We start from the raw sequence: 1129333 nt of genomic DNA, 5'->3' as shown, positions 1-1129333 counted from the left end.
TGGTGGTTTCTGAGATAGGATTATGAGGGACTTTTGCTTTCTAAGTCAAACATTTCTGAAATGTTTAAAGTTTTATACTGAGCATGTATTATTCTTATATAAAGAAAAGAAGTTTTAAAATCTATAACATGAAATAGCAAAAATTGGATACAGTCTAACCATTCACCAATTTAAAAAGGTTAATTAGAGTACTAAATTAATGCTACAGGATACTATACTATCATGAAAAGAATGATTAAATCCATATGTCCCACTGTGGAGGAACTATCATAATATTGTTGAGGTATAAAACAAAAACTGCAGCAAAATGTAGTTTATATAATTCCATTTTTGTGGGTTAAAAATGTCCAATAAAAACTCATGGAGCTGCTTACACTGGAGATTTTCACAATTTATTCTAATGAATATCTTTTTTTTTCCCCTTAAATATTTATTTGACTGCACCAGGTCTAAGCTGTAGGGTCTTTAGTTGTGACATGCAGAGTCTTTCTTGGTTTCAGCATGTGGGATCTAGTTCCCTGGCCAGGGATCAAACCTGGATCCCCTGCACTGGAAGCCTGGAGTCTTAGCCACTGAACCACCAGGCACGTGCCTGACGAATATCTGAATAGAAGTTTTTTTTCATCTTTATGAAATTCTGGTTACATCTGTATATGTGTTAGAATGTGCATGGGAAAATATCTGAACAGATGAAGACCAAATTTTTAACTTAATTATTCCTGGGGAATTACTTGAAGAAAGTGAGGGAAGGCACTTGCACTTTTTGCTTTACATACTGCTCTATATTATTTACATTTTAAAATAATGAACATGGAAATTCCCTGGCAGTCCAGTGGTTAGGACTTGGAGCTTTCACTGCATAGCCCACAGGTTCCATCCCTGGTCTGGGGAACTTAGGTCCCCCAAGACTCAGGGATGGGCAAGATAACAAGATGATTTTCTTTTGTTTTTAAAACCAAATAGAAAAATAAAATTCCTTGTCTTCTATGGGGTCCCCTAAATCACTCCATTGATTTCAAGGACATTTTTGCTGCCTTCCCTCCCTCTCAGTGGATAAAGAAAATGAAGTAAGAACAGTCCAAAGCCTTCAGGCAAACTGTGTCCAGTCCACATGACAGTATTACTGATTTCCCCTTTAATTTGCATTGAAGAAACTGAACTTTTGGTTGAAGTCACTTTTGTTTCAAGGAGAAAGCAGACAAACTTTAATGCTAGGCACCGTCTCATGACCTTTTAACATTAACACGTCTCTCAGGAAAAAACTGGGATTTGGCGGCAAAGCTCCGCGTGAACATTATCACTTTTTAAATGTCTTATTTTTGACGATGCCCTAGAAGCATTCTTTTGGAGAGGTTCTTGGTCCCATAAAATTTAGCCAATGGGAAACAGGAACTAGAGACCTGAGAGGCGAGACTGGTTTCAACAATCTTCAGCCGTGAGTGAGAAAGCTGCATCTACAGCCAGTCGCCTCCTCACAGCTTGCAGCTCTGTCCTGGTCCCAGTGTCTCTGCTGCGGGTAGCTGCAGCCCTCCCGCCAAGTGGGGCGGGGGATGAACCCGAATGGTTAGTCTTTCCTCTGCATCCAGCCCTACCTACAATCCAGGATCCACACAGATTTAGAGGGATGATTGGGCTCAAAGAAAGCAGAATGATCAAAGAGATGGACACAGAACAGGGCGAGGAAAGGGAACGTTCTAATAGGCTGGGGGCTCACCTGCCAAGCTTTAGCTTTCAGAATAATATTTTGACATTAGTAGGGTAACCCAGATCCATCGTGAGGCATGGAAGAGGGTCTGCCTCAGTAGCTTTACTGCTTTACCTTTTAATATTTTGTCTGATTTTTAAAGTTTTATTTATTGTCAAACAATACAGAAACTTATAGAGCTGAAAGTTAAAGCCACCTTCCCTAATTCTACCTTCCTAGAAATAACTACCATAACAAATACTGTGTGTCTGTCCAAATCTTTTAATGCAAATATTGTATATATAAATATACATATGCTATGATGTAGTGGTTAACGACTAAAAAGTTAGCCTGTTAGATACAGACTAACTTTGACAATTCAGCCTTATCCCAGACATCAGTTTTCTCAAATGTAAACTGAAGATAATAATAAATAATAGCTCCTTTTTAAAATTTCAAAAAAAAATTTTGTAGACATAGATTCATACTACCTTTGTGGTTCTATAAATGTAATTTCAAATGAATTTTTAAAATTCTTACAGATTCACAGGGAGTAGCAAAATAGTATAGAAAGTTCCAGTGCCCTTCATTCAGTTTCCCCCAATAGTTACATCTCACATAATGATAGTACAATATCAAAACCAGGAAACTCATGTTGGCACAGTGTGTATATACAGTTTAATGTCATTTTATCACATTTCTGTGATGTCACATATGCATATCACATATGCAGATTTCTGTGACTACCACTGGAATCAAGATGCAGAACTATTCCAAAACTACAAAACTCCTTCACAGTACCTGTTACAGCCATGTCCACCGACCATCAACCTCAACATCTCTAACCCTTGACAGTTACTAATTTACTTTCCGTTTCTGTAATTTTGTCATTTCGAGAACGATATATAAATGAACTCATACTGTATGTATGTATGAGTTCTGAGATACCTTTTGAGACTGGCTTTTTTCACTCAGCAAAATATCCTTGAGATCCATTTACGTGTCTCAACATTCATTGTTTTTTATTGCTGTGTAGTATTCCATTCTGTAATGTACTTAAAACTTTTTTTAAAATTGTAGTAAAATACGTGCACATGACAAAAATTGCCATTGTAATCATTCTAAGTGTACAGTTCAGTGGCACTAAGTATACTTACATTATACTTAATGTACTTACATACAGCCACTACTACCACCCATCCATAGAAATCTTCTCCATCTTGCAAAACTAAAACTCTGTACCCATTAAAAAATAACTCCCATTTCTCCTTCTCCCATCCCCTGGCAACCACCATTCTACTTTCTATCTCTATGAATTTGACTACTCTAGATAGCACAAATAAGTAGAACATACAGTAGTTATCCTTTTGTGACTGGCTTATTTCCCTTCACATAATGTCCTCAACAGTCGACCATGATATAGCATGTCAGAATTTCCTTCCTTTTTAAGGCTGAATAAAATCCCATTGTATGTAAATCCATTCATCTGTCGATGGACATTTGGGTTGATTCTACCTTTGGCTATTGTGAAAAATGCTGCTATGAATATGGATGTTCTATAATGTACTTTTATTTGTTAAAACTGGATCATGCCACCTATTAACAAAATAGTACATGAAGGGAAATTTTTCTTTATAAAAGTAGTCTAGCTAATATTTTAAGGAGTAATGAGCAAGTATCAGCATTTTGTGACCTCTAATGAATTAACTGAACTAGGCATGGAGCGTAAATGGCTGCTAATTTTTTAGTAAGAGACAATCAGACACTATTTGCCTTCTGGTAGAAGTACACCATACCAACTATGAAGCAGTGTTGCCATCAAATCTCTACATCCAACTATGTAGTAACAGGAAATACAAAGGACAGAAAAGCCGGTCAAAACTGCCTCAGAAATGCAACCACAAAATTCAGATTGTGAGAACAGTAACAACACAGTTTCTTTAGCAAGAAGTTGCAAGTAAGGACACACACACACAGAGAGAAAACTTATGAATTGAAAGATATTTAAGAATCCCCACCAAAAACTTGTGCAAATGTTCATAGCAACATTATTCATAATAGTAAAAAAATGGAAAAACCTAAATATTTATCAGCTGATGAACAGATGAAGTGGTATGCCCATGCAGTAGAATATTATTCAGCAATAAAAACATGCTACAACATGGATGAAACTTGAAAATATGCTCAACAAAATACACCAGTCATGAAAGACCACAGATTGTATGATTCTGCTTGTGTGAAATGTCCAGAATAGGCAGATTCATAGAGACAGAAAGCATATATGGGGTGATGGGGAATTTGGGAGGTAATGGCTAAGGAGCGAAATGTGTTAAATTTTACTCTTTAAATAAATGAATTATATGGTATGTGATTATATATCAATAAAACTATTAAAAAGTATTTAAGAAGCATATGAATCAATCACAACATGTGGATCCTATTTATATTCTGATTCAAATTATTAAAAATAAAATTTATGACACAATTGGAAAATTGAACACTAACTAGATACTTGAGGATATTAAAAAATTTATTCAGTTCAGTTCAGTTCAGTTGCTCAGTCATGTCCGACTCTTTGCGACCCAGTGAATCGCAGCATGCCAGGCCTCCCTGTCCATCACCAACCCCCGGAATTCACTCAAACTCAAGTCCATCGAGTCGGTGATGCCATCCAGCCATCTCATCCTCTGTCGTCCCCTTCTCCTCCTGCCCCCAATCCCTCCTAGCATCAGAGTCTTTCCAATGAGTCAACTCTTTGCATGAGGTGGCCAAAGTACTGGAGTTTCAGCTTTAGCATCATTCCTCCCAAAGAACACCCAGAGCTGATCTCCTTTAGAATGGACTGGTTGGATCTCCTTGCAGTCCAAGGGACTCTCAAGAGTCTTCTCCAACACCACAGTTCAAAAGCATCAATTCCTCGGCGCTCAGCTCTCTTCACAGTCCAACTCTTGCATCCATACATGACCACTGGAAAAACCATAGCCTTGACTAAATGGACCTTTGTTGACAAAGTAATGTCTCTGCTTTTCAATTTATTACTATTTTTAAAAGTGGGATGACAGTATGGTTATCACACAATGGGATGATAGTTATGGTTTTTAATAGGGCCTTTTACTTTCAGAGATACATACTGAAATATTTTTATAGATGAAATAATGTCTGGGATTTGTTTTATTTTTTTGTTTTGTTTCCGATTGTTATTATTTTCTTTTTTTTTAATTTTATTTTATTTTTAAACTTTACATAATTGTATTAGTTTTGCCAAATATCAAAACAAATCCGCCATAGGTATACATGTGTTCCTCATCCTGAACCCTCCTCCCTCCTCCCTCCCCATACCATCCCTCTTAGTCGTTCCAGTGCACTAGCCCCAAGCATCCAGTATCGTGCATCAAACCTGGACTGGCATCTCGAGTCAGGAAATAAACAAGTGAAGGTACAAATGAAACATGATTTCCCATGACATAATAATTATTGAAGTTGGGTAATGGAGCTATGCCAGGCTGGATGAAACACAAGCTGGAATCAAGATTGCCGGGAGAAATATCAATAACCTCAGATATGCAGATGACACCACCTTTATGGCAGAAAGTGAAGAGGAACTGAAGAGCCTCTTGATGAAAGAGAGGAGAGTGAAAAAGCTGGTTGAATACTCAACATTCAAAAAACAAAGATCATGGCATCCAGTCCCATCACTTCATGGCAAATAGATGGGGAAACAATGGAAACAGTGACAGACTCATTTTCTTGGGCTCCAAAATCACTGCAGATGGTGACTGCAGCCATGAAAGTAAAAGACACTTGCTCCTTGGAAGGAAAGCTATGACCAACCTAGACAGCATATTAAAAAGCAGAGACATTACTTTGCGATAAAGGTCCATCTAGTCAAAGCTATGGATTTTCCAATAATCATGTATGGATGTGAGAAAGTGAAAGCGAAAGTTGTTCAGTCGTGTCCAACTCTTTGCAATCCCATGGACTATACAGTCCATGGAATTCTCCAGGCCAGAATACTGGAGTGGGAAGTCTTTCACTTCTCCAGGGGATCTTCCCAACCCAGGGATTGAACCCAGATGTCCCACATTGCAGGTAGATTCTTTACCAGCTGAGCCACAAGGGAAATCCAAGAATACTGGAATAGGTAGCCTATCCCTTCTCCAGCAGATCTTCCCGACCCAGGAATCGAACCGGGGTCTCCTGCATTGCAGGTGGATTCTTTACCAACTGAGCTGATATGAGAATTAGACCATAAAGAAAGCTGAGCACTGAAGAATTGATGCTTTTGAACTGTGGTTCGGAGAAGACTCTTGAGAGTCCCTAGGATGGCAAGGAGATCAAACCAGTCAATCCTAAAGGACATAACTGAGCGGCTGAACTGAACTGAATGGAGATATGAGAACTTATTGTAATCTAGTCTGTCCACCTTTGTGTATGTTGAAAATTTTCCATAAAAATATGTATTAATGAACATATTTCCATGTCAATATATGGAGATGTACTTCATGCTTTCTTTTTTTTTTAATAGTGAAAACTTTTATATTTGGAATTAGCCAGATGGACTCAGTTTACATGATCCCGATTTTGTTGGCAAGATTCAAAGCATCATAGTCAGGAGCCAGTTGAACATATGCCTTCTTTTCTCCATCAGGCCTGATCAGGAGTTGACCTTAGCCACATGGATGTCATAGAACTTCTTCACAGCCTGTGTAATTTGGTGCTTGTCAGCCTTGACATCCACAATGAATACCAGTGTGTTGTAGTCTTCTATTTTCCTCATGGCTGACTCGGTGGTGAGGGGGAATCTGATGGTGGCCTAGTGGTCAAGTAGTCGGACACAACTGAAGCGACTTAGCAGCAGCAGCAGCAGCGGGGGCACTCTTCCGAAGATATTTGGGCTGCCTCCTGAGCCACAGTGTTTGGCTGATGCCAGGAAGGTGGGTGACATCTGGATCTTCTCTTTTGGTGGATGTGGATGCCTTTGAATACTGCTTTCTCGGCCTTCAAAGCCTTTTGTTTGGCTTCGGCTTTAGAAGCAGCAGGGGCTTCCTTCTTCGCCTTCGCCACCATCTTCATGAAAAAAGGTTTCTGTATTTCATGCTTTTTAAGAGCTATATAAACTTCCATACTTATATAAACAATTCCCTATTAGAGGATATCTGGATTGCTTTCAAAATATTTAATATTCTAAACAATGCTGTAGGAAATATCTTTGTCTCTGCTCATCCTAAAGGAAATCAGTCCTGAATATTCATTGGAAGGACTGATGCTGAAGCTGAAACTCCAATACTTTGGCTACCTGATGCGAAGAACTGACTCATTTGAAAAGACCCTGATGCTTGGAAAGATTGAAGGCTGGAGGAGAAGGGGACAACAGAGGATGAGATGGTTGGATGGCATCACCGACTCAGTGGACATGAGTTTGAGTAAACTGCAGGAGTTGGTGATGGACAGAGAGGCCTGGCTTGCTGCAGTCCATGGGATCGCAAAGAGTCGGACATGACTGAGTGACTAAACTGAACCGAACTGCCCAACTAGCTATTTCCTTAGAATAAATTTCTAGAAGTAAAAGTGTTAGGTCAAATGATGTGAATGTTTTAGATTTTTATATACATGGAGAGATTGTTTTCCAGGAAAATTCTTGCACTTACTTATTTTCCCACACTTACAATAAAATATTGGTCACTAGCAATCCTTTCCTTTCTTATAAAAAAAGCTTTATTGCCATATAACTTTTATACCATCAAATTCACTCATTTCAAGAGTACAAGTCAATGATCTTTAGTACATTAGTTATAGTTATACAACCATAACTCTATAAGTTATGCAACCATCACTCTATAGGTTATAGTTGGGCAACCATCTCCACAAATTAATTTTAGAATATTTTTATCACCCCATAAAGAAACTTAGTGTCCATTTACTGTCAACCCTTAGTTCTACTCCCAGCCCTATATGAACAGTAATCTACTTATCTCTATAGATTTGCCTTTTTTGGACATTTCATGAAAGTGAAATTATATACAATGTATGTTCCACTTAGCATGCCTTTAAAGTTCATCCATGCTGTACTGTGTGTCAATATTTTGTTCCTTGTTATTGCTGAATAGTATCCTATTATGTGGATATGCCATATTTTGTTTATGCATTCATCAGTTAATTGACAACCATAATGCTGTTTCCACTTTTTGGCTATTGTAAGTAAGGCTGCTATGAATATTCACATGCAAGTCTTTGTGTGGGCCTGTGTTGTCATTTCTCTGGGTAGATACCTAGGAGTAGAATTGATGTGTCATATGAAAATTCTGTTGAACGTTTTGGATAACTGACAAACTGTTTTCCAAAAGATCTGCATCATTTTACATTCTCACCAGAAGTGTAAGAGGATTCTGACTTCTCCACATTCTGACCAATGTTTGTCTTTTTTTTTTAAATAGCCATCCTAGTAGGTATGAAATGGAAGCTCATTTTGGTTTTTATTTGGGACCATATTAATAATCCCAAGACAAAAATATAGGTGGTTTTAATCCTGTGGGATAAACCCTATGAAAGTAAAAGTCACTCAGTCGTGTCCAACTCTGCAACCCCATGGACTATACAGTCCATAGAATTCTCCAGGCCAGAACACTGGAGTGGATAGCCTTTCCCTTCTCCAGGGGATCTTCCCAACCCAGGGATCGAACCAAAGTCTCCCGGACTACAGTCAGATTCTTTACCAGCTGAGCCACAGGGGAAGCCCAAGAATACTGGAGTGGGTAGCCTATCTCTTCTCCAGCAGATCTTCCCGACCCAGGAATAGAACCAGGGTCTCCTGCATTGCAGGCAGATTCTTTACCAACTGAGCTATCAGGGAAGCCCTGGGGTAAATCCGATAGCAACAGTAACAACAACAACAGTCATCATTTTTACTGAACCCTGACTCTGAACTTTATTCTCATTTAATCTTCCAAACCACCCTATGAGGCAGATACTACTTTTAAGATGAGTAAACAATTTCCAGACCAGGAAGCCAAGGCTTTGGTAAAGATAAGCACAGACAGTTGTGTAGCACAAAGGAGGGGTCTTCATTTAGACTGTGGGGTTCAGGGAAGGAGTTTTGGAGGGGACAACCTCTCATTTGAAAACTGAGTTACACGTAGGTGGTACCAGGCCTTGTTGAAGAAGTGCTGCCTTTCTAGGCATAGGAAAAGCAGGCACAGGGGCTTGTGAATTGGGGGAGCTATTGTGGCCATTCTCTCCCCTGAACCAGCATCCAGTTCCAGAATTCCCAGGACAAGCATCTGTCCCCTGCCAGCTCTGCCTGTTTCTCCCCAAGGCCCCTTTGTCATCTTGTAGACCAGACCCTGCAACCAAACTACCCTTTGAGAATAAGGGGTTACTCCAAATACTGCCCAGCCCCTGGGAATGGATGACCTGTCACACTCATGTGAGTGTGGCCTGAGTAAGATCAGCATGTCCAGCTGCCAACACCAAAGCCAGACTGGAAGTCATGCATGTATGTATGTGTGTGGGGTCTTCTTGGTAAGCCACACCCTCCCCCAGCCCCAGAATCTCCACCTTGAGGTTTACACCAGGGAATCAAAATTTCCCTTCTAAAATATAAACAACCCTTGCAAAGGGACACTTCAGCCCTTAACTCCTTAGGACAAATTGTATGAGTTATTTTATAGAGAATAATGAGAAAGATACCTTCTCTATTTCTGAGAAAGATACCTTCTCTATTTCAACAAGTGTTCATGGAGCAGCTATTTTGTGCTAGCTCCTATGCTATCAATACTGGGCACCAAGATGTAAAGGAGATAAAGCTCCAGCCCTCATAGAGCTCACATCCTAATGAAGGAGTGTTTAAAGTTACTGTAACCAGGTAACAACTGCTGCTGCTACTGCTAAGTCAGTTCAGTCGTGTCCGACTCTGTGCGATCCCATTGACGGCAGCCCACCAGGCTCCCCTGTCCCTGGGATTCACCAGGCAAGAACACTGGAGTGGGTTGCCATTCCTTCTCCAGTGCAGGACAGTGAAAAGTGAAAGGGAAGTCGCTCAGTCGTGTCCAACTCTTAGCGACCCCATGGACTGCAGCCCACCAGGCTCCTCTGTCCATGGGATTTTCCAGGCAAGAGTACTGGAGTGGGGTGCCATTGCCTTCTCCGACCATGTAACAAATTACCCCAAAATTCAGTGAAGTAATAATTTAATATGCTCATGGATTTCCCAGGTCAGAAATTCAGACAGGGTACAGAGTAGATGGCTTATCTCTGCTCTGCCATATCTAGGGCTTCTGCTGGAAGCTCTCTATGTGTGGTGGTTGGCCCTGGCAGACTGAGTCCCTAAATGGGCCCAGAGGCTGAATATTTGAATGTAAAGGGAAGAAGAGTGCCCTGAGGATGAGACTCTGAAAAGGACTGTGGCGCTATAATAACAGCTCATGTTTCTTTTTAATAATTTTATTTATTTAAGTATTTATTTTTGGCTGTATTGTGTCTTTGTTGCTGTGCAGGCTACTCTCTAGTTGAGGTAAGCAGGCATCTCATTTCAGGGGCTTCTCTTGTTGCAGAGCATGGGCTCTAGGGCACACATTTCAGTAATTGAGGCACATAGGGTCAGTAGTTGTGGTTCCCAGGCTCTAGAGCACAGGCTCCTTAGTTGTGGTGCAGGTACACAGGATTAGTTGCTCTGTGGCATGTGGGATCCTCTCAGACCGGAGATGGAACCCATGTCTCCTGCATTGACAGGCAGATTCTTTACCACTGAGCCACCAGGGAAATCCCTCAGCTCATGTTTATTAAGTGCTTCAGTTCAGTCAGTCAGTTCAGTTCAGTCGCTCAGTTGTGTCCAACTCTTTGCGACTCCATGAATCACAGCACGCCAGGTCTCCCTGTCCATCACCAACTCCTGGATTTCACTCAGACTCATGTCCATCGAGTCAGTGATGCTTGGAGAAGACTCTTGAGAGTCCCTTGGACTTCAAGGAGATCCAACCAGTCCATTCTGAAGGAGATCAGCCCTGGGATTTCTTTGGAAGGAATGATGCTAAAGCTGAAACTCCAGTACTTTGGCCACCTCATGCGAAGAGTTGACTCTTTGGAAAAGACTGATGCTGGGAGGGATTGGGGGCAGGAGGAGAAGGGGACGACAGAGGATGAGATGGCTAAGTATGTGCCAAAATAGGGAAGACATCCCATGTAACCCAGGAAACTGGGTGAAAATGGAGCTCCAATAAAAAATTTTTTTAATCAAATAATTTTTTAAAATTATGTGTTTTCTTTTCATAAAGAGAAGCATACTGTTTTTTGCTTCAACTTGCTGTTTTACATGTCAATATATCAGGGACATCTTTACATGTTAATTCAGAACTATACTTTTCTTTTTAAAGACTGTAGAATCTTTCATAGTAAGGATTCTATCATAGGTAACTTAATTAATCCCCTATTGAAGGAGAAAATTAAGGTTAATTTTTCTTGACACGTTTGTAGGATAAATCCTAGATGTATTATTACTGGATGAAAGGATATGCAAATTTAAATTTTCAGTGGGTATTGCCTGGTTATTTACTAAGGAGGCCATAAGATTTACACTCTCTACCAACAGTATTAATAAATAAGACCACATGTTTCCCTATACCCAACAATATCCCTCATCACAAATGGGTTAGGTATACCTTTTCATATGCTTTTTGGCCACTTATATTTTATGCTCAGACACGTGCATGTCTATATCTCTCAAGCTGGTGTCTTCATTTGTAAAAATGGGATTGTAGACAGATGGGAATCCCAAGTGTGAAAATTACAAAATCAAGAATCAATGACCCCTCCTACACTGTTGATGGGAATTACGTTGGTACAGCCACTATGGAAAACAGCATGGAGATTCCTTGAAAAACTACAAAAAAAAAAAAGAGAAAGAGTTATCATATGAGTCAGCAATCCTACTCCCAGGCATATATCCAGAAAAGTCAGAAGCTCTAATTTGAAAAGATACACACACCCCAGTGTTCATAGCAGTACTATTTGCAATAGCCAAGACATGGAAGCAACCTGAATGTCCTTCAGGTTGAATGAATGTATAAAGGAGATGTGATGTATACACAATGGAATATTACTCAGCCATAAAAATAATGAAATAATGCCATTTGCAGTGACATGGCTGGACCAGAGATTATCATACTAAGTAAAGTAAGTCAGACAGAGAAAAGCAAATATCATAGAAATCACCTACATGTGGAATAAAAAAATGATTAAAGTGAACTTATTTATAAAACAGAAATAGACTCATAGACATAGAAAACAAACTTACGGCTACCAAACAGGACATGCGGAGAGGGATAAATTAGGAATTTGGCATTAACAGGTACACACTACTATGTGTAAAATAGATAAACCACAAGGACCTACTTTATAGCACAGGGAACCACATCTTGTACCTATAATGGTGAAGAATCTGAAAAAGAGTAACTGAATCACTTTGCTATATACCTGAAACATTGTAAATTACCTATACTTCAATTGAAAAAAAGAAAAGAACGGGGCTTTCCTGATGGTCCAGTGGTTAAGAATCTGCCTTGCAATGCAATGGACACCGGTTCGTTCCCTGGTTCAGGAAGATCCCACGTGCTGAGGAGAAACTAAGCCTGTGAGCCACAATTACTCAGACTGCCTGATGCAACTACTGAAACCTGGGTGCCTAGAGCCTGTGCTACCCAACAAGAGAAGCCACTGCAATGAGAAGCCTGAACACCACAACGAAGAGTAACTGCACTCACTGAAACTAGAGAAAGCCTGCATGCAGCAATGAAGACCCAGCATGCATCCAAAAAATAAAATTAAATAAATAAATCTTTAAAAAAAAAAAAATGAAGGGCACTGCCTCCTACCCTGCAGATGAGAACTGCGCACAAGATGGCTCCCTTTTTGAATAAAGCCCCTGGCCCTGAAGGGAGGACACGAGGGACTTCTGCCGAGTGGCTTTTGAGCCTTATTTGTAACTCACTGGAAGCCCCCACTGATGGTAGCCAGTGACAAACAGCATCCACGTTCATCTGTAAGAAGTTGACACAGCTTTATGTCAACTTAAAAAACACAACTTATGTGTTTAATATTACAAATTAAACACAAGAATCCTTGAGAGGCCTTGAGGAAGGCTCTAAAAGTGGGCCCACCCAGTCCCTCCTTGAAAGTGTGTGTCCAAGAGGCAGAGTTACCCACCAGATGGAGGTTTTGCCCCCACTGCCATTTACTTTGCTGCATAATATTGCACCAGTGGCTTCCCCAACTCTGAACACAGCTTCTTTACCTGGGGATAATAATAGCACTGACCCAATGGGATTGCTGCAGAATCTGGTGAATTCATGTGCCAGGCACCAGGCACGTAACTAGGTAGTTATTATTATTCTTACAGGTCTCTGACAGAAGGTTTCTAACCTCTCTGTAAGTAGCTTCAGCTTCCCTGGTAGCTCAGATGGTAAAGAATATGCCTGCAATGCAGGAGACCTGGGTTTGATCCTTAAGTCAGGAAGATCCTCTGGAGAAGGGAATGACTCCCCACTCCAGTATTCTTGCCTGGAGAACCCCATGGACAGAGGAGCCTGGGGGACTACAGTCCATGGGGTCGCAAAGAGTCAGACAGGACCGAGTGACTCGCACACACATACACACATACACACACGTAGCTCTCTTACATCGCTGTCAGTGGGTAAATAAAATCCCTCTGTAGTCTAATCTCATCCCTCCTGCTGATTCAGCTCCTTCACTTGAGTTCTGTAGCTAGGGAAGATTATTTTTAAGACCCTCTGTAACTTACTCTTTTCCCTCTGGTTCCAGGCACAGTCTGTCAAACACCCTTGGGGAGAGACGGAGGCATGAGAGGCGGTGGTGCTCACAGTAGCACCTCCCATTCTTTCTTTGCCCACACCTGTGTCTGGAGATTACATGCTATCTGCTGGCATGGGGAGAGGAGAACATTCTCACCTGGCCCAGCTTCTGCATGTGGCTTTCACCTAGTTCCACCTGGATCTTGATTTATTTTTGCCATGCTGTGTGGCATGTGGGGTCTTAGTTCCCCAACCAGGGATCCTAAAATCAGAGGCTTAACCACCAGACCACCAGGGAAGTGCCCCACTTGGTCTTTAAACTTTGCATGGCAAAGCCCTAGGGGGACTGTTGACCCCTTCCAGAGAAAGAGGGGGTGGATGATGGGGCTAGGTTTAGGATTGGGCCTCTGCCTATTGCTTAATAATCATCATAAAGGCCTTTCTGGCCTTGGAGCTTCCTGAGGGGCTTTCACATTCAAGATGCTCAGGCCTCCTTTGATCCCTCTCCCTCCAGTGGTGGACCAGTAATACATAACAGTGGCCTCTTGTTACTGAGCACAGAGCACAGAAGGGACCGTACCTTTAGCACTTGGTAATAATAATAGCTAGCATTGATTGAGTACTTAATAGGTACCAAATCCCTCACAACTATTCTGGGAAGAAGATACTGTCACAGACAAGGAAAAGAAGGCAGAAGGTCCTTAACAGTTCAAAATTATGGCAACCAAAGGGCCCGATTGGCATTTGAAGTCCTGCTGGGATTCTGAAACCAGTATGCGCCACCTCCCTGCAGCCTGCACTTCCAAACCTGTCAGTCCTCTTCCTTCTGCAGTGCTTCAGCTTTTCCTGACCTCCTCTTACCAGGAACTTTTTTCCAGGCCCCTCTCTCACCTCCAAGACACCCACTGGTATTTTCAGTACCCTCCATCGTCTATCGTTGTCCCTCCAATTATTTAAGACACTTCTGGGGTCACAAAGCGATCCCTCCCAGTCCAGCCACCCCTCCATCCGTTCTGGGGCACGCGTATGCAGGCACATGCTTGCACACCCCCTGTTCCCCATCTCCAACAAAACAGGTTACAGCCATTACAAACTGTGCAGCAGCAGATTGTAGTGACAGAAACAAATGTTTAGAATGTCTTTTATTTAACTTTTCATAGTTTTGAAGAAAATGATAAAACATTAAATATTTCTTGCTGTTGCTTATATGTGGTTTCTGATTTATTTGCAAATGAGCATGTATTAATCCTGTAGTAAAGGGAGAAAAGCCCGTATTTGGAAAAACTTGGGTAGAGATAGGAGTTAATGGCCTTTGACTGGCTTTATATTTACCCTCCGATGGATTCTTGCCTCCCATGGCCCAATAAACTCCAGAGTAAGAAGCCCCAGCAGATTTAAACTTTTGGGTCAAAAGAAAAGCAGTAGCAAGAAAGAACACCCAAGAACCTTGGTAGTCTCTTTTTTGATACTCTTTGGTGTTAGCAGTTGTATCTCTGATGACCTGGAGAGTCAGGGACATGATCCTGGCAGTGCCAATAGGGGGCTGGGGAGAGGGAGTCCCCTCTCTTTCTCTGATATGGATAATTGATGCCTTTTAATTCTTATGCAGGTAGACCTCCAAAACAAGTTTCCCAGAAGCCCCCTTCCACAAAATGGGCCTCTTGTTATTCCCTGGTACACCAAGGGCTGAGCTACCTCCTCCAGAGGTTCCAGCCTCTCCCATGTTATCCTCCTGCCATTTCTCCAGCTCTCCTCCTTCACTGTCCTTAGTTCAGAAGATGAACTCAGATGGTAAAGCATCTGAACTGCAATGCATTTCGATCCTTGGGTGGACAATCCCCTGGAGAAGGGAATGGCTACCCACTCCACTATTCTTGCCTGGAGAATTCCATGGACAGAGAAACCTGGTGAGCTACAGTCCATGAAGTCACAAAGAGCTGGACAAGATTGAGGGACTAACATTTGCAGTTTCAGGCATGTTAAAGCTCTGGGGTCATTGTAGGGTATGTGACAGGCAGGCTTTTGAGATGAGTCTCAGATGGCATCTGGGGTTTTCCTGGTGGCTCAGTCAGTAAAGAATCCGCCTGCAATGCAAGAGTCCTAAGTTTAATCCTTGGGTTGGGAAGATCCTCTGGAGAAGGGAATGGCAACCCACTCCAATATTCTTGCCTGGGAAATCCCATGGACAGTCGAGTCTGGCGGGCTGCAGTCCATGGGGTCGCACGAGTCGGACACGACTTAGTGACTAAACCACCACCATCAGATGGCAAAGAGAGTCTTAGTAGGTAGGAAAAATGGGAAAGAGTCTATAGGCCAAGGCACAGAGGAATCTATAATAAAGTCAAAGGATGGGAAGTGACAAGAAATGAGACTGAAAGGCCCTTACAGGCCAAGCTAAAGGTTTGCATGGGATCCTGAGGGCAGTTGGAAGTCACTGAAGAGTTTGGGCTAGTGAGTATATACCAGAAACACAAAGAGAAGTGTTAAATAGCTGACATTTATTGACCACCTGCTTTGTAATGAAAAGAGTTTATTTCATTTAGTCTTACCAACAATTTTATGAACTAGTATTATTTCTATATGATTTTAAGGGAAACTAGAGTATGGGACGGAGAAGGCAATGGCACCCCACTCCAATACTCTTGTCTGGAAAATCCCATGGATGGAGGAGCCTGGTAGGCTGCAATCCATGGGGTCACTAGGAGTCAGACACGACTGAACGACTTAGCAGCAGCAGCAGCAGCAGCAGAGTATGGGAAGATTGTTTCCTCAAGCCATAGCAAGGTGCTGATCCCAGAATCTATTCCTTTAATTGTCATGCTATCAGACCTGAGAAAGGGCAGGGATCAGTGAAGAGTCCTGGAGATGACTGGGAGACAGAATGAACCACTGGACTCCATGACTGCCTGGACGTGGAAGTGAGGATGAAAACCTCTCAAGGATGATGCCCAGTTTTGCACACCTAGGAAACGCATGCAAAAGCACACATTCTCTGGGCCAAAGTACAGAGATGAGAGCCAGAGCCAGCCAGTCAGCGGACCCATTCTGATGGGTTGGCCGTGTCCACAGGGGAGGCCCAAATCAGCCACACAAGGGGCGCTATAACAGGAGCAAGTGGCCTGCCTTCCTGGTCCTTTCCCAGTGCTAGCCAAGCAGCAGGAGGGGCTGAGGGATGCTTGGAGCAGGGCCATCTAGCAGAGCCCGGGCCCTTGGCAGCTAAGCCCCATGAGGGGACTGCACAGAAGCATGCCAGGAATGGCAGCTGCTGGGGCGGGTCACCAGAGGGATGGAGGAAGGGTATGGATCCAGCTGTGGGCCAGGCCTCTCTGGTGGTCTCTGTCTTACTATGGATGAGGGATGCACCAGGCTGTGTGGTTTCCCCGACTCTGGGGTTCCTGAGGGGTTGTACCTTCCCTACCCTTAGGCATCAGGCATTGACAATATGATCTGACCTCTCTGACCCTTCAGATTCCACATTGAATCCCTTTGTTACCCAGCTCAGGTCTTTTTGCTTGAAATGCAGCAAAGCCACTCTACTGATACTTAATTTCAGTGAAGGACATTACAGTGTTTCCTGCAGGGCACCAAACAAGGAGAACCAGGTGGCTAGTACTCAAAAGGCCCAAACTCCCCAGTAGCTTTCAGGCAAGGGTTTTAAAAGGTAACAAGAAGGGGTGAAGGTTACAGGGAGTATAATCAGCTCCCGGACATTTTTCTGAATGGCTGGTGGTGAGGTAACAGGTGATGCTTCAGGAATCTCAATCATTAGCCTTCTGGTTCCAATCAGTCTGGAGTCTACATGCTTGTGGGCAGCATGTCATCATCATACTCCACTGGGTGGGGGTCTGAGTTTCTGCAGAACAACTCACATTTTTGTCTATATCCCTTCAGACTCATTACTCTACTCATAACTGCTTGAGTCTGCTCTTTGGAACTCAGGGAAGGCCAAACAAGAAATGGGGGCTTGTACCTGGGAAGGCCCCGCAGGGTCCTGCTCAGTTTCAGTCTTCCCTTTTCTTTGATAGTCCTCAATGCTGAGGGGGACAGGGATGGGACAAGAAAGGGAATAAAGCTTTGGACAGAGAGGTTAATCATAAATTCAGCATGGGAACTGGGTTTTAGGGATTCCTCACACTCCTTGGACTTCCTGTACTGGGTTTTGGCCCCTCACCATTTCCTTGCCCTCTGGCCACCTCATTTCCCTTATCTCACAGCTAGCCCATTACCAGGTCCTGTGGTTGTTCCTGCCCGCCTCCCTCTTCTCCCAAATTCAGCCACTTCTCTGGCCCCACTGCCTTTTTCTCAATTCAGGCCAACACCTACTCAAGGCTGGAAGGTCACATCAGCCAGCGGTCCTGTCCTCTTTCTACACTGCAGCTGGAGGAGGGATCATTGCAGAGATTCTTGTTGTTCCCTGGATGAAAGCTCTTCAGTGGCCTTCTGATTCCTTTGGTATAAAGACTAACCTCATCGGACTGACCCACCAGCCTTTCACAGCATGGTCCCTGCGATCTCCAGCCCGTCTTCCACAATGTCTCCCTCACATGCTGAGCCATAGCCCCACCCACTTCAGAATCACTAGTGGAGCTTGTTAAATGTGAAGATTCTGGATCCCCACCCCCAAGTCCACCAAATCAGAATCCCTGAGACTGGCACCCCTGTCTAATAAGCCTCCCATGATTGAAACCTACTTCTTGCAACTCCTCCAAAAGCTAGGGCTCTTGTAACAAATTCAACAAAACCTTTTAAAATGGTCCACATCAAAAATAAAAATCTTAAAAAAAAAAAAAAAGAAGAAGAAGCTAAGGCTCTCTTTCCTCCTGGGCTGTACACAGGTTCCTCTTGCCCGGTGACTATACCTCCTCCACGTCCTTCATACTGAGTTTAAAGGTCACCTCCTTCCGGCCCTAGGCTTACTCCTAAAACAGTACTTATTAAGTGGAATTTTGCCTGTCTGCTTCTTTGTCCCCACCCCTATCCCCAACCAGAATGTAACCTCCTATGGTAAAGTGCCTGGCACAGAAAAGGGACTCAATAAATACTTCCTGAATCCCAAATGAATGAATATCTGGGCATATTCCAAGCTCAAGGATCTGGCATGGTGCAGGAAGAGAGAAGAGCAACCAAGAATAAACTGGCCCTGAAGATGGAGAAGTGGAAGTATCCAGGGGTTAGGAAGTAGGGGTCCTTCCAGTTCCCCTCAAGCTGCTACTCAGAGGGGGTCTGATTAAGGGCACAAGCCCCTCCCAAGGATGCCAAGGAGAACCTATGTTGGTGGATCAGCTTTCTTCTCTGTGGCCTTAAGAACTCACCCCTGCTCTTCTGCTGGGGGTTTTGAGTCCCCCCTACCCCTGTACCCAGAGAAGGCAATGGCACCCCACTCCAGTACTTTTGCCTGGAAAATCCCATGGACAGAGGAGCCTGGTGGGCTGCAGTCCATGGGGTCGTTAGAGTTGGACATGACTGAGCGACTTCACTTTCACTTTCCACTTTCATGCATTGGAGAAGGAAATGGCAACCCACTCCAGTGTTCTTGCCTGGAGAATCCCAGGGACAGGGAAGCCTGGTAGGCTGCCGTCTCTGGGGTCGCACAGAGTCGGACACGACTGAAGTGACTTAGCAGCAGCAGCAGCAACCCCTGTGCCACCCAGGGAAGCTGGGGATGGCATCTTGGTACTCCAGCAGCACTTTGTCTCTCTTGGCTTTTTGATCCATCAGAAAAATCTCAAACCCAGTCCAGACAAGTGACTCATTACAGCTTTAAGGAATGAAAGCTGCAAAGCCAGCCTCCGATAGCAGCACGTAGAGAAGACGCTAAGAGAAACCAGTCAGCAGATGCCCTCTAGAGCCAAAAAGAGGTCTTCCTCTGTGTCCCGGGGTTTCTCTGGACACAGAATCAAGGTATTCTGCCCTCTGTGCTCAAAGATGTCTCCATCTAGTTGTGGGAAGGACTTGCTGCTAATTCGCTTCAGTTGTGCCAGACTCTGTGCGACCCCAGAGACGGCAGCCCACCAGGCTCCCCTGTCCGTGGGATTCTCCAGGCAAGAACACTGGAGTGGGTTGCCATTTCCTTCTCCAATGTGTGAAAGTGGAAAGTGAAAGTGAAGTCGCTCAGTCGTGTCCGACTCTAACGACCCCATGGACTGCAGCCCACCAGGCTCCTCCGTCCATGGGATTCTCCAGGCAAGAGTACTGGAGTGGGGTGCCATTGCCTTCTCCACTGGGTCTTAATTACAACAGCAATAACAGCTGTCATTCTTACTGAACGCTTGAGTGTGTGCATGCTAAGTTGCTTCAGTCGTGTTTGACTGTGCGACCCTATGGACTGCAGCCTGCCAGTCTCCTCTGTCCATGGGATTCTCCAGGCAAGAATACTGAAGTGGGTTGCCATGCTGTCCTCCAGGGGACAAACCCAACCAGGTTTGTCCCTAACCCAGGGATCAAACCCACATGTGTTAAGTCTAACCTGCATTGGCAGGAGAGTTCTTTACTACTAACGCCACCTGGGAAGCCCACTGAATGCTTACCCTGTGCCAAACATTGTTCTAAGCATTTGGCTAGCAGCCTCTCTCACACCTCAAACAATCCCTTTGCAGATTAGGAAACTGAGGCTCAGGGAGGTTAAGCCCATCCGTACAGTGGAAGGGATGGATATAAAGCAGAGTGGTTGAGAGGAGGGCTCTGGGTGGGTTGGGAGGTGATGCACACTCATTTCTTCAGTTGAAAGGAAAGGCATGTTCTTGGGGTGGGGGAGTGTCATAAGGTAACGGGAAAGCCCTGCTTGCCAGGCTAAGGTGCTTGTTGTAATCGGTCCTCTAGGCTCCATATCAACTGTTCCTTTCCTCTGTTTCTATGTTAGGTGGTCAAATGCTATGATTTGACCTAAGGAAATGGACCTGGGAGTCCTGGCCCTGCTACATTCTGGCTGTGGGACCTTAAGCAGGTTCCTGCCCTCTCTGTGCCTCATTGTCCTTGCCCTGAAAGGAGCTTTATTCGGGAACTTCCAAATCAGCCCATGGGTCTCTATTCATAGCTTCATAGGACAATTAAGCTTAGATGCAGGAGCAACTTTTATTAATAATTAACTTTAGCCTTTTCCTGAAATAGACCCTTCCCCTACCTCATATGTTCCCCTAGGACACAGGACAGGTACAGAGGAGGGAGGCAAAAGAGAGAGCAGAGACTGTTTTGTCTGTACTTCCCTGAGCGGATGAAATGTCTGGCCCCCTCCTGTATCCAGGTTGGTCCACCTGCTTAGATCTCCAGATCAGAGAGAGACAGCATCTCTTCTTCCTCTTTACTGTCTGTGTTCATCCATTCGTCCATTCATTCCTCAAAAGCCAGGCCTCCTCCAGTCCAAGCACTGTATAGGACAGCTATGAAGCAGATGGACAGGACAGGTAGATGATGCGCTTGCTTTTGTCCTAGTCCAGCTGGCCACCAGGTGTCACCAGTGCCAGCCACACAGCCTCCCTCAGGCCTGAGAAGAAAAGTGGGGCTGGGATGGGGAAGTGTGAACCCGTGAAAACACCCAGCTCTGCTCAGCCAGCCTGGATCAGAGGCAAGTTCCTCAAGTGCAAAAATAATCCACTTCCTTGCCCCTCCCTCACGAGAAAGACACCCTCATGATTTCCCCAGCAGCCCAGCTTGCTTGGGATATTGGCAACTCATAACTTCTGCTCAGTCTGGAATTCTCTCTACAGCCCATCCCTCACAGCAAGCCCACCAGACTTCTTGTAAACCCTTTTGGTGACCACCGGTTACCACTTTGCAGGTGAGACAGGCTGGAATCTGGGACCCTTTACTGCAGTTCCTACACCTGGACAAACTTCTCCTTGAGCAACAGAATATCAAGAAACTGTAAGGGACTGAAAATAACTGTGTGCACCTGCAGCTGGGGCAAATTGTGAACAAGATACAGAAAGACCAAAATCCAACTGCCACTTCTGGGGTTCAGGGAGCAAAAGCAGGGTACTGTGAATGATCCCTGCACATGGAGCCACCCAGCGGGTGGGCAGACCACCTAAGCCAGTGGGCCCCAACCTTTTTGGCACCAGGGGCCAGTTTCGTGGAAGACAACATTTCCAGGACTGGAGATGGGGCATGGCTTTGGAATGATTCAGGCACATTACATTTATTGTGCACTTTATTTCTATTATTATTATATCAGCTCCACCTCAGATCATCAGGCATTAGATCCTGGAGGTTGGGGACCCCCAACCTAAGCCATCCCTCTGGCCTGACCCACAAATTTGCCCATACCATCACTTTATTTAAGGGACCAGCTGTTTCCCCTCCTCCCCACTACCCCACCTTCCCCTTCCTCATTCCCTCTTACCCCCCATTCCCATCTACTACCACCCCCCCACACCCTCCCCCGCCCCAACTGAGGGGAGAAACAAGACAATCCATTACTTGTTTTCACTCCGTCCTGCTGTAGCATCGGTCCCAGTAAAGCTTTGTCTGTGATTTTCCTCTGGCCTCTTATCAATTTCTATTGATTAAAGATTCCAAGAACCGGGGTCAGTAACACAGGTAGCCTTTATTATTAGAAGATCCTTCCTGACTCAGAACCAAAACTTGACAATCACTTTGTCCTTGTTTTGCCTTCTGTAGGTCAGAAGAAGAGAGCTCTTTGGCTGCATACAGCACTTCAGGCATTTGAAGAGATTTCTCAGGTCTCCTGAGTTTATTTGTTCATTATTAATGTCTGTATTTTGTAAGGCCTCCCCAGACATCAGCCCTGGGTGTTCTTTGGAAGGAATGATGCTAAAGCTGAAACTCCAGTACTTTGGCCACCTCATGCAGACAGTTGACTCATTGGAAAAGACTCTGATGCTGGGAGAGATTGGGGGCAGGAGGAGAAGGGGACGACAGAGGATGAGATGGCTGGATGGCATCACTGACTCGATGGACATGAGTCTCAGTGAACTCCGGGAGTTGGTGATGGACAGGGAGGCCTGGCGTGCTGCGATTCATGGGGTCGCAAAGAGTCGGACACGACTGAGCGACTGATCTGATCTGATCTGATCTCTGAATGTCTGTATACAGAGAATTTGCTGTGTGACAGACCTCAGGGCCACAGCAGAGAACAAGCCAAATTGAGACCTGTTCTCCCACAGCTTGTTGTCTGTCCAAGAAACCAACAACCAAACCAACAGAAATGATAAATCTTGCACAAGGCCAGATAGAGGATGTTTGGTCTGACATGAAGTAGGAGGCAAGGCTCTCACCCAGTCTGGTGTGGTCAGGCAAAGGGTGAGCAACTTCACTGCCATTCAGTATCAAATTTTTTCTTTGGGCTGTGCTGGGTCTTCATTGTGGCACACAGTTGCTGTACATGAGGTTTCTCTAGGTGCAGCGAGCAGGGGCTGCTCTCTAGCTGTTGCTCAGTAGCTGCGGCATGTGGGCTCTAGAGCACAGGCTTTTGACACAGCTGCTGACTGTCCCCAGAGCAAGTGATCCAAGAAAGAGAACAAGGAAGAAGTAAACAATGCCTTTTATGATATAGTTAATCCTATACTTAGGAGGGGAATTACACTCCACCTTTTGAAGGCAAGAATATGAAAGAATTTGTGGATTTTTTTTTTAAACCTCCAGATACCCCAAATTTCCTTCCCAAATAACTGCTACAAACATTTTGTTGTATTTACGACCAGAATGTTTCTCATGCAAATACATACATCAGCCTTAAAAAACAAAAATGGTTGTCATAATGTTCATTCTGGGGTTAATTCCTATCTTACGTAATGTTTGAACAGGTAATAACTCACACTCTAAAAATTTAAAGGTATAAAAGCGTATGCAGTTAAAAGTGAGTCTCCCTCTCTTACTTGCTCTCAGCCACTTAGCTCCCCTCCCTGAAGTTTGGCTTCACCTGATTCTGGCATATCACAGACACACATGTGTGCTGTGCTTTGTGCTTATTGCTCAGTCGTGTCTGACTCTTTGGGACCCCGTGGACTGTAGCTCACCAGACTACTCCATCCATGGAGATTCTCCAGGCAAGAATACCAGAGTGGGTTGCCATGCCCTTCTCCAGTGGATCTTCCCAACCCAGGGGTTGAAACCAAGTCTCCTGCATTGCAGGCAGATTCTTCACTGTCTGAGCCACCAGGGAAGATCAGATACATACATATCTATCCTTCTGTTTCCACACTCACTGCTCTGCAACTTACTCTTTGATCTCATTCTACAGCACTCAGATATTTCCATATTAGTACATAGGGAACTGCCTCATTTTTAAGATTTGCAGAGTATTACATTGAATGGAAGCAACCAAATTTATTTGATATGGACTATTTTGTAACTAGTTCTGTGACTTTAAAATGACTATAAATGTCTTTCAGTGTCAGTAATTCTACGCAACATTATAATTTGTTGTGGCTGTTGACCATGTACTGTCATTATTTTAACTGATCCCCTGGTGTTGAAAATTTGAGTTGTTTCCTATTTTCTTGTGGTGGCTTCCAAAACAAACAGCATAAATCTAGTGAGCCTTATGGTAATATCCATCAGAAGCCTGAAAAATAGGCATAGTCTTTGATCCATCAATCCCACTTCTAAGAATCTCTCCTAATAATCAGAAAAGTACATGAAGATACACCTTCCTATGCTTGCTGCAAAGTTGCTTATTGCAAAGAAATATTTAAAAGAACAATTATACCAAAAAGAATTTCTCGCACTGTTGTGAAAGTTCTAGGGCACACAACATATTACCCAACCTGGAGATCCAGCAAAGAGACTGAGAACCCCCAGGGAATTTGACTTTGAAGGCCAGTGGGATTTGATTACAGAACTTCCAAAGGACTGGGTAAACAGACTCTTGGAGGGAACAAACAAAACCTTGTGCCCACCAGGACCCAGGAGAAAGGAGCAGTGACCTCACAAAAGACTGAGCCAGACTTGTCTATGACTGTTTAAGAGTCTCAGTGGAGGTGTGGGTTGACAGTGGCTTGCCATGGGATCAGGGGTACTGAATACAACAGTCCTGGCATAAGTCCTTTTAAAGAAGGTCACCATTACTGCCATTACCCTACTATAGTTTGGCCTGAGGCCAAACTACAGGAAGGGAACACAGCCCCACCCGTCAACAGAAAATTGGATTAAAGATTTATTGAGCATGGCCCCACCCATCAGAGCAAGACCCAGATTCCCCCACAGCCAGTCCCTCCCATCAGGAAGCTTCCACAAGCTTATCCTTATCCATCACAGGGCAGACAGAATGGAAAGCACAATTACAGAAAACTAACCAAACTGATCACTTGGATCACAGCCTTTTCTAACTCAACAAAACTGAGCTATACTATGTAGGGCCACCCAAGACAGACGGGTCATGGAGGAGAGTTCTGACAAAACATGGTCCACTGAAAAAGGGAATGACAAACCACTTCAGTATTCTAGCCCTGATGGTTGGATGGCATGACTGACTAAATGGACATGAGTTTGAGCAAGCTCCAGGAGTGGGTAATAGACAGGGAAGCCTGGCATGCTGCAGTCCATGGGGTCACAAATAGTCAGACATGACTGAGTGACTGAACTGACTGATTCTTGCCTTGAGAACCCTATGAAAAGAACCAGTATGAAAAGGCAAAAAGATATGATGCTGAAAGATGAACTCTCCAGGTTGGTAGGTGCCCTATAATATACTACTGGAGAAGAATGGAAAATAGCTCCAGAAAGAATGAAGAGGCTGAGCCAAAGCAAAAACAACATTCAGTTGTGGATGTGACTAGTGATGGAAGTAAAGTCCAAAACTGTAAAGAACAATATTGCATAGGAACCTGGAATGTTAGGGTCATGAATCAAGGCAAATTGGAAATGGTCAAACAGGAGAAGGCAAGAGTGAACATTGACATTTTGGGATTCAGTGAACTAAAATGGAATGAAATGGGTGAATTTAATTCATATGACCATTATATCTACTACTATGGGCAAAAGAATCCCTTAGAAAAAATGGAGTAGCCATCATAGTCAACAAAAGAGTCTGAAATGCAGTACTTGGGAGCAATCTCAAAAATGACAGAATCATCTCTCTTCGTTTCCAAGGCAAACCATTCAATACCACAGTAATCCAAGTCTTTGCCCCAATGACAATTGCCAAAGAAGCTGACAGTTCTATGAAGACCTACAAGACCTTCTAGAACTAGCACCAAAAAAGATGTCCTTTTCATCATAGAGGAGTAGAATGCAAAAGTAGGAAGTCAAGAGATACCTGGAGTAACAGGCAAGTTTGGCCTTGGAGTACAAAATGAAGCAGGTCAAAGACTAACACAGTTTTGCCAAGAGAACACACTGGTCATAGCAAACACTCTTTTCCAACTGCACAGGAGAAGACTGTACACATGGACATCACCAGATGGTCAATACCAAAATCAGACTGATTATTTTCTTTGCAGCCGAAGATGGAGAAGCTCTATATGGTCAGCAAACAAGACTGGAAGCTGACTGGCTCAGATCATGAACTCCTTATTGCAAAATTCAGACTTAAATTGAAGAAAGTAGGGAAAACCACTAGATCATTCAGGTATGACCTCAATCAAATCCCTTACAATTATACAGTGGAAATGACAAATATATTCGAGGGATTAGATCTGATAGACAGAATGCCTAAAGAACTATTGACGGAGGTTTGTAACATTGTACAGGAGGTGGTGATCAAAACCATCCCCAAGAAGAAGAAATACAAAAAGGCAAAATGGTTGTCTGAGGAGGCCCTACAAATAGCTGAGAAAAGAGGAGAAGCAAAAGGCAAAGGAGAAAAGGAAAGATATATCCATCTGGATGCAGAGTTCCAAAGAATATCAAGGAGAGATAAGAAAGCCTTCCTCAGTGATCAATGCAAAGAAATAGAGGAAAATAATAGAATGGGAAAGACTAGAGATCTCTTCAAGAAAATTAGAGATATCAAGGGAACATTTCATGCAAAGATGGGCACAATAAAGGACAGAAATGGTATGGACCTAACAGAAGCAAAAGATATTAAGAAGAGGTGGCAAGAATACACAGAAGAACTATACAAAAAAGATCTTCACGACCCAGATAATCACGATGGTGTGATCACTCACCTAGAGCCAGACATCCTGGAATGTGAAGTCAAGTGGGCCTTAGGCAGCATCACTATGAGCAAAGCTAGTGGAGGTGATGGAATTCCAGTTGAGTTATTTCAAATCCCAAAAGATGATGCTGTGAAAGTGCTGCCCTCAATATGCCAGCAAATTTGGAAAACTCAGCAGTGGCCACAGGACTGGAAAAGTCAGTTTTCATTCCAATCCCAAAGAAAGGCAATGCCAAAGAATGCTCAAACTACCGCACAATTGCACTCATGTCACATGCTAATAAAGTAATGCTCAAAATTCTCCAAGCAAGGAGAATTTCCAGATGTTCAAGCTGGTTTTAGAAAAGACATGGAGAAGGAAATGGCAACCCACTCCGGTATTCTTCCCTGGAAAATCTCATGGACAGATGAGCCTGGTGGGCTAGTCTATGGCATTGCAGAGTTGTACACAACTTAGCAACTGAATAACAACAACACACAATCAGGCAGATTGTGATTTGTGGAAATAATTCTTGATGGAAATGTGACATAAAATGAAGAGTGAAGTGACCTAGCAATATGGAATACAGAGTTTTGTAAGAAATTAGCATTTGTGTATAGAATAATTATTGCAAATATTCAACAATAAAGTCCATGGCTAAAGAAAAAAAAAAATAGAAAAGGCAGAGGAACCAGAGATCAAATTGCCAACATCCGCTGGATCATAGAAAAAGCAAGAGAGTTCCAGAAAAACATCTGCTTCATTGACTACGCTAAAGCCTTTGACTGTGTGGATCACAATAAACTGTGGAAAATTCTTAAAGAGATAGGAATACCAGACCATCTGACTTGCCTCCTGAGAAATCTGTATGCAGGTCAAGAGACAACAGTTAGAACTGGACATGGAACAACAGACTGGTTCAAAATTGGGAAAGGAGTACACCAAGGCTGTATATTATCACCCTGTTTATTTAAATTATAAGCAGAGTACATCATGTGAAATGAGGGACTGGAACAAACTGAGTCAAGATTGCAGAGAGAAATATCAATAACCTCAATATGCAGATGACACCACTCTTATGGCAGAAAGAGAAGAAGAAGCAAAGAGCCTCTTGACGAAAGTGAAAGAGGAGAGTGAAAAAGTTGGCTTAAAACTCAACATTCAAAAAATGAAAATCATGGCATCCAGTCCCAAAGCTTCATGGCAGATAGATGGGGACACAATGGAAACAGTGAGAGACTTAATTTTATTGGGCTCCAAAATCACTGCAAATGGTGACTGCAGCAATGAAATTAAAAGATGCTTGCTCCTTGGAAGAAAAACTATGACCAACCTAGATAGCATATTAAAAAGCAGAGACATTACTTTACTGACAAAGGTCTGTCTAGACAAAGCTATGGTTTTTCCAGTAGTCATGTATGGATGTGAAAGTTGGACCATAAAGAAAGCTGAGCACCGAAGATTTGATGTTTTTGAACTGTGGTGTTGGAGAAGACTCTTGAGAGTCCTTTGGACAGCAAGGAGATCCAACCAGTCCATCCTAAAGGAAATGAGTTCTGAATATTCATTGGAAGAACTGATGCTGAAACTGAAACTTGAGTACTTTGGCCACCTAATGCAAAGAACTGACTCATTTGAAAAGACCCTGATGCTGGGAAAGACTGAAGGCAGGAGGAGAAGGGGAAGACAGAGGATGACATGGTTAGATGTCATCACTCACTGGATGGACATGAGTTTGAGCAAGCTCTGGGAGTTGGTGAGGGACAGGGAGGCCTGGCATGCTGCAGTCCATGGGGTCGCAAAGAGTCAGACACAACGGAGTGACTGAACTGAACTGATATGTCTCCAAATAGGTCACTGACTAAATCATGATTCGTAATTCTATACCATGGAGTACTAGGTATACACCAAAAATTATGATGAAATTTTACCTTTATTGATCCACAAATATGTCTATGAAATGATCCCTCATCTTAAAAAAAGCAAGTTACAACACTGTATGTCTAATAAAATTGTGAAAACAATTTTATTTACAATAACATGAAAAAGAATAAAATAGAAAATAATTTGAGGGTTCTTCAAAACATTAACCATAGAATTACTGTATGACCTAACAATTCCACTTTCCATACCCCAAAGAATTGAAAACAGGACCTCAAACAGATACTTGTGTGTAAATATTCACAGCAGCATTATTCACTATAGTCAAAAGGTGGAAACAACCCATGTGTTCATCAGTAAATAAATATGATACATACATAGAGTGAAATATTATTCACTCATGAAAAGGAATGCAGTTGAAAGTGAGTCTCCTTCTCTTACTTGCTCTCAGTCACTTAGCTCCCCTCCCTGAAGTTTGCCTTCATATAAAGGAATAACGTCTGCTACATGATACCACTTGTGGATGAACCTTAAAAACATTATGTTAAGTGGAATATGCCAGACAAATAGCGTATGATTTAACTTATATAAAATATAGAGGGTAGGCAAATTCATGGAGAAGGAAGCGGCAACCCACTCCAGCAATCTTGCCCAGGAAATTCTATGGACAGAGGAGCCTGGAGGGCTACAGTCCATGGGGTTGTAAGAGTCAGACACAACTTATCGACTAAACCACCACCGGCAGGCAAATTCATAGAGACAAAAAAGTAGATTACCAGAGACTAAAGGGAGGAAAAAGTCGAGAGTTACTGCTTAATAAGTATAGAGCTTCTGTCTGGGATGGTAACAAATTTTGGAAATAGATAGTGGTGACTATTGAACAACACTATGAATGAATTACTGCACCTGAATCGTACACCTGAAGCGGTCAAAGTGTAGACTTCCCCAGTGGTCCAGTGGTTAAGAATCCATCTGCCAATGCGAGCGACACGGATTCACCCTCTGGTTCAGGAAGATCCCACATGCCTCAAGGCAACTAAGCCTATAGGCCATAAATATTAAAGTCCACAAGCCCTAGAGCCTGTGCTTCCCAGCACGAGGAGCCACTGCAATGAGAAGTCCAAGCACCGAAACTAGAGAGCAACCCCTTCTCTCTGCAACTAGGGAAAGCATAAGAGCAGCAACGAAGATCCAGCCTAGCCTAGAGTAAATAAACAAGTGAATTTTAGGACTTCCTTGGTGGTGAGAGGGTAACAGGCAGGAAGGCCAGGGGTCTCCAAATGGAGGAAATAGGCTGCAAGTATCAGACATTTTTTCTCTCTCTCTTAAGTGGCAGGAGGAAACAAGCAAGTGTTAGATTTTTCCCTTTCTCTATACAAATTTAAAAAGAGGTTTGTCTTAAAATTCTGTGTTGCCATGACAACTGGCTCCACCTGAACTTAACTTTTCTCAAACCTTATGTTTGTCATAAGCTATGTTAATGACTATGTATTTACCCTAGACTCTGTCTTTCTTCAAGTCGGTTCCACTTAAGACCCAGAACTGATAAGTGCTCAACAAACCTGTATGCTTTACTCATACATTGCTCTCCTAATCTATGTTAATGAAACTATATATTTACTTAGAAACCTGCCTTTCTTCAAGATTCATGTCAATTGTTTTATGGTCCAGGATGACTCACCTGGTTCTCAAAATGCATGTTGTGGGTGAGGGGCCTGGTGCCACTCTGAGTTTTGAGACATCTCCTTTCTCTAATTAACAGCTTGCTGATAGGTATACAACATACTGGTAAAGGCTAGCAGGGGGCACTCTTTCTGCCCCCTTCTGATGTCTATGTCAGAAGCTTTCTCTATCTCTTTTATATTTTAATAAAACTTTATTACACAAAAGCTCTGAGCAATCAAGCCTCATTACTGGTCCCAGATTGAATTCCTCTCCTCTGGAGGCCAAGAATCCTGGCATCTTTCATGGCTCAACAACAATCTTTCAGTGGTACAGTGGATAAAAATCCTCTTACCAATGCAGGAGACACAGGTTCAACCCTTGGTCCAGGAAGATTCCACATGCTGCAGAGCAACTAAGACCATATGCCACAACTACTGAGGCTGAGTGCGCTAGAGCCTGTGCTCTGCAGCAAGAGAAGCCACCATAAAGAGAAGCCCGTGCACTGCAACAAGAGTAACCCTCGCGTGTACAACCAAAGAAAGCCTGGGCACAGCAACAAAGACCCAGTGCAGCCAAATAAATAAACAAAATTATGAGATGGTTGGATGGCCTCACCGACTCGATGGACAGGAGTTTGAGCAAGCTCTGGGAGTTGGTGATGGACAGGGAAGCCTGGCATGCTGCAGTCCATGGGGTTGAAAAGAGTTGGACACGACTGAGCAACTGAACTGAACTGACTGATAAAAAGTAATAAAAATAAATTAAAAAAACAAAATGATTAAAGAGGCAAATTTTGTGTTATACACATTTACCACAATTTAAAAATTCCAAAGAAGAGTAAAATACTAAATAAGTGCAACACTTCTACAGTATACAATATAAAACATTGCTAAAAGGAATTTTAAAAGACCTGAATAAATGAGAAGACATCTCATGTTCAAGGGCTTGATAATGTTAACATGATGATATTACCCAAACTGACCTATAGAATCAATCTGATACCTGTCAAAATCCCAGATGACTTCCTTGCAGAAATTGACAAGCTGACCCCAAAATGTGTATGGGAAATTAAACAACCCAAACAGCCAAAACAATCTTGAAAAGAAAGAGCAAAGTTGGAGTCCTCAAAGTTGGAGGACTCAAACTTTTCTAATTTCGAAGCTTACTACAAGCTATAGTAACCAAGATGGTGTGGACTAGGATAACAATAGATACATAGATCAATGGAAAAAATTGAGAATTCATAAACAGAATTCACGTTTTGAGTCAGCTGATTTTTGACAACTGACAAAACAATTTGTGCCAATGGAGAAAGGCTAGTTTTTGACAAATGGTGCTGGGACAACTGGGTATCTATATGAAGAAGAACATGAATCCCTAACTCACATCACATATAAAAAAATTCAAAATGGACCAAAGATATAAATGTAAAAGCCAAAATCATTAAACTCTTAGGAGAAAACATATATACAAATCACTGTGACCCTGATTAGGCAATAGCTTCTTAGATACAGCACCAAAAGGACAAGCAACAAACTAAAAGCTAAATTAGGTTTTATAAAAATTAATAACATTTGTGTTTAAAGGACACCATGAAGAAAGTGAGAAAACAACCTAAAGAATAGGAGAAAAATTTTGCAAAGCATTTATCTGATAATGGACTTGTATCTAGAATATAAAAAAAAAATCCTATGATTATCACAATAACAAATTATTAAATAATAGTAAAAAGACAAATACCCAACTTAAAATGGACAAAAAATATGAGTAGGCTTTTCTCAAAAAAGATGTGCAATAGCAATAAACACATAAAAAGATATTCAACACCATTTACCATTAGGAAAATGCAAATCAAAACCACAATAAGATACCACTTCATATCAATGAAATGAGAATGGCTATAATCAAAAAGACAGATAAGTGGGTCATAGAGTATCTTGCTTTGATTTGTGTCATCAAGTGGTCAGCCTATGTTTTCCTCTAAGAGTTTTATAGTTTCTGGTCTTACATTTAGGCTTTTAATCCATTTTGAGTTTATCTTTGTGTGTGGTGTTAGTACATGTTCTAATTTCATTTTTTTACATGTAGCTGTCCAGTTTTCCCAGCACCACTTATTGAAGAGATTGTCTTTGCCCCATTGTATATTCTTGCCTCCTTTGTCAAAAATAAGGTGTCTGTAGGTGCATGGTTTATTTCTGACATTTCTATCTTGTTCCATTGGCCTATAGTTCTGTTTTTGTGCAAGTACCATTCTGTCTTGATGACTGTAGCTTTGTAGTATAATCAGAAATCAGGAAGTTGATTCGTCCAGCTCCGTTCTTCTTTCTCAAGATTGCTTTGGCTATTCAAGGTCTTTGGTGTTTCCACATGAATTGTGAAAAGTTTTGTTCTAGTTCTGTGAAAAATGCCATTGGTAATTTGATAGGGATCACGTTGAATCTGTAGACTGCATTTGGTAGTGTAGTCATTTTCACAATATTGATTCTTCCTACCCAGGAACATGGAATATCTCTCCACCTGTTTATGTCATCTTTGATTTCTTTCATCAGTGTCTTTTATTTCTGTATACAGTTCTTTTGTCTCCTTAGGTAGGTTTATTTCTAGATACTTTATTCTTTTTGTTGCAATGGTGAATGGGATTGATTCCTTAATTTCTCCTTCTGATTTTTCATTGTTAGTATATAGGAATGCAAGTGATTTCTGTGTATTGACTTTGTATCCTGCGACTTTGGTAAATTCACTGATTAGCTCTAGTAATTTTCTGACAGTATCTTTAGGATTTTCTCTGTATAGTATCACGTCATCTGCAAACAGTGAGAGCTCTACCACCTCACTCAGCCCTGCACATCAGAGGAAAAAAAAAACAAAACTCAGCACAAATATCACCCTATACAAAGCTTACACAAATCACTGGACCAAACTTTGGAGGACAGAAACCAAAAGGAAGAAAGAATTCAACCTTGAAGCCTACAAGATTTCTTTTCAGGTGATGAAAATGTTCTAAATTTGATTGTGGTGATGTGACTATATTAAAAACTATTGAACTGTGCATTAAATAGGTAAGTTGTATGGTATGTGAATATCTCAATTAGGCTGTTACCTAAAACTAACAAGAAACAACTGTAGATTTCACCACCCTCATGAATACCACCTTCCAGGAAGATGTAGGGCCATTATTTACCCTCTGAAGATACAGTAGCTCAATCAGCTGTGCTTCCCCAACCCCAGTCATGCATCATCCAGCCCCTTTTTCTATCACATTTACTAGGATATTGTCTTGTCTAAGAAAGACCATGACACACTAGACAGCTGCATGATGGGGCAATAAAGTTACATAAAGAAGTGGCTGGGGTCAGACTCAGAGCCACCCACAGGTGAGACATCAAGTCTCTGTGTCTGCTTGAGCCCAGGACAGAGGCCAAGATGAGCGGGGCTGACAACTCGAAGAATGTGATTCTCAATGGTTATGATGATGATGGTGATGGTGATGGTGATTACAGTTAGCTGTCACTGAGAACTTACAAGTCAGGCCTACAGACACATTATTTCTTTTCATTCTCATGATAATTTTATGAGAAAAAAAAAAAAAGCATTACTACCCCCACTTAGGTATGAGGAAGCTAAACTTCAAAGACGTTAAATAACTGGGCCAAAGGGAGGGAAGTTAGATTCAAGTTGCAGACTGCCAAGGTCTCAGGCTGCTGCCCTCTGGTCAGTGTTTCTGAGTGCCAACACTCTGTTCCTCAGCCTGCTTGCTCCTGGGGCCTCTCCTTCACTTACTGGTAGTTGCTTCTTGCCTCTAGACACTCCGGAAGTGCTGGTCTGAAATGGCTTTCATTTCTATTTCCAACCCCATTACAGCTTCCATATGTCTTCTACCACTTGGACCTAACTTCCCTTTGTGGTCCTCAGCTTCCTCTTTGGATGCCAGATGGCCATCTGGAAGAGCTTTGAGGTCTCTGCCCATCAGCATAGCTGATGAGGAAAATCCCCTTCATGCAGTTGTTGACACTCCCCATGCCCTGAGGCCCTGGCCACAATCCACAAGGCTCCAAACAATTCTCTAGCAATCTTTCTTTCTGCACTGACCTTGTTATGGATTGAACTGTGTCCCCCAAAAGAGATACTGAAGTCCTAACTCCCTCTACCTGTGAATGTGACTTTATTTGGAGACAATGTCTTTGTAGCTGCAATTGAGTTAAGAGGAGGTGATTAGGGTGGGCCCTAATCCAGTGGACAACACTGGTGTCCTTATAAGAAGAGGAAGTGCCATGTGAAGACAGGGACACACACCGTCATCCTGTGATGATGGAGGCAGAGGCTCAAGTGCTACAGCTGCAAACCAAGGAACACCTGGGGCTGCCAGAAAGTGGAAGAGGCAAGGAAAGGTCCTTCTCTAACACCAGCATACTCCAAACAACTAATACATGTTCAATGTCAGGAAAAGAAACCCTGAAAACATGATGAGCTAAAAGGAAAAAACATACCAAAAAATCACCCATAGTCCTGCTACACAGAGTAATCATTGTTAGCATTTTTCCTGTTATGTAGCCTTCCAGACCTTTTCTCTTGCAATGCGTATTTCTAAAAATGCAATTATATTATTTTGTACTCTGCTTTTTTCCAGTAAGAAGCAATATGCTAAAAATATTTAAGAGTCAACATACAAAATTACTTCTTCATTTTTAGTGGCTGCCTAACATTCTAAGATAAACCACAATTTAATCAGTCCCCTATTGTTGGACATTTAGATTTTAGTTTTTCTCTGGAATAAACAACACTTGCACAAACATCTGAAAATGGGCATCTTTGTGCCTTTGTCTGATTATTTATTTATTTTTTTAATTATTTATTTTTGGCTGTGTTGGGTCTTCATTGCCACTCAGGCTTTTCTCTAGATGTGGCTGCTGCTGTTGCTGCTAAATCACTTCAGTCATGTCCGACTTTTTGTGCGACCCCATAGACAGCAGCCCACCAGGCTCCCCCAGTCCCTGGGATTCTCCAGGCAAGAACACTGGAGTGGGTTGCCATTTCCTTCTCCAATGCATGAAAGTGAAAGATGAAAGTGAAGCCGCTCAGTCATGTCTGACTTTTAGCGACCCCATGGACTGCAGCCTACCAGGCTCCTCCATCCATGGGATTTTCCAGGCAAGAGTAATGGAGTGGGGTGCCATTGCCTTCTCCACTAGATGTGGCACACGGGCCCAATCTCCATGGCATGTGAGATCTTCTTGACCCGGGGATCGAACCCATGTCTCCTGCATTAGCAGGCAGATTCTTTACCACTGAGCCACCAGGGAAGCCCTGATTATTTCTTGATGAAGGATTCCCAGAAGTGAATTGCTAGGTCTATGATTCTATGTGTCTTTTAAGGCTTCTGATTCATGGTACCATTCTGGCCCACAAACAGAGAATCTTCCTCTAGGAGAAGGGGGCAGAGATGAAGAACAGGTTCAGCGGAAATGATGACCATTGTGGAGCAGTGGAGCTGGCAGAAATGGTACCACCCAGCGGAGGTGGTGCTGGCTGCTGGGCAGGATCAGTATCAGTATTAGTTCAGTTGTTCAGTCGTGTCTGACTTGTTGCAACCCCATGAACCGCAGCACGCCAGGCCTCCCTGTCTATCACCAACTCCTGGAGTTTATCCAAATTCATGTCCATTGAGTCGGTGATGCCATCTAACCATCTTATCCTCTGTCGTCCCCTTCTCCTCCTGCCTTCAATCTTTCCCAACATCTGGAAGGCAGGGCAGGATAGTAAAAGCCAAAGGTTGCTTGGCACAGGGGGAGTTTGGGACAGCTGTGGAGTTGCCTACTCTGGGAGGACTCTGCTCAGAAGTTTTCTTTGACAACCTTGATTTTCTTTGGTTTTGAAGCACCAGAGCCCTTGTCCACCGCAGGGGGCCCCCTTTGTGAGCCTTTGTAGGGGAGAGAAAGTGCAGAGAATTTTCTCCATTCTTGGAAAATTATTTTTAAAAATGAGAGTTTTCTGGGAGCCTCCTTGCTCTCAAGAGGCCAGTGGCATCTATGAACATGGTGTGTCTTCTTGTGTCTGGTTGGGATGTGGGGAAGGGTCTAGGCAAGTACCCTCTGGCCTGGAAATATATGGACCGCTTCTGCTCTGTGGCTTCTGTCCCAATCCCACTCCTGTGCCTGCCCTCTTCTCGAATCTGATCAGCTTACTGGTGTGCCAGAAAATGGCCAGAAGCACTCTCCACCCTCCGGAAAAATGCAAGCATGAAATCTGACCCTGGTCCTTCCACCCCTTTCTGGGGAATCAAAGCACAGAGCCAGCTGGATTTTGAAGTCATCCACCTGATTCATGTCCCCACTCCCTCCTTTACTAGCGGGGGGGACAGGGGCAAGTTAATTCACCTCACTGAAGCTCAGATTGTCCATGAGATAGTATTTTTTTTTATTTTATTTTTAAACTTTACATAATTGTATTAGTTTTGCCAAGTATCAAAATGAATCCGCCACAGGTATACATGTGTTCCCCATCCTGAACCCTCCTCCCTCCTCCCTCTCCATACCATCCCTCTGGGTCGTCCCAGTGCACTAGCCCCAAGCATCCAGTATCGTGCATCGAACCTGGATTGGCAACTCGTTTCTTACATGATATTTTACATGTTTCAATGTCATTCTCCCAAATCTTCCCACCCTCTCCCTCTCCCACAGAGTCCATAAGACTGTTCTATACATCAGTGTCTCTTTTGCTGTCTCGTACACCGGGTTATTGTTACCATCTTTCTAAATTCCATATATATGCGTTAGTATACTGTATTTATGTTTTTCCTTCTGGCTTACTTCACTCTGTATAATAGGCTCCAGTTTCATCCACCTCATTAGAACATGAGATAGTATTATACCTTCTTGATAGGGTGGCTGAGTGGACTAAGTGAAACAATATATGTAACACTTGGCATAATGTCTGGAGCACAGTAAGCACTTAATTATTAGGCGATGGCACCCCACTCCAGAACTCTTGCCTGGAAAATCCCATGGACGGAAGAGCCTGGTAGGCTGCAGTCCATGGGGTCGCGAAGAGTTGGACATGACTGAGCGACTTCCCTTTCACTTTTCACTTTCATGCATTGGAGAAGGAAATGGCAACCCACTCCAGTGTTCTTGCCTGGAGAATCCCAGGGACGGGGAGCCTGGTGGGCTGCCGTCTACGGGGTCACACAGAGTTGGACACGACTGAAGCGACTTAGCAGCATTATCATTATTATTATCGTTATTACTATCGTTATTACTATCATTATCCACTCAACTGCCTTTTTAGCTGGAAGCACCAGGTTCTCTCTGGGAAGTCACAAGTGTTGCTATAATACTTCCTATAGAGAGCCAAAACCCCACACTTCAGCAGCCCTTTGGCTCCCACTAAGTGTTTTTACTAGAAGGCTATTGTTACAGGAAATAACTCTTCATTTTCCCCGCCTCTAGTCTGATGTCACAGTCTTCAAAAAAAGAGGATCTGCATTTGCAAATCAGAATAAAACCACCAGGCAGGGCAGCATGGTGCAGTGTGTATGCTTGGCTGGGTGTGTGAGTCTCACGAGGGTGTTGGTAGAGTGTGTTTGACTGGGGGGCTTGAGGGGCAGCTGGTGTTCAGGGCTGTGGCTGTGAAGAGTGTGAGAGGGTTTCTGAACACCCTCGATTTGAGGGGTGGACAATGGAACAGGGGCCTTCTCATGCTTTCTCCCTCACCCCAAGGCAGGCGTGGCTGACCAGAATGCCCTGGGAGGCAGGAAATAACCTCCTCAGCAAGCACAGTAAGGCTGTGGTCTGGTGAGATGCCAGCGCTGGAGTGCTGTGGAGAAAGCAGCAGTTGTTTTTAACCTTTCATTTTTCAGGCTCTACCCTGAGAGGCCACCCTTGGTTGCTGGGAGCCCCTGTGCTGGGCCTTCTCTTCCTGTGATCTTCCAGAAACAACCTGCAGTCTGAGAGGTAGAAGGTAAGATCAGGAGCCGGCCAGCCAGAGCTCTAAGGCTGAGGACCCTACAGAGGTGGCAGAGGTGGGTGCCTCCACCCTCTGGACTATGGTTTACAGCTTTGCTGCCTAAGGTCCTCCCTGGGGTGGACTGTGGGGAGAGGGAAGCCCTGGTCCCCTGCTGAGTGGTACCTCACAGGACACTTTCAGGTCTGGGTCTGGGGTAGTCGCTGTCTTCTTTCTTCACCACACTTGTGGTCTCACTGGGGTTGGGTGAGGTGTGTATGTGTTGTTCAGTTGCTAAGTCATGTCCGATTTTTTGCATCCCCATGGACTATGGCACGCCAGGCTTCCTTGTCCTTCACTGTTTCCCCGAGTTTGCTCCAACTCATGTGTGCATGCATTTCTTTCTCCACCTACTCTGTTTGCAACAAATCTTTTTGGGTTGGAGCTCTGGGATGCTGTATGCCCAACCTGTCCCCTAGAGGTGTCTCCAGGAGCATTTTCTGGGTATGGCTGGGCACCAGGGAACTGGAGAGCTGGGGGATATGCGCACTCAGGGCCTCAGTCCTGGAACTGTAGGAGAGTGAGGGGAGAACAACCATGGATTTCTTGGTACCCACAGATGCCTCACTCCAGCCTGCATCCATCCATCCCACAGCCCAGGGGTCTTAGGGCCCAAAAGGCAGCCTTGGTCCTGCTAAGTGCCTGTCTGGTGGCCCTTTGGGGCCTGGGGGAGCCACCAGACTACACTCTCAAGTGGTTGGTGCTCCACCTGGCCTCCCAGCAGATGGGACTGCTAATCAAGGGAATCTGCAGTCTGGCCGAGGAGCTGTGCCACGTCCACTCCAGGTGACTCCCTGAAGTACCTCCTGCCCCTCTCTGGTTGAGCTGGGCTGGAGTCTGGAACTTGCATGTCACCTGCAGGTACCACGGCAGCTACTGGAGGGCTGTGCGGGCCTGCCTGTGCTCCTCCATGCGCTGCGGGGCCCTGCTGCTGCTGTCCTGCTATTTCTACTGCTCCCTCCCAAACATGGCTGACCTGCCCTTCACTTGGATGCTTGCTCTCCTGGGCCTCTCACAGGCACTTAACATCCTCCTGGGACTCCAGGTATCACATACAGGGAGGTGGAGGATCTGGTTGGGTGGAGGTGCGGCTATTGTGACCTGCTCTGAGCTCAGTACTGGGAATGGGATCAGTTTAGAAGCTGACCCTTGGACTAGAGCCTAGAATTGTCTGGGTTCAGCAATGGCAGAGAAGGGAGCCAATTGGCAGGAGGTTGGGAAATCTTGGGGGAGGAGCGCTCTCGTTATCCTTCATGGAGGTCCTCAGGCCCCACCCTGCTGTTCACAGGGCCTGGCCCCAGCAGAGGTCTCTGCAATCTGTGAAAAAAGGAACTTCAACGTGGCTCATGGGCTGGCCTGGTCATATTATATTGGATACCTGAGGCTGATCCTGCCAGGTGGGCCGTCCTCTATGCCCCCATTTCTAGATCTACAAGACAGACAGTAAGATACGCAACCTTGTTTCCAGAAGTCACTATATTTTTCAAAGCATTTTCTTTTTCTTTCCCCAAGAGTTCTCAGTTGCTATTTATTTTTCCAAAACTTTATTTATTTATTGCTGTTGGGAGTATAGTTGCTTTACAATGTTGTTAGTGTCTGCTGTACAATGAATTAAATCAGCTATGTGTATACATATATCCCCTCCCTCTTGGGCCTCCCTCCCACGCCACCCCCATTCTACCCGTCGAGGTCATCACGGAACACAGATTTGAGCTTCCTTCAAAGCATTTTCAGTCTAACAAACCATATGATTCCAAAAGCGATCTTATAGGCTTGAAGGCTATTACTATTATGCCTGGTTTGCAGGAAGAAATTCGGGGCTTAGATCCATTAAGGGACTTGTCCCAAGTCACCCATGAATTCTTTCAATAAATATTTTCTGCAAGCTGTATGCCCTTCATTTACAGTTTCTCTTTTAATTCACATCCCCTGGAGAAGGGAAAGGCTACCCACTCCAGTATTCTGGCCTACAGAATTCCATGGACTCTATAGTCCATGGGGTGGCAAAGAATAGGACACGACTGAGCGACTTTCACTTTCACTTCTGTGAGGACAGGATAATCATCACCCTTGTTTTAGAGTTAAGAACATCAGAGATGTTCTGAGAGATAAAGTGACTTGTCCAAAGTCACACACCTTAGCTATAGGAGGAAGCAGAATTCGAACACAGGCCTGTCCAGACCCTGGACCCTTGACTACCCCACTGGAAACTTACAAATCGCATCTCATTCTTCTAACTTGCTGGCCAGGGCTGTGGTTCTCCCCCATCTCATGGCTGCCTTTGCTAGACAGCAGGGCTTCAGCTAGAGGTCTAGTTCAGTGCACCTGGGGTTGCTGGGCATGGCAACTCCCAGGGATCTGCCTGCCTTTCAGAGCTCTGAAAGCTGTAGTGGGAAAGAATGGGGCTAACAGAAATCTGGACAAAGGTCAAGTGAGGGGGAGAAAGGGGTGGTGGGAGTAGGTGAAACATTATTGCCTAATGCTCTGCCTCTCCTGGCCCCCCAGGCAATGCCTGTGGGCTGGCCCCCCAGGGCTCTTGCACCCACACAGTGAGGGCAGCAAGGGCCTGCATCTCTGTCCTGAGTTTGTTGGGAGACAGAGTTGGTGGAAATGACTTCTTGGACCTCTCCACCCTAGGGCTCCCGGCCCGGATCCAAATTTACAATCAGTTCCACAACAACACGCTACAGGGTGCAGGGAGCCACCGGCTGCACATCCTCTTCCCATTGGACTGTGGGGTGCCTGACGACCTGAACGTGGCTGACCCCAACATTCGCTTCCTACATGAGCTGCCCCAGCAGAGTGCCGACCGTGCTGGCATCAAGGGCCGGGTTTACACCAACAGCATCTATGAGCTTCTGGAAAATGGGCAGCGGGTGCGTGTGCAGGGAAGCAGGTGGCACTGGGAAGGGGTCAGGCCTAGAGACTCAGAACTCCGAGCCCTGGCCAAGCCGTGATGAAAATTCACTGCCCTTCTCTGTGCCTCAGTTTCTCTGATCGGTCCCAGGGCTGGGCAAAATTAGGTTCTGAGTGATGATGATTAAGTAACATTTATTTATTTATTTATTTATGACCGTATCGTGAGGCTTGCGAGATATTAGTTTTCTGAACAAGGATTGAACCCTAGCATGGAGTCCTTACCACTGGACCACCATGGAATTCCTAGTAACATTTATTGAGCACTTATTACAAGCCAGATGCTCTTCCAGGTGCTTCATCTGACCACCTCATGGAATCCTCACCACCACTCTGTGGTGTAGGGACTGTTATGACCCCTGCTTTGTAGAAGAGGACACTGAGACTCAGAGAACCAGGGCGGAAGTGGACGACTTCACCCTGAGTATACCATGCTCTGGAACATAAAGCTGCCCAGATGAAGATCGAGAGAATGTCTGAAGGATTTCATGTAGGCTGTGGGGAACCCAAGCAGAGTTGAACCCAGAGTCCAGTCCCCGGACTTGACATCCAGCTGAAGTAGTTGACAGCCTAGACGAAGGATCTGGGAAGGGTAAATTTAATGCAGTCCCTGGCTGTGATTTTAGGAGTGGGGTTCACAGGCAAAGGTCATCGACCCCATCCGGTGGCCACCTCCCAGACTCCACCCCTACAGATTGAGCAGTGGAGTCCAGAGTCTGTCCGCCTGACCTCTGGCTGAGTCTTATCTTCCTTTTACCTCCTCCAGGCAGGCGTCTGTGTCCTGGAATACGCCACCCCCTTGCAGACCCTGTTTGCCATGTCACAGGATGGCCGAGCTGGCTTTAGCCGGGAAGATCGGCTGGAACAAGCCAAACTCTTCTGCCGGACACTTGAAGACATCCTGGCAAATGCCCCTGAGTCTCAGAACAACTGCCGCCTCATTGTCTACCAGGGTAAGGGGGTGACAAGCTGAAGGACAGGAAGGGTTGGGGGCCTCAAGGGCCTCCCAGGGGGTCAGCAGGAGATAGGACAGTCCTCAGCCTTCCTGAGTGGTCAGGGCATTCAAGCCCTGCCCCTGTCTCCCTTGAAGAAGGTCCTCTCTCCCCACCATGGGACACCCAATGGCTTTCTGAGGTCTTTGGCTATGGGTCCTGGGTGGAGCATGAAGAGGTGGCTCCAGGGGTCTCTTCCTTCATCTAGAGTGCCAGAGGAAGCAGATAGCCCCCAGCCACCCACCAAGACACCAGGACTGCAGCCTCAGCAGTGTCACTCCCTTGCTCTGTGACCTTAGGCAGGTCTCTGTCCCTTTCATCTCTAATGTATCATCTCTAAAAGTAGGAGGGTAGAATTCTCTTGTCTCTAAAACCACTGCTGGCTCTAGGATTTCATGAAACTCCAGTCCCAATGGCTAGGGGTGGGGAGGAGGTGGCAGAAGGAGGGTTGGAGGAGACCCCCAGCAAGTCCTCTGGGTGTGCTGGAGTGGGTGTGTGTGAGGCCTTCACCCCCCTACACATTCCCCTCCTCATTCCAGAACCTGCAGAGGGAAGCAGCTTCTCCTTGTCACAGGAAATTCTCCAGCACCTTCGGCAGGAGGAAAGGGAGGTTACCATGGGTAGCACAGAGACCTCAGTGATGCCCGGTTCCTCTGTACTGTCCCAAGAGCCTGAGCTCCTCATCAGTGGCCTGGAAAAGCCTCTCCCGCTCCGCTCGGATGTCTTCTGAGGCCCCAGTCACCTTTCCTGAGCCCCTGGCCAACCCTGAGACTCTGAAAGGATTTCTTTCTTCAGCAGCTGGAGGCCTGCTGCTGCTGCTGCTAAGTCGCTTCAGTCGTGTCTAACTCTGCGCGACCCCATAGACGGCAGCCCACCAGGCTCCCTTGTCCCTGGGATTCTCCAGACAAGAATACTGGAGTGGGTTGCCATTTCCTTCTCCAATGCATGAAAGTGAAAAGTGAAAGTCAAGTCACTCAGTCGTGTCTGACTCTAGTGACCCCATGGACTGCAGCCTACCAGGCTCCTCTGTCCATGGGATTTTCCAGGCAAAAGTACTGGAGTGGGGTGCCATTGCCTTCTCTGTTCAGTACTTTAGATATTTCAAATATATAGATATGTATGTTAGTGTCTAAAGAGAGTACATACAGCTGAGATGTGGGAGATGATATTTATACTTGACCGAAGAAGGCTGCTTAATGAATTTGGAGGGTTTTCTGTTTGTTTGTTTTTTAAGTAAAAAGTTTGATACCACTAATGCCCTCATTTTTATGAGCCTCCAGGTCCAGTTTAATTATCATTTCTTCCTTCCATAGTCCAGTGACTTTTCTTTTTGTAGTGATTAATATTTGAAGCAAGCCAACAAATCATTCTGAATTAAACTTTAAGTTAATAAAGTTTCAATTCATGAATTTTCCAAACCAACATAAAAATTCATATTTTCCAGAGCTTAGTAATATAAAACTTTAGAAGTCACATGTAAAAAACTTACTGCAAAGACCTAATGGAGATATGGAGAAAGGTAGCAAATGAAACCAGAGATGTGAATCACGTTAAAAACTGCATATGCGTTGGGACTGAGTCTTGAAGGGATAAATGTATATAAAGCATTAAAAACTAGTTTCAACATTAATTTTCCATTTGTGGAATGTAGAACTTGTAGTTTAACCATAAATTTAAATTAGCTATTCTGAAATAGACATATTAGTTTTTAGTGAAAGATTTCTAACAGCCAGAAACACCACCATCAAAAGGTGCTATAGATGATGGATCCTTATATTTTTATCTCACTTTACAGGACACAGGAAAAAGGGCATTTAGGGAAGAAAAAGGATATTTTGGCTGCAGAAAGGGAAAGCTGCAGTAATATAATCAATTTGTAATTAAGGAACAATCCTTACTTAGCCTAGTAGAAAATAATATTTTAGAGTTTAATAAGCATTGATTGTCCTTGGTTTATTATTGTTTTTTTTTTTTCTTTATTTTACAAAAATACTTACCACAGAACACCATACAAAATGGTAAAACTGGATAGATAAACCTGAATTCTTTGTGGCTCAACATGCTATAATAAAAAGATTTCTGCCCTCTCAGAGAAGGTCCTTGGACTTGACATTTCAAGATGAATCCTGTGACCTTGGGCAAGTTGTTTTACCTCTCTGAGCCTCAGTGTCCTCATCTATGAAATGGGATTATAATCATTGCCCTATATACCTCACAGGGTAGTTATGGGTAGTATGGCTGTATAGGTTTTCTGCAAACTCTAAATGCCAGGTCAGGGGCTTCCCTGGTAGCCCAGTGGTTAAGAATCCATCTGCCAATGTCGGGGATGTGAGTTTGATCCCTGGTGTGGGAAGATTCCACATGCTTCAGAGCAGCTAAGCCTGTACTCCACAACTACTAAGCCTGTACTCCACAACTACTGAGCCTGTGCTCCACAACTACTGAGCCTGTGCTCCAGAGCCCGTGAGCCACAACTATTGAGCATGTGTGCCACAACTACTGAAGGCCATGCCTAGAGCCTGTGCTCTGCAACAAGAGAAGCCACCGCAATGAGAAGCCCATGCACTGCAACTAAGAATAGCCCCTGCTCTCTGCAACCAGACAAAGCGTGTATGCAGCAACAAGGACCCAGCACAGCCAAAATAATAATAAATAAATGAAAAAATCCTTAAAAAAATAAAAAATGTAAACTTATTATAAGGTCATATTTACTTATTATAAATAAGGTAAATTTAAGGGATCTTCCAGGTGTCCTCCATTGGATGCTCAGACCTACCCTCCACCTCTCCTCTGTCCTAGGATGGCATCAACAGGCACCCTCGCCCTCTGACTTCTGGTCACATTCAGACAATGGGAAGCCGCAGTGAGAGAAGGGAGTGGAGGGGGGTGAGGCTGGGATATTTATTCTCCCATGTCCCTCCCAGGAGTTTCAAGGTCACTGTGGGCTCTCTTCATCTCTAGACCTAAAGGATCCTTTCAGTAACCCTGTCTATCTCCAGGTTTCATTAACTTGCTCCTCCCCATCCCTCTTCAGGCCTGACGATGGTACTGCCATCTCACTGATGCTCACCTGGAATGCTCCCTCTCACTTGTAGTTTCCTTATACCTGCCCTTTCTAAATAATCCCCTTTAATTTTTATTAAAATTTTTTTAAATTACAAATAAAAAAAAATGTTTTGGCGCATCACACGGCATGTGGGATTTTAGTTCGCTGACCCAGGATTGAACCTGAGCCCCATACAGTGGAAGAACAGAGTGTTAAGCACTGGCCTAACAGGGAAGTTCTTAAGTAGTCCCCTTTTTAAACACTCTTCAGGTTATTTATTTGAGTATGCCATCTTTTTCTGGCCAGTCTCTGATACAGCGGTTGCCCTTTATTACAGTGTCTGAATCTGCTTGCACACAGTTCCTTACATGCCTCCTCGTACTAGCTCAGGGCCGTAGGATAGTGGCCATCATTTCAATGTAGACAGAGCCCACCAGTCAGGTTGAGAGCATGGAGCTGGGAAGCATCCCACTTCACCTGGCCGTTCAATGTCCTGTCTTCAGTGGGTGACTTGGGGGAGAGGGAGGGACCTGAGCCAGCACAGAGATGCCATAAGGAGTAAACACAGCTGTGTCCTGGGCAAAGGGACTACTCAAAGAAGCAGTGGCTACTGAATAAATGTCCCCGGATGAGACTCCCCTGAATAAGGCGGAGGAGAGTTTGTGTGAGGTGATGGGATATACTCTGGAGATCTTGGACAACACAGCTGGCTACTCACCTGCCACACTTTGTGCCATCATTGTTAGAACTGATCCACTGCGGCAACCACTGTGGGGGCAAAGTTGCCCCCATCTGGGAGGCCAGACAGCCTATTTCTGCCACTTCCATCCATTCCACCCAAGACTTATTCCCTCTCTCCCATCTTTGTTTTTATCACAAATGCTCAATATGAATTTCTGAGTACAGCATTACTATGGAAAAAAACTCCACAGAGACACACATTTGTCAGAAGCAACCCACTGCCCCCAAGGATGACAGAGCCAAGGGAGTGAAGGGGAAACAGTCCCCACCCCTCCCCCACTGTGCCAGCCATTCTGCCCCTGAGGATCCCCCAACATCACATCAGTCACTCCAATACCTAAAAATCAGCCCAATAAGATCTTTACCTACCCACCCAGCCCCCAACATGGTGCCCAGACTGTGAAGTCTGCCAGTCCCAGGTTCAAGGCCTGACTCTACCACTTAGTACCTGGGTCCTGCTGCGGTCTTGATATCCCCAAATGTAAATGGGGATAACAGTGGCTCCTCCTCCTCCTAAGGCTGTATGAGGAGTAAACATTACAATATCTGTAGGTCCACAGATGAGCCTGGAGCCCAGCACATAATGGGCCCACAAGAAGGAGCAACTATTAACATTATAGCTGCCTCTTACCAATCCCAGTGGAGGCCAGTCCTCTGCACACATTAGTCTCTGTTCCTCTTCATCTGTTATTTTCCAGAGTCCTTGATTGTGCTGGGGTATTTCCGAGGGCACTCCCCAAGGTTGACTTGTTGCACTCAGGCGTTCCCCAGAGTAAAGTCCAGAAGTCCCTCCACAAATGTCTGTCTGCATGTTCTTGACTGCACAAGTCAAGTGAAGTTCAAGGGTGTCCAAGGAAGGGAAGCCTTTCCAGAGAGCCATTGAGAGGCTCAGCTCTGCCTTCCCTGCCTCCTGCATCTTCCCAACCTCCATGTCCCTCCTTCTGCAGGAACCTCCACTCCTTCATTTCCCCAGACAACCTCCACAGACCTCCTTTTCCTTTCCTGTTTTCCTACCAGCTGGAAGGTTCTGGATCTGGGAAATGTCCTGTGGTAACTTCTAGACTGGTTCCAACAGGCCAACTCACACAGAAAGTGGGAGGTAATGAAAGCCCCCCAATTTCCCCTACCCAATCCTGGGAAAGTGAGATAGAGTCTTGCCCCAAGATGGTGGAGGTAATTCAAAAACAACTTGGGAATCTACAAGTGGGCTCCCTAGATGGCATCAGTAGTAAAGAACCCTCCTGCCAACGCAGGAGACGTAACAGACGTAACAGATATCGATCCCTAGGTCGGGAAGATATCCTGAAGGAGGGCTTGGCAGCCCACTCCAGTATTCTTGCCTGGGAAATCCCATGGACAGAGGAGCCTGGAGGGCTAGAGTCCATCAGGTTGCAAAGAGTTGAACATGACTGAACCGACTTAGCGTGCACACATGCAAGTGGTGCTTAGGGCTTTTAGGGCCCTTGGAAGTTGGCAAGGCTGGGGACCTGACAGCCAAAGCTCAGTTAGTGAAGGGCAGTGGATCTGCCTTCCTTTCCTGAGTCCCAGAGAAGGCAGACCCCTAGGTTCTTTGACTTGGCTCTCTCTGGTTGCCCTCACAGGACCTGGGGGCTATGGGGACAGGGCCTCCACCAGGAACCTCTGACATCCTTACACAAGGGTGGGGTGGATGGTGGAATCTCCCCAGCTGAACTCACTTTGACACCAAAAGGGGAGATAAGGAGTGGAGGAGGGAGTAGGAATTCAGAGGAGGAGGTTCAGGGGTCTGATGCTTCCTGAAGAGAAGGGGGTAGGTTTGTTAGGGTGGCTTTGGGCACTGGGAACGCTCACAGCAGCGTGTTTCTGGGCAGGGCTCTCAAGTTTCTTCTATTATTTTGGTCCTCACAGGGCTTCTTCTACAAATACTCTGCTGAGAGGGCAGCTCCAGTGAGTCCAGCTGTGCCCTTCTGAAGCTCTGAGGCCCAAGCCCCGGTTTGCTTTTGCCCTACTTCTCTGTCCGGGCTTCCCAGGTGGCTCAGTGTGTAAAGAACCCACCTGTAACTCAGGAGACATAGGCAGTCTCGAGTTCATTCCCCAGGTTGGGAAGATCCCCTGGTGGAGGGCATGGCAACCCACTCCAGTATTCTTGCCTGGAGGATCCCGTGGAAAAAGGAGCCTAGTGGGTGATAGTCCATAGGGTCGCAGAGTCGACATGACTAAAGCAACTTAGCATGCACTATTCTGTCCAGTTTCTTGTTCTGACACAGCTGAGGCCAACTTTCCAAAGTCTCCCTCCTACAGAAACGTGACTTCATTGATGCTGAACCTGGGCCCATCTGGCACGGGGTGGGAGTCAGGGCCTGGAGGTTTCTGCTGGGGGTCTTCGTGACTGTCCTGATGGCCCAGCATGCGCCAGCGGATGAGGTAGATGCCGCCCTCTGGCTTTGGGGATGGTGGCTCTGTGGTGAGAGTGGCATGGCCTTTGTGCAGCCTTGGCCCAAAGTGGACCGCCACCACGATACAGACTGCCAGCAAGACAAAGACAGCGACGATGATGGTAAGCAGGGGCAGCCCGACCACTGGACGAGGGTCCCAGGCCCCACCCAGCACCTCCGGAAGCTGCTTCTGGGGCTCCTGCCCTGCTGAGCCATTGACAGTTGGAGAAAGCCATGGATGGTGGCCAGCCTGCGAGGGAAGCGGTAGAGGGAGAGGGTGACATGGGCATGTACACACAGAGAAAGACCAAGCTAGAGAGAGATAGACACCCAAAGGGAACTGAGAGAGGGACAAACAGACAGAGACAGAGAGACAGTAAAGACATGGTGAAATAGAAAGAGATGGCAGAGACAGAAAAACATAGAGATAAATACATAGCAATAGATAGAATGAAAGAAAGAGACAAGGGGATACAGAGAAAACGAGGAAGATACAAGGAGAGAGAGAGATAAAGAGATAGAAATGAAGATAAATACAGAGAACAGAGGGGACAAAACAGAGATCAGGAGACAAAGTCATTCAGAAAGGGACAAAGAGAGGGGCTTTATTACAGCCTAGCATATAAAGTTTATCCTTCCTTCCCCCACCAAGTCCTCTCCCACTGATCTCTCTTCCCAGGTCTCTAGCAAAATTCCTAAATACATCTAATGTCTTGGGTCAGGAGTCCTAGCACATTTTGGACTGCTCTCCCTTGTCTTGGCCAGGGGTCAGTGAGCAACTATTCCTTTCAGTCCCGGGAAAAGGGAGTCATTGTGTCCAGCTTCTTAGGTTCCCACTACTCCCCACCCACATGGTAGGAAGAAGGCTGGACTCCAGGGGAGGGAGAGAGGAAGAGGAGGCATGAACCCCAGAGGCTTGGGGGAGGTAAGATCTATACCTCACCCCATAATATCCACTTCCGGATCAGGTTGTGGTGGGCGCTGTAGGTTATGGAACACTCACAGGGGATTCCTGGTTCCGTCCAAGATGGACTAAGGAGACCCCCTGCCAGCCTCTATCTCTTTCAGGGTCCCAGCATTCTTCTGCCTAAAGCTGGGGGTCATGATCCCTACCTCTGTCTGTCTCTACCCTGCTAAGTATTGGGTGGTGATGGGGTTTACTATCAAGGTAGCAAATCTCCAAACCATAGGCCCCAGAGCTGGCAAGGTTATCACAGGCTCAAGAAGCTCTCCCCCTGGTCTTCCCTTCCCCAGCTGGACCATAAGGAGCAGCCCTTGGGATGGAGACCCTCCCCTAACTCTAAGCCTCAGCCTGGCCATCCCCATGGGTAGGCAACTGGGTTCCAGGGGGGGTTGGCCAGTAAAAACCCACTCCCTTTAGTTCCTGAGTCACATTGTCCACCCCACCCATCCCCAGCACCTGTCCTTTGGCATCTTTAAAGCTTAATACCTACCTCACCTCCCCTGCTTGAAAGTCTTGCGCTCTCTAGGGCCCTGGCCACAGAGCTCCCAGGGTAGGGGGTGGGGAAGCAGTTCCGGATGTACAGGGGGAAAAGGGAAGCAGAGGCTGGTGCAAGACTTGGAGCCCTTGATTGCGGGAGTCTCACCAGCCTGGCAGAAGGGGGTGAGCTGAGAATCTACCTGATGCATTGTCCGGCTGTGCAAGGCTCTCTTGGGACTGGCGGCCAGCCGGGCAAAGGAGAGCTGGTTGCCTCAGCTGGGTCCCTACCCGGAGCTGCCACGTCTATGGGGCTTACAGGGCACACACCCTCTGCGCACACACCCTCACCGCTCTCTCCCGCGCTTTCACTTCCTTGAACATCTGGACTACCCTGGGCCCGGCCCTCAACTCTGACAGTGCTTTGATCTTACTCCTAGGCCCCTCCTTTCACGTCCCCTGCCACCTTCAGGAGCTTGAGTCTGCCTGCTCATCTCTCCTTCACCGGATCCCAAGCACTTGCTCTAACCCCGCCCCCGCCCCCAAGCCTGCCGGCTGTACATCCCAACTGATTCCCTGAAGTCATTATCCTTTGATTTTTTTTTTAAAGCAATTTCTCAAGCACACTGAAAAGTACAGACTATAATATACTAAGTCTCTCTGGTCCAGTCACCAGTTCTGTTCATCTCAATAGTCTGTCACATTTATTTCAAAGAATTTTAAGAACGAAAACATTACAAATGGAAGCTTCACTCCTTACCCCTTCCCTCCTTCTCACCCTAGGGATAATCATCTTGTTGAATTTGATATTTATCATTCCCATGCAAGGCATTCTTCTCTCTTTGTGCTTTTTCTTCTTTGGTTTTTACAAGTATGAATTCTGTTATGTCTGTTTGCATTTGTCTATAACTTCATTTGTGAATGTGTGTGCTTTAATGCTTCTGAGTTACAAGAAGTGCCCACTAATTTTGCCTCTCTCTGGAAACAGTTTTTTTTTTAATGTATTTATTTGGCTGGGCCAGGTCTTAGTTGCACCATGTGGGATCTAGTTCCCCGACCAGGGATTGAACCCAGGCCCCCTGCACTGGGAACATAGGGTCGTAGCCACTGGACCACCAGGGAAGTGCCCCTGAAAACAGTTTATAAAGGATAACTTTTGGTTCCCAACTAACTCCATAGGACCAGCCATCCCTCAATCTGTTCCTCACTGTGCAGCCACCACCCTTTATTCTAGTTTGGAGACCAGGAGACCCCCTAGGAACTCCTCTCACCCTGTGATCTGATCCCAGAAGGTAAGCCTCCTGATTTCTTGTCTCTCAGCCCAGCTGCTACACATGCTGATTTTTAGGGACTCCACTCAACCTCCAAGCTCACTTAAGCTCTGGTCACTGGGTTTCTGACTTGACCTGCAGAGTGAGTACAACTGGCTGGCTGGACGCTAAGGACAGGGTGCTGCTGGAGCACAGGGAACACTGGACCCCAACACGAGGGGAGGGCTGAGGGAGGGATGCTTAGAACGTGGTCCTTTAGTTTTTCTATGCAGAGTAACAAGAATGTTGTAATACCTCCCTGAAAGATGCAAGGAGTCCCAGCTGGATCTGGAGGCCTGAGGAGGGAGAGGTGCGTAGAGGATTCAGAGTCTACAGAGGGTGGGCGGCTGAGCTTTAGGGCTCAGTGAGACAGAGTGATACTCCAAGAAAACCTCTGGGTGGTGTGTGGAGGGATAGATGGACCCCTGCAGAGGGGAAGAGAGGGGGTGCGGGGCCAGGTCGCCATCACAGGCTTTTGTGCCCAGGTCCTGGCGGAGACCACGTAGCCCTAGCCAAGGCCACAAGGAGCCTGGGCGCAGGCGCTGCGCTGTTTGGGCCTTACATCCTCAGCTGGGCTGCCTGACTGAGCAGGGCCCCTGGAGCCAGTCCCAATCTGTTTCCTTCTATTCTTTGACAGGAAGCTCCTGGAGAGCCAGCCCCCACCCCCCACCCCGCCCCAGCAGTCCCTCTCTCTTCTCCACTATGGACAGAGCTTCCACTCAGAGGCTGCCTGCCGGTTGCAGACCAAGCTGACATGGGGAGTGTCAGAGAAACGCAGCTGCGCTGGGCCATCCTGGGCTTCCTCCTGCTCCAAGGTAAGAGGCACCCACCACCATCCTTCAGCAGTTCTTCTCCAGTGGCCAGCAGTTCTGGGCGCCTGTCCCTCCTTTGGGACACGCACAGCACGCAGGCTCTCCATCCAGGGCTTCACTCTCCTGGAGGGAAATTCCAGAGCCTTGTCATGAAGCGGATTACTTGGATGGGGAGCTGGTCATTCCCAGGCAGCAGTAAAATAGAGATATTCTTAAATGCTTTGGTGGGAAACTTTCCAGGGAGAACTGGGCCCCCCAGAGAGGCTGGCCCCCTGAAATGTGGGAAGTGACTGTCTTGGTGTGAGGTTCAAGCTGGAAAGCTCCCCCCAGGCTGTCCTAGCACAAAATGGTCTGTACCTTGGGCTTCACAGGTGATCTTTTTTCTTCTTTCATATGAGGAATAACAACCTAGGATCTCCAATTATTGACTTTACAGTCAAATCACAGCAATGAAGACTCAGGTTAGATAGAAAGAACTATTTGCCTAAGAAACTGTACACATTTCATCTAGGGGGCCAGATGAAATCATCCCCAAAAGAAATGACTTGGGAACAACACATCTCAGGGCTCTGGTAGCTTATGACTTACGAGGTAGCTCATAAGGGGTCTTCTAATTAGGGAGCAATTGCTGGGAATCATGAGAAATCCAGGAGATTCTGACTCACAGGGCAGAAACTTCCCTTTGGTCATCCCCTCCCCACCCCCACTCCACCCTCCACAAGCCCTCCGCCGAGGATTTAGGAGCATGTGCTCAAAGCAGCAGAAGGAAGTTCTAGAGTATTTGGATGGGGAGGGGAGGGAGGATGGTTTTTTTTTGGTGGTGGGTGAGAGGGCCTGAGTACTCCAACAGTCTGTCTCCTGGAGAGGTCAGACATGTCTCTGAAAGCCCAAAGACTGAGTGTAAAACTCTGATCATCCCAATCCTATGCCTGCCGACCCCCTCCCAGGAGGACAGAGTCACTCACTTGACCTGAGGCTCGGGGACTAGGTGGTTGTAGAAACTGCAGAAATGGCAGAGGAGGAAATGAAAAAGTGAGACTCATGAGGGGACATTTTCACAAAGCTAGGCTTCTCCCAGCTTCCCCACCTGCCTTCCTGCCCCAAGCAAGCACCAGGGCTGGGAATGTCCTTAGTTTTTCTGCCTGAACCATGAGCACCTTTGAGTATCCTAACCGCTCCTCCCAGGATCTCAGAGCGCTCACTCTTGTCTTCTTTGTTGGATTGGAGAATCTTTCGAGGATATTCAGGCTCACAGAGAGACTTGACTGTGGAGACACAGATTCAGGGCAGACTTGAAACTTAGAGGATTAAAGAGAAGGGGCAAAAATTAAAATGTCCAGAATTTCTTGAGCATGAGCTGTCAGGAACTATGTTAAGTGCTTTGTGTGCATTTTCTTATCCTCACAACCACTTGTGGGCTACTAAAATCACTTGCATTTTAAAGAAAACTGAGGCCCAGGTCAGACAGTAAGTGACAGAATCAGGGCTTGAACCCAAGACCATCAGTCTACAAAATCCATGATTTTAACTACTTAAGTCTGCTGCTGAGGAACATAGTGTGGTGGTGGTCAAGACAGAGAGGAGAGAGGCTAGAAGGGAATGAAGCAGGTAGGAATAAGGGAGAGGACACAAGAAAATAAGAAATCCCTGTGGTCAGTGTTCTTCCAGTTCTGCATGCCCAGTGGCCTGAGGCACCTCCGCCTGTAGGAACACAAGCTCCCCAAGTCCCTCCTCTCCTCAGTGAGGAATCCACTGTTGACACAGTGTTCTGGTTGGAGGAGGGGAGACGGTAGACAAAGAGAGAGCAGGTCACTGCTAGTTGGAGCTTGTGACTTTGAAACTCCTTCTAACTAGTTTTGCTTCTAGAAAAGTGCAAGAAGGCAGTGAACTGTGCCTTCCCACTAAAAACCAAAGTTATAACTTTCTAGAACTAAGATGGTACCTTAGATATGCTTGATCAATAACTGATAGATTGATCTATCTGATATATGTCTATCAATTACTGATAGACATGCCTCAGATTGAAAGGGTTCGCCCAGGGTCAGCTGGGAAGAGTTCTCTCTAGGCTGGGGCACCTAGAAGCTTTAGCTCCCCGCTTGACACCCCCACCCAAGGAGGGAATGGGGCTATGAGAGATGGTGACCTGGAAAAACGTGGCCCAGTCTTTGGGCAAGCTTGGGCTTGGAAGCAATTAATTCCTCTCCATCTGAGTGATAGCCTCACGGAAAAAGGCAGTGGTTAAAGAAAATAAACAGACCAGCAGGCTGTCCCAGGCTGGGCGGGCCCCTGGCCCTTAGCCGCCTCTGTTCACCCGGGCCCCAGGGCTTCCAGGCCTGGTGCTTCCCTATTGACGAGGGGCCGAGGGAGCAGGAGGCCAGGCCAGTGGCTGCAGTCCCTGCCCAGCCAGTGGAGGACGGGAACCCAGCTGGGCGGCTCCACTTCCCCACGATGTTTTCCTTTCACATTGTTCACAGGTTTCAGGAATGATTTCATTGTGGAAAATGAGCAAAGAGGTTCCACACACACAGGGGACACATGTATGGGCACACCAGCACACACGGCCTCTACGTGGAGGCCCACAAGCACACACGTGTACATACAGAAAAGGGAACGAGGGCTTGTGACCGGGGCCTCCTGATAATTGCTCCTCCCTGGGTTTGGCCAACAGTGACCATTTCCAAAGTAGCCTATACCTGTTAGAGTACACTGGTTGCTCATTCTAGAATTTCCTTGCTTCCCGTGTGTACCTCAGAACTTGCTTCCTTTGTAGGCCCCCCCTCCAGCAGGAGGGACAGAGAGACAGCCCAGACACCAAGCCCAGCCCCTAACTCCATCTTATTCACCACATCTTTTCATCCCCTTCCCTTGGGGCAAGGCCAGGATGACAGCATTCACAGAAAAGGAATGGCTCTGCAGCACTGTAGGGAGACCTAAATGAGAGGCCTGAGTTCTGGGTCTTTGTCTAGACGTGTCCTATCACTGGCCCTCTGTCCTCGGACATATTGCTAATTTGAAACAACCTTCCCCTGGATTCATGTCAGGTTTGTATGTAACCCATGTGGGGTTGAAGAGACCGGAAAGGACTTTGGGACACTGAACCATGAAGTGGTGGTGACAGTGCGACTGAGTCACAGAGGAAGCCGGCACCACGAGCTGGAGTCACATCCTCTAGCCCTCTGCCAGGCTGTCTGCCTTCTAGCACAGGGGGCTGGAAGCCAAAAGGCCTGGGTTCCTCTCCAGGGTGCGCACTGGGCAGAAAGCTCGCCAAGCTAGTCTGTATGTTCGCCTTTCTCTTGCCGGCCGCAGCTTCCAGCTGTGTCATTCAGGGCTGGGTGCTTAGGAAAGAAGAGCTCCAGGCCCGTTTTGCAGTAATCTCTCACATGCCTTGAGAGTGGAGAGAGATGGATGATTGGGTGGTGGATGGGGTAGGGAGAAAAGTCTAGAAAACACCAGCTTAGCGAAGAAGAGAGGGAGACAGAGCAGTCAGAGGCAGTGGACCCTCAGTCTCAGATGATCTGTTTCAGGAGCCTTCAGCAGTCAAAGTTCAACCACACAGCCAGCTTCCCCTGAAACAAGTGAGTGTGGCTGCCGAGTGGCCAAGCCTGCCCCTTGCCCTCTCCCCAGCCCTTAGACCTGCTTGGAGTCCAAGGGTTCTTGGGTGGGCTAGGGAGCGTGGTGGCATCACCAAACCTGCCCAGCCTCCAACTGCCCTCCGCCTATATTTGCAGGTCCTTCCACAGAGGCCAACAGCTTAAGCCCTCTGTCCGGCACCTGGACCACAGGTACCCCGCTGCTCAGGTTATAGATGTCATCCAGACAGGGTCCAACAAGGAGGCAGACATGGAGTCTGCTCTAAAGGACAATACAGAGTAGTAGGGGACCAGACAAGTAAATAGGACCCCACATTGACAGTTAGGAGGCGGGGAAGGGTCACGATGGGCATAAGCCAAAGGTGCTATGGGAACCCAGGCAACATCAACCCCTTCAGATGTAGGGCCAGACATCCCAGACTGAGTGGTCTCTGAAGCTGAGGCCCAAAAAGAAGTCAGTCAGATGGAGGCTGTGGGTTGGAGGGCGGTAGGGCATACTGCAGACAGAGGGCACTGCAAAGGTAAAGGCCCAGAGGAACTGAAGGCAGGTTTGGGACTAAAGGGCCTCGCTGGTCACATGCTGGCTGAGGCCCTAAGCAGGCCACATGCGCTTCCTAATCTGCAGCAGCATCAGAGACGCCCTCACAGTTCTCCACGGAAGCCGTGACTCTGAGTTCAAGCACCGTGGCTGATCACTTGCCGTCCTCTCCGGGACCGACTTGGTCCCAGTCACAGAAACACACGTCAGGACTCAGTGAGTACCCAGGGCCGGGGGTGGAAAAACACCGGGTCATGTCTGACTGAATTCCTTCTTCCTTGTTCAGGAGGCCCAGGGTCCTGCCCCACAATGAGGGTTCACACCAGGGTCCACACCAGTGGTACCCTGCTTTGGGAGACAACTAGAGCTTCCTGGGGCTGAGGGTGGGGAGAATGGAGCTAGGAATGGGTCACAGTGAAGGTAAAAGGAGCCTGGACTCAGAATTAATAAAGACATAGATGGGATAAGTGGCGGGGAGCGGGGGTAAGAAAATGCAAAATGATGGAAAGGAAGGCATAAAGGGTTGGGAAAGGGCTACACGCTTCTCAGGGCAGGTTGGCCTTCACCTGGCAATATGGGAGAAAACCAGGAGTGGGTGGGTGCCTTCCATCTGGGCCCTGTTTTATGGTGCAGGCGCTGATGTTCCGAGCAGTGGCAGGAGCAGTGACAGCATGAGTGGAGGTATGTCCTGTCTGTGCTCACAGAGCAGAGAGCCCTGACCCTTTCTCTTGTCCCAGCCCTCTGCTCTTCGAGTTTTTTAATACTTCCCACCTTATTTGGTGGGGCGGGGGGTAAGGATAAGGAAGTGGAATTGTGGAATTGCAATCAGGCCTACAGTAAATGTGTTGAAGCTGGGCAGAGATGGGCAACAGTACTGCATTATGAGAGCATCAGAAACGTGTGTCCATTAACTGGCAGCCTGACTTCTTAGGTCAGTGCCTGGGGACAAACTTCCAGTGCCCTTCCTTCCTCCCAGTTCAACATTTGGCAAAACACAGATGGCTCCCTGTGTTTTGTTTTAGGAGCCCAGTCTGACTCCCTATCTCTGCAGCCCTCCTCTGGGCCCCACGGGTGTGGTGGGAAAAGCATAATGAGGGGAAGCATCCTGAACTTTCTGAAGTCCTCTGGAACTAGGAACATGAGCAACCACAGTGCTCTTCCCGTGATCCCATGTCTCCCAGTTCTGGAGGGTGGGAGGGTGTCTCTTGTGGGAGTTCTCTCCTCAGTCCTCTACCTGGGGGAAGTGGGAAGGGACTGGCTTTCTCATGTAGGCTGAGTCAGTCCCTCCACTGATACCTCCATCCCTCCCTGCTCCTTTCTAGACACCTCTCACAATGTTACTTCCACATCACCCAACATGAGTTTTAGGACGACAGCAGACTCCACTGTCCCACCCAGCCCCACGTCAGAGACGGTGCTCACTGTGGCTGCATTTGGTGAGAGGGAGAAGGTGGGGAGTGGCGGATGGGAGGCTCATGCCTGAACTGACTTGAACTCTGGGTCTGGGAACAAAAGTTCAAATCTTGCCCATTTGTTTCAGGAGGGTTGACTGATGAAGAAGATGCTGGTGGGGAAGGAGCCTCCATTGGCCCTCCACTCAGCTCTTTTGGACTCTGCTGGACTCCATGTTCTTAAGAGAGGATGGGGTGGGCTGTGGAAGTCACTTTGACCAGGGATACAGGCTGAGAGCGCATTCATTTGGGAGTGAAGGGGAATTCACTTTGCTCCCAGAACCTGTATAAACAGCACTCAGCTGGGAAGGGAATCTGGACTCCTGTTGCCCTCTTTTGTCCCTGCCTCTGCCTTTCCCTCACCCCACTCTTCTCCCTGTTCAGGTGTTATCAGCTTCATTGCCATCCTAGTGGTTGTGGTGATTGTCCTGGTCAGTGTGGTCAGTCTAAGGTTTAAGTGTCGGAAGAACAAGGAGTCTGAAGGTACATGCCCTGACTCTCAGGGCCCGCTTTGCCTCTCTTTGATGAGGGACCCACAGCCAGACTCTAGGCCTGGCACCCAGCCCAGAATTGAGGGAAGGAACAGCACGCAGGAGAAATGAGAAATGGGGCGGGGGTGGTCCACTTAGGTGGGCTTTGAAGGGCCAATTGGCCTTCTGAGTTACAGCCTGTGGCCTCTAACCTGTGCCTTTGGGTTTTTACAGATCCCCAGAAACCTGGGAGTTCAGGGCTCTCTGAAAGGTAAGACTATTAGAAGTGCAAGGAAAGAATCATTTACTGACCTCTTACTCCTCCACTCCAAGAGGGAACCAATGCTTCCTGCTTTTTATACACACATACACACACCCACACCCCACACCCCCCCCCCCAACACACACACACACGAGTCCTGACAGCCTCACTGAGGCCAGGGCTGGGGGTGGACAGGATAGGGGTGGAACTGAAAGGAAACTGTCAGGCGAGAGGAGATGGACTTTACCCCCAAGGAATCCTTTATCCCCAAGGCTAAGCCTTTATTAGCCTCTTCATGAAAAGCGAAGGAATTCAGATTCTAATATACTCCTTAAACAGAGGGTACGTATTTAAGGAACCACTTTCTAAACACCTTGTATGTGTCAAGCACTATCTTAGGTATTTTGTAATACCGGGAGTTGGTGATGGACAGGGAGGCCTGGCGTGCTGCAATTCATGAGGTTGCAAAGAGTTGGACACAACTGAGCGACTGAACTGAACTGAATATTCTGTCAAGTCCTTAGAGTTCTTCAAGGCAGATATTTCTGCATTTTACACATTCTGCATTCTACATTTTAATGCAGAAATATCTACATTAAAAAAATAAGACTTAAGAGAAGTTGTGGTGCTAGAGGTGAAGAACCTGCCTACCAATGCAGGAGACATGAGACATGTGTTTGATCCCTGAGTCGGGAAAATCCCCTAGAGGAGGAAATGGCAACCCACTCCAGCATTTTTGCCTGGAGAATCCCATGGACAGAGGAGCCTAGTGGGCTACACTCCACAGGGTCACAAAGAATCAGATACGACTGAAGCAACTTAGTATGCAGGGGAGGTTTTAACTTGGTCCAGGTCACACAAGTAGTAAGATTTAAAACTAAGATTTAAACACAAGTCTTTTGGGCTTCAAAGCACATACTCATTTGATGACAGTCTACCACCAAAATAAAGGCTTCTCAAAACAAAGGTCTAAGTTTCAATACTCCCCCCAACAATTCCTTGACCCTCAATGCCCTGTGGCTTCTTCTCTCTAAAACCCATGTTCCCTTCCTTCCCCAGCGGTTCCACAGCCAATGGAGAGAAAGAGAGCATCACTCTTATCTCGATGAAGAACATCAACATGAATAACAGCAAAGGATGCCCCTCAGCAGAGAAGGTGCATTTTTCCCCTGGTTCCTTCCTTCTCCTTCCTCCTCCTTTCAGGCTCTATCTCCTTAATCAGAAAGGAGATACTCTCGAAGGCCCAGACTCTTCTTTCCCTACCCAACATAGCTAATAACGTCACCCATCCTCATTATGTATTTATTTTGCAGGTTCTTTAAAAGCAACCTTGGGTCCCAATGGATCTGATGATGATGCAACTGCCCTGTGACTGTAAGGAAGAAGGTGATGGAATCAGTAGAGGCAATGAACCAGATATAAATTATTGTTTCCCATTTACTCCCAGACTGAAAGGACACTAGCATCCCTCCAGATCTGAGAGGGAGCTGCCAGTATGAGAGACGCTTTCCCATGTGAACAGTCAGCCTAGAAACACAGCCTGCTCCTCCCTGCCATTTCAAAGTCACAGGAAGGAGTCTATGGAGCCAGAGCAAGGAGAATGACAAAATGAACTGATCCTTTTTCCTTGGCATTAAAGTTATTTTCTGACCTGCAGTCTAATTTCTTTTAAGGTCTATGCTCCCATGAGTATTTCTTAGTGTTTTAGCAGTTCTGGGGCCTCCTTTTGGAGGTAAGGCATGTGTACAATTTCTACCCCTGTAGGGAGCTCTCTGAGAAACTTGGGAAGTGGAGAAAATGTTTTATTAGGTCTGCCTTGTTCTAATTGATTTATTAAGTAGTGATGAGGACTAACCACTCCAATAGAAGGGACAGAAAAGGAGCTATAAACAGTGACCAACTGTCACCAGTTGGTCTGCAGAGTGAGAACACGAGAGGTACAACGCATTTTGATTCAGACACTTCGGTGACAAGAGCTGAATAATATAAAGGCAAATGTCCTCTGCCTGCCCCAAGTAGACGTGATTCACTTTCATCCTACCGGTGGGAATAGCACTGGGAAGGATAGATCTATGACTTCATAAACCTAAATCTACCCCCTCTGCCCCACACAGCTATGATTTCTGTGTCTGAGAAACAGAATGAAGGTTCACAAACACGGTAAAGTCATTTAAAGAGAATGAGAAAAAGAAAGTAATCTGTATTCTTAGTAATCTCTACCGTGACACTGGTTTGGAAGTGAATCTTGGTTGGGGAGAGTCAATGGAAGAGTCATCTGGGTATGTCTGCATGGAGCACCGTAAGCATCTGATTGATGGCAGTTTAGAACACAGGAAAATACAAATCAGCCATTCTGAAGCAACCATAGGCTATTTTCTTCTGGATTTAGACTCTATGAAGTAACAGGATAGAGAAAGCTTAGAACAGAAAGTTTCACTCTACTTGTCTCAATGAAACTATTAAAGTGGTCTGAAGAAACCGACTGGATTGTAAAATCCTCTAGGGCAGGGCCTGTAACCTGCTCATGTCTGTAGCTTCTATGTGGTACACCGTGCCCAGTACATCAGAGGTCACGAAAACTGGCTTGTGAGTGCAGAGAATCTAGTTAAAAGGCTGGGCTCTGCCACAGACTTGCAGCTTGATTTGGGTGAAACCATCCCCATCTCTGAAACTATTTTCTTACTTTTAAAGTGAGGTGGGTAGACTACTTGGTCTTCCCTATCTTTTTTAGTTCTTATATTCTACACTTGATAAACTCAAGATGTAAGAGAAAATGAACACAATATTTTGAGCAGAGATCGTTCTGGGTGGGAGCCAGAGACAAGTATTGGGTGACTCTGGGACTTAGATTTTCCTACGTGTTAGTTGTGCATCAATGTGGAAGAATGATCCTGGCCTAGCCCTGTCTATCTCACAGGCTACTTGGTAAGTAAAATGGAATAGTAAATGTGAAGACACTTGGAAAGTAAAAGGGCTAGCTGGCAACTGCAGCAGATAATGTGGAGTACCACTACCCAGGTCCCACTTCAGGATCAAGACTCTTGACCTTAAACTGCTGGGAGTGTTGGCTGCTGAGGGCTCATAGCTGACTTATGACCAGTCAATGGGGGTGGAGGTAGGGGTGAAGACCTGGACTCCTTATATCAATTTCTCCCTCTGCTTAATCTTGCTTCCCTTATAACTCGAAACTTAATGTTAGGAACACTCAACAATAAACCTTCAGCATACAAATCTCAGAGACTCTATTTCCTGGAGTACCCAACATGTGACAGCAATTCTATAGCTTTTAAAAATAATTGATATATTTTATTTAAGCCACAATGCAAAAAACACATGACTTCCTAGCCAGTTCCAGTACAAAAATCCATTCACTGGGACAGAACTCTCCAGGTGACCTAACAATGTCTAGAAGTACTGGATTCTTTTTGAATTGTTATTGTTACTCTGACTGAGAGGGGGACTTGGTTCAGTTCCTTATCATGCTGGACTAATTAGGTTAAGGACATGCTTTCATTCTAGGTAACTCAGTTGACATCTTCATTATAAGGCCACAAACTTCCCCCTGATTCTGGACAATGTTATGCAAATATGAGCTGTTAGTCCTAAGGAATTTATATGTGGGAGAGATGGGGTGAACTGCTATCAACAAGAGACTAAAAGCCTTTACCCTGAAATTGACATTGAAATACCACATTAGCCAAGTTGACTTTCCTGTTGTCAAATAAATACCCTTTTGGAAGAGGTTAAGGATGAATTCACTTCATGCTGAACTCTGCTCTCTAGCAAGCTATATTAGAGGGGTTTCTGCTGGAGAATCCTACTATTTATGTAAATACAGAACCCCACCTCTGACAGGAAATCCAAGTATAGCCTTTCCCTGCAGCTTCCCTGAGCCCATATTTCTTCCTTGATGTCTAGACAACAGGATGGTGGTCATTTACTGGACGGCTTCCTCCCTGTGCTAACATAGGACTCCAGGACTCCAAGGCAGGAACAGGTGGCAGGGGTGGGCTACTTGCTATGTGTTCTTCCCTTGCTTCTCCCTGCATCCAATGGGAGGTCAACTGAAAAGTCATCTCAGGAGCACAGGCTCCATCAAACAGAAGGATGATTTATTCAGTATCTTTCTTCCAGGGCTGGATGGAGCAGCATCTCAATCATATAGGGGACACAGCAAACCTCAGTATCACCAGCAAAAATTCACTACAGTTCAACAAATTTTTCTAAAAGTAGAGAAACTGATAGAAAATCTGAGGCTGATTCTAGGTGAAGTGGTTTAGCAGATGAATAGTTACTGCAGACCTCCCAGCCCAGGTCTTGAACACAATTTCCCAAAGCCAGGCTGCTGCTGCTGCTGCTGCTAAGTTGCTTCAGTCATGTCCTACTCTGTGCAACCCCATAGACGGCAGCCCACCAGGCTCCCCCGCCCCTGGGATTCTCCAGGCAAGAACACTGGAGTGGGTTACCATTTCCTTCTCCAATGCAGGAAAGTGAAAAGTGAAAGTGAAGTCATTCAGTCGTGCCTGACCCTCAGCAACCCCATGGACTACAGCCTACCAGGCTCCTCCGCCCATGGGATTTTCCAGGCAAGGCAGGCTGGTACTACTCAATTCTATTGAATTTGCTAGGAAACATTGTGTGGCTATGCTCAGCATTTTCCCCCTTGATTTGTGGATGTCCTTTCTCATCTCTTTGAACTTCTTTCTGCACCTACCTCCCTTTCTTTGAGGTTCAAGTCTGAGGCCAAGTTCTTGTCCCTTATTTCCTTCCCAGGTGCTCTCACTCTTCCTGCTGATTGCTTTCCCCAGCACCTCCATCCTGAGCCCTTTAAGCCCACAGTTTCCTCTTTTACCAAACAGAGATTGAATTTGACAGTGCGAATTATTTTTGTTGTGTAGTTGGCGTGCTTAAGCAAAAACTGGCACAGACGTGTTCTAAATGTTGAGGATTTGGAGTTCTAAGTTAGTCCTGGTGATATAGTCACAGAAAAATTCACCCAGAAGTGTTAATTGAAGTGTAAATGAGCTGATGGATATATTTGCATGGTAATATCTGAGAAAGTTGTATGCTAAACCATTTTTTACTGATCTAGAAGTCACCAAGCCATCTAGAAGTGGAGGAAGTGAGGTTTCAGAGGATAACGGGAAAGGTCATTGAGGTACCAGACATTTCCAAGAGGCCTCAGCTTCCCAAATCTTGTCCAGAATTCTTGAACCTGGACCCTACTCCTAGTTCAGTTCAGTTCAGCTCAGTCGCTCAGTCATGTCCAACTCTTTGTGACCCCATGGACTGCAGCACACCAGGTCTCCCTATCCATCACCAACTCCTGGAGCTTACTGAAACTCATGTCCATCGAATCGGTGATGCCATCCAACCATCTCATCCTCTGTCTTCCCCTTCTCCTTATGCCTTCAGTCTTTCCCAACATCTGGGTCTTTTCCAATGAGTCAGTTCTTCACATTAGGTGGCCCAAGTATTGGAGCTTCAGCTTCAACATCAGCCTTTCCAATGAATATTCAGGACTGATTTCCTTTAGGATTGACTGGTTTGATCTCCTTGTAGTCCAAGGGACTCTCAAGAGTTCTTCTCCAACACCACAGTTCAAAAGCATAAATTCAGCACTCAGATTTCTTTATAATCCAACTGTCACATCCATACATGACTTATGGAAAAACCATAGCTTTGACTAGATGAACCTTTGTTGGCAAAGTGATGTCTCTGCTTTTTACTATGTTGTCTAGGTTAGTCACAGCTTTTCTTCCAAGGAGCAAACATCTTTTAATTTCATGGCTGCAGTCACCATCTGCAGTGATTTTGGAGCTCCCCAAAATAAAGTCTCTCACTGTTTCCATTGTTCCCCCATCTATTTGCCATGAAGTGATGGGACCAGATGCCATGATCTTCGTTTTCTGAATGTTGAGTTTTAAGCCAACTTTTTCGCTCTCCTCTTTCACTTTCATCAAAAGGCTCTTTGCTTCTTCTTTATTTTCTGCCATAAGGGTGGTGTCATCTGTGTATCTGAGGTTAATGATATTCCCCCCAGCTATCTTGATTCTAGCTTGTGTTTCATCCAGCCTGGCATTTCACATGATGTACTCTGCATGTAAGTGAAATAAGCAAGGTGACAATATACAGCCTTGACGTACTCCTTTTCCTATTTGGAACCAGTCTGTTGTTTCATGTCCAGTTCTAACTGTTGCTTCCTGACCTGTATACAGATTTCTCAACAGGCAGGTCAGGTGGTCTGGCACTCCCATCTCCTGAAGAATTTTCCACAGTTTGTTGTGATCCACACGGTCAAAGGGTTTGGCATAGTCAATAAAGCAGAAATAGATGTTTTTCTGGAACTCTCTTGCTTTTTCAATGATCCAATGGATGTTGGCAATTTGATCTCTGGCTCCTCTGCCTTTTCTAAAACCAGCTTGAACATCTGGAATTTTATGGTTCACGTACTGTTGAAGCCTGGCTTGGAGAATTTTGAGCATTACTTTACTAGCATGAGCTGCTGCTGCTGCTGCTGCTGCTGCTGCTAAGTCACTTCAGTTGTGTCCGACTCTGTGCGACCCCATAGACGGCAGCCCACCAGGCTCCCCGGTCCCTGGGATTCTCCAGGCAAGACACTGGAGTGGGTTGCCATTCCCTTCTCCAATGCATGAAAGTGAAAAGTGAAAGTGAAGTCATTCAGTCGTGTCCAACTCTTAGTGACCCCATGGACTGCAGCCCACCAGGCTCCTCCGTCCATGGGATTTTCCAGGCAAGAGTACTGGAGTGGGGTGCCATTGCCTTCTCCGTACTGGCATGTGAGATGAGTGCAATTGCGTGCTAGTTTGAGCATTCTTTGGCATTGCCTTTCTTTGGGATTGGAATGAAAACTGACCTTTTCCAGTCCTGTGGCCACTGCTGAGTTTTCCAAATTTGCTGGCAAATTGAGTGTAGCACTTTCACAGCATCATCTTTTGGGCTTTGAAATAGCTGAGCTGGAATTCCATCACCTCCACTAGCTTTGTTCATAGTGATGCTTCCTAAGGCCCACTTGACTTCACATTCCAGGATGTCTGGCTCTAAATGAGGGATCATACCATTGTGGTTATCTGGGTCATGAAGATCTTTTTTGTATAGTTTTTCTGTGTATTCTTGCCACCTCTTCTTAATATCTTTTGCTTCTGTTAGGTCTATACCATTTCTGTCCTTTATTGTGCCCATCTTTGCATGAAATGTTCCCTTGATATCTCTAATTTTCTTGAAGAGATCTCTAGTCTTTCCCATTCTATTATTTTCCTCTATTTCTTTGCATTGATCACTGAGGAAGGCTTTCATATCTCTCCTTGATATTCTTTGGAACTCTGAATTAAAATGAGTATATCTTTCCTTTTCCCCTTTGCCTTTAGTTTCTCTTCTTTCCTCAGCTATTTGTAAGACCTCCTCAGACAACCATTTTGCTTTCTGCATTTCTTCTTGGGGATGGTCTTGATCACTGCCTCTTGTACAATGTCACAAACCTCCATCTATAGTTCTTCAGGCACTCTATCACATCTAATCCCTTGAATCTATTTGTATAATATACTTCCACTGTATAATCATAAGGGATTTAACTTATGTCATACCTGAATGGTATAGTGGTTTTCCCTTCTTTCTTCAATTTAAGTCTGAATTTGGCAATAAGGAGTTCATGATCTGAGCCACAGTCAGCTCCCAGTCTTGTTTTTGCTGACTGCATAGAGCTTCTCCATCTTTGGCTGCAAAGAATATAATCAATCTGATTTCAGTATTGACCATCTGGTGATGTCCATGTTTAGAGTCTTCTTTTGTGTTGTTAGAAAAGGGTGTTTGCTATGACCAGTGAGTTCTCTTGGCAAAACTCCATTAGTCTTTGACATGCTTCATTCTGTACTCCAAGGCCAAATTTTCCTGTTACTCCAGGTATCTCTTGACTTCCTACTTTTGCATTCCCGTCCCCTATAATGAAAAGGACATCTTTTTTGGGTGTTAGTTCTAGAAGGTGTTGTAGGTCTTCATATAACCATTCAACTTCAGCTTCTTCAGCATTACTGGTCGAGGCATAGACTTGGATGTGATATTGAATGGTTTGCCTTGGAAACAAACAGAGATAATTGTGTCATTTTTGAGATTGCATTCAAGTACTGCATTTTGGACTCTTTTGTTGACTATGATGGCTACTTCATTTCTTCTAAGGGATTCTTGCCCACAATAGTAGATATAATGGTCATCTGAGTTAAATTCACCAAATCCATTCCATTTTAGTTCATTGATTCCTAAAATGTTGATGTTCACTCTTGCCATCTCCTGTTTGACCACTTCCAATTTGCCTTGATTCATGGACCTAACATTCCAGGTTCCTATGCAATATTGCTCTTTGGAGCATCGGACTTTACTTCCATCACCAGTCATATCCACAACTAGGTGTTGTTTTTGCTTTGGCTCTGTCTCTTCATTCTTTCTGGAGTTATTTCTCCACTGATCTCCAGTAGCATATTGGGCACCTACCAACATGGGGAGTTCATCTTTCAGTGTCCTGTCTTTTTGCCTTTTCATGCTATTTATGGTGTTCTCAGGAGAAGGCAATGGCACCCCACTCCAGTACTCTTGCCTGGAAAATCCCATGGATGGAGGAGCCTGGTAGGCTGCAGTCCATGGGGTCGCTGAGGGTCAGACACAACTGAGCGACTTCACTTTCACTTTTCACTTTCATGCATTGGAGAAGGAAATGGCAACCCACTCCAGTGTTCTTGCCTGGAGAATCCCAGGGGCGGGGGAGCCTGGTGGGCTGCCGTCTATGGGGTCACACAGAGTCGGACATGACTGAAGCGACTTAGCAGCAGCAGCAGCATGGTGTTCTCAAGGCAAGAATACTGAAGTGGCTTGCCATTCCCTTGTCCAGTGGACCACGTTTTGTCAGAACTCTCCACCATGACCCGTCCATCTTGGGAGGCCCTACACGGCATGGCTCAAAGTTTCACTGAGTTAGACAAGGCTGCGGTCAATGTGATCAGTTTGGTTAGTAGTCTGTGACCCTACTCCTAAGTAGCCCCATAATTCATAGCACTCTTCTCAATCCAATTTCTCCCATATAATGCTCTAGCATGCCCACTCTCAACCAGATACCTCTGACTTCATGGTATTCTGACATCTTTGACTCTAGTTTAGTGTCCCTGGACTTCAAGACATATTCCACCTTTCCCTGTTCATCTTCTAGAGTAGTCTGTCTAGCCTCCCTAAACCAAATAAGCTTCCTTTAACCACCTAAAGGATGTCCCTGATCAGACCCCTTGTCTGAAGAGCACAAGTGGCTTCTTCAGGGCCCAGCCTTCTGTGTACACACTGATGTTCATGTATCCCAGGGCCATGACTGCAGGGAAGGGATGGAACTGCTTACAACTGAAGACATTTACCCTTTCAGTTTGTGTCTAGGGCTGTATATCTCCCCACTCCACCCCAACTACCTAAGTAGCTGTTATTTGATATCATAGTTGACATAACTTATTTGGTCTTTGTGACTAAGATCTCAGTGAATTCCAGGTGATTTTTTTGTTTGAGGATGTACATGATCATGTTTCACTTCTGCAGACCTGATTTTTGGCCATCCCAACTCACTGCAGGGATGAATCAGTAAGGACACTTAAGAATCGCTTTTATTCTTCACTAGGCTCCATGCAAACTTGAGTGGGAAAATGCAGGGATAATTCTTCATTTCCTTTTCACTCATCTCCTAGGGCCTGGTACTTCAGAAAAGGGGATGGGTCCAGTAAACGAATGGGGTGGAGGAGAGAAGTCTCAGAGGGGCCCTGGAGACTTCAGGGATGGATGTCTGATGGAGACTTCAGACATCCTGGGATGGATGAAGACTAAGGAAAAGCAAATATAGGAATCTAATGCCAGCTCCAAAACCTGACTTTTTCTTCTTTCTCTACGCCTTACTCTTACTGGACATTCTAATGAAACTATGCCAGAGACGCTGCCTTCTAACCACATAAAATTCTCACCTTTTAATTTCCTTGATTCTTCCCAGAGCTGGGTTCAACATCACCAAAACTTGTCCTGGACCAAACACACACTTTTACACAGAATTAGGGGGTCAGCGTATATTTTAAAAGGACATCCCTGAGGCTAAAAATAGTCACAATGTCACCCTCTAGCCCATAGTTTGCAATGTCTTTCCCAGTGAATCTCATCGCGTCTCCTTGAACTTCCCAGCTGTTATGCGGCGTGGAAGCCACTATCCCCACGCTACAAATGAGGAAAAGCTCTGCCCGCAGTTGTCACAGTAGCAGCTATGAGCCGCTAACAGTCAACTGGCAGCAACACTCCTCCACAGGCCTTTCAAGGGTCGCGCCCCTTTACACCACTGCAGCTGCGACCCCTGGCGCAATGCAGGCCGGGGATTGTAGTCCAGTGAGCCGCAGTTCCTATGGATTGGACTACAATGACCAGCATGCCTCGCGCTTTTTTGCCCCCCTTCCCTTTTAGCCTCGGGCGCGGGGGAGGCTCGGCCGACCTGCTGACTGGGAACCGATATGGCAGCGACTTTGGGCAGCGGGGAGCGCTGGACGGAAGGTACCAGGTCCTGGCTGGAGGGTGGGACAGGGCAGGGTCTCGGAGAAATCAGGGATGGGACTCCTGAAGGCACTTGAAAGGGCTGAGATCCTGGGCCTGAGATGAAGGACAGAGGCCTATGAGAAGATGCTGGGCTTGAGTGGGGTTCCTGGTGAGGTAGGAGACTCTCCAGGACAGGGGACCGGGATATGGAATCCAGAAGCGTTGGCTCAAGCTGAGGACCCGGCTCGATACCCACAGTCACCTGTGACGACTTGTTGCCTCCGGCCCCCAGCCCCGCCCAGGGCCTGCAGCTATCAAGCCCGGCACGCGCCAGGGTGGGCGGGGTAACGCGGTCTCCCGCAGCTTGCCTACCCGGCCCTTATCCTCGCCTCCAAACTGGGCTGCCTGACCCTAGACCTGGGTTTCGTCTTGCCCCTGCATCCAGCACTGGGACGGATAGGCCAGCCCATTCCATCCTACAGTCAGGCAAAGAGGACTGAACCAATGCCTATTATGTATTCTGCATTATGGATTTGACAGACATGGTCCCCTGAGCCCACAGAACTCTCAGTCTACTGAGGGAGTTTGACAGGTAAACAGTCAGTTACAAAAGAAGCCCAAAATGTCCTGGGCTACACAGCAAGGTCGTAGATTTGGTGGGGGTATACTGTTAAGGCACTCAACACGACCTGGGTTTCAGAGAAGGCCTCATGAAGAAAGCGTTACATATGATGACATGAAGGATGTGCTGGAGCTAGCCAGACCTACTTAGAGAAAGTTTTGCAGGCAGAAGGAACAGCATGTGCTAAGGCCCAGAGAAAACAAGGTATTGCTGATCTGAAGGGAGATTGTTGTGGTAGAAGGTAGAGTACAGAGGACCTTGTGGTGAGATTTGAAGCTAAAGAGACAGGCTAGGCCCATAAGAAGAGATCTGGACATGGAGCAACGGGTAGTCACTAAGATATTAAGCAGGAGAAAAGGGTTTTTTGTCTTACCCAGATCCTCTAGACAGGACATGAGCATTCTGCCTTCTTTGACTATATTCCTATGGCCCTCTTCACACTCTGCAGGCATTATGATTAATTAAATTCTCTCCCTTTAAACAGTAACCTCTTTGTGGTCAGGAGTAGGTCTTACTGATACACCTCCTTGATCTATCTAGCCAAATGTCTTGTATGTATTAGTTCTGTAACCATTTAAACATTGAACTCATCTCTACTTTAAATCTTAGTGGTGGAAAATATTGCAACAAAAAAAAATATGTTATGAACAATTCTCTCCTGACCATGAACCACAGAGAAATAGACTTCCGTGGTGCTGCCCTAAATCCAAGGTATTGGGCAGATGCCTCTGGAGTGCCTTTACTGGCCCTGAATCAAGATTATTTGCTGGCTGATGCCTATAGGGATGATGGACATTTTAATGCTTCATGTTTCTGACATTAAAAGTTTTTCATGATTGCTTCTATATTTTCTGTATTGTTTTCTCAAGGAAGATGTTTCTTCTGCTTTGTATGGATTTGGATCTGTAAAAGTCAGTATGATACCACTAACCTGGCCCTCAAACATTCACTGGCCTATAGGCAGCCTCCCAGATAGCTAAGGCCAGTAGCAAAGTTGATTTGCAGGTCAGAGTGAACCCTTATGGAGGTACTGTTGTTTTGCAGCTTACATTGATGCAGTCAGAAGAAACAAATACCCAGAAGACAGACCTCCTGAAAGTCATGACCCCTGTGGTTGCTGTAACTGCATGAAGGGACAGAAGGAAAAGAAGTCTGAGAATGAATGGAGTCAGACCAGACAGGGTGAGGGGAACTCCACTTATACAGAGGAGCAACTGCTTGGAGTACAAAGGTGAGCCTGTGGTGGGATTAGATGAATGATTTTATGTAGAGTGCCTAGAGCAGATGACTGCTATTATTATTATCATTGAAGCACAATAACATCTTGGCCTCAGAGGCAAAGTTAGGTGGAAGTGGAGTGTTAGGCTATAATCTGAAGTAACTGCCCTGCTTCTACTCTAAGAGAATCAGGGAAAACCAGGTTGACATAACAGACATCTGTACAACATCCTACTCAACAACAGCAGAATGTACAATCTTCTCAAGTATACATGGAATATTATCCAGAGTAGACCATATGTTAGGCTATAAAACAAGCCTTAATAAATTTAAAAGGATTAAAATAAAACAGTGTATGTTCTTTGAAATTGACAACAGAAGGAAATTTGGGTAATTCACAAATGTGTAAAAATTAAACAACATATTCCTAAATAACAAATAGGTCACAGAAGAAGTCACAAGGAAAATTAGAAGATACTTTGAGATGATTGAAAATGAAAACACAACACACCAAAACATATAGGATACAGCTAAACCAATACTTAAAGGAAATTTATAGCTATAAATGTTTATTTTTCTAAAATCTCAAATCAATAACCTAATCTAGAAAAAGAAGAACAAACTAAATTCAAACAAACAGAAGGAAATAATATAGAGTGAAAATAAATGAAATAGAGGATAGCAAAACAATAGAGATCAACAAAAGCAAAAGTTATTGGTTATCAACAAAACTGACAAACTTTTAGCTAGACTGACCAAGCCAAAAAAGGGAGAAGACTCAGATAACTAAAATCAGAAGTGAAATAGGGGATATCACTACCAATCTTAAAAAAATAATGATTATGTAAGAGAATACTGTGAACAATTATATGCCAACAAACAAATTAGAGAACTTAAATGGATAAATTCAATTTCCCACAAATAAAAGCCCAGGCACCGATGACTGAACTGGTAAATTCTACCAGATGTCTGAAGAAGAATTAACTAATCTTTCATTAATTATTATAGAAAATACCAAAGAAGGGAACACTTTCCAAGTCATTCTATGAGACCAGTATTACCCTATAACCAAAAGCAGATGAAAGCATCACAAGATGGATACAGATTTCTGCAACATTAAAACATGTAAAAAGGATTATATATCTTGACCAAGTGAGATTTATCCTAGGAGTACAAGGTTGTTTAACACATGAAAATAAAATAATGTAATATACCATATTAATAGAATAAAAGACAAAAGTCATATGATCATTTCAATAGGTGTAGAAAAAGCATTTGACAAAATCCAACACTCATGATAACAATATTCAGTACACTAGGAATAGAAAGGAACTTCCTCAACCAGATAAAGGTCATCTACAAAAAATCCACAGCTAACATCATACTTAATGATGAATAATTTGATGCTCTCCAAGATCAGAAACAGAACAGGAACAAGACAACTACATTCACTCTAGCTATTACTATTCAACATTGTGCTGGAGGTTCAAGCTAGGGCAATTAGGCAAGAAAAATAAGCCAACCAGATTGGAAAAAAGGAGTAAAACTGTATTCACATATGTTATGATCTAGTATAGAAAATTTTAAGGAATATTCACACACAAACTATTAGAACTAATAAATGACTTCAGCAAAGATCAATATACGAAAATCGTTATTTTTCTTTTTTTCACTTAATAAACATATATTTATAGATATACAATTTCAGAATTCTAGTCAAGAAATATAGCAGATCCATGTTCTTATTGCACATGGCTCAGCCCATCTAGGGACATCTACTGAAACCAGAGGGTCGGGATGATGGGGACAGAGCACTGGGGTCAGCACAGGCAGGTCGCTCTCATCCATATCCAATTCTGAGCATCTCTCTGGGCTAGGGTGGCCACTTCATCACAGGGCAGGACTTTATTTATAAAGCCATATTTGACATTTCTTAACCAAGCTTCCTTTTCCAGCAAGAATCCTATTTGTTGGGGAACTTTTAAAAGAGATCCAAGAGAAGCTCCGGGAGGGTAGTGACCCCCTCCTGGCGGGCAGCTTGGGGTACTAAGGCTTCAGGGGATGGCTGGCTCAATGACACATCCACCGCCAGAGAAAAATTTGGGAAAAACAGTAATTCCAAAAGGTTCAGTATAAACTGTGGAAATGAATAAAACCTCCCTCCCTTCCCCTGGCTGCTGCTGCTATTTTGAGAAAAATCCTCATTTGAAAGTGATGATAAGAAACTCTTGTGGTTCATCCTTTGTCCAACATGCAAGAGAAGGCCAGGTGGCGTCACGAACATGGAGGGTAGAGACAGAGGTGCCCACAGTCATGGACTTTTTTAGGAGCCAGCTGCTGCCCCAGGGTCCTGGGCACCACCTGGTTGACTCTTCAAGGAAAAGCCTTCTGGAGTCTTTGGTATATAACTTAGGAAAAACCAGTAGCAACAATGGGTCTATGCCCTGGGGCACCTGTAAGGGAAAACTTGCATAGGGAAATCATTATTTTTCTATACATTAGCAATGAACACGGAGAAAGCAATGGCACCCCACTCCAGTACTCTTGCCTGGCAAATCCCATGGACGGAGGAGCCTGGAAGGCTGCAGTCCATGGGGTCGCTAGGAGTCGGACACGACTGAGTGGCTTCACTTTCACTTTTCACTTTCATGCATTGGAGAAGGGAATGGCAACCCACTCCAGTGTTCTTGCCTGGAAAATCCCAGGGACGGGGGAACCTGGTGGGCTGCCGTCTATGGGGTCGCAGAGTTGGACAAGACTTAGCAGCAGCAGCAGCAGCAACAATGAACAATCCGAAAATGAAAACAGTTTCATTTATAACAGCATCAAAAAGAATAAAATGCTTAGGAATAAATTTAACAAATATAAGATTGTACATTGAAAACTACAAACTTCATTAAAAGAAATAAAGAAACTCTAACTAAATGGGAAGTTTGCCTGTGTTTATGAATCGAAAGGCTTAATATTGGTTCAGTTCAGTCGCTCAGTCATGTTCAACTCTACGACCCCATGGACTGAAGCATGCCAGGCTTCCCTATCCATCACCAGCTCCTGGAGCTTGCTCAAACTCATGTCCATAGAGTCAGTGATGCCATTCAACCATCTCATCCTCTGTCTTCCCCTTTTCCTCCTGCCTTTGATCTTTCCCAGCATCAGGGTCTTCACATCAGGTGGCCAAAGTATTGGAGTTTCAGTTTCAGCATTAGTCCTTCCAGTGAATATTCAGGACTGGTTTCCTTTGGGATTGACTGGTTTGATCTCCTTGCAGTCCAAGTGACTCTCGAGAGTCTTCTCCAACACCACAGTTCAAAAGCATCAATTCTTTGGCGGTTGGCTTTCTTTATGGTCCAACTCTCACATCCATACATGACTTATGGAAAAAACATAGCTTTGACTATATGGACCTTTGTTGGTAAAGTAATGTCTCTGCTTTTTAATATGCTGTCTAGGTTGGTCATAGCTTTTCTTCTAAGGAGCAAGCATCTTATAATTTCATGGCTGCAGTCACCATCTGCAGTGATTTTGGAGCCCAAAAAGATAAATCTCTCTCTGTTTCCATTGTTTCCCCACCTATTTGCCATGAAGTGATGGGACTGGATGCCATGATCTTAGTTTTCTGAATGTTGAGTTTTAAGCCACTTTTTCACTCTCCTCTTTCACTTTCGTCAAGAGGCTCTTTAGTTTTTCACTTTCTGCCATAAGGATGGTGTCATCTGCGTATCTGAGGTTATTGATATTTTTCCCAGCAATCTTCATTTTGATAATATTCCTCAAATTGACCCACAGATTCAACACAATCCCTATTAAATTCCCAGTTACCTTTTTTTTGCAGAAATTGACAATCTGATCCTGAAATTCATGGATTTCAGGATGCATCCTGAAAATGCAAAGGACCTAGAGTAACCAAGTGTTAGTCACTCAGTCATGTCCAACTCTTTGTGACCCCCATGGACTGTAGCCCGCCAAGCTTCTCTGCCCATGGGATTATCCAGGCAAGAATACTGGAGTGGGTAGCCATTCCCTTCTCCAGGGGATCTTCCCAACTCAGGGATTGAACCTGTGTCTCCTGCATTGCAAGCAGATTCTTTACCATCTGAGCCACCAGGGAAGCCAAAACAGTCTTGGGAAAAAAGTGCAAAGTTGGAAGACTCATACTTCCCAATTTCAAAACCTACTGCAAAGATTCAGAATGAAGATAGTGTGCACTAGCATAGGATAGGCATTTAGATCAATGAAGTAGAATTGACACTCCTGAGATAAACCCTTATATTTATGATTAATTGGTTTTTGACAAGAGTGCCAAGACAATTTAATGGGGGAAAGACTAGTCTTCTTGTTGGGACAACTGGATATCCACATTGCAAAAAATGAACTTGGACTCCTTCCTCACACAAATAAAAAAATTTATTCTAAGACCTAGGACCTAAATATAAGAGCTAAAACTATAAAACTCTTAGAGGAAAACATAAATGTAAAGCTTTGTGACATTGGATTAGGGAGTCATTTTGTGTTGACAACCAAAGTATACATTATAAAAGAAAATATAGGCAAATTGGACTTCATCAAAATTAAAAATTTTGTACTTCAAAAGATACCACCAAGAAGGTGAAAAATCAACCCACAAAATGGGAGAAAATATTTTCAAATTATATATCTGATAAGGGAGAGATGGAAAGAGAAAGAGAGAGGCAGGGGAGTATTTGCCATGGAATCAGGAATTGGAAACTAGGGTGTGGAATCCATAGGATCCCCACAAGCAGCTATTGGGGAAGGACCCCAACTGACATTCCAGACCCTGCATGAACAGTCCCGACTGTGTTACTAACTTATGAACTCTTCAGCAACACTGTGAGCCTCTGCCTGCTCAACTGAGTTGTGTGATAGAAAAAACTGGAGGTACTTTAAATGCCTCATCAGTAGGGAATGTACATGCATGCATGCTCAGTCACTCAGTTGTGTCTGACTCTTTGCAACCCTGTAGATTGTTGCCTGCCAGGCTTCTCAGTCCGTGGGGTTTTTCCAGGCAAGAACACTGGAGTAGGGTGCCATTTCCTCCTCAAGGGGATCTTCCTGACCCAGGGATCAAACGCAAGTCTCCTGCATTGCCAGGTGGATTCTTCACCACTGAACCACCTGGGAAGCCCATACATCCATAACAGTGCAAGAATATGCACCCTTTAGAAGAATGTGGTAGATTTTAAAAGTATAGTTGATTTACAAATTGTGTTAGTTTCTAGTGTGGAGCAAAATATTATGTTACGTAAAACTGAATATATATATATATATATATATATATGTTCTTTTTCAGATTCTTTTCTATTATAGATTATTATAGGATATTGAGTACAGTTCCTTGTGCTATATATATATATAGTATGACCTTATTGATTATTTTATATAAAGTAGTATGTATCTGTTAATCCCCAAGTCCTAACCTGTCCCCTTCCTTCCCACTCCCTCACCCCTGCTTTCCCCTCATTTCAGTTCAGTTCAGTTCAGTCGCTCAGTCGTGTCTGACTCTTTGCGACCTCATGGACTGCAGCACACCAGGCCTACCTGTCCATCACCAATTCCTGGAGTTTACCTAAACTCATGTCCATTAAGTCAGTGATGCCATCCAACCATCTCATCCTCTGTCATCCCCTTCTCCCTCCTTCAGTCTTTCCCAGCATCAGGATCTTTTCCAATGAGTCAGTTCTTCACATCAGGCGGCCAAATTATTGGAGTTTCAGCTTCAATATCAGTCCTTCCAATGAACACTCAGGTCTGATCTCCTTTAGGATGGACTGGTTGGATCTCCTTGCAGTCCAAGAGACTCTCAAAAGTCTCCTCCAACACCACAGTTCAAAAGCATCAGTTCGTCAGCACTCGGCTTTCTTTACAGTCCAACTCTCACATCCATACATGACTACTGGAAAAACCATAGCCTTGACTAGACAGACCTTGATGATGCTGTGAAAGTGCTACACTCAATATGCCAGCAAATTTGGAAAACTCAGCAGTGGCCACAGGACTGGAAAAGGTCAGTTTTCATTCCTATCCCAAGAAAGGCAATGCCAGAGAGTGCTCAAACTACCGCACAATTACACTCATCTCACACGCTAGTAAAGTAATGCTCAAAATTCTCCAAGCCAGGCTTCAGCAATACATGAACCATGAACTTCCAGATGTTCAAGCTGGTTTTAGAAAAGTCAGAGGAACCAGAGATCAAATTGCCAACATCTGCTGGATCATGGAAAAAGCAAGAGAGTTTCAGAAAAACATCTATTTCTGCTTTATTGACTATGCCAAAGCCTTTGACTGTGTGGATCACAACAAACTGGAAAATTCTGAAAGAGATGGGAATAGCAACCACCTGACCTGCCTCTTGAGAAATCTGTATGCAGGTCAGGAAGCAACAGTTAGAACTGGACATGGAACAACAGGCTGGTTCCAAATAGGAAAAGGAGTACGTCACGGTTGTATATTGTCACCCTGCTTATTTCATTTACATGCAGAGTACATCATGAGAAACACTGGGCTGGATGAAGCACAAGCTGGAATCAAGATTGCCGGGAGAAATATCAATAACCTCAGATATGCAGATGACACCACCCTTATGGCAGAAAGTGAAGAGGAACTAAAGAGCCTCTTGATGCAAGTGAAAGAGGAGAGCGAAAAAGTTGGCTTAAAGCTCAACATTCAGAAAACGAAGATCATGGCATCTGGTCCCATCACTTCATGGCAAATAGATGGGGAAACAGTGACAACAGTGGCGGACTTTATTTTAGGGGACCCCAAAATCACTGCAGATGGTGACTGCAGCCATGAAACTAAAAGATGCTTACTTCTTGGAAGGAAAGTTATGGCCAACCTAGACAGCTTTCCCCTCTGGTAACCATAAATTTGTTTTCTGTGTCAGTGAGTGTATCTGTTTTGTAAATCAGCTGATTTGTGTCATCTTTTTATAGTCCACATACAAGTGATATTATATGATATTTGGCTTTGTCTGACTTACCTCACCTAGTATGATAATCTCTAGATCCGTCCTTGTTGCTACAAATGGCATTTCTTTGTTTTTTATGGCTGAGTAATATTCCACTATATATATATATATATACACCACATCTTTTCTATCCATTCATCTGGCTATTGTAAAGAGTGCTGCTGTGAACACTGGAGTGCATGTATGTTTTCAAATTAGAGTTTTCATCTTTTCCAGATGTATGTCCAGGACCATATGTTCTATTTTTAGCTTTTTTAAGGAACCACCATACTGTTCTCCATATAGCTGCACCAATTTATATTCCTCCCAAGAATGTAGGAGGGTTTCCTTTTTTCCATACCCACTCAAGCATTTGTTTGTAGACTTTTTGATCATCGCCATTCTGACCAATGTGAGGTGATATATACCTCATTGTAGTTTTGATTCACATTTCTCCAGTAATTAGCAATGTTGAGATCTTTTTGTGTGCCTGTTGGCCATCTGTAGAATGTGGTAGATTTTTAACAATAGCCAATATTTACATCATGTCAGATGCTATCAAGCATTTTAATGAACACTTAATTTAATTATAACAGCTCTGTGAAATACAGGTATAATTATTAGCCCATTTCAAAAGATAAAACAGAGTTAAGTCCACAGCAAAGTCAGATGCCAACCAAGGCATTTTGACTCCAGAGTTCATGCTGTAGTCATTCTCAAAGGTGTGGTTTGAGAATCCCAAGACCATTTTGGAAAGAGGTCTACAAGTTTTAAACTATCTTTGTGAACTTCCCTAGTGGTCCAGTGGTTAAGATTCTTTGCTTCCACTGCAGAGGGTGCAGGTTTGACCACTGATCAGCAAAGTTCCACATGCTGCTTGGTGCAGCTGTCCCCCACCCCCCAAAAAAACACACAATATCTTCATAATAATACAAACACATATTTGCCTTTTTCACGTGAGAGGCTATATAATATCCAATTATATCTTTTTCAGATCAGATCAGATCAGATCAGTCGCTCAGTCGTGTCCGACTCTTTGCGACCCCATGAATCGCAGCATGCTAGTCCTCCCTGTCCATCACCAACTCCCGGAGTTCACTCAGACTCACGTCCATCGAGTCAGAGATGCCATCCAGCCATCTCATCTTCTGTCGTCCGCTTCTCCTCTTGCCCCCAATCGCTCCCAGCATCAGAGTCTTTTCCAATGAGTCAACTCTTCACATGAGGTAGCCAAAGTACTGGAGTTTCAGCTTTAGCATCATTCCTTCCAAAGAAATCCCAGGGCTGATTTCCTTTAGAATGGACTGGTTGGATCTCCTTGCAGTCCAAAGGACTCTCAAGAGTCTTCTCCAACACCACAGTTCAAAAGCATCAATTCTTCAGCGCTCAGCCTTTTTCATAGTCCAACTCTCACATCCATACATGACCACAGGAAAACCATAGCCTTGACTAGATGAACCTTTGTTGGCAAAGTAACGTCTCTGCTTTTGAATATGCTATCTAGGTTGGTCATAACTTTCCTTCCAAGGAGTAAGCGTCTTTTAATTTCATGGCTGCAGTCACCCTCTGCAGTGATTTTGGAGCCCAGAAAAATAAAGTCTGACACTGTTTCCACTCTTTCTCCATCTATTTCCCATGAAGTGATGGGACCGGATGCCATGATCTTTGTTTTCTGAATGTTGAGCTTTAAGCCAACTTTTTCACTCTCCACTTTCACTTTCATCAATAGGCTTTTTAGTTCCTCTTCATTTCTGCCATAAGAGTGGTGTCATCTGCATATCTGAGGTTATTGATATTTCTCCCAGCAATCTTGATTCCAGCTTGTGTTTGTTCCAGTCCAGCGTTTCTCATGATGTATTCTGCATATAAGTTAAATAAACAGGGTGACAATATACAGCCTTCACATACTCCTTTTCCTATTTGGAACCAGTCTGTTGTTCCATGTCCAGTTCTAACTGTTGCTTCCTGACCTGCATACAGATTTCTCAAGAGGCAGATCAGGTGGTCTGGTATTCCCATCTCTTTCAGAGTTTTCCACAGTTTATTGTGATCCACACAGTCAAAGGCTTTGGCATAGTCAATAAAGCAGAAATAGATGTTTTTCTGGAACTCTCTTGCTTTTTCCATGATCTAGCGGATGTTGGCAATTTGATCTCTGGTTCCTCTGCCTTTTCTAAACCAGCTTGAACATCAGGAAGTTCACGGTTCACATATTGCTGAAGCCTGGCTTGGAGAATTTTGAGCATTACTTTACTAGCGTGTGAGATGAGTGCAATTGTGTGGTAGTTTGAGCATTCTTTGGCATTGCCTTTCTTTGGGATTGAAATGAAAACTGACCTTTTCCAGTCCTGTGGCCACTGCTAAGTTTTCCAAATTTGCTGGCATGTTGAGTGCAGCATTTTCACAGCATCATCTTTCAGGATTTGGAATAGCTCAACTGGAATTCTATCACCTCCACTAGCTTTGTTTGTAGTGATGCTTTCTAAGGCCCACTGGACTTCACATTCCAGGATGTCTGGCTCTAGGTCAGTGATCATACCATCGTGATTATCTGGGTCGTGAAGATCTTTTTTATACAGTTCTGTGTATTCTTGCCATCTCTTCTTAATATCTTCTGCTTCTGTTAGGGCCATACCATTTCTGTCCTTTATCGAGCCCATCTTTGCATGAAATGTTCCTTTGGTATCTCTAATTTTCTTGAAGAGATCTCTAGTCTTTCCCATTCTGTTGTTTTCCTCTATTTCTTTGCATTGATCGCTGAAGAAGGCTTTCTTATCTCTTCTTGCTATTCTTTAGAACTCTGCATTCAGATGTTTATATCTTTCCTTTTCTCCTTTGCTTTTCACTTCTCTTCTTTTCACAGCTATTTGTAAGGCCTCCCCAGACAGCCATTTTGCTTTTTTGTATTTCTTTTCCATGGGGATGGTCTTGATCCCTGTCTCCTGTACAATGTCACGAACCTCATTCCATAGCTCATCAGGCACTCTATCTATCAGATCTAGGCCCTTAAATCTATTTCTCACTTCCACTGTATAATCATAAGGGATTTGATTTAGGTCATACCTAAATGGTCTAGTGGTTTTCCCTACTTTTTTCAATTTAAGTCTGAATTTGGCAATAAGGAGTTTATGGTCTGAGCCACAGTCAGCTCCTGGTCTTGTTTTTGCTGACTGTATAGAGCTTCTCCATCTTTGGCTGCAAAGAATATAATCAATCTGATTTCGGTGTTGACCATCTGGTGATGTCCATGTATAGAGTCTTCTCTTGTGTTGTTGGAAGAGGGTGTTTGCTATGACCAGTGCATTTTCTTGGCAAAACTCTATTAGTCTTTGCCCTGCTTCATTCCGTATTCCAAGGCCAAATTTGCCTGTTACTCCAGGTGTTTCTTGACTTCCTACTTTTGCATTCCAGTCCCCTATAATGAAAAGGACATCTTTTTTGGGTGTTAGTTCTAAAAGGTCTTGTAGGTCTTCATAGAACCATTCAACTTCAGCTTCTTCAGCGTTACTGGTTGGGGCATAGACTTAGATTACTGTGATATTGAACGGTTTGCCTTGGAAACGAACAGAGCTCATTCTGTCGTTTTTGAGATTGCATCCAAGTACTGCATTTCGGACTCTTTTGTTGACCATGACGGCTACTTCTTCTGAGGGATTCCTGCCCACAGTAGTAGATATAATGGTCATCTGAGTTAAATTCACCCATTCCAGTCCATTTCAGTTCGCTGATTCCTAGAATGTCGACATTCACTCTTGCCATCTCTTGTTTGACCACTTCAAATTTGCCTTGATTCATGGACCTGACATTCCAGGTTCCTATGCAATATTGCTCTTTACAGCATCGGACCTTGCTTCTATCACCAGTCACATCCACAGCTGGGTATTCTTTTTGCTTTGGCTCCATCCCTTCATTCTTTCTGGAGTTATTTCTCCACTGATCTCCAGTAGCATATCGGGCATCTACTGACCTGGGGAGTGTCCTCTTTCAGTATCCTATCATTTTGCCTTTTCATACTGTTCATGGGGTTCTCAAGGCAAGAATACTGAAGTGGTTTGCCATTCCCTTCTCTAGTGGACCACATTCTGTCAGATCTCTCCACCATGACCTGCCTGTCTTGGGTGGCCCCACAGGGCATGGCTTAGTTTCATTGAGTTAGACAAGGCTGTGGTCCTAGTGTGATTAGATTGACTAGTTTTCTGTGAGTATGGTTTCAGTGTGTCTGCCCTCTGATGCCCTCTTGCAACACCTACCGTCTTACTTGGGTTTCTCTTACCTTGGGCGTGGGGCATCTCTTCACGGCTGCTCCAGCAAAGTGCAGCCAATGCTCCTTACCTTGGACGAGGGGTATCTCCTCACTGCTGCTCAAGAGTATAAAAGACTTTTTATATCAAAAAGGTCAGAACTGCTGCTCTGGTGGTATAAACTATTAACCCTGTACTTCTCATCTCTGTAAGTTACTGGTCAATCCCCAAGATAAATTGTTGTTTGAAAAAAGGATGTAGAAGGGTGATTGTAATATGCTTACATTTAGGTATTAATAAGAAAAAAAGTTAAAAAATGGGGCTGTTTTTATACATGTGCTGTCTCTGTACATGGGAATGAGAAAACTTTTTTTTTTTTTTGGCTGTGCATCTTGTAGGATCTCAGTTCCCTGGCCAGGGATTGAACCTGGGTTATGGCAGTGAAAGCTCAGAATCCTAACTACTAGGCCACCAAGGAAATCCCCACAGAAAACTTCTAACTGTGGTTATTCTTAGCATAGGAGATTGGGGAACAGAAAATGGGGAAGCAGGAAGTTGTTTCACTGTATATAGTTTAGTATTTTGGATATTTTTCTTCTACCATCAGTTCAGTTCAGTTGCTCAGTCATGTCCAACTCTTTGCAACCCCATGGACTGCAGCATGCCAGGCTTCCCTGTCTATCACCAACTCCCAGAGCTTGCTCAAACTCATGTCCATTGAGTCAGTGATGCCATCCAACCATCTCATCCTCTGTCTTCCCCTTCTCCTTATGCCTTCAATCTTTCCCAGCATCTGGGTCTTTTCCAATGAGTCTGTTCTTCACATCAGGTGGCCAAATTATTGGAGTTTCAGCTTCAGCATCAGTCCTTCCAATGAATATTCAGGACTGATTTCCTTTAGGATTGACTGGTTTGATCTCCTTGCAGTCCAAGGGACTCTCAAGAGTCTTCTCCAACACCAGTTCAAAAGCATCAATTCTTCGGCACTCAGCTTTCTTTATAGTCCAACTCTCACATCCATATATGACTCTTTGAAAAACCATAGCTTTGACTAGACAGACCTTTGTTGGCAAAGTAATGTCTCTGCTTTTTAAAAAAATTTTTTATTGAAGGATAGTTGCTTTACAGAATTTTGTTGTTTCTGCTTTTTAATATGCTGTCTAGGTTGGTCATAGCTTTTCTTCCAAGGAGCAAACATCTTTTAATTTCATGGCTGCAGTCACCATCTGCAGTGAATTTGGAGCCCAAAAAAATAAAGTCTCACTGTTTCCATTGTTTCCCCATCTATTTGCCATGAAGTGATGGGACCGGATCCCATGATCTTAGTTTTCTGAATGTTGAGTTTTAAGCCAACTTTTTCCCTCTCCTCTTTCACTTTCATCAATAGGCTCTTTAGTTCTTCTTCGCTTTCTGCCCTAAGGGTTATTGATATTTCTCCGGGCAAACTTGATTCCAGCTTGTGCTTCATCCAGCCTGGCATTTTGTATGATGCACTCTGCATATAAGTTAAATAAACAGGGTGACAATATACAACCTTGACGTACTCTTTTCCCAATTTGGAACCAGTCTGTTGTTCCATATCTGGTTCTAACTGTTCCTTCTTGACCTGCATACAGATTTCTCAGGAGGTAGGTAAGGTGCCTTTATAACTTTTTAAAACAAAGTTTAAAAAGATAGCCATAAAAAAGAGGTACATTTTAAAAAATGGTTAGGGTATTTCTTCTGCCTTTGCTGTCCTGTGGTTCAACTTTGAGGACCTTAGATTGGGCCTTAATATAAGGATTAGTATACTTGTTCTACCCACTTACAGGGATATAGAAAGAATAACATATTAGATGTAAAAATACTTTGAAAGGAATTAAGCTGTCACTGGGAGGAGGACATTGTTAGTGAATTGAATGATTCATTAATGTGTTCACCAGTTTTCTCTCTTTCTGCTTTGGGTCTCACAGATTGGATATTGATTTACTATTTAGCAGTTAATTGTACAAAAGGGACCTTTGTAGACATACTAAAAAAATGTTTCTGATTTGTGTTTTTAGGATCAAGAAATGCAGAAATTACTATGAAATTCTGGGAGTTTCACGAGATGCTAGTGATGAAGAGCTTAAGAAAGCTTACCGAAAACTTGCCCTGAAATTTCATCCTGACAAGAACTGTGCTCCTGGAGCAACAGATGCTTTCAAAGGTCTGATCCTAAACTAATGCTTAATTATGCCCTCCTTGTGGTGTTTGGTCACAGCAAGTTGTTTCCAGCCTCTCTCGTAATTGTTTTCTAAGGCTACAAGCAGGGTCTTGTTTTTTCCTGCCACACCTCTTAGGTAGTGATTATTAGCATAGCTCTCTCCTTAATTTCTTACTTTAATTTCTTTTGGGAAAAAAAATTGGTTTCTCTGTAATATCTTACAGAACCTTTTATTCTTTGATTCAGCAAATATTTATTGAAGATCTATGTGTCCGGTGCCAGGGTAAGTAAAACTGATATGATTCCTCTTGTGGAACTTAAAGGTTGGTAGCCACTTGCAGGCAGGACCTAGATAGCGTTTCAAAGCTTCTTTGACCATGAAACTCTTTGTTCATGAAACCTGCATTATAAACATGTGGTTAGTATAAAAAGGCTTTATAAGACTTTGTAGAGAGCAAAAACATAGTTATAGATCAAAGCTTTTTCCATTGATTTCTGTGATACTTTCAGAAACATATTCTCAAAAAATATTTTGCATCCAATACATAAATAAAAATTTCACTTAAGAGCTTCACCCTGAGGAATGTCATTGATTCAGGAAAGGATTATCAGTAGATGCTAAAACCATTGGGTAATAGGTTGTTGTTGAATAGAATATTCACATAATGTCAAAGTATTATCCCACAGAATACTTACTGATTTTGTTGTTATTTAGTTGCTCAATCATGCCTGACTCTTTTGTGACCCCATGGACTGTTGCCCACCAGGCTCCTCTGTCTGTGGGATTTCCCAGGCAAGAATACTGGAGTGTGTTGCCATTTCCTTCTCTAAGGGATCTTCCCAACCCAAGGATTGAACCCCAGTCTGCTACATTGGCAGGTAGATTCTTTACCACTGAGCCACTTGGGAAGCCCAGATTGCACAGGGAAAATTTTCTAAGTAATGGAGATAGCTAGCTGTTACTACTTTAAGCAAGTGATCTAATTTATCATCACCATTACTAGAACAATTTAACATTACATGTTGTAATACTATGTGGTATTCTTGCCAGAATGTTTGACCTGAATCTAATAAAGAGGAAACAATCAAAATATGGAACATTCTACAAAGAACACTGAACTACTCTTCAAAAAATTCAATAAAAGAAAAGCAAAAAAGGTGGGGAGACTGTTCCAGATGAAAAGAAACTAAAGAGATGTGAAACCAAGGACAGTACATTAACCCTGAATGGATTTACTGGGTGATAATGAGTTGGTGTTAATTTTCTTAACTGTGATATTATATTTTGATCATGTAGGAGAGTATCTTTCTTCTTCAGAGATGTATGCTAAAATATTTAGGAGTGAAGTGTCAGAATATCTTCAGCCTACTTCCAAGTGATTTAGCAAGAAAAAATGAATACATATTATATATATATGCATGTATGTGTAGAGCATTGAGAAAAGCAAAGTGGTAAAATGCTAACATTGATGAATAAGGTTAAAGGTGTTTATTGTACTATTTTTTTCAACTTTTCTGGAGATTGGAATTTTTCAAAAGGAAAAGTAGGGGCTTCTCTGGTGGTCTAGTGGCTAAGACTCGGTGCTTGCAATGCAGGGAATCCAGGTTCGATCCCTGGTCAGGGAACTGGATCCCACGTGCTGCAACTGAAAGATTATAGATCCCTAATGCCCCAACTAAGATGCGGCACAGCCAAATAAATAAATGTTTGTAAAAAAGAAAAAAGTAAAAAAAACGATAGATCTGAGACATTTTTTTAAAGTCAGCATTTACCTTAGAGGACAAGCTACCTTTGTTGATGTGCCTTTGTGAATCTCATTCTCCCCACAGTTTCTATAAGGAAACAGATAAACCACATTCTCCTCATACCTTCATGTAGGGTACGTCACAGACTGATGCCATTTCTCTAAGAAATCTGCCAGATTTCAAGGGATGTGAATGTTTAAACAACTCTGTTTAGGTTTTTCTGTTTTTTTTTTTTTCTGCTTAACTGTTCTATTGCTATAAATACTTAATACAGTTCCCTGACTAGAAGACTCACAAGGAAATGCTCTTTCTGACTATGTTTCTGATAGTGTTGACTGAATTAAAGGTAGGCAGGTGGGAATGACTTAAAAGATTTTTTTTTTTAAGATTTCTTTGGTGATTCTTTGATTGGTGGTACTGACTGTATGTTTAAATGAAATTGGACAAAGTTTGCACATTTGTGCACAGGGAGAAGTGATGGTATGCTTATGTAGTCTATTCAGACTTTGATCCCTCACTGAGGCACTGGACATTTTTTTTGTTTTTTTAAGCCACAATGACTGGCTTGTGGGATCTTAGTTCCCCAACCAGGGAATAAACCTGGACCCTCGGTAGTGGAAGCACAGGTTCTAACCACTGGACGACCAGGGAATTCCCTGGAGATACATTTCCTAATTTCTAAAGACTATGTTTAAAAGTAAGCTGAAATAAGACTGATGACTGAGGACTTTGCTTTTAACCAAGTAGGAGGATTTTTATTTATTATTTTATTCAGGAGACTGTATGTGACTTCATGTTAGAATACCATTGCTTATGTATAAACTGTTTCTGACCATAAACTATTGCTCTCAAGTGAAATAACACATTTTTGATGAAGGAGCACAGTACTTCTAAGTTTATCTTGACTCCAGTGTTTAAGGCTTATCAAACTAGATCTTGGGAAGATTTCAAGGGCAAGCACTTCGGTGAACTTTCCAGGCCCAAGCACCTCTCCTTGGGTCACTGTGAAGTTGTCCAGCACCAACTCTTCACTGCTACTACTGTGATTACCCTCAGCCGTAACAGACTGTGTACTCTGGTGCTTTTTGTTTTTGTTGCAGCAATAGGAAATGCCTTTGCAGTCCTGAGCAATCCTGACAAGAGACTCCGCTATGATGAATATGGAGATGAACAGGTGACTTTCACTGCCCCTCGAGCCAGACCTTATAATTATTACAGGGACTTTGAAACCGACATCACTCCAGAAGAGCTGTTCAATGTCTTCTTTGGAGGACATTTTCCTACAGGTTAGTATCCCAACTTTTTTCATTTAAGAAGTCTTAGGAACTTCCCTGATGGTCCAGTGGTTAAGACTCTGCACGTCTACTGCAGGGGGCTCAGGTTTGATCCCGGTTCGGAGAGCTAAGATCCCATATGCCATGTGGTGTGGCCAAAAACAGTCATATATATTTTCAGGATCTGAATAGAGGGGCCGTGGTATGGTGGAAACAAGACTGTGGAATCAGATAAGCTGAGGTTGAAGTCGTCTCCAGCCTCCAACTATGCATGATTTTTACTTAGTCCGTCTGATCTTGTTTCCTCACCAAAAAATGAGGCTGATAATACCAACCGATATTTTTTAAGTGTTTTATAAATTAGAAGCAAAATTCCTATATTATAATTATTGTAAACTAGCACTTATATAAAGGTAAAGGTTAGAAAAATACCCCCAGAGAATTGGAAGTTGGGTTAATTAAATGCCTTGGAAGTAGATTGAATTTTGTGGAGTTGCAATTACAGATACTAGTGACATAATCTGATATTGGGCAAGAAGGCAGATAAGAGCATGTCAGACAGGATTCATGGCCCAAGTGCTGTTTCTTTCTCTGCCTCTCGGGTTGCTCTCACTCGCTAGTTACAAAGGACTGTTTAAATAAGGGTGAGAGAGCTAAGCATGTCCCATTTTCAGCTGGTTCACTTGATATACCTACTGTTTTATTTTTCTATTGGGTAATATGGGACAATACCCTACCCTCAAAGAACCTAGTTGGAAGCACGGACCTTGGAAAAGGCAAGGAAGAGGTGTGTGCCATATTTGCGTGCTAAGTATTTTTCTTTCTTTTCCAGGAAATATTCATATGTTTTCAAATGTGACAGATGACACCCACTATTACCGCCGGCGGCACCGACATGAGAGAATGCAGACACGGAAGGAAGAGGAAGAAGATAAGCCTCAGGTACCTGGGGAGGATAGGACAATAGCGGCCCATAAACGCTCATACTGAAACTAACCCTTATGGAGTAAGATCAGGTTTTTGAAGTTCAGCTTGAGATATGTGCTAAAGCGTGCTTTAGGAAAGCAGAAGCATGGTAAGAAGAGCTGGATAACTGGCCCAAATAGGCCAGAATGGTACCCCCTCCCCCACCCATTCTTTGGGGACTATCCCGGGAAATCTGTTCCCCTATGGGGCTGTCTTGAAAAAGATTTTCTTGACTGCAGAGAATAGGGACCCCCTTTATAATATTCAGTACTAAAGGGGGTTTAAATTAAGAGATCGAGGGAGTCTCATGAAGCTCAAGGGCAGGAGGCACGCTGGGCCTTGTGACAGATGGGAGCCAGGAACTGGGGTGCTGTCAGGCATCACGCAGCTGTGCTCTCTGTGACTCTTGGGGCTAGACTGTCTCCAGTTTTCCTGACTCTCTACATCTGCTTTGTTCTGTCTAAGCAGCCTGGCTTTTCTACTTCCCCTTGCAAGTGTCCAGTCTACAGTGCCTCTGAGTGTGTGTCCTTACAAGTGACTGCCTAGCAGTGAATGGTGATGAATCTCAATCCCAGATTCTTAGGAAGAATGTGATCATCCCTGCTATGGTTAGATGTCTGCTAGATGTCCCCCAGTCTGCTCAGCTGAGGCCAAGGCAACAGAACTGCATGATAACATGACCTTGTGAGGGTACAGGCTGGGCAGACTAGCACACAGGTGTCTGCTTCATTGGTCTTAGAAAAGGAGGCTGCAGGATTACTGAGTGTCAGTCCAGGTTGTGGGTGGGCCCCCTTCAGCCTTTTCAGCAGACAGAATGGAGCTGTTTGGTACTTCTCAGCAGAAAATACAACCTTCTCAGAAAAACTATGGGCAATGTGCAATGCATTAGTAATGCATATTTTCTTTGGGAAAACTGTCCTATTTTCAGTAAGCTTTATATTGATGAAGAGTACTTACACCAAATATTTTTTCTTTTTCAGACTACATATTCTGCATTTATTCAGTTACTTCCAGTTCTGGTGATTGTGATCATATCTGTGATTACTCAGCTGCTAGCTGCTAATCCCCCATATAGTCTGTTCTATAAATCGTAAGTCAAATACTTAAAATCTTTCTTAACAACAAGCTGGTACATTTCTAACATTTCACGTCACCTTTTGTTGTGGAAAACACTGGTTTTGTGTTTAAAGGAGCAGCTGGATAGTAATAATGCAGAGACTCAAAATTACTTCAGGCAGTTTTCCATGTATTCAGGACCTGGATTGTTTTGTTCTATAGCGACATCATCTGGTCAACTGCGGAACAGCAACAGATGGTTTCTGAGGGATTAACAGACTAACTCCAGGTTCAGATTAAATCTTTAACATTCCATGTTAGAGTTAGAAAGGACCGTAATGAGCTTGTGAAAGTATCGCTGCACCCCTGTGAATCTGAGAACATAGTAACTAAGATCTAGTGATTATGCCCAATTTAAGAAACTGCAAGATTAGGACTTTTATTCATAAGGCTGTGCAGTCAAACCATAGTATCTCATTTCTTTGCTTTTGCTAAAAATATAGAAATCATTATAAAGTTTGTATTGCATGAAAAATATGAGCTCTGGTAGGAATTTTTAAATTTCTTCAATTAAGTATTTCAGTTAAATCAGTTCTCAAAGTTTGATCCCTAGACCAAGCATTAAGTGGCAACATGTTAGAAGTGCAAACTCTTAGGCCTTACTCTGTATCTATTGAATCAGAAACTCTAGAGGTGAGAACCAGCAATATGAGTTTTAACAAGCCTTCCAGATAATTCTGGTCCATGCAAAATTTGAGAATCACTGGTTTTTTTTTAATTAATAATGGGAAATGAGCCATTATTCACAATTAGAGTTTAGCAGACAAAAAACTTTCAAATGTGGACTCTGTCGTGGAACAGTACCTAAGAGGAAGAGCTCTTGGTGATCACTATAGCCTTAAGGCTATCATTCTAGATCAATATCTTCATTTTACAGAGAGGAAAGCTGAGACTCAGAGAGAGGTTATTGCTATCAGGTCATGCTGGCGTGAGTCCCTCTGATTTCCTGACTTCCCATATTTCTCCATATGCTACTGCCACCTCCTTTCTTGTCAGGCCAGTGAGGTAGGCAGGAACCTGCCCTCAGCTTTCCAGAAACAGGCAAGAGCAATCGGGGCCTGAGCTCTTAGACATCCAGCAAGATCCATGAGTTAAGAGATCAAAGGAAAAGCTAGGAAAAGGTCAAATATAACTCCTTTAAGATAGACTTTGTTCAATCTGAACAAAGTCAGCTTGGATTTGCACAGTACCATCACATTGTTTTAACTGGAATTTGAGCTCCCTTCTATACTTTCTTATGGTTAGACTTTAGTTAACCCACGACCTGTTAAAGTTTCTGAACATCAGAGACTTTTGGATATCACTAAGAGTTCGCCTGGAGGTATAATTGAAATCTATTGTCTCAGTTTTTTGCAGTTCTCATCTAACAGCTATGTGTGAAGTACTTTTTATCATGTCCTAAAAATTGCTACTAAGTTGGTATAAGCTGTCTCGTTATTTGTGAATAGTTTACTGTAGCAATCATTTCATTCAACCAACATTTACCAGTAGCCACTCTGTGCCAGCTGCCATGCCAGGTCCTACAGAATATATAAATTGCTTTTTAAATTTTCAGCATTCTACTTTTAACAGAGAAAACAGTCTAAGAGAGGTGAATCCAGGTAGCTGCACCTTCATGTTCATAGCAACAATGTTTATGGTAGCCACGACGTGGAGAAAGCCTACACACACACACGCACACGTATATACACACACAGGAATATTATTCAGCCCTAAAAAATGAAAATTCTAGCATTTCTGACTACACTGAGGGACTCTGAAGGCATTATGCTAAATGAAGTAAGTCAGAGAAAGACAAATACTGTATAATCTCACTTATATGTGGAATCTAAAAAAAAACAACTCAGAAAAGGAGATCAAATTTCTGGTTACCAAAGGTGGAAGAGAGAGGGAGGGGAATTGAAGGAAGATGGTCAAAGGTGCAAACTAATAGTTGTAAGATAAATGTTAGTAAATACGGTGTATGTCACATACAATACAGTGTTATAGTAGTTAACACTGCTGTATGATAGGAAATGATAGAAAAGTTAAAGAGACTAAGTAGTAAGAGTTCTCATCACAAGGAAAATTTTTTCCTTTATTCTTGTCTGGTTTTTTTTTTTTTTTTGGTCTTCTTTATTTTGTTTTTATTGTATCTATATGAGAAGACAGATGTTAGCGGATTACCTATTAGACATGTTAGACATTGTGGTAATCATTTCACAATATATGTAAACCCATCATGATGTATGTCTTAAATTTAAAGAGAGAAAGAGGGAGAAAGAAGAGAGGGAGATGACTCATTTAAGAGAATAAAGTAAATATGCTGAGACTGAATCCACTTGAACATGCTCATAGAGTAGCGACAATGACAACATTGCACTTACTGCTTTGCTTGGGAAATAATAAATGTTGATGTGTTAGAAATGGTATTTGCATCTATGAAGAGGTGAGTGTGATGATGATATCAGCGAGGCCAGTGCTAAGAATGATATTTCCAAATATAACAAGCACACCTGAGCCTCTCCTTGTTTTAGGACCTTGGGCCACACCATTTCTAGAGAAACCCAGAACCTACAGGTGCCTTACTTCGTGGATAAAAACTTTGACAAGGCCTACAGAGGTGCATCTCTGCGTGACCTGGAGAAGACGATAGAGAAGGATTACATTGATTACATCCAGACCAGTTGTTGGAAGGAGAAACAACAAAGTAAGATGCTTAAAAGGGGCTTTAGCTGGTGCCACCCTGAGGTATCCCCAGCGTAGCGATCTCTCCTCTCTTTCTGAGCTACTCATGTTTATGTGAACACGGACAGGACAGAGCCCCATTCAGGATATTAGAAATATTGTGATAAAAAGGGAGGCTTATGACAGGATACGTGTGGCCAGGGCTTGAAATCTTCAGGGACTTAGGCAGGACTAGTTGCCTGTCTGTCTGTCTCTGAGTTGCTACATCTGTCTGCCTATCTGCCTTCTGTCCTTTCTTTGCCAACTGTTTTCGTACGTTTTTTCAAGCTCTCCTTGACAGCCTTGATTTGCCCTAGTTTATTTTGGTTGCCACCCTCTTATTCGTTCCCCCAACTTCCCCAACCCCACCAGTCATTGGCCCCTTTCTACGTCACAAGGTTCCTCTTTAAGTAGCTCGCTGCTTTGGTCCATGGTTTCTTAATTCCACATTTCCCAGAGGGAAATCTGCTCCAGCCTAACCAAAGTTTGATAGGTTGTTGTTATTGAGTCTGGTGCCCCTTCTCTTCCCCTCCAATCAGCTGTGGCCACACAGAACAAAAGTGACTCTCTTACTGGAACAGGACTTCCACACCGTTTCCCTGTCTGGAGACAGCGAGGGTGACAGTATTGGCTTACGATTTGGCTTACGACTGCAGTGAGCATTCATGGGGAGTGCTGTAACAAGGCAGCCCTGCCTCAGCCAACAGGCTCCCTTTCTTCCCACTTGAATTCCCCCCTGCCCGCACACACACACACACACACACACACACACACACACACACACACACACAGAGGCATTAGTAATTGTATCTTATAAAACTTGGCTTTGGTTAATTTTTAAAAAGCAAACTAACTCATTTTAAAAAACTTATCACCGGGTATTATTAAACATCTAACAGTGTCTGATAAATTTAGATCCTCAGTCACAGTGCTACTAAGCGCTTGCTGAGCCATCTGCATCCCAACCCCACCCCAAGTTAATCTCTCCTTCCTCTGTGTGTTTAAAGCCCTTCACTCATCCTACTGAAGTACCACCCTCACAGTGTTCCTGTCCTCTAGGTATATGACAGTCTCCCTGCTGGACTCTGGGCTCTCTGAGGTCAAGAACCATGTCTTACTAATTTTGTGTCCCAAGCCCTTGGCAGTCTTTGCTTCAGAACAGATGCTCAACAAATGTCTTTTGAAGAGTGGATTCTCGGGACTGGAAAAAGTGAAACTGCTGAGGGATCACTGAGCAGGGCTAGTGTCCTAACCCTGGCCCTGAGGGACCTTGTGTCCACTGTCTACTCCTGTAGGGTGGAGCCCACTTGACCTCTCAGTGCCTTAGGAGCATGGTGGGCATTGACTTGGATGTAAGGGGGAATTCAGCAGGAAGAGGCGATTGCTTTTTTTATTGAAAAAACAAAAAACAAGGGGTCTGGAAGTAACCCTACCCCACTGTCAAACTAGGTTTTTCTAGTTTCAAAAACCAGGAAATAATTTTAGAGCAAGATAGAGGCCTTAGACTTAAAGGCATTATAATTGATCACCTGATCCAAATCAGGTGAGGGTCAGTGTATGTCCTAAGAATCTCCATTGTTTTAGGCCATGAGAGGGTCTTGAATTTGTTGCTTTATGCAATAAATTGGTGAAAATATATATTTCTTAAACCCTACCCCGCCACACACACACACACCAGCTAGAACTATGCAAAGAGCTCATGGTTAGGATTTCCTGGTGGCTCAGATGGTAAAGACTCTACCTGCAATTCAGGAGACCCAGTTTCGATCCCTGGGTCAGGAAGAATTCCCTGGAGAAGGAAATGGCAACCCACTCCAGTATTCTTGCCAGGAGAATCCCATGGACAGAGGAGCCCGGCAGGCTACGTTCCATGGGGTCACAAAGAATCGGACACAACTCAGCGACTAACACCTTCATGGAAAGGATTACACCTAAGGTGGCTTCTAGCCTTGTGTCCCCATCCTCGTGAGGCCTGCTTCCAGGGCTTTGGCACCTTCCAGGTATAATCAAGTGGGTGAGCATGACATGTGTACCCACAAGTTCCAAACCGGGGGTTATCAGCACACACCCCTTAAAAATCTATTTCTGGCATTTAAGGATGGTGGCTGTCCGGAGCCGCCACACAACCCAAGTGCCATTTGAGAACAGGCAGCATCTGCCCTCCGGATCCAGCAGCAAGTGCAGCCAACATGGTTAAATTTAGCACATGGATGGAGGTTGTAAAAATAAACCTGCTTGAGAACAAAGTTCAGTCTTAGCAAAATACCGAATGGAAACTGCTTTTAGCAAAGGTTAGCCATTGTCTTTTAACATCTTTTGTTAATTTCTGTGCTCTGCTCTTCCTTAGAATGTTCATCAGAGTGAATTTCTATGAGTACTCCTTTACTGTAAACACTGGTGCCCTGTCTACCCCTTCACAGCTGCATCTAGATAATAAAGCCAACGCTAGGGGAGGTGGCCATGGCCCTGGGCTGGGACAGACTAAAATAAAAGGCAGGACTGCCTCCTGACCTGGCTGAGTGGGACTGAGACCCCAGCCCTGCCTGGCAGAGGAGAACTGTCCAAGCTCTGGAGCAGGATAGCAGAGAGGGCAGAAGCTTAGGCTTTGAAATGGGTATAAAATGAACTTCCTCCCAAGGAGGTTGTATGGATTATAGAAGATGACATGAGTATAACACTTAGCATAGAGTCTAGCATATAGTAAGTGCCCTGATCCTAACAGAATCCAGACCTCGCTTGGCCTTGCTCAACTAGATGTAGCTCTGTCTCACAGGGCTGGATCATGAGGGTGGTTGGGATCTGTCAGGACTCCCATCTGGGCTTTTGGGCAGAGCATTTTGGGAGAGGAGGCTCTGGGACTTGCTTCTCTTGGCAATTTGCCCAAGTCAGTTTACTCTAAAGGCTCAGTGCTCTGCTCATCTATTACACTGGCATTTGGAGCAGGGGAAACATTATGCAGAGAAGAAAACAGTGTTCCTTGGATTCTGCCCCTGCCAAAGATTTTGTTTTTCCTTAGAAGGTACTGAATATTAACAGAATTTGTCAAAAGTAACATATTCATTGAGTTGAGCTTTTGTTCATTGAAGTACAAAAGGATTCAGTGGCTATCTGGAGAGAAGTTTCTCCAACCATGATCATGGGGGTGTGGGGCATTGTTCCTTGAAACACTGTTCTTCTGCAGGGTCATTGCTCTGGAGCAGGGTTCTAAACCTTTGGAGCATGTTTTGAGAAAGCATTCATATATGTGCACGTATGTTTTCTTTCATCAGCTTATTACAGTGGTTGTCAGTGTAGAAAATAGAAAGAATCACTAGCCGTTAATGTTTTCTGGAATGAGATTTCAGGCAGTGAGACATCTGGATAAGGTCAGTAACAAAAAACCCTAAGGAAATCATTTCAAGGAAAAGCTGAGCCACAGAATCTGCTCTACATACTGGTGCAGCTGTGACTCCAGAGGATCACAGAGCCCTCTTGAACAGGTTTCCCACATGCCGAAGCAGCCAGACAAATGGAGTCAGTGCCCAGCTCTGGGTGGAACAAGGCAGCAAGGACTCTCATTTGGGTGCGGCCCATGATCCTCCACAAAGCTGCATCACCCACGAGAATGCCCATGCCAAGGCAAGCTCTGGCTGGCACGCAATGCAGGCCCCACACCATGAGGTGAAAGCACATTGTTCTGGAGCCTAGGAGACTTGCTGCTTGCCAAGCAACTGCTGGGCCAGGGCCTGGGCTCTGAGCCCCTATTGAAGAGGGTGGGTTTTCATGCATCCCCACCCCTCGCCCTAAAGTCCTGCACTTAATCTGCACTTTGGGCCTTACTTGGTGTAAACAGAATCATTGTGAGCAGAAATGCCAGTATTTTGTGTCGATAGAGACTTATTCAGAAACCAATGCCCATTGTTTCCCATGGCTAAGTATTAAGTCCTGTTTCCAGTCAGTTTGCTGATTAATCAGACAGGTGCCTCGTGTTCACCAAGAAAAACAAAATCTGTCAGCAAGATGATTAAGAATGAATAGGCATATTTAAGAATGATTAAAATAGCATTTTCACAAGTATGGGCCTTTAAACACTGAGTAGCTACCTGCTGTTGAAGCTACACAGGCCCTCCAAGCATGCCTTCCTGTTAATACACAACATGTCTCTGGAGGTTCTCTTCAGGCATTCCTTCCTCAGAGTGTCTCTGAAACTACACAAAAGAATGAAAAAGAGAGGTAGCCAAACCGCTGCTGAGTCTGGGAGGACAGCAGAGATTATATTCTGGTTAAAAATAGAATGACCTTCTCCACTATGAGGAGAAAATGAAATACATTTTGTCAAGGAGATAGAGGTCACCAGATCCAGATGATTTCACTTTTAAAAGAATCCAGCTGCCTTTGCCCTTTGAGTTAGGGGCCCCCCATGTGGTGAGGGCATGAAGGATGCAGCCAGCAGCCTGGGCACCTAGAGCAGGCAGGCCCCCAGAGGAGGGCTCTGTGTCCATCAGCGCGTGTGAGTTATGCTCCAGCAACTCGGGAATGGTGAAGCAGCTGCTTTTGTTTCAGATGACAGGAACAGGCGATCGGACTCCATTCTATCCCAACTGCCACGTGAATACCATTCGTAGGAAAGCCTTGACACAGAGTCTCCTCTTACTGCACACGTGCAGGTTCCCTAAGTCTTGTGCCAAATGTTCTATTGATAAGAACTAAGTCTGGTGCTTTTGTAATGGAGCACAGATACTGTCGGACTCCAGGATCACAGGTGTCCCTTAATCCTCAGCACCTGGTGTGGTATAGCTTCCTGATACATGTTTCTCGAGTAAATGAATTTTTTTCTTAAACTTAATTGAAAGAAAAAGCATTAAAGTAAAAGGAGCTTTGCTTCCAGAAGTATTGAAGTGAAACAAAGGAGCTCAACTCTCTTGATGAATTGGTTACCTCTTTTATCTTTCAGAGTCGGAGTTGACCAATTTGGCAGGATTATACAGAGATGAACGACTGAAACAGAAAGCAGAATCTCTGAAACTTGAAAACTGTGAAAAACTTTCCAAACTTATTGGCCTACGCAGAGGTGGCTGAGAGGCTGATAGTCCTACGCAGGCTCGGGGTTTTGCTACATGTTACTGTTTATGTTCCTAATTCCATTTTATAATACAAAATTAGGAAATGATGAACATTTCACAATTTGCTAACTTTGTTTGGTGGGCAGAGTTGGAGGCGCTTCAGCATGGAGCCAGACTTGTCATCACAGAATCCTTCCTGGGGGTTGGCTTCAGGAACAAGGGGCAGGTCATCTAAATTCACGGCCAAGCATTAGATCCAGCCCCCTGAGCCGTACCTACCTGCCTCTAGGAATGTAGTTCAGGGCATCCCAGAGCAGATTCATATTTTCTTCCTTCTTCAGTGAAATCTCAATATCCAGTCATTCCTAGGCTTAGCCAAAGCAGCTTAATATTGGTTGTTTACAATGTGCCATGAGAAATTATACCTCTCCTGTTGTTAGAGTCATCTCCCCACCAGATGCAGTTGTTGTAACAACTCAGCTTTCCATTTTCAAAGGGGAATACAGAGAAACGCAAACTGTTGTCCACAGTTTTCCATTTGCCTAATCTCTGTTTAGTTACTGGCATTAGCAAACTACCTGATTTCAGTTTCTTTTACTTTCTTAACCCTCTCTCTTACAAAGGGCCCAGAAATTAAGAGTTACTGAGTAAACAGTTCAGTGGACACACAGAAACAGGGGCCAGGGGTGAAGGTAAAAAGCAAGTCTGAGTCTCAGCTGTTCAGTGCAGTTTCCCTAGTCCATTATAGAACACAGAGAATGTTCTTTGTCATTTTTCCTTGCAGCATCACACTTGAGCTGAGTCCCTATACCCCATAGAGGTACAGTGGTCAGATCTAAGAGGAGGCATTCCCACCTAGCCAGGCTGCTCAGACCTAGAGATAGATAGGAAAGACCCTTAGTCTGTGGCTCTGGGGCCTGGTGGGATCTGGTGTTGGCCCAGCAGTCACTTTGTTTAACCCAGTGACCTGTGGTTGTGATAGGAGATGCTTTTTTCATGTAGTCAATGTCTGTTAAGTGCCTGGTATGGATAAGACCATCAGCCCAAAGAGGCTACGTGGTTGACCTGGGTCACACAACTGGTTGTGGCAGAGCTAGATGGTAGGCTGATTATCAAGTACAGAGTGAGTGAACATCCCCCTTGCTCAGGTGATTCTAGCCATATTAGTAAAAGCAGAAGCTTTCCCAAGGATGCCCCTCCTGCACCACCTCCCAGCCTGGAACCTGGTATCCTATCTATGGCAGTCCTGCATCCACTCAGCACACCTCACTACACCACTTACCATACCAAACAAAAAGAGGCAACTCTTCCCACTGGTGACAAGGAAGAGGGAAGCCATCGCATGGACTGTGTGGTTCTGGGACTTTCTGTGGAGGTGAGCTACAGGATTGAGCTGCCCAGATTCTATCATGAATCTGAACCTAGAAGGATCAGTAGGTGACTGTAGTCAACACTCCATGTGTTTTCAGGATGGAAGAAAAGTTCCTGTTGCAAGGAGAGTCTACATTAAAACTCATTTCCAAAGTAGAGTTTCTCCTTTCAGTGGCAGAGCCATGATTTAAGCAGACGTATTTAGTATGGTTCACCTGGGAGCATCCCACAGGGTCAGGAGATGAGTGCAGAGGTAAAGAGTGGGGCTTTCGTGGCTGGTAGGGGACACCTGCTCAGTTCCAGGGAGGGAGAGCAGCTCCAGAGATGGCCAAATTTTTGTCACCCAACTAGGTCTATCTTCTGGGTTTGGGGGGACTTCCTTGTTCCCCTTGGAGTGAATGAAGGGATTTACATGGTAAAATGTGCCTGTGAGCCAGATGGGCTGTAGAAGGTTGTTTTCCTATACATACAAAAATCAAAGCTCTACTCTCCCCAACCCCAAACTCTGCTAGAAAATGGACCATAATTAAACTGACTTGACAGGTTAAAAGTCCCTGCTCTAGGTGCCCATGAATAGTGTAGTCACACATTTTATGGATTTCATGGCAGAGATGAGTTATCTGTGATGATACTAAATAGAGGCAATACTAACTCACTTCATTAGATGTCAGGTCTATTGTCTGTTTTTATAGCACTGATGGTACCGTTTTATTTATTACCTAATAGACGACAACACTCACATCACATTCCTCAAGGGGATAGTATGTGCTTTGGATTGGAGGATAGTTTAATCTATTTGGTACTGTCCAGAATATTGTTAAACTATAATTTCCTGGGTTGCATTTTTAGATGGGTTGTTTGCATGGTGGTAAAATAAGTGTTTTCCTCTTGCCTACATCATTTGGAAGGTTTTATCATATATAAACTTTCTAGTTATGGCTTATTCTTGCTGTCAGAACTTGGCATGCAGCTCTCGACTATTTTTGTGAGCATGAATGCAGACTGGCGACGGGGCTAAGAAGTAGGGCTTGAGGCTCAAGCAGAAACCGAAGCTCTCAAAAGAATGGAAGTGCCTTCTGCAGCACATGATCAGCAGTGAGGAGGGTGGGATAAAAACCCTTCTCATTACAAAGGGCAGCACAATTTGAAGGCATCTGTGTCCCCAGGTTAGTAACCCTGGGGTTCATCTGCTCAAACTAGAACGCTTCTGAACTTCCTTGATCAGCGCCAGGCCTCACAGTTTGGGAAAAGTGACCAGTAAGAAAACACCATTGCTGTTCTTTCTGTTGGAAACTGTTAGAAATTATGCTGAACTCCAAACCCCACGTGGAATCCAGCAGCCTGGCCAAGCTATGTGTTATTCTCATTTATGTCCTCACACTCAGGACTGGCTTTATGAGGAGACACTGTTGGGATTCCAGAGCTTTCTTTTATGAATTGGCCACACATGTGAGTTCACTGTCTGCATGCACTGTTCCTCACAGGAGCTAGCGCTTAATTAGTATTTATTTTTTATTCCTTTAAGGTGTAAGCTTAGTGTCCTAATATATTTTTGGAAAGGACCAACTTACTATACATCTTATTTTTTGAGCCTGCATTGTTGATACCTTGTACAGTGACCACCGAGAAACTATATACCTATGTGTTAGATATGATTACATGATTTGCATCACATTGAGTATTTGTAATTAAAGATGTGAATGTTCTGTGACCAGAACCAGGTTTGACACAGATGGAATCAGCTTATGATGGAGTGAGAATCCTGAAAAATCTGGTCACCTGATCCACAGCATCTGGACTGAGTATATTTTAACAGAGAAAGAAATTAAATGATTTTATATTAAAAGAATGGCTTTATAGTTTTCCTTTGTTCTTTTACCTTTGCCCATGGCACTCTTAGGTCCTACATATTGCCTGACTCCTTGGAGCCACTTAGGACTAGACTAGACCAGAGCTCTTGACCTCTGCTCCAGTGTTCCCTCATACATCAATGGAATTATTGGTGTTTAGAACAATAGATAGCATCGGTGACACCACCAATTCAATATTTGTTTTCCATCGGATATCAGCAGCTGCAGCTTATTACAACCAACAGATACATCAAATCCACTTAGCATCTGAACATCAGGTGTTATCCCAGTTCCTTGCTGGTTTTGTTCCTCATGGTCCTGTTAGGTTAGTCATGGCTTAGAAATACAGGACATTGTTAATATAATCGTAATACCTTTCATGTGAAGAAAGATTAAGATTACTCAATTCAGCAAAGATGGAGAACTTACTATGTGCCAGGTGAGCTGAGCTTTTGGGATGGAGATCAGGAAACAGTGAAAGCCAGCACCACTGCTCCTGGAGCTCTCATCTAACAGGGAGGCCAATTAGACAATAGTTCCCAGTGGGATGAATGTCAAAGGGGGGACCAAAGGAATCTATAACAATGGGACTTAATCCAGGATGAAGGATCAATGAAAACAATTCTGAGGGAAAAGAGACTTGAAATGTAATCATCCTTCTTACAGAGTGCAGTGATTAAAAATGGGGATGGAAGCAACACCATTGAAATGCTCCCATTTCCATGAATAGCACCACCATCCATCCAAGAAAAAAGTCAGAAACCCAGAAGACTCTGTGTGGTAGACTTTTAAATTTGGTATCCTCCAATGGATCACGCCTAATATTCATGACCTTGTGTAGTCCCCTTTCTGACCTGGGCTGGCCTTGATCTTTAACCAATAGAATGTGGCAAAACCAGCAGCTTCCATTTAGGTCCTACCACCCTGAGACCACTAAGCTAACTGCGTGGAGAAGCCATCCAGAGGAGAACCAAACAACTGAGCTGGCAGCAAGAACTGAACCCAGACACGTATCATCTGAGCCAAACTGGTTATGCCACCCCTGCTGATGATCACAGCAGAAATGAGCTGCATACCAAGCCCAGTTCAAACTGCAGAATCTTGAGCAAGTAATACACTAGGTACTGTTTTAAGCCATTACATTTTGTGGTAGTCTGCAGCAGTAGAACAGAGAAGGCGATGGCACCCCACTCCAGTACTCTTGCCTGGAAAATCCTATGGACGGAGGAGCCTGGTGGGCTGCAGTCCATGGGATCACTAAGAGTCGGACACGACTGAGCAACTTCACTTTCACTTTTCACTTTCCTGCATTGGAGAAGGAAATGGTAACCCACTCCAGTGTTCTTGCCTGGAGAATCCCAGGGATGGGGGAGCCTGGTGGGCTGCCATCTATGGGGTCGCACAGAGTCGGACACGACTGAAGCAACTTAGCAGCAGCAGCAGCAGTAAAAAACCAAACACCTCGGCTCCCTTTCCCCATATCCCTTCCATTGTTAAGTCCTATCAGTTTTACCTCCAGGACACCCCAAATCCATCTACTCTGTCTCCTCTGATACCATCTGACTCCCAAACTACCATCCACCTTGACAGAAACCACTGCAGTAGTTGCCTAAGTATAAGTAGTCTCTGTGCATCCACTCAGGGTCCCCTCCAATCTGTACACCTTGCTGCAACCAGAGACATAGTTTCAAAGCATAAATTACAGCATAACACCCTCTTGCTTAAAATATTTCAGTAGCTTTCTTTTGCTCTCATAATAAGAATCAGTAAAGTCTTCTGCATGGCCTAATGCTTAACAAGCCTCTACCAAGTTTCTGGCCTCTATCCTAGCATGATGTCCTGTATATTGTTTTCTTTTCTGCCATACTAACCTTTTAGTTACTACACTCTGCCAACCTTCTTCCCCAAGGGACATTGTATTCACATTTCCCTCTTTCTGGTACCCTTTCCCACTTCCCTGCCCCTGCCCACCTTTGTTAAGTGCTTCCTGGTTACCTTAATAGGTTTCATTCAGCTCAAACATCTTTTCCTTACAGCCTTTCCTGACACCCAGGCTGGGCTAAATCTCCTTTTAAATTACTCTTATTCCTCTTTTTCTTGCTTGAATAATGACTTAAATTGGGATTTATTTGGGTGTTTATTTGATTATTATCTGTCTCCCCCATTAGACTAAGTTCCAGTCTGGTTTTATCTGAACTGAACCTTGGAAGGAAATGACATGACACCTGTCAGGACTTCCTCTGGAAGTGCAGCTCAAATTCTCTGAAACTACTCCCATCAAAAGGTAGGAGGTGTCCCTTCTGCTTGAATCTGTACTCTGTGGTTTCTTGAACCAATAGAGTTGGGCAGAAGTGACACTAACCCAGTTTTTAGGCCCAGAGCTTAAGAAAAACGCATCTCTCATTTTGTCATTTTGAGGGTTTATTGGCCGCAGACTCAGCTTGCAGGATCTTAGTTCCCTGACTAGGGATCGAACCCAGGTCACCAGCAGTGGACGCGCAGGGTCCTAACTAACTACTGGACCACCAGAATGTTTTGTCACTTTGGATGCAGTCACATGCTATAAGAGAGCCCAAACAGCCCGTGGAGAGGCACCAAGAACCCTGGTCCTCATAGAGCAGAAATAAGATTTCACCATTGAACTTTGCCCAAGCTGAAGATTTCTGAGCAAAATGACTTTTTTTGAAGCTATTAATTTTGGGTGGTTCGTTAATAGAGCAATAGATAACCAGAACATCAACCACGATGACAGCCCTGTGAAGAAAGGCAGTCCTTCCTGGAGCAGGATCACAAAGCTATCTGTGATGTCATGTTATCCTGAGCCTTGCTGAGCCCCAGCTGGCGAGGAACCTGTAGTGTCTGTTGTCACAGAGTGGGAGTCTTGGCAGTCCCTGGACAGAGGGACCATCCCAGATCAAGTCCGTGCTAGTATGCCGTGGGCCTGGATCCAGGGTTCTCTCTTGCTCACAACTTCCCACCCCCTAGAAACTGGCTGCGGGAGCCTATTTCACTCCAGAGTTTTGCCCTGAACATGGAGAGCAGCTGGTGAAAGTGATCTTTGAGTGGCAAGGGACATAAAGCATCACCTCATGAAAGACCCTAGAGAGGAGAAACTTAGGGATCGCTGCCCCAGAGCAATGTACAGCTTTGTCCAGGGTGATTCAGAGGAACATTCGCATTTGAAACACAAAGTTCCAAGAGGGCTCTGTCCTGAGGTACATAAATCACAGAACATCCTACAGGCCCATGATAATCCAATACCATAGCCACTAGCCACATATGGCTATTTAAATGTCAATGTTAACTAATTAGAATTTTTATTAAATATTTAAAAAGCACTCCTCAGTCACATGAGCCATATTTCAAGTGCTGCCAAGCCACGTGAGGCTAGTGGCTGCTGGCACTGGACAGTGCAGAACGTTTCCATCACAGAAAGGTCCATCTATGACCTTAGAGATTGATCCACAGAGGTGGCCTTACCCTCAAGGACATCAGAAGAAACACAATAAAAAAGGAAAGAAAAAAAGGGAAAAATAAAACAAGGATTACCACTGGGAGATCCACAGGAATGATCATGTTTTGTCAGGTCACAACATCCAGCCAAAAAGAGATACCCAGGCAGCTGAGGAGAGCACCCTAAGTGACTTACCTGCCATTTCAACTTCCCTTTGTGGTCATTGACAACATATTTTCCCAAATTCCTTAATATAGTCATTTCCTACTTGGGAGTTTCAAATTCCATAACTTCAGAATCCATTATGTTCACAAAATACTACATAGCATCATGATTAAGAACATGGACTCTGAAATCAAACTGCCCCCGTCAAAACACTGTTTCAAAGCTCAATGGCTTGGGTGACTTTGACTTACTGGGTTATTCATTCTCATAGAAACTACATTTTCTCATCTGTAAAATGGGGATATTAAAATCGAGTTCACAAGGTTATTATGAAGGTCACATGAAATAATACTAATAAGGCATAACAGTATCATGAAATAGTGAATACTTGATAAATATTAGTTCTGGTTTACCCCAAGCATAATCTTATTTGGGTTTCAAAACAAACCCTCATCGGGGATTGGTGGGGATATGTAATCACTTTATTTTTCCTTTCCTCCATTTTACAAGTCTCCTTCAAAGCCTGACTTCAGTTCTAATATCTTCAGACTCTTCAGGTTGCCCAAAGCCTGGTCCCAGAATATAAGGACTCTTATCTTAGATTAAGTCACTTTTCTTGAATATTTTTTAGCTTCCCTTCATTGGGAAGCTCAGGCCCCCTAAGTACTAAGTGTGTTCCTAAGAGCTTCGAAGAGGGATCACATTAGTCTCATACTATGCGGGAAATTCAGAGTTTAGAGTGGGATAAAGACACACGCAGGGGTTGTCCATGACTCTTGCTTCAAGGTCTTGCATGTAGTTTAATGGGTCCTGGGGGAAGGCTGTGGGCCGGTGTGAATGTTGCCTGCTCCTCAGCCCTTAGAGTAAGTTTAAACCGGGCCCTGCCCGCTCCTCAGGACTGCGTAATAAAGACACCACATAACAAACGTGCAAATTCCCTATAAACCTAAATTACTAACGGTGCTGCAGGTTCTCTGCCCGAGGCGGCTCCTGTAAGAGAGCGACTCTTTTAAGAGGCGGGCCCCATCCCTGCAAACAAAGGAAGTCCCCGCCCCTGGTTGCCAGGGTGCTTTGTGGCGCCGCATTCTCATTGGTGGGCGTCAGCGGTGAAGCAGCCCGCGGCAGCCATTTCCAACGAGCTGGCGGGGGCGAAAGATGGCGACGCCCGTCGGGTGGTCGCAGGGGGGGTCAGGGTCGGTGTGTCTCGCCTTTGATCAACTGCGGGACGTGATTGAGTCTCAAGAGGAACTGATCCACCAGCTGAGGAACGTGGTACGCAGCCAGAGAGCTGGGGGAGGCCTGACTGGACGCCTACGTGGTGGGGGCGGGGCCAGGCCCTGTCCCTATGCCAGGGGCTTGCCGAGACCACATTGCCAATGGCGTCATCCGGAGGAGGCGGGGCCCCGATGTGTTGTGGCTGGTAGCGAGGTAGAGCCCAAAAGGGACTATGTCTCAGGAACATTTACCCAGAAATTTTAGAGAAAACCAAGTTGTTCCCTGCTCTCTTTGCCTGGTTGTCCAGGGCCTGGTAGATATGGCAGCCTATTCACTGAGCTTCAGTTTCCCCATTTGTAATTGGAGATGACTTCACTGTGTACAGAGTAACTATAACATCATCCCTATTGTGGAATCCACTCTCCATGCTGAGTGCTGTAAGCTCGTCACATGTTGACTTAAGGGCTTCCAACCCCTTTATGTCCTTTGCTTTTGCCTTGTCAATCAAATGCAAAGCTGGGACAAAGCACTGGAGCCACAAATTTCCTGAACATGTATGGTAAAATCATGGCCAAGTGGGATATATGATTTTTCTGTTTTTTTATCTTGATAAGAAGGTGAGGACATAGATAAAACTGACTTCACATCTATTTCTCACTCCAATGTTTGAATGCCGCTCTGAACACTGAATTACCTAAAGGTACCCAGGCCTTTCTGTTGACACGTGGTCTTTACATGTGTGTTCTCATTATCTGGAACACTTCTCTTTTCCATCCTTTTTTCTGGCCCACCCACATTTAGCAGTCAGATATCAGGGTGACATCCCTTCCCTTGAAGAAGTTCTGACCCTTCCCCAGGCTGAGGCAAAGGCCTCACAGCGCACATCATGGTGGCCATGGTGTCTTCTCCATGAGACTTATTCCTTGTGTGCAGGACCTAGAGTTGAGCATCAGTGAATCTTGTGGAATGAACTCTCCCTTCCTTGGGCCCCAGTGTTGTCGTACATGCCCTGGGCATCATCCATTATCTATCCCAGGCCCTGGTGCCTAGAGAAACCCCTCCCACCACAACCCCAGGCCCTCCCTGAACCAGGCTCTGTTGCAGATGATTCTCCAGGATGAAAATTTTGTCAGTAAAGAAGAGTTCCAGGCAGTGGAGAAAAAGCTGGTGGTAAGTAATGGCCTCTGTCAGCTTCTCATCTTCCCCCATTTCCCAGGATCCTAGTGGTTGGGCAGTCCTTGAGCACTGGTCTCTGAGCACCTCCAGCCCCCATAGTGAGGACAGAATCTTCCTGTACCATGCCTTCTACATGCCTGTCTGAGAAAGGGGGCTGATTAAGGGGGCCTAGGAGACTCAGCGTGGCTTGTGGTGATAAGGTCACTGCTGCTGCCCCTGCAGGAAGAGAAAGCAGCCCATGCCAAGACCAAGGTTCTCCTGGCCAAGGAAGAGGAGAAGTTGCAGTTTGCCCTCGGAGAGGTAGAGGTGCTGTCTAAACAGCTGGAGAAAGAGAAGCTGGCCTTTGAAAAGGCGTGAGTGGACCTTGGTAGTGGGGGAAGAGTTGGGGGTCCCATCTGCCCATCAGCCTTCCCACCTTCCTTATCTTCTCCACTCAGGCTCTCCAGTGTCAAGAGCAGAGCCCTGCAGGAGTCCAGCAAGAAGGACCAGCTCATCACCAAGTGCAATGGTAGGCGGGAGGCCCGCACTCCCTCCCACGCTTGCTTACATGGGCACTTCCCTAACAGCCCAGTGCCTGTGTCCAGGGCAGGGTTTCACCCCAACTTCTGTCCCCGGCTGAGGATACAGGCCAGCCCAAGCGGGCCACACCTTCGCAAAGGCCTTCAGGGACCAGGCAGGCCACGGAAATGAGGGAAGTGGTTGGTGTACAATATTCTTCATGGCCATAAAGGAACGGGCTCGCTCCCATTTTTCTTGAAACATACGACCTTCTTAGTCCACCTTTTTGTTTTCCCACTTTTGGTGACTAATAGAAATAGTGTACTTTACTCATAACTCTGTTTTCAGGGAAAGAATAGTCCTGTATGGAAGCTGATCCTTAGTCTGAGTGCTGGGGACCCAACAGGGAGAAATGGGGACTGTGGTAATGTGGAGAGCCATACTCCTTCCCAAGGGCCTAGCACCTCTGCTGTGGGAACAGGGGCCCAGTACAGTCAGATCTTTAAAAAAGACTCTGGAAAGCACATTCTAATGGAAGCTTTTCTGACTTTTTCATGTTGGCACTAAATTTAAAAATTCAGAAATGTTTAAAGTATTGTATGGCCCAAGGACAATATGTCTGTGGGCCATTAGTTTTCACCTCTGCTCTGTGCAGATGTCTGTGGCCACTTGCTGGCTCAGCTGGTGCTCTGAGTTCGAGGCACTTTCAGTCAGCTATTCAGTGTCCTGAGACCTTAGAACTCCTTTTCATTTTCCCAGAATGCCAAACTCCCCTTACCTACTTTAAGAAGTAGATATGAATTCCATATGCAACATTTCCTTCATTCACTGCAGTGTTCATTTTGAGTAGATCAGAGTTCAAGCCCAAAAGAGGTTTAGGGTCTCTCCTGATGGGCCCTCACCTGGAGTCTTGGGCACCCCCTACCTACCAATGCAGTCTTCTCTTTCCCCTGGTGAGTACTCTCACTGGAAAGATGCCAGCAGGCTGCCATCTTGATCTGGCCAGGTGGACTAACAAGCCTCATGGTTGTCTAAGGCAACCTCATGGCCTCATGGCCTCTCCTGTGGCCCAACAGGCAGGCAATGCCTCCATACCCAAAGATGCTGCTCCCCTAGTCCTTCCCTTTTCCCTGGGTTTCCCCCCACTTCCCTAAAAGGAACCTAGGCTTCTCTCCTAGTGGTGAGGCCCTTCCTCTAGGACATTTCCTAGAGATCAGCCATGGCCTCACGGCTCTGCGTCTGCTTGTGGAAAGTGTGTGTGAGTCATAGGAGAGGAGCTGGCTGCCTCCCTGCAGAATGTTCTGAATTCCTCCAGAAGGGCACAAGCCCTCACCTGAGCAGATCTGGGGACCTGAGCCACCCCCTGGCCTGACTTCTAACGCCCCACACCTCCCTTTATGTGGTTCCAGGTTGGTTGTATACTTACATAGTTCCTTACTCTTCTGAGAGTCTTTTCTAACCACTCTCTCATTGGGTGCCATTTAGTCTAAATAGCTCTCATTTATTTTAAGATTCAAACAAATTTCTGATGCTTTTTTCCCATAAGAACTTCATAAGCAATCAGATTGGATTCACTGACTGACCTGGGGAAGGAGGTTAAATAGCACTGGTCCTGTGACCCAGTGAGCCGGGTTTTTCTTCTTTTCCTTCACCCATGTCCCTGTTCAAAATATGCTGTAATTTTTTACCAGATTTTCTCTTCTGAAACCTTAACTGCTTCAGCATTTTCGCATTTTCAGAGCTTACATTCTACTTAATCTTTGTCTAGCCTTTAAATGCTTTAGGATTTTCTTCTTGGAGGATCAGAATTTTTCAGGGCTCCCTGAGAGACATTATGTAAATAAAGCAACCCCAGATCCCTACAGCCTCATTGGATTTTAAGCCAAGACACAAAACTCATCCTTGCACTTAATCTGGGGGTAAGCTTTGCCACCACTATCTCCCTGGGGTCCTGTCTTCTCACCTGAAGCTCTAAGATAGGGCTGGGCATCCTGCTAGCCCTCAGTGGGTGGGTGGTTTGCAATGACTGAACTAGGCGTTGGTTTGCAATGACTGAACTAGGCGATGTTTCTAAGACTTAAACTCCCAGGGGACATCTTGTTTATTCATTCCACAAATAAATGTATTGTGCATCTATTTAATACTATGTGCCAGGTACTGTTTTAGGCCTTAGGGTTAAAGCTGTGAATAAAACAAAAATCTTTGTCCTTGTGGACCTTATAACCTAGTAGAGGAGAAGACATGAGCAAAACATGAGGTCTGTGAGATTTAAGTGCTAAAAGGGAAATAAAGCAGGAAAATGGGATAGGAAATATTGGGAAGTGAAGGGTTGTAGTTTTAGACTAGGAAGGGTCTCACCAAGGAGGTGATATCTGTAAAGAGCTGCAGGAGTTGAGGGCAGGGCTGACCATCTCTCTCCAAGGGCCTTTGCATGCACACAGGCGAGCCACCTGGTCCAGAATAGAGTTGTGAAGTCACTGACACACACCCCCACCCCATCAGGACTCTATAATAAACTCATCCTTACACAGGCATTAGCAACTACTCTTGGACAACCCCTGGGTCGGGGGGAGCCAAGTTCTGAAAAGACCCATGAGGGAATGCCTTATCTCAGGAAAGAGCCCATGGGATGGGAACCCCTCCTCCTCCCTGCCTCTCTCCCCCACAGAAATTGAGTCTCACATTATAAAGCAAGAAGATATACTTAATGGCAAAGAGAATGAGATTAAGGAGTTGCAGCAAGTTATCAGCCAGCAGAAAGAGATCTTCAGGTGAGGGGTCTGGGCCAGGCTGGGGGTTGTTGATGGAAGTGGGGAGCCAGACCTCTGCTCCCTACCCTGGGCTGTCCCCAGCCCACGCCCAGCCGGCTCCGTTGCAGGAATCACATGTCTGACTTCCGGATCCAGAAGCAGCAAGAGAACTACATGGCCCAAGTGCTGGACCAGAAGCATAAGAAAGCCTCGGGGACGCGTCAGGCCCGGAGCCGTCAGCGTCCCAGGGAAAAATAAAATGGTTGTCGCCTTCCTGTTATCTGCTGTAAAGCCCAACCTCTGCCTTCTCTGCTCTGGAGGTCCCCATCCTGACCCTGTCCCTGTGGGTACTTCCCTCAGGCCTCACAGTGGCCTGGACCCCAGGGAAGAGGCAGGGTAAAAGGCAAGACACCCCTTTCTTCCTCCCTGCCTGCCTTTTGGACCACCACCTGCCAGGCCATTCCTGTGCTCAGAAGTCTGAGGATGCGCCTCGAGTCTCCAGCCCCTGTTACTCCCCTGGCTTCCTCCCTTGGATGATAGTGGGGACCATGGGGGTATGGGGTTGTAGCCTAGGGAAGGACTACTTGGTTGTCTAGTAGGCACTATCCCTCTTACTCTTGGTATTAAATTCCTTCCTATATAAACAGCCCTGGTTACCCCAGCGCCCTTTGTGAATTTAACTCCAAACTTGAAGGGCTATGTGTGTATGTGCTGTGTTATGTGTCTGAGACACCCCAACTGGAGAGTTCAAAGATGGTGGGTTCTAGGACCACAGTGAATTTGGGAAATCGGTTTCCATCACATAACAAGAATGTTATACCTGTGAATCACTTTTGCATCTTCTTAGACTTCTCTGAAACAGAAGCTTATATGCACAAATGGAGGAAGAGGAAAAGACTGCTATGACGGTGGTGTGGTTTTTTGTTTTCCCCCTGCTATGTCTGTTTTTAAGGTGGGATAAAAGTCTGTGGAAGGGTTATGACTTTATGACTTACTCAAGTTGCATATACAGAGCTGAATGTGATGGCCAGGCTTGGTCCTCTCAGAAGCCATCACTAATGTGCCCTAGGTGATCAAGGGGACACACCCAGGCAGGGGACCCACTCAGGGGAGGCTGAGTCAGATTGTCAAGTCTAGCCTTTCCTGGGTCAGTGTGAGGCTGAGTGCGTAGGAGGAGCCAGTGCTCTTGCTTTAGGGCCAGCTGGGGCCTGAGTCATAGCAGGACCTTGAAGCCAGAAGTTTAAGGGCAAGTGGTGCCCATTGTCATCGTCCCAGGATAGTAACAGGTGGTAGCTGCTTCCCCATCAGCAGTTGTCCCCAGGACAGGTCCTGAAGTGATGGGGCCTGGAATGAGGGCATTGTGAGTGCCTGGGGGAACACAGAGCTATTCTTACCACAGGCCTTTAGAGAAGGGACCGCAGCTACCCTGCTAAGTCACTTCAGTCGTGTCCGACTCTGTGCGACCCCATAGACGGCCGCCCACCAGGCTCTCCCATCCCTGGGATTCTCCAGGCAAGAACACGAGTGGGTTGCCATTTCCTTCTCCAATGCATGAAAGTGAAAAGTGAAAGTGAAGTCGCACAGTTGTGCCCAACTCTTAGCAACCCCATGGACTGCAGCCCACCAGGCTCCTCCGTCCATGGGATTTTCCAGGCAAGAGTACTGGAGTGGGGTGCCATTGCCTTCTAAAAGATGCCATAGTAGCATCTGGGCCTTGTTCTACCAGCCTGAAAAGCTAGCACTGTCCCCTCCAGCCTAGGTTTCCACAAAAGCAGTGGGTCTAGCCAGGGACATGTTTTCTGAGGCCCCAGTACAACTTTTGGAGTTGGGGGAGCCCTCCATGCAATGCTCCTCTATCAAAGATATGGGGCAGGTGGTGGTGATGGTCACGGAAGGTGATGCATGCTCCCTTATGAGCTCTGGCTGGGACTGGCTTTGTGAGGGCCAGAGAGGAGGGGTGCGCTGCAGTGATGGGAAGATGTGGGGAGTTGACAGATGAAATTGCCAGACCTGGGTTGTCTGGTCTCCTGGCTCACACACTGATCCACACAGGATACTTGACCTCAAGCAGGTACCCGCTCAGCCTCAGTTCCCTCACCTGGGATGGACGAGTGGAGTTGGGCCTAGCTCCTGGGTCCAAGTTGGATGTTTGCCCTCCGCTCACCTTCCAAACCAAAGCCTGGAATGTCAGCCTAAGCTCTCAGGTTCACGCCCGAGAAGGGATCTAGGAGGGTAGGGCCCAAGGCCCTCTGGCTGGCTATGCCGCTGTCTTAGGAGCGGACGCGGCCGCTTTAAGGCGCGGTGACCCCCCACGGCACCCGCGGGCGGGGCGGGGACAATGCGGGCGTCCGCGGCACCAGCGGAGGCGAATGCGAGGGAGGTAGTGCGCCGCGTCCGGCCCCAGCATGCTGACCGCGTTTGCCCAGCCAGCCCTGCCTGGGTTCCCAGGGCGGCTGCCTGCGGCCCCCGCTCGGCGCCAGGACTCGTCCGGTTCGTCAGGCTCCTACCACACTGCTCCGGGTTCTCCAGAGCCCCCGGACGTTGGGCCGGACGCAGAGGGCCGGGCGAATTGGCCCAGGGTGGCCCCTGCGCTGGGGGCGGGCGTGCAGCCTCGCCTGTCCGTCAGCGCCCAGAATAGCCGCCAGCAGCTACTGCCCGGCTCGGGTTTCCCGCGAGGCCCGGCCTCCGGCCTGCGACCACCCCAGCCCCAGCTGCGCATGCTGCCGTCGGGGGAGATGGAAGTCATCTTCGGCGCTGGGCCCCTATTCAGCCGCTCCGACGCAGAGGATAGAGAAGTGCAACAGCTCACGACGCGGGCCTTCCGCAGCCTCTCTCCTCCTGGGTCCACGTCTCCCATCCCTGACGAACCGCAGCCACAGGGCCCCGACGGTGGCTCCCGCTGGGCCACTTACCTGGAGTTGCGGCCCCGCGCGGCGAGTCCTGCCACCCCATCGCAGTTCGAGTGTGTGGAGGTGGCACTGGAGGAGCATACCGCGCCTGCCAGGCCCCGGACGGTGCCCAAACGTCAGATCGAGCTGCGCCCTCGGCCCCGGAGTCCCCCGCGGGAGGCCAATGCGCCGCGCCCTCGACTGCTCCTGCGCACCGGCTCCCTGGACGAGTCTCTGAGCCGCCTGCAGGCTGCCGCAGACCTCGTGCAGACGGCGCTAGCCAGAAAACTGAGCCCGGCGCCCCCTGCCCCAAGCAACGCCACCTTTGGACCCACGGTGCCGCCGGAGCCTGCGACCCCGGAAACGCTCCGCAGTACTCGGGTGGCCCTGGAGGAAGCCAAGTCTCTGCCGCCTCGGGTGAACTATAGTTCAGCCCCAGCCAGGGCCCCAAGACCGTGGCCAAGCCTCCGGGAGCGCGCAATTCGGCGCGACAAGCCCGCGCCCGGGACCGAGCCTCTGGGTCCAGTTAGTTCCAGCATCTTCCTGAAGTCAGGGGAGAAGCCCGAGGAGGTGCACCAAAAAGAACCGAAGGCTCGTTTCCCGCGAGATACTCCGGCTCAAACCGTCCTGAGGGCACAGGGTCCGCCTTTCCAGTCTAGGCCCCCCTGGGAAGTTTCGAGTAAGGCTGTGAGACGGAGAAGCCCATCCCCGCCGTGGGAAGCCCCAAATGGGACCGTGCGGGGTCCTCACTGCACCTCCCCCCAGAACCTGTCCCCCTGGAATCGAACAATTCGGAAGGTGAGTAGCCCATCGATCCCGGAGGCATCCTCTACATGGGACAGTCAGGATGCTGCTGTCACGGAAACTGTCAGCAGAAAGAGCCCTTCCCCTCCGACCCTTTCCCAGTGGAATCGGGGTGTTGCCAGGGCAAAAAGCCCATCCCCCGAAGCTCCCTCCTCGTGGGAGGTGCCGCACCCGGCAGTTGGGGATGCAGTTGAGGGAAGCAGGAGCCCGTCCCCGCCGACCTTGCCCTCGTGGGAGACTCCAGATCGTCCTGTTGGAACGTGGAGCCCATCGCCCCAGGAGACGTGGAACTCCACAGTGCAGAGTTCATCGGTAGTGTCTACGCGGGTAGCTATTAATGGCGCGGCCCAAGAGGAACTGGTGCCGCCCACGCCGTCTGCACCAGGGACTCCAAAGCTAACAGAGGTTCAAAGTCCGTCCACGCGGGAGATACCGGATCTTGCCTCCCGAGGCAACCAGCTGTCGCCAGAGGTGGCTGCACCCCAGCTGCCTCTCAGTCGCACCGTGGATGTCGATGTGCTCCCTGAAGCGGTGGGCTCTGGAAAAGCGGCCTCTGGGCGCCCGCGCGTGGCCATTCCGCGGCCCCGCGACGTACGCAAGATGGTGAAGACCACGTACGCGCCGAGCTTTGCGGCAAGCACCCCAGACTCAGGGCTCCCCGCCCCTCCTGCAGAACCCCGCGGGGAGGAAGGCAGCGCATCCAAGACACAAGAACTTCAGGCGCTGGGGCCCCCCGCCCCGTCTCACTACACTTCCATTTTTCTCAAGGACTTTCTGCCGGTCGTGTCCCACCCCTACGAACCCCCAGAGCCAACCCCAGACACAGTGCCCCGGGACGTTACCCAGTCCAACGGGGTCCTGCGGCGGAGGGCGGAGAACAGCACGGCGAAACCCTTCGCGCGCACTGAGATCCGCCTGCCTGGTGCCCTGGCCTTAGGCCGCCGGCCTGAGAGAACCCGGGGAGTCGCGGTGCACGGTCCTGGCGGAAAGAACCGGGATGCAGAGGCTCAGCGCTTGGTCCCAGACAACAAGGGTCGGACCAGCCCTCTAGGCGGCGCTCGCACCTCACCCCAGCAGTCGCCCATAGGGCCGGCAGAGACCCAACCTCCCGGACCGCCACGCCCCAGCTCCCCGCAGGCGCACCCTAGCTCGAGCTCTGGAATGGAATCCGAACTGGAGACGCCCCCTAAGGCCCTTGAGCCCGCGGTGGCGGTCCAGCCGCCCCTCCTGCGGGAGCCCCAGGCGTCGACTCGTAGAACGGCCCGGGCCCAGCCCCGCGCTGCCTCGGCGCCTCCGCTGGACCGGTCAGCGGACGGTTCCTCCCAGGGGACGCGTAGGCCGCCGGGGGCTGCAAACCCGGGGAAGGTCCTGGTGGACCCCGAGAGCGGCCGCTACTACTTTGTGGAGGCGCCGCGGCAGCCTCGGCTGCGGCTGCTCTTCGACCCTGAGAGCGGGCAGTACGTGGAGGTGCTGCTGCCACCCTCGCCCTCGGTGCCACCCCGCCGCGTCTACACTCCGCTGGCCCTGGGCCCCGGCCTCTACCCGCCAGCCTATGGGCCCCTTCCCGGCCTCTCACTGCCACCATCCCCCGGCCCGCCGGCCTTCAGCGGCCCGCAGCTACCCTGGGCCTCCGAGGCGGGGCCCCTGGACGGGATGTACTACCTGCCAGTGAGTGGGACACCCAGCCCCGCACCTCCTTTTCTTCTCTGTGCTCCACCCTCCAGCTTGGGTCCCTCGCAGCCCAACAAGGGCTCCTTGTTCCCTGTGTGAGGCCCCAGGGCCTGATCCGCATGATGTTGGGGCCTATTGATGGTCTTAAAGGTTTTGGCATCCAGTCCTTTACCCTCTTTTCCTTCAATCATCTCTTCTTTTACCCATCTCATGCCTTTTTGTTTTTTTCAGACCGAAAGTTACCTTCAGATTATCTGAGACACGTTGGAGTGGGGGTGGGGGGGCTAATGGAGCTGGAGCTCAGTAAATGGCTGTCTGTTTCCCCCACCTCAGCAAAATCCTATACCCTCTCCCCAAGTCCCAGAGTGTGGTGTGTTGGGGTGTGTGGGTGTGTGTGTGTGTTGTGGGCTGAAAAAAATGCACAACATGAGATTTGTGAATTAAGTGTTCAGTTCAGTAAAGTGTTACTTGGGGCAAAATGAAAAACTATAAGCCTGGGAGACAACCTCTCACATAGGTTGTCTATGTGGGGGTAGGTCAGTATATGTGTGATTTTGGTGAAGGAGGATAGTGCAATCAAGCACACATTTTGGAAGAAGATTGCTGCTAGTCACAATGAGCAGATGTCTATTTTATTGCTTTTCTAGATATGAGAAGATTGCAAGAAATGGGCTCATAAAAACTTCTCCTGAAAATAAATATCTAAAGGCCTATTTTGCCAGTTTCTCCCAGAGCACAGAGGGCCTCATTCCTGATCTCTGCCCTGAACTTTCAGGGTGGGTTGAAGGTCAGAGATTGCAATGGCTAGTGATTTCATCTTTGTAGAGGCAGGTGACAAGTGACAATTTTTAGTTGGCTGTGTGAAAAATCCCAGGACATGGCCCCAGGAACCGACCTGAGGGGGTGATGGGGTTTCTCAGGGACAGCAGGAAATGGGAGCTGCAAGGAAGGGGCTGCCCCTAGAGGTAGGGAGATGTCTGTCTCTCCCCAAAGGTGGGCCCAGCTGAGGTGGAGCAGGCTAGTGAGCAATGATGGGATGAAGGGAGAAGGACACTGGTATCAAGTCCATTATTCTTTGGAAGGGGATCTGAGTCTTGGCCTGGGAGGCTGTGGGGGAAAGTGGCTGGAGAAGGCCCTAGGCGAGGATCATCTGAGAAAGGGAGCTGCAGGAACAGGAGGTGGAGGTAAATCAGGGAAGTAGTATGGGAGGGGCCATGGAGGGTCAGCCTGGGACTTACTGGGGTGGGGACTGGGGAGAAGGTGGGAGGTGACTGTAGTCTGCAACTGGGAGTACTGCCCCTCATTCTCTCCTCAACTCCAGCCTCTGACTTGGCTTGTCTAAGCCCTCAGAACTGAACTGGCTCATTCTGGGGTTATAAGTGGGGGTTCTGGCTGTTCCCACCGAGGGGGGAGGAGCAGATTAGTGGGTCATTGGGAAAGACTTAAAAGCAGAGAGGATGGTTGGGCTGTTGTCAGGAGACTCTTGACCTATCTGGATGGGGTGGAGGGTGGGTTAGGGCTGGCGAAAGAAGGGATGCCCCTGTGTGGCGCTCTCAGCTGGTTCCACTCACCTGGTAACAGATGTGGCAACCATGCCTAGAGAGGGGCTGGCTCTGCAGGCTGTCACAGCGTAGGAAGGGACAGGCCCCACAGTGTGTGTTCCAATTGCCTCGAGACTCCAGGAGAGCAGAGGGGGACGCGCAGAGTGGGAGGTGCTCTTCGTGGGGGGTCTGTGTAGAGTACTGAGTGAAGTGACTGGGCCTTGCTGGACTGATACGTGGTGTGAAGAGTTTGCATAAGAACAGTTACCATTAGAAGCAGTGTTAGGGATGGAGATCAATGCCTTTCTTAAATTCCAGGCCTCTGGTGGACCTGCATCTCTTGGAGTCACTGCCCCCCTCGATTTGGATTGGAAACAGAGAACTATGAGTCAGAATAACCTGGACATCTTTCTGTGGCCAGAGATGCTGATGCCAAGGAGGGCCCTGGGCCACTCCTGGGCCCCTCACTTCATCGTGATGTGCAATAAACCCAATGGCCCCAATGGCTGGAAAAATTGGCGTGAAGTGTCTGATTTCCTGCTGCGGCCTCTTAACACCCCCTACAATGCCGTCCATGCCTGGGTGTGGCTTGGGGGAGAGTATCACATGTGTCTTTCATAAACTGGGGCATCCATCCTTCAGCAAACCTGCCTCTCAGGGAGCGAGCCCTAGGCTGGCAGTCACGCCTGTGACCTCATTTCTTCTGGCGGCTGAGTGGTCAGTGGGCCTTGGGGATCAACCAGGCTTGGGTTCCAGTCTCAGCATAGCCCTTCTAGCTGTGTGGCCTTGAATTTGTCACTTTTCTCTGAACCTTTGTGTTCTTGGGGGTAGATTTAAGACAACAGTAACCAGTCATCTCCTCCACCAAGGAGCTTAGCACAGTGCCTGCCATGTGGCCTGTCCCAGGTCATGAGAGGTATCAGCTCCCATGTGTCTTTGCCCAGGCCCAGCCCCTCTCCTTGCCTCATTGGCTGGAGCCAGGGTCCCACGAGAGAAGGTGCACACGTGGAGTCTCCAGGGCCCTGGGGGAAGGGAGAGAATGGGAGGGGTGAAGTGTCAGTTCCCCATTGGTCTGGGCCAGGTGTTCTGAAGCAGCCCCCACTACATACACACACACAGATGCACCCACACACCTGCACCCCAACCACAGCCCTTGCTCACTGAGTCAGCTCCACCGGCCATGAGGCTGTCACTGCTGCTACTGCTGCCGCTCCTTGGGGCCTGGGCCATCCCAGGGGGCTTCGGAGACGAGGCCTCACTCACTGCCACTGCCCCTGAGCTGGACGATGAAGAGAAGTTCTCAACTCACATACCTACTCACCTGCGATGTGATGCCTGCAGGGCGGTGGCCTACCAGGTGAGTCCCCCCTCCCCCAGCAGCTCTCCTGCCCCTACACAGGCCCCTTCTCAAGCCAGACCCTTCTATCTGCCTCAGGTTCCACCACTGGCCTTTGATCCCCAAGCCCACCCCCAGGCATCAAGCTAGACTCAGCCTTCCATGATATTGCCATCTTCACCTCACCAGAACCTCTGTGCCTCAGTTTACCTGTCTGCCCAGCAAAGAGCAGACAGACCATCTCTGGGACATGAGGGAGTCCCTAGCTAGTCCTCTCAGACTTCTCCCGTTCCAGGCCGATCCTGAAGTCCAGACTCCTTCCCAAAGCACACCTGGGGAGCACAGGGGTTTGTGTGCACGTGTGCATGTTTGTCGAGTCCGTGAGCCCATGAGCATGTGTGGGTGTCTTGAGTTCACATACAAACCTGTCAAGCGTGTCTGAGTACTTGTGTGTGTGTGTGTGTGTGTGTGTGTGTAAGTGCTATAAGTACATGTGTCACTGATGACTGAGTGGTTTTATTTTCTTTGCTTGTTCTTGTGGTTTTACATCACGTGTGGTGATGGTGGGCAGGTGTGCCCTGCAGGAAGGCCCCCAGTGCCCAGGCCAGCTCAGCTTTGCCCATCCACCCACCTCATCCCAAGGCTGTGGATCCTGCCTCAGCTGGCACGTTCCCAGCTCTCTGGACCTGGGGGAGGGCCACGAAGTCAGCCTCACAGGTGCTTCCTGCTCAAAAGGCTCCGTTGCCTCGTTCTTCCTCCGAGACTCAGGTTTCTGCTCTCCCCCGCCTCTCCTTCTGCATTGAGTAGTTCTGAAGCCCTGGTTCTGAACCCCTCCTTATTCCAGATGTGGCAACATCTGACAAAAGCTGAGGCCAAGCTTCTCCCACTGGACTCTGGGGGCCGTCGTGAGCTGAGCGAGTCAGTATACACAGACGTCCTGGACCAGAGCTGCTCTCAGACCTGGCAGGGGTGAGTTGAAAAATCTGGCCCCTGCCTCACTTCTCCAGGGGCAGGCTGATGAATGGGGGTCCCCATCCTCCCACTCACACCATACACACTCCACAAGGTCTCCAGCCCAAGGGTAGGGGCTGGTTGGGACAGAGGCTGAACTCTGGAACCAGGAGCAAGCAGAAGATTGGGTGGCCAGGGGATAAGGGTGTTGTGTGACTTTGGGCCAGGGGCTTCTCCTTTCTGGTCCTCAGTTTTTCAGCAGAGAGGATCAGAATCTGGGCACTAAACTTGGTAGATGTCCCATGTGCCCCGCTTCGGGTAGATACAGGCTCCACTAATGCTGTCTCCCTCTCCTCCCTCCACCTCCAGCTATGGAATTGGAGAAGTGGACCAGGTGAAACGTCTCATGGGCCCAGGACTTAGCACAGGAGCGCAGCCGAGCATCATGGTGATGATCATGGAGGGGCTGTGGCCCACCAGGTGATGACTGGAGGGTTGGAGTGGGATGGAGCCCTTGCAGCCTTGAATCTGCCCATTGAAGGCAGGGCAGAGTCTGAGGCTCCTGCTGGGCTCCCCTAGGCTCTCCAAGACCTGCTTTCACTACCTGGGGGAATTTGGAGAAGACCAGATCTATGAAGCCCACCAACAAGGTCGAGGGACCCTGGAGGCGCTGCTGTGTGGAGGCCCCCGGGGGGCCTGTTCAGAGAAGGCTCCAGACACAAGGACAGAGCTCTAGTCCAACTCCTCCTTCCTGGTCAGCCCCTGAAGACAGCTGGCCTCCCTCTTGATCTGCCTCCCTCCTTTCTGCAGGCAGCCTGGAGGAGGGGTGCAGGGAGGCTTTGCTCATCTGTTTTTCCTCTCTCCCTCCCTCCTCCCGCCTCAGGGGCCTGGGACGTGGCCAGGGCCTTTCCCTCTGGACTCAAATAAAACCAGTGACCTCGACTCCTTCTCTCTGCAAAAGGTTCTTGGGGGGCTGGGAGGATAAACATTGGTGTTTCTGCTGGAGAAGACCAGGGACAAGCCCCACAGTTTCCCAGAGGTAAGTGAGATCTGTCATGGTTGAAAATGTGAGTGAGCTGACAAAGGCACATGAAATCAGTTATCAGCACGTTTGGAACCCCAGATCCCTCAGGAGAGAAAACGAAAGCCAAGGAAAACTCCATAAGCACGTCACCTGCGGACACACCCACTGCAGCCGCTGCACTCGCTGTGCCCCTTTCAGAACACGAGTCTCCCTGGGTCTACGCCCAGAGGCTGCTCACTTTCTAGACTCTGCTTGTGACCCAGCTGGCGTGACTGGGCCCTGGGGCGGGGCAGGGCAGGGCAGGGCGGGGTTCCTAGAACAGGCTGTATTCCTGATCTTGGCTCTACGTCCTCCCCAGAAATTCTTCTCACCTGCGGCCCTTTCTTTAGCAGCAGAGGAAAGAGCTCCACCTGGGTTGCACCTGAGTCTGGGTATCTGGGGTCAGTGATGCTCAAGCTTGTAGTTTCCTTTGTATCTCTGGGAGGTGGACAGAACAGACACTGTAATACTCTGTTGACACCTTGGCTCAGACAACAAAAAGACTCAGGCAGAGTCCTAGGTGAAATGGCAGGGCTGGGAGGGAATTCACATTTAGGGGTGGGGGGAAGGATAGTGCTGGAGGAATGGAGGTGTCCTAGGCAGGCCCTGACCACTGTGGCTTCCCTGAGCTGCCCTGCAGCCCAGCGCTCTGTGTTCCATCGCCTGTTCTCCACCTGCCTGAGGCCCCTCCCCTGGCCCTCAGGAGAGAACCCTGAAGCCCAGGGAGAGCCAGGGTCCAAGGCATTGGCTGAGGCATCAGAAGTAGCAGGTGTGGAGCTGGGAGCTGTGATGTGGACCTGCGTGGTCCTGTGTTTGTGAAGTGACTTAGACTTTGCATCAGACTATGGGTGTGTTTGTGCAACTGTGTATCTGAGATCATGTGCATCTTGCCAGCCTTGTCTCCTTGTGTGTGGTATGTGGTTTGGGTAGACTTGAATGACCAAAGGACAGTGTGTGGAAAGGGTGGGGCTGTCTCTCCAGCCCCCTAGGGAGTACTGAGGAAAAGAGGGTGGGGAGGAAAGTGCTGAGGAGTACAGGCTTTGAACTGGTCAGACAACTTTGGGAACCTGGGAGCAGTAGCCAAGAAGGGAGAGGAGAGGACAGGCAGGCAGAACAACGGGCTGGAGGCCGGAGCAACGGGCTGGAGGCTGGACAGGCCTTTGGATTCAGGACTGTGACATGAAGCTGCTACCCAGCTGGACAGCGGTGCTGCCTGGGAGCCCTCGGGGCAGGGCCTGGCCGTGGGCACAGCCACCCAGAAGTAGGTGGACCCTAAGGGGGCCGGGAAGGCACGGAAGGGAGCTGAACCTGGGACCTCGGGCTCGGCCCTCGCCAGCCTAGAGCCTCAACCCCTGGGCTTTCCCCAACCCCTAGGAGGGGAAGATGGTCTGGCCCAGGGCTACTTCAGGGGTTGTGTGGCCGTCACACAGGGCCTGACGCTTAGAAAGGCCCCCCAATTTGGTTTAATGCTCTGCTGTTGCTGTTTTAAAAATTATAACACTTGGAACAGGGGTCCCAGGTTTTCATTTTGCACTGGGTCCCACAGAGCACACAGCTGGTCCTGGCTGGGAGGGAAGGAAAGGAATCCTTGTCCTGACACAGAGGACAGGCAAGACCGGGCTAGCCCTGGCAGCTCCTTGGGCCCATCTGATTTTGCCTCAGGGACCCTGAGTGGTAGTGGTGAGGAGGGCAGTCCTTTATGACATTTAATGTAGAAATAAATACGGTGGGTTTAGGTGTTCAGGTAAACCTAATTTTTGGAATGGTTTTCTAAAACCTTGCGACCTGTGTGGCCTTGGTCAGATCACATCTCCTAAATCTGTTTCATCAGCTGTAAAATAGGTTAATAGCACCCAGAGCCTGGGGTTAGACTTGATGATACAAGGATGTTGCTTGGCACACAGTCATTCCCCAATAACAAGATGGGTTATGATGATGATAATGATTAACTTTTTATTAATAAGTAGGGAAAAACCTGATTCAGAGCGTGACATCATATGTGCCCAGGTTCACTCCCTTTCTCCTCACCTCACCCAGGGCCTGGTACCCTTCCAAGGTCATCCTCTCCTCACCCTCACCCTGGCCCTCTCTTGGAAAACTTGTGGCCCGTGCCCAGGCTCAGGTGTGGGCAAGCAAGGGAATGCTCAAGAGGTACATGTGGCAGAGGCTTGGGCGGCCTTTTCCACTACAGCCAGAGTTAATACGTTACCTCAGCCTGGGCCCTCCTTTCGCAATCAGTGATAGAGATCTGGTTACAGATTTACTTCAAACAATGCCTGATATGTGGAGTAAAGTCCTCCTTGGCCTTCGTAAAGCCAACCCTCCTTCTCCTCAGGAACGGCTCACACCTGTGCCCCAAAGATGAGGGCCCGGGAGGACGCTGAGGGCCAGACACAGGTGCTGGGGGATGAGTAGGGGTGGGGGTGGGGTTGGGTGGGTCAGGGGTGGGGTGGGGCACTCTGCAAGCCTGCTCCCTGGGAGGGCAGAGAGAAAAGTTCTGATGAACTGGATCAAGAGTGACTGTCCCAGGTGGAATGTGGCAACTGGGGGAGGGGGTGGGGGTGGCAGTAGGGGTGAAGGAGATTTCTGCTTTGGGACTGGCTGACTCCAGCCTGGAACCAGCAGGGGGCCAGCCTACCACCCTGCTAGGAGACACTCCAAGGACTGGGGCACTGGTGGGACCAGATTGGATCCAAGAGGGTCTGTCACAGTCTTCAGCCCTCTTGGACTCTTCCTGGGGTACCTCCAGGCTTCTGACTCACGGGCCCATTCCCTTGGCTAGAAGGCCCAGGTTCCAGGGGCTCCAGGAGCCAGCACAGTGGACTCATTCCTGCACAAGGCAACGTGAGGTGGGAGCCAGGTGTAGCCAGGCCAAGGGAGAGCTGGGTAGGTGAAGCTTGAGGGAGGGCAAAGGCCCCCGTCTGTGGAGCCAACAGGCCACTCGGAGCCCCTGATTGATTCTGAAGCAGAATGGACTTTTCTGGGTGTCAACGCTCCCTGCTGAGTTATTCTATATGCTGCCCCCAGCATGAGTCCCTGGGTTCAGCAGGGACCTCCACAAGGGACCCCCCAGTGTCCCTGTCCACAGAACCCAAGTTTGACATGTTGTACAAGATCGAAGATGTGCCGCCCTGGTACCTGTGCATCCTGCTGGGCTTCCAGGTGGGCATCTTCCCAGGGCCTGCCCCCTGCGCATCCCCCACCCCGACCACCCTCCACCCACCCCAGGATCCCAGCCCCCTCCCTGGCCAACGAGGTCATCCTGGGTAACAGGAAGAGAAACCTAAGGTCAGCTGCAGTGACTGTTGCCAAGTCGGTGGGGAAGAGGTTTGATAGGGCCTGAAAGGGCCAGCGCATCACCCGCCAGGGGGAGCGCCAGTGACAGGGAGGAGGGCCCCCGCCACAGCAGCTTGGGCAGATTAGCGACTCCCAGAGAGGTGAGCAGTCGCTCTGTGGGAATCCCTTATGGGAGTATCAGTCCCGAGTGGGCTACCTGGCAGGGGTGGCCTGGGCTCAGGCCCACTGAAGCAGGTGTGAGGGCTCTGAGGCCCCCCCTGCTTCCCGGTGGGCTCCCTGGGCCCTGCGTCACACACTGTCCCCCACACTCTCCCCAACCCCTAGCACTACCTGACCTGCTTCAGCGGCACCATCGCTGTGCCCTTCCTGCTGGCTGAGGCGCTATGCGTGGGCCGTGACCAGTACATGGTCAGCCAGCTCATTGGCACCATCTTCACCTGTGTGGGCATCACCACTCTCATCCAGACCACACTGGGCATCCGGTGAGCTTCCCCATGTGCCACCTGCACCTCTGACCCCATTCCCGTAGACACACACGCAGTGACCCACACAGCAGGGGCAGTCTCAGAGGACTCTCGTGGGACACAGAGAGCTGCTATTTGTGCCCACCTGCTGCTTTGGCTGCCAGGCCAGACTTAGAGGCAGGTGGCTGGGGTCCCACCCTGGACCCCTGGGGGTTCCTCAAGGAAAAGGAACGTGCCTAGCTGGGTTCTCCTCAGTTAAGCCTTACTCTGGGTAATCGGGACCACTCGCTCTCCTGCTTCCAGGGCCTTTGCGGGCCCCTTCAATGGCCTGTCCTCCTGGGGGCTCCCTGCTCCTTGTGCACAGTCCTAGGCCTGGGTGGCCTAAGGATGGTTGTTTGTGGGAAGGAAGGTTGTGACCAGAGCTTGCACACAGGAGCCAAGCTATCCACTCCTGTGCCCATGGCCCGTCACAGTGCAGGAGCTGGTGCTGAGAGAGAAAGGGAGCAGGTTATGGGTTAGGGGCTCCATTTGTTTTCTTTCTTAGGTGCCCAAAATGTCGCCGAGTCCGGCCTGAGGCCTCAGTGATTTCCCTCTGTTCTGCCCCGGTCCCTGTTCCTCTGTGTCTCTGTCCCTGTGATTCTCCCGGTGCCTCTCTCTGTGCCTGTCCCCCGCCCTCTGTCTCCCCTGTCTCTTGCTCCTGCCTCCCCACCTCCCATCCTGTCCCTGTGGCTCTGTGCCTCTGCTTCCAGGCTGCCGCTGTTCCAGGCCAGTGCCTTTGCATTTCTGGTCCCAGCGAAAGCCATCCTGGCCCTAGAGAAATGGAAATGCCCTCCAGAAGGTGGGTGCATTTCTGGGGTCTGCACTGGGAAGGGGAATCCCTGGAGCCTGGAGGTCGGGTCTGTCCCATGTCCATTCAGAGCAGCATCTTTACTTTCTCTCTATCCATGTGTGTGTTCCTATCTCTGCCCACAGAAGAGATCTATGGTAACTGGAGTCTGCCCCTGAATACCTCACATATTTGGCACCCACGGATACGAGAGGTGGGTTTGCATGTGGAGCAGAAGAGACCTGCACTTGAGAGTGTGGTTAGATGGAGGGGAAGGCCACTGCTGAATTGGGGTATGTGAGAATGTGGTCCAGGAACTTTTTCTTTATAATTTTATTTGTTTAATTAATTTATTTCTGGCTGTGTTGGGTCTTGGGTGCTATGTGGGCTTTTCTTTAGTTGCGGCAAGCAGGAGTTATTCTTCGTTGCAGTGCATGGGCTTCTCGTTGGGGTGGCTTCTCTTGCTGCAGAGAACAGGCTCTAGGGTATGCAGGCTTCAGTAGTTGCATCATGTGGGCTCAGTAGTTGTGGTACCCGGGCTCTGGAGCACAGGCTCAATAGTTGTGGCGCACAGGCTTAGTTGCTCCGAGGCATGTGGGATCTTCTTGGACCAGGATTGAACCTATGTCTTCTGCATTGGGAGGCAGATTCTTTACCACTGAGCCACCAGGGAAGCCCCTTGGAACTTTTTTTAAAAAAACAACATAGATATCATGGCCTCTACATAGTGACTTACAGCTGATCTTGCTTTTCCAGGTCCAGGGTGCAATCATGGTGTCCAGTATGGTGGAGGTGGTGATTGGGCTGATGGGGCTGCCTGGGGCCCTGCTCAGTTACATCGGGCCTCTTACAGTCACCCCCACTGTCTCCCTCATTGGTCTCTCTGTCTTCCAAGCTGCTGGTGACCGAGCGGGCTCCCACTGGGGTATCTCAGCTTGGTGAGTGGGCACCAGGCCTGGTCCTTGCCCAGCCCCAGTCCCTCACTTCCCTCATGTCCTGCCCCCTTAGCCTTGGCTCTTGCCCCAGCACAGCCCACCAGCCATCTTCTCTTTGTGCTTCTGCCCCCAGCTCCATTCTCCTGATCGTCCTCTTCTCCCAGTACTTGCGAAACCTCACCTTCCTGCTGCCTGTCTACCGCTGGGGAAAAGGCCTCACTCTCTTCCGCATCCAGATCTTCAAGATGTTTCCTGTGAGGAGCTGACAGGCAGCTTGGGCTGGGACCAAGGCAGGGGCTAGACCTATGTCCAGGGCTAAGGCTGGGAGAAAGGGCCAAGGCAGTAGGGGAGCTAGAGGCAAAGATGAGGTCCCAGCCAGGAATGGGGGCCAGGGTCTGAGCTAGGGCTGGGGCACCATGGGGCTGGGGCTCGGGTTAGCTGGTTAGCCTGGACTGAGCTCCCTGGGCCCTCAGTGGACCCCTCACCCACCCTCGCTTCAGATCGTGCTAGCCATCATGACCGTGTGGCTGCTCTGCTATGTGCTGACCCTGACGGACATGCTGCCCTCAGACCCCACAGCCTATGGCTTCCAGGCACGAACAGATGCCCGAGGGGACATCATGGCTATTGCTCCCTGGATCCGCATCCCTTATCCCTGTGAGCAACCCATCTGGGCCCCTGTGCCTCCAACTGAGACCATCAATGTGGCCCCTGGTGACCCCAGTCCATCTGATGACATAATAAGTATCAACTGCACATTTAAAGTGTTCCAGGCAGAGTGCCAGTGTATTCCGACATAGCCTCACTCCAGCTTTATGACTGAGTGATCCCAAATAAGCTCCCATCCCAGGCTGAGATCCTTTTACCCCTCTCGCTGCTCTACCCAAGTACTGCCTGTTCTACTCCCTGACTCAGCTAGGAACACTCACTGCATCCATCTGCCTGTCTCCCTGTTGCTTCAGGTCAGTGGGGGCTTCCCACTGTGACTGCAGCAGCCGTCCTGGGAATGTTTAGTGCCACGTTAGCAGGCATCATTGAGTCCATTGGGGATTACTATGCTTGTGCCCGCCTGGCTGGTGCACCACCCCCTCCAGTACACGCTATCAACAGGTATGCCCACCTGTCCTCCCTAATGTCTGATCCCCTCAAAAGTCACTCGGGAAGCAAACATTGGGACAGAGTTGAACCCCAGAGGAGGGGGACAAGGAGTTGGGCAAGTCACTAACTCACCAGGATTGGTCCTCCTTACTTATGAAGTGAGGATGCTCCCATCACTTGCTGTTGCAAATAGCTGAGGAATAACAAAGTCTTAAAGAAACCACAGTCACTGACAGCCTTCCGTGTGTCTAGCCCTTGGTGTGCGTTCTCTCCTGCAATCCATTAATGGCTCTGTAAGACAGGTACTCCTATTGTCCGCATCTTACAGATGAGGAGATTGATGCCCAGAATCACCCAAAGATTAAGTGCCAGGATAGTGGGACTAGCATTCAGACCTGGGATCCTGGCTTCCAGACCCCCTTTGGCCTAGAGTGGGGGACGACTATGGACAGTTGGTTGTAGCTCGCACAGTCCTAGGGATGCAAGAGATCTGGCCAGGGCAATGGGAGGACGCAGGCCAGGATAGAGCACTGACCAAGGCCCCCACTTGCCCTTTCCTTACAGGGGTATCTTCACCGAAGGCATCTGCTGCATTATCGCAGGGCTGTTGGGCACGGGAAATGGGTCCACCTCATCCAGTCCCAACATTGGCGTCCTGGGGATTACCAAGGTGCCCGGATTAGCCAGAGCAGCCCAAAGCCCCAACTCCATTCCACGTACCGCAGGCCCTGCCACAAACCAGTCCTACTTTGGCCTAGGCCCCGCCCTACATCCTGCCCTGACCCATTCGTGCCCGGCTCTTGTAACAGGCCCTGCCCACCCACCACACCCCTCCCCTCCCGCAACTAACGCTCCCCCCAGCTTCGTCCCCTGGGTCTAGCACCAACCCCTGGCTCACTGGCAGGTGGGCAGCCGGCGCGTGGTGCAGTATGGTGCGGGCATCATGCTAATTCTGGGCACCATTGGCAAGTTCACGGCTCTCTTCGCCTCACTCCCTGACCCCATTCTAGGGGGGATGTTCTGCACCCTTTTTGGTGAGTGTTGCGCGTGCTTTTGAAGACGCAGCGTGGTCGCAATGAGTGGAGCCCACTCAGTGGGCTAGGAGCCTCTAGCGGTTCTCTTGTGCCCTCAGGCATGATTACAGCTGTGGGGCTGTCTAACCTGCAGTTCGTGGACATGAACTCCTCCCGCAACCTCTTTGTGCTTGGATTTTCCATGTTCTTCGGTCTCACGCTGCCCAATTACCTGGACTCCAACCCGGACGTCATTAACACAGGTATTCCCAAGAGTCTACCCATCTCAAGGTGGGGGAGGTATGGTGGGCTTGACTCTGAGCATAGCCTCTTCCCTCAAAGGCTCCACACAGCCAGAGCCACAAATCCTCCCCAACTCTGGATGTTAGTCAGCAGCCAAGTGGCTAACCAATAACTGTCCTTTACTAAGACATTTTCTGTGTCTTAACTTTACATGTGCTCTTTTAGTTTTCACAACAGCTCCATGAGACAGATACTATCTTCATTACAGATGAGAGGGGTTAAATGATTTGTTGCAGGACAAGCAGCAACCAGCAAACTGGGATTTGAATCCAAGGATGGGAAAGGCAGAGGGTATAATCCTGAATGTCCGGATTTTGTACTGTCCCATCTCCACACCTGCTCGAGGAAGTCAGCAGGCTGCGCAAGTGGGGAGCGTCTCTGAGATCTGTTCTCTGGATGAGGCCGTCACGTTCACTGGCCTTTGGCCTGTTCCACAGGCGTTCCTGAGGTGGACCAGATTTTGACTGTGCTGCTGACCACGGAGATGTTCGTGGGTGGGTGCCTCGCTTTCATACTGGACAACACAGTGCCAGGTATGGGTCAGCCCTGGGAGGGGAACAGAGAACCATGGTGGACTCATAGGCAGTCCACCAGATGTCTCCGGAGCCGTGGCCAGGTCAGATGCAATGCAGGCTCTGCAGGGAGAAGCAGGAACAGATGGGCTGGAGGGAGAGACCACTGGCCTCATAGAGGCCAAGTTTCCTCTTGGTCTTGAAGAGGATGTGGCTAGGAGAGTCATTCCTGGGCCCCATGAATTGTTTCCTTGCCATTTCTTGGTTGCCACTGGATTGAGGGGTGCCTTTGTTTTCTTAGGATAGGACAGGTGGGAATGTAGCATTAGTATGTTGGCAAAACCCACTCCAGATATGCCAGTGATCTGTCATGCTGGCTACCAGGAGAGCTCTTAACATTTCTCTTTGGTATCAGGGCTTTTTACAGGGGTCATGGAGGATACTTTGTGGGGTCCCTGAGAATCCTCCTAGCCCATGTTTATGTGCCCCCAAAATATAAAAACTAAATGTCACCAGGTATTCTGACTAGTAATGAGACTTGTTAGCATTTACCAAATATTTACGGGTCAGGAAGGGAGCTAAATGTCTCATTTTATCCTCAAAAACTATCCTGTGAGACAGACTATCAATGCCATTTTATGTGAGGAAAAAGAATCAGGGGTTAGGTGACTCACTGAAGGTTTTAAACACTGCAAATTTGGGATTTAAATAAAGTCTATCCAATGCAGTTAGTTCACAGTCTGTGTCCCAGCCACTCTACCACTTTGCTGGAGAGTTCCAGGGGAAGTGTAAGATCAAGGAAAGCTCAGTGGGGACAGAGGCCAGATTGCATTAGTCTACGGAGATAAGAGATTGGAAAAACAAGATGATAGCTCTCCGTCTGCTGTCACTTAACAGCCTAAATATAGCTGGCTCCACTTGCTTTCCCCTCTCTGAAGACACAAGTGTCTACTCAGAGCACAGGAATCAGGGGCTGGCTGTGCACAGCTGGTGGGTTAGAGTTTACATAGGGAAGGGGAAGGGCTCCCTGGTACTTTCAGGGATTTTAGATAGCATCAGATGAGGGAGCTCCTGGTAGAAGCTATCCAGTGAATAGATGGATTTTGGTACCTGATTATGGTACCCCGCCCTCCCTAAACATATCACCTAAAGGAAGCTGAGGTGAGACCTGAAGCTCATCCTGTGGATATGAAGACAGGGAAGTGGCAACCTTGATGCCTAGGGAATCCAGAGAGATGGAGGGCATCTGGGTAGGCAGCTGTACAGAAGGGTTTGTGATTTGGGCAGCTGGATTAAGCTACCCAGATGTTAACAGCCTCAGAGTGCCAGAGTTCCTCACATCCCTCTCCTTCAACCCAAATGCCCATCATTAATCCATCCCTGCTGATCATTATATGTATTATGCTGCATAGTAGGTAACAGTCCTTCAATATGTATTGATGAGGAATCTGAAGCTCACAGTGGTTAAATCATTTGCCTAAGGTCACACAACCTGGACTCAAACCCAGGTCTGGCTGGCCCAGAATGCAGTCAATAACGGAGTCATACAGCTTTATTCCGTGGGACGGGTACACTGTGGGCACAGGCCACTTTATATTTGCTCTTTCCCCTTTACCCACAAACCAACCTTAGAGGGGCAAAAAGTTTAGTTCAGCAAGTGCTCCTGAAGCCTGCCAGTATGGCCCTGAGTCAGACACATAAGGGCAAAAAGTCATCCAACAAAATAGAAAGTGAAAACCGAGTTGAAAGCAATTTACAGCAGTAAGTTTTCATACAAAGATGGGGTCGATAAAGGACAGAAATGGTATGGACCTAACAGAAGCAGAAGATATTAAGAAGAGGTGGCAAGAATACACAGAAGAACTGTATAAAAAAGATCTTCACGACCCAGATAATCACGATGGTGTGATCACTGACCTAGAGCCAGACATCCTGGAATGTGAAGTCAAGTGGGCCTTAGAAAGAATCACTACCAACAAAGCTAGTGGAGGTGATGGAATTCCAGTAGAGCTATTTCAAATCCTGAAAGATGATGCTGGGAAAGTGCTGCACTCAATATGCCAGCACATTTGGAAAACTCAGCAGTGGCCACAGGACTGGAAAAGATCAGTTTTCATTCCAATCCCAAAGAAAGGCAATGCCAAAGAATGCTCAAACTACCGCACAATTGCATCTCACACGCTAGTAAAGTAATGCTCAAAATTCCCCAAGCCAGGCTTCAACAATATGTGAACCGTGAACTTCCTGATGTTCAAGCTGGTTTTAGAAAAGGCAGAGGAACCAGAGATCAAATTGCCAACATCCGCTGGATCATGGAAAAAGCAAGAGTTCCAGAAAAACATCTATTTCTGCTTTATTGACTATGCCAAAGCCTTTGACTGTGTGGATCACAATAAACTGTGGAAAATTCTGAAAGACATGGGAATACCAGACCACCTGACCTGCCTCTTGAGAAATCTGTATGCAGGTCAGGAAGCAACAGTTAGAACTGGACATGGAACAACAGACTGGTTCCAAATAGGAAAAGCAGTACGTCAAGGCTATATATTGTCACCCTGTTTATTTAACTTATATGCAGAGTACATCATGAGAAACACTGGACTGGAAGAAACACAAGCTGGAATCAAGATTGCTGGAAGAAGTATCAATAACCTCAGATATGCAGATGACACCACCCTTATGGCAGAAAGTGAAGAGGAACTAAAAAGCCTCTTGATGAAAGTGAAAGTGGAGAGTGAAAAAGTTGGCTTAAAGCTCAACATTCAGAAAACAAAGATCATGGCATCCGGTCCCATCACTTCATGGGAAATAGATGGAGAAAGAGTGGAAACAGTGTCAGACTATTTTTTTGGGCTCCAAAATCACTGCAGAGGGTGACTGCAGCCATGAAATTAAAAGACACTTTCTCCTTGGAAGGAAAGTTATGACCAACCTAGATAGCATATTGAAAAGCAGAGGCATTACTTTGCCAACAAAGGTCTGTCTAGTCAAGGCTATGGTTTTTCCTGTGGTCATGTATGGATGTGAGAGTTTGGACTGTGAAGAAGGCTGAGCGCTGAAGAATTGATGCTTTTGAACTGTGGTGTTGGAGAAGACTCTTGAGAGTCCCTTGGACTGCAAGGAGATCCAACCAGTCCATTCTAAAGGAGATCAGTCCTGGGATTTCTTTGGAAGGAATGATGCTAAAGCTGAAATTCCCGTACTTTGGCTACGTCATGCGAAGAGTTGACTCATTGGAAAAGACTCTGATGCTGGGAGGGATTGGGGGCAGGAGGAGAAGGGGACGACAGAGGATGAGATGGCTGGATGACATCACTGACTCGATGGACCTAAGTCTGAGTGAACTCCGGGAGTTGGTGATGGACAGAGAGGCCTGGTGTGCTGCGCTTCATGGGGTCGCAAAGTCGGAGACGACTGAGCGACTGAACTGAACTGAAGGTGAATGAACCTGGGCTTGAGTCATCCAGAGCGCTTCCTGGATGATTCTGGAAGGACCAAGGAAACTGGAATGTGGACAAGAGTTGAAGGCACTGCAAGGGAGGGGTTTGGAAGGCAGGTGGGGAGCATGCACTGGTGGTTGTGTCCCAGCAGCGGTGAGGAGTGGGGTTGAGACACCCCAGTCTGGTGCCACAGCTCCAGCTCCTCTGCTGTCTGCTCTCTGTGCAGCCAGGCCCAGCTCAGACAGTGCCTGCTCCAGTGGCCTCTCCCACGCATCCCAGCCCTCCCTCAGTGCGTCCTCCTCTGAGATTTTGGGATACATCTGGTTTCTCTACCCATGGGGTTTTTCAACCTGGGCTGCCAGTGTGTGGAAATCTCTGTACTAAATTTCCACTTACTTGTCTTCAACCTCATCTCTTGTGAAAACCTCAGAGAATTCACAAATCCCTCCCATAACTACTTCCCCCTATTTGTGAAAAATCTCTTGTGTATCCCTACCACCAACAAAGATTTTACCTAGCTTGACTTCCTGAAGTTTGTATTAGAGTTTATTTTCCAAATATGGACTCGTAATACTAATACTGATTATAGTATTTCAAAATATACCTTCCTACCTCCACAGCAGTCTGGGTACTACTTGGTCCCCATTGGTCCAGCAAATACCAGCCCCATACTGATGGTGAAGGCTGACAATTACTTAACCTTCTTCATCATAAAATTTTGTATAATAGTGCATATATGCTATGGTATGCTAAGTCACTTCAGTCGTGTCCGACTGTGTGACCCCATGGATGGCAGCCCACCAGGCTCCCCCATCCCTGGGATTCTCCAGGCAAGAACACTGGCGTGGGTTGCCATTTCCTTCTCCAATGCAGGAAAGTGAAAAGTGAAAGTGAAGTCGCTCAGTCGTGTCTGTCAACGACCCCATGGACTGCAGCCCACCAGGCTCCTCTGTCCATGGGATTTTCCAGGCAAGAGTACTGGAGTGGGGTGCCATTGCCTTCTCCGAATAGTGCATATATATCTCCCACCAATGTTTCAAAGAAATCAGACAATGAATTTAAAGCACTTAAGCACGGAGCATTATGGCACACTGTTACACGTTAGTCGCTCAGTTGTGTCCGACTCTGTGTGACCCCACAGACTGTAGCCCGCTGGGCTCCTCTGTCCATGGGATTCTCCAGGCAAGAGTACTGGAGTGGGGTGCCGTCCCCTGGCACACTGTAGATATGCAATAAATGTTGATTATGTATAACCAGTATCTTTCAGGGATCTCTAGAGCTCTAGGCAAGTTAGGAGCTGAGATCATAGATTCAACTTTGCAGGACCAGAAAACTGAGAATCAAGTTAACTCTGGAATTCTTCCCTCATGACTAGGTTATGGGGAAGGAAGGTAGTAGAGGATTGTTGGCTCTGGTGACCCCTTTGTCCACTTGCAGGAAGCCCAGAAGAACGAGGTCTGATACAGTGGAAAGCTGGGGCCCATGCTGACAGTGAGATGTCTTCCAGCCTGAAAAGCTATGACTTTCCCATTGGGATGAGCATGGTAAAAAGAATTGCCTTTCTGAAATACATTCCTATCTGCCCGGTCTTCAAAGGATTTCCATCAAGGTCAAAAAACCAGCTTCCAGTTCCAGAAGATATCCCAGAAAACACAGAAACCATGTACACCAAGGTCTGAAAAATTATTCCCAGCAAAGGTAGGACTGTATGTTAGTCTATGGCTTTTGTGGGAGGGATGGAAAATCACAACATTCTTATGCTTTAACCAGAGAGACAACTACTCAAGTTACCATTTTTGTAACATAATTGAATATTTTCAATGGAAAGGGAGACTGGGTAAAAAGTCACTGTATGTATGTGGAACTCCTTAGCCATTTCATGACAGTGGACAGTGGACAGTGACAGTGGAACTTCCCAACAAGTGTGGGCCATTAGCCGTGTAGGAGGTTCAAAGTATGCTGAAATATTGATCCTTTCGGCCTTTGGGTATCTGAACTGATACTGGGTCACCTGGAGCCTGTGAGCTATAACCTGTAGCTATAGGCAACCTCATGTAGTATGATAAATTATATTTCATGACATGGAAAAGGTTGAGAAATGACTGACACAAGTATAAGAATATTAAAAATTCTCTCACGTAAGGCGGTCTGTCTCAATAGTTGTAATAAAACCTCTACAAAACAGAATGATTTCAGTTACCCTAAAACTATGCCATACAGGCCCTGATGGGGTGATGTCTCAAGGTCTTAAAAAAAAAAAAGGTAGTTTTAATGTGCACATTGCCACAGACAGACAAGTTCCAACAAGGTGAGAGCTTAGCTTAGATGACTCCATGATAGAAAGTTTTAGTAAGTGATTTATTAATTTGTACCAGGGAATGGTCTCAAGTGCTTGATGTGTATTAACTAAATATACTCCTGAGATAGATACTATTATTACTACCATTTTAACAAGGTGGAAACTAAGGCACAGAAAGGTTAAGGGACTTACCCATAATCACTAGACTCAAATTCAGGAAGTCTGGTTAGTCTTTGCTCTTAATTATTAGGTTATTCAAGTTTGTAACCTCTTATTATATTACATGATGATCATCTGGCAGTATGTGGAAATGAACTCATCTGCCCACCCATCTAGGCTTAGGGAAATGGTCTCCAACGCTTACATACTTGGCAGCTTGCTGTGCCACTTGTGGTGCTGAGCTAGTAGAGAACAGAAGGGGCTGGTGGTATTGTGGAACCACCACAATATTGTTCTATAAAGAACAATAGCCGAACAAGATCATCTACTTCAGAGTCTTAAAAAACCTACCTGTTTATTAGCTTAGTAAGGGAGTCATTAAAAAAACAGCAGGCACAGGTACTGACATCAAAGGACCATAGGGAAAATGTGAACCAGAACTGACCAGATGGCATTCTTAATCTTGAGCCCTCCAAATTTAAGAATAGGGCCATGAAGCATAATTGTATGTGGAACCAGGAAATGGCTAGCTGACCAACAGCCTATCCCAAATAAAGATTATAAATTAGTTTGTGAGAGTGAAAAAGGGGATCCAGGTGAATCCCAACAGCAAACCAGGCCAATCAGAGCAGCAATGGTTTGTGAAGGGCAGAAGCCAGTGGAGCTTATACTAGAGTAAGGTTACCAACATACTGGCCAGCCAGAAAGTTTCTTAACATGGATATATATGATTGCCTTGACACTGCAGCCTGAGGTGACCAAGGCGGGCTATGGAGGGGGCTATGGGATTTATTTTACTGCTGTATTTTGGACAGATACTTATATATAACAACACATTTGACACTATGGAATCTAATAAAGCTTGCTCTCTCAGCAAATTTCGCCAACAGGTTTGTCCTGAGGGACTGGGCCCACACTAAAATGAGTATCACCACTTGAGAGTCCGTATTTCAACACCAATAAACACAAACATCAGCAGCTCAGTTCTACTATTATTTATTTTTTTAAATATTTTTGAAAAAATATAATTTTTTTACAATATTTTCAACTTAAACACTATTCACACTGAACACGTATGGCAGCTTAACCTACCCAAATAAGAAGTTTAAGAAGCCAAAACTGTTCTAGCTTTGTTAAAAGAAAAGTTGTGCTGCAGACTATTGTAGTGATGGTTAACAAAGCAAGGAAAAGCACCACTCAAATCATATGTAACAATTTATTTGTTCAATTGAATTATGGGTTGGTCAAATGTTAGATTTTACACAGGTAATAGCTATGATGCAATGACTCCTTAGAAAAGGATGGAATTCTCAAATCACATACTTGCTTAGATGTAACACTAGGATAATTCAGTATTTTCTTACATGATAACACCCCATAAAAGCCAGGAGACTTAGGTTCACTACCTTGTAACCTCAGTAACTAAAGACATATTTAAATGTCTATACTGAACTATTTCAATTAACCAGCAAGCCTTCTTCAGAAAAAGGAGATTCTTTTTGATGGGAACAAAGGCAAATTTAAGTCTGAACTGAGGAACTCACTTAACAATTAGAATTTAATTTAGATTTAGAGATCATTTAATTTGGTGCTTTGACACAACCTGACTGGTGCTTCTTTCCTTGCTGTCACTTCAAGCCATGGGGCCAATTCTGTTCTCAGTAAATGTTTGACAGCTTTTTACTTAACAGTCTCAGCACTTTTATTAAGCATGCAAGACTAACAAAACTTTGGCAATGCATAAGTGTAACACAGTGACGAGAGAGAGCTTTTACAATTAAGTCTTCTAATACTGCCTTCACAGTGTGGAAATTGTGCTACATCCACCAAAAGAGGGCCCCGTCTACTCAAATATTTTAGTACTTCACCCCAGGAACAAACTCCTTTGCATTTGGATTCAGATTGCTCTTGACCTGGAAAATAAGTAAAAAAGCAAATTCATTAGCAGGTATCTCCAGATACTCAGAAGCATTCAACCCAGATCCACATGCAAAACCATCTTCCAAAAAAAGACAAAGGCAAGAATTCAGATGGTAAGGTCAAACTGAATTAAAACACATCTATAGCAGTGAAAGAAGGAACCAGATGTAAGCTATGTATATTATATCAAATTTTATCAATTTCCTAAACAGAAGGTAGGACTTGAAATTAAATTTGCTTAAGTGTAACCGGAAACTCACTAACTGCACATCCACCAAAGGAATGTCTCAGAACACAGAATTCTATTTATTTAACTATGATAGTTGACTTTCTTTAAACAGTTTCAAACTATGCAAACATTAAACAAGTATTGAAATGATGATTAAAGTGATTGGGGAATTGTTTATGGATTAATTTTACTTTATGATGCTCACTGAAAATATGGAGTTGTCTTTCTAATTGCTGTATTCTAATTCCCACAGGAAGCATGGTATATAACAGGAAAAGAAAACTACATGGGGAGTCAGAAGATCTAAGTTGGAACCCCAGCTCTGCTAACTAACTTCTTATGTAGGCCTGGATAAGTCACTCTCTGGGACTGTTTTTGTATCAGTTAGGGGAGGAATGGGCCAAAGCCTCTCAGAGCCTTAGAGGCTTGTACCACCATCATTGTGTATTTCTAAATCTTTACTTTCCTAAGTAGATATGTTAGCATACAGGGAACAGCTGGAAATTTTCCTCTACCACATTTTTGAATGCAAATTGATCAAGACAAAAAGAAACCAGGACAGATTCCAGGGCCTGAAATGTAGGGATGCTGGCAGGATTTTAGATTGAATCTGAGCCTTCAACATTACTTACTTCAAGACCAGAGCATATTAAACAACATTTTGGAGCAATAATTTAAGTTTCATAATTTAAACATAATCATTCTCATCTCTCAAGGGAAATTAATCTAAACTTTGGGCAGATACAAAATAACTAGGAGGAGTTAATCTCAAATAGACTGAGTCAAACAAACCAGTTTCTAGACAGTGGGATGATACTGGGTCCAGGTAAAGTTATACATTAGAGCAAAGAGCTTTTCTCCTCAGAGGAATCAGGATTATTTGTGGAGTGACTAATCCAGCCATAAGCAAGTATACCCCAACAGACTGTTCAGATCACATATCTGCCTAATTGGGTTACTGTCCTTTACTGCAACAAAAGCTATACCACAATGTACATTTCAGTGTTCTCTATACAGCCTTTTAGGAAAACAGTTTCCAAATGTCTGAAAGGGCAGGCTGGCAGTATCCTCTGGGAATGCTTATAAAAATTAGCATGTCTAGATGACTGATTCTATGGATGGCATGTTCCTGAGAAAATTTCTGTTTTTAATGCTTCATAGGTCATTATGATGTACAACCAGGTTAGGAAATCACTGCACAGTGAATAAAAGACAATTACAAAATGACTTCAGAGTCTAGGGGAATATTCCAGAGAACCGTCTTGCAGAAGCAACTAGAGATTGTCCATATGGAAAGAAAGTTTAACATTCTGGCTAAATTATCTTAATTTTAGCAAAAGGATCATCAGGTTTTACTTTAGTACTGATGCTTAGTTATCACAGTTCCTGAAAAAACTTTTTACTACAAATAAACCATCAGCAATGAGACACTGGGAATAACTAAAAATATAAATAGGTTTGTGTTCCTTTTCTGCCAAGAGTTTGTAAGTCTTTGTTAAATCATAATTCCAAACAGAGTTAGAGTAACTCAATGAAAATCCTGGGTTAGGAAAAAAATCTCCAGAATTTTACCCTTCAGAAAAAATTTGTAATTTCACCAAATATTTAAGACAGAGCAAAACCTCTCCGTCTAGCTACTTTTGCACAGGCAAATCACATGAACATACTTGTCCCTTTTGAATGACTGCTTTTAGACATTTACGTATCCTAGGGTATCGTAGTTGTCATAACTAAAAGTAGTGTCAAGGAATCTATTAGTCAGAAATCTATTAATCAGACTAGCTCCAGAGTGCTGCCAAAAGTCACTCCATATCATAAGTGAGACCAGGAGGCCTCTGCTTCCATAGTAAGAAGCAGTAGAATTTCTGAAGGGAAAGAGACGTAGAACTCTTCTTAAACAGATGGATGCTGACTTTTCCACTTATGAGAAAGACCAACTAGGTTTTAAAAAGGTGAAAAAATAACTCTTTACCACAAGATCTTCCAGGGAAGAGCCATCACTGATAACAAGGTCATTAAACTGGTCTTGAATTTGGTCCATAGTTTGTGGGAGATCTCGAGCTGGAATAAACCACTCATGTTCCTCCTCTTCTTCCAGCATTTCTTGGAAACAGCGTTCAATAAATTCTTCTTCCCATAACTCCTCTTCTATCTGGATTTATAATAAAGGGTAATTTATAGCATACTTGGTAAGATGACATCACTAGGAAAGGCTTAAAGTATCTTGAACTAAACCATTAAAAATCACAATGTCATACCTTCCTTGTCTGCTTCTATGCTAAGGTAAAAAAAAAAATCTTTTCCATAAGACCTGGAAAGATATATTTAGATTTTTGCTATGTCTTACTTGTCAGAGCAGAATATTCTTTCTTTCCACTAAAGGTGGCAGGGAAGAAGTAACAAAAGTGTTCTTATGCAGGACTGGGTATTAGAATTACCTATGATACTCCCAAAACTATACAAACCCTAAACCCACCCAAAAATGACTGGAAAAATTATCTTTAGAGGGTCAGCAACTTAACTGTCATTGAAATAGAAGACCATACTGCTTAACCCTTTTTAATACTCTTGAATATATATAACTGCTGCTGCTGCTAAGTCGCTTCAGTCGTGTCCGACTCTGTGCGACCCCATAGATGGCAGCCCACCAGGCTCCCCCGTCCCTGAGATTCTCCAGGCAAGAACACTGGAGTGGGTTGCCATTTCCTTCTCCAATGCATGAAAGGGAAAAGTGAAAGTGAAGTCGCTCAGTCGTGTCCGATTCTTCGCTACCCCATGGTCTGCAGCCTACCAGGCTCCTCCGTCCATGGGATTTTCCAGGCAAGAGTACTGGAGTGGGGTGCCATTGCCTTCTCCTATATATATATATATATATATATATATATATATATAAAAAAAACTAGATATGGTCAAATCACACTGGCTACTGATGGCCAAAGTCAGGATCAGGGAAAAACAAGACAAAAGATGAAAACAGGTACAAGAAATATGGGAATAAAGACATTTATCAATGTATGAGACTTCTCTACAACGTATGAGAGTTTTCTAAAGTAGAACAGTGGTGTCAGATTTGGGGGCTGGTCAGAACAAGAACCTTAGGTGAAAACCAGTACTTTGGTACTGGTGCCTGTCTACTCTGGATTCTCTTGACTTTCACCACAATAGGACAATCTGACTGGTCTAAGGTAGTGGTTTCCAAACCTTACTGCTCCCAGGAACCACCTGAGACGGTCAAAAAAAAAATAAGTTTATCAGGTCCCACCCTAAACTCTTCTGAATCAGAATTTTTGGGGTCAGACACTGAAAAAAGTTCCCAAGGTTATTTCAATTGAGCAGTTAAACCTGGTAGTAATCAACATCCAAATAAAACAGAAGTGGTGGCACATAAATCCATGTATTTCATATATAAGGGACCAGGTGAAAAACACATTTCAGGGACAAGTACAATTATATTATTTGACGGTTATCACGGGCTACAATAAAAAAGAATGTTTATACACAAAACTAACTTGTCTGTTGAATTCCTCTTCATTTTCCATCCACATGTACTCTGCAAATGGATTGTCATCTTCATGAGAATGACCGTTAATTATCACATCTTCATTGATGATGCTTGGGCTAGTACTGCTGCGACTTGGATCTTTCATGGTTGGCGTCAGATGTAGTTTTTAACCTTAAAACAACAATACAGTTAATTTAGCCAGTTATTCTTTCAGTTCTTAGTGAGCATCTATTATTACCAGCCATCATGGTTAGGTATGAGATGCATATTAATACATTAATCCACATGATAAACCAAGCATTTGGAAAGCTTCATTTTTCTCCTAAACGATTTTAATGTCTAAGGAATAACTGAGAATAGCCTAGATTCTAGTAACAGTAAACAAAGGCAAACAATTATTTAAATTGAATCCCCAAACCATCTAATTTGTTAAAAATAGAATATTCTATGTTTCATAAAACAACCATGGTTTGGAAAATTGATATTAAAAAACCTAGGGACTGGAAGTGAAAACTAACAAACTTTTAATATATTGCAAGCTAAAAGTTTGAAGCATTAAAGTTCCAGAGTCTACAGTATTCTGTCTGTGTGTGTACACCCAGTCGAAAAGTTGTGTCCGATTCTTTGTGACCCCATGGACTGTAGCCCACCAGGCTCCTCTGTCTATGGAATTTCCCAGGAAAGTATAGTGGAAAGGGTTGCTATTTCCTACTCCAAGGGATCTTCCCAGCCCAGAGACTGACCCCATGTCTCTTGCGTCTCCGACAGTGCAGGCAGATTCTCTGTCTGCACAACCTGGGACGCCCCTACAGTAAGTCTACCAGTTCATTAACTCCGAAATTGCTAAAAAATGTGTTTACGTAAAGCAAGAGAGACTTGTATGTAAATCCAAACATTAGTGTGATTTATGCCAAAGGAAGGCAACAGCATACCTAATATGAAGATGAGAGTTTTAAAAATGTCTTCTTACTCCAAAGTTGTCATAATCAAACTAAACAGAAAACCCCAAATATACTAGAAATAGTTTTCCTTCTTTGGGTAAGGTTCAGGGACAGACTTGCTCGATGTATGTTGCCTGGCCCTTTAAACTCATTTTATGAACTTAATTTTAACTTAATTTTATGAACTTAACAGGACATAAGTACTAAAAAACAGCTTTTCATATAATATGAATGGTAAGTCTCTAAGCAGTGGGGGTGGGTGGGCCCAATCCTGATGCACATATGCATTTCCCCCAATACTGAATACTAACGACAATAGTGTCATGGCACTAACATTTTTCATTGTTAGGAAGTCCTGAATTAAGAATTACTGAGAAGGCTTCCCTGGTGGCTCAGTGGTTAAGAATCTGCCTGCCAATGCAGGAGACACAGGTTTGATCCCTGATCTGGGAAGATCCTGCATGTAGCAGAGCAATTAAGCCTATGCGCCACAACTACTGAGCACGTGCTCTGTAACAAGAGAAACCACAGCAATGAGAAGCTGGCACACTGCAACTAGAGAGCAGCCCCCGCCTGGCGCAACTAGAGAAGAGCCTGCCAGCAATGAAGACCCAGCACAGTCAAATATAAATCAATAAGTAAAATTAAAAAAAGAATTACTGAGAATTCTGCCTTCCTTAGTGTTGTATGTGTATGAAAGAAAAGGCAGAGACAGACTGAGATTTATGTGGTAGGGTGTGGGGTAGAGGGCTTCCCAGGTGGCTCAGCGGTAACCACTCCACCGGGCAATGCGGGAGCTGCGGGTTTGAATTCTGAGTTGAGAAGATCCCCTGGAAGAGGAAATGGCAACCCACTCCAGTATTCTTGCCAGAGTTATTCCAGGAACAGAGGAGCCTGGCAGTCTACAGTCCATGAGGTCACAGGGTCGGAACACTACTGAACAGACACACAGTGTGGGGTAGAAAGAAAACATGACTGGGATTAGGAAACTGAAGCACTGTGAAAAGACACAACAGAAAACAGATGATAGATATCCTTGATATTTTTATTTATCATTAATCTTGGGTTAAATAAACCCTCTTATTTTGATAACAAGTTCTGACTAAACAGCAATCAGTTCCTCTAAAGTAAATTACTTATATATCAGGCTACCAAATATTTATACGCTCATTTTTAAACAAACTACACTTTAGAGTAGACTCAAATATTATGAAAAGAAGGAGGTCAATTCTGCTTTGCAACTTCATGGAACTTTGTTTACACTGCACACAAACCGATCATTAAACGATGTTCAAACACATCTCAATTTACAACAGCTTTTCATTATATTCCCAACATGTATCCTATCCCAGCTCATACCCATTACATCCTACCTTTCAGAAGACCACAGTATTAATAAATGACATATTTTTAGTTAAAAATAGTACATAAAAGTCATGTTTAGCAGATTACAGGACATTCAATATTCAAGTAGAACTGAACAGTTAAGTAGCAATTATATGTGAGACCTGTACTAGAAATACCACTAACTTGTTTTTGAATATGATTCAAGTGACTATAATAGTGTGTGTGTGTGTATATATATATATATATAAATAAAAATTTGTTTAAAGAAAAAAGTGTTTTCCATACATTTCATGAGCATAAGTTTATGTAAACAATGAAAATCTGCATCAGCAAATTCTATAGTCTGGGAATCTCAAGGAACCCCTCCCCCCTTGTTTGATGCCAACCAGTAACAAAATATAAATAGTGCTTAGCAAAAAGGGCCCAAGCCCTGCATCTGACATGTCTCTAGGTCAGCTTTTTGCCCATTATCACCTCATCGAACAACCTGTGGCTTTGGTACAGATCCCACTGAAAGTATATTAAGGACAGTAAATAAAATTTCATTGTCAAGCAATATTTGGGAAACAAATCCTAACTGGAACCAGTAAAATCAACTGGAGCCCAGGCACTAATCTTGCATCTTAAGATAGCTGAGGAAGAAACAACTGCTGACCAGATTTCTGCTATAGCCAGTCAAGTGAAAAGCCAGAGGGGTGAGGATCATTTACTTTCAGAACATTGACAGACCTACAATTACTGAGTGTAAGGTGTTTTAATACAAGGTATTGTTACCAGATTTTAAATTTTCTTCTATCACCTGTTGATTTTTCTTAGACCAAACACTTTATATTATGTCCTATGTATGTTTTGGGGCTTCCCTGGTGGCTCAGATGGTAAAGAATCCACCTGCAATGCAGGAGTCCTGGGTCTGATCCCTGGTCGGGAAGATCTCCTGGAGAAGGGAATGCCTACCCATTCCAATACTCTTGCCTGGAGAATTCCAAGGACAGAGGAGCTTGGTGGCCTACAGTCCATGGGGTTGCAAAGAGTTGGACATGACTGAATGATTAACACACACGTGTTTTGCTGTCTTAAAAAAATTGAGTATATAGTTCAAATACCGTAAAATTTATTATTTTAAATTGGCATTTGTCAAAAACAGTTAAAGGCAAATATAGTAGCCAGTGCCAGCAAAGAATAACAGTTGGGGCAAAAAGGAAAGGAAGAAAGGCTGGTGAAGGAGATGCTTTGGGAATAAAGGCTTTGAAAAGCTCCTACATATTCTGGGAAACCTAAGAGGCCACAGGCATGCCCAGTGCTGGCAGCACACTCAGAAAAGACCTGACAAGATTATTCAAGCTTCAGGCTCTGCACATAAAAAGGTTAAGAAAGAGCTGTAAAGTGCTCAAGTGTTAAAGGTGTGCCTCAGCATACAGCAGCAGGTTTGACTGGGGAAAGAATCAGTAAACTTGGTAAATCAATGAAGATTATTTAGTCTGAAAAACATAAAAAATAATGGAAGATTTAAAAATGAACAGACCTCAGAGATCAGTAGGATACCATTACATGTACCAATATATGCATAATGGGAGACCCAGAAGAAGAGAAAGAGTGAAGACTAATTGGCCCCTAACTCCTCCAACTTGATGAAACCTATCAAGCAGCTCAAGGAATTCCCAAGTAGAATAAACCCAAAGCAATCCACATGGACACATTGTAATCAAGTTATTGAAAGTCAAAGACCAAAAAAGCATCTTCAAAACAACAAGATTAATAGATGATTTCACATCAGAAACTAGAAGCCAGAAAACAGGACAATACATATGAAAGGATAAAAGGGGCGGGGAGGGAAACTAAGACATTCCCAGATAAGTAAAAAAGTGAGAGTTCATTACCAATATACCTGTCTTATAAGGAGAGCTAACTGACTCCTTCACATTGAAATAAAAAGAATACCAGCATTAACTTGAATTCACTGGAAGAAATAAACAATGATAATTATACAGTAAATACAAAAGTCACTAATAGATTTCTTGCTTTATAACTCCTCTTTTTCTCTACAGCAAACTAAAGAAGCATTAGTCCACATGAGTTACAAACTAAGGTGTTATTTGTCATGTCCAGGGTAACCACTAGGAAAAACCACCAAAAAAAATATATAGTGTAAGGTGTACCGCTGAGATGTATCATCATCTTATTCAGAGGCAGTCCAAAAGCAGCAGCTTCAAGTCAGTGAGCTCAAATCTATATATATTAGTCTCTTGTGGCTTAGAACAAAACCAATAAAAACTTAAACAGGAACTCCTGAAAACAAAACAGAAGCACCTAATTTGCTTCAGTGATGTTTGAGGACACAATGTATGTAATGACTTGACAAATACAGTTTAAAAAAAAAAAATCTGAGAAGTAAACCATAACAATCTGTTGCTGTCTTGTCTTCGTTCATGATTTAATGGAAACCACTTAAAAATGGGCAGAAACGAACAGAGAAAACCCATAATCCCCTTGCCCCAATTTTTAATGTTCATACTTGCTTCAAAGAACATCTATGGCTTCAAAAAACATGTTTTTATTATTTAAAATCCTAAAATTATCACAAAATGTAATTCAAAATTTTTAATCTTTAGCCTTAATCTCATAAAAGGATTTCTAAAACAACACAGTAATACTAATTCAGAACAAGCAATATTAAATTACTAATACTAAAAATCTAGTAGTTGTAAGAATACATCTAATAAGATTTTCCTAAACAAAAATCACAAAATGGTAAAACAACAATGTATCAAAGTAATCATTTGAAAAATTCTGGATAATTTGTCTTTGCATATAGTTAGGAAATTTTGTTGGAAAAGGAAGCATTAAAGTAAAAAAAACTGTTTATGTACAAAGTAGGCCCTACTTAAACAGGTCTTAAGGAAGTTTTTTCCTTTCCATCTTCAATCTTACCCAGAGGTAGTCAATTTTAACAGCTTAGTATATGTCCTTTCATATTTTTTTGCTTATAGAGACACACATAAAGAATTTATGTATTTTAATAGAATCATGCTAAACTAAATATATCACATGAAAGATCCTTACTAGTCAATGTACACAAGTATACTTAATTTTTTAAATGGATACAGCAGCAATTATTCAACCATTTCTTCTCTGATGCAATTTACATTTCCAGTTTTTTCAATACAAATAATCCTGCTTTGATCACCCTTGTACACACATCCTTTTCTAGTTGTGTTTTCTGTAGGATACATTCTGATAAGTGAGAATAACTGGGTCAAAGGCCATGTGCATTTGTAGCTTTAAAAGACAGATTATATGCCAAAAATATTATGGTAATGTACATTCCTATAATAAGCTGGGTGCTCCCATTTCTCTGCATCCTCAACAGCTCTCTATATAATCAACATAGCATTTTACTTTTGCAAACAGGTGGGCATAAAAGAATCTCACTGTTTTCCTCTACAGCTGCCAGGATATGTTCATCTTGTTTAGGAAGTCTTTCCCTATCTTGAGGTTTTATTTCCTTTATTTTCTCTCAGTATTTTTATAGTTTCTTTTTTATAGTGAAACCTTAAAAAAAAAAAAAAAAAAAAAAAACACACCAAAACCCAACTATTCCTATTATTTTTTTAAATATATTTTTGCATATTTATTTAGCTTACAGGGCATTCCTTAGTCGTGGCACATGGGATCTTTAGTTGCAGCATGTGGAACCTATTTCCCTGACCAGGGATTGAACCCAGGCTCCATGTACTGGGAGCATGGAGTCTTAGACACTGGACCACCAGGGAAGTCCTCTAAATCTTTAACTCATGTGAGCACTACTTTGAGTATGATGTAAAAGATCTATATTCATCATTATTGAAATGAAAGCTTGTTCCTCAGGTTTATCATGATCAAACTCCTACTATACTGTTTCCTTGCTCTGTGATGGTATATTGTATACTGTTTTATCCCCAACTTTTATTGTTTAAGAATTTTAAACTTACAAAAAAGTCATAATAAAATAATAGTATCATGAACACTTGTACCTTTCATCTAGATTCATCAACTATTAGCTTTTTGCCACAGTTGTTTTCTCTATACAATTTTTTTTGGCTTAACCATCTGCTATGTTGCAGGCCTTTCATCATGACCTTTCATCTTCAAATATTTCAGCACAGTATCATACTGTTTTGAATAGAGCAGCCTTTCAGTAAGTTTGAATATCTAGTATCACAAATCCCTTAGCAACTTTCTTGGGGAAGAGGGGAATCTTGCACTTTCATCTTTGTATCAATTTTAAAGTTGTCAATAACAGTCTGATGGGAATTTTACTAAAAATTTGCAGTTTAATCAGGATCATGTTTTTATGTTAAGCCCTCTGGCCAGGAAGATGGCATATCCATTTACTTGAAACTATTTTAATTCCTTAAAGCATAAATGAATCAGAACTTTTTACCAATAGTGGTAGACTATTTATAGTCTTCTCACTAAAAGTGTTAGATAACATATTCCTAAAGAAACACTCAAAAGTGCTGAAAAGTAAGTAAAGTGGGAATTCAAAGAACAAAGTGGAACTTTAAACACTGAGGCTGCCTCTGCACTGAGGGCTTCTTTCTGTCCATTAGGCTTCTTTGAATCGACCTTGGATGCTTCAAGGGGCAAAAGGCATATAGGAAAGATGGAACAGGAGATCCTCCCGCTCTAAGCTGGGACCCCAAAGGGCTATATACTCAGGTTAAGGTTGAACCAAAAACGACTCCCACTCCCCACCAAGCTAATCAAAAGGGAACGGTGGAAGGGAACTCAGATACCGTGACTATGGCTGGACCTCTTATGGATAGGAGGAATAAATTCTCATCACCTGGGAAGTCCAGAACATCCCAAGTCATGAACTGAGTATAAAGTGGCCCTTGACTGGTGCCAGAGCCTGGCAAAAGCAAATGTAAAATTCCTTGAGAGGAAGGCATCTTCATTCGAGGCCTTCGGTGAAGTCACTCAGTCGTGTCCGACTCTTTGCGACCCAATGGACTGTAGCCTACCAGGCTCCTCTGTCCATGGGATTTTCCAGGCAATAGTACTGGAGTGGATTGCCATTTCCTTCTCCAGGGGATCTTCCCAACCCAGGACTTGAACCCAGGTCTTCCACGTTGTAGACAGATGTTTTACCATCTGAGCCACCAGGGAAGTCCAAGAACCTCAAAAAATTAATCTTTAAGGCCAATGAAGAGTTCAAAATGAAAGATAACCAAATTCAAAAGGCAAAAAAAAAAAAAAAAAAAAAGATACAACAAGCAAGAAGCAGTGCAATTTACAGAAAGCATAATCAAAACTCATGTAGCATGTTGCCACTCATGTGGCAAAATGATCATTACCTATCAAGCTTGAAAATATATTCAGAAAACAAAAACAAACAAAAAAAAGAAAACAGCTAAATATAAAAAGTGCACACAATAGATTTGGAAAACAGCCAAATGATGATATATAAAAACCACAACATAAACAAAAATATAATGGGTTTGGCAGCAGACTAGATCTATACAATAGAACTGAAGATAAAAGAAAGTATCCAGAAAACAGCAAAAAGATAAAAAATACAAGAGGGTTCAAACAATATAGATGGCAGAGTGACAAGTATCAAGTTCCAAAAGAAAATAACTGCAAACCCAGACTGTGAGAATGCTACATAAAATATAGTTTTCAAAAAAATGAACTAGGAATTTTTCCATCCTTATATTCAGGAATCATTTCAATAACAAGAATTATGGGATCCCCAAAGACAAATGAATCTAAAATTATAAGGGCTTGGTATTATTAACAACCTTTAATTTTCTCGTTTTGATAGGTCTATTCAGGTTTTCTGCATGTATGGACGTGAGAGTTGGACATAAAGAAGGCTAACGCTGAAGAACTGATGATTTCAATCTGTGGTGTTGCAGGAAACTCTTGCAAGTCCCTTGGTTCAAGCCATTCAATCCTAAACGGAATAAACCCTGAATATTCATTGGAAGGACCGAAGCTGAAGTTTCAATACTTTGGCCATCTGATGCGAAGAGCTGACTCATTGGAAAAGACCCTCATGCTGGGAAAGACTGAAGGCAAAAGGAGAAGAGGGTAACAGAGGATGAGGTGGTGAGATAGCATCAATAACTCAATGGACATGGATTTCAGCAAACTCCAGAAGAGAATGAAGGACATGGAAGCCTAGAGTGCTGCAGTCCATGGGGTCGCAAAAAGCTAGACATGACTTAGCAACTGAATAACAAACCTCTCTGGTTAACCACAGTAATTTTTATTTCACTAAAATCTCATTTCTCCAGAATTTGAATTTTGTTACAACAGAAACGAATTTCTCCTATTTCATAGCTCATTTGACTATATCCCTCTTTTCCTTGATAAGGCTGACATGGGATTTATCATAAGGAAAAAAAACTCCAGCTTTACAATTTGCAGAACACAGTGAGTGTGAGGGGGGTGTGTGTGTGTTCACAATTTGCAAATGCATAGAATCTCTGGAAAGGTAGAAAAGAAACAGAGGCAAATAATATCTGATAAGGGAATTTTATTTGGAATAAAGACCTATTACAACTCAACAATAAAAGACCAACCAACCAATTTAAAAATGGGCAAAACATCTGCAAAGTTCTCCAAAGGCCAAAAAACACATGAAAAGATGCTCAACATCCTTAACTATGTGGAAAATGCAAATCAAAACCATGAGATAATACTTTATATTAGTGAAAATATGGGAAAATTGGAACCCTCATTCGCTGCCAATGGGAAATTTAAAATGGAAAACAGTCTGGTAGCTCCCCAAAAGATTAAACACGGAATTACCATATAACCCAGCAATTCCACTCCTGGGTATATTCCCAAGAGAAATGAAAATATGTATCTACATAAAAACTTACACAGGCAAAATGTTCATAGCAGTAGAGATACAACCCAAAGGTCCACCAGCTGATAGATGGATGAATACTGAAAACATCATGCTAAATCAAAGAAGTCAGTCACAAAGGAACACATATTGTATGACAGATCATGGGCATAAGATTTCTTTTTGAGGTAATGAAAATGTCCTCATTTGATGGAAGTACAACTCTGGTAAAATACTAAAGACTACTATATACTTTAAATGGGTGAACTGCATGGTATGCGAACTATAGCTCAGTAAGAGCTGCTAAAAAAGAAAGAAATTTCACCAGATTTTGGTTAGGTTAAGAGCAGTTTTTTTCCTGATATCTGGCACTTTAAATCTACAAACTCTTTTCCTCAGCTATTTTTTGCCATTTATTGGTTTCCAGCAGTGTCCATACATTTATAGTCGCTACAAAATTTTAAAATATGAAAATAAATCTTTTAAGTTTTAGAAAGTTTCCCCCTTTTTCATCTCTTAAGAATTGTCATTAACCACTTCATGATGTATGTAAATAAAATCATTATACTATATACCTTAAACTTATACAGTGCTATATTTCAATTATATCTCAATAAAACTGGAATAAAAAGTAAAAACATTAACTCTTAAAAAAATTCTCATTAAAATTCAAACAGAATTCTCTCTCTGCTTCTTTCATTAAACTGACTCCACAAGGAATTTCCTGGTGGTCCAATGGTTACAACTCTGGGCTTCCACTGCCAGGAATCAGGGATCAATCCCTGGTGGCAGAACTAAGATCCCACAAGCCGAGTGGTGCCACCAGAACCCCCACAAAAAATCAAAAGAAACTGACTCCACAGACTTACCACCTTTTCTTATTCCACTGGACTCTACTTTGAACTACTGTAGGCCCTTTAAAGTTATTTGTTGTTTAAACACACATATATTGTATACATATGTATTTTAGTTAGTGAGAGAAAATATAGAAATTTCTGCAACAGCTTCTATATTTAATTCAGAAGTCTGAGCAGGACGGAATTTTTTGTTTAATGTTTGGCAGTATAAAATAATGATTAAAAGCATGGGCTCTGGAACCAGGCTGCCTTTCTAGATATGTGACAGTGGGCAGGTTATTTAATCTGTTTCAGGTTCCCTATCTGTAAAATTGATAATAATAAGAGTACCTAGGCAAACAACCTAGCAGGTAACAGTATTACTAAACATGTAGAACAATTAAGATTGCTAGGGCAAGCTATAAGATAAAAACAACAGGTCCAACCACTTGTAGGAGTGAAACAATGTCACAGAAAAATCCCAAAGACTATAACCCTGATCTCAATTATAGTGTAACTACGTTATGAGGTAAGAAAAAGGATGGTACAACACAGCTGAAAAAAGCTCGAAGTGCATCAGAAATACCATCCTTATTTATAAAAACTGATACATAAAAGAAGCAGAGTCAGTTCAAATAAATTCACACTATCCAACTTGGTAGCCACCAGATACTTGTTGCTATTTAAATTTAAATTATTTTAAGGCAAAAGAGGGTGGCAGAGGATGAGATGGTTGGATGGCATCACAGATTCAATGGACATGAACCTGGGCAAACTCCAGAAGATGGTAAAGGACAGGGAGGTCAGGGGTGCTGCAGTCAGTCCATGGGATCAAAGAGTCAGACACAACTTAGTGACTGAACAATTTTAATTCCATACAATCAAAATTTTAGTTCTTCGGTTGCACTTGCTACATTGCAAGTGCTCAACAGACATGTGCTCAGTAGCTATCTTACTGGACAGCACCACTATGAACAATGAGGAAATTAAGAAAAAAGACTGAGTTACTGATAGTGAATCTCAGGCTGTATCATACGTGAAATCTTAATGTATCTGTGCAACAGGGTGATCCAGATCACCAAGACAACTTGGATAACTTTCATTTTGGATTGGGTTCAAATCCCAGATATGCCATTAACCACCAGAGGACTCTGAATATGTTACTAAATCACAGGCAGCATGCTACAGAGGTTAAGAGCACATAATCTCCGCTTGGATTTGAATTCCAGCTCTTATTAGTTGTGTAACATTGGGCAAGTTACTCCACATCTCTCTTTCATTTATAATCTTCATTTTACAGTAGTACTTGCTGCCTAAAGACACTGAAGAGTAAATACTTGTAAAAGTACTTTGAACAATGCCCTCCATTACTAAGGGCTATAGAAGTGTGTGCCTAATAAAAGAATCTCTCAAGTTTCTACTGCTTTCAAAACGGGCAGGACAAGCTTCTCTTCCTGCTTATTTCACAAGTTAAAATAAATATGAAAATCACCTTCCAACCCATAAAGAAACAGACAAGCAGGCTACACTTTTGGGAGAGTTACCTTTTTTTTTTTGGTCAAAGACACCTACTTGTTAGAAAAAATGAAGTTCTGAACAAGTTCACAATTAACAAGTGGTATAAACAGCGTAATTTGCTCAAAATATCCTCTCACAGACCGGAACAGAAACACAAAACAGCAAACACTAGGAATCTCATTAAAACCCTTAGAGAATTTATTTGCATACATAACCTGCAGCCCATGAAATTTCAAAGGCTATTTAAAGAAAACTCAAACTAACACCTGACCAACTGCTAAAACGCACTGTGAAAAATCATACCACCAGGTTAATTAGACAAGATTAGCCAGCACATGCAAAATGGGAATTTGTCTTCTGCTGAAATGTCAAAAGCTCTCAGCTGTTAGACCTTCTCCCACGGCACACTGGATGCCAAATTCTTTCTAGAGTTTGTGGTTTCTGTGAGATGATGGCGTTGCAAAATCAGGGAAAATAAGACAACAAAAGAAGCAGTAAAGGTCCCTTTTTGCAGTTACAGAAAATATCAATGCTGGCTGCTTCAACAAATGTTTTGAAACAAGTAACTTGAACACAAGCTATATATTTTTGATGGTGCGAGAGAATAAGCATAGCACAGAGAAACTAAAAAGTGCAAGAACCAAAATTGAAAAACGTGAATTGGCTAAGCCCTTAAAAGTTCAACTAGTTCAAAACAGTCCTGGAGTAGGAGTTGCCAGTACTCCAAAGGACCTCCTAACCCGAGCACGGAATACAATGTAACTAAAATTAAGGGGTAGGGGATGTCGAAGAAACCGGAGAAAACAGATCAGAAAGGTACAGGCTCGCGGACGGTTACAAAACGCTCTACTAGTACGCAAGGCAACCCGCCAGTCCCTCCGCCCCTCTCTCTTCCCCCACCCTAGCCTCAGGAGGAGCGCGCAAGCGCAGCAAGTAGCGGCAGCGCGTGGCGACGCGCAGGCGTAAAGTGGGGAGAAACAATGAGCTTTGTTGCCGAGGCGGCAGCGGGGAGCAGGGGAAAAGGGTACCGGAGGCGGGGGTGAAGGGACTGGGGTGGGGGTGGGGGCTCGCGAGAAAGTGCTATCCCGGCAACCATCGCGCGCCACCGAGGACCCGGATAGAGAGCTGCGGGATCCAAATCATAAATAATAATGACAATGAGAAAAAAAAGCGACGGCCATTTCTCAAAGAAAGAGACTAAGTCGGTCCAAGATCATCTCTCAGACTCAACTGGAAGAGGCAAGGAACAACGGGGGCCATACGGGCTTGGGGGCCAACGACCCAGGGGACCCTCTAGGCCCCTCAGCCGTCGCCGAGGTGCTGTCCCTCGACCGCCGGGGCCGCCGCACCCTTCTCGCCGCTCCGCCCGAGGGAACCCCTCACCCAGTGCACGGCAGCGGGGACGGCAGCCAACGAATCCGGTCGGCCTCCGCGGATCTCCACAAGCAGCGCCGCTCCCCCGCTCGACGCGCGCTTCGCCCGCAGCCTCCCTTCTCCAGTCCAAACAAACACCCCAGCCCGGAAGTGACTTCACTTCCGCCGCTGCCGCCGGCCCCGCCTCTCGTTCTGTCTGCGCTGCCCTCCGAGGCCACCAGAGAGCGCACGAGAGGGAAAGGGAGGACCCCCCCCCCCCCCTCGCCTCTCCACCACAAAGTTCTTGTCGCCCAAGCTGCACACGTGTGCATGCGCAAAGGCCTTTCCTCCGTACCCTTGTGACCGCGGGGAACGCTGGGAGTGCTGTCACGTTTTCTTAGGAAAACTGGAGTGGAGCTGGGCCAGTGTCCCCACACGCGCCCATTCTTCAAGAATGATGGGATGCAGTGAGTGGGGGAGGTAGGAAGGAGTCACAGACAAGATACACAGACGTGGACTATTACACACCGCAACAGTTACCTCAAACACAATGACATCAAATAGGAACATCTAGATAACGAGAGTGCAGTCACACAGCCAGACACACACATCAAACGTGATATACAGCGTCACACTATGAGTGACACGTACCAAATCATATCCACAGATCCTGACATAGAAAACATAACACAGAAATAATAAACTAAGACAAATTCACTGAGGCTTATTACACAAGCACCTGCACTCATACACGTCCAGGTACACCCTTTTCGAACCCAGATCTTACCACCACTATCCAGACATAGCATGAAAACGTGAACGTACCCTTGGCCAATCAGGCTTTTTCAACCACAATGGTGAACTCAATGTGAGCTGGGAATTGAGATCTATAGCCCCCTTTCGAAGTTACAAAGGAAATAGTCTGTTCAGAGGGAAGACTGAAGAGTGAGTTAAGGGTCCAATAATTTCCTCCTCCATGATCTCGGATGCGCTGCCCGCCATACATTTATCTATGCTTCCTTGCTTCCCCATTGGCAAGTCTTACGTATGTTTTTAGTGATACTAATCAAGGTACAGTGTATAGTATGTGTAAAAAAATCTCCGAATATATATTTGAAAGGGGACACAAGAAAACTTTCTTCCCCCTAGGGAAGTAAAATGAGGGACTGAGATTTATCTTTTTATTCTCTTGTAAACCTTGAATCTTAAAAAATCAAGCTTTTCTGCTAAAACTGAAGACAAAAATAAAAATCTCCCTCCATGGAGTCCTGAATCTGACAGGGCTTCTCTCTAGGGCCATTTCATTCATTAAAAATCTTTGAGTCAGCCCAAAGCTCCAAAGAAATAAAATGTGGTTACTCCTCAGTCAACTACATTGGCCACATTTGCAAATATGTATCCTAAACTGACTAAAGTCTCTGTGTGGATCACAACAAACTGTGGAAAATTCTTAGAGAGGGGAGTACCAGACCACCTTACCTGTCTCCTGAGAAACCTGTGTGCTAGTCAAGAAGCAACATTAATAGAGCCAGACAGGGAAAGACTGGTTTGAAAGCAAAGGAGAACAAGGTTGTATATTGTCAACCTGCTTATTTAACTTATGTGCAGAGAACATCATGCAAAATGCTGGGCTGGATGAATCACAAGCTGGAATCAACACTGCTGCGAGAAATAATAAAAAAGAAAAAACAAAACCAAAATCTTGGAGGTTACTGAGGAGAAATATCAGTAACCTCAGATATGCATGTAATACCACTCTAATGGCAGAAAGTGCAGAGGAACTAAAGAGCCTCTTGATGAAGGAGAAAGAGTGAAAAAGCTGGCTTGAAACTCAACATTAAAAAAAACTAAGATCAGGGACTTCCTTGTAGTCCAGTGGCTAGGACTTCATGCTCCCAATGGAGAGGGCCCAAGTTTGTTCCCTAGTCAGGCAACTAGATTCCAAATGCCCCCACTAAGACACCTTGCAGTCACAATAAATTAAAAACAAAAACCAAACTAACATTATGGCATCCAGGTCCCATCACTTCATGGCAGATAGAAGGGGAAAATGTGGAAGCAGTGACAGATATTTTCTTGGGCTCAAAAATCACTGTAGGTGACTGTAGCCATGAAATTAAAAAAGATGCTTGCTCTTTGGAAGCTATTACAAACCTAGACATCATATTAAAAAGCAGAGACATCACTTTGCTGACAAAGGTCCATATAGTCAAACTATGATTTTTCCAGTAGTCTCATATGGACATGAGATTTGGACCATAAAAGCTAAGTGCTGAAGAATTGGTACTTTAAAACTGTGGTGCTGGAGAAGACTCTTGAGAGTCCCTTGGACTGCAAGATCAAGGCAGTCAATCCTAAGGAAAATCTACCCTGAATTTTAATTGGAAGGACTGATGCTGAGGCTGAAGCTCCAATACTTTGGCCACCTAATGGGAGGAGCTGACTCAGGAATATAACCCAACGCTGGAAATGAAAGAAGGCAAAACGGGGTTGCAGCAGATGAGATGGGTAGACAGCATCATTGTTCATGAATTTGAGCAAACTTCGGGAGGTAGCGGAGGGCAGGGGAGCCTCCTGTGCTGCAGCCCATGGAGCAGCAGAGTTGAACGTGACTTAGTGACTCAACAATCCTAAAGCAGGGAAAAAGAGCTTGGCTTTCTTGGCTGCTGAACAAACAGCTCTGGGGAGGAAGACGGTGTTTAACTGTCTACGGAGTTTATTAAGTTTATAAAACTTAGGGAGTTATAAGTTTATTAAGTTTATAAAACTTATGGTTTATGGAGTATGATTAATTCAAGGAACCTGGAAGGTAATTTATCAACTCAAGGCTAGAAGAGGCATGAACAGATAGAGTATAAAACCATAACAGTTTATAATCTGTAGATGCTGTCTGGATGGTGGTGATGGTCTGATAGGAAAAGTGTCACAAGGCAGGCAGGCTATTAAAGTTTGCCAGTGATAAGACACTGCAATGGAATCATCAGAGGTCCAGAATTTTAAAACGCTACAGCAATTCATGTATTGTTCAGGCAACAATTCTAACTTGAGATGGAAGGTGAAGTAGGATGCAGGAATCAGGAGGATGGTTATGAAGGCACAGGATGGTTATGAACAGGCTCTCACTGTTTTCATCAAATGTAAAAATGTGTGAATCTTCTGTCTCAAACACTCCATGTACAGATGAAATTGGAAAGATGTAAAGATATGGATATTTATAGTTAAGTCAAAATGGAAAAGTCAAAATTTCCTATCAATAGGGAATTGGTTAAATGAATTATGGTTAACAGAGTAAGATGTTATTTAAAAATGGCTAGGATAGTATATTCTATGTATGAAAACAAAAGTTGGCCTGACTTATAAGGGTCAAATTTGTAGAAAGTTTTAAGTATAAATAGGCAAAGGTTTTTTTTTTTTTTTTTTTTTAAGGATGATATGCACCTACAGATGTGCAGAATATAAGGGCAGAGGAAATTCCTCTTTTGCAGCGTCAAGCCCTACCTTGCTGGTTTTGCACAGCTTAGCTACTTACGATGAAATGGATCAGACACACAACTTGTGCTTGTAAGCAGAATTAGCCAGAATTAGGAAAATGAGTTAGGTTTTCACTAGTTTTTATCGTCTACTAATGGTCAAGCCTATGACTTTTCCAGTGGTCATATATGGATGTGAGAATTGGACTGTGAAGAAAGCTGAACGCTGAAGAATTGATGCTTTTGAACTGTGGTGTTGGAGAAGACTCTTGAGAGTCCCTTGGACTGCAAGGAGATCCAACCAGTCCATTCTAAAGATCAGTCCTGGGTGTTCATTGGAAGGACTGATGTTGAAGCTGAAACTCTAGTACTTTAGCCACCTTATGCAAAGAGTTGACTCATTGAAAAAGACTCTGATGCTGGGAGGGATTGGGGGCAGGAGAAGGGGACGACAGAGGATGAAATGGCTGGATGGCATCACCGACTCGATGGACGTTGAGTCTGAGTGAACTCTGGGAGTTGGTGATGGACAGGGAGGCCTGGCGTGCTTCGATTCACGGGGTCACAAGGAGTCAGACATGACTGAGTGACTGAACTGAGTGACCACTTAAACTCCAATTCCTTTCCACAGGTTTTTATCCCAGAGCAGATTAAGTGCACACAAAGAGCATAAACTGGTGTCTTCCAGATACAAGTGGAGGGGGAGGCATACATAAAAAGAACAGACTTGGCAGTTGCCAAGTAGTAGCTGATCAGAGTGATTTAACAAACCTGGCAAAACTGAGCAAATAGGAATTGGTCCAACTTTTGACAGGTGCAATGACCGAAATTGGAGTAGTATTCTGTCCTTGTCAAAGGTAGGACATTCCTGCTGCTCTTGGTATATTCCATTTGGATCAGGTAATTAAACCTGTATACAAATGGTGCATTATATATATATATATATATATTATATATCACAAGATTATATATAAGCAAAGATCATTAAACCTGTATTTAATGGCTACAATTTCCACTCTAAGTTTGTTATTGGTGTGAACACTATTTGTTTTTTCTCTGCAGCTGCTAAGTCGCTTCAGTCATGTCTGACTCTGTGCGACCCCATAGACGGAAGCCCACCAGATTACCCCGTCCCTGGGATTCTCCAGGCAAGAACACTGGAGTGGGTTGCCATTTCCTTCTCCAACGCATGAAAGTGAAAAGTGAAAGGGAAGTCGGTCAGTCGTGTCTGACTCTTCGCGACCCCATGGACTGCAGCCTACCAGGCTCCTGCATCCATGGGATTTTCCAGGCAAGAGTACTGGAGTGGGGTGTCATTGCCTTCTCCAGTTTTTTCTCTACTACACATAAAAGACTGCCCCCCCTTCCTCTTAATTTTCACGTTCCCTATTGTACATTCGACTTTACAGAATTCTTTAAATGTATGGAAATTATAAATCTAAGGCCAGGGCTAAAGATAAAGGCTTTAATAAATGTCAATACAGCCTTTTAAAAATTAATCATATATTATCCAACAGTTCTCACGTGGAATTTTCAAGCTATTATCTCCTGGTATCTTCACATTTTTTCCTAACAAGTACCTTAATTGAGCTCTAGCTTCTATCAACTGTAGTCAACAATTCAGCAAATTATATCTGGAGTGAACAGTATCAACTTCCATTTTTCCATTCACTTAAAACTTCAATAAATTAGCTGCTCATTTTATTAATGTCCCAAGCAAAAGATAAAGGGTTCACCAGGGAAAGCAGTATTGAGGGCTCCTGGGTGTCTCCCACTTATAACCTTAAAAAATGCTTCATGAAGGATCCCAAATATTCTTTTCCAACATTTCCCTTACCTTTAGTAACAGTAGCAAAACCTTTAAGCCACAGTATCTAAATCAGGCATCTGACCACAAGTGCCTAAGTAGTATACTTCAGCTATAAGTAAATCAATCATTCTCTAAAACGTGACCTCTATTCTTGACATCACCATCACCTGGGTAATTTATGGAAAAATGCAAATTATTAAAATCAACCATACACCCAGTAAATCAGAAATTCTAGGAACAGGGCCCAGTAATGTTTAAAATGAAGCTTCCAGGTAATTCTGATACATGCTAACATTTGAGAACCACTAGTGGAGAAGGTCAGAGAAGGCGATGGCACCCCACTCCAGTACTCTTGCCTGGAAAATCCCATGGATGGAGGAGCCTGGTAGGCTGCAGTCCATGGGGTCGCTAAGAGTTGGACACGACTGAGCGACTTCACTTTCATGCATTGGAGAAGGAAATGGCAACCCACTCCAGTGTTCTTGCCTGGAGAATCCCAGGGACGGGGAACTTGGTGGGCTGCCGTCTATGGGGTCGCACAGAGTCGGACAACTGAAGCAACTTAGCAGCAGCAGTGGAGAAGGCAATGGCAACCCACTCCAGTGTTCTTGCCTGGAGAATCCTAGGAACGGGGGAGCCTGGTGGGCTGCTGTCTATGGGGTCGCACAGAGTTGGACACGACTGAAGTGACTTAGCAGTAGCAGCAGTCTTAAAGAATTCACAGAAGCACTTTGTTTGTATACCATGTCTCAAACCTGACATGCAACGGACATGCATCAGATTGGAGAGGCACTTTTAACTCCAGCTTAACCAACAGCTCAGCTGAGGGTCCTGGTTGGAGAATACCTCAAATGCATTACCACCCAACAGTTGATCTTGGGTGGATATAAACAATATCCAAGGCCATATTCTATGGAAGCCACCAATACAGAGGAGTACAGAGCTGCTCACCCCTAGCCTTAGCTTGTATTATCCTAACCAAACTGTGTATACCAATTTTGTCTGATTTAAAAATATGCAGCATTCCTACAGATTTCCACTACATACAAGCCTCTTTCGTCACAATTTTTACTCATGTCATTTTCCAGTTCAAAGCCACTAAACCTATACTGTGAACAAAATCAGGCCAAAAAAATGTGTATTCTTCCACTTTTATAACCTAACGCTGCCATACTATTTAATAGTGTGTATGTCCTTTTCACCCTAAAGTGAGAGTCACTCAGTCATGTCCAACTCAGTCCATGTTGTGACCCCACGGACTATACATCCATGGAATTCTCCAGGCCAGAATACTGCAGTGGGTAGAGCTGTTCCCTTCTCCAGGGGATCTTCCCAACCAAGGGATTGAACTCAGGTCTTCCACATTGCAGGCCGATTCTTTACCAGCTGAGCCACCAGGGAAGCCCAAGAATACTGGAGTGGGTAGCCTATCTCTTCTCCAGTGGATCTTCCTGACTCAGGAATCGAATTGCACTGCAGGTGTATTCTTTACCAGCTGAGCTACCACGGAAGCCCTTTTACCCTAAGAAAAAGGGGTAAAAGAATTCAGAGGCTTGATATAAGCTTTAAAAGTTCCTTATAATCTATACCATATAAAAATCTCTAGAAGTACTTATTCAGTACTCAATAGCCAGAAATCCACATTCCTCATTTACAACTCTAAATAAAATTATTGGGTTGCTAAGATCTTATGGAAAAACCTGAATGAACTTTTTGGTCAACCAAGTGTTTTTAAGATACACACTACTACAGCTAGCCAACTTAAGCCTTATCAGAGTAATTCTCATAGGCCATATTTATTAGCAATGATAAAATAAAACTGTAAAACAAACATCAAGTTTCCTTCACTCAGGGTTAACGTCTATATTAAACTAATAACTAAAATGGGAGTGGGAAAATTTTCTACTTTACAGTTGGTTAAGTGAAAAACATTCCTATTAAATAAAGGTTTGTCATAATCTGGGAAATAGCTGTTACAGGTTTATTCATCATTAGCAACTTATGAGAATTTATACTTTCCAAACCCTAGCAAATGAAGATATTAAACATTCTTTTCTACACCTTGGTGTATCTAACAAAGTAGGACCTATGAAAAAAAGTTGACAGAAAACAAGGGATGCCATTGTACACAAAATGCTTTGTATATAGCTACTGTTAGTTAACAGTTGGAATTAAAAGCTGGTAATTAGTAAAGGCCAAAATTAAACTGAGATAAACTGGCAAGGATTTTTTTGTGCATGTTACATTAAGGTGTCATTTTCCCCTCAGTGGTAGATCATAAAATTTCTTCCATTTGATACATCCTTTAATAGATCTAAGTGGTTCAAAGAGAATCCCTTAAATTCTTTTTTACATTAAAAATTTGCTTGACAATAATCTCTTAAACCAATTATCCCAACATATTTTGAAAGGCTGATACAACTAATTCTTGTTATTCCATGTTATTTCCAAGATTATTGTTAACGCTTAGACATATCTAAACATGAGCTTTTGTTGTCACCCTTAGCATTTTGAACTCCGAAGGTCTGAAAAAACTATGAATAGTCCAATTTTTAGTTATGTAACAGGAACAAGAAATCCACCAGCACCAAAAGCTTTAAAACTCAGATTTTTAGTAGCAGTTTTTAGAACACTCTAGATTAAAAATGGAATAATTTGTTAAAGCATGCAAGAAAGTTTAACAGTAAATGAAAACCACAACTGTGACAAATATATTGGTTAACACCTCAAACATGTATAACCAATGAACATGGCCTAGGTTTTTGTTTTTTATTGGTACTCACTTAAGAAACTTGAATCCACAGATATAAGCAGTATATAATATAACCAGAAAGTTACAAGTAAACACAGATTATACATGCAAATTTCTGTTCACAAAGGTCACATATGCAAGTATATGAATTAGAAGCGTGCATCTAAGATTATGGCCAAACTTTTTTTAAAATGCAGAAATGTAAAATTACATCTTGAAAATACAAAGAGATGGTCTACACACTTCAAAAATCAAATGTTGCTTATACCAGATGATGTATGACAGCTACAGGATTCAAGTGACAAGCAATAAGATCTCAAGAAATTAATACTGGTCAAAGAGAAGGGGAATATTTTTACATTTCACTGAAAATACATTGACTTCTAGAATACGAAATCTAGCAGGAACTTAGGGGAAAAAATTACAGAATCTAAAGCCAATTACTTAATATTTCTTATTACCTAAACAACAACATGACATTGAAAGAAAACTGCACCTGCATTTTAATTACCAATCTCACATTAGTGAAGTTCTCCATAAACGAAACAAAACCAAAAATGCTTCAAACTCCAAATGAAAAGTCTGCAAGGCTCAGATTAAAATGTGGAATGTTTCAGATGAAAGTAATAAAAATACAATTGGTTTTGTTCTTTATTGAATGGAATCAAAAGTTTTGACATATCTCTGAAGCTTGGAACTACTAAATTTCATTTCTTTGAATGCTTCTACATATCTTTCTTAGTGGTGCAAGTGTCTTTAGCATACGAAGTCAGTCTCTACAAAGTATTTCTGTCTGTTACTATTTTGATAAAACAAAAACAATTCTTCATTAACTTAACCGTATATGTATTTTTGCTATAACACTTAACACATGAACAGACATCTATTATCTATTATTTTCCACTAAAACAAAAGAGTACAATAGTTTTCTTCTAACTATCAGTACTGTATTTAAAAAAGGTTAACATTTAAAAACAAAGAACCATTATTTTCTTTGAAATCATTAAGCTTCTAGCACATCTCAAACTTCCTTCTTCTGCCTGCGTTCCTCTGCCAATTTATTCAGAAATTTCTGAAAAGAAAAGAAAAAGTTACAAGGATTAAGTCACCTTAGTGAAACATAACAAATGGATTAACTACAAAATAAAATATTCTATTGAAGTTTAGGGACCTGAGTCTAATTTAACTATAACCTTGTCAATATTTGTAAGATCCAGTTATTCTTATCAAGCAGGTATAAAACTAAACTGGACACCACAGTAAGGCATGGGAAAAGAAACAGTAAAATATGAAAAAGTTACTTCAATGTGCAATTAAGACTAACTTACAGAGATGAGAAAACAAAGACCAAAATACGCACATAGAATAACTGCTGCTACCCCAAGAACTTAAGATTAGTTAAATGACATGTATTTATTCAATGCCCCTTCTTCTAAGACAAAGGACATTATTAAATTTCTGCTACCACTGAAAATAACCAATGTCCTTAATACTCTAGCAGCTTTATATTATAAATCAGTATTATCTTTTTTAACTCCTACTTTCAAGTTTTCCCTCATCTATTTCAATACTTGGTGTCCTTAAGCCACTAACTAAAACACCAAACTTTCAAAATATCCAAAGAGAAATTTGTTATTCTTTATTATGTTGTGCTTTATTAATTTTTCCTTTTACCTGTATATCCTTTTCATCATAAAACTTCACTGAAGTGTCATTATTAATAAAATAATAATTTAAAGTCAATGTAAAAATCATTAAGTATAAAGGGATATAGCACTTTATAAAGTTGAAAAAGGCTTTATAGTATTTCACTTGACTTTCAAGCCTCCGGTATCTTCCAAATTAGAGAAATTACAGTCTAATAATCATTTGAGAATACTCAAATAACTCTTAATTATACAACAGAATTTGTAACGTTTAAATCTATAAATTTAGAAATTACTAAATTATCATTTAGTTAATAGTGTATTCTAGAAAGAGGTTTAGCAGATGCTTCCAGAGTTCATCAAACTGCTCAAGGCCCATCAATAAAGAATGTTATCAGGATAAAGCGTGCTGGGTCCACAGATGGTACTGGTCCATAAACTTACGTGACTTGTTAGTTTTCACAAAAGAACTCTCCTCTTTTAGATTCAGCCTTACCTTTAATTTCTGATAATGAGGAAGGCTGCTGCAATGAGTATTCTTTGCAACTTCTTCATTTGTATAAAAGAGTGAACACAGCTTACAGTAAAACCCTGTTTTAGGTATCACATAGTCTATACCTAGAACACAAACATACATTCTTACAAATTCAGTAAACTGAAGATTTTAATAGTGTTCTCAAATCTTTTTTTTTCCTGTCAATATAATTTGAATGAGTTAACAGTTGTGACATGTCCAATATAGCCTACGCTAAAACAAAGCAAAAACCATAACATCGTTAATAGCTTGTATTTTAATTGATGTTTAAGGGCCCACACCTAATTGTTCTCTTAAAAATGTTGAAATAGAACGGTGAACAAAACAAAAAGCAATGTGAAATTCTCAGAAAATTTTATGAGGAGAAAAAAGAACATATTATGGAATGGTAACAAAAAGAGGAAAAAAGAATGCTTCAAGTAAGATTTACAAATTGTTCTGCGTAGAACTTCATGCTATTAGAGTTTATTATGTAAGACCAATTTAAAAAAATCTTATAGTAAGAGTTTGGGGAGGGTGAGGGATAACAACAAAGCCTTAAATCTCACCAACAGGAACATTGGGTTGATATGGTCCAATTCTATACTCATCTGGGATTGTATAGTCCTCCTTGTTTTCATCACTTTGGCCATCTGCATTTTCACTTGTATCTTTGTTGGGATCATCAGCATTCTCAGCAGATTCAGCACCTGGCTCTGTATTTTCCTCATTTTTAATTCCATTTTCCAACGCTGCTTCATTTTCTTGGTCAAGTTCCTCGATCTTGTCCACCTTAATTTCAACCAAACCATCATCATTTTTGTCACCAGATTTAAATGCCATGCCCGATTTACGAAGTTTCTGAAGTTCCGAATCTTCCTCATCACCAACCTCATCTAGAGTGACAAAACCTTCCATATTCCCTGGGAAACGACGCTGTTAAGAAAGACAAATTTACTCTGCAACAATTATCCTGCAGTATCCCTTCCATTTGCTTTACTTGAAGGGAAAGGGATAGCGTCTTTGCCTTCATTTCCTCACAAAAAAAAAAGGGACTTTTCTTTCTCTCCCCCCAAATTTACTAATTTAAAAAAAAAAAAAAAAACCTTAGCTTGTTTTAAAACTAAGTAATCCAAGCCTTCCCTTATATGAAGAGCAGAAAATAAACATGAGGACATTCATACTCTATACTTTGAGACTTATGCTGCAAGATAATCAGAGCTGATTTCATGAAGTATCAATAAGTTGAATGATGTCCTTCAAAGAAGGTATCTTATGGTGCCACTCTTTTTGTTTACAGAGCAGTGTTTAAAATACCACTGTGGTTTAAAAATCAAGCTCTGGAACATAACTGCTTAGGTTTAATTTTTGGCTCTGCCATTTATAAAAGCAGTATGACCACAATCTACTGAATTTTAACATGACTCAATTTCCTCATTCATGAAATATGGATAACAAGCATCTGTGGCATAAGGTTATTTTAAGAATCAGTTAATTAGCACACACAAAGAGATTAGAAAAATTGATGGCACATAATGCTCAATAATTATCAGCTCTTAAGAGCACAAACGTAGTACTACATAACTATATTTCAGCCAGAAAAAGAATTTCAAGGCTAACTTATTTGACCAAGCCATCAAAATCTGGAGGTCTATAAATAGTAAGTTTTCTGGTAGTGGAGTATATCTTAGAAGGAATGAATGAAAGAGGATTATAATAATCTCATTTCAAGACTCATTTATCTTATGGAGTTCTAAAGGCATTGTAATGCTCTAATCTTTAATGGAGATAGTCAAGTACACCATGGGTCTTCTGATTTAGTATTTTTCTACCATGTATATATTTTTATATTGCGATTTGCCTTAATTTAATATGTGATATGTGTTCTAAGAAAAAATGTTTTAAAACCTATTGAAATATCTAATCAAGGTTACATTTCTATAATAGGAAAATTCTTCAAGTTCTACCATTTTTGACACAATGTTTTAAGTGTCCTGGGTCAGTTACCCCTGGGTCAGGTCAGTTAACTTACTGTAAAATCCATACCCCATATTTAAAAAAACAAGCTGGACTATACATAAAGGCTGCCTACTACTCTTTACACACTACCACTACCAAATAGAATCATATACAGCTTTAAGTCTTTCTCCTTTGTTACTAAAAGGTTCTCTTTGTGAATTGACATTTTTCTATTGCAGTTTAGTCCTATTCAATCTATGTATTGCAGAGTTTAGATGTCAAGTTTTTTAGTGATTCCTATTTCTTCCTAATGTAAGTCACTAATTCTATTAAATATGACCCTAAGATAAATAATTTGAAACACTGATCTAGTTTTCTACTGCAACAAGTCAACATAAAACCTTCTTTTACCTTTTTAAGCTTTTTCTTTGCAGCTCCAGAAGCACTGGCATTTGCATCTTTTTTCACAGCTTTGTCTGAAGGTTCTTTTTTCCCATCAGATGCCACATCCCCTAAATTAGCAAGATCTGTTTCATCTCCCACTGAACTGCCACTTTCTAGCAGTGCTGCTGCTTCTTCTTCATCTACAAGTAGCTCATCTTCAGATTCAAGAAGCATGTTAGGCTCTTGTTCTGCCTGGTCATCCTTTGTATCTTTTTCACCATCTTCACCTGACTTCTCTTCTTGTTCTTTACCTTCAGCAGTACTTTCAGTCTTCTGAGAACCATCAGTTTTGGATTTCTTATCACTTGGAGATTCTTTGCCATCTGGAGAGTAAGATCTTTTCCTGAAACCAAAACAAACACCTGAATTAATTCTACCGAGTTGGAAAACGAAGGTTTAACATACTAGTGTATACAGACATAAACACACAAGATGAAATTACCGGGATTTATCTTTTTTGAGTAAGTCAATGCCTCTGTTGGGAATCTAAAAGACAAAATTTCACCAGTTACATAAATGTATTAGATTTCATAGAGTATTTAATTATCCAATTAACTAATAAACGATGACCATCCTTTATATATCAACTAACCTTATTTAAACCATACCTAAGAATGTAAGCTGCCCTAACATTATTAATTACCACCAACATTTGAAGAGCAGTGAATAATAATTTTGTTAAAGCTTTTCAAATAGAACCTTAAGTAAAACAGATAAAAACAAAGATGCTTTATACAGACATCAGTTTAAAAACTTCTGTATTAATGAAAACAAGAAAAAGAGAAAAGATCACTCTCTTTCAATAACTAAATCCTATGTATGTATTAATTATTTACTTATTTCTGGTCATGATGCTGCATTCTGGCTTTCTCCAGTTGCAGTGAGTGGGGCTATTCTTCGTTGAAGTGCTTGGACCTCTCACTGTTACAGAGCATGGCTAGAGTGCAGCTCAGTAGTTGTGCACAGAAGGGATCTTCCCAGATCGAGGATTGAACCTGTGTCCCCCACACCACCAGGGAAGTTCCTAAATCCTACATTCTTAGCATGTAAAAATTTATAAAAATGTCATGGCTTGAAAAGCATGAAAATAAGCTTTATAAAGAACCTGAATCAAACACTACATACCCTGAGTACCAATTTTTTGTATTTTTCAGACAGGTCAACTTTTACACATCTCCCTTGAAACCAAAGGGCCTTTTTCAAACAGTGGTCAACCATTGCCATTGCATCTTCTCTGGTCTCCATCTCAATAAAGGCCTGGGGCAAGAAAAACAAACAAAAAAAAAGAACAAAAAATTAATTAGAAAGTAAAACTTTAGAAGGATACAAACTCATGAAACTATAAAAAGGTTAACAAAGAAAAGATGCTCTACTTACAATTTTAAAAATCAAATATAAGTATGAAATAACTCAATCCATTAATTAAACTCACATAATTTGAAAAGTCTAATATCCAGTGTTTATAAAGCTCTTAGAATGCTGCTGCTGCTGCTAAGTCGCTTCAGTCGTGTCTGACTCTATGCAACCCCATAGACAGCAGCCAACCAGGCTCCCCCATCCCTGGGATTCTCCAGGCAAGAACACTGGAGTGGGTTGCCATTTCCTTCTCCAATGCGTGAAAGTGAAGTCGCTCAGTCGTATCCAACTCCAGCGACCCCATGGACTGCAGCCCACCAGGCTCCTCTGTCCATGGGATTTTCCAGGCAAAAGAACTGGAGTGGGGCGCCACTGCCTTCTCTGCTTAGAATGCTAGTATGATCGTATATGAGTATTATTTTTTGAAGAGCATTTGGCACCGTCAAAGAAAAGAAAGCAAGTATCAGGATCCACAACTTCAATTCTGAAATTGTATCCTTCAATTACATGCATAAATTCACATGCCACAAAATCCACAGCAGCATTAATGGCACAGCAAAAGAACTAGCATCTCTGCTGCTGCTGCTGCTAAGTCACTTCAGTCGTGTCCACTCTTAGCGACCCCATGGACTGCAGCCTACCAGGCTCCTCCATCCACAGGATTTTCTAGGCAAGAGCACTGGAGTGGGGTGCCATTGCCTTCTCTGAGAATCTCTAATATCCATTAATTAAAGAAATTAAATTCAGCACAGTTTACTCAATGGAATCATGTGTAAAGTGGAAAGTAACTCTTTAATATAATCTCATTTGAAGTAAAGGGGGAAAGTATACTTATATACACAAAGGAAGATCTTTGGAGGCAAACTCTGGAAATAATATTAGCCAAACTAGAGAAAAAGATCTTTACTTTCCACTTTATTTACTCAATATTCAATAATTTGGCCGCCAAATTACGCCCCCACCCCTTCACTAAAAATGAGGATGTTAAAATAACTTAAAAAAAAAAAACTTTGAGAAATAATCTTTTTCAAAACTTCTACATGTATATTACCTGACTTTTCATCCTCATCAGTATATAATTCTTTATTTTCCCATAAGGCTCAGCAAGCTTGAGGACAGCACTGTCAGAATAGCCAGAATGAGGTAAGTTGCTGAGATGTATCACTCGTCCAAGCTCTTGTTTTTGATCAAACTTCTGGTCTGGCTTCCCCTCAGGTTTCTTTAATACACAGGAGGGAAACAAACAAAAAAACAGAGGAAATCAAATTAGTAAGTATGCCATAATTATTAGTCAAGATTATTCTAGATATTAGCAACAATTTTAAACAGCTATAAGTTAGTAAATATTAAAATGATACACTAAATAAGTGGTGATACAAATCTGGAAAAATAGAGATTATTTACCTTTATTCTCTTATACTTCTGGGATAAATGAACTCTCACTGGCTTGCCAAATACTAATGCTGGGGTGGTTGTGTAATAATCCACTGCAGCCTGAGCATCTTCTGTGGTTGCCATTTCAATAAATGCCTAAAATTGAAAAAATATATATTTACATTTCCAAAAAACCACCCAATTCCATACTGTCCAAAGTCTTTCCAAAAATATTTAATCATTATATAGAAAGCATTTTCAAGAACCTGAGAGAAAAAAAAAAACTCTAATTTCCTATTTTATTAAAGATCATCTCAGACTTTATTACTTTCATGACACTAACACTATCATTTATTATGTACTGAATTTGAAACAATAATTTGGCACCATTTGGTTAAAAGTTTGAAATGTTTTTCCAAATAATTATGTTTATATAGTCCTTACTATGCTGCTAAGTCACTTCAGTTGTGTCCGACTCTGTGCGACCCCATAGACGGCAGCCCACCAGGCTCCCCTGTCCCTGGGATTCTCCAGGCAAGAATACTGGAGTGGGTTGCCATTTCCTTCTCCAATGCATGAAAGTGAAAAGTGAAAGGGAAGTCGCTCAGTCGTGTCCAACTCTTCGCAACCCCAAGGACTGCAGGCCACCAGGCCCCTCCATCCATGGGATTTTCCAGGCAAGAGTACTGGAGTGGGGTGCCATTGCCTTCTCCCAGTCCTTTGTATAGCAGTAGTATAATAAAGATAATGTAACTGCTTAAGAATCACAATTTATAAAGTTACTAACAATCTATTGGTACTAGAATTCATTACTGATTGGTTCAACTATTGGCCCTTTCCGTCATTACATTCCACATTGATGATTTAAGCTAACATTCTTTTTTCTAATACAAAATAATATATTCTCTTTAGGATATACTTTAGTGATGAATAAATACTACACACTTAACTCATACCTCATTAATTTTATTTAGAATAAGATGATTTGAAATAACTCCAAATGGTTCCACCAGTTGTAATAGTTGATATCTCAAGTTTTTCCCTCGCTGGAAATCCATGATGTGAACAACTCGGCTAGTTTCCTATTCGTTAGGAAAAAACCAAGTTAGTAAATAAATTTCTTTAGAAGCAATACGAAACAGTAAAATATTAAATCTTTTATAATCTGTAGTCAGTCAGAACAAATTAAGTATTTAAATATGTCCCTGGAACAAGCCTCACAGCTTCAGAAAACAGTGTCTGCACTGATATTTAAATCAACGACTGTTATATAATTAGATGGCAAACTTAACTTTGAATCAAGGTGAAATCTCTAGACTGTGGACATATGAAAACAAAGTTTTAACTCTTATCAGAGTCACGTATAAAAGCCTGTTGGTTTTCAAACTAAAACAATCTTTCTGTAATAAGGACTACAACACAGATTCAATTAGCAATGATTCAAGTCAAATCACACTTCCCCAAAGAGCATACAGCCAATACAGTAAAAGCAAGAGCTTTATTACTGACCACTCTGCCTTTCTGCATGTGTCTTGGTCCTTGCAGGTTTCCATTTCCAGCACCTTTATGGGGAAAAAGTATATTTTCAGTCTTAGGTATACTTGTCCTACCAGGCTATTTAAATTGAAAAACAGACATCTCTCCAACAGCAAAAGAACATCACAAATGAGTATCATGTATTCTCATGAAATGTCATCTTTGAGTTACATTTCAATGACACTTCTTTTGCCTAAAATCACTGCATTTAATCTTTATGATAAAAACTCTTAGGGAAAGGTAACATGAATTTTATAATCACCCAGATTTCCTCTTGGTCCAACTGCTGGTCCCCCAAGATGAAATGATGGGGGTGGAGGTCCCAGAATTCCTGGTGCTGGGTTTGTAGACTGCTGCAACATGAATGGATCACCCCTGGGAATATGAAAACATAAAATACAAAGTATGATAAAGAAGTCCATCAAAAATAACTGAAATTTACTGCTAAAACACTCCTTGTATGACAGTGATTCCAATATTTGGGGGCATTTAATGCATGATGTAACTAGGGGGAAATCTATAATAAAAAAATAAAAATTACTACATAAAATAGTTTCTAAAAATTCTTTCACCCATGATGACTTTTAACAAACTCATATTAAATAAAGAAATTAAGAAAATATTGTTTATGAAATGTGAAAAATTTAACCTGAATTCCTTACATTGATCTCCTTTACAAACAACAGCTTAAAAAATTTAACTTACATTGTATGTCCTGTATCAGTGTCAGGATTCCATTCTGGGTAGCTTTAAAAAGACCAGAAAATTAACTTTAAAATAAAACTGTTCTTTTCACAAAGTAGCCTTGTTTGGCCTTTAAAATAGATTTATTAGTAAAATTATACGGTAGTATAAGTGTTAGAAATATTACTGTTTAAAACATGTCATATAGATACTTTCAAAGGAAAATGTCAAATTAATCAAAATAAAGGAGAATTAACTTGCTCCGTATTGCTTAAAATGTTAAGTAATGTATATTGCAATTAAAATAGTCCTTTATCTGTTTTTTTCTTGGTGGGGGGGGGTGGTGGTGGTCAGGAAGGGTCACACAACTTGTGGGATCTTAGTTCCCTGATCAGAGATTGAACCCTGCCTGGCCCATGGCACTGAAAAAGTGCATGGAGTCCTAACCACTGAGCATCCAGGAATTCCCTATATTTGTTAATTCACAAAGAAGTGCTATATGAGGGACTGGAAATGTGGGTTATATAGGGAAACAAAGATTGTATGTGAAAATGGCCACCCCAGTGAACAATGGGCTTCATGTTCTTTAGGTAGGGAGAGTCTTTACAAATTCTATCCTAGCAGCTTAAACTTCATCACAAGTATCTCAAAAGCAAAAAATATATCCTGAACGGTTTTGCTTTAAAACTAGTTACTTCTAGTATAACTTCCCCCTTTTCTTCAAGGAAAATATTTTCTTTATTCTCAGAGCACATATTATTGTTATTGAAAATGCTCTTATAAATCTATTTTATGCATCAATGGCTATCTTTAGGTCTGTTAAAAATTCTTTCCATTTTAAATAACAAAGTACCGCTATCACTCCACCTTAATATTCCACATACAATTCCAGACCTAAACATTGTTTATAACTGGTGATTGCCTGGACAGTGTCAACTATTCAGTAATAACAATGTGGATATTACAAGTAAATGATGAATTCCCCGAAACCAATCAATGGCTGTTTCTGACAGTTAACTGATGCTTTAAAGGTATTTCAGACTCCTACATTTCAAGAAGAAGCTGGCATCGACGACTGTGACTTGCTCCATTGATATGTTGACTCCACTCCTGTAGCAAAGTAAATTAGCAGAATTAACAAAACTAAAACTAAGATTTCTTTTCAACCATTCAAACTCTAGGATGTTAATCTATATGTCTATATACAATTATCATAAACTGAACACCTGACCATTCACTAATTTAAAACCATTTCTCTGAATCCTTGTAGCTTCATCCTGCCCTCAAATACTCCATGCACATTCTTGGAAAAACTGGTAACTTGGTTAACAAACTAAGAGACCTGACAGGGAAAAGATAGAGTTAATAAAGATGAAGAGTAGTAACTGACTTTGAGATCAGTAGGCATATTAATTTCTGCTGCAGACAAAACTGAAGTTTTATTCACATATTATTAGAATTGCTTTCACAGAACTCTGATAAAATAAATATCCATGCTTATATCACTTTTTAAGAAAACATATACTGTAAGTATGAATAATTAGTTAAAAATAGTATCTTTAATTTCATCCAGCCTTTGAGGTATGTTGTAAGTGTACTATAGCCACAGAAAGCTAAGTTAATTCAACAGGAGTGACTTTTCAAGGAAACACTCCCCAATTTATCAAAAACCTAAGCTTCCATTATATTTCCCAAAATTAGAGAAGTAAATTTCAGGAATGTCCATTTCTAAGTTTTAGGAAGGAAAACATTTTATTTCTTCAATATTTGCTTTATGATTATTTTAAATTTTGAAGGGATTACTTTTTCCTTTACTTTATTCAAATAAACTATCCTTTCTTTAAAAATCCACATGTAAATGATTAGCATTTTAGGCAATATAAAAAGAAGAGTTAGGAAAAGTAGGCTTTGCTGCCAGACTGCTTAGGTTCAATTCCCAAGGTACCACTTACTAGATGTGAATCCTTGGTATAAGTTATTTAAAAAACACTGTGGTTCAATATCTTTCTAGGGTTTTTTGGAAAGTAAATGAACAATAAAGGTAACCTGTTTATTGGAACACTGCCAAGCACATATGAAGTGCTAATAAACTTTTTAATTAAAAAGGAAGAAAAGCAACTATTATTACACTGCTTATAAAGCTATCTTGTTTTACAATCCCCACTTTACAGGTTATTATTGTTTCACAAATCCTCACAGAATAAGGCAACTTTTCCAAGACTCATACTACCTGAAACATTAGAAAGTCCTTAAAAGGGAGTCTGACTTAGAGCTGAACCAAATTACAAGAGATACCATTCTGAAGTTTTAAAAAGTTAATTTATAAATGGAATCTAGTTTATAAAAACTTACAGCCTGAGTGTTTACACACATTTCTTTGCCCTACTAAAATTAACTAAAATTCTGTGACTGAAGTAAAATGGAACATTTCAACAGAATGGTACTTCTAAGAACTTGGGGAGCTATCTTTCAAAGTTAGATTGTCTTTATGGCTAACAGTTAAAGAACTGGAAGAGATCTGTCCAGCTGGCTCTATAACCAAATGTTTGGGGTATAAAAACTTTCTATTTGCAAACCAACAGACCATTGACTTGTTGGAAGCCACTTTAAAAATGGCTGTAATCAAGAGGCACCATAGGCAAAGTTGACAAAATTCAGAAGCGGGATTAAACAAATATGTTAACCAAGAATTTTCTTAATGAAAACTATTCAGATTTAAAATATCCTTGAGAAACAGTGTGTTCAGAGAGGAGTAAAAGTTATCCTATTAGGCATGCTTCTAATTAATAGGAGATGGTAAAGCTATCTAGTAAACCAGAAATTATTTATATCCAATCGCCCATGATCTTCAAGGGTTCAAACTTTTGAAAGTGTGGCTGGTCTTACAAAGTACTAGAAGGAAAATCAAGATCAAAGAATCAGTTATATCTCCCAAACCACCCATTACTAATCTGCTCTACCATAATGGGCTTTAAAAAAAATCTGTATGTTTGGATTCTACATTGAGGCAACACTCAGATTAATAAAGAATAAGGATTCACTTTTTGAATTCAGAAGTTCTGCAGGAAAAACTACATTCACCTTAATGTCATTGAGATACCTAAATTATATAAAGAAAGGATAATTTGGAGAAGCACATGTGGAATGGCAAAGTTAAGAATAACTTAAGGGCTTCTAGAAAACTAAAAAGAAAAACATGAACTCAAGTGACAAGACAGCGGAAGGGCTGTAGTGGCCAGTTTTCTTTAAGTGAAAGGAATTTTGAGGCAAGTTTGAGGCTGTGCAGAAAAGCAACTTGATGTTCTAAAATGACCTAGAAAGAAATAAAAGCAACATCATCACTGAAAGTTACTTAAAATATCAAAATGACAGATGTTTTTCCCCTAAAAGACTATTCATACTAAGAAGAAGTTTTGATCATGTAAGTTATTTAATGTTACCGCTAAGTGAAAAGAACAGATTTTCCAAGTTATGCAGCAATACCAGAGAGCAGGATTAAATGTTTAAAAATTTTTCATTACCTACTTTCGTAAGAATTTTCTCTAAACTCAGTGATTCTATATCAGCTATAAATTAAAAAGATCCCTACCAAAAGTGAGCATTTATTTTTCCAATAATGAAGATACCTAGAAAACATTAGCTATGTTAAGGAAACTATATTGAGAGAATCCAGGTGTTAAAACTTCTTAAAATCGGTACAATTTACAAATACCACAAATTTTGAAAATCAAAGGGCCTCTAAAGTAACTTTCTAAATTTGCTAGAGTACACGCAGTTTTGCAGATTAAAAGTATCTCTTTACTAGGTAAGGTGCCTTACTCTTGAGTCTAAAGTTTCAAATATTCAAAAATGTTCTTTGGCCAATTTAGATCCATTTACTATCATTATTTATTAACTGTTCAGGAACTAGAAGGTAGTAACATCTGGACAGTAAAGAATGATATAGAAAAATAGGAACTTTTTCTGATTCAAGTCCTTCTTGATTTCCTTTTGTGTTCCTTTACTGAATTCTTTTCCTATATGTTAAGTGGCAACATTAAGTTACTGCTCAAAGTCAGGATGAAGAGACTTCCAACAGCAGCTTTTAATTTATGATGACTCCAGTAGCAAAGATTAAGTCCCTTACAATCATTTTCATTTGAGACAATGTAACTAGCTATCTTCCTTGGAATTTAGAGACCCCATCTGAGAATATTTCTCATACTGTCATTTCTGCAAGCAGACAGAAAATATTTGGAGTCACCAGAGTTTAATGGATCTTTTCATTAAATCAATTCATAGCAGATCTAAACCTTGAAGTTGAATACTGAACAAAAACTAAATTCCATGATATACTAAGTGTATCCAACAAATTTGAAAAATAGAAAATACCAAAATACCTACTAAATACAATTCCCTAACTTTTACGAGTTTGTGATTCCATGTCTTACATTAAAATTAATCTATGAATGTAAATTTACCATTTGAAGTTATTTTGACATGGATTGAAGAATAAAATATTCCTTGTGTACTTAAACTACTACTTCAGAAAACTTTTGTATTATAGATTTATATACATGTATTTTTAGCTAGAAATCACTCTTAAAAAGATATTTTTCAAAATACTCTAAATTCAAACAATGTAAGAAGTCTCTTAATTATCTGAGACAAAAACACTGAGATCTCAACACAGAAAAGGGATTGATTGGTAAGACTTTTAAAAAGATTAAAAACAAAATCTCTAATGACTTACATGATTTAGTTTACTCAAAAATCAACTCACTTAAAAATGCTTTTAAAGGGATAGATATGAAGAGAAAATGGCCCTTCCAGATGTTACTGTGAAGAAAAAACCCTGTAACAGCAACCATCAAACCAGTTTCATGGCAATAACATGTTCCAATTAAGTACAGCACATCAGGAAAAATGGATGGTCAGATTACAGATCAAGCTAGTGGACTGCTATAATGCTGACTTTAAGTCAACTGCACTGTATTTTGTTTTGGGAAAAAAACAGTGCGAATGATTAGCATTGAAAACGTTGAAAGAGAAAGGACAATATATTTAAAAGGGCATTTTGAAAAAGTTCCCATTTTGCCAGATGTGATAATTAAAGCAAAGGAGAATCAGATTTTTTTTCCTTCAAATGAATATACCAGAAGTCTAAGTCAGAAAAAGAATATGCTTATGAGGAACACAGAGCAGGATACTGCAGTAGGTGATTTTCCCAAGTCTCTAAAGGGATAGATGCAATATGGGATAATAAAAAGTGAGTTTTGAATATGTTTAAGAAAGTTGTGGAAAAGGAGAAAAAAAAAAGATGAAAAATTTCAGTTACAGCATGAGAGTTTGTGTTAAAGGGAAATTAAAAAAGAACAATAAACTAATCTAAAATATGAAATATACTGAAACAAACACCAGGGCTCTACATTAACTCTTTCCCTGTAGCCACAGATAAGGAAAAAAAGAGAATTGTTCAAGAATGTATCGTTACTACATACGAATCAGTAATTAAGACAGATGGAGAGCTGATTATCTAGCATCCTGAATGGCAGAGCACATTGACTGCAAAAAAACAGAAAAAATACTTAAAACAATTCAACAAAGCAGACAAAAAAAACCTGCTTAAATATACGATTAAGAAGAACATACTGATGCCAAAAACCAACAAGATAATTCCAGTGGATGATAGCTTTGTGGCCAGAAGTAATCTACGTAGATTATATTAATGTAAAGCCCTGGTTTAAAATGCTCAAAAACAATTACCTTCCAAATAAAGTAAGTGTTCTCAAAAGTATAAAAATTCTTGATCAACTCAATGTCATCAGACTACAGAGTACAAGATATAGGTAAATACAGAATAGGCACTACAACGTAAAAGAAATTAGAAGTATCTGTTGCATTAACTCACCTTATTAGAATGAACTGGCAAATCACATATAGAGCACAGATGGGGATAACCCTTCGGTAAGAGTCCATGGAAGTCTTCAATATTGCTACTTGGAGGAGCGCCCCTCTTTTTCTCAAAGAGAGATCTCTCTTGTAAGGGGCCAGGACCACGTCCCATTCTCTCATACTCACTGTCAAATTTATGATAGTTATGCGATGTCTCACCAAAAAAAGAATCATCCCTACACCTTTCTCCATCTCTTAATCTGTCATCTTCATAATCCATTCTGTCATAATAACCAGATTCTTGAGAACGACTTCCATGGTCATAATCAAGCACTGGGTTGAGACTAGGACCACGATCATCAAAACTATCTCTTCTAAAGTGCCTTTTTTCTTCCCAATCGTCCCTAGGTACTCTGTATGGTGGCTCCCGTGTAGCAGATCTGCCATCTCTACCATAACTCAATGTAGGGCCTTCTTCAGTTCTCCTCCTTTTAAGCTGCAGAAGGATCTGGGGCAAATTCTCAGGAGTAATCTTGTCCTCTGGATAACGACTCAGTTCATCTAAGTCTCTAGCAGACAGACCAAAGCTGGCCAAAATGTTACTGGCCTGGTCTGCATCTCCACGGTGTTGAGAAGACAAAGGGAGCGGACCTCTACTTCCAATGTTAAATATAGACTGCAAATTATGGGAAGAAGTACTAGCAGAAGACAGTGCACTATGAGCTCCTTGTTGATTCAATGAAGAACTCATTCCAAGATTCATTAAACTAGCAAGGCGTGCAGTACCCTGGTTCATCCTTCCAAGAGATGCTGGCATACTTAAAGACTGGGTAGCAGCAGCAAGAAGGCCTATTCCTGCTGCAGACAGGTCACGCCCATGACCCTGTGAGTCCCTACCGAGAGATGACTGCTGGAATGACTTGGACATTGTAGAACTATCTCTTGTCTAGTTTATAGATTAAAAAAAAATTTTTTTTTTTAAAGATGGCCAAAAAGAAAGCTCAACTAGAAAACTAGGTTAACTTTGCTTCAAAAAATGGTAACGCCAAGAAAAAGGATCAATAAGGACTGTAGAATCTTCTTCAAGCTGAGAACCAGCAGACAACTCTGTAGAAAAATAAGCAATTTTAGTCATAAATCCCTTTAAGTAGATGCCGTTTTTTTTTTAGAAAAAAAAAAAACTTACGCATCATGTTGATTAAAAAAAAACATTTAAGATCTCAAACTTACAAGGAATTACATAACTTAAACAGATTTCAGATGTATGCAGAGCTTGCATATACTTAAAAAGTAGTCTTTCATGCTAAAGTTTAACTATTAAAGGGAATTTCATACGGAATTTAAAAACATTTCAATTGAAGGGTCAGATGTCTGAATATATCAAAATTTCAATAAAAATATAGATGTGTCTCTTCTTTTAGAAGAAAAATACACCCTATAATATGATGCTTAAGTTCCAGAAGACTAAAAACAAAACAAAACAAAAAATCAAGGTCAACAAGTCAAAGATGAATCAGTTGTATTGTTTTAGAAAATGAGACCTATTAACACTATCAGAAAGAACCAAGTAAAATCACAAGTAACGAAGCTTAAGTGTCAAGTACCTAGCATAAGATCTAAGACCAAACGCTACAGTTGAGATCTTTATGCAGCAAAATCAAATTGAGGTAAAGACTGATGTGAAGAAAAATAAGCGACTCCCTACAGTTTATAGATTTCTGCACAAATTTAAGCCAAATAATTAACTGCCTCATTCTCCATCCTCTATCAGGCAGTTAGTATCATTTCTAATCTTAAAAGGTAAGGAGAATCAAATATGGTCAGTACAGAAATAGGAGACTCCCCAAGAACAACCACAAGTACAGGAAGTATAGGTGATTTAAAGAAGTGAAACTCCACAAGGTAGTAGCCGTGAACATTCATTTAATGCTCAGGGCTGTAACACCTCTAGAGCTCAAAACAGGTGAAAATGAAAACGAGATCTTGCTTACATAGATTTCTGTAAACAGATTCTTTCACAAGAATAGCCCCATCATCCAGAAAATTTAAATTGTGAATACAACCCCTCAAGATGTGTTTCCTCCAAGATGTGATAGTAACGAAATTACTTTCATTTTTATTTTACCTCAAAAATTTTCACATAAGAATTCACAAAGCATTTATGAATGATCTCATAACGTATTAAATGACGTACATAACTGTCCCTGGTGAAACAATTTTATAATCACAATTACACACAGAGGTTTAGGTCTTAAATTGTTTGCTACATAATTCTACTATGTAGAGACACTGTTCAGTTAACTCATAAGTTTCATCACCGATATACCTAAGCACTTAAACTTTATCAACATAAAAACCAGGCAATATTTAATAGTTACAAGTCAATTATGGGACAGATTCCACCAATGACAGATTAAGGAAACACTAGACGAAAACAGTGGTAGAAGAAGTGTAAAAAAAAAGTTGCAGGCAAGACTAAAGTTAGATTTTACAAAAAGATGTAACAAAGTTAAAAAGACATAGAAATGCTATCAGAGGTGACTGGAATTACAGATGTTTTTGCACACCAAGAAAGATGAACTTGAGAAAAGACACCAAAGAAACTCATTCCAGATGAGATCCATTATGTAAACTACTTAGACCTTAAGATTAATAAGATAAAGACAAGAGTAAGTAAACATCATTGGATGAAGGTTTCTCTGATATGACTTTTAAATACCATACAGAATGGTGGTTAAAATACTGTTGAAACATTTGTAGTACCCTCTTACGTTTTCATACGTTGTTTAAAAAAAAAAAAAAAAAAACTCAAAACCATTAAGAGGGTTTTTCTGAAATCAAAATTTCAAAGTATCTAAGTTACTATTAATTGCAGCTTTGCCTTTCACTTGGGAGTCAAAGCTTCATATACTGAAAAGCCAGCCTTTCAAAAGACCTATTCTTTCCCTTTAGGGAAATTATACTATGGCATTATGACCATGTGTAAATTTTTAACATTGATATTTTAAGGAAATGATTGTTGAATTACAGAGATCTCAATTACTTTTCTTTGCAACATATATGAATGGTGGAGCTGCAAAAAGGAAAGGTTAAGAGAAGTAAAGGTAAAAGGTGATAACCTTAAGACAAAACAGAAAATGGATGTCAGAAAAACTAAGAAAAAGAGAAAGACAACCATGTAAATCCCATGACAACTTGTAATTTAAGAATAACTTTAATATTTTTGTGACTCAGATTCAACTTCAGTCCCACACAAAGATATGAGAGTAGCAGTACTGAAAAAGTCAAATTTTTGAATTTAACAAATTTCTTAAAAATTTTCTATTAGAACAAAGAAATTAAGAAAAATTCGACAAGATAGCACTGATGTAAGAACATTTATTAAAAAGTTCCTTTAGTATCTTATCTTTGGTCAATGAACATAAGATGAACAAAGCACTTTAAAGGCTCTAAGTCAGACCTACTGCCTATGAAACCATCACAATACTGACAAGTTTACCAAGTTACTAAAGTGATTAAAAAAAAAAATTAGCTTCTTTTACTCCATGTTTTTTTTCTGCATAAAGCTGCGTTTTCATAGAGATTAATAAAGTTTGAAAATAGTTCCTTTGAGATAACTCATCTAAAATGTAATGTTAAAACCCAATTTACTCATTTAACTTTATACAATACAGAATCTTTCACTTCCAAAAAAAAAAAGTGCCTCTACCCTCTCCCATCAGAAAACATTAAGAAACAACTAAGGCTTCACAAATGCCATTTAACTACTCTGATATTCAAATTCTCAGTGAACAAAGTTCATGATATAAATTCTATTAAAGATGTTTAGCTTCACATTCAACATCTGAACAAATATGTATGGTTAACAAATAAGCTTCGGTTAATAATATTCAACCCCCACATTCCATAAACCTGATACCCTTTATCTTCTTCAATAATTAGAAGAAATGGAATACTAAAACATTTTAGAAAACAAATGAAAGCTAAACACACACAAAGTTAATGGAGAAAACAGTGTTCTGTATCCAAATTTCCTGTGTAAAATAAAGATTATCTATTAGTCTATTATATATTATTTCAGAGGATTACTTAGCAGGAAGTAAAATGAACATAAGCATACTTCAGTTCTTTAAAAGATGACATAGAAGAAACCTTCAGCGTCTGAAGTTAAAAACACTATGTTTTAAAGGTATCTAATACCACCATATGGATCTTTATACTTTTTGACTGTGTGAAATAAGTTACTTTTAAAAAACAACCGATTTTAAGATAGTATAATCATAAAGGCATGTAGAGATACGTAGGAAAGAAATATCCACACGTTGACATAATAACCTTTTAATCTCACATAAAAATTTAACATACAACAGCTAGAAAACAGCTTCTGAATTGTAACACAAATGGGTGAAAGAAATTTTGAGATTTTCCCATCTCTATCAAGGTCAAACACCTTTGTGATTTAACTTTTTCATGTGAAAATATGCCAAATATACACGGCAACCAACAATACAAATGCATAAAAAATGTCCTAATCATGTCACTAACAGATGGCAGGGATAGTTCACTAATTTAAAGAAGTACTTAACTAATCAATCTCCAACTGAGGTACAGAGTACTTCAATTGAAGTAAATATTCCTTAAATTTCCTCACTTATTAACCTTATAATGGCTTTATAAATAACTTCAACATAGCTTCCATTTTAGAGTATTAAATAAATTTTCATCTTAATGTTAGTTTATATCACTGTATCTTTTTCTACTATATTTTATAAATTGTATTTAAGGTTTTTTTTTTTTTTTAAACTGAAGTATAACTGATTTATAATACTATATGAGCTTCAGGTGTACAACATAGGATTCAGTATTTTTGCATATTACACTCCATTGTAAGATAATGGAAGATAACAGCTATTATTTCCTGTTGCTTATCCAGCTCTATTAACTTTGTATACACCAATGTGCCTCACCACACAACAAAAAAAACCTAAAAAGTGCAGTGCCCAAGAAGGCTGAAAAAAAAAAATATTCTGAAGTGCTTTAAAACTATTGGTGTCAATTCATATATATTACTGATCTGGATTAAACTTCTAACCCACTTCTTAATCCTTAGGTTAACAACAGATTCAGTTGCTAAAAAATCTTCATGGTAATCCATAGAAAAGATTCCTATTATTCAGACTTAAAATATTTTTCTTCTAAGTTTTTTCCCTAGTGACTTTAAGTAAATTCATACTACAGGAAAGAAAGTTACTCCATTTAACTGACAATTTTGACTCTTGATCTGACCTATGACACTAACTTGGCTAACTCTCTATTTAAAAGCAAGTCTGTGGTTTTCCTCAAGGCACCATTCTGCACCCTTATGATATTCCCCTCTGCTTCATGATCTGCTCTCCTGGTTTCCGCAAACATCTGTACAACTCTTTGATTTGATATAAATTGGGATTTTTTTAGAGCCCAAATGCCTGGATTTGAAAACCAGCTCTTCTACAGAATAGCTGCATGAACCTGGGCAAATTACTTAACATCTGGGTTTATTCCCTCATATGTAAAATGGGAATAAAAATAACATCCATTTCACAGGGCCTGGCATATTGTAAGCACCACAGTAATCATCTACTTTATGCACTCTGATCCTCACAACCAATGAGAAAACAAACTAGAAGTAAAAGGACTGACCCAGAGGACTGACCTTTTTCACTTGTACTGGACTATTTCATGTATCAACTATAATCTCATTCAATTCTATTCAAAGCCAGATTTAAAACCTGAAGGTTGTTACCAAGTCAGAAGTCAGCTTTAAAAGACTACAAACCTAAAACATCACTAATCATTCTACTCTATTCAAAAACATACTGCTCCCTACTATTTACCACATGAAGTCCTCAGTATGGTTTTCAATGCCCTTCATATTGGTTGCATCCTTCTTCTCTAAACCTATTTTCTGGCACATGCCAACACCTTAAGAAAAAGTTCATTTTATGAGCCATTATACAGACTGCTTACTACTTGTTCAAACATAATTATTAGCTGGAATGTGTCTCTCCTTTCTCCATTTAATACTAGGAATTCTCTTAAGGTCCAACACCCCCCTTCACATCATGTATTTTACAAATCAGTGTATATAAATGCCAAAGGTCAGAAACAACATCAATAAAACCTTAGATACTTATTTCCAATGATTCTTCCTTCCCTTATGGAGTCTCTTGTTTTTAAGTCCTACCACTTAACAGACATATCTTTTCAGTGTTAATTTTACTTTTCTTAATTTTACACAAATGGGCTTAATATATATATATATTGCTCTTGTTTAAAACTGATTTACACATGAATTAAAACTACATTTTCACTGTTATATAGATACCATTATGGCATACACACTTATCTGTTTTTCAGAAGATGAACATTTAGACTGTTTCTCATTTCCTGTCATTACCAAGAATGCTGTTATGAGTATTTCTTGGTCTCCTGATGCTTCAGTATAAAATTCCCTCCTCCACTGTGGTTCTCAAGGATATCATAACCCACACAAGGATACACAGTTAAGCATTAAAATTGTTTTATTGCTTCACACCTTTTCACAGTGAGAATGTTTTAAGTACACGTTTGTATTTCTTTGCTATTACTGTTCCTTTCCCAACTGCTGTGAGTCAGGTGTTCAAACACTTTCACATATGCTATAAAAGCTCTTCTCCTATCGGTGACTGTACCAAAGAGAGATGTTTAATATCCTAGTCATTTCCAGAGGGAAAACAATGTACAGATCACCTTTAAAGACCAGAAAATTATCTATTTCATTAACAACCAATGATACTACAAATCAGTGGATCTTCCCTGTAGCTCAGACAGTAAAGAATCTGTAGCAATGCAGGAGACCTGGGTTCGATCCCTGGGTTGGGAAGATCCCCTGGAGAAGGTAATGGCAATCCACTCCAGTATTCTTGCCAGGAGAATCCCATGGACAGAAGATTCTGTAGTCCATGGGGCTGCCAAGAGTTGGACATGACTGAGCGACTAACACTACTACAAATCAAAGATCCTACTGAGATTCTATTATCAATAGAGTCCTTTCCAACTTGCACTTACTGCTCACCATGACATCTTCTATAGACATTTTCCTCCTCTTCGCTCTTCTTATCCAGCAGCTATTCCAATGTCAACAACTGGGAAGACCTATGATCCCACCCCCGGACCATGGCAACCCTCTTTGTTCTATTAACCTGTTTCTGCCTTAATACAGGCACCAATAACCACAGGCTATTGGTACTCTATAAAAGAAAGGCAGAGATTTGTCATTTAAAAAACTTTCCAGAAAAAGAGCAAGTTTTTATATCAATTAGCTTTAAGTTCTGGAATAGTTTAAAATCAAAAATTTAAAATAATTCTTAAAATTTTAAAATCAAAAATTTACACCTAAGTTTCAATTGCTACTTCATATCAATTTCAATGTCAGAAACTCCTGAGCCTTTTTTTAGATAGATATTAGGGCTTGACCTACAACTGGGAAAATCAATCACATCGAGGTTGCAACACATCAAAGATACTGCATCCATTCAGACCTGCCACCTAATAAATTATATTCAGGTCAGGAGAGAGAACACAGCACTTCATCATATAACTTCTATTGTAGCTTATAGTCAATATGATCTGCAACAAACCAAAAGCTAAAGTACTTTTAAAAGGCTTCATAGTCACAGTTCTCTCAATCCACTGGGCTTCTATGCTCTACCTTTTACTATCCACACCAAAACAGTTTTTCTATTTAAAAACCTTTTATCAAATAGTTCAGAACCCTTAACCTAATGGTCCAATGAGAAGACCCACTACATAGTTAACGAATTTTAAATTAAAGCAATTTCATGGACAGTGTTAACCTTGGAAAAACCGTATATATAAAACTGCAAAACTACACTGCCCACAACCCTTCCACCTCACTAACCATGCATTTGGCAATGTCCACCCCAAACCTTCAGTCAATCAGGTATACTGAGACCCTACTGCCACAGTGTGGGACAATTTTAATGCAATTTTTTTTTTTACATTAAAATAATATTTTTATTTCTGTAAAAAGAGAAATTTACTCTTCATAATATTCTCTAACATCTCATTTAATGTGGGTCTAGCAAGAGTTTCAAAATAGCAAATTGTTAAACTTGATAGTAAAACTCACTCTTCTTCACATGACTCAATTAAGGAAATGCTTAGTATTACACCATACCCTGAAGGTTAATAAACTGAGGCTGGGGAGGAGATAAATTCCAGAGTGAAGCAAGGAAATAGAGAAAGAAAATGACATGACAAATATCATCAGGTTACAAAATAAAGAAGTATATAAAAACAAAACACAGACTTTTAACTAGAAGATTTGCTAAGAACACCACTTAACAAACCACTGTCCAATTAATTCTTTGATTTCGATCATTTATAAACAGCTAATGGCTGCAGTTCATAATTATTAGTCCTATCAGTATTAATTTTATGTGAGAATGCCTTCAGATTCCTATGTGCCTACACATAATAACAAGAATATCTTACACAAGCACTTCTTTTTGTCACATTTGAAAACTGCACTTCAGATTTCAAGAAGTTGGCTCATTTTCATCTCAATTTCCCTTAAACAGAGGTGAGATTCTAAAAAAACAAAATGTCTTTTCAGCAGTGCTGCTGCTGCTGCTAAGTTGCTTCAGTCGTGTCCGACTCTGTGCAACCCCAGAGACGGCAGCTCACCAGGCTCACCCGTCCCTGGGATTCTCCAGGCAAGAACACTGGAGTGGGTTGCCATTTCCTTCCCCAATGCATGAAAGTGAAAAGTCAAAGTGAAGTCACTCAGTCGTGTCTGACCCTCAGCGACCCCATGGACTGCAGCCCACCAGGCTCCTCTGTCCATGGGCCAGGCAAGAGTACTGGAGTGGGGTGCCATCGCCTTCTCAGCAGTTTTGGCATTTACAAAAAATGTTTCAGTTTTTTCATTACAAAATTAAGTGTAACGTCTTGTGGAAATTTCAAGAAAAAAGGAAATACAAATGACCCATAAAGCCGACACTCAGGGATATTTTTTACGCTTATTTACACGTTCCTTCAAAAAACAAAAGTCATCAACAGAGTTTTATTACTTTCTCCCCAATTAGAACTATATTCCACTATAATTTTCCCATCTGCTGCTGCTGAGTCACTTCAGTCGTGTCCGACTCTGTGCGACCCCATAGACGGCAGCCCACCAGGACGCCCGCCCCCCCTACCCTGTCCCTGGGATTCTCCAGGCAAGAACACTAGAGTGGGTTGCCATTTCCTTAAATACTTCTAAATAGCTGTATAGATTATCACTTGATGGCCACACTATAATTAGCAGATCTCCAAATGTTGAATCCTTTGGATTTTTAATATGCTTAGTAACCAACATTAACATTTACATACACATACTTTTGACACACTATTCCCTTATTTACAGGATAAATTCCTATAAGCGTAGTTCTTCCATTTTAAGCCTATTTATTGTAACAGGCAGAGCCTGAATCAAATATCTAATCAAAATGTAAGCGTTCTAAACACACTGGCTTCATTGCCATTGGTTACCTACATAACAAGCACTTCCTTGGACTCAAATTCTTTCTATAAAATTGGGAATTTGAGCTACTTGTTATTTCTAAAATCAAGGAAGATTTTTTTCTTTGCATTCTTCAGTTGTTAATGTCTTTATATATCTCTGACTTGTAATAATATTTGGCGTTTACACTTCCGTAAAACCATTAGTAAAATAAGTATGTTTAAAGACTTAACATACAGAATGTTTAGGTCAAGGGTAATGAAATACTTTCGAATTAGTTCAAAATGTTACATAAAAGCAACTCCACTTACACACAGCTAAGAGATCCGAATTCTTGATTTCCAAAACAATACTAATGTTAAACAATTATGTCGCTAGACTCCGAAGATCGAGTCGTTTCGTTTTTAAAAGGTAATTTTGAACACGTATGAAAATAGCCTGAAATATAATTTTTGCCCGCAGAGTACAACTGTTTAAATCTACCTGGGAGAAAAATGTTTCGTCGAGTATCTAAAAATCTTAAACTAAGCTCTGTTCATCGAGCAGAACGCAGCATCAATGCAAAATCTCATCACTACGGCCTGGGAAATCAACAACTCGCACACTTTACAGCGCTCGTGAAAGACTAGAATTTTGGAATCGCCATAACCGTTCTAGAAATATCTGGCTGGAAAACCGTAACTGATCCAATAGGACTATTACACAGAATAGCGCCACAGAGCAGGATAAATACCTAGGAAATACTACTCCACTGTATATGGGAAAAGTCTTTGTATAACACAGAACGTGGCACAGCGCCGGCGATGAAAAGAACAACGAAGCCGCGACTACACCAGGCTACTATAAACCCTTTGTCTGGAAACCGGAAGGTCCCCACACCACACCATCCTCTCTAGAGAAGCTTAGACTGATAGTATTTTAATATAGAGGAAAGGAATGTGAGGTGACTCTCTAAAGAAGAACAAATCTCCTTCGCAGCGTACCGCAGAAGGCTTTATCCACGACGCAACACGATGAACAAGCGTTAACGTTTAATTTTTCGGCCATTTTTACGCGATGGCGGGGGGAGGAGGGAATTGTTTCCGAGGCCCGGCTAAAACCGCGCGCGCCTGTGTGTGGGCGGGGGACAGGGGAGTATTAGGGGGCGCTATGAAACGATGGGCGAGGAAAGCAGCGAAGGCCGCGACACCAAGAAACGATGCTCAAACGGCTAAGCTTTTCGGAGTCTACGGAATCCTCCATTTTGGGGAACGTTTTCAGGCGCAAAACGGAGGGGGGAAAGGCAAATATATCTGGGGCTGGTTTTAGCTTAACTATCCTCCCCAAACGGCAGGCCAACCCCCTCATGGTTAGTCGGTCCCTCAGGCCTCGAGCGCTCCTCCCTTTCCCTCAGAGCAGCAGCCCGCGTGTAACGGGCTCGTCGTCCCGCCCCCGCCCACAGACAGCCCGGAACGCAGGAAGCTCGGCCGATCAGCTGCCCTCGGCGCGCCCCGACTCTGCCTCCGCACTCTGGGCCCTTGGCTGGCCGCGTGTCTCCCTACGGGACCGCTCACCTCCGCCACCCGAGAAGGCTGGTTGCGCCGCCACTGAGCTCCTAACATGGCGGCCGCCGATCAGGCGGCTCACATACGCAGCGCGGAGGGAGGCAGAGCAGGCGAACGGGAGCGAGCAAGAAAGGCGCGCCGCCGGCTCCCCGCGGCCCCTGTTGCTGTCGCTGCCTCCTCCCGGCGGACGCCGAGAGCCCCCGGCCACCCCACCCCGATTCTTACCCGCTTCACGCCTACCTTGAAGAAAGGGAGAGGGAAAACGAGAGGTACCTCTCCAAGCGAGCGGGACGCGGTGGCTCCCACAATCCCCCGCAGCAACGGCGCTGGTAAGAGGTGGCAGCAGAGGCAGCAGCCCAAGAACCAACCCACTCTCGCGAGAACTCGCCCCAACCCACCTCGGGTCCTATTTCTGCGCGCGCCAGGCCCCTCCCCCGGCCCGGCGCGCGCACGCCGCTCGCGCCCTCAGCTGCGATCGTTGTTCTCTGATCTTGTAGCTCGCCTATGGGCGGGAAATGGAGCGCCATAGCTTATAGAGTTCGAGTCCCACTCCCCACAAAGGATTTTTTTCCCCCTGACTCTTCCATACTGCTTGGTGCAAAATTTAAATAAGGTATGCGTTAGAAGTGCGTCGCAGGATTCCCTGGCTTCGACCCTCTCTGGTATTTTCTGATAAACTGCGGAGAAGTGGCAGTTCGGGGCAGGAAGTGGAGATAGATACTATTTTGAGTGGTTTTAATTTCAGAAATTTTATGCGGGTCATTGAGGAAGATAGCGAAAACCCATTCCACTGAAAAGACCGCCGCCGCCATTTGGTGAATTTGAATGTAGAACACTCTTCAAGTACCCCATGAGCAAAGAAATATAGCACATGTGAAAAATCCTGAGAAATTGTATAGATAAGGATGGAGAAAAGGGCCACTTCCCTGGGGTTTGAAGTTTAAATGCAGAGGGACAGGCAGGCATCTGACGTCTGAGGTAAGTTAGTGAATACAAGTCAGATTAATAGCCCTCAAAAATTTTAAATCTTGAGTATGCTGAACCATTCTGGGTCCACTGTGAAGATAGTGGACAGGGCAAAAATGAACAGCAGACCTGTATAAAATTTTTGAAATCATTTAGGACAAAGAGCAAGACTTGCTTGGATATGGAAGATGGAGAAGTACAATGTAAGAATGACAACTGTCAGCAGTGCTATTGAGAATGGGAGGTGGGGGCAGTAAGGCTTCAGTTTGGCATCAGCTTCAAAGGAGTTATATTTGACCTTGATCTCAGGAGAAAAGGGTGTGGGTTAGTGGCAAATTCAAGTTAATACAAATGAAGGAGAGTTAGATGAACTGGAGATTAAGAGAGAAACCTTAGGTAAACCTATGGTAAAAAGAGAAACCTTAGGACCAAGCCTTGAGAAACTAATCTGGTAGTTAAATGGCAAGAGACCATGTTGATGAGGGAAAAAAGTAGAGGGGAAGCCACAGAAATTGTACTGCCTTGACAGCCAATGTACTCAAAGGACTAAACGATCAACAGGGCCTAATGCTACCAAGAGGTCAAGCCTAGGACTAAAAACATCTACAAAAGCTTTGGCAACAGGGACTTCCAGTTCAGTGGGAGAGTACGTCAGATGGGAGGTGCTTAGTATGTGAAAAGTGTAAAACAAACTACCAAATGTGGAATAACTGGCTATGAAAAGAAATCAGGGTTGGGGAAGATTTGATTTACTACAGGAGAATTTTGGGCCATTAAAATGTTTGCAGAAGAGTTAAATTAGGAAAGGATTGGTTGGGAAAGGCAGCAACAGAAGGAAAGATTCATATTGGACATTACTCAAAGGATGAGTTCTGGAGGAGACATCTCTTTCTTGTAATAGGTATGGAGAGGATGGTGCTGAATTTTCATTAGGAATTAGTCAGGTGACTTAAGTTTTCTGTGACTAAGCCATCTATGGAAAGGGCTAGAGTTACACAAAGGAAAAATTTTAAATAGCCATTGTGAAGAGTGGAACTGTACTCCCACATCTCCATTATGCTGCATGATTTTCTACAGGCTTTGAGAAGGCATTTGGTAGAATACATCAAGAACTGGGGCATCCCTAAGGCTACTACATTGTTAACTTTGGAATGAAATTTGTTCAGTGAATATTGGGTCCTCCTTCACGTCTACTCTATGAGTCTTTGATTCCAACTGATTTTGGCTAAGACTTCACTTTATGTTCTCCCCAGATCTTAGATGAAAGCAGCTCTGCTTTTCTGGATTCAGAAGTATGAATGCATGCTTATTTCAGATATATACATACCATGCTTTTGTACAGACTATTAATGCAATTTGGTGATTGTTCAAAGGAAAGGCAAACTTTTTCAGTTGAGTAATTATTTATTGAGGATCTGCTTAGTAGGTCAACAGCAAAAAGACACACTGGAAACCAAAGGTAATACAAGATTTCAGTCGTCAAATGTCTATTTCATGATGGGTGGTTCGATCCCTGGGTTGGGAAAATTCCCTGGAGAAGGGCATGGCAGCCCATTCCAGTATCCTTGCCTGGAGAATCCCATGGACAGAGGAGCCCAGCAGGCTACAGTCCACAGGGTTGCAAAGAGTCAGACATGACTGAAGCAGCTTAGCACGCATGCACACATACAACGATGGATAAGACAGATTATCAGCTTTTGAGAATCCCAGTCTGATGAAGACTGGACAAGGAGGCTGGCCTCAAGATGGGCCTGGCTATGAGAAGAGATGGATCAAGAGTTCTATTCACATTTGGGTTTCTTAGGAGTGGGCATGGTATACCAGTGATGACAGAGGCTACAAAGCAAGAATTTCTGCTGAGACTTTGAAAGGTCTAAGTGACAAGTTTGGAATAAAACTTTAAACACCAGGATACAATCTCCATAAAGCTAATCTTTCTAAAGTTTTGAGCAGAGGAGTCATATTGGTTGAGGACATATATTTTCACACCACACAATCACTAAGCAGCTGATAAAATAATTTTAAGAGTAAAGTACCTTTACTCTTATTTTACATAAGAGATTAAGAAGCTTGCCTGTTTGAGCATTATATTGGACTGCCTTCAGCAAGGCTGTGGTCTCCTGGCAGTTCACCATCTACTTTTTAAATAGATAAAATGCCCTGGAGGGGCTTCCCTGGTGGCTCAGTGGTGAAGAATCTGATTGCAATGCAGGTGACGAGGGTTCAATCCCTGGGTTGAGAAGATCCCCTGGAGAAGGTAATGGCAACCCACTCCAGTACTCTTGCCTGGAGAATTCCATGGACAGAGGAGCCTGGTGGGCTACAGTCCCTAGGGCTGCACAGAGTTGGACATGACTGAAGCAACTAAGCAGCAGCAGGTCATTTCAAACCTTTAGGCTATTTAAAAAACAGAAAATTGTTAACCAGCAGCTCTTTTAGCAGTTGCAAGGGAAGGGAAATGGGCTTAAAATTTTGGGGAATTTCCTGGTGGTCCAGTAGTTAGAGAATTCCATGCTTCCACTGCAGGGGTCCTGGGTTTGATCCCTGGTCAGGCAGATACCGCAAGCCATGCAACACAGCCAAAAATAAATTTAAAAATTGGGGGGAGTTTTTGAATAAGGAATACATATAATAAAATTCAAAGCACACGCAGAAGTTTTCCCCAACTGCTATTCCCTTAAAGGCAACCACCATCAACCATGTGTGTTTTAAGGATTTCAAATAGTTAGGCACTGTTACATCTTCAGGACTTTCCTGTAGCTCAAATGGTAAAGAGTCTGCCTGCAGTGCAGGAGATGCGGGTTTGATCCTTGGGTCGGAAAGATCCTCTGGAGAAGGGAACAGCAATCCACTCCAGTATTCTTCCCTGGAGAATCCCATGGACAGCGAAGCCTGGTAGGCTTCAGTCTGTGGGGTTCCAAGGTCGGACACAACTGAGCGACTAACACACATACATGTTATATCTTTATAGAGTCCACTAGCAAATGATTTGGAAACTGACATATTTGTTTCCATGATTTGTTTCAAAATTTAACAAAACCAGCATTCTTGTTATCCTTACTTACCAGGGTATTAAAAAGTAGGATACACTTATGACCTTACTCTATATTGGGTACATAATGACACACTGATAATAATATTTACCAGTTGAAGCTCTTTAGTCAGCTATTGGTATAATTGAGGCTGCTTGGCTATATGTGAGTAAGATAAACATTTAAAAACTGGTGAATAATACCTTTTCAAAGGACTGTTAACATGGCACCTGGCTATCTAGCTATGTGGTTGAATACAGCACAATGACACATAAAATGGGTGCTCAGTCAGGGAAGGTGCTATCTGAGCTGAGATATAAAAGTATACAAAGTGGAAATGGAAGATGGAATCAGAAAGGGAAACAGCATATACAGAGACCTAGATACAAAAGGACTGAAAGAAACCAACGTGGTCAGAAAGAAATCTGAAGGTGGTAAACATGACCGTGTTGTGTTCATCACATATCACCAATGTCTAGCATAGCGTTCAGTTAATAAAAGCTGTAAAACCATAAAAAGGGTATGAGTTAAATAACTAGTCTTCTGACAAGATGAGCAAATAGCATAGGTTATTATCACTTCCTCAGCCCTGGATATATTATATGTACAAGTAAAAGGGAGGTTAGGGCCCCAACTAGTCTTCTGACAAGATGAGCAAATAGCATAGGTTATTATCACTTCCTCAGCCCTGGATATATTATATGTACAAGTAAAAGGGAGGTTAGGGCCCCAAGAAACTAAATATGAAGAGTTCCCTGGATGAACAGATCATGATTGGGCTCTACTATACAGGGGCAAGAAATTATAGTGCCATTGGAATAGGGGCAGCACAGAAAACTCTCCTGGAGTGGCCAGTATATCGTAACCATTAGCTCCTGGAGTTCTCATCTAGAGTTCTACCATCTGCCATTCTGATGAAGTCCAGGTTCTATCTAATTCACAGGCTGTGTACCTTGGGGATTTGTCTACTTTTCTTCAACTCATTGAAGTTGGGCCTACACTAGGGCCTGGGCTTGGCTCTTCCCTTCTCCCACCAGCTGATACAAAATTCCATCCTCTACTGTGAGCTCATAAGGTAAAAATAATCAGTCATTTGGGGACTACAGCATCTACTATAAAAGACAACAGGCTCGACCACTATTCTAAATGAAAGAGAATAAAGGCCATAACTAAGGCATTTTGAGTATTAAAAACAACCTACAGAATGGAAGAAGATATTTGCAAATGATGCTATGGACAAGAGCTTAGTTTGTAAAACATACAAATAGCTCAAACAACTCAGTATTAAAAAAAAACAATAAAAAAATGGTCAGAAGATCAAGGAAGTCTAAGAAGCTGTCACAGCCAAGAGAAGCCTAAAGAGACATGATGACTAAATATAATATCCTCAATGGGATGCTGGAACAGATAAAGGACATTAGGTGAAAAATAAGGAAATATGAATAAAGCATGAACTTTAGTGAATTAATAACAAATGTACTATACTAATATGTTACTAACAGGAGAAACTAGGTGCAGGGTACATGGGATTTCTTTGTACTATCTTTATAGCTTTTCTGTAAATCTACAACTATTCTAAAGTGAAATAAATTTCAAGGTCCATTTTATCACCTCTTCCCAGGTAGTCAAGTTACCCTTAAAAAGCAGTATAAAATGTTCTTACACCCAAAAGGGCTTGTAATGGAGAATAGGGAGAGCCAAAGTAACAGGGGCTCCTTTGAACCAGGCCTTAGGATCCTAAATTGACAAATCTATGACCTAGCAAGTGGGCTCATTAAGTGTTCCTAAATAACTGTAAAGAGCAAGGTGTTGCTAAACAGACATTGTAAATATTAGAGTTGAATTGTTAATTCAGTGAAATTGTTTTCCAAGAGAATATTGACAGGTCTATTAACTGGAGCTGTTCATAAAGCCCTAATTAAGCAAAAAGATTCAGAGGAGCCATTGTCACTCTTTTAGGTTCTTAATTAGTTGCTCTAACCAGGTTGTCTTCCTTAGTGTGAATTCCTAGGCCCTACGCCACCTTTTTGTGTCTCTTTGGGGCCTGCAGAATTTATTTCTCTGGGGTTTTGTTTTCCTGATTAAAATTTGAAATGTAATTCAAACTTTCATTGCAAAAGCTCACTGATAGTTTTTTCCAACCTTGAATGAAAGGAAATAAATCATTGACAGGTGACAGACTCAATATTTGGGGCCCTCTACTCATACTGCTTTAATTTTCCTTTCTTAATATGGTATAGGTCCTGAACTTGAGCAGCTCAAGGGGCACTTGTGTTTACTAATTGCTAGCTATGGCAGGAGGTGGCAGCTTGGATATTTACAGGCCAATATCTGCCAGTTCAATTTCAGTTTTCATTGCAGCATGGGAAAAGGGTGATGGAGAAAGAGAAGGCATGGATTTAAAGCTGAAATGTGTTACTTCATCTTAGACTCACCAGGAAAAAAAAAAAACTCAAGCCAACAGGGAGTAGTAGGTGACTAATTAACTTCACTTATCAAGTAGGAAATCCCATTAAATTATTTTAATGTGCATGATTAAGCCACTGAAACCTCTGGGGGTACTGAATACAGGCATAAACACCAAATGAATTTTCCTTTTTCAAGTAGCAACACAGGGGCCTCTCCCTGCACCTGGGTAGCTTTACCATGCCCAGGAAAGCCATCTATATTCTAATAACTTGAGATTCCAGATTTTAAAACCTGGATTTTTTTTTCCTGGCTATTCTTTTTTGGTTTTTATGATATTATTTTTTTAATTCAAAGCTAGGTTTTAACTGAAGGATAATTGCTTTACAGAACTTTGTTTTGAAAGAATGTTTTCTTTCAAACTTCAACATGAATCAGTCATAGGTATACATATATCTCCTCCCTCTTGAGCCTCCCTCCCATCTCCCTCCCCATCCCACTCCTCTAGGTTGATACAGAACCCAGTTTGAGTTTCCTGAGCCATACAGCAAATTCCCATTGGCTATCTTAAATATGGTAATGTAAGTTTCCCTGTTACTCTTTCCATACTTCTCACCCTCTCCTCCCCTCTCCCTGTGTCCATAAGTCTGTTCTCTATGTCTGTTTCTCCACTGCTGCCCTGTAAATAAGTTCTTCAGTACCATTTTTCTAGATTCCATATATATGCATTAGAATATGATATTTATCTTTCTTCTGGCTACTGTTGACATATAAAAATTTCCTCTTTCCTTAGGGACCATTTCTACTTCACTACTAGGATGGGTTTGTGATCAGGTTCTGCTGGAAACCAAACACTGCTGTTCTTTCTTAGGAACTCTTCCTTAGGTGTACATTTAAAAAAAAGAACCATTTATAAGTAACTCATTCAAAAAAGCACATACAACAAACCCCAAACATAAGAAATAAGGACTACCCTATTACTGGATAATTTACTAAAGTCACCCCAGTACTCTAAAAGCTGAAGAGTTTAATACTATATGGTAAAAGCTTGTTTAAGGCAAAGGTATTGATAACATCTAATTTTTCACGGACACATGTTGGTACTGGCCCTAAATCTGTTGCTAATGAGCTGTAAACTCCCAAGGCCTGAATTTCATTCCCCAAGACAGGGGTTGGTAATTCTGGCCTGCCATCTGTTTTTGAAAGGCCCTCAAGCTTAGAAGGGTTAAAGGAAATTATTTTCCTTCACTGAAAAGTTTATGAAATTTTTATTTCAGTGTTCCTAAATTAAGTTGTATTGGAGCACAGTAGTGCTCATTTGTTGACATATTATCTATGGCTGCTTGTATACTGCAACTGCAGAGTTGAGTAGCTGCAACAGATAAAAAGTTTATATGGTACACAAATCTAAAATATTATCAGCCTCTTTACATGAAGTTTGCCAGCCCCTGCTCTAGAACAGCAGCATATAATATAACTTTCTGTATTGGTGGAAATGTCTTCTGAGCTCTCCAATAGGCAGTCACTAAGTACTGAGATGGAGAAATGGATTTTGTCAGTTTTAAATCCACATGTACTATGCAGCAGAGCTCTAGAATATGAAGACTTAGTTTAAGTCTTGGGTTTACTTATTTTTAGCTGTTCTGCACCTTAATTCCCTGAGCAGGGATCAAAGCCAAGCCCCCAGCAGTAGAAGCACAGAGTCCTAACCACTGGACTGCCAGGGAATTCTCAAGTCTTAGACTTTAAGCATTCTCCTCTAAAATTCTAGTTCTCACCACAGTTTTTTTGAACGTTAAGTATTTCTACCTTTTAAGAAAACCTCGTGGTTCCTCCTGTTTTTCCTTCAGTCTCAAACTCTGGCCATACTCTCAGTATTTTTGACACCAGATGTGTGGGTCTTGTCAGCAGTTGGGTGTCCTGCAGTGTAACTCAATTAAGACACCATCTACACCTAGAAATAACTTCAGATCTCAGAGGCTAAGGGCACAGTCCCACAAGACTGCCCCTCCTCCACTTCAGATGCCAAACCCAAGTCCAGGTTGTTAACCTGTGCTTCTGACAGAAAGGCTGTAAGTCAGAGATTGCCACAACCTTCTCCTTGGGTTTGACTCATTTTTGCTAGATGGGCTCAAAAGAGCTCAGGAAAACAGTTTACTGTTTACTGGTTTATTGCAAAAGGATATGATAAAGGGTACAAATGAACATCCGGATAGAAGAGATGCATAAGAGAAGGTATGTAGGAAGGGGCATCACTCTCCCAGCACTTCAATGTGTTGTTAGCTAACCTGGAAGTTCTCTGAACCCTATACTAATGGAATTTTTATGGAGGCTTCATCATGATCATTTCCAACCCCTCTCCCCTCTCTGGAGAATGAATGTGTATCATATGAGTGTGTGTAAAAATTCCAGTCCCATTAGAACAAAGACTTTACTATCACCCAGGAAGTTCTAAGGGATTTAGGAGCTCACTGTCAGGAACCAGATTCAAAGACCAAGTATTAGAACAAAAGATGTTCCTGGACCTTCAGGACAAAAGGACTACATACATTACTTATTTGGATGTCACAAAGGGCCATCAGACCTCTGGGGTCCCAATGGAGGAAGGTTTCTCACTCAGGCAAAGGCATCTAGGATTCAAAGAGGAAACAAATGACAGGCTGTCCATAAGGCAGGGTCTTTTTCTAATAGAAAAAAACTGTTTGCACCCAGACTAGGACCAACTCCACAGGAGAAGTTACTCCACTCTCAGAGGTGCAAAACACTGCCCAGAGGTACTCAGCCACAACACCAAAACAGTGCTGAAGTCAGACCTCAATAAAGGCAGTGCTTGCTCTTCCAACAGTGTAACACCATCTGAGGCATCACGCTAGCCTGGATAGCTGACAACTGCTGGATGATTCCTGAAACAGTTTTCTTACTTATTTCAGAAGGTATCCCCATGAATTGAACATTGACTGCAAAACAGAGGCCTGGAAGCACTGATTGCAGACCCTGCTGTCAAAACCTTGAAACAAACAGGAAACAGGAAACCCTTTCCCATGCCGTCAGTCATTTTATCCAACACTGAGAGTTCTTGCCATGTGCTGGGCACTGTGCTTGGGATCTAGGGATTGGGATCTGTGAACAAGGTAAGATACACTATACTTTCCGTCATGAAATTTACAATCTCCCCTCAGTTTTCTCAGATGTAATGATTCAGATTATCTCAAAAACCTTCAGACCATAACCACCAAAATCCTATTCAGCCTTTTTCTGCCCAGAGGCTGAATTTGTTAGGCACAAATACAATTGTTTCTGCCTTCCAGTTGTTTTCTGATGGGCTCCAACTAATAGGCCTGGCACATGGTCAGCATCAGAATGAGTAAGGACATTTACCTGATAACGCCATACAGATAGATGGTCCACTTGCCACTAATTTCATCTCTTCAGGAGGGCCAAGGATGCCCTACTTTTGAGTCATCCTAAAAAGAAAAAGATTTCAGTGTTCAACATCCTAGCTTCTGAGGCTGCTTTTCTGTAGAGATGGAAACAATGCTGTCTGCCATTTATGATTTACCAAATTTTTATATCCTCAGCAATTATTTCCCATTACTTGCCTTTTTTTCTTGCCTGTTACCACTAAAGCTCTCTAGATTATCACTTGTATTATGGACCCATATGTAAAAGGCTATTCACAATGAACATCTGAGGTATTCACACAAAGCACCCAACGTTTAGCTAAGAGAATTCTTTTAAGGGAAAGCCAATTGATAGAACAAAACTAGCTTTGACAAATAACACCTCTGCCTCCCAACATCCTCAAGTCCTTCTGTAGAAACTAAGATGTTACTTTTCACTGAAAGCAGCAACTAAGTCTGCCCCATTGGATAATCTCCAGCATCACTCTTGCCTAGAACTGAGAAGCATCTCTTCTCAGAAAATTAGCATTCCAAAACAAAATCACTACAAAGGGGACTCAATTACTGCTCCAAAAGAAGCAATAACTCTGCTTACTCCTGAAAATCAGTAAAGTGAAAGTCACTCGGTCGTGTCCAACTCTTTGCAACCCCATGATCTATACAGTCCATGGAATTCTCCAGGCCAGAATACTGGAGTGGATACCCTTTGCCTTCTCCAGGGGATCTTTGCAACCCTGGGATTGAACCCAAGTCTCCCGCATTGCGGGCGGATTCTTTACCAGCTGAGCCACAAGGGAAGATACCAACAAAAAGTAGAAATCTGTCAACCTGAAGCAGAAATTAGTACTGCTGTAGCTAGGCCTAGTATTTGGAGCCCCTCAATTAATTGCTATTTTTATATTCTATTAATGAGATAAAGAATGCTCATCATTTTAAAGCAAATTCACATCCACATTCCTTGTAAGGTATGGCATTCTCACAAGTAACTAGAGTTATAAAATCTTTCTACAAAGGGATTATCCTGAGTAGCTCTGTGTTGGTAGAGGAGTGGGAGCTATGAACTTTGATTTCAGTGAAATCTGCAAAAATCCCATGGCCCCGTTTGAGCACTCGGTAGACTCAAAAAAAAAAAAAAACAACAAAAAAAAAACACCTCAACTTGTTCTATTTATATATCCCTCTGTTTCTTCTGTTTCCAAGGTATGATTCAAAGAACTTCATTCTAGTCAAACCTGTCAGACCAGAACCATTCTCCACGTTAGGTTTCTCCCTGCAAAGGCACATGCTTGCAGATTTAACCTCAATGGAAAAACAACTATGCTGGCATCCTGGTATAGTTAATAACAGAGTAGGCATGAACCAGGCCCAGAATGCCAACCAGCTATCAGCTGCTGTTCTCCCAGCAGTGTAACACTTGCCTAGGTACACGGAAACCTAGGCAGCTGCCTACAGCTGGGGCCAAAGGTAGGTTAATGGAGCTGCACTTACCTGGGGCTGCATCTGCTTGAAAGTTCACGGCTGGATGCTCTGCAATCAAAGCACTCCAGGTTAGAGACAGCCAACAGTTAGTGAACACTTGTGAGGCGTTCAAGACCCCTACCCTCAAAACTCCCTTAACTTAGTGAGGCCTGAACCACAGAAACAATAGTCAAGAACTAACAGCTTTCCCTTGGTTAGCTTTATTGTTGTCATTCTTACTTGCATACCACAGCAGTTCAACAGTAGCAAATTAATGGTCTCATCAACAAGTATCAGGAAGCTTGGCTGTCACTTAACAGCCAAGTGACAGTGGGCAAATAACTTAACCTCTGTACCTGTCTCATTTGTAGAATGGGGGTGTTGTACACCAGGTGTTCGGGAGGTTTAAATGGAATATAAATTAAGTGCATAAGATAATATCTGCTATAGACTGGGCACTAAACATTTGCTATTATCAGGAACTTACTCTAAGCAAAGAGATGATGAATACTGGTGAGCAGAAGGGGAACTTACCCTTGGAAGGCAATGGGCACTAAAAATTGGAAAGGCTGGTTGAAACCAGATTGAGAAGGGCCTCAATTATGTGATCTCTTGAACCATAAAAGCAGCATTTTAAAAAATAACTGGATGCAGTAAGGGATGTTAAAGAAACTAGCGACAGTTAGGTTGCTATTCTTGCCAACGACCCCAACTACTGGTTGAAAACAATAACCAAAATGTTTGCAAAAATGTTAATAAACATTCCTACCCATTCACACTTACAATTTACCTTGTTTGTATAAGGTGAGAGTATCTAAGACAATACTTTTCCCCAGCCTTCCTCTAATTTCACTCCAAAACGTTTCCAAACAATTAGAGGAAAAGGAGAATAGAGGGCTCATTGTCCAGGTCTAAAAACGAATCTAAAAATAGCTTGTCCCTTTCCGCGCTGGGGTTGAACGGACTGACGGAGCTCCACCCGACCACGTGTTCCTCACGAACCTTCCCAAGTCCCTGGCCCTGGTGCCTGGGACCAAGGCTCCCCGAGACCGACTCCCGGCAACTCTCCAGGGACAGCAGGGATGGTAGAAAACAGGGGGTGACTCTAGGGGTACGATCCCTCAGCATTTCTTCAAGATGCCCTCCAAACCTGGGGTCACTAGGGAACGAGCCCCAGTTTCGTCCCGTGCCTCGGAAGAAGCCTCCAAACCACTGTCTCTCGCCCCTAGCTGGTAAACCTCCAAGGCTTCTCCCCACTTTGCTCTTACTCACCCTGCACGTGTCCGGAGCTCGGTAGAGACACAGCAGCCGGGGCAGAGACCGCAGGGGAAAAGGGCAGTCGGGAGCCGAGGGGAGCCCCGCCCCGGGGCGGCTACTGGGCGGGCCCTCGGTGGGCGGGGCCCAGAAACCCCGCCCAGGAAAGCGTTAGGAAAATGGGAGAGCTGTGGTAGAGGTGGGCATGCTCTACACAGGAGCTAGACCCAAGAAGAGAAAGGATAGAAATCCGAACAAGCGCTATGGTTATTTGACACCCATCTCATTTGTACTTACACGTGGAAAGCGCGCTGGGTTTGAAACTGCTTAAGAGAAAACTTGATGTGTCCTAGTGGGGCGGTGCTTCCTGTCAGCCCACTCCGAGCGCCGCGGGTTCCTCGCACACGTGTGTGGCGCCTTTTGGTTGCTGCAAGCTCAGCCCACGCTTTTTCCACCTCCCACGCAGATCCTCTTCCTGGCTTTCTTCAGCATTTCTGTCACTCAGCCAACGGATCGCCCACGCACACAGGTCACCTTGGTTTTTGGGATCTCTCCAGGAGGTTTTCGCCCGGATTATTTATGCTAGTCGCTCCTACAGCCTAACCTGCGGGACCAGGTTAGGGGCCCTGCAGTGGGATTTTTAACTGAGCTGCAGCGGCTAAAGAGTACTGGCTTTCTCTGCCAAACTTGCCTTCCACCGTGGCACAGTCAGCCAAAGAGGCCACATCTTTGGTCTGGACGGGTTGCCCACCAGGTTATCAGCATTTCTTTTGAACACTAATCCTCCCCTCACTACTTGAAGTCACTATGATTCTCTCCTACTGAACATTTTGGTGAAGCTGAGGATGAGAAAGGCAAGGTCCAGTAGCAGTACTTCCTAAATCCATTCTATAATTTTCCAAATTCTAAAGCCACTTTGTTCCTGGCATCTCCCTGCCCCCAGTCCCCAGCATCTGGTTGGCTCGGCCCATCTATTGCACCTGGCACCTTTGTCAGGTGAACCCTTGGGAGTAGCCAAAGTCCTTGTCATCTGCCAGCATGTCTTATTATCTATTTCCTCAGGTATTTCATAATGGGAAAAAAATGTGCTTCCTATAAACCCAACCCTCCCAGACCTCTGCTGAGAAAGCCCAGAGTCCTACATTGATTCCAGGAAAAAATTTCAGGCTCTAAGGATAGAGAGCCCTGAAGTGGCAAACACAAACCCTCCCCAGTTTGGATGGAGTTGGACACAGTCTATGGTAGGAAAAAGGCTTACATAAATACAGTATTTAAAAACATCATATGATCAGTGCTGGGCTGGTAGGCAGGAGATGTGCTTTGCAGTTAAATAGGAATGTGGCTGAAGACTGCTGCCCTAATCAGTGCCCACATCCAGCTATCATAGTGTGTTCATAAAGGATGGTTATGAGAGCTACAGCAAACATAAAGGATGGTTATGAGAGCTACACCAAACTGGGCCGATTGGGTGGGTAATCGTCCTGCAGAGCTCTCCTAAAGGAGCTCTGTATTGCATTGGCATCTCATGTATTTTGCTTTCTTCCTTTCCATACACACAAAATGGAGAAGGCACAGCTACCCTGAGGATTCATGAAAAGGAAAGATGAAGTTTGTGTGAAAGTGTGCATGTGTGGTTTCAGAGCAGAGACAGGAAGTAATTGGGAATAGAGAGATACCAGGGCCTTTGTGGATAGAGGGACCAAATGACTTGGAGTCAACTGAATTCACAGATGAGTCCAAGGAGAAGGCAGGATTTGTCTAGAGGGAAGGTCAGTCATTAATAAGGCTGAGAGATGGGCCATGTTCTCATGTGGTATTGAAAATGGAGTCACCTTTTTAAGGTATAGGCCATTCAGTATCCTTTTGAGGAAAACCTAGATTATGATTTCTTCATTTTCCAGTTAAAAAATCCTTTATAGTCTTAATCTCCATCCTTTTAAATTATGAATTCATTTTGGTGAGTTGTATTATGTGGTCTTTTACTTATAGTAGCAACTACTTTTTTACCTTTTTGTTTATTTCTTATTCTTGTAAAGACAAAATTGTTAGGAATAATAATGAAAAAGAAAAGGGAAAATTTTAGAAAAAAAAAAAAAAAGCAGCCAGATGAAAGGCAAAGGATTAGAATAGGTCCATTAGCCCTGAGTTTGATCTCATAATTGAAAAGCTGGCCCCAAAGGACGCTAGGTTTCCAAGCTTCTTCTTTTTTTTTGTTTTGCTTCCAAGCTCCTTTCCCTTTCTCCTTCATTTATCCTCTCTGTCTTGCTTCCTTGCTGGATGTGTTTTGCCCTTGAGACTGCTCTTTTCCTCCCTTCTCTGGACAAGAATCACCAGTAGAGAGATATTTAATCACTTGTTCAATTAGTCAATCAGCCAATCAACATTTACTAAACATCTACTGAAGATCCTGAATAGGTACTGTGTATAAAGTCAGAGGAGAGGAGATTCCAGCCTACCTAAAGCTTACAATCTAGTGGGGAAGAAAGATAAGTAAAATAAGTATCCTTGGGCATATGTCAGGGGGCAGCTAACCTTGCCTGCAGAATCAAGGAGAGTACTTAAGATATCAGTATTCCCTCTGGCTGATCATAAAGGCTTAGAGTAGAAGAGGGATCCCTCCTGCATCCCTATACCCCTTGCTGCTGCTCTATAATAGCTACCCAAGTTAGAGTGGGGCCCTGTAGTAGTCCTTATTTCCCAAAAGCATATGGGGATTGGCAAGGATATAGAGAAATTGGAACCCTCATACACTGCTGATGGGAATGTGAAATGGTACAGGCGCTTTGGAAAACAGCCTGGCTGTTCCTCATAGTATTAAACATAGAGTTACTTTAAGGCTTAACCATTCCACACCTAGGTATATACCCAAGAAAGTAAAAATGCAAATCTACACAAAAATTTTTACACACATGTTCATAGTACCAATATTTGTTAGAGTTAAAAAGTTGAAACAAATGTCATTTAACTGACAAATGAATAAATAAAATGTGGTATATCTATACAGTGAAATATATTTTGGCCATAACAAGAAATGAAGTACTAATTCACATGATACAACCTAAATGAACCTACTTTGAAACCATTATGTTAAAGAAGCCAGGCTGAAATGGAGTAGGACCCTATGGTCATTGCTCCCCATGTCCTCCATCTGCCTTTAGTCTGTGGAAAAACTTTTGTTGTTGTTTACTCCCTAACTCGTGTCTGACTCTTTTGTGACCCTGTGGACTGTAGCCTGTCAGGCTCCTCTGTCCATGGAATTCTTCAGGCAAGAATACTGGAGTGGGTTGCCATTTCCTCCTCGAGGGGATCTTCCCAACCTAGGGATCAAATCTGCATCTCCTGCATTGGCAGGCAGTTCTTTATCACTGAGCCAACAGGGAAGCCCAGAAAAACTTAAGCCAAAGAACCAGTTTAATTAGAGAAATTCAAAAACAAAGGAAAGCAGTCTAACAAGATTAAATAATAGTTTAGTCCTTAGCACAGTTAAGGACTTTAGTTCCTTCTCAAGGGCATAGATAACATTCTGGGCCATATCCTGTGAGCTGTCTTGTAGATACTGAAACCCCCACCAGGTGGAAGACGTTAACTACATGATGACCAGATTATAGCCATGACATAAGCTGTCAGAACTCTGAAAACTGGCCTCAAGGAAATGTGACAACCTGACCATAGAACCAGAGAAGGCAATGGCACCCCACTCCAGCACTCTTGCCTGGAAAATCCCATGCACAGAGGGGCCTGGTAGGCTGCAGTCCATGGGGTCGTGAAGAGTTGGACATGACTGAGCGACTTCACTTTCACTTTTCACTTTCATGCATTGGAGAAGGAAATGGCAACCCACTCCAGTGTTCTTGCCTGGAGAGTCCCAGGGATGTCAGAGCCTCATGGGCTGCCGTCTCTGGGGTTGCACAGAGTTGGACATGACTGAAGCGACTTAGCAGCACAGCAGCAGACCATAGAACTGAAGATTAACTGTACTTAAAACAAGATGTTGCTGGTCAGACCACCAATGACCAATTTCAAGATAACTGTCAGAGCTGACTATACTCTTTCTGCATGTGGCCCCCTCCCTCCAACTATAAAAAGCTCTTGTCTCCTGATTGTTGGAGGTAGAGGGGAATTGGCCTCTGGACAGGTGTCCCTCTGCTCCCCATCTCCCCGGTTACTAGCATCCCAAATAAAGCAAAGTTTCCACCAACCTGGCCTCTTTATTGGCTTTTGAGCAGCAAGCAGATCTCACTTTTGGTTACAAAACCACAAATTGCTGGGCTTCCCTGGTAGCTGAAATGGTAAAGGATCTGCCTGCAATGCAGGAGACCAGGGTTCAAACCCTGGGTTGGAAAGATCCCCTGGAAGAGGGAACGGCTACCCATTCCAGTATTCTTCCCTGGAGAATGCTATGGACAGAGAAGCCTGGTGGGCTACAGTCCATGGGGTCACAAAGAGTCGGACACGACTGAGCAGCTAACACTTTCACTCACTTTCATCACATATTGCTTAATACCATACATATGAAAGTCCAGGATAGGAAAATCTATAAAGACAGAAAGAAAATCAGAGGGTTGCTTAGATCAAGGTGGAGGGCTGTAGGATAGCTAAAAGTTATGAGGTTTCTTTTTGAGGTGATGAAAATGTCCTAAAATTGTGGTGATGGTTGCACATATCTGTGAATATAATAGAAACCATTGAATTGTATATTTTAAATGAGTAAGTTGTATGGTATGTGAATTCTATCTCAATCAAGGGGTTAAAACAACAGTAGAAAGCATACCAGGGGCCTAAAAGATCTGTAATTCTGATTAAAATAGTGGACCTCATGGTCATTGCCAATTTTAAGGTCTAGAAAGGACTTTTTATTCTGGGCCCTATGGCCTTTCAGAGTTCCCTCCTCAGTATACAGAGAAAATGCATTAGAGTTGGCAGCACAAACAGATGCAGAAGGGTAGACTGTGCATTCTTATATTCCCCCTCCCTAGCTTGCTTCCCTGATAGCTCAGCTGGTAAAGAATCTGCCTGCAATGAAGGAGACTCCAGTTCAATTCCTGGGTTGGGAAGATCCCCTGGAGAAGGGAAAGACTCCCCATTCTACTATTCTGGCCTGGAGAATTCCATGAACTGTATCGTCCATGGGGTCGCAAAGAGTAGGACAAGACTGAACAACTTTCAGTCCCTAGTTTGACTCCCTCATACTGTTTTGGTTTAACATTTATAGTGTACCTACTGCATAGAAGGTATATGGACCTGAAAGAGCTAGAGTCTCTTTATTCTTTCCAGTGGCTGAAATTAAATCTTTAATAGAATATCCTGTATATAAACAGATAAAGCTCTTTAGAAAATAGGCAATGTGGTACAAAGAACAGTTGCAAGGCATTCTGGGATTCGAGGCTCCCTCTATGGCATGTAGGGAAATATCATGGTGACATCAGCTAGAGCAAGACTAATTCCAAGTCCTTCTTAATTTTGAGCAAGTTCCAAGACTTGGCTCCCTCCTCACATGCTTCCAATCACCCCCTTCATTTGGTTTCTAGACTCAATTAGTTAGTCTATTTCCATACCCCTCATTTTCTCACCAACCCCACCCCCACAGTGTCCAAATTGGCCCTCCAATACTGAAACCATGTGCCGGAAATTCATTAAGCTGAACACATGGGAAATTACAGAGGAGATTTCACTTGTCACTTAGACTCAAATATAGAAAGTAATTTTAAAAGGACAGTGGCAAGAGGCTATTTTTATCTTGCTTGTTTGTGCTGAGTTTTCTTATCTTGCTGTCTCTCATTCTCTTCCTGGCTATCTCTACTCTTCCTTGCTTCGTCTTTAAAATAAATGTTGGTTGGCCTTTTTAATCTTCATCTTAGTTTCTCTTATCTTGCATTATGGAGTCTTTTGTCTGTCTTTGTCATGCATTTATTCATTCATTCAACAAATATTGAATATCTACCATGTAGCAGGTCCTGTGCTAGCACTAGGAGAATACAGTGGTGAATAAGACAGACATGGTCCTTACCATTGTGGAGATTACAGTCTAATGAGGCAGGTGACATCAGGTAGATTGAGTTCAGTCTGGGTCACAGAAAAACCTTCAGGGAGTTATTAGCACCTTTCTGATGCTAAGTTTAACCTGCAGTAAATGGGCCTGTGAAAACAGGCCAGATCCCAGCATGTTTGTGGGGTTAAAGAATACACCAAATTTATTATAAGGAATGCAAGACAATCAAAGACCCAGGTTTCTCTGTGTTATATACAAGCCCTTGGGGTAGAGAGAACATGAATTTGACAGTCAAATGTGGATCTGATTCTGATTCCACCACTTACATATTAGCGGTTTGATTTCTGGACTTCAGTTTCCTCACTTATAAAATGCAAATTGTAATCTCTGCATTTTAGATTGTTGTAATGATTAAATAAGAGAGCATATATAAGGGACTGGGCAGGTGCCCAACATATTTGCTTCCTTTCCCATTACCTCCTTATCCCATCTTTGAATCTCACAATTACAAAAAAAAAGTCCAGTCTCTCATTTGGTGGGAAATGAGATTCTTTAGTTGGTATTAACCAGTTATATAACCCACTCCAGTGTTCTTGCCTGGAGAATCCCAGGAACGGGGGAGCCTGGTGGGCTGCCGTCTATGGGGTCGCACAGAGTCAGACACGACTGAAGCAACTTGCAGCAGCAGCAGCAACCAGTTGTATACCCAGAGAAATCGGTTACTACAAAGTGCACTATACATACAATTTATGACAGATTACTTCCTTATTCTGGGGTAAAGAAAAGGCAGTAAAAATAATGAAATTATACAAAAAGACTGAAATAAGGTATAACAAAGAACTTCTTGACTGTGAGGGCTGGAAATATAAGTGTAGCTGGACAGCTACAGAATTTTTTTCTACAAATATCTGTTTAGACTGGGCTGAGGAAGGCTGATCCAGAGGTAAACCTGCTAACCTCTTCATGTCCCATTTAGCCTAGGGAATCTTTTCAAGAGAAATTGCAGTTCTTCCTTTTCCAAGCCAGACATGCTCTGGGGAGATGAATGCTGCCAGAAGGCTTATTGCTCACAAGGAAAGGAAAAATGGCAGCTGCCGTTTCAGGCACTTAATAAGTACACCAAATTGAGAAGCTGTTGATTTGGTTTACCTGATTCCTCCTCCCTGATAAAGAAGAAATCTCTTCAATCAGAGGTTCTTTGAAACTGAAAAGGAAGCCGGAGCTCTAACTGCGGAAATTGGCAGAGGCAGCGCTCAAAGGAATAAGCCTGGCTCAGCAGGCAGCACCAGGATTCCTGGATTCGCTCCCCCGCCCCCACCCACAGGAAATTTCAGGTTGCCTTTGTTCTGCTGGGTTCTTTTCAAAGGAGATTATTTTAGTTGTCCTTTCCTCCCTTTACCACCATTTTTCTTCTTCCTTCTTTTCCTTATTCTTGCTGCTTTGCTTCCCCCCTCTCTCGTGCCTCCTCCATTTCGTTTTCTTCATTCCTCCTCCCCCAAGTCTCCATATCAGCTGTTGGATCTCATCGCCTGCCTCGCTCGGATTTCGATTCCAAAAACTTTAGAATTCCTTCTTGGTCTAAAGTAACACTGTTATGCTGCTAACAAAGGCGATATTCTCTATATTTAGAGAGCAAGGTTCCCCCCAAGTGTAGTCAGGTGCACTCGGGGAAAACCTTTCAGGCAGAAGGGTTTTCAGAGCCTTTCATGTGCTAATAAATTGTGAGTGTCCATAGGGTTGGGGAGCTGGGGGGCCTTAGAATACTGGAATTCATTTCCCCAAATCTCTTGATCTTTTTTTTTCTCCACAGAGCATATCCTGGATCAGGTGGTCTTTGGAACACATTTCAGAGACACTTATGTGTTAGATTTTTAAAAAATGCTGTAACATTCATTATCATTTGATTTTTACAACTACCCTATGATAGGACAGGGAAATTATAATGGACTTATTTTATAGATGAGTAAAACTGAGGCTCAGAGAGATTACATGCCTGGCTCATAGTCACATAGCTAACCAGCAAGCAACAAAAAGCTAGGTCTTCTTATTTATGGGCATACTGTCTCTGCACAGCATTGTGCATGCTTAGTTGCTCAGTTGTGTCTGACTCTTTTCCACCCTTTGAACTGTAGCTTACCAGGTTCCTCTGTCCATGGCATTTTTTCATGCAGGAATACTAGAGTGGGTTGCTATTTCCTTCTCCAGGGGATCTTCCTGACCCAGGGATCAAACACACTTCTTCTGTGTCTCCTACATTGCAGGTAAATTCTTCACCCACTGAGCCATTGGGGATTTACAAATATACAAAGTATAAAGTTAAATAGGTTACTGAAAGGATAAGAAGAGAATATCAGGATGTCATGCTTGTTGCTGTTTAGCGTGTCCAACTCTTTTGTGACCCCGTAGTCCACCAAGTCTCCTCTGTCCATGGGATTTCCCAGGCAAGAATACTGGAGTAGTTTGCCATTTCCTGTATTGTGTTTAAGTATAATATATATGTGACATCAACATATGGTATGTAACATATGATATAAGATCTAAAAGACATACATACTATAATTGGTTAATTATGGCTTTCATTTTCCCCATTCAACTAAATATGTATTGTGCAACTATTACAATGTGTTTATCACTATTTCAGTTGCTGAGGACAGAGCAGTGACCAAAAGAGACAAAAACACAAATTCTTGCCTTCATGGAGCTTACATTCTAGTGGGGGAGATAGAAGTTATAAATATGTAAAATATATTTTATTATCTATGTTACATAATACATATATATGTGCCTTATAATCATAAAGAAAGAAAAAGTGAAAGTGAAGTCACTCAGTTATATCCAACTCTTTGTGACCCCATGGATTGTAGGCTACCAGGCTTCTCCATCCATGGGATTTTAATCATAAAGGCTAAGAATAAAAATAAAGTGGAATAAGGGATAGACAAATGTGGGAGTTGCCAATAAGGGGTGCAGGGAGTCAAGAAAGGCTATACTGAAGACCTCACATCTGAATAAAGACCTGAAAGAGATAAAGAGGTGACCATGCAGAGATTTAGCATGGTTTAGGAAGTGTCTCCAGCAGATATGAAAGCAAGTTGAAAGAGCCTCAGGCAGGAGTGAGCCTAGGGTGAGGGTGAGTGGAGAGAATGGTAGGAGATCAGGTTAGAGAAACTGAAGGGTTGGGGTCCTGATGCCAGCTCTTACAAGGAAATGAAGTCATATAATGCAGATGATATGTCATATGATAGGTATACTATACCATATGACAGGTTTATTTTGTTGCTACATAACAAATTACCCCCAAACTTTAAGAATTTCAAACAGCAAAAGTTAATCTCACACAGTTTCTGAACTGGGAGCAGCTCAATTGAACTGACTCAGAGTCACCCATGAGCCTATAGTTAGGCTGTCCTCTAGTGCTTCTGTCATCTTAAGGCTTGCCTGAGGCTGGAGGATCTGCTTCCAAGATCAGTAACGGGGCTGTTGACAAGAAGTCCCAAGTTCCCTCACATGAACCTCTCCATAGGGCTGTTCACTATGTAGCAATTGGCTTCCACCAGAGAGAAAGTAACCTAGTGGGAAGCCACAGTATCTTTTATGATCTAATCCTTAAAGTTATATACCATTACTTCTGTTATATTTGTTGGTCGCACAGATAAACCCTGGTACTATGTGGGAGAGGACTGCGAGTATGTGAATATCAAGAGATGGGGGTCTTTGGGGTTCACCTTGGAGGCTGGCTACTATAACTAGTTTGAGGAAGAAAACGTCCTTAAAATAACCATTACTTCAACAAATATGTGGCAGATATTAGCATGTGACCCCTAAAATACTGGTGCTCACAACCCTATCTGGGTTGAGGCCTGAACAGGGCCAATACAGAGTAGGAGCTTGAGAAACCCACTGTGACTCTAAAGATCTTACTTTATCCTCCTGTAGGAGGATGTTTCTTTTCATCAAAGCCCCACTTCCTCTAGGCCTGGCCTCATTATTTCATTCACCTAATTAACAGAACATGGACTAATCTTAGTTAAACCTGCAAAGAAAAAAAAATGCTTTAAGGAAAGCAGTAGAACTTCAAAGGCAGGCTAGGACCTCTCTGGGCAATTTAACCTTGAGATGACACTGGACTTTTATGAAGACACACCTACCCTGCCACATCCTCCTGTACCTTCATGTGAAGTCTTCCTGCCTGGTCTAAAAAGACTGATGACAGGGAAGAGAGTATTTGCTCAGTCCCTGAGGCCCCGTATTGAGTCTGTTCAGAGACAAAGACAGGGCTCTCCGGAGACCCAGGCGGGTTCCCTGCTGACTCCTGCCAGGTTCAGCTTTGGCTGTGCAGTCAGAGTTCAGCCAGTTTCCTCAGTTGAGCAGCAGATGGCATCGCAGCCTCAGGAGCGAGCAGCCCAGACTGCTGGCAAGAGCAGCAGCACAATTAAGAACTCAGACTCCTGCTTGGCATCTGGGAGTTCCTGGGGTGGGGGCATCTGCCTTCCCAGCTCTCAGCTCAGGAAGTTTCTGCTCTGTGCCTGCATATTAGGATATGGTCAGGCTGGTATCTCAGTGAGCAGAGCCTGAAGCCCCCAGTTAGGAAACAGATGGTGAATGCAGGGTCTTTGCTATGATCTTTTCTGAAAAAGATGAAAATCAGAGGTTGCTGTGCTCAGAGTAACTGTGTTTTTCCATCACTGCATATCTTTTGCTTGTCAGGGTCTGCACAGAGTATATCTTGCTTTGGGGGCTAATGGGTCCTTGGCAGAAGGTTCCTGGGATGATCAGATGGGGCCAAAGACAATTGAGGGATCAGAGGTCTCGGGAAAGCATCTCGGGAATCCCAGGGGCTCAAAATTGAATCTTCTTCCCCCCAGTGACCTGAATGAGAAGCTAAGCTTTCTCCTAGCAACACAGGGAGGGCTCAGTCCTGCAGGCCTTCTGTTTATGCTTCAGTCTCCTTCCCTTTCCCTGTATTTCTGACTCCTCCTCCTCCACCTCTCTGTTCCACTTTTCCTGTCCTTCCTTTTTCCTCTGTCATCTCTGTCCATTGATGTCTTTCCCTCAGTGGATGGATCTCTTTCTTTCTCTGCTCCAGGATAGAGAGGAAAGCCAGTTACCAAACTGTTCTGGCAGAGTGCTTGTGAGCATGGGGCTGCAATGCCATTGCCTGTCCTTAGAGACTGGGACCCTCTCCACTCGGCCCAACCTCCCTCACTCCCTTCCTCCTGGCTTCTGCTGCTGATGCTTCATGGCTGATCCCAAGGAAACCTGGAAAAAGGGAGATCCAGAGGTCACCAAGAGAACATATTCCCCTCCCTCAGAGTCTATGCTCCGTGCTTTGTAACTGTGGAAAGGAAAGTCCTCAGGGGCTTCCCAGTAGGACTGGGATCCACTCAACCTCCTGTTCACTAGTTACCCATATATGCCACTAGAATATAAACTTGACAGCAGGGCCTGTCTATCTTGTTCACTGCTGTATCCGAAGTGTCTAGTGTATATATATATATATGTATATACACATATACGTATATATATACACACATATATATATATATATTTGTTTTACTTTATTTGACTGCACCAGGTCTTAGATGTGGAATGCCCAGATCTAGTTTCCTGAACAGGGATTAAATCTGGGCCCCCTGCATTGGCAGTGTGGAGTCTTAAGCACTGAATTACCAGGAAAGTCCTGATAATAAATATTAAAAAAAAAAAAACAATAATGAGAAAATGGATGGAAGGATGAATGCTGTGCTCTGAATTAAGTGTTGGAGTACTAACATGAAAGGTGCCATGCCAGTCCATAAAGAGAGAAGAACACCTGGAGAAACAGTAATCCATAAGAGTAACTCTGTGGATGATGGTGGTAGAAGCTGCAGTGGGTGTCTGAGTTTGCACTGTGAAGACAGAGAAGGCTTTGTTCACCAACCACTGCAACAATTATCCATGGAGAGCCCATTAGTACTAGACTGTGGGTTATAGCAGGTGATAAGGTAGGCTCCCAATTGAGTTTGGGGGGATATGAATAAATACATAGGTAATAACAAACAGGATAAATGCTGTCTTAGGGGAAATAATGGTACTAGGGGCAAAAAGCAGAAGCAGCTCACCTATTTCAGGGAGTTCTGGAAGGTTCAGTGTGAAGGGAGTTCAGGCTGAGACCTGCCTGAAAGGTTGGTGGAAGTCAGCTGGGGAAGGAGAAGGGAAAGATAATTCCAAGCCAAGGGAGCATCATGTAGGGTCAAGAGAGAATAGCGAGTTTCAAGGAACTGAGTAAAAGTGTCCAGAAATCTGGCTGGAGTACCAGTATGGTGGTTGACTCAGTCGGAAGACACACCTTCTAGAGAAATGGGTGGGAGTCGGGTAGAAGAGGCCCCAAACCAGGTTAAGGATTATGTCTTTACTTTGAGGACATGGAAACCTTTAAAAGTTTTAAGAAAGGAGGTGATAAGATTAAGTTTACATTCTAGAACGATTACTCTGGATACAGTGTGGGAAATAGATGGTGTGGGGCCAGAGTAGCAACCTATAGACCAGTGAAGGAATAATCTATGCAAGGAATGCTGGCCTGAACGGTGATGTTGGTAGGGATAAAGTTCAAGGTTTGAGTCAAGACTGAAGATACTTAGGAGTTTTCCAGGTGACAAACTTGGTGTGGAGGGGATGTTGGCATTCCAGAGAGAGAAAATACATGTGCAAAGATTTCAGTAACTTGGCATGTTCTGAGAAGCTCTTGTGGTTATGTGTGTTTAGCTTGTAAGAGGACACAGGTGTAGGAGATGAGATAGAGAGGAACTAGCCTTTGCTGAAGAGCCTTGGAAGCCCTGGATGAGGCCAGCCCCCTTTTGTTAGAGTTTGGGGAAGAGGGTGGAGGTATGGCTAACTTCTCCAGATACTTGAATTATCTGGAGGCTTCCAGAAGGTCCTGGTCCATCTAGGCATGTTCAGAACAAATGCATTACCCAGAATCTGAAGGACAAGGGCAAGCAGAATCCAAGGAGGTGAAGGAAGATATGAGAACTGGAGGAAGCAAGTGGGCCAAGACAGGGAGTGGGATAATGGAAAAAGACTACCTGGTAAGCATAGCCAGGCAGTACCACTGGGTGAGATAGGTTCCATCAGAGCCTGGAAATCTCTCTTCCAGAATTATTTAGTCTTTGGATTCTTTCCTGTTCTGTCTCCAGACTTCACAACCTCCTAGCTGCTAAGTCACTTCAGTCGCGTCCAACTCTGTGCGACCCCATAGACGGCAGCCCACCAGGCTCCCCTGTTCCTGGGATTCTCCAGGCAAGAACACCAGACTGGGTTGCCATTTCCTTCTCCAATGCATGAAAGTGAAAAGTGAAAGTAAAATCGCTCAGTTGTGTCCGACTCTTAGCGACCCCATGGACTGCAGCCCACCAGCCTCCTCTGTCCATGGGATTTTCCAGGCAAGAGTACTGGAGTGGGGTGCCATTGCCTTCTCCGTCACAACCTCCTAGGGACAGCTCTAATTTTTCCCCCAAAGGAGAGATTTTGGAAACGGGCAGAGAGCATGGACCAATCAATGTATGCTTAAAAAATTGGGCTCTGCTTCTTCCTTGATTTGCAATTTTGGACAAATCATTGGAACCATTTTTCTCACCTGTTCAGTTCACTTCAGTTCAGTCGCTCAGTTGTGTCCGACTCTTTGCGACCCCATAAATCACAGCACGCCAGGCCTCCCTGTCCATCACCAACTCCCAGAGTTCACTCAAACTCCATCGAATCAGTGATGCCATCCAGCCATCTCATCCTCTATTGTCCCCTTCTCCTCCTGCCCCCAATCCCTCCCAGCATCAGAGTCTTTTCCAATGAGTCAACTCTTCGCATGAGGTGACCAAAGTACTGGAGTTTCAGCTTTAGCATCATTCCCTCCAAAGAACACCCAGGGCTGATCTCCTTCAGAATGGACTGGTTGGATCTCCTTGCAGTCCAAGGGACTCTCAAGAGTCTTCTCCAACACCACAGTTCAAAAGCATCAATTCTTCAACGCTCAGCTTTCTTCACAGTCCAACTCTCACATCCATACATGACCACTGGAAAAACCATAGCCTTGACTAGATGGACCTTTGTTGGCAAAGTAATGTCTTTGCTTTTCAATATGCTATCTCGGTTGGTCATAACTTTTCTTCCAAGGAGTAAGAGTCTTTTAATTTCATGGCTGAAGTCACCATCTGCAGTGATTTTGGAGCCCCCCAAAATGAAGTCTGACACTGTTTCCACTGTTTCCCCATCTATTTCCCATGAAGTGATGGGACCACATGCCATGATCTTCGTTTTCTGAATGTTGAGCTTTAAGCCAACTTTTTCACTCTCCACTTTCACTTTCATCAAGAGGCTTTTTAATTCCTCTTTACTTTATGCCATAAGAGTGGTGTCATCTGCATATCTGAGGTTATTGATATTTCTCCTGGCAGTCTTGATTCCAGCTTGTGCTTCTTCCAGCCCAGCGTTTCTCATGATGTACTCTGCATATAAGTTAAATAAGCAGGGTGACAATATACAGCCTTGACGAACTCCTTTTCCTATTTGGAACCAGTCTGTTGTTCCATGTCCAGTTCTAACTGTTGCTTCCTGACCTGCATATAGGTTTCTCAAGAGGCAGGTCAGGTGGTCTGGTATTCCCATCTCTTTCAGAATTTTCCACAGTTTATTGTGATCCACACAGTCAAAGGCTTTGGCATAGTCAATAAAGCAGAAATAGATGTTTTTCTGGAACTCTCTTGCTTTGTCAATGATCCAGAGGATGTTGGCAATTTGATCTCTGGTTCCTCTGCCTTATCTAAAACCAGCTTGAACATCTGGAAGTTCACGGTTCACGTATTGCTGAAGCCTGTTACATGGGGACAATAATAACGTCTATCTCATGTATACTAAAAGGTTGAAATGAGGTAGTGTGAACAGAAGGCTTGCACAGTGAAAGTTCTCAATACATTTTTGGTGTTATTAAGATTGTCATATGAGCCAAATGGGATGCCAGAGGCAAGATGAGTACAGAAAAAGATAGGAAGAGATGTGAGTGAAGAGGGCTTAGAAGAAGAGAAGTGAGTTCCAACCTGTGCAGAATTCTTCAATGGCTTCCATGGCCTATGAGACAAAATTCTCCACCAGTGCTATTACTTGCCTACCTGTTCTGCTCCATCTCCACTATTTCCAACCTCACTTAACATGATTAAACATGACACACGCTACCTATGATTCCCAGGACATACCAGGTTTTTTTAAACTTTTACATGAGCTGTTCTTCTGGAGAGAAATGACTTCATACCAAATAGCAGGAAGTTTTTGGAGACCCGGAGAGGGAGGGAGGAGCAGGTAAAGATAACATGGCTCATGTAAGTGGCATTTGACCTTGTACATAGGTGAGACAGAGGCGGGCAGGCTGGTAGGCATGCTTCGCTTGGTAGTGAGCCTAAGGCTGGAGAAGAAGGAAAGGGTAAAGTTTAGGGGAGTCCCAGCACAGACCTAGTCTTCCTCCCTCTCCCTTTTCTCTTTCCTTTTCCCCTTTAGAGTTCATATTCCATGGAGGGAATTGCAAGAACTAGGAGTATTTCCTGGGACTTGATTGTTTCTGTTACAAGCTAAGGCTCCAGGACACAAAGATTCCATTACTATACTATTTGAAAAGTATAGACTTATAAAGACTTATGTGAAGGAAAATAGGAGCCTGGAGACACAGGTAGCTAACCCAGGCCCCAGGAAGGATTTGCAGAGGAGGGGAGCAGGGCACCAGGGTCTGGGGCAAAGGAGTAGGTTATCAAATGCAAAAAGGTTTTCAAGTTGTAGTCACAGCTTCTACCTGGTCCCTGTGGAAGATAAACACATTCTTCATCCCCCCTTTACTCCGGCTTCAGAATTGAACGTTTGCACTTCATTCTTCCAGCCCATTCTTAGAATCATTGGTTGTTAGAGCCAAAGAAAAAAATCTTGGTGACTTGTAAGTCATCCCAGTCTTTAGAATTTTTTTGGTGAGGAAACAGACCCAGAGGGAGGAAGAGCTTGTCTAAGGGATCTCAGTGGATGAGGAAGTTGGACTTAGAAATTAGGGTTTCACACTCATTTCTGCTCACATTTCTTGGTGCCATATAGCCCTGATCCTCCACCCTGAACCTCAGGGGAAGGTTTTTTTTTTCCAGGTAAGGACAAAGGAAAGGAATTTTTACCTAACCCTTTATTATCCAATAGTAATATCTACAACAACTATCCTTCACTGAGCATTTGCTGTGTGTCAGGCCCAATTCTAGGTACTAGGGACATAGTTTTCAATTGCATGTAACTCATATTCTGGTCGGAGAAGGCAATGGCAACCCACTCCAGTACTCTTGCCTGGAAGATCCCATGGACGGAGGAGCCTGGTGGGCTGCAGTCCATGGGGTCGCTAGGAGTCGGACACGACTGAGCGACTTCCCTTTCACTTTTCACTTTTCACTTTCATGCATTGGAGAAGGAAATGGCAACCTACTCCATTGTTCTTGCCTGGAGAATCCCAGGGACGGGGGAGTCTGGTGGGCTGCCGTCTATGGGGTCGCACAGAGTCAGACACAACCGAAGCAACTTAGCAGCAGCAGCAGCAGCATATTCTGGTGTGGAGACAAGTTAAACAAGCTGTTCTATAGTAAGTACTATGGAGAAAATTAAGGTCAGAAAAGGGTTGAGTGTGGCTATAAGGAGACCTTTAGATTAGGGCACGTATTAGTTATCTGTTGTTGCATAATGAATTGCTCTGGAACTTAGAGATTTAAAGCGACAGTGAACATTTATTATCTCTCATGGTTTCTGAGGTTCAAGAGCGGCTAAGCTGGGTAGTATGGGCTCAGGATCTCTTTTGAAGCTGCACTCAAGGGGTCAGTCAGGACTGCAGTGAATGAAGCCTTGACTAGAACTGGAGGATCTTCCAAGATGGCTTCTCACACGGCTTTGGCTGGAGGCCTCAGTTTCTCGCCACATGATCCTTACCATTTAAGTATCCCCATGGCATGGCAGTGTGTGAGTCAAGAAAGAGAGCAACGAGGAAACCACTTTTTATGCTGCAATCATTTTAGATTTAGAGACATGTTGCAAAGATAGTACAGAGAGTTCCCATATACACTTTATCCAAGCTCCTCTAACATTAATATCTTATATAACCATGGTACATTTGTCAAAACTTAGAAATTAACATTGGTACACTACTATTAGCTAAACTATAGACTTTATTCAGATATCACCAGTTTTTCCATCAATGTCCTTTTTTCTGTTCTAGGATTCAATCCAGGATGACACGTTGTATTTAGTCATCATGTTCCTTTGGTCCCCTTTGATCAGTGACAGTTTCTCAGTCTTTGTTTGTTTTTCATGACCTTGAGAATTTCAAAAGTACTAATGAAGTATTTTGTGAAATGTCCCTCAGTTTGGGTTTGTCTGTCTTTTCTGCTGATCAGACTAGGGCAATCATAATGCCTTTTATGACTTTGTTTTAGCAGTCACACACTGTTATGCCATATTCCGTTCTTTAGAAGCAGTCACTAAGTTGGACCAACATTCAGGGGGAGGAGAACTGAGTTCTACTTCTAGAAGGGAAGAGTACTGGATGATTTGTTGCTGCTGCTGCTAAGTCACTTCAGTCGTGTCCGACTCTGTGTGACCCCATAGACGTTAGCTCACTAGGCTCCCCCGTCCCTGGGATTCTCCAGGCAAGAATACTGGAATGAGTTGCCATTTCCTTCTCCAATGCATGAAAGTGAAAAGTGAAAGGGAAGTCGCTCAGTCGTGTCTGACTCCTAGCGACCCCATGGACTGCAGCCCACCAGGCTCCTCTGTCCATGGGATTTTCCAGGCAAGAGTACTGGAGTGGGGTGCCATTGCCTTCTCCAGGATGATTTGTAGGCATATTTAAAAATTACCACAGGGATGGGGTAGGGAGGACTTCTCTGGTGGTCCAGTGGTTAAGGCTTCACACTCCCAAGACAGGGGGCAGGGGTTCAATCCCTGGTTGGGGAACTAAGATCCCATATGCCACATGGCAAGCCCCCCACGCCCACAAAAAAAAAAAAATCACTGGAGTCAGGGAAGGCCTCTGTGAAAAAGTGACTTGAGTAAAGTCTTGAAATAAGCAAAGGAGCAAACCATGGAGACATCAGGATAAAGCTTTGTAGGGCTTCCCTGGTAGCTCAGTGGTAAAGAATCCATCTGCCAATATGGGAGACACGGGTTTGACTCCTGATCCTGGAAAATCCCACATGCCAGGGGTCAACTAAGCCAGCCACAACTACTGAGCCTGTGTTCTAGAGCCTGGGAGCTACGACTACTGAAGCCCTTGTACACTAGAGCCTGTACTCCGCAACAAGAGAGGCCACCATGATAAGAAGTTCGTGCACAGCAAGGAGTGGCTCCCACTTGCCACAAATGGAGAAAGGCCTTTGCAGCAACAAAGACCCAGCACAGCCAAAAATTAAAAACAAAAAGCACTTTGTAGGCACAGAGGATAGCCAGTGCAAAGGGCCTGAGGCAGGAGTGTGTGCAGAAATATTTGAGGAATGTCAGGAAGCCAGTGTGGTTTATCGGAGAGAACAAGGGGGATAATGGTAGGGCAGGAGGTCATAAACTTTATGGCCTGGAGTTAGGGAAGTAATAGAAGGCCCTGTGGAATTACAGAACTATAGAATCCTATACTAGGGATTTTGGACTTTATGCTGAGTGAAATGGGGACATTCATAAAGGGTTTTGAGCAGAGGAGTGATATGATTTTAAAAGGCTCTCTGGCTGCTATGTGAATAGACTACAGGTATCATATGAGGAAGAACTCAGTGTTCTAGAAGGAGGCTCTTTCCATAGTCCAGGTGAGAGATAATACTTATTGTCTCATTTAATCCTTAACTCAAGGGCCATTATAGGATTAAATGAGATAACATATTTAGGGTGATTGGCACACAGTAGGTGCTAAGCATAACAAAGTCTCAAGGGACAGCAGTATCTAGAGAGAGTAAATGAGTATCTTTGGGTCTGGACAATGTGCTTCTTGTATGTCCAGCATGTAGCCTGCCTCTAGGGATGCAAAGAAGAAAAAGCTGAGTTTTTGAGGCACTCAGAATCCTGTGTGTTGGACATTTCTGCAAGAGATAACCCCAGTTCGAACTGTCAAGCTGACTTAACACAAGGGGCTTTAAGAAATGCCTGATTTGAGCAAAGTACCCAAAGACTCATCTGACACAACTTCTGCCCCTGTCATCTATAGTCTACTCACTGAGAAGCCAGGCTTCAGACTCAGGGCTGTTGGAATCTTCAGGCCCACTTTCCCAACCACTCTAATATACTGAAATGGAATAGGACCCCTGTGGTCCTTCCTCTTAAGACTTTTTTTTAATATAAATTTATTTATTTTAATTGGAGGCTAATTACTTTACAATATTGTATTGGTTTTGCCATACATCAACATGAATCCACCACGGGTGTACACGTGTTCCCCATCCTGAACCTCCCTCCCACCGTCCTCCCCATACCATCCGTCTGGGTCATCCCAGTGTACCAGCCCCTAGCATCCTGTCTCATGCATCGAACCTGGACTGGTGATTCGTTTCACATATGGTATTATACATGTTTCAATGCCATTCTCCCAAATCAACCCACCCTCGCCCTCTCCCACAGAGTCCAAAAGACTGTTCTATACATCAGTGTCTCCTTTGCTGTCTCACATACAGGGTTATCATTACCATCTTTCTAAATTCCATATATATGCATTAGTGTACTGTATTGGTGTTTTTCTTTCTGGCTTACTTCACTCTGTATAATAGGCTCCAGTTTCATCCACCTCATTAGACCTGATTCAAATGTATTTTTTTAATGGCTGAGTAATATTCCATTGTGTATATGTACCACAGCTTTCTTATCCATTCGTCTACTGATGGACATCTAGGTTGCTTCCATGTCCTGGCTATTATAAACAGTGCTGCAATGAACATTGGGGTACATGTGTCTCTTTCAATTCTGGTTTCCTCAGTGTGTATGCCCAGCAGTGGGAATGCTTGGTCATATGGCAGTTCTATTTCCAGTTTTTTAAGGAATCTCCACACTGTTCTCCATAGTGGCTGTACTAGTTTGCATTCCCATCACCAGTGTAAGAGGGTTCCCTTTTCTCCATACCCTCTCTAGCATTTATTGCTTGTAGACTTTGGATAGCAGCCATCCTGACTGGCGTGAGATGGTACCTCATTGTGGTTTTGATTTGCATTCCTCTGATAATGAGTGATGTTGAGCATCTTTTCATGTGTTTGTTGGCCATCTGTATGTCTTCTTTGGAGAAATGTCTGTTTAGTTCTTTGGCCCATTTTTTGATCGGATCATTTATTTTTCTGGACTTGAGCTGCAGGAGTTGCTTGTATATTTTTGAGATTAATTCTTTGTCAGTTGCTTCATTTGTTATTATTTTCTCCCATTTTGAAGGCTGTCTTTTCACCTTGCTTATAGTTTCCTTTGTTGTGCAGAAGCTTTTAATTTTAATTAGGTCCCATTTGTTTATTTTTGCTTTTATTTCCAATATTCTGGGAGGTGGGTCATAGAGGATCCTGCTGTGATTTATGTCAGAGAGTGTTTTGCCTATGTTCTCCTCTAGGAGTTTTATAGTTTCTGGCCTTACGTTTAGATCTTTAATCCATTTTGAGTTTATTTTTGTGCCCCTTAAGACTTTTGCCGGCATATTGTCCTTGGAAAAACTTTAGCCAAGGAATAAGTTTAATCACAGAAATGAGAAAATGTGTAAGCAAAGAAAAACAGTCAAACAAGACCAAATAATAGTTTAGTCATTAAACAAGACTAAACAAGATTAAACAAGACTAAACAAGATTAAACAAGAGCCCTTTAGTTCCTCTTCAAGGGCTATAGATAATATTCCAAGCCATATTCCTCTGAGCTGTCTTGTAGATATTGAAACCCCCACAAGGTGGAAGATGTTAACTCCATCATGACCAGACTTAACCATGGCATAAGTTCCCATGATTCCAAGAATTTCCCTCAAAAAAAATGGAACAAGTGGACTCTGGAACGGAAGATTAACTGTACTTAAAATAATCAAAATGATGCTAATCAGACCACTGCATGACCAATTTCAGGATGCCTAACCCTAACAGAGTTGACTGTACTGTTTCTGCATTGCAGCCCCCTCCCTCTGCCTAAAAAGCTCTTGCCCACTGATTGTCAGTGAAGTAAGTTTGACTTTGGACAACAGGAGTCTGGCCCCACCCTTGGTTGGAAGCCTCTGAAATAAAGCAAACTTTCTTTTCCACCAGCCTTGCCTCTTCATTAGCTTTAGAGCGGTGAGCAGGCGAATTCCACTTTTGGTAACAATACTGTCAGCCATGTAGTGACATGGTTCTTCTAAACTTAACCCATGGCCTTGCTGGTTACATCCCGGGCAGAACCTGCTATGCAATAGGCTGAGGAGTTTTCAAAACCCAAAGAGGGAGGGAAAGCCAGGCTTATTATCCTTTGATTGATATTTGCTGCAAATAACACTTAACACACAGAGTGGGAGAGAAAATAGATATGTGTTGGTTATGGGACTCCTATGGTTAAGGCTTTGATGAGGCTTCTCTGGATGAGGATGTGGGAAGGTCAGTTCTGTGATCCTGAGACCCCTCTCCCACAGGTCCACCAGCACTCGTTAAAAAAACTGCCTCTCTCTCTCTCTTTTTTAAGTTTCTGCCCATTTTAAAGTTGGAGAAAAGTACCCTCTATTGGAAGAAGGGTTTGGCACAAGACTGAACTTCCACTTGGCCTTTGAAATCACCAATTTGCAATTCTTTGGATGAGCTTTCTTTCAAAGAGAAAAAAAGAAGCATGGAAGCAAAAAGAACAAGAATGAGAGTGAGACAGAAATTGAAGAGGGTACAATTAGAGGAAGTAGAATGAATCATGTTACAGGAAGGGGCAGATCATCTGAGGGAAGTTACAAAGAAGAAGACCACTGAAGACTAGAGAGAAGAACACACTCTTCCTTCCTAAAGAAAGGTTAGCTAATAACAGCCCCCTTCATGTCTGCAGTGGTAGAGCATCTTGAGCACCCACCCTCAGATCCCCCTTGTCATCATCACCCTGCATGGAGGGCAGGGAGGCACTCACTCTCCAGGAGGTCCCTATCCTTTGTTCCTTCATCCCTTCAACATGTAGTTAATGAGAACCTACTGTGCATCATCAGAAACTGCTCAAAATGTTTGGGATACAGGTGTGAATAAGGCACTCAGCACACAAGTGAGTTAATATATTCATTGTAGATAGTGGTCAATGCTGTGAAGACAATGAAACAGGATTATAGGATGGGGTGTGTTGAAGATGGGGTGTGTTGACAACTAAGGTGTTGTCATCTGTCATCCCACCCAAGATGCAACGAGGATAATAATAGGAGTGTTTTCACTGAGTTTCTGTGAGGGAATTAATACACGAGGCATGTAGCACAGTGCCTAGCACAGAATGAACTCTCATCTCTTATCCTGTTGTGGGCAGGGCCTGTTTCTCAGAAGTACTGTTACCTTCGTTGGATTGTCTTTCCCTGAAGGAAAGGACTATTATCTATCTTGTTTTCTGCTCCGTAGAAAATGTCTGGTGTACAATCAATGTTTGTTGGATAGAAAGATAATTTCCCATTTTACCAGTAGAGAAACTGAAGCTGAGATCTTAGGGGATTAAAACCGTCCACCTCAGTTAGTGGCAGAGCAGGGGCTGAAATCCAAGCCTCTGGATCAGAAGGACTCCAGGGATTCTTTGAGCCCAGTCCTCATGCCCCTAGAAGCCCACCTGTTCTCTGATATAGGGGGATGGAGAGTGGTGAAATGTGACAAGAAGAGGCTCAGAGAGGTCTTCTATGACATCTTAAGTGGACTTTAAAGGAGTTCTGTGCCCTGAGACTCTCCTTCTTCCAGCCTCTCTTGACTAGCTACAAAGATGAGAGCCACCCAAAAGACCCCTGAGTCTTTTTCACCCCACTACTGTGGACTGCTCCCCAGCAGCCAGTGACATGGCACAGAATCACTCCATCCCTTTTGCCATGAAACCCTTGACTGCTGAGATGGCTTTCCTTCTTTCCTTTCTTGCTTCCTTTTTCCAGCTTGCCCAGAACTCTCCCTTTCTCTCCATCTCTAACCCTCTCACTCATTTCTATCTTTCCAGATCTCTAGTCTTCCTCCCTCCCTTTCCATTTTCCCCTCCTTTCCCCCCTCTCTTCATAATAGCCTTGCTCTTTCCTCCCAAAACTGAAGGGCAGGAGTGTAGTAAAACAAATCGCTGTCAACAAAGTACATTTGCACTGTATTCATCCACAAGCAGAGAAGATTTATCAGGGTCTCTCACTCTGCACTGTTATGTAAATGTGGTAATCCAGTGGAAATATGATATCCAAGGAGCCTGAGGATAAAGTCACCATTAAAACTATCAATTACCCACTGGGGCTTGGGTTTAGTTAACTCACTCACTGCCTTGCCTGCCTCCTTGCCTTTCCTCCTCTTGGGGGAAAACTTGACATGTGGCAACAGCTTACAAAAAATGCTTCCTGCCTCCTCGGGTCTTTGGAGGTCATCTGGAGAATCAAATGTTTATAAAGTGCCTGAGACATTATAAAGTGATACATAATTCAAGGGTGTTATTATTTCTATTGTCATGTGCACCATCTCTGTGCCCCTTCAGTGTGACAGGTGTCTAATGTCTTCAAGCCTGGGATAACCCCATGCTTAAGTGTGTCTGTTGCCTCCTTCTGTTGGCTGCACCTATAAGCGATGCTCTTTCTTTGCTCTCTATGTAGCCCTTGGGCACTCCTGAAACATGTTGATGTTTGTTTGTCCTAGAAGTTTAATACGAAGATAAGCTCTTGAGGGAGATGAGAATCCTAGAAGTAGCTCTCCACATTCCCACTGCTCAGCAGTGGAGAGTAGGGCAAGTCCACAGAGGCAATGGGAATAGGAAGGGAGGCTAAAGTCAAAGCTCTTAGCCCCAGCCAGACCTCAGGGCAGCTGTACCGAGAACCTCAGGATTATGTATGTACCGAGAACTTCCCCTACATTACTGAGAGGCTGTGCTTAAGGAGGCCTACAGAGTCCTCTGTTCCCAAAACAGGCAGAAAAGCCTGGTGGTTAAGAGTCTGGATTTGAGTCCCAGTCTGCTACTTGCCGAGTTAGTTCCCCTCACTTCTCTCATTTGCAAAATGGCAATGATAATAGTATCTGCCTCATAGGGTTGTTTCGAGGAATAAATGAGGAAACTTATGAAGTCCTTTCTGCTGCTGCTGCTGCTAAGTCGCTTCAGTCGTGTCTGACTCTATGCGACCCCATAGATGGCAGCCCACCAGGCTCCCCCATCCCTGGGATTCTCCAGGCAAGAACACTGGAGTGGGTTGCCATTTCCTTCTCCAATGCGTGAAAGTGAAAAGTGAAAGTGAAGTCGCTCAGTCGTGTCCAACTCTTAGCGACCCCATGGACTGCAGCCCACCAGGTTCCTCTGTCCATGGGATTTTCCATGCAAGAGTACTGGAGTGGGGTGCCATTGCCTTCTCCGATGAAGTCCTTAGGAGGTAGTAAAATAATTTTGTTGTTTTAAGTGTTGCTCAGAATGCTTTCTACGTCATGGGCAAGCCCCCTCAAAGGCCTGGTTGTGGGGGTATAGCTCTTACTTGGCTACTTCCCTGATGAAAGGCCCCTAAGTCTGGGTTGTGCTTGCTTCCCTAGAGGCTGTTTCATTCCCCCCCAAACTCCAGCAACCCCTGGGGGCTGGAGTATAGGGACTAGAGGAGGAATGGAAAGGCAGCAAGAGTTTTGGGGGAGGTGGGTGTCTTACACAGAAACATCAAGAGTCAGAGCTGAAAGTAGAGGAGGTGGCGGGGGTGGGGGGAGGAGGGAAGAAGATAGGATGTCTCTAAGCTGCCAGAATCCGGATGGGACTGCAGCTCTAGGGCCCTGGCACTTCCTGCCACCCCCAGTCTTGGGGATGAGTCGCTGAAGGGAGGAGTGATGGAGGCATCACGCTCTGCCCACAGTGCATTGGGATGTTCCGAAAAAGAGGGCTGGTGGGAGGGAAAAGGAGATCCAGAGGCTTAGGGGCTGAGAGGAGCTGGGAACAGGGGAGAGAGGAGGAGCTCCTGAGGGTCAGCTACCTCTTACAAGTCCAGGAAGGCAGGCGCTACCTTCTCTCTCATGTGCCAGCTTCATTGACCATCCTGGCCACAAATAGTCTCTGTCTGTGTTAGTTTGACTCTCTCCAGTTTCCTTCTCCACAGGGCTTGGGTGGGGTGGGGAGGGTGTGCTTCACATCCTCTTGGCACCCACAGTGGTGGGGGGACACGGATGCATGCATCACTTTCCCACCTGGCCAAATCTTTACGTCTCCTCTGCTTTATTTATTTATATTTATTTAAAAAATTTTTATTTTATATTGGAGTACTGGAGCATGATTGATTAACAATACTGTATTAGTTACAGGTGTATAGCACAGAGATTATATGAGTTTGTATCAGTTATATTCATACAAGTATCCATTCTTTTTCAAATTCTGTTCTCATTTAGGTTATAACTGAATATTGATCTTAGTTCCCTGTGCTATACAGAAGGTCCTTGTTGGTTATCCACTTTTAAAAATTCGGGTTTTTTTTCATATTTTAATTGAAGGATAATTGCTCTACAGTATTTTGTGGTTTTCTGTCATACATCAACAAGAATCAGCCATAGGTACACCCATGTCCCCTCCCTCCCAAACCTCCCTGCCAGCTCCCTCCCCATCCTACCCTTCTAGATTGTCACAGAGCCCCTGTTTGAGTTCCCTGATTCATTCATTCCCATTTGCTATCTATCTTACATATGGTATTGTAAATTTCCATGTTACTCTCTCCATACATCTCATCTTCTCTCTCCTCCCCTCCCCCCATGCCCATAGTTATGGTCTCTATGTCTGTCTCTCCATTGCTTCCCTGAAAACAAATTCATCAGTACCATCTTTTTAGATTCCATATATATGCGTCAGTATACGATATTTATATTTCTCTTTCTGACTTACTTCACTCTGTATAATAGACTCTAGCCTCGTCTACCTCATTAGAACTGACTCAGATGTACTCCTTTTTATGTCTGAGTAGATCCCATTGTAGGTTATCCGTTTTAAATATAGTCATGTGTACATGTCAATCCCAAACTTCCAATCTATTCCTCTCCCCTTTTCCCTTCATAACCTTAAGTCTGTTGTCTAAGTTTGTGTTTCTGTCCTGAAGATAAGTCCATTTGTACCATTTTTTAAGGTCCCACATATAAGAGATATCATATGATATTTGTGTTTCTTTGTCTGATTTATTTCACTTAGTATGATCATCTCCAGGTCCATCCATGTTGCCGCAAATGGCATTGTTTCATTCTTTGTAATGGCTGAGTAATATTCCATTGTATATACATACTACATCTTTATCCATTCATCTGTGATGGACATTTAGGTTGCTTCCATGTCTTGCCTATTGTAAACAGCACTGCAATGAGCATTCAGGTCATGTATCCTTTTGAACCATGGTTTTCTCTGAATCTATGCCCAGGAGTTGGATTGCTGGGTTGAATGGTAGTTTTGTGCTTCCCTGGTGGATCAGATGTAAAGAACTTGCCTGCAATGCAGAGACCTGGGTTCGATCCCTGGGTTGGGAAGATCCCCTGGAGAAGGGAATGACTACCCCCTCCAGTATTCTTGCCTGGAGAATCCCATAGACAGAGGGGCCTGGCAGGTTACAGTCCATAGAGTCGTGAAGAGTCGAACACAACTGAGTGACTAATACTTTCACTTCATGGTAGTTTAATTCTTAGTTTTTTAAGGAACTTCTATACTGTTCTCCATAGTGGCTGCACCAATTTACATTCCTGTCAACAAGGTAGGAGGATTCACTTTTCTCCATACTCTCTCCAGCATTTACTGTTTGTAGGAAGTCTCCTCCACTTTTAAAAAAAGTCTCCTCCACTTTAAAAGCCTTTTCCTCTTTCCCTGAGCACCTAGTCTATAACTCTAGTGCAGCACTTGTTTCATTTTGTTGGATTTTTTTTTTTTTTAGGAATGCCTGATCTCTTAGCTTTCCAGCTCCTCAGAGTCCAGAGACTTTTCTTTGTTCCTAGAGTCCTTCCACAGGATAGGCAAAAATGTATGAAAGTGGTCTTGGCCCATAAATACTATTTTTTTCTTCTTCTCTCCTTTTCTGGTTACTGCTATTCTTTGATTTTTTATAGTTTTCATTAACTGAGCATCTCCTATGTGCCAAGTATTTTTGCATGTTAATTCATTTAATCCTCATAATTACCTCATGCTTATTTCACAGATGATATAACAGCTCAGGGAGGTTAAATAACCTATCCACGGTCAGCAGGTTCCAGAACTGAAATTGGTTGGCAAAGCCCTCAGAATTTGGTTTAAGAACTTTTTTATTATTTTTTTAAATGCAATGATCAGACCTCTTAGTGCAATTATTTTGTATAGAATTTTTAGTTAACTTTTGACTTGCTTGTTGCTTTTCTTCATACATATATGTGTATGTATGTGTATATAAAATCAAGGCATAATTTATGTACTATGCCATTCATTTAAAGTCACAATTCAATAGTTTTAGTATATTTACGGAATTCTGCAACCATCACCACAGTCAACCCTAGAACATTTTCATCATTCCAAAAAGAAACCCTGTACCCAATTTGGAGTCATTTCCCACTTCCCCCCAACAACTGCCAGCCCTAAGCAACCACTAGTGTACTTTCTGTCTCTATAGATTTGCCTAACCTGGACATTTCCCATGAATGGAATCGTATATTATGTGGTATTTTGTGACTGGCTTCTTTCACTTAGCATAATGTTCTTAAGGTTCATCCATGATGTAGTATTTATCGGTACTTTTTTTTTTCATTGCTGAATTCTGTTGATCAGTTGCTCAGTCATGTCTGACTCTTTGCCACTCCATGGACTGCAGCATGCCAGGCTTCCCTGTCCTTCACCATCTCCTGGAGCTTTCTCAAACTCAAGTCCATTGAGTCAGTGATGCCATCCAACCATCTCATCCTCTGTCATCCCCTTCTCCTGCCTTCAATCTTTCCCAGCATCAGTTTCTTTTCTAACGAGTCAGCTCTTCTCATCAGGTGGCCAAAGTATTGGAGCTTCAGTTTCAGCACCAGTCCCTCCAATGGCTGCTGCTGCTGCTAAGTCACTTCAGTCATGTCTGACTCTGCGACCCCATAGACGGCAGACCACTAGGCTCCCTCGTCCCTGGGATTCTCCAGCAAGAACACTGGACTGGGTTGTTGTTTTCTTGTCCAATGCATGAAAGTGAAAAGTGAAAGTGAAGTCGCTCAGTCGTGTCCGACCCTCAGCGACCCCATGGACTGCAGCCTTCCAGTTTCCTCTGTCCATTGTCTTTTCCAGGCAAGAGTACTGGAGTGGGGTGCCATTGCCTTCTCCGCCTCCAATGGCTACTCAGGGTTTATTTCCTTTAGGATTGACTGGTTTAATCTCCTTGCATTTTAAGAGACTCTCAAGAGCCTTCGCCAACACCACAGTTCAAAAGCAGCATCAATTCTTCAGTGCTCAGCTTTCTTTATGGTCCAAGCCTCACAATTATACATGACTACTAGAAAAACTAGCTTTGACTATACAAACCTTTGTCAGCAAAGTAATGTCTCTGTTTTTTAATATGCTGTCTGGGTTTATCATAGCTTTTCTTTGAAGGAGCAAGTGTCTTTTAATTTCATGGCTGCAGTGATCATCTGCAGTGATTTTGGAACCCAAGAAAATAAAGTCTCTCACTGTATCCATTGTTTCCCCATCTATTTGCCATTAAGTGATGGGACAGGATGCCATAATCTTCATTTTTTGAATGTTGAGTTTTAAGCCAGGTTTTTCACTCTCCTCTTTCACTTTCATCAAGAGGCTCTTTAGTTCCTCTTTGCATTCTGCCATAAGGGTGGTGTCATCTGCGTATCTGAGGTTATTGATATCTCTTCTGGCAGTCTTGATTCTAGCTGTTCTTCATACAGTCCCTCATTTCACATGATGTACTCTGCATATAAGTTAAATAAGCAGGGTGACAATATCTAGCTTTGATGTTCTCCTTTCCTAACTTTGAACCAGTCCATTGTTCCATGTCTGGTTCTAACTCTTGCTTCTTGACCTGCATACAGGCTTCACAGGAGGCAGGTCAGGTGGTCTGGTATTCCCATATCTTTAAGAATTTTCCACAGTTTGTTGTGATCCACACAAAGTCTTTAGCGTCTTCATTGCTGAATAATATTCCATTAATATTAATGGTGGAATAATAATATTCCATTGTATGTATATTGAATGGTTATACCATACAATACCATATTGTATTTATACATTTATCAGTTGTTGAAAATTTGGACTACTTCCACTTTATGGCTATTATGAATAATGTTACTATGAACATTCATATACAAATTTTTGTATGAACACCTGTATTCAACTCCCTTGGGTATACATATATCTAGGAGTGGAATTTGTGAGACATATGGTAACTCTATGTTCAGCCTTTTGAGAAACGCCAGACTGTTTTCCAAAGCAGCTGCATCACTTTATGATCTCAACAGCAGTGTGTGAGGGTTCCAATTTATCCACATCCTGTTCAATACTTGCTGTTATCTCTCTTTTTAAATTATAGCCATCCTGGTGGTTTTACTTTTCATTTCTTTGATGACTAATGATATTGATCATCTTTTTTAGGTGCTTATTGGCCATTTGCATATCTTCTTTAGTGAAAAAGATATATTCAGATCCTTTGCACATTTTTAAATTGGGTTATTTGTCTTTTTTATTATTGAGTTGTAAGTGTTCTTTATCGGAGAAGGCAATGGCACCCTACTCCAGTACTCTTGCTTGAAAAATCCCATCGGCAGAGGAGTGTGGTAGGCTGCAGTCCATGGGGTCGCTAAGAGTCGGACATGACTGAGCAACTTCACTTTCACTTTTCACTTTCATGCATTGGAGAAGGAAACGACAACCTACTCTAGTGTTCTTGCTGGAGAATCCCAGGGACAGGGGAGCCTAATGGGCTGCCGCCTATGGGGTCGCACAGAGTCAGACACGACTGAAGTGACTTAGCAGCAGTAGCAAATGTTCTTTATATATTTTAGATTCAAGTCCTTTATCAGATTTATGATTTGCAAATGTTCTCTTCCATTCTGTGAGCTGCCTTTTCAGTTTCTTGATGGATCCTTTGAAGCACAAAAAAGTTTTAATTTTGGTGAAATCCACTTAGTTTTTTGTTTTCCATTGCCTGTGCTTTTATTGTCATACCTAAGAAGGCTTTGCTTAACCCAAAGTCATGAAGATTTACTTTTACGTTTTCTTTGGGGAGTTTTATAGTTTTAGCTCTTACATTTAAGTCTATTACCTGTTTTGAGTCGACTTTTATATATAGTATGAGAAAGGGGTCAAAGTTCATTTTTTCTCATGTGGATATCCAAGCTTCATTTGTTAAGAGACTATTCTTTCATTTGAATTGTCTTGACATCCTTTTTGAAAATCAACTGATTATAATTTCGAGGGCTTATACTGGGGTCTCAAGTCTATTCCATTGATCTATATGTCTATTCTTATCCCAGTGCCACACTATCTTGATTATTATACTCCAACTTTGTTCCTTTTTTTTTTTTTGAGACTGTTGTACTCTTCTGGGTCCCTTGAATTTCCGTATGATTTTTAGGATCAGCTTGTCAGTTTCTGCAGAGAAATCAGCTGGGATTTTGGTAAGCGTTGTGTTGAATCCAAAGATCAATTTGTGGAGAAAACTCTCATTCTTAACCAGGACATCATGCCATCTATCAATCCCAATGCAAAAGGAGACAAAAAAAGCCTACAAGAGGAGGGAGAGAGGAAGAGAGAGAGAGGGAAAGAGGGAAAATGGTCATCCACATGGAGCAAGTAGAAATGAATCCAGATGCAGTGAGGTCCTAACAGGCAGAATTTGGGAATACTGAATTCTTCCTTACCAGATACATGTTCCATTTATCTGATTTCAGTGCATACATGGAAGATGTTATGGCTTCTTGCTTCCCAAGATCATTCATTCCTTTTCTCTAACCTCTCTTCGAAATACCTGGAGGTTATAAGAATGCCTTATATGTCTTGATTGGTGGGATTTAATAAAAACTTCCTGTTGAAAAGGCCCAAGTCTCAATAATGGAAATAAATTAATCTCATTCTAGGAAATAAATTAATCTCATCCTACCCCTCTTTTTGCAGAAGGAAGTGTTACAGCCCCTTCTTGGTGAGTTTTGGAAAAGTTTGCCTTCCCTGGGTCTCTCGAGTTCTAAGGAGACCAGCATATGGAGGGTGTGCCCGAATCTCCGATGGTGGTCTGGGGAGTGCAGGGGTGGGGAATGGGGCTGCAACTCTCTTACAGTTTCCTGATTTGGTGAACTTAAACATTTTGCTACAATCTGTACCTTCTATTCTCCAACCAGACCTTCTTTCTTTCTTGCTAATTGCTGGTGAGGGAATGAGAATGTGAGAGGTGGGGTTATAGGCTGGACGAGAAGTGAGTTTAATTCCCTCCTAGTGGATGGGAAAGGATGATTGAAATTGCTCATTTAGCAAGCGATTTAGCCTGCTGTAGAAAATCCTATTAAATGACAATTCTTTCTTAGTCGTGGCTCCTGGGAAGAGCAGCTTTGGGCTTTGTGAAGACCAGGGCACACAGTCTCTTCTGAATCCAGTCAAACAATCATCACCAATAAGACACTAAAAGCCAGAGGCAGGGAAACTTCACATTTCTGTGCCTCTTCCCGCCCCTTCACCCTAGTCCCTCATATTGTCACTCAATTATCTGGTTAGTTGAGCCTTTTCTCTGCCCATTGTAATATAAATAGCAAGTATTTTATAGGTCCCTATTAAGCAATGTGATCAGCATCAATTACCTAATGAGACTCTGGAAAGTCGTGATTTAAAATCCCATCCTTAGTTGTGATTCGGCTTTGTCTGGAGCCAACATGAAAATTGCAGTGACACCCAAATTAATGGCACTTCAGATGTGGGGCCTTTGCTCCCACCTTGGGTGTACCCCTGGGGGAAATTCACCGTCTGCCAAAGGGGCTGATCACTGTACTTAGTTTTGAAAAGGAGAGTTTTATGTCTTACTAGCACTCGGGGTGATGGCTAGATCTGCCTAGTTCTGCCCTATAGCCTCAGGTTCTCTAGGCTTGTAATTAAGAGGGTGCTTGCTTAGTTGCTCAGTTGTGTCTGACTCTTTGCGACCCCATGGACTGTAGCCTGCCAGGCTCCTCCGTCCATGGAGATTCTCCAGGCAAGAATAACTGGAGTGGGTAGCCATACCCTCCTCTAGGACATCTTCCTGACCCAGGGATCGAACTGGAGTCTCCTGCACTGCAGGCAGATTCTTTACCAGCTGAGCTAGCATGAAAGCCCAATAAAGAGGGTGAGACTATAGGAAAGTACAGGGAGGAGACTGTCAGCTCCTGAGGGCAAGGAGTTCGGTCTGTTTTGTTCCTTGCTGTTTCCATAGAGCCTATAGACTACCTGGCACATAATAGGGGCTCCATACTTTATGAATGAAAGACTAGAATCCTAGGGTGGTCCCTCAGCCAGCAAGCCCTTCTGTTTGCCAGTTTAGGTGTAGTTCCCTGGAAGACAAGGAGAGATTTTTGTGTTTAGTGATGATCCTTCTAGCCTGAAGATTTAGTAAATGCTCCATTTGGGGTGGTGGTCTGAAATGCAAGCACGTGATGTTGACAGTCTGGTGGGTTTAATCTTTCTAACTATCCCCCAGATATCTTGGTTAAGGACTTTTTTTTCCCAGAGTAACACCAGGTGCTCCCTTTTCTTCCTCACTTTTCTTAGTTTCTCTCTTGGATAAGAAGCAACTTAAAGCCACTTGCCAAATATACTTATCAATTTTCAGTTGTCATTTAGTCTGCGTCTCACTAACATTTGACTTAGTTCATGACACATTTCTTTTGGAACACTTTCTTCACTTGGCTTCCTGGGCACTAACATGCTCATGGTTTTCCTGGCAGATCCTTACCTCACCCTTTTTTTTTTCTGGCCCTGCTACATGGCATGTGGGATCTTAGTTCTCTGACCAGGGATCGAACCTGCGCCCCTTGCAGTGTAACACGGAGATCTAATCACTGGATCATCAGGGAATTCCCCTTAACTCATCTATTTTAAACTCAAGAGTCAGAGAAATCTTTTAAGAATATTGTCACATGTCCCTTCTGCTCAAAGGTGTCCAATGAAAAGATCAGCATTATTATTAACCAGGAAAAATGCAAATTTAAACCACACTGAGAAGCCATTACATTCACACCAGAATGCTAAAATTCTGCCACCAAGTGTAGGCAAGGATGTGGAGCAAGAGGAACTCTCATTCATCGATGGTGGGAATGTAAACTGGGAAATGCCCTTTGGTAAACTGTCACTGTCTACTATAGTTAAACATTTACCTTCCCTATTATCCAACAATTCCACTTGTAGGTATATACCCAAGTTAAAGGAGCGCGTGTGTAGACATGTACAAGAATGTTCTTAACAACCTTATTCATAATAACCCCAAATTGGAAACAACCAAAATGTGCATCAACAGGAGAATGGCTAAATAAATTGCGGTACATTCATTCATGAAATACTACACAACAATGAAGGAGAATGAACTATAGTATATGTAAACTAACGTTGAACTTTTGACAGGAAAAAGAAATTTTTGTGGTTTTAAATCACCAAGGTATAGAAATTTGTTACGGCAGTCATAAGAAACTAATTTATTTATTATATCTCCTTATGATGAGTATTGAGTTTCAGTTTTACAAGATGAAAAGAGTTCTGGAGACTGACTGCACAAAAACAATGTGAATGAATTGTGCATTTAAAGATGGTTAAGGTGTTAAATTTTGTTATGTGTGTTTTAACACGTTTTTAAAAAGTCATAAGGTAAGATGAAATACAAAAGAAATAAATAAGGCTCCACATAATCTTACCCTGCCTACCTCTCCAAGTAGCTTTGTCATTCACAATGTTCTTGGCTCACTGACCTTGAGCATATCAAATGTGCCCTAATGTCAAGATTTTTACATTTGTTGACCCCACCCCACTGCCTGATTTACTCTATTCTCTAATATCTCTGCAGGGCTCTCCCCTCACCTCATTTAGGCTCTGTTTGTTTATTTTATTTTATTTATTTATTTTTTTTCTTGGCTGTACTGCACAGCTTATAGGATCTTAATTCCCTGGGATGGAACCTGGGCCCTCGCCAATGGAAGCATGGAGTCCTACCTAACCACTGGACTGTCAGAAAATTGCCCAGATTCTGTTTTAATGTCACTTTAACAAGGACTTTCTGGACTAGCACATCTAAGATATGCACCATTCTATTACTGACTATCCTGTATCTTGTTCTATTTTTCTAAAAAGAATTTTTAAAAAATACAGTTTTAATCTTAAAACCAGTCGGTTCAGTTCAGTTCAGTCACAGAGTTGTGTCCGACTCTTTGTGACCCCATGGACTGCAGCACGCCAGGCCTCCCTGTCCATCACCAACTCTTGGAGTTTACTCAAACTCATGTCCATTGAGTCGGTGATGCCATCCAACCATATCCTCTGTCGTCCCCTTTTCCTCCCACCTTCAATCTTTCCCAGCATCAGGGTCTTTTCATATGAGTCAGTTCTTCACATCAGGTGGCCAAAGTATTGGAGTTTCAGCTTCAACATCAGTTCTTCCAATGAATATTCAGGACTGATTTACTTTAGGATGGACTGGTTGGATCTCCTCACAGTCCAAGGGACTCTCAAGAGTCTTCTCCAACACCACAGTTCAAAAGCATCAATTCAGCACTCAGATTTCTTTATAATCCAACTCTCACATCCATACATGACTTATGGAAAAACCATAGCTTTGACTAGATGAACCTTTGTTGGCAAAGTGATGTCTCTGCTTTTTACTATGTTGTCTAGGTTAGTCATAGCTTTTCTTCCAAGGAGCAAACATCTTTTAATTTCATGGCTGCAGTCACCATCTGCAGTGATTTTGGAGCTCCCCAAAATAAAGTCTCTCACTGTTTCCATTGTTCCCCCATCTATTTGCCATGAAGTGATGGGACCAGATGCCATGATCTTAGTTTTCTGAATGTTGACTTTTAAGCCAACTTTTTCACTCTCTTTCACTTTGATCAAGAGGCTCTTTCGTTTTTCTTTGCTTACTGCCATAAGGATTGTGTCATCTGCGTATCTGAGGTTATTGATATTTCTCTCGACAATCTTGATTCCATCTTGTACTTCATCCAGCCTGGCATTTCGCATGATATATTCTGCATGTAAGTTAAGTAAGCAGGGTGACAATATACAGCCTTATGTACTCCTTTCCTGATTTGGAACTAGTCTGTTGTTCCATGTCCAGTTCTAACTGTTGCTTCTTGCCTGCATACAGATTTCTCAGGAGGCAGGTCAGGTGGTCTGGTATTCCCATCTCTTTAAGAATTTATTACTTAAAATAAATAAATTCTTACTTGAGTAATAAATACTTATTTAAAATTTAAGTATTTATTAAAATTTATTTTAAGTAATAAACTAAAAATTCATTACTTAAAATAAATAAGATGGCTTATTACTGTTGGTGTTATTGTTTATCACCTGCCTGAGTTTAGGTTTGCTAGGTTTCTCTACTGTTAAGTTATTTCTCCTCCCTTTCCTTACTGTACTCTTTGGAGTGAAGTCATTATGTTCAACCCACACTTGAGGAGTAGATAGTTGTGCTCCACCTCCTTGAAGGTGGAGTAGCTACATAAATTACTTGAAATTCTGCAAGAGAGAATTGTTTCCTCTCCCTTGTTTGTTTATTCAATAAATTCTTTTAAATCAGTATTCATGAATACTTATTTTTTACGAGGCTATAATCCAGTAATACTTTATTTTGTTGCTCAGATTATTCCAATTTTGTTCACTGTGAGCCCTTTCACGTTGGTCCTTATGTCCCTTTGATATATTGCCATCATTGTGTTTTTGAGTTCTTCCTTTGTTTCTGGCACTGCAAGATGTTCCAGGCTCACATTGTATATTTCCTGCCCCATCCCTAGAATCAGCCCTTTCTCCAAGGAACTCTTGGTTTCTTTTATTACAAAGAAGTTTGACTGCCTGAAATTGTATTATTTCTTAGTGTTCTATTTGTATCTCCCACTAGAATGTTAGGTCCTTAAGCAGGACCTTTTTTGCTTTTTCACTACTCTATCTCCACACTTGATCTTAGCCAAAAGGCACTGCTCCATCTCCATTACCTAGAATATTATCTGGCACATAGAAGGATATCAATAAACATTTAGAGAATGGATGAATAAATAAGGCCAAGTAGTGTATCTTTTTATACCCTTATTCTTCATGGTGCTTTGACACTTAAAAAATTTGACTGAAGGATAGATGTATAGATGGATGGATTTATAGATGTATGAGTAAAAAATGTATGAATAAATGACTAAAAAGATGAACAGATTATTGGATGTATCCATGAATCAAGAACAAGTCAGAAGTTGATATTACTACCCTGCACTCCAGTTATTCATGATAGACACTGGGTGGTGAGGGGCTTCATTCTTGATTCCTTTCACACCTATTTCTCCCACATTTAATCAACCACTAAGTCCTGCCAATTTTACATCTCAAATACTTCTTAAATCCATTTCCTGTTTCTTATTTCAACTGCTATTGCCCTAGAGCAGGCTCTCTATCTCTTGCCTGGATGCTGCTATGTCCTTCTAAGTCATCTCTCTCCCTTCAGCCTTGTTCCAGCCCCCACCACCGTCCTCATTCCAGCCAGAGGGCTCATTCTAAACGATGACTTTGCCTGTGTCACCCCTTTAGTTAACCCTTCAAGGTAAAGGCAAAACTCCTTAGCACCTACCCTACAATGACAAGAACCTTGGCCGCCTCTCTAGCCTCTCCTCTGCCATTCTCTGCCTTGCACTGATTTGTATGCCTCTGAAATACCAAACAGCAGTTAGTTCCCACCAGGGATCATGGTGCTTCCCTGTTCCATCCTTTGCTGATACTAGTCCACCCTGCCTGGAATGGAATCTTAGCTCCCTAGCCAGGGATCAAACCCAGATGCTCTGCCTGAAAGCACAGAGTCCTAACCACTAGACCACCAGGGAATTCTGAGAACTTTGTCTTTTATTCCTGTAATCCCTAGCACAATGGCAGGTGCTCAGTAAATGTGGGAGGGAAGAAGGGTGAATTAGAGGTCCATTGCCTGGGCCTTCAAATCCAGACTCTCTCTCTTACTAGTATGAGGAATTTGAATAATTTCCTCTCTGTTCCTCAGTTTCCTTATTTGTTGAAAGGAAATATAATATCTCCATTATAGGATTGTTTCTCCATGTTAAGGGAAATTATTCATCTCATTAAAAATTTAAAAGTTATTGACCTAAAAGTTCTTTACAGAATTCAGTTATGACTTAAAATTTTCTACTGTATCTGCTGGTATGTCCCCTTCAAAAATTTTTCATATTGTTTATTTATGCCTGTCTTTTTCTGGATTGAGTTTATCAAAAGGTTTTCTTGATCCTCTATAGTGCCTTTGTTTTCTAATTCATTAAGATTTGACTTTGTCTTGTGATTTCTTCTTCCTACTCTCTTTTGGATTAGTCTGTTCTTTTTTAATTTCTTGAGTTGGATGCTTTTTTCCAGGTTTTTATAAATCCACACATTTCCCTTTAAGTATTACTTTATCTACCTCCCGCAGCTAATTTTAATTTCTAAATATCTTTATTTTGATTTATTTTTTGTACCACGAGTCTAGTAGCATTTCCAAATGCATGGGATCCTTATTATCTTTTTGTTGTTAAGTTCTATTCTTATTAAAGAAAGTAGTTTATTGATTTTTTAAAATATCTGAAGAGATGTGCTCTTCTGTCTAGTATGTGATCAGTTTTTTAGGTGTTCCGTGGGTACTTGAAAGGATAATCATTGGTTGCATCATAGGTTTATTGTGAAGATAAATATTAGATAATACCTATAAAGCACTTAAAATAATGCTTAGTACTTAAATATCAAGAAGTGGGGGTTCTCATTGTTATTTTGCTGATATTGTTGATGGGTGACAGTCAGTCATTATCGTGTGTGTGTCACTAGGTGCCCTGGGAATTATGGAAATTGAGCCCTCTCCTGCAAGTCAGTGTTCTACAGTTAAGTGTCTAAGCTGGGTACAGGGTCAATTGACCTTTGACACACTCAGAAAACACCACTCAGCTCATTATAATTGAAACAGTTCAGAGTTTGAGTCAGACTGACCTGCACTGGGATCCCAGCATGACCCCTCACTAACTATATGATGCTTCCTCTCCCCCAAACTCAAACTCCTCTTTCCTTACTTAGGTATGATCTTGGACTTGCAGGGTTGTTAGGAAGATGAGGTTAAATGCCTTCAGCATAGGGCTGAATACAAAGTAAACCTTTGATCGTGTTGGTTTCTTTTCCCTTTCCTTCCACTGATCTTGCAAGAAGAAAGAGGAAGGGCAGTTAGAGCTCTAAGGTTACAGCCGTCTCCACGTCTCCACTCCTTCCCAGGACTCCTTAGAAAGCCTCATTTTCATCCATGCAAGGCTGCACTTATCTGATGCTCTTCCCCAGGGAGCAGCTTGAAACCAGCCTGACTGAGGGAGAGGAAAGATGGGAAGAGGATGTTGACATATGCAAATCAGCACCCAGCCTTCTGCCAAATTAGTGTGACACCTGCTTGGACAGAATTTTCCTTTTATCTCCTGTCTGGAGCAGGTCAATTAATTTTTCAGGCTACCAGTTATCTCATAGATGACAGCTCCTCAGACCCTCTGAGAGCAGGGTCAACCTCCTTGGCTGCCACACAAACTCCAGATTTGCCTCTGCCCTTTCTGGGGTACCCCAGTAGATTGAACATCTCAGGGGCATCTCTGCCTTGTCCTCAGCTTTTGCTTGACTTTCCTCAACACTGACATTGACCTTTCCTACTTTCTCTCCTCTAAGCCTCAATCCCAGTGTGCAAAATGGGTTGTCTGCTTTTCCTGCTTTGGATTCCAAGGAAGAAGAGGCAGGAAATGCACGGAGGGCAGAGCTACAGGGGACAGAATAAGGGAAGCCTGGACAGGGGTGTTTCATAAGCAGTTTCATACAGGGAATTCTCTGGTGGTCCAGTAGTTAGGACTCACACTTTGATTGTCAAGGGTGTGGGTTCAATCCCTGCTTGAGGAACTAAGTTCCTATAAGCAGCAAAGTGTGGCAAAAAAACCACATTTTTTGAGCTCTAAGGTCAAAATGATGAGTCACTTTTCCTACATTCTCACCACTGCCTCTACTTCCTTTGCCTCCTGCCATTTTGCCCCTACCATTTTAATTTCCACATATAACTTAGACAACATTCATTTTTTTCTGCTCCTGCCTCCAGGCTACTAGAGAAAACCACAGAACCGTGCTCATTGGCTCCAGTGTCTGGTTTTCAGTTGTGGTCAGGCCTCCAATGTCCCTTGGTTATCTTTGTAATCATCCCCAGCCCTTGATCCCTTTCATTCTCTTGCTATGGGTATTTGGGCTTGTTTCCAGTTTCAGCTATTATGAATAAGGTCACTGTGGATATTCTCATACACATCTTTTTGTGGACATATATTTTTCTTTTTCCTAGGTAAATATGTAGGAGTGGAATTGTAGGTTATAAGATATGTATATATGTGTGTGTTTAACTTTATAAAAAAGTGCCAACAACTTTCCAAAATGGTATACCAGTTGGGGCTTTTATCAAAAAGCAAGAACCCTGAGCTCTGTGCTGAATTTACTGAATCAGAGCATTCCAGGAATAAAGGACAGAAAAACTGTATTTTTAGAAATCTCCTTCTGTAATTTTAATGCAGCCAGTTCATTAATTGGCATTTGGAAACCACTGGACAACACTAGGAATCTTTAGTTTCTTGTTTTCCATTCCTTCCTCAGTAAATGTAATTCTGGCTGCCGTATTCACAATATATCACGATTGTAAATAATGAAATAGTTGACTAACGGTGGTTTAAGCAGTAAGAACATTGATTATCTCACATAACAAGAAATCCAGAGATAAGTAGCTTTAGGTTTGGATAACTTAGCCACTCAATAATGTCATGAAGGATCCAAGCCTTGGAAAGTTCTGTGGTTGCCCAGTGGTTAGGATTCGGTGTTTTCACTGCTGTGGCACCTGGTTCGTCAGCCCCGCCACCTCCTGAAAAAAAAAGAAAAAATATCCAGACTTTTTTCATGTGCCTTCCTCAGGGTGTTTGTCCCATTCTTGGGCTTGGCCTCTCATAGTCCTAAGATGGCAGCCACAGCACTGAACAACATGAGCTCACATACAACTTTCAAAGTAGGAAAGGAAGGAATTGAAGATATCTATTGTATTGAAAAGGCTAATCTTTTCCATAAGCTTCAAGGCTCATTCTCAAGTCCAAGTGCCCAGAACTAGGTCACTTGCCTATCCTTAGGTTTAAAGGAGTGGAGGAAGATGTACTGAGAAGTTATCCAGTATTTTTTGAGCCCCTATAGTGGGAGATGGAAAAGGCAATGGCACCGCACTCCAGTACTCTTGCCTGGGAAATCCCATGGACAGAGGAGCCTGGTAGGCTACAGTCCATGGGGTCGCTAAGAGTCGGACACGCCTGAGCGACTTCACTTTCACTTTTCACTTTCATGCATTGGAGAAGGAAATGGCAACCCACTCCAGTGTTCTTGCCTGGAGAATCCCAGGGACAGAGGAGCCTGGTGGGCTGCCATCTATGGGGTCGCACAGAGTCGGACACGGCTGACGCGACTTAGCAGCAGCAGCATAGTGGGAGATAGTCCTTGTCAGTAAGGAAGAAGGATGGGAAAATAGCTTTGAGGTGAGTAATTGACAGTGTCTTCCACAAAAGTGCTCCTTTGGTCACCTTAATTGCTAGATCCAATGACTTTTCTCCGGTTTTCTTTATACTTGACCTCTCTGTTATGTTCTACATTGCTGGCTCCCTCTTTCTTTTGTTTTCTGCTATGCTTCTTCTTGGGCTCCTGTCCGTTACCTTTCTCCTGTTTTTGGTTGGCATTACACTAGATTGTTTCTTTTTTTTTTTGGCTGAGCTTTAGGGCATGTGGGATCTTAGTTCCCCGACCAAAGATCAAACCTGAGCCCCCTGCATTAGCAGCATGGAGTCTTAACCACTGGATTGCCAGGTAAGTCCCTACTCTGTGTAAAGTACAAAGATTCAACAGGTAGGCCACAAACAGCTCTCTTTAGGTCTTGGTCACATGGTTAGGGTGGATTGTTTGATTTAGAAGCTCAGATATATCTAAACAGGGTCTGATTAAAAACCCAGGGTGGTCTTCCCTTGTGGCTCAGCTGGTAAAGAAACCCCCTGCAATGCGGGAGACCTAGGTTCGATCCCTGGGTTGAGAGGATCCCCTGGAGAAGGGAAAGGCTACCCACTCCAGTATTCTGGCCTGGAGAATTCCATGGACTGTATAGGCCTTGGGGGTCACAAAGAGTCAGATATGACTGAGCAACTTTCCCTTTCACTTTCCCGGGCTTCCTTTCCTCCCTATAGTCCTGATTGGCCTTCTGCTCTCTGTCTCTTCTATCTATTACAGAGCTATTGCTCTTGATAAGGTTCTTACTAGATTTTTCTTTAAAAAATTAATTTATTTATTTTAATTTGAGCCTAATTATTTTACAATATTGTAGTGATTTTTGCCAAACATCGACATGAATCAGGCATGGGCACACATGTGTTTCCCCTCCAGAACCCCCCTCCCACCTCCCATTCCCTCTCATCCCCCAGGGTCATCCCAGTGCACCAGACCTGAGCACCCTGCCTCATACATCAAACCTGGACTGGCAATCTGTTTCACATATGATAATATACATGTTTCAATGGTACCCTCTGAAATCATCCCACCCTCGCCTTCTCCCACAGAGTCTAAAAGACTGTTCTTTACGTCTGTGTCTCTTTTGCTGTCTTGCATATAGGGTCATCGTTATCATCTTTCTCAGTTCAGTTCAGTTCAGTCGCTCAGTCGTGTCCGACTCTTTGCGACCCCATGAATTGCAGCATGCCAAGCCTCCCTGTCCATCACCAACTCCCAGAGTTCACTCAGATTCATGTCCATCGAGTCAGTGATGCCATCCAGCCATCTCATCCTCTGTCGTCCCCTTCTCCTCCTGCCCCCAATCCCTCCCAGCATCAGAGTCTTTTCCATTGAGTCAACTCTTCGCATGAGGTGGCCAAAGTACTGGAGTTTCACCTTTAGCATCATTCCTTCCAAGGAAATCCCAGGGCTGATCTCTTTCAGAATGGACTGGTTGGATATCCTTGCAGTCCAAGGGACTCTCAAGGGTATTCTCCAACACCACAGTTCAAAGGCATCAATTCTTCGGCACTCAGCCTTCTTCACAGTTCAACTCTCACATCCATACATGACCACAGGAAAAACCATAGCCTTGACTAGCCGGACCTTTGTTGGCAAAGTAACGTCTCTGCTTTTGAATATGTTATCTAGGTTGGATAGCATAAGTTTCCTTCCAGAGAGTAAGCGTCTTTTAATTTCATGGCTGCAGTCACCATCTGCAGTGATTTTGGAGCCCCCAAAAATAAAGTCTGACACTGTTTCCACTGTTTCCCATCTATTTCCCATGAAGTGATGGGGCTGGATGCCATGATCTTCGTATTCTGGATGTTGAGCTTTAAGCCAACTTTTTCACTCTTCTCTTTGACTTTTATCAGGAGGCTTTTTAGTTCCTCTTCACTTTCTGCCATAAGGGTGGTGTCATCTGCATATCTGAGGTTATTGATATTTCTCCCGGCAATCTTGATTCCAGCTTATGTTTCTTCCAGTCCAGCGTTTCTCATGATGTACTCTGCATAGAAGTTAAATAAGCAGGGTGACAATATACAGCCTTGACGTACTCCTTTTCTTATATGGAACCAGTCTGTTGTTCCATGTCCAGTTCTAACTGTTGCTTCCTGACCTGCATACAGATTTCTCAAGAGGCAGGTCAGGTGGTCTGGTATTCCCATCTCTTTCAGAATTTTCCACAGTTTATTGTGATCCACACAGTCAAAGGCTTTGGCATAGTCAATAAAGCAGAAATAGATGTTTTTCTGGAACTCTCTTGCTTTGTCAATGATCCAGAGGATGTTGGCAATTTGATCTCTGGTTCCTCTGCCTTTTCTAAAACCAGCTTGAACATCAGGAAGTTCACGGTTCACGTATTGCTAAAGCCTGGCTTGGAGAATTTTGAGCATTACTTTACTAGCGTGTGAGATGAGTGCAATTGTGCAGTAGTTTGAGCATTCTTTGGCATTGCCTTTCTTTGGATTGGAATGAAAACTGACCTTTTCCAGTCCTGTGGCCCCTGCTGAGTTTTCCAAATTTGCTGGCATATTGAGTGCAGCACTTTCACAGCATCATCTTTCAGGATTTGGAATAGCTCCACTGGAATTCAATCACCTCCACTAGCTTTGTTTGTAGTGATGCTTTCTAAGGCCCACTTGACTTCACATTCCAGGATGTCTGGCTCTAGGTGAGTGATCACACCATCGTGATTATCTGGATCGTGAAGATCTTTTTTGTACAGTTCTTCTGTGTATTCTTGCCACCTTTTCTTAATATCTTCTGCTTCTGTTAGGTCCATATCATTTCTGTCCTTTATTGAGCTCATCTTTGCATGAAATGTTCCCTTGGTATCTCTAATTTTCTTGAAGAGATCTCTAGTCTTTCCCATTCTGTTGTTTTCCTCTATTTCTTTGCATTGATCGCTGAGGAAGCCTTTCTTATCATCTTTCTAAATTCCATACATATGCATTAATATACTGTATTGGTGTTTTTCTTTCTGACTTACTTCACACTGTATAGTAGGCTCCAATTTCATCCACTCATTAGAACTGATTCAAATGCATTCTTTTTAATGGCTGAGTAACATTCCATCATGTATATGTACCACAGCTTTCTTATCCATTCATCTGCTGATGGACATCTAGGTTGCTTCCATGTCCTGGCTATTATAAACAGTGCTGCAGTGAACATTGGGGTACACATGTCTCTTTCAATTCTGGTTTCCTCGGTGTGTATGCCCAGCAGTGGGATTGCTGGGTTGTATGGCAGTTCTATTTCCATTTTTTTAAGGAATCTCCACACTGTTCTCCATAGTGGCTGTACTAGTTTGCATTCCCACCAACAGTGTAAGAGGATTCCCTTTTCTCTGCACCCTCTCCAGCACTTATTGTTTGTAGACTTTTTGATAGCAGCCATTCTGACTGGCATGAGATGGTACCTCATTGTGGTTTTGATTTGCATTTCTCTGATAATGAGTGATGTTGAGCATCTTTTCATGTGTTTGTTAGTCATCTGTATGTCTTCTTTGGAGAAATGTCTGTTTAGTTCTTTGGCCCATTTTTTGATTGGGTCATGTATTTTTCTGGAATTGAGCTGCAGGAGCTGCTTGTATATTTTTGAGATTAATTCTTTGTCAGTTGCTTCATTTGCTATTATTTTCTCCCATTTTGAAGGCTGTCTTTTCACCTTGCTTATAGTTTCCTTCGTTGTTTAGTTTTACTTTTTGTTTATTTGTTTATTTTGTTTATTTTTACTTTTATTTCCATTACTCTGGGAGGTGGGTCATAGAGGATCCTACTGTGATTTATGTCGGAGAGTGTTTTGCCTATGTTCTCCTCTAGGAGTTTTATAGTTTCTGGTCTTATGTTTAGATCTTTAATCCATTTTGAGTTTATTATTGTGTATGGTGTTAGAAAGTGTTCTAGTTTCATTCTTTTACAAGTGGTTGACCAGGTTTCCCAGCACCACTTATTAAAGAGATTTTCTTTTCTCCATTGTATATTCTTGCCTCCTTTGTCAAAGATAAAGTGTCCATAGGTGCATGGATTTATCTCTGGGCTTTTTATTTTGTTCCACTGATATATATTTCTGTCTTTGTGCCAGTACCATACTGTCTTGATGACTGTGGCTTTGTAGTATAGCCTGAAGTCTGGCAGGTTGATTCCTCCAGTTCCATTCTTCTTTCTCAAGATTGCTTTGGCTATTCGAGGTTTTTTGTATTTCCATACAAATTGTGAAATTATTTGTTCTAGGTCTGTGAAAAATACCATTGGTAACTTGATAGGGATTGCACTGAATCTAGAGATTGCTTTGGGTAATATACTCATTTTCACTATATTGATTCTTCCGATCCATGAACATGGTATATTTCTCCATCTATTTGTGTCCTCTTGGATTTCTTTCATCAGTGTTTTATAGTTTTCTGTATATAGGTCTTTTGTTTCTGTAGGTAGGTTTATTCCTAAGTATTTTATTCTTTTTGTCGTAATGTGAATGGACTTGCTTCCTTAATTTCCCTTTCTGTTTTCTCATTGTTAGTGTATAGGAATGCAAGGGATTTTTGTGTGTTAATTTTATATCCTGAAACTTTACTATATTCATTGATTAGCTCTAGTAATTTTCTGGTGGAGTCTTTAGGGTTTTCTATGTAGAGGATCATGTCACCTGCAAACAGAGTTTTACTTCTTTTCCAATCTAGATTCCTTTTATTTCTTTTTCTTCTCTGATTTCTATGGCTAAAACTTCCAAGACTATGTTGAATAGTAGTGGTGAGAGTGGGCATCCTTGTCTTGTTCCTGACTTTAGGGGAAATGCTTTCAATTTTTCACCTTTGAGGATAATGTTTGGTGTGGGTTTATCATAAATGGCTTTTATTATGTTGAGGTATGTTCCTTCTTATTCCTGCTTTCTGGAGGGTTTTTATCATAAATGAATGTTGAATTTTGTCAAAGGCTTTCTCTGCATCTATTGAGATAATGATATGGTTTTTATCTTTCAATTTGTTAATGTGGTGTATCACATTGATTGATTTGTGGATATCAAAGAATCCTTGCATCCCTGGGATAAAACCCACTTGGTTATGATGTATGATCTTTTAAATATGTTGTTGGATTCTGTTTGCTAGAATTTTGTTAAGGATTTTTTCATCTATGTTCATCAGTTATATTGGCCTGTAGTTTTCTTTTTTTATGTCATCTTTCTCTGGTTTTGGTATTAGGGTGATGGTGGCCTCATAGAATGAGTTTGGAAGTTTACCTTCCTCTGCAATTTTCTGAAAGAGTTTGAGTAGGATAGGTGTTAGCTCTTCTTTAAATTTTTGGTAGAATTCAGCTGTGAAGCCGTCTGGTCCTGAGCGTTTGTTTGCTGGAAGATTTCTGATGAAAGTTTCAATTTCCGTGCTTGTGATATTACTAGATTTTTCTTAAGGGCAGATTTTCGTTTCTAATTTATTTATTAGTTGGATACGACTGAGCGACTTCACTTTAACTTTTCAGTTTCATGCATTGGAGAAGGAAATGGCAACCAACTCCAGTGTTCTTGCGTGGAGAATCCCAGGGATGGGGGAGCCTGGTGGGCTGCCGTCTATGGGGTCACATAGAGTCGGACATGACTGAAGCAACTTAGCAGCAGCAGCAGCAGCAGCATTATCTTCCATAGCATAGGTTCTAAAACTGAAGGGCCCTTTGTTTTCAAACACTCCATTTTGAGATAGAAGTTGCATTGCTCCACAAAATTAAAGCATGATGTATCTGGAGTCCCAGAGTCTAAAAGATGGAGACAGACACTAGAGTCAGTTGAGAGCTGGGTGATGGAAGAGTTGAGAAGAATCTTCCACTTATGGTATGGCTACCTATGAGAATTTGGATATACACGTCTAGGGCTGACTTTTCAAGTGAATGATGTATGTTATGACCCCTTTTTGAGACTCCATGAATTTTTATGTAAAACTTCTGAAGCCATGATGTAAGTGGTGTGACTTGATTTCAGACAGATGCCATTGAGGGATCCAGGGTTCATGAGGCTTACAGTATGGACAGTACCACATCTGAGTCACACTCAGGCTATTGAAGTGTCTCACTGATCTTTTAGCCTCTGACCTGAAACTGCTTCTAGCCCCCTCATCCACCATGTAGTTGCCAGAATGATCTAAGACACAAACCCAGGTCATTTCCTTGTTTAAATCTATTAATGATTCTCCAATCAATGTGTCTCAAATCTGGGATTCATGGATCACTAGGGATGTATTCTCTGGGGTCTTCAGTACCCTTTAAGAAATTTATTATTTAATTTCAGAATTAATTAAAAAATGTAAGCATAGGCTGTAATACCCAGATGACCTTTCAACCAAGCACTTGGAGATTTCACTGTTTGTTTGCACTTATTGATTGGGTTCATGCCAAGTGGTCTTCTGAAATGACAGTATTTAACTTTTAATGTTGTAATTATTTTTATCTCATTGTTCATAGATATATCGCCAACACCCACTGCAGTGTCTGGTACATCATAGGTGTTCAGTAACAATTTGTTGTGAATAAATGAATGAATGAAGCATGTCAAACTGGTTTCTGATATCCTTGGGGATTCACTAAGTTTGAGATCTCCTTAGCATGGCATGTGAGGCTTTTCACAATCAAGCTAGGAATACTCAACTTGTAATTTTACCAGACAGTCTGGGCAGGATGTGGAGGCGTAGTCCTTTTTAGAAAATAAAAAAGCAAAAGTATAAAGGATTTATGTGCATTTTGACAGGGCAGACGTGATATGCAAATTACTTGCAAATATAATGCAAATGACATGCAACTCCTCATGCAAATGAGCATCCTGTCTTTGGAAACAACTGCCCAGGCATTCACTAATTTGTCTGTGGTATTGGCAGTAAATCTTTCAAGGGCTTAGGATGCAAGTTGCTTTGGTGAGGATGTGTGTGTACTTGGGAGGAGGAAGTGGTGGGAAGAGGTCTCTTAAGATGTCAGTGTGGTGCTGTAAGCCTGAAATTTAGAATGAAGCTTAATACAATTTGCAGCTTAATATGAAGTTTTTCTGCCTTGCTATTCCAAAGACTGGCCTTTTGGATTTGGCAGTGGTTGTGGGAGCAATGTGGAGAAGGCAATGGCACCCTACTCCAGTACTCTTGCCTGGAAAATCTCATGGATGGAGGAGCCTGGTGGGCTGCAGTCCATGGGGTCACTAAGAGTTGGACAAGACTGAGCGACTTCACTTTCACTTTTCACTTTCATGCGTTGGAGAAGGAAATGGCAACCTACTCCAGTGTTCTTGCCTGGAGAATCCCAGGGACGGGGGAGCCTGGTGGGCTACCGTCTATGGGGTCTCACAGAGTCGGACACGACTGAAGTGACTTAGCAGCAGTAGCAGCAGCAGCAGTGGGAGCAATGAAATGCAGCTCCTTATATTCCTTTAACTCTTTAGCTAGCTCACATCTTCTGTCCCACCCATCTCACACTGTTCCAGCTCTGGTCTACTGGAGCAGAAAGTACGGAGTCAGAGATCCCTGGCCACAGGTCCTCACCATGAGGATGGCAGAACAGCCTGTGATAAGAACTCTTATAAATCATGTCTGAAAGAGATTAAGAGCATGATGTGGAGTTCTGCATTTCCTAATCTCACGACAAGAAAAATTTAGCTGAATTTCTGCTAGACCAATTTGAAAAAGATGGTTGGTTACAAGAAGCATGGGGCCTTTCTGAGAAATATAACTGCTTAATTTCAATGCCAATGATGCAGTATCTGACTAAATTAGAAGCTTACTTGGAAATCTAAAGGAAAAAATTGTCAACTGTGATTTTTTTTCATTATAAAACCTGTTCTTCCTTGTTCTTGATGTATAAGGAAATTTTTGGTTACACAGACTCTTCTACAATGATTATATAAATGGGCAAATGAAGTAAAAGAGTCTTGAGTAGATGCATTTTAAAATAACGAAAAACCTTTTTTTTTCCTCTGACACTTTGCTTTGCAATCAGACCTGGGTTCAAATTTCCACCTCCCAGATATCCAAACTTGGGCAACTTACTTGACTTTTCTGAGACTGTTTCCTCATCTGTGAAAGAAGAATAATAGTAGAGCCCTCATGAAGCTGCTATCAGGGATAAATGAGATAATGCATGTACTTAGCACAGTGCCTGGTTCATAGTAAGTTTTACAAAAAGTAGTTATGTACAGGGGTCATCTGTAGACTTGCTGCCTAGAGCCCATTCACCTCCATCTGCTAGCTGTTCCACATTTCCTTCTGGTGAAACATCATTCTCTCTTCAGTCCATGCTGTTCTAGTGAAGCTGACTCCAACCTCAGCACCAGGATTAGAGCCCGTGACACAGGTTTAAACCAATCAGACCATTCCATTCTCTAGGCCACAGTCCAGGTCAGTTGCTCAGTCATGTCCAACTCTTTGCGACCCTGTGGACTGAAGCACACCAGGCTTCCCTGTCCATCACCAACTCCTGGAGCTTGCTCAAACTCATGTCCATTGCATCAGTGATGCTATCCAATCATCTCATCCTCTGTCGTCCCCTTCTCCTCCCACCTTCAATCTTTCCCAGTATCAGGGTCTTTTCCAATGAGTCAGTTGTTTGCATGAGGTGGCCAAAGTATTGGAGTTTCAGCTTCAACATCAGTCCTTCCAATGAATATTCAGGACTGATTTCCTTTAGGATGGACTGGTTGGATCTTCTTGCAGTCCAAGGGACTCTTAAGAGTCTTCTTCAACACCACAGTTCAGAAGCATCGATTCTTTGGCGCTCAGCTTTCTTTATGGTCCAACTCTCACATCCATGCATAACTACTGAAAAAACCATAGCTTTAACTAGATGGCCCTTTGTTGGCAAAGTAATGTCTCTGCTTTTTAATATGCTATCCTGGTTGGTCATAACTTTTCTTCCAAGGAGTAAGCGTCTTTTAATTTCATGGCTGCAGTCACCATCTGCAGTGATTTTGGAGCCCACCAAAATAAAGTCTGCTACTGTTTCCCCTGTTTCCCCATCTATTTGCCATGAAGTGATGGGACCAGATGCCATGATCTTCATTTTCTGAATGTTGAGCTTTAAGCCAACTTTTTCACTCTCCTCTTTCACTTTCATCAAGAGGCTCTTTAGTTCTTCTTTGCTTTCTGCCATAAGGATGGTGTCATCTGCATATCTGAGGTTATTGATATTTCTCCCACAATCTTAATTCCAGCTTGTGTTTCATCCAGTCCAGCGTTTCTCATGATGTACTCTGCATATAAGTTAAATAAGCAGGGTGACAATATATAGCCTTGACATACTCCTTTTCTTATATGGAACCAATCTGTTATTCCATGTCCAGTTCAAACTGTTGCTTCCTGACCTGCGTACATATTTCTCAAGAGGCAGGTCAGGTGATTGGTATTCCCATCTCTTTCAGAATTTTTCAGTTTATTGTGATCCACACAGTCAAAGGCTTTGGCATAGTCAATAAAGCAGAAATAGATGTTTTTCTGGAACTGTCTTGCTTTTTCGATGATCCAAAAGATGTTGGCAATTTGATCTCTGGTTCCTCTGCCTTTTCTAAATCCAGCTTCAACATCTGAAAGTTCATGGTTCATGTACTGTTGAAGCCTGGCTTGGAGAATTTTAAGCATTACTTTACTAGCATGTGAAATGAGTGCAATTGTGCAGTAGTTTGGGCATTCTTTGGCATTGCCTTTCTTGAGATTGGAATGAAAACTGACCTTTTCCAGTCCTGTGGCCACTGCTGAGTTTTCCAAATGTGTTGGCATATTGAGTGCAGCACTTTCACAGCATCATCTTTTAGGATGTGAAATAGCTCCACTGGAATTCCATCACCTCCACTAGCTTTGTTCATAGTGATGCTTCCTAAGGCCCACTTGACTTCACATTCCAGGATGTCTGGCTCTAGGTGAGTGATCACACCATCGTGATTATCTGGGTTGTGAAGATCTTTTTGTACAGTTCTTTTGTGTATTTTTGCCATCTCTTCTTAATATCTTCTGCTTCTATTAGGTCCATACCATTTCTGTCCTTCATTGAGCCCATCTTTGCATGAAATGTTCCCTTGGTATCTCTAATTTTCTTGAGGAGAGCTCTAGTCTTTCCCATTCTATTTTCCTCTATTTCTTTGCACTGATCGGTGAGGAAGGCTTTCTTATCTCTCTTTTCTATTCTTCGGAACTCTCCATTCAAATGGATATATATTTCCTTTTCTCCTTTGCTTTTCTCTTCTCTTCTTTTCACAGCTATTTGTAAGGCCTTCTCGGATAGGCCTATTGCTTTTTTGCATTTCTTTTTCTTGGGGAAGGTCTTGATCCCTGGCTCTTGTACAATGTCATGAACCTCCGTCTATAGTTCATCAGGCACTCTGTCTATTAGATCTAGTCCCTTAAATCTATTTCTCACTTCCACTGTATAATTGTAAGAGATTTGATTTAGGCCATACCTGAATGGTCTAGTGGTTTCCCTTACTGTCCTTACTTTCAAAGTCTGAATTTGGCAATAAGGAGTTCATGATCTGAGCCACAGTCAGCTCCCAGTATTGTTTTTGCTGACTGTATAGAGCTTCTCCATCTTTGGCTGCAAAGAATATAATCAGTCTGATTTCAGTGTTGACCATTTGGTGATGTCCATGTGTAGAGTCTTCTCTTGTGTTGTTGGAAGAGAGTATTTGCTATGACCAGGCCACAGTGATTGATTAAAAATGGGGATGTGGATAGTTACCACATGACTCAGCAATTATACTCCTAGGTATAGACCTAAGAGAATTGAAAACAGGTCTTCAAATAAAAACTTGTATGTGAATGTTCATAGCAGCATTATTCATAACAATAAAAAGATGGAAACAACCCAGATGTCCATCATCTGATGAGTGGATAAACAAAATGTTGGTATATTCCTATAAAGATAATATTATTCAGCCACAAAAAGGAATGAAGCACTAGTTCATGCTACAATGTGGATGAGACTTGAAAACACTGTGCAAAGTGAAAGAAGACAGGCCATATATTATATGATTACATTTATATGAAATATCCAGAATAGGTAAATCTATAGAGATCAAAAGTACATTCATGATTGCCAGAGATTGGAGGGAGGGAGAATGGGGAATGATCGCTAATGTGTGTGGGGTTTCTCTTTGAGGTACTGAAGATGTTTTGGAATTAGATAATGGTGATAACTGTACAACATTCAGTTCAATTCAGTAACTCAGTTGTGTCTGACTCTTTGCGACCCCATGGACTGCAGCACACCAGGCTTCCCTGTCCATCACCAACTCCCGGAGCTTGCTCAAACTCATGTCCATTGTGTTGGTGATGCCATCCAACCATCTCATTCTCTGTTGTCCCCTTCTCCTCCTGCCTTCAAACCTTCCCAGCCTCAGGGTCTTTTCCAATGAGTCAGTTCTTCGCATCAGGTGGCCAAAGTATTAGAGCTTCAGCTTTAGCATCAATCCTTCCAATGAATACTCAGGACTGATTTTCTTTAGGATTGACTGGTTTGATCTCCTTGCAGGTGGATTCTTAAACCACTAGACTATCAGAGAAGTCCTTAAGAGCTGGTTATACATTGGAGTCTGTGTGTGATTTTCCTGGTTTTAGGACTGAAAATCCTTTGTTCCACATTGGTCACCCTAGTTGGAGCTCTCAGTCTACCTCTGTTGAAACTCAGGAGTATACTTGTGGACTCTCCACTTACATGAGTCAATAAATTCCCTTTTTGTTTTCGCAAGTGTCATGGGTTGGGTTATCCAGAGAAAGGAACTGAGATAGAGTTCAGGGTTCCAGATGTTTATTAGGGAACAATATTTATGAAAGAAAGGAGGAAGAAGAAGATTGGATGGAGGAAGAAGTTGTTGGTCAATCCAAGAGAGGGCTCTGAAACTAGCACTGCCCTCAAGATAGTCCCACACTGATCCAAAATGGTGGGCCCAGTATATTCTCCTTTGTTTCTTTTCACCTGCAAACTTCTAGTCATCTTTCAAGTCTCAGTATAAATGTTGCTTTTGTGGGGAGCCATTGATGCTTTTGAACTGTGGTGCTGGAGAAGACTCTTGAGAGTCCCTTGGACTGGAAGGAGATCCAACCAATCCATCCTAAAGGAGATCAGTCCTGGGTGTTCATTGGAAGGACTGATGTTGAAGCTGAAACTCCCATACTTTGGCCACCTGATGCGAAGGGCTGACTCATTGAAAAGACTCTGATGTTGGGAAAGATTGAGGGCAGAAGGAGAAGGGGACGACAGAGGATGAGATGGTTGGATGGCATCTGACTCAATGGACATGAGTTTGGGTGAACTCCGGGAGTTGGTGATGTACAGGGAGGCCTGGCGTGCTGCGGTTCATGGGGTTGCAAAGAGTCAGACACGACTGAGTGACTGAATTCAACTGAACTGATCAGTGATGTTAGTCCCACGGCACCTGGAGCATGTGTAGCAATTTGATTAATTAGTAACTGTTTTTTTTTTTGTTTTATGTTGTTTTCCTTGAAGTCTTTTAGCTTCATGAAGAAATGGACTGTTCTAGTTAGCTATTTCTAAGTAACAAACTACTCTGAACCTTAGTGGCCTATAACAGAGGCTGCCTTAGTAGGACCCTGGTGCCAGATCTAGCCTACCACCTGTTTTTGTATAACTGAAAAACTAAGAATTTTTCTTCCACAATTTTAAGGGTTATAAAAGAAACCCCCCAAAAAGAATAATATGTGACAGAGATGGTACATGGCCCACAAAGCCTAAAGTACTTACTATCTGGCCCTTTATAGAAAAGGTTTGCCAAAACACGCATTGTGTTACATCTAATGATTTTATGCATCAGGACTTCAGGAGAGATTTGGTTGGATGATTCTTCCATGTGATATTAACTGGCACTGCTCAGTGGCACTCAGCTAGAAGCTAGTCTGGTCGAAGGGGTCCAAGAAGGCTTCATTCATACATCTGGTACCTTGATAAGATGGCTGGAAGCCTGGGTTCAGCTGGGCCCCTGTCCACACTATCTATCCCTCAGGGTGATTGGACTTTAATAAGAGTGGCTTAGATATCCAAAAAACCAAAATGGAAACTCTCAAAGAGGGCTTATAATTGGAGAGTGTCACCTTTTCTATGCCCCATTGGTCAAAGCAGTCAAAGGCCAAGCCAGATGCAAAGGGAGGGGAGATATAACCCAACTCTGAATGACAGGAATGCAAAAACGTTGAGACTTTCCTTAATTAACTTGAGGACTAAGTCAGCTAACCCTTAGCACACCACCTGGCATATGAACTCAATAAGTTTGTTAACTAATGGATATACTCTGGTAGATAAAATCTAAGTGATTTGTAATAAAAAAATATTAGATTTGCAGCTTGATCAAGGCTGAGGTCTAATTGAACTCTTAGAAGCACTCCTTTCCATATGTTCCATTTTGGGACTACCTTGGTTCTTCTCTACTGTGTCGTATTTCTCAGAGTGTTTGAACTTGAGTTTCCTTTTTGGTTAATGAGGGACAATGTATCCTATATCTCACAGGATTCCTGTGAGAATTAAATGGTATAGTGAATCTGAGAAAGTGTTATACACTGTAAAGTTCTGTTTAACTTTAGGTTGTCATTATTGTCATTGTTCCTTAGGATGAGGAGTGGACAAGGCCAGAACCCCTAGATCTCCAGGAGATGGGGAAGGACCCCTCAACCTTACCCCACTCCTCAGCTCAGTTCCTGAGGAACAGACATTAGAAGGGTGCACCATGGCCATGTAGTGAAATTCTAGCCAGGGAAGATTTATTTCTCCATAGTGGCTCTAATGGTGGGTCTCATAATTCCATAATGATCTTGGTGCCAATTCCTCCCACCCTGGGCGTCTCTGCAGAGGCCATTGGGAAATGAGAATCCACACTAGGTAAACATATAAGAATGATTAGTTGCATGTGACCAGCCCCTTGTCACCTGAGCTGGCCCGTTGTGTGCTCCAACATATGGAGTAATAAAAACACTGCTGAGAGAAACCACATTCAACTTGTCACTCTTACCCAACTCAGAAAATGCAGTATCCTTTTCCGTGGAAGAGCCCCCTTGAAACCCTCTGTCCCAGAGGCATTGTCATACCTTTCATTTTTTGTGTGTCTCATTTTTGACTGGAGGGAGGATTTGTCTGCCTGAGTAATACCTCTTCTTCCAACCTTTCCACAAAAGCTCTTATACGTTCTGAGCATGATGTATAATTCATGTGTAGTGTGTGTACATCTGGGAGTGGGATAATTACTTAGAATATGAGTAGGATATAAAGCAGGATCCCTGTGTGAGTCTGTAAGTACCCACGAGTATGTATTTGTGTCATTTAACTTTGCCCAGCCTCTAGCATAATGTCTGTGTAGCCAACAGGCATGGAAAAGAATAGTACAAATAGCTAAGAACTACTCAGCAGTTACTGTGCTAAGCACCAGACTGAATGCTTTATATATATTATCCTATTTAATCTCCATAACAATTATTGAGGTGAGTATTAATATTATATCCTTTTTACAAATAAGGAAACACACCTTTAATGTTGGTTATGTTTAAAGCAACTTGCTGAGCTAGTGAGGAGCAGTCAAGACTTAAAATGTCTGTCTGATTTCAAAGTCTGCGGTCATGTATGGATGTGAGAGTTGGACTGTGAAGAAGGCTGAGCGCCGAAGAATTGATGCTTTTGAATTGTGGTGTTGGAGAAGACTCTTGAGAGTCCCTTGGACTGCAAGGAGATCCAACCAGTCCATTCTGAAGGAGATCAGCCCTGGGTGTTCTTTGGAAGGAATGATGCTAAAGCTGAAACTCCAGTACTTCGGCCACCTCATGCGAAGAGTTGACTCTTGGAAAAGACTGATGCTGGGAGGGATTGGGGGCAGGAGGAGAAGGGGACGACAGAGGATGAGATGGCTGGATGGCATCACTGACTCGATGGACGTGAGTCTCAGTGAACTCCAGGAGTTGGTGATGGACAGGGAGGCCTGGCGTGCTGCGATTCATGGGGTCGCAAAGAGTCGGACACGACTGAACGACTGATCTGATCTGATCTGATTCTTAAATTACTCCACAACCCCAAATCTAGGCTCTCTGCTAACAGTGATCTTGGATTTAATGATCCAGTGTTCAGTGACATGCCACATGGCAGGCCTTATTCTCCACATGTGATCTCCCAAAGCTTTGGTGCTTGGAGACCTTTACTGGGGCCAATGTCAGAGGAGGGAAGTGTTCTTCCATCATTGGCTTGCTGACCCAGGTCTGTGTTGGTGTGCTCAGTCACTGTACTCACCATGCCCAGGATTCCCTTGTAGCAGACACCAGCCCTCCTGCAGCTCCCTGCGTGGCCCTTGTATAGGGGTAGGCACAGACTGGACCAGGAGCAGGTCCACATGGGCTCCCTGCCCTACAGTGGACCTGCAGTGGCCTGATTCTTAGGGCTTTTCCAGAGGTGGGCCGTGGAGATTGAAATGTACTATTACAGTCAACCGGGATTGCCCCAAATTTGGAATGTACAGTTAAACTGTCTTGGCCAGTTAGACATCTCAGTGTGATGCAGATGTCAAGAGTAAGAGAACAGGTGGTCAGTGAGAAGGAGAGATGGAAGAGTAGCCTGTTTTCGGACCATTTGGTTCCAGTTCCGGTCCTGCCTGTTTGTCTTTACATCAGTCCTTTACTATGGGCCTGGGCAAACCTGAACTGTATGGTTAAGGGGTGGGTGAGGAATTTGGAAGCTTGAGGGAAAATCTAGGAGATAGAGATGTGAACTAGATGACTGGGTACTGTGCAAGGGAAAGAAAATAGTAAAATACGATCCATGGAGGTGACATAGGTGAGGCGTGTACGTGAAGGTGGGGGAGGAATGGCTCAGGTAGGCTGTCAGGTTGTCGCTGCAGGGTGTGTGGTATTAATGTCCTCCCCCATCACCCTACAATGCCTTCACTATATCCTGCGTTTCACCCTGATGCTTTTGCAGTATGGCTTCTTGGGGGGGGAAATGGAGCAGAATGAGGGGACAGCTGACATCTAGGTTATACTCCATCTGTCACCAGTCTGGTTTCCCTAGGGTCTCCGATTGGCTTTCAAGGCTACTTTTTGTGTATATGTTTGCATGTTTCACTAGATATGTCTAATTGTGTAATTATAGAGAAATGTGTCTGTGGCAATGTGCATATCAATATGTAACAGAGTTCATATATGTAAATGAAGGATGTTTTAATTTATCTATACATGTAAACATGTATGTGTGCAGTGTGTATTATGAATCTGGATGTGTAATCTGGGTGCGTGAGTGTGGGTGTTTGTGCCAGGGTATGGGGCCTGTGGCCAACTGTATTCTCCAGAGGTGGCTGCCATGATATATCCCATCCCACATATTCTCTTTACAAGATGATGGTGACCCTCCTCCCATTGAGAGGTGGGCTCCCCTTCCTTCTCCTCAAATGTAGACAGACCTCTGTGACTCCCTCAACCAATGGAGTGTGGCAGAAATGATGCTACATGACTTCTGAGGCTAGATCATAAAAATACCAGGCACCTTAATGCTTGGTTCTCTTGGGATGCTCATTCTTGGAAACCAGCCACCAAGTTGTGAGAAGGCCAAGCAGCTACAGGGAGAGGCCACTCATCAGTGTCTTGGCTGACACCCCCAGCTGAGGTCCTACCTGCCAGCCATGTGAGTGAGCACCGTGCCTTCGTGGAGCCACCCCCAGGGGACAGTGCACAGAACAGAGTCTGTTCTTCCCTACCAAGCCCTGCCCAAATTGTTAAATAAATGTGGATGCTTTGTTATGCAGCTATAGCTGTGTCTGCCCTAGCTGTGTGTGTGTTCCTGTGATTTGATGCCTTTGTGAGTGACTGTAGGAGGTTTATTTGTGTCAGATGTCTGTGTACTTCAGTAGGTGTGTGATTGAAGGTGTTCCTTGGGGTTCTTGGGGTTTAACTTTGACCTCAGTGGAAGTTGTTTGCTGAGAACCCTTTGAAATCTTGTCTATCTTCTAAGTCTCTTCTTTTGCATGTTTTCCCTTTGAGCCAGAGAGGCCTGTTCAGTTGAAAGCAAATGCAGCTTAAATTTACTGACCTTTTTTCTGGTTAACCCCCCCTGGAGATGCCAAAGCCTTCTAGCAGGTGGGAGGTTGCTATCCAGAGGCCTCACAAGCCTTTCACAGGGGCTGAAAACACTGTTTTTAAAATTTTCCTTTCCAGAAATGCATCAGAGACAGAGCAAAGCACAGACACTGGGGTCCTTGATGTCTCCTGGGATAGAGAGATCTAAAACTTCTGACTGCCACCAAGGAAGCTGTTTATGGGCTCAAGTGTGCCAGGTCTCAGGGCAGAGGTCATCTGGTCTTTGCTCTGCCTTGCCTGTGCCATCTACTGCAGTTGAGTGCAGCCCAGGAAGTAGAGAACCCTGGCTCTGATGGCTAGTTCCTCTTGGTCTCCTTGGAAGTACCCCATCAGCTTCTTGCTTCTTCCATGTTGGCTCTTGATTTACTTTTCCAGAAATGCAGAGAGCTCGCTCTGTTTCATACTCCTGCCCTTGCATTGCCTCTCAGGCTCTCGGGACTGCTAAAGCACCATTGTCCAATAGCGCTTTTAGCAATGATGAAATGTTTCATGATCTGCACTGTCCAATATGGTAGACATTAGCCACATGTGGTTTTTGAGCACTTGAAATGTGACCAGTGTGACTAAGAAATCGAGTTTTAAATTTTATTTAATTTTAATTTATTTAAATCTAAATAGTACACATGGCTATTGGCTACTGTGTTGGACAGCACAGCTCAGAAGAGTTCAGAGAGAAGAGTTTTTCTTTTATTTGTAAAATGGGGATAAAAATCAGCCCCATCTGCCGCATAGGGCTGTCTGAAAGAAACAAGATGACGAATGTGAAAGAGTTTTATTCACATAAGGGATCTGGAAAGATAGCAGTGTGAACAGAGTGGGCTTATTCTTATAGCTCTTTGTTAATATTTCTGTTTTATGGCCCTTGCTGGACTGGGTTGATTTGATCTGTTTACATTTCTGAATCTCTCATCTGACTTTGAGCTCTTTGAGGGTAAGAACAGGGGGATAGTATCATAGCTGTATGAAAGTGAAAGAAAGTGACGTCGCTCAGCCATATCCGACTCTTTGTGACCCCATGGACTGTAGCCTATCAGGCTTCTCTGTCCATGGGATTCTCCAGGCAAGAATACTGGAGTGGGTTGCCATTTCCTGCTCCAGGAGATCTTCCCAAGCCAGGGATTGAATCCGGGTCTCCCACATTGTAGGCAGATGCTTTACCATCTAAGCCACCAGGGAAGTCATAGCTGTATCCTCACAGCCGATTGCTGGCATGTACTTATGTTCAAGTAAATAAAATGTCTAGAGTCCAGAAGTGATTGCTAGCAGCAGTATTTAAAGAGTATGGTGAGAGCTGGGGTTGGGGGGCACACAGAGAGGAGGGGAGCAGGAAAATAGGGGGTGAGACTGAGAGCTAGGGCTCCAACTCCTGACACTCAACATTCTAGGGCCACCCAGAGAGACCAGTGAGCCATTCCTGATGCCAGGAAGCTCTCACACAGCTAGGTATCAGGCTTGTGGGAGACTGAAAAAGGTTGGTCAGAGGAGAAATGGTCCACTCATGCATTTTGCTTGTTAAGGAAGGCGGTTGAACATATAAATCTCTGCCTAGTTAGGCCCCTGGGGTGGGTGCTGTGGTTTTCTTTCTTTTCCTGAGGGTTCTTCAGGCCTTTATCTTTCAGAGGTGTTGCTCTTCTGGGGAGCAGAAGAGGGAACTTGGAAACTCTCTAACAGAGCTTTAAGGGACAGAATGCATTTTTAGTTTTTGTTTACTTATTTAAAAGGAAATTTAAAATTTACTTCTGCTCAATTCCAAGAGTAATACAGGGAAACAAAGAGAAGAGCACAGTAGGATCCTACCACCCAATCTGATCCCTGGATTTCAAACTTTCTGCCTTTACAGTGGTCCTCCTTGTTTTGGGGCAATGAGAATAAAGACAGTCTGCTTAGGCCCAGCCCTGCACACTGATTTTAGCAGCTCGAGCTCAGAGCTAATTCCCCTGGGAAGGTGGCTCTCAAACAGGGCTTTTAAAGGTTTGGAGATTGGGGGACATGGAATTTCCCTTCAGTACATACTTGACCTGGTTAGATCTGTCCCAAGAAGGAAGCCAGGCTCCTGTGAGTGCTGGCTGCTCTCTGTCCAGCTGGACTCTTTTCTTGGCTCATGCATTTATGTATGAATTCTGAGATTTGAGCTTATTCTATTTTTAAGCTTCTTACTCTTGTAGTACTTTATTAATATCTTTTTTATAACTTGTGTCAGGCTCAATTGTAATTTATATGTTCACTCTGAAATGTATCCCAGATGCAATAAATATTTGTTGAACATTTATTACCTGTCTTCATGGTACTAGGCAGTGACACAAAGTAGAATTATTCCTGGGTCCAGCTACTCTCACTGGTCTCCTGAGTGTTCCATGGGAAAAGCGAGCTGTTCCCTGTCCTTTCCCACCCAGTCCCAGGGAAGTGCCTTACATAGTCTTTCTAATACACTGGCAGTACTCACTGAAGCCTAGATCCCCTGGAGAATTTCATGGACAGAGGAGCTTAGGCGGCTACAGTCCATGGGGTCTCAAAAAGTCAGGACTAAGCGACTAACACTAAGCCTTCCAGGCAAGAAGGTACTATGGAAAGAGAACAGGACTTTTGCAGGCATCCAAATCAGACTTAAAATCCCAGTTCTAGCACTTTGTGACTGTATGACTTTGAATAAGTCCTTCAACCTCTTTGAGCCATAGCTTCCCCATTTGTGAAAAGGGGTGTGTATGTGACAATTCTGATCTTAAAAAGTTATGAGAAGTAAATATAATGTATATGCGACACTTGGCATATATAAATAAGACATTCGGTGGTAGTGCAGAATTAGAGCTGCAGGTAACTTTTATTTTTAAAATAATAGGTCGTTGTCAATTCACACAATATGTAAGTATATAAAGTAGGTGACTTGCAGGTGCCCTATTCTGTATGAATTTTCTAAAATGACTGTGTGTTGTTTGAGACTGAAAAGAGTAAAGTCGCTCAGTCGTGTCCAACTCTTTGGGACCCTATGGACTGTAGCCTACCAGGCTCCTCTGTTCCTGGCGATTCTCCAGGCAAGAATACTGCAGTGGGTTCCCATTTCCTTCATCAGGGGATCTTCCCGACCCAGGGATCGAAGTCGGGTCTCCCACATTGCAGGCAGACTCTTTACCCTCTGAGCCACCAGGGAAGTCCATTTACTGCTTTATCCCAGCTGAGTCACACCAGTTTGATTTTTTTTCACTCCCTACCCCTCTGCTTTCTTTCTTTCTTTTGTCTAGGCCATGAGGCTTGCAGTCTCCTCGACCAGGCATTGAACCCATGCCCCTATAGTGGAAGCACTGAGTCTTAACCACTGGACTTCTGGTGCAGTGCCACCTCTAGTTTTTTTCTGATGATTTTTCCGCGAAGAAGAAGCTGTTGGGAAATCAGAGATGAAACTTCAAAGTTCTATTTCTCTCTGACTTAGAAGCAAACTGGACCCGCAAGTATCTCACACCGGCGGAAGGATACTGGGCTAAACAAGCGCCAGGAGGTTCGCTCAGGTAGACGCTAGGGGGCGGGACTTAACAGAAGCGAGGGGGCGGGGCTAACAACTTCGAGTGCGGGAAAGGCAGTGGGACGCCGGTCGGCTGTTCTGGAAGGCGACAATTGGGTGAGGAGGCAAGTGACATAATAGCCGCGCGCTCACGGGTTCTGACGGTGGCCGTCGCGTCTGCGTACCGGGAGCTGGTTGCCGCAGCGGCCGCCTGGAATTGTGGGGATTGTGTCTGCCCCTGGGCTGCCGGGCGGGAAGCCGAAGGTAGGGGCAGTAAGGCCACCCGGCCCTGGGCCTGGGCTGGAGGCTCAGGGCGCTGCTCCGGTCTCTACCCGCCAGCGGCCCTGGCGCCTTCCCAGCACTGTTCGGGGTCCCTACACATCCCACCAGTGTCTCTGAAGCGGGACGTGTAAGTGGGCTCTGGACTCCTCACTAGTTTCTGCAGACTTGGCCTCTCAGCCCAATGCTGCCTTCCCTATCCTTCCCACTCAAAACGTCTCCAGGATACCTGCTTGAATGCCAGGAGATGAGGCAGTGGGGGTCCGAGACAGGCTTTTGGATTCTCATTTGTTTTAGTTTCCTTCCCTATTCTCTTCTCCCGGTCTCAGTTTCTTCATTTGTCCACATGCTCCAGCGTTGACATTCTGGTGTCTCTTCACCATATGGAATTGAACGCCACTCGCGTTGTATTTCCACTTCGATCTTGTGTTTTCCTTTGCCCTAGGTAGATAAAATACTTGCCTGTAAAGTCGGAGTTAGAAACTTTGTGTTTCAAATCACCAGAAGGTTGTGCCTATCCCTGGTGTGTTTCAAATCACTCAGAGGGTTTTGTTTATCTCTGGGCATTATTTTCAGGCATTTTGGATAAAGTGAGGCATGGGTACTTGCAGTTCTCCCCAGGTGGTTCTGATTCAGGTGGTCCCAAAATCCTCGCTTTGACATTCTCTGCTACAGAAAGCAATAGAAAATCATTTAAACTATGAGCCACATGTGGGAAAAACAAGGTAATCAGGAAATACCCAGCACCTGCGAGGTAGGTGTGTGTGTGTGTGGGGGGGGGGGGTTCCTTTGCACTAGAGGAGCTAGAGGGTTGTAATATATGATTCATATGTAAGATTAGTTTTTTAAATAAATATTTTTAAATACTTGGCCTCGAATTCAAGTCCAGCTTGCTTTCCGACCTAAATAAAACAAACAACAAACTTTTTTGGGGGATTTAGGAAGTTAGATTAAACCTAGACTAGGTAAGCAGGAAAAGAATGAATCCTTCATATTTGCCAAGAGAATAAATTAATATTTAAAACAATGTTTGTTTAGACAGTGTGAAAGATGTGTTTTGTACCTGTGTGTCTTTTTAGCTCTCAACCCACCCGAGTTTCTTTTCTGATAAAATTATAGCCAGATTTGGAGATTGGATAGGATTTTGATGGGAGCTAGGACAGGATATCAGGATTGATATTTGTGTGGAATGGATCAGGATTGGTCTGTGGTTTCAGTTGAGAACTTGGTCCTTGGGCTTTTTTCTGAATGGAATTAATTTTTTTTTTACTTACTTTTGACTGGTTTTCATTGCCGCATGGGCTTTTTCTCTAGTTACGGAGAGTGGGGGCTGCTTTCTAGTTGTGGCGCGCAGACTTCTCATTGCTGTGGCTTGTTGTGGAGCAGGGACTCTAGGCGCTTGGACTTAAGTAGTTGAGGCACGTGGGTCTAGAACACAGCCTTAGTAGTTATGGTGCACTTGGGCTTAGTTGCCCTGCAGCAGGTAGGATCTTCCTGGACTGGGGATGGAACTCATATCTCCTGCATTAGCTGCTGGATTCTTTACCACTGAGCCACTAGGGAAGTCCGGCCCTTGGGTTTTTAAGGTGTTGCCATATCAGACTTATTTTTACTGTTCTTTTGGGTGTTTAGTGGACTTAATCTGCAGATTAATACATGTGCTGTTCAGATGAAATTGACAATAGACAAGACTTACTGCCCCCATTTTACAGATGGTGAGAATGGGTAGTATGTTAGTAGAGATGTGGTAGCCCAGGAATGAGCTTTGTCCTCTGATTCCTGCTCTCTTTCTCTTGCCTGATGTCTTTGAATGCCAGCTATTACTTTTCTGTAGAGGCCAATTTTGAGCCCTGGTGTGTTTCAGTGACAGGAGAAAAGAATAATTAAAAAACTGCAAAGTAACAAAATGGCTTTAAAATAAGCATGTGTGTATGAAGTCGCTCAGTCGTGTCCAACTCTTTGGGACCCCATGGACTGTAGCCCGCCAGGCTCCTCTGTCAATGGGATTCTCCAGGCAAGAATACTGGAGTGGGTTGCCATTTCCTTCTCCAGGGGATCTTTCCGGCCCAGGGATCGAACCCAGGTCTCCTGCATTGCAGGCAGACATTTTATCCTCTGAGCCACTAGGGAAGTCTTAAAATAAGCATGCCAGAACTTAATTCTCAGTGAGTATTGTTCTCTTTTAGAATGGCATGTGTAAGTGGTGGGGTTTGAGGGTGATATCCTGATAATGGCCTTTTGTTTTTTCTTTTTTGCCTCCATACTCAGCTTGTGGGATCTTAGTTTACCAACTAGGAATCAAACCTGCATCGGAAGTGTAGAGTCTTAATCACTGGACCTCCAGGGAAGTCCCATTAAAAATTTTTGTTTTTTATATGGCCTTTGTACAAAATAGTTTTGAAAATCCATCTTGAAATTGTCAGAGATGTTTTTGAACCATATGAGAGATCAGTTTCACTAATACATGACACCATACAGTTGCTGCTGTTCTTTTTTTTGTTTTTAAACTACAAATGGCATGGTTAGGCAACCTGTCATGTGACCTCAGATGAATTAACAGTTCATTTGAAGTGGACCTAGTGGAAATGTGAGGTTTTTTCCTTTTTGGATGGGGGTGAGCATGTTGCATGGCTTGTGGGATCTTAGTTCCCCACGAGGGATTAAACCTGGGCTCTTGGCCGTGAAAGCATGGAGTCCTCCCCACTGGACTGTTAGGGAATTCCCTGAACATGAGTTTTGATTCTGAGTCTATCACTTATTAGCAGTATGACCTCTAACAAGTTATTTCACTTCTGAGGCTTGGTTTTCTAGTGGATAAAAATGGGAATAATACTTTGAAGAGTGGTTAAATGAGGTAGTGCATATGAAGCTTTCAGGACACAGGAATGCAGTAACTCTTTGCATCCTCAATAAAGATTTGCTATTAATGAAAATATTAAGAAAGACAAGAGTTTGTAAAAGCAAGTTGTACCTTTTTCCAAATAGGCGGATGCCTTCTAATTGTCATTTCATTATGTTTGTAGATTCATGCTCTAACCTTCTCATCCTGCCTTCTTTTTTTTTTCATTCATTTTCTATCCTTTCCTGAGTGACACTGTGCTGTGGAGGCTGTCTGCCAGTCTCTTGGAGTAAGCCTCTTTTCACGAGAGCTAATCTGAACATTCTTACAATGCCAGCCCCTTGGTTGTGGATTCCTGGGGATTTTTTTTGTGGGGCCTCAGCTGGTGTTTGGATCACGCTCTGTAGCACAGTCATCTCTAACTCCTGGATTTGGAGTCAGTTTGGAGACCTGTTCTTGTGAGCTAATCTTTTCTCTTTCTGAGCGAGGATGAATGCTTTATCCTTCTCTGAGTAGGCTTTAAGCTGCAAGTCTTAGTCTTCTGCAATATATAGCTTCTTACTTTAATTATATATGGCGTAAGGAAGGAATATCCTTCCCTTTTCTTCATTTACTTCCACCAAGGGTTTTACTGCCAAGTAGGGACGAAGGATAGCTGGTTGTCATTCAGGTGAGGTGGTGGGTGACCCCTGATGACCACCTTCAACAATAATTGAATTTGTCTTTGGAATAAAAACCTCATAAAAGAGGGAAGCTACTCAAGACATATGTGGAGAACCTGTCAGAATTTCCCTGATTTGTGAAGAGTTTACACCTGGCATCCTCACTTGTGCAATTTTCTACCTTGGAGACAGAATCCAGAAGCAACTGAACTATATTTAGCCCAGACTGATGGACAAGGGTGTGGTTGTGTTGGCTGGTCATATCTGCCCTCATTCTCCTAATAGGGTCCTAGGAACAATTTGAGGCCTTGAGAAGTAACTTAGTCCATTATGGGCTGCTATAATAGAACACCGTAGATTGGGTGGTTTAAATAACACACACTTATTTCCTGCAGTTCTGGAGGCTGGAAGTGAAAGATTAGGGTGCCAGTATGATCAGGTTCTTTTGGAAACTGGGTTGTCCCTTTGGACATCTAATCCGATGTCTCTCAACTTTTTGTTCATTAGTACCTTTTGAGACATTTTTTCCCCTAACTGCCCCTTTGCCTCCAATCAATGGAATTTTAATACAACAAATATACTGTGTATCTGTTTATGTTCTCTGGCCCTTTGGGCCACAAACTGTTGTAATATCTAAGATTTTTTTTCTTCCTCAGGAATCAATTTTCACCCCTTGGGGGGTGATTTTGCCTCATTGAGAATGCATGGTCTTATCCTATATTGTCTCACTAATATAGTCATCAAGGCTCATTTTTTTAACTTTTTATTTTTTATTGGGATATAGCCAATTAATGGCGGAGAAGGCAGTGGCAACCCACTCCAGTACTCTTGCCTGGAGGATCCCATGGACGGAGGGGCCTGGTGGGCTGCAGTCCATGGGGTCGCTGGGAGTCGGACACGACTGAGCAACTTCACTTTCACGCATTGGAGAAGGAAATGGCAACCCACTCCAGTGTTCTTGCCTGGAGAATCCCAGGGAAGAGGGAGCCTGGTGGGCTACCGTCTATGGGGTCGCACAGAGTCGGACACGACTGAAGCGACTTAGCAGCAGCAGTAGCAGTGTATTTATTTTTTGCTTATTGCTATTCTTAATAATTCAGAGCAGAAGTTGTTTGTCCCTTACTGAAGTTATTCTGTATTGTCTGCTTCAAAGCCTAATGATGTTAAGGGAGTTGGAGAAGAAATGGAATATGAGTGGAGGTAGGAGGGATATTTTTATCTGGACTTTCCAAATAGGCCTGAATGAGTATATTCTTTACTGTTTTTATTTTCTTCCAAATCTTAAGAGTTTTCAGGTACTGCACTTGCCATTTGTTTCTCTAGTGTCTCCTTGGCCTTTATTTATCACAGCTGAGCACAGATGTTCTTGGACTGAAAATTGAGTAGTGTCTGTTCAGCCATGTCACATGTCAAATTCACAGGGAAATGGGAAGGGGTACGTTTTTGAGGTCTGCTTGCTGGCTATGTCTTGACTGAAAGCATTCTTGATTATGCCTTTAAATTACCACTTACTGTCATCACAGGTAGAAAAACATACAGCAGTCAGTGAATTGATCCATGTCTTGCCACTTTCCTTCTGCAAGTTGTCTGCCCTTTCTGTCTTGTGAGAGAGAGGAGTTCTAGAAACTGGAAGATGAGAAATGCATCCCAAAGGTCTGGTGAGGAAGACTGATGCTAGTGGACTTTTAAATGGATATGTCTTTACATTTGTGAATACTTTCATGCTTGTGCCTCTTATCTCTGTGAGGCTCCCAAGGAGGTAGCATCCATCTGACCAAACTGTGGAAAACTAGCAGGCTTCAGTTCAGAGGAAGAAACATAAAGTAGGACAATCAATACAAACATTGATTGATCATGCTCTGAACCCAGGGAGTAGTAGACATTGGAAGCATAAGAGGCCAACTCCTTAGCAAGGAGTTTAATATTGATTTTGTGCCCCTCTGCATGTCTTACTCATGGGATTTGATTTAGATTATATTCACTCATGGGATTTGATTTCGATTATAGTCAGTCTAAATTCACATCATTTCTGTGCTGGAAGAGATCATCTTAGGAGGTCTTTATATCAATTTCATTGCAAACACCAGGATTGAGTCTGGTTCAGATTAAGGGATGGCTCTTTGTGGTTTCTTGGGTGAGTAAAGATTCAGAAGGTACCCTTCTAGTTCTATCATCACCCATTGCTTCAGTTTTACTTTGATGGGTTCCTATTTTACTGATGAAATGAGCTTCAGGCATGTGAAATGGGCCATATACCTTTTTTAGGGCCACCAGCATATTAGTGGCAGAGCTGAGACTCAAGCCAGAGGGTTTGCAGAAGATGGCCATAGAAGTTGTTGGAATTATTTAGAACCTTGTAAAGATGCAAGATGTAATTGCAGTTAAAAATCCCTATGGAAGGAGAAGGCCCTGCCTCCATTGACTGCCTTGTTCATTATCTTACAGCTCTCACAGTTGAGGTTTTTGGGTGTCATGACGATTTTTCTCCTATTTGTAAGTGTTTGCTTTTGCTCTTACCTCAAGGAAATAGTGGAGAAGGCGATGGCACCCCACTCCAGTACTCTTGCCTGGAAAATCCCATGGACAGAGGAGCCTGGTAGGCTGCAGTCCTTGGGGTTGCGAAGAGTCGGATACAACTGAGCAACTTCCCTTTCACTTTTCACTTTGCTGCATTGGAGAAGGAAATGGCAACCCACTCCAGTGTTCTTGCCTGGAGTATCCCAGGGACTGGGGAGCCTGGTGGGCTGCCATCTCTGGGGTCGCACAGAGTTGGACACGACTGAAGCAACTTAGCAGCAGCAGCAGCAGCAAAGGAAATAGATTGAAGTTTCCACTTGTTTTAGAAACAATAAAGTAGTGCCCAGGCCAGACTGCTGTGTGTTCTATAAAGAATAGAGCCAGTGAAGCAGTGGACCTTATTTTGTGACCCAAGCAAACCTTTAAAACACTTCTAAAAGAAAAAGTGAAGGAATGGATGGTATGTCACAGTGGTTTAAACCACTCAGGGGTCCAGTGTTCATAGCAGCATTATTTACAATAGCCAAGACGTGGAAGCAACAAGTGTCCCAATAATAGATGAATGGATAAAGTAGAAGTGGTATATATATTCAATGGAATACTACTCAGCCATAAAAAGGAATTAAATAATGGCATTTGCAGCAACATGGATGGATCTAGAGATTATCATACTAAATAAAGGAAATCAGATAAAGACAAATACCGTATAATATCACCTGTATGTGGAATCTAAAAGAAGTGATACAAATGAACTTATTTACAAAATGAAAACACAGAAATAGAAAATAAATTTATGTTTACCAAAGGGGAAAGGAGGGGAGGGATATATTAGTTTGGAATTAACAGGAATGCACTACTGTATATAAAATAGATGAATGATAAAACCTGCTGTATAGCACAGGGATCTATATTCAATATCTTGTAATAACCTATTAATATAATGGAGGGACTTCCCTGGCTGTCCATTGGTTAAGACTGTGCTTTCACTGCGAGGGGGCTTGGGTTCTATCCCTGGTTGGGGAACTAAGATGTTGCATGCCATGCATATATATACAATATATATTCTTTGTGCTTAGTCTCTCAGTCATGCCCGACTCTTAGTGATTCCATGGACTGTAGCCCACCAGGCTCCTCTGTCCATAGGGATTCTTCAGGCAAGAATACTGGAATGTGTTTCCATGCCCTCCTCCAGGGAATCTTCCGAATCCTGGGATCGAACCCAGCTCTCCCACATTGCAGGCAGAATCTTTATCTGAGCCACCAGGGAAGCCCATATTCTTTATATATATATCTTTATAGTATATATTTATATATATTCTTTATATATACTCTAATATATATAAATTATATATAATATATATAAACTATATATAAAGTACATATATATACTATATATTCTTACTTTATACTCTATACTATAAAGAATATAATGAATATACTTTATATGTTATATATTTATATGTATAATATAAATATGTATTCTTTATATATGTATATATTCTTTATCTGAATCACTGCTATATACCTGAAACTAACACAGCATTGTAAATTAACTATTGTTGTTGTTCGTTTAGTCTCTAAGTAGTGTCTGACTCTTTGCGACTCCATGGATTTCTTCATGCCAGGCTTCCCTGTCCTTCACTATCTCCCAGAATTTGCTCAATTTCATGTTCATTGAGTCAGTGATGCTATCTATCTCATCCTCTGATGCTCTCTTCTCCTTTTGCCTTCAGTCTTTCCCAGCATCAGGGTCTTTTCCAGTGAGTCAACTCTTTGCATCAGGTGGCCAAAGTCCTTCCAATGAATATTCAGGGTTGATTTCCTTTAGGATTGACTGGTTTAATCTTGCTGTCCAAGGGACTCTCAGGAGTCTACTCCAGCACCGCAATTCACAAGCATCAGTCCTTAAGCACTCAGCCTTCTTTATGTCCAAACTGTCACATTCGTACATGACAACTGGAAAAACCATAGCTTTGACTAGACAGACTTTTGTTGGCAAAGTGATGTCCCTGCTTTTTAATATGCTGTCTGGGTTTGTTATAGCTTTTCTTCCAAGGAGCAAGTGTCTTTTAATTTTTTGGCTGCAATCATCATAAGCAGTGATTTTGGAACCCAAGAAAATAATATGTCACTGCTTCCACTTTTCCCCCTTCTATTGCCCATGAATTAATGGGACTGGATGCCATGATCTTAGTTTTTTGAATACTGAGTTTTAAGCCAGCTTTTTCACTCTCTTCTCTGAGCCTCATCAAGAGGCTCTTTAGTTCCTCTTCACTTTCTGCCATTAGAGTGGTATCATTTGCATATCTGAAGTTGTTGATATTTCTCCTGGCAATCTTGATTCCAGCTTGTGATTCATCCAGCCCAGCATTTCACATGATGTACTCTGCATATAAGTTAAATAAACAGAGTGACAGTATGCAGCCTTGTCATATTCCTTTCTCAATTTTGAACCAGTCAGTGGTTCCATGTAAGGTTCTAAATTTTGGTTCTTGACCTGCATACAGGTTTCTCAGTCTGATATTCCCACCTCCTTAAGAATTTTCCACAGTTTTTTGGGATCCACACAGTCAAAGGCTTTAGCGTAGTCAATGAAGCAGAAGTAGATATTTTCCTGCAGTTCTCTTGCTTTTTCTATGATCCAATGGATGCTTGGCATTTGATCTCTGGTTCCTCTGCCTTTTCTAAATCCAGCTTCTACATCTGGAGGTTCTTGGTTCACGTACTGTTGAAGCCTAGCTTGAAGGATTTTGACCTTGCTGCTGCTAAGTCATGTCAGTCGTGTCCAACTCTGTGTGACCCCACAGACGGTACCCAACAGGCTCCTCCCTCCCTGGGATTCTCCAGGCAAGAACACTAGAGTGGGTTGCCATTTCCTTCTCCAGTGCATGAAAGTGAAGTCACTCAGTCATGTCCGACTCCCAGCGACCCCATGGACTGCAGCCCACCATGCTCCTCCGTCCATGAGATTCTCTAGGCAAGAGTACTGGAGTGGGTTGCCATTGCCTTCTCCTAGCATGTGAAATGAGCACAATTATACAGTAATTTGAACCTTCTTTGGCATTGCCTTTCTTTGGAATTGGAATGAAAACTGACCTTTTCCAGTCCTGTGGCCACTGCTGAGTTTCCCGAATTTGCTGACATACTGAGTGCAGCACTTTAACAACATCATCTTTTAGGATTTGAAGTATCTCAGCTGGAATTCCATCACCTCCACTATCTTTGTTTGTAGTAATGCTTTCTAAGGCCCACTTGACGTTACATTCCAGAATGTCTGGCTCTAGGTGAGTGACCATACTATTGTGGTTATCCAGGTCATTAAGACCTTTTTTATGTAGTTTTTCTGTGACTTTACATTCCAGAATGTCTGGCTGACATTATGGCTGACTGACCATAGTATTGTGGTTATCCAGGTCATTAAGACCTTTTTTATGTAGTTTTTCTATATATTCTTGCCATGTCTTCTTAATCTCTTCTGCTTCTGTTAGGTCCTTACCATTTCTGTCTTTTATTATGCCCGTCCTTGCATGAAATGTTCCCTTGATATCTCCAATTTTCTTAAAGAGATCTCTAGTCTTTCCCATTCCGTTGTTTTCCTCTGCTTCTTTGCATTGTTCGTTTAAGAAGGCCTTCTTATCTCTCCTTGGCTATTCTCTGGAACTTTGCATTCATTTGGGTTTATCTTTCCCTTTCTCCCTTTCTTTTCACTTCTCTTCTTTCGTCAGCTATTTGTAAAGCCTCCTCAGTCAACCCTTCATAGATCTCAGTGTTGTCATGGTGAAGGGACTTGCATAACTCGATGAAACTATATGACATGCTGTGCAGGGCCACCCAAGATGGACGGTCATAGTGGAGAGTTCTGACAAAACGTAATCTTCTGGAGGCAGGAATGGCAAGCCAATCCAGTGTTCTTGCTGAGAGAACCCCATAAACAGTGTGAAAAAGCTAAGATATAAGACACCAGCAGATGACCTCCCCCCACCCAGGTCAGAAGGTGTCCAATATGCTACTGGGGAACTACAATTTAAAAAAAGCCCCACTCATGGATCAGCTCATTTGGTTTCTTAATCTTCTATTGTTAGATTTCAGATTGTTAATAAGATGCTTACTTTCTCTAAGCTTTGATTTCATGATCTGTAGAATGGGAATAGTAATACCTCCTTTTGTAGCTGTCTTGAGAATTGAGAATTGTAGAAAGTACATTCACGGGCACAGTGTAAGTGCTCTGTATATTATTATCAATAATGACAGCAACAGCAGTTTCCAGTTCCTGACCCGGTTAGAGGATAAATTATGCTGACTGTTCAAGTGTGATCTTAACCATCACATCATTGTCTTTGTTGGCTGGTTTATTATTCCTGTCAGTCACATTGATCATGCTCATGCTAAATAACTAAAAGTTGTGAACAGCAAAGGACTTTGCAGCTTCTTTGCCACCTCCATCCTTATTCGGCTTAGTTCTCGCCTTTTTGAGGCTCTCTCTACTGGCTACCCCAGTCAAGGGGCATCTGACATGGTGATTTTAATGAATCAGGGCTGGCTGGTCCAGAGCCTGACTACAGCCCACTGAGACAATGTGTTCTCCTTGTCTCTGGCCTTCTCCTTTTCGGCCAGACATGAAGCAATTAGCTCATTAAGGGAACTTTGACTTCTGTCACGGCTTTTTTCTGATTTGTATGCTCATTCCTGGCCTTGTGTGAGGTCAGAGAGGCATAGTCAATTACACTGACCTGGATTTTGTGCTCAAGTTGTCTCTCTTTTGCTTTGAGATTTGCAACTGGTTCAGCAGTGGGAGTGAAGTGAGGGAAAAGCCCCTGAAGCTACTAACCAGCCCCACCCCCATTGTACTGATTTCAAGCTGAGTTTTAAAAAATTCTGACATGATCATAATGATTGCCTGTGCCTTACTTCTGAATGAAACAAATAGGGTTAAACCTCATTATTTAGGGGCAAGACCAGTCTGCATAGGTAGAAAAACAGAAATCAAGGAGTGTTTTCATGAATTCAGTTCAGTTCAGTCACGTCCGACTCTTTGCAACCCCATGAATCGCAGCACGCCAGGCCTCCCTGTCCATCATCAACTCCCAGAGTTCACCCAGACTCACGTCCATCGAGTCAGTGATGCCATCCAGCCATCTCATCCTCTGCCATCCCCTTCTCCTCCTGCCCCCAATCCCTCCCAGCATCAGAGTCTTTTCCAATGAGTCAGCTCTTCACATGAGGTGGCCAAAGTACTGAAGTTTCAGCTTTAGCATCATTTCTTCCAAAGAACACCCAGGGCTGATCTCCTTCAGAATGGACTGGTTGGATCTCCTTGCAGTCCAAGGGACTCTCAAGAGTCTTCTCCAACACCACAGTTCAAAAGCATCAATTCTTCGGTGCTCAGCCTTCTTCACAGTCCAACTTTCACATCCATACATGACCACAGGAAAAACCATGGCCTTGACTAGATGGACCTTTTTTGGCAAAGTAATGTCTCTGCTTTTTAATATGCTATCCAGGTTGGTCATAACTTTCCTTCCAAGGAGTAAGCGTCTTTTAATTTCATGGCTGCAGTCATCATCTGCAGTGATTTTTGAGCCCCCAAAAATAAAGTCTGACACTGTTTCCACTGTTTCCCCATCTATTTCCCATGAAGTGATGGGACCGGATGCCATGATCTTCGTTTTCTGAATGTTAAGCTTTAAGCCAACTTTTTCACTCTCCACTTTCACTTTCAATTGCTGTATGGCAAAAACTATCACAATATTATAAAGTAATTATCCTCCAATTAAAGCAAATAAATAATCCTGACTACCACACACACACAATGTTTTCAGAGATGCCATTGTCTTAAAATTTGGGGCAGGCTTCTGCTGTGTCTTTCTCATCCTGTCTTACTGCTTCCTCTGTTTCCTGGAACTGCACCTGAGTGTTTTTTTTAATAAACTTTTTATTTTGTATTGAGGTATAGCTGATTAACAATGTTGTGATGATTTCAGGTGAAAGTGAAGTGAAAGTGGAGTCGCTCAGTCGTGTCCGACTCTTTGCGACCCATGGACTGTAGCCTATCAGGCTCCTCAGTTCATGGGATTTTCCAGGCAAGAGTACTGGAGTGGGTTGCCATTTTCTTCTCCACGGGATCTTCCCGACCCAGGGATTGAACCCAGGTCTCCTGCATTGCGGGCAGACACTTTACCTTCTGAGCCACCAGGGAGGTATTCAGCGATACATATACGTGTATCCATTTCCCCCCACGCACCTGGCTTTTTATAGGAGTCTCCGCTTCTCCTTTGGCTCCCTCCAGGACATTGTGTACCACTGGCGTTAGGATCTTCCTAAATACATTTCTGATTGGAGAACACTCCTTTAGAAGATTTCAGTGGCACCTACTGGCTTCTAAATAAATTCCCTATGTATCAGTTGTCCTGGTGTTCATGCCTGTCACAGTGTATCCCTGTCCTATCACTTTAATTAGATCCTCTGTCATTACATAGGAGTACTGCTTGCTCCTGATACACTGATCCATGTGGTCCTCGAAGCATTCTGCATGTTTGTCTCAGCCAGTTGTTTTGTCTGGAGTACTCTCTCCTTAGTTTCCTACTTTATTCTGCAGATCCACCTTCTTGGGCCTTGCTAATACCTCCTCATCTGTATCTCCATAGCAACACTTTGATTATAGAATTCAGCATACTTTATCCTGGTTTGTTGTTCTGTCTCTCACTGTATGAGCTTCCCAAGGACATGGGCATACTTTATTTTGTCTCCAGTCTAATGCTGTGTAACATGGACACTATAAATACTTATTGTATGAGTGAATACATGAATGCCTGAGAAATGATTAGCAGTTCTGTTCAAATCCCAGTTCTTCCCAGAAACATTCCTTGATCCCTAATCACAGTGAGTCTGGCACACTCAACTCCCAGAGCCCTTTGTGTCTGAAACAGTCTGATTCTTTAGAGTCCGTCTTCCCACCTTGATTAGAAATTCTTGGAGGCCACAAATTGCATCCCTCATTTTTCTTTGTGTACCCAGCCCCCAGCACAATTCCTGGCATACAGAGGGTGTTTAATACACGCTTTTGAATCCAAGAGTCCAGCCATTTGGTCGGTCGCTGTGCCTACCAGTTGATCAGCCTTCTGTTACTCACTGGCCAGGGGTCTCCAACTTAGAGATGTTCCCAGGGCCAGGTTGGAAACTGTGAGGCAACAAGAAATGCTGGGCTGTCAAGTTGGAGTGCTTAGGTACTCTGTGGGGAACAGCTACTTCTCAGTCCATTTTTGCCACAGGTGAGTATGGCTTTAGTGGCCTCCTCAGCTCATATTACAAGAGAAGCTAGAAATTCAGATTCTAATATGATATCTGCAAGGACTACCAAAGTGCATGTGTGGTCCAGATTTGACCTCTTCCTATTCTTTTGTGGCCTTTGGGTTGAGGCTGAAATTTCCCAGCCACAAATTTTCTTTGTGGAAGAAGAAAGGGAGGGGAGATCATAAACTGAGGGAGCTTTTTAGGGAGTTTTGGTGAAAACCTAGCTTTGATTGAGAGTATCCTGTAATTTTCTATGGGTAGTGACTTACTGTCTTGGGCTGAGTGCTATAGAGACCATGTATGGTTTGGGCTTCATCCTCTTGTATTCCCTAGAAAGATGGTGTCCTATGGACTTTTGTGATTTTTGCTCTTTTTGTCCAGCCTCAGTTGAGACAGGTTTGATGGTGGTTCTTGCCTCTGTCGATTTCTAAGGGCCTGGTGGTCAGGCTGGTACAGAGACCATTCCTGTTAAAGGCTTCCCTGAGGAGGGATTCTGGATGAGCAAGTACAACCAAAAGTGAAATATACTGAACAAAATCAATGCCTAAATGTCAGCCAAGGGGCAAAGCAGTATAATAGCCGGAAGGAAATCTGTACCTCTGTGGAACCTCTTGCAGGGCCATATCGTATCCCCTGGCTGTCCTGTTCTTTGCATAGTCTCTAAGGGCAGTGCTTACTGCTTGGTATTACTTCTGGGTCTGAAAGTGTTGCCACCAGTGGTCTCCCCATCTGTGGCAGAAAGTAGGTGATGGAATATCTGGAAGAATACATGGGAAACTGAAAAGAGTGATTGTCTTTGGTGAGAGCCCCTGCGTGGCTGGAGAATGGGAGAAGAAGGGAGGCTGACTTTTCACTGTGTACTTTTGTGTGCTTTCTCTGATCTGAACTGTGCACATATATTATTTTTTAGTGTACCTGAGCAAACCCAAATGTGAGCTCCTTTTCAGATTCTCTGTTGTCACTTTCTTCCTGAAGCATGTGTTTCTCTGTAAACACCTGGACCCGGTCCCTGTAGACTGTCTCTCAGAGGTGGCAGCCTCACCCCTCTGTTCTGCAGAAGTCTTTTAGGGTTTTTCACTTAGGGGTCTTTAGAATGACAGTCAGGCTTAAAGTATGTTCAACATTTTACTATTTTTAAAGGGCTTTCAGATAACATTATTTTATCTGATCCTTAAAACATTCTCGCTTTCTTGAGGTTTGGAGAATCTAAGTGACTTACTTGGGGCCATACAGCTGGTCAGGATAGAGCTGTGGCTGATCTGGGTAGCCATACTTCACATTCGTGCACCTCGCTCTAAGTTCTTATGGCAGTTAAGTTGTCTTCTCTTTTTGGAATTCCCTTAGTGGTTTCCGGAGATGTTTCAGTTAGGGCAGGGGTGGAGCTGTGGAGTTTTCTCTTCTTTCCTCTTTCTAGTCTTTCGCTCTTTAGGACTCTCAGTTACAAAGACCTGTATTTTCTGGGAAAAAAGGAGTCAAAAGTAGGTTTCTCCATTTTCTATGTAGGGTGAATTAAGGCTCCATACGGGCAGTACTTTTTAGGGAAGCTTGAATTGACAGTCTGGTTTCCTATTCTTTGCTGAATATTATTGCTGCTATTAGGCAGAGGGCTGTGTTTCCAGGTTACAAATCTTTTTAGCAAAGAAGTAAATGTGGAATAGAATTGGAAGGACCCATGTAGTCCTTGGATATAATTTAATGCTCCACATCCCAGAGAGAGTAAACATTGTAAAGTGTGCAAGATGGGTTTGGATTAATATCCTGACAACATATGGTTTGGCATGTAGGGCACTCCTGGGAGACCCTCCTCACTGTACACAGCCCGCCTTTGCTGGGTGGCCCCTTTCCACAGGTCTTCCCAGCAGCTGTTATGCACCTGGGTAAATTGTCAGCTTCCCTAAGCACTGAAAAAAATTTTTTAGCTGATGAAAGCCCTCATACAGGAGGCAAAATAAACAGACAACCTGAGAGACAGTGTGTTCTAGTACTTCTTAGTTTCCCCTCAGTTTGTCCAGGGTGTTCACTTCCTTTAGAAACACTGGCTGATCATCATCACTGGGCTCTTCAGAATACAATATTGAAAATCATCTTACCTTTTCCACTCTGTTTCCCCTGGAGTCATGGTGTGGAAAGTCTCTGGAAGCTCCAGAGAGGCAGTGAGCACCATGGAAGGAAGTCTCAACTATTCCTAAGCATTAAGCAGAAATCTTTGACATTTTACTTTTTCTATTCTTACTTAAATCAGAATTAGGTTGCCATCAAAGAGGATTCTGTGCATTAATGACACCACTCAGAGTGGGGGAGGCTCCTGGTACCTCCTTTGCAGTATCTGAAGAGAACTTGTTGGGGGCATGCAGAGATCATGCTCAGGTTATCTTTTCCTCACCTAGCCCTAACCTGTGCTGTGCCAAAGAGAGTTGTCATAGAGATATATACCAGCTAATGGCTTAGTCAAGGCCTCATTGGTTGGCAGCTTTGTAGGTCTGGAAACTCAGCTAGTTCATCCAGGTTTAAGTCCCAGTGGGGACGTAAAGCATGTGAAATTCCTAAGCATGTGAAATTCATGGGACCATCGAGCTACAGTCCCAGCTAACTAATTAACTCTAAGAAGCATGATTACCAAGTTGACTTGTGAGGACAGGTAGGAGCATTGTCTCCACCACAGGAAAGGTGAGCTGGGAGCCAAGTCAGCTCTGGAGGAAGTCAAGGTGAAGTATGGTGGAAAGCTCTTGTCTATAGATCAGTATACCCAAATTCAAACCATATACTAGCTGTGAGACATCTGAGATGAGTTATTTAACTTCTGCTCCTATTTCTTCATTTGTAACCAACCCCTAGTGGCCACCTCCCCTCCTCGCCGACTTCCTCTGGATTTTCAGATATGTATGTAGTAAGCACTCAGTAAAGACTGTCTTATTTATTTCCCTGTCTCCTTCCCTCTGCTCTTCTTTCCTTCCAGCCTTGTTCTTCTAGGGCTATGTCTATATTCTGACCAAAATACACTCGTTGGTCTTTTAGGGCACCAGGGATGCGTTGGCGAGAGATTCAATACTTTGATTTTCTAGCTTCCCTTTTATGTATCCTTTGCAGATCAGTCTTTCTTTTACCAAAGGTTACAGTAGGAACAATTAGATTCTAACTCTTCTGTCTGTTTCAACCTAATAAGTCTTCTGGTTACCATTGAATCTATAGTTCTTGCCAAGCACCCACTATGGGTTAGGTACTGCTTGGCCATGAGAATATAGTGGTGAGTGAGACAGAAACACCTTTCCAAACCCCTTCCTCAGATGGGTTACTTCTGTGGATGACTGGTCTTGTGCATATTTTTGTTGCTTCATCCTAATTTCCTTTGGAGAGGGCAGTCTTCTCCCTCGACCTAGGGGACAGTGCCCCTTTGTGTTGCCTGGGCCTTGCCTGCTGGCTTGCTTGCTCCTAAGTGATGAGCGTAGCAAGCTGAGGCTGAAGGAGAAAGCCCTGTGGGCTATTACTGCCTCGGCCACACATGTCCCAAAGGCTTGCGCTTGGCACTCCTGAATGTTCCTTTTCTCCCTACACACAGATTATAGTGTTCATGGATAATTTAAATTCAAATAACCTTCCGTCTCCTCTCCTCCTTAAAAAAAAAAGAGCCCTGTGTATTACAGGTTAGAGAACAAAGACAGGCAGCCTGGGTCTCCTGGTAGGGTTTGTTATATCATGTTTTTTGTGCAGCCTGGCTATGGGTTGCCTTTTCTTTAATAAGGCTAATGTGTAATTCAGGCATACTGATATTCTGCAGTCATAGAATCTCACATCTTTCTCTACCTTGTTTGTCATGTATAGTGTGACATATAGTCACACACACACACACACACACACACACGGTGTGTTAGGGGCTTTGACTGACAGCAAGTGGAACTTGGTTCTTCACTTTGGACTAATATGGTGCATCCTGGCCCTTAGTGGTTCCTGCATAAAGAAATAAAGAATGCCCAGTAGCCAGGTTGATGGACTTCTTAGCTTCAAAATAGGGGCCTGAAGATAGCTCTCTGTTCCCTCTTCCTCTTTCTGTTGCCAGTATGCCAGCAGTTGCCAGGAAGTGTATGCAGGGAGCAGGCAGAATGGCTCTCTGGGAACCATTTATTTGAGAGGCCCCAGTGGAGAAGTGCATTTTCCTCTCCTCCTCCTCTTGCTGTGGTATGTAGCATTGTGACTTGGTACTGCTTGTCCCTCTGCAGTACTGAGGCCTGTTTGTGACTCCTCTGGCCCTGTAGGGATTTTTAGCAATAAATTGCTTGCTGCTTGGTGTTTCCCCCAAACTCAATCACCTTTCCAGGGATTGGGGAGTGTGTCAACAATTAGGGACCTAGCAGAGCCTCTGTTTCTTACACTGTGACCACTGGAAATATAGTGGTTGAGCCTATGTGAGCCATGCTTCCCACTGCTTCTGGGGTTGGGCTTCTGCAGTTGGATTTAGTGTTAAGAGTCACGCTAGAGGCTTGCTTGGAAAGTGGGAGCACTGAATAATTATTGCTTATGTACCAGTTAAACCTATCAGCCAACAGATGTCAAGTGCAGGAAAAAGTGCAATAATGTTATTGTAATGGCATAATAGTTATCATAATAATCAGCTGGCATAGCATTTGATAAGAGGCAGATCCTGTAATGAGTGCAAGGGAAGGGTTAACCTTCAACTACAGCACAGTGAATTGGTGCTTAACCTTGTAAGAGATGCCTTGTTGATGCAAGTGATTCAGGTACTGATTTGCTCCCCCCCCTCTCAGTAGCTAGAGGAGCTATGGAAACTTCAGCTGGGGTTGTCTGCCCTGCAGGTACTGTCTTTTTCATAGTGTGATGGAGCATACACCATTCTTTTGTTTAAGTTTTATCATCCTAGCACCCAGCAGCAATGGGTTTATTCCTATAGGTTCATTTGGAATTTTCAGAAAATCCAGCCTTATTTTCTTAGCTACAGTTGGTGAACTCTACTCCCTGCAGTGAACTGTGTTCCATACCTAGGGGTGGTGGTGTACCTCTTTTATGTGTACATACTAATTGTGGTGGGCTGTGCTTGCAGAAGATGGCCTCTCCTCATCCAGAGAGCTTTCTGGAACTGCATTCCCACGTGGTTAGAAAGGTGGTGGTGAAGGGGTGAGGAGCAGAACTGGGCTCATAGATGACCCACAAAGGCAGCACTGGGGTAGGAGAAAAGAGTGTTTGGATTCAGGCAGACCTGGCTTTGCTCCTGACCTTGCCACTCACTAGCTGTTGGAGAAGTTATTTAACTTTGCTGAGTCTCTGTCCCTGTCTTTGTGCTCATCTGTGTCTCATTCATTCTTCACTAAGAGCCCTGTCTCTGAAGTAACTATCACTATGCCTGCCACTAAGTAGAGCTCAGTGAATGCTTCTGCTTCCCCCATCCCACCTGCCTATCCTAAAGAGTAGAAGTGCAGGGACAAGACCCTTCTGCTTTCAAAGGGAATTTTGGCCACAATTAGAGATTAACAGGTGAGTTTCTTCAGGCCCTGGTGTTGCTTCTCTGAACCACAACCTGTAGACCTCCTTTGGAGCTGACTCATCTGGAGGACTTTTGATATTTAATGTTTCGGCGCATCTCTGCTTTATCCAGGGAGTAAAACATGGGGTTTAAAAATCACTTTGGGGAGCGGTATCCCTACTCTTGCCTCAGTCCCCTGCCGCTGTGCTCCTTTCCCCTCTTTCGTTTGTGTGGGTCACTTGGGAGCACTGCCTGCCTTGGGAAGTGCTTGTTTCTTACAGAAGCTGCTCCTTCAGTCTCTTTACTGGGTAAAAGTTACTGTATGTCTCTTTTGGCTGCATCAGATGGCACGGGGGATCTTAGTTCCCTGAGGGAGGATTGAACCTGTGCCCCCAGCAGAGGAAGTGTGGAATTTTAATCACTGGACCACCAGAGAAGTCCCAGGGTTGCTGTATTTCTATATGCCTGGGCCTTTGCTGTGGACTTTTATTTTGGAAGCTTGGAGTACTCAGACAAGGTGATATCTTCTTAGACTATTTTTGGCTTTAGGCCAGCTTATCACTATGGCTACCACTCATTTGGAGAAAGGCAGGATACAGAAGGTAACTTTTGGAAGAAATTTGGGAAAGAGGAGGGGGAAGGGGAAGAATAGTTTGTTTTAAGGTCACAAGAGGAGAATAGCTTCTCTAAGCAGAACCATTTTGTTTTGGACAGAGCTTCATTTTCCTTCTCTCTGAATTTTTCTTTCAGTCAGTAGACACATTAATAGCCTCTGTTACATTCCAGACACTGTGGTTATCCCTTTTATATACTTATCACCAAGTCAGATACAGTTCCTGTTCAGACTGTTGATGAATATAGACATTAATCAAATTATAATCTCATACATAAATGTGAAATTATGATTATAATAGTGTGTGGAAAGAAAGGAATGTGGTACCATGAGAATATTTGACAGGAATTTGACTTGATCCTGGGTTTAAGAGGGTATCAGGGAAAGCTTTGTTAAGGGAGTGATTTTTGAGTTGTAAAGAACAAACGGATGTTTACTAAGCGAAGTGACATGAGGTTGAAGGGCATTCCCGGCTGAGGGCCTAACTTTTACAAAGCCTCCTGGGGGCACGGTGGGGAGGAAAGAAACGTGACTTCTGTGGGGAGCTGAAACAAAATGTGGCCAGAGCACAGAGAGTGAGAGGAGATAGGCACAGGGTCAGGTTGCAGAGGGTGGCAAGGACAGGCCTGTTCAGCATGGCATGGCATTTTGATTGTACTAGAAGAGCTGGGAGACCTTTGGAGGATTGTTAGTTGTGGTGAGATGATTGAATTTGCAGTATGAACAGATCACTCTGTTAGCTGGTACATTAGATGCATTTTGATGAGAGTGAGAATGAAGATTAGAGAAGGAACATTACTATAATGCGTTGCTTTTTTTCCTTCAGTCAACTGAATGGTGATGTTGATACTGACCCCATGACACGTTGCCTTATTCCTCCTGAGTCAGGTCCTCTCTTCGTGCCTACCGTCAGTGTGTTGTTAGGGCCACCTGGTCATTCAGCAGACATGGTGGCTCAGAGTGTTGGCATTTGGCATTTTGTCATCTTCCCAGAAAGAGACCTGGAGGTTTCATGCCTGTCACTTGTTAACATGTGACAGCAACAACACACTTTGTAGCCTGTTGACTTGCCATCTCTATTGGCTGTCACTAACTGGGCAAGGCCTACGCCTTTCACCTTGGACCACCTAAGCCACTGACATGGGTACATTCCTGAAACATGATGTGCCAAGTTAGCAAAGCCAGCACCTGCGGTTTGTGTATTGCTCACTTCTGGTTGATACTGATGTGTACATGTTCTCTCTTGGCAGCAGCCAGTGTCTGGAGGGCTGGAAATGGGTTTTCGTCCTTCTTCCCACTGTGTCGCCAGGAAGACTGAGATGCAGGAGGGACCCGTGGTATCAGTGTCACATGCTGTCAGACCAAGTGTTAGACGCGTGGTAGGTGGTTCCAGACCCTAGATCAGAGCCTGTCCTCAGCAGTACTGTGGCCTTGGCCGCTGCTCCTCACTCACTCACTGGAAGGCCATGCTGCATATAGTGGTTAGGAGCATGACCCTTGGAATTGAGCAGACGTTAGCTGGAATCTCTGCTTAACTACTTATAAGCTGTGTGATCTCGGACAAGTTACTTCACTTCTGACCCATAGTTTTCTTACCTCTAACTGGGAGATAATGATAGATTTCTGCCTCACGGGGGAGTTGTTGTGAAGTGTCAGTGAGAATGTATGAAAGGAATAAACAGTATGGTTTATTTGGCTGATTTTGTTAGTTTTGCATGTCTGGTATATGCTGGACTCCTTGCTGGGTGTGGCATAAAGATGTCCTGCCTTTGAGGTACTCAGTTTTGTGGTAACTTTTTCTGCTATTTGTCACCTTCTGTATGGTCATGCTTCAATAAAACATAGAGTCTCCTGGAGAGGATCCCGGTCAGATGCCCACTTGGTGATGCTTTGTCTTCCTGTGGGCCTCTTCCTCCTCCTGTGGTCCCTGGCCTCCAACATGCCTTGACTCCTGTTTGCTCCTGGCTTGGGGGTAGGAGCGATCCACTCTTGGTGGTGTAGCCCTGCTTCTTGTTGGGACTGCACCATCTGGAGCAGCCCCCTCTTTTTGTTGCCTTGTGAGTTTCCATTTCTGGTAGTGAACACATCCTTGGGCTCTTTTGTTTGTTTCTTAAAACAGTCTATTGTTGCTGCTACTCTTCCTTTGTGAAATGCTGTGTAAGGTGGTTGACATAAAAGAGACCATGAAAAGTAACCTGGGTTGTATTTTCTGTAAAGGTTTGTTCAGTACCAAATTGGGTAAAATAAAATACTCCCCAGTGGTCTTGGGGTTGGGGAGGGGAATGATCCTTGTAATGGGATTGTATTTGGTGGAGGTGTTGGGGAAAGTTAATTTGATTTATTTGATTTCCTGCAGGGGTGGAAGTGAGGGTAAGGGAAGGTCAGAGCCTTTCACATTCTCTGAATTGGAGCCTTTATTGGCTGAGGAGGCGAGGCATGTTGGTCTAGAGTGTCAGGGCTGGAGCGCAGGCCCTGACCTGTGCCCGCGCTTTCTTCCTCATTCATGGGAGTAGGGGCCACGATGAGTTTGTTTGCCCCTTCATTCACTCATCATTTAGTCAGCTGCGTGCACTGTGTTCTCCAGGAAGAAAGAGAGTTCCACTTCTGCTAATTGATAGTTCTTTGTCCCTGTCCTAGTGCTTCTGTGACACTTTCCTCATTTGAATAAGGTATACTGATACCCACCTACTGGGACAGTTAGGATGAAATGAGATAATGTGTATCATCGCCTGATGTGTGGCGGGTGCCCAGTGAGTGATGAGGGTTATAGTCCCTTCCAAGAACTCAGACCCCATCAAGTAGAGAAGCCAGAGGTTCTGAGAAAGGCTGGCCAAGGGCGCAGACCATTGAGAATGGATTTGGTTTGTTAGGGAAGGTTCATGGGGAAGATACTTGGAGTCAGGCCCCAATCTGTGTTCCTCTTTGGGGAATATGAGAAGCTGCTTCAGTTTGAAATGAAGCAGTAGTCAGAAGGTTTGTGTGGTTACCTGAAAGAACTGTTATTTTTCCCCTATCCCCCAAACAGAAAGGGGTTGGAATCATTAGAGCAAAGTGGCTGGGGGCCCTGGCTCTTTCTAGTCAGATTGACCTGGGTTCCAGCTGTGGATCTGTTTTGTACATGCTGTATGGTTTTGGGCAAGTCACTTCCCCTTTCTGAAGTTTGGTGCCCTCATCTGTAAAGTGGAAATGACGATATCTACTCATAGTGTTGGTTGAGGATTGAATAAAAATAATGCATGTAAAGCAGTTAGCAAAGTGCCCTTGACGTAGTACATATTCAGTGACTTGTATATCTCTTGGGAAATGAAACTCTTCAAAATTTCTGGGGCCAGGTAAACTTTTTGTAAAGTCAGTCTATATCCTGGAATAAGTTACCGGCTTTCCACAGTAAGTTCTTGAGAACGTAGCTCCCCTGCCTTCAGTTTCTGTTGGCTTACCATCGTACTGAGAATTACATCCAAACTCCCTACCCTACTTATTGGCCTTTACCGAGCAGATCTCCCTCTGCCTGAATTGGCAGCCACATTTCCTGCACTCTCCCCCTCATTCTCTGTGTTCTGGCCTCTCTAGCATTTCTGCTCCTCACGTAGAGGACCTTTGCTCCCTTTGTACCCTCTGGCTGGAATACTCTTCCCTCGTGTTCTCTCCATTGACTCCTTGTCATTCAGATCTCAGTTCTGCTGTTACTTAAGAGAGAGGCCCTTCCATTTGTTTGGTATTAAGTAACTTCTCACATCATGGTAACAAAGGTATCTGATATTTTTCTCGTTTTCTTCTTGTTGACTGTCTGTTTCCCTCCACCAGAATGTAAGTTTGTTGTTGTTCAGTTGCTCAGTTGTGTCCGACTCTGAGACCCCGTGGACAGCAGCATGCCAGGCTTTCCTGTCCTTCACCATCTTCCGGGGCTTGCTCAGACTCATGTCCGTTGAGGGGTGGTATCCAACCATCTGGTCCTCTGTCATCCCTTTCTCCTCCTGCCTTCAATCTTTCTCAGAATCAGGGTCTTTTCTAATGAGCCGGCTCTGCGTCAGGTGGGCAAAGTATTGGAGCTTCAGTTTCAGCGTCAGTCCTTATAATGAATGTTCGGGATTGATTTCCTTTAAGATGGATTGGTTGGATCTCCTTGCAGTCCAAAGGACTCTCAAGAGTGTTCTCCAGTACCACAGTTCAAAAGGATCAATTCTTTGGCGCTCAGCCTTCTTTATGGTCCAACTCGTATATCCATACATGACTACTGAAAAAACCATAGCTTTGACTATATGGACCTTTGTGAGCAAAGTAATGTCTCTGCTTTTTAATACACTGTCTAGGTTGGTCATAGCTTTTCTTACAAGAAGCAAGCATCTTTTAATTTCATGGCTGCAGTCACCATCTGCAGTGATTTTGGAGCCCAAAAAAACAAAGTCTGACATTGTTTACACTGTTTCCCCATCTATTTCCCATGAAGTGATGGGACCAGATGCCATGATCTTTGTTTTTTGAATGTAGAGTTTTAAGCCAGCTTTTTCACTCTCTTCTTTCACCTTCATCAAGAGGCTCTTTAGTTCCTCTTCACTTTCTGCCATAAGGGTGGTATCATCTGCATATCTGAGGTTGTTCATATTTCTCCCAGCAATCTTGATTCCAGCTTGTGCTTCATCCCTCCCAGCATTTTGCATTATGTGCTCTGGATATAAGTTAAATAGGCAGGGTAACAATATACACCCTTGACGTTCTCCTTTCCCAGTTTTGAACCTGTCTCTTGTTCCATGTCTGGTTCTAACTGTTGTTTCTTGACCTGCGTACTGGTTTCTCAGGGGGGAGGTCAGGTGGTCCGGTATTCCCATCTCTTTCAGAATTTTCCATGGTTTGTTACGATCCACACTGTCAGAAGCTTTAGCGTAGTTAGTGAAGCAGATGTTTTTCTGGAGTTCTCTTGCTTTTTCAATGATCCAGAGGATGTTGGCAATTTGATCTCTGGTTCCTCTGCCTTTTCTAAATCTAGCTTGAACATCTGGAAGTTCTCGGTTCACGTACTGTTGAAGCCTGGCTTGGAGAATTTTGAGCATTATTTTGCTAGTGTGTGAAATGGGTGCAATTGTGTGGTAGTCTGAGTATTCTTTGGCATTGCCCTTCTTTGGGATTGAAATGAAAACTGACCTTTTCCGGTTCTGTGGCCACTGCTGAGTTTTCCAAATTTGCTGGCGTATTGAGTGCAGCACTTTAACAGCATCATCTTTTAGGATTTGAATTAGGTTAGCTGGAATTCCATCACCTCCACTAGCTTTGTTTGTAGTGATGCTTCCTAAGGCCCACTTGACTTTACACTCCAGGATGTCTGGCTGTAGGTGCGTGATCACACCATTGTGGTTATCTGGGTCATTAAGATCTTTTTTGTATAGTTCTTCATGTATTCACCACCTCTTCTTAATCTCTTCTGCTTCTGTTAGGTCCATACCATTTCTGTCGTTTATTGCGTGCATCTTTGCCTGAAATGTTCCCTTGGTATCTCTAATTTTCTTGAAGAGATCTCTAGTCTTTCCCATTCTGTTGTTTTCCTCTATTTTTTGCATTGATCACTGAGGAAGGCTTTCTTATCTTTCCTTGCTGTTCTTTGGACCTTTGCATTCAGATGAGAACAGCTGCTCTCAGTCATGTGCACAGTTGTATTTCCAGTGGTAAGAACGGTTCCTGGCATATAGTAATAGATGATCAAACAGCATTTATTGAATGAATGAGCTTGTGAATGAGAATGGATTTTGTTATAACGCTGACTGGGTACACAGGTGCTCGTGTTCATACCGCTTTGTTTCCAAAGTAAATGTAATCAAGGTGATTTTCTTTCTTGTTCATTACTTATTAAGTGTCTTCCCACTTCCCCTCAACCATTAATTGGAACTTTCTAGAGGGAGGCTATTTTTCTCTGGCTTCATTTTATGTGGCTTTGTTTCTTCCTGGCATTTTGTTATTGGAAAGAGGAGTTTGTAGTTACTGGGCTTTGGGCATTGATTTTTAGGTTTTCTGTTACAAGGAAGCAGGCTTTAGTGCATTTGCTTGGAATAAAAACAAACACAGAAGCTTGCCAGGATGGCGACTTTATCTCACTCTGATTTTCTACTGAGAATTTTTGCAGTACTACCTAAGTACTTAGCCAGGGGCATTAGACAAGAATTGACAAATTGATGATGGCCAGATAGATACAAATTCACAGAATGTGAGTAAGTAGCAGGTGGAACAGTCAGGGAATATTGCTTTTTTTCTTTCTGACAGTGGCCTGTTGTTTTTTTTTTTTTTCCGTGGCAATTATTAGTGATATGAGAGAGACCTGGACCAGTTAACTGTTTCCCTAGTAGATGGCCTGTAGCCTGCGGAGCTGCGGGGGCTGTGGGCTCATTGCTGGTGTGCCCACCTGGTAAGTCCTAGGCAGTCCTGCTTTGCTTTGCTAAGAATGCTCTCCAAGCTCCTATAGTAAGAAAGGAGCAGAAATGCAGTCATCTTTGTAAATGTTTGGGTCCTAAATGTTACTAGTGCTCAAAGATTTAGAGTGCTCCTGGACTTAGAGAATGAAATTATAGGCATGAACATGAGCAGGAAAGGGTGTCTGGAGTGGAGTAAGCCAGCAGACATGGGCTTAAATCCCAGAAAGGTTCTGTGTTTATTGAGAACGGTAGCCCTACAAGTCGGAGAAGGCAATGGCACCCCACTCCAGTACTCTTGCCTGGAGGATCCATGGACAAGAGGAGCCTGGTGGGCTGCAGTCCATGGGGTCTCTAAGAGTTGGGCACGACTGAACGACTTGACTTTCACTTTTCACTTTCATGCATTGGAGAAGGAAATGGCAACCCACTCCAGTGTTCTTGCCTGGAGAATCCCAGGGGCGGGGAAGTCTGGTGGGCTGCTATCTCTGGGGTCTCACAGAGTTGGACATGACTGAAGCAACTTAGCAGCAGCCGCCGCTGCCGCCACAGCACTAGCCGCCCTACAAGTACTGGTCTCTACTCATTTCCAAGACTCCCTTTCTCCCAGCTAAAGCTGCCTTTTCTTTCTCCTTGTCTCTAAGTACATGGTTATCTTACCTTGCTTTACATGTTGTTGACTCTTCACTATTTATAAAGCTCAGAAAAGGAAGACATTGGATAGCTCTTTGTCAGTTCTCTCCTTTGCTTATTTTCCTTCTTTGAAGGACTTAGACTTGTGGTTAATTTGGGGTATTTGGTCACACTTGTTACTACTAAGTCAGTATCTTAACTTGCTATCATTACTGACCATCCTCTATCCATCTGGGGTAATCTTTATGTTTAAATTTATTTAGAAGTCCACTTTTAGTGAATTCCTCTTTACTTTTTTGTTTTGGTGGTTGTTGTTTTAATGCAAGAATTTCAGCTATATGTCAGCAAGACAAGTATTTGAAGATTCTGGTACCAAAAGGTAGTTTTTCTCTGGGCTGAGAAATTATTATTACTCCTCACTTCTTTCACCTCTCCCTTCAGTCTTTTCTGAGCTAAATGATGATCTCTGTTCCTTTAATCTTCTCTCACTTGTGCTATATCCTGGTCCTCCTCTTGTTTCCACAATTCTTGTTCAAAGGAGTATTTTCTTTCAGAATTTTAACAGCTTTCTTCTGGCCAGGATTGTAGGTAACACATAGGCTCTGTCTCCTTTTCCCCCAGGCTATGTAAGGGTTGTATGTGTGCGTGTGATTGTAGAAATGTGGTTGGGATGGGCAAAATGCACTGTTACCCTCTCCCACCCCACGTTCACTGTCATCCATAGTCCTGAATCATTTAAAGGTGCATCAGCCAGTGAGTCCCCAGGCTAGGGGTGGTGATGATGGCCTGTTTTTTTTTTTTTTTTTAGATTGAGGTTTTGTTGTTGTTGTTATTGTTTGGTTAAAAAGTAAACCAACTCATATCTGTTTTTATTTTGATTTGCATTGATTGTCTGTCCTTAAGTTCCAAGTGAGAACTTCTTTAAAACCAGTTGCCAGTCTTTGTGTTCACAAGGATTTGGAGGGTCAGGCCTCCCAATCCTTCTTCACCTGTGTATCTGATAGAATAATCAACTGCTGTGTACACAGTTCTCAAATGTCTCTCCTCTCTTACACATGCGTGCGTGCACACACGTGAACACGTTCTTTTTTTTCAGGAATGGACATTTCTCTAAGAGGAATCCATCTTGTTTCATGCAAATAACCTCCATTACAGCAAAATTCAGGAGACAGACTTTGAGAAAGGTAGAATTAGCAAGTTTTTCTTTTTTCCCCAGAAGACCTCAAAGCTCTTAAAATAAACCTTAAAAATCCTGTTACTCACAGCCTCAGCTCTGAGAAAAGACAAATTGCAAACCTGGTGCAGTGAGACTCTCCTTTTCTCCTCTGATCTTTTTCCTTTTTCTCTCTCAATTTATTTTAACATTGTCTTTCATGGTCTTACCTAGAAAGTTGATTCAGTCCTTCATTGCCAGCTCTTAGCTGGAGAAGCAGCAGGGTCTCTGGCCCTAATTTATGGTTTATATTTCTTCTCCATTCTCTTTCTTGGCCACCCCAGTTCCTCATCTCCCAACACCTTACTGATCCCTCCCCCATTAGAATGACAGTGACATGTAGCTTTGGAATTTGATGTTGTCAGTAGATTTGGGTAGAATTTGGCAGCCTGTTTTGTGCATGTGCTGCTAAATAAGGAAATGGGGCTTTTCTCTCTTGGTACCTTCATTCTTCCCCCTTGCCTCACTCATCCTGGTGAGCCTTGTAGCCAGGGGGAAGGGAGAACCCTTTACCTGATTAAATAGCATATTAGCTTCAGTTCAGTTCAGTTGCTAAGTCGTGTTCGACTCTTTGCGATCCCACGAATCGCAGCACACCAGGCCTCTCTGTCCATAAGCATCTCCCAGAGTTCACTCAAACTCACATCCATCAAGTCGGTGATGCCATCCAGCCATCTCATCCTCTTTCATCCCCTTCTCCTCCTGCCCCCAATCCCTCCCAGCATCAGTCTTTTCCAATGAGTCAACTCTTCATATGAGATGGCCAAAGTACTGGAATTTCAGCTTTAGCATCATTCCTTCCAAAGAACACCGGGGCTGATCTCCTTCAGAATGGACTAGTTGGATCTCCTTGCAGTCCAAGGGACTCTCAAGAGTCGTCTCCAACACCACATTTCAAAAGCATCAATTCTTCAGCACTCAGCTTTCTTCACAGTCCAACTCTCACATCCATACATAACCACTGGAAAAACCATAGCCTTGACTAGATGGACCTTTGTTGGCAAAGTAATGTTTCTTCTTTTCAATATGCTATCTAGGTTGGTCATAACTTTTCTTCCAAGGAGTAAGCGTCTTTTAATTTCATGGCTGCAGTCACCATCTGCAGTGATTTTGGAGCCCAAAAAAACAAAGTCTGACATTGTTTACACTGTTTCCCCATCTATTTCCCATGAAGTGATGGGACCAGATGCCATGATCTTCATTTTCTGAATGTTGAGCTTTAAGCCAACTTTTTCACTCTCCTCTTTCACTTTCATCAAGAGGCTTTTGAGTTCCTCTTCATTTCTGCCATAAGGGTGGTGTCATCTGCATATCTGAGGTTATTGATATTTCTCCCGGCAATCTTGATTCCAGCTTGTGCTTCTTCTAGCCCAGCGTTTCTCATGATGTACTCTGCATACAAGTTAAATAAGCACTATACAGGCTTAACGTACTCTTTTTCCTATTTGGAACCAGTCTGTTGTTCCATGTCCAGTTCTAACTGTTGCTTCCTGACCTGCATACAGATTTCTCAAGAGGCAGGTCAGGTGGTCTGGTATTCCCATCTCTTTCAGAATTTTCCACAGTTTATTGTGATCCACACAGTCAAAGGCTTTGGCATAGTCAATAAAGCAGAAATAGATGTTTTTCTGGAACTCTCTTGCTTTTTCAATGATCCAGAGGATGTTGGCAATTTGATCTCTGGTTCCTCTGCCTTTTATAAAACCAGCTTGAACACCTGGAAGTTCGTGGTTCACGTATTGCTGAAGCCTGGCTTGGAGAATTTTGAGCATTACTTTACTAGCATGTGAGATGAGTGCAATTGTGTGGTAGTTTGAGCATTCTTTGGCATTGCCTTTCTTTGGGATTGAAATGAAAACTGACCTTTTCCAGTTCTGTGGCCACTGCTGAGTTTTCCGAATGTGCTGGCATATTGAGTGCAGCACTTTCACAGCATCATCTTTCAGGATTTGAAATAGCTCCGCTGGAATTCCATCACCTCCACTAGCTTTGTTCGTAGTGATGCTTTCTAAGGCCCACTTGACTTCACATTCCAGGATGTCTGGCTCTAGGTGAGTGATCATACCATCATGATTATCTTGGTCGTGAAGATCTTTTTTGTACAGTTCTTCTGTGTAGTCTTGCCACCTCTTCTTAATATCTTCTGCTTCTGTTTAGGTCCATACCATTTCTGTCCTTTATCGAGCCCATCTTTGCATGAAATGTTCCCTTGGTATCTCTGATTTTCTTGGAGAGATCCCTAGTCTTTCCCATTCTGTTGTTTTCCTCTATTTCTTTGCATTGATCGCTGAGGAAGGCTTTCTTATCTTTTCTTGCTACTCTTTGGAACTCTGCATTCAGATGCTTATATCTTTCCTTTTCTCCTTTGCTTTTTGCTTCTCTTCTTTTCACGGCTATTTGTAAGGCCTCCCCAGACAGCCATTTTGCTTTTCTGCATTTCTTTTCCATGGGGATGTTCTTGATCCCTGTCTCCGGTACAGTGTCACTAACCTCAGTCTATAGTTCATCAGGCACTCTATCTATCAGATCTAGTCCCTTAAATCTATTTCTCACTTCCACTGCATAATCATAAGAGATTTGATTTAGGTCATATGAAGCTACAAAATAGCATTTCAAAGCAAGAAGTCAGGGAGTGTCCCTAAAGTTCCCTTGGAAGGAGGTGACCTTTCAGTTACTTTTTTCAACATCTTTGGGGGCCCATTTGAAGAGAGCTGAAGCAATAATTGCTGCTGCTAAGTCGCTTCAGTCGTGTCCGACTCTGTGTGACCCCATAGACGGCAGCCCACCAGTCTTCCCCGTCCCTGAGATTCTCCAGGCAAGAACACTGGAGTGGGTTGCCATTTCCTTCTCCAATGCATGAAAGTGAAAAGTGAAAGGGAAGTCGCTCAGTTGTGTCCGACTCTAGCGACCCCATGGACTGCAGCCTACCAGGCTCCTCTGTCCATGGGATTCCCCAGGCAAAAGTACTGGAGTGGAGTGCCATTGCCTTCTCCGGAAGCAATAATTAGGACTAAGCAAAGAAAATGAATTTGGATCCAGAATAGTTTAAAAAGAAGCTTAAAAAACCAGAACCTGCTGAGACATAATAAATAGGTGTTTGAGTTTTGTTCTCTTCTTACTTATTCCATTCCTTTTTGCCTTTGTTTTTGGTTTCCTTCCCAAGACTTAGAGACTCTGTTATTCCCTTGATAGTGGAATAAGGATCCTACTGGTGACAGCTTGCTGATATTCAGGCAGGTAGAAGGAGCTGAGGTGGGCTCCCTTCAGGTACTGCTAAATCCAGGAGTTTGGGGTTGTCTAGGGAAGGGTAAACTTTCCATTTTTATATTCCTTTGCATTCTCCCTAGGATTCTTTGGGACTGACTGTATTTTCCAGATAATTCTCTCTGAGAAATGGGGAAAGAGGAAATTTTCTGGACGGTTTTTGCCAGGCTTTCTGAGCAGTTGGAGCATCATGCCAAAGATACATGGTCTTATCTCCTTAAGATCATCTCTAGGCCTCCAGTTTGTTTGGGGAGGCTGGCAGTTTGGTATAGGTACGAGCTTGGACTTTGGAGTCAGATCTGCTTTCGAATTCTGACTTTGTCACTGATTAGTTCTGTGACCTTGGAGAACTGACCTTACCCCTATGAGTCTTAGCTTTCTGAAACATAATGGAGGGTAACAATGGTGCCTCTGACATAGGACTGTTGTGAGTCCAATGTCTGGTGAATAAATACTTTGTAAAACATTAGCTGTAATTTTAAGATACTGATAGATTATTAGATTGAAACTTCTTGGCAAGAGACAATAGGTAGGAAGTTGCTAAAAAAATCCCAAACCACTTTGGAGTTAGATCTGCTTTCGAATTCTGACTTTGTCACTGATTAGTTCTGTGACCTTGGAAAACTGACCTTACCCCATGAGTCTTAGCTTTCTGAAACGTAATGGAGGGTAACGATCGTGCCTCTGACGTCAATAGGACTGTTGTGAGTCCAATGTCTGGTGAATAAATACTTTGTAAAACGTTAGCTGTAATTTTAAGATACTGATAGAATATTAGATTGAAACTTCTTGGCAAGAGACAATAGGTAGGAAGTTGCTAACAAAAACCCAAAACACTCTGATGGAAGATAGGTTGAAGGAGAGGAAAAAACATTTAGCAAAAAGAAAAAGAGGAGAACGTTGGGTACTGTAATGAGTTACCTGTTGTTTTACTACATTAGTAAATCCCAAGTCTTCCCCTTTGTTAATCCAGCCAGTTGATTGTTCTCCCAGAAACACCCAGCCTTATTACTGGCTCCTCTGCAAAGATTTACTAGACACAGCAGTCACAGTGTCCTCCATTACCAGGACATTATTATTTTTAAAATGCACTACTTTGTTTTGCCACCTGCACTTTGCAGTGTTATAAATAATTAAAGCTCACCGCACTTGTCAGAATAGGTTCAAAAAGTGCATTTGGGGATGCTGTACCTTTGCCTTGACAATGTGTTTATTAGCTTGCTTGTTAATTCCAGGATTGGTTAACTTGAGGCACCTCTGTGCCAGCCTGCTCACACCAACACTCACCTTGAAGACTTCAGCAGAGGGGCTCAGTGTGGTAGTCTTTCTTCTGTGTCCCTGAGAAGTCATCAAGTGGTGAACAAGAAAGCAGAGAACAGTTCTTGCAGCTGATATGCTCTTCCCCAAATGTGTTTGTGTGGGAAAGAACAAATCGTGGGCCAAATGGAGCAGAGCAACAGAGGTTAGGAGCTTCTTGATGTTCTGGAAAACAGTCAAGTGCAAACAAATCAATTAGAAGAAAACCTTTGTGAGACACTTTGGTTTGCATTTTCATCAAAACGTTGGACTGTGGGCTGTTTCTGTCCATTCCTGGTAATTGGAACGAATGTTCGTTTTTGCCTCTGATAAGCGTTTGCTGTGACGTGGGAGTAGGAGGAAGAGAGGCTTTTCTGGGGGCGTTGCTATAGAGGAGCTGTCAGGGCCATTGCTTCAAGTCTTGGCAGGGTCTCCTGTTAGCGCACAGGTCTGGCTTGGGGAGGCTGTGTGCAGAAGAGGAGCAAGGCATAGGGCTCAAGTGCAGGCGTGGAGTCGCAAGGACCCAGGTTCACAGGCTGACTTTGTTGACTACTAGCTGGGTGTGTTAATTTCCCGTGGCTGCTGTAAAAGGTTAAAATAAGCCAGATGACTTAAAACAGCAGAGATTTAGTCTTTTCTAGTTTTGGAGGGCAGAAGTCTGAAGTCAGTATCACTAGGCTGAAATCAACATGTTGGCAGGGCCGCACTCCCTCCAAAGGCTCTGGGGCAGAATCTGTTGCTTGCTTCTTCCAGCTTCTGGTGGCTGTTGGCATTCATTGGCTTGTGGCTACATCACTCCATTCTTTACGTTCAGTATCTTCAAACCTCTGCTCTGTTTTCACATCACCTTCTCTTCCATGCCTGTGTCAAATCTCCCTTTGTCTCTTTCTTACAAGAACATTGTGATTGTAAGGAATCACACTGTGATTGTGTGTTTAGGGTCTACTCAGATAATCTGAGATAATTGTTTTAAGGTGCTTAATCACATCTGTGAAGACCTTTTTTTTTTATAAAGTGTATTTGCAGGTTCCAGAAATTAGGAGCTGATATCTTTGGAGGGCTTCTAGACTTTCACCAATATGTTTTCTTCCTTATCTTTAAAATGGTAATTGTATCTTCTGGAATAATTTCCATGGAGCTGAAATGAAATCTTGCTTGCCAGACACTCAGCAAAGTGACAAATACATAGTTGGTGCCTAGTACCTAGTAAATATTCTTTTATCGAGGGGGGGTATTTTAAAATTTTATTATTGAAATATAATTGTTTTAAGTGTTGTGCCAGTCTCTGCTGTACAGCAAAGTGACTCAGTTATCAATTTAGTTCAGTCGCTCAGTCGTGTCCGACTATTTGCGACCCCATGGACTGCAGCACACCAGGCTTCCTTGTCCATCACCAACTCCCAGAGCTTACTCAAACTCATGTCCATCGAGTTGGTGATGCCATCCAACCATCTCATCCTCTGTCGTCCCCTTCTCCTCCTGCCTTCAATCTTTCCCAGCCTCAGAGTCTTTTCCATTGAGTCAGTTCTTCTCATCAGGTGGCCAAAGTATTGGAGCTTCAGTTTCAGCATCAGTCCTTCAAATGAATATTCAGGACTGTTTTCCTTTAGGACTAACTGGTTGGATCTCCTTGCAGTCCAAGGGACTCTCAAGAGTCTACTCCAACACCATAGTTCAAAAGCATCAATTCTTTTGCACTCAGCTTTCTTTATAGTTCAACTTTCACATCCATACATGACTACTGGAAAAACCATAGCTTTGATTAGATGGACCTTTGTTGGCAAAATAATATCTCTGCTTTTTAATATGCTGTCTAGGTTGGTCATAGCTTTTCTTCCAAGGAGCAAGCATCTTTTAATTTCATGGCTGCAGTCACCATCTGTAGTGATTTTGGAGACCCCCAAAATAAAGTCTGACACTGTTTCCACTGTTTCCCCATCTATTTGCCATGAAGTGATGGGACCAGATGCCATGATCTTTGTTTTTCTGAATGTTGAGTTTAGAGCCAACTTTTTCATTCTCTTCTTTCACTTTCATCAAGAGGCTCTTTAGTTCTTCTTTACTTTCTGCCATAAGAATGGTATCATCTGTGTATCTAATGTCATCTGTATTTCTTCCTGCAGTCTTGATTCTGCTTTGTGCTTCATCCAGCCCAGCATTTCGCATGATGTACTCTGCATATAAGTTAAATAAGCAGGGTGACAAGATACACCCTTGACGTTCTCTTTTCCCAGTTTTGAACCAGTCTGTTCCATGTCTGGTTCTAACTGTTGCTTCTTGACCTGCATACTGGTTTCTCTGGAGACAGGTAAGGTGGTCTGATATTCTCATCTCTTTAAGAATTTTTCATAGTTTGTTATGAGCCACACTGTCAGAAGCATTAGCATAGTCAGTGAAGCAGAAGTAGATGTTTTTCTGGAATTCTCTTGTTTTTTCTATCATGCAGTGTATGTTGGTAATTTGATCTCTGGTTTCTCTGCCTTTTCTAAAACCAGCTTGAACATCTGGAAGTTCTTGGTTCATGTACTGTTGAAGCCTGACTTGGAGAATTTTGAGCATTATTTTGCTAGCGTGTGAAATGAGTGGAATTGTGTGGTAGTTTGAACATTCTCTGGCATTGCCCTTCTTTGGTATTGGAATGAAAACTGACCTTTTCCAATCCTGTGGCCCCTGCTGAGTTTTCCAAATTTGCTGGCATATTGCATGTAGCACTTTAACAGCATCATCTTTTAGGATTTGAAGTAGCTCAACTGGAATTCCATCACCTCCACTAGCTTTGTTTGTAGTGATGCTTCCTAAGGCCCACTTGACTTGGCATTCAAGGATGTCTGGCTCTAGGTTAGTGAGCACCCCATCGTGGTTATCTGGGTCATGAAGGTATTTTTTATATAGTTTCTGTGTATTCTTACCATCTCTTCTTAATATCTTCTGCTTCTGCTATGTCCATACCATTTCTGTCCTTTATTGGGCCCATCTTTGCAAGAAATGTTCCCTTGGTATCTCTAATTTTCTTGAAGAGATCTCTGGTCTTTCGTATTCTATTGTTTACATCTGTTTCTTTGCATTGATCACTGAGGAAGGCTTTCTTATCTCCCCTTCCTATTCTTTGGAACTCTGCATTCAAATGGGTATATCTTTCCTTTTCTCCTTTACCTTTCACTTCTCTTCTTTTCTCAGCTGTTTGTAAAGCCTCCTCAGACAACCATTTTGCCTTTTTGCATTGTTTTTTCTCGAGGATGGTCTTGATCACTGCCTCCTGTACAACCTCCGTCCATAGTTCTTCGGGCACTCTTGTCTATCAGATCTAATCCCTTGAGTCTATTTGTCACTTCCACTGTATAATCATAAGGGATTTGATTTAGATCATACCTGAATGGTCTAGTGGTTTTCCCTAATTTGTTCAATTTAAGTCTGAATTTGGCAATAAGGAGTTCATGATCTGAGCCACAATCAGCTCCCGGTCTTGTTTTTGCCAACTGTATAGTTCTTCTCCGTCTTTGGCTGCAAAGAATGTAATCATTCTGATTTTGGTATTGACCATCTGGTGATGTCCATGTGTAGAGTGTTCTCTTGTGTTGTAGGAAAAGGGCTTTTTGACCAGTGCGTTCCTCTGGCAAAACTCTGTTAGCCTTTGCCCTGCTTCATTTTGTACTCTAAGGTGAAATTTTCCTGTTACTCCAGGTATCTGTTGACTTCTACTTTTGCATTCCAGTCCCCTATAATGAAAAGGACATGTTTTTTGGGTGTTCTAGAAGGTCTTGTAGGTCTTCATAGACCCATTCAACTTCAGTTTCTTCAGCATTATTGTTTGGGGCATAGACTTGGATTCCTGTGATATCGAATGGTTTGCCTTGGAAATGAACGGAGATCATTCTGTCAATTTTGAGATTGCATCCAAGTACTGCATTTTGGACTCTTTTGTTGACTATGAGAGCTACTCCATTTCTTCTAAGGGATTCTTGCCCACAGTAGTAGATATAATGGTCTGCTATTGCTACTGCTGCTAAGTCGCTTCAGTCGTGTCCGGCTCTGTGCGACCCCATGGACTGCAGCCTACCAGGCTTCTCCGTCCATGGGATTCTCCAGGCAAGAACACTGGAGTGGGTTGCCATTTCCCTTCTTCAGTACATGAAAGTGGAAAGTGAAAGTGAAGTCGCTCAGTCGTGTCTGACTCTTAGTGATCCCATGGACTGCAGCCTACCAGGCTCCTCCATCCATGGGATTTTCCGGGCAACAGTACTGGAGTGGGGTGCCATTGCCTTCTCCCGATATAATGGTCATCTGAGTTAAATTCACCCATTCCAGACCATTTTAGTTCACTGATTCCTAAAATGTCATTGTTCATTCTTGCCATCTCTTGTTTGACCACTTACAGTTTACCTTGATTCATGGACCTAACATTCCTGGTTCCTATGCAATATTGTTCTTTACAGCATTGGACTTTACTTCCATCACTAGTCACATCCACAACTGCGTGTTGTTTTTGCTTTGGCTCTGTCTCTTCATTCTTTCTGGAGGTATTTCTCCACTGTTATCCAGTAGCTATTGGGCACCTACCGACCTGGGGAGTTCATCTTTCAGTGTCCTCTCTTTTTGCCTTTTCGTGGTTTTCATGGGGTTCTCGAGGCAAGAATACTAAAGTGGTTTGCTGTTCCCTTCTCCAGTAGACCTTGTTTTGTCAGAACTCCCCACCATGACCCGTCCGTCTTGGGTGGCAACAGAGGGGACGACAGAGGATGAGATGGTTGGATGGCATCACTGACTCAGTGGATATGAATTTGGGTAAACTCTGGGAGTTGGTGATGGACAGGGAGGCCTGGTGTGCTGCAATTCATGGGGTTGCAAAGAGTTGGACATGAATGAGCAACTGAACTGAACTGAATGTGTTACAAGGTTTTCTGAAAGTCAGATCTTCCACCATCTTGGACCTGATTGGTTCTAACCAGTTTTTATTACAACTTATAGCTTTGTCATTCTTTGAAAGGTTGTGTTCTGCCCCCTTCCCTCCTGTTGCACCAGGAGATTGGATTGGATATAGTTTGCTGTGCTATAGAGTAGGACCTTGTTTGTCCATTTTAAATGTAATAATTGGCATTTACCAACCCCACATTCCCAGTGAATATTCTTATTTATGTACGTATATCTTTTTTTTTTTTTTTTTTAGTTCTACCAGTTTATTGCTACCAACCCGGGACCCTCCACCCTCATGCACACATGCTCAGTCATGTAACCCCATGGAGTGCAGCCAGCCAGGCTCCTCAGTCCATGGACTTTTCCAGGCAAGAATACTGGAGTGGGTTGCCATTTCCTTCTCCATATGTACGTATATCTTACTGCTCTTATTATTTAGTCATCTTGTATGAAAGAGAGACGAATAGTTCCTTTAAGACTTCGACTTTGGACATTCTCCCCACCCCCCACCCACAGTCATTGTCCCCATATCCCTAGGATCTTTGGCCATCATCACCACAGTGAGCAGCTGTGTCCTCAAGGCCAGTCTGTTACCAGTCCTCCATTATCTTTTCTCAGTGCATGTGCTGATCTTTAGGAATAAGCCTCACCCTTCTGTTGATGTCCCTTCAAAATTCATATGTTGAAGCACTAACCCCTGGTATGGCAGTATTTGGAATAAAGAAGTATTGGGTTGGCCAAAAAGTTCATTTGTGTTTTTCCATAAGTTGGTATGACCCGAATGAACTTTTTGACCAATCCAATAATTTGGAAGCAGTTATTAATGTTAAATGAGGTAGTAAGGGTGGGCCCTAATTTGATAGGATTTTGGTCTTTATAAGGGAGAAGGCAATGGCACCCCACTCCAGTACTGTTGCCCGGAAAATCCCATGGATGGAGGAGCCTGGTAGGCTGCAGTCCATGGGGTCGCTAAGAGTCAGACACGACTGAGCGACTTCTTTCACTTTCCACTTTCGTGCATTGGAGAAGGAAATGGCAACCCACTCCAGTGTTCTTGCCTGGAGAATCCCATGGACGGAGAAGCCTGGTAGGCTGCTGTCCATGGGGTCGCACAGAGTCGGACATGACTGAAGCGACTTAGCAGCAGCAGCAGCATGGTCTTTATAAAAAGAAATGCCAGAGAACTGTTTTTTCCCCTCATCATTCAAGCAAACTGAGATGCCATGTGAAGCCTGGGAGGAGGTCACTGTGTAGAAACCTGGAAGAGAGCTCTCACTGGAAACAGTAGCAGCCAGAACCTTGATCTTGGACTTCTAGTCTCCAAAACTATGAGAAAATAAGTTTCTCATGTTCAAGCCACCCATTGTGTGGCATTTTGTTATGATAGTGTTAGCAGACTAATATGGGGGTGTAATCTGGTTCACCCCCGCTTCTGCTCAGATATCTGAGGGGAAGCTTGGGCTCTGAAATGATTCCCAGTTACCATTCAAGACAGTTTTGTGTGTTGCAGTTTTCCCATGGATAATTGTAACTCCATAATGAAGCATAGAAGAATATTATTTTTACAGTGATATTTAGTATCTGATAGCTATTAGCCAAAAGGTACGTGTCCCCAGCGAGGTACTGTAAATATATTTTATCTGTTCCATTACCTGCTGTTTCACAAACATATCCCTGAAGCATTTTAATCTTGTTTTTCATACTTGTCTTCAAGTGAGGAATTGTTCTGATTTGCAACTTTGGGGGATAATTACTACGTTCATTAATTTCTGTTCTTTTCTCCTCTCCATTTATTACTGCTTCTTGAGAAAATTTTTTTCTAAATCTAAACTAAGTGGAAACAAGTCACTCGATTAAAGGGTGTTTTACAACAGTGTTTTCTTCAGCTTCCTTGGCATACTAATGGGAGGGCTATGAAAGCATCTTCTTACCTGTGGTTGAAGATCTTCCTGGTCTGGGCTTAGATGAGTAAGAGGCTTTTGGGAAACCTCTGACCTTAGGCTTCATTGCAGAGTGTTCTCTTTTTTTTTTTTTTTTGCACTGGGGGTATTCCTGGGCTGACCAACCTAGATAGCATATTGAAAAGCAGAGCTATTACTTTGCCAACAAAGGTCCGTCTAGTCAAGGCCATGGTTTTTCCTGTGGTCATGTATGGATGTGAGAGTTGGACTGTGAAGAAAGCTGAGTGCTGAAGAATTGATGCTTTTGAAATGTGGTGTTGGAGAAGACCCTTGAGAGTCCCTTGGACTACAAGGAGATCCAACCAGTCCATCCTAAGGGAGATCAGTCCTGGGTGTTCATTGGAAGGACTGATGCTGAAGCTGAAACTCCAGTACTTTGGCCACCTCATGCGAAGAGTTGACTCATTGGAAAAGACTCTGATGCTGGGAGGGATTGGGGGCAGGAGGAGAAGGGGACGACAGAGGATGAGATGGCTGGATGGCATCACCAACTCGATGGACATGAGTTTGAGTGAACTCTGGGAGTTGATGATGGACAGGGAGGCCTGGCGTGCTGCGATTCATGGGGTCGCAAAGAGTCGGACACGACTGAGTGACTGAACTGAAGGGCAGGAGAGGCTGGTTTTCTTCCTTTCAGAGATTCAGTCATAGACATTAACGTAACATGTGTTATGCACTGGACACTGTATAGCGTTGTGGCAAACAAGGTTCTCCACTCATAGAGATGCTCAGTACATGTTGACTAAGTGAATGTGTGGCTAGATAGAGTGGTCTTTGCCTTCAGAAAGACTGAAGGGGCAGGCAGAGCTTCATTGGCTGGGGCCTAGTGGATTAAGGGTGCTGTAACCTCCCTGGAAGTTGGGAACAGAATTTGGAGCATCCTGTTGGAGCCATGATGCCTTAGCACTTGGATCTATAAGAGGAAGCAAAGGAGAAAGGCTGTGTTGAGGATGGTTTATTTTGCATTTAGTTTTTTCTGGTATTTTGGCTTCATGAGTCCCCTCTTTTCATTGTAGACAGGGACTGTTACGTATGTTCCTTGCAAGTGCAGATGCTTCATAAATGTCAAGTGATCACCCAAGACAGCTGAGGGAGGAGATAGAAAAGTAGTAGCTAAGACAAGTTGGCTGAGGCTAGGGCAGAGGCAGAGATGTTTGTGAATTAGATGCCCAGGAAAAGAAATGAAGAAGGGAAGAAAGCAGAAGCCAGGAAAGGATTTGAATTAGTCTGGAACTGAATGGGAGCCCAGTTTAGAGAAGTCTGATCTGGAATACTCAGGGAAAGAGCAATGGAGAGGGATTTCTATCTAAGAATGAGGAAGGACAGAGAGTTGTTAGCTTGTGATACTGAGGAAAAGGGGACACTGGGAGGAATGGCTTAATTCTTTTCTGTACCACCCACGTACCTACGTATCTCTCCTTTATGGCGCTTGTCATACTACCTGGGAATTATTTGTTCATGTGCTATTTCTTCTCTGAGAAGATAGAAGGGGCTCAGACATCTCTATATTTTAATTATCTAACACTGAGTCCATCACATAGCACATGCTGCACAGGTAACTGATGAACATTCTTGAGGTTAAGGCCTGGGTGAGCCATCCATTAAGAACTGAAATGTAGTGGGTTGAGATGGGGCAGAAGGGACATGAGCATGTAACTGACTTTGTTCGGGGTGAGAGGGATAGAAGTGAAAAGTGAGATTGACACAGAATCTAAATCTTTCAAGCATTTACCAAATACTTCTTCTGTGTCAAGCTATCTGGGCAGGTGGGCATAGTCCCTATCCTTACGATGCTTAAGGCCTAGCAGTGGAGGAGGAAAACTTGTATAAGACAAAGTGTAGTAGGTGCAATGCAAAGAAAAGTATGGGTGCTATATCAGTGCCTAATGGAGTCTAGTGAGGAGGGTCAGCGAAGGCCTCCTGGATGAAATGTCTTTGAGTGAGTAGCAAGCCTTTAAGGTGAGTAGGAATTTGCCAGATAAAGAGGAGGAGGAATAGAACTCCAAGGAGACATATGCAAAGGTCTGGAGGTAGGAGACAGGATGTCTTAGAGCACTGCGAAGTTCCATAAGGCCAGCTGTAGATAGGGTGAGAAAAGAGAGAAGCTGAAGACGGTGATTGGGGCTTGATATTGTGGAAGGCCTGGGTATGGAATTTGGCCTTTTCCCTGAGGGCTCTGGAAAAACATTGAATGGTTTTAAGCAGGGGGAGGGTAGGATCAAATTCATGCTCTGGCTGTAGTATAATCCATCTAACATTTAATCAAGGTGTATACTTGTAATTTGCTGATCTTTTATCCTCTGACACTGCAGCAAAGTCTGTCCATTTGCTCTTAATCATTGAGTGCAAGAGCCTGAAGAGAGTGTGGCCTGCCCCAGACCTGAGTTCCTGGTGTTTGAACCCGGAGCCCAGGCTGTGTGGCTGAGCATGTGGTGGTCAGGACTGTAGCTCCCACCTTTTCTGCAGCTCCTTCCACCCTCACCTCAGTGCCCCCTTCACAGCAGCTTAAAATTCCTCATTGTACCTTCCTCAGCTTTGTGGTTTCTACAAATTGAAAAATTTTATGACAGTGTCAAATCAATGGGAAAAGTTTTAAAAAGTAGGATTGAGAAATAAAGACCTCTTTCCCTTTTCTCCCTGCAAGGGAATTTGAAAAATATAGAAATTCTAAGTTACATGTTAAGTATCCTTGGGGTTTCGTTTCCTTTCCTTTTGAAAAATTTTTTACATTAACCAAAAATCCGACAGAGATGCTTGTGGGAAGATAATTCCTTTTGGCTGGAGCTTAAGCTCCACATTGTGAGCTTTTTAATTTTCTTTTTTCAGCGGTGAGTTGGGACCCAACTGTGCAGTCACTAGAGCTCATCACAGTCCTGTTGCTGGGCGAGGTATCTCTGTGAATCTGTAATCTGTATGTTTTCCCCTTGTACCTACCTAATGAAAGCCAAATTAAATCAATTTTTAATCAATGAGATGAATGACGGGTTTTCTTTAGAAAAGAAACCATAAGGCCCCAAAGTACTGGAAACGGTAAAAAGTGAAGTTTTTATTTGTGTGTGCGCTGTTAGGCATGACTTTAATATCAGACAAATGGGAAGTGCTATTAAAGTAGTATTTGGAAATATGCTGTCTCAGGGAGATGAGGGAGAGTGCTTTTCTCTCTGCCCTCTTTTCATAGTTTGTGCAGCCTGTATGTGCCTGGCAGCTTGCACAGGTGTCTAGTACATTGAGATCCCAGGGACACCTGAATGACTGGAGGGATGGTTTTGAGCAGGACCATCTTTCTGTCTTGTTGCCGCCTCCCTCCACCCTCTCAGTCTCCTTATTTGTTCATTGCTTCATTCGTTTATTCAATATACATTTATTCCTTCTGGGCTTTTGTGTGGGCCACTGGTAAGGAATGGGATGAAGGGAAGTTCCCAATGAATTGAGGCTAAGAGCCATGGCTAGATGTCCCCTTTTTCTTCTTTGCATTTTATCCGTTTTTTGGGGATATTGTTTTCTAAGCTACTCTCAGCACCAACATCGTCCTCCTGAAAGTTGCTTTCTTCTACCTGCTTTGGTGGAAGGAAATGGCTTCTTTTAGGGCAGATGGAGTAGATATGAAGACTCTTTAGCTCAGTGGCTATCCCCATTTGTAAGTCTCCATGGGCTATGCGGGGTGGGGCTTTGAGGGGGCAAGTTTGCTTTGCTTGGGATTTGATTCCCATAATCATTGGTTTGGCTTTGGTCTCTGGGGTCCCAAGGCTTTGGTACCTCTAGGCACCAAACCTTCTCTGCAGCACATATTCCAGTTTGCTGTTGTTATTGAGTGGGCTCCCTGAGTGATGCTCTCCATCTGAGGAAGACAGTGGCTTTTATTGAGTGCCTTTCAGAGGGGTTCAGAAGACTGGATTTGGGTTATTCCAGAAACTGTGGGCTGAGAAAAGTAACTGATTCATTAAAGCTGTTCACCTTCTGCTTCCTCATTGTGCTCATCAGCTTGGGTTGCCCTCACCTGAGAGGTGGTGGTTGCGGGTGGCGTTAGTAGTTGGGGCAGGTGAACTTGAAGGAAAATAGATAAAATAGTTGGTAGTTAATGATGGATGGGGGCAGACAGGAAGTGGGGTAAGGAGAGGGAGGTGTTGAGGCCTTCTGGGTTTCTGGTTCGTGCAGTTAAAGCTAGGCATTTCTAGAGGAGGATCAGTATAGTATCTCTGGGCATGTTGAGTGTGAAAAAATATAGAGGAGAATAGAGCAAGGCATATTCTTGGGGAGAGTGTGCCTAGATTCTCAGGCTGATTTCCTGTTCAAATTATCCACTTGGGTTTTGGGCCACTGTAGTGAAGGATAATACAGCCCAAATCCAAATTTTGTTTATAAACTAGCTCCTTCTATTAATAGATGTTGAAAATTTTCGAGAACTAACAAACCCTGAGCCACAAGGCAAAGGAGTGAGCTCATAAGCAGATTTCATAAACAGTGGTGACCCTCCTATCTTCTTTTTCCTCTCTCTAGTCCCCTTTTCACCATGGGGCAGTTCTGAAAAGGAGATTCCAAAGGGTTGCCTAGACAACCTAAGCTATGTGTTTGAAACCCATCTGACAAAGTGGATTCTTAACATATCACGAGGCCACTCCTCTGTAAATCCTTTCCTCCAGCATTGTTGAAATAAATACATGTTCTGAGTTTTAGGCCCCCAGGCCTTCAAAAAAGCTGTCTTGCCTCTGTTTGGGATGCTTTTCTCATTGTCTTTGGTTGGTTAATTTCTTTTCCTGTTTTAGGAAGTCCTCTCTGATATCGATTTCCTGAGGGAGATGCCTGTGCTTTCCTGCAGCCAGAGCCTTCTAGCTGGCTCCTTCAGGGCTCTTTCAACCCAGTGCTTACTATAACTGCTGATTTACTTATCTATTTCCATTGCCCATCTCGAGGCTTCTGGACAGCAGGACCCCTTTTTACTTAGTCTTTGTATTATCAGCACCTGGCACATGTCTGGGATGTAGCAGGTCTCAATAAATACGGGCTGAAGGGTGAATAATCTGCTAGTTGGATGTGTTGGAGGTGGTGGCAACTGGATATATGTTCCCTAGTAAGTGGTAAGGGTTTATCCATCTTTCACAGTGAAAAAGTTTTTGATTTTTTCGTAGCTCTTCTGTATGGGAAGGTGAACAAGGTCTTTGCAGAAATATGTTTCTGGATTAGTGTGGCTCTTGAGTGCTTACCTGGGGTTGAAATGATTTTGGCGTGGGTGTGAAGCTACAGGTAGTAAGTGAACAGTTTGTCTGGGCTGCGTGGGTGTAGCGCTCTTGTGTTTTTCTTGTTGCTTTCCATGTTTTCATGAGCTACCACCCAAACATCCAACTTCTCTGAAGCCAGGGCTTGTACCTGGTTGTTGATGGGAGTGGTTGCCTTTCAGGTAAGAGATTGTAGTATCAGCCAGTCTTTGTCTACAGTGTTTCCTGTTGGCATTACCAGAGGCTGTGGTGGCTGTTTTAGGGAGAGCTGCCACAAGAGGAATCCCTGAGCAGTGAGAGACTGAACAGAGATAGAGTAATTGGAAAGAATTGCCTCCTACTTTGTGTCAGACCAGGCCCTTTAGGCAAGATAGAAGGAGCAGGAAAGGTGCTGACTGACAGAAATAAAAATGTAATACCAACTGAGAGGTAAAAGGATAGTTTTGTAAGGAAACTAGAAAGAACTGGGGTCCCTGCTCTAAGGGTGAGGCAAGCAAGGGCCACTCGGCACACCCTTGGTACTCTGGAAATGATTCTGTCTTACTCATGACCCAGTTGGTTTGGATTCAGAGCATCTGCTGCCCAAAATGTGGGTTCCAAATGCTTACTGATCCTTAGCTGAATGTGCTCCACTTGGAGGCCAGTTGTGAGACTGATTGTTCCTAGGGTATGTTTACCTGGGCAGGTAGCTGGCATGTTATCCCCTTTCAGCAGATCTGGTGCTCTGAGAAGACTAGCTGGCAAGTCATCCTCATGGAGCCTACTGTGGCAGGAGAGACTTCCTGCGGTCCCACTGGCATCACAAGCCCACTCACTGGAACCTAGAGTCTCTTTGCAGGCTCCAGTCTGGGATACTGCTGTTGGTTGAGGTGTACTCCTGTCCGTTGCAGGCTGATGAGTCCTGATAGGCTGGGATGTGATTGGTAGCATCTTGCAGGGCCCTCTGACCCTACTTGCTGTCATGAATCCTGTTGTATCCCTCTTGTACACTTGCTTCAGCATCTCATGATATGCCACTCTTAAGATAGCAGATGGGAAAATCATCCTTCTTGGGTTTATTCCCTGGTGGCTCAGACAGTAAAGAATCTGCCTGCAGTGAGAGAGACCCAGGTTCAGTCCCTGGGTTGGGAAGATCCCCTGAAGAAGGGAATGGCAACCCACTCTAGTGTTCTTGCCTGGAGAACCCCATGGACAGAGGAGCCTGGTGCACTACAGCTGTGGGGTTGCAAAGAGTCAGACAGGCTGAGCGACTTGCACTTTTTTCACTTTAAATAATGATAATACATTAAAAAAATTGTAGCCTGGTTTGGGAATTTTCCTGGCTCAGGATGTGTTTGTTATGTTCTCATTGCCCTATGGAGACCAGCAGAGCTGTGAAGAGAAAGCACTTCATTAGGAGACTCTAGAATAAAACTGGGCTCTCCTGGCACTTCCTCAGGGATTTGGGCCCTTCCCCTTCCACAGTCTGTTGGGGCCAGGGCCTGGGAACTGCTCCCCAAGGTGTGCTCTGTGCTAGTGTCCAGGGATCTTAAGGAATATAATTAAGCAACTAATAGACGTGGTGATGTTTAAAATTAAAGTGTGATTTTGTTGACATTAAGCATAGTTATTTAAATATCAGTTAATTAGTGCTTTTTAATATTGCTTCTTGAACTCAAGTTTGGTTATTGCAGTTGACATAGATACTTGACAAACCCAAGTCACTGTCGAGGCGTGGGCCACAGATGAACATGGACTTGGAGGAGAGGAAGAGAGAACACATAATTAACAGCTGTTGAAATAATTCAGCTGTTTCCCTTGCTGATTGCTCTCCTCCTCTGTACTGCTGATGCAGTGAATTTTTAATGGGGTGGGCTCTTGCTATGCCAATCAGGGTTAGGATGAGGCCTTTTTGATTGTTGGAAGTAAGCTATAAGATTGGGAGGAACACTTTACATTTGAAACTAATGCCGTATTCCCCCTTAATCCCAGTACAGGATCTGAGCTTTGGGGTATGCTTTGGTATGAGGGCTGCAACTCGTGTGAAAGCAGGTGCTGAAACTGTGGACATTATTGACTGGGTAATGAGGTCGAGTCGGGAGATGAGAGTCTCTGGCTAAGGTTCAGCTTGTAGAGCTGCAGGTAAGCTGAGGTGCCTATAGACAGAGGTCTTAATGGAGTGGTCAGTGAGCCTTCAGAGGGTCTCCTTGCCTGAAAAATCTGCTCTGCACACCTTCTGGAGTGTCACTGTTATGGATTATGGTGTTTATCTGCTCACCTGGTCATGTCTCCACCCACTCATTCTTTATTTATTTATCAGCCATACTTTTATTGAGAGTCTACTGTGTCCTAGACCCTGCACTAGCTAAGATGGAACAGTGGATAAGGAAGGAGTCTTCCCCCTCAGGGAGTTCATATTTACAATGCAGTTTGCCATTTTAACTGTGTTTTCAAGATTCATCTATGTTGCAGCATGTATCAGAACTTCAGTCATTTTTATGACTGAATAATATTTCATTCTATGTGTATACCACATTAAAAATCCATTTTAAAAAATGTATTTATCTATTGATACTTAGGTTATTTCCATGTTTTGGCTGTTGTGAACATTCACATGCTAGTGTCTGTTTGCGTAACTCTCTTCAGTTACTTGGATATATACCTAGGGGGGCATGATGATTTTATGTTTAGCTTTTGAAGAATTGTCAGACTTTTCCATAGTGACTGCATCATTTACATTTTCCACATCTTTGCCAATACTTATTGTTTTCACTAAAAAAAATAATTGTCCTAATAGGTATCAAGTGATATCTCACTGTAACTTTGATTTGCATTTCCACAATGACCTCTGATACTGAGCATCATTTCCTGTGTTTATTGGCCATTCGTATGTTGTCTTTGGAGAAATTTCTATTCAAGTTCTTTGCCCTTTTTTAAATTGGGTTGCATGTCTTGTTGAGTTGTAGGAGTTGTTTATGTATTCTAGATGTTAAACCCTTATTAGATATGTGATTTGCCAATAATTTCTCTCATTCTGTGGGTTATCTTTGCATTCTCTTGCTAATGAGAGGCACAAAAGTTTTTAAAATTTTTTAAAAATTATTTTTTTAATTGAGGTATAGTTGATAATGTGTTAATTTCTACTGTACAGCAAAGTGATACACTTGTACATATACTATTTTATATTCTTTCCTGTTATGGTATATTTTGGAATATTGAATATCATTTCCTGTACTCTACAGTAGAACTTTGTTTATAAAAGTTTAAAAATTTTGATGAAGTTCAATTTATTTATTTTTATCACCTGTGGTTTATGTCCTATTTAAGCAACTGTTGCTTGATCCAAGGTCAAGCACTTTGGCCCATACATTTTCTTCCAAGAATGTTATAATTTTAGCTGTTACATTTAAGACTTTGATCCATTTTTAGTCAATGGCACCCTTGTTAAAAATCAATTGATGTAATGATGTAAGAGTGTGTGTTTATCCTTATATCAATATAAGATTATATGTTTATATGATTTTCATGCAGTTTTGATTATTGTAACTTTGTGGTAGGTTTTAAAATCAGAATGTTTGAATCCTCCAGCTTTATTGTTCTTCCAGATTATTTTGAGTAGAATACCTTGATTTATTTTTATTTTTGGTTGGGCTGCATGGTATGTGAAATCTTAGTCCCCATCTAGGAATTAAACCCATGTCCCCCTGCATTTGAAGCATGATGTCTTAACCACTGGACTGACAGGGAAGTCCCTGGGTAGGGTATCTTGAAATTCCATGTGAATTTTAGAATTATTTTTTTCGTTTCTGCAAAAAATGCTTGTGGGATTTTCATAGACTATGTTAAATCTGTATCTTGACAGAATATGTTGAATCTGTATAATCTTTTGAGTAGTATTGTCATCTTAATAAAATTAAGTCTTTCAGCTCATGAACCCAGAACATCTTTATTTAGGTTTTCTTTAATTTCTTTTAGGTCTTTTTATTTCTGTTGTAGTTTTCAGTGTATAAGTCTTTTGCCTTGGTTAAATCTTTCTCCTTTGATTAAATTTATTCCTAAGTATTTTATTCTTTTTGATGTTATTTTAAATGGAATTTTCTTAATTTCCTTTTTGGATTGTTAGTGGCTAGTGTATAGAAATACAACTGATTTAAGTTTTGATTTTGTACCTGTGGAATTTATTAGCTCTAATAGTTTTTGTTTGTAGCTTCTTCAAGATTTTCTTTGTATAAGATAAAGTCACCTGTAAACAGATAGTCTTGCTTCTTTCTTTCTAATATGGATACCTTTTGTTTCTTTTTCTTGCCTAATTGCTTTGGCTAGAACTTCCAGTGTTATGTTGAACCTCAGTGACAAAAGCAGACATCCTTGTGTTATTCCTATCTTAGAGGAAAAACTTTAAGTCTTTCATCACTGAGTATGATGTTAGCTGTTGATTCTTCATATATGACCTTAGTTATGTTAAGGAAGTTCTCTCCTATCCCTGATTTATTGTTTTTATCATGAAAGGATGTTGGATTTTGTCAGATGCCTTCTTTTTATCAATTGAGATGATTATGTGATTTTTTTCCCTTCACTCTACCACTGTAATTTACTAAATGGATTAATTTTCATGTGATAAACCACCCTTTATTCCTAGGATAAATCCCACTGGATCATGTTGTATAATCATTTTGAAATGCAGGTGAATTTGCCTTGCTAGTATTTTGTTGAGGATTTTTCATGTATGTTCATAAGGATATTGGTTCTTATAGTGTCCTTGTTTTGCTTTGGTGTCAGTGTAATTCTGGTCTTACAGAACGGATTAAGAAGTGTTCCCTTTTCTTCTATTTTTGGAAATTTTAGAAGAATTGTCATCTGCCACCCTTCTGAATAGGCATGTTGCTGGGTAATAGGCCATGGGCTTTGTGACATGGGGGTACCAATTTGGAGCTCTGGCATCCTTTTTTTTTTGGTGGGGGCCTCTGCACCTTCATCTTGGCCCCCTGTCTGGGGAGCCAATTATACTGGTGAGGAAGACTGGAAGTTGTCTCGTTTTTTTTTTTAAAAAAAAAAGGTGAACTTGAGAGTTGGATTTTTAAGACTGCAGTTATTTCTTTGTGCTCTTTCTTTCCTTAATTGGTGGATGGTCTTGCTGAACAAGAACAAGACCTCTGTGATCCCAGTCAACAGAGCAAATTAGTAGATAAAGGAACAGTTTCTGTGTTGAAAATAGCATATTTTCTAAGTATGTCTAACATTTTAGGAAGAAAGATTTCATTGAAAATAGCTTCCCATAATTCTGACTTCATATCTGACCACCGAGATGGCTACAGGTACTTTTTTCAGAGTTCTGGTACTTCATACACATGTGCCATTATGTTCTGCTTCACTCAACAGTTGTTCAGTTGCTCAGTCATGTCTGACTGTTTGCGACCCCATGGACAGCAGCACGCCAGGCTTCCCTGTCCTTCACCATCTCCCAGAGGTGAGATGGTGAAGGACACATTCTCTCAAACTCATATTCATTGAGTTGGTGGTGCCATCCAACCATCTTATCCTCTGTTGTCCCCTTCTCCTTCTGCCTTCAGTCTTTCCCAGCATCAGGGTCTTTTCTGATGAGTCTATTCTTCACATCATGTGGCCAAACTATTGAGGCTTCAGCATCAGTCCTTCCAATGAATATTCAGGGTTGATTTCCTTTAGGATTGACTGGTTTGATCTCCTTGCTAGTCCAAGGGACTCTCATGAGTCTTCTCCAGCTCCACAGTTCAAAAGCAACACTCAGCAGTATTTTATGCATTTTGTTTTCATGTTTCACTATAGTGCATATTTTCATTGACATTATTTTCCATTGTGTATGCCACATGACTCCTTTTTAGATTATTGATGCTGTTCAACTAACAGATATTTTTTGAGTGTCTGGCACAGTGCTAGTCAATCAGGATCCAGCAGTGGTTTAGGTGGACAATGGTCCCTACCCTTGTGCAGCTCCCAGTCAGATGGGTGGTAATTGTTATAGGCTCATGAAATGAAATTTCACTGACCATGTAACACAGCCTTGGAGAGGATGAGGAGGTTGTGTAGTCTCTAGCCCTGGCTCCTATTCCTGCCTTCTAAAAAGCAAGTGAGACCTTGTCAGGGCAGTGGCAGTTCTGCTTGTGACAAGGGATCTCGGTGAAGCCCAGAATGGGGAGCCCTGGGACCATGGCAGAGTCAGCTCTGAAATGGGACTGCCGCAGCAGGGAGAACTGCTGTTTCCTAGGCAATACTCTGCTTAATATTTTTAGTGCGTGGTCACGGCAGAACTAAATGTGGTTTCTGATCCCAAATTGGTAATAAATGTAGACATATATAGAGTCAGAAACAATGCGTTTTAAATCCTCTGCTCCTTAATTGTCTTGCCAAGTGCTGAGTTTAGGTTTCTTTGCTTCTTGGCTACCTACCCAGCCTCCCACCATCTCTCAGAGAAGGCACCCAGATTTTCTCTGGGTGTTTGGTGGGATTGTGAAAGCTGTGAGTTATGGCTCCCTGAGCTGTGTTGAGAAGCATCTGATTTTTGTGTTTCTCCCCACATATGTAAATGTATACATTTTAAAACTCATCCTCCTTTCAAGTTTTTAAGAATCTGGGATTATGAATAGTCTTGGACTCTCAGGCATGTTAAAAATAAAATATGATGTTTCAGTTGCTGACTTACCTGGAAGCTATAGTCAGGGCCAACATGGTAGTAGCAAGTTCAGTGCTTGGTGACCCGTCCTTAGTGCTGCCGCTAAGTATTTCTGTAAGTAAATGCTGTTTTCTTGGGGTTCCTCAATTAGTTTAAGGATCACCCTAATTGTTGCCTTTCTCATCATTTCAGAGTTGTAATTTGTGTCTCCAGTTGCCCGTAACAGTATCTATTTTTTCATGGCATATTCCTTAAGAGGGCTTTCTTCTTAATTGTACTGTCTGAGACTCAGATGTGGAAAACCATACAAGTCATTGATTGTGAGCAAGACAGAAAGCACCTGAGGACAGTGATGGTGTCTTTTGTATATTCTGTTATACAGTAAGGTTCCCAGTGTGCTCAGGGGACCTGAGGTAAAAGGGACTTGTTTCTAGAGTGTGAATACTGAATGCTTATAATCTAAAGTGTCAGAGTGGCTGACACAGAATAAAGGTTACTGTTCTTACTGATTCGCAGATAGTCCATTTGTAACTATGGACTAGAAGTCATACCCTCCTTCCTGTCATAGTCCCACAGTGAGGCCCTAACCTTTGCTGGAATTTGGAGACAGCAGGCAAAGGAAAGATGAACTCTGATACCTCCCTAGCCCCAGCCTGTGGTGTGTAGATGAGAGTATGAAGTCTTTGGTATTCTTGAGGAGCAGGCTATAAAGAAAGCCCATCAGGCTTACTGTTAGCAGATACTAGTTTAAAAGGAGAGGGAAGGAGGTGGCCCTTACTCCCTGGCTAGCAGCTGACCCTGGCTAGCGTGGTCTAAGCAGTCTGTCTACTGAATTTGCCCATGTTGCTCCTGCCGTCCCTCTTTTCCCTTAGAAGTAGGAGAGCAGCAGCAGGAAGACAGGCCGAGTCACCAGGAAGCTGGGCTCTGAAGTGGCTGTTCTTAGTCAACTCTTCAGTGGGCACTGATGCAGAGCCAGCCAATATTGCTTGAAGCTTTCAATGGAAATACCTCTGTAGCTGCTAGAGTGTAGTCCAGGTGTGTAGGAAGATTTGCAGCTCAGGGAAGTTGGTTCTAAGGAGAGACTTGTTGTCAGAATACATTTCTGTATGGGGGTGCAGTCTCACAGTTTTTGTTTATCCTGCCCTTTTCTCTAACAGTAGTGGTTAGTGAAAGCTACAAGCTTCTCAGGCTCTTCGTTTGTGTCAAGCATTGTGCTGTATGCTTCCTATCATCACATCATCTCATTTAATGCTAATAGCCATCATACAGAATAGTTACTGTTAAGTTCCTTTTTAGAAGCAGGAATTGAAACTTGGAGAGAGAGGTTAAGCAGCTAGTCCAAAGTCCCACAACTAATTGGGGAGACCTGAGTGGAAATCCAGAGCCCACATTCTTTTCATTACATCAGAGTGAAGATGGAGTTGAGTAGAGCTTCTGGTAACCTTGGCTGCTGTCATCAGAAACAGGTTGATCATTCCTAGGATCTCACAGCGGGTCAGGGAGCAAGTATAAGGAGTAGATCTCCTTGCCCACAGCCTGCTAGATAGAAACTTGCAGGTTAGGGCCTAGTAGAAAGTACACTCACCCTGGCCGGGGTATCTCTACTTTGCCTTGTTGCTTGCTGGTGTGCTTAGGCAAGCCCCACTCACCTTTTTGGTCTCTCTTTTCTTCATCTGCTGTATAGAAGTAATTCTGTCCTATGTATGCCATGTGTGGAAGTAGGATCAAAGACTAGTGATAAGTGAGTTTGAATATCATGTGGGCCATCTTTTACGCAGTAGAGGTCTCTCCTTACCTCTGCTGAGTTCTTCCCAGACAGTTGAGTGTGTATGAGGGGAGTGCTTAGTGCTGGACTGTAAGGGAGAGCAAGGGTGTTTTTGCTTCTTGGACAGCTGGGGAGCCCAAGTTATGGGAGGTCATGAGGTCAAGTCATACAGGGTGACAGTGAACTGGTTGCAGTCTGAGTCAAAGACTTTCTTCTTCTTGAGTGTCTGTGCCTCTCCTGTGGGCTGTACTATGCCAAGGGCATTCATTAATTAAAATGTGTGTGTGTGTGTGTGTGTGTATGATGTGCAGAAGTACAGACTTGGTAGAAGTGGTCTCTCCACAGTAGGCTCATTAAAAAAAAAATTTCTCTTCTGACACAAAATGTGTGCTTTTGTATTCATACTGTTGCAAAACAAATGAAAGGCTGATTTCATCTACCACTGGAAAAGCAGCATGGTCTGAAAAGAGCATGGGTTCTGGGGCCAAACTGGCTTTGAATCATGACTCTACTACTCTCTGGCTGTGTACACTTGGGCAAATTGCTTAACCTCTCTGAATTTTAGTCCCATCATGGGCAAAATCATATTAGAGCCCCATCATAGGGTTGTGGTGAAGAATAAATGAGCTTAGAACTTTGCTTGGAACATAGAAAGTACTTTATAAATACTGGGTATAATTAGAATTTATTTTCCTCTGGGCTGCCCAAATACTGCATTTGAATACTGGAGGATTGGGTGTCACTGGGGTATTTCTCTTTATCCTTCAATCCAAGTGCTGTAATTAGGATTATTACAGCTCTACAGAGTGTAAGGACTAAGGCTTCTGAGTGATCTGAGAGCTCAGAGAAGGTGGAGTTGTGTCTGATGGGAGTTTGTTCTTGAAGAATTTGTCTCCCTTCCTCCTTTCTCCACTGATGTGACTGTGCTCATCACTATCCTGAGGATGTGTGTGTTTTGGGGAAGCTCTACACCATCATGGGAACCTGTTGTATAGCATCAGAGAATCTCTCTATAGGACCACTGGGGCTAGTATTTTCTCTGTTATCATTGTGACTCTAGGAAAAATGTTGAAAAAACTGGATTTAGAGAAGTGGCCCCAAATCTCCAAACATCACTGGACCTACTCACTGTTTCCAAATGTACTACCCTTGTACGTCTAGTTCTTTTTTAGAAGGGCCCTCTGGCTGTCTCATTGCCAAATCCAGTGGCTTTTCTCATCCTTATTCTGACTGACCTCTTGACTTTGTTGCCCACAACTTGATTTTCTCAGGATTCTCTCCTCTTTTGATCTGTATAATTCTGCACTATTCTTAATGTTTTTCATCTTGTCCCCTGGATTGTTCTTCTTTCTTTTCCTAACCTCCAGTCATGACTGGAAAACTCTTCTTGGCCCATTATTCCTTTCTCTGTAAGTTTTCTCCCTAATAGAAGGACTCTTCTTATTGCTTTGATCGTCACTTCTGGATGATGCCACCAAAATTCTTTTCTTGCTCTAGTCCTATCTACCTCTTTGTCTTCAACAGGCATGAAGTTGCCAGAGCCTTCCTGGATGCAACGACAAGCCCATGCCTAAAGGCATTGAACTCTGGTTATTCTGTGTGTAGATATCGATTGTTAGCAGGTCAAATGAAGACTGAGTCTTAAGCTTTCTTTTTTTTTTTATATGAAACTTTTAGTATTTTATTCATTTTCATAGTTTTACAGTATTAGTAAAAATAATGGCCATTATAAATAAGTATAAAATGGAAGTTGATGAAAAATAATCCCAAGTCTTCCTTGACTCCCACCCTCCCACCAAAAAACTAGCTAGTATATGGCAAATATCCTTTTCACACATTATCTTTAGGCATATATTCACTTTGTAGTGGTGGATGGTTTAGGCGCTAAGTCGTGTCTGACTCTTGTGATCCCACGGACTGTAACCTGCCAGGCTCCTCTGTCCATGGTGTTTTCCAGGCAAGATTACTGGAGTGGGTTGCCATTTCCTTCTCCTTAAGCTTTCTTCTAGTATTAGATTCTTTGAAGGCTGGGGCTGAATAGGATAGGTCTGGAGAGGGCCGGGCTGGGCTCCATTTTATTCAGTCACTCTACTTGTCACTTGATTTCTTTTGATGGAGCCACTATCTTTTGTCTATGGGATTGCGGTGTTTTGCTAATATGCTTAGCTACCTTAGAAAATCTTTTTCAGTTGAAATACTGTTGATTTACAATGTTGCTTTAATTTCACATATACAGCAAAGTGATTCAGTTATACGTATCTATCTATCCATTTTCAGATTCCTTTTCATTACAGATTGTTTCAAGATATTGAGGCCTTCCCTAGTGGCTCAGATGGTAAAGAATCTGCCTGCAGGAGTGTAGGATACCCAGGTTTGATCCCTGTTTTGGGAAGATCCCCTGGAGAAGGGCCTGGCAACCCACTCCAGTATTCTTGCCTGGAGAATCTCCATGAACAGAGGAGCCTGGCGGGCTATAGTCCATAGGATTGCACAGAGTCAGACATGACTGAAGTGACTTAGCACACACAAGATACTGAGTATGTTTCCCTGTACTGTATGGTAGGTACTTGTTGGTTATCTATTTTATATGTAGTACCCACTCCAGTGTTCTTGCCTGGAGAATCCCAGGGACGGAGAAGCCTGGTAGGCTGCAGTCCATGGGGTCGCACAGAGTCGGACACGACTGAAGCGACTTGGCAGCAGGCAGCAGCAGCAGCAACTTAGCTACCTTCTTGAAGATCTGTTCTCTTCAGATAGGGTAGGGATGGGCTTGGTCATGTCCCCCTCGTTTTGGAGTACAGAGTATTGAGAAGGGGTTAGGAATGCCCCTTCCTATTTCATCCCATCCCATGTTGTCTTCTTTCCAGAGCTGTAGTCCCAGCTGGACCTGTGGAGCTGGGCCTGGGCCTTCTTGGCTCCATGTGCTCTCTGGCAGGGCCAACACCTATTTCTGTGTTGCTGCTGGAAAGGCTTCACTAGATCTCTCCATTGCAGGCTTTACAAGTGGATTTTGGCCTTGTAACTCTTCTCTGGTCAGGCAGAGGCTTAGGTCCATTGTGAACTTTTTACCCTCCAGTAGCTTCATCTAGTCGCTTTCCTTTTAGGGTGCCTTGGATTTTATTGAGAGCAGTCCCCATTTGCTTGGCCTTAGGCATGACTTCAGTATTTGGGGCACACACTGTTGCCATTACACAAATGGTCAGTGGCTTAAGGATGTTCCAAGTCCAGCTTGCTACCAGTTACGGTTTAGACTGGGGTTAGAAGCCGCATTTCTTTTGCAGTTCAAAAGCTCTTTTCATTTAATTGCTGTCTACCTCCTGACTTTCTGCTTTATTTATGTCTTAGGGGAAAAGCCTGTTTGCCTGACCTCTTCAAACTTACTTCTCTTGTCCTTCAAATTATCCTTGGAAAATCCATTTCTTTTCCTAAGCCTTTGCACGTTGTTCTCCCTTGTCAGGGCTCTCCTTTCAGTGTTCTCTCTGCATTGTTTTTTCAGCTTCATATTTGTTTTCCTAAATTAGGTGGTGAGCTTCTGTGGAGAGGTGATTGTGTGTGTTTGTGCATGTATGAGTTTGTGTAGCACACAAATAGTAATGAATGTGTTTGTGGGAAGAGTTCCTCCTCTTTCAGTTTGTAAAGCAGAAGACTGTTTTATAGCTGTTCCTGCAAATGCAAGTTCTACATGATGGTGGCCTGGCTCTCTGGGCAGTAATATGCTGGGAAAAGCACTCAGTGGGCTAGGTCTGCCTCAGCGCTCAGCAGAAAATTGGCTTGAGTCTCACCATTTTTAGCTGTAGGGCTCGTCCTTTGAACATCTGTTTCCTTTACCTCCTGAGAGTAGATACCCAACAAAAGGCCTTGGTCCTAAATTTTGAGATGTAGGGTCAGTTAGAGGGTATGTCGATCCAGCAGGAGGCAGGAGCTCTGGAGAGTGTTTCTAGGGTGCCTGACCTGGCTCTGGCTGCCTGTGGGTCCAGGGGCAAGTTCTCATCCCCAGTCTAATGATGGTGTGATAACTAAGTGCCAGGTGCTGTACCATGTACTTTCCATGCATTGTTTAGTTTATTCCTCCCTAATATCGTTTGAAGTAGGAGCTTTTACTATGCCCATTTTATAGGCAAAGAAACTGAGGCCTAGTGAAGTGTGTCAAGGATCACATAGTTAGAAATTGGCAGAGCCAAGACTTGGCTTTACATGTGTCTGACTCTAAATTCATGTACTTATACTTTCAACCTAATGTTTTAAATCCCTTTGCTTTAATTTTCTTCTAGTAAGATGGAAGTATAAATTCTTGCCCTTTCACTTTTTCCAGACGATTTGGGGAAACAAATACGTGGACAATACGCTATAGATTAAAAACCTGGGCATTTTATAATATGGAGTTCCTAGCGTTACCAGGCAGGCTGCTGAGGTAGTGCTCCCTGCCAAGAACACTTGTGATGTTTACCATTTCTCCCTGTGCTTTGGCCCTGCAACTGGAGAGCAGCCAGCGTCCATGGGGCCTACCAGCCACGTCAGAAGTTTTCAGAGGTCCAACAGTTTCACTCCTTCTTCTCTTGGCTTCCTGCCATCCATCATGGCATTCTTTTGTTTTCCTTCCTTGAGAGAAGGTAAAAGTTATGGGAAGATGTCATGTTTATGTAGGGCCCAGTCCCCTCCCCAGTCCTGTATGAATTGAGAAGAGAACGTGAAGCACCAGGGAGTCGTGGGCTATTGAGTCCAAGGGCCTCCTCCCACCTATGCCCTCAGCAGCTACTCCGGGCAGCAGTAAGTTGGCAATACAGATTGCTGAGAGCATCCAACCTCTATTTAAGTAGAAGTACAGACTACAAATGGTCAGTTTTGATAGAAAAATGGGCATCTTAAGTACCCTATTATCTCTTTTGTCCCAAAGCCCAAGGATACTTAAGGAAAGAGTTACTGGTGGAACACTGAAATACTTCCCTCTTTCTTGGACTGAATTGATGGTATTGTAAGTCAGAAGAAGGCCTTAAATATAAAGATGTAGTGCTGTCTTTTGAGAGCCAGGGATGATGGGAAGGTTTGTTATGCAGGGTGTACAGGAGCAGGTGATGAGGTGAACCCAGGGTTAGTGGGTGGCAAGTGATTTGGGAAGGGTACTAACCTCAGGCCCGTTATGCCACACTGTGCCTCAATGGGATTCTGTGACTTTGGCTTTAGTTATATCATGGCCTGAGGTTTTCTTTTGCTGCTGCCACTGCCTAGGTTCCTGCTTGTGATGGTGGAACCAAACTGTGGGCTACTTCTCCTTTCCTTTCTCCCAGCCTCCGTGTAAAGCCCAGGGAAAACTTGCCTACTTGCTCTCTAGTTGCCACTTCTTAAATACGGACAAAGGCCAGGTGGATGCAGTTGGAGGCCAGGCCTTAAAGAGGACAGAAGATACCATTACCCATGTCTGCATGCTGTGGAGTTTGCAGTTGTTTCTGGGTGCCCTTGCAAAGCCTGGGAAACTGTCTTACCCCTTTCTCCCAGCCTCACTGCTCCTAGGCCTTCCCAGGCATACCACCCCCCACCCCCGGCACCACCGTGTTCTCTCTCCCTCCGATTCATGGAAAAATATATGGAGGCAATGAATAGGTCAGTTGTGCAGTCCACATGGAATTATTGTGGGAGAGATGAGGGATCCATTTGGAAATCGATCTCTTATCCTTGGTATTGGCAGAAAATGCTTCTGAGATGTTAGTGTGTGTGGAGGTGGTAGTGAGCCCTGTGGGAGCTGCCATTTCTCTTGTACCCCCCCGCCCCCCAGTCCCACTCCAGGAGGTGGGGAAGCTGGTGTTTGTACATCAGCTGCCGCAACCTCTTCTTTCTCAGTCCCTTCTGGGCCTCTTCCTGCTCATTTGTCTTTTTTGCCCTTGGTTTCATTCTCATTTATCTCTTCCTCCTCATTTTTCCCTGGCGTCAGTTCCAAGTGTGTAACCCTGGCTGTAAGAAGGGAGCTTGTAATTCTCTGTGTGTATATGCATATACACATGAATCGTCTTATGTAGGGGAAGGGAAGTCTTTTGGGATAAACCTTTTCTGTCTTAATGTATGTTGTCCTGCTAGTGCTGTGAGCCCACTGCTTCCATTTTTTATTCCTCTTTTCTCCACAGCCAAGGATGTAGAAATAAAAAAGGTATGGGACATTATAGGAAGCTTCAGGACCGTGTCCCCTTGAGACCCATCTTCCCTGGACCTTTCTAGACTTCTCATTCTTGATTGCCTCTGCCCATTGTTCAACCTCACTGAGCCTTGCACCCCACTCCCCTGCACACCTAGGCATGGCCAGGCACCTGTCCAGAACCAGTGCCGTGCTGTAAACTCACTCCGTGTCTTTCAGTGTGATTGGTGCCCTAGGGAGCCAGGTTGCTGGGGAAAGCTCATGTGGCATTCAGCCATTCCATTTTGTCTACAAAAAAAGAGGGGAGAAACTGGCAGAAAGCAAACGCTTTTGCTGCTGGGTGAGTTTAGCAGCTATTTTTAGCTCCTAAGCCTTTGCTTTCCCATTTGGCTGTGCTTTTTTAGCACAGTGTCAGTCCAGCAGGGCTGTTTTCCTTCATGGCTCCAGATGTCCTTAGGGAAAGTTTCTGTCTGCCCCTGAGAAGATGTGGGATGGGCACAGGGTAATAACTTCTGATAGTGGGTTTAGGCAGAGCCTTGGGCCCCACTGTAGACTTGTCACAGGGCCAGTTTATTGAGGTGGAACATGGAGTGTGGCAGGAATAGGAAAGAGAAAAGGTAAAATACCATACTCTCTCGAGGTGTTTCCCCTATAATTAATTCAGTTAGGACTTTATTGAGTAAACTGCCTAATGAGGTGTATTGGGGCTGAATGATCAACATGCAAACCTTTTATAAGGGTCTTGGACTGATATTGACAGGTTCTGAAGTTTTCTAAGGTTTTTTTTCCCCCCAAATTTATTTATTTGGCTGCCCCAGGTTCTAGTTGCAGCATGAGAGATCGTTTACTTGCAGCATACAGGCTCTTTAGTTGTGGCTTATGAACTGTTAGCTGTGGCATGTGGGGATCGAGCTGCCTGACAAGGGATTGAACCTGGGCTCCCTGCATTGGGAGTGTGGAGTCTTAGCCACTGAATCACCAGGGAAGCCCTCTAAGGTTTTTTTTTTTTTTAAGTTTATTATTATTATTTTTTCTCTCTGCCTTTCTTTCTGGGGTAATTTGCCTGTTTGGGTTAAGTTCTTTTGACTTCCTCTCTAGTTTACTGACCAAAATTTTTTCACTACTCCAATTTGCCTATTCTTGATATTTCACTTAAGTAGAACCATACAATATCTATTCTTTTGTATCTAGTTCATTTAATTTAGCCTAATATTTTTAAGGTTTATTCATGTTGAAGCATGTATCAGAATTTCATTTTTTATGACTGAATAATGTTCCATTGTATGTACCACGTTTGAAAAAAAATCTGTTGAATACCTAAGTTATTTCTACTTATTTCGCTGTTGTCAGTAGTGATATTATCAACATTCATATGGAGGTACCTGTTTGAGTCAATGTTTTCGGAACTTTTAGGTGGAGTATGTACTTGGGGTGGAATTGCTGGATCACATATATAGTAGATCTATATTTATCTTTTTGAGGAATTGCCAAACTGTGCCACAGCAGCTGTACCATTTCACATTCCCACCGGCATTGTACTAGGGTTTTAGTTTCTCCACATCCTCATTAACATTTGTTGCTGTCTCTCTCTCTTTTTTAAATAAACTTTAGCCATAATGGTGGATATAAAATGGTACAGTGTTTCATTGTGGCTTTGATTTGTATTTCCTTAGTGATTAATGATGAGAATCCTTTCATGTCCCTATTGGCTTGTGTATATCTTCTTTGGAGAAATGTCTATTCAAGTTTTTTGCCCATTTAAATTTTTGTTGTTGAGTTATAGGTGTTATTTATATATTCTGGATACTACATCATTATAAGATAGAAGACTTACAAATATTTTTCTAATTTTTTGAGTTGTCTTTTCACTTTCCTTATAATGTCATTTGAGGCACAAAATTAAAACTTTTAATTTTGAAAGAGTTCTGTTTGTTTTTCCGTTTATCATCTGTGCTTTGGTTACTATATTTAAGAAACTATTGCCAAATCTGAGGTTACGAAGATTTTCCCTACGTTTTCCTAAGAATTTTCTCTCTTAATACATTTTGAGTTAATTTTTGTATATAAGGGAAGAGTCCACTTCATTCTTTTGCATGTGGATATCCAGTTGTTCCAGGACAGTTTGTTGGAGAGACTGTCCCTTCCCCATTGAATTGTCTAGATAATGTTGTTGAAAATCAACTTATTGCATATGTAATTATTTCTGGACTCTCAGTTCTGTTCCATTGGTCTGTATATCTGTCCTTACACCTATACAACAGTGTTTTTTTGTTTTTTCCCACAGTGTTTTAATTACTGTAGCTTTGTAGTAAGTTTTGAAATCAGGAAATGTGAGTCCTCCAACTTTGTTCTTGTTTTTCAGTATTGGAATTTTTTTTTTTGGTGGAGGTTGGGGGGAGCATACATTATGCTAATAGGATCTTAAAATCCCCAACCAAGGATTGAACAGTGAAAGTGCCAAGTCCTAACCACTGGACTGTGAGCAAACTCCTCACCATCAGGATTTTGATAGGGATTGCATTGAATCTGAATATTGCTCTGGGTAGTACTGTCATCTTAGTGATATTAAGCCGCCGATCTGTGAACATGGGATATCCTTTTATCCTTGTATCATTTAAAGTTTAACAGCCATGAGGGCCTGCACTTTGGTTTGTTTGATTGTCTGAAAAGTGAAGTAAAAGGCTTTATGACTTGGGAATATTGAATTTTGCTGTTTTAGGGGATGCTAATGGTATCTGCCTTCAGGTATAGCAGTAGATATGGTTAAGAAGTGAATGGTTAACCATTAGGGACTATAACCATTTAGGGACTATGTAACCTGTAACTATTTAGGGACTTCCCTGGTGGTCCAGTGCCTAAGACTCCGCACTTCCAATGGAGGGGTTAGGGTTTGATCCCTGGTCAGGGAACTGGATCCCACATGCCGTATTGAAGATCTAATATCCTGCATGCTGCAACTAAGACCAGGCAGTCAGATAAACACAAAATTTTTTTAAAAAGTGAATGGTTATAAAGGTTCATGTGAACTTGGGCCCGTGTCTGTTCACACACAGATCATTTGGTTAGTTTCCTTCTTTCCTCACCATAGCCAATACCACCCTGTGCAACCTAATAACAACCTGGATAATGAAGAAGGAAGGGACAGGGCTATTATATTAGGTTGGAACAAACGTAATTGAGTTTTTGCATTGTTGAAATCTGCCATTTGATATTGGAATACTTTCTTAATATGGTTATTTTATACATCATTTTAATGCACATTTCTTTATACTTTTTACTAATGACTTATTCATGCTGTTTATATTTAATTTGGACTATGGAAATGATATTAGACAAAAAGTAAATTCGAGTGTTTTTCTTATTCGAGTTGAAAATGAATCGTAAAGCAGCAGAGACAACTCAACGTTAATGCGTTTGACCCAGGAACTGCTAATGAACGTACAGTGCAGTGGTGGTTCAAGAAGTTTTGCAAAGGAGACTAGAACCTTGAAGATGAAGAGCTTAGTGGATGACCATTGAAAAGTTGACAGTGACCAACTGAGAGCAATCATCAGTGCTGATCCTCTTAAAACTGACATGAGAAGTTGCTGAAGAACTCAGCGTTGACCATTCTACGGTCATTTCACATTTGAAGCAAATTGGAGAGGTGAAAAAGCTTGATAAGTGGGTGCCTCATGAACTGACTGAAAATAAAAGAAATCATCGTTTTGAAGTGTCGTCTTCTGTTATTCTGTGCAACAATGCACCATTTCTCAATCGGATTGTGACTTGTGACAAAAAGTGGATTTTATACAACAGTCAGCTCAGTAGTTGAACTGAGAAGAAGCTCCAAAGCACTTCCCAAAGCCAAACTTGCACCACAAAAAGGACCTGGTTACTGTTTGGTGGTCTGCTGCCATCTGATCCACTACAGCTTTCTGAATCCTGGTGAAACCGTTACATCTGAGAAGTATGCTCAGCAATTCTATGAGATGCACCGAAAACTGCAATGCTTACAGATGGCATTAGTCAACAGAAAGGGTCCAGTTCTTCTCCGTGACAGTGCCTGATTGCACGTCACACAGCCAATGCTTCAAAAGTTGAATGAATTGGAGTATGAAGTTTTGCCTCATCCTCCATATTCACCTGACCTCTTGCCATCGAACTCCTGTTTTAAGCATATCGACAACTTTTTGCAGGGAAAACGCTTCCACAACCAGCAGAAGGCAGAAAATACAAGTTTGTCGAATCTCAAAGCATGGATTTTTACACTGCAGGAATAAACCAGCTTATTTCTCATTGGCAAAAATATGTTGATTGTAATGGTACCTATTTTGATTAATAAAGATATGTTTGAGCCTACTTATAATGATTTAAAATTCACGATCTGAAACTGCAGTTACTTTTGCATCAACCTGAATAGCTCGTGCAAAGGTCCTGGATGACTACAGTTTCAGCCAAGGCCTCTCTCCTCATATGGGGGAATGGAGGCTACTTTAGGTTGACAGTTTCAGCCAAGGCATATCTCCTCATATGGGGGAATGGAGGGTTACTTTAGGTTGTTCTACATCTGGGGTAGGAGACCTGTGATACCTGTATTCCAGAAATGTCTGTCATCATCTGAAATGTTTGACATCTGTGAAAAAAGTGAGATCATGGGAATCACTGTGTTGGGGCAGGCGGGGAGGGGTGTCAGGCACCAGCTTCATATTGACCTTCTATCTTCTGTGTTTACATTCCTCAGGCCTCTAACTATGCCTCACCAGGGCCTGCTCCTTTTTAGGATGGCTCCTCTGTGCGTACTGCTCAGCATGCTGATGGTCTCCTGCTTCAACTTCTGCCTCTGTCATAAGAACTCGGTAAGTATTTTCACACAAGTAGAGGGATCTTTGGGATCCAAGAAAGTCTCCATGCCACCAGGGCTGCTGTGGGAGTTTCTTTCTTTCTTTTATTTATTTTTTTATTTTACAATATTGTATTGGTTTTGCCATACATTGACATGAATCTGCCATGAGAGTTTCTTATAGGAATGTGACCAGTGCTGGGTCACGGAATGTGTGCACTTCTTCCCCTATCCCTTAGTCCTCTGGCCTCTGTTTAAAGCTTACGGCACATTTTCTCTTTGGGGAAAAGATGGTGGTGATGATAATGATGTAATAACAATGATGATGATAATAATAAGCTTATCATGTACCAAGCATAGTCAGTCATTCAGTCATGTCCAACTCTTTGCAACCCCATGGACTGCAGCACGCCAGGCTTCCCTGTCCATCACCAACTCCTGGAGCTTGCTCAAACTCATGTCCATTAGTTGGTGATGCCATCCAACCATCTCATCCTCTGTGTTCCCTTCTCCTCCTGCTTCAATCTTCCCCAGCCTCAGGGTCCTTTCCAATGAGTCAGTTCTTCGCATCAGGTGGCCAAAGTATTGGAGCTTCAGCATCAGTGCTTCCAGTGAATATTCAGGACTTGTTTCCTTTAGGATTGACTGGTTTGATCTCCTTGCAGTCCATGGGACTCTCAAGAGTCTTCTCCAACATGACAATTCAAAAGCATCATTTCTTCAGCACTCAGGCTTCTTTATGGTCCAGCTTGCACATCTGTACATGTCTACTGAAAAAATCTTTGACTATACAAACCTTTGTTGGTAAAGTAATGTCTCTCCTTTTTAATATGCTGTCTAGGTTTGTCATAGCTTTTCTTCCAAGGAGCAAGTGTCTTTTAATTTAATGGCTGCAGTGACCATCTGCAGTGATTTTGGAGCCCAAGAAAAAAAAGCTCTGTTACTGTTTCCATTGTTTCTCCATCTATTTGCCATGAAGTGTTGGGGCTGGATATCATTATTTTTGTTTTTTGAATGTTGGAATTTTAAGCCAGCTTTTTCACTCTCTTACTTTCATCAAGAGTTCTGCCATAAGGGTGGTGTCATCTTTGTATCTGAGGTTATTGATATTTTTCCCGGCAGTCTTGATTCCAGCTTCTGCTTCATGCCCGGCATTTCTCATGATGTACTCTGCATATAAGTTAAATAAGCAGGGTGACAATATACAGCCTTGACGTACTCCTTTCCTGATTTGGAACCAGTTTGTTCCATGTCCGGTTCTGTTGCTTCTTGACCTGCATACAGATTTCTCAGGAGGCAGGTAAGGTGGTCTGGTATTCCCATCTCTTTCAGAATTTTCCACAAGTTTGTTGTGATCCACACAGTCAGAGGCTTTAGCGTAGTCAGTGAAGCAGAAGTAGATGTTTTTCTGGGATTCTCTTGCTTTTTCTATGATCCAACCAAGCATTGTATTGTGTGCTTTTATATGTATTCTTACTTAATCCCATCAAATGTTAAATAGACAACTGAAGTTATTATCCTCATTTTGAGAAGGAGGAGAACTAACAGATGCTAAGTAACTTGGCCAACATTATAAAGCTAGTTTGTAGCAGAGCTGAGAGGGTCAGAATTTTCCCCAAGGACTGGGTTACTTGTGTGGTGAGCACCAAGACTACTACTTCTCTACTCTCCTCTTCCATTTCTGTGTCCTCTTTCCCTCTGCCTTTTGTTGCATGTTCTTTATAGTCTCCATTTCATTAACCCAGACCTCATTACTGAGGGTTTCTGTCATTGACAAAGGCAGGGGCAGAATGCCTGAGAAGGCCCTGAGCTTGGTCTGGCTGCAGGGTGTCCTGGCCCCATTTCCCTGGCCTGCCCCAGCAACAGCCTGCCCTTGACCAGCTCCCAGTGCCCTCTCTTTCCTCTTCCTTGAGATGCCCTGACTGTCAACTCTGACAGTTTTACCCTCCCCTGGCCACCTTCCCCAACCCCAGGGGTCCTACTTAAATGTTGGTTAAAGTGCTGGAGGCTTTGGAACTGGAGGGCCTTGAAGTGCAGATGACAATTGTGATGAATTTAATAGCAATTCAGCTCAGCTAAGGTTCACCTCTGGCTCATGGCAAACTTCCACCTTCCCTCTGAAGTCATTTGTTTTCTCTCTGCCTTTCTCCCTACTTTGTGGAGCGGGAAAGAATGTACAGTTAGGAGTCACGAATCCTTTTGAGCTTTTAATGTTCTTTGACTAAGATCTTGTTGCTGTCATTTTTCTGGTCTCCTCTTCAAGGACAGTAAGACTGGAATCCCATTGGCCCCAGAGGGTGCGACTGGCCACAGAATGAGGTTGGGGCTGGCTCTGACATAGCTGGCCCAGAAAAGCACCCAAGTTTTCTGAGGGATTAGGGCTGTGTCCCCTTTAGCCTGCAGCTCTTGAGGATCTGGGTACTCCCCGTCGTGAGCTTTAGCAGATGCACAATTAACAAAAGCGTGCTGATGAATTTACTTAAGGACTGTGTGCTAGTAAGTCCCTTTTGGATAATAGTTCAACCAAATAGATGAGCTTTCAGAGCCATAATTATTCTGGCCCATTTATATTAGCTCTATTGAGCCTAGTCTCAGAAAAATGTTAATACTGACTTTCATCAGCAGAAGCTGCTTTTATCCTTATGTCTGTTCCTAAGCTGTATCCATTTGTCATAATCTTTCATCATGTGCTAAGTACAAGTAGGAATTGAAGCATCTTTTCTCTCATACCATAAAAATTGCTGCCCTGATGGCATTTAAAAATCCAAATTATGCAGCCAGCCACCTTCACAACAGTGAAAATGGGGGGTGGGGGAGATGGGAGTGGTCATGATCCTTTGTTCAGAGCCTGGAGTCCAGACAAATGCTCCTGGTGACCTGGAATTGTTCTCCCCAAGGGCATTTGTTACAGGTTTATGGCCACCCAGCAAAGGTTGGCTGTGTGTATCAGGATATGATCTGGAGCCATCCTCCCCTCCTGTCGCCTGCTGTGGCGCCTCTCTGGGGTGTCACTTCTAAGGAGCAGTGTGAATGCTAAAGGGATGTATTGTGTGGTATACTCACCTTCAAGAGGTGGTAGATGAGTGGGATAGTGGAACCCAGTATAAAGGAGCACAGAGCCTTAGTAAGCTCTCTTTTGCCTCCCACTTTGGCAGTTTAACCATTTCTGAGCTTTGTTTCTTCATGTGTAAAACAGGGTTGTAAAACAGGTACCTCCCTCTTAAATTTTAGTGTAGATTAAATGTGATTATATATATAAAGCACCTAGAATTGAGACTGGCACTGTATGGCTAATGGATGGTCAATAAATGTCAGCTGTTATTTTTTAGTATGGGGTGGCTGCTTCCATTGTTTAATTTATGGCTCTGTCAGTCAGGCTTCTATCCCAAAATGTTACCCCCTCAGTCTGTCTCTGTCACAACAGCAATCCACCTACCCTGAGAGTTCATTTATTCTCTTGGATCTTGAAGGCTTTGGTCTTTAAGAATCTCTTATTCAGTTGCAAGTGTAAGGAAGTGTATCATGGTAAGCTGTTGTCAGTTAACACCTTAGCTGGGATTTCTTGCCATTTCAGAGGAAATTGGTATTTACAGTATTGATGGCAGAGAGAAGAGAGAATTCAGCATTGAAAGGAGCCCTGAAAAGCCAACTGAGAGGGCACCAGAGCATGAGATTTACTTCAGAGCTGACCACGGGCTGGCTGGCCTCCCACACCTCTCGGTCTTTGTCTCTTGTTTCGGACCCTGCTGGAGCAGAGGGAGGGTCATCCCTTTCTCTGCGACTGTGTTTCTCACCTTGTCCATTAAAGGGCAGGGGCTGTGCTGGTAAATGTGCTGGGGTGATCTCATTCCCCCACTGCTTGCTTCCATTAGCATCCAAGGCACAACCGATAGAACACTTGACTAAGAACAGAAACAGAGAAGTGAGTCAGGATTCAGACAGTCCTGGACTTAAATCTCTGCTCTTCTCTCAGCATTGTGGTTTTGCACAGGTCCTGTGTGTGTAAAGTGGAATTAAAAGTGTGTGTTTCATAGGTGAAACTTGGATGAGTTGTGTGGCATGGAAGGTACTTAGACCAGTGCCGGGCCTGTGGGTAGGGGCTTCATAAATGGTAGCTGCTGTTTTCCTTACAACCCCATCTCCATGATGCTGCTTTTCCTGAAAACCTTTTCTGGAATTCCACCTTTGAAGTGACTGTCTAACTTGCAGTATGTTCGTGTGACCAAGCCTCCCTCAGTGCTTGCTGAAGTCACTGAGAGCCAGATTTGGTGAACAGAGTGAGTTGATCAGACAGATGAGCACCAAATTTATGTCACTTCTACTAAAAACAGGTGAACTGTAAAATAATGGCAGATTGTGAGAGAGAGAGAGTGTGTGTGTGTAGCTTAAAATATGGTTCAAAGATGATACCAAGAGGAAACTTAAAAAAATATTTTGAGCAGTGATAGGATTGTTGGAAAAAGGGGCTTTCCCGAGGCTTCAAGTATGTGTCTCAGTGGTTCATATCTTGTTGTAATCCTTCTTCTTGAACCTACTTTGTTAGTCTCATTAAAGATCTAGGGAAAAGGGCTTTCTTAGCCTCTACTCATTGAAATGAACACTAGCCTTGCCTGGATTTTGAAGGGTCATATTTTCATCATCACCATTACACTTGCCTCTTTCTTTCTGCTTCTCTTGATGTTGAGGATTTGGTTAGTTGATTACCGTTATACCTGCTAGGAGTTAACCTGGCTAATAGATACACTAAAGCAAGAGTTGTAATGTAAAGCTTAGAGATGTTTAGTTTGACTCTCCTTGTGTTCTAAAAGTAAGAAATATCAGATAAAAATATGGATTTCTGTTTCTTATTCTGCCATGAATGCCTTCATGGCAGTGGCAACTGAGTAACAGCTATGTTTCTTGATCAGGGCAGGAGGACTCCAGTTTTCACAGTTCCACTACTCCTAGTTGTTTTTACACTGAGCACACAGCACATTTACATCCGTCCCTGCCTGGCTTCTGGAGGCATTTAATCCACATACTTCAGAGGTAAATATTATTAATGGTCTTCTAGCCCTGCGGTCTAGAGACTGACTTTTGGCAGAGACTGACCAGCATGACTGGGCCCTGGAGTATATAGGCTCCAGGTACTTAGTGGACAAGGTGGTCTTTGTTCTGGAGTATGGGGCTAGTTCCTGGCTGTCAGCAAACTCTTTGGGCTTGTCTCCAAAAGATACACCTGCCTGTAGGAGGAAGCGCTTCTTTCATTCCTTTGTTGTGTGATTACAAACTAAGCCTTGGGCTGGGCAAGGGGTATATGCAGTGGTGAAAAAGATTGACACTATGCCTGCCCTCAGGAAACTCAGCTGTTGGAAGTGTGACGTCCATGCCCTCAGAATGTAGGGAGCCTCCTGCCAGTCTGTCTGCTCATCAGTCTCACACACACCTACTCTTCTGTTGCTAGTTTTTCTTTTGAGCTCAGACTTGTACAGACTTCAAGTTGAAAGGGTAGGAGGAGTTTGAGGGACAAGGCTGCACAGGTGACCACAACCCAAGCCTGACGTGCCTGAGTGAAGCTATTTTGTGCAGTCCATGCTGGATGTCACAGCACAGACTCATCTGACTTGCCCCTACGGATGACTCCCTTTACGAGTAATAGGTGTAATGGCTACTGTGTAGCCAGGGCTAGTGGTTTACAGGGTAATACTTCTAACATATGAGTGAGATGTTATTTCCTCTTTACAAATATAGAAACTGAAGTTTAAAAGTTAAGTAACTTTTCCTGGAGTCAAAAGCAACTTGGAATTGAACTTTGGGTTACCTGAAGCAGAGCTTCAGTTTTAAACCACGATTCTATCAGTGCGTCTTGTTACTTGTAACATGATTTAAGGACATCTTCTTGTCCAAGCTGACTCATTTGAAAAGACCCTGATGCTGGAAAAGATTGAGGGCAGGAGGAGAAGGGGACAACAGAGGATGAGATCGGTTGGATAGCATCACCGACTCAATGGACATGGGTTTGGGTAAACTCCAAGAGTTGGTGATGGACAGGGAGGCCTGGCGTGCTGTGGTTCATGGGGTCACTGACTGAACTGAACTGATTTTGTCCAAGATAATTTTCCTTACTGGTCCTTCAGAAGATCTGAAATTCTTCCATCTGAATCTCATGTTTTTATTTCTTGTTAAAATGTAAAAATCCTTGGAGGGGCTTTACATTGTCATCTTCAACACCTTAATCCCTTAATCTTTCCTCTGTCAGCTAGTTAAAGATCAGGACCTAAGGGACCCAGGGAGGTTCCTATCTGGACCTGGGGCACTGCTTGAAAAAAATGGCATTGTTACCTCCCATGTAGGATTAAAGTTGTTTGGGAGACCAAAATGAGATCTACATAAAGTACCTAGCACAAGTTTGGGTTCATAGGAGGAATCCATGAAAAATACTCTTAGGGGGAGAATTGGGAGGTGGGAGTGCTGAAATAATCTTCCAGTGTGCTAATGTGGGTTCTTCTTTGCCCTCCCAGATGTAATTTCTCAGAGCTCTGGAACCCTCTGGTTCCAGTTTCCTGAGGCCTTATTGCTTTTTTATACACAAACAGGTTTAAAAATGGGACAGGAAGGATGGGAGGCTGGGAAGGAATAAAATGAATAATACTTTGTATTTATATTACATCTTTCTCTCCTGAGCTCAAAGTGCTCAACAGACACCATCTCATTAATCCTCCATACTCTCCCTGGGGTGGAAGGAAACAGGTTTTAGGAAGAGGTTTCCAACCTGGGCATCTTCCTCCTTTAGCTCAGCTGGACTTGTGCCTTCCCACTTGCACCCCTTCCTCCATGGACTGGAATGTCCCAAGAGGTCATGTATGCCCCGTAGGTACCCTGGGGAATTAAGGTACCCAGGCCCTTTCTCTGCCCTGCTGGGTGGCTTAGGAATTAATTGGGCTTTAGCTACCAGCTTTTGTACATCTGAGTTGACCATTTGAGGCCTTACTGTTCTATTCAGTTGTATGCTTTTTCTTTTATAAATATCTTTAGTTTTTAATTATAAGAGTAATAGGAATTTTAAATATCAAACAGTATAGGAGCTTATCAAGTAGAAAGTTAGTCTCCTATTGTCTCATTTTGTCGACCCCTCTCCCCAGTATGTTCCTTTAAACCCCTCACGATAGTGTGGAACCTTCTGAAATTTTTAAACAGTGCATATACAAAAGTGTCACATACACACAACACATGCTGTGTGAATTGAATCATATCACCTCAGTTGTACTGGTTCTGAGACTAATCTTGTGAAAGGTCCAAACATGGCTAGGGAGGGCAGGAAATGTAAGGAGGAGAGTGTACTCCCCCAGGCCGTTTTCTTTCTGCTTGCTTGCTACCCAGCTGTGGTGGTTCATGCATGCCCTATTTTCCTTTTTCTGAAGGAATTTGCACTGACCAACCCAGAGAAGAGCAGCACCAAAGAAACCGAGAGAAAGGAAACAGAGGAGGAGCTGGAACCCAAGATTCTGGAGGTGTTTCACCCGACCCATGAGTGGCAGGCACTTCGTCCAGGTACCAAGCCCAGCCCTGTCTCCAGGAAACACACTTGAAAATCAAAATGTGTATGTCCTTTGTCTCCATAGGGCTGTTTTGGAGGAGCACCCCACTCTGGCTTCCTTGGAGGGGAGTAGTGGTGGCTGCTGCTGCAGGACTCAGGGACCTTCACGTTCCTGCAGAACAGAGATTGCCGTGTCTGAGTGTCCTGGAAGGCAGGGAGGTGGTGGGTGGCCGAGCTTTCTGAGAAAGTGATTGAAAACTTTCTTTCCTTGCACTTCTGAAGCGCAGGAGAGGCAGTGACATGTGCCTCACTGTGCAAATGCTATTTTGGGTTCTGTTGCTCGGCTCAGTGCTGCTGAAATATTGTTCATGGGAGAGTCCTGAGCACCGGTGCAGAGTAGGAGTTTTCTATTGTTAAAGAAGCCTGTGCCAAGAAACAGGGGCTGATCCTGGCCTGGGTTTTGAACGGAGGATCCTCAGAAGGGACAACTTTTGAACCCTTTTATGGCCCTGGGCCCAGGGATTAAAGTAATAATGAAATAAGCCAGCAGTTGTGGTGTTTACCATATTCAGATACTGTGCTAGGTGCTTCATGTGCGTAAGCTTGTTCAGTCTTCACAATAATAGGAGCTATTATTGTCTTTATTTTCAGATGAAAACATTGAGGCTCAGAGAGAGTAGGTGACTTGACCTATGTCATTCAGCTAACTTGTCCAACATCATTGACCCCAGCCTGGACTCACCTTCTTCCCACTTGTCCTTGGTTGGAGCCCGACTGGGCCCATTCTCAGGAATAGGCTATTTGTGTTCTGCACTGTTGCAGTGGGATGACAAGCCCTGGCAGCTTCCAGAGCATAGTTTCATCAACTCCTTGCCTATATTCATCACCATGTTCTCACTGCTGCATTGCTGCTGTGCTGGGCAGGGGCAGCATTTGTGCTGCCAGCCAACTTTCTGATAGCAATATCTCCCCTGCTGGGCTTGAGTGCAGGTAGTTACTGCCACAGAAAAGTGATGAACCACCAGGAAAACCAAGTAGGTGCTAATGGTGTTGGGTAGAGGGAGATTTTAGGGGCAGAGGTACTGGGCTCAGCAAGTTCAACTTTTGTTCTGGCTGCTTTCCTCCACCTTCCCTGAGAACTGAGCCCCCTGGTCTCTGAGGACTAAAACTAGAGGGACTCTCGGGGTGTGGAAAGTGGAGGATGTGGGTTATGTTCATTGATTTTATGTGATTAAAAGTGCTTATACCACTTCTGACCAGGCAAGTGCCTGGAGCACATGGAAGTCAGTGTCCCTACCCCTACCCTCTTTTCCTGTGGCACTCTTTAAGGCCCCAGTCCACAATGCAGATCAAGCCTGAAAGTTCTGACCCAGGGCCCTTGCCCAGCCTCTGGGCAGTGGGGTTGCTGATAATGGTTGAGCAAAAGAACCTCTCTTTTTATCTTTGGGGAGGGAGGGCCAGTACCTGTGTGACAAGGGCAGGCTGAGTGCTCTAAGTGTCTCTTGGAGAGTTAGAGTGGAGTACTAATTTTTACATTTAACTTGTTGTCCCATTGACATCCTCTGCCTTCTAGTTTCTTAAGGCTCCTTATACATTGTTCTGCCCCAAGTTTCCTTGAAGCCACTCCAAAGGCTTGTGAATTGTGTTTGAGCACAGACACTCAGGCCCCACAGTGCTGAGGCAAAGCGAGTCTAGTTCCAGTTGTGCTTGCCCTGTATTCCCAAAATGTTTTCATTTCACCTACACTCACCCCCCAGAGCAGGACCAGTGAGGGGAGGAGGGAAGGTGAGAGATTTGTTTTGGCCTCAGGGTTTAACGTGTGATGATTGAGAGGTACTGTCGAGGCAGACAAGACTCTCTTCAAGATGTTCTGTGTGTACATTGAGAAGGTTTTTATATGTATGTTTGTTGGTAGGAGATTGACATCTCAGGGGTCTGTATGGATAGCTGGCATTTGCCTTTAATCAGTATATTTAATCCACCTGGGATTCTAAATTCTAAATGCTACCTGGGAACTTCCATCACAGCTACTGAATGGTTAAAAGGGATGTTACTAGTCCTGGAATGAGTAGATAAATGAGGAGGTAGTATAATTTATTAATAGTGGTAAAGAGCACAGACTTCAGACTGAGCCAGTCCTGGATTAAAATCCTAGGTTTACTACTTAGGGGATCTTGGGCAAGTCACTGAATCCCTCAGTTCCCCAATTGGTGATGTGGGAGAAACGTCCTGCCCGCCTCCTGCAGAGTCTATTCTGAGGATTTCTAACAAGAAAACATAACCCGGTACATAGCAGTTCTGATTTTAAATGGTAAATTCTCTGTGCCACCCCTTAAACTTGATTGTGAAATTGGATGCCAGTGGTTATGCATGAGTGTGTAACCTTCCTGTTCTCTCTGGCTTTAGATGGGGAAGGGAACTTATGGTGACAGGGAAAGACTTCCATGGTCATGGAATGTTCTTCTTTCCTTCCAGGATGATTTTTGGTAAGGGAGCAGAATGGGCTAGCACAGCATTTCCTGCCTAAGAGCTAGGACATGGCATAGGAAGATGGTGGAATATCTTTGGGGGCACTTTTAAGAGAATGGCAAAATGGCTAGTTTATGTTGACAGTTATTGACTTCAGTTCAGTACCTTCTGTCTCCTTAGGTCTCTGAAGGTAGGACCTCATCTGTGTTGTCCTCAGGTCTCCAAGGAGGAGTTACTGGGCTACACGATCTGGGCTCATTTGAAGGCAGATATCCTGCCTGCTGTAGCCTGGAATATCAGGGGACCAACCTGTAACTTCATGAGCCTTCCTACCAGGCCAGATGGGAATTGAGCCCCAGCCATCCTGCCCTGAGCAGCTGCAGGTCGCTCCCCTCAAGTCTCCCTGCCTTGTTATTACTGTCAGCATCCTTGCTGGGAGTTACTTGTTCCTGGAAGTGATTTTCCTGTCTCTCTCTCTCTCTCTCTCGGTTTATTTTGGGATCTGTCATACCTTACGGAGGCACAGCAAGCATTTGAGTGTGGATTCAGCATCAGCTGTTCACAAGCAGGCAGAGGAAAGCTGTTTGCTGGCAGGTCCTGTGGGTTCTGGGCAAGGAACTCAGAAATTTGTCCTAAGGCTGAGCACCCATGAACCCCAGGCTTTGTGCCTGTGTACTTGTTATTAGAGAAAACTGGTCACAGCCAGATATGGTGGGCCTTCTGCTCCTTGGGCATTTTCTGTGATCCTACTTTGTGCCAAGCACTATACTGGTAGCCAGAGACAGATAATAGCTCACATTTACTGAGCATTCCCTGTGCCAGGCATCTTTTGAGGGTAGGTGCTATAACTACCCTCATTTTTATAAACAAAATTGAATCTCAAGAGAGGTGACTTAGCCAAACTACCAAGTGATAGAATTCAGATCTAGCTTTGTTTGGCTCTAAGCCTAACCTCTACCACTGTACCATACTGTCTTTCTGGGTAACAAATGAGACATGACCCCTGCCTTCCAGCAGTTCATAGTCTCATAGAGAATACAGAGAGAAAAAGGCATTGCAATGTTTTGAGTGTCCTGGAAAAAGTGCGTGGTGCTCAATGAGGGCACAGAGGAGGGTGTGGGGAGGCCAGGCCAGGGCCTTCTCTCTATCCCTGAGATTTTGGTGGAGCTTTGAGTCAAATTTTATGATGCTAAACCTCCAAACCCACTTTCAGTTCTCTTTTTGAGCTCTGTGGCCTTGTCAGGTTGATGAGAATCTCTGAATCTTAGTTTCCTCATCTGAAAACAGGGATGAAAATACATACTTCACAGAGATGGTGTGAGACTGAAACAAGATTAACATATGTAGAATGTTTCACACGGGGCCTGGCACGTAGGAAATATTCAATAAATGGCTATAGTTGTCATTTTAAAAATATACCTTTGCTGCTGCTGCCTTTCTTTCCTTGGGACCTGAAGGAAAAGTGGAGGCGATGAGGCTGGCTGAGCAAAGTCCTCTCTTGTTCTGCCTGTTACCCAGTGCTGTATGTTGGTCCCATATGGACTCATGGGAGCTTAGACTTGGGGGTTCTTATTGACCTGAGGTGACTTCCAGGATCTGAAATTCTGTGTGAGAGCCTCTGAAATATTGTCATTAGTACAAAGAGCCACTTGATGGGAGCATGCAGGAAGCCTATGCAGGAACACATTCATGTGAGGGGGTATAAAAAAAAAAAATCTACATCATCAACAACTGATGAGAGCAATCCAAGAATTACAGAGCACCAGCCATCTGGTCAGATCATTTCAGATCTGCATGAGCGATAGGAGGGAATTGAATTTTAAAAACCTCATTTATGGTAGACCAACTACTCTCTTGCAAGCATTTAAGGGAGGAGTCTGATTTCCTGCAGGCTCTGGACATCTGTCTGAAGGAGCACCTGACTCTGGTCTGGGTGATGGTGGGATTGTCTCTCTCAGGTCTTCTGCCCCTTGCAGCTTAGAAGAGACCATGTGATCTTCCAGTCCTCGGATCCCAACTGCATATCCAGTAATTCAATTTAGACACTATCTAGCTGGAGTTAGTGTCAGATCCCAGTTAAAGGACTCAATCCGACTGCCTCTAATTGAGATGCTAGTCATGAGTCCCAGACTACTGGCCTTGTGACTGATCAGCTATAAATTGGAGATTCCCAGAATTCCCTCCTCAAGTTTACTAGAACAGCTCACAGAACTCAGGAAAGCATTTTACTCATGTTTACTGGTTTATTATAAAGGATACAACTCAGAGTAGCCAGGTGTATGAGATGCATAGAAGGTATGGTTGCTAAGGTTTAGAGCTTTCCTGTCCTCTATGGGCACACTGCCTTCTCAGTACTTCTCAGGTTCACCAGTCAGAAGCTGTCGAAAGCCCTCCAGGGGCTCTTATGGAGTTTTTGTTATTAGGTGTGATTGATTTAGGTGGCCAAAGTCATTGGCCATTGGAGATTGAACTCAATCTCCAGCCCTGCTTCCCTCCCTGGAGGTGGGGCTAAAAGTTCCTACTGTCTAATCAAAGCTTCATCTTTCTGGTTACCTGCCCCCATCTTGGAAATTACCTAATTCTACCCCTGCTCCCTCACCGGAGTCATTTCAGGAACCAGGGATAAAGACCAGATTTTTTTTTTTTTTAAATACCACAGGCTACGATTGAGGTAAGACTATGGGCAAGTCCACCTATCCCTATCCAGCTCTGTGATTGGGAATCGGGTAATCCTCCCTTTCTCCCCTAATCAGGAGAATCTTTATGGGTTATTTCATTCCCCAGGATGGTCCACGAGAGTATGACCTGTGTGTGCCCTGTCACTCGCACACATAAGCACACACACACCTCGAGGTCCATGAGCAGTGGCTGAGAGTAGGAGTATTGGTTAAGGGCAGTTCATACCTCAGCTCCTCTGGCTCATGAGAGTGAGGCAGTTGGGACTTCTTGGCTGTCACCAGGAGCTAATGGCCTGAGGGAGGGCTATAGCAGGGGACCTCTGCTGCATGATCTTTCACCCTGGCTCAAGAGCAGTGTTGGAAATGTAGAGCAAGGGCTGGGTAGAGGAAACTGTGTGGTTTTTGTGTGGTGTCTTGGTAATGTATCTCCTCTCTTGAACACAAATCGCTGTCTCCAACAACATTTGAGGATGGTGTGTTCAACAGAGCTTATCTTTGGTGCTACCTCCTTCTGCGCAGTGCCTTCCTCCCCTGCTTTGAAACTTTTCAAGTCTTCAGGAGATTTCCTTGAGAACGTCATTTCTCCCTTTCCTACCTATACTTCTAATCCATCCTCCCCTATTACTGCCACCTCCCTAGCCTTTGTTAAGTGTTTCCACTGTGAGCATCTCTTTTCCTGCTCAGGGCATAGCAGGATGCCAGATCTCTTGAGGCCTGTAGGAGCAGTGTCCGAGGCTCCAAAATACCCTGTACTGGGAGAGAAAATGATGGTGGGCTAGAATACATGCAGTCCCCACCAGGCTCCATAAGGACAGTTTAGAGCTCTTCGTTTCAGAGAGACACCATTTCCTATATGTGAACTTCTTCCAGCATAGCTGACCAGTGCTTCAGTAGCAGCCAAATTCCACATCCTGGTGGCAAAGCAGGTAGAGGCCAGGGCAGGAAGGCCTGTGACCTCCATGGTAGCCACTGCCAAGGCTAGAGGCCACGTTGAGACTAACTGGCTGAGCACTGTGCTGTAGAGATGCCCAGAGAATCTCTACCTGGGCTTTGCCTTTAAGTACAGAAGTATGAATGGGGCAGGCCAGGGTCCAGTTTGCATTCTATGGACTTGGGGGGTGATAATGAGCAACTGTTGGATATCCACTTTCTAACAAGCGTTTGTATGCTTAATGCTCACGCTAGGCCCTTATTCGCCTCTTCTTTTTCCTCTATCTACCTGATCTCTTTGAGGCTTAATAGAGAGTCCTTAGAGTTGCGCAGCCTCAGCTTTCAAAGATCAAGGACCTCCCCCCCTCCCCCGAAACTGGTTAAAATAAAAAACTTAGACTGGAGTAGGGATACTGGAAAACTAGTTGGCAAAACTAGTCCCAGGCCTTATACCCAGGGGTTGATTTTAATTCAGAGAATCTCTGTAGCCTCGACTTCCCTTCTTTCTCTCATATTGACCTCACTTGACTGGCTAAGACTGTCTAGGCCATCTCCAAGATTGGGATTAACCAGAGTTGGGAATAGCTCTTAAGGATCAACCTGGAGCTGAAATCAAAGACCCTCTTCCAGAACTTTTTCCATTCTTAGCTTTTTCACAGTACTGGAGGTAAGGATTGATTGATAACTTGAGATAATATTCAATTAGGTCGAGAAGAGGACAGGTAGGGAGCAGGAGTGAAGAGGGGATGACGTGAACTCTCTCTCTAAATGTGAGCCTTTATTGATCTAGTTGTAGAGGCAGGGATGTGTAGAAGAATGATGGGATGATAGTGGTGGGCTGCATCCCTTCTGTCAGGTAGCGGGTGGTGGGAGGAAAGAGAGTTGAAATACAGTAGATCTGACTATGTGAAAATAAGCGTGTAGTTTAGTCCCTTCAGGGTTAGGCTGTGAATGGGAGTTGAGGAAATTAAGAAGAGTGATACAAACTCCTGGGTTTGGGGGTTGAAAATAAGTGGGAGAAGAGAATGAAAATAGTAACTTCAGAGACAGCCATACCAAAAAATTTATTTCTCGTTACATTTGTTGAACTCTTATAATGTGCCAGGTACAGTGCTTGATGTCGGAGATACCATGGTGGGCATTAAACAGAGGCTTGCCTGCTTGGGCTTATGGTGTAGGAAGATCCCAGACAGGAATATAATGCTATGAGAATACAGAGGTGTGGCCTTAAGGAACATCTTCCCAGAGGCAGCGTCACTGAAGCTGAATGGAGAGAACTTCTGTGTATGTTGGAAGGCAAGGGGAAAGGAGGCACTGTTGACAGAGATTTGAAATCCCAGAGAGCAGATAATTGATGAGACAAAGTTGTTTAGGTGGCAGATGGAAAGTCTTGTCCTCATGAATGTGATGAACTTGGACAAAAACAAGAAAAAGTAGAGATATAGAGGGAGATTGAGGAAGCTTCCAATAGATGTCTGATTATCTGAGTCCAGACGAGGGTGAGCCTTTTACCTTGGATGCTGCATGAGAAAGGCTTGATTGGGTGCTTAAGGAATGGAGAGGTTAAGGAAGAACCATTGTGAAGCTGTTTAGACAGTCAAGAGGTCAGAACTAAGCATTGCCCAGCATCAGGGCCCAGTTGACATCTGACAGCCAGACTTTGTGGTGGTCTGGGACCAGTGGGTTTGGCTGCGTTCTAGAGCAACGTGAGCCCTGGATAGTGAATAGCTGGAGTGTGGGGAATGATGGGGAGATCATTAAGGAGATTTGTTGGATTGTCTTTGGGATTGATGAGAGAGAGACCTTTGTCTGTCTGACCTATGGGGCAAGCTGGAGAGCATTAGTGGAAGCTTTTCTGAACCTACTCCAACCTTCCCTCTTCTGAAATAGGGATTTTCAAAACTCTTGGAAGTGATCAAGGTCAGAGTTGGGGTGGTATCCCACTGATTTTCTAGGCAGGCGTGAAAATAACCTGAATGAAGCAGAGCTTGTGTACAGGCTCTGTAAGCCTTGTGTTCCTTGTATTCTGATCAGGCTGGTTTTGTTTCTGTCCATGTGTGTCTTGCTTTGTTACTTTTCATAGACTAGGAGGTTGTTGATCTTGCCTTATTTCCTATAATATGTTGATTTGAGACAAACAGAGATTGATTTGTATTTTAATTTGTTTAGTTCTCAGAATAGTATGTTTATGGTTTGTATAATGCTGTTGTTTGAGAGGACAGAATCATTCTTTTGAATTGAAAAGTTTTCAGATTTGATTACCTGTGGGCATAATTGGGCTTCCTTGGTGGCTCAGATGGTACATAATTAGTTTATCTGGGCAGAGGTGGTGAATTTTTATGAGTAGCAATAGGATCTTTTTGTTGAGTGTTTTTTTTTTTTTTTTGCCTGGGGGGAACACACTACCCCCCCATCCCCTAACGAAAGCGGCCCTATAAATATTGCATAAGCATCGTCTTGTTAATCTTCATTCTGTCATCCTGGTTTTGCCAAGTCAGGCTTTTGGACAGAGAATAAGAAAGTTATTTAGTATCTCATGGCCAAGAATGACTAAGGCAGAATAGAACCCAGGAACTCTAGTCTAGCTGATGGGGAAGGGAGGAAAACCAGCACTTTGGGGGAATGCCCCTAGTCCTTGGTGCTTTGTGTATGTTACTTAAGGGAGACTTCCAGTAAAAAAACAAAACAAAACACTTCCTGTAAAGAAGTGTTTATCTCTTCTCTTGGTCTCTTGGAGCCTGTATTTGGCCAATGAAGGGGCCTCAGGTCCCATTGTCCTTCCCAGGATTTTTTTCTTTCTTCTGAAGATAGAAACTGTAGGATCACTGCTTGAAAGTAGTGCCATTTCGAGTCTCTGTGGGAACAAAATAATGTGAATTTTGGAGGCTGTTGACATTGAGAAGGGGAATTATTCAAGAGGATGAAGAATTATTCAAGCTGCTCCATCTTTGTTTCCTAGGTTAGATCTTAGGGGTCGATCCAGATGTTCCATAAGCACAGTGGAGTAAGTAGCCCTGTGTGCAGTGTGATTGGAGGGCTATTAGCTGGCTTTAGATTCCCACTGGGTTAGATTGCAGATGGAGAGGCTGGAGGGATTGTTCCTTAAAGACCATTAGCTTTTCAACCTTCAATATTTGATCAAAATAGCTAGCTGAGGATACCTTGGAATTAGATATAAAATGGTAGACTTCAGAGGAGAGGAGCTCTTTCTTGCACAAAGCTGGCAGTAATAAGAGTAGCCAAATGCAATGTCTGATTTACAGGAACCTAAGTGATGGGGTTAGGTGCCCTTTGAGGGGGTGAAGGAAAGTGGGGAGACGTAAGAGAAAGGCAAATCAAAGGGAGGCTGAGTCTTCTCACATGTTTACTGATGTCATTTAACCCTGCTTATGCGTGTCAGTGGAAGTCTTGGCTCTATAGTGACTGAATTTGAACCAAAGTCTCTTTCTCTGTCTTTCCCTCCCTTTTCACACTCTCAGCTCTTCCTCACTCACTGCCTGCCCTCTTTGCATTCTTTTCTCCCTTGCTGTAATGGCCTCTACCTGCGGCTGAGAGTCAGGTGGCAGGGGTGGATAGATGTGCGGGTGTGTAGTTGGGGGGAGTGTTTTCTCAGTTCTCTCAGCATCAAAGAAATGATTTCCAAGCCAATCCTTTCAGCCATATATTTCGCTGATCAGTCAGGACAAGAGGAAAAACACATTGGCATTGCCAGAGAGGGGGTTTGGGAAAAATCAATCAAGTGGAACTGAATGATCTAAAGTCATAATCATTAAGAGCAAATCCTGGAGTGTAGCGAGTTCTTCCCAGCCCGACTCCCACAGCTGTGTCCCTTGATGCTCTGGCCTGTGTTGCACCAATGAGTTGCGCTTTAACCTTCCCAAAGAACCTGATGCTAAAGAGAAGGCTTATGTCAGCTTGTGTTTCCCATTGTTGGATATCTTTGGACATGACATGGAAAAGAAGCAACCCCCAAAGGTTTCTTTTTTATCCTTTGACTGCAGTGTCTCCATGTATTTGCAGAGGCCTTTGGAAGAGAATTCTCTTGATTCTAGCATACCTACGTGTTTGTATGTTTCACTCTTTCCTGGTACTGGTCAAGGGTGAGGTCTCAGGAGAACACTGGCCTCTTCTTTGTCCTTAGGTCAGGAAGATGCTTCCTGTGAAGAGAAAGAAATTTCTGGTTGTATGGGAATAACTTAGAAATTAAAGTGGATAGTTTATCTCCCTTGGAAAAAAGACAGGAGCCTAGAATGCTCTCTTTTCAAAGAGATGGGTCCTGTGGGGAGGGAGTTGCTCGAGGGCAAAGTCCAGCCTGTATTTTGGCATCTGGTTGTTGTCACAGTGCCTTGAAATTAGCAGACAGCAGAGTTGCAGAGTCTCTCTACCCAGGTTCAACTGTGCCTTGAACAGCTGGGTAACCTTGGGCCAGTTATTTAATTCCACTAAGGGTTGATGAAATATCCTGTAGTGAAATATCATTTGTAAAATAGGGATAGTAAAAATTCCTACTTCAGAGGATTGTTGTAAGTGGGTAAATAAGGGAAGTACAGAAGTGTTTATGATAGTGCCAGGTGTATGAAAAAGTGAAAGAGTTATCTGCTTAGTCATGTCTGACTCTTGGCAACCCCAAGGACTGTAACCTGCTAGGCTCCTCTGTCCATTGAATTCTCCAAGCAAGAATAGTACTAGAGTGGATAGCCATTCCCTTCTCCAGGGGATATTCCCAACCCAGGGATCAAATCTGGGTCTCCCACATTGCAGGCAGATTCTTTACCATCTGAGCCACTGGGTAAGCCCAGTGCTAAGAGTTTAGGAATAGCTTCATAAATGTTAGCTACTATTGTTTCTGCTGTAAAAATGAGTGGACACCAGACAAACTCTGATTGAGACATGATCTAAAGATTAACCAGTATTCAGGTATGTCCAGATTGAGAAAGACAAAGACGAAGAACCTGTCACAGATTGGAGGAGACTAAGGAGACATGACAGTTAAACGTGGTGTCATATCCTAGATTAGATTCTGTAACAGAAAAAAGAACAAAGGAAAAAATTGGTGAAATGCAAAAATAGTCTGTAGTTTAGTTAACTACTATTGCAGCAATGTTGATTTCTTAGTTTTGATAATTGTTATGTAAGGAGGCCTTACAAATAGCTGTGAAAAGAAGAGAAGAGAAAAGCAAAGGAGAAAAGGAAAGATATAAGCATCTGAATGCAGAGTTCCAAAGAATAGCAAGAAAAGATAAGAAAGCCTTCCTCGGCGATCAATGCAAAGAAATAGAGGAAAACAACAGAATGGGAAAGACTAGAGATCTCTTCAAGAAAATTAGAGATACCAAGGGAACATTTCATGCAAAGATGGGCTCGATAAAGGACAGAAATGGTATGGACCTAAACAGAAGCAGAAGACATTAACAAGAGGTGGCAAGAATACACAGAAGAACTGTACAAAAAAGATCTTCACGACCAAGATAATCACGATGGTGTGATCACTGACCTAGAGCCAGACATCCTGGAATGTGAAGTTAAGTGGGCCTTAGAAAGCATCACTACAAACAAAGCTAGTGGAGGTGATGGAATTCCAGTTGAGCTATTCCAAATCCTGAAAGATGATGCTGTGAAAGTGCTGCACTCAATATGCCAGCAAATTTGGAAAACTCAGCAGTGGCCACAGGACTGGAAGAGGTCAGTTTTCATTCCAATCCAAAGAAAGGCAATGCCAAAGAATGCTCAAACTACCACACAATTGCACTCATCTCACACGCTAGTAAAGTAATGCTCAAAATTCTCCAAGCCAGGCTTCAGCAATACATGAACCGTGAACTTCCTGATGTTCAAGCTGGTTTTAGAAAAGGCAGAGGAACCAGACATCAAATTGCCAACATCCGCTGGATCATGGAAAAAGCAAGAGAGTTCCAGAAAAACATCTATTTATGCTTTATTGACTATGCCAAAGCTTTTGACTGTGTGGATCACGATAAACTGTGGAAAATTCTGAAAGAGATGGGAATACCAGACCACCTGACCTGCCTCTTGAGAAACCTATATGCAGGTCAGGAAGCAACAGTTAGAACTGGACATGGAACAACAGACTGGTTCCAAATAGGAAAAGGAGTACGTCAAGGCTGTATACTGTCACCCTGGTTATTTAACTTGTATGCAGAGTACATCATGAAAAACGCTGGGCTGGAAGAAGCACAAGCTGGAATCAAGACTGCCGGGAGAAATATCAGTAACCTCAGATATGCAGATGACACTACCCTTATGGCAGAAAGTGAAGAGGAACTAAAAAGCCTCTTGATGAAAGTGAAAGAGGAGAGTGAAGAAGCTGGCTGAAAGCTCAACATTCAGAAAACAAAGATCATGGCATCTGGTCCCATCACTTCATGGCAAATAGATGGGGAAACAGTGTCAGACTTTATTTTTGGGGGCTCCAAAATCACTGCAGATGGTGACTGCAGCCATGAAATTAAAAGATGCTTACTCCTTGGAATTAAAGTTATGACCAACCTGGATAGCATATTCAAAAGCAGAGACATTACTTTGCCAACAAAGGTCTGTCTAGTCAAGGCTATGGTTTTTCCAGTGGTCATGTATGGATGTGAGAGTTGGACTGTGAAGAAAGCTTAGCGCTGAAGAATTGATGCTTTTGAATTGTGTTGGAGAAGACTCTTGAGAGTCCCTTGGACTGCAAGGAGATCCAACCAGTCCATTCTGAAGGAGATCAGCCCTGGGATTTCTTGGGAAGGAATGATGCTAAAGCTGAAACTCCAGTACTTTGGCCACCTCATGTGAAGAGTTGACTCATTGGAAAAGACTGTGATGCTGGGAGAGATTGGGGGCAGGAGGAGAGGGGGACGCCAGAGGATGAGATGGCTGGATGGCATCACTGACTCGATGTACGTGAGTTTGAGTGAACTCCGGGAGTTGGTGATGGACAGGGAGGCCTGGCGTGCTGCGATTCATGGGGTCGCAAAGAGTCGGACACGACTGAGCGAATGAACTGAACTGAACTGCAGATGCAAATATTAGGGTAAGCTGAGTGAAGGGTATATGTGAACTTTGTACTGTTTTTGCAACTTTTCTCTAGGTCAGAATAAAAAGATAAATGAAGTCCAGGTGACCTTTTAGGTAAAGGAGAAACTAACCAGGGTGGAACCATGCATAGCAGATCATACCTGACTCAGCCTTATCTCCTATGTCATGGATTGGGCTCTTGCCAAGGGGCTCTGACGCCTGGCCTTTAGTTCCTGAACACCTGCTGCATTCTGAGCAGAGGTCAGGTGGATAATTGGTCAGATAACGACCCAGACACATGCTCCAGTTCTGATTCTGCAACAGCGCCATAGCTACTAGGGTGGAGGCCACTCATTGGGCTTTAGGCTGAATGATCAGGGCATTTGCCTCTGTTCTTTGGAATATAAATGAAATACTGCCTATTTTATCTTGTTATCTAAGCACCAATCACTATGGCAATATGTTTGCAGGTCTCGATGCCTACCCCTACGCTCATGCTCACTGTTTGATCATCTAGAAGAAAGAAAAATCAGTTCAAACCAAGCTTTGCAGTAATTTATTTTCCTTCCTGTTTTAAGTGCCTTTCTTTTACACAAAGCAGGTACTTTGCTTGCTCTTTTTGGGTGCAGAAGGACATGTGCTTTTCTTATGACTGATGTGGCCATCTCTGTCATGGTAATAGCAGGGTTTGTGGAAGAAAGCCCTTATCATTGGGAGAATGTGGATCTTGGAGTTTTTATTTTTGCATTGGAGTCAGCTGTGAGGGGAGGGGTTCTGAAGTGTATAAAGTCTTCCATTCTAGCGCACAGCTCTCTCTAGTATTTACCTTCCGGAAGCCCATATTTTCTAAGTTAAAAAAAAAATCAATGCTAAAAAATGTTCTTTGTATTTTAACTCACTGGCCATGCTGTACTACTTTTTGCTATTGATTTACAAATTTTATTGTCACACCCTGGGGATGTGTGCGTATTAATCGTATGACAAATGGCTGGGCTCTGAATTATGTATTGTATTACGGGGGAGTTCATAAACCATATTTCTCTATAGGTTATTTTAGGCATAAGACTAGTGAACTGTCGTTTCCATGTGATTAAAAAAAAAAACAACAAAAAACAGGAGATGTGGTGGCAGGGAGAAGTATCTGGCTCAAGATTGAATAATAAACTACCCATGAAGGCTTGTGAATATAGAGGCTTGAAGTGGACACACCTTGGGTGTGGAATGGGAAGATTGGGAACATCTGGGCTAGAGGAGAGAGACACGGTTGCAAATCAGACCTTTGCTCAGACTGGGTCCCCAGTGGAAAGATGACCAATTTCCTTTCTCCTGGGGCTTCTCTTCAGTCAGATAACAAGTGGTCTGAGGCCAGAGAGTCTTGCATCCTCAGTGGGCCTTCCATGCTTCTGCTTCCCCTCCCCCATGCAGCCACTTGCGCTGATGGATGTGCAAACTCTTTGCAAACAGTTTGGTACTGCTCAGCTTGCAAAGATCATCTGTCTTTTTTGAATGAGCAACTTTATGTTTGTGGCTTCTTTTCCCTGCACAGAGAGATAATGCCTTGTGTCAGCTTCTGTCTTCTGATGGAAATGTTTACCGTCCCTAGGGAAAGGCACCATTCTTTGGGGGTAATGTCTGCTGGTGCTCCCCACGCCTTGTGGGAGCGTAAGCCTGTACTCAAGGGTGGAGGAGCCATTGAAGCGTGCACAGTAGCTACCGAGGTAACCATCTGCCGGTGTCTTAGCTCGGAGCTTGCCTTTGAGGTGCCATTGGGAGGGAGTGTCTACACTCCCAGGCCTACATGCATTATGCACAGCCTATTCCCTAAATGAGCTTTCTAAGTGTATATAATTCCCTTCTACTCTGTTCTAGTATAGTCTGCCTCAGGGCACCATTCAGAATTTCCCCTAATTATGCTGGAACTCAGCTCCTAGAGTCTAGCATTTAGGATTTCTGATAATAGCTGATTTTTTGGGGGGGGGATAGATTTCTAAACGGAGAAGGCAATGGCACCCCACTCCAGTACTCTTGCCTGGAAAATCCCATGGACGGAGGAGCCTGGTAGGCTGCAGTCCATGGGGTCGCTAGGAGTCGGACACGACTGAGCAACTTCAACTTTCACTTTTCACTTTCATGCACTGGAGAAGGAAATGGCAACCCGCTCCAGTGTTCTTGCCTGGAGAATCCCAGGGACCGGGGAGCCTGGTGGGCTGCCGTCTATGGGGTCGCACAGAGTCGGACACGACTGAAGCGACTTAGCAGTAGCAGTAGCAGATTTCTAAAATTGCAGTGAGGGATTGATTTACAGTTAAAGGAAGATTTGCTTCTTAAAGGGAAATTATCAACACTGCAATGATAATAGTTTCATGGCAGTGGTATTTTGACTCTATCCAGAGCCACAGTCTAGCCCTCCTGGCGTCTTCCAGAATGGACTCTGTAGTTTGAGGAGGCTTCTCAAGCAGTAGAATGAAGTCTGTGCTTCCAGTTGTAGACCACCACTTTCCCTTCCTGAGATGGAGGAGTTTTTGCACATGCTGCTTAGAAAAAAGGGATTCATCGCATGACTCATTCCTCGCCCACAGATCTAGGATTCCTGCCATCCAATAAATTTTGGCAGACACGTGGTGTAAATGGAGATTGATTCTTATCTCCCGATGCCTACACTGCTGCTCCCCGCATTGTGTATGCCTCATGGGTGGAGTCTGGGGTGTGCAGCTTTTCATCCTTCTTGCTTTTCCTCCCAAGCAGCCCCTGTGCCTCTGAGACTTCTGCTCCCCTCTTCAAGTAGCCACAGGAAAGCGCATGGTCCTGAGCTGTGTGGCTCTTGCAGCAAGGATACTGGCCACTTGGGAGAGATTTAGGGCAAGTCTGGACCAGACCAGATGTGCCTTGTTTTTAGCCTAGCCTGTGGGAAGCTCTTGTTTTAGGAACAACCTCCCTAACCCCTAAGTCTGTGTAGCCGTGTCTGGAGCTAAGCCTCTCCCTTCCAGTCTGACCTTTTGGGGCTTTCCTCCCTATTTCTGGCTTCAGCAAACTGACCTGCTGACAAGTTATGGAGCCATTGCAGCATATGGGGTTTAGCAATGACAGAGTCTGTTGCAGGGCTGCCTTTATTGGATGTCCTTTGAAATTAACTTTCCTATAGTCTGGTAAGTGCCCTCAGGGACCTCTTCAGGGGTCTCAACCTCTCTTGAACTTCATGCTCCTGCTGACTCCCACACTCATTCCTGTGTGTTTTCATTTTAAACATGGCTGGTGATGAATTGATAGAAGGGTGTGGGGATTTGCTTTCCTCTGCACCAGAAGTGCAGTGCTGCTAATTTTATTCTGTGCACTCTGTCTCTGAGATGAGTAGGCTCCTCTGTGCCCATGTTTAGTACTGCTGTGTTGCTGGACTCTCCTGGCAAAAATTAGGCTAATGTCTCGAACGACTGCATTAGCCACTGAAATGAGGTTCTAAATTGAAGGTACTATACCAAGTCTCTCTCCAAGGTATCACATTGTTCTCGCTTTTATTATTTAAATTCATTCTCTCAATGATTCTCTGCAGACTGGCACGCTGGTTCAGTGCAGCACATAGTACTGGCTGAAAGGCAGGATCACCTTTTTAAGAAGAGAGAGAAAGGAAAGGGGAAAAAAAAAAAGCAAAAGATGAATGCTATGGTGCAAACAGTCAGCAGTTTGTTCTAAGAGCCACTTGGCCAGCTTGTTCAGTACTTCGAGATAGGGGAGGAAGAAATGAGACCTGGAATGGCGTGCAGTGGGTAGTGTGAAGGTAGGATAATGTCATTGCATTAGTGGCATCTGTGCCTTACAAGTTCACCACACTTTCTCCTTCCCTTTTGTGTTTACTGAGCACGTAAATATGTGCCTTACCGGGTGCTGAAAACTGGCACAGGATACCAAAAATCAATAAAACAGGATCTTACCTTCAAGAAGCCCTTAGTCTTACAGTTTCATGTGTGTGTGTGTGTTTTGCTGTTTTGGGTGTGTAGGTGGCAGCGGGGGGCCGTGTGGCAGGGCGGGGTTGGGGGGGGGGCGATAAGGGAAGGGCTCAAGCTTTGATTCTTGCATTTTACATCAGAAGTAGGAACCTTCTAGCAATCGATGCTTAGATGGTTGAGAATTTAGCTCTTATGCGTTTGTTTTTAAAATGGCTTTATTTTTTTCCTTGCCTGCTGACAAAGTAATATGTTTTCGAAGCAGAAAACTTGGAAAACACAAAAAAGCACAAAAGAAAACAACAGCAACAAAACCATACCTACTCTACTTCCCAGATGTAAAGATAACATGGTTTATGTTCTTCCAGTTGTTTACATAAAAGTGCTTTCATTCTCTACATAATATTTGGAGGCTTATATTTTCCATTTAGAAATTGGGAACTAAATATGATAGGTTTTTAAAAGCTAGAACCTCCAGCACATAATTAGGCACACAGTGAACATTTTCCAGATGCTGCTGTTTGTAAGAATATACCAGATTATGCTTAATTATTATTGTTACATATTTAGGTGGCTTCCAGTTTTTCGTAATTATAAATAATTCTACAATAAACATTCAAAAACATTCTGCATGTTTTTATGTGCTCTTTATGTTCTTAGAAGAGATTCGCCAAGGTAGAGGTTGCTTATCTTTTCTGATTGTTTTGCCCAGCATCTAAGCTGGGGCAACCTCTTGTCTGGACTGTTAAAATAACACCATGTTTTGAGTATCTCTTATTCCCATTGTGCATCACACATCAGATGCCCTGGGATTTCTTTTCTCTGTGATCCCTAGATACTTCTCCTTTGATTAGGAAATAGCTGGCTTCAGGGAAGACAGGGCAGCAAGCACAGAATCCATGTTCTCATTGTTGTGTACCAAGACTATAGGATCCCCAGGACAGAGACATTGTCATCAGTCTCTTTGATGGTAAACAGATGTTGAATGCCTGCCCACCTGTGTCCAGCTCAGTGCCAGATGAGGGAGGTATATAAAATAGGCCCCTACTTTCAAGGAGCTCACTGAACTGGACTGGATAACAGAAATGACATGAAATAATCCACACGTGTTTATCGAGCACTTGCTCTGTGGTAGGTATTTGCTCTAGAGTACTGTTGGGAGAGGGTAGCAAAGACTGAGATGCTTTTCTTCTTGAAGCTGCAGTACATATAAATAAGAACATTTATAAGTAAAGTTAACTAGCCATACAAATCAGTAAGTGATAAATATCTAGTTGTACAGGTAGCAGGTGTTACAGAGATTCAGAGATGGGTGGCTGTGAAGCAGAATGTCATTTATTATGAACCAGAATAGATACATAAAGCTCTGAGAGAAGGAAGGACAGCTAGGGCTTCATAAAGAATTGGAATTTGATGAGGTGGGGCAGGAAGAGTTTTCCAAATGGGAGGAACAGCTTGCAAAGGGATGGTGGCAGTAATGACTATATCATGATGGAGACCAGTTGCACAGCAGCAGAGGAGCAGATTGAAAGTAAAAGTGTTAGAGGAGCAGATTGAAAGCAAAAGTGTTAGTTGTTCAGCTTTGTCTGACTCTTTGTGACCCCATGAGCTGTAGCCTACCTGGCTTCTCTGTCCATGTAATTCTCCAGACAAGAATACTGGAGTGGGTTGCCATTTCCTTCTCCAGGCAATCTTCCTGACACAGGGATTGAACCTGGGTCTCCCCATTGCAGGAAGATTCTTTACCTCCTGAGCCACCAGGGAAGCCCAAAGAGCAGATTGGGGGCAGGAAATTGCCTAAAGGTGGGAGCTCAGGTTGCATACTGAGATACCTGAGAATTATGGACTCCAGAGCAGTACTAGGTACACAATAGATGGATAAATTTTGCTAAATTTGTTTCTGATTATAGGGCAGGTAAGAAGGCCTTGATTAAAAAAAAAAAAAAAGAAGGCCTTGATTTTGTTCAGTGCCAGAGTGCCCAGGCACAGTCTTTGGACCCCTACTCTTCTCTTAACTACTCAACACTTTGGTGATCTTGTGTGGCCTAATGACTTTACATTTTACTTGTAAGCTGATGACTCCCAGATTTTTAAAAATCTCCAGTCTATACTTTTCTGAATTCCAGACCCATCTGTCCATTTGCCTCTATGTGGGTGTTTAATCCTTAACACATCTAAAACTGAGCTCCTGTAACCTTCTCCATCTTGGTTAATGGTAAGTGTATCCTTTCAATTACTCAGAGGCCAAAATGCTCAGAGCCATTCTTGACTCCTTTCTTTCTCTCACACCCACATTCTATCTCTCAGCAAGTCCTAAACAGATCTATCTTCACATATATCCAGAATCTGACCACTTCTCATTTCCCCTGTCATTACCATTATCTCTCCCCTGGGTTATTGTAGTAGGCTTCTAACTGACCTCCCTCCTTCTGCCCTTAATGCTTCCAGCCAGTTCTCAACACAGCCAACCAGAATGATCCTGTGCTCAAAAATATCCTTTGGCTTTTCTTCTCTTGCTGCTGCTAAGTCGCTTCAGTCATGTCCGACTCTGTGCGACCCTGTAGACGGCAGCCCACCAGGCTTCTCCGTCCCTGGGATTCTCCAGGCAAGAACACTGGAGTGGGTTGCCATTTCCTTCTCCAATGCATGAAAGTGAAAAGTGAAAGTGAAGTCGCTCAGTCATGCTCAACTCTTAGCGACCCCATGGACTGTGGCCTACCAGGCTCCTCCCATGGGATTTTCCAGGCAAGAGTACTGGAGTGGGGTGCCATTGCCTTCTCTTAGGAAGAGTCAAAGTCCCTTCTGTGGCGTACGTAGCCTTGTGTTGTGTATTACCACCCTTACCTCTGTCATTTCATCTTGTACTACTCTCCCCCACATTCCCTCTCCTCTAGACACCTTGGCCTTCCTCATGTTTCTTGAATGCACCAGGCCCATCATGCCTTGGGACCTAGAATGCTCCTCTCATAGATAGTTTTGTGGGTTGCTCCCTTACTTCTCTGAGATCTTTACTCAGAAGCAACCTTCTCTTCCAGTGGCCAAAGCTGGAATGGTTTAAGCAGCAAAATAATGTAGTATTCGATTATAACCCAAAGTATAAAATAAATATACATGAGTGTGAACTTACATAAATGAATGAATGGATGAATAGCTAAATAAATGGGAGACAGAAGATAAATCTATTACAGAAGAATTTTCTTCCCCCTTCCAGAAGGGAGAACTTAAAGTGTGATTTGGATTTAGTGACTCAGTTCTAAAGAGTAGATTATGGAAAGAGAAAAATAATACCTTTACAGTGAAGGACCTGGTTAGCATTACTTGTGATTCAGGGTAACATCACCAGTGCTGTCATGTGGATATGATAGGTCTCTTGATATGATGTGAAAATAAGAGTTCTTCACCTCTGTGGTGTTTTTCCTTGAAACCAGTAACTCCATTCCAATCATGAGAAAAAAATCAGACAAATTCAAGTTGAGGAACTTTCTACAAAATACCTGACCAGTATTCCTCATACTGTCATGGCTATGATAAACAAGGAAAGACCAAAAAACTATCATAGACCAGAGAAGACAGGACATCTAAATGCAGCGAGGTATTCTGAATGGTACTCTGGAACAGAAAAAAGTGGACAAACTGATGAAAGTTTTGTTCCTAGTAATGTAACAATGTTGGTTGCTTTTTTCTTTTTTTAATTGAAATATAATTGACTTACAGCACCATTAGTTCCAGGTATACAACATAGTGACTTGATATTTCTGTACATTACAAAATGATCACCATGATAAGTCTAGTTACCATCTGTCACCATAAAAAGTTGCTACAATTTTATTGACTATATTCCCCATGCTGAACATTTCACCTTTTTTACTAATTTATTTTGTAACTGGAAGTTTGTATTTCTTAATCTCCCTCACCTATTTCACTCATCCTCCTATTCTCCTCTCGCCACCTGTTTGTTCTTTAAATCTATGAACCTCTGAGTCGATATCTCTTTTTTTTTTAATTCCACAAAAGAGTAAAATCATATGGTATTTGTCTTTTTCTTTCTGACTTATTTTACCTAGCATAATATACTCTAGATCCATTCATGTAAAAAATGGCAAGATTTCATTCTTTTCTGCTGCTAATATTTCATTATATATATACAATAGAATGTATATATACAATGGAATATTATATACCATATAATATACACCACATCTTCTTTATCCATTCATCTGTTGACATTTAGGTTGCTTCCTTATCTTGGCTTTGTAAATGATGCTACAGTAGCATGGGGGTGGATATATCTTTTCAAATTAGTGTTTTTGTTTTTTTTTGGAAATAGAAGTGGAATTGCTGGATTGTGTAGTATGTAGTTCTCTTTTTAATTTTTTGAGGAACATCTGTAGTGTTTTTTACAGTGGCTGTATCAATTGACATTCCCTCCAGCATGCAAAAGGGTTCCCTTTTCTCCACATTTTTGCTAAAACTTTTTATTTTCTGTCTTTTTGATAACAGCCATTCTAATAGGTGTGGGGTAATATCTCATTGTGGTTTTAATTGCATTTCCCTGATGATTAATGATGTTGAGCATCTTTTCATGTGTCTAACCATTTGTATGTCTTTCTTGGCAAAGGTCCTCTGCCCATTTTAAAAAATCAGGTTGTTTGTTTTTGATGTTGAGTTTTATGAGCTCCTTATATTTTGCATATTAACTCCTTATCAGATACATGATTTGCACATATCTTCTCCAGTTAAGTAGGCTGCCTTTTCTTGTTTTTGATGGTTTCCTTTGCTGTGTAAAAGCTTTTTAGTTTGATGTAGTTCCGTTTGTTTATTTTTGACTTTGTTTCCCTTGCCTGAGGATAGAGAGCCAAAAATACTACTAAGGGACTTCTTTGGTGATCCAGTGGTTTAGATGCTGTGCTTCCACTGCAGGGAATGTGGGTTTAATCCTTGCTCCGGAAACTAAGATTCCATTTGCCACGCAGTGTAGCCAAAAAATAGAAAAAATAAAACTCCCCCCCAGAAAACCAGACCTCCAAATACCACTAGGACTAGTGTCAAAGAGTGTGCTGCTGCTGCTGCTGCTGCTAAGTCGCTTCAGTCGTGTCCGACCCTGTGCAACCCCATAGATGGCAGCCCACCAGGCTCCCCCGTCCCTGGGATTCTCCAGGCAAGAACACTCGAGTGGGTTGCCATTTCCTTCTCCAATGCATGAAAGTGAAAAGTGAAAGTGAAGTCGCTCAGTCGTGTCCGACTCCTAGCGACCCCATGGACTGCAGCCCACCAGGCTCCTCCATCCATGGGATTTTCCAGGCAAGAGTACTGGAGTGGGATGCCATTGCCTTATGGTCTCAGATCTTACATTTAAGTCTCTAATCCATTTTGAGTTTTTTTTTTTTTTTTTAATACAATGTGAAAAGGTAGTCCACTTTGATTCTTTTGCGCGTGACCAGCTTTCTTAACACCGTATATTGAAGAGGCTGTGTTTTTCTCATTGTATATTCTTGCCTCCTTTGTCATAGATTAATTGACCATATAAGGATGGATTTGTTTCTGGGATTTCTGTTCTGATCCATTGACCTGTGTGTTCATTTTTGTGCCAGTACCATATTATTTTGATTTTTGTAGCTTTGTAGTATAGTTGGAAATCAGAGAATGTGATACCTCCAACTTTGTTCTTCTTGCTTAAGATTATCTTGGCTATTTGCAGTTTTTTGTGTTTCCATAGAAACCTTATTTTATTTTTTTCAGTGTTTGTTTATTCCTGTTTTACTTTACATGTTTCAGTATAATTAATTGGCTTACAATGCTGTGTCACTTTCAGGTGTACAGTAAACTGAATTGGTTATCCATATAAAATATATCTCCATTCTTTTTTAGATTCTTTTCCCATTTAAGTTATTACAGAGTATTGAGTAGAGTTCCCTGTGCTATACAGTGGGTCCTTATTAGTTACCTCATTTATACATAATACTGTGTATATGTTAATCCCAATCTCCTAATTTCCATAAATGATAGAATTATTTGTTCTAGTTCTGTGAAAAATGTCATTGGTGTTTTGATAGGGATTGCATTTAATATGTAATTGCCTTGGGGGTGTATGGTCATTTTAACAGTATTAATTCTACAAGTTAATGAACACCATATATCTTTCCGTTTGTTTGTGTCATCTTCAGTGACTTCCTTCAGTATCTTACAGGCTTTTCAGTACAGTTTTTTTTTTCCCCCATCTCCTTAGATTTATTGCTAGGTATCTTAATCTTTTGATGCAATTATAAATAAGATTATTTTGCCCTTTTCTTACAATTTGTTGTTAGTGTATAGAAATGCAACAGATTTCTGTATGTTAATTTTTTATCCTGCACCTTTAATGTATCCTTTTATTAGTTCTAATAGTTTTTTGGTGATGTCTTTAGGATTTTCTATATATAGGATCCTGCCATCTGCAAACAGTGACAGTTTTACTACTCCTTTTCCAATTTGGATTTTTGTTTTTTTGTCTTATCTGATTGCTGTGGTTGGATTCCTAATACTGTGTTGAACAAAAGTGATAGTGGACATCCTTTTTTGGTTGTTCTTGAATTTAATAGTGAAAATCTGAAATCATTTCCTCTGAGTGTTATATTAACTGTGGGCTTGTCATATATGGCCCTTATTATGTTGAGCTATGTTCCCTCTTTGTGTATGTTCTTGACTTTGTGGAGAGTTTTTAATCATAAGTGGATGTTGAATTTTGGAAAAAAGTCTTTTTTCCTTCTATTGAGATGATCATATGATTTTTATTCTTCAGTTTGTTAGTGTGTTATATTACATTAATTTGTGGACATCGAACCATCCTTGCATAACTTTGATAAATCCCACTTGATCATGGTGTGTGGTCCTTTTAATGTGTTGATTAATTTGGTTTGCTAATATTTTGTTGAGTTTTTTTGCTCCTGTGTTCATCAGTGATATTGGTCTGTAATTTTCTCCTTTTTGTGTTATTTTAATCTGGTTTTGGTGTCAGGGTGATGCTAGTTTTGTAGAATGAGTTTGGAACCATTCCTTCCTCTTCAGTTTTTTTGCAGTAGTTTGAGAAGGATAGGTGTTAACTCTTCTTTACATGTTTGATTGAATTCACTGTGAAGCCATCTGTCCCTGGCCTTTTGTTTGTTGGGAATTTTTTTTGAAAATTACTGATTTAATTTCATCACTGGTAATTGGTCTGTTCATATTTTCTATTTCTTTTCGATTCAGTCTTGGAAGATTGTATGTTCCTAGGAGTTTATCCATTTCTCCTAGGCTGTCCATTTTATTTATGTTTAATTATTTATAGTAATCTCTTACTCTTCTTTGCATTTATCTGATATTGGTTGTAATTTCTCCTTTTTCATCTCTGATTTTATTGATTTGGGCCCTCTCTCTTCTTTTTATTTGGATGGTATTTATTTTTCTTTCTTTATTTGGCTGTACTGGGTCTTAGTTGCAGCATGTGGGATCTTCGATCTTTGTTGTGACATGTGGGATCTTTAGTTGTAGCATATGATCTCTTAGTTGTAGCATGTGGGATCTAGTTCCCTGACTGGAAATTGAACCCGGGTCCTCTGCATTGGGAGTGCAGAGTCTTAGCCACTGAACCCCAAGGGAAGTCCCCCTTCGAATACATTTTTTATTTCACTTATTGTGTTTTTCATCTTTGTTTGGCTTCTCTTTATATTTTATGACTCTTTGCTAAACTTCACACTGTGTTCATCCATTCTTCTCCTGGGTTTGTTGGGTGTCATTATGATTATTATCTTTTACTCTTTATCAGGTAGATTGCTTTTCTCCACTTTGCTGAATTCTTTTTCTGAGGTTTTATCGTGTTCCTTCATTTCAGATGTATTCTTCTCTTGCCTCATTTTGCATAATTCTCTGTTTCTGTGTAGTAGTAGATCATTTATGTTTATCGATCTTGGAGAAGTGGCCTTATGTAAGAGACATCCTGTGGGGCCCAGTTACTGTGGATGTGTTGTTTGTAGGTGGGACTAGCCCCCAGCCTACCTGGCTGCCAGGCCTATCTTGTCTAGAATTCCCCAAAATGACTGGCACCAATTTCTCTGTTCCTAGGGGGCATCCTTTTGCCTCCGTGGGAGATTCTCCTAGATCAGCAAGTGGGTCTGACCTAGGCTGCTTTCAAATTCTGCCTCTGCACTGGTTCTCAGAGTATATGAGATTTTTTTGTGTGCTTTTTAAGAGTAGAGTCTCTGTTTCCCACAGCCCTCCATCTCTTCTGTGCACAAGCATACTGGCCTTTAAAGCAGGTGTTCTGGAGGCTTATCTTCACAGTGCAGGACCCCCAGGCTGCAGAGTCTGGTGTGGGGCTTGGACCCCTCACTCCTTGGGCAGAACCTCTGCAATTGCGATTATCCTCTGATTTGTGGGTTGCCTACCCAAGGTTGTATGTCTTGACTCTGTGTGTGTGTCACTGCTCCTCCTACCAGTCTTGTTGTGGTTCCTTCTTTATATCTTTAGTCATGGAAAATTTTTTGCTCGTCTTCAGATCATTTGCAGTTGCTCTGTAAATAGTTAAAAATTTTTGTGGGCTAATGGGAGAAGGTTGGTTCTGTCAAAATCTTCCTGCTTGCATTGTCTTGACTGTACACCTCCAGTGTCGATTTTTAAAAATTAACAAATATATTAGTGTAATGAAGATCATAATATTAGGGGAACTGAAATTGGGTGAGAGGTGTACAAGAATTTAAAAATATTTGTACTATGATCATAAATTTTCCATAAATCTAAAACTACCCCCCACCCCCAAAAAAAGTCACCTTCTCAAACAAGGCCTTCCCTGGCCACCATCTAAAACAAGGTTCTTCCCTCCTTTGTCCTTTCATATCCTTTCCCTACATTATTTTGATCCTTAGTACTTGCTTTCTAATACTATATATTTTACTAATATTGTTCACTGTCTATTTCCAAACTATAAAACTCTGAGAGAATATGGATTTTGGCCTGTCTTGCTCATGTTTGGGTCTTCAAGGCTCAAAGTTGTACTTAGTTCATAACAGGTGGTTGAGAAATATTTGTTAATGAATGAAATAATGAATTCCTTTGTATCACCCTTTGGTCCTTAAACAACATGAGGATTTTGTGTTTGGGCTTTTGTTTCTCTTTTGAGATTTCTCCTATGGTGTCCCATTTTAGTGGATGAAATGACACCTGTTGTCTCTATTCTACTTCAATTCACATGGAAATTAGAAGCATGTCAGAAGTGGGTTGTGTGCATCCAATGTGTTTACCCATCAGCAGGAAGAACAGATAAATGATATCGTTTACTACTTTCCTGGCTGAAATTGTTCCTCTTGAAGGTGAGGATTGATTTATGAGAGACACTCTTTCCCTACACTCTTCTCCCCCATGGTTAAACCTGTGTTCCAGGACTGGCTGGTTCAGCATGACAAACATGAGATGTGTATGGATAGTGAAGACAATGAGGGAAGCGTAGGACACTTTGACCTAGAGAAGTAAAGCCAGTGCAAGAAAATTCATTTAATCATGAATACATGTTAAGCTTCTCTGTGACAATCACTGAACATTTGGAGGACAGAAATGGTGGAAATGTGGGCTGTTTCAGTAGTTCTTGGTCAGTAGAACTTGACAACACTGCTTGACCTTATGGCAGCTAAATTTAGGATGAACTAAAGCAAACATGCCTCATACAATGAATAGTAAATATGTGGTTAAAAGTATGTTTGAGAAAAATGTGTGGCTGATAGAAGTGTAACGGGCAAAGGACAGAGAGTTTTGAGGACCATCATTGAAGAGAGGGGAGAAGGACCAGTTTCTTCCACACTCAGTCCCATGGCAGGAGGTCCTATGCATTCCTCTGATGCGTTAATGGAGGTGGTGTTGGGTGGAGAATTGCCCTGTCAGCATCTTTTCAGGTGCAAGAAGTGGGGAAATGTTCGTTGTCCGGTGGACCTGACTGAGGTCTGGAGGATTTCAGGCAGTGCTTGTTCAATGTCAAGTTTTTCCTGCATTGGAAATATCTCGTATGTTTTTAAGCTTCCTTTGGGAAGGACATACTTCCCGAAGAATGGAGTCACACTTATTTCAGGTCTGAACAAAAGGCATCGGGAACAACAAAACTGTAGGGTAAAAGATATTTCCTTTGTGCCTGGCATTCTCCATTTCCTGTTGTTTTCATGTTTCCCTTGTCTTGAGCCTGAATATATAGTGATTGTGCTTTGTTTTTGGTGCTGTGCCCATCACACCTGTGGTGCTCTGAACAAAGGCCTGCTCTCTGCTGGATACACGAATTGGCCCTGGGCCTGGGTCTGGGGTAGATTCGTTTTGGATACAAATAAGCAAGGCATCTTGCATCCCCTTCCATTTTGCCTGTGTAAGGAAGAGGCCAAGGGGTCCCCTCCCTTTGCAAGTAGAGCAGAATGTACCTTCTTAAAAGTATTAAAATATCACAGTTGGGTTCAATTATCTGCAGAAATAGAGTTATATAAAGGGGAAACTTACAAAGGAGAAATTTGTACCAAATAACAGGCTACATTTTTGTTAAAAAAATTTCTTTCAAGGCTATCTGGTTTAAAGTCTGAGTGTCCAGGAGAGAGGGGAAGCAAAAAGAAAGGAAGGAAGAAAAGAAAAAGAAACCAACTACTTAAAGATTCTTGAGTGTGAATCAAAATCTTGAGTGATCATATGCTCTTTACCAGTGATGCAGCCTGCCAGGGGCTTCCTGTCCTTGACCTTCTTCCTCACCTTCCACTCCCCTGCTCTCAGAGGATGGTCAGGCAGAGAAAGTGGGCCTCAAGAGCCTTAGCTATTCCAAGTGCCTTGCTCTGCCTACCTACCATCTAGCTGAACTAGATGGCCTAAGGTCTCGCAAAGCTGACTTAGTCTCATCTCTGGGTCTTGGTTTAAACCCATCTGCAGGTTTGTATTACAGATTACAGAGGGACTGTTTACTTGTTTCTGCTTCTTTCTTCCAAAACAGTGCTATAGCCATACCAGAGTTGGGGGGTTCTACCATAAATAAGGACCCACAAGGTGTAGCAGCTTCATAGGTATGAACAGCTTTTGGTTGTGTTCTCCTGGAGCAGACACTGAGATTGATGATGGGGTGCACTGTGTGTATAAGGGGTCAACATCTGTGATAGGAGGTGAAAGGGAGTAGGATTGGACAGAGGATGAAGTCAACTTGTGATAAAACCTTGATGAAGCCATGGTCATCCCAGCAAGGCATTTTGGAGTAGGTATTGTTTTTCAGCCCTACATTATAACAAAATGGTTAGATTTTTATATCCATTCCTGGCTCAGTCACCAGTTATAGGCTGTCCCTGAATATCCTGACCTTGACCAAAGTAGCTCTCTGCGGTTGAGACAAACCGTGAAGGAGCTGACACTGTAGGTAACCTGCTGACCTGTGCATGCATGTCTTTCTTTGAAAGGGGGATCTGAGCATGTCTGCCACAGGATAGCTGGGAACCTTGCTGAAACAGCTTGGAGTTGAAGCATATAGGAAGCTGACTTTCTCAGGATGAGTCTTCCCGTCGTTCCAGGAAGTGCTCTTAGAAACTAAGTTGATGGACAGGAGCTGGGTGGGCAGGTAGAGTTGGCACCAGAAATTGCACTCAACTTCTCAGGTAGAGCTGAGAAGTTGGCTGAGAGTGGCATTTGAAGACTTGGGTACAAGTTCCCATGGGGAATGAAATCTCACTTATTAGAAAGTCTTTGTTCTCAGCCAGTCAACTAACCAGGAATGGTTTGGATTTTGAAAATGCTTCATGATGCTTTTGAATTCACTATTTTTTGTCAGAAAAATAACAAAATGGAAAGGGCACCTAGTCAGCAGTCAGCAAATGTTTGCTAAATGAGTGAATGAAAGAACCATTGTGGTTCTTCATTCTTCCAGCAGCAGCAGGAAGCCGGGGGTCAGAATTCTGTGTCATCTCTTCAGAGGAATCTGTGCTCCAGAGGTAGCAGCTTGACAGGCTTAATAATAGCTCAACATGGAAAGAGAGGGTGAGGGATAGAGTGTGAAACAGAGGCACAATGGTGGGGTAGAGAGATTCCCAAGTGATGGCAGACAGGTGCCTATTGCCTCTGCTGACTTGTAGGAAGAGAGAGTGTGTGCCTGGAAGTGGACAGGTGGCTGGATACTTGCTACATGTAGTCATTCAGGAAATGCAGGGAGTGGTCTGGTTGTCTTTTCTCTTAGGACGCTTTACCCCTCCCCATTGTTTGAGAATTGTGTAGCTTTCCTCTGCTTCTAGTAGTACCCTCCCATAGCCTCACAGCCCTACCCACTCTGTCACCTAGAATTTAAAACAATATGACTGACCCCCCTCTCTGGTCCATTGATTGCCCCACATCCCATTAAGCTGTTGTTTTACCCCAGGGAGCCAGGCCTGTGACCCATCTTGATTCTCTGAGCCTCTCAGTGTCCCTGTGTCCTCTTAAGTGATATGACATGGAACTTCATGGCACTTGTAATTTCCAAGACACTTTATTGTCAGCCTGCTTGATTCCCTCTCCTTGTTGTCATATAGGGGAAAGGTGGGGCCATTGTAGGATGTTGGATTAGGAATGAAGAATGGCTGTAGGGTGGAAGTTAGAGTCCTGGGGTCTGGGCTGGAATTGACTAATTGCTAGTCCTAGGAGTGGAGTTGGAGCTGGAAGAGGCAGGAAGGAAGATAGCCTGTAAGTATATTTTATTATTGCATTAACTCATTTATGTAGAAGTTAAATTTGGCAAATTGCTTCTATATCTGTTGCTGTAATGTGGTCCATTCTTACCTGTTTTCTTACTCCTTTTCTCCTTCCTATTTTTTAGATATAGCCATTTATCAGGGCTGTCCAGGATGAAAAGTATTGTTTCTTCTCTCTTCACTTTCTGCCTCAGGGATTTCTGGCTTCAGTCCTCTTTGCCATGCCAGGTGACTCCCAAGCCTGTGTTTGCCAGCCTCAGCCTTGCCTCCTGAACCCCCATCCTATATTTTCAGCTGCCTGATATATATCTACTTGTCCAGTTGGTGCTTCACATTCTTTAAAACCGAGTTCATTATAATTTCCTCTAAAACCCATTCTTCTTCCTGTTTAATCATGGTGTCATTATTCTTCCATTTACCTTACTTTGAAACTTTGGCATCTCCCTTCTTCCTGTCCCCTCAGCCATTCTCATCAGTCACTTTGCTTTGCCTCATCACTTGTTTCTCTTCCCACTTCTCCCTCTTGTCTTCCCACCCCTATGACTTCTTCCTGAGCCGTGGCTCCTTGCCAGTTCCCCTAACTCCGTGTGCATCTGCCTTCAGGTGTATCCTGTACATAATTGGCCACTGCGTCAGTCTGTCTCAGCCATTAGAACATGAAGAAACTGAAATGCTTCCCCATTGCCTAGAGAGTTAAGGTCCAACTTCTCAGTGTGGGTTGCGAAGCCCCATAACCTCTTTATTCCTTACCTCCTGCTATAATCTTGTACATACCTCATTTTCTAGCCATGGGACTGCTTCTGTATCCTGCATTATGTCCTGGACTTTCCTTCTTCGCTGCCTTTGTTGATGTTTCTTTTTGTCCTGAAGCGTCTTTTCCACTTTCCAATTTCTCTACTCCCTTGCTCCCTAGCCTACATAATTTCTCCCTGTTAAAATCATGTTGATTTATATACATTACAGTGGACTACTTTGACACTGTTGAAAAATGAAGTAGATGTGTATGTGCCGACATGGCATGATGTTGAAGGTATACTGCTAGATGACTAAAAAACATGTATGACAACATACAGGATCCCATTCTTGAAAAAACTATTAACAATAAATGTATATGAATATTTACAGAAAAAAATTGGAAAACTATGTCCTTTTAATGATAATTCTTAAAGAAGAGTAATGATTATAGGGATTGTAGGATGATTATATATTCATCTAATGTTTGATTTTTAAGATGACTATATATTTCTATAGTAGTCAGAAAACATAAAGCAAGGAAAAATAAGAAAAAAAGTTGTCCCCAACCTTCAAGGTTCATCCAGATTTTCTCCTCTCTAGTTTTCCCCTGTGGCAGGTGCTTACACTTTTCACTCCCCCAGCTCCCACCCTCACCCTGCAACCTCTCCCTTGAAACTCACATTGAGCCTCATATTACAGTAATTTTTGGATTTGCCTTATTCCCCACTTATTGTTCCTGAACCAGGAGATGGTAGCATCTGAATTCTTGAATACCTGTAAGGGTCTGGTTGGGTGCTCATGCTCAGTGGCTGCTCCATCTTTGTTGAGCTGGGCTGCCCTGCCCCAGACATATCTGAGCATACTGGGGCTTTAGTGCTCTTATGCGTTGGGAGGGACTAAAGGCCCTGCTTTTTCAACAGCAGGAGCTGTATGCCTGATGGGACTGATCGATTGGCCTTTAATTTATTACCAGCTTCCGGACTAGGATCCTGATGATTATGATTGATAAGGATGTGATTGGAAATCTCATCTGTGTTCTTACTGATCCCTAGAGGAATCCATTTCCACATTGCAACCTAGGCCCTAACCTAGCATTAGATAAATTCAATTCAGCAATCCATCAAGACACAAAGTAATTGAAGTGTGGATTAGTGCCTGCCAAGAATGGCAGGAGAAAATGATGGAAGAGTTTGGGGCCAAAGGGGCTGAGCTGTCCAGCCTCTAGGGAATCTATTATTCTTCCAGCTCACCAATCTTTCTCTTGAGCTTTAATGATGTCTGCTTTGTAGGTGCATCCAGGTCCTGGATCAGCATAGATTCTGGTCTCTGCATCAAAGGATTTATACCACATAGTGAGAGACTTTTCTGTTTGACCTCAGTTAGCTTTCTTGGGGGGAGAGGTAGGCAGCAGAAGTTGTTGACAGTTAGGACCTGGTTGTTCCTGAAATACTGTCTGGCTCAGTGTGGCCTCAGCCTGGCTTAGAGACAGAGTGAGGCAATCTTGGTTGTGCAAGAAGTGCTTTTGAGATTCTTCTTCAGGTAGACCTGGGCTGGAGGCCTGGTTCTATTACCAGTCTGAAGGAACCACTGTACTTTGCAGAATCAAAATGCCTGGTGATTTGATATTTGGTAAATATTTGTTGAGTTGGGGTAGTTGTATAACCAGAGGATTCTCTTCTGTAAAATGGGACTACCTCCCTCATAGAGTTGTCGTGAAAGTGAAGTAAGATATGTATAGCAGCTATTCTAATGCCTAGCATCAAGAGGTAATTGGTAACTGCTAATTTCTTTTCTGCCCCCTTCCCTCTTACACCTTAAAGGTTAGAAATCTTATGACTTACTATGTTCATACGTAATAGACTACAGTGAGAAGGGTTTGAAGATATCTCACTTTTAGCAAGTACAGCCTTTCTCTCCCTCTAGGTTGTCTTCTGTGGTCCTTGTAGCCACGCACATGGTCTGTGAAGGCTTCATTCACATCAGTGACTCATGGCACAGCATGAGTGCAGTGGAGAGAGCCAAGGACTAAGGCAAGACTGAGCTCTCATCATCTGTTTTTTTATCTACAAAAAAGTAATATTTGCTTTATCTAGAATTTATATTGCAGTTCAAATCTATTTTCTGAGAGAGCATTCCCCTACCCCCATTGTCCTGAAGGATATGCCTCCCTTTTGGCCTGACTGTACTCACTGTTCTTCTCTTGAATGTCTGTCTTAGGACAGGATTTTATCAAGTGAATGATCATTGACAACACATTGTGATAACAGTGGTTAACACTGTGCTCATAGTGTGGTAGTACAACTCTTTTATGAGTCTGCCTGCTAGTTAAAAGGACTTTAAGTAGCTTTTAGTAAAAGATGTATGACTGCTTAAATATAAATTTAAACTCTCTATGGGTGTGGGATTGGGGAAAACAAACATAATAACCACCTTGTTTACTTTGGTTACAGGATCTAAACATTAAATATAAATCTGAATGTCCTGGCAGGCAAGAGAAAAAGGGAAATACGATGAGTCACATAATTATCATGTAGTAAAATAGCCAAAAATTATAAAATAGGTTGTCTTCTGAGAAAGCTTTTTCCTGGTACTAGTAAAAACTGATCTAAAAGCATTTTTATAATAGACATTAAATCATGTACTGGACAGTGTCTTTAACAAGATTTTTTTTTTCCAGAAAATGCAGAATTTTTTTCCAGTCTGTTCCTTATATAGAACCTGAGGGCACACAAAAGAACAGATTTCAGTGAATATTTTATAGGGGACAAATCCAGTGAGCATTCTTCTGTTTTAACTAGGATACAATATAAAATCCCCTTAGCAGGATGGAGAGAGCCTGTGTTTTAGATTGCTTTCCTCAGACATCTGCTCTGTCAGGTTGTTTTTGGTAGGGACTTGAACAGTGGTCAGATTAATACTGAAGACTTTGGCCAGGCCTTGGACTTCCCTGGTCGTCCAGTGGCTATGAATCCGTCTGCCAATGCAGGGACACAGGTTTGATCCTTGATCTAGGAAGATCACGCATGCTGTGGGGCAACTAAGCCTTTGCACAACTACTGAGTCCTTGTGCCTACAGTCCTTGCTCCACAACAAGAGAAGCTATACTACAATGAGAAGCCCTTGCACTGCAACTTGAGGGTAGCCCCTGCTTGCTGCAACTAGAGAAAAGCCCGAGCAGCACAGCAATGATGACCCAGTATAGCCAAAAATAAATAAATAAAAAGGAAACCTTGGCCAGGATTTGGCACAATTTAACTGGTCAGTGTTTTCATCTTTCAAGACAGCACTTAATCTGGAATGATCCATTTTTGTTCATTCTCTGCATTATGGTGATATAAAAATTATTGGACACATGTTGACTTTTTAATAAAAATCATAGTGAATTGTTTATTTTTGTTAGGATATCCAACGGTGATAAAATGTGTCCAGCAAATTTTGTGTTTGTGTATAGTTTTATTTGGAGAAAAGTATATCACTCACAATCTATTGCCAAGTGCAGTAACAGGCATCCACCCTCTCACCCCCACTGAAGATGGTAGCCTTCAGTGCTTTTGTTTACGATCAGAAGTAAATACAGGCCTAGGAGATTTGCTGAAAGATGTTAGTTGTGGCTACATGAGAGAAAGTAGAAATCCCAGGTTTTCCTATCTGTTTCCTTTGGTTTTTCTCCTCTTGGGACTCTGAAGTTGGCATGGAGAGGAAAAAAAGTGGAAACTGTAAAATGTTGGTATAGCCAGCGAACATTTCCTAATGTATACAATTCCTTTAAACCTCAGAAATGGAGGAAAGCCACAGAGTGTATGTGAATAAAGTGATTATGGAGTTATTTTCTTACTTTGTTAAACCTTTTGGTTTCAATTAATCTTATAAGATGCTATTCAGTAGAGTTTAATTTGCCATTTAGTTCTTTTTTGCCACCACCTGAAATTAAAGAAATCCAGGGCAGTTCATTATCCTTTGCCCCTCCTCTGTAAGTTTGTAAGTTATTTCCTATTCAGTCTCCCTCCATCTCTGAAAGGGTTATTTGAATTGTTTGGGAGGGCCGGGTATTCTGTATCTATTTTCATCTGTTATTTATGTTTGCATTCAATTATACTCAGCCTTCCTTTCAATTATGGAGATGACCCTTGAACATTTTTGTTTCAGGGAATAGGTGTCTGTTATAACAGTTAGCTTGGAGAGAGGAAATTAACCATAATTCTTGTCCTCAGGGGAGATGTGGTACTAATGGATCCCTGGCCTCCTGTCTGACTCTGGAGAGCCACTACTCTTATTTACTCCTTGGCTTAGGGTCTCCTGAAGTGGAACTGGCAAGAGTTACTCAGTTTTGTAAATCAGATTTGAATCCTCTAGAGGAGCCTGTGCTGTACGGCCCAGGTTTTCAGCTTGTATTTGTGCTGCCCATCATGCCTCTTCAAGCCCTTTTCCAGGCAGTGTTTGACTGGGCTCTCACAGTGCTCCAGGGATGTGCCATTTGTGAAATGTGGATCTACTTCTGTGCTGTTTAATATGGTAGTCACTAGCCATTTGTGACTATTTTAAAATTCAGTTCCTTAGTTTCATTAGTCACATGTGAGCTACTCAATAGCCATGTATCACCAAGGGCTGCTATAATGGACAGCATGGATTTAGAACATTTCCATCTCAACAGAAAGTTCTATTGAACAATGCTAGTTTATTTTTTTATTTTATTTTATTTTTAAACTTTACAAATTGTATTGGTTTTGCCAAATATCAAAATGAATCCGCCACAGGTATACATGTGTTCCCCATCCTGAACCCTCCTCCCTCCTCCCTCCCCATACCATCCCTCTGGGTCATCCCAGTGCACTAGCCCCAAGCATCCAGTATCGTGCATCGAACCTGGACTGGCAACTTGTTTCATACATGACATTATACATGTTTCAATGCCATTCTCCCAAATCTTCCCACCCTCTCCCTCTGCAACAGAGTCCATAAGACTGTTCTATACATCAGTGTCTCTTTTGCTGTCTCATACACAGGGTTATTGTTAGCATCTTTCTAAATTCCATATATATGCGTTAGTATACTGTATTGGTGTTTCTCTTTCTGGCTTACTTCACTCTGTATAATAGGCTCCAGTTTCATCCACCTCTGGACAATGTGGAAGAAATGGACAAATTCTTAGAAAAGTACAACTTTCCAAAACTGGACCAGGAAGAAATAGAAAATCTTAACAGACCCATCACAAGCATGGAAATTGAAACTGTAATCAAAAATCTTCCAGCAAACAAAAGCCCAGGTCCAGACGGTTTCACAGCTGAATTCTACCAAAAATTTAGAGAAGAGCTAACACCTATCCTGCTCAAACTCTTCCAGAAAATTGCAGAGGAAGGTAAACTTCCAAACTCATTCTCTGAGGCCACCATCACCCTAATACCAAAACCTGACAAAGATCCCACAAAAAAAGAAAACTATAGGCCAATATCACTGATGAACATAGATGCAAAAATCCTTAACAAAATTCTAGCAATCAGAATCCAACAACACATTAAAAAGATCATACACCATGACCAAGTGGGCTTTATCCCAGGGATGCAAGGATTCTTCAGTATCCGCAAATCAAACAATGCTAGTTTAGAAAGTAAGTGGCAGATGCTTAGTTGACTGCTGATGTGGAAACATAACCTCCTTATATATTTGTTATTGTTCAGTCACTCAGTCATGTCCAACTCTTTGTGACCCCATGAACAGCAGCATGCCAGGCTTCCCTGTCCTTCATTATCTCCCAGAGTTTGCTCAAACTCCATTGAGTCGGTGATGGCATCTAAACATCTCGTCCTGTGTCACACATCCCCTTCTCCTGCCCTCAATCTTTCCCAGCATCTGGGTCTTTTCCAATGAGTCTGCTTTTCCCATCAGGTGGCCAAAGTATTGGAGCTTCAGCTCCAGCAGCAGTCAGTCCTTCCAATGAATATTCAGCGTTGTTTATTTTAGGATTGACTGGTTTGATCTCCTTGCTGTCTAAGGGACTCTGAAGAGTCTTCTCCAGCATCAGTTCTTTAGTGCTCAGCCTTCTTTGTGGTCTAACTCTCACATCCGTACATGACTACTGGAAAAACCATAGCTTTGACTAGACGGACCTTTGTCGGCAAAATGATGTCTCTGCTTTTTAATACGCTGTCTAGGTTTGTCATAGCTTTTCTTCCAAGGAGCAAGGTGTCTTTTAATTTCATGGCCGCAGGGAATGTCTGCAGTGATTTTGGAGCCTAAGAAACTAAAGTCTGTCACTGTTTCCATTTTTCCCCATGTATTTTCTATGAAATGATGGGACCAGATGCCATGCTCTTCATTTTTTGAATGTTGAGTTTTAAGCTAGCTTTTTTACTGTCCTCTTTCACCTTCATCAAGAGAGCTCTTTAGTTCCTTTTCACTTTATGACGTTAGGGTAGAGTCATTGTCATCTCCATATCTGAAGTTATTGATATTTCTCCCTGCAATCTTGATTCCAACTTGTGATTCATCCAGCCAGACATTCCGCATGATGTACTCTGCATATATGTTAAATAAGCAGGGTGACAGTATACAGCCTTGACGTACTTCTTTCCCAATTTGTAATCAGTCCGTTGTTCCATGTTCAGTTCTAACTTTTGCTTCTTGACTTGCATACAGGTTTCATAGGAGGCAGGTAAGGTGATCTGGTATTCCCATCTCTTGAAGAATTTTCCACAGTTTGTTGTGATCCATGCAGTCAAAGGCTTTAGCATAGTCAATGAAGCAGTAGTAGATGTTTTTCTAGAATTCCCTTGCTTTTTGTATGATCCATTGGATGTTGCAGTTTGATCTCTGGTTCCTCCACCTTTTCTAAACCCAGCTTGTACATCTGGAAGTTCTCAGTTCACATACTGTTGAAGCCTAGCTTGAAGGATTTTGAGCATTACCTTGCTAGCATGTGAAATGAGTACAGTTGTGCGGTAGTTTGAACATTCTGTGGCATTGCCTTTCTTTGGGATTGGAATGAAAACTGACCTTTTCCAGTCCTGTGGCCACTGCTGAGTTTTCCAAATTTGTTGGCACATTGAGTGCAGCACTTTCACAGCATCATCTTTTACAATTGGAAATAGCTTAGCTGGAATTTCATCACCTTTACTAGCTTTGTTCATAGTAATGCTTCCTAAGGCCCACTTGACTTCACACTCCAGGATATCTGGCTCTAAGTGAGTGATACACCATTGTGATTATCCGGGTCATTAAGACATTTTTTTTTTATAGTTCTTCTGTGTATTCTTGCCACCTCTTCTTAACATCATCTGCTTCTGTCTGGTCCATACCATTTGTGTCATTGATCGTGTCCATCTTTGCATGAAATATTCGCTAGGTATCTCTCATTTTCTTGAAGAGATCTCTAGTCTTTTCCATTCTACTATTTTCCTCTATTTCTTTGTATTGTTCACTTAAGAAGGTTTTCTTATCTCTCCTTACTATTCTGTGGAACTCTGCATTCAGATGGGTTTATCTTTCCTTTTCATCTTTGCCTTTCACTTCTCTTCTTTTCTTAGCTCTTTGTAAGGCCTCCTCAGACAACCATTTTGCCTTCTTGCATTTCTTTTTCTTGGGGATGGTTTTGATCACTGCCTCCTGTATGGTGTCATGAACCTCTGTCCATAGTTCTTCAGGCACTCTGTCTATCAGATCTAATCCCTTGAATCTATTTGTCACTTCCACTGTATAATCATAAGGGATTTGATTTAGGTCATACTTGAGTGGCCTAGTAGTTTTTCCCATTTCAATTTAAGTCTGAATTTTGCCACAAGGAGTTTATTATCTGGGCCATAGTCGGCTCCCAGGCTTGTTTTTGTTGACCATATAGAGCTTCTCCATCTTCAGCTGTAAAGAATATGATCAGTTTGATTTTACTGTTGGCCATCTGGCAATGTCCATGTGTAGAGCCGCCTCTTTTGTTGTTGGAAGCGGGTGTTTGCTATGACCAGTACATTCTCTTGGCAAAACTCTGTTAGCCTTTGCCCTGCTTCCTTTTGTACTCTAGGGCCACACTTGCCTGTTTTTCTATATCCTTTGCTATACTGTATCTTAAGTAGCTGCTTCATGGTCATTGTTATTTTGCTTCTTTATTAATTTAAATTTCTCAAGTAGAAAGTGCTAGATATTGCTAGCTAAAGCCGTTGGCAGCAATCCTGAGTTCTCTGGCATTGTATATGCGTGCCATGTGGTAGTGGTTCTGCATCCAGTGGGAATGGTGCAGAGTTGACAGGCAGGTTGTGAGTCGAGGCTTCTCAGCAGAGAAGCTGTACCTGACATTGAGCGTGGCCTCTGCATATTAGGACCTGCATTCTCCTGCTGCTCTGACTCCCCATCACAGAGCCACAAAGAAGACAGGTCTAGTGAAATTGGGAGGCTCAAGTGGGAAGATGCGTGGCTTTCAGGATCTACAGAGTGAAAATCAAGTCCAGAGAGTTCCATAGGAGTTAAGATGATTCCAGAAGTAAAGATTTTAACAAATTTCCCAGACACCTAAATGAGAGATCAGGAAGCTTTTTTGTCAATTACAGTTTTGTCCACAATTGTATAATTCTTTGCATTTTTTTTTTTTTCAGGCAAGGTGAGGTTAGTAACCAAATATTGTTTGTTGTGTACTTAGAAAGATGAATGTGAGATTTTAACATGGAAAAATATAGCCACATTGCGTAAGTGACCCCAGAGGTACATTTTTGCTGCACTGAGGGTCCCTGGGTTCATACAAAATCTTTCTAGATCGCAGATCTGGATATATGCCTCCCTAATCAGTGCTTTAGTTTGTCTGGGCAGCGTTAGAGGGAATGAGGACAATGGAAGGCACACTCATATATACCACTCCTGCCATGCCCTCCTCCTAATGTACATTAAATCATTTGATTTGTCCTAGCATAAGCTAAATATTTGATTTGAAAGGTAGCTCTATAACAGTGGAATTTGATTAGTGGGATTTTGGGTGGTGTTGGGATTATAGTGTCTTTCTGGTAGCCCTGAAATCCCAACTCATCAGTAACTCTTTTGGTGCCTCTGCATAGAACTTTGCCCCCTGGTTTACCCTTTCAGGTTTATTAGAGAGGGGGCTTTGGGTAAACTCACCTGTGATGTGTGGCAAGGCCTCAGTTACTAGCTTCAGGGAATATGGTGGTTAGCTATTAGGAAAAGCTAAGGTAGATTAAATGATAAATTCCCAGAGAGAATGAGGAAGATTATTAGATTGAAATTATATACTAGATAAGAGTTTGGGGAGATGGAGTATTTTGTTATAGGAAGGGACTCTGGCCTCCTCTTTATGTATTTGGGCCTGTTAGAATTTCATTATGAAAGCTGATGAGAACTCAGAGAAACATCAGTCCACTTATGGTGTCTCAGGTGGTCGTTTGTCCTCTAAGCCTCAGCATCTCTCTGTAGATCATAGCATGCCTCTCTGTTCCATTGAGCCTGCAGTCAGTGCTGTCCTTTCTAGGGATATGCTGCCATGCTGGGAACTATAAAGGAATTCAAGTTAAAAAATTACTATCTCTGTACACTGTGAGCTTGTAATTGAAAGTCACGGAGAATATGATAAGCATAACTGATGCTTATGACAAGATATGTAAAGTATAAAAGAATTGAGATAATGAGAAAGTCAGGTATTGGATAATAGAAATTTGGCAAAAATTTTGTTGATAAAATATAACACGTTTAGCACCATGAAATCTCAGAAAAATTGGGGAGAATTTTGTTTTTAGTTTATAGAGGGGAAGGGTTTGGTTAAAGAGCCAGAATTAATCCTGAGAAGGGAATAGCTTTTTATGTCTTACTGGAGTCTCTTTTATTGCTTGATTTGGGTCACAGTGGTCTTTAAGAGTGACCATTAGCCATACCAGTTGAAGGGAAATTGGTTTCTTTGTTAGTGTGCTGGTGAAATAATGGAGTGGCTATAAATCTGAACTTTTTGACATCATGCCCCCACTTTTTCAAATGTCCACCCATCTGTCACAGGCCCTAGGGATACCTAGTTACTCTTCTAAATGGAGATACTCTGAGTTATCAGAGCCCAGAGATTGATTGCAGGATGGGGCAGTGTACGAGTGACTGTATCAGTATCAAGCTTTTGCTGTTTCCAAGGTCTATATATATTCAGCCATTTTAGTGGCTTTCCATGTAATGCATTTGACTTTTAGCTTCTGTTGCTAAAGTAATGGTAACATACTCTGTTTTCCATTTGTTTATTTATGGTCTTCTTTTTTACCCTTGCAAAACTTGATATAGGTACAAAGCTTCAGAAATGTACACATACCAGAGTAATAGATAACTCTGATTCGGTTACAAGGCAATAATTTAAGTTGACAGGTTTAGCTGATAACATAAAACACAAGAGAGAAATAGGATCAGTTTATAAATGTCAGCAGAACCCCTGAGAGTGAGTTGCTGCCTTGGAGCTGACTCTGGTACTGTTGTTTTGTCTAATATATTATAAAGCGAAATAAACTGATGTCTGTGAAAATCTGGCAGACCAAGATTAAAAGAATAGGGCTGTAAATTAGCTGCTTCCTTAATGTCACTTTTAAGCAACTTTCAGAAGGGGCTAAATAACAGAATATTAAGATCCTTGGAAAGACCTGGGGTCCAGCTTCTCTGGATTGCCAAGAGGCCAAGAGAGTGGACCTGCTTGTGGCAAGTCCTACTGTGAATCAAAACTTGCCTGTTCTACGAGCTCACTATGTATGTCCTGGAGAATGGAACTTTAGAATACAGGAGGTTGTGAAGTCCAGATTTCTGGAAGCTAGACCTTGTGGAAGGTCATTATATGTTCTGTCACTATGACTGCCATAACCATATGTGAAATATTTTAGTGATTTGTAAAACTGAAATCAATTCAGCATAATAGGCATTGACACACAAGATCACTATCTCCCTCATGGAAAATAAATATTCCTGCTTTACCTTGACATTTATTCCCCATAAATGCACCAGCGTTTATGTAGCATTATCTTATGATCGTGTTTTATTCCCTGTGACATGCACACTCTGTTATTGATGTCTGCAGAGTCAGGGGAGGTGGTGGGGATTGCTTAGGGCATCTCAGAGTACTTGGTTTTTAGGGGACTAGTTCCATTTTGTAGAATTAGTGGGACTGGACATAAACTTAAGCACACATATCATTTCATACCTCTCAGTGGCTGCCACAAACTTAGAAAAGTCCTTGGAGTATAACTTTTACTCCCTAGAGCAGTTTGGACTGATGTCCTTGTTTTGAGATATCTCGTGCTGCAGAGGGAAAATAAAGTTCCAGGTGATGGAAATTTTTAAGAAGTAATGGCTTCCATCCATCTGCCTCAAGGCAGAACCCTGTCTAGGTTGGTCTGCACACCCTTCCTTCAGCAGTTTCTGTGGATAATTATGCTTTCAAACTCTGGTTTCTGATTTGTGCATTTCAATCATTATGGGCATTTAGCATGAACTTTTTTTAATTGAAGTTTAGTTAATTTACAGTGTTTCTGGTATACAGCAAAGTGATTCAGTTATGCATATATACATTCTTTTCCATTATAGTTTATTACAAGGTATTAAATATAGTTCCCTGTGCTATACAGTAGGACTGTTTTGTTTGCCTTTAGTAATTTGTATCTCTTAATCTCAAACTCCTAATTTATCCTTCCATCCTCTTTCCCTGTTGGTAACCAAAGTGTCATAGTCTGTTTGGAATTTTATAACAAAATGTAATGAATTGGGTGGCTTATAAACAACAGAAATTTATATCTCAGTTCTGAAGGCTGGGAAGTCCAAGATCAAGGCACCAATAGATCCAGTGTCTGATAAGAGCTCACTTCCAGATCATAACTGTCACTCCGGCCTCACTTAGTGGAACGAGCAAGGGAGCTCTCTGAGGCCTCTTATATGAGGGCACAGACCCCATAGAAAGTAACCTAATCACCTCCCAAAGGCTCTGCTTCCAAATAACATCATGTTAGGAATTAGGTTTCAACATATGAATTTTGTGAGAGAGGTGGACACAAACATTCGCTCCATAGCAAGCATTAAACATAACTCAGAGATGCTTAGCTCTGGAGGCAAGAGGGGTTGAAGGGACTTGAGTTCTCATTAAAAAAAGCTCTTTAATCCTCTCTACTCCCACCTGTCTGACCACTGTCACATGTGTACAAATTCTCCTGAAGTGCCCCTTCTCTTCCATTGTTTGGTTTCCTTTGCCTTGATGGGCAGATTGGTTGATTGGGTGAGGGTTCTGATCGAGGTCATATGGGAATAAAGGCACTAAGGTTGAACCCAGCATCTTATTGATTTGTGTTTGAGCAAGGCCCATGTTCTCAGCCTTTGGGACCACCTTTTTATAACATCATAACCATAGCAAAATACCTTTCAGGTACTATATTGCAATTTACATTTGATTGGTTGGACTTGTGTCTAATTAGCAGTATGTGTTAGAATGTTTCTGAGTAATACATGCTGTTCAGTCATTGTTTCTCAGTTTAAAATGTGTTTGTTGTTCGTATGTAATTTGTAGATAGTTCCCAGTTATAACAGTGTATTTCAAGGGAGCCTAAATGAACCCATTCTGTAGTAAGAGATTTCAAATGGTTGGTTTGTTTTTTTTTTCCAGCTCCCTTCCTTTTTTCTTTTTAAAATAAATGTTTAATTTTCTGGTACTAAAAGTAATACATGCTCACCATTAAAAAGTTATAAGATGTAACATAGAAGTAGAAGTCCTTTTTTTTTTTAATTTTTTTTTTTTGAAGGATAATTGCTTTACAGAATTTGGTTGTTTTCTGTCAAACCTCAATATGAATCAGCCATGCTAAGTTGCTTCAGTCGTGTTCGACTCTGTGCGACCCCACGGACTACAGCCTACCAGGCTTCTCCGTCCATGGGATTCTTCAGGCAAGAACATTGGAGTGGGTTGCCATTTCCTTCTCCAATGCATGAAAGCGGAAAGTGAAAGTGAAGTCGCTCAGTCCTGTCTGACTCTTAGCGACCCCATGGATTGCAGCCCACCAGGCTCCTCCATCCATGGGATTTTCCGGGCAACAGTACTGGAGTGGGGTGCCATTATGCATATATCCCCTCCCTTTTGAACCTTCCTCCCATCTCACTCCCCATCCCACCCTTCTAGGTTGATACAGAGCCCCTGTTTGAGTTTCCTGAGCCATACAGCAGATTCCCATTTGCTATCTATTTTATGTATGGTAATGTAAGTTTCCATGTTACTCTTTCCATACATCTTAGCCTCTCCTCCCCTCTTGATAACATATATTTAATATATTCTTTTAAAACCATTTTTATTATAAAATTAGATACAGAAAATTAAATAAAAATGTATAGCCTAATGAATTATTACAAGGCGAATACTCATGAAATCCTACCCAAGTCAAGAAATAGAACTTTACCAATCACCTCAGATAATCACGATAGTGTGACCACTCACCTAGAGTCAGACATCCTGGAATGTGAAGTTAAGTGGGCCTTAGAAAGCATCACTATGAACAAAGCTAGTGGAGGTGATGGAATTCCAGTTGAGCTATTTCACATCCTAAAAGATGATGCTATGAAAGTGCTGCACTCAATATGGCAGCAAATTTGGAAAATTCAGCAGTGGCCACAGGACTGGAAAAGGTCAGTTTTCATTCCAATCCCAAAGAAATGCAATGCCAAAGAACGCCCAAACTACTGCACAATTGCACTCATCTCACACGCTAGTAAAGTAATGCTCAAAATTCTCCAAGCCAGGCTTCAGCAATATGTGAACCGTGAACTTCCAGATGTTCAAGCTGGTTTTAGAAAAGGCAGAGGAACCAGAGATCAAATTGCCAACGTCCTCTGGATCATCGCAAAAGCAAGAGCATTCCAGAAAAACATCTGTTTCTGTTTTATTGACTATGCCAAAGCCTTTGATTGTGTGGATCACAATGAACTGTGGAAAATTCTGAAAGAGATGGGAATACCAGAGCACCTGACCTGCCTCTTGAGAAACCTATTTGCAGGTCAGGAAGCAACAGTTAGAACTGGACATGGAACAACAGACTGGTTCCAAAGAGGAAAAGGAGTACGTCAAGGCTGTATAGTGTCAGCCTGCTTATTTAACTTATATACAGAGTACATCATGAGAAATGCTGGGCTGGAAGAAGCACAAGCTGGAATCAAGGTTGCCGGGAGAAATATCAATAACCTCGGATATGCTGATGACACCACCCTTATGGCAGAAAGTGAAGAAGAACTAAAGAGTGTCTTGATGAAAGTGAAAGAGGAGAGTGAAAAAGTTGGCTTAAAGCTCAACATTCAGAAGATGAAGATCATGGCATCCAGTCCCATCACTTCATGGCAAATAGATGGGGAGACAGTAAAACAGTGTCAGACTTTATTTTTCTGGGCTCCAAAATCACTGCAGATGGTGATTGCAGCAATGAAATTTAAAGACGCTTACTCCTTGGAAGGAAAGTTATGACCAACCTAGACAGCATATTCAAAAGCAGAGACATTACTTTGTCAACAAAGGTCCGTCTAGTCAAGGCTATGGTTTTTTCAGTAGTCATTAATGGATGTGAGAGTTGGACTGTAAAGAAAGCTGAGTGCCGAAGAATTGATGCTTTTGAACTGTGGTGTTGGAGAAGACTGTTGAGAGTCCCTTGGACTGCAAGGAGATCCAACCAGTCCATCCTAAAGGAAATCAGTCCTGAATATTCATTGAAGGGACTGATGTTGAAGCTGAAACTCCAATACTTTGGCCACCTGATGCAAAGAGCTGACTCATTTGAAAGGAGCCTAAGGCTGGGAAAGATTGAGGGCAGGAGGAGAAGGTGATGACAGAGGATGAGATGGCTGGATGGCATCACTGACTCAATGGACATGGGTTTGGGTGGACTCCAGGAGTTGGTGATGGACAGGGCCTGCCACGCTGCAGTTCATGGGGTTGCAAAGAGTCAGACATGACTGAGCGACTGAACTGAACTGAAGCACCTCAGAAGCTCCTCCTGTGTCTCAGCCCGGCTACACCATCTCCTTCCCATCAAATGCAGCTGTTCTCCTGGCTTTTATAGTAATTGCTTCATTTCATCTTACAATAGCGTATTACCCAAGTGTGCACCCTATACTCTAAAATGTTTCCTATTAAAAAAATTGTTATATCCTTTAAATTTCCTTGAATCCATAGGCTATTCCCTTTTCTGTCCCTTATCTTTACAGTTTGTCTGTTGAAGAACTCAAGCCATTTCCCAGATTGAATTTTACTGCTTTCATACTCATGAAAGCAGTTCATCATGATCCTCACACCTCAGTATTTCTTATAAATTGTCAGCTGGATCCAGAGGCTCAGTCAGACTCAGGTTCTGTCCCTATCACAAGGTTATAAATAGATTTGGGTTTTTGTATTGGGGAGTACATAATTGTACTTTCTTTTTGTGGGGTTACGAGATGGTGATATTCAAACTTATTTCTTTTTTTGCTTTTAGTTGTTTAAATTTTTAGTTGTTTAATTTTAGTTATTTAAAATTTTAAATAACTTTAAAAAATTATTTATTTGGCTGCATCAGATCTTATTTGCGGCCCGAGAGATCTTCGTTGCATCATGTGGGTTCTTTCTTTGTGGTGCACGTACTCTCTGGTTTTGGCACATGGGCTCCAGAGTGTGCGGACTTGGTAGCTGTGGAGCATGGACTTAGGTGCTCCACAGCATGTGGGATCTTAGTTTCCCAATTGGGTATCCAGTCTGCATCCTCTGCATTGCAAGGTGGATTCTTGACCTCTAGACCACCAAGGCAGTCTCTGTATAATTTTTATAAAGAGACACTGCCTCTCATATACTATTCTTTTTCCTAATTTATCCTAAATTTTATCAGTTTTCAAGATAATGAATTGTTTCCCAGTCAAGTTTTAATGAGTGATTAGAATTTTTTCCTATAAGAATGTTTAGTAAGTTTCAACCCATTGCAATGACTGTTTTTACTGAAATTGAAATTATATTGTCTTTTGTCATTTGAATCAAAGCTCTTTTGGTATTGTCATAGTAGTTATTGATAGCGTTTTTGCTATTTCGTGTGACAAGATAGTCTAGGCTCATACTGTTTATTTCCCACCTAGTTCTGAAATCAACCATTGCTCCAGGAAGCCCTCGTTTCTTTTAATAGGAAACGGTGTCTTAAGACTATGTTCTGGCCATTAGGGTTGCTCACTGATACTGTACTGATCATTGTTTCCAGGTCTTTCAGTTGGCGAGAGCTAGGAAATATATCTGATATATTTTATATTATATAAATAGTATATTATCAGATATATTCATTTATTTTACATTTTATTATACATTTTTATATACATTTACAATTATTTAAAATTTTATTATACATTTAAACAGATTCTCATTCTGGAGTACAGGATTATTTTTTAGCTTTTTGGCATTACATCTGTATCTTTTATTTTACACTAAGAATTCTGGTTCTGGAATAGAATAGTATACAATTAGAATAATAATTACTCATTTGTCCTGTGTCATATTATACATATTACAGTTTCAGAATGGCAGTGCAACCACCCTGCTAGGATTACTGAAAAAAGTTTAAAAACATTCTTTTGTGTGTGTTTGATCATCATTTGTAAATAGCTGTAAATAGCTGTCCTGTTTCTATATTGTCAGAGCACATAGCCACTTCTTCATTTTAACATTCATTTAGTCTTATTTCTACAAATAATTTTATATATATATATATATATTTGATACTTCTCCTCCTCCTGTGGGAGGAGAAGGGGATGACAGAGGTTGAGATGGTTAGATGGCATCACCAACTCGATGGACATGAGTTTGAGTAAGCTCCCGGAGTTGGTGATGGACAGGGAAGCCTGGCATACTGCAGTCCATGGGATTGCAAAGAGTCAGACATGGCCAAGCAACTGAACTGATTTGATACTTAACTGCAGTCTTAATGACAGTGTCTCTTCATAGTTATTTTGATTGTCTAAAATGGGCTTTCTAGTAGATTCTTCAAGCAGGACTCCTTGAAACAATATTCTTTGAGTTCCTGGATATTGATAAGTTTGTCTGTGGTCTTTATGTTTTAAATATAAAGTGGCTACCCAGAAGCTGCTTTGGTAGACATGAACTTTTTGGCTCACATTTTTTTCTTTGAGTATCTTAAATCTGTCAATTAATTTTCTTCTGGCAGTAGGCTTTGCTGGCCAAAACACTGATTAAGAATCTAAGTTTGGGCTTAGATATCCTAAGGATTTTTTTCCTTTAAAATCCAGTAATTTTACTAGGTTATGTTTGCTGTCAGACGTTCCTCGTCAGTATTCTCTGAGGTACACTGTGTGCTCTCTTAATACATAGTTTTTTAAAACTTTTTTTATTTTAGGGGAAATTTTTTTTGAATTACAGTTTTTGGTATTCTCTTTCCTTTTTGAGTTTTCTTCTTCAATGTTGGATCTTTTTTTGTCTATCTTTATTGTCAGTTTCTGATAAGTTTTACTTTTTTTCCTTCATTCATTTTTGGTTTTTCATATTTTTCTTCATTCACCTTCTACTTATTTTATGACATTTTTTGCTTTGATTATTATTTCTAACTTTCATTGAGTTCTGGCACCTCATTTCTTATTTTTATTCTTGACTATATTGTATAATCAAAAACATGTGTTTAGCTCCTTTTAAAATAGGAAGTTGCAGTTTAGGTCTATTCATGGCCTGTTTTTCTGGCTTGTTTTTATTTTCCATGGAGATGTTATTCCTCTCCTAATTCTATTTTTCTTTCTTATAATAACTTTATAGGTTTTGAACTCAGTCTTTTTCAGGTCATTTTTTATGTGAAGTTAGATTTCTTGAATTATTAGAAAAGAAGCATGGCTTTAATTACCTTTTTAAAAAAATTCACAGTGCCCCGTTTTCTGTTTCATTATAGTATTTAAAAGCATGGCAGTTTGCTCTGTGAAGATTCCTGGCTCTATTTTCTTCCAGCATTTTTATTTGGATCTTCTCTTTTCTTTATTGCTATTATTTCAGTTCTGCTTAATTTTTGATGTCTCTTGCAGCAGTGTTTTCTCAGTGTCTCTGTCCTAACCTCTTAGTGTTCTAATAGGGAGCATTGGTTGATTAAATCTGAGAGTTTAGTAGGACTCTGTTGCTCCAGCCACTGAGTACTTACCACCAGGATTCTTGTACTTACCTATTATTAGACTGGGGAGAATCCCTCCTGGGTTCAGCTGCTGTTTTCCCCTTGGCCTGTTTTGTTGTGTGTGTATGTGTGTGAATACCTACTGATACCTGCCTACTTTGGGCTTCTCCTTTTTCAAATTTGTTGGATACCTGTTGTTTCCTGTGTCCTCCCGCACAGAGACTGATTCCATGTAGATTTGGTGATTTGTCTTCACCTGCTTCACTTCTGTCTGGGAATTTGTAGGTGTCTTTTTACTTTGTTTTGATACAAATATTGCCTGTAGGATTTGTTTTGCTATCTAGTCATTGAGTCTGTTTTAATTGTGAAGATTTGAATAGATTAAAAGCTTATACTGCTGCCATGTTAAACATATATGTTCTTTCAAAATAAAGATGAAATTTGTAGCTTATTCTTTTTGCATAGTCTTAGTCATCTTTTTGAAAGTGAAAGTGAAGTTGCTCAGTGGTATCCGACTCTTGGAGACCCCATGGGCTGTAGCCTGCTAGGCACCTCTGTCCATGGAATTTTCCAGGCAAGAATACTGAAGTATGTTGCCATTTCCTTCTCCAGGGGATCTTCCCAATCCAGGGATCAAACCTAGATCTCCCACATTGTGGGAAGACTCTTTACCGTCTGAGCCAACAGGACGTTGCAGGCAGATTCTTTTACCAGCTGAGCTACCAGGAAATCCCAGTCCTCTTTTTAGTGTCAGTATAATTCTCTCTCCTCCTTGTTGGAGATTATTGTATTCCATTGAAGGCGTAAACTGCATTGTATAATAAATCCCTTACTGATGGACATTTTGTTTTGTTTCTCATTGTCTGCAGTTATTAAAATGCTATAATGAACCTTCTGTCAATATATCATTGTGCAGTTTGGTTACTGTCTCTATTGGACACGTTCCTACAAGGGGAATCCAGTGGGTTAAAGGAAATGAACAGTTGCAGTTTTAATAGATGTTGCCAGATGCCCAAGAGCATTGCACAGATTTGTATCTTTACCTACAGTGTATTAGAATGCCTCTTACTGTGTAGCCTTCCTGGTATTGGCCTATAGCCACTCCAAGGTATGCATGTTTATATGTGTATTGGGAGAGAGATTTACAGACCTCTTTAGGAAACTGGTGAAAGCTATAAACCATCTCAGAAAAATGTAATTGTATACTAAATATTTCACATACAGTTTTATAGTCTTCACCAACTGGTCTTAGGTGACATAGTTCTTGTTGTTGCCTTCCTGTCTGTCAGATCTCTCTTGCTTCTGTTTGGTGGACTTGGGAATACTTGAAAGTTTAGGGATAAAGAGAAGTTGTAGAGCTTTGGCCAATATTCATCCACTGAAGCCTGTAATCAGAGGTTATGATACTCTGAAGTCCACAGTGAACTCTGATGAGTGTAGTTTACTAACAGTTAAGAGCTCACCTGCACTTCTTTCTCATTCTGTTTTGTTGTTGTTGGTTATTCCTTTTTTCTTGAAATTTTTTTTATTGACTTATAATTGCTTTATAGTGTTATGTTAATTTCTGCTATACAGCAAACTGATTCAGTTATACCTGTGTGTATATTCTTTTTCATATTCTTTTCCATTATTTATCTCAGGATATTGAATATAGTTCTATGTGCTATACAGTTGGACCTTGTTGTTTATTCATTCTATATATAATAGTTTGCATCTGTTAACTCTAGACTCCCACTCCACCCCCGCCCCCTCAAGCAGCTACAAGTTTGTTTGCTCTGTGGGTCCATTTCTGTTTCATAGATAAGTTCATTTGTGTCGTATTTTAGATTCCATGTATAAATGACTTGTGGTATTTGTCTTTTGCTTTCTGACTTCATTTAGTATGATAATCTCTAGTCTCATCCATGTTGCTGCAAATGACATTATTTCCTTCTTTTCTATGGCTGAGTAGTATTCCCTTGTATGTATGTATGTGGCTGTGTATGTATGTGTATCCTTTTTATCCATTATCTGTTGATGGACATACAGGTTACTCCTATGTATCGGCTATTGTGAATAGTGCTTCTATGAACATAAGGGTAATAATTCTTTTCGAATTATAGTTTTGTCCAGGTATATGCCCAGGAGTGGGATTGCTGGATCGTCAGTTCAGGTCAGTCGCTCAGTCGTGGCCGACTCTTTGCGACCCCATGAATTGCAGCACACCAGGCCTCCCTGTCCATCAGCATCTCTCAGAGTTCACTCAAACTCACGTCCATTGAGTCGGTGATACCATCCAGCCATCTCATCCTCTGTCGTCCCCTTCTCTTCCCGTCCCCAATCCCTCCCAGTATCAGAGTCTTTTCCAATGAGTCAACTCTTCACATGAGGTGGCCAAAGTACTGGAGTTTCAGCTTTAGCATCATTCCTTCCAAAGAAATCCCAGGGCTGATCTCCTTCAGAATGGACTGGTTGGATTTCCTTGAAGTCCAAGGGACTCTCAAGAGTCTTCTCCAACACCACAGTTCAAAAGCATCAATTTTTCGGTGCTCAGCTTTCTTCACAGTCTAACTCTCACATCCATACATGACCACAGGGAAAACCATAGCCTTGACTAGATGGACTTTTGGTGGCAAAGTATGTCTATGCTTTTCAATATGCTATCTAGGTTGGTCATAACTTTTCTTCCAAGGAGTAAGCGTCTTTTAATTTCATGGGTGCAGTCACCATCTGCAGTGATTTTGGAGCCCAGAAAAATAAAGTCTGACACTGTTTCCACTGTTTCCCCATGTATTTCCCATGCAGTGATGGGACCAGATGCCATGATCTTCGTTTTCTGAATGTTGAGCTTTAAGCCAACTTTTTCACTCTCCTCTTTCACTTTCATCAAGAGGCTTTTGAGTTCCTCTTCACTTTCTGTCACAAGGGTGGTGTCATCTGCATATCTGAGGTTATTGATATTTCTCTCGGCAGTCTTGATTCCAGCTTGTGCTTCTTCCAGCCCAGCGTTTCTCATGATGTACTCTGCATAGAAGTTAAATAAGCAGGGTGACAATATACAGCCTTGACGTACTCCTTTTCTTATTTGGAACCAGTCTGTTGTTCCATGTCCAGTTCTAACTGTTGCTTCCTGACCTGCATATAGGTTTCTCAAGAGGCAGGTCAGGTGGTCTGGTATTCCCATCTCTTTCAGGATTTTCCACAGTTTATTGTGATCCACACAGTCAAAGGCTTTGGCATAGTCAATAAAGCAGAAATAGATGTTTTTCTGGAACTCTCTTGCTTTTTCCATGATCCAGCAGATGTTGGCAATTCTCTGGTTCCTCTGCCTTTTATAAAACCAGCTTGAACATCTAGAAGTTCACAGTTCACATATAGCTGAAGCCTGGCTTGGAGAATTTTGAGCATTACTTTACTAGCGTGTGAGATGAGTGCAATTGTGCAGTAGTTTGGGCGTTCTTTGGCATTGCATTTCTTTGGGATTGGAATGAAAACTGACCTTTTCCAGTCCTGTGGCCACTGCTGAGTTTTCCAAATTTGCTGGCAAATTGAGTGCAGCACTTTCACAGCATCATCTTTTAGGTTTTAAAATAGCTCCACTGGAATTCCATCACCTCCACTAGTTTTTTGAGGAGCCTCTACACTGTTCTCCACAGTGCATGTACAAACTTATATTCCCACCAACAGTGTAGGTCTCTCATTCTGTTTTGAGCTCTTGATTCCTGTTCCTTTTTGTGCAGTCCTTTTATTTTGACCATGCCATGCAGCATGGTTTCCTGACCAGGGGTCAAACATACAGTCTTAACCACTGGAATTCCAGGAATGTTCCTCTGTGCAATTCTCAGTCTTTGTACCTCTATCTCATTTAACTTGTGGGTTGAAGAGTGATACTGTGGAATTAAAACACATTTAAAAATATGTGTTGTATTTACTAGATTTTACTTTCCAATGATCCCATGTTAAAGACTGTCTTTGCAGCAATATATCCCTTTTCCCCACATTTCAGAAAGAAGAAATTGTTTTTCATCTCATACAGTTATTTTTGTTTTGAAATATACACACAGTGGACATTTACTACCAGGCACTTTTGTTTAGTAATTTAGAAATATAAAGATGTTCTGACTTCAGGGGGAATTTAACCTACTGGGGAAAATTTATCAAATATCATGTTTTTATATATTTATTTCCCTCACTAGCCCAGTGATTTCCTTAAGTGTAGAAAGGCCATGTCTCATCCTTAATTTCCCTAAAACCCACCATATTGTAGGTGGTTAGTAAATATCTGTTGGATAAGTATCAAAGAATCCAAATGAGTAAGAAAAAATGAATAGAGGATGTGCCATTAGAGAGGAATAAGCAAGATACACAAGGTTGAAAGGGAGGGAAAACAGTGTATAAAATTGCATAGCATTGTTTGAGCTAGGCCTTTAAAAAATGGATTTAAATTCAACAGAGTAAAAGCAAGTAAAGGGCAGTATCAAGGACCAAAGAAAGTGTGAATGAGTTTGGCCAGAGAATGGGGGATTTGTGGATGAGGGGAGATAATGCAGAGAATATCAGGCAGGGACTTTGCTGTATTAGGGGGACCTTGAACACCAGCTGGGGTATTGGTACTTGGGAGGGTAGCAAAGAACCACTGAAGGTTTTTAAGAAGGGGAGTGCCAACAGAGTTTCCTCAAGGATGCTCCTCCTGCCTGTATTGGCTGGAGGCATGGCCCAAGGAAGGATCTTGTATCTTTCCAGTGGAGATTAGGTCTCATGATCTCTAGCTCGTGGTGCTGGTGACACTGGAGTTGTGAAGGGTTTGCCTTCTCCATAAATTTAAAATGGTAGGGGGAAGAGGGTGTGTGGGAGATGGATTTTTGTGAGGTGACTTCTATCAAAAGGGATCCATACCAGAATCCCTCAATAGGGGGTGAATTCACTGTTGAATGGTAGTAAGCACCAAGGCCAAAACTTCCAGGCACTGCCTGGGTCCTTGTAGGGGACTTGAAGAGTGTGTAGCAGGTAGAGTGCATATAATCAAGTGACAGTTGCAGAGTTTAAGTGCTCAGGATTGGGAGCTTTGTGGGGAGGCGCAGCTGGGGGCAGCATCAGCTGTTGTGACGGGTTGGAGGTAGGAAGCAGGCTGCTTGTCAGAAGTGTACACATCAGCAGGTTTGCTGAAGCACCAACCTTGTGCCCAGTGGCCTGGAACATCCCACCCATGCTTGGATGGGCACCTGCAAGCAAGATCCCCCAAGGAACATGAAGCCAGAGCAGGGCAGCTGCTTTTATAAGCCTGATGGTGCATTGTTACAGAACTGGCTTCAACCTGTGTTTGAATTAAGTTTATAGGGAAACCAGAAACCCTTCCCCTTGTTGCTGGCTGGGCACTTTTTCTCATTTAAATCCCTCCCACGTTTGCTTAAGTTATACTTACGGATATGGCTTCTGATTTCTGTTCTGACTTGGGGAATGGTATAGATAGAGACTGCTCCATCTTTTTAAAAAATGTATTTATTTATTCTTGGCTATACTGGGTCTTTGTTGCTGTGCACAGGCTTTCCCTGGTTGTGGCGAGTGGGGACTACTTCTCCTTGCTGTGCCTGGACTTCTTATTGCCATGGCTTCTCTTGTTGCAGGGCATGGACTCTAGGTGCTCGGGCTTCAGCAGTTGCAGCACACAGGCTCAGTAGTCGCGGCTCACAGGCTCTGGAGCATTGGCTCGGTAGTTCTGGCGCACGGGCTTAGTTGCTCCTTGGCATGTGGGTTCTTCCTGGCCCAAGGATTGAACTCCTTGGTGTCGCCTCCATTTGCAGGTAGATTCTTAACCACTAGACTACCAGGGAGGCCTGAAACTGCTCCATCTTAAATGGGTTTGGTTGGCCTACGGCTGGCCCCAGCCAAGGAATGCTGTAGTGTATGTTTTCAGTGTGATAGAGGCCTAGTTTAACCACCTGCCCTCTCAATTTGTATGCCCTGAAGCCTTCATTGTTACTGAACTGGCTTCAGTCCAACCTGAAAATTCTACAAAAATCATGTACTTGCTTATCCCCTACAGAATTCAGTCAGATACGTACTGAGAGCCTCTTAACACTCAGTCTAACCATCTGTAATGGTCCCTGTCCCATAGCTGGGAAAACTGAACAAGTCACAGAGAGACAGGAGTCTGTAAACACCATTATTGAGAGTTCTCTGGAGTCTGCCCTAAGCATCCCACTTGCTTTATCTCTTACTCCTCACAGTGAACTCTGTGAACTCTCTGAAGTGAGTACTTGGAGCCCCATTCTATACATGGGCCACAAAGCTTATTGTCCCAAGATCTTAAAGCTATTAAGTGGTGGAACTGGACCTGGAATCTGGGTCTTCCTCAGCCTATGCCCTCTATCTCTGGACTGGGTAACTGCCCAAGTAACCCAGGTGCTAGAGGCTGTAGCTCCTTCTGGTGAAACTAGCAATGCAGATGAAGAAAGCAAAACACAGCACACTTAGTAGGTCTCTTAATACACATGATCCAAAACTTTAAGCTGAGAGGCAACAAATTGGGATTGTTATTACATTTTGCTAGATGAAAGAAGGCTCCGGTAACTAACCTCATTTTGTTGTTCAAGTTGCCTACATTTAAGGGGGGGCCCTCTCATAATGCAGAGGCAAAGACTTGGGACCAGTTGTTTCTTTGACTGGCTTCTCTGCACTGTATCGTTGCTTCACCTGCATCATTTCACCTTCTCGTTTGCATTCTGTCCCCCTCCCTCAAAAAGGAAAGGAGTTGAGTCCCTTCCTTTACAACTGATCTAGAGAGAAACTTAGCTCTAGGAATTTTGCTCCCCTCATACCTATGGATTTCCTCTTTTTCCACTGCAGGGAGAATCGAAACTGGGGGGCTTTTGCAGCAGACACTGAGGAAATTGTAGAGGTCAGGACTAGCTGGTACTGTTTTGAAATTATTCACACAACCATGTTTGACTGTGGAGGTAACAGGTGCTGTTGAAGAGAACAAACAGAGCCAATTATGATGTCAGGATCCCTGGGGACTGATGGGGTAGGAGAAAAAGGATTAAAAATTAAAGCGCAGTATCTTGGCACTTTGCTTCTTAGCCCCCTTATTAAATTATGACTTCTGTTTGTGGAAAATAAATGAGAATAAAGTGTGTGTTTAGAATACAATCTTTGTGTTTTAAATTTGACTAATGAATGGTTTTAGCACTTTCATTTGGTCCTTAGTCAACTTGTGTTCAAAGTGTCAATTAACCAATAAATATTATGAAAAACAAGAGTCAAAAATGGTTGCCACTTTTGCTAATGAGCTGCTAATGAAATTGTGCCTGGGTGGGAAATGCAGGCATTCTGGAATCCCCAAGAGTCTTCTCCAAGAAATGAGCTATAGTGGAATTACGGTCCCTGACCTCTGGGAAAAGGGCACATTTAACTTCTTCACTCCCAATTGCTTTTTTTCCCCTCCTCATTATTAAATGAAGCTCATTGTCAGTATCTCACAGTGAACTTCAATTGCAGTGAGACTTTTAAAATATGGTTTCATTTGACTCAGCAATTTCTAAGTGGTGGGATTGGAGAGCTGGAAGGACTGTAGCTTTGCTGTTTATTTTATTTGCGGTTTATTTCCAACTGCCTGGCCTTTGGTCTCTTAACGGTTCCTTTCTTCTTCCAATTTTCTTGAGTCTTTACCCAGTCTCCTCATCCCCAACAGATACGCATACATATATGCACAATCAAGAATGTGAAATCTGCATATATTCAAGATTTTGTAGGTTTGAGAGAATAAGTGGGGAATAAGTGTGTGTGCTCAGTCCTGTCTTGTCCACCTCTTTTGCTATCCTAATGGACTATAGCCTGCCAGGCTCCTCTGTTCATGGAATTTTTCCAGGCAAGAATACTGGAGTGGGTTGCCATTTCTTACTCCAGGGGATCTTACTGACCCAGGGATCGAACCACATCTCCTGCATTGGCAGGCGGATTCTTCACTACTGAGCTCCCTGGGATGCCTCAGTGGGGAGTATCTCTCTAAAAAAAGAAATGACAGTAACTAGACTCTGTCATTGATTGTAGACTCTAGCAATCAATAGGATTATTAAAAACCAGTTCCCATGGATGTAAAAGCTCAAGTGCTCTGATTAAAGGGCTGCGCTTTATCTGTTAGTCTCACTGGGTCTTCTGAGCTATAGAGGAACATGAAACATGTTGAGGGTAGAGATGAAAGGGGAACAGAGGAAACCAGTGGGCTAGGAACAGGTGTGGGATGCCTGTCTTGGATTTCTGGGTGAAAGTATCCCTCTGTTCTCCTTTACCCCTGGATTCATTAAACTGTGGGGCTCTGACAGATCTCCTGGGCTAGTGGAAGGAGTCACTGTACATGCTTAAAGCTCTGGTGCTTTTGAAGGAAGGAGGACTGACCACTGTCAGAAGAATTCCTTGTTTTTCTGATCAAAATACTGTCATCCCTTACTGCTGTCTCATTCTTCCCGTTCCCCACCCATTCCTCTTGTTCAGGCTTGATTGTATCTGATTAGGTCAAGTATAATATCTTTCTAAACAGTCTCCTTACTTCTTATTTTTCTGTTATATGCTGAGTTTCAGAAGGAGTTACTCATTGCCTCCTGAATATGCCCACTTCTTTGCTTGCCAGAAAAGTGGGACTCTGAATGTTGTTACTCCTCTTCCTTGTTTATTTCATATTCCTCAGTTCAGTTCAGTTGCTCAGTTGTGTCCATCTCTTTGCCATCCCATGAACCGCAGCACGCCAGGCCTCCCTCTCCATCACCAGCTCCCGGAGCCTACCCAAACTCATGTCCATCTAGTCAGTGATGCCATCCAGCCATCTCATCATCAGTCGTCCCCTTCTCCTCCTGCCCTCAAGCTTTCCCAGCATTAGGGTCTTTTCAAATGAGTCAGCTCTTCGCATCAGGTGGCCAAAGTATTGGAGTTTCAGCTTCAACATCAGTCCTTCCAATGAACACCCAGGACCTGTCTCCTCCAGGATGGACTGGTTGGATCTCCTTGCATATTCCTCAATGGCAGCTGTTGGTCTTGTTGATGTGGTATCCTTCCCAGTGCCCAACACTGCAGGTGGCTTTCTTCAGTGGATGCACAGTAAGCTGTGGTAGAAGGAATGCCTAGTATAGAGCAGGCAGGCTCTTACCTAATCCTCAATATATGCTTGTTGACCAACCAATCGTGGACAGAGACTCACTGTGTCCTAAATACTTGGAGCCTTTGTCCTGATGGCTGTTTAGCTGAAACACAGGAAATCCTCTTAGTAGCATGGCTAGTCCTTATACTTGAAGAGCACTGCTGTTGTGAATTCTGTGGGCAGAGATTTGTGAACAGCTGTTGTCTCTTCTTGGAACTGGAAAGGAGACATTGGTTAGATCACAGCAGATAAAATTTTGGAGGGTAATTCTGGAATGTGGTGGGAGCTATCAGGATAGCTATTCCCAGAGGAAGACTATGGAGTCTCCTGATCTGAAGGGCTTTAGTGCAGGTGATGGATTTCCACACTTGCTTGAAAGCCCTGCCAGAGAACTCTTCTAAGGCTCTGCCCAGATTGTAGATTATGTGGCAGAGTAAAAAAAAATAACTTTGGAGAATATTTTTATTTTTTCTTGTTTTGCCATTGTTAAGTCCTTTTAGGAAATGGATGAATGTAATGACAAGACAGACTGGTTCACTCTGTGTTTTGCTGCTTACAAAAAAGATCTCCATTTGTGTTTCGTTTCAAAAAACATTAAGCGTTGGTTCAGGGTTCAGCACCCTAGAGAGGTTTGTGCGCATTTTTTTGTTGTTTGTTACTCGTTCAGTTCAAGTCCTGCCTTGGAGACAGGATAGATGCTCATTTGTGTGAAGCCAGGATCTTGCCAGAACTTGTTTGGGGTTTCTGAATAAAAAAGCAGGAGGAGAGGGCTGTGGTAGTTATGGCAACCGGGCTTATGAAGTCTCAGCTCTGACTCACCCTGGTTATGAGCTTGGAGGTGAGTGCCATTGCTTCCTGTCCTGTATTCCTTCTGTTAATTCTGGTCCTGGAAGTGGGGGCCAGGAGGCTGGCATTCAAGCTGACCTTTCTGGTGGCCTGCTGTGTGCCTAGAGTTGAGCCTGAGCTGTGGGCACAAGTAATTGGTCCTTGCCCTTCAGAAACTCGGCATAATTGGGAATTTTCACTTTTGTTAACACATATATACCTACAGGACTTGATAAATAAAATGTCTTTGCTTCATCCTGGTTGACATTTACCTTTTTGGGTCTGTGTTTCCTGAAGTACTTTTAACTTCTTCTGAGCTCTGACACAGTGTTTTCTCATTTATTTTTCACAACAATCTAACACATTAGTGAAAGCAAGCACGATAGATTCTTGTCATTTGACACATAAGGTCATGACAATTCAGAAAGAAAAAAGAATTTGGCTGATTTTACTGGCTCTCAAAGAAATAGCCGAGTGGATAGCAGAGTTCCAGTGCTCGTGGTCGATGGCCAGTTCTCATCTGAGCGGGCCATGCTGGAGCAGCCCTAGATTTTTCTGCCGTTGTATCCACGTTTAACTTGGAAGAGCCCAGGGGTCCCTGGAGGGGGATGTTTCCAGATTGAAGCCCACAGAGGACATCCCCATACCTCTTATGCCTCCCAAAGACATATTACTCCTAGGCATCTGATGCCATCGCAGAAACCAGGACACTGTGGCATCCATCTCAGCTGGCCCTGGCTCCCCTGAAGCAGAGCAGTCAGACTATACAGAGGGCTCCTTGTGGGTGCTACCCAAGGAGGACGCTGGTACTCTGAGCCCAGGAAGGCTAAGTTTCTAATTACTGGGCAATTAGGTGAGTGGGAACAAATGTTGAGTCAGGCAAGATTTGTCAATAGGTGAAGCATCTTTTCCAGTAGTCACAAATTGGTTGTAGGCTGAATTCCAAATATAGATATGTTTTGTTTGGCTTTTGTATTTAAAAGTTTGAATGCTTTTAGAGGGCATTTTTTCTTTAGCCCTCACTATTCCCTGTTGTCTTATAGATGGCCTTCCTCACTCATCTCTCTTACTTGCCAGTCTCCCGTGGGCATTTGAGTTGACTTCTACATCTCGGATCAATATTTCTTACTTGCCCTTCTGCCAGTATTCCTCTTGCCCAGGTGTTTGATGGCTTCAGGCTTTCTAGACTCATTTTCTTTTTCCTACCCTACCTGTAACTGTCCTTCTGGGTTTGTGTTTAGGCTTTGAACTTAGCTTTTTCTTGGCCTCAAGTAATACTTGCTGTCACCTTGGACTATATTTGATAGTCTAATTACTGTTCCGGGATTCAAAAGAAGTACTGCTTTATCCAAAGAAATGAAATTTTGAAACAACTTTATTGAGATAAAATTTATATATCATAAAATTCACTCATTTAAAGTGTACAGTGGGAATAATTCTCAAATGTCCTAGGGAACATTGGTAGAATAGATGAGTAGTTTCCAGACTATGGTATTTCATGAACCAGAAAACTTTAAAAGAAAATTCTGGGGACCAAAGGCCAGCTTTTTTACTTTTCTGAGTTAAGGACCTTAACATAGAAACAACCCACTGTCATCCTTCATCATCGTTATCTCATTTTATAAAAGGACGTTTTAACACTAAAAAGATAGAAATGATATAATTTCAGAAAAAAGGACCTCTCTTTATAGTGGACACTTTTAAATTCCTTGTTTCAGGACCGTTGGAATGAATTGTGACAATAAACAAACCACTTCAAAACTCAGCTTTAAAATGATAGTAATTTCTTTTTGTATTGCTCTCTTAGAACTGTAGTAATAGTTCACATTCACATACCCTTCAGATGCCCCAAAATAAAAAATTAAACCAGCCAGGATGTGGAGGAATGGGAACAACAAAATGGAATACAGGCACTAACAAATGAACCAAGTATTACAAATTGACAACATAATCATACTGACTTGGGTAGGGGAGAATGGAACTAAACTAAGTGGCCTTGTGAAATGATACCTTGACTAGATACTGCAAAACTAAAGACAAAGGAGCTGTATGTAAATGTTGTAATCTAGTTTGGTAAATGTGTTTCTGACAGTGGTATGGTTAGTAATTTTGAAATTACTTTGTATGTATACTAGGATTGAACAGTAAATAAAACATTGCAGATAAAAAGAGCCAGTTTTCTTACTGTTGGAGAAAGAAGTTGCAAACAAGGAAAGAGAGGGGAGACAAATGAACCCTGTAGTGTTGATTGAAATCTCAGGTATCAGTATAGTCTGTGGCCATATCACCCTGAATGCGTGCAGTCTTGTCAGAGATACCAGTATAAGCTTGTACTTTTTAATAGTTGTTGTTGTGCTGCCAAGTTGTGTCTGACTCTTCTGCAACCCCTTGAACTGTAGCCCACCAGGCTCTCTGTCCAGGGAATTTTCCAGGCAAGAATACTGGAGTAGGTTGCCATTTCCTTCTTCAGGGAATCTTCCCAACCCAGGAATTGAACCCAGGTCTCCTGCATTGCAGGTGGATTCTTTACCGCTGAGCCACCAGGGAAGCCCACTTTTTAATAGCTCCACAGACAAATAGATATAGAAATATAGATGTGTATCAGTTCAGTTCAGTTGTTGAGTCGTGTCCGACTCTTTGCGACCCCATGAATCGCAGCACGCCAGGCCTCCCTGTCCATCACCAACTCCCAGAGTTCACTCAGACTCACGTCCATCGAGTCAGTGATGCCATCCAGCCATCTCATCCTCTGTCGTCCCCTTCTCCTGCCCCCAATCCCTCCCAGCATCAGAGTCTTTTCCAGTGAGTCAGCTTTTCGCGTGAGGTGGCCAAAGTACTGGAGTTTCAGCTTTAGCATCATTCCTTCCAAAGAAATCCGAGGGCTGATCTCCTTCAGAATGGACTGGTTGGATCTCCTTGCAGTCCAAGGGACTCTCAAGAGTCTTCTCCAACACCACGGTTCAAAAGCATCAATTCTTCAGTGCTCAGCCTTCTTCATCCATCCATACATAACCACAGGAAAAACCATAGCCTTGACTAGACGGACCTTTGTTGACAAAGTAATGTCTTTGCTTTTGAATATGCTATCTAGGTTGGTCATAACTTTCCTTCCAAGGAGTAAGCGTCTTTTAATTTCATGGCTGCAGTCACCATCTGCAGTGATTTTTGAGCCCCCCAAAATAAAGTCTGACACTGTTTCCACTGTTTCCCCATCTATTTCCCATGCAGTGATGGGACCAGATGCCATGATCTTCGTTTTCTGAATGTTGAACTTTAAGCCAACTTTTTCACTCTCCACTTTCACTTTCATCAAGAGGCTTCTTAGTTCCTCTTCACTTTCTGCCATAAGGGTGGTGTCATCTGCATATCTGAGGTTATTGATATTTCTCCCGGCAATCTTGATTCCAGCTTGTGCTTCTTCCAGTCCAGCGTTTCTCATAATGTACTCTGCATATAAGTTAAATAAGCAGGGTGACAATATACAGCCTTGACGTACTCCTTTTCCTATTTGGAACCAGTCTGTTGTTCCATGTCCAGTTCTAACTGTTGCTTCCTGACCTGCATACAAATTTCTCAAGAGGCAGGTCAGGTGGTCTGGTATTCCCATCTCTTTCAGAATTTTCCACAGTTTATTGTCACAGTCAAAGGCTTTGGCATAGTCAATAAAGCAGAAATAGATGTTTTTCTGGAACTCTCTTGCTTTTTCCATGATCCAGCGGATGTTTGCAATTTGATCTCTGGTTCCTCTGCCTTTTCTAAAACCAGCTTGAACATCAGGAAGTTCACGGTTCACATATAGCTGAAGCCTGGCTTGGAGAATTTTGAGCATTACTTTACTAGATGTGTATACACATACATAAATTTCTTATCTCTGATTCAAAGACAGAGCCTAGAAGCAATGATAACCTAGTAATAATTAGCACATCTGTTATGCAGATCAGTTCAGTTCAGTCGCTCAGTCGTGTCCGACTCTTTGCGACCCCGTGGACTGCAGCACACCAGGCCTCTCTGTCCATCACCAACTCCCGTAGTTTACCCAAACTCATGTCCATTGAGTTGGTGATGCCATCCAGCCATCTCATCCTCTGTCATCACCTTATCCTCCTGCCCTTGATCTTTCCCAGTATCAGGGTCTTTTCAAATGAGTCAGCTCTTCGCATCAGGTGGCCAAAGTATTAGAGTTTCAGCTTCAACATCAGTCCTTCCAATGAATATTCAGGATTGATCTCCTTTAGGATGGACTGGTTGGAGTCCTCTCTGCAGTCCAAGGGACTCTCAAGAGTCTTCTCCAACACCACAGTTCAAAAGTATCAATACTTTGGCGCTCAGCTTTCTTTACAGTCCAACTCTCACATCCATACATGACTACTGGAAAAACCATAGCCTTGACTAGATGGACCTTTGTTGGCAAAGTATTATGCAGATAGTGGATTCTAAACACTGTTCTTCAATAAAAGAACTAGAACTCCTTGAAAAATGGTTGATTCAAAGGCTGGGGAAAGGAAAATTTAAGATAAACTTGGAGCTTCTTTTGGAGCCAGAAAGTAAGGAAATACTTGAAAAAAGAAAATGATGGACAAAAGGGACTTGTCAAAGGAACACAAGAGTTAACCTGAAGAAGCTCCTAGTTGCCAAAACTGAAATAATTTGAGCAACAAAATAATGATAATATTGGACTATAACTCATAGAATAAAATATCTTTGAGAACATACTGATAAGATAAATAAGTATATGGAGAAGTGGCAGTTTTTCCTTATAGTGAAATTTCAATTCATAAATGTGTAAGGAAGGGAGTAGAAAATTGCTATTAACTGGGACTCTGTAATAACCTAGAGGGGTGGGAAAGGGTGGGAGGTGGGAGGGAGATTCAAGAGGGAGGGGACATACATACAGATACGGTTAATTCATGGTTACGTATGATAGGAATCATACCAATATTGTAAAGTAATCATCAATCAAAAGTAAATAAATATAATTATGAAAAAATTAAATTACAAAAAAAATTGCGCATAGACCATCACCACAGTGATAATTGTTGCAAGTGGATTCCCTTAATTGTGTGCAAAGGTTTGAGGAAAAAGGGGATATGTATAATCTCAGTGTTTCTCCCATGATTTTCTTTAAACAATTCAGGGGTTTTTAGTATACACACAGTATCATGCAACCATCACCACATTTTCATCCTCTCCAAAAGAAATAATTCTTACGAGTGGTCATTCCCCACTCCTCCCTTCCTCTAGCCCCTGGCAACCATTAATTTACTGTGTCTGATGATTTTTCTATTCAGTACCTTTCATATGAAAGGAGTCATATAATAATATGACTTTCTGTGTCTGTCTTCTTTCACTTAGTGTAAGGTATTCAAAGTTCATCCATGTTCTACTATATATTAGTATTTCATTCCTTTTTTATTTATTGTGTTTTTTATTGATTTACTTCTTTATTCCAGTTTTATTGAGATACAGCATAATGATCTAAAGTATTTAATTCCTTTTAGTGGATGAATAGTATTCTTCTGAATGGCTAGACTGCATTTTGTTTGTTCATTCCTTAGATTTGATGGACATTTGGGTTGTTCTGCCACATTTTGGCTATTGTAAGTAATGCTGCAATGAACATTCATGTAAAAGTTTTTGTGTGAACATATTTTTTTAGTTCTTTTGTGTATACACTAAGTGCAGAGTTGCTTGGTTCATATGGTAACTCTTTGTTTAACATTTTGAGGAAATGCCAAACTATTTTCTACAGTTTGCCATGATTTTTGTTTACCACAGTGGAAAAGCTCAGTAGAGATGGCTTTTGTTAGTTGACCAAGACCAGTATCACCAGTATAAGACATGTTGACATCATGAACCCTTTGATATGATGTTTTGGGAAGAGCATGACATAATTTCTCTGGTGCTTCTGTCAAGGTGGCATGATTTGAGTTTAATCATGACAAAACCCAAACAGTCCTGAATAACTGATTAGTATTTCTTGAGGGTGTCAGGGTCATGAAAGACAAGGGAAGACTGAGGAACTGTTGCCAAGTGCAGGAAATTAGGGAGAAATAACAACCATGGGCCATATGGGATCATAGCACAAAATAGGACCTTAGTTTCCACTAAGTTTCCACTTAGTTTCCACACTGTTAAGGTTTGAAAAGGATCTTTAGTTTGATTACTAGTATTAGTTTCCCAGTAGTTGTCTATGGCTATGTAAAATATTAACATTGGGAAAAGTCATGTGAGTGATGTATGGAAACTCTCTATATTAATATTCTTATAAGTTCTGTGTAAGTTTTTCCAGTGATCATGTATGGATGTGAGAGTTGGACTGTGAAGAAAGCTGAGCGCCGAAGAATTGATGCTTTTGAACTGTGGTGTTGGAGAAGACTCTTGAGAGTCCCTTGGACTGCAAGGAGATCCAACCAGTCCATTCTAAAGGAGATCATTCCTGGGTGTTCATTGGAAGGACTGATGCTGAAGCTGAAACTCCAATACTTTGGCCACCTCATACGAAGAGTTGACTCATTGGAAAATACCCTGATGCTGGGAGGGATTGGGGGCAGGAGGAGAAGGGGATGACAGAGGGTGAGATGGCTGGATGGCATCATCGACTCGATGGACATGAGTTTGGGTAAACTCCGGGAGTTGGATGGACAGGAAGGCCTGGCGTGCTGCGATTCATGAGGTCACAAAGAGTCGGACGCGACTGAGCTACTGAACTGAACTGAAGTTTAAAAGTAATTCAAAGTAAAAGGTTTTAAAAAGATATCCAGTCATTTATTCTTGCTCACATGTCTGCAGATGGGCTAGACTTGGCTGACCATGGTTGGGCTCAGCTCCAGTCTGCAATTTGGGTCCACATCTGCTCCATGGGTCTCTCATCCCTCTTGGACCAGAATGCTTGTAGAGCATGTTCTTCTCACAGTGATACACAATTCTGAGAGAAGCCAAACACACAAACACATTTCAAACCTCTGTGGCACATTTGCTAACATCCTGCTGACTAAAGCATGTCATAGGCCAAGTCCAAAGTCAAAGGGTGAGAAAGTACTCCTAGTAGGAGGGACTGTGAGGTCACACAGTACAGGGGGTAGATGGAACAGAACTGGTGACAGTGATACAATCTACCACTCATATTTTTCCCCCTCAGGGAGCTAATGTTAGGGAAACAGACACTGCAGGCTTTGCAGGCCTTTTTGCCTTTCTGGGTTCCTGTCTTATTTTCTGATTATCCCCTTCTCCTCTACCTCCCAGTCCTTAAGTGTATCTGGTGACTTTTTGGCTCTGCTCCGTTCTTCTCCAGTATTCCGCTCCCTTCACAGAGGCTCTAGAAGGAAGCAGGTTAGATCACACTTTATCTCTAACTTGGCCTTTTTCCCAGTGGGGTGGAAACATTTGAAATACTGGGTTTTCTGTTGCTTCTGCCACTGCTGCTGCGGCTGGTTTCATGTATTTTAAATGAGCGTAACCCATATTTTAAGTTAATGTTATTGTGGTTGCTCTTGCCCCCTGTGGTGGCTTATGTGAAGGGAGTAATTTTGGAATTTTCCCTAAATAAAATAAATTGATTCACATGAGATCCTAATCTCTTCCTTGGCCAGTTTAGCACAGTCTAACTTGTTATTTTCTTGAACTTTTAAAGTCATGTACTTTTTCTCTTTTTTATTTCTACTTTTGATCAAAAGTCTGAAAATTCAAGGTATTATTATTGTTACTATTATTCTTACTGGTATTAGTATAAATTACTACTAAAAATAACTATCAACATGACTACTGATTATTATGAATCTACTTGCCCTAGTAAAAATCTTTGTTGTCATTTCCTTATGCTACTAGATAACTCTAGGATTTTCTCACTTCCATTTTTAATTTTTCACTTAACAAATAGTTACTGAGGATATGCCATATGCTTGGATATGTGATAGACCCTGAGAATAAAATGGTGAGCATTTTTATTAGCCAGATAAATAAAAAACTTAAGATATAACTATTGATTGTGATAAATGTGATTGAGTAAAAGGGTCATGGTAAAGAGTTCCCTGGTGGTCCAATAGTTAGGACTCAGTGGTTTCACTGCTGTAGCCCTGGGTTTAATTCCTGGTGGGAGAACTAAGCTCCCTCAAGCTGCCTAAGAACTAAGATCTGTCAAGTGTGGTCAAAAAAAAAAAAAGAAAAAGAAAAATGGTCATGGTGTTGTGAAAGCCTTTGGGGGGCAGCCAGATCTGGTCTGGGGAAATAGAGGATGCCTCTCAGCTTCTCAGATGGGATTGGAAGAATGAAGAGATGGAGGCTGGGGTTGGAAGGAGTGTTCTGGGTAAAGGGAACAGCAGGTGAAATGCCCTGTGGTAGGAGGAAGCATGGTTCCTTTTGTGGAATGGAAAAAGGCCATTGTGGCCTAGAGCATGGGGAATGAGGAGTGGACAGGTTTGAAGAGGCAGGCAATGGCTAGATACTAAACAGGGCCTTGTTGACCAGTGTGAGGATTTTCATCCATAAGAACTGTAGGAAGTCACTAAAAGGTTTGAGGTGGGGGAATGACATCATCAGATTTGTATTTTGAAAAAAAAAAAAAAAATCATTCATTGTAAAGAGTAGTTTGATTAGGAGGTAATTATAGTTAGTAGAGGGCAGTTGGAAAGCTTTGGGAGTATCTGGAAGAGAGATGGTGATGGTTCTAAGGGCAGTGGTGGGGAAGACAGAGAGAAGGATGTAAATTCAAGAGAGACATGGCAGGAAAAACATGAGATTTGGGAGATTGATTGGATATGGGAAATGTAAAGTAGAGAGAATATCAAAGATGATCTGCTTAGCTTCATACATTTGGAGATGGGATTTTTTTGTTTGTTTGTCGTGCATGGCTTTGGGATCTCAATTGAAGACCAGGGGTTGAACCTGGGGCCACAGCAGTGAAAGCACCAAATCCTAACTGCTAGACCACCAGGGAACTTCCTTAAAGATGGGGTTAATATTAAAGAAGTTACCTCTTAGCCCATGGTCATAGGAATAGAATAGAAGTTATCAGTTTTTTGTTGTTTTTGCCAGGATTTGGCCTCCTCTCTTCGAAGAACCAACTTCCTCAGCCATTACTTTTATTTTCCTACCCCAAACTGGGCTTTAAGTAGTGCTTCAAGCTATCAGCCTCCACAGTCCTTCCAGTTCTTCTGGCCTCTTCTGTTCCTTGCCTCTTGAATGCATCCTGTCAGTTTCTGAGTCTGAATCTTTGCATGAAGGACTCCATCTATTTGGGATTCACTTTTTCCCCAGTCTGAGTCTCACTTCTTATGTCATTTAACACCTGACTTAACCTTATTCAGGGAGCCTCTGCAGAGAAAGGTTTTCCCATTCTACTTGAACATACCTTTTTAAAAAAATCTTGAAGCCTTATGGATGGATTTGAGGTTAGAAGTGGATCATCACATACATACACTTATGTACTCAACTTGGCTTTTAATTTTTAGTCTAAGGTAAAGAAACTCCCTGCTGAAGTGTGATGGCAGGAACAGAAAACAGTTGTCTTGGCCTGGTGATTCCTTGGCTCCTTGGTTCTCTGATGGAGGCACAGTGGTTGGTGTAGCTTGTAGTTCACTATCATCTTCCCAGAATTGAGAAAACTTGAATTCTTGTTACATCATTGCTCTTTTACGCTCAGGATTTACCTGAACATTCCGAGAGAACTTGTGCTGTATGCTTCCCTTGAAAGAATTTTTCATGTTGCAGTGTCGCTCCAAGTACCATATACCTCATAAGCCTTCTCTGTCTTCATTGCTTCTAGGTCAGGCTGTTCCTGCAGGATCCCACGTGCGGCTGAATCTCCAGACTGGGGCAAGGGAAGTGAAACTCCACGATGAGGACAAGTTTCAAACTAATTTGAAAGGGTTGAAAAAAGGCAAAAGGTACAGTGTCAAGCCTGGGACTAGGAGACTGACAGCATTGACCCTATAATGCTGAAAGTAATGACAATGTATTGTTCCTTTTTTAAAATTAATTTTTAAATTGGAGTATAATTGCTTTACAGTGTTGTTAGTTTTTGCTGTACATCTGCTTGAATCAGCTGTATGTGTATATGTATCCCCTCCTTCTTGAGCCTCCCACTCACCCTCCACTCCCATCCCACCGCTGTAGGTCGCCACAGAGCACCTGGCTGAGCTCCCTGTGCCGCACAGCAGCTTCCCACTAGTTATCTGTTTTATACATGGTGATGTATATATGTCAGTGCTACTCTCTCAATTCATCCCACCCTCTCCTTCCCACCCTGTGACCATTCTTTACATCTGTATCTCTAGCCCTTCCATGCAGATAGGTTCATCAGTTCCACTTAATGTATTATTTCTTGCCCAAATACATGTGGATTTAAAATTTTTTGAAATTTAATAGCTTAGAGTTTATGATAAATATTTCAGGGTTTTATGGATGTTTATTTCTATGGTCTTTGGAAAGAAATAGTTTGCAAAGCAAACTGATACTTTAAAAAAAGGCTGTAGGGGAATGCTTAACCTGCTTTAAAAATGAAGTCTTTTTTCCCAGTACTTTAAGAGCACCCATTTGAATCCCAACAATTAATGCGCTGATTCCAGATGAGTCATCTATTCATTAAAACAGGCCTGTTAGGCCTTCTGCTTTACAGTAATACTTCCTTGGTGGATAATAAAATTGCATTTTAAAGTCTTTAATTCAGAGTAACTTTTCGTCTTAAAACAGGCTTTCTTATAGTATAAAAGTTCTCCAGTGGTAAGAATTGCCTACTTTGTAATAATCAGTTTAGTTGATTTACCTTTGGGCAATTCATAGTCTCTATTTTTATGTTTTTTTTTTTTTTTTTCTTTTTGACTTAAAAGTTTTCTTTGCTTGCTATTTCCTGTGTAAGGGAGGAGGAGGCTGAGGCATGGGGTTATAGGGGCTGTTGGAATTGTGCAGTTTGAAAGGTCAGTATAAATACCAACCATAAAGTTTCTAACACAAGGACCAGTAAATTATGGCCTGCTGCAAAATATTGGGGCTAATGCCTGTTTTTGTATGACCCACAAGTTATGTGGTTGTTAATGGTGTTTTATGGTCGAAAAAAAAATAATATTTCATGACTGAATAAAATTATGTGAAATTTGGATTTCAGCGTCCATAATTAAAGTTTTATTGGAATATAACCATGTTCCTTCATTTATGTATTGTCCATGGCTGATTTCCTGCTGCACTGGCAGAGTTGAGTAGTTGGGAAAATCGTCCCATAAGGCCCACAATATTATCTGGTTATTACAAATAGTTTCCTGTCCCTGTTCTAATATGGCCGTGTCTCGTTTTATTGTGCCTCACTTTGTTGCACTTCTCAGATACTGCATTTTTCACAAATTGAAGATTTGTGGTAACCCTATGTTGAGCAAGTCTATTGCTACCATTTTCCAACAGCATTTGCTCACTTCATGTGTTTGTGTCACATTTTGGTAATTCTTCAATTATTCAAATATTTCAAACTTTTTCATTAATATTATATTTGTTATGGTGATCTATGATTAGTTCTTTGATTAGATCTTTGATGTAACTATTGTAATTGGTTTTTTGGCTTATATTGTTTTTGTCATGTATTTTTTAATTAAGGTATATACTTGTTTTTTTAGACATAATGCTGTTGCACACTAATAGACTATAGTGTAAACATAGCTTCTATGCACCAAAAAACTGATGTGACTTACTTTATTGCAATATTTACTTTATTGTGATGGTCTGTAACCAGTCCCTTAATATTTCTGAGATATGCCTGTTCATGTAAGTATTGGGAATCAATCATGGATTGAGCAAGGTTAGTGTTACTCAGTCCTTGGATTTTTATTATTTTAGCAATATATTGAAGTTAGAGATGAGGCAGAAGGGGACCTGGCAAAAGGTCATCCATCCTGTCCATGTGGCACTCACAAGATCACAAAATAGCTTATTCAGATTTGGGCATTTTTCACTATCAGAAAATTCAATTTTGTATTATGATCTGTAAAATAAGGAGCTATTTGTCATCCTTATCGTCACCTCAAACTGGGACGGATCTTTATTTTTCCCTGCCTCTCCAGATGGGCATGTACCTGGAGTAACACAGGTTATATGATGATTACTTTCTCAGAACCATCAAAGAAAGAATCAAATCTCATTGTTGTAACCCCTGTCAATATCCCTCCATTTCTAGCATGCATATACATCTTTCAGTGTCTCAAAGTATTTAGGGAAAGTGTCTCAAAGTATTTAGAAAGTCTTTTCTCACATCTAAGCCAAGTATTATTTTTGAGTAAAAAACCTATTTTTTCCCTGGTTTAAGAATATTGAGTTAGGAACTTGGGAAGTTTGGTGCTTTTTTATTAATATTTGTTGGTTTTAATATTATGAAAAGTAATTTCTCCAGTACCTGGCCATACATAGATCATCAGTGAAAGAAAGAAAGAAAGAAAGTGACGTCGCTCAGTCGTGTCCAACTCTTTGCGACCCCATGGACTGTAGCCCACCAGGCTCCTCTGTCCATGGGATTTTCCAGGCAAGAGTATTGAAGTGGGTTGCCATTTCTTCCCCAAGGGATCTTCCCGACCCAGGGATCAAACCTAGGTCTCCTGCATTGCAGGTAGACGCTTTACCCTCTGAGCCACCAGATCATCAGTAGAAGCACTTACTGCTTCACCTGTTGCTCCTGTCTTTTTAGACTAGAAAGAGCGCCATCCATGTGGTCTATAGTAGAGACACCATGAGAGAGGAATATTCATTCCTACTTCTGCCTCTTTACTTTTCTCCTTTGAAATGTTTTTGAGGGCTCTGCCTTGGAATGTCCTCCAGGGTAAGCTGGACATGTCTTCTTCCTTCTCAGTGTTTATAGGTAGCAACAAATCTGTTTGAACAGAAACCCAAAGACATTGACAAGGTGGTTGAGGGTGTTCAGTGCTGTGAGCTCAGTGAGTCTCTGGTAGTGACTTTCTCCTCTTGCAGTGAACCTCCTTCTGTGCTCCTTTAATTCCACTTCACAGTGTCTTCCTGCTTCTTCAGTCCTGGAATGGGAACAGAGACCAAAGGGCAGGGCTAATTTTCAAATTGTTACAATATTTTGTTTACTGACTTAACTGTTTTGAGAAACAAGACCCACAGCTTTCCATCAGTCTGTCAAAGAAGTTGGTGATCCTGTGAAGTTAAGGACCACTGGCTAGAGAGATGGGATAGTCCATTCAGCCTAATCCACAGCAGCTTCTCCACTAGTCCTGCTGGGCATGTGACTGGCCACACTGCTACCTAGAGCTACAGTTTCTGTGACCTCTAAAGCCCAGAAGAGGTCTCCTTACTCTGACTTGTCCCAGAGGGGTCTCTGGGCACTTGCTGAGTTCAGTGTACAGTTGGCTCTCAACTGGTGTTCCTCTTGCTATTTGTGTATTAGACATTGCCATCTTCATTGGTTTTAGTCTGTATCCCTGTCAACTTCTCCATAGTACAGCTTTTGCCTTGGAACAATCAGCTTTTTGAGTCATCCTCTTACATTTAGAGGACCAAACTGCATCCAAGTTGTTCCATATTGGGTTGTGTATTTGTTTGTGTGTGTTTAATTGCTAAGTCCTGTCTGACTCTTTGTGAGCCCATGGACTCAAGCCCTCCAGACTCCTCTGTCCATGGATTTTTCCAGGCAAGAATGCTGGAGTGGGTTGCCATTTCCTCCTCCAGGAGATTTTCTTGACCCAGGGATTGAACCTGCGTCTCCTGTGTCTCTGTATTGACAGGTGGATTCTTAACCATTGAGCCATGTAGGAAGCCCTGTTGAGAGCATTTACCACAGTATAATATGGTATAATAGTTAAGGGAGTGGGCCATGGATAGGACCATTTACTTATTCCACCATTCATTTCACAAAAGACCTATTGAGTGCCTGTGTGCCAGGCATTGGGGATACAGTAGTAAATAAAACAGACAAGACTCTAGCTTTATTGAGGCTGGCAAGCAGGAAAAGAGAAATAAGTATGCAAGTAAGGTAATTATAGATTATAATAAATACTAGGGAAGAAATGAGGTGATAAATCCCTGATGGAGGCTATTGGATTGGCCGAAAAGTTCATTCAGGTTTTTCTGTACCATCTTGTGAATAACCCAACAACCTTTTTGGGCAACCCAATAGAAAGGACGGTTTGAGAAGACCTTGTCAAAGCCTGAGACCTGAAGGATGAGGGGCACTTAGTCATGCAAGAGGTTAATTTTATAGGGTTAGAGTTAGAGCAATTCAGTCAGAAGAAGCAAGAAGAGTTCCTGGCTTTGTTAAGGAAAGGGCTTTGTCAAGGTCAAGAAAAAGGAAAATGATCAGGGTGATTAATGGGTAGGAGAAGGAAGAAGACTAATATGAGATGAGATTGGAAAGGTATGAGGGGCCTAATCATGTGGAATTTTGAGGAGCATGTTGAATGTTCTTCATTTAAGTAGAATTGTAATGGTGAGCCATTGGAGGATTTTGGGTAGGAGAATTATTTAATGTAATTTAGCAAGATCATTATATTTGCTATGTATACCGAGGATAGGTTGAAGGTGGACAAGAGATGAACAGAGACAATTGGAATGTCATTTCAGTGGGTGAGGTGGTTTAGTCTGTGGTGTGTAACAAAGAGTGGATGAATTGGAGATTTAATTTGGAGGCAGCAGCAATAGCTTTACAATTTAGGGGTTGGAAAAAGGGGAGTAGGGGTTCAGGTAAAGCCTCATTTGGGATTTGCATAACCAGGTACTGGAAGGTACTATTTATTGAAATAGAAAAGATTGAGAGGGGGACAGATTTATGGAGAGAACTGTCAAGACCTATGGTTTAGGTGTAATAAGTCTCAGGTGGCTGTTAAAGATCCAAGATGTATCAGTAGTTGTACAGGAGTCTGGCTGGTACTCAGGGAAGGGTTTGGGTCAAAGATGTAATTTTAGGCATCACTGCCTGATAGATATTTTGAATTATCTAGGGGAGAGTGTTAGTCGCTCAGTTGTGTCTGACTCTTTGTGACCCATGGACTATAGCTCACCAGGCTCTTCTGTCCAGGGAATTCTCCAGGCAAGAATACTAGAGGGGCTTCCCTGGTGGCTCAGACAGTAAAGAATCTGCCTGCAATGCAGGAGACCCAGGTTCGATCCCTGGGTTGGGAAGATCCCTTGGAGAAGGGAATGGCAACCCACTCCAGTATTCTTGCCTGGAGAATTCCTTGGATAGAGGAGTGTGGTGGGCTACAGTCCATGGGGTCACAAAGAGTTGGACATGACTGAGACACACGCGCGCACACACACACACACACGGAGAATGTAGAGATAGAGAAAAGATTGTTCAAGATTGAACTCTGAGGTGTTCCAGCATATAGGATTCAGGTAAGAGATAAGGAACCAGCAAGAAGAGTTAGAGAAGGAGCAAGGAAGAGGAAAAATCCCAGAGAATGTGGCAACAAAAAGCCAGGAAAGGAGAGTGTTTCAAGGAGGGAGGGGTGAACTGTGTAAATGCTGCTGAGTGGTTGAGGAACAGGCACTAGTGAAGAATCCATTGGATTTGACCATTGATTATTGGTAATTTTGATGAGAAGTTTTAGTGGAGTTTTGGGAACAAAATCCAGGTTGATGCATATGGCAATCTAGCATTCAAGGAGGTGTGGATAGTGAATGAAAACAATGTGTTCATAAAGTTTTACTTAATCTGAACAGAAGCAGAGAAATGGCATGATAATTAGAGATTGTAGAGTCAAAGGGGTGTTGGTATGCTGATGGGAATACTCCAACCAAAGGAAAAGCTGATGATGCAGGCAGGTGGGAGTGTGGTATAATTTTGGGAGTTAAAGGTTTTGAAAAGGCAAGTGGGATCTCTACCCTAAGTGCAACAGGGGCAGGAACACTGTCATCCTTTTTAATAGTAGGGAAAGCAAAAAATGTAGATTTAGGTGCAGGTTGGTATATAGACAGGGATGCCTGACGTGCTGCAGTTCATGGGATCGCAAAGAGTCGGACACGACTGAGCAACTGAATTGAACTGGTATATAGAATGGATGATGGGAAGATGAATGAGTTATTGATGATAACATCTGTTTTTCTTAGTGAAGAATAAAATGAGAATACCAGCTGAGGATAGTTGTACATGTGCCTGTGCGCATGCAGGCACACATGTACATTTGTGTGTGTGTAGCTGGGGCTACAAGTACTCTTGCCTGGAAAATCCCATGGACGGAGGTGCAGTCCATGGGGTCTCGAAGAGTCGGGCACGACTGAGCGACTTCACTTTCACTTTTCACTTTCATGCATTGGAGAAGGAAATGGCAACCCACTCCAGTGTTCTTGCCTGGAGAATTGCAGGGACGGGGGAATCTTGTGGGCTTCCGTCTATCGGGTCACACAGAGTCAGACACAACTGAAGTGACTTAGCAGCAATAGCAGCAGCTAGGGCTAAGAGTGGGTGATTATGGATGGCTTGGGAGAGTGGGACTTTATACAGTAAATAGAGATGTAGTAGACACGATGGGGTTAATCCTAAGTCTTGGAGAAAGGAGGAGAGAATCTGCTCCTTACAGCCTTGTACATATACCATGAGGAAACTATAATCGAAAAAGACACATGTACCCCAATGTTTATTGCAGCACTATTCACAATAGCTCAGACACAGAAGCAACCTAGATGTCTGTAGACGAATAGATAAAGAAGTTGTGATACTTACATACTATAGAATATTACTCAGCCATAAAAGGAACACATACAGTTCTAATGAGATGGAGGAACCTAGAACCTATTATACAGAGTGAAGTAAGTCGGAGAAAAACGTCATATGTTAATACATATAATGTGGAATCTAGAAAAATGGTACTGATGAACCTGTTAGCAGGGCAGCAGTGGAGATGCAGACATTAGAGAACAGGCCTGTTGACACAGTGGGGGTTGCAGAGGTTGGGATGAATTGAGAGAGAGGCATTGAAATATATACATAACCACATGTAAAATAGATAGCCAGTGAGAATTTGCTGTATGATGCAGGGAGCTCAAACCTCGTGCTCTGTGACAACCTAGAGAGGTGAGATGGGGTGGGATGTGGGAGGGAGGTTCAGAGGGAGAGGACATAGTGTACCTATGGCTGGAAAAAACCAACACAATATTACAAAGCAATTATTCTCCAATTAAAAATAAATAAATTTAAAAAGTTATAGCCCTAAATACTTCACACCCTCTTCAGAGTAAGAATCAAGGCAGTGGCATCCTCTTGCGGCTAGCAGTGGGTGATTCTCTGACAGGAGAGGTGTTGTCTGTCCTATTTGGTAGGACTGTGGTAATGATTTGAATGAAATACTAGTTTTAAAGGATTGACACAGAGCCTGACACATGGTTAAGTGCTCTGTAAATGGGAATTATTAACTAATATTATTTAGTTTAGGAGGATTGGAGTTTAAAGAAGTCAAGTGTTTTTCTGAGGGCTCTATAAGGGGTCCCTGAGATGAATCAAAGACAGACCCTCTCATGAGAGCTGAGGCTGGCTAGGATCTTGGGCCATAAGACTGAGGTACTCATCTCACCTGGAACAGAGAGAGTGGTCCACTAGCCCCTTCTTCCCTGATCTCTGCTGTGTCTCCAGGGATACCTGGACCACCCTCTCCCCACACTGCCAGCCGGACAGTCTTGCCATGCACAGTCCACATTCCACACTTCCCTTTGTATGTATCACTGTTCCTTACCTCTGTTCACTGAACTGAAATGAGTGCTGGTGGCAAAACTTGTCTTCCACCCCGCTGCCCCACAAATGCCTTCTCTCCAGTCAAGCTGAATTGTGGCTTGGATTAGCTCCAGGACTGTTTCTGAAGATACCACTCTAGTCTCTGCCAGCTTCCTGACATTATGTCCACCTTGGTTCCTTTCGTCCCTCTCCTTGGAGGCTGGCCTTGGTTTTAGTTCTTCATATCTCAAACCCATTCCTTTGTCAGGTTGACTCGTACTCCCTGCACATAGTCTGTGCTCAGGGGTTTGTCTTAAAGGTATGAATTTATTCAGCCTGTTTTTGTAAAGATAGATTGGCTTGTCAAATCAGGTTAGGCACACACTTGGGCGGGAGAAGATTTTATATATAGGGTACATGTTATGTCCTCTGTCTGTGCCCCATTGTCCCCCAGAAGGTCTTACTCTGGCACCTGCTGAGAGAGCAGCATTGCACAGACATTGCAGACTTGCTTCTGCCTGAGTAACTGGCAGAGAGCTCTCTGTCCACAGTGGGCTTCTGTCAGCCCCATGCCATTTTCTCCTCTTTTATGAAGCGACCCCATCTTTAGCTCTTTCCTCCTCTAGCTTCAAGGTGAGATCATCAAGGTTAGACTTCTGGCTGACCCACGGCAAAGGTGGGTAGTGTCCTGTGAGTTAGCCTGGCTTAGCTGGCCTTGGAGTGCCAGCCATCCAGAAGGGTGTTCTTTCTTGGGAAAGATGATACCCACCTCATGACGCTCAACTTCTCTTTGGACAGGCTGGACATCAACACCAATACCTATACATCTCAGGACCTCAAGAACGCACTGGCAAAATTCAAGGAGGGGGCAGAGATGGAAAATTCAAAGGAAGACCAGGTTGGTAATATTGCTTATAGTGAGTTCATACCATCCTGAAAAATGACATGAAAGGGAGTCACTGTTTCCTAAAGCTTTAGCAATAAACATGGGTAATAATAACAATAATATTGCAAAATAATTTAAGGAAGCCAAATAAGTAACCTTTTGTGGACTCTTAATAAATTTCTGGGAGCATTTCTGTCATCGTTTCATTAGGATTCAGATTATACAATGGAAGTGAGAAATAGATTTAAGGGCCTAGATCTGATAGAAAAGAGTGCCTGATGAACTGTGGAATGAGGTTCGTGACATTGTACAGGAGACAGGGATCAAGACCATCCCCATGGAAAAGAAATGCAAAAAAGCAAAATGGCTGTTTGGGGAGGCCTTACAAATAGCTGTGAAGAGAAGAGAAGTGAAAAGCAAAGGAGAAAAGGAAAGATATAAACATCTGAATGCAGAGTTCCAAAGAGTAGCAAGAAGAGATAAGAAAGCCTTCTTCAGTGATCAATTCAAAAAAATAGAGGAAAACAACAGAATGGGAAAGACTAGAGATCTCTTCAAGGAAATCAGAGATACCAAAGGGACATTTCATGCAAAGATGGGCTTGATAAAGGACAGAACTGGTATGGACCTAACAGAAGCAGAAGATATTAACAAGAGGTGGCAAGAATACACAGAAGAACTGTACAAAAAAGATCTTCATGACCCAGATAATCACGATGGTGTGATCACCGACCTAGAGCCAGACATCCTGGAATGTGAAGTCAAGTGGGCCTTAGAAAGCATCACTACGAACAAAGTTAGTGGAGGTGATAGAATTCCAGTTGAGCTATTCCAAATCCTGAAAGATGATGCTGTGAAAGTGCTGCACTCAATATGCCAGCAAATTTGGAAAACTCAGCAGTGGCCACAGGACTGGAAAAGGTCAGTTTTCATTCCAATCCCAAAGAAAGGCAATGCCAAAGAATACTCAAACTACCACACAATTGCACTCATCTCACACGCTAGTAAAGTAATGCTCAAAATTCTCCAAGCCAGGCTTCAGCAATACGTGAACCGTGAACTTCCAGATGTTCAAGCTGGTTTTAGAAAAGGCAGAGGAACCAGAGATCAAATTTGCCAACATCCACTGGATCATGGAAAAAGCAAGAGAGTTCCAGAAAAACATCTATTTATGCTTTATTGACTATGCCAAAGCCTTTGACTGTGTGGATCACAATAAACTGTGGAAAATTCTGAAAGAGATGGGAATACCAGACCACCTGATCTGCCTCTTGAGAAATTTGTATGCAGTTCAGGAAGCAACAGTTAGAACTGGACATGGAACAACAGACTGGTTCCGAATCGGAAAAGGAGTACGTCAAGCCTGTATATTGTCACCCTGCTCATTTAACTTATATGCAGAGTACATCATGAGAAACGCTGGACTGGAAGAAACACAAGCTGGAATCAAGGTTGCCGGGAGAAATATCAATAACCTCAGATATGCAGATGACACCACCCTTATGGCAGAAAGTGAAGAGGAACTCAAAAGCCTCTTGATGAAAGTGAAAGTGGAGAGTGAAAAGGTTGGCTTAAAGCTCAACATTCAGAAAACAAAGATCATGGCATCCGGTCCCATCACTGCATGGGAAATAGATGGGGAGACAGTGGAAACAGTGTCAGACTTTATTTTTCTGGGCTCCAGAATCACTGCAGATGGTGACTGCACCCATGAAATTAAAAGACGCTTACTCCTTGGAAGGAAAGTTATGACCAACCTAGATAGCATATTCAAAAGCAGTGACATTACTTTGCCAACAAAGGTTAGTCTAGTCAAGGCTATGGTTTTCCCTGTGGTCATGTATGGATGTGAGAGTTGGACTGTTAAGAAAGCTAAGTGCCGAAGAATTGATGCTTTTGAACTGTGGTGTTGGAGAAGACTCTTGAGAGTCCCTTGGACTGCAAGGAGATCCAACCAGTCCATTCTGAAGGAGATCTGCCCTGGGATTTCTTTGGAAGGAATGATGCTAAAGGTGAAACTCCAGTACTTTGGCCACCTCACACGAAGAGTTGACTCATTGGAAAAGACTCTGATGCTGGGAGGGATTGGGGGCAGGAGAAGGGGATGACGGAGGATGAGATGGCTGGATGGCATCACTGACTTGATAGACGTGAGTCTGAGTGAACTCCAGGAGTTGGTGATGGACAGGGAGGGCTGGCGTGCTGTGATTCTTGGGGTCGCAAAGAGTTGGACACGACTGAGCAACTGATCTGATCTGATTACATATATGGGAAAACTGAAGCATGGAGCACAGATAGCCATACTCTGCATTACCACAAACATCAATTAGGGGAACAGAGATTAGAACTCACATCTCCTCACTTACACTTGAGTTAGACACAAGTTTAAAGGATGGGACCTAGACCAGGAAGGAAGAAGCCCAAGTCCTTGTCCTTTGAACACGTAGCAAACCTTTTCCAGACCTCAGATCCCTTAAATGTACAGTATGGGGCTGGGACAAGATGGCTGAGGTTTCTTCCAACTCTTAAATTTATGTACAAAGTATTAGGGAATGAGAAGGAGAAACAGGCAGAGTTGCAGCCCCTTGGCTATGTCCCTAATGTCTGGTTCGTGGATCCTGACCTATCAGAACAAAGACTTATTCTTATATGGATCATGAGGTCATGTGATAGCCAGAGAATGTTAAAAATCAGTCCTTAACATTTCTGCTTGAGTCCTGTCCTTGAAAGAACTTCCTCCAGTTGCTGCCTTGCAGACCTTTTTATGTTCTCCCTCCTCCTCCTCCTCTTCACAATTCCCTCTGCTTTTCTTATCTCTGCTCTCATCCCAGAATTCTTGCAGTATCTTAGAGAGGCAACACCAGATTTTTGACAGTCTGTGTGTTAGTGAAGGAAGCTTTAGATCCTTCAGAACTAAGTATTTCTGAGACAGACGGACGTGTGTGTGTGTGTGTGTGTGAGAGAGAGAGAGAGAGAGGACCTCAGGAGGAAGTGTTAATGTACAAGCCAAGCCTCCGTGTTTTTACTCATCTTACCAAAGTTGTATCTCAATATGAAGAGTGCACATGATAAGAGGTGAGTAGCAGGATGGCAGCAGTAGTGGTGAAGGAAGGTGATGCGTAAAATTATATCCTACTGCAGGTGTGTATTAACTGCAGGGGTGGAGAGATGTGAGGGAAAGCAAATCCCCTACCTGGTGAAGGTGAGGCCAGCAAAGGAGAGTAGTGCATTCCTAGGTGCCTGGAGCAGAGATCGGTATTCCTGTGTTAAGGGCTTGGGCTCATTCCCACTCATTCTCTCACCATGAGCTCCACATGGGGCAGATGGGAACATAAAAATCAGCCCTTGTTCTATGTTTTCTCTGTGGATGGAAGACCACCTGCACCCCTGTCTCTTCTCTTTACTCTCTTTAGTGGTATTCTTATCTCATAATTCAATTAGTATAGAAAAGTATGAATATTATAAAAATATTTTTTAAGTGTAAAAGCAAGAGATTATCTAAGTTTTCAGTTGCTGTTTTTTGCAATTAAAAATAATTCTCTCTCTCTGCAAGAGACCCCAATAATGGCAGCAAAATGTGACACCCCTGTTCCATCTGATTGGTGTCAGCTGCCTCTTCTGACCTGTGCCTGCCACACTCTTTCTTTACTTCTGTGGTGCTTAGGTTGTTAGTTTCTTCACCGAGGTACTGAGTCCTGGGGTCCTTTTTTCACTTTCATTTGTATCCTTCCTGGACTGACTCAGCCACCTGCCAATGTACTGGGACTGGCAAATAAATCGACTTGAAGTAGGTTAGGGAGTTTCTTACATGTCTCCAGCTCCTGGCTGCAGATACCATCATACTTTTTATCAGTCTTTAAACAAAATCTTTACATGGTGATTTGCAAGTACAGGATGTGCTTTTACTATTTATAAGGACAATTCTGTGAGATATTGTCATATCTTACCAATTGAATGAATTTTTTTTTTTGGGGGGGGGAAGGGCATCAATTCCATTATATCCATTGGTAACTTATTAGATTTAAGTGAATCAGTCCTTCCCAGAGTCTCTTGCTTTATGGAAAAGCTCGGTGTCACCCAACAGATTTGGGTCATTGTTTTTGAATCTGATCTCTCTATCCCCTTATTACCATACAGATTGCTTGATGCTTTATGTTTTATCATGTCCGCTGTTGTTCAGCTGTATCCTATAAATTGTTCCATTTAAAAATATGGCCATCTTAAACTTTTGAGTCTGGGCGAGATTAAATAGACTCATTTCTTCCTATTCTTCTTGCTGTTGTTTGTTGTTCAGTTGGTAAGTCATGTCTGACCCTTTGGACTACATTGTGTCAGACTTCCCTGTCCTTCACTATCTCCTGGAGTTTGCTCAGACTCATGCCCATTGAGTTGGTGATGCCATCAAGCCATCTCATCCTTTGTTGCCCCCTTCTCCTCCTGGCCTCAATCTTTCCCAGTATTAGGGTCTTTTCCAATGAGTCAGTCCTTCACATCAGATGGCCAAACTATTGTAGCTTCATCTTCAGCATCAGTCCTTCCAATGAATATTCATTCAGGATTGATTTCCTTTAGGATTGACTGGTTTGGTCTCCTTGCTGTCCAAGGGACTCTAAAGAGTCTCCCTCCAGCACCACAGTTCAAAAGCATCAATTCTTCGGCACTCAGCCTTCTTAATGGTCCAACTCTCACATCCATACCTGACTATTGGAAAAACCATAGCTTTGACTAGACGGACCTTTGTCGGCAAAGTGATGTTTCTACTTTTAACAGGCTGTCTAGGTTGGTCATAGCCTTTCTTCCAAGGAGCAGATTCTTTTAATTTCATGACTGCAGTCACCATCTGCAGTGATTTTGGAGCCCAAGAAAATAAAGTCTGTGACTGTTTCCATTGTTTCTCCAACTGTTTTCCATGAAGTGATGGAACCGGATGCCGTAAACCTCTTTTTTTGAATGCTGAGTTTTAAGCCAGCTTTTTCACTTTCCTCTTTTACCTTCATCAAGAGGCTCTTTAGTTCCTCTTTGCTTTCTGCCATTAAGGTGATGTCATCTGCATATCTGAGATTATTGATATTTCTCCCAGGAATCTTGATTCTAGCTTGAGCTTCATCCAGCCTGGCATTTTGCATGATATACTTTGCATGTAAGTTAAATAAGCAAGGGGACAATATACAGCCTTGATGTACTCCTTTCCCAGTTCAACGAGTTCGTTGTTCATGACCAATTCTAACTGTTGCTTCTTCACTGGCATACAGGTTTCTCAAGAGGCAGGTAAGGTGGTCTGGTATTCCCATCTCTTGAAGAATTTTCCACAGTTTGTTGTGATCCACACAGCCAAAGGCTTTCATAATATTAAAAGCAGATATAAAAATATGATAAAGGTGAGAAGAAGAAGGTGGATTAGACAGGGACCTTGGAATTTGAGGGATGACATGGGAGTGAGTTTCTTGCCTTTCTTCTTGCTCTCTAAATATCCCAAAGTGGATATTGGAGAAGCCTATATCATGGAAATGCCAACAGGTACAGATAGAAAAAAGGCCCTAAGAAAGTCTTGCTCTCTATAAGAAAGAACCAGGAATAGGGCAGCCTAATAAAAATATTTTTCACAATACCTATTCTCTTTTAGCCAAAGACCATGGAAATCTCTCCACCTCCCTTAGTGCCAGTGGAAGTTAAATGTAGAATTTGGATTTCCACCTCCAGTTTGTGTGGTAGACCAAAGCTATACTCTTACCTTCACCAGAGTGGTGTCAGCAGAAGCTGAGTGGGGAGCCTGAACTTGCTCCCCCTCTGGTGGCAGTAGATGGTGTGAGGCAGTGCTCTCCTATCTCAGCCAACATGATGTTGAGCAGAGAGCTTGAATTTCTACGTTCTCCTCAGTGAAAGATGAGTATTCTCTTCTTCTCCCACTGCTGTGGTACCAGCAGAGTCCATGTGTGGAGCCTGATTTTCACCCCTCACAGGGGTGTAGCAGTCTGCTTTTTTCTGTTGGGGTGGTGTCAGCAGAGGCCAAGAAGGGAACCTAATGTCTATCCCCTGCTGACAGCATCAAGGTAGTTTTCCACTTGCTTTAGCTGCAGCGATGCCAGAGGGTGCGGTCAGTGGAGAGTCTATACTTCTAACCTCCATCTGGAGGGAACAAGGCAGTGTAAATCAGCATTCTGCTTTCCACTCTAGGGTAGTGTTAATGGGGATAAATGAGGAACCTGAACCCTACCTCTAGATCAGCAGTGATAAGACAGTGCTTTAGTTACCCCACCAGGGTGATATCAGTAGAGGTCAAGGAATGACTTCCGCTCCCAGTGTTGAGTGTGCAGCAGGGACAAATGATGTTCTTCCTTCTCCTTACTAGAGAGTGGTAGTAGGATTTTGGAGGGAAGGAAGATGGAGAAAGGAATTTTGCAAATGAAGTTCTAGGAATGCTCCTTAGTGATCCACAAGAGAAACAGACCAGACGTAACAGCAGATTTAAGGATGGAAGTACAGTGTGGAATACTGCCCAGGATTTCAGATTAGCTTTGGGGGGCACACAGAGCAAGGAGACCAAAATAACACTGCAGATTCTCTGAAAACTAAATTGGCTTGGGTTCACAACCTCACAAGAAGACGAGAACCAAGATAGTAAACTTAAACAGTGTGACTGCCTACTGAAAAGGAAGATTCAGTAGAATTCAGAATCTTATAATACTCAAAATGCCCAGGTTACCTAAATTGTATCTCACGATACCAAGAACCAGGAAAATAAAAATTTGACTTAAGAAAGACAGTTAACTGATGCCAGCAGTGATATGACCTGTAAGTTGGTATTATCTAATAAGAATTTTAAGGCAGTTATCATAAAAATGCTTCAAGCAATTATGTGTACTCCTGAAATGATAACCTCAGCAAAGAAATAGAAGATATAAAGAACAAAATGGCATTTTAGAGCTGAAAATAGGGAAAAAATCACTGCATAGGCTTAATAGTAAAATAGAGATGAGAGAGAACAGAATCAGTGGATTTAAAGGCAGATAAAAGTTAATCTAAATAACAGAAAATAGATTGAAAAAAATAAATAGTGAGTTAAGGACCTGTAGGACTGACTGTAACAGAAAATCCAAGATTTGTGTAACAGAGTCTCAGAAGGAGAGGAGAAATAATATGGGTCTGAGAAAATAGTCAAAGAAATAGAGATGAAAAACTCTCCCAATTGGTGAAAGTCATAAACCTACAGGTTCATGAAGCTTAGTGAATTCTAAATTGGATAAATTCAAAGAAATCAACACCATGATGCATCACAGTCAACCTGAAAACAAAAGACAGAAAAATAATTTGAAAGCAGCAAGGTAGAAACCACATACTAGCAATAGGAAATAATGTTTGAATGATAACATCTTTTTCATCTGAGATCACAGAGGTCAAAAATACGTGGTGTATTTTTCAAATGGTGAAAAAGTGAACTGTTCACTCAGAATTCTATAGCCAGTGAAAATACCCTTCAGGAGTGGAAGGGAGGAAATCACGACACTCTCACACAGAAGAAAGTTAAAAGAATTTATCACCAGCAGACCTACCTAAAAGAATAACTGAAGAATGTTCTTCAAATAGAAGGGAAATAATCACAGAAGAAAACATGGACCATTGGGAAGAAAGAGCTGTGAAGTGCATAAAAGTAAAGGAAAATATAATAGATTACCCTTTTCTCAAATTTTTAAAATTATGTTTGATAGTTGCAGCAAAAATTATGACATCATCTTTAATTCCATATATGTTTAATATATAGTTGAACTGCCAAAGTTACTGCTTTCTTTTTCTTTGCTGTGCTTTCAACTTTGTGGTCAGTTTTATCTTTCATTATCCATTTTTATGAAATGTTTCATGGTTTTATCCCGAGGAAGCCATACTACCACACACTTGACATCTGTATATGAATTGAATAATGGGGGCACAGTGGCCATTCACTGACACATTTTGAAATAAATTATGTGATCAGCAACTGTTCATGATTGGAATTTATATAATTTACATAGTGATTTATGAACTGAAGAGCTAGCAGCAAATTTGGTACTTAATGCAGTTAAATATGTGATGGCAACTGAAATTTGAGTCATGTTGGGAGACTAGTATTATGTAAACTGTGGTATTCGAAAGTGATACATATGAGATCTGTACAAAGCAAGGGCTGTCTGATAAAAGACTTGCATCTATCTAGAATATGTAAAGAACACTCAAGACTCAACAGTAAAAAGCAACAACCAGTTTGAAAATGGGAAGAGGACCTGAACAAACATTTCACAAAGAGAATATGTGGATAGCAAATAATCACATGAAAAAAGTCTAATGTCATCAGCTGTTACAGATATGCAAATTAAATCCACCACAAGGTATCACTATACATCTATTAGAATGCCTAAAATAAAAATGATAATACTAAATACTATTGAAGATGTGGAGAAACTGGGTCTTTCATTGGTGGGAATATAAAATGGTACAGCTACTTTGGAAAATACCCAGTAGTTACACTCTTGGGCATTTATCCCAGAGAAAGAAGAACTTAGGTTTATTTTTAAGAAAATCTTTATACAAATGTTTATGCAGTTTTATTCATAATACTCCAAACCTGGAAACAGACATTCTTCAACAGGTAAATGGTTAAATTGTAACATCTGTACAATGGAATACTATTCAACATTAAAAATAAATAAACCATTGATATTTACAGTAAATTGGATAATGAGTTAATGCATCTCAAGTGCATTAAGTTCAGTAAAAAGACAGTCTCAAAAAGTTACAGACTTTATTTGTATAGCAGTCTCCAAATGCTAGAATTATAGAGATGGAGAGCAAATTAATGTTGCCCAGGCACAGGGATAAGAGAGAAGGGATGAGAGGATAAAGTGCAGATATAGAGGAGCACTGTAGAGTCATTTGATGGTGATGGAACAGCTCTGTAACTTGATTTTCTGGTGGCTACATGAATCTTTATAGATAACACTGTCTAGAATGACACACACACATGCATGCTAATGTGTACATGTAAAAGCTGGTGGAATCAGAATAAGACTTGTGGTCTAGTTAATAGTATTGCACCTATGTCACTTTTTTGGTTTTGACATTGTATTGTTATATAAAATGTTACCATTGGAGGAAGCTGAATGAAGGGCATATAGTACTCTCTATTATTTTTGTAATTTCCTTTGAGTAGTAATAATTGCAAAATTAAAAATTTTGTTAAAGGCCTTTCTGGGAGCCAGGCATGCAGGCATGAGGCAAAAATAACTAGTTTCTTATCCTGCTCACTTGTCTGTCAACCCTCAGCTTTCCTTGACCTCTTTACATGACCTTTGGTGGCCACCAGAGTCCTCTAGCAGGGTGGAAGGAGAGCATTTCACTGTTTTAGCCTAAAAGAGAAGAATATAGCATCCCATAGATGTGATTGCCCTGCTAGGAATGGTCTTTTTTAAGAGAGACTGATTCATTTCTTTGGTTGATGTTCAATGGAGTGCTTGTCACTGGGGAGAAAACCCATAGGTAATAGATGAGCAATTTGGAGCTGACAGCTGCTCATCATCCTGCTTTTTATAAATATTCGTGCCTTTTAATTATTCTCAGAAGATGGAGACATAAGCCACTGTGACCTTTCAGACTCTCTCTATAAGTACTATCCTCTGAAATTGGGAAGAAAACAGAAAGTGTCACATGTATAAAATATCTAATTAAAGTCTTTTATTCACCTCCAACATAACTTCATTTTAAAGATCTTTATATGTGTGTGGGGTGGAGAGGGACTGAGCAAAAATTGTTTGAGACTTGAGCATAGTACATACAGTAATTTAGCCACTTCAAACAGTTGAACAAATTGTACACCTGTAGTTAGATTGACAGTAATGACAGAGATTTAATTTTCATCAGCAAATCGCTCCCACTCTGACAGCTCTTTACCGACAGTTTCCTGTATCTGGGTTTCCCTAAAATGTTGCTGGATGGGTAGGGTAAAGCAAAAGATATTCTTTAATTATAGAAGAAAGAGAACCAAGGTATGGATTATTACACCTTAGATCTTGGCTTTTCCATGTGAGATTAGGGGTTGAAGGTGAGCTGAAATTGTTTACCCTGACCTCAGTGATTACAAGGAGACTTTTCATTCTTCCTGAGCATTGGAAGGCTGGCTGAGATAAGTGGACCTTGGAAAATCTTGAGTGAGTTCTTGTGGCAGAGGGCTATATGTGTAAATTCTGAGGGCTTTCTCTCTGGGCATCCTGGAAAGTACAGATTAAAGAAGGTTGTGCCCTGGAGCAGCAGTTCTTTGAGGATGGGCATCCATGGCAGACCACAGGCTGATTGGGCAGATGTCTATAGTTGATGATTAATCACCTCTTTGCTACTCTTCTTAGGAAAGGCAGGCCAAAGTTAAGCGGCTCTTCCGTCCCATTGAGGAGCTGAAGAAGGACTTTGAGGAGCTGAATGTTGTCATTGAGACAGACATGCAGATCATGGTACGATTGATCAACAAGTTCAATAGTTCCAGCTCCAGCCTGGAAGAGAAGATTGCTGCACTGTTTGATCTCGAATATTATGTCCATCAGGTATTGTATTTCATTGTCCACTGGTCTCACTTTTAACTAACACCTCCAAAAATAAACCCCTCTGCCCAAGGCCCTAAGAAAGTATTGTCATCGTCTTTACTTCTCTCTCAAGTCATAGAGGATTTTTAATCTAGGCCATTATCTGTTGTATAAGATACTTTCTTAGAGACTAGAGCCAAGTTCTATTTCATTCGGAGTGCTACTACTTTTAATTTTTCAACACTGAGGACATAGCAGAGGTAAAATAGACGGGATACTTGTTCCATGTAGCTTATAGTCTGGAAGAGGGTGCAATTAAATAGTGAACAATTGAATAATGAACCAATTAACAGTTTAATAATGAGATAATTTAAGATTATGATAAGGATGAGTGTATAATGGGGGAACTTAGTCTAGTCAGGGATACTGGGGAAGGCTTCTCTGAGATTGTGACATTTAGGCTAAGCATTAAATGATGATTAGAGGTTGAGTAGACAAAGAGGGGAGATTAGAGCTTGGGGTGGCAAACTCTGGCCCACTTTTGTGAACAAAGTTTTACTGGAACACAATCACATCTCTTTGTGTATGTATTGTTTTATTGTCTTGACTATTTTAACATTGCAGTGGCAGAGTTGAGTGGTTGTGACATGAACCATTATGGATCATGAAACCAAAAATATTCACTATCAGGCCCTTTAGGAAAAGTTTGCCCCATTGTATTGGAGTGTTTCAGGCAGAGGAAATAGCTTATAGAAAAATTCTGAGTCAGAGAAGAGGTTGGTGAGATCAAGGACCTGGTAGAGACTGGAGTGACTGGAGCACAGAGACCAGTGGGTGAGTGGCATAGATAAAGTGGAAAGGTTAGGGGATGAGACAGGTGGGCTTGAGAAAATCATGCTTTTTGTAATTTTATCCTTGATCCTAAGAACCATTGGAGAGTTTGGAGCAGGGAAATAACTGATCTGATTTGTGCCATAATTATAACAGTTAATGTTTATTGAGCATTATCATGTACTCGGCATGTAGTCAAGTGCCTTGTACACATTAATTCATTGACTTCCATATCTGCCTTTGGAGTAGGCACTGCTGTTAATCCCATTTTGTAACTGAGGCAAATAAAGCACAGGCCACATTTGTGATTGCCCAAAGTCACCCAGTTAGTGTAGAGCTGGGATTAGCAACAAGGTCTGTGTGATCCTAAACTCTGTGCTCTTAGTGTTTTGGATACTCTGACTCTCAACGGGGTACTGGTACCACCTGAATGAAACCTAAGAGAGAATAGATGGATCTAAGCAGAAGGAACCAAGAGAAGTCATTCACTTATTGAATGAATTAATTTATTGCATGCCTGTTAAGTTCCAGGCACTGTTCCAGGCACTTAAAATACATTTGTGAATGGAATTGGAGCTTACCTTCTAGAAGAGGCAGATAGACAATAAACATACCTAACAAGTAAATTATAAATAATATGTTTGAAGGAGATAGATACTACTGAAAAATAAAAAAATAGAGCAGGATAAGGATTGGCAGTGTTGGGAAGGAAGGTCTCAGTTAGGAGCAACAGCAGGTACCATAGCCCTAAGGTGGGAGCATGTCTAGTGTGTTTGGGGAACAACTATGTGGCAGGAGCTGAGAGAAGTAGATGAAGCGCAGAGAGATAATGAGAGGGAGATCATGGAGCACTTTGTGGGCCATAGAAAAGAATGGAATTGGACAGAGTTAGAAGAATGTTGCAGAAGCATTTGATCTGACTTTCTTTTAAAGAAAGTCTGGCTGCTGTGTTGAGAGTTAGACTGTAGACTGAGGGCATGGGTAGAGGCAGAAAGACCAGATAGGAGGCTGTTGCAGTAATCCAGACTAGGGGCGATGGTGGCCTGGGAGGGCTGTGTAATCATCATCAAAGGCTTGCTTGAGATCTTCATCAAGATACAGATCTTCAGCGTCCTCCCACACATGACAGCGTCCTTGTTCTCTATAAACTAAGCTAAAAGACATTCTTTAGGATTTTGCCAGCCTTTGTGTTGAGAGAGGATGAGTGTGTACTGTATCTGCAGGAATTATGGGATGGCCTCTTCATCTCTCTCTGCTCATAATTCTTTCTCAGGCCTCAAATAGCAGGTCTGTGATCCTTTTAGAGAAGAAAATGGACCTGGGTTCTCTTTCCTCTTTCCAGTCTTTCTCTCCAGGGTAAAAAAACAAAAAGTCCAACAGCTTTTCTGTTACAGATATTTAAAGGAATAAGGATCCTAGGAGTTATTGGCCAACTCAGTCCTGCTCTGATGTTGACAGCTTTTATTTTTTCTCTTCTTAACATACTTCGATGGGTCTTTAGGTGTCAGGTTTCTGTAGGCTCTTCTTTTAGCTGCAGCATGAAAGGCCAAAATGACCTTTTATGAGAGCTTATCTTATCCAGAGGAGGTTGAGTACAGAGAAGGGTAGCAGGGCCCTAATAAATTTTATTTCCCTTGCAGGTTCTTTGGTCATCCAGCAGTATCATCACTAGGGTGACATCCCATTGTGCTTTCATGGGTCACTAAGAGGAATTAACAATTTCTTGGACATCACCAAACTTATCCTATTTATCAGTCCAGAAACTAGTCCCCTGGTGGTGACCGAACTTGATCTGTTGGCAGAAGAGTCTTAAGTATTCTAGATCATTGGTCTTTCAAGTGGAAATACAGATAAGGCGGTGGGCTGGTATGTCAGGCTTCCATGCAGTAGAGTTAAGTTGTTATTTCACAGGGGTATTGAAGAAGACATAGCTTGGCCTCAAGTTCCAGTTGTGGTGGGCAGTTAGGGTGATGTAGTGCTAGATTTGAGGGAGATAGGACTCTTCTTACAGGAAACTTACTTAGTCCACTTTTATTCTAGACTGCTGATTGGATGTTTTGAGGAGTCATGGGCTTCAAGGACCCAAACTGGCTCTGCCCAAGGATTTTCTCACAGCCATGTTTGAACTATTAAACAAGATTTGTGAAAAGCAAAATCATGTGTGTGGAAACAGCATGTGAATTATTTATAAGGAGCAGCCACTGCCTGCCCCATTCACCCTGTGGCAGTGTATTTGCCTTCCCTCACATGACTCCTCAATTATTTACCATCATTTCTCCCTTTCTTTATTTTCTGTGTTCTCTCATTGTCTTGTCAGTTTTCTGTTTCTCTTTTCCTCCTGAGTGTTGGCACAGTTCCCTACTGCCTCCTTCATTATGCACTCCTTCCTTCTACCTTGAACTCCTTTCTTTCTGTCCCACCCAGTCCTGAGAGCAGCCTGGGAAAAGTTCTGGCCCCAGACCCTGGCCCTGGTCATGCCTTCTGCTGTGTGATACTGGGCAGGGCCCAAATTTTGGAGCTTGTGTGTACAGTAAGCAGAGTGACTCTTTCCTACTTTATCTCCCATAAAATAACAAATGAGAAAACATCTTGAAAAGGCTGAAGAGCTTATGTAAATGTCAGCCTTTATAATACCCTGGTTTATCTTTATAGTAGTGAAGATAAACTGAATCTATAATAGAACCTCTGTGACTCTGGGCTGCATTGGTTTGCTCTGCTAGGAACTCATACCAACCTTGATAAGTAGCCATCTCAGGCATGGAATTACAGGGCTTTCTGAGCCAGGGTTTTGTATTTGGAAAACCTGGAAGAAGGAAGACTAAAGGAGAAGGTAGTGAATTCTTAGATTTTAAAATCAGAGTATGTAAGGAAGGAAAACTCAGTATTTATTTGTGCTTATGTCACAAAGCACTCAGCTCTGAGTCTCCCTAGTTCGCTAGGCTATGGTCCAATAATCATTCCCCTTCACAAGGACAGATTAGGGCAGACAAATGACAACCCTGGCCTGGGGCCCTTATGACAGAGCAGACTCCATGCTTTCTTCATGGCCCTGGATTGGCCATCTTTTTAGGTCTGTGGTACAAGAAACCCATTCACTTTATTGGCACGGATAGCCCAGACTGCCTTTTTTACTCACAGTGGAGTTTATTTCAGTGACCTTTTTTTGATCAAATTTATTCATTGATTGAACTTCCCTGTGGTGGCTCAGATGGTAAAGCCTACAATGTGGGAGACCTGGGTTCAATCCCTGGGTCTGGAAGATCCCCTGGAGGAGGAAATGGCAACCCACTCCAGTATGCTTGTCTGGAAAATCCCATGATGGAGGAGCCTGGTAGTCTACAGTCCATAGTGTTGCAAAGTCAGACACGACTGAACAACTTCACTTTCTTTTCATTCATTGACTTAATAGCTGTGTATTGAATGCTTAGCTATATGCTTAGATTATTGTAATCCTTGGACCTGTACCAGTGGACAGAAAGACAGAAATCCCCTGCTCTTGTGTTTGAGAAGAATGATCTTCTAAGGGGTTAAAAACAGGCTAGGCCTACCCCAAAAGATAGGCATAGTCAAATACAGCCCTTCAAACTGGATTTCTCTGGTAGAGCCATCTTTCAGTTTGAAAGAATAGAGTCAGGTAAGAAAGGGCTTAGTGGAATATGGAGGAGAAAGGTGGGTAGTAGTCCCATTGGTGTTAGGCTTCCTGCCTCTTCCTGATGATTTGTAGAGTGGGATGAGCATGTAGACAAGAGGCAGCTTTTGTACCAACAAAGATATTTCCAAGGGAGACTGTAGCTGCTGCATAGGGAAAAAAGGATCCAGTGACTTTTCTGAAGAAGTTGAGTCTTCTTCCAGGATGCAAGTGAAGCTTGGGAAACGAGAGTCTGAATTTTGGGGCTTTGGACCTTAAGTATAGCCTAGACCAGTGTGGCCCAATAGAACTTTATGGGATTATGGAAATGTTCTACACTGTCCAGTAATAGCCACTAGTGAGTTAGCAAGGCCAAGGCTAAAGCTTTTGAGAGAGACTTTTATGCAGATTTATCACAAAGTGTCCTCAGATTCATTCAACCTTAGATTATAAAGTGGGTAAGTGGAAAGAGAAGCATACTATTGTTATTCTTCTTCTAGCATTTTTCCAGCCCTCCGCCTGCAACAGAGTTCCTTTTATAGTCCCTGATTTCTAATTAAAAAGCAGCATTTTAAAGTGTCTGCTGCCTCCACTGCCCCCACTGAGGCTGGACATCACCAAGAAGCATAGTGTCATTTAATAGTGCCGATGACACCAGATCTTGGTGTTAACAGCTTGTACATTATGAGTAAGCTTGTGACTCATTATGGTAGTAGAATTTTCTAGGACATGTTTGGCATAAGCAATTGCTAGGTGACATTTTTGCCAGTTCTCACGCAGGTACTCATAAATCATGGTAGATGAATTGGGAATTCTCAAATGTAAGATTGTTTCAAAATTTAGTTGGTTCTTACAGACCCTTTCCTAATTAGTCAAAAAGGCCACCAATACATTTTACTTAATTTTTTTAGTTTGTTCTTGAATAGTTAACAAAAGAAATTCTTACCTTGATGTCTATACTATACTAAGCAGTGCCTCTGTTCCAGATGGATAATGCACAGGACCTGCTTTCCTTTGGTGGCCTTCAGGTGGTGATCAACGGGCTCAACAGTACAGAACCCCTGGTGAAGGAGTATGCGGCATTTGTGCTGGGGGCTGCCTTTTCCAGGTGAGCAGCATGGATGGTCGTCACATTGGCCAGGATCCTTTGGACCCTTCAAGTGAAGTCTAGCTTTACTCTTGGCCTGATTGGCCTGGAGGAAGGATAGGTTTGAACTCACGCACGTCTCTATCCACAGCTTAGTGTAATCTCATTGAAACTAGAGTAAGAATTTGATTCTGCCTTTATTCTAACTAGATAAGAATTTTTACCCTTGTTGTCACCATCGGTGACTCTCTCTTCCCCCTCATCTTATATGTATGGACATTTCATAACATATTTTAGGTCACATTCTCTGTTTTAGTCAAAGCTAATTAGAAGTTACACAACCATAAGTAGCTGAGAGGACGGGGAGTGAACTCCAAGAGTTGATCCTTTTAGCAGAGAAGCTTCATCTGGTGATGAATAAATAATGAACCTGACCAAGGAGGGCCTTCTTGGGGGAGATTTGCCTTCCTGTAGTTGCCTGAAACCAGTCAACGTGCCACCAGGTTATCACACTCTCTGGGTTGAGAGTTGTTTAAATTTCAGTTAGTCTGGCTTATGCTCAAAGACTGATCAGGTAAGAGGAATGAGCATCTCCAAAGGGTAGATGCAGAAAGAGATAGGAGCACCATATCATTATACTCGCCCTAAAAAAGTCAAAATGTCTTCAAGCTGCAGTTGTTCCATTTTTGAAAGTCTGTTCCTAGGACCATTTGTTCTTCTACAACAGGAACCATTATTCAAATTCTTGCTGTCGGGACATGTGTGGTGCCTATTAAGGATTACCTTGCTTGCTTGCCAGGGTTGTGATAATGTAGAAGGGCTCTTTTGAACATTATCATTGGACTCTTTGTTTTGAAAAGATTTCCTTTGCCTTTCATCTACGATTATCTTTGGTTAATCAGAATCTCAGTCTGATACTCTCTAATTCTAAAAGACTTAGCTATCTTTTCTTAGTAAATTGAAAGGCAAAGTTAGGAAAGCCAGAATTGTTGCAGGTGAGAGGCTGGGAGCACTGCAGGCCTTTGTTTCCCTTCTTGCTTACCTGCCCCATGTTTAAGCCCTGCTTGTCTTGTGGACTCCAGAGCATTCCTCTCTCGCTGTTGTTGACCAGAGCCATGCAGGGAAATCACTGCCTGTGCATTTACTGGAAAGGTGAAGAATCTATAAATTTGTCATTGACAGCTGTGATTTCAGCCCTGCACAAGTTAAGATCTTTATCCTCATTAGACTTTAGAGGCTTGAGAACTTACTGAAGTTCACTTTTTGTTTCTCAAGCTATAAAATAATTGGTTCAAACATTATTAACCTCTTTTCCAGACCCTTTTTGGAAATCTTCTCTGTACTCTGAATGTGAACAGATGATTCTGTATGTACTTTGCCATTGCTTCTGGAAACACATTTCGTGGGAGAAAAGAAACGTCTTGATGTCACAGCTTGGTTTAGGGGAGCTAAGCGACTTGAGAAGCTTGCTTTGGGACTGCTTAGCAGGCCATAACTCATATGGAGGCTGTGCCAATGTGTGGTGTTATTAAGACTTTTCCATGATTGTATTAGTGTAAGACTGTGTTAACATTTATGTGGTATCACTAAAATTTAAATAGAGATAAATATAAAATATTGCAATTTAGTGTTTTGGTGGCAAGAAAACTGCCGTATTCAAAATGTTCTAGCTGGGATTTTGATGGCTCACTGGAGGGCAGTTACAGTGACAGCATGGTATGGCGCCAGAGCATTTGGAAGCCAACAGCAGGCTCCTGAACACCATGAAAATGTAAGTGTTTTATGCAAAGAGGAACTTGATGGAAGGTAAGAATATTTCCATGCAGAGGTAGGATTCAGTGGTCTAGTCTGATATTCATTATTTATTCCTGGTGTCCTAAGTATTGGTTCTGCAGCTTCCTACCTGCCCTCAGCCTGCAGGTGAGTACACACGTGGCACCCATGTATGCATACCTGCAGACACAAAGTGATTGGATCAGCTCTTTCTTTGTCAAGAGGGCTTTCAAGAGGTCGTGAGCATGTTGGAATCATGGAGTCTCATGGTTTGGGAATCTTATTTAGAGATCATTCCTTCCAGTTTTCTGCTGATGAGCAAAAACATAGCTCACTCAGTCCAGATGTTTGACTGTTTGCAAGAACTAGGTAGACCACTGGTACATACAGTCAGAAAATCTAGGTTCAAGTCCAGTTTCTGTCATTTCCTGGCTGTTTACTTGTAGGCAAGTGATTTCACTTTTCTAAGCCTCACCTTTTTCATTTGTTATCTAGAAACAATCATAGGTTTCCTTTAAGACTGAATGAATATGGAAGAACATAATATCCAATAAATCCTGTGAAATGCTTATAAAACACCTATCAGTGACATGGGGTATAACATTGTGTTCATTGTGTGTCCTTTTTACTTTGCGTTTTCACTGTAACTCAGAGTTAAAGTGTTTCTTTTGTTTTGCATTGAAGACAAATGCAAACCTTTGTCTTCCTCATTTTCTCTTCTATTAAATGCCTACCTTCTACCACATGTATCTCTTGGTGTCAGTCTTGCTGCTTCATGAGCGTATTTATTTGCCTGCCTGGGTTAATTACTTCATAAGACCTCCACAGACATTTCCGTAGTGGGAAGCGGTTATTCCAAGATCAAGAAGAAAGAATTTACATAAACATAATTGATGTGGCCACTCGGTGTTACACGGCCACTGAAACAGTTTGTTCCCTTATTTAAATATTATTCACACTTATTATGGGTCACACACATTCATTTTCAGCTGCCAGAGTTTTTGTTGGCCCATGTGCAGGCAGGTCAGGCTCTTGCATAAAATGATATGTAGAAATAGGAAGGTAGGAGTCTGATGTCTTTGGCATCTTTATCTTTCCTTACCTCCCTTTCCTTCCTCCTTCCCTTCCTCCTTTCTTCAAGTCACATATTTTCAGTGGTCTTTCTATGACCTGCTTTCATCTTATGATGGCACCTCTCTCAGTCACTTTTGGTGTCCACTGTCCATGAGTTCTTTTATGCATATGTATGAATTATTCAATTATATCGGCTTGTAAAAGCTCACTATATGCAGTCCTTTTTCATGAACTTATGCATAGTGTAAAAAGGGAGGTATGTGTGCTGTCAGCCATAGTGCAATTATGTTCTCTTGTGATGGATCCCTGGAATAGGATTACACTCTACCCTATCTTTGATGTCTTCATTGGACCCTCCTTAGGAAATACTGGGTTACATACATCTCTCTGTAAAATGAATGTTCACCCCACTGCTGACCTTCACCCTCTCACCCTATGCTTTGTTGGTTCTCTAATTTTTCTAGTTATACTCTTCCCATGGATATTTTACTAATTAATTTTAACCATTTGGCCAGTGTCAAATCTTTGTGTCCCATTTCCATTTGTTGGCCTCCAATTTTCAAATTTCTTTCCTGCTATCCTTGAATTTTAGTGCTTATCTGTATCGTCTCTGTCTTGCCTGACTTTTGTGGCTTTTTGGGGGATCATTTCCATTGACCTCTACCTTTACTGCTGTCAGCCACTAGGTATCTTGAAATTAATTTCCCTCCCCTCTCCAGCATTTCGTGTTGTCTGCCCACTTCCATCATCTCTTCACATTTTCATCTCTCCTCTTAAATATGGTTCTTACCCTTGTCATGACCTCCATCCTCTTCACATCCTCCTTTTCTCCCCCTCACCATTCTTCTTTTTCACTGTCTTGCCACTCTCTAGGCTCCCTCCTTTTAGCCTGCAAATGTTCGATTACTTAGCCACTGTCCCCTGCCAGCCTTCCCTTCCAAACTTCTTGAAAGATTAGACAGTTAGGGATCCAATAAGTGCACATGAGATACAATCGCTGAAATGGTTCAAGAGTATTTTGTCTTTATTGACATCTCCATTAACATTCAACAATGTCAACCACTACTTTCCTTTGGAAACTTTACTTCTCAGCTGCTATGTGATTGTAGTAGTCCCTTAGTTCTTGGATGTCTGTAATTAATTACTCCATCTATTTTCTTCTTATGGCAACATTATCTTTTCAATATCTCCTGACTACAGCCATTTACCAGAATTTTCATGGCCTTGTCACTATTGTCTCTTCATTTTCTCTCCCAATGGTCCCACCTTTTCCTGTGGTTTCAAATTCTACCTCATTGTGGATAACTCCAGTGTCTAAGCTAGCTTTTCTTCTCAGGTCCTTTCCTCCATTTCTATCAGACTGTGTCATTGCACATCAAACTGAAAGAGAAGAAAATGGAATTCATTTTTGTCTATCTCAAAAGCTAGGCTTTTCTTCCCACTTCTCTATTTATCTGTTCTTGGCCTTATGATTGTCTTTGTTACCAAAGCTTAAAACTTTGGAGTGATATTTGAGTCTTGTTTCTTTCTAGTTATTTACCTAGTCACTGAGTCCTGTGGATTTTTATTTTCACAATTATTGTCTACTAAACAATGATTTCATTTTTATAAATCTGTTTTAACGAACCTTGATATTGTGAGGGCAGCAACATGTTTAGGGAGGGGACTCCCTCTCTCAGTGCTAGGAAATGAGCCCTGAATAGTTTAAATCAGGCATGGCAATCCCATTTTCTCTGGATGTAGATTGATTTAGAGGTAAGCATTTGACCCAGTTCTGGACAATGAGACATAAAGAGATGTTTGCTGGAAAAGCTTCTGGGAAGGATTTTGTTCTCTTATAAAGATGTTCAAACATGTTTTAGAAAAGGCATTAGGAACCAGAGATCAAATTGCCAACATCTGCTGGATCATCGAAAAAGCAAGAGAGTTCCAGAAAAACATCTATTTCTGCTTTATTGACTATGCCAAAGGCTTTGACTGTGGATCATAATAAACTGGAAAATTCTGAAAGAGATGGGAATACCAGACCACCTGATCTGCCTCTTGAGAAATCTGTATGCAGGTCAGGAAGCAACAGTTAGAACTGGACATGGAACAACAGACTGGTTGCAAATAGGAAAAGGAGTATGTCAAGGCTGTATATTGTCACCCTGCTTATTTCACTTATATGCAGAGTACATCCTGATAAACCCTGGGCTAGAAGAAGCACAATCTGGAAACAACATTGTAGGGAGAAATATCAATAACCTCAGATATGCAGATGACACCACCCTTATGGCAGAAAGTGAAGAGGAACTAAAGAGCCTCTTGATGAAAGTAAAAGAGGAGAGTTAAAAAGTTGGCTTAAAGCTCAGCATTCAGAAAACTAAGATCATGGCATCTGGTCCCATCACTTCATGGCAAATAGATGGGGAAACAGTGGAAACAGTGTCAGACTTTATTTTCTTGGGCTCCAAAATCACTGCAAATGGTGACTGCAGCCGTGAAATTAAAAGACACTTGCTCCTTGGAAGGAAAGTTATGACCAACCTAGACAGCATATTAAATAGCAGAGACATTACTTTGCCAACAAAGGTCCGTCTAGTCAAGTCTATGGTTTTTCCAGTGGTCATGTATGGATGTGAGCGTTGGACTGTAAAGAAAACTGAGTGCTGAAGGATTGATGCTTTTGAACTGTGGTGTTGGAGAAGACTCTTGAGAGTCCCTTGGACTGCAAGGAGATCCAACCAGTCCATCCTAAAGGAAACCAGTCCTGGGTGTTCATTGGAAGGACTGATGCTAAAGCTGAAACTCCAATACTTTGGCCATCTGATGCGAAGAGCTGACTCATTTGAAAAGTGCCTGGTGCTGGGAAAGATTGAAGGCGGGATGAGAAGGGGATGACAGAGGATGAGATAGTTGGATGGCATCACCGATTCAATGGACGTGAGTTTGAATAAACTCTGGGAGTTGGTGATGAACAGGGAAGCCTGGCGTGCTGCAGTCCATGAGGTTGCAAAGAGTCAGACATGACTGAGTGACTGAACTGAACTGAAAGACAAAGATAGTAAGGAGACCTTGTCTACTTCTTTCTACCTTGATTACAATTGTTGGAGTAACAGTTGTTGGAGCTACAGCTGTTGTCGGAGCTGCAGCTGGCTTAGACCAGTGAGATGAGATGCACAGGAACAAAAAGGCGATATGCTGAAGAGGATAAATGAGGGGAAAGACAAGACTAGCTTCTTTATGATACAGTTTAGCTACTATACTGGCTTTAGAACCATCTATTTACATATTTCTGTCATGAGAGTTTTTTTTTTGTTTTTAAAGATTCTGTTAGTCATTATTCTGTTAATTGCTTCTAACCATATTCGAATTAATAAATTTTAAATATCTCTCTTCATAGCACTTATCTCAATTTGCAGTTAAATATTTGTTTGATTACCTGTTAAATGATGATAAACCCTGTTAGTCCAGGGGACAATAGAATTCATTTTCTGTCTTAAACTTGCTGTTTCCCTAATGTATAGCCGGACCTAGCATTGAGTGCTAGGAAGTAATAATGAAGAAACTAAAGAATAAAGTGACACCTAGGAAATGAAGTGTTTTTCAGATAACGCATGAGGGCAGAGTGGAGGATGCTGTCTCTATTAATGATGTAATAGTAGATGGTTCAGATATCTCGGTTCAGTCACTCAGTCATGTTGAACTCTTTGCAACCCCATGGACTACAGAATGCCAGGCTTCCCTGTCTATCAGCAAGTCCCAGAGCTTGCTCAAACACACGTCCATCAAGTTGGTGATGCCATCCAAGCATCTCGTCCTCTGTCATCCCCTTCTCCTCCAGCCTTCAATCTTTTCCAGGATCAGGGTTTTTTCTAATGAATCAGTTCTTTGCATCAGGTGGCCAAAGTATTGGAGTTTCAGCTTCAGCATCAGTCCTTCCAGTGACTATTCAGGGCTGATTTCCTTTAGTATTGAATGGTTTGATCTCCTTGCAGTCCAAGGGACTCTCAAGAGTCTTCTCCAGTACCACAGTTCAAAAGCATCAATTCTTTGGCACTCAGCTTTCTTTACAGTCCAACTCTCACATCCATACATGACTACTGGAAAAGCCATAGCTTTGACTAGACAGACCTTTGTTGGCAAAGTAATGTCTCTGCTTTTTAATATGCTGTCTAGGTTTGTCATAACTTTTCTGTCAAGGAGCAAGCATCTTTTAAATTCATGGCTGCAGTCACCATCTGCAGTGATTTTGGAGCCCAAGAAAATAAAGTCTCTCACTGTTTCCACTGTTTCCCCATCTATTTGCCATGAAGTGATGGGATAAATGCCATGATCTTCGTTTTTTGAATGTTGCGTTTTAAGCCAACTTTTTCACTCTCCTCTTTCATCACAAGGCTCTTCAGTTCCTCTTTGCTTTCTGCCATAATAGTGGTGTCATCTGTGTATCTGAGGTTATTGATATTTCTTCCAGCAATCTTGATTCCAGCTTGTGCTTCATCCAGCCCGACTTTTCACATGATGTTCTCTGGATATAAGTTAAATAAACAGGGTGACAGTATACAGTCTTGTCTAACTCAATGAAATTGTGAGCCATGCCGTGTAGGGCCACCCAAGATGGATGGATCACGATGGAGAGTTCTGACAAAACATGGTCCACTGGAGAAGTGAATGGCAAACCATTTCAATGTTTTTGCCTTGAGAACCTCACGAACAGTATGAAAAGGCAAAAAGATATGACTCTGAAAAATGAACTCCCCAAGTCGGTAGGTGCCCAATATGCTACTGGAGAAGAGTGGAGAAATAACTCCAGAAAGAATGAAGAGATGGAGCCAAAGCAAAAACAACATCCAGTTGTGGATATGACTGGTGATGGAAGTAAAGTCCAATGCTGTAAAGAACAATATTGCATAGGAACCTGGAATGTTAGGTCCATGAATCAAGGTAAATTGGAAGTGCTCAAACAGGAGATGGCAAGAGTGAACATCAACATTTTAGGAATCAGTGAACTAAAATGGACTGGAGTGGGCGAATTTAATTCAGTTGACCATTATATCTACTACTGTGGGCAAGAATTCCTTAGAAGAAACACAACAAAAGAGTCTGAAATGCAGTACTTGGGTGCAGTCTCAAAAATGACAGAATGATCTCTGTTTGTCTCTAAAGCAAACCATTCAGTATCACAGAAATCCAAACTATGCCTCAACCACAAATGCCAAAGAAGCTGAGGTTGAATGATTCCATGAACACCTACAAGACCTTCTAGAACTAACACCAAAAAAAGATGTCCTTTTCATCACATGGGACTGGAATGCGAAAGTAGAAAGTCAAGAGATACCTGGAGTAACAGGCAGGTTTGGCCTTGGAGTACAAAATGAAGCAGGAGAAAGGCTAACAGTTTTGCCAAGAGAATATACTGGTCATAGTGAACACCCTCTTCCAACAACAGAAGAGATGACTCTACACATGGACATCACCAGATGGTCAATACCGAAATCAGATTGATTATATTCTTTGTGCCAAAAATGGAGAAGCTCTATAGAGTCAGCAAAAACAAGACCAGGAGCTGACTGTGGCTCAGATCATGAACTCCTCATGAGCTCAGATTATGAATCAGAATTCATAGGTCTGAATTATTGCAAAATTCAGACTTATATTGAAGAAAGTAGGGAAAACCACTAGACCATTCAGGTGTGACCTAAATCGAATCTCATGATTATACAGTGGAAGTGACAAATAGATTGAAGGGATTAGGTCTGATAGAGTGCTGAAGAACTATGGACAGAGGTTCATGACATTATATAGAAGGCAGTGATCAAAACCATACCTAAGAGAAACAAAGGCAAAATGGTTGTCTGAGGAGGCCTTACAAATAGCTGAGAAAAGAAGAAAAGTGAAAGGCAAAGGAGAAAAGGAAAGATACACCCATCTGAATGCAGAGGTTCAAAGAATAGCAAGGAGAGATAAGACAGTCTTCCTCAGTCATCAATGCAAAGAAATAGAGGAAAACAATAGAATGGGAAAGACTAGCGATCTCTTCAGGAAAATTAGAGATACCAAGGAACATTTCTTGCAAAGATGGGAACAATTAAAGGACAGAAACGGTATGGACCCAACAGAAGCAGAAGCTATTAAGAAGAGGTGCCAAGAATACACAGAAGAACTATAAAAAAAGATCTTCATGACCCGGATAACCATGATGGTGTGATTACTCACCTAGAGCTAGACATACTGGAGTCTGAAGTCAAGTGGGCCTTAGGAAGCATCACTGCGAACAAAGCTAGTGGAGGTGATGGAATTCCATCTGAACTATCTCAAGTCCTAAAAGATGGTGCTGTTAAATTGCTGCATTCAATATGCCAACAAATTTGGAAAACTCAGCAGTGGCTACAGGACTGGAAAAGGTCAGTGTTCATTCTAATCCCAAAGAAAAATAATGCCAAAGAATGTTCCAACTACTACACAGTTGCACTCATCTCACATGCTAGCAAGGTAATGCTCAAAATTCTCCAAGTGAGGCTTCAAAGTGAACCAAGAACTTCCAGATGATCAAGCTGGATTTAGAAAAGGCAGAGGAACCAGAGATCAAATGACCAGCATCCGTTGGATCGTAGGAAAAGCAAGAGAGTTCCAGAAAAACATCTGCTTTATTGACTATGCCAAAGCTTTTTACTGTGTGGATCACAACAAACTATGGGGAATTCTTAAAGAAATGGGAATACCAGACCACCTTACCTGCCTCTGGAGAAATCTATATGCTGGTCAAGAAGCAACAGTTAGAACTGGTTCCACATTGGGAAAGGAGTACATCAAGATTGTATATTATTGTCAGATATATCACCTTGACCCTTTAAAAATCTAGGTCTGTATAATACATATGTAGCAACACTCCCCACTCCCAACCCCCAACTCTTCCCCACAGCTAAAGGCCCAAAAGAGAAGGTTAGAGGTGGGATGCAGTCACGTGTTGGAGATGCCAGAATTTGAATAAAAGTCCAAGTGCGATTCCTAGTACTAGTTCTGACCTCTTGACTCCATAACCTAATTTTTCACTCCTCCAGATGCAGAGAGATGCTCAAACCATTTTGTATCTCATAAATTAACTGTCATATTAACCAGGTTGGCCCAAGCAGTTGGATGGCCTTATAGCTTTTAAAGCTGCATTCAAAGTCTTATTTCTTTTTTCAAATGGCAGTTAATGACAAATGTAAAATGAGAGCTAAGCCTGACCAGGGTATTGAAGAAACAAAGGGTTCATTGTGGGGAGGGAGGCACCACTTTGCTTAATGAACTTGTCCTTTCTGCATTTCTTTTAAATCTATCTCTGTAATGTTCTCCTGCCTCCTCCACATCCTCTGTGGGGCTGCTTTCAGATTTTTTCAGTATTGACTACCTCCTCCTTAATTTCTTCACTGTATAACTCCAGCCCATGAAGTTCTTTCCTTTCAACTTTATTAACATTTGTTGTCTGGACTCCTAAACTGTCTCATACAACTAATTATCTGCAAATGCCAATTCTTTCCTCTGTTTTCCCAATAAAACCGAGCTTCTTGAGAGTGAAACTGGTATCCAAGCCGGTGGTAGCCGCAGCACTTTATAGAGGGTAAGTTTCATGTAGCTGCTTAGAGCATTTCATGGTGCAAACTAAATGGTCCAGCACAAAAGCTGAAATCACCAAAAATAAGTGGTAGTAATGAAGCCACAAGGAACAAGGAAGCTTTTTGTTTTCTATTTTGTTTCATTTTTCCACTAGTGAGTGTGTTTTACATTTGTATTTAAAATTTATACAATAAGTAGCAAAACAAAGTTGGAAGACTTCTGTATCTAGCATATGGTGATTAACATTTCTCAAAAAGAATTCTTGGTTCAGAAAACTTGAAGATGCTGGATCTGTAACATATAAACATTTCCTTAAACATTGCTCAATTCAGCGGTCAAAAAAACTTTAGGGCTACTGCTTTGAATTCCTAAAGGGGAAATAACATATTCTTTATGTGGTAGTCCTGTAAGAAATTGAGAGAAGTTCCAGAGACACAAATTCTAAGAGATATGAAACGCTGGAAGTTACATCTGTTATGAGAACACTTGTTTCCTAATGGCCAAGATCACGTGGTTTCAACAGGTGTTAAGTTGGGAGACAGGAGATAAAAACTTGAGCCCTTGAAAAGGAGAATTAGAAAAATGAAAATCTTCTAGTTAGAAAAGGCATTTTGATTTTGAGTGGAAGGTAGAAATATTTCCAAGGAAATTCTTCACCCTTGAGTACTTTTGGACTGGAAATCATGTTCTCTTTGTGCCTTAAAAATCTCTAAGCCGAGAATTTATTCTAAAACAGTCTCAATATATAATAAAGTGGAAAAAATGTTTGCAAATTAGGTTAGAGATATAACATTAGTATTCCAATATATATATAAAGAATGCCTAAAAATAGAGAGTAGGTACATTAATAACCCTATAGAAAAATGGGATAGACACACACCACAGAATAAGAGAGTGTAGGTGACTTAACCATAGGAAGAAATGCTCAGCCTCACTCATAAGAAGAGAAAGACCAACTAAAACTACACTGAGATACCGTTTTTCACCCATCAGGATAGCAGAAGTCCAAAAAAGTTGATAGTATATTCTGTTTGTGAAGCTGTGGGGAAATAGGCTCTTATACATTGGTGGTAGAATTTAAAAATAGCACAACCCTTACAGAATGAAATTTGACAGTAGCTAACAAAATTGCACACATATATTTACCCTTTGAAATATTCCTACTTTTAGAATTCTACTTCTAAAATAATACTGATAAAGATATGAAAAGACGTATGTATGTTCAAGGTTATTCACGGTAGCACTATTTGTAATAGCAAAAGAGGGAAATCAGTCCAAACGTCCATCAGCAGGGAATAGATGGAATAAATTATACTATACCATAAATTGTATCATTTATTCCATGGAGTGCTGCAGAGTTGTAAGAAAAGATTTAGGAATGTTTCTGTATAATACAGAATATGTCTGTTGTGATATTTCCCAGGATATATTGTTAAATGAAAAAAGTAGAGAAAATTATGAATAAGTGCTATTAAGCATTCATATGTGCTTATGTTTTTTTAAAAAATGAAAGATAAATGGTTGATATAGGGAGAGGGACTGCAATCATGCAGATATTTTATGTAATTTTAAAACTCAAAGTAATTACAAAAAATTATTTCTCATAAAAATTGAGAACAAAATGAAACAATTGAATCTAGTTGTCTATAGAATTGGTGGGATAATCACACAAGGAGGAACTATTTCATGTGATTTTACAATCCAGTAGTTTAACTATGCATCCCAATTTGGTTGCGTTTTAAAGACAAAGGTATCTGTAAAACTTTTTAGAAATCTTGTTAATGGAAATGTTAGTGTTGTTATTCTGAGACTGTTATGTGTGTTGTGGGATAAAGCAGATGAATATTTATGCTGGTTTCTCTGAGAGCCAGGATTTTCAGCGTGACAGGGGAGATACTGATGTAAAATTGAATATTGAGTAAAATCCCTCTTAGTCCTGATTTTGGATCGAAAGTATTAGCATGATTTCATGATGAATTTTTTTCTTAAAAAATGTATTTGTTAGCTCTGTCCACTGAAAGAATCTAGAAAAAAAGATAAAGCTAGTAGCAATGGTCAACTGGGCTTCCTAGATTGTATTTTCTATTAATAAACAACATTTTCCTCTAAAATAGCATTTTTCATTAAAAGGAACTCTGATTTCACATTGGCTCATTTCAAATCTGGAGTAAAATGTGTGCAAAATGATCTTGGATGTCTTTTTTTTTTTTTGGTTGGATGTCTTGTCATAATCAAAAGCAAGAACATTCTCAAAGACTACTTGGGTCTTGTGTAAAGGACTCAGGATTCAACTTGAAAAGGTTCCCAGTGACCATAGATGGGACTCTAGGAATTTCAAGATGGATAAGAACTGCAGTGAATTGAAGCAAATAAAATATGTTTAAATCCCCAAATTCATCATGATACTTTTGAACAAATTTTAAACCTCTTTGGTAATTTTTAGAGAGTGCTGGGTAGGGAAACAATTCAAATCGAAAGTAACAAATAGAAACAATAAAGCATTATATGTTTATCTCTTCTTTCCCATATGAACTGAATCTCTGCATACTCAACTAGTTGAGGGGAAGTTTTTATTTTTCTTGCTTTACTATATTGTGTTGTTTTCTGCCATGCAACTGGAATCAGCCATAACTATGTATATATCTGCTCCCTCTTGAGCCTCCCTCCCACCCCTCCCCCATTAGGGGAAGTTTTTAATAGAGAAATCCTAGGTAAAAAAGGAAGAGTGTTGTAGTTAGAATATTACTATCCTGTAACCTTTAACAAACTGATGGATCTTGGTAATGACCATGAATGGCTGCAAAAGAAAGGCAATCAAACATTATCTGCCGTGTTATGGATGATGTGGTACATATCCATTTATCAGTTTAAAAAAATTTTTTTTTTTATTTAGGCTTTGCTAGGTATTCTTTTGGAGAAGGCAGTGGCACCCCACTCCAGTACTCTTGCCTGGAAAATCCATGGGCAGAGGAGCCTGGTGGGCTGCAGTCCATGGGGTCGCACAGAGTCGGACACGACTGAAGCGACTTAGCAGCAGCAGATACTCTTTGCTGCTCGGGCTTTTCTCTAGTTATAGTGATGGGGGTCTGCTTTCTAGTTGCAGCGCTTGGATGTCTCATTGCTATGGCTTCTCTTGTTGTGGAACATGGGTTGTAGGACTCGCAGGCTTCAGAAGTTGCAGCTCCTGGGCTCAGTATTGCTGTTCCAAGGTTCTGGAGCACAGACTCAGTAGTTGTGATACACGTGCTTAATTGTTCGTGTGGGATCTTCCTGGATCAGGGATCAAACCCATGTCTCCTGCTTTGGCAGGCAGATTATTGTGGTTATCTGGGTCGTTGAGGTATGTTTTGGATAATTCTGCTGTGTATTCTTACCACCTCTTCTTAATATCTTCTGCTTCTGTTAGGTCCATACCTTTTCTGTCCTTTATTGTGCTGATCTTTGCATGAAATTATATCTATCCTTATACTAATCTCATATCATTTCCATTACTATAGCTTTATATGTTTGTTTCTCTATCAGGTGAAACAAATCCTTTGTTCTTATTCTTCTTTAAAATCACCTTTAATGTTTTTGGCCCTTTACTCTTCCATGTGGATTTTAGACACACTTTGTCAGGGTCAACAAAAACTATTTGTTTCCATTAAAGTAAATTTACAGATTGTGAGAATCAGCATAATTATAAAATTGTGTTCCCATCTATGAATGTGGCTTGTCTTTTCAGTTTAGTTCAGTCTAGTTGCTTAGTTGTGTCAGACTCTTTGCGACTGCGTGGACTGCAGCACACCAGGCTTCCCTGTCCATCACTATCTCCTCGAGCTTGCTCAAACTCATGTCCATTGAATCGGCGATGCCATCCAACCATCTTATCCTCTGTTGTTCCCTTCTCCTCCTGCCTTCAATCTTTCCCAGCATCAGGGTCCTTTCCAATGAGTCAGTTCTTCACATCAGGTGGTCAAAGTATTGGAGTTTCAGCTTCAGCATCAGTCCTTCCAATGAATATTCAGGACTGGTCTCCTTTAGGATGGACTGGTTTGATCTCCTTACAGTCCAAGGGACTCTCAAGAGTCTTCTCCAACACCACAGTTCAAAAGCATCAATTCTTCAGTGCTCAGCTTTCTTTATGGTCCAACTTTATCTTTCCAGGTAGATGTTTTTAAATCTTTTAATTAAGATATGTAATTTTCCACTTAAGTATTAAATATCTTTTGTTATCCTTAACTACTTTACAGGATTTGTTATTGTAAATAAGATTGTTTTCAAGTTTTCATTTTCTAATTTGTTGTTGCTATTGTTTGATTTTGTATCTAACAAATTTGCCAAAGTCTTATCTCTTCTAATAGTTTGTCTGTGTTTCTTAGTAGTTCTTCCTAGACAGTCATGTCATTTTAAAATAACAGTTTTCATTCTTTTTCATTATCCTCATTTGTTCTTATTGTAGTTTTTAGCATCTTTAATACAGTGTTTATTAAAATATTAATAAGAGGCATTCCTGTCTTATTCTTGTCTTTAGAGGGAATCACAATATTTTACCATTAAATACTACATTTATTATAGGCTTTTAATAAGCTAAAAAATTCTCTTCTTAGTTTTCTGGGTTTTTAATCATGAATTTGTATTAGATTTTATTGATAATTTCTTTTATCTGTAGAAGTGACTGTATGATTTTGTTTCTGTTCATTCACTGATGAGATGAATTGCATTAGGAGTTTTTCTACTATTCTACATGCCTATGATATATTTTAATCTTTAATATTTTGTTTGACTTAGCTTTTTACTCCTTAATTTAGAATTTTAAAATTTGTGATTATAATTCAGGTTAGTCATATGATTTTTTTTTATTATACTAGTCTTTTTTTATGAGAGAGCATTTATTTTATTCTTATAGAAGCCTTAATGCTTAATAATGATCTAAATGTGACCTTAACAATATTAAGGACTTTGTTGTTCTTGTGGATTACAAAATATAAACTTGACTATTTTTATTATTTATTTATTTATTTTTGACTGTGATGTTGCAGCATGCAAGTTCCCCAACCAGGGGTTGGACCTGTGCCCCCTGTAGCTGAAGCACAGAGTCTTAACCACTGGCTGCCAGGGAAGTCCCTAATTATTTTTACTGAGATAGATATTAGGACTCCACAGACAAAGAGCTCTAAAAAATGCTTTTTTCCCCCGCAAGTATCTCATTTTTGTGAGAGAATACCATCAAAACCAATCAGATTTATATAAACTCAGATATGTTGTTCAAGTATAAATCCAGAGAAAACTATGACATTGAAAGAGTTATCAGAGCTTACTATAAAATTTTACTTGGCATAGGTAACAGGCAAGGTAAGCTCAAATTTAGTGTTTGTCATACTGTTCTTATATGTTTTGTATAAAGCTTATAGTGATGTCATAAAAGGATATGAAATGCTTTCCTTTCCTTTCTAATGTCTGGAACGTTTTGTACCAGATGGGGTTATCAGTTCCATAAAGTCTTGATGAAACTTACCTGTAGAACCACCTTGCTTGACATATTTTTGTGTGGGTAGATTTTTTTTTTAATTTCATATTCAATTTCATTAATATTTAAGTCTCTTTAGATTTTATATCTCTTAAAAATTTTTTTTTATTATAGTGTCAGGGGTACAGCAGAGTGAATCAGTTACCATTGTTCAGTTGCTAAGTCATGTCTGACTCTTTGCGACCCCAGGGACTGCCGCACGCGAGACACCTCTGTCCTCCACTATCTCCTGAAGTTTGCTCTAATTCATGTCCATTGAGTTGGTGATGCTACCTAACCATTTCATCCTTGGCCACCCCCTTCTCCTTTTTTCTTCAATCTTGCCCAGCATCAGGGTCTTTTTCCAGTGAGTCAGCTCTTCATATCAGGTGGCCAAAGTATTGGAGCTTCAGCAACGGTCATTCTAATGAATGTTCAGGGTTGATTTCCCTTAAGATTGACTAGTTTGATCTCCTTGCAGTCTGAGGGACTCTCAAGAGCCTTATATCCACTTTTTTTTTAAGATTCTTCCCTTGTTTAGGCCATTACAGAGTATTGAGTAGAGTTCCTTGTGCTATACAGTAGGTTCTTATTAGTTTTCTATTTTATATATAGCAGTGTGTATATGTCAGTCCCAATCTCCCAATTTATCTCTCCCGACCCTGTAACTGCTGGTAACATAACCATATGTCTGTTTTCTACATGTGTAACTCTACTTCTGTTTCGTAAATAAGGTCATTTGTACCCCCTCCCCACCTTTTTAAAGATTCCACATATAAGTGATATCATGTGATATTTGTCTTTCTCAGTATGACTTACTTCACTCAGTATGACAATCTTTAGTTCCATCCATATTGCTGTAAATGGCATTATTTTGTTCTTTTTCATGACCAAGTAATATTCCATTGTATATATGTGTACACATCTTCTTTATCCATTCCTCTGTTAATGGACATTTAGGTTACGTCCATGTCATAGCTATTGTAAATAGTGCTGCAATGAACTTTGGGATACATGTGTCTTTTTAAACTGTTTTACTCTGAGTATATACCCAGGAGTAGGATTGCTGGATCATAATGATTGTTTTGTTTTTAGTGTTTCAAAGAACTTCCATACTGTTCTCTATAGTGGTTGCACCAACTTACATCCCCAGCAACAGTGTAGGAGACTTCCCTTTTCTTTGTACCCTCTCCAGCATTTATTGTTTGTAGATTTTTTGATGATGATCATTGTAACTGGTGTAAGGTGATACCTCCTTATAGTTTTGATTTGTTTTCTGCGCGGGCACAGGAGGGCCTAGAGGAGCTATCCCACACTGAAGGTCAGGAAGGGCGGGCTGTGAGGAGATACCCCTCGTCCAAGGTAAAGAGCAATGGCTGCGCTTTGCTGGAGCAGCCGTGAAGAGATACCCCACGCCCAAGGTAAGAGAAACCCAAGTAAGACGGTAGGTGTTGCAAGAGGGCATCAGAGGGCAAACACACTGAAACCATACTCACAGAAAACTAGTCAATCTAATCACACTAGGACCACAGCCTTGTCTAACTCAATGAAACTAAGCCATGCCCGTGGGGCAACCCAAGACGGGCAGGTCATGGTGGAGAGATTTGACAGAATGTGGTCCACTGGAGATGGGAATGGCAAACCACTTCAGTATTCTTGCCTTGAGAACCCCATGAACAGTATGAAAAGGCAAAATGATAGGATACTGAAAGAGAAACTCCCCAGGTCAGTAGGTGCCCAATATGCTACTGGAGATCAGTGGAGAAATAACTCCAGAAAGAATGAAGGGAAGGAGCCAAAGCAAAAAGAATACCCAGCTGTGGATGTGACTGGTGATAGAAGCAAGGTCCAATGCTGTAAAGAGCAATATTGCATAGGAACCTGGAATGTCAGGTCCATGAATCAAGGCAAATTGGAAGTGGTCAAACAAGAGATGGCAAGAGTGAATGTCGACATTCTAGGAATCAGCGAACTGAAATGGACTGGAATGGGTGAATTTAACTCAGATGACCATTATATCTACTACTGCAGGCAGGAATCCCTCAGAAGAAATGGAGTGGCTATCATGGTCAACAAAAGAGTCTGAAATGCAGTACTTAGATGCAATCTCAAAAACGACAGAATGATCTCTGTTTGTTTCCAAGGAAAACCATTCAATATCAAAGTAATCCAAGTCTATGCCCCAACCAGTAACACTGAAGAAGCTGAATCGAACGGTTCTATGAAGACCTACAAGACCTTTTAGAACTAACACCCAAAAAAGATGTCCTTTTCATTATAGGGGACTAGAATGCAAAAGTAGTAAGTCAAGAAACACCCGGAGTAACAGGCAAATTTGGCCTTGGAATACGGAATGAAGCAGGGCAAAGACTAATAGAGTTTTGCCAAGAAAATGCACTGGTCATAACAAACACCCTCTTCCAACAACACAAGAGAAGACTCTATACATGGACATCACCAGATGGTCAACACCAAAATCAGATTGATTATATTCTTTGCAGCCAAAGATGGAGAAGCTTTATACAGTCAGCAAAAACAAGACCAGGAGCTGACTGTGGCTCAGATAATGAACTCCTTATTGCCAAATTCAGACTTAAATTGAAGAAAGTAGGGAAAATCACTAGACCATTCAGGTATGACCTAAATCAAATCCCTTATGATTATACAGTGGAAGTGAGAAATAGATTTAAGGGCCTAGATCTGATAAATAGAGTGCCTGATGAACTGTGGAATGAGGTTTGTGACATTGTACAGGAGACAGGGATCAAGACCATTCCCATGGAAAAGAAATGCAAAAAAGCAAAATGGCTGTCTGGGGAGGCCTTACAAATAGCTGTGAAAAGAAGAGAAGCAAAAAGCAAAGGAGAAAAGGAAAGATATAAACATCTGAATGCAGAGTTCCAAAGAATAGCAAGAAGAGATAAGAAAGCCTTCTTCAGCGATCAATGCAAAGAAATAGAGGAAAACAACAGAATGGGAAAGACTAGGATTCTCTTCAAGAAAATCAGAGATACCAAAGGGACATTTCATGCAAAGATGAGCTCGATAAAGGACAGAAATGGTATGGGCCTAACAGAAGCAGAAGATGTTAAAAAGAGATGGCAAGAATACACAGAAGAACTGTACAAAAAAAATCTTCACGACCCAGATAATCACGATGGTGTGATCACTGACCTAGAGCCAGACATCCTGGAATGTGAAGTCAAGTGGGCCTTACAAAGCATCACTACGAACAAAGCTAGTGGAGGTGATGGAATTCCAGTTGAGCTATTCCAAATCCTGAAAGATGATGCTGTGAAAGTGCTGCACTCAATATGCCAGCAAATTTGGAAAACTCAGCAGTGGCCACAGGACTGGAAAAGGTCAGTTTTCATTCCAATCCTAAAGAAAGGCAATGCCAAAGAATGCTCAAACTATCGCACAATTGCACTCATCTCACATGCTAGTAAAGTAATGCTCAAAATTCTTCAAGCTAGGCTTCAGCAATACGTGAACCGTGAACTTCCTGATGTTCAAGCTGGTTTTAGAAAAGGCAGAGGAACCAGAGATCAAATTGCCAACACCCGCTGGATCATAGAAAAAGCAAGAAAGTTCCAGAAAACCATCTGTTTCTGCTTTATTGACTACACCAAAGCCTTTGACTGTGTGGATCACAATAAACTGTGGAAAATTCTGAAAGAGATGGGAATACCAGACCACCTGACCTGCCTCTTGAGAAATTTGTATGCAGGTCAGGAAGCAACAGTTAGAACTGGACATGGAACAACAGACTGGTTCCAAATCGGAAAAGGAGTTTGTCAAGGCTGTATATTGTCACCCTGTTTATTTAACTTCTGTGCAGAATACATCATGAGAATCGCTGGACTGGAAGAAACACAAGCTGGAATCAAGACTGCCAGGAGAAATATCAATAACCTCAGATGTGCAGATAACACTACCCTTATGGCAGAAAGTGAAGAGGAACTTCAAAGCCTTTTGATGAAAGTGAAAGTGGAGAGTGAAAAAGTTGGCTTAAAGCTCAACATTCAGAAAACGAAGATCATGCATCCGGTCCCACCACTTCATGGGAAATAGATGGGGAAACGGTGGAAACAGTGTCAGACTTTATTTTTCTGGGCTCCAAAATCACTGCAGATGGTGACTGCAGCCATGAAATTAAAAGACGCTTACTCTTTGGAAGGAAAGTTATGACCAACCTAGATAGCATATTCAAAAGCAGAGACGTTACTTTGCCAACAAAATAGTCAAGGCTATGGTTTTTCCTGTGGTCATGTATGGATGTGAGAGTTGGACTGTGAAGAAGGCTGAGCGCCGAAGAATTGATGTTTTTGAACTGTGATGTTGGAGAGTCCCTTGGACTGCAAGGAGATCCAACCAGTCCATTCTGAAGGAGATCAGCCCTGGGATTTCTTTGGAAGGAATGATGCTAAAGCTGAAACTCCAGTACTTTGGCCACCTCATGTGAAGAGTTGACTCATTGGAAAAGACTCTGATGCTGGGACGGATTGGGGGCAGGAGGAGAAGCGGACGACAGAGGATGAGATGGCTGGCTGGCATCACTGACTCGATGGACGTGAGTCTGAGTGAACTCCAGGAGTTGGTGATGGACAGGGAGGCCTGGCATGTTGCGATTCATGGGGTCGCAAAGAATGGACACGACTGAGTGACTGATCTGATCTGATCTGATCTGAAGGTTGTTAAATGTATATAGATTCAGGATTCTTATAACCTCCAGATGCACTGTGCCTTATGTCAGTATGATTATTTTTATCCCTAAAAAGTCATTTTTACCATAAAGTCCATTTCATCTGATATTTATATATATATCAGCTTTCTTTGCTCTTAGCATTTTCTCGGTATATCTTTCTCCATCCCTTATTTTTCTCCCATAGTATTTTGGATATATTTTTTCTTTTTATAGCATATAGCTAGATTTTGTTTTGTTAATTCAGTTAAATACATTTGCTTTTTAGTGGGTGAATTTAATAGAGTCCTTTTATTGTGACTTGTTGACATAGTTGGATTAATTTCAGCTATTTGTTTCAGTGATGACCTTTAAGTTTTTAACATGCTTAATTGGGCTGCTGAAGTGTACAGTTTTTTTACCTTCTCTCAAACAGTATAAGAACTGTTAAGAATGCTTTAATTCTGATTTCTCCATTCTCTGTGATTTTGTTGGCTAATATTTTATTTCCAACTTGTTTTTAACCAACTTTATTAAGTAGTCATTATTACCATAATCAGTGCTAATATTTTAGAGTTCATGCTTGTTCATATTTACCTATATGTTTATTGATTCCTTTGCCTACTTTTTCCTTCTGGAGATCAATTTCTCAAATTATTCTTTCATCAGATGTTGACCTGGTAAGCTTTTTTAGATTTTCCTGAAACTGTCATCCTTTTGCTTTCCTTGAATGATACTGTATCTAGTTATCCTTCTGGTATCTGTTGTTATTGATGGAAAATCTATTGCCAGTGTAACAGTTTTTCCTTCTGTAGGCAATCAGTTTTCCCTTGATTGTTCTAAGGTTTTTCAGTTGTATTTAATTATTAGCCATTTTTACCGTTATATATCCAGGGAATTTATTTTAATTTATCCTGTTTGGCTCTCAATATGCTACTTCAACCTTTAGATTTCAGTTGTGGAAATTTCCTGATTTATTGTCATTTCCTGGTTTGTTGGCTTTCCCCTATACTTTTCTCTTCTCCCTAATCTTTTATCAGGATTATATTGGACCATGTGTTTCTAACATCTCTTAACTGTTATTTCATATTTTTCATCTCTTCATCTCTCGTGCTTCTTTCTGAATGACTTCTTCCACTTTATTTTCAGATGAATTGATTCTCCAGTAGTGTCTGGTGTGTTTATTACATCCATAAAGTTGCAATTTAAATGGCTATATTTTTCATTTCTAGGGGTTTTCTTTTTTCTTCAGTGACATCCAAAAGTTTTGATATGTATTACTTTAGTGTTCATTCAAGATATTTAAAAATTTTAATTATGACTTGGTTCATTATTTATATTTAAGTGTATTTCCTTTGTGTGTGTGTGTGTAGCAGAGTTTTATTAAAGTAAGAAAAGGGACAGAGAAAGCTTCTGATATAGACATCAGAAGGGGGATGGAGAATGCCCCCCTCACTAGTGTTAGCAAGGGAGTTATATATTTTTTAATTAGTTATTACAATAAATCGAAAGAATGTCTGGAGGTTGTAAAGATCTAACTAGACCCACTCCCATAATTTACATTTTAAGATAACGGGATTAGCCAGAAGGTTTTCAGGAAGGAGAAACTGTCCTTAAGCAGGATACATTGTTGTTATATAATCCTTGGTGGTTTAATCACTAAGTAGAGTGTCCCACTTTTATAACCCCATGGACTGTAGCCCGCCAGGCTCCTCTGTCCATGGGATTTTCCAGACAAGAGTACTGGAGTGGATTGCCATTTCCTTCTCCAGTGCATCTTCCTGACCCAGGAATCGAACCCCGGTCTCCTGCATTTCAGGCAGATGCTTTACCTACTGAGCTGAGCAAAGCCCATATAATTCTGAGTACAGAGTTTAAACTGAGTTGTTTGTTGTGTAACCATCAGTTCCAGGCTTAAAGAAAAAAAATGTTTTATTTCACTGAGACTAAGGAATGTAGAGAAAAAAAGATGTTTGTCCTTTCCTCCTCCTTGAGAATTCCAGACCCCTATCTCCTCCTTGAGAGCCCCAGACCCCTTTCTCTTCCTCGGGGACCCTGGACTTCTTATCAACCTGCCTAGGAATTGACTCTCTCGTTCCCCCCTTTTCTTATAGGAGAATTATGTTGCCAAGGGAAAGGGGTGTTGTTTTCATTCCATAACTACTTCCTGCTGAGATGGGACACTGTCCCTAAATTGTTGAGGCAACATATTCTCCTAACCCTCATATTGAGGGTCTCTGATCCAGAGGCCCCAAGTAATAGTTGGAAGAGGTTGTGGCACTCGTAGGAGCTTGGACAACCATTTTTAACCTAAAAGCTTTCAGATGGTTAGAAACAAACCCCATTTTACAGTTACAGATGTAAGGCAAAATAGTCATTAAACCGAGTTAAAATCTAATCAAAATTAAAAGTTACATTAGGTCCATAGTTACATCAATCCATCTTAGCATTGTTAGATGTCATCACAGAGTTGAAGAAAGTCCTTTTCCTTGAAGCGGAGAAACCCACGTGGGAAGTCTTCAGTTGAAGAGGAGGGGAGTGCTCTGCAGACCCAGAAATTAGATGGATTGTGGAATGCAGCATAGGAATGAGTCCAGGACAGGAAGGCGCTGTCTTAAGGGTCAAATGGCAGACTCAGGACTTTGAGAGTCAGCAGAAGCAAGCCCACCTAGATTCTCAGGCTCATCTTGGTTCCTGGCTCAAACAGCGGCTTGTTTAACTCAAAGGCTGGGTCAGGAGTTAACCTCCCGGTAATGTCTGTTGAAAAGCTAAAAGCTGAGTCACATAGTTAAATTTTAAGGCTTCAGGATCTATGACAGTCAGTTCAGTTCAGTTGCTTAGTTGTGTCCAACTCTTCGAGACCCCGTGGACCGCAGCACACCAGGCCTCTGTGTCCATCACCAACTCCCGGAGTTCACCCAAACCCATGACCATCGAGTTGGTGATGCCATCCAACCATCTCATCCTCTGTCGTCCCCTTCTCCTCCTGCCCTCAGTCTTTCCCAGCATCAGAGTCTTTTGAAATGAGTCAGCTCTTCACATCACGTGGCCAAAGTGTTGGAGTTTCAGCTTCAACATCAGTCCTTCCATTGAACACCCAGGACTGATCTCCTTTAGGATGGACTGGTTGGATCTCCTTCCAGTCCAAGGGACTCTCAAGAGTCTTCTCCAACACCACATTTCAAAAGCATCAATTCTTCTGCACTCAGCTTTCTTTGTAGTCCAACACTCACATCCATCCATGACTACTGGAAAAATCATAGCCTTGACTAGATGGACCTTTGTTGGCAAGGTAATGTCTCTGCTTTTCAATATGCTATCTAGGTTGGTCATAACTTTCCTTCCAAGGAGCAAGCATCTTTTAATTTCATGGCTGCAATCACCATCTGCAGTGATTTTGGAGCCCCCAAAAATAAAGTCAGCCACTGTTTCCACTCTTTCCCCATCTATTTTCCATGAAGTAATGAGACCGGATGCCATGATCTTTGTTTTTTGAATGTTGAGCTTTAAGCCAACTTTTTAACTCTCCTCTTTCACTTTCATCAAGAGGCTCTTTAGTTCTTCTTCGCTTTCTGCCATAAGGGTGGTGTCATCTGCATATCTGAGGTTATTGATATTTCTCCTGGCAATCTTGATTCCAGCTTGTGCTTCTTCCAGCCCAGCGTTTCTCATGATGTACTCTGCATATAAGTTAAATAAGTAGGGTGACAATATACACCCCTGATGTACTCCTTTTCCTATTTGAAACCAGTCTGTTGTTCCATGTCCAGTTCTAACTGTTGGTTCCTGACCTGCATACAGGTTTCTCAAAAGGCAGGTCAGGTGGTCTGGTATTCCCATCTCTTTCAGGATTTTCCACAGTTTATTGTGATCCACACAGTCAGTCTTTGGCATAGTCAATAAAGCAGAAATAGATGTTTTTCTGGAACTCTCTTTTTTGATGACAGTATCATGCTTTTTCTATGACAATATCTGTGCACAAAAACAGTCTGTCATAGAGAGTCCCTTCTTTTGGGGCGGGGCGGGGAGTTGCAATTTGAGCCCTGATTAAAGCTATGGGTAGAACTGTAAACTGACTGTCTTGTGTTTCCTGAGTTAGCTTACATGGGTGTCTTTTAATAATGTCATTAGCCTTTTAAACTTTTTTCTGAAGAAAAATGTCTCCAGGAATAGTGTAAGTGATATTCTATTCCTAGAGCTTTTGATACCACTTGAGTTACAGCAGCTTTAAAGGTGGAGCATTGTTGCTCTGAACTTTAGAGTTTAAGATCCCACTTATATCATGAGAAATCAGTACAGTAAGATTTTGCCCATTCATTAACCTTGGGCTTTAGTGGATACTGCTTTTGATGTGAAAATAGGTGAGTGTCTTGAGCTTGATAATGACAAGAACAGCATTTTGTGCTTGACCCACAGCTTTTCCATCAGCCCACACTTTAGGATTTACAGTTTGTTCCATTAAAAAGAAATGGTTCCATATTCATGAAAACAGAGGCCTGGACCTTGTTTAGTATATCCCTCCCTAGAAGGGGTGAGGGAGACTCTGGTATGATTAGAAACTCGTGAGAAAACAGCACAGAGTCCCAGTTGCCACTTAAAAGATCACTGACATAATAATGTTTGGCTCATCCAGACAGTCCCATTACAGTACTGGATCAGGAGGAAAGCGGACCAGGGGCTTCAGTGAGCACAGAGAAAGTTGCCCCAGTGTCCTAAAGAAGCCAACTGATTGGCCCTCCACAGTTATTAATACCTGGAGTTCCTCAGGTGTAATTAGGATGGGAGCTTGTGTGGGGACCCCTGGGCACCTTCAGTCCAGATTATCTTGTGATTCTGACCCTTGGGGCCTACACTTCAGAGGGCAGTCTCGTCTCCAGTGTGGTCCTTTGCAGACTGGACCTGGAGCTGGGGGCGGCTTAGATGCCTGAGGGAAATCCCTCTTGCGATGCCCCTCCTTTCCACAGTAATAACAAGTCTGTCCCTTTTCACCTGGGTCCCTCTGGGCATTTTTCTCAGGCTGTTTCTAACAGCAGGTGTAACAGCCATTGTTGGGGCTTCAGTCTTTTGCCTGCTTCTTTTTTGCCTCGATTTTTCCTCCTCATATTCTCTATCATAATATACCGTCTGAGCCAGCTGCAACAGTTTTTCTAAAGACTGATTTGGTGCAAATGCTTGTTTTTGTAACTTACGGCAGATATCTGGAGGTGACTGAGTGAGAAGTCTATCTTCCTCCTCCTGCACTTTCAAGATCAACATCAGTAAACCCGTGGAGAGCCTCACTTAGTCTATCTAGGAATTTACCAGGAGTTTCCTTCTCTTCCTGTTCTATGTCAGCCAACTTAGCATAAAGTGTTAGCATGTGCTCACTTGAGTCCTACAAGAATACATTCAGCAAAGTTGCTCTGTTATTGGAACCACTTGGCTCCCAGTAGGAAGGAGGGCTATTTCATGTTCCCTCTTTCCCCTTGTCTCACCCTGAAGCCATTCATCTCCAAAATTGTAGCTTCCCCCAAAGCTAGAGCACTCGTGTCAGGAGTCAGTGTCTGTCCCAAGACATAAATTAAATCTCTCCAAGTAAGCTCATAAAGTAAAGTTAGTCCCGTAAAGGCTTCTATGTACATTTTGGATCCTCTAAATAGTCTCGACTGCAATTGGGACTGTTTGAAATTCTATCAAGACTGAGGCAACCCCTCCTAGAAGGGTGCCCTGATTCTCAACCTGTTCCATTGGGAGCCCCAGGTAAAGGGGCAAAGTAAGAGAACAGGAGGCAGCTGAAGGTTTCACACTCAAATCTGCACTCTTAGGACATAAGTCTGGCATGTCTTTCAGAGAGATAAAGAGCAACACATATGGCACTTCTATCCATTTCACTTATTTTCTACAGAACCGGTCTAGTTGTAACAGTAATAATTGAGATCCTTCAGCAGGTCAGCAGCATTTCCTGTCTTCCAAAGAATACTGTGGCCATTCAGTATCACAGAAGAAGATCAGGTGTGTCTTTTTAAATTTTGGGGATTGAACTTGTCCCAGTTTTTTTAAATACATTTTAAAGAAGTGGTTCTGAAACTGCTAGCTCCCATCTGTAAGAAAAAAGCAGCATCCACAGCCGTGGTTTTTTTCCACCAGAAGCATCCTTCCCTGCTCTAGATGGGGATGTAGACGGACTCTCCACTGAAACTTTCCTTCCCTGGTTGAACTTAGTCGGTCCCTTACCGACACAGGCGTCTTACTCATCCCTTCAGTTTCTACCACTAAGGTCGGGTGGAGATGGCACCAGGGGTAGACCTGATGGCATCCCAGATTGACTTACTTCCATGCCACCAAGACATTTGTTTGATTTGCCCTTTGCTCTGATGCCACCCAAAGTGTAACAGAGTAGCTTTCCTGGAATGTTTCCCAAGCTAGTACTATTAGGGGAAGCATCCATCTTATGTGTGCATATGTTCATTCCTGAGTACAGTCCTGACTGCAGTAGAAGTGGCGAGTCATAAAGGGACGAACAGCAACCAAGATGTCCCTCCTGAGTGTCACCACACCAGTATATGTGATAGCAAAAGAGATGGTGGAGGGTTAGCCAGTGAAGAAAAAGTGATTTTTGTTCTTGAGCTATTAGGGCCAATCCTTCCAGTTCATTTCCACAGATTCCACATAAGGAATATGCAAGGAGTTGAGACAAAAGCCATCAGAGAGCCTCCTCTGGTCCATTAAGAGCTAGTGCTACCAAAGGAAGAAGCCCATTGCATTTCCAATCTGACCAGATCCTTCAGTTCCCATTCTGTGTACTAAAAAACCTCATGGTCAACAGCAGGGCTTCTATGCACATAGATAGGAGACACAGCCATGACAAAGACTCACTTTCAGGTCGCTGGCCCCTGAGGCAGGCAGCCAAGAGAGTAACCTCTAGCCTGAGAGACGTTCCTGGAGCTAGAGCTCTGCCTCGCTCTCAAACATGCTCCTGTAACTTTCTGCTCCTAGCAAGGCTAGGTGCTTCCGTACATGGGATCTAAGTAAAAGTACATAGTAACAGCATGGATCACAGTTCCCCTGAAAGTCTATGATCTGACAAATTAGGTTAGTAGTTGCAATTCCCCACGCAATTACAAAATAGTCAGCGACCAGGAAAAGATGACTGAGAAAGGAAAGTTCGGTCCACATGCTTTGCCCATTTCTGGTCACTCCCCTTGCAGGGACCTTGAATTTCTCTTGGCATTGGCAGGTCGGTATAAACTCCCGACAAAGCTCCCCTTTTGGGGGTTGCCTTCAGTCATTACAAAGTCATTACGAAGGCACCGCACAGGACGTGTCATTCATTCACACAAATACACCATAGAGTTAGTAAAGTAAATCAGAAAACTTGTATACTGAGAAAGCAGAGAGGCTAGAACTCTGAGTGTTCTTACCTTGTTCTGAACATCCCGGACAAGCCCCCAAGATGATAGCTTACGTTGAACGCTGTTGGATTCGTGATCTCTGAAGAAGAAGATTTAGCTTTGGGACCAGGGACCAGGCTTGATCATTCAAGAGCTTTTGTGTAGCAGAGTTTTATTAAAGTAAGAAGAGGGACAGAGAAAACTTCCTACATAGACATCAGAAGGGGGATGGAGAATGTCACTTAAGTGTATTTCTCAATTTCCAAATGCAACAGAAAGTTCATAGTTATGTTTTTGTTAGTAACATCTATCTTGTGGTTAGATAAATACTTTTATAATTTCAGTCATTTGAAAATAATTGAGACTTTCTGTTAGTGTATGATCAGTTTTTATAAGTGTTCACATGTGCCTGAAAAGAACATGTATTCTACTTTCAGATTATGAGCCTGTCTGCCTTTCCCTTTCTTCCTCCTTTCTGCCCCTCTCTTTCCTCTGGATATGAAATTTTATGATGACATTTGTTTTCTCTTAGTGAATTAAATGTATTATTCCATTCTGCCTTCTGTTGTTGCTGTTAAGAATCTGGCTATCAAGTGATCACTCTTTTGAAAATAATCTGTGTCCCTCAATCTCTGCCTATTTTTTTTATATTGTATGTCTTATCCCTACAAGGCAGCCAGGGTTGGGGGTTGCCAAGCTGCAGCTGGGTCAAAGGACCTTCCTCCCTCAAGGGTGGGTCTGCCCCCTTGGGGGCTGGTTTTCAGGCAGACCATCATGGGCACCGGTGGAAGGCTGCTGGGGCACAGGCAGCAGGCTTGGGTGAGGGCGTCACACTGGTAGAGCTCTAGAGGTAACACGGCATGTTGTTCTGTACCACCAGGGACTCTTCCATGGGACCATACCATTTCAGCACACAGCTGTTCTTGTCAATGAGGAACTTGGTGAAGTTCCATTTGATGGCATTTCCCAGCGTCCTCCTCCCCTTGGGCTGAATTTTCATGCACTTCCACAGAGGGTGGGCATCATCCCCATTCACACAGATCTCGCTGAACTTAACCAAATTTGATGCTGTAGCCATGGCGAACTTTTTGATCTCAGCATTGCTCCCTGGCTCCTGCCTCCTGAACTGGTTGCAAGGGAAGGGCAGAATCTGTAAACTACACTCTGCGCATTGGCCGTTCATGAGTGTAATTTACATCCGTCTTGCCTCTTTGCAAGGTCACACTGGTGACTATGCATACTTAGCCTGGTGCTTATCCAGGTTAACCACGCTCTCGTCAATGTTCTTGACTGAGAATTCCTACATGGATTGTACCCAGTGCCAGATGTCACAGGACACATACATGGTGCTGACCAGGAGCAGGCAGGGCCCCACAGAGTAGTGCCAGCTTTAGCAGGTGGCACAGACAGCTCCCAACTGTCTACTTTTAAGATTTTCTGTTTCTATGATTTTTTTTTTACTTTCCCATGATGATGTATTTAGGTGAAGATTAAAAAAAAAAAAATTCCTGCTTGGAGTTTGTTGAATTTATTCAATCTGGATTTGTGTCTTTCATCTGTTCTAGAACATTTATAGCTATTATAGCTTGAAATATTGTCTCTGCCTGTTTCTTTTTCCTATCTTTTTGAGATTCTAAAGAAACATATGTTAGACCTTCTTATCCAGTAGTCTTTCACATTTCTTTACCTGTTTTCCATATTTCCCCTATATATGCCACTTCTGTTGAAACCTCAATAGTTTTGTGCAGCATGTCTTCTGGTTTACTTGTTTTCCCTTCTACTCTGTCTAATCTGCTATTGAATCTGTCCATTAAATACTCAGTTATGAATTTATAGTTCTAAGTTTTAGAAGTTTTGTTTGTGTCTTGTCAAAGTTTGATTTATTCCTTTCTAAAATTTCCTATTTGCTGCAGAAATTTTAAAGGATGTCTTTTATTTAAAACTAGTATACGTATTTTAAAATACATATTTTTACAATTCCAGGTCTTTTTCTGCCAATTTGCATCAGTGGTACCTTGTTTCCTTATAAGCTTGGTGGTTGTTTTACTGTACTAGTCATTATTATTAAAAATTATTTGTAGCAGATTTGAGTTCTCTTCTGCCAGGTGCCTAGAGGTAATTAACGATATGGAACCATGGCAAATCAAGTTCACAACTTGAGATTTCTTAGTCTGCCCAAGAGATGTGAGTCTAGATTGTAAACCATGTGGAAGCAGATTGTGACTTCAGTTTTTTGGGGTCAGCTTTTTCTTTTCCTTTTTCCTTTTCCTTCCCTTGCCCTGTGCTCCCCACATAGCTGTTGCACTGAGTATTGCCAGGGCAGTCTTTCTAATTCACCTTTAAGCTAGGAATTCAAAAGACTAAACTCTCAGGAAAATGTGGGGAGAGTTCCCACTTTGGGTGGCTCTAGACTTTGACTTTATTCTCCTTTCCCCACAGGGCTGCCAAAACCAAAACCCAAGTTGAATGAATCAATGAATGCTGCAGGGTTGAGTGGCTTTCATACTCTGGTTCTGTTTTGTCCCTTCCTTAGCTTTTGGTTTTGTAGTTCCTAAACATTTTGTTGCTTTTTTGATGCTTTTAGTGAATGTATTTTTATATTCAGGTTTTTTTGTTTTCAGAGTGGTTTGATCTGAATAATCTAACTCACTATTATTGGAAATGATTTGGCCATTGATTTTTTCAAAAAAATACTGCCTAGTACCTTACTAAACTATTTTATTGTTTATAAAAGATTTTCAGTTTATTCTTTAGTTTATACAGTCAAAATACATGCAAAGAAAGATACATATTTTCTTTTATAGTGGTATAGTAGGTAATTTGTTTTTGACAGGAATCCTTTTGATATTTCATGATTATACATGATGGCATTTGATGTGTATGTGTCTTTTATCTATTTTTATATGTGTTTATATTACATATGTTTATGTCAAGTAAATATGTTAGAGTAGCATTAAGTGTGCATATATAAATTTCATTTTCACCAAGGGCATCTAAAAGAAATAAATGCAAATCAAAACCACTATGAGGTACCATTTCACACCAGTCAGAATGGCTGTGATCCAAAAGTCTACAAATAATAAATGCTGGAGAGGGTGTGGAGAAAAGGGAACCCTCTTACACTGTTGGTGGGAATGCAAACTAGTACAAGCACTGTGGAGAACAGGGTGGAGATTCCTTAAAAAACTGGAAATAGAACTGCCTTATGATCCAGCAATCCCACTGCTGGGCATACACACTGAGGAAACCAGAAGGGAAAGAGACACGTGTACCCCAATGTTCATCGCAGCACTGTTTATAATAGCCAGGACATGGAAGCAACCTAGATGTCCATCAGCAGATGAATGGATAAGAAAGCTGTGGTACATATACACAATGGAGTATTACTCAGCCATTAAAAAGAAAACATTTGAATCAGTTCTAATGAGGTGGATGAAACTGTAGCCTATTATACAGAGTGAAGTAAGCCAGAAAGAAAAACACCAATACAGTATACTAACACATATATATGGAATTTAGAAAGATGGTAACAATAACCCTGTGTACGAGACAGCAAAAGAGACACTGATGTATAGAACAGTCTTGGATTCTATGGGAGAGGGAGAGGGTGAGAAGATTTGGGAGAATGGCATTGAAACATGTAAAATATCATGCATGAAACGAGAGGCCAGTCCAGGTTCGATGGACAATACTGGATGCTTGGGGCTAGTGCACTGGGACTACCCAGAAGTCTGGGAAGTTTACCCCAGAGGGATGGTATGGGGAGGGAGGAGGGAGGAGGGTTCAGGATGGGGAACACATGTATACCTGTGGCTGATTCATTTTGATAATCGGTAAAACCAATACAATTATGTAAAGTTTAAAAATAAAATAAAATTTAAAAAAAAATTTATGGTGAATTGTATGCCTTTTTGCCATCTACCTAGATGACTGTGTGATAATCCTACTGTGACCTCATTTGGCAAATTATATTTGTATATTACCCAATAGTGAATCATCTTTACATATCTGTAATGATTTTTTTAGCCAGTGTATTAGTTATCTGTTGCTGTCTGACAAGTTACCATTAACTTAGCTGCTTAAAGCAATGCACATTTTCTATTTCAGTATCTATGGTTCAGGATTCCACACATGACTCAGTGGGTCCTCTGTATCACTGCAGTGCTGCTGCTGCTGCTGCTAAGTTGCTTCAGTCATGTCCGACTCTGTGCAACCCCATAAACGGCAGCCCACCAGGCTTCTCCATCCCTGGGATTCTCCAGGCAAGAATACTGGAGTGGGTTGCCATTTCCTTCTCCAGTATCACTGCAATAGCTGACTTCTAACCTGAGGCTTGACTGGGGAAGGATATCTTTCTAATAAGCTCATGGGGGTCCAATGTTTTTTGCAGAATTCAGTCTTTTGCAGGTTGGCACATTAGGGGCTTCATTTTCTTGCTGGCTGGAGCCTGCTCTCAGTTTCTTGCCATGTGTTCATCTCCATAAATATTTCCCAACATGGCAGCTTGGTTTCTCAAAGCCAGTGAGAGAGAGAGCAAGTTCTCAGCAAAACAGACATTACGGTGTCAGGTAGTGCAGTGACATGTACGTGTTCACATGCATCCTGTTACCTTTCCTGTGTTGGTTAGAAGTAAGTCATATCTTACTTAAGGGGATGTGTCTGATTTTGGTCTAGACATTATGAATTGTCTGCAAGTAACAGGAAATGATATATAAGATAGATGTTTATTTCTCTTTCACCTAAACACGATCTTCAGATCAGCAGGGCCGGTATGGCAGCCCTGCTTCAGGTGGACACGGTGGGTCTTGAGTTCGTTCTAGTCACACTAAGATTCCTGCCCTAAGGAATAACCCTTTCTTCATCATTTTAAATGACCGGATCTGCATCCCAGGGAGCAGAGTGGAAGAAGGGACATAGAAGAGGAAGCCAGTGACGATTAAGTCTTTTAAGGAAGACCTGAAATCTGGCAAATGATGTTTCTGCTTATATCTTGTTGGCCAAAATGTAGTCTTTTTTACTTGTATTTCATTTGCCCAGCAAAAGTTTGGCTGCTGTGGAAGAATGGGAGAACAGATCATAAGGAATCACTAGCAATTTCTACCATAACTAGTTTTAAGCTAAACAAACAAACAATCAAAAAACTCTTTGCTCTGGGATGTTGTTGTTTGGTTGCTAAGTCATGTCTGACTCTTGGTGACCCCACAGACTATAGCCCGCCAGGCTCCTCTGTCCATGGGATTTCCCAGGCAAGAATACTGGAGTGGGTTGCCGTTTTCTTCTCTAGGGGATCTTCCCGATCTTTCCTTCTCCAGGGATTGAACTCACGTCTTTTGCATTAGCAGGCAGATTATTTACCACTGAGCCACCAGGGAAGCCCTGCTCCGGGATTGTTGTTGGTCAGTCATCCAGTTGTGTCTGACTCTTTGCGACCCCATGGACTGCAGCACACCAGGCCTCCCAGTCTCTCACCATCTCCCAAAGTTTGTCCAAGTTCATGTCCATTGGATTGGTGATGCCATCCAGCCATCTCATCCTCTGACACTCTCTTCTCCTTCTGCCCTCAGTCTCTCCCAGCATCTGGGGCTTTTCCAATGAGTTGGCTGTTCTCATCAGATAACCAAAATACTGGAGCTTCAGCATCAGTCCTTCCACCAAGTATTCAGGTTGATTTCCCTTAAGATTGACTGGTTTGATCTCATTGCTGTCCAAGGGACTCTCAGGAGTCTTCTCCAGCACCACAGTTTGAAGGTATCAATTCTTTGGCATTCTGCCTTCTTTACAGCTCTCACAACCACACGTGACCACTGAGAAGACCATAGCGTTGATTATACAGACCTTTGTCGGCAGAGTGATGTCTCTTGCTTTTCAACACACTGTCTAGGTTTGTCATAGCTTTCCTGCTAAGAAGCAATCATCTTCTGATTTCATGACTGCAGTCACCATCCACAGTGGTTTTAGAGCCCAAGAAGAGAAAATCTGTCACTAATTCCACCTTTTCTCCTTCTGGACCAGATGCTGTAATCTTAGTTTTTTTAATATTTAGTTTTAGACAGGCTCTTTCACTCTCTTTCACCCTCATCAAGAGACTTTAGTTCCTCTTCGCTTTCTGCCATTAGAGTGGCATCATCCCGCATATCTGAGGTCGTTGGATGTTTCTCCCACCTATCTTGATTTCAGCTTGTTACTCATCCAGCCCAGCATTTCTCATATATGCCTGGTGTAGTAGGTTAAACAAACATGGTGACCACAGACAACCCTGTCATACTGCTTTCTCAGTCTTGAACCATCAGTTGTTCCACACAGGGTTCTAACTGTTGCTTCTTGACCTGCATACAGGTTTCTCAGGAGACAGATAAAATGGTCTGGTATTCCCATCTCTTTAAGAACTTTCCACAGTTTGTTATGATCCACATAGTCAAAGGCTTTAGTGTAGTTGATGAAACAGAGGTAGATGTTTTTCTGGAATTCCCTTGTTTTCTCTGTGATCCAGCAAATGCTGGCAATTTGATCTCTGGTTCCTCTTCCTTTTTAAAACCCAGTTTGGACATCTGGAAGTTCTTAGTTCACATAATGCTGAAGCCTAGCATGCAAGGTTTTAAGCGTGACCTTACTCACATGGGAGATGAGTGCAGTTGTCCAATGGTTGTCACATTCTTTAATATTACTCATCTTGGGATTGGTATGAGAATTGACCTTTTCCAGTCCTGTGGCCACTGCTGGGTCTTCAAGATTTGCTGACATATTGAATGTAACACATTGATGGCATCATCCTTTAGGGTTTTGAATAGTTCTACTGGAATTCCATCACACCACTCGCTTTATTAAAAGCAGTGCTTCCTAAGGCCCAGTTGATTTTCGCATTCCAGAATGTCTGGCTCTGGGTGGCTGACCACATCATCATAGTAATCCAGTTCATTAAGATCTTTTTTGTACAGTTCTTCTGTGTATTCTTTCCATCTCTTCTTGATCTTTTCAGTGTTTACTAGATCTCCACCATTTCTGTCCTTTATTGTGCCCATCTTTGGGCAAAATGTTCCCTTGATAGCTCCAAGTTTCCTCAAGAGATCTCTAGTCTTTGGCCTTCTGTTGTTTTCTTCTAGTTTTACGCACTGTTCATTGAAGAAGACCTTCTTGTCTCTCCATTGCTGTTCTTTGGAACTCTGCATTTAGTTGGGTGTACCTTTCCCTTTGGGCTTCCCTGATAGCTCAGTTGGTAAAGAATCTGCCTGCAATGCAGGAGACCCTGGTTCGATAGTCATTGGCAATATGGATCAGGTTGGGAAGATTCTCTGGAGGAGGGATAGGCAACCCACTCCAGTATTCTTGGGCTTTCCTGTGGCTCAACTGGTAAAAGAATCCGCCTGCATGGTGGGAGACCTGGATTTGATCCCTGGGTTGGGAATATACCCTGGAGAAGGGAAACGCTACCTACTCCAGTATTCTGGCCTGGAGAATTCCATGGGATTCCATGGAGTTGCAAAGAGACACGACAGAGTGACTTTCATTCACCTTTCCCTTTCTCCCTTGTTCTTTACTTCTCTTCTTTCTTCAGCTATTTGTAAAGCCTCCTCAGATAGCCACTTTGCCTTCTTGCTTTTCTTTTTCTTTGGGATGTTGTTTTTCGCTGTCTCCTGTACTGTATTAAGGACCTTCGTTTCATAGTTCTTCAGGCACACTGTTAAGTAGATCTAATCCCTTGAGTCTATTTGTTACCTCCACCGCATATTCATAGGAAATTTGATTTAAGTAGTACCTGGCTGGCTTGCTGGTTTTCCCCCTTTCTTTGGTTTCCCCCTTTCTTTCTGAATTTTGCTATGAGAAGCTGATGATCAGCTCCAGGTCTTGTTTTTGCTGACTGTATACAGCTTCTCCATCTTCAGCTACAAAAAATATAATCAATTTGATTTTGGTATTGACCATTCAGTTATGTCCATGTGTAAAATCATCTCTTGTGTTGTTGAAAAAGAGTATTTGCTATGACCAGTGCATTCTCTTAACAGAATTTGGTTAGCTTTTGCCCTGCTTCATTTTGTTCTCCAAGGCCAGACTTGCCTGTTACTCAAGATATCTCTTGACTTCCTACTTTTACATGCCAATCCCCAGTGAACATCTTTTTTGGTATTAGTTCTAGGACGTCTTCTAGGTCTTCATAGAACTGATCAAGTTCAGCTTTTTCAGCATCGGTAGTTGGGGCATAGACTTGAATTACTGTGATGTTGAATGGCTTGCCTTGGAAGCAAACTGAGATTGCACCCAAGTACTGATTTCAGACTTTTTGTTGATTATGAGGGCTACTCCATTTCTTCTATGCAATTCTTGCCTACAGTAGTAGATATAATGGTCATCTGAGTTAAATTCTCCCATTGCCATCCATTTTAGTTCACTGATTCCTAAGATGTAGATGTTTATTCTTAGCATCTCTTGCTTGACCATGTCCAATTTACCTTGATTCATGGACCTAACATTTCGGGTTCCTGTGCAGTATGTTTCCACTTTGCTTCATTCTTTGAAGGCCCAGGTGCTTCATGCATTCTGGGGCTATTAGTAGTTGTCCTCCGCTCTTCCCCTGCAGCTTATTGTACACCTTCAGACTTGGGGGACTCATCTTTCGGTGTCATAGCTTTTTGTTCTTTTATACAGTTCATGAGCTTCTCATGCCAAGTATACAGGAGTGGTTTGCCATTCCCTCTTTCAGTGGATCATGTCTTGTTAGAACTCTTCACAATGACCCACCCATGGATGTCTCAGGTGGCCCTACACAGCATGGCTCATAGCTTTGTTGAATTACGAAAGCACCTTCACAGTGACAACCCAGTGATCTATGAATGGGGCCCTGGGATAGTTAAGTATTAAATTATTTTTTCTCCTTTAGAGATTTGAGAAATTATTAAAAATTCAGTTTCTTTTCTGTAGAATGGGGAGGACTTGAAGAGCACAGTATGCCAGAGAGAACTGGACTAGCTTGGACCAAGTACAGTGTGGATATGAGGAAGGGTGGTTGTGGAAAAGGAGCCAGCAAGGAGCAGGTTCTTAAAGTATATTGTCTCTATTTTATCCTGCAACAACTCTTGCTGTCGGTTCAGTTCAGTCACTCAGTTGTGTCCGACTCTTTGCAACCACGTGAACTGCAGCACGCCAGGCTTCTCTGTTCATTACCAGCTCCCAGAGCTTGCTCAAACTCATTGAGTCAGTGATGCCATCCAACCATCTCATCCTCTGTTGTTGCCTTCTCCTGCCCTCAATCTGTCCCAACATCAAGGTCTTTTCCAATGAGTCAGTTCTTCGCATCAGGTGGCCAAAGTGTTGGAGTTTCAGCTTCAGTCCTTCCAGTGAATATTCAGTACTGATTTCCTTTATGATTGACTGTTTGGATCTCCAAGCAGTCCCAGGGACTCTCGAGTCTTCTTCAACACCACAGTTTAAAAGCATCAATTCTTCAGCACTCAGGTTTCTTTATGGTCCAACTCTCACATCCATACATGACTACTGGAAAAGCCATAGCTTTGACTAGACAGACTTGGTTGGCAAAGTAATGTCTCTGCTTTTTAATATGCCGTCTGGGTTTGTCATAGTTTTTCTTCCAAAGAGCAAGCGTCTTTTAATTTCATAGCTGCAGTCACCATCTGCAGTGATTTTTGGGCCTCCCAAAATATAGTCTGTCACTGTTTCCATTGTTTCCCCATCTATTTGCCATGCATGATGGGACCAGATGCCATGATCTTCATTTTTTGAATGTTGAGTTATAAGCCAGCTTTTTCACTCTCCTCTTTCACTTTCATCAAGAGGCTCTTTAGCTCCTGTTTGCTTTCTGCCATAAGCGTGGTGTCAACTGCACATCTGAGGTTATTGATATTTCTCCCGGCAATCTTGATTCCAGCTTGTACTTCACCCAGCCCAGCATTTCGCATGATGTACTCTGCATGTGCTATGGGTAATATTATTCTGGCTTTATAGAACAGGGTAATTGCTTAAGGACTCTGAAATGGTTTATGGGAGGACTCAAATTGAAGAAAGTAGGAAAAACCACTAGACCATTCAGGTATGACCTAAATCAAATCCCTTATGATTATTCAGTGGAAGTGACAAACATGTTTAAGGGATTAAATCTGATACACAGAGTGCCTGAAGAATTATGGACAGAGGTTCGTGACATTGTACAGGAGGCAGTGATCAAGACCATCCCCAAGAAAAAGAAATGCAGAAAGGCAAAATGGTTGTCTGAAAAGGCCTTACAAATAGCTGAGAAAAGAAGCTAAAGGCAAAGGAGAAAAGGAAAGATATACCCATTTGAATGCAGAGTTCCAAAGAATAGCAAGGAGAGATAAGAAAGTCTTCCTCGGTGATCAATGCAAAGAAATAGAATAAAACGGTAGAATGGGAAAGACTAGAGATCACTTCAAGAAGCTTAGAGATATCAAGGTTACATTTCTTGCAAAGATGGGCCCAATAAAGGACAGAAATGGCATGGACCTAACAGAAGCAGAAAATATTAAGAAGAAGTGGCAAGAATACACAGAAGAACAGTGCAAAAAAAAAGATCTTCATGACCCAGATAACCATGATGGTGTGATCACTCACCTATAGCCAGACATCCTGGAATGCAAAGTCAAGTGGGCCTTAGGAAGCATCACTGTGAATAAAGCTGATGGAGGTGATGGAGTTTCAGTTGAGCTATTTCAAATCCTAAAAGATGATGCTGTGAAAGTGCTGCACTCAATATGCCAGCAAATTTGGAAAACTCAACAGTGGCCACAAGACTGGAAAAGGTCAGTTTTTATTCCAATCCCAAAGAAGGGCAATACCAAAGAATTTTCAAACTACTGCACAATTGCAGTCATCTCACACACTAGCAAAGTAATGCTCAAAATTCTCCAAGTCAGGTTTCAACAGTACATGAACTGTGAACTTCCAGATGTTCAAGCTGTATTTAGAAAAGGCAGAAGAACCAGAGATCAATGGCCAACATCCATTGCATCATAGAAAAAACAATAGAGTTCCAGAAAAAACATCTACTTCTGCTTTATTGACTATGCCAAAGCCTTTGACTGTGTGGATCACAACAAACTGTGGAAAATTCTGAAAGAGATGGAAATACCAGACCACCTTACCTGCCTCCTGAGAAATCTGTATTCAGGTCAAGAAGCAACAGTTAGAACTGGATGTGGAACAACAGACTGGTTCCAAATCAGGAAAGGAATATGTCAAGGCTGTATCTTGTCACCCTGCTTATTTCACTTATATGCAGAGTACATCATGTGAAATGCTGGGTTGGATGAAGCACAAGCTGGAATCAAGATTGCCAGGAGAAATATCAGTAACCTCAGATATGCAGATAATACCACTCTTATGGCAGACAGTGAAGAAGAACTAAAGAGCCTTTTGATGAAAGTGAAAGAGGAGAGTGAAAAAGTTGGTTTAAAACTCAACATTCAGAAAACTAAGAACATGGCATCTGGTCTTGTCACTTCATGGCAAATAGGTGGGGAAACAATGGAAACAGTGAGAGATTTTATTTTTTGGGGCTCCAAAATCACTGCAGATGGTGATTGCAGCCATGAAATTAAAAGACACTTGCTCCTTGGAAGAAAAGCTATGACCAACCTAGACAGCATATTAAAAAGCAGAGATATTACTGCTGTAGTCCATGGGATGACAGAGTCGGACACGACTGAGTAACTGAACTGAACACTTTAACCCAGAACTTGATGTTAAAGCCCGTATTCATTCTTTAGTTTGAAGAGTTAACAGATTCCCATAAAGAGAGCCATGTTTCTAAGGGTCTTGAGTGTGATACTAGTCTTTTTATTCATCAGTTATGCAAGCTCTCAACTTTGATATTTTGAAGTTGCAGGCAATGACATGAGGATGTAATCATTTAGTTGCTAAGTTGTGTGTCACTCTTTGAGACCCCATGGACTGCAGCATGCCAGGCTTTCCTGTCCACCATCTCATGGAGCTTGCTCAAATCATGTCCATTGAGTTGGCGTTGCCATCCATCTTTTTTTTTTTTTTGGAGTTTTCTTTTCTTTTTTTTTAAATATACATTTATTAGTTTTAATTGGAGGCTAATTACTTTACAATATTGTATTGGTTTTGCCATACATCAACATGAATCTACCATGGGTGTACACATGTTCCCCATCCTGAACCCCCCTCCCACCTCCCTCCCCATACCATCCCTCTGGGTCATCCCAGTGCACCAGCCCTGAGTATCCTGTATCATGCATCGAACCTGGACTGACGATTCGTTTCGTATATGATATTATACATGTTTCAATGCCATTCTCCCAAATCATCCCACCCTCACCCTCTCCCACAGAGTCCATAAGACTGTTCTATACATCTGTGGCTCTTTTGCTGTCTTGCATACAGGGTTATCGTTACCATCTTTCTAAATTCCATATATATGCATTAGTATACTGTATTGGTGTTTTTCTTTCTGGCTTCACTCTGTATAATAGGCTCCAGTTTCATCCACCTCATTAGAACTGATTCAAATATATTCTTTTTAATGGCTGAGTAATACTCCATTGCGTATATGTACCACAGCTTTCTTATCCATTCATCTGTTGATGGACATCTAGATTGCATCCATGTCCTGTAGTAAACAGTGCTGCAATGAACATTGGGGTACACGTGTCTCTTTGAATTCTTGGTGTGTATGCCCAGCAGTGGAATTGCTGGGTCGTATGGCACTTCTGTTTCCAGTTTTTTAAGGAGTCTCCACACTGTTCTCCATAGTGGCTGAACTAGTTTGCATTCCCACCAACAGTGTAAGAGGGTTCCTTTTTCTCCACACCCTCTCCAGCATTTATTGCTTGTAGACTTTTGGAATAGACTTCCAAAAGTAGACTTCGGAATAGCAGCCATTCTGACTGGCGTGAAATGGTACCTCATTGTGGTTTTCATTTGCATTTCTCTGATAATGAGTGATATTGACTATCTTTTCATGTGTTTGTTAGCCATCTGTATGTCTTCTTTGGAGAAATGTCTGTTTAGTTCTTTGGCCCATTTTTTGATTGGGTCATTTATTTTTCTGGAATTGAGCTGCAGGAGTTGCTTGTATATTTTTGAGATTAGTTGTTTGTCAGTTGCTTCATTTGTTATTATTTTCTCCCATTCTGAAGGCTGTCTTTTCACCTTGCTTATAGTTTCCTTTGTTGTGCAGAAGCTTTTAATTTTGATTAGGTCCCATTTGTTTATTTTTGCTTTTATTTCCATTACTCTGGGAGGTGGGTCATAGAGGATCCTGCTGTGATTTATGTCAGAGAGTGTTTTGCTTATGTTCTCCTCTAGGAGTTTTATAGTTTCTGGTCTTATGTTTAGATCTTTAATCCATTTTGAGTTTATTTTTGTGTAGGTTGTTAGAAAGTGTTCTAGTTTCATTCTTTTACAAGTGGTTGACCAGTTTTCCCAGCACCACTTGTTAAAGATACTGTCTTTTCTCCATTGTATATTCTTGCCTCCTTTGTCAAAGGTAAGGTGTCCATAGGTGCATGGATTTATCTCTGGGCTTTCTATTTTGTTCCATTGATCTGTATTTCTGTCTTTGTGCCAGTATCATACTATCTTGATGACTGTGGCTTTGTAGTAGAGCCTGAAGTCAGGCAGGTTGATTCCTCCAGTTCCATTCTTCTTTCTCAAGATTGCTTTGGCTATTTGAGGTTTTTTGTATTTCCATACAAATTGTGAAATTATTTATTCTAGCTCTGTGAAAAAATACCTTTGGTAGCTTTATGGGGATTGCATTGGTAGATTGCTTTGGGTAGTATACTCATTTTCACTGTATTGATTCTTCCGATCCATGAACACAGTATATTTCTCCATCTATTAGTGTCCTCTTTGATTTCTGTCACCAATGTTTTATAGTTTTCTACGTATAGGTCTTTTGTTTCTTTAGGTAGATATATTCTTAAGTATTTTATTCTTTTCATTGCAATGGTGAATGGAATTGTTTCTTTAATTTCTCTTTCTGTTTTCTCAGTATTAGTGTATAGGAATGCAAGGGATTTCTTTGTGTTGATTTTATATCCTGCAACTTTACTATATTCATTGATTAGCTCTAGTAGTTTTCTAGTGGAGTCTTTAGGGTTTTCTTTGTAGAGGATCATGCCATCTGCAAACAGTGAGAGTTTTACTTCTTTTCCAGTTTGGATTCCTTCCATCCAACCATCTTATCCTCTGTCTTCCCCTTCTCCTGACCTCAATCTTTCCCAGCATCAGGGTCTTTCCCAGCATCAGGGTCTTTCCCAGTGGACCGGCTCTTCCCATCAGGTGGCCAAAGTTTTGGAGCTTCACCTTAAGTATCAGTCCTTGCAATGAATATTCAGGGTTGATTTCCTTTAGGATTGACTGTTGATCTCCTTGCTGCCCAAGTTAAGGGTCTTCTCTAGCACCACAGTTCAAAAGTACCAGTTCTTCAGTGCTCAGCATTCTTTATGGTCCAACTCTCACATCTGTACATGACTAGTGGAAAAAAACCTTAGCTTTGTCTATAGAACCCTTTGTCAGCAAAGTGACGTCTATGTTTTTTAATACACTGTTGTCATAGCTTTTCTTCCAGGGAGCAAGTGTCTTTTAATTCCATGGCTGCTGTTACCATCCACAGTGATTTTGGAGTCCAAGAAAGTAAAGTCTCTCACTATCCATTGTTTCCGCATCTATTTTCCATGAAGTGATGGGACCGGATGTCATGATCTTAGATTTTTGAATATTGAGTTTTAAGCCAGCTTTTTCACTGTCCTCTTTTACCTTCATCAAGAGGCTCCTTAGTTCCTCTTCACTTTCTGCCATTAAAGTGGTATCATCTGCATATCTGAAGTTGTTGATATTTCTCCTGGCAATCTTGGCTGGATGAATCACAAGCTGAAATCAGTATCACTGGGGAGGTAATAGATGGGATGTATGGAAAGGTCTCTCTATTCAGGCTGGCTGTGATAGCCAGCAGTCTGAATGGTGGTCAGGATGTCTGTCTGTTCCTTCCTTGCTTTCCATGGTCTGCTTATGCTTTAGTATGGCAGTCCAGTGGACACTGGCAAGCATAAGCCTCCTTAGGAAATTCACAGCCACTCTCTTTTGCCCATTGGAGATAAACCCTGAAAACAGCTCTGACCCACCTTTCCAGGAATGGGGCTGCTCAGACTAGGAAAGCATGCTTGGAAGTTTGCTGCTCTGGTTCATTTTTCAAAACACTTGAGTCCCTTCTGTGGTTTCTCTGTGGGATTTAAGTTACAATGTCAGAGGTGGGGAACTTTCTCTTGTTATACTTCCTCTCTTTTCTACCTCCCTTCAAGCACTTCTGAGTGTTTTATTTATTTAGTTCTGGTCAGTTAGACGTTTTCTCTCCCAGCCGTTCATCTGCAGGTAACATTAGTCCATTAGTTGCAGAGGAGAACCCAGAAAGACAAGGGGGCAGGCAGTACTTGAAGAATGGCAGGAAATATCAACCCTGTCCCTGCTGATGACAGCCATGCTTCACAGCTTGCACTTCCTGAGTAAAAGACTTGGGAAAGGGGAGTCTCAGAGCTTTTTCAGGAAGTTGGCTGCATCCCATTATCTCCAAATGTGTGCAAAGTGTTTAATGAACAGCACTGGGTACGAAGCTGTCATGTGGCTGTGGAGCAGACGGATTTGCTCATGTTGGATAATTCATAATCCCTTTGTTTCAGGGAAATCTCTAAGACTGACTTCTCATACTGCTTCCCAACCCCCATTGCATACACAGCCTTGAGGTTTAAAGCTAATTTCTTTCTATCTCATTTTCTTTCAGTTTTATACTGCGTTTAATCAGTTGCTTTAGTCTCATTGCCCCTTCAGCCAGGCTTGCCAGGAAAGGATTATAGCTGGGCCCTCATGCCCCAGCTTCATCTGGAGCATCTGGTCAGCGTGCCAGAACACAGAATATCTCAGAGGCTTCCTCTGCTCTTTGACTGGTAAACACAGGGTAGTTTAAGCTGTTATCGAGCCTTCTGTTTACAAAACATCCAGAATATGTGAAGGGTAAAGGGGAAGCTGAAAGCTCTTAAAAACTAGCTGGAAAGTGCATGAAAACTAAAATGGAGTCCACCTGCTCAGTTCCCAGGAGTCCTCCCCAAGCTCCTTTTTGTGGTTAGGTCATTTAGATTCTCACTGCAAGGACTTGAGGGAAAAGACCATTCCAGTAGGATTTCTGTTTGGGTGAGAGTTCCTGAGGGGCATCCTGGGGGATTTTCCTTCATGATGGTCACTATGGTATTTCACTCTGAGCAAGTATCTTTTCACAATCCTCATTGTCTTTGTGGAAAACTCTTTTGGGTTTGTGTCCACACTGGGGTGAATATTAAGATTCGAAAAGAAGCAAAGGCTAAGCAGAAGGTGGGCCCAGGAGTAAACTTGCTGGGCAGTTTTCAAGCAGGAAGAGAGGACAGAAATCAGCAAACCCTGGTACATACCTTTGCCATCTAACATGAAATGCCTGTTGCATAGATGCTCTTGCCAAAGAACTGTGGAAAATAGCTGAGTGGAGGAGCTTCCAATCCCCCTTAGTGTCTCTGTTGAAACGATTTATTCAAGACCACAGAGCCAGCTGGCAGACAAAATGAAAAGATGAGTCAGAAACTCTATAATTTCTTTCAAGCTAAGATGTGGCCTTCAGGTAGCATTTCCTACATGGAGGACTCTGGATACAGAGCAGCGTGTTCCTGCAAGATTCAGATAAAGCCCCTCTCTCCAGCCCTGTAACTCACAGTAAACTGTGCATTAGATGAGCTGCAGTTTCTGCTTTTGCAAAAATAAGAAATTGTTGGGAGCTTATCAAGCTAGATAGTGCCTTGTAGGGTGTCTTACACAGAGTGTCTGACCTGCCCTCCCTCTCCTTCCCTCCACTTCCCTTTCCCCTCTCTCCTTTGTTGCTGCAGCCTTGTCTTCAGATAGTCATAGTGACCTCTTGGGTCCATGCATCTTTCTAACTACAGCTAATCCTGGTCCTGCATTCCTTTTTTGTTTTGTTTTTTAAGTAATTTTTATTTCTTTTTGATTGTTCTGGGTCTTCGTTGCTGGATGGGCTGTCTTTAATTTCAGTGAGTGGGGCTACTCTTCATTGTGGTGTATGGGCTTCTTACTGTTGTGGCTTCTCTTGTTGCAGAACACAGGCTTCAGTAGTTCTGGCACATGGGCTCAGTAGTTGCTATTCCCGGGCTCTAGAATGCAGGCTCAGGAGTTGTGGTACATGGCTTAATTGCTCCACGACATGTAGGATCTTTGAGGACCAGGGATTGAACCCATGTCTCCTGCATTGGCAGGGAGCCCTGGTCCTGCATTTTTTTTTTTTTTTTGGTCCTGCATTCTTAAAGTCTGCACCCAAAGGCTCACTAAAACTGCCCAGCTAAGAGACATAAAAAGCAGAGACATTACTTTGCCAACAAAGGTCCATCTAGTCAAGGCTATGGTTTTTCCAGTGGTCATGTATGGATGTAAGAGTTGGACTGTGAAGAAAGCTGAGCACAGAAGCATTGATGCTTTTGAACTGTGGTGTTGGAGAAGACTCTTGAGAGTCCCTTGGACTGTAAGCAGATCCAACCAGTCCATTCTAAAGGAGATCACTCCTGGGTATTCATGGAAGGACTGATGTTGAAACTGAAACTCCAGCACTTTGGCCGCCTGATGCGAAGAGCTGACTCATTGGAAAAGACCTTGCTGCTGGGAAAGATTGAGCGCAGGAGAAGGGGACGACAGAGGATGAGATGGCTGGATGGCATCACCGACTCAATGGACATGGGTTTGGGAAAACTCTGGGAGTTGGTGATGGACAGGGAGGCCTGGTGTGCTGCGGTTCATGGGGTCGCAGAGTCAGACACAACTGAGCGACTGAACTGAAGAGACGTATGAAAGTCTTGTTTTCTCCATGAAATGTAGTTAGACCTCTCTATTAATATTTTGGCAAATGTCCAGATTAGTATCATGAGGTGACTTAGTCAAATTTAAATTTTATGTCTTCAGCTCTGATTTGGTAATATATTCACGTGGTTCAAAATTCAAAGGGCACTAAAGGCCGTTGTGAACTTCCTCATACCCCATCCCTGTTCCATCCAGGTTCCCTTCCTCAAAGCAACCAAGGGTTGCCAGTTTCTTCTAGAGATATTTATGTATAGTCTAAGCAAATGTACCCATATAGTGTTTTTTCATATATTTATACAAAAGGTACTTCACTGTGTATACAGCTTACTTGTTTCCATTTAACAATATATCATAGACATCATTCTTTATCAGTACATAAACAGCTTCTTAGGAGGTGACTTTCATTTTAATAAATGTAGAATGACTCACGTAGAAACCTTTGGGGAAATGTGTGCGTTGACCCATGTTTAAAAATGACAGTGCTCCAATTAGACTTATTACTTAGGCACAATTTATTGTTTAAATGAAGGATGTATTTGATTGTTGTGTCTAAGAAGTGATTACTGATGGCTTTTTAGAGCCAGTATGACTCACAAAGCATCTTTGATGATAAGTTTAGAATGACTGTGTCATTAGTTCTGATTGGGAGTTTGTGCAATTCAGAATTTTAGTTTAAAACCTGTTAAGGGAAGAAATCAGCCATAAACTTGGTCTCCTTGGCTGCAGTGCTTCCCCTGTGTTGTGCTGGGACCATTTTTTAATAATCAGGGGGCTGCACTACGTCTGCCATGGCCACTTGGCACTTTGGATCTAGAGATGCCCAGATCTTTCTTTGCACTATGAAAAGTAAAAATAAAAAAGCTTAGCTATTTGCTTTTTCCCTGCTGAAACCTGCTGACAGTTGGGAATGCTTCCAGACCCAGGTGGCTGACTAGCTGGGCTCTGGCCCTCTTATGGTTATGTTCTTGGTAAAGAGATGATCCAAGAAAGATCAGGGAGTGAGTTGGGGTGAGTAGGATGGCTCCATCTTGAGTGTTTGCCAGGGCAGCCACTTTAATGCTTGTGGGAGAGCCAGGCTATTTACAGAAGACAAAAGCCACATTTTTTGCTTTGGATGAGTGTATTGGTTTAGAATCCTCAGGGCCATTATAAGACATCCAGAGGTTCTGAACACTGAAAAGAATATGGTACCCATCTCCCCCCACCCTCAAATCGCCTTCTCCCCACAAATAGGTAACTCAAAATAGAAGTAATTCCAAATTTTAAATTAAGTCTGCTAGCCCCAGGAAAGATGGCTAGTTATATTTTTTTACAAAAATATATCAAATTGACTTTGGGCTTTTTCCTCACATTTTTTGGGTACCCATGCTTTGCTGATGCCCAAGGACAAATTAAGTGTCTCTGTTGCATGATCTAACATTGAGAGTTTCTAGTTCTGCTGAGGAGCTACCCTCTTTCTAGGATTTGGATGACAAGAATTATTTTACAGTATCAATAATTTTGAAGTTTTTAAAAAGAATGTTCTTTTGTTTATTTAATATTATCTTTACCTAGACTGAACATTAGAATAGCTCTGAAATTTTCTTCCCAGAAATGCATTTTCTTCTTGAGTGCTCCATGATGAAATCAGTCTTAATTTCAGTTCAACTAGTGTGTAAAAACACACAGTGAGTGATTATTAGTCCCTGAAGGAGGCAAGACAGATGGAGCCCAGAATGGAATTGGCTTTATGATTAATTGAATCCTTGAAGAGCTGAATAGAGTTAGAGCTGATCCAGCCCAATCAGCGCCTTGAGACGGCTGGTGCTGTCCCGAGCCTGAGAGAGGAAAGGGTCACAGCAACCCAGATTTATCCTCTATTAAAATGGATTGGATGTATGTACCAGACAGTTCCCATTTTTAAGCCATTGATGCAGGATAATTGGAATGGAAACAAACAAGATTAGAACTAGATTACAGGTATTTGTGCAAGTTGCCTCCTAAATCAATCAGAGTCCATGATTTGTTCTGAGGGTGCGTTATCATTAGAGTGAATCATTGAAACTCAGCGACACATCTGGAGCCGGCCAGCCAGAAGGGAAAGAGGGAGGGGGGAGCAGAAAGCTGCTTAGGGTAGGGAACTGGACACAACTGTGGAGTGCTTTTCTGTCTTTTGGGGCAGAAGTCTTCCAGAGAGAATTTTAATTTGATTTTGCTCTTTTTTCTTTGCAGCAGAGATGCATGAGAGTATAGGTTTGAAATGACTGCCTCCTTTCCATAGTGAACAGATGGGTGTGTTCTTTTTTTAATGTTTGGACCAAACAGTCACCTAGGGCAGCTGCTGCCTATGGAGACCCTGCCATCCAGGGAGAGAGAAGGACGAAGGCCTTCTAAGGTGCTGTGGAGGACTGTGGCCACGTGAATCACCAAGTCCATTAGGATTGGGTGCCCTGGTGCCTTGCCGGGGTCCTGTTAGTACAGAACATCATGTGTGGAGCTAGAGAGCTCATGTTTGCTTTCATGGATGGGCTCCACTTTCTGGGCCAGGGGCTGAGGGATGAAGGCTAGGTTCCCTCATAGCCCTCTGCCCCACTGACTCTAGCTGTGGGCATGGGCTGGGGTGTCAGGCAGGGGATCCTCGGCCTGAAGGTGACTCTCATCTAGTCTTGTACTCACATAGGTCACAGTCTCAGATCTGGAGCCGGCTAACATCTGAGTAATTGTTTTACATATAAAAACAAGAGGAATAGGTACGTGAGGAGCTTTCTCACCAGAGACGTGTTGCCACCATCCCTTTCCTTTCTGAGCTACCTTCCAGGCACTGGTGCTCATCTCAGGTTCCTGGCAACGTGTCGGGTTTAGGCCCATAGAAGCCTCGTCTGATAGGCTAGTCTTACCCTTACCTTTGAACTGAGCTTTTTTTCCTTTTTCCCATTTTGAGCTCTTGTGAGTCAGGCTGCAGGCAACTCATTTACATGGGAGACAGTCAGAAGGCAAGCATCTTGAAGTCTACTTTCATTTTGCCATGGGAGGTGTTTTCCTGTTGAATTGCTAACCTGCCAGGTCAGAGGGAATCATAAAAGATCTCGCTCATCCCTGGATGGAACAGAGTAGAGCAGAGCACCTCCGAAGGGGGTGAAAAACCTTCCTTGATGACAGTTCTGGCATTCTCTAAGCCTATAGAGTACTGTCCTCAAGGGAACGAGGTGAGGTTTCTTGGTCCCACAGCAGAGAAGGTGAAGCCACAGTCCATAGTGCACACTTAGGCTGCTGTAGAGCTAAGAACTGGGCTCGCCTCTCTCCTCCCCTTTTTCCCTCCCCCGTGTCCTGCTGTTACATTGGCCCTGCTAGCTGCTCTGGCTGTGGTTTCCACTGCTACCATTGTGTCAGGCACAAAGGAGTTTAATTTGCTTGTTTTGTTGGAGTTCCCTTTATGAAGAATGGTGTCTAATCCCTGAGCTGAGAAGCATCTAATCCCCCTGTGTCTGATACAGCCTTGTTCCTGTCTGAGTCGTCTGCTCCCTTTCCAGCTCAGCCTCAGCTGGACCTTCTGCCTCTTACTAGCCTGGACCCCAAGAGCCAGCAGTGCTCAGCAGACTCTCCTTCTCGCTTTTGTGTAGGTGTGTGGGGATAGGAGGGGGGATGGCGATGTGCAGAGGGCTTGGCCTGGTTTCCTGGACCTGAAAGGACTCAAGTGTGTATGGGAAAAGGAGGAATTAGTGGTGCAGTGCCAGTCTTGCCTGGGACCAAGTGGTCCTTGGCATCCAGGCCTCAGTACTCATTCCTCTTTTTGTGCTTGAGCCTGGAGGTGACCTCTCATCTGCTTAGAGCAGTGCTGTTCCTGGAAGCTCAGCTGCTCTATTCAGTGACAAGAGGACAGGCTTGACATTTAACCTTGCTTGTTAAAACAGGTGGAAGAGGAACTTAGCAGTGCCATCTTTGGTTCTCCACACTTTGGTTGGAATCTGCCCTCTGGGGCAGGGGGCAGATATAGCCACCTTTGCTAACCCCCCAAGGAAGCCCCATATGACAGGAAGCTCTTACTTTAGTCTGCAGGTTGTCACACACTGCTTGTCGTGTGTGACATGTGTCACACGACCTGCTGTCGTGTCCCACCTGTCTTTCCAGTGTCCAGGACTGTGGATGGGGAGAGATGTGGTCAGAGAGATGGCTGAAAGAGGCCATTCCCTGCAGAGGAAACTCATAATCTGTGGTTAGGATCTGTCTCTGGGAGGAGGGATGCCTCCTGGACTTGTGTCTCACAGACTTTTTCTGTTTGGGCTTCAGTTTTGCTCATGTTCAGAGTTTCTGCCAGGTCTTCTTGTCGCTCTTCTCTGGGGCCAGTGTCTCTATTATGACTGGGTAAGTGGACAAACTCTGTGGGAAAGCCTGGAACATGGGAAACCCATAAGTGTGGGATAGGTGGTGGAAGGACAGACATCTGCTTGGACACATTTCTCTGTATATCTCATGCAGTATGAGGGCCCTGTCCTTGCCCTGCTCCCCTCTCCGTGTGGCACCCCAGCCTCTGGACTGCTATGCAAATGTGATTCTTGATGACAAGGTGGAAGGGGAGGACTAAGCCAGGTAGCAGTCAGGGCTAAGGGCTTCCCACCAAGGGGGACACTTATTGGAATAGTGCCAGCTGCCGCCTACCACCATGGGTGAGTTGTCAAGAGGTGACTTTGTCTGCTTAGTGTCCCTAAAGAAGCATGCTGGGGAAGTCCTACAGGAAGCACAGATACCATCTAGGAATGCTGAGGGACCCACAAGCCAGGAGGCCCCACTGACTTGGACAAGGACCTTAGCCAAAGCCCTTGGCCTCTCTGCACTCTTACCTGGAATTGGAGAATAGTCTCTTATACCTCCTGGGGCCATGGAGAGTGATGAGATTATTCCAATAAAATGGCTCTGATTGTCTTGGAAGAAGAATGCTGTATCTCTGCCAGTTGTGGTTGTTATAAATAGTGACACTTGAAAATCGATAGGGCACCACTCAGAGGAGCCGCAAGTATTGCCCATGCTTGTTTGCTTTCCAGTTTATTCTCACCTTTTCCTAACGGAGGGAGGGGCAGATGCTGCCTGCGCTGCACACCTCACGGAGGGTTGGGAGGATTAGCTGTGAGGTAATGAGCACAGCAGAACTGTGAACTAGGCAGAAGCATTTGGCGGCCTTGCTTATTGCCCATGACAAACAGGCGGAGAGAGGCCAGCTCATCTGACAAATGTTTACTGAATTTCAGCTCCTGTTACTTTCCAAAGAGATGGAAAGATGAATTTGGCATTTTTACTGCCCTCAAAATGTTTAGAGTCTACATCAAGGCGTGAAGAATGTTGAGAAATAACCAGAGTAACTGCAGTATTCCAGACACTGAGCTAAGAGGATTACGTTCATTTTGTCATTGAATTTATCCAATAGGTTACTGTTATGAATAAATATAACCATCATTTACATTTTACACATGAGGAAATGAGACCTATGTGACCTGTTTCCCTAGGGTCACATAGCTAGACTGTGTTAGAGCTAAGATGTGAACCCAGGCAGTGTGACTCAAAAGCCAAGTTTTTCACCAATGTGCCATGCCAAAGTGATGACAAATGCTGAAAGAGAGAGACATGGAAAAAGACAGGTACATTGAAGGACAGAGAAAGACAAAGACGGGGGAAGGGGAAAAAGAGGAGAAAAGATGGATGGAAAAATGAGGGGGTGAGAGAGGTTGGGAGAGGACCAACTAGATATGTGGTGGTTTTCTATTGTTTTCTCTGCCTGTGAGTGATAATCAGCCTTATTCTTTGCCTTTATTTCCATGTGCTGTAGATCAGATCCAACCCTAGGAGGAAAATCAGGATGTATATCAGGAAAGGGCAGTAGATAAGAAACTTGATTTTGGTGGCTCACCAATCCCGGGAAATGACCCTCATCAAACACTCCTGTCACAAAGGACTCTGCTGCCTTTGGAGGGTAGTTTGGGGTTTCTTCCCTCCTTTTTGATAGATTGAGTAATGGTGCCTCTGTAGTTGAATTCTGTATTGGAGTCCTTCGCTCACTTGCCCCCTCCTCACCACAGGCTCCCTTTGGAGTCTGAGAGTGTGAGTGCCCATCTCAGCTTGTGATCCTGAGCCCAGAATGCTTCTCAGAAGAAATCATCTGCTTATTGCTGGAGATAAGCACCCAGGGTGAATCCCTAATGCAAATATGAGGCTTCTGTGGCAGTGTTGGACCCACAGCTCTGGGAGGAGAGTTTGCCTGTTGTCACCAAGCACAGGAGGGAGATCCTGTCAGTGGGGAGAGGGTCAAGCACAGTATTTTAAGCAAGTAATCCTTTATTGTTCATTCAGCTGCTTTAAAAATAGATACCACCCTTTCTTTCTAATTGGCACCATTTGTCATTCTCTGTCCTTGATTTTCACACACTGAACTGTTCATGAATATTTATTTACCCTTCCAGGGCAACTCCATATGTGTGTTTGTGTGTGTGTGCACACACATGCTTGCATGCACCTCACAAGCTCATTCTGCCCCTCCTTTCTTTACTGTCATGAAAGATGACATAGTGGGAGGCAGGACTTCTTGAATCCCTTTCTTTGATGCTGAGGAGTTCCCACACATGTGTTTCACATTCCTGCTTGTGAAGCTACCTCTCTGCCTGCCCTGATTGTTCAAACCTTTCCCAGAACTCAGCCAACCTTGAACTCCCATACCATACCTCTACCCTCCTTGCCTAGCTGGTGAAATGCTCCCCCTCAGCAGTGAAGTCCAGGATCCCCAAGGTGCTTTGATGAGGTACCCTGGCTTGAACCCTAGGCTCTTCAGATTTGTTGTTGTTGTTCTTGGCAATGGCTAGACAAGGGGCTTCCCAGGTGGTGCTAGGGGGTAAAGAACCTACCTGCAAATGCAAGAGACATAGGGGACGTGGGTTTGATCCCTGGATTGTAAAGATCCCCATAAGGAGGACATGGCAACCCACTCCAGTAATCTTGCCTGGAGAATCCCATGAACAGAGGAGCCTGGTAGGCTACAGTTCATAGAATCACAAAGAGTCAGACATGACTGAAGCAACTTAGCATGCACACATGCAGACGAGGGGAGCAGGGACCAGTTTTCACCTCTTTTTTCCCTCAGTAAACCCTCTGCTTGTCAGCCACAGTGACAGACAAGCCCTAGCAGTTCTGAACAACAGAGGAGCCTGGAGCCTGCCTCTGGGATTTTGTGCTGGGCTGAGGACTCTGGAGAGAACCTCCCGCTGTGGGTGAGCCCATCAGCCTGGGATGGCCCCATTCCTGAGCCATTGTTCTGTCTTTTGGCTCTCTAGAGTGGCTGAAAGAAAGATGACTGCCTGAGCAGTTAAATGAGGGAGCTTATTATTGGTGATGTGCACGTCTCGGGTATGTTGCATTTAGCATCCCTCAGTGAGCTTTCCCTTTGCTCTGATGGAAGTCTGCATTCTCTCCGTCTTAATGTTTTCTCTAAACCAGAAATGATTTCAGATGTCGTCTTTTCACCCGTCTCCTATCAAGGAAGCTATTTTTTATAGCCCATTTCACATTTAACTGCTTCTGGTCTTAAAATTCATTTATTCATTAAAAATATTTGTATTGACTATTTACCATGTGCTAGGCTACCATAGTGGGGGAATAGTGGTGAACAAGACAGTTAGGTCTCACTTCTTAAATAGTTTACCTTTAGTCAAAAATAAGTTTTTAAAAACTAGTTAATACAACATGGATTTGAACTGCTCAGGTCTACTTACATGCAGATTTTTTTCAGTCAGTATGCACTGCAGTACTACGATTTGAGCCTGGTTGACTCCAAGGCTGGGTAAGCCTCTGGATGTAGAACCATGAATAACTAGGGCTGACTGTAAAGTTACATGTGGGTTTTTGACTGCACAGGGGTCAGCGCCCTCACCCCCTAGTTGTTCAAGGGTCAACTGTACATCATCACAATTAACAGCTTCTTGATGTTGCCTCTAAGGACAACATCAAGCAAGTGAAAAGACAGCCCACAGAATAGAGGAAAATTTTGTAAATCGTATATCTGATAAGGGACTTATATTTAGAATACATAATAAACTCTTACAATTCAATAGTAAAAAGGATAAATAACCCAATTTAAAAATAGGCAAAGGATCTGAATAGACAGCTGTCCAAAGAAGATATACAATAGCCAATAAGCATATGAAAAGCTATTCAACATCATTAGCCACGAGGGAAACACGAATCAAAACCTTAATGAGGTCATACTTTATACTCTCTAGAATGGTTATCAGAAAAATGTATGATAATAAGTGTTGGTGAGAATATGGAGAAATTGGAACCCTTATGAACTGTTCGTGGTGATGTAAAATGATCTGGCCATTTTGGAAAATGGTTGTATCAAGTTTTTCAAATGATTAAACAGAGTTATTGTATGACCTAGCAATTCCAATCCTAGATACAGACCCAAGACCCCTGAAAACATATGTCCACACAAAAGTTGGTACCTAAATGTTCACAACAGCATTATTCATAATAGCCAAAAAAAATGGAAACAACTCAAATGTTTATTGGTTGATAGTGGATTAATACAATGTGGTTTATTCATACATCGGAATATTATTTGATATTAGAAGGAAATGGTGTGCTGATACATGTAACACATGGATGAAACTTAAAATATGCTAAGTCAGAGAAGCCAGTCACAGGACTGCACATCATATGAGCCCATTTATATAAAATGGCCAGACTAGGCAAATTATAGAGCCAGAAAGTAGGTTAGAAGTTGCCTAATTCTGGGAGGGTGGGCTTTGGAGAAAAATGAGAAGTGACTGCTAATAGGTATGGGTTTAAGGGGGAGGGTGGCTGATGAAATGCTTTAAAATTGACTGTAGTGATGGTTGCACAGCTCTGTGAATATATTGAAGCTATTAGATTGTACAATTTCAATGGGTAAATTGTATGGTATATGAATTATATCTTAAGCTATTTTTAAAAGTCAGTGATAAGTGTTATGAAGAAAATAGGATTATGTAGAGATTTTAGATAGGTTAGTTAGGGAGACCTTTTTGAAGAGATGTCCTTCTGGCCCCAGCTGAAATGTTGAGGTGAAATCAGCCTGCACATGTTAGGCTGAGATTTTTTTTTTCAGGCAGAGGAATATACAGTGCAAGGACCCTGAGGCAGGAGCAAGCTTAGTCTATTGGTGAAGCAGCTGGGAGGTCACTGTTCCCTGAGTTGAGTGGAAGACTAAGAAGTGAGGTTGGAAAGTTAGCAGTGCATCTAGAGACCAAAGTAAGGTGTATTTGGGTTTTATTCTAAGAGTAATAGGAAGCTACTTTAAACAGGAGAGTAACAAGATCTCATTTGCGTTTTTTGAATGATCCTTCTGGTTGCCTTGTGGGGAGGAACTCTTCATGTCTTCAGAATTGAGAGCCTCCTATCTTAAATCTTCCACCTCTCATGGTAGGAGATTCTTCCTGGTGTCTTGTTCAAGTCATTCCTTTTCATCAGGATTCTGGGTGGTAGATCTGGTGACCATGATAATCCTTCATAACCTGGAAGATTATTGCTCTTCAGATTAGAAAGTGGAGACAGAAATTCTCTATAGTTTCTCCATGGATGTGTCTACTTTCATCATGTGGTTGTCAGTTTCCAGATTTGGGACCATGGTGTTTCCTTGGTTTTCCGTAGCTGGACTGGCTCTAGCCCTAGTTCCTTGGCTCCAAATTGAGTAGGGCAATCTTTCTGCCTCTGCCAGCTAGCAGCAGACCTGTTTTCTTCCCCTGAGGTTGAGGACAGTCAGGAGGGTAAGCAACAGAAGGTGCTGTGTTGAAGCCCCACAACCCAGTTGGGTGGGCAGGGCTGGAATGAACTTTTTTACAGCTCCAGGTAGCTCTTGAGAGGCTGGTGATGTGGTGAGTTGGAATATAAGACAGGAGCAAGATGACCTGGATTTGAATCTGGTCTCCACTACTCATGACAACCCACTCCAGTGTTCTTGCCTTGAGAATCCTACGAACAGATTAGTCCACGGGGTCACAGAGTTGGACACGACTGAGCAACTAACACACACATACACACTCCACTACTCATTAGGTGTCAAATGTTAGGCAAGTTATGTAATCCCCCAAGCAGTTTCTTTGTCTATAAAATGGGGATAACCAGCCTACCTAAGGTTGGTTATTGCAGAGAATTAAATGTGGTATACTTGTAAAGCATGTAGAAGACTGCCTAGCAGGTAGTGATCAGAGTGGTAACTGCTATTATTATCATCTTTGTTCACCCAAATGTTAACTCAGAGAGTCAGCTCAGGACACTTGTGTGGGCAAGGCAGTAGATGGCACATAATCTTTAGAGCTTTGCTTGCTCTGCAAATAGTTTTTAAAAATTTCATATGTATTGTCTCCTCTGACCCAAAGAAATGCATGCTCAGTGTAAGCTTTCCAAACCTTAAAGTAATATGTAGTATAGAAAGTTGAAATGACATCAAAAGGACATAGATCAGTTGCAGAGAACTGCCGATTGGTAGTTTATTCACTCATGCAACAAATATATATTGAGTGCCTGTTATGTACATCCTCTGAGTAGCATTGTGAAGAGTAAGGGAGGTAATGTAAAAACAGTGCCTTGCACATGCTGGGCAGCCAGTAAGCACTCAGTAATGATAGCTTTATTGTTGTTACTGTTACTCTGACTGGAGGCAGGGGTACAGGCATTGTTTTCAGCAGGCTTTTTTTTCCCCCAGCTGGAGAGCTGGGATATATGGGTCATAAAGTTGATTATCCTCTCTTGTATAGTGTTCTGGATCTTAGGGGCTTAGTCAGAGCTTTTGCTGGCCTGTGGCCCTGACACTGGACCCAGTTCTTCCATGATGTGTCACTTGCAGGAAACAGAACACTGTGAAATGTCTTTCTTGTTTCCTTGTTGATTTTTAGTTGTTTTTATTGCTGTATAACAAATTATTCCCAAACTTAGTGAGTTCAACCAACAGTATTCATTGATTATTTCTCACAATTTCTGTGAGTCATGAATTTTGAAATGTAGTCAAAATGTTGGCTGGGCTGCATGATCTGCTTCCAGCTCTCATGCCTGACAAGTTGGTACTGTCTGTTGGTTAGAGGTCTTAGTTCCTTTCCATGTGATCCTTTTCACAGGGCTGCTCATGTATCCCCCATGGCTCCTTTCAGAGTGAATAACAGAAAAAAAGCAAGGCAGAAGTGTCATTTCCTTTCATGATGGAGCCTCAAAAATCAGCCCCATCACCTCTTCTGTCTTCTTTCTGTTACACAGATAAGCCATGTTCAGTGGCGGAGGGAAATATACAAAGGAATCAATACCAGAAGGCAAGCCATTTTGGAGACTGGCTGCCATACCTACAACACCAAGAACGCTTTCCTAAAAAGACCCTGTGGAGGGAATACCAGGCATCAGTCCCTTTGTGGATACTTGTCTGTGAGGTCAGTGGTACCCACAACCCTTCCCCACGCTCCACCTCCGCAGTGCTGAGCTGCCTCGGAGGAGGACAGTGGTTTCATTTTTCAGTCTTTGATCATGATGATAGCTAAAGTGAGTGACAGAAGACTGCTTCTTGCAACTCTGTCAGTGACTTGTGCATTAGACTCTGGATTTCTTGAGGTGGACTGACCAGTTGGCCAGCCTCCTCTTACAAGCTTTCAGAGGAGGGGGACCATTTTTGGTACATTGAAATCCAGTCATTTTAAGATGAGGATAAATGGTACTGTACTAAAAAAGGGCTATTAACATTTTCATTCCTTATAGCTCATGTGTTCTGTTAGGAAGACTCTCCCTTATGAACTGGGAGAGGTAAGAGTTAGGTGGCAGAAGAGCTTCTGGGTTAAGAACCTGGGCTCTGGATAGACAGGCCTCTTGACACTCTATATCCTGGACAAGTTACTTAACCTTTTAAATTTCAGCTTCCTCAGCCGAGAAGTGGAGACAGTGCTGCTTCACTGACTCACTGGGAGGATTAAATGAAATAATGTACATGTAGTATAAACGAAGCTCCTAGCACAAAGCAAGGCACATGGTAAGCAAATACAAGAGCTGTCTGTAATAATATTGTTGGCATCAGTCTCATCATCATTATTATTACCCTCTTTGACCCTAAGTTAGAGGAGAGGGGCAGTGACTTACCCAGCAGCACAGAGGGACTCTGGGCCTATGGACTCCATCCCTCCTCCAGCATGTATACCTTCCGGCTTGAATGTCCTTCCGTGTGATGCCGGAACCACAAATAGAAGTTTGGGCAACTCCCAATTATCTAGTGTGAATAATTCGCTCTGAGATAATCTGTGTGCCTGGCCAGCTTCTCAGATCAGCTGACTGGATTATTCTCCTCTTTCAATTATTCAACAGTACAAGTAATTGAGAGCTGGCATTAGAATGTGAAGGCTGTGAGGTCATCTCCTGTTTTCAGTCGCTCAGCCCTGCCAGTGGTGATGTTTCAGAGGAGCATGAAGGCTGTAGAGAGGAGCCCAAGAGGGGGAAGACAAAAGTGGGGTCAGGTTTGAGAACAAAGGATGAGAGCCCTGGAATGACATCCTGGGGAAAGCAAAGCTGCTGACCTCAGACGGGGAGAGTCAGTGAGGAATGGTTTACAAGGTGCCTTTTCTTTCACCTGGGCCAGACGAAGGGCCCCTGTTGGAGTCAAGGGTCATGCTTCCCTGAGGAACTCTTTGAATTTAAATTTGACTCTGAAATGTTTTTTTTGTTGTTGTTTTTGACTGAGCCATGCATCTTCCAGGATCTTAGTTCCCTGATCAGGGATAGAACTCAGGTCACCTGCAGTGGAAGTGCAGAGTCCTAACCACTGGACTGCCAGGGAATTCCTGACTCTGAAATGTTAGATATTCCTGCTGCTGCTGCTAAGTTGCTTCAGTCGTGTCTGACTCTGTGCGATCCCATAGACGGCAGCCCACCAGGCTCCGCCATCCCTGGGATTCTCCAGGCAAGAACACTGGAGTGGGTTGCCATTTCCTTCTCCAATGCATGAAAGTGAAAAGTGAAAGTGAAGTCGCTAAGTCGTGTCCGACTCTTGGCGACCCCATGGACTGCAGCCTACCAGGCTCCTCCGTCCATGGGATTTTCCAGGCAAGAGTGCTGGAGTGGGGTGCCATTGCCTTCTCCGATATTCCTGGAGTCCCTTAAAATATGGTTGACCACCCTCTTCCCTTCTGTTTGGCATCAGGGGACTGCCTTAGGAAACTCAAGGAGCCAAGCCTTTCTGTAAAGTAGGGGCTCTACATTGAAATGATCCCTTCATATAAAAAGTAAACAAAGATTTATTTACAAATTTACAGTGCATATAAATACATAATATAAAAATCAGCTTTTATCTCTGAGGGTATGAGGAATGAGGTTTTGAGATAGAAGAACTTTTCTATTTTGCATCTTCTATGCTGTTATGAATCCTTTTTTTTTTTTTTTTACCATGAGCTTATATCATTTTCTAATTAAAATGTAGAATGAAATCAAAACATATAAGAAGTTGCTATTGTGTTTTCTGGTATGAGTTCTTTGAATTGTGGTATGTAGCCTGTAGCTGGCTTGAGTTTTGGGGTTGGACACAACAATTCGTTCAGATCCCTTCAGCCAGGTGGCCAGTGAGGCATTATTTGTGAACTCCATGGCCCAGGCTCCCTTAGAGTGAGGTCAGTGGGGCTTAACCAGCACTCCTCTGCCCCTCGTCATAGCGCCTTAGTCCTGAGGTTGCCATCCTCTCTCCTGCTGTTATTATCACCACCCTGTCCTTCCCTAAGGACCCAGGAACCATTTCCCCTGCATCCGCCAGACCCAGGGTTACCCTGAAGTTATCCATCTAGACTCCTTTTTGCTTCTGAGACGGAGGATTAAACTCTTGATCCAGATACTATTTTGATATGTGGTTTGTCCAAGATCAGTACTTTTGAAGGGAGGAGAAAGGTTAGTTGGTATTTGAACTGTTTCTCTTGAGTTAAAAAAACAAAAACTTTCATTTAGTTTGTGGCTTAGGAAAAGTTGTTTGAGCTCAGTTTGGTGTTCATAGTACTGAGGTTCATGCCAGGTCTTGACTGGTGGTTGGTTCCAGCGTGTGTTTAGGAAGAGCAGGGGCAGAATGGAGGCAGGAGCTTTTTTGTCTTTGGGGCTCTTAACAGCAGCAGTAAATTGTGATGTGTGTGGAGCAGGAGCAAAGCCAGCTCAAAGAGCCCTGGGCCAAAGGTCCCATCTGCGGGCAAGCTGCTTTTCAGCCTGGCTGGAGGTTCTTATATCTGAGCCCAGCAAGGCTACATTAGGCCAAACCTTCAAGCGTGGCTCCAGAGTACGAGGCATAGTCAGAGCATTTAGCTGCTCCACGTGGAAGCTGAGCTCCATTTTCCTGCATTTCCATTTCCTGAGAAGACCTTAGTGGCAGAGAGAACTTGGTAGACACGTGTTGGCCAGCATCACTGCTTAGGGCAGGCTCCAGGTCAGTGGTGAAGTTGTTGGAATGGCTCAGGAATGTGCAGAACTTGGAAGCTGAATGAAACCTAGAGATGCCTCTGCTGGATCTGGCTCCTGAAGATCCCTGTGATATCCTGTTCCTAGCTGGCCTTCGAGCAAAGAGGCTTCCTGAATTTGTCTCACCTCTCCCCAGGGACCCTGACATAGCCCGTCTGGGCTTTTGGAGGAAGGGTATGACTTGTTTAGGCTGAAGGAGATAGGAGTTCCCAGAATCCCTTGAGAAGGAGATAATTAACTTTGATAATTAGCCTGAGAGATGATTTAGGCTGCTGGCTGGGGCCAGATGAGGGAGTTAGAGGAGTGTATGTTGGTCTCTGGAGATGAGGAATGCCAGGGACTCTATTCCTTCAAGCCAGATTAGGGGGAGAGCCCCAGTGCAAGCACTTTGTGCTAGATGCTGAGCAAGTGGTGGCTTTTGTGTCAATGGGGATGTGGTGGGTTTTCCCTTTTTGTACCTAAAATACCTGCTTTCCTCTCCAAGAAGTAGAAATATCCTGGAATGGAGAGCCAAACTATGGAGTCATTGGCATGAATGGCAGTGATTCTGGAGGGAGCCACATACCTATTCTTAGCTCTTTATCAAATATGCTGAGCTGAAGTTTCCAGGTTTTGGGGGTCATATTCTCCATTGTTGGTGGGTGCTATGGGAAGGTTTGAGTTAGTGGGTAAGGGAAACCTCCAAGGAGTTGGTTGTCTGAAGACTTTAATACCGTGTGAGTTTCCTAACTATGAGCCTGCTTGGTGTCCACATGATCTTGTGCTTGGGCCATGGGGACAGATCTGTAAAGATGGGCCACTGTTAAAGGACTTTCCTGGCAGTCCAGTGGTTAAGGCTCTGCAGTTCTACTGCAGAGGGCATGGGTTTGATCCCTGGTTGGGGAACTAAGACCCTCCATGCCACGGGGTACAGCTCCCCCCTCCCTCCCCACTCTACCCCCCACAAAAAGGGGACAAACAGCAAGCCATTTGGAGCATGTAACCTATGTAACCAGAGTGTTACATACCTGGCCTGACTCCCAATCTAGCTCCAAACAGCCAATTACTATCCAGTATTATGGCTTGAATCCCATGGACAGAGGAGCCTAGCAGGCTACAGTCCATGGGGTCGCAAAAGTCGGACATGACTTAGTGACTAAACCACCAACCATTATGGCTTGAGGTGGTATGAAACAGTATGGTGAGCTGTGAAGGCTCCTGATTTATATTGTTTTTGGTCTCAAGACATTCTTCTATCTTCCTTCTTTGGAAACCACCTTCTTTCCTTTGGGAATAAGGCTGTTAGTTTTTGTGACCCACCTCTTCTGTTCCCAGTTAGGGCTTGTCATATAACCTGGATTGGACACTTGTAGTGGCTCTTCTGTCTGTGCAGTGACTGGCCCAGGGGTTGGCATATGACACAAGCAGGACCAATCAAAGTCCTGCCCTGGAATTCTGTCCCACTTAAGAGGGAGAATTCTTTATGCTGGGATTGATGCATTTGGGGGCAGCCAGTGGCCATCAGACTCACCTTTCCGTGGAGAATGCAGCTTCATCTAGAGAGAGGCAGAGCCCAGAGATGTAGCTGAGGGGGGGCCTGGCATGCTCCTGGAGCCTCTGGACCCAGCTGTCCTTTTACTTTCACCATCATTCTTCATGATGGATCCCAACAAACTAAGGTTTTCTCTTAGATGAATCTGAATTCAGTTTTGATCCCTCAAAGAGAGTCCTGACTAATAGCAAACAGCTTCCAACTGATCTAACTCTCTGCTTCCAAATAGCCAGTATCGTGTCCAGGGAAGCTGCTTCATGGCTGGGACCCCATACAGAAAACTTGCTTCATACATGTTGGGCACTCACTTCCTGTTTCTTCCCTGAGTAGCAGCACCCTCTCCATCTGCTGCCAACCTGTGGGAGAAGGGTGGAGACCTGAGCTTGGGTCTCCCAGCTTGCTTCTTGGTGTCAGTTAATCTTGTCATCCATGCATGTATTTTTCATCTCCTTCCTCTGCTTCTGCAGAGATAAATACAAACTGTCAGTCTTGCTTTGCAGGGGCCTTGCCAAACATGCCAGTGGTGGGGAGTTGATCAGTCTACCGCAGGCTCCTGTCTTCCATATGTAGAGAGGGAACCATATTCCCAGGGCGCAGTGCTGTTTGAGACTGCAAATCTGATTATGTCCCTCTGAAACTGGGCTGTCCTCTGGTGCCCAGCTTGAGCTGATGCTGAATTTATTGTCCCTAAAACATCAGGGCAGTGTTAGAGGTTCCTTGCCCACTGCTTCTTTCCCAGGCTGCTTGTGCCAGCTGCGGGGCCCTCGTGAGGCTGTTAGGTGTCTCTCTGTGGCAGATTCATTGTTCCATATTTTTATTTAATTACTTACTTTTACAGCTCTTAGAATAAATCTAATTATCCATCTGTTATGCTACATTATGCCACTGCAGTTCACGCAATTCTTTCTCATTGTATGATATTTGTTAACTTGACCTTGCCCTCTTCCAGTGTTCATGCTCCCCTGTGTGGCTCTGTGCCACCTTCTCAGTGGATCCCCAGCATGTCAGTCTGTTAGGGCCCCCGCAGAACTGACCTGTGGGTGGCTCTTAGGTGAAGCAGAGGTTGGTGGAGTTTGGAGTAGTTCAGAGGGAGGAGCATGGCCAAGAAGCCACCTACAAGGCCATGCTGACCTGACTTTGGTTTGGAAGGCTGGATTGGTATTAGGGTGCTAAGAAAGAAAGAAGAAGTTGTAGCCTAAGTCCCTGATCTTTGGCCAGAGTGCTGTTGTCAAGGTCAGCCAGGTGAGGTCGACCAGGAAGGAGGTGACAGTGCCCACCTGCGGACATGTCTGTGACTGCCCCGCCATGGCTGGCAAGTGGTGCCTGGCGTTAAGAGCGAGTCAGGACTGATCTCAGACACAGCACAAGTGGAAGTTACCTACTGGAGACTGATTTCAGGAACCAAGTGAAGGATCCTGGCCCCCAGATTGTTTTTGTTTTTTTTTTTTAATTCTTTTCCTGCTGCCTAAAAATTTTTAATACTGTTGGGAATTAAGGTCTTGATTTTTTAAATACATCCATTACCTCTCTTTGGGGACAAATATAGATACTCCCAGAAGGGGTATGCCAGGGGTCATTGAACACCTCTGCTCTGTCCTTTTTCTCAAGCAGTTGGGAAATCATGGTGGGGACACACAGGAAGTTGATTTAGGAGTCAAACTGGAGGAGGAAGGGCAGAGAAGGCAAAAACTGAGAATATTAACTAGGGTCTGCCTTGTGTGAGCCCTTGCAGTGGGTAAGCTGCTCATAATGGGAGGGAGGTCGTGTGTCCAACCCATCCACATACCTAGTTATAGGGCTGGACCACCCAGGCCTCCGTGTCCCAGCAGGGGAGTAACACCAAGCCGGCCTTATCCTTTTAGGCAGCTGCTGCTCATTGAGTACCAGCCATTGGGCTAGACCATCTAGAGTGAGGTTACAGGTGAATAGGCAGGAAGGCATAGTCCGTGTCCTTGAGGGTGGTGACGATTTAGTAGGGGAGACAGACTTTGACCAAGTCTGTTGAGTGAAGGGGTCCCAGGAATGCATAGCAGGGGCCCTGTGTGGGAGGTGGTCACTGAGGGCTTCTCTGAGGAAACGGTTGGAGAGAGACATGGAGGAATAAGGACTAGCCTGATGAAGCTGGGGGCAGGGATGGGGAGTGTTTGGGGGAGGACACTCCAGGCAGAGAGGCAGTGGTGATGGTTGCACATTTGAGTTGAGAAATTCATTGTGGGAGCAAGTCAGTTTTTGTTTTCACATGGGCTCGTTTTCAGCGGGTTCCTGAATGGAAACCCTGAGGGTGCTTCCCTAATTCCTTGGGGGCACAAGTGTGTGGCCAGATAGGCTTTCTGTGTGGAGACACTTGGGTCAGAGGCTGTGTGTTCTACTGCCTCATCCTCCAAGGTACCCACAGCCCAGGGCTGGGCCTGCTACAGTGGTTGAGGCCTCCCAACCCCCCGCCTCTGGCCCAAGCCCATATAAAAGGCCTTCTGGATGCAGGCCCGGTTTGGAGCTCATTATAGCCTCATGGCCAGGCCCTCCATTTTCCCTTCCAGGTTAAGACTTGGCAGGCATCAAAGACTGCCAGGAACACCCCACAGGCCTTCTCCCTTAATGATCTTGCTACCGCCCCCAGTCTGCATGGCCTTCTTAGCCAAGCTTTTCTCACCAGAGCCTCTGCTTTTCTTCATTCCAGCAAGCAAGATTCAGTGACTAATTGCTGGTATTTTTTTTTTTTTTTTTTCTTCAAGACTATTGATATAGACTGTCATGTTGGGGGTGGGGAAGAGCAAGCTGTAGTCTGGGGGGACTGGTGTCTCCTGCTGCTGCCGTCATTAGACTGAGGCCCATGTGGTATTGATGTCCGCATTTTGTCTTTGTTCTCATATTTTTTGTCGTTTCGACATTTGGTTCTTTGAACATCTAACATGCCTTTTATGCTTCTCATCTCCCACAGAAGATTGTTGTATTTTGTACCCCACCGAAGCTGTGTTTTCCTTTTGTCAGATTTCTCACTTTCTTCTTTATTGTATTTTGATCAGTGTGGCCATGTAGGTCTGGGTTTTATTGGGAGCTTTTCATCTTCTTGGCAGTGGCCCTTGGGGCCTGGGTCTTCTTGCAGAAGCTGGGCTCTGCCACAGGCCCCTGAAGCAAGCTTCTCCTGGCCAGGGCTGGATAGAGCCCAGCCTGTCATCTCTCCAGGGACATTCCAGTGTAGTTGTTCTGAGACGCAATCAGGCATCAGCACTAGTAAGACTTGTTAAAATACAGATTTCCAGGTCCCATCCCCAAAGTTTCTGACTCACGAAGTTTGGGTTGGGGCCTGAGAATTTTTACTTTACCCTTGTTCCCAGGTGTTGCTGGTACTGCTGGTCCAGAGACCACACTTTGAAAACCATGGTATTAGTATAATTCCTGCTTTACCTTGAGCCAGAGTGTCCAGGGTCATATGGAAGGGAGAATAGTGAGGGACCAGATTCCTTCTCCAAACTGGTCCAGCTCTCCAAAACTAAATGATAGCAGATGTTGGCAGTGGCAGCATAATGTTTTAAACACTTTTACAGTGCTTTCAATCACCCTGTATTGTTTGATCCTGAAAAACAGACCCCTTGGTTAAGTAACTCAGCTTCTTGACAAATAATAGAAGTAAAGTTCATATAAGTTCAGGACTTTTGATAGTGTGTGGTGTAACTCCAGTGGAATCCATGTCTCTTGGCTCCTGTTCTTGAGGTTTCAGGCCTCAGCCACTTATTAGCTATGTGACCTTGAGAAAAAAGCTACTTAACTTTCCCTGACTCAGCTTATTAATTTGTAAAAGGGGGTAAGAATAATGTTTGCCCCATAGAGTTGTAGTGACAATTATGTGACTTAATATTTGAAAAGCATTTAATTGTTGTTAAGTGTTGGAACCCCAGAATCTATTCTCCTAATGACTGTGAGGGGCTGCCCTTATTTTTTGCATTTCTGCTGTCACAGAGGCCTAGGAGAATGTACCACTACTCAGTATTTGCCTCAGGCAGTCAGGACAGAGCTTAGTCAGTTTAGAAAGGTCCTCCTCTCTGTGGTCTGCTCTGAGGGAACGGTGGATGGCATGTGCCTCTTGGAGTTGGGGTGGAGTGGTAGCTGCGTGTGGAGTCTGAGACCAGGAACGCAAAGTCATCAGCACTCCTCAGGAGCTGCTGCAGTTGCAGCTCAGCCCTGCAGTGGCGCTTCACAGGTTAGTTTGTTAGGAGGGAAAGCCCAGTCTACCCTTGCAGTGTTTCCTGTCTCCTGACTCCTCTCTCCACCTTCTGACGGGGGCATGTTTTAAGTAGAGGGCTGGTCCTGATGATGCTAATAGTATTCAACCTGTCGAATAGTATGTGCCAGGCACTGTTACATTGGATACCTCGTTTAATCCTCCCAATGAAACAATCCTTACTTTACAGATGAAGAAGTTTGGGCAAAGATAGTTTAATTACAATTAAGTAGAAAGGTCCAAGATTCCAGTTCAGGTCATGGGCTCCTGAGCCCATGGTCTTTATAAAGTTTTGTGAAGTTACCTCCTTGTATTCTACCATGATGTTTCCCTCTGGGGTGTCATTTTCCCTCTCCTGTAGGTACCTAGCCTTGTTCTGTTCTCAGTATTCTTTGCTCCTCAGCTTAGTGTCCAGGGCAATGGAAGGTTTTGTTTTTTTTTTTAATTCACCTTTGTATATTCATAGAATTTAACACAAAACCTTATACAGAGGGTGACCATATGTTCTGTTTATGCCTCTTTTCCCAGTGCAGTAATTAATAGTGCTTCTTTTCACTCTTAAAAATGTCCCAGTTTGGACAGTAAATTATGTGGTCACCCTACTTGCACGTGATTGGGACAGTGGCATTTTAATAGAGGACCTTTAAGACTCAAAGAAACAAACCCCAGATGGTAAGATTTTAAGCACTTCTATTGCCCAGTGAGCAGGAGAATTTAGACAAAGGTTCTGCTCAGCACCCCACAAATGTACCAAAAAGAACTATCTCTTAAGACCAGAGTTGAGGCCAGTAAGGGTCACAAAGTCAATTAGATTTATCGAGACAGAAGTCCCACTGTGGCTGACATGCCAGGCCAGGAAGAGAGGAAGTGCAGAAAACTTAGGCTTTCCCATTTCTCCCAAGCAAAAATGATCCCCAGCCTAGCACTTGGCTGTCCGTAAGCCCCTTAGCCTTCCTGCAGGAAAGAGCTAACTGGGCTTGAGCTGTTCCACCGTGCTGAATGAACTGAAGCCCAATGGGAGTCTGGGCTCTCATCCCAGTGCATTTTTTCTGGGATTCTGCTCATCTCTGACTCTACCCCTGTACCTGGACGTGGGATCACACTCACCCACACCCTTGGTGTGTAAAAGTCACACTCCAGATTGTGTCCTTGCCCCATTTGCAGGCAGCTGAAAACTGCTGTGCATATGTCAGTTCACACTTGAACTGGTTTAATGTTATTTTCCTTTAAGTTGCAATCTGAAATTCAGCCAGACAGGCTTTAATGAGCACTAAATTGTCAAGCCTTTTGTTTCCCTTGCTATTTCCCAAGCCATAGAGATTCTGTGTTTGATTCAGCAACAATTGCTGAATCTTAAACAAACCATTTACATTTTGACGTTAACTATTTTATGAGTGTAACTTTTTCGTTGTCGTTAGAATGCTTCTAACAGAAGGCCTTTTTAGTGACTTATTAGTAAAAGAGTTTAAAGGGTCTGTGGAAGATGATTCTTAACATTTTCTTTGAAGAAAACAAAAAAAGTAGATTTTTATCTGAATTCATTGGGTAATAAATACATGCAGACTTTTAGCCTTTCTCCTCTGAGCTGAGGCTTTTGCTCTTGCTGAGGTCATTCTAGGGTATCTTCCTGGTCAAGCCCTCCATTTTTCAGATTACAATACACTTAATATTGAAGCCCCCATCTTGCAAAGTTAATAGAGTCCCGCTCTGAATGTTTCTGTCAGCTGTTAATTTTGTCTAATTAGGGGCAGGAACTATTTTCATTCTTCGCTTTGGCCCCAAGATGCTTAGCTGAGGACCCTGTGCACTCTGGGCCCAGTCAAGATTTGTCGACCAGCTGACTGGACAAAGAGCCTCAGACAAATAGCATGCTCACAAACGAAACCATCCATCATTCTGTCTCTGGAAGCTCTGGGTAATTGGGGCTGTTCTCCAGTGTTTAAAGATCTCCACAGAATGGGAAGTCTTTACTTTCCTCTTAGGTTCCCATTTCAGTATCTGGTCAAACAGGCACAAAGGCTTTGGGCAAGACTAGTTTGTTCCTGCATCAGGGAAGCTCTGTGTCTTTCTTAACCTGGAGGAGACCTGCTGAGCCCTGAGCCTGGCCAGGGAGTCTGCAGGCCCACTCCATCCAGTTTTTTCCTCTGTTACAGAGGAGAAAGTGGACAGAAGTGGCTGGGGTACATGATCCCACAGTCACTCAAGCCATGAGATTGGCCATATGAAATAGAGCTGGCCAAGGAGGCCATGTTGATCCACCCCCATGGAAAACCAGGAGGAGCCTTGCCTCTCTTGAGGCTGTTCTTGCCTCTTGGAGCTGGAACTAATTGTTCACAAAGATCTTTCCAAATACCAATAATGCAAAATATTTGGGTGGTTCACTATATTGTTCATATTTAAACTGTCAGAAACCTTACATATCTAAGCAGAACCTCAGCAAACAAAGGATATTTTGGGGACTTGTTATGTATGTTGCACAGCAGAGAGATTTGTAGTCTATACGACTTCCAAATCCTGGAAATGAAGCATTTCAGTGTTGTCATTTTCTGCTATAGACCATCCCACGATCGTTGCCTTTCCTTTTACTATTGAGAGATGGCTCATTCATAAACATTTCTGCAGTTGTGTGGCAAAAACAAGATAGGCTTTGCTTAATTCCATTGGCTCTGATTGAGGAGATGAGGTGGTTGGGAGGAAAGGTGAGTGATTTCCCAGCACATATCTCAGAACTCTTGAGAGCAGAATTTAAGTAAGAAAATGCCTCCTGAGCCACTAAAGGTCTGTTGAGAAGGTGTATTGCCTGCACCTTGGAACAAGGATGGCCAGTGGTCTTCCTGGGGTGCTCATACCATGCCAGACCAACTTGTCTGCTCTTGTCAGCCTTTAGCACTTAGGGGAGCTGGTATAGACCCATCTCACACCCACTCTGGGTTCTCTAATAGACTTGATAAATCTCACTGTGAAAACTTCCCATATGATTAAGCCTAAATTTCCTTCTGTTTAACTTTGTTGATCCCACTTCCCTCAGACTGAGACAATTATGGGAGACATTTGTTGAATATTTATAGGGCCACAGATAATTTCCCTTTAGCTCTCTCTCTTCCATGTTCCCCACTCTGTGGCCTCCCTTTCAGTTTAGTTCAGTTGCTCAGTTGTGTCCGACTCTTTGCGACCCCATGAACCATAGCACACCAGGCCTCCCTGTCCATCACCAACTCCCAGAGTTTACCCAAACCCATGTCCATCAAGTCGGTGATGCCATCCAACCATCGCATCCTCTGTCATCCTCTTCTCCTCCTGCCCTCAATCTTTCCCAGCATCAGGGTCTTTTCAAATGAGTCAGCTCTTTGCATCAGGTGGCCAAAGTACTGGAGTTTCAGCTTCAACATCAGTCCTTCCAAAGAGCAGCCAGGACTGATTTCCTTCAAGATGGACTGGTTGGATCTCTGTGCAGTCTAAGGGACTCTCAAGAGTCTTCTCCAATACCACACAGTTCAAAAGCATCAATTCTTCGGCACTCAGCTTTCTTTATAGTCCAACTCTCACATCCATACGTGACTACTGGAAAAACCATAGACTTGACTAGATGGACCTTTGTTGGCAAAGTAATGTCTCTGCTTTTGAATATGCCATCTAGGTTGGTCATAACTTTCCTTCCAAGGAGTAAGAATCTTTTAATTTCATGGCTGCAATCACCATCTGCAGTGATTTTGGAGTCCAGAAAAATAAAGTCAGCCACTGTTTCCCCATCTATTTGCCATGAAGTGATGGGACTGGATACCATGATCTTCGTTTTCTGAATGTTGAGTTTTAAGCCAACTTTTTCACTCTCCTCTTTGACTTTCATCAAGAGGCTCTTTAGTTCTTCTTCACTTTCTGCCATAAGGGTGGTGTCATCTGCATATCTGAGGTCATTGATATTTCTCCTGGCAATCTTGATTCCAGCTTGTGCTTCTTCCAGTCCAGCGTTTCTCCGGATGTACTCTGCATATAAGTTAAATAAGCAGGGCCTCCCTTTAGCCGGTTCTAATTAGCTTCTTTGATCCTTCCTCCCTGTTTCTCCTCTAGTTTGTTAATTACACTTCTCCCCCATGAATTCTTCCTGTACTGGCCTTGTCTGTCTAGCCGGAGGAGCTGGGAATGAGAATCCAAGGCTCCTCAGTGGGAGGTATTACCTTCTTCTTTGTCCTGTACCACAGGTAGCCCCTCCCACTTCTGAGAAGCCTGAAAATCCAGGCACTCTGCCTTTCTTAGCAGAAAGGTAAGAACAGTAATTTTCATTAAAGTACAATATATCATGATTAAAACTGTTATTTGAATGCTTGGTATTTGCCAGGAAGTGTGCTAATCTCTTTATATATTATCATACTTCATACCCACAGCAATCTCATGAGATAAATATTACTAATTCCTATTTTATAGATGAAGAAACTGAGGTCTGAAGAGGTTTAGTAACATGTTGCAACCACACAGTTTGACAGTGCTGGAACTAGAACTTGAACTTGGGTCTCTCTGACTCCAGAGCAGCTTTTACTCAGTATTTGCTTTTTGAGTTTGAGCTTTTTGATAAGACGAAAGTCCAGATCACTGGCTCTTAGATCACCAAAAAACATGCTGGGATGTCAGCTATTTACCCTTAGAGTGGGAGAGGGTTTTTGCATTGAGATAATAAAACTTGGTGCAGAAGCAAGTTGGTGTGGTGCTATGGGTCTTTATATATCTGGACCCTTGGAAATACCTCCTCCTGCAAAAAACAAGAATCTCATCAATTTTTGAATTGCTTTAATTCTTAACTCACTTTTCTGATAGTTTTATCCCTCAGAAGGTTGAGAAAAACGGCTTCACTGAAATGGTATTCTGAGCATCATGAATGATTTGTTTGGTGAAGTGAAGGTGTTGGAAACTTTAGTACAAAGTGGCCATGTTCAGAGAAACCAAGGGAAATACAGAACTCTGAGTTTGAGGGAAAGCAGATTTTAGAAGGTCCAAGGAAATGTAGATATATTTGGGCAAGGGCTTTGAAGGGAAGGCTGACTCATAGTCTGAACAATGAAATGTGCTTAGTGCAGTCACAAGTGATTACTGCAAGGAACAGAGAGGAGACACCTATTCAGACCAATAAGGCCACTTGGGGAGTTGTTAGTGTTGCGCTTTGTCTGAGAGATGATAAAGGGGCCTGTAACCAGGAACAAACAGAACGAAAGGTGTAGATCTCCGGGAGCACTGTCAGGACTGGGTGCTGAGAGCACAGGACCTGCTGAGCCGTTGGTGTTCAGAGTGAGGAAGCAGGGAGGACACTGGGCCGCCTGCCCAGCCAGGAGACTCGGTGTCGCAGGTGGCAGAGGGCTCGTTGCCGTCCTTCTGTTTTACCTCTTCACTTCTCTTTAAGGAGGATGGCCCTCCTGTCAGAAAGAGTAAAGCAAACATGGTTAGGAAGAACCTGAGGAAGGAGGGAGAAGAGCCACTGGCTTCTTAAAATTAATTAAGGTCTGAAAAATCAAATGAAAGCTCATGGATATCATCATGAGACTGTGCACATATGGATGTTTAAGCATCACTAGAGAGGAGTAAGCAGACATGGTAACTGTTTTGCTTTTCAGAATAACAGGGCAAGTTTTGAGCCCTCATTTATGAGCATTTCTAAAGAGAGATGATCTCTTGGAGTTAGTGTGGGTTCCATGAAAATAGACTGATTTAAGGCTTCATATCCCTTCCTTCCTCCTTCTCTTCCTTCTAAAATAGTACATTCATCTTACGTGTACCACTTGATGACTTTTTAAAAGTGAATATACCCATGTAACTACCACCTGAGTCAAGAAATGGAACTCTATCAGCACCCCAGAAGATTCCCATGCTGCCTCCTAACTCTGATGTCTTTTTTAGAAAAATTTACCAGCCTAGAAGTTAAGACTCAATGTTGTAGACAAAGAGGGAACCTGCATTTCAGAAGTGTTTGTCCAAACACATAGCAAAGTGACATTTTAAATTTTGCTGTTACTAAATTTTTTATTTTATAAATAACCCACATTCATTGTTTTGTGTTTTTTTAATCTTACCATGCAGGAACAAGTATATGGTGTCAGTCCACCACTACCATTTATAACTGGCTTTTTACCTGCTCTGCTTGTATTCAGGGCCATGTTGGGGAACCCTTGCCTCATCAGAGGGTGATAGGAACAGCCTTCAGGGATTCAACCTAGGTAGGCCCAATGTGGGTCAGTTTTGTGATACTACTACCAAAAACTTGGATATGGCCTTAGATTTTAGGAACAGATGGCCTTGGGGCAGAGGATTAATTATTTTAATTAAAAATTATTAGTGAATTCCAGAACTAATGGATGAAAGTTTGATGAGGAACAGGTTGTCTTCATATCTCAAAGAATCTCCCCGCAAAATACATGTCAATTTTGAAGGGACAAGTAGTATCTTTATAGTGGAGAAATCTGGCAGGTAGCACCGTGATGAAGTAATCAAAGTGAACCCAGCCACTCTTGAGCCTGAATGACGTCACGTGCTGCCTCATATGAGGCACTGAGAAAGATAAGACGTTGCTTTTGTGTCACTCCTGCCAACATGCACTACCTCAGTCTAACCAGGAAAACATATCAGCTTCAGGCTGAGGGACATTTTACAACTGGCCTGTGTACTTCCAAACTGTCACCATCATGAAAGAAGACAAAGACAGACCAAGGAAGGCTATCTCACAGTTAAAGGAGATGTGGAGACATGCTTCTCAATTCATAATGTAAGGCCTGGGTTGGACCTTGAACTAAAATTATTTTCCTAATAAAGGATATTTTGGAGACAGTTGGGAAAATCTGAATATCTGTAGATCATGCATCATGTTAATTTCCTCATTTTGATTACTGTGGTTATGTTCTTAGGAAATACTTGTTACATTTGGGGTAAAGGGGCTTCAGATCGCAGGAAAAATGTGTAAATATATATATAGAAAATGTGGTAAAATGGTAGTAATTTGTGACTCTTGATGGAAGTCTTTTTTCATTTTGCCCCTTTTCTGTTATTTTTCTGTATAATTTTCGATGGTATTGTAAAATTTTTATTTATTTGGCTGCACTAGGTTTTAGCCGAGGCAGGTGGGCTCTTCAGATGCGGCCTGTGGAATCTAGCTTCCTGACCAGGGATTGAACCCAGGCCCTCTGCACTGGGATCATGGACTCTTAGCCACTGGACTACCAGAGAAATCCCTCTATAGTAGTTTTTTAGTGCCCAGTCTGAAATGATTTGGACTTCCCAGGTGGCACTAGTGGTAAAAAAAAAAAAAAAAAACAAAACCCAGCAGCCAGTGCAGGAGACGAGAGGTGCAGGTTTGATACCTGGGTGGGGAAGATCCCCTGGAGGAGGGAATGGCAAGCCACTCCCATATTCTTGCCTGGGGAATCCCATGGACAGAGGAGCCTAGTGGGCTACAGTCCATGGGGTCTCAGAGTCAGACACAATTGAGCAACTTAGCTCCCACATCAGTTCAGTTCAGTCACTCAGTCGTGTCCGACTTTTTGCGACCCCATGAATCGCAGCACGCCAGGCCTCCCTGTCCATCACCAACTCCCGGAGTTCACTCAGACTCACGTCCATCGAGTCAGTGATGCCATCCAGCCATCTCATCCTCTGTCGTCCGCTTCTCCTCCTGCCCCCAATCCCTCCCAGCATCAGAGTCTTTTCCAATGAGTCATCTCTTCGCATGAGGTGGCCAAAGTACTGGAGTTTCAGCTTTAGCATCATTCCTTCCCAAGAAATCCCAGGGCTGATCTCCTTCAGAATGGACTGGTTGGATCTCCTTGCAGTCCAAGGGACCCTCAAGAGTCTTCTCCAACACCACAGTTCAAAAGCATCAATTCTTCGGCGCTCAGCTTTCTTCACAGTCCAACTCTCACATCCACTGCAAAAACCGTAGCCTTGACTAGATGGACTTTTGTTGGCAAAGTAATGTCTCTGCTTTTCAATATGCTGTCTAGGTTGGTCATAACTTTTCTTCCAAGGAGTAAGCGTCTTTTAATTTCATGGCTGTAGTCACCATCTGCAGTGATTTCGGAGCCCCCAAAAATAAAGTCTGACACTGTTTCCCCATCTATTTCCTATGAAGTGATGGGACCAGATTCCATGATCTTCGTTTTCTGAATGCTGAGTTTTAAGCCAACTTTTTCACTCTCCTCTTTCACCTTCATCAAGAGGCTTTTTAGTTCCTCTTCACTTTCTGCCATAAGGGTGGTGCTGCAATGATTTAAGGGTGGGGCAGGGAATGCCCCAGGGGACTGTGAGGCAGCGCTGTGAGCTCCCGGATGTCAAGAAGATTCCTCAGCGCCCCTTCCTCTGAGCCCCCTTTGTCTCTCCCAGGGTGGGCAGGTTGTCATTCTGTGTGTGTGTCTGGAAAGGTGTTCTGGAGATGCTCTTGTGAGCTGTATCGTTGTGGTGAACTGTGGGCATCCTACACTGGCTTCTGTGACTGGCAGCTGTTTGGGGACTGTATTTGAATGGGTCCTGTGACACTCCCTTCTTTTCTTCAATGTCCAGATGGAACTTCTAAGAGGCCCAGCATGGTTCCCACCACAGTTACATGGTTTGAAGCTCATTACAGGCTTCAGTGTCTTTATTTCTCCTGGCAGCTTCATTTTCATGTGGAAGAGTTGTATGTGTTTTTTTTTTTTTTTTTCCCTAAGTTGGTAACTGTCTGTGTCTTGATTGATTAATTGATTGCTTAACCACATGAATCCCTAGATGGTAGGCTAGTATACATCTTTAATGAGCCTGTTTCGGGAGTACACATCCTGCAAGTTCTTGTGTTCACAGGTGACCCAGGGCCACTCACTGTCTGAGGCTGTCAGAGAAAGGACCTTTCTTTCTCTGAGCATACACAGCGTCATCAGGCAGGATCACAAACGATTGAGCCTGAGGTTTCCCCCTTTCCCCACTGCACAGCATCTTCTCAGAGAGCATTTCAGAACAGTGACACCTTTGTCTTCTGTTATTAAGACAGAAGGAGTAATGATTGTCCTACCTAGAAATATTGCAGGGACTCATGAGAAAGCACATACCCTCTGTGTCCCCAGCATGCTGTGAACAGGCCTGACATCTCGGTTTGGGCTGGGACTCTGGACCACACAGGCTCTACGCCAGGGGTCTCACCTTAGAATCTCCTCAGCCCCCACTGAAGCCATCAACCCAGTCCGTATTTCCTGTTCTCTCCCTTTCTGTTTTTCTCCTTTTCCACTGATTCAGACTCCCTTTTTAGCACTTACTGTTCTGATTCACCCATGAGCATGCTGGGTGAGCAGATTCTGTGCATTTCCTGTTTCTGGGCACACGCCCCCGCTGCCAGCAGTGCCTGCTCCACGGCCCCCGTGCATCGCAGAGGACCCCACAAGGTAGAGGGCCTGTGCTTGACTTACTGCTCTGCTCTCCCCATCTTGAAAGCCCTCAGTTTTGGAACAAGGGTGCCATGTTCCCTTGAACATTATGTAGCTGGGTCCTGAGTGCCCCGGAGGGAAGAGGCGCTGCCTGCCTCTAAAGTGAGCAGCGTTGTCCTGAGCCCCCGTGGCCAGGCCTGGCTGCCCACCCTGAGATCAGCTCCACCACCCCTCAACACCCCCTGACACTTGCTCAGCCTGGTTAGCTAAAACATGACCTCTGACCCTTGGCAGGTTCCCACATCAGTCACCCCAACCCAAATTATTTGGTTTCTGCAAATGCAGTCTTTTTCCGTTTCTGCAGTGCCCCCTTCCCCCAACGCCAAGATTTACCGAGGAGCAGCTGCTACTGTCCCTCTGCACTCAGACAGCTGACTCGCCTGCTGATTGTGAACATCCCAGTAATCCAAGTGCTAATGGTGTTTATTCAGCCCAGCCAGCTTAGCCCTGAACAAGGTTTATTCTCATTTATCTCATGGGAGACGAGCTACGTCCTTAATATCCTTCTGTTGACTTTGAGCACACCAGCGCCACTGATGTCGCTGAGAGACATGCCAGGCCCCTGCCCTTTTACTCACTCAAAGCCTCAGTTGTCAGGACACCCATCGTCTGGCCGGCAAGACACCCTCACCCCCATGCCTGCCCCCAGGCTCTGTGGCTGCGGCTCTGATCCTGAGTCTGTGGACTGGGAGGAGCTGAGACCAGCATACGTGTGCCTGGGCCTCTGGGCTGAGGAGAAGCTGTGTTCTCGAGGATATGGTCTGGCCGCAAAACGTGTACAGCAGACGCACTGATTGTAATCTCCCAGTCACAGTGTATTGGCTAGCATTTTGGTGCTCACTGGCTTTTCTGTCTTTAACTCAAGGTAGTTTTAGCTCTGTCTCCCAGGTGAAGACTCTGAAGCAAAGGGACTCACCCAAGGCTATCAGGCATTGTTGACAGGATTCTCGCTGAGTAATCTCCGGGCCCTGCCCCTTGCACATGCTATAGACCTCACTCTGCTCTGTGTGGGGCACTTCTTCCCCCAAAACATAGCAGAGAGCATTCAGAGCCCAAGGCTGAGGTCTCGGGGAGAGGTTCTCTGAGAGCAGGTTGGTGTCAGCCCTTCCAGGGCTGACTGCTCAAGAGAAGCCCTTTTCCACTGTCCCTGATGGATGGACTGAGTGACATCTAGAAATACGAGATTGGTCTTTTCCACCCTCCGGCTGTGTTTCCTCAGCCCCTTGACTGGACAGCACTAGAAGGCTGTTTTCAGAAGGGTTTTGTATGGAGTCTCTGGCATGTCCATGGAACCACTGAAGCCCTGAGCCCCGGGGTAGGGCCTAGAGTTATGTGGGTTCTCTCATTCAAGCTGGTCAAGGTGTAGGCCCAGGGCTGCCAAGGCCACACTCGGCCACAGGCCCACATTTGGCCAATGGTCCTACTCTACTCATGCAGGTCTTCAGGACTGTGCTGCAGGTGGGAAAGAGTAGACTGAATACCTCATGAAAGTGATTCTGTCAAGTGGCAGGAGGCCCGAGGCTTTCCCTTTTTCTCACTGGTGTACTTCTGTGTTTGAGCTCTATTCTTTCCTACTGTGGATGGGCTTTCCTCCATTTAAAGGGGTCGGGACGAACCTGGCTGCTCTTGGCTGTAGGTACCCCTGGTTTGCAGCACACTGTCTGCCTTGTGGAGAAGAAACTTCTGTGTCCTGACTCCAGAATCAAAGACTGAAGGGCTCTGATGGCCCATCCTCAGCAGCCCACTGAGGGCCTGGTGAAGGGGGAACATGATGAAGCAGTGCTGGGCCGCAGGCCCTTACCCATCAGGACCACAGGGAGTGGGAGAGTCAGTCACAGGAGGAAGGGAAGAAAGGATTTCAGAGCCTGGTGAGGAGAAAGGATGCTGGGCAGATACACACAGCGCACCACAGCTCCAGCCTGACCTGCGAGGGGTGGGCTGGCCTGCCTCAGAGTGTCCCTCCAGGTCCTCTCCCACCCCAGGTCACTGTCCTGACACGGGCCCTCCTCCTGGGCCCTCTCTCTCGTCTGTGTGCCCTGGAGGCACGTTTCCAACTCCCCAATTTGCCTTGCAAGTGTCGAGGAAAGAGAAGCAGGAACAAGTTCCACTTACTGGGCAGGTTATGGGTCCTGTGTCTCCCCTGCTCGGTCAAAGCCTGACCTGCCTTTGTGTCAGGGGTCAGCTGCACCTCTCAGCCCCATTCTCGATGGTTCTTCAGGGCAGCCTCCACTGAATGGTCTCCTAGCCTCTCTGGACGTGCTCATGTTGTTCCCCGAGCACATGCTGGTCTTCTGGTCCACAGACCGTCTTCCCCACCTGACCTCCCAGTCTCCAGCAGTCTTGCTTCTTTCGGGCAGCCTTGCTGGCTCTTCCAGACCAGACTTTCCTATTCTTTCTCTGAAGCCCCACAGACCCCAAATGATCAGAGCCACCTGGCAAGGCCTAAAGCTACGTAGCCATTCACTTATTCGCTGTGCAGCCTGTAAGTGGAATATGGTGGTGTGGCGTCTCTCCTGCGTGTGGAGCCTGGCTTGTCAGTGTGGAGCAGCAGAAAAGAGGCTGAGTGTCCGCGAGGATCTGTTCTGCACGTGGGGCATCTCTGAGCAACTAACTGCCTGGCCTGTGCCTTCCTCTAGATCTTCCCTGGCACAGTGCTGTGTGGCCCTTTCTACCCCACATCAGGCTTCTGTGGACAGAAATACTGGGAAGCCATGTCTCTTCTTAGCTTTGGGCATTCTTTGTTTACTCCCACTGGCTTATTCTTCCTCTGGAGGATCCTAGGGATTTGCCCACAGACTACGTGCCCACCCCTTGGCCGCTGGTAGTCTGTTTTTTACTGTTTGTGCTTTGGTTCCCTCTGGGGTTTGGGTCTTCTCTCCCCTTCTACCAGCTGAGACCTGGGTGGGCAGAGACCAGTCTTCTTCGTGTCTCTCCCCTCCCCCAGCACTGCCCAGGCTGGTGACAGGGAGGCGCTCCAGGGCCGCTCAGGCTGGGCTTCCCTGGGGGCCCCTCTGCTCCTGAGCTGTGTTGCCTCTCTGGGTCTTGTTCTCAGCAGATCTGTAGACGAGAACAAGGTTTCACATGCCATCTTTGAAGGAGCTTGTCTGTGCCGCTCTGGGGCCCACTGGGGACGGGGCTCCTCTGTGCTGTTCCCTGAGGCCGATGCGATGTTGGGCCTCCTAGCCCCCTCTTCCTTGGGAGACTGCATCTGACGTTTGTATGAATTTTCTCAGCGTGGTTGACTTCTTTTCCTAGACCCTGCCTGTTGCGGGTGAGCGTTCCTCAGACACATGATGGCAGAGACAGCCCTAATTAGCTCACCCTTTGATGAAGCAGCTGCCTGTCTCAAGTTGGGGGAGCAGGGGGTAGGGGAGAGGCTCAGTGCCAGACTCCCGGCATCAGCGCCCACCTGCCTGTCTGGAGAGGAGCTGTCAGCCTTCCTCCCCGGGGACCCCAGCCCTCTTCTCCAGACGGCTGTTCAGACATGAGTGAAGTTGCAGTGGGAGAGGCCGACACCCACCCTCATGTCCTTTCTGCAGAGGAGATGCAGCGGGGTGCGGGCTTCTCCCATTTTACAGCAGGAAAATTGGCCCTGTGCGCTCGGTCTGCACCAAGCTTTGAGGCTGCCGCCTGGCAGGAGTAGAGGGTGGGCTGTCAGGCACTCACTGGGCCCCGTGACCGTACTGTCCGGCCAGGGCCTCTCCTCTGAGCCCCCTGCTCTCTCTTCTTGTCCGCCTCCCCTTTCTCTGGGTTTTGGACCAGGAATCGTCTCTGTGATTTGTCTGTATCTTGAGCATCCTGCCTTATTCTCCCCATGCTGTGAGGGCCCCCTGCCGAGGTGGGGGTTTGGAGAAACAGGTGCTTTTTGGGTTTCCAGTCTACTTTTTGGTGGCCAGAGCCCGGAAGACAGTGGGGGCCGCCTGTGTGCTTGCGTCTCACCTCGGGGCCAGCCCCTACTCCATCCCCTTGCTGCTGGTCTCTGGCTTTCACTTGCCTGCCACCTTTCCTAAGACCTTATAAGCTGCTGGTGAAAGCATCTCAGTCTTCCTCGAGGGCCTGACTACACAGGCCCCTGCACTTGGCTCTCAACCATAATTCATCACCAGTTTGGTCTTAGAAAGCAAATGATTCCCAGCATGTCCCTGTCTGGCACCCTGCCCCAGGGGAGGTCTCACCCTTCAGGCGCCCATCCTTTCATCCGGGAGGGCTTTGCCTGAAATGTTTGTTTGAAGCTCATCCTCACTCTTTTCTCCAGGCCTGGAGTCCCAGGGGCAGCCCTGGGTTTGGAGTGTTGCGTTGCTGCCCGTTTGCTGCTTGATGCAGTCACGGTTGTCCACGTGTCAGCTCCCTCCCCACTGTTGCTGGGGCCTTCGCCTTGGCAGAGCCTGCACTGGGCTGCAGGGACAGGCACAGAGTGGAGAGAGCAGCAGGGGCAGCTGGGTTGGTCCTGTGTCGGGATCTCCCCAGGACCAGAGGCTCCCTGGATGCTGTTCTCTCTGCCTGCCTTCCTCCCCATGCTCTGTCTGTGTGCGCCACCCGGGAGGGGAGGGGGCGGAAGACACCTTGCAGCTCCACACCCCTTTAGTGTTTCCCCAGAGCGTGATGCTCCTGGGATCCTGGAGGCAGCGGGGGAGCAGGTATGGCTGCCTCAAGGAGCGTGGAGGAAGGCTTTCCATTGGAGGGACCCTGAAGGAGCACGTTGAGCACAGTGGGATCTTAAAATGGGACTTCCATCCCCAGATCACGCCAGCCTGTTGGCTGATGTGGAGTGGACGCTGGCCTGGGGCCCTGGGCCCTGTCGCCTGGGCTGTGGCCACTGTACCCAGATGGACCCGCGTCATTTTGTTTTGTTTGCCCAGCTAAGTCCTAGCCTGTCCAGAGTGGGAACCCCTCTTTGTTCTTCACCAGGGATGGCCGCTGTGGCAGCAGCCCCCTTACCTGGGCTGGGCATGCCCCCAAGTTGGTGAGTAGGTGCAAAATCATGCTCTCTTGTTCTTCCCCCACAGCAACCCAAAGGTCCAGGTGGAGGCCATTGAGGGGGGAGCCCTGCAGAAACTGCTGGTCATTCTGGCCACGGAGCAGCCTCTCACTACAAAGAAGAAGGTGTGTTTCTGCCCTTTTTTCTTGTTCAGACCTCAGCACACCTGTGAAACCTAGAAGGCGAGGAGGGTCCCTCTCCAGACTGTACTTGTAACCCTTGGGGGCCTGAGTGGTCATCCCTGGGTGGCATGGCGGGGAGGGCCTCTCTCTGAAGCAACCAGGCAGCCTGTGAGGCATCTTAGGCCTGGGTTCAGCTCCCAGGTTCAGAACCCCAGCTCCTGCCCTGGGCCTCTGTTTGTCCACTGGGTGATGTTGAAGGTGTCTGATGTCTGTCCTCTCTCAGCCTTGGGTCCTGGGGTGCAGCTAATCCCAAGGGTGGCGGGTGGAGCCAGAGAGAAGGGGGCTGGGCTGGGATACTTGGGGCTCCTCCAGGTGCCTGCCCCAGGGCCTGGTTTCTGTAGCGCCTCACCCATCAGGGTCTGTTTCTCCCCAGGCCCTGTTCGCCCTGTGCTCCTTGTTACGACACTTCCCCTATGCCCAGCAGCAGTTCCTGAAGCTGGGGGGGCTGCAGGTGCTGAGGAGTCTGGTCCAGGAGAAGGGCATGGAGGTGCTGGCCGTGCGTGTGGTCACCCTGCTCTATGACCTGGTCACCGAGAAGGTGAGTACTCAGGGCCCGGCCACCCCTGCCCTCTGCTTTGTGTGTGCTTCTGGTCATTGGACCTCCTCCTCCCCCAGTATCTTCCGTCCGTCCCTCCATCCTCATAGCAGAGTGACCTGAGCAAATGTGCCAGCCTGGAGCTGGGCAGCTATGCTTTGGAGCCCAGGACTTCTGAGATGTCAGGGCAGAAGTCCTGTGGGAGGTGACTGCTGAGCTCACACCTGAGAGCTGCACGGAGTGGGAGGGAGGAGGGGACGCTGGCAGTGGTCAGGGCCAGGTGTGCAGGCATAGGGGTCAGTATGACCGAAGGCCCGAACAGCCAGGATCAGCCCTCCATGGAATGAAAGGTCATGTGTGGTGAAGCGTAGGGTGGGGGCAACCAGGAGCAGGTGGGGTGGAGCAGCTTGTGTCTGGAGCCACCACAGCAGCCAGGAGACCGAGGAGCTGGGCTGGAATAACGCTGAACCTGAAGATTCTGGAAACCTGAAGCTGCCTCCTCTGGTTTGAGAGCTTTGGCTCTGGGCCGGGCTCAGACTAGCTGCCATCAAGGGCCCCAGGGGCTTGCTGCCTGCAAGAAGACTTGGTGCCCAGCCTACTTTGGTCTTTGTGAGCTTGGAAAGTGTCTTAATTAAGGAGAGGGTAAAACCAGCCAGGCCTGATTTCTTAGTTCAGCTGCTGCAGAGAGCTCTGGCAGGGTTTTCTCTGTTGCCTCTCGGGGGCCACACTCTCCCCACAGCTGACTCGGATTAGGGGAGCAGGGCTGGGCAGCCGCGGGGACCATGCTGGAGACAGAGGGCCTGCCCCTTCCTCACCGCGCCTCCCGGCTCTGTGCACCCCTCTCCCAGGCCTCAGGCTGGATCAGGGTTGTCTGTTGCTGCTTTTCTCTCCACCTCTTGGCTTTTGTTTGTGTGCACTCGCCTCTTTTCCTGTCTCATCTCTCAGGCTGTCCCTCTCCCTCTCTCTCCCCTCCCCCTCTCTCTTCCTTCACCCCTCCAGGCTGCAGAAACCTGATTTCTCAGAACAGCAGGCAGCCATGTGGTGCTCACATCCAGTTAATAAGGCCTGGGCACAGTTGACGTCCTGGGAACAGGCCAGCAAGCCTGGGGAAGGATGTGTGCATTGGTTGGCATTTCCCGGGAGAACCCTGTCACTTTCCCCTGGTGTCCTGGGTGTCTTTGCTGCCCCCAGCCCTGGCACAGGGCACTGTGACTGCCTCATCCCAGGGGAGCCGCCTCTGGCAGTCTGACCAAGGCTCTCTGAGTCAGCTGGCCCAGGAGCCAGACTGGAGGCTTTGGGGTGCCATGAGGATCAGGGAGGGCCTGGCGTTTCTCTGCAAACAGCACGAAGACAGCCGTCTGTCTGCAGGAGGAAGATGGTGGAGGGGTTTCAGCTGGAGCAATAGAACAGATGGCAGGTGTGCTCTACGTGTAAGGCCATCAGGGCGTCTTGTTCTGTGGTTTCTCAGAGAGAATACACTGGGGATAGGTACAGGGCTCCCAAAGGAAGAGGTGTGACAGGGTGGAGGGGTGCCATGCTCCCTGAGGGCATCTTTGGTGTGCAGAGGTAGTGGCTGGACTTCAGAATTCCCAGGACAGTGTGGACCCACCTCTCAGATTATCAGGCTCCTTGGTCCTTGCCCCTTCCATCGTATGCCAAACCCCAGGCATTTCTTCTTCTGTCCCTTGGCTCTGGGCAGGCCCTCTACTAAGAAACTGTGTCCTGACATCTGGGCTCCTGCAGAGCTGGGACGCCTACCTGTGGTTATGAACCCACATCTTCTTGTGCCTCCATGAAGCTGAAGGGCCCTTCCGCAAGTGTTGCCTGGGTGTCTGCCTGCCCCGTGCCGTGCCCGGCCCACAGTCCCTGCCCTCCTGGTGCTTCCAGGCAGACATTTACCAGAGACCCTCCTAGAGTGTGTGGGCCCTGGAGGCTTACCATCAGGGCCCTGACTCTTTGGGGCAGTCAGGAGAGTTGCTGAGTGAGATCTGAGGGTTGAGTCAGATTGACTGTGGAGTTGGTGCTGGGTGAGAGGGTGCCTGGAAGTGCGAGCTGCCCCTGCACAGGCCCTAGGGGAGGGTTAGTGTGACAGGTGCCGGAGTGAGGGCACCAGTGGGGAGGCGTCTGAGCGCCCGGGGGGCAGGGCCTGCAGCGCCTCCACGTCCCAGGGTGGGAGTCTATCTTTATGGTCAGAAATGCCCAGTGTGAAGGGTTTGGGGTGAGGTCTGGAGGGGGCAGGCTGGGCCCGGGAGGCAGGGGACTGAGAAGCACAGCGAGGAGCAGGGCCCCAGGGCACAGAGCTGGCAGGACTGGGGTGTTTTGCGGGTGGAGCTGGCGGGATGGGAGTAGGTTAGGAAACGACAGCCACATCCCTCTCAGCCTTTTCTGTGTCAGAAAGCTGACCGTCTCTGCTTCCCTGCTTCCTCTGCCGGCTCTGAGGAGCCCCAGAGCCATCAGGTGGTCTGCTGTGGGCCCTGAGCTTTTTCTGGGCTTTCTTCTTGCCTGCCCTGTCATGCATGCCCCATTCTCCCCTGGAGTTAGGGCAGCGAGTCCTTCTTTCTTCCTGAGAGTGCGTTTAGTGTGCCCACTGCTGCTCCTTCGTCTCCGCATACCTTCCTCTGATGGGTGAAGTGAGTTGGTAGACTCCTGGTGGCGTGCTGTGATCGTGCAGTGGTTAGTACTCTATGTAATGAAATGAGGTGGTAATCTGTCAGGTCTAAGGTGTTCCCTTCCCTGCCTCTGAATGCCTGCTAGGATTGGTTCCCACCACATTCTGTTGGAGCTGGGTTTCTGCACATCACCGACACAGGCCATGTGTGTAACTTCCTGCCCAGACTTCCCTTGGCGTAGAGGCCAGGGATGCCCAGGGCTCTGTGTTCTGTGCCCAGCCTGGCTCTCGTGCCCATCCACCGTAACAGCCTGCTGGGCTGCAAACATGAGATGGGCCCAGGCCTCCTGTCACAGCCCTCCATGTGTGCGAACCCTCCACCCTCGTCCCCTCAGACAACTCCCACAAGCCTCGCAAGACTCAGGGAAGTGCCAGCTTCCTCTCCCCACCATGCCCAACTCCTCTGAGGGAGTGGATCCGTGGTTGTGGTGGTGATGCCGCCGCTGGCACAGCTGACATTTGACGATGGTAAAGCTCACTTCGTTGGTGGGCTCCGTGTGCTGGGCACTTCGTGTTCGCTGTCCTGTTAAGTCCTCCCAACCATCCTGAAGGGGCTTAGTCGTCTCGTCCACTTGAGGGGTGGTGACAGTGAGTCCCAGGGAGGCTCAGTGCCGGCCCAAGGCCGTTTGGTCATTCAGCTGTCAGTGGTGGAGCAGGATTTGAGCCCAGACTGTCTGCCTCTGCCCCGCCCTGCTACACGAAATGCACCGTGACATGTAGGACCTGCTCCCCCAGATCCCGAGCTGCTTGAGGGCAGGGATCCTGTCTCCATCCTGGTTTCTCCAGCACCTGGCACACTGTAGTTTTTTTTTTTTTTTTTTTTGGATGAGTGGATGGATGGACAGATGGGTGGACATGTGGACGGGCTGGAGAGCATGTGTGGAGCTGTGAATCCAGCTGACCTTCCCCCTGAAGGGCCTTTGAGGCCCAAGGATCTGGACAGAGAAGGGACAGACTCGCGTCAGCCAAGCGCCTTCAAGTCTGAAGGGCGGAGCTGATGGCTCTCTGTCTGTTCTCTGTCCCGTGTCCCCCCACCCCCGCCCTGGCCATGCGGATGGCAGATGTTTGCGGAGGAGGATGCCGAGCTGACGTGGGACATGTCCCCCAAGAGGCTGCAGCAGTATCGCCAGGTGCACCTCCTGCCCAGCCTGCAGGAGCAGGGCTGGTGCGAGATCACCGCCCACCTCCTGGCGCTGCCAGAGCACGACGCCCGCGAGAAGGTGCTACAGACGCTGGGCGCCCTCCTGGCCACCTGCTGGGACCGCTTCCATCAGGACACACAGCTCCACAGGACACTGGGCACCCTGCAGGCTGAGTACCAGGCACTGGCCGCCCTGGAGCTCCAGGAGGGTGAGGACGAGGGTTACTTCCAGGAGCTCCTGGACTCCATCGACAGCTTGCTGACGGAGCTGAGATGAGGCTGCCCCTGACACCGGGACGCTACTTGTGAGACTGAGGGGCACCAGCTTGGGTGGGCTCCTCAGGGGGTACCAGGCAGGAGGGCGGGGCTTCCCTCCTGGGGCCTGGGCATCATCTGGGCAGTGCTGGCTTGGCCATTAAATGGAGGCGTGACGGCCAGTGTCTTGTTTGTGTCTGTGTGGTCTGGGCATAGCACTTTGGTGGTCACTGGGTGGCAGGCTGCTGAGGTGCCCTGGTGATGTGCTGGGTGGTCGCCTGGTAATGGGCCCTGTGGGAAGGATCCAGGCCCAGGAGTTAAGAGAATCCCAGCTGGACCCAGCTCTCTCCCACCAGTGGCTCTGTGACTTTGGGTGACACTTAGCTTCCTGGAGACTGTTTCCTCCTCTGTCAGAGGAGAAGGCCATTAAACGTGAGAAGACACACGGAAAGCACCACACCAGTGCCCAGCACTCGCGCTTGCCCCTCCTCACCCAGCTGTGCAGGGCAGTCTGCCCCTCCATCCCGTGCCTGCATGTTAGTTTCAAGGCTGGTGGCAGAAACTTGAGGGCATCTCCACACACAGGGGTGCTGTGTCAGCCCAGGCCAGGCAGCTGATGGGTGAGGCTGGGTCCTGGGTGGTGGGACTGGGGGCGCTCGGTGCACTCTGGAGGCCTTTGGGTGGAGGTATCACTCTGGGAGAGGAATAATCTCTCCACAGCTGGTAGTGGGAGCCCAGGCTGGGCCCACCTGACGGAGCAGAGGGGCCTCTCCGTGCCCTTGCCTCTCTTCTGCGTCCATGTGCTCTGCGCTGAGCAGGAGGTGGCAGCCTTGGAGGCAGGGGAGGCTGAGCCTGACAAGCCGCAGCCCCCACCCCGGAGAGGCTGAGCGCCAGGCTGGGAGCCTGCTGCAGGTTGCCACAGCAACCCTGCTCTGGGCTTTCCTGATTTGGATTCTGGTGCGTTTGTTTTTCAGCTTTTCCCAATGCACCAGAGGCTCACTCCTGCTGCTTAGGCCGCCCCTCCCAGCCTCTGTGTAGAACTCTCCCCATTCTGGCCTTGCATGTAGAAATCGTGGTTTCGCTGAGCTGAGGGCAAACTGAGGCCCAGAGAAACCCGGGGCAGGTCAATGGCTTCAGCCCTGCTCCTGCCCACGGAGAGCCTGGGAGGGCTGCTGCAGCAGAGCATTCTCCAGGGGGGCGGGAGGGAGGCCAGGGTCTGTGGAGTTGGGGTAGGATGCCTCGGGGCCCAGGCGTCACGGGGATCAGTCCACCAAGTTGGATGCCTGCTGGCTCGGGCATCATGGGGCTCAGACCAGAGTCCTCCGAGTTGGATGCCTGCTGGCTCGCAGCCTCTAAACCTGTCAGTAGCCTGTACATTTCACAGATGAGGAAGTCATGGCCAGGGAGGCTGAATGATCTGCCTGAGGTCACAGAGGCAGCGAGGGGCAGAGCTGGAGTTTGCTGGGCGGCACACGCTTTGAAAAGTTTGAATGTTTGGCTCAGAAGAAGATCATTTTAATTAATCTGACAGGCAGTGGTGGGAGGGCCAGGAGAGACGGCTGAGCAGGCCAGGTCCAGAAAGGTTCTGGGACTCGGGAGTGAGTGAGGGGAGGCAGACAGTGCCAGGCGACTGAGCCCACAGTCAGGTGATGGCACTGCATCTGCCGTCTCCTTCACATACATAACACAAGACGTTGGCAGGGGTGGAGCTTGGGCTGCAGTCTGCCTTCTCAGTGGCCTCATCCGGGTCATCCAGGGCCTCTGCCTTCTTGGTCCTTAGTCTCGGGTGGATTCTGGTTCCACCATCCAGTTCATCGGTGACTGTTGTTTGCAGGTCTAGGAAGAGCCTCCGGGACCTATAGCCAAGGAGCACAACCTGGGCTACGTAACATGATGTCTGACAGTGAATGCTGAAAACTAAAGAAAAATAAAGCCCAGAATGGGGGATGAGGAGTGTCAGGGAAGGCCTCTCTGAGGAGGTGCAGTGTGAAGAGAAGAAGTGAGGCAGTGAGCCCTGTGGGATCTGGGGAAGTGCTTTGTATATAAGGAAATAGCAGAGGCAGGAACATGGCTGGGTGTTGGAAGAAAAGCAAGAGTTGGTGGAAGGGAGGATAATAAGCACCGTGAGGAGGGCGGACTCTGGCAGCTCTGGTGAGGACTGGAGCCGCTGCTTTGTGACGGGGCCATTGGAGACTTGTGAGCGGAGGGCAGACCTGACGTGACTGACATTTTAACAGGACCACGCACGCTGCTGTGGTGAGAACAGATGACACGGGAGCAAGGACGGAAGCAGGTGGCCGGCGCAGGGTCTGATGTAAAATCCAGGTGAGAGCTGATGTGGTGTGAACCAGGGTGATGATGGAGACAGTGATGTGGTCAGACTCCACTGTGTTTTAAAGGTCACCGTGAGAGGACTTGCTGACTGATTGCATGTGGGGTGTGAGGGAAAAAAAGAGTGAAGGATGAAGCCTTACCTCAGGACTTCAATAAAGTTGAAGTTGCAGCAGCAACTGGACAACCATGTTTTAGAAGATGAACCTTGACCTATAACTGTTGTCTTACCCAAAATTTAACTCAAAACCAACTACAGACCTAAATGAAAAACTGTAAAATGAAAAACTGTAAAACTTTTAGAAGAAGAGAGGAAAATAAATATTTGTGACTTTAGTTTTTAGCTATACCACCAGAAGCACAATTCGTAAAGTTAAAAACTGATGGATTGAACTATATCAAAATTAGAAACTTGTTCTGTGAAATTAAAATAAAGACAAGCCAAAAACAGGGAGAAAATATATACTTGGCAAAAAGGATTTGTATCTAGAATCAATGTCAAAAAAAAAATACTTGACAAAGGATTTTGCATCCAGAATATATGAAGAATTCCCAAAGCAAGAAAACAGTCAACCCAATTTTCAAAAATAAAGATTTGCAAAGACATCACCAAAGTGGATATACAGATGACACATAAGCAGGTGAAAAAAATGCCCGTGAGACAGCATTCCATTCTTATTCCTAGGTATTTGCCCAAGATAGAAATCCTTGTTTATACACAAACTTGTACTTGAACAATTATATCAACTTTATTTGTAAAAACAAAACTGGAATTAGGTAAAATGTCCCTTATCTGGGGGTGGATGGACCACCATGGAAATACTCCCCACGGTGCTCTGCTCCGCACGGAAGAGCAGACAGCTATGCCCGCGGCACACGCAGGCGTCTCAGATGCATGCTGCGGACTCAAAAGCAGCCAGGCTCAGAAGGCTGCATACTGTTGATTTATGGGACATTCTGGAAAAGGCAGAACTATAGGGAAAGGGCCTGTTCAGGACTTAGGGGACATTTCAACGACAGTGGGGCGGCACAGTGGAATCTTGGGGAGCATGTTGGAAATGTTCTGTGTCTCAGTTGTGGTTACGCAACCACTACATGTGTCAAAATTCAGACACCCCAGAAAGTGAATTTTACTCTGTGTAAATTACAGCTAAAAAATTGTAATAAATACTTCCCTGGTGGCTCAGATGGTAAAGAATCTGCCTGCAATGCAGGAGGCCTGGGTTCGATCCCTGGGTTGGGAAGATCCCCTGGAGGAGGAAATGGTAACCCAGTCCAGTATTCTTGCCTGGGAAAATCCCTTCAACAGAGGAGCCTGGTGGGATCCATGGGATCACAAAGAGTTGGACACAACTGAGCGACTGACACTTTGAAATACTCAAACGTTTCCTTTCCTAGCATTTGACTGTTATCTGTGCTTCTGAGATTACTTAATGTCTATCGCATCTGATGGTGGAAACACTAACCGTGCACTCGAACTTCTTTTCCTAGCTCCACCAGCAGGATACCTCGTGGGTGGCTGGAAATCTGATGTGGTGGGAGTATTTACACCAGGGAAGTCGGGAAATGTTACAAATCAAGGCTTAATTTATTGTTTTGTTGATTGTCTAGACTTTAAAGAGGGTGATGAAGAAGACATTAATGCCAGTTAAGCTTTGTGTGTCATCTATATTTAGCACAAAAAAATGAAATTATCTTACAGTATTTGACAGATACTATCTGATTCAGCAAAGTCATCATTCACTGACAAGTGAAATTCCCACATTTATTTTTGTTCTTTCACTTCCTTACTCCTTAAGGTAAACAAAAATATCAACCAACATTCATGTCAGAACTAGACTCATCTGTCACTTTCAACCATAGGTTGGCTATGGATGCAAGATTTGAGCAAAAATCAAAGAAGGAATTTAAGCTGTGTGGAATCGAGAGTAAAGAATATTGCCTATTTCGTTAATTCTGAGTTGTGTACTGTAATTCCTTTATAGGAGTAAAATGTGTAACAAAATATATGGATATATATATGCAGCCTCTCCCCATCCCTCCCTGAAAACCTGGTTGTTGTACATTATTGATCAAGCAGAAGAGAAGCAAGGTCAGTGGCCTGGACTAGCTGAGTGTTAGAGACCAAGAGGGGGAGCATGTTAAGGAGACTCGAGCAAGGTGAGTGAGGATGTGATGGTGGAAATCTGGAGAAAGCGTGACAAGGAGGGAGCGTGGCTGCCAGCAGCACGTCAGGCCGAGAGGAGGGCTGGACCGAGCAGGGAGAGTGGTGGTGGGCACTGGAGACGGTCCCAACGTTCCCCTGAGGAGCTCTGTCTCAGGGGAGGGAGACATGGACCTGGAAAGGCTTTTTGTCCCCTTGTTTTAAACTCTGGGGTCTATGACATATTTTTGTGTGCTGATGAGAACCACTGAGGGAAGGCAAACTTGGTCAGGCAGGAAATGGGGGCGTGAGAATTGAGGGCTAGAATGCTTTGGACTGGGATCCCGTGACCAGTGACAGGGTGACCTCACCCCCTGGAGAACCCCTGCACGCTGACACGCAGTCCTGAGGACCCGTGCAGGAACGGGCAGGTGCGGTGGGAGTCTGAGGGCGTCTCTGGGGAGAAGAGCCTGCCCTCTGGGGCTCCTGAGGGCTGGTCTGAACCTGGGGGCGTTAGAGGGACTGACTGAGCAGCTGGGAGGAGGGGCTGGACAACTCGTGAGCTGTGTGACTTGGGTGAGAGAGTTGGTCGCCACTCCTGTAGAGTTTGAGGGGCAGTAATAGCGACACGTCACGAGCAGCAAACAAGCAACTGGGGGATGTGGGTGAAGGCCTACATGGGCCCTGGGTGTGCCCAGCATGAGGCAGCTGCTCCTCTTCTTCAGTGGGGGGGCAATCCTTGCCTGGGTGGAGAGTGGACGCTGTGAGCATTAAGGGTGCAGAGGTGAGGGGGGCCCTTGGAAGTGTCTGCCCGGGGGTTGTGGGAGGCACTGCCCTATGGTTAGCAGGGCAGGGGGGAGAGCAGTGGGGCTCTGCCCAGCCTGCGTGAGGTCATGGCCAGAGCAGGGGCACGGGGCAGCTGGCCCGTAATGCCAGGCTGAGGCACCCAGGGGAGGAGCTGGCCTGAGGTGTCACCCAGGGAGGTGACACTGAGGGTCGTGGCTACCCTGGCTGAGAAGCAAGAAGCCTCGGGATGTGAGGGGAGACACCCCTCTTAGCGGTGGCCAAGGGGCAGGAGCAAACCCCACACCGACACGGTGAGGCTGGTCTCCCCCGAGCTCAGCCCACGGTCTGTGAGGAGGGTGGAGGATTCAGGATCGCTGGTTAAGACCTCTGGTGCCGCCTCTGTGACCTGCTTTCTGCTTCCCAGTATCTTCTGATTGACTGGTTTAAATAAGCAGTGAATCATTTGAACAGTTCAACTATTTCTCAAGCATGTGCCAGGGCCTTTGAGAGGTTACGGGGTCACCAAGACCACTGCCTTTTCCCCAAAGAATGCCAGAACAGCCCTGTGTGAGCTGGCACTGCAACGCCACATGCTGGGGGCAACAGGGCCAAGGCCTGGTGAGAAGGGGGTGGTCGTGGGCCACGCTTGCCCATCGTGGCACAAGGGGAGATTTTAGGCGCTATAGCAATGAACACTTTACTAAAGTGAATTTTAATGTGTATTAGAAAAACTGTAGCACATCAAACATTTCATAGCTATTGCTTAAGGAGGAAGTGAAGCTCAGTAGAACTTTCATCTTTTGGGAACGTGTGCTATTAATGTTGGGATGGTGAGGGTGATGCCTGGGACATGCAAGTGATGGGCTCATGGGGGGCAGCGTGTGGACATCCTAGGAATCGCGTCCAGTGGGCAGTGTGGGTGTAAAGGGCACGGTTAGTCCAGATACTCCCAGGGCAGGCATGGGGTCCCTGAGGGCTGTGTGCAGAGGACTGACTCTTGAGAAATGCTTTTGGAAGTTTCTTTTATCACTTGGTGGAGAGTGGGTAATGGATGCTGGGGGCTGAGGGAGGGGGCTGTCTAGACCAGGGTGGGCTCAGCCTCTGAGAGAAGTGGATGGGCTGAGCAGACAGGTGGACTGGATGGTCTACATGGCGCTGGGTGCGGGGCTGTAGGTCACGGCAGCAAAAGCCATGAGTGTTCCAAGTGTCAGCGTGGATTCTGAGTCAGTAAGGAGGAGGGGCCGAGTGAAGGGAGGTCAGCGTCTGTGGGCCTGGCCCCACAAGGGACCCCCAGGTCCCCAGGGTACCTGTGTCCTGGGCCTTGGAGAGTGGATTCCTATCCCTGTGAAGCAGGGAGGCAAAATATCAGGGGAAGTCTTTCTGATAGACTTTTGACAAGACATCTGAAGGAGATCTTGAGAAGGAATTGGGGGGGTGGGTCTCTGGGGAGAGCAGAACCAAAACTGGCAAAGGGCAGATATGCAAAGAACGGTGAGAAGAAAGGCCAGAGACAAAAGCGTCCACACTCACTATTAGGACTCTGGCTTTTAGGACATGGAAGCCACTGGAAGGTTGAGCTAAGAGAATAACATGCTCTGGCTTGTCTCTGAGGGGTTACTGTGAGCCATGGAAACGGTGATTGGGGACGCCTGGTGGGGGTTGGGGGGGGCGGTGCGGGGAAGGAGCCTACTGCAGCGTCCACATGCAGACGACCGTGGGAGCCACCTCCTGGCCTGTGCCCCTGTGTTGTCCCCTCCCACTGTGGGCCAAGGGTGGTTTGTGTCACCAACATAACACTGAAGGCATCACGTATTGCTTTTGGGATCAGGTTTTTAAAACACGCCGTAGGTTCCATCTGGTTGCCATCCTCTCGGCTCGCTCACTCTGGTGGGGGCGTGAGCCGCTCTGTGGGAAGGCAGGCCCACCTGGCACAGACCGCAGCCTCCCACCCCCGCCCTGTGAAGCAGCCTGGAAGTGGGTCCTCTGCTCACAAGCATCCAGAGAGACAGCCTTACAAGAGACCCAAGCGTCAGAACCTTCCACTCGGCTGCTCCTGGATCCCTTATCTTCAGAAGCTGTGAGTGATGCTTGTTGTCTTGGCTGCTGAGTTTGAGGGCAGTTTGTTACATGCTAAGAGAAGCTAATGCAGTGATGAGGTCTTGGACCAGGTGACGGCAAACAGAACTGGTGAGAAGTAGCTGGCCCCAGCATACATTTCAAAGGGAAGAATCTGTAAAATATGTATAAAGACATCCAAGTGGAGAGTTTAGGAGACCGCCAGTTATAGAAGTCTAGTTCTAGGAAAAGTTGGCATTTGGATGGTATTTAAAGCCAGAAATCTGGCTAAGATCAGGAGTAAGCAGAACCAAAGAGAAGAGGTTGAGGACTGAGCCCTGGGACAGATAGCGCAACTTCGACCAGCTAGGAGGAGGAGGAGGAGCACCCTGTGAGGAACGAGAAACCGGAGTGAGATGCTTCAGAGGCTGAGGAGGAGCTGTGAGCGGGGAGGGCCTGTGCACCTTGGCCACTGACGGTGCGGAGAGGAAGATGGGCATGCAGAGCTGACTGGAGCGGCAGGAAGTGAGGAAGGGGAGACAAGGACGACACTCTCTAAGGAATGGGGACGTAGGCTGGGAAAGGACAGCAGGTTCAGGAGGTTTGTAAGGCAGCCATCATCTTGGTACAGTTACAAACCAGTGGGGATGATTAGAAGGGGAGGGTTGACCTCCAGGGAGATGTCAAGGATGCCTCTGAGGTTCTGCCCTGCACCCTGAAGTACAGACATGTGAATTCCCATGGTGGGCGTGGCCCTCCCAGCCGGCCCAGCCTGGAAGCTCCAGGGAGGCACAGCCCTGAGCCCTTTGCACAGTCTGCTCCCTCCCTGGGCAGTACCATCCAGGAAAGAGGGCCAACGGGAGGCCGGAGCATGGCAGATGCTGGGGGCAAATCCAGGAGATGTCTGATGTAAAAACTCCACTCTATGGGAAGGCAAAGAAAAGAACTCTGGCCCCTTAGACTTGGTTTCATAGTGGACTTTATTGGGAAAAGTTAGTGTAAAAACATTCAAATTCATAAAATTTAAATAAAGTAAAATTATACCTTGTAGTTATAGTAATCGCTATAGTAATCACAAATAAGGTAAGTCTAAATCATTGCCTAAGCAAACACTATTTTGTCAGGCTTCTCCTAAGCCCAAAGCAGGAAGCGCTGCAATTATTAGAAGTGAACCCAATGATGAATTTACATTTGGAAACTGAAGGAAGTTAAAAGAGCATGTTCTGATTATGGCATCACAACATTCTAGCCTGAAAAAAAGCAACTTTATTAATGTCCCACAGCAGAGTACATTAGTAATTGTAACCATGCATTAAAATCCTCCTTTCATGTTATAAAGAGAGTAATCCATTTTCTTTGTGATACATTGTTTTAATTAGTTTTGTGTGGTCTGTCCCTCTAAAGACCTGTCTAGGAATGTTCCTTTCTCCAAGGCCTCCTAAGACGCCCGGGATGCTTCCTCCGGGTCGTCTTTGGTCATTTACTACCAGCCAAGTGGCCAGAACTGGGGGAAGCCCCTCCCTGAACCAAGATGCTGGTAGATCCCCTCTCCCAAACCTACTGCTACCACCACTGGGAGGACAGGCATCTCAACTTGGTCAACAGTGTTACTAACACATTCATGTGGGAGTCTCTTTGGTTATGGAATTTTTACTTTTAATTATTTAGGAGTATAAAAAATATAGCTAGATATATGCCCCTGAATTCTATGACTTAAACACAAGTACGTCCTTACAAAATTCACCAGGTTGGCCAGGTCTCAAGAATCTATTTCCCTATGGGATCTAACATCAGTGTTCTATTTAGCAAATATATGTGAGTGAAGAATGATGAGGGATCTTTAGGAGGGCCCGGGCAGCCTTAGATGCTGTCCATAGCTTTGAACTCACTGAGGGCCTGCACGGGGTTCACGTGCTTCTTCTGAGATGCTCTTTTAATCTTGGTCTGCGTCTCATCCTGTTTCTCTCTCTTCACCAAGGGCTTTTTCTCAGGCGCCTTCATCTTCCACGACACAGCAGGGAGGTTGAGGGACGCCATCCCCTGGGACTTCTGGTATTTGGTGGAGGCCACGTACGATGCCTTCACTGTCTGCACCACCGCATTCATCAAGTTCTTTGCGGCTTGAATCAGGGACATGGCGCTGTCCACCTGAGAGGCACAGACAGGAGGTGAGGAGCACGGGCCAGGGTCTGGGGTGGAAGGTCCAGCTGGCCTGTCGGTCCCCGACAGGGAGTCCCCACTCTCCTGGGGCCCGGAAGCAGCCCTCGTTCCTAATCAGCTCTCCCAACGGCTAGGTGCTCTCATCCAAACACCCTGAAAATGCCTGTATTTCAGATCTTCTGAAGGGAAGAGTAATAAAAATGTAAGGTACCATTACCTTACCTGCCCTAGCCCTCAACAGTTTTCAAACAAGGCGGGGGATGATCTGCAGAACAAGCACTGTCAACAGCCACAGGCATGGGGTGGGGGGCTTAGGTCAGCCTCCTGGACAGAGCGCCCCATGCTTTGAGTAAAGACCCAGGGGACTCCCCTCACATTTAGAGAAGATGGGTAATTGTCCCCAGAGACAGGGGCATTTGATGTTGGAGCAGGTAAACAAATGGTCTAAGTATGTCCAACATTCAAAGTTCTTTGAAAGGAAATTGTGTGGGGTTTAGCAGAAGCCACGGGGCTTCCATGGAGTGAGGTGTCCTTGTTCCCCTAGGGTGACAGGTCCAGAACTGTGTGATGTGACCTGCGAAACAGACAAGGGGAGAGAGTGTACTGGGGCTCTTTGAGGGTGGAGGGGGTTTGAGAAAGGCTGTATGTCTCTGCAATTTCTGAACAGGCTCACTTTCTCTCTAGAAGAAGAAAAAAAAGGAGGATAAAAATACTCTTTCCCACAGAAGCAAAAGGGAAGAGGCCAGCACAGTAAGGGCTCCTAACTGTCACCAACCGTGTTCAGCAGAGCTGCAATATGCACAGAGGAGCCGACGTGCAGCCCTCAGCCTCCGAGAGGAAACTATGGATCCTCTCCCAGCACTTCCTCCCACTGACAGAGGAAACTTACCCCAGAGACGACCAGCTCCCCACCAAGGTTCTGCACCTCGGCCTTGACTTTGCTGCAGATGTTGAGCTGGTGGCAGTAAAGGGCAATGCGCTGAAGGTAGGCCAGCAGGTCCTGCTTGCAGGCTGAGTCTGGGCACTGACGAGAGAGCGGACTTAGCACCAAGCACTCTTGAGCCCAAACACACCCATTCCTAGGGCTATTCTGACAGGCTCAGTCAGTGCTGCAGCAAGGATGAGAGAGGATTATCCAAGTACCCGGGCTGTCACTACCCTCAGCAACTCTGCTGGGGTCCCTGCCTCTGGAGAAAAGTGACGGTGTCATGAGCTAGAGTGAAGGGCTGTCTGCTCAGAGGGCCCAGATGTGCTCAGTGGTGCACACTCTAAACACCTGATGAAAGGAGAGTCATTTTAGGCAAAGAGAGAGAACAAGTGCGTCAACCAAAGCAAGCAGAGCACCTCTTAAGTGTTGACGCCAACACCTCCCTTCTGTGAGGCTGGGGTTTTTTATTCTCAGCAGCTCCTGAAGCATGGCAGAGCCATGCCTCATTTGCATTTTAAGATGGTTGTGTAAGAAGACTGTGTTGGGAGCTGTGTGGAGGGCGGAGCAGGGAGTCAGTGAGGAAGGCCATAGTCTTGCAGGCACAGGCTGTGCACGATGGACTGAGTGGTGGCTGCTGAGAGGAAGAGACCAGATGGTGCTCACATTCATGTGGCCAGTAGATGTACTGGGGCTGAGTACCAGATATAAGCCCTTACAGAGGGGCGTTAAGGAGGGCTTCCCAGTCTTTGGCTTGAGCACTGTCACTGTCCTGCAGCCCTGGTGCAGGCTGAGCATGTGGACACTTGAGGGAAAGCAGTGGGAAGGCTTTGTAACTATAGCTGAAAATAGCTTGTAAACTTTCCTGGAGGTTTACACACTTTTTTCAACACATCAGTAGAGAAAAGGGATGAAGGCTGGGTGGCTGGGAACACAGACGTCTGTCCCCACTTCGGCACATCATGCTTCCAAAGCACCAGACCAAAGAGCTCCTGACTCTTACGTGAAATACACCCATAAGAGGCTCTTAACGCACTTAGTTTCAGTATATTATTGGGGCTTGCAGAATTAGCTCCTACCCAGAGCTGACATTCTAAAGAGATCTGAAGAGCTAACAGTAAAGGCTGGTTTTAGCTGTCAATCAAGGCAAGATTTTAGGACATACACACCTATGTGTGTATGTGATGTAATGCAGAGATGTGCTGTAATGCAAACTGGGCCTGTCTTATAAAACTTGTCAAAGAAACAGGAATTCAGAAATCCTTAAAACTCTATGCTGATGTTAATCAAGCAGGTTGGTGAGTTAAGAACACTGTTTGAGATTAGGAAAGTGCTGTGGCTCATGAAAAACACTGTTACCACCCCTGGGCTGCCCGAGTCCAGCATGAACTTTAAGGCCTGTGGGGCAAGTCTGTTACTTACATGGTCTGCAATGGTGCGGCCAAGCTTATCCATCCTGGAGCCTGCCTCAGCAATTTTCTTGGCGGCACTGATCACATCTGATGTGTTTTTAAGTGGTCCTTTACCTCTGAAAACAGGGAACAAGGATGATTGTTAACTAAAGCCCTTGTAGGTGGAGATGAACAGCAAAGGATGTACGGAGCAGCACATCCTGCCTACGTGAGGTGGCCTGCAGGGAGGGGCTGCTCACCGGGTGAAGTCCGTCATCTCCATCATGATCATGCACATCTGCTTGGCCAGCACGATGATGTCATTGCCACTGTCGTCCCACTTGGACACCTCAGCGTCCAGCTTGCTCTTTTCTTCCTGAAAACTGGCCACCTGTTCCGCAATCTTTGCTTTCTGCTCCTGGGGAAGCTGAGCCATGATCGCCTGAAATCAGAAGCACAGAAAGCTCTTACATAAAGAGAATATGAAGTTCTCACAGTGCATTAACCAAGAATATTTCCACCAAGCAATCTATGACATAGGTAGGATGATGCTTTAATAGGTTTCATTTTGCCTGAAGAACCATTTATTCTCATTTTGTGAAGTTTATAGCTTCCCGACCCACTTTCAAGAATAACGGTATGAGGAGTTGTAGGCTAATGTACAAGCTTCCTGATCACACCTGCACAGGGACAAAACCTGCTTAATTCTTTAAAAGTTTCATCTTCTGAAGTCAGAAAGACAAATATCACATTATATTAGACATAGGTGGAATCGGATTTTTTAAAAAGATACAAATGAACTTATTCACAAAACAGAAACAGACCTACAGACTTTGAGAACAAACTTAGGGTTGATTACCAAAGGGGAAACGTGATGGGGTGTGGGTAAATCAGGAGCTTGGCATGAACATACAGTATTTTATACATATAACCAAGAACATACTGTATAGCACAACGAATTCTACTCAATATTCTGTGATAACCTATGAAAGCATCTAAAAAAGAATGAATATGTGTATAACTGAATCACTTTACTGTACACCTGAAGTTAACATAACATTGTAAATCAACTACACTCCAATAAAATTACTTTGAAGAAAAATAAACTTCCATTAACCTTAAAAAAAAAAATGTCAACCTCGCCTCCTGCCATGGGGATGAGGAAGGGGCTAATGCATGCAGGCCTTTCCCTGGTGTCAGTATATACATCTCCAACTTTGCAAGATGACCCAGAAGTAGTCTTAAAATGTAAGTTTTAAAGGAGGCAGAAGAGAACCTGCTGCAGAGCACACTTCTCAGGCACTCACACCTAAGCCTGCGGCACCTGGAGGCCCGCCGCCTACCTCAAGCCCCAGACTCAGGCCTAGGGCTCCTCTCGACTCAGCTCCCCAAGGGCTAGGACCCAGTGGGGCTTAAAGCAGAGATGAACCCGCTGTTCAAAATGACTTCTAAGGGGTGAAAAAAGACTCCTTAGTAATATTTCTTGGCATCCTCCCAAAAACATAAATGCAATTGATTGAAGATTTAACGACTCAAATGAATGCAATGGCTCTGATTTTCTTGAATGTACCACTGTTATTTTTTTCCCCATGAATAATTAAATAGTTCATGCCCGTGGTATCATTGAGATAGGCAAAGACAGCAATCTTTTTTGAGTTTCACTGTCCTATTAACAAACATTGCATTGACTGGAGCATAGCGCTTTCCTGACTCAGGGCTCTTCATAAACCAAAGCCTCAGGGTACAGCTGAGGGGGCCATGTTCTTGCCCTGCTCTAGCTGAGGAGACATTCTGGATGAACCTACAATGGACTAGCAGGTGCCACAACTTTAGGATAAGGTTCCACTGCCAGAGAAAATGAGAGGAAAAATGGTGTTTTCAATAATGAGAGAGTTCTTCTGGAAAAGAAAAAGCTAAGAACAGGGAGAGACAGGAAGGTCTGCAGGACAAGTTAAACCTGATCCTTACCCGGGCACTCTGGCCAGCTATTAGCTGGTCATCTTCTGTCTGGACACTTGTCCTGCTTCTGACATCGAAGTCTTCCGTCTCAAAGTCAGAGTCATCCAGCTCCTCAGGGGTCTGCCACCAAGACAGAAATGACAAGTCAAACACAACCCTGGGCCGCCAGCAGCCCCAAGCCCCTGGGCCCACAGCCCCAGGGTCTGATGTAAAGACATCCAGAATTTTCTGCAGTACTCTAAACAGCCACGAGGAATAAAGTTAAAGTTGCTCAATATTTGAACCCTGCTTCACCGATGCATGTGCCAAGCAGTCCATTCAACAAACAGCGAGCAAAGGCACCACACCAGCATTCCCAAAGGACCTGGAGGGTTTCAGTTTCTACCAGAGAGTCAAGACTCTGCTTGACAAAAGGTTTTCACTTCATGTACTTCTCCAACACCTGCATCTTAAGACAAATGTGAGAATTGTTCTGGGTGGAAAACGTACTGTAGTAAAAATAGCAGTTTCATACATTAAACAGATTCTTATAACTTTGCCATTTTTTAATGGAAAAAAGAAAATTAACTGAATTAATACTGGGATTCCTCTTAGGTTAGCAAAGGTTGATCTGAGGAGTAAAAACAGGCAGTGTGTTTTTATGTACTTTTATTAAAGGAAAAGAGAATATGGCAGATAAAGTCTGAGTAAATACCAAAAGAACTGATCACTTTTTTGCTTTAATTATGAAATAAAAATTCTTATTTTGTACACCCTCCAGCCTCTCGTGATTAGCTGCTGACTTAAAATATAATGTAATCTTCGGGAAATTATCAGCAACAGGGCAGCAGGCAGAACAGCTGAGGTTGGCTCTTGGCCCAGCCGGTCGGCCTATGACAAGAGGGCAGTGAGGCGAGTCCCTCATCTGCACCAGGACCTAATCCAACCCCAGCCTGAGGGCTTCCTGTGAGGAAGCATCCGGACTGCCCAGAGTATGTTGGGTTTGTACACACGTGAAGGCTGGGCCGGTCCCTCTGTGTGGAGGTGAGGACAGTGGGGGTCACGTGAGGCACCAGTGAGTTACACGTCAGTGCAACACCTGGGGTCCAGCTGCTGTTGGCCATTGTGATTCTGGAGTGACAGACACTTGAGCCTTGTAGTGAGGGGTGCCTCTTAACAGGATCTCTACTTCCCCACCTTCCTCCATAGCCCATCACAGCCCGAAGAACTGTTCTTACCAGGGAAACCAAATTATCTTCTATCTGTTCATTCACTTGTTGAATCTCTGTGTGCCAAGCAAGCAGTTCTGGGCTCTTATGGTACAGAATGACAGAGACAAACATCCCTGCTCTCACAGATACAAGACTGCAGGCACCCAAGGATGTGAAGAGCGAGACTGAGAAGCAGCTGCATGAATCCAGGTGAGAGGTGCTGGTGGCTTAGACCAGGGCAGTAACCATGTTCAGAATCCCTACTTATTGTGAAGGTAGACCCAACAGGATCTGCTGATAAATCAGATTCAGTGTATGAGGCAAAAAGTGGAATCAAAGGTGAATCTAAAATTTGGGCCTAAGCAAGTGGAAGACAGACGTGCCATCAACTGATGAGAGAGCAGGGTGGAGAGATGCGGAGCTCACTTTGGGGATGACAAGCGAGGGGCAGCAAGCAGGGTGGCTGGAGGAGTGGACCATGGGAGTCAGCCTCTCGCTGGTTTTCTCATCTTTATGCTCCAAGCAAATGAGTACAGTCAGAAAAGAGACAGGTGAGAAACTATGCTACAGGGTGTACCCGTGGTCACGGGCTGTGAAGATGAAGGATGAGGAGAAACCAGCAAGACTGAGGAGGAGGGGGCCAGTGGATTTTCTTACAGTGGGAGACATTAAGGCATGTTTGTCTGCTGGGGGAAAAGTGCTGGAGGAATAGGGAACAAGACCCAGTGCAGAGAACAGGCTCAGCCAGGAGCAGATGTTCAAACCACCTCAGGATCCTTGGAAACGATGGATCCCTGGTGGTTCAGAGAGTGAAGCATCTGCCTGAAATGTGGGAGACCCAGGTTCGATCCCTGGGTTGGGCAGATCCACTGGAGAAGAAAAAGGCAATCCACTCCAGTATTCTTGCCTGGAAAATCCCATGGATGGAGGAGGAGCCTGGCGGGCTACAGCCCATAGGGTCGCAGAGTTGGACATGACTGAGTGACTTTACTTTCAGGGCCAGACAGGTAGGATGGGGCACAGGTGGGGAAAGGGGAGAAGGTATGAAGTGTTCCCAGACTCTACGGCTGTGTAGCACCAACAGTCCCCTGACATCCTGGGTCCAGTGACCCCAGTCAGATGACTGTACTTTTATGCACCACATTCAGCAGGAGACAGAATTTCACTAGGGTTGTATTTTGAAAGGCAAATAAGGGGAGTAAAAGGGTGCAAGAGAGATTTTACTGATGAAACAGAAGCTGGAATAGGAGTGAGGCAAGGACCCGAGAGGCTGAGTGAGGGTTGCAAGTGGGGAGGACCAACCGGCTGAAGATCTCGACGGACTCAAAGCACTGTTGGAGTCACAGAACCAAAGGGAGCAGCTGACCAAAGGGATGATGGAGATGCTGGTTATGACAAAGACCAGGCAAGAGTAGGCAAAAGAGGCTGAGTATGGGGGAGGACAAGACATCAAGAAACCAAGAGGCCCTGGGGTTGGAAGGATGGTTCCTGAATTAAATCAAGACAAAAAGGAGCTAAACCAAGGCTGCTGCAGACCTACTTGTCCTTGCTCTCTGAGCCCTCCCAGGTGACCACACCCAGGTTCCATCTCACCACACCTGCCAGGGCCTCTCATACTTACGATCCAACACAGCAGTGAGCACACAGGAAACAGCTACTACATGCCAGGTCCTGACCTGAGCACGTTATCTCCAATTCATCCCATCAAAGCTATCAACACCATCATCTGCATCTTAAGAGAGATGAGGGAACTTGCTGAGAGTCTCAGATGTGAGGAGGAATCCTGCTTCCACAGAACAGGCCCTAGATGTGCAGGTATCCTGGGGTGTGTGCAGTGCCAGCTCATTTAAAACCCCAAAGGCATTCACCTCAGACACTCAACAACTCATGATTATTAATGTTTCTTCTATTCTCTGTCTGCACGCAAAGAACTTTGGAAAAACAGGGCTGCATTTTGCCACACTGGTGCGCTTGACCCAGGGATCCCTTCGCACCTCTGGAGGCCAGGCCTCCCTGAGCATGGGCTGCTCTCCAGCACAGCAGCAGGGGTGAAGAAAGCAACAGGCTCCCCCAGATCCCCTCCCAACCCCCAGTATGTGCAGGTGACCCGGGCCTGCAGGAACAGCCAGCAGCCAGCCATACAACCCTTGAGCCATTCTCGTTGCTCCTTACCCGAGAGGAGTGCAGTAATGCCCAAGTGTTTTTACGTTGCATACAGAATGCATCCAGCCTGATGCAACTACTTAGGAATGGCCTCTGGTAAAAAGGGGGACACAACCCTGTCCACCTTGGAAGGTCTGACCAGCAAACCATGAAGGTGTAATGGAAACTCCCTGACATGACTAGACTGTCAACAGAGCCCAGCAACCGTCTACTCAGCAGGCCGATGTTCCAAATGCTGGCTCTGTGGCTACAGCAGGGCTGGCCCAAGCCTGGGGGCATCCAGGTGACCCCAGGAAAGCTTGGCACAGGTCCTGCTCTCAGCTTCCAGAGCAACACATTCATGTTCAGAACAGCGTGTGAGGGATCAGCTGCTATGTGAGTCCCAGCCTAAGACACAGGATGATCACAGAGGAGGTGTTGGTTTCTCAAAACCCCATTGTTCATGTCCAGGGGACCCCAGACACTGTCTCAGATGGTGAGAACTGCCGCTGGCTCAGAGAAGACGGGTCAAATGGGGCCCAGAGTGGGTGGCATTTCCCTTCAGCCATGGTGAGAGGGCTCTTGGACACTTGGCCCTGAGATCAGGAGCATCACCGAGGGCTGCACAGCCCCTCATCTTCCACCTCAACACCCTGGGGCTCTAGTGCCCTGCCTGCCTGCCACCCCTCTGAGGTGAGGAGTGCTACATGTAAAGAACAGCTTCAACCTGAATAAGGGAAATACTCCCTTCTCTGAAATTCACTGAGGAGCCTTTATTTTCTGTCACTGCCCTTTAACTCAAGAGGAAGCCTCAACTCATACTAGGTCCCCTTTTCTCAGCCCAAGTTTGGGCTCTAACTTGCAAGTAAAAGTCATTTTAGACAACGTAATTAAACATATCTCCTCCTAACAGCCCTTAGATTCATGGTTTTAATATACTGCCAACACATCTGTTGAGTTCCAGAATGATGCATTGCTCAAGTTTAGCAAATGATAAGGAAGCTGTTAAAACATCTGAAATGCAGTTACTCACCCTTATCATCAACACCGCTTTCCTGATGTCCCGGATGCCATCATACACCAGGCGGGAGGCATCGATAAACTCGTTTTCATCCATGGGCTGGGCAGGGTCTGAGCTGAGGGCTTCCACAGCCGCTTCCACTTGCTCAGTAAAACGCGGCATGACTGCAGAGAAGAGAGATGATAACATCACCACCAGCCCTCCTAAATCCCTCAGTCAGATGCAGAGAGGCAGAGTGGATGATGAAGAGCCTCTGCTTCTACCTATGTGAGAGGTATTTATGGTTCAAATAAATTAAATGCCATATTTTACAAAGACTTGAATCCTCTTCTTTGTCTCTGGCTAGATTCTGCAACACAGGATTTAGATGGCTGAGAATTTGAATTGGGATTTGGACTGAGGAGCCTGGTGGGCAGGAGTCCATGGAGTCACTAAGAGTTAGACACGACTGAGCGACTTCACTTTCACTTTTCACTTTCGTGCATTGGAGAAGGAAATGGCAACCCACTCCAGTGTTCTTGCCTGGAGAATCCCAGGGACGGGGGAGCCTGGTGGGCTGCTGTCTATGGGGTTGCACAGAGTCGGACACAACCGAAGCGACTTAGCAGCAGCAGAGGCCTTGCTAGAATGGGACCCTCCTTAATTTAGTGTTCATTAACTAGAGATATAACTCAGAAGTTCATCTTAAAATACTGAGTTTAGAGTGACTCCCATTACTACCTGTGGGACACAAATAAGGGAAACGTGTTTGTGTGGTCTTACTGTGGCTGACCAATGACTCATCAATCTGATGTACCTTCCAGAACTCTTGTCCGAAAATCAAACTGAGTCCCAATGTCCTACTTCCTAACCACAGGGCCATCTGTGTGTGAGGAGCACAGGTAAGGGAGGGAATCCCGCACCTGTGTTGGAGAGCAGCTTGGTTGCTTCCAGCACCTTCTCTGTGTAGACCCCTGGTTCATAGTTGTCCATCTCTGAGGTTACGACATGAATGACCCGGGCAGCCCGGCCTCGAATTGCACCAGCTGTGCGGTCCAGCCCATCCACATCTTTCTCTTGGAGAGCAATGACACATTTGTTCACGTCTTCCAAAATGTGATTCTCTGAGGAACAAACAAAAACAGCCGAATGAGGGAGGAGGCCTCCCACCAGAAGGGGACAATTTTAAGTTGGCACCTGTCACTCATCCAGTGCTCACTGTGTGCCTGCTACTGTGCCAGAAGCTTTACACACATCATTTCACTCGAGACCAGATTACCCATGGGATCAACTCTCCCCTAGAAACTGGACCTGTAATCACCTCCAAGAATAACCATCTTTATTCCAGGTTTAGAAGAGACAGGCAGAGATGCCCATCTTTCAGAATCCTTGATAATTTCTCTTTCCCTTAAACAATTTCACTGATTTTATATCCCGAAGTCTAATTAGAAGACAAGGTTCACTATTCCCAGTCCCTTGCCCCTTGCTCCAGGAGATGCCAATGGTATTCAGACAAACGACCTAGACATCAGGACAACTCTGGAACATGAGAAGGGCCTGGAAGGCAGGCAAAAGCCTCGTTGGAGTTGGATTTGGAAGATCTACCAGAACTGTTTCTCCTCAAAGACAAAGCTTCACCCTGGGTATCGGGAACCCCAGAATGAGGAGTTCACGTTAACCGCATCTATAATAGCGAAGTGGGAGCAACCAAAATGTCCCAGAATAGAGTAATAAATTATGGGCACTGTGCAGCCATTGAAATGGATGAGGATCTGCAGGGGCTGATGCAGAATGGGAAAGGGAATGTTCTCACCACCAGGAACTGTGCAGTCCACCAGCAGACAGCCCTCATGACAGGGCTGCCCACACCGCATGGGGCCGGTGGGTGAGCGACACAGTCTCCAGGTCATTGTCTGGCTATTTTCTTCCTGCTCAGAAAGCAGCTTTCCTTAAGACACACAAGAAATCTGAGAAGCATTGTCTGTTAAAGACATGCTCCCTTTCTTAAACCAAGACAGTTCATGTCTCAACAGGTGAAAGACTAATGGCTCTGGTTTTTCTGGAAGAGTCAGGACTGTAATGTAATCTGTTTAAAAAACACATATGGGGACTCCCCTGGTGGCTTAGTGGTAAAGAATCTGCCTGCCAATGCAGAAGGCATGGGATCAGTCCCTGATCTGGAGGACCCCACATGCCACGGAGCAACTAGGCCCAGGTGCCACAACTACTGAGCCCACACGCCTCAGCTACTGAAGCCCGAGAGCCCACACACCGCAACAGGAGCCCCCGCTTTCCGCAACTAAAGAAAATCAGGTGCAGCAATGAGGACCCAGCAGAGCCATACATAAATAAAATTATAAATAATAAAACCCGAGAAACACAGCCGACCATTTCTTTGCCATCCTGGTTACCTTATGTTTTTGACCTGTCATTATCTAGGACTGGTTCCTGATTTAATTCCCTTCTAAAAGTCATTACCCTTCCCTCTCAGCCTCTGCTGACACAGTCATGTTACATAACACAATGTCTAGAAGAGTGATTACAATAGCTTTACCTCCTCAGATACCTCAAACAAGCAAGTGGACATGACGCTGTTTCCTCTTATCTCAAGGGGAGCCAGAGGTAAGTGCAAGTACTTAGCAGATCCAGCAAAGAACAGAGCCACCACAATGCCCTGCCTGTGGGCTTCCAGATACCTAGCAGGCTCCAGGAACAGGGCCCTCCATTTTGTAGTTCCCTGGAGATGGCAGGCATGGCTTGCAGCTACAAAACTAAACATACTCTTACCATGTGATACAGCAATTGTATTCCATACAAAGCCCCGCACACAGATGTCTACAGCATAACTACTCATAACTGCCAAAACTACGATGCAATCGAGGTGTTCTTCAGTAGGCAACCTGAAATACTGTGGTACATCCAGACCGTGAAATATTATTCTGCACTTAAAAAACAAAGTGCTATCAAGGTATGAAAAGACATGAAGGGACCTCAGGAGTTGCCAGGTTCTGGAGCAGGGAAGAGTGAACAGGTAGAGGACAGAGGGTTTTGAGGGCAATGAAAACACTCTGTATGACGCTGTAATGATGGCTACATTGGTACACTACCAAGAGTGAGCCGTGTCACTGTAGGGTCATCAATTATAATGAATGTGCTACTGTGATGGGGGATGTAGATAACAAGGAGGCTGTGCATGTGTAGGGGCAGAAAATAGATAGAAAAACTTTGTACCTTCTTCTTAATTTGGCTTCCTCTCAAATTGCTCTAAAAGTCTTAAAAAAAATTTTTTTTTATATCATCAATTAAATATCTTTCCAAGGAGCCAAAATACAGCAGTAAAAAAAAGGCGGGGAGGGGAGAATGAATTACCACAAGACAGCTAACAAGACCATAATTCAGCATCTTGCTCCTTGGAAGGAAAGCTATGACAAACCTAGACAGCATATTAAAATGCAGAGACATCACTTTGCCAACAAAGGTCTGTATAAGTCAAAACTATGGTTTTTCCAGTAGTCACATATGGATGTAAGTGTTGGACTAGAATAATTGATGCTTTTGAACTGTGGTGCTGGAAAAGACTAATGAGAGTCCCTTTGACTGTAAAGAGATCAAATATGTCAATCCTAAAGGAAATCAACCCTGAACATTCATTGGAAAGAATAATGCTGAAGCTGAAGTTCCAATACTTTAACCACCTGGTGCGAAGACATGACTCACTGGAAAAGACCCTGATGCTGGGAAAGGCTGAAGGAAAAAGGAGAAGAAGGGGACAGCAGAGGATGAGATGGTTGGACAGTATCACTGACCAAATGGACATGAGTTTCAGCAAACTTCAGGAGACAGTGAAGGACGGGGAAGCCTAGGGTGCTGCAGTCCATGGGGTCAAAAAGATTCACACATGACTTAATGACTGAAAAACAACAACAAATTCAAACATTAGGAGACTTTGAGTTTATACCACTGCACTATTAAAACATAAAATGTATTGAACTTTTCACATAAACCAATTTTAGGGGTAATAAATGAACAGACTGGTCATAGCAAACATCCTCTTCCTGCAACACAACAGATGACTCTACACATGGACATCACCAGTCTGTCATTACTGAAATCAGATTGATTACATTCCTTGCAGCTGAAGATGGAGAAGCTCTATACAGTCAGCAAAAACAAGACAGGGAGCTGACTGTGGCTCAGATCATGAACTCCTTATTGCCAGTTCAGACTTAAATTGAAGAACACAAGGGAAAACCACGAGGCCATTCAGGTATGACCTAAAGCAAATTATACAATGGAAGTGACAAATAAATTAAAGGGATTAGATCTGATAGAGTGCCAGAAGAACTATGGACTGAAGTTCATAACATTGTACAGGAGATGGTGATCGAAACCATCTCCAAGAAAAACAAATGCAAAGAGGCAAAATTGCTGTCTGAGGAGGCCTTACAAATAGCTGAGAAAAGAAGAGAAGCAACAGGCAAAGGAGAAAAGGAGAGGCATACCCATTCGAATGCAGAGTTCCAAAGAATAGCAAGGAGAGATAAGAAAGCCTTCCTAAGGGAATAATGCAAAGAAATAGAGGAAAACAATAGGCTGGCAAAGACTAGAGGAATCTTCAAGAAAATCAGAGACACCAAGGGAACATTTCATGCGAAGATGGACTCAATAAAGGACAGAAATGGTATGGATCTAACATAAGCAGACGAGATTAAAAAGAGGTGGCAAGAATACAGAAGAACTATACAAAAAAGATCTTAATGACCCAAATAAGCACAATGGTGTGATCACTCACCTAGAGCCAGACATCTTGGAATGTGAAGTCAAGTGGGCCTTAGGAAGCATCACTACAAACAAAGCTAGTGGAGGTGATAGCATTCCAGTTGAGCTCTTTCAAATCCTGAAAGATGATGCTGTGAAAGTGCTGCACTCAATATGCCAGCAAATTTGGAAAACTCAGCAGTGGCCACAGGACTGGAAAAGGTCAGTTTTCATTCCAATCCCAAAGAAAGGCAATGCTAAAGAATGCTCAAACTACTGCACAGTTACACTCATGTCACATGCTAGTAAAGTAATGCTCAAAATTCTCCAAGCCAGGTTTCAACAGTATGTGAACCAAGAACCTCCAGATGTATAAGCTGGATTTAGAAAAGGCAGACAAACCAGAGATCAAATGGCCAACATCTGCTGGATCATTAAAAAAGCAAGAGAATTCCAGAAAAAACATCTACTTCTGTTTTATTGACTATGCTAAAGCCTTTGACTGTGTGGATTACAACAAACCATGGAAAATTCTGAAAGAGATGGGAATACCTTACCTGCCTCCTGAGAAACCTGTATGCAGGTCAAGAAGCAAGTCAGAACTGGCTGGACATGACACAACAGACTAGTTCCATACTGGGAAGGGAGTACATCAAGGCTGTATATTGTCACCGTGCTTCAGTTCAGTTCAGTCGCTCAGCCCTGTCCGACTCTTTGTGACCCCATGAATTGCAGCACGCCAGGCCTCCCTGTCCATCGAGTCAGTGATGCCACCCAGCCATCTCATCCTCTGTTGTCCACTTCTCCTCCTGCCCCCAATCCCTCCCAGCATCAGAGTCTTTTCCAATGAGTCAACTCTTTGCATCAGGTGGCCAAAGTATTGGAGCTTCAGCTTTAGCATCAGTCCTTCCAAAGAAATCCCAGGGCTGATCTCCTTCAGAATGGACTGGTTGGATCTCCTTGCAGTCCAAGGGACTCTCCAACACCACAGTTCAAAAGCATCAATTCTTCGGCGCTTAGCTTTCTTCACAGTCCAACTCTCACATCCATACACGACCACTGGAAAAACCATAGCTTTGACTAGACGGACCTTTGTTGGCAAAGTAATGTCTCTGCTTTTGAATATGCTATCTAGGTTGGTCATAACTTTCCTTCCAAGGAGTAAGCGTCTTTTAATTTCATGGCTGCAATCACCATCTGCAGTGGTTTTGTCCTCTTTCACTTGCATCAAGAGGCTTTTTAGTTCCTCTTCACTTTCTGCCATAAGGGTGGTGTCATCTGCATATCTGAGGTTATTGATATTTCTCCTGGCAATCTTGATTCCAGCTTGTGCTTCTTCCAGCCCAGCTTACTTATGTACAGAGTACATCATGAGAAATGTCTGGCTGGATGAAGCACAAACTGGAATGAAGATTGCTGGGAGGAATATCAATAACCTTGGATATGCAGATGACACCACCGTTATGGCAGAAAGGAAAAAGGAACTAAAGAGCCTCTTGATGAAGGTGAATGTACAGAGTGAAAAAGCTGGCTTACAACTCAACATTCAAAAAACTAAGATCATGACATCTGGTCCCATCACTTCATGGCAAACAGATAAGGAAACAATGCAGTGAAAGACTTTCTTTTCTTGGGCTCCAAAATCACTGCAGATGGTGACTGCAGCCACTAAAAAGACGCTTGCTCCTTGGAAGAAAAGTTATGACTAACCTAGACAAAATATTAAAAAGCAGAGACATTACTTTGCTGACAAAGGTCCGTATAGTCAATTCTATCATTTTTCTAGTAGTCATGGACAGTATGAGAGTTGGACCATAAAGAAGGCTGAGTACTGAAGAACTGATCTTTTGACTGTGGTTTGGAGAAGACTTGAGAGTCCCTTGGACTGCAAAGAGATCCAACCAGTCAATCGTAAAGGAAATCAGTCCTGAATATTCATAGGAAGAACTGATGGTGAAGCTCCATTAATTTGGCTGCCTGATGCCAAGAACTGACTCACTGAAAAAGACCCAGATACTGGGAAAGATTGAAGGCAGGTGGAGAAGGGGACGACAGAGGATGAAATGGCTGGATGGCATAATTGACTCAATGAACATGAGTTCAATGGAAATGAGTTTGAGCAAGGTCCAGGAGATCAGGAAGGACAGGAAAGCCTGGCATGCTGCAGTCCATGGGTCACAAAGAGTCAGACACGACTAAACAACAACAATGAACCAATCATAAGAATAAAGGGATTTAGAGCTCATGTTTAGATCAGAAAAATCTTTTATATACTTATTATATCAATATTTATATAAATAATATCTACATATTACTTAAACTAAGCAGACTGGTACTGAGCCTGCCTACAATACTAACCCTAAAAATTGCTACTTTTACTGAATCTAACACAACATCTGGAGAAGGGGAAGAGAAGGGAAAAAAAGAAACAATGTTGCTAATTAAACTATGAACCAAAGTTTTCACATATCACTGATTTTCAAGACTCATCCCAGTTTCAGGATTATTAATACTTGGGGTGGGAAAACACCTTTGGCAATCATTAAGCACAGCATTCTTTTTCATTCATTAAACAAAGTGGCCCAAACTTCACCAAGGATTTATTAACCTTCATCTTGGGCAAGTAGTTTTTAAAAAGCAATTTAGATTTTCTTGAATTCATACAGGTTTTCTTCCAGACGAACCCAAACCAGGGAAGGGCCTGCCATTCTTTAGCCACCAAGGAAGGCTTCTATATCAGGAAGCTGACTAAATTAACATTTTCTACCCTCACTGAGACAGCCCCAGCCAGCTGAGGCCACTACGAACCCAGGACACAACCAACCTGCTCTCTATACTTGAGCCGTAAGGGAGAAGTGAGTTCCCACTGGACATACATGCAAAGATAGGAGGGTTGGAGGTACCCACACTAACTTAAGCCATAAGTTACTTTAACAGAATTTCTAAGGAAACTCCATTCCGAGTAGACACACCAATCTGGATCCCATTAAAAACTCTGATGGTTCAATATAGTCTTTATCTGTAGATGCTTCAAACAGGAAAACACACACACAAACACAACACTCTTATCTCCAAGGGATCATATTATGGACATTAATATATCTGGTTTTCATTTGAAAATCTTTCTAGGACTGCCTCTGCATATCTACCTCAGCCACGTCAATGGCTGTGCTGTACCCTACTGAACAGACGAAGGGCCATCATTTGCTTATCTAGTCTTCTCTTAGGCGTTTTGGTTGAAGTGAACATATTTGCAAGGTATTTTGGCAAACATCTGTGTACCCATCCTCAGGAAAATTTCTAGCAATGGGATTACTAAGTCAAAAGGCAAATGTGTATAAAGTAGATGTATGATGCCTAATTGCCCTCTGGGAATCAAGCCAAATGGTATTCTCCAAAAAGCCTGCATGAACTTACACTCAGTCCACAATGTCTAACAGGGCCCATTCTGCCCTCCCCTTGCTCTGGATATCTTTATCAGTGCAGCCTTAAGCATACACAAGAGATGATAATATTGATACTCCATATAGAGAATGTACTCCACTATTATGAGAAGAGCCTGAGTGCCTGACATTTAACTCACTCTATAGTAACCATTTTTTAAAAAATCACTATTAATTACTGTGGAAACCAGGCACAGAACTATTGAGTGACTTATTCATTCAGGATGCATGGGAGTCAGAGATCAAATATCACCACTTTCCTACCTTATCTTCAGTCCTGGAGTTTTGTAATTAAACAACCAACCAACAAAAAACTAGGTACAAAAATCCTTTTATTTAGACCAATCAAACCAAATTATTTTGGCATAGTGACAATGAGGCAGAGTACAAATTACTACTCTTATTTGTTGCCCCAAAGTATCTAATGCATTATATTGTTTCCAAGAGCACTTGGTTAAGAAAAAACAATAAACCCAATTATAACCACTCTAACCAACCACTTGCAACCTAAAAAAAAAAAAGAAGAGAGGGGGTAGGGTGCGGGAATCAAAACTTCCACATGAAAGCTGAGTAAACAAATGAGAAAGTAAACTGCATTTCCACGGAAAACATTTATCAAATACAATTCAAATGAAATTCAAACAGTCTTTATCGCTTTGATAAATTTCAAACCACTGTCCTTAAGGAATCAGTCCATATAAATATATTCATGGTTTACTGAATGTTGTGTAGCATCCTAAATCACCCCCAATATTTACAAGGCAACATTCTGAATAGAACAGCTTAGGGAAAACGAGTGCCCCTCCCTCTTCCCTCAAGTGGCTTGCACGTCCCTTTTATTTTCGAGTGCCACTGGCTCACACCTGACACACAGTGACTCAGGTTGCCCCTGCCCTGCAGCCTCATGAAACACTGCTATCAGGGTCTTGGTGGCTTTACCAAGTTATACACAATATAACCATTATTTTTTAAGCTGTAAAACTTGGGATATAACTTATAATAAGCACAAGGGAACTTCTGGAACCAATGGGACAGAATATGCAGAAATAATGGAGCTAAAACAGCAGAGGGTCCTTTCAGTCCTATCCCCTAAGTAACTTACCCTTGGAAGGGCTCTCATGAGTAGACAAGGCTACAGCAAACACACAGGCCCCATGGATTCCAAGAGGGACTGATGGAAAAGTCATTACTGGAAATATTCCTCCAAACCTATCCCACTGAAAAAGGGCCACAAAACCCCAGGACATGGGAAAACACCAATACTCCAAGGAGTCAAGTCGCATTCTTACTTTTCATTAGGTCAAATTTCATGAAGTGCACCAACCTTAAGCCAGAGCCTGTGCTGGGCAGTTGCCGAGCAGCCCCTTACTCAGAAACATGCCCACTTTGCTGAGGGACTACTGAGCACCACTGTGCCTCTGGGCGATGGGAAATGGCAGAGAGGGCAGACCTTGGCTTCTGCTGGAAAGACTGCTAAAAGCACACAGCTGCTACAGATGGCACCTGCTGTCCATCCTGCGGGGGGGGGCCTCTCAAGAGGCTGTGAGCTGGGGACCACTGGGTGCCTGCCCACTAGAAAATGGGATTCCTCTCAACGAAAGCCAGTCTGCTGGGTGAGATGGGGAGATATGTCTAATCTGCCACATAAATAGTGCTAAAGCTGCCATGGATGAGGTTAGTGTGTAAGGGTATAAAGGAATCTAAATGCCAAAACTTAACTGATCAATCCAGTAGCACTCTACACAGGCATCTGCCTGTCTCTTCCTTTCAAACCAAGCCCCTGAAAAGCACACCGTGACAACCAGAGGAATTTTGAGTAATAGCCTTGTCCTGTTAATTAATTAATTACCTGACAACTAAGCAAGCCTATGACAAAACCTTAGAGAAACACACTAATGAGGGTCTCTGAAATTCAGATGCTCTGAAAGCACTACCATCTCCTGACTGAGACTACTGTTCTGTGTTTATTTGCTAAATGGAAACTGTCTAAACTCTTTTCCATCAAGTCAACCCTTCTATTTTCCCACATTTGCATAAAAATTGAACATACTCACCAGACAAAAGTTATCTGTTAGAAAATCTGATTTCTCTTTACTGTTCTTCTGTTTTATGTCATATACCCTAAAGATATTGCCTGGATCCCACTAAATGCCACTGCAAAATCCCCTTTGTTCTCTGATCTGAAGAATGCTGCATGAGGGACATCTGATTCTATTATATTTTATTCTGCTGTAAGAGGACTAGAAATCCCTTGAGACCAAGCCTTACTTGGTAAGTAAGTTTAGGAATGTAATATCTATCTCCAGAGGGGGGCTTTGCATTTAGATTTCAGAATTGGTTGTTTGCTTAAAAGTGTGCTGTGAAGGTGGAATGTTTTTCTCTAAACCTATGAAAAAGAATAATTCAGTATTTCATTGGGAAAACAACAGAAGGCCAAGATTTCCCAAAAAAGCAATTGCTGCATTTTTGGCACCTGCAAAAATGTGCTTGCAAATAGGTTTTTTGTTTTAAAGTACCAGCACCTGCAATTTGGCAGTCCTGCAGCAGCATGGTTCACCCCCTTGTTTTGCAGTTTACAGACTCCCTGCTCCCCAATCTTTCAAGCAAAGCCAATGCTCCAGTCCCAAGGAGAGTGAGCAGAGACAGGGGAACATTGGTATGCAGAACACAGTGTCACCTTATATAGGTCACTGCTGGAGGACTGTGCTGTGCATGTACTTAAGTAACGCTTCTGTTTCAAGCCCCATTGCCGCTCACATCTCCCACGTTCAAGATTGTGGTTCCCTGGGGTGACAGGTAGTTTCAGCCCTACAAGGACCAGCCACTGACTGCCCAACAGGCCACTGGCCTCACGAAGCCTGGCACCTCCAGAGAGCAAGCAGCGTGGCCAAGGGCAGCAGAGGCCTGTTAAATGGAGAATGCATTTATACTTGCTCAACTCTAAGGAGATGGATTGAAATTTATCTGTGTGATAAACAGGGAATTGCAGTTGACAGACATTTTCTATATGAATGCAATTTACTATGTCATTACCAGTTTATGTTTATATAATGAAATCAACTGTTTTTGTGAGGTGAATTACCCAGATTTATTTTTTGCAAGTTCATAATTAAATGGTACTTAAATATTTCCTCTCTGTTTTCTATCTGTGCATCATGCAGACAGAGTCTTTCGAAAGTAGGCAGTTAAACTACGATCATTTCTGAGGGAGAGAGAGATGCTTTCCAAGCGGAACAATTTTTACAAAAGAAACTGAAGCTGATGATGCTGGGAATCCTGTCTCCTAAGTCTCACAGGCTCATTAACAAACCACCAGTCCAGCAGGTCAGTGTTTTTTCTACACACAACAGCAGCAATAAAGGTGGATGCTTATGGAGTTGTACAGGTCACAGCTTCAAAATCTTACTCCACACAGAGAACAACTTCCTCCAGGCAGTTTCCTGATTCATACCTCTGAGATTGAGACCAGCCCCACCACAAGCAGAACAACTCCAACCCCATGTCCAACTGCTTGGGAGTCACTGGTAGCTGTTTTCTTTAATTAAAATGAAAACCATCATAGTATTATTGCTAGAATAATTTACCTGGCCAGACTTGGGGGTGTTTTGATTGTCCATTATTGTAACATAGGTGAAAGTAATTATGCACATCCTCACATACTTCTCTGGGGAATCAGCTCATTACCTGAGACAGCCAAGAAGTCATCAATGGAAGTAATGTCATCGACAGCATCTGTGAGAACTCGGACTTGTTTTTCCCACTGTTCTTTAAAAAGATCCATGTTTTCTTGGGCCAGTTTACTCTGTGGTTTTGCTGCTAAAGCCAATGCAGCATTGATAACCTGCAAAGACATTAAAGTTCATTGTATACTCTTTCAGAGTCAAGAAAATAAAATAAGTCAGACACTTTGGTCGGTGGAGTGGCTATGGTTTTGTCTCCTGTGCATTTCATGAGGACACACAATACCACATGCTCCACTTAAACAGTTACAACGATGGAAACAGAGAAGTATTAAACAAAAGGCTTTACATATGAATGGGAAGCAATTCATCAAAAATACAGTACTGGAAATACTGGAACTATGGGCAGTAACAAACACAAATTATCTCTAATCTCCCCACTCTGTGACAGCAACTCTTCACAATTTCTGACATTTATATTCCAGGCTTTTTCTCCTCACATACACATGTACATGTGCCAAGTCAAAAAATTCACAATTAGAATTATATGCTAATAAAACTGACTATCCTGCTTCGTTTAAATACTTCTCCATATCATTAAATGTATGTTAAAACATTAACTGTTTAGAGATGCACCTTATAGGTGCACATCACTACTCCGACTGCAGGATGCCTATGTTTGTTCCAGTCACCCATCATTCTTAGTCTTGGGATGAACTTTGGCATTTTAGGCTCTTGGTACGTTCTCAAACTACATATGTGAAAAATGTTTTTCTGAGGCATACTGTACTTGACATACAACTTCAAAGAAAGTATAATATTTATTAAGTTTAAAAGTTATTTCTTCTAAAATAATAAGAAGTCATTTCTTTACAAAAAAAACAACAAACAGCTTTACTGAGATATAATTTATATGCCAAACAATTTACCCATTTAAACTGTAATATGCAAAGATTTTTAGTATATTCAGTTTTGTAACCATTCAGTTCAGTCAGTTCAGTCACTCAGTTGTGTCCAACTCTTTGCGACCCCATGAATCGCAGCACGCCAGGCCTCCCTGTCCATCACCAACTCCCGGAGTTCACTCAGACTCACGTCCATCGAGTCAATGATGCCAGCCAGCCATCTCATCCTCTTTCGTCCCCTTCTCCTCCTGCCCCCAATCCCTCCCAGCATCAGAGTCTTTTCCAATGAGTCAACTCTTCGCATGAGGTGGCCAAAGTACTGGAGTTTCAGCTTTAGCATCATTCCTTCCAAAGAAATCCCAGGGCTGATCTCCGTCAGAATGGACTGGTCGGATCTCCTTGCAGTCCAAGGGACTCTCAAGAGTCTTCTCCAACACCACAGTTCAAAAGCATCAATTCTTCGGCGCTTAGCTTTCTTCACAGTCCAACTCTCACATCCATACATGACCACAGGAAAAACCATAGCCTTGACTAGACGAACTTTTGTTGGCCAAGTAATGTCTCTGCTTTTGAATATGCTATCTAGGTTGGTCATAACTTTCCTTCCAAGGAGTAAGCGTCTTTTAATTTCATGGCTGCAGTCACCATCTGCAGTGATTTTGGAGCCCAGAAAAATAAAAGTCTGACACTGTTTCCACTCTTTCCCCATCTGTTTCCCATGAAGTGATGGGACTGGATGCCATGATCTTCGTTTTCTGAATGTTGAGCTTTAAGCCAACTTTTTCACTCTCCACTTTCACTTTCATCAAGAGGCTTTTGAGTTCCTCTTCACTTTCTGCCATAAGGGTGGTGTCATCAGCATATCTAAGGTTATTGATATTTCTCCCGGCAATCTTGATTCCAGCTTGTGTTTCTTCCAGTCCAGGGTTTCTCATGATGTACTCTGCATAGAAGTTAAATAAGCAGGGTGACAATATACAGCCTTGACGTACTCCTTTTCCTATTTGGAACCAGTCTGTTGTTTCATGTCCAGTTCTAACTGTTGCTTCCTGACCTGCATATAGGTTTCTCAAGAGGCAGGTCAGGTGGTCTGGTATTCCCATTTCTTTCAGAATTTCCCACAGTTTACTGTGATCCACACAGTCAAAGGCTTTGGCATAGTCAATAAAGCAGAAATAGATGTTTTTCTGAAACTCTCTTGCTTTTTCCATGATCCAGTGGATGTTGGCAATTTGATCTCTGGTTCCTCTGCCTTTTCTAAAACCAACTTGAACATCAGGAAGTTCACGGTTCACATATTGCTGAAGCCTGGCTTGGAGAATTTTGAGCATTACTTTACTAGCATGTGAGATGAGTGCAATTGTGCCGTAGTTTGAGCATTCTTTGGCATTGCCTTTCTTTGGGACTGGAATGAAAACTGACCTTTTCCAGTCCTACAGTCATTTTTAGAACACTTCTATCACTCCAACAAGAAACTCCATATCCACTAGCAGTCCCTCCCTATTTCTCCTAATCCTTTCTTCCAGCAACCACTAACTTAACTTTGTGATTTTTTAAATTTATGTATTTTGGTAAATTTTTATGAATTACCTATTCTGGACTTTTCCTATAAATGGAATCGTACTAATATGTATATTTTTGGAACTAGCTTCTTTCACTTAACATGTTTCCAAGGCTCATACACACTATAAAATGTATCAGTACTTCACCCTTTTTACTGACAAATAATATGCCATTATATGAATTTACCACATTTTCTTTATTCAATCATCAGCTACAGACATATGAATTCTACTTTTTGGTCATTATGAATAACGCTATGAATATTTACATATGTGTTTCATTTATTTCCACTGTTTTTTTATATGTAACTAGGAATGGAATTGCTGGGTCATATGGTTAACTTTATGAGGAACTGCCTATCTTCCAAAGCAGTTGAACCATTTTACATTTCCACCAGCATATATGAGAGTTTCAATTTCCTCATATCCTTAACACTTGTTTTCCCTTTCTCCCTATTCCATTTTTTAAATAACAGCCATCCCAGTGGGTGTGGAGTGATATTTCACTGTGGTTTTGATCTCCATTTCCCTGATGGCTCATGATATTGTCTGTTAACGTACTTATTGACCCCTAGTGTCTTTGGAGAAATACCTTTCAGATCCTTTGATATATTCACTGAATGAATAAATAATGAAAGTAGTTTGAAAAAGAGCTGAGAGAATCATTAGGAAGATCTCTAGGTACAGGTGCTTATGGGTTATTGGAAATAAATGTGTTCATAGTAATGCAACTTTGAAGGTAAGCAAGGACAGGGGAAACTGGTAGTGATGAAGTTGAGATCTGCGAGGTAGGACAGCAGCTATCACAGAGTCCTTTGGGCATCGTACCTGAGAGCAGGAGTTTGGGATCATGTTTTTTTGGTGCTACAGAAACCGCATGTCTTCAGGTCATGTCTGTAATTCCCAATATATTGGAGGGGTATCCAAGAGTGAGGCTATCATATTACCCCTCAAAGACTGTAATCAAAAAACTAAAGAAGAATCAGACCCACTTGACTGGTATAACTAATTCCTCTTCCCTCCCAGCTAACTGGAAGGGATAAATTATCGAAACTATCAATTATAGATTGTAGGTTTTGAAGACTAGGCCAACCCAGTTACTATTAATAGCCCACTACTTTCAAAAGCTTCCCTGGTGGCTCAGAGGTTAAAGCGTCTGCCTGTAATGCACGAGACCTGGGTTCGATCCCTGGGTCAGGAAGATCCCCTGGCGAAGGAAATGGCAACCCACTCCAGTATTCTTGCCTGGAGAATCCCATGGATGGAGGAGCCTGGTGGGCTACAGTCCACGGGGTCGCAAAGAGTTGGACACGACTGAACAACTTAACTTTCACTAACTTTCACTTTCAAAAGTGAATGGGTTTGGACAATAAATTATTTGTCAAAAGTATCCTAGCTTTCCCATGTGTTATACCATAGTCTCCCCTATTTTCATCATTTCCAGGCTTGTTCTTTGACCTCTTTTCCTTCTTCCCTTTGTTTCCCACTGGGTGATTCAAGATTGTGGACTACTCTTCATTAATTAACTCATTAATTCACTAATGTTATCAATGACTCAGAGTGGAGCTAGACCTTGTAAGAATACCTGGCTGAAGAAAATGTTTCTTAAGAGGGCCAAGTAAACACCAGCAGGGAATTAATTATATGTTTTAAATACTAAGATAATTTTCCCTTACAAAGAGAAAATTGCTCCCTTTGTTCTGTAATCTTTTCTCATACAGTATAATGGAGGAAAAGCACCTTGTCTAAGGTGAACTTTCTTGTTTTGATTACAAAACTGTGGGACATAATAAATTAAATACTATTTTCTGATGTATTGGGACTAGCTGCTAAGTCACTTCAGTCGTGTCCGACTCTGTGCGACCCCATAGATGGCAGCCCACCAGGCTCCCCCGTCCCTGGGATTCTCCAGGCAAGAACACTGGACTGGGTTGCCATTTCCTTCTCCAATGCATGAAAGTGAAAAGTGAAAGTGAAGTTGCTCAGTCGTGTCCAACTCTTAGCGACCCCATGGACTGCAGCCTACCAGGTTCCTCTCTCCATGGGATTTCTCCAGGCAAGAGTCCTGGAGTGGGGTGCCATTGCCTTCTCTGGTATTGGGACTAGAAAGATACTTAAAATAATACTTTGAATAATCATCCAACATGACACTTATTAGGGAAAACTCTAGAATCATTTACTTTAAAAAAGTCAAGATGTTATTGACCGAATACCTATTGTCATCATTACTTAATTAATGGTCTTTCTAGCTAATGAAATAAAGTGGGAAATGGAAATAAGAAAAGGCTGTTTAGAAAGTAGACAATAAAATTACTTTTCAATGTAGAACATCTTTGTTTATCTAGAAAACTGAAGTAAATCAACTGAAAAACCTCTTAGAATTAATAAGAGTTCATTAAGGTAGCTAGAGACAATGTAAATATATAAAAATGAGTAACATTTCTATATACCAGAAAACAGGACATAAAATGAAGGGAGTATCAGCTCTTTATGAAAACAATAGGAAATATGTGAATCTGTAAAGAAACCTAAAGGACCGAGATATCAAAAGTAACTTTTTCCGAGTACATTATAAAAAAAAAACTTGAATAAACAGAAACACAGTCCATGTTTAGGAGTAGGGGGACTGACCTATTTATTCACCAATTAATCTGGAATAGTTAACGGCTGAGAGCAGCAAATATATACATGGGATAGAGATCAGGAGGAATGAAGAGTTAAAATGTAATACAAAGCTAAAGTAATTGAAAAGAAAAATCTAAAAACACACCCTATCATAAAGCAGAAGTCAATATATGACAAAAGAGACATCACAAATCAGTGATGGGGGATGGTCCATTTTTACATTTGATGGGCTATTTGGAAAAAAAATAGTCAATGTCTGAACTTCATACTTATATTTATGTGCAAAATAAGATTGTTCCCAAATAGATAATGAGTTAGATTTAACATGATATGGCTAAAAGAATGTGTTTAATTATGCACTTACTGAACAAATAAATATTTCTTATGTTTTAGAATAGTTAAGGTTCCATGCTTCCACTGCAGAGGGCACAGATCTGATCCCTGGTCAGGGACTAAGATCCCACATGCTGTGTACCAACCCTGGCCCCACCAAAAAAAAAAGAAAATTCTCTGCTTACATTTGTATTTAAGTATACATGACAGATGAAGTATATAATGTCTGACAAATCAGTAAGGAGAACGTTAAAATACTGGTATAAAATGGAGGTAAGACATGAACAGCCTACCTAAAGTGACCTAGTTAAGGAACAACAAGAGGGAAATATTTACTCTCACTTCTAAATTAATGTGACTCACTATCCTTGCTCATTATATTTGCAAAGAGCCACAAACTAGGCACTACCACCACATATCAATGGCAACTTTTTAAATGCTACTGTAGGCTAAGACCTCCAGTACAACACTGAACAGGACATTCTTGTCTGGTTCTGATCCTAGGGGGAAGTACTCAAGCATTTCATGATTGAGTATGATGCTATCATGCTGAGGAAATTTTCTTCTACTCCTAGTTTACAAAGTGTCTTTAATCAGGTCTGGATGTTAGATTCTGTCAAATAGTTTTCCTGTTTCATTCCCACTATTCTGGTTACTTCTTCTGTGTCTCTTTTGCCGTCATCTTCTTCCACTAATGCCGGAGTTCCAAGGCTTGATCCTATGCTGGTCATACTTCTCCCACCTGTGAGCAATTTCTAGTTTCATGATTTTACATACCACCCATCTGCCAACTACTCCCACATCTCCATCCCAGACCACTCATTCTAGCCCCCAACTCATTTCCTAACCATTTCCTACCCAGCGCTCTACTCAGATGTCTCAAAATAAACATGTCCAAAATAAAACTCATGATTTCCTGCTCCCAACCATGTTGAATGCATCTCACTTTAAAATACCTATCACTCAACTTCAAGAGGACTCACAGTGTTGGGGACAGCAAGAGAACTAGATTTCCTTAGTCCAATCAGTATCTTCCTCTCCTCCAGTCTGGACTCTAAAAGAGTAATCATTCCATATCTTCTCCTCAAACCTGTCACACTTCTGAGAGCATCATCACTCTCAGCTTATAGCTCTGCTTCCTATTTAAATGAAAAGATGAATACAATCAAAAAAGAATGTCTGCGAATCTTATCACTGCATCTACCCATTTACCTGCATTTATGCCACATGCTCTGTCTTACATCTTTTTAACTGTGAATGTTCCTATCTATGCTCCCATCTCAGACACTGTCCCTGGCTTGGTCTATCATCTCCTTTCTGGTCTTTGCTTCTACATCACTCTCTCAGTGAGGTCTTTATTGATCATCCCAATCACACGATTTAACATCCACACCAACATTGTGTATGTGTGTCTATGCTTAGTCCTGTCCAAGTCTCTGTGACTCCATGGACTGTAGCTCCTGCCAGGCTCCTCTGTCCATGGGCCTTCCCAAGCAAGAATATTGGAGTAGATTGTCATTTCCTACTCCAGGGGATCTTCTCCACCCTGGGATTGAACCCAATCCTTGTGTCTCCCGCACTGGCAGGCAGATTCTTTACCACTGAGCAATCTGAGAAGCTACACACCAACATTACAAGTTACATTAGAAGAGAAGGTCTCAAATCAATGATTTAAAAGCTTCTAACTTAAGAAACTAGAAAAAGGGGGAAATAAACCCAAAGCAAGCAGAAGGAAAAAAAATAGAGTAGCAATTGATAAAATACAAATTATCAAAAGTCAGTCAAGAATAAACAGCTAATGGTTAAACAAGTAATCTGAATATCATTATATCTATTAAAGAAATAATTTATTGTTTAAATAATAGTTTAAACAATTTAGTTTAAAATCTTCCCATATAGAAAATTCCAGGCAAGACGGCTTCATTGATAAATTCTCCCCAAACATTTAAAGAACTAATACCAATTATATAGACTTTTCAAGAAAATGGAAGAGGGAAACCTTTTACGGTATGGAAAACAGACTTTACAACAAAACAAAACAACAGACCAGTATCAATATACAAGGCTTACAAGGAGACTAGAGTGTTTCTGGGGCCCTGTTACCTACAGACCTCCATGGGAGGGGGTTAAGGGAGGAAAGAGACACAGAAAATGCTGTGAGAAAACTTTTAGTCAGAAGCATCTCCTTTGAGCTCTTCTGTGCAACTGCTGTGTAAAAATGTTAGAGAAAATCAGAAGCGGAATAACATATGAATGAGAGCTTGATGCCACAGGCTTCCCTGGCTGGTATGCTTTAGCTCATTAAAGAGCTATATATTTTCTCATTAACTATTCAAACCAGGCCTGTCTGAGTTTATGCTTATTTGATAGGGACTGAACAACAATAAATGCTTATCAAGCCTGTTAGCCACAAAAATGATCAGAATTTCCATAGCACAATGGGAGAAGCAATAATATGAAAGATAAATCTAAGTACGCAGAAGAAAAAAAAATAACATTTCTTCTTTCTCAATTCAGTTAGCGAGAAATCCACCCCTCCCCCCAAAAAAAGGACCAAAAAATGTAGATAAAGCAGCAGCTTCAAAGACTTGATTCACCCTTGCTTAAATTTCCAAGAAAGGCCATGCATTAAACCCAGCCATATGAAATATTAAACTGCCAGATTTGTATTAACTTAAATGTACAATGCTCATTCTTGCATAATGAACTATGAAAAATAAAATATTAAGTCAGATCATCTCCAAAATGCCATTCTCCGATTTTAAAGACTCAATTGCCAAAAACCTGCTGTTGGCAGGGTTTTTCCACTTTGTTTTGACCAGCATTGGATGAACTGAAAAATGAAAATCTTTTAAGCAGCTACCAAGGAATAAGACTTGAGCACACCATGAGGAGATGATGTGGGGAATCAGGTCCTTTTCCAGAACAGTTTGATTTTTTTTTCCCCTGATAAGAGCATGTGAGATTGGTGCTATCTGCTCAGATGGAGGTAGGTCCCTGTTCTGGAGAACAGAGTGAGATACTGCAGACACAAAGCAGAAGGCAATGCAGAGAGTGCTGACCTACTTTCTTCCCTACTCATGACAACAGTAAATCACCAAAAAATGGGGTGCTTTTCTCCCCCAAGCAACAAAATAAATCCATCTTCAGGTTACTTCGTCTGAACTCAACTTTAATACCACAAACATTTGGAGTTAAAATTGCTTTACTCCTAAAAAGTTAGTACTTTAGAATAGAATTTCCCATTTCCAAAAGTGAACAGAAAGATGGGGAAGAAAGGTTTCTACAGGTTCCATCTGTCATCTCTCCCCTCCAGAAAGGAACAATAAGGTCTAGGAGCCAACTCCACACTGTGGGTGGGGGTCACAGAAAAGCCCCCAACAGAGGGGCCAGGGCTGCCTGAATACAGCAGTGTGGGTACAGCTACTGTACAGCTACTGACATAAAAAGAGACTGGAAAAACCCAACACACAGTCTATACTGTGAATGGATGCTGACAGTAGCCTCAAAGAAACATATACTTTAATATTGTCTACATGCTACAGCGTATTAAACACCATGTTAAACTACTGGTGAATTAACTAACTAGTTTATTCAAGTTGATTAGCTTGCCTAGGGTTTATCAAACAAGCCAGTGATGCCTGACATCACTGCCCATACCAGGCTGAAGAGAGGGACAGCCATTAGCCACCTTAAAGGAGAGGTCCTTCGAGTATGAAACACATGGGCCAGGGTAGGTGAGATGCAGCTCCTAGAAATTTGCTTTATCCTCCTCAAAGAATTTCAAAATGTTAGTTACCAATCCTTTAAAATTGGGACTTACCAAAAAATCTGAATTGTTGACTTCTCTTTACAAATAATGAAAGAATCTAGCAATAATAGGCTGGAATGAAATCACAGTTACCTCATTTAGAAATGGCACCTGCTATCCAGTTTGTCATTACCATGCCCGCAATGTCTGCTGTATTTGTTGTCATTGAATCTGCCTAGCCCTATTTGCAAGCCAGGGTAGGATGGAGCCTGGGAAGGAATCTGGGAGAACAATCACAACAAGTAACACCTTTTTATCAAGGACATATACCAAATGGCAACTAATGGCACTCCAGTACTCTTGCCTGACAAATTCCATGGATGAAGGAACCTGGTAGGGTACAGTCCATGGGGTCGCAAAGAGTCGGACACAACTGAGTGAATTCACTTTCTTTTCTTTCTATACCTAATCCTAGGAATCATCCGGGTATTGTCCTGGGGTCTGCTCTAGTAGGAGAAATGAACTACAGAAGAGAGGGAGAAAGGTTGCCTCAGAAAGCACCTAGAGCCTGGGCAACAAGCCCGAGCCAAACGTGACTTACGCACACCAGCACTCCCATTAGAATCTACTAGACTCTCTTTTTCAAGGCTTTAATATCATTTATATAAATACTCTTAGTAGGTGTGATCAGCGTATGTTACCATCTGTTTCAGCCGATATGTGAAAGCATTGTCGCTTTTCAAGCATTTCAAAATCAAATGGAGAAGCAAAGGCATTAAAAATAAAGCACTGATAGGGTAATAAGGCAAGCCTGAGAAAAGAATGCCAAATCTTTAAAACCTGCTCTAAATTTATTTCATACAACTTGTTCATCCATGAACTTTCTGGACGTGATTAAATTTACTGTGCTTATTATCTGTATAGCTACTGACTGGCCAGTAACAGACTTAATGACTGGGTTAAAGCTGAAGAAACACTGATCAGATCATGTGGATCCACAGCTGACCCAACACACTAACACCCAGAGGAAGCAACTTTCATTTGCAAACTAACCCACATGGTTGAGAATGAGAACAAAGGCTCTAATTAACCTGCGTACCAGTCAGGATCCCAGATTAATCACCAGTCTTTACTTATTTTGGTCAGGAATCATGCATATGAAAGAGCCAAGGTAATGTTTACGGTGTATCTTAAAGCTGGTGGCAGGCATAACACAGAAACTTCATTCCTGTGATCTCTTATACTCCAGTTCCCTTGATTTATTCCTCTTTATTTGTGGTCAATGTCATCTGGCAGGACATTTAGAAAGAGGTTTAGGGTATGTCCATGACCATTCTCTGCCTCAGAAACTGGAGAAGCAACCTCTTCACCAAAACAGCACTGACACTACTCAGAAACCCCTATGAGGGGCACGGAGTATCAAGCCACACAAACACGATTAGCACACTTCACGGCAGAGAGCAGCTCATCTAACATTTAACAAAACAAGCATTCTTCTGCGTGCTTCAGTGTCTTTCTAAAGCCCCAGATGCTTAACCTAGCCTAATCACCAGCCTCACAATATGCCACTGGAAATGGAGAAAAGTTCTCAAGTTTTACCAGTAGCAGGCTGAAATACGTTATTAATATCTGTATCATAAGGGTACTTCAGGACACAGCAGATTAAGGCTTCCAGTTCTTGAATCTCATGCCCTCTAACAAGATCCAAACACTGGGCATAAAGATGGAGTGTGGGTGGGCAGCAGTTATCCTTTCAGGCTCATGGGGTAACAATCCTGATGCCAGGACTACCACATGTTGCAGGTGGCCCTCCCTTAGAAAGGCCCTTAGCAATGGCCACTGCCTGCCCTCCATTTGCCAGCAGTGAAAAAGGCTATACATTTCAAATGACGGGCAAGGAGACAGTAACGCATGACGCTTAAGCAAATATCACTGGAAGTTAAACATACATTTCTCTCCATGGACTGTGGATCAGTATTTTGTCCTCAAGGCTTCTATCTAAGATCCTAAAAATGAAACTAATAAAATAAAATTCATTTCCACTTTAATAACCCAAATCCAATTGGTGATAGCTTAAACACTGCTGGTTGTACTTTACCTGAGGACAGAGGGCTTCTAGCTGGCTTGCAGACATTCGAACAAGCTTTACACCTTCTTCATTGTTGGAGATGGAACAGGCCAAGTTGGCCACCTAGAAGAAAAGATAAAAAAGGTCTTTGAAGATTTTTCTCTTTTGACTGCAAAGGAAAACAAATGTACATCTACCCCATCCCTGACCTTTAGAGAACAAATGAAAAAAGCACCAAAGGTGTTTTATTTCTCACAGACTGATTACCTGCTTATGAGGACAAATTTTTTAGCTCTTTGCTAAGGAAATTAAACAGACTCCTAACACATGTCACATTGTTGGTGGCAGAACCCTGAAAGATCCTAGGGCTTATAACTCATCAGATGTACATGGGCTCTAACCTGCCTGAACAGTAACCTCAGAACAAGGGTCTGCTGGTGTGGGCAGTGATGTGAGGAAAGCTAAGGAACCGAGGCACTAAAGAATCACTGGTACCCTCAACTACAATAAAAATGTATTTTGCAGCTATTCCTGAAGGAAGGAAATCGAAATTCTAAGTTGCTATTCTCATTTGACAGGTGAATGGATACTTAAAAGTCAAGATGAGTTTTATTTGAACGCAAGGCTATTTTTCAAATAAAAAAGAATAGCATTAACACATTGAGATGGAGGTAAGGCCATCCTCATAAGAAATGGGAAAAGAAACAGAGATGATATCCCATAGATAAGAACAAAACTGTCCTTCAACTGGTTTCTTCAAAGCACTGACAGCTGGACTCTTTCCTGAATGATGCTACTTCATTTGAACTAAAATCTTTACCTTCCCATCCAACTGCCTCAATGACACTACTCGTGTATCCAGAGACAATCTTTCCAAGTTGTGTCATATTTCTTCTGCTGAAGCTCTGGCTGTGCTGAGAATGTTGCTCTGTAGTGGCTGCTAGTGCCATGATCACTTATCCACATTTCTAAATAAACAGGTTTGCCAATTCTGTTAGCAATACCAAGGACCAACTGAATACATGGTGCTAAGAGATACCTTCTCCCCAGCTACAAACTGAGTTATGAATGATAGACGCATAGGCAGTTGAGTATCAGAAGCATACTCTGAAAACTTAAAATGCCAGAGTAAACAAGGGCAATTGCAATAATCTTTGATTTTCACTGCTTTACCCAAGTTAAACACATAAAGACACAAGAAAAATTATATACCATTACTGTTGTTTGCCGTGTTACAGTTAGGGATTATCAGCTTTCTCTAAGACTGCTAACTATCGTAACTAGAATCCTGCAATGCTTAATCATAAGGAGAAACAAAAGAACATGCAATTTAAACACAAAAATGTATGGAAAAAGAAAATTAAGTCAGATTTTAATGTGTAGGGGCCTTCAAAATCACATACAGAAGTAACATTTACACTCCCTAAAGGTTCCAACTCCACTTTCCAGTGTCAACTGAACCTGAGCAAAGAGGCATTTCTCTTCATGATGACAACCTACAGAGCTGATTGTTGATTTCTATTTCTTTGCTTTAAAGTGCTGCAAAACATGACATAAAACTTTTACAAACATTATTCCTCAAATATACATTTTATGGTGCTCTACTGAAGGAGAAAGCTTTAATTAGAAGTGTTTATGAAACCATAGCTTCTATTGCTTCACTGCCTTAAGAAGGCATTTTGAAACCAAATAAGAAAGCATTTTGAAACCAAATATAAAATTGGAGGCTGATGACTGAATTAGCAATTTGGGACTAACAAAGACGCCTGGTCCCGCCCCATGCCCAACATTTTAATTTTAGGGGGCCAGTCAAATGTTAGATTCAGGAAGGTCTGTCACTGTTTCTGCCTTCAACTCTCTGGCCACCACACAATTTCACATTCTCCCAATTTTATAAATCTGTAAAACTCAGAAAAAAATATTTAAGTTAAGAAACAAATTGAATTCTGTACACCATCATTCCTGTTTTCTGACACAAATCCTAACAAAACAAAAGTTATGGAAGACTTATTCTTTATTTTAAAACATTAAAGTGTTTCTGATGTACTGTTGAAGCAGTAATGTTCTACAAGAGTACACTGCCTGTTTCAGGAGGCTACCCCGCCTGCCCTGGAAGGAGGAAGCGGGCGCCTGTCACTGACAGTCTTCTCCAGATGAATGAGCTTCAATTCACCCTCCAGGGACAGGGCTACTCACTTCTTACCATGGCAAATGTGCAAATGCAACATCTCAACCACAGCTCTCTTAGAAGCTAAATTCATATACTAGCGCCAGGCTTGACTGCCATGAAAGCTGGGTATAAGGGAAGGGGCTTCCTAAATAATCTCTTTGTGGGGCTCTAGAAATTTGGATAGCAGCTAACTAGACTGAAGAAGTTTCTAAAATCTGAATTAAAAACACTCAAAGCAGCTGACTTCCATAGAGAACCTAACAGAGCTGAAACTTTGGAGAGTGATGAGTCTCTAATTTGCTTTGGGAATAAATTGTCTTATCTTTGCAACCACAGTAACTTCATGTATTAATAATTTAAATGTCTTTGATTCCCACTAATCTAAGAGGTAGGCTAAGATTGACACTATGACTCCCACCTTTGAAATTGTGACACTGCTTCTGCACCACCTCTGCCTATTCCATTTAAGTGTGGACCTTGTAGACAAGCACAACATTTCAGAAAACATTCAACTACCCAAAAAAACAGCCCTGGGCTTTTGCTGGGTTTAGTAATAATCTGTGCTGTGTGGAAAAAAACTGTGACAGCCAGGCTGTGTAAAATCAACTAATATGACATCTGTACATGACAGAAAAGACAACTTTTCAGACACTGAGGAAAGCTCCAGAACTTCTTCATTAAATACAAGTTATTAAGCAAAGTTATAAGGCAGAAAAACTATATAATTATGACAAATTTTCCTGTTATATATGTGTTGGTGACTTTAAATAAATTTAAAATTTAAGTCAAACACAAGTTGCTTCCCACTGCCCCTTAAACTGGAACCTTTACAGGAAGAAAAGAAGAGATTTCTTTTTGTTCTTAGTAATAAATTAATGACCTACTCTCATAGTAGTCTATACCTGTTGTGGAGGTGAAACAAGTAAGAAGAACTGTGAAACAGGAAGCTTTTACGTCTAAGTAATGACCCCACAACCTGAGTAGCAAGCCATAAAGTTGAAGCTCAAAACCTCTATCACTTGCTACATGGTTTTAGGTCAAGCTACCACCTGAGATTTCTTTAAAAATGGTTAAGCTATCTGTACTCTCAAAAAAAATCCAAAGTAATAATAAAATCAACTTTTCTAAACTTGTCAATATAGGAAGACAGAAGTTCCAATTGCACATCACATAAATATCAGAACCACACAAGAAATTTTTAACAATCATTTCCAAACCCACAGAAGAAATGATGATGGAACAGAGATTAAGCTTCTAACTTTCCATTTTCCAGGAAAGGGTCTTCTGACAGTCTTATTAGGAGGAATAAGATAGCTTACCCAAAAGTGAAGCACACAGGGGTGACAGAAAAGTTCCAAACTGGACTATGATGATGACTGCATAATTACAGTTACATAAATTTAGTAAAAACAACTGAATTGTACACTTAAAATGGGTGAATTTTATGGTCTGTAAATTATACCTCAATCATGTATTAGTATCTGTAAGCAACTGGCAGAAGTAAATATCAATGGAAATTTTTGGTGATGGAAGGTAATCTAAACCCAGGCATCAAAGAACTCCCACATGTGAATACCAGAAATGTGAACCCACCAAACTCAGCTGGTAAAGAATCCGCCTGCAATGAGGGACACCTGGGTTCAATCCCTGGGTTGGGAAGATCCCCTGGAGAAGGGAAACGCTACCCACTGCCGTATTCTCGTCTGGAGAATTCCACAGACTGTATAGTCCATGGAGTGGGAAAGAGTCAGACACGACTAAACAACTTTTACTTTCACTTTCATACAAGGAACTGGGATCTTGGGCAAAAGTCAGCAAAAGAACTGTGTAATCAGATCCATGACTGCAAATAATCAAATGATCAAAAGTGGAGTATTAAAAAATGTTTTTTTACATTAATGGAAATAACAAAGTATACAAAATATAGAAAAGAAAAAACACACTCAAAAATAACTAGGCAGATTTGAGAAGGATCAAAATAGAATTTCAAGAGAAAAGTAATAATGACTACCATTTCTAGAAATTTAAAATAATACTGACAAGACACTGCTGAAAAGAGAATTATTAATCTGGAAGGTCAAACTGAAGAAATTATTCAGGAAAACTAAGACATTTTCATGACACGGAATCCATAAATTAAGAGACATGCAAGATAAATTGAGACTGTCTACTATTCAACTTTGAGGATTTCAGGAGGGAATACAGGGAAAATGGGGAAGAGGCCATACTCAAAGAGGTAGGTGAGGATGAAACAATTTTTAGATTTGGGAAGACAGATTTCTAAGCAGAGTAAATAAAAAAGAAATCTACACTCTGATACACTGAAGTAAAGCTTTAGAACAAAGCCAAGATGATTTTAAAAACAGCCAGAAAGTAAAAACAAATTATCTACAAAGAAAGCTCAGTGAGACTTCCTGTTGCTTTCTGAACAGCAACAATGGAAGCCAGAGAAAGGGTAATATCATCATCAAATCCCTGAAGAGGATAGTGAGGCGGAAATCCTCCTACGATTATATGTCCAATAAACTACTGTATTTTTTCAAGAATTAAGGCAAAATAAAAAATGAAGACAAAACAAAACCAAAAACAATCTCAGAGCACTTATTCCAGACAGATCTTTCCTGCCTCAACTAAAGGCGTTTCATACAAAGATGCTTCAGGGAAAAGGAAACAATCCCATAAGGTTTAATGTCCAAGAAGAAATGAGAAGCAATGAAAATAGGGTATCGAGTAAAATTTATACAAAGTTGAAATAAGTTATTAAAGAAACACCAATGGTGTCTAACTCATGGGGCTAAAAATTAGAGAAATGAAATACTGTACAAGAATATTTAAGTTAGAGAATAACTAAAGTTAAAGCATTCTAAGATTCTCATATTGTTTCAGAAGGAGAAAAAGATACTCACTAACCTCAACCTCTGAGTTAAACATACATGCTTAAAAATATCTGGAGTTGCTACTAGTAAACAGAGTGTATGATTTCCAAACAAGAAGAGGGGGTGAAAAAATAGGAAGAAGTGGGAGGACTCAACCAATCCCAAAGAGAAAAACAGAGTCAGAAATAGAGGAGGGATTGAAAGCAGTGGGTTAAAAGGAAAGAGAGAATAAAAACACAGTGGTAAGAATGAATCCACATGTCATGCCACACTTCAGTGAACAAAAGTAATCAACAACAACAACAACAAAAAACCCTGCTAACCTGAGTAACAGTAACTAAACTTATGCTATTTACAGGACACATTTAAAGCACAAAGAAACAGAAGGGTTGAACATTATTTTAAAAAAGAAAGCAAACTATACTGGTGTGATCGGGAGAAAGCACTGGACTCACAGCCCCTTAGTTCCCCTAATATTTTCATAGGGAGGCTGAAGGACAAGTGCTGGGTTAGCCCCTCAACAAATAACAGATGTCTGGACTCAACTTGGCGTCAACTGAATGTTATGACCTTGCCTTTTTAGAGAGAATGTACAAGGGGGGAAGAAAATGCATGGTACCTGCCACTACATTTATTACTAAAATACTGAGGGCCCTATCTATTAACTCATTCACTGTTCCTTATGTGAAAGTGCCACATTAGGAATTTTTTTTTACTTTTTTACAATAGGCTTATTTCCCATGAAAAAGTGGGTATACTTCCTCCATTCTAAAGACAAAAACTAGACAACCAATTTTGTTTCTTCCTTTCCTCCATGCTACCAGGAAGTGCAATGCCACAATGAAACACAAGCATGGCAATTATAGTTCAGATGAGAAGTGTATGACTTCTCATCTGCATCATGATTTTCAACATCTGCCTTATCTTATGTTTTTGTTCAAAATGAGCCATACCAAATCAAATTTTAAGAAGAGGCAGGATATAAATATAAGGATCTCCGGTAACAGGATTAGAACTTGAATTTACTAAAACATCATAAACTATTTTAGACAGTTTTGTTATTTGATACTTTTAAAAAGCTTTTTTCATGTATAGATAACCACTCAGATGAAACTGTCATCATTTCCATTTACGTGTTACTATATGGACCACTTGAACAAGTTCCCTATTTCTGTCTAACCTCCTGAATAATCAGTAAGTAAAGCTAAGAATGGTGCCTGCCTAAACACTAGTCCATCAACTCTACTGGTGAGGCAACAGGATTACACTCTTTTCTGAAGCAGAGTGATTCCTTCTCATTCCTACCAAGGCCCTAAGAGAAAAAATTCTCAATGCTTCTTAAGAACAAAATGCATCCATCACCTTCACCTGACCATCCCAAAATTTGAGTAGGTGGTTAAATTCAGCCAAAAAAGCTTATTTCTGGTTAAGGTGTTAAAACAGTACATGCAAGACACTTTTGTCTTACACACCCCATTTATCTGAAATTGCACTTTTGAAAATTTGAGAAAATCAAGCTCAGTATGCTTAGGAAGTTGTTCCTAATTTCAAGGTCAGCATTCTCCCCCAAGAATACTTCACTGCTTTCATGCAAACATCCTACAGTACTAGAAAATTGAAGCTTCATTTGATTTGCTGTTTGTAAGAATTTCAGCCTACAGTATTGTACTGAGATACTGAGAAAATATCCAAGATGTCACAGGTAGATAGTATAAGGTCCTTGTTTAATTCAAATGCTCCTTACAGAGGCTTCTTCAAGGTCACTTTCCTGCGTATTATCAGCAGACCACAGAATAAAAGTTATAATGCAGATCACTCAATTTGCAGTTAAAATACACATTTCAAGCCAATAAAGCCATACCCTATGAAGTCCCAGAAAATGGGAAATACTTGGACCTGGGGTGGGGGGGACTGGGGGAGTGGCATAGCAAATAATGATAATCCAGCTCAAAATTGTACCAATTATATTTACTTTTTGGTTCTTAATTCACAAGACAATGAATGAAATACTATCTTATTGTAGCAAGTTCATTATAATAAGAGGCCTGTTTTAATACAATGTCTGGGACTGAGGGGAAAGGGATACTAAATGATAGTTTTTATAGGCAAGATTTCATGAATTATATTTTTCCTATTTCACTCTCAATTTGTGAAATCGAAAAAGGACCCAGAAGACAGCAAAATTAAAAAAGGAAAACTGATTCCTCTTTAGTTATTAAGCTGCTCACAGCAAAGGAGGTAGGCAAAGAATGAGGCAATTAAAAAGGACACGTGGATGTTGCACTAATGACAAAAAGGTTAATATTTTTGACAGAAAACAAATTTTTCACCTCAATACACTAAATTGACAAGCAACATAAAGAAATCATTAATTTGATATGGGAGAAAATCAGGTAGAAAAGGTGTTACTGTTATTATGAAGCATAGCCATGCCCTTTCATAAACAGATCAAAGACAAGCCCTCAGTGCTATGCTCCAGAACAGAAGAAAACGGTGGCGAGAAGGGTCACCAGCTCATTAATACTGACCCTTAGCTCCTGCTCCCCTACTCACTGGCCTTGAGACGCACAACCTCTATGTGCCCTTCACATAAGAAAAGGAACTCAATACCATGTGTGGAGCTAACAGATCCCACTGACAACTGTAGTGAGGCGTCAGAGGTCTTAGTCAGACCCTGAGAAAATAAGAGCAGTCACACAGCAAACACTGTTATTTGCTTTTTCCAGTAAAATCACAAAGTCATTTAATAAGGATCTGGTAGGCAGCAGGCACCACACAACCTTCCAAATACTATGCCCACACAGAGGGGCTGGAGAAATTCACTTCTGCTCCTAAAATCTTAAGAGTCAGTATATGATTTTTATTCTTCAAACTAATCTCATATTTTCAAAATGTGGTGTACAGAGAAGGCACCATAAAAGGTTCCCATTTCTCAGTGAATGCTATCCCTAATACTACTCAGAAACCATGAATACATTCAAAGCAACTTTACATGACATCCCAAATTAAGGCATTTTTTTACATTATTTTATTGGGGGGACAAAAATTAAGGAATTTGTAACTGATTGAGCAGTAAACTATATACAAAGAATTGTACAGTCAACACAATGATTTCTAGTGGCAATGTGAAAGGTTCTATCCTATGCCTTGTCTCAGACAGTATTTTATAAACATCAGATTGGGTAAAAGGAGAAAAGATATGCTTACTTTTTAAAAAAGAAAGAAATGACTAGTTTGGAAGGTGTTGTCAATAATATTAACAGTAAAGCCAGCAACAGTCCTGACAGATAGAACACTAGACTGAATCTAAGAAGTTTATTCTGGATGAGTGTAAAAACAGAGAGAGTCCAAAAAAACCCAACTGCCCCGACAATGACCAGAACTGAGAAGATGGACCTGAGCAGCAGCACCTCTGAAGGCAAACCCTGGAGCTGGCTGACTGTGAGGTTACTGCCCAATGGCAGCTTTGGCAGTCCGATTCCGTCTATCCACCCACCCATGGAGCAAGTGTTTGACAAGGGCTGGCACTTTAGTAGAGAGCATTCAGAGAAGAGGCAGAATGAAGAGAGCCTCTCAAAGGCCTGAGGAAATCATCCAGACTAGTGCTGTCCAACAGAAATACAATGTGAGCCACATTAAGAGGTGAGATTAGAAAAAGTATTTAAACTCAAGATAATACATTTCAACATGTAATCAATTAAAAAGTTAATGATATCTTTTAAGTACATTCTTTTTCCATATTATATCTTTGAAATCAGGTATGTATTTTACACTTATAGCTCCTCTCAATTCACTTGTGCACAGCAATAAAAAGATGGACAGGAGTAGTTCCAGAGAAGATGACTGTGGCCCCCCCATTCCTACAACCAGAGAATCCACCAGTGGAATGTGATGCCTCTAGAAAAAGGGAGTCTCCCACTGCTGAAGGAGTCTAAGAAAGGTTAAGTGTCAATGCATGGGTATTAAACAGAATGGGATTTACACACCAGAGGGACAATCAATACTTCTATGAGAAAGGACCTCTTACTTCACAGAGAAGAGATGGACTCAATCAGAAAACTAGGCTCCATAAGGGCAAACCTCCAGCGAAAAGTAGAACAATGCAAGGAACACCAGATAAGACAAGCGGTAAATCACTGGGTAATTGGCCACCAATAGGATCAACATAAAGCTGCAGCACACAAATCTGCCCTGTCTCACTTACCCTGTGTGGTGTTTATGGCTGGGTAGCAAGCTAACTGAAAACCATATACTCCATGTACCTTCAAGATGGGGAGGTGTTGTGTGTGTACACACACACACACACACACAGAGTGTGGTCTTTGCACTGGATTACTTCTGAATTCTTAGGAGATTTGAGGACTGTCTTTGCTACTCATTACTTATGCTAACGAGGTAACTCGAGGTGAGCCACTACGTGTTAGACTAATGAGACAACTCAGGAAGAGGAGGCCGATGTCAACCATGTGATTAGAGGACTGAGGCTTTCAGGAAAAACCTAGATCTAGGGGAGGAAGGGATCCTATCAATCACACCTACATAATGAAATTTCAATAAAATCTTTGGACAATGAAACTCAGTGGAGCTTCCCGGCTGAATCATCGATGTGCCAGGAGGGTGATCCATTGAGAGAAAACAGGAAACACTGTCTCTGAGACCTTCCCAAACTTCACCCTCTGTGTCTCTCCATTTGGATGGTCCTGATTTGCATCCTTTACACTAAAATGGGAGTCATAAGGAGAACACTCTCCTCGGTTTTACGAGCTGTTTTATCAAATTATTGAACCTGAAGTGGGCCAAAGGAATCCTTCAAATTTGTAGCTGGCTGATCCGAAGATTGGATGGACTGGGAACCCCCAAACTTGCAGCTGGCATTTGTAATGAGGGCAGTCTTGTGAACAGAGAGTGAGTTGGTCATGGGAATCCTCAAATTTATACACAGTTGGGTCCGAAGTACAGATGGGATAGGGACCCCCTAATTTGCAGCTGGCATCTACAATGAGCTCAATCTTACTGGGCTTTATGCCCTCTACCTGTGGAGTCTATCCTAATTCCAAGTAGTTAGTGGCAGAACTGTACTATTTTAGAACAAAAGAATCTGGCAGAATTCTCAGTGGCTGCAGAATCTGAGCCCTTCCTTTCCTGCCAGAGGCCTATCAACACCAGCCCTTCCCAACTTTCACTTAGCACTCTCACTTCCTCCAAACCCTCAGGAAAAAAACAGCAAATGGCCCTAAAACCAAAGCTGGCTGCAGACATTTATTCCACTCAAGACGGGAAATTAATAGAAAGAAAGGAAGATGGCAGGAGATTAACAAAATAATCACAATGGAGTATTTTACCTTTGCTTAAAACAAGTCTCTCTCTAATTCAGTGTTTCATTATAATACAAAAGTACTAGTGTGGGGAGGAGAAGGCCTGTCATTGAAGTATCAAGTTACTCTTTGAATCAGGAATATGAGGCTTCTATAACAAACACTTTAAAAATTCATTTTGTTTTTATGCACACATGCAATTATTTATCTTAGTACCTCTATTACCATGAAGTAATTTAAATGTTTGCAGAATGGTACTATAAGGCCTTTGGTTTCTTCTTCTGCTTCTAAGTCGCTTCAGTCGTGTCCGACTCTGTGGGACCCCACAGACAGCAGCTCACGAGGCTCCCCCCTCCCTGCGATTCTCCAGGCAAGAACACTGGAGTGGGTTGCCATTTCCTTCTCCAATGCATGAAAGTGAAAAGTGACAGTGAAGTCGCTCGGTCGTGTCCGACTCTTAGCGACCCCATGGACTGCAGCCTACCAGGCTCCTCTGTCCATGGGATTTTCCAGGCAAGAGTACTGGAGTAGGGTGCCATTGCCTTAGGCCATGTGTCGTTTAATATACATATATTATGTGTGGGGGATGGTAGGGGTGGAGGTCACTGAGAGGGGAGAGAGGTGAGAAACAAGTCAGAAGTGAGCTGTGACAGGGAATATCAAACTCTGAACACTACTGGGTGCCTGGTTAGTTCAGAATGAAATAAAAAGTATGAGCACTGACAGAGTTCCTAGAGTAAGGTCTGCAAAGCCACCAGGCCCACCTAGTGCTTCTTCTTGGGCACGAGGCTGTCTACTACACCAGTGAGCCCGAGTGGCACAGCCTTCAGTGTAAGAGGGATTTAAGTTACTTAACTTCCCTAAGTCTCAGTTTCCTTACCTGAGAAATGAGGAATGTACACTGTATTTGCATATACTGCGTCCATACATGGTACACAGTAGGTGCTCAGCAAGTGTCAGTTCTGCTGGATGGAGAGGATGAGGATTGTACACCAAGTCCTTAAAAAGTGACCTTCCTCCAGCTGAAGAACAGACCAGGACTGCCCTGAAGGTTCAGCCTGCCACACCCTTTCAGATGCCCTTTCCCATGCCACTACAGTAGCCTTTTACCCCAGGCTGTGGGCTGGCAGCATCCTTGCTTCCTATCTCACAGGCACACTTTCTGAGATGCAGGCTACTTACGGGAGGCTGGCTTCCTGAAGACAATCTTTGTATATTTGGAGGTTATACCTCATGCAGTCATACAACTATTGTGAAAAGATTATGCTTAATGGAGACACAAACTGCAAGCCTTTGGACCAAATGCCAGAATCATTAACTTGAATAGAAGACTGACCTACATATTTTGTACATAATTAATTCAGTTAAGGATAATGATCAATGTTCAAAGAAAACTAGATGTAAAATTAGTAACATGTTTAATGTAATAACTGATGCTTTCCTTAGACTATTTTACAGTGTTAACCTGGCCTAATATCACTATAAATCCAAGTGTACAAGACACACATTTTACATAAAAGGCTCATTTTCTGTTGTTACATAATGACCAACTTACCAAATGGTCTATAGAATATTTCTTCCAAATATTAGGTGTTTTACATTCGGGCTACAAAATTAAATAACTTGCCATATACTTACTATGTGTCAAACTTTTGAAATATAGTAATAATGAATCAATTAAACAGTAATATAATTTCAGTAATCAAAAGGTAGGAGCAAGCCTAACTTATCTGGAAATTAAATAGCAACTTACTCTTTCTTCTTGTCACCTTAACAAACAGACAATAACATACAGATTTCTACTATTCAAACATATCTAATTAGTAGCATGTTAGGGCTGTTTCTTTAGGGCCAGGAGGTGGCGGCTGTGTTGCATGGCTTGTGGGGCGTTAGTTCCCAACTAGGGATTGAACCTGTGCCGTTGGCAGTGAAGTGTAAAGTGTTAACCACTGGAAGGCCAGGAAGTTCCCAATTTCTTTAGTTTTATAAAAGGGTGATGGAGGGGAGGCTGTTCTCAGGCAAAGGGTTAAGCACTTGACACACATCATCTCTTAAATCTCAAAATAATACTTAGATAGGCATCATTAGTATATTCTCATTTTATGGAAAAGAAATGGCATTCAAAGGGATTCAGTAACTTGCCAAGATGCAAGCCCAGGCAGTATGACTTCTAAACTCCAGCTTCTAGCCACTATTTTCTACAGTGTCTTCTGAGATTAAGCATGTCATGATCTATCTGTATCTGCATTAAAACTAAGTGGAAATGTTAAGATTCCAGGAATAGGGACTATTTTTATTTAATCAGGTACATAATTAACATAAACTTAGCAAAATGGTAGTTTGGGATAGATGTTTAAGTAATTATGAAAAAGACTTTTGTCTTACACATATTGTAAATAACATGAGTCCCTAAATTCTTTAGCTGATTCAATAATATGGTTAAAAATCACCACACTCCACCAAGTTACCCATAGTTAATAAAACGGCTAACATACTTACCTCAATTAATTTGTTGGCATGTTCACGGAAAACTTGGGCATATTCTTTAACTTCTTTCTCATTTCCATTCTTCGCAGCCTCAATCAATACTAAAAGTGGAACGTTGGTTTCCAGAAATGAATCTGAAACATGGTCCATGACAGCTTTGCGGAGCTAATAATTAAATTGTAAAAATTTGATTTTGTTTCTACCAAAAAGCTAGACTGCTTTCTTCTCTTGCACTTTTAAATCTAATGGAAATTCATGACAGTTTGGCTGCACTTATATGAGAACCCCTCATGTAAGCCATGCAGTTATATAATCTGCAACACAGGAAACACAATTGCGGAGATAACAGCTTATACTACAGTTAAAGCATTTCAGCAACAGAATCTCAGTTTTCAAAATAAAACCCTTTTTTCTTGGGAATTACAAAACTAAAGCTTCTATCTTAAAGGAGTGTTAAAAAAAAAAAAAAAAAAAACTAAACAGAAATGACCTCTAGGTTGAATTAGCACATAGCCTTGGAATATAATTGGCCTAATTGGCTAAATAAAAATGAGAAGGGAGAGGGTGTTAGCACTTTCTGAACAGGGTTAGCACACTATGAACCTTAAAACTGAAAAGTTATCTTTATAACCATGTGTGATATTACTTTACTAAAAGGATGATGGGTAGCTACATTCCATCTTTAATTCTGCTATATACCAGACATGAACAATAAAATATTTCTCCACTAAGTATGGAAATTGTTTGTATTACAACAATTACAACTTCTTTTTAAGTCTTAATGTTGCTTTACGAATTCAATCCTATCTTTTTTTAAAAGATTAATACTCAATTTGCTCCCAAAATGTTAATGAGATTCTTTAACATTAAATGAAGAGAAAGACGTCTATACTTACAAACTCAGAAAATTCAGAGCCCCAAATAACTATACTCTGCATATCTGTACTAGAAACACATCTTCACCAAGAATCAAAATCAGAAAAGGGGCAAGTCAAATACATAATTTCAATTTCTATCTCTACTGTTTGTAAGTTAACACCACAAGATCCTTCAGGGTATTTTCTGAGGTCAAGTCATTTTAAGTTGATTTTCTTACCTGAGCATCATTTTTATAGCATAATTTATTCAGTCCATTCCAGTAGGACTGTATTACTCCAGGTCCCCAGGAGATTTTAGTAGCCATTTAACAGAAGCTTATTAGCAACAAAACAGTCAAATTTCCTGTGAAAAGTCATCCTTTAATTCAAGAAAGCATATGGGTCCAGTATCTGTTGGAATTTTAACCAAAATAACAAAACCAAGAACTTGGGAAAGCAATCAGCACTTCTCTCAGCTTACCTGCCTACGCAGGTCCCTGGTCTTCTTGGTCATTTTATCTATTGCAGAATTGAGTGCATCACTTCTTTCTTTACGTCCAGCCTGGAACACAAGGAAAGAGGTGCACATTGTAGTAATTTTTTTTTTTTTTTTGGTAGTAATTTATAAGAAAATTTAATGGCAGTCAATAACTAAGTTCAAATCAACATTGAAAAATCAATTTTTTAAGCCCCAAGTTGGGATATACATTGGGGTGAGGAGAGAACCATGTGGCTTTGTTCATAAAACCCTAATTTTAACCCAACTCTTAGGCTCCATATTATTTCATGATGGAAACTGAGGGAGTTTTGCCAAAACAAGAGAAGCCAAAAGGCAAGACTTTTGCTTAAAGTTCTGCTAGAAAAATTAAATGTCTATTTTAATACAAGGTTCAGCATACAATTTCATTAATGAACCAGTTCTCCTTGAACTGCAGGCAAGAAAAGGTAATATCTGATTTTGATGAACTCTTAAGATATGAGGAATGTCAAAATGTGAAAGATGGCACCTGGCACTAAAACAATGTGAAACAATGTTTTAAAACAAAGATGTTTCATAATGGACAGAAGTTAATAATGTATTTTATGCAGCTCAAATAAAAAAGTGCTTTATAAGACTACTTCAGTTAATACTGTATATCATATAGGCCAAATAAGAATGCTTTGTAAGATTACACAAAAAGCCTAGGCTAAGCTTAATGCAACTGTATTGCATAGAAAAGAACATATCGGCCACTCTGAGAGAGTATAATGCTATATAAATCAGCATTTCTTAAGAGGGCAGGGGGCTGAGTGGACATTTGCTTGGGGAACATTCTAAGCAGAATCAAAATTGATGGTAGTTGAAAGAAAAGGGACAAAGGTAGTCATCCCAGGTAGAGCTGGCTAGCCATGTGCTTAGAAATACCTTGTAAGACATCAGGTTAAACTATGAAATATATTAAAAGCTTTTCCTTACAAAATGCCCAGTCAACAAATGTGGCTCATTCTGTAAAGCATGTAGTAATTACAGAAGAGATACAAATGGACAAAGGAACTTAACCCAGTGTTCCTCTACCCATGGGTGCCCTCAAGGTATTCTAATATAGATATACCATCTACCTAAGTCAGTATAGCAGATGAGAGCCAAGAAGATGTAGTTATACACTTTCTGAGTGCCTTTTAACATTTGTTATTTAATTTCTCCCTTATCCCCCATCTGTTGAATGTGGACAATGATACTTGTCCCTCTGCCTCTATCTCTGGACTATTAGGAAAAAAGAGAAGGAATATTTAGGGATATAGGTTATGCAGCAAGAGAGAGGAGGAGACAAAACATTAAAAGTTGAAATACAACCAATACATTGATATGGTCCCTATCAAATCTAGTCAGGGCCACATTCCAAATCTTTCCTCTACCTGTACTGTCAATAAAATTAAGTAATTCACTAATATTAATGGGTTTAAGAAAAAAAATCTCAACAAAAACTGAGGAAGTATGAGAATTTCTTCTACCTTTAGGAATGAACTGTGATTTATTCATGGGCATCAGTCAGAAAAGAACTTGACAAGCATAATTAGTTACTGACAACCTTAAAGATCAAAATACAAGATCTAAGGCAAAGGTGGCTAAAGTTAAAAAAAAAAAAAAAACTGACCTCATAATTAATGCTTAAATCAGGAAAATCTCAGCACATTTCTTAGAAACTCAAGCACTCATTTAGAAGTAAACCTAGTACAATCTGTCATATCTAGCTGTGTGTGTGTGTGTGTGGGGGGGGGGGGGGTTTCTAACAGATCATTTATTTCAGAAAACATGTTATCTGAAACTCAAAGGTTGAGTTCAACGACCTCATGAGCACCTAATTACTTGCAACCACTGAATGCCAGAAATGTCCTCAATTTGGGTTGAAGGATTTACTTAGAAAGTTACATAAAAGCAAATTCTTAAACTTGACTTTTGAGGGAATTACATTCACACAGCAAAATTCACTTTAAGATGCAACACACAATATGAATCTGTTAATCCTTTGTCATACTATCCTAAAAATTAATTTGTCTTTCTTGTTACTTTAGGAAATAGAGGCTTATGCCTCATTAATTGGCGGGGGGCGGGGGGGGGGGGGGCGCCGCCGCAGTTCAGAAGCAGTTATTTACTGACGTTTTTAGGTTATGCTAGATAGATCATCTTTTAAATCAAAGCATCCTTTTAAAAAGAAAAAAACAAAGAACCAGTCCAAACAGCAAGTTTATAGTTACAATCATTTATAATAGAGGTGAGTACACACACTTACAAACTTAAGCTTGAGAAAAGCAGAAAGCTTGCTGACCTGTAAAATAACATCTTCTCTTTGAGATTAAAGCTGTTATGATCTTTTGTTTCTAGCTTTGGCTAGACCAAAGTAAAGTTGCCCAAGACACGTGTACCCCAATGTTCATCGCAGCACTGTTTATAATAGCCAGGACATGGAAGCAACCTAGATGTCCATCAGCAGATGAATGGATAAGAAAGCTGTGGTACATATACACAATGGAGTATTACTCAGCCATTAAAAAGAATACATTTGAATCAGTTCTAATGAGGTGGATGAAACTGGAGACTATTATACAGAGTGAAGTAAGCCAGAAGGAAAAACATAAATACAGTATACTAACACATGTATATGGAATTTAGAAAGATGGTAACGATAACCCTGTGTACGAGACAGCAAAAGAGACACTGATGTATAGAACAGTCTTATGGACTCTGTGGGAGAGGGTGGGAAGATTTGGGAGAATGTCATTGAAACATGTGAAATGTCATGTATGAAACGAGATGCCAGTCCAGGTTCAGTGCACGATGCTGGATGCTTGGGGCTGGTGCGCTGGGAAGGCCCAGGGGGATGGTATGGGGAGGTTGGGAGGGAGGAGGGTTCAGGATGGGGAGCATGTGATTTTTTTTTAAAAAATAAAATTTAAAAAAAAAAAAAAAAAAGTAAATTCTTGGCTCCCACCTAACTGAGAGACTATCCCACCAAGTAGAGAGACCACCTAGGCTCACTCAGTTTTGATATGTATGCCCCTGCTAAGCAGTGACAAAGGCATTCTAAGAAAAACATAAGGCATGTTTGGGTTTCAACATAAATCTCCTCCTCAACAAGTAAATATCAGATGAGAGACAAAGGTTATTAGCTGCGACTGCCTCTAAGCAACTAGGTTTTGGTTGAGACAGTAAAAGGGCTTTCAAAACCCATTTTCAAGAGAAGCATGAGGAAGCCACTTCACCTTCCTCCTGCTTCTATTTATTTAGATACTCTTTAGTGAGTACTCTGCATCCATGGGAGCAGGCAGGACTAGCAGTAATTCTTTCTCAGAAGGTTTCTATCTGAGATAAAATAATTCAGAGCAACTCCTAATTCAGCAAGACCCTGTATTGTGCTGGGCCTGACAGGACTTCTGAATGACATTAACAGTGGTCAGAGCAGTACATACAAGTCATACAGGAAGTTACATTTAAGTTTGGCATTGATTTTTTTTTTTAAGTATTAAGAACTAGAATTTTCTGGAGGATTTTACCCATTTTGGTGGTGACTTCTGAGTGAACAAACTTTTTTCTCTTCCAAAAAAGTCTCCTGCCTCAGAAACAATAAGCATTCTCTTAAAACAAATCTACAACGCTCAACCATTCAAGATGATATTGAAAGAAGAAACAGAACAGGATCTATCTTGAAAGCAGGACTCCATCTTGGGCCGGACTGTGGACTTTGAGCTATATGCCCAGTATCTATCGAAAGACAAACCAACTGGAAAACCAGGCCCCAGGAAGGAAGATCCCCAGGGCTCTCCATCGCCTAAAAGAATACCTTAATTATATGTGTAACCGAATAGAATCATACATTCTATTATGCTTACTGGGGTATGATCACAAGCCTATTGATAACTGTCCACTGTTAACCACCTAAGCTTAAGGCATGAATCATGGGTTAACTTTGATTGTATCTTTCTTTTTCCTTTGGTCAGACTAGTTTCAGGGAACCGTATACACTTGGGGTATACAGTAAGTAAGTGTTAGTAGCTCAGTCGTGCCCAACTCTTTGCGACCCCGTGGACTGCAGCCACCAGGTTCCTCTGTCCCTAAGATTTTTCAGGCAAGGATACTGGAGTGGGTTGCCATTTCCTTCTCCAGGGGATCTTCCCGACCCAGAGATCGAACCCAGGTCTCCCGAATTGCAGGCAGATTCCTTACCGACTACCAGGGAAGTGCCTGGGGTATATAAGGTTTTCACAAAGACTGGTCGGGGTCCTTGGCTAAGAGGAGACTCTGCCTTGGGCCCGCCGGTGTAATAAACTGAACTCCACTATCTGCATTGTCCTTCTGAGAGAGTTTGTTTCCCAGAATGCATGGCTACAATGCCAGGTGTCAGCACTGTGTCTGGCATATAGGTCCACCAATTCCTTGCCCATACCCTACCATCTGTCCATTCCCTAACTTCATTCTAACTCTTCCCAGTTGGAACGGGATGGAATATGTCCCTCGCACTGTAGGTGGCATCTCAAGGCACATTATTCCCTAGACGCCATGTGATAAAGGTTCCCAGGTGAACGCCCAAAAAGTAACAGCACAAAATAAACACAGTGCTTCCAGGGAAAAACACAAAGTGAAGACTTCCACAATACTTCCAGGGTGAAAAATACACTAATTTGAAGATTCTGCATGATCCATTCAGGGCTCTTCTACGAGAGGGTTCCTTCTCCTAATTCTGCACACTCAACCTGCCAGAGCCGAGCCACTCCCATCACTTCACTGCCTCTGGTCACTCAAGATATGATCCATCCACACACATTTAAATTCTTCAGACATGCCAAGCTCTCTATCACCTACCTGGAATACTCTTCCCATCCGTCTTCTAACTCCTTCCTATCCTTTAGATGAGGTATCACATTTCCTTGTATAAGTTCCCTGTGGCCACCTCCACCCTAAGTTTCATTTAGGTGTCCCTCTGGGGTGCTTCCACGGCACCTCATTGTTTCCCCTCATAGCCATTCTCAAATCATACCCTGGGACACCTGTTAACATGAACAAGATGAGAAACCAGTGACCACAGACGTGCTTAAAAGTCATAGGACTTAGTGTGTCATCTACATGGCATATTATCAGTTACTGCTTTCCTGTTATCAGTGAAAATATAAGGCTTTTCAAACAACCTCAAATATTGTCTACCAAATACTTTCTATATTTAATCTAGAGTAAGGCTGTAAGAGAATAGCAGCGGAGGATAAAATCCAATTTAAGGACTATTTAAAAGGGAACATTTAAGAACGATTTAAAAGGAAATAGGACGTTCCGATTAATTTAATAGGAAGGTCTAGTTCAATACAATGCCTCCATCAGCCATTAGAAAATTAAAATTTAAACACTAAGAACCATGACATTTCATAAGATTCAAGTCAGAATGGGCATCTGAAGCCTCTTTCCCCCAATGACAATGAGAGAGAGAGAGAAAAGAACAGAGCAGCATTGTTACCTGCAGGTACAAAAGGGGGAAATGAGGCCTGTCATCCACTATACTGCCATCAGGTAAAGCTGGGGATAAGGAACTTTAGAAAGAAGTGTTACCAAGATGCTGCTGGAAGACTTCAGAGATGAACAGGGGACCTGATATTAAAGAAATTCTCAAGAAAAATATTTTGAAAACCCAGGGAGACTTGAGTTCAGTCAGTATCCTCACACATGCTAAGTCGCTTCAGTCATTCCAACTCTTTGTAACCCTATGGACCATAGCCTGGCAGACTCCTTTGTCCATGGGATTCTCCAGGCAAGAATACTGGAGTGGGTTGCCATGCTCTCCTCCAGGGAATCTTCCTCACCCAGGGACTGAGCCTGAGTCTCTTATGTCTCCTACATTGGCAGGAAGGTTCTTTACCACTAGCGCCATCTGGGAAACCCTATACCTTCATAAGTAGGACTAAAAAGTTTGCTGTGGGATGGGCAACACATTATCATACAATATACATTTGGTAGATAACAGAAACAGCAATTTGACCCTTCTTGTTTTACCTCGCCTACACATGGCTGACGGGCTTTGTATTAACTGAATGTGACAAGAGTTGAGGCAAAGATTAAGTAACTTAATAGAATATAATGGTCAAATAGACCAGCATTCCCAAATTTCTTTCAAAGATACCCTCTCGCTCTGGTTGCAAAAGACAACTTTCTGGTTTACCTAATGTTACCTATTTCATCCTAAAAATGTTAAAACTGGGTAAGAAACTCGAATGTTACATACTATAACCTTGCTTTCTTTCTCTCTCCCCTCAAAGAAGGCATAAGCTTAGAAATGAGCCTTACTGGTTCATCTGAGTATTTTCTCAGATGATAGCCAGCCTTGCTTACTACCTTTAGATTTTTCTAGGCCCCATGCCATATTACACCTGAAAATGTGCCTATAAGGTCTAACAAGCTTAGGTGTTACAACCACCATTAACATTCCACTATGGCTTAACTATGCCATGTCCCTTTACATGGCCACTATAGCACAGAACTAAATGAACTGTAGTGAATATGTTGCACCTTTCCACCAAATCCTGGGGAGACCAGAATGAATGTATGAACTACCACTTTCCCTTCCTGGGGAAAACAAAATCCATGATGGAGAAAAGAACAAACTGAAGCATGTAGCTGAGATATTTCAATCGCTTTTGAGACACCAGTTTTCTTCTTAAAAAACCATCTACTTGTTAAATAGGTGCTGTGCATAGTAACTTGGGAAGCTGTCAGATGCGCAAATAGGTATACAAATTAAATATATAAAGGTCATTAAAAAAGGCCTTAATTTTGAAGCTACTAATAATCCAGGAAAAAATAAAATGACTCAAATGTAAAGATATTTCAGAAGGATTTTTTTTCCTTTAAAAACTGTAGGATCTTTTTTAAAATTTATTTTTAATTGAAGGATAACTGTTTTACAATATTGTGCTGGTTTCTGCCATACCATCAACATGAATCAGCCAGAGGCATACATATGTCCCGTCCCTCTTGAAGCTCCTTCCCACCTCCCACTCCATCCCACCCCTCTAGGCTGTCTCAGAGCACCAGTTTGAGATCCTTGAGTCATACAGCGAATTTCCACTGGCTCTCTATTTTACATATGGTAGTGTATATGTTTTCATGCTACTCTCTCCATTCGTCCCACCCTCTCCTGCCCGTGTCCACGAGCCTGTTCTCTATGTCTGTGTCTCCATTGCAGCCCTGCACAGAAGGATTTTTAAAAGCTCAGTTAACTGGTAAAATCAGGTTAAGATTTGTGATAAACCAGGAAACATTTCTGGTTTCTGCATTGATTTAAAAATAACCTTCTGAAGGATCTGATCCTCTTCTCTGCTAAAGATAATGGGTTAATAGGGAATCTCTGTTTACTGAAGATACTACAAATTTCATGTTCACCAACTTGTACTGGATCGTTACCGTAATATGGCAAGTGTGTGTCTTAATATTAAGAAAGATTATCACCTGTTTCACCATTCATTAAAATTAAGCATATATAGCGAAGATCATAAAACCTTTAAAAGACAAATGACTAACTGGAGGAGATACTTGTAAAATATGTCACAAACAAAATTAGCTTCTTTAATAAGCAAATAATCCCTGCAAATCTTTAAAGAAATGACCAACTGTAGGAGTGGGGAATGGAATGACCAAATGAAATACACAATCCACAGAAAAGAACAAAACTAACAGTATACCGACATCCAAAATGATGCTCAATCTCACTCATAACACATCAAAGAGAGCATTTTTCACCTATCAGATTCACAATTTTAAAGTCTGCTTTATGGTGTTAGGGTGAGGGGAGGGTTAGTATACATTTACAGACTACTGAGGGAAGTATAAATGGTTTAAAATTCTTTGGGAGGTAATGTGGCAATGTCTATCAATTTTAAATATATACCCCCTACAACCCAACAATTTTTTGTTAGGAACTTACCTTATATATAAACTTGCCTAAGTATGCAAAGATATTAAAAGAATATTCATTTTACACTGTCTCAAAGGCCTCAAAAAAAAACTACATGTCCATAGATTATAGTATAGCCATACAAGGGTAAAGCTATGAAGCTATTAGGTACACGTGTATGCTCACACACAGGGAAAAATTATGAAGCCATTAGATAGACCCCCACCATGTTCTCACTTTCAAAAGCACAAAAAAAAACAGAGGAAAAGAATCAGCTCCCATGGGAGCTCAAGCCTTAGCAACATGGGGTCAATATATCAACAGCAGCTATAATGTTGACATGCTGCTATAAGCCATTCCTAATAAGAAGTGATCTTGTTCTCTTTGGGCCGAATTTTTGTTATTGGATTTCTCTGCATTGACAATATCACATGTTCAAATACTTTGCTTGCCTTAAGCACATGTTGCCATCTCTCTACCCCAGAGGACACTAAGAGGGAGGAACGGCATTTCCAAGCTTCAACAACCAAGACTGCATATAGCTGATATACTGCAAATTCACCCACTTAAACCTAGCCAAGTGGGTCAAAGAGCCCACTAAAATTGAAAGAGATTCTTCTAAATATGAATGGGTATCTCAACTCTTAATCCTATCCTGTGCAAATGGTTTCGTATAGCCTGTGGTCGTCTATGTAGGCAGGAGGAAACATATCTAAGTAGAAAGCTACTCTAAATGCAGAAAGGGAGAAGCAGCAGGAAAGATAAATCCAAACTTGGCTCTATTTCAGAATAAAAAATGAAGCCTACCACATACAGAGGATGGGGGAAACATGAACACAATGAAGCCACGGGCAGGCAAGAATAAGAAATGTGTGTGTGTTCAGTCGCTCAGTTGGGTCCGTCTCTCTGTGATCCCATCGACAGTAGCCCACCAGGCTGCCCTGTTCATGGGATTTCCCAGGCAAGAATACTGCAGTGGGTAGCCATTTCCCCCTCCAGGGGATCTTCGAGATCCAGGGATCAAACCTTCAAGTCTCCCGTATTGGCAGGCACATTCTTTACCACTGAGCCACTGGGAATCTTCAAGGGCTTGGTAATATAAATTTCAATCAGTCTATGTACTTATCAAGACTTCAGGACCGTTCTGTTTGGTTTGGGTTGGTCTGATGTCTACAATAGGTAAAATAAAAGATCTCTGTGGTTTAAAAGCACCTCAGCTCAAACTTCTATGGAAGATTTTCCCTTAGCTAAGATTTATCACCCTAAGATTTACTGCTGAATTTTCTAGCTGTGGGCACAGAACACAATGTTAGCACACGACACTAGTTCTGCCATCCTGCCAATAGCAACAATTGCCCAAAAACACATGTCTCCAAAACTAGGAGAAATCCCACATTTTGAAAGTCACAGCATCAAAAGGAACACAGCTCATCATCATCAGTGTAACCATCACTCCTTCCTACTGCTCTCTCAGTCATGTTTAATGAAAGTAACAAAAGAACTTTTAAAATATCACAATCAATGAAAGGCAAGGACGGGATCAAACTGTGGATTCTGTAGGCCTAATGTAGACAGTCTACTTCTTAAAAGGCTTTTGGAAGGAAAGATTCTCAGCAACAGAGATACTTACTAACACTCAAAGTGGTCCTCTGTGTTTTCACCAAAAATCTAAGGGCCTAGAATTTTGAATGTTCTCAGATTCTCTGGCTCTACCTAGGATAATCAATTAACTTGATGATTAATTAACTACTCTTTAGCCCATGTCTAACATGACAGATTGGAAAGGCCATCAATCCTTACATATTCTATCTGCCTCTGTCAGACAGATTCTGTTTCTTGGGAAGATAACAAGCTGATGTTTAGTGCCAAACCCCAGTAATTTCTTAAAGAGCAAATCACGGACTTTCCCTGTGGCCCAGTGGTTAAGAATCTCCCTTTCAATGTATGGAATGCAGGTTTGAACTAGAAACCAAGATCCCAAATGCCATGGGGCAACTAAGCCTACACAGCACCAACTACTAAGCCAGTGCACTCTAGAGGCTGTGCTCCACAACAAGAGAAGGCTATACACTGGAACAAAGACCTAGCACAGCGAAAAATAAAGAGTAAATCAAAAACTTAATAGTCAATCTTTGCCTCCAAACACATGTTTAAAAACAGTGAACTCTAGGATTTATCATAATTTTCTCTCATCCTCGTTCCCTCCCACTTCTCAAAAAAGGCTAGTATTGATAAAACTCACTGAAATAAAGATACTGATACCAGCATCTTTAGGCCCAACTGTGGCTGCCAACTAAGAATCCTAAAAGGTTCTTGGGAAGGGATATATTCAGACCCACAAATCTTATATCTTTTTGCAACTTTTTGATAATTGTGAAGAGACCTCCAAAGAACCATGACCAACACTGGCGGCCAGAAGATTTTCTTTAACCGAGCACCTCTGGGATATGAAAATTTTGAGAGTCGGGCACGATTGGTTAAGAAACACCTGAGTTTTCAGCATAAAGCAAAATCCAGCTCCCTAACACAAAAGATTAGAAAATTTCACGTTATACATCTGCTTTTCCAAAGAGATATTTATTCCTGATTAGCAATATATGTTAAAAGCAAACTTTCATGAAAAGTAATGCAGATAAGTATTAACACCTAAACCCGGCCACATGACTCATTTAATTTGCTTAAAACCATTCACAGAGAGGACAGACAGGCTAGATTTTACTTGTCCTTTGCCTTGTCACGAACAACTATAACAGTGAAAATTGAAACAGATGATATCAAGAGTACTTTCCAGAGGTTGTATTGCCACTTTAATTAAGTCAAAGGCATATGTATGCAGAATAAAGCCGTTGTGAAATGAAACCAAGAAAAGGTTTAATTCAGAAAGAACATGGGTTTCTTTTTAGTCCTTCTAGCTAACGAGAGATAAAGATCAAAAAACGATACAAATCTCCCTCAATAGGAACAGTGTACTCCAACCCATTTTAAGACAAACATCACATCTTCTTTGATTCCACAGCCTAAACCTTTTGAACCCAAAGAGAAGTCAAGTGGGCAAGACAGCTAATGACCTAGACAGACCGTGCTCTCTGGGTACTGTGGTATAGCAGGCATTACTGCCCACTTCTCCAGGTGCATCAAAAAATACTCTTGATTGCACTGGTGCTTTTCTGAACAATTTTCCTTGCCCACAAATCTGTTATAATAGTATTAGGATAATGTAATTTAAGGGTTTTTCATCTATTAGTATACTGTAAGTAGGCCAAGTAGACTACAAGAGCAGAAGGGAACCAAGAGTTCAAGGGGAAGGAAATGCTTTTCCCTCTAAATTTTCACATATAACTCATTCCTAATCATGGTTGCTCTAATCCAATTGATTTCAACACTTTTCTCCACATGGAACTAAAGTGGTTACTTTAGGGGAGAAATTAATCCAGCTCCTCCTGCCTTGCAAAGGTTTTTTTCATCAGAGGGTGATTAACTTCAGTAAGAGCATTTACAGTATCCCCAGGACTTCTTTTCCTTAAAAAAAAAAAAAAAAATTGAGAGACCACCCTTACCAGACACCCCTCATTGGAAGCTTTGTGAACAAGTTCTGTTCCTACAGAATGGTCACTCTGAAACCTAGGGTCACAGACTCTAAGAATTTGATTAAACTTTATTGACAGAAAAATGCACAAGCAACACAACTCTACAGGCCAATTATGGACTCGGGTTAAGAACTTCCAGCCTACAGAGAGAGAGACTGTGGAAAGGATCCAGGTCAGTGGAAGAATGGCATCCTGAATTCTAAACGAGGACCTCTCCCTCGCTTCCTTAACCAGGAAACAGGAAAACTGGGAATACTAGTTCCTGAGAATAAGGGGTTCCACTCGTGGGCAATGTTGGCCTGGGGACTTCTCTCTGGCCTGGAGAAGCTGACTGAGAACTGTCCTGCTGGTAGGGTCTGTCTTTCCCCTCTCCTTTCACAGGTGTCAGACATGCCCCACGGGTTTTTAGACTCTACCAAACCTAAGGAGTATTTCTGTCATCTTCTCTCTCCCTTTACACATTCCTGGCATTTTCCTCAATAAAATTCTTATACCTCTAATCCTATCTTGGGGTCTGTTAGAAGGAGGAGCCAAACTACACACTTGCAATTGCTGCTGTCTCCACAGAGACCTGAGGGAAGCACCCTGGAGTCTTCAGTCCTCACTCTGGCACTGCATTCCAACACAGACACAACACCCCTTGAGAAAATAACTTCTTACACACACCCCGTGTGATAAAGCGCCTGGAAGCCAACAGATTGATGGTGTTCTGGTTTCACAGATACCATGGGGCAGTTTTCAGATTTCTGCCTTCAAGTCTGAAACAAGACCTACTGAGGATAAGTATGAGAGAAATGGTATGAGAGAAATGGCCAAGAAGGCCAAATCAGTAATGTCAGGTGTACAAGAGGCCTTATCTTCATCAGGCCTGAAACTATGACCCTAACTCACACTAGAAATAACTTTCATGTTTATACAGTAGTAAACATGGAGCTGTATATTCGTAACCAAATTCTGAAAAGTGATACTATTCAACAGGAGAAGACAGTGTTAGGTCAAGTAAAAACAGCTAAAGCAAAAATTCTATTCCAAAGTATAAGTGATCTTTTGTATTCCCTAGAGAGATTCTAACAACAGTTAGTATGAGACTCAGTTCTTAAGTGTGCCAATAGGCGCTGTTGAGCATGCAAATGCTCTATTGTTTGAGGGCCACAATACCCCAACCCAGATCGCTAGAGGCTTTTAGCTTTAGGAGTAAGGGAAATTCTGAGGTAAATACAAACGACCATGTCATAATCTAGCCATGCTGTACCACCTGTCCTAAATTATTTCTGTTCCACTGTTAACACTTAGAGCATGCAATATTAAATGACTATATCAACCTACCCTTTTCTCCTACCAAGACATCCAAAGATTTCTGGATTATTATTTTTCAGTTAGTATTGTGATAAAACACTATTATATAAAATAAGACAGAGAAGGAGAAATCATTTTAATTAGCTTTCTCTTAAAATTCTCAAAGAGTAGAATAACCAAATTCTTTGTTTTCCAACCTTTTCCCTCCTTTATTCTTGGTTTTTAACGCTAAACTGTTAATGGCAAAGAAGCAAAGCCTATTGAGCTAGTTTACCAACACATCTGAAGCAAATCATAGTCGTAACTTCTATTTTAACCAAGCATGACAACCAAGTGATTGAGTAGCTTTCCAAACTACCAGAGCAGCAGGCACTCACATAGAATGCTGTTAAATCAGCACTTCATAAATCGTACAGGCTCCTGCCCATTTAGATGCTCTCTCTATGCAGAATCGGCAGTCTAATGCTGGCTCTTCCAAGCATTAAAAAATCGTCACTCTGCTAACCCAACTCACTGTTCAGAAGGATCTTCTTGAATGCAGCCTTTATTACAACCTCACTGCTGCTTCCTACACTGAAGGAATACCATGTTTTCAGGTCAGGAGTTCTTCTTTCTCGCTTTATTATAATCGGGGGTCTTACAACGACCCCGACATTGTTACAAAGCACGCTGCTTTATAACAGTAAAGCTTCTGGAAAACCCAAACAAAAGACACGTCACCCGGTGACGTCAGCCTATATACAGTTCTGTGTGGTCGCAGCACATAAGCAAATCCATTCTTGTGCCGTTTCTCGGAAAAGCTTTTCAGTAAATGCACTCATGCTGCTCCAGGAGCTCTTCTCTGCAACAAGCCGCCCATCTGCCATCAACAAGTTAAGACCGAGAGAACTAACGGCTGTGGAAAGGAGAGGCTGAAGCTTTGATTAACCAGCTGAGCAGTTAGAGGAGGACGAAATTAATAACTTATATTCAAAACTGATTTAGAGTGGTCAAAGAAAATGAAACCAATGCTTTCAAGAGGAATATCCTAAGGAAAAAACAACTCGCCCTGGTGGATTTCAATTTTACTCGGAAAGCCTGGGACACAGAAAACAGGAAACTGGTCAAAGGCTCCTGCATGTTAGAGCCTTTTACAGACTCACTGCGTTGAGTCTGACAACCGAGACTGAATGCAGCCTCCAATGTGCTCAGAAGAATGGGTAAGTCCATGTATTTAATGTGTCTTGTACAGTCAGCAAGGAGTCACGCTTTTAAAATAAGCCATTGAATTCACATTTTATGAGAGAAATCACTTGTCACATTTTTGGATTTTGAGGTTTAGGTAAAATATATATTGCTGATGACAGATGTGTTGTATCTCCTTTCTTAATGGTTTAAGTTTTGTTCTAGTCATACTAACAAGGTTAGTTTTTTTACAGCAAATGAAAAAATAAGTTATATGTAGTGAAATCTTTTGCCATAACGTTGTTGTTGTTGTTGTTTTAAAAGCCCGTATGCTCTGCTGAAAAATATTCTATCTTCTTGTTTTCCTTAAATTATATTCTGCAGGCTTACATTTCAAGTGGCCATTAGGGGCCCCTATGCTAGCAGCAATATATGCAATGAGTATGGTTTTAAAAATGCTGCCTGCGCTGGGTATGGCGTGCCCACCCAAATGCCGCTGTGAGAAGCTGCTCTTCTACTGCGACTCTCAGGGCTTCCACTCAGTGCCAAACACCACAGACAAGGGCTCTCTGGGCCTGTCCCTGAGGCACAATCACATCACAGAGCTCGAAAGGGATCAATTTGCCAGCTTCAGTCAACTCACCTGGCTCCACTTAGACCACAATCAAATATCAACAGTAAAAGAAGATGCTTTTCAAGGACTATATAAACTTAAGGAATTAATCTTGAGTTCCAACAAAATATTTTATTTGCCAAACACAACTTTTACCCAACTGATTAACCTGCAAAATTTGGACCTGTCTTTTAATCAGCTGTCATCTCTGCACCCAGAGCTTTTCTATGGCCTCCGGAAGCTGCAGACCTTGCATTTACGGTCCAACTCCCTGCGGACTATCCCAGTACGCCTGTTCTGGGACTGTCGTAGTCTGGAGTTTCTGGATTTGAGCACAAACCGTTTGCGAAGTTTGGCTCGCAATGGATTTGCGGGATTAATCAAACTGAGAGAGCTTCATCTAGAGCACAACCAGCTGACGAAGATTAATTTTGCTCATTTCCTACGGCTAAGCAGTCTGCACACGCTCTTCTTACAATGGAACAAAATTAGCAACCTGACATGTGGGATGGAGTGGACCTGGGGCACTTTAGAAAAACTAGACTTGACTGGAAATGAAATAAAAGCCATCGATCTGACAGTATTTGAAACGATGCCTAATCTTAAAATACTCCTCATGGATAACAACAAGTTAAACAGCCTTGATTCCAAGATCTTAAACTCCCTTAGGTCCCTCACAACCGTTGGCCTCTCTGGCAATCTGTGGGAATGCAGCCCTCGAATATGTGCTTTGGCCTCCTGGCTGGGCAGTTTCCAAGGTCGGTGGGAGCATTCCATCCTATGCCACAGCCCCGACCACACCCAGGGAGAGGATATACTAGATGCAGTCCATGGATTTCAGCTCTGCTGGAATTTATCAACCACCGTCACTGCCATGGCTACAACTTTTAAAGATCCAACCACTGAATATACAAAAAGAATAAGCTCATCAAGTTACCATGTGGGAGACAAAGAAATCCCAACTACTGCAGGCATAGCAGTTACTACTGAGGAACACTTCCCGGAACCAGACAATGCCATCTTCACTCAGCGGGTAATTACAGGAACAATGGCTTTATTGTTTTCTTTCTTTTTTATTATTTTTATAGTGTTCATCTCCAGGAAGTGCTGCCCTCCCACTTTAAGAAGAATTAGGCAGTGCTCAATGATTCAGAACCACAGGCAGCTCCGATCCCAAACACGACTCCATATGTCAAACATGTCAGACCAAGGACCATATAATGAATATGAACCTACCCATGAAGGACCCTTCATCATCATTAATGGTTATGGACAGTGCAAGTGTCAGCAGCTGCCATACAAAGAATGTGAAGTATAATATCTGCCCATCATCAAAAATTACATCAGATAAGTAACCTATTTTACATAGTAGGGGCTAAATACATATCTAATTTTTACCAATGGTGACATTAAGCCTAATTTTTCCAAACCAAGTGGAGACTTAGGTTTCTGACGTGTTGAAGTATTTTTAATTTTTTTTAAATGAAACCATATTTTAAGTGTTAAATGAAGCAATGCTCACATTAATTTGCACTCTTGTGGGAAAGTCTAAAAATGCTTACTTCAAAATAAGACATTTCATGTATGTAATTATATACTATTGTGTGTAAACATTTACACTAAGGTCTCCATATGCTATTTTTTTCTACTGAAAACAGTTTGGAAAGACGCTACTGAGCAGAAAGAGATATGGATCAATACTTGTTTGATCATTGCTCTCCACCCCAAGTACCACAACTGGCTTGCCGCTTAAAAGGAGACTTAGCAAAGTTCTATTGTATAATAATTTGGTATTTACTCAAACCTACAATTTAATGCCAGTGTGGGGAGTAGAATTTTATGTATGCTGAAGACTGGTCAATATTAAACACTCTTCTTCCAGAGTTTTTGCCTGGGTTAGTAGGTATTATCAAAGTCCATATCATGAAATCAGAACCCTTTATGTAATTCTAATAAGCTGAGTAAGTCTTTAATATATATAAACAATGAATCCAAGTGATTGTGAAAAGGTCTCATTACAATGAAATCTATACTAAATAATGACACTGACTTCGTATCATATCTCTAGTTTGACTTATAATGGACATGTTGATTTTTGTGGCATTTAGATAATTATTTTAAACTAGTGTTAAATTATCACTTTACTAATTAGTTTACTAAATCCTATACTTACATTTATATGTGAAAAAAGATTTAGAAATTATTTTGGAGAGAAAAGAGATAAACTGAGTCAATTTAACAATCTTATGACCAGATTCTCACTCTAGTTTGAAAGCACACACACAAATACACCCTCACTCCCTGTCTCTCTCTCTCTCCCCACTCTCTCCTCCCTGTCCCCCTCTCCCTGCCCTGTCCCCCTCTCTCCCTCCCCCTCCCCTCAACTGTCATGATCAAAGATGCCTTGACAAAGGGGTTTAAACCTCTTTCCTCTGCCTTTCCTTGATCTTCAAGCCTCAAAAAGCCAAATTAAAAATAACTGGCTAGCAACAGGCATAATACTGATTCTTGTTAGAATATATTTTAAAAGAACCATTTTTAAAAAGTACTTTCTAAGTATTACATGCTAAATTTTGACCTTTTAATGGATATCAATTCTTACTGTTTAAGAGCAGGTCCTTCTAAGTAAAGGGAACAACACAGATTTGAAGCAAACCTTCTCATGGCAGAACACTCTACATGCCTATGCAGCCACACAGTGGTAACTCGAAGGAGGTGAGGAGATGAGAGAAAGGCAGCATTTTGAAATCTAACTCTCCCTGAAACAGGTTAGCAAAGTTAAAAGGAAGCAAAGCAAATGGGCAACTATACATGATCTGAATCAAACAGGGCAAAGGCCCTGGGACCTGCAGCTGGAAAGGGGTGAGGGGGGAGATTCTCTGTTATTAATATAAATGTTCAGCAATTTAAAAATGATAATGATATCACATTTCTCGTGCAGAAAAGAGCCACAAGTATTTTGTTTATTCAATTATGATTTCCCCAGAGAGACTATGACATATTTATGATTTAGATATAAGTTACCAATTCACACAGAATTTTTCCATAAATGAGGTTCCACTAGCAAAAATACTAGCAAAAACCATGAAATTAGACTACTGACTTGATTTTTAGAAGATGAAAACTGACATTTGATGATGAAGAAAAAAAGGCATAAATTCTTAGAGAAAATCATTACCATAAAAAAAAGTTATCCTTTACTTCATTCAAGGCCTATTTCTTCCCAGGATGGAACTGAAACATGTTAAGACTATAGTTTAACCCATGAGATTTAATACTGAAAGATGTCTACCTACATTTCAAAGAAAATGTGTCTCAGTAAAAAGCAGACAAGATCACAAATTATAGTAAAAATGTGCTCTCTACAATTTCTAAGGTGGGCAGATTTGTTTGGTAAAGTCTCAGTCCACCTCAGCAGATCTTGAGCAGTGAACATTTCATCTCTTAATAAAACTAGACCCTAGGTCTGCCTGGGCAAGGATAGAAGCTGATTTCCCAGCATAGGGCACAGCTCACACTTTCCTTTCAGAAGGGCTGGATCAGAAGCCCCTGTAACAAATGAGAGCTCCAGTAGCTAAAATTTACCAACCCATTTATCAGGATAAGCATGGCCATTTGTAAGGGAACAGCTTTGTCACAATACAATTGTGTCTTAGACATACAAGATTCCACTAGCTCTGAAGGATAGCAGAGTAGTTTCCATCATTTCAACCACAACCCCAAATTAATTGAAACTGTGAGCAGAAGGGTGAGAAATATTGGCTGGGAATCCCCACATTAATCCTAAAGATTACAGTTAGTAAAATGGACCATCAGTCGGCAAAATCCTTAATGTACATAGGAAAGTAAATTGGAAAATCAAGCCATTTAGTAATTCAGGGGAACAGCATAGCCAAGGCCACCAAGGCATACTTTTCAGTTGAAAAATGACAGATTTTTTTGGCCCTTCATCTTTTGGGCAATGCTCTCTGAGAAAAGTGAATAACAGTGCCAAACAGCGCTTTCCTTTTCCATTTAAAGAGCAAACTTCCCTTTTCAAATGCCTATAGAAGGCAAGATTCCTTTTAATTTTGGTCTATTTGTATTTCTGTATCAGCACAGGCTTGAAGATGAGACTGTTAGTCATACGTGCTCTCTTTACCAACTGGTTCGGGTGGAAGACCATCACAACTACACTGCAGATGCTGGCAATATAATGCTAGGCCTTTTTTACTGTCTTATTCTCTTCAACTCCCCCATCCCCCCTTTTTCATTTTTAAGATTAGAAGAAAATGACCACTTGAAAACCAGAAAAATAAATCTCTCTGGAAAAAGGAAGCTAACGAAGGCTCTGATACTGTACCCACCTAGTAACCAATAGCTAGTTTGGAATTATTTATATTCATTTCTGTAGCTTGCCAGGATTTCAATCACCTTTCTGAAATTAGAGTGAGTTGATAAATTTACAAATGCATACAACTCAGAGAATACCCACTGCCAACAACAGAAAAGATACTAATTTTTAAGCCAAAAATCTGCACTAACACACGTAATTTCTTAATGTGGCTAAGTTAATTTTTGTACCAATTCAGTGAATGGAATTGACTGAACTTCCCAACTCCACTAATTATTAAAATCCATTTGCTCATTCTAATGCTGGTCACCAAGATCTAGACTCTTTCCAATAAAAATGAGCCCTACCTATGTAGCACTAGGTCTTAACCCTAAATTCAAAACAGGCACACCATTTTCTTTAGGCATACCTCCTCTACACAACGATGGGGGGTGGAGACTATAAATGCCCTGTTCTCTCTAAAGTATGGGTATCAATATGAAATTTTGAAATATTATTTTTACATGATCATTTTCCTAATAAAGCAATACGACAGATCTGACTCAAAAATCTGTTTGGGGACATGCTTTTCATACCTTACAGGTTAAACGGCTTCAACTAGAAAAAGATAAAAGAGATGAAGATAGATAATTAAATATTTCTGTTCCTAACCTAGGGCAAACACGTAGTACTTAATTTAAGGTTAAAACAAATAGTAAATGGCTATTTAAGCTTTCATATCGCTATTGCAAACATTTTGGAAATGTCTGCTACTCCTGCAATTAACCTGTTCCTCCTTGGTAATTTTTAAAAGCCTAATCTATGGAATGTTTGATGAACCTTCCGACCAACACTGGAAACTAAAAGTACAGTCCAAACATATTGTGTTCAATCACCCTAAGAGCCATTTTTTGTGGGAGTGGTAGGGGGGTGGGGTGGGGTGGGAGGTGGTCAAGTGGGTTGGGGGGGAAGGGAGAAGAAAATACTATTATACTGGGGCAGGGGGTAACCAAGTGCAGTGTACAGGGAAGTTTTGTTATTAAAATTGTGTATACTGTAAAAAGTGAATGTCTGTTTTTTCCTGAAGCTTTTCCTTGGGAACCTATCAATTCTGACATGTGAAACTTGAAGAATCATTTATGACAGATACAGAAACCTTAAATGAACAGTTGTTTTGTACCATGTTCTCTATAATGCCAAATGTGCCAGTTGGAAATAGGGCAGCTAATCATCACCTGTCTTCATTCAAAGACAGGCAAAAAACTAGGCCAAGAAGTAAAGCGGGGGAGAGGGGCAGGCAAAAAAACCACCCAGCTGATAAACAGCAGTCATACAATAAGAAGCTACTCTATCACAAGCCTTTGCTACTAGACAAATAGCTGTCTATGGGGCTCACCGGGCCCAAGGCTGGCCACCATCCCTCACCCCTCTAACATTTGTGTTCTGCCACAGCCTGGGGAACCTCAAAAATGTACTCAATTGCCTATACCCAGCAAATAGCAACGTGGCCTCTACCTCAGGGATCTGTTAGTACACATCCTAGCAGTACCCTGCACACCACTCCTGGAAGGGAAGTCCACAGGTGCTGACCATGCTGAGGTCTCTAGGATCCCTACATGATCCACCTTGTCCCAGACAGCAGCTCAGTAAGTATGGATAGGGGAAAGGAAGGGAATATTCTTAACCAATCTCTCCTTGCTTGGCATAAACATCCCAAGGACAGGGCACTTTGCCTGGGCAGCACTGTGGGCAGAAGCTAACCTGGCCTTGAGAACTGACTGCCACAGGTCGCCGTACTTGCCAGGATGACCTTAACAGTTCTCCAGACCAGCAGTGCAGCAAGACCAGATAGACAGGAACAAACATCCAGGGATGAGGAGATCAGAGGGGCTAAGAGAGTTCTTACACCAAGAACCTCAGCAGTAATTAGAGCAGAGGCAGGAAGCACAATACAAAATTTGACTCAAACTAACTCATACAGTATGCACTAGAGGGCACAGGTGATTGTGGTTTCAAGTTACACAAAAGAAATGAGATCCTATCCTTTATGGAGTTAAAAGCAGAGTTTATTAACATAATTCTCGTACATTTTAATCTTGAAAATCCCATGTAAGGCTACATCTGATTTCTTTATCGGTTATTTTAATTAGTTTTGCCTGTATGCCACAGCATTCTCAGGTTCCCACTCAGATTTATAATAGAATTCTTCAAGGTCTGTTTAAAGAGATTTTTTTTCTTTCTTTAAATATATCTAACCAGCTGGGTACTCTGGTCTCCCTTAGAGAGACAAAATGTACTACAAATTGTCTTTTACAAAGAAAGAAAAGGAAAAAAAGGTGAAAATCATAGCTATTCCCAGTATCTCCCCATAGCATGAGTTCCTCATCATTAGACAATGTTTTGGGAACAGTCTTAGGGACAGATGCTGAACCTCCCTAAAGCCCTATCTGAAGGAGACATTAAAGAGCAAGAAATCTCCAAAGGCAAGTACAATGAAACATGCTATCCTGTAGAGCCCACAAACTGAATATACCATCCTTTTATACATGGAGGACCTAGAGCAAAGCTAGCCCAGGCCTCCTGGCTAGAAACCCAACATGACGGAGCACCTATGAACAACCACCAACAACTCTGGAGGCCGGTGGCTACACCATCACCTAAAGAGAAAAGGCTCTTTCCTCATTTGGGACCAGATTTTAAAACTGTGGCCCCAGAGACAATTTCCAAAGACTTTTCACAGCTTCCATGAAGAGACTTCACCAAGAACCACAGTGAAGAGAAGCAAAAGTGTCATAACTTGACTGAATATTGATTCACAATTGTGCTCAGTGCACAAAAACTCCACCTTTATGCCCTGGTATTTCTACCAAACACACACACACACACACACACACACACACACACTCTCTCTCTCTCTCTCTCTCTCCAAACACACACACACAATCTCCAGTTCGCATTTTCTGGAAAACCATAAGATAAAAACTCTATAGCCATTTATATGTGTCATTATCATGAGAACCAAAAATGTTCCCCTGGCCTTGCTGCCAAATATTATACATAGAAGGCAACTGCTCAGTACCTCAAAATCTCTGAAAGCAATGTGTTTATTATTTACATAGGGTCTACTTCTATAAAGTCAAGGAAATTGAGTTAAATACATTCACACATACAGAATGGTTGAAATACCGATGCAAAAAGATCAAAGGCAGGGAGTCGAGAATGTTTCATAGGATGCCAAGAATTTCTTGAAACTATATTGTGAATATTGTGTATGAATCTAGAAATTTTACCAGATCCTAAACCGTTTTGGTTAACTGACCCATAAAGCCCTAACAAGAGTATTCTAGTATACACTAGTTTGGCTTTGATCTTCCTGGTAGTCAAGGGGAAGAACAAAATCAACAGCTTTCATCTGATAAAGGAAGCACGTCAATTTCTTTGGGGGGAATGATACAAATCCAAAAGTCTGAATTGCCTTTTTTTTTTTTCTGAATTGCCTTTAAAAAAGAGCCAGCTGTAGGAACAATAAGGAAAACATGTCAGTACCTCCAAAGAGCTTTTACAGAATAGGTAAAAAGTTGATGTTTTTCACATCAACTCTTGAAAAAACTATAGAAAAGGAGACTACGCACGCATGATGCATGCTCTATAGTATGATCTGGCCTTTGTGGTGACCCAAGGCAAGAGCCTATAAAGTCAGCAAGAATGAATATGTATCCAACTTGGAAGTACAGTTTGCATTTCCTCCTTATAATATCCCTGGGACCCAAGCTAGAGTGTTCATCACATAGGGACATCCAGTAAATTCCTAACCTACCACTACATTATAAATCTTCTAGGCTAGGAGTACAATTTAAAAATCTTTCACTACATCATGAATGAAGAGAAGCACATTTCATGCATCTCTAGTTATGTTGATGATAATCATAAAGAATGATTTGGATAAGAATCTATAAGATGATTACCAATTTCCTAAGAAAGAACACACTTAAAAAGATAAAGCATTCACTAGTGTGAATAGCTGTCAGAAATTTAACTGTCTTTAAATTTAAAACTCATTCTGTATGTCATTAGCAAAACCTTCTACGTTTCAACAAGAGCAAATAGACACCTGTGATTAGAGACCTGCTCCACAGTTGGGCCTGTCACACTGGACAAGTTCATCAACCTTACTGTGCCTTGGGTCTCTAACTCCTAAGATGGAATTAATAGCAGTTTAATTTAATACATGCAAAGTCCTGAGAAGAGGCCAGCACACAGTAAATACTTAACAAATATTTGCTATTTTTAATAACAATATGTGAGAACTAGATGTGACAGATCCATCTTTAATCCCATTAAAGACATATTAAGCTCCTGAGTTGCTCCCAGAAACTCTCTACTTTCCAGTATTACTTTCTACACTAAGTTAACATATGGTATCCAAAATGAAGATTGATAATTAGCAAGAGCTTTTAATAAGCCAACAACCTGGATACACTTCTTATACCTAATACTAATATAAAACTGACCACATTATCTCACAGTTAAGTAATCTGCTTTATATAAATGTACTATAATATTAGACACAGCATTATTCTGATTTGGCTTTATGAATCAAGGCTAAACTTAAAGATTTAGAATTCCTAATTCCAAAATTCCTTCTGAGTAAGGCACTTAAAAATCAAGTAATTGCACAGGCCAACACATATTATCCATTATCATAAACAGATACTATTTTTCAAAAGACATATAAAATAATCTCATTGATAGCCTCTGACAATTTTATTTTAGGACAAAATACATAACTGAAGATTAAGGATCACTATTATGTTGGGGTTTTTCTCCTTAGGAAAAAACATACTTCAAGTCTACATCTAATTTAGGAAGCAGCCCATCCAGTTGTGGACGATTTGGGTCCTAGGCAGATCTGCCAGAACTACTGAGGGGTCTGATCAAGTGAAGTATGAGAATTTTAAGACAAAGATAACCTATCAGTCAAACAGAATATGTTTCATGATTGCTGGACAGTATAAAACTTGCACGGAATTAACCTCTCAGAATGAAGACCTACATTTGGTCATATCAAAATAGGTCATGTAGCCCAGATTTTTCAATTCAAGAACTTCTTTCTTGATATTCTCTTTTCAAGATCATTATCTGGTTTATCCAACAAGGCAAACTTCTGTATCTGTTCCTTTACCCATAACTTTTCTGCACTTTCCCACATCTCTTGACCCTAATTGCTCTCTTTCCTCTTTTACAACCACAATCCACTTCTCTTCATGCTTTCCAAAACTCGAAAGGTAAGCTACTCTATTAAGAGGGAAAAGTTCAACTGTCATATATCCATTGCTAAGCAACCCCTTTTAAAGAAATAGCCATAATTTCAAAAATACTCCTTGATTCCACAAAACCAAATGCCTATCAGCTGCAAATGAATCTATACAGCTTGGGAAATACTATTAGAAACACAAGTACACATCTTGAGTTGTCTTCTTAGTCTACCCTTCCCTTTGTATAGATTCAAGTATCAAATAATATTATTCACCATTCTTATACTGTCAAAAGATAAGAAATATGAGCCATTTAAGGATAGTGACCTTTTTGCTCTTAATAAATAGCACTCACTTCAGGTCTATGACCAAATAAAACCCCTAACACTCTTCAAATATATAACATTAGTAGTTATTTTGCTGGGTTAATGTGGGGGGTGGGGAATGCACCCTAGGGGATAAAGGACACAGGTATAGAGAACATGGCATGGTTCTAAAAATTTCAGAAGTGTAGAGTTCTCAAGATCATAGATGGTAGTCTTTACTTCCCTCATCTGTGCTCTAAATTTTCATATACGTTTTGTCAGAATTCCATTGAATTGACAACAAAAACACTGATCTTTCATGTGAAAGTATTTTCTGCCATAGCTTTTGCTCCAAATAGAAAGACAAGAGCATTAGGCGCTTCATGCTAGGACTGTCACCCATGGCACACACTAAGAAACTGGGTCCAGAAATAACCCTGCCAATGATACCTTCTCTCTGATCAATCTCCCTAACTCTCCCTTGAAATTCAAAAGGGAAAATGGCAGTAAGCAAAAAGGAAAAAGAATATACCACCTTCAGCACACTTCTACAGGCATTCTAGGACAGTGCCAGGTCTTCCTCTTGTCTCCTGACAATCCCTTCAGGCCAGTAGGTGCAAAACTGCTCTCTGACATTTGCCATCAACTTCCAACAACTACAGCCCATTTTATTATTGTGGTAAAACTGCTAGTCTAAGATTTACCTACTCCTCTACATGAAAACCTAATAGCAGGTGGTCAGGAATTTTCTTCCTTTTGATGCAGCATTCCTAAAGTGTCAAAAGACATTATAGTGCATAAGCAATACCATCACCTAGACATCCAATTTGTGCTCACTTAGAATTACATGTGAGATGAATTATAGGTAGAAGTCAAAGAAAGAGTCAACTTATAAAAGGGTTTATCTAAAGTGGGCTTGACCTTCCCAGCAAAGACATCACCCTAAGTTATTACAAAAACAATTAAGCAAATATAACTGTTAAAAATACAAACTGAGCGCCTTCACTTTCACTTTTCACTTTCATGCATTGGAGGAGGAAACGGCAACCCACTCCAGTGTTCTTGCCTGGAGAATCCCAGGGATGGAGGAGCCTGGTGGGCTACCGTCTATGGGGTCCCACAGAGTTGGACACGACTGAAGCGACTTAGCAGCAGAAGCAGCAGCTTCCCAAAATAATAATCAGTATTTTTAAGATCATGCCTTATAAATATTTTATGTCAATTTTCAAACACACATACACACTCCTCAGTTTAAATTGAAGAGAGGATGGGGGAGGGGCCTAGGGATTAGATAAAACCTATGAAAGGCTACATTCTTTAGTCTGATTTATGAATTAGAATTTAAACTAATTGAATTCCAAGACCTAATATCAACTGGGAGTAAGAACACTACAGATGGCAGACATTGAGAAGGGGAGGAGTGGAAAAGATTAAGATTCTGCTTTCCACATGTTAAAAGCTGAAATTCAAGTAGTGGATGACAAATTTAGAATAAAGACCAAGCCCAGAAATATAAATTTTGAAATCATCCATGATTAGAGGAATTTTTAAGTCATAAGACTGAATGACTTCAAGGAACTGAGAGATGGAGAAGGGATTCATAAAACCACACTCTTCTCCTACTCAATTTGAGAAACCTTTAAACAGTTATCTATCAAATAAGTCAATGAAAAAAGGACGGGATGCAAGCGCAGCACCCTCCTCTCAACATCAAAGTCACATGAGCAAATCACATTCTATCGGAAAACTAACAGGAATAAGGTCAACTTAATTCATGAAACACTTCATATCAAAGGAATTGGTACTATTAAGGATCCACATTACTTTAGGAAGGGAGAATGGTTACTACTACAGTAAATCCACCATTAGTCACACCTCTAAGTATGTTCTGAAACAGATGATCCTGCCCTCAATGAGGTCTGTGTAATAAACCAAAGATCCAGTAAGAGAACATGGGACAATCAGAAAAGCAGGTTTCAATATGGGGGGAAATGTATGACTCATTTACTTGAAATACAAGGCAAGTATTCAATAAAATGATAATCATATAATGCTCTCTATCTTCATAGAGGGCTGGGATACAAAGTGTGTGCATTTAGCAAAACCTATCAAATATTTAAAATTTGTACATTTTACTGTATAAAATTCACCATAAAAAATTAAACAGATGCACGCTGTAACATTTACAGATGAAATATGCCAAATATCTGCAACTGACTTTGAAATGAATCAAAACAATAATAAGATGGACTTTCCTGGTGGTCCAGTTGTTAAGAATCCACCTGGCAATGCAAGGGACACAGGTTCAATGCTTGCTCTGGGAAGATTTCACATACCTATGGACAACTAAGCCTGTGCGCGGAAACTACTGAGCCCACGCACCACAACTACTGAAGCCCTCGCACCCTAGAACCTGCGCTCTGCAACAAGGTAAGCCATTGCAATGAGAACCAAGTGCACAGCAACTAGAGACAGCCTGAGTGCAAAAATGAGGACCCAGCACAGTCCCCCCACCCAAAAAAACCTCAAAAATAAATAGAACACTAATATGATGGACACAGGAATGGATAAATATGTGATAAAGGAAATATCAAAAAACCAATCACAGAATCTACAAAATAGGTGTGTGTAAACATGCATGTTCAATTGAAAAATTCTTTCTAGTTCTATATACGTATGAAATTTTTCATAACAAAATTTGGGGAGGAAAGGGAATATATAATCACAAGTCTAATTTATGGTATGGGCCATTTAATACACGATTCTTCTCAACTGGAACTATAGTGTTGCATGGTGGCTAAGAGCTTGAAATCTGGAACCAGGCTAAGTTCAAAGTGTAGTTGTGAACTTACTTACTACCTGTGAGATCTTAAATAAATCATTTAATCTCTCTGTCTTAACAGTATGAAGCTCATGTTTAGAAGATTAAATGGGAATGTGTGTGAAATACTCAGAACAATTCCTGGCACACAGTGCTAAAGTGTGACCTGTATTACTACTACTACTTCGTAATATATTTAAATAATTCAACAAGTACTTCAACTTTCACTATATGAGATGTTCAGGTGATATAGGCACTTGCCCTCAAGAGTTTATAGTTTAGTCAGAGGTTAAATTTCAAAGAGTCAATAAGTAACTAATAAAAGAAGCCCCCAAAATGTGAATTGGATGATGCCACCTAGATCGCTGATGGATTTAGAAAGGGGGGATGGGGGTGGGGGGTGGTCACTGAAGAATGCAGTGGAGAAAACAGCCTTAACCTAGGCACAAAAGTACAAGCATGATTTCAATATGACTGGCTGTGTGGGGTGGCCAAAGCCCTCTGACAAACTGATACCAGTAAATGAGCAAAGCTAAGTCCAAATGCCAAGGGGCTTCAGGGACCAGGAAAGGTGCTCAGATTTAACATGGTCAACAAGAACAGCCAGTCCAGATTTGTGGAGATGACTAGAATTATGATGGTCAAAGTGGTGATTTAGAAAAATGTATTTTAGCAATTTTTCTTGTTTTGCTGAGAAAAACAAAACCTATAATTTTAACTATCAGAGAAAGACTGTAGAAGACGGATAAAAGATTTATATGAAGGACAGACAAAGGGTAAGAATCAATGGCCAGTTGAGAAAAAAACAAATGACTCTCTCAGAGCTTTGCTCAAGAGAAATGAGGGCAGCACGAGGGGCAAAAATGTAAGAAATCATTCCTTCACTAGCATGTACTAAATAGAGCGTCCAAATTCCCATGTCAATTTCAAGTTTTCATTATTAATCTCCAATCTGAAACTATTTTCTGAGAAGATACATGGTTTCTTCATGTTTTCATATTTACAACTTTCTTTTCAAGTGTCAATAAGGACTCCCTCTCCTGAATGAAACACAGAAAAGGTAGAACCAGTTTCTACTTTTTGAAGTATGGAGCAAATCCCTTGCTTGGGTTCCCTTCACTCTAATAAAATCTACTATGCACTCTTGAATTCTCTGCAAGCTAAAATTTTAAACTTTGAGAACAATAATTTCTGATTCCCTTGTATGGCACGAATATTAAACAGAAATGCAGGAGGACAGTGTAGTGACAACCTGCTAATTTAACTCTCTCACATACTACAAAAGAATCTTATTATAAGGTTTAATCTGTTACTTTCATATATAAGAGGTTCATTAATGGCTTCACTGTTAGATACCTCAGTGAAATTGCTACTTTTTTAAAAACTGTGGAATGGCTGCCAATATAATTTTAATAAAGCCCCAAACGTTATCTACATACTTATCTTAATAACAGAAATTGAAGATGAAAAAATGACACCTTAAGGGTTACATTTCACAACAGCAACAAGTTTCAGAATTTCAGAATCCTTTCATCTCCTATCCGAATTTAATACCATCATGTTTTTGGTTCTGTCTATAATCAAATACTTTCTCTTTCTTTAGAAAGACTCAGAAACCATCATACTTTTAAGAGTTCTTCGGTGTGTCGAATAAGAAAATACATTTTTATTTTTCCAGATTTTCATTACAATCAAGACTACCTGGAAATAAAAAAAAAGAAGGGAAAATTGAAAACATATAGGGCAATTTGAGCAATTTTTTAAATACACCTGTACAAAAGAAATGGAAAAACTGTGCAAGAAACTTGTGTATTTTTTAGAGTACATGAAAGGAGAAAAAAAGAATACATCAGTTTTTTCCTTTTTAAAAAAAGACTAGCTGATAAATTTCTCTATTTAGGCAAACCATGAAAATTATTAGATATACAGATTTTTTTGTACAAACTTAAGAATTCTACAGTCAGAACCAGACAGAGAACCACAGACGGGTTCAAAATTGCTAAAGTAGTACATCAAGGTTATATATTATCACCTTGCTTATTTACCTTATATGCAGAGTAAGTACATCATGGGAAATTCTCAGGCTGGATGAAGCACAAGTTGGAATCAAGACTGCCAGGAAAAATATCAATAACCTCTGATATGCAGATAACACCACTCTTATGGCAGAAAGTAAAGAGGAACTGAACAGTCTCTTGATGAAGGTGAAAGAGAAGAGTGAAAAAGCTGGCTTAAAACCCAACATTCAGAAAACTACAATCAAGGCATCCAGTTCCATCACTTCACAGCAAATAGATGGGGAAAACGTGGAAACACTGACAGACTTTATTTTCTTGGGCCCCAAAATCACTGCAGCCACAAAATTAAAAGACGCTTTCTCCTTGGAAGAAAAACTATGACAAACCTAGACTGTATAGTAAAAAGGAGAGACATCACTTTGCCAACAAAGGTCCATCTAGTCACAGTTTTTCTCAGTTGTCACGTACAGATGTGAGAGATGGACCACAAAGAAGGCTGAATGCCAAAGATTTGATACTTTCAAACTGTGGTGCTGGAGAAGACTCTTGAGAGCCCCTTGGACAGCAAGGAGATCAAACCAGTCAATCCTAAAGGAAATCAACCCTGAATATTCACTGTAAGGACTGATGCTAAAACTGAAGCTCCAATTCTTTGACCACCTGATGCAAAGAGCCAACTCACTGGAAAAGACCTTGATCCTGAGAAAGATTTATAGCAAGAGGAGAAGGGGATGACAGAGGACAAGATGGTTGGATGGCATCACTGATTCAATGGACATGAGTTTGAACAAAGTCCAGGAGACTGTGAAGGACAGGGAAGTCTGGTGTGCTTCAGTTCATGGGGTCGCAAAGAGTTGGACACGACTGAGCGACGGAACAACAAAGAATTCTACATAATTTTTGACTTAAGGTACTTCGTCAGCAGTCCAGTAGTTAAGACTCCATGCTAAAAAAAAAAATGCATAAAGATGAGTTTTCTATAATAAACTCATTATATTCGATTAAAAAAAAAAAAGACTCCATGCACCCACTGCAGGCAATGCACAGGGGTCACAAGTTTGATCTCTTATGGGGGAACTAAGATCCCAAGTGCCATGCAGCCAAATTGTGTGTGTGTGTGCATATAGATTATAATATATATATATAATTATATAATTTATATTCAGTTAAGTTCAGTTGCTCAGTCGTGCCCGACTCTTTGTGACCCCGTGAACCGCAGCATGCCAGGCCTCCCTGTCCATCACCAACTCCCAGAGTCGACCCAAACCCATGTCCATCGAGTTGGTGACGCCATCCAACCATCTCATCCTCTGTCGTCCCCTTCTCCTCCTGCCCTCAATCTTGCCCAGCATCAGGGTCTTTCCAAATGAGTCAGTTCTTCACATCAGGTGGCCAAAGTATTAGAGTTTCAGCCTCAACATCAGTCTTTTCAATGAACACCCAAGACTGATTTCCTTTAGGATGGACTGGTTGGATCTTCTTGCAGTCCAAGGAACTCTCAAGAATCTTCTCCAACACCACAGTTCAAAACCATCAATTCTTCAGCGCTCAACTTTCTTTATAGTCCAACTCTCACATCCATACGTGACCACTGGAAAAACCATAGCCTTGACTAGATGGACCTTTGTTGGCAAAGTAATGTTTCTGGTTTTTAATATGCTGTCTAGGTTGGTCATGACTTTCCTTCCAAGGAGTAAGTCTTTTAATTTCATGGCTGCAGTCACCATCTGCAGTGATTTTGGAGCCCAGAAAAATAAAGTCATCCACTGTTTCCTCATCTATTTCCCATGAAGTGATGGGACCGGATGCCATGATCTTCGTTTTCTGAATGTTGAGCTTTAAGCCAACTTTTTCACTCTCCTTGCAGGTTATTTTTAAATTTAACCAAAGTAGGAGAAACTGTAAATGGGGATATCCTACCACATACCAAGTTCTGTTGTTTTCTGCAGCTCTTTTTACAAGAAAAAAAAAAAGGGACATGCTTTCCCCTTCTGCTAGAGACGGAAAAAACGGAGACTGTCTCACTGTCTCACCCACCAAACACTGAATGTGTGAGACACCAAAACATCTTCTGTAAGGGTCTGCAACTAGAACCATTGGTAAAATACAGTTCTCAACAAAATACAAATTTTTAGGAGACAGGTGGGGGAAAATGTTTTACCCACTATGTATTAGATTTTCTCTTTTTTTCTGGAGGATAACTGCTTTAGAATGTTGAGTTGGTTTCTGCCATACAATTTAAATCAGTCTTAATAATATATATAAACTATATACATGCTCCCTCTTGAGCCTGTATTATATTTTCTGTATTGGTATTACAGGGTTTCTATTGGAGTATCTACAATTTCCCACATCCACAATAACTTTTATATATACAACTGGCTGGTTAGTTAGCTTGGTGAAAAGGCCAGTCATGGGGTTTGGTCATTGTAGAGATCAGATTTGCTCTTCACAGTCTGAACTCAAACCTTTTTGTCTGTGAAATTGAAAACATCTGTCAATGGTTACAACTGGTACTCAAAACTGTGAGGATATCAGTGAAAAACATTTTCACTGAAAAGCTAAGGAGAAATCAACAGTATACATCCCATGAAGTAAGAAATATCTCTACATACAGTATAATATAGAAGCAAACCTTATCCCTTTTAAATGAATAGTACCCACACGAGATAAAGAATAAGATGACATCATAACAAATTAGTCCGGTGAAGGGGGGTGGGGGAGGAACTAGAAAAAATGTCTATAGAAAGGCTTAGGGGGATTTTTTTTCCCTAACACAGGGACACAGTAGGTCAAATGAATCCCACCGTAAAATTCTTTACTGTCACTGTATCACAAAATGTCTGTATTTTACACTACTGCAGCCAGAGGAGTTTGTCGAACTGTTCTTTCTTCCTCCTCTTCTCTCACTTAAGTTTCTCTCCGGTGACGCTTGGCAGCCTACTCATTCAGCCTTTCCTTACTTGAGAGCTTTCAAGCATTTACACTTTTAACCTAAGTCTATGGACGAGGGTATTTCAATAGGCACAAGTCCTCTGTGTTCAGTTGGGGAAAAACGGAAGTAAAAAGACCTATGTCAAGACAAAATAAAACAGCTTTTATTTGTCTCAAAGAGAATGCCATTATTTAGCTCATTTCTTGTCGAATATTTTTTTTCTAAACTTTGGCACCTCTCTCTGATTTCAAGTCTTGTACCAACATTTTTACTTGATTAAAGAAAGATGCTCTTGCTTGAATATGTATAGTTACATTCAATATTTGCATTCAAGAACTTGTATGTCCATAAGTAAACTACAGATACCCAAATTCTGCAGACATAGGTAAAAATAAAAACAAACATTCTTAAAATTATTTACAAGTATAGAAATCCTGCAGATGTGATGTCAATGAGAATTGTGAAAGACAAGTTTACCATAGAATGTTATATAGAAGGAAATGTTCTGAAACCCTACACTAAACCAGCTCTATGATTGGGCTTCTTCCCTTTCCTTCCAAGACAAATGACTTCTATTCCTAAACAACTAAAATAGCCTGTGTGGGGGAAAAATCTTTTTGGAAAATTATACAGAAGCTCAAAGTTAGGCAATTAACTTTGTATTCAACCATGAAATTTTTACAAAGGAATCTGTACTTGGATTATGTCAATTTATATGATACTCTCATTTGAAAAGTCTTTTCCTAGAACCAGAATAAAACAATCTTTTCTCTTTTTTGGGTACTACTTCTGCATATACACACACAGCAATAGCTTATTTAATGAACAATTATAAACATACGTCCAACCGGAAGAAACATTGGAGCATTTATCTCACATCAAGCAAATGAAAGATTGTGATGGACTTGTGTTGGGTCAATTTAGCCAATTCAGAATTCCCTTCCCTGTACAGTTCGTTTCGCCTGTGTAGAAAGCTATGTACGTGTGTATGGGTGTATATAAATTTTAAAAGAATTATCTTTGACTTTATAATTTCTGTATTGTACAATTGTACCTGTTAAAAGTGAATCCTAATTTCTTATAATTGTATTTTAAAAGGTAATATAGAGTCTAAAAAGCAGCTATAATTAAACTATAGTAACCACCAGATTACTATACAGGGGGCAGACACACTGAAACCATACTCACAGAAAATTAGTCAATCTAATCACACTAGGACCACAGCCTTGTCTAACTCAATGAAACTAAGCCATGCCCGTGGGGCAACCCAAGATGGGAGGGTCATGGTGGAGAGGTCTGACAGAATGTGGTCCACTGGAGATGGGAATGGCAAACCACTTCAGTATTCTTGCCTTGAGAACCCCATGAACAGTATGATAAGACAAAAAAAGATAGGACACTGAAAGATGAACTCCTCAGGTCAGTAGGTGCCCAATATGCTACTGGAGAAGAGTGGAGAAATAACTCCAGAAAGAATGAAGAGACTTACCGAAAACAAGACAAAGCGAAAACAATATCCAGTTGTGGATGTGACTGGTGATAGAAGCAAGGTCCGATGCTGTAAAGAGCAATATTGCATAGGAACCTGGAATGTCAGGTCCAAGAATCAAGGTAAATTGGAAGTGGTCAAACAAGAGATGGCAAGAGTGCATGTCGACATTCTAGGAATCAGCGAACTGAAATGGATTGGAATGGGTGAATTTAACTTAGATGACCATTATATCTACTAGTGCGGGCAGGAAATGGGGTAGCCATCATGGTCAACAAAAGAGTCCGAAATGCAGTACTTGGATGCAATCTCAAAAACGACAGAATAATCTCCGTTCGTTTCCAAGGCAAACCATTCAATATCACAGGAATCCAAGTCTATGCCCCAACCAGTAACGCTGAAGAAGCTGAAGTTCAACAGTTCTATGAAGACCTACAAGACCTTTTAGAACTAACACCCAAGAAAGATGTCCTTTTCATTATAGGGGACTGGAATGCAAAAGTAGGAAGTCAAGAAACACGTGGAGTAACAGGCAAACCTGGCCTTGAAATACGGAATGAAGCAGGGCAAAGACTAATAGAGTTTTGCCAAGAAAATGCACTGGTCATAACAAACACCCTCTTCCAACAACACAAGAGAAGACTCTACACATGGACATCACCAGATGGTCAACCCCGAAATCAGATTGATATTCTTAGCAGCCAAAGATGGAGAAGCTCTATACAGTCAACAAAAACAAGACTAAGAGCTGACTGTGCCTTAGATCATGAACTCCTTATTACCAAATTCAGACTTAAATTGAAGAAAGTAGGGAAAACCACTAGACCATTCAGGTATGACCTAAATCAAATCCCTTATGATTATACAGTGGAAGTGAGAAATAGATTTAAGGGACTAGATCTGATAGAGTGCCTGATGAACTATGGATGGAGGTTCGTGACATTGTACAGGAGAGAGGGATCAAGACCATCCCCATGGAAAAGAAATGCAAGAAAGCAAAATGGCTGTCTGGGGAGGTCTTACAAATAGCTGTGAAAAGAAGAGAAGCAAACAGCAAAGGAGAAAAGGAAAGATATAAGCATCTGAATGCAGAGTTCCAAAGAATAGCAAGGAGAGATAAGAAAGCCTTCCTCAGCAATCAATGCAAAGAAATAGAGGAAAACAACAGAATGGGAAAGACTAGGGATCTCTTCAAGAAAATTAGATACCAAGGGAACATTTCATGCAAAGATGGGCTCGATAAAGGACAGAAATGGTATGGACCTAAGAGAAGCAGAAGATATTAAGAAGAGGTGGCAAGAATACACAGAAGAACTGTACAAAAAAGATCTTCACGACCCAGATAATCACGTTGGTGTAATCACTCATCTAGAGCCAGACATCCTGGAATGTGAAGTCAAGCGGGCCTTAGAGGGCATCACTACGAACAAAGCTAGTGGAGGTGATGGAATTCCAGTTGAGCTCTTTCAAATCCTGAAAGATGATGCTGTGAAAGTGCTGCATTCAATATGCCAGCAAATTTGGAAAACTCAGCAGTGGCCACAGGACTGGAAAAGGTCAGTTTTCATTCCAATCCCATAGAAAGGCAATGCCAAAGAATGCTCAAACTACCACACAGTTGTGCTCATCTCACACGCTAGTAAAGTAATGCTCAAAATTCTCCAAGCCAGGCTTCAGCAGTACGTGAACCGTGAACTTCCAGGTGTTCAAGCTGGTTTTAGAAAAGGCAGAGGAACCAGAGATCAAATTGCCAACATCTGCTGGATCATGGAAAAAGCAAGAGAGTTCCAGAAAAACATCTATTTCCTGCTTTACTGACTATGCCAAAGCCTTTAACTGTGTGGATCACAATAAACTGTGGAAAATTCTGAAAGAGATGGGAATACCAGACCACCTGACCTGCCTCTTGAGAAATCTGTATGCAGGTCAGGAAGCAACAGTTAGAACTGGACATGGAACAACAGACTGGTTCCAAATAGGAAAAGGAGTACGTCAAGGCTGTATAGTGTCAGCCTGCTTATTTAACTTCTATGCAGAGTACATCATGAAAAACGCTGGGCTGGAAGAAGCACAAGCTGGAATCAAGATTGCCGGGAGAAATATCAATAACCTCAGATATGCAGATAACACCACCCTTATGGCAGAAAGTGAAGAGGAACTAAGAAGTCTCTTGATGAAAGTGAAAGAGGAGCGTGAAAAAGCTGGCTTAGAAAGCTCAACATTCAGAAAACAAAGAGCATGGCATCCGGTCCCATCACTTCATGGGAAATAGATGGAGAAACAGTGCAAACAGTGTCAGACTTTATTTTTCTGGGCTCCAAAATCACTGCAGATGGTGATTGCAGCCATGAAATTAAAAGACGCTTACTCCTTGGAAGGAACATTATGACCAACCTAGATAGCATATTCAAAAGCAGAGACATTACTTTGCCAACAAAGGTCCGGCTAGTCAAGGCTATGGTTTTTCCTGTGGTCATGTATGGATATGAGAGTTGGACTGTGAAGAAGGCTGAGTGCCAAAGAATTGATGCTTTTGAACTGTGGTGTTAGAGAAGACTGTTGAGAGTCCCTTGGACTGCAAGGAGATCCAACCAGTCCATTCTGAAGGAGATCAGCCCTGGGATTTCTTTGGAAGGAATGATGCTAAAGCTAAAACTCCAGTACTTTGGCTACCTCATGCGAAGAGTTGACTCATTGGAAAAGACCCTGATGCTGGGAGGGATTGGGGGCAGGAGGAGAAAGGGACGACAGAGGATGAGATGGCTGGATGGCATCACTGACTCGATGGACGTGAGTCTGAGTGAACTCTGGAAGCTGGTTATGGAAAGGGAGGCCTGGCGTGCTGCGATTCATGGGGTCAGAAAGAGTCGGACACAACTGAGCAACTGATCTGAACTCAATCACCAGATTCACTGGATCCTGGGAAGGAAAGTACGACAGTGTAGAAAAGAGGGGGTGGGACAGAAAAAAGAATGAAGGCAGTGAAAAGAGGATGTACAGTGGGAAAGAGGCTGGAATCGCTGTCCTGGAAAATTGCCAAGAAAGAGGTGAAAGTAGCTCCCTGAACTGAGCCTGGAAGCAGGAAATGTTGATGGAGGCAGGGGTCAGGGGTGGCTAATAGCCCACAGCCCCACAGGCAAGGCCCATACTCATGAGAATGCACTGAGGCACTGTTAAAAGTGCTGCAATATCTCACACACACACACCCACACCAATACTTAAAAGGTTAATGCCAAGCCTGATAGAGGCTTCCAGAATCCTGCCCCAGTACAACAGCATGCTGACTGGGCACCACCCACATTAACCAGTTGTACCTATAATAAGTATCTCTCCGACTTAAAGACAGAAACCATGCATTCCCATCATGGTTCACCTTTACCCACAAGCACTGCAGCGTAACTTACCAAGATGACCAGTTGCCTTGATCAACTGGAAAATCAACTGAAGATGTGAAGTTTAGGGACCTAAAAGCCCAGGTGTCAGAGATCAAGCATAATAGTGTCCAGCAATATAAGAAGAGAGGCTCAGTGAGATAGGAGCCCAGTGAAGGCAACATGGGTTCCCCTCTCCTGATCACCTATGATATACTCAACACAGAATATTTTGTGAAAGTATCCCTAAAACTGCACTCCCCAGGCACCTATCACTGATTACCCTACTGCATGTTTTCCACTGGCACAAGGCAAAGAGTACTTTTTGTTTATTAATAGTCTTTCTTCCTATAGCACAGTGTGGGAGTATTTTTACCATGGCTATAGGCAATGCACAATATCCCCTAAACTGAATCTAAAAACTCCTTCTGTTATGGCTGAAGTTAAAGGTCCAATATTAGAAAGCAGAAACTACTATCTGTCACAAAAAGACTTATTAGACAGGGTTCCCCACCCCCCAGTAGTGGTTAATAGGCAAAAAAAGTCATAGAGGTATTATCTTTGGGGCTCTAAAACCAGAAACCATCATTCAATGTTTTTTCTGGACAAGAGCCAGAGTTAGGATTTAAAGACCACAGGAATTCTCAGATATGCAAAACTGAAAGAGACTATAGTGAAATGATAAAACCTTGAAAATTATTATAGTGAATGAAGACTACTATAAACCATCTGTGATGAGAAAAGGTAATAAATTATGAAGCGTAGAGATCTGACACTCTGAAATAAACATTTCAAAGAGAACAGTAAATGCCTATTGGCTATACAGATAATACACTAAGATGTGCTGTCATAATAGTAATTATTTGTTAAAGAGAAGTAACCTCAATATTATACAAAACAGTCAATAATCGAGCAGCTAGCCTAGGGCTACTCAATCTGACTTGGTTGAAAAACAATTCAGACATGAAAGACACAATGACTACATTCCAAGCATGTGAGGTTTAGACTTCATTACAATAAGGGACCGAAACTGATGCCCCAGTAGAGAGAATAAAAGAGAGGTCACAGATTAAATACCTAAGAAAGTAGCAGGAAAGCAATGACAAACAGGAAACAGCTTTCCTAAGAGTGAGAAAAGATTGCAGAAACTTCTGACCAAAAAAGGGGGCTGTGGAATACAATTCAGTGGTCATATGAGCAAAGAATATACTTAAGGAAACACTTCTGGAGGGGGGTGGGGAACCCAAGCAGAAGTCAGGAGATTATCTTAAAGTCTCTTTTACAATTAAGTGATGGACAGGGAGGCCTGGCGTGCTGCGATTCATGGGGTCACATAGAGTCGGACACGACTGAGCAACTGAACTGAACTGAACTGAACTCTCAAAACAGACATCTTTAATGGGGTGTGTGTGTGTGTGTGTGTGTATACACTTTACTGTATCTACAGAAAACATTTCTGGAAGGAAACAAAATATAAGAAGAAAAAAATGGATGGCTAGAGAACAGGAATGAAAGGGGACTTCATATATACTCACTATACTCTTTTATACCCTTTTAATTTTGCACTATGTAAATATATTACCTATTTTAAAAATTAAAATCCCTTTTATTAGGTAGAAAGCAATACCGTAGTCATAAGGATCTCAGCTTAACAATAAAGACCTACATTTTTCAAAACAAACCTATCAGAGTCAGCAAATGAAACACTTCCCCAGTTTCCCATATCATTTCTGAAGCAACTAACCATTAATCCGATGAGTAAGTTCACAGATAACATCTGAAGGCAACTGTTCATATCTCCTAAGTGAAGACTGATGATGTCAGCCAGCCCACATGCCTCACTTCTAAGTCAGCCCAGCTTAACTACAAAGATTTTTCCCTTCAGCCATTTTAGAACTCTAAAAAGAAATAAAGATTATAAATATCAAAGGGTAAAGAAACCTTCTAGACTTCACATTACCTGTTCTAGTGTCTTTTTAATACTACATATGCAACACCTAAACATTGTTTCGGTTAATTATTTAACCAGCTCTAGGGAGTGTAAATTCTCTTAAACAGTGAGCTAGTGAGTTTATTAAGACTAGAAAAAGTTTTATTCATAACATCATTTTCTGGTGCTAGAAAGAAGTTTCAATAAACTACAGAGAACAAACCAACGTGACTTGTAGAAAAACGAATGAAAGGGACCTCCTGGTGGTCCAGTGATTTAGACTCTGTGCTTCCAACTCAGACTGGACCCCTGGTCAGGGAGCTAAGTTCCCACATGCCACAAGGCACAGCCAAACAAAAAGCAATAAAGAAAAGAAAAAAAAAGAGAGAACAAGAAAAGAAACTATATAGATAGTCATAGTATTCAAATTTTTAGAAATCTACTTCAAATGCAGTCACCAAATAAATCTAAAATGAGCAGGAAAGAATAATGAGGTGATTTTATACAGAGATGCCTATACAAAACTCAATTCAGAGAATGAACACTGACAGTCAAGAGCCTCGCTTCTCCATGCCAGGAAACTTGGAATTATCTATAAAGTATGCCAGACCCAAGCAAAGTATATGTTTTAACAGTAAGGAGAATATATTATGAATCTGGGAATAAGGCCACCAACTTCAGGCAAGACAGTTAAAACAAATGGAAAGAAATAAAATAACCTCTGCAACACTCAGTAGGGGTGTATTTGCTAAAAATTAATACAATCTTCAGATATTATTACCAGAATGCACATAAGAAAGAAAAGATTCTCCAAATGAATTTGACCACTGCAAAGAGAGAGGAGAGGAGAAGGTAAAGGGAGGAAGGGTAGAATTAAGCTCTTTGACTCAGCAGGAGAAATGCAACTACTCTAAGAAATCACTGGAAAGCAGGACAGGTAAAAATAAAAAACAGAGGCCTTAAAGTATTAACCATTTAAAATTCTAAACTTTATTAGAATAGTAGTGGTAGTCGTAGCAGTAGTAAGAACAGGAGGGGCTGTTTCACAAGCTCCCAACCAAGCTGTGTGCGTAGGCACAACCATCATCCTGAACTCAGTGTTGAGACGACCGAGATTGGGGAGTGACTCTTCCTGTTCAGTGAAGCTGTCAAGAAACAGAACAACATCACTCCACTGACAATCCTTTCAATAAGAAATTTACCTTAATGCCAACCATTAAACATTAAACCATTAAAATACCAGTAAACACAGAGTTGAAAGATCTCTGGATGGAAAACAAAGCTTCCAATTAGGTAGATTTCACCACCCTAGAGTAGGCCTCTAAATCCCAACAAAGCAAAAAGAATTTTAAACACACAGAGGAGACACCTGATTTCTCTGCAAAAACATAAGCAACATTAGGTGGAGCCGTGGTAAAGAATGAGCCTGCCAATGCAGGAGACTCAAGAGATCTAAGTCCAATCCATGGGTGGAGAAGATCCCTTGGAGTTGGAAATGGCAACCCACTCCAGTGTTCTTGCCTGGAAAATTCCATGGCAGAGGACCCTAGTAGATACATTCCATGGGGTTTCAAAGAGTCAGACACAAACTAACTGAGCATGTACACAATCATCCCTGACAACTTCACAACTAATGAGAAATCCACTAGCATATACAATCTTTGTCATTTTCAGCTTCTATTCAACTCCTCAGCCCCAGATAAAGAAATATCAACATCATCAGAACCAAACTCCAAGCAGCAACAACAGAACTAAGAGCTAGAGCTACTCAAATAGTCCCTTTCTATAATCCATTGAAAATTTACTTGGGGCAGAGAACATTTGCTCTGTCTCCCAGGACATCAGCTTAAGAGAGAGATTCCCTACTCAAAATAGGCTTCACAAACACCTGTCCACACTGATCTGAGGGTGACTGTATCTACCAAAACACATCTTTTCTTACTTTCTGCCATTGTGCCTGAAATTCTATCATCAAGCTTCTCTCTGAGAGTCTTCTTTAAGGGGAAAAAAAAAGGGAAGAGGTACAAATATCCCCAAACAAAGTGACAACAAAAACTGGGGAAAAGAGATTATATTTGTCTATTTCAACTGACATTTTAAGTAAGAAATTATGACAGCTAAAAATGAATGTTTACAGTTTTCCCCCTTGTTTCAGAAAAAGCTTAAGAACTTCTGAAAATTCCTTCTCTCATATGAATGTTTTTGGAGCCTCTAACAGTTTGGTCTGGTAGAAAACACTGGGAAATAAAATGTACTAACTACCTAGCAGGTTAACATAAATGGAAAAACGCTGAAAAGAAGTCATTATGGTTAATTTGAACCCTTGTTAGTAACTGTAATTTTATATATATTTTATACACGAGTTATTTTAAGCTTGTATAGTTGTTGTTGATTTCTATGATGGAACTGAACATACTTCTGAAGTCCAAGAATCACTGAAAGCTGGAAGAAGGCTGATAACTTCTGCCTAAATTTTACCATACATAAGCCCCTTGGGTTCACCTGACAGATCTGCAGTTTAACTCCACAAGCAAACCCTATAGCAGCAACCATGCTGTTTCGGTAGGTGTAGCACAAAGATCAGAAAAAGCCAGTTTGACACAAACTGAAGAGCCATACGGTTGATCTACAAATAATAACCCACAAAGGAAAAAAAAAATCTATTATAGGCTAACAAAGTAATATTGCTTTACACAAGCCACTTCACTTACAACCTCTGCTACATCTTTTTTGGGCCAAGTGGGCCAAGAACATAGCTATGAGATATATATAATTTAATGAGAACCACTATTTCTATCAAAATCCCTCCTTCAAATCCTTTATATTCCTGTGATCAAAAAAAGTTTTTACTCTAAAAAGACTATGTAATTAATACAAAAGCTGATTCCTTTTCAAAGTTCTTAGAGTTCTAAGCTAATCAAATTCTAGTGATTATATATATGCAGAATCATCACATTAAAAAGTCCATAGTACTTAAAATGTGATAGCTTAAGGGCCATCAATATGCATATTGTACAGATTCACCACTTTTTCAGAGACGAAATAAAAATAAAAATAGTCACTCTGAAATGACACATGTTCAATCTGATTTCTCAGTTTTTAAAATTATTTTTGATTCAACAATTCTTTACTTGACATATTCATAATTTAGATGAAATAGCCACAGAAAATTACAGCCATTAGTTTGTTCAACACAAAGCCAGAAAATTAAAGAGGCCAACTTAAATACACAATGTAGGCTTTTAATGTGGCCAAAGTCATTCTGACGGCAATAACAGACACAGGCCCCACCTCAAAACGGGGAAAACAGTCTGCTTCACACAGGATAAACAAGTTGCATCAATCTATAGAAAATATAATTTAAAAAACTCATCACATCATTAGGATACATACATGTGAAAAAGCATGTGACTATTTTAAACAGCTTTATTAAGATATGTATTAAGATATATGTACTTATTATAATGTATATATTAAGACATAATTGATATATAACTCACCCAGGTAAAGTATACCACTTGATGTTTTATAAAGTATATTCACAGATATATACAACCATTACCATTAGAACATTTTTACCACCTAAAAAGGAGCCCTGTATATACCCTTTAGCTATCACTCTTCCAATCATTAGATGTGAATATTTAAGTATCAACATTAAAGTTTCAATATCCAGGACACAGTGAGCATACTTGGTTTTAAGTATTAATGCCCTAAATTTGTTGTCCTTTTCTTAAAAGTAATTTTTAGTATTCAGTCTAAATTTGTTCCTTAAACCTCCACAATCACAATTTTATCCATTCTTCAGGTAATTTCTGTTTGTGAAAAAGGGTATCAAGGCAATCAACTCTTAACTACATTCCCTCGACAAACAAAAATACATAAAAACAAAGCCTACAAACACATTTTAAAATGTGTCTATCCAATACTATCTACATAATAAGTAATCATCCTTATTCTATGGCACGTGCCTTTCTTGGGTTTAGAAAAGTAGAAACGGGCTCCAAGTCCAACTGTGCCAAAATTAACAGGGCCTTAAAGAATGTAAGACACTCTTTTCTTCCACCCACATTAAATATACACCCCAAAAACTTGATTTACCAGATTTTCGGCTGCCAACAAAGTAGACTAGCTCAGTGGCTGACATTTCCTTTTGGCAGTCATTAGTCCTTAATGTGTCGCTGTCTAGAGGCTAAATGCAATGGTTTCATTCCTTTCTGCTTTAGTAGATCATTTTTTGGGGCCTGAGGAAATATATCAAAGGCTAAAACCACCTTACAAGAATGCTGTCAATCAAAGATGTTATAATATAAAAGTAATATGATTAAAACTCCTCTCTCCATAAGCCCTTTATCACTAGAATTGGAATAGTAACTTTCTACATTGGTGCAAATTAAAGGGGAAAAAGCAAACATTTCCCAACACCTCTAACTGTCAGCGAGCCACCCACTAACAGGAGAAAAGAGGACTGCTTCTAGCAAATCTTCCTTGTGAAATGGTACCTTAAGGGTTCTTCGTTCCCATCAAGCCAGGTTTGCCATCCCCTGTACAATAATTAATTGCTGATTCTATATCTATTACTGTTGTTTCTCCCTTCACCCACTCTTCAATGCCAACCTTGTCTTTCTGTCTTTGAATACCCTATTTGGTATAGTCTTAGACTTGCTCCAGTGTTTTATAATAAAATAATTTCATTTGTGCTTTTTTAAAAAACTTTATTGCACCAGCATTATCTCTTCTAAGCCAGATTGCCTCATTCTGGTTTTTGCCCACAAAAAGAGTGCTAAAAAAAAAAAAAAAAGAGGGGGGAACGCAACAGTACAAAGAATGTTTATATTCAAGCACCGTGTTCCCTAGCTAGAGGCCATGTATTTTCATAATCAACAGTGAAAGCAAGGAATCTGAAACCATTATGGCCAACAAAATACTGTTAAAGCCACCTAAAATTGTGCTGAGGCAACTTCTTAATCAGTAGGAAGTCTATAGGAGATAAGTCATGTGATGGGGGGTGGGGGGGCAGGCCTGGCTAATTACTGTCATTTATTATATTCTGTTCAAAGTTTAGTGAACAACAAAGGCAACATCACTACTAAATTATACAACAGTCAAGTATAGATAAACAAAAATTTCTTACTACACATGATAGAGCTTTAAAACTATGATTCAGGGGAGGGCAATGGCTGTGATAATGCTTGAGACAGTAGACTACAGAACGCCTAGATGATTAAGTAACAACCATTTCTGACCTTCTAAAAAAAGTGCTTGCTAACAATTTAGCCTAGAACACTGCATCATTCAATGACTACACTAGTTACACTCCTTTTAAAGAATCAAGGAACTCAAATCAAATACAGTGACAAAGGGTTTACTTCAAGGACAAATGCACAAGAAACCAAGCACAGCTGGGCAACGGGCCTCAGAAGCAATACAGGAAGCCTAGGATCCTCCTAACTGGCTGCACCACTCTCCAGTCTCAAATGCCTGACCCAACGTTACCCTCCATGGGGCCTAACTAATTCACAGCTGCTGCCCACCCACAAATTCATTTTGCCATGACCCCTCAAGACCTTGACTCTACTTAATGGCATAAGTTCTTACTTCAGTTTTCATTTACTAACTGCATCGTTTTCTCATTAATTTTTCCATACAAATTCCCAAGAGAATTAATTAACCTAAGAACTGGGGACTGAGAAGGGGGCTGGATAGAATAAAGCAAGCTCTTTTAGACTCTGCAAGACCAACAAATGCCTTCAGAAAGGCTGTGCCGCTGTTGCTGCTAAGTCACTTCAATCGTGTCCGACTCTGTGCGACCCCATAGACGGCAGCCCACCAGGCTCCCCGTCCCTGGGATTCTCCAGGCAAGAACACTGCAGTGGGTTGCCATTTCCTTCTCCAATGCATACATGAAAGTGAAAAGTGAAAGTGAAGTTGCTCAGTCATGTCTGACTCCTAGTGACCCCATGGACTGCAGCCCACCAGGCCCCTCCATCCATGGGATTTTCCAGGCAAGAGTACTGGAATGTGGTGCCATTGCCTTCTCCACAGAAAGGCTGTAAGACATGGCAAAGACTGTGCCCTTAAATATCTAATATGCCGGCATCTACTCAAATAACCATAATAATAAGATATGCCTTTTAACTTTTATTATGGGATTTTTTCAAACATCCAAAAAGATTAAGACTAGTAAAAAGAACTTCCTTATGCAGTATTACCAGCCATCAACTTTCTGCTTTCTTGTTTATAATAGTTTTGTTAGTTTTGGGGTAGGGTATTTTAAAACAAATCTACAACATCATGTTATTTCATAAGGCATTCATCATAAACCTATGTTCATCTCTGGATGGTCAAATCTTGAGGGTTAAAAGAACTGTCATTTGTCCAAAACCTCAAATTGCAAATATACAGTTACTGGCCTTTATCATCAAAACCCTAAAACTAATAAAACTTTTTTATTTTTCTGGCTATACCTCATGGGTGGGCAGAGAAGGCAATGGCAACCCACTCCAGTACTCTTGCCTGGAAAATCCCATGAACGGAGGAGCCTGGCAGGCTACAATGGGGTCACGAAGAGCTGGACATGACTGAGCAACTTCACTTCACTTTCACGCATTGGGGAAGGAAATGGCAACCCACTCCAGTGTTCTTGCCCGGAGAATCCCAGGGACAGGGGAGTCTGGTGGGCTGCTGTCTATGGGGTTGGCACAGAGTCGGACACGACTGAAGTAATTTAGCAGCAGCAGCAGCATGGGTGGGATCTTAGTTCCCTAACCAGGGATCGTGGTAGGGCAGAGTCCTAACCACTGGACCACCAGAGAATTCCCAAACTACTGTAATTCTTGATTCAGAGTGGTTTTAAGAAAATAATTAACTTTGCACTGGCAGGGAAAACCAAGTCAAAAAAAAAAAAGTTTGATTCGTGCTCTGGAGTTTGCCAAAATGAAAGCTCTACAGATAGCAAATAAGAGCTAGTCAATGGAATCCGTTTTAACAAACACTATGATTAGAATTCCACTTTTAAATGGAAGTTTTTGGTAAATGCTACAAAGTTCAATATTGCTTTGAAACATAAAAATTCAACAAATGTCTTACTAATGATTTGAAGTCCACTTCCTAAATTAAGACATTTTGGTAGCCTAAGATAAACCATGTTTGAAAAGGTTTAAGGAGACAAGGGATTCCTTTATCACCAAAAAAGTGACTCAGTAAGAGTACCTATAAATGACCAACTTTAAAAAAACTATTTTCCAGTATTTTCACCAATACAGAATCTTAAAGGCAACATAAACACATACATCTATTTCCCAGAAACAAGTGCATTTATTGTCAGGAGCTTTAAAAATTATAGTTGGGTACACTGATCAAACATCTAGAATTTTTCTTATAAAATATTTCAGGTTATGCAATGTTCATATAGAAACAAGGGCAAGTCAAAACACAGATCTTTTTATTCCTAGAGGATGAGTTTATGTGAGTTTACAAAACCAATAATTCTCCTTCAAAGCAGGGAGAAGTAATTCAGGATAAGTAAGTTCTGGAGTTAAATTTAAAGAACAATTAGCAAGGAAGCCTTGAAGTCAGATGCCACACTGCATCTATAGGTACAAACTGCAAATTATAAAACCTGGAGTTAGAATATCTGCAACTGGAGTAAAACCAGGAGGTCAATCACTTCACTCCACCTGAAAATAATACTTGTAAGATAATTTACTGACTAGTTATTATTTTAGCATAAAGCAACTCAAGTGAAATATCTTCTTTATGGTACATTTCCAAATTACACCATTATGAAAAGGTCTTATGCTGTTTTCAGAGAATGACCAAACAAAATCCGTTCTTAGCAGTCTCTGGTTCTAAATACTGAATATTCCACTTTAAAATAAGTAAATTATCAGCTGTCAAGTACTTATTTAGCAGTCATCTGATGTGAACACAGATTCAACATAAAAAATAAAAGGGACATCCAGAGAAGAAAAACATCACATTCCACTGATTTTTGTGATGAAGAAATACAAAAACCAAAGTAACTTTCAAGAGAGCAGGCATGAAATCACAGAAAGAAATTTCCTGGCAGCCAGGGCTACATCTCTCTCTGGCAAGGACAGTCTGGAAACTCAATGAGTTCTTTTTAACTAACTACCTTAGGTCCTCTAAAACACCCAATTTAAATTAAAAAAAAAAAATTTTAAGATCATTGGACAGAAAATATTAGGATAGAAAGTTATGATTGATAAGCTTTTAATTTAACATTTTGTCCTATATGGGTATTCTAGACAAACAGGCTTATTTTATTAAAAAAAAAAAAAAAAGCCTAATTTGCTACATTTAAACAATGAAACTATTTTTAATGAATCGATTTATTCTCAACATGACAACTTTGCCAAAAGTAAAAAGAATAGATGAGGAAGGAGGAACTGTATTATTAATTTTCCAAAACAATACCAATTTACACACATACACAGCATTTTCTAGTTTTATGCTCACGTCAAACATGGCATCCCTTTTCCTTTCCACACTCAAATGAGGTGGGGTGGGAATAAGATCCTCTGTCAGCTAAGATTAGATGCTTGAACTACAAGATCATGCAGACTGAGGGTGGAGACTGCTGTTTTGGCTCTCTGCTATAGACAGAGCAAGAAACCAAGATATCACGCAGAGCCAAGAAGACAGGACAGCAGCTTCAGTCACTGACGACCCAGATCCCTGTTCACCTTGTTCCAGGCTACAGTTCATTTAATGCTCTTTTCTCTCAAGGCGTTTTGATATTTTGCATTGCCACCATCAGTTTTCCCATCTTCTTCATTTTGCTTGTTCTTGAATGGTTCTCTGTGCCTTCTAACAAAGTCAGGCAGAAGGGCAGCTATTAATGGCTGTCTCACAGCTGAGAAAACAGCTATCCTGGATCAAGCTTTAATGATACCTATTCGATGTAAGCATTATTACCTACCATCCTCGGCATTACATACGAAAGGGACCACCAAAAATAGCTCTGGACTAAAAATCAGAAGTCTCAATTCTAATCTTAACTACTCTTACCTGGGTATGATCAGGGCCAAGTTACCTCCAGGTTTTAGGCTGTTTTGAAAATAGGTGATTGGTTTTAGTTCTGATTAAGATGGGGTAAACACATTCTACCCTGTCTATCCCAATGAATGCAACTAAAAACCCTGGAGAGAATACAGAGTAGCAATCTTGAGAACTGAAATGAAAAAGGGCCAAAGTCACAATTATAGTTGGCAGACAGGGCTCTATCTGTCTCAGTAACTATCAGAACAAGCAGACTCTAAATAAACAAATAAACAAACAATCAAGGTACAGAAGTACTAAACCAACTGAATCAGTCAATGTCATCAACCTGAATCTAATTAGCATATATATTAAAAGAACACTCCAACCAACAATAGCAAAAAAAAAAACCCCATAGTCAAGTACAGATAGAACATCACAAAGGTAGCACTACTGGGTCATAAAACAAATCTCAATAAGTAATTAAAAATACTAAAGTCACGCAAAATATGTTCTCTGACCATACTGAATTTGAATTAAGCTAGGAATTAGTAAAGGCTTCCTAAGCGGCACAGAGGTAAAGAATCCGCCTGTCAACGTGGGAGATAAGGATTCGATCCCTGGGTCGGGAAGATCCCCTAGAGTAGGAAATGGCAACCCACCCAACAGAGGAGAAGAGTGGGCTACAGTCCACGGGGTCACAAAAAGTCAGACACGACTGTGCACACACATACACAAGAAATCAGTAACAGAAATAGAACAAGAAAATACTTGGAAACTAAACATAATGTACTTCCAAATAATCCATTGGTCAAAGAATAAAACTCAAGGAAAATTTTTAAACATTTTAAACTAAACAAAAATGAAATATGAAGACAAAGCGGGGCTTATATGGAAATCTGCCCTAAATCTTAACACTAAAAAAGAGAAAAGGTCTCAAGTCAATAACCTAATTTCCTACCTCAAGGAACTAGAAAAAGAACAAAATAAACCTAAAGGAAACAGAAGAAACAATGAAGAACAGAAATCAGTGAAATTAAAAATAACGGAGGAAAAACACACACACAATGAAACCATAAAAAGCTGGTTCTTTCAAAAGATAAATAGAATTGATAAACCTACAGCAAGACTGGCAAAGAAAATGGAGAGTCTAGACACAAATTACCTACACTAGAAATGAATTACAGAATATGGCTATAGACTCCCCACAAACACTGAAGGGATAATAAGAGACTGCTACAAACAAGTTTCTCATATAAAACTTGATTAAATGGATAAAATTCCTTAAAAGCCACTAACTTTAAGAATTTATCTAAGAAGAAATATATACCCTAAATAATATAAGATTATATAAAAATTGGATTATATAATAATTATATACTTATATAATAATTGGATTATATAATAATCCAATAAGAAAAACTGAGTTTGTATTTTAAAACCTTCAAAAAATTAGTTGGCTGGACTAGATTTAAAGCTTGGCAAACTTCTGTAAAGGGCCAGATAGCAAATATTGTGGGCTTTTAGGCCCATTCCATCTCTGTCACAACAACTTAACTATGTCACTGCAGTGGAAAAGCAGCCATGGACTATAAGTAAACAAATGAGTGTGGCTATGTTCCAATGAAGTTTACAAAAATAGATGGCAGGCAAGACTTTAACTGATAAGTTTGTCAACCCTACACTATGATAACTAATGTTACTTTCGAATTCTAAAATTTATAATTCTATACTGGGGAGGCCTTACAAATAGCTCTGAAAAGAAGAGAAGCGAAAAGCAAAGGAGAAAAGGAAAGATATAAACATCTGAATGCAGAGTTCCAAAGAATAGCAAGAAGAGATAAGAAAGCCTTCCTCAGCAATCAATGCAAAGAAATAGAGGAAAACAACAGAATGGGAAAGACTAGGAATCTCTTCAAGAAAATCAGAGATACCAAAGGAACATTTCATGCAAAGATGGGCTCGATAAAGGACAGAACTGGTATGGACCTAACAGAAGCAGAAGATATTAAGAAGAGGTGGCAAGAATACGCAGAAGAACTGTACAAAAAAGATCTTCACAGCCCAGATAATCATGATGGTGTGATCACTGACCTAGAGTCAGACATCTTGGATTGTGAAGTCAAGTGGGCCTTAGAAAGCATCACTACGAACAAAGCTAGTGGAGGTGATGGAATTCCAGTTGAGCTATTCCAGATCCTGAAAGATGATGCTGTGAAAGTGCTGCACTCAATATGCCAGCAAATTTGGAAAACTCAGCAGTGGCCACAGGACTGGAAAAGGTCAGTTTTCATTCCAATCCCAAAGAAAGGCAATGCCAAAGAATGCTCAAACTACCTCACAGTTGCACTCATCTCACACGCTAGTAAAGTAATGCTCAAAATTCTCCGAGCCAGGCTTCAGCAATATGTGAACCGCGAACCTCCAGGTGCTCAAGCTGGTTTTAGAAAAGGCAGAGGAATCAGAGATCAAATTGCCAACATCTGCTGGATCATGGAAAAAGCAAGAGAGTTCCAGAAAAACATCTATTTCTGCTTTATTGACTATGCCAAAGCCTTTGACTGTGTGGATCACAATAAACTGTGGAAAATTCTGAAAGAGATGGGAATACCAGACCACCTGACCTGCCTCTTGAGAAATTTGTATGCAGGTCAGGAAGCAACTGTCAGAACTGGACATGGAACAACAGACTGGTTCCAAATAGGAAAAGGAGTACGTCAAGGCTGTACATTGTCACCCTGCTTATTTAACTTACATGCAGAGTACATCATGAGAAACATTGGACTGGAAGAAGCACAAGCTGGAATCAAGATTGCCGAGAGAAATAACAATAACCTCAGATATGCAGATGACACCACCCTTATGGCAGAAAGTGAAGAGGAACTCAAAAGCCTCTTGATGAAAGTGAAAGTGGAGAGTGAAAAAGTTGGCTTAAAGCTCAATATTCAGAAAACGAAGATCATGGCATCTGGTCTCATCACTTCATGGGAAATAGATCAGGAAACAGTGTCAGACTTTATTTTTCTGGGCTCCAAAATCACTGCAGATGGTGACTGCAGCCATGAAATTAAAAGATGCTTACTCCTTGGAAGGAAAGTTATGACCAACCTAGATAGCATATTCAAAAGCAGAGACATTACTTTGCCAACAAAGGTTCGTCTAGTCAAGGCTATGGTTTTTCCTGTGGTCATGTATGGATGTGAGAGTTGGACTGTGAAGAAGGCTGAGCACCGAAGAACTGATGCTTTTGAACTGTGGTGTTGGAGAAGACTCTTGAGAGTCCCTTGGACTGCAAGGAGATCCAACCAGTCCATTCTGGAGATCAGCCCTGGGATTTATTTGGAAGGAATGATGCTAAAGCTGAAACTCCAGTGCTTTGGCTACCTCACGTGAAGAGTTGACTCACTGGAAAAGACTCTGATGCTGGGAGGGATTGGGGGCAAGAGGAGAAGGGGACGACAGAGGATGAGATGGCTGGATGGCATCACTGACTCGATGGACGTGAGTCTCAGTGAACTCCGGGAGCTGGTTATGTACAGGGAGGCCTGGCATGCTGCGATTCATGGGGTCGCAAAGAGTCGGACACAACTGAGCGACTGATCTGATCTGATCTGATACTTTCAAGGTCAAATATCACTGACAAATAGTTGAAGAAAAAGGATAATGCAAACCCTATCACAGAGATAACTGACTACCCCCCCCCCCCCGCCCAAAATGTGATGGGTTTATTTTACTCTGATGCAAAACCAAAGATTTCTACAGAGATCAATATATTACCAGATCATGAAAAAGTGGTGTGGGACATGCAGGACATGATGGACAACTAGAGGGTATGGTCAATTCCTTTGTAACATGACACTACACCATCACTGCAGAACACACTGAAAAGAACACTGAGGAACTGAACTGAAATGTGGACGAACATGACAACCTCCAGGCATGCCTTCAAGCACCTCCCTTAAGGTGGACTCGGTACCTAAGCTTCAGTGTGGGCAGGATTACAGGAGTATTACAATTGTTTGGAAGAATAAAACGTTCACACTTTCTGAAATTTAAGGTCAAAACATAGTGGGTTCATTTCTCTTCACCTCCAGGAACAAAGCTGATGCTTTATTCAAAACCACATTAAGCTTCTAGTTCAAATCCCAGTCTGACCTTGTGCCCTCCTGCATTGAAGTTCTTTCCATTGATTAGAGCTGACAGGGTCAGTTTCACTCCTGGTCAAAGGGTCTGAGTGTAACCCAGTCCCATCAGGCTGGCATTGTTTACTTTAGCAGAGAGAGTTCTACAGTCCAGCTTGTACTTAGCAGCAATGCCAAGGCAGGTGGTGTTACTGCCGGTTGTCTACTCGAGGTTTATCAACATTTCAATCTTCTCATTCACCTTCTGGTAGATCGACCCTCCAAACTCAGTGCCATCATTCACATGAGTGTGCAGCTGGAAGTCTGCGGCCTTGTAACCCAGGGCACAATTATTCTGTGACAGTTTGGATATGGCTGAGTCAAAACTCATCTGATAGCCAGCAAGCCAACCTTCAAAGGCCAACACGGTCCAGCCACAGATGGTTGGTCCAGAAAAATCTATATCAACATTACTGCCAAAACTGAAACAATCCCATTAATACGAGGCCTTCAATTTCCCACTCTTCTTTCCTGTGTTCGGTACAAATATGGGATCAGAAGTCAGTTTCAACCCTTCAGCCAACTTATTCTCCCAAGTGATTTCTATTTCTGTCTGTTCCACTTCTGGGTGAAGGTCAGTCCAGTTACAGATCCTGTATTTGGTCTCTAGGTTGCCTGATGCTTTCCTTTTATTAGCGTAAGCATGACCAGAAGTAGAAAATTTCACTCCACTACATGACTTGGTTCTCAGATCTATTTTGACCATGCCAAATCCATATCCGTTGTTGAAGACATCTTTGGCAGCCTTTCCTAGATCACAGTAAGTTGGTGTGTTACACGTATCTCTGACCAGAGTGCCTGTTCCCTCCGAAAGGGCACCATTAAAGGTCTTCTTCAGACCAACACTGTTCCTAACTGATTGTTTTGATCAAGACTTGCTACAAGTATATACTGTAGTAAACAAAGTACCCTCCTCCCTCCAACAACTCACTCTCTCAGTCAAACTAGTCCTAAATGAATCATTACCTCAAAAAAAAAAGAATCACATTGTTAAGGTAAAGGCTAAAACTCAATGCATCTGCAGCCTGACACTGGACAGGCTTCTGGGCCTGCTCCATCATCCTAATTTCAAGAGACTGCTCCACTACTGCTCCATTAAGCCAGTGCCATTTTATCTAATATATAAACATGCATCTTTCTGTGTACAAAAGGTTACGATCTTGCCTGTTAAATACTGCAAATCATAATGCCAGAGTGGCATAGCTAGAAGTACCTCAAACCTCTTAGAAAGCAACATAAAATACAACTAGAGACATCTTCCTCAGACTTAAGGTCTTTTAAACCTCTCATCTCACACCACAAGAAAATCATACAATTTTTGACAAATATGCTTTCCAAATTACATAAATATCAAGAGGAAGAAGTCCTACACATGCTTGAATTTTGCATTCAATGCAACATCTATTTATACCTAAATTCTTCAAATATGCTAGGCAGATCACAGAAAAGCTTACACTGCTGCTGCTGCTGCTAAGTCGCTTCAATCGTGTCCGATTCTGTGCAACCCCGTAGACGGCAGCCCACCAGGCACCCTGTCCCTGGGATTCTCCAGGCAAGAACACTGGAGTGGGGTGCCATTTCCTTCTCCAATGCATGAAAGTGAAAAGTGAAAGTGAAGTCGCTCAGTCGTGTCTGACTCTTAGCGACCCCATGGACTGTAGTCCACCAGGCTCCTCCATCCATGGAATTTTCCAGGCAAGAGTATTGAAGTGGGGTGCCACTGCCTTCTCTGAAGCTTACACTAACAAATCAATAAAATCATACAGCTACAGAACTATGGACTAGCAATACAGGGAAGAGTCTACTGCAGGAAACCCAAGGGTTCACACAAAGATGGAAATCGTAGCATATTATATAACAAAACTCAGGCCCTATAGCTGCATATCATAGAACCAACTGAAACATCCATGACATCAAGCAACACCAGAGAGTCTAGCTTTGCAGGATACTCTAAAAGAGCTTTCTTTTCTTGTTCAGCTCACTTCAAGCAGCTATACAAGACCTGGGTTTACCTTATTTACTGTGAAGTATTTCGGTAATAAGTTTCATTTATAGAGCTATACAGTGAAAAACTCCATGATTATTAAAGATGATGGTATAAAGTCATATTTTCTGACTTACAAAGATGCATTATAATAAAAGTAGTAAGTGTTCAGATTTTCAGATCACAGGGATATGAGTTCAAACCGCAGCTATATGATTACACATTTCTGAGCAAGTAACAATTCAATAAGGGTTACTATGGTAGTCAAACAGGTAATAATATATGTCTCTCAGCACAATGACCAGTATATGGTAAGCACTATAATATTACAATAATCCTTAGTTCTGCTATCAAAAAAATAATAAGAACAGATAAATGTGTACATACACACACAGTCCAAATGAAGTCTGGCATGCTAGTACCAAAAATGGTGATATATAATGAACAGAGAACTTCATAATCAGAAATAAAATAACCTATTCTAATTCTGAAAATTAGAAAATGTAGCCACAAAATAACGCAGTAACAAGCTCTTCAAAGAGTCCTTCCAAAGCTTGGAAGCTCTGGCTCTGCTAAAGTGGTTCCAGGAAAGCATTTGCAAAACTGAGAAGAGATCAGCATTTGATTAAGTGCTTCCCTTCACTGCAATAACAATATATCTTTGAGAGCGAACATTAACTGCACCTTATTCATACATTTCATATCTATTATCTTAATCAGATAAAAATTTTATACCTGATATGTTAACATAATCAAACCCCTCAAATACAGGCCCAGTCCAATACAAAAAATGTCTAGCTACTTCATTACTCTTTAAAGGTCCTAAAGTCACTGTCTCCAATGTTTCAGGGCAAGAACAAAGACAAATTTAACCTTAAACAACATCATCCTCACCAGGTCTCAAGCTGTACCAATTTTATTCTGTCTAAAACTAGTTTAAGGTATAAAAAAATACAAGCTATAATAGCTACTATGTAAGTTACTATCCAGACACTGAAGGAAGAAGTTGATGGCTTAACTCTTTAGCTACTCCTCTTAACTGGTTGGCTATCCAGTAGTTGTAACTATCCAAGAGAAATATAAGGCAAGCAAGAAATAAAAACTACATATGTAATCTAAAATTTTCAAGTAGCCATAGATAAAAAGAAACAGGTAAAAAAATAAGTTTAAGAACGAATTTTAACCCAATATATCCAAAACATTATCAATGAGATAGAGGTATTTACAGCTTTTTCAGTGAAGTATGTCTTGGAAATTTGGTGTATAGTTACACTCACAGCACATCTCAATTTGGATCTGTCACATTTTAAGTGCTCAATAGACACATATGCCTACTGGTTACCACACTGGATGGAACCAAGCTAAAGCTACTCAAGCCCAAGACATGTACTTCTTCTCACCAATTACAAAGTCTAATTCTAGTAACTCAGCACACGACTGAACTGCTAGACAAGACTGCTAAGCTCCCAACCAAGTGGGATTCTGGGAATTCCCTAGTGGTATAATGGTTAGGGCTCTGCCCTTTCATTGCAGAGGTACTAGGTTTGCTCCCTAGTGAGGGAACTAAAATCCCATAAACTGTGCGTGTGGCAAAAAAACAAACAAAACACACCCACATGGAATTCATTTCAAAGACTGAGGTCTTTTATGTTTCAGACATTGTGTGAAGAATTTTCAGACTGGGGGGCAAGAGGGTTTTGGGTGCGGGGGAAGGGTTGTTCACTTGTTTATTGAGGGGAATGTGAGTATGGTAATAGAAACATTTGGTCCTAATAAATTCTACTATTGGGAAAAACTCAAAGCGCATGGCCTAACAAAGGAAGAAAGAACCACATTAAAGATCAGCATATCCCTTAGCAGAAGGAAGAGTGTGAAATAAAGAATTCAGCTGTACCAAGTACAGAGCTCTTCAGAAGGAGGTGTTTCACTGGCACTGAAATATCTTCAGAGATTATTATAACACAGAATTGGGCTCCAAAGTCAACTACACATTTAAGAAACAAATTTGAACATGTTGAACTAGTAGCCGGTTTTAACCTGTTAACCAGGTTAAACCCTGGTTTAACATTTAACACTGTTAAATTTAAAATTGTTAACATTTAACAATTAACATTCAGGTTAATTGTTTTTTCATTTTGTTCATTATTATTTTTATTATGTTAATTGCATAACATAACATTTACCATCTTAGTCAATTTTAAGCATATAGATCACAAGTCTGAAGAACATTTATATTACTGTGTAGCCATCACCACATCCATTTCCAGAACTTTTCATTTTCCCAAACGGAAACTCTGTTCCCATTAAACAGTAACTCAACATTCCCATCTCCCCCAGTGCCTGGCACTCCCACTCTCCTTTCTGTCTCTATGAATTTAACAACTCTTAGGAACCTCATGGAAGTGGGATCATAGAGGATTTGTCCTTTGTGTCTGGCTTATTTCACTCAGCATAATATCCTCCAGGTCCATCCATGCTGATGTCCCATTAACTTAACAGTTTGAACATTCTATGAATATCTTATGACTATGTAGAGAATATTAAGAGGGTTAAAACATTATTTTAAAATTTAGAAAACAATGCATACAAGAAAATGGACAAACTGGAAATACATATACCTAAATGTTAGTAGCCATGGTGGTTCAATCATTTAATGCACATGTGTGACTTTCAATTAGAAAAAATAAACAAAGTGGCAATAACTTTTTTCAAATTCAATTACATTTCAATTTCAATCCATTCACTTTTAAACCCATCCAGGCCGTTTTTCTTTCCCTAGAATCCTCACAGGCAGAATAACCTTAGGTTGATAAAGCAAGAATAAATTAAACTTAACCACAATAACCACATTTCATATCAAGGAAACCTGGGAAGTCATTTGTGAAACTACAGACATCCACTGAACAGTCAAAAACCCTCTACTGTCAGGCATCTGAAGTATTTCCATAATGTTAAGTAAGCAGGGGTCAAATGAATCATTTTTAACATCAATGTTTCTTAAAGCTTCAGAATAAGTCAGCAACAGATCTAACATCATCTCTTAACTCTCCAAACTTACAATGCAAGAAGCAGCATTAAGGCTGCTGACCTTCCGGCCCTCGGAGCCTTTAAAAGAGAGTTGGGCCCTCACCTTATAATCATTTACCCTCACAGCTTATTTCAGAGTATCTAATTTTTTTCAAAAATGTCATCTGTATACTGAAAAACTGAAAAATATACCAGAAGCAGGGGTAAACCACCCATGGCCTCCTCCTCCATAATGCTCTAGAATGTGACCAATAAGAACAAGAATCTTTATTTTTTTCACTAATGTATCCCTAGCACCAAGAATATCCCAAACTGTTCACTTTATCCATTTTTCCCAAGTCAGCATGAGTTCTTATGAAGCAAGCACCTACTGAGTATCTCTTCTAGCATTACACTGGACCCTGAAAGAATATTTTAAAAATAGGCCCATCTTTCAAAAACTTTAAAACCCAGCTGCAGAAATTGCACAGATAAAGGAAATACAATTAAGCAACAATTCAAGGAACAATTGAGTGCTACTTGCTTCAAGTAGCAAGAAATAATATAGAATGGTGTAGTGTGAAATGGCCTTCAGCAAAGAGATGGGGGTGGCGGGGGGTGGTTGGGAGGGTGGGGACAGAATGTCAGCCTTGAATGAAGAGCAGGTTAGATTTAATCAAGTAGGAAGGGAATTTCAAAAACATAATAAACAATGTCCTACTGATCGCATAAGCTCAGACTGACCTGAGCAGGTAGAACAAACTGGAAATGGAGAAAGTGAATAGAGCCTGGAATAAGACAATGGCAATGGAGACAAAAAAGGACAAATGTAATAAACCATCTTAGCAGTTTCTCCACCTTACCTGTACATTGGCATCTCTTGGGGAACTTTTAAAAATACTGATGCCTGGAACTGAATCTGGTAATTGTGACTTAATTTGGGTACAATCTAGACGTCAGGATTTCTAAAAATTGCCCAAGGATTCTAATTTCCATCCAAGGTTAAGAACCACTGCCCTATCTTATCAACTGTACATTTTGAAAATAAAACTTTATTAAAAAGAATCATTGCCTCAGAGGAAACACCAGTGTAACTTGTTAAGTGGCAACACAGGATGAAGAAGGCAGGCTCAAGAAATTACAACAAAATTTTTGAAGTATGTATCTATAAAAATTATGACATGACTGGGAGAATTCAAGAGGAAAAAATAAAAATACATGAGCCTTTCTGGATTTTTACCACTCCATCAGCAAGTTTTATGTACTAAACCAGTTTTAATTAATCCAAACTGTCCCAATTCTCCATATACCATAATTACTCATCTAATATTTTTCAAAAGAAATAATCAAAACTGAAAGTGAGTCATTTTTTAAAAATCAAGATAAAGCTCAATGCAAAGACTATAAAATAAATACTTGATAAATTGCCTCAGGTTTCCCAGCTAGAAATAAACTCACCCTCCTTCCAATTCCCATGGTATTTTAGTAAAACCTATGATGGCACTCACAAAAAATGTACTGTAGAGATGCTGTACATTTCTGAAGGGAAGGACCAGAGCCTCATTCCTCCTCTTACACAGTGCCCAGCACACTACTCTGCAGATGACACACAGTATAAACTGAGTGACAAGAAGATACTGCCAGGTAAGTTCTGACTGTCACTGGAGGTTTTCGAATGCTTCATGAATAAGTAAACCCTATCCCCAGTTGATTCTGCTTCTTGCAGATCCTTTTACCCTAAGGTTTCTTCAAATGTGCTTCACTGCCCTCCCACTTTATCCTCACTCCAATACTTCTGGACAGGACACAGCCTGATCACTGTTATGTGAGTCAATTCAAGCGAACTATTAAAATATTTTTATCTTCAGGAGAAACATGCTCAGAAAATTTTTTTCTAAAATGTATTTCTGATTCTTGACATAATTCCCTTCAAAAACCCCATCATAATCCTTTAAATTCTGCCCAACATCAATCACTGTTCTAGCTTTCACTTACATAGTAAGATGTTATGTAAGATGGCTGTTATGATCCCCATATCTTCAGCATAAATGAATATCTCCCACTTTTACTTACATTCATGGCACAAAATAGAAAGTACTATTTAAAAGAATCCAGGAGGTGATTCACAACCAGAGGTGACTAGCCCGAGACCTGACCAAACCTAGGACTGAAGGAATATTTTTTTAGACTGGTTAGGAAGCTCTGGTATGGAGCAACGAGAACAGATTTATCACATACTCTCCCCTACAAAGGCTGTTTTTAAAGTGGCTTCCCAATCATAACTATTAGACACTTTCACATCACTTCAGCACTGCACATGATAGCAGGGAACTGATTCACATACATGCCTTAAGGCCTTTGTTTCCCTCTTTAAGACTCCAGTATCGTGAGTTAGTCTTCAAATTATTCATTTTTTACATTTTCTGATTTCCAGGCTTACGTATGGGTTTTTAAATGTGTCCCACATTTTCACTGTTGACTTATCAACTGCTTTTTCCATCTGATTTAACTAAGCCTCTAATCTCATTTTTCTGAGGTAGACTGCGTACGATCAAAACATGGCAATGGCTTAAAAAAATTCAATATGCTTGACTAATTTCGCAATATGGTAGAAACAAGATAAACATTCATTTTCACCCCAGGAATTCCATCATGACCCACCATTATATGTTCACTTATGTAAGAATATAAATGAACAAACAAGATGTATGGCAAATGAACATACGAGAAAGTACCAAAGATCTTCTCCTGAAAACTATTAAGTAGACAAAAATCACTAGTTAGAAATAATTTGCATTGTCCTTCTTCCCTTTAAAATGATTCTCTATAATTTTTATTTAATTTATTCCTTCTTTGCCACAGTAAAATATTGGGTACAAGATCTAAACTATAGTAACCCTAAACCAGCATTAAATAATTGAAATGGAAAAGTATTAAGGAAGTAAAAAAGACATTACTGATAGAGAAAACAAGTACAGTATTTTCCACAGCAAAAAAAAAAAAGTGTTAAATTTCACAGTATTGGTTTTTAAACACAAATCTTAAAGTTCAAAAACACTACTCACTTCACCTAACACAACAGTTCAGTTCAGTTGCTCAGTCATGTCCTACTTTGCTCTACTTGGCAAAAACCTAGTCTTATCACATTGTATACAGTTCATTCAAGAAACTTCATCTGTTATAAATATTTTCAATATTCCCTTTTGCTCAAAATTATATGGTCACCTAGATGTGGTAAAAGAATTTCAGGGGTGTTGAAGGTTACTATCCATGTAGACACATGCTGAAATATGTAGACAAAGGTGAAGAAATACAATTTCTGCAAGTTACTTTCAAATGTTGCATAGAAAAAAGGGGTGTATATACACACATACACACACACACAACATATATTTATACACACAAACATATTTATCTGTTAATTGGTGAATCTAGATAAAGGGTTTACTGTATGATTTCTATAAGCTTATAATTTTTCACACTAAAAAGTTGAGGAGAAAGGGGACACACAGTAAGCTATCTATCCATTCCTTTAAAAATTTTACTCCACCCAAAAATCAATAAGCTAAAAACACATTTGACACTTACAGTTAAAATACCTCAGACCCAACACTTACTACAGAAAACTCTTGTTACTCCAAAGAAAGTTTTGAAAAACACCTCAGAACCAACACCTGTCAGAGAAAATTCCTCTTACTCACATTGCCCATGTACTCCGAGAGTAGGTCCTGCAAGGCCTGGCGGACAGCATTACACTCTGCCACGATTCTCTCACGCCGGTCATCACGTGTGCAGGACGAATCAGCCATCAGGGCAGCCCCACTAATGATGCTTTCCAAGCGCTCCTCCAGGGAAGGCCTAAAGCGCTCCTCGCTGAAGCTCAAGGGGTCCACAATGATTTGTTTCTGCAAAGGAAGCGTTAGTGACTATTAGTGTCATCTCTATTTCCTCCAGTATTCAAGAAGGTGAGGAAAATGCTGTTTAGAAACACCAACATATAACACAAAAAATTTCAATGCCTGAAACAAAGTTATACTTGTTAACTTTATACATTATACAGATGAGGGGCATTCCACACAAGTTGGCTAATGGTGGATTACTTCTTAAAAAAGGCACTGGAAGCAATACTTTCAAGCTGAAGGGGTCTGAATAAGGTATGATATCTCAAATGCAAACAGAAATATGTCAGCATAAAAATTATGTTCATGCAACTTAATATGAATATCTAAAGGTCTAGTAAGTTACCAAATGAGAATTACAAGAAAAATAAACATCAGCATTCTTTTTCTATGTACAGAGTGTAAAACTGTCACATGATAGTAACAGAACTGTTTCATCACACAAAAAAAATAAAAACAAAACACTGACTTTTGTCTTCAAGGTTTCAGAAAAGTCATTTATAATCAGTTTCAACTGTCCTCACCTTATACATTTCAAAGTTTATAAATGATTCAGTCTCAAATTTATTCTGCTAATTCCAAATTAAGAGACTTTATTACCTCAAAGACCTTCAGGTAATTCTGTAAGAGATGACAGTAATCTGTCCCAAAAAAGCCACTCTCTAAGATACAATTACCCCCAAAAGAATAAATCCTTCCTCTGTCTCCCCTTTACTCCCCCGACTCCACTCAAATTGAGATTTACCACTGATGAATAAAGTCTGGTCACAAGTAAGCTATAGGTACAAGGTCTAACATCAACAGTCGCAGGACAGGATCTACTGGCCTTCCATAGACTTTCCACTTGATATAATTCATCCTCACACCAGTAAATGTCTGTACAAATATTTTGCCTTTATTTTTCTTTATAGGGACTATGTTCTTATTGATTTCAATTTAAATGCCAAGTTTTTTTCCCCTGTAAAAAAAGCCTGCCCTTTTCCAATAAGTATACATTTCTTCTTTCTTTTCCAAAAAATCATCTATTTTAAAACTGAACATATGATTCCTTCAGTTTATTATTAACCTGCATTATAGCTGATCATTTTTCTTACCAGACTAAGTTACTGCAGTTATTTCTCTGGTCAAAACTGAATACACAATGCCTTTTTCACAATGACCAATAGGAAGGAGGAAGGAATGGTCACAGGATTTTAACAGTCACAGAACTTCAACAGACCTATAAACATTTAGTCCAACCCCCTCATTTTATGAATGAAGTTTCATTGTACCCTGAAGAGGTTAAGTGACCTCTAATAGATACTACTCAACTTAGGGCAAAATGTAACCCTTATTGCCTTGAATGAGGCCAGTAGCTAATACTGTCAAATTTGAAAGGGAAAAACAACAGTGCCAGTTAATTGTAAGATATATCTTAAGAATTTGCTGTAAGTTCATTTAATGTTTAAGGCTCCAGGGTAAAAATTCAGTTCTAACATCATAGACTTTTGGCGTAACACTGTCTTTACCCAAGCCAAAGTACAGAGGTGAGACAAAGGAAAAAAATATCAACAACTGTTAAAATGCACTCTATTATATTTATTCTATACTTCAAAGCATTCCTACTTATGAAAGGATGCTTGTCACCTGGAAGGTAATTTTCTCTTAATGCTAATTTTTAAAAAAAAATTAACAGCTGGGTTCAAAACAAACAAAAAAAAAACTTAAAGAAATCTTGAACTGCTGCCATCTACTGGAAGCCATGAGGCATTGTGGGTAGAAATTTAAAACCATAAAATACATCCCCCAAAATTACGATTAGAGTTGACACATAGGATAGTGTGTGCACAGAATATATACACAGAACATATCTGGGACATCATTTATAAAAAGTGATTATATGGCCTTATGCTAACAAAGTATTTTAATCCTAAATTTGCTCCTACTTGATTAAATTTTGTCTTTATTACAATTTAGTTATTGAGAAGTGTATCTAGGCAAATAAGATTAAGATGACAGCACTTTTGCTGTAGTCGTTTATGATGTGTCTATAACTCTCACTAGACTGTGAGTACCTGGAGCACACAGCCTAAGTGCACTTTGCCTCTGTATTTTCCATAGGTTCACATCTCCCAGAAGGTTAAAATCTTGGTTGAAATGAATTGAATTCATATCTCAAGAATGACCTCTTAGGAAACACAACATTAAAAAAATTCAGAAGTTTAACTAAAACTAAAAAAGAAAAGAGAAGGGACGGTGAAAAGGGACAGGAGGGGAGGGGGAAGAAAAGATAAATGCTTTAGGCCAAGATCAAGTTGAATAATGGTTCATAAAATTTCTTTCAACTTACACTGCGAATCTAAGTCGAAATTGAGCTATCATGAGAAACCTTAATCACATTTCCCCACAAATCTGTTAATTTTGAGGGATCATCAAAAGCCTGAAGTCTCCTCCCAAGTATAACTTACATCAAAGTTGTTGAGGGCATATGCCAGTTCTCCTCCTCCTGCACCCGGGTGCTGAGAGGCATCATCTGATGCAGTGGCCTGGGCTGCATTAGAAATTCCTGTGACTGCCTGTTGCAGCTGCTTGTATATCAGGTCTCTGTTGGCCTTGTAGGCTGCAACGTCAGGGTGCTGTAGGCATGCCTGGGATGCAGTATAGAGGATTGGAACGTTTTTCTGCAGGATTCCTCTGGCTGCAGCCATCTGATCACGATGGCCCACATCTTTCAGTTCCTACAAAAGTAAAACAAGAATATGGGTTCTACTCATAAAAATTTGTCAGTGAATTCTAAAAAGTTAGAATTTCTGCTAATTAGATGTTATTTTCATTAACAGTTTGGCTTGAAAGTTCATCACAAAGGACACAGTATGGCTTAGTAGCTGAGAGTTCAAACTTTCCCGAAACACAAAGACCTGAATTTGAATCCCCAGCTCTAGTTTTTACTATTATGATCCTATTTAAACTCTCCATACTCACTTTCTCCTTCTGTAAAATAGGAGCAATATTTTGCTCTCTTACAAATGCCTTGAGGATTAAATGGAACAACGCATGTAAGGCATCTAGAAGAGCACTAATAAAAAACAAAACCATGAAAACTAACATCTTGATTACAACCTTATTAAGATGGATATACCTATTTCAACTAAAATACAAAAGATAAAGAGACATTTAAACAGAGCAAAATTTATTATGAGGACTTCTTTTTTATTAAGTTATAGAAGTTCATTGAGAGAGTTTTGTCAAAATTGGGATGAGATACCACAGATATCTCAAAACCACAAACTACTCAAACCAGCCAGGTGAGGATGTGGAAGCCTGTTCTTCCAAGTACAGAACATCTCGTTTCCCCTTTCTCATCCCAAAGACCACCGTAGGACCCAGATTATTAGGGCATAAAGCTGAAGTCCATGGGCTCCATGACTTTAACCCAAAAGGTTTGTATTAATATTTCACTATAATACTCTATAGACATGCAATCTTAGGTGAACTGTCCTTTCTCAATTTCCTCTATCCCATAATTATAATCCACAGTTAAAATGATTTGAGGTTCCTAACATGGTTTCAACTACCAGCATTTGCTTGGTAAATCTGGGTGAATATGCTAAGTGACACCAACAATAAACAAGATGGGAAGGGAGTACTTCTGGTATTCCTATGTTACTGCAATTACTCAGAGAAAACTAAGTCTTCAGTAAATGTGGATTTGCTACCACAGAAGAAAAATGTAAGTGATAACCATAACTGACCACCAACTGTTTCAACTCTATTTTATGTGTGACCCTAGAATTTAAACATTAATGTCATCAACTGAGTCCTAGAGTATAATTTAAATGTTTTTAAAGTAACTACAACACGTGCAAACAGTAAGAGAAAACTGACTTAGAAAGGCCAAAGTCAATTACTCAATTTAAAGTCTGACTTAACTGTTTATGGGTCATCTTTCTAAATGAGTTCCTAATTAAGCATTAGAGACACCACACTGGCTTTTTTCTGAAACTTCATCTATGTTTTAGGTTTGCATCTTTATTGAAACTTTGTACAATATGACAGCTTACTTTTCCTGCTAGAATTCTTTTCTCATTTGGAATTTGAATTTGCAAGTAATAGCTCATAGCACTTCAAATGCCCTGTAGCACAGTACATTAGGCTAAATATTTAGAAACAGGACCCCTTGGATTTTGATTATCAGTCATCATTTCAAGACTCAAGCTATGACAGGGGGTTGAGGCTCACCATTATGCTTAAACAGCTGGTGCACATGTTCTGTGTGGCATTTCCTTAATGTCTTCCCTCACTACAACCTCAGGGACTTTTACGCTTTCTAAGAAGGCATTTGCCTTTATAATATCCTCTATTTCATAAAAACACTTTGCAATCAACTTTGTGGATACTTCCTAAGTATCCACAGCCTAAATCAGCATAGTCTGTTGCAAAGGTTAAGCAAAGACACTTGTAGTCACCCAAAGCTACAATAGGTACCACAATTCCTGTTCAACACATAATTTTTCTAGAGCCACTTCCCGGCCTGGTATGATAAACTCCTACCTTCCCAAAGACTACATGAGGTTCAATACTCAAAAAGGACACCATGGACTTAGAGGATGATCATTTTAAGACTCAAACTACGACAAAGGGCTAGGGCTCACCATTATATGAAAGCCACTGGTGCACACGTGCTGTGTGGCATTGTCTAAAGATCTTGCCCTCAGGACAATGTATCTTTGACAGACTTCTTTTTACAAGTAAGGAGGATGCATTTGAATCTATGATGAAAATGACAGCTACCATCATTTGTCCTAACTGCTAAAGTGTTCTATCTTCTCTCTTTTTAGAAGTGCTTCTGCCATAGCATAAAGAACTAGATTTTAAGTAAAGATAGGAAAACAGACACTATCACAATGCAGCACTATTTATTATAATAAGAAAAATGATCAATCATAAGAATTCTTTTCAAAATATACAGTGCTAGGACTTCCCTGGTGGCCCAGTGGCTGAGACTCCATGATCCCAATTCAGGTCTGATCCCTGGTCAGAGAACTAGATCCCACATGCTGCAATTAAAATCCAATGCAGCCAAAAATAAGATACACGGGTCTCGTAATTAATCCAGATTAATGGGGGGAAATAAACTATTAAGCAATGTAATAGATTACATACAAAATTTAGAGTTCCTTGGTCTACTTCAGGCTTCATAATTCCCCAGTGTGACCAAACAAACTCAGGAACAAACAAAACAAAGTAGAAACGACTCCTTCCAACATAATTTGAACTAACCATCACACAAGTAACCAAGAAACAGAAGCTAAATTCTAAGCAATCCAGAACACTTTCTAACCAAGATCTGGAAATTCAAATGACAATTTCCTCTCATGTACCTCTTAACAATATAAAATTGCAGCCATAGTTACTTTTGATCAGATGTCTTCTCTTGGATTCAAATTACTACACTTAAAAAATGGTCCATGGTCAAACTCATCCAGTCCACATGATTTACACATAAAACAGACAGTGGCAATATTATCCATTACCAATTTGTTCACGCTTTCAGAAAAATAATCACGAAAATCAGAGTTGACAGACTAGGTAAGAAGCACTATGTTTTTAACAAACCCATCTCAACAAGCTCCTGTACCTGGGTGGGTGGAATGTAAACATCAAAGCAGTCCATCTTTAGCATACCGGGGAGGCAGAGCTGACAATGTAAGGCAGAAGTAGTCCTCCTCAGAAAAACCAGCGTCAGTGCTATGGCAGATCCTTACCCTTACCATCTATTTCACCTTGACAGTCAAAGAGTCTGCAGCCAGTCTAATGGAAATTCAAAATCTTCTACTCAGCAAGTAATATTCTAACCCAAGAAAGTAACAGGTTACGGCCACACACAGAATCCCATTCCAGATGGATCTGCAGTACAGCAAAATGGGGTTTTTCAATCATTTGTTAAACAAGTATTTATTGAACACTATGTATCTAGGCAGTGTTCTAGGCACTAGGGATTACAGCAGCAGATTAAACAATGTGCCTGTCTTCTGGAGCCATACAGCCTAGGTTCAAAACTGGCTCTACCACTTCTAGATGAATGTCCATGCCAAATTAATTAACCTCTCTACACTACAGTTCCTCCATCTATAAAATTAATATCTGATCAATTATATGATCTACTTTATACTACTTTTGTGAGGATTAAACAAATTTGTACTTACAAAATGCTTATAACAGTGTTTAGTGCATAGTAAACACCTTTTGAAAGTTATTCACTATTATTTTCAACAACATCCTCAGCCCTACACCATGTTCCAAAAAACCCTTAAAGACAAACTGGTAAATTTCAGAGCTCCTGTACACCTTATAAGGTTCAGCATTTCCTCACTGGGTGGCTGTTGCTTAAATGGTACAGGGGAGCTAAAGCAGCCAAGTATGCACATCATATCCAAATACTGCTTGTCAGGAAATCCCTTTTCTGGACTAGGGTTGCCAATAAAGATAAAAGGCTTGATGAGGAGGTGAACTATTACATACCACACCTGGGGAGAGAAGGAAAGGTCAAAGGTGAAAACAGTCTAGGACACTAAGCATACAGCAATAGAGGAATTCTATTCTATTCTACAGGAAACACAAAGTGTGAAAAACTGTGACCAGTAACTAAAGGAGGCCAGTGGAAACTACCTAAAAGGGAGAGTGAAGATTTCACCAGGCTGGCACATTAGGATAAACAGAATTGCTATTTAATTCCCAAGAAAAGTATTTACTTCAGTTCAGTCACTCAGTCGTGTCCGACTCTTGGCGACCCCATGAATCGCAGCACGCCAGGCCTCCCTGTCCATCACCAACTCCTGGAGTTTACTCAAACTCATGTCCATCAAGTTGGTGATGCCATCCAGCCATCTCATCCTCTGTCATCCCCTTCTCCTCCTGCCCCCAATCCCTCCCAGCATCAGAGTCTTTTCCAATGAGTCAACTCTTTGCATGAGGTGGCCAACGTATTGGAGTTTCAGCTTTAGCATCAGTCCTTCCAATGAACACCCAGGACTGATCTCCTTCAGGATGGACTGGTTTAAATCTCCTTGCAGTCCAAGGGACTCTCAAGAGTCTTCTCCAACACCACAGTTCAAAACCATCAATTCTTCGGCACTCAGCCTTCTTCACAGTCCAACTCTCACATCCATACATGACCACAGGAAAAACCATTGCCTTGACTAGATGGATCTTTGTTGGCAAAGTAATGTCCCTGCTTTTCAATATGTTATCTAGGTTGGTCATAACTTTCCTTCCAAGGAGTAAGCGTCTTTTAATTTCATGGCTGCAATCACCATCTGCAGTGATTTTGGAGCCCAGAAAAATAAAGTCTGACACTGTTTCCACTGTTTTCCTATCTATTTCCCATGAAGTGATGGAACCGGATGCCATGATCTTCGTTTTCTGAATGTTGAGCTCTAAGCCAACTTTTTCACTCTCCTCTTTCACTTTCATCAAGAGGCTTTTGAGTTCCTCTTCACTTTCTGCCATAAGGGTGGTTGTCATCTGCGTATCTGAGGTTATTGATATTTCTCCCGGCAATCTTGATTCCAGCTTGTGCTTCTTCCAGCCCAGCGTTTCTCATGATGTACTCTGCATAGAAGTTAAATAAGCAGGGTGACAATATACAGCCTTGACATACTCCTTTTCCTATTTGGAACCAGTCTGTTGTTCCATGTCCAGTTCTGACAGTTGCTTCCAGACCTGCATACAAATTTCTCAAGAGGCAGGTCAGGTGGTCTGGTATTCCCATCTCTTTCAGAATTTTCCACAGTTTATTGTGATCCACACAGTCAAAGGCTTTGGCATAGTCAATAAAGCAGAAATAGATGTTTCTCTGGAACTCTCTTGCTTTTTCCATGATCCAGCAGATGTTGGCAATTTGATCTCTGGTTCCTCTGCCTTTTCTAAAACCAGCTTGAACATCTGGAAGTTCATGGTTCACGTACTGCTGAAGCCTGGCTTGGAGAATTTTGAGCATTACTTTACTAGCGTGTGAAGTGAGTGCAATTGTGCGGTAGTTTGAGCATTCTTTGGTATTGCCTTTCTTTGGGATTGAAATGCAAACTGACCTTTTCCATTAGTTTCAAGAAATACACACCAAGCCCCAGGTCCTATAAAAGGCTGTATTATGATCGGGGGCACACAGGCGCCCATAGCCAGCCTATTCAACAAATACTACTGTAGGAGGATAAAGGTTAAAGAAACAGGCCCAAGGAAAACTGTAAGTGACCATGAAATACTACAAACCCAAGACAAACTTTAGAATCTATCACTCAAGATACCAGCAGAAAACAGATGATAAGATCAAACTAGGTAATTCAAAAATATTTATAGAGACTATGCTTCAAAATTATAGGGGTAAAGTACAGAAAAACCACAGGCTATTAGGGCACTTGGCCCCAAAGAGACAAAATGAGACAGGAGTTACCAGAAACCAGGGAATGAGGCAGAGGGAGAACATAATCCAGAAGAGGCTATGACATTTAGCCACCAAGGACAACCAAGAGGTAGGGATAAACCCCAGTTTACTGCCCTCTGATCTCCTAATGGTGCTCCCACTAGCCAACCCAACCAGAAGCCAGAGGGGAAAAGAAGCCCCTGGATGCAGTCCTGTAGATAGGTTAGGTTCCTGGGGCAGACAGTAGGGTGATCAAGGGCAGAAAACAGATATGGAGGAGCTTATAGAAGATCTTCTGGCACGTTAATGAGTAACTTCAAGATTTTTATGACATCTTACTTGGGAAGTGTTTTGTTTTTTTTTGTTTTTTAAGACATCAGGGGATTATAATTAAGGAACTCTTCATGGACTCAAAGCACACAGAATTAAAACTCAGGTAACTTTACTCTCCAGTACGTTTCTCCAGTAGCATACAAAATTCTGGACTATTACTGTGTTTATCTCAAAAACATCATCAATTTACTTATTCCACCATTTTGAAAGATATGCAATCAGATCAGATCAGTCGCTCAGTCGTGTCTGACTCTTTGCGACCCCATGAATCGCAGCACGCCAGGCCTCCCTGTCCATCACCAACTCCCGGAGTTCACTCAGACTCACGTCCATCGAGTCAGTGATGCCATCCAGCCATCTCATCCTCTGTCGTCCCCTTCTCCTCTTGCCCCCAATCCCTTCCAGCATCAGAGTCTTTTCCAATGAGTCAACTCTTCACGTGAGGTGGCCAAAGTACTGGAGTTTCAGCTTTAGCATCATTCCTTCCAAAGAAATCCCAGGGCCGATCTCCTTCAGAATGGACTGGTTGGATCTCCTTGCAGTCCAAGGGACTCTCAAGAGTCTTCTCCAACACCACAGTTCAAAACCATCAATTCTTCAGCGCTCAGCCTTCTTCACAGTCCAACTCTCACATCCATACATGACCACAGGAAAAACCACAGCCTTGACTACACAGACCTTTGTTGGCAAAGTAATGTCTCTGCTTTTGAATATGTTGCAATAGTGTCAGTCTAAATGTTCTCACTTTCCTTAAATAATAGTAAGTCTTCATAAATCAAGATCAGACTAGGTTTTAAGAGAGTAGGACTATTCATCAAACTTTATTTTTTAAATATAACATTTATTTCACATATTCAAAAGAGAACTTATATCAAGAACATCCAGTAAAATCAATTGTGAACGTAATTTTGGCAGCTTGCCATATTTATAGACTAACCATACCATCATACAACAAGTTCTTCTTAGGATTAAACAGGTCCAGCAAAAAGAAAAAAATTATTGTGATTTATGTGATAGAGACATAAGCTAATTCAAGGACAAATGATAAAAGTGCACTGAGCCTACATTAACTAAATCACTCAGGCAATACAACAAATCTAGCTATATTATCATATATAATACTAAGTACTGGGAACATAAAATCAGGATCCCGTATGTGCAGATTCAGTCTGATCACATCTTATAGCTTGAAATATGAGCAGTAACTACTATTCACCAACTGCCCACTGCTGAGGGCCTACTAAGAATCTGGTGCTATATTAAATACTTCGCATACATTATTTAATTCAATCTTCTCAATTTTTATTCTAATGTTAATGTAACCAAAGTCTAAGTCTCCAAAGCTGAAGCTGTAATATACTGGACATTTACAGTACTGACCCCATGTTCCTCATGCCTGTTAGAGCGCTCTTGTTGAATGTTCCTGTACTCAGGAACGTTTACCCTGTCACAGCAGAAAGGAGATCTTCTTTACCCTGAGTCAGATATAGTTAACTGCTTTCCTCTTTCCAATGATCAGTAAGGAATGGGCACATTATACAATCCATTATTTAGGCCAAATCTGTTAAAGGCTTCTAGATCATTTGCTTATTAAGAGAGACATATGGAAGAAACAACCTTTTCTTTCCTCACTGGACATACTGACTGTGTGCAAATGCCATGCCTACAGCTTCTTCAGTGAGGCACACTGAAGATGGCAGTGCTGGAAAATGTAAAGATATGGAAACCTTGATGATACTTGCAAAACCTTTAAATTTAACAATCCTGAAGTCACTTAACCTATCCTGGGGCTTCTAATCAGTGAGAAAATAAACCCCCCAATGGTCATGCAATTTAGGAACTAGGTTTTCTGTAAACTGCAGTGCAAAATTATCCTAACCAATATAGGTATCAGCTAACAATAATAAGAATTCATCTTTTCAGGACTTTTAAAAAATAAGAATAGCACAAACTTAATCAGGGCTATGCAAGTTATTAGAGCCAGATGGTGACACATGCATCCCCTCTAGAGAACACACATCTAACACACAGCATCCAATAGAAAGGGCACAGGAAGACTTCAAGCATCCCAAGAGCAAAACACCGAAGGGTGAGCAAAAGCTGGAAAAATAAGAACACTGATCCACATGTCACACAACATAAATTCCTAATACTATAAAATCTAGTAATAACAAATGATAAGAAATACTTAGAAGTTACAAAATATGGAGGGCAAGGTACTTCCTGATATAGAATTCCAATATGTTTTTGACTGGATTTTTTAGAAGTCTGAATTAAATTTCACCATCAACTCAAGTTCATCCTTGAACACAGAGAAGAACGGTGTTTCACTTCTCAGAATGCTATCGCAAACTGCTAAGGTACCTAAAGTAAAATTTTCACAGGAATCAAAACAGAAGCATAATATGGATACAACCTAATTCTACCTTTAGTAACAATACTGAAGGACACATCATAAACTAAATGTCTTAATGGAACTATATTAGAAGAGGGAGATATTGGCACCTTTTGAAGACTTAGGTTAAATGGATTTTTCCCAATAGGTAATAATATAAACAACTTAAATATATCCCCAAATCATGACCGTACCTGTTGTCTTTTGGCTGCCATAATGTTCAGTTTATCCACTTCAGGTTTCAGGGCTTTATACTGTATTCCCAAGTCCTGTTCAGTGCCAGCATTCCTCAGTTTCAAGATACCATCTTCTACCTATAAAACACACCCCACAAAAGAAAAATTCTCAACAATGCTTGTCTGTACATAAAGAAGATCTAGAACTTTTTATTCCTTTCAACAGCTACTCAGATAGTAATCCAAACTTCCTCTTAAATTTACATTTGGGCAGGTACCACATGGGAATTTTACGGGAGGTAGGAAAAGACTGTATTATTTTGACTTTCATGTAAAAGGATATAATTTACCATATCTTGATTTCTCAACTCTGGAACTCTGCTGGTACAAAGAAATGCTTAATCACTACCACAAAAAGGGAAGAAGTCAAAAACAATACCTTTTCTGCAAAGACACCATAGGCCCACAGCACAGCCAGTATGATGTCCACGTGGAATAGAGGAGCAAGTGGAAATTAAAAACATTCCTGGTCCACTTAGGTAAACCAAGTTCATAACCAAACTAAATCCTAAGGAATGTTGAACTAAGTATGGCCAGCAGCAGCCTTGCTGTGATAGAACAAATTACAGACATCAGCCTGTACTTACAAGTTTCAGCTGAACAAGTAATTTGTAGACATCTGCCATGTCAGCCAAAATAAGCAGCCGGGTAACAGCAGAGAGCAAAGCCCGAGCTGCCCGAACCATGTTGCCACGCTTCACGGAAGAGCAGGGATCATCTGCAAACTCTCCTGCAGCACTCTTCATCAAATCACCTGTTTTACAGAATGGAAAATAAATTTAGCAGGAATGAACCAAATAACTGGTCTACATTTTAAAAAACGGTAATTCAAACTTTGTATATTCATACACAGAATTTAAGGATTTTTATTTCTGCTATTTTCCTCTTGCATTTGTCTTCTAGCTGTCACTAAGACAAGCAACCACATATATTCCTGGTAAAAGCACAGTATCTGCAAAGTGATTTAGCACTACATATCAAAAGCCTTAAAAATACTTCTTCCCAATAAGAAAAAAAATACTTGTTTCCATTGATCTAGTAATAATACTCCTTTCCAAAAAGGACCATTATATGTATCCTAATCGAGAAAAAAATTCAAGATTTGAATGGGAGGAAAAAAATGGATCTAACACAATCTACCCGCACATCCAAAGAAAGATACAGAAACATAGCAACCATTATGAAGGACCACCACACTTCATTAAGCATTTCAACTATCTAATGCATAGAGCTCAAACAGAAACTCACTGGTATGTGAAAAGACAAGAGCTTGTCACGGATTCATTCATTTTCCTCATAGCAAAACACTTCCAACAGTTCAAATGCCCAAGCAAGCATCTAGTTAAGTAAATTAAGGTAAAGCCTACAATTGACTTTTATGCAAATATTAAAATATATATGAAAAATGTTAAAGTTTATGAAATCTTAAACAGAAAAAAGATGAAATGATAAATGTATGTAATCTGTGCTTTAAAAAAAAGGAAAAAGATTGGAGTAAAAACACAAATAACAATTATATAAGATACAATCTAATTCTACATCATTCTGTATTTATAAAAACATTTTCTATAACAGACATCATATTCATAACTTTAAAAATTAACCTAAAAATATATACATTTTACTACAGTTATGAGGAATATCCAACTCATACAATCCCACCTTCAACAATGCCAAGAAGTTCTAACATTTCCTAGAAACTTGTAAAGTAACTTATACTTTTTTGTTATGTGTTTCTAATAATAATCATTGAAGGTGCTTATCGTTTTCTCTTTTCTTATAGTTGGAAGTAGCAGGAGTGCCAGGGTCTGTTCCTCTCTATGGTGACTATCTTTGGACTCCTGAAAAAGCAATTACTCCCTCCCTCAACTTCAGATTAAAGCCTAAAGGCTATTCACTCTCTTATCTCTTCCACAAATGTAAAAAAAAAAAAAAAAAAAGCACATTCTCATGAAGCCACGCTAATTCTGAAGAGACCTACAAAACTTCTCTTAACTATCAAAATTTTAGTTGTAGAATATGAGCCTTAGCGGGGGAGTTAAATTCACCCTCAGTTCAGTCGCTCAGTCATGTCTGACTCTGCGACCTCATCGATTGCAGTACGCCAGGCTTCCCTATCCATCACTAACTCCCAGAGGTTGCACAAACTCATGTCCATCAAGTTGGTGATGCCATCCAACCATCTGATCCTCTTTCGTCCCCTTCTCCTCCTGCCTTCAATCGTTTCCAGCACCAGGGTCTTTTCCAATCAATCAGTTCTTCAAATCAGGTGGCCAAAGCATTGGAGCTTCAAGCTTCAGCAACAGTCCTTGTGATGTATGTTCAGGACTGATTCCCTTTAGGATGGACTGGTTTGATCTCCTTGCTGTCCTAGGGACTCACAAGGGTCTTCTCCAAGACCACAATTCAAAAGAATCAATTCTTAGGCACTCAGCTTTCTTTATGGTCCAACTCTCAAATCCATGCATGACTACTGGAAAAACTATAGCTTTGATTAGATGGACCTTTGTCTGCAAAGTATATGTCTCTGCTTTTTAATAAGCTGTCTAGGATGGTCATAGCTTTTCTTCCAAGGAGCAAGCGTCTTTTAATTTCATGGCTGCAGTCACCATCTGTGGTGACTTTGGAGCCCAAGAAAATAAGTCTCTGTTTCCATTGTTTCCCATCTATTTGCCATGAAGTGATGGGACCGGATGTCATGATCTTCATTTTTTGAATGCTGAGTTTTAAGCCAGCTTTTTCACTCTCCTCTTTGACTTTCATCAAGAGGCTCTTTAGTTCCTCTTCACTTTCTGCCATAAGGGTGGTGTCATCTGAGGTTATTGATTATTTCTCCCAGCAATCTGAATTCCAGCTTGTGCTTCATCCAGCCCGGCATTTCACATGATGTACTCTGCATATAAGTTAAATAAACAAGGTAACAAGATACAGCCTTGATGTACTCCTTTCCCAATTTGGAACCAGTCTGTTGTTCCATGTTTGGTTCTAACTGTTGCTTCTTGACCTGCATACAGATTTCTCAGGAGGCAGGTAAGGTGGTCCGGTATTCCCATCTCCCATCCAAGTACTAACCAGGCCCGACCCTGCCTAGCTTCCGAGATCAGACAAGATCGGGCATGTTCAGGGTGGTATGCCCATAGACTGGTATTCCCATCTCTTGAAGAATTTTCCACGATTCACACAGTCAAAGGCTTTGATGTAGTCAATAAAGCAGAGTAGATGTTTCTCTGGAACTCTATTGCTTTTTCAATGATCCAACGGATGTTGGCAATTTGATCTCTGGTTCCTCTGCATTTTCTAAATCCAGCTTGATCATCTGGAAGTTCTTGGTTCATGTACTGTTGAAGCCTGGCTTGGAGAATTTTGAGCACTGCTTTGCTAGCGTGGTGAGATGAGGGCAATTGTGTGGTAGTTTGATCATTCTTTGGCATTGCCTTTCTTTGGGACTGGAATGAAAACTGAACTTTTCCAGTCCTGTCGCCACTGCTGAGTTTTCCAAATTTGTTGGCGTATTAGTGCAGCACTTTCACAGCATCATCTTTCAGAATCTGAAATAGCTCAACTGGAATTCCATCACCTCTGCTAGCTTTGTTGGCAATGATGCTTCCTAAGGCCCACCTGACTTCCCATTCCAGGATGTCTGGCTCTAGGTGAGTGATCTCACCACTGTGGTTATCCAGCTCATTAAGATCTTTTTTTGTATATTTCTTCTGTGTATTCTTGCCACCTCTTCTTAATTTCTTCTGCTTCTGTTAGGTCCATACCATTACTGTCCTTTACTGGGCCCATTTTTGCATGAAGTGTATCTAATTTTCTTGAACAGATCTCTAGTCTTTCCCATTCTATTGTTTTCCTCTATTTCTCTGCATTGATCACTGAGGAAGGCTTTCTTATCTTTCCTTGCTATTCTTTGGAACTCTCCATTCAGATGGGTGTATCTTTCCTTTTCCTCTTTGCCTTTAGCTTCTCTTCTTTTCTCAGCTATTTGTGGGGCCTCCTCAGACAACCAATTTGCATTTTTGCATTTCTTCTTCTTGGAGATGGTCCTGATCCCTGCCTCCTGTACAATGTCACAAATCTCCATCCATAGTTCTTCAGGCACTCTATCAGAGCTAATCCCTTGAATCTATTTCTCACTTCTGCTGTATAATCATAAGGGATTTGATTTAGGTCATACCTGAACGGTCTAGTGGTTTTACCTACTTTCTTCAGTTTAAGTCTGAATTTTGCAAATAAAGAGCTCATGATCTGAGCCTAGTCAGCCTCCGGTCTTGTTTTTGCTGACTCTATAGTGCTTCTCCATCTGTGGCTGCAAAGAATATAATTAATTTGATTTTGGTTTTGACCATCTGGTGATAACCATGTATAGATTCTTCTCTTGTGTTGTTGGAAGAGGGTGTTTGCTATGACCAGTACATTTTCTTGGCAAAATGTTGTTAACCTTTGCCCCGCTTCATTTTTCACTCCAAGACCAACCTGCCTGTTCCTCCAGGTATCTCTTGACTTCCTACTTTCGCATTCCAGTCCCCTATGATGAAAAGGACATCATTTTTTGGTGTTAGTTCTAGAAGGTCTTGTAGGTCTTCATAGAACCTTTCAACTTCAGCTTCTTCAACATTTGCAGTTGAGGCGTAGACTTGGATTACCGTTACACTGAATGGTTTGCCTTGGAAACAAACAGAGATCATGCTGTCGTTTTTGAGATTTTGAACCCAAGCACTGCATTTCAGACTCATGTTTTCTATGAGGGTACTCCATTTCTTCTAAGGGATTTTTGACCACAGTCATCTGAATTAAACATGCCCATTCCCGTCCATTTCAGTTCACTGATTCCTAAAATGTCTATGTTCACTCTTGCCATCTCCTGTTTGATCACTTCCAATTTACCTTGATTCATGAATCTAACATTCCAGGTTCCTATGCAATATTGTTCTTTATAGCATCAGACTTGACTTCCATCACCAGTCACATCCACAACTGGATATTGTTTTCGCTTTTTCCTGTTTTTGGTAAGTCTCGTCATTCTTTCTGGAGTTATTTCTCCACTCTTCTACACTAGCATATTGGGCGCCTACCGACCTGGGGAGTTCATCTTTCAGTGTCCTCTCTTTTTGTCTTGTCATACTGTTCATGGGGTTCTCAAGGCAAGAATACTGAAGCGGTTTGCCATTCCCTTCCCCAGTGGATCACGTTTTGTCAGAATTCTCCGCTCTGACCCATCTGTCTTGGGTATCTCTACATGGCACGGCTCATAGTTTCACTGAGTTGGACAAGGCTGTGGTCCACGTGATCAGTTTGGTTAGTTTGGTGTGACTGTGGTTTTCATTCTGTCCGCCCTCTGATGGATAGGTTTATGAAGCTTCCTGATGAGAGAGACTGACTAGGGGAAACTGACTCATGTTCTAATGGGTGGGGCCATGCTTGGTAAATCTTTAATCCAATTTTCTGTTGATGAGTGGGGCTGTGTTCCCTCCCAGTTATTTGGCCTGAGGCCAAACTAGGTAGGGGTAATGAAGGCAATGGAAACCGCCTTCAAAGCATGAACTGTTGTATTCACTGCCCCTGACCCTGCAGCAGGACACTGCAGACCCATGCCTCCACCGGAGACTCCTGTACACTCCCAGCAAGTCTGGCTCAGTCTTATAACAACATGGTAAGTAAGCAAGTCTTACTAACAAGATGGTGTAATAGAAGGACATGCACTCATCTTCTCCTGGGAGAACTCCCAAATTGCAACTCACTGCTGAAAAACCATCGACCAGAGAATGTTGGATCCCACCAAAAAAAATAACCCACGTGCAAGGGCAAAGGAGAACCCCCTTTCGCAAGAGGGGCGAAATCCTGTTTAGAATCAAACCCCATACCCGCCAGAGATGCTCAGAGAGCTCAAAAAAAATTTTGTGCACACCAGAACCCAGAGACCCCTCAGAGACTGACTGAGCCAGACCTGCCTTTGAGGGTTTTAGTGTCTCCTGCGGAGGCACGGATCAGCAGTGGCCTGCTGCAGGGACAAGGGCTCTGGCTGCAGCAGACTTGGATCACAAAGCGTGTGGCATAAGCCCTCTTGGAGGAAGTTACCACTAGCCCCACCATTGAGCTGCTGAGCATATGACCCACAAACTGCAGAACAATTATACCAAAGAAATTCTCATACTGTTAAGAAAGTTCTAGAACCCACAACAGATTTCCCAACCTAGGGATCAGCAAAGGAGCTGAGAACTACCAGGGAATTTGACTTTGGAGGCCACTGGATTTGATTACAGAACTTCCACAGGACTGGGGAAACAGATTCTTGGAGGGCAGAAACAAATTCACCCTCAGATTCATACATTAATTAGGCTAAGAAGAACTATACAGTATTAAGAGTAAAGACAAGTTCTGTGTATGTCTATGTGTATTGTAAGAAATAACTCACAATGAAGAATTTGATAGTTAAAAGTTTTCCTGGATCTAAGATACAGACACATGACAATTACGTGGATGTTTAACAAAAATGTTATTTTACGGTACTTAAAATGAGTACTCAATCATTCATTTATTTATTTATTCAACAAATATTTGAGCACCTCAAATACTTTATTAGGTGCCAGTGATACAGTGCTCAAGAAACAGCCCATGTCCTCCTTGAGTTCTATGGAGGGAGAAGACAGACAAGCAAACAATTAAAGCTGATTAAGACAAGGCATCTGTACTCAAAGGGCCCACAAATCAGGGAATATTACAATGCAACCAGAATTAAAATAGCCCTGTGGACAAGATGCTATGGGAGTACATTAGGAAAAGCTATTTACTCATGTACGAAGTTGTCTCTAAAGTCTTGCAAAAAAGATATTTGCCTTAATACTAAACAATAGAGTTCCATCTATTTATTGAGAGCTTATTACACACTAAAACAAATCCACTGCCAGGGATATATGAAGCTGAGCAAGACTTACTTTCAAATAGTTTATAAATCAAAAGTGATCATACAGAAATTATGTGTCATTTTTATTTTTTTTTTTAGTAATTTTAAAAAAATATTTTATTTTATTTATTTTTTTTAATTTTTTATTCCTTTATTTCTCATGTGTTCCCCATCCTGAACCCTCCTCCCTCCTCCCTCCCCATACCATCCCTCTGGGTCATCCCAGTGCACCAGCCCCAAGCATCCAGCATCGTGCATTGAACCTGGACTGGCATCTCGTTTCATACATGACATTTCACATGTTTCAATGCCATTCTCCCAAATCTTCCCACCCTCTCCTTCTCCCACAGAGTCCATAAGACTGTTCTATACATCAGTGTCTCTTTTGCTGTCTCGTATACAGGGTTATCGTTACCATCTTTCTAAATTCCATATATATGCGTTAGTATACTGTATTGGTGTTTTTCCTTCTGGCTTACTTCACTCTGTATAATAGGCTCCAGTTTCATCCACCTCATTAGAACTGATTCAAATGTATTCTTTTTAATGGCTGAGTAATACTCCATTGTGTATATGTACCACAGCTTTCTTATCCATTCATCTGCTGATGGACATCTAGGTTGCTTCCATGTCCTGGTTATTATAAACAGTGCTGCGATGAACATTGGGGTACACGTGTCTCTTTCCCTTCTGGTTTCCTCAGTGTGTATGCCCAGCAGTGGGATTGCTGGATCATAAGGCAGTTCTATTTCCAGTTTTTTAAGGAATCTCCACACTGTCATTTTTAACATACAAGCTTTAAGAAAGGCATAAAATAGCATAGGGCCAAAAAAGGAAGCACTAATGACGAGGTTGGGATATAAGTGAAATACAAGCAACAGTTTTATGGAAGACACAGTAATCTGAAATAGAATCTACCATCAAAGGACAGGAAGAATTTGGGGCAGTAGAATTAAGGGAGTTAGTACCTCAAGCAAAAGAAACAGCAACATACCAATATCTAACATTTATTAAATGCCCACTCCATGACACTATGCATATTTTATTTAATCCTATCCACCACCGAAAAGTAGGTGCTATTAGCCCTTCTACAGAAGAGACAACTCAAGTTTAGACAAGTTAATTAACTTAACCAAGTCACCTAATAGTAAATGACAGAGTCAGGCTTTGTAATGCTTAATGCTTATGGTCTTAGGACCACGTAACAGGCTGCATATACAATAAAAAGGTGTATTTGAGGGCTGAGTAGTCTAACTTGGAAATGAGGGATGTGTATAAAAGCAGGCATCAGATGATGGAGGGTGGAAGGCCATAGAGTACAAAGAAGAATCCCTAAGCCAAAGAAGGAAATCAAAGTCAACCTAACATATAATAAACCTGGCCAGAGATACGGATCACAAAGCCACAAGAAGAGCCCAGGAAAGGGGACTTCCCTGGTGGTCCAGATGGCTGAGACTCCAAGCTCCTAATGCAGGGGGCCTGGGTTTGATCCCTGGTCAGGGAACTAGATCCCACATACTACAACTAAAGATCCTGTGTGCTGTAATTGAGACCTGTAGCAGCCAAATAAAAATAAATAAATTTGGGGAGGCAGGGAAAGAGCCCAGGAAAGAGCAATAGTAAACTATAAAGGCTGGGGTAAAATGATATGAAAACCCTTGATTTAAGAGTGAGGGAGGGAACTCCCTGGCGATCCAGTGGTAACAACTCTACATTTTCACTGCCATTTGGGTTCAATTCCTGACAGGGAACTAAAATTCCACAAGCTCATTGGCATGGCACTCCCACCAAAAAAAAAAAAAAAAAAGAAGTGAAGGAAAAGAAGATCACTTGGAAGATCACTTAAAGAATTCAAGGTACACCAGTCCTGAGATGGAGAAGAGAGCCAGAACATACTAAACGTGTGCACATGAACCAGGGAAGATTTTTAAAAAAAAAAACTGGAGTCCTTTAGACTGTGGATTTAGTAGTAAGGGAAGGAAGACTCTATGACAAGAGAAACAAGGAGACCCAAGATGATAAACTGTCAAAATCAAGAAGTATTTGCATACGAAAGTGGTCAACAAAGTCAAATATATACATGTAGATCATCAGGAGAGAATTCAGAATTCAGAAATATGATGAACTAATTTTCAACAAGGCTGCCAAGACCATTCAATAAAGGGGAAAAAATATTTTTAACAAATAGTGCTAGGACAACTGAATATCCACATACAACAAAATGAAGTCTGACCCCCAAACTCGTATCATATACTTTCAAAATAGATCAAAACCAAATTTAAGAGCTACATTTATAAAACACTTAGAAGAAAACATTGATATATCTTCAAGACCTCCAATCAGGCAATAGTTTCTTAGATATAACACATTAAGTACAAACAACGAAGAAAAAAGACACAAACTGAACATCATCAAAATGTAAAATGTTTGTGTTTTTAAGGACAGGCTCAAGAAAGTAAAAAGACCCACAGAACGGGAGAAAATCTGGGGTGCTGATAAGGATCAAAGTACCAATAAGACATAAAGAAGTCTTGGGTTTCCCTGGTGCTCAGTGGTAAAGAATCTGCCTGCCAATGCAGGAGACAGGTTCAATCCCTGATCCAGGAAGATCCCACAGGCCACAGAGCAACTAAGCCCATGTGCCGCAACTATTGAGCTTGTGCTCTAGAGCCCAGGTGCCACAGCTACTAAAACCCACAGGCCTTAGAGCCTATGCTCTTCAACGAAAGGCCAAAGCAATGAGAAGCCCTCGCACTGCAACTAGAGAGTAGCCCCAGTTCACCACAACTACAGAAAAGCCCACACAGCAACAAAGACCCAGCACAGCCAAAAATCATTTTAAAAAAAGGAAAATGCGTATCAAAAAAGGTACTCTTTAAATCAACATTAAAATACAAAAAATCCTATTTAAAATAAGCAAAGGGGGACTTCCTTGGCAGTCCAGTAGTTAAGATTCAGAGTTTCCAATGCAAGAGGTATGGATTCAACCACCGGTGGAGGAACTAAGATCCCACATGCTGTGTGGTGTGGCCAAAAATAAATTAACTAATTAAAATAGGCAAGGGAATTATACCACATCTCTCCAAAGAAGATACGTAAATGGCTAATAAGCACATGAAAAGATACTCAATCTCAACTGCTCTAAGGGCAAAGCATGTCAAAATCATGGAATATCACTTCATATCTACTAGGATTGTTGTTGCTGTTTAGTTGCTAAGTTCTGTCCATCTTTAAAAAAGACAAACAGCAACAAATGTTCGTGAGGATACAGGGAAACTTGAACTCTCACAGCCCACTGGTGGGAATATAAAATAGTACAGCCACTTTGGAAAACAAACTAGCAGTTCCTCAAAAGGTTAAATACAGAGTTACCATAGTTCTTCAGTTTCTAAGTCATGTCCGATGCCTTGCAACCCCATGGACTGTAGCACGCCAGCCTTCCCTGTCCTTCACTATCTCTCAGAGTTTACTCAAATTCATGTCCGCTGAGTCAGTGATGCTATCTATATATTACCATGTGATCCATCAATTCTGCTTCTAGGTATATACCCAAGAGAACTGAAAACAAATGCCTACACAAAAACAAATATATGAATGTTTACAGAAGCACTATTCTTAACAGTTGACATATGGAAACAATCCAAACACTCATCAACTAATAGATAAAGAAAATGTGGTGCATCTACACAATCAAATATTTAGCCATAAAAAGGAATAAAATACTGAGACATGCTACAACACAGATGAACCCTCAAAGCATTATGCAAAGTGAAAGAAGCCTGTCACAAAAAGCCATATATTGTAGTACTCCTCTTATATGAAATGTTCACAATAGGTAAATCCATAGAGACAGAAACTATCACCGTTGCCAGGGGCTGGGGCAGAAAGAAAGACTGAGGATTACTAGCTGCTAATAGGTTTGAGGTTTCCTTCTAGGGTAATGAAAATGTTCTGGAATCACATAGTGGCGATGGCCTTTATAACCTTGTAAATACACTTAAAAACCAGTGAATTTGTATCCTTTACAAGAGGGAATTTTGTGCTATGTGAATTATGACTCAATAAACAAAGACAAAGAAGAGTATTAAATGCAGTGACCTAAAAGTGTACTCACTGTGGAGTTAGAGGTTAACTTAAGGTCTGACTTTGACACTTACCAGCTATGTGACTAAACTCCATAGCCCGTTTCTTCCTTTGAAATATGTAGAGGGTACCTTGCTGTGAGGGTCAACTAATAACACATATAAAAGGCCTACTTTATTACCTTGCACTGGCAGATAATACAGGGTTGGTAGACATTATTACCATTAGGCAAAACACAATGAGAAGACAGAGAAAAGATCTTCATTGCATTTCCTGAGTATTTAAATCTGTCCAACAATGCTCCTCAAGGGCGTTCTTGCCTTTTTTCAGCAAGTGTTTACTGAGTGCGGGCTATGAGCCAGGCACTAAACACTTGGTATAGAAATTAACCAGACAAAAATTCCTGGTTCTAGGGAGCCTACAATTTAATTTGAAGGAATGATAACAAACATAATAAATAAATCAATTATGAAGGGGCAGTAAAAGAAAGGACAGAGAAAGGGGATATAAGATACAATTTAAAATGGGGATCTAGGAAGGTCTCAATGAAAAGGTACACTTGAGGAGTCTTGAAAAACGCAGCACAGGAGGGATGTGGCTGTTTCAAGGCAAGATTCCAAGCAGAGGAAACATCAAGTAAAGACCCTAGGGTAGATGAACTCTAAAATGATCTTGGAAGGCCAAGAAAGCCAGTGGAGGTAATGAGGAAGAGGGACTGGGGGAGGTACAAAAGCCAGATCTAATGGGTAACAGAACCAGTTAGAAATAAAACTGTTCTTTCAAGAATCTGATTTGCTCCTAGGAAGAAAAATCAACAGCCTATTAACAAAAAATTTTATTTTGTGCAGGATTAGAATGTGGAGAAGGAAATGGCAACCCACTCCAGTGTTCTTGCCTGGAGAATCCCAGGGACGGGGGAGCCTGGTGGGCTGCCGTCTCTGGGGTCGCACAGAGTCGGACACAACTGAAGTGACTTAGCAGTAGCAGCAGCAGGAGTAGAATGGAAGAGAGTATGATCATGAATTTACAAGTCAGACAGAAACTGTAGCTTCACCACTACCAATTCAGTTTCCACAGTTGTGTAACAAATAATACAGGTGACCCTCACTTTGCACAGTAGTGCAGGTCTATAAAAATGATCACACAAACTGAAACAATGCAATATGATCTTAATTACCAATGGGAAAAATCACAACTGTCTTGTGATCTTCAAAATTTTCTCTTAAACAGTTAAAAGCTTACTATTCCTTATACACACACACACATACACACACACATATACATACAGAGAAATGAAACTAAAATAGTACAACTAGTATTTATTTAATATGTAGCTTAAAACATTATGAACACTGAGAACTAAAATGTTTCCTTGTATGAAAACTACTCAAAAGTAGTTTTTGAAAAATGATCACCTTTTTCAACATGATACAGAGTGCGCATTTTTTCTCACTTCACAAATTATCCTATTTCTTTCTAAGTCTGGATCAGTTTCAAACATTTTATGCTTTGCACTTTCACAGTCATGAACTATCTCCAAGAGTCCCTTTAATGTGAAAGTTTTGATGACATCACTTCCTCTTGGACATCATTATCCTTTTCATCACAACTACTTATCTCACTTAGAGTTAGCCTTCACAAAGTTACTCTGAGTATCTAAACTTTCTTAAACAGCAGCACTGTCAACATTTCCTCAGGCAGCAAATTCCTTCTGTAACTTGGATTTATTACTTTCCCTTTCCTTGCTGCACTTTCATCTTTGCAAATTCCCTCCTTCAAGGCTCTCTTATAAAATGGCTCACGTGGGTTTATCACCGAGATACAAGGAGGCAATGCAATTACACATTGCATGAACTGAACAGTTGCAGTGATCAATCACTAACAGACCATGAAAGAAGGAACATGATTCGTCAGTGATCTCGATGCACACCTTTTATTTATGTAATGATTTGTACACTTCACAGTTAGCAGCAAAGTCTGTACTTTATGCAATCACTCAGCTAATACACTAATATCTGAACCATGTTATTGGAGGACTGGTAATACTAAACTGTGGTAACAAATCTGAGCACACTGGATATATGCAAAGTGAGAACTGCCTCTATCAACTTCCCAGGCATATGAAACCCAGTGTTTAGGAGAGGGGTTAGAACAGTGCCTGCACTCACATACTATCCTTTTTATTGCTATTGGAATTAGTTACAGACAGATTGAGCAGGGAAAGGATGCAAAATGACACTAAAGACACATATTAAAGAATGAAGATTCTAGATCAGGGAACACACATCATCAGGACCACAGGAGGAAGTGAGAGCCATGGTTCTTGTACCCTTGGGTAAGAAGTGAAAGCAGAGGCTTCCTGGCAGTATGAAGTTCAGCACTGCTAGAGAATCTGTTTTCTCAGAGGCAGTAAATGAAGCTCTCCTAAAAAACTGAAGATGGAAATGAGGGTTTGAGGAGAGTGGAAGAAACTCTGAAGCAGCTGCTATAGAAAATGAAAAAGGGAATTAACCTGAGGTAAATAAAAGAACTGTGGGAAGAACTAAAGGCCCAGAGTGAGCCAAACAGGATGAACTGAAAATAGATTCTTAAAGCTACAGACCGTCTAAATGAATCAAAACTATTTAATGATTAGCTTACATTCAAATGGACAAGTATAAAGTCTTAAAATTTAAATTTAACTTTAATTACTTAATCTCACTGTAATAATCCACCAATTTATTCCCAGCTCTAATTTCTTTTTGCACTGTAACCCGCTCCTTCCAAATTCTCATTCTGACCCAAGTTCCTCTTAAACAATTTCATGCCTCTACAGCTAGCATGGTATCATTCCAAAATAGTATCAAGTCAGGTAACACGTAAGTGGAACTGAAAGGAAGAATCAATGTAAATATATTCACATCCACCCTCATCTCTCTTAGCTCACAACCATAATGGCAAATCTTTAACTTCATAGCTAAACATACGTTATCAGGAATGAAAATATACATGAGAAACATACTGTATGATGCATTAAAACATACATTTTTTTTGCTCACAAAACTATAAACAAATATGAAAATATCTCTTTAGCTTTACAGCAGGGGGCTCAAATTCCTGCTAAATGGTTATCTCTATAAAAGGAACATGACACTTTGAGACTGAACTGATGGTTAATAAGTTAAAAACAATAAAATGTAACTCTCAATTAGTTTACAATGCAGACATGTAAAAGTTACCACATGCACTTTCTGTACACAAAAAAGGCAAACTAGGAAAACTGAGACAGACTGCTCACAGTCAGCAGTACAGGTTGAGAATATAGCTAGTCTTCTACCCGTGACTCAATTGTCTATAGAGCCTACTACTTGGCATCTCTTATTAGCCAAGATATAATGGACATGGAACTTAAGAGAACGCACTACTACTGTTCCATCAACAGTAAAAACAGATTTGTCAACAAGTCCGTTCCCTGGAATTTTCCCCTAACTAAGCTGGGGATAAAAGTTAAGCTCCTCTGGAGTTCAAAACAAGAACAAAGGGCAACTGTAAATAAAGTAAACTAAAAACCACAGTTCTACATTAGAACAGGACAAAATAAAGGCCTTCTGAAGCAAATACCTTGAGTAAATTCCCTCCAAAACAATCTTAACTTATAAAAAATTATGGGGAAACGACAGGCTAGAAAAGTGTGTGTGTGTGTACAAGAAACAGACACACACATACAGACAGGAAAAGAAAAAAACAGAGAGAGAAGGCTTATTAAGTTAGAAAACTTAAGCCTAGGAAACATGAGATATTATCAGAGATTATATTGCTCCTTTAAAACAAAGGATGTAGCTATGTTAGTGAATATACACTTCTCTCCGAACACTGTCTGGCATAGAGCAAACAAGATATTTGAACTTGGTCTGAATCCCAACTTGGCTATTTGGGGTAACCTCAGGTTGCTTCCCTGATGGCTTAGAGGATAAAGCATCTACCCACAATACAGGAGACCCAGGTTCCATCCCTGGGTAGGGGAAGATCCCCTGGAGAAGGCAATGGCACCCCACTCCAGTACTCTTGCCTGGAAAATCCCATGGACAGAGGAGCCTGATAGGCTATAGTCCATGGGGTCACAAAGAGTCGGACATGACTGGGTGACTTCACTTCACTTCAGGTTGCTTCAGCTCTGTTTTCTCTTCTGTAAAATCAGAATACTTTCTCCCACCCCCACTGGGCTGTTTTGAAAATTAAATGAGGTAATAAATACAAAGCTCAACAATTATTTCTGTGCCCCTTCCACTTTCCCACCTACCTTCTCCAATTCTTAAAACTATTCAGAACATTGTCATTGCTCTCACATCAATCATTTCTTAATTTTCAGAAATAAGGTCATGTTAGCAAGTTTCCTAAATGATGAAGGAAAAATTGACTTTTAATTTGTAGTGATGAAGCAGTAAAAGAGGTGCCTCCTTCACTCCAGTCTCCATAGTGCAGAAAGTGGTAAAAACTGATCCTTTTGTGATAACTACAAGCAAAGCTATAGTTACCCTTGCTGGGGGCTTCCCAGGTGGTGCTTGTAGTAAAGAACCTGCCTGCCAAAGCAGGAGATGTAAGAGATGCAGATTCAATCCTTGGGTTGGGAAGATACCCCTGGAGATGGGCATGGCAACCCACTCCAGTATTCTTTGCCTGGAGAACCCCATGGACAGAGGAGCCTGGTGGGCTACAGTCCATGGGGTTGCGCAGAGTCAAACATGACTGAACTGACTTAACATGCATGCACAGCTGGGTATTTTAGCTTTTCCATCTGATTTTTAGAATTAAGAGACGGAGAGACCCCAGGGGAGGGGTAAGGCGGGAATTAAGCCAATCTGAAGTTCCTCTAAATTTGTAAAAATCTGTCATCTTCCTCCTATATCCTATTTACAACTTCTCATCCCCAAAAGCCCATGCCATACCATAAGAATGGCTTCCAATCACAATGCCATAGCAGAGGATACCAAGTCCTCAGAAATTTAGCTATGGAAACATCTCAAGGAGACTCAAAAGATAAAGTTATATTTCTCTTGGATAAACATCCAAGGGGCTCCCTGGGGGCTCAGAGGTTAAAGCGTCTACCTGGAACGCGGGAGACCTGGGTTCGATCCCTGGGTCAGGGAAGATCCCCTGGAGAAGGCAATGGCAACCCACTCCAGTACTCTTGCCTGGAGAATCCCATGGAGGGAGGAGCCTGGTAGGCTACAGTCCATGGGGTCGCAAAGAGTCGGACACGACTGAGCAACTTCACTTCACTAAACATCCAAGGAGACTCAAAAGATACAGTTATCTTCTCCCAAAAACAATACTAAGGTTTGGGTAAACTCTGGGAGTTGGTGATGGACAGGGAGGCCTGGCATGCTGCAGTCCGTGGGGTCTCAAGGAGTTGGACATGACCAAGAGACTGGACTGCACTGAACTGAAGGATACTTCTAATATGTTCCTTGGCCAGAACTTTTACTACCTTTAGGTCCAGAAAAAAAGAACTCTGCCAGCCCAGCAAAGGAACATGGTTTATCTTCTGTAAATTACATAATCCACCCAACTTCAGGTATCTTTATTAATGAAAAAAAAAAGAATTTTTTTAAAATTTCCATCTTAAATCACAGATATACAAGAATCTGTATGCACAATAAGAACAGAAATCACAACGTGTTTACATCATTAGGGTGGGATGGGGGAGGTGTTTCAACATACATGAAAATACTAACACAGGTGGTTTATCATCAGGTTGTATAGCACGATGGGTGATTATTTTCTACTCTGTGGGTTTTCTTTTTGAACTTTCTAAAATCAATGTATTTTTAAAGAAAAAAGTCTTCAAATGATTTTAAAATGTAAAATATCCTTAATTCATGTTTGTGACACATGAAACTCAGGTTTTCCTAAAAAAGAGTAACTTAAAACACTCCAAAACAGCCTATATGCAAAATTTCTTTTTTTAGAAGTATAAAAAAAATCCCATGGCTACTAGTGTCAGTGCAAAAAAGGAAAATTAGCATACATTATGAAATAAAAGCTTTGTATAATCAGCTATCTTGAGAAGCTTATCCAAAATATGGAAAAGCAAGGAGTAAAATAAAGAGGGGGCCCATTTGCAGCCCCAGTCTCACTGTCATTATTTTTTGTTGAGTTGCTGCAGGAGAAGTTCAATTATTATACAGACCTTAATAGACATTTCTTAAACAGAACATTTTATAAAAGCATATTTTATCAACTGCCAGATCCAAAAAAAAAAAGGTATTTTAAAACATCCACCCAAATATGCTTTTGAAGCCCAACAAATACAGTTCAGTGTTAAAACAACAGAGGTGTCCAGGAGAAGAGTTTAAAGCCATTTATCATCTTAAAGATGTTCCAATTATTTATTCATTTCATGATCAATTTCATGACCATATGTGGAATTCTGATTCCCCCTCTCCCACTAATTTCCTGGATGACTTGCTCAAGCCACTTTGATCTCTTCATTTCAAAATGATTTTAACTGGCTAAAATTTTTCATCCTCTCAGATATCTCATACTATCCTTGTTAACATTGGCAGGTTCAGTCTTTAAAACTGCCCTATTTATCACACTCCTTTTAGATTTCTGCAAAGTGACTAAAACTCTGGTCATAACAATATTTAAAGAGGAGTCATTAGTTTTCAGGTTCAAAATAACCTCCTTAAATCATATTACTCCATAGAGGGTATTATTCAGCCATTAAAACTTATGTTATAGTAGAGTACTTAAAGATACTGAAAGTTGTTCAGGATCCATTAAGCGAAAAAAGTAAAATTAAGCAAAACATAATTCTACCCATATGTCAGTACATTCATCAAAGACATGGGTATAGCTATGGCTGATTCTTGTAGATGTTTTGGCAGAAAACCACAAAATTCTATAAAGCAATTATCCTTCAATTAAAAAACTAAATAATTTAAGTGGCAAAAAAAATGCAGACATCCCTGGTGGTCTGGCTAAGACTCCGCACTCCCAATGCATGGGGCCCGGGTTTGATCCCTGGTCAGGGAACTAGATCCCACATACCACAACTAAGGCCAAATAATGTTTTTGTTTTTTTTTTAAACTGGAAGGGTCTAGATTAAAATATTAACCATTGACTTCATCTATGGGTAACAACAAAACTATAACTGATTTTTAGTCCTTTTTTTGCTCTATCAAAAACATGTTAACTGGAGAAAATTAACTTTTGCTAAAGGAATTTTTTAGTTCTACCCAGAGCATCCAGAGGAAGAAGAGGAAAAAAAAAAAAAAACAAGCAACCAACATCACAATTAAGTCTGTTACAAACTGCCCTGTACTTAACAGATGAGCATTTTAACACAGTAGAAAGCAAAAAAAAAAAAACCAACCCTAAATTTGAATACCTAGAACTTTCCTATCACAGGATTCCTAATTCTTGAAAGTTACTTTTTTATCACTTTAGTTCCACTGATAAAACTTATTTTATACCAAATTTTCTAAATTTATCTGATTAAAGGATCTCACCAAAAACTGATAACTGTTTTTATTTATCATTCCACCAACTTTCTTTTTATAAAATAATAAACTGACAGGACCAAGTCTTCATAAAGTTATTTGCCAACTTCAAGATAATCAAGGATTAGCATGCATTTTCCAACCTGTCCCAATCCCTTCCCCCCAGTCCTCAAAATTTTTAAATTCATTTTCCATGATCTGGTAATAGAGTAAGACATCTTCCATGCTCATCAATGAAGACAAACTGGCAGTACACTTGCAACGAAAAATAGATTTTATAACATAGTACTTATGGGAAGGAACCAAATGGTGGAATATATCTGGCATAATTCACACGCCCTATGACACTCAGATGAGCATGAATAAAACAGTTAATCCTCTTCGCCTTCACCTTTCCATTCATCAATGAGGGATATTTGGCAAAAACCACAGAGCCCTGAATGACAACTCCATAGTTATAGAAAAACTGACCATGATTCGAAGAATTTCTGACAGATGACCTTTTTAATGGCATCTCTCTTCATTTTCCTGGGATGCCATTTTTAATCCACAAAACTGTTTATCTTTAGAAAATCAACCCAGAATACTTAATATCATGTTATTTAAATACTGTAAGTCCATCTGAATCAGTTCAGGGAACACCTAGAAAAACTCTCAAACTACACCCTTCTCTATCCACTGTGGGTAAGAAAAGGAGTTTTGAATTTCTACTTTTTCTACTAGACAGAATGGATTTTTTAAAAAAATTAAAATAGAGTACCACACATATTCATGTTCTCATTTTCCTTACTAATTCAAGTGTGCCCTGCTGCTATTCAAAAACACTCCAAAGAGAGGCACTTACTTCCTGATTACACATTCAAATAAATGCATAACATGCATTTCAACTTGGAATCACTTTCTTAAGAAATTAACTAGTAGAAACCACTTTTCTATATCATGGTTGAAGTCAGGCCAAAGTCAAAAATTCAGTACCTAACTTCCTCAGCTACACTGTACAAATATATTAAGGCAGGAATATTATCTATCGACTGTATCTTAAAAGTATTATTATCCTGGTTAGTACTATTATTTTTGTGAGTTTAACAAGACTTTGGAGAAGGCAATAGCAACCCACTCCAGTACTCTTGCCTGGAAAATCCCATGGACGGAGGAGCCTGGTAGGCCGCAGTCCATGGGGTCGCTAAGAGTCGGACACGACTGAGCGACTTCACTTTTACTTTTCACTTTCATGCATTGGAGAAGGAAATGGCAACCCACTCCAGTGTTCTTGCCTGGAGAATCCCAGGGACGGGGGAGCCTGGTGGGCTGCCGTCTCTGGGGTCGCAGAGAGTCGGACACGACTGAAGCGACGTAGCAGCAGCAGCAGCAGCAACAAGACTTTAAAAAAGGGGAAGAGCAATTTCAAAATGACAGGAAACATTAGAATTTAATAACTTCATTCTCCTTTCCTCACTCTCAAGATGGCTACACCGGAACCCAAGTCTCTGCGATAGCACATGCTCACACAAAACAGTGATCCAGGGGTGGACAGCATCCCTAACACATCCCAAATGCAAGAAAATACAGCCTTCACCCTCAAAGGCTTACCATTTAAGTCAAACAGATAACTTTAAGACATAAAACACTTGGATGACAACCAGTTAATGATTTTTTGGAATTTATATTTTGCTTTTCCTGCTCAAGTTAAATGAACAGCAACAGAAAATGGATTAAATAGAGTAGAGGAACAGGGGTCAATAATAAATAAGTTTTAAATTAATCACAGTCCTCAGGAACATATGAAGGGTAGGAATTGGTAGCCCTTTAAACAACAGATACAGCCATCACAGGATCACACACAAAGAGACATCCAGAAAAATAAGCAGTGAAAACAGGATGAAAAATCTACTGAGATAGCAAGGGGAAAAGACAGGATAACAAATGAGAAGGCAGAACTTAAAGCAAGAGTATGAGAAAAATCAGCAGATTTCTTGTTAAGTTTAATGAAGAAAGTGATTACACTAATCTGGAAACCTAATTAACTTAAATTTAATCTTTTTCAAAATGTTAAATGTTTCTCTGCTATTGCTCTTCCATAGCATCATTAACACTTTTTGAAGCCCGTACTCAATATTCCAGGGTAGTAATACTTGTCATTTTTCTCCTGTGAAAAATTAAAGAGCCCATGTATAAGATCCAGCTCATGATCCAACCTGAATAAAACCACACTAACAGCACCAGACAAATTAAAATGCAGTCTCTCTCACACACCCACACAAAGCTCCTTGAAGCTATGTTTCAAGTCTTCACATCATGAACTTAGCAAGCCCAGACTTCACTCTGTCTCCTGTCTACCTCTCAAATCCTACTCGAAACAGTCACTGACAGCTGCTTTGTCCTGATCACATCTGCCTTTTAACATCTATCTTGCAGGCTGCCTATATTAGATGTGGGTACATCAGTCTAAAGCTGTCAACATCTGCACTGGACAGGAGACCAATTTTCACCTCCTTCAATCTGACTAGTCAGTTGCCAGGGAGAAAATTATGCCTCAAGAGCCTGACAGCTTGTGCTCAATATTCTTTTGTCGGGGATAAAATACATCATTATTTTCCCTAAAACTGCCTTGCCAAGATTTACAATAAAATAAATACACACACACACGTACACTCACACACATATACCTGTGGGTGCACACGCATTTCTCCATATGTATATACCATTTTCTCCCTTTATACAAATCATTCACACACATAACAAGGAAGAAGACCTCTCTGTCCTCAATTTCACTACATAATTACTATGATAAATAAAAGAATATCTCTTAGTACCAATTTAAAACCCTCACTGCCTATCCCTTCTTTATGACAATGTCCTTAAAAGACAATTTTATCAAGTAATTCTGTACTTTCAAGATTTAAAAAAGCTAAGAAGACATTTGTGCAACAAGTCCAAGTCACCAATGAACTATAACTGCTAAATCACAAGAAAGTGGTAAACTCAACAGCTTTAACTATTGTTTTAGAAGACCAATAAACACTGCTTTCTTGCTCTAAGTGACAAAACACGTTCTACAGAAAAGACAGTTCCTATAACAAATGCAACTAAGTACTGAACAACACTGACTGTTCTCATAAGCTAAAGTCCTTCTTCTACTCAAGGATAATGGGCTTGCATTATAATCAAAGTTTACCTGAAAAGGAATTATGATCCCAAAACCAGAACTGGAAAAGTCTCCAAAAAAATCTTAACACAAATACTGCCTAACATAAACAGACACAAAAGGTGGAAAACTATAAGCCAAACATTAAAATGTCTGCTTTCTGTTTACTGAACAAAGACATTTAGTAAAAAAATTTACTTATTTTCACCTTCTATCCATTTAGAGAGAAGGGGTATGTAGGTGTTACTATTAAATGTTTTTCCAATATTAGAGAGATAATACTGGAGAGGATTATTACAGTGAATTATCTAGATATTTCCATGTTGTTCACCATGTGAATAATAACACATACATGAGAGGTGACCTTAGTAGCAAGGCAGTCATGGAACAAAAATCAAATAGTCTGTGAGGCAGTAAGAGCCATGGATTTAGCTGCAGTCTTTGGTCTATTCAACAGAACTCAACCACCTTTTCAAGGACTACCATAAATCAGGTCCCACCATTAAAATCACTACAGACAGACACAATCACGTTTTGATTCTCAACTCCAAGTTAATGCTACCTCTGCATACCAATAGACTAGCGATGAGAAACCTAGAAGATTAGCATCTCCGGGCCAATAAGCCAAATCTCAATTTTTGAAAACCTGGCAGAATTCAAATCAATAAGAAAAATAACAGGGATTCAACAAATCTGCAAAGGAGCACTATCATTTATAAATACTTATCACTGCCCTAGAGACTCTCACAAGCACCATCATGTTTCACATATATTCATAAACACAAAGAAATGGTCAACATCAATTACTGCAAATAATGCAAATTTTAAAAAAGAAAGTAGCATTTTACACCTCTAAAGACAGCAAAAAATATTAATGGACTATCCCATTACTTTTCAAGAAGGATAATTTGTTTTCATTAAACATCATATTATTATTATATTCTGTGTTCCTTTGGAGAACGGGGAGCTCCCACATTCCTTGTGTCCTGGGGTGAACATGCTAAATAATCTCCTTTGGCAGTAGGAAGTGTTTCAGTGCTGAACATGACCAAAGCAAAGCTAACCAGTCCTCTCCATGACTAAGATATAAACACCAAGAAAAGTTTTATCTGCTGGGATGAAAAAACTAGTATGACCACTTCCAACTAGAGGTGGGCATCTTATCCAATATGTATATATGGAAATAGAGGTAAACACAAGGAGACAAATTTGATGGAAGAAAGTCATGCATCCTTGCCGTCAGTCGTATTTGGCTATGCTTGAACTCTGGATCTACTGCTGGAATTGCCAAACTAAAACTCGTAAGAATTTCCCAGGTGGCTCAGTGGTAAAGAATCCACCTGCCAAGCAGGAGACACAGGTTCAATCCCTGGGTCAGAAGATCCCCTGGAGAAGGAAATGGCAACCCACCCCAGTATTCTTGCCTGGGAAACTGCATGGACAGAGGAGCCTGGAGGGCTACAGTCCATGGTGTTGCAGAGTCAGACACAATTTAGCAACTCAACAACAACAAAGACCCCAAAAGTCCCTTTTTGTTTAAACAAGTTTGAGTTGAGTTTCTGTATCTTGTAATGGGTGAGGTTGTATGAATATTAAGCAATATAGACAGATATAACCCCATATATGCTGGGCTGTGGTAAGTCGCTTCAGTTGAGTCTGACTCTTTGTGACCCTATGAACTGTAGCCCACCAGGCTCCTCTGTCTATGGGATTCAAGAATACTGGAGTGGGTTGCCATGGCCTCCTCCAGGGGATCTTCCCGACCCAGGGATCGAACCCATGTCTGTTACGTCTCCTGCATTGGTAGGTGCGTTCTTTACCACTAGTGCCACCTGGAAGCCCTACTAGAGAACAATTTAGAACATTTTGAAGTCCTAAAATCTAAGTCCCTGAGAAAACTTTCTGAATGGTTAGATGAGTACACATATATTGGAAACTCCTCCAAACTGTACACCAATCTGTATACTTTGCTATATATAATGTAAATATATACTCTTCAGTTCAGTTCAGTTGCTCAGTCGCGTCCGACTCTTTGCAGTCCGACTCCATGGACTGCAGCACGCCAGGCTTCCCTGTCCATCACCAACTCCCGGAACCTACTCAAACTCATGTCCATCATGTCAGTGATGCCATCCAACCATCTCATCCTCTGTCGTCCCCTTATCCTCCCCTCTTCAATCTTTCCCAGCGTCAAGGTCTCTTCAAATGAGTCAGCTCTTTGCATCAGGTGGCCAAAGTACTGGAGCTTCAGCATCAGTCCTTCCAATAAATATTCAGGACTGATTTCCTTTAGGATGGACTGGTTGGATCTCCTTGCAGTCCAAGGGACTCTCAAGAGTCTCCAACACCACAGTTCAAAAGCATCAATTCTTCAGCACTCAGCTTTCTTTATAGTCTTTCTTTCTTTATATACTCTTAATGTTTTTTTAAAAGATCTGTGCCCCTATATTCCTACTCCAGGAAATATATCTTAAAGATACAAATTTTTTTTAAAGGGAAAACATTATACATATAGGGTTCACTTACAACAGCATTTTTATATCAAAAACATAAAAATAACTAAGTCCAATAATAGGGAAATGATACAATAGAAAGTATATAGTTTTAAAGATTATAAATACCAAGGTTATAGTAAATCATAAAAATAATGCCTGTAATTAGTTTAAAATTTTTAAAAGAAAACAGTAAAATGGTATAAGCTAGAAATAAAATGCATATATGTAGCCAAGGAATTAAGAAACAGAAAACTAAATAAAGACTATAATAACCCCCCCAAAATGTAAATCTAACAAAATATAGAGGATATATGTATTGTATATACCTGCTGCTAAACACCAATGAAAGAAATTTTAAAAAGATCTAAATAGATGAAAATGTATTTTGTTCATAAAAGACTCAGAGTAAAAATGTTGACTCTCCCCAAAGTTTAATGTAATCCCTATCAAAATCCCAGATTTTCTATAGACAAGATTATCTAAGATTTATGTGGAAAAGCAAAAAAAAAAAACAAAAAACACTAGAATAGCTAAAACAATTTAGAAAAAGAATAAAGAGGGAGAAATCACTCAACCCAATTTTGAGACTCATAACTACAGCAATAAAGATTGTGAGCACTGGCTGAGGGATAGACACATAGATAATAGAAAATAGAGAACCCAGAAATAATCCCACACAAGTACAGCCTGACTGATTTTTTTTCCCCAGCTGACTGATTTCTAACAGGGTGCAAAAGCAGCTCATTGAAATATTCTTTTCAACAAATGATACTGGAACAACTAGATGTTCACAAAGGAAAAAAGAACTCAACCTAAACCTCATATGCTATACAAAAATAATCCAAAATGAGCCCAGAGTTAAAAGTAAAACACAGAATTTCTAAAAGAAAATAGGAGAAAATCTTCATGAGCTAAATAAAGCTTGTTAAAGAATTCTTAGACATGACACCAAAAGCATGATCCATACATTGGGAGAGGGGGATCAATAAATTGGACTTCATCAAAATTAAAAACTTAGTATGCTATTTAAAACTTAGATCTGTTAAGAGGGTGAAAAGACAGGCTACATCCACATCACGGAGTACTCACAGTATACCTGCCTGTAATTAAAAAGCTACATTGGAGGGCTCTCAAGGGCAGCATGTTGAGTTGTATGTGTGTGTGTGTCTCTGTGTGTGTGTGTGTGTGTGTGTTGGGGGGGGGAGTGGGGAAAGCCAATCTCAAAAGATCATACATTGTATGATTCCATTTATACAATACTCTTGAAATGACAGAATTAGAGATGGAGACAGATTAGATGCCAAGGGTGAGGGATGATGGGGAATGTAAGCAACATGGGTATAACTATAACAGGTATCAAGAGGGAGAGCTTTGTGGTGATGGAATAGTTGTATATCTTGTTTGCAGAGGTGGTTGTACAAATCTTCACAAGTTAAAACCAGAGAATTGCTCTGCCAATGTCAATTTCCTGCTGCTGATATAGTACTATAGTTCCATAAAATGTAACCATTGAGGGAAACTGGGTAAATGGTATACTGGACTACTCTATACTATATTTGCAACTCCCTGTTAATCAAAATTAAAAGTTAAAAAAAAAATCGGTTACTTAACTTTTTATTAGTGTAAATAAACACTGAAGCAAACAATGTAACAGAATTTTTCATTTGACAGAAGACTGCACAGCAAAATCTGAGTGGCTCTAAGTTGATGAGAGTATGTTAATGTTAGGTAATTCACCTGGAGTTTTTAGTAGCACACACTGCCTCAATATATACCCTAAGTGATTAATGTCTGAGGAAGATATTTTAATTTTTCACATACCAGGTCCCTCAGCTTTATCTATAAAGAGCAGCCATCTATACAGGCCAAGCTGGCAGTAAACCTGCATGCATGTGTGCGTGCGCTTAGTTGCTAAGTCGTGTCCAACTCTTGGCAACCGCATGACTGCATGACAACTGGCCAATTCTCCTTTTCCATGATCTGTCGCAGCAGTTCCTTCCTTAACAGCACATCTCACCTCCCCCGACCCCAATGGTTTCCTGACTGTTAGTCCAGCCTCCAGGCTCTCCCCCAACCCCTTTAAGGCTTCCTGTACACACCTGAGAAACTAATCTTCCCTAAACACCACTTCTTTTCATAGTCCATGTTATCCAGATGGTAGAACTTCTTAAAACAGGAACAAAGTTAAGGAGACATATTTCAGTTTAATTTAAGAAGAAAAAGGCGTTAGAAATAAACACAAAGCCATGTTGGAAAAAGCTGCTTCCAGAGGTGCAAGTCCTGTGTCACTAGATATATTTAAGTATATGGGAACCTGAACCTGGGAGACCTATTCCAGCCACAGAACTCTCTAACTTGGTATCATTTCCCTGATAGTTCTCCCTTCTTCACTTGGCATTCCAAGCCACCCTCTAAAACCTAGCTCCAAGCTCTTTTGTATCCAACCTCTCCTCCCAGCACTCCTCTCCAGAGCCTTCACGGTTCCCTGTGCACATCTTGCTTTGTCTGCTGCTTTTCTTACCTGAATGACTTTTTCTCCCTCCCTTCTTTTACCTTTCAAGATCCAGTACACCTTCAGGAAGCTTTTCTAATCCCATGCGTACATTCTTATTCCATTCCATTCTTTGCATGCTACTCATGCTATTAATTTTTTATGTCCATATGTCCTGATTATAAGCTCCAAGACAAAAAAACAGTAAAAACAGCCTCCTGTCTGCTAGAAGACAGTCTCTCTCTCCTTTTTTAATATTATTTTGGCCACTCTGCACTACATGCTCAATCCTAGTTTCTTGACCAGGAATCAAACCCAGGCCCCCTACAGTGGAAGCACATTGTCCTAACCAATGACCCTCCAGGGAATTCCCCAAAATAGTCTCTCTTCACAAGAGACCGCACATAGTCACCCAGCCCTTTCCCCACTCTGGCCTAACACAAGCTTCTCCCCAGGAAATCCACTGTTGTGAACCTGCAGCTCACCAATCATCTACCCCTTTGCTGAGAAGAGTATCTTTAGAAGCGGTGTGAGAATATGAGAATACACAAAGGTGCACCTGAGACTCTTGGGACCTTCTCCCTCATTCACCCAGAAATGCCCATGAGCTGTAAGGAAGAAGTTACTGATGCAGCGGCAAGTCTCTGTTCTTGGCCTTTGAGATCGACTGTAAATTGTAGCTAATGGATTAAACAACACTGTTCTAGTAGAAACCATTCCTCATCACTTAACTTCCTATTTATTATCATCATCACTGGTCCTCCTTTTTAAAAGTCTCCCCCCTTTTCAAACAAGTGTCAATTAGGCTTTCCCATCTCTGCCTCTTGGATGTCCCCTAACCAGTTAAGAGCCCTCTTTTTCTCATCAGAGCCCTATTCAAGTATCCATGAAATACTTTTAGATACTCTTTGCAACACACAGGTATTGTTAAAGTATGTATGTATAAGGAAAGGCTGCTAATGGGTATGAGATTTATTTTGGGAGTGGTGAAAATGTTCTGGAATTAAATAATGGTAAACCTGTACAACTTGGTGAATATACTAAAAACCACTGAATTATATACATTTTAAAATGGTGAATTTTGTGTTAAGTGAATTATCTCTTTTTTTTTTTTTAAAGGTAAGATTCTCCACCAGTATCCCAGTACTTACGTTTGGCACTGGGGCGAAAATATCTTAATTTTTAAGAAAACACCTTTTCTCACATACTTCTTGGAGAACATAGTCAATTACCTTCCTCAAACATTTAAGTGCCTATCATAGACAGGCACCATGATAGCTGCCACAGAAAACAATTGCCAGACCATCATAGAACCTATGCTGCTAGAGCCTAAGAGGGGAAGGTAACTAGCTATTTAACTATCACTGTGCCAAGAGCTAGGAAGAAAAAGTATAAAGGTAAGAATGACCTAATCAGAGTGGGAAATGTGAGGGTGGGCAGGGTCCCCAAAAAACATTATCTCTAAGAGACACATGTAAGCTTCAGCCCATATCAGGTAGTTAACAACTAATTTGGGCTGACAAGCAGTACAACAAAACCCCTGTTTCACAGGGGTTTGCAGGCCATGCAATTAATAACTGGCTCCCATCCACCACAGGAGACTCACCTGGTCTTGAGGTAAAGCAACCCTGCATTTATGTATGTGTATGTTTTACCCACTGACAGTGTTATGATAAGGTTTTAGTGTCCTCACAAATGTTTGTGTTTATTATTCATGTAATCTGGGGCAAATAGAAAATTAAGTTATGCTGAAAAACTGCATACATTCAAGTCTCTGATTATTAACGATTGCACAGAAGAGCACAGACAGGGCTTATACAAGCTCAAAAGATATAGAAGGTTCAATTTTTGGCTCAAAAGCATTATAAATAAGAACATAAATCAACTATTTATTCGAAGACAGTAAGCTCACATCTTTAACCCTAGATTAGAGGTCAGCTAACTATGGTCTGTGGGTCAAATCTAGCCAATCCACCATTTTCATAAATAAGTTTTACTGGAATATAGCCATGCCCGTTTGTTTTTACACTGAATAGCTGCTTTCCCAACACAACTGCTGAACTCAATAGTGTTAAGAAAAACCTTATCGCCAATACGGTCTAAAATCCTTACTACTTGGCCAACTTGTACTGGATGACAGTAGCCCACACTGATTCAGAACAAAAACATCTTTTTATACATCCTTCAGCAATTAAAGGATGTTCCAGTGGATAAGCAACAGACTTGAAATGCAAAGAACTCTACTTCATTAGTCAATCCACCATGGAGTTCTTGATAAATTGTAATTACATTTTATATACCAGTAAAATTCAGAGCAGTTAGGTCCGAGTTTTCCATAAGTGCTCAGGATTGCTGAAAGCAGGCCTGGGAAAGGTTTTTGTATTAATTATATATTCCTGCCCAATAAATTACCCCCAAGTAAGTATCTTAAACATTTATTATCTCCCCAAGTTTTCTGTGGGTCAGGAATTCAGGGTTGGTTGGGGCTGCCATCATCTGAAACTTAACTGTAGTTGGATGATCTTCTAAGGTGGCCTGGTTACATGCTTGGTAAACTGGTACAAGAGACATCAGCTCCTCTCCACAAGACCTCCTGAGTGTCCTCATAACCTAGCCAGCTTCCCCTGGAGTCAATAATCCATGAGAAAGAGATAGGAAAACACAACATTCTCCTTACGACTTTGCTTTGAAAGTAGATAGTGTAACTTCCACACCACATTCTATTTCTTTACAGAACTAAGTAAGAGTCTCTAAGTACAACACATATTCAAGAAAGTCAAAGTTAGGCCTCATTTTTAAAGGAAAAGGTGTTAAAAGAATCTTCATATATTAACATCACTTCAGGGTTTCAAATGATGAGTAAACAGCTTCAACAACATAACCTACAAGGTTTGGTTGACTCAAGAATCTGTGCTTAACCATTATCATACCATGTATTTTGTTCTATTTGTCATAGGAGAGAGACGGTATCACTATTTGTTAACATTCACCAAAGAAAAAAGTAAGCCAACAGAAGAAAGGCAAAGCACTCCAGTTTTTCACATCTGACACAGTAACAGTGATGGGAGGCAGTTATACATTTGCTTTAGTTTTAGTTCTGTTTTGTTTTCCTGCAAGGAGAAGGAAAATTATGGAGACTAGATCATGAACAGATCAAAAATAATTGCAAAGTTGTACCGGAACAGATAGCATTTATGATTCAGTGCCACATAAAAAATTTTCTCAGATACAAACAATAATAACAGAAACTGAAGTTTAGATGTGCATTCACAATTGGGAGGGGTGGGGCTGTGCTTGGGAGGTGGGAGGGTGTATTATATCACAATTGCTACAGATGTGTATCAGAGTAACTTCTGGAACAAGGAACATATATAGTAGGGGGAAAAGTTATTTGTTACAATTCAACGTATTTTGAAAATAAATGTCTCTGTAGACCCATAAGCACTTGACCAAATTCACCTGTTAATACTGTGAGTTTCATTAGGGGAAGCAAGAAGACCAAGGAAGCAAAACTTTCTCACAGAGGGCAGAGAAATAACAGTCATCCTGATTTCCTCAACAAAAAGCTCAAAAATGGTCCTGAATCAGACAATTAAATCACTTTAAATTCAATCAAAATTCACTCTGCCAGGTTGAACAGTATCCCTCCAAAATTTAGATCCTCCCAGAATCTGTGAATGTGGCTTTATTTAGATACAGGGTCCTTGTAGATATAACCAAATTAAGATGAGGTCATCCTGGACTAGAGTGGACCCCAATTCAATGACTAACATCCTCTTAAGAGGGAACTTGGCAACACAGATACATGGAGAGTACCATGTCACAAAAAAAGCCAGATATTGGAGGGACCTGTCTACCTGTCAAGGAACACCAAGGACTGCCAGCAAAAAGCAGAAGCTAGGAAAGAACATGGAACAGTCTTCAACTAAGGCCCCAAGAATGAATCCTGCTGACACCTTGATTTCAGATATCTAGCCTCCAGAATGCCAAAAAAATAAATTTCTGTTGTTCTAAGTTACCAAATTAGTAGTCATTTACTATGGCAGCCAGAGAAAACTAACACATCCACTCAGCTAGGATTATGCAACTTAAGTAATCTCACCATTTTCAGTATTAGAAATATGTATTCACAAACTCAGAACAATAGGAGACAGCATCTCCATTTAATGCCTTGCCCTTTTTGGGTACTGTCACAGGGATGAATCTGACTTAAGAGTCCAATGGACTATGTATGCTGCTGTCAGCCAGAAGGCCACTGAGGCTCTCCCAAAGACCAGTAGAGCACATGCACAGAGCATGGGAGTCAGTTCACCTTAGCTGATAGCCAACAGCCCTAAAAAAAACAAAACAAAACCAAACCTATGTTTTTGTTGAAGTCCTCCTGCTAGACCAGAAGTTTAACAAAAAATTACAGGTCAAGAAGTTATTCTTTCAGATTTAAAGTCCTCTTATCTAGATAAGCAAAAAGGACCTACTATAAAGCACAAGGAGCTCCGTTCAATATTCTGTAATAACCTAAATGGAAAAAGAATTAAAAAAAGATACATGTATAACTGAATCACTTTGCTGTACACATGAAACTAACATTGTTAATCAACTACACTCCAATATAAAATAAATTTTTTAAGTAAGTTAAGTCTTATCATGATTATTGCATCATAGTGATGGCAGTCTTTCTAACAGTAACCACTGGTAAACTGTGGGTTACCATTTCACTTCTTATTACTTCTGAGTTTCCCAAAACATGTTTCCTAAAAAAAAAAAAAAAAAAACATGTTTCCTTTAAACTCTCATTTAAATTATTTTAAACTCAAGCCAGTGCAAATATGCATGGCTGATTTAACCTATCAGTCTGACAGAAAGAGACACTGTCTAGATTATTTTCAGAATTGCTAAACACTTTTCTATTTTATCACCCCTGTATCTTTAGCACAAATTAACACATATTACGCAGGATAAAAGATAAACTTCTGCCCCATATCAGTTCAGTTCAGTTGCTCAGTCGTATCTGACTCTTTGCGACCCCATGAATCGCAGCACGCCAGGCCTCCCTGTCCATCACCAACTCCCGGAGTTCACCCAGACTCACGTCCATCGAGTCAGTGATGCCATCCAGCCATCTCATCCTCTGGCATCCCCTTCTCATCCTGCCCCAATCCCTCCCAGCATCAGGGTCTTTTCCAATGAGTCAACTCTTCGCATGAGGTGGCCAAAGTACTGGAGTTTCAGCTTCAGCGTCATTCCTTCCAAAGAAATCCCAGGGCCGATCTCCTTCAGAATGGACTGGTTGGATCTCCTTGCAGTCCAAGGGACTCTCAGGAGTCTTCTCCAACACCACAGTTCAAAAGCATCAATTCTTTGGCGCTCAGCCTTCTTCACAGTCCAACTCTCACATCCATACATGACCACAGGAAAAACCATAGCCTGCCCCATATATTTCCCATCAAATTGTGTTACAACATTCCTACAACTATTACTTAGAACATTGGAGAGAACTGGATTCAGATTCTCCAAAAAAGATGTTCGTTAATCACTCCTGATTAAAGCTTAAGCCAGTACAACTTAATACATTTCCAATAAGTGAATATTTGTAGTTACCTGAGCAACTGGCAATATATAAGAATGAAAATATTGACCACAAAGTCACCTTCAAGGATTATTTTTCTAGAAAAGCCTGGCTCTCCCCATACAAAAAGTGGTATTGACCTACCTTGTTTTCGAACATCTTCTACAGCAGCCACAAGCTCCTCCTTGAGAAACTGACTCTCCTTTGCAATTTTATCCCCCTTCTCCAAGAAATTCTCAGTTGCTTGTTCAACAGATGCAGCCAAAACATGGGCCTTCTTAGAACGACCTCTCTTCTTATTAGAGGGCCCCTTGCTATTGGTGTTTACCAAGGTTGTAACCTAAAAGTTTCAATTTTGAAAATTAAACTGTAGCCAACTAAAATTAAAAGAAAAAAAAAAACAAAAAAACACACTAAGAGTAACATCTTTACAGATAGCAAGAATCAATTACTCATAGTAAAATGAAACATCACATCTATGAGTCTAGTAAGTATTAACAAATAAGATAAAATTCTCTCCATATTTTAAAATATTCAGCAATGATACGCCATATTTAGTTTCCAAAATAATTTAGCTATCTCAATATGTAAGTTAAGATTTATAATTAATATTTTAATTTCTCAAACATGATCATTAGGTTTTTAAGCTTCATTTTACAGATTAAAAACTAACAATAAACAAATTACATGTCTCTATTATGTCATCAAGAAGTTTAGAAAGGGGTTAACAATGAATTCTGGAGCCCAAGAAAATAATTTACTTATAATTTTAAAATATTTATTTTATATTTATATTTAAAATATTTATTTTCTTGAGCTCCAAAATCACTGCAGATGGTGACTGCAACCATGCCACTACCTCTCATTTTTGTGCTCGAGTACAATGTCTGTCTCCCTCACACTCACACAGACACATACACGTGCCAAAATGCTACATGTGCACAGCAAGTTGCTAACACTTTAATGAAATGGCATCACACTGTGATATTTGTATTTGTAACAGAACATACCAAACCTACGCTCTCAAATTAAATGACCTTCTAACTGATCCTGGACAACAAAAGTTGTATTAAGCAGGGTGAACAGACTTAATAGTCAAGGTTCCATATCCTATCTTTCTTAGAAATACTTTTAAGTATTAAGTGGTGTGCACTGCATACCACTAGCCCCTATTACTGCCAATCAAGACTGAAGAAAATGGCATCAAATATATTTCTAAAAGGCTAAATGAATCCACACATAAATATTTAATTATTAGTGAAGCCAAACTGTCTCATTACTATCAGCCTAAACTCAACCACTCAAATTAAGGCTTTGAACTAAACAACTTTGCCCTGTGTTTATTACCCAGGCCTACTATTATGGAACCATATAACAACTATGTATTTGTTTGCAGATTCTTACCTGGGTAACAAGAGGCTCTAACAGTCTTTCAACTGCCAGAGTCCTGATCTCTAGACTTTTGGGGTCCCATTTGAAGTTTATGTTGCCTGTGTGGACAGCAGTCATTTCTGAAAGAGAAACAGCCAGTCAGGCAAATATCAAACACACATATGAAACATAAAAAATTTTCTCCTACTCAAGGACTTTTTTACACCAGGAAAGTTACAATCACCACAAGATGAAAGAAATTCTTACCAGCCTGCACATGAGGGCCCAGTAACTCTTACAACCTCTTACACATAAGATTTTGAGTTTACAAACATTATGGGTACTACAAGAAGGCATTCCCAAATCATGAGCTTTTCCCCTTGGGCTTCTCTGGCACCAAGGCACTTCTACCTCCAGTTTTTTCATACTAACCTAGAATCAGGATGAAAAGCTCGAGGAAAAGAAGGCTAATACAGAAGATGCTGATTTGTCTTATTCTGCAATGGTTATAATACACTATTATCTAAAAAGTAAACCTCACTTCATTTTCTGATGGACTCTTAGAGAATACCTTATCTTACTGTATTAAAACCTAACACTTCAATCTACTGTCTTCTGCACCTACAGCTATTATCACTCACAGCCTGAAGAAATTTCAGGTCACACCTAATCAAGTATCACTGTATCACTGTCAAGGTAAACTTCCATTAGACAGAGGCTTTAAGACTAAGGGAAAAGACTTCAGCCACAATACCAAGCAGTTGGTGTTTGCTTCTAAAAGCACTGCCTCAAAGATTAAACAGAAAAACAGGTGAGGTATGTAGATGAGGTAAACACTAAACAACCTGTTCATAGAAATACAAATCTTAAAAGGGTGCGTTCTTATGAATTTTTACCTCTTGATTTTCACTCTAAAGGAAAAATGAAGGTCCATGGACAAACCTGGGTACAATGATGTTTACAAAAGCACTATATATGGTCATTAAAATCTGGAAACTACCTATATTTCAAAAAATATACCACTAAATAAATAAATCACAGAACCAATCATAAAATGGGATACTGTGCTGCTCTTAAAAAACTACAGTAACAAAATTTAGGAAGAAATAATAGTATTCTCACTGCCCAGGTCTTTATTTCTATTAAGTACTAATTCCTTTAAAAAAATTTTTTTTAAAAAAGGTATATTCCAGGTCTGATATATCCTATCGTGCAGAAAGCAAGGAAAGACACAATGACTAACAAGAGCATATTAAAAAGATATAAGAACCAAGGGCTCCACTGGCTAAATTCAAAAGTTGAATATCAAAAAGATGACTATAACTGCCTATTAGCTATCCTATCACCATGCATGGTCAGTCGCTTCAATTATGTCCAACTCTTTGCAACCCTATGGACCATAGGCCACCAAGCTCCTCTGTCCATGTGATTCTCCAGGTAAGAATACTGGAGTGGGCCGCCATGCCTTCCCCCAGGGGATCTTCCTGACCCAACCCATGTTCTCTTGCACTGCAGGTGGATTTTTTACCTCTGAGCACAGGGGAAGCTCTAAGGATCCTCAAAAGGAAAGAAAGGGGTGAGAAGAAAATTTCTGTACCATAAATGTACAACAGAATTAAAAAATGACCATTTTGTAAACCCCAATGTAATAACTGATTCAAACTAGGACTATCAATGGATATTAACACCATTAGGTGATGGACTACTGGGGAACAGACTATTTGTAAGGTGCCAAAGTATCACCTGACAGGTTTTACTTCTATAATTACAAAGGGGGCAAGACATATCTTTACAACACTGAGATCTAATGGCCATCTCCTTAAGTAACAAAATTTAGCATTGCTAACAATGCAACTCTGATATTACATGCCTCACATGCCATGCCTTGGCATGTGAAGTGCCCTATATGAAGTGCCCTATATTCCCTAAAAAGTATTCTTAATGAAAAAAAAAAAAAAAAACTTCCAGATGTTTTTCAAGAGCCCCAGTATTATATAAACTGAGCAAAGTTAATTGTCCAAGAGAAAAATGAAAATTAAATATTTAACCTGAGTCTAATGAAGCCTCTGCATAGGGATTCTAAGCCTTTTTCAATGCATGGATCCCTTAAGCAGTCTAGTGAGTCTTATAGACTAATGTTGTCTGGTAGAAATATAATACAAGCCACCTATGCAATTTAAATTTTTCTAGCAGCCACATTAAAAAGTAGAAAGAAACTAATGAATTAATTTCATAATATTTATTTAACACAGTATATCCAGAATATTATCATTTCATTATGTAACTGATTTTTTAAAATTACTGATTACATAAGATAGTTTAAAAGTACTAAGTGTTGGAAATCTAGGATGTGTTTTACACTTAAGGCATATTTACATTCAGACAAGTCACCTTTCCAGAGCTCAGTAGCCACATGTGGATAGTGGCTTCAGTACTGCACGGTGCAGCTACAGACTCTTCCTCAGAATTTTTTTTTAAATGTATGAAATACAATTCAAAAGATTACAAAGGAAACATATATATTGAGATTAAGCTATCAAAAGCAATATATATGCTCTTTATCAACATACTAAATAAGATGTCAAGAATTCTGATAACTACTTCCAAGTAATAATGAACACACACTTTTTCAACATAGATTACAATTACTTCATGTATGAAAAGCCCTGAGATTCCTCCTGTTGGGACGAAGTTATAGCTTCAACTGAAGTTGGAGTTTGTTTTCTATTGTTAATAATAAATTCCTATTAATAATAACAAAGACAAAACTTTTCCAATTCATATTCAGTGCAGGTTAAAAAACCCTAACCTGAACTGAATTTCACAGAAGTATATAAGGGATACAGATGCATGTTAAATACCACCAGGGAACAGACAATTGGAATATAAGGCATTCTTACAAGACAATGTGGCCTTAACTCTTCAAAAAGTCAATATCGGGGTGTGGGACATAATTTAGACTAAAAGACTCAGGAGACAAAACAATCTAATGCAACACACATATCTCATTTGGATCCTGGTTTGAAACAAAAAGCTATTAAGAAGACATTTGTAGGAAAACTGGTAAATTTTTATAATAAATATTATATTCACTGGAGGAGGAAATGGCAACCAGCTCCAGTATTCTTGCCTGGAGAACCCCAAGGACAGTATGAAATGCATGCCTGGGGTCGCAAAGAGTTGGACACGACTTGGCGACTGAACAACAAATTAAATTATATTATGGAATTAATGCTCAGTTTCATAGCTGGCTTCCCTGGTGGCTCAGGGGTTAAAGCGTCTGCCTGCAATGCAGGAGACCTGGGTTCGATCCCTGGGTTGGGAAGATCCCCTGGAGAAGGAAATGGCAACCCACTCCAGTATTCTTGCCTGGAGAATCCCGTGGACAGAGAAGCCTGGTGGGCTACAGTCCACGGGGTGGCAAAGAGTCGGACACACTGAGCAACTTTAACTTTCACTTTCTTTCTTTTTTTCTTAGGTATGATAATGAACTGCAACTATATAGAAAAAGGACTATTTTTAGGAGATGCGTACTGAAATCTTTAGAAATCAAATGTCAGGATGACTGCAACTTTCAAATTCAGCAAAAGTAAACATACACAGAGAGACCACAAATTACTTAAAAATATTCATAACTATTAAATCTAGATGGAGATCATGTGAAGTGGCTGGGTACACCTGAAATTTCTCATCTTAAAAATAAAGAAAATGTTGTAGAGGTTTATGAGAAAATGTTCAAAATACATACTACTGAAGACAGAAAGTAGATTTCAAAAACAATATGAAGTATAACTGCAGTGGGATATATAAGCCAAAATATTAACAACGATGTTACATCTTAAGATTGGGGGATTAGGAGTGGTGTTAACTTTCTTTTTTCACAATTGTATTCTCTGATTTTATAAAATTACAGCTATTTAGAAAGTTGCTTTTGTAATAAAAGAAGTAGAATCTTTATTTTACAAGGTGCAAGGAGGACAATATAATCAGAAGGCATGTTTGATCATCACTCAACCACTTTGAACTTGTTTCCTCATTTATAAAACAAGGCTATCATTTACTTAAAAAAAAAAGATTATCACTATCTTTAGAGGGCTTGTGTGAAAATTAAACAGACTATGATCCACTGAATTAAATGAATCCATGATAACACCAACAAAGAAGGAAAAGTTCTTCCATAATAGGAAATCAGCTAACATATAGAGAAGGAGTAACACATATAGAAAAATCACCATTTAAGAAACCTCACAATATATTCAAGAATTAGCAAAGAATGCTAAAGCAAACAGGTGAAAAGTTTACTGAGTATTAACCCAGTGCTCTGTGCCAACCTAGAGGAGTGGGATTGGGGAGGAGGGGGGGTAGTTCAAGAGCAAAGGGATATATGTATATTTATGACTGATTCACATTGTTGTTGTACAGCAGAAACCAATACAACATCGTAAAGCAATTACCTTCCAATTAAAAATAAATTTAAATAAAAAGGAAACTGAGTATTACATAGTCTCATAGTAACTCCCAAGAGATTACCAACAGATTACCAAGGGGGAAATAAAGTATTTAACTCTGCAGAGCAGAAACCTGGCAAACACCACCTTAGCCAAGTGACAAAAATATCCGTAATAATGGGAAAAATGGACATCATGTACTTCCTAATACAATGCAATAAGAAGGATACACCATTGCCTTCTGTGGTATTTCGAAGTGACATAACCCCCAATCCTGTCAAAAGGAAACATCAGACAAACTCAAAGTAATGGATATTCTATAAAGTAACTAGCTACAGTCTTCAAAAATGTCAAGGTAGGAAAAACAAAGAGGCTGAGAAATACTTCCAAATTAAAAGAGGCTAAAAAAAGACATGAAAACTAAATGCAGTCATTCTGGACTGAAAATTGCACTAGGAATAAGAAACAATTGAGACAACTGATATAATTTGATCAGGGATTCTGAAATAGATAATAAATAGTAATACATCAATGTTAAATTTTGAAAATTCCCATCATCGTATTGTAGCTATGTCCTTATTACACATAATGGGAATGATATCTACAACTTACTCTCATATGGTTTAGAAAAAAAAATAATTTCTTAAATATATACATATACTCAAAGAAGAATGAAAAAATGCGAGGCAGAAGAGAGATAATGAACAGAGGGAAACTGAATGGAAGAATGTGGGATAGGGAGAAGGAAGGGATGGAGAGAGGGAGCGGTAGCAGGAGAGAGGGAGGGGAAGCAGGGGCGGGGGGCGGGCAAGGAAGGAGAGAGACGTCCTGAAATGGCTAATGTAGTTGAGAACTGATTTTTTTTTAATTTTTATTTCATTTTAATGTTAAATAGCCACTAATGACTATCTCATCAGACAGCACAGTTGTAGACCCTCTACAGAACAACAACAGACATCTACATCTCATATTTGAATAATGACCAGGACAAAGTAGAACTGCACGTGTCTGTGACTAGTCCACTCCTAACAACTTTAATATAAAAACATCGGTCTGTATCCTCTTCCCTAAATGAATGCTTGAGGCACAAATAGATAAGACTGCTTTAGATATTGCTGAAAATATTACTGCAAGCATCATCTAACATTTCACAAAGACTTATGTAAGCATCAAAAATTCTAGAACCTAGGCTTCCCTGTTGGCTGGGTGATAAAGAATCCACTTGCCAATGCAGGAGACATGGGATCAATCCCTGGTTCAGGAAGATCCCACATGCCACAGAGCAACTAAGCCCCTTGGCACCATCACTACTGAGCCAGCACTCTAGAACCCATGAGCCACAACTACTGAGCCCACATGCCACAATTACTGAAGCCCAAAAACTCTATAGAGCCTGTGCTCTGCAGTAAGACAAGCTGCCACAATGAAAAGCCCATGCAAGACAACTGGAGAGTAGTGCCGCCCCCCACCCCCCAACACCGCTCAGCACAACTAGAGAAAAGCCCATGCAGCAATGAATACCCAGCACAGCCAAATAAATGAATAAAATTAAACAAATTCTAAAGTCACTGAAAATAGGATGCCAAAAGGAATGTAGATTTGCTTAATCTGGTAACAAAGAATGCCAGTTTCCACAGAATTTGTCTCACCTCAAGTGGGCAAATTTGCTCTCTCTACACTTATACTGTGTAAAGCCTATATTCTGGTTTTTAAAGGTTATTTGTCCACTAAACTGATCAATCCAAGTCAGTAAACCTTAGGAGATGGGACTAGTCTATATCGCTACAGAGCTGACAACTGTAGCTCAAGCAAATGTCATGAAATGTCAAAGATAAGACATTTCAGAAGGAATGATTTTCCCCATGTAACCCACATTTCTGTATCCTAGCATTCCAACCACTGTATCAACACAAAACAGAAAATATTTCAAAGGTTGTAGAGGGAATGAGCCCAAAGACAACTTAAGTGAAGCTACTTGCAAGTAGACGTGTAGTCACATTTTCACATTTGGATTTTAATTATTAAACAAGTACGACACACAACAATTCACTTTCCCAAAGAAATATGCTCATTTTTTCTTGAAATAAAAAGCCTTCATGAAAGGAGCCCAGAGAAAAACATTAGGTCAATCCCTGCCTGGGGAAAAGCACCGAGCCTGAGGACTTGATCACTTTTGAGAACCCGCAAATCAAAATCCAAACACCGTACACATGCATTCTTATTGCTTGAGAATTCACAGCTCAAGCCCAGTGAGCAAAACTGAAGACCAGGATGAGAATCCTTAGCTAAAAGACAGGGTTCAGGCCACAGAAAAGCTGCCAAGGAAAAGGAAAGCTATTCACAGATACCTCAAAGAGGGAACAAGCTGCCCAAAGTGAGCCTGGGCAAACTGGACCAGTCCAGTCATGGGGTAAAAAAGGCTTCAGACACTTGGAGAAAAACTAGAATTGCCTTAGAGAAAGAACAAGAGTCCCCTGATTATTGTACACATGTTGGAAAAAAGGATCAAAACATTCTCAAAAAATGTCTTTTCGTCTTTTGTTTCCCTAATTTTGATACTCTGGGGTATAAAATAATTTCACTTTCCTGTTAACTGGAAAAAAAGGCAGAGTGTAAACACAATAACAAAATTCAAACAACCCTGATCTCTCTGGGTCTGGGAACTGGTAAATGGGAAAAGCCTGTGCCCAGCTTCCCATGAGCCGCAGCAGTCTTTATTACACACATCTAAGGTTGGCAGATCATTCAATTTTTTAAAAGATCCGAACATGCAGATTTTTATGTTAAATCTTCCAAATTTAATGTTAGAAACTTGTTCCAAAAAATGTTACCACCATATGGGATAATCATGTCTGAGTACTATGTTTGCCCTTTCGGTCACCACTTTGCAGTCACTAAAGATTTCCCCATGAAGTCCTTTCTGATTATACATTCCAGAACTCCACATCCTCTTAAGTAATGTCTCTGAGGAGGTCTTCAGCCTCCCCCATAAGATACACTAGATTCAGGCTCCCACTAAAGATGTTAAAGCAAAGGACTCACTCACTCACTCACTCACTCACTTCCATTGAGAAACTTGAAATATACTGACACTTGAAAACTGAGAACCCATTCAGTGTGTTTTCAAGTCTTAACAACCATGAAGGAAGCAGACTGCTTTGTGATGCATCTTTAATCAAAGGTCCTGCCATGAGTGACACCAAACGTTATTAAACCATATTACAGGAGAAGGAAACGGCAACCCACTCCAGTACTCTTGCCTGGAAAATTCCATGGACTGAGAAGCCTGGTAGGCTACAGTCCACGGGGCCGCAAGGAGTTAGACACAACTGAGTAACTTAACTTTCTAACTTTGCAACTAACAAAATGCTGCCATACACATATGGTGTCCATGGTCAGGGTGTCCATGGTCACACTGCTGGTAGAGATTAGACCAGGATGGAACCCATGCCCTCCAGGAGACAAAACTTTTCTTCTTTCCATGTATTTAGTTGCTGCTGATGACATAGCCCTAGCAACATCATAACACCATCCATGTTTTGATGGCATGAATTGAGAAGAGGCACACAAGCTTGCACTCAATGTCTATTATTTAATAAGCGACAATAACAATTTGTCTTTGAAGGGAATAACTTCATTTTACTTTCCCAGCACTTGGGTGACACTTCCAGAATTTTAATGAACAAATAAAAGATAAAAATCAATTCCTTAATTTGGGAGTGGAAGTCCAGAGAGAGAAAGCCAGGTGACCAGAGTCGCTCTGGCAGTAGTGCCAGGCCAGGATTCACTTCCAGATGCCTCACTGTGAGGACAATGTTTAACCAAATCTCTTTTTTAAAGTTTTCTTCAGTTACATTAAGTGGTATGAAATGTATCTTGTATAAGGACCTGGACAGTTTTAAATTATTAAATTTTATAATATAAATAAAATATGTGTGGCAGAAGCTCAAAAAAAAAATAAATAAATAAATAAACCATATTACAAAATCAAGTTATGCTTTTGTGACTACAACCCTAAAAGGATTTCAAAAAGTAGAGGTAGAACATTTAAAATCTAATAAAAACACATTCTCTGGAAAGAACATGGCTCCTGGAACCAGCTTCATCATTTATTTTTTCTCTGACATCAGGCAAGTTACCTCAGCTTTCTGAATCCTCAGTTTTCTCATCTACAAAATGGAAGGGGTTGAATTCTAAGCTCCAAGTCTTTTCAGTTCTGAAATTCTAGTATTCCCTTCACTGAAATGATCTCTCAATAGCCTCTGAATTGTTTCATTAAATATAATTTAATTTTCCCAGGTTTAGACTGTGGTAATCCTAGCTGTATTGTAAGTTTAAAGATGACAACTATGCTTATGCTTCTTTACAAGCCTTAAGTTGCTGGCAAGGTGCTTTAAGCAAAGATGCTTTATGCAGAGCAGACACAGTATTAGCTGAATTATATTTATGCAATATGATTTTAAAATATTTACAAGCCTATCACGACAAAGCTCCTACCTCAATCCTAGTCATATCTTCTGCTTCTCTACAATTAATGACATCATTTAAAGTAGCTAAACAAATAACTTTTAAACTCTAGGCAATTTCTAGTTTTCCAATTAACTTACAGAGTACTCCTTCACAACATCTATTACAAAACCTACTAGAGCTAGCCAACCTTAATGAATTACAGCAACCTGAGGTTTTTCCAGGAGGGGATCATGCTTGGTGAAACTAAATAAAACGTTAAACTGTAGTTATTCAGTCTTCAATATCTTATAAATAGCAATCCTAGCTATAAAGCAAAAGTTCACTATAAATTCAGAAAGGGGCAGAGACAGTGGGCAGTTGACTAGCAATCTTCATGAGACAAAGAGAGATGGAGAAGCAGAAAGTAAAAGCACAGCTCCTCCAGAACCAAGGAGGCTGATTGTTGGCAAATGGCCTCATTCATGCAAAGAGCTACATACCTTCTCCAAAGACATTAAATGTTCATTTACAATGGAATGGCCACATCATTCTTAAAATGTGTCTGCTCCAAAGCTTTAGGCTATCCCTACTTAGCTACTCAATGCCAACTTTTTTTTTTCATATAAACAGCAAGGTTAAGTTAATGCAATGGTTGGATGGTTCATTTAAATGCAAATCAAGAAATTTAGAAATTAAAAGTACCCACAGTAATGCTAACTGTCACAGTGCACAAGATACAGGATCGTGGATTAATCAGTGCAATCCTAGGGATGCTAGGCTACATCTGTATTAAACAGAATTAACAAAGCTGTTGGGATCTTAACCTTCAAATCTCCAGGGTACTGTAAAAAAAAAAAAAAAAAAGAAGAAAAAAACAAAACAAAACAAAACCTTATGATTAAGACTGACTGACACCTGTTTATTTGACTAAATCCATCCCCAAGCCTGGGTTTCTTCCCCAGTGGTCCTATGATGATCTTGGATCAGAAAGATCCCCTGGAGTAGGAAATGGTAACCCACTCCAGTATTCTCACCTGGAGAATCCCATGGATTGAGGAGCCTGGCAGGCTACAGCCCATGGAGTCGCAAAGAGTTGGACATGACTGAGTAAACATGGGTGCACCCACAGGTCCCCAAGCCCATCACTTTCTCCTAAAATGTAAACTAGTTGGGAATAGGGGGAAGAGGGACAAGGAGGGGTAAGAAAATAAGATGTATAAAACCACAGGTTCATGTAAACAAAAAGAAAACTTGTTCCCTTCTCCCCACTCCAAAAAAAATGCAGTCTCTTTCTAATTACAAGTACAGGATCATCACCCGCCCATTCCAAAAAAAAATACTTAGCCTTGGTCAAACCTGGGAGCCAAACCATAATGAGTAAAAAGTGTGCATCTACAGCAGAGTACTGGATTACATAAACCATCATCTTATGTGATCCACTCACATACAAATACATTTTATACCATTTATATGGCACACAATACAAATTGTCACTCAGATATACAGACCTAGAAGAAAAAGGACATGGCTAGGTCTTTGTTTTACTTCAATGTTGTAATATTATGATGATTTTATTACTGCTAAAGGTTATAATTATTTTTAATCATAATAAAACATACCATCACTCTCATTTTCTTATCTTCTCTAGAGTACTGAAGGTAATAGGGTAACACAGGAAACACAATGATTACCAAAAGCACTAAGCAAAGGACAAAAGGTAAACCTAAAAAAACAATGGTTGGTCCACTAGTCACTTAATCAAATATTTTACTGCCTTCTCTGCACAGACACTATTCAAGACAAAAAAAAAAAAAAGTCTTCATGAAACTACACTGTAGTAACAGCATAAGTAAGTAAACAAAACAGTATCTGTGCTAGAAAGAAAATTAAGCAGGGTAATGGTAATGAAATGAGGTAGGATCCTTCCAGGACCTTTCTATCTGGATAACACTTGAGCTGAAAGTCAATAAAGAGCCAATCAAGTGAATTATTTGGGGGAGGAGCATTGAACACAGAGGTAACAGAGATAAGACAGAATCTCCCAGGACTTAGAGAAAGAAGTGATCAGTGTGCCTGGAGCATAGAGAAGAAGTAAGAGATCAAATGAAGAGAACAACAGAAACAAGCTCCAGAGCTGCTGGAATAACTGCACTGTGGGCCGGATAGCTATGTCCATTTACTCAGCTTCCATTCCACATGGTTGAGACCATTAACAATGCAAGTGTTTAAGAGAAAACTGCACCAAGCCCTCACAACAGATAACTGATTATGGATGCACAGGAAGTCCCTTTTCCCATAAGAGACTGGACGGTCTGAAAAACAAAGATGAAGCCAGCATCTGGACTGGAAGCTCAAGAAAACAGAGACAAAAGGGAGAAGAGGGTTTTGTTTCACAACAATGGGACTAAAAGGCAGAGAAACTTCTCACCCAGCTGAGAAGCTACACAGGAATAAGAAGACTATACTTTTCTTAGAGAGCCAGGAGACAAGATGCCCAAACTTGACTAGAGGAAGTACTGAGTGAGAAAGAACTGAGGAAAAAAAAAAGAAATGTCTCTAAAACTTGTAGCATATACCTTTGATGATTTGGTTACCATTCATTTGTCAATGACTGACCAATTACACATTCTGAGGATCCTGCTAGGTGTCAGGGACACAAAGACTAATCAGAAACCACTACCAGATCATCATAGCAATCACAGCAATCAATTAGTAAGTATAAAAGAAAAAATGTGCCTTTACAATGGAGCTATCTGGCAGATGCCACTTAATCACAAGTGTTTAAACTTATTAGCCTCACCACAGGTGGAACAACCTGACAATCATTTCAATGCTGAGAAAGGTACATCATCACATATGTACTGTTCTTGCCACAAGTGGAAACAATGAGACAAATCCAAACTGTAGACATTCTCTACAATTGGCCTAAACTCTCCAAAAGTGTCAGTCATAGGAAAAATAAAAAGACTGACAAAACCAAAGGAATACAACAACTAAATTCAGTACAGGATCTTTTATTGATTCTTGCATTAAAAAAAACACACTAAGAAGGACATCACTGGGACAACTGGTGGGATTTAACATGAATATGGATTGTACAGGAGATCAGGACTTCTAGGAATCTTGTTAAAGGCAAATTCTGCATCCGTAGGTCTAGGGTGATATTTAAGAGTCCACATTTCTCACAAGTTCCCAGGGCCGGCAGACATTGGCTCTGGACTACTCTTTAAAAGTGATCATGTTACTATATCGAAGTAAAATTTCTTATATATTATAGCTAGTTAAGTAAGGCAATGTCCTTACTCTTAGAGGAGTTACATGCTAAAAAACATAAGGGTGAAATACTTGGTATCTGCAGTTTATTTTCAAATGCCTCAGATAAAAAACTTATATACAGTAATGGAGGAAATCTGAAAAATGTTAGCAACTGATGAAACTAGATGAACTGAAGAATCAAGTACTCATTGTATTACTTTTGACTTTTCTGTACATTTGAAGAATTTCAAAAAAAGAAAGTTGAGGGAAATGCTCACAGTCTAGAAAGAAAAACAGTTTATAATACAACAGAAAGTATAAAGTCATAAAGCAATCCACTGGTGCAAGAGGAGCACCCGGGAGGGAATCCCCAATGGGGAGAGTCATCACTGAGGATCCGCTGTCCTAGGAGGGAGGGCAGTTGTTTCAGGTTGTGCAAAGGGACCAAAGGCCTTTGGCATCTTCCAAGAACCACAGGTGTGAAGGAAAAATATTAGTGAAATGTCAGAAGATAAGGCTGAAAGATAAGCAAAGCAATTAAGAAGGCATCAGAGATTATCTTAACTTAAAAATACAATTTTATTCTTACTATTTATATTACTTGAGAAATCCTGAAAAGCACCCCCCACCAAAGAAACACAAAGATAAAAGGCAAACCGCCCCCCTCCCACAATAACCATATTAAAAACCAAAAGCCAGTACCATCCTGGCCAGCAGCACTTCCCCAGTCTAAAGGCCTTCACACCCACACTGGAGAGTTCAATTCCTCAAAACCCACAAGGCCAGAGCCAAGCATTTTCCTCCTCATCTACTCTCCCTCTGGTTCTCCTCATCTCCACTGACCAAAGCTCTACCTAACTAGGCCCGTTTCTTCCTCTTCCTTCCCCTCCTTGCACCTTACTTTACTTACCCTCCCTGTTTTCAGGAATGTTCTCATTTCCAATCATTCTCCAGATAGCCCCAGACAGTTATCATCACCATGGAATCAACTTCCTCTGAAAAAAACACAAGATTGCTTCCCCAGCCAAAGACAGTATAAAGCTGAAACTCCAACAAACCAACCTTACTCACATTGGTCTGTCAACCTCATCACCTGCCTGCACTCCAAACTCTTCTCCAGGGAGTGCATGTCTCCAGATCTTTGTGTAACCCGGATCCTCTGCTCAGGGCAGACCTTCAAATTCTTCCATCTTCCTTCAAGGCTCACACAGATGTCCTCTGCTTCTAAGAGCTGTTCCCTCTTTTCTGGTTCCCCTATCATTTTACAAGCATCTCTATTACAGCACTTGCTGCATAGCATGATAGCAGTGTGTCGGTCTCCCATAAAGCTGACAGCTCCTTTGAGCACAGGGACCATGCCTTTTGTGAGCACGGTAACTTTCATCTAACAATTCTATAAATGATTAACTGAATTGGCTTAACTGTTTTAAGATTTCACCTAGTAACACTGACACATGTAGAAAGAATTAAGAACTCTCTCTCTCCTGTAATACTTTAGCAAAACAGGTACAGATATTACCAAAGTAAATGTCATTAGTTTGTAAACTTCTTGAGTTTAGCAATGGTGACTTACACACTTTTTTTTTCTTTTGGGCACACCACACAGCCTGTAGGATCATTTCCCCTAAGAAGGATGAAACCTGTGTCCCCTGCAAGGAAGTACCACTTGCACATTCTTAACATCTTCCCTAGCACCTGCTTTTAAAGTCAGGCTTAATAAATGCACTGTTTTTAACTGAACCCTTCCTTGAAGCTGAGATACAGCAAATATAGCCTTAGACTTTAACTCAATAAAGATACCTCAAAAATACCACCTTTTCCACTGGTCTTAGTGACTCCAAATAAGTTTAAATTTCTCTCAAGAGTTGCCATACTCCATTTCCTTGAATTTTTTCCTTTCCTCCCAAGGGATCAAGCTCACATTTCACTTTCCCACTTCTGTGCAAAATGACAGGTTTCTAAAGATACACTTCAAAGTCAGTCCAGAGCTTTTCTGAGAACATGATGACCCCAGGTCCAAGGAAGCAAGAAAATGGTAACAGATAATTTTAAGAAAACTTTGCCAATTTAGAGATCCCCAGGAACAGAAAATCCCCATGAACACTGACTCATCAATAATAGTAACTTACCCTCACAGCTCTGCCTTACTCAGTGCACTATCATTTTTCATAAACCATGATTAACAGTCTAGATTAATATTGAAATATTTAACATAATGAAATATTCAACATATCATGAGGGACTAGTTAACAATGCATCTTTGCTGGGAAACAAAGTATGTATCGGTGCTGCACAGGGCAAATGGACCATTAGCAAAGGCTCCTATCCTTCATGTAACTTGAAATGGGCCACTGTGAATGCGTTTTCTGAGTTAGGACCACACTTTCAGTTTCAAGAACAGCCTGCACTTTATCCTGGCTAATAAACCAGTACAAGATTATGTAATCTGGTAATTAACCAGGCTTCCAACTTACTCCTCAATTTATAAAGTCTAATACTAACAAAATAAACCATAGCAACAGAACATTTTCAAAATATAATTGATGTTCCACTTGTTTATGACAGTATTTAACAATGAAATCTCAGAGCAAGAGAAAGAAAGTAATCCACAGCTCAATATAATGAAGTAGAAGAGCCAAAATGAAGTAATCCAGAAAAGAACTACTCTTTAAATTAGCAATTAAGGAATAACATCAGTTATTTAACACTAAGATTAAATTGGATTAAATTATTTCATCACAAAAATTTAACACAAAAGAGAACCAAAAGAGAAAAAAATATAACAGAAATGTTACATTTTTTTCTTCAGTAAAGCTCTTGAAGTCTTTTTTCAAAAACTCTTACAGATGAAAATAACTTCCACAATATAATTCCCCCTCTTCTTTTACTACAATGGGAACACTGAATAGACAAGAAATTTTAAAATCTAATCACACTACTCATACAATACTTGTTCCAAACGATCAAATCTTTGCTACAAATATTCAGAAAAACACTCAAAGTTGCCTTTCTAACTGTATTTGCCTTAAATGCACTGCTCCAAACTTGTAGCCAGTGAAAAAGCACAAATTAAATCCCAATCAAAAGGGGGCTTGAAAGATGACAGTCCATCAACAAGTAAACAGAAATGCATGCTCATTTCAAGCTCCATTAGAAATGGGGTAGGGGGTATGCTTACACATGGAGAAAGTTTGTTATTAGAAAGAAAAGAAAAAAAAAAAAAAAAAACTAAAGGGGAAAATGAACATTTGGAAGCTCCAACAGAGAAAGGGCAATGCTGAAGTTTTATTTTGAAGCAGTTATTTCTGCACACTCTGAACTTTCAATAATGGACAAATTTAGTACACTGCTCTTGCAAGTGAGCAAAAACAGCATGAAACAGGGTAAATCAGGCCAGATTGTTCACCTCACCACCCTGTTCAGCCCATTCAGCCCAGGCCCACAACATGGGGGCTGAGTCAATCACCACAGTGCATAAGAAACAAACAACATTCTCACCGTCTCAAAGCAAGCATACTGGCACCTGGACAAATTTCAGTAACTGATGCTTTGTAAGACTCTCTACAATGCCTGGTGTATTTAACTTTTTTTCTTAAGAGAAAACAGAAGGTACTAATAAGACTTAAATCCTCCAACACATAAAGTATAACCAAAATTGCTTAAAGATTTCTAAGGGTATGGCTTCAAAGTCACTCAAGAGAAAAAAACTTAATTGGGCTGGAAAGCATAAAGGATAATTGATTTCATGTTTTTCACTATGTGTTTATATGGAAGGTCAAACTTTCAAAATACAGATTTTTTTAATGAGTTTATTTTTACCTGTTTTTCTTTTTTATATGCAGTAAATTCACTTCAGTTTCCTATTCTACAGCTTTTGAAATATTCACAGTTGTGTAATCACCTCCAAAATCAAGAGACAGAACAGTTAAAAGAATGTTATTTTCACAACAGCACACACATTGAACTAAACCACACAAGATAAATGTACAAAAATTTACTTCAAGATCAAATTTGGCATCAACTTACTGCAAAATTACAGTAAACAATGATGTGGTGTTGGCATAAAGTACCATTTAAAGACTAAGAGATCAACAGAACAAAATGAAGAGCCCAGAAACAAACCCTCTGACAGTCAAATGATTTTCAGCAAGGATGTCAAGACCATTCAAAGAGGAAAGGATGGTCTTTTCAGTAAGTAGGGCTGAGAAAACTGGATATCCACATGTAAAACAATCAAGTTAGACTCTTACCTTCTACAGTATTTAGTAATTAACTCAAAATGGATCAAACACCTAAACCTAAGAGCTAAAACTATAAAACTTTAGAGAAGAATCACAGGGCAAAAGATTTATGACACTGGATTTGGTAATGCTTTCTTGGATATGACATCAAAGACACAAGTAACAATAGAAAAAAAAAACTGAACTTAAAATAAAAACTGGTATATAAAAGGACACTACCAAGAGTGAAAAGGCAATCCAGACAACAAAAGAAAATAACTGCAAAACACACATGTGATAAGAGATTAATACCCAGAATATAGAGAACTAAAACTCAACAACCAAAAAAAAAACCACCCCTCAGTTCAGTTCAGTCGCTCAGTTGTGTCCGACTCTTTGCGACCCTATGAATCACAGCACGCCAGGCCTCCCTGTCCATCATCAACTCCCAGAGTTCACTCAGACTCACGTCCATCGAGTCAGTGATGCTATCCAGCCATCTCATCCTCTGTTGTCCCCTTTTCCTCCTGCCCCCAATCCCTCCCAGCATCAGAGTCTTTTCCAATGAGTCAACTCTTCGCATGAGGTGGCCAAAGTACTGGAGTTTCAGCTTCAGCGTCATTCCTTCCAAAGAAATCCCAGGGCTGATCTCCTTTAGAATGGACTGGTTGGATCTCCTTGCAGTCCAAGGGACTCTCAAGAGTCTTCTCCAACACCACAGTTCAAAAGCATCAATTCTTCGGTGCTCAGCCTTCTCCACAGTCCAACTCTCACATCCATACATGACCACAGGAAAAGCCATAGCCTTGACTAGACGGACGTTTGTTGGCAAAGTAATGTTTCTGCTTTTCAATATGCTATCTAGGTTGGTCATAACTTTCCTTCCAAGGAGTAAGCGTCTTCTAATTTCATGGCTGCAGTCACCATCTGCAGTGATTTTGGAATCCCCAAAAATAAAGTCTGACACTGTTTCCACTGTTTCCCCATCTATTTCCCATGAAGTGATGGGACCGGATGTCATGATCTTTCGTTTTCTGAATGTTGAGCTTTAAGCCAACTTTTTCACTCTCCACTTTCACTTTCATCAAGAGGCTTTTGAGCTCCTCTTCACTTTCTGCCCTAAGGGTGGTGTCATCTGCATATCTGAGGTGATTGATATTTCTCCTGGCAGTCTTGATTCCAACTTGTGTTTCTTCCAGTCCAGCGTTTTTCATGATGTACTCTGCAAAGAAGTTAAATAAGCAGGGTGACAATATACAGCCTTGATGTACTCCTTTTCCTATTTGGAACCAGTCTGTTGTTCCATGTCCAGTTCTAACTGTTGCTTCCTGACCTGCATACAAATTTCTCAAGAGGCAGGTCAGGTGGTCTGGTATTCCCATCTCTTTCACAATTTTCCACAATTTATTGTGATCCACACAGCCAAAGGCTTTGGCATAGTCAATAAAGCAGAAATAGATGTTTTTCTGGAACTCTCTTGCTTTTTCCATGATCCAGCAGATGTTGGCAATTTGATCTCTGGTTCCTCTGCCTTTTCTAAAACCAGCCTGAACATCAGGAAGTTCACGGTTCACGTATTGCTAAAGCCTGGCTCGGAGAATTTTGAGCATTACTTTACTAGCATGTGAGATGAGTGCAACCGTGCGGTAGTTTGAGCATTCTTTGGCATTGCCTTTCTTTGGGATTGGAATGAAAACTGACCTTTTCCAGTCCTGTGGCCACTGCTGAGTTTTCCAAATTTGCTGGCATATTGAGTGCAGCACTTTCACAGCATCATCTTTCAGGATGTGAAATAGCTCAACTGGAATTCCATCACCTCCACTAGCTTTGTTCGTAGTGATGCTTTCAATGATGTGCAAAATACTAGACATTTCTCCAGAGATGATATACAAATGGCCAATAAACCCATGAAAATATACTCAGTATCACTAATCATTTGGGGAATACACATCAAAACTATGAGATAACCATCTCACATTCATTAGGATGGCTACTATCAAAACAAAATAAAACAGGGAAAAAAAAGTGTTGGTAAAGATATGGAAAAAAATTAGAACTTCTGTGCCCGGCTGGTTGGAATGCGAAATGGTACAGTCACTGTGGAAAACAGTATGGCAGTACTTCAAAGAGTTAAAAATAAACTTACCATATAATCCAGCAATTCCACTTCTGGGTATATACTCAAAAGAACTGAAAGCAGTGTCTCAGAGATATTTGAACCATGTTCACAGCAGTATACTATTCACAGTAGAACTATCCAAATGTTCATTAACAATTGAACAGATAAGCTAACTGGAATATATATAAAATAATGTTGCTGTTGTCCTCAATAAGGCAAATATATGATTCCATTTATATGAGGTACCTAGAATAGGCAAACTGATAAATAAAATAGAAAAGAAGTTACCAGGAACTGGGAAGAGAGCAGGATGGGGAGTTGCTGCTAAATAAGTAAAGATCCTGTTCAGAATGATGGAAAAGTTCTGAAAACGGATGGGGATGATGTAAACGCACTTAATGCTCAAAAATAGTGAAATGGTAAACTTTACGTTATATATATTTAATAACTTTAGTTTAAAAAAAAAAAAATTCTTTTAAGAGTAGCAAATCTTTCCCTGGGGAATTCCACTCCTAAGAAGTTCCCCGCCTCCACACTCGCCCAAAAAAAAGAAGTTTCCCTTAAGATGTCAGGACAGGCAGAAGATTCAGCTGCAAATTAAAGCAACTCTGGAAGCAAGCTAAATGTCCAACAGAGGACTGATTAAAGAAGCTATGTTGGAACAGTAGGGGATCATTAACATGCTATGTTAACACTGTGAGATTAACATATTTCATCAATTCTAAAGCATACATATTTCACATCTTTAAGTCTCTAAACTTTGGATGTGTTCTAAAAATGATGGTAGTTCCTAGTGTATTTAGTAGTGTTTACTTCTTGTGTGTGGGCTCAGTCATGTCCAAGTCCCTTCGACCCTATGGGCTGAAGCCTGTCAGGCTCCTCTGTCCATAGGATTTTTCAGGCAAGAATACTGGAGTGGGTTGCCATTTCCTACTCCAGGGGAATCTTCCCAACCCAGGGATAGAATCCACATTTCCTAGGTCTCCTGCACTGGCAGGCGGATTCTTTACCACTGAGCCACCTGGGAAGCCCTTATTTTTTCTCAGTGGTACATAAAATAAAGGTTAATCTTAATGCTATTAACAGGGGAAATGTTCAAGTATGATAAATGGACAAGAGCAAATAAAGTAAAAATCTAGTTTTTATAAAAGTTATAGTCAATACACTCTTAGAAAAAATATCAGAGGATGTACACCAAAATGTTAATAGTGTTTATCCCTAGGTGATAAAAATGAGTGGTGGTTTTATTTAAAAAAAAAAAAAAAAAAAGCTGGATATAGGGACTTCCTTGGCAGTCCAGTGGCTAAGACCCTATTCTTCCAATGCAGGGAGCTGGGTTTGATCCCTGGTCAGGGAATGTGCCATATGCCACAACTAAAGATCCCGTGTGCCGCAACTAACAGTCAAATAAATAAAAATAAAACGTTTAAAAAAAAAAAAAAAAACTGGATGTAAAGCCAAGCTGCTTCCACCCCCATATCAATCTGGCAAATCCTATATATAGCATACCTACTCATATTAGACATGAGTCAGGTATCACAAAAGACTGAAAAATGCGAAAGAATGTAATGGCCTTGAAGGAACTCATCATGTAGCAAAAGAATTTATGGTCCACAAGAGCCTTTAGGAAGGTAAATCAGCAACTCAGTGCTATGTAAATAACAGCACTCCATAAGTAAAATAATAAATTAGCATTTTATCACATCAGACATTAAAAATAAATATCCTTTATGAAAGTGAAAGTCGCTCAGTTCTGCCCAACTCTTTGCGAACCCACAGACTGTAGCCTGCCAGGCTCCTTTGTCCACAGAATTCTCCCGGCTAGAATACTGGAGTGGGTAGCCGTTCCCTTCTCCAGAGGATCTTCCAACCCAGGGATCAAACCCAGGTCTCTCGCATTGCAGACAGATTCTTTACCATCTAACCCAATAAGGAAGCCCAAATTATCCCATAAGTTCATCACACTTATTACACAGATGACAAAGTTCAGATTCTCCAGCTGAGATCCATTAAGATTAAAAACCCCTAAAAGCAGTTGACTTCCCTGGTAGCTCAGACAGTAAAGCATCTGCCTACAACGTGGGAGACCAGGGTTCGATCCCTGGGTTGGGAAGATCCCCGGAGAAGGAAATGGCAACCCACTCCAGTATTCTTGCCTGGAAAATTCCGTGGACAGAGGAACCCGGTAGGTTATAGTCCATGGCGTTGCAAAGAGTCGGACATGACTGAGTGACTTTCACTACAAGCAGGTTATCACCAAAAATCAGGTAACAGACACATAATCAATACAAATTAGCAACAGCAGAAAATACCCTGTCATACAATTACTGTTTGTTATGATATTTTAAGAATTACATTAAAAAAAAAATTCTCTTCGTAAGTTTTCCTTCCTCACTATGTGCTTACTGTAAAGAGGTCACAATAAAAAACTTTATCTCCTGTCCTCAAAGAAGTCACAGCTCAGCTGAGGAAGGGGTGCAGGGGGAGACACAGAGAAAAGCTCTATGACAACGGAGTTGGCAATGATTTCTTAGAAGACACCAAATGCACGAGGAACAACAACAACAACAACAAAATAGATAAACTGGACTTGATCAAAATTTAAAACTTTTGAACACTAAAGGACATACCAACAGGGTAAAACTGAGAGAAAATATTTCAAGTCCTGTATCTAATAAAGGATTAACAGCCAGAAGATACTAAGAAATCCTATACCTTAACAACAAAAAACCCAAACAATTAAAATGGGCAAAGGAGTTGAACAGAGATTTCTTCCAAGAAAATACACAAATAGCCAATAACCACATGAAAAACAGTCAACATCACTAAACATTAGAGAAATACAAATCAAAACCACAATGAAACATCAACTCACATCTATCAGGATAACTTATTAAAAAGTAAACAAATCTTTGTAAAAATTAAAAATAGAAATTAACAAGTGTTGATGAAAATGTGGAGAACATGGAACACTTACACATTACTGTTATGAATATAAAATAACACACCTACTGTAGAAAACGGTATGGCAGATCCTCAAAAATTTAAGCACAGAATTACCATACCAAATGAACTAGAAATTCCATTTCTAGGTATATATCCAAAAGAGATGAAAGCAGGAACACAAACACGTATTTGCATACCTGTGTTCACAGGAGCATAATCCACAGTGGCCAAAATGTGGAGGCAACCCAAGTGTTCATCAACAGATGAATGGATAATGGAGTACTCAACCCTTAAAAAGAAGGATATACTGACAACATGGGTAAAACTTGAAAGCATTATGCTAAGTTAAACAAGCCAGGTATTAATACAGTCAAATTCAGAGACAGAAAGTACAATGGAGGTTGCCAGTGGGCCAGAGGGCGAGAGGAAATGGAAAGTTATTGTTTCACGGTTATGGAGCTTCAGTTTAGGACAATGAAAATTTTTTCTGGATAGGGACAGTGACAGTGGTTACACAACAAAGTGAATGTACTTAATGCCACTGAAGTGTACACATAAAGATAATTTAAATTGTACATCTTGTTATGTATATTTTTAAAAGATAATGAGAATGTCATAATCAGGTGCAAATTTCAGAATTTCCAGTAAGTTAAAGATCACTTTCAACAACAATGATCAATGTCTCAACAGAAGAGGCATATCGATCAGATAGATAGCATTTGTGTCAAGAGAAGGACTGAGCATTCCAGAACAAATGCCTGGCAGATGCAGAGACATATAGCAACAATTCACAATAGAAGATAAGGCTGAAAAAGTAAGGACTCAGAAGGTGTTAAATGCCAATCTAAAATTCTGACTAGTGCAGCAACAAGACAGCAGTGTATCTCCCCAAAAGAATAAGTATCGCTTGTATGTAAAAGACTGAATGGTGGAGGGGAAAACAGTAAGAAATTCAGTTAACTTTAGCAGATGTTTATAGAGCAACAATAATGTTCCAAATTCTCAGATCATAAAAACTGAAGGGAGAGGAGGAATGGGTAGCGACTGCAAAGGGATTTCTAGAGTACTAGTAATTTTCTGTTTCTTGATCTGGGTGGTGGACATGGTGGTGTTCACTCAATTCATTAAGCTGCTGCTAAGTCGCGTCAGTCGTGTTCAACTCTGTCCGACCCCACAGACAGCAGCCCGCCAGGCTCCCCCGTCCCTGGGATTCTCCAGGCAAGAACACTGGAGTGGGTTGCCATTTCCTTCTCCAATGCGTGAAAGTGAAGCCACTCAGTCCTGTCCAACTCTTAGCGACCCCATGGACTGCAGCATACCAGACTCCCCAAAAAAAGTCCCTCACTGTTTCCACTGTTTCCCCATCTATTTGCCATGAAGTGATGGGACCGAATGCCATGATCTTAGTCTTCTGAATGTTGGGCTTTAAGCCAACTTTTTCACTCTCCTCTTTCACTTTCATCAAGAGGTCCTTTAGAAAAATGTATATATAGAAATTATGCTATGCTATGCTAAGTCGCTTCAGTCGTGTCCGACTCTGTGCGACCCCATAGACGGCAGCCCACCAAGGCTCCGCCATCCCTGGGATTCTCCAGGCAAGAATACTGGAGTGGGTTGCCATTTCCTTCTCCAATGCATGAAAGAAAAAAGTCAAAGTGAAGTCGCTCAGTCGTGTCTGCCTTTTAGCGACCCCATGGACTGCAGCCTACCAGGCTCCTCCGTCCATGGGATTTCCCAGGCAAGAGTACTCGAGTGGGGTGCCATTGCCTTCTCCAATAGACATTATAGAAATTTCTAAATATAAATTATATAAAATGTAATTTTGGTTTCTATAAATATATTAAAATATACATAAAGTATAAAACAATTTATCCAGAGAACTACAAGCAGTTTTGATAGTTCAAAAATTAATCTAGAGTGGAAGCAGAGAGAAGGGAAAACAAGAACTTACAAGAGGAAGACAAAATGGAAAGGATTTCATCTGATTACAGCTGGATGGAAAGGAGTAAGAATGAAATGAACATAGTCATCATTCACTCAAAGTATCAACTTGGTAGTCAAGGCCCTCCATTATCTGACTGTTGCTCATCTGTCATAGTTCCACCCACAAGCCAGATTCCATAAAGAAAAGACTCCTTCCTCCTTCATTCAATGGGCATCTAATGTTTTCTTTATTCTCCAGGCCAGATACCATGCCAAAGATCAAGGCTCACTTTCTAACAGAAAAGACAAACAACGATATCAATAACAAGGTATAGTGTAATGGAGTACACCACCTGGTGGAAGAGATCTGCTACCAAAAAGGAAAGTGCTAGCTTAAAGTCTTGTAATAGGATAAAAATGATGGAATACAAAGGGGGAGGGGGTTCATCACTGAGCAAACAACATGTCCAATTCATATTTCATATGTTAAACTTATCTCATTTCTCCAAAATACAGCTCCCTTTATCTCACCACTCTCAGTCCCACCATCTTCCTAGCTCAACTCCCTACTTCCATTTGTACACAATACAAGCCCTGTAAGCACTAGCAGAAGTGATCTTACAAAGGAAATCAGACCATGAAACTCACTACAACGGTTTCTTACAACTCTTAGAAGAAAATCCAAACATGTGATCTGGAGTTTCCTGGCAATTTCATGTGAGGCCTTCCCCCTACTCTAAAAGAACTTAAAGCTACACAAGTCTTCTCTTAGGTCTCTAAACACATGGAGTTCTTTCCTGTCTCAGGACCTTCAGGCAAGCAGAGATCCCTCTTCCCTCTGTGCAGATCTTCATCAGCAAACAAACCACAACAACCAGCTCTATCCTGTCTCACACTGTCCCTTTTTCAAAGAAATCTCAGGACTCTGCCAGTTACTGCCCATCTCCACATCTGGTTTAGGTATAAAAAAGAAAAAGGTATCTCATTTTGGTCCTCGAGTTTGAGAAGCCTCTTGGGACACCCAAGCAGTTCTCTGGTGCACAAGTGACCCTATGGATCAAGTGAGACTTTCTAATTCAAAAAAGAAGCTTCCACTTTAGCATCAGTGTTGGATTTTTAACCTAAGTTTGATGACAGGAAGACTATGTAGAAAAGTGATTCTCAACTTAGAGGAAGAGGGCACCCCTGATCTCTAAGTCACTGTATGGAATGAGATGTTACTAATGAAAGGAGGGTGACACCCCATCAATGATGTAAGGCTTTCGAGATACGTTGGATAGAATCCTTGATAAGAGTGCATAGAACAACAAGTAAAAAAAAAAAAAAAAGAACAAGTAAAACCAAAACAAATACAAAAACAAAAACCCAGACTGAGAAACAAGAACCAAGAGTAAAAGGAAAACCAGGAGAGACTTAGATCACAATTCCATAAACTCCGTTGCCCTTTTATGCTTCCTCCTAACCAAACCCTACTCCTGTTTCATCCAGTTCAAAAGCTGTCCTCCCCTGGAAGCATTCTGGTCTTATCCAAACAAAACTCATTAGCCCCCTTTCCATGTCTCCACCAGTTTTTATCATTATTATTATGTAAGACTGACCATTCACAAGCTTCTTATCAATACTATTATGGTAGTAAACGCCATCATTCTTGTACTACACCTGGGGTGTATGTGTCTCTTTCTTATTACAGTGTGAGGTCTTGGGGTTAGATATCATTTCTTAAAATTAAAGTGGATAAAAAAAATATTTCACTTAGTAAAACTCAAAAAGAGTAAATAACTGGGCAGAGGTTCTGGATAACTTCTCAACCCGTTCCTCTTGTAAAACAAAATAACATCCTAATTAACGTGATTTCTAAATTCATCCTTTCCTAAAGGAACATAACACCTGTAGCGTCTTTAAAAATCACTGCTAAAGAAAATACCCTCTTATCGAAATGCCTATCCTGTTGCAACAATACAATGATGTAATCATTTCCTTCACCATAAACAAGAAAAGTCCTTAACTTGGTTGGAGACTTAACACAACTTACTCTATTCTAAATTACTGTAAGTTTTGTCCAATACACACACACACACACACAAAGTATTACGAAGACGCAGGGGTACATTAAGAGGGTGTGAGTCCTGGATCTGAGCCAACTGCCGCCCGCATTATTAGGAAGCCATTCCTGCCAAGCCAAGGTTAGGCATTCAGTCAATATTTTTTCCAACAAGTGTTTCACACAAGCACACTCCTTTAAAAGTTAACAAAAAAAGATTCCAACGCCACTCGTGAAAACTAGGACTAATCAGAATTAAGTATTCAATTAACCAGCACAATAAGTCAGAGTAATTTCAAAAACAAAGGTTAATTCGGTGCACGCCAAAAGTCCACACACGGGTGTGGCGCCCATTCCCAGCCAGGCTGTGTCAGGGAAAGGGCCACAAACTTTCCATTTGCTCCGGCCGGCAATGCGGGGCTACGGGCTCAGCCCATGTCGCGTCCACCTGACCTGGAAGTTTCGGTGGTGGGGGAGGGGTGCGACCACAGATACCACAAACCACACTTACTTCAGAGGAAAACTCAACTCCCGGAACCACCCGCACCTCGAGCAACTCTTCCCCGCAAGCAAGGCGGCCGCGGGGGCCCAGCGCGGGTCTGGCGCGCGCACCGAGCCCACTTGAACAAAGTTTAGACACCCGGAGAAACTTTCCAGAAAGGAAGCGCCGCGGTAGCGCGGGGTCCGCCAGTCGCTCCGCTCCAGCCGCCGCGGCCCCTCAACTTCCCGAAGGCCAGGAAGCGCCGGCCCCGCCCGCCGGGCCAGGGCCCAGGCCGGGGGCCCCGCCAGGGAAGCGGGCCGAAGGCCGCACAGGCGCCGGCCTCAAGCCCGATTCAGGGGAAGGTCGCTGAGGTGACCGCGCCCGGCCCGCCCACTCGAGGAGCCCCTCGGACGGCTGGGGAGCCCGCACCCGCACGAAGACAATTACCTGCGGCGAGCTGGGCGAGCGGCGGAAGATTCCAGAGGCCAGAAGCCGACGGGCCGTCGCTTTGTCTCCCCCAGTCCTGCTCGGAGGAGGAAATGGGCCGCCCGGCGCCCCCGCCCCCGGCCCGCCCCCCGCCCGCGGCCCCCGCCCCGCGGCCCGAGCCCCGCCCGCCCTTCCCAGCACCTCCCTCCGGCGCGCTCTTCCCAGCGCCTCCCGCTGCCGCCCAGCTTTCCCAGTTCTCCCTTTGGGGGCCAGTCCTCGACCAAAGAGGCTGGCAATGGCACACCCGGACCCCTAAAAGGACCTCTTGCTCTCCGCCCTTCACCTCTGAGTTACTTCATCCCAGGCTACTAGTAACCAAAGATGGGAGTGACAGCCCTCCCACCCCCGAGAGGAAGGAGGAACGCTCACTCCTGGAACAGCCCGCGAGCTGGGGAGAGCAGGTGAGTCACCGCTCTGCGCACAGGTGAGTACCCGGGCGCGGCCGGCTCAGGCCCCACCCTTTCGCTGGTGCCCCAGGGACCGGGCGAGGAAACGCAGAGTCCCGGGCACGCTCCTCTGAGGAGTGCCACAGGTGTTCCTCAATGACCGGCTTCTGAAAAAAAGTGCTCTAGCCCCCGCTCCTAGTTTCACAGCAAGAGAAACTGAGGCCCCGTAGCTTGAGGCGAAGTGGAGCTAGAATCCGACTCTAGGGACCTCATAATGTGCGATGGAAGCCCTCCGAGAAATAACCTAATCCATCTGTCACTTGACAGATGGGGTAACCGAGAGCTATCCTGATGGAGGACAAAAATCTTGTCACAGAGGTGTCCCCTCCAGAGATTGCCCCCAATCGCCTGCGCGCGCGCGCGCACACACACACACACACACACACACACAAATTTGAAGGACCTGGCATCTGTCCCTATCCCTCTGGCCATTTAGGGAATTTTATTCCCTGTCTTCCTTTCTTAACTTCCTGGTAAATGTTCCCCCCCAAAAACTACAAGATAAACAAAATACATATTCACTATCAGCCTGGTACAGAAAACACTAATGACATTTTTCTCCATCATGGGATGATGAACACGGTTGATTTCAGTCAGTTCAGTCGCTCAGTCGTGTCCAACTCTTTGCGACCCCATGAACCGCACCACGCCAGGCCTCCCTATCCATCACCAACTCCCGGAGTCCACCCAAACCCATGTCCATCGAGTCGGTGACGCCATCCAACCATCTCATCCTCTGTTGTCCCCTTCTCCTCCTGCCCTCAATCTTTCCCAGCATCAGGGTCTTTTCAAATGAGTCAGCTCTTCACATCAGGTGGCCAAAGTATTGGAGTTTCAGCTTCAACATCAGTCCTTCCAATGAACACCCAGGACTGATCTCCTTTAGGATGGACTGGTTGGATCTTCTTGCAGTCCAAGGGACTCTCAAGAGTCTTCTCCAACACCACAGTTCAAAACCATCAATTCTTCAGCGCTCAACTTTCTTTATAGTCCAACTCTCACATCCATACATGACCACTGGAAAAACCGTAGCCTTGACTAGACGGACCTTTGTTGGCAAAGTAATCTCTCTGCTTTTTAATATGCTGTCTAGGATGGTCATAACTTTCCTTCCAAGGAGCAAGCATCTTTTAATTTCATGGCTGCAATCACCATCTGCAGTGATTTTGGAGCCCAGAAAAATAAAGTCTGACACTGTTTCCACTGTTTCCCCATCTATTTCCCATGAAGTGATGGGACCGGATGCCATGATCTTCGTTTTCTGAATGTTGAGCTTTAAGCCAACTTTTTCAGTCTCCTCTTTCACTTCAGTATTGGTCTATAAATCCAAAATAATGCAAGACAACAATACCCACAGAGCACTGAACAAGGTGCTAGGGAGACCTGCCTTCAACATGTTTACCCTTTACTACTTATATCTCCCTTTCCCAGGAAATGCAAACTCCTAGAAGACAGCAGCTGTGTTCCCTACAGCACCCAGCACAATGCTCATCCCCTAGGCAATTAATGTCTGTGGGTGAATGTGCCCGCTGTAATTCAAAGCACTGTGGATCTGTGCTAGTTGGGAGTTGCTGACAAAAGGCATTAGGACCATGAAGGGAGAGAACAACCTTAAAGAGAAAGACCTTAACAAGGCAACTTTCGTCCACCCACATCTCATTCTATGTCTAGCTTCAGAACCTTTGCTCCTATGGCCTCCTCTGCCTGGAGTGGCTATGGCTTCCCTCCCCCTCCCCCACTGTACTTAGCTACCTTAGAACATAGTATTCAATCAATAAATATTTGAACTAACAAGAGATAAAGGAGTATGTTCCATAACTTTGTATATTCATCACTTCACTGAAGTACCAATTACTTAGTTTGCAAGGTCCCATGTTCAAAAATTGCTAACAATTACAAGATCCCAACATTGGAGCATTAAACCAAGCATGGGGCTTCCCAGGTGGCACAGTGGTAAAGAATTTGCCTGCCAATTCAGGAGACACAGAAATGTGGGTTTGATCCCTGAGTTGGGAAGATCTACTGGATCAGGAAATGGCAACCCACTCCAGGATTCTTGCCTGGAAAACTCCATGGACAGAGGAGCCTGGTGGGTTACACTCCATGGGGTCAAAAAGAATTGGACACAACTGAGAGCACGCGCACACACACAAACACACACACATACGAGAAGCCTTCCTAAGCATAGGGCCCTGGTACAGACTGAATGTTTGTTTCTCCTCTCCCCCAAATTTATGTTGAAAACCTAATGCCCTTGGTGATGGTATTAGGAGATGGGGCCTCTAGTACATGATTAGGTCATGAGGGATTTGTACCCTTATAAAAGAGGCCCCAGAGATCTCCCTTGCCCCTTCTGCCATGAGAGAACAGAGCTTTGACTATGAATCAGGAAGAGAGCTCTCCCTACAACATGATGATGCAAATGTCTTGATCTTGGACTTTCCAGTCTCTGGAACTGAGAAATAAATTTCTGTTATTTATAAGCTACTCATTCTGTGGCATTTTGTTATAGCAGCCCCAAAAGACTAAGACAGGCTCTAAAGATGAAAGTGTGGATTTGTTTGAGGAAAAGAAGGATCAGTTCAGTTCAGTTCAGTTCAGTCGCTCAGTCGTGTCCGAATCTTCAACCCCATGAATCGCAGCACACCAGGCCTCCCTGTCCATCACCAACTCCCGGAGTTCACCCAGACTCATGTCCATCGAGTCAGTGATGCCATCCAGCCATCTCATCCTCTGGCGTCCCCTTCTCCTCCTGCCCCCAATCCCTCCCAGCATCAGAGTCTTTTCCAATGAGTCAACTCTTCACATGAGGTGGCCAAAGTACTGGAGTTTCAGCTTTAGCATCATTCCTTCCAAAGAAATCCCAGGGCTGATCTCCTTCAGAATGGACTGGGTGGATCTCCTTGCAGTCCAAGGGACTCTCAAGAGTCTTCTTCAACACCACAGTTCAAAAGCATCAATTCTTTGGCGCTCAGCTTTCTTCACAGTCCAACTCTCACATCCACTGGAAAAACCATAGCCTTGACTAGACGGACCTTTGTTGGATCAGGTGACAGAAAAAGAATATGATAAGAGACTTGCAGTGTTCCCTGTAAGCTATGGTGAGTCACCTCCTGACCCCTGAGAAACCATGACAAGCTTACTAGGGGTAACTTGAGCATTCATTAAGTCCAAGGTACCTGCTATGTGATGGAGCAGCAACAATGAATAAAACTGACTTTAAAACTGAGATAAAATTGAGATCCGTGTTCTCACAAATTCGAAATGTAATAGAAGAGACAGGTATTAAAACAAGTAAACTACAAAAAAAAAAGGTCAAGTGTGAAAATAGGGTAGAGCAACAAGTCGATTTAGGGGAAAATTAACCTAATCTGGGGCTTCCAGTTGGTGCTAGCAGTAAAGAACCTGCCTGCCAATGCAAGAAATGTAAGAGATATGGGTTCAATCCAACCTGCATCCCTTGGAAATGAGTCCAAGATGGCAGAGTAGAAGGACATGCACTCATCTTCTGCAAGAACTCCAAAATTACAACTTGCTGCTGAACAGCCATCAACAGGAGAATGGTGGGTCCCACCAAAAAAATACACCCCCCGTCCAAGGGCAAAGGAGGAGCCCCAGCAAGACTGTAAGGGGAGTGAAATCCCATTTAGAATCAAAACCCATACCCGCCAGAGATGCTCGGAGGGCGAAACAAAACCTTGTGCACACCAGGAGACCCCACAGAGACTGAGCCAGACCTGCCTTTGAGTGTTTGAGTGTCTCCTGAGGAGGTATGGGTCTGCAGTGCCCTGCCACAGGGGCAGGGACTTTGGATGCAACAGACCTGGGTGTGGCATAAGCCCTCTCGGAGGAGGTCGCCATTAACCCCACCATAGAGCCACCAGAATTTACACAGGACTGCGGAAACAGAATCTTGGAGGGCACAAACAAAACCTTGTGCACACCAGGACCCAGGAGAAAGGAGCAGTTAACTCACAAAAGACGGACCCAGACTTGCCTGTGAGTGTCCAGGAGTCTCCAGCGGAGGTGTGGGTCAGCAGTGCCCTGCCGCAGGGTCTGGGGCACTGAGTGCACCTATGGGTGCACAGACGTTTTAAAGCAGGTCGCCATTTTCTTCATTACAGGTCAAACAACAGAGAGGGACCACAGCCCTGCCCATCAACAGAAAATTGGATTAAAGATTTACTGAGCATGGCCCCACCCCTCAGAATAAGTTTCCCCCATCCCCAGTCTATCCCGTCAGGAAGCTTCCATAAGCCTCTTATCCTTATCCATCAGAGGGCAGACAGATGAAAACCACAATCACACAAAACTAACCAAACTGATCACATGGACCACATGAACCAAATGGATCACGTATGGATCCATGTGGATCCACATGGGTCAAATGGACCACAGCCTTATCTAACTCAATGAAACTATGAGCCATGCCTTGTTGGGCCACCCAAGACAGATGGGCCATGGTGAAGAGTTCTGGCAAAATGTGGTCCACTGGAGAAAGGAATAGTAAACCACTTCAGTATTCTTGCCTTGAGAACCCCATGAACAGTATGAAAAGGCAAAAAGAAAGGACACTGAAAGATGAAATCCCCAGGTCGGTAGGTGCCCAATATGCTACTGTAGAAGAGTGGAGAAATAATTCTAGAAAGAATGAAGAAATAGCCAAAGAGAAAACAATGCCCAGTTGTGGATGTGACTGGTGATGGAAGTAAAGTCCAATGCTGTAAAGAACAATATTGCATAAGAACTTGGAATGTTAGGTCCTTAAATCAAGGTAAATTGGAAGTGGTCAAACAGAAGATGGCACAACAGAAGATGGCAAGAGTGAACATCCACATTTTAGGAATCAGTGAACTAAAATGGACTGGAATGGGCATATTTAATTCAGATGACCATTATATCTACTACTGTGGGCAAGAATCCCTTAGAAGAAATGGAGTAGCCCTCATAGTCAACAAAGAGTCCGAAATGCAGTACGTGGATTTACTCTCAAAGACGACAGAATGATCCTTCTGTTCCTTTCCAAGGCAAACCATTCAGTATCACAGTAATCCAAGTCTATGCCCCAACCACAAATGCCAAAGAAGCTGAGGTTGAACAGTTCTATGAAGACCTATAAGACCTTCTAGAACTAACACCCAAAAAAAGATGTCCTTTTCATCATAGGGGACTGGAGTGCAAAAGTAGGAAGTCAAGAGATTCCTGGAGTAATAGCCAAGTTTGGTCTTGGAGTAAAAACTGAAGCAGGGCAAAGGCTCAGGTTTACCAAGAGAAAGCACTGGTCATAGCAAACACCCTCTCCCAACAACACAAGAGAAGACTCTACATACACATGTTCATCACCAGATGGTCAAAACTGAAATCAGGTTGATTATATGCTTTGCAGCCAAAGATGGAGAAGCTCTATACAGTCAGCAAAAACAAGACCGAGAGCTGACAAGGCTCAGATCATGAGCTCTTTATTGAAAAATTCAGACTTAAATTGAAGAAAGTAGGGAAAACCATTAGTCCGTTCAGGTATGATCTAAATCAAATCCCTTATGAATATACAGTGGAGGTGATGAATATAGATCCAAGGGATTAAATCTGATAGAGTCCCTGAAGATCTGTGGATGGAGATTCATGACATTATATAGGAGGCAGGGTTAGACCATCTCAAAGAAAAAGAAATGCAAAAAGGCAAAATGGTTGTTTGAGGAGGCCTTACAAATAGCTGAGAAAAGAAGTGAAGCTAAAGGCAAAGGAGAAAAGGAAAGATACACCCATTTGAATGCAGAGTTCCAAAGAATAGCAAGGACAGAAAAGAAAGCCATCCTCAGTGGTCAATGCAAAGAAATAGAGGAAAACAATGGAATGAAAAAGACTAGGGATCTCTTCAAGAAAATTAGATACTAAGGGAACATTTCATGCAAAGATGGGCACAGTAAAGGCCAGAAATGGTATGAGCCTAACAGAAGCAAAAGAGATTAAGAAGAGGTGGCAAGAATACACATAACTATATTAAAAAGATATTCATGACTCAGATAACCACAATGCTGTGATCAACCACCTAGAGCCAGACATCCTGGAATGGGAAGTCAGGTGGGACTTAGGAAGCATCACTACAAACAAAGCTAGTGGAGGTGATGGAATTCTACTTGAGCTATTTCAAATCCTAAAAGATGATGCTGTTAAAGTGCTGTACTCAATATGCCAGCAAATTTGGGAAACTCAGCAGTGGCCACAGGACTGGAAAAGGTCAGTTTTCATTCCAATCACGAAAGGCAATGCCAAAGAATGTTCAAATTACTGTAAATTGCACTCATCTCACATGCTAGCAAAGTAATGCTCAAAATTCTCCAAGCCAGACTTCAACAATACGTGAACCATGAAATTCCAGATGTTCAAGCTGGATTTAGAAAAGGCAGAGGAACCAGAAATCAAATTGCCAACATCCTGTTGGATCATTGAAAAAGCAAGAGAGTTTCAGAAAAACATCTATTTCTGCTTTGACTACACCAAAGCCTTTGACTGTGTGGATCACAACAAACTGTGGAAAATCCTTAAAGAGATGGGAATGCCAAACCACCTCACCTGCCTCCTGAGAAACCTGTATGCAGGTCAAGAAGCAACAGTTAGGACTGGACATGGAACAACAGACTGGTTCCAAATTGGGAAAGGAGTACATCAAGGCTGCATATTGTCACCCTGCTTATTTAACTTATATGCAGAGTACATCATGTGAAATGCTGGACTGGATGAATCACAAGCTGGAATCAAGACTGTTGGGAGAAACATCAGTGACCTCAGATACACAGATGATACCACCCTTATGGCAGAAAGCAAAGAAGAACTAAAGAACCTCTTGATGAAAGTGAAAGTGGAGAGTGAAAAAGTTGGCTTAAAACAACATTCAGAAAACAAAGATCATGGCATCTGGTCCCATCACTTCATGGGAAATAGATGGGGAAACAATGGAAACAGTTTTAGATTTTCTTTTCTTGGGCTCCAAAATCACTGCAGATGGTGACTGCAGCCATGAAATTAAAAGATGCTTGCTCCTTGGAAGAAAAGCTATGACCAACCTAGACAGCATATTAAAAAGCAGAGACATTACTTTGCCAACAAAGGTCCATCTAGTCAAACTACGGTTTTTCCAGTAGTCATGTATGGATGTGAGAGTTGGACTATAAAGAAACCTGAGGGGAGGGAAGTGGAAGGGGGGGTTCAGGATGGGGAACATGTGTACACCCGTGGCGGATTTATGTTGATGTATGGCAAAACCAATACAATATTGTAGAGTAAAAAAATAAAATAAAATGCAGATTGCTGCTGCTAAGTCGCTTCAGTCATGTCCAACTCTGTGCAACCCCATAGATGGCAGCCCATTAGGCTCCTCTGTCCCTGGGATTCTCCAGGCAAGAATACTGGAGTGGGTTGCCATTTCCTTCTCCAATGCAGATTATCAAACCTAAAAAATAAATAAATAAATAAATAAAAATATCAAAGCACACACACAAAAAAGAAAGCTGAGTGCCAAAGAATTGATGCTTTTGAACTGTGATGTTGGATTAGACAGTTGAGACTCCCTTGAACTGCAAGGAGATCAAACCAGTCAATCCTAAAGGAAATCAGACCTGAATATTCATTGGAAGGACTAATGCTGAAGCTGAAACTCCAATACTTTGGCCACCTGATCCGAACTGAAACTCCAATACTTTGTCCACCTGATGCAAAGAACTAACTCATTAGAAAAGACCCTGATGCTGGAAAAGATTGAAGGCAGGAGAAGGGATGACAGAGAATAAGATGGTTGGATGGCATCATCAACTCAATGGACATGACTTTGAGCAAGCTCTGGGAGTTGGTGATGGACAGGGAAGCCTGGTGTGCTGCAGTCCATGCTGTCGCAAAGAGTCGGACACAACTGAGTGACTGAACTGAACTGAACCTAATCTGGGGTTCAGTGACCCAAGGAAGTCTCCTTTATGCTGTGACCCACTCTTGCCAGACTTTTTCACTCACCTCTCCACCCAAACTCCACCCTTTATCAAGGTCAGTAATGACCTCCATGATGCCAAATCCAGTGATCAGTCTCTGCCCACGGTTGACTTGTACCATCAGCAGTGTTTAGTCACTCTCCCCCTTAAAATACCATCTCCATTGGATCTCCAAGCACTAGGCTCTTCTGATTTTCCATCAGTCTCCCTGAATACAACTTCGGAGTCTTCTGTATTAATTTCCTCTACATCTTCGCAAACTCTAAATAGTTTCCAGAGTTCTCAAAGTGCAGTCTAAGAACTCCTGAAACCTTTCCAAGGGCTTGTAAGATAAAATCTATTTTAATAGTAATACTAAAATAGCATTTGCTTTTTCCATTCACAATCTCTTATGGAGTAGAGTGTTCTACAGGTTGCGTGCATGCTCAGTCGCTAATTAGTGTCTGACTCTTTGTGACCCCATGAACTATAGCCCACCAGGCTCCTCTGTCCATGGGATTTCCCAGGCAAGAACACTGCAGTGGGTTGTTATTTTCTACTTCAGGGAATCTTCCTGACCTAGGGATCGAACCTGGGTCTCCTGCATTGGCAGGCAAATTCTTTACCACTGAGCCAGCTGGGAAGCATTCTATAGGTTATATGATGTATAATATGGTATCACTCAGAATGCAGAAGCAGATACAAGAATCCAGCTACCTTTCATTAAGCCAGACGTTTAAAAAATTTGCAAAAATGCAAAACAATTACATTTCTCCCCTTGAATTTTCTTTTGTTTTAGAAAACACTGTTATTTTTCTTTTTAAAAATACTGTTTACTTTAATGCCTATAAAAGCAGATCTGCCAAAATAAACTTTAAGACTTTCTATATTAAAAAAAAAAGTTATTTATGATAACATGCAATACTGCAGTCAATACTGACAGATAAAACTCCCATAAAGAAAAGCTCTTCAAGATCCTCAAAAAATTTTAAGAGTGTAAAAGGATCTTGAGACTTAAAAGTTTAAGAACTGCTGTTAAGAGTGTCCCAGGACTCCATCCTTCAACTTCTTTTTCTGTCTACCATCAACCCACTGGTGATCTCATCCAATCTTTTTGCTTTAAATATGCTGGCAACTGTAGGTTTGTATTTCAACCTGAACCTTTCCCTCTGAATTCTAAACTTGCAGACCGAGCTCCCTACTTGATACCATCATAAGAATATCCAGAAGGCACTTAGGCATCTCACACTGTATATCTATGTGTCCAAAGCTGATTTCCTGAAACCTCTGTCCAAACCTACCAATCTAATAATTTTCTTCATTTCATAAATTGCAATCCCATTCTTTAGTTGTTTAAGCCAAAACTTTGGAGTCATCTTTGACTGTTTTATTTCATGCACACATTTCGTATTTGATTCCTCAGTAAATCCTGTGCCTCTTTCTTCAACACATATTTGGAATCTACCAACTTTTTACCGTCTCCACTGTTACCATCCTGAGTCAAGCTATCATCATCACTTAGCTTGAATTTCATGTGCGTGCAACCTCAGTCATATCCGACTCTTTGCAATCCCATGAACTGTAGCCCTCCAGGCTCCTCCATGGGATTATCCCAGCAAGAATACTGGAATGGGTTGTCATTTCCTCCTCCAGGGGATCTTCCTGACCCAGGGATTGAACCTGCGGCTCCTGCATTGGCAGGCAGATTCTTTACCACCTGAGAATTTAACAGGAGACTCCTAACTAGTCTTCCTACTTCAGCCTTTGCTTCCCTCAGTCTTTTCTCAATTCAGTAGCTGGAGTGATTCTATTAAAAAATTTAATAAATCCAAACATGTCACTATTACTCTACCCCAAACCCTCCAGTGGCTCCTGTCTCAGACTAAAAGGCAAGTTCCATATAAGGGCCTCCAGAGCTCACCTGCCCCCACACACCCCTCTGACACACTGGCCTCTTTACTAATCCTGGAACACTTGGAGGCAGGCTCTCGCCTTAGGGCCTTTGCTTTCTGCCTGGAATGTTCTCCAAATAGCTGCCTGACTCACTCCTTCACCTCCCCCAGGTCTTTTGCTCAGCTTTCACTTTCTTGGTGAGGCTTCTTCTTGGCCACAGTATCTAAAATCGCATTCCCTCCCCCCAGCATCCCATCCTTCATTGCTTTATTTTCTTCCTTAGGATGTATCACCATCTTACATATAAAGTCATATAGTATATATTTATACATATATTTTCATAATTATTGTTTTCTCCTAACTCTCACTAGAATTTAAGCCCCATGAGGGTTAGACTTTTTGTCTGTTTTCTTCAGTGCTATATCCCTGGTACCTGGAATATACTTCTAGCAGAGGACCTGAAGGACATGGTGGTGGTGGTGGTTTAGTTGCTAAGTCATATTCAACTCTTGCAACCCCATGAACTGTCCAGGCTCCTCTGTCCATGGGATTCTCCAGGCAAGAATACTGGAGTGGGTTACCATTTCCTTCTCCAACATAGCAGGTCCCTCAATATACATTTGTTAAATAAATGAAAGAAAGAATGCATGAGATATATAAAAAAGTCATTGACTGTATGGATAGAGAAGGAAGGAAAGAGTAATTCTAGACAAGGGACAAGCAAGTTTGACAGCCCCAAATCCCACTACTGGAAAAGAAGTTCTGTGATTTGGGAGCAGTAAAGCAGGCAGAGGCCAAACTGGAGAAGGCTTTGTGAGGCTTCACACTTGATTGTGAGGGAATGGGGACCATAGAGGATTTCAAACAAAGAGGTAAGTTGATCACATTTTGTTTTTTTTTTTTAATTCATTTTGCAAAAATGCAGATTGTAAAGCAATGCACATAATATCCCATTTATGTTTGAACACTGTATACACATTTGTTTTAATGCTCTTTTCTCACATCATCTGAGCCATTTAAATCCCACCATCTGTTCAAAACCTCCAGGTCTTCCCATCTCACTCTAAAGAGTAGTCTTGCTCAGCAACCTCAAACCCGTCTCTGGCTTTTCCCTTCTATCTTTCCACTCCAACCTACACTGGAGTCCTAGACATTCCCGTAACACAATGAAGCACTTTCCTTCCTCAGGGCCTTTTCATTTCCCATTTCTTCTGCTTGGAATGGTCTCCCAGATAGCTCCTTAGCTCACTCTATGGCTTCACCAAGATCTGTGTTCAAATATCATCTTATTTAAGAGGCTTTCTCTAGTAAAATAACATTAGCACCCTTTCTTCCCCTCTCCATTTTATTTCTTAGCACCTGTCACCACCTAACATATTAGGGGTTTCAACATCTCCTGGTCACAGAGAACTTCCCTGACCACATCCTCTACACCCCAGTCCCTCTCCACCCATGTTACTACATTCTCTTACTTACAGCACTTATCCCTTCTCTAGAATTGTCTTGTCTAATGACTTCTTTTCTTTATTAATAATTTTATGTATTTATTTATTTTTGCTGTGCTTATTCATCCTTGCTGCACAGGCTTTCTCTAATTGCAGTGAGCAGGGGCCACTCTTTGTTGTAGCACATGGACTTCTCATTGCAGTGGCTTCTCTTGTTGTGGAGCACAGGCTCTAGTGCACACAGGCTTCAGTAGTTGTGGCACATAGGCTCTAGAGAACAGGCTCAATGGTTGTGGTACAAGGGCTTAGTTGCTCTGGGGCATGTGGGATCTTCTCAGACCAGGGATTAAACCTATGTCTCCCGCACTCCGGCAGGCAGATTCTTTACTACTGAGCCACCAAGGAAACCCCTGATTTATTTTCTCTTTCCTCTATTATATTATAAACTGCATGAGGACAGGAATCTTGTCTGACATTTTTTACTTCTCTGCTCAAATAATTTAGCACAGTGCCTGGAAAATAAAATACACTTTAAAAATATTCACAGAAAGAATGAGTGGCCATAGATATAGAAGGAAAGCCAAGTGTCATTAAAGTCAAGGACTTGTTCACTAATGTCAGTTGATGGTATCTGGGTTGAAACTTCACCTTTCAACTTCAGGTTGATTAACATTCATCAAGGATGTTAAGAGGACTTCTATGGTGGTTGAGTGGATAAGAATCAACCTGCCAATGCAGGAGAAATGGATTCCTGGTCCAGGAGGATTCCATGTGCTTGGTCCAGGAAGATTTCACATGCCTGGTCCAGGAAGATTCCACATGCCTTGGAGCAACTAAGCTTGTGCTCTACAGCTACTGAGCCTGCGTACCTAGAGCCTGTGCTCTACAACAAGAGAAGCCATCGCAATGAGAATCCTGCATGCTGCAATGAAGAGTAACACCACTTGCCACAACTAGAGAAAAGCCCACACAAAACATGAAGACCTGGCACAGCCAAAAATAAAAGATAATAAATTAATTAATAAAAAATAATAGTTCTAAGAAAGAAAGAAAGTGAAGTTGCTCAGTCGTGTCCGACTCTTTGCAACCCCATGGTCTGTAGCCTAACAGGCTCCTCCATCCATGGGATTTTCTAGGCAAGAATACTGGAGTGGGTTGCCATTTCCTTCTCCAGGAGATCTTCCCGACCCAGGGATTGAACCCGGGTCTGCTGCATTGTAGGCAGATACTTTACCATCTAAGCCACCAGGGAAGTCTAATAGTTCTAAACAAAACCCCCGCAAAAAGGATGTTAAGGAAAAAATAGTCCAAAAAAGTCAATCAGAAAGACTTCATGGAGTATTATGAAAAGTAACATAAAATAATGTCAAAATGTCAATAAAGATGAACCATGAGAGATCATTTTAAAGATTTTCTACATTACATTGTGGTGGTGTTTAGTTACTAAGTTGTGTCCAACTCTTTGTGGCCCCATAGACTGCAATACGCCAACCTTCCCTGTCCATCACTATCTTCCAGAGTTTGCTCAAATTCACACCCATTGGCCAATGATACTATCCAACCATCTCATCCTCTGTCACCCCCTTCTCCTTATGCCCTCAATCTTTCCCAGCATCACAGTCTTCTCCAGTGAGTCGGCTCTTCGCATCAGGTAGCCAAAGTATTGGAGCTTCAACTTCAGCATCAGACCTTCTAATGAATATTCAGGATTGATTTCCTTTAGGATTGACTGGTTTGCTCTCCTTGCTGTCCAAGGGACTCTCAAGAGTCTTCTCCAGCACCATAATTCGAAAGCATCGATTCTTTGGCCCTCAGCCTTCTTATGGTACAACTCTCATATCTGTACATGACTATTGGAAAAACCATAGCTTTGAGTACACAGACTTTGGTCGGCAAAGTGATGTCTCTGCTTTTTAATATGCTGTCTAGGTTTGTCATAGCTTTCCTTCCAAGGAGCAAGCATCTTTTAATTTCATGACTGCAGTCACCATCACCATCTGCAGTAATTTTGGAGCCCCCCAAAATTATAATCTGTCACTGCTTTCACTTTTTCCCCCATCTATTTGCCATGAAGTGATGGGACCAGATGCCATGATCTTAGGTATTTTTTTTTTTAATCTTAGTTTTTTGAATGTTGAGTTTTAAGTCAACTTTTTCACTCTCCTCTTTCAGCCTCATCAAGAGATTCTTTAGTTCCTCTTTGCTTTCTGCTGTTAGAGAGGTATCATCTGCATACCTGAGGTTGTTGATATTTCTCTTGGAAATCTTGATTCCAGCTTGTGATTCATCCAGCCCAGCATTTCACATGATGTACTCTGCATATATAAGTTAAATAAGCAGAGTGACAGTATACAGCCTTGTCATACTCCTTTCCCAATTTTGAACCACTCCATTGTTCCATGACCAGTTCTAACTGTTGCTTCTTGACTTGCATACAGGTTTCTCAGAAGACAGGTAGGTGGTCTGGTATTCCCATCTCTTGAAGATTTTCCATAGTTTGTGGTGATCCACACAGTCAAAGGTTTTAGCATATTCAATAAAGCAGAAGTAGATGTTTTTCTGGAATTCCCTTGCTTTTTCTATGATCTAAAAGGTGTTAACAATTTAATCTCTGGTTCCTCCGTCTTTTCTGAATTCAGATTGTACATCTGGAACTTCTCAGTTCATGTATTGTTGAAGCCTAGCTTGAAGGATTCTGAGCATTACTTTGCTACCATGTGAAATGAGCACAATTGTATGGTAGTTTGAGCATTCTTTGGTATTGCTTTTCTTTGGGATTGGAATGAAAACTGACCTTTTCCAGTCCTGTGGCCACTGCTGAATTTTCCAAATTTGCTGGCATATTGAGTGTAGCACTTTAACAGCATCATCTTTGAGGATTTCAAATAGCTCAGGTGGAATTCCATCACCTCCACTAGGTATGTTTGTAGTAATGCCTCACACTATAGGATGTCTGGGTCTAGGTGAGTGACCACACCATCCTGATTATCGAGGTCATTAAGTCCTTTTTTATATCATTCTTCTGTGTATTCTTGCCACCTCTTCTTAATCTCTTCTGATTTCTGCCATTTATCATGCTCATCCTTGCTTAAAATGATCCCTTGGTATCTCCAATTTTCTTCTTCAAGAAAAAGATCTCTAGTCTTTCCTATTGTGTTGTTTTCTGCTGTTTGTATTGTTCATTAAGAAGGCTTTCTTGTCTCTCCTTGCTATTCTCTGGATCTCTGCATTCAGTTGGATATATCTTTTCCTTTCTCCTTGCCTTTGGCTTCTTTTCTTTACTCAGCTATTTGTAAAGCCTACTCAGACAACCACTTTGCTTTCTTGCATTTCTTTTTCTTTGGGATGGTTTTGGTCACTGCTTCCTGTACAGTGTTATAAACCTATGTCCATAGTTCTTCAGGCACTCTATCAGATCTCATCCCTTGAATCTATATTCATCACCTCTATTGTATATTCATAACGGATTTGACTTAGATCATACCTGAATGGCCTAGTGCTTTTCCCTACTTTCTTCAATTTAAGTCTGAATTTTTCAATAAAGAGCTCATGATCTGAGCCTTGTCAGCTCCCTGTATTATTTTTGCTGACTGTATAGAGCTTCTCCATCTTTGGCTGCAAAGAATATAATCAATCTGTTCTCAGTATTGACCATCTCGTGATGTCCATGTATAGAGTTGTCCCTTGTGTTTTTGGAAGAGGGTGTTTGCTATGACCATTGTGTTCTCTTGACAAAACTCTGTTAGCCTTTGCCCTGCTTCATTTTGTACTCCAAGGCCAAACTTACCTGTTATTCCAGGTATTTCTTGACTTCCTACTTTTGCATTCCAGTCCCCTATGATGAAAAGGACATCTTTTTTAGTGTTCTAGAAAGTCTTGTAGGTCTTCATAGAAACTTTCCACTTCAGCTTCTTTGGCATTATTGGTTGGGGCATATACTTGGATTACTGTGATGCTGAAAGGTTTGCCTTGAAAACAAACAGATCATTCTGTCATTTTTGAGACTGCACCCAAGCACTGCATTTTGGACTCTTTTGTTGACTATGAGGACGACTCCATTTCTTCTAAAGGATTCTTGTCCACAATAGTAGATATAATGGTCATCTGAATTAAATTCTCCCACTCCCATCCATTTTAGTTTACTGATTCCTAAGATGTCGATGTTCACTCTTGCCATCTCCTGCTTGACCACATCCAATTTACCTTGATTCATGGACCTAATATTCCAGGTTCCTATGCAATATTTTTCTTTACAGCATCAGACTTTACTTTTACCACCAGACAACTGAGTGTCATTTCCCAGCCTCTTCATTCTTTCTGGACCTACTTCTCTGCTCTTCCCCAGTAACAATTGGATACTTTCTGACCTGGGGGGCTCATCTTCCAGTGTCATCTTTTTGCCTTTTCATACTGTTCATGGGGTTCTCAAGGCAAGAATACTGGAGTGCTTTGCCATTCCCTATTCCAGTCGACCACATTTTGTCAGAACTCTCCACTATGACCATCGGTCTTGGGTGGCCCTGCATGGCATGGCTCATAGCTTCACTGAGTCAAGCCCCTTCACCACAACAAGGCTGTGATCCATGTAGGGCTATATCGTGAGGATTTCATTATTGTTTATCTACATGTGCTGGTAAATAGCTTACCAGTTTACAAAGCACATTCCTGAATGTTATCTCATTTGAGGAGGGAAGAACCAGAATGAGTAAAGATCTAAAAACAATGAAGATGAGAACTGACTGGGCAACTTTGCAGTCAGAGTTTGGGAAGACTTTACCACTTGTTTGTTGCCATGAAATGATGGGTACCCCCTCCCCCAATAAGGCCCATGTACATGGTACTAAGTTGCTTCAGTTGTGTTCGACTCTTCGCAACTCTGTGGACTGTAGCCCGCCAGGCTCCTCTCTCTGTGGGATTCTCCAGGCAAGAATACTGGAGTGGGTTGCCATGACCTCCTCCAGGGGATCTTCCTGACCCAGGGATCAAACCTGCGTCTTCTGCGACTCCTGCATCGTGGAAGGATTCTTTTACCACAGAGCCACTGGGGAAGCCCAATAAGGCCCATAGAAAAGATCAAAAGGACTCCTGGATTAGCCTGAAGAAAGCCAACAAACAAAGTCAGATTTGGACAGGAGAGAAAAACACTAAAGGTAAAACCTAAAGCTGGGACCATATCAGGGTCAAAGGCAGTTGGATGCCTGTTGGTCCTGCTTGCCTTTCCATTCCCTTTCAGATGAGTAGGGGAAAGCCATAAAGCCCTGCCATCCTGGCAGAGTTATCTATTAGCTTAGCTAACACCAGAGATTTTCCTCATTTCTGTGTAGCTCAGTTCACAATGCTATCTGTACCTTCTTATGTAGGGACTAAGCATTTTAAAAATCTCCCTGGGTGGACTTCCCTGGAGATCCGTTGGTTAAGAATCTGCATGCCAGTGCAGGAGACACAGGTTAGATTCCTGCTCTGGGAAGATTCCACTTGTCAAGGGGCAACTAGGCCCATGTGCCACAACTACTGAAGCCCACATGCATAGAGCCTACACTTCACAAGAGAAACCACTGCAGTGAGAAGCCCATGCACCACAACTAGAGAAAGCCCACAAGCAGCAACAAAGACCCAGCACAGCTAAAAATAAATATATATATATATATACACATATATATAAAAAACAACAATAAAAGATATCCCTGGGTGATTCTCCTGTGCAGCCAGAATTGAGAATCATTGATAATTTATCTAAGGCTGGACAGAAAATAAAGTCAAATCACACATACCTAAAACTCACTCATTAATTCATTTCTGCACACAATCATAATTATTTTAATACTCAATAACTGAAAATAAAAACAATTTATAGAGAGTTCCAGAAAAACATCTATGTCTGCTTTATTGACTATGCCAAAGCCTTTGACTGTGTGGATCACAATAAACTGTGGGAAATTCTGAAAGAGATGGGAATACCAGACCACCTGACCTGCCCCTTGAGAAATTTGTATGCAGGTCAGGAAGCAACAGTTAGAACTGGACATGGAACAGACTGGTTCCAAATACGAAAAAGAGTACGTCAGGCTGTATATTGTCACCCTGTTTATTTAACTTATATGCAGAGTACATCATGAGAAACACTGGACTGGAAGAAACACAAGCTGGAATCAAGACTGCCAGGAGAAATATCAATCACCTCAGATATGCAGATGACACCACCCTTAGGGCAGAAAGTGAAGAGGAACTCAAAAGCCTCTTGATGAAAGTGAAAGTGGAGAGTGAAAAAGTTGGCTTAAAGCTCAACATTCAGAAAACAAAGATCATGGCATCCGGTCCCATCACTTCATGGGAAATAGATGGGGAAACAGTGGAAACAGTGTCAGACTTTATTTTTCTGGGCTCCAAAATCACTGCAGATGGTGACTGCAGCCATGAAATTAAAAGACACTTACTCCTTGGAAGGGAAGTTATGACCAACCTAGATAGCATATTCAAAAGCAGAGACATTACTTTGCCAACAAAGGTTCGTTTAGTCAAGGCTATGGTTTTTCCTGTGGTCACGTGTGGATGTGAGAGTTGTACTGTGAAGAAAGCTAAGCGCCGAAGAATTGATGCTTTTGAACTGTGGTGTTGGAGAAGACTCTTGAGAGTCCCTTGGACTGCAGGGAGATCCACCCAGTCCATTCTGAAGGAGATCAGCCCTGGGATTTCTTTGGAAGGAATGATGCTAAAGCGGAAACTCCAGTACTTTGGCCACCTCATGCGAAGAGTTGACTCATTGGAAAAGACTCTGATGCTGGGAGGGATTGGGGGCAAGAGGAGAAGGGGACGACAGAGGATGAGATGGCTGGATGGCATCACTGACTCGATGGACATGAGTCTGGGTGAACTCCGGAAGTTGGTGATGGACAGGGAGGCCTGGCGTGCTGCGATTCATGGGGTCACAAAGAGTCGGACACGACTGAGCGACTGATCTGATCTGATCTGATATTTACTAAGTCTTAGATACATGTTAAGAACTTTTATTCCATGTTAAGAGCTTCACATGTCATCAAAACTTCTTAACAATCCTAAAGAAGTTACTATTGTATTCCTCATTCTGTAAATGAGAAACAGAACTTTGGATCACACTGGGAACATGGCAGTGCTCGGACCCAGATCAACCAGAATCCAGAACAAGACTCTTAACCTTGTCCCACTTAGCCTCTGAAATGTCAATGGCTTTTAAAAACTCTTTGTTGACCTGCTACATTCAGAATAGTTTTCATTTTAAGACTATATTATGATGGAGGTAATTTCAATCCCTAATTGTTATACTATTACAACAATGTGATAAGTGGGGCTGGTTGGGGTTTTTTTAGGAGGTGGGGTGCCAGGACAGGTGCTCACTTGTATCCTTTACAGGCCTCTTCTAATAAGAGCATGCTACTGGCTTTAATCAGTGAGTTAAGTTTTAAATAAAAACAACCAAACTTAGGTCCTTGACACTTATGAAACATGCATAATGTTCTCTTTTTTTGTGTTATTCATCTTCCCTGTAGAAACTAAAATCAAGATTTAGTTTTTAAAATCAGTAATCAGTGGGTGTTCATGATTCTTTCTCCTCTGATATGATCAAAGACGTTTACACAAAAACAAACACTCCCCTTGCCCTTTCATGCTGGTATTTTTATTGATAACAATGGAGAAAGAGAACCTGAAAAGAGAAAAGTTAAAGACAACCAAACACAGTCATATCTAAAAGAAGTCTTTTAAAAAGGGAAGGAGATGGAGATGGGTGTGGTGCTTTATTCTTCTTTTTAAAGTATTAGTAGGCTTTATTATAGAAAGCTTGTTGTTTGTATTCACCATTCTAAAAATTCTTTGACATTTTTAGATTTTTATAAGGGTATGAAATGTTCTATCAAGATAAGAATTGTGGCACGGTAATATAAACTAATTAATACACTTTAGATTTCAGATGTATTAGTGAATGAGTCCAAGTGGAAGAGGCCAAGCACAGCAGGAGCCCAACAGGGGAAGGCCCATTGTACTGGAAACCGGGACAGTGAAAAACGAACTCAGCAGAAAGCTCACGCGGCCCAGTCTCAGATTCCAGAAGACCTCCGGTTAAGAAACCTTGGACCACTGGACAAAACCCCAAGAGGGATTGTCAGAAGATCCTCTGACCAATCCTGAGGAAGTCTGGTACACTGATGGAAGCAGCTTTGTCTTGGATGGAAAAAGAAGAGCCAGGTCAACCAGCTACAACATGCAGTGCCAGTTCAACAAAGATATAAAACTACAGCTGACCACAGAAAATATCACACACCCTTGGACACTGCTATAAGGACTCTGAAGATTGAGACTAGCAAGAGGGGGAGGCCCAATACCCGTCACCGTCCCAGTTCAGCAGGAAGTAGCCAGAAAGACCTCGACACCCCTATTCCCAAAGAATTGGGAATTCTTGAGGGGGGAATGTTAGGTAGGTAGAATAGGAAAAAGGAGTCCAAAATGGCGGTGGCTAAATCCCATGGACGGAGAAGCCTGGTAGGCTGCAGTCCATTGGGTCGCTAAGAGTCAGACACGACTGAGTGACTTCACTTTCACTTTTCACTTTCACACATTGGAGAAAAAAATGGCAACCCACTCCAGTGTTCTTGCCTTGAGAATCCCAGGGACGGGGGAGCCTGGTGGGCTTCCGTCTATGGGGTCACAGAGTCGGACATGACTGAAGCAACTTAGCAGCAGCAGCAGTGAATGAGTCATTTGTCTCCATTCATTGCTTTTATTGCTTAACAACAATTTTTCTAAATTCCAAGAAATTCTGAGAAAAAGAAAACCTGTTTGAACAGAGCAGAGATATACATCTGCCAAGAATCTTTAATGCCCACGTGTGTCCCAGATGGACACTGAATACAAGAGAACTTAAAGTAGAAGCCGGGCAGCCTTTGTCTTTGGTTTGCCCAGAATGAATTTGATTCTGGGTTGACTGGAGTTAGGAGGTCAAGTAGGCCCTAGGATTCCTAGACTCTATGAGCTCACAGTAGAGTCTGGCCAACATACATTCCTTCTTGTCTGTCTCCCACCATCAGTTCTTACCAGTCCAGCTTCTTTATTTCTTTAGTCACAGTAACTCACTCTTCTATCTGCCCTTGAGTTTGGCAGGACCTGCCCCTCTATCACAGAAGACAACTACCATATTCATTCATTCATCCATTTGTTTGCTCAGTCAACAAATATTTTAGAGCACCTACTATGAGATGTGCATTGTACTAGATCCTAGAAATACAGTAGTGGGCAGTCCTCATGAAATTTACATTCCAGAGACAGAGAAAGACAATAAGTAACAATTAAATAAACAATGTGATTTCAGATAGAGTGACTAGGAGGAAGCATGCTTATTTGGATAGAAAGGTCAGGAAAGGCCTCACTGAGAAGGTGATCTTTGAGCTGAGACCTGAATGACCATAAAGAATCCTGTGATGGGGCAGAATATCTCATGGGGGGAAACAGCAAGTGTAAAGGCCTGAGGGTGGGGAAAAGCCTGGCATATTCAAGGAACATGAAAAAGCAAGTGTGTAAGGAGTAAAAAATGAGGAAAAGATAGTACTACATAAGGTCAGAGGCATAGGCAAGGGCCAAATCATGTAGGACCTTGTAGGTGATGGTAAAAAGTTTGGGTTGTTCTTTAAGAGCAATGCAAACCCCCTCAGACTATTAAGAAATGAAGTGACCATGATCTGATTTGCATTTTTAAAAGGTCACTGGACTGCTATATTAAGAATGAAGCGCGGTTGCACAGCAAAGGAAACTGTAAAACAAAAAGACAACCCTCAGAGTGGGAGAAAATATTTGCAAAGGAAGCAACCAACAAAGGAGTAATCTCCAAAATATACAAGCCATTCATGCAGCTCAATATCAAAAAACAAACAACCCAAACAAAAAATGGGCAGAAGACCTAAACAGACATTTCTCCAAAGAAGACATACAGATGGCCAACAAACACATGAGAAGATGCTCAACATCACTAATTATTAGAGAAATCCAAAGCAAAACTACAATGAGGTATCACTTTACACTAGTCAGAATGGCCATCATCAAAAAACCTACAAACAATAAATTCCAGAGAGCATGTAGAAAAAAGGGAACCCTCTTGCACTATTGCTGGGAATGTAAATTGATATAGCCACTCTGGAAGACAGTGTGGAGGTTCCTTAAAAAACTAGGAATAAAACTACCATATGACTCAACAATCCCACTACTGGGCATATACCCTGATAAAACCATAATTGAAAAAGATACATGTACCCCAATGTCACTGCTGCTGCTGCTGCTGCTGCTGCTGCTAAGTCACTTCAGTCGTGTCTGACTCTGTGCGACCCCATGGACTGCAGCCCACCAGGCTTCTCCGTCCATGGGATTCTCCAGACAAGAACACTGGAGTGGGGTGCCATTTCCTTCTCCACCAATGTCACTGCAGCATTTACAATAGCTAGGACATGGAAGTAACCTAAGTGTCCATCGACAGATGAATGGATAAAGAAGCTGTGGTACATATATACAATGGAATATTACTCAGCCATAAAAAGGAACACGTTTGAGTCAGTTCTAATGAGATGAATGAACCTAGAGCTTATTATACAGAGTGAAGTAAGTCAGAAAGAGAAAAACAAACCGTATATTAACGCATATATATGGAATATAGGAAGATGGTACTGATGAACATATTTGCAGGGCAGCAAAGGAGATGCAGACATAGAGAACAGACTTGCAGACACGGTGGGGAAGGAAAGAGTGAGGTGAATAGAGTAGCTTGAAAACATGTACATTACCATATGTAAAATAGCCAGTGAGAATTTGCTATGGCTCAGGGAGCTCAAACAGGTGCTCTGTGACAACACAGAAGGGTGGGTGGGGTGGGAGGTGGGAAGGAGGTTCAAGAGGGAGAGGACATATATATACCTATGGCTGATTCATTTTAATGTATGGTAGAAACCAACAATGTTGTAAAGCAATTAATTAAAAAAAAAAACTCTGTGCTTATACTGCAGGCGGCAGGAGTTCAATCCCTGGTTAGGTAACTAAGATCCCCCATACCCTGCTGCAGGGTGTGGCCAAAAAAAAAGAATGAAGTATAAGAGAACATGAGTGAATGCTTGTCATCATACATTAACTTATTCACATATTCAAAAATATTTTTTGAGCGGCTAACTGCCAGACCGTATGCCAAGCACTAGGAAATCATGGTAAGCCGAACATTCCTCCCCTCAGGGAGTTTACAAGATAACTGGAGAGACAGAGAAGTATAGAAACTGTTATAAAGAGCTAAGTGCTGTGCTGGGAGTAATCTCCATTTGTTAAGGGTACCCAGGGAATTCATTCATTCATTTAATAAATATTTATGTGCCAAGCTCTTGGAATGCAATGATGAACAAAACAGACAACATACATACCTCCATGGTGTTTACAGATTAATGTCAGAAGCAGACATTAATTAAACACTCTCACAGACATATCATTACCCTCTGTGATATGAGCTATGAAAGAAAAGTAATGTGAGAATGTATAAGCTTGGATTAGTCTGCGAGGATGTGGGAGACAAAAGATGAGCTGCAAGTAAAAAGGCAGGTAAAAAAGGAAAGGAAGATTGTCAATTGTGTCTCAATAAAACTGGAAGAAAAAAAGGGTGACTTCCCTGGTGGTCCAGCAGCTAACACTCTGCACTCACCATGCAGGGGACTCAGTTTCAATCTCTAGTCAAGGAACTGGATCCCACATGCCACAACTAATAGTTTGTATACCTCAACAAAGATGGTGCCTCAACTAAGACCTGGCACAGACAGATAATTAAATAAATAAATATTTAAAAATAAAAAAGGAAACAATGCTGGGCTGTTGGTGGTAAAAAGAGGACATTCCAGAGCAAAGGAATAGTGTGTGCAAAGGCAGGAAAGCAAGATGTTCAATATGGCTGGGCTATAGATAAGAAGGGCACAGCAAGGTTAAAGAGAATAGAGAGGCAAGCAGGTTAGAATCATGCCATGCTAATAAATTCTTTTGACTGGTAAAGGATTTTAAGCAGGAGAATGATGAGGTCAGATGATTAGAAACGTCTCTGGACACAGACAGGAAAGTTAACTCTGCCCCCCGTAACATGCCACACTTTTATCTAGAGCAGCAGATCCTACTAAATGTGGATGTTATGCCCTCGGTGAAACCCTTCTTGGGGTTTCCTGGCTTAAGTGAGGTCCAATTTAGCAAATGAAATTAGCCACCTTATTACTACTTCTCCCCAGCATCCATAGCCTAGCTCAGGACCAATAGCAGCCGTGAATGCAGAAGACATCTGCCTGTTGTGCTGAGAAACAACCCATCAGTGCCTCCAACACTGGGCACACGAGCTTCCTCTGCCTCATGAGCCATAATGGAGTACACAGGGCAAGGTCCCCTTAGGTCTCAATGCCTTATTCTTTTCATTAATTTGCTTAAGGTGAGGAATGTGACCCCCTGACTGCTATCATTTGCCCTCAGCATTTTGCTCTTACCTTGAGTTTTCAGCCAAACATCTGGCTTTCTGGACCAAAGCACCTTTTACTTGGTGGTAAGTAATACCTTCTGACTACCCTGTCCATCAAGGGGTGTTTCAGTTTAGGGGGTAGGGAGAAGTTGTCCTGTGTCTTCACTGAGGCTGAGGCCCAGGAGACTAGGGTAAGATTTCCAAAATGTGGCCTAGGCAGGTACTCCCTGCCTCAGGTGGCTTACCATTGTTACAGGACCAAACCTAAACAATTTAGCCTGCCTCCATGGCCTTTGGGGATCTGCCTCTTCTACCAGCTGTTCCCTGCCTGGTGGGCTCTTTCCCCACATCTCTCTATGGCAGTGCCTTCTTATCATTCAGGTCTCAGCTCTAAAGTCACTGCCTCAACTCAGCCTCCCTGATCACCCACGCTAAGGTAACTGGATAGTCACTCTCTATCCCATCACGCCGCTGTCTTTTCTTCGTAGTACGTGTCACCATCCAAAATTATTCATATTTGTCTACCCACTTATTATTTGTCTTCTCCCACGAGGATGTAGCCTGTCATCTTGGACCTTGTCTGTCTTGGTTCACTGGTTTATCCCCAGTACCTAGAGAAATATCTGGCACATAGTAGGTGCTGAACGAATGAATGGTGTTAACTTATCTTTCCAACCTTATCCATTCAATTCCTACATTCATTCCCTGAGCTTTGGAAGGATGGAGGGTTATGGAGATCCTAAGACCTGCTTCACTAATCAAAGCCTCTAATTCCTTCATCGTGGAACAAGTTTCCTCTTCTCCCCACCACCTACCTTCCTACCCCCACAACTATTCTCTTTTCTTACAAATTCTGAAATCCTCCCAGATATTCAAGGCTGGTACACACCTCTGTCAAGGCTGATCTTCCCGTATTGCAATGAGATGTTTACCTGTCATCTACCCCACTTGCCCACATCTGTAAGCTCCTCAAGGAGGCGTCCATTCACCTCCTTATCCCTAGCACACAACACAATAACCAGCACACGATAGATACTTCACTAATGTTTGCTGACTGATTAAGAAAAATGTGGTTCAGAGAAATATGGATTAGGAAACTGTGGTCATTTTTATGGCAGGAGTAGGATGGGTTGTTATAAATCTAGACCTAAAGCAGAGAGGCAGCCCCTTCCTATGGACCAAACCAGAAAATAACACCATATTAAATCCTGATAACTAAGAACAAAAGGCTAAAGGTGTGGCCAGAAAGATGCTACTTCTAATTATCCATGTACTCCCAAAGTGAAAAAGAGCAGTGACTTTACAGGTGAGAAGTACAGGAGCATTCTCACTATCAACTCTGGCAAGATCAAGCAAAGAGGCCTCGGAGAAGTGCTAGCTTCTGAGCTAAAGTGCTTCCCACTCCTCCAAGCATGTCCTCAAGCCTTATCTCACTAGGGTCTTGGGGGAAGGAAAGTAGGTTTTATCCTATCAAAGAGGCTCAGAGAGCTGCCTGCTCAAGGAGACATCACCAGGAGTGAGTTGCTCTATAGCTGTGCTTTTATCCTGCTATTTGGGAACTCTTAACATGCTCATCCAGAGAAGGCGATAGCACCCCACTCCAGTACTCTTGCCTGGAAAATCCCATGGATGGAGGAGCCTGGTGGGCTGCCGTCTATGGGGTCTCGAAGAGTCGGACACGACTGAAGCGAGTTAGCAGCAGCAGCAGCAGCAACATGCTCATCCAAGGTTTAGCTGCTAAGCTCCTAGAAGTCTGTATAATTACTGCCTAAAATACAGAACAGTAGAATGTGTAATTAGATGCTTTTAATAAAGGCCTTTTGGGTGATGCTGCTGAAGATGATGGCAGGTTTGAGAATGATAATGATGCAGAGGCTATCCTTGAGGACAAGGGCCAAGAGGGAACCCTTGTCCTTAGAATGGAGCAACAGCCAATACCTCAGGCAAAGGGCTGATCAAGATACAGCCCAATAATTGTTTGAACTCAACCTGGGGCAACAGTGACCACCTCAGGGCTTTACTTCTGATTGGCTGTGTAACCCCACCAAGCCTCAGTTTCTCCATCTCTAAATGGAGAGAGATTACCTCTTAGGTTGTTGGGAGGCTCTTTGGAAGTAACCAAATAAGCTCTTTATCAGAGAGCCTATACCACAGTAATTGCTTCATGATAATACTAGTAAATACAAACAGCATTACTTTATGACTGGCAATGGTCTAATCACTTTACATAGATTAGCTCATTTATATAATACCCTATAAGGTATGAACTAATACCATCAGCCCTTCTATAGATAAAGAAACTACGGTGCACAAAGGTAAGCTGAGTAATTTGCCCATGTCACAGAGCGAGAAAGTGCCTGAGCTAGGTGCTGAACCGCGGGCAGTTGAAGTCCAGAGGCATTATACGCTTGTGGTGGCTATGGTGGCCAGTGATGTGCTGTTCAGATTTCCCTTTGTGAAAACTCCTACAGTGAGCAGAGGTGACTGACTTCAAGATCTATCACAGCATCCACACCAAGGCCACGCATCCTCTGGGCCGCACTCAACCTACGACTGAACCTAGCAGGGGTACTGGAGTTGGGTCATCCTTGCCCTATATGGGATTGCTATTTTTGTGTGTATGGTAAAATATACATAACATAAAGTTTATCATTTTAACCATTTTAAAGTGTACAGTTCAGTGGCATTAAGTGTATTCATATGGTTGTGTAACCATTACCTCCATTCATCTTCAGAACTTTTCCATCTTTCTATCCATACCGATTAAACATTAACTCCTCATTCCCCGCCCCCCACCCCAACTGAAGCCCTTGGCAACCACCATTCTACTTTCTATCTGTATGAATTTGACTACTCCAGGTCTCTCATGTATATGGAATCCTACAGTATTTTTCCTTTTGTGACTAGCTTATTTTGCTTAGCATAAGGCCATCAGGGTTCATGCATGTTGTCATGTGTTAGAATTCCTTTCTTTAAGACTGAATAATACTCTGTTTTGTATATATGATATTTTGTTTATTCTTTTTTTAATTAATTAAAAAATTTTATTTGACCATGCAAATTTCTTTCCTTTTTTTTTTTTCATTTTGTTTATTCTCTGAATGGATTGCCAACCTTTGCTCAGGACTGTCAGTGAGCCTGGCTGAGACTTTTTCAGAACTGCACTTCAGTCTGAAGCTCTTTCTACCCAAGTCTCCCTTATTGCCCATCTCCTTTTCCAAGTTGTTTAATCTGCACTGTAGTCAAAAGACTCTCATCATCTCCCCTAGCTCCCTCTCCCTTTATCCTTCACAGATGCTCCCCCATTAATCTCTTGCATGCCTAATCTCATCTTGATGTCTATTTCTCAGAGGACCATACTGTCACAACAGCTTCTTAATAAACATTATTTATCATTATCATTATTTCTTGGGAAGGGGAAGAAGCATATAAAGCAAATTCATAAAAATAATTTAGGACAGTTATATAGCATAACTGTGCATAGTAATTTCTTTTGGTATATATATCTCATTGTAGAAAAGTTAGAAAACACACAAGTAAAAAGAAAATTAAATGTACCCATTATTGTACTATCTCATATTGTTTTCAACCATTAATGTCATTACTGTTTCATTTTGGGGTAGCTGTCTCTAGATGTTTATCTCTACATATGCAACATCAGTTTCTTTTTAAGCAAACTGGTTTCTTTCATAGAATGGATTGAGTAGAAATGACTATGGAATTTGGATTGTATAAAATAATTTAGGAATGCATTCATTTGTTCACTCATTTAACACATATTTATTGAACAGCTACCAAATATCAGGCCCTGCTCTAGGCAAAAGGGATGTAAGACAGATAGCTCTTGTCTGCAATGTAACCAAAGACGCTCTCTAGGCATTTACAATATGCTGCTGTATAGACACAGAGCAGGGCCACCCAGCCCAACTTCCCAACTTGTTTGCTTAGAGAAGGTGGTATCTCATTCCAGACTCGAGGGATGGCAAAGAATTAACCAGCCAGAAGACAGGAAATTTTAAGAGGCATTGTAGGGCTAGAACCTAGGTATAGGGGATCATGCATAGTAGATTTGGTTGCTTAAGGAGCAGCTGACTCTGTAAACAACTAACTGTGTGTGTGTGTGTGTGTGTGAGTGATTAGCAGCCACTCAGACTCAGCAAGGGATAAGGCCTTAACCAGTCCAAGAATCTTGGGCAGACGTTCTCAATGGAGGTGGCAGAGACCCAGGAACCCACTAGAGGAGAGTAGCTAACTGATCCCCAACTTTAGATTGGAAATACTGGCCAAGCATTCAGCTCTCCAAGGGCAAGGATGGCAGCTACTCCCCCTCTGTGGAGACTTTAGGCCCAGGACAAAGCCAAGTAACAGGGTTCTTAATTATGACTAGTGCCCAGGGATCATTGTTTCTCAGCCTAAAGAGGTCTCAGGCTAAAGAATCACACTCCAGACAATTCTGGCATCAACATGAAGTATAGACTCCAGGGTCTTGGAAGTAATGCAGAAAAAATACGAAAGCCTAGCCCTTCTCTGAGAAGATCTGAATTATTTATCAATAGCAGTAGCAACACTGCCCATCACAGAATTTCCAAGAGATGTTAACGATCAACAAAAAGCGAGTATTGTTTCAAGAATTATTTTGCTATAAACTTTTTTTTTGGTTGGCAGCAGCTGACGTCTTATTTTCTGCATCCTATATTATTGTTGGCCAAGTTCTATTTTAGCATATGACCATAAATGAAATTATTCAATTAGATAATATAAAAAGGTCTCAATGTGTACTGAAAGGCACCATCATCCCATTAAATATGAATATAACTTGGGTTTTTGAGGAAGAAAGTGGTAGACAACCATGCTTTGGTATTTTTAGGTACATAGGTAAGGTAGGCACTCACACATGTCACCACATCCCTCTGAACAATAGAGACAGCTCCTCACTTCTCCTGGACCAAGAGGGATGGGCTGAGGTGACGTGGCAGTACTTCCTCAGTGTCACCTTCCTTGAACATCAGCAAGCCCCCCATTCCACTTATAAATTCCATGCTTAGCAAAGCAGCTGCCAGCAAGTGGCCTAGGGAATGAACGCCCATCTCTGTGGTCAGGGAGGCCTTGGCATTGAGATGGACGGGAACATGCCCAGACCTGGCAGCTGGACCCTCTAAGACAGGCAACCACAAAGATCAGTACTGGTCAGGGGTCTGATGTCTTTCCAATGCAAGAAATGTCACCACCTCCCTCAGGGACAGGCCTGGGTGGGGGTTGTCACTGGGTGGGTGAACACCCACTGGTCTCAGCCAATTTGGCAGTCAGGGTAAAAATAACAACAGGAGCATCATTTTCCAAAATTAAGGGTGATGCTATAGCAAATGTATGCAGATGTATACAGACACAGATGGGAACAAGTGTATTTAATTGTAAATGAGTCAGAACGGAGCAAATGAGATTTCCCTTATATTTGGGTTCCAAAAATTACAGAGAAAATGTGCCTGAGGCAGAAACAAACCAAAAAAACCACCAGAATAAAGCGGTGGGGAGGGGGGGGTAGATTATTGATTCAGAAGCCACATGGGAGGGAACCTTTGGCATCCAGAAGGGGTGGCTTTGGTTTTCTCCGGGGTTTATGAAAGCGTCCTGGCTCCCAGAGACCCTAAAGTGACAAAGATGGCTGGACTCATGGTGCTCTGGTCTCATCTGGCCCATAGATGCCAAAGAAAGTGGGGAAAGGAAGGGAGGGCCGTAATGGGCCATCCTCAGGAAGGGAGCCAAAGGTCCGCTTTTGTGACCTCAGAAAAACAAGCTGAGGTGGAGAAAAGAGAGAGGGAGAAAAAACATCTCTGCCTAGCTCCACATGGCTAAAGAAAGAGGAATGACTACAGAATACTTCCTGTTTGGAAAGTACCATTTCACTCCAACAGCTTTAATGAAGGCGCCGAGTAGAGTGCCTGGCTCTTGGCAGATGTTCAGTAAATACTAGAAGAAGGAAAGGAAAGAGAAAACGTGGAAAGAAGGAAGAATATATCATCTTGCAAGTCCCTCCCATTCAGTGGACGGAGGCAGTGCTGGAGTGACGAACCGAGGAAGCAAAAAGGCAGACTGCCCAAGTGAAGGAGACATGCTGCTCGGGGGAGAATAGATACGTGTGTATGTATGGCCAAGTCCCTTCCCTGTGCACCTGAACCTACCACAACATTGCTAACTGGCCATTCCCCAATACAAAATTAAAAGTTTTAAAAGTGAATAAATAAAGGAACTTGCTGCAACAGACACAGCTGTGTCCTCTTTTGGGGTTCAGGGGGATGTGGGAGATGGGCTGGAAAGTGAGGCACACTGATCCTGGCAGGCCTCCTACCCTTGAAAGCTCATGCCCTCCATAGGCAGTAGTCTGGAATTCACATCTACCCCTGTGCCTGAACTATGGTAATCTGCACCTCAGAGGACAGAAAAGACTGGTTTCAGCATAGCCGGCGAGCTGTCCTTAAGGGCAGCAGCCGGACACACAAGTTGAAAGCTCTGTGCACCTCGGCCGCCTCTGTCTGAGCGCAGCACCTCTGGTAATAGATGCCTGTGAGTAGATGAATATATGAATGGAAGCATAAGTGAATGAATGAACACAACAAAGGCTCTTCCCACCCCAAAATGGTCTCATTCCATGGTTTGAACCCTTTACCACTCCCTTCCCCCTTCCCGGCCTTGTTTCCTGTGTCCTAATGAGTCTCTGCAAACCCAGCCTTTTCACTGTGGGCCAGGCCCCTGCCTGCTGTAGAATTCCAGGAAAGCGTGAAGCACAAAGGCTCCTCTCTGGGGCAAGGGCAAAGGCAGCTTTCATCCCCAGTCACCCTGCATTCTTTGTCAGTTTTGCAGTCTTTGCATTCTCTCCCCAGAACACCCAGAGGGCTAGGTTGGCCTTCTAGACATTTGACCTAAGTCCCCCCAACCCCCACCACTCTCCTAACCCCTCTCTTGCCTCTGCTCCACCCCCAGGATTTTAGCCTTGAAGAAAGCCAATACTGTGTATCTAGTGATCTGCAGTTAGCTCCAGGGAGGGTTCTGAGTGTTACAATCCAGAACAGTATATGGTTCAGCTCTGCAGGTCCCCTGAGCCACCCCTCCCAGTTACCAGCAGACACAGAAGCAAAAGAGGAAACTGAAGAAATGCCACACAGCCTCACACAGTACAGCTGTGAGCAGCCCAGCAGTCACTGCAGCTTCAGTCTGCCACATGCCAGCCTGGCAGAAGGGTTCCTTAAAATGAAGTCAAGGAGCGTTGAAGAACCGCTTCAAGCGGAGGCCCGTGTCTGCTATTCACAGGCTGTGCCAACACTGGCTTCCTACAAAAGTTCAGTGCCCAAACTCGTTCCTTTCTGTAACCTGCCTCCCCTTGCCCTGCCCTTGCCTTTTATGCCAGACTCTGCATCAGGTGTCATACTTTATAGACTTTCCGCCTCCCTCCCTCTGTCTTCCTCTTCCTCCTTCTTCTCTCCCTCTTCCTCCCTTCTTCCATTTGCTCAATACCACCATTTATGAAGCTCTTTCAGGTAAGATGAGTTCAGTGGCATATGTGACAGAGCAGGGACTGTGGCACATACCAAACTAGGGAATTAGAAGGCAGGCTTTGAAAAGATGGAGAAAGAGAGATTATTGGAGAAAAGATATATTATTAGTATAATAACTACCAGAGCTAGACCATAAGAGGGAAAAGCATCTTGTAGATGCTTCAACCTGACTTTGGACTTTGGAAAAGCAGACCCTGTCTTGCATCTCCTCCAAGCAAGACCTAAAGACTAACATCTCTGCCAGTGTTTTCTGAGACATCTTGTTTTGGATTCCCACAAAACTAACCCTGAAACAGGGATTCAGGTGCAAATTGTTTATTTGGGAGGTGGTTCCAAGAAACACTTACTCCTTGGAAGGAAAGTTATGACCAACCTAGATAGCATATTCAAAAGCAGAGACATTACTTTGCCAACAAAGGTTCGTCTAGTCAAGGCTATGGTTTTTCCTGTGGTCACGTATGGATGTGAGAGTTGGACTGTGAAGAAGGCTGAGCGCCGAAGAATTGATGCTTTTGAACTGTGGTGTTGGAGAAGACTGTTGAGAGTCCCTTGGACTGCAAGGAGATCCAACCAGTCCATTCTGAAGGAGATCAGCCCTGGGATTTCTTTGGAAGGAATGATGCTAAAGCTGAAACTCCAGTACTTTGGCCACCTCATGCAAAGAGTTGACTCATTGGAAAAGACTCTGATGCTGGGAGGGATTGGGGGCAAGAGGAGAAGGGGACAACAGAGGATGAGATGGCTGGATGGCATCACTGACTCGATGGACGTGAGTCTGAGTGAACTCTGGGAGTTGGTGATGGACAGGGAGGCCTGGTGTGCTGCGATTCATGGGGTCTCAAAAAGTCGGACACGACTGAGCGACTGATCTGATCTGATCTGATCTGATCCAAGAAACACTGGTAGGGAAGTAAGAAGTGAGAGAAAGAAGGAAAGGAAACCACTAAAGGGTGTGTTATAAAGTTACATGGACCACTGGAACTCAGATGTACTGGGGACTGGAAGATAATGTGAAGGTGCCCCAGGGTTACCTGCTGAGGGATGAGGAAGCTGGGCTACATGCACCCTCCCATTACTGGCTGACAGCAGTGCTCAGAGCTGAGCCATTAACTCCCTGGCGCTCCCTGCTTTCCCTGTGTCTAGGCCAAGTGTGCTCCTTTGGCCAGAACAAAGCCTTCAGGCAAAGTCCCCTGTGTTTGCAACAAGCAGCCTCTGGTGAGTAGAGGTGAGCACTGAGAGGATTTGAGCAGGGCCACAGCAACATTTTCTTCCCTGGTGGCTCAGTGGTAAAGAATCCACCAGCCAATGCAGGTGACATGGGTTCAGTCCCTGGGTCAAGAAGATCCCCTGGAGAAGGAAATGACAGCCCACTCCAGTATTCTTGCCTGGAAAATCCCATGGATAGAAGAGTCTGGCAGGCTACAGTCCATGGGGTCTCAAAAGAGTCGAACACAACTTGAAGTGGCTAAACAACAGCGATGTTTGATACAAACTGCTGTAGCCTTCCAATCAACACCCTTTAACTTGAGCCACTTCGAGTTGGTTTCTATCCCTTGAAACTAAACAGCCCCTCACTAAGCTATCCCCCTCTCCCTTATCATCCCTAGTAGCTAGCTATGGCAGCACGAAACCCCTCACTCTTCCTCTTTTCTCTTGTCTCTACGGCCTTAAAAGGTCCCTCTTCTCTACCTCAAAATATTCTTGAACCTCAACCCATGTTTATTTTCTATGCTCTTTTCTTGGAATATTTCCCTTTCATCTGAGCTTCTGCATGCACGCACGTATGTGCCTAAGAGCCTGCATACAGACATACATAAACACACACATATACACCTCTTGCTTTCTCCAAGACTTTGTTCTATTATCAGTTACCCTCCTTAACAGAGGAGCAGGAATATTAAAGAGAGTATTCCAGGCAGCAGAAGCCATAAGAGTGTGCTCATAAATCAGGCCTAAGGGTGCCCCTCCCAGTGGCTTCCCATCACCCAGGATACAAAATTCCTGAGCCTGGAATTCAATGCTTTAATCCAATTTACCATTCTTTACCTAATCTACTTCTGTTTTTTCCTGTGCATCTCATTAATCAACAAACATCAAGGGACTTCCCTGGTGGTCCAATGGCTAAGACACTGACCTCCCAATACAGAGGGCCCAAGTTCAATCCCTGATCAGGGAGCCAGATTCACATGCTGCAACTAAGAGTTTTCATGCTGCAACTAAATACCCTGCATGCTGCAAGGAAGATCAAAGATCCCGTGTACCAAAATTCTAAGTCCTGGTACAGATGAATAAATTTAAAAAAAATTTTTTTTTTTAATCAAGGGCTTTCTACATAACAAGCATGGGCCAAGCACCAGGGAAGAGCCAAGACAGACACAGTTCCACAGTTTCTTTCCTTACAGAGTTTATAGACCTTTAGGGGTACAGAAGGGAGAGACAGAATGGAGATCATAGGAAGACTGCCCTTCTTTGATCCAAAAAACATTCTGGGAGGAGCCCAGATCCAACTGCCTTCCTGGTCTCTGTGCCTCTCCCATCTGTATTCAGCCTCCAATAAATGCTGTCTGCTGGTATTCACACCTGGTGTGGCTTCTTCCCACACTGTGCCAGAGTCAGTCTATGTGACCAGTAGAATATGGCAGAAGTAATGTGAGAGTTGGACTGTGAAGAAAGCTGAGTGCTGAAGAATTGATGCTTTTGAACTATGGTGTTGGAGAAGACTCTTGAGAGTCCCTTGGACTGCAAAGAAATCCGACCAGTTCATCCTAAAGGAGATCAGTCCTGGGTGTTCATTGGAAGAACTGATGAAGCTGAAACTCCAGTACTTTGGCCACCTCATGTGAAGAGTCGACTCACTGGAAAAGACCCTGATGCTGGGAGGGATTGGGGGCAGGAGGAGAAGAGGACAACAGAGGATGAGATGGCTGGATGGCATCACCGACTCGATGGACATGAGTTCAGGTAAACTCCGGCAGTTGGTGATGGACAGGGAGGCTTGGCGTGCTGCGGTTCATGGGGTCACAAAGTGTCGGACACAACTGAGCGACTGAACTGAACTGAACTGAATGGTACATCACTACTGAGCTTAGGTTATAAAAGACACTGCAGCTTCTGTCTTGGGCTTTTCTCTCTCACATTATTTTCTCTCAGATTCCATTGCCGTTTCATAAGCATCTCTGGAGACAATGAGACTTCTAGCAAACAGCCATAACAGTGACTCATCTTAGAAACAGATCCTCCAGCCTCAGTCAAGCCTTCAGATGACTGCAGTCCTAGGCTATGCAATCTCCTGAGAGACCCTGAGCTAGAACCATTTTGCTAAACTGTTCCCCAATTTCCATCCCTCAGAAACTATGGGAGATAATAAATGTTTAAAGCTACTACACTGCGGGGAGGGGGTACTTTGTTACACTACTACTACTACTAAGTCGCTTCAGTCATGTCCCAGTCTGTGCGACCCCATGGACTGTAGCCTACCAGGCTTCTCTGTCCAGGGGATTCTCCAGGCAAGAATACTGGAGTGGGTTGCCATTTCCTTCTCCAATGCATGAAAGTGGAAAGTGAAAGTGAAGTCGCTCAGTCGTGTCCAACTCTTAGCAATGCCATGGACTGCAGCCTACCAGGCTCCTCCATCCACGGGATTTTCCGGGCAACAGTACTGGAGTGGGGTGCTATTGCCTTCTCCCACAGCAACAGCACTAGCACTGCCTTAATATACCTCCTTCCCCCTGATATCCAAGGCCTTTCTGCTTGTCCCACATCGTTCTCATTGTCCGTCTGCTCACCAGCATCTCTTGCTGGGCCTAGTAGAAGGAATCACAACATGATTCCCAAGATGCTTTCAAAGCTTCAGAGTTGGCTGAAACTCTGCCCACTTTACTTTCCCTTAGCAGTTTTTCCCCTTAATTTATGTTCCCTTATTTATAATTCAAAGGAAAAAAAGAAGCATTAAGTTCCTGATTTGTGTATACTTAACTTTTTCCCCACGGCCTTGAGAAAGGGCTTTTGGTGTAAGAGAGGTCTATCTTTGAGCCCCTTAAAGCTTCTACTCTTAAATAATGTCTGTTGGCTGGTGGGATGGATGATGAGTATGTGAGTGGGTGAGAAGGTATGTGGATGGATAGATCACTGGTGGTATTAAAAAAAAAAAAGTTTCTACTCTCTGTGAACAAAAGAAGTGAGCTTACCAAGAGAAAACAAAACTTGGACCTCAAAACGTTGGAGCTGGATTTTGAATCTGGAATTTGTGTTCTCTAAGTGCACTCCAAACCTGGCCGCTTCCTTGTCCTCCTCTGACTCAGTCCCTCTGCCTCACTGGACAGCTCTTTCCATCAGAGATATGCAAACACTCCCAGGGTAGTTTCCTCACAGAGCACAAAGGAAATACACAAATACAGACTTATTTTAAAGCTATAGTGCAGGATTTGGACATACTGAGAATTGACTTATAGGGCTGCATTCTCTATCAGCAGAGGATTCAAGCTCTTAACTCAGTTTTCCCCTTTTTGTTTTAATTTTCTATCCTGAGAAGTAGCTCTGAAAATTCCCAAGGGACATTAAATCACCTGCCTGCCCCAGGTCACCATCATAAGATTTGGCATTGAGGAACCATTTTGCTAGGTTGAGATCATCCAGAGCTGGACATAAGACAGAAAAGAGAGACGCAGTCTTGCTTATTTTGGCAGCTTTGGTTGTGCTCCTCTCCTTTGGAGTGAGTGCAAATGGTTCTGCAAGGTCCAAAGGAGATAAAGAAAACACAGAATACTGTTTATTGAGCTCCTACTATATACAAGGTTGTTATATCATTCCTCTCAGGAACCAATGAGGGAGGAATTCGTGGCAGTTTGAAAGCATGGCTTTAAATTTTTATTTCTCCTTCCAGCAAAAGGTGATATCTATCCTGTGTTGTCTCCCCTTGAATCTGGGCAGGCTGGTGACTTCTTTGACTACAGAGTAGTGTACAAATTATGCTATGTGAGCCCCATGGCTAGATCATCAAAGGCCATGAAGTTACTGCCTTGCTGGCTGGGACATTCACTCTTGGAACCTAGAATCATCATGTAAGAAGGCCAAGAGGCCACCATGCTATGAGGAAGCCCAATCCATGCAGAACGGCCATGGTCAACAGTCCAAGCTGAGCCCAGTTTCAAGTCAGCCCAGTGAAGCCCTAGATGTCATGAAGCAGAAACAATTCATCTCCACTGTGCCTTGTCCAAGTTACTAACCTGCAGAATCTGTGAGCATGACAAATTGGTTTTGTTTTTTTTTTTTTAAAGACAAACGTGTGTGTGTGTGTGTGTGTGTGTGTAGGATATTAAAAAAGCAGAGACCATCACTTTGCTGACAAAGGTCCATATAGTCAAAGCTATGATTTTTCCAGTAGTCATGTACAGATGTGAGAGTTAGACCATAAAGAAGGCTAAGAGCCAAAGAACCGATGTTTTAGAACTGTGGTGCTGGAGAAGACTCTTGAGAGTCCCTTGAACAGTACGGAGATCAAACCAGTCAATCCTAAAGGAAATCAACCCTGAATATTCATTAGAAGGACTGAGGCTGAAGCTGAAGCTCCAATACTTTGGCCACCTGATGCAAAGAGCCGACTCATTGGAAAAGACTCTGATGCTGAGAAAAGAGTGAGGGCAGGAGGAGAAGGGGACGACAGAGGATGAGATGGTTGGATAGCATCACTGACTCAATGGACATGAGTTTGAGAAAACTCCATGAGATAGTGAAGGACAGAGGAGCCTGGCATGCTGCAGTTCATGGTGTCGCAGAGTTGGACATGACTTTGTGACTAAACAACAAAGTGGCAAAGGTTTCTGACTATAAAGCCCATTGTTCTTCCATGAGGGACCCAATCAGGGATGAGATATCAGGACAGCTGGGTTGTAGGACTGGGAGAATCATATGGTTGTGCTTTTCCTTGGTTGAACCCCAAATCCTGCATTCACCTTTCCATCTCAGGGCAGAAATGCCCATATAGTTCAAGCCCCAGGGACATTTGGCAAAGATGAATCCAGGTTCTTTGTTACTGTCTGATGCTCAGCATGAAAAGCTGGAACAGAGTTCCTGGGTCTGTAAGACTCATCTCCGTACACATCAGAGCTATATGCTGGCACCTGATTCACTCATTTTTTAAGCAGATCCTGACCTCCAGGAGATGCTGTGAGCTAGGATCCCTTTGAGAACCAATCAAAAGCCCTTTGAAGATGGGCTTAAAAAAAAATATGGATTTACCTGTAGGGTGAAGGTGAGGTGGGTTTGATCCTTTGTCTCCTTTGGCGAGAGGAGATGGGATCTGATTTTTCCACTCTCTTCCCTGTTTACAATGGTGCTGAGGGTTTCATTTCATTAGTTCTACAGTCTCTGAAGTGTTTCAGGTGTCAGGTGCTGTAATAAGTGTGAAATATAATTTCTTTTTTATCAAGATAAAAAATCCAACCTCAGAGATTCAACTACTGGGAATCTGCTCATAAAAGGCAGGAACCCTAGTGTCGACTTTAAATAAATTGCAACTGAAGCATAATCGAGCATCAAATTATCACTGCAAATCCTCTCAGGAATTCTCTATCAATAGATAGACAATAAGACCCCATCCCATCTAGGAAGGGGGCCAGATGGAGGTCCTGCTACCTCTCATGTCTAGGGGCTTCCCTGGCCCATTTTTTTTTTTCCTCAGAATGTACAATTCTTCCTGTACAGGTTCCCAATTCCACTCCACAGACCTTCCTTAGCACCCTCCCCACATCCTCTCAAACCCACTTTCCTGCATAGCAATTTCTGGTGAGTGCTGTAGGTTGAGTTTTCCAAAGGTACAGCCCTGGCCATTAACCTTTAAAGAGCAAAATGCCAACAGTGCTGCATCACAGGGGGCACACCTTCTATTTACAGCTCCTTTTTCAGATCACAAGGTACGAGGCAAAGAGAGAATTTTGCTTGACTAACAGGAAGTGCTTAGCATTAATGCAGGGGGAAAAAAGCCATGATATGACCTGAGTAGGTCATGGACAACCCAGGTCAAATAGGAGATTCTAGGCAGCATGTTAGAGGGTTTTGGGACCAAAGCTACAATAAGCAACTCTGGGCAATTCTATAGGAAGGGAAAATTAGCATTTACTGAACTCTTACTATGTGCCAGGTGCCATGCGAGATATTGTACATATATTATTTATTCCTCATTTCAGGCCTGGGAGGTTCCATTTTATGAATGAGTAAACTGAGACTCAGAAAAAAGTGATTAAGTAACTGAGGTTAATTGCCCCAAATCACACACCTAGTGTGGGAAGGACCTGGGATTCAGATTTGCTAACTCTGCATTCTTCGTTTTACCTACTGACTGTGAGAAGTATATCCTTGCCTTGGCACAGACATCCTAGCATGTGACCCCCACCCTCCTCAAAATGAAAACAGGAGAGATTGAACATTATTTCCAATATGTTTATTGAATGACTTGAATGAAAGGCTCTTTTACAACTCTTGAGAAGTTTCTAGAAGAAACTAAATGTTAACTGTAGGACTCAGAATCTAGAGTCTATGCAGCAGAAGCACCTAACTCCGCCTCTGAATCTCCCAGTTTCCCCGCCACGACCATCCACAGTGCCTCAGTCCATACACAAGGCTTCTCAAGGACCTACACTTCTTTCTCTACTCTAAACGCATGTGAAGTTCTGTGCTCAGTTGTTAAGTCACCTCTGACTCTGTGCAACCCCGTGGGCCATAGCTCGCCAGGCTCCTCTGTCCATGGGATTCTCCAGGCAAGAACACTTGAGGGAGTTGCCATTTCCTCCTCTGGGGGATCTTCCCAACCCAGGGATCAAATCCGTGTCTCTTGGGTCTGCTACATTGGCAGGCGGATACTTTAACAACTGTACCACCTGGGAAGCCCAAAGATGACTCCAAATAACCATCTCTTGAGGCTGGTAGAACACTCATGTCTAATCATTTACCCACCCTCACAAAGCTCAACGTCTCAGGCAGAGTCATATAGATTCTTCCACACGTCAGCCACCCAAGCCACCTCTGACACACCCTCGGCCCCAGCCCCCTGGTGCCTTTGGATCAGGAAGCTTTGTTACTTTAGGGTGGGTTCTTGGGGTGCCAACCTCTCTACTGCACTCTCTCAGAGGTTCTGCCAGGAGTAGGGTTTAGGTCTGCACAGTTTAGAATATTCCTGACTTTAGATTTCTTCCCAACCTGGCTGCCTGCCAGGGCAGCTTCCTCTCTCCTACCCACTCTAGGACCCTAGTACAGCCTCATCAATGAGCTTAGGTTGGGAGAAAAAACAAAACAATACAAAAAGGAAACTTTCTGCTCACTTCCCATTATTTTCCACAGTAGGAAATGAAAGCACTGTTTCATTCAACCTCAAGCCAAAAACTTAAGCATCATTTTCAATTCCTTTCTTCTACACTATATAATATTTAATCCATCAGTCTCTATCTTCTACATATATCTATATTTTGAAGCCTCTATCTTCAAAATATAACCAGAATAAAAATAAAACCACTTGTTTACCACGTCCAATGCTACCACCTCAGTCCACACGCTTATCACCTCTTATTTGGACTACTGCATTCATAACCAGTCCTTCTGCTCAGTTCTCAATCCCCTTTAGTCTGTTTCATGCTCAACATCTAGAACTGCACTGTCTACTATATTAGCTACTAGCCACACGTGGAGGACTTCCCAGGCAGTGCAGTGGTAAAGGATCCACCTGCCAATCCAGGAGCCACAGGAGATGCAAGTTTGATCCCTGGGTTGGGAAGATCCCTCAGAGGAGGAAATGGCAACCCACTCCAGTATTCTTGCCTGGAAAATTCCACAGACAGAGGAGCCTGGTGGGCTACAGTCCATGGGGTTGTAAAGAGTCAGACACGACTGAGCACACACACACACATGTGGCTATTCAAGTATAAATTTAAATAAATTGAAATTTTATTTCCTCAATCATATTTACCACACGTTGCATGCTCAATAACCACATGTGGCCAACAGCTATCACACTGGGCAGAGAAGACAAAACATTTTCATCACTGAAGAAAGATTTTTTGGGCAGCATCGACCTACAGTGAGCCTTTTAACACTTCAGTCAGATGTCTGGCACCTGCTCGATGTGCTGCAGTGACTTCCTATCACACTTAACCACCTCCTCCCAAAAAAGGAGGTGACCAGGTTTTGTTCTGTGACCAGGTTCCTGCTGTGCCTCCTATCTAGCTTCCTTATTGCCCTCTCCATCTCTCACTCCTTCCAGCCCTCAGCCTCTTTGGAATTCCTCGAATGTATCAAGCATGGTTCTTCCTCAGAGCCTTTGCCCCTGCTATTCCCTTTGCCTTGAACATGCTTACCTTAAATACTCATATGGCCTACCTCCTCACTTCACTTCAATCTCTGCTCAAATGGCCCCTTTCCCACCACTATTTCGTCTGATTTTAAAGGAGTTACACCCTCTCTCTCCACCCCTAGTTACACTCAAACCACTTATTCTGCTCTATATTTCTTTACAGCACTTCTCACTGCCTGACATTCTATGATACCTGTATTTGTTTTTAGTCTCTCTCTCCCACTAGAACCCTTATTCCATGAAAACAAAGGCTGTGTGGTTTGTTCACTGCTCTATCCTCTTGTGCATAGAACCCTGCCTGGTGCATAGGAGACTCATGAAAGTTTATTGATTGATTGAATGACTGCATGTTTTCTATTCTGCAAACGTCATGGAAGCAAAGAACTACAAAGAACTTAGCCATCTGCTTGGAATGGGGAAGAGGAAAAAACTGTAGAGAGAACTAATGAATCTTAATAAATTATCCAATTATAAACCTATATTATAGAATTTGGTGTCTGTATAGTCTTATGTCTCTATAAGGCTTATTTTGAAAACATGAATTTGTTCCAAACTGATTAATATATTAGGAAACAATTTGAACAAAAATGCAAAGTTTGCTTCTGTGCAACTTCATCCGTAAGAAACACAAGGTAAGTGCAGAAAAACGCACCCACCTGAATCAACCCACATAGAAAAACACACAATACAACACACACAAACACCGCACATGTATTATGATCCATACCCATCCACATCTAATGTGACGACTTCCCAACAAATTCAGATAGCCCACCTTCTTCCACTTCACAACTCACAAGATGCAACTTTGCCAACATCAAATTCCACATTTTTTCAAATCAGAGTGTTATATTTACTATAATATTTATGTTTTTCTTAACTGTTTAACATCTACAAAGCTATGCTATCATTTTTATCATTTTTTATCTTTTTTAAATGTGTCACTGGTGAAGTTTTCACTGTTGTGCTCCTAATCCCATTTTTCTATAAGCCCTGAGGGATTTTGCAAAGCTCTGTGATGTTTATGAGCACACATGTCACTGTTGGGGCCCAGGTTAGGCTACCGCAAAATGTACCTCAATGGCATTTTGCTTATTTTAAATTAAAATTACTTAAACTGCCAACACAAGAGGGACAGCGTGACTCTCCTTTCTGTCTCCCTGAAGGCAGGAAATCAATCTCTCATGTGTAAGATGCATGCCCTGCATCTGGAGGTAAAAGGGACACCCTTATGGCCACAGACAGGGAATTCAGGCCAAGAGATGTTTATGAACCATGTTACTTCTTTAATTTGCTACCCCAAGCCCAAACACTGTTTAGATTCTTCACTAATTGGGCGTTCAAAACCCAGGTTTCTTTGTCCTGTCAATTTCTCACTAATTTATTATTTCCTTGTCTTCAAAGTGTAAAACTGCCTGCTTTTGACCATGTCTTAAGTGCCACTTCTATGGAACCTCCATGCATATGAATTAAAATTTGTTTCTTTTTTTCCTGTTAATCTGTCTGATGTCCATTTTATTATCAGTTCACAAGAACTCCAGAGAAGTAGAGGGGGAAATTTCTCCCTCCTCAGCATCACCTTCTAACAGATCTGACCCTATTTGGGTACATCTACCCTCTGCTCCCCGCCCCCGAACTACAGGAAAAGCACCTGAAGGGCAACGTGATTTTTATTCCTTTTCTAATCCCCAAAGCTCTGCCTGCAAGACTGCACATATAATGTAAGGAAATGTGCGTTGCTCAATTTATTCCACCCCAGCCTCCTCTCAGGAGAGCTCCCATTAGCATTCTATCAAATTGTGTGTGTGGAAAGGGGGTGGCCAGAAGGAATTGCCCAGGGAAGATCTTTGTTGGCAACATTCTCTCCCAGAGCTTCCAGGAATCCCACTTCAGGGAACCATTAACTTTCATCTGAGCGGGCGGGAGCCCTCAACCAACATCCTCAAGCTGTGGAGGAAGGGCATGCTCAGGGCCCAGGAGGTCGAGCCAGCAGGCGCCCCCCCTGAGCAGGCCCTGCAGCTCCCAGCTGAAGCAGCAGCTAGTGCGATGAGGAGGCCCGAGTAAGATATATTAACATCACAAAAGTTAATGGACCAGAAAGGGAAAAAATTAACATAAATTACCTTCGCCTGAAATCCTGCCTGCTCTGGCAGCTAGAGGAAAAGTTCAATGCGGAGCCAGAGGAAAATCAGGCCTAGGGAAGCAGAGGCCTTAATGGGCTAAACTATCACCTCCAACCCTCCCTGGAAAACAATAACTCCCTGATCATCTGGGCCTAGTAACAAATTATGCAAGGCAAGTGGCACAAAGAAGCTAGTTTTACTCTGAGGCTCTCTGGCTAGTCCTTTATGCAGTGGGTGCTTTATGCAGCTTTTGCTAGGTGTGAAATGCATTCTTCAGGAAGATGGTAACTTCTCTCCATCCGGGGAAACTTGGGGGTATCCCTGGCTCCTGCTGGGCCTCCTTGAGTCCTGGTAGTGAGAGCCCTCTGTAACAAGAAACCAGCTTCCAGGCCTCTCTGGATGCAGGATATTCTCCCTGCTTCGCCCTATGCTCCCCTGCACCCCTCATGCAAGGTTTAGTGAGAGAGCCTCATGTGAGGCTTAGTGAGAGAACAGAATTCCACTAGGAAATTTCAAGTTCCCAGGATAAGGGGCTGACTGGGGAAAGGGAAGAGATGAGAGAAGGTGTTGATGGAAACTGGGTGTACAGAGCAAAGAAGCTGGTGGTGGTTGAGAGATCCCTGGTGGCAAGAATGATCTGGGGACTTTGAAGAACAATGAGGCCCAAAACAAAATTTTAAGTTGTTGATGAGCTGTGTGGTATGGGGCCCCTTCTGCTTTTCCTCAAGCTTTCAGTAAAAGGCTGTCACATATTGACTTGAATTAGAGATGCTTTGAAGAGTGAAGAATATTGGCGGTCTGAGAGAAGAAAGGGATGAGAGGCACAGCAGGTCAAGAATTCAGCAGAAACAGGTGATAAGTGTAAATATTTTTACAACCCTAATGGAGTGGTAGATACAGTTCTAAGTGGCTTATGTTCATATATTACTGGTAACTCATTTAATGCTATAAAGGAGGAGCTTCGACTATTCCTATTTTATATACAAGGAAACTGAGGCACAGAGAAGTTAAATAACTTGTCTAAGGTCACAGCACCAATAAATGGCGGAGCTGGAATGCAAACAAAGGCCCGAAAGCCATTCTTCTCAAACACTTCACAAGAGTTCCCAAGACATGGGGCTCAGGACATGGAGATTTCTATTGTACTTGAGGGTGGGGAGCAGCATAAGGTAAGTCCTCCTAGCTGAACATGAGGGGAAAGAGACCCCAGGAGTCTGGGAGACTTGGATAAACCCAAGAGGCTGATAGCTGAATTACATTTAAATGAGGAAGGAAGGGGACTTCTCTGATAGTCTAGTGGTTAAGAATCCACTTGCTAATGCAAGGAACACGGGTTCAATCCCTGTTCCAGGAAGATTCCACATGCCACAGAGCAACTAAGCCTGTGCACCACAACTACCGAGCCGTGCACCCCGAGTCCACGCAGCACGACTGGAGAAAGCCTGCACACAGCCACAAGGACCCCGGGCAGCCATAAACAAATAAATGTTTTTTCAAAAGAAACTACCAGTCTATCTTACAAAATGGCTCTACTATTAAAAAAAAATATATAGGAACAGAGGGCCAGTGATGCCCAAAATTCTTTCCTACATTAAGGATCTTTGAGACCAAGATCAGGGGTCCTTCCCTAGAAGGGGCTGTGGTATTGTTGTGGAGGGAATACATACCTGGGACAAGTAAAATAGCCCACTGTAGGCTAAACAGAGAGCCTACAAGGCAGCAAGGCAGTAGAGAGAGAGGTCTGTGGGTCAAAATGATACATGTTAGATGAAATGCATTAGGGAAAGAAGAAACCAGGGAGACTTCAAGGAGGAGGTAGCTTCCTGCAGAACAGCAGCTACAGTAACAAGGCCCTGGAGTCTCATTTCAAGCATTTCCCGGCCCTAGCCCCCTTCTTTCAGGCCCCTTCTTTACTCTCTTTCTTTTCATATCCCGGAACTCCTCTAATTGGATCAGCAAAGCCCAAGGGAGTGCCTTGTGGAGAGGTGGGAGCAAAATGGTCAAAAGCTGGGTTGCTCAGTCAGTAGGAAAATTACCTACAGAGGCTCTGGCTCCCCAAAATGGTCTGGAAGCTGAATCTGAAGGGAAATTTGAATTTCCCACTCCAAATCATCTTTGGTTAACTGTTACTTTTTCACAGATACGATTCACATAGATTAATACTATTTTAAAACATACAATTTCATGGTTTTTAATATATTCATATGGTTGTGCAACCATTACCACAATCTAAACATGTTTATCATCCCAGAAAGAAATCCTGTGTCAGTTAGCAGCTGTTCCTCACTTCCCACTCACTCCAGCCTGGCCACCGTTAATCTTTCTTGTCTCTGTGGATTCTGGATACCCATTTCAAGGGAATTATATCATGTATGGTCTTTGATGACTGGCTTCTTTCACATAGCATGATACTTTCAAAGTTCATCTATACTGCCTTATTTATCAGTACTTCAGTTCTACTGGTTCCTGGTTCCAGCCACTTCTTCCTCAGGTAAACTGGTCTGTATTCTCTGCATTCACCTAGCTCCCTCATTTTCAGGATGGCAGTTTGTCCTGTGATCTCAGTTTCTGATGAGTCTAAGAAAAGTTGTTGATCTTTAGTTTGTTTAGTTTTTTTCTTATTGTAAGGCAGTGGGCATTTTGATAGGAATTGAACTGAATCTGTAAATTAATTTAGGCAGTAGTGCCATCCTAACAGGAGAAGGCAATGGCACCCCACTCTAGTACTCTTGCCTGGAAAATCCCATGGGCAGAGGAGCCTGGAAGGCTGCAGTCCACGGGGTCACTAAGAGTCAGACAAGACTGAGCGACTTCACTTTCACTTTTCACTTTCATGCACTGGAAAAGGAAATGGCAAGCCATTCCAGTACTCTTGCCTGGAGAATCCCAAGGACGGGGGAGCCTGGTGGGCTGCCCTCTATGGGGTCGCACAAAGTCAGACACGACTGAAGCGACTTAGCAGCAGCAGCAGTCATCCTAACAATATTGAGTCTTCCACGAATATGAAATCGGGGCAGTTATCAGTTAGAGCCCTCAAACTATAAGTTGCTTAATAAATAATAGCCTATAACTTGCCTTTACTAACTAAGCTTGCTTTAATTGTCTTTGCAATTACATACCCTCTAAGCTTTACATCACTTAGACAACACACCATAAGACTTCTTTAACTGACAGCCCTTACAGATAATACCTCTGATGTATGGATCACTATAGTAACCGTTGCTTACATTGTTTTCCAGAAACATGGAGCTAGTCTTGGCCAGTTCAAACCAGTCAAGACCACCAACCATTCAGTTGAGTCTGCTCAACTTTCTGAAGGATAACATTTGGATATCAGAGGGCCAAAACCTCTATCCTCATGTTAATGCAGCCATTTTCTGAACATGCATCCCATGAAGAAGCATGTAACTTAGATAGGCCTGTGTGGAATGCCAATTGCTTCACCTTTCTCTTGCCTCCAATTATCTTTCCCCACATCTCAGGCCACTCTGCTTCTTTATCCCATAAATATCCCAAGCCTTTCACCTTCAGGAAGGTGGATTTGAGACTTGTTCTCACATCTCTCACTTGGCTGCTTTGTGAATAAACCCTTTTCTCTGCTGCATCTCAGCGTTTTACTTGCTGCATGTCAAAGGAAATGAACCTGGTTCAATAACAAACATGGGATATATTTTCATTTATTTAGGCTTTCTTTCTTTCCATAATATTTGTATCTTTCAGTGTACCTTTGCTTAACTTTTATCCTTCTCTGCCTCAGCTGCTACAGAGCTGAAGGGTTAAGATGAGGGAAGGGATAGGTAGGATTGTTCTCAGCCAGGAGCAAGACCAGGACTCTCTTGGGATAACCCATGCCAGGTGCTGGGCACAGCTGCAGGTCAGCATGTACTTGGCACTGTCTCCTCTGGGCCACAGAGAAGGCGATGGTACCCCACTCCAGTACTCTTGCCTGAAAAATCCCATGGACGGAGGAGCCTGGTGGGCTGCAGTCCATGGGGTCACGAAGAGTCAGACACAACTCTCACTTTTCACTTTCATGCATTGGAGAAGGAAATGGCAACCCACTTCAGTGTTCTTGCCTGGAGAATCCCAGGGACGGGGGAGCCTGGTGGGCTGCCGTCTATGGGGTCGCATAGAGTTGGACACGACTGGGATGACTTAGCAGCAGCAGCAGCAGCATGTGGGCTACTCCCTGACTCTCAGTTCTTGAAATGCTGAGATAGGAAATCTTTCAGGCTCATTATTCCAGGAAAGCATCTTCTTCTTGGGCGAGCCTTAGAGCAAGCAGCCCCAGGGACTCTGAAGTCTGATCCCCAGCTCCTATCTGCCCTTGGAATTTCTGCTGCCAGGAAGGTGCTTTCTCCAGGAATGTCATTGGCAGAGAGGACAAGAACCATGCAAATTACATTTCCAAGACTTTCCCTAATCATATCAAAGTCCTTTGCAAGGAGTCTTCTAGCCTAACTGGAGTTTGAAAATTACAAATTATTTTTAGCAGAAATGCTGACTGTGGGAAAGCAGGTTAGAGCAAATCTGATTCACATTAAAGCCATGGTCAGATCATCATGAACCTACAGGATATTTATTTTTCCATCAGCTCCTCCCTGATTCCTCTACCTCCCTTTTTGGCCTGACTGAGCTGGAGACTCGCCTAATACAAATAACAGCATTAAAATAAAATCATGCAAAAGCTCAGGGGAACACGCCTGAGTAATGGAGAAGATAATAAGCTTGGACAACCACCCCAGCCCTCTCCTCTTACTCCCTCAAAGCAGATGAAAGTTCATGACTGATTTGGGATCCCTTCTAACAATAAACAGGAGGGAAACTAGAGCTTAAGTGGTTTAAGAAAAAATAGTAACGTACCAAATCGCTTTTAACTCCACTGATACTCACTTAGTCCCCATATCTCTGAAGTAATTTTCACTTTCTAAGAGTTGTATGCTGAACAGAACAAAACAATAAAGCCATGAGAAATACACTAAGACAGAGGTGGCTTCATTCATTCATTCATTCATCAAATATCTACGAGCTGACTATCCCAGGCACTGCTGCAGGAGACATAGAGGTGAAGGAGGTGGCAAAACCATCCTTGGCACCCCACTGTTCTTAAGGATGGAGGTATAATAGATGTGTAGCCAAATGAGCCACACTACCAGCAAATGTGTGGCTTCCAAGAATCTGCAGCTTAAGACTCTTCCTCTCAGCTTGGGTTGGTGGGGCAGGGAAGTTGGGAGTGGTCATCTCACCTCTGCCTGCGGGGAAGTGAAAGTAGAACTGCTCATTTATCTTTGAAAAAGAGAAAAAAAGAAGGAAAAGGAGACAGGGGATTGTCACTGATCTCCTAGAGGAGGGTTTTTTCCATTGATCTTGTAGCTTTGGGATGGACAACTTTGTTGGTCTCAGAGATCTGGTTCCTTGGACACAGAGTCTGGCTTGAGGAGTGAGGGAGCTGATCAAAATATTACGAAGCAAAACCACGAAGAGTGTCTGAACCTGAAAGGTAACATTTGGTAGAATGTTATCCTGCCATAACATGGAGCTCTTCCCAGTCTGCTTTCCTAAGAGATGATGAGAATAAGAAAGAGGGTGGCTAACAAGGGTCTTGAGGCACATGGAGAGGCGCCAGCAGCAGCAGCATTCCACTGTAGGGCAAATCATGTAGGGTCATCTGGGGGCTACTTTACCTTATTACCACGAAAATCCTCTGAATTTTATTATTGGGAACAGTGACCATGTTTTTGGCTCCTCCAGGGCCTGGGTGTTTGGTGAGTCATCCTTCAAATCTTCTCTCAGTGTGAAATGGATTGCTGCATTTCCAGGGCTTAATTGTCCGCACCAGCTAAAAGCACTCTGCCAGTAATGAAAATACATCCACTCTTTTTATCAAGAAAAAAGGATAATAACTCAGCCAGCTTTAGCTCACATTTTATTGAACATCAGCCCAGCTTGTTTCTAAGGACATCTCTGATTCGAAGCATAGAAACTGAGGGTGGGAGGTGTGGGGTGTGGGGTGGGGGCAGGGGGAGAGACATTCAGGAAAGTTCTAGGGGAATGAAGGGCAAAAGAGAGCCCAAGGTCACCCTGCTAACCCCCGCGGAGTCCACAACTTTCCAAAATGACAGCTATCCCTTCCCAAGGGGCTGGAGGAAGTGACTACTCAAAATATAAAATTGCTTTGTCTCTAGAGAGCAGACTTCTGGTTGCCAAGGGAAATGGTGGAGGGATGGATTGGGTGTCCGAGGTTAGCAGATGCAAACTATTACATATAGAACAGATAAACAACAAGGCTCTACTATGTAGCCCAGGGAATGATACTCAATATCCTGTGATAAACCATGATGTTAAAGAATATAAAGAAGAATGTATATATGTATACGTATAACTGAATCACTTTGCTGTACAGCAGAAATTAATACAACATTGCAAGTCAATTATACTTCAATAAAAAAATTTAAAAAAACCCTTTGTCTCTCATTGAAGGTGAATGACGGTAATAACAATCATAATGATGGCCCTTTATAGTTTTCAAAGAACATACAGAAACTCTTTCATTTGATCCTTATAACCTTCCTGAAGAGTTAGCCAGAGAATGCTATTATGTCATTGCTATACGTAATGAAACTAAGGCTTAAGGAAAGGAAGTGACTTACCCAGAGTTATCAGCTAGTGTTAGAATCACTGTCTAATACTTGAGCTGGGCAGCCTTTCTAGAGCTCCACCCACATCCCAGAGGTGAGGTGGCTCCCTGCAGGGGTGCAGGTGGGGGAAGGGTGCCAGGGAGAGGGACTGCACTGGAGGGAGTAACTAGTGCAAAATGGGATAAGGTCTTAGGGACTTACATGGTTCTGAAAGATTACATTTGAAGAACTTGAATCAAGCTCTGCATTCCCTCAGTTCCCTCTCCGTAACTTTCTCCTATACCAGTGCTCCAGGCACTGTCCTCCTGCAGCAATATTCCTGAGCACCAAATTACAGTCAGTCATTCCCTACTTCTTCCTTGTTCACAGAAGCCTAGTTTTACTCTCAAAAACCAGAAGCCTGGTTTTTGTCAGCAATTGATAGCACTGGTTCTTCCATGAAGTTCAGTAGAAGCTAGACTACTCCTCTGCCCAACTCTACACCAACGAGTCATTCACTCTCTTTGCTAACGACCAGTTCACGAATGCATATGTGATGAAATTTTTGTTATGTTATGAGATATGAAGGGAAATCTGCGTAGTGTCAAAGGAAGGGTTTCCTTGTTCTAAAAAGGCAAGGATTTGCTCTCTTCCTAGACAATGGTCGAGGGAGTTGGAGCTTTGGCAGCCATCTTGGCACCCAGAAGGACCTAAGCACAAGAGGGTGACTGAGAAGAAAGAAAGGAATAGTCTAGCCCTAGATGATGCTGACTTGCTAAATTAACCAACCTTACAACACTAGCCTCTCTGCCTTCAGGCTTCTTTATATGAGGTAATAAAATTATTCTTTTTCTTTTTTTTGGCACCACTTTGAATTGAGGTACCTTCTCCCTTCTTTCCACTGAAAGCATGTGAAATGCTATACCTCCTCTCTGTTTCTCAAACTCTTCAAGCTCCTTGTCTGGGATGTTTTTCAACTAGATGTTCACCTGGTTGTCTCTTTCTAATCACTCAGGCCTCAGCTAAAATTTCACTTTTCCACAGAGACTTTCTATGAACTACAGATAGCTGAGCACTGAAGAATTGATGCTTTTGAACTGTGGTATTGGAGAAGACTCTTGAGAGTCCTTTGGACTCCAAAGAGATCAAACCAGTCCATCCTAAAGGAAATCAGTCCTGAATATTCATTGGAAGGACTGATGCTGAAGCTGAAGCTCCAATACTTTGGCCACCTGATGCGAAGAATTGACTTACTGGAAAAGATCCTGAAGCTGGGAAAGATTGAAGGTAGGAGAAGAAGGGGAAGACAGAGGATGAGATGGTTGGATGGCATCACCAACTCAATGGACATGAGTTTGAGCAAGCTCTGGGAGTTGGTGATGGACAGGGAAGCCTGGCGTGTTGCAGTCCGTGGGGTCCCAAACAGTAGGACATGACTGAGTGACTGAGCTGAGCTGAAATCTAAACCAGTTTTCCAATCTCTATGTTTGCATTTTTAGCACTTATTAGTATCAGAAACCATGATGTATTCATGTGTTTACTTGTTTATTGTCTATTTTCCTCAAGAGAATATAAGCTCTACCCAAGTAAGAACTGCCTGGCTTCCTCACCACTGTATTCCTAGCACCTGGCACAGAGCCTAGAATATGGTAAGTGCTCGATAAACATTTGGTGAGTGAATAAATGAATCCCAAAGACAATCTCACCATGCTGCTTCCCAGTCTCTCTCCCCCATAGCTGTTTGGGTAATGTGTCTGTACCCTTGGCCTTTCATCAATTCCATTTACAACAATCTAAATCGCAGGACCACTAAGAAATAAAGAAGGCAGCAAAGAAGAAGAACATCATAAAAGCACAATTATTTTAGGCTTAAATGTAAAAGGAGAGGAGGCTGATTGCATAACATATGTAGATATATGCAAATTACCAAGCAAGTTAAATAGCAAAGAAGTTTAAAGTGGTGAAGTCCAGAGTCCCATGTTGGGTGTGTTTTCCTTCCCACCAGGAAGTAGTATTAACTTTTTAGACTCAGAAAGTGGGGATGCTGACATACTGTGAGAGGAAAATCAACTAAGAGTTCCACAAGTAAAAAATAATATAACGTAGTTGTTGGGTTTTTGTAAAAGATAAAAATAAAAAGCATTCCATGCATCCACTTTAAAGACTAGAAATAGAAAGCATAAAATTCTGTCCAGTTTTACATGATGGCCAACTATGACTACAGAAGAAGAGGGAGAAAGGAAACAAAAAATAAGAAGAGGAAAAGAGAGGATGAGAAACAAACCCTGAAGTTACCCAAATCCTTCATCAGAAAGAACTAATCCATGTAATAGTTTTTATATTCACAGAAAACAAGCAAACTAACAAAAAACAAATCTACCACCACCACCACACACAAACAGTCTTCTGTTTTAAATATACATATATGGGTTTCCCTGGTGGCTCAGATGGTAAAAAATCCATCTGTAATGCAGGAGACTCAAATTCAATCCCTGGGTTGGAAAGATACCCTGGAGAAAGGAATGACTATTCATTCCAGTACTCTTGCCTGCATAATTCCATGGATAGAAGAACCTGGCATGCTACAGTCCATGGGATCACAAAGAGTTGGACACGACTGAGCAACTAACACTTCGATAGGAGAAATAGGTACTCACTCATTGATTTGTTCAACAACTATTTTTGGAGTACACATGTCCTGGACCTAGAGTAGCCGCTGGGGAACATTTGAGAACAGAATGTGGACATAGTACCTGCCCTTGTGAGGCCTGCGCTCTCTCAGGTTCTCTACTTTTCAATGGAGGAAATAGCTTTACTTGTTTTCTCTAGAAAGAAAAGATGGTTCATCTCATTTTACAGAGGAAAAGGTCTATTTTTTGGAGCACCACACTGTGGGTGGTCCCTGTGCTGCCATTAAGGATTTGAGGGCCCTGTCCCTGGACCACCAATGGAACTGCCTTCTGCTGGAGAGGTCAAGGAGAAGCTGGCCTTCCATGCTGGACTTTCTAGGATATTACTAATTTTAAACATTTTGAGCCAACGTATTCCATGGGACCTGCTCCTCAGCCATCACTCTGGCCATCACCATATCTCAGTTATAATAGTCTCCTGTCTCCCTGCTCCCAACCATGTCTTCCTTCTGCCTGTGCTCCATAAAGCAGCCACAACCATCCTGTTAAAATCTAAGGGAGAGCTTGTCTCTTCTCTGCTCCATCCCTGTGCTGACTTCCTGTTCACTCAGATAACGATCTGAAATCCTTATAATGGTCTATAATATAATCCCTTTCCTCTGACCCCCTTTCCTCCTCTTCTCCCTCCTGTCACTCTGTTCCAACTGCACACCACCTACAGCCCCACATCAACCTTCGCATTTGATACCACTCTATCTGGAGTGCCCCTCCTCCACCTCCCATATCCTCACGGCTCACTCCCTCACCTTTCCAGGTCTTGACTCATTTGTTACCTTCTCACGGTGGCCTTTCCAACTGTCCTATTTAAAAATCGCAAATCCCTCTGCCTTCCACACTCCCTATCCTCTTTCTCAGCTTTAGTTTTCTCCACAGCTCTTATCATTCTCTAACTTATTGCATATTTCACTCATTTGTCTTATTTATATTCTGTCTTTTCCCTATAGAATAAAAGCTCTGAGAAAGCAGGGATTTTCGTCTGTTTTGTTCATTGTTAAATCCTCAGTCCCTTGAAGAGTGACTGTCAAATTAAGAACTATTTGTTAACAGTCCTTTAGTTTGAACTGACTTAGTTTTATGGAAAAACGTGACCTCATACTTCTTGTTTTTGTGATTTTACAGAGGACCAGTGAAAACTTCATCAGAGGCTCAGCCTGGTCCTCACACTCAGGCTTTGGAAGCTCTGGCCCAGAAAGCTGTCAGTCCCTGGAGATAAACCTTGGCCCTGAACACCCCCCACCCGACCCCGACCACCAAGCTAGTCCCAGAAGGGGTGAGTCCCCACTGACACTTAGCTCGTAGCAGTTAGGTGCCTGAACAGCAAATGTCAGAGCCTCCTCCTAAATGCAGGCAGATTTACTTTGCAGACAGTAAGGATGCATTTTAATTTGTTGATGTGAAATCTTAATTGAACTAAACTGCTAGAGGTAGTCTCTGTTCTCTGTCATAGTTTTAATTTAGTTGGCAAAACAAGATATCATCAAAGGAAAATCACAGGCGAACATGCCGTGCCCAAAAGCAAACACCCTTCTGCGTTTGGAGGTGGGCCGGTGTGTGACTGGCACAAGCATGAACCCCATCCACACAATGCAAGATGCCAACTGGGCTTTCCAGGGATACTCAAGGGCCATGACATGGGCTCAGACAACGCAGCCAGGTTAAACACAGCTCCCCTCCTGGTTTCAGTGTTCTAGCTTTGAATTTTTAATGTTTTACCTTCTGACATGGGGGATGGTGGTTCCAACTGGAAGGCACTGAAGTATGAGAGGTGCCAGCTATTTCACTCATTGCTGGGGACCTTGAGCCGCTCACTTCTTCTTCTTGGCCTTGGTTTCCCCATCTGCACAATAAGGAGGTTGAAATCTACATCCCTAAAGGCTTCCATCACAACATGCCACATACAACACAGCTTAGGACCATCAGGCCTGTGTCAATATCTAGCCTGAGACTCCTGACTCTTGTCCACTAAATCTCTGCTGAGTCTCTGCCATGGCTTATACTCACACCAATGGCCTCACTGTTTCCTATGGGGAGGTCAAGCTGCAGACCTGTCACTAACACAGCCTCATCCCTGCCTGACAGAATCTCAGGTTGCAGTTCTGGTAAGGAGGCCTTAGGAGTCATTCTCCTGATGAGAGATGCTCACCTTGTCCCTTTCCCAGATGTCCACCCCCCAGGATCCTTCTCCACATGTGACCTGTCCCAATGCAGTAGCTTCTACCTGTTCAGTCTCTTCATGTCTGGGGAAGCTCTCACTGGAATGCTGCTTCAAGCTCACCCTTGCTATAATGCCCTGAATGGGCAGAAGCAACTCATCAGTGGCGAATGGTAGGAACTGGCCCCCTGGGCAGTCCAGCTCAGATTTCTGCATTATCTTATTTCAAGGACAGTCTCTGCAAGGGAGTTCCCAGGGAAGTGACTCAGGCCTTGGCATCTCTTTCTGAAGCACAACTGTAGAAGGGCTGGGGGCAGCTTCCTTAAGGGTTAAGCTCCTGGGCTAACAGATCCCCACTCTTGTGACTCACTGTCTGGAATAGAGGGTTTCAGGTCCCAGTACCTGCATTTAGTCACAGGTTTGTCTCATGCAGGGAATCAGGTGCCAGGAGGTTTAGCAAAGAGGCAATGCTACATAGAAGGAGGACCACAGCTTTACAATAGAAACCACCTGGCAAGTCCGTCTGCTCACTCATCCTGTTCCTTCATCTGTTAGGTGGGGATGTTAATATCTACCTCAGAGAACTGTTGTGAGAACTAGATGCTATGTTTCTAGAGTGTTATCCCTGTGCCAGATTACACTTTCCAAATGGTAGCAATCGATGAACTGTTGTTATTGTTTAGTCACTAAGTCGAGTCCTACTCTTTGTGACCCCATGGACTATAGCCTGCCAGGTTCCTCTGTTCATGGGATTTCCCAGGTAAGATACTGAAGTAGTTTGCCATTCCCTTCTCCAGGAGATCTTCCTGACCTAGGGATTGAACCTGTGTCTCCCAAGGTTTCTGCACTGGCAGGTGGATTCTTTACCACTTAGCCACCTGGGAAGGCCGTAATTGATATGTTATTATTATTTAGGTCCTAGTACAGTGCCTGCATCATCAGAGGACACTTGGAACTATAGATCTACTTTCAGATTTGGGGGGATGATGCAAAGTACAGATCACACAGACATATTCCTGAAGTTACTCTCTCCTTGAATTCTTCTGTCCTGCTCTACTTCTCCGTCAGTCTGTGAGGAGATGAGAGTCAGGAAAACTATGAGAGCTGGTTGTTGGGTGATGGCATTTGAGAAACAAACTGTGAGCTCTGCCTCCCTCTACCCTTGGTAAAAGCTGAATATGTCCTTTTCTCATCACAGGACAGAAAGTTTGAGGATACTAATCGAAAGCTAGCAGGCTTCATGCACAGGAAGAGCTTGGACTTTTGATCAGTCTTCCTTGGGGTGTGGTCCTTTGTAGAGACTGGGCTTAGCCTTTGATTAGGCAGGATTCTTTCTACTCAAAGTAGAAAGAATTCTTTCTACTCAAACCTCTCTCAAATTCTTAAGTAAAAATTGAATGCTTTGACTCACAGACTTGAGGAGGATTCTAATCAAAAGATCAAAGGAAATCCAGGACCAAGGGACTAGAACCAGGGACTTGGCATGAAAGGACATGCTCTCCCATGACAAAAATCAAACCTGATGGTATGGTAGAGTAGGGGCCCACTTTATGTTGGGAGGTTACGAAAGGTATGGCTCCAGGCAGAAGTAATATTTTAGCTAGTGCAAAGGCCCTAAGTCAGGAATAAGTTTGTTCAAGGACGGAAACCAGTGTGAGTGGACAGCAGTGAGCAGGAAGAGAACAAAAAAGGAGGCAGGGACCAGAATATGAAGGATCTTATATGTCAAGATACGGAATTTTATTGTATTCAAAGGATTGTGGGAAGTATTTGGAGGGTTTTAAACAACAGAAGGAGTTAATCTTAACTTATGTTTTTACAAGAACTCTCTGGTTACTGTATAGGAAGGAGACCAGGAGTCAGGATTGAAAAAGGATTTGGAGGAAAGGCTAGAGGGAGGAGCAGATTTGGGCCATGGGTCGGGAGAAGAGTTCTGTTCCAGTGATGTTAAATCTGAGATGCTGCCAAAATGTTGCACTATTTCCTTAGGATTGCTGTAACAAAGGGAGAAGGAAATGGCACCCCACTCCAGTACTCTTGCCTGGGAAATCCCATGGACAGAGGAGCCTGGCAGGCTGCAGTCCATGGGGTCGCTAAGAGTCAGACACGACTGAGCGACTTCACTTTCACTTTTCACTTTCATGCATTGGAGAAGGAAATGGGAACCCACTCCAGTGTCCTTGCCTGGAGAATCCCAGGGACAGAGGAGCCTGGTGGGCTTCCGTCTATGGGGTCTCACAGAGTTGGACACGACTGAAGCGACTTAGCAGCAGCAGCAGCTGTAACAAATGGCCACAAACTTAAAATAACAGAAATTCATTCTCTCACACTCAGTTCTGAAGGCCAGAAGTCTGAAATCAAGGTGTCAGCAGGCGTGGTCCTCTCTGGGCGCTCTGAGGGAGGATGGGTTCCATGTCTGTCTCTTCTAGCTTCTGGTGGTTGCCAGCAGCGCCTGGCTGTGGACACATCACTCCAATCTCTGCTTTCATCTTCATATGCCATTCTGTTTGACTCTGAGTCTCTATGAATCTATATCCTCCCTTCTTCAGTGATATTGATTTTAGAGCCTATTCTAATCCATAGGCTTAGAAGAAGTGACCTCATCTTCACTTGATTATATCGGCAAAGACCCTACTTTCAAATAAGGGCATATTCATAGGTATTAGAAGTTAGGATTTCAACATACCTCTTTTTTTTTTTTTTTTTTTGGCCACACCACACAGAATGTGGGATCTTAGTTTCCTGACCAGAGATCGAACTTGCACCTCCCGAGTTGGAAAGTGGAATCTTAACCACTAGATCACAAGGGAAGTCCTTCAACATATCTTTTCAGGAGACACAATTCAATCAATAGCAGACATCCAGTAAGCTGACAGGTATGGAAGGCTGAACAAAAGGTTAGGTCTATTTTGGAGATACTAGTTTGGCAGTCATAGAAAAACACCATGGGACTAGATGTAGACAGAGAAGAGAGTAGGTGTTAGGTTGAGTTCCAGGACCATCTACTATTCAGTGGTTCGTGGAAGAGAAGGAGCCAGCATAGGAGACTGAGAAGTGGTCATGAGGTAGAAAACCAGGAGAGCATGGTGTCTTGGAAGCCAAGGAGAAATCTTTCTTTTTTTAACCTTAGTATTTTTTTCTTTTTTATTAATTTTTATTGGAATATAGTTGCTTTACAGTGTTGTGTTAGTTTCTGCTGTACATCAAAGTGAATGAGTTATACATATACATGTATCTGCTCTTTTTAAGATTTCCTTCCTATTTAGATCACTATTGAGTACTGAGTAGAGTCCCCTGCCCTATAGAGTAGGTTCTCATTAGTTATCTGTTTTACATATAGTAGTCGGACATGGCTGAGCGACTTCACTTTCACTTTTCACTTTCATGCATTGGAGAAGGGAATGGAACCCGCTCCAGTGTTCTTGCCTGGAGAATCCCAGGGACACGGGAGCCTGGTGGGCTGCCGTCTATGGGGTCGCACAGAGTCGGACACGACTGAAGTGACTTAGCAGCAGCAGTATATACATGGGGGAGACCCTGTTTCAAGACAGAAGTACAGTCAACCACACTGAGAAGCAGATCTCAGACACGGCAATATGCTGACCATTGGTGACTCTAGTTGGGCAGGTGTTATGACTGGCAGACCCACCAGAACCACAAGCAGTGGGGGAGGAGTGATTTCCCCAAAGGAAATAGGGATGTTAGACAGAAAACAACAGATGTCCACTCTCCCTTACTGCCCTCCCAAGGTTGCCCTGAGGCCCGGTGAGACAGTGTCCGTGAAACTGCATTGTGGGCTACATAGCCACTACACAAGGTGAGGGATTATTAGAGTAGGACTTAGTAAATGATAGATTTGTTTACTTATTCACTCAGTGAACAGTTACTGAGCCTCTAAAAAAGGCTTTGTCCTAGGTATATGAAAAAGAAGAAACAAATCATGAATCAGATGTGATCTTCCCCATAAAAAAGCTTGTAGTTTAGTAAAGATGTATTAGTTAGCTTTTACCAGGTTACACTGTAGTAACAAACAACTCCCCAAACTTTGTGATTTATAACAACAGAGGTCTGTTTCTTGCTCATCAGCTTCAGGTTAGCTTTGCTTCTGCTCCAAGAGTCTAGGACATGTCATTCTAATAGCGGAGGGTAAAGGATACTGTGATGGCTCCTAAAGTTTCCCCTCTGATCACATCTATTCTCAACTGATTGGCCAAAGTCTCATGACAATGGGGAAAGTCTCTATGACAATGGGGTAATGAAATATACTCCCTCCACAGGGAAGTACTGAAAGTCACATGCCAATATATGGCAATTTATAATACTTTTACTGAAAGGAAAAGTGAATAATATGGAAAAACAATATAATCACCATAAAATCATAAAGGGGTAAAAGAACATGAGTACTTATTATACAACATAAAATGATCAGAGCCCTTGGATCCAGGGCATTAGGAACTCATACTCTCCAGTTGGGGAGACCAGAGAAGAGTTCACTCCAAGAGGAGGAACTGGCTTTGGAGCTGGGTTTTGAATAATACCAGAGGATCTAGGTGGGTATAGAAGAAGAAGACAGAGGATTCCAGTAGAGGAAGAACAACATAAGAAAGCCATAGGACATGGAAAGTAAGATGCTTAAACAGGGAATGGTGAATGGTTTAGTTGGACTAAAGCAGAGAAGTTGGAAGGAAATACTGGAAAGATAGCAAGATGAGTATGTCTGCTGGCCTCTGAGAGCATAGCGTCTCATTCCACTTCATCCAACTGCCCATCCAAGGGTCCCTGGACCAGGACAGTGCCTGAAACTGCTGGTAAATGAGTCCAGAGTAGGTGAGCGCTTGGCTAGATTCTTCTGCCCTTCTTGACTTGGTCAAGTCCAGCTCCTAGCCGAGTCAGCTCTCTCTCTCAATATCTCTTTCAAAGTTTTGTTAGAAATTGGACTTCTAATGTTCTTATAAACATTTCTATACATTTTCTGTTGGTTTCTTCTGCCTATATCAATCACCTTGCTATCCAGATGGTACTTCCACACCAGGAGACATTAAAGAGAGGTTTCCCATTGGACTTCCCTTGTGGCCCAGTGGCTAAGATTCTGTGTTTCCAATGCAGAGGGCCCAAGTGTGATCTTTGGTCTGGAAACTAGATCCCAGATGCCACAACTAGAAGATCTGGAATGCCACAGTGAAGATCAAAGATTTGACATGCCACAAATAAGACCCAGAACAGCCAAATAATAAATAAAAATAAATAATTTTTTTTTTTTAAAAAGAAGTGCTTCTCTGGTGGCTCAGTGGTAAAGAATCTGCCTGCCAATGCAGTAGACATGGTTTCAATCCGTGATTTGGGAAGATCGCACATGCCATGGGGAAACTAAGCCTGTGTGCCACAACTATTGAACCTGTGCTCTAGAGCCCAGGAGCCGGAACTACTGAGGCCCAAACGCTCTAGAGCCTGTGCTCCGCAGCAAGAGAAGCTGCCTCAATGAGAAGCCCATGCATTGCAATGAGAGAGTAGATCCCACTCGCCAAAACTAGAGAAAAGCCCGTGCAGCAACGAAGATCCAGTACAGCCATAAATAAATAAATATGTTTTTTAATTAAAAGAAAAAAAAACGAGGTCTCCCCAGAAGCAGTAGGATGGACAGATGACCTGGTGGAGTGCCCAACCTTGTAAAGAAAGTCTCAGGCTTCATTCCACTGGCTTCTCTTTTCTACTGCAGCAGTAAAATGGGTTTCTCTTTTGTTTTGTTTAGAATAAGATCCCATAATTTATTTTGTTCATAATGTCATAAAAGAAAAATATAATAGCTCTTTACAGTTGCATGCGTTAACAGTACAAATTCCATTCTTTCTGGATTCAGCTTATTATTACAGCAATGATTTGGGTTAAATGTTATATAACAGAAACTTTCTGCTTCTTATTATGTGATAAGAATGTGATGATCAGTAAAATTAATTTTATAACAATCTTGTTTGTTTTCTTTGCAGTTATCAAATGCGCTACACAGACGGAAAAAGCTTTGTGAGAGTGGGTCCTGGCTTATTAGAATTAATGAGTTACCCACCTGGTGGGCATGTGGTCTGATTGATACTGGCCCTCGGCAGGTTTGCACTTCTAATCATTAATGCCCTGCAGCCTGCTGGAAGCATGGAAAGAAATAGGCTGACCAGAACATGCCAGAATACAGGGGCAGGGCCACAGGAAGGCCTCCCACAGCCCAGGAGCAGCCTGCCTACAGATGTAAGAGGAACTCAGGGTCCTGTGAGTAGGTGTAATCCTTGGTGGTCCTACCTCAGTGGAGGCAGGGGGATCTCTCCTTTGGGTAGGCTTCAAGGTCAAACATTTCAGTAGGTGCCAGAGTACATCTCAGGCCTGAGGAGAGCCTTGCATGTCACTCATTCCATCATTAATTCTCTAGAAAATATGTATTAAGCACCAACTCTGTGTAAAGCACTGGATAGAGCAATAAATAAGACAGAGAAGCTCTCTGCTCTCTCAGGGTTTCATTTGAGTGTGGGAATCAGACAATAAGCAAGTTAAGGAATAAATCAGCAAGATAAGGTTAGTTAGTAATAAGTGCTGTGAAGACAATAAAAGGGTGAAGTTATAAGGGTGCTTGGGTAGGCTTACTCTAGACTTCTAGTTGGGGCAGCCTTCTCTGCAAAGCTGATGTTTAAGCTGAGACCAGAGGTAAGGGAAGGAACCTGCTTTGCAACTTGCCGGGGGAAAGCATTCTAAGCATTGGGAACAAGAGGAGCAAAGGCTCCAAGGCAGGAAAAGACTGCAATTATTTGAGGAACAGAAAGCAGACAAGTGTGACTGAAGCATAGTGAGCAAGAGAGAAAATGATTAGAACTGAGGCTGGAGAGTTAAATAAAGATCAGATTATACAAAGTTTTGTAAAGCTAAGTGTGTTAGTTAATAGACAATCAGGAGAAATCAGAAACCACTCTAGGGTTTCAAGGAGAAGGGGTTTACTTTGAGGAACTGGTAGCAAAGATGTTGGAAAGGCTCCAAAGATGTTAGAAGATCTTTGGAACAAAGGTTCCAAAGATGTTGGAACAAAAAGACGGATATGAGGTTTTCCAAAGATTAATCACAGGAAGTCACTATTAGCCCTAAGGCTGGAAAAACAAATTGGGCAGAGGTTATAACTATAGCTGAAAACTGCTATTCCTTGCCTGAGAAGGAACATAAGAGCAAGCAATTGTTGCCGTTACTAGAGGTGCCATCAAAATGTGGAAAAGAATATGGCTTCTCCCTTACTCCTGCTTTCTAGTCTCCAGCCAGTGGTTCCAACTAGAAGAACATAACACAAAGCCAGCTTTCAAAGGAGTATAGGAAATGTGGGTTGCAAGCTCCTTGGTATTGGGGGGACTGTGTAGAGGGCAAATGCGGAGCCAGGCAACAACACTCACCGTCACATCAGGGTAAGGGTATGGATATTATTCTATAGGCCTCCTTCATGAGCTCTGTAATTGATAAGTAGAACAGGCTGCAGGGGCAATTTTCATTTCACATCAGTAAAACAGGAATGAGTCAGACACAACTGAGCAACTGAACAACAACAAAACAGGAATGACAGTATTCATGGGTTTGTTATGAGGATTCAGGGAAATAATGTATATAAAATACTCAACACAGTGCCTGGCACTTAGTAAGTTCCCAGTGGACTTTAGCTATTGATGAAGCTATACTGAAAGTAAAACCATTTGCGAGACTTTTAAATGAGATAAAGGTCTTATCACTCAGAAAGGTTGGCAACCAATGGTTCTGGAAGAGCTCAGTCTAGACAAATTGAGAGAATCACAGCATCTCCATTTCCAGTTTGTTCCTACAGGGTTTACACTGAAGACTTTTGCTGTGCTCTGCTTCTCTGGGCTCGGGCCTCATTAGGAAATACAGATTATAAGGAGTCTGATGGAGGATTTGCGTACCAGACAAGATCATGAGTATTGTTCCAGTTATCTATTGCTGTGTAGTAAAATACTTGAAAGCCTAAGAGCTGAAAACAATCATTTTCTAATGTTCATGAGTCTGTTCATCAAGAATTTGGTTGGCTACAGTGGGAGATAGCTTGTCTTTGTTGCGTCTGGGCCCTCAGCCGCTACAATTAAAAGGATATAGGTCTCTCAACAGCTTGGGGCTGAAATCACCAAATGGTCATTGAGTCATGTCTGGTACCTTGACTTGGAGATTAGGACTGGAGGCCAGAGTGCCTACACATGGCTTCTCTAGGTGGTTTGGCTTCCTTACAACATGGTGACTGCAGGCTAGTCCGACTTCCTATATGACTCAGGGCTCAAATTATGAGTTTTTCAGCTAATAACATGGAAGTTGTATTGCCTTCATGACCAACCTTCAGACGTTTCTCCAGCTTCCCAGGTGGCACAGTGGTAAAGTCCACCTGCCACTGCAGGAGACACAGGAAATGCAGGTTTGATTCTTGGGTTAGGGAAAACCCCCAGAGAAGAAAATGGCAACCCACTCTGGGTATTTTTGCCTGGAGAATCCCATGGCCAGAGGAGCCTGGTGGGCTACACAGTCCACAGGTCGAAAAGAGTCGTATGCAACTGGGTGACTGAGCACACACAGAAGTTTCCTGGCACCACTTCTGCTGCAACCTATTGGTCTATCATTTGTAACCTATAGTTCAATTCAGTCGCTCAGTCCTGGCCAACTCTTTGCAACCCCATGGACTGCAGCACACCAGGCTTCCCTGTCCATCACCAACTCCAAGAGCTTAATCAAACTCATGTCCGTAGAGTCGATGATGCCATCCAACCATATTATCCTCTGTCATCTCCTTCTCCTCCTGCCTTCAATCTTCCCCAGCATCAGTCTTTTCCAATGAATCAGTTTTTCGTATCAGGTGGCCAAAGTATTGGAGTTTCAGCTTCAGCATCAATTCTTCCAAAGAATATTCAGGACTGATTTCCTTTAGGATGGACTGGTTGGATTTCCTTGCTGTCCAAGGGACTGTCAAGAGTCTCTTCCAACATCACAGTTCAAAAGCATCAATTTTTTGGCACTCCCCTTTCTTTATAGTTCAACTCTCACATCCATACATGACTACTGAAAAAACCACAGCTTTGACTAGATGGACCTTTGTTGGCAAAGTAATGTCTCTGCTTTTTAATATGCTGTCTAGGTTGGTCATAGCTTTTCTTCCAAAGAACAAGCATCTTTTAATTTCATGGCTGCAGTCACCATTTGCAGTGATTTTGGAGCCCAAGAAAAGAAAGTCTGTCACTGTTTCCACTGTTTCCCATCTATTTGCCCTGAAGTGATCGGACTTGATGCCATTATCTTAGTTTTCTGAATACTGAGTTTTAAGCCAACTTTTTCACTTTCCTCTTTCACTTTCATCAAGAGGCTCTTTAGTTCTTCACTTTCTGCCATAAGGGTGGTGTCATCTGCATATCTGAGGTTATCGATGTTTCTCCCAGCAATCTTGATTCCAGCTTGTGCTTCATGTCTCATGATGTACTCTGCATGTAAGTTAAATAAGCAGGGTGACAATATATAGTCTTGATGTACTCCTTTCCCCATTTGGAACCAGCCCGTTGTTCCATGTCCGGTTCTAACTATTGCTTCTTGACCTGCATACAGATTTCTCAGGCAGCAGGTAAAGCAGTCTGGTATTCCCATCTCTTGAAGAATTTTCCACAGTTTGTTGTGATCCACACAGCCAAAGGCTTTGGCATAGTCAATAAAGCAGAAGTAGATGTTTTTTTCTGGAACTCTATTGTTTTTTCGATGATCCAACAGATGTTGGCAATTTGATCTCTGGTTCCTCTGCCTTTTCTAAATCCAGCTTGAACATCTGGAAGTTCTCTGTTCACATACTGTTGAAGCCTCGCTTGGAGAATTTTGATCATTACTTTGCTAGCATGTGAGATAAATGCAATGTGTGGTAGCTTGAACATTCTTTGGCATGGCCTTTCTTTGGGATTGGAATGAAAACTGACCTTTTCCAGTCCTGTGGCCACTACTGAGTTTTCCAAATTTGTTGGCATATTGAGTGCAGCACTTTAACAGCATCATCTTTTAGGATTTGAAATAGCTCAACTGGAATTCCATCACCTCCACTAGCTTTGTTGCAAGACCCCACACACTTTACAGTCCACGGAATTCTGCAGGCTGGACTACTGGAATGGGTAGCCTCCCCTTCTCCAGGGGATCTTCCCAACACAGGGATCGAACCCAGGTCTCCTACACTGCAGGTGGATTCTTTACCAGCTGAGCCACAAGGGAAGCCCAAGAATACTGGAGTGGGTAGCCTATCCCTTCTCCAGTGGATCTTCCCGACCCAGGAATAGAACCGGGGTCTCCTGCATTGCAGGCAGATTCTTTATCAACTGAGCTATGACGGAAGAGCTATAAAGAAGTTATAAACCTCAGACTCAAGGGGAAAGGAAGTATATTCTACCTCTTGATAGGGGAATGACAAAGTTCTAAAAGAGCATATGAGATGGGAAATACTACTGTGGTTATTTTTTGAAAATATAATCTGCCACAGACCTGCAAGTTAGAACTGACACTTCCATGGGGTGGAGACCTTGCCAGCCATTCTAGAAAAATAAGGTCTGAGCTCCCTGAAGAAGACAGGGCTAAAGGCACATGCCCATCTCTGTCTTGCCTTAATCTTCAGAGGAAGCCTCCCCAAAACTTCCAAAAGGAGACAATTTGGTCCAGAATAAGTCTTCAGACGTCCTCAGAGAGCCCACTGGTAAAGACTCAGGAGACAGAGATCACATTAGAAAGCAAGAGAGATGGAAACTATGCTAGGGAATCTCATCTGAGACAGAATAATGATGATGATAGTGATGATAAGATATTTAATGAGTGCCTATTTAGGACCAGGCACTTACATATATCTTTTTCATTTAAGCCTCCGAAAGGAAACATAGAGCCCTAAATGTTGAAAAGAAAAAGATTGAAAATTAATGAGCTAAAGATCTATCTTGGTAAATTATATATATATATATATATATATATATATATATATATATATATAAACAGAATAAACTCAAAGAATGTCAAAGGAAGGAAATAGCAAGATGAGGAATAGAAATTGAAGAAATAGAAACCAAATATAAAGCAGAGAGGATAAGCCAAGCCAAAAGCCGATTCTGTAAAAACTGAAAAATCTCTGATGATACTGATCAAGGAAAATTTGAAGGAAGACAAAAATAAACAATGTCAGCAATGAAAAGAGGGATACTGCTCTGGATGCTTCAGGCATTAAAAAGAAAATGAGAGGATATTATGAATAATTTTGTACCAATAAAACTGAAGACATCTGTGAAATAGACAAATTTCTTAAAATATATAGCTTACTGATAGTGACTCAGCTTGATATAGGAAAACTGAAAAATCCTATAATCATTAAAGAAATTGAATCAGAAGTAAAAAATCTTCCCATAAAGAAAATCTACACTTTAATGGTGGGTTCTAATTCTTTAAATATCCCATGGGAGAACTAGTATTCCCTTCTTCAGATGAGGAAACTGGAATTACAAGAGTTTAAGCAACTGGCCTAAAGGCCAGAGCTAGTAAATGTCAAAGCCAAGATTTGAACCCTGGTTGGCCTGGCTCCAAAGCCAGTAAGTTTAGCTATTATACCCCTCCAGCCTCCTCTTCAGATGCTATAACAGCATATATGTGAAAGTGAAGGACAAGACTATGACGCAAAACTGTACAACAGATTCTAGATTTGCAGAGATAGAAGATAAAGCATTTTCTTTCTGGGGAAGCCCTGGAAATGAGAATCTGGTTATGCACACACAGAGAAGGAATCCGACGATTATCCCTAGGATACCACCCCACCATCTTTCAAGACCTGTTTAAATGCCACCACTGCTATCCTGCAAAGCACCATAAACCCTGCCCTAAGCCCCATAGCTGGCCCTGCCTCCTTCACTCTTTGATGCCCTCAGCACTGAATGTGGGCCTCTTCTATACATCGTCTGCTGTATATCATTTTCATTAACGTTTTCCTACCTTGAAAACACATATCTTCCAAGGATACCCTGTGGTTTGAGAAGCCTGCATTAGAAAGTTAAATACTGGCACCCCAGGTGACTACCGAGGCTTTAAACATTGTAAGGCAGCTATTGTTGATATCTAGACCATCCAGAATATGTTCTTGTTAAGTGATATTTTAAAATTTTTCACTAAAAGAAAAACTAAAAATTTAAATATTCACATAGCAAACGCCATGGTCTTCAAAGATAGATTTTTATCTTTGTAATAAGCATGAACTGTTTCATGATACATTGTAGGATTTCATTCTCTCTCTAAATCAAAACTAAATTCAGTTTAAATTCTGTGGAACACTAGATTATTGTCCCATCTTTTTGCTCCCCTCTAGGTAATAAGATTATACATCTACATTCTTTGCCAGGTAACTTTACAGATTCTTCCTGTGGGTGGAGTGTATTTCTCCATCTGTTGACTCAGGGCTTGGCCATATGACTTGTTTTGACCAGAGGCATTTTATGAGACTTGACACAAGCAGAGACTTAAAATGGGCTGTGCACCAGGGCTATTACCCTTGCACTCCTTTGTACCCATTAGATGGACATTCCCTGGCTAGCCTGCTGCTCCTGGAAGGAGGATGAGGGACACATGGAGCAGAAACAAACCACCCCAACCAAAATCAGCCTATAAGCAACTAACTCACAGTGATCTCCAAACACATGAGTTAAGTAAATGCTTACTGTTGCATGCACTGAAATTTGGTGATTGTTGTATAGCATCACTGTAGTCAGAGCTGACTGATATAAGCCCCTTCTTATCAGGATACCAGGTCCTCAGATCAGTTGCTGTACTCCCTGCCTGTGTTGTCAGGTACACCTGAAAGTGAGGCATCTCAGGCGGCTCCATGCCCTCTGTGCCAAGTCCAGCCGCAGTGACCCTTGTCAAAGCTCCCCAAACTGTGGCCCTTTGTGCTCCAGCCTCACAGGCATTCGTAGCCCTCAGTGACTGCCTGGATTTGATTCTCAGACCCATAACCTTGAGCAATTCCAGGTAGAAAGGAGAAGCTGCAAGCATCAGGCTATTGAGAGGACAACTTCCATACAGCCTTTCCTAACAAAGATTAGGATTGGAAGCTTAATGCTTCCCACACTGAAGAGGGACGGTCCCAGATCAGGAAGGTTGGTTGGAATGAAGGCATGAGTTCCATCAGAGCTAAATCTTTGTTTATCTCATCTGTAAAATGGAAACTATAATATTGTTTACTTCACAGAGGTCTTATAAGAAGTAAGTGAATGCATACAAAGTACTCAACGCTGTGCCTGGCATACAGTAAGTGTGCCATAAATGCCAGCTGTTACTGTTATCCTGTATTTATTCACCTAAATATTCTTCCTCCTGAGTCCTCCCATCTCAGAGGGCTTGCATTCACATGAGCACAGGTTTCTGCTCTGATGGAACTCATGCCTTCATTCCAACCAACCTTCTTGATCTGGGACCATCCCTCTTCAGTGTGGGAAGCATTAAGCTTCCAACCCTAATCTTTGTTAGGAAAGGCTGTAGGGAAGTTGTCCTCTCAATAGCCTGATGCTTGCAGCTTCTCCTTTCTACCTGGAAATACACAAATCTTCATGGGGGGGCCAAAAAAGTCTAAACCTCAACGGCACAAAGTTTGGCGCTCCTCCCAGAAGGGATGGAATGCTTTTCATTCCTTTGAGGTGAGCTGAGCCTGCAGCTGAGAAAAACTAGACAGGGTTATTTTCCTAACAGGTCATTCTGCTACATCTAATTCTCAGTATGTCTTCAGTACTAGACTGTTATTTCCTTGGCTATGTTTTATTTACTATCTACAGAGCTTAGCAGAGAACTCATAATTAGGAGGCGCTTGATAAATGTTGGGTAAATGAATGAATGAAGAAGATGTGTTACAGGACCAAGACAAGTTCCAAATTAGGGATGCAGTAAAAACATCAGCACCCACTCTGCCACTGTGTGCTCAACCTCATGCCTAATGCTGAGGCCCATAAGGTAAAAGTACTTGAGCCTGGACTCAAGTCCTCAAAGACTTAAGTCTACAAAGGAAACAAAGCTCAACCAAACAAAGCACTTTCTCTGTCTGACATCAAAGAGAGCCCACAGAGGTGCCTGGTTTGGAAGCTGCGGTGGGATTGACAGTGCACAGAAGGTTTAGGGAAGGAAGAGGTAGAATGTGGCCCAAGGTTTGAAGGTCTGGGCAGGGTTCAGGCACTCAGCAGAGGGCCACTAGCTTGTCAGATGTCCAAGAACATCACGAGCAAAGGCACAGCACAAGAATGAGCTTGCTATTTGTGGAAAATAACAAGGAGACCAGGCTGATCTGGCTGTAGGACTTGTGATAGGGAGTCATGGGACATAAGCTTGGCTATTTCAGGCTGTGACCTGAGTGTGGAGACGGGGAAGTCAGGCTGGTAGTGGGTCCTGATGAGTCAGGCAACAAAGAACATGTTCCTGAGATGAGGTGTGATGAGCATCCACTAGCAGCAGGAGCTCTCTTCCCTCTCATTCCAGGATTAGATGAGAGCTGAATTCAAGCCAGAGATTCCAGATATAAGCCCACTAGATGGGGAGAGCCCATAACTCCTCAGGAAAACGGGAATTTGTACTGGTGAAAATGTTTGGTTTCAAGCAACAGAAAAACTCTAGGTAACGAGCAAAAAATTATTATATTAGAAAGAAATGGCTGGGGGCAGGGTGGGGGGAGTGGCTTACAGAATCAAAGAAAATACTGAAGTTGCTATCCCAGGAAGATGAGGAGCCAGAAAACTGAAATCAAGGGAGCCAGAACTAAGGAGTATCCTCTTCATGTTGCTGTCTTGGCAATATATGAATTCCATTTTCATGTCATATCACTCAAGACTGAAGGGAGAAAGACCATCCGACTAGCCTAGCTAGGGTCACATGCCAACTCCTTGGCCAAGCAATGGAGGCTGTCTTCATTAAACAGTCCATAGTGGGACATTACTGGTGCTCCAGTGGTTGAGACTCTGCCCTTCTAATGCAGGGGGCTCGGGTTCCATCCCTGGTTGGGGAATTAGCATCCTGCAAGCTGTGTGGTGTAGCAAAATAACAACAACAGGCCACAAATTGTAACTGCTACAGCCAAATTGTTACTGCTACAGTGCCCCATGCCAAATCCGCAAAACTGATGCCAGGGGAAATGGACACTAAACAAGCCAAAACAGTAGTGTTCTACTGCAAGACGTGTGGTCTGAGAAAGCCTAAGGCTTAGTTCATCTTAGAGACTGGAGAGACAGGAAGGCCAGCCCAGTTATCTGAACTGGTAGATACAGTGATGGTTAATAGCTTGTGTTCATTTGACTGGGACACAGGAACCCAGATACCTGGCTAAACATTCAGATCAGATCAGATCAGATCAGTCGCTCAGTCATGTCTGACTCTTTGCGACCCCATGAATTATTTCTGGGTAAAAGTTTGTTAGGAAAGTATTAATATAATTACCCAGCCTCCCTGATCCTAAAGCCCTGACACAAGGAGAATGAGGCCATCTAAAAATCCTGATGCTGAGCAGCAGGGGTAGGGTGAGTCTCAGGGCAACTGAAATCTATGCCCACTTAGTTGGAGCCTCCCTCGACCTGGTCCACTCAGCCTGAGAGATGGGATGAGTTCTGAGCATAGGTGGCAGAGAGACTTAGAAGCTTTTGAAGGACTAGATAGGGATGAGGTAGGCTTAGGGGTGGGTGACCTCAGAAGGAAGAGATAAGAAGGCCTCAGATTCATGCTCCAGTCTCCTCTACTCTGCTGAGCAGCCCAGGAAACTTGCCTCTATGGACAGTATTGCCCTATCTCCTTGGCCTCAGCATCCTGTTGGGTTTGGCTAGTCAGAGGCATGGGAAGGAGATAAGCCAACGGGAGGAGAGAAAGGTAGGGGTATTTACTCCCCGCCCCTATTCCCACTGCTGGGCCTCAGGGTTAGCAGCAGCTATGTTCCTTTACAGAAGGCCACAGCTCCCTGGAAAGGGCTCTCCCACACACAGCTCTCAATAGGTTCTGGCCAACACCACTCCCTCCTTTACCCCTTGGCCTCCAACCTGGAATTGGTAACTGCTTTCTTCTGTGGCTAGCCCTGGGTACTTCCAGGTCCTTTGTTGTTTCCCTATAACCCCACCCAGGAAACATTTCCTTCATTGCCTCTCTTCAACTTACTCTCTGAGCGTGCAATCTCTTTTCTGCCCCTGCCAGGTGCAGCCTCTCACTGTGGCACAGCAGCAGGAAACCCCCAGTCTCCTTGGCCACTTGATGGGCATCCTTGCCTGGGATGCCTCAGATCAGTCCACAAAAATCAAGGAATCTCAATCAAGTGTTCTCTGGTATTTGGCAGGACCCTTAAAAGGTTATTCTGTCACCTCCCTTCCTCCACACATGATCAGGAACAAGGTAGAGGGTGGCCAGCCCAGGAAAGGCTGTCAAGCGAGCAGAGGTCCTCTGGCCTCAGTGGCCCACCAGGATGGATTCTCTCCCCTCAGGCCTGACTCAGATCCTCCTGCTAATATCTCTGTCCCTGGCCCCCTCCATGGACTTTCCAGTAGGGAAGTCAGAATCCCCTTTATAATCTATCCTTAAACATCAGCTGTCTTCCACTTGCCTCCCCCTTTGCCCAGAGATAATACTTTTGTCTGTCTTCCCACATCCATCACAGCACTTGGGGTGCATAGAGGAAGACTGGGACCCTTCTCTAAGCCTTACACTCCCATCCCCAACTTTGGTTTCCCCTGGAAGAAGCAGGCAGGGGGAGGCCTCTCTCGGACTGAAGACAAGACAGCTGCTCATTAGGAAAGCTGAGAAGTGAAGTAGGTGACTAATGGTGTCAGGAGCAGAGCCCAGCATGAGCAGAGAAGTGAGCAACGACATCAGAATTAACTGAGGGAGAAAAAGGAGAGGAGAGGAGAGTCAGTGCACAGATCACGCAGGGCTCTCACTCCCAGGGGATTCTCAGGAGACAACTAAACCAGCCTGACCTCTCCCTCCTGGGAGCTATCATCTCAGAAAAGAGGACGACTCTGTCACCTTGTGGGGTGAGGGACTTTTGGAACATGGATACAGCAGGGATGTTTATTCATTCATTTCATAAACATTTATTGAGCACCTACTCCACACTGGGGGCCAGCTGTGAATCAGATAAACATAATCCCTGCCCTCTTGGAGCTTGCTTCCTGATGCTTTGAAGATGAAAACTCCCCTCTGGTCCACGAAGCCACACTTGGTCTGGCTCCTGTCCTCCTCTCCAGCTGCATTTTGTGCCTCTTCCCTGTCTCAGTCATTCTAGCCACAAAGGCCTTCATGCTATACCCTGAGCAGATATGTACATTCTTGACTCAGAGCTCTTGCATTGCCTGTTCCTTCTGCCTAGAACATTCTTCTTCCAGATTTTCCTTTCCAATAAAAACAAAAGTAAACAAGTGGAACCTAATCAAACTTACAAGCTTTTGCACAGCAAAGGGAAATATAAACAAAATGAAAAGACAACCTATAGAATGGGAGAAAATATATCCGGACAATGTTACTGACGAGGACTTAATTTTTTAAATACACAGACAGCTTATATAATGCAGCAACAACAACAACAACAACAAACAATCCAATCAAAAAATGGGCAACAGACCTAAATAGACATTTCTCCAAACAAGACATACAGATGGCCAATAGGCACATGAAAAGATGCCCAACATCCCTAATTATTAGAGAAATGCAAATCAAAACTACAATAAGGTACCACTTCACATCAGTCAGAATGGTCATCATCAAAAATTCAACAAATAACAAATGCTTGAGAGGGCGTATGGAGAAAAGGGAACTCTTCTGAACTGTTGGTAGGAATGGAACTTGGTGCAGCCACTGTGGAAAATGATGTGACGTTTCCTCAGAAAACCATAAATAGAATTACCATATGATCTAGCAGTCCCACTCCTGGGCAAATATCCATACAAAACTGTAATTCAAAAAGATACATGCACCCCTATGTTCATAGCAGCACTATTCACAATAGCCATGACAAGGAAGCAACCTAAATGTTCATCAACAGATGAATGGATAAAGATGTGGTACTTTTATACAATGGAATACTACTCAACCATAAAAAAGAACAAAATAATACCATTTGCCACAACATGGATGTAACTAGAGAGAATCATGCTAACTGCAGTCAGTCAGAAAGAGAAAGACAAATACCTTATGATACCACTTATATGTGGAACCCAAAATACAACATGAATAAATCTATCGAACAGAATCATGAATGCAGAGAACACCCTGGTGGTTGCCAAGGGGAGAAGAGTGAGGGAAGGACGGGGTGGGAGGCTGGGGTAGGCTTTAAATCCTGCTATATAGCACAGAGAACTATATTCAATACCCATGAGAAACCATAATGGAAATAAATATTAAAAAGAAGAGAATGTACATATATATATATATATATATATATATCACTCTGCTGTACAGCAGAAACTAACACAACACTGTAAATCCACTATACCTCAATTTAAAAATATTGATAAAAATAAATGAAATAAGAAAAGATCCTCCTTTCCAAGGCTGCCTCCCTCCAGTCATTCAGGTTTCCACCAAGGGACTTTCCTAGCAGAGAGGAAAGCACTCCAAGTGGAGAAGAAAGCTTGTTAGACAGTCCTTAGGTGGGAGAGTTGAAGAGCTCAAAGAAAACCAATCCTGGCTGGGGAAGAGATGGCAAAGGGAAAGGGGAAATTATTTACTCTGAGTTCCCCTGAAAGTCAGCCATAGCACAAAGCCTCTAATCCAGGGATCAGGGAAGAGGATCAGAGGAGGGAGACCAAGGACAGCCTGTATGAGAACTGTATGTATTGACTTGATCACAGCTGCAATCAGTCAGGGAACATTCTGAAAAGGCTTACGGAAGGGTCTCAGAACCATCACCTGGGGCAAGTAAGAGGGAAACATTTATCCAGTGGTTCTCACCCCCGTAGTCAAGAGTTGCCCCCAAGGTATTATCTATTCTGCACCTGACTTTCACGAAAGCCCAACAGCTGCCTGGCCAAGAAAGAAGCCCTGGGGGAGAAAGCCAGAGGGAAAGGTCAGGGGCCTGAGGGGAAGCTGCTGTCAGGTCACGCCCATGAACTGGGTGAAGCTATTTGTCACATCAATGGCTGGAATGAGAGGTAAAGCTGAGAACCGGAAGTGGGGCACAGGAGGTGTTCAAATAGAGTAAGAAGGACATAACATGAGAGGCTGAAGATATGAGCGATGAGCTGTGCACATCAGAAGGGAGAGGTGGAGGTTGCTCTGGGCAGGCAAATGTTCCTCACATGGGTGGAAGAGTGAGCTATGGTGGTCTGAGGCCCCAGAGCAGACCTCCTCTTTGTGGAGCATCTAACCAGGCCATGCCTTTGTGTGCTGAGGAGGCCATTTCTCACTTTGGGGGAATTTCTCAATTTGGGGGAATTTACTTAAATTGAAGAAAGTAGGGAAAATTACTAGACCATTCATATATGACCTAAATCAAATCCCTTATGATTTTACAGTGGAAATGACAAATAGATTCAAGGGATTAGATCTGATAGACAGAGTGCCTGATGGGCGGAGGTTCCTAACATTGTAAAAGGGGCAGTGATCAAAATCATCCCCAAGAAAAACAAATCCAAAATGGCAAAATAGTTGTCTGAGGAGGCCTTACAAATAGCTGTGAAAAGAAGAGAAGCAAAAGGCAAAGGAAAAAAGGAAAGATATATCCATCTGAATGCAGAGTTCAAAGAATAGCAAGGAGAGATAAGAAAGCCTTCCTTAGTGATCAGCGTGAAGAAATTGAGGGAAACAGAATGGGAAAGACTAGAGATCTCTTCAAGAAAATTAGAGATACCAAGGGAATATTTCATGCAAAGATGGGCACAATAAAGGACAGAAATGGTACTGACCTAACAGAAGAAGAAGACATTAAAAAGAAGTGGCAAGAATACACAGAAGAACTATACAAAAAAGATATTAATGACCCAGATAACTATGATGGTGTGATCACTCACCTACAGCCAGACATCCTGGAGTGTGAAGTCAAGTGGGCCTCAGGAAGCATCACTACAAGCATCACTACTGGTGATGGAATTCCAGCTGAGCTATTTCAAATTCTAAAAGATGATGTTGTGAAAAGTGCTGCACTTAATATGGCATCAAATTCAGAAACTCAGCAGTGGCCACAGGACTGGAAAAGGTCAGTTTTCATTCCAATCCCAAAGAAAGGCAATGCCAAAGAATGTTCAAACTACTGCATAATTGCACGCATCTCACATGCTAGCAAAGTAATGCTCAAAATTCTCCAAGCGAGGCTTCAACAGTACATGAACCGAGAACTTCCAGATGTTCAACCTGGATTTAGAAAAGGCAGAGGAGCCACAGATCAAATTGCCAACATCAGCTGGATCATAGTGTTAGGTAGTTAGAATAGGAAAAAGGAGTCCAGGATGGCGGTGGCTAAAAGACAAGGAAGGGAAAAGCCTGCGAAAAAGGAACAAAGGAAGGTCAAAGGAGAGTCTGAGGACCGGAGTGAGGACTTCAGGTAGAACAAACAGCACTCCTGGCTAGCCCAATTTGCATAGAGCAGGCCCAGGGGGAGGGAAAAACATATAAAAAGAGGAGTCAAAGGGCTCTTTTGCTCTCTCTCTCTCCCCCACCCCTCCGCGTGCTGGCGTGCTCCTCCACTCTCTTCTCTTTGCGCTTTTGGGTTAGCATGTCCTCACGCTTCAAGGATGGATTCTCCTGCTATCTTCTGAATAAAATAGAGCTGTAACGCTGATTTGTCTCAGAGCTATAACATGGTTTGTCCAAGACCTGAGAGCTGTGACGCATCGAGGGCTTTAATGTCCGTCACTCCAAATCTTTGTTGTGACGAGACAGAACCGAGGAGCATACACTCACCTGACGACAGAAAAAGCAAGAGTCCCAGAAAAACATCTACTTCTGCTTCATTGACTATGCTAAAGCCTTTGACTGTGTGGATCACAACAAACTGTGGAAAATTCTTTCAGAGATGGGAATACCAGACCACCTGACATCCCTCCTAAGAAATCTGTATGCAGGTCAAGAAGCAACAGTTAGAATTGGACATGGAACAATGGACTGGTTCCAAATGGGGAAAGGAGTACATCAAGGCTGTATATTGTCACCCTGCTTATTTAACTTACATGCAGAGTACATCATGAGAAATGCTGGACTGGATAAAGCACAAAGTGGAATTAAGACTGCCAGGAGAAATATCAATAACCTCAGATATGCAGAAGACACCACCCTAATGGCAGAAAGTAAAGAGGAACTAAAGAGCCTCTTGATGAAAGTGAAAGAAGAGAGTGAAAAAGTTGGCTTAAAAATCAACACTCAAAAAACGAAGATCATGGCATCTGGTCCTATCACTTCATCGCACATAGATGGGAAACAATGGAAACAGTGACAGACTTTCTTTTCTTGGGCTCCAAAATCACTGCAGATGGTGACTGCAGCCATGAAATTAAAAGACATGAGCTCCTTGGAAGAAAGGCTAAGACCAAACTAGACAGCATATTAAAAAGCAGAGACAGTACTTTGCTGACAAAGGTCTGTATAGTCTGTCAAACCATCAAAGCTATGGTTTTTCCAGTAGTCATATATGGATGTAAGAGTTGGACCATAAAGAAAGCTAAGCGTGGAAGAATTGTTGTTTTTGAACTGTGGTGTTGGAGAAGACCCTTGAGAGTCTCTTGGACTGCAAGGAGATTCAACCAGTCAATCCTAAAGGAAATCAGTCTTGAATATTCATTGGAAGGACTGATGCTGAAGTTCCCACCTGATGAGAAGAACTGACTCACTGGAAAAGACCCTGATGCTGGAAAAGACTGAAGGCAGGAGGAGAAGGGGACAATAGAGGATAAGATGGTTGGATGGCATCACCGATTCGATGGACATGAGTTTGAGCAAGCTCTGGGAGTTTGTGTTGGACAGGGAAGCCGGGCATTCTGCAGTCCATGGAGTTGCAAAGAGTTGGACACGACTAAGCGACTGAACTGAACTTGCAGCAGCATCTCATGTAAGGAGTGAGAATGCAGGGCATTTATGTGCTCCTCAATGTACTCTCATGTGACCTGTGTTGGATGAAGGGAAGGATTCTCATAGTGTTCATCACAAGACTCTGGCCTGGTGCATAAGTGAGCACATTCATTCAGGAATCAATATTATTTACTGAGCATCCTCTATGAGCCAAGCACTGTCCCAGGCACAGGGCATGTTGAGGCTATTAAGAGTACCAAGCACCGTGCCTTCACCCAGTGGGAGTTCACATCCCCATGGGTGATAGGCAGACTTGGTACCTGTTCCATGCACATTTCAATGTGGATGGTACAGGCATGTGCTGCCTGGTTGGGGCCTATGATGCTAACTTTGCTTCCTCCATAATCTCTCCCTGCTCCCACACCCACCTCCTGCTCTCCCCAGCCTCACAATGAAGGCCCCAGGCAGGCAAATAATTCCACCCCCATAAGCTGGGGCCCAGCTCATTTTAATTTCTCAAGAAAAGTTTAATTTTGCCAACAGCCAGAGGCAATGACAGCAGCTCTAGAAATCTGGCTGCTGGTACCCTGGACTGGGATAGGCAACCCAGAAATAATTGCCTCTTTGAGTGTTTTATTGGAGTGTGCACGTGCTTCCTGCTTCTCGTGGGGACCATTCCCTCCCAGGTTGCTTCTTAATGTGAGGAATGAATTAGGCCTGTGGGTTGCTTCGAGGCAAAGGTGGAGGGTAGGTCAGCCTCAGGGTTGTACCTTGTCCATCCACACCTGCAGACCTGTCGGGTGCACCAAATTAACACCTTATGGTCATACAATTTTCCCAAGGTTTGCATCAACCCCTTGCAATTGGAAGCCCCTCGCTGTGCAGTTGAGGGTGGGTGGCCTTGAGCCTTGCTCTGAGCTCTGAAGACTGCTCTGCTGTAAGAGCCTCCCCCTTGCTGCTGTCCTTAGTGCAGGGTGCCTGCTTCTCCTTGCTCTGTACAGGGAAACAGAATGTTAATGATGATGAGTCCAGATTTTCCTGGGTGTGGAACCAGCCAGATGGATCCTAATGCCACATCCTGGCTCAGTCCACTGGATCTGTGACTGTACCAAGATGGCTGCCTCCTCTGTGGCTGTTGCCTGGTGTGAAGGGCGTGAACAGGCAGAGAAAGAAGAGAGGGGAAATGACTGTAACAAAGGGAGAGGATTCATTCATCTGCCCCAAATCTGGTGGGGCCTTCTCAAGATCACTGAGACTATCCCCCTGACTCCAGCCTAGTTAATGCCTTCCAGCCTCCCCAGGGATCCAATCCCAACCCACTATTTGCTGGATTCTCAGCAAGGTCAGGGAACAGGCGGAGAGGAGCTCCACTTTCATGCAGTTATTCCAGCTCCGTGCCTCAGTGGAAATCCTTTGGGGTTACAGGCCTGTGGACTAAATTCTCTCTAAAATAATTACGCTTCATCTAGGTTATGTAATTTTTTGTGACATAGGAAATGGCTGTCAGGGTGGGTGCAGGGTACCAGGACCCTGTTTAGCCCTGGGGTGAGACACAAGGACTTGCAGGCCTGGGGGACTCCTGCTGATGCTGCCTGCGGCTCCAGTCCTCCAGGAGGCCCACAGAAGTGCTATGCCCTTTCATTCCTTCCCTATCTTGGCTCCTGGAAAACTACTCATTCTTCAAAATTCTGATCAAAGATCACCTTTTCTCTGAAGCCTTCCCTGATGCCTTTTTAGGCAGAGCTCATCACTCTCTTCTGGCTCAACAGTCCACTCTGCAAACAGACTGATCTTGAGCAAGTTACTGATTATGGGACCTCTATAAAATGAGAGTAATATAGCCTTTGCAGGGTTAGGGAGGAATTAAGAGATGATGTTTTCTTAGAATTATGCCTGGCACATGGTCAGGCTCAGAAAATGACACTTCTTGGAGTGATGATGGCAGTGATCACAGTTTTTCAATGGTCTGTTTACACATCTGTCACTCCTAATAGCCTGTGGGCTCCTTAAGGACAGAGCCACAGTTGAGTCATTGCTATGACCGTAGCACCCTGGCTAGCTCAGAGTAAGCACCTAATAAAGGGTAATAAATGTCAGCAGTATCATTAGGATACTTAAAATAACACTAACTGGCCTTTAGTGAGTGTTTACCATGTGCCAGGCACTGCTCCTTGTCATTTAGCAGGATTATCTCACATAATCTTCACAACAATCCTATAAGGTACGTTTGTCATCGCCATTTCACAGGTGAGTAAAGCGAAGCTTGTCGAGGTTACACAGTTTGCCTGAGGCCACACTGTAAGGAGTGAGGGACAGAGGCAGTTTTTTGAACCTGGTCAGTCTAATGCCAGGATTTTTTAACAACTCCATGCTTGACTGCCCAGCATGCTCTATACTGTATCACAATCTTCAGTCTTAGGTTTGATTTACTCATGTAGCCCCCAATCCCTGCACAGATATTGGCACAAAGTAGGTTCCCCAATTAATGCTTCTTCGATAAACAGGTGTGGGAGTAACAGGAACAGGAGTGGGAGAAAGGAGAAAGTCAAGGGTAGATGAAGCCAGAAGAGGAGTGGGGAGAAGGCCGGGTCTTGGCCTTACGGTTTGCACACCTTTACTGGGACCGGTGCCATTCTCACCATGCTAGCTTCCAACTGTGTTTGAAAGAGTGCCCCTTGGGAACAAACTGAAGCTCAGAAGAAGGGGAGTGGAAGACTCAGGTGCTCCCTCCTTCCCAGGGGCCCCTCCTCATGCCCAGGACCCCTGGCTTGAGTGTAGGGGATAAAGAGAGGGGTGCCATACCTGAGTGAGCCAGCATTTGGGAGAAGAGGAAATAAAAGTAGGCTGCAGCATCTCCATGCCTTAGAAGACTAGATTGTGGGGATCAGGCAGTCACCCCCACCTACCATCCACCCTCTGTCACCTCTGAACTCAACATTCAAGGCCTGACTCACTCAGTAGGCTCATGTCTGACCTTGATGGAGGTGAAGCTGTCTTTGATGGAGAGACGGCTGCCTCTTCTCATCTCCCTGAGAACACTGAAGGGAGGACCCACCAGGGCCAAGTCACCTAGGGCTCCAGTCTACTCCCTGACCTTCAACTTCCTTATATTTAAAAGACTTGCTGTTGTTGTTTAGTCACTCAGTCCTGTCTAACTCTTTGTGACCCCATGGACTGTAGCCCACCAGCCTCCTCTGTCCGTGGGATTATCCCAGCAAGAATACTGGAGCCTGTTGCCATTTCCTTCTCTAGGGGATCTTCCTGACCCAAGGATTGAACCCACATCTCCTGCATTGGCAGGTCGATTCTTTACCACTGAGCCACCAGGAAAGCATCGTTATGCCTAGAGGCACCTTGCAGCACAAGTGCTCAGAGGCGAAGGAGTGGACGTTCTCTGCTCCTGCTGCCCTGTCAGTGCCCTGGCCGGGGTAGAGCCTGCCCGCCCATCTGTCCTCAGGGCCAAGGTCACGTGGACTTTGACTGGCTATGTCCAAGCCCAGCCCTGCTTATTCAAGTCCAGTTGGTGCTAGGGAGGGAGAGGGAAATTTTAATTTACATTTCTCCCCTCGATTCAGAGTCTGGGCAGCTATTTCGACTGCTTCACTGGAATATTCTTTAATTCTGAGTTTCTTTTTCTCATTACGGCTTGAAAATTAAAATTTCTCTGCCTTGGGCAAATGAAGGCTGAGTGAGGGATGGCTGCTGCCGCTGCACATTCCTTATTTAAGTCAATTTGGAAACACCGACTGCTTCTTCTCAAGCAGGTGACCGAGAGAAGAGGACAGGGCAGACTTTAGCCTCCCTCCTTCCCACAGCATTGCCATTAATCCTCCCATTATTCCTGTGGCCCTTACTGACCTGCCTAATCACAAACATAATAACACCTTGGTTTGTAAAGCTCTTCCCCATGTGTTATTTCCAGCTGATCATCACAACAGCCCTGCAAGGAAAGCAGGTGTTCTTGTCCTTGTTTTTATTAACGAGGGAACTGAGGGTCCAGGGCATTTCAAAGATGAAAGAGAAGCCCCTGAAATCCTTGGGGAGGGGGGCAACAGGGTGCAGGTAGTTGACGTTGCGACCCCCTACCTTCAGGTCCCCTTGTTTCTGAAAAGACAGCTGGGGCTGGGCCACCTCCTCGCCTTGCCCCCAGAACACTGAAGGGGAGACCCATTCAGGAGCCATGTGACCTAGGGTGGCTCCTGGCCCCTCCCTGACCTTCAACTCCCTTATATTTAAAAGGAAGTTGCCCTAAATTATGCCTGGAGCCACTCTGCAGTGCATGTGCCCAGACTCCAGGGGAAAGGAGGACAGCTGTTCTCTGCTGCTTTGCTCCATGACTGTCCTTGGGTGGTGACAGCTCCTCCCTGTGTGAAAACACCCAGCTGTCTTTGCCTTGCTCTTTTCTCTCTGCACATCTCTCCATGACTTGCCCATAGACTCTCAGAGGGATATTTGATCCACATGGGTCTCCCAGGTGAGCTCCAGAACATCCCCTCAGAGAGGGGCCTGGAGAAAGTCCCCAGACCTTTCTGCTGGGAGGTGACTCTATAATTTCGTCAGAGCTCTAGCAGCACTCTATCCTTAATGAGCATGTCGGGAGGTGTCTGGGGTCTTCTGAGGCCTGGAACAAAGAGTCTAGGAATGCAGGCTGGACTGCATCTCAAGCAGTCTTAGAAATTATGACTGCCCCCTGTTGTCAAATAGCAGCACCAGCCTTTGAGGGGCACATGCTCTGGCGGGAAAAGAAGGTTCTCATTTGCCCCATCCCCAGCTTCCTTAAGGACCTGGGAGTTTCCACATTTTTCTATTCCCTTTTGTAGAACTCCAGAGAACCAGGAGCCCGAGCTCCCAAGTGACCCTAAACCTCTTCCACAATCTCATGTGTTTGTTCCTGGTGTGAAATGACAGCCACTCTCATCTGCCTCTCTTCCTCCCTGGGGAATGGGAGCTTAGGGCAGACTGCTGTCTTCATCACCACCTCAATCCCATCACCATCTCAGCTCCCACAGAGAGAACTCCAAAGCTAACCTGAGCCAGCAAGAAGTCTGGGAAAACAGGGCCTTCCTGAGGCTAGTCCAAGAGGGAGAGCTGACGGGACTTGCCTGGTGGTCCAGTGTTTAAGATACCACACTCCCAATGCAGAAGGCAGGGGTTTGATCCCTGGTCAGGGAACTAAAATGCCACATGCCGCAGTCAACAAAACAAAAGGAGAGCTGACGGAGAGAGGAGGGAAAGAGCACCTTCTGGAGATAAAGTCTTTGGATAGTAACTCAAATCCTTTGGACTATTGAGGCAGAGAAAATCAAACTAATCTCAGATCACACTTCAGCTCTGTCTCAAGCTGTGAAATCTCAACCAACCTCTGGAAACCTCAGTTGCCTCCTTCATTTTCCACAATGGGGATCACCCCATATTGCTATTGTAAGAAGAAATGAAACAATGTACATAAGACACTAACCAAGCCCTCCAGCATACATTAGGTGCTCAGCAAATGGTTGCTATTTTTATCACTATTTAGTATTCAGTTCAGTTCAGTCATGTCCTACTCTTTGCAACCCCATGGACTGCAGCATGCCAGGCTTCCCTGTCCAACACCAACTCCTGGAGCCTGCTCAAATACATGTCCATCGAGTCAGTGATGCCACCCAACCATCTCATCCTCTGTTGTCCCCTTCTCCTCCTGCCCTCAATTTTTCCCAGCATCAGGGTCTTTTCCAGTGAATCAGTTCTTTGCATCAGGAGGCCAAAGTATTGGAGTTTCAGCTTCAGCATCAGTCCTTCCAATGAATATTCAAGACTGATTTCCTTTAGGATTGACTGGTTGGATTTCCTTGCTGTCCAAGGGAGTCTCAAGAGTCTTCTCCAATATCACAGCTCAAAAGCATCCATTCTTTGGCGCTCAACTTTCTTTATAGTCCAACTCTCACATCCATACAAGACTACTGGAAAAACCATAGCTTTGACTAGACGGATCTTTGTTGGCAAAGTAATGTCTCTGGTTTTTAACATGCTGTCTACATTGGTCACAGCTTTTCTTCCAAGGAGCAAGCGTCTTTTCATTTCATGGCTGCAGTCACCATCTGCAGTGATTCTGGAACCCAAGAAAAGAAAGTCTGTCACTGTTTCCATTGTTTTCCCATCTATTTGCCATAAGTGATGGAACCAGATGCCTTGATCTTCATTTTTTGTGTTGAGTTTTAAGCTAGCTTTTTCACTCTCCTCTTTTACTTTCATCAAGAGGCTCTTTAGTTCCTCTTTGCTTTCTGCCATAAGAGTGGTGTCATCTTCATATCTGAGGTTATTGATATTTCTCCTGGCAATTTGGATTCCAGCCTGTGCTTCATCCACCCCGGCATTTCACATGGTGTAATCTGCATATAAGTTAAATAAGCAGGGTAACAATATACAGCTTTGAAGTACTCCTTTCCCAATTTGGAACCAGTCCATTGTTCCATGTCTGGTCCTAACTGTTGCTTCTTGGCCTGCACACAGATTTCTCAGAAGGCAGGTAAGGTGGTCTGGTATTCCCATTTCTTGAAGAATTTTCCAGAGTTTGTTGTGATCCACACAGTCAAAGACTTTGGCATAGTCAATAAAGCAGAAGTTATTATTATTACTATTTAGTATTAGTATCTGTAGAGCCAAAGCTATGGCTTTTCCAGTAGTCATGTATGGATGTGAAAGCTGGACCATAAAGAAGGCTGAGCGCCAAAGAACTGATGCTCTCGAACTGTGGTGTTAGAGAAGACTCTTGAGAGTCCCTTGGATAGTCCCTTGAAGACAAAGGGTCTTCACCAAAAGTTCTGTGTGATCTTGTGAAAGCCCCACCTTATCTCTCCAGGGCCAGCTTGTTGACCCACACATAGACCCAAAAAGGCTATTATGTTTCCTTGTGGTAGCTAACTTTACCCTGGGAACAACAGTACCTTGGGAAACTGAAGTCAAAGGAGACCAAACCAGTCAATCCTAAAGGAAATAAACCCCGAATTATTCATTGGAAGGACTGATGCTGAAGATGAAGCTCCAATACTCTGGCCACCTGATGCGAAGAGCCAACTCACTGGAAAAGACTCTGATAATGGGAAAAAATTGAGGGCAGGAGGAGAAGGGGGAGACAGAGAATGAAATGGTTGGATGGCATCATCGACTCAATGGACATGAGTTTGAGGAAACTCTGGGAGATAGGGAAGGACAAGGAAGCCTAGCATCCTGCAGTCCAAGCGGTTGCAAAGAGTCAGACACAACTGATCAACTGAACAACAACAACAATTAGTATCGGTATTATTATTGTTGTTGTTAATGGAGATTTAGGAAGTAGGGATTGGAAACAGACTTTCTTGTTTGCAAAGACACTCGGCCACAGTGAGTTGGGAGGGGAGAAAATCTCCAAACAAAGGGTCTTCACCAAAAGTTCTATGTGATCTTGTGAAAGCCCCACCTTATCTCTCCAGGGCCATCTTGTTGACCCACACAGAGACCCAAAAAGGCTATTCTGTTTCCTTGTGGCAGCTAACTTTACCCTGGGAACAACAGCACCTTGGGAAACTGAAGTCAAAGAAACTGGGCAGTCAAGTCCCTCTCAATGTCAGATAAAGGGGCTCCTGTTCTGATTCCCGTCAGTGGTGAGGGATGATACTCAGACTGCCACTGAGCACAAGGGCCTGCCCAGATAGAACAATGGCTGGACAGGTGCCAAGGCCTTGAGAAAAAACTGAGGTCCCCAGAGAGAAACCAGAGCTGCCCCAGTGGGCACTGCCTTTCTTTTGCGCCTCTCACTCTTGGCTCCTCTCCACCGCCCACCCAACCTCATTTCAGACAAGGAGGGTGGGACCAAGGTGAGACCCCATGAGGTAAAAATTGGGGCTCCTCTCCTGGGGAGGGAGTTTAGAGCATTGGGCTTCCCCCCACATCACTAGCTCCAGGGACCATAATATGACTGAGGGGCCAGGAAAATGGGGTAGCAATCCTAAGATCCTGAGAAGGGAGAGTCCCCAGAAGTCAGTATCACCTCACCCCATCTCTCTTCCCCAGTCCCAGTTCTTTGTTTCTTCTTTCTCTTCTGACTCTCTTCTTTCCATTGTCTTTTCACTGCCTCTTCCTCCGTCTCCTCTCCCATCCACGGCTGGCTTTACAAGTTTTCAATTTCTATTCCAAGACCCCCTAAACATGTAGGAGTGTCTCTTTTTGTTTCTCTTGTTCCCTCTCTTCTCTCTGATTGCCTCACCCAGGAGCAGGAATTCCTGCCTTCTCAGAGAGACACGAGAGCTAAGTCCCAGGGTTTAGGCTCAGGCTCCTCAGGGGCAAGTGGGAGGCAGGGGTTGGGCTGTGTGAAAGAGGAAAGCATGAACTGGCTCATGAGAGCATAAAGAAGGCATAGACAAATGGAATGCAGTATTGATTGGGCTCTGGGTGACTCATCACCCCAGAGGAGGGATCTAGGAGGGTGATGTCATTGCTGGAGCTGATGGTGACACTGGCAGCTGCACCCCATCCCTGCCCAGAGACATTTACTTCCTTTGTTAGCTTCTTTTTGCCTCCTCATTACAGGGCAAGGCTGGGGAAACAGACTTCACCCTTGGTGTCCTTTGGAACCACAATGTGGTTTTCTTAGACTGAGACCTTCCTTCCTACATCTGTGCTCCAATTCCTCTGCCTGTCTTACTAGATGTACTAATGTGCACATGGGCATTCACTGTCTCACACATGTGTGCACACTTTTGATATGTATGCACAGCTTACATGCAAGCACACATGCACGCACACACACACACTCTCAAACATACTCCCACCTGCCATCTGTTTCCTTCAGTGAGGGGAATAAACTGGGCTTCCAAACAATGCTAGGGGACTCCAAGACGAGATTCTCCCGGGGAGTGATCTGAGGAAGAGCTTCTGTGTGCTTATCCGTTGGCATCTTGATGCCTTGTGCCTCTTGGCTTCAGGGACTGCACACTAGAGCCAAAATAAGCCCAGCATTTGAATAGGCATGTGTCCTTGAATATGTTCATTTCCAGCTTCATAATCATGGGGAAATTGGGAAGGGATGTGGTTGGCAGGGGACGGGGATATGTGGAAAAGGACAATCTGAGTAGGGGCAGAGACTTTAGAAACTTAACTCCAAGACAAATTTTATAAGATACCCCTCTCCCACACACCCACCCTCAAATTGACTATATCTTTCCTTTTACATCCTGGGAAGAGAGCTGAATCTCCCTTGTTAACTAAGTCCTAGGAACCCAGCTTAAGCTGGGGCAGATCAAGAGTTCCAAATATGAATGGGAATATTAATACTATGTAAATCACATGCAAATACATTGAAAGCAAAAATAAACAGCTTGCAGGTCTTGAAAAAGAACGACTAGCCTGGGGTGAAGGCAGTGGAGAAACCATAGCCCACACAATGGGGGTGACTTCTAGAGTCTGGGTGGAAGATGAGCCCACTCCAGTCCTCTGGAGACCCTGGCCTGTGGTGGAAATGGTTTGTTTTGACCATGAGCAACCTACTCACAAGTATTTGCTCAATGCCCATTTGACATGGTGGCAGAGGTGGATTTTCTGTAAAGCTAAAGAAGCTTAAGCTTCGGGGCTACAAATGTCCACAGGCCCCTGCCAAAGGCTGCACTTATTCTTATGTCTATAATTTTGTGTTCTTCTTCTTAAAGAGAGCTTCTCCAAATTGTATGAATTTTGGGACCCATAAAACCTGGGTCCACCTCTACACTGAAGAGAATAAACTCCCTATTCAGAGGAACCAGAGATCAAATTGCCAATATCCGCTGGATCATGGAAAAAGCAAGAGAGTTCCAGAAAAACATCTATTTCTGCTTTATTGACTATGCCAAAGCCTTTGACTGTGTGGATCACAATAAACTGTGGAAAATTCTGAAAGAGATGGGAATACCAGACCACCTGATCTGCCTCTTGAGAAATCTGTATGCAGGTCAGGAAGCAACAGTTAGAACTGGACATGGAACAACGGACTGGTTCCAAATAGGAAAAGGAGTACGTCAAGGCTGTATATTGTCACCCTGTTTATTTAACTTCTATGCAGAGTATATCATGAGAAACGCTGGGCTGGAAGAAGCACAAGCTGGAATCAAGATTGCCGGGAGAAATATCAATAACCTCAGATATGCAGATGACACCACCCTTATGGCAGAAAGTGAAGAGGAACTCAAAAGCCTCTTGATGAAGATGAAAGTGGAGAGTGAAAAAGTTGGCTTAAAGCTCAACATTCAGAAAACGAAGATCATGGCATCCGGTCCCATCATTTCATGGGAAATAGATGGGGAAACAGTAGAAACAGTGTCAGACTTTATTTTTCTGGGCTCCAAAATCACTGCAGATGGTGATTGCAGCCATGAAATTAAAAGACGCTTACTCCTTGGAAGGAAAGTTATGACCAACCTAGATAGCATATTCAAAAGCAGAGATATTACTTTGCCAACAAAGGTTCGTCTAGTCAAGGCTATGGTTTTTCCTGTGGTCATGTACGGATGTGAGAGTTGGACTGTGAAGAAGGCTGAGCGCCAAATAATTGATGCTTTTGAACTGTGGTGTTGGAGAAGACTCTTGAGAGTCCCTTGGACTGCAAGGAGATCCAACCAGTCCATTCTGAAGGAGATCAGCCCTGGGATTTCTTCAGAAGGATTGATGCTAAAGCTGAAACTCCAGTACTTTGGCCACCTCATGTGAAGAGTTGACTCATTGGAAAAGACTCTGATGCTGGGAGGAATGGGGGCAAGAGGAGAAGGGGATGACAGAGGATGAGATGGCTGGATGGCATCACTGACTCGATGGACGTGAGTCTGAGTGAACTCCGGGAGTTGGTGATGGACAGGGAGGCCTGGCGTGCTGCGATTCATGGGGTCGCAAAGAGTCGGACACGACTGAGCGACTGATCTGATCTGATTCCTAATTCAATTAGCAGCCTCCTTTGAGATCATCTATCAGAGACGTGTGTCAACACCGTCTTTTCTCTGGGTGGAAGATCTGAATGAGCTCCTCCTCCCAAGGCTGCTCCTGGCTCCAGGATTCCACAGTTTCCTGCCTTGAGGCTGGTGTTGGAGGAAGATGAAGGTAACTGCTTTGTTGTTAAAGGGAAAGTGACCCTCTTGCCCAAACTCTGAACCTCAGGGAACAAGTACCTGATAATGAATAGTAATTATATCTTACATTTGTAGAACCTTTGAGAGTTTCTAAAGGGAATGTGTCTTTTGATCTTCACAACAATCTTGAGGTAGGGAGGAGACACATTAATACTATGGAGATTTGTTATAGACAAGGAAACTGAGGCTAAAAGAGGTGGTATTAAAATAATAACAGCTCACACTCATAACTTTGTAAAATCAGGGATGCTTACATGTATTATTATTGTGTTCATTTAATCTGCACAACTCTATGAAGTAGGTACTATCATTACCCTTGGTTTTAGAAATGGATAAACTGAACAGAGAGGTTAAGGAACTTTCCTTAGCCAGACTCAAGAGTAGCAGAGCAAAGACCCAAACTCAGGCAGTCTGGCTGCAGAGTTCTTGCTCTTAGTCAGTTCACTACCCAAACAACTTATGCATGTTCATGGGCCAGAATTTAAATTCAAATCTTTCTGACCCCAGAGCCCTTTCTCATCACTACTAAGCATGACAGCCTCCCTAACGAAGGAAGTGCCAGTCATTTGTTTTCAGAAGCCTGGAGGGAGGCACAAGGTGATTGGTCTAAGGACCAGGTTCTAGCCAGAGAAGGAAGGATGAGTACCAGAGTGACTCCTGGGCTGATTGCTCAGAGTGAGCCAGCAATTACCAACCTGAGATGAGCCTGGGGAAGCTTCCTCCCTCCTGGTCCCACAAGACCCCAAAATCTTTGACCATCTCTCTCCATTCCTGTAATCCCAACAAATGAGATCAAGATTATGTTCAGAGGTGTGTTTAGGAAGATCACCATGGCAGGAAAATAAAAGGTAGCAGATTAAGGGTCAAGGTGAGTCAGGAAACGTTTGTAAAAATCCAGGAGAGAAGTGATGAGGTCCCAAACAAAGGCAGTGACTGTGGTATGGAAAAGAGAGATGCTGCAGGAGTGAACAAATAAAGGGTGAACAGGGATGTCTTCAAATGATACAGCCTACCTTCAGGCATGGGTGGAAGAAGGGGGACAGACAATGCGAGAGGCAGGGGGACAATAAACAATGAGGCCTGTAGGATGAGCAGCCCCTGGAAGCTGCCAGAGGTAATAACATTCTATCTTCCTGCTCTCTGGATCCCCAGTCAGGCTGGTCCCCCCCAGGCTTTGTGTGTGTTTGTGTGTCTGTGTGCATGCAGAAGTGTCAGCCCTGGGCTCTAGGGCCACATCACAGAGAGGTGAGCAATGGGGAGCATCAGGAAAGTGTGATTTAGAGTCTCATTCCCACTGCCCTTCACTGTGCTGCAAGGACAGTTCAATGTAATATATAATTACCGCCGCCCAACAAGGCTGCACTGTACACAAAGCTCCCCACCTTCCTCCCGCTCCCTCCTGCCTGCATTTAGACTATAAATCAGTTTTCAATCCTGAGTGCTACCTGTAAATGTTCAAGCTCAGGATCCTTGCCTCATACTCCTGCGTCCCTGGGGGGTGGTTCAGGCTCTGAGTGGCCCCCTTCCCCTAGTCTGATTCTGACATGCTTCCGATCCCCTGATTGATGGTAGGAGGGGCAACGGGGAAGCTGGAATTGGCTCTAGGTTCACTGGGACCCTGGCTTGGGGAGTGGGGTGGGTGGCTCTGGGTCTACCTGACTTGGCCAGCATACTGGCCAGTGTGCATGCTCCAGATCACTTGGGTAGGAAGACAATGAGGACTTCCCTGGTGGTGCAGTGGATAGGAGTCCACCTGCCACTGCAAGAGATATGAATTCAATCCCTGGTCCGGGGGGATTCCACATGCTGCTGGACAACTAAGCCCGTGGGCCACAGATACAGAGCCAGTACTCTAGAGCCCAAGAACCACAACTACTAAACCTTCGCACCCTACAGTCCGTGCTTGGCAACAAGAGAAGCCACAGCAATGAGAAGCCCGTGCACCGCAACAAAGAACAGCCCACCCTTGCAGCAACTAGAGAAAGCCCACAAGCAGCAATGAAGACCCAGTGCAACCAAAAATAAACAAATACTTAAAAAAAAAAAAAAAACAAAACAAAACTAAACTAATCCTTCCTCTAGAAGGGCACTGGAGAAGGAAACGGCAACCCACTCCAGTATTTTTGCCTAGAGACTTCTGTGGACGGAGGAGCCTGGTGGGCTGCTGTCCATAGAGTCGCAGAGAGTCAGACATGACTGAAGCGACTTAGCTTGCATACATGCATTGGAGAAGGCAATGGCAACCCACTCCAGTACTCTTGCCTGGAGAATCCCAGGGTCAGAGGCGCCTGGTGGGCTGCTGTCTATGGGGTCGTACAGAGTCAGACATGACTGAAGCGACTTAGCAGCAGCAGCAGCAGAAGGGCACCCTCCTCCCAGGGACCACCCTCCTTGGAAAGTGTCCAGAAGAAAGTACCCTCCTCATGTACTGATGTGAGGATGTGGAAGCACAAGCCACGGCTCTGCCCTGAGCTGGGGTGGGAAACCCTGTGGTGCACCTTGGGGGTGACAAAAGGACAAATCAAGAGAGGGCTTCCTGATTCCCTGAGGACTTTGATTCTGTTTTTTAAAAATGTGGATGCTTGCCTTGTCACCTTCCTGCCTCTCTTTACTAGGATGACTGTAGCAGCCACCCCTCCACCTGCATCCACTAGTTGCCTCCGAAAACATCCTCCTGCTGAATGGAGGTGAGATCATGCCTCTTGCTTCCCTGATTAAACCTCTTTGTGAGAGTCCTTCTTCCCTTAGGATAACACTGAATTCCTTCCCAAGGTTCACAAGACCTGACCTTGCCCATCTTAACCACACTAACCTCATCAGGGACTTCTTTTATTGCCTCACACCAGCCACACCACTGTCCATTTCTCCAACACTCCTGCTACTGAAACCTGAAACATCCTTCCTCCGGCTCCTCCTCTTCTAGGCTCTTCCCGTGTCACCGTCCTTCCCTGATGACTCCACCTGAAGTAGGTCCCCCTTTCTATCTCAGCACCCCACTTGTTCACTTTATAGTACTGTTTATATATAATTTGTAATTCTGTATTCTTGAGCTGGTTTCCTCATCTTTTTGTTTTTTGTGGGGTTTCCCTGTTAAACTGGAATTTCTGTAAGGGCAGGGGCGATACTATGTTGTTCACCACTGCATTCCAGATGCTTAGCATAAAGCCTGGCACATGCTGCTGCTGCTGCTAAGTCACTTCAGTTGTGTCCGACTCTGTGCGACCCCATAAACGGCAACCCACCAGGCTCCCCAGTCCCTGGGATTCTCCAGGCAAGAACACTGGAGTGGGTTGCCATTTCCTTCTCCAATGCATGAAAGTGAAAAGTGAAAGTGAAGCCGCTCAGTTGTGTCCGACTCTTATCGACCCTATGGACTGCAGCCTACCAGGCTCCTCCATCCATGGGATTTTCTAGGCAAAAGTACTGGAGTGAGGTGCCATCGCCTTCTCCGGCCTGGCACACAGTAGGTGTTAAATATCCTTTGAATGAACTGAATGCATGGCAGGTGGTTGCCAACAGAAGTCCTGGAAGTTGAAGCTGACTCTGCTGACCCCCATCACATCCCCATTTGCAAACAGCAAACAGATTCCTCCTTCCATAGGAGATCAGGCTTGTACCCACCCTGGGGTAACTAGAAGGGGCTCCCCCAGGGCCTCAGTCCTCCTTTCTCTCTTTTAGGAAAACTCTCTAGCTTTGGCCACTTCTGGCTGTCCGTGGAGCTGCCCCTCCACCATGTGTCAGCGGTCAGTATTCACCACCTCCCACTCCCCATTGAGGTCCCTGGGTTGCTGCAAATCACAGCCCATTCCAAATCCATACCTGTGCCCACTGGTCAGGGCAGAGGAGACGAGCCTGGAAGGAAGGGACGGGTGTTTGGGCCAGGGACTCAAAATGGAAACAGGAAGGGAGGCTGAAGAGGCAGCTCTTCCACGCATTTTAATATCCATGAAGTAAATGCAAATTAACTGAAAGCACCTTTTGAATAAGCAGCTTTTATTGAGGGAGCTGCTCTAATCCGTAAATGGCTTTATTGATCACAAGGAGCTTCCTGGTGGGGGAGGGGGTGGGAAATATAAACCCGCTGTCAGGAATTGCTCCGCAGCGCCCTTGTCCCTGCGTTTTTAGATTCCAGACATGCTTCTTGTGGCTAATGGAACTTGCAGATCTCTAACCTCAGCTTCCACATTCCACTCTCCACCCCCTCCCGGAGTCTGGGGAGCCTGCCCTCTGGGTTTGCAGGGGCTAAGGCTGCTGCATGCTGCATCGCTGATCTAGACATTGAGTGAATCTCAGGGCTGTAAGCAACCGAGCGTGGCTCTACTGATATGGCCCTGGGCTCTCTGGTATAGCTCTACACCTGGGCACGTGAAATAAGCCTATGCCTGTGTATAAAGGCACATGCACTGTGTCTGTGTCCATTTACACACACCCCTGGGAACAAGTGTAACTGTATGTCTGTGTGGCTGTGTGTGTCTGCAGCCTCCCTCAGGTCTCCAGCCATTTGTACTCCTTCTCAGGTTATAGGGGCCTGGCCTCAGCTGAGGAATCATATTTTTTCAAGGACTAATGACTTTATCAGAATGATAATGAACTGATGACACGTGGAAGCTCTCAGGCTCTGGAGAGAAGCCAGAGAACAACTGGGAACAGAATGGAGGTTGGTAGAACTTGGGGGTCCAAGGACCTTGTCTCTCAGAAAGTCCACTCTGGCTCTGTTCAGAGTTTAGAGAGTGAGGGGATGTACAAAAGAAACCCAAAGGATGTTGGAAATATGTTATCAGTATTTCTGGCCTGGTCTACCTGCCTTTTCTGCTGCTGCTGCTAAGTCGCTTCAGTCGTGTCCGACTCTGTGCGACCTCATAGATGGCAGCCCACCAGGCTCCCCCGTCCCTGAGATTCTCCAGGCAAGAACACTGGAGTGGGTTGCCATTTCCTTCTCCAATGCATGAAAGTGAAAAGGGAAAGTGAAGTCGCTCAGTCTTGTCCGACTCTTAGCGACCCCGTGGACTGCAGCCTACCAGGCTCCTCCATCCATGGGATTTGCCAGGCAAGAGTACTGGAGTGGGGTGCCATTGCCTTCTCCAACCTGCCTTTTCTAGGAGCCTCCAATCCCTGTGTTGCTGTCTCTCTTGACCATGGTTGTGAGTTGTGAGGGGCAAGGCTGGCTACTTTATTCTCCCAGTCTCTGCCATCTGGCCCTCACCCAAAGCCAAGTCCTGCCCAGAGATGGGAGGAGGGGACTGCCTCTAGATATAGGATAACAAAGAATTCTGAGATGGTCAGGGACACATAATCAGGCCTTGAGGCAAAAACGGGAAAGTTATCCCTTGAACATGCAGCCTGTCAAGGCTAATCGGCCTCAGTGATCGTTCGTAATGGATTTAGGGCCAGGTGACTTGTCACTGGGGAAAGGACAGGAGAGTGCAGAAGCTTATAGAATATCCACGCTGGAGGGACCTGGATTGCAGAACAGAGACTTCTCTCATTGGTCAGAGAAGATAAGTGACACCCCTCTCCTAAAGGTTTCAGAGACACTTGATACAGACCTGGCTTACAGCACACAGGGGCTTGCTTCACTGAAAAGCTCCCTATTCCACTGCACCAAGAGACAGCCACTTTTCCCCAAGCTGAAGAGCTCCAGCCCCCTTAGGAACACAGTAAGTGTTCAATAAATATTAGTTGTTGTGAATATTAGGGCTTCCAAGTGGCGCTAGTGGTAAAGCACCCACCTGCAAATGCAGGAGACATAAGAGACATGGGTTCGATCCCTGAGTCAGGAAGATCCCCTGGAGGAAGGCATGACAACCAACCCCAGTATCCTTGCCTGGAGAATCCCATGGACAGAGGAACCTGGTGGGCTACAATCCATAGGTTCACAGAAAGTCAGACCCTGGCCTCCACTGTGGCCTCTCCTTGCCCGGTCCTGGCTTTCTCTCTCTAAGCCCTGCAGGGAGTCCTCCTTCTGTCCCAGGAAGTCCCAGTGACCTTTCCCTCAAGTCTGCAAATATATTCTTGGCGAGTCTTGAAAATAAAATTGTGCTCAATATTTGTATAGGGCTTTTCTGCTGCCCAGCCCTTTACAGACATTAGCTAATTAAATGGAGGAGGATGAGACAGAACAGGACCCAGTCTCTGCAGTCAGGATTCCAGGCCCTCCTGACCTGGGTGGCTTCAGCCTTATTTTTCCTTTATTCTTTTTCTGCAAGATTGGACTCACTCTGAAGAAGAAACTTCTGGGGAGTCGGCCACTGAGACAGAAAGCAAAGTGAGAGGAGGGAGTTTAACAATATGTTGAGGGACTTCCTTGGTCATCCAGTGGCTCAGACTCCTCACCCACAATGCAGGAGACTCAAGTTCGATCCCTGGTTAGAGAACTAGATCCTGCATGCCAAAACTAAAGATCCCGCATGCCACAATGAAGCTCAAAGATCTTGTATGCCCCAACCAAGACCTGATGCAGTCAAGTAAATAAAATAAAATAAATATTTTTAAAATAATAAAAAAGTAATATGTTGAGTAGGTAAGAGTCTTCCTGATGTCATTCTGTCACATATCTAGTCATATCCAGCAATTGGCTCGGTCTAAAAGTGTAATTATGTGTCTTCCACGAAGGGGTCAGTCGCCTTCTTGCCCTTTGGAGGAGGATATCAGGACAGACAGACAGTACCTAGAGCCAGAGCAGGTTGTCAAAGGTCCTTCCCAGAGAGCTAGGGGTCCTGTTCCTGGTCTAGGGACAGTGTCAACCTCTCAGCCTACCTGGGAGTCACAAACTGGACGGTGGTTCCTAGCCTGGAGAGAAGCACATAAACCTCTGCCCCACCCTGCTCTTCCTGGCCACGAGGGCTGGAGGCGAGCCATCCTCAGCATCAGCAGAATTTCTCATTGCACTGCCCCCCACCTACTCCCCACTACCCTCAGACCCTGCCTGTGTCAGCAGGGAATCACAGTGTGGAACTGTACTCCAATGGGCAGCAAGTCAATTCCCACCTGGGGAGGAGAGAAAGAAGGAGAGATGGGAGTGGGGAGGTTATCATGGAGTAGAACTAGGGAAAAGACCAGAGAGAAAGAGAGACCAGTTACAGAGACTGAACTAAGGAAGACATAGGCCATGTTTCAGACTGAGACTGCAGGAGAGGAAAGAAGACTGGAAAGAGAGAGGGAGGAAGAAACAGCCCCTCAGGTAATAACTGTGTAGAGACCGAGGATTTCTTGGTACAGCCAGGAACACCCCCAAGTAGAAATGCCCCCAGGAGGCCTGAGAGAGCTGCCATGAATCCTGGAAGAAGAGCCACATACCCCACCCACCAACCCCCCAGAAGGACAAAATCCACAGGTGCCCACCTCAGATGTGTGGGCTCCTCCAAGAGGCAGGCGGTACATTCTCCTCCCTGAGCCCCTCACAGGGACTGCAGCCTGGAGACTCAGGACCTCCTCCTGTGGTGAGTATCCTCCCCTCCCCAGGCCTGCCCCTGCCCACCACGATCCCATTCATCTGCCTGGTGCTGACTGGGGAGTCAGCAATTCTGGAGGCCCCGCCAAGTCCAGCAGAGAAGGGCCTGACCTTCTCTCACCGTAATTATCTGTCTCATAAAAAATAGGCATTGAACTTCATAAAACCAATTAAGACTTCAGGGCCAGGGCATAGAAGCAAGCCAGAGTCCAGGCAGCACTGGCGACTGTGTGAGCCAACTCCAAGGGCAGAGCAGTACGTGACAGCTCCCTCCTCTCAGTCCCAGCCCCAAAGGCTGCTAAGCTCCTGCAGCTGTAACAGAAGAGGCTGAGGTCAGACCCAAAGAAAGACTGGCTGAATGGCTGGCAGGAGCTGTGAGGTTTCTTCCCTTTTGTGACTGGCAGCCTAGCAGAGACTGGTTCCTCCCTCCCACAGCCCTCTGTGGTTTCAGAAAACCTCAAGAGCTTCCCATCAAGTTACCAAGGCAACCACAGCCCAGCAAGATCCACAGTGATGATGAAGAGAGAGCGAGCAGAGACTGACAGCAGTCCCCTGACAAGTTGTCAGGGTGGGAACACACATTCCAGGGTGAGCAAAGAGGCAGAGGCTTCAGGCCAGAGAAACATCCCCTACCTCCCTGTCCAGTCTATTCCAGGACTCGTTTTCCTGCAGCCCAGTCCCAGGTGGGTGAGAAGACAGGCGAGAACACAGCTTCCTACACCGTTAGGGGGGATGGTGGGCATCTCCTCCACAGCTTCCCAAAATGGCAGATGTTGTCGCTCCTGGCCCCAACCTCTGCTTTTAAAATCCACTGGTTGAGTTAACGTCAGGTAAGGATTTTCTTCAGAGAAGGAAATGGCAACCCACTCCAGTGTTCTTGCCTAGAGAATCCCAGGGACAGAGGAGCCTGAGAGGCTGCCGTCTGTGGGGTCGCAGAGAGTCAGACACGACTGAAGCGACTTAGCAGCAGCAGCAAAGAGTTTCTTATGTGCGGTTCAATGGCAAATATTTAAATAGTGATTTTGAAAAGAAAAAAGAAAATCCAGTGGGACTCCTTTCCATAACTACCTGCTCTCTCCATACAGGAGGCAGAGTTGCTAAGGGATCATGAGCACAGGCTGTTTTGGAATCGGGTTTGGTTCTTGCTGTGGTCACTTTCTAAGACTCTGTGATCTTGGGCAAGTCTATTCTCTCTCAGTCTCAGTTTCCCTTAGCTGAAAACGGGGATAGTATGATAAATTCTCAGGACTTAAAATTCTGGTTCGATCCCTGGGTTGGGAAGATACCCTGGAGAAGAGAAGGGCTACCCACTCCAGTGGACACAACTAAGCAACTTACACTTTCAATAATATCATACATATAATGTGCTCATGCAAGGCCTGGTACAGGGTGACTTTTTGCTTTGTTTTTAAATTTTTGGCCACACCTTGTGGCATATGGGATCCTGGCTCCCCAAATAAGAATCAAACCCATGTTCCCTGCATTGGAAGCAGAGTCTCAACCAACCACTGGACCTCCAGGGAAGTCCCACTGGGTCAGTTTTTTTTTTTTTTTAATTTAGCTGTTAAACATTTTATCCTTATTAGTAGCATTTTAATTTTTATTATAACTGTGTGCTTCCATTTACTCATCTGTAAAAGAGGAGTCATGATTCAGTGGGTCAAAGATTGAACAAGATAAAGCACGTGTAATGCTTAGAACAGTATCTTCCCCTTAGAAAGTGCATAATGAATTGGACCTGTTATTATTATGATTTCTACAACTCCCTTGCCACCCCTCCCCCCACTACCAAGCCTTCAGATTAGGTACCTGGAAGTTATCCCTGAGCTGGCCCCAACTCCTAGCTCCCTAAGTAGTATTGGCTGTGAAAAGGAGGCTTCTGAACTGTACTGAACTTCTAACTCACTTCTGGACCAAGAATAAGTCTTTAACTTCTGCACTCCCTCATTTCCATCTCAGGAGCCTTAGGTTCCCTGCGCAGGCTAATGTCCAGCTAGATCAGCATCCTGAAGGAAAGGGGTCATGGTCATTTAGAAGGGAAAAAGGTCAGCCACCAAGTTAGAGTAGGGGACACAAGAGAATAAATGAAAGACACATGGGTGGAGTTACAATGCCTTTTAAAGGTTCCTGTCTTTTGCTGGTCCAGCTGAGGCCTCATTTCTATAAGGAAATCTCAGATATAACAAGCAGTTGCAGACTGCTCCCAAACACTCGCCATCTTCCTCTCAGGAAACATCAACACTCCTCTAGGGCCCAATCACACTTTTGACCTTTGAGACCCATGAACTGGTCTGTTTGTGATGCAGTTTTCCTCATACTCAGCCCTTTCTGCACATCTGTACCTCATGATTCAGTCACATACAAACTGCACGGGAGGGTGTCCCAGGGTCTCCAGTGTATGCTGCAAGCTTCAAGCCTGGGCTAAAACTACAGCTGGAAGAACTTAGGTGAAACCTCAGGAAAATGTCCTGGTTCCAGGAGCTGGGAGACAGAGAAAAAGGCTACAGATAAGCTACGGAATTTGCGCCTCTGCAGATTTTCATCTGGAGCAGGCCCAGTCCCTAATCTCTACTGTCCTAAAGAGCTTGAGAATTAATCCCTCAGTTGGGAGTAGATGGGGCTGGGGCTCTCTGGACCCTCAAGACACTGGAGCCAGGGCCTCCTACATTGGGCTTGTCTTCCCACTCTCCTCACCCTCCTCTCCTCCACACCCTGGAGGACTGCTGCCTTAATGTTTATAGCCACCCCGAGGCCTGTGGGATGAAGTGGGACCCTGAAGGCCTGGGAATTCCTGCAGAGCCAGACTGTAGAGAAAACTAGTGATTTGGGGTTCTGAAGTCAGAAATCAGTTCTGAGGATGACTTGGACTTTTACTCCCCCAGAATAAATTCACAGATTTGGCCCTGTGCTTCCTTGAGAAGAAAATGGCAACCCACTCCAATATTCTTGACTGGGAAATCCCATGGACAGAAGAGCCTGGTAGGCTACAGTCCATGGGGTTGCAAAGAGTTGGACATAACTTAGCGACTAAACAACAACCACCTCAGCTCTGCTAGTGATACCTGAGATCCTGTCCTCTACCACCAGCCACCGTATACTGGCCTCCCCCCATTCCTTGAACAGAGACAACTACTGATACAGACAAATACTGATACTATTTTACCATCCCTGTGCCCCTAACTCAATACTCACACAAGCCCTGTTACTGGAGAAGAGGATTTGGCTTTGAGATGACTGGGTGGTGGATGAAGATATCTGAGGGAGATGAATGGAAGAAAGCAGGAGTAGGGGTCCTTGGGAAGTCTCCTCTTAGGGGCTTTTCCTCAGGGCAGCTGCTGCCCAGAAAGCCTCAACCAGGTCAGCTATGGGTCAGGAATGAGCCACACCCCACCAATCTTCTCAGCACTCCTACTGAGTAGATCTCCTACCCCATCCCCATCAGACTCCCAGACAAGTCCAGGATAGTCACAGAGGACTGTGTTCGGTCTGGGAAAAATAGAAAAAGTCTCTCCCGTTTCCCCACCATGATGAAGAATCTAGTGGGCACGGCATGGGTATTAGCAACACAGATTAATCTGGAAGTCATTCTGAAGAAAATATAGCTCCCCAAAGACAGCTAAACCACTAGCAAGGGGCCAGGAGTTACACTGTCCGCAAACTGGGACCCATTTGGTCTTGGCCATGGCTCCCAGATAGAGACCTGCCCTCCCAACTAATCTCCCAGAGGCAGAAGTCAGGTTCCTTTCAGCCCAAGGAGTCTCAGGGAATATTTAGAAAAGCGATTTTCTCTCAAGTATCTGTCTGCCTGCTAGAAAAAGACTACTTCCAACTCTCAAAGGGTTTGCCCTGTTCACCCTCAGAATGACAGGTGGATACACAAAATTTCTATTATGTTCAGAGTCCAGGCTGAAGATGGTCCCTAGAATCCTCTCTTGGGATGACCCAGGAGTGCCCCCTGCTGCCAGGCTTGTCTGAAGGCAGTTTGGGGTGGAAGAAGGAAGGCGTGTTAAAGTCCATTCTAGCTGCTCCAGCAGAAGGGGCCATGCTTTATGCTGCCGTCTCCACACACCACCTGAATCAGAGCTGGATCTCCCCAGGAGTCACTGAGGATGGGAACAGCCAGAGAGGAGCTATCTGGGAGAAGGACAACACACCGGGGCCCTGCAGCCTGGCCTCCGGCACATGCCCAGAGCTCAGAGGAGGGCTGTCCACTCTGCAGGGGTCCCTGGCTTCAGGAGAGGAGTCAGGTTCCACGTAGCAAAGTCAGCCACCTCTGTGCCCCAGAGAGAAGAGGCTGTCCCACATTCGGTGAATCGCCTCAGTGAGAGTGCAGTGGGAGATCGACACAGGAGAGACCCCACTTCTCCCCAGAAATTCCCTCAGATGCCAGTGAGACATGACCAAATTTATCACTGACAATACAGATAAGAATGCTGCTGTTGCTGCTAAGTCACGTCAGTCGTGTCTGACTCTGTGCAATCCCATAGACAGCAGCCTACAGATAAGAATAGTTGTTTCCAAAAAGACCTTCGGCTCCACGTCTGTAAGCTCAGGAAAAACTAGAAGATTCTTCAGGTCTCTTTAGCTCCAACATTCTGTGAGCCTATAGGATTCCACAGCCCACCTCACTCCTAGTGGCTGCCTTTTGTCCTGACCACCCACTACTCCCCACCCCTAGTTCTTTCTTTAACCTAATTTAAATCTATCTTGCTGCATGCTAAACAGGGGCAGCTAGGAGGGAGGGTCTTCTTCCAACACTTCCTGTTTTCAAGATCAGAGACAGAGAGGGAAGCCAGAGGGGGGCAGTGTGTGTATGTGGGTGGGGGGAGACAGGACACAGAGAAACCCAGAGAAGAAGGAGCAAAATAAGGGGTGGAGAGATGACCAGCTAAGACCCAAGTAAATATATGAGAGAAACCTTCTGACTGGCTGGAGAGGTAGAGAACAAACCTCAGAACTGCCTCTAGTCACTTTCCCTCTAAATGGTTCGCAGGTACACCTCTGCACTCTCACTCAATGTAGGTGTGAGCGTGCATGCACATGTACATCCTGTGCTGTGCTTAGTTGCTCAGTCGTGTTCAACTCTTTGCTTCCCCATGGACTGTAGCCCGCCAGGTTCCTCTGTCCATGGGGATTCTCCGGGCAAGAATACTGGAGTGGGTTGCCATGCCCTCTTCCAAGGGATCTGCCCAATCCAGGAATCAAACCCAGGTCTCCCAAATTTCAGGCAGATTCATGGGTGCTTAGACTGTGGGAAAGACCTAGCTGGATGTGGGGCTGGAGGGGGAATCAGTTCTTTCCTGGCCACAGAGTTCTGCCTCCACCTGCATAATCATGTTCCCTTTCACAGCCCACCTCCCAGCCTCCAAGCCTTCCAGCACTACGTCTTTGTGATTTCAAAACAGCTCCCTGCCTGAGTGCCACCTCCAGGAAGTGCTGAGCTGGTCAAATGAGGGGATGCAAGGAAGGAGAGCAATCCTATTCCCTCCAGAGCACGACCTCCATCAAACACCCTCCTTTTACCTCCCCTCCCCTCCACCTCTTTCATCACTGCCACCGACAGCTGCAGGAACAGTCCTCCTCACCCAGAGCAGTGGACTGCAAGGAACAGCCTACTTCCCAGGGATGGGACGGGATAGGTCTGGGGCGGCAACATTCCCAGCAATGCCAATACCCTCTGCCTCCCTTCTCCCGTAAGTAAAGAAACAAAAGGGAAAGCCCTCCCATTCAGTCCTTACAGCCACTTTGCAGTCACCCCAGCTCCCTGAAATCCCTGCCCAAGCTCTCCACAATTCTGCCCTCCCAAGAGAGCCTATATTTCTCAGACCTTTGAAAGTCACTCCAGGTATCTCACCCTGAAAGACAGATCTGCTATTAGGACGCAGGGAGACAATGATGAATTCGCCCACACACTAGCAACCTACTTCCATTAACTCTTGTGTCCAAATAATTTCTTTAAATCACCAAAGATGAGGCTGGGGGAGGGAAAGGCAAGTCTGACAGCAATCTTCAGTGGGGATTCCTCCTCCAAACCTGGCCAGAGCCAGGCAGGAGAAAAACCCAGCACATCCATACTCTGGAGACTTCTGGAGCAAAGTGAAGGAAATGAGACCCCACACCGGCATCCCACAGCGCCTCCTGTGACTTCAGTTATCTTCAAGTCATTCCACTCCCTTGGATTCTTGGAAAAACAACACATACGTGGGACTATGCACCCCTTCCTCGGGGCTTTCAGAGCTCTGGCTGTTCCTGACAGGGTGGGGGTGCTTCTCAGAGCATCCTGACCCCTTAGACAGACAAGAGAGCACCATCCCCCGTGTGATCAGTATCTGGGGGACCCAGAAGGGCAGGGCACAAGAAGGATAACAGATAAGACAGAAAACAGATAAGCTCTGTACTGCAGTTCCCAGTTTACCCATTTCTTCTCACATTACCCTATTTAATGCCCTCATTGTACAGTTGAGGAAGCAGAGACTCAGAGGAGTTGACTTGCCCAAAGCTACCAGCTAGAAAAGGGATGGATCTGAGTCCAGCACTGGTCTCCTCCTCTTCAGGGAGATTACGTCCTGGTAGTTTAGGAGACCAGGAAAAAGGTAACATTTCAGGTGCTAAGTACGTCCACCTATCCTTGGCTCTGGAACACAGTATTATCAGCTCAAAACTACAGTTCTAGCCCCTGCCCTGCTTACACTGCCTGCCTCTAAGCCAGTCTCCAGCTGGATGTTTGAACACCTTGGGGGTGGGCCAGGTGGGGCCCAGAAGGCAGAAGGGACAGAGAAGGGAAATGCTGGCATTTCTCCAGGGCCCAGGAGCGGCAGAGAGAATGAGAAGTGGGCAGATGGGCCTAAATGGGCCACGTGGGAAGCCTGGGCTACAGGAAAAACGTGGGCACAATGTGGCCTGGCTAAAACATGGTTGTGCCCAATTGGCAACCTGAGCAGTTTTCCCTTCCTCCATTCTCCCAACACCCCTCCAAATTGCCTGCTTCAGATGTGATTCTTTCCAAATGGGCTCCCCTCCCCCACAAAGGGCTGGCATGTGGAGGGAGGTTGTGGACTGATTACTGACATTGTAGCCTCCTTCCAGCAGCAGCAGGCTGGGGAGCTGGCGGCCCAGACCACAACAGGAGCAGCTTGTGATGGTCTGTTCCAGCAGATTGGACAGGATTCCCCATGGCTCAGACCGGAGGCTGAGGGGCCAGGATAGAAAACGCAGGAAACAGGAGGCCCCCAAAGTCTTGGCCAATGGGCTGGCTTTTTGGTGGCTTCAAATATATAGGCTTTCCTTGCCTGGGAAAAGTCAGAATTATCTAGCCCTGTGATCCTGACTGGCTGCAGAGGCTGAGTGTTGGGATCCCCCTTAAAGGTGCTCAACCTGTCCCAGGCCTTGGAGTTCCCAGAAATGAAGGAAGAGCGAGTAGGAACCAGTAGCTGGCACTTGTTGTCTCCCTCCATGCCTCTTAATAGTAGAAACTCAACTCTTCTTTCAAGTATCTCATTGAAGGGAGTAATGGGGAGGAGAACAACTTTCCCTTCCAGGGTCTTGTGGAACTGCCAGTAGTTTGAGTTATCTAGCGAGAACAAATGCATCAAGAGATGTTAAGAGGAGCAAGATATAAATATTGAAATTCTGAGACTGCATTCAAGGCATGACCTCTTCTCTAAGAATATTATCTATTACCCTTAAATGTGTGCACGCATGGTCAATCGCTCAGTTGCATGAGGGCCCCTGATACAGCAATATGTTCCCAAAGAAGCTCATTGTCTTCTAATGTAGGAGAGAAGGCTGGAATGGGAGTGTGGTGGTGGGTGGGGGGGAGGTATCTTCTTATTTCAGCTGAAGTGACCAAGGGGCCTAATTTGGCATCTCTACCAAAATGGAGGTGGGAAGACAAGTTACCGTGAATAAGATGGGCCTCCTACACTAACATGAATCATTCTTAGGACACCTCTGAGCCTATCTAGGCCCTGATCTTTGTCTAGATGCTTCTCTCTAGCTAAGGCTGAGAAGCCGATGCAGACACTCACAACCTCACTCTTCACAGCACAGCCATTAAGGAGCCTGATTAGCAGAGCCCCATGCTGGGCTGCTAATGGTTGGGGACATTAAGCATAAATGGTTTCCCAGTCCTGGGCTGAGCAGAGCCCAGGAAGAAACAAATATTTTAATCTCAAAGAACCAGAAACCTAGGAGGGGTGGGTTTCCTCAGCTTGCTGCTGCTGCTTAGTCGCTTCAGTCGTGTCCGACTCTGTGCGACCCATAGACAGCAGCCCACCAGGCTCCCCCGTCCCTGGGATTCTCCAGGCAAGAACACTGGATTGGGTTCCCATTTCCTTCTCCAATGCATAAAAGTGAAAAATGAAAGTGAAGTCGCTCAGTCGTGTCCGACTCTTAGCGACCCCATGGACTGCAGCCTACCAGACTCCTCCATCCATGGGATTTTCCAGGCAAGAGTATTGGAGTGGAGTGCCATTGCCTTCTCAGCTTACTCTGCATCTATTGTTCTCCCATCCTCTACCACAACAGTTTCTGCAACTCTCAGATCTGAGGATTCCCTGGCTGAGGAGGCCTTACTTATCCTCACCTCCATGAATGGGGTGAGGGATGGTGGGAATAGATCTGCACTCACCCAGACAAATGAGAGTAGAAGAGATTGCCGAAGATTCACAGGGAGGGTGATTCCTGGGGCTGCCTTGGCCAATAACTCTGGTAATCAGGAAATCCTTGACATTTAACTTATTTTATCTAAATAATTTTTAATTTATTTGGCTGCACCAGGTCTTAGCTGTGGCATGCAGGATCTTTGATCTTCATCGTGGCATCTTCGGTTTCAGATGCAAACTCTTAGTTGCACCATGTGGGATCTAGTTCCCTTATCAAGGATAGAATGTTGTCCCCTGCATTGGGAACACAGAGTCTTAGCCACTGGACCACCAGGGCAGTCCCCCTTGACATCTAATTTACATTAGTCTTGGGATAACTCAAGGCCCATTTCCCAGTAGCTGGGGAATTGGGGGAAAGGACTAAAATGGAAGGTCATGGATGGGACACCTTTAGATCCAAATCAGAACCACTGCTTCAGGCCAGCGGTTCTCCCAATGTGATTGGGACCAGCAGCACCTGGGACCTTGCTATGAATGAAAATTCTTAGGCCCTAACCCAGACCTACTGTACTGGTAAATTCTGGGTGTGACAACAGCAATCTTATTTTAACAAACCTTCCAGGTAGTTCGGAGAAGGCAATGGCACCCCACTCCAGTACTCTTGCCTGGAAAATCCCATGGACAGAGGAGCCTCGTAGGCTGCAGTCCATGAGGTCGCTAAGAGTCAGACACGACTGAGCGACTTCACTTTCACTTTTCACTTTCATGCATTGGAGAAGGAAATGGCAACCCACTCCAGTATTCTTGCCTGGAGAATCCCAGGGACGGGGGAGCCTGGTGGGCTGCCAACTATGGGGTCGTACAGAGTCAGACACGACTGAAGCGACTTAGCAGCAGCAGCCAGGTAGCTCTAATGCTTGCTTTAAGTTCATGAGCCACTGCTCTTGGCTCTACCTCTCAGACTGAAGGGGAATGTCAAAAGAAGGGAGAATTAGGGAGGATGCAATAAGCAACCTCATCCAAAGGAAAAAAAAAAAAATAGGAACTTTCCCAACATTGACTTCCAAAGCTAGGCCTCAGAGGAGTCCTCTGATCTTCTCGGACTGCAAATGTCAGAGCAGTGTCTAAGTGGCCCTGCAGAGAAGAGTCTGGGGAAAATAATCAACTCTGACCTTTCGCATTTTGCCCAGAACAGGAAAGGATAATGGAACAACCCTTTCAGGTAATTTATCTCTTGCTCAGTTTTTCTGAGCAACCTTTCCCCTGGGCCCCCCTGAGATTCACATCCCTCCTCTCCATCTCCCTAGCCCTCTGGTTACCTGCTGCATCTCATGTTATTTCCCCTCATACACTGAACAAGAACTAATTCAAACTGTTTCTTAAGCAGACCACCAGTGAGTGAGTCCCTACTTCATAGCGAGTAGGAGAGTGAAGCCCATCATAACCTAAAACTATAATCTATAATGGGGCAGGTTTTCTTTATACCTGTCCCTCTCCCACAGCCCAGGCCACAACAATTCACAACGTTGCCATAAAAGAAAAGAGTGGTTTTCCTCTTTTCCTGACCTTTTATACTGGACCTGAATGGCCACACTTGCAAGGAAAAAAAAAGACAAAATCTCGGTTCCTAACCAAGCTGTAAGTTTCCTGAGGGCCAATACTGATCTATAGCTTCTTCTTTTATATCCACCATACTAAATGTCTAACACACTAGCTGCCTAATGAATATTTGATCAATTGAACTGAAGAGAGTGCCCAGGAACAAGAAACTAACTAGTCTGTTTCCAAGCTGGAACTACACCAGTGATCAAGAAATGAGTTCTCCCTGAATGGATTAGGAAAGAAACCCCATCCTGTCACCTTTGATACCAGGCACAGCCATCTTCATTCATTTATTCAACAGGAATAATGTTCATAGCACGCCTGCTATATGTGGAATGTAGATCCTAAGGCCTAGTGGGGGAAAAAAACATGCATTTCAGGTGGCATTAACTGTCTTGAAAAAAAACAACAACAACAAGGTAGGTAAGAGGGCTACAGATGGTGGGAACAGAGCTCAAGAAGAGCCATTCTGAGGAGCTAGCGTTTACGCAAACACCTGAAGGAAGAGGAGCTAGACATGCAGCTATGTGAGAGGCGAGCATTCCAGGCAGAGGGAAGAGCAATGCAAAAGCCCTGCACTGGGGGCATTCTGCAAGGAACACAGCCTGGGGTGGAGTAAACAATGGGAGAGAGATAGGAGATGAGGCAAGAGAGAGAATGGTGCACAAATTACATAAGACCCCGTAGATTATAAGGATTGTAGATTTCATGCCTAGTGAGAGAGAAGTGATTAGCAAGTTCTGCACAGAGTGAAATGTTCTGATTTTAATGGACTACTCCAGCTTCTGTGTTGAGAATACCCTGTGGGAGGTAGAGCAGAAGCAAGAAAACCACTCAGGAACTATGACAGAGCTCACTCATGTCCCCCACAAATTCAGTCTCTCCTGTCACATTTTAGCTGGGCACAGGCTACTCAGAAAAAGAACTACATTTCCCAAGCTCCCTTGCAGTGAAATGTGGTCTTGTGACAAAATGCTGGTTGATGGGATTTGAGTAGAGGGATATATGCAACTTTCAGGTCATGTTCTTACAGGAAGGGGTCTGCTATCTACTTCTTCCTTCTCCCCTTTCCATCAGTTGGAATCTCACAAACATGACAGTGGCAGCTGGAGCATCTATCTTAGGCAACAGGATGGAAGTTATATGTTGAAGAACTGACAATATTTTCCAAGGAATTAGATAAGGAGACATGAAAGAAAGAGAAAATCCAGGAATGACTCCAAAGTTTGGAAACTGATAGAACCTGAGTTGCATTTATTGCCATGGAGAAGACTGGGGTACCAGTGACTCTGAGTGGACTATGAGTGACATTCACATGGAGATGTCAAGTAGCAGCTGGGTATGAGTATAATGTTCAGGGGGAGACGCAGGGCCTGAAGATAGCTAGATTTAAGGGACTAGATCTGACAGATAGAGTGCCTGATGAATATGGACGGAGGTTCATGACATTGTACAGGAGACAGGGATCAAGACCATCCCCATGGAAAAGAAATGCAAAAAAGCAAAATGGCTGCCTGGGGAGGCCTTACAAATAGCTGTGAAGAGAAGAAAAGCGAAAAGCAAAGGAGAAAAGGAAAGATATAAGCATTTGAATGCAGAGTTCCAAAGAATAGCAAGGAGAGATAAGAAAGCCTTCCTCAGTGATCAATGCAAAGAAATAGAGGAAAACAACAGAATGGGAAAGACTAGAGATTTCTTCAAGAAAATTAGAGATACCAAAGGAAGATTTCATGCAAAGATGGGCTCATAAAGGACAGAAATGGTATCGACCTAACAGTAGCAGAAGATATTAAGAGGTGGCAAGAATACACAGAAGAACTGTACAAAAAAAAGCTTCACGACACAGATAATCACAATGGTGTGATCACTCACCTAGAGCCAGACATCCTGGAATGTGAAGTCAAGTGGGCCTTAGAAAGCATCACTACAAACAAAGCTAGTGGAGGTGATGGAACTCCAGTTGAGCTATTTCAAATCCTGAAAGATGATGCTATGAAAGTGCTGCATTCAATATGCCAGCAAATTTGGAAAACTCAGCAGTGGCCACAGGACTGGAAAAGGTCAGTTTTCATTCTAATCCCAAAGAAAGGCAATGCCAAAGAATGCTCAAACTACCGCACAACTGCACTCATCTCACATGCTAGTAAAGTAATGCTCAAAATTCTCCAAGCCAGGCTTCAGCATACATCAACCATGAACTTCCAGATGTTCAAGCTGGTTTTAGAAAAGGCAGAGGAACCAGAGATCAAATTGCCAACATCCACTGGATCATGGAAAAAGCAAGAGAGTTCCAGAAAAACATCTATTTCTGCTTCATTGACTATGCCAAAGCCTTTGACTGTGTGGATCACAATAAACTGTGGAAAATTCTGAAAGAGATGGAAATACCAGACCACCTGACCTACCTCTTGAGAAATCTATATGCAGGTCAGGAAGCAACAGTTAGAACTGGACATGAAACAACAGACTGGTTCCAAATAGGAAAAGGAGTACGTCAAGGCTGTATATTGTCACCCTGCTTATTTAACTTATATGCAGAGTACATTATGAGAAACGCTGGGCTGGAAGAAGCACAAGCTGGAATCAAGATTGCCGGGAGAAATATCAATAACCTCAGATATGCAGATGACACCACCCTTATGGCAGAAAGTGAAGAGGAACTAAAGAGCCTTTTGATGAAAGTGAAAGAGGAGAGTGAAAAAGTTGGCTTAAAGCTCAAGATTCAGAAAATGAAGATCATGGCATCTGGTCCCATCACTTCATGGGAAATAGATGGGGAAACAGTGGAAACAGTATCAGACTTTATTTTTGGGGGCTCCAAAATCACTGCAGATGGTGACTGCAGCCGTGAAATTAAAAGACGCTTACTCCTTGGAAGGAAAGTTATGACCAACCTAGATAGCATATTCAAAAGCAGAGATATTACTTTGCCAACAAAGGTCCGTCTAGTCAAGGCTATGGTTTTTCCAGTGGTCATGTATGGATGTGAGAGTTGGACTGTGAAGAAAGCTGAGTGCCGAAGAATTGATGCTTTTGAACTGTGGTGTTGGAGAAGACTCTTGAGCGTCTCTTGGACTGCAAGGAGATTCAACCAGTGCATTCTAAAGGAGATCAGCCCTGGGATTTCTTTAGAAGGACTGATGCTAAAGCTGAAATTCCAATACTTTGGCCACCTGATGTAAAGAGTTGACTCCTTGGAAAAGACTCTGATGCTGGGAAGGATTGGGGGCAGGAGGAGAAGGGGACGACAGAGGATGAGATGGCTGGATGGCATCACCGACTCGATGGACAAGAGTTTGGGCGAACTCCCGAAGTTGGTGATGGACAGGGAGGCCTGGCGTGCTGCAATTCATGGGGTCGCAAAGAGTCGGACACGACTGAGCGAGGGAACTGAACTGAACTGAACTAAACATATAGGTGATTTTAACATTCTGAGATAGATGGGATTATCTAGGGAGGGTGGAGAAAGAAGAACAAAGCTATGATGACAGTCCTAGGGCAATAGAGGTAGGGGAAATGAGGAGACAGCACTGGACATTGAGGAGGTAGGAGAAGAACTGAGAGAGGAGCGTCTGGGAAGCCCAATGAAGAGGATGTCTTAGAAAGAAAAGAGTGAACATACATGTCAAATGCTGCTGCAAGATGAGTAAAAGGAGGACTAAGGAATCCCGCTGAAATGAGAAGCCACCAGTGACACTGACAACAAGAGAATTTTCAGTGGGGCATTGACGACTCAAGACAATGAGGAGAGAGGAAGTGGAGACAATTCTGAATTCCCAGCAGGTAGAAATCATTCTAGCAGCCTAAATTCCACCCTTCCCATCACAGTCCCAAGCATTCTGAAGGACAGGAGGGCACCCAGCAACTGAATCTTACCCAGCTCCCCTTATCCACGTGTCTGAATGACCCTGCTATCTCTCCTCTCCCAGCTTCTCTCTTCCCAGGCATCCCTGCAGCTCTTCTGCCCTGCTGGCTCCCAGGGCGGCTCTCAAGGACTACCTGGGCAGGCTCGGCAGCCAGGCCTGACACTCCCGGATCATAATTAGTGCTGCTGCTAATGATTTTGGCCCCTATGGAACAGCGACCTGGGAAATTCTGATACTTCCAATTTTCCCCCTCAGTGCTTTTCCGGATACAATTTCCCAGCCAGTGTCTGTGCTTCAGCCCTGGGCCCTGGCTGCCTCCTCACCAGGGAAAATGAAAGCAGTGTCTCAGATGCCATTCCAGAGGGCCTAATCAGTTAGCTGAGGTCATTTCCTGGCCATTGTCACAGCATTATCATATTAACACAGGCACACCTTTGGGGGAGGCAGGGAGGTTCCTGTGAGGAAAGGGTGAGGGCACCAGGCCCTTTCACAAGGCCCATAAGGAGCACTGCTAGTGGTGTGATGAGAACACTGGCAGCCAGAGAGAAAAGCGCCCACCCAGAAGAACTCTGGAGTTTCCAGCAGAGATGCAGCTCATCCACCCACTCTTCCCCAATGAGGATTCTCTCTGGGGCTCCTCTCTTGGCAGTCAGAGCCTTGCACACTGACCTGTGGCATCTTGAGGCTAGGCCTGGTCAAAACTCAAACCCAGCTCTCCTCTGCCCCCGCAGCTTCAAGCGTTGGCCTCTTGACCTGGAAAGTGCTCAGTTCAGAGTACTGCCCTGACCTCCCAGGTCTGAGGACTTTACTTCATTGCCCTGATGGGCCTCCAGCTCTCTAGGGCAAGGGCCACAGTAGGCCCAGTGCCTTAGGGTCTTGGAGGAGAGGTCAGAGGGTTGCCTTGGGTTAAGAGCATTGGGACTGACTGGACCTTGGCTTCTGCCACAGGGGATAAAAACAGAAACCAGCACCTACAAAGCACTTGCAAAATGGGAGACCATTTTAAAACCCTTTTTTTTTTTAAATGTAAAATAGACATAACATAAAATTTTACCATTTTAACCATTTTTAAACGTACAGTTCTGTCACATAAAGTACATTCACACTGTTGTGCAACCATCACTACCATCACTCACCAGAGCACTTTCATCTTACCCAACTCAGACTCTGTATCCATCAAACACTAACTCCCTGAGCATAGGGTGTTGCATATTTATCTCTTATAATCCTTATTGTGAGGTAGGAATTTTCTCCACTTCTTACCAATAAGGATATAATAATAGGAAACAGTGAGAAGACAGTGTTGCCCTGCTCAGGGGCAGACAGGCAGGAAGAGGGTTTGAATCCCCATCTGCCCAGCTCCAGGGCTTACCAGTGACTCAGTGGTAAAGGATCTGCCGGCCAGTTCTGGAGATGTGGGTTCAATCTCTGAGTCAGTAAGATCCCCCGGAGAAGGAAATGGCAACCCACTCTAGTATTCTTGCCTGGGAAATCCCATAGACAGAGGAGCCTGGCGGGCCACAGTCCGTGGGGTCACAAAGAGTCAGACACACGTAAGCGACTGAGCAGTGGTGCTTTGTAGTTCCTTCTTCTGACCAGTCTAGGGTCTAGGGCCTTTATGGGAATGTATCACTAAGAGACATCACTGATGACTAGTCACTTCACACATGACGTTGTACACTCAACTGTAACACAATGGAAGGGCTTCTAGCCAGCATGGTTTGTATTTCCCAAAGCAAGGCCAGCCATTATTAATGTCTTTTGACCACCTCACAGGACCCAGCAGGAAAGGGTTCCTCAGACATCCTTCTTTAACTTGGTTCAGTTCAATTCAGCCACTCAGTCACGTCCAACTCTTTGCAAACCCATGAACTGCAGCACGCCAGGCCTCCCTGTCCATCACCAACTTCCGGAATTCACCCAAACTCTTGCCCATTGAGTCGGTGATGACATCCAGCCATCTCATCCTCTGTCGTCCCCTTCTCCTCCTGCCCCCAATCCCTCTCAGCATCAGAGTCTTTTCCAATGAGTCAACTCTTCACATGAGCTGGCCAAAGTACTGGAGTTTCAGCTTTAGCATCAGTTCTTCCAATGAACACCCAGGACTGATCTCCTTTAGAATGGACTGGTTGGATCTTCTTGCAGTCCAAAGGACGCTCAAGAGTCTTCTCCAACACCACAGTTCAAAAGCATCAATTCTTCGGCACTCAGCTTTCTTCACAGTCCAACTCTCACATCCATACATGACCACTGGAAAAACCATAGCCTTGACTAGACGGGCCTTTGTTGGCAAAGTAACATCTCTGCTTTTGAATATGCTGTCTTGGTTGGTCATAACTTTCCTTCTAAGGAGTAAGCGTCTTTTAATTTCATGGCTGCAGTCACCATCTGCAGTGATTTTGGGGCCCCCCAAAATAAAGTCTGACACTGTTTCCATTGTTTTCCCATCTATTTCCCATGAAGTGATGGGACCAGATGCCATGATCTTAGTTTAACCTGGTACCACTCTCCAAACTTGACTGTGTTCACTTCCAGGGTGCTGGGCCTTGACACTGCTCAGGGATTCCCCCGTTGCAGTGTGGAAAAATGAAAGGAGTCAAGGTGTGCAGTCAGATGAACTTGGGTTCAGATTCTGACTCTGCTACTCTGTAACCCTGTGAGTCCAACTCACAGGAAAAGAGATCCCCTTAAGTTAACTCAAGTATAGAGGTTTGGGCCTCTCAGGACCTCCAAGGGCAGTCACTGGAGCTGGGAAGGAATTTAAATTCAAGGCTCCTCAGCAACTGGAAGTCATGGCTCTGTCGTGTCAGGCTCCATTGGCCCCTAATGTGATTCAGCTCCACTGGGCAAATATGCTTCTCTTGCAGGCTCTGATTACTGCTGAAAACTCTTTACTTTAGGTTGAGGTTTCCTAACCTAAAGTAAAGGGATAGATAGATAGAGGGAATCAAATTGGCTCAAATCATCTTTTCTCCACGGGGCCATAAATTAGAGGTGACTGGCTAGCCCATGAACGGACTGACCTTGGGTCAGAATCTCCCTCTGGTTCAATTACCTAAGAGCGGAGGAAGATGGAGGTGGGTAAATGATAGTTTAAGAAGTTGGGGTGAGAGGTGTCATGTGGTATATAACATTGCCTGCAGCCAAGTTTTTACCAGTACAGAGTCACAAAGGGGGATGTGGAGTGGGTAGATAAACAGACCTAATATATATATTCTAACTGTGTTACTTATACAAGTTATTTTACCTCTCTGGCCCTCAGTTTTTTCTCATCTAAACAAATGGGGAAAATTACTACTTCACAGGATTGTTGTAAAGATTAAATAAAAGGGGGCTTCCCTGGTGGCTCAGTGGTAAAGAATTTGCCTGCCAGTGCAGGAGACATGGGATTGATCCTTGGTCCAGGAAGATCCCACATGCCTCTAGGCCCGAGTGCCACAACTATTCAGCCTATGCTCTAGAGCCCGGGAGCCGCAACTACTGAAGCCTGAGCTCCCTAGAGCCTGTGGTCCTCAAAAAGAGAAGCCACCACGATGAGAAGCCTGCATACTGCAACTAGAGAATAGCCCCCGCTCGCTGCAACTAGAGAAAAGCCTGTGCAGCAATGAAGGCCCAGCACAGCCAAAAATAAATAAATAAATGATTAAAAAAAAAAAAAAAAGACTAATTGAGAGAACAACAGTCTGGTAGTTGCTTACTAACAGAGTAGGTGCTTAATAAACATTGTTTCCCTTCCCTCCTGTAGGAAGGACCACTTCCAGTGCTATACTGAGCTCAGCTAAAAAAAAAACCCAAAAAAACCAAGATGGGGCTCTGTCCTCCATAGTAGATTGAAGTCTCCCTGGACAAACATCATGACTCATCCTCTTTTTGTTTCCCTCTTGGCACCTCCACTTGATATATTTTATTCCCTTTTGCTGAAATGAGCCTCCTAGCCAAGCACCTAGTGGGAGAGAGAGATGCGTCCTCCTTTATATTCCTGAAGGGCCAGAATTGCTAGCTAACGCTCTCCAAGAGCCGCTGGCAGCATGAGTGATAGGGAGCAAAGAGGGCTTCTATGTCAAAAGGAAGATTAATGTGCTCCCACACTTAGGAGGATGCTTTGATGGAAAGCCTCACACAAGGTAGCATTTTTTTTCAAAATGGTATGAGACAATAAAAATAAAAATAGGTCTTCCCCCAACTCAGGGGCCTGGGGCAGATGACTTATTTTTCAGTGGTTAATCTATGCTCACAGGAATTGTCCTAGGTCTCATTTCATCACTGACTCAGTAAATATTTATAAAATATCTGCTCTCCTGAAACTTACAGTCTCATCAAGGAAGGAATTTACAGTCTAACCAAACAATCCCACTAATGAATATTTAAGTACAAATCATGATGAGCGTTATTAAAGAAAGAACATGTTTAAGGAGAGTATATAATGAAGAACTTGACATAGATTAGGCAGTCAGATCGAATTAAAATTTTTGACCTTCATCCTGAGAGCAACGGGAGGTCATTAAAGGGTTTAAGCAGAGTTTTGGCAGGATCAAATACAGGTTTTGAAAAGATCACTTAGCTACAACGAAGAGAATAGATTGAAGGGGGACTGTTGTGGTAATTCCAAGCAAGAGATAATGGTGCCTCTAACTTCCGTAGTGGTGGTGGTGGTGGTAGTGATAGAGATTAGTTGTGGACTAAAAAGATATTTAGGAGGTAAAATTACAGGACTCGGTGACTGAGTGGATATGGAGGAGGGAGAGTGTGGAGAGAGTGTGAGAACAAGGATTCCAGCTTGGATAACATGATGGAAGAAAACAAGGGAGGAAAAGACCACAAGCAAAGTCTGAGGTTGCCCTTCAGGAGCCTTCAAGACATCCAAGTGTCAATGTTAAGTTGACAGCTAGATACATGGGTCTCCAGCTCCAGGAAGGAGTCAGGGATAGGGATAACAAATGTGTGGGTCATTTGTTCAAAGGCAGTAGATAAGTTTGCCTAAGGAGACAGCAGAGAGTGAGAAGAAAAGAGACTTTGAGTCAAATCCTGAGGAACTTGGCCACGTCATTTAGGGTAGTAGTTTTCCTCCACTGGGAGGTTCCCAAGACTCTAAAAGTCCTTAAGGTCAAAACTATTTTGATAACAAAATTAAGACATTATTTTCATTTTTCACCGTGCTGACATTTGCACTGATGGTGCAAATGCAATAGTGGGTAAAATAGCTTATATCTTGCAGTGGCACTAAACTGTACAAGCAGTTCTTGTATTCTTCATTGCAGTAAAAAAAAAAAAAAAAAAAAAAATTCACTTTAACTTAGGACTGAACTTGATATAACTGTAAACACTATTAATTTTTACTAAATCTCAACCTTTGAGTATATCTTTTTAATATTCTGTCTGAGGAAATAGGAAGCACACATAAAGCACTTCTGCTGTATCTCAAGTATAATGGTTGTCTCTAGGAAAAGCATTTTGCAATTTTTTGAGTTTCAAGCTGAATTACCCTCTTTCATGGAATATCATTTTTACTTGTTAGAATAACTATAGAAGACAAACTAAGATTATTCAGATTTGAGTGTTTGGCAGACAGTTTCCCAAAAATGAACAAAGTTAGCCTGTCACTTCAAGGAAAACAACTGACAGCTTTTGCTGCCAATGATAAAATTCAAGCTTTCAAGTGAAAATTAGAATTTTGAGACACTTGTATCTGCCACCATGAACTTGATGGCTACCCAATGCTTAAAGACTTCCCTGATGAGATTGATGGTGATACAATGAATGTGATTTTTAAAATATTGTAAATGAAATGTATCAACATTTGAAAGATATATACAATTCAGAGGATCTATATTTTCCAAATGACCAATGTATGACATTACAAAATTTATTCAAAGTACAAGTTAAACAAATGGATTTTAATGTAATGGAGTAGAAAATGATAGTTTCAGATTCCACATTGCAAGTGATCTTTAAGAAATGACCATGTGTAGAGTTTTGGTGTAATATCAAAGAAAAATATCCACAATTATTGGAAATCTAAAATACTCCTACCTTTTCCAATTCTCTGAGGCCAGATTTTTTTCATATACTTCAACCAAAACAAAATATTGATACTGAATACAGAAGCAGAACTGAGAATCCAGATGTCTTCTAATGTTAACTAAAATATAATATTTAAGTTAACATATAATGGTTTATTATTGTTATCTTAAGATGGGTTAATAAATATTATTTTCTCAGTTTTAATTTTTGGTACAGTAAATACTGATATGGATAACCCACAAACAAAAGCTCTGGGAGGCCTTCAATAATTTTTAAGAGTACAAAGAAATCCTGAGAGCAAAAAAATTTGGGAACTGCTGATTTATAAACTGAAATCCCTTCATTCTGAGAAGTCATTCTATACATCTCCATCAATAAACAGCTGAGAATAAGGGTATCTCTCCCAATTTGCAAATATCACTAAGGAAGAAGAAATATTACAACTCACAAACACTCACAAAGTTTTGGAGCTGCAAAGATGGATCCCAGAAGCTTCCAAAAGGGTCTAGGGAAAGCCCCCTATCAGAAAGACCTCACCCTGTCCTTCTCTCTTTCCATAAAAGGTAATGACTCCAGTAAGTCAGTTAACCCCAGTTCTTACTTCATCAGTGCCATCACCTCTTCTCATCAGCACATCCTACTGTTGATTTTTCAATCTGCTGCTGGTTGAGGCAGTGCTAGAGGAAGCAAACATGAAGGGGCAGATAGGGTCAGCCGTATTTCTGAAATGCCAGCACATTCAATTTGTCTGGTATTTTGCGTGAATTTCCTCTTGAGTTCAGAGGCTCCTAACTCAGCAGAATTAAAATGGGATGAAGTAATTAGAGCAGCAGGCTGCGAGGATGTTCTGGGCCTAGCATGAAAATGTGGGGCAGGGGGAAAGGAAGAAGAGAAGAGAGACTTAAAGAGAGGTCTAGAAAGAGACCCATCCCAAGGGCCAACTCCTTAGGAAAGCCTTCCCTCACCTTCCTAATCCCTTGGTCAGTAGCTCTCTCCTCAGCTCTGCTTCCTATGAATCTATCCTGGCTGGCCCCTCACAATCAGACTCCACCCTCCATTTCTAGTCCCCTTTTCAGAAACTCCCACCAACTATATCTTCCTTCTACTCCTACTAAACTTATCATGCTCCTCCTATATCACAGTTCTCTGTGCCTTTGTACATGCAATTATTACACTCTACTGAAATAATTGCTTATATGTCTGAATCTTTAGTAAGACCGGTGACTCCCTAACCTCTGGATTCTACGCATGCATTGCATCTTACTCACTAAGCAAACTGCTGACTCACAACAAGACTTTCTCCATTTGGTCCCAAACTGATTCCTAAATTAGTTCAAACCCATAAGCCCTAAGCTATAAACAGGATGATGCAGTCTTGTTATAGTGCAGTAGTCTGAGTTTAGGTGCTAATGCTTTGCTGATAGCAGGAGTGTGACTGGCTAAGTGATATGATTAAAAGGATTGGCGGGTGGGTTATTTGTGCCTTGGCCATGGAACACCTGAATGCCTGGTTAATTTTGATAAAAGCTGGTGACCACATTCCATTACCCCATAAAAGATAGAGCCCAGAGGCTTCTCACTGTGGAGCAGACTGTTCCTGTTTCATGAGCTTTTCCTGTTACACTTGCTGGATCTCCCTGTAGAGTTGCTATCCTTCCTTCTCCTTCTCACCACCCCCTCACTCTGGCTAGAAGAGATGAACCCAGAACTTCCTGGGCCCGTGGGCTCCTGGGACATTGGCTATCCCCTCTGTGCTGTCAGGAGGAGCAGCTGCTCTCTAGAGAGGACATTTACAAACCTTGACTATCTTGGGACCAGGATCTCTCCCCTTCCCTTATTTCTGAGTCTAGTGAGGGTGGGAAGTAGCAACAGAGCCTGCTTTTGTCTCAGGTGGCTTAGACGGTAAAGCGTCTGTCTGCAATGCAGGAGACCCGGGTTCGATCCCTAGGTTGGGAAGGTCCGCTGGAGAAGGAAATGGCAGCCCACTCCAGTATTCTTGCCTGGAAAATCCCATGGACGGCAGAGCCTGGTAGGCTACCGTCCGTGGGGTTGCAAAGTGTCAGACACAACTGACCGACTTCACTCTGACTAGCAAATCCATGTTCCCTGCATAGGTCCACTCCTTGGGGTAAAAAAGGTCTTTTCTTAGACCCACCGCTGGAATGAGAAAATTAACCTTTAACCAGTAGATTTCCCTCACAAACACACAATTCTTGAGATATGGCTGATTTTCTGCCAAATAAGTAAAGTTAAAGGAGAAAACTACTATCTACTATTAATATCATCTTTTCAGGAAAGCGTGAAAATACGAATATAACCTCACATTAAAGAGGAGAGGTTTTATATTGAATATATTTAGCTTTACTTAAAGACTCATTACATTGTCCTTGTTTTTTCTCATTTCACCATGGCAGTGAAATGGACCTGTAAATACCAGGAAATAACTAAACCAGACTATAAGCTTCTTTGAGCAGAGAGTGGTTTTTACTCATTTGTATTTTCCCAGGACCTAAAAGAGCCTGCTTTATGATAAATGCTCATCACATTTTTGTGGAAGAAAAGAGGAAAAAAGAGAGGAAGGAAAGAATTCCTCAACTTCCAGGACTATGATAGGAAATAGATGTCAAGTCCTAAGAAAGTGGGACCCTAGAACAAATTGTCTCTGCTCTGTGACCTCCTTAGAAAAGAGCTGCTTAACCTATTCCCTTGTTTAACAGCATTCAGTAGTTCAGTTCAATAGTAGTACAGTCTGGGTGTACTGATTACTCACACACATTCACCAAGTATACAATGTAGGAAAACAGAATGTCTCACCCATGAAACTTGTCATTTTCTATGGTCTTTCCCTACTTGTTTCTCATTATTATTATAATTTTAATGAGTCACGCCACCCCTCTCATTCCGTATCAACTTGTTCCATGGATTGGAAGTTGTTTTTATGTCTAGGCCATTAGACATAGAAACAAAAGCAAGAGTAGAACATGCTTCTTGACTCATATCTTTAATGTTACTTGGACATGGTTAAGACTCTTCTGATACAGGCTGTACATACAGACTTTGACATATTCAGATCACATCAGATCAGTCGCTCAGTCATGTCCGACTCTTTGCGATCCCATGAATCGCAGCACGCCAGGCCTCCCTGTCCATCACCAACTCCCGGAGTTCACTCAGACTCACGTCCATCGAGTCAGTGATGCCATCCAGCCATCTCATCCTCTGGCGTCCCCTTCTCCTCTTGCCCCCAATTCCTCCCAGCATCAGAGTCTTTTCCAATGAGTCAACTCTTTACATCAGGTGGCCAAAGTATTGGAATTTCAGCTTTAGCATCATTCCTTCCAAAGAAATCCCAGGGCTGATCTCCTTCAGAATGGACTGGTTGGATCTCCTTGCAGTCCAAGGGACTCTCAAGAGTCTTCTCCAACACCACAGTTCAAAAGCATCAATTCTTCGGCGCTCAGCCTTCTTCACAGTCCAACTCTCACATCCATACAAGACCATAGGAAAAACCATAGCCTTGACTAGACGAACTTTTGTTGGCAAAGTAATGTCTCTGCTTTTGAATATGCTATCTAGGTTGGTCATAACTTTCCTTCCAAGGAGTAAGCGTCTTTTAATTTCATGGCTGCAATCACCATCTGCAGTGATTCTGGAGCCCAGAAAAATAAAGTCTGATACTGTTTCCCCATCTATTTCCCATGAAGTAATGGGACCGGATGCCATGATCTTCATTTTCTGAATGTTGAGCTTTAAGCCAACTTTTTCACTCTCCACTTTCACTTTCATCAAGAGGCTTTTGAGTTCCTCTTCACTTTCTGCCATAAGGGTGGTGTCATCTGCATATCTGAGGTTATTGATATTTCTCCCAGAAATCTTGATTCCAGCTTGTGCTTCTTCCAGCCCAGCGTTTCTCATAATGTACTCTGCATATAAGTTAAATAAACAGGGTGACAATATACAGCCTTGACATCCTCCTTGTCCTATTTGGAACCAGTCTGTTGTTCCATGTCCAGTTTAACTGTTGCTTCCTGACCTAGCTCATTTAAGCAGTTTCTAAACTCTGGGAAATCAGGAATCCCTGTGCCTGTCCAAGTCTAGACACATAGGACCACAGAATTTTAATCTCTGCCAGAGGCCTACAGCAATCTGGAGCCAGCATTAAGCTAGCTTCTCATCATCCCAGGGCATGAGGGAAGTTGGGAAGACCAAGAAACAAGGTTAGAGATGATCAAGTGGGAGACGGACAGCAAGGATATTCAGAGAGGAAAATGACTGAAGGGAACAAAAACGGGCCAGAAAAGAGAGGAAAAGAAAAGAGGACAGAAAGTGTAGAGGTAAGGGATCAAACAGGCTTCCCAGGTGGCGCTGGTGGTAAAGAATATGCCTGGCAACGTAGGAGACACAAGAGTCTAGGGTTCAATCTCTGGGTCTGGAAGATCCTCTGGAGAAGGAAATGGCAACCTGCTCCAGTACTCCTGCCTGGAAATCTCATGGACAGAGGGACCTGGTGGGTTATAGTCCATGGGGTTGCAATGAGTCAGACACTACTGAGAACACGCACAAAGGATCACACATGTGAAAGTGATGAAGGAAATGGCTGAAGGAGAAGGTGCCCATCTCATCAGAAGACATTAATTTCCTCCAGAGTAGGAGCAGTCTCATACTTTTTTACATATATTTACTTATCCGGAGAAGGCAATGGCACCCCACTCCAGTAGTCTTGCCTGGAAAATCCCATGGACGGAGGAGCCTGGTGGGCTGCTGTCTATGGGGTCGCACAGAGTCGGACACGACTGACTGAGTGAGTTCACTTTCACTTTTCACTTTCATGCATTGGAGATGGAAATGGCAACCCACTCCAGTATTCTTGCCTGGAGAATCCCAGGGACGGGGGAGCCTGGTGGGCTGCCATCTCTGGGGTCGCACAGAGTCGGACATGACTAAAGCGACTTAGCAGCAGCAGCAGCAGCATTTACTTATCTACTTGGCTGTGCCAGGTCTTCATTGTGGCATTCAAGATCTTTAGCCACAGCATTTTTTTTTTTAATGTATCCCTCAAATAACTTCATAAGTGCTCAAGAAGTGTTTATTGACTCCTGCACAGGGATTGAACCCAGGTCTCCTGCACTGCAGGCAGATTCTTTAACAGCTGAGCCATGAGGAAAGCCCAAGAATACTGCAGTGGGTAGCCTATCCCTTCTCCAGCGGATCCTCCTGACCCAGGAATCAAATCAGGGTCTCCTGCATTGCAGGTGGATTCTTTACCAACTGAGCTATCAGGGAAGCTGATGGATAAGGCTTTCAATAGGAGATTCAAGTGTCTGGTATTGTCCCATCAGACAAGTCCCTCAGAATCCTGGGACTGGGATTCTGGTATTCATAGCACCCCTCAATCTCTCTTTCTGTCTCAGGTTCTCCATCTTCTCTGTTAGAGGCAGGATTTCAGACTGTGTAGTTTTTCATTTATTCATGAGTCAGCAAAATCTGCCCCAGGGGTAAAACTGCTCCCTGTGCTGGGCCTGTACACCCCAAAGGAGGGCCTCAGACCTTGGTTAATCCATTAAGTTGTGATATTTGCCCACTTCTCCCAACTTTCTTTTAGTATTTATTTTATTTACTTATTTATTTGGCTGTGCTGGGTCTTAGTTGCAGCATGCAGGGTCTTTAGTTGCCACATGTGAACTCTTAGTTGCAGCAGGTGAGACCTGGTTTCCTGACCAGGGATTGAACCTAGGTCCCCTGCACTGGGAACTTGAAGTCTTAGCCACCAGGACCACCAGGGAAGTCTCCTGAGTTTTATTAAATAACCCCCTTTGCCTGGATGCCGAGGAGAGTCAAATGAAGAATTCGGGATCAAGATGCCTGGTCTTAGGTGTACACTCTGCCTGTCTCCCCTTGCAGGGAGTGAGTCCTCACAGAGAACTTCACATGAATTTTAGCACAGGGGCTGCTTTCTCAGGCTATGTCCCTGAGCCAGCCTCTCTCTCTAGCCCCTTCAGGTACCTAGTGACTGAACTGCTTCTCTCCCCTGCCCTCTGACCTGGCTTCTGGTGAGGAAAGGCCTAAAGGCAGGCTTGTTCCAAGTATCCTGTGCTCTGCTAGGCTTCTCAGTGGTTTCGTGCAGGTGTTTCCAAGTCTTTGCTTTCTAGATATTTCAACAAATCTATCCCTAGAGTCATCTTGCTAGAGACCCCAGCAACGTATAACCTACTCTTTTATAAGTTCTTATTTGACCTCCCTTCAGTTTTGCAGTTAAATCCAATGCTAATGGTGGAATAGCTCATGTATAAAAAGTCCTTCAGAGACTAAGCAACTAGTCCCCAACTTCCAGTCCTCTTTCTTCATAATCAGAATATTCTAGAGCCCCGATGGAACCTGTTTGAGCACCACCATTTATCTCTAGAAAAGCACTGAATACAGCAAGAGGCTAAGGACATGCTGACATCTTCTCATCAGCAGGCCAGAAATGATGGTTTCAATTTCCTTTCTCATTTCATTTATTCCCAGGCTGCTCCCTCCCCACCTTCATAAGCCAGTTCTTATTTCAAAAAGTGAAAGTAATAAAGCTGTTCTCCATTATTCATCGGGTTGCATGCTTCCTCTCAGGCACACATACCCCTTACACCCTCCCCTCCAACTCTTCTTATCACCTTCCTTTTCCCCTCTCTGCCTCCTCTCCCTGGGGGCTTCCCAGGTGTGCTAGTGGTAAAGAACCCATCTGCCAATGCAGGAGACATAAGAGGCGCAGGTTTGATCCCTGGGATGGGAAGATCCCTTAGAAAAGGACATGGCAACCCAGTCTAGTATTCTTGCCTGGAGAATCCCATGGACAGAGAAGCCCGGCGGGCTACAGTCCATGAGGTTGAAAAGAGACAGACATGACCGGAGTGACTTGGTATACATGCACACTTCTCTGCCTTACCCCTTCCAAACTGAAGGGCAGTTCAGGGCCAATGCCCTTCCTCAAAGTCCTACACTATTCCTAGAACCTTCTGAGCTAATTCTCAGCTGGGTTGATGATCACAGTACTAAATACATACTTTACGATATGCTTTATATTTACTCATTTCCTCACACCAATGTCTCAGGCTATATACATCTTTCAGAGATAACCCTACAAAAACCTGCAGTCCCAGAGAGAACTGAAAAATCCCAGTGGGATTCATGGGCCATATTCCAGCTGGGTTTACTATCTCCCATCCCAACAACAGGAATTATCATCCCTGAGCGGGGCTCACACTAAATACCAAGGCACTGGCCTTGCAGCCTGGGTCTGGACCAGGAGCCAAGAATTCTGTGGAGACAGCCCCTTTTAGGTACCTGCATCATCATTCCTCCTGCTGGCATGGTTTGCCATCCTTGATCAGTAAATACAAACAGATGCAATACAGCGTGTTGGGTAAGGGATGAAGTAAAGTGAAGTCGCTCAGTTGTGTCTGACTCTTTGCGATTCCATGGACTATAGCCCACCAGGCTCCTCCATCCATGGAATTTTCTAGGCAAGAGTACTGGAGTGGGTTGCCATTTCCTTCTCCACAGGTAAGGGATGGGGTTTGTAATAAAAAATTTGAATTTAAGTTCTGTCCTGATACTACATAAATAAACTTGGTTAAGCTCTATGGCTTAGTTGTAAAGTAAGGTCATATCCCTGGTCATATCAGATTAGTCGCTCAGTCATGTCCGACTCTTTGCAACCCCATGAATCGCAGCACGCCAGGCCTCCCTGTCCATCACCAACTCCCAGAGTTCACTCAGACTCACGTCCATCGAGTCAGTGATGCCATCCAGCCATCTCATCCTCTGGCGTCCCCTTCTCCTCTTGCCCCCAATCCCTCCCAGCATCAGAGTCTTTTCCAATGAGTCAACTCTTCACATGAGGTGGCCAAAGTGCTGGAGTTTCAGCTTTAGCATCATTCCTTCCAAAGAAATCCCAGGGCTGATCTCCTTCAGAATGGACTGGGTGGATCTCCTTGCAGTCCAAGGGACTCTCAAGAGTCTTCTCCAACACCACAGTTCAAAAGCATCAATTCTTCGGTGCTCAGCCTTCTTCACAGTCCAACTCTCACATCCATACATGACCACTGGAAAAACTATAGCCTTGACTAGACGAACCTTTGTTGGCAAAGTAATGTCTCTGCTTTTGAATATGCTATCTAGGTTGGTCATAACTTTCCTTCCAAGGAGTAAGCGTCTTTTAATTTCATGGCTGCAGTCACCATCTGCAGTGATTTTGGAGCCCAGAAAAATAAAGTCTGACACTGTTTCCACTGTTTCCCCATCTATTTCCCATGAAGTGATGGGACCGGATGCCATGATCGTTTTCTGAATGTTGAGCTTTAAGCCAACTTTTTCACTCTCCACTTGCATCTTCATCAAGAGGCTTTTGAGTTCCTCTTCACTTTCTGCCATAAGGGTGGTGTCATCTGCATATCTGAGGTTATTGATATTTCTCCCAGAAATCTTGATTCCAGCTTGTGTTTCTTCCAGTCCAGCCTTTCTCATGATGTACTCTGCATAGAAGTTAAATAAACAGGGTGACAATATACAGCCTTGACGAACTCCTTTTCCTATTTGGAACTAGTCTGTTGTTCCATGTCCAGTTCTCACTGTTGCTTCCTGACCTGCACACAAATTTCTCAAGAGGCAGATCAGGTGGTCTTGTATTCCCATCTCTTTCAGAATTTCCCACAGTTTATTGTGATCCACACAGTCAAAGGCTTTGGCATAGTCAATGAAGCAGAAATAGATGTTTTTCTGGAACTCTCTTGCTTTTTCTATGATCCAGAGGATGTTGGCAATTTGATCTCTGGTTCCTCTGCCTTTTCTAAAACCTCCCTGGTAGGAAGGCCCAAATGAGAATACAGAAGTAAAGCAGTTAATGCAGTCCTTGGTACACAAGGAGCATTCAATAAAACTTAAAAGTATTACGATTATATATGAATGGACATCCATAGTTCAGATAAACTGTTCACTCATTACAGGCTTTTAAATAAATAAATACAGCCTTATTTTTTAAGTATTGCCTCTAGGAGTTGTTTTAATGAATTGCTAGAGCAGAGTGATTTATCAAGTACCATATTGTTGGAATGCAAATAGACACTTCAAAGAGGTGAAAGGTAACTTGTTTTCTTGAGTAGGATAACATTTCCCCTGGGATCCTGTTTACAAATTCAAATATTTTGTAAGCAAATAGTACTAAGATGAACTCTAGCTCTTATTTAGGTGAAAAGATTAGAGTACTGCATTCCTGAGAATTGAGTAAGAGAGGTTTTTACCCTATAGAAATGGAGCCATTGCACAAATGAAATGCTCTAATTACAAAAGCAGGAGGAAAAATGTCAATCCTGAGATTTTTTTCCTTTTATGCATATTTATTCTAATGTTGCAAAAACTGGGTAATGGCCAACCTATTACACAAATACAGTCAATTTTCAAGTATTCATGTGTGGGTTAACCAAGGCAGATACCTAACCAAGACTGTGTTTGCTTTTTTCTGTTCTATTTTTACTGTCCCTCTCCCACAAACACACACACAGATACAGATATTTGCACACATACACACATAACAAACTCTTTCACACACACACAAACACATTCCACTTTGCCTAAAGCAAGTTGGGCCCAGAAATGCCTATTCTGTTGGTTACAAAAGATGTTGGTCCCTAAGACAAGAATCTGTTCCTTTTCTCCCTCACCACAGGTTTCCCTTTCCCAAATACCTAGTGGGAAGAAATGGGAAAGAATGAGGAAGGAAGGAAAGGAAATCGTGGTATAAGTTCCCCAGCCCAGCAGTGCAGGCTGCGAGACACAGAAGGCTCCTGCTCCCTGTGTGCTGGCATCTCTCTTGCCATTTTACTGAAACTTTGGGGTGTTTTTCTCTCTACAGCACCCACGCTCCCTCCCTTTCTGCCAAAGCTTCTTGTTATGACAGAACAAGAGGTTGGTGGGTTGGTGGGGAGGGGAAATGCAGCTAGGTAGCCTGAGGGCAGAGTTACAGCTCCCCCTCCAGGAGCAGGGTGGGTGGGTGGGAGATTAAGCTACAGACAAATCCTAGAGGCCCCCCTAGTGCTGAACCTCACACATATCCAGAGCATCTGTACACACAGAACTGTGTACCACCTCCCAAACTCACCCATACACACACCCACATGCAGGACTGGAAACTTGGTGGGCACAGCCATGCCTCAGGAACACTCCGGCAAGACATTCCTTGTCACAGTGGCATAGATCTGCCCAAAGCAACCCATGTCCCAGGTCCCCTCCTTTGATCCCTTTCCCTTCTGATGGGCTAGAAAATGTTGCTGGATGTCGGGAAAAATTTGTGCTATAAAGGAATGGCATGTCTTGAAGTGCATCACTCAGCACTTCAAGCACAGGGACCACCAAACTGCTCAAAAAGTGAAAAAAAAAGTGGAGGTGAAAGTCACTCAGTCGAATCTGACTCTTTGCGACCCCATGGACTGACTGTACAGTCCATGGCATTCTCCAGCTCTGAATACTGGAGTGGGTAGCCTTTCCCTTCTCCAGGGGATCTTCCCAACCCAGGAATCAAACCCAGGTTTCCCGCATTGTAGGCAAATTCTTTACCAGGTGAGCCACCAGGGAAGCCAAGAATACTGGAGTGGGTTGCCTATCCCTTCTCCAGGGGATCTTCCTGACCCAGGAATCAAACCGGGTCTCCTGCATTGCAGGTGGATTCGTTACCAGCCAAGCTGCCATGCTCAACCCTCTCCTTAGTAGTCTCCACTCAGAACACCCATGGGCTCCAGCAGCACACCCCAGAAGACACAGACCAAGTCCTGATTAGAGGGCAGAGGAAGTATGGGCCGCAACAGGCCACAGTCTGTGGCCTCCTCATTCCCCTCAGCCTTAGCTGATGTCCCAGGCTTGTCTAAGGGAGAGGCCCTTCTACATGAGGGAAGGAGAAAGGATTTGAGGAGCTCTCAAAGCTCCAAGAAAAACAGCCAGTGAAAATCAGCTGATAAATCTACACACCAGGCTGAAATACAGAGGTCCCAAAGTGGCCAGGCTAGACCCTGAACAGGAAAGTCAAAAGGCTATCCTCTACTGTGTGAGATGAGGCTTTATGAGCTCAGCTGCCAAGTGGCCAGTCTAAAATGGACTTAATTCTTCTCCTTCCAAGCCACTGATAGGCAAGTACACTGCCTTTTCATCTTCCAAAGTCCTTCTCTTTATTAGACATCTCCATTATTCTTTGTATTTTATGCACATTAATTTAGATAAGTCCACAAAGTGCAATCTTAGAGAAAGCTGAGAAAGCCTGAGGTTCAGAGATTTCACACAACTGGATCAATATTACATGGTTTGCCCTTTCCACTGCTTCTCAAGGTCACTCCACTGGGAATGCTCCCATCTGCCTCTGAGTGTGAGACTGGTGGTAAAGATAGCGTTGCAGAGGTAGAAGAGGAAGAATCTACATGTTGATCTTCTTCCAAGGGAGACAAAAAGTAGTGCAACCTGGGTCTCCTGACCTCTGCCTGACCTTCAGCATTGGGGATGAGGCCAGCTCCCTTGAAGCAGAGTCCTTCCCTGGGTGGGCTGTGCCCAGGACATGGGTGATTCATCTAGAATTCTGTTCCTCCTTCAGGACCACGAATTTTCTTGGCCAGTGTGCTACATGGCTGCAAAAAGCCCAGCCCTGGACAGGCAGAGATTATGTTGGTTCAGAAACACTTAAAAATTAATCAGCACATGGAGATGCAGGCTGTTTTGCTCAGGGCAATGTGCCACCTATGTTGTAATGTGCCAAACTCCCTCCTTCCATTTCCCCCAGCTCCTCCCCCTCCCCAGGTCCTGGCTGTTACCCTTGTCATTCTGACAGTGAGAGTCTGTTCCCTTACTCCCTCAGGGGTGACTGTTTGCAAAGCTCAAACTGCCACCTGAGCAGCTTCCCCAGGTGTGTGTGTATGTGGTGTTTTTCCTTCTCCTCAAACTGAGAAGTAGTGAATCCATTGGTTTCCCTACATTCTGGAATGTGTCCTAGGAGGAGAGGTACTCAGTTTTGCATTTGCTTTCAGGAAACCTGCCCAAGTAGCTACTCCTTGAGGCAAGAACTATAGGTCAGGCTTTCTTGAGGATGACCAAAATAGAGATTATTCCCCCCAGAGGGGCTACCACCAACATTTTATCTCCTTTCAAATAGGGCTGCTCTTCCTTACAGCCCAGAGAAACATAATTCATTCAAATAGTCATTCAACAAGTGTTTATCGAGCATCTACTGTGAGCCAGAAACTGTCTCAGGTGCAGGAATACAGCAATAATAAGACAGAAAAGGACTGTGCTTTCATGGAGCTTGCAGTCTAGTGGGAGAAGGTGGATAAGAAATGAGTAAAATAAGAATTGGCGCCAGGATGAATGCTTGATAAGATAATAGCACAGAGATAGGATCGGCTGACTATGGCCCACTGCCAGTTTTGTAAATAAAATTTATAAAGTAAATAAAGAACACTGAGCAAGGAGCTACTTTATTCTTTTATTTTTATTCATATTTTAAAATATTTTTGAATAGATAATATATTCAGTAAGTCTAAATTTAAAAAAAAATAAAAAAGGATATGCAGAGCCCAGCCCTGTATCCCAGCTATCCAGTTTCCCTCCATATAAGCAGCAAATTTTAATATTTTATGCATCCTTCCAAAGAAATTTATTCACATAAAAAGCAAACACATGTGTGGAATCTATAACCACCCCCCACCCCAAGGAAGTTATTTTAAATTGGGAGATCAGGAAAAACTTATAATTTAGGCTAAGACCCAAATGATATGAAGGTGCCAGCCAGGCAAAGGTCTCTGGGTAGCAGCTTCCAGGCTGTGTGTGGGAACAGATAGTATACAAGCCTCAAAGCTAGACTAGAGATGGCAGTTCCAGAGGAAAGGAGGCTCATGTGTTTTGGGGCATACTGGGCAGTGATTTGAAGTAAATTAGAGAGAAGTTAGGAAGCAGGAAGATTCTTCTCTTAAAGGCTCAACAGGATCTACAGATCCCAAGCTCCTTAATCTCCATACTGGAGTGAGAAGGAAGTAATTACTGATATCTAATTCTAGTGTTTTTTGCTATCTTCTTAGTCTTAAAGGGGGACCACTCTGTCTTTTAATAATAGACTCCATCAGTATGTATATGCTCTATATATTTGTATGAACATGGAGGAAAGTATGGAGCAAAACAAGAGTATGGAGGGGAGAGGAGGGTTAACAATTAGCATTTCTACAGATCTTAGCCTAGGAGCTTGACAAAGGCTTTGTAAAGATGATGATTACCAACCTGAATCGAGCAGATGGGTCTTTGCCTGGTCGCAAAGACAGAGAGCAATAACTAACTCTCCACCCAGAGCTTTGCTTCATAAAATGTAGAGGATTTTCAATTTATGCAATAACTATGTGTGCATTACTTCATGGCAAATAGAAGGGGGAAAACATGGAAGCAGTGACATATTTTATTTTTGGGGGCTCCAAAATCACTGTGGACAGTGGCTACAGCTGTGAAATTAAAAGACACTTACTTCTTGGAAACGAAGCTATGACAAACCTAGACAGCATATTAAAAAACAGAGTCATCAGTTTGCCAACAAAGAGGTCTGTATAGTCAAAGCTATGGTTTTTCCAGTAGTCATGTATGGATGTGAGAATTGGACCATAATGAAGACTGAATGCCAACGAATTGATGCTTTTGAACTGTGGTGCTGGAGAAGACTCCTGCGAGTCTTAGACTGCAAGGAGACCAAACCAGTCAATCCTAAAGGAAATCAACCCTGAATATTCATTGGAAATATTGAAGCTGAAGCTCCAATACATGAGCTACCTGCTGAGAAGAGCTGGCTCATTGGAAAAGACTCTGATGCTGGGAAAGATGGAAGGCAAAAGGAGAAGGGGACAACAGAGGATGAGACAGTTAGGCAGCATCACCGACTCAATGGACATGAATTTTAGCAAACTCCAGGAGACAGTGGAGGACAGAGGAGCGTAGCGTGCTGTAGTCCAGTAAAGAGCTGGACATGACTTAGAGACTGAATAATATGGGCAGAAATTTTCAATCTCCAGTTTTTGAGGGTACTGGCTATGCATTCTGTATCTTGGGGAAGGTAAGTGAAGTAGAGTACCTAGACCCTACCCTGAAGGAATCCAGCTGGGGAAAGGCAACTTGAACTTAAGAAATAATGGCGGGTTAACCTAGATGGTGTAAACTATTTCAGAGAAGCTAGGAAATAATGTGACCAAGAGCTGTCAAAGAAGCTCTCAAGAGAAAGTGTATTCTAAGCTGAGTCTTAAAGGACAAGGAGGATCTGAATAAAAATAATGGCTTATTGAGTAAAAGGAGATAATGTGAATGAAGAGGACAGCAATTGGCACTGTAACCACTCAATAACTGGCAGCAGCAGTTGCTTCTTCTTCTTATTATTATTGTTACTTACAGTTGACAAAACACTTTTCCATAAACTATTTCATTTGATATTACACTAACCTTGTGATTGGACAGGGCCACTGTTACTGTTTCCATTTTACAGGTGAAGAAACTGAAGCTCAGGATGAGTATGCACATTGTCCAAGTCATAGACCAGAAACTGAAACTCAGGTGCTTTGAATCCACACAGCATAGGCTTCCCCTCTATGTGGAGAGAACAGCAGGCAATTCAAGCAGGCAGAACAGCAGGAACCAGAGAAAGACACAGGGAGCCTTAGTAAACCAAATTATGAATTACACGTCAGTTGCACCAGAAGCGAACTAAGCAGCTAAGCTCCTGCCTCTCTTTCTCTCACTCTCTTTTCAAAAGAGCCTACATGCTCTACCTTCTTCTTTAGATAGGCTCCATGTTCCCAGATCCAAGTCCTAGCTCAGGAAAAGGAGAAATGTAGAGATGGACAACCTCAGAGTAGGAAAACTGAGCAAGAGAAAAATCATCCTTTCTCCAATCTCATTAGCACTACAGATCTGCACACACATGTATCGAACCTGCAGGTTGTCAATGTTAAGTTACTAAGCCTGAGGCCTGAAGTAAATCAGGCTATGTCTCAGAAAAAACAGGCTATGTTACTCACATTAAGTATTAAATATCTGTGTGGATTAAAATGCAATCTACTATTTTGCAAGCTCTTTTCTTTTTCTCAGGATCCTGCTGAGTGGCTGGAAGGGCTATCTTCTACATGCTTCACTCAGACCCACCTGAGCATACTGGCCCTGTCCTGTAACCTCACAGAGGGGTCTGGCTGAGATAAACCACCTACCTTTTGTCTATCAGAGCCAGGCTTACGAGGCCCTGGGGCAAGGGGCTTCAGTGGCTGCCTTTGGAATAAGGCTGCCTAACAGGGTTGCCCCTGGCAACCAAGCTGCTCCAGTGGCACGCATCTCTTAGACGAGACTTGGAGATGGAGGAAGTGACTGAACCATAAGATTCAGGCAGCAGCATATCAGTCATGTCCTCTTTTTTTTTTTTTCCTCCCAGCCCCCAACCCCACTCCTGTGATGAGTACAAGTGCTTTCCCCTTACCTGTCTTCCCCAGGTCAAAAGGACCAACCTAGATTCTCTGTGGGAACAAGGAAGTTGGGGAGAACCTGTCTGTTTTGCCCTGCAGCTGAGATTTAGGTACACAATACATCCTTGGCCAGTTTCCCCACACCACAGCCCTCAAATGACTAATACTTTTTTAACCTCTTAAGCATCAACATTGCTTTCTCCAGAAAGCCCTGATTTGCTTCCTGTGCCTCAGGCAGGGATAGGTGCCCTTGCCATGAAACCTTGAGCATCACTCCATCATATTACACACCACCCTGTGTGTTTTTATCTGTTTTTATTACCTCCTTGAGGTTAAGGACTTTGTCTTCTCTAGCACAGGGCCTGGCAAACAGCAGGCACAAAATAAATTCTTGTTGAATGGATAAGTGAATGAATGAGAACACAAAGTTCTGACAGGGAAAACAGGGCACTGGGAGGGAGCTGTTTAAGCACTGGCTGGAGGAAGCAGCCTGCACAGAGCACAAAGGGGCATGAATGATTCAGCTTCATCTAGAATGTAGAGTGTGAGGAGGGAGCAGGGAAGGCCCTCCAGGACAGTCTTGCAAGTTGAATGAATAGTTTGGGCCAGGAGCATGCAAGCTCACAGCAGCATTTTGGGAAGACGGATTTGGCCAGGTGTACAGTATGGACTGGAGCAGGGAGCCAGCTGGCAGGGAGACTAGTCAGGAGGCTGTTTTGACAGTCTAGACTTGACATGTAAGGGGTCTAGACAAGAGCAGTGACGAGGGGAAATGAAAGCAAGAAATAAACCACCCAACTCTGTTGGATGGCTTCTTCATGAAGCCTAGGAAACGTCAGTTCTGCCTAACCCCGGTTAATTACCATCCTGTGGTAGCCATCTGAGCTGACTGGCCACCAGAACACTCTGCTCTCTGCTGAAAACTTAGCTGCCATCCTCAGTGCAGCTTGAGTATTTCCCAAACCAGTATTCCTGAAACAGTGGACAATTGTATATTAGTAGTCATCTTGCAAAGAAAAATAAGTGAGTTATCTTCTCAGATAACTTTAGGAAACTCCAAACTCAACAAAGGCAAAGCCATTTCTATACTCAGTTATCTCAGGGGGCCCATATTACACACACATATACTCCCAGTGTTTGTCAACCTTAAATGGCATTGGAGCCTTTTTCATGCCATACCTATTCACAGCTCCTAAAGGAACACTCACAAAATAGCTGGAAGACTCCAGAATCACACTGGTTTGCCATGCCTCCTAGAGGGCACATCAGGACTACATATATAGAGCACACTGCCTGCATACCCAGCACCCTTGCTTTTGTAACCTCACACATGGCCCTAGCTCAGAAGCAGTATAGAAGCTGTTTACAAGCTCTGGCCCTAAAGTCAGCCTGCTTGTATTCAAATACTAGCTCTACCATTTAATAGTTACCTAGCCTCTCAGTTTTCTTATCTATACAATGAAGAAAATAATAAACTGATTTGAGTGGGGTTGTTTGGAGGATTGTATTAGTGAGATAAGCCCTGAAGAGCACTTAACACTGCCTAGTGATCACTCACCTAGAGCCAGACATCCTGGAATGTGAAGTCAAGTGGGCCTTACAAAGCATCACTACAAACAAAGCTAGTGGAGGTGATGGAACTCCAGTTGAGCTATTTCAAATCCTGAAAGATGATGCTGTGAAAGTGCTGCACTTAGTATGCCAGCAAATTTGGAAAACTCAGCAGTGGCCACAGGACTGGAAAAGTCAGTTTTCATTCCAATCTCAAAGAAAGGCAATGCCAAAGAATGCTCAAAAACCGCACAATTGCACTCATCTCACACACTAGTAAAGTAATGCTCAAAATTCTCCAAGCCAGGCTTCAGCATACATGAACCGTGAACTTCCAGATGTTCAAGCTGGTTTTAGAAAAGGCAGAGGAACCAGAGATCAAATTGCCAACATCCGCTGGATCATGGAAAAAGCAAGAGAGTTCCAGAAAAACACCTATTTCTGCTTCATTGACTATGCCAAAGCCTTTGACTGTGTGGATCACAATAAACTGTGGAAAATTCTGAAAGAGGTGGAAATACCAGACCACCTGACCTACCTCTTGAGAAATCTATATGCAGGTCAGGAAGCAACAATTAGAACTGGACATGGAACAACAGACTGGTTCCAAATAGGAAAAGGAGTACGTCAAGGATATATATTGTTACCCTTTTATTTAACTTTTATGCAGAGTACATCATGAGAAACACTGGGCTGGAAGAAGCACAAGCTGGAATCAAGATTGCCGGGAGAAATATCAATAACCTCAAATATGCAGATGACACCACCCTTATGGCAGAAAGTGAAGAGGAACTCAAAAGCCTCTTGATGAAAGTGAAAGAGAGTGAAAAAGTTGACTTAAAGCTCAACATTCAGAAAATGAAGATCATGTCATCTGGTCCCATCATTTCATGGGAAATAGATGGGGAAACAGTGGAAACAGTGTCAGACTTTATTTTTGGGGGCTCCAAAATCACTGCAGATGGTGATTGCAGCCGTGAAATTAAAAGACGCTTACTCCTTGGAAGGAAAGTTATGACCAACCTAGATAGCATATTCAAAAGCAGAGATATTACTTTGCCAACAAAGGTCCGTCTAGTCAAGGCTATGGTTTTTCCAGTGGTCATGTATGGATGTGAGAGTTGGACTGTGAAGAAAGCTGAGCGCCGAAGAATTGATGCTTTTGAACTGTGGTGTTGGAGAAGACTCTTGAGAGTCCCTTGGACTGCAAGGAGATTCAACCAGTCCATCCTAAAGGAGATCAGTCCTGGGTGTTCATTGGAAGGACTGATGCTAAAGCTGAAACTCCAATACATTGGCCACCTCATACAAGGAGTTGACTCCTTGGAAAAGACCCTGATGCTGGGAGGGACTAGGGACAGGAGAAGAAGGGGACAACAGAGGATGAGATGGCTGGATGGCATCACTGACTCAATGGACATGAGTTTGAGTGAACTCCGGGAGTTGGTGATAGACAGGGAGGCCTGGCATGCTGTGATTCATAGGGTTGCAAAGAGTCAGACACAACTGAGTGACTGAACTGAGCTGAGTACATAGTAATCCCTCAATAAATATGAGCTAATCTTTTTATCTTATGCAGCCAAGTATTCTATGATGAGAGCCCAAGCCCTCCAGTCATAACTCTGAACTGAGGCAACCCGGTGAGGTCTGGCATGAAAAGGCAAGGAATCACATTCTCTTTGGGGAATTAGGAGTGGGACACAGGGAAGAACGATTAATGCTAGGAGGGAAAGCTGAAAAGATCATACACAGAGGAGGCAGGAGGAGGCATAAGAGTCACAGCAAGCAATTTTGTCCAGTCTGCTCCTCTCTCTCCATGCCAAAATTCCCATGTTCTTTTTAAAAAAAAAATTTTAATTATCTATTTGGCTGCATTACATTTTTGATATTTATTTATTTATTAATTGAAGGATAATTGCTTTGCAGAATTTTGTTGGTTTCTGCCAAATCTGCCAAACATCATGATTATATCTTAGTTGCGGCATGTAGGATCTTGAATTTTTGCTGTGGTATGTGGGATCTTTAGCTGCAACAGGTGGGATCCTTTTTTTTTTTAGTTGTGGCATGAAGAATCTTTAGTTATGGCATGTGAGATCTACTTCCCCAACCAGGGATTGAACCCAGGCCCCCTACTTTGAAAACACGTCTTAGCCACTGGACCACCAGGGACATTCCCCAAAATTCCCATTTTCTGGTACCTCATTTGCTCTTTCTTCATCAGAGATATCAGGCTCTCCAGTATTTCAAGCTAGTGCCTTCCTGGCCGGAGTACTACTACTAAAATCTGTTTCTACCTACAGAACACTTCTAAAATGTGTAGAAGGCTTTTTTCACACCAACAATCAATTCTCTGGCTCTCTGGACACCAGTTGGGTATCATACAATTTAATTCAATTCCAACACTAACTACCTGAAGTTAGCATCAGGTCTCACAGGTTAAGGGCTCAGTCCCATGAGACTGATTCCCATTCCCATTTCAGATGCCAGTTGCCAGCCTTTGGCCTCCTCTACTTCCAACCAACCAGCCATAAATCAGGGGTTCCCATGACCCTCTTCACGTGCAATAATTTGCTAGAACAGCTCACAGAACTAAGGAAAGCACCTTACTTGTAGTTACTAATTTATTATAAAGGATTCACTTAGTTGTTCGACTCTTTGCAACCCCATGGACTGTAGCCTGCCAGGCTCTTCTGTCCATGGAATTCTCTTCCCAACCCAGGGATCGAACCCAGGTCTCCTGCATTGCAGGTGATTCTTTACCATCTGAGCCACCAGGGAAGCCCAAGAATACTGGAGTGGATAGCCTATCCTTCCTCCAGCGGATATTCCCAACCCAGAAATTGAACTGGGGTCTCCTGCATTACAGGCAGATTTTTTTTTTATCAGCTGAGCTACCAGGGTAAGCCCTATTATAAAGAATACATACATAGATTGGTTCCAGATGGTAGAGTAGAAGGACGGGCGCCCCTTCTGCCAGAGCACCAAAACTGCAACTAGCTGTTGAACAACCATCAACATTGTTCTTCCTGTCTTTGATAGGAAGACACTGGATGAGGGCCAGAAGGGTCCCAACTGCAGAAGCTTCTGTCCCCATGGACTTGGGATGCACCATGCTCCTGGCATGTGAATGCATTCACAAAACTGAAAGCTCTTGGAACTTTGTCATTTAGGGGCCTTTATGGAGGTTTTACCAGATAAGCAAGACAGATTATTTACTCAGTCTCCAGCCCCTCTCCTCTCCTCAGAGGGTAGGAGGATCAGAATGAAAGTTCCAGGCTTTTAATCAAGATTAGTCTCTCTGGTAACCAGCCCCTATCCTGACTATCTAGGATCCCAAGAGTCACCTCATTAGAACAAAAGAGGCTCCTAACACCCTGGAAATTCCAAGGGATTTAGGAGCTCTGTGTCAGAAACAAAAGATGCTACTATCACCCCCATCACTCAGGAAATTACGAGGGTTTAGGGAGCTCTTTGTCAGAAACTGGAGACAATGATCAAATATGTGTTTCTTATTATGCCACAGGTATCAACTCCTTAAGTGTTTATAGATGCTTCTGGTATGAGTAAGAAGCTCATGTCAAATTCTCCACGATTACAGGGAACACCACTTTACCGCAGTGTTCTTGCCAGGAGAATCCCAGGGATGGCGGAGCCTGGTGGGCTGCCGTCTATGGGGTCACACAGAGTCAGACATGACTGAAGCGACTTAGCAGCAGCAGCAGCAGCAGCAGCAGCAGCAGCTATATGTCCTTGCCCTCACCACACACACACACCTTTCTAGATACTCACCTTGATCCAATAGCTTTCACACATTCCAAGGAGAGGCCTTTGGATTTGGAAAACAGGATGATAGAATGGGAAAATAATTCCTTTCTACCAATACAGCATTTTACAAAGTGCTATTTACATATCATCTGATTTTGATAATAGCCCTCAGAGGAAGGTATTATTATCCCTATTTTACAGATGAAAAACTGAAGTTTGAAGAAGTCAAGCAATAGCTCAAGGTCATACAGCTACTGAGGGCAGAATCAGAACCAGAACCTGACAATTTTGACCTCTAAGCCAGGGACCTATTCACTATTCTCTCCAATCTGGCCTCCATCTCAACCTAGGACTCAAGAGTCAGGCCCATCCACTTGATGGTCAGGCCCATCAAGAACCACAGTCTTGATCTGACTGAGAACTTGTCTCTGAGCAGGTCGTGCTCAGTTCTGTGGTAGCTGGTGGGCAGGCAGAACCCCAGATACCAAGCTGTGCCTCTGAAAGTGACTTCTGAGAGGAAGTGAGCTGGCAAGGGCATTCAGGGATGCCAGGAGCAAAGTCTTGGATCAGAGCTGCTCTTCCCACTCTTGTCACACACTCTCCTCTGGGGAGATCCACAGCAGCTGTGATATGGTTAGGTTCAGTATTCTGCCCTGATGTGGTCTGACAGCAGCTAAAAGGCTACAGTGGGATGATAGTAAGACTGAAAATCCCTCAGTGGAAACGTGGTTTCTTGTTACTCTTCTTCACGGTCCCATGATTATACCAGGGACTCAGAAAGGCTCAGGCACCACGACTGTCTTATAAGTTTTGAGTTTCATTCATTAACCATGGTAAGAGGCATCTCATCCTTTTCTCACCTGTAGAGACAGCCTGAACTTAAGCATGCTGAGGGAGATGATAGATATCTGCTTCCTTTGTTTTTCCTCTTTAGACTTGTCCCTCCTCTCCTCCTGCAGTGGGAATCAATTTCTTTTCACTTATGAACCAGCTTCTGAATCCTGAAGTTGCTTCATGTCCCCTTTCCTCCTCTCTCCTCATTACAGAATCAGAGGGTATCCCAAAATCCCCCTTGTTTTTTTATCCTCTGAATTCCAGGACCGACAATTTATTCATAACAAGGGTGAAAATATTCTTTCTCATTCACCTTATCCTGTGGGAATGAGAAGGCAGGTGGTTTCAGCCCTCATTCTACTCTCTCCAAACTATTAACCTTCCCAGCTCTACCTCAGCTGTCAAAACTTCAGACAGCACACAAACTAAGGCACACAAAGTTCCCCCTGGGGACATGAAAGAAAGCTCCAGGTTTTTTTCAGTTTCTCCCAACATACACACACACACACACACACACACACACACACACACTCGCGCTCTCTCATCTCCTCCCAGCCTTCCCCTCCTTTCCTATCTCTCCCTGCTCCCCTTCCCTTTTCCTCCCTCACCCTCCTTCCCTCTATCCAAGGAGATGTTAATGGAAATGTCCATTAGATGCAGCAGCTGCCAGAGTGCTAGGCCGACTGGGCAGAGGGCCTGAACCCATTTATCCAAACTACATCCCCTAACACATATCTCAGGTTTTTATCTTTTCATTTCCACATTGTGCCTCAGCCAGGTCACTGAGTGCCAGCTCCCTGGTCTGAGAGCCCAAATACCTCCCTAGAGCACACATTGATGCCGGTCCACCAGACACAGAAACAGTTCATGGAGATGGGGGAGGAGGATAGCAGGAAGGATGAATCAGCACACACCTCCCAGGTCCAACTTTGTCCACGAAAATGCTGCTTAAAAGGCCTTGACTGTGGAATCTTTCTCTGACATTTATCTATTATTGTGACAATTTATTACAATGTCACAAAATCTTAAAAGCCACTCTCAAGAAACCATAGCCTGTTTCTGAAGACTCTGGGCCTGAGACCAGTGACATCCACAGTGTCACTGCTGTCTGGTACCTACTCTGACCTCTACCATGAGTTATTAGAAAGTCATATACTTTACCAGCTGTTCAGGATAAAGACAACAAAAGAATAAGTTTAATTATAGTGTGGTAAAATCCTAGAGTACAGCTGAGTACAATCTGGCAAATTATGGAAACATGGCTTGATCAAAGAATGGAACTCTGGCTTAGCATAGGACTCTGCCTTCAGTTCTTAGTTTGGTTCTTCCTGTTTCTCCCAGCTTTATCTTTGACCTGTGATTCACACAGAAGCCATTCCACAAGTATTAACTCAGTGCTCCTATGTGCCAGGCTGCTCTTCCTTGTATAGCCCTTGAGTTCATGGCAAGATTGACTCCTCCTCGTGGTTCTCCCAACACCCCTATCCAGCTAGTTCCCGAACACTATGACCAGAGGCTCCTCAAACCAGATGGACTGATTTGATCCTTTCTTGAGCTGAGCTTGCCTTTCTTCACACTTGAGTCAGGAAAACAATATTCACAAGTGACTACTTTATCCATAATTTGTGTTTCATAAGCAATTCCATTTGAATAAGTTAGACATACTGCATAGTCAAAGAGGGAAAATAGGCAATGTATGTTGTAAAGGACACATATTCCTCCCCAAGCATCCCTTCCTTAAGGAAGTCTCTCCCATTTCCTAGTTTTTCCAAGACTGGAGGGGCAAGGACCTCCTCCAGATTTCAGCAGTAAGAACATGATCCAGGCCTAGCCTATCAGATTATTTCACACCTCTGGGCACAGCAAGTGGCTCAAGGAAGGTCATATGATTGAAAACCACATCAATCACAGTCTTCTCTTGGCTTCTGTAGGAGTAATGGGAAAGGTGCATGCTTTCTCCCTCTGGAATGTGGTAGCACTGGTTTGGAGCTGCTGGTGGCCACCTGGCTGCCACGTGTGGAGATCCTAAGAATGAAGCAATATAGCAGCAAACAAAGCCAAGTGATGCAAATAATCTACACCTTCATGTATCATTTGAATTCATGGATTTAGTCTTTCTGAAGCAAATCTACTCTTCATTGGAGATGTTCGGGAAGAGAACAGATAGCTGCCCTTCAGCTGTCTGATATGAGGCCCTCATGCCACCTCTATTTTATTCCCTCCCACAAAATACACTGGGAGAAGTTAGGGAAATGAATAGGAGCTATCCAAAATTCCCCCTTTCATCTCTTGATCTAAACACAAGATCTCTTGAGAAGAAGCAGGAGCCACTCTCATTCTCCTGTCGGGTAACTAAGCTTGTTAAAAAGGTTACGGATATTTGAGGCATGTCCATAAATCTTTGAGAGCATCTGGATAAGTATTTACTGTCACCACTCAGACATATTCTTCCTAGGGCCACTATCAAAACAGAAGGGACAAGGTGTGTCAGTGGCATATCAGGAGAGAGTTCTCCGCCCCTTCACCTACTCCATCCCTTCCTATCCTCACCAATAGAACTAGGAAAGTTAAGCTCTAAGAGGTAATCAGAAGCAGTTAGAAACTGTCCTGTGGAGGGTTCCTTGGAATAATGTAAGAATTCACCCTTATTCGCTCAAGATAGAGCCAGTCCCAAATCTCAGAGGCTCTGATGATGAAGTCTGGACTCAGAGAGAAAAGCAGCAGGTAGAAAAGGAAGAGGGAGGGAAAACACAGGGAATTATTACAAAAAGAGTAAAACAGAATTTCCCAAGAACAAAAATAGCATCATGAAAAAGCCAATAGGTTGAGCAAAACATGGTAGAGAGGGGACAGTTTCACCCCATCAAAGCATAGAGTTCCCTGGGCAGGTGCTGGTGTTCTCCTTTCAGAAAACTCTGGACCCTGCCCAGGGCAGTGTAGAGCCTGGCTGACTCTCAATCAATGCACAAACCTGCCCAATTGACTCTGCCGTCTGGTCATGGCTCAAGGGTTCTTGAAGTCAGGATGCTTCCATAATTGGTTAAGCCCATGTGGAACCTCAGTCTGTGGTGCTGTGCTAACAAGGCTGTTGAAACCCTTCCTGGCAAGGAAAGCACAGCTGTCCACCAGATGTCTGTTGAAGAAGCCATCTATTGCTAGAAGAACACATCCTCATCTTCTCTCTCAGTGGGCCATTATTCCTCTATATTTTCTGGACACAAAAATAAGGGCTGTTGTTCCCAATGCTCATTATCATAGGGCATTAATCATTGTCATTATACTCACAAAGCATTATAGTGTCATTTAGGTTGCTCTATACTCTACCACTTGGGAAAAGTGCTGCCTTAAGTTAGGTTCCCCAGAAGCATAATGTGAAACAGAATACAGGTCATGTGATTCGTTGAGGTCTGCCTTCAGGACAAAGAGAATGAAGGAAGCAGGAAATAGTAATAAGGATGGATGTGGTCACAGTTTTGTATTTGGCCTCAACCTGATGCCACAGGACAATTCTGGAGCGTGAATGGCACCAAAGAATTGCTCCTTCTTTGGGGTAAAGAAATAATCCTTCCTCAAGGCCTTTGTACCTCCTTGACTGAAAGCTGCAGCAGGTAAAGACAGGGTCTCCCATTCACCAGGAGCAATTTTTCTGGAGAAGGGGGCAACTATGAGACACTGGACTCAATACAAGCAGCTAGGCTTGAAGCAGATACACTGATGTGGTAAGTGAATTTGGGCAGGGTACCAATAGCATTCATTAGAGCTGCTGTATTAGTCAGCTCTGGCTGCCTTATGAAAATACCACAGAGTAAGTGGCTTAAATTTACTTCTCATAGTTCTAGAAGCTGGAAGTCTGAGGCCAGAGCACCAGTGTGGTTGAGTTCTTGCATGGTCTTTCTTCCTGACCTATCGATGGCTGCCTTCTTGCCATCTTACTCACATGCGGTGGGGGATTGGGAGAGTAGGGCAGGGTAAGCAGCAAGTCCTCTGAGTCTGTCTCCTCTTATAAGGGCACTAATTCTATCAGGAGAGTCAACCCTCATAAACCTAATTACCTCCCAAAGACCCTCCTCCAAATACCATCACATTGGGGGTTAAGGTTTTAACATATGCATTTTAGGAGGACAAAATTCAATCCATAACAGCTATCATTTTGTAAACAGGGAAATGAGACAACTGTTAGCTAGATTTGTTCAATGAGAGCCATTTCCTTTGCACCTAAATTCTTCCAGAACCCCATCTGTCATCTGCTGTGGATGAGACCAGTTAGACCCCCAACTGGCTGACCTGGGCCTAGGATCTCCCAACAGTTTCTCTTTTCTCCATCTCAGCAGGCACTGCTTTTTGCCCTGGGAAAGTCAGGCTGTGATTATTTGCAAGACTCAGCCCTTGGTAAGTATTCTGTAGGTGACAGCAGAGGCATCTGTGTGCAATCCTATCCAGCTCAAGCTTTGAAGCTCCAAAGCAGAGCCATTAACATTCTCTTCAGCCTCAGACAGTTCTCTTCAGCCCTTGTTAGTCTCATTTTCTTCCCTCTCAACTTTTTCATCAAGAGCAGCAGCTTCCTTTCCCCTAGAACTATTTCTTCTCTTCAAAGAGCTCTGGGCTCCAGGGAGGCCTGTGGCCAAGAGACTTGCCAGACACTGATGGATTCTCAATGAAGATCACACTGTGCCACCTGCTCTGTAGCTAAGAACCCAAGCACCTTCAACTCTCCTCAGTTCAGGACTGAGCAAAGGACCAATCAGGAAGGTGCCTTCCCTCTGGCTTCCAGGGCAGTCTTCAATGGTTAGGCCATGGGTTATGGAGGTTATCCTGAGTCCCCCAACCCACCCCTACTTCTGGATTTGTTATTTATATAGAGGAAGTCAGGGAGGAGAGTCACACAGGCCTTGCCCTGAGAAAGTAGAAATCTATCTACTGTCTCCCCATCCTCCATTCTGAAGCCTTTTTCTCTTCATAGGGGAGGAGGCCAAAGGACTCACCCTTTACAGAGGGGGTCCTATAGGCCTGAGAGGGGCAGAAGAGAGTTCTCAATGAGAATGCCATAAATGCCTCCGTAATTTATTAAGAGCTATCAAATATTCATCTGTATGGAAGATTCTTAGAAAATAGGAAGAAGGAATCTTAGGGAAGCTTAAATTCTGCCACTGGCCCCAAAGTACATTTCTTAGGTAACCTACAGATTATAGTAAGAGGGACTCCAATGCCTGCAATTCAGACAGAGAAGAATGAGTTTCTGCTGGCAGATGATAATTCAGCTTCATTGTCTTTCCTCTTAAACTTGCCTCTTAAACCTGCCCTTTCCTACCAAGAGCCACTGGTTGTATTCCTGTGTCCTCACCAAGGTTTTTGAGGGGTAAGGGGAATTGTGTCATATTCTCCCACTACCATTCTCCCACTTGATTCTGCTATCTCTGTAGCTTTCCTTCTCTTATGCCCTACAGCTATCTTAGGCATACAAGCTCTCACTCCTTACAATTGCTTCCAGAGAGGCATATGAAAACAACTTTCCCAGGATATTTTACCAAACTCCTCTGCAAACAGAAGAGCAGCTATGACAATAGAGTACCATCATTTGTATTCATTTCTCTGTCCCTTCTGGCTGCAGAGCTGGGCCTAGCATCACCCAGCGCAACAGCCCAGGTGGGCCCAGAGGCACACAGAGAAGTACTGCTACTCCATCTGCTGGTTTAACAGCAGCCCTGGGTTGCAGTCTTTAGACTCCTTGCAAGGCAGGTTCTGGCTCTGAACCAGGAGAGCAAGATATCTTTTTGTAATGATAGAGAAAAGATAATCAGCCATTTTGTCAAAAGATAAGACACAGATACAAATACAGCTGGAAAACACAAAGCCAAGAATTATTGATCTAACAGGAGCTGTCTCTGCTCTGGGCAACCATTGTTTGGGGGCTATTATAATAGGGACCTGCGTATAATTATGGAGAAGGCAATGGCACCCCACTCCAGTACTCTTGCCTGCAAAATCCCATGGACGGAGGAGCCTGGTGGGCTGCAGTCCATGAGGTCGCTAGGAGTCGGATACGACTGAGCGACTTCACTTTCACTTTTCACTTTCATGCACTGGAGAAGGAAATGGCAACCCACTCCAGTATTCTTGCCTGGAGAATCCCAGGGACGGGGGAGCCTGGTGGGCTGCCGTCTATGGGGTCGCACAGAGTCGGACACAACTGAAGCGACTTAGCAGCAGTGTATAACTAGAAGACAGCTCCAAATCAAGGTGGAGGTGGGAGGGGTTAGGATGGAGTCTAGAAAAACACTGATGAAACTGTGCTTTTTCTTTTCTTCTTTCCATCAAGCCCTTTCCTTCATCTCTACTTGCCTTCTTTGTGAATAATACCTCTCCTTTGCAGATTATTTCCCTATGGCCTGTGGTCCATCCAGAGCCGTTTTTATGCTCACAATTTCATATTTATCTACCCTCAGCAAGGCAAGGAAAGGATGAAGGTAATAGATGAGGGTAGTAAGTTTCCTCAACAGAAGAAAGAAGGAGAAAATGATACTATATACCTTTACACAGAAATCTATTACTTAGTTCCTGAAATCTCTGTTCAACTACAGTAGGTACACAGTGCAATTTGGAAGTTTCAACACAGGCTCCACTATGTAGTATCCATCTCATATAAAAGTTAGATGTTAGCAAAGATGCAAATTTTCATAGAAAACCATTGAAAAACGGTGATGTAATTCTAAAATCTTCACCCATATTAAGAAGTTGTTGGGTATTAAAGGAAAATTTTTGAAAGACTATTTATTTGGTGAGAAGTGTTGGTATGCTGTGGGTATCCCCCTCCAGAGAAAGAAGGGTACCTGCATTTCACCACTAGCCTACTGAGAAGAGCTTCAAGGGAACCCTCAGGGGGCTTGATACATATCCTATGCAGTTAGAGGGGCAGAATGGACTGATTTTTTATTCCAGCCCAAGAAATATAAGGGCCATTGTATGGGCTGCTGCTGCTGCTAAGTCGCTTCAGTCGTGTCCGATTCTGTGCAACCCCATAGACGGCAGCCCACCAGGCTCCCCCGTCCCTGGGATTCTCCAGGCAAGAACACTGGAGTGGGTTGCCATTTCCTTCTCCAATGCATGAAAGTGAAAAGTCAAAGTGAAGTCACTCAGTTGTGTCTGACTCTTAGTGACCCTATGGACTGCAGCCCACCAGGCTCCTCCATCCATGGGAGTTTCCATGCAAGAGTACTGGAGTGGGGTGCCATTGCCCTCTCCAGGCTAGCACCTGCTTAACAATGCTGGGATTGCCCACAGTCTCAGAGCTTATATGAGCAAAACACTGGTTTCTCACCAACAGGCCATTGAATTGCTATGGAATAAGAAAGCAACTGACAGAATAGAGTGTACTCGCCCGAGTCAAATGTGCATATGTACATGTGGTGGGGTGGGGGGAGTACAGATCTCTGAAGAACTCACAAAAGTGTCCCAGGAGAAAGCTAAATTTAAATATTCACCATTCCTGGAGAACACAAAACTGGCTTCAACAATGTGAGGCAAGTACATTATTTCCTGCTCCCTCATACTTTCTTGCTCTAATCCTGGAAGTGTCAGAAACTTCAGGAAAGAAAGAAGGACCACACCCATCTTCTTACTTGTAACAAGCCCCAGATGAAGGAGGATAAATTGCTTAATACTGAAAAATTTTGGAAACAGGGACAATATCTGGGCTGAATATGTTAAGTACCTAACTGAGATCAGGTTTTATTATATAAAGCAACTATAGTGCTTCCTAATAACTACAGAAGAAACGTTTGTCCAGGAGTGGAGTGAGGACTACCACTATGGAGCAAGTTTAAAGGAACAATGGGAGCCAAAAACAAAAGTTTTTTTTTAATGATTACATACCATGAGCCCTGCTTATCACTGTTCTAGTTACAACTGTAAAAGTTGTTTCTCAACCTTTATTTTAAAAAGTAATAAAAACACCGCCAAAGGGGTTATAGCAAGAGGAGCTATTGCCAGAGTTAGTGGTTCTCCTTGGCTTAATAGCACTGTAATGTCCTTGTGGAAAATGAGGCCTATGGATTTAAGCTCTGCCACTTCTCCCCTTTTTTCTTTTTAATTAATTTATTTTTTTATTGAAGGATAATTACTTTATAGAATTTTGTTGTTTTCTGTCAAAACTCAACATGAATCAGCCATAGGTATACATATATCCCCTCCTTTTTGAACCTCCCTCCCATCTCACTTCCCATCCCACCCCTGTAGGTTGATACAGAGCCCCTGTGTGAGTTTCCTGAGCCATACAGCAAATTCCTGTTGGCTATCTATTTTAGAGTCCCTTGGACAGCAAGGAGATCCAACCAGTCCATTCTAAAGGAGATCAGCCCTGGGATTTCTTTGGAGGGAATGATGCTGAAGCTGAAACTCCAGTACTTTGGCCACCTCATGCGAAGAGCTGACTCATTGGAAAAGACCCTGATACTTGGAGGGACTGGGGGCAGGATGAGAAGGGGACGACAGAGGATGAGATGGCTGGATGGCATCACTAACTCGATGGACGTGAGTCTGAGTGAACTTCAGGAGTTGGTGATGGACAGGGAGGCCTGGCGTGCTGCGATTCATGGGGTCGCAAAGAGTCCGACACGACTGAGCAACTGAACTGGAACTGGAACTGGATCTATTTTACATATGATAATGTAAGTTTCCATGTTACTCTTTCCATACATGTCACCCTCTCCTCCCCTCTCTCTGTGTCCATAAGTCTATTCTCTATGTCTGTTTCTCCACTGCTGTCCTGTAAATAAATTCTTCAGTACCATTTTTCTAGATTCCATATATATGCATTAGAATATATTTATCTTTTGCTTTCTGACTTACTTCACTCTGTATAATAGGTTCTAGGTTCATCCACTTCATTAGAACTGACTCAAATGCATTCCTTTTTATGGCTGAGTAATTTTCCATTGTGTATATGTACCACAACTTCTTTATCCATTCAAACATCCATTTAGGTCTTTTCCCCACTTTTCCCCTTTTTTTCTGAATTCCCAAAAGCATCCTCTCTTCCCTCCTCCTGATACCCTGCAGTACATACCACTTGTAAGCAAAGTTACTTTAACAACATCCAAAAGCCTCCTGTACTGTCACATTCCTGCCCCATATCCTGTCCCTTGCACCCTGAGCATCCCCAGGGGTAACAAGGGGAGTCACAAGCCACCTCAACAGTTTCAGAGTCTCTTTTATGTAAACACTTACTTCCATCTTCTCAATTTGACCTCCTCATTCTTCCCCTATATTCCAGGGGAGGGGCGGGGGATGAGACACATACACATACACCCACATGCAAAGCTTTATACAAAGAAAATCACATATGTGAATTCTCTGCCCTCTAGGAAAGTACAACTGAAGAGAGCTAACATTAAGTAGGTAAGCATAAATAGCAGAAAAGCAGCATTAAGCCAATACATGATGAACAGCAGGGGAAATGCATGAATGAGGTAAGAAGCAGAGATGGCCAGTTGATGAACATTTACTTGAATAAGCTACTAGGTGTCAGGTACTGGGCTAGGTTCTGGCAACAAAATTGTGAACAGAATAGACACAGTCTCTGTGCACACAGAGCTTTCAAAGTACTGCGGAAGATAAGCACCAAGCAAATTTTTTCCAAAAAGTAGTTTAATGAATACAGGTGCACAAAGTGCTATGGAAGATAATATGTAGGACTGGTTTGGGAACTAGGAATCTGATCTAGTCTGGGGGTTAAAAAAGTTTGCCTACATAAGTGACATTAAAATATGGGGGAACCTGAAAGCTAAGTAGGATTAGACAAAGGGCTGGTGGGCAGAATAGAGACCTAGAGAGCAGAGAGAACATATGGGAAAGCAGAAGCAACACACTGAAGGAACTGAGAGAAGGCCTGAGTGGCTAGAATGAATCTATCAAGTGGGAAAGAGGCCAAGGTGAGGAGGCTGAAGGGATTAGCAGAAAGCTAGGGGATTCTAAGTGTTGATTAAAAGCAATGCAAGTAAAAATTATAGGATCAAAGATTTGAAGTATTGGAAAGCTTTTAGTGTTATCCAGTCAGACTACCAGGATGATGCTGGAATCCTCTCTGCCTGTTCCCTGTCACTAGGTCAACATGAATGAAGGCCAGAAAGGACTTAGCAAAGGGGCTAGGCGGGGAAGTCCACAGGAAGCTGGTATAAGCAGCAAGTAAAGTATTCATAGAGCCCCACAGGCTGAAGCAGGAAACTCTCCACTTCCCCAGAGTATGAGCTAGAGTTGCCTATCCAGCCAACCTGCCTATTCGTGTGAAGACACTCTCCCAGGATCAGCCAAGGAGAAGTAAATGGCGACCATTTGTGTCTATTAACCCTAGCTTAGTGAGAGGAAAATTACTTTGAGCAGGTGTCAAGGTATGTTGATATGTTCAACATAGCAGGTTGATATGTTCAAGAGGGACTGGCTAGTTTGCATTCATGACAGAGAAACCTATTGTGAATGGCAGCCTGTGAAGAAGCAAAAGGACAGCAAAGCTAGAGTGCCCACCACCCCGAGGAGCTCTGGACTACTTACTCTGATAGTGGAATGTGTTCACCGTTGTTAGGGCAGATGCTTCGTTGGGTGTTAGAGGCAAGCGAGGAGGCCACTCCTTGATGGTACAAACCAATGAAACTCATTATTCTCATGGCAGTAATAAAACTGGCCCCCTTTTCCCTTTATTTTCCTGCTTCTTACACTATGGCAGGGCTGGGTGTGCTGAGGAAGGATCTCATGGCCAGGCCATGATATTCACTAATCAGCACTTAGTGAGCACCCCCATACTATGAAGAGGTCTGTGGTGGCTCGGAATACAAGAAAATGGAAGTCTCTGTACTTGAGAGGCTCACAAATCTAGATGAGAAGCAAGCACCATATGATAAACCATAACCTCAGGTACCAAATGGATGTACGGAGGAGAACTAGGTTTAAGGTGGACTAGATCACTGTGGAATGGGCTAACAACCACCAAGCTGTTTGAAGCAGCAAGCACTTGATCTGGGTGGCACATCAGTCAGGTGTAGTGAGGAGGTGGGAAAGCATGGGGGGTCAAGAAGTGCCCATGGTGTCAGAGGAACAGGCTTAGACCAGGGCCCTCTGACAAAGGAGTAACGGGAAGTCAGCTTTCAAAGGTGAAGAAAATCATGAAAAGCCCTAATGGTAGACTAAGGAGCTTGGAGCTTTGATTTTATTCTAGAGACAATGAGAAGCCACTGAGTTTCTGGGCAGGAGTTTTAGAACAACTATTCTGACTGGAATGTTCAAAATAATTGGAATGGAGAAGTGAAAAAAAAGGCAAGGATGTCAGTTAGGAGATCAGCATATGGCAGGATTTAAAATTTTTCTTCTCTTTTTTTGCTGAAAGAACTGGATAACAGATGTCTCCCTTAACCTCCCATGAACATTTAAGGAAAAGGAAATAAAAGTTTTGGTTGTAGTGACAGGGGATTGGGATTTAAAAGACCATTAAGATTGCTATAAACGAGCAAGATAAACCAGCCTCAGAGGAGCATAATGCAGGCAAGTGCTCCAGGCAGACTAGAAAGAGATTCCCCTGGGTTGTAGATGAAGATGAGTTTGTAGGACCTACAACCTGGGGACCCAGGCCTTGCTCCTTGGCAGCACCAGAGGAAGGAACACAACCCAGAGAAGATTGGCCCCACGTTACAACCAGGAGATAGGACTCTAGGCTGCAGGATTCACAGCCTCACAAAAGGTTTCTGTAAGTCAAGGATGAAGATCAGACACTCAGGCACTGGACATGAAGGGTTGGTGCAAATAATGGGACACCAGGTGTCTCAGCAATAACCAGCAACTCGAAGCCCCTTCCAATCTCATGGCAAAATATAGGATCCTGGAACCACAATTCAGGTCTGAAGATGAAACATAAGTGAGGTTAAATTTCCCACCAGTCAGACAGGGTAGGAGCATATAATTGGAGCTTACCTTATTTAAGCTTATAAATAAATGTGATACTTTCTCCACATCTGAATTTATAAGCTGAGAGTCATACCTGCTATAATTGTTGCAGTTCAAGTGTGAGAAAATGTCACTTACATTAGAATGACTGAAGTGAGAAGACAAAGACATAGAAGCCCCAGAGATACTGTACAGGAAGAAAGAAAAGGACTTCCTCTGCCAAGAATCTACAGAAAATCCCGGGACACAGTAAGAACACAGGAAATATCTGCTTGCCTCTGTCACTCTCAGGCATCCTTAATAGGGGACTCAAGTAAACGCTTTATGTTTAGTCTTAGCATTCATAAATTATGATGAGATGTAACTTTAAAAAGCTGTCTTCTTGGGCTCTCTGGTGGCTCAGTGGTTAAGAATAATATGAATAATATGCCTGGTTCGATCCTCAGTCCAGGAAGGTCTCACAGGCCCCAGAGCAACTAAGCCCATGCACCACAACTACAGAGCCCACGTGCTGCAGCTACTGAAGCGTGCGCACCTATAGCCCATGCTCCACAACGGAGGGCAGCCCCTGCTCAGGACAACTAGAGAAAGCCTGCGTACAGCAACAAAGACCCACCACAGTCCAAAAGTAAATTAATTAAATAAATAAATCGTTAAAAAAAAAAGCAAAAGGATGAGATTTCATCACTGAGTTTCCACTTGGTGTCAGATATGGCATATTAATGAAGCATTAGTTGCTCAGTCGTGTCTGACTGTTTGCAACCCCATGGACAGTAGCCTGCCAGCCTCCTCTGTATATGGAATTCTCCAGGCAGGAACACTGGAGTAGGTAGCCATTCCCTTTCCCAAGGTATCTTCTCGACCCAGGGATCAAACCCAGGTCTCCTGCATTGTGGGCCAATTCTTTGCCATCTGAGCCATTGAGGAAGCCCATGAGGTACAAGCAATATCCATATTAATAAAATTCTGTTTGTGTCCTTAAGATGCTCACAATCTAGTGGGAGAGATGGACATGCTGACAAATAATTAAGCTCCCATGTATGTGTCATAACAAAACTGTGAATAAATGTTCTAGAAGCACAGAAGATCAAGTGAGAAGTTGTCTCAGGAAGCTTGAAAAGGATTTACAGAGAAGATGAGATTTAAGAGGGTTTCACAGGATAAGTAAGAGCTCAACATCTGGATAAGAAATAGAAGAGCTCAAATAGTGGGAAAGGTATATACAAGGCATTGAAGCATAAAGTAGTAGTAAGCCTGCAGTGGAGGAGTGGGAGACTACATTCAGCGAAAAAGATGTTCTGCCTGGAATTGTCCCCTAAAATCTTTAACTGAGTCTACCCATATAATCAACACATTCACCTCAAAAGAGCTTCTAAGATACACCAAAGAGAATTGTCACCAGTATGTGGCTCTGTGCTGGAGACTACACAAAAGGATACAGACACTTAACTACCCACTGAGAACCTAACTACCCACTGAGTACCTAACAGCCTCAGGCAAAACTTCATTTTTCTCTCTGAAGACTCCCAACTGAAAATACTAGCATATTTTCCTTCCTCAATATTATCCAACCTGGACTACATCAAATAAATAAAATAAAATAAATTTTATCCCCCAATAAAATAGCTTTAATTAAAAAAAGATACTATCTAAACTCATCATCTTGATCCACCAAACAGGCAACTTTCAGATGAAATACATTACTTTAAAACCCATATTCCAGGAGTCTAGATAAAGCCTGGTGACTCAGAGACTGTTCAGCTCATCATAGTGCTCAGTTTTCTGTCCCAGGGGTCACCTCCCTCTAAGCCCTACTTATTCCCTCTTTTTAGCCCTAAATAAATGGGCAGTGTGGAAGAGGGCTGCCACTGCTGAATCGCTACAGTCGTGTCCGACTCTGTGCAACCCCATAGACGGCAGCCCACCAGGCTCCCCCATCCCTGGGATTCTCCAGGCAAGAACACTGGAGTGGGTTGCCATTTCCTTCTCCAATGCATGAAAGTGAAAAGTGAAAGTGAAGTCTCTCAGTTGTGTCCGACTCTTCGAGACCCCATGGACTGCAGCCTACCAGGCTCCTCCGTCCATGGGAGTTTCTGTGCAAGAGTACTGGAGTGGGGTGCCATTGCCTTCTGGGGGAAGAGGGCTATGCTTGCCTATTATCCACTATAACATTAAAACAGGAGGGAAGACGGCAGGGAACAAATTTTACAGAATGACATAGACATTGAGGATATGAAAAAGACTGGTTATAACTGGTTAGGTCTAAGATGGTGAAAAATTTGACTTCTAGTAGACCTTGAGCCTCATTATATGTTCACTGTAATACATCAGCTACATGACATACCCACAGGTGCCATGGCAATTCCAAGACCAACCATGAAAGGCCAAAAAATGTGCAGGGGTCCAATTCCTGGAAATCTCTGCCCCTTCTCCAAAATAGCTGGAATAATCCTTCCACTCATTAGCCTATGAAATGATCAGATTCATAAAAAGTACCCAATCCGTATTTCATCACCTCTCATCTTCTCTCTGTCTGTGGACTGAGTTTCTCCCAGGGCTGCTCTTGCTTTTTGAGGCAGATCACAGACTGTCTATGAAATGTGTATGTCTCTAAATAAATCCACTTCTTTTCACTTTGTCTCTAGCTAAATGGCTTCTATGCTGAGACATAAAGAACCTGAGCTTCATTAAGCTCTGAAACCAGGTGTGTGATCTTAATGAAAAGACAGTGGGTTCAAATCCCAGCCTATGGGTTCAAGTCCCAGTCTGGGTTTTGGCTGGGTTTGAGTCGCATCTGAGTTGTGCAATTACAACTTCATGTAAAATATGACACAAGAAGAAAATACCTCAAAAAAAACTCTAATAGAATTTTTCCCTACTAATGTGCCTCAAGATTTACTGAGACATCAAAATCTTATTTTCAGCACATTAATGGCCTGGATTGCAAATGTACAGGTTATATATTTTGTGATGTATTTCTGATAGAATTCAGGAATCAGGGATGAAAAGATATTATCATTGATAGAGTCTTTGAGGGTGAAGGGAGGATCTTAAAAAACTGACTTCAACTAAGAAGAGGAAGATAATTTGGTTTTATTTCTCAAATAAAAAGTGTGTTTGATTTTGAAAAACAATCATCCAGACTCACATTTTTGTGTTAAACAACCACCTTGAAATTGGTCTGCCTCAGAGGACAGCTCAATTCTGGGCTACCTTAGCATGAATGATTTATGACATTCATGCACTTGGCAACTACATCAGTTTTTCTAAAGCTGGCACCCAACACCACCTGCATGTTAAGTGAAGATTTATGATTTCTAAAACTCACCTCATTATGCAGAGGTACATGAATTGTCTTATATGTGCAGTCTATAACTCCCAAGACAGATAAGGAGGCAGCTATGTCACAAAATTCATGGCTCTTTCCCGTTAAAGCTGAAGTTTTGGAGAAAAACTAAGGAAATAACTGGCCCTTTGTAGAAAAATAGCTTTAGCTAACCATTACACCTCCAAATGATGAACCAGCTATAGCCTACCACTATATCTTACAGGAGCAAAGAGGCTAATGGTGAAAGTCACTTTAATCACAGCAATGAACTATGTCTATGTTTTGAACACTGCAGCAATAGACAGAACCTAAAGTGACTCTTTGGAAATATTGACCATTCTGTTAGTTTAATTTTTTTCCCCAATTTGGTGTCTGAGACCTCTTGCTGATCAAGTGGCCCAGTCAGACCCACAGACATGAACTCCAGAGAAGAGAATTCAATACCTTGGCGTGCCCAGTGGCAGAGAATTCAGTACTTGTGTGCTCCCTCAGAGTGAAGAAAAGCAAATGCTGGTTTAGGTTCTGTAATGAAACTTGTTTTCTAAAAGTCTTTAGAAATGCAGCAAATCTTTCCACACACCCTACAAAATAGTAGAAGCAAAGAGGATTAAGTGGAATAAAGTTATGAATCTCAAGGAAAAATAAGATTATATAGACAACCATTAAAAATGACAAGTATATGTGACCAGGCTGACAAGAAAATATTTTTAGGAAAGGTATAAAAAGCAGAACACAAAAATGGCAAGCATATACACTGACTGGAAAAAAACCAAAATGACAGAAAAAATGGGGTGGACCTCCCCGGTTGTCCAGTGGTTAAGAATCTGCCTGCCAATGCAGGGGACAGGGGTCCCTAGTCTTGGAAGATTCCATTTGCAGGGGAGCTTCTGAGCCCATGTGCCACAACTACCGAGCCTGCATGCTCTAGAGCCCAGGAGCCTTAACAAGAGAAGCCCGCACACTGACACTAGGGAGTAGCCCCTGCCCACCACAACCAGGGAAAGCCTGATGCAGCAGTGAAGACCCAGAGCAGCCAATTTAAAAAAAAAAAAAAAATTTTTTTTAAATGGTGTTTCTAGCCTAGAGAGTTTCAATAACATAAAGTTAAGCAGAAAATAATGAAATTCTAAATAATTTATTTTCAAATATCCCTATCAATGAGGATATAGACACATATGTATGATTGCTGCTGCTGCTGCTAAGTCGCTTCAGTCGTGTCCAACTCTGTGTGACCCCAGGGACTGCAGCCTACCAGGCTCCTCTGTCCATGGGATTTTCCAGGCAAGAGTACTGGAGTGGGGTACCATTGCCTTCTCTGATGTATGACTGCTAGTTACCCTAAATCCAAGAAACCCGTTTCTCTCTCCTCTGCAGAGCTCAAAACAGTGGGCCACTCTCCATGGCCTTTGAGAGTATAGAACACCTGCACTCAAATACCCAAGGTGACAGAAGAAAACTAAAATACAAAACGTCTCAAAGTAGAGGTAAGAAAATTATTTGGGAAAAAAGATTGTGGGAAACCCATTTTCAACTTTAATGACTTATTAGATGTCATTTGATTTCTGAAATGTGCTTGGGATTTGTCCAGCTCTGACTCTGGGCTCTGACAATGCCTTAGGTCTGCTTGTCCCAACGTGGTTACTCTATCTCATGGAAATGATGCTCTACTCACAATACAGTGCACAAGAGCCAGAAAGTAGTATCAGGGAACTACAAATTGGGCAAATCAGGAAAAGTGAAGCCTCTTTGGCTACTGGGAGTATGTATATATCCAAGAGCAGAGTAGATACACAGAGAAGACTTGTATTTGAGTTCAGGCACTCAGTTACTACTTCACATTAAGTTACTTGTAGACACGTGATCACTCAAACACAGGTGTTGTTCTCCAGGGCTTTGGTGCTGGTGTTCTACTGGCTGCCTTTAATCCTGAGAGCAAACACACACACACACACACACACACACACACACGGTGCTGGTGTTCTACTGGCTGCCTGTAATCCTAAGAGCAAACACACACACACACACACCACCCCATGTCCTGGCACAGCCAGGGTAAAACAGACTTCTTTTGGGGAAGTCACGGAAAGCTGAAAGAGCACACAAAGGGGGCCTCATCCACAGTCTCTGTGGAGTCTCTCTCTACACAGAGTTTGCACTTTGCCAGGCTCCCCAAGTGACGCTAGTGATAAAGAACCCCTCTGCCAGTGCAGGAGACATAAGAGACAAGGGTTCAATCCCTGGGTCTGGAGGAGGAAATGGGTATTCTTGCCTGGAAAATTCCATGGACAGAGGAGTCTGGCAGACTACAGTCCATGGGGTCAAAAAAGAGCTGGACATGACTTAACAACTAAACAGGCTTAGAGACAGATCATTAGTCTATGGTGGAAGAGAGATATTCATGAGACCTACAGCAGCTATCACACTCACAGATCCCCCCTTGCCCCTGAAGAAGGGGATCACAGCCTCCCTATAGGAACCAGCCTGCTCTACATGATGCCACACACACAATCACTACTCCCACTCCACCCCAATCACTAGCTCAATAAAACAAAGACGTGGAACCTAAACGAAAGGCCTATGAGCTGACCCAGTGAGCCCTGAAACAACGTGCCACTTTTCTGTGCCTTTACTCTGCCCAATAAAGGCGCTCCGTAATGATGGTGCACTTCAAGCACACAGAAAGATAGCAGGGGTAGTGCAAACAGCCCTGGGATACACGAAGAGTACAGGAAAAAAGTATTCCAATGTATTTATATTTATTTTTTATCTTTTCTATTTTACATATTTTAATAATATTACTACACACAAAGCTTCTAAATATGTAAATATTCATAATGAAGGTATGTGCTCAAATTTTTTGTTTTTAATTTTTTGGCTATGCCATGCAGCATGCAGAATCTTAGTATCGCAACTAGGGATGGAACCCGTGCCTCCTGCACTAGAAGAGCAGAGTTTTAACCAATGGACTGTCAGGGAAGTCCCTCAAATATTCTTCTAATAGAATGTGTAGTGAAAAAATATGGTGACCAGAAGATACCACACTACTTGGGGTGTTCCTAAGCAAGGTGAGATCCTTAATTGCCACCTCTACCAGAACCTCCTGTCAAACTTGTTAAACATGCAGATTACTTGAAACACCTCAGACCTACAGAACTAAGTTGGTATGCTTAAAGAGCTTCCCAGTAATTCTGATGCCTACTGAAATATGGGAACTACTGTCATGGAAGAATTAGGGAAGCAAACACAAAGAAGTGAGATGTGGAAAGGGCAGCGTCAGTGCAGAAGTGCCATAAAGATGACTGATCCTGCTGGGGCCTGACCAAAGAGGAGGAGCTACCCCTCGTTCTTCCTGAATTCTGGTTCTATGGGTATTGAGACAATACCTGTACTTTTCCAACTAGCCTTCAAATAAATCCTTATCACCTAAAGAAACTTGGGTACTTCCTTTCCTGATGGTTGGGAAGCAGGTTTCTAAGGTTTCTAAAACCTTAGAAACCAACAGCCTCTCACATAGAGAAAATGTTAGAAGAACTGAAAAGGTAGCTGATACACTTTCACTAAATGTACACCTTCAAGAGTGAGGATAAGACAGGAGGAAGTAGGTATATGAGTCAGAAGTGTCTGTAAACATTTGAAAAAAGATCCTGTACTAATTGAACATTTAATCGGAAATCATGTGGGTGATTTCTAAAAAGTACACTAAGTAAAAATGGAGGCTGTAGAACAGAAGCTACACTGTCTGTGTGACTTTGGACAACTCACTAATTCTCTTATTTCATCATCTGTTAAATGATAAATTAGATTTTACTTTATATTTTTGTGTAAAACTGTTTCAATCTTTTTAAAAAAACTTTTATTATAGTTCATTTAAAATGTTGAGTTAGTTTCAGGTGTACAGCAAAGTGAATCAATTATACATATACATATGGTAAATGCATGCATGTTCAGTTATCTCTGTGACCCTACGGATTGTAGTCTGCCAGGCTCTTCAGTCCGTGGGATCATCCTGGCAAGAATACTGGAGTGGGTTGCCATTTCCTCCTCAAGGATATCTTCCCAACCCAAGGATCAAACCCACATTTCCTGAGGCTCCTGCATTGGCAGGCAATTTTTTTTTTTTTTTAACCACTGAGCCACCTGGGAACAGTATGAAAAAGCAAAAAGATATGACACTGAAAAATGAATTCCCCACGTCAGTAGGTGCCCCATATGCTACTGGAGAAATAACTCCAGAAAGAATGAAGAAACAGCCAAAGAGAAAACAACACCCAGTTGTGGATGTGACTGGTGATGGAAGTGAAGTCCGATGCTGTAAAGAACAATATTGTATAGGAACCTGGAATGTTAGGTCCTTGAATCAAGGTAAATTGAAAGTGGGCAAACAGGCGATGGCAAGAATAAACATTGACGTTTTAGGAATCAGTGAACTACAATGACCTGGAATGGGCAAATTTAATTCAGATGACCATTATATCTACTACTGTGGGCAAGAATCCCTTAGAAGAAATGGAGTAGCCCTCATAGTCAACAAAAGAGTCCGAAATGCAGTACTTAGGTGCAATCTCAAAAATGACAGAATGATCTCTGTTCATTTCCAAGGCAAACCATTCAGTATCACAGTAACCCAAGTCTATGCCCTAACCACAAATGTCGATGAAGCTGAAGTTGAAAGGTTCTATGAAGACCTACAAGACCTTCTAGAACTAACATCAAAAAAAAAAAAATGTCCTTTTCATCATAGGGGACTGGAATGCAAAAGTGGGAAGTCAAGAGATACTTGGAGTAACAGGCAAGTTTGGCCTTGGAGTAAAAAATGAAGCAGGGCAAAGGCTAACAGAGTTTTGCCAAGAGAAGGCACTGGTCATAGCAAACACTCTCTCCCAACAACATAAGAGATGACTCTACACATGGACATCACCAGATGGTCAATACCTAAATCAGATTGATTATATTCTTTGCAGCCAAAAATGGAGAAGCTCTATACAGTCGGCAAAAACAAGACCGGGAGCTGACTGTGGTTCAGATCATGAACTCCTTATTGCCAAATTCAGACTTAAATTGAAGAAAGTAGGGAAAACCACTACAATGGAAGTGACAAATAGATTCAAGGGATTAGATCTGATAGACAGAGTGCCTGAAGAACTATGGACGGAGGTTCATGACATTATACAGCAGGCAGTGATCAAGACCATCCCCAAGAAAAAGAAATGCAAAAAAGCAAAATGGTTGTCTGAGGAGGCCTTACAAGTAGCTGAGAAAAGAAGAGAAGCTAAAGGTAAAGGAAAGATATACCCATTTGAATGCAGAGCTCCAAAGAATAGCAAGGAGAGACAAGAAAGTCTTCCTCAGTGATCAATGCAAAGAAATAGAGAAAAACAATAGAATGGGAAAGACTAGATAACTCTTCAAGAAAATTAGAGATACCAAGGGAACATTTCATGCAAGAATGGGCCCAAAAAAGAACAGAAATGGTATGGACCTAAAAGAAGCAGAAGATATTAAGAAGAGGTGGCAAGAATACACAAAAGAACTGTACAAAAAAGATCTTCATGACCCACATAACCACACCAATCACCTAGAGCCAGACATCCTGGAATGCGAAGTCAAGTGGGCCTTAGGAAGGTGAAGGTAAAGTCTCTCAGTCGTGTCCGACTCTTTGCGACCCGTGGACTGTAGCCTACCAGGCTTCTCCATCCATGCAATTCTCCAGGCAAGAATACTGGAGTGGGTTACCATTTCCTTCTCCAGGGGATCTTCCCGACCCAGGGATCGAACCCGGGTCTCCCGCATTGGAGGCAGACACTTTAACCTCTGAGCCACCAGGGAAGCCCTAAGCTAGTGGAGGTGATGGAATTCCAACTGAACTATTTAAAAATCGTAAAAAATGATGCTGTGAAAGTGCTGCATGCAATATGCCAGCAAATTTGGAAAACTCAGCAGTGGCCACAGGACTGGAAAAGGTTAGTTTTCATTTCAATCCCAAAGAAAGGCAATGCCAAAGAATGGTCAAACTACCGCACAACTACACTCATCTCACACATTAGCAAAGTAATGCTCAAATTCTCCAAGCCAGGTTTCAACAGTACGTGAACTGAGAACTTCCACATGTTCAAGCTGGGTTTAGAAAAGACAGAGGAACCAGAGATCAAATTGCCAACATCCGCTGGATCATCAAAAAAGCAAGAGAGTCACAGAAAAACATCTACTTCTGCTTTATTGACTACGCCAAAGTCTTTGACTGCATGGATCACAACAAACTGTGGAAAATTCTTCAAGAGATGGGAATACCTGACCACCTTACCTGCTGCCTGAGAAATCTTTATGCAGCTCAAGAAGCAACACAGTTAGAACTGGACATGGAACAATGGACTGGTTCCATATTGGATAAGGAGTACATATTGGGAGAGGAGTACTTGAAGGTGGTATATTGTCATTCTGCTTATTTAACTTATATGCAGAGTACATCATGTGAAATGCTGGGCTGGATGAAACATAAGCTGGAATCAAGATTGCCGGGAGAAAGATCAATAACCTCGGATATGCAGATGACACTACCCTTATGGCAGAAAGCAAAGAAGAACTAAAGAGCCTCTTGATGAAAGTGAAAGAGGAGAGTGAAAAAGTTGGCTTAAAGCTCAACATTCAGAAAACTAAGATCATGGCATCTGGTCCCATCACTTCATGGCAAATAGATGGGGAAACAATGGAAACAGTGTCAGACTTTATTTTCTTCGGCTCCAAAATCACTGCAGGTGGTGACTGCAGCCATGAAATTAAAAGACGCTTGCTCCTTGGAAGAAAAGCTATGACCAACCTAGACAGCATGTTAAAAAGCAGACATTACTTTGCCAACGAAGATTCGTCTAGTCAAAGCTATGGTTTTTCCAGTAGTCAGGTATGGATGTGAGAGTTGGACCATAAAGAAAACTGAGCGCCAAAGAACTGATGCTTTTGAATTGTGGTTTTGGAGAAGACTCTTGAGAGTCCCTTGGACTGCAAGGAGATCAAACCAGTCAATTCTAAAGGAAATCAGTCCTGAATATTCATTGGAAGGACAGATGCTGAAGCTGAAACTCCAATACTTTGGCCAGCTGATACAAAGAACTGACTCCTTAGAAAAGACTCTCATGCCAGAAAAAAATGAAGGCAGGAGAAGAGGATGACAGAAGATGAGATGGTTGGATGGCATCACCAACTCGATGCACATGAGTTTGAGCAAGCTCTGGGAGTTGGTGATGGATAGGGAAGCCTGGTGTGCTGCAGTCCATGGAGTCACAAAGAGTTGGACATGACTGAGCCACTGAACTGAACTGAGTCACCTGGAAAGCTCTGAGCCACCACATGTACATATATCCACTTGTTTTTAGATTCTTTTCCCATATAGGCTGGGCTTTTCTGGTAGCTCAGCTAGTAAAGAATCTGTCTGCAATGTGGGAGTCCTGGGTTCAGACCCTGGGTTGGGAAGATCCCCTGGAAAAGGGATAGGCTACCCACTCCAGTATTCTGGTCTGGAGAATACCACGGACTGTACAGTCCATGGAGTCACAAAGAGTCAGACACGACTGAGTGACCTTCATTTTTCCTATATAGGCCATATAGAGTATGGAGTAGAGGTCCCTGTGCTATAGTAGTAGGTTCCTTTTAGTTATGTATCTTATATATAGTAGTATATATATATGTCAATCTCCCAATTTATCCCTGCCTGCAAAGGTTAGATTTTAAATGATATCTAAATGCATTTCTATGTTTCTAGAAACCAAGTTCAGGCTCAATTTCTAGTTCAGGTTTCCTTTTGCTAAATCATTCTGATTAAGAATAAATGAAAGTATTCAGAAAAGGCTCCTACATCCTTAAGAATTATTAAATGGGTCTTCATAAAGAGCAAATCTCTGCTTTTGTCAGTCCTGCTGCTGCTAAGTCACTTCAGTCATGTCCGACTTTGTGCGACCCCTGAGACGGCAGCCCACCAGGCTCCCCCGTCCCTGGGATTCTCCAGGCAAGAACACTGGAGTGGGTTGCCATTTCCTTCTCCAATGCATGAAAGTGAAAAGTCAAAGTGAAGTGGCTCAGTCGTGTCTGACTCTTAGCGACCCCACGGATTTCGGCCCACCGGGTTCCTCCGTCCATCGGATTTTCCAGGCAAGAGTGCTGGAGTGGGGTGCCATTGCCTCCTCCGTTTGTCAGTCCTACACCCTCCCCAAATAGGGACTTCACACACAGATCCTTGGACCTAATAGCCACCTGTTTTTCAAACCTGAATGAAAATCCACGTGAGGTTAACTGATTTTTTACCCTGTGCAATGAGACTGCATTATCACTAGAATGTAAATACCAAATCTAATCAAAGTGAGTATCTTAATTTATTGCTGCCTTAGTTTTCTTTCAGGGTCATATTCTCTTTCTCTCTTGTCCTTTCAGAGGGAAGGCAGGTTGGTGGGTTACCAGGCATTCCATACAGAAAGAAACCTACTAATTGTCACCATCCCTGGGGACAGAAATATCACTGACACAATACTTCCTACACTTCACTGGGGCAAGTTCTGTTGAATTAGACTTGAGTGAAGTGACACTGTGTAATGTACTCCAATACAGTGTAGCTAATACCCAAACAGAAAAGTGGGAACTGTCTCCTGAAATCTGCTGCAGGTACATGAAAAATTCCAAGGAGAATAAAAATGACAAATCCCTGCAGTATGTCACATTTTTATTTCATGAAGATGGAAAGTGCCACAGCATGATATTCATCTTTGGGAAGACTGAATAAAATGTCATCTGAGCCACCAGTTTAAAGAAACTCCTTTAAAAATATAAACTTGATCTTATGTATTCTATTACAGATTGAACTTCCTTTATAGTTGTCCTGGAACCTAAACTACATAAAAATATTTTTATAGCTTTAACTCAATTGCCTAAAATAACTGCTGTTAATAATGGATTAGGCCAATGCTACAAAACTCTTCTTCTGTATACGTAGAGATAAATGATCAGATCCAGTTTTATTATGAGACAGCAAAGTCTAGTGGTTAGCAGTATAGGTTCTTTAGTCAGACAGTCTGGCTTCAAATATGGCCTTACCATTCAATTGCCATGTGACCTATATAACATACTGGATCACTTTAAGCCTCAGTTTTCACATCTGCAAAATGGGAATACCAACAGTATTATTCCCTTGAGACCATTTTTTTTTGCACGTTCCATTAAAGAATGTTAGAAAGCATTTAGGACAGTGGAGCACTTAAGTAACACTTGACAACTATTAAGTGATTAATATTTAAAGACAATTCCTGTTAATGATTGGGAATTAAATGTTTAAAAGTTATAATTTAAAACATAGTATGCACAGGTATTAGACAGCTGTCTGTTCTGCCTGGTAAACAATTACCCTCATGAAAATTATGTACCAACTCCTTTCACTTTTCAGTATGACATTGAAATGATAACAGAGAAATGGAATACAGTGCTGTGTTATGATGAAGAATTGTATCAGCCAACCATGGATCTAATTGTCCAGTCTGCTGCGATTCATGGGGTCACAAAGAGTCAGACACGACTGAGTGACTGATCTGATCTGATTCATTTGCACCCTATTTCTTTTTAGACTCAGGCTCATTTCTTCCAGCCTTCAGGCTGCAGGCTATGTTAATTTGCAAAGCAACCCCAAAGCTTGTCCTTCACTCTGGCAAATAATAGGATACATGCAGCCTCATTCTCAGGATACTGCTTTGAATAGTGTCTAGAGCTACAACATCCCCCTTGTGGTCATACTGAGTATTTACCAGGCTCTTGGGGAAACCAACAAAAACCTCAGCGATATGTGTACCCCCAGAATCATCCTCTCACACATCCTTTAATCAAATAGTTAACACTATTTGATTCCAGAATTCTTCTGATTAACACTTCGTGGTTTTTAAGTGTATGCAACAAGAAGGAAAAAGAGCAAATTCTTAGGAGAACTAGTAGATAAAAGAGAGATGTGAAGAGGATGCAGTTAATACCAATTATCCCACTTGCCCTCCTCTGTGTCATATGCAAGGTAGGGATGTGAAATTTTCACTTTCTACTTTGCTTCCATGTTTAATATTATTTATCATTCCTCCCTATGTTTCTATGTTCTTTTTTTGAAAATTTTTATTGGAGCATAGTTGATTTGCAACGTTGTGCTAGTTTTAGGTGTACAACAAAATGAATCAGCTATACAAATACATATGCTGCTACTGCTGCTAAGTCGCTTCAGTCGTGTCTGACTCTGTGCAACCCCACAGACGGCAACCCACCAGGTTCCCCATCCCTGGGATTCTCCAGGCAAGAACACTGGAGTGGGTTGCCATTTCCTTCTCCAATGCATGAAAGTGAAAAGTGAAAGTAAAGTCTCTCAGTCGTGTCCGACTCTTAGCAACCCCATGGACTGCAGCCTACCAGGCTCCTCCGTCCATCGGATTTTCCAGGCAAGAGTACTGGAGTAGGGTGCCATTGCCTTCTCCACAAATACATATATCCACTCTTTTTTAGATTCTTTTCCCATATAGGTCATTACAGTGTATCCAGTAGCATTCCCTGTGCTATACAGTAGGTCCTTATTGGTTACCTATTTTATATATAGTAGTGTGCATACCTCAACCACAAGCTCCCAATTTATCCCTCCCCTCAATGTTCTTCAGCATCAATGTATTGTTTTAGTATACAAATATCCTAAAAATAGGAGTCATTAGACTGTCGCTTGGATGACTGCAGAAAAATCTACTTCTGAGGGAATTAACAAAACGAGACATGAAAGCACTAGGTAGACAAGTAAGGACAATAAATAATAAATAAGAGTGTGAGGGTACTTCTTAAAAGGACCTGTGTAACCTATAAACAATACAATGTTGGACCTTTATTTTCTTACTCCCTCTTCCCTTCTCTCTTACAAGGTAAACTCTTCAGCTGTCTTCTTTCCCTCCCAAACTTCCCCAAAATTTCCTTCACAAGTCCTCACATCAGAATAGTGGAGCATCTTTCTCTTTTGAAATCGGACTTTGAGACTTAAGAAGTCACGGGCATCTTGTTATACAACCCATGTCCACTGTCCCAGGCAACAAGGTTTCCGAGATGGGCCTGACGACCTGTTACAGAATACAAGTTTGTGTGCCTGACACACAGTGAAGCCAAACAGGAGTTTGGAGCAGAGAAAGGTTTATTGCAGGGTCAAGCAAGGAGAAAGGGTGGCCCATGCTCTAAATAAATCCCTGAACTGAGAGCTTTTAGAGAGTACGTTTTTATAGGAAAAATTGGGGGTGAGGGCTGCAAGGCATGTGACTTCCTTCTGGTGGGTTGGTAGTGAGGAATCTTGCCCTCGTTTAAGTTACCATTCTCTATCTGAGCAGGGCCTAATTCCCATAGAACTCATAAATACTACGTATATTCAGGTGACGTTAGTGGTAAAGACCAAGTTTGCCAAAGCAAGCAACAGGGGTTCAATCCCTGGGTCAGGAAGATCCCCTAGAGAAGGAAATGGTAACCCACTCCAGTATTCTTGCCTGGAAAAATTCCACAGAGGAGCCTGGTGGGCTATAGTCTGTGGAGTCACCAAGAAACAGCTGACCACACACTCCCTGAGGAGGAACCATGACCGTGCCCCAGTGCTGTGCTATTCTTACTTGACTATGCCTCTCTTGTTTTCGTCCCCTAATAAGCAACTGCTGAAATCTGCCTTTTGGAATTCAGGGTACCTTAAAGAAGCTAAAAGAAGTCTATAAACAAGCAACAGTGGGTAAAGAAGGGCTTTCCTGCCCAGGTGGGCCCCACAGGGGCCTGCTTGGTTTCTGAGCCTCAGTGAGGCCCATCAAAGCTGGGCAGTAGGATCTTGAGCTCAGGTATGTTTTTCTCTTGACGGTCTGCACGATAATTAGCCTAAGGTAACCCAATGCTTTGTATGAACTTAAGTCTTCTTGAGTAGTTCAAAACCCAAGGTCCCTGTGCTAAAACACAGAAAAAATTCGCCTAAGGTCTCCATATGCAGGTTACTTCAAGTTACTGCAACAGCAACAGGCAGTCAAAAGACAAAGGACGAGGGTGAGCAACGAATGTTTTAAACCCCAGGTTTACATTGAACAAACGGGCAGGACAAAATGGCGCCCTCCTCCAGAAGGAAAAGTCAACTCGAGCGGACCTTGCGGCCGCCAGGGTCTCCCAGGGAAACGGGGGTGGGAAGGACGAAACTCACGTGAGCTTGAGCACCCTATGACAGCGGTAGTCAGACTCCACCCCGTTTTTCACTACTCCCTGTGCACATGCGCTCCAGGCCGTCGGCGGGCGGCCAGTTGCGCAAGCGCAACAGACCCCTCCTCTCACGTAACTGACGCAAGGAGACTGTAATCTGTTCGCAGTTTATCCCGTGTGACCTTGAGTCCTTCCTGCCTCCGAGGACCGGGGTTGTCCACAGTTCTGCCTTATACCGCTCTTAGACTTCCCGTCTCTCGTGGAGCCCTGACGTGCTGCAGCAGGCGCAGAAAGACATATTGTTCACAACTATCAGGCTTCGAAGCGTATTAGCCATAGGCCCTGCCTCCGGGCGCGGCATACAGGTATTCTCTGATCAGGCAGCACGGGCGGCGCCTCAGAGGATGAGCGGGCTTCCAGGCCGCAGCGGTCAACCCCCGCCCCCCACCCCACGTGGTAGGAGGTTTCCAGAATCGCTAGCACCTCTGCGCCGCGCTGCCCTCGGCCGTCCGAGCGCCTCTTTGCGCTGTCTCGTACTTCCACCGTCTAGCAGCCATGATAAGCGCCAGCCGAGCCGCAGTATCCCGTTTTGTCGGCACCGCAGCCTCCCGAGGCCCCACAGCCGCCCGCCACCAGGTAAGGGACTGCCGGGCCCTCCTCGAGGGGCTCACGGTCTTGGGACTTAGTGCGGCAGGCCGCGCGCGGCCTTCGGGGTCAGAATCCTCCGGGAAAGAGGAGAGATGGAAAATAACAGTATTCAGTGTTGCTGATTCAAGGATTAATTCAGGGTTTTGCCTTTCTTTCTTTGCTGAGTCACACTCTTTGGGAGCGTAGAGTTTTATTTCACCAAGTAGCTGGTAGTCGTTCTGATAGGCTTTTTGATACGGATTACGCAGTTTGGGCCTTGAGGTCGTAGTCTATAGGGAAGGAATAACTATTATAGTTTTTATTTTCGCTTACGGGTAGAAGAAGGAGTCTTCTAAAATCCGGAGTGTTCAGGGGCCCGGTTAGTACGATATGACGAAGGAAGAAAGAGCATCCGAGCAATAAATTAAAAGTCAAGCTCTGATTTTCTTGTTTGCGAACATTTAATAGTTGTTTTCCCAGAATCTTCATCTCCGTTATTTCAGAAAAAATAAGTAAATCAGGAAAAGGCCATGGAGTGATTGCTCATTATCGTGTAAGAGTAGAAACACATCTTTTGGAATTGTGTTTCTTTGCGCTCAGGTTGAGTAAAGGACGACTTGCAATAGCCTGAGGTGAGAATGTAACAAAGGTCTTTGATCCTGATCAGAGGCCACTCCAGACATTCCCCCCCCCCCCCACTCCATATTCCCCCCCACCTAAACTGACTTCACATGGTTGCTAATTCTACTCCCTTTAAAGCATTAGCTTGGCAACATCAGGGGAAATGGCTCAGATTAAGTTAAATATGTATTTGCTACACACACATGTGTGGATCTTAAGTGGACACTGATATGACAGTGAAATTGAGTAGTTATGTTGTAATGTATTTTTGCTTCTCCACGGGATGTTTGGCAGTGTTTGAAAAAGCCTTTGGTTGTTACAGTCTGGGTAACCATGCTACTACTAGGTTCTAGTTGTAAAGGTCCAAGTTGTTGCTGAACATCCTGCAGTGAACAGCCCAGCTCCCAACAAAAGTTTTGTTCAAAATCAGTAATGCTGAAGTTGAGAAATTTTTTGTTAATGTAATTCAGGACAGTTTTACATGTACTTGTTTGTCTGACTTACTTGGAAATTTTATACTTTATTGGACTTGATTGCTGTGTCAGTACCATTATGCCTGTTATACATAAAATATCTTACAATTTCAATGAACTTTATGCATGGTAGCCACTCAGAATGAAAATCTCAAACGTTCACATATTCTTCAGAAGAATAGTTAAAACAAGCCCAAGTTTTCTTATGTAACTGATGGCTGATGCAATTTTTTTTTTTTTTTTTTTTAAGGATGGCTGGAATGGCCTTAGTCATGAGGCTTTTAGAATTGTTTCAAGGCGGGACTATGCGTAAGTATAATTTCATTTTCTTTAATAGTAAGATGATAAATATTAAGTCCCAGACTAATGGTCTCTAAATTTATCATTATTTTGTTCAGGAATAAAAACACTGTTATATTTATTAAGAGAGTGTTCATTTCACCACAGTAGCAAATAATTGTTTTCTAGCAAACCTTCTTCAAAGTTTACCTTCATATTGTAAAATAAATCTTTTTTACCACCATTTTGGAGACCACTGTTAACTGACCATAGCATTGTTTTAAATGTCTTACAGATCAGAAGCAATCAAGGGAGCAGTTGTTGGTATTGATTTGGGTACTACCAACTCCTGTGTGGCAGTTATGGAAGGTAAACAAGCAAAGGTGAGCATAATTGGAGGCTCTGGACCATGTAGTGGTAGCTAGTAGACAATTCAGAATTCTGTGTCCATTGGCTTAGATGAGGGACATTTTAAAGGTTGTGTTTAAATTTTTAAGACTCGCTTGAGTTGCATCTTTGTGCTTAATTTATGCTGGTAATAATCAAATGGATTTAACTTCCCAGGATTTAAGTGTGTCCTAGTACAGAGATAATAAAATTTTACCTTTTTATAAGTCAGTTAAACAAAAGTTAAAGGTGCAGAAACAGTCTAGAAGCAAGTGGAGCTCCAAATAATGCAAAGGCTGGGTCATAAGTAAAGAATGTTCTTTATTTCCTGCTGTGGTAGAGGCTCTTCCTCCTGAATCCTACCTATTCTGTTCTTAAAATCTTTATTCCCAGTTGGTTCGCCTCAATAACATTTGAAGCACCTGGATCTTTTAATCCTTTTTGGCAATTAAATTTTTTTTTCCTTTACTGCGGTGGGTCTTCGTTGCTACGTGCAGGCTTTTTCTAGTTGGCGGCCAGTGGGGGCTACTGTCTCATTGCAAGGGCTTCTCTCATTGTGGACCAGGATCTCTGGGGTGCTCAGCCATCAGTAGTTCTGACGTACGGGCTTAGTTGCCCCACACTATGTGGAATCTGCCCAGACCAGGGATCCAACCTGTATCCTCTGCATTGGCAGGTGGATTCTTAACCAGGGGATCACCAGGGAAATCTGCAGATTTTTTTTTAATGCCTGAAATTTTTAGCCATCACCAAAACAAAAGTACATTTGATTTATATATATTCCTGTTTTTTCGGATGTTCTTAGTTGAAAATTGTTTCACTCTCAAATAGTAGTTGCTTACTATATCAATATTTACAGGGCAGAAGAATATCCTCACTAGTACTATTGTTTAATGTTTGCTTTGTGTCTCAAATAATTGATATAAAGACACTGGTGGTGACTGGAACCTTACTCTCTGTCCTGCTTTGGGAGTTTTAGGTGCTAGAGAACGCTGAAGGTGCCAGAACCACCCCTTCAGTTGTAGCCTTTACAGCAGATGGTGAGCGACTTGTTGGCATGCCGGCCAAGCGACAGGCTGTCACCAACCCAAACAACACATTCTATGCTACCAAGCGTCTTATTGGTCGGCGATATGATGACCCAGAAGTTCAGAAAGACATGTGAGTAATAGTAAGACTGTATTTATTTGCAAAGGCTGTATAGAACAGTCTTCCTAGCAGGATCCCTGAGGACAGGCCCTGCCCCTGCCCAGAGGGTGTCTTCTTCAAAATATTCAGTTCTGCCTTCACAGATTAGGACTTTGCTATGTGTGACATGATATATGAAGATTTGGCTAGTCATACCTGGACCATGTAAATTGGTGTTAAATACGAGACAGATAATGACATAGGCTCCATCTTGTGCTGATCAGATAGTTCTATATGTTTTCAAGGTTTATCCTTGCTGTCACATGTTATCAGTATTTCATTTGTTTTTATGGCCAAATAATACTCCATTGCACACATACATACATAATTTAATGTTTATTTGTTGATGACATTTGGGTTGTTCCCACTTTTTGGCTGTTAATGAGTAATGCTACCATAAACATTTGTAGGTTTGTATGTGGATGTACGTTTTCGTTTCTCTTGGGTAGACATCTAGTAATGAAGTTTCTGGGTCATATGATATCTCTGTGTTATCCAAAGCAGCTGCATAAGTTTTTGGTGAGAAGAATGTTCAGGTTTCATTAGGATGTTTTTACATGTTAATGATTACTTTCTAAAGGATTTCATTAAGTGAATTCCTGAAGTTCTCATTTGTTGGCATGGATCTCGTGGGGTGGAAGATGGGCTTTCATGGTGTATGGTAACTTCATGGTAGATTGTGCTGGCATGTTTTCTCAAATATTTGTGTCTTTCAGTAAAAATGTTCCTTTTAAAATTGTCCGTGCCTCTAATGGCGATGCCTGGGTTGAAGCTCATGGAAAACTCTATTCCCCAAGTCAGATTGGAGCATTTGTGTTGATGAAGATGAAAGAGACTGCAGGTGAGAAAGCTTAGTTCATATCTGGAAGAATTCAGAAAACTGCATGATTACTCTGAGATCACTGGCTTCCGTATCTCATTGACCTTTGAATGAGTTTGCAGTGACTTTTGCACAAAATACCTAGAAATGGCAAAACTTCATTACTCTTTCTCTACAAATTGAATTTCTCTTCCAAGTTTTCCTAATGGTGGCTTTCATGTTTCTTTTTCCCAGAAGGGAAACCAAAAGACTACATTTTAAGTTTTTGTGTCTGTTAGGTAAAACTTATAACTTCCTGTTTGGTCTCGAATGGACCATGTTATAGCTCTTAGACAAATCAGTGTTACAGCTAGTGTTACAGCTCTATTTTATTTAGAAGATAGCAGGAAAATCCATCTTCGAGGCGTGAGGGCACGTCGATCCAAAGACATGAGGAGAAGAGTGCCCCAGCACGTGGGGGAGAGAGAGAGAGCTAGCTTTGGCTTCTTTATTTATATGTTTATCTCTCCCTGGGCCTGTCCAATGTAAATTGGGCCAGCCAGGAGTGTTGTTTTTCCTGAGGCCCTCACTCCTGTCCTCAGACCTTCCTTTGTTCTATTTTCGGGGATTTTTCCTTCCTTGTCTTTTAGCCATCGCCATTTTGGACTCCTTTTCCCTATTTTACCTACCTAACAGAGAAACAGTGGCTCTTTTAAGTCTAGGTCATTGTAGTTGGTGAGCCTTTACTAATGTGTTAAAAGTGAGATCTTGAGTTTTTTAAATTGGAGTGTTTTTCAATAAGATCTCTACATGTTAGGTCATATGCTAAAAAACGAACGGAACTGTTTGTGATCTCAAGAGGATGACATGGGTTGTCAGGCTACATTATTAATTGTAGCTTATTTTATCTGATAGGATTCTCATGGTTGATTTTCATTGATTTCTTTTCCAGAAAATTATTTGGGGCATACAGCAAAAAATGCTGTGATCACAGTCCCAGCTTATTTCAATGACTCTCAGAGACAGGTGAGTTCAATTAGCATTTTTAGTCACGAAATAAATGGTACTTGGGACACAAGGGTGAAAAATGCTTTTTTTCTTTTTCTATAGGCCACTAAGGATGCTGGCCAGATATCTGGACTGAATGTGCTTCGGGTAATTAATGAACCCACAGCTGCTGCTCTGGCTTATGGTCTGGACAAATCAGAAGACAAAATGTAAGTTTGTGTAATAAATTTCCACTTAGATATGTGAGACTAAGTTCACGGAATCTTGAAATCTATCCTCAGTCATCATCTTGATTTCTTAGTGTTGCGCCTTAGACTGAAAATGTACTGCCTTGATCTTTTCCCCAGGTTTCTATGGACTGTTTTTCATTCATTTCAGGACTATTCCTTTGATTACTTTTTCTCTCTTCTTTCTTTTCTTTTTAAAAGTACTGGCTATGGTTATTTGGCAACCCACTCCAGTACTCTTGCCTGGAGAATTCCATGGAGGGAGGAGCCTGGTAGACTACAGTCCATGGGGTTGCAAAGAGTCGTACATGACTGAGCGACTTCACTTTCACAGTTATTTTACTCCCTTGGTATGCCTGTTGGCAAGTATTCATCCAGAAGTTTAGCATTTCATTTTAACTCTTATGTGTTTTACATGTTGCTGTAAGACCATATGTTAAGACATATGACACTTAGGCAGTCATCAACTTTCATAATTATACCTGGGTGGGGGGAAATAGCCAGATTTATGTTAGTTTGGTGACTGAACTCTACCTGTGATGAATTTTGTTCTTGAAGGCCTTCTTTTTTCTTTCTAGCATTGCTGTATATGATTTAGGTGGTGGAACTTTTGATATTTCCATACTGGAAATTCAGAAAGGAGTATTTGAGGTGAAATCCACCAATGGAGACACTTTCTTAGGTGGTGAAGACTTTGATCAGGCCTTGCTTCGTCACATTGTGAAGGAGTTCAAAAGAGAGGTTAGTTACCAGTGTGGTTAATGTGTAGACATTGAAATACAGAGAATTTCTTTGGACTGCGGTTTGCTTTGTCTATGATTTTTTCTCCCGTTAATAGACTGTTGCATAGTCCACTGAAATTGCATTTCAGTTTCATGGGCGCTCTGAACTGTTCTGGTTATTGTAACTTCAAATTGTGAACAGACAACAATGAAAAGGATACAGTACCTGGTGTATAATAGTACTGTGGTATTTTATATAGGAAACCTGAATGTCTTTGGATTGGGGTATCCAGGTTTTTGGAGAGAAGTGCTAGAACCAATCCTCACAGATACTGATGGACAACTATATAGGTTCCCTCCACTATCTGAAAACGTCTTCCTTTGAGACCTATGATAAGCTGAAATGTTGTGAAGCAAAGAAGCAATTACCTTAGGCCACATTTTGCTAATGGATGCACAAAACAAAATGTTCATATGCTCCCAGATAGTTCAAAGCTATGGTGGCTTGATGCTCAGATAAATGTAGTTACTGGGCAAGGAGCTTGGGGTGCACACTGCCTCTATAATGGCTTGCTGCAAAGCCAATGCCGAATATTAGTTGTCCTTTTTGCCTTTTTTGTAAATGTGAAAATCCTTTTCAGATTTCATTTGGTTGTCAAAAACAGGTGTTAATATAGATCTTTTATAAAAGTGAGGTGTGGTTTAAAGCAAGTTTTGGAAAATTGGGAGAATACCTGTATTGGAAAAGGAGTTTTGAGAATTCCTTTTTTGAGCTAGAATCCTACAGTTGGAAAGAAGAAAGAACAGTTCATCCCTTTAACTCCGGACATAATATATCTTTTTCAGAGTAGGTCTTTTTCCTGTAGGTTTTTAAAGGCAATAATTAATTTTTGCTTGTTTATAAAGGTATGGCTTTATTTTGTCTTGTCTATACCTTACCACTGCGATTTAAGTAGTATTCATTTTCTCATTTACACTAGTTATATTATGTCTTTGTTAGACCGGGGTTGATTTGACCAAAGACAACATGGCGCTTCAGAGAGTTCGGGAAGCTGCTGAGAAGGCCAAGTGTGAACTCTCTTCATCTGTGCAGGTGAGACATGGACAAATTCCAACAGCCTTGATGGATCTTTTCAGCCGGAGTTTACTTGAATAGCAAATTTTAATTGGCATAATATTGGTGAGATTTTTTTTTTTTTTTTTAACCATTTTCTGGTTGGTGGTAAAAAAAAAACTTTTCCATTAACAGAATCATTGTATTTTTAATGGGTGAGCTGAAATTTGTTAAGCACCAAATCAGGTTATGTTACAGGAGTCAAATAATGGTTTAATTGAGAGCTGAATGACATTGAATATACTTATTTGTGTTAAATATAGTATTTTTAAAATCTAGACTGTACCATTATGCTAAGTCACTTGGGTCTTTTCCGACTTTTTGGACTTTTTGTGACCCTATGGACCATAGCCCGCCAGGCTTCTATGTCCACAGGATTCTCCATGCAAGAATATTGGAGTGGGTCACCATTTCCTCCTCCAGGGGATCTTCCTGACCCAGGAATCGAACCCAAGTCTATTATGTCTCTTGCATTGGCAGGCGGATTCTTTACCACCTGCACCACCTGGGAAAATCTAGACTGAACAGTGTGCAAAATTAGAATTACTAACCTGGAAGTACCAGGAGACTCTCAGAACTACTTCTGTTTTTATTTCAGACACCATTTTATGTAAGTCTCTGATTGTCTTATTTGGATCACCAGTCTAGACAGTGAGTTAATGAAACCTGGCTGAAGGCTGGGCAATATGTACCTGTGCAAGTTTGCCTCCATGGGCAAACGCTTTACCATCTGATCCACCAGGGAAAGGTTGACATTAGTTAATTAAACATTATATCAATAAATGTCAGAAGTAATGTAGAGGTTAACAGTTACTCTGTAGATAGACTGGTGGAGATTAAGTTTCTATTTCATTATTTGCTATATGACTTTGGATGAATTACTAACGTTTGTTTTCTTGTCTATAAAATGAGGATAATTAGCACTCCATTTCCCCTTAGAGTTATGAGGATTTGTAAATTAATAGGTGTAACATGCTTAGGACAATGTGTAGTAAATGTATATGTTAATTATTATAATTATATATTTATAGTATAATTATGTTATATATAAATGTATATGGTAATTGTATTTTCTAGAAAAGGCAAACTTAGACTAATAATAGAGGAACTTGACAGGTAATTGACATAATTAGAGCTCCTGCAAGGTGAGTTGATCAGGAAAATATAAAGTGCCAGATAAGTATGAGGTGGTGGGGTAAGACCTGAGAAAGGGTCAATGTGGAGCATAGAAGATAAGTCTGGAGGCTTTACAGATTGGAGGATTTGGTGTCTTTCCTTGGATGACTACAAATGACTGAAAAGTTTTGAGATGGGGCAGTGACATGGTCAGTTTGGGGAAGGCACCCTGAGGTGGAGTAAAAAATGCGGGGGAGCTGTGGCAGCCTGAGTGGGTGTGAAAAAGTGTAGGGGGCTGTTAAAACTACACCAGGTGGTGAGAGGAAAGCACTTGGATCAGGGTGAGGTAGGGAGAGATACATGGTTCGATTTGAGAGAGAGAAGGGACAAAACTTCATGATGGAACTGGCATTTGAAGGTGGAAAGTCCTGGAGTTTTTCAGTTTGTAACTTAGAGTGTATGGAACTGCACTAGTACAGTAACCACATATGGCTAAATAAGATTAAATACAATTTTAAAATATTTATTTTACTGCACTGGGTCATGGTTGCATACAAACCCTTAGTTGCCGCATGTGGGATCTAGTTCCCTAACCAGGGACCAAACCTGGGCGCCCTGAATTGGGAACAGAGTCTTAGCCACTGGACCCATCAGGGGAGTCCCAAAATACAATTTTTAAGAATTCCATTTCTCAGTTGCACTCAATTCCATTTCTCAGGTGAATTTCAGCTTTTCAGCCATGTGTGACTAGTGGCTGCTGGATTGAGAAGCACAGGTAGCATTTCCATTGCCACAGAAAGTTCTATTGGATTGCATTAATTTTTTTTCTGATTCGGTTTAACATTGTGCAAAGAGGAAATTGTTATTGGTGTTCTTAAAACTATATCCAGTATCTTAAAACTATATCCAGAAGGTTTGTTAATTCTTATTAAGCCTTTAATTGTCCAGGGTACTCTACCTGAAGAAAAGTGGTTAAGGATTTGCTCCCCTCGGTCTTTATTGCTTTTTGGCCTTGCTTTGATGTGAAGTTGGAGGTGCAGCATAAATTTAACTCTCTTCTGGGAGTTCACCCCTGAGACACCTGTTTCTGCATGTTTAATAGTGAGTTTTGTTAGTCTAAATATTCTTAATCCATGCCTTATTAGGATTTTACATTTATTGATAGTATATGTTACATGGTGTGACTATAGCAGTGTTTGCTGCTCTCTGTGACTATCTTACGGAGAAGGCAATGGCACCCCACTCCAGTACTCTTGCCTGGGAAATCCCATGGACGGAGGAGCCTGGTAGGCTGCAATCCGTGGGGTCGCTAGGAGTCAGACACTTTCACTTTTCACTTTCATGCATTGGAGAGGGAAATGGCAACCCACTCCACTGTTCTTGCCTGGATAATCCCAGGGATGGGGAGGCCTGGTGGGCTGCCGTCCATGGGGTCACACAGAGTCAGACACGACTGAAGTGACTTAGCAGCAGCAGCAGTGACTATCATAGCAGTAGTCAGTCCTTTAGACATTTTTGTTGTAGCTTTTTTAAGCACCTTAGACTTGTAAAGCCCTGGTTTGGTAGCAGATTATTTGGTTCAGAGCATACATGTGACTTTTTTCTTAAAGTACAGTGAATTTTTTTAAAAAACTTGGTAAAAACAAAGTAATGTGATTTCTTAATGCATGTTTTAATGGCAGGACAGTTCTTCACCTTCTGAACGGGGATTATTTTTCCTGCTTCTCTATTCCATCCTTCATTATTATTAATAGGTTTGTAGTGTTACTTCTGAGAAGATAAGAGGTTAAATCTTTAAGAGTCTGTCTTTGGTAGCTGTTCGTTTAAAGTGTGTCTGATCTTCCCTGTGATTTTTGAAATATTTTCTAGTGTGTAGTCTTTAATTGAAGTAATAGACTTCACAACTGGTCTTCCTGCTTCCCTTGCAGACTGACATCAATTTACCATACCTTACAATGGATGCTTCTGGACCCAAGCATTTGAATATGAAGCTGACCCGGGCTCAGTTTGAAGGGATTGTTACTGATCTAATCAGAAGGACCATTGCCCCATGCCAAAAAGCCATGCAAGATGCAGAAGTCAGCAAGAGTGACATAGGAGAAGTGATTCTGGTTGGTGGCATGACTAGGATGCCCAAGGTAAGTACCCATGGAATTCTTGGCATGGAGAGCAGAGAGGGCCCACGTACGATTTCTTAGGACACAGCATATGCACACTATATGGCTTCTGTTGTGTAGGGACATGTGTGTGTGACCTTTCTACCACGTTGGCCTGAAAGGGGTATAAATTTGTGTACTCGCTAGAGTTCTAGTCTTAAAGAGTATTTTTAAAAAAGGATTAAGAAGGGGGCAGATGTCTTTGGAGTACTAGCAAGGAGGACCCTGAACTTCAGTTTTATAGAATTTTTCAGAATGAAGCAGTATGAGGTCCAAGACACCTTAACATACAGCTTTAATTAGCCTCTGTAGGCAGTTTTGGATATGTGTTTTGCAGTATCGTGTTTGGGTTTCTAGTACCATCTTCAACAGAGATTTGTGCAATGATGCATTGTATCAACCCATCATTCTGATAAGATAGGTATGTGGAAAACTTAATGACTGAGCACAGAACATGTTGAAGGTATAATTCTTTATAGCTTGAATGGAATGATCTTGGGCTTTGATTTTCATAATTTTTTCTTTTGAGTACTTATGGTTAAGTAAATAATGCAAACAAACTGGGGGTGAAAAAGAGAGGCTTTGAATCAAGCAGGTGTCTTTATGTTAATAAATTATCTCAGATGTTATATTCAAATAGAACTTTTTCCTAGCATTAGTAAAATATGGAGGGGAAAACATACCTCACATCAGCACTGGTATTGAATTACTGAATTACTACTGCTGCTTTTAAGCTGAGTTTTAGTTGATACATAGAAGAGGACTTGGACAATATCGATTTAAGTCCCCATGCCTTCCGGCTTCTATTCCTAGTGTGTTGCTTGGGAAATCAGATGACAAAATTTAGGCAAATTGTTTCCAAATTTAAAGAGGCTATAAATGAGGTATTCTGAGTAAAGTATGTGTTACCAGATAATATACTTAATTCATTAATAAGAACTCAACTTCAAAATAATAATTTGAGTAAACATTCTTGGATCTGAAGCAACCTATCCTGGATCTGGTGGGGTCTGTGGATACATGCGCTTCTCTCATTCTCAGGCAATTGCCCCGAGTAGCTAGTGACAAGGTTCTTTTTTCTTGGCACTCAGGTTCAGCAGACTGTGCAGGATCTCTTTGGCCGAGCCCCAAGTAAGGCTGTCAATCCTGATGAGGCTGTGGCCATAGGAGCTGCCATTCAGGGAGGTGTGCTGGCTGGTGATGTGACAGATGTGCTGCTGCTGGATGTCACTCCCCTGTCTCTGGGTATTGAGACCCTGGGAGGTGTCTTCACCAAGCTTATTAACAGGAACACCACTATTCCTACCAAGAAGAGCCAGGTAAAAGTCACCGCCTCCTTACTTTCTCACAGAGATACTGGATTCTGTGAGGGATGTGATTGTAACCACTTCTGTGAGCTCTTTCTAGAAAACTTTTCTTTTTGTTTTGCAGTTCACACTAATTGAATGTGGGTGGGTGGTAAGAATCTTGTCATTTATTCTCTTATATTCCTGGAAAAGTTCTCTTTACCTGTAAGGAGTGGTGGTGATATTAGGGAAGTCATCAAGTGTCTTCCTCCACAGGACAATAATGTGCCAGAAGGAGCCTCATTATTTGAAAATTCCTACTTTATTCTCAGAGGCAGTAAATAAAATGTTTTGGCTGACAGTAGGGGAGTGTGCTTGTCTTCCCAGTAAATGATAGTTCTGAGATACCAAGCCAAGGGTTATTTGGACAGTGGGTCTTAGGTTTAGAATTACTTCCTAACTTTCTGAGTTTTGATGTTTTTATGAAAGAACTATGACTCTTGCTATGCTTGCAGTGATATATTGCCACAACATCATTCTGAAGAAAAGTGATGATTTCCTGTGACTATGAACATAAATGTCCTTTTTCTGACCCATTTCTCTGGATGAGCATGTTTCAACATCTCACTTTTTATAGCTCCTTCTCTTGAGGCCTTATGTGCTAGTGCTGCATCTTTGTACAATGCGTTTGCTTAGCTGAAACAATAGCTATTGTATGCCCTTCTGCTGTGCTAATCCTACTCCTGTTCTCTGTAAAGACATGGGCCTTTGTTCTGAACGTAGTGTACATTAGGATTCTTCCAATGTTGGGATGTGAATTTCTTCCTTTGGTTAGCAGTTTGTAGGGGGTAATAGTTTAATCAGGCTGCCAAACCAGCACGTTTCCTTCTTTTCCCTAGGTGTTTTCTACAGCTGCTGATGGACAGACTCAAGTGGAGATTAAAGTGTGTCAGGGTGAGAGAGAGATGGCTGGAGACAACAAACTTCTTGGACAGTTTACTTTGGTAGGTATTAGGAATCCTGAATTTCATGGTCATGATCATTCTTTTTATGGTGAAGTTACACTATTCTGACTCCTAATATTATTATAAACTGCTGACACAGTTTTATTTCCACATAGCATTCAAATGAATGCTGCAGCCAGATAACCAGAGCTTCAGTTCTTACTTGAAAGCCTTGCCTTGCTTCTTGTGCCTTGGGAACTAAGTCAAGAAGTTTATAAGCTTCAGGGAAATGTTCATAAACAGTGATTAGAAGAAATATCTCATTACTACTTTTAAAGACATTTGATACTGTTGCTGGTTTTTTGGCCACACTGCACGGCATGTGGGATCTTAGTTCCCTGACCAGGGGTTTAACCTGTGTCCCCTGCAGTGGAAGCACAGTCTTAACCAGTGAACTGCTAGGGAAATCACTTGCTACTAGCTTCTAGTCAGCATTGCTTATTGTTTCTTACGGACATGAGCAATGGAGAACTTTGCTCTCACTGTGTATTCTTAGGTACATAAAGCCATTACAGTTACTTGCTGCAGCCAGCCTTCACTGGTATGAGTCTTATTTATTTCAGGCAGCAAGGAAAGTACTACCCTAACCTACAAACTCCTGTTTTTGTACATTTAAAACGTGTTAAAACATTTTGTATGTGTTTCTCCCAGAAAACAGGTAACTTATTCCCCAGAAGATCATACAGGTTTTGGAAATAGACCACGGGACCTGTTGGTGAGAGGAGCTTACTCTGGTATTCATTTATTCTAGATTGGAATTCCCCCAGCCCCTCGTGGAGTCCCTCAGATTGAAGTTACATTTGACATTGATGCCAATGGGATTGTACATGTTTCTGCCAAAGATAAGGGTACAGGACGCGAGCAGCAGAGTAAGTTCTCTTATTTATTAGATTGTAAGAGTGAGGTAAGGGCTTCCGTAGTGGCTCAGTGGTAAAGAATCCGTCTGCAATGCTGGAGATGTGGGTTTGATCCCTGGGTCAGGAAGATCCCCTGGAGAAGGAAATGGCAACTCAGTCCAGTGTGCTTGCCTGAGAAATCCGATGGACAGAAGAGCCTGGTGGGCTACAGTCCATGGAATCACAAAAGTCAGACTCAACTTAGTGACTAAAATAATAAGAGTGAGGTAAGAGACTTTGAAGTTCCTCTCCATTAGGAACTACTCTAGACTGTGTATATCTTCCCCGCCCCAGCCTCAGGGGAGGATGGTGAGTTCTTGCCCTCATTCTCCTTAGTTATCAGTGTCTCGTTATCAGGTATGGTGTTTATTCCCCAAAACAAACAAGCACTGAGCCTCTGGATTGCTGAAGTTTTTGGTAGGTAGGGCAGTTAGTTGACGTTTGTATATTAGGACCCTTGGTTTCCCTCTGCTTATTATAGGCCAGTAGGCTATTCCTCTTCTCCATAATTCACATCAATATTATCTACTCTGAACAGGAGGATTCTTTTTCTTAATACAGTAGAGAAAGAAGCATATGAAGCATATCATTTTCCTGGGCAATAATGCGGTGCCTTCTTTACATTATAGTTGTGATTCAGTCTTCTGGTGGATTAAGCAAAGATGATATTGAAAATATGGTTAAAAATGCAGAGAAGTATGCTGAGGAAGACCGGCGAAAGAAGGTGATTACTTCACTCGTAACTTATGTGAAGTGCCTTTCTTATTTATTCTCATATAAAAATTGTCATGGAATCCAGCTAAAATCTCCTAAAGACATCTCAGACCACAGTGATTTCTCCCTCTTACTGTTTATACTCTTTAACTGTGTGTAGCCATTAGCAGGTTGATTGGTAAGTCTTCGTTCATACTGCATTTTTAATTTCTCTTAGGAACGAGTTGAAGCAGTTAATATGGCTGAAGGAATCATCCATGACACAGAGACCAAGATGGAAGAATTCAAGGACCAACTGCCTGCTGATGAAGTAAGTCCTCTTTTAAAACAGCTCAATAAGTTTGGGGTGTATTGTCACTAATGTCAGTGACAGTCATTTTTCTGTGGATCTTGATAGCAATTTCTTAAAAGTGTCTCTCTAAACATTCTGCTATATGTTCAGGGCTAAGAAAACCAGAAAAAGTGAGGGTCTGGCTTTGTTTTGGTTTTAAGTGCAACAAGTTAAAAGAAGAGATCTCCAAAATGAGGGAGCTCCTTGCTCGGAAAGACAGTGAAACAGGCGAAAACATAAGGCAGGCGGCATCTTCCCTTCAGCAAGCATCATTGAAGCTTTTCGAAATGGCATACAAAAAGGTATTTTGCTCCTAACTCAATGTAACTGCTCTTGATCACTTTCACTGTTGACTGCTACACAGCCAGTCATGGAACTGGGAGTATTGGACTTGGAAGTAAACTTCCTGGTCTTCTTGAATACTTTGGGAGGGAGACGTGGTGAACCCAAAGGGAAGAAATCACTAAACCTGGGAGCGTGGGACAGGTAGGCTATAGCTCCTTCATTTTCAGTTCATCAGAGAACAAACTGTCACCCTTAACATTAAACAAGTGACTCTCAAATGCTTTCTTACAGATGGCATCAGAGCGAGAAGGCTCTGGAAGCTCTGGCACTGGGGAGCAAAAGGACAATCAAAAGGAGGAGAAACAGTAACAGCAGTAAACTTTGGAGTTGAAAGGACAACATGCTTGGGAGTGAAGGGATTTCCTGAGCTGAAACGGGCAAACTTCAGTCTTCTACTGTGTTTTTGCAGTATTCTATATATAATTTCCTGAATATGTAAATTTAGTGACCATTAGCTAATGATCATTTCATGAGTAACAAGTTGAGCAGTACAAAATTCACAGTATTCTGTCCCTAGCCTGTCATTCTTTTTCATTTCAGCTGCATGTAAAGTTGGAAAGATGATTTATTGATCATTCTAAAGAGGTAACATTGTTTTGTGTTGAAGTAGTCTATGGGGTCGCACAGAGTCAGACATGACTGAAGTGACTTAGCAGCAGCAGCAGCCATATTTTCAAGGGGTGAAATCTCACACAGTGAAGACAGTTGGGTCTGGAATGAAACCACAAGGTGATGAGATCCTTCTAGTGACCTGAGTACTGCTGTACCAGCCTGTGTATATGTGGAATTCCTCAACTGAGGCCTTGCAAAGCAAGCCAGCTGTGCCATGTTGGGAGGAGGAGCAGGGAAAGCTAGATCAAAAGAAAACTGAGCTAACTATTTGTTAGATCCAGCTTTTAAAACACAAGTCGCCCAAATTTTCTGAAGGCACACTTTCCTAGCTACCCTTTGGCCTTATGTCTGGCACCTGTGTCCTTGATGGTGTTCTTTTTGATCCATTCTGGACTTTTTTAAAAAAATAAATAGGAAAACCATCTTGATCTTTTTGTCTGAGGACCTGAAATTTAGCTTCAGAAACAGATGACATGAATTCAATTTCCCAGTTCCCTGACTTGTATGGGATTTCCTAACATTAGCCAGTTTCAATTTTAACAAATTGAAAACTTGAGAAGGCTGATATGATAATCATTATCACCAAAGACGAGTCTGATTCAGGAGTTTCTCTCTAGCCTATCTGAGGTTTGGAATGTTGAATGTTCAATCTTTAACATGAAAATTAGGCCTCATACTTTTCAGGCTGCTTTCTGCTCTAAATAAAAACTTCAGAAGTGGCTCACGATAATGGAACATTACGTCCTAAGGTGAGATTTCAGTGGCTTATACATCAGAAACCAGGTAATTTCTATAGTTCTGGTTTTTTACCCTCAGCGAGTTGTCATGTCCTACTCTTTTAAATGTAGTTCTAAATATCACATGCTGCCAACTTAAGATCCAGGAAAGTGACTACATCTATAACTCAAATTTAGGAATTAATTTATTTTTAAAAAATTAAGGAGACTTTAACACCCTTTTAAAAGCTTCTTGAGGTTGATAAGAGAATAGGCTCAAGTTTTCAGCCACATGAACACTTAATGGGAAACTTGGGGGATGTGCAGTATTTCTTTATGTACTCAAACTGCCGTATATGTGATGGTGGTTCAGTTACCCACTAGTAAAACTAACATCAGCACAAGCAGCCTTGAAAGGCAAAAATAAATTTAAATTCAGATATAATCTTCATGTTGTGGCAACACATGCTTTAAAGGTCCCGAAAGGAAAACTGCCAAGTAGTCTTCCCCACTTAAAATGCACCCCTGCTACACAATAGAACAACACATGTGATCGGACCCCTTCTCCTATACTTCGACCTTGCTCAGACTGTCTTCTCCTATATTTCCAATTGACTCCTCCCCTCACTTTTTTAAGTAAGAACTTTGAGATTGTCATAAATAGCAGCCTTCAAGTCCCTGTCATTTCCTGTCCTTACCCACAGCAATTACCACCACCTAATTTTTCTTTCCCCCATTGCTATGAGTTCTTTTGGTCCTCCAAATCCCTGCTTTTAAATAACTAACTCCTAAGGTAATGGTATTTCGAGGTGGGGCCTCTGGGAGGTAGATCATTCTCATGATTGGAAATAGTACCCTAATAAAAGAGGTTCCAGAAATCCCTGATGCCCTTCTTAACATGAGGACACATTATGACCTGGAAGAGGGCCCTGACCTGATCATGCTGGCACCCTGATCTCTAACATCTAGCCTTAATTGTGAGGGAAAAAATTCCGTTTATAAGCTACACAGTCTATTATTTTATTCTGGCAGCCTGAATGAACTAAGGCCCACCCATTTTTGCAAGTTGCAAGAAGCCAGAATCTTGTTCACTGTTACTTCCCAACATTAGAACAATGCCTGTTACTTAAGCACTCAAATCTTGTCAAAACAATCTCTCCCACTGTCCAAAACTTGTGGGTGGTTTGCTTTCTCCATTACTTTTTAAGTTTACATATAAATTATACTCTCCATCTGTCAAGAGTTCTAGGGGTAATGAACCACACCCAGAAACTAAAACTTAATTGGTGAAAGATTAAAAAGAATTCAAGGAGAAATTAATAATGTTTACAGAACTAAAAGTGTGGCCTGAGGTACTCCTAGGCCAGCAAAGGGGGAGTAAGAGGGACCAGAATAAATTTGAAACCCTCTTTTATACTTTCTAGGTATTAAGTACAATTCTGTTGCTGACTCGAAAAAAATTTACCCAAGCTTTTTCTTAACTTTTAATTAAATCTGTTAGAAAATCTAGAAGAATGCTGTCATGAACACACAAAAACACCATTCAGATGGATTCAGTTAGCATTTTGCCACATTTGTACTTTTTTTAATACTCTGCTCGCTCTCTACATGTTTTCTGAAGATCATGACACTTCAACCTACATAGCATGCTTAAGAGCAAAACATTATCCCTACAGCTAATAATCAGGAAATTTAGCACTGATGAATCGGAGAAGGCAATGGCACCCCACTCCAGTCCTCTTGCCTGGAAAATCCCATGGACGGAGGAGCCTGGTGGGCTGTAGTCCATGGGGTCGCTGAGTTGGACATGACTGAGCAACTTCACTTTCACTTTTCACTTTCATGCATTGGAGAAGGCAGTGGCAACCCACTCCAGTGTTCTTGCTTGGAGAATCCCAGGGATGGGGGAGCCTGGTGGGCTGTTGTCTATGGGGTCCCACAGAGTCAGACACGACTGAAGTGACTTAGCAGCAGCAGCACTGATGAATAGTTCCTTTGCCTTTTTGTCCTTTCATGATGTTGATTTTGTTGTTTTGAAGGGTATAGGCCCATTTGTTTCACAGAAGAGAGAGCCCTTTGGATTCACCTGGTAATTTCCTCCTGCTGAGAGTCATGTACACATTATTGGTAGGAATACTTTCTTTATCAGTGCCTCAGTTACCAGGGAGAACAATATTATGTCTGTGCTTTGCTCCACATTTCATCATTAAGTTACCGTTAAGTAATCTGTAAGGGTGGCTTAATTTTAAGTATAACATTTATACTAGAGATTCTGTAGCAAGAAGGAGCAGTAAAGAAAAAAAGTTCTTGCAGATGATACATGAGAAGACTGGGAGTGAAAACAAAATTTGAAAACAAACTGCTTCAAACACCCTTCAGTATTTCAGATACCACTGTGACTCCATACTCCAGTCCTAAGGCTGTTTTATACGGGTATGTCTTTACTTTCCTCTGGATGCAGTGAGTGAAAGCCCTGGATAAAGGAGCTACAAAGCAACCTATATTATTCAATCAGTGAAGCAGACAATGTAGCAGTTATAGAAAGAAACACTGAAACAACCATTTAAGTAGGTCAAAACCAGTCAAGTACCAATCTCATATGGTTAAACCTAATTACAATGTACCACCACCAGTCCCATTTCTGCTGCAATAGGTTAGGAAACTCAATTTTCACACTAGAGAGAATACTGCAACTGAACCAACCTTTAATAATTACAAGTTTCAACTCACAGGAGATCTCAGGAAACAGGAAATGTTCCACTTAAACAATAAGCTCCTAAACAGGTGCTTGTGGCCCCTGACCCAAAAGGTAGATATTTGGGGCAATGGCTGGGAAATGGAGAGTCCACGTGAGTGACTTCAGGGACCCAGAAACCACTGATTATAGAATGCAAGATTGCAAATACTATTTTTTTCTGGGGAAATGGTCCACTGCTCTTCACTTCTCGAAGAATGATTTCTTGAAGGAATCTGACGAAAAGGGGGTTAAGAACCATAAATTTTTCCTAAATGGGAAATCAATCTACCTTACTAGTCTAACTGCTGAATTCAAGCCATAACCCTTGATCCATGTCCCCTTTGCCTTTAGCTATCTCCCGTCTTGCCTTTCCATTTCTCAGTTATCCCTGATCTACCCTCTTTCATGAAGCCTTCCCCATTCAGCCCACACTGGCTGTTTCACTCAAATTCTTACACTCTTTATTTTTCAAATTTTTAATGTTGAGGAACTTACAGCTTTTAATATTTTCTATCTTCCCTTGGATTATTTTGAAGCAAATTCCAGAAATCATAATTTTACTCTAACATTTCAGTATGTACCTCCAAAAGGATTATTCTACAAAATATAACAATATCATGATCACATCAAAAAATTAATCCCTTAATAGCACAACTGTGAATGTTCAAATTTTCCCAATAGTTTCATAACTTTTTTTTTTTTTTTTGCTGCACCACAGGGCACACAAGATCTTAATTTTCTGACAAGGGATTGAACCTGTGCCCCCTGCAGTGGAAGCACAGTCTTAACCACTGGACCACCAGGGAAGTTCCATAATTTTTCCAACTGTTAATGAGTCAGGAGCCAGTAAAGCCCACACCTTGTATTGGTTGATACGTCCCATAAGTCTCTTTTGAACTAAAGGTTTTCCATGCTTCTTTTTCCTCCACTTTGCAATGTATTTGTCCTGCAACTTCTGACATCCTACATTTCACTGATGGCACTCCTGTGATGTCATCAACATGTTCTTCATCCCCTGTGGATCTGATTCAGGCTAAGCTTTTGGACAAGATTGGGTGGTATATACTTTCATCAGAGAGTATACAATTCTGGTTGGCTCTTCTATGATGTCAGCAGTCACTGATGATCATTACCTAGTTCTTTAATTTCATTAAAGGTATACTATGCTATTTTTTCTTCATTTTTTATATGGAATACCTCTACAGTGAGACACTTCCCCTCATATCAAGTAACTAGTTAACCTGAAGTACAGTTCTTATGGGAAAGAACTGGTTTTTAAAGTGAGTGAGTTTTGTAGTATTAATCAAAGGTGAGACCAGTGAAATTTCTTGGGTGTCTTTGTGAACTCATGCGTTTTAACTTGCTTAACATGCCTCAGGGGTCTTCCCAGCTGACTGAATGGGTAAAGAATCAAGCCTGCAATGCAGGAGACCCAGGAGAGGAGGGCTCGATCCTTGAGTCGGGAAGATCCCTTGGAAGAGAGCATGGCAACCCATTCCAGTATTCTTGCCTGGAGAATCACATAAATAGAGCCACCTGGTGGGTGGTCCATGGGGTCACAAAGAGTTGGACACGACTGAAGTGAAGGAGCACACAAAGACACACGCATGCATTGTACTTTATACTGGCTTAATTTTAACAAGACCTCATTGGTAAAGGACAGTGTCTTCAATAAACAGTGCTAGGAAAATGGACAACCACAAGCAAATGAATGAAAATGGATCACTATATTACACCACATACAAAAAGTGAGTTAAAGACCTGAATGTAAGACCCAAAACCAAACACTTAGAGACAGTAAGCTCTTTGACATCAATTTTGGGCTTACTGGATTCGACACCAAAACAAAAAATGCTTCTGCACAGCAAAGGAAACCATTAACAAAATGAAAAAGCAACCCATTGAATCAGAGAAAATATTTGCAAATCATGTATCTGATAAGTTAGTTCCCAAAATACATTAACAAACCAATAGCAAAAAATCCAAGAAAAAATGGGCAGAAGACATGAATAGACATTTTTCTATAGACACACAGATGGGCAAAAGGTACATGCTGCTGCTGCTGCTAATAAGTCGCTTCAGTCGTGTCCGACTCTCTGCAACCCCATAGACGGCAGCCCACCAGGCTCCCCCGTCCCTGGGATTCTCCAAGAACACTGGAGTGGGTTGCCATTTCCTTCTCCAATGCGTGAAAGTGAAGTCACTCAGTAGTGCACGACTCTTTGCGACCCCATGGACTGCAGCCCACCAGGCTCCTCAGTCCGTGGGATTTTCCAGGCAAAAGTACTGGAGTGGAGTGCCATTGCCTTCTCCATCACCATGCTTACCTCAGCATAAAACAGAAAAGCAAGCCTGTGAGCTAGTCTAGAACATCTGTAAAGCCATCACACATGGGCCTAAAACAACACTATAAACACAGAAATGAGCAAGAAAAAATCAAGGCAAACTAGTATAAAAACAATTGGGGAAAAGAGAATGGAGGGACACAGCAGACACCCAGTCAGTAAGCAGTATTTATGACTTTAAGAAGGGCCACTACTAAGCACAGTCAATGGCACACAGTAGAAGTACAATAACTTATATAATGAGTGAACATATGGTAAAAATTACAAAATGAAAGCGATTCCATTCTGGGAATTCATTTGCTGGGGGAGAGACTTGCCCTGAGTCAATGTCCTCACTCTCAGCAGCTTCCTTTCACTTTTCTTTGCGTGAGTTTCCCAATCTACGAAATGGGAGTAAAAGCCCCATTTCCAAGGTGTGGATAAAGTTGAGATAACTCGCAAAAAGGATTCAAAGCTCACACAAATGCAACCACCTGAGCACCCACCGCTGGCTTGTTTCATAAACAATCTCGGATTTATTAACCAGAAGAAATTTTCAAAAATCCCCCACAACCTGCTCATCTTCCCCATCTAAGTAAAACTAGCCATTTCAATACTCTGGGAGTCATTCTTGCTCTTCCTCCTCATCCAACCTATCATCCAGCCCTAACCATTCTAACCCTCAAATATCATTCGCTGTACTGTCATCACCCTAGTCTAAGATACAAATTATCTCTCACATAAATTACTAACCTTGCTCCAGAACACGAGCTTTTGCGATTTCTGAAATGTGTTATGCTCCCTCTTGACAAAGTCCTGTTCACCTTTGGGTTTCATTCTAGTTTTCACTCACTCCTCTTTCATTACATACTCACACCCCTCTTAAGTGTTTATGTATTTGTGTAATTATTTCATGACACAAACGTATAAAATCATAGTCGGCTATAAATCCAACTAAACTGAGAGCACCACGAAGGTAGGCACTGTTATCTGTCTGGCTCTTCTCAGGAAACTCGGGCCTGGCACACAGCTTGGGCCCAAATACCTGAATGACTCCAGCTGAGGTGGAGACATAAAGTAGCCAACTACAACTCCAAAGTCAAAGACAGCTGCCCACGTTCCTTCAACATTCTCCCCACCTTCACTCTCCACAGCTCAAATCAAACCATTCAAGGTATCAGATACCTCATGTCTTCAACCTCAGGCAGCCCCTGCTTTCTCCCCTTCCCCATAAAGTTCCAGGTCCAAAGAGAACCCCTCTTAGCCCTGGGCCGGGAAGGAACGTGCTACTTTTGCCCATGCGGGTGTCGGGGTGCTGGACTACCCGGGAGACATTTCCTAATCCTGACTGGCCGAGCGTCTGAACACTAATCCGCGGAGCCGTGACGCACGCAGACCCAAGCGCTTCGTCAGCTGTGAAGTAGCAAAGAGTGAGGCGCTTCTTTTGAGACTTCTCAGACGCAATTCAAACCGCTCGTCCCAGCTCGAAAGTAAAAATGCGTCGCAGACCCTCAGAAGTCCGTTCCATTCAAGAACGTGGGAGAGAAAAGACAACGACCCACGCGCCTTGCCCTTTAAGAAACACTCCAGGTTTAGGCAGCCAGGGCTAGAGTAAATTCTCGCGAGATTCACCTACTTCCGCCCGCTTCCTGCTCTTTGCTCTCCGAACCGGAAGGAAGGAGGTATTTCCCCGCCCCCGGCTTCTACCTCACAAGGCAGCGCGGCCCCAGATGAGACCAATCGGCGGGTTCTTTGTAGGCCACGGCCCAAACAGCCAATGGAAAGTCGCGGGGCGCGCAGAGCTCCCCCTCTTCCTTGCTGGCCCCCTCCCTTCCGCCCGCCGACTACCACTCAGCCCCTGGCGGAGGAAGTGATGTCACAGGCCCCATGTGAGCGGATTGCAACACATGCAGCTGCCTGGAGAGAGGGAGCCGGTGTCCTACGTCAGAGCCGCCGCCGCGGACCCGCCGCCGGGGAGGAGCAGCCGCTGCCGCCCAGGACTGGGCCCTTAGGTAAGCCAGGGAGAAGGAAAGGCCAGCTACCACCTCGGCGGGCCGCGCGGGGCGGGAAGAGGAGGGACTCTCGGGGGTGGCAAGGAAGGGGGCCGCTCTGCCCCAGCGGCGGCGCTAACTCTGTGGTCTTGGTGTCTCCGGGCCCCGCCGGGCCGCTCTAGGGAGGAGGAGGCGAGAAGATGGCGGACGACCCCAGTGCTGCCGACAGGAACGTGGAGATCTGGAAGATCAAAAAGCTCATTAAGAGCTTGGAGGCGGCCCGCGGGTGAGCTCCGCGTCTGGGCCCCCCCATGCCCTCTTGGTTCCGGGACCCCCTCAGGATGGCCGCCCCCGCGCCGCATGGCCGAATGAGGAGAACCAGGCACTAGCCAACTCCCGCCTTCTGGACCTCTGGGTAGTAGCTTCAGTCCCAGGGGCGAGGGTCTACGCTGTTGGCCCCAGAAGGGGCAGTTCTCCCTCTTGGGGCCAGGGGGTCCTGCTCCCGGTACTCGGACCACTGGACCCCCTCGTGGTAGGCCACTGCTACTTTTGTACCTCTCTCAGGCGGTTGAATCCAGCACCTCCCTTTTTGAGCTCCAGGTGCTGCCACCCAACTCGGGTGCTGTTGGGGGAAAGGGCCAGGCCTTCCTTTACAAAGGCCCTTCCCTGATTTCCTCTTTCCCTTCCTTTACATTCTTCAACCAAGCCTCATTAAAATGGCCTCTCCCTCCCGGGCTTCTGAGACCCGGGTGGGATTAAGTCTGGATGGGGCGGGAAGGAGAGGTAGTCAAGGACAACCTTTTTCTGACTTCCTCTGATTTCTCTGGGTTTTACAATTCTCCCAAGATGACTTCCTCCTAGTCCTCTAATTACCCTTTAGCTTCCTGGTTTTAGCTGTTACAGGGAATGTGTGCGCCGGAGGAGAGGTTTAGGCTGACAGCTGTGTATCTGTATATACAGGAGAAATCCGAATTAATGGGGTTGTTGATATGAACAGGCTCCCTTTTGGCCTCTCTCTGGAACTCCTGGGGTAGAGGTGCCTAGTGTATTAATGCTTGTTGAAATTCAGAACTGGAGTCGGTGGGCTTTGAGTTTTCTTTGGTAAATTTTGAGAAGCAGTTGTTAGGTGTGTCCATTGTGGGAAGGGTGAACTAGTTTAAAACTAACTTTATATGCTCTTTTAAAATTAAAAAAAAAATTACTGTTTAGGGGAGAGTGTGTCAGGGGTATATCTGTTCTCTCACTTTATTACTTTGTTCTTTTGCCAGTCATAGAAACTTTTTACTATGTGGCAAGGAAAAAGTTTTTGGAACATTACATATTTGTATGTCTGAGCATTCTTAGAATAGCAGAGTGTCTTGTCTGGGACCATGTTGAAAGTTGTTTTCACTACATGGATTGGACATTCTGGTTTCTGACCCAGGTTTGTTCTTGGTGGGCAGATTTACAATGATGGGATTCATCAAACTCATAGTAGTTACTGCTTTATAAAGTAAGTATGCTTAGTTCCATTGAAGCCCAAGGCTAACAGTTTTGCCGTTGTGCTTTGTTCTTAATTAGTGACAGTTCTCTTTGGGGTGAAACTTCTGAAAGTTTGATGCTCTTCAGTTACTGGAGTTTTTGCTCACTTTCTCTGGTACAAATTGAAGGTGGCAGCTTATTTTTCATTCCTCAGTTTTGTTTTTCTTTGAATTTAATAGAATTATTCAGACAAAGTTAATATAATCTTACCAGAACTTGAACACATGATTCTATGCCACATGGTAGAATAATTATTCCCCAAGTATGAGAATACTGTACAGGAGGGATAATATAATAGATCATGACCCATTATGATGCACTACCAGGAATTAGCCATATTCTTTTGTTTCATTAGCATCTTATGTTGTTTTGCTTGAATCCTTCACTTGAGTATGACTTTTCTAGATTGCTGTTGTTACTGCTAAATAAGTAACAGCATTCCTTTCTACTGTTTAAGGGAGGGAGCTAATTCTTAAATTTGTTCCTAGCCATGTTACCTAGCCACTTGAAACTTTTAAGCTCCTCTTTGAAGCTTTTAAAGGCTTTAGTTCTTTGATTAACAAACTTAGGTAAAGTTTAAAGCATGCTAAAAATGAGGTTCTTACGCACAACTTTTCTTGCAAGTGGTAGTTAAGTTTGAACATTTTATACAAGGTTAAGCTGTCCTATAAACAACGTGGTTGATAATCATGTCGTACTTTGCTTTTATTCAGGATTTGGTTATATCCTGATCCCATGACAATTTAAATTCTTGACCATTGCTAGGTATCAGTAAGGGAGTCATATGTATATTCTGTTTGACTCAGAAGTTTCTTAGTATATACCAATTTCTTTTTGAGAATAGCAAGATTGTATTATGGCTGAGTTATATTAGTCAGACTCATTAGATTATCACAATGTGCAGTGAGAATTGTTTTTCCTTCGTTCCCTAATGCTAAAATAGTCATTGAGAAACGTGATGGACTTTTAATTTTAAGCACAAACTGGATGCTACAATAAATCTATTTGTGGTGATGTTTAAGGGGCAGGGGCAAGTTGTGAGTTTCAGGAGAAAACAGGTTGTGTTCAAGCATGGTTATTAGTACTAGATAGTGAAACAGTGGTAGATGAGTAGAATTGTTTTGGAAATGAAGATTTCTTCTCCACCCCCCCACCCGCCCCCCATCAATTCTGGGCATGAGAATCAGAGATTGGTTTGTTTTTAACACTGGCTCTTCAGGTATGCTGGGATAAGAGTAATCTTGAAATTGAGATAGCCAATATGTGATTATCTTGATATATGATCCCAAGGTAATGTAGCTTTAAAGGAAAACCACCTGCAAAATAGACTCACTGATTAAGTAAATCTGAACAGAGTGAAGTTTCTAAGCACATTAGTTTATTAAGCACTTAGCATATTATACACACTGTATTAAGCAATACATTATTTTACTTAATCTTCGCAAGAGGTATTGTCTTTTTGTCATACTTTCTGAATTAAAAGGAGTGTTATACATATAACTTGAATTTATGTTGGATAGAACATACACATTTAGCTTTGTATAAGCCCGGTGAAATGTTGGTTTCTGTGTATACTAGTTAAAAAAAAAAACACAGCTAATTCTTTTCCTATACATAGGTCCCACTTAAAATTAATTGTAGTTCTTCCTGGTTTATGATTGCTCTTGGTGTATTCTCCATAGTTGGCTTAAATGAGGACAGATGTGTACATAAGCCAAAACAACGTAGGGCCATGTGGATGGAAACCATGATTGTAGATATTTTCAATAAGGAACTAAATCAGGTGAAGTATGTAGAAGAAAGGTAAGTGGCAAATTTAGGTTGTTTAATGTTTCTGAGCCTGCGAGAGGTAGCCCCAGAAATAGTGTTGGAAGCTTTGTAGTTTTCAGGTAATAAAATCATAACAAGAGCCTGTTATATCAAGGACAGTGGTGAATATAACCAAGGAATGGACAGGGTGAATCTGGGCTAAATTATGTCTGTGAGTATTAGAATTTTTTTTTTTCATTTATCTTCCTCAGGGAATCATATATTTTATATATAATCAGATCTCAGTCAGGTAACCCATGTTTAAAGATCAGGGCACTTTCTAAGCTTCATTTGAGTCTTCTGTGGTTTGGGGACATTTTTAAAGCTTTTGTTAAAAATAAGTTGTAGATACCTTGAAGGAAATAAATTGCCTGACTTTACATGACTGTCTTTCTTGCCCCCAGATATATATATATGGGTGGGAGTAAGGGTGGGAACACAGGATGCACAGCAGGATGGGACAATTTTTCTCCTCTGAGAAGTTCTGATACTAGATGTGTGGGGTTTTTTCCCCCACACCAAGCAGTTCTTCAAGTCTCACTGGACACCAAAAAGGTATTTCTACAGTTGGATTCAATTCTGACACTACTCAGAGTTACTATCAGATCCCACAAGACTGCCCACACATATGATGCCAAAGCCAGCCTGGGCCTTGGGGGTTCCTGTGACTTCTTGGGTTCAATGATATGTTAGAAGGGTCCAAAAAACTCAGGGAAACTATTTATGTTAACTGATTTATTACAAAGGATGTTATGAAGGATATAAATGAACAGCCAGATGAAGTGGTACATAGGGTCTGTAAGGGTCCAAGTGCAGAAGCTTCTGTCCTTGTGAAACTGGAATTTGCCACCTGAGTTTACTAACCCAGAAGTTCATTAAATCTTGTTCAGGAATTTTATATAGATTACTCTGCAACTACCCCTTCCCGTAGATCTGGGAATGGAGCTGAAAGTTCAGCCCTCAAAACATTTGGTCTTTCTGGTGACTTGTCCATCCTAATTATGCCTAGGGGCCCCACCCTAGTCACTTCATTGGCATAAACTCAGGTATGCTCCTTGGGGACTCCTTATGAATAATAACAAAAACACTCCCCATCTCAGGAAATTCTAAGGTTTTTAAGAGCTTTCTAAAAGCCAGGGACAGACCAAAATCTCCAGAAAATTCCTCACATTATATTGAATTAAAAGTTAGTATTTTTATGAGATCAGTGAACGGGTTTTTAAATAGAATATAGGTAAATTGTTGATATGATTTGAATAAATTAAAGTGTGTAAAATGTGTTTGGGTTTCTTCCCTAAGTGGAAGTTGTTGATTAGTAGAACATTCACCTAAAGGATTCTTGGAATGGTCTCAAAGCAATGAATTTCAGGTGGTTTTAGTTTTTAGTTCTCCACATCATAGTTACAGGTGGCTGTAACAAGAATGATACTTTGTAGTTTTTCATATACTGATACCAGGATATTCAGGCTCTTAAAGAGGGTGTTTTTCATCATCTCTTCTGGCTTTTCCTGCCTTTTTCTTGTCTCTGATAGTTACACAGGTAAAAGACCCCACTAGAGAAAAGTCAAGAATTAGAATATTTTTAATTTCCTGGGAAGAGATGAGTGTAGAACACAAACTACAGTGACTTCCCACAAAGTGGTCAAAATATAGATGCCACCAACATGTCTGGGCCTGTTGAGGTGGTAAAGGGAAGAGGAGCAGATAAGAGTATATTTGATAGGGTGTGGTGGTGTTCCTCAGCCTACTCCAAGTGTATTAGGCTGCCTGCCTCAACTCAGAACTAGTCCTAACAGCCGTTGTATTCTGGCATGGTGTTCTGTGCACTGTGAACCTGATGGACAATTACTCTCTTTGAATTTCAACTCCTGACAGACTTCTTATTGTAATAGCAGATACACTTATCCTTCCAGGAAAGGAAGGTTTGCTCTGGACACATTCCTAGGTAAGCAAGCGTACCTAATTAGAATACTGTTTAAGGCAGAATGCAGTGTAGGTCTCCAGTGTCCCCCCTACCTGCCTGCCCCCAACACACACACTGGTTGGACCCTTTTAGCAGAGGGCCCTTGTTTTGAGTTTGGTTGTGGGAAAACTTAAAATGTGGGTTTTGCTGCAGGGCTAAATGGCTTCAGGCCCTATTTAAAGAGTCAGGTGAAATCTGCCATTTTTCCCTAGGCCTACTGCTGCAACAAACCATCTATCTCTGAACTTGGGCAGCAGAAATTTTTTTAGTCCACCCTGTTCTCCAGGGATCTCAGAATAGAACCTTCTTCTAGGATACATTCTATAGGCGTGTCTGCAGCAGCCTGCTTTAGTGAGGAAGAGAAAGGATTTAGAGGGGGTTCAAGATGCTTCCCACCAGTTTAGAAATTACAAGGTTTTTCTGTGGGCAGCTGTCCTCAGAGCATGATGAATAAAGTTCCTGCTCATAACAGCCTCCTTTTAATACTGCCTATTTGGTAGTAATGAAAGTTTCCTTCCCCCCCTCCACCCCCCTCTTCCTGAACAGGTATCTTTTTCTTTGACTCTGAGTGAATCAAGATAAAGCATCATTGCTCTTTTTCTCACCTCTAACAAAACATAATTGAGTTTGATTAAGAGCCATAATTTCATTGTTTTTCTTGGGGATACAAGGATAAACACAGACTTGAGTCTTTCACATTGACAGATTGGTCAAGCTTTCTGTGCTGTAATCTAGTGCTGTTTCTCTTTTATCTACTTAATTTGTATGTAATACCCATCCTATAAGTATTTACATGTTCACTTTGTCCTTATTTTAACCCTTGAAGTTGTTTATTCGTTTTATCCTTTAAGGTTTTCTTTAGAAGAATGATCCTAGTCAAAATAGAAGATTGTCTTTTTCGTGATGTCTGTGGCCTTCTAACTTTTTTCCCCAATTTCACATCTAAGTATATGAAAAGTGAAGCCCACAGATACATTTTTACTATTAACTAGTCAGCTTACAAGCTCCATCAAACATCTGCTGTAGGTTGGATATTTATACATTTAGGGAAGCATTGTGCAACGCCATGAGAAAATGGTCTGACACAAAACCCTGGAGTGATGATATCCGTTTCCGGTCTCAGAATAACAGGGTACATGTTGATGGGGGTGTAGTGTAAGCAGATTATTTGGGTCTTAAATGAGGTATTAGACATGGTCAAAAATGGAGATATTGTTTAACTACTTGGGCAAATTTCCTAGACAAGGCAGGTGAATGTTGTCAGAGAATGTTACTTTGGGCATTGTTTGACTGATACAGTGTCTTTGATACACTGATGTAGTGGAGCTGTAACTGATCTGCAACTTTGAAATGGTCATTGACATTCATTCTTGATTAAAAGCCAGTTAGCTTAAAATTAGACTCAAAAGCTTTGTGTTGGTTGATAGTTGGTGAGCTGTCAGGGTATTGAAATAGTGCAGAGTATTTGCATATATGTGCCTCACTGGTAACAGAGTGTGACAGTCCCAACACTAGTTTGCAAGTAGTGAAAATGTACTGATCCCCAAACTTTAATTTCTGAATACCTCTAGATATTTTTAGCTTTTTACTGAAGAAAAAAAGTGTTTTCCTCCTTTCTGGCCATCCCATTTTCTGGCTTTTATGACTCTACTTAAAAGCAAGAAGGATCCTCAGGAAAGACAGGGTTAGAAGTTCATGGACAAGAAAGATTGAGTTTCAATCAAGCAATGAAAGTAGTTTCCTGAAGATGGGTTGAAGAGCATATATTTTGACTCCTCACAACGGCTCTATGAAAAAAGCTATTACTGCCATTTCATGGATGAAAAAATTTGCAGTGCTGAGAGATTTATTAGCTTTGCTAATATAACAGTCTTAACAAGGGGCAATGCTAGATTCTGTTCCCACTTTGCTGATTGCAGAGCCTCTGGTCCTAACTATTATACTGCACTGCCTTGCTCTTTGATTTTGCTGAATAGAAACATTTTTCTTTTGCTGAATAGAAACATCTCCTATTCTCTCCTGAAAGGAGGATTCTTGTCCAAGGAGATTTTCAGTTTACTAGAGGGAGCAGATGTGCAGAGACTCGAGAGCAAAGATAAAAGGGAACAGGCATGCTGTTTGCAAATCTACCGTAGGAAGAACTTGGGTACTGAACATGTTTGTTCTTAATGAGCATCATTGGCGAGGGAAATAACTTACTTCTAAATCCTTCCCCAGAAGCTCATGTGTGTATTAGAAAGAAGATTAACAGGAATGCTGTGGCTTTTGTTTTATTTGAAAAGTACTTGCATAGTGGCCAAGAAAGATAAGAAGTGGACTTTCTCGCCCCGTGTAGAACCTTGATGGTTAGCTGGTCCCTAATGTTGGTTGTGATTGCTATCTCCTGGCTTCTCACTGATGTGAGAATGCTAGAGAAATTTTCCAGCTTCTGCTGCTCCCTAGTGGAATATTCCACTGTGTCAATTTGTTTGTTTATAGTTTCCCTTTTATGACAAAGTAAATTCCTGTAATTGTAGAAAAAATACTCCACCAGATACATAGTTTTGTTTTAGAGTACAGTAATCTTAATGCTTTTGAGGATAAAACACTAAAATGAGCCTTTTGTAAACTTTACTTTCTGCAAAATATTGGGACATTTTGAGTTATTGTGTCTTCTAGGTTAGAGGCTGCTTTAATGTTTTGGTGTGTTCATATCTTGGTCCTTGTCCATCTGGTAATGGCATCTGATCCTGAGGTCAGTAGCACAAAACCAGTTTCCAGTAACTCTGTCTAGCCTCTTTGAAGAGTAACAGAATCCTCTAGGTATTCTGTAAGCTCTCTCTATAGAAAGCAGCCCTACCCACCTCCTACCTGCATCATAGATAATATTTAGGAGCAGGTTTGAGGTGGGGTTGAGCCAGTTTAAAGGTGGCAAAATAAGATACTGAAAGTGTCATTTTTGCTAGGTAAAAGACTGACGGGATGGTTTGAGCATTTTAGTGAAGCTAAAGCAGAGATGATTAGTCATTTTCAGGCACATGTTAGTTCTTCTCCAAAGATTGGCAAACTCTTAACTGGTATTTTATTTAATAGTTTAGAATAAAACCCTTGGTGTCTGCTTAGAAGAGACTGTATAAAGAAGACCCTGTTTCTTATGTTAGCAGTTAACCATTTATTCATTCTCAAATGTTTAAGCATGTACTCAGTGCTGAAATGAATTCTGCCTTCAAGAAGTGTTATTTCACAGTTATTTGGTGGAAATTACTCCTGGTGGCTCAGATGGTAAAGAATCTGCCCACAATGCTGGAGACCCAGGTTGGATCCCTGGGTGGGGAAGATCCCCTGGTTAAGGGAATGGCTACCCACTCCAGTATTCATGCCTGGAGAATTCTGTGGACAGTGGAGCCTGGCGGGATACAGTCCATGGGGTCGCAAAATAGTTGGATACGACTGAGCAACTAACATACTTTCTTTGGGTTTAATATGGGAACATAATAGGATGGGGGTTATGAGCACAGGTTCTTTGGGTTAAAGAGAAAAACAGGTCAAATCTTTGAAGTGACTGATAACCAGATAGAAGTAGAGGGGAATTAATTTCTGTATTTCTCCCTTGTGATGAATTCCAAAACAGCTTATAGTGTTCTGACCATATTGTTTGAACTGAGTTTTGGCTTGGTTCTTTTGTTCTGTTGGAAGATTTTGGCAGGTCCTGTAACCCAGTAAAGGTGATTATCACCTACCACAAAGTTAACTGTTATCTCTCTCTCTTTAGGCTTACTTAATGCTTAGATTCAAATAAGTCTGTAGCATCACTTAACAGTGTTGCTACTCTCCTCTGCCCCACAACTGTGCTGTGCCCGTAATTCTTTCTGGGTTTTCTTAAGGACGGGGGTGGAGCAAAAGAAGCTATCAGGTTCCATCTAGTTACCATTTAGCGATCTATCCATTCGAGGCATTTGATATATATTGTTTTATAGAATCCGCATGACTTTGTGAAGTAAGGAGAAACTGAGACTCTTAATTTGCCCAGGTTGTGGTAGTAGGACAGTCATAAACCTGTGCTCATAACCCCCATCCTATTATGTTCCCATATTAAACCCACATAAAAATTGCTTTAGTTTCAGAGTTTAAATTTAGCTTTGTGCATTTGGTTAAAGAAGAAAAATGGAAAAGCCATAGTGAATAAAATAACAGAAATAGTAGAAATTGGAGAGGAACCAATTGATTTTCAGCTGGGATCCCTACCATGCAGCTAGGCTAGTGAATCCCAGAAATGCTGTGTCTGAAATTTAAGTTGAGCTTTGTGAGCTTGAAAAGGGGATAGGGGAAACCTTGACCATCCGTATCCTAGGCTTATCTCGGTCAAACATTGAGATGATAGCTTCCTGGGGAGCATATACTCTTAAATCCCAACTAGAAAGGATAGTAGGCAGTCTCTAAAATGCTCCTCGCCCTAATCTGAAAGTAGGGGTGATAAGATGGATGGTAGTGACTTGAGAGTGTTCTGGCTGGGAAAAGTTGGACACATCTGAGCCATCACAATTCATTGTAGTCATGTTATTGCTAGGATACATGACAGCAGCTTACCTGCAGGAGATGAGCTCTGAGTTTCTTTTAAGAAGGGGTGAGATCATGGAATCTCCCTGACTTCAGCTGCCTGAGAGGTCCTTCTTAAAGGCATAGAAAAGAAGCCAAACACAGTGATTCTTAACCCTAGTTATGCATTAAAGTCTGATTCTATTTAAATCAATCCATTTGAAAGTTGAGACTCTCTCAGCCATAATCGCTACCACCCTCACTCCTCCTTTTCAAGAGCTATTGAATCAGAACATAAAGGAAGAGGAGATCTTTTTGTATCTAAGCATTTTTGTTTTGCTTTTTCAGAAAGCTCTTCAAGGGTTCTGGGGCTCTCATGCAAATTGGCCAGTGGATAAGCTTGTGGGTGCCACATTTTCTTCTAAAGTGTTCTTGCTGCTGTTGCTGCTAAATCGCTTCAGTCGTGTCCGACTCTGTTGAGACCCCATAGACATCAGCCCTCCAGGCTCCGCCATCCCTGGAATTCTCCAGGCAAGAACACTGGAGTGGGTTGCCATTTCCTTCTCCAGTGCATGAAAGTGAAAGTGAAGTCGCTCAGTCGTGTCCGACTCTTAGCGACCCCATGGGCTGCAGCCTACCAGGCTCCTCCGTCCATGGGATTTTCCATGTAAGAGTACTGGAGTGGGGTGCCACTGCCTTCTTAAGTGTTCTGAAGCATTGTTAATGATAAGCACTGGTAAGATCTTTACAAGTCAAAGACTACTGAGATTTTCATTTTGTCAGGCTTCCAAAGCTGGAACACTGCTAACTGTAAAGCTACATAAACATACACCCCATAATCCAAGCTTTGCTCTGATTACCTTGAGTTTTCTTCTTTAGAGTCCTTGCAGTCCTGGTAATCTGCACCTTAATGTTTCCCTGTAGTGTTTAAGGGCCGTGAAACCTTGGATTAGATAAGTTACTGGTGGTACTACCCCTGACTGCCCATTCTAGGGAGAGAAACTTTTCTTTCAGCAGTCACCTTTGAGAATGCAGGAAGAGAAAGCTGTCAGCTGTCTCTTTAAATTCTCTTGCTTTTCCTAAGTTGTGTCTAGTTTGTTTAACTGTCCGTATTTAGTCTATTTACAACTACTCCTTCTGTCTCCCAGCTGTTTTATTTCTCAGAAGTTAGTCCTCTGAGTGGAAGCACTGCTGAACTCTTCTTTGAAAAGGGAATGTACCCCTAAAATGATGAGAACAAGAAGGGGTCTGAAAACAGAGGCCCCTAGACACCTTACACAGCACACTGTATGCTGTGTCTTTTTTACAGCCTGCCTGTGAATCATTGCTGTGTGCCTCATAATCCACTGACTTGAATGAGAGCCTTCTGATTTGGGGAAAGGGACATAGGGACAAAGCAGAGGCATGGATGAAAACTATTAAAATTAAAAGGTGTAGTTTGCTTACACTGCCAGCAACTCCTTAGTGAGAGCTTTATTTTTCATTCTCCCTTGAGGACTCTTTGCTCTACTTCAAATGAAATACTCAGCTTTCTTGGTTTTATTTTGGTGTTTACACAAACTGGTCTAGTAACTCTGGCTTGCCTGAGGGGCAGGTGGGGGGTAAAGGAGTGTTTATTTTGTTTGGAAACTTTTCCTGGAAAAACTGTTTTTAATTTTTAAAAACCAGAAGCTCCCCGCCCCCTTTTTTTCCCCCAAGTTTTATTCTTTTGGCTGTTCTGTGAGGCATGTGGGATCTTATTTCTCCAAAAAGGGGTTGAACCTGTGCCCCCTGCAGTGGAAACAAGAGTCTTAACCACTTGGACAGTCATAAAATTCCTGGAAAAGCTTTAAATTTGCTGTTATCAAACCCAACATACAAATCATGAAGCCTTTAAACTAAAGTAGAGGCCATCTCTTTAAATAATCCTTGTATCTTCATCCCCAGTGGTGTCAGATGAATTCAGAAACTAAAGGTTTCCCCCAGACTGGGTAGAATGTGAACATGAAGTCGCTCAGTTGTGTCCGACTCTTTGTGACCCCATGGACTGTAGCCTACCAGGCTCCTCCGCCCATGGGATTTTCCAGGCAAGAATACTGGAGTGGGTTGCCATTTCCTTCTCCAGGAGATCTTCCTGACCCAGGGAATGAACCCCGCTCCCGCATTACAGCCAGACGTTTTACCGTCTGAGCCACCAGGGAAGTCCTCAAGACTGGGTAGAGAGAGGCCCAAAGGGAAACTAGTGAAAGTCGCTCAGTCATATGTGACACTCTGTGACCACATGCACTGTAACCCACCAGGCTCCTCTGTTTATAGGATTCTCCAGGCAAGAATACTGGAGTAGCCATTCCCTTCAGGGGATTTTCCTGACCTAGGGATCCAACCTGAGTCTCCCACATTGCAGGCACATTCTTTACTGTCTGAGCCACCAGGGAAGCCCAGTTTTTTCTTAAACATTAGTCAGAATTCAAAATGAGTAAGAAGCCAAGACTGTTAAGTGGCTTCATATTTAACAACTTCGTAGAAATCTACCAATTTTTAAAGTGGAATTCCATAACAAGATTATGTTCTTAGGTATCTCTACTACTCTGTCCTTTCTAGGATGTTAAATGGATGTGAGTTTAAGGTTGCCCAACTCTGGTGCTATACAGTAAAGTTGCTTAATGGATGCTTATCTTCTTAACCTATCCACAGTGAAAAGTAAATAGCTGCTTATCTTAAGGTCATTGCTTTGTCCTCCACATGATTATCCTGCTTTAGGGACTTCCTTTAGGCATTTCAGCCCCTCAGTTAATTTATTCCAGCATTCTCTTTAGCCTCAAATTTTACCTCCTTTGGGTTTGTTGCCTGTTAGCTTTCTGATCTCTGAGCCTCCACCCTGCTGCTATTTTAGCCCCTTCTCATTACATTTCCTACAACTGAGCCCTTTTGAGAAGTAGCTAAACTCTTTTGGTCCCTAAAGAGTCCAAAAGCCCCAGGGTAAAGAAATTCTCTTTTGAGAATTGTTCATCTGAAAACAAATACAAGTCAGTAAAGCTCAGATTGCAACTTTTCCCTCTCTTGTATAGTTTCATATAATAAGGTGACACCTACAATCTAAAACAAGTTTGAAGTTAAATTTACTTGCCTAATTTTTCCAGCCCCTCCTAGAGCAAACTCCTTTTTCTCCTCTTTGGCCTGTAAGATTTCACAAAACTCCAGAAGGAATTATCAAAAAGTGTTTAAGAAATTTAGGTCCCTAACAAGATAAATATTGGAAGTAAAGCAGTTTGTTACAGTTGATTGCTAAAAGAGCTTTGTTTTTGTTTTGTAATAGAAGATACCAAATTGTTTCATTTGGCAATTCTTTTTCCATCTAATTCAGAAACTGGAACATGGCCACTACAATTGTATATATGTCTGATTTTTTAATTTCATGATCATTGCTTGTATTTATGGTGACCACTAAAGCTGCTTATCATGAATTTGTTTGATTCTCCGCTTTGACTAGAATATCTGGCTCCCCTGTCCAAGGGGTGGCAGCAGAGCACACACCATGCTTTACCACATATTTGTAATTCATAATTCACAAATTGTAGTTTATTGAGGAAAGTATCACAAAGGTTGTGAACCAGCCTTCTAAGTTTTGAGTAGATACCCCAACAGAAACAATGCTGGGTTTGAAGACAACATTAGTTGACAGTCTGAGAGCAACTATCCTGATTGCGGAAGGGCTTGCTAGCCAGCTTGTCTCCTTCTAAAGAAAACTTGTCTGACTAGGAGACTTGTGAACTTTGCCACTAGCAGAAAACTATGAGGTTCTTTTCCAGTGCTGGTACCAAGATGCACATTGTGAAGATTATTTTATTCTAGGAAGATAGTTTACAGACACTTACAGATTTCAAACACTTATGGTCACAAAGCTAATATTGGGGGTTTTCTCTACTTTTTGATGTTGTTCCTTTCACTGTGCCTCTTCCCTTCTTTCTTATGACACTTGGCACATAAGCCTATTTGACTTGACACTGTAGCCATCTGTCTTAATTTCTTTTTCTGTGGACTTCCACCAGACATTGGATATATGTGAAGTTAACACACACAGCAATTAGGAAGAAGTTTTAGGTGTTTTCTGGCAGTCTATCCAGTTTATCTAAAGAAAGCCCCCACCTGTTTCATTTTGACATTAAAACTTGTAATGATTAAACTTATAATAGCCTTTAGGATCATGATCTTGAAGAATCTCAGGAAGTAATTTCCTATAGACTCATTAAGTATCAAGTAGAAACAGTTTGTAAAACAACAATCACATTTCTTAACATACTTTGGCTCATATCAGATCAGCTTTTGCCTTCAAAATATAAACTGGCTCAATTTATTTTTTATTGACATAGTTGATTTACAATTTGATTTCTCTACAGCAAAGTTATATATATGTATATACATTTATTTTTTTCTTTAATATTCTTTTCTGTATATAATAGCTTGTATCTGTTAACTCCAACCTCCCACTCCATCCCTCCCCCACCCCCCTTGGCAGCCACAGGTCTGTTCTCTCTGTCTTTGAATCTGTTTCTGTCTGGTCAGTAGGTGCATTTGTGTCATATTTAAGATTCCACACTATCACATAAGGTGTGATATACGGCATTTGTCTTTCTGACTGACTTAGTATGGTAATCTCTCATTGCATCCGTGTTGCTGCAAGTGGCATTATTCTCTCTTGCAGGAGGTGGGGCTGAGTAGTATTCATTGTATATATGTACTATATGTATATATCTTCTTTATCCATTCATCTGTTGATGGACGTTAAGGTTGTTTCCAGATCTTGGCTATTGTGAATAGTGCTGCTATGAACATAGGGGTGTGTGTATCTTTTTCAGTTAGGGTTTTGTCTGGGTATATGAAATTGGATCAATTTATAATGATAGATAAAGAAAGCCACCATTAGATTTGGTCAGGGCACATCTGGGACTTGTAATATCCCATGTATATGTTGGTTATACTTCTAATTCAGTTCATATTACTTGTTTTTAATAAAATGGGTAATGTAGTTTTTTAACATAAAATTATTTTTACTAATGGTAAACACAAATTAGCACTTCTCAGGAAAATCCTTTGGCTTTTCTTGTAAGCTTACAGATTAAGAAACCTTAAAGGAAATATCTTACTAAGTTCTATTTTGAGTCTTTCCCATAGCACTTTTTTTTTTTTTTTTTTTTAACTTTTTGACCAGGCCAGATCTTAGTTCTCTAACCAAGGATCAAACCCATGCCCCTTGCAGTGGAAGCACTATTCACTACTCCGCAATGATCACCAATATGATTCTAAAACATTTTCAACCCAAAAAGAAACCCCCGTGTGCCCATTACCAGTCATTCCCCATTCCACCCTGGCTCCTGTCTCTGGATTGCCTATTCTGGACATTACATATAAATGGAACCATGCAAGTGTGGTCTTTTGTTACTATTTTTCATTGGTATAATGTAAATAATGTACTGGCACTCTATTTTTTTTTTTAAATTACTGAATAATTCCATTGTTTGGATATACCACATTTTGTTTATCCATTCATTAGTTGGACATGGGGTTTTTTCCTACTTTTTAACTATTACAAACAGTGCCTTTGGTAAAAGGCACTTTTACTTCTCTTGAGCATACACCTAAGAGTGGAATGGCTGAGTCATGGTAACTGTTTAACCTTCTGAGGAACTGCCATGTTGTTATTCATAATGGCTATATCCATCTAACATTATCACCAGCAATGCACATAGGTTCCCTATCTCGGCATCCTGCCAACACTTTTTTTTTGGTAACACTTTATTTTTAATCAGTTCCGTTCAGTTGCGTCCGACTCTTTGCGACCCCATGAATCGCAGCACATCAGGCCTCCCTGTCTATCACCAACTCCCGGAGTTCACTCAGACTCATGTCCATCGAGTCAGTGATGCCATCCAGCCATCTCATCCTCTGTCGTCCCCTTCTCCTCCTGCCCCCAATCCCTCCCAACATCAGAGTCTTTTCCAGTGAGTCAACTCTTCGCATGAGGTGGCCAAAGTACTGGAGTTTCAGCTTTAGCATCATTCCTTCCAAAGAAATCCCAGGGCTGATCTCCTTCAGAATGAACTGGTTGGATCTCCTTGCAGTCCAAGGGACTCTCAAGAGTCTTCTCCAACACCACAGTTCAAAAGCATCAATTCTTCGGCGCTCAGCCTTCTTCACAGTCCAACTCTCACATCCATACATGACGACTGGAAAAACCATAGCCTTGACTAGACGGACCTTTGTTGGCAAAGTAATGTCTCTGCTTTTGAATATGCTATCTAGGTTGGTCATAACTTTGCTTCCAAGGAGTAAGCGTCTTTTAATTTCATGGCTGCAATCAACATCTGCAGTGATTTTGGAGCCCAAAAAAATAAAGTCTGACACTGTTTCCCCATCTATTTCCCATGAAGTGATGGGACCAGATGCCATGATCTTCATTTTTAATAGTGGCCATCTTATTGGGTGTGAAGTGGGTTTGTGTTTTGATTAATGATTAGTGAATTGGTATATTTTGATAATTTTTTAAAATATTTTCTTAAAGTTAAGAAATATTTTGGGGGTGCCTGCCTTCCCCATGGTGGGACACCTCGCTTCTGACTTCGCCTTCTCGCCCCCGCCGGGCGGTGGAGGCAATGGGCCGGGAGGGCCAGAGCCGGGCTGGGTTGATCCTCGGACCTGGATGAGCTTCCAAGGGCCTCCCGGTGGGTCGGGGATCGGGCCGGGGGTTGTGCCTGGCGCCGAGGTGTGGGGGCTTCCCCCGTGCCCCCCGCCCTATGACTTGTGTGGAGGGATGGCCTACTGTGCGCCGCAGGTTGGAGCGGGGCCGGTGCCCCCAGGCGGCCTGGAGACCCCTCAGCCCGAGGGCGAGGCGGGAGCCGGGGTGGAGAACAACTCCGAGGGGGCCTCCCCGGACCCCTGCGCCGCACCCGCAGGCGCCGCGAAGCTGGACAAGGAGAAGCTGGAGCCGAACCCTGAGGAGTCCCAGGACATCAAAGCTCTTTAGAAAGACCTTGAACAATTTGCCAAGCTCCTAAAGCAGAAGAGGATCACACTAGGATATACCCAGGCTGATGTGGGGCTCACCCTGGGGGTTCTCTTTGGAAAGGTGTTCAGCCAAACGACTATCTGCCGTTTTGAGGCTTTGCAGCTCAGTTTCAAGAACATGTGTAAGCTGCGGCCCCTGCTGCAGAAGTGGGTGGAGGAAGCTGACAACAACGAGAATCTGCAGGAGATATGCAAGGCAGAGACCCTTGTGCAGGCCCGAAAGAGAAAGCGGACGAGTATCGAGAACTGAGTGAGAGGCAACCTGGAGAGCATGTTCCTGCAGTGCCCGAAGCCCACCCTGCAGCAAATTAGCCACATCGCCCAGCAGCTCGGGCTGGAGAAGGATGTGGTCCGAGTGTGGTTTTGCAACCGTGTACCATTTCACACCAGTCAGGATGGCTGCGATCCAAAAGTCTACAAATAATAAATGCTGGAGAGGGTGTGGAGAAAAGGGAACCCTCCTACACTGTTGGTGGGAATGCAAACTAGTACAGCCACTATGGAGAACAGTGTGGAGATTCCTTAAAAAACTGGAAATAGAACTGCCTTATGACCCAGCAATCCCACTGCTGGGCATACACACTGAGGAAACCAGAAGGGAAAGAGACACGCGTACCCCAATGTTCATCGCAGCACTGTTTATAATAGCCAGGACATGGAAGCAACCTAGATGTCCATCAGCAGATGAATGGATAAGAAAGCTGTGGTACATATACACAATGGAGTATTACTCAGCCATTAAAAAGAATACATTTGAATCAGTTCTAATGAGGTGGATGAAACGAGCCTATTATACAGAGTGAAGTAAGCCAGAAGGAAAAACATAAATACAGTATACTAACGCATATATATGGAATTTAGAAAGGATGGTAACAATAACCCGGTGTACGAGACAGCAAAAGAGACACTGATGTATAGAACAGTCTTATGGACTCTGTGGGAGAGGGAGAGGGTGGGAAGATTTGGGAGAATGGCATTGAAACATGTAAAATATCATGTAAGAAACGAGTTGCCAGTCCAGGTTCGATGCACGATACTGGATGCTTGGGGCTAGTGCACTGGGACGACCCAGAGGGATGGTATGGGGAGGGAGGAGGGATGAGGGTTCAGGATGGGGAACACATGTATACCTGTGGCGGATTCATTTTGATATTTGGCAAAACTAATACAATTATGTAAAGTTTAAAAATAAAATAAAATTAGAAAAAAAAAATATTTTAACTAGTAAAATATTTCTTAACTAGACTTAATAAGTCTTGAGAATGTCTAGGTTAAAAAGATAAGTAGTTGGCATCAATATTAAGGTTAGAGGGGTTGGTAGCTGTTCAAAAGGGAGCTCCCATGTGACAAAGCCTTGGGGATGTATCCTCCGTAAGTTAGGGTTTTGTCCTGGTTTTTAGTTGTAGAAACTTCAGTTTGCTTGGGTACCCAGAGGTAATCAGACTCTGCATTTCTCTCTCTAATCAAACTCAAAAGTGATTAATATGTAAAATACACTTAGAGGTACATTTATTTAGAGAGAAAGGTGTATGTGTGACAGAGATTTCCTAACTGGGATATTTATGTGAATCCAAGACTTGTTTCTCATTATCAGGATACTTAGGGTGCTAAATTAGTGGTTCTTAAGTTTTCGTGGTGAGCCTGGAATTTTGAAGGAGGGGTCCAGGATATTAAACTGCTATTTCATTTAGACTTGTTGCACCATCCTGTTATTGCATCATCCTCTGAAGAACCACCAGATTCTAAGCCTCTGCCACGGACTCAAGGTTAAATTCCAGTCTTCTTGTCACACCTTTATCAAAGCTTCTCCTGCTTCATTCCTTGGTAAATGAGGCATTTCCCTAGTACCTCTTAAAGTGCCTTTTGTCTTTACATATAGCTAAAGCTAGTATTCATTCAAAGAATTAAACACCTGTCATATTTTTTTAATTGAAGTGTGAAAGTGAAGTTGTTCAGTAGCCTATCAGGCTCCTCCGTTCATGGGATTTTCCAGGCAAGAGTGCTGGAGTGGATTGCCATTTCCTTCTCCAGGGGATCTTCCCAACCCAGGAATCGAACCCGGGTCACCTGCATTTCAGGCAGATGCTTTACTGTCTAGCCACAAGGGATTGTAAATCAATATATATACATTCTGGAGAAAGAAATGGCAACCCACTCCAGTATTCTTGCCTGGGGAGTCCTATGGACGGAGGAGCCTGGTGGGCTGCTGTCTGTGGGGTCACACAGAGTCATACATGACTGAAGCAAGTTAGCAGCAGCGGCAGCAGCATATACATTCACTGATAGTTATATGTGTATATATACATTCTTTTTCATATTATTTTGCATTATGGTTTATTACTGGATATTGAATATAGTTGCCTGTACTGTACAGTAGGACCTTGTTGTTTATCTGTTGATACTTTATATATAGTAGTATGTGTCTGTTAATCTCTGATTCCTAATTTATGCCTTCCCCCAACGCCTTTCTCCTTTGGTAACCCTAAGTTTTTTTCCTGTCTGTCTGTTTTGTAAATAAACTTATGTCATATTTTAGATTCCACATTAAGTGATGGGATATGTCTTTTCTCTTCCTCAAATGGGATTATTTCATTCTTTTTCATGGCTGTGCATGTGTGTGTATTTAGTTTTTTAAGCAGCCTTCATACTGTAACACAGTGGCTACACCAGTTTACCAACACCCTCCCACCTACAGTGTAGAAGGGTTCCCTTTTCTCCACAACCTCTCCAGCATTCGTTATTTGTAGACTTTTTGATGATGACCATCCTGGCTGATAGGAAATTTTTATGTGCATTTCTATGTGATAGGAAATTGTAATTTTTATGTGCATTTTTGTGATAATTAGCAGTGTTGAGCGTCCTTTGATGAAATGTCTTCTGCCCATTTTTTGATAGTGTTTGTTTTTTGTTCTTGAGTTAGTTGTATGAACTGTTTGTATGTTTTGGAAATTAACCACTGTTGGTCGCATCATTTGCAGGTATTTTCTCCCATTCAGTATGTTGTCTTTTTGTTTTGTTTATGGTTTCTTTGCTGTGTGAAAGTTTATAAATTTGATTAGGTCCCATTTGTTTATTGTTGCTTTTATTTCTGTTGCTTTGGAAGACAGACCTAAGAAAACATTGGTACGAGTTATCTGAAAAGGTTTTACGTGTGTTCTCTTCTAGGAGTTTTATGGTATCGTGTCTTAAAGTCTTTAAAGCATTTTGAGTTTACTTTTGGGTATGGTGTAAGGGTGTGTCTTCATTGATTTACATGCGCTGTCCAACTTTCCCAATACCACTTGCTGAAGAGACTGGCTTCTGTCCATTGTATAATCTTGCCTCTTTGTTGAAGATTGATATACCTACCATATTCTGAACACTGTTCTAGCTCTGGGTCACTTTAATTACAGAGGTATAGCCCCTACCTTCATGGTCACTTTTAGAGTGATTTATTTTTCCTATATTAGGGGCATCTCACTTTTAACTCCATTTACTAATGGTAATTCTTTACTTATGTAGTACTTAAACCTCTAATGCTATTCTTCCACAGCAATGGCACAAGCATGATATCGTTGATCATTCCTCCCAAAGACCAGATTTCACGAGTGGCAAAAATGTTAGCAGATGAGTTTGGAACTGCGTCTAACATTAAGTCACGAGTAAACCGCCTTTCAGTCCTGGGAGCCATTACATCTGTACAACAAAGACTCAAACTTTATAACAAAGGTAATCTGGAGCTTGATCATTTACCTCCTCTACTTTGTCTTGGTTGTATTTTCCACTTTGATTCTGTTGTGATGCTTTTGGTCACAAGTGCTTTCTTTACCCAGCCATAAGCTGTGTTCCTTTGGTGTTTTTTTTTTTTCCCTAAGTTATTTTTTGAAAGTTAAGTAGTATGTACTATACTTAAAATAATAAATCCTTTTGAAAACATCTCAAGTTTCAAAATTAGGAAGAGAAATCTGCCTGAGAAATTTACAGATATTTGTACTTCATGAAAATTATGATTTAAAGGGGCAGGAACAATGGGCTGTGGGAACATTTCCTATTAATTGAGGAAAATTAGGTGTGTATATAAGTGGGGAAATTGTTTGTTCTTTGCAGTACCTCCAAATGGCCTGGTTGTTTACTGTGGTACAATTGTAACAGAAGAAGGAAAGGAAAAGAAAGTCAACATTGACTTTGAACCTTTCAAACCAATTAATACGTCATTGTATTTGTGTGACAACAAATTCCATACAGAGGTAAGAAGTTAAAACAGAATGTTTTTGTTACCCTAAAAGAAATCCACCATAGCTATTAGCAGTCACTCCCAGGCCTTCCTCTGTCCCTACCGCCATACCCCAAGATCTCTCAGCTATAGGCCACCCTTAATCTGTTTTTCTGTGCATTTTGTGGCTTGTTTCTTTTACTTAGCGTGTTTTCAAGGTTCATCCATTTTGTGGTATGTATTATGCTTCATTCCTTTTTTATTACCAAATACTATTTTCCACATTATATCTATTCATGGATATGCCATATTTCACTTATTAACATCATTTGGTGAAACTGTCATTTCCACTGTTAGGCTGTTATGAATAATACTGCTTTGAACATATGTGTACAAGGTTTTGTATGTCCATACGTTTTCACTGGGGGGGCAGGTATACAAGCTAGAAGTGGAATTTCTGGGTCATACAGTAATTAATGTTTAACCAGTTCAACAATTGACAGGCTGTTTTCCAAATAACTGTTCCATTTTATAAGGCTGGCTCTTTAAAAAAAAAAATTACATTATTATGACAATGAATGACGTGAATATTCAGCATATTTGAGGAAAGTGCTAAGCTGGGTTTGAAGAACTAATCAGAAGCAAAGAAATAAATGACTGCCTGAACTCTAGGTCTCCTTATGTATCCATGATACTTGACTATATTTCTTGCATTCTTAGTTTCAGCTCACAAATTATAAAAATCTTGAGTAGTCAGGACCATAAGAGCTTTTTTCCCCATCCATTAAAAAAAAAAATACTTTTGAGTGACAGAAGTGTCATAATATGATGAACATTAAGGGTAGAAAGGAAACCTCATTAGAGTGACCTAAATCAGTCAACAGTAGAACAATCAGGAATTCACAGCTGGCTTCTAGTTCAGTCTCTTGCCTTTCATCGACATAGGGGAAAACCTCTATAGTGGAATTAGAACTGACATTTGTCAACACAGTTTACAATGGATGATTCTGCTAACTTGACGGGAAGTTCAGTTCCAGTCGGATCTTGAGCGATTGCATAGATGGTGGAGACTGATTTTTCTCTTGGCTGTCACAGCCTCCTTATGGCAAAAGTTTCATTAGGGAGGCAGTTTGCCACCCTCTTCCAATTAACTGTATCTGCTTTGATAAAGGCAGATTTTGAGTCTTCTTGATTTAAATAGTACATGATATTCATGTTATCTAGTTTTACCTTACTTACTTAAGTTAGCTTCATTGGTTTTTCTAAACCTTAACACTTTTTCCAAGATAGCATTTCGTCTTAACTAGCTTTGTTTGTTTGGGCTCTAACTATTACAAACTACCTACACATGTGGCATACTGAACAACACAACTGAAGTTGTGTTTAATCAGGATATTTATATATTCTTATTATGAAGGATAAGTCTGTTCCCTGCTGAGCAGGCTTGCTGAAAACCTAAATTAATCAAGTTATTACAGAGGTAATTGGGATAAGGCAAAAAATTTTTTAAACAAGTTATTTATTTAAATTCTGGCCCCACTCTGTGGCATGTGGGATCTTAGTTCCCTGACCAGGAATCAAACGTGTACCCCCCTGTATTGGAAGACAGAGTCTTAAGGCAAATTTTTTAACATGGGCAATATTCATGTCTTAATGCTAATTATCAAGTATGCTTTGGTTAAAGGGTGATTCTTAGTGATTAATCTGCTTTCCAGTCCGTGAAGAGCTGTTTTCTTCCTCAGTTAAATGGTATGGGTAATAATTTCTTAGCTCTATAGAGGCTGCCACCTAGTAATTAGTCATCTACCATGTCTATAGACGCCAACTCTTGCCCATCTATATGGGTCCCAGATCTATTTAAAGATCTGCTCTTTCAGGAGGCAGAAATACAATGATATAATACTAACCCAGAAGAATTTTCTCTCATAAAAATTCAGAATTATTATCTATAGTACCTTTAAAATTGAATTTTAGATATTGATGTCATTAATGTTACTCAAGACATAATTAAATGAAACATTTCAAAACTAGATCTTTTTATAGACGGTTTCTGGGTTTTGTCCTCAGTGAGTACTCCTAGAATTGATTTACAAAAGATTCTTATTAGCCATAGTAAATACTGCTTATTAATGCTGGGATTATTAATGGTAACAGCAAGTCAACTTTTGGAGGTTAGACTTTGAATATTATGTTCTCTAGACCACCATCAGTCTAAAAACAACCTAGGAAGAATTTGATCCCTATAAATCTGTATTAGTTTTGGGTTCCTGTGCCTAGGTCAGCTTTGTAAAAAGGCTTCCCATTGATATTGTTGGTTTTCTCCTGCATCAGGTTCAGATTTGTCTATGTGAATTACATATTTATAGCTGAAGCCTTTAAATTACTCCGTGAAATGGTTTTCCTGTGGTACTCCATACTGTTCTGAGTGAGTGGAAAGGGCTTGTATATGTCCTTTTGGAATTTTGTCTTAATTTTGCAAAGCTTTGAGATTTATGGTGTGGTACCTGTGTTTGCTTTTCAGGCTCTTACAGCACTACTTTCAGATGATAGCAAGTTTGGCTTCATTGTAATAGATGGTAGTGGTGCACTTTTTGGCACACTCCAAGGAAATACAAGAGAAGTCCTGCACAAATTCACTGTGGATCTCCCAAAGAAACATGGTAATCCAGGAAGAGAACATGAACACTTTTCCTTTGTGTCCAGCATTAAGGAAGCAAATTGTGTAATAGGGGAAAGTAATCTCAGGTGATGGGAGAAGCATTGTTACTTGTGACTCTTTTGACTACAGAATTAGTGTTCACTCACTAAAAGCGATTTTATTCTGAAAGGAATAGTGATTTTCACCTTTCCTTGGGAAATAGCACGGTTATATAATTACTTTTTAATTAGCAGGGTGTCATGTACTTAATAAATGCCTTTTTCTCTCATCACTTTTTTGTCAAAGGTAGAGGAGGTCAGTCAGCCTTGCGTTTTGCCCGTTTAAGAATGGAAAAGCGACATAACTATGTTCGAAAAGTAGCTGAGACTGCTGTGCAGCTGTTTATTTCTGGGGACAAGGTGAATGTGGCTGGTCTTGTTTTAGCTGGATCAGCAGACTTTAAAACTGAACTAAGTCAATCTGATATGTTTGATCAGGTAAGTGAGAAGTAGATGCTCCATTATGTAAGTTTCTAGGTGGGAGTAGTTGAGTTCTGTGAGTGCTGGGATGTGCACATCTCTTTCTTTTACAGTAATAAATTCCATGTTAAAAACCTCAGTCTGTGTTGGCAAAATTTTATGTGTATTATTTGTAATATTAGATATTCCCCCATGTCTGGACTTACTTTCTTTTGAAATCAGCCATTTGGGGATGGAATCTTTCTTGGCGCTGTGTTGGCCCCTGGTTTTAGTAGGTTGCCATAATTGGCTTTAAATTGAAGTTTGATTCCAAAGAAACTAGGAGCTGGTTTTATAAGTCTAATAGGATGTGCAATACAGTTGGCTGGGGAGGTGATCTTCATGAGACCTGTTCATGAATAAATTGGGCACCTTTCCCCATATTCTTCCTCCTGAGGTTTCACTGGTTAGTTTTGCATGCCATTAAGAGGTAATGGGTCTTGGTAAGGGTGTTTTGAAGTACTAATGATGTGCTTTTTTCTTTTTTTTAATTTTGTTGTGTGTCAGAGGTTGCAATCAAAAGTTTTAAAATTAGTTGATATATCTTATGGTGGTGAAAATGGATTCAATCAAGCTATTGAATTATCTACTGAGGTCCTCTCCAACGTGAAGTTCATTCAAGAGAAGAAATTAATAGGTATCAGTGAAATACAATTTCTTTACTATGAAAAGTTTTTGTATGTGTGTATGTACAAAACAAGACACTGAGAAGGGTAAAAGAGGAAGGTTTAGCATTTTTATTAAAATCCTCCTCAATGGAATCATTATTTTAAATCATCCTTTAGTTATCATGTCTAATATTAACAAATGTTTGTTTTTCTTCCTGTTTTTTACCCTTTGGCAGTAGGAACCAAACTTCAGTCAAATTTCCCATATTATCCTTTGTTTTAGAGTGATAAATAATTCAAAAGCTCAAATTAAAGATTAATAGGGCCATTGTTTGGCTGTGTTTCCAATTTGATACACACACATTTCCAAATGATTATGTACTTGGCTTAACTGGTACCTCTTGAGACTCAATTTCTGGAGCCTCGACTAGTGGTGTGATTTTTCACCAACTTTTGGCAGTTATTTTTAAGTTGACTTTTTCTCTTTCTCTGATTTTTGAGTAAGCAGGTGTATATGTACAAAAAGAAACATTAATATACATTCTTATTGACCTGTCCCTAACCACAGGGCGATACTTTGATGAAATAAGCCAGGACACGGGCAAGTACTGTTTTGGAGTTGAAGATACACTAAAGGCTTTAGAAATGGGAGCTGTAGAGATTCTAATAGTCTATGAAAATCTGGATATCATGAGATATGTTCTTCATTGCCAAGGCACAGAAGGTATGATAATTAGTAAATAAGGTTTCCATTTGTTACTGACCTGTGTATTCAAGAAGCCTGGGGTGGAGATTGGATAAGGTGGCTGATTTCAGGAGCAATCAAAAGGCAGATGTATATCTTGTTCCCCACTTCCAGCCTGTACCCTATTGAACTGATAGATGTCTGCCTAAGATTTTTGAGGACAAGGGCTGTATCTTAAATGTCTTTGATGTTTCCTTATGATAGGACCAGTATACCTGGTAGACAGTCATTCACTGCATACTGACTAATGTGCTTATGAAAAGAAGGTTGGTAGAATCAGTTCAGGAGTCCTTTCATCTAACCTAATTTTCACCTCATGGAACTTAAACCTGTTAGTATCTGAAAAGCAGGTTAACACTTTTTTTTCCCCCCAATACTGCAGAGGAGAAAATTCTCTATCTAACTCCAGAACAAGAGAAGGATAAGTCTCATTTTACAGACAAAGAGGTATGTGACTGTTTATGCTTTGATGATACATGCAAGGAAACATAAATCTGTATGTTAGAGCACTGGCAGCATAGAGTAGCATCAGCCTTGGGAAACCAGACCTCTACTGGTCAGCAGTGGGAGTACCAGGAGGTGGTCCACTCCCGTATGCCACATAATAGTCTGATTCCAAGGAAGGAGGGTAGGTGATGGTTACCCTGGTTCTTTTTTTTTTTTTAAGTATAAAAAGGTTTACTTGCTCAACACAGGTCCCTTTTAATTGTTAGCATCTTCAAATTCTGAGTTGGACAACTTTGGTTTTTACAAGGCTCCTCCAAAAAAGCAGTTGTGTCTTATCTCTTAGCTGTTGAGTGAATATTGTCTAGAGATACTTTTTAACAGCCTGACTTCTCAAGACAATGGGAGGAACCATAAATTGAAAAACTGCCAAGTGTGTGTTAACATTTCATTACTGATGCTAGAGCCAGGGGAGGAATGTTGTTTGAAGTAATCAGAATTTCTGTGCTGTTGGTGTTTATGTCGCCAGAACCCATAATTTGCTTACAGTTTAATACACCATAGATCTGAGAGGAAGAGGGAAATGTTGGCAGGCAGGGTAGCAAGTATCCATGTCTTGATATATCCTAATCCTACTGTTTCTGTATCTCATGGCTGCCCCTGCAGACAGGACAAGAACATGAGCTGATTGAGAGCATGCCCCTTCTGGAGTGGTTTGCCAACAACTATAAAAAATTTGGAGCTACGTTGGAAATTGTCACTGATAAGTCACAAGAAGGATCCCAGTTTGTCAAAGGATTTGGTGGAATTGGAGGTGAGTAGCAAATCAGAAAACTAAAAGGCAGGGTCTCAGCCACAACCTTTCCTGTGTATCCCCAAAATATCATTACTTCCAGAGAGGTGTGCTGTAATTCTGCAAGGGGACTGCTCTCCACCCTCCGGTCCTGTCAGCCACAGCTATTTACTGTTTGTTCGTTTGTTCCCATAGGTATCTTGCGGTACCGAGTAGATTTCCAGGGAATGGAATACCAAGGAGGAGATGATGAATTTTTTGACCTTGATGACTACTAGGTAGTCGACATGGGTCCGGCAAAACGTGCCTCACCCTCCAGCATCCAACCCAAGGAGCATACCCGTGGTGGAATCCAAACAGATCCCTGCCTTACAATTGGAACATTTCCGGAACTTAGTCCATGAGCATTGGATATTGAAAAGAAAACCGAAACAAAACCAGACCCAACCCTACACTTTGGTTTGTCATGGTGTCAGCGCAGCAGCCTACAACTAGTTCCTAAATGCCACTTTGGACTAATTTAAAAAAGAATCCCAGTTTTTACTTTTACTCGATGGTGAAATTGGTTGCTCTTGTATTTTATGGGGAAAAAAAAAAAGATTTTTTTAACCTTCATACATAGAAGCAAAAATACTTTAACTGCTGTAAACCTTCAAAAGTTAATAGAAATGAGATATACTGGTTTGTTTCTTATTTTGATTGGAGAAAAATTAAATTGCTGCATTTCGCAGTGACCCATTTACATGGCATTCTCAGCTTAGACTGCATAAGAAGAAATATATGTGGTGAAATGTTGGAACCATTTCTCTCGGTCTCTGTTTAATGTTGAAAGGGTGAGCTAATAGGCAATTTCAACTTCACTCCCTCACATTACCCGTCCCCTCCAGGCTGTCAGTTTCAAGGATGCAGATTGCATTGCAAAGATAAACTGACACATGAAGCATTTGGGCCACTGCTCTGTTTCCTTCCATCTGTTTTGCAGGCGCATTTGCGCCCAGGGTTTGGGAGCCCTTACCATCAACTGCTTTGACAAAGGTTCACATAATCTTGCATACTAGAAACCAGTTTGGGATGGATATGATGGGACTTCTATGCTATTGCTGGAATTGGGAGAAATAAAACATGCAATTTTAAGTGGAAGCAAAGATATTTAAATATTTTATTTGCTTGGGTCTGTCCTTGCAAAAGGGAGGTGGTCGTGTTTTCCTTGTGTTGGATGGCATGAGATTATGTGAATGTTTTGATTTTTAAAAAATGAACTGCAAGGTTTTTCACAGGAACGACAGACGAGACATGTATGACTGTGCATGTAATTGTAAACCCCTGACCTCCTGGTGGGGTTGGAGCATCTGTTTCAAATATGGGACTTACAAGCACCTCTCATAGGAGAAATTATGGGAGGAGGGTGGGAAGGGCAGGGGTGGGAAGGGATGGGGACACAGCTTCTGGCACCAAGGACTTAACCATGTTGGACCCAAAAGTGGGCCTGAAAACCTGAAGCTTAGGCTTCACAGCTGGGTTGTAAATCAGACTTGACCCCAGCAAACATGCAAGGTCACGGACAGGGTGCCTGAGGTGGTGACAGTGAACAAAGTGTATAGGACGTGCCCAGTGGTAGCAGTGGAAAAAAGGATACCAAATGGACTTTGAAGGACCAAAGGTTTTAAAAGTCGATTGGTATCACCCCACACTGCTAGGGTAGTGGGGTGCCTTTGATTTTCAAATTGGGTACTTTTAACACTTTAGTGCCTGACTGCTGTTCTTCACTGACTTGACTCAGTCACTCGTAGCTTTATTGGTCTGAACCAGCTCCTTGTTCCCAGGTTGCAGACCTGCCTATCGTTCCAGTAATCCTGTTTCACTTGAATGAAGGGAGTATGTCTTAAATGTAAAGCTTCTGGTTCTCAACACTGTACTCTGAGGTCCAAATGACTGTCTGTCAATGTATAACCTGATGTCTCAACCCCCAGTAAGAAGAGTCAGTTCTTTGGTATTCACCAATGCGGGAGGCTTCACCAGAACAGGCTTTTTCTTTGGGCTCTGCTGTTTGTTTGCAGAACACCCAAGAGTGAGCAAACATGCTCTCTTCATAGCAGTACCTTAGGGTTTTGCCATTGTAAATGGGTCTAATGTGATATATGACAAGATCAGAGAAATTGGATGTAAATTTACATTTTTGAATATGCTTGTTGTTTCACATGATACATTTAGGGTATGCAGCTCCTTTTGTAGTTTTTATTTTTACTATTTAAGTTTGGAAATGATGCCAAATTTTTGTATTTCTTTAATCAATGTGTTCTCTTCAGTGATATATATTGCATTATATATTGATGTGTGTATCAATATATACTGATATGTATTACACTTACACAATACAAACACATAAGAGGGGGTGAAAACCGTAGCATTTGCATTCTCTATAGCCTCTACAGAGAGATCCTAAACAGCAAACTCTTGGTGTTGTGATGTACAGAAATGGAGAAGAGTATTAAACCATATTTAAGAATATACTTCGTGTGCTTGAGATTTTTTAGGACTGTTCTAAGAAAGGTCTGAGCCGTGGAGACGGTGTGAATGAGCTCTCCAAAGCACGTGCAATTTCCTCAGTTACTTTTCAGCCATAGACTTAGTTGTTTAATGCTACATTTGCCTATGGAAGTGTATATGCAAAAGGCCGTGATCCCACTGTTAACGCCAGAGGAAAGAGGTTCCAGTTGTTGGGCCAAACTAATTTGTACCTTACTCTCTTCCCTATGCAAGCCAAAGGGAAACTTGCCCTTTAAAAAGAAAAAAACATTGTTAACATTCTATGGAGGTAGGTGGCACTTTTAAAACAGGCCGAAAGAAGTTAAGTAGCAGCTCTTCAGTGGCAAAGCCAAATTTTATGCCAGGTTTAATTCCAAAATTGATTCTCTTTCCACATGTGGTTGCCTTTGAGTCAATAGCAGATCCAGATGGAAAGGTGGAAACTAAGCCTCCCCTGTTCTGATCTTGCATACTTCATACCTGTGGAAGAGCAGTAACCTCATTCAAGGCCAAGTCAGAGGCTGGCTCAATGGAACAGGGCTTCTAGGATGTGTTAAAACAGAAGAGGATTCTTGTTTCATTTCTTTTCCCAAAAGTGGAGCTCCTATTTACTAGTTTAGGAAGCCTAGTTGAAGTAACAAGGTGGTACATGATTTTCTTTGTCCAGGTTTAAGAAGTATTAACAAAACTGACCAGTAAGGGAACCTCTTTTGTCACTTTGCTTTTTCAGCATAATTTTGTCTAGTTTCTCATCTGATTTAGATGACAGCCTTGATGAAACCCAGTCACCCTATGGGAAGAGGCAGACATGCCCATGCATGGCAGAGGTAGTTTTTTCTACCCCTAGCTGCTGTTTGAAGTCAAAAGTTGGAAGGCAGCACAGTAGTGCTGGTTATGTGGGTTGTTGTGCTCGCCTGTCTGGGCCTGCAGCACTTGCCATCTTTTGTTCCCTGGCTCTAGTTCTCATGCCATGGTGCTCCCAGACAGACATAGTGTATTCAGGGCTGAATGCCAAGATGGAATGTAAGCTTCATGCCAGCTTCTCTCTCGTTGCCAATTTGAGTGTGTGCCTGCTGGGACACCTACCTGCCAAGTCCACCCTGATGGGACTGTGCCTCCCAGGGACACAGGAACTGACCGACCAGGAGGTGTGGAAGTAATGAGTGCCAAAGTTATTGAGGATAACTGGCACTAGAAGTGTATGTGGAAAACAGTATATCTCCAGGGTACTCTTTGACAGTCAACTCCAAACATGTCTGAGAACTCTGTTTTGGGTATAGTCAAATTGCTTGGTAAGCTCACCCTGGGGCTTAGTGAAGAGCCCAGGACAAAGAATCAGCTTTTTAGGCAAACATCTCTGGTTTTGTCTCTGCCATTCGTTGAACTTATGACTTTATGTAAGTCCCTTCCTATCTCTCAGTTCCATATCAGTGTAAGGATGAGTCTGAATCTCAAAGAGCCTTTCCAACTGTAAAGCTATCAGGATATAATAGTGAGCAGGAGATCTGACATCTGATGAATAGAGATCCTGCCTAGAGACATTTGGCCATGTCTCTGAGCAGCAGTTTCCCTACCTGTAACAGTGCCTGCTCCCTATAGACTGTGGTAAGGATTAAATGCAGTAAGGCACGTGAAATACACAGTGGCACTTAGCAAGAACTCAGCTGGGAGACAATCACACCTGCACCAACTTTGGTCTTGTCTCAGTGGCCTGGGTGAATGTGCACTGGAAACCACAAGGTGGTGCTAGAGTTAAGGATACTGGTTGCGGAAGAACGTTGCTTCGGGTGGGGAGATTTCTGACAAGCATTAACAGATTCCTGGGACAGCTTGTCTAATTAAGATTTGGCTATATGGAGAAGGCAAACTACCAAAGTAAGCAGGGATGAGTGAACAGGGAGGAGAACCCGGGCGTTGAGTGGCCCATCTGAAAAGTAACTACAATCTCTAACATTTGTTGGACAGTTGCCATGTACCAGGCAAGATGCTATGTCACGTGCATTCTCTCATTTAATCCTTAGAAAAACAATGTGCCTCATTCTGTTGTATATCTGCCCATTTGGTTCCAAAGCCAATGCAAATACAGGTCATTCTTCGTTCAAGAAGAGAGAACAGGTGTTACTACTGCTAAGACCAGTCAACTCACCTCACCAACCTCTGCTTTCAGAGACAACCAACAACTTGGATTGCATCTGGAAGACATTCATCTAGCAGTTATGTCCTTCCCTCAGAACATGTATGTTTTGACAGCTCAGTCACAGCCACAGTTGAGAATGGATAAAAGAAGCTCCCCTGAACTCTTAGAGGATCCCTGTAATTGATCCAGCATCTTCAAAGAAGAATGTATACACATAATGGAATTTCTCAGACACTAGGGCATCTGCCCCTGCTCTTAAAAAAATATGCTGTCAGAGGGCAATTAATGAAATTGGAATGTGGACTATGGATAAAATATTGTATCAGTGTTTCTGATCTCCTGAACTTGATAACTATATGTGGTTATGTAAGAGAATACCCCTTCTCATAGGAAATATACACTGATGTAGCAAGAGGTTCAAAATAAGACATTCATTAAGGAAATTTTTGAAATTTCAGAAATATGGAAGAAAAACCTAAAAGCATCATTTAACTAACATTTTAAGGTCATCATGAACAGCCATTATAGAAACAGTGTAATATAATGAATGTTTAGGTTCCAATTGATTCACAAAGTATCTAGAACACTAGTTTGACCATTCAAGTTTGGTTTTTACTCAGAATTTGGGTTTGACTCAAAGGTCAATATAGGAGACAAAGGTTCGATCCCTGGGTGGGGAAGATCCCCTGAAGGAGGGCATGGCAACCAACTCCAGTACTCCGGCTTCTAGAGAATCCCATGGACAGAGGAGCCTGGCAGGCTGCAATCCATAGGGCCGCACAGAGTCAGACATAACTGAAACGACTAAGCAGTAGAGAATGCATTAGAAGAGTTAATTCTGCTGCAGGGTGTACAGCTGAGGAGAAATCCCCAGCCAGAAGGTCTGGGGGTGCTGAACCTAAGAACTGGGCCCAGATTGGAAGGAAGAGAGCAGAGGCAGTGCCAGGAGAGGAGCTTCTGTCAGTCAAACACTTCAGAGATGAAATCAGCTTTGGAGTTGGATCAGTGCTGGGTGAGATGAGACAGTATGAAGAACAAGGCTTTTTGGGGGACCCTTGACTCCTGCTTCACTGAGCGACCCTGGGGATGAGGGGAAGAAGGCAATGCTGCTACCTTAAAGCCTAAAACCCATTCACAGAAAGGACAAGAGTGACATCAGACTCTAGTCCTTTGTCCACAGCCACACCCCTTCACCACTTAAAGAATCATAATTGCAGCACTTACAGGGGGCTTGGACTTTACCATCCCAAACTCCTAATTAAAGAGATAAGCAAGCTGAAGCCCAGAGAGCAGCCTACTGACCTGTCAAGCTCATGCAGGAAATGAGGAGAGCCAACATGAGCAGCTGTTACAGCTCCAAATTCAGTGCTCTTACCAAACGTGGGATCTTGTTATTTTTCATCTAGGCCCCTTCTCCTCGTTAGAGATAAGAAAAGGGAGGATCAGAGAATAAGGGAGTGGCACGAAGCCAAAGACAGAGCTGAGAAGGGAAAGGTGGCCAGCATCCAGGTGGAGTTATGAAAGTTGTTTTGAAGTCACTTCCCTGTGAGTCAGGGTTGGCTTGAGTGTATAGATTAACTTGCTTCTCCAGCCTCCAGGGTTCCATGTTAGCACCATCTAGGTTTCCCTTACAGTCAGACTTCTGGCTTGTCTACTTTGGTGAGAAACCCTGCCTGGGCTCAGCCCCTTCTGCTTGATTCTTCATCCTCACCCAAAGGAAACCTAGGGGGCAAACCCATTTTCAAGGAAACCTGAGTGAGTGAGTGAGTGAGTGAAAGTCAAAGTGTCCAACTCTTTGCGACACCACGCACTATACAGCCCATGGAATTCTCCAGGCCAGAATACTGGAGTGGGTAGCCTTTCCCTTCTCCAGGGAATCTTCTCAACCCAGGGATCGAACCCAAGTTTCCTGCATTGCAAGTAAATTCTTTACCAGCTGAGCCTGGAAACCCAGAAAAGGAAGGTGGAAACTTCAGAGAGACTCTCCAAGCAGGAATGGCAAGGATCTTTTGAGGTAAACCCAAGATGTAGGAATATTCTGCTCCACGGAGAAAGGGAGGTGGGAGCCAGCCTTGAGAACAAGGAGAAATCAGGGCTTGATGCTAGAAGGCCTGCCCCAAGTTAAACATCTGTCCAGACCTGAGCACATTCCCAGGCTAGGCTCCCTGGGGACTGGGATGAACCTACCCCCTCACAGAGCAATCCCCACTGGAGGGCCGGCAAAGGAGCACTCTATTTTTAAAAGGACAGGATGTCACCTGAGGAAGAGGAGTTGCACTTCAGTCCTCAAGGCTAGAGGCCCTCCCTCACACCTCTGTCAAACTTGGATTCTACAGACAGATGACATGGAATGGGCTCTTTCCTTCCTGAGGAACTAAGCAAAGGTCCTCAGAAACTCAGTCTTCTCACAGACATTGCTCAATGCCACTTCTATTCCTTACATTGTGCTTGGGTTAACTCTGGTCTCATTCTTCCATTCAGCTAGTATTTACAAACATTTCCTATGTTCTAGGACCTATGCAAGATTCTGGGGCACAGTGGTGAGAAACAGTCACTGTCCCTGCCCTCCAGCAGGAGACAGCAAGAATTATAATAAAAGTGAAGAGTCTTAGAGGATAAAAGGAGGGCACCTCCACTTCATCTAGGGGTGGCCAAGCTGCCTGGTGAGCCAGGGTTGGCCTGGAGAGGTGAGAGGCAAGTTTTGAAAGGCAGATGTGTTGGTCCTGACTTGACCCAAAGGCCAGGAAACTACTCAGATTTTAAAATACTTTTCTAAACCTGCTATCATTTTTGTTGTTTATTAACAGCTTTATTGAGGTATAACTTACAAACTGTAAAATCAACCCACTGCATGTATAGTTCGGTGATTTTTTAAAAATAAATTCATACAGTTATGCAAACATTACATAATCTAGTGTCCACCTCTCTAAAAGGTCTTTCATGTCCCTCTGTGGTCAACCTTTGCTCACTCCCAACCCTAGGCAACCAATGATCTGCTTTCTGTCTCAATAGTTTTGCCTTTCCTAGAAATTTCATGTTACTGGAATAGTGCAATATGCAGTCTTTTACATCAGGTTTCTTTCACTTAGCTTTTTTCATTTAGATGGATTTTTTTTACATACATCCATGTAGATGCATGCATGTTCATTTCTTTTTATTGTTGAGTAGTGCCTGGAAAATCCCATGGACGGAGGAGCCTGGAGGGCTGCAGTCCATGGGGTCACTGAGGGTCGGACACGACTGAGCGACTTCACTTTCACTTTTCACTTTCATGCATCGGAAAAGGAAATGGCAACCCACTCCAGTGTTCTTGCCTGGAGAATCCCAGGGACGGGGGAGCCTGGTGGGCTGCCATCTATGGGGTCACACAGAGTTGGACACGACTGAAATGACTTAGCAGACTTAGCAGAGTGTGATATAATAAGCAATATACATTTGGTCTTTGTCTCCTATTCTTTCCAAAGACTTTCTCTAAAACCCCTGGAATCTCTTGAGTGATGAATGTCTTTGGTACACTAATGAGATACCCAGATAGTTTCAAGATGTGGGCTGCTTGCCAAATAAAAAAAACAAAAATAGGATTACAGGGCTGGAACATTCAGCCCTACTCCAAGAGGGGAAAGGGGCTTGAGATCAAATTACCAATTTCCAATGATTTACTCAATAATGTCTACATAATGATGCTTCTATAAAAACCCCTAAATTATGCAGTTCGAGAGCTTCCAGTGTGCTGAGCACACCAAAGTATTGGGAGGGATCCTTGAAATTCTATATGAATTTGAAGATGAACTTTTCCGTATCTGCAAACAGTGACATTGGAATTTTGATAGAAATTGCAATGAATCTTCAAATTGCTTTGGGTAGCATTACCATCTTGAACATATCAAGTCTTCTAATCCATAAACACAAGATGTATTTCCATTTATTTAGGTCTTCTTTGATTTCTTTCAACTGTGTTTTGCAGTTTTCTGTGTATAAATCTTTTACATCCTTGGTTAAACTTGCTCCCAGGTACTTTAGTATTTTGGATGCTACTGTAAATGGAACAGTTTTCTTAATTTCCTTTTTGGATTGTTCATTGCCGGTATCATTCTGGTTTTGATTTACAAGCCATTCATGTATTTTTTCTGGTGAAATGTAATCTTTCATTCTTAATCTGCCACTTTATATTTCCATGAGTAGAGAGAGAGGGAGTGTCTTTGTCTCTCAGATACTTTCTTCCTTCTTCTGTTTCTCTTACTCTCAAAAAGTGCTTCACAGGTGGAAGGAAAACACTGTGCACCAGGTTAGCAACAGACATTGGAGCCGCATCTAGGTCCCACTCTGCTACTTCCTAGCTGCCTGACTTTGAGCATGTTGTTTCACTTCTCTTTCAATTTCTTAAAGGTTTAAATAGGATGCTTTGTTAAATAAACTAAGCTATTTCATTGTCACATAAAATATTAATAACTACAGCCTACTACAGCCAAGCATTGTGCTAAACCCTACAAGGCAGTCTTAAGTAAAAGAGACACAGCCATTGAGCTTCCAATGCCTTATCCCAGTGAATGTGAAACCCCAAATGCAATTATCACCCGAGGGAGGGCCACAGGTGAGTGTCTGTCACAGGGTATTTTGACCTGGTTGTCAACTTTTCTGAAGACACTGATGCTTTAATTGAGCACAGGAGATATTAGCTAGGCAAAGAAGAGGAAGAACATCCCAGGCAGTGAGAATATGTTGGCGGTGGCAAAGAGTACAGTTAAGGAGGTAGGTGGACAGAGGTGTGGATGAAGCTCAAAGAATGAAAGGGCAATGTAGTGGAGGAAGCAAGAAGGGAGGCCAGAACAGGCAGTCCGGGCTGAGCCTCAAGAGCCTTGCTGAGACCTTGAAATTTTACCGAGGAATAGGAGAGGCTACTGAGGTGTTTTAAGTAGAAGGGTAACAAATGCAGATCTGCTTCTCAAAAAGATCCTCTAGGCACACTGCAGTTTGAGAAGAGAGTGTGAGGCTGAGTCTTGAAGTACTGGGACATTTTTTTTTAATAGGATTTTTTTTTTTTTGGCTATGCTGGGCCTTCATTCCTGTGCTGGGGCTTTTTCTAGCTGCAGCAAGCAGGGGTGCTATTCTTCGTTGTGGTGGCCAGGCTTTCCAGTGTGGTGGCTTCTCTTGTTGCAGAGCACAAGCTCTGGGCTTGAGGGCTTGGCAGTTCTGGTGCATGGACCCAGTTGCCCCACACCATGTGGGATCCTCTGATGTCCCCTGCATTGGCAGGCAGATTCTTAACCACTGGACCACCAGGGAAGTTCTTGTACTGGAACATTTAATATCCAAATAGAACATTATACATCAAGACATGTAAGCAATGAAAGAAAAGTCTTCAAGGAGAGATAATCAGGGACTTTCCTGGTGGTTCAGGGGTTAAGAATCCGCCTTCCAATGCAGGGGCCTCAGACCTGATCCCTGGTTGGGAACTAAGATCCCACATGCCATGGGGCAACTAAACCCACATGCTGCAAATAAAGAGCCTACATGCTCTGGGCTATAGAGAAGCCTGTGCGCCACAACTAATATACACAATGCAGTCAAATAAAAAAAAAAACAAAAAACACACAGATGGTCACTTACAAGTCAATGCTGGTGAGAACTACTAAAGGAAAATGAAGACTGAAAAAAAATCTACTGGACTCAAGAGTCAGGGGGTCCCTGGTAACAGCTAAAGAGCCCCCAGACACTGATGCTCAGACCTCGGAGTCTGTCTAGCCTCTCTATGGCCCCACAGTCACTGCCTCAGGACTTACACTCTGGCAGATCAGAGCAAGTCTTTCTCATTAAGATTCTTAGGATTCCCTGGCAGCTCTTCTGGCTGGCTGCACCAGCTCTATCATGGGACCAGGCCAGTTTGCCCATGTCTGCCTACATATCTCATCTAACCCACCTCACCCATTTGGCAAGGGGGAGCCAGAGGTTTCTACTGGGTGCCAGCAAACAGGCAGTCTCATGCCAGTTAAGCACTACTCCAAAGTCACACACCAGTTCCTAACACAGCTCTACCACTTATCAAGATCTTGGTGAAAGATATGCAAATGGCTGAAACTCTTTTCCAATTTGTAAAACACTGTGACAATGAAGCATGTATCAAATACTCCACCTAGAGAATTAGCTATCATAGGTTCACATTCATTCATTCAACAACTGTTTATTGTATAGGTAACAGCGATATAATAGACAACAAGGTAGACATCATCTATGTTAACAAGGAGTATCCAATCTAGTGACCCAGTCAAACAAAGATTTGATGCTTGACAGGAAAAGCACAGGGCACTGGCAGAGAATTGGGTGGGTGGAGGAACAAAAGTCACACCCCTAGTACTGTTGCAGGGAGTTGGCTTTTCTTTGGGCAAGATCACTCATTTATAGCATAAATACAGGGTTGGTGCCATTGGTAAGATAAGGTTTGGTTCCTGTCCCAAAAGAGAATTAGGAGGTAAGCACAGGAAAATAATATGGTTAAGAAGAAAAGTGCAAAGAAATCTCAGGAAACTGTCATATTGGGTGTCACACTGGCTTTTTATGCACAAATTCTCAGCTTATTTGGAACTCAGGTTCCATTAAATATCCGCACCATAGAGAGGCCTAAAAGCTAGGACCCAGGGCCATTGGAGTTATCAGTCTCTCTCAAGACAGGGAGCAACACAGAAACCCTACCGCTCCATAGGGTTTTTCCAGGCTCAAATCCCTGTCAACCCAGAAGTGAACACAAGGCCTCCCCAGAAGAGGCCTGGGGTTCCTGCAAATTCTGTAGCTGGAGAGGAAGCTGCCAGAGCTCCCCAGCCTCTCTCAGGCCTTCCTCCTCTGCTAGGCTCAGCTATAAATAGCTTGCTGGTTTCCAGCTGGGGATCTCCCAGCCCTGAAAGGAGTAAGCACCGCCTTCTCACCTTGTCCTGCCCTCAGCCTGGAGCAGAAGGGGGTGGTAGCTGGCAGCCGGAAGGAAACGCTGCTGCTGCTGCTGCTGCTGCTGCTAAGTCGCTCAAGTGGAAGGAGATGAGGGGAGGGCAAAAATGAGCACCACAGAGAAGCTGGCCACTGGACTACATTACCCACAATCCTAGATCATAGCTGGAAAGAAGAGGTTGCTCTGGGCCTGCAGCCTTAGGTGGGAACAAGGCCAGAGGCAACCTAGTGCCTGCGTGTGCAGCCCAGGCCCAGTTTTTTCCAAAAATGTAAACCCAGAAACCTTCAGTCATGGACCTTAGAGATCATCTCCTCTCCATATACTCAATTCACAGGCACTCAGCTGATCTGAGGCCAGGGAGACAAACAAAATTCCGTTTATTTTCACCTTATTCACTGTGTGTGTGTGTCTATAACCAAAGACTGGAAGTCTATGAGTGGTTTTATTCTGGATGAAGTCCAGAGGCTTCTTAGTGCTAAAAGCCCCCTCCCGAGCATTTACTCGACTCATTACTCCCAAGCTCTCAGCTTTTCTTTCCCTGCCTCACCTGAGGAGGAGCAAATGCTCACAGGCTGGTCCATGTTGCATTGCATTTCTGGAAGCGCTGGGGGGTGGGCGCTCAGGAACTGCTGTCTCTGCTGAGATCTAGTCCCTCTCCACCTTTGCTCATCTCTCAGCAGGCAGATCAGGGTAATCACGTGGCTGAGGCAAGTTTAAGTCCCTGGAGGCGCTGTACGAGAGCCGGGAGGGGTTGCCGTTTCCTGTAGTGGATAAACCAAAGGTGTCAGGCAGAGCAAGGGAGGCCATTCTGGATGGTAGAAGCACCCAGTGGGCACTGCTCCAGACCTCAGTGCCATGGCAGGTGTACACCTGCCCCAGCTCTGGCTCCCCCCACTCCAACCTTCCATGTTTCCACAAAGAGCCGAACTATTCATGTTGGATTCTGGGGCTCATGAAGGTCCAGACTGACAGGGAGCATAGCGGTGAAGATATTTGGGACTAGACCTGAAGTCGGGGGCCCCTGTCCAAAGTGGAAAGATACTAAGGCTAGCCTGACAACAGGGTCTTTCCCTCCTTCCCCTCGCTCAGATATGATAACAACTCTCACATCCTGAGCCCGGCACCAGGGATGTAAAGATGGGAGTCACAGTCTCAGTAAATAAATGATGTGTTAAGTACACAAGAAGCCTATGGGTGGGGGGTTGGAAGGACTTCCAGACGGCCAGAGATCTGAAACAAGTAAGGGTGACGCACAGTTCCACCAGAATGGTGTAGAAAGGATATTCCAGGCAGAAGGGACAGCTTGATAATGGCAGAAGGAGCGAGAAACGGAAAGCAGAGAAATACTGAAGACCGACTAAAATGCGCGCGCGCTGGCGTGCAGCAAGCGAGGCCAGGCCCTCACACCACGCTAAGGTGTGGGCTTTAGGCCTCGGGTCGGTAGACGCCGGAGGAGCTCCAGCAAAGTCAGCGGCGCTCAGAGAATCAGGGAGTAAAGTGGGACAAAATATGAAACCAGTGGGGAGAGTGGCAACCTCGGACCCTCTGGGGACGCCCGAGTCGGCCTATCCCGCGTTTACCTCAGCCCGGCCAGGCCACGCGTTCCCGGCCCCGCCGCCGCCGCCGCCCCCTCCTTGGCAGAGTCCCCTGGCCGCGGGCTCCCGGGCGCGGGCGGACCCGGCGGACCGAGCTCCCGCCCACAGCCGCCTGCGGGCCGCCTGCCAGACGCGGCGGGAAGGAAGCGCCTTGTATGGGCCTCAGGCCGGGAGGAAGCGCCAGGCAGGGCCCCGGGAGGAAGCGCCATATTTGGCGAGGGGCGGACCGGGGGCGGGGAGCGCGCCCGCGAAGGAGGCCGCTTCCGCCGCCGCAAGACCGAGCCACGCCGCGCCGCCCCACCCCCACCCGCGCCGGGCCGCGACCCCCGCCCGACCCCTCCTCCCATTGGAGGTACGCACGGCTTCTCGCTCCGCTCCCTTGGTTCCAGAGCTACGCGAATTGGGGACGGAAGGCGGGTCCAGGCCGGCTTTGACGACTGACAGAGCGGAGAAGCTTTCCCGGCTCCCAGCACTCGCTCTGTGTCCTTGGGCAAAACACTTTGGTCTCTGAGCCTCGGATTCCTCTTCCTCCGAAGGAAATGGGGATAAAATGAGAGGATGCCTGTTAAGCACCGCCAGGAGCGGCACTGCCCGCAGTGGCAGCGCATTAACCCCAACATTTCTTTGTGGCGGGAGAGGGGCGGAGGTGTTTCCATTCCCTTGCTGTGTCCCTTTAGCCTCTTTATAGCCTCCTAGGAGCCTCGGGGCTATATGGAGCTGACGCTTTCAAGAAGATATTTTTCTTGAAGAAAATAGGGCTACCTTAAAGTTTAGAGTTTTTCCTTCCAAGCTCCGGGAGTCAGACGGGGTTTCAATCCCAGCTTATCCCCTTCCAGCTGATTTATGCTGGGAAAGCTACTTTCCTTCCCTAAATATCAATTTCCTCATCGGTAAAATGGGGATAATAATTCCTGATTTGCAGGGTTGTTGTGGTAATTAAATGAAACTGGTGTGTGTGTATGTGTGTGTGTAAAAGAGAGAGATTTCGAGAGAGAAAGAGAGCCCCTGACATGGAGGAGGTGTTTAATGGTCTTCCGTTCTGTGTGCACTTTCCCATCCTGCTGGTGGGGAGGAGATAAGGGCTAAGTAAACTTGACCATTCCTCCTGGAAGTCCTAACCTCTTGGAGAAGACTGTCCCTTCTTTAGAATGTATGGGACCTTGTTGCTAATATTTGGTTCTTCTTCCAGAGGCATATCTGTGGCCCTTAATGCTCCCCTTTCTCAGTTCAGCCACCACCGCCAGTGAGTTGCCATTCTTGCCGGCTCTTCTCTACCTACCCTAGAGCCTAGCTGACCTGAACACACTGGCAAGGGCAAAAACAACCTGCAGGAAGTTGAAGTTCCCATCACAGCCAGAACCTGGTATCTAGGACACCATACCCTCCCACGCCTGCTGTCAGTACCACACCCACACGTTTCACCAAGAGATGGGTATCAATCTCAGAAAAACATTTCCCAACCCTCCCTTGTTGGCCCTGCCCTGCCCTCATCAGTTCTGCCTGTCCTGGAGTTCCGCTTAAGTCTAACCAGAATCTTTTTGCCCCTCAGTCACAGCTCCATCCTGCAGTTTGCAGCCCCTAAGCGGTTCCAGGCAAGTTTGTGAACACACACAATGGATGTGTCACCAACGGCCTTGTTTCCTTTCATCCTTGCTGGGCAAGGAGGCTGTCGTTGGCATGGTAACCTTGCCTGTAAAAGTTGCAGCCCTCAAGGATGTTTTTCAGTTCCAGCGGGGACACAGCTCCTTCCCCCCACCTCCCCCATGTAGATCACAGGGTGACATGTAGCTGTGTCATCTGGCCTCCCCCAGAATGGGGATGTGGTGCTGGTGGCACAAAAGAAGGACTGGTTCATGGAGGGCGGCGAAGGGCTTAAGGGAGTGTTGATTGGATCTCTGAGGAACAGGTTCCTTCTGTCCCTTCTGTCCTGTATGTGTTGATCCTCAGCCACCAGAGAAACCAGTTCTGAGGTTCAGAATATGTAGGGAGCCACTCTGGATCTCGTGGTGAATGACAAGCACACATCTTCACTAAAATCAGGCACCCAACAAATAGCATGATGCCCGGTACTTAAACCTGTAGAATAAACTGATAAACCAAAAAGCCTCCAGAATCCAGTGATTTCCTTTGTCCTCAGGCCCTGTGGAATAAATGAATATTTATTAACCATCTCCCATGTTGCAGTTTCCCCATATATTATTTCAACTAATTCTTCCCACAGTCCTTTGAGGGAGGTATTAAAACACTCCTTTTACAAGTGAGGAAACTAAAATTTGGGCAGAGATCTTTAAGCAACTTGACCAAAAATACATGGCCTTGAAGTGATGGCACTGAGACTGGAACCCAGATTTTCAGACGCCCAACCCTCACAAAAGTCCTGTGTTCCTTTGTATTTGTGACTGTACTACTGGTAAAGAAATCTTTGCCCCCAGGTCCCAAGGCATTCCCTTTCTAGGAGGTCCTCAGGAACAAAATGGGCATCAGCATTGGTCCGTGTGGCTGCTGGGTCCTGTGTGGCCCTGCGTGGCACAGCAGTAACAGCGTCCTCATCCTCAAACCTGAGGCTTCCCGCTACCAGCTGCCTCGTCTCCGTCATGGAGTTTCCCCGGCAGAGGGCAAGCTGAGGGAAAGTGGTTCCCAGCTGCCAGCCTCATCTAGACAAAATTGCATTAGCGCCAGCCCCGGCTTCCCTCAGTCCCTCCAGAGTGAGCACATTCGGCTCCCCTGCAGAAGGGAGGGGCAAGAGAGACACCGAACAAAAAATTTCTCTGGCTGGGAAGCACTTGGCTTCCAGCTGCCACTCATCTTGTAGGTGGGGAAGATTAATACTGATCCTCTGGAGATTATAGGAGTCTCTAAAATGAACCCTTGGGCAAAAGGTATGCCAGGGAGAGAGGCTAGTAGAAAAGCTCAAGGTTTGAGTGCAGGGGGCTGGAATGAGAGGCAATCTTAGAAGGGAGGAAGGCCACTGATCTCCTGTCATGCTCTTTTCTGGGTGTTGTTCTTCTTTCTGTGGGACTTCTGACCTTTTATCCCAAAGGTGGAAACAGCAATTTCCTGGCAACTGAAGCAGGGTGAGGTAGGAAGCAGTCGGAGGGAACTATCAGATTGTGACCTCCAGTAAAACAGGGGATGCCTTAATAGTATTAATAGTTAATATTTATTTTTTTTAAAAAGTGTGTTAACCACACTTTATTACCTCATTTAATAGATCTTACTGGTACCCCTGTTTTAGAGAAAACAAAACTGAGGTTTATGGGGCTCCTCAATGACCATAGCTCCTAATAGAAGTGGGCCAAGCACTCTGTAGATATTGTCTCATTTAATCCTCACCACGAGCCAGTGAGATGTAACCATTATGTCCATTTTCTAGAGGTGAAAACTGAGAAGCGGGAAACTTGCCTGTGATCACTAATGTAAGTGGCAGAGTGAGGGATTAGAATTTGACATGTGACCTCAGAACACACATGCTTGACCACTTTGTCTTGCTGCTACCAAAGCTTCTCCATGCCTTTGGGGACTTCTGCTCACATAGCCTGGGACCGCAAATATCTGCCCACACTTGCATTTTCCTAGTAGTTGCCACACAGGTGAAAATCCAGCCAGGAGTGTTCACTTGGTTTAGTTCAGACTTGCCATCAGAGTCTTTGTAGGGCCTGAACAGATAGGTCTGGGTAGTGTGGGGCGCTGTATCTTGGGGCTTGGCTATTTCCCATCTAGACTCCCAAGGTGGGAGGAAACCCAGAAAGGTCTTCACTACCCTCCTCATGCCTTGAGATTTCCCTAAGAGATACAAAGATGTACAAATTAAACTGTCCTTAGGAGGTCTCCTTAAGACCCAGGAAAGTGCTTCTTGCAGGAGAGGATGAGGAGTCCAGCAACTTCAACCAGTGAGAACCGAAAACAACAGCCTCTCCAGCTGGGCAGGCTCCCAATGGCCTTTCTCAGAGGCTCTTCTGCACTATTATATGATGAGACTCCATTGCTCCCAGCCCCACTGCAGGACTGCGGGGGTGGGAAACACTTGGAATTCTGAGTCAGAGGCAAGGTTCCACTTCACTTTCCCTGGAACAGCAGGTCAAGGATGCAGCAGGCAGTGTATCTGGAAAGGAAGGGTAACTGGAAAGTGAAAAGGAATTGTGCGCATTTCCTTCCCTACCATCTCTTTTATTTTAAAAACATTTTATGTATTTAATTTTTATCATACCATGTGTGATGCATGTTATTGCAGAAAATACATGTGATGGAAATGAAGTTTTTTAGTATGAGTGTTCCTTCCTTTTTTCTTTTTTTTTTTGGTTGTTCCACGTGGCATGTAGAATCTTAGTTCACTGACCAGGGATCGAATCCATGCCCCCTACAGTGGAAGCTTGGAGTCTTAACCACTGAACTGCCAGAGAAGTCCCAATGAAAGCATCCCCCACCCACCGTCTTTTTCCTCTCCTAACTTACCAACCCACCAAAAGGTCTCCAGCTCAGAATCCAATCCCATGTTCCGGTTTAAAGAGTTCAGTCTTTGCAGTCCAGTTCTGGACATTTTATCATGTAGAATCAGAATTGGGAGAGGGAAATAGTTAGAGATGTAGAGCCTGTTGTTGTTCAGTCACTAAGTCGTGGCCAACTCTTTGTGACCCCATGAACTGCAGCATGCCAGAGCCTGAGAGTCTGGGAAAGGGAAGGACTTGGGCATAGAGGCTAAGCTGATGTATTTAATAAAGAACAAAGAAGGAGAGGGAGAAGGAAAGCTAGAAAGGAAGAGTATGAGGAATTTTATGAAGTATCGTAGGGTATTAAGTAGATTCTCTATAATTCCCCAAGTAGAGATTGAAATAAATTTGTACTTTCTGGCTCCAAGGTCATAATTCCTTATGCGCAACTCTTGATTGCAAAGCTTATAGAGCTCTAATCATACAGAGATCCAGAATTTGTTAGGGATCCATACAGGAAAGTACAAAATATCATTATGTAATAAATGAAAGAAAATAGTCAAGGATTTATCCTTTTTTTTTTTAACAACTATGACTAAGCCTAAATTCATCATCAACACATTCTGACTAACAAATGCAAATAGAATGATAGAATTACAAAATCATCATTTTGTAACCTCTAATGAGATAATAGATTTAGATAAGGATCATCAGTAATCCGGGGATTCCTGAAACCATTGGGTAGTGAAGGATTGACATAAATTCTATAACATCAATAATACTTGAACCCATCAATTAATTTTAGCATCACAAAAAGAGAGACCACCCAAGAGAACTGAAAACATCTTCACATAGAAACCTGTATATAATGTTCATAGCAGTAGCCTTATTTGTAATAGCTAAAGTGGAAGCAACCCAAATGTCCATTAACTGATAAGTAGATTTTTTAAATATGGTATATCCATACAATGGAATATTATTCAGTGAACAAAAAGGGGTTGGTGTACTGATACGTGCTACAACATGGATAAACCTTAAAAACATTGTGCTAAGTGAACAGATACCAAAGGCCATATATTTTATTATTTCATCTACATGAAATGTCCAGAATAGGCAAATCCATAGAGACATAAAGTAGATTGGTGGTTACCAGGTGCTGCAGGAGGGTTGGGTGGAATGCAGAGTGATTGTCAATAGCTATAGGATTTCTTTAGGGGGTGATGGTAATGTTCTGGACTTAGGTAGTGGCAATAGTTGTACAACATTATGACTATGTTAAAAACCACTAAATTGTACACTTCAAAGTTTAGTTTTATGTTATATGAATTATTTTCAATTAAAAAATCATATATAGGAAATTTTAAAAAGAGAGAGAGAATTGATGTCTCTTGATACACTGCAGGAGCAAGTATACCACATGACCTAAAAAGTGAACCTAAATTTGATCAAAACTCTAGGTATAAAATGAGTTTATAGGAAACTCATGAGATAGAAGGACATAGTAAATAACATTATGAGAGGAGAAAAACAATGCAATCTATCAAGTCCTAAAAGTGGTGAATTCTTCAGGACAAGTAACTTGGTTTCTTCAATAAATAAATAGCAAGGGCAACTATTATGGATGAAAAGAAATGTAAAAGACATATCAACCAAATTCAAAATGTGGTCTTTTTTAGGTCTTGATTTAAACATAGGAACTTCAAAAATACTAATAGATACATATATATATATATATATATATACACACACACACACACACATATATGTATATATATATACTGAAGGGCTTCCCTGGTGGTCCAGTGGTTAAGAATCCACCTGCCAATTCAGGGGATGAGGGATGAGGTTTCAATCCCTGGTCTGGGAAGATTTCACATGCCACAGGCCACTTAAGCCCACGCACCACAACTACTGAAACCCACTTGCCTACAGCCTGGGCTCTGCAACAAGAGAAGCCACCGCAATGAGAAGCCCTCACGTGGCAACTAGAGAGTAGTCCCCAATTGCTGCAGCTGGAGAAAGCCCGTGCACAGCAACAAAGACCCAGCCCAGTCAACAATAAATAAATAAAAAATTTAAGAGTATATACTGAAGTATTTTTCAAATAAAATTATGTAATGTCTAGAATTTGCTTCAAAACAATCCAGTGGATGTTGGCAGGGAGTAAGAAAGGCAGTGTAGATGAGACAAGACCAGCTGTGAACTGACAGGTGTTGAACTGATTGTTAGATACAGAGAAGTTCACTACACTACTCCCTTCTACTTTTGTGAATGTTTGAAAATTTATACACACATGTAAAAATGAGGCTTGACTTACCATAAAATTGGGGCATATTTAAATGTTATATATTATTTAAAGGAAAATGGGCTAAGATCAAATAATTGAGTGTGAGGTCACTCATGTTTTCTAGAAAGCTGAAATTAAAGATCACATATAAAATCTGAAGGGACCAGTCAAATTATTGTTACCATTATTGTTATTATTCCAATAACCAAGTTGGAAGTGGAGTAGGGGGACCAGGGCCCTCCCAAGGAGGCAGAAAGCACTGCAGCCTTTCAAATACCCAGAAACACAGTCAAACTAAGTTGTTGGCCTCTGGCCCCAACCTGCGTTTCAAGCCCCATTTCTTGCCCCCTCCTCACTTTCCTTGCTTTCAGGCCACACCACCATTAAGTCACAGGTTCCTAAACACCCTGACCTCCTTGCGCTTATACTTGTTATTCCCCTGCTTGCAAATCCCTCTCCTGTGAACGCCTCATCTTCCTTTTACACCCTGTTCTCCTCCACCTTCATAGAATTAGTCACTCCCTGCTCTATACACACCTCTGTCACAGTGCAAGGCAATTATTTATTTCTAAATTTCCCCCCATCCTATCCTGTGATGCCCCAGACTCTATTTTGTTTATTTGTACAAGCTCAGGGCCTGACATAAAGCAGGTAGCATTTGATGACTATGTTTTGGAAACAGACAGATGGAGTGACTGAGGAGCAGTCACTGAGTGACTTTGGATGGCCCAGTGCTCAGGGTGGCCCCAAGACAGTTACCCAGACTTTGGCTCTCCCATCATGTGCCTGCTACACTGGGATACAACAAAGCAAACAGTCTGATCCAAGAACAACCAACAAAATCACCTGGTTTACAACAACTCAGTTATAAGCAGAAGAAACAAGTTCAGGAGAAAAACTTTGAGCCTGGTAGTGTGCATGAATTGTGTATTGAAAATGAGGACAGAGATAATTCAGTGATGGGGGCAAGATCTCAAGAGTTCTCTAATAGTTGAGGGAAGGTGACAAGCTAATAAAATAGTGCTTTCTGACTTTTAAAAAGCCTACAGCCCCCAAATTTAGAAACCAGCAGCAGCTCTCTGATGCTTCTATCCTGCCAGATCCGACAGACAATCCACCTACAGGGAATATTAAACAGGCAACCTGTGTCCCCTCAGCAAAAACCTAAAGCCTTGAGTCCCTGGAAAAAATTTCCCTTCTTTTCTTGTTAGCACTCTTCTTAACACCTTAAAACTTAAGGAGCAGATCTGTGCAGGGAAAGAAAGTACTCCACCAGAGGACCTTCATACAGACCCCTACCCTACATCACACCAGATTCTAGAAAATAATTTCTTGCTTACCTAGTCTTTTTTTCTCTTTTTCTTTCATAAACAAAATTATTTTCTTCTGATGATAAAAAATACCTGCTTATTTGGAAAATACAGACAGGTCCCCAACATGAGATAAAAATATCCCATAATCACACCAAAACTAATATTAACATTTGACGTATGTGTGTGTGCATGTGTGTATTTTGTATAATTGGAATCATGTCATAAAAAGTTTTATATATTCAACTGTGGTATATTGTGTTACTAGTCAGGTCAATGACTATTTTAGAACATGATTTATAATGACTGCATAGTAGTTCATCATATAAAAATTGACTTCAGCCATCACCCATAGGACACTTATGTTGCTGCCAGTGTTTTTTTTTTTTCCCATTACGAATAATACACTATAATTAACAGCAATCCTGGAAGAATTGCTAGGTCAAAGGGTATGAACTTTTATAAGGTTTTTGGTGCATGATGTTGAATTGCTCTCAGGAAGGCTTGCACCAGTTTATTCTCCCTCCATCAGTGCGTGAGACTTTCATGGCTCAAAGTGCTATCCCTCATTTCACCATGTGTGAAGAAAACATAGGTATATTCTCACAACAAAGATATATTTTGTAATCAGAAAATAATTCACATTCTTTTGGAGGGGGCCACACTCCATGGTGTGTGGAATTTTCCCTACCAGGGATCAAACCCCTGCCCCTGCATTGGAAGCATGGAGTCTTAACCACTGGATTGCCAGGGAAGTACTCATGTTCTTTTTTAAAAGAAGAAGAAAATAAGCACTACTTTCCCCATTAAACAGATGAGAAACATGAGGCCCATGGATGAATAACTTTAAAAGACTTGTTTTTTTTGAAGCCTGACAGTTAGATCTGAGGAGGTTGAAAAAAAGGTATTTCTGGATAGAATCAAGATGCTTCTAAGAAGAAAATTCTAAGGACTTTGCCAGTTTCATTAGCCAAAAATGAAGTCTGACTCTGAAGAGAATTAAAGGCGACTCTGAAGAGACTATTCAGGGGAGTCATCACAGATCTGAGGGGACAAACTTGGTTCTGAGCCTTCCAGAATGGAATCAGAAGCAGTTAGCACTCCAGAGTTCCTGTTTTACAGAGACCTGGGCGGTCAAATGTGCGTTTGCATCATTCATAGAATATCGAGAACATTCCCAAAGTACTGCTTGACCTCATCACTGATCTAAGAAGAATTACAAATGGGCCAGGTTGGGTGGATCTGAGAATATTAAATAAGTGGTTCTGAGAAGAGTTTAAGATGGATGGTTGGTGTTGAGATTATTGAAAACTGGTTGTGATAAGGTAGCTGGAGATTCACTGTCTCTGACAAGCTGATGTGAGGAAATTAAAAGACATTCAGAGGTGGGTGGCAGGCTGGGATGCTTTTGTTTTTCCTTCCCCCACCTCCTCCAAATCCCCTGGATCAACCCACCCACAGTAGATGCTTAGTTAATGTGTTCAATAAACGAGTCCCTGTTTGTTTCTCAGGAGTCTGATCTTCAGATCCGAAAAGATTCTAGGATGAGAAGTTGGTTCTGAGCAGAAGAGAGCTTCCAAGGATGCTGAGATAATTGTCTCTGAGGAGGGCACCCACTTCTGGTTCTGAGGAAATGGAAACCTCTGGGTTTGTCTGGGAACTGAGAGGCACCCAGGCCCAGGTGGACAGCCTGATTTGGGGAGAAGACCCTTCAGCATATATTCATTTCCATCCATTTGCCTCTCCAGATTAACTAAGCCCCTTCCCTCAAAAATGAGTCCCAAATGAGAGTCTTAAGAGGGCCTCCGCCCCTACTACCCCCAGGTCTGTTCTTTGGACACTAGTTTTCAAATCAGCATCATGATCTTAGAAAGCTGTGTCCTCCCAGCAGAGGGGCTGGGTCAGAGCCCAGGTCAGGGCAGCTAGGAGGAGAGAGGCCCATGAGAATCCCCTCCAGGGAGGAAGGACAGGTCTGTAGGATGGAGTGAGCTCCGGGAAACTCTCCTGGGGAACAGGCACCTAAGACAGGGAAGAAAAAGATTTTAAAAATCCGGCTTTAGTGAGTATAAAGGATTTTAAAATACTATACTTTCTTTTTATTTAAATCAACTATACTTTGACTTTCTTCTTTTAATTTGGCTGTTGGGGTCTTAGTTGGGGAATACTCGATCTTGCATTTGAACTCTTAGTTGTGGCACGTGAGATCTAGTTCTTTGACCAGGGATCAAACCTGGGCTCCCTGCATTGGGAGTATGGAGTCTTAGCCACTGGACCACCAGGAAATCCTGAGGTATAATTTCACATCCTAAAATTCATCCATTTTAAGAATACAATCAATGACTTTTAGTAAATTTATAGAGTTCAAACATCATAATTTATTTTTAGAAAATTTCCATCATCCTCAAAATAACAAGTTGATTTGCAGTCAAGACTTACTCTTTTTAAAAAATGTTATTTTTGAATTTATTTTTGGCTGCTTCATTGCACTCAGGATCTTATTTTCCCCACCAGGGATGGAACCTGTGCTCCCTGCAGTGGAAGGGCAAAATCTGAACCATTGGATCACCAAGAAGTCCCTCAAGATCTCCTCTTACCCACAGCCTCTGGCAACTACTAACCTGCTCTCTGTCTCTATGGATGTGTCTTTTCTGGATATTTCATATAAATGAAACTATACAATATGCACCGAACTTCTTTATTATAATGTCTGTAAGGTTTATCCATGCTGTAGTGCACATTCATATTTTGTTCCTTAAGGATCACAGAGTGTTATTTCTTTGTTTGGATATACTCCATCTTATTTATCCATTCACCAGTTGAATAGACATTTGGCTTGTTCCCACTTTTTTGACTCATGAATAATGCTGCTATGAATACCGGCATCTGTATCTTTGGTGAACATGTTTTCATTTCTTTTGGGTAGAAGCCAGGAGTAGAATTGCTGGGTCATATGGAAGATCCCCTGGAAAAGGGCACAGCAACCCACTCTAGTATTCTTGCCTGGAGAATTTCATGGACAGAGGAGCTTGGTGGACTACAGTCCGAAGAGTTGAACATGACTGAAGCAACTTAGAATGGTGTGGCATGGTAAGTGTATGTTTAACTTTACAAAAAATAACTAAGGACTTCCCTGGTAGTCCAGTGGTTAAGAATCAGCCTTCCAGTGCAGGATGCAGGTTCAAGCCCTGGCAGGGAAGCTAGGATCCCACGTGCCAAAGGGCAACTAAGTCCATGCACAACAACAGAGACCTGATGCAGCCAAATAAATAAATATTTCAGAAAAGAAGAAGAAATGGCTAAACTATTTTCTAAATGACTTAGTGGTACCTTTTTACATGCCCACCAGCAATGAATGAGGGTTCCAGTTTTTTCACATCACCAACACTTGTTATTGTCTGTCTGAAAGGGTAAATGTTAAGGATACTTTTCTAAAATAAGTCAAGTTACCCTCTCCCTAGCCCAATCCCAACACATACCCAGGCAGGCAACAAGTGCCGGTTTATGAGAGTTGGGAACCTACCTTCTGGCCCCCGCTGTCTTTTCACTCTCAGGCTGCTGCCCAGTCCCAGGCTCCCTTGGCTCAAAGAGGAGAGACAAAAGATATAGTTACAAGACTGCCTCAGAACGGAGGTTGGAAATGCGGTAAGACAGGGTTTGTGATAACTAGGGAGTGAGGGGGGCCTGTGTTCTAGAAAACCCATCCAGGTAAGATCCCACAGGAGATAGTAACAAAATGCAATGTGTACAGATAAGCGCCCAGGACTAGTCTCCCAGGATTGCTTCCCACATCATCTGGTCTTAGCCACTTCCTCCTTTTGAGGTAGGAGCACCTCATCAGTGTGTGGCCCACCACCCACCAGGCACCTTTTCTCCTTAGAAGAGTATTGCTGAGGACTTAAATACATTTGCCAAGCTAAATAAATAATGACCTATAAATAAACATACCTTGTTTAGCCCCGGACATCTTGTTAAAAGAGGGTATAAATAAACGGGAGGGAGTTTGAAATAGAGCAGTAAAGATGATGAAGGCACTGGCTCTGTTTCCATGCAGAAAAATGAAATGAAACAAAAAAATTTTAGAAGGCTGAGTACTGACTCTGTGAGTGTGGGGGGAAGCAGGTGATTCTTGCTTTGAGTAAGAGAGAGGCCAGTGAATGGGGACATGGTGGGAAGAAGGAGCCAGAAACGGAGGGGGCAGTTTGGGAGTGAATGGGCCCACATCTACACAATGACTTGTACTCACATGCCCACAGCAGCTTTATTTCTAATAGCGCCTAAAGGAACCAACCCCAATGTCCATGCACACGTGAAAACATGAGCAAATTTTGCCATTCCTGTGCAGCAGAATACTGCTCAGAAATAAAAAGGAGTCACTATTTATTTATACATGCAACAACATGGATGAATCTCAAAATAACACTAAGTGAGAGAACCCAGGCCAGAACCAGTGGATACTGAATAATTCAATTTGTCTGGAACTCCATAAAATGCAAACTGATATGTTTATAGTGGCAGAAAACAGATTAGTGGTTGCCTGGGGGCAGAGGTGGAAGAAGGAAAGATTTCCCTGGGGTATAAGGAAAGTTTTGAAGGTGATGGATATGTTCACTACCTTCACTGTGATGATCATTTCACCTGTGGACACGTGTATCAAAACTTATCAAACTGTACACTTTACATGTACCTCAACTGTATTTGTATCAGTGTTTTGTACTTATATATACACACCAACTGTACCTCAATAAAGTCATAATAGCAACAATAACAACAATAATAACAAACAGCCTAAGTGCTGAGGAGAATAGACTTACAGGATGGCTTCCTGAAAAAGAAGATGAGATTGTGCTACTTGGATCTGAGGAGTTGAGCCCCCAACTTAAACTATGAGAACATATCAAGTAAGTGTTGCCTCAAAAGTCTCTCCTAGGTTCTAGTAGTGGGAAAAGCGAGATGGGACGAAAAATCACTGCAGTGGAGGGCTAGATTTGCTGTTCAGGTGCAAAATCTTATTAACACCCAAAGGTGTATGGGTAGAATGTTGAAATCTTATTTGCTCAATACCTGATTATTTTAGATTTTGTCTCATTTCCCCTTAGGACCACTAGGATCTTACTCTGCCCAATCTTCCCCTCTCAAACTGAATTAAGTGCGGCTGTACCAGGGAAAACAGCAGAGGAGAGAGGGGGGCATTGGAGAGAAGACCTCTGACTCTATTGCACCCTTTCCTGAAGTTGGGGATGGGCTGTAAGTGGGGGCAGGTCAAAGGAAACACACCTCAAACCCAGCCTGATGACAGTGCTAAGCTCCGCCTTTCTTAGTGCTTAGGATTCTTCAAAAAGGATGAGACTGAACAATCCTGAAGTTAAGAGAAAAGACTATCTCTCAGATACTAAGAGGTAAGGGTCAAGGGTCCTGAGGATTTGGTTCTTTCTTTCATTGCAGAATTGAAACCTGTCCTTTGATGGCCAAGTTCCCCTGACTGCTCTCCTCTTCCACCCCATTCCTCTCTGTCCCTCTCCACAAACCCAAAGTCCTAGACAATGTCCCCAGGTAATAATCAATTGCTCAACATTCTCTGGGTCCCTTCCCAAACCTCAGCTTTTATGATGATGAGCGCTTTTATCCGCACTACCCTGTGCCCTTGGTTTTAGATTTCCCTCACAGGAGCCAGAGTTAAAATGAACACTTTCCTTTTTCTTTATACTATAGGACTATAAAATGGGGCAATTAGTGAGTCTTGGCCTATTTCAACCATGAGAAGAAACTTGAATCTCAGTTGTCAGAACCTAAAGAAACTCTGGTGACAGGACTAGTAATAATTAGCTGGCAGGCTTGGCAGAATTTCTCGGTCTGCATCAGAATCACCTGGCATGCTTGTAATCAAGGCCAGTTCCAGGAACCCAATTCCAGACCTCAGGTATTAGACACTCTGGGAATGGGGCCTGGGAATCTGACTCTAATGCTCTGTAACAATGTAGGAGGCCCTTTGTTTTAAAGGAACAGAGTGAGTATCTTTGCTCCTTCTTTTGTATTTTATTCTTGTCGTGTTTTGTTTCTCGGGAGTCTGTGATGAGAAATTCTTAAGAATGTGTAACAGGCATAGACTTGTGTGTCTGGGCCAGTATGGGGAGGGTAGGTGGGGCTGGCAAGAGGTGTGCCAGCACAGTATTGTCCCATCAGGACATGGCAATTTTGCCAGGAGGCTCACAGGGATGTGCTCTTTGCTAGAGAAGGTGGCTTGGTTTCCCCCTGTTCCAGGCTGAGGAGTCTGGTGTCCTGTGAAAGAGCAGAGATCAACAGTGCTGGTGCTTGAGGGCTAGAATGGAAGAGGAAGAATTGGGCTGATGCCAGGGGACTGCTGGAATTCCCCTGGCTCAAGGAGAGGTGTGGGTTGGTAACCAGTGAGACTCTTAGAGAGACGAGAAGGTGTGGAGGCAGATTAGATCTCCATTTCATTCAGGGCCTGATATCCATACTAGATAGAAGAGATAACTCCATTGTTCTTGATTTGGGGGTCAGAAGTTGGGAGAGGAGCCAAGGCTTGGAATTCCAGAACTATTAGATTCCAAATCTATTGTACATCTGACCAATGGAAGGGGTGTCTGACCAAGTCACAGAAGACTCCTATCCAGGTTGGAGGCCGTGCTTCCCTTCAGGAATCTATCCATCCATCCTCCCTGGCTCACACACGAAACAAGCCAATCAGGCTGACTTCTACTTGCCCTGACAAATTCAACTTTTTCACCTTTCCTAAGCCCCTGGATGGGTTTGAGAGCTTCATGCTTGCCCATATTATATAACCTAACGCCACATTAAAATTTTCGGCTTACATGTCTGTCTCCCCAGCCAACAGTCTGCATTGTTGTTGTGGCCAGCTCAAGGCCTCTCACACGATAGACAAATGCTCACGAGTCCATGAGTATTGCTCTGTATACGATTGTGGACCCTCAAGGGACGGGGACCAGAGGAACCTAGCACCTAAGGCCTCCCACGCAATGGGGACAGACTTAGGCTAGATGGAACCTTAGACAGCAGGCCAGCCTCCTGCCCACTCTGCCCTGTGTCACAAAGCTGCCAAGGATCCCAACTCCAGCTGGCAAGTGATGAGATTTCTTCCTGGAAGGATTCTTGGCTTGAGAACTAGCCCATGCCTCTTCTAGTCTTCTTCAGTACCCTCAGGTTTCTGGGGACCTAGAAGACAGGAGGGGGAGACCAAGGCAATCCCACCTTTGTTACTGTTTCCCAGTGCCCTCTGCCTACCCCTTAATTCCCCCAAGTGCATATGGCAGGGATTCCCTAGAATACAGTTTGCCAAGCCCAGATAGAGATGGGGGGGGCGGGGGTGGTCAGGGCTGGTTGAACATTTGTGGCCAGAATGGTACTGCCTCTGGCCACAATTACGCCACCTACACATCTGGCCTTTTGTAACTTTAATTAATCAAGATAAGCTTACAGCCCACCAGATTGAGGAATGAGCCCAGTATCAAAAAGAGGAGATCCACATTCAATTTTCTAAGAATTCACTCCAGTGTCACACATTGGGCACATCTCTGGTTAGAATATCCTTGTCCCCGTAAAAGTCCCTCAAACCCCTCGATAGAGGGTTTGGCTAACTACAAAGGCCTCCCCCTAGCCCAGGAAACACACCCAACCACAGCTATTTTATTTTCCTTTTAATTTTTCTGAAGGATATACACCACATATCCCATGGGCAATAAAGCGCATTCAATGTGTTTATAAGCCAAACAGTCACTTTGTTTAAGCAAACACATGTACAAAGTAAAATAAAACCACAAAATAATGAACTGCATGTTCATAACATACAAAAATTGCCGCCTACTCAGTAGGTAACTACAACATTCCAACTCCTGAATTATATTTATAAATTTACATTTTCAGTTTAAAAAAATAGACTTTTGAGAGTTCGGATTTTTAGATTTTGTTTTCTTACATTCTGGAGAACTGGAGCTCAAGCTCAGCCCCCTTCCTTATTTTGCTCCCAAAGCCTCCCCCCGAATCACCACTCCCTGCCCCCCTTAAGGCTAGAGGTGAGCACATCCCTCACAATTGCACATGTCAAGCCGTGTCAGCAAGGCGCATCACACAAAAGGCACCAAGACGTGAAACTTTTTAAACCAAAAGGACAAAAAAAAAAAAAAAAAAACTACTTTCAAAAAAAGGAGAAAAACCAAACCGTATTTTGCCACATGTGAGTACAGTCGGGCAGTATTTACAAAACGGTTAACAGAACAACACTCTGACACATGCTCCGATTAATACCAAGAACTGCTGTTTCAAAAAAAAGCTTCAAACTGAATCGTCACAGCATCATCACAAAACAAAGGATCACCATTGGTTTGCTTGGCTTTTCTTTGTTTTTTTCCCAAAAGTGAGATTCTAATTCCAAATAATACAATAGAGTATGCAAATTACCTTCACATCAAGAGTACCCCAAGAAAAACAAAATCCATGGCACAGACACTGTACAAGAGTACAGGGCTGGGTTCTGAGGGACCCAAACCCCATTTTTGCCAACTTGATTTTCTAGCATTGAAGGGAGCAAGGGGTCAGGCATACGATGGAGATGATACTGAAATGATATATCCAAAATCCATGCAAATCAAGTTCTTTGGATAGATGTGAAGAACTTGGACATGGCTGTTTCAGGCAGCTGAAGTCAAAGGGAATAGGGACTGGGGAGGAAAGGGAAGTGGACAGAAAGAATTGTTGGCCAACAGACCTTCCACAGTGACCCTGGGGTCAAGTAGAGAGGGAGGACTTGGCTCTGAGAACCTCCATCTGACCTAAGAGGAACCCCTCCCCCCTCCTATGGCCATCTCCTCCTCCTGTCCTTTAAGTCTCTTGTGTTTCATTTTCTCCCTTTTCCTTTCCCTTTAGCAAATTTCAATTGTCCTGGGAGAAAAGGTGGTTGTCATGTCCGAAAGCCCAGTGGAGGCGCTGAAGGAGTTGGTGACAGCTGAGGAGGGGAAGCTGCTGACCTGGGTCGGGAAAGCAGGAGGGACGGAGGAGTATGTGGTGGCCACCGAGGGGGACGGGAAACCATTGTGGACAGGGGATGGGTAGGTCGAGGAGCCAGGAGAGGAGTAGGAGGTGGGCACGGGCGATGGGTATGAGGTGGTAGCTGGGGATGGATAAGAGGTAGTAACTGGGGATGGGTAGGAGGTAGCCACCGGGGACGGGTACGAAGGGAGAGAGGAGGTGGCAGCAGAGGCTGCGCTTTTGTCTGCTTTTTTGTCCTTCTGCCGCAAGTGGATCTTGGTATGCCTCTTGCGTTCATCGCTCCTGGCAAACTTTCTCCCACAGATGTCACAGGCGAAGGGCTTCTCCCCTGTGTGGGTGCGGATGTGGGTGGTGAGGTGGTCACTGCGGCTGAAGTTGCGCATGCAGATGCGGCACTGGAAGGGCTTCTGGCCGGTGTGGATGCGAATATGGCGGGTGAGCTCATCTGAGCGAGAGAAGCGCCGGTCACAGGACTCCACAGGGCAGGCGTAGGGACGTTCATGGGGGGGCGTCTTGCTGGGCCGGTTGGGGTACTTGCGCATGCGGCTGGGTTTGATGAGCTGAGACTGGTAGGTGCTGTTGAGGGCCTTCAGGTCCTGGGAGCCCGACTGTGTGGCAAAGGCCTTGATGGTAGAGAGAGGAGTGAGCGAAGGCTGCTGGGTACGGCTCTCCAGGCCCTGGAAGGGCTTCTGATCTGGTGTGCCCAGGCCCAGGTCCCCCTGCTGTTGTGGAAACAGATAGTCGGGGATCATGGGAACCTGGAAGCCCCCCTTGGCACCAGGGTAGGCAGGAGGTGGGTACTGAAGGGCAGGGCCTGCTGAGCCTGGAAAGGCCTGGCCTTGTGTCTCAGGGAAGATGTCAGTGTTAGGTGTGGGGAAGGTGGGTGCCGCAGAGTAGATGGGGCTGCTGTCGTTGGACTGCACTGCGCAGCTCAGCGGTGGGCTCTGGGAGGCTGAGGAGGAGGCCGCGGGAGATGATGCTGAAGATGAGGTGGCCGGTGGGTTGGTCATGCTCACGAGGCCACTGACCAGGCTGAAGAGGGGCTCAGGCCACAAGGTGTTCCCACTGTTGGGTGCAGGCTCCAGAGAGAAGCGGCCTGTGTAGGTGATGGGGGGCAGCCGGGTGGTTTGGCTGGGGTAACTCGTCTCCACTAGAACCTTCTCGTTATTCAGAGAGATGTCAGGAAAGGACTCTGGCAGGAGAAAGAGAGGGAAGAGGCCTGGTTACTGGAGAGCAATCACCGGAAGACGCGGAAGACCCACGCTGCCAGACAAGAGGTCGGGCCAGCTACCATTGACTCTTGAGCTGGTTAATAATTGATAACAGCAGATTGAAATGTTCCTGGACCCGGTCCAGACGCAGAACCCATTTCAACAACCGCTGACGCAAATACGGAGAATCCCCCTCCACTGCAGCTCCCAGCGCTCCGCAGCGGCGGCTGCGCGGGCGAGGGATTCCCGCCAGTACCCCCGCAACGGCCGCGGCTAGTGCGCGCCCCCCACCCCGGGCTGCCGGGACATCCCGGGCCAAGGATCCCGGCCTTTCCTCGGGGATAGCTGCAGGCTAGGCAAGCCTTTCTGGAGGGGGAGGGGGCGCAGCCCTGTACATCAAAACAAGCTCTCCCTCCTCCATCCACCCACGCAGCCCCACAGCTCTCCATCCAAAACAAAAGCTGGCTCCTCTGCGCACCGTTAAGGACAGGGTGGGGGTGGGGAGAATGTCTTCAGGCGGTCCTCTAAAACAGGACCCTGGGGATATAAGGAATGGAAGGGAAACCCCACTTGCATCCCTGCGGCGAAGGGGGCGCTGCAAAGGCCGTGGGGAAGAACCGGACGCCAGAATGTCGGCGAATGGGCTAGCCCTCGGCGTAGGCCACAGCTTACCTGCGGTCAGGTGCTCGTAGGGCTGCTCGCTTGCCTCCCCCTGAGGGTTGAAGGCGCTGCTGCTGTTGCTGTTGCTGCTGCTGCTGCCACCCCCTCCACCTCCACCGCCCCCGCTGCTGCTGCTGCTGCTACCGCTGCTGCCCTCCGGGGCCCCGGCGGCACCAAGGAACTGGGGAGCCCCATTGCTCAGCAGCATCATCTCCTCCAGCTTAGGGTAGTTGTCCATGGTGGGCGAATGAGGAAAGGAGCCAAAGGGATCGGAGATCTGCAGCGGGGACATCAGCTGCATCTCGGCCTTGGCTGCCGCCATCCCGGACCGGCGGGCTGGAGAGCTGGTGTTGGGGCGGGTGGGCGCAGCCGGGGACCGAAGCTGCGGGGGACACCTCACGGGGGCTTGGCCAGGTCACATGCGGGGCGCGGGGCACACTGTGGAGAGCGCAGGCGGGGTCCGCAGGCTCGCCCTCGCCGCCGGCCGGTGTAGACGCGGCGCTGCTACCGAGGCTGGGGTAGGGGCCGGTCCTGCGGCGGCGGAAGCTGGCGGCGGCGGCGGCTGGCGGCGGCGGCTCCCCAAGTTCTGCGCGCTGGGATCTCTCGCGACTCCCCGGATCCGCCTCTATTTGAAGGGTCTGAAACGGCATGGACCCGCCTCCGTCGTGACGTACATGGCCATATATGGGAGGCAGGAAGCCCTAATATGGCAAGACCGGCCTGGAGGACCCGGAGTGACGTGAAGCCCCCTCTCCAAGAACTGTAGGCACTGCCATCCCGCAACCTGGGCCCCACGCCTGCTCCCGCACCCTAGGTGCCCAGGCTTCGAGGAAATTTAGTGCTCAAGCCGCAGCCGAGGACTCCCGGACCGAAGCTGTTCAGTAGTTCCCGGCGTTGCCCCCGCCTCTTCCCTCCGCCTTCTTCCCTCCTCCCGGAGCCGGAAGCAGCCAGGCCTTATCGGGGCGCTCCAAATAAGGCGCTGCCCAAATAAGGTTTGTTCCGGCGGGGGATCCTTCCTGCTCCTTATATGGCGTTTCCGGGTCTCTGCTTACTGCTCCCTGGCTCTCTCCCTCCTCCCTGGTTCCAAGCCGGGAGCCCAACGCGCGCGCTACAGCTGGGGACGCCCAGGCGGGGAGGGCTCCGGGCGCACCGCGGTTCCCCGGCGGGGACTGGGCTGGGAAAGCCCGGGCCCTGGGCGGGGGCGAGGGCGAGGAGGACTAGAGTTCTGCCACCGTCATCCAGGGCTCGCCCGCCCACCTCTGGGACCGTGGGAGCCGGGCGGGAGCGAAGGGGAGGAGTGGCTGGGCTGGCCAGGGCAGAGGCCGCCCAGGAGAGGCGGGGCCCTGACCCCTGGCCTCGACCAATGGCATGGTGCCTTTCCAGGTGTCGCGGTGGAAACTGAGGCTTAGAAAATAATAGCCAGATGGTTCCTGTGCAGAGCGATGGGCCACCTGCTTCTCCTCCATCTGCCAATGGAGTGGGGTTGTTGGGGCCTCGGGATCCCTCTCCGCCATCAGAACCGAAAGGCAATTCTCTGGTTCCCTCTGGGGAAGAGCCCACGCTTGGGTGGCTGGACAAGGGAAGCTGATTGTCTCTGGAGAAACCTGAGTCCTGTTCCCACTAGGAGCTAGTGGTCCTTGGGATGGTGGGAGACTGACCCACCTTTAACCAGAACAGGTGATCGGGGGCCAGAAGTGTGGGAATCCGAAAAGGAGGCTTCCTTACGGACTGTCTGGGGACCCCCGGCTGGCGAGAAGAGAGATCTGCTTAGCGAGCTGGTGCTGCCCTCTGGAGGTCCCCTCTCCAGCTCGGTTCCCCCGGCCCCTGGCCGAGTAGGCTCTTCGCCGCCTTCTTGCTCCCCCTCCGAGCTCCTGTGCTGGGCGCTGCGCCAGGCGGGGGGAGCCTTAGACGCAGTGAGCACTAACTGAGCAGGCGCCGCAGCCTGGGCTCCCCCTGCAGTCCCTGGGGAGCCGCCCCAGCCGAGGCTCGCAACTCCCGGGCGGGGTAACACTCCCCTCCTCCAGCCAGGCCAAGGGCGAGGGTGGGAGGAGGGGGCGGTTAGGCTGGCAAGGTTCCAGCAGGTCTCCTGGGAGCTAGACGCAAACGGGGAAGCCCTCCCCGTTGCGTCCCCGCTCCCCCACTCAAGTGCGCACCCAAAACAGAACGGGGATTCCTGTTGGGGAAGGCTTCTGCTCTAGCTCTGAATCCAGGGGAGGTGGTGTTTTTCTGAATTTAAAAAGAAAGCAGAAAGTGTGTGTGTGGAAGGAGGGTGCTGACGACATTGGGAGGGAAGGGGTGGGGCGGGTTAGGGTCTCCCTGAACCCAAACAGCTTCAGGAAGTCGGGGTTGAGGGTGTAAAATGGGGGAGGAGGATGTAACTATCTTCGGCTTCATCCCTCTGTATTCTACACACACACAAATCGGCTTAGGGAATCCAGCAATGAACCAGGGCACCCTTATCTCTGTTCTCTAAATCTGAGCTCCCCAACCCAAACGCTAGGACCTGGTGGGGGCCCACTCCAAGGTACCGAGTTGTCCATTAGAAGCAAAAGCCTCCTGCAGGGCAGAATGGCCAGGCCAGTCAGAGTCAGATGTGTTAGGTCTGAATGCCCGTTTTGCTACTCCCTGGTGGGGTATCTTGGCCAGGCTTTTCTTATCTCTCTTCAGCTGTAAAACAGATCTAATGTTAATGATGGAAGGATTGTTATAAAGACTGAAAACTTACATGGACTTCCATGTGTGAAGTTCCAAAGCACAGTGCCTGCCTTGCAGTTGACATTCAGTAAACAGTGGCTTTTGCTGTTTTCTGGGGCTTTTGACCCACTGGGGTTGCCCACAGTTCACCCACCCATCCTCAGCCCCCAAGTAAACCCCAGTGACCATTTTCTGAAAAGTTGTACAGAGAAGGAGAAACATTCCAATCCTAACACAGGGGCCATTGTCCTGAAGAGCCCATCTTAATCCTCCTTGCTGCAGTAGAACATTATTTCATAGAGCGGAATTTTTTTCAACCTTGACTGTGCACAAATGGAGCTCTGAAAAAGAAAGGTTTTACCCTAGGCTAACCGAATCACAATCTTCCTGAGCTCATGAGAGCCAGAACTGAGCAGAGACTTCCTAGGATCCTTTTTCTGTCTCTGGGGAGCTACCCAGGCTCTGAGAGTACATATTCCTCCCCCAGCCAGGGCAAACTGGTTCCCCTATGATTCTAATGTGGAAGTTGACCCACAGGATCTTCAGGTCCTCACTGAAGCTGTGCACTCAAAATCCTAATAATCTACATCTTTCGCTTTGTGTGTCCAACCGTTCTTTTCCTAAGTGCTCCCAGTCAGCTATTTCCTTTGGAGAACCACCCCCAATCCATATGGTTGAGGGAAGAAAACCCCATCCTAGATCTAGGTGAGGACATGTCACCCCTACCTGGTCATCCATCTAGGATGCTTTCTTCCAGCCGTCCAGGAGCATTCTATCTCCCTAGGCATAGCCACTGCATCAGGATGGGCACATGACCCAAACCAGGCTAATGAGAGACTCTTCTAGGACTTTTTCTGGAACTCTGAACAATAGGAATTCTCTTTCCCAGATGGTACTAAACCAGTGGAATGTAAGCCTGGAAGCCATCTTGCCATCTGACCTGGAGAGCTTACCTGAGAATGAAGCCCATGCAGAAGAAATTAAAAAACAGATCCACACCCAGAGAGTAAATCTCTGGATAGAGTCGGGGCCTTTGAGTTACACAGGTTAATAAATTTCTTTTTTAAATAAAGCTTATTTCAGTTTCTATTACAACCCAGCAGGTTCTGATTAAAACACCCATTATCCACAACAACAGTAAACTTTTTTGAGGACTTTCTGTGGATAAAGGCCTGAGGCATAGGCTCCTGCTGCTGAGAAGCTTACAGTTGGGTAGAAGGGAACCTGGACTCCAAGTTACAAGAGAATTAAGATTAGGCAGCAGCCCTGAGTCTGGGACTCTCAGACCTTGTCCATTGGATGACTGATGCCAAAAGCTCTAGAAAAGGTGAGAGGCCCTCAGAGGGTCTGCAGGTCTGAGCCGATGTCAGTGCTCAGACTTTCCTTGCAAACCATAGAAGAGGAAGAGGCAGAGGTGAGAGCAGAACTGGGCTGGTCCATGGCAGCTGACGCTAGGAGAAAGTCAATGGGAACCATCATGTCTGACCCAGGGCTGAGCAGGCTGTAACTCTCAGAGGAAAACAAGCCCCTTTTTCCATCGCCACTTCCTCCTCCCCACCCCAGGCTACGTCAGCACCCACATGTGCTGCTCGGATAGTGGTTTGCCACCACTGTGACCAGCCCAGGGCTCAGGAAGTGACTCTCGCTTTGGTTCTGCCTGGGGTGCCTGTCACACTTTCCGATGGTTGATCAGCTCTGCCGGAAACATGGAGGGCCTGGCCTTCAATGGGTCTGGGGGCAGCTCTGCTCCCACCCCAGGGAGGGTCTTTGGGCACTGAGAGAAGAATCTGAAGAGGCCAGGTATGGAGTGGCACAGAAGATGCACTGAGGCGGGGCGGGAGCAGGGGGACGGGGGAGAAGTGGAGGCATGGTGGAAGAGGGGAAATGAAAGAGAATCACCCCAGAGTGCTCCGGTGGGAAACCATCCTATTTCCTCCAATTTCAGATGGGAAAACTGGGTGCCAGAGGAGATCCTGAGCCCTAGGACAGGTGGAGAAGGACAAATTCTGAGACAGGCCCACACAGAGTGATGCTGAGGCCTGAGGAAGTGGAGGGTGCCCTGGGCCCTGAAGAGGTGCCTGGCTGCACCCTCCAGATGGGATCCAGGGCTACAGCGAGGAGTCCATGTAGGATTTGGTCCAGGTTGGGGATCTGCCTGTGAGAATCAGGGTCTGGGCTGTTGTCCTTAGAGTCTGCACGAGGGGTCATGTGCCGGACAGAGTTAGGTAAGGCCTGAAGTGGAAGTCACGGGACTGGCACAGAGGGACCATTAAGGGAAGAGGGAGTGGGTCAAGGTAGGTGAACATTTCGGCATACTGGGTCCTCTCTGCCCTGCAGAATCAGGAAGAGACTGCTGTCCCTGGACATCAGTCCCTTTGCCCTGCGCTGAGTGGTCCCTCTCCCAGGCCTGGGGTCAGCGGGATCCTGGGCTCAGAGGACAATCCATCCTTCCTTGCTCCCCCCACCCCCAGCTGAGTGTGCAGCAAAGCTGGCTGCAGAAATCTCTGGAAGCTCGTTGGGCAGGCAGAGGGAGGGGAGTGTTACATAAGAACCCACTGATGTGCAGGAAGTCTAGAGCAGCCTTTAGATTAGAAAGGCAGCGTTCCCATCCAGCCCAGAAAGGCAGGAATAGCAACGGCAGTTATTTCTGGCCCCTCACCACCGCCCAGCGCCAGGGCTGCTCAGCTTCGTGGTGGGTGAGCTTGGACTCTGCAGACCTGTGGGGAGGGCAGAGGGAGGGCAGGTAGCCCCTGGGTTTACCCCGCTCTAGCACTGGCCTCACCGTCCCCTCCCCCTAAACACTGGGATGCTGAAATCAGTGGTGATGCTTGTTTCCTCTGATTTTCCTCAATCTCTAGATGCATTTCCTATCCCCACCCCCACCCCCCAGACACATTTACAATGTGACAGGATTCATACTAAACACTTGACAGGTATTTGTCCTTACAATGCCTTATGAAGTAGGTTCCATTCTCACTCCTGTTTCATTGATGAGGAAACAGGTTCAGAGAGGGCAGGCAACTTGCTCAAGGTCAGAGAGCCCAGCAATGGCAGAGCCAGGATTCCAATCCAGACAGTCTGGCTTCAGATCTGTCTGCCTGAACCCCAGTTCATCCTAAGAACTGTTTTCTGGGGCCCCAGAATGAATCAGACAAAGCTTTCATCCTACCGGCACTCTTGAGTCAGATCGAATAGCAGGGGCAGACATGAACACGTCGTTTCAATTCATTCATTCGGCAATTACCTATCACACATCTGTTCCACTCTGGGCATTAAAGATATAAGGAGCAGTAAGGTAGGTTCTCCCTTTTTTGCAGGTCATAGCTCAGTAGGGGAGACCAACAAGTAAACAAGCAATTTCCACAGTGTGCGGTGTGCTATCCTGGGGGAAGCACAGTGACTGGGGAGCCCCTAATCCAGCTCCCACCCACTGAAGTGGTTCTCAGGCAGTCAAAGAGCCAACGCACCATTTTAAAATAATTCCAGGAGGCTGGGTAGGGGAGGACTGGTAGTGAGACCAGCCAGGAAACTGTGTAGTCATCCAGGAGAGAGGGTAAGGTCTACATGCCTCAGGGTCAGCTATCAGAGACTCTTCAGGGACCTCCCAGTCAGAGAGCAAGAAAAACTGACCCCCAGATTTACAGACAGGCCTCTCAGCCCAAGGTACATCTGTTCCCCGTGGTACTGTGGCAATGGGAAAGTCAGAGAGGTTGGATGGAAGAGTCTTCTCTTTTTCCTCCTCTAATCATCCCCCTAACTGGTCTACCCTTATGGAAACACTGCTTTTTACTTATTTATTTATTTAGCTGTGCTGGGTCTTCATTGTGGCACGCAAACTCTCAGTGGGATCTAGTTCCCTGACTGGGAATCCAACCTGGGCCCCTTGCGTTGAGAACATGGAGTCTTAGCTACCGGACCACCAGGGAAGACCCAGGGAACCTGTTTTAGGGCAAAGTCAAAATGAGTGCCTAAAGAGGAAGCTGGCACCCAGAAGCAGGGAGAAGCACTTGCATCCAAATTATCACACTGACGAGTAGCGATGAGAGGAAGGACAGTTAGCCCCGGTGCCCAGGAACATCCACAGAGGGGTCTTCACTTCACTCTGGGCAGAGACCACACTTCTACTCTATCAGCAAAGGGAGGGACTCTTCGGAACGGAAAGGATTTGTTTTCCCTCTGGTCAAGCTACAGAGAGAGCTATTGTGGCAGGATGACGATGTCTTTAGGCTGACATTGGACTCATTGTTTTTTTTCAAAAATATATTACAGTAAAATATACATAACATAAAATATCCCATTTTAGCCATTGTAAGTGTCCTATTCAGTGGCATTCAGTTATATGTGCAGTGCTGTGCAACCGTCACCAGTATACATAGGCAGAACTTTTTTATCATCCCAAACAGGAACTCTGTACCCATGAAACACTGGGGATAGGGAAACGTAAATTCTCTATCCTGTTGCCTCCTCTTTGGCCCCTGGTAATCCCTATTAGAGTTTCTCTATATATAAATTTGCCTAGTCTAGGTACCTCCTGTAAGGGAAGATATTTGTCCGTAATATTTGTCCCGCTGTGCCTGGCTTAGCATAATGTTTTCAGGGTTCATCCATGTTGTAACATGTATCAGAATTTCATTTCTTTCTAAGGCTTAGTAAGTATGTATATACCACTTTTTGTTTATCCTCTCATCTCTTGATGGACATTTGGGTTGTTCCTACTTTTTCGACTATTGTGAATAATGCTGCTATGAATATTAATGAGCAACTATCTGTTTATGGATTCTGTTTTTATTCATCAGGCCTCTCAGCAGTTACCAAATAGATTAAAGTTAGATTTAAGAAGGACTTTCTGGTTTCCTACTACCAGCGACCTAAGCAGCAGCATCTCCTCCTATGGATAGTTCCGATAACCTGAATCTCTTCCACCCCCTCTAATCCATCCCTAGGCTGAGGTAGTGCCCAGAATGGCTGCACCATCGCAGGAAAGAGGCTTCACAGGGGTCACTCTGGAGTCATACCTCTGGATGACTTATTTTTAGTAGCTGGGTGGGGGTTTCACTGTCTTCTCTTGGGTTCTGGGTACGTTTGCCACCACTACCCACCCCAGACCCAATGTTCTCCTTTCCCTGGCAACATCCAGACTGTCTCCCTTTTTCTCTCCCAGGCTAAATTGGGAGTGTGAAGCTGCTCTTCTTCCCAATTTAGCTTTTGAATTAAAGTGAGAAGTGAATGTGGCTGGAAAGCTGGCTCCCATCTGTGTGTGAGAGAGAGAAAGGCAAAGCAAGCGAGCATGAGCACATGCCGGGGGCCAGGGCGAGTGTAGGTGGCCCGGGCAGCTGCTTAGTGCAGACACCCATCCTCAGGTGCCGGCAAACAGCTCCGCAAAGAGATGCTGAAGGTAGAAGGCTGGTGTTTTTTTGGGAGAGGAAGAATGCTGCAGAGATGTCATTTGTACATTCCAGAAAAATGTGCTGAATTATTAGAGTGTTCCAGGCCCTGTACTAGATGCTGGGGAAACAGTGGTGAACCAGGTAGGCCCATCGCCTATGCCTGGGCTTTCAGTCTAGTGGGGACACATGGGCACTGATGAAACAGGGTGATATGTGCTGTCAGGGAAGAGAACACGAAGAGAAGGCCACGGGGCCCTGGACCAGGTGCAGTGTCACATCTAAGCTGAGACTTGAAGAACATGCAAGACATTACCAAGTGAAGGAGGAGACAAAGAGCACGTGAGCAGAGGGCACTGCGTGTTCAACAATTTGGGTGGGCCTGGTTTCCCCTAAGGAGGGTGCTGGCCCCCCGGGAAGCCCACCAGGTGGGCTCAAGAGGGCTAAGAGCTTCCATTTCCTCCTCTTCTTCCAGGGAGAAGAAAGCCAGAAGAGAATGCCAGGGCCAGAAGTCTGGGAGCACATGAGTCCCTTCTGCTCAGGCTCTAAAATAGTTGAAGCAGGGGGAGGAGGGAAGCCCCAGGTCTCCTTCTGAGTTGCCACTTAGAAAGCTGGACCCGGCAGGTCCAAGATGGACATGGAACAGAGGAAATGGGATCTCACTTGCATCAGAGGAGACAAAGGAATCAAGAAGGGTCGCTGCTTGGTTTAGCTTACCCCATCCTCCCCCTGGAGGCTGTCTGAGTTGTCTCTGGGGAACCCGTCCTCTTCTCACCTAATGGCAATGAATCATGATCTGGTGGAGATGGGGACAGGTCGAAATCTTGGCAAAGAAAAGAGGAATAAAGGAGCTCTATGGGGGCCATGCATTTCTCTGTCAACTCTCAAGTTCCCCAATGACAGGCACGGCTAAGGGATGCTGGTGTAAAACTTGCCATTAATATTTCAGGCAGCATTATTTATTGATTACTCATCTGGCTGGGACAAAAGAAGAGGGTAATTCATTAGGTGTGCAGGGCTGGTGGGGTCAGTTTGGGAAAGAGGTCAGGCAAAGGTAAGTCATTCAGGAATCAGCCCTGGCTGCTGGAAAAAATACCCTGGGGTTCCAGGGTCTGAAGATTAGGGTCTTTGTCTCCTTTTTCAGCTCTACAGTACCCATGATGAAAATAAGAGAAGGAGCAGGGGACGGGGAAACCTAGGGGCAGCCCTGGGACTACCATTGTGGCCATAAGGGAGTCAGCTCCAGGGAACCCTGCATCTAGGTAAGCGTCCCTCTTGCTCGCCTAAATTGTCCCTCTCTTAATAATATTTTAGAAGCCCAAGTTGGGTTCTTTGGGCTGTATGACCCTCCTAGGGTCAGCATGGCAATTTCCTTGCTCCCAGGAGGTACCTCATCCTTCCCCAAAGGGAGTACTGCTTGCTGGGTCTGACTATCTCCTCTGCACACAAACTGGGGTTGGAAAGTGATTGAGAATTTATATCTGCCTATCCACCCACAAGGATGCTCTCTTCATGAACCTCCAACTCCAGGGACTGCGGTGTAAAGTATTCTGCTCAGCGGACCTTAAAATCCCACTGACTGCTGAAGGAGACTTTCCCCCCCGCAAGGGCCGGGGAATCCCACACTGGGGTGAGCTGCGCCACCTAGTGGGCTTTTTCCTCCTTGCAGGCATCCTTCTCACCCATCACTGCCTCCAGCCTAGATTTGCTGACAAGCTGTCAGGCAGAACCCAAATGGCTCTAAGACTTAAGGTGTCCTCCTCCTTTATGCAGGGCTGACCCAGCTCAGAGAGGGGAAAACTGGGGTTAGGGGGAATCTGTGACAGAGATAATCACGTACTCGCTGGTATTTAAGGCAATGGGGAAGACAGCACTTTGGCCTGAAAATAGTCTCTCCCTATTATTCTGAATGCCACATATATGAGGACCAGAGGCCCCCAGAGACCCTCCCTCCTCTACCTAACCTCCTTTCCTCCAGGCTGAGCAAGGCTGGGCTCAGCTCTTCTGATCAAGGAAGAGCTGGCATAGGCTGGAGCTGCTGGCTTTCCTCTGACGTCATAGCCTGGAAATCACATTTTAAGCAGGTTCTCCTAGTGTGGGGCACACACAAGGGAGGGGAAGCAGGATGAAACCACTTCATGCCTGAGGACCGTTTTAGCCAGGGACCTCAGGCTTGGAGGGCTGCCCAGTGTCCCCAACATGGTCTGGGCGTGGGACACGGGGCTAGACCTCAGCCCCCACTTCAAAGCTACTCTCTCTCAATGCCCAGTGGGTTTCCAGGCAACGAGCAAGTGCCCTCCACATAGCTCCTGCCAGACATCTCTGTCATGACTTCCCTTCCCCACTGCCCTGGCCTAGAAAGATGTACTAAGGTGGAGGGGAGAGGGCAGGTGACCCCAGGGAATAAGACAGCAAGGGCTCATGTAGACCCAGATGTTTTTCATCAGCCTCCTCCCTCCATTCTGTTGGTCACCCTCCATCTCTCCTCTTCTCCCCAGCACCACAGGGGTCAGACCCTGTGTGGAGGTCTAGAAGACAATGTTTCCATGGCAACGGACCAGTGAACTTGGAAATCTGAGCATCATCTGTTGACACAGGGAAACCCAGATGTGCAGGGAGAGCCTGGAGATGTGGAATCTGACAGTCACCTCCTTGGCCACTGGTCACTGTGGATAGAAATGTGTAATCTGAGTGTGAGTTGGGTGAGTGTGTGTGTGTGTGTGTATGTGTGAAATGCAGCAAATGGGATTTAGGTTAGAGAGGCCTAACCTGCTTTCCTGGCCACATGGTAGCTGCTAGCAGGAGATGCAAGCAACTTACTCTCTGGAGATCTTTCTAGAACAAGGGAGTCTCTCACCTGATTTCTACTCTGACGCTTCCTCTCCTTTCTGATAGAAAAAGGGGCCAAATTGCCCAGAGGGCAATGGTGAAAGGAATGCCGTTCAGAGCGTTATTGACTGGAGAATTTCAGGAAAGATGAAAAGGGCATCTCACACGCCTCCCTCCCCCTGCCCTCGCTCTCCACGAGCACCTCAGTGCAGAAGCTTCTTGGCCAGCTGGCTCAAGTTTGGCAGAAGGACATGCACCCGTGATGCCAGGGAAGGGAGAGGAAAGCCTGGTGTAGGGACATTTTGCCAATCCTGAGGTCCAGGGCCTGGAGCTAGGTCTCCACTCTGATTCCTCCATTTTCCTTCCATAAGGCTGAGCTGCTATTTCTCTAGCTTCTTTCAGCCTTCCTTCTTCCCTCACTTCTTCCCCCCTCCCTCTCTGCTCTTTTCCCTTGTCTCTTCTGATACTGCCTCTGCCACCTTTTCCCTTCTCCAGGCTTCTGTTCCCACCAGTGGTGCCCCTGGTGACCTAGGCTCCACCTCCCCAGAACTTGACCCCAGGCCCTGCAGCCTCCCTCCTCCACTCCTCCACCCCAGCCCAGCAGCTCAGGGCTCCAGCCCTCCTTCCACAGGCCACATGGGCATGCCTCAATGGCTCTGGCCTTTGGGTCTCTGTCTGCCTTGTTTGTCCCCAGGGTCAGATGTGAGCCATGAGGCTGGTTCCACATTTTTGTCTCTCCCTCCATCCCACCTAGATCCTCCCTTCAGTGTCTGGCTCACTGTCCCTCTCCAATGTTTTTTATTTTTTAGCCTTTCGAGGCCACAGCGATCCAATCCCCAGGCTCTGCCAGGAGCCCCCAGTATCCCATTCTTTTTCCTGGAGCCTCATCGTGATCTTTGCCCCCAGAACTTACACCCTTGCACTTTCTGTGAGGTGCCAGAATGGGGAGGGGTCTCCAGTAGGATTCTGAGGGACAGGACAACCTCTAAGGGTGGTCCCTTGCCCTTCATAAGTCCTGGCTCTTTCCAGCCCCCTGGCTCTATATTGAACCTCCAAGCCATCTTCCCAGATGGAACTACTTCAAGGCTATCTCTTGAAGATCAGATCTCTCGAGTTCATAGTTTGACTTCTTCTCCCCTCCATCCCACAGCTGAGCCCTGGCTTCTCACTTTAAGTCCTTCTCACCTGTGGACTGGTAGACCAAGAACAAAGCACAGAGGCTAACACAAATGAGGTGCCAGAATTTGGTTTATTGGCTCATCCAGTGCCAAAGGTCCATTGGGCACCCTCTTCCCACCGATCTGGAGCCCCCTGGTTCCTAATACCTTTTTCTTCTTTACACGCTCCTCCGAGCCCTGACGGAAGGAAGCCATGGCAGAAGCTGGGGCAAAGTGTGGGGCAAAGGCTGGGCTCTGACAGGGGTCTGTTACAGGGGGCCTAGTCTGCTTGGCACAGGAAGAGGGCCTTAGGGGGAAGGAAGATGGGCCCCCAGGAGAGGAGAAAAGGAATCGGCTCAGCAGGGGCCTCTACTGAGGGCCCAGAGGAGATGGAGCCCCATCCTGGGGCAGGAATGGGAGGAGGCAAAAGAAGAGGGGATTAAGGGCAGAGGAGCAGGTGAGAGGCCCCTTGGAGCCCTACTCTCTCATGGGCTGGGGTCCTCTGAGGCTGAGAGAGTAGGCGGGAGGGCTGAGGGGGGAAAGGGCAGCTGGGTTGGGTGGTGGGAGGTTACTGCTGGAGGCAAAGTCCTTCACTCAAAAGCCCCCAGCTCTAGACCCAGAAAGATACACACACACACACACACACATTTTCTCTTTCACACACACACACACCCCTGGAGCCCCACCTCTTTTCAGTGGGCACAGGTAGCTCACAGCCATACCCAACACCCCCAGCTGCAGCTCTGGCCTGGCTCCTGGTCACTTAAACACCACTGAGACCCTGTCCTCCATTCACACCTGTAGGCCCAGAGCCCAGGTTCTCCGAGGCCTCCCCACTCCCTCCTTCTCTGCTGGGCCTTCAGGCTCTGGTCAATCTGGGCTGTGACTGGCCGCCGACCCTGACTCAGGGAGAGCAGTGGGGCCATGTGTTAGGACAAGGGGATGGCCATGGTCTTCAGCAAGGCACTGGGTGGGCGGGGTCAGGGCTGGAGCGGGGAGAGTAGCTTTCGGGCTCTGGGGGGCCCGCACCTCCTTGAGTGGCTCCCTCCTTAGCTCCTGGGTCCAGCCTCTACCCTCGGCCCCCCACAGCAGGGCCTCCCTTCTCTTTCCCAAGCCCTTCCAGGGGAATGGCCACTGGGAGGCACCGGAAACAGCCATCTGAGAGGCCCCGGGGCCTGAGGCTGAGGGCTGCTGGCACAGTGTGGAGCGGGATTCTGCAGCCTGCGGGGAGGGGGCGGGGGCCTCAAGCTGAGTCACCCCCTGCGGAGGTCTTCTTCTTGGGCCGGGTCTTCAGCGTCTTGGAAGCCGGTGGCTGTGGAAGGAAGAGAGGGAGACAGAGGGCTCCGCCTGGAGCCACAAGCCCTTCCCACTTCCCCAAGCTCTGTCCCGGTTCTCACCTCGGGTTTGGGCACTTTTTTGATGGGTTTGACCCTCTTAGGGGCCTTGTCTCCCGTGTCATCCTCAGAGATCTCTGTCCGGGGATCTGCCTGGTTGGTGCCTGACCTTACGCTCAGGGTGGGGTCATCTCCTGGTTTGGGGAGGAAAGGAGAGCAGGTGTCTGGTCTCTCCCCTACTCAGCCTCCTCGCCCTCGCCCCCTGCCCGCCCTGGGCCCGGACTGTACCCAGGTCTTCAATGGTGTCCAGGAGGCTGCCAGGGCTGGCTCTGAGGCGGCCATCAGGCCCCTGCAGGGGCAGCGCGTCCTCGTCCCGGATCAGGGTCAAGTCCTGCATGCTGAAGCTTCGGAGCTTCTCTGATAGCACCCCCTGGCCCTGGGGTCACCACCACGCACCAGGAGGACCGGAGGAGAAGGGGCGGGGTGGAGAGAGAGGTCACCACAGGGCACTGGGCAGCCACTGGACTCAGCGCTCTCCCCATGGCATCCTCAGCCCATCCCACGGCGGCTCTAACAGGCTGGGGCCATGCGTTCCCTTTGGACGGGTGAGGAAACTGTGGCCCGCCAAGTGGAAGTCCCTTAGCGGGGGGATGTTAAAGGCAGGATGGAAACCCCAAGCTGCACAAGCCCCCAGACCTTTACCGGCCCAAGAATGCGGTGGATGCAAAGGGGACTGGCTGTGGGATGAGATGAGCAAGCTGGGGCCTGGGAGCTGGGTCTGCCCCCATCTCACCTTGGCAGCAGCCGTGACTGCGGCATTGGCGGCCAGATTCAGACCCCTCTTGCCCACCCTCATCATGGTCTCATAGCTCTTGTCTCGGGCCTGTGTAATGTACTCGTCGATCTCCTGAGGGGTTGGAGGGGAAGGAGGAAGAGGTGAGGCTGGGTCCTACCCTGCTTTGCCCTTGTTCACACCTGGCACTACCTGCCCCAGGGGGTCAGGCCCCTCTCAGATCACCCACAGGGAGAGCCATGAATACACGTGGCTGCAGGCTCTGGGCTGCCTTGACCTGGGATAGGTGGGAAGCAAGCGTCCCTTGTTCCAACAGACCTTCTCTTTGTTGGACAGGGTTGGGTGCACGAACTTGCGGTAGAGCACGCTGGAGCCTTTGGTATAAGGGGACAGCAGCCATATCACAAAGGCGATCTTGAGCTCAAAGTAGAAGGGGAACCTGTGGGTGGGAGACAGGTAAGGGCAGAGCCTGGGGCAGGAAGTCAGGAGGCATATGGACCCGCTGCAGGACCCTGGCTGGACTCCCACCCCTTAGTGCACTAAGGTCCCCATGTGGCTTAGGAGACTGGTCAAGGGGAAGCTCAGCTGAGACTCCCAGTAGCAAGGTGAAAAGTGACCCCAGCAGGAATTCCCAGCAGCGGTGGCTCTATCACCCTCTTCTCTCTGACAGAAGAGCACCCACTCCTCTGTCCTGGGGTCAACACCAAGGCGAGCTCCCTAACCTTCCAGGTGCATTCTTGGATCCTCACTCCCTTCCTTCCTGCTCTTCCTCCCCAGCTGTGCTCTGGATCTATCCCTTGCTGCCATGACACGGCCTCTGCTTTTTAAGGACTGTTCTCTATTCTCATGGCTCCTTCTCAGGCCACACACTCCTTCAGGTCTCCTCTATCCTCACAAAGCCCTCATCAAAGCTCACTCCTTTGCTTGCATCAAGAGGCACCTGCACTCACTTGTTCTCAATTTTTAATCCATGACTCTTTCCTAATTTGACCCCATTCAACTTTCTCTACTCAAACTGTGTTTTCTCAAAGGCCCTTGAAATCTATAAACGCAAGGATCTTGTGTCCTCTACCTCTCAGTAAAACTCTTTTGACTTTCAGTGTACTGTGCTATGTTCGTCCTCTCTTCCAAGAGGCATTTGCTCATTTAGTAAACATTTTTGAGCGCCTGCTGTGAATATACAGATGGTTAGACAATTCCGTGTCCTCAAGAGTGCATATACATAGTCTAGTAGTGCCTAGAAAAAGCCTTTGAAATACAAGCTTTGAAATACAATCCAATGTTCACGAGATTGACTCATATGCCTGTTTTACAAATAGGGAAACTGAGGCCTAGAAAACTGTGACTTGCTCAAAGTCACTGTAAGTCTGGCAGAAACAGGTTTCCTGAATTCTATTGTGCTGCTTTGGCTCCCAAAAGAAAGGTGAGAGTTATGTCTGTTCTTATTTTGCTCAATCAAGCCAGGACTGGATGGGGGCTGAGAGGAGGGGACACCCAGGACCCCATGGGACTGTTGGGGAGATGCCACCCTAGGTGGACTGGCTGTGTAGAAGAAGTCAGAAGCCCTGGCCCCTGAGGTGCAGGGAGGCGGGGGTTGCTGGACCTCACCAGGAGAGCACGATATCTGTGAGTGTCTCGGCAGTGGTGAAGAAGGCAAAGACGATCCAGTACATCATCCATTTCACCTAAATGTACAGAGGGCGGTGTCAGCTGGGGCCTTGGGGAAACACCCCGGACCCCACCTCTACTTGCCAACCTGCTGGACGCACTATGTAGGGGGGCACAGAGGGCCCCGACTTTGTCTGTGTATCACACCAGGGTTGGGGAAAGGGATACACGGGCGCCTCCCCGAACCAGGTCTCATTAGTGCTGACAGCATTAGTATAACGTCATCCCCGTCTGTCATGTGATCCACTGTCCTCCCTGATCTCTGCCACATAAGTTGGGTAGGAGATGAAGGGTCACACACTCACATATTCCTTCACGTTTTTTGTCTTCACGGCCTTGTAGGAAGAGTAGGCTGGGTACAGGGTGCCAAAGATGAGCCTAGGGAGGCAGGCATGGTTACTGGGCCCCTTGGCCAAAAGCAATGGCCTCTCCCTCCCATCTCTGCATCAGTCCCTGGGTAGGTAAGGGGAGAATGGACAGAACTCCAGGGTACCACATCAGCTGACTGATGAACTCAGGTCAGGGGTTAAGGTCAAAGCAGGCAAGCCTGAGGTGATACACAAGCATGGAGGCCCTAGCCAGCAAGGGTGATGCCCCTTTATTGTTCAGTTCTTCTCCAGCCCCTGACAGAAAGACCTAGAGGCCAGAGGGTCTGATGTGGCTTATCTGCCCTGAACCTCATTTGTGCATAACTATATCATGGGGTGGGGGTCAGGTCACTGCCTCAGGGGTGTCGTCCTTCTCCAGACATCATGCACTTTCTTACCCATTGGCCCTTACCCTCTACCTTCCCGTCGTAGGGCCAGGGACACCACCTAACAGGGTACCTGGCAGTCAGAAGTACCACTGTAGCCCTGGGGACCTGAGGAGCAGAGGGCACGGGGGCAGGAGGCCCTGAAGGGCAAAGTGGTTTATTTCCCGATATAAACACTTTTGGGACTAGCCTCCAGAAAGTGTGCTGGGCTAGAGATCCTGGCTATAGTGGAGTCTGTGCTGTTCCCATCAGAGACCACATACGGGACACAGGTGAGGCAAGGAGAGGACCAATGCCACTCGGGGAGCTCATTCACACAAGAGGAGCAGCCACTGTGAAGGCCACATGGACGTATGAGGCCCCTGGGTTCCCTCAGGTGGGAAGGGAAGGAGACTCTGGTGGGTCTAGAGGAAGCCAGAATTGAAGAACACGATAGCAGGGAGGGGATTCTGGGGTGTCAGTGCCCCAAGGTGGAGGTTGAGGGGCAGGGTCCTAAGCTGGGGCAGGTTAACTGAAGCCATGCAGAGCTCCTGCCAGGCCCAGCCTCTTGACAAATGTGTGGATACCGCCTGTTCCCCAAGGACTTGCCTCACTGAGGCAGGGTACTTCGGAGATGGAGTCGGGGGTGGAATCCTCAAGGACAAAGTCCACAGTTGTGGGAGAGGGCACCCTCCTGGAGCCTGGGGGAGCTGGGAGGGACAGAACTGGCAGCCTGGGATGAAGGCCACCTAACACCCTTCCCTCCACGGCTCTCACAATCCCAGGCTGAACACACATATCCTCTCCCAGTTACCTCCCACACTTTGTCATCCAAGCATCTCTGCTTCCCGTCCTCCCTGGGGGGCCTTCAGAGCATGTGCCCTCACCCCCAGTCTCCTGACAGACAGTGGAAGAGGGAGGAGAAATGGGGCCCTTCGGGGAGGCCAAGGCTGCCATGGCCCTAAGCTGTGGAATGAGGAGGCCCTGCCTTGCTCCCCTGGCTCTTCCGTTAGTTCTCCCGCTGGGAGATGAGAGCCCAGGTCTGAGGGGCTCCTCCGGCCAGATGTGCTACGTGGGTGAGGGGACAAGCCGCCTCCCCTCATAAATCAAGCCATGCTGCCTAGCCCCCTCGGGGATGAGGGAGGGCGCAGAAACAGGGAAATTAAAAATAAAAGGGATGGGAAGCCAGGCCTGCCTTACTCCTCGAACATTCCCCGCTCCTCCGGATCCCTCACCTCCACGTCTCTGGGGACCCCAAATAGGGATGATGTGCCTTTAGGTGATTCTGCTGTACGAAGCCACGGAGTGGTCCATCCCAGGCTTCCATACCCCTCACCCGCCACCCCTAGCCACCATCCCCCTCCCAAACGGCCGCGCCCCGCCGCCGCACTCACACCACCAGGCGAGAGATGATCCAGGACACCATGGCGGGGCCGGGCGGGGCGCGGGGTGCGGGGCGGGAAGCCGGCCCGGGCCGAGGATGTGGCTGCTGGAGGCCGAGCGGCGGCGGCAGCAGGAGCCGCAGTAGCAGCAGCACCCGCAGCAGCAGCCGCCGCGGGGGCCGCGGAGCGCCGAGCCGCCGCCGTTAAAGGGGAGGTCCCTGCCGCAGCGGCGGGCCGTGGGCGGCGGCGGCTCTTAAAGGGGAGGCCGCGACGGCGGCAGCGGCGCGCCCCCCTGCACCTGCTGTCGCTGGGCATGCGCCTTTGACCTGCCTTCCTCCAATGGCTTGTTCACTTTTCTTGGGTTCCAAACCCAGGACTGAGGTCCTCAGAGGCCTTCATGGTTCCATCCGGACATCCTAGCCCTCTTCCTGCGCTGATCACAACAGGCTGAAAGACTTAAATATCCTAAGAGGAATAATGACTGACTTACTGACTGCTTATTGTGTGCCAGGCCCTGTGCTAAGAGCTTCACATGCGTTATTTCAGTGACCATCCCATAAGACAGACGTTATAATTATCATTTTGAAGATAAGAAAATGGGAAGCTTCGGGGAGGTTCAATAATATGCCTCGGGTCACAGAACCACTAAGTCATGCTGCTAAGAAAGGAACTTAGGAAGTCTACTGAATTGGCTACTTCTTCCAACTGCTATCAAACCCTTCTCCCCTATCGCTGACCGTCAAGACACCCACCCAGGAAGTCCTGAGGTCAAAGGCATAGAGGCATATATCCACCCCGCCATCACCAATCACTCCAGTTGTAAAAGGCCTAACGCCATTCCCAATCTGATCTGCTTTAAGGTTGTCAGTTCCTAAGTTTTGTAGGGGAACAGGGCCCTGTGCTCTCAAGGATACCCTGGGGCAGGGGAATCACCCTTTTTGTAAAGAGGCTGGTAGAGAGGCCTGGGGTCCAGGCGTGGCGATGAATAAGGGGCTCCAGTTCCATCCCCATCAGCAAGCACTGGTGGCAATGGATGCCCTAATTCCGAAGACATTTATATCCAGAATGTAGGCTAGCCTGCCTCCTGATTTTCACCAAAGCAACAAAGCTCCAGCAACCTCTGCAACCTCCCTTCCCCCACTGCTTTCCTTTCCCATCCCATTTCAAAGCTTCTGCATTCTTTATGTTGAGGTATAATCCTCTGATGATCACAGCACCAGCCCGTGCCCATCCTGGCCTAAAGGACATGCTCAGAACTCTGTATTTCAGTTATGGTGCTATTCAAACTCAGTATCCTTGAACCACACACAATGGTCTATTTCCACCCTGATAATTGTATTTCCAGGCTCAAACACTTTGGAAGATGTGTTTCCAACAGGATCCAAGGAAGCAGCCTCTGATGACCCCTCTTGCTATTCTTTACAACTTCCTCTTCAAAAGGCCTTTTCTAATTGGAACACAGTCTGTCCTCACTCTTCAAGCCACTTGAATTTCCTATATGGGCAGCCAGGCCTCTTGTTTTGAGGAACTTTGTCACTGATTGCCCAGAACCTTGCTCAGGCCACTCTCCCTGGCCCTTTCCCCCCAGGCTGCTTCTGGAAGGTAGGAACCCACCTTTCCCATAGGGCAGAAACTACGGAAAGCCCATGTTTGCTCCTACCTCTAGCTCATGTAGCACATTCCCGTTTGTCCCTAAGCCCTCAAACCACAATGACCTGGCACATCCCTCGCCTAACTGGGCACAAATTCAGGAAGCAAAGAGTAATAATTGGATGCAACAATGTAATGATGATATGAAAATGAACTATCCTCCAACTCCAACCCCACCCTCAACCTGGCCCTGCTTTTTAGAACAACTGGCACAGGAAGAAGTTAGTCCACTATGAACAGATTTGTTAGATTTTTAATAAGAACATGGAAATCCCAATCAGCCCTTCAACAAAATTAAAATACAGAAAGTGAAATTAAAAGTATTCTACAGTAAATGACTTTTATTAAAAAAAAAAAAAAGTAACTGTGAACATATAAACAAGCCTGCAGGGCACTACAGTACAGCTGGGAAGAAGATAGATACATTTTCCAATGTATCTATGGGCCAATGAATTCCATCATTTTCAAATAAATTCTTAATAAAACTCCACTGAGTTGGAAAGTTTTGCTGAAAATATTTCTGGACAAAAAAACTCCCAAAACAAAACGCCTCATGTAGGAAAGCAAACTTTCCTTTGAATTTGGAACTACAAGAGGAGTCCCAAGGGAACGCTGGTAATAGGTGGAAATGGTTCCTGGAGTCACCAGTGTGTGTATGCATGGAACAAACCACAGCTCAGACACGACAAAGTTCTTTCTCAAGATGGCTGTTCCCTCAAGATAGGGCTGAGATGGGAGGGGGGTGAAATTAAAAGAACCCTAAAAAGCCAATTCTTTTAAATTCTGCTTTGGCTGATTTTTGTGCTATAATGGGCAGTTGATTTCTAAAAATCTTATTTCTTCAAAGAGTTTTCTCGAAGGAAGACTAAATGTAATGTGCCTTTCCTCATAATCCAGGAAAACAACTGTGGTATTTCAAAAGTTCTAAAAATATCTACTTTCATGAAATAGTAACTATTTCACTACAAACCTATTTTTCACTAAATACACACGTTTCCTAATCCTGGAGCCTCTTGGGAAAAGCAGTGGATTCTCCCTGGGTCCTTCAAGACTTCAGTGTTCATGGGAGAGAGATGGTGGGGAATGGCTTCACCCGTCTCCTGGGATGGGCTGTGTCAGAGGTCATGTGTAGAGACACCATCAGGCTTCCACCAGGCGTGTTTAAACAATTAGCCCCCACATGTACCAGGTATGTGATTTCCCCCTACCTCCAAACACATTCCCACTTAACTAGGCACAAGAGAAAAAAAAAGAAAGGTGTGCCCACATTCCTGGTTTCCACAAATCTCAAATCATGAGAATGTGCAGGACAGCCCAGTGATGTTCAGGCAATCTGAAGTCCCAAAAGGCCACAGGATAGGGATGTGGCACCCTCGGCTTGGAGTCTGAAACTGTGTGTGTGAACAGTGCGACTTTCCTGTGTCAACCTTCAGTGTTGAGGCAGCGTAGAAAAGAGTGGCTGGAGAGTTTGTAATACTGACCACACTGGCTCCAAGTGAAGGACCTCTGCTCCAGCAGAGAACCCTGTCGTTCCCTGTATGTGTTGTGAGTGAAAGACCTGCTTCACAGGGGAGTTTGAAATTTCTCCACGCCTACGATCTTGCCAGCTTGGACTCATGAGCCTTGAGGGTGCCAACAGCATCTTTCACTGCGTGATAAATGATGTTCTTCACCTGGAGAGAGCAATCAGCACAGTTAGTCCATGGCAGCCACAGACTGTGCTCTGCAAATGAAAATATCCTGCAAAGACTAAAAGCCTACTGATGAGTGAGGAAAGCCCTCAACCAGGACTGCGTGCTCCCCTAACCAACCCCAAAAGATGATTTACAAATCACACAGAATATACAGTTTATATTCAAAAAAGAGTGATTCATCATTTGAAAGCCTATATAATCACCATCCTCTATGTGTCTATATGTGCTGGGCACTACTGCTAAGCTCTTTATGTGGACTTTCATTTAATCCTTACCATAATCCTATGAAGTAGATTCTATTATTATTCCCATTTTACAGATGAGAACTGAGGTCAAGAATCTTACATTAAGGTCCTATAGCTAATAAGAATGCACTAAAAACAGTGGGCAGGTAGGATTTATTGGGTATTTTTCCCTTTCGTGCCTATATTTTCTAATTTGTCAAAAAGGAACACATATAATGTATGAAGCAAAAGTTATTAAAATAGAGTGAACAGGATGAAGACAGTTTTAAATCAACATGATGATTATTTTTGGGGAGATGGAATGGGAAAGGGTACATGGAGGCTTCAACAATGTAGTTGTTGTATATAAATACATTATATATATGGTATGAATATGATGCTTTATCTCTTAAGCTGAATGATGGCCACACAAGCCCCCTTGTTATTCTCTATCACATTTTTTGTATTAATTCAACCAATGTTTACTGAGTACCTACTATGTGTCAGACATGTCCTAGGGAAAAACAGTGAACTAAAACAGCAAAACCTCTGCCTTCATGGAGCTTAAACAGCTTATGTTCTAGTAGGAATAGAAACAAACAAAAGATACATAGTATGTTAGATGGTGAAAACTACAGGAAAAAATAAAGCAGTAACAGAGGATTGGGAGGTGATATGTGACAAGTAGAGACCAAACAGAGGGTGGTCTAAAATATATATGCCTGAACACTTGCATTCTATCTATAATAGAAATGTCATCTATCAATCTAGCAACAACCAAGAAAAATATCCAACCTCACGGGTCACTGACACACCTGAGTCACAGGCATGACGCAGGAAAACAGGCCTTAAGTGAGAGGCTGCGAGAATGCCTGTTTGGATGCTAAACCTCTGCCTCGGGAATCTTGCTTTCTTATTCTTTTTTTTTTTTATGTTACTAAGCATCCAGGTATATTAAAAATGATATTCTGCCCTTAAAGTTCCAATCCATTTCAGAACAGAGGAAAACCTAATCTGATTCTCCAGTTTAGATCTATGAGGGGGAAACAACTCTTAGGGACATGGATTACAGTCCCTAGCAGGGCTCTAAGGAATTGAGTTTGCACAGAAATTTGCTGGGAGAAGGCAGTTCTGTGGAAACAGGTTTAGAACACACTGCCACAGTGCTTTTCTCACCTGACCGGGGAGGTCAGTCTAGTGCAGTTACTGACACTGAAACACTGTATCTTCCAGGGGCAGAGAAAGAAAAGACTGCCACATTGGAAGTGATGAGGTGAAAAGACGAATATTCTCTAAAAGTAAACCTGAAGAGGACTGATTAAACACTTCCTGAGCGAGGACTTGTCACACCCCAGACATGGGCCTGAGTCAGCTCTCTGCAGTTATCCTGCCCAGATGATAGCCTCAGAAAGCAGTGTGCGCCTCCTATGTATGTGGCCTACAAGGAGATAAGACAGGGCTGGAGTGGAGGAGGAGCTCTTTACCTGCAGTTTATCCTCATGGTTTGTGTGAGTGTTAGAGAGATGCCTGAATTCCTGCGTCAGGCGAAAACAGTGCTTTACGTGTTCTGGAGACACGAAGTCTTCTGCGACTTTGATGCAACTATATAGGTTGTGCACCTGCGAGAGGAAAGGCAGAGGCAGACAGCAGGCGCCAGTCAGTAACCTGAGGAAACCGCTCATGTAGTGCACAAGGACACTGGAGAAACACTTCTGATACCCCACGTTTATAACGACAACAAATGCAGAAAGACTCTAAGTATAAATTTATAAATGAAAATGGTACTAGTGCAAAAATAGGATCTGGAAAAATATATATCAAATTCTTAACAGTAGGCTACTTTCTGGGGAAGGCAGAATGAAGGAATTGAAAATGGGATTGAACTGAGACTCACTTTCTTCTTTAAATGAGCATTTAAAATTACATAGAAGAAAATGAAAACGCAAAAAGTAAGTTGCAGTTTAAGAGCAATTGGTCTAACCCACACTTTTATATCTACTGCCAGATTAGCAACAAACTCAGAAATAAGGAAACTATGGGAACTGCGGAGCCCCACCCACAAGTTGGGACATACCTGGTGTGGGGCTCCAGCAGGTATGAAGACAGCATCTCCCAGGAACTGAACAATGGCCCAGCCTTGCACACCATATTCCTCATAGAGCCGCTTACGTAGGGTCTGGTCCAAGTACCAACTTTGGTCATGAATTGGATCATGATCAGGGGGATTCTCTTGGCCTTGCTCTTCTCCAACCTGATCATGAAACCACGATCAAAACCCAAAGATGGAAAAATCAGTAAACACATAAAGATTATTAACAGGATAAATCCAGCTTGCTGCAGTAATACCTACTTTATTTAATATCCTCTAAGTGAGGATTCAGCCCTATGGGGCATTGTAACAAAGGACACAAGTCTTTAATGCCAAGGGACTCTACATGAGAAACCCTAGTTAGACTGTCTTAGCATCCCCAGACCTGTGAGCTGGGAGCCCACTCAGGGACATACCTTTCGGAGCAGCTCCCGGATCTTCTCTGCATCCTTGGCTGCATAGATATGCCACAAAGCACCGGGTTTCTCCTTTCCATCATGAATCCTTTGCTTTGTCACCTCATCAGCATCTCCCTCGTCAATTGTTTTGAGAACCTCTGAAAAAAGCAAAATGATATTTCAATGTAAGCAGCCACTTCACTACCTCTGAGTGAAGCAAAATGTCCAATTCAAACAAGTTTACTCTCTACTATGCTTTATCTGCAATAACGGACTGGTTTAAAATTGGGAAAGGAGTATGTCAAGGCTATTATGTTGTCACCCTGTTTATTTAACTTATATGCAGAGTATATCACATGAAATGCCGGGCTGGATTAATCACAAGCTAGAATCAAGACTGCCAGGAGAAATATAAACAACCTCAGATATATGCAGATGATACTACTCTAATGGCAGAAAGTAAAGAGGAACTGAAGAGCCTCTTGATGATGGTGAAAGAGGAGAAAGAGCTGGCTTGAAACTTGACATTCAAAAAACTAAGATAATGGCATCTGATCCCTCACTTCACTTCACTTCAGTTGCTCAGTTCTGTTCAACTCTTTGTGACTCCATGGACTGCATCATGCCAGGCTTCCCTGTCCATCACCAACTCCCGAAGTTTACTCATTGAGTCGGTGATGCCATCCAACCATCTCATCCTCTGTCATCCCCTTCTCCCGCCCTCAATCTTCCCCAGAATCAGGGTCTTTTCAAATGAATCAGTTCTCTGCATCAGGTGGCCAAAGTATTGGAGTTTCAGCTTTAGCATCAGTCCCTCCAATGAATATTCAGGACTGATTTCCTTTAGGAAGGACTGGTTGGATCTCCTTGCAGTCCAAAGGACTCTCAAGAGTCTTCTCCAACACCACAGTTCAAAAGCATCGATTCTTCGGCACTCAGCTTTCTTTATAGTCTGACTCTCACATCCATACACGACTGCTGGAAAAACCATAGCTTCGACTAGACGGACATTTGTTGGCAAAGTAATCTCTAGGCTTTTTAATATACTGCTTAGGTTGGTCATAGCTTTTCTTCCAAGGAGCAAGCATCTTTTAATTTCATGGCTGCCGTCACCATCTGCAGTGATTCTGAAGCCCCCCAAAATAAAGTCTCTCTTTCCACTGTTTCCCCATCTATTTGCCATGAAGTGATAGGACCAGATGCCATGATCTTAGTTTTCTGAATGTTGAGTTTTAAGCTAACTTTTTCACTCTTTCACTTTCATTAAGAGGCTCTTTAGTTCTTCTTCACTTTCTGCCATAAGAGTGGTGTCACCTGCATATCTGAGGTTATTGATATTTCTCCCGGCAATCTTGATTCCAGCCTGTGCTTCGTCCAGTCCAGCATTTCTCATGATGTACTCTGCATATAAGTTAAATAAGTATATACAGCCTTGACGTACTCCTTTCCCAATCTGGAACCAGTCTGTTGTTCCATGTCCAGTTCTAACTGTTGCTTCTTGACCTACATATAGATTTCTCAGGAGGCAGGTAAGGTGGTCTAGTATTCCCATCTCTTTCAGGATTTCCCACAGTTTGTTGTGATCCACATAGTCAAAGGCTTTATCATAGTCAATAAAGCAGAAGTAGATGTTTTTTTGGAACTCTCTTGCTTTTTCAGTGATCCAACGGATGTTGGCAATTTGATCTCTGGTTCCTCTGCCTTTTCTAAATCCAGCTCTGACATTTGGAAGTTCATGGTACACGTGCTGTTGAAGGCTGGGTTGGAGAATTTTGAGCATTACTTTACTAGCGTGTGAGATGAGTGCAATTGTGCAGTAGCTTGAGCATTCTTTGGCATGCCTTTCTTTGAGAGTGGACTGAAAACTGACCTTTTCCAGTCCTGTGGCCACTGCTGAGTTTTCCAAATTTGCTGGTATACTGAGCGCAGCACTTTCACATCAAGTTTTAGGATCTGAAATAGTTCAACTGGAATTCCATCACCTCCACTAGCTTTGTTCGTAGTGATGCTTCCTAAGGCTCACTTGACTTCACATTTCAGGATGTCTGGCTCTAGGTGAGTGATCACACAATCGTGAATATCTGGACCATGAAGATCTTTTTTGTATAGTTCTTCTGTGTTTTCTTGCCACCTCTTCTTAATATCTTCTGCTTCTGTTAGGTCCATACCATTTCTGTCTTTATTGCGTGCATCTTTGCATGAAATGTTCCCTTGGTATCTCTTATTTTCTTGAAGAGATCTCTAGTCTTTCCCATTCTATTGTTTTCCTCTATTTCTTTGCATTGATCACTGAAGAAGGCTTTATCTCTCCTTGCTGTTCTTTGGAACTCTGCATTCAAATGGGTATATCTTTCCTTTTCTCCTTTCCCTTTTGCTTCTCTTGTTTTCTCAGGTATTTGCAAGGCCTCCTCAGACAACCATTTTGCCTTTTTTAATTTCTTTTTCTTGGGGATGGTCTTGATCACCACCTTCTGTACAATGTCACAAACCTCCGTCCATAGTTCTTCAGGCACTCTGTCTATCAGATATAATCCCTTGAGTCTATTCAATATCACAGTAATCTAAGTGTATGCCCTGACCAGTAATGCTGAAGAAGTGGAAGTGGAATGGTTCTCGTCCCTCACTTCACGGCAAATAGATGGGGTTTTGAAAAAGTGGAAACAGTGACAGATTTTATTTTCTTGGGCTCCAAAATCACTGTAGATGGTGATTGCTGCCATGAAATTAAAAGATGCTTGCTCCTTGGAAGAAAAGCTATTGACAAACCTAGACAGAGTATTAAAAAGAAGAGACATCACTTTGCTGACAAAGGTCCATATAGTCAAAGCTATGGCTTTTTTCAGTAGGCATGTATAGATGTGAGAGTTAGACCATAAAGAAGGCTGAGCACCGAAGAACTGATGCTTTCAAATTGTGCTGGTAGAGAAGATCCCTGAAAGTCTCTTGGACAGCACAGAGATTAAACCAGTCAATCCAAAAGGAAATCAACCCTGAATACTCAATGGAAGGACTGATGCTGAAGCTGAAGCTTCAATACTTTGGCCACCTGATGGGAAGAGCTGACTCACTGGAAAAGACCCTGATGCTGGGAAAGACTGAAGGCAAAAGGAGAACGGGGCAGCAGAGGATGAGACAGTTAAGATAGTATCACCAACTCAATAGACATGAGTTTGAGCAAATTCCAGGAGATGGTGATGGACAGGAAAGCCTGATGTGCTGTAGTCTAGGGGGTCGCAAAGAGTTAAACATGACTTAGAGACTGAACAACAACAACATTCTCTATCTCTCAGGAGTGATAAAAAGTAGACTCAGAGTCAACAGTCACAGTGAAGTCTAAGCTTCCTACACGTGGGAAGTGACCCTAATCTTCCATACTTTTGATAGAGACTCATCATTTTTTGGAAGAATAGTTTTTAAAAAAAAACATATTTCCTGTTCAAACTGTGTAGCCATATCTTATGTTCAAATTGCACGTTATTTCCTACTGTCATGTTCAAGGGCAATGATGTTGTTTTTGTGAACACCCATCATCTCCTGAATTACTTGAATAGCTTATCCGGGAACAAAGCCAAAGATTTGTTTATTGGTGACGTGATTCATAATGCTGGACCTCATCGGGATAAGAAACTCAAGTACTACATCCCGGAAGTTGTTTACACTGGCGTCTACCCGCCTTATGCAGGAGGAGGCGGATTCCTCTACTCCGGCCACCTGGCCCTGAGACTGTACAATGTGACTGACCGGGTCCTTCTCTACCCCACTGATTATGTTTATACTGGAATGTGCCTTCAGAAACTTGGCCTTGCTCCAGAGAGACACAAAGGCTTCAGGACATTTGATATAGAAGAGAAAAGCAGGAGTAACATTTGTTCCTATGTAGATTTGATGTTGGTACATAGTAGAAAACCTCAAGAGGTGACTGATATTTGGTCTTGGTTGCAGAGTGCTCATTTAAAATGCTGAATTATGTGCAAAATATATTTTACATAGAAATGTATCTCACATAGTTCCTATTTGTGTTCTCTTCCATTAGAGGTCATTTCTATGTAAAACCATCAAAATTGCCTTTATAGGTCATGTCCATTTGATGGCCTCTAAACCCTTCAGTTCAGATGGTAAAGTGTCTGCCTGCAATGCGGGAGACCTGGGTTCGATCCCTGGGTTGGGAAGATCCCCTGGAGAAGGAAACGACAACCGGCAGTATTCTTGCCTGGAGAATCCCATGGATGGAGGAGCTTGGGGGGCTACAATCCACGGGGTTGCAAAGAGTCGGACACGACTGAGCGACTTCACTCACTCACTCACTCCTACTGTATGTAGATGGACTGTATACTTTCTCAAGACCTCTTCAAGCTCTAGGATTCTATGGATTTAAGGCCGTGAAGGGTAAAGCTTCTCTGCCAAGGTAAGAGGCTTGGCTTCTAATCCTTATCTATTATAACCCTTTAAAAGACAACCTAATGAAAAGATCTACAGGTGTGTAGCATCTAAAGCAAATGTGTGGCAGAAAATATTACCAAAGTAATGACACTGATTATCTATTAACTTTGAGATTTTGAGTTATTTTCTTCTTTAAAACTTTGTTTTCTGAAACCTCCATAATTAACACATATTAATTTTACATCGAAATAGTGGAGAGTGCAAAGCAGCAAAGTATCACTTTTATGCTTCATTTCTGTGCAGATGACCTGGCTTTATCATCCGTTACCCCACAGCTGAACTGGCTGCTGGATGAGATAGGCCAGTTTGCCCTTTCCTCTTTTTCCTCTTTGTCATGCTATACACTCAGTGTTAAGGGGCAGCATTCCCAAAGAGAGAATAACTGGTTGATGACACACAAGTACCACTCTTCTCTGCTACAATCACCCCTTTGTGCGCCTACGACGCATCATGTCTGGTGGAGACTTAAGAAAAAGCAACTGGCCCTGACTGAGGAGAAAGACATCCCATTTTACTTCTTAGGCTAAACCTCACCCTTCTGAAGCACTGAGTTCTAGAAATCTTACCTTCATCATGAGCACCCTCCCCGATGGGGATCCCAACATACACCATCACATTAACTGCATCAGACACATCTAAGTGAAGATTTGTTGTGCCAACTCTTCTGTCTTCTGCTGTTATCAAGCCTGAAGATAAAAAGGAAGATATACAAGGTGAAATGGCAATATTCTGTATTATTATAATTATTTTTTTCATTTTTGGCTGAGTGGCGTGGCATGCTGGGTCTTTCCCTGACCAGGGATTGAACCCATGCCCTATGTAGTAGAAGCATGGAATCTTAACCACTGGATTGTCATGGAAATTCCTTGGATGGAGTCTTTGAGAGGAAACTTTCTAATGCTGTAATGTATGTTTTATGGACTGGCTCATAGGGCTGTTATGTAAGTCAATGATAAAAGCAAACATTCAAAACTATCCTGGATACTGTCAACTTCTTCATCACTCTGCCCTCTATCATCTCTACACATGACACTGATTACAGATCTCCCTCTTCAGGTAAAATGGAAACAAGAGTATTCAAAAAGATCAGTTATGGCCTCTCCCTCATACCGTAGGCATTGTACATCTTGGGGCCCAGATCGGGCCTTACAAAATAGCTGGGTAGCCTGGAGGCCAGATTGAGCCTGCCATCTCGCTTGGTATATTCTGGCAGAGGAAGGTTCTCCATCAGATCTTCAAACCTACAAAAGAGCATGAGAAATGACTTAGGTTGTTACAGGGGAAAAAGGCAAAGAGGTGGAGCTCACTTTTCTGTGATTACTTTGTGATGGCTTCAGCAAAGCACAAGTCTCTCAAGATGACTTACTGTAGTTCACTAACCTTGTTGGCATCATGTCCCGAAAATCTTCCCCAGGAGGCCAGTCCTTGAGTTTGAGCACCATTGGCTGCCCATCTTCTGACCTTAATCGTTCTGGAAGACAGAAAGCACTCCTACAAACATCTGCTGTGTTGGCTATTTCCTGATTCTCCAGTGACGAAAAGGTTTAGAAGACTAAACTCTCTCTTTTTTTTTTAGTTTGCAAACCTCTATAATGGATTACGTGGGCTTTGTTTTCCTCACCCACAGAAAAACCATGGTGAGTTTTTCCATCTCAAAGTGAAAGTGCCCCACACAGCCCATGTGACATGTGCTTAAGTCCAGGTAAGGTCTGGGAGCCATGTGACTGCCATGAGAGCTACCTGGTTGCCACCATGATAGACTATTTCTCCCACTAAGAGGATGTATCAATAATTTGCTATTTTAGGGGTAGGGCTGGGCATATAGATGCTTACTTTCTAGTCTGCTTTTATAGAACCAGATAGCAAAGCTACTTACTGCATATGATCTCGAAGCCATCCCAGAAATCCCGAACTTTCACATCGGAAATTATAGCACAGTTCCTGCAGTTCACCAAGTCCACATCCTGGTCTCCAAATTCCTGGCTAAAGGCTTCTGGCTTCCAGAGTTCAGACTTGAGCTTTTTATGTACTCCTGAAACCAGCACTGGCTGTGGAAATAAAAGTATCTTAATCAGAGCCATGTAGGAAACACTTAACTCAGGGCTAAGGATAGAATAGGAGGGTTTCCTGAGGACAACCTCTTCTCCATGATGACTTCTTGATCCCTCCCAGTTTCAGAATCCATGGATTCAACATGTCAGCTACAGAAAATGAAAACACTTCTATTCTGTTACTATATTTGATTCTCACAGGGTGGGGGTGGGGGTGCATTCCAGAGAAATCGCTTCTATTGCCCTGGCATATACCACTAATTTGAGGTGAGAGGATGAAAAGCTAAATGCAACTCAGAATACTTCCTCACATCTCAAATAAAAAACTATCTAGACAATTCCATAAACCCCTCCTTCCTCATACCTGCTAATGTATAAAATTCAGGAAGTGTTATTACACTATCCCACAGACTTGTATGGTCTTGAAACATTTACCTAGAAAAGTACCGCCCACTTCCACCAACTCTCACCTCACACCATATCTCACTTAAGGATTTTCCTCTAAAGGTGTTATTAATGCCAGATCACAACTTCACAGGAATTTCAACTGCACTTTTAAGAACACAGAGCTACACAGCTGAGAAAGAAAAAAGATCCATAGTGCATTTTACAAATCTTTCAATTTTTAAAAATCAAAGAAAACTCAAAGTAGCAAAGCTGTCTACAACAAACTTACTATATATCTAAATCTCCTTGGCAGAGTATCTCCCAGAGAGAACTGAAACTATCCTGCTAGCTTTGGTGGGTGGACAGGTAGACAGCCGACCCTGGGATCTGCTTATTCTTGCTTACCTGGCCTTGCTTCCAACACTCCCGGAAGATCTTCCAATTGTTTTTGTTGCTGGGGTCATGAAGACACAAAAGTCTTCCATCACAGAGCCAGGAATGAGAGGTATGGGGGTCCAGCACATTTAACCCCATCACCATCTCCTTCACTTCCTTTTGGGTATCAGTCAAGTTACAGGCCCGCTTTGCAGCATCTGAGGTTTTCTTATTTTCTACCACTGAGGCAATGATGTGGTCAAGGAAGTTGGGTAGGCTGGCCTTGTTCTTCACTCCCTGCCAGACACAAATCCATCAGGTTAGTATGACTGAGGCACCATCAGTAGAGTATTAAAAAACAGTCTCACAGTTTTATTTACATGGAGTTCTGATCTACCTGATTCAATTTCATAAAAGTTATTATGAAGTCTTTTGTGGTTGGAAGGGGAATCTATTAAGTTAATATCTTACATTTTCCTAGCCTTCATATTCTGCTTTTTATTTGTGAAAGAAAAGTACAGAAAGATCCCTCTATTGCAAGAGATTTGAGACCTAAGAAATATCTCTGGGGACTTCCCTGATGGTCCAGTGGTTAAGATTCTGTGCTCCCAATGAGGGGGCATAAGTTCAATTCCTGGTCAGGGAAGATTCCACATGCTGCATGGTACAGCCAAAAAATAAAAATAAAAAAGAAAGAAATATCTTTGGCATTGAGGCCCATTTTATATGCACGTAGACTTCAGGGATCACAAAATGCTACAGCTGAGTGAAAAAGATCATTTACTTTGAGGGTTATACATTTTTTTCTGGCCAGCATGTTCAAGGGATATAATACTTCAATTAAGTAACTGAGGTGACTTACCAAGGCAGTGACTTTTTACTAGGGAGTGTACCCAATAAATATTTGTATCCAAGAGAACTGAATATTCTGAAAGTAGTCTCCCACTCCTCAGTTTGCCCCCTACCAAGAATCTCTCATTTGTTTTGGCTGGTGGGGAAGCTCAGGCCCAGAGATGAAAGTGAGAAACCTAAGACCACAGATGTGAAGGAAGGGGAGGGCTTCTGTAGACTTGATAGCCCAATGACTTAAGTATCACTAGTCATTATCTCTATGAAGTGTATGCAACCATATAACATCTTTGGAAAATTTAAAAAGAAAAAGGAGAACTGGGAGTCCAAGCCAAGTACAGATAAAACAGAGCTCAACATAATTTCAGAGGTCATTTATCCAAAAGAGAAACAAATAACCCACACTGTACAGGGCTCAACCATCATCAAATTTCAGTCAGTCATAAAATAGAATGAGAAATATGTTTATGTACTTGTTTGAAATGATCTCTGAAATACATAAACTGAAAATAAAGAACCAACATATAAAAATATCTGTGTAAAAAGAGGAGGAAAAAACTATATACTGAATGTATTTTAATATCATAGAAAGGACACTCATGGAACAGTGGTTGCCTACAGAAAGGGAGGCAACAGCAAGAAGAAGCCTTTTCACTGTATCTTTTAAATTTAAAACCTTTTGAATTTATTTGTTCAGTAAATGCTTACTAAATACCTATGTATCAAACATTGTGGCACTATGACTATTGGGTGAATAAAACAGACAAAAATGGGGAATTTCTACCAGTTTAGTGATTAGAACTTTGTGCTTCCACTGCTAGGGACCCAGTTCGATCCCTGGTTGGAGAACTAAGATCCCAAAAGCCGCACAGCATGGAAAAAAAAAAAAAGACAAAAATGCCTTTAAGTGATGAGATAGAAAATAAATAAAACACAGTAAGTCAGATGATAACAGGTGCAGAGGAAACAGATATGAGTGGAAGATGGGAGTGGAATGGACTTTAAAAAAAGGGTGATCTAAAAAGAAGGCTTACTAAAGAGGTAACATTTCATAAAGGAGAGGATGCTGACGATGAAGCAGGCCATGTGGTGACATGAAAAAGACAGCTCTCGGTGGAGAAAAGGATACATGTAAAGGCTCTGAAGAGAGCATGCCTAGCCATGTCCAAGGAAAAGCAAGAAGGTGGGTGTGGCCAGAGCAGAATGGAAAATGAGAGTGGTAGTTGAGGTCAGGGAAGTGAGGAGAAGCTAGGGCTGGAACAGTATAGTCCACTGAAAGGAGTCTGTTTTTATCATGAAATTGGAAGCCCTTGAAAGATTTTAGGCAACAGTGATATGATTAGATTTATATCTTAAAAGGATCATACTAACTGCTCTGTTGAAACTGACTGTAGAGTGGAAAGGGAAGAAATGGAGATTACTCCAAGAATTCAGGCAACAGAGGATGTTATCTCAGACTAGAATGGGGAAGCAGAGGAGCTGATGAGAAATGGGTGTGCTACGAATACATTTTAGCAATCAAACTGAAAAGATATGCTAACAGATTAGACACAAAGTGTGAGAGGGGAGTCCCAAATGACTCTTAAGATTTTTGGCCAAGCAATTGGAAACCAGTGATCAAGAGAGGCAAAAAATAAAGGAAATGCAAGTTTATAGGCAAAAGATTAGGAGTGTGGTCTTAGACGTGTTATGTTTGAGGTGTCTATTAGATATCCAAGAGGATGCCACATAAATGTATTGCCTACATTAAAAAAAATTAGCTATCTGTTATCATCAAGAAAATAAAGTGATTCCTGCTGATGACTGAAAAATTCCAATGTCTCAGTTTCTACTGATTTCCTAACAAGGCACAAAAGCTTTACTACTTAAAAGGATCTCAAACATTCCCCAAACTTGATATAAAGAAAGATCTTATCAATTGGGACTGATAATGTAGAGAATACAAGTCACTCTATACCCTCCAACCTAGTTATCAGATCTCTTTCTGATGGTTCTTCCACGGAAAAGCAGCAAAGGCTAGAGTTTTAGGGAGGACACTTACTGCTGAGGATGTAGAGAAGACCGGGGGAAAGGGTATGCCTGTGTCCAAGGGGGTTTGAGGAAGCTTTCCTGGCCCGGAGTGGAGGAGGTCTCGAAGGCTAGAGCCTTCAGTTTTGTTGTTGGAGGCAGTGGGACCCAGTAACAGACTGTTAAAAAGCTTTGGAGTCAACGGAGAGACCTTTGCAGTGGAGTTGAACGAATCCAGCCCAAAGGGTGAATGAGACTCTTTATTGAGCACCGACCTCAGGGACCCTGCTTCTGTAAGAACATAACCGGGAATAGCATTAGGCACAAGGAATACCCAGCAGGCAACTGCCTCCTAAAAATCAGCCAAGTTGGAAAGAAGAAAGATTCTCCCCTCTCCTGCCCCCCAAACTACATACAGCCTGTCTGGGCCAAGCCTGATGAGCTGTGACTATGGCAGGTCTCATGGCCAAGGAGAAGCTCTCCTACTTCTTCCTTTCTTTTCCAGATCTGGATTTCAAACTTCATTTTGTTCCCATTCATCTTTCGTCTCCCTCACTTTCTAAGTCAGTGTTTCTTCAAGTAAGTCTCCAGAATACCTGTATTGTAATCTCCTGGAGTGCTTGTTAAAAATGAAGATTCTCATTTAATAGTTCTGGTGGGGCACAGGAATCTTCATTTTTAACGATTCCCCAGGTGATTCTTGTGCCCATCAAAAGGCAAGTCTAGCTCTCCTGGCTAGCAATACTGGCTTAATAATAGGGCAATCTGGGAAGATTGTTAAAAACTAAATTCTGGCTAAAGAGGTTTGGGGTAGAGCCCAGGCATGTGCCTTTTTAAAAAAGCTCCACTTCTAGAAAGAAGTTGAAAGAGATTCCCTCATTTTATGTGATTGGCCAGAGAAAGCAAGCAACATGTTTCAAAAATGTGGATTGTAATGTATGAGTTTGAAGAATTCCAGAATAACTCAAGTGTTCCACCCACCGGCAAGGCAGGGACTTGTGTTAATCTCACCTTTTGTTTCTTCTTTAGCCTTCTGAGTTGCTAAATCCGCCAACCAGTGCAGGGCAGAGGAGGGTGGGGCTGTGTCAGGGCAAGGGGGCCTGATGGCTTTTAGCTCACTATTGCTATTTGATGTCGAACTGTCTGCTTTCAGAGGCTCATCTGATCTGCTGTCAGTACTGTCGGCTTTGGGAACATGGTCTGTCTCTGGTTGTGCTCCTGGTGCAGTTCCTCCTCCGCTTGAGAAGGTGGTTTCATTTCCAGAAGAGGCACTAGGGTTTATGCTAGGAAGCTATAGCACAGAACACCAAAATTATTAAAGTGCTGTCCTTGTGTAGAAAAAATACATTGCAAATAGTAAGGACTGCTGACACTAAATAAGTCTGGGAAAGCAATTTGGAATTGTCCCATAAACTGCTATTTCACTCACTCATTAATTTAACATGTATTTATTGAGTCCTACATGTGATAGAATCTATGCTAGGTTCCGTGGAAAGAGCAATGAACAAGACAGGGTTTTTGTTTGGCATGCCTGAGGCTCAATTTCTACAATGACAAATCGGTGGTCAGAACCTGACTGCACAAAGCTGCTCTGAGGATCAAATGAGATAGTATATGCAAAGACCTCAGCACAGTGTCTGACATACATAAATGCTCAATAAAAAGGTCATTATTCTATTGTTAAGTTTTCCAGATGATGTGTTCTAATACATCAATTCTACTGAAAATATATCTTGAGATTTCTCAGAGTTAATCCTTATACCTCTTATTGATCACATGTAGCATTCCTAGATGGAGAAGGAAATGGGAACCCACTCCAGTACTCTTGCCTGGAAAATCCCATTGATGGAGGAGCCTGGTAGGCTGCAGTCCATGGGGTTGCTAAGAGTTGGACATGACTGAGCGACTTCACTTTCACTTTTCACCTTCATGCATCGGAGAAGGAAATGGCAACCCACTCCAGTGTTCTTGCCTGGAGAATCCCAGGGATGGGGGAGCCTGGTGGGCTGCCATCTATGGGGTCGCACAGAGTCAGACACGACTGAAGTGACTTAGCAGCAGCAGCATTCCTGGAAAGTCCTCTGAAGGTAAGCAGTGTGTTTTTTGTTTTTAAATAATGTCTTATTCTTAGTGGTCATCATCAAACTAGAATGACCTCCACCTCTGACAGAAAATGGGAAAATCACTGCCTCTCTGTGAAGGCTTAGGATGGTTTCAGGGGGAATGATCCCAGATCAGCAGGCCAATATTCATGTTTCTTTCCTCAGTATCTAACATGACAAGGCAGGGTCCATGCACACAGATAAGACTGTATTCCTAGACCTTTTCTATACTCTTTATCTGCATAAAGAACCTGAGGTATAAATCCTGACAAGATGGAAAGAATCTATCTCTTTGTGCCACTTATCAACTAAGCCTGAATTGGTTTTAAAGACAAATGAAGAGAAACTCACACCAGTTAGGGGGAATTTAAATCCCTCCAGTAACTGTACGGGCTCTCTCTAGACAGGCTTCCCTATCCCCTAGTTGCCCAGGAATCCAAGAGTAGCCTGGGACAACAGAGGTGAAAATGGGACATTTCCTGGAACAAAGAACTTAAGTTTCTCTCAGTTTACCTGTGAGAAACATCACTTTTTCACACCATTTTACCTGTGACATCCCATTAGTGACAGCAGGTCTCAACACAGATTTGTTCTGCCGACTAATACAAGGGCAGTTTGCTTTAATTCCCCACTTGCCCCGGGCAGCATGTACCATGTCTCCAATATTGTAAAGAGCTGGAAAAAAGATAATTATAATAATAATCAATCTTGGAATACTTTACATTATCTCTCTCAAGCCTTACATTTCAATGAGGTAGCAGTTTGTACCCGTGATTTCTGATGATGAAACTGAGACCCAGGGAAGTTAGGTTATTTGCTTAAGTACATAAAGTTGGTAAATGAAAGTACTAAGACTTTAACCCAGGTCTATCTAGCACTAATGTTCTGTACACATTTAACCACTAAGCTACACTCCCTCCCTCCTCTAAGTAAACATTAACAAGGTGTCCTTCAGCAGAAACGCTAAGGGTAGATTCCTTAATATTCAAGCGAATATAAATGTTTTGAATGGTATACTTGAGATTTAGGTACTTTACTATAAGTTATACCAATGTATACTTTACAGAAACATTTAACTAATGCTTAGATCAGCAGGGAGCAGGCATCTGACCACTGCACTCAGGGAGCTCTTCTGCTTGCATACACTGGGGTATAAAGATACAGGGGGTGGCTCCCCAAAGTGAAGGAGACTATAGGCAGGGGATTCACCAGCTTCAGTGTGTGTGTGTTAGTGAAAGTATGGAAGCTGGAAATAGACTTTCTGGAGGAATTTCTAAAGTAAGTTGCCATATGACCATTGACTCCTACTGGTAAGCTGCCTTCTTCACGGTTTCAAGAGAAACCATGATTAGCTTCAGCTGGATTTTTTTTTTTTTTTTTTTTTGGCTGCACCATGGGGTATATGGGATCTTAGTTTCCTGACCACGGATCGAACCCAGGGCCCCTGCATTGGAAGCATGGAGTCTTAACCACTGGACCATCAGGGAAGTCCCTCAGCTGGATTTTTATAAGCCTAAAAACAAAGGTCTTTCTGGAAGCCAGGGAACTAGCTTTTTCTTTCCTTTTTTTCTTTTTGCCATGTTACATAGTTTGGAGGATCTTAGTTCCCCAACTAGGCCTAAACCCGGGCTCTCAGCAGTGAGAGCACAAAGTCTTAATCACTGGACCACCACAGAATTCCAAGACAGGCTTTTTCTATTCTGGCCCTGCTGACCATAAGAATGTAAAATGACATCTGAAAAGCAACCAACCCCTATACCCAGCAAGGTGAGGCAAAGTATGTGCCCTGGTTGCATACAATCAATCTAACATTTCTGAAGATTCAAAGTCTCAGAGAAATCTTGTGAAGCTTAAAAACAGTCAAGCTGACATAAACCATTTTACCAAATTTTATAGTGTATAAATTATAACTTAAAAATATTTTTCTCCCACCAAATCTAAAAAAGGAATTCCTTTTACCTGTGCCAGGGATTATCTGTGTGGGCATGAGATTCTCTGGCTCATGGGACTGTCCCTTTGCACACTTCAACCAGGAGAAAACCTCTTCATCACCCATCTCTTCTGTCTCTGAAACGGAAATGAACGACTTTCCTATTTATGAGGGTCACAAGATGTATCTCTCTCAGTGAGTGAGAGTTTCAGACTCTAAAGGCCAACTTTCTCATGGGTCAAAGAAGATCACAGCTAATTTTATTTATTTTTGGTTATACAGTCTGTGGGACCTTAGTTCCCCAATCAGGGATCAAAGCCATGTCCCCTACCGTGAAAGCAGAGTCTTAACCACTGGACCACTAGGAAGTCCTTAACTTTAAAAATACTGCTTCACTGAGGTATAATTTACATAAAATTAGTTCAACAATTTAAAGTGTACACTTCAAATTCAAATATGTTTGAATTTCGACAAAGATATCTAGTTGTGGAAAACAGTGCAACGTTCAGAATTTAAAACATTTGTATTCCTTCCCAAAGCTGCCTTTAGCCCTTTGCAGTCAATACCCTTTCCTCAACCCCTGGCCACTAATGATCAAATTTCTAACACTAAAGTTTTACTTCTAGAATTTCCTATTATTGGAAACATATGGTATGTCTTCTGTCATTTGTGTTGAGATATTTTCATTTGGCATAATGATTTTGAGATTCATCCATATTGTTCCATGTATAAGTAATTCATTCCTTTTTATGTCTGAGTGATGTTCCATGGTTTGGATGTACCACATTTTGTTTACCCACTCATGAATAGTTGGACTGCTTTCAATTATTGGTGAATAGTTGGATTGTTTCCAATTATTGGCTATTATGAATAAAGTGCTACACATATTCAAGCACAAGCCTTTGTGTGGACATATTTTCATTTCCCTTATACATACTAGTAGAATGCTAGTTGATGTTTAAATTTATAAAGAAATAGATAATACTGTTTTCCAAAGTGATGGTACCAAATTGCATCCCTACCAGCAATGTTTAATAAGTTTTAGTTGCTCCATATCCTTGACAGCACTTTGCACTCTCAGTTTTAAAAATGTTATCCATCCTAGTGGGGACAGTGGTTTCTCATTATGGTTTTAATTTGCATTTTCCTAGTAAGTAATGACAGTTTTTTCCATGTGTTTTTCATTGACCTATCTTCTTTGATGACGTATCTGTTCAAATATTTTTCCCATTTAAAAACTGGGTTGTGGGGACTTCCCTGGTGGCACACTTCCAGTGCAAGGAACTTGGGTTTGATCCCTGGTCCAGGAAGATTCCAGATGTTTTTCCTTGTCTTTTTAACGTTCTGATTTTTTGGCTGTGCTGGGTCTTAGATGCTGCGTGGGCTTTTCCCTAGTCGCAGACAGTGGAGGCTACTCTCTAGTTGCAGCGTGTGGGCTTCTCGTTGCATTGGTTTCTCTTGTTGCAGAGCATGGGCTTTAGGGCACTCGGGCTTCAGTAGCTGTGGCACACAGGCTCAGCAGCTGTGGCTCCCAGGCTCTAGAGCACAGGCTCAATAGCTGTGGCACACGGGCTTAGTTGCTCCACAGTATGGGGGATTTTCCCTGACCAGAGATTGAACCCACGTCTCCTGCACTGGCTGGCAGATTCTTTCTAATTGAGCCACCAGGAAAGCCCTTACCTGTCGTTTTTTGAGATTATGTATCTATCTAGTTATTTTGGCTGTACTGGGTCTACTGTAGCAGGGGCTAGTCTTCCTTGTGGTATGTAGGCTTCTCACTGCAGTGGGGTTTCTAGTTGCAGAGCACAGGTTCTACACACATGGGCTTCAGCAGCTGTAGCACCTGGGCTCAGTAGTTGAGGCTCACAGGCTCTAGAGTGTGGGTTCAGTAGTTGTGGCATATGGGCTTAGCTGCTCCACAGCATGTAGAATCTTCCCGAACCAGGGATTGAACCCATGTCCCCTGTGTTGGTAGGTGGATTCCTATCTACTGTACCACCAAGGAATTCCTATATTGTTATTACTTTTGCTTTAAACAATTGTTTTTTTAAAAGATTAAAAGTAAGAAGAAAGTCTTTTATGTGTACCCACATGTTTACCATGTAGCACATTCTTCATTCCTTTGCATAAATCCAAATTTCCACATTGTATCATTTTCTTCTGCCTGAGTCACTACCTTTAACTTTGCAGAATGGGTCTGCCGGTGATAGAATGATGAATTCTATCACTTTTTCCATTCCTGGAAAACGATTTCACCCTAGAAAGATACTTCCACTAGGTATGAGTTCTAGGCTAATAGGTTTATTTTTAGCACTTTAAAATGCTGTACCATTGTCTCTAGAGTATAGTTTTCTGACAAGTTAGCTATCATTCTTATCTTTGTTACATAATGTGCATCTTTTTCCTCTTGTGCTTTTCAGCTTTTCTCCTTACACACTTTTTCAGTAAGTAATTAGGACATGCTTTGGTGTGTTTTTCTTAATGTCTTTTTTATTTGAGGATTATTGTTGGACTTGTAATGTTATAGCTTTTTCATCAAATTTGGAAAAATTTTGGCTTTATTTTTTTCAATATTTTTTCTATCTCTGTTCTCCTGCCCTTTCTCTTTCTGGAACTCCACTTACTTGTTTGGGAGACTACCTAATGTATCTGGTAGTTCAACAGGGCACTCTTCAACTTATAAATTTAAGTCCTCTGTCTGTACTTAGTTTTTTATAGTTTTTATTCTATGTCTTCAAGTTCACTGTTTCTTCTGCAGTATCTAATATGCCATTAATCCTACCTAGTGTAATTTTTTTTTGAGATACTTTTCAGCTCTAGAAGCTTCATCTGGGTCTTTTACATGTCTTCTATGTTACTCATTATGTTTTCCTTTATGTCCAAGCATATTAAAAGTATTTTAACAGCTGTTTTAAGGTCCTTTTACAATAACTCCATCATCACTGTCATTTCTGTACTTGTTCTATCGATTGTTTTCTTCCTCCCAGATTACTGGTTGTATTATACTGGTTGCATTATTCTTTTCTGTACACCAGATCTTTCTTCACCAAATGCAGAGCTTTGTGAGTTTTATGTTTCAGAGTACTGGATTTTGTATAATCCTTTAAAGAATGTTTGGTTTTACTGTAGCGTATAACTAAGCAATTTGCAAATGAATTTGATCCTTCCAAGTCGTGCTCTATACTTCATTATGGCAGCTCCAAAGCAACCTTATTCTGGGACTACGTTAGTCCTACTACAAAGGGTGTGACCCCTTTGGACTCTGTCCAATGTCTCTCCACTCTGGCTGGTGGGAATACAAATTGTGAGTTCTGTATACTATTCAGTTGATTGGCTTGAGGACAGTTTCCTCTGATGCATGTGCAGACCACTATACAATAAAAAAAAATTGAGATGATTTCTCTAGATCTGGTGTTCTTTCCGTAGCACTTCACTACAGTGCCTCACTCTTCTAAGATTTTAATCTCGGTCTGAACTTGTGAGATTGCCAAACTCTATTTTAATTGCCTTTCCCTGTGGTACAGGCTAGAAACTGCCTCCAGGCAGTAAACTGGGGCAATTGTAGGACTCACCTTGTTTCTTCATTTTTCTGAGGGAATACAGACTCAAGCTGCCTGTTGTCCAATATCTGAAACTGTGAAAGTGAAAGTCGCTCAGTTGTGTCTGACTCCACAGTCCATGGAATTCTCCAGGCCAGAATACTGGAGTAGGTAGCTTTTCCCTTCTCCAGGGGATCTTCCCAACCCAGGGATCGAACCCAGGTCTCCCACACTGCAGGCAGATTATTTACCAGCTAAGCCACAAGGGAAGCCCAAGAATACTGGAGTGCAGAGCCTATCCCTTTTCCAGTGGATCTTCCCGACCCAGGAATTGAACCGGGGTCTCCTGCATTGCACCGCAGGCAGATTCTTTACCAACTGAGCTATCAGGGAAGCCCTCTGAAACCGTGGTTTTGTATATTTTGTCTGATTTTCTTATTTTTTATGATAGGAGGGCAACTTCTGCAGAAGTTTATCTTTCATGGGCAAAAGTGGAAGATCTTAGCTATGTAACATGTAGTACCTACTGAATGTGTTAACCATTAGACATACATTATCTCATTTAATCCTCAAAACAATGCTGTGCGGGACATACTTCTATTATCTTTGTTTTATAGACAAGGAAATGAGTCTGAGGGGTTAAGTAACTAGCTCAAGATTACCCTAGTTGGTATGATAAGATACAGAGGTAGGATTCAGATCCCAGTAGTCTAAGCTCTAAATCACTGTTACAGTGGTTACACTGTATCATAGAAGAGGGAAGAATGATGAAGTCAAGGGGAAAGGAAGATTCTTGGAAGCTAATAAGATAAAGCAAAAAGAAAGTGAAGCAAAGGGTTTGAATAGACATTTTCCCAGGGAACATAAACATAGGGCCAAAAACCACATGAAGATTCTCAACATTAGTAGTCATCTGGGAAATGCAAATTAAAATCACACTATATACTACTTCACAGTCACTATGATGGCTATAATCAGACAGATAATAACAAGCGTTGACAAGGATGTGGAAAATTTGCAATCCTCATACATTGCGGGTGGAATTATAAAATGGTGCAGCTACTTTGGAATACAGTTTGGCAGTTTCTGAAAGGGTTAAACATAGAACTGCCATATGCCCCATCAATTCTACTATAAGGTATATATTCTCAAAAAAATGAAAACATACATCCACACAAAAACTTGTAACAAATGTTCACTATTCATAACAGCCAAAAGTAGAAACAACCCAAATGTCCATCAACTAAAGACTGGATGAAGAAGATGTAGTATATCTATACAATGGAATATTACCTGGCAATACAAGGAATGAATTATGTGGTATAACATGGATGAAACTTTGAAAGAGTATGCTAAGTTTAAGAGGCCAGTCACAGAAGGCCGTATATTGTATGATTCCATTTATATGACATGTACAGAATAGGCAAGTTGATAGAGACAGTAAGTAGACTCATGGTTACCAAGGTTTAAGGGGGGTAGGAATAGGGAGTGACTGCTACTGAATGCAAGATTCATTTTTGGAGCAATGAAAATGAAATTAGATAGTGGTGACAACTATATAAACTTGGGAATATACTAAAAACATTTGAAGTGTATACTTTAAAAGTTTTAACCTTCTCAGTTAGGCTGGAGTATTGGCAATTTTAAGACCTCACAATGTGACAAAACATAAGCTAAAGAAGGAGCCCAAAGCCATTTTTGCTTCAGTTTCCAAGTCCACACCTCCACTGACATTTTACCTTCAGCCGTATAGGACAACATTTGCTCACCACTGCGCGGTCGGCTTTTCCTGAGCCTGTAACAGTCAAGGCAGACCCCAAATCCGCATTTGCGACAAACCCAGTGGATGTTGAAGAGGGTTGTTTCACATACATCACACATCTCCCGTACACCTCGGACCGCTCGCTTCCATGCCACTTTCTCTGGTGGAAAAAGGAAGAGGAATACTGTTGGCATTGATCATCCTGAGCGAGAGCAAAAGATCCCAGATCCACTGATTCCCATTCAAGCGTTTTGTCTAGCAATTAAACTCAAAGATTCATGAAGTTCATATTTCTATAATTGTAAGAGAAACAAAATACATGGAATTTCTAATATTTCTGAACAAGTGTCAGTGAGAATGAATGCCATATGTTGTCACTTACGATACTATAAAATTTTCAAATTGAGGAAGCTTGAAATAAGAAGATTTTTCTCTTAAAGTATAGGGCATAATTTTATAGTACAATATTCCTTGGTCTAGAAATAGGGTATAGTATCTCACAGACATGGAAATACCATAAATGTATGAATAACATGGCTTTAAGGTATGAAACACAACAACCAGTAGCACTTAATCTATTCACAAACCATAAAGTACTTACTGACACAAATTAGTTCAAAGCGAAGAAAATATTCAGAGTGAACCAAACCCAAATAGGGATCAAAATGCAAATTATGGCAACTGTGCTACAAAAATGAAAGACAAATAGGGAAGGAAATTTTAGTCTGTTAAATGCCAAAGACGGAAAGACTGAGGACTGCTAGACACAGGTACTGCTTTAGCTATTCAATTTACTTCATATAGAAGTTTTAGCAGGCTTAATTCATCCATAGAAAATGTTATCTGCCACTCATTCCACACTTCACTTGAAGCAAAAGAAAATGAGTTTCCAATTAGAACTGCCTAGAAGACAAGCAAGAGGGGGCCTTACGGTGTGGCTCCACCATCATCATGGCCTCTTTCTCAGACATCACAAGTTGGCAGAACTGGTCTCCAACATTGGCCAGAATGTATTTTGAGGTTTCTAGGTCTATTCCTTCTGCTAGGGAGGAAGAGGGAATCCACAGGTTCATGGCATCAGGGTCACTTTGCTGGGGACTCAGAAACCCTTCCACTCGGAGTACCCCTTTTCGAGTGAAGATCAACCTGAGATAGGAGGATACACAGTCAAATACATAGTACATAGCAGCAACCATGCAAACCAACACCCACTTAAAAATCCTACGACCTAAAAGAAATTGAGACTTAATAGGAATCAGGCGGAGTTAAGAACTTGTACCATATTCGACCAACACAGTATGCACTAATAGAAAGGCTTATTGTTAACACTTATTAGATCCAGGTTCTTTGAAGAGCTGAATACCACTTTCTCTAACCACTTATTCCATACCAGCAACCACACCAGTAAATGTGACCAGAGAAAAATACAGATCTGTGCTCAATGTCACACTTGAAATGCCTGTTGACTTACATCAGGTGAGCCTTTAATGCTTGTTTAATATCTTCTTTCTTTTCAAAACTCCAGTATTATTTTCCCCACGAGGACCTTGCTAATTATTTCACTCAAAAATTCCTGCAAGGAGCCAGAAGAGAGAATTCCCACAAGCTCCCACCATACTATCACACATTGCTATACCTGCCCCCATGTACTCCATCTCGTCTTCTGCTACTATGGATGAACTAGCTCCCAGTGAAGACCAATCTCTCCACCTTTGCTCTACACCTCATCCTCTTGCATAGGCATCCCTTCACTAATTCTCTGTTCTACATCTATTTTCCTCTCTTTTTGTCATTGTTCAGTTGCTTAGGCGTGTCCCACTCTTTGTGACCTGATGGACTGTAGCACGCCAGGCTTCCCTGTCCTTCACTGTCTTCCTGGAGTTTGCTCAAAGTTATGTGCATTGAATCGGGGATTTTCCTCTCTACTGAATCACTCTTGTCAGTATTTGAATATGCTATCTCAGTCCCCTTGATCCCACATCCTCCTTCATTTATCTGTTCGTAAGAGCAAAGTTTCTTAAGAGATTTGTCTATACTGATAGTTACCAGTTCCTTTCTCTTTTATTTTCTCTTAAACCACAACATTCAGAAGTTCTCTTATCAATCTACCAAAACTTTATTTTGGCTGTGCTGTGTGGCATATGACATCTTGACTTCCTGACCAGGGATGGAACCCACATCCCCTGCAGTGGAAGCATGAGTCTTCCACTGGACTGTAAGGGAAGTCCCAAAACTGTTTTTGACAAGGTCATTCCCTCCTGTTAAATCCAAAGGTCATTTTTTGTCCTTAACTGACCACACCCAATCACCAGCTTTTGCCAGAGTTCATTATTCCTTCCTAGAAACACATTCTTCAGTTGTCTTCCAGAATACCTCACTGGCTGTTTCTTCTCAGTCTCCTTTACTAGTTCTTCCTCATCCTGATTTCCCTGGTAGCTCAGACGGTAAAGATTCTGCCTGCAATGCAGGAGACCTAGGTTTGATCCCTGGGTTGGGAAGATCCCCTGGAGAAGGAAATGGCAACCCACTCCAGTATTCTTGCCTGGAGAATTCCATGGACAGAGGAGCCTGGTAGGCTACAGTCCATGGGATCGCAAAGAGTTGGACATGACTGAGTGACTTCACTTCACTTCCTCATCCTGAAACAGGAGGGAAGAGAGAGGGCACAGACTTTAAAAGAATGACATAGCCCAAGGACATGACATAAACTGATTAGAACAAACAGGTCCAAGATGTCAGAGTGACTTCCACTAGACCTTTGAGCCCCACTCCAGTACTCTTGCCTGGAAAATCCCATGGATGGAGGAGCCTGGAAGGCTGCAGTCCATGGGGTTGCTGAGGGTCGGACACGACTGAGCAACTTCACTTTCACTTTTCACTTTCATGCATTGGAGAAGGAAATGGCAACCCACTCCAGTGTTCTTCCCTGGAGAATCCCAGGGACAGGGAAGCCTGGTGGGCTGCTGTCTATGGGGTCGCACAGAGTCGGACACAACTGAAGCGACTTAGCATAGCATAGCATAGCATACACTCATCATAATACATCAGCAAAGTAAACTGCCACACCCACTTGTGCCATCACAGTTCTGAGGCCAACCATCAAAGACCAAAAAGAGGGCAGTGGCCCAACTCCTGGAAATCCTTGCCCTTTCCCAGGATGACAGAGGATGAGACGGTTGGATGGCATCATAGACTCAATGGACATGAATTTGAGCAAGCTCTGGGAGTTGGTGATGGACAGGAAAGCCTGGCATGCTGTAGTCCATGGGGTCACGACTGAGTGACTGAACTGAACTGAATTTCCCAAAATAGTTGGAATAATCCCATTCATTGTTGTTGGTCAGTTGCTAAGTCATGCCCAACTCTTTAGGGCCCCATGGCATCACCACATGTGGGATCTTAGTTCCCCAACCAGGGATTGAACCTGTGCCCCCTGCAGGGGAAGTGCAGAGTCCTAAACACTGGACTGCCAAGGAAGTCTCCCATCAAGTCATCCTATTTATATTGTAGCCTCTCTAGCCTCTCCACATATCAATCCTCTTTCCCTTATCTTCCTCATAGTTAAACTTGTTTTTCTTATTTATTATCTGCATCCCTTACAAGCCTCTGGAGGGCTGGAATTCGATGGTTTTGTGTACTGTTTAATCTGCAATGCCCACAACAATGGCTGGCACATATTAAATTTTCAATACACGTTTGCTGAATAAGCGAATCCATGCCACATGGATAAACCACTTGGATTTCTTTATTTAAAAAACTAAGGACTCTTGAATGATTTATTAGAAGAAATTCCTCTTCTAAGTTTATCAAGCAGAAGCAAAGTGAGTAAATAGCTATTGTTTGGTAAAAGCAAAGGACATTTCAAGGATTTTCAACAGTTATCCCTATTTTAAAGAAGGTTCACATTATCTCCTAATCTTACTTCCCCTTCTTTCTTAGGGGACTTAAATTACTCTAGCACTAAAGAGGAGTAACTGGTTAAGCAAATCTATAATACAAAATGGCATCCTTCTGCTCACATCACTGGTTTCAAATGGAATTCAAGTTAGGAAGAAGAACACAGTTCAGGGGGCAGCAGGTGAGACTGTTAAATTTAAATTCTCTTAAGGACGAAGTCATGTATCATTTCACAACCTAAATAACTAATGGGATGGCAGAACCTTAGCACAGACTCTGAGAGCAAGGGAGTTTAGGAAAACAAGAAAAAGATGCTGAAATATGTTTACCGATTCAGAGAAAGAGTGGAAGTTATGAATCACTAAGGAAACTGGGAAGGAGATGAAGAGAGGAGTTTGGGTACCTCCGGAAGTGAAAGAAGCGGCAGGCCACAGTGGAATCATCTTGCTCCTGCTCCTTAAACTTCCGATACCGCTCCAGGCGGCACTCACGACACTTGTGCAGGTGAGGGGCTACATTGATGCAAGACCCATCCTGCAGGAAGGGCTCTCCGGACTGCTTCAGCTTCTTTACTTTGCTCACATCTTTCAGCACTGACTGGCCCACTGTGAGAAGGCAGAGCGAGAAATGGTTGGTCATGAAAGGTTTAAAAGAGATGCAAAAACATAATCCTCCTGAGGACAGACATTGTCCTGACCTGAGTCACTCCTCCTTGCACTGGATGGGCATGAGCCCATCAGGTCCATCCTTGGCACAAAAGGAGCAGAGGGAACAAAGAGGCTTCAACTGGGAAATAAAAACCATGGAGAATTTGTGGGAAGTACCCCATGACAATGAAACAACTCTGAGTATGGGTGAGGAAAACTCAAGAAGGCAGAAGGTAGCTTCTTGCCACCAGCCCCTCAGGATATGACTGTTCTACTAATCAAGAACTCTTGGTGCTTCTATGGGAAACCAAATCCTAATGAGAATGGTGACTTGCCATTTTCTTAGACACTTGTCTTTACACAATTTCAGACCATAACCTCACTCCACAGGAGTTAACGGCTTTTGAAAGACGTTTAAAATCATAAATATGTGACAGAGAGGAGCAAACTGAGGAGCGGTTCTCTTGCTTCATCAACTCTACTAAAGGCTGCTATATGAGAATAAAGACTAGTACTGAGTAACTCCCCTAAGTTCATTAAAGGGGAAGGACCAAAGGCAGGAGAAATACACTAAGGGAGGAAAGAGTTCCTGACCAAAATTAACAGACTATCAAGACTTTGTGGGATTATCATTAACAGGACAGATATCTCTCTTTTGGTGCTGGTTTAGATCAACCCTGCCTTGAACCAGATGAGTTGATGAGGGATCCCTACTGCACCCTTTGGACTATGTAATTCTATGAGATTATAGGACTTTCCATCAAAAAGAGGGCCTCTGCTGCCCAAGAGCACAGCAAGCATTTGAGGCAAGTGCCAGAGCCAGGCCCATGGATAATCTCAGCAGGATCACCTTTCAAGGGAGCAGTCCGAGGCCGGCCCTTGGGGGCCTGCTTCCCTTTGCCTTTTCCCAGCAACAGCTCAGCACTGCGTTCCCCATTGGGGCCCAGCTTCCCCATCAGGTGTTCCGGAATCCCCTTTAGACCGGTCTTGGCTTGGAGCTGCTCCTCAGAGTCGCTTAAATCTGACAGGTCACTATTGGTACTGGAGTCTGAGTCCTGTCTGCAAGCCAAGCTTCGCTCATCCAGTGAGAACCTTTTCACAGCTTCAAAAGGAGCTTTGTTCTCCTGTGAAAAATCTGCTGGGGAGGACAGAAAGCTGCCTGAGTGCCTGCCAAAGACGTTACTAAAGGTTTTAAGGAGAGGATTGTCCTGCTGCCCAGGCCCCACAGTTGGCCTCTCCTCTGTGGGGCTGGAGGAGAGAGTAGGCATCTCAATGGGCTGGGTGAGGCCGCTGGTGGGTGAACTGGAGCGGCCATTCCCCATGGCAGAGAGGCTTGGCCCCCCAGTGGTAAGAGCTGAGCCCAGAACACCAGACACCAGTTTGGAGGAGTCAGTTGTGATGAAGAGGGTTTTCTTCTTTGCTAAAGATGCTGAATCTGTAGAGGAGTGAGACTCGGGCCAGCTGGGTGCTGCCTTGGAGGTGACAGTGGTAGCAGAGGAAGAGCTACCTGATGCCTGAGATGCAAAGCTGCTGAAAGGACTATGTTCAACTTTCTCCACAAATGCCAAGAAAGGGTTAGAAGGCTCTTCTCGGGACAGTTTAGGGGGCTGTAAAAATAGATTTTCATGACTGTCTGGGGTGCGGGCATTTAGGAGGCTCCGTGGGAAGGCTGGCGTGAGGGTGGGCATGGACTCTGCAGGCACTTTCCGATCCACAGAGCTGCCAGCCTTAGAGCCTGATTTAGTGTCTGCTCCAAGAGTGGATCTTCCTTTACAGAGGCTCTCAAGGCTTTGTTTAAATGAGTCTCGACTGGAGGAATCATCAGCCAAATTCTCTGAAACGGTAGTGAAGTAGTTACTGGTGGGTAAAGTTTGGGACATGCATTGAAAAAACAAGTTTTTGGAGAGATCAGAGTCTTTCTGAGACTCTGGTGCTGGGCTACAGCCAAAAGAGAAGCCCAAAGGTTTGTTCTCTGTGGCAAGAACCCCATTGGACTGGCTCCTTCCACTTCCAAAAGTCAAAGCTTGTGATGAACCCGGGAGTGATGCTCCAAATCCAGAAGAGGCCAGGACAGAATTCCTTGAATTCTGAAAAGAAGATAGCCAGAGTTAGTGATGCTGGCTTCCTTGACAATCTTTTGATACCTTCTTGGACCTAGGCTAACATTTCTTATGGGTCAATCAATTTTTCTCCTCTACAATTCCAGGAAAACTGCTCTTATAACTGTTACTTTGCCAGGAAAGAAAACTGCCACAGACAACACAGAGGGGTCTTTAGCAAGGTGAGACAGAAATGGCAGGATGAAATGATACCCTTGGTTGTTAGCCAACTGACTGTCAAAGCACCAGGAGGCTGTGTAGGCTTCTAAGTTATCTATTTAGAAATGAAGACTCTGTCAGGGAACTGAAGAAAAGGGTTCCTGAATGTAAATGAGCTTTTAGTCTGAAATAGAGTGAAATATTACTAGTGACCCTGTAATATTAATTTACCTCAAAGACTTTAGGGGCTATGGTTAAAGTTTTGGTTGAGTTAAGTCATTGCAAATTGCCCACTCTTACAAAAGTGACTTCAGCCCTATGAAAAGCTCATTGTACATTAAAGAAAAGTATCTTTGTCTGAAAATCGCTAAGATGGACCCAAATCAACGTATAAGCTGAATTATCTGTTTCTCTTAAAGTTAGATCTAAAGGTGCTAAATTAAAGAGGCATACCAGTTACTGAACACTTCTGTTATCATGATTTAACAAGTCTCCAAAGTGGAAAACTGTAGATACTGATAACACCCACCAACAAAAGCACTCAGCATAACAAACTGGAGAATGAAAAAAAAATTCTTTTTTTTATACCTTAAAAATGCTAACTTCTGCAATTGGATAAAGAAGGATGTGTACATAAAGAGGGGTTAGAATCACTTTCATATACTATATCACATACTCATATATGTGGATAATACAGAGAAATATCCATAGGTAGGTATAAGTACTTACATAATACTTATATTCACTTTAAAGTATTAGAAATAAAAATTATTTCATGACTGCTTAATAGATATGGAGTTTCTCTTGGGGAAGAAGAAAATTTCTTTATGTGAGTAGTGATGGTTGCATAACATTGTGAATATATAAATGCCATGATACTGTACACCACAAATTGTATAAATGGTAAATTTTATGTGTTAACTTAATTTTTAGAAATGTAACGTATATCAGATAAATGAAAGGGTGTTGTTAAAAAAAAGCGGGGTGGAGGATCTCTTTAACTATGGATCTCTTTAACAGTGGATCTCTTTAACTATGTAAGAGGAGTCTACATTAGGACTTTCTTTGAGGGTGGCCAAGAGGCATGAGAGCCAGGCAGGCCTTCTATGGCTTGCCTCCAGGTGACATCTGCTACAGAGACCAGTTCAGGGCATTTCAATAACTTAGTTCATTCTCCTTTTTTCTTTTCCTTCCCATTAACCAAAAACCACTAACTTAAAATTCCTCCAAATAAAAAGAAGAGAATAGACAGACACAGCACTGATGCTATGCTGTTGTTTCACTGGCTGGATCTGGCCAGGTCCCTCGACACCTGCGTGACTGCAAGGAATGAGCATAAGGATCTCAGGTTTCGCTACTAAAGTTACCCTCTAAAAATAAACACACACATGGACTTCCCTGGTGGCTGAGTGGTAGAGAATCCTCCTGCCAGTGCAGGAGACATGGCTTCCATCTCTAATCCAGGAGGACCCCACATGGCCGTGGAGCAACTGAGCCTGTGCATCACAACAACTGAGCCTGTGCTCTAGACCCCACAAGCAGAAACTGCTGAGCCCATGTGCCTCAACTACTGAAGTCTGAGCACCTAGAACCCATACTCTGCAACCAGAGAAGTCACCACAGTAAGAAGCCCTTGCACTGCAACTAGAGGAAAAGACAAGGCAGCAATGAAGACCCGCACAGCCAAAAATATTAAATAATAAATAAAATTATATAAAAAATACACACATGAATGAAAAATAATTGGATGCTCTTTCATTTTCCTACAACTGATTAAATTTCAAATCCTTTTCTTATAAGAAAGTGATGACAAACTGATTTCAACACAATTTTCAGAGCAGGAAGTTTCCTGGGGGGGTGTGTCCCTGGTTCATGATGGAAATATCCATTTCTGTACTTTTAAATCATATCCCAAGAGAATACCTAGGCTAACCCACTAGTAAAGTTACTGATACAATCACAGAAATTTCTCAAACCTGTTTGGAAAATGCCCTCTGAATCCGCACTTCATCTATTCAGCTTTGCTACTCCAAGAACAACAGTATTCAGTGGATCTCTTCATGAAGCATGTAATACTTGCTCTGTTTTGTAATCCCCATTTACATCTATTCTGCCTTTGACATGGATTTAATTTTAATCAATTTGGGCAATATGATGACTTAAACAGAGGAGAAATCCACATAAGATCCCCACCTAGTTCTCTTGGGAATGCTGGTAAACTAACAGAGAACAAATCATGAAGAGTGTAAACTTTGCATTTACAGGCCTTCTCTTCTTCTGCCTTGGCACTTCACTTCCCTCCCCATCCCTGCACACTAGAGATTAACAAACTGGATCTTCTATGAAGGGGAAGAAATCAGATGAAATGTACATGCCATGTTTTATATGACACTGTTATAAAACAATTCCATTTTAGGATGTGAGCTCCTTCAAATAGGATTTCAATTCTCTGTTTATAATATACAGTACTTAGCACACAGTAGTTTCTTATACATAATTTATAAAAGTCACTTAGTATTTTATTTGTATTTCATATTCCAGTTTGAATTAATAGCCAATTTGAAAAGAAAATATGACCAGCATCATTAATCATACTTTGGTGACCAAAATAAGAGCCAAGACTATAAGAACTGATTTTGATACTGTTTCAGATTTGACTGGGGAGCCAACTTGATGTTAACTTTATTTAACAAAAGTTGCATTTCAGCAACAATATATGCATATCAGATAAAGAACCTAGCAAGCTGGATACTACCACAATTAATTCCATCAAAATTTCCAGGTAAGGCTTAAAAGATTAAGAGGGGGAAAAAAAAAACCTTCTATGGTCATATCAAAGTGGCCCAGCCTCAAAGGAAAATATAGAAAATGATGAACTGAAAATGGGTTGGTAATAGTAGCTTTTACATAGCCCTAATTATAGTGTTCACTGTTTCCAACACTATAATTCATTAACCTTGCTTCACAAAGGCCTGGTGGAGGCTAAACCACTACACGAACTAAATAGATAGCCGAGTTTAAAAGATTCCCCATTAGATCTATTTTAACGACACATTAAATTGGATTGTGTAATCAAGTTTTGATTAGCCCAACTGTTAGGTGACTTTTAAGAGCTGAGAAAGTTTTAAGAATATACACATTTGTCCAACAAGCAGTAAAGGACTATCCACAGAATACAATTTAAACACATCTCAGAAATACTCCTTCCCTATGGCATCTGAGATGCTTTTTAATGTGTTAAGAACAAAGTAGGGTGAAAGTGTGAACCCACATCTTGCAAATCTGCCCCTGAAACAACTCACCTCTCCTGGGGCCTGCGACCAGCTGCCTTTCTGTTTTTCCGGCCCAGTCCCTGTTGCAAGGCCAGTGTCTGAGATCCTCACCGTGGTTGGGGTGGAGCTGGCGGTAGTGACCACAGCTGCTGAAGCCACCATACACTGGCCAACTTGTTCCAGTGTTTTTCCTGCCTCTTTATTTTCGGCTCCACCCACCTCTGGGGCCAAAGGTGTCTGACCTGTGGCTGCAGAATACGGAGTGAAAGGTAGAGGTGTGTCCCCACCCACAGGCTCATCCTGCACCACCAGAGTCCTGCCGTTTTCTTTGGTGTAAGTGGCAAAGCGAATGCTGCGGTTAATCTGGGGGACAAATGTAGTCGGTGGCTGCTTGGTTCTCTGATCCAGCCCTGGCTCTCCACTGGCATTCCCTCCTTTCCAGGGCCCTCGGCTTGCCTCGCCTCCATCGCTCCCATTACTGTCTACTTCACCCCTGTCTCCTTTCAATTTCTTTGATGCAGGGTCACACCCAGAGTCCGAAGCACTTTTCCTCCTCCGGCCATCTTTCCCCTCTATGCTCTCTCTCTTCTTCTTTCCTTTGGAAGATTTTACTGCTTTTAACGTACCCCCCTACAAAACAAAATTCAAAAAAGATTTATTACAAGGGACTTTCCATCCTGTGAAAACCATAAACCATTAGCTCTTTCCCATCTCTAGAAGCAGACAATCAAAGCTGGGACAGATTGCCAAATTCCAATGCCAGCTCTAAGACATACCCTTTGTTAAAAAGCTCCTATCTTCCTGTGATTCAATTTACACACACATATTCAAGATAACAGTTACTAGAGGTTAACTCACTTCACAAAACCTCCCTTAAATGAAACGTACTCCTTTCTTAAATGGACTTTTTTCAGGATTTTAGAAATTTGTGGAATATCTTTTATAAAATGGACTGATAAAGCTAGTCTGGGAACTTATTTGCCCCTTGGTGGGAAAAAAAAAAAAAATCTGCTTTATTTTATATTTATCTCCTTGTTTGATAGAAACTGGCAAGTATTGAAATATAAAATCTCCTCTATCCAGAAGTCACTAAAAACTGGTGACAACTTAACAATAGGAAAAGGAACATTTATGAGTCTGTGACCAGAGGAAAAGTGAGTCCAATAGAGACAGGTTTGAGTTGCTCTTATGGACACTATAAAGAACACAAATAATTTCCAGATCTTATTTCAAAGCATTAGATACAAGCAGGGGGGAAAACTAAAAAGTCAGGGTACCATAACCAAAAACTCAAATCTCTTAGCTCTTTTAGTAATTCCATCCTATCTCAGGAAATCTTATTTAGCCTTATTTGAAAGGTCAGTAACCTTAAAAGACACAGAATTAAAAGGGGGAAATTCCTATCCCTGAGTGAAAACTCTTTCCCTGAGAAGGACAAGAGGACAGGGGCTTGGGACACAGTTAACACTCTCTTAGGCAACTTATACCTGGAACATTCTTAGACTGATATCCTATTATTTCTTTTTAGCTGCATTTAGCTAACTTTCAGATAGTTTCATTTAGATAATGTGCTGGGGTGGCAATAAGCTAGTGACATAGTTATTTGGCTGTTATTATTTACCAGCTTGATTAATCGACTCTCACTGCCCTTGAATACATATAGATTCTTGGTGCAGATGTGTATCTTTGTGTAATCAATCATTATTATAGCTCTTATAACTGAATTTTTTTCAAATTTTTCATTTCTTCTTGCCAGTTTTCTCTTCTTTTTTTTCTGCCTTCCTTTTTTTCCCCTTAATTTCCTTCTGAAAACCTTAACCAAAGCTCAAGATTTACTTGTTTCTCCCATACTTTTGGCAATATTAATCTAAGTTTCTAAATCTTTCATTTAAGAACTGTTTTTGTTTGTTAAGAATTATTTTCATTTGATCATTTAAAAATCTTTTTACCCCTTCTTCAACCTCTATCATCACTCAGTTTTCAGTGCTGTGAAGTATTTAAGTACGATCACTGAAATCTCTCCTTTCTTGCTCACTCTTTCCAAGGAAATGAGGTGACCATGGATCTCTAAGAAGCGTTACTGTAAAACTTGGAGATCTGACAATAATTGTATTTTGCTAGCTAAGACGAGAGTCACACCATGGCAAAGCTGAAAAAAGAAGAATCAACATCTGTTGCTGAAAGCCAAAGATCTCACCTTTAACTCATTTAGCCAACTTACAGAGCCGGGCTCACAGCAATTTCCCTGAGCAACAACATATACGTATGTCCTACTTATGGTGAGCTACTCACATGTGAGTAGATTAGGACACTGAGAACAGTACTCTCTAGCTATACCTGGCACAATCTAAATGTACCTAGCATATAATAGGTGCTTAAAGAACAAATGAAATGAGGAAGGAAATAAAAAAGGGACCCAACACAGCATCAAAGTAACAAGTGTTTTTCAGCCACGTAAACACAGTCAAGAGACTTATCCTATTTGTAATAATATAATATGTAGTAAAGAACTATTAAATTTTACCCTGACTCTTCTTTTCCTACCCTAATCTTGTTTTATCAAGCCAAAATGACTGGATAAAGAAGAGGAAGAATTGTATACCCAGCATGAGCAGCCAAGAGAGCAATACAAACACAGGTGCTAAGAAAACTACGAAGAATATATGGACAGATGGCCGTCCAAGTCAATGTCCTACTGAAGGAAATTCATACAGGATTCCTTAATTGGTTCAGGCACTGGTTTATAATGTGTCTTTTGATGGGTTATGATAATTCTGAATGAACCAAGAGTTGGTCTGATTCACAGAAACTATGGAGTAATCCACTGTGTGCTGAGCACTGAACTAGGCACTACTTTAGTTTGAACTCTTCTTGGGATACGAAATTTCAGATTTCCTTGGAGCTCACTACCACCTAATGGAAAGAAAAAGAGGATGTAGTTTCTTCTCCATTTCTTATTACTGGGTAGGTCATGAATATTACTACTACTTATTACAGCTTTGTCTATTGTATCTTTTAAATATACCTGTCCTAAAAAAATGTAAGAAAAAAGTAGGCCATTTTAAAACAGTTAGGCAACATAGCCATGATGAAAAGGGTTTGCTCAGACTAGGTCTCTTTCTTGAGATTACCCTCCCTCAACTAGACAAGACTGTGGTGAGAGCAAGAAATGTACAGTGGTCAGAGCTTGAAACCCAAAGCTATTAACATGGATAACACAAACATAATGAAGTCTATGTAACAAGATAATGCAAGCTCATGAGTCTGCTTAGAGACTCACTCCATTACTGTACCTCGCTCTGAGGCGCCGAATTATCCACGAGCATCACATGGATCAGTCTGGGATCTACGGACTTGATCTCACCACTCTATAGAAGGAGGGGGATAGAAATAAGAAAAAAGGAGGAGAAAGATTCAATGCCTGCCCACCAAAGACACAATTATGTATTTTTTCTTATGTAATCTATGCAATTATCTCTATTTGTTTCTACTTCCCTGCTAGAATAAAAGCTCCATGAATAGGGATCTCTATTATTTAATTCACTGCCGGAATAACAACATTTGAAACAAGGTCTAGCATATGGTAAGCACTCAAATATTTGTTAAATGAATGAATGAAAAAATTGAGTTCAATGCCCAAGTGTCTCTTTTAGGGTTACTAATTTCAAATTCTGCATCTCTAAAACCTTCCTATTCTGTAATTAAAAAAACAAAAAAAAAAAAAATGAACTTCCCTGGTGGCTCAGTGGTGAAGAATCCACCTGCCAATGCAGGAGACATGTGTTTGATCCCTGGTCCAAGAAGATCCTATATGCTGTGGTAACTAAGTCTGTGAGCTACAATTGCTGAGCCTGTGCTCTAGAGCCCAGGACACACAACTACTGAGCCCACGTGCTTAAATTATTGAAGCCCTGCCAGTGTCAGAGCCAGAGCTCTGCAACAAGAGAAGCCACCACAATGAGAAGCCTGCATACTGCAATTAGAGAGTAGCCCACAGACCCTGCAGCAACGAAGACCCAGAAGAGCCGAACTAAATATAAATAAAGAATAAAATTTAAAAGAAAAAAGAAACCTTCAGAAAAAAACTAAAGGTTTTGGCAGGGGCCAATTTGACAGATACTGTCAGATTTAATGTATACATCCTTTGACCTGGAAATTACACACTTGGGAATTTATTTCAGTAAATAAATAATGTGAAAAATGTATAATGATATATGCTCAAGGATATTCACTGAAGCATTATTTGTATTAGTAAAATACTGGAAATGATTTTTAAATGTCCATCAATTTTAAATTAAATTAGTTATACTACATCAATTCAGTGGATAGTATGCATCTGATTTTAAAGGATGAAGTATATTTCTATATATATTTATAGAGAATGATGCTAATTTAAAATTAAGTTAAAAACATAAATCAAAGAACTATGTGTATCATATGATCCCATTTGTTAGTATAGTATGATTTATGCAGTTCTTACCTAAATAGACAGTATAAAAATATCATAAACACACACAGAGAGAAGGTATTTGGAAGCATATGGAATATATACCAAACTGTTAATGGTGGTTACCACTGTCAGGAGTAATATTTGCCTATGAGAAGGGATGGGTTTCACTAACTATTTTATATATATGTGTATCACTTGAAATTTGTAAATGAAGATTGAATAATTTAATAAATTAAATAATGAAATGACTAAAATCATTATGCTTATATTACATGTGACTGCAGAGGGCAATTCTGAAACCAATTCAAAGGTGTTATAAATACATATGTGTTTGCCTCAAAATACTCTTGTTTTTGATAGATAATTCTCCAGGTAGTTATAGATGCTATGTTTTTTCTACTTATTTCCTTAGAAAACAATTCATTTTATCAGCATGTAGGGGAAAGTGGCATAAGTATTACAGAAGCAAATGCTAATTGATTAGATTTTTAAATAATAAACATTATGAATATGACAAAATAAGATATTAGTACTTCACATCTGTATACTGTTCTATAGATTTCAAAGCACTTTTGAATACATCATCTCAGTTCCCAAAACACACACTGTGAGGCCAAGGGTGGTTACCCAATTACCTCTAATTTACAGATGAGAACACTGAGGTTGAAAAAGTAGAACAGCCTTTCTCAAGGTGATAGAATCAAAAGTGATAAAGCCAGAGATGGAACCCAGCTCTTCTCACATGTAATGAAGTGCTCCCTTTCTCCATACCACCCTTGGTAAGGGGATGGATGGACCTCAGACAAAATAACACAAAGCCTCACCTCAGTTACAGACACTTCCATAAGACGGGTGATGGAATCTTGATGGCTTACAACACCACAGAGCCAACTTTCTTCTCCCTCTGGCTGGTACACTTTGACCCTGTGACCTTGAACACTGTAGGGACCTAAAGAAGAGATCAGTACTGAATATTTTTGGCTAAGCTGTATTTCATGATTGTTCCTTAAAAAACAGAAACAGAAAGACTTATTGGCACTTTTAATCGTCTTGTATGGAGTTGAATAAATGAGCAATTTCAGATTTACTATACACAGCAATTTAAAAATAAAACATAGTTTTTCCCAGTGACTTTGGTAAATTTTATTTGGAGATTTCTTAGAATATCCTAGGATCTGATACCTTATCTCAAATTTTCAATTCTAGAAGTAATACAGGAAAGAGAAAGGCAACTTACAAGTCAAAAACTATAGATAATATGAAAATCTACTCAGATCTATCTGACATATACATAAAAAAAGTAGGCCAATAAGTTGAATGTACCATTTTGTTATGTTAGCATAGGAATGATACATAACCATTTGCCCTTTGCTATCTTACTTTCAATACAATAGGTGGAGAATTCAATTTTTGAGGTTTCCAGCCTCTGCTCTAATAAGAATCTGAACAAATATAGCACCTGTCTTTCTAAGAACATAGAGTTTCAAAGATATTACTTTATCAGCAGGTAATGTTACCCTACAATTTCAGCTGGCCCTCCAAGAACAAGTTTCTCTCTCCTACATATCTTATACATTTGAGACCATATAGTTAAATCACTGTTTATTTTAATTATCTTTCAGAGCTATAATTAAGCTTAATTTTTCTATACACATTCATATATATCTCTATGTCTTATCCTGTTCCTTGATTTCCTTCTCACTGCTATCTATTTTTCCTCACTTTCTTTCCTCTCTCATACCTTTCCTTGATTATTAAACATCATTTCACACTGATACTTCCCTTCTCCAAAGAGGCCAGTTTTCCTACTTTTACCTATTTAGATTTAGTTTGACAGAAGAGAACCAAGAGCCCTATTTCACTGAAAATCATTGTTATCATGAGGTCAGGAAGGACAAAGAGCAGATGTACAACATGAAGGGAAGGATAAATGAAGCCAGAGTCTACCCTTTGTATAGAATCTTGGGCAAAATCTGTACGTAAAATGAAAAAGTTAATAAATCTCTTTTGCTTTCATTTTTAAAAGTTAACATGCTCTTAATGTGAATGAGTCTGTGGACACCTTCCTTTATGAACATACTTTACACTCTAAGTTGTTATTTGTTGGTGTTAACAGTCTTTGGTCCACTGAACCTTACAAGCCAGTATGCTCAACAAGGGCCGAGATTTTCTAGCTTGTGGTTATATCCCCAGTACCTTAACACTGTGTCGACTGCCAGGTTAGTCCTTAATAAATATTTAAGAAATAAAGAAATTTTTAAAAAGACAACATTGCATATTATGAAAGATAATACAAAAAGGAAACTGGTTTGAGGGAGATCCTATTTTTCCAATCCATTCTAGAGATCCAGCTAACTGGAGTTACTTGTGACACTACCCACAAAAAGATAAGCACAGATGTTTAAGAGTTGCACGGTTTTCCCCATTCTATCACTTTCAACATTGGCTATACACCCGATTCAGAATTTAAGGACAGAAGACTATCTATTCTTACCTCGGCTGAATATCTCTTGTAGCTTTTGGTCACTGATCAAAGCATTAACTGTGTCTCTCAGAGCAGCATGTTCCAAAAGAATCTGGTTTTGGCTATCTGTTCCCATCTAGTAAATATAAAAAAATAAAAAACTGAATACTGAAATAAATAGCAATAGTATCTAGCCAGAAGAGAAAAATTATACCCCTGAGGAGCTCTACATCAGCATATATCAAAATGTTCCAAAGAACCCTAGTCTGACTACAAGATGCTGTACAAAAGTTAAAGATGCTACGATCATTTAGGTTTAGGAAATATTATACCTCCCTTGAACAAGGTGAGAAGGGGGCAGGACATCAACTGCTTCCCCAACCCATCCAGCCAAAAATCTGTGTATGTTTGACTCACCCAAAACTTAACTCGTAATAGCTTACTGTTGATTGGAAGCCTTACTGATACATAAATAGTTGATCGACATATATTGTGTGTATCATACATATTTTTCTGTATTCTTATAATAAAGTAAGCAAGAGAAAAGAAAATATTAAAATCTTGAGGAAGAGAAAATACATTTACAGTACTATGCTGTATTTATTGATACCCTATGTTCATGATGTCTGTTTACAAGATGAATCATCTGTCAATGCACTACATCAAGACTGCCTTATTCAGGGCTTCCCTGGTAGCTCAGTGGTAAAGAATCTATCTGCCAATGCAGGAGACATGGGTTCGGCCCTTGATCTGGAAATATCCTACATGTCACCACAACAATTGAGCCTGTGCTCTAGAGCCTGTGGTCTGCAACTACCGAAGCCTGTGTGCCCGAGAGCCCGTGCTCCGCAACAAGAGAAGCCACCACAGTGAGAAGCCCACATACCGCAACTAGAGAGTAGCCCCCACTTGCTGCAATTAAAGAAAAGCCTATACAGCAACGGAGACCCAGCATAGCCGGAAAAAAAAAGGACTGCTTTATAGAAAACAAAACACTACAGATGTTAAAAGTATTACTAACACTAGACATCTAAATGAAAAGACACAGTGAAAAAAGTTTGTATTAATTTATAGGTACTATATTTATTGATGAAAATCCATACACTAAGTGGGCCAATGTAGTTAAAGCCCGGGTTGTTCAAGGGACAACAGCATACTATATCTTTCTACATACAATAGTACGTTTAAAGGCTCTGAGAAGACAAGCAGGGAAAAAAACATGTTTAGGTAAATGTTCTTCATACTTATTTGACTATAAAACATTTTATTCCCTGTAAATCTTGTTATTTTGATACTTATCCACAATTCACTGAGTGCCTATTCATACAAGCACTAGGATTACAAAGATGAATAAAACAAGACTGATGAGAGGGAGTGAGGCCTAATGAGTCAGGAAGACATTTCAACAATAAAGAAATCATCATTAATATTTCACAAAACACAGTTTAGTAAACATTGCTCTTGGCTGCCTCAATAAGACAGCAAAACTCTTGGAAGTCTCCTAAATTTTAACGTTCAGACAATAACTCTTGTGAGAAATAAATATTTATCATCCATAAATTCGGAAACTCGAACTCAGATACTAGCTTGTTTAAACTACTAACCTTTCCCTTTTCTGTAACTAAAAATATACCTAAGCTCTTCAATATTTAATGTTGATTGGAACCAGCCCCAATTCCCAGCCTCCGTGCCACTGGCAAAGGTATAGGCCCTTCTCAGACAAGTTACAGACGCAGCCATCTCTGTGAACTCAGTACTTCTGAGGAACTGTGTGGTCTTAAGTGTGAAGTGGTTTCAGGGTGAGGTGGGGGTATGCAGGGGAGAAAAGAATCCTCAGTCACCAAATGTACTTTTCAAGGGAGCAAAGAAACTTTAAAAGCCACATGGATTAGAAAAAAAAAAGGCACATGGAATTACTGGGAGAAAGTACTTGCTTCAACATTAAAAGAGAAGAGGAAACACTCTATTTATAATCAACAGAGAAATCAGCAGGGAGAGAAATAAATTCAGGACTAGACCAACTGATAAGTACCTGGAACAAATGCAACCCATTAGCATCTGACAGGAAACGAAGCTCTCGATCCAGAAGGTATTCAACTGGAACCACAGAACCCAAACCGAGTTTATCTACCAGGGGAGTGAAAGTCTGTGAAATACAATGACAAGAAATAGATTAGTACTTGGGAGAGAAAATAAATAACAATTAAACTGAATATCCAACTGCAGAGAAAATACCCATTATTAATATATATCTTTCACCTCAGTAAATACAAATAAGCTAAAGCATAAGTTCTGAGAGTCATTCCTAACCCACCATCTGCCCTCAAATAATCATATGAAGCAAACTAGAGCATAAAGTCAGCTCAATAGCCTTATTAACAGCTAAAAAGGATACAAAGAATAAGAAATTCCTCATACTCTTTTGCAATCTAACTAATCTTGTCAGGCTTCAAGAGGGTTACATTACAGTAAGCTCTCAGAATAAAGAGTTACACCATTATCATCTCTAGAACTCTTGAAACCTTTGTGAGATTTCTAAAATGATCAGTGATATAAAAATGTATGGGTAAATTCATATTTAGTGTTTCATAAATAACCTGCCTACAAAAGTCACCCAGGGACCAAAATCAATTTGAGCTTCTTCTAAAAGTTCAACTGGAAAGTGGCCTTAAAAACAAATGAAAAGAGTTCAGTAAGCGACGATATGTATAATCAGTACGTTAAAAATGTCTGTTTTGAGCATTATTTAATTTGGTTAGTCATAGGAGAACTAGATTTTTGCCTTGTGAGAGTCTGAGCTAAGAAGTAGCACACAAAGTGTCTATGCTTCTAACTTATCCAACTAATAAATGGGTGATTTAAAATGCTAAAAACAAAAAAACTCGTCACAAATAGTCTGATTTAAAAATGGGCATATAAAATAAATAAATAAATAAATAAATAAATAAAAAAACATAAAAATGGGCATATCACCTGAATAGATATTTTTCCAAAAATAGACAAATGGGCAACAGGTACATGAAAAGGGACTCAACCTTACTAAATTTAGGGAAATGCAGATCTAAACCACAGTGAGTAATCACCTCATACCTAAAATGAAAGACAAAGAGGAGGGGACCCTTGCACCATCATTGGGGATGTGAAAAGACAAACACACCAAGTACTACTGGAGAGGACGTAGAGAGGGGGACCCTTGCACCATCAGTGGAATGTAAACTGGTGCAGACACTACAGAGAAGAGTACAGAGGCTCCTCAAAAAAATTAAAAACAGAAACTACCATGTGATTCAACATCCCACTTCTAAGTATTTATCCAAAAGAAATGAAATCACTATCTTGAAGAGAAGAGATATCTGCACCCTCATGTTCACTGCAGCAATATTTACAATAGCCAAGACAAGGAAACGACCTAAGTGTCCAGTGATGAATGAATGGGTAAAGAAAATGTGGTGCATACACACACACATAAATATTACACACAATGAAATATTATTCAGCCATAAAAAAGGAGGAAATTCTGCCACTTACAATACCACAGCTGAATCTCCAGGGCACTGTGCTAAGTCAAATAAGTCAGACAGAGAAAGACAGATATGGTATGATTTCAATTACATGTGGAATATAAAACAACTGAACTCATAGACACAGAATATATTGGTGGCTGCCAGGGGTGGGGGGAGTCTGGGAAATGGGTAAAAGTGGTCAAAGGGTATAAGCTACAGTAATAAGAAGAGTAAATTCTGAGGATCTAATGTACAGCACGGTGACCATAGTTAAAATGCTGTATTGTATACTTGAAAGTTGCTAAGAGAGCAAATCTTAAAAGTTCTTACCATGTATGTGTTGTGAGAAGCAAATTAGATAATATGTAGGAAGGTACTCTATAAAACAATGAGATTATTATACTTTATTGAGATTTTTAGAATGTTCTTGTTCTGCAAAGCTAAAAAGAAAAGTTCTTACCACATACACAAAAATGTAACTATGTGAGACACAGAACTGTTAACCTTACTGTAATCCTTATTTCACTATAAATATAAAATCATCACATTGTACACAGACTTATACAATGTTATATGTCAATTCTATCTCACTGAAGCTGGAAAAAAAACAGTTTCTATGGGGAAAAAATAGACTTTAAGAATTACATTGTTTCATAATATTATTATGAGAAAAGAAAGGTGAAAAATTATTTTGAAACAAAGTATCAAATATTACTTAATATAAAACATTTCAGAAGGCACAGGAGAAGAGATCTCTCCCAATTTTTGCTTCAGTAACTTCAGAATAAAAGCCTGTTAAGGACAAAGCATTAGAGTCTGGGGAATTCTAAAGAGTTTAGCTATTGCATAAATACCATATCGAATAGGAATAAAACCCAAATATGCTTTTAGCCAATAAAAGTCACTCACCAGGGCTGGCCACTGTGCAATTGAGACTCGAGTGCCCTGGATGAGGACTGGGTCCTTCCGAGGTGCCCATACTAGAGACCCTTCCAGCAAAAGTACAATAACTTCTTCAGCGTGAACTTTAACCCAGGAGTGCTGCTTCCAGTTACAGCCATCAAATTCTACAAAGATCTAGAAAAAGAGACAAAAAGTCATCTTAAGGTTACATTGGAAAAAATCCAACACTATAATATAAAAACAAACACAAACTTCCTGTTTTGAAAACTTTTAACTTGTTTTTAACTTCTTTTAATGGACAATAAAAACCAATCTTACTTCAGAGCCAGGAAATTGGTCTCATCCTCACTCTGAGAAGAGGGTACAGAGTTGAGGGGGCATTAGTTATTTACAGTTAGTAATTTCTAGCCATAATCCTACTGAGATTTATAACTCTTAGTTTCCAATTTACATCTAAGCACACTAACTGGGGGCTTACTATGTATAAGGCCCTATGCTAGGTTCAGGAATACGGAAAGGAATCTAGAACACTGGTCTCAAGGAGCTCATAGTCTAATAGGTGGAAAGACAAATTTTTTATACTTCTATTGTGAACTTCTAAAATTAATAAAGGCTAGAGTACTTATAGGAGAAGGCAATGGCACCCCACTCCAGTACTCTTGCCTGGAAAATCCCATGGATGGAGGAGCCTGGTAGGCTGCAGTCCATGGGGTCGCTAAGAGTTGGACACGACTGAGCGACTTCACTTTCTCTTTTCACTTTCATGCATTGGAGAAGGAAATGGCAACCCACTCCGGTGTTCTTGCCTGGAGAATCCCAGGGACGGGGGAGCCTGTTGGGCTGCCGTCTATGGGGTCGCACAGAGTCAGACACGACTGAAGTGACTTAGCATAGCATAGCATAGAGTACTTATAGCCTACTTCAAAGAATTTTAGTTGGCTTTTGGGAAAGATGCAAGAAAATGATAAAATATAAATTTGCAAATCAGGACTAAGCAAACTACAATAGGAAGTCACTGTTAAAGTATAAAAAGAGGGAAAACTTATGAAGAGAATAAGGATCTATACAGCTGTATGACTGAGGAATATATGATGAATGAAGGATTACTGATTTGGCTCTGAGCTTCCTAAAGGCCTATCTGAAATGGAGAGGTCAGCTGCATTGTCTTCACTGTCTAAAAGGAGAACACAAAGCAGTATCTCATGGAAGCAACACTTTTCCAACCCTTGGCTCTACAAGAAATTTCTCATATGACACTTCCAAAGGAAACAATGTAGGGCAATTAAATTCATCACACAAAGCTCTAGGTTTATTACTTGTAATATACTAAGTTTCACATCTACTTAAAAAAAAAGTGATGGGAAAATAAGGCTCAAAAGGGGAAGCATGATTTTCACAGAGAAAGAACATTAAACTGCATTACATTTAATATAATATATATATATATATAAAATATATGAATGAAGGGGCTCATTCATATATTAATACGTGTTCTGGGGGAATCATATACAACTTTAAGTAACTTGCTGACAACTGGAAAGAGATGTATTCAAACTTGTATTTAAGTACAGACTCAGGAAACAAGAAAGGCAGTAATGAACAAAGCTTGGGGCTTATGTTCCTGAAGGCTTGGATTTCCGTCTTAATCTTAAGATGTTAGTTTTAACTGAAAACTTGACCAAGTCGCTCTTCGCTTCTCAAGTCTTGGTTTCTTCCTTTGTGATAAAACATACCTCATGGACTGGTTGTGAAGACTAAATAAAGTAATAGATTCAAAAGTACTTTGGTCAATTGTAAAGCACTACTTGGGCAATAACATGTCATAAGATAAAACAAATAAGGTATAGGGAATGTTCAGAAGCAGGAGAGATCACTTCAGGTGTGCAAAGGGAGTGATATGGAATGAGGTTAGAAAAAAAAGTCCCCCCCCCAAAAAAAGTCCCAATCAAGTTCTAGGACGGCCAGGAGCTACAGCACCCTGTGGGGAAGGAGTGGGCAATGAGACTAAAAAGATTAATACTCAATGTGGAAGACACCAAATATTGGGATAAAACTTGGGTTCATACATCTGCCAATGGGAGATACGTATGTGTGTGTGTGAATGTGTATACATGCAACTGCCAGTAAAACGTTTCTGAGGTCAAAACATAAGCAGAACAGTTTGTTTCAGGACAATTCAGCTACTTAGTGGATGAAGATGGTTTAGATGGGAGTGGGGTGGGGAACAGGGGGTGTTCTTACATGACCTAGAGTGGGAGCAGTGAGACAAGGAAGGAAGTGACCAGGGCTCATGAGAGTTGATGAGTCATATCAACAAGCACGATGACTGGCTGGAATAAGAGTAAGGGAAAACTCAAAAATGACTTGGATTTTGAACCAAAGACTAGGAGAACAGCAGTCCCATTACTGTTCAGTGGTGTCATAACTGATGTCCAGAGGAGGCAATGGCTGAAGGCCTTCCAAGTCATGAAAAGGAACAGAGGCTGTCGAAATCCTAGGTCGAATCTGACCTTGAGCGCTCTTCTGGGCATAGCTTAGAAAACCAGAGGTTGAGGCTCTCTGGTGCCTGACAGCTAGGTGCCATGTACAGTGGTAATCTGCCAACTACTTTAAAAACCAACATGGTGCTGGTGCTGGTGCTAAATTGCTTCAGTCGTGTCTGACTCTGTGCGACTCCACGGACTGTAGTCTGCCAGGCTCCTCTGTCCATGGGATTCTTCAGGCAAGGATACTAGAGTGGGTTGCCATTTCCTCCTCGAGGGGACCTTCCCAACCTAGGGATGGAACCAGCGGCTCTTATGTCTCCTGCATTGGCAGGCAGGTTCTTTACCATTAGTGCCACCTGGGAAGCCAACATATGAGTCACAAAACTAAATCATACCAACATCCAAATATAAGGACAACACTAAAAGAAGTCATTGTATCAAAGCTGTAATTATTTTAATTCTTTATATAGTAATTTGAACATTTTAAATGTTAGTATTCAGGAATTCTATCATAACACATCTGAAAACACCATGGAAGAGCGGAAATATTTGAAAGCCATATTTCACCTAATTTAAGGGCAATTATTTCCTAACCTGCCTGGGCAAAGGAATGAAGTATTGAACTTGGCAACCACAGTGCTGTATGTTCTAGGATCAAACAACTGCTCTAGGCTAGCAATACAAATTTGTTTTGAGAGCAATATGGAATGCGTATATATAAACATGTTCTACCAGTATTATGGCTTATTTCTGGCCCTAGCACTCTGTTCCACCTCCTAGCTAGAGATGGAAGGAGTTAGAATATATAAGGTGAAGAACCATTTCAGGTCAAAGTACACAGAACAGGAACTCTTAAAATGGTAATGGCCAGGGACTTCTCTGGTGGTCCAGTGGTTAAGATTCCATGCTCAGAATGCAGGATGCCCAGGCTCTACCCCTGATCAGGGAACTAGATTCTACATGCTGCACCTAAGACCCAGTGCAGCCAAACAAACAAACATTTTTTAAAAATGGCAGTGGCTAGGTCACAAAACAGGAAGAAGGGATATAAGCTAACAAAAATCAATGGTAGTGCTTGGACTGAGTTAGAGATGGCCAAGGCAGGTTGACAATCTGGACAGAACTAAAACAGTTTGCGTTTAGTTTTTTTCAAGTATTTTTAAAATTTCTACTGCTAAAGTTGCAAAAAGTATTATTGTACAGCTAGAGCCTAAGGACTAAATGTGTAAAATATTTCCTTAGTTAAGGAGAGTTAGTGGTAAAATGCTTACTTTCATTTCAAAATCCCTTTTATGATCTATATGTAATGCACATTCATTTCAGTGACATTAAAATGAAATAAATTTTTTAAAAAATCAAGTAAGTTAACCTAAGTTTGATAAAATCAGACAGTAGTAGTCTGAGTAATACAAACGTTCATGCTAACCACATAATTATATAATAATCAGTTTGGATTCTGGTCCTCCCTAAGGCCATTCTTACTACAATTAATAAAGGTATTTATTCACTCACTCAACAAAAACAGAATGCCTCAAAAATATGTGTGTGTGTGTGCATGTGCACAAAACACTTGCCAGGGCCAAGAAGATCAAGGTGAATAAGGGAGCACTTGGCAGGAAGGAATCAAACCCTAGATGAGCAAGCCAACAGAGAGGTACAGAAATTATTACAGAGGTATGTAATAAGAGCAGTAATAAAGACTGAACATATTAGAGAGGGTATATGCTTTGGGAAACAAGGTTTCATGGAAGAGGTAGTGCTATACAAACTGGATCTCAAAGGACAAACTGTATTCTTCTGGCAGAGAAGGGAGAGAAAGACTGCAGCAGGTGCAAAAGCAGAGAAACCTAAGAGCAGATTCAGTGTTCTAGGAGGAGGATGTAGCAGCTAGTAAGCTGTAAAGTGTTCTGTTGGCCTGTTAACGGATGATAAATTGAAACCTGGTGGCAAAGGTTCTTGTTTGGTCAGCAGAGTGGGGGTTCTGTTGGTATGTCTGAACTCTCCAGTAGTCAATCCCCCCTATACCCTTCAGTCTGTCACCCAGCTATTTCTCACAAGCCTGGCCCTGGACACATGCGAGTTTATGTTGTCTTCTATAGGCCTTGGGGGAGCGTTTGATTGTTTTAAGTGGGGTGGGGAAAATGATGATATACACAGACATCTTTCATGTGCATTTCAGAAAGATAATGCCATCTGAGGGGAAAAATTTCTCAATACTGTTTAAATAGGAAATCAAAATAGAAATTACAAAGTATTAAACATCCTTTATTCAAATTATGGGATAAGGAAGTTTTAAAAATGAGATGTATCTAACAGATGAACATAGAACTCTAAGATATATTATATGGAAAAAAGCAAGCTGCAGATTTTTTAGGGAGTTGGGAGGACAGGAGAAGGGTTGGGATAGGAGAAGTAATAGTATTATCTGATAATAAGGTAATATCAGTAAATGTTCCTTTTTTGTCCTTAGACATATTATTTATATAATTAACTTTTTTTTTTTTAAAGGAAAGAATTAACTTTGGGATCAGGTTTGAAAAGAACTCATAGAGGCAAGAAACTGGAGGCAAGGAGACTAATTATAAAGTGATGAAAACCCAGGTAAGAGATGTAAAAGGCCTAAACCAAGATCTAGATCAAGACTGTATGAATGAAAAGCATATTTGAGAAATTAGAGATAAAAATAACAGGATATGGTAATGACTATGAGAAGGTAAGGAAAATGGAAACTAACTTCCAAGGTTCCTAACTTTTCTTTTCCAGTTTTTCTAACTACATTCTAAATGAACTATGAACTGTTACAAATGATATTAGAATCCCAGGTGGCACAGTGGTAAAGAATCTGCCTGCCAATGTAGGAGGTGCAAGAGACAAGGGTTAGATCCCTGGGTCAAGAAGATCCCCTAGAGTAGGAAATGGCAACCTGCTCCAGTATTCTTTCCTGGAAAATTCCATGGACAGAGGAGCCTGGTGGGCTACAGTTCATGGGGTTGCAAACAGTCAAATGCAACTGAGCACAGAAATAAGCTGAATACAAAGTGTGTGTGTGTGTGTGTGTGTGTGTGTGTGTGTAAATAAATGGTTTTAGGTGCAGAGGAATCACAAAGATGTGGATTTGCACCCCTACTTCCCCATTTCTTGGCTGTGGGAGCAAGTTACTTTAGCCTCTTTGAGCCTTACTTCCTTTGTCTATTAACAGGGACAGTAAATACCTCACAGAACTGTGGTAAAATTAAATAAAATAATGTGAAATGCCTAGTGGACCTTGGGCTTCTGATAAATATGCATTTCTTAAGCAAATTCATAACTGGTCAGAATATAAACTGGAATGACTTCAAAGGAAAAAAAAACTGTCATATATCAAGAATCTTAAGTATGTGTATATCCTGTATTTCCATAATAGCATTTCTGGCAATAATCCTAGGAAGTCATAGTAAACACAGAACAGGCTTTATTCACAAAAATATTCATCACAGAAATATTAATAAAGCATAAAATCTGAAACAATTTCAGTATCCAATGAAAGAGGAGCAGTTAAATAAATTAGCCAGTCAATAAAAACTATAAGATTTCTTTGAGAGCATTTATTGTTTCTCTTTCAGTTACTAAAGCAACACATGTTATCTGTGGAAAATACAAAAAATGACAAAAAATTAAAATCACCTAAAATACAAAATTTTTTGGTAATACATGAAAATAACTGACATATTAAGTTAAAAGAAAAACTCAAAACTGAAAATACAGTATGAATTCAACTTAAAAAAACATTAGACTATGTACCAAACATAGCAGTTTTTAATACGTTGTGATTCTACAGGGGCTTTATTAAAATAACTTCTACATTTTGTATACTAGACATGTATTACTTGAAAATCAGAAAAACAAAACACATCTAACAACTCTGATGTAAATCACAAAAAACCAACTGACAATGTACCTTGGATGGGGGTCCCAAATATAAATCCAATCATATAAAGAAGAAAATCAGTAGTGAGTCAATATCAGTAAAAATATACAAAAGAAAAAACCTTAAAGATCAAGTTAAATACAGGGGGCCACCGAGTAGAAAATCCGTAATAAACAAAATAAAAAATCAGAAATAAAAGTTGATGTAATACTGGCTTCTAAATATTCTACTTAAGGTGAATAGTAAAAATGCACATGTTCCCTGTTCTTGATGAACTTACAATCTAGAAGGGCAGATAAGCTATATGCTTATGTATCTACACCAAGAAAAATTAATAAATATTACAAAAGAAGTATCTCACCAAGTGATAAAGGAAGAACACTGGGATTTAGAAAGACTTAATAGAGGTGTTCTTTTCTCTTTACAGGATTTCAATGGACGACAAAATCAAAAGCAAAGGGTAAAAGGGGTATAAAACACTTAGAAAGCACTAGGAAAGCAGAGGATCAGCAAGAGTGCATGTTGTAAATATCCATTTGGCAACGCCCAGCTTTCCTTGTCTGATTCTTTGCAGGACAAGGATCCCTCTTATCTGTAATTTGGTCTCCTGAGTAGACCAGGAGGGGGCTCTGTGCAGATCTCTGGATAGGTTTATCTCCCATTGTAAATTAATAACATTACATGTGGATTTACAAATCAGTCTCAAGAGTTTGGTTAGTGAGAATCAGTTCCCTAGAGCCTGATTACCCCTGAAGACACAACCGCCCACCCCCCACCCCACCCCAGAGCTCCTGCCCTTGCAAAACTAATCGAGGTCACTGTTTAATCAGGCAGGTTTTATCCAACTGCAGAAGGGTAAAAGACACTTTAGCAGTAGGAACAGTGGGATGAGGAGGGCTTAAAAACCACCAACCTGTCAAAGGCAGTGGAAAACTGAGAAACAGCAACAGGTGTTGTGTCCCCCAGGCCTTGAGGAAGCAAAGCCTACTGGAACCCACTCCAGCTGTTGCTGAGAAAATCACTAACAGAAAATGCCATGTTAGTTACCCGTGATTTAGGCGGGTGGAGGGGAAACTAAATCAACAAGAAGAAGGTGGAGAATAGAACTAGGCAAGTGAGTACTAAAGGAGGGAATGAGTCCTTGACAGATGGAGAGTTAGTGAAACAACTCTTAGAAACAAATGCATAATAAACAAAAAAATCTGATTGTACAGTAAAGGGAGAGGATGCTGGACAAAATGACCAGTGTACAGTGTGACCACTGGTGGACACATTGTAGTCTTGAAATAAATAGAATGCAAAGACAGTAAGATAGAAGTATCAAAAATGACACACACACATAAACGAAGACAAACTTTAAAAAGCAACTTACACAAAGCACTTGAGTGCCTAAAAAATTCAATAGTGGCTCAATGTTTCAAAAACAGACCTCCTGCTGTAAGAGGAGAGTTAGGATGAAAAGTGTGTGTAGATGGCCTCACATTTAACCATTCTTTTGCACCATCTCATTTTTATTTAAAGTTCTCTAAACCATACACTGATCCACAAAACATATTCTACTGACTTTAATAAACAGTGTACTACAATATTATTCAGATTTTTATTTAGCTTAGGGATTATAAACAAGAAAAGAACACTTATGGATAATCATTAAAGGCTGACCTCCTAATTCAATTAGGGCTAAAGTTCTATGTGTGAACTTAGGTTGAGAATAAATAATATTAAATCGTACACTGCAAATTATTACATTATCTAGAAACAAACTAGACAGCTATTTTAAAGTCCACCTACTCTGAGACAAAGAGGAGAGTCTGCAGGAAGAGTTTTTTCTTTTTTTAAAAAAAAGCAGATATGCTTTCACTCCTCTTGGAAGATTACCAGACGGAAGAAATATGGTACTAGCCTTGACACTCCCACATCTATTACACCAACTCAAATCAAAGAAAAGGAGTACTTTAGAGCCCACCTTTCCTCTAGATAAAGATGAAAAAATTAAAGGGTTAAAAAAATTAAGGCAGATATGCTTTTACTCCTGTTGCAAGTTCTGGATAGCTGAGACAGGTAAGATATACATTCAAAACAATTCATGACTACTAAAAGCATAATTTAATTCTATCACATAGAAAGAAAAGGATGGTTTAGTTAATAAAATTGGTGTTGCCACAAGTGGTTCCTACTCAGTAGGAAAAGTTACATTGTCCACCACACATGCCACTTATAAAAATATTCCAGATGGACTAAAGATCTAAAGGTAAAAAAATGAAACATTAGAAAGAAAATTTGAAGAATATTTATACAGGCTCAAGGTGGCAGGGGTGAGGGTGGGTGTCTTCTTCCCAAGCAATTAAACCCAGAAGCCATTAAGAAAGGTCTAACAGACCTGCTGATAGGAACATTTTATTTTTCTATGTGGCAAAGCAACCCTTAAACAAAGTTAAAAGACAAATGAGAGAAATGATACTCTTGACAGGTAAAGGGATTAATGTGCCAAATACAGAACTTGAACAGAATAAGAAAACTTCCATTTTTTGAAACAGGCAAAAACTTGGCATAAATAACTCATAAAAGAAATGTAAGAGACTAATAAACACAGAAAAAGATCAGTGGTCATAAAAATGCTAGATACTATTTTTCACTCATCAGATTACAAAAAATGACAAAGACTGCTGACACCAGAGATGGCAAGGATGAAAAGAAACAAGCACTGCCTGCATGTGGGTCAGAGTATGAAACGCTATAATCTCACAGGAAAATAAACTGGCATTACCTAATAAAATAAAAATACATACATGTACTCCTTAACCCAACAATTTCACTCCTGGATGGCTAACCTAGAAATAAAACCATGATTACATAAAGACATATGTACAAGGATACTAACTCCATTGTAAGTGCTAAAAAATTTAAAATATCTTGAATGTCCATCATAAAGGGAAATGATTGAATAAATCATTGTATATCCATTCTATAATGTAGTTATCTAAAATGATAAGTAAGGTCATGGGTACTGATGCCCATGGTCTAACGTTAAATGGAAAGAAAAAAAAAAGACACAGGTTACAGATATTGCACAGTATGATAGCATTTGCTTAAAAACAAACAAACAAACAAACAAAAAAACCCCCCACCTTTTGTGTAGAGAGAGATGTTTTTATATTTTTGTACCAGTATTAAGAAGACACACAAGGCTTCTTCAACAAGTGAAAGCTGCTAAAGGATGCAGATTGTTGACCTTCCTGTGTATACTCTTGGCATTTTGACATTCTGCAAAATGTAAGTTTTGCTTTTATTATCCCCCAAAAGAAAAATCTATGTTTTTGTGTATCTGTGTATTTACCATGGCTACAAATGTGAAGGTCCCAAGGTCTCTGTCACTTACACGGACCAATAACGATCCAGAACACAAAGAGGACACAGCGTTAGAAAGGCATAAAAATCCATAATACTAATTTTGCAACTAGACTTTTTTTCAAATATAACAAGCCTATTTTGAAATACAAATAAAGTTACTATTACATGGAAGAGGGAAAGGAAAAAAAGATGTTTAACTACTTAATTCAAAATCTCAGTAGTTATTTCTCAGCATAGCTTTGGTGAGGAAAATGCCCAGCTATCAAATTCTTTTCAACAAAACTCTTGATCAAGATCCTAACTTATGGCTTTAGTAATGCTTTCCAAAAAAAAAGGTGGGGGGGGGGTTCATTAATGAATCAGGACTACATTTTGAAAGACTTCTGGATCAAAATTATTTAGAAAGAGGATATTAATGGAGCCTAAAATTGCAAAGTGTTTGCAATCACTTCAAAAACTCATTCATTCAACCCTCAATTACTCATCCTTAACAGGGGGCGCCCTGCCATGCATTACTCAAAACCAGGCATGCCTGAAAACATCTTAAACATAACTGAATGAAAATCTGTCCAATCACAGGCCAGCTGCTTGCAAACTCCACCCTTGAGTACAGGAAGAACACTTTTGATTGGAAGACAGTTGTGTTTACTACGGTTGTGTGGTGCAAAATTGGAAAGGCACACATGCCAAAGGTCCAAAGGAAATCTCTTTAATGAAAAAGGAAAACAAACGGATAGTTCTGATTCTATATTAGTTGTTGTCATTAACTGAACCTCATCATCACAGCAGCAATTCTTGAGCAATTTTGCAAGCTAGTAAAATATTTTAAAGGCTGAGTTTTGTTGTCGCTTTTTTTTCTCATCTATGTTCCTTGATTATACATATGAGACAAGCATAAGCCTATTCTTAAAACCCCAAACTGCCTTTGCTTCTAAATGCATACATCTCCATCCAAGACCTCAACACAGTTGTAACACTTTGCTTTGAATCACTGAAACTTTTTACTTGGTTTGAGTAACCAGTGCCATGGGCCCAGTGGCACAATTCTTCAGTATTTAGCTTAGCAGGTGTCCAGCATCTCCGTGAGCTTCAAAAACCACTGCCCTTTGGGAGCTCAGCAAACAACAAAGTGAATGGGTAGCCATTTCAGGTGCAGAGCTCATTAGCAATTCATCTGATGGAGGAAACAACTAGAACCGAAAACTTCGACTGAAAGGCTAGGACAGACTAAGTTTTTAGGTCAAAATATGGATTTAATAGTGGATCTTAACCTAAGTTTTGCATTCAAGGTGGTAAATTACTGGATCTAGGAGGGACACCTCTCCCCCAGTCTTAACCTAAAAAGCAGTCTTCTAAAGAAATCGCAAAGGAATTTAACTCCAAATCTCCTTGCTTAATCATCCTCTTCACCTTATTATATTCCTGATATCTCTTTAAAAATTCGCCCCACTAAAGCCTCATAAATGTCCAAGCAGCCTTTTTCTTAAAGCCAAAGCCAGCCGTAAGCAAAACCCAGAAGACTTCTATATGGGGCGGGGCGGGGAGTCTAAAACCACTGATCGGTAGGTAGAAAAATGAGTATCAGAAACCTGCAATGTTAACATCAAATCTTACAAAATGAATTCCCGTTTACAGCGAAAAAAATATCTGCAAAAGCAAGTTCATCAAGAAAATTTTCCTTCTGCCTGCGGATCTATCACAATCTAAAAGAATCCCCCTATTTTTCACAGCCTTATCTCAACACAGAACCTAGGGCCGCTATCAGAATGAGGAACTAAAGAGGCTTGCCAAAGTTCAAAGACAACATTTTGTAGCTACATTAACAAAAATAACGCATCACGGACACGAATGCTAGTTAAGTTCTATTACTGAACAACTTTAATCACAAAATACACCAAGACAAGTATTCAAAAGTGGCCATGCCCCAACACAAAGTTTCAAAACAAAACCTCTCCCAAGGTTTGGGGGAGTTGCCCAGCTAGGAGATAAAAAGCACCACCCAACAGCCCCATTTGGCTGCTAAGACAGATCTCAAACTTATCAAAAGCAGGCACTACGGCAGCTCCTGTCACCCAGAAGCGCAAAGACAGAGGAGTCTGAAGAGAGCTGGCCTTTCTGGAGACAGCCAGGCCGAGTCTGGCTCAGACGAGGAGGAAGTAACTGCCAGATAAAAAAGCTCTGAGCAGCTTCAACTGCAGCCTCTCGATCTCCCACAAGTGCCCACATTCCCGCCCCATTCGGGGCTCGGGGAAGAAGGGAACAGGGCGCAGGTCTCCCACGAGAGGCTGGAGACTACAGGTCCGCTTCTTCCAGGGGGCAGCGGCACACGGGCAGAACTCTAAGGGGCCCCGGAACCCAGGGTGCTAGAGCCTGCTCCTTATGAGTGTTGGGGGGGGGGGGGGACGCTGAGAAAGGGGTCGCTCAGGAGGCGGGGCCTGCCGGGTGGAGGCAGCATTTCCTAGCGCCCTGGCTGCCCCCCGGGGTAAACCGGGGCGCGCACCCCGACGCGGAAGCCATGCTGGCCAGAGCTCGGGGTGCTGAGGAGCCGGCGGGGGGCGCTGAGGAGATCTGGGGGCGCGGAACTGGGTCACCTCCACCCCACCGCCCCCTCACAAAGGCCCCCGGGGAGGCCGCCCGCAGGCCGTGCAACCCCGGCCTCGAGTGCCCGCCTCGGCCGCCACTCACCGCTAGGTCCTGGGGCACCGCCCCGCTCATGGCCCGCACCGTGCCGGCCCGCCAGGCCCGAGTGCGCAGCGCAGGCCCCGGATCTCCGCCCGCCGCCGCCGCCGCCGCCGCGGGGACCGAGGCCGAGGACGAGCCCGCGGTGTCCGCGAACAGAAGCAGCAGCCGCTTGCCCACCGGGGAGGCTGCCGCGTCCGCCATCGCCAGGGCCGGCCGGACCCGTGCTCCCGCCCGCCGCCTCCCACCACCTCCGCCGCCGATCTCCCGATCCGCCCGCAAGGCCTCCCTCCGCACCACCCGCGGCCGCGGCTCCCCCCCCCCCCCCCCCCAACAGCCACCACCAACCACCGGCGCCGCGCAGCGCCCCCCGTGGCCGGGAGCGGAGCCGCAGCCCGGGCCCCGCACAGCGCCCCCCGCGCTTCGGAGCGGGCCGGCAGGTCCGGGCCCCTCGCAGCGCTCCGCCCCAACCTCCCCGGGGCCTGCAGTGCCCCCTGCGGCAGGGAGGGGAATTGCAATTTCGGCCGGGGTGGGGAAGTGGGCGGGTCCTTCAGTCTCCCTTGGCACCATCCTGGTGCCATATTGCCCTTAGGGGGCCCCTTTATCTGAGGTTTTAGCTTACCCTCCTTGTATACCAAAGACTTTAACTGGGGTGGGTGGCTGAGGGGCAAGTTACCTAGAGAATTGATATTCTGAGATAAGAAGTTAGTGCCCCAGTACCTGATAGATTTCCAAGCCTGAAAATAGGCACTACCCTCCTGTCCTTATCTTTTAGGAAACTTCCCATTGGTCCATGGGACACAATATCTTTCTTCTCACTTGTCCATAACATGGTACCATTTCATTATATATTACCAATACTTCATAGGTCCCTTTCCAATTGACCAACGTTTTATACCCATTGTATATGATAATGCCACTCTATATTGGCTGAAGGCCAACGTGCTTCCAACATCTCAATAGTCTGACATATCCTAGTGGAGCTTCTTCCTGCTTCCAAATCAGCCAATGTTATTAAGTCCAGGTGTTTCTCAATTCAACTTTTAAGGGAACTGGAAAGAGACCAAAGTACATCTTACCATGGAAATAAGTGGAGCTGGGGACAAAGAAAACCCCACCACTCCTATCTGAATTCATAGGCATGGAAGACTGATACTCCTGTCAGAAAAGTGGCTGTAGAGAAGGGGAGATAGTGGGATATTTTTTGCCTAGATTTTTGTTTACACTGGGCAATGAGAAATCTCAGTCATTAACATTGGTCACGTTAGAGACTAGCACAAGTTCCATAATCTTATGGATGCAGAGTATACATGGAAGTAGATACAAACCAGGAAAAGATGGTATTAATCCATGATTACTACCCTAAAAGTACCCATTTCTTTCACTGATCTGACCCACAGACAATTAAGAGCAGTAGCATTCTTTCCAGACTTATGTGCCTACCTAGAAATCTGTCCATAATCTTCTTTACCTTTGACCTACTTGCCTTGTAGCAAAGGTTGGGGGCCAGAGGGAAGTACCAGTTATAGGCTTCAGTCAAAGTACAACATCCAGTGAAGCCATTCTAGAACTAACCTTATGGAGCACCAAGGAAACATTTCTTTGGATTTTTTCCTCTCCCTATTCCCTATAGTGTCCATCTTCCATAGCCAATCTGAGGCCTGATTCAGTTTTTCTTGGTTTTTCTGGGCCGAGACACCTCTTAAAACACACTCCTCACAAATTGTAATTGGTAAGAGAGAAAGAGATGAATCCATACATGACCTAGCTGCCTTGTAGATTTTCCATTAAAATTCACTGCTGGGATTTTCTCTCATGGGGAGCTCTTATTACTGTCCCACTGTCCAAAGCTAGCTTCTCACAGCACCAGACACAAGTGGTGTCTTTGTGCCTAAGCTCAGGAATGGGAAAGCAAAGACAAAAAATAAATAATTAATTCACAAATATGGCAACACTTTCATAAGCCAGTAAGTTTTCAAAGAATAAAACAAAACCCTCATAAAGTTTATATTCTTTCTTATGCTTCAGCAATGGAAAATGAAATCACACTAGCCTTCAGAGAAAATAAACAGTAGAAAAACCCAACAAAAAAACTGACCAGAAAGGAAAAAAAGCAGAGGAAAGTAAGTTTGTTCAGGCCTTAACCCTGCTCAAACAGTAGGCGAAACATAACAGCAGTTTTATACAAAGAACGAACCTGTGATTCTGAGATTCTTTAACCACATGCTATATAGCCCTACCCCCTTCAAAGCCCTTCTTACTTTGTTTCCAGGATAGAGGACAACTCCCACTCTTTTCAGGGTGTTTTTTCATCCCCTCAAAGTTCCTCCTCCAGGTAGTCAAGCCAATCCTGTCTTCTTGCACACTTCATTGGTATTCAGTGATGAGTGTCACCAATTTGAAGCAGAAAACTGGGTCGGAGGCTAAGCAACTTGACTCTTCTTGCTGCCTGGCAAGTCATTGCTACAACTGGTAAAGAAAGGCTATGCCTTAGGGACAAGAGGCTCCTGCCTAGCTCTCTAAGCAACTACACTTCACCCACACACATTGGAAGAATGCTAACGGAGGGAGAAGAAAGGGTGGAATAGAAAGGTCTAGAGAGAGAGAGTGAGCCACACAGCTTCTTTCAGCAAATGAACATTCCAAATTGAAGCATTAGGGAAAATACCACCTTCTAGAGCGAAAAAGCAGCTCTGCTGCTAGGGTAGTTTTCCAAAACCAGTATTTTCAGGATGGTGAAATTGCTGAGGTCTTTGGACTTTGAATTTTGACAACTTTATCTCCAGCTCTCCACAACAAAATGTATGAAAACTCTGAAAAGACACTCCTGGACAAGGTCCATATCACGCCTTCTCCATACTTCCCAAAGCCTACAAACCATTCTAGACAAGTTTCTAATTGCACCATCTAGCATTTCTCAGGGAGGAAGAATGGATTAATACTTGACTTCACCCTGCTGGAAGTGAGAGTGACAGGAGGTAAGAAGAGATGGCTATAAGTACCAGGGAAACAGGAGACCAAATCAGACTGCCAGAAATAACTGAGGTCTTAACAGAAGCTGGGTCACAGGATATAACTACTGTGGCTGCAAAGGGCCCAGGGACCAAATACTGTCCTCGAGGGGCAAAAGTTCAGCCATGTCATAGAAGAAGCAGCTGGAAGAGTTGCGTGGCCTTCTCCCCACTTCCTCCTTGCCTTTCTTTGTGAAGAAAGGAAGACAACACTGTAGTACACAAGGTTGCTTGGGAAAATGGATTATTCTAATAAAACTTTATTTTTTCAAACACAGCCACAGAGGCAGGACCTCATGTTTAACACACACAGACTTATGGATTTTTTTTAATATAAAACAAAGTTTACGAAAAAATTTTTCCACTTTTTGTATTTGTAATCCCATTAGCACAGGGACTTTGGCAGCAGGTGGGAGTGAAGGGCAGCTGGAGCTGCCAGTGGGCAGTCACCGGGCACAGGAGGAGAGCACCAGCCTGGGAGTGGCTTCACTCACACACGCAGGAATACTCACCTACTGATCAGCCACACCACACACACAACACAGATGCAGATGTCTACCCAGGGTCAACCACTGCAGAGGTGTGTTCCACTCTGGGTAAGCCCAATATGTGAAAATCCAAATTGTCAAAACAGCTAAAGTAGAGGGAGGTTGCTTGCTTTACAAAAGAAGCAATCACAGGCTGCTTTTAAATGGTCAGCAGTCCAAATGCTTTGAAAAATAGCATTTGGTTTATACAGATCTACCATGTAAAGCAAAATAAACCACTTCTCGAAAAGGCTTGTCCAAGGGCCACAGGTACTTAGATTAGGAAGCAAAACAATAGTTCCAGCTAGTTTAACTTTCCAGATCTTAAAGTAATGGAATTCAAATATGGCATCTATAGACCTTCTCCCTTAGGGATGGTGCCCTAGGGTTTTGAGGAAGCCAGGGTGGAGGCAGAAATTATTGCCCTCACTTCTTCAGCTTTGGGCCTGCAGAGAACCCCCTGACATTACCAGTGGCCTATTGTAAGCTGGCACAATCTGCAGCAGAGCCCAGGCATGAGGATGGCCCAGGAGGAAAAGAAGCTGGCACCAGGGAAATTATGGCCTAAAGAGGGAGAAAAGAAAGGGGAGGGATAAAACCAAGGAGGGGCAACTCCTGGGCTCACAGTTTCCTTGGATTCTCCAGAGAACCTCTCTCAGGCCCCTACAGACCTGGTAGCTCACTGGTAACTCGTGCAAACTAGCAGGTGAAGGGAAGGAGTCCTGGAGGGGTAGAACCTCTAAAGGCAGGAGGCTGAAGAAGACATAGCCATCTCCTCCGGAGTGGAGGCAAGGATGCTAGGGCCTCACTGATGCTCCTATCTAGCATGTGGGAGACCCAGAAAACCATAAGTTCAAATCCATAAGGAAGAAAACACATAGGTCCTCTTTCCTAACATGAGCAACTGGTTCCTACAAAACCCTGGGAAAATGCCCTTCTTCAAAGCCGGACAAAGCCTCAAAAGCTATTATGGCAGCAGCTTCAGTATGCATCTCCCCGGAGCCAGCCCTATAGAGCTTCTGAAATCCTTAAACCCATCAGTGTGGCCACTGAGACCTGTTGCTGAGCCCAAGTTGTGGGTGTGAAACAATAAAAGAAATTCAATCCAGCAACAACAAACTCCCAGCTGCTTCTCAGTCTGCTTTACACATCCTCAGCCAATCCCTCAGTGAGCCTCAACCTCCCTGAGGTCTCTAAGGGCCAATTAGAGGCAAATAAACATTTCCTGGCAGGAGTGGAAGATGAGCAAACTCATAAATGCTGACATCCCCTTCCTCTTTCTCAACCAACTCAGAAAAAATGGCTAGGCCTGGATCTTATAACAAGTTTCTCTACAGTCTGCTTCCAAAGGGCAGTGCTGGGGTGCACTCACCTATGCCTGCTGGGGACTGAACACTACTTCTGCTGCAGGTCAGCCTCCATACAGGGGCTTCCTTCCTTCTTCTTGACCCTCAAAGGGCAGAAAGTAAGAGGGAAAAGAGGTCCCATCAGTAGGAAGGGAAAGAAAGAGATGGAGCCCTTCAGCCCTGCCTTAATTGCCCACATGTGCTTGCATCTACTTAGTGACTGAGATAGGCAACTTGTATCCAGCCTTGGCAATCTGATAAGAAAAAAAAGCCAGCTCAGAATCAATATGCAGCGCCCTCTCCAGCCAATACTAGATCTATCTAGGGGAGGTATGGGCCTGAGGAAAAGACCATTAGTTGAGGACCCCCAAATAGAATCCTTTGCAGAGCCACTGTTGCTAACAGATTACAAGCTTGCTTCCAGAGCTCCTTAGAACCCCGACTCCTAGAACAAGCCTGCTGTCCCATGAAAACCTAAGATCCTGGGAGTACTGTGGTGCTCTGCTGTTAGGTTTCAACTGCCTTCCTTCCCTAAAGCTACCCAAACACACCTTTCCTCGAGCACTCTCATGCACTCACACACTCTCACACAATTTCTCCAAGGAGGCTGAATGAACCCCCCACCCTGGCCAAATTCTAAGACACAAGTGCCCTTTGAAGCAAAGGGGCTAGTGAAATTCCCCGAGCTGGGGTCGGCAGACCCCTTCCATCCCTGCCCATTGCTTTCTCGGTGGCAGGGATACTCACACTCAGGGCCGCCATGGGAAGGGTCTGCTCTGGGGCTGTCCCTCCCGCCACCAGCTCCGTTTATCTTGTCCCGGCCAGTCTCTCGGCATAGTCGAGCTTCCTGGAGCGAGAAGATTTCCGGCTGCCCTGAGTCGGAGCCCTCCATTCACCCCCATTCCCAGGCTGGGCCCCCAGCCTTGGGACCTCGACACTTGTTAGTAGCCATAAGAGAGTCAGTCTGTGTGGCCCCAGGAAGTAGCCTCTCAGTTTTAGTTCTCCTCAATCAGATTCAAGTCCAGGTCCCCAAAGTCCTGCTGGCACAGTGTCCGCTTGCTTAGCGCCTGCCGCCCCCACCGCACGGCCCCCTCCTCTTCCTCTTCGCTTTCACTCAGCACCTGGGAGGAACCCCCAATGGGGCTGCAGGAAGCAGAGAGGGGTGGGGGGCTGCAGGCCATGAACCACGGTGGAGAGATACTGCTGCCTTCCCGGGCTGTTTCTTGGAGACAGAGACCTCCTGAGTATGGTTTCTGTCAAACAAAACAAACAAACAAACAAAATTAAGGCAAAGAGAGATGTTAACTTCCCAGAGAATCCTGCCCAAGCTGTATTTCAAAGTACCCCTCTTGGTTACCCTTGAAAGCAGGAGTCCTATGCGTTAGGGTGAGGTCATGAACTCCGAGATAAAATTTTGAAAATTCAGTGTACATGCATATTTTTTTGAGGAAAAGAGCCCATAGTTTCTATCAGATTCAAGATTAGAAGCCTGTTTATAAACTTCATGTGTGTAGGAGTACTGACTGACAGCTTGTTTCACTCCTATATTGCCAGTGCCTAGTCGGAGTCTGTTAAGTAGTAGGTATTCAATAACATTTGTTGACTGCTTGAACGAATGACTATGAATAAGTAAGTCCTCAAAGCGGTTTATGACCCAGTGGTCCCAAAGAAGAATATGAAAAGAGTGGGCAAGTGCCTACAACTGTACTCATACTGGGAAGACAAAAAACATTTGTTGAGTGAATGAATAATGCAGCAGCCTATTTTGCTTAAGCCCTCCCAGGCCCACGTGAATCAGTGAAGGGCAAGGGACAAAACCAGCCTTGCATGAGAAGGGGCAGGGCACTAATGATGGGGCTTTTCTGAGCCATGCATAAAGAGGGAAGATGCCTCCGGTAGGACAATCTGGGATCTCTGTTGGAAGGTTTAACATGGGTCCACTGAGTTTCTCTGCAACTCCCAGAACTGAAGAATTTCACAGGACTTTCAATGCTAAAACCAGGATAATCCTGGGCAAATTGAGATGGTAGACCACCCTTAGCCAAGGCTCAGGCAGACAGGAGTGCCAGGAGAGGCCATGTCAGGAGGGCCCGGAGCTAGAGGACACCTTACAAGTGAAAATGGAACAGTCTTCGCTACTCCCATCCCAGCTTCCCTGGTCTTGCCAGTCCCACCTGATTCATCTTGTCAAAGTCCAAGGAAGGCCGCAGCCGCCGAGGGTCCTCCTCATGGCGCCGCTTGACCCCAGCTTTGCGGGCATCAAGATCACAAGGCTGTGAGCGGCTTCGGGGAAGATTGCGCAGGCCTCGAGGTCGCCAGGGCAGCTCTGGGGAGGATGCAGGGGAGCTCCGGGCAGAGGGCAAGAAGCGGCTTGCCTGTGGGCCCAGGCTGGGTGACAGGGAGAAGCGGCGCTGGGGTGGGCAAGGTGACAGGGACTCAGCATCACTCTCCCAGGAGCCACTTTGTGGGGAGGCGGCAGAGGGATGAGAGGAATCTTGGGCTAGGGCTAGGCTGAAGAAAGGGGGGCTGTAGGGTCTGTGGGCTGGGGCACATTGAGAAGAGGCACTGGGAGCTTGGAGGAACCTGAGGCTGGAGACCCGCTTTGGGGGGCTCTGGTGAGGCACCTGTGGCCCACCCCCTCCACCACTGCCCCGGTGCTTGATGGGAGTCCACAGCTTGGAGGGGGCGGGCCGCCACACTGGCTGCCAGCGAGACAGGTCCACGGGCACTGAGAGTGAGCGGCAGTGCCTCTTAGATGGAGGGGCAGGGGGCACAGGAAGCTTTTCTGGGTCTGGGGGCTCAGGGCTTAGGACTTGGGAGAGGGACTGCTCCTGTGGGGAACTTCCTGGGCTGGGTGGTCTGAGGTGCAGGCTCAAGCCTGAGGGGTGGTAGCTGAGGTTGAGGCTATCCTGGAACTCGGCACAGGAACAGTGGGGCAGGCCCCTCCAGGAAGCACCTTCTGGAAGGCATTCATAATAAAGATAGAATTAATGATAGCTAATATATTTTCAAAAGCTTACTATGTGCTACAAAACATAGTGAGCACTTTATGTGAGGTTTCCCCTAAACTTCATGAGTTAGGTACTATCACTACCCCCATTTCACAGATGAGAGAAGTTCCATAACTTGCCAACAGTTATACAGGAATCAAATGACCAAAGCAGGGTTCAGAACCAGATCTGTCCGATGCTAAAGCTAGGTCTTTTACCCAGCAGACTATAGTGCCTCCGTTATGAGGAACCACCTGAAACTAAAAATGTAGAATCATAAACTGCCTGCGAATCCCTGTCAAAGGTAGAATGAGTCAAGAGAAGCAAAGGTGTGTGTGCCATGCTCACCTTTCACTCCACTCCACCGAGCTCTTTGCTCCCCCAACCCCCAAGCCCTGAGTTGCGGAAACCTGGCCTACACTCTCCGTCCTTAGCCTTTACCTTTCCTATGTGTCAAAGCATCAAGCAGGTAAGAGATCATTTGTATTCCTAGTGAAGGCAAGGGTGGGGAGGGTACAGTGGGAAAAGCCTTTGATGGTGCTTGTGTTCCTCTGGGTCTGGCCACCCACAAGGAAACACTCAACATACTTACATGGTAAGATCTTCTAGCCTTATTATGATTAGTTTAAAAAGAAAGTTCCAAATATACAGAATGCAACCTTTTGTGTTAAAAGAGTGGGAATAAAAAAAATTTTAATTTATATTTGCTTCTATTTGTAAAAAAAAACAAAAACAAAAACTCTGGTTGAATAGACAAGAAACTAATAACAGGAATTACTTTTAGGGAGGTGATAGAAGCTAGGTAGATAGAAAAGGAAGGGGGACTTTTTTCAGATTAACACTTTTCCTATTTAAAAAAATTTGAAATGTGACTGTATTCCCTACTCAAAAAATTAGATTACAAAAGTTCCTACAAGGCTAGAATAAGAGCAAGGTAAACAGATAACTCCCATACTGGTGCAATAAAATGGAGACAAGCACCAATCTCAGAAGCTGACCCTGGTAAGAAAATTGTGGAGGCAGGCTAGTTAGACCTGGTTATGGAAAACCAATAAAAGAAACATGTGGATGGAGGCATGGCATACACACAAATGTACACATAATGTCTTACCAGACACAAGCTGGAAAGGGTTCCCACAGTTGGAGATGTCTGCATGATCAGGCAAAGGCTAAGAGACACAGAATATCCATCATGATTCAAGATCAGGACAGAGTTCCAGGAAGCCCTTTCAGCTCCCCTCTGCAATTCATGGGCTATAGGGATATTAGGGACATCTAAGTGTTCTCTTATCCTCTCAAAGTTAGTAAAATAATTCACATCTTCCAGTATCTCAAACCTTTCTCCACCCAAATTTTAGTGGCCCTTCTCTTAACAGTAAAAAAAATCCCTGCCCTCTTCCTTTTGGGCTGGGTTTTGAGCCTTTAGTGGGCACATCTAGTACAAGTACGATAATTCATACAACACAGGACAAGGCTGAAGTAGTAACAACAAATAGCCTAAGAAAGGGCGAGGGGGTCTTAGAGAAGTGGGAAGACTGTCTTTTACCAGACTGATGCTGAAGCGTGTGCATTTCAGCTCATCCAGAGTCTGCTTCTGTAGCTGCTCAGTGATCAGGGTTATCATGATTCTCCCCGGGATTTGACTTGCACACTTTGGAGCAAATGATGGATGTCTTCCCTGTTGTTCTTCCAGACCTCACTCGTGAGCTGTCTTCTGCCACTGCAGCACCATTCTAGCACCATTGGGACTTCCCTCTCCAGTCATGCCTGCTGAGTCTGCCAATTACAGATGGATCAGCCCCAAGTGATATTAGAGATGTACCTACTCCAGAGATGGAAAATGCAAGGCACACATACCCCAGCATCCCTATGTCAGGCCTCTGGCACACATCATTAACTGATCACAGCTCTTTCCGGCTAAGCCTAAACATAGCCTCAGAAACAGTCTCAACTTGGCACTCCGGATAACCAGTATAATAAAATGGAGTTAGCAAGCAAGTTGAAACCTATTTGCCACTCCTAACCTGGTTCGTGCTCTGCTCTGCCTACCCAAAATACCAGCACCACGAGCTCAGACGAGAGAAATGCCTACATCGTTATCTCCATCCTGATTAGTCCAATATTTTATCTTCCAGTCAAAAGCAAGAAGAGGTAGCCTCTTCCTAAACTACAGAAATAGTAACAGTGCACTGGTTATAGGAATGACTTTCTACTTCAAACCAGAGTAAACAAGGTATTATATTCTCCTTTATCCTCAACAGCTGATATTATTGTTCTCCAACAGATACTGTACATATTCTCTTATAAGAAGACAAGAAAATGCTACCAGGGTAATTCCATTCACATTTCAACTCTACAGATGTTAAAAACAACAACTCTAACTTCATTCAACTAAGTTTTTAGCCTGATTTGACTCAAAGACCATGAATACAATTAATCAAGACTCTTTCTCATGGTCAATTACAGTAGAAGCAAACTAATTCTATCAGAGAACAGGCTTCAAGCCCACACAATTGCCTGAGGGACCTCAATCAACGGAGGAGGGAAGTTAATCTAACATTTCCATACTGTTCTGCCTATTCCCAGAAATGACCAGCAGGCAGACAGCAATCAGACAGTGTAAGTAGCATTTGCTAGCAAAGAGAACTAACTATCAAGAAATCAAATCTGGATCCGATTTGCTGTCATGGTCTTGGCAAATCATCAAACTTTTCTTTCCCTCAGTTTACCCATATGAAAAATGGGCAGAATAATCTTAATCTGTCACAGGGATAATATAATAATGCAAAATATCAAACATAAGAAGTATACCACTTGGCCTGAACAAATCAGAAGTCCACACAGACTGCTGTTTCTCACCCTTCCTATTTGTTGCTCTATAAAGCCTCAGGGTGCTACAAGTGATAATATTAAGATGAAGAAGGCAATTGGGTTGGTTTATTTGGCTGGATATCAACCTCCCTCACTCACATGCCAAGAAAAGCCCAAAAGGCTTGACCTTGAGGGCAGATAACTTTCAACCCTGGCCAAAAAAAGGGGGGGGGGGGCGGCGGCGGGAATCCTCTCTACTCGATTTCCACCTCAGAGGGAGGCAGACCACAAAGAGAAGCAAAGAAACACACTTCGATGTACTTGGAGTTTAAGCAAAAAGGAGGCAGGAGAAGTCAACCACCACTATAGTTAAATAATATTTTCATGCATAATTATTATTACCACCCTGAAGTTCCAGTTTCCTGAGCACTCCCTTCAGCCGCTTCCCCCATTCTTGTAGGAGAAGCTAAAGCTTGTATCACTTCTGCTCTTGGTTTCTTAACTCTGCCCTCAAAGACCAACCAGAGAGGAAACCTAAGGCAGGCTTTTACCCTCAGAGACCCCAGGCCTCAGGCTGACCAGCCATGAGAAGCAGGGAATAAAGCAAACTCTTTCAAGGTTTTCATGAGGCATTTGGCCAAATAGCAAACTTCCAGTCCTCTCTGAGAGTGATTTTGTGTTTTTCTGCATTTTAATTGTTGGGATGTGGCCACACACGGCAGTAATTAGAACAATGCAACTACCACCACGCAACTGATACTTTCAGTCTGAGTTTCCTAAAACAGGCCAGGCTGAGAGGGGGAACAGAACGGAAGCCATAAGGAATCAAACCAGGACACAAAAGAAGGCAAACCAGCTCCGCGAGGGGCCTCCTCTTTCTCAGGCAGGCAGAGAAAAAAGTGTAAGAAGCCCTCTCTTGCTGCCTTCCTTCCCCTTCCATTTTGTGCATCTGAGGGGCACAGACAGCCCTGAGTTCGTTCACTAAACAAGTTAAAACTTCTCAGCTTAACAACTGGCATGGGGCTAAGCCCAACACAGAGCAGCAGGCCGCTAGGCCCTCCCTCAAACCCCACCAGGCCCAACTCTCAATCCAGGCTTTCTCTGCACCATCACCTGTCCCTCAAATAAAGGTTGGACCCCCACCCCACTGGGTGGCGGTAACCCCTGACATAAGGGTTTCAGGGATGCTGAGGTTGTGCTGGAACCTGGATAACCTAGGATCAAGTCAGGCCAAGGAAGAAAAGAGTCAAAAACCCCTGGAGACCTTCCCCCTAGGTCCCAGTCCCACAGCTCTGGGGGAGACTGAAGAAAAACATGAGGCAGGGAGGCACACGAACAGGTATGTGGGGACCTGACTGCTTTTTCTCCATATGGCACCGGTGGGCATAGGGGTGACAAGTGGGAGCACCCCTCCCCCCACCCCAGTGAAGAAGCAAAAGGCTAGGCCCCCCTCTCCAATCTTAAACCTCTCCATCGGTTGCTCTGCCTGTCCCCGCGGGGTGGGGCATGGGGCGTCCGCTAGCCCCTCGGGGTGGGGGGGAGGGCGCCAGGGCACGCTCAGTGGGGCTGTCGCTCGCCTGTTCCCAATCAGCTCCCATCATCTGGCCGCGGGGAAGCGAACTCAGGACACAGGGGACGGGAGGGTCTGGGACTTAACACTCCGCCACCCCCTCCCCCACCGGGTCCCGTGCTCTCCCCGCGGAGGCGGCCAGCAAGGCCCTGCCTCGCGGGCGGACGGGCTGGGGGAGGGGAAAGAGGGAAGGAGGGAGGGACGGTCTAGGTGCCCGCCCCGAGGCCCCAGCACCACCTGCCCTCCGCCACCTACCGCGGCTCCTCCAGTTCCCAGGGCCGCGGCCGGAGCAGCTCTGAGCGCTCGGTTCGCCCCACGGTGCCCTTAAAAGGCGCCGGCGTGAACCAACGGGCCCCTGAGGAGAGTGGAGAGATCGCTCGGGTTGGGAGAACCCCCCTGAACCATCCGTGGAGGCTCGAGCCCCGCGTCGTTTTTCTCGCAAAGTCTTTCTTGGCTAGCGCCGTCGGAAAGAGGCCGGGCTCTTTGATTTAGCGATGAGGGTGATTTCCTCCCTAGGAAGTCACCCCCTGCAAAATATTGCAGAAGGTGGACTGGGCCAGTCGAACGCAAATCTCGAAACCCGCGGGGGAGGCCGTGTTGGTCGAAGGTAAACAAAGCCATTGCCCCCGCCCTCTGTTACTACATCTGTCCACGTACGCCCCCCAACTCGATTTCGGCAGCATAACGGAATTAGCCAGGGTTCCTCTCACCTGTTTTCCTGCCCCCACTCTCTACGGCCTCCGCTCTGAAGGAATTCCCCTTCCCCCAGCAGAGGACCCGTCCATGTCGTGAAGGCTTCTGGGAGGCGTAGTCCAAGCGCCGATTAGGGCCTGCTCTGAGTCCCAGGAGCCCCTCTTCCAGCTGCCGGATCGGCTCGAACCTTATAAACCCAGGACCTGTAACGGTTGCGGGCCGTTTCCACTTGTTTGTGTAGCTAGCTGTCACTCAAAATACTGTAAATCCGACGAGGGCCCAGGGCTGTTCACTCCTTCTCCTCTCTCTATGCCCCCACCCCCCAGCAGGATGAGGTAATGGGATTGTGATTATGACATCATAGGCGGTTCAGTTGCTTGCGTGGGGGAGGGGGGAGAAGGGAAAGTAAGGTGGTTACAGCTGGACCACTTTCTTTAAACCTTTCTGGGATGGAGGAAACAGGTCGCTGGGGGAAAAGATATTGATAGCGCTATATTTCCTCTTCAGGAAGAAGAAACCACCTTTTATTAAATCTCCATCGCTACCACTACCTTCTACTCAGCCAAAGTTTAAGTCCTTTTTCAAGAGACTGAATGTAGCAGTTGGTAGGTGAAGAGGTTGTGGAACGGCTAGGTGGTTTCTGGCTCTTAAGTAAATTTGAGTATCAGCTATCAAAGAAGGTTTAGACAGAGGGTAAAACATGGGAAAAGGAGAGGTTTTAAACAATGCCTTCGTGTTACGATCTCTTTGTGGGACAGAGTTTTAGATTTTTAATAAGTTGAAAAGTAGAAGTACTGCAAGTAATCTTCACTATTACATTCAGCAAGAAGTCCCCTGAAAGACACGTTTTCCCTAAATATTTTATGCACCACTGAAGTCTGGGACAGATAAGTAATTGTGACCAGCTCAAAGGTAGAGGCAATGGTGGGAATCTTCCTCAGAAAGACAGGGAAGGCAGGAGTGACCAAATCTGCAAACTGAAAAAGAAGAGTAAAGGGAAAGTGAGGTACTTATCAAGAAAATACCTGGAGCAGGGGGGTGTGATGGGAGATACACTGCACATTTGTTTGCCCTGCACATTTCCCCTTGGCAAAAGAAGGGGCAGGGACCATGAAGTGTAGAGGAAACGGTTTCCAGTAATTGCTGCTATGGAGCGCTTATGTGCCAGGCACCGTGCTGCATACTTTAAATATGTATTCTCATTTTTGTTTACAATCATCAAATGAGAGAAAATTTCCTTGTTTGACAGATGAAACAGCAAGAGAGGTTAAGTAGCTACCCATGTGGTGGACAATGGTCATATTAAAAAGCTGTCTGAGACTCTAAAGCCCTTGGTCTTCACCACTAGGTAAATCTCCCTTTTTATTTAATAATAAAATATCATGCTTACTAAAGATAAGTGATTGAGTATAAGAAGTTAGCATTGGCACATTTGCAAAACATTGAAAGAAACTGAAACACTTAAAACAACCAAACCCTGCAAGTCAGATTTCAGGTCTTGATTCAAAGGAAAATGACACCCATTTCATCAAGTATAAAACAGTGTCCCCAGTGCAGCCCAGCCTCTTCCCCATTTCTAACTACAACTAGATCTCTTTATGCCACTTTTGGTTCAAGGTTTTCTGTTTTTTTTTTTTACTCACGTTCTGCATATTTCCCCCCCTGCTGTTCCATTTTCCTTCTTTTGTTCTTGGGCTACTACCTTGAACCCTATCATAATTGTGACCTCCTGGGCTAGACCCCATCTCTGACCCCGCTCCAGTGGGTTTCAGCAGAGGATACTACCTGGGCTCCTTCCTAGTCTTCATCCTGATTCTCTGAGGGTTCCAGGGCCTGGAGCCAGTCATCCAAAGGGGTGGAATCCATTGGCTCTAAGGGATTGTCCATTCCGCACCTAGGAAGGCAGCAGAGTCAGAGAAATGTGCACTTCAGTCAGGCTCTCCCTTTTCAGCCAGTGAAAGTGAAACCTCTGCAAAGTGGGGAGAGATAAGGCTTAGTCCACCACTCAAGGAAGGAACAAGGAATAGTGCACACACCCCTCAGCCTGCAGAGGCTGGCTGGGAGGGTCCCAGGAATGTAGGGCTCTTCTCCACTTCCTGATCTGGGCATCCCAGGAGCGACGGCTGTACCTCCTGTTCTTGTTTGGTGTTTGAGGGTGAAGTCCTGGCTGTCGCTGTGCCCTGGCAATGACAAATGTGTCAGACTAAGGTCAAGGCCAAGGGGCACAGCTTATTGCTTATTATGGTGAATTTTCCAGGCAAGAGTACTGGAGTGGTTGCCATTGCCTTCTCCATTATGGTAAATTAGGAGACTCATTAGGGATTTTCTGAGAATGAGGTAAGATCAATGTCCTTAATTCAAAGAAAATGTTTAAATTAGATTAAACATCAAACTTCCCAACTGTCTAATATTCTTTCTTCTGGGTAAGCTAAATTAGATATTCCAAGTCCCTCATTAGTCAAGATAGATACAGAAGAAAGTATTTGACATCTCTTTAAAACATATTCTACCTTTTCATTCATTAATTTGTATATATGCTTGTAAGCTTACATGTAATTAGGCAGGTATGTTGTAATTAACAGTCAGATGGAGGCATGGGCCTTCCCAGGTGGCACTAGTAGTAAAGAACCCTTCTGCCAATGCAGGAGATGTAAGAAATGCAGGTTCAATCCCTGGGTCAGGAAGATCCCCTGGAGGAGGGCATGGCAACCCACTCCAATATTCATGTTTGGAGAATCCCACGGACAGAGGGAATCCCCTGGGGCTGGGGTCCATAGCGTCCTAGTTACCCATGACCCAGTATTCATGGCCAATCTTGTTTCATCTATATTCACCACCACTCCCACGGGATTATTTAAAAAGCAAATCCCCAGCTGAAGTAACTTATCATACACGCACATGGAGGCATGAGGTGAAAATGGAAGAAAAAAAATTTACTAGCAAACACGAATAGAGCTTTGAGAAGTCTTATAGGCCAAGTATAACTTGTTCCTTTTGAAAAAAAAATCTTGGAAATGTATTTGGGGGACTAGATTACAGGATAATTTAGTAATGTTGCAACTTTGTGGGAGCATTCAGATTTTAGTATCTTTCCATCACCTGACATTGAACAAAAACCATGTGGTTGACACTCTTTGTGACTACCCACAACTGCACTCACTTGGGGACCTGCTGCAGAAAGCACTGGTAACCAGGTGTGCACTTGCCATAATCTATCTGCTTTTGCCGCCGCTGTAGAACAGTTGCATCTGTCTCTAGCTCCCACCTATAAAGATGTAGACAGTGGTCCCATGAAGTGTTATGATAGTCATCAAAGCAGAAACCAGCTCTTCCTACATTCCCTTAATCTCCAGCCTGATTGTCAAACTTACCTGGCATGGCAGGGCTCTGTACTGACTCCCACACTCATCATCTCCATCTTGGAGGATAAAGACTCTTCACACACCTTCTTTCTGGGGAAGCAAATTCTACAGATGAAAAGGGTATTAGGATAACACCCAGCTAACTATACTATACCTCTCAGCCACTACACTACCAAGATCCTGGCACCAGATAAAGGTTGTATTCCTAACTCACTGTCTCTCAAAGATAAAGGTTGCATTTCTAATTTGTTTCTCAAAGTGTGGTCTGTAAGCCATTTCTATGGGTAGCTTATGGGTGCCTTGATAATTCCTCAGCCCCACTCTAGACCTATTGAATTATCATTTTGGTAAGTTATCTTTTAAAGAGCTTCCAAGGTTATTTTAAACATTTTTTATTATGGAAAATTTCAAATATGCAAAGATAATAGCATAATTCTCTGCTACTCAAAGTCTGATCCCCAGACTAGCTGCATTAGCATCAGCTGAGAACTTGTTAGAAGTGTAGAATCTTGGTAACCAGATCAACTGAACCAGAGTATGCATTTTAGCAAGATCCACAGGTGATTAGTATAAAGACTAAACTTTGATATTACTGGATATCATGGACCTCCTAGTTACCCGTGACCCAGTACTCATGGCCAATCTTGTTTCATCTATACTCACCACCACTCCCACAGGATTATTTAAAAGCAAATCCCCAACATTAATAATAAATTCTTAATACCGTCTAGACAGAGGATGAGAGAGATGGTTGGATAGCATCACTGACTCAAGGAACATGAGTTTGAGCAAACTGCAGAAGATGGTGAAGGACCAGGGAAGCCTGGCGTGCTGCAGTTCATGGAGTCCCAAAGAGTCAGACACAACTGAACGACTTAACAATAATAACCACCTAGTCAATGTTCAAATACCCATAAACAACCAAAGTTTAGGATCCTTTGGACTCTGATAAGGATTATGCCATGAGATGATTCTACTTTGCTTGAAAAGAAATTTCTTTTACCTCACAAACATAGTGTCTCAGATGCTGCGCGCTTAAAAGGGTCACGGACCCAGGAAAGCTCTTGCAAGGGGCCAGTGCTACTCATCATAAATACACACACCTGTCTTGCCGCAACATCTGCCACACTGGCTGCTAATGTTCCACCTATAGGGGAAGGCTAGCAAAAATAAGGAAAGGTCCACGTAACGGCACGAGAAAGAAGCAAGGGAAAAAAAACACAATCCATTTAAAACACCCTCCCACATAAATGAATTCCTCCAGGTATTATCCTAGGGAGTGGTGGTCGCTGCTGCTGCTGCTAAGTGGTCGTCGCTAGCAAGGTGCAATTTAAATGTCCCGGGGTTGAAGGGGCTGAGGGGGCCAAAGGAAAGGAGAGCTCAGAAAGGGTGTGGTGATTGGCCAGAGGAAGAGCCAATGAGGCGCCAAGCTCCCTATGGGGCGGGGCTTAGCTAGGGGCTGGCCCCAAACTGGTGGTCTAATCGGAAGCCTGCTGGCCTGTGGGGCGGGGCAAACCTCCTTCGGAACAGCTCACGCCCCCGGGGATGTAGGAGGCAAACGATTGGCTCAGCGGGTCTAGGCGGGTGCGCGGAGATAGGCTGACGCAGTTCTGAGGCGAGCGTGATAGGATTTTGGGAAGGCGGAAGGTTTGAATGGTCAAGGCTTTTGGCTGTTAATCTTACTCTTAGCCTGTAACTTCAACCTTCTGCTGAGAGAAGCGGCGAAACCCGAACCTGGCCTATCTGGTCGAGAGGCATAGATGTATGGTTAAATCGCCTCCGTTACCTCAGATTTTTCTTTAGTTCTTCTAGAATCTTCGCTTGTGTCTGATTTCCCTGCTTACTTTCATTCCTCCTGAAGGCAAGTCTCGGACTCAAACCTGCGGTAAGCCTAGAGCTGTGCCCTCCACAGAATCACGGGCCTCGCGAACGGTGTTTAGGGGGACAAAACAGGCATTATAGCGAGTTAGGAGACCTGAGTTCCTTCTTGTCAGGAGTCATGAACTGTGTGGCTTCTTTTAATTTCATCTTCAAAACCCTGAGGTTGCCTTTCGGTAAGTTAAGATTCCAATGGAAAGGCCAAGCCACTTCCGGCAAGTGCTATTTCACCTTCAGGCCAATCTGTGATTCACCGTTTGGGAATGCCCCCTTCTCCAATACTGGTTCACTTGGTCGCAACTGTAAAGGGTGGAGGAGGTTGTGTAGGTGACGTTTTCCCTCTCTTATGGTTGTTTAGTAGAGTCCGACTCTTTTGCGACCCTATGGACTGCATGCAGTCCACCAGGCTCCTCTGTCCATGGGATTTCCCAGACAAGAATACTAGAGAGGGTTGCCATTTCCTCCTCCAAGGGATCTTCCCCACCCAGGGATTCAACCCACGTGTCCTGCATTGGCAGGCGGATTCTTTTACCGCTGAGCCATCTGGGAAGCCTCGTCTCTTAGCTAGGTTTTGTTTTTTCTTAGAACTCGGAGACCATGTCTGCAGAATTCTTCTCATCCAAAAGAGAGGAGGGAAGCCTTGCCTCAGGACCTAGTTTTAGGTCCAATCAGAGGAAGATATTAAACCTGCTCCTTGAGAGAGATGCTTCCTTTTCCATCAGTTCAGATCTCCCTACAACTCCAGTGGAGAAGAAACTTTTTGGTGACTCTGCAAACCTAAGCATTTTGTCTGGGTAAATCTACTTTTTCTTTTCACATCTCCTTTGCTCTTCTAAACAGTTTTTGGGCTTTTAAAAAATTATCCTGGTTCAGAGATAAGGGTTAAGTTACTGTCCTTGACTAACTATTTGATAGTTTTGAGTCTAAGGCTTTTTTTCTGTAACATAGAAATAATAATCCCTTACTATCTTACTAGGATCATATAGAATCAAATGATGAGGAAAGTCTTTGAAAACTATTGCATCATATAAGTTGTAGTTTTATAAGTACTACAGTCAACATTACTTTTGTTGTTGTTTAGTTGCTAGTGCCCAATTCTTTTGCAACTCCATGGGCTGTAGACCGCCAGGATCCTCTGTCCATGGTATTTCCCAGGCAGTAATACTGGAGTGGGTTGCCATTTTCTTCTCCAGGGGATCTTCCCAACCCAGAGATTTAACCCACATCTCCTGCATTGACAGATGGAGTCTTTACCACAGACCCACCAGGGAAGCCCCTATTGTACTTTAAATTCTGGTAATGCCATACTCTGATGCCTCAACTAGCCAGCAAAGTTGGAAGTCAGAGTAGTACTGAAGACTCCAGGGAGAAATAAAATCTGTGTGCTCGTGGTGCTCAGAGCAAAAGATGAGGAGTCAAGACCCACCTCAGCCATTTTCTTAAATTACCTTGATTCAACATGTTGAGGAGGAGAAAATGAGGTATTTTTGGAGTAGAGAAAAGGTGGCGATTTTTCTCAGCCTAGTCTGACATGTTTCCAAAAATCAATTAGATTTATTTGAAGACTGTTTTATGTGGTAGTCAGAAATAGGTATTTCAAATGAAGAGGATAATGTGATCTTTGCCTTTTAGGATATTATAACCCAGTTGGAATCTTGATGTATATTATGTCTCAACAGAGGAACCCCAAAACGTTGCCTTGATCTTTCGAATCTTAGCAGCGGGGAGATGTCTGCCACTCAGCTTACTGCTTCTGCAGACCTTGATGAAACTGGTAGGGAAAGGGAGGTAAAGGCCTCAAGGGAAGGAATAATTGTTAGGGGAGAGGACAGTAGTATGATAGAGATGGAAGGTGGTAAATGTAGATAGAGAGCCTTGAGGATGGAATTCTTCGAGGACCTAGAGGATTTTTGAGAAGAATAATTCAGCCAATGGGAAGAGAATTGACCCGAATAGGAGTCACTTTGCGTTGAGAAAGTTAGATAAGAAGGAATATTTTGTTGATTGATTGTGGGAATGAAAGTGGTAGTTAAAGATAAAAAGTTTTATGCCTCAGTCTAATTTCAGCAGAGACAAAGAAGCCAACATAAAGAAATGCTTTGTCAACTAATTCTTATGTGTTTTTATAGGGTGTGTACCCCAAAGGAATGTGTTTTACTAGTCAACCATTTTAGTATTTGTTCTAATTTCATATTTCCTGAGTGATAAATTTTCCTTTCTACTGATGAAAAAAATCTCTGTAGGTTAGCATAATGCACTATTTCCAAGAAATTTTCCTTTATGTGACACATGCAGATTTTCAAGTTTCTGTGAACTTGTACCATGGTACATTGTATCATGAAATTGGTATTTTTCAAGAGCCTTTGTGTTTAAAAGCTCAGCTTTTGAAATTAATATGGCTCACTGGTAATGAAAATTAGAAGGAAAGACAAAATACATGAACAAGAATAACTTTACATCTGATTGCAGGTCATTTGGAGTCTACAGGACCTGAGCAAGTACGGTTAGCTGGAATGTAAGTTCTTTTGCTAAATGAATCCCATACTAAACTATTAAAGCCTTCTCAGCACTGGCCTAGGGATTTTATCCTATGCAGACTCTATAGCGAATGTTTCACCTAAGGTATAAGGGGGCTTGAAGGCGTAGGTTCTTCCCTTGAAAGATATTTTAAGTTTCCAAAATTGAAATTGTGTTGTGAGGGACTTTCCTGGTGGCACAGTGGATGGAAATCCGCCTACCAATGCAGGAGACTTAGGTTTGATCCCTGGTCTAGGGCAATTCCACATACTGTGGAGCAACTAAGCCCATGTACCACAACTTTTGAGCCTGTGCTCTAGAGCCCATGAGTCACACCTATTGAGCCTGCATGCCGCAACCACTGATGCCTATGTGCCTAGAGCCTGTGCTCTGCAAGAAGAGAAGCCACTGCAATGAGAAGCCTGAGCATTGCAATGAAGAGTAGCCCCTGCTTGTTGCAATCAGAGAAAGTCTGCAGGCAGCAATAAAGACCCAATGCAACCAAAAAATAAAATAAATAAAAAATAGTAGATTACTTATGTAAAAAAAAATAGTGTTGTGAAAATGAAGGCTATTTATTTTAACCCTCACATACAATCAGTATGGTCTTTAAAATGGAAGAGAATTGTATACTGAACTTAGATGGAGGCTGTTATCTGCATGTGAGTAGTACTAAATCTTAGTGGTCAAAAGTGCAGCAGAGTGCAGGCTCTGGAATCAGAGTGTCTGGATTCCAGTGTCTTACTGCTTCATCAACTTACTTTGACAAGTTTCTTAACCTCAAGGGACCTCAGTTTATTTGTAATAAAGAAATAATAATAATGGAGATAATAGCACTTTTCATAAATGACTTCTGTGAGGATTAAATGAATATGTACCTAATACATATGCTGCATTTTACAATGTTTTTTTTATTACTATTGAAGATTCTTTATTGAAGATCTTATAAAAATGTTCAGTTAGAGAGTACTCAAGGAATGAAAAGTACTTTTAATTCTTAAATTTATCATGAATTTTCCATTTGATTATTTTAATATTTTTATAACTTTATTCTTCAAAGTTTAGATGAATTAGGTGCCTCTTTGTGCACTAGGGAAGACTCTGCATGAGTATTTTTAATCAATAAATGTGAAAATTTTACTTTATATTGGTTTTATTTTCTTTGAATTGCTTTTATGTCCTAACTCAGGTAGCCTAGATGAAGTCTGGGGATGGAGGATAGAAATCCATAAAAAATAAATATTAACTCCCAATAGTCCATGCTGAAAAATTAGCAAATTGTAAACTGTGTCCACATAAGATATAGGACAAAGTCATCATCTTTGATGCATATCTATATATATGGTTATGCCATTGAGGTGAGGTCCTCATCCCCAGGATGTCACTTAATGTGTTGTTATTTACCACAGAGAACACCCTATATATTGGTATTGGAAGAGACATCAATTAGGTACAGGTTTCCTAGAATGCAAGAAAAGAAAAGTGGGATGTCCCGAGTCACTGAAGAATAACCAAATCGTGTTTTGGGTTTGAATGACTGGCAGTTTTTCTTTTTTTGATCTACAGGAATTACCGCCAACATCTTATAAAATGTAGCCCAGTGAGTAACTCATCTTTTTTGGGTTTGGGTTTGTCAGGTGGGAGGCAGAGGATTTCCAGCTTAGCTCGAAGATGCCGGATGTTCTTTGAAAACAATCTCTTGTAGGCACAGCTGTTTTGTAGCACTCCGAATGCCTTGGAGCATGGCCGCAGGAAGAAAGATGCAATATGTGGCTCATCTGCAAATAAGGAAAATGTGAGTGTTTAATGGAATCCTAGGTCCATTAGTAGTTTTATTCCTTTGAGTAGAGCAACTAACACATCAGTATCCCTATGAGACCTAGAGCTGTCTGTGCTTCAGTATGCTCGACAAGCAAATTGCAACACTAGAAGAAAAAAAAATTCTTTATAGTTTGTTTGTTTGTTTCTATTTAGGGTTTGATCCTAGGATGGAAACCTGGCTTCCAGTCTTCCACAGCAGGTCATCATTATTACTCAAGTTCAGTTGATTGTAATGTAAAAATTTAGGACTTAAAAAAAAAAACACAGGGATAATTTACATAACTTGTTCACGTATTCATTGCATGGCTTCATATACAAGTCTAGGTTTCTTAATTTCTTCTTATTTCCCTCTTAGTCTAGCTTCTTAGCCCCTATTCTGAGGAAGTCATTGTCCTTTTTTGTTTGAGTCTTAGATCATCCTTCAGTTCCAAGTTGAAACTACCCTCTCCAAAGCTACATAATAGTTAAGATAGTTCTCTAATCCCTTCATTAATCCCCTTTTCTAACCATCTTTTTGCTTTTCCTGTCCTCCCATCCTTTCTTCCAGGTCAGTATGTATAAAAGATAGCTGCTGTTCTTCTTTGCTCACATTGCCCAAGTTATGCCCATGTTTTTTTGGCTGTCCTAATTAGCTTTTTCTTGAATTAATACAGTTCTACTCTCTGTTTATAATCACTATTTAAAAATTTCATCATTCCTTCCCCTGTCAGGCTCCCTTTTTCCTCCCTTCCTTTGGCTTGTGATCATAAAATCAGTACCCTCCAGAGCGGTTCTATACACCATACATCAAATCCAAACCATAATTTGTATTTTCAGGATATGTGGTCAACCTTGATTACATGTACTATGTTTTGTGAGGGTTATCCATGGCTTCATCAGATGAAGTGTTTTTGGCAGAGTCTACAGACACCTCTTCTTTCAGCCAGTGTAGTTTTTCTTATGCAAGAAAACAGCACTTAAAAGCCCCTGGAGTGGTGGGTACCCAGGAACCTGAGGTCTCCTCTTTCTCTACAGGTGAGTCACTGGACATGATCCTCAACAATCAACTGAGGTGTTGTGGAGTAGAGGATTGCAGATCTGGATTTAATGGCCCTTTGAATTTTCTAAGCTGACTTGAGTGAGAAAAGGGGTTGGAGAAGTAACCTTTGAACAAGGAAAGAGAGGAGACATGTCCTCTGATCTTTTTATGTTAAAGTTTAAGAAGAAGAATAAATTCTTAGGCTAAAGCATTTCTCCTTTATTCTTAAAGTGTTTCCCTCCTCTTTCTCATGGCTTCCAGGTGGCTCATTGGGTAATGAATATGTCTGGAATGCAGGAGATGTGGTTTCAGTCTCTAGTTGAGAAGATCCCCTGGAGGAGGGCATGGCAACCCACTCCAGTATTCTTGCCTGGAGAATCCCATGGACAGAGGAGCCTGGCTGGCTATAGTCCATGGGGTTCTCAAGAGTCAGACATGACTGAAGCAACTGAGCACGCATGCACCCCTCTTTGTCAATTTTAAAAGTACTGTATGCCCATGTGAAAACTGTGTAAAAATATAGTAAAATAAAAAGAAAATAGCTACCTCATAGAGAAAAACCACTGTTAATGTTTACCTCATTGCTTTCAATCTTTTAACCATGTGTATAGTTTTACAAAGTTGAGGTCATATTGTATATATAACTTTATATTCTATTATTTTAAATAAATAATAAAACTCTTAGTAAACAGTTCTTAGTGGATGCTTTTATTCTAATAATTGAACTTGAATTTATATAAGTACTTCCCAATTGTTGGGCACTTATGGGTATATACATTTGCTTTTACAAATAATGCTATCGTGTAAATTCCTGAGCACAAATTTTGCCTGTTAACAATTTTTTTATTGAGGATTAGTACCAAATATTATAATTACTAGATTAAAGGGTTTAAATACTTTTAAGATTTTTGATACATATTGCCAAATTCCTTTCCAAATAAAGTTCTAAGAATTTACATTTTCATGAGCAATCCATAGCTCATTTGGATAAATGATTTGTTATCACTTTTAAAAATGTGCTAATTAGATGGGTAAAATGTTTTATTTTATGTTAAAAATATTTAGTAATGATTTCATGTCCCTTTAGTTCAGTTCAGTTCAGTCTCTCAGTAGTGTCCGACTCTTTGCGACCCCATGAATTGCAGCACACCAGGCCTCCCTGTCCATCACCAACTCCCGGAGTTCACTCAGACTCACGTCCATTGAGTCAGTGATGCCATCCAGGCTCTCATCCTCTGTCGTCCCCTTCTCCTGCCCCCAATCCCTCCCAGCATCAGAGTCTTTTCCAATGAGTCAACTCTTCGCATGAGGTGGCCAAAGTACTTAGCCATGCATATTTTCTCTAATGAATGATTGTGTCCTTTGTTCATTTAGCTACTGGAGTTTTAAGTTAAACTTGTTATTGTATTTGTTTAATTGAAATATATTTGATTTACAAGGTTGTGTTAGTTTTGGGTATATAATATCACTTGTTTTTAATAAACTGTGGACTTGATATACTCCAAAGATTTGGATCCTAATCTCAACACTCTGGGGAAGGCATTTTAATATGCCCCATACTAAGGAGATAAAGTTGAGCATATTTCAGATTTTTCATATCTTGGAGTAAGGCAAGTCTTGGAGCATAGTAAATTGCTAGATAGCTGTTAGTGTATGTATGTGTAATTTTTTAAAATATAGTAAAATATACATAACATTTACCATCTGAACCATATTTGTGTACAGTCCAGTGGCATTAAGTATGTTCACAACATTAAGTATGTTCACTACCCATTTCAGAATTTTTTTATCATTAAAAACAGAAGCTCTCTGCTCACTAAATAATGGTGGTGGTAGTTTAGTCTCTGAATTGTGTCTGACTCTTGTGACCCTCATGGACTGTAGCCCACCAGGCTCCTCTGTCCATGGGATTTCCCAGGCAAGAATACTGGAGTGAGTTGCCATTTCATTCTCTAGGGGATCTTCCTGACCCAGGGATTGAACCTGTGTCTTCTCCGTTGTAGGTGGATTCTTTACCAATGAGCCACAGGGAAGTCGCCCATTAAACAATAACTCCCCCTTTCTCCCTCTGGTAACAACCTTTAGTCTACTTTCTGTCTCTGTGAATTTGACTACTCTAGGTACTGCTTCATGTAAGTAGAATAATATAATATTTGGCCTTTTCTGTCTGGGTTATCTCACTTAGCATAATATCTTCAAGGTTCATCCATACTGTAGCATGCATTAGAATTTCATTTCTTTTTATGGCTGGATAATATTCCATTATATGGATATACCACGTTTTATTTATGCATTAATCTGTTGATGGACGTTTCGTTTGTTTCTATCTTTTAGCTATCGTGAATAATGTTGCTATGAACATTAATATAAAAATATCTGTTTAAATCCCTACTTTCAATTCTTTGTATTATATACCAAAAAATGGAATTGCTGGATCATACATGGTAATTGTATGTTTAATTTTTTGGTAGAACCACCATACCGTTATCCATAGCAGCTACATCATTTGACATTTCCCACAACAATGTACATGGTTCCAACTTCTCCATATCCGTGCTGACACTTGTTATTTTCTGTTTTTTTGTTTCCTTGTAGCTATCCTAATAGGTACAAAGTAGTATCTCTGTGGTTTTGGTTTGCATTTCCATTATGACTAGTTATGTTGTGCATCTTTTCATATGGTAGTTGGTTATTTGTATATCTTCTTTCAATAAATGTCTATTCAAGTCCTATTTGTTTCTGTTGTTATTGTTGCTATTGTTATTGTTGAATTTTGGAAGTTCTTTATGTATCTTGAATATTAATCTCTTATCAGTTATGTGATTTGCAAAAATTTTCTCCTATAGGTTACCTTTTCAGTTTTTTAATAATCTTTGATGCACAAAGGTTTTTAATTTTGATGAAGTCCAGTTTATCCTATTTTTCTTTTGTTGCTTGTGCTTTTATATAATATTCAAGGAATCATTGCCAAATCCAATGTCATAAAGCTTACCTCATCCTGTTTTCTTCTAAGAGTTTTATAGTTTTAGCTCTTACATTTAGGTCTTTGATTCATTCTGAGTTAATATTTTTATATTGTTATAAGGGAAGAGTCCTAGATAGTTTTTAACATTGTCAATTGTCAATATACTTTGTAGGACAATGGAAACTTGGTGGAAAGTGAAATGAAACATCTGGGCAGTCCCATTACTACAGTTTCAAAATTACATAAAAATCCAGAACTAGCAGAAGATCAGGCAGAAGAGATATCAGATGAATTGATGGAGTTTTCACTGGAAGATCAAGAAAAGGCCAAGGTAAAATACTCTCTGATAGTATCTTTGCGTTTTTCAAGTTCCTTCATTCTTGATAGTATCTTTGCGTTTTTCAAGTTCCTTCATTCTTGAATAAATAAATAAATAAAATTGTGTCTGTAATATGTTGCAGCCACTGGACTATGTGGTAGGTCTGAAGAGATCAAGAAGATATGGTCTCTATACTCTAAGGGTTACCTGACTGATAGTCAGGTCATCATGGGAATATTACTGCTGGTGAGAAGGTTTGTTAGCAGTTTAAATAAATCACCATCTGGTGTAAAAGATAGCTCCAGAATAATAGTAATAGATGAAATATGTTTAGGATGATTTTTCAAATATTTTAGAGTATGTTTTTGTTTTCTTTTATCCTCTCCATATCACTAAGAGGAATATATGAAGGCTGTGTTATTAGCAATACGCTGATATGTCAAAGATGCTTTCTGAGGCATTTAGATTTTCTGAGTCAACTTCCTTTCTTTGAAACAAATATGTGCAGGGGTTTGCTTTTTTTGGTGGGATCCAGCATTCTCCTGTCAATGGTTGTTCAGCAGTGAGTTGCAATTTTGGAGTTCTCGCAGGAGAAGATGAGCATACATCCTTCTACTCCACCATCTTTTCATGTAGACTGTTAAGAAAGTTCTAGGACTCACAACAGATTTCCCAACTTGGGGATCTGGCAAAGGGACTGAGAACCCCCAGGAAATTTGACTTTAGAGGCCAGTGGGATTTGATTACAGAACTTCCACAGGACTGGAAACAGACCCTTGGAGGGCACAGACAAAACCTTGTGTGGGGGGGGGGTCGGTCCTAAGATGGCGGAGAAATAGGATGGGGAAACCAACTTCTCCCCCCCAAATAAATAAATTTATATTAAAAAAAAAGAAAAAAAACAAACCTTGTATGTACCAGGGCCCAGGAAAAAGGAGCAGTTTCTCCACAAGAGACTGAGCCAGACTTGGTGTGAGTGTCCAGGAGTCTCTGGCAGAGGTGTGGATCAACAGTGGCCTGCTGCATGGTCTGGAGCAATGAATACAACTGTACAGGCATGAATCCTTTTGAAGGAGATCACCATTATCTTCATTACCCCTACAATAGTTTGGTCTCAGGTCAAACAACAGGGAGGGAACACAGCCCCACCCATCAACAGAAAATTGGATTAAAGATTTACTGAGCATAGCCCCCAGAGAAGGCAGTGGCACCCCACTCCAGTACTCTTGCCTGGAAAATCCCATGTACGGAGGAGCCTGGTAGGCTGCAGTCCATGGGGTCACTAAAAGTCGGACATGACTGAGCAACTTCACTTTCACTTTTCACTTTCATGCATTGGACAAGGAAATGGCAACCCACTCCAGTGTTCTTGCCTGGAGAATCCCAGGGACCGGGGAGCCTGGTAGGCTGCCGTCAATGGGGTCACACAGAGTTGGACATGACTCATGCGACTTAGCAGCAGCAGCAGCAGCAGAGCATAGCCGCTATAAAGAAAGCTGAGCACTGAAGAATTCATGCTTTTGAACTATGGTGTAGGAAAAGACTCTTAAAAGTCCCTTGGGCTGCAAGGAGATCAAACCAGTCAATTATAAAGGAAATCAGTCCTGAATATTCATTGGAAGGACTGATACTGAAGCTGAGACTCTAATACTTTGGCCACCTGATGTGAAGAACTGACTCACTGGAAAAGACCCTGATGCTAGGAAAGATTGAAGGTGGGCAGAAAAATGGAAGACAGAGGATGAGATGGTTGGATGGCATCACCGACTTGATGGACACGAATTTGAGTAAGCTCTGGGAATTCATGATGGACAGGGGAGCCTGGCGTGCTACAATCCATGGGGTCGCAAAGAGTTGGACATGACTGAGCGACTGAACTACACTGAGCATAGCCCAACCCTTCAGAACAAGACCGATTCCCCCACAGTCAGTCTCCCATCAGTAAACTTCCACAAGCCTCTTATCCTTATCCATCAGAGGTCATAAGAATGAAAACCACAATCACAGAAAACTAACCAAATTGATCACATGGATCACAGCCTTGTCTAACTCAATGAAACTATGGGCCATGCCGTGTAGGGCCACCCAAGACAGACGGGTCATGGTGGAGAGTTCTGACAAAATGAGGACCACTGGAGAAGGGAATGGCAAACCACTTCAGTATTCTTGCCTTGAGAACCATGTTATCGGTATGAAAAAGCAAAAAGATAGGACACTGAAAGATTAACTTTCCAGGTCAGTGGGTACCCAATATGCTACTGGAGAAGAGTGGAGAAAAACTCCAGAAAGAATGAAGAAATGGAGCCAAAGCGAAAACAACGTCCAGTTGTGGATGTGACTGATGATGGAAGCAAAGTCCAATGCTGTAAAGAACAATAATGCATAGGAATCTGGAGTGCTAGATCCATGAATCAACGTAAATTGGAAGTGGTCAAACAGGAGATGGCAAGAGTGAACATTGACATTTTAGGAATCAGTGAACCAAAATGGACCAGAATGGATGAAATTAATTCAGATGACCATTATATCTACTACTGTGGGTAAGAATCCCTTAGAAGAAATGGAATAGCCCTCAGAGTCAACAAAAAAGTCTGAAATGCAGTACTTGGGTGCAATCTCAAAAATGACAGAATGATTTCTGTTCGTTTCTAAGGCAAACCATTCAATATGACAGTAATCTAAGTCTATGCCCCAACCACTAACGCTGAAGAAGCTGAAGTTGAATGGTTCTGTGATGACGTAGAAGACCTTCTGTGGGCAGGAATCCCTTAGAAGAAATGGAGTAGGCATCATAGTCAACAAAAGAGTCTGAAATGCAGTACTTCGATGCAATCTCAAAAACGACAGAATGATCTCTGCTCGTTTCCAAGGGAAACCATTCAATATCATGGTAATCCAAGTCTTTCCCCTGACCAGTAACGCTGAAGAAGCTGAATTTGAATGGTTCTATGAAGACCTGCAAGACCTTTTAGAACTAAAACCTGAAAAAGATGTCCTTTTCATTATAGGGGACTGAAATGCAAAAGTAGGAAGTCAAAAAACACCTGGAGTAACAGGCAAATTTGGCCTTGGAGTATAGAATGAAGCAGGGCAAAGGCTAATAGAGTTTTGCCAAGAGAACACACTGGTCATAGCAAACCCCCTCTTCCAACAACACAAGAGAAGACTCTACACATGGACATCACCAGCTGACCAACACCAAAATCACATTGATTATATTCTTTGCATCCAAAGATGGAGAAGCTCTATACAATCAGCAAAAACAAGACCGGGAGCTGACTGTGGCTAAGATCATGAACTCCTTATTGCCGAATTCAGACTTAAATTGAAGAAAGTAGGGAAAACCACTTGATCATTCAGGTATGACCTAAATCAAATCCCTTAGGATTATACAGTGGAAGTAAGAAATAGATTTAAGGAACTAGATCTGATAGACAGAGTGCCTGATGAACTATGGATGGAGTTTGTGACAGTGTACAGGAGACAGGGATCAAGACCATTCCCAAGAAAAAGAAATGCAAAAAGACAAAATGGCTGTCTGAGGAGGCCTTACAAATAGCTGTGAAAAGAAGAGAAGCAAAAAGCAAAGGAGAAAAGGAAAGATAAAAGCATCTGAATGCAGAGTTCCAAAGAATAGCAAGGAGAGATAAGAAAGCCTTCCTTAGCGATCAATGCAAAGAAATAGAGGAAAACAATAGAATGGGAAAGACTAGAGATCTCTTCAAGAAAATTAGAGATACCAAGGGAACATTTCATGCAAAGGTGGACTCAATAAAGGACAGAAATGGTATGGACCTAACAGAAGCAGAAGATATTAAGAAGAGGTGGCAAGAATACACAGAAGAACTGTACAAAAAAGATCTTCACGACCCCGATAATCACGATAGTGTGATCACTCACCTAGAGCCAGACATCCTGGAATGTGAAGTCAAGTGGGCCTTAGGAAACATCACTACGAACAAAGCTAGTGGAGGGGATGGAATTCCAGTTGAGCTATTTCAAATCCTAAAAGATGATGCTGTGAAAGTGTTGCACTCAATATGCCAGCAAATTTGGAAAACTCAGCAGTGGCCACAGGACTGGACAAGGTCAGTTTTCATTCCAATCCCAAAGAAAGGCAATGCCAAAGAATGCTCAAACTACCACACAATTGCACTCATCTCATGCACTGGTAAAGTAATGCTCAAAATTCTCCAAGCCAAGCTTCAGCAATACGTGAACCATGAACTTCCAGATGTTCAAGCTGGTTTTAGAAAAGGCATAGGAACCAGAGATCAAATTGCCAACATCTGCTGGAGCATCAAAAAAGGAAGAAAGTTCCAGAAAAACATCTATTTCTGCTTTATTGACTATGACAAAGCCTTTGACTGTGTGGATCACAATAAACTGTAGAAAATTCTGAAAGAGATGGGAATACCAGACCACCTGACCTGCCTCTTGAGAAACCTGTATGTAGGTAAGGAGGCAACAGTTAGAACTGGACATGGAACAACAGACTGGTTCCAAATAGGAAAAGGAGTACATCAAGGCTGTATATTGTCACCCTGCTTATTTAACTTAAATGCAGAGTACATCATGAGAAACGCTGGGCTGGAAGAAGCACAAGCTGGAATCAAGATTGCCAGGAGAAATATCAATAACCTCAGATATGCAGATGACACCACCCTTATGGCAGAAAGTGAAGAAGAACTAAAGAGCCCCTTGATGAAAATGAAAAAGGAGAGTGAAAAAGTTGGCTTAAAACTCAACATTCAGAAAACGAAGATCATGGCATCCAGTCTCATCACTTCATGGCAAATAGATGGGGAAACAGTGGAAACAGTGGCTGACTTTATTTTTTGGGGCTCCAAAATCTGCAGATGGTGGCTGCAGCCGTGAAATTAAAAGACACTTGCTCCTTGGAAGAAAAGCTATGACAAACCTGGATAGCATATTAAAAAGCAGAGACATTACTTTGCTGACAAAGATCTGTCTAGTCAAAGCTATGGTTTTTCCAGTAGTCCTGGTTGGATGTGAGAGTTGGATCATAAGGAAAGCTGAGCGCCGAAGAATCGATGTTTTTGAATTGTGGTGTTGGAGAAGACTCTTGAGAGTCCTTTGGACTTCAAGGAGATCAAACCAGTCAATCCTAAAGGAACTCAGCCTGAATATTCATCGTAAGGGCTGATGCTGAAGCTGAAGCTCCATTATTTGGCTACCTGATGTAAAGAACTGACTCACTGGAAAAGACCTTGATGCTGGGAAAGATTGAAGGCAGGAGGAGAAGGGGAAGACACAGGACGAGGTGGTTGGATGACATCATCAACTGGATGGACATGAGTTTGAGCAAGCTCTGGGAATTAGTGATGAACAGGGAAGCCTGACATGCTGCAGTCCATGGGGTTGCAAAGAGCCAGACATGAGTGAGGAACTGAACTGAACTGACCCCAGATCTAAATCAGAATCTGTGTGGGTGAAGAGAAGTCGCTCAGTCGTGTCCAACTCTTTGCGACCCCGTGGACTGTATCCTACCAGGCTCCTCTGTCCATGGGATTTTCCAGGCAATAGTACTGGAGTGGATTGCCATTTCCTTCTCCAGGGAATCTTCCCAACCCAGGGATTGAACCTGGGTCTCCCACATTGAAGATAGACGCTTTAGCGTCTGAGCCACCAGGGAAGTGAGTGGGGCCCAGTAATCTAGTTCAGTAGTTCCTCCAGGTGATTTTGATGCACACTAAAGTCTGGGAGCCACTGCACTATAAATTGAAGTTAAAAAATGTAATTTTTAATGTTATTTTTAAAAAACTAATTAATTTTAGTTGGAGGATAATTACTTTACAGTATTATGATGGTTTTTGCCTTACATCGACATGGATCAGCCATGGGTGCACGTATGTCCCCCCATCCTGAACCCCCCTCCCACTAAATTAAATTCTGTTTTCTTTTAATTTCCTTGGTTTGTGGCAAAACAACAGAACCAAGATAACAATCAAAAAGGGACATACTGGGTATTGGGAGAATTGACAGTGACCTTCCTAAAGAAAACATTTTTGAGGACTTGCTGATTATGGAGAGTAGATCTGTGGAAAAAAGAAAGTTAGGGATAGTTAGCATGGGGAAAATGCTACTAGGCCTTTTGGAAAAAAACAAAAAAGCCCATTGTGAAATGAACCTTAATGTTGCTCTTGAAATACAAGTTAGTCTTCGTATTTGTAAAATGTTGGCATTAATACAGACAAGTCTCAATAGTTATTAACGTAATAAAGTTGAATTTAATGTTGATTAAAAAGAAAATTCTTTTGTTTTCAATTTTATTGTTTGAAATTTTTCTGAAGTATTTAAACTGCTTTTGTGAAATTATAAGTACAATAACTGAACAAAATTGAATCTTTCTTTGCTGATTGATGATCTTTCACAGTCTTAGAAACTTTGTTCATTTTGAATTGTACAATATAAACATTATATGACAGTGAATTTAAAATAGACTCACCCCAGTAAACACTCTGTAATTTTGTTTGTTTACATGGAAGAATAACATGTGGCTGTTAGGTATTTATTTTATTGGTCTTTAATAAATATTAAAGACCAATGGCTTGTTTTCTTGGATTATGACTCTTATAAAGTAATTTTTTGTTGAGAACCTACTGTTTAAGACTGCATTGCAGTAGATTTTAGGTTAGAAAAAGTATAGGGATTGTCTGTTACTGGTTTATCTCTTTGATGCTAAATGGAATGGGATACCTTATAAAGCGAGATTGGTATAACCTTTGTGATTTTTGATTCATTTCTTATAAAAAAAAAAAACCCTGTTGACACTTGTTAAGGGTCAGGCACTGTGATACAATGGTGAACAAAACACTCTAGGTTTGTGCCCTCTTGGGGTTTATATTCCTGACATAGAGACACAAAAACCCAAAACCAAAAAACATGTTCATCAACTTACTAGATGAACTTAGTTTGAGTTCTTGGTTGCAAATAACAGAAATAGATTATAGTTACCTCAGGCAGAAAAAAGATTTTTCTGGAAGATATTGAGGAACTTGAAAAATTATCAGGAAGTTTGGAAAATAAGATGAGGCCCAGCCAAAGTGCTACTATAGGAACGTTGTGCTCTGGAAGCCACCACTTGCTGGCTAAATGCTCAGTGCCACTATTACTGGCCCCCTGCCACAGAACATAACCCACCTTGCTGCTGGACTCTTGGTCAGGGACATTGCTGCCACCCACTATATTGTCCACTGTGATGCAGCATAAAAACGTCTTAACCAGTGCTGTGCTTTTGTATTGTTTCTCAAGGTTCAAAATCCAGTCAAGAATATGAAGTTGACTATAAGAGAACGGAAAAGGGATTATCTGTCCCCTTTTGTCTTCTTATCAGGAGGCAAGTCTTCGTTCTGTCTAATTTGAGATTTTACTAAAATAGGATGCTTAGTAGCCAAATTGCAAATGACTGTGACAGAGACAAAATAATTTAACTATTACAAATTGTCCAAGTGTAATGTAGGAAACGAAATAGGGACCAATATAGCGTCTTGACAGAAGGAAACCTTTAAATGGAGGTAATTAGGAAAGGCCTCCTCAAGCAGGAGATATTTAGTTGAGAACAGATTCATGAACTGTCCCAGTTTGCCTGAAACTGAGGGGGTTCTCAGGACATGGGACTTTCATTCTAAAAGTGAGAAAGTCCTGGATGAATTAGGGTGAGTTGATAAGGAACTATCAACTCCTTCCAATCCCAAAGAGAGGCAATGCCAAAGAATGTTCAAACTACTGCACGATTGTACTCATCTCACACACTAGCAAAGTAATGTTCAAAATTCTCCAAGCTAGGCTTCAACAGTACATGAACCAAGAACTTTAAGATGTTCAAGCTAGATTTAGAAAAAGGAAGAGGAACCAGAGATCCAATGGCCAACATCCACTGGATCACAGAAAAAGCAAGAGAATTCCAGAAAAACATCTGCTTCATTGACTATGATAAAGCTTTTGACTGTGTGGATCACAATAAACTGTGGAAAATTCTAAGAATACCAAACCACCTTACCTGCCTCCTGAGAAATCTATATTCAGGTCAAGAAGCAATAGTTAGAACTGGACATGGAACAACAGACTGGTTCCAAATAGGAAAAGGAGTACATCAAGGCTGTATATTGTCATTCTGCTTATTTAACTTATATGCAGAGTACATCATGTGAAATGCCAGACTGGATGAAGCACAAGCTGGAATCAAGATTGGGGGAGAAATATCAATAACCTCAGATATGCAGATGACACCACCCTAATGACAGAAAGTAAAGAGGAACTAAAGAGCCTCTTGACAAAAGTGAAAGAGGAGAGTGAAAAAGCTGGCTTAAAACTCAACATTCAAAAAACAAAAATCATGGCCTCCAGTCCCATCACTTCATGGCAAATAGATGGCTAAACAGTGGAAACAGTGAGAGACTATTTTCTTGGGCTCCAAAATCACAGCAGATGGTGACTACAATCATGAAATTAAAAGACGCTTGGTCCTTGGAAGAAAAGCTATGACTAACCAAGATAGCATATTAAAAAACAGAGACATTACTTTGCCAATAAAGATCTGTCTAGTCAAAGCTATGGTTTTTCCGATAGTCAGGTATGGGTGTAAGAGTTGGACCATAAAGAAAGCTGAGTGCTGAAGAATGGATGCTTTTGAACTGTGGTGTTGGAGAAGACTCTTGAGAGTCCCTTGGACAGCAAGGAGATCAAACCAGTCAATCCTAAAGGAAATCAGTCCTGAATATTCATTGGAAGGACTGATGCTGACGCTGAAGCTCCAATACTTTGGCCACCTGATGTGAAGAACTGACTCATTGGGAAAGACCGTGAAGCTGGGAAGGATTGAAAGCAGGAGGACAAGGGGACAACAGAGGATGAGATGGTTGGATGGTATCACCAACTCGATGGACATAAGTTTGAGCAAGCTCTGGGAGTTAGTGATGGACAGGGAAGCCTGGTGTGCCGCAGTTCATGGAGTTGCAAGTTCAGACACGACTGAGTGACTGAACTGAACTGATAAGGAACTGTACATGACAGGAGTCAATAAAGAACCAGACATAGCTAGATTGTTCCATGACAAAGGAATATTGTTAAGTGCCAAAGTCCCAAGGTGAAAAGATACTAGTGTGTTCAAGGAGCTGAGAAACCAATGTGAGTGAGGGAAAAAGTTGCCTGAGGTAGGAAAGGAGAGAAATCGTGCAGAGCCTCTAGGCTACAGTTGGTCCTAGGATCTACCCTCACCAGCTTCTGGACACTGGGAAACTCCTGACTAGCTAGACAAAGCTAAAGTATCATTATCATTGTTCCTCTATGACTTAGCACTTACACTCTTTGCAGTCAGTTGCCATTTGTTTGGAGAAGGCAATGGCAACCCACTCCAGTACTCTTGCCTGGAAAACCCCATGGATGGAGAAGTCTGGTAGGCTGCAATCTATGGGGTCGCTAAGAGTTGGACACAACTGAGCAACTTCACTTTCACTTTTCACTTTCATGCATTGGAGAAGGAAATGGCAACCCACTCCAGTGTTCTTGCCTGGAGAATCCCAGGGACGGGGATAGCTTTGATAGGCTACCATCTATGGGGTCGCACAGGGTCGGACACAACTTAAGCGACTTAGCAGCAGCAGCAGCAGCCATTTGTTTTTATATAAATGTATTGGAAATAACCTATCAAAGCAGTAGTGGCTGTTTCTGTTTGTTGAAATAGTTTTCTGTGAACGTTTATTTCTGGCTTCTTGTCTTTGGACTATATGAAACCCAAAGAGATGTTTATCACCCTCATTATTGCCATCATAATAGCTACCAATAACCTAAAGCTTCAGTGCAACAGAATAGAGATTTGAGAAATAGACCCATGCATGTATGGTCGATTGATAATAGACGAAGATACAAAAACAATTAAATGCAGAAAGCATAGTCTTTTCAACAAATTGTGCTGGAGCAACGGAAAATCCATGTGAAAAACAAAAATTTCAATCTATACTTCATATCATATATATAACTTTACACAAAATGAATCATGGGCCTAAACATAAGAGTGCAGAACAGCTGAAGAAAAAAACAGAAGAATGTTTGTGACCCTATGTTAGGCAAAGATTTCTTAGATGTAATGCTAATAAATGGATACATTTCACTTAGTAGATAGTTAATTCAAACTCTTTAAAATGAACTCTTTGCTTAATAATTACAGTGTGTTCTAGAGAGGCTCTTTTGGTTAAAGAAACAAAGGTTGACTAAGGCCAGCAAATTTGAAATTCTGATCTAGCTTTCTCCTGCATTCTTCTCAGGGCAAAACTGTAGTAATACGAAGGGAAGTCATTCATGGAGGCTGGGTAGCCTGCTTCTCGGTTCTTTACCACATCTCCTCTACCATTATACCTTTGGTTCATCCATCCATTCATCATTGGTGTCATGACCTTGACTGTATCTCTTGGCTCCTTCCTTTTAATAAAACTTTGGCTTCTGCTGCTGCTGCTGCTAAGTCGCTTCAGTCGTGTCCAACTCTGTGCGACCCCTTGGACTGCAGCCTACCAGGCTTCTCCGTCCATGGGATTCTCCAGGCAAGAACACTGGAGTGGGTTGCCATTTCCTTCTCCAATGCATGAAAGTGGAAAGTGAAAGTGAAGTCGCTCAGTCGTGTCTGACTCTTAGCGACCCCATGGACTGCAGCCTACCAGGCTCCTCCATCCATGGGGTTTTCCGGGCAACAGTACTGGAGTAGGGTGCCATTGCCTTCTCCTGCTGCCTAATTATTTTGACATTTTGCAAGTTTGACTCCCAGAGAGGGAACCTGATTGACCCAGATTATGTTTACATATTTTTGACCACTCAATAGGAGTGTTCAGTCAGCAATATGGTCCAGTCACCAGTGGCTTGCAGTAGGATTGTGGAGACTATAGGGCGTTGACTGACAGGGGTCCAAGGGAAAAAGTAGGTATAGAATGTTGGTATATCAAATGTGATCTGTACCTTTAACTGGTACCATGAACAATCAAGTTTTCTTTAGACAGAACCATGGGTGTGACAAATACTGTTGTGTAGATGTAGTTATTGTGTTGTACAGTAAATTACTGATGTTCTTACTTTCTTCTCTCAGAAACCATTGACTATCAATATGTTTTCCAATTTTGACTCTCTTATGGTCTAGCCTGCTTCTAAATCAATCCATGGCAGTTAGTGAGATAAGTATATAAAGAAGGAAAACAGAGGATAAGAATCTTGGATTAGTTTAAAGTTGCTATCAGAGATCTTTTAATATATCCCCCTGCATCTGGGTATATAACACCCATATCATATCTTTCAAAGAGACAATTAGTCTATACTTCTGTACTTAGTCTATTCCTGGGCGAGCAGCTCCCATGGTATTTAATCCATTTTTTTTTTTCCTGATAGGCTTCATAGTATCAATCCTATAATGGTCATCCTGATATTTTTTTTCAATTTATTTATTTTAATTGGAGACTAATTACTTTACAATATTGTAGTGGTTTTGCCATACATTGTTATGAATCAGCCATGGGTGTACATATGTTCCCCATCCTGAACCCTCCTCCAACCTCCCTCCCCATCCCATCCCTCTGAGTCATCCCAGTGCACCAGCCCTGGGCACCCTGTCCCATGCATGGAACCTGGACTGGTGATCTGTTTCACATATGATAGTATACATATCTCAGTGCTATTCTCAAATCATTCCACCCTCGCCTTCTCCCACAGAGTCCAAAAGGCTGTTCTATACATCTGTGTCTCTTTTGCTGTCTCGCATATAGGTTTATCGTTACCGTCTTTCTAAATTCCATATATATGCATTAATATACTGAATTGGTGATTTTCTTTCTGGCTTACTTCACTCTGTATAATAGGCTCCAGTTTCATCCACCTCATTAGAACTGATTCAAATGTATTCTTTTTAATGGCTGAGTAATATTCTGTTGTGTATATGTACCACAGCTTTCTTATCCATTCATCTGCTGATGGACATCTAGGTTGCTTCCATGTCCTGGCTATTAGAAACAGTGCTGCAATGAACATTGAGGTACAAATGTCTCTTTCAATTCTGGTTTCCTCAGTGTGTATGCCCAGCAGTGGGATTGCTGGGTCATATGGCAGTTCTATTTCCAGTTTTTTAAGGAATCGCCACACTGTTCTCCATGGTGGAGAATAGTTTGCATTCCCACCAACAGTGTAAGATGGTTCCCTTTTCTCCACACCCTCTCCAGCATTTATTGTTTGTAGACTTTTGGATAGCAGCCATTCTGACCGGTGTGAAATGGTACTTCATTGTGGTTTTGATTTGCATTTCTCTGATAATGAGTCATGTTGAGCATCTTTTCATGTGTTTGTTAGCCATCTGTATGTCTTCTTTGGAGAAATGTCTGTTTATTTCTTTGGCCCACTTTTTGATTGGGTCATTTATTTTTCTGGAATTGAGCTGCAGGAGTTGCTTGTATATATTTTTGAGATTAATTCTTTGTCTGTTGCTTTGTTTGCTGTTATTTTCTCCCATTCTGAAAGCTGTCTTTTCACCTTGCTTATAGTTTCCTTTGTTGTACAAAGCTTTTAAGTTTAATTAGGTCCCATTTGTTTATTTTTGCTTTTATTTCCATTACTCTGGGAGGTGGGTCATAGAGGATCCTGCTGTGATTTATGTCAGAGAGTGTTTTGCCTATGTTTTCCTCTAGGAGTTTTATAGTTTCTGGTCTTACATTTAGATCTTTAATCCATTTTGAGTTTATTTTTGTGTATGGTATTAGAAAGTGTCCTGGTTTCATTCTTTTACAAGTGGTTGACCAGTTTTCCCACCACCACTTGTTAAAGAGATTGTCTATTCTCCATTGTATATTCATGCCTCTTTTGTCAGAGATAAGGTGTCCATAGGTGTGTGGATTTAGCTCTGGGCTTTCTATTTTGTTCCATTGATCTATATTTCTGTCTTTGTGCCAGTACCATACTGTCTTGATGACTGTAGCTTTGTAGTAGAGCCTGAAGTCAGGCAGGTTGATTTCTCCAGTTCCATTCTTCTTTCTCAAGATTGCTTTGGCTATTCAAGGTTTTTTGTATCTCCATACAAATTGTGAAATTGTTTGTTCTAGTTCTGTGAAAAATACCATTGGTGGCTTGATAGGGATTGCATTTAATCTATAAATTGCTTTGGGTAGTATACTCATTTTCACTATATTGATTCTTCCAATCCATGAACATGGTATATTTCTCCATCTATTTGTGTCCTCTTTGATTTCTTTCATCAGTGTTTTATAGTTTTCTATATATAGGTCTTTAGTTTCTTTAGGTAGATATATTCCTAAGTATTTTATTCTTTTCGTTGCAATGGTGAATGGAATTGTTTCCTTAATTTCTTTCTATTTTCTTTTTTTTTTTATTTTTTATTTTTAAACTTACAATATTGCATTGGTTTTGTCAAATATCAAAATGAATCCGCCACAGGTATACATGTGTTCCCCATCCTGAACTCTCCTCCCTCCTCCCTCCCCATACCATCCCTCTGGGTCGTCCCAGTGCACCAGCCCCAAGCATCCAGTATCGTGCATCGAACCTGGACTGGCAACCTGTTTCATATATGATATTATATGTATTTCAATGCCATTCTCCCAAATCATCCCACCCTCTCCCTCTCCCACAGAGTCCAAAAGACTGGTCTATACATCAGTGTCTCTTTTGCTGTCTCATATACAGGGTTATTGTTACCATCTTTCTAAATTCCATATATATGCGTTAGTATACTGTATTGGTGTTTTTCTTTCTGGCTTCTTTCTATTTTCTCATTATTAGTGTACAGGAATGCAAGGGGTTTCTGTGTGTTGACTTTATATTCTGCAACTTTACTATATTCATTGATTAGCTCTAGTAATTTTCTGGTGGAATCTTTAGGGTTTTCTATGTAGAGAATCGTGTCATCTGCAAACTGAGAGTTTTACTTCCTCTTTTCCAATCTGGATTTCTTTTATTTCTTTTTCTGCTTTGATTGCTGTGGCCAAAACTTCCAAAACTATATTGAATAGTAGTGGTGAGAGTGGGCACCCTTGTCTTGTTCCTGACTTTAGGGGAAATGCTTTCAATTTTTCACCATTGAGGGTAATGTTTGCTGTGGGTTTGTCTTTTATAGCTTTTATTATGTTGAGGTATGTTCCTTCTATGCCTGCTTTCTGGAGGGTTTTTATCATAAATGGATATTGAATTTTGTCAAAGGCTTTCTGTGCATCTATTGAGATAATCATATGGTTTTTATTTTTCAGTTTGTTACTGTGGTGTATTACATTGATTGATTTGCAGATATTGAAGAATCCTTGCATCCCTGGGATAAAGCCCACTTGGTCATGATGTATGATCTTTTTAATATGTTGTTGGATTCTGTTTGCTAGAATTTTGTTAAGGATTTTTGCATCTATGTTCATCAGTGATATTGACCTGTAGTTTTCTTTTTTTGTGGCATCTTTGTCTGGTTTTGGTATTAGGGTGATGGTGGCCTCATAGAAGGAGCTTGGAAGTTTACCTTCCTTTGAAATTTTCTGGAAGAGTTTGAGTAGGATAGGTGTTAGCTTTTCTCTAAATTTTTGGTAGAATTCAGCTGTAAAGCCATCTGGTCCTCATCCTGATATTAGATTCTATTATTTCCTTTTCCCTTGCATGATGCTTATTTTGCTGTTTTTCTTCCCGCATTAACCAACCTCTTTTAAGCCTTAATGATAGTTTTTCTCTTTCACTCCATAGATTGAAAAAAAAATTTTAAGTTTTCTTTTTTCCCCCTGAAGGAAGTTCCAAAAAGCAAGCTTGAATTTGCCTACATGGAAAACTATTTACATAGCATTTACATTGTATAGGTATTATAAGCGGGCTTCCCAGGCAGCACAGTGGTAAAAAGTCCACCTGCCAATGCTGGAGATGTGGGTTCGATCTCTGGGTCAGGAAGATCCCCTGGAGGAGGGCATGGCAATCCACTCCGGTATTCTTGTCTGGAAAATCCATGGACAGAGGAACCTGGCAGACTATAGTCCACGGGGTTGCAGAGTCAGACACGACTAAAGTGACTTAGCATGCATGCATGAGTGTGCGTGCACACGCACATACATGCACACACACATATTATAAGCAATCTGGAGATGATTTAAAATATATTAGAGGGAATTCCCTGGGTTAACCACTCTGCAGTTCAACTGCATGGGGCATAGGTTTGACCCCTGGTCAGGAAACTAAGATTTCACATGCTGTGCAGCATGGTCAATAAATAAATAAATAAAATAAATGTACAGAGGGATGTTCATAGAATATACTACATGATTTTAAATAAGGGACTTGAGCACCCCCAGATTTTAGTATCTGTGGGAGTCCTGGAACCAGCCTCTCACAAATACCTCACAGTTGTCTCAAGGGACAACTATATACTCTTGCTTCATAGTACTTTTCACCCAGGCTTGCTTTTTTGGCTTGTTATTTTCAGTTTTGTTGGGATTCTTAAATCTTGATAGTCAGGGTCTTAGGATCCCATAGAGAAGCTATCATATGACTAGAGGAATTAAGCTTGCATTTGCTTTTTTCTACAACTATTGTATATATGATGATCAGGTTGAGAATTTGGCTGGAGTTAAAACGTCTTAGAGATGGAACATCATGGAGTCTGAGGAGAACGTGTTAATGAGGAAGGGAGGACAGGTTCCTTACCTGGGGCATTGTTTCTCAAACTTAAGTGTTTCTAGGAATCACCTGGGCATCTTGTTAGAGTGCAAATTTTAATTCATCAGGTTTGGGAAGAAGCCTAACATCTGGGATTCCGCATTGCTAACAACCTCCCAGGGGAGGTTCACAGTGCTGGCCTGAAGATACACTTTAAGGAATAAGAACTTTGGGGTTTCATGTTTCCAAACAGCCACCTCTGAACCGGAGCTCCCTGTATCGCTCCTCATCATTGCCAGACAGCTTAAACAGTCCAAGTTTGAAGCAGGTGGTAAAATTCAAGGACAGCACAATACCAGATAAACTAAAAAAGAAGTATTGTTCAAACCAAAAAGAGCTCGGAAAGGTAAGACTTTTTTTTCTTTTTTTTGTCAGAAACTTTTAAAAAAGACAGTCTCTTTAATCTTTATCTCATCTTCTCCACTTTTCTGGGTTGGGGGTTGCTTTTGCATAGCTTTTGGCCTTGTACTTTTACTTTTATCTCCTCTTTCCATTTTCCTTTTCTACATCTGCACCCATATATAAAGTATTTAATAATAAATATGTTATTATAATTTTTGAAATGATATCATTGTATTGTCTTCCCAACCACCTTTTTTAAGATCTGAGAGAATACAAGGGAACTGTAATTGAGAAGGATATTTATTGCTGTTTTATAGGCATTTGGACAGAAATAACATCATAGAGCACACTGGTTTGCTGGAAAGCAAATTCTGAAAAACTTAGTCCTCATCCTGTATCTCTCCTTTAAAAAAGAAATCTCAATACATTTGGCTATTTTATAAAATCAGTGTATGACATTATAGAAAAATAGAAAATTCAAATAAGCAAAAAGAAGCCATTGCAAAATGTACATAATCACACAGGCCAGAGATAATTACTGTTAATAATGTATAGCCTTTCAGATTTTTTTTAATGCAAATATATTTTTTCTTTTATTAAAGAGGCATTACAAAGTACATGTTTTCTAACCTACTTAATGATGTGATATTTTCAAGTTAATGAAGTTAATTTACAGCTTACTTTTTATTCCCTAATAGTAATCAATAATGTGTGGATGTGATTTGTTTAACCAAGATCCTGTTACTGATCATTTAATTTATTAGTAATTTTTCTCTATTGTAAACCTCCTTAATAGCCAAATCTTTCTACATGTCTTTATTTTCTTAGTAAAACAAGCGGAATTATTAGATCAAAGAGTATGCATATTTTTAATGAATCTCCCTACACTCCTTACTTCCCTTGGTTTTTAAACCTTTAACATGAGGATTGGGGTCGGGGGAATCTTGTCTTCAGGGCTTAGGTCTAAAGAAAATGGTCTCCCTCTGTGACATCAATATGACTCAGATGCTGGAGGAAGATTCAAACCAGGGGCCTCTGATTGGTGATTTCTCCAAGGTGAGTTTGGTTGCACCATATATTTCATCCTGTATTTTGGATCTGAATCTTATCTGCTTGCAGAGGACACTAAGTTTAATTAATATGCATCTTTAGCAAGTACTCACTGATAACCTGAAGGTGCTGTAGTGGTAGATATAGGCCCTAAGCCTTTCATGAGAAAGTATCCCTTATTCACTCTGGAAATATCTACAGAAGTAGAAAAAGTATGAGGCTTTCTTTTTTCTGTTTTTTGGTGGTGCCCTATGGCATGTGGAACCTTAGTTCCCTAACCAGTGGTCGAACCTGTGTCCCTTGCAGTGGAAGCACAGAGTCTTAATCACTGGACTGCCAGGGAAGTCCCAAATATGAAGCTTTCTACTTTTTTAAAAAACATATTTAAAAATTATATAAATCATATTTGGTGACTACAGAAAAGATAGAAAATGGAATCTACCCCAGATCTTATCAGAGTATTATTGTTTTTGTTTACTATTTTTTTGGTGTATATTTCTGGTGTATATTTTGGTGTATATCTCTGTATGTATTTTCACAAAGACACATGCATGTACACAAATACACTTTTTGTTTTTCCATGCTTGTTTTGAGGTTTTTATTCCATCTCCTTTGATATATCAGGAACATCTTTTCATGTAATAAATAATTCTTCATCATTTCATCACTTTTAATAGCAGCACACTATTTCTTTTTTTTTTTTTTTTTTGGCTGCCTGTAATTTCCTGATAAATCCTTTCTTGTTATTTACTTCTACAATTTTTCCTTATGAACTGCACCAAGATGGACTATATTTGCAGCTAAATCTAAGAATTTTTTAACATTCATAATTAGTTCCTTAGGTTCAGTTCTTAGAAATGGGATCGTTGCATATGCACATTGAGACCATTGATTTCTGAAGGCATCTGGGGTTTTAAATGTCATTTGGATAGGACAATATATGGGTCATGATTTCAAATTTGGGTATAGAGAACTTGCTGTTTTTTTAGCTCTTGGGTATTTCTAGGTATGTGCACTGCCAACCGTGTCAGGGAAACACCAAGATCTGAAGTACGTCAACCCAGAAACAGTAAGCAGATTTCTGGAGATGGTAACTGGTTACATAAGCTGCCATCTGGTCTATTCTGTCCCTAAAATCCCCACTTCCATTTGTATTTCTTTCACTTTGTTCACTCATGTGGACTCTGTACTCAGCTGAAGCTATGTTAAAAGTCTCTCTTATATGTCACCTTTGTTTGTAATTAAGCAAATGATATATAATTGTTACGTAAGAAAGGAAGGAGGAAGGGGAAGGGAGAAAAGTAAAAATCACCCAATTAGGCTGGCCTTACATCCTGGTTTACATGTTGCAATTCCATTTATGCCTATTACTGCATATTATTAATAGTGCTCTCTGTTACTCTCAAAAGTATTCTAGTTTGTGCAATAATTATTTTGTCACTTTACCCATAGGTTTCACCATCAGAGATAAGCACTAGTAAGACTTTCCTTATGGCCTTACAGATTTTATTCTGGTATAATAAGTTTTATAAAAATAGTATCATAATCATGTAATTTTGTAGTTAGCTTAGTAAGTCATTGTAAACATCTTTCTATATCATTTTAAAAAAATCTATATTATCCCTTTGATGGCTATGTAATATTCTGTTATACTGATAATATATAACTTTTTTAACTAAACCTCTTTTATTGAGTATTTAAGTTATTTATAATATTTTGATAATCTAAAGCAATGGTGAGATCAACATTATTGTGCCCTATCTTTATGTACTTCTGTTTACTTAAGATGCTAGAAAAGAACTTGCTGAAAATGTAATTACATTTATTTTTTTATAAGTATTTACAAAGTTTCCTCTGGAAAGTTTGAACCAATTTATATAACCACACGTAGCTTAAGTTTCCTCCTCTGGATATCAACCCTTTCCTTCATATCCCTTTTGAGAAACTCGCTTCCTAATCTTACGGTGGAGGGTGGGGAATCATTTCTCATTTCTTCTTGTAAAATTGAGACCTCTAGCTGCTACCTGTGCCCTTACAGAAATCCTTGGGTGTCTTCTCAGAGATTGATTGCATCCGTGTCTTCCTCCAAATAAGTAGCTTGAATCTTCTCCCTTGTGTCTTGGCAATACTGACTATTTTGGTTCTCCAAAAGGCCATTGCCTGTTTTATTCTCTTACTTGAGGAGGGTTGGTGGGGGGCGGTTGCACCATTGCCATGTTTCAAATATAGGGGGACTTTGGAGGCTGGGCATACAGTGGGATCCTGAGTGACTAAAAGGAGTACACATTAGGAACTGGGTAACTGGCTCTTCTCTCCCTACAAAGAGGCAGGGTATTCAGTCATAGTTTCTGTACAGGTGGCTGCCTTACTATCAGGGGAGTTCCAGGGTCTGATTGAGAAGTTTTATATCATCGATTGCCGCTATCCATATGAGTACCTGGGAGGACACATTCAGGTAAGGTTATATTGAGGACTTAGCAGGGGAGGAGCTAGAGATACCACTTAAGAAGTCTAGGCAAAGGGTCCTGTGACCTCTGGAACCAGGGCAAACATTATACATTTGGAATACATCGGGGTTGTCAGTCCTCATTCCTGTTGTAATTCTGTGAACCTTGAGCAATTTACTTTCCCTTTCCCTCCTAGACCAATCTGCCTCTTTCCTATAGAAGCCAAAAGCTCCTACCTGGAAATAAAAACATTAATCCAGAGACTGAGCAGCACTTGGCAAACACTTAATGCTTACAGACATTTCTCACAATAATCCCTACACTTTAGGCAGTTCTGTTCTATAAATGTTTATTGAGCACCTAGTATATAACCAAGCTCCATGCCAGGCCCAGTGGGTAGATACAGGTAGATTTCCACTCTGAAAGTACTTAATAGTCTAGTCTTCCTGAACTAAATATTTCAAGATGGTATTCCAGTTATTTCTAAGTGTTGGCCCTGTTCTCTCGCCCTTAAGGAAATACTTAATAAAATTATTTTACAGGGAGCATTAAACTTGCACAGTCAAGAAGAACTATATAACTTCTTTCTGAAGAAACCCATTGTCCCTTGGGATAACCGGAAAAGAATAGTCATCGTGTTCCATTGTGAATTCTCCTCTGAGAGGGGTCCCCGAATGTGAGTGTCTACACGAGGAGGGGGCATGGAGAGGGTGATGGATCTTGAGTTGGGACTTACAGCCAGGGAACCTTCCCAGCCCAGTTCAGACAGAGACTGAAAGAATGAATGATTTCCACTATATTTTAAAGAATGTATAAAGTTAAAAAAAAAAAAAAAAAGAATGTTAAGGAGGTGGAAGGAAGAAGTTTCTACAATTCAAAGGTTTGAAGTAGTGAAGGAAAAGGGATTTGGAATTAGGTACCAATGGAGGAAAGGAGAAAGAGCGGTGCTACTTGCACCTTGTTTTGCAAAAATAAGATCTGGAGTTCCTTTTGAGGGTTAGGAAAAGTCAATTCTTCCTTCCCTTCCCCAGTGAATGACCCATGGAATCCTGAACTTGCTTTTTCCCATCTCACCCATCTCTGGATTTTCTCTAAAGGTGCCGTTCTCTGAGAGAAGAGGACAGGACTCTGAACCAGTATCCTGCCCTGTACTACCCAGAGCTATACATCCTCAAAGGAGGCTACAGAGACTTCTTTCCAGAATATATGGTAAATCTTGGATGGGGCATGTGGGGCAATGGGGGAGCCCAGACTTGGGGGAGCCAACTTTAACATGCAGCTCCCAGGGCCTGCAAAGCCCTCTGAGAAGAAAGTGCTGTTCCTTCTAAGCCATTCCCTGTAGCATCTCTATTATACCTCGTGGGCAGACTGTAGGCATCAAGAGGATTCCTTACTCTGTCCCTTGCCTTTCAGGAGCTGTGTGAACCACAGAGCTACTGCCCGATGCATCACCAGGACCATAAGGCTGAGCTGCTGAGGTGTCGAAACCAGAGCAAAGCATGGGAAGGAGAGCGGCAGCTGCAGGAACAGATTGCCTTACTGGTGAAGGATGTGAGCCCATGATATCAGGTCACCTACTGGCTGCCTGGGACTCACCAAAAGGCACTGTAGAGGCCATCTTCTATGCAGCCTCTTTTCATTGTAATATGTTAAAAGATGTCAGCAAACCAATAGGCTGCCAAACTAATGAAATCTCAGGCGTGGGATTGGTTACATTTTAGTAGAGCTGCTGGCTAGTGAGGAAGTCCTCGAGCTAGTTTTCTAAGGTTGGAACCTTGGGTTGCATGGAGATTTATGTTGCTTCAGGGGGCTGTTGCATTCCTCTTGCTAACTACTTGCGTCTTCTCAGAGGTCAGCCAGATCTTTTTCCTGGGCTCTGGCTATGCAAGAGAGTGTTGAGAGAGTTGTCCATCTTCTTTCTCTGTATTTTCCTTCTTTGTCTCCCTCTCTCTTCTTTTTTAAAAAATGGAAATATAAACATTGATGAATGAGAAAAAATCCTAGAAGATGTATGTAAGGAAGTAATCACCACATTTAAACTCCTTCAGACAAAGATGTAGCCATCTCTATTCATAGCTGAGGCCAAAGTGCTTTTCTCTAGACCATGGTTCTCAAAGTTTGGGCCCTGGTCCATCAGCATTATCTGAACTTTGCTTGAAATGCAGGTTTTCACAGCCCACTCCAGACCTACTAAATCAGAATGTCTGAAGTTAGGGCACAGAAATATGGGTTTTAAAAATCTCCCTTTCAGGTGATTGTGATGCATGTCAAGGCTTGAGAACTACAGCTCTGGAATTAAAGAAAACCTTTTAAATGGAATTCTTCAGCAGTGTTCCAGACTTTGCTTTCCTATACCATTCCATGGTATGAATTGCCTAAAAGTGTGCCCCAGACTCAATTCTTTGTGGTATGAAGACTCAGAAAACCAAAATAATTGCCATTCTGTAAGACCAAGTGATAGGTCTGAGTTGCATTCCAAAGGTTCCTTATCTACAGCCTCAATAGAATTTAAAAAATATTTATTTATTTTTGGCTGCACTGGACCTTTCCTGCTGCTCGGGCTTTCTTCTAGTTGCAGAGTGGGGGCAGTGTGTTGGAGGGCTACTCTCTAGTTGTGGTGCTTCTCATTGCAGTGGCTTTTCGTTGGAGAGTACAGGGTCAGTAATTGTGGTGCACAGGCCCAGTTGCCCTGCAGCATGTGGAGTCTCCCAGACCAGGGACTGAACCTGTGTCCCCTGCACTGGCAGGCAGATTCTCAACCACTGGATCACCAGGAAAGTCTGCCTCAGTGGAGTTTTGACTTTTCCCATTTTCCAAAGTTTTTTTTCCACTCTACTTCATGTTTCACAGAGACAGATTTAGGATGGTTGGAAGTAGACATCCGTGCCATATGAAGATAAGAATGAAAGAAAAGAAAAGTACCAAGCAAGATCAGTTAGACTTCAGAAAGATTATTTAATTTAATTAATCAATTAAAAAAAAAAATTTGGCCGTGCTGTCTGACATTTTATATCTTAGTTCCCCAACCAGGGATCCACAGAAAGATATTTTTAAGTTACACTCTTCAGCATTACCTCAGGCTTTCCTTTTTTAGAGCTCTTTAAGGTGAGTAGGTTTTTGTCTGTGTAGTAAAGTACAGCCCTACTTGGCCTGGATGGCAGTGGAATTGCACATTGTCATTCTGTGGCATTAACCTGATAAGTAGTGATAGCTCAGAACTAGAAATGGACAAAAGGCTGTGAAGCCTAGCCTGAGATAGAATGGAGACAAAAATGATACCTTCCCAGATTTGGAGCAGGGAGACTTTTTAAAAAATGATTGGGAGGGAAGAGTGTGCCCAAGTGACTGCATTGATTTTTGTAAGGTTCAAGAACGCTCTTCTCCCAGAGTGCTGCATGCTTGCCTCACAGCAGAGGGCACTGCTGTATTCTCTAAGGCAGCCACTGCAGCCTGCAGTCTCTACCCCTAGCTTGAACCTGCCTGTCCTGAGCCCTTGAGCTCAGAGCTCAGACGGGCTGGGGGAAAATGGAGAGAAGAGCTGCTGCTTTAATAGGTGGAGACAGCTGAGGGAAAGATGCTGTTCTTTTGTCCCACTCCACATACTTCCTCACAACAGGCAGGAGCTTAGTCGCCTGACCAGGAAACTGCATGAAGCACCTCCACTTCCAAGTGTGAGGAGGGGTCCCTGACTCACTGCCTACCCTAGTGGGTCATTTCCTATAATTCTTCCCAGAAAGGGAGAAGCAAGCCCCTACCTGGGAAGAGACTGGTGCACACGTATTCACATTTCAGTGATCTTAAATGGAAGTTCTGAGTTGTAAAACATAAGTGAAAGTGAAGTCGCTCAGTCGTGTCCGACTCTTTGCGACCCCATGGACTGTAGCCCACCGAGCTCCTCCGTCATGGGATTCTCCAGGCAAGAATACTGGAGTGGGTTGCCATTTCCTTCAGGACTTAAAAAGCTATCTACTTTGTGGAAAATTATATTTGCCTGAAAGGCTACATTTTCCCATATAGTTTCTTGAAATATCTTCCCACTGTACAGGTACCATGTCACGTGATTCATGTTATTTTCAGAAACAATAATAATAGTAGCTAACAACCTTTCAGTTGTTTACTGCTTGCAAGTAAACATTTACTCATTTTATATAAATAAACTAATTTTCACAACAATCCTGTGAGGCAAGTACGTAGTCACTATTATACATGTTTTACCAATAAAGAAATTGAGGAACAGAGAGACTGAGTAACTTGTTTAAAGTCCCACAGCTAATGAATGCCAGAGTTGAGATATGAACCCAGGCAGTATGGCTCCAGAGTCTGTAATGTTAATGGACTTTGCTGTTACCAAATCCTCATCGATGGAACGATGTGTCTTTCTAAATTGGCATTGTATTAGGTGTTAAATGTGTAAGTGCCTCAGTTATAGGTTCTTGAGAAGTCAGGGCCATAGGGTTGCTTCAGCTTAGGAACTGAAGCTAAGGGCAGATACTAAGACCCTAATCCAGAAACTTTTGCATGAGGCTATGAAGGGGTTAGCTCTGTGCTGGTGTCGTTATACTGACTGGTATTCATTCAGCATGAAGTCAAGTGATAAAGAATGGAAACCTTTTGGTCTGAAAACACTTCTCGTTGCAATCTCAGCCCCAGTACCTGGCTAACCTTTGCTACAGAGGGAAGCATTTCCCTTTCCTTACCAGCCATATATAAAGTGAGAGGCATGGAGGATCTTCTTTCCCCATTCAGTTCAGACAAATGTGAGGGACTAACTAGTTTCTTTCTAGGGATGTCAATTCTAAGTACCACAAGCATTCAAATATGTCACAGTTCCTGCCCTTAAGGTAGAAATGACTCTCCTTGTTCGATCCCTACAAGCACTCTGGCCCACTAGCATATTCAGCAAAAGGAAGAAGATCTAGCCTCCAACTCCAAAACTGTAGGTTGACTGGTAAGGGCTGACTGAGTTCATAGAATAATTAACTCCTGCAGTGATATTCCGTGTGTGCTATGTGCCTGGCACTAAGCTAAACCCTTTACTCACTATATACTTGTTTAATCCTCAAAACTGTTATACAAAGTAAATACTGCTATTTTTCAGATGAAGAAACTGAAGCACAGAAAAATTAAGTGACATCCTCAAGGTCACCCAGCATGTGTTGATAATGTCAATTGAAACCAGGTAGTCTGTAAAACTTGTTCTCTTAACTGTTTTTCACTGAACTGCTAACACCCTGGATTAGCTAAGGATAGCAGCAGGGCAGGAATTAAAGCCCAACAGTGAGAGAGGTCTTGATAGAAGGCAGAAAATCAAGATTACAAATGAAAGTGGAGTAAGATACAGAGCTTTGAGCCCCAATCAGTGGCTTGCAAAGCCCTCCCAGGGCAGTTTGTGTCTTAATCATTTTTGCACCTGGCATAAAGCTGGGCTCATAATCAGCCTCAAAAGACATTATTGAATTGAATGATGGTTGAGTAACATCTTTGTAGAAAGGATTGGTTCATTTGTCATTATCCACAAGGTTCCCAACAGCAATGCTGCTTATCTAGCAGGTGTTGGCAGCCACAAAGGACATGGTTGTTGGGGAGAGAGTATGCTGGAGGAGCTGTCAATATTAGTCTTGGAGTCATATTTGTTTGCAGAGGCTTCCTCAACCCTCCACCAGCCTTAGTTACCGATCCTCATTAAAGGCCCGATGATGTCAAGCTCTTTACAACAGTGCCCAGACAGAATTATGCTCCAAACATCTAATTTACTCTCAGAGGCTGGTCTTTTATGGGTGGCTTTGGATATTGCTTTCAGCCCATCAAGTTGACCTTGTTCCTTTTGCTTTCCTGGTTCCTTTTGTGGGGAGAGCATTGAGTAGACTCACTGAGTAGGCACTGTGAGCAAATGCCTTTTCTAAGCCTACCCTCCTACCCCAAACCGATTTGCCTTGGTTGCTGAAGGAGAGTGCAGAGGTAACACCCCTTGATCACCTCCTACATCCTTGTTGATTCATAGCACCCTTTCCTAGCATCCCAATCACCTGATATTGTTACATTTTGCCTTGTAAATCCCATGTTGGAACTATTGCCAGAGTGAAGCAGAGAGTGGGGGCTATCAGCTCCCCAGCCACAAGTTTCCTAATCTTACTGGAGGGAAGGACTTGGGAAAGGTACACAGAGGTAGGGTGGGACTGGTGAGGGTTGGGGGGAATAGGCCCTGTATAAAAGCTGAGTAGCCAGATGCTCACTTTCACAGCTCTCCTGTAAGACTGGCAGGGCAGATATAGATTAAAATGAAGCACAAACTCCATTTAAAGTGCATTACAGCCCAGGAATCAGCTCCCCCTGGGCAGGAGAAGGGAGGAAAGGGCACAGGAGGCTACATAAGTCTCTTTCCTTATCTAGCACCACATGTCTCTCTCCTAGCTTTGTGAAGGGTGATTTACACCCTGGCTGGAATGACTCTCTTTCTGAGCTGATTACATTGGCAAATGCCCCCCAGAGGCCACAGCAGGATGGCCATATTCAGAAGCAGCAGCCAATAAATCTCAGAGGTTTATATTGTACTTCTCAGTACCCTCCCTCCTGGCCCTCTGCCAGCTGGGCTGTGGAAGTAGGAGAGGGCTTGGTTGGAGGATTGGGGGAGGACACCCTTCAATACCTTTCATTACCATCTTCCCTAAGTACTGTTTAGTTCTCATTCTTAGAAGCCATTCTGCCTCTGTCTTTATCCGGGGAGCAGGTGGGAACCAGCCCAGTAAATTGATCTAATAAATAACCCTTATCTTTATGGGTAGAAGTCCTGGGTTTCTCCTAGGTATTTGCTCTTGGTAGAGTAGCTTGCTCTCCTAACCCTCCTCTGAAAATGATGAGGCTCCTAAATGATCTCTCCAACCATCTTTCTCAGTGATCTTTCGTCCAAGGAAATCTCCGCAGTTTAGTCTGAGGGAGGTTTGATCCTTCCATTCTTCCTCATGACACTGAAGGGGCTGAATTTTGGAGGAGTCTAGTCTGGCAAAGGTCCTGGGATCTGGCCCCCAAGTCTGTCCCCAGCAAGGTCATTTCACCTGTCTGCAGAATCTTGGGGTTAATAATACAACGGAATCTCACTCCTGAAGATACTGATGCGGGGAAATGATATCAGAGATGTGCAAATTCTAAGGGGAAAAAAACCCCCAAAACTTGAAATGCAAGTGCCCTCGTGCATTTGTTACAAGATTTCATTTGCGGGGGGTGGGGGTGGGGGTGTGGTTTCTTGGTGGTAGAGCGGATTCCGGAAAGTGAGATAGGATGCTTTAAAAAAAAAAAAAAATTTGGACCCCCGAGATGACGAGTTTCCAGTGGCAGCTCCTACAATGACTCGGCTGCTCCGGGGCGCGTACCCTGGCTCGCCCCCACCCCCGCAGCCCTCTGGGTCTAGTAGGAGAGACCGCGTGGTGCGTCCGTCTGCTTTGGAGTTGGAGGGCGGCGCCCGGGACCCTGGTGGGAGAGTGTCGGCGCCGCCCTCCCTGCGAGGAAGGGCGGGAGAAGTGGTGGGAGGTGCCGGTAGAGGAGCCCGGGTCACAGAGCTCCTGTGCTAGGAGAGGGTAACGCCGAGTCGGGTGCAGGCAGAGCACACGACGTCGACAGCCAGCGCGCGCATCCCACCATGGCGCGACCGCAGAACCCGCGACCTTTGCCGCCTGCGCTCCTGCTCCTGCTGCCGCTGCTGCTCCGAGCTGGTGAGTGTCGTTGGAGCCGCCCCGGCTGGGGAGCGAGGGGATGGGGCTGGTGGTTACAGTGTAAGTGGGGTGCCGGCACCAGAGCCAAGAGAGGTCTCAGACCCCACACTGCTGCCTGGTGCCTGGCGTCCATCTGTCCGAGCCTGGAGAACTGGAGGAGGAAGCCTAGAGTGTCAGGAAGGGGCTGGGTTCTACGCCTAGTCCAAGTGTCTGAACTTGTAGATTGAGTGTCAGCCGTGGCCAGGGCACCCAGGCATCTCCTCGCTGCCGGTTCCCCCTCTTCCCTCTTTTGAGGTGCTCCTAGACAGTCACAGAACAAGCTGCAGCCAGGCCACTACCAAGACAGCATTTCTAGGAGGTGGGGAGAATCAGAAGCACGACGCCTTTTGCTCCACATGGGCTTTACCACTTCCACCCGGTGTAAAGACTGGGAAAGTGGCCACTAGGTACAGATGACAATATTGAAGTTTTTGTTAGAATTAACTTGTCACTGGGAACTCCCTGGTGGTCCAGTGGTTAGGACTCTGCACTTTCACCCCCCAAAAAACAAAGAAAGAACTGACTTGTCACAAATTAGGGTTGAAAACTGCTGCCCAGAATTCGCCAACACCATTACTGAGTGGTTGAGAATATTGCTCACCATCAACAAACCCCCTCTTCAGGATGTACTTTACTATTATTTTAATTGGAGCAGAAAATTCACTATTGGGTAAGATGGCCTTTCTGTATAGGCTGCCCAGCACAGTGCCTTGCCCTGTTATAGATCCACAATAAGTGTTTTGTGTAGTACATGGTGCAAGGCCTGATTTTAGAACTATGCCATTCCCCTAAGGAGCATGCATGTGGCCTCTGGGAGAGGGATGGGTGCATGGAATCTCACTGTGGGCTCCTGTCCAGAGCCTGGCTGGAGGGACTCGTGAGGCAGAGACCAGGTACTTATCTGCACATGACCTCCTCCACAAAGTAGGACTGCAGAAGTGCAATCTTGGCTGAGAGACAGATATGGAAGGAAGGAAGGAAAGTACTGACCTGTTCAGACTGACTTCGTCAGTAAATCAGAGCAGCAAGACATCACTGATCTGATTGAGCTGCCCAGGAAATTTCACTACCCTAACAGTATGGCTGTATGTCAGGATACGGGTAAATTTTCAACACCTTCATCATGACCAATTTAGTGGAACAAGTTACCCTCTGTTAGTGATGAAATTTAACATGACCCTCACCTTCTTTTGTGGAGCTGCAATGCCCCCAGATCTACCACTGCTCAGACTTGGTGAACTGTATCAGCTAAGAAATTAGAGAGGTTTACTTTTGAAAATTGTTATGACTCAATATTTAATATTTAGTCCAGTTAAAGCAATTAGACTTGAACCTGCTACATTTCTTTCATCAAGCACTTTCTGGGCACCTACTAGAAGTAACATCTTAAACATGCAGCATTTCTCAAACTGTTTAAATCCATGTCCCTTTTTTGATAAAGATAAAAATCTTATGTCTTCCTTAAATAAATTTTGAAATTTCAAAAGTCCTTTTGTTCATCTTTCACATATAAAATTGTTATATATACTTTTTTGTTTTTGTTATCGTTGTTTTGGCCATGCCATGATCCTAGTTCATGTTTTGGCCATGCAAGATCCTAGTTCCTTGACTAGAGATTGAACCTGGGCCATCAGCAGTGAAGGCATAAAGTTTTAACCACTGAACTACAGGGAATTCCTGTCAAACACGCTTTTTTGAACCACAGATTCCCTTTGGAAATTCTTATATGTCCCTAAAAGGGTCCTATCCTCTCTCTTTCTTATCCCCTGCATTGAGAAATTCTGGTTTAGTTCAATCCCCTTTTTAAAAATCAAAATTGTGGACTTCCGTGGTGGTCCAGTGGCTGAGACTCCATGCTACAAATGGAGGGGGACTGGGTTTGATCCCTGGTTAGGGAACTAGATTCCACATGGTGCAGCTATAATCCTGCATGCTTCGGCAAACATTGAAGAGTCCATGAGCTGCAACTAAGACCAAGTACAGCCAAATAAAGAAATTTTTTAAAAAGTCAAAATTAAGGACTTCTCTGGTGGTGCAGTGGATAAGAATCTGTGTGCCAATGCATGTGACACGGGTTTGATCCTTTGGGAAGATTCCACATGCCACAGAGCAACTAAACCTGTGGGCTACAACTACTGGAGCCTGCACACTCTAGGGCCCTCAAGCCACAACTAATAAGCCCCTGTGCCACAACTACTGAAGCCCACATGCCCTAGAACCAACCAGTCCCAAGGACTGCGCCTGCATGCTGCAACTAAGCCTGTGCATCTAGAGCCTGTGCTCTGCAACAAAAGAAGCCACCACCGTGAGAAGCCAGAACACTGCAACAAGAGAGTAAGCCCCATCTCTGCAACTAGAGAAAGCCTGCATGCAAAAACGAAAACCCAGCACAGCCACAAATAAATAAATAAATAATGACTAAATAAATATAGCAGTGTGTACATGTCAAAAAGTAAAAATAAATGCCAAAAAATCCACAATGAACAAAATACCAAAATTTTAAAGCAAAAGTAACAATGCCATGTTGAGGCATATTAGAGCCTGAAGCAAAAGGAAAAATCAGTACTGCTCACCCTGCCCTTTTTTACACATTGGATATGACATCAATTGTCTTTAAGGGGCATCATTCTAGTGAATTTGCTAAAATTCAGATTCCCAGGCATTATCACCAGAGATTCTTGTTTGGTAGTTTGGAGCTAGGGCTCAGAAATGTGCATTTTAATAGTAATCTAATTGATTATTATATGATTGGAAGAGAATATTGGACTAACTAAACTTGGAGGCCCATCCTAATTTTGGGACTCTTTGATGATAAGTAAAAGGTGCTCAGAGAAGTTATTGGGGTGGCTCATAAAATATCTGTTATCTGGTTATTTTTTAAATATTAGTGGGGGCTTACAAAGAATAAACACTGTTCTAAACACTGGTAATGTTTAGAGTGATGATAAGATAGACATGGAAATCTAGCTGGGAAGAAAATTTAAAAATGAAGTAAAAATATATCAAATGGTGATAAGTACTATGCAGAGAATTGGAATCACAGTATGTTAGAGTAGCTGGGGGGCTATTTTACTTTGGTTGGTTGGGGATGGCCTTTGTGAGATGCCACTGAATGACCAGAAGCGTCCAGTCATGTGAAGATCAGGTGGAAGAGCATTTCAAACAGAAAGGTTAGGTGGACACAAGGTTGTCTTGTTTAATGGCAACCAGAAAGAAGGCCGGTGCAGATGTAGGGAAGTGGGAGAGGAAGAAAGCTAGGAGGGGAGGTTAGAGAGTTGGGCAGGGCCAGATCTCTACAAGGCTTTGTAAACCAGAGTTCATAAACTAGATCTTAACCTAAGTGCAATGGAAGCTGGTAGAAGGATTTAAGCAGAGAAATGGGATGATCTGATACACAGTTTTTAAGTTCATCAGTTCAATTATTCAGTCATGTCCGACTCTTGCGACCTCATGGATTACATGCCAGACTTCACTGTCTATCACTAACTCCTGGAGTTTGCTCAAACTCATGTCCATCCAGTCAATGATGTCATCCAGCCATCTCATCCTCTGTCATCCCCTTCTCCTCCTGCCTTCAATCTTGCCCAGCATCCGGGTCTTTTCCAATGTTGGTCTTCACATCAGGTGGCCAAAGTATTGGAGTTTCAGCTTCAGCATCAGTCCTTCCAATGAATATTCAGGACTGATTTCCTTTATGATTGGCTGGTTTGATCTGCTTGCAGTCCAAGGGACTCCCAAGAGTCTTCTCCAACACCAATGTTCAAAAGCATCCATTCTTTGGCATTTAACTTTCTTTATACTCCAACTCTCACATCCATACATGACTACAGGAAAAACCATAGCTTTGACTAAACAGACCTTTGTTGGCAATGTAATGTCTCTGCTTTTTAATATGCTGTCTGGGTTGGTCGTAGCTTTTCTTCCAAGGATCAAGCATCTTTTAATTATCATGGCTGTAGTCATCATCTGCAGTGATTTTGGAGCCCAAGAAAATAAAGTCTCTCACTGTTTCCATTGTTTGCCCATCTATTTGCCATGAAGTGATGGGACTGGATGTCATGATGTTCGTTTTTTGAACGTTGAGTTTTAAGACAGCTTTTTCACTCTCCTTTTTCACTTTCATCAAGAGGCTCTTTAGTTCCTCTTTGCTTTCTGCCATAAGGGTGCCATCACCTGCATATCTGAGGTTATTGATATTTCTCCCGGCAATCTTGATTCCAGCTTGTGCTCCATCCAGTTCAGTATTTCACATGATGTACTCTTCATATAAGTTAAATAAGCAGGGTGACAATATATAGCCTTCACATACTCCTTTCCCAATTCGGAACCAGTCTGTTGTTCCATGTCCAGTTCTAACTGTTGTCCAGTTCAAACTGTTGACCTGCATACAGATTTCTCAGGAGGCAGGTAAGATGGTTTGGTATTCCCTCTCTTGAAGAATTTTCCACAGTTTGTTGTGATCCACACAGTCAAAGGCTTTATCATAGTCAATAAAGCAGAAGTAGATGTTTTTCTGGAACTCTCTTGCTTTCTCTATGTTCCAATGGATGTTGGCCATTTGATCTCAATTTCCTCTGCCTTTTCTAAATCCAGCATGAACAGTTGAAGTTCTCAGTTCAAATACTGTTGAAGCCTAGCTTGGAGAATTTTGAGCATTACTTTGCTAGCGTGTGAGATGAATGCAACTGTCTGGTAGTTTGAACATTTTTTGGCACTGCCTTTCTTTGGGATTGGAATGAAAACTGACCTTTTCTGGTCCTGTGGCCACTGCTGACTTTTCAAAATTTGCTGGCATTTGAGTGCAGCACTTTCACAACATCATCTTTTAGGATGTGAAATGGCTCAACTGGAATTCCATCACCTCCACTAGCTTTGTTCATAGTGATGCTTCCTAAGGCCCACTTGACTTTGCATTCCAGGATGTTTTGCCAAGAAAACAGTTAAGAGATGATCCCATATAATGCTAGTCAGCATTAAAATTATGTTATATTCACACAATGGAATGCTATACAGCAATGAAAATAAGCTATTTGCAACTATACTTAACAGTGTGGGTGAATTTTAGAAACTTAATATTGAACAAAAGGAGTCAAGACACCAAAAACACATGTATGATTGAAAAACAGGCAAAACAAATTACTAATGTTAGAAATCAAGATGTTGTGTTTGCTTTGTTAGGAAGATGATGACTGGCAGATGGCTTCTGGCATGCTAGTAATTAATGTTCTGATTCTTTATCTGGGAATCTGGTTACACAGGTATATGTAATTAGAAATTCATTAAGCTATACATTTTTGATTCATGTGTTTTCCTATGTTATACTTTATTATCAAACATGATATACAAATGACTAACAAAAACATGAAAATATGTTCAATATCATTAGTTATTAGGGAAAATGCAAGTGAAAACCACAATGAGATACTAGCTTACACCCACAAGGTTGGCTGTAAAAACAGAACAAAAAACAGAAAACATGAGTTAATAAGTATGTAGAGAAATTGGAACCACCCTCATGCATTGCTAGTAGGAATGTAAAATGATACCAGCTCCTTTGGAAAACAATCTAGTGGCTCATCAGAAAGTTAAACATAGAATTATCATGTGACCCAGCAATTCCACTTGTAGAGAAATACCCAAGAAAAATGAATACCGGTGTTCAAGCAAATACTTGTGCGGAAATGTTTACGTAGCACTATTCACAGTAACCAAAGATCAAAAATGTCCATCAGCTAATGTTTACATAAACAAAATGAATTATGGTATCCATGCAATAAAATATTATTCATAAGAAAGAGTGAAACACTGATTTATACCACAATGTGGGTGAATGTCAAAAAAAGTATGTTAGATGAAAGAAGATAGATACAAAAGTATGTATTTTATGGTTCCATTTACATGAAACATGTAGGACAGGTAAATGTGTAGAGACAGCTGACTACTAGGGCGAAGTGAGAATGGAGAGTGACTGTTTAATGGGTATGAGCTTCCTGTTGGGGTGATGAAAATGAATTGGATTTAGAAGTGATGGTTGTACAACACTGTGAATATACTAAATGCCATTTACTTGTGCCCTTTAAGATGATTGATTTTATGTTGCATGATTTTTCTCTCTCTCTCTTTTTTTAAATAGTTTGCATCTTTTGACTATCTTCATCCAGTTCTTCCTTCCCACCCTCTGCCTCTGGTAGCTGCAAATCTGATTTATTTTCCTATGAGATTGTTTGTTTTTGAAGTATAATTGACCTACAATGCTATGTTCCTGGTGAACAATATAGTGATTTGCTATTTCTATACATCTCAGAATGATCACCAAAGGTGAATTTTACTTCAACAAAATTGAACTTTCACAACCTAAAACAATTTATTAAAAAAGATGGATGCATGGAGAAGGAAATGGCAATCCACTCCAGTGTTCTTGCCTGGAGAATCCCAGGGACAGGGGAGCCTGCTGGGCTGCCGGCTCTGGGGTCGCACAGAGTCAGACACGACTGAAGCGACTTAGCAGTAGCAGTAGTTGGATAATGATTAGAATTGTAATGTGAAATCAGCTGATTCACCTGCTAAAACTTGTTTAGACTTTCAGCTTCCTAAAGCCTTCTGTAGCCTTTATATTAATTGTATGTAATGTTATTAAGTATACATAGTTAACTTTTTAATTTAGAAATGTACGTTTTTTTCATGTAACATAAGTCTTAAATGCTCATTAGGCTGCTGCGTAAACTTAAATTTGTTTATTCCATAAATGCCTAATCATTTGGGACAGCTGATTTTGAATAAAGAAAGGCTTGAACAAAGAGGCAATGAGAAAAAAAAAAAAAAGATGGATGCAACAACAGAAAATGGTAATTATGTGAAGTGAAAGATTTGTTAACCAACTGTAACATTTTACAGTATATACATGTATCAAATGATCATGTTGTACATCTAAAACTTAAAAAGTGTTGTATGTCAATCATATATCAATAAAGCTGGAAAACAAAAAAGATGGCTGAGTGGTAAGAGAGAATGAATTTTAAAGATGGAACCATGGAGACCAGTAAGGACTCTCAACTAGTTCAGACAGAAATTGGTGGTGGCTTGAGCTAAGGAAGTAGTGATAGATGTGGAGAGAAATAGACAGGTTCCAGATATGTAGTGGAATTGACAGGACTTGCTGGATTGAACATAGGATGTGAAGGAAAGAGAAGAATTCAGAATGACTCCTAGATGTCCTGCCTTGAAAAACTGGGGGATGATGGTGTATTGTTACCACTTGATAGGGACCCTAGGGCCTAGAGTGCAGGGCCTTTCTCCAGGGCTGACCTACAACCAACCATGATATTCTTGAGTAAGTAACAGAATCAGTAAAAGTGCCCTACCCCAGCAAGTTCCCATAATAAGGGTTTTTATTATATATATTTTTAAGTTTTTAATTTTGTTTACACCATGTTATTTTTAAGCGACTTTTTTTTTTTTTTTGGCTGTGCTGTGAGGTTTGGAGGATCTTAGTTCCCTGACCAGGGATTGGACCTGGGCCCCAGCAATGAAAACGCTGAGTCCTAACCACTGAACTACCAGGGAATTCCCTTAAGTGACTTTTAATAGAAGACTGAGAGTTGTTGCTAACTGTCATTTAGCACTCCTGTGCACATTCTCAACTCTCTGGTTATGATGCTAGCCCTGTTCATGGCATAACTCTGCTCAGGGCCCTCTTCCAGTAACTGGCAGGGTCATCAGGCTCAGCTTCAAACAGTTGTTCCCCTTCCCTTCCCAGGAGGCTGAGCAGCCTTTCTTTATCAAACCCCTACCCTTTCTTGAGCCTGATCTCTTCTGTCCAGATTGTGACCATGGCAAACCCTCCCACTGGACTTTTTGTTCCCCACTAAAGGCCTCTGTGCTACCCCAAGACTTTCCTGCTAAAGATTTCATCCAGAATCTCCCTGTCCTACCTTATGACTCGGTTTTCTCAGACAGCTATTCTGACCTTATGTGAGCCTCTCTTGACCTCTCTCCCTCCATAGGGGACCACCTCCCCACAGAAGGCCGATTCACAAACAGCTGTATCCAGGCCAGGAGGAAGTGTCAGGCCGATCCCACTTGCAATGCTACCTACCACTACCTGAATTCCTGTGCCTCAAGTATAAGCACCTCATCACCTGCAGAGGAGCCTTTGGTCCCTGAGGACTGCATGGAGGCAGCACAGCAACTCAGGAATAGCTCTCTGATGAGCTGTACATGCCATCGGCGCATGAAGAACCAAGCTACCTGCCTGGACATCTACTGGACCATTCATCCTGCCCGTAGCCTTGGTGAGGCTCCCATCCTAGAGTGGGCTAAGCTAGGGAAGATGGCTCTTGGGAGTTGATTTTTAATCCTGTTGGATATGGGCCACATGGTAGATTCTGACAGGGTTGATAATGAAGCTCTGCATTTGACATCAGTAAGAAATGCAAGGAGCAATTGGCTGTATCCTTTTGGGTCCCAGAATACTGCCCTCCCTTCCCACTACTTCCCCCTTTCTTTTACCTGGAAACATGTGGCTGCCTCTTGGAAGATCTCTGAACCAGGCTAAGTCCCAACATGGGGAGCTCCTGGAACAGATGGATAGGAGAGGAAGTGGAGGGAAATGGTCTTAACCCATAAATACAACATACAAATACAAGATAATCCTAGGTTCAGAGAGGCTGGGAGGTTGTGTCCTGGTGCAGCCTTTAACAGAGAGGATACTCATTAACTAGACAAGAGATGGTAAAAGACAGAGGGCACTGGAAGACCAAAGAGGAGCTTCCTCTGACTCTAGAGATCTCTTTTTATATAGTCAATTTTACTGGACTATGCTGCAATAATGAAACAGGGTCTTGTAAAAAAAAAAGGTTAAGTTCTTACTCAGGTTCTGTCTTGGCTGTGTCATGTGTCCTCTTTGTTCTGGGATCCAGTTCAGCCTCTACGTGGGATGTTCCTTTCTGATGGCAGACGGAAATGAGCATTGGCAGAATCATTTGATGCCTTTAAAACTTTCTGCTCGGACATCACATGAAATACTTCTGCTCACATTCCATTGACAAGCAGATCACATGGTCAAACCTGATGTCCTCTCCCAGGGGACTCTAAAAATCTCATGGCAATAAATGAGGATGTGTAGTCTTACAGGAAGGGTAAAAATAAGTAGAAACAGTAATGCAATCTACTGTAGTTCATCACTTGGTCAAAACATTCATTTCCCTCCCTTACACAAGAAAATATAACTACTCACTAAGGAAGGTGCCTAAGTATTCTGTTTAAGCAGAACATCAGACTCCAAGATCCCCGACTTGGATATTATCTTGTGACAATTTCTGTATAAGGTCTGAATGTGTGGTTCCTCTTAATCTAGAAACCTATATATTAAAAAGTCATCTGCTTCCCATATATACTCAATATGTAGTAAGGGAACAGGGACAGGAGAAGCACAACAAACTCAGAAAGAGGAATAATGGGAAGCACACAGCAGACATTGATTCATAGCAATTCTGAAGTCCTGCCATACAACTGATGCAAGGGCTGTTTTCCCTGGGAGTAGGACTTGCTCTTTAATAAGGCCCTGCTTTTGCTCATTGGGGAGCAAAAGCCCAGGAGTTTCTCAGCTCTCTGGGAGGTCCTTTCCTTTCCATTATTTTCTTGGGCTACATCTGAAAAGGGCATTGGAGACTATGACCTCCTTAGGGACTGAATAGTGTTCTCTGCTTGCTTCTTACTTGAGGAATGTTGGAGCATCTTAAGTCTCAAATAATCAGAGTCTCTTTTAATCTAGGCTGGTGGCTCTTAGCAGTACTACTCTCTCAATACATAATTGTGTTTTATATCTTTTGATTCTGTCACCTCGTGTGCCAGTAGCTGTTCCTATAATCCTTTTCAAGACATACATCTCTTTCCAGACCTAATTAGAGGTACCTTGCCCTTATCAAACTTCTGTGCCTGAGCCACTGTCTCAGTCTTTTTTCCCTGAGCATATTTGTCCAACTGGCAGGATTTATTGGATACTGTCTTAATCGATGGGATCTCCACAAAGGGCATGATAGCCACGAACTTGAATTTGTCTTTGCCCCAAGGCTGAGTTGTAATTGAGCTTATTACTCAAAGCATTTTTCAGTTTTATCTTTTACCATTAGAATATAAGAAGCAGTTGCATTTCTAAATACTGCAAGTCCTAGAATTTCCGTATTCTTTCTTCTCTGTTTCCTCCTTATTGGTAAACTGGTCAGTTCTCTAAGCTTATATCTTTCTTGTGGTACCTTGCCAAATATAGTCATAAGCATTCACAACATTCACTAGTAATCTTCCTTTTCTTAGCTTCTTCCTCTTAAAGCACAAGCTCACTCGTACATCATCTTCCTTCCAAGTTATTGCAGGCAACAATTTTACCAAACATTGTGCCACTGCATAATGAGAGCCGCCAGCCCCCAATAACAGCTTATTCACTGCCCACTGCCCAGTCCCAAAGCTAATACTGTTTATTTTAGATTTTGTTACTTCAGCACTGCACTTCTAGATACCAATTACATGTTTAATAAGAGTTTGCTAAATTATTCAACCAACCGCAAAATCCTTGGCTTTTACCAACAAAAATGTAACTTTTGTTCATGTTACACACATCTGCCATGGGCTTCCATGAGTTAGTTGGCTTTGTTTTTGCTCCACCTGTCTTTTTCATTTGAGGATCCAGGATGGTAGGTGGAAAAGAACCACAGCAGGACCACGTGATCTTAAAAATTCTTCTTAGAGGTGATTAAGTCTCTGAAGCTCACAATCCACAGACCAAGGCAAGTCACGTGGCCAAACCTTACAGTAGGGTGGGAAAGTACAGTTCTCTCCTAGGGGGCCTAGAACATGGCAACAGGTAAAGATATATAATCATCCTCCAGCAAGCAATTGGAAACAGTAGTACAATATACCACTCTTCTTGTTCCCTGACTTCCTCTCCTCATCCTAATCACCTCACTTCTAGAGCTTCACCTGAACCCTCTCCCTAAATCCTCTTGCCTTCCCCCTCCTTTCCCTTGGGAGCTCCCAGGTCTCCCCAGGCATTCAAATCATCCTTTCTGATTTGCTTCATACTATACATATCCCTTGGAGAAGGCAATGGCACCCCACTCCAGTACTCTTGCCTGGAAAGAGTGAGCGACTTCCCTTTCACTTTTCACTTTCATGCATTGGAGAAGGAAATGGCAGCCCACTCCAGTGTTCTTGCCTGGAGAATCCCAGGGACGGCAGAGCCTGGTGGGCTGCCGTCTCTGGGGTCCCACAGAGTCGGACACAACTGAAGCGACTTGGCAGCATACATATCCCTTCTCTACTGAAGACATACAGAATGCCCCTGCAAGCTCACCTCTGTCTTTAAACAATACTTTTTAACCAGTATTTATTAAGCACCTTGTGTATGAGCTATGCATTAATTTTTTTTTTTTTAATTGAGGTACAGTTGGTTAACAATGTTTTGTATGCAGTGATTTTATAAGATCCTGTACATCTCTTTCAGGAGCTCACAGCCCCATGAGGGCATCTGAAAGAGATGTATTTCCTTTGAAATCATTGTCTCTCCCTTCTCTGCTTTTCTCAGTCAGGTTCATTCTGGGCCTGGTCACGTTTCCATCACCTCAGCATGTGATAAATTTCCATAGCCAAGTGGTTGGTTCTGGAACAGAGTTCACCATGGCCCCTTCTCCAATTGCAAGAGCAAACAGGGCAGAATCCCTTTACTTGTTTACATGCCTACAGGCGATATGCGTAGTAGTTAGGAGTGGAGACTCTGGAATCAGATAATCTAGATTTCAAATCCCGACTCCATTTATTAGCTTATGTGAGCCTGAGCAAGTGAATTAAACCTGTCTTATCCGAAGTTTCCTTTTACCTAAGTGAAATTGTATATATATATATATATAAATATATAATATATATATATATATATATAATACCATAGTGCCCAGTATACAGTGTGCACAACAAATAGTAGCTTTATTATTCTTACCATTAAACCCGGTTTATTCATCAAGCCTAGCCTGTACCTTTATGGCCCCATTTTTTTTCCTCTCCTCCGCCCAGGATGCAGCTATTTGGGTAGAGATTGTGCCTTTGCCTTTTCCCCAGGAGCTTCAGCTCCTCCTACTCTCATCCCCAGCCCAGTCCTCAGGATTCTGATGCATCCTACCTTGTCTCTAGGTGACTATGAGCTGGATGTCTCTCCCTATGAAGACACAGTGACCAGAAAACCCTGGAAAATGAATCTCAGCAAACTGAACATGCTCATACCAGGTATGCAGGGCCAGCTAGGGCTGGGGTATGGGAGGGCCTAGACTCTGCGGGAAGGGTGGCTGGTGGGGAACACAGCTGGGTAATAAGAGGGGAGAGTTCTAGACTGCCAGGTGACTAAAGAAGCCCTGTCATGGTGAGAGTCTGAGCTATGGGGCATAATCTAGTCTCACAAATCAACAAAAAGCAATAGTTATTAAGGAGATAATCAAAGAGAGCCTGTTAGAGCTTCTAGCTTCCAAAGGGTGGATCTCTACAAAGGGTTAGAAGGGAGTGGCAGCAGTCCCAGGGAAAAAATGTGCTGAAATGGAGTATTTACCCTAATTCGAGGCAGCCAGGAAAGTAGCTTGTGGTCCCTGAAGACCAGGAAATTGCTTGTTTTCAACCGTTCTAATGGGATGGGCGAGGTGTTGGGCAGGGAATGGTGAGAGAGAGTGTGACTCCTCAGGAGTGATTCAGGGTGGGGAGCCATCTGTCTGGCAAGGACTATGATGCATGTTTTTTAAGAAAGTGAGGCTGTTGTGTTAATTGGAGAGGAAGACACACTTGCACTCTCTTTTTGAGAGAGATGTGAGATTTGTTGTACAGTCAGTTCTTCATATTAGAATTTTGAGAGAAAAGTATAGAAATTTATATATTAGAAACTCTAGGTTACAAGGAATCTGGAATAACCTATTCCAGTTACTCTGTTCTGACTGCTGAAATATTCTGTTAATAGAAGTATCACCATGATTTCCCAAGACTCAGAGTATGGGTTTTTTTATGCATGCATCAATCAAAGAAAGATGGACAGAATACAGATACAGAACTGAAATCCTAAGTAGAATTCGGTTGCATCTGTTGTGGACAGTTCAGAAAGTATACTTTTCCACACCAGGAGGATTGTGGGATCCTAGTTCCCCCACCAAAGATGGAACCCCTCAGAAGTGAAAGACTGGCGTCCTAACTGCTGGACTTCCAGGGAATTTCCCAGAAAGTACTTTAGAATGTTGTAGGGCCTCTTGTTACAGTTTCCACCATGGGATCTCACTCATTGCATAGGATTGTAAGAAGGATTCGGTTAGATGTATGTGGCTTAAAAGCAAACAAACAAACAAAAGCCTAGGCAAGCAGAGGAGCAGGATGGGGGAGGCTCATGGGCAAAGCCTTTTTCAGGGCAGTCCTCCCTGACAGTAGTGCCCTCCCACTACCGCCCTTGATAAATCAGAGGCTGGGCTGCAGGTCTGTAAAGAGGACTGCTGACTTGCTTCCCCTCTCCCCCCAGACTCGGACCTTTGCCTCAAGTTCGCCATGCTGTGCACTCTTAATGACAAGTGTGACCGGCTGCGCAAAGCGTACGGGGAGGCGTGCTCTGGGTCCCGCTGCCAGCGCCACACTTGCCAAAGGCAGCTACGCGCCTTCTTCGAGAAAGCCTCAGAGCCTCACTCGCAGGGCCTGCTGCTGTGCCCGTGCGCGCCCACCGATCAGGGCTGCGGGCAGCGCCGGCGCAACACCATTGCCCCCAGCTGCGCGCTGCCCTCGGAGGCCCCCAACTGCCTGGAGCTTCGGCACGTCTGTGTATCCGACCCGCTGTGCAGGTGCGGGTGCTATGTGGTGGGTGCTGGTGAACGGGGTGGGTGCCACTCCTTCCAGGCTTCTTCCTGGGCAGGGTTGAATCTAACCTAGCCCAGGGATCCTGGACTGATTTCACCACATAGCTACTCTCGATACCTTTTAAAACACTTTTCTAAGGGTAAATGTGAGTGTGTGTGTGTACACACACACACACACACACACAGTGTAAAAACCTTAGAAAATATAAATGTGTCTTAAAATATCACCCCAAACCCATCACCTGGAGTTAATCTAACATACTTTGGAAAGCATTTCCTTCCAATCTTTTTTCTCTACAGATAAACAAAATCAGACATTTTGAGAGTATATTTATCTTGCTTTTCTTCCACTTATGGTACGTATCTGGTGAGCATTTTCTGATGGAAGCAGTATGGAATAGAGATGAAGACAAGCTCTGAAGTCAGACATATGTGAATTTAAATCCCTGTCTGTGTGACCTTGCATCTATCACTTAACTTAAAATTCTGTCACTTAACCCAAGGTTCCACTTACTCCTCTGTAAAAACTGGGATAATAATGCAGACCTCTTGGGATTCTGGTGAGAGTTAAATTATGTAATTTATGTAGAGAGTTAGCTTACTGGTGCAGTTAAGTAAGGACTCAGTAAATGATGGTGCTTATTTTGTCATTTACTGTCCTTTAACAACTTACTTTTTTTTTTTTTTTTTAACAACTTACTTTTTAACTGTGTACATTGTATTTCACTTTATAGATGCCCCATATTTTATTTAATAATTCCTCTGTTTATAGATATTTAGGTTGCTTTCTTTACTGCTATAAATAATGCTGCAATAAATATTACTGTTGTTTATTAATCTTTGTGCACAAATCTAATTATTGCTTAGGTTGTGTTGCTACAAATGTCATTACCAAATCAAAGAACATGAAGAATTGTAAGGTGTCTGATAAAAATTTAAGCAAAATTTTAATCTGGCTTACTTTGACCTTCTCACGCAAACATTCATCAGACTGAAGTTATCCTCCTTTCAAGTGATATTTGTTAACAGAGTCACACCAACTTTGTGTTGCAGCTTGGTTCTACCACTTAGTTCTCTGTAACCTTGGGCAAGTCACCTCTCTTGAGTCCCACTTCCTCTTCTGTAAGATATTACATAATAAAAGCTCTTAGTTAACATATTAACACCTAGTAATTACTATGGGCTAAGTACTGTTTTAAGTACTTAACATCTAGTAACTCATCTAAAATTCACAAGAACTCTGTAAGATTGTTGTTATTTTTTTTTATCATCCTCAGTTTACAAATGAAGAAACCACAGCAGAGAAAGGATAAATAGCTTACTCAAATTCACCCCTAGATAGTAAGTCAGGTTTGTTAATGAAGTTTAGAATGAAAGAAGTCTGGCCTAGAGTCTGCTCCTAAAGGCTCTGCTCTGCTGCCTGTTGTTATGCTGGTAGCTGTTACTATTACTATCACAATCACTTAACAAGTGCTGGGCTAGATGACTAAGATATTGTCCCTCCTTTCAAGGAGTTTGCATTTGAATGGGGATGACAGAGAAGTAAACCACTGATCTAACACGAGGCTTTTGCCTTACATTTTTTCCTTACATTTTTGTAAGGAAAACTGCACAAATATATATAGAAAAATATATTCACAATTCCATTGCCTAAAGATAACCAGCTTTACCTACTGTAGGATGAGTGTTAAAATAATAATATCTAACATTTACTGAATACTCACTGAATACCAGGCCCTATTAAATGCTGTACATTTAATGCTCTTACTTCATCCTCACAAAAATCCACAAGGTAGTGCTATTTTCGTCTCTATTTACTGTCAAGGAAACTGAGGTTAAAGAAACTGCCTGAGGTCTCATAATTAGGGATTTTGGAGCCCAAGTTAAAAGTGATATGCTGTGGAGACTGGGGTGATAGTATATTTGACTGTGACAGGAGCAGGCCTCACTCAGGAGGAGGCCATGGCTCAGGCTCTGAAAGGCAGAGGAGGATTTGGCATGAAGATAGGCATGTCAGCTAAAGGGGCAGCAAGTTGATGGCTGCAGGCCAGACCGTCAACAGGGACTCTTGAAATTTCCTTTTTTCCAGATCACGTCTGGCAGATTTTCAGACCCACTGCCATCCCATGGACATCCTAGGGACCTGTGCAACAGAGCAGTCCAGATGTCTGCGGGCATACATGGGGCTGATTGGTGAGGCTGGGGGACGTGGGTAGGGAGCCAACAGGTTGGCCAGCCTGGAGGGTGAAAATGCTCTCAAGACTGAACCCAGATGGAGTGGTCCTGAGACAGGTGGGAGACGGATGGGAGCTGAAGGCGGGGTTGGCTTAGTCACCGATAATCTTTTCTTCACCCCATAGGGACTGCTTTGACTCCCAATTTTGTCAGCAATATCAATGCCAGTGTTGCCTTAAGCTGCACCTGCCGAGGCAGTGGCAATCTGCAAGAGGAGTGTGAGCGGCTGGAAGAGTCCTTCTCCCACAACCCCTGCCTTAGTGAGTGCGCGCCACCTGCTCCCAGTCCCTGTGGCTGGTTCAGCTCAACCCCGGGAGAGGGAAGGGGTCAGCTCTGTGGTCCACACTGGTTCCATCCATCTCCTGCAGATGGAGCAACCCCCTCCTCAGCCCTTAGCATAGGCGTACATCTCCCCAGCCTGGGCCTTTCTGCCTTCTCCCATTCCCTAAATGACCACCCTCCTGCCCCTGCCAAGCTGCCTTTTCACCTGTCTGAGCCCCAGGGACACTCTTCAGCTCAAGGAATAGCAAGCAGAATGAGATAATATCCCATTCCCACCTGCCACACACCCACCCTCATATATGCCAGGGTCCCTGAGACATTTCCTTTCCATCTTTTGGAGCCTAAGAAATCTCCAACATCTGCCTGCTCTCAGTCTTCCTTCTCTCCTCAGTGGAGGCCATTTCAGCTAAGATGCGTTTTCACAGCCAACTCTTCTCCCAGGACTGGGCAGCCTCTACCTTTTCGGTGATGGAACGCCAGGTAGGGGCTCCTCTGTTACACCCCCTCCTGCCTTTTCTGGACCATCGGGGGAAACCCAGACAAGGGGGACAAGAGACTGGGGGTGGCGTGAGTTCCTTTTGGTCATGAGGACTGTAGACCTCTAATGGACATCTCAGGGGAGGGGAACAGGCCTTGATGGAAGCTGAGGTGGTGCAAAGGGTGGAGCTGACTCCATTTCATTTTTTCCACAGAACAAAAACCCTGCTCTGAGGCCACAGCCTTGGGTGCCCACTCTTTTCTCCTGTACTCTTACCTTGATTCTGCTCTCGAGTCTCTGGTAGCTGGACTTCCTCAGGGGCCCTCTTCCCTTCTACCACACCAGCTGACCTGCTGCCTGCAATGGGTGAGGAAGGGACAGCATCGGGAAGGAGGTTCAGTCTACCACGTGGCAACCCTGACCTATGTCCAGTCAACTCCAGATGAGGTCATGGTAGAAGCTGACTAGCCGAGTTCTCATGCCCTTCACTTCTTTTTTTGTTTTGTTGTTGTTGTTTGGCCGTACCACACGGCAAGTGGGATTTTCATTCCCCGACCAGGGAGTGAACCTAGACCCTCCCAGTGAGCACTCAGAGTCCTAACCACTGGACTGCCAAGGTCATTCCCTTCACTTCTTCTTGGGCTGCCCCTTCTTAGGACTTCAGCATATGATCTGGTGGTATCCAGCTCTCCCAGGTTCTCGCCTTATTTCTTTCTCCTGCCCACCCAGGATCACTCAGGCTCTAACAAATCAGTCACACTCTGCTGCATTCTCCAGGTAGGCAGACTTGGGTGTTCTGAAGTGACCTGGAAAGACATTCCTCATGGTGAGGAAAGCTGGAGGAAGACTCCTATCTATCCCTTGTTTTCTCCTCTGAGTGGGGGATGGGAACCTACTGCCAGCCCTGCCCCAGGATCCTACACAACACTTGAGCATCAGGAGCTGGAGCATTTGGGCCTTGCTTTCTTCCTGCTACTGTCCTAGAGTCCCCTTAGCCTCTTGGATTATGATTAAACATTTTGATTTAAAACGTTTCTGTTTTCCCATTGTCTCACATTGTGAATTTGTATAGAACGAGGGGTGTTACAGACACAAGAGCACAGGCCAGGTTATCTAAGAGACACAGTGACCCTGCCACCAGGTTTTATGTGACCCTGGGCAAGACTCTCAGCCTCCCTGTACACTTGACATGGAGTTGGAAGAAAAGTAACATATGTGAAGCTGTGGACCAGGTACTAGTCCCAGCTGCTGCCTAGGATCTGCTACTCCCTGTACTTCTGTGCACATGAGAACCTATAGGTATGTATAATATTTTGTAAGTAAGATCAGGCACTGCCTATCAAAGTGTAAGTCACAGACCCCTTTCAACATCCATGAGAAGAGCCTGAAATACATCATCCTTTTCATCAGCTGCCGTGACATGGACTTGTATGAATGCATATTCCTACATACATAGTTTATTTAACCAGTTCTGTATTGATGGATATTTGTTTGTCTTCACATTTTTCTCTGAGCCAAGTTTTAAGGCAGCGAGGAGGTGACTGGGGGTAGTATGTGCAGAAGAGCTTCCAGAGCAATGGGTGACATAGGGAAGCCACTCTAAACATTCTTGTATCCACATACCCCTGCCCCAGGAAATGCTCAGCCAACCTGCCATCCTGTACACTTCAGTGGGGTACCTGGTGGACTTTCCTCTTTCTCCCCTCCCAGGAAGATCTCTGAACCATCAGGGCCTCTCTATTTGCTTTGGCTCCATTATCATGGGGCTGGGGAGTTGAATGGTACAGTCATTCCTTGCTAAGTGCTTGAATTAGACTAATAGGTCATCTGTACTTTTCTCTGAAGAAGGTCCAAATTTCTGGTAAACAACCAGACCACTCTCCCAGCCTAGGGCCCAGAGCCAAGACCCAGGGTGGGGGTGCACAGTGGCTGGACTGAAGCTTTTAATGGTATCCTGGCTGGCCAGGGTGGTTAATGCCATTAGACTAGTTTCTGGGTAATGAGTTGGGAAGGTCTGCTGGCAGCAGTGGTAAGCAGAGAATGCTGAATTACAGGTCTCTGCGTGGCTGGGGTGGAGCAGATTGTCTTTTAAACAGCTATCTTGAAATTGACCCATTCAATCTTGTATTCATTCAGCAAACCTTAGCAAGTACTTGCTGTGTTCCAGGCTGTATTTTTCAAGATCTGTCCCTTCCTCTTCATGAGCTAGCATTTTGGTGAAGGGGCAGCCCAGCCCAGGACTTTGGCAACTGGACCTCGGCTTTAGGCACTTGGGACTTTTCAGTTATCCTGGCTGATTGTAACACTCAGCTATTTGACCTTGTGAAATACTCTTTATCCCTCTGAACCACCATTTCCTCATCTCTAGTAGGGATGCCAATAAGAGTACTTAAAGGGTTGCAGTTTTGCTTTTGCTTTTGTTTTAAATAAATACATTAGCAATTTAATTTCATTAAAAAGAATTAGCAACATCAACTAATGTTTATATCAATTTAAATGGTTTTGGTTGGCAATGTTTTTGGCTTCTTATTTCTATAAAAGCTTATAAGCATGAAAATTTTATGCTCATTTTGATCTCCATGTATATTTGTTAGATAATAGTAAAAATATTTAGAACTAACAGGGATGTTTGAAGACTAGAAATAATTATAACATTTAACGTAGTGCCTGATACGGGATGAAGGGTCAATAAATGGCAGCTGTTACTATTATTACTTCTGGGAGGGGATCTGTGGGTACTACGTATTCCACTGCCAGCCCTGGAACCATGGCTGGCTCTGCCATGGTGATGATGCTGGCTCTGCCTCCAACTGGGGGCTGAATTCTGGGTGGGGCTGCTTCTGGGAGATTGGCTATTCAAGCTCTCAACTCCAGGATGGAAACCAGAGCTCTGGGTTTGTAGCTCAGGCCCTGAGGGACCTTGGACCAGTTGTAGAGTCAAAGACAGTGTCTCAGTCAAGGATCTTTTGGCTGCATGTAACGGAAGATCCCCTGGATGAGGAAATGGAAACCCACTCCAGTATTCTTGCCTGAAAAATCCCATGGACAGAGGATCCTGGCAGGCTATAGTCCATGGGGTCACAGAGTCCAACAGGGCTTAGCAACTGAGCATGCACGCACATAACAGAAACATTAAAATTACTTAGTAAAAAGGGAATGTCATGCAACCTAACTCCAGGAAGTTCAGCTGGACCTTGGCAAGACTGAAACTAAAAAGTCAGGAGCCAGTCTTCAGCTCCAACTGTTGAAGACGTAGACATTTTGGGCCATCTACTTCATTCTCTCTACAGACCTACTTCGTTTGCATGACCTTCAAGGGCCAGCACCTTCAACCAAATGACCTATCCCAGTTCCAAATTCATGAAAAATATGACTGTGCACAGGTTTTAGATTGGCTTTCCTAGGTTGAGGGTCCATCCCAGGCCTATCAGCTGGGTAAAAAAAACACAGACTCACATGCAACTAAAGTAATTACAGGGTCCCAGAAGGCAATGGCACCCCACTCCAGTACTCTTGCCTGGAAAATCCCATGGATGGAGGAGCCTGGTGGGCTGCAGTCCATGGGGTTGCTAGGAGTCGGACATGACTAAGCGACTTCACTTTGACTTTTCACTTTCATGCATTGGAGAAAGAAATGGCAACCCACTCCAGTGTTCTTGCCTGGAGAATTTCAGGGACGGGGGAGCCTGGTAGGCTGCCGTCTATGGGGTCACACAGAGTCGGACACGACTGAGGCGACTTAGCAGCAGCAGCCCTCTTAGCCAAAAGCAGTTCTCAGAGAAGCAATGTGTCTCAGCAAGACCCCAAGAGCATAGACACTTGGCAGGGACTTGAGGTAGATTTTAATCACCCAAGGTCTAACTTTACTTTTTTTGTGGCTTCCTTCCTGGTGTAGGAGTATCTTCTTTGAGCTTCCTTCTTGGATGCCCTGAAGGATGGGAGTTAGGGACAGAGGCCCAATGCTGTGGCTCCTTTGGGTCTGAGAACCATACTGAGAGCTAGATGGAGATTCTTTATGGCTGCAGAAGGAGGCTTTGCTACTGTGGAGCTTGCTATCTTTCTGGTCCTGACAGTTGAAGAGTAAAGCAAAGTGAAGGAGATCAGAATATGCCACTCTAAAATATGCCATTTTGGCATAAGTATTATTTTGATCTGAAGGCAATTAAGAACCAACAACAAGGTCTTTGTCTTCCCCTTACCTGCCTGAAAGGGCATAAATGAAGACGGGGAGTCAACACCAAGATAAGCTTGCACAAACAGACCTTACGAAAATAGCCGTTACTTCCAATAAGTTTCCCCCATATATTTCTTAGTCTCTTCTGCACAATTTATTGTTCCCTGGGGCCCAAACTCTCTATCCTTTGTTAAAAGGGTACATAAGGCCCCTAGTCTAATCTCAAGTCTTATACAAGTTTCACTTCTTTTCTGTAAACTCCCATGTAGGTAAATATTAATAAAAACTGTACCTTATCTCTTGTTAATACGTCTTTTGTTAGCTTAATTCAAAAGCCTCCAATTACTGACCGTAAGAGAGTAGAAGAAAAGGGTTTTCCTCCCCAACAGAAGCATTGCTACTTCTTTGGCTGATAACCCTCCATTTGTGCTTCTATATCCCATCTTATTTCCTATTTGGAACCAGTCTGTTGTTCCATGTCCAGTTCTAACTGTTGCTTCCTAACCTGCATATAGGTTTCTCAAGAGGCAGGTCAGGTGGTCTGGTATTCTCATCTCTTTCAGAATTTTCTACAGTTTATTGTGATCCCCACAGTCAAAGGCTTTGGCATAGTCAATAGAACAGAAATAGATGTTTTTCTGGAACTCTCTTGCTTTTTCCATGATTCAGCAGATGTTGGCAATTTGATCTCTGGTTCCTCTGCCTTTTCTAAAACCAGCTTGAACATCTGGAAGTTCACGGTTCACGTATTGCTGAAGCTTGGCTTGGAGAATTTTGAGCATTACTTTACTAGTGTGTGTTCAGTTCAGTTCACTTAGTCATGTCCGACTCTTTGTGACCTCATGAATTGCAGCACTCCAGGCCTCCCTGTCCATCACCAACTCCCGGAGTTCACCCAAACTCATGTCCATTGAGTTGGTGATGCCATCCAGCCATTTTGTCCTCTGTCGTGTGAGATGAGTGCAATTGTGCGGTAGTTTGAGCATTCTTTGGCATTGCCTTTCTTTGAGATTGGAATGAAAACTGACCTTGTCCAGTCCTGTGGCCACTGCTGAGTTTTCCAAATTTGCTGGCATATTGAGTGCAGCACTTTCACAGCATCATCTTTCAGGATTTGAAATAGCTCAACTGGAATTCCATCCCCTCCACTAGCTTTGTTCCTAGTGATGCTTTGTAAGGCCCACTTGACTTCACATTCCAGGATGTCTGGCTCTAGGTGAGTGATCACACCATTGTGATTATCTTGGTCATGAAGATCTTTTTTGTACAGTTCTTCTGTGTATTCTTGCCACCTCTTCTTAATATCTTCTGCTTCTGTTAGGTCCATACCATTTCTGTCCTTTATTGAGTCCACCTTTGCATGAAATGTCCCCTTGGTATCTCTAATTTTCTTGAAGAGATCTCTAGTCTTTCCCATTCTGTTGTTTTCCTTTAATTCTTTGCATTGATCGCTGAGGAAGGCTTTCTTATCTTTCCTTGCTATTCTTTGGAACTCTGCATTCAGCTGCTTATGTCTTTCCTTTTCTCCTTTGCTTTTTGCTTCTCTTCTTTTCACAGCTATTTGCAAGGCCTCCCCAGAAAGCCATTTTGCTTTTTTGCATTTCTTTTCCATGGGGATGGTCTTGATCCCTGTCTCCTGTACAATGTCACGAACCTCATTCCATAGTTCATCAGGCACTCTATCTATTAGATCTAGGCCCTTAAATCTATTTCTCACTTCCACTGTATAATCATAATTATACAGTGATTTAGGTCATACCTGAATGGTCTAGTGGTTTTCCCTACTTTCTTCAATTTAAGTCTGAATTTGGCAATAAGGAGTTCATGATCTGAGCCACAGTCAGCTCCTGGTCTTGTTTTTGCTGACTCTATAGAGCATCTCCATCTTTGCATGCAAAGAATATAATCAATCTGACTTCGGTGTTGACCATCTGGTGATGTCCATGTGTAGAGTCTTCTCTTGTGTTGTTGGAAGAGGGTGTTTGCTATGACCAGTGTGTTCTCTTGGCAAAACTCTTTTAGTCTTTGCCCTGCTTCATTCCGTATTCCAAGGCCAAATTTGCCTGTTACCCCAGGTGTTTCTTGACTTCCTACTTTTGCATTCCAGTCCCCTATAATGAAAGGGACATCTTTTTTGGGTTTTAGTTCTAAACAGTCTTGTAGGTCTTCATAGAACCGTTCAACTTCAGCGTCTTCAGCGTCTTATTGACAGTCAAGCCTCTCACTCTCATTCCTCTCATGGAATCTCGGGTTCTCAAAAATTCCCTACTCTTTCAGCACCTCTGCTTCTCTCAGGAGGAAGCCCATTCATATGGGAGACTTGGTCCAATAAAGTTCCATCCTCAGATGCTGAGCTGGTCAAGGCCTTATCTGACATACTGTGGGAGCTGTGGGGGTGGAGGAGAGACAAAGACAATAATAATAACTAACATTTATTAAGAGTTTAATGTGTGCAAAGCACCAGGCTAATGGCTTAAAGAGCATTATCTGATTTACTTTTCAGAAGTATCCTCTTTTATTTTCCTTGTTTTACAAGGGCATTGTAGCAAAGCTAAGCAACTTGTCCAAGGTTACAGGGCTAACATGTGTCTGATCCAGGATTCAAACCTCAATCTCCCTGACTCCCAGGTGCAATCTTTGATCCAGTGATCAGGTTTGTTGGGGTGAGATCCCACTACCTAAATTTCAACAGAGGCCATGATGGGGAGCGTGGGGTCAGAGAGCTCTTTTAGGCTATAAACATGACTTCCTCAAAGAGAAGGTATTTGGACTGGATCTTGAATGAATAGGGTTTATCAGGTAGAAATTGGGGAAAGGGGACCCCAAAAATCAGAGTGTGCAAATGCAGGCTGGAAAGGGAGTATGACAAGATGTCTGCTGTGACTGGAATTATTTGAGGGGAGGTGCTCTCAGGTCTTCCTGTCACTCACTCCACATCCCACTGTCCTAGGGGAGGGTTCTCCTCTGGGGACATACCCAATTGCAGAGCTGCTGTTGTGAAAGCCAGACCCTATGAAGCAGGAAGGAGTCTTGGGGAACTGGTGTGCAGAGTTCTGGCTTGGCATGCTTGGCATCTCTGGTCATAGGGAGCCCCATGGCTTCTTGACCCCTTGGTGACATCCAAGGGCACAGAGGTCATCACTGTATGGGTGAACAGATAAAGTGACACTGTGTCTGGCCTGGAACAGTGAAAAGCAGGAAGGGATAGCCCGTCCCCTACAGAGGGATACCAGCTAATAACCACTCCCCACCCTTCCCAACCCCCACACCCATGATCTTCCAGTTGCTGTAGTCAACTGCAGTGTCAGGGCATTCATTTCAAGAGTCTGGTCTTCCCAGACTTTGGTTGGCTTTGGGGTTCCCATGGAGGCTTCTTCCTGCTGTACCTACTGTGGACTAGGTATGGCAGGCAATAGGCGCATGTAGAAATGAAGACAAATTTTGTGATGGAGACAAACTACAGAGACATCATTATTTGAGCACTTGATATGTGTTGAACATTGCACTTAGAGTTTTGCATGTGTATTTTTTTAAAGCTAGGTTGCCTTATGGGCTTGTCTCCACATGGTATGATCTGGCATCCATAATATTTGAAAAAAATTAAATAATTATTGTACAATCTTTTGAAAAAAAAAAAAAACATACAGCAAAACCGAAATCCTTTCCCCCTATCTGTCTCTCTCTATTATACAAAGCAGCAGCCATCTCCACACAATCTCTTCTCTCCATGAAGCTCAGAGGAGAGATTTACACCATGAATATATGTAGTTAATATTTTGTCTTTGTCTCACATGTGTAATACAGTTTAAATTTCCTCATATCTCTCTAAGGCAGACACTATTATCCCCATTTTACAGATGGAGAAACAGATGTCCAGAAATGAATTATTGCCCAAGGTCACATAGCTAATCACTGGCAAGTATCTTTTAAGCAGAATTTGTGCTTGCTATAAAAGTACGTGTGATCTAGGGTCTGTGAGGCTTTTGAGGAAGAGGCAGTTCATTCATTGTGGCGGGCGGTGGGTGGTGTTTCATGGAGGAGGCAACATTTGAGTAGAACCTCAAAGAATAAAGAGAAGCTCAACAGATAGAAAAGGGCAGTAGAAGTGTTCTTTAGGAAGGCAGGAAAACCTGAGAGATGAACATAGCAAATTATGGGATGTCAGAAGAGAGGCAGTCTCATTTCTCCCTATCTCATGCCTCCCTCTCAGTAGTGGTGGGTCTGGCATTTAGGAGACTTGCCTCATTTCCCAGCTTTGCCCCAGGCATATTCTGCCTGTGCCCTTTAAGAGCCTCCATCACAAAGCCTCCTTGTGTCTTCTGAAAGAGACCATCTAATTCAGACTGGTTTCCTACCCACCATTCCCCTCCCTGACATAGGGGAAGAGAGAGAGATGTAGTGATGGAGCACAGAAATGCACCCCCTCTTAGGCCAAATCAAATACACTTAATTCTTCAGGAATTACATGTGAAGAGTGTCTTAGGGAATGCAGCTCTCCAGCTGTTCAGTGGAAGCATGTTGTAGTGAAAAGAGCACAGTGGAAAGTGGATTTACCCTTTGCATCTCAGCAGAACTACTTAACAGCTAGATGACTTCAAGCAAATTGCTTAACTTTGCCAAGCTTCAGTTTCTTGATCTACAAGAATTATGGGCCCTATTGTCAGAAAGTGATGTCAGAGAAGGAGAAGAAATGGCTGGCTGGGAATATACTGATCTGATAGTTACTTTAGTATTGGGTGTCAGGGACTTGTTAAATCCAGATTTCTCCTGCAGGAAGTGGACAGTATAGGCCAGAAACTTGCATTGTGACTTCATGTGTTTAATTTTTAAATATATTTTTTCATATTCTCCCTTAGCCCAGAAAAGATTTGAGGTGGCTTATACAAATGCACAATACCACAAAATGAAAATAAAGGCACAAAAACCAAGATGAAGAGAGAACAGTGGGTGATAGATCATTTCAGTAATCTGTAATGTATGTGAGCAGATCCTGCCCAGATGAATACCATTGGCACAAAACCCTTAGTATTAATATATCATACTTGCAGGTAGTAGAGCTTAGAAAGTGTATCTTAATGGAGCTAAAGGTAATACTTCTATTTTAGAAATGACCTGAGGTGAAGTCCTGCCCTGGTTCCAGCATATACTGTGTGTGTGCCTGCATGAGGGAGCAGGAGAAAAAACCCTTTGTAAATTATACAAATTTTGGGTTTCCTGTGTTTCACAAGAGACCAGAGGCAGCTGCCTCTGCTTTCTCTGCTGCCCTGCTGCTGCTGCTGCGTCGCTTCAGTCATGTCCGACTCTGTGCGACCCCACAGACGGCAGCCCACCAGGCTTCCCCATCACTGGGATCTCCAGGCAAGAACACTGGAGTGGGTTGCCATTTCCTTCTCCAATGCATAAAAGTGAAAAGTGAAGGTGAAGTCGCTCAGTCGTGTCCGACCCTCAGTGACCCCATGGACTGCAGCCTTCCAGGCTCCTCCATCCATGGGATTTTCCAGGCAAGAGTACTGGAGTGGGGTGCCATTGCCTTCTCCGTCTCTGCTGCCCAGGGAATCACAAAACCTGACCACCTGATTGAAATGGCCAGCCAAGAGAGGGGAGGCAAGAGAGAATAAACAGAAATTAGCATTTCAATAAATTATCCTGCCACTGAAATGTATGGAGTGTCTGTTATTCAACCTGCTCAGCCCTTCACATTTAGTATATTTCATGTTAATGTTGTCTATATTACATGTTAGAGGGAACTAGCCTAGGAGCTAAGGACACAAGCTTGGGTAAGAGGGGTAGAGCCCCGTCTCCCTCATTGGCTTGCTGCAATCCTTGGTTGATTATTGCCTATGTTCCTTCACCTGCGGACCCCACTTTATCCCTTTCTTGGGTCGTGGTAGTGAATCTGTAAGCTAAAGCATGACACAATGTTAGTATGCAGTAAACAACATAAGCAATGGCACCCCACCCCAGTACTCTTGCCTGGAAAATCCCATGGACGGAGGAGCCTGGTGGGCTGCAGTCCATGGGGTTGCTAAGAGTCGCGACTGAGCGACTTCACTTTGACTTTTCACTTTCATGCATTGGAGAAGGAAATGGCAACCCATTCCAGTATTCTTGCCTGGAGAATCCCAGGGACCAGGGAGCCTGGTGGGCTGCCGTCTATGGGGTCGCACAGAGTCGGACACGACTGAAGCGAAGCAGCAGCAGCAGCAAACATCATAAACAGCAGCAAAAGTTTTTTGCCATTCAAGGATGGCAGGGACGTCCAAATCTTGAAACACTATCCCCCTCCACCTCCACCACCCCCACCTCCCAGGCCCCTCGGTTTGGTTAGGGTGGTAACAGGCGCGGGTTCTTCCCCGAGCGGGCTCCGCGGCAGGGGGAAGCCACAGGCGGCGTGCACAAGAGGCGCGCGGCCTAATGCAGTTGGCAGTTAATTAGAGGGAAAGGTTATGTCATTAACGGTGGGATCGATGCAAAGGGAATTAAGAGGCTCTGGCATTGCTGTTGCCGCGCTCTGTGCGCGGGCCACAGGCCGAATTCAAGCAAAACTCAATACGCATTAGCACACTATCTGTGGCTGCCCTGGGCGCGGGGCCGGCAAGCGCGGGAGTTGCAACATCCAAGTTGGGCGGCCCCGAGCCGGATGCGGTGCCTTGCTGGGAAGCGCCAGTGCCCCAGCCTTGGCTGCCAGGAGCCCCTGCGAGAGGTGGGATGCAGGATGTCCTCCCCTGGGGAGGCTGGGGGCAAGGTGGCTGCCTCCTCAACAGGGGCCTTCCCATGACTTTAATCATAAGGAAGCCAAGTTGACTTTCCCAAACTAGGCCAGGCCATGGTGTAACCCACCCTCCCAGTGCTGACTTCTTCGTGGCCTTTATCATAGCGTGATTACATGGTGCTCTGTACAACATTTTGATCAATGTGCTTTCCCCAACCAGACTGTCAGCTTCAGGAGGGCAGGGACTGTGAGGGTCTGCCTTGTTTAACTGCACTCACAGAGCCTGGCACATGGCAAGTGCTTAGTGAATACTTGCAGATGGAGTGGATCTCTAAAGCAACCCAGTGAGAGCTGTAGAGTGAGGAAACTGGGCCTGTCACTTCATTTCCTTGTGCCTCAGTTTCCTCACTGTATCAGCTCATTGGGTTCCCTGCACATACTCTTTCCTTGAGCAAATGACCTTCTCTGCCTGAATCTTATTTTCCTGTCAAGGGAAAATTAGTTGCTGCTGCCTCCAAAGTATGTGCCAGGGACTGTGTTAACACACAGATTTGCTCCTTTAATTCTCACAACACTGTAAAATAGAGATCATTTTATAAACATTTGATCATTTTATAAACATTTGATCATTTTATAAACATGGCGGTAGGCCCATTCTTTGCCTGTTCACACTCAAATCCATTGCTCCCCTTCTGATAGTCCACGTCACAAATGGGTTTCCCTGCCAGCAGGCTTCATTACCCAGGCTTCCTTGTCAGCTGAATTTTGTTTGGGAGCCACTGGCTCGGGATTAGGGGACTGAGGACAGGAGGAACCAGTACGCTGTCAGCCTTGGCAGCTTCTGGGCTCCGTCCCCCTTCCTTTGGCCTCTAGACCAGGGATGGTAGTAGTTTCCTGTTCTTGCTAATCTCTGGGTCACCTCACTTTTCTGTTTGGCTTCTTAGTTTTTCTATTATGTGAGTGGTAATAGTATTAAATTGTCTGTATTAAATTCCCTCTGTATGAAATACTTAAGAGTGAATTCATTTTCCTGATTACTCTAAGAGTCATGATTGGAATCCAGATCTGTCTGACCACAGAAGTGCACTTAAAGTTTTTGTTTCTTTTTTTTAATGGAAGATGATAGTGGGGCAGGGCACTAAAAGTGATAACCATTTAACGACCTGCCCAGAGAGCTCGTCCCAGGTCCCTTTTGTGAGAGAAATTAGTTTTAGAGATGGTTATCCACTCATAAAGCCTATTTATAATTTATTGTGTTTAAGAAATTCTAAAAAAAAAAAAAAGGAAGTCCTACTTTGCATAGCTAAAATATTGTTTATACCCATAAACAAAGATTACTTACCAGAGTTGTTCTGAAGATTAAATGAACTAATGTATGCCAAACACCTGGTACATGGTGGATGTTCAGTGATAGCTTTAAAACCTGGATAATTTTTAGTACCTTCAGTTTTCTCAGCTTGGTGATCCTGGAGCGTGGAGGACAGCGACTCCGTCTTTCATTCCCTCACATTCTCATTGCACAGTAGATTAACCTTGCCCATTGGAACAGTGAGTGAGAAGTAGTAGTCAGATGGCTGGCCTGGCAGCTGCAATACACAGAAGATGTGTGCAATGAATGTTAGATCTGAGAGAATGCTTCTAAATCAATTGGACCACCCTAGAGATTTGGCTGGCAATGAATGAGGGTGTGAGGTGCTTTTGACACATGCATCCAACATCTGATTTGAGCAAAGATGTCTGCTCAGTGGTCCCGAGGGCAATTTTCTCCTGATTGATTTGGAACTTTCAATCTTAATGGAAAAGAAGCCAAGTATAAAGGAGGCAGTTTTCTCCATGGATCAGAAATCTTATTGTGCTTTCCTTTCTAAACTTGGAGGCTGGTGGTGGGTACCATCTCCTGTTACCTGCAAAGGAGCTACAGAGGCCAAAGTTTACCAGGGAAGGGTGTTTAAAGGTGGGGGTGGGAGTTGGGGAAAGGAGCTTCTTAATCCATACAACTCGCAATGACTAGGGAAAACCAGGAGACCAGAAACTGCCCTTGATGCATCCATCCTATAGACAGTAGTTCAGGTCTTCAGCTAACATAGCCTAGAGCCTGGGACTGGGAATCCCACCTGTGCCCTTGGCCAAGGCACTTCATTCGAGCCTGCCTTGATCACTGCATAGGTTGCTGGGGCCTCATATGAGTCACTGATGTAAATGCAATTTAAAGAAGTTTATTGACCTTACAAATATATTTAAGGTTATGGTTTTAAGCTAGATAAGTAGCTGAAAAACTGCTTTTTCCATAATAGCATAAGCCTCCTACTCCTAGAAGTTAAGAGCACAGGATTTGGAGTCAAATAGACCCAGGTTCCTGGTGAGGAGATACCCCTCGTCCAAGGTAAGGAGCAATGGCTGCACTTCGCTGGAGCAGCCGTGAAGAGATACCCCACACCCAAGGTAAAAGAAACCCAAGTAAGATGGTAGGTGTTGCAAAAGGGCATCAGAGGGCAAACACACTGAAACCATACTCACAGAAAACTAGTCAATATAATCACACTAGGACCACAGCCTTGTCTAACTCAATGAAACTAAGCCATGTCCCTGGGGCAACCCAAGATGGGTGGGTCATTGGAGAGATCTGACAGAATGTGGTCCACTGGAGAAGGGAATGGCAAACCACTTCAGTATTCTTGCCTTGAGAACCCCATGAACAGTATGAAAAGGCAAAATGATAGGATACTGAAAGAGGAACTCCCCAGGTCGGTAGGTGCCCAATATGCTACTGGAGATCAGTGGAGAAATAACTCCAGAAAGAATGAAGGGATGGAGCCAAAGCAAAAAGAATACCCAGCTGTGGATGTGACTGGTGATAGAAGCAAGGTCCGATGCTGTAAAGAGCAATATTGCATAGGAACCTGGAATGTCAGGTCCATGAATCAAGGCAAATTGGAAGTGGTCAAACAAGAGATGGCAAGAGTGAATGTCGACATTCTAGGAATCAGCGAACTGAAATGGACTGGAATGGGTGAATTTAACTCAGATGACCATTATATCTACTACTGCGGGCAGGAATCCCTCAGAAGAAATGGAGTAGCCATCATGGTCAACAAAAAAGTCTGAAACGCAGTACTTGGATGCAATCTCAAAAACGACAGCATGATCTCTGTTCCTTTCCAAGGCAAACCATTCAATATCACAGTAATCCAAGTCTATGCCCCAACCAGTAACGCTGAAGAAGCTGAAGTTGAATGGTTCTATGAAGACCTACAAGACCTTTTAGAACTAACACCCAAAAAAGATGTCCTTTTCATTATAGGGGACTGGAATGCAAAAGTAGGAAGTCAAGAAACACCTGGAGTAACAGGCAAATTTGGCCTTGGAATACGGAATGAAGCAGGGCAAAGACTAAAAGAGTTTTGCCAAGAAAATGCACTGGTCATAGCAAACACCCTCTTCCAACAACACAAGAGAAGACTCTATACATGGACATCACCAGATGGTCAACACCGAAATCAGATTGATTATATTCTTTGCAGCCAAAGATGGAGAAGCTCTATAGAGTCAGCAAAAACAAGACCAGGAGCTGACTGTGGCTCAGATCATGAACTCCTTATTGCCAAATTCAGACTTAAATTGAAGAAAGTAGGGAAAACCACTAGACCATTCAGGTATGACCTAAATCACTATAATTATGATTATACAGTGGAAGTGAGAAATAGATTTAAGGGCCTAGATCTGATAGATAGAGTGCCTGATGAACTATGGAATGAGGTTCGTGACATTGTACAGGAGACAGAGATCAAGACCATCCCCATGGAAAAGAAATGCAAAAAAGCAAAATGGCTGTCTGGGGAGGCCTTACAAATAGCTGTGAAAAGAAGAGAAGTGAAAAGCAAAGGAGAAAAGGAAAGATATAAACATCTGAATGCAGAGTTCCAAAGAATAGCAAGAAGAGATAAGAAAGACTTCTTCAGCGATCAGTGCAAAGAATTAGAGGAAAACAACAGAATGGGAAAGACTAGAGATCTCTTCAAGAAAATCAGAGATACCAAAGGAACATTTCATGCAAGGATGAGCTTGCATGAAGGACAGAAATGGTATGGACCTAACAGAAGCAGAAGATATTAAGAAGAGATGGCAAGAATACACAGAAGAACTGTACAAAAAAGATCTTCATGACCCAGATAATCACGATGGTGTGATCACTCACCTAGAGCCAGACATTCTGGAATGTGAAGTCAAGTGGGCCTTACAAAGCATCACTATGAACTAAGCTAGTGGAGGTGATAGAATTCCAGTTGAGCTATTCCAAATTCTGAAAGATGATGCTGTGAAAGTGCTGTACTCAATATGCCAGCAAATTTGGAAAACTCAGCAGTGGCCACAGGACTGGACAAAGTCAGTTTTCATTCCAATCTCAAAGAAAGGCAATGCCAAAGAATGCTCAAACTACCGCACAATTGCACTCATCTCACACGCTAGTAAAGTAATGCTCAAAATTCTCCAAGCCAGGCTTCAGCAATGAACTTCCAGGTGTTCAAGCTGGTTTTAGAAAAGGCAGAGGAACCAGAGATCAAATTGCCAACATCCACTGGATCATGGAAAAAGCAAGAGAGTTCCAGAAAAACATCTATTTCTGCTTTATTGACTATGCCAAAGCCTTTGACTGTGTGGATCACAATAAACTGTGGAAAATTCTGAAAGAGATGGTAATACCAGACCACCTGACCTGCCTCTTGAGAAATCTACGCAGGTCAGGAAGCAACAGTTAGAACTGGACATGGAACAACAGACTGGTTCCAAATAGGAAAGGGAGCACGTCAAGGCTGTATATTATCACCCTGTTTATTTAACTTATATGCAGAGTACATCATGAGAAACCCTGGACTGGAAGAAACACAAGCTGGAATCAAGATTGCTGGGAGAAATATCAATAACCTCAGATATGCAGATGACACCACCTTTATGGAAGAAAGTGAAGAGGAACTAAAGAGCCTCTTGATGAAAGTGAAAGAGGAGAGTGAAAAAGTTGGCTTAGAGCTCAACATTCAGAAAATGAAGATCATGGCATCCGGTCCCATCACTTCATGGGAAATAGATGGGGAAACAGTGGAAACAGTGTCAGACTTTATTTTTCTGGGCTCCAAAATCACTGCAGATGGTGACTGCAGCCATGAAATTAAAAGATGCTTACTCCTTGGAAGGAAAGTTATGACCAACCTAGATAGCATATTCAAAAGCAGAGACATTACTTTGCCAACAAAGGTTCGTCTAGTCAAGGCTATGGTTTTTCCTGTGGTCTTGTATGGATGTGAGAGTTGGATGTGAAGAAGGCTGAGCGCCGAAGAATTGATGCTTTTGAACTGTGGTGTTGGAGAAGACTCTTGAGAGTCCCTTGGACAGCAAGGAGATCCACCCAGTCCATTCTGAAGGAGATCAGCCCTGGGATTTCTTTGGAAGGAATGATGCTAAAGCTGAAACTCCAGTACTTTGGCCACCTCATGCGAAGAGCTGACTCATTGGAAAAGACTCTGATGCTGGGAGGGATTGGGGGCAGAAGGAGAAGGGGACGACAGAGGATGAGATGGCTGGATGGCATCACTGACTGATGGACGTGAGTCTCAGTGAACTCCGGGAGTTGGTGATGGACAGGGAGGCCTGGCATGCTGCGATTCATGGGGTCACAAAGAGTCGGACACGACTGAGCGACTGAACTGAACTGAAAGGTGAACAGGGGGCAAGGACAAATTAGGAATTTGGGATTAATAGATATACACTACTATATATAAAATAGATCTACAAGGACCTATTGTATAGCACAGGGACCCATATTCAGTATCTTATAATAACTTATAATGGAATCACTTAGCTATACATCAGAAACACTGTAAATTAATTAAACTTCAATTTTAAAAAAATATGAAGTCAAACTGGAGAAGGGTGGGCTTCTAATCCAAAAGCTCTATGTCCTTAAAAAAAGACAAAAACTGGACATAGACAACCACACAGGAAGAATATCGGGTTAAGATGAAGTTAGAGATCAAGGTGGTGATCCTAAAAGCCACGAACACTGAAGATGGCTAGCAAACCACCAGCTAGTGGGGAAGCCTGTAACCCATCCTCTCACAGCCCTCAGAGGGAACCAACTCTGCTCATACCTTGATTTTGGACTTCCAGCCTCCAGAACTCTGATACAATGAATTCCTGTTGGTTAAACCACCCAGTTTGTCATACTTCGTTACATTTGCTAGGCAGCCCTAGCAAACTAACATTAATATGTGAAACAAACAAATCCAGAAATTCTGCCCCTCTGGCTTTCCCAGTGGTAATTCCTGCCCAAGCCCAGATAATTAGATCTATATTAGATTGCCCCAAACCACTTCTGTTAGAACAACTCTTGCCAGGTAGGCTTCCAAGCAGCAGGCAGAATGATGTGGAAAGCTGTTGACCTATTAGTCCCAAGGAACACAGTAGTTTTAAGTCTGATCAACTGCAACCATGCAATTAACAACAACAGCAAAAAATCCTGCCTAGGTCTGAAGAGCTTAAAAAAAGTTTGCAATTTAGCTATTTTATCCTAATGGTATTTTAATAAGTAGTAACTGCTATACATTGATTGATTATTATTACGGGTTAGGGAGTTTGCTAAACACTTTATACTCATCATTTCTTTAAACCTCTCAACAACCTTAGGAAATAAGAATTATTATTGTTTACATTTTATCAAGAAAGAAACTGAGACTCAGAGGATTAGCTTGTCTGTAAATGCATAGCTAGTCAGTAATGGAGCTGACCTCAGACCCAGAGTTCGTGATTTTTCTTACCACACTCCTCTGTCTCCTGAGAGGGTACTGGGCCTCCATGCAGAGAAAGCTTATGGAACATTAGGTCTCTCCCCTGTCTCCTTGTAATTGACATAAAAGCTACTGCTTGTTTTGCCTGCATTTTCAAGTTCAAAATGAAAGAAAAGTGACTGGCACATAGTAAGTGCTCAGTAAGTGTTAGCTATTATTACTATTAATATTGCATTATACATATTCTTCTCTGGCAAGGGAGGTGAATCCCTAGTCTATTGCTTACAATGAGTACTTAGAAGTTTTCCTGAATGAACAAGACAAGTGGAGTGGGGGCCTGGAAAGTTAAGTTGATCTAGGAAGAAAATGAGAAGTGAGGGTAGGGAGCTTAGGGCTGGGGGTGGAGGGTGGCAAGGGACAGAGAAAGTAGTTGGCCCAAAGCCAGACACCACTTTGCCTTTGGTGTGGCTACCCCTGGGGTTTCAGAGGTGGGGGTTGTAAAGCCTTTCTATTCCTGATTGGTCAGTTCACCTTGCTTTATCCTGTATTTTCTCCCTTTTGGGGTATTGAGAAGGCTGCAGCTTGAGGTTATGTAAAGCTTCCTGGAAGAATTCCAGGAAGAGGAGACATGCATGGGGTGCTGACGAAGGTTCCGGGAGTAAAGGACTGTGTGAACAACAGTGATTGTGCACTGTCCATCTGCACCATGGCGAGGCCAGAGGGCAGTGGAATCAGGCAGATTTAGGTGGAAATTCCAGCTCTCCCATTTTAGAAACTGTGTGACTTACCTTCTTGAGTGTGATTTCCACTTCTACAATAAGGATGATAATGGTACCTATTGCATAAGCACTTAAAAGCCTAGTAGAATGCCTCATAAATAATAGCAGCTACTACTGTTATTATTATTAAGGGTTAGAGTTTAATATCCTGTCTGCTTCCTAGCCTTCTTCTCTCCCTCCTGTTCCCGCAGTCCTAAATATTTGAGTCAAATACCTCCAAGTGCTCCTTGATATCTTTGCTTTCCCCTGGTCTTTCCGGTACGGCCAGGCCTTCAGGCACACTTGGGCAGCCCCAGGATAATGGTAAGCATCCCTTCATGACTCTGGGATGGTCCTTTCTCCCTCACAGCCTAGGGAGGGTTGATAAAAGTCTTATCTGAGTCACATTCCATTACAGGATTAAATCAGACTTGCTCTGGGGCCTTCTGTCTGCTACCCTAGGCTGCATGCCGGCAGCTCCTTGTTACTGCCTTTAGCCCAATCTGAGGTCATCTCACTTCTTTGGGCCCAAGGGACCCTTGGAGGCAGAGGCTGAGGAGAGGCTCTGGCTGCCATTTGGGATCCATTACAAGTAGCAAACACCGACTAAGCATGGAGTTCAACAGCCCCGCACATACTAGGCATTTTGGTTTGCAGACTAGGAGGAAGGATGCTCACCTAGTCAGCTCCAACCTGAGGAGAGAAATGACAGGCTCCATGAGGGCAGTCGACAGGGATGAAGGAGATCAGCAAACAAGAGGTAATGGGACAAAGGAATAATTGTGTGACTGCAGGCAAGTTGCTAAATTTCTCTGAGATTTAGTTTCTTCAACTCTGAGCTCTTAATATTAGCATTTACTGCAAGAAGTTAATTTAGGTGGACACATGTGTTAAAACAACCAGGTTTTAGAAATAAACCTGAGTTTGGATTCTGGCTTGGCCACCTTGTGCCATGGCTATTAACTTCTCAGAACATCAGTTTTCTCATGGGTAAAAAGGAGGAAATAACACTTCCCTCCCAGGGTTGTACGGGTTAGAGAAATTTATGCATAGCAGTTAGTGCTTACTGGGGCAAATGCATACCCTATCCACTGTACTAGAACTGCTCAATGAATGGATACTCATGATTCTTCTTAGGCAATGTAGGTGGGAGTGGGTTTAGCCTTCTGGTCTACCTTCTCAAATTAGAGAGGCAGCAGAGAAGATCCATTTCTCTTGCCCAGGTCTCGAGTGTGTGTGTATGGGGGATGATGGGGTTTGGGGGAGAAGGTTGAGGATGGGATGCATGTCTCTGTGTGTCCCCTGGCAGAAAGAGCCTGGACTGAGCCAGATGCCACCTCAGTGTGGGGTCAACACCATGATATGTATACTGGACTTGGGACCAATCTCAGCTTGGAGGGCACAGCAGGAAGAGAGAAAGTGGGATTTCATTAGCCTCCAACACCCAGGTGGGCCTTAGAATGAGTGTGTACTCAGTCATGTCCCATTCTTTGCAACCCATGGACTGTTGCCCTCAGGAACCTCTGTTCATGGAATTTTCCAGGCAAGAATAGTGGAACAGGTTGCCATTTCCTCCTCCAGGGAATCTTCTTGGCCCAGGGATTGAACTCACGTCTCCTACATTAGCAGGTGGATTCTTTACTACTGCACCACCTTGGAAGCCCAGGGCCTTGGAGTGGACAGATGAAAGCTGGAATCTGTCTGTGAGACTATCCAACAACAGGGAAGGCCTGAATGCTCAGCACCCAGCTGCCCCAACAAGGGCTCATTCCCGAGTCTGAGGTGCCACCCAAGGAGCTCCCAGCTAGTAGTTCAGTCTCTCTTTGCTTAGATCTTTCATCTGTCTGGCTCCCTTTTCTTTCTTACTTCTTATTTTTATTTGCCACCACTCCATAATTTTATTGTGATTCTTTCCTGACCGATGCCTAGTGGGTATCTGGCAAATGTGAAGGGACATCATACCCTATGTCTGTTGGAAACACAACAATCTTTGTGTAATGACTGTCTGCATGGCATGATCTCATCTCATTCTCAGAGTAACCCTATGAGCGAACTTCTCTTAATACCCTCCTTGTAGTTGAGGAAACTCTCATTCTATGAGATAAAACAACTTTCTCATGATTATTTGGTTACAAAGTGGTTGAAGCAAGACTTGTTCAAAGATGGGGTGACTTTTCCATTCCAACTCCAGGTAAAGAGCATTCTCAGGTCTAAGCTGTGCTTTCTACACTCATGGATCCTGGGGAAGTGTGAGAGCTGAGCTGTTTTTTCAGGGGGACACCACAACCTCTGTGGAGTGGGCACTGTGCCTCCAGAAACAGTGGGCTGAAGGAGGGTCCTCTGATGTCTTCCTTAGGGGGCACTGAGCTCGCAGGAGTCGGTATGCTGAAAGTGTAGATGTCTTCATCCAAGTTTTAAAAGGGAGCCCAGAGGTTCCTGGGGAACAGAAGAAAAATAAAGCAAAAATGATGGAGGCAGTCGGTTGCTTTGAAGTGAAGCCAGTGGATGCCCCCTGCTGTGGTAGTGATTGGGCTTCCCTAGTGGCCCATGGATGGAGGAGCCTGGTAGGCTGCAGTCCATGGGGTCGCTAAGAGTTGGACACGACTGAGCAACTTCACTTTCACTTTTCACTTTCATGCATTGGAGAAGGAAATGGCAACCCACTCCAGTGTTCTTGCCTGGAGAATCCCAGGGACAGTGGAGTCTGATGGGCTGCCGTCTATGGGGTCGCACAGAGTCGGACACAACTGAAGCGACTTAGCAGCAGCAGTGGCTCAAACGGTGAGCATTCCATGAAGAGAGGAGCCTGGAAGGCCACAGTCCATGGGGTCCCAAAGAGTCAGACACGACTGAACGACTAACATACGAATGACAGCAGTTAGGCACATGAGTCTTGGAGTCTAACATTTGGATTCGAGTGTCACATTGGCACCTGCTTCTGTGGGTGATCTTTTACAAGGCATTTAAATTCTCAAAGCCTCAGTTGCTCCATCTGTAAAATGGAGATGATAGTGGTACTTTGTTGTTAAGATCAAATGATAGCCGTATCATTTGATAAAGCTCTTAAAGTTCCATAAAGCTCTTAGCCTAATGCCTGGACCTCAGTCAATTTATTTAAAAAGGTATTCCTATTAATAAAATTAGACTAAGAGTAAATACCTGTCAGAAGTGTTCTTTATCTTGATCTGGGTGACGGGTATATGAGTGTGTGTCTATGTAAAAAAAAAAAACCTTCAATTGTACACTTAAGATCAAATTACTTTTCATGTGTAAAAATTCATACATTCTACATTTTACTGTACGTATCTTATACCTTACCAAAAAAAAAAAAAAAAACTGAGAAAAACAAAAGGAAGCTTTTGCAAGCTAGAGTTAATAGAATGAAATGGTTCAAATAAAAAAAAAAAAATTGCAGGCTAAAATGTAGGAAAAAATGTATTGTGGAGGTATGTCAGGAAGTTAATAAAAACATTTTCTTCCCCTCAGATTTTGTAATGGTTATGAGATTTATCAGGGTTTTTTTGTGTTTTTGACCACACTGCACAGCATGTGGGATCTTAGTCCGTCCCCTGCTCCCAGGGATTGGACCTGCGTCTCCTGCAGTGGAATCGGGAAGTCCTAACCACTGGACCACTAGGAAGTCCCTGTCAGTTTTTGTTTTTGTTTTTTTTTAATGTGTAATTTTGTGTGTTTTCTTTTATTATCCTAAGTAAATATTCACTTTTGTGGTGAAAAAAAAATGTGAATGAGCCCATCTTTGGTGGTGCTGTGCATGGGGCCCTCTTGGGAAAGGAGAGAAAGCAGAAGTTGCCAGGTTGGATAAAGACAGAGTCACACCCAGCCTGCCCTTATCCCTCAACTGGTTGGAGCCAATAAATGGCCTGGATGTGGCGTCCTGCAGTTGTCCTGGGGGAAGCCTGCCTGATGGGAAGCCTGCTGTGATCAAGCTCAGCTTTTTGCCCCTACAGAAGGAGCTCCCACTGTATCATGTTCCCCACTGGGAACAGCATGAGCAACACCGTGATGTCAGCCCAATCAATTCTCCTTCCTAACAGCTCTCAGCAGCGACCTGGGAGGTGAGGCATCCTTAGGGGGACTTTATTGAGTAATAGGAATTAAAAACACTGAGAAGGGGGTCACCCAGGCTCTGGGCCCCTGATTAACAGGGCTGGTAGCAAGGCCTCCCATTACATCCTGGAGCTATTACCTCGGGGAAATGGAACTGGACAAGCCTGCCTTCCATTATGCAAAGAAAGGGCTTTTCAAGTAAATTTCCATTTAAGTATGAGCTTAGATCAGTGACGATGGGGCCATAATAGCTGAGATGGTCATCACAGCTATTAAAAATACATTTTTTAACCATGTGCTCAGGCTGCCTTGTCATCTTCGTATCGTTTATCCCCAGAAGACTGTGACTCAACCTTTTCCAAGTTTTTCAGAGGCAGGTTAACATCCGTCTGTATTTTCAACTTTTTAATTCTTTGACATACATCCTGAGTGAAATTTACATCCTTGACACAGCCTACGGATATATTCAGAATGTGATAAAAAAAAAATTGGTCCTGGACTGAGATGGAGATGGGTGGTGGGCAGTAAGTAAGGCACTCCACTCACTGGTCATCGCCTGTGGTGCTGGGCTTACCTCTCCATTTACACCATCTTGTTCTGCTGTTCCCTACACAGGACCTCAGACATACATACTGCATTTTTAGCTCAATGCCTTCAGATGGTTGTCTCTGCTGCCCTGGATACTGTTCCCCCATGCTCTATCAGGCTGACTCTCACATATTATCCAGGTCTCACCTTGAATCTGTGTCTTCAAGGATGCTCTCTGACTCACTCCCCACCCCCAGACATGGTTAGTACTTTCAACTGGTTTTCTATCTTTGTGTAACAAACTGCCCTTAGCCATTTGCTCATGATTCTGCAGTTTGATTGGCTCAATCTTGCCTGGATGACCTCTGTAGCTGCAGTCAGTTATTGAGTTGACTGACAGCTAGCTATTCCTGGGTAACTTTGCTCATACGTAGGGAGCCTCAGTCAAAGTGGTGTAAGCAGCTGGGACGGCTAGAATGTCTGGGAAGCTAGGATGCTAACCTGGGGCTTCCTTACATGGTGGCTTCAGGGCAGCAAGAGAGTGCAAGAAGAAGCTGCCAGATTCCTTAATGCTGAAGTTCAGAAGTCACATAATGTCACTTCTACTGCATTCTGTTACTTGAAGAAAGTCCTAGGGCCAGCACAAATTCAAAGGCAGAGAAATAGACTCATTTATTAATGCAGAGTCACCTTGCAAAAGGGCAGGTATCCAGGGATGGAAGGGCTTACTTTGCCCATCATTTAGCACAGACTTAGTTCCCTAAGCGTTTCCTTCAATGCTCTTATATCTGGTGTTGACTAATGCCTTGTATGATTGTTTACTTGTCATTTTTATTTCCTACTAGACAATAAGGTCTATAAATGTAGGGACTGACTATCTTGTTCATCACTCTATTCCCAGAGCTTGGAACATAGGGCTTAGTTGCTCAGTTGTGTCCGACTCTTTGTGACCGCACACACTGTAACCCACCAGGCTCCTCTGTCCATGGGGATTCTCCAGGCAAGTAAACTGGAGTGGGTCACCATGCCCTCCTCCAGGGGATCTTCCCAACCCAGGGACTGAACCCAGGTCTCCCACATCGCAGACAGATTCTTTACTGTTTGAGCCACCAGGTAAGCTCTAGTGTAGTTGTTAAATGAACAGATGGATGAATGAATGAATAAATAAGGTTCCAGGTGTCCCAAAGTTGCAGCTAAGGCTTTGGAGATAGTCTTGGGTTTAAATCCTTGTTTTATCACTTCCTAGGTGTTTGACCTTAGACAAGTTAACTTGATCTCTGAGCCTTAGTTTCTTTATCTTTAGAGATTAAAATAAACTGCACCTCAGACTCCAGTCCTAACCAGAGGGTTTCAACTCCATGCTTGCTTTCTTTCCTCTTCTTTGTGACCCTCTTAGCTTTCATACTCAATAGATGAGGTTTCAACAGGTGCTAGTTTCCTTTCCCCAACTCCCAAGCATTGGAAACTGGGCTTTCAGGGCAAGTGGCCCTCAGAGTACATCCTTTGAAGGTCCCCAGGAGTCTTTTTTTTGTTTTGTTTTTTTGCCGTGCTGTGAGGCATGTGGGACCTTAGTTCCCTGACCAGGGATCAAACTAGCGACCCCTGGAATGGAAGCACAGAGACAGGAGTCTATTCTATATAGATCATTGCCCCAAGACTATTAATGGCTATAAACCAGTAGTTCTCAACTAGGAGTGATTCTGCCCCTCAGGGGATAAAGATTGCCGGGAGAAATATCAATAACCTCAGATATGCAGATGACACCACCCTTATGGAAGAAAGTGAAGAGGAACTAAAAAGCCTCTTGATGAAAGTGAAAGAGGAGAGTGAAAAAGTTGGCTTAAAGCTCAGCATTCAGAAAATGAAGATCATGGCATCCGGTCCTGTCACTTCATGGGAAATAGATGGGGAAACAGTGGAAACAGTGTCAGCCTTTGTTTTTTGGGGCTCCAAAATCACTGCAAATTAAAAGACGCTTACTCCTTGGAAGGAAAGTTATGTCCAACCTAGATAGCATATTCAAAAGCAGAGACATCGCTTTGCCAACAAAGGTCTGTCTAGTCAAGGCTATGGTTTTTCCTGTGGTCATGTAGGGATGTGAGAGTTGGACTGTGAAGAAGGCTGAGCGCCGAAGAATTGATGCTTTTGAACTGTGGTGTTGGAGAAGACTCTTGAGAGTCCCTTGGACAGCAAGGAGATCCACCCAGTCCATTCTGAAAGAGATCAGCCCTGGGATTTCTTTGGAAGGAATGATGCTAAAGCTGAAACTCCAGTACTTTGGCCACCTCATGCAAAGAGTTGACTCATTGGAAAAGACTCTGATGCTGGGAGGGATTGGGGGCAGGAGGAGAAGGGGACAACAGAGGATGAGATGGCTGGATGGCATCACTGACTCGACGGATGTGAGTCTCAGTGAACTCCGGGAGTTGGTGATGGACAGGGAGGCCTGGCGTGCTGCGTTTCATGGGGTCGCAAAGAGTCGGACACGACTGAGCGACCGAACTGAACTGAACTGAACTGAGACATTTTTGGTTGTCACAGACATTTTTGGTTGGGGAGAGGCATGATGGAATCTAGAGGCTAGCAGCTAGGGATGTTAAACATCTTACAATGGACAGCCCTTTCCCAGCCCCAACAAAGAATTGTTGATCCAGAGGATCTTCCTAACCCAAGGATAGAATCCAGATCTCCAGCATTGCAGATTCTTTATCGTTTGAGCTACCAGGGAAGCCCCAACAAAGAATTAAATGGTTGAAGGCAGGAGGAGAAGGGGACGACAGAGGATAAGATGGCTGGATAGCATCACCGACTTGATGAACATGAGTTTGAGCAAGCTCCGGGACTTGGTGATGGACAGGGAAGCCTGGCGTGCTGCCGTCCATGGGGTCTCAGAGTCGGACACGACTGAGCGACTAAACTGAACTGAAACTGAAATATCCGTAGAGCTGAAACCATGATAGGAACTGACTGTTCTTTCCATCCTTACCGGGTTTAGATGTACTAGATTTTACCTGGTAGTAGTCAACCTTCATCCTTCTTTAGCTCTGGTGTTTGGTGATGGCCGCAGTCCTGGACCTCACAGCTTTTGATTAAGATTTTCTGCTCGGCAAGTTTGTTGAGAGGGGAAGGAGGAAATAACTCCATCTGCTGGCCACAGCTGGGATCACAGCAGGAGAAGGCAATGGAGATTTTTTCCGGGAAAGGCCTCATGTGTGTCAACCTTCAGTTCAGTTCAGTCACTCAGTTGCGTCTGAGCAAGCGTCTTTTAATTTCATGACTGCAGTCACCATCTGCAGTGATTTTGGAGCCCAAGAAAATAAAGTCTGACACTGTTTCCACTGTTTCCCCATCTATTTCCCATGAAGTGATGGGACCAGATGCCATGATCTTAGTTTTCTGAATGTTGAGTTTTAAGCCAACTTTTTCACTCTCCTTTTTCACTTTCATCAAGAGGCTCTTTAGTTCCTCTTCACTTTCTGCCATAAGGCTGGTGTCACCTGCATATCTGAGGTTATTGATATTCAACCTTCACTGTGTTACAAACCCCTAGGATTCCTGAAGAATGTTAGTTGGGACAGCACACAACTGGACGAAGTTGTTTCTGAAGATGTTGTGTGTGACAAGCTTGGGGTTAGAATCTAGAGTTGAATTCAGAAACTTCTTATTCTTTCTTCTTTTTAAGAAATTGTTTTAAAAGTTATCCCAGGGGTCCAGACCCAGGAATGGACATGATCCTAGAACTTCATTTTCTCAAAGGGGGTTAGTGTCCTGGGCTTAGCAGCACTTCAGCCAGGAAGGTGCTCGTAGCTGCCTAGTGGGTGCTTGGTACACACTTGCTGAACTGAATCCAGAATTTAGGAGAAACTGCACCAGCATGCAGCTGCTTTTAATAGCCCTGTTGGGAAGAACATTTACTCAACCAGAGAAAGAAGAAGAGAAGGATAGAGGGAGGGAAAGGTGTTAAGTGATGCCTGGGTACTTTATGTGTCATTTCATCTGATCCTCGCGACTACTTTGTATGGTCAATTACTGACCATCACTATCATCACCCCCATTTTATGTTATAGATGGAGAGGTTTAGTGACTTGCGTTAAGCCACTGCTGGTATATAATGGAACCACAGTTTGAATCCATGTCTCTCTGGGCCAAAGAGACTAAAGTCCTATCTATTTCCATTATACCACAATGTTCTTCCATAACAGAAGTGGTGTTTTATTTTTTTTATTTTTTTGACCGTGCTATGTGGCAAGCATGAACCTTAGTTTCCCAACCAGGGATAGATCCATGCCCCCTGCAGTGGAAGTGGGGAATCTCAACCAGTGGACCACCAGGGAAGTCCCAAAATGATTTTAAAATAATAATAAAAATGTAAACAACTACTATTTATTGACTTCCAACCATATGCCAAGGTCTGTGCTAACATTTCACACAGATTATCTCATTTAAACCCTCTTATTAAATCTCACCATGAGCCTGTAAGGTAGGTATTGTTCCTATTATTCCCATTTAATAGATCAGGATACTGCTGAAGTTGATAAGAATTTAGTGTCTTGCTCTAGGTTTCATAGCTGTGAAACAGCAGAGTGCGGGGAGGGGGGAAGGAATTTTTTCAAAGGATCAGAATGGAAGAAAGAATGTAAAGAAGAAGGAAAGTAAAAGAGAAAAAGCAAAGGGAAAGGAGGGGAGGTAGAAAGAGAGTGTCACTGGAGGGGCTTCTGAAGAACTGGTCACCTCTTTGGTCTTGCCCATAGAAGAGGTGAGGAAAGCGATATCAACACTGGGAAAGCATCGCAGTAAGGTGCACACACAGCTGCCTCCCACCTTCAGAAGTTGACCTGCGGCAAATGTGGCTACCTGGTCAAGTGAAAGAGAAAATACCACGGAATGCCAAGTCTAAAAGACGAAATACTGCCTCAGCCAGTGAGTGAGGCACCTAAAAATTGTATGATGCAGATTCAGGTATGAATTCCATGAAGGAACACTACCTAAACCTATAGATGGCACCTTTGCAGCATCTTTGAAGCAACTTCCGTGTTTCAACAATTAGTCATGAATTGAGTGTTTTGATTTTAAATTTTAAAAAAATAAATAAAAATGAAGAATTCATAATGCTCTATTTATTAACCTGAGTAGTGGTTCATGGGTGCTCTTTTTATATTATTCTTTAAACTGTTGTTATATACTATGTGTTATGTATAAGCATATTTATATACTATATCTGATATAATTGTATCATATCCATAAAATAGGGATAATAATATCTGCTTTGCAGGGTTGTTATGCAACGGATGGGCTTCCCAGGTGGCTCTGTGGTAAAAAATCTGCCTGCCAACGCAGGAGCCATAGGAGATGCAAATCTGATCCCTGGGAGGGAAGATCCCTTGGAGGAGGAAATGGCAACCCACTCCAGTATTCTTGCCTGAAAAAAGTCCAAGGACAGAGGAGCCTGGTGGGCCACAGTCCATGGGGTTGCAAACAGTCAAACACGACTGAGCAACTGAGGAGACACATATGCAAACAAGTGGTCTGATATGTAAAGATGCCAGCAGAGAGTAAGTGTTCAAAATAGCTTACATGTATCCAGTGTTCATTGTGTTAACAATTGTTCTGAATATATTACATGGATTATCTCATCCAGTTCTTACCCCCAAATGAATAGCATGAATTATTGTTATGATCCTCATTTTACAAATGAATGACCTAAAGGACATAGATTATCTTGGGAATGGTGGAATTAGGGTTTGAACCTAGTAATATGGCTCAGGGCCTGAATTATATAGCTCTCCACTCAACTATCTTCCAGTAAAGAACTCACTATTACCACCATTTTACCTCCTGAGAGAGAAGAAGGTAAAAGGAAGCCTAATGTCAATTTGGAAATAAAATACCTTTGAACTGGGCTGAGACTGGTGATGCTGGAAGTGCAAGGAGGTAGAGATCAGGAGTTCACAAAGGTGTTGGGAGGGGTCCACATTACTAAAGCTGATGATCTGGATTTTCATTTTTCAAAAAACATTTAACAAATAAGATAATTATTTAAATTTTTTCTCTTGATAAAAGGGAACAGTTTGAGTCTTGAGTGAATGAAAGAATGAATGTGGGGTGGTTCCTGGTGATCAGAGGAACATGGAAGAGTTTACAGCTGACCCTTGAATAACATGGGGGTTAGGAGTGTCGACCCACTAGTCAAAAATCTCAGTATAACTGTTGACTTCTCCCAAACTTAACTGGTAATAATCTACTCTTAACTGGAAGCTTTATCTGTAACATAAATAGTAGATTAACATATTTTGTATCTTATAGGTATTATATAGTGTATTCTTATAATAATGTAAGTTAGAGAAAGAAAATATTATTAAGAAAGGAAGTGAAACACATTGTACAGAACATATATGTATTTATTGAAAAAAATCTAAAAAAAAAAAAAGATTTGCATGTAAGCGGACCTGCACTGTTCTAACCTATGTTATTAAAAGCTTGGCTGTATTACTCAACTGAACACTGGAAGCCTCCATGGTGGTTTTTACTGTTGTACTGTTTAAGTCATATATACATTAAAAATTTACCCTCGATGGATAATGGTTAAAGTCTCCAAGCATAAGGAACCCTTATACTGAAATACTAGTTAATGAGGAGTTTACAAATGATACTGCTACAGATTTGCCTTAAGGTACTCTTCACATATATCTGTGAATTGTATTCATCTAAAAAAAAATGTTGTGTAACACAAGAAATCTCTGGGGCTTAACAAGGCAGTGTTGCAATGAGAAAATATATCCAGGGTCCACAGGGAGGGGAGAGTGGGAAGTGATGCCAGTGGGTATGAGGATTCTTTTTGAAGTGATGAAAATGTTTTGGAATTGGATAGTCATCATAGGCTAAACCACTCACCTTTTTACTGTCTCCTTAGTTTTGCCTTTTCCAGAATGTCACATAGTTGGAATCATACAATATGTAGCCTTTTCAGATTGGCTTATTTCACTTAATAAATGGCATAGAAGTTTCCTCTCCAAGTCTTTTCATGGCTTGATAGCTCATATCACTTTAATGCTGAATAATATTCTATCTTCTGGATATACTAGTTTATTTATTCATTCACCTTCCAGAGGACATCTTGTTTCCAACTTTTGGCAATTCAGAATAAAGTTGTTATAAACATCTGTGCACAGTTTTTTTGTGTCAATAGATGTTTTCAATTCCCTTGGTTAAATACCAAGTAGCAAGACTGCTGTGTCACATAGTAAGTGTATGCTTAGTTTTGTAAGAAACTGCCAAACTATTTTCAAATGTGGTTGTACATTTTGCATTCTCACCAGAAATGAATGAAAGTTCTTGTTCCACATCCTTGCTAGCATTTGATGTTAAGCAGCAATCTAGATTTTGGCCATTTCAACACGTATGTAGTAGTATATTTATTTTTATCCACGAATGTGGTATTTTTCAAGTTTTCTGCATTGACCATACATTATTTTTGTAATAGAAAAAATGTGTTATCAAATAGTAATCTGCAAACTCTTTGTAATAGCAAGTAGTGGTGGCATGATGGAGAAATAAAAATTTTATAGCATTACAGTGAGAAACATAATACAAAGTAATGATAGTATCAGAACAACTATGGCTTTAAAAATGGTTACAAACATGTGACAGTTATATCCAATTTATCTTTTCATTCACTGGGACAAAACATTCATTCATTAGCTACACTCAAAATGTGTTGTTTGTAGAGAACTTCTTGCCAGAAGCATCTTGAAATCATTTCTATTTTCTTGTTACTTAAAAACAAAACATAAAAGTTATAAAATTATAGACAATTATAAAATAAACAATAACATATTAAAGAGCAAAGTATAATAATTATAAACAAGTCATAAAAGCATTATCTATCTTACTACCTATAATACCATAAACAGTTACATTTCATATTTATTCAATTTATATTCAGTACAGTCCATGGAATTGCAAGAGTCGGACATGACTTAGTGACTAAACCACCACCACCACCATATATCTATATCTATATATATACACACATAGGTAGATATGTGATATACTGTAATTTTTGTGCTTGCTAACAAATAATTTTTTTGTTAAATTATAAATTTAAAACAAATATAAAGTGTGCGACACTTCTGAAACAAGAAAAAAATAGAATTTTGACCTTATATATTATATAGTATGGTGGGAAAAAGTTGACTTTAGAATAGTCTTTCATAATACAAGTCAATCTAAACATGCTTTACATAATTTCACTTATATATAACACCCAAAGAATGGGTTTAAGACATTCTCAAGGGAGTTCAAAAAACCATATATTACTGTGAAAGGGTTAAAGATAAAACAAGGTTGAAAATGTTCATGTAATACATAGTAATGTTCATTTAATACTTAAGGGTTTTAGAATCAGAGCAGGGTTATAATCTAAACATTCTCCTTGGAAGACTGATTGAAATTCTGAACTTTCATCTTGTTTTATCTGTAAAATTGGGATGATACAAATCATGCTGCTGCTGCTGTTTAGCCGCTAAGTCGTGTCCAGCACTTTGCGACCCCATGGACTATAGCCTTTCAGGTTCCTCTGTCCATGAGATTCTTCATGCAAGAATACTGGAGTGGGTTGCCATTTCCTTCTCCAGGGGATCTTCCCAATCCAGGGATCCAACCTGGGGCTTCTGCATTGGCAGCCAGGTTCTTTACTGCTAGTGCCAGCTAGGGAGCCCTCAACAAATGTTAGTTATCTTCTCCCCTCCCCCGGGATAAGAAAGATGTTGGATAAAAATAAAAATTCAGACAAATTAAAGAAAGTAGGGAAAACCACTACTTCAGGTATGACCTAAATCAAATCCCTTATAATTATACAGTGCAAGTGGGAAATAGATTCAAGAGATTAGATCTGAAAGACAGAGTGCCTGAAGAACTATGGATGAAGATTTGTGACATTGTACAGGAGACAGGGATTAAGACCATCCCCAAGAAAAAGAAATGCAAAAAGGAAAAATGGTTGTCTGAGGAGGCCTTACAAATAGCTGAGAAAACAAGAGAAGTTAAAGGAAAAATATATCCATCTGAATGCAGAGCTCCAAGAATAGCAAGGAGAGGTAAGAAAGCCTTCTTCAGTGATCAATGCAAAGAAATAGAGGAAAACAATAGAACGGAAAAGACTAGAGATCTTCTCAAGAAAATTAGAGATACCAAGGGAACATTTCATGCAAAGATGGGCACAATAAAGAATAGAAACCATATGGACCTAACAGAAGCAGAAGATATTAAGAAGAGGTGGCAAGAATACACAGAAGAACTTTACAAAAAAGATCTTCATGACCCAGATAACCATGATGGTGTGATCACTCACCTAGAGTCAGACATCCTGAAATGCGAGGTCAAGTGGGTCTTAGGAAGCATCACTATGAATAAAACTAGTGGAGGTGATAGAATTCCAGTTGAGCTATTTCACATCCTAAAAGATGTTGTGAAAGCGCTGCACTCAGTATGCCAGCAAATTTGGAAAACTCAACAGCGGCCAACTTCCCGGGTGGCTCAGATGGTAAAGTGTCCGCCTACAAAGAGGGAGACTCAGGTTCATCCCTGGGTCAGGAAGATCTCCTGCAGAAGGAAATGGCAACCCACTCCAGTATTCTTGCCTGGAAAATCCCATGGATGGAGGAGCCTGGTAGGCTACAGTCCATGGGGTCGCAAAGAGGCACACACAACTGAGCGACTTCACTCACTCATTCACTCACATCAGTGGCAAAGGACTGAAAACATCAATTTTCATTCCAGTCTCAAAGAAAGGCAATGACAAAGTTCAAACTACCACACAGTTGCACTCATCTCATGCGCTGCCAAAGTAATACTGAAAATTCTCCAAGCTAAGCATCAATAGTACATGAACCAGACATTCAAGCCAGATTTAGAAAAGGCAGAGGAACCAGAGATCAAATGGCCAACATCTGTTGGATCATAGAAAAAGCAAGAGAGTTCTAGAAAAACATCTACTTCTGGTTTATCAGTTCAGTTCAGTTCAGTCGTTCAGTCATGTCTGACTCTTTGTGACCCCATGGACTGCAGCATGCCAGGGCTCCCTGTCCATCACCAACTCCCAGAGTCCACCCAAACCCATGTCCATTGAGTTGGTGATGCCATCCAACCATCTCATCTGCTGTCGACCCCTTCACCTCCTGCCTTCAATCTTTCCCAGCATCAGGGTCTTTTCATATGAGTCAGTTCTGTGCATCAGGTGGCCAAAGTATTGGAGTTTCAGCTTCAGCATCACTCCTTCCAATGAATATTCAGGACTGATTTCCTTTAGGATGGACTGGTTGGATCGCCTTGCTGTCTTGGACTCTTAAGAGTCTTCTCCAACACCACAGTTCAAAGGCATCAATTCTTCAGTGCTCAGCTTTCTTTGAGGTCCAACTCTCACATCCACACATGACTACTGATAAAACCGTAGCCTTGACTAGACAGACCTTTGTTGGCAAGATACTGTCTCTGCTTTATAGTATGCTGTCTAGGTTGGTCATAGCTTTTCTTCCAAGGAGCAAGCATCTTTTAATTTCATGGCTGCAGTCACCACCTGCAGTGATTTTACTACTAAGGATTCGCCCAGTCATGTCCGACTCTTTGTGACCCCATGGATGGACTGTAGCCCACCAGGCTCCTCCATCCATGGGATTCTTCAGGCAAGAGTACTGGAGTGGGTTGCCATTTCATTCTCCAGGAGATCTTCCCAACCCAGGGATTGAACCCAGGTCTCCCACATTGCAGGCAGATGCTTTAACCTCTGAGCCACCAGGGAAGCAGTGATTTTAGAGCCCCCCAAAATAAAGTCAGCCACTATTTCCACTGTTTCCCCATCTATTTGCCATGAAGTGTTGGGACCAATGCCATGATCTTAGTTTTCTGAATATTGAGCTTTAAGCCAAATTTTTCACTCTCCTCTTTCACTTTCATCAAGAGGCTCTTTAGATCTTCTTTGCTTTATGCCATAAGGGTGGTGTCATCTGCATATCTGAGGTTATTGATATTTCTCCCAGCAATCTTGATTCCAGCTTGTGTTTCTTCCAGTCCAGGGTTTCTCATGATGTACTCTGCATATAAGTTAAATAAGCAGGGTGACAATATACAGCTTTGACGTACTCCTTTTCCTGTTTGGAACCAGTCTGTTGTTCCATATCCAGTTCTAACTGTTGCTTCCTGACCTGCATACAGATTTCTCAAGAGGCAGGTCAGGTGGTCTAGCATTCCCATCTCTTCCAGAATTTTCCAGTTTGTTGTGATCTACACAGTCAAAGGCTTTGTCATAGTCAGCAAAGCAGAAATAGATGTTTTTCCAGCAGATGTTGGCAATTTGATCTCTGGTTCCTCTGCCTTTTCTAAAACCAGCTTGAACATCTGGAAGTTCATGGTTCACGTATTGTTGAAGCCTGGCTTGGAGAATTTTGAGCATTACTTTACTAACGTGTGAGATGAGTGCAATTGTGTGGTACTTTGTGCATTCTTTGGCATTGCCTTTCTTTAGGATTGGAACGAAAACTGACCTTTTCCAGTCCTGTGGCTACTGCTGACTTTTCCAAATTTGCTGGCATATTGAGTACAGCACTTTCACAGCATCATCTTTTAGGATTTGAAATAGCTCAACTGAATTCCATCACCTCCACTAGCTTTGTTCATAGTGATGCTTCCTAAGACCCACTTGACTTCACATTCCAGGATGTCTGGCTCTAGGTGAGTGATCACACCATTGTGATCATCTGGGTCGTGAAGATCTTTTTTGTACAGTTCTTCTGTGTATTCTTGCCGCTTCTTCTTAGTATCTTCTGCTTCTGTTAGGTCCATACCATTTCTGTCCTTTATTGAGCCCATCTTTGCATGAAATGTCCCCTTGGTATCTCTAATTTTCTTGAAGACATCTCTAGTCTTTCCCATTCTATTGTTTTCCTCCACTTCTGTGCACTGATCATTGAGGAAGGCTTTCTTATCTCTCCTTGCTATTCTTTGGAATTCTGGATTCAAATGGATATATCTTTCCTTTTCTCCTTTGTTTTTCAATTCTCTTCTTTTCACAGCTATTTGTAAGGCCTCCCCAGACAGCCATTTTGCTTTTTTGCATTTCTTTTTCTTGGGGATGGTCTTGATCCCTGTCTCCTGTACAATGTCACAAACCTCCGTCCATAGTTCATCAGGCACTCTGTCTATCAGATCTGCTGCTGCTGCTGCTGCTGCTAAGTCGCTTCAGTCATGTCCAACTCTGTGCGACCCCATAGAAGGCAGCCCACCTGGCTTCCCCGTCCCTGGGATTCTCCAGGCAAGAACTGGAGTGGGTTGCCATTTCCTTCTCCAAATCAGATCTAATACCTTAAATCTATTTCCCTCTTGCATTGTATAATCATAAGGGATTTTATTTAGGTCATACCTGAATGGTCTAGTGGTTTTCTCTACTTTCTTCAATTTAAGTCTGAATTCGGCAATAAGGAGTTCATAGACTACGCCAAAGCTTTTGACTGTGTGGATCACAACAAACTGGAAAATTCTTAAGCAGATGGGAATACCAGGCCACCCTACCTGCCTCCTGAGAAATCTGTATGCAAGTCAAGAAGCAACAGTTGGAACCAGAGATGGAACAAAGGACTGGTTCCAAATTGGGAAAGGAGTACATCAAGGCTGTCCATTGTCACCCTGCTTATTTGACTTATATGCAGAGTACATTATGTGAAATGCCAGATTGCATGAAGCATAAGCTGGGACAAGACTGGGGGAGAAATATCAATAACCTCAGATATGCAGATGACACCACCCTTAAGGTAGAAAGCAAAGAGGAACTAAAGACCCTCTTGATGAAAGTGAAAGAGGAGAGGGAAAAAGTTATCTTAAAACTCAACGTTCAAATAAACTAAGAACATGGCATTCGGT

The 1129333-nt window shown here is 42.8% G+C and overlaps 22 protein-coding genes, 5 long non-coding RNA genes, 2 other non-coding genes and 3 pseudogenes across 149 annotated transcripts; 17 read left to right on the top strand and 15 right to left on the bottom strand.

Moving 5' to 3' along the window:
- Window positions 1-37544: 37544 nt before the first annotated feature.
- STING1 (stimulator of interferon response cGAMP interactor 1) lies at window positions 37545-47787 on the top strand. Of its 11 annotated transcripts, none has more exons than XM_086411937.1 (8): window positions 37545-37611; window positions 37924-38024; window positions 38626-38852; window positions 38928-39111; window positions 39355-39463; window positions 40704-40942; window positions 41749-41935; window positions 42514-44668. In XM_086411937.1, exons 3-8 carry the CDS (start codon window positions 38626-38628, stop codon window positions 42702-42704), a joined length of 1137 nt encoding a protein of 378 aa, XP_086268063.1. In that variant the 5' UTR covers window positions 37545-37611; window positions 37924-38024; the 3' UTR covers window positions 42705-44668. The 11 variants fall into 11 exon arrangements, 9 of the variants coding, with proteins under 9 accessions (XP_086268063.1, XP_086268066.1, XP_086268064.1 ...); XM_086411940.1 differs by having other exon boundaries at window positions 37597-37615; XM_086411938.1 differs by lacking the exon at window positions 37545-37611 and adding an exon at window positions 37704-37842.
- Window positions 45865-49932, bottom strand: SMIM33 (small integral membrane protein 33). The gene is made up of 2 exons (XM_086411945.1): window positions 49817-49932; window positions 45865-48425 (listed from the first exon to the last, which is right to left on the bottom strand). Exons 1-2 carry the CDS (start codon window positions 49823-49825, stop codon window positions 48036-48038), a joined length of 399 nt encoding a protein of 132 aa, XP_086268071.1. The 5' UTR covers window positions 49826-49932; the 3' UTR covers window positions 45865-48035.
- Window positions 49933-51604: 1672 nt separating this feature from the next.
- On the top strand, window positions 51605-59702 carry ECSCR (endothelial cell surface expressed chemotaxis and apoptosis regulator). 3 transcript variants are annotated; one of them, XM_086411946.1, is made up of 10 exons: window positions 51605-51738; window positions 55260-55310; window positions 55464-55517; window positions 55951-56079; window positions 56497-56544; window positions 57186-57299; window positions 57699-57797; window positions 58019-58055; window positions 59106-59202; window positions 59360-59702. In XM_086411946.1, exons 1-10 carry the CDS (start codon window positions 51678-51680, stop codon window positions 59366-59368), a joined length of 699 nt encoding a protein of 232 aa, XP_086268072.1. In that variant the 5' UTR covers window positions 51605-51677; the 3' UTR covers window positions 59369-59702. The 3 variants fall into 3 exon arrangements, with proteins under 3 accessions (XP_086268072.1, XP_086268073.1, XP_086268075.1); XM_086411947.1 differs by lacking the exon at window positions 55260-55310; XM_086411949.1 differs by lacking the exons at window positions 55260-55310; window positions 55464-55517.
- Window positions 59703-68234: 8532 nt separating this feature from the next.
- DNAJC18 (DnaJ heat shock protein family (Hsp40) member C18) lies at window positions 68235-99897 on the top strand. Its single transcript, XM_086411925.1, has 8 exons — window positions 68235-68618; window positions 70267-70453; window positions 83688-83833; window positions 86677-86862; window positions 87683-87792; window positions 88797-88906; window positions 91449-91621; window positions 96572-99897. Exons 1-8 carry the CDS (start codon window positions 68579-68581, stop codon window positions 96694-96696), a joined length of 1077 nt encoding a protein of 358 aa, XP_086268051.1. The 5' UTR covers window positions 68235-68578; the 3' UTR covers window positions 96697-99897.
- Window positions 99898-104647: 4750 nt separating this feature from the next.
- SPATA24 (spermatogenesis associated 24) lies at window positions 104648-109805 on the top strand. Of its 6 annotated transcripts, none has more exons than XM_086411928.1 (6): window positions 104648-104792; window positions 105840-105905; window positions 106134-106264; window positions 106349-106419; window positions 109078-109180; window positions 109288-109805. In XM_086411928.1, exons 1-6 carry the CDS (start codon window positions 104676-104678, stop codon window positions 109415-109417), a joined length of 618 nt encoding a protein of 205 aa, XP_086268054.1. In that variant the 5' UTR covers window positions 104648-104675; the 3' UTR covers window positions 109418-109805. The 6 variants fall into 6 exon arrangements, with proteins under 6 accessions (XP_086268054.1, XP_086268053.1, XP_086268058.1 ...); XM_086411927.1 differs by having other exon boundaries at window positions 109273-109805; XM_086411932.1 differs by lacking the exon at window positions 106134-106264.
- A 278-nt stretch (window positions 109806-110083) lies between these two features.
- PROB1 (proline rich basic protein 1) lies at window positions 110084-116712 on the top strand. Its single transcript, XM_086411872.1, has 2 exons — window positions 110084-114519; window positions 116382-116712. The coding sequence occupies exons 1-2, from the start codon at window positions 111565-111567 to the stop codon at window positions 116682-116684; spliced, it is 3258 nt and encodes a 1085-aa protein (XP_086267998.1). The 5' UTR covers window positions 110084-111564; the 3' UTR covers window positions 116685-116712.
- Window positions 116713-117147: 435 nt separating this feature from the next.
- Window positions 117148-119292, top strand: MZB1 (marginal zone B and B1 cell specific protein). Its single transcript, XM_086411933.1, has 4 exons — window positions 117148-117420; window positions 118244-118368; window positions 118720-118830; window positions 118930-119292. Exons 1-4 carry the CDS (start codon window positions 117244-117246, stop codon window positions 119084-119086), a joined length of 570 nt encoding a protein of 189 aa, XP_086268059.1. The 5' UTR covers window positions 117148-117243; the 3' UTR covers window positions 119087-119292.
- On the top strand, window positions 119289-136581 carry SLC23A1 (solute carrier family 23 member 1). Of its 21 annotated transcripts, none has more exons than XM_086411908.1 (16): window positions 119329-119389; window positions 121749-121810; window positions 122441-122575; window positions 123035-123192; window positions 123924-124012; window positions 124147-124214; window positions 124757-124938; window positions 125069-125189; window positions 125436-125592; window positions 125898-126045; window positions 126598-126703; window positions 126938-127067; window positions 127166-127309; window positions 127787-127882; window positions 132739-132999; window positions 136162-136581. In XM_086411908.1, exons 2-15 carry the CDS (start codon window positions 121775-121777, stop codon window positions 132978-132980), a joined length of 1812 nt encoding a protein of 603 aa, XP_086268034.1. In that variant the 5' UTR covers window positions 119329-119389; window positions 121749-121774; the 3' UTR covers window positions 132981-132999; window positions 136162-136581. The 21 variants fall into 21 exon arrangements, 17 of the variants coding, with proteins under 17 accessions (XP_086268041.1, XP_086268034.1, XP_086268032.1 ...); XR_015167483.1 differs by lacking the exon at window positions 119329-119389 and adding an exon at window positions 120465-120674 and having other exon boundaries at window positions 127586-127882; XM_086411906.1 differs by lacking the exon at window positions 119329-119389 and adding an exon at window positions 120465-120674.
- Window positions 124319-124861, bottom strand: LOC147369461 (uncharacterized). The gene is made up of 2 exons (XR_015167487.1): window positions 124737-124861; window positions 124319-124631 (listed from the first exon to the last, which is right to left on the bottom strand). It is a non-coding gene; the product is annotated as an uncharacterized LOC147369461 (long non-coding RNA).
- On the bottom strand, window positions 134740-152405 carry PAIP2 (poly(A) binding protein interacting protein 2). The gene is made up of 4 exons (XM_086411934.1): window positions 152274-152405; window positions 139418-139581; window positions 137881-138060; window positions 134740-135672 (listed from the first exon to the last, which is right to left on the bottom strand). The coding sequence occupies exons 2-4, from the start codon at window positions 139553-139555 to the stop codon at window positions 135616-135618; spliced, it is 375 nt and encodes a 124-aa protein (XP_086268060.1). The 5' UTR covers window positions 139556-139581; window positions 152274-152405; the 3' UTR covers window positions 134740-135615.
- A 7873-nt stretch (window positions 152406-160278) lies between these two features.
- Window positions 160279-199348, bottom strand: MATR3 (matrin 3). 33 transcript variants are annotated; one of them, XM_086411873.1, is made up of 18 exons: window positions 199286-199348; window positions 198044-198082; window positions 196533-196618; window positions 195704-195784; window positions 175679-176769; window positions 170837-170898; window positions 169810-169851; window positions 169367-169479; window positions 169078-169130; window positions 168525-168650; window positions 167599-167724; window positions 167246-167413; window positions 165964-166095; window positions 165281-165324; window positions 164806-165181; window positions 163005-163371; window positions 162418-162539; window positions 160279-161347 (listed from the first exon to the last, which is right to left on the bottom strand). In XM_086411873.1, the coding sequence occupies exons 5-18, from the start codon at window positions 176588-176590 to the stop codon at window positions 161297-161299; spliced, it is 2694 nt and encodes an 897-aa protein (XP_086267999.1). In that variant the 5' UTR covers window positions 176591-176769; window positions 195704-195784; window positions 196533-196618; window positions 198044-198082; window positions 199286-199348; the 3' UTR covers window positions 160279-161296. The 33 variants fall into 33 exon arrangements, with proteins under 33 accessions (XP_086267999.1, XP_086268006.1, XP_086268010.1 ...); XM_086411880.1 differs by having other exon boundaries at window positions 163005-163227; XM_086411884.1 differs by lacking the exon at window positions 162418-162539.
- On the bottom strand, window positions 195852-196051 carry LOC147369458 (small nucleolar RNA SNORA74). The gene has a single exon (XR_015168677.1). It is a non-coding gene; the product is annotated as a small nucleolar RNA SNORA74 (small nucleolar RNA).
- Window positions 199349-260253: 60905 nt separating the features above from the next.
- SIL1 (SIL1 nucleotide exchange factor) lies at window positions 260254-510571 on the top strand. 19 transcript variants are annotated; one of them, XM_086411853.1, is made up of 11 exons: window positions 260743-260797; window positions 298319-298433; window positions 324480-324594; window positions 331979-332108; window positions 400310-400430; window positions 408983-409082; window positions 419441-419632; window positions 425057-425178; window positions 505637-505733; window positions 506164-506328; window positions 510055-510571. In XM_086411853.1, the coding sequence occupies exons 2-11, from the start codon at window positions 298369-298371 to the stop codon at window positions 510409-510411; spliced, it is 1464 nt and encodes a 487-aa protein (XP_086267979.1). In that variant the 5' UTR covers window positions 260743-260797; window positions 298319-298368; the 3' UTR covers window positions 510412-510571. The 19 variants fall into 19 exon arrangements, with proteins under 19 accessions (XP_086267988.1, XP_086267995.1, XP_086267979.1 ...); XM_086411857.1 differs by having other exon boundaries at window positions 298319-298473; XM_086411851.1 differs by having other exon boundaries at window positions 260743-260805.
- LOC147369456 (phospholipid hydroperoxide glutathione peroxidase pseudogene) lies at window positions 453921-459796 on the bottom strand (annotated as a pseudogene).
- Window positions 479506-483241, bottom strand: LOC147369455 (uncharacterized). Of its 2 annotated transcripts, none has more exons than XR_015167474.1 (2): window positions 483113-483241; window positions 479506-482138 (listed from the first exon to the last, which is right to left on the bottom strand). It is a non-coding gene; the product is annotated as an uncharacterized LOC147369455 (long non-coding RNA). The 2 variants fall into 2 exon arrangements; XR_015167475.1 differs by having other exon boundaries at window positions 479506-480970; window positions 483113-483199.
- An 8095-nt stretch (window positions 510572-518666) lies between the features above and the next one.
- CTNNA1 (catenin alpha 1) lies at window positions 518667-863233 on the bottom strand. 7 transcript variants are annotated; one of them, XM_086411841.1, is made up of 20 exons: window positions 698113-698194; window positions 693418-693509; window positions 684846-684930; window positions 671817-671923; window positions 670557-670752; window positions 638831-638997; window positions 638202-638321; window positions 629329-629598; window positions 626684-626887; window positions 565783-565863; window positions 564457-564609; window positions 551627-551719; window positions 540357-540513; window positions 529395-529595; window positions 528505-528656; window positions 524149-524259; window positions 522441-522622; window positions 522212-522317; window positions 520754-520888; window positions 518667-519852 (listed from the first exon to the last, which is right to left on the bottom strand). In XM_086411841.1, the coding sequence occupies exons 3-20, from the start codon at window positions 684880-684882 to the stop codon at window positions 519565-519567; spliced, it is 2760 nt and encodes a 919-aa protein (XP_086267967.1). In that variant the 5' UTR covers window positions 684883-684930; window positions 693418-693509; window positions 698113-698194; the 3' UTR covers window positions 518667-519564. The 7 variants fall into 7 exon arrangements, with proteins under 7 accessions (XP_086267967.1, XP_086267970.1, XP_086267966.1 ...); XM_086411844.1 differs by lacking the exon at window positions 684846-684930; XM_086411840.1 differs by lacking the exon at window positions 693418-693509.
- On the top strand, window positions 579657-584927 carry LRRTM2 (leucine rich repeat transmembrane neuronal 2). The gene is made up of 2 exons (XM_086411849.1): window positions 579657-579794; window positions 580144-584927. Exons 1-2 carry the CDS (start codon window positions 579791-579793, stop codon window positions 581688-581690), a joined length of 1551 nt encoding a protein of 516 aa, XP_086267975.1. The 5' UTR covers window positions 579657-579790; the 3' UTR covers window positions 581691-584927.
- On the bottom strand, window positions 617799-618830 carry LOC147369452 (non-selective voltage-gated ion channel VDAC3 pseudogene; annotated as a pseudogene).
- LOC147369451 (uncharacterized) lies at window positions 698292-718346 on the top strand. 2 transcript variants are annotated; one of them, XR_015167476.1, is made up of 2 exons: window positions 698292-698552; window positions 717829-718346. It is a non-coding gene; the product is annotated as an uncharacterized LOC147369451 (long non-coding RNA). The 2 variants fall into 2 exon arrangements; XR_015167477.1 differs by having other exon boundaries at window positions 698352-698575; window positions 717829-717922.
- HSPA9 (heat shock protein family A (Hsp70) member 9) lies at window positions 863053-878932 on the top strand. Its single transcript, XM_086411848.1, has 17 exons — window positions 863053-863235; window positions 864571-864629; window positions 864895-864982; window positions 865966-866147; window positions 866891-867015; window positions 867926-867999; window positions 868084-868190; window positions 868787-868949; window positions 869931-870023; window positions 873089-873298; window positions 874408-874635; window positions 875502-875606; window positions 876358-876475; window positions 877132-877226; window positions 877434-877526; window positions 877709-877849; window positions 878124-878932. Exons 1-17 carry the CDS (start codon window positions 863155-863157, stop codon window positions 878199-878201), a joined length of 2040 nt encoding a protein of 679 aa, XP_086267974.1. The 5' UTR covers window positions 863053-863154; the 3' UTR covers window positions 878202-878932.
- On the top strand, window positions 873695-873766 carry LOC147369449 (small nucleolar RNA SNORD63). The gene has a single exon (XR_015168682.1). It is a non-coding gene; the product is annotated as a small nucleolar RNA SNORD63 (small nucleolar RNA).
- A 7224-nt stretch (window positions 878933-886156) lies between the features above and the next one.
- Window positions 886157-915567, top strand: ETF1 (eukaryotic translation termination factor 1). The gene is made up of 11 exons (XM_086411870.1): window positions 886157-886293; window positions 886455-886558; window positions 906654-906829; window positions 907208-907347; window positions 909835-909973; window positions 910258-910448; window positions 910977-911106; window positions 911646-911801; window positions 912205-912269; window positions 912933-913080; window positions 913255-915567. The coding sequence occupies exons 2-11, from the start codon at window positions 886473-886475 to the stop codon at window positions 913335-913337; spliced, it is 1314 nt and encodes a 437-aa protein (XP_086267996.1). The 5' UTR covers window positions 886157-886293; window positions 886455-886472; the 3' UTR covers window positions 913338-915567.
- LOC147369447 (POU domain, class 5, transcription factor 1 pseudogene) lies at window positions 900491-903658 on the top strand (annotated as a pseudogene). The gene has a single exon (XR_015167468.1). The product of XR_015167468.1 is annotated as a POU domain, class 5, transcription factor 1 pseudogene (transcript).
- A 99-nt stretch (window positions 915568-915666) lies between the features above and the next one.
- LOC147369445 (uncharacterized) lies at window positions 915667-926376 on the bottom strand. 5 transcript variants are annotated; one of them, XR_015167470.1, is made up of 4 exons: window positions 926237-926376; window positions 925204-925417; window positions 924640-924722; window positions 922720-923015 (listed from the first exon to the last, which is right to left on the bottom strand). It is a non-coding gene; the product is annotated as an uncharacterized LOC147369445 (long non-coding RNA). The 5 variants fall into 5 exon arrangements; XR_015167471.1 differs by lacking the exon at window positions 922720-923015 and adding an exon at window positions 923885-924165; XR_015167473.1 differs by lacking the exons at window positions 922720-923015; window positions 924640-924722 and adding an exon at window positions 915667-916065.
- Window positions 926377-941933: 15557 nt separating this feature from the next.
- On the bottom strand, window positions 941934-945771 carry EGR1 (early growth response 1). The gene is made up of 2 exons (XM_086411839.1): window positions 945180-945771; window positions 941934-944488 (listed from the first exon to the last, which is right to left on the bottom strand). The coding sequence occupies exons 1-2, from the start codon at window positions 945487-945489 to the stop codon at window positions 943170-943172; spliced, it is 1629 nt and encodes a 542-aa protein (XP_086267965.1). The 5' UTR covers window positions 945490-945771; the 3' UTR covers window positions 941934-943169.
- A 3758-nt stretch (window positions 945772-949529) lies between these two features.
- LOC147369443 (uncharacterized) lies at window positions 949530-954114 on the top strand. Of its 2 annotated transcripts, XR_015167466.1 has the most exons (3): window positions 949530-949661; window positions 953472-953587; window positions 953721-953859. It is a non-coding gene; the product is annotated as an uncharacterized LOC147369443 (long non-coding RNA). The 2 variants fall into 2 exon arrangements; XR_015167467.1 differs by lacking the exon at window positions 949530-949661 and having other exon boundaries at window positions 953365-953587; window positions 953721-954114.
- A 3190-nt stretch (window positions 954115-957304) lies between these two features.
- On the bottom strand, window positions 957305-963337 carry REEP2 (receptor accessory protein 2). Of its 3 annotated transcripts, none has more exons than XM_086411826.1 (8): window positions 963154-963337; window positions 961332-961404; window positions 960967-961043; window positions 959677-959797; window positions 959359-959472; window positions 958854-959001; window positions 958629-958759; window positions 957305-958543 (listed from the first exon to the last, which is right to left on the bottom strand). In XM_086411826.1, the coding sequence occupies exons 1-8, from the start codon at window positions 963183-963185 to the stop codon at window positions 958475-958477; spliced, it is 765 nt and encodes a 254-aa protein (XP_086267952.1). In that variant the 5' UTR covers window positions 963186-963337; the 3' UTR covers window positions 957305-958474. The 3 variants fall into 3 exon arrangements, with proteins under 3 accessions (XP_086267952.1, XP_086267953.1, XP_086267954.1); XM_086411827.1 differs by having other exon boundaries at window positions 958854-958995; XM_086411828.1 differs by lacking the exon at window positions 963154-963337 and adding an exon at window positions 962995-963101 and having other exon boundaries at window positions 957308-958543.
- A 1689-nt stretch (window positions 963338-965026) lies between these two features.
- On the bottom strand, window positions 965027-1022777 carry KDM3B (lysine demethylase 3B). 2 transcript variants are annotated; one of them, XM_086411811.1, is made up of 24 exons: window positions 1022462-1022777; window positions 1010039-1010206; window positions 1007659-1007772; window positions 1005657-1005762; window positions 1003987-1004111; window positions 1002006-1002080; window positions 998743-999342; window positions 994033-995269; window positions 992939-993140; window positions 989570-989784; window positions 988646-988798; window positions 983367-983474; window positions 981955-982082; window positions 980317-980596; window positions 979340-979596; window positions 976480-976746; window positions 975513-975684; window positions 975017-975107; window positions 974747-974877; window positions 974203-974322; window positions 969215-969354; window positions 968784-968960; window positions 968194-968328; window positions 965027-966464 (listed from the first exon to the last, which is right to left on the bottom strand). In XM_086411811.1, the coding sequence occupies exons 1-24, from the start codon at window positions 1022657-1022659 to the stop codon at window positions 966384-966386; spliced, it is 5280 nt and encodes a 1759-aa protein (XP_086267937.1). In that variant the 5' UTR covers window positions 1022660-1022777; the 3' UTR covers window positions 965027-966383. The 2 variants fall into 2 exon arrangements, with proteins under 2 accessions (XP_086267937.1, XP_086267938.1); XM_086411812.1 differs by lacking the exon at window positions 998743-999342.
- Window positions 1022778-1025693: 2916 nt separating this feature from the next.
- FAM53C (family with sequence similarity 53 member C) lies at window positions 1025694-1035751 on the bottom strand. Of its 3 annotated transcripts, none has more exons than XM_086411824.1 (5): window positions 1035421-1035751; window positions 1031876-1032105; window positions 1031441-1031498; window positions 1029514-1030298; window positions 1025694-1028592 (listed from the first exon to the last, which is right to left on the bottom strand). In XM_086411824.1, the coding sequence occupies exons 2-5, from the start codon at window positions 1031951-1031953 to the stop codon at window positions 1028335-1028337; spliced, it is 1179 nt and encodes a 392-aa protein (XP_086267950.1). In that variant the 5' UTR covers window positions 1031954-1032105; window positions 1035421-1035751; the 3' UTR covers window positions 1025694-1028334. The 3 variants fall into 3 exon arrangements, with proteins under 3 accessions (XP_086267950.1, XP_086267949.1, XP_086267951.1); XM_086411823.1 differs by lacking the exon at window positions 1035421-1035751 and adding an exon at window positions 1034966-1035007; XM_086411825.1 differs by lacking the exon at window positions 1035421-1035751 and adding an exon at window positions 1034718-1034892.
- Window positions 1035752-1035898: 147 nt separating this feature from the next.
- Window positions 1035899-1040173, bottom strand: LOC147369439 (oocyte-specific histone RNA stem-loop-binding protein 2-like). Of its 9 annotated transcripts, none has more exons than XM_086411831.1 (6): window positions 1039769-1040134; window positions 1038775-1038855; window positions 1038564-1038668; window positions 1037440-1037583; window positions 1037189-1037297; window positions 1035899-1036380 (listed from the first exon to the last, which is right to left on the bottom strand). In XM_086411831.1, exons 1-5 carry the CDS (start codon window positions 1039777-1039779, stop codon window positions 1037201-1037203), a joined length of 438 nt encoding a protein of 145 aa, XP_086267957.1. In that variant the 5' UTR covers window positions 1039780-1040134; the 3' UTR covers window positions 1035899-1036380; window positions 1037189-1037200. The 9 variants fall into 9 exon arrangements, with proteins under 9 accessions (XP_086267957.1, XP_086267955.1, XP_086267963.1 ...); XM_086411829.1 differs by having other exon boundaries at window positions 1038775-1038870; window positions 1039869-1040106; XM_086411830.1 differs by having other exon boundaries at window positions 1036150-1036380; window positions 1039869-1040156.
- Window positions 1040174-1040208: 35 nt separating this feature from the next.
- Window positions 1040209-1071125, top strand: CDC25C (cell division cycle 25C). Of its 6 annotated transcripts, none has more exons than XM_086411814.1 (14): window positions 1040209-1040650; window positions 1041229-1041437; window positions 1042323-1042417; window positions 1043113-1043158; window positions 1044727-1044760; window positions 1044866-1044955; window positions 1049137-1049295; window positions 1065161-1065313; window positions 1066264-1066365; window positions 1067366-1067428; window positions 1068716-1068814; window positions 1069349-1069482; window positions 1069904-1070015; window positions 1070220-1071125. In XM_086411814.1, exons 2-14 carry the CDS (start codon window positions 1041241-1041243, stop codon window positions 1070367-1070369), a joined length of 1434 nt encoding a protein of 477 aa, XP_086267940.1. In that variant the 5' UTR covers window positions 1040209-1040650; window positions 1041229-1041240; the 3' UTR covers window positions 1070370-1071125. The 6 variants fall into 6 exon arrangements, with proteins under 6 accessions (XP_086267940.1, XP_086267942.1, XP_086267945.1 ...); XM_086411815.1 differs by having other exon boundaries at window positions 1040595-1040819; XM_086411816.1 differs by lacking the exon at window positions 1067366-1067428.
- A 5228-nt stretch (window positions 1071126-1076353) lies between these two features.
- GFRA3 (GDNF family receptor alpha 3) lies at window positions 1076354-1094439 on the top strand. Of its 2 annotated transcripts, none has more exons than XM_086411820.1 (8): window positions 1076354-1076512; window positions 1084555-1084842; window positions 1088729-1088821; window positions 1090083-1090395; window positions 1092500-1092603; window positions 1092771-1092905; window positions 1093319-1093407; window positions 1093620-1094439. In XM_086411820.1, the coding sequence occupies exons 1-8, from the start codon at window positions 1076440-1076442 to the stop codon at window positions 1093707-1093709; spliced, it is 1185 nt and encodes a 394-aa protein (XP_086267946.1). In that variant the 5' UTR covers window positions 1076354-1076439; the 3' UTR covers window positions 1093710-1094439. The 2 variants fall into 2 exon arrangements, with proteins under 2 accessions (XP_086267946.1, XP_086267947.1); XM_086411821.1 differs by lacking the exon at window positions 1076354-1076512 and adding an exon at window positions 1079453-1083396.
- The last annotated feature ends 34894 nt before the right edge of the window (window positions 1094440-1129333 follow it).

Source organism: Bos grunniens, chromosome 7, assembly GCF_055505025.1.
Source record: "Bos grunniens cultivar Pamir isolate PY7600 chromosome 7, Bosgru_T2T1.0, whole genome shotgun sequence".
NCBI classification, from domain to species: domain Eukaryota; kingdom Metazoa; phylum Chordata; class Mammalia; order Artiodactyla; family Bovidae; genus Bos; species Bos grunniens.
Note: the sequence above shows the minus strand (reverse complement) of the source record. Positions and strands in the feature narration are given on the sequence as shown.

Excerpts from the sequence above, each read along its gene's own strand:
- STING1 (XM_086411935.1), top strand. The coding sequence starts at position 38,308 with ATGTCCGATTTTTTGCATCCCCATGGACTATGGCACGCCAGGCTTCCT. Across the intron at positions 39,464-40,703 it reads CCTGAGGCTGATCCTGCCAG|GGCTCCCGGCCCGGATCCAA; the intron begins GTGGGCCGTCCT and ends TCTCCACCCTAG. Across the intron at positions 40,943-41,748 it reads TTCTGGAAAATGGGCAGCGG|GCAGGCGTCTGTGTCCTGGA; the intron begins GTGCGTGTGCAG and ends TACCTCCTCCAG.
- PROB1 (XM_086411872.1), top strand. The coding sequence starts at position 111,565 with ATGCTGACCGCGTTTGCCCAGCCAGCCCTGCCTGGGTTCCCAGGGCGG. Across the intron at positions 114,520-116,381 it reads ACGGGATGTACTACCTGCCA|GCCTCTGGTGGACCTGCATC; the intron begins GTGAGTGGGACA and ends CTTAAATTCCAG.
- SLC23A1 (XM_086411906.1), top strand. The coding sequence starts at position 120,593 with ATGAAGCTGCTACCCAGCTGGACAGCGGTGCTGCCTGGGAGCCCTCGG. Across the intron at positions 123,193-123,923 it reads CAGACCACACTGGGCATCCG|GCTGCCGCTGTTCCAGGCCA; the intron begins GTGAGCTTCCCC and ends CTCTGCTTCCAG. Across the intron at positions 124,939-125,068 it reads CACTGGGGTATCTCAGCTTG|CTCCATTCTCCTGATCGTCC; the intron begins GTGAGTGGGCAC and ends TTCTGCCCCCAG.
- CTNNA1 (XM_086411841.1), bottom strand. The coding sequence starts at position 684,882 with ATGATTGGAAATGAGAACATTCCTGAAAACAGGGAGG. Across the intron at positions 670,753-671,816 it reads TAGAGCCTCTTGTTACCCAG|GTTACAACCTTGGTAAACAC; the intron begins GTAAGAATCTGC and ends TGAAACTTTTAG. Across the intron at positions 529,596-540,356 it reads TGACTTCTTGGCTGTCTCAG|AGAATCACATTTTGGAAGAC; the intron begins GTAATGAGCTGA and ends TTTGTTCCTCAG.
- PAIP2 (XM_086411934.1), bottom strand. The coding sequence starts at position 139,555 with ATGAAAGATCCAAGTCGCAGCAGTACTAGCCCAAGCATCATCAATGAA. Across the intron at positions 138,061-139,417 it reads AAGAGGAATTCAACAGACAA|ATAGAAGAGGAGTTATGGGA; the intron begins GTTAGTTTTGTG and ends TTATAAATCCAG. Across the intron at positions 135,673-137,880 it reads CTTCCCTGGAAGATCTTGTG|GTCAAGAGCAATCTGAATCC; the intron begins GTAAAGAGTTAT and ends CTTATTTTCCAG.
- MATR3 (XM_086411873.1), bottom strand. The coding sequence starts at position 176,590 with ATGTCCAAGTCATTCCAGCAGTCATCTCTCGGTAGGGACTCACAGGGT. Across the intron at positions 170,899-175,678 it reads TGCCAGTTCATTCTAATAAG|GAGTGGAGTCAACATATCAA; the intron begins GTGAGTTAATGC and ends ACTTTGCTACAG. Across the intron at positions 167,414-167,598 it reads AGAAGTATAAGAGAATAAAG|AAACCTGAGGGGAAGCCAGA; the intron begins GTAAATAATCTC and ends TGTGTATTAAAG.
- CDC25C (XM_086411814.1), top strand. The coding sequence starts at position 1,041,241 with ATGTCTGCAGAATTCTTCTCATCCAAAAGAGAGGAGGGAAGCCTTGCC. Across the intron at positions 1,042,418-1,043,112 it reads TGCAGACCTTGATGAAACTG|GTCATTTGGAGTCTACAGGA; the intron begins GTAGGGAAAGGG and ends ATCTGATTGCAG. Across the intron at positions 1,066,366-1,067,365 it reads TGATTGGTGATTTCTCCAAG|GTATGTGCACTGCCAACCGT; the intron begins GTGAGTTTGGTT and ends GGGTATTTCTAG.
- KDM3B (XM_086411811.1), bottom strand. The coding sequence starts at position 1,022,659 with ATGGCGGACGCGGCAGCCTCCCCGGTGGGCAAGCGGCTGCTGCTTCTG. Across the intron at positions 999,343-1,002,005 it reads ATTCGGCGCCTCAGAGCGAG|GGGGGTACGTTAAAAGCAGT; the intron begins GTACAGTAATGG and ends TTTGTTTTGTAG. Across the intron at positions 969,355-974,202 it reads GGAGGGTGCTCATGATGAAG|AGGTTCTCAAAACAATTGAC; the intron begins GTAAGATTTCTA and ends TGCTTTTTTCAG.
- ETF1 (XM_086411870.1), top strand. The coding sequence starts at position 886,473 with ATGGCGGACGACCCCAGTGCTGCCGACAGGAACGTGGAGATCTGGAAG. Across the intron at positions 906,830-907,207 it reads ACTCAAACTTTATAACAAAG|TACCTCCAAATGGCCTGGTT; the intron begins GTAATCTGGAGC and ends TGTTCTTTGCAG. Across the intron at positions 910,449-910,976 it reads AATCTGATATGTTTGATCAG|AGGTTGCAATCAAAAGTTTT; the intron begins GTAAGTGAGAAG and ends GTTGTGTGTCAG.
- FAM53C (XM_086411824.1), bottom strand. The coding sequence starts at position 1,031,953 with ATGATAACCCTGATCACTGAGCAGCTACAGAAGCAGACTCTGGATGAG. Across the intron at positions 1,030,299-1,031,440 it reads CCCTTTCCAGCTTGTGTCTG|AAGGTGCTTCCTGGAGGGGC; the intron begins GTAAGACATTAT and ends AATGCCTTCCAG. Across the intron at positions 1,028,593-1,029,513 it reads ACTTTGACAAGATGAATCAG|AAACCATACTCAGGAGGTCT; the intron begins GTGGGACTGGCA and ends TTTGTTTGACAG.
- SIL1 (XM_086411853.1), top strand. The coding sequence starts at position 298,369 with ATGCTCAGTCATGTAACCCCATGGAGTGCAGCCAGCCAGGCTCCTCAG. Across the intron at positions 409,083-419,440 it reads AAAATTCAAAGGAAGACCAG|GAAAGGCAGGCCAAAGTTAA; the intron begins GTTGGTAATATT and ends TACTCTTCTTAG. Across the intron at positions 505,734-506,163 it reads CTCTCACTACAAAGAAGAAG|GCCCTGTTCGCCCTGTGCTC; the intron begins GTGTGTTTCTGC and ends GTTTCTCCCCAG.
- ECSCR (XM_086411946.1), top strand. The coding sequence starts at position 51,678 with ATGGGGAGTGTCAGAGAAACGCAGCTGCGCTGGGCCATCCTGGGCTTC. Across the intron at positions 56,545-57,185 it reads CAGTGACAGCATGAGTGGAG|ACACCTCTCACAATGTTACT; the intron begins GTATGTCCTGTC and ends GCTCCTTTCTAG. Across the intron at positions 57,300-57,698 it reads GCTCACTGTGGCTGCATTTG|GTGTTATCAGCTTCATTGCC; the intron begins GTGAGAGGGAGA and ends CTCCCTGTTCAG.
- GFRA3 (XM_086411821.1), top strand. The coding sequence starts at position 1,083,297 with ATGCCTAATCATTTGGGACAGCTGATTTTGAATAAAGAAAGGCTTGAA. Across the intron at positions 1,084,843-1,088,728 it reads TCATCCTGCCCGTAGCCTTG|GTGACTATGAGCTGGATGTC; the intron begins GTGAGGCTCCCA and ends CCTTGTCTCTAG. Across the intron at positions 1,088,822-1,090,082 it reads ACTGAACATGCTCATACCAG|ACTCGGACCTTTGCCTCAAG; the intron begins GTATGCAGGGCC and ends CTCTCCCCCCAG.
- DNAJC18 (XM_086411925.1), top strand. The coding sequence starts at position 68,579 with ATGGCAGCGACTTTGGGCAGCGGGGAGCGCTGGACGGAAG. Across the intron at positions 70,454-83,687 it reads CAACTGCTTGGAGTACAAAG|GATCAAGAAATGCAGAAATT; the intron begins GTGAGCCTGTGG and ends TTGTGTTTTTAG. Across the intron at positions 87,793-88,796 it reads AGGAAGAAGATAAGCCTCAG|ACTACATATTCTGCATTTAT; the intron begins GTACCTGGGGAG and ends TTTCTTTTTCAG.
- HSPA9 (XM_086411848.1), top strand. The coding sequence starts at position 863,155 with ATGATAAGCGCCAGCCGAGCCGCAGTATCCCGTTTTGTCGGCACCGCA. Across the intron at positions 864,983-865,965 it reads TGGAAGGTAAACAAGCAAAG|GTGCTAGAGAACGCTGAAGG; the intron begins GTGAGCATAATT and ends TGGGAGTTTTAG. Across the intron at positions 875,607-876,357 it reads TTCTTGGACAGTTTACTTTG|ATTGGAATTCCCCCAGCCCC; the intron begins GTAGGTATTAGG and ends CATTTATTCTAG.
- EGR1 (XM_086411839.1), bottom strand. The coding sequence starts at position 945,489 with ATGGCGGCAGCCAAGGCCGAGATGCAGCTGATGTCCCCGCTGCAGATC. Across the intron at positions 944,489-945,179 it reads CTACGAGCACCTGACCGCAG|AGTCCTTTCCTGACATCTCT; the intron begins GTAAGCTGTGGC and ends TTCTCCTGCCAG.
- SPATA24 (XM_086411926.1), top strand. The coding sequence starts at position 104,676 with ATGGCGACGCCCGTCGGGTGGTCGCAGGGGGGGTCAGGGTCGGTGTGT. Across the intron at positions 105,906-106,133 it reads CAGTGGAGAAAAAGCTGGTG|GAAGAGAAAGCAGCCCATGC; the intron begins GTAAGTAATGGC and ends CTGCCCCTGCAG. Across the intron at positions 106,265-106,348 it reads AAGCTGGCCTTTGAAAAGGC|GCTCTCCAGTGTCAAGAGCA; the intron begins GTGAGTGGACCT and ends TTCTCCACTCAG.
- MZB1 (XM_086411933.1), top strand. The coding sequence starts at position 117,244 with ATGAGGCTGTCACTGCTGCTACTGCTGCCGCTCCTTGGGGCCTGGGCC. Across the intron at positions 117,421-118,243 it reads GCAGGGCGGTGGCCTACCAG|ATGTGGCAACATCTGACAAA; the intron begins GTGAGTCCCCCC and ends TCCTTATTCCAG. Across the intron at positions 118,831-118,929 it reads GAGGGGCTGTGGCCCACCAG|GCTCTCCAAGACCTGCTTTC; the intron begins GTGATGACTGGA and ends GGGCTCCCCTAG.
- REEP2 (XM_086411828.1), bottom strand. The coding sequence starts at position 963,086 with ATGGAAGCCTGGGATGGACCACTCCGTGGCTTCGTACAGCAGAATCAC. Across the intron at positions 959,473-959,676 it reads CCCTGTCCAACAAAGAGAAG|GAGATCGACGAGTACATTAC; the intron begins GTCTGTTGGAAC and ends CCAACCCCTCAG. Across the intron at positions 959,002-959,358 it reads CAGTCACGGCTGCTGCCAAG|GGCCAGGGGGTGCTATCAGA; the intron begins GTGAGATGGGGG and ends TGGTGACCCCAG.
- LOC147369439 (XM_086411829.1), bottom strand. Across the intron at positions 1,037,584-1,038,563 it reads TTTCTGCAGCAGGTCCCCAA|GGCACAGCGACAGCCAGGAC; the intron begins GTGAGTGCAGTT and ends TGTCATTGCCAG. Across the intron at positions 1,037,298-1,037,439 it reads CAGCCTCTGCAGGCTGAGGG|GTGCGGAATGGACAATCCCT; the intron begins GTGTGTGCACTA and ends CTGCCTTCCTAG.